The sequence below is a fragment of the Dama dama genome, chromosome 18 (assembly GCF_033118175.1).
Source record: "Dama dama isolate Ldn47 chromosome 18, ASM3311817v1, whole genome shotgun sequence".
Lineage (NCBI taxonomy): Eukaryota > Metazoa > Chordata > Mammalia > Artiodactyla > Cervidae > Dama > Dama dama.
Window position 1 is genome coordinate 112,478,217 of NC_083698.1, and position 1,147,614 is coordinate 113,625,830.

The 1,147,614-nt window shown below is 52.6% G+C and overlaps 6 protein-coding genes, 2 long non-coding RNA genes and 1 pseudogene across 32 annotated transcripts; 6 read left to right on the forward strand and 3 right to left on the reverse strand.

The window, feature by feature from the left end:
- The first annotated feature begins 226 nt into the window (after window positions 1-226).
- Window positions 227-118,266, forward strand: UBE3C (ubiquitin protein ligase E3C). Of its 7 annotated transcripts, none has more exons than XM_061166232.1 (23): window positions 227-374; window positions 25,233-25,286; window positions 29,590-29,664; window positions 30,093-30,239; window positions 34,758-34,873; window positions 40,058-40,215; window positions 43,159-43,312; window positions 43,727-43,989; window positions 44,436-44,593; window positions 48,443-48,630; window positions 55,825-55,911; window positions 60,116-60,273; window positions 60,426-60,658; window positions 70,524-70,628; window positions 71,723-71,810; window positions 71,994-72,091; window positions 72,975-73,107; window positions 81,295-81,542; window positions 94,161-94,377; window positions 104,286-104,470; window positions 104,566-104,632; window positions 110,308-110,438; window positions 116,654-118,266. In XM_061166232.1, exons 1-23 carry the CDS (start codon window positions 309-311, stop codon window positions 116,822-116,824), a joined length of 3,300 nt encoding a protein of 1,099 aa, XP_061022215.1. In that variant the 5' UTR covers window positions 227-308; the 3' UTR covers window positions 116,825-118,266. The 7 variants fall into 7 exon arrangements, with proteins under 7 accessions (XP_061022215.1, XP_061022217.1, XP_061022216.1 ...); XM_061166234.1 differs by having other exon boundaries at window positions 43,727-43,947; XM_061166233.1 differs by lacking the exon at window positions 227-374 and adding an exon at window positions 1,247-2,186.
- Window positions 118,267-130,589: 12,323 nt separating this feature from the next.
- LOC133072674 (uncharacterized) lies at window positions 130,590-146,188 on the forward strand. Of its 2 annotated transcripts, none has more exons than XR_009696791.1 (6): window positions 130,590-130,639; window positions 137,153-137,358; window positions 141,476-142,988; window positions 143,496-143,556; window positions 144,542-144,749; window positions 144,974-146,188. It is a non-coding gene; the product is annotated as an uncharacterized LOC133072674 (long non-coding RNA). The 2 variants fall into 2 exon arrangements; XR_009696792.1 differs by lacking the exon at window positions 130,590-130,639 and adding an exon at window positions 130,668-130,715.
- Window positions 146,189-162,542: 16,354 nt separating this feature from the next.
- On the forward strand, window positions 162,543-216,605 carry DNAJB6 (DnaJ heat shock protein family (Hsp40) member B6). Of its 4 annotated transcripts, none has more exons than XM_061166239.1 (10): window positions 162,543-162,680; window positions 184,338-184,428; window positions 185,304-185,413; window positions 187,074-187,133; window positions 187,873-187,983; window positions 196,788-196,916; window positions 198,230-198,374; window positions 198,799-198,869; window positions 212,689-212,868; window positions 216,472-216,597. In XM_061166239.1, exons 2-10 carry the CDS (start codon window positions 184,364-184,366, stop codon window positions 216,552-216,554), a joined length of 954 nt encoding a protein of 317 aa, XP_061022222.1. In that variant the 5' UTR covers window positions 162,543-162,680; window positions 184,338-184,363; the 3' UTR covers window positions 216,555-216,597. The 4 variants fall into 4 exon arrangements, with proteins under 4 accessions (XP_061022222.1, XP_061022221.1, XP_061022223.1 ...); XM_061166238.1 differs by having other exon boundaries at window positions 196,785-196,916; window positions 216,472-216,590; XM_061166240.1 differs by lacking the exon at window positions 196,788-196,916 and having other exon boundaries at window positions 216,472-216,605.
- A 54,613-nt stretch (window positions 216,606-271,218) lies between these two features.
- On the reverse strand, window positions 271,219-871,522 carry PTPRN2 (protein tyrosine phosphatase receptor type N2). 2 transcript variants are annotated; one of them, XM_061166236.1, is made up of 23 exons: window positions 871,483-871,522; window positions 811,053-811,103; window positions 730,498-730,611; window positions 681,036-681,138; window positions 673,793-673,952; window positions 662,850-663,207; window positions 647,733-647,930; window positions 646,421-646,461; window positions 644,950-645,329; window positions 634,168-634,254; window positions 631,183-631,262; window positions 517,809-517,873; window positions 384,781-384,993; window positions 360,872-361,066; window positions 333,057-333,204; window positions 319,467-319,540; window positions 310,907-310,984; window positions 296,581-296,700; window positions 295,381-295,547; window positions 290,751-290,804; window positions 287,094-287,158; window positions 275,794-275,867; window positions 271,219-272,906 (listed from the first exon to the last, which is right to left on the reverse strand). In XM_061166236.1, exons 3-23 carry the CDS (start codon window positions 730,574-730,576, stop codon window positions 272,835-272,837), a joined length of 2,811 nt encoding a protein of 936 aa, XP_061022219.1. In that variant the 5' UTR covers window positions 730,577-730,611; window positions 811,053-811,103; window positions 871,483-871,522; the 3' UTR covers window positions 271,219-272,834. The 2 variants fall into 2 exon arrangements, with proteins under 2 accessions (XP_061022219.1, XP_061022220.1); XM_061166237.1 differs by lacking the exons at window positions 730,498-730,611; window positions 811,053-811,103; window positions 871,483-871,522 and adding an exon at window positions 715,985-716,090.
- A 7,966-nt stretch (window positions 871,523-879,488) lies between these two features.
- Window positions 879,489-946,242, reverse strand: NCAPG2 (non-SMC condensin II complex subunit G2). Of its 3 annotated transcripts, none has more exons than XM_061166243.1 (29): window positions 946,160-946,242; window positions 944,577-944,693; window positions 943,963-944,082; window positions 940,150-940,338; window positions 939,747-939,861; window positions 938,112-938,266; window positions 936,635-936,769; window positions 933,351-933,445; window positions 931,910-931,979; window positions 929,279-929,365; window positions 926,491-926,586; window positions 925,762-925,887; window positions 912,903-913,082; window positions 911,386-911,538; window positions 907,615-907,837; window positions 907,065-907,168; window positions 901,189-901,362; window positions 899,407-899,477; window positions 898,383-898,536; window positions 898,125-898,298; window positions 897,355-897,471; window positions 897,138-897,278; window positions 896,631-896,730; window positions 894,257-894,444; window positions 893,249-893,389; window positions 891,722-891,825; window positions 890,862-890,962; window positions 888,654-888,753; window positions 879,489-879,879 (listed from the first exon to the last, which is right to left on the reverse strand). In XM_061166243.1, exons 3-29 carry the CDS (start codon window positions 944,038-944,040, stop codon window positions 879,828-879,830), a joined length of 3,423 nt encoding a protein of 1,140 aa, XP_061022226.1. In that variant the 5' UTR covers window positions 944,041-944,082; window positions 944,577-944,693; window positions 946,160-946,242; the 3' UTR covers window positions 879,489-879,827. The 3 variants fall into 3 exon arrangements, with proteins under 3 accessions (XP_061022226.1, XP_061022227.1, XP_061022228.1); XM_061166244.1 differs by lacking the exon at window positions 946,160-946,242 and adding an exon at window positions 945,505-945,653; XM_061166245.1 differs by lacking the exons at window positions 943,963-944,082; window positions 944,577-944,693; window positions 946,160-946,242 and having other exon boundaries at window positions 940,103-940,240.
- LOC133073227 (5S ribosomal RNA) lies at window positions 884,281-884,395 on the forward strand (annotated as a pseudogene).
- Window positions 946,243-963,576: 17,334 nt separating the features above from the next.
- On the forward strand, window positions 963,577-966,441 carry LOC133072679 (uncharacterized). The gene is made up of 2 exons (XR_009696793.1): window positions 963,577-963,919; window positions 965,788-966,441. It is a non-coding gene; the product is annotated as an uncharacterized LOC133072679 (long non-coding RNA).
- Window positions 966,442-968,305: 1,864 nt separating this feature from the next.
- On the reverse strand, window positions 968,306-1,043,333 carry ESYT2 (extended synaptotagmin 2). Of its 3 annotated transcripts, XM_061166246.1 has the most exons (23): window positions 1,043,007-1,043,333; window positions 1,011,943-1,011,984; window positions 1,010,600-1,010,734; window positions 1,008,243-1,008,319; window positions 1,004,457-1,004,529; window positions 1,004,144-1,004,233; window positions 996,220-996,275; window positions 992,169-992,289; window positions 990,068-990,244; window positions 989,124-989,206; window positions 987,632-987,680; window positions 986,509-986,598; window positions 986,019-986,114; window positions 981,179-981,241; window positions 977,519-977,593; window positions 976,645-976,731; window positions 974,748-974,897; window positions 973,275-973,660; window positions 972,253-972,351; window positions 970,766-970,897; window positions 969,715-969,820; window positions 969,348-969,397; window positions 968,306-969,254 (listed from the first exon to the last, which is right to left on the reverse strand). In XM_061166246.1, the coding sequence occupies exons 1-23, from the start codon at window positions 1,043,316-1,043,318 to the stop codon at window positions 969,209-969,211; spliced, it is 2,595 nt and encodes an 864-aa protein (XP_061022229.1). In that variant the 5' UTR covers window positions 1,043,319-1,043,333; the 3' UTR covers window positions 968,306-969,208. The 3 variants fall into 3 exon arrangements, with proteins under 3 accessions (XP_061022229.1, XP_061022230.1, XP_061022231.1); XM_061166247.1 differs by lacking the exon at window positions 981,179-981,241; XM_061166248.1 differs by lacking the exon at window positions 972,253-972,351.
- A 19,190-nt stretch (window positions 1,043,334-1,062,523) lies between these two features.
- Window positions 1,062,524-1,113,196, forward strand: DYNC2I1 (dynein 2 intermediate chain 1). Of its 10 annotated transcripts, none has more exons than XM_061166250.1 (25): window positions 1,062,524-1,062,641; window positions 1,065,111-1,065,164; window positions 1,065,946-1,066,354; window positions 1,068,306-1,068,397; window positions 1,069,822-1,070,130; window positions 1,074,633-1,074,688; window positions 1,075,979-1,076,033; window positions 1,080,498-1,080,563; window positions 1,081,350-1,081,427; window positions 1,081,770-1,082,157; window positions 1,083,194-1,083,296; window positions 1,084,223-1,084,352; window positions 1,085,831-1,085,942; window positions 1,093,715-1,093,803; window positions 1,094,478-1,094,607; window positions 1,096,209-1,096,381; window positions 1,097,150-1,097,312; window positions 1,099,725-1,099,838; window positions 1,099,931-1,099,992; window positions 1,100,357-1,100,408; window positions 1,102,216-1,102,276; window positions 1,103,630-1,103,729; window positions 1,103,875-1,104,006; window positions 1,106,112-1,106,335; window positions 1,109,054-1,113,195. In XM_061166250.1, the coding sequence occupies exons 1-25, from the start codon at window positions 1,062,627-1,062,629 to the stop codon at window positions 1,109,226-1,109,228; spliced, it is 3,342 nt and encodes a 1,113-aa protein (XP_061022233.1). In that variant the 5' UTR covers window positions 1,062,524-1,062,626; the 3' UTR covers window positions 1,109,229-1,113,195. The 10 variants fall into 10 exon arrangements, with proteins under 10 accessions (XP_061022233.1, XP_061022242.1, XP_061022238.1 ...); XM_061166259.1 differs by having other exon boundaries at window positions 1,062,538-1,062,641; window positions 1,081,938-1,082,157; window positions 1,109,054-1,113,194; XM_061166249.1 differs by lacking the exon at window positions 1,062,524-1,062,641 and adding an exon at window positions 1,062,962-1,063,336.
- The last annotated feature ends 34,418 nt before the right edge of the window (window positions 1,113,197-1,147,614 follow it).

Genomic DNA, 1,147,614 nt, shown 5'->3' on the forward strand with positions numbered 1-1,147,614 from the left:
GCGGCGGCGGCGGCCATCTTTCCTCACAGCGGCCGCTCTGGGTGCGAGTCAAGGGTCCGCGGCCGCCGTCGGCGCTCGGGCTCGGCCGGAGTGGCGGCGAGGCGTGGATGAGGGGAGCGGCGGCAGCCGAGGGCCGCCCCCTGTGTTACCACCCCCCCCACCCAGGGCAGGCCGAGCCGGCAGCACGCCGGCGGGCGCGGGCGCGGGGTCCCTGCCCGGCGCGGCCTCCCCGCCGGGGCGCTTCCCCGGCGCCCGCCAGCTGCCCGCGCTCTTTGGGTCGGGCCCCCCAGATGGGATAGGCTGTAAAGATGTTTAGTTTTGAGGGGGACTTCAAAACCAGGCCCAAGGTGTCCCTGGGAGGCGCGAGCCGGAAGGTAAGAGCGGCCTGAGAGCGGCGGCGCCTCGGGGCCGGGGCGGGGGCGGGGCGCATCCGTCCCGCCGGTCGGGCGGCGGGGTCAGCCCCCGCCCCGCCCAGGGTCACACCGGGTTCGGGAGGAAGGCTGATGGGGGCCGGGGCCGTGTGCACCGGCATCGCCCAGGAGCTGCGAGGATGCTGAGGGTAGACGGCCCTTCACATTTAGACGGTGAAAAGCTCGGGGCCAGGGACACAGTGTTTCTTTCCGAAATGAGCTTTGGATACTTTGTCAGCCTTGACATCTGATGGTGACTGCTTTTCTGGAGTTCTCCTCTGTTGTAGGAGGTGAGCAGGATGTATTCGTTCTTGACGACAATCTCTGAAATTGAGGCGTACTCCTCGTCTTTGGCCGTATGTGTGAATCCAAGAGCATGAAAATTATTCTTTAGTAACCCTTTGGAAACATTTCTGGAGAGACTCTAGAACTTTTTTTCTGTTATGATAGTTGTTTTTGTTGTTGTTAGCCTTGTCCGACTCTTTGTGATCCGAGGGACTGCCACAGGCCAGGCTTCCCTGTCCTTCACAGTCTCCCCGAGTTTGCTCAGATTCGTGTCCATTTGAGTCGGTGATGCCATCCAACCATCACATCCTCGGTCGTCCCCTTCTCCTGCCTTCAGTCTTTCCCAGCATCAGGGTCTTTTCTAATGAGTCAGCTCTTCGCATCAGGTGGCCAAAGTATTGAGGTTCAGCTTCAGCATCAGTCTTTCCAATGAACATTCAGGATTGGTTTCTTTTAGGATTGACAGTTATTCTTGGGATAACAGTTGAGAGTAAGAGTGGACAGACTAGTTACTCTGCTGTCCTCTCTGATGACTGGCATCTGCTGATTGGCTGGAATTGCTGGTAAGTAGCTCAGCGTCAGTGTTGTTTCATTTGCTTGCTTTCCACTACCTCTAGCTGAATCCCTTTTCTGCCTGTTTTAGTTTTATCAGGCTGAAAATAAAGTGTGGTCCCCCCTACTTAGGATGTTTGGAAAGTTCAAGCTGTTTACTAAATATTAGTTTTCTAAAATGTTCTTTAAGTGCTTCGTGTATTTTTTCTTCTATGTTAGTGTATTGTTTGTTACATTTAACGATTGGGTTGGCTTGTGACTCTAAAGTGATTGCTCAATGTAAGGATATCCATTTTAAATTGTACTGTGAGCGTATGTGGGCTTCCCAGGTGGCATAGTGGTGAAGAATCTGCCTGCTAATGCAGGAGATGCAAGAGAGTTGGGTTCAGTGCCTGGGTCAAGAACATCCCCTGGAAAAGGGAAAGGCTACACATTTCAGTATTCTTGCCCTGAAAATTCCACAGCCAGAGGAAGCCTGATGGGCTACAATCCATGGAGTCATAAGAGAGTCAGACAAGACTGAGCACACATGGGGGTAGGTATGTGATCGTTGCTGAGGGCAGAGGGTGGGGTCCCAGCAGGGAGTTGGCAGAGAGTGTGCTGGTAGTTTTCAAGCTTTGGGTTTTGCAAGATGGTGATTGGTTGAATGTAGCTGGCTGCAGAACAGGGTACCTGTTGAAGTGTGGCAGCGCTGGCATGGGCCATATTTGTGCTTGGCTGATCATGAAAATTCCAGGTGAGATCAAAGGATTTCTGCCCTTGGAAGGGGCCTTGAAGACCCTGTGGGCCAGAGTTAGTTTTCAGGTGGGATAAAGAGCCATTGGGTGACTGCACGGCCATGTGGCCCGGCTGTAGGTCACCGCCTGAGAGTCCATGTCACTGCAGTTCTGTCGACCTTGTGAGCTGTGTCCCGACGCGTGCCCCGCAGCTCCTGCTCAGGTACTGATCCTGTTCTCTCTCCAGGGACCACGTCTTGTCTGTGAGGAAAATAGTGATCCATCGATCAGAAGCTCAAGAAGAGATTGTGTATCTGGCTTTTCAACTGTGTGAAACCGTTTTTTTTTTTTCCTTTCCCCTTTTATTCCCCTTTTCATTGACGTTTAGACTTAACATACAGTCAAGGCACAAACATTAAGTGTCTGTATCTTAGGCCATGTCCTCTAGAAGCCTGAGGAGGAAATCCTTGTGTGAGTGAAGTTGAAGGAAGAGGAGAGGTCAGGGGACCAGGGTTACAGTCCAGCTTTAGCCAATCCCGCCAGTAGCTTTGGAGCGTGGCTGGCGTCACAGACTTGTCCCTTCTTGTATCACTTAGTCATTGTCTGCAGGCCGCCCCCGGCGTGGGTGAGAGTGCAGTTCTCCTGAGAGGTAGCAGTTACTCTCAGGTGGTTGGGTGATGGAATCTGGGCAGGGAATTAACTGTAGGTTCTGCTGGAAGGATTTTTACATGTGAACATACCTCGGGGCCCACCATTCCCATCAACACACCTACCCAGCATTCCAGAGGCTCCCTTCTGCACCCTTCCATTCTGAGCCCTCCTATCCAGAGATAGGGAACATTTCATTCAAGGATGGGCACATTAAAGGGACAGGTGGCAAGGAGCTAACTGAAGCAGAAGAGATTAAAGAAGAGGTGGCATGAATACAGAGAACTATATTTTAAAAAGGTCTTAATGACCTGGATGAGCAGTGATGGTGTGATTACTGGCCTAGACCCAGATCCCGGAGTGTGAAGTCAAGTGGAACTTAGGAAGCATTACTACAAACAAAGCTAGTGGAAGTGATGGAATTCCAGCTGAGCTATTTCATATCCTAGAAGATGCTGTTAACATGCTGTTTGAAAAACTCAGCAATGGCCACAGGACTGGAAAAAGTCAGTTTTCCTTCTAATTCCAAAGAAAAGCAATGCCAAAGAGTGTTCAAACTATCATACAATTGTCCTCATTTCACATGCTAGCAAGGTAATGCTCAAAATCCTTCAAGCTGGGCTCAGGCAGGAAAGAATCTGCCTGCAATTTGGGAGGTCTGGGTTTGATCCCTGGGTTGGGAAGAACCTACTCCAGTATTCCTGCCTGGAGAATCACCATGGACAGAGGTGCCTGGCAGGCTACAGTCCACAGGGTCACGAAGAGTCAGACACGACTGAGTGACTAAGCACATCACAGGCTTCAACAGTATGTGAACCAAGAAATTCCAGATGTACAAGTTGGATTTAGAAAACGCAGAGGAACCAGAGATCAAATCGCCAGCATCTGTTGCATCATTTAAAAAAGCAAGCAAATTCCAGAAACATCTGCTTTACTGACTAAGCTAAAGCCTTTGATTGTGTGGATTACAACAAACTGGAAAATTGTTAAATAGATGATAATACCAGACCTTCTTACCTGCTTCCTGAGAAACCAGTATGCAGGTCAAGAAGCAACAGTTGAGAACCAGACATGGATCAATGGACTGCTTCAGAAATTGAGAAAGGCATTCATCAAGGCTGTATATTGTCACCCTCTTTATTTAACTTGTATTCAGAGTGCATCATGTAAAATGTCAGACTAAATGAGTTACAAGTTGGAATCAAGATTACCAGGAGAAACATCAACAACCTCAGATATGCAGATAATACCACTTTAATGGCAGAAAGTGAAGAGGAACTAAAGGGCCTCTTTTATCAAGAGGGTAAAAGAGGAGAATGAAAAAGCTGACTTGAAACTCAGCATTCAAAAAAGTTAAGATCATGGCATCCGGTCCCATCATTTCATGGCAAATAAAAGGGGAAAAAGTGGAAACAGTGACAGATTTTATTTTCTAGGCTCCAGAATCACTGTGGACGGTCAGTGCAGCCATGAAATTAAAAGTTGCCTGCTCCTTGGAAGAAAAGCTATGACAAACCTAGACAGCATGTTAAAAAGCAGAAACTTCACTTTGCTGATAAATGTCCATCTAGCCAAAGCTATGGTTTCTCCAGTAGTCATGTACAGGTGTGAGAATTGGACCGTAAAGAAGGCTGAGTGCTGAAGAATTGATGCTTTTGAACTGTGGTGTTGGAGGACTCTTGAGAGTCCCTTGGACTGCAAGGAGATCAAACCAGTCAATCCTAAAGGAAATCAACCCTGAACATTCACTGGAAGGACTGATGCTGAAGCTGAAACTCCAGTACTTTGGCCACCTGATGCCAAGAGCTGACTCCATTGGAAAAGACCCTGGTGCTGGGAAAGATTGAGGGCAGGAGGAGAAGGGGACGACAGAGGATGACATGGTTGGATGGCATCACCGACTCGATGGACATGACTTGGAGCAAACTCTGGAAGGTCGTGAAAAACTGGAAAGCCTGGCGTGCTGCAGTCCATGGGGTTGAAGAGAGTTGAAATGACAGTGACTGAACAACAACCCAGAGATGTCCCCTGTTCCCACCTTTATCACCGCAGGGTAGTTCCGCCTGTCGCGCTTCCTGTGCTGGGAACCCCCTCTTTTTGGAGCTGGCTTCTTGTGGCTCAGCGTTCCGTCTGAGAGGTGGAGCCCATCATCTTATTTTGATGCATTGTCTGAACATAGTACAGTTGACCCATGTGCAGTATGAGTCTCTGGGTGGACACCTGCTCTCATGTGCTGGCCACACGTCACACACGGGTTTAGCTCTAGTGTGCTCTGCCCCGTCCCCTCGGAGGCAGACTTGCAGTGTCTGAGGGTTTCAGGGGCTCCACTTCTTGCCAGCACTTAGTAGTGTCAGTCCGTGTAATTTGAAAGTTCTTCTGTTGTTCCGATGGGTATGTAGTTTCATTGTTGTTTTGATTTTGTTTCCTAACAACTAAATGATATTTGAGTACCCACATTTGCTTATTTTCTTTAATTCTTTTTCTCTGCAACTTAAGTCCTTTCTCTTATTTCTTAAGCTTAGTGGAAACTGAATAGTTGCCACTTTTTCAGTGAATATAAATTTTTCTTTCAAGTTAAATGAATATTTAATATATTTATTTGTGAAGGTTCTTTGAAGGATCTGAAACATTGTAAGGAAAAGTTCATGCCTTCCTTGTAATCTTGTTGGGGAGGTAAGACTTAAATAGTTAAACCCTAAATAACCATAGAGGGAGTAAGTACCACATTCTGGATTTCCCTTGGGGCTGACTCAGGAAAGGACAGAGTTGGTGGGCTTGATCTTGAAGGGTGGGTTGAACAAATGTGGGTGGGAAGCAAGTATTCCAGGCGGGTGGGAGGGTGTGCGTGTGTCGGTGTATACTGGATTCCTCTGATGCTAAGTCACTATGGTTTCTACTTAGTATTTCTGAAGTCAGAGTACATCTTGATAACATGACATGGTTTATTGGCAGTATTTTTTTTCCTCAGTCATGCATAGAAGAATATCTTAGAGGTCATTTGATTATAGGTTTAGAAATCTGTTGTCAGCACCTTGCCTTGTTGTTCAGTCACTCTGTCCTGTCCGACTCTTTGCGACCCCATAGACTGCGGCACGCCAGGCTTCCTTGTCCTTCACCGTCTCCCAGAGTTTGCTCAAACTTGTGTCCATCGTGTCGGTGATGCCATCCAACCATCTCGCCCTCTGTCGTCCCCTTCTCCTGCCCTCGGGTCTTTCCCAGCATCAGGATCTTTTCCAGTGAGTTGGCTCTTGCCATCAGATGGCCAGAGGATTGGCGCTTCAGCATCAGTCCTCCCAGTGAATATTCACGGTTGATTTCCTTTCGGATGGACTGGTTGGATCTCCTTGCAATCCAAGGGACTCTCGAGTCTTCTCCAACACCACAGTTCAAAAGCATCAATTCTTCAGCGCTCAGCCTTTATGGTCCAGTTATCACATTTGTACATGACTCATGGAAAAACCATGTCTTTGGCTAGATGGACCTTTGTCCGCAAAGTGATGTCTCTGCTTTTTAATATATTGTCTAAGTTTGTCATAGCTTTTCTTCCAAGAAGCAGGCAACTTTTAATTTCATGGCTGCACTAACTGCCTGCAGTGATTTTGTAGCCTGGGAATATAAAACATGTCACTGTTTCCACTTTTTCCCCTTCTATTTGCCATGAAGTGATGGGACCAGATGCCATAATCTTAGTTTTTTGAATGTTGAGTTTCTAGCCAGGTTTTTCACTCTCCTCTTTTACCTTGTTGATAAAAGAGGCTCTTTAGTTCCTCCTCACTTTCTGCCATTAGAGTGGTATCATCTGCATATCTGAGGTTGTTGATGTTTCTCCTGGTAATCTCAGTTCCTGCTTGTGATTCATCCAGCCCAGGATTTCACATGATGTCCTCTGCATAGAAGTTAAATAAGCAGGGTGACAATATTGCAGCCTTGACAAACTCCTTTCTCAATTTTGGACCCGTCTGTTCCATTTCTAGTTCTAACTGTTGCTTCTTGACCTGCATACAGATTTCTCAGGAGGCAGGTCAGGTGGTCTGCTATTCCCATCTCTTTAAGAATTTTCCACAGTTTTTGTTGTGATCCACACAGTCAAAGGCCTTAGTTTAGTCATTGAAGCAGACGTAGTTGTCGTTCTGGAATGCCCTTGCTTTTTATATGATCCAACAGGTGTTGGCAATTTGATATCTGGTTCCTATACCTTTTCTAAATCCAGCTTGTACTTCTGAAAGTTCAGTACATCTTGCTCTAGTGTGGTTCATTTGTTGCATTGATAAACCAGTATCACCACATTAAAATTCATTCTTTGTCTTACATTAAGTGGGTTCTGACATGTATATAATGACGTGTATCCTCCATTGCAGTGTCACAGAGCATAGTTTGTTGCCCTAATACCCTCTTTTCCCTGTCCATCTCCCTTATCCCGTGCTTCCCCGCCGTCGCCCCCTCACCCCCCAGTCTCTGGCCTCCACTGATCTTCTTACTGTCACCATAGTTTTGCGCTTCTAGAATGTCATGTAGTTGGAATCATACAGTGCGTAGTCTTTTCGGTTGGCTTCTTTCACTTAGCAGCATGCATTTGAGTTTCTTCCTTGCCTTTTTGTAAACTTGATAGCTTGATTTTTTTTTTTTTTTAACCTTATTTTCTATTAGCAAACTATTTTATTAGAGCAGTTGTATGCTTGCAGAAAAAACTGCTGGGACAGTACCGGGAGTTCTCACATACTCCCTGTCTGCAGCCTGTTGTTTCCTGTCGCATTTCCATCTTGCTGTTATGTGTACATTTGCTACAATTGATGGATTAATATTGATACATTATTATTAAGTCAGCTTATATCAGAATTTGCTCCAGGTGTTGTACATTCTGTGGGTTTTGATCTTTTGAAACTGGCTTCTTGAATTTAAGAATTTTCTTCTAAGGTTGTTCCATGTCTTTTGTGGTCTAATTTTTTTTTTCTGGATGCACCCCACATCATATGGGACCTTGGTCCCCCAACCAGGGATCAAACCCTCGCGCCTGCATTGGAAGGTGGAGGCTTAACCCCTGGGCCACCAGGGAAGTCCCTTTTGTGGCCTGATAGCTTCCCCCGCTCCCCAGTTGTTGAATAATATTCCGTTGTCTGGGTGGACCACAGTTCATTTGTTCCTTCACCTTCTGAAGCACATCTTGGTTGCTTCCAAGTTTTAGCATCAGTTGTGACTAAAGCCACCTTCAACATCCAGTGCAGGCCCTGCGTGGATATAGTGTTCAGCTCCTTTGGGTGGATATCAAGGAGTGGGATTGCCGGATTGTCTGATAAGATTACGTTCAGTTTTGTAATTGACTGAAAAACTGTCTTCCAAAGTGGCTGTGCGTTCATGCCAAGTCACTGCAGGCATGTCCGACTCTTTGCAAAACCACGGACTGTAGCCTGCCAGGCTCCTCTGTCCATGGATTCTCCAGGCAAGAATACTGGAGTGGGTTGCCATCTTCTTCAGAAGTGGCTGTACCATTTTGCATTTCCACCAGCAGTGAGAGCTCCTGTCACTGCACGTCCTTGTCAGCGTTTGCTGTTGCCAGGTTCACATTTGGCCTTTCTGATGGGTGTGTGGTCGTGTCTCACTGTTTTAGTTTGCATTTCCCTGATGACATGTGACATGGAGCGTCTTTTCATAGGTGCTTATTTACCATCTATCTGCTTTGTTGAGGTGTCTGTTCAGGTCTTTATTCTATATTTTAATCAGGTTGTTTTCTTACTGTTAAGTTTTAAGAGTTTCTTACATACATTTTTAATGTACTTTTATATATTTTGTATATGTAAACTCCTTTTTCCAGATATGTTTTTTGCATATATCTTGCCCCAGTTTTTAACTTGTCTTCTTGTTTTCTTAATAACTGTCTTTTGCAGAGCAGAAGTTTTTAATTGTAGTGAAGTCCAGTTTTATCAGTTTTTTTCTTGCATGAAGTGTCTCATGTTGCATCTAAAAAGTCATGCCAGGGCTTCCATGGTGGCTCAGTGGTAAAGAATCTGCCTGCCAATGCAGGAGACATGGGTTGGATCCCTGGTATGGGAGGATCCCACGTGCCTCGGAGCAGCTAAGCCCATGAGCCACAACTATTGAGCCTGTGCTCTGTGGCCCGGGAACAGCTGCTGAGTCTTCGTGCTGCAGCTGCTGAAGCCTGAGCACCCTAGAGCCCATGCTCCACAACAGGAGAAGCCACTGCAATGATCAACCCACGCAAGGCAGCTAGAGAGTGGCCCCCACTTGCTGAAACTAGAGAAAAGCTTGTGAAGCAGCAAAGAGCCAGCAAGGCCAAAAAATAAATAAAATTCTTTTTTAAAAAAGTCATGCCAAACAGACTGTCACCTGGTTTTTCTCCTGTTTTACCTTCTAGTAATTTTATAATTTTGTATTTCACCTTTTCATCTGTGATCCATTTTGGGTTAATTTTTGTGAACTATGTTAAGGTCGGTGTCTAGATTTTTTTTTTCCTTCCTGTTTTGGCATGTGAATATCCAGTTTGAACACGTTTGTTGAAAACCTGCTCTATCTCCATTGGATTGCCTTTGCTCTTGTCAAGTATCAGTTGGCTCAATTGTGTGTGTGTTTCTGGGCTTGGTATTCTGGTCCATGGATCCATTTGTCTATTTTGCATTTTTTGGTTCATTTTGCTCTGTGCTTGCCAGTGCCATATTGTCTTGGTTTCCGGAGCTTTATAGTAAGTCTCAGAGTTGGGTAGTGTCAGTCCTCTGACTTTGTTCACATTTTTCTTAAGCATCGTGTTGGCTTTTTTGAATCTTTTGCCCTTTCATAGCAACTTTAGAGTCACTTTGTTGATAATCACAAAATAACTTACTTACTGTGCTTTTTATTTAAAAAAAAAAAAAAAAACCCATTGTGTTTTAAGTGTGTTTGTTACATCAGGTTTTTTAAGTACAGTTAATGTACAATATTACATAAATTGCAGGTGTACAGTAAGTCACAGTTGTTAAAGGTTATGCTCCATTTATGGTTGTTATTGGAGAAGGAAATGGCAGCCCACTCCAGTATTCTTGCCTGGAGAATCCCATGGATAGAGGAGCCTGGCAGGCTATAGTCCAAGGGGTCTCGAGAGTCAGATATGACTTCGCAACTAAACCACCACTACCATGGTTATATACAATATTGGCTGTGTTCTCTGTGTTGTATGGACTTACTGGGGTTTTGATTGGGATTGTGTTGAATCTGTAAATCAAAACAGCAGCGCCTGGAGGGGTTGCTTCCCAGGAGATGCTAGTAGGAAAGAATCTGCCTGTCAGTGCAGGAGACACAAGATGTGGGTTCAATCCCTGGGTCAGGAAGGTCCCCTGAAGTAGGAAATGGCAACCCACTCCAGTATTCTTGCTTAGGAAATACCATGGGCAGAGAGCCTGGCGGGTTGCCAGCCGTGGGGTTGCAGAGTTGGATGTGACTGAGGAGCTGAGCACTGATGTGATTATATGCTTTTTCTTTAGTTTGTTGTTATAATGGATTATACCAAGTGTTTTATTAGGTTGGTGCAAAAGTAATTGCAGTTTTGCATTGTTGAACTTTGCCGTTTGGTATTGGAATGCATTCTTAAATGTGTCTATGTTATGCATCATTTAAGTCTTATGTTTTTTCACTAACGACTCATTACTTGCAGTTTTATATTTATTTTAGACTAGGGAAATGATGTTAGACAAAAAGCAAATTTGAGCAATTTTCTTTTAATTAGAGTTCAAAATGCTTCATAAAGCTGCAGAGACAACTCACAACATCAGCAATGCATTTGGCCCCGGAACTGCTAACAAATGTACAGTGCAGTGGTGGTTTTAGAAGTTCTGCTAAAGAGCCCAGAGCCTTGAAGATGAGGAGCCCTGTGGCCAGTCATCAGAAGTTGACACTGACCAGTTGAGAGGATCCTCAAAGTTGAAAAAGCTTGATAAGTGAGTGCCTCATGAGCTGTGTGTGTGCTTAGTCGTTCAGTCATGTATGACTCTTTGCGACCCCATGGACTGCAGTCCCCCCAGGCTCCTCTGTCCATGGGATTCTCCAGGCAAGAATACTGGAGTGGGTTGCCATGCTCTCCAACCAAGGGATTGAACCCAGGTCTCCTGCATTGCAGGCTGATTCTTTATTGTCTGAGCCACCAGGGAAGCCCCTCATGAGCTGGCTGCAAATCAAAAAAATTGTTGTTTTGAAATGTCATCTTCTCTTATTCTGTGCAACAACAAGTAGCCATTTCTTGATTGGATTTTGGCTTGCCATGAAAAGTGGATTTTATACGACTAACTAGCGATGGCCAGCTCAGTAGTTGGACCGAGAAGAAGCTCCAAAACACTTCCCAGAGCCAAACTTGCACCAGAAAAAGGTCATGGTCACTGTTGGGTGGTCTGCTACCTGTCTGATTGACTGCCCCTGTAATGAATTTGCTGGAATCTGAATCCTGGCAAAACCATTACATCTGAGAAGTATGCTCAGCAAGTGAATGAGATGCACTGAAAACTGCAGCTGGCACTGATCAACAGAAAGGGTCTGGTTCTTCTCAACAATGCCTGACCGCCCGTCGCACAACCAACACTTCAAATGAATTGGGCTGCAAAACTTTGCCTCATCCTCCATATTCACCTGACCTCTCACCAACCTACTACCACTTTTTCAAACATCTCAACAACTTTTTGCAGTGAAAATGCTTCCACAACCAGCAGCATGGAGAAAATGCCTTCCAAGAGTTCATCAAATCCCCAAGCATGGATTTTTTTGCTACAGAAATAAACAGAGTTATTTCTTTTTGGCAAAAATGTGTTGATTGTAATGGTTCCTGTTTTGATTAATAAAGATGTGTTTGAGCCTAGTTATAACAATGTACAATTTATGGCCCGAAACTGCAATTACTTTTTCACCAACCTAATAAATGCCGAACCCGCCCTGCATACCTAGCATAAGTCTCACTTGGTTGTGATATATAATTCTTTATATACATTGTTTGTAGTGTTTTGTTTTGTTTAGTTTGTAGTATTTTATTTGGGGGTTCTTGCACCTATGTTCAGGGGAGAGCTGTCCATAGGTCTTACCTCCTGTGCTGTCTTTTTCTGGTTTGGGTGTTAGGGTGCTGCGGGTTCACAGAGCGGTTTTACTCTAGAGCTCCCCGAAGCCCATTACTGGGATTTTCACTCTGCCTTTTCCTAAGTGCTCTTGCTCTTAAGATTGCAAGCTCTCTGACTGCTTAGCTCTATACAGCTGCCCTCTGTTGTATAATTGAAGGTCTTACCTTAAATATTTTAACTTAAGAAAATATGCTGTTTCACTTTGAAAAGCTGACACTCAGTACGTGTGTTGTTGTTCTGTACTTTGTGTACACTGCAGTGCAGCATAAGCTGTCTCTTAGAGGCCTGACATCAAGGGAAGCAGAATGTTTTCTAAGATCAGATTTTAAAATTCACTGTCAGGACTGGTGTTATTACCTTACCGTTTTTCCCAGTGGCCCCAGTCTGTCCTCTTGGATATGATTATCTGTAGCCTTCACGTATGAGACCAGAAATCTGAGTTCCCTGTCACAGATAAAGTCAGAAGTTCTTGATCTAGTTCTCAGGGAAAGTAAACAGAATGGAAGAGCTGAGGCTTTGTTTAATTGTCTTTGGACTTCAGAGGGTGAGGTGAGCAGCAGACTTAGGGCACAGCGTCCAGGGAGGCGCTGACTGGGGGTGCACAGGTGCAGGGCTTAAGGCGGACCCCAGGGGGTGCGTGGTCCTGAGAGTGAGCGCCTCCTTCCGCGTGTCCAGCGCCCGCCTCGCTGGCCTTCCTTGTCCTGTCTGACTTCGCACACTTGTGTGCCCTGATTGTCTGGAATTACAGAGTTAGTTGCCAACTAGGTCTCTTAATTAAGGTAATAAACAAGTCATCTCATAGGACTATAGAAGAGCCCTCAAAAGAGGTTATTGCGAAAGCAGTGAAGAGTTTTCCTCTGTGACTTTCCCTTTTTCTTATAATTTCAAAGAATGCGGGCACCTAGGAGTTTGGAAGTTAAGTGTGTTATTCTTTGCCCACGACTTGTTCTCCGACCATGGCCTCTTCACGCTTTCCGTCTCCTCTGCCATCTGTGAGCACGAAGGCAGGAGCAGGCACTTCTGTCCAGCGTCCCCAGAGTCCATCACCTTCAGTGCCAACCACGCTAAAGACGGGAGTACCTGTGGAGGTGTGGGTGGCAGCATGAGTTGGCACAGTCTACCTGGGGGACCATTTAACAGCAAGTACCCAGAGTCACAAACAGGTGCGACCCTTCTAAATCCAGCAATTCTATTTTTAGAAATTTATTCTAATACACTGATTGAACAGGTGCCTGGCCTACATGCCTGGGAAAGAAAAGATGATGGTTGTGGCATTGCTTGTGTTATTGAAAAGTGCAAAACAGCCTAAATGTCTAACAGTAGAAGATGTGTTAAACAAATGGTAATACAACAGTACAGTGGGGTGCTATACAGCTGTTTAAAGTGGTCATGATCTATAGTTTTTAATACTTATAATTTATTGATGTCTGTTCCTCATATGTATTAGAATGTCATTGTTAATGGAAATTAGATTGCAAAACATTACTCCATTTAAATTATGTTCATCTGAACAGTCATGATCTCTTACTTTACCAGTCTCTTAATTTCCAGTGAATAAAGGTCTAGTTGTCTTATTTCTGCATCCTAGTGGCTTAAAGCAGTACATTTTCGCTCTCTGTGGGGCCAGTTATCTGAGGGCTGGTGCGGTGGTCTTTTGGAGGCCTAAGCGTTGGAAACCAGGAATCCATTGTGTGGTGCTGGGGGCTTCTTTCTGGGGCTGGCTCGTGCCTGTGCCTGGAGGTTAGAGCTGGGTCTCGGAGGGAGATGTCTGCTCCCTGCCCCTTGGACGGCACTCTAGGGCTGCTTGGGCACCCTCCTGACGCAGCAGCTGGCTCCCCCAGAGCTGGTGATGCAGGAGAGCAGGGAGAATGTGGCAGTGCCTGTTGGGGGGCGTCCTGAAGGTCAGGCATTGTCCCTTTTGTCCTGTTTGATGGTCCAGTCCACTCTTCAGGTGAAGCCCACCAGTGTGGAGATATAACAAGGGAAGAAACTAGTGAACTAGGAAGAGCGGAGCAAACTGGCCAATTAGGGAACTGACTTAAAATTCCCTTTCCCCAGGCAAGACTTCCTGATGGAGCTGTTACCTTATGCTGCTCAAAAAAGGCTTACCTGCAGAGTATTACCTGAATTGTTAGTGATCACTCACTTAGAGCCAGACATCCTGGAATGTGAAGTCAAGTGGGCCTTAGAAAGCATCACTACAACAAAGCTAGTGGAGGTGATGCAATTCCAGTTGAGCTATTTCAAATCCTGAAAGACGATGCTGTGAAAGTGCTGCACTCAATATGCCAACAAATTTGGGAAACTCAGCAGTGGCCACAGGACTGGAAAAGGTCAGTTTTCATTCCAGTCCCTAAGAAAGGCAATCCCAAAGAATGCTCAAACTACCGCACAGTTGCACTCATCTCACATGCTAGTGAGGTAATGCTCAAAATTATCCAAGCCAGGCTTCAGCAATACATGAACCGAGAACTTCCAGATGTTCCAGCTGGTTTTAGAAAAGGCAGAGGCACCAGAGATCAAATTGCCAATATCTGCTGGATCATTGAAAAAGCAAGAGAGTTCCAGAAAAACATCTATTTCTGCTTTATTGAGTATGCCAAAGCCTACGACTATGTGGATCACAATAAACTGTGGAAAATTCTGAAGGAGATGGGAATACCAGACCACCTGACCTGCCTCTTGAGAAACCTGTATGCAGGTCAGGAAGCAACAGTTAGAACTAGACATGGAACAACAGACTGGTTCCAAATAGGAAAAGGAGTACTTCAAGGCCGTATATTGTCACCCTGCTTATTTAACTTATATGCAGAGTACATCATGAGAAATGCTGGGCTGGAAGAAGCACAAGCTGGAATCAAGATTGCCGGGAGAAATATCAACAACCTCAGATATGCAGATGACACCACCCTTATGGCAGAAAGTGAAGAGGAACTAAAAAGCCTCTTGATGAAAGTGAAAGAGGAGAGTGAAAATGTTGGCTTAAAGCTTAACATTCAGAAAACTAAGATCATGGCATCTGGTCCCATCACCTCATGGGAAATAGATGGGGCGACAGTGGAAATATTGTCAGACTCTTTTGGGGGGGGCTTCAAAATCACTGCAGATGGTGACTGCAGCCATGAAATTAAAAGACGCCTGCTCCTTGGAAGGAAAGTTATGACCAACCTAAATAGCATGTTAAAAAGCAGAGATATTACTTTGCCAGCAAAGGTCTGTCTGGTCAAGGCTATGATTTTTCCAGTGGTCATGTATGGATGTGAGAGTTGGACTGTGAAGAAAGCTGAGCGCCGAAAAATTGATGCTTTTTTGTTGGAGAAGACTCTTGAGAGTCCCTTGGACTGCATGGAGATCCAACCAGTCCATCCTGAAGGAGATCTGTCCTGGGTGTTTATTGGAAGGACTGATGCTGAAGCTGAAACTCCAATACTTTGGCCACCTCATGCGAAGAGTTGACTCATTGGAAAAGACCCTGATGCTGGGAGGGGTTGGGGGCAGGAGGAGAAGGGGACGACAGAGGATGAGATGGGTGGATGGCATCACCGACTCGATGGACATGAGTTTGAGTAAACTCCAGGAGTTGGTGATGGACAGGGAGGCCTGGTGTGCTGCGGTTCGTGGAGTAGCAAAGAGTCGGATACGACTGAGCAGCTGAACTGAACTGAAGTGATTTGGGAATGAAGGGGTTTGGATTGTCACCCTGACGGTCACAGGGCAGGCTGGGGAAGATGGTGAGGTCAGAGAGGAGTGAAGTGTGTTTCTGCCCTGGGCAGTCTGGTGCCGGGACGCGTGGCGGAATCTCCTCCCGCCCCCCTTAGAGTGCCTGCCCTCGAGCCCCGCACTGGTGCCTGCAGCTCCGTGTGCTGGGCTCCATGCTCGCCCGGGCTCTGATGGAGCATTGTTGCCGCCAGTGAGAAGCCGTGGGCAGAGCTGTCCGACCGTGGGAAAGCGGCCGTCACTTACAGACCGTGTGGCTGGCTGGAGACGAGGCGGCGGGGGGACGGCAGCCGGGCCAGCTCGTCCCTAGGGGGCGGTGCGGGGCCGGACCCCAGGCGAGAGGCCGCTGTAGTCGTGCAGAGTGGTGGGGCCTGAGGCAGGTGGCTGGCCCCGCGGGGAGGGCTCCAGCGCTGGTGAGGAACTAGAGTTGATGAGATCTGCGGGGACCAGCTACACATCAGGTGTCAGTCTGGGGTGATGGGAGTGGACAGTGGACCATGATCCGAGACGCTGAGGAGTCCCTAGGACGTGCTCAGTGTGAAATGCTTGGGGATGTGCAGTCGGCAGGAGCAGCTTCAGGGAGAGACTGGGAGTCCGTTCTGTTGGTCTATCAGTAGGTAGTTGAAACTGTGCCATGCTCTGGAAAGTTCTGCTGAGAAGACGCGTGAGCTCAGGACAAAACTCCAGGGGACGCCAGCATTCACAGGAACAACAGAGAGACCCTCGCTAGGGCCCCGGGCATGGCCAGCCAGCATGCGTGTCGGTGTGTCTGCAACTGCAGACAGTAGTTCTGACACAGAGGCGATAGCAGAGCAGAGCCCCTTGGAGAAGTGAGGCTTGTTGGAGGACCTTGCTCCTTTGGTACTGGTTTTGTGGTTTTATTTGCTGTAGCTGAGACTCTATCCTGTGGACTGACCATGAGGCATTTATATATATTCCAGGTTATCCCGAAGCTGAGGGTCCAGTTGTTTAGTCTGTTTTATGAAATTACATGCTGCACAGCAACTAAGCCCGTGCGCCCCAATGCCTGAGCCTCTGCCCTGGGAGCCACAACTGCTGAAGCCTGCGCAGCGCAACTAGAGAAAAGCCCATGCGGCAGCGAAGGGCCCCACAGTCAAACATAAATTAAGAGTTTTTTTAATTAAAAAAAGAGACTCCTGGAAAAAACTTACTGTGCATGTTCTTTGTATGAGCTGTGTCTGAAGTGTATGTGTTCATGCTTTACTATTGGGCTTGTACATCATTTCTCTCCTATTGTGAACACCATCTTTATAGCCAGTGGTTTATAATTATTTTTAGGATAGATTGCGGAAAGAAGCTGAATCGCTTGGTCACCATGTGCACATCCATTTTGGCGTGTCCCCTGGGCTGAGCAGTCCTGCTGCCTAAGCAGCTGATTGCACTGGTCACAGAGGGCCGCGGCAAGCAGCCTCAGCCTCCGCGGGCGCCTACTTTCCGGGGGATCTCTGTTTTTCCGCTTCTTTGTGGCCGTGAGCCGCACTGTCCCTCAGGGTTTGTCTGCCTGCTTGCGTGTGCTCTTGGCTCTTCCTGACTCCCTCTGTGAGGCAGAGACGCTAGCAGCCTGTGGAGTAGAAATCAGGGCTCAGAGACTCAGACAACTGAGTGAAAAGCGTGAAACTCAAGTGTGTGAGCCCTGGTGTGAACGTTGTGTAGCCTGCACGCCTTGTGTTGTGTCTAAAGCTCTGCGTAAGCTTTCCTTTCACTGTTTGGCAAGTTGAGGACCCTGTTCTGCAGTCACTGGAAGGGCAGCTTTAGCAGTCCTGTGTCTTTTTGAGTTGATTTTCTTAGAATGCAGCCTTAATGTTCCCTTTAACTTTAGGGGGAATGTTAGTAACCCTAGTGGGTTAGCAGGCAGCACAGTTGATAGCACGTCTTTACTGTGAAAGGTGAAATTGTAAAAAGTATAATGGGGACTTGACAAAACCAGTTATCTGCAATATAGTTACTCATTTTTCTGGGCTTCTGTTTCTCAAACTTTGTAATGAGAAAGTCATAATTTTTTATAATGAGATGATTAGATTATCACTAATCTTCCTTAAGTCTGGTAATGTTTCCATTTCTAATCTCCAGTCTTTAGCCATCAAAAAAAGTTTCTTTTTTTAAATTGGAAAAAGTTTTAAAAACAGATTATTCTAAAGGGCATATATAATGAAGCCTTCCTCTCACTAAGATCCCAAACTTCCCCACTATTACCGGCTTCCTCAAGGTTTCCAAAATTATTACCAGCTTCCTCAGGGTTTCCAAAACTAGAATAAATATAAACACGTGCCCCTGACATTTTAAATCACCGCAAGAGCGGCTGTTCCCCCTCAGCACAGTGTCTGGGTAGTGATCCCACACCAGCACCTGGTGTGTAGCTCCTTTCCGTGGATGCATAATGTTCCTCGACCACCTTTCTGTCGGTGGATGAACATGCAGTTTGTTTCTAAGGTCTTGCTAGTACAGCTGCCGTACTTACCACACAATTCTGGTGTAAGAACAGAAGGTTTTTTGGAATTTACTGTAATGTAATGTACACTATTACATTTTATTGTGATACTTCAAATGAGCATAAATTTTATTTTTAAATCAGCATAAATTCAGTTTTCTGTGTAGATTTTGGATTGGGAATCATATTACATTGTTTTATAAATATGATTTTCGTAATTTGTCACTCTTATTTTGTTCCAGTTTTAGGATGTGAAAGCATTAGTTGCTCAGTCGTGCCTGACTCTTTGCAGCCTCATGGACTGCAGCCCGCCAGGCTCCTCTGTCCATGGAATTCTCCAGTCAAGAATACTGGAGTGGGTTGCCATTGCCTTCTCCAGGGATCAAACCCAGTCTCCTGCATTGCAGGCAGATTCTTTACCGTCTGAGCCACCAGGAAGTCTCCAGTTTTAAGATATGTGCTGACAAAGTGAGCACTTATTACTGTATTTTGATGCACCTTTAAATATTTTTTGCCTGTATGTGAAGTTGGTTGCCATTGTATTTTCATAAAGATTCTTTCTTATAGGCCTATAAAAGAAGGGAAAATCCAGAGATCATAGGTTGTACATTATTCAGAAAACATCTGCTAATTTTAATTAACTCAAAGTATTTTACTTGAATATTCTTCAAATTATGTAAAAGTATTAGTGTTGTTCGTGCATAACTTGGAACAGATGTGAGACTGAGTGTTCTGTTTATATTGGTAAATGGAGTAAATTGTTAGTGGAAAATAGCCCATATAGATAAAACAGAAAATCTCATGTTATTTTTTAAAATAAAGGTATTAATAAACATGCTGAAGTTCTTTTAAGTGGTTAGCAGTCAGTTTGAGTGTTTGTCTTTATGGAAATTGTCATGTAAACTTAGTTTAACCTATAGTCAAATTTTTGACTGAATTTTTAAAAAATTCTGATGGTTAATGAAATCTACTTTAAACTCTATATGACTTTTTTTAAAAAGTTCATTTTGTTAACACTAAATTCATTTGCATGAAGAAAGCATTTTTTTCCCCTTGAAAAAACATCTTTATTAATGGTATTTGTTCAGTTTGGCCATGTTTAATCTTCAGAGAAGATAAGATAGTGTGCCCGAAGGTCAAGGGTCAAATAGAGAAGCCTGCTGTGGTTTACTGTTGCTTACTCATTGATGAATAGGGCTAGTGTCCCAGCTATGGAGGTGAGCTAGTGGCACTGAAAGCAGCAGGTCTGCCACAGGACAACAGAGTTAGTCATTCCCAAAGCCCTGTCTCAGTGCTTTTCACAAATCTAGTGTGTAGCTGCCGCTGGGAATCCCTAACTTGTCTAGGCCTGTAGATGCTGAAAGGGAAAAGATACTTTCAAGTGTAGTAAATTGAAACCAGCAACCTGTTAAAAATCAAAGTCTGAATCTGCTTTTGGCTGGCACCTTAACTGCTGTCTTCCTCCCAGTCACACATGTCATGAACTTATTCTTGGCTTTGTTGAGCTGCATTTAAAAACTTATGTTGTGGAGTAGCTTCGCTAGCCTCTTGGTCTAAAGGAGTGAGAGGGTGTTTGTTGTACTTGGATAATAATTCAAACAGCAGAAGATAAAGACTCAGATAAAAGAAGCGTCCCCGGCCTCTCAGCCCTGCTGCTCAGCCCCAGTCTGACCCTTGTAAGGGGCCTTGCAGAGCTGTGCTCTGTGTGTGAGTCACAGAGGTGTGTGCACTCTGTCTGAATGCATGCTGGAGCCTCTGAACCCACTGCTGCACCGCCGCCCCGCCCAGCACTGTGTCTGGAGGCAGTTCAGGTCTGTACAGATGGGTCTCCTGCACTTAACAGCAGTTCTCTGCAATCCTCCTGTGATGCGTGTTCTGACGTTACCGAGCTGTCATGTAGTTTAATGGTCATTTAGGTTGTTTTCGACTTTTTTTGCTAATTTCAGCAGCATTGGGTGCGTATACTTATATATGTGCCAGTAATATTTGCAGGTTAAGTTTTAGGAGGGTTGATCAAAGTCTATATACATTGTGAATTTTTATAGTTATTTACAAATTTCCCTCTAAGGAGGTCATATCAGTGCATGAAAGTAGCTGCTGCCCATCTTCATCTCAGCCTGTTATCTGAGGTTTAAATTTGCCAGTTAGGTTAAAACCTATCATTGCATTTTTATTGCTTTTTTTCCCTAAAAATGAGTAAAAATGAAGTTATGTTTAAAATATGTTTTTATTTCCTGATGTTTCTATTTGATTGTTGATATTTTAAAATTATTCTTGAGAGCTTTTACAAATAGCTGGTTTTGCAGTGTTACAGATAATTCCCACCGTCACCTTTTTAAACCTTGGATATAATATTTTTCTGTGTATAAAGTTTTAATTTTTATGGGATCAAACTTATAATTCTTAAATAAGTTAATGACAAACTAACATAGATTTCATGTGTGGAGTGGTGTTTCTTTCTTAGAGAAAGTCTTCCTCCACACTGAGCGTTTGAAAGCAATTGTCGTGTCGTCCTCACGTGTTTTCTAGTGCTCTGTGTGTGTGCAGGTCTCCGGTCCATCAGGAGTCTGTGCTGATGGGAGGACTCAGGCCCGTCAGGAGTCTGTGCTGATGGGAGGACTCAGGCCCGTCAGGAGTCTGTGCTGATGGGAGGACTCAGGCCCGTCAGGAGTCTGTGCTGATGGGAGGACTGAGGGATGTAGCGCCCCTGTGTTACTTAGCTGTTGCACCGCTGTTCACTGACCAGCACACCTCGCTTTCTCCCAGGCTGCCTCTCCGTGTTCATCGCTGTCTCCCTGGAGACCCGCTGCGCGAGCCTTGTCTGTTCCTGCCTCAGCCTCTGGGTGTAGCTCAGTGTTTGTCCCGGGGTGTGGAGTCTGGCGTTTCCGGTGGGACCTGAGAGAACATGCAGAAATGTAATCGTGTTTATTCAACACCCAGTAGAGAAGTTGAGCTCGGATGCCGTGTCTGTTTGGGTGTGGAGCAGGCCCACCTTTGGAGTGTGCGCCTGGGGCGGACTGCCTCTCCCGCCGAGGCCCACGTCACTGGTGTGGGTCCTCGACCCTGACTCCCTGTGCGTGGTAGCAGGCTTGCTGGGTTACTCTCTTAGCGGTGTGGTGAAATTTCACTTTCAGAAGCTGATGGCTGTTTACGGTTCCGGGCCACGTGCAGGCACTCAGAATTATGAGTTAGGGTCTGGCTTGTGCCTTTATTTTCCCCTGCCTGACCGCTGGGCCTGACATACTGTGAAAGTGAAAGTCGCTTGGTCATGTCCGACTCTTTGTGTCTCTACAGTCCATGGAATTCTCTAGGCCAGAATAATACTGGAGTGGGTAGCCTTCTCCAGGGGATGTTCCCCACCCAGGGATTGAACCCAGGTCTCCTGCATTGCAGGCGGATTCTTTACCAACTGAGACAAGGGAAGCCCAAGGATACTGGACTGGGTAGCCTTTCTCCTCTCCAGGGGATCATCCCAACCCAGGGATCGAACCAGGGTCTCCTGCATTGCAAGCTGATTCTTTATCACCTGAGCCACCAGGGAAGCCCCTTGACATGCTGTGATCATTGCTTATGCCTTTTCAGGTGATGGGACTCGTCTTGTTTTCTTATTCTCTGCTCTTCTCTGGAAAGGCCACTCCCCCGCTGGCCCTATTGGCTTCACCTGCTGAAGAGTGACCGTCCTCGGCATCTGGTGGCCACGTCCTTGTGGGTGATGCCCATGTGGCCTCGGGGTTCTGACTGTAGATACAGGCGTAGTCTGCGTGCTGAGTAGTGCGCCCTGTGTGCTGCGTACGCATCCGTGAGTGTCGTGTGTGCTCGCCGTCTCGGCTTGAGGGAGCTCCCCATCGATGTGTGGCAGAGCGGGGGTGAGGGGTGCTGGTCTCCCCTTCTGGAAGAGGCGTGCGCGTCAGTGTCAAGAGAGAAGGCCAGGTGGGAGGAGGAGGGCAGGGCGACGGAGGCTTGAGGGGCTCACCGTGCAGGAGGCGGACCCCAGAGGTGGTCGGGGGACACGGGGCAGAGGGGACGAGCAGCCGCTGTTTGACCACACTGCCTCTGCTGTGACGCGGTCCATCTCGTTACCCTCCGGAGCACATCCTTTCAGGGCTCCTCTGGACTCTGCACAGTCTCTGAGCCGTCGGGGGCGCCCACGTGTGTTGACATGTGTGCCCCGGGGGAGCCGGCGTCTGCTGTCGTCATCGCTGGTGTGCAGGAGCGAGTCCAGCTGCAGTGGGTGCGCAGTGGACAGGCCACTCCTGCGTCCAGCAAACGGTGTGCTCCTGTATCGCTTTAAAATAGCCACTGCCTCGCACGACCCGGGACTCAGCGAGTATCTGTTGAGTGAGCGGATTCCTCTCTCGTGCCTCATTTGAACATCCTCTGAACACAGACGGTGTCTGAGCTGGCACGCGGCGGCTCTGGTTCCACTGTGAGCTTGGGACCCGCCGAGGCGTGCAGTCTGGTGGTGGGCCTGCTTTCTGGACGTCTCCTCCCATTGCACTTCTCTCTGTGCGCTGACTGCACTCAGGGCAGCCTTCCCCCCCGGCCTCCCACTGCCTGTCTCCCCTTCCCAGGGCCTTGCTCGAGCCCTCCTGCCCTCCCACCCCGTCCCTTCTGAACTCAGGCCCAGTTTTGGCGACCCTCGTTTTTTTCTATGGCCTCGTCCTCCGGCGGCTCCTTTATGATAGATCTTCCAAATTATATATCTGTTACAAAGACAAAAGATTTTTTTAATTTTCTCAAAATGTAAAATAATATGATCATACTCAATGTTTTTTTTTTTCCAGAGTAAGTAGTCCATGGCCGAATGGCTGAGGCTCCAGACCCTTCCCGAGTCCAGATCTTGGCTCTGCCTCTCTGAACCTCACTTTTGTTGTCCGTAAACAGGGAAAATGATAGTCCTTAAAGCACGTTGGTTGTTCTGAGGGACACCTGGGTTACCCAGAACCAGGGTGCGGAACGTTGCGGAGTGCCCTCGCCCGGGGCCCGTGGTGGGCAGAGCACTCGACGTTGGTGGTGGCTGGCGCGTCCCGTGTGGCTGATGTGCCCTGTGGGCTTGGCAGACCGTTCTCTCCTCTGTAAAGCATTTAGGGAGTGTGCGTGCTCTTTGAAAGGCCTCACATTTTTTAAACTACAATTTTATGGTTGAAGTCACATGTCAGGGTCTTTGTGTATGTGTGTCCAGGACTGTGGGTTTGCTGGCTATGCTTATTTTACAGTGTTTGAAATGAGCTGTTTTAAGTAGGAATCTTTGTAGCTCTTGGAGACGGGAATGGCAACCCACTCCAGTGTTCTTGCCTGGAGAATTCCGTGGACAGAGAAGCCCGGCCGTCTGCAGTCCATGAGATCCCAAAGAGTCGGACACGCCTGAGCAAGCCTCACCTCACTTTGTAGCTCTTCAGCACAGGCGCAAGGAAGCGCCCGCACCGTGACCACGGTGTCCTGTGCCCAGGGGTTTTCACGTGCAGGTCTGCAGAGGGAAGCACGTTCGCTCTCGGCGTGCCTCTGGGTGTCTGTCACCCTCTCGAATCCTGTGCTTCAGACCTAACAGAATTTCTAAGAAATGCTAGCATTCACTCAGCACCCGGGTACGCTTTTTGATGACTAGTACCCATTGCGACTTTCAGGATATTGCAGCCTACGTGCAGTGCTGCAGGTGCTTAGAAGTGCTTTTCAGCTGTTAATGGTTACTCCTCCCTTTAGACGTCTTTGCTTTACTTAAATGTTCGTTCATGTAAGGATTTGTTAAATCCCTGCATGTGCCGGACGTTGAAGCCAATGGTAGTGAACTGGTGGTAAGAGACAGGCCCAGCCCTGGAACCCTCACCTCCGGGTCATTTAGGGTCATTTAGGTTAGTGATGCTGCAGCTTACTTGTAAAGTCAGTTTGGTGACTGTTTTGCTGACTCCCCTGGTGACTTAGATGGTAAAGTGTCTTAAGGAGACCCAGGTTTGATCCCTAGGTCGGAAGATCCTCTGGAGAAGGAAATGGCAGCCCACTCCAGTACTCTTGCCTGGAAAATCCCATGGACGGGGAGCATGGCAGGCTACAGTTCATGGGGCTGCAAAGAGTCGGACACAACTGAGAGACTTCACTTTGCTTTCCTTTGCTGACATGTACCTTTTTTAAAAGGTAAAACATGGCTTTAAATATATTTTCTCGTAGTTGTAACAGCATTTTAAGAAATCGTGGCTCTTTAGTTGTACCCAAGTAATGAATATACATTAAATCTGGGCAAAGGGAGAAGAAGAAGAAATTACAGATGTATACTTACCACTCCTATTCATAAATAAAGAGAATAACTAGAAGTATGGTTGTATTTTTATCTAGAACCTTTCCATAATTCTGAGCATTGTAACTGCACTTTTTGCTTTAGGTTTTTCTATTCCCCCTCCTCTTTTAATTAATCAGTTAAAAATAAAATATTTTTCTGACCTTTAACGTGTGGTAACTTTAAAGGTTTTTTTATTTGAATCCAAGAAATGAAATTTTCTATAGTGGAAAATATCTGGAGGATTTATTTCTTTGGCTGTAAATTTTGTCAGTGAGAAACTTTTGTTCTACACATTGTGTATTCTTTCACATATCAAAGTTGATTTTAATTTGGCTCATTGCTTACTGACACTATTCTGATGAGCTGTATGTGTTAACAGGTTTAATTTTATTAATTTTTCTAATTATTTGTATGTTAAGATCTTGGACCTTTAATTTTATTTTGGATTAAATTCACAAAAATAAAATGCCCTTGCAGTATGGACTGAAACTATTCTGGGGGAGGGGATTGTCTGTAAGTATTTTTACTTGAAACATTTAACTTTCCCATTTGTTATTTCAGTTCCTTCTGCATATCAAGTAATTTTGGTCAAAATGCAGTTTTACTTATGATGAAAATAATTTTCTAAAACTCTGGTAACAATGAAAAGTTGAGTTTTTCTTTGACATTTTTATTGAGACAATTGTACAGTCACATGCAGAGCTGTGGAAACACCACATGGAGGCCTTGTGTTGGCCTGGCCTTTTCCCTGGGGTGCTCTTGCAGAGCCGAGGTGTGAGCTCACAGGAGGGTGCTGGCACTCAGACCCCAGTTTTACTTGAACTAACTCTGTGTGTGTGTGTGTGTGTAAAGAAATCAGATTCTATTCTTAGAAAACTGCTAATGTTATTAACATTAACTTGATATGTGACCTGGGGATGGGGTGGGGTGGGCTGGGGGAGGGGCCATTTAACCCCTTGTGCCTGGGATTTCTTATTGTCAGACAGTTCAATTGGATGATCTCTAGAATTTTTTTGGGTCACAGCATTCTGTAATTCTTGTATGAGAGCATTTTAGAGTTTGAAATCACACCTTTTGTCTTTTCTCTCTTTTTGTGTTTAGGAAGAAAAGGCTTCTCTTTTGCATCGTACTCAGGAAGAAAGAAAAAAGAGAGAGGTAAGTGTTTGTAACAGTCCCCGTTGATAAGCAGTTCCCATAGCATTTAGCTAAGCCCTGCTTTTACTGTTTTATATACATAGATGTATGTATGTATATGTGACATAACGTGTATTTGCATGTATGTTAAACTTCTGAAACCATTCTGGATTTGTTGATTTTATGGTGACTCATCTAATGTAGATGGGCTAAAAGAATGTAGAAATGATGGGTTAAAAGAGCAGTTTGCAGAATAAGGGGAGAACATAGACTTTCGGTTCACGTAGTTGCTTATGGTGTGGCTTCCAGAAGGTATAGAAAGTCTTAGAGTATATTGTTCGTATTTTACCAAGTAGGAGGAGAAGACTCCCTGTGAAGGCAGGCTGTCTGCACTATTTGTGTGTTTGTGAAGAAGCTGAATACGCGAAAGGGGCTAGGGACCCCTTTTGTTCCAGTCTCTCTCACATTTCATCTTCGGAGATAATTTCTTTTAAAGTGGCTTTGCTGTGTTGACTAATCAGCAGTTGTGATTAGTTTCTTGTTTTGTTTTTAATAAGTCATCCATTCCTTTCACACACACATACTGAGAACTCATTGTGTTCCAGGTAGTGCTCTGCCGGCTGGGTGTGTAGGTAGGGAATAACAGAACAGTGTTCCTGCTGGCTGTGGACCGCAGGTGTGAGTCAGGGTCCTGCAACGGGGACCCGGAGGGCCTGATGTGGGTCGGTGTTGAGGGACGGCGTCTCTGAGCTTGTCAGAGCTGAGTGAATTCCTGGAGGACGGAGCAGAAATGCCATGGGAAGCTGTAACACCTTCTGGGCTAGGGAGCCGCAGGTGCAAGGACTCTGGGGCAGGATCTCCCAGCCTCCAGGCAGCTGACGTACGTCCTGGGCCAGGCGGTGCCTTATTGGGCGCCTGCCCACACACTGCAGGGTTAGCCCATCTCTTGACCTCTACATTGGTTCCAGATGACCCACCATAAAATCAACAAATCCAGAATGGTTTCTGAAGTTTAAGATACATACAAATACATGTTATGTTACATATACACACATAGGGCCTCTCCAGCAGATGCCGCGACCCTCCCTCCCCACACTGAGACAACCGCAGATGTCTCCAGAAATCACCGAATGTTTCCTTGGTGGTGAAATAGCCGTCACTTGAAAGTCACTGGTCAAACCAGAAAAGTATACTGAAAAACAAGAGAATGATACTGTAGTGGGTAGCCATTCCCTTCTGCAGAGAATCTCCGTGACCCAGCGTTCAAACGTGGGTCTCCTGCACTGCAGGTGGATTCTTTACTGGCTGAGCCGCCAGGGAAGCCCCTGTACTGGTTGCTATATTTCGTCTTTTCCGGGGCGTCCTCAGCCAGCCCTCTGTCCCCGTGGAGCTCCTGCTCCGTTCCCCCTCCCCTCCTCCTCCTCCTGGACTCACATCGCAGATGCATCTGTTGCAGATGCATCCGACCTTCACGTTCTGTCCTGTGTGTCTCCTCTCCTCTCTGTGTTTATCCTTTTGAATATCTATGCTTTGATTTGGCTAGTCTCTTCTTGTCTAACTTCTGATTTACAAATTATCTCTTTTAGTGATATCTGATTATTAAATACATCCACTGAATTCTGAATTCTGGTTTTTATTTCAGTTCTAGAATTTTCTTTGATTATTTTATTTACCAGTTCTCTTGTCTTTTAATTTCTTGAACATAATTGTAGATTTTTAAGCATAATGTTTAAACTCCAGTATTTGGAATTCCTATGGGTTTGTTTGTGTTGTTTGTCCTCTTGATTTTAAATTCTTGTCTTTTGCCTGGTTATTTTGGTTGAATACTGGACATCATATGTCCTAAACAGAATGATGCCTTCAGGTTCTAGAATATGACCTTTTCTTTTTGGAGAGCATTGCATTCGTTTCTGGCAGGCAGTAGGGAGAGGAACAATAAATCCCCTTTAAGTGTTGTAGGGATGAGCTGACTTGAGGCTGACTTTCAGGCCTTGTGAGGGTTGATCTATTTCTGGTACACCTGCCAGAAAACTGGAGTCTTACTGAGACTTCCTCCCTAGTTAACCACTGAATGAACACAATGAATGTGTTGAAAATGCCTGGGATAATTTATGAGTTTGTCATCAAGTACCCTTAGAATCATAGTTATGAATTGATGCCCAAACTTGGTTCCGGCTCAGGGGTTCCCTCGTAACCATCTCAAGCTCAGAGAGTGCACTTCTGTAACCTGACGGTGTGCTCTCTAATCCCAAGACTGCGTGAGTGTGTGCGCCGTTCACACCTGTGTGTGGCATTCAGAGGGGCTGTAAAACAACGCCGCGTGCTAAGACAGAGCGCAGGCCTTCATGTCACACCTGAGTCTGCTTTCTGACTCAGCGTTTGGCACCCTCAGTCTTCAGGGAGAGCTCAGGCCGTGTCTTTCAGATAGGAGTGGCGCTCACCTGTCAGGGTGCTGTGGATGCCTGTGGCTTGTCTTGGGCGGGCACATGGTGGGCCCTCAGCGTGCGGCAGCTGCGGAGGCTGGAGCAGTGATGAGTATTGTTTTTGCTCGGTCACTGAAAGTTTTTTTAAAGACAGTCTCAGGTGGTTCATAATTGGAGTTTTCTGCTTGGAAATAGAGTGACCTTTAAAATAAATGCTTGTATAAATGCTGGAGAGGGTGTGGAGAAAAGGGAGCCCTCTTACACTGTTGGTGGGAATGCAAACTAGTACAGCCACTATGGAAAACAGTGTGGAGATTTCTTAAAAAACTGGAAATAGAACTGCCATATGACCCAGCAATCCCATTCCTGGGCATACACACTGAGGAAACCAGATCTGAAAGAGACACGTGCACCCCAATGTTCATCGCAGCACTGTTTATGATAGCCAGCACATGGAAGCAACCTAGATGCCCATCAGTAGACGAATGGATAAGAAAGCTGCAGTACATATACACAATGGAATATTACTCAGCCATTAAAATAATTCATTTGAATCAGTTCTAATGAGATGGATGAAACTGGAGCCCATTATACAGAGTGAAGTAAGCCAGAAAGATAAAGACCAATACAGTATACTAACGCGTATATATGGAATTTAGAAAGATGGTAACGATAACCCTATATGCAAGACAGAAAAAGAGACACAGATGTATAGAACAGACTTTGGGACTCTGTGGGAGAAGGTGAGGGTGGGATGATCTGAGAGAACAGCATCGAAACATGTATATTATCAAGTGTGAAACAGATCGCCAGTCCGAGTTGGATGCATGAGACAGGTGCTCGGGGCTGGTGCATTGGGATGACCCAGAGGGATGGGATGGGGAGAGAGGTGGGAAGGGGGGTTCAGGGTGGGGAACACATGAACATTCATGGCTGATTCATGTCAGTGTATGGCAAAAACCACTACAATGTTGTAAAGTAATTAGCCTCCAACTAATAAAAATAAATGAAAAATTAAAATGCTTCTGTTTGTTGTTTTTTTTTAATACTTAAAAGCTTTTAAATTAAAAAAAATTTTAATTGGACTCTAATTACTTCACAGAATTGTAGTGATTTTTGCCATACATTGACATGAATCAGCCAGGGGTGTACATGTGTTCCCTATCTTGAACCCCCCTCCCACCTCCCTCCCCATCCCATCCCTCAGGGTCATCCCAGTTAAAAGCTTTTTTTAAAAAGTCTGACTGTGCTGGCAGAATTGTAAAATGGTTAGCTGTTTTGGAAAACAGTCCAGCAGTTCCTCAAATATTAATTCTATGCCCGGGTATACACCCAAGAGAATTGAAACCCTGTGTCCCCACAAAAGTCGGTACATGAGTGTCCACATCAGCATTATTCCTAATAGCCTAGAGTGGAAAGAGCCCAGTGTCCACCAACTAGTGAGCGGATAAGCAAGGAAGACAGTTGGACAGCGAAGCAGCCATAGAAGGGGGTGAGGTACTCACACGGGATGCGCCAGGGGTGAGGCTTGAGGACACAGTGCCGAGCGAGTGGTCAGGCTCAGAGGCTGCACATCATGGCTCCCTTGTGTGTAAGGTCCAGAATGGGGAGTTCCAAGGGATAGAAAGTTGATTAGTGATTGCCAGGGCAGGGTGGAGGGGTGGGGTGGGACAGAGTGTGAGGGGTGACTGACGGCCAGCGGGTCAGGAGTTTTATGGGGCCGAGTGATGAAGATGTTCTGAAAGTAGACAGTGGGCGTGACTGCACAACTTTGAATATATTAGAAATTGTTTCAAATATATATATGTTTCAAAGAGTGGATGTTGTGATGTGTAGTCTTAACTAGTATATGTCATTTTCACTGATTCTGACCAATTGTTCTTCCTCCCAATGTTATTCAGGAAGAAAGGCGAAGATTGAAAAATGCAATAATTATCCAGTCATTTATTCGAGGCTATAGAGACAGAAAACAGCAAGTAAGTTTGCTTTTAAATTGAGAAGGAATTAAAAAGGCATGAGAAAACTTATTTTGAATATAGCATTGGATTCTTAGAGGTGGAATTCATTTTGTGTGCATTTTTATGTGTACTTGTTTAATGAAAATTAATGTGGATAATATTTTCCCCAGTGATTAATTTGCTAGTTTATATAAAAATATATGGATAGATGAGGTTTTTGGTGGTTTTTAAGTTATGAAATAGAAACCTAGGCCAAACTGTGGCTACAGATGAGGGTGGATAGAGGTGGTGGTAGCCCCTGTGGAGGTCTGTAACAGACACACCCCAGGCTCTCCAGCCGTGACTTCCCAGTGACGTAACCCTAGTGGGTGGTCTGCGCTGCTGACCGCGGGCCGCCTCGGGCCGCGCGAGCGCTGATGCTGTCCTGTGTCTCGCTCTGTTTCCAGTGTTCCATCCAGAGGACTGCGTTCGACCGCTGTGCCAGCCCGGCCCAGTCTGGCGGCACTTTTCCCCTTGCCAGCGGCCCCAACCTTACCCTCCTGGTGAGGCAGCTTCTGTTTTTTTACAGACAGAGTGAAGACTCCAAACGTTTGGTGAGTGTTGACTCTGCTTTCACTAACCCTTGTGTGCGTGTTTTCCAGCTTTTGGTTTCCTGTGGTCAGACCACCCCCCCAGCAAGGCTCTCCTTGTGAACTTGCGCAGTCAGCGGCGGTGGGTTGTCTTTGTGATCATGTGTTTTCCCTCTTAAAGTTGATAGATGATCAGTAGACTTCTTCATTTTTTTTTTTACGGAAAATTTCAAATATAAGAAGCAGTGGGGTGCTGTGTGGTGCGTGCACTGCGCAGCATTACCAGGGTGCGCGGGCCACACTTGTTCAGCACGGAGCCCGCCTTTGTCTCTGGGATGCCGTCCTCAGTGTCACAGCGTTAACGTGGGGGTGCTTCAGGGTAAGGCTCTGACCTCCAGGGTCTCGCGCTGAAACATTGAAACATAATTGTATAACTTAAAACATTTTATAGGCTTGTGATGTTACCAGTGATGAGGAATGGTGTGTATTAATGGGGGACATCCATGACTGTCAGTCTTTTTAAAAAGTAGAACTTGCCACTGTGTCCAGTTTCCCAGGAAATAGTAGAGATTCGTGTGTAATTATTAGGTTAAATACATACTTATTCTTAGAAATCTTTGCTTGTAATAAAAGTTTAAAATTAAAAGATGAGTCCACAGTGAAAGCCGTGTGACTGGCAGTACCCTATGTGAAACTCAAGCGCAGGAGGTGGAGGGTGCTGCACTGCCCGGGGGGCTCTGGCTCTGACCCCCAAGCTGCTTCCTGTTCTGAGCCGGGACGGGCCATGGGAGGAGCAGTCCATAGATCTCGAGAGTGGTGAAGGTGGCTGCCTTAGACGTACCTTTTCTTGGCTCTGTCTGAAGCCGATGAGGAGAGGAATAACAAATGCACAGCAGCAGGGCTCGGCGCTCTGTCTGGCGCAGACTGTCCCTCCTTCCCCTGCTCTGAGCTCCTGGACTGAAGGTCAGGTGTGGAGCACAGCCGGAGGGCGAGAGGGTCAGGAGGGTCGAGCGTCTGTCCAGAGCGCCCTTGCCTTTGGAGAGCTGCCCCTGGCTGCCCTGAGGTCCGGTCAGCAGTCCTGCGTGGTTTCTAGGCGGGCAGCGGCCTGGCCCCATGGCCCTACGTGAACTTAGAACTGGCCAGCTCCTCAAACCTGGCTCATACGACAAAAACGAACCAGATGGTTTATTCAGTTTGCAAACAAAAATGCAAGAACAATGAACCAGTCACATAATATGTGGAGGGTAGGTCTCCTGCTCCATCTCCAGGTTCCCTGCTTCCTATCTTAAGAGCAGGCGTGACACCACTGTTGGGAGTTTATTTATTTAATGTGCTCCGTACAAAACAGCATATGTGGCTTTCCCTTCCTCACCTACTCCCTTGACTTATTTTTTATTGTTATGACTAAATATGCTTGCTGCTAAAGTGATGTTTTGTGTAGTCTTCCTGAATTCCTCTGGCGTTAGCACTGGGTCACTGTTATCTCATCTTTGCGCCTCTTGAGGGCCAGGTCCTCTTCTACCCCTGCTCAGCCAGGCCCTGGTGCGTGCCCCCGCCCCCGCCCCGAGCCGCCTACTGCACCCCGGGGGCGCGCTGCACTGTTATCCTGGGAAAACCCTTGCTTTGTTTCTCTTCAGTTTCAGATCCTCTCTCCTGAGTCCATTCCTTTTTGCTTGCTTGATCTGCTCCCTCGTTTTATTGATATACACCTTCAGTTGACTTCCTGAGAAAGGATGCATAAGAAGGAAAGTTTATATATCTGAATTTAGTGAAAAAAAAAACAACAACAACAACAAAAGAGTTAAGCAGAAAAAAAAAAAGTGAAGCAAAGTAGGTATTTAATGTACTTAGAACTTTAGGAATGATGATGTTGGTGCATTTGTCAAGAAATTTAAAAACAGTGTCAACGTCCAGTCCACTCCAGAGATATATTATACAGCACAGGGAATAAAACCAGTATTTTATAATAACTATAAGTGGCATATAACCTTTGAACATTTTAATCATTATGTTGTATCCATGAAACTTATATAATATTGTCCATCAGTTATGTGTGCATGTGTGCTCAGTCACGTCTGACTCTTGAGACCCCAGGGACTGTAGCCCTCCAGGCTCCTCTGTCTGTGGGATTTTCCCGGCAAAGATACTGGAGTGAGTTGCCATTTCCTCCTCCAGGGACATCAGTTGTTCCTTAATTAAAAAGAAAACAAACCCAGTCCAAGAAGTGTTAAAGAAAGTGCTTTGAGGGTTTCTTTATGGGGTTGAACCATAATTACTTGATTAGTGTATTTACAGCCTTATTCTTAGAGTTCCCACAGTTGCCCATTAGATTGTTACAGTGTTTACTGCACCTTCTACTGTTATTTGTTAATGGGTTAAGAGATGGGAATTCCAGACCACCTGACCTGCCTCCTGAGAAATCTGTAACAGGTCAGGAAGCAACAGCACTAGACATGGAGCAACAGACTGGTTCCAAATTGGGAAAGGAGTACGTCAAAACGGTATATTGTCACCCTGCTTATTTAACTGATATTCAGAGTACATCATGAGAAACACTGGATTGGAAGAAGCACAAGCTGGAATTAAGATTGTGGGGAGAAATATCAGTGACCTCAGATATTGATACCAGATGACATCACCCTTATGGCAGAAAGCGAAGAACTAAAGAGCCTCTTGATGAAAGTGAAAGAGAAGAGTGAAAAAGTTGGCTTAAAACTCAGCGTTCAGATAACTAAGATCATGGCCTCTGGTCCCATCACTTCATGGCAAATAGATGGGGAAACAGTGGAAACAGTGAGAGACTTTATTTTTTTGGGCTCTAAAATTACTGCAGATGGTGATTGCAGCCATGAAATTAAAAGATGCTTGTTCCTTGGAAGAAAAGCTATAACCAGTCTAGACAGCATATTGAAAAGCCAGAGACATTACTTTTCCAACAGAGGTCTGTCTAGTCAAAGCAATGGTTTTTCCAGTAATCATGTATGGATGTGAGAGTTGGACTGTAAAGAAAGCTGAGTGCCGAAGAACTGATGCTTTTGAACTGTGGTGTTGGAGAAGACTCTTGAGGGTCCCTTGGACTGCAAGGAGATCCAACCAGTCTATCCTAAAGGAAACCAGTCCTGAGTATTCATTGGAAGGACTGATGCTGAAGCTGAAGCACCAGTCCTTTGGCCCCCTGATGTGAAGAACTGACTCATTTGAAAAGACCCTGATGCTGGGAAAGATTATAGGCAGAAGGAGAAGGGGGCGACAGAGGATAAGATGGTTGGGTGGCATCACCGACTCGATGGACTTGAGTTTGAGCAAACTCTGGGATTTGGTGATGGACAGGGAGGCCTGGCGTGCTGCGGTCCATGGGGTCGCAAAGAGCCAGACACGACGATGAGTGGCTGAACCAAACTGAACTGAAAGGGTAGTATGAATTTTAGAATGCACTGCTTGTCAGATAGTGCAGAAAACGTGTGTGTCACACTGGTTACTCAGGAAATAGGGACAAGCAGCTCCAAATGCCTCAAGTTGAGCTTCTGTGTAGGCAGATGAACAGTTGGGCGGGGTCTCAGAGTTCCTTTCCACCTACTTTGGACCCACTGGGATTTACCAGGCAGAACACTTGTGCTCAGACTTTGATAACATCTCATATCAAGTAAGCTTTACTGTCAAAGGAGAGATTGAACATGACAGGCACACGTGAGAGGCGCTCTCAATTGTAACTGTTTCTGTTGATAAATGAACAGGTAGCAAAAAACATATCCTAGAGAAAGTGAGTCCAGCAGGCTCCTTGTCAGGGGTGGTGTTTTCAGTCACTCATAGCAGCGGCGTCCACACCTGCTGGGTGGAGCTGGATGGAGGTCTGAGGCCACGCTTGCTGAGCTTGGGGCCCCATCACTGGTCGTGTCCAGGCCGGTGGGAGTTCAGGCCATCCCCCCACAGCTCTGACCTTTGCTCCCCTTGAGCGTGCTGCAGTATAATTGACAAATAAAGCTGTAATATTTTAGTGCGCACTGTGATGGTTTGTATAAACACTGTGATGGGATTCCTCCATCTAGCTGTGACATAACTCTCACCTGACGTGTTACACACCTGGCCTTTTATCGGGGGTGGTGGGGCTGTAAGATCGCTTTTTCCACCAGCATTTCATGGACTGGGGAGGAGAGCATCCACAGGAACAGTGCTGGAAGCTAGAGAAGACAAGTGAGAAGGAACCGCTGTCCTTTGTAATTTAGGATTAAGACTGTGATTCTCACTGTTTTTATTGTGGACTGCTAAATTTTGTAAATGAACTGTTTCTGTTTCACTTTTATGTGAGTTTTCTAATACTTTTACTCTTAAGTAATTTAACTTCATGCTGATGTGCTTTTTTAGGATGGAAAAGTCAGGATGTGTGTATCCTTCTCACTAAAACTTTGACTTAGAAGATTGATTTCTCAGCCATGTTTTGATTATTTTGATTGTGTCTGCCAGTTAAGGAAATTTGGCATGTTATGTAATTAGAAAACAGTTAACTTTTTACAGGCTAACGAGTTGTATGTTTTGCTCTTTCAGATATGGATGTATCAGAACCTGATTAAACACAGCGCTCTGTTTGTCCAGCAGTTGGAAGGATCTGAACGACTCACATGCTTGTTTCAAATAAAGAGGTTGATGAGCCTCTGTTGCAGGTAAACCCATTGTCGTCCCCAGCTTGGGTGATGTGGTGATCTCGTTGTCTAGAAAAATATTGTGTTTCAGTGTCTTAGTGGTTTTCCCTTTGTTGTTGGTTTTTTTGAGACTGAAATGTTACTGTTTTCAGTTTTTACTCCTGTGATCCTCCCTTTAGAAATTAAAATGTAGTTAAGCATACCTTCCAAGGGATGTTTTCTTCCAGGTGTGGCCTGGAATCACCCTGTGGGACGTCAGGCATCTGGTTGCTTGGCGAGTGGACAGGCCAGCTGAAAGACCCGTCTCTGTGCCGATGGTCACTGATCCCAGGCCCCAGGGTCGCTGCCTGCAGGTGAAGGGTCAGGCCTTTCATCAGGCTATCCTGACCTGTGTCCTGGACTCAGTTCAGAGCATACTGAGGTGATGTGAGTAGTAGCACTTGAAAGAAAAAGCAAATTAACGTCTTCACCATTTTCCTAAAATTTGATGATGTCTGCACCGTAGCCAACTTTCAAATGATTCTGAGCCTTTGATACACTTTCAGCTAATTTTCTGGAAGCTGCGTGTAGTAAGGTTTATTTAGGGTTCCTATCAGAATGAGGCCTGTTAGCTCAGATCCTGATCTTCTCGAAAGCCTGAGCTGCACTAGAAACAAAGTGGAAAACCCCCAAAGAGAGAATGTGGATGATTGAGAGCCCCAGGAAATCTTTTTTTTCCCCCAAACCCCTTTTATTTCTCAAAAAATGTCCTTTGAAAAACACATCGTATGTGTTGATTCACTGGAGCAGGTGTTCGTGGACCTTCTCTGCAGACGCCTGCACGGCACAGTGAGGTCTGGGCACCGTGGCCTCTGTTACACACACGGCTTTTCCTCACAAGCCCTCAGAGGTGTCAGGCGTGCCCTCCCCCAGAGCAGCATAGTCTGGGGCTCTCTTGACCTGGGGGGTGTAGTTTGTGGCACTTAATGTGCTTTTGAAGGTATTCATCCAGCAAGTAATTTTAATAGATGATAGATCCAAATGCAATTTCTGCTTGTTTTCCCCAACTTTCTGTCTTGGAAAATTTCTGACAGGAGAAAAGTGGCAAGAAGACCTTATATCCTCCTCCTGGATTCGAGTTCCATTTGCTGCATTTCCTTTCTCTCTGTCTGCACGCGCACAGTACGCTGTTTTTCTAAAGCGTGTGGAAGGGAGCTGCTGACAGCCTGGCGCTTCACCACTCCCCTGTGCTTCTCCTGGGAAAGCACACTCTGGTAACCGCAGTGCTGCTTTCGCCTCTGAGAGAACAAATGGTAATTCTGTGGTGTCATGGGATATACTCCCTATTCAGCGTTCCTCAGTTATCTCGAAAGCTTTATCTTCTCTGTTTGTTTGGATGACCCTAGCATCCGTTTGCTTCCCTGGTTCCTTCATCTCCTCTGTTTCAACGGAGTGTCAGGTCTGGAGGAACGCTTTTCTCCCCGTTCGGCCCTTTGGGGCCGTTGCAGCCTCTGTGGTAGGCGTGGCCCCTGCGTGGGGGGCGTGGCCCCTGCGTGGGGGGCGGTGTTTGCTTACCAGGATCCTGGCCTGCAGCCGCTTGAGCCTGTAGGTCTCCAGACACTGCCCAGTGGCACCCCATGAGAGTTGCTGGTGTGGGGCACACTTGATTCGGTCTAAACGTGTATGAGCAGACTTCCTCGGAGCAGGGCATGTGAGAGCCCTGGCACCTCAGCCCACAGACGCGTCCCAAGGCGTGTCTGTGCCCAGTGAGGCCAGGTGCAGGTGGAGACTCCGCTCCATGTTGTGCAGGCCCACGTTCTTCTCTGTCGCTAGGGTGCCGCCTTCCCCCGGGCTTTTCACATCTGGTGATCTGGGCTTGATACTGTTGTTATGTCCATGGCTCATTCAGTGCTGATTTTTCTAACGGTGGTGTCTCTTCAGTGCTGGCTAGTTGGCTTGTTTGTGAAGAGGTCCCTGCCTCCTTTCCCTTTTGGCTCATTCGGCCTTGTGTTGTCTTTCACCGCTTGATGGAGGGAGCTCTTCTCAGAAGCCCTCCATCCCCACCCCGTCTTTCGAGCCTCAGTGTCTCCTGGGACTATGCTACTTTGGGCTCACTTAATACCACCCCTGCAAGCCCGAGCTTGGGGCTGTTTTCTCTGGGGAATCTGGTTCTCTTAGATCAGGAATGAAATTTTAACAAGCTTAAAGAAAAAAGAAATTTTAACAAAGTAAAATTAAAACAGTAATCTGTTAGGAACTTCAGTTGTTTTATGTTACTTGCCACGTGCCGGGTGCTGAATTTTAGGTGTGTAGGCAAGTTACCAGAGAAGGGACATATGCCATGCCTTCTCTTTTAGTCTCCATGGGAATTCAGGTCAACTGTCTAGAGCAAGAAAAGTGTAGATAGTGAACCAGAGGCTGGTCCCTGCTGTGAGAGGAGGTGGAGCCCAGGATGGAGCGGGAGAGTCCGGGCACAGCATGGGGGGTGCAGTTGGAATTGATGGTTGAGTTGGTAATGCTCAGTGTTAAGTCAGGACTCGCATGTGAGCACGTGTCAGTGACATCACTTAACTGGTTACTCAAGGAGGGAACCAGTAAGATGTTCCAGCTGATTCAGATGAACCTGCCTCAGGGAATTTGTATTCCCTGTCTGACAGAGCCCTTTGCATTGCCAGGAACAGGAGTAATCTGTGTAGCTCTGTGTGGGAAACATTTGCATTGCCGTCAGTGTTCTCCAGGCTCACGCCTGTCTGCAGAGTTGGGGGCCAGCCTGTGGAAGGCGGGGATGGAGGGAACCCAGTGACTGAGCTGGGCCGGCCACCAGACTCCCTCCCCCCTCCTCCCCCCATTTCACAGAATGGCGATTTTTCCCTGCAGTAAGGCCGTTGGTGCCTTTGATGACAGCTGTGATGGAGGGTGGGCACGGGGGTCTGGTTGGCGCGGCTGTAAGAGGAATTGAGAAGGGAGAAGAGCTCTGCACGGGCACCGACGCAGGCCAGGGTGGGGAGAGGTGGTGGCGTCTGGAGAGTGGCATGGGGACCCGGCAGCCTGGTTGGCGAGAATCCCGGGACAGGGAGACAGGCCTGGGGAGCCCGGCCTTAAGTGGGCAGAGGCTGTGCAGCTGGAGGGCCTGGGGTCGGGCCGGGGTGCAGCCAGGATGGGTTATTCATTTTCTCAAGAGACAGCCCATGGCAGAGGAGACATGCGAATGACCCCTGAGCACCGGAAGCCCAGTGTCAGCCCCTGCTGAAGCATGCTGGTCCGGCTGCCAGAACAGCTGCGGCTTGACAGTGTCAGGACTGTGTGTGGTGGGCGCGGAACAGCTGGGACGCTCAGCCCTGCCTCTCAGCTTTGATGGTTCCTTGTGATGTCCGGCTGCCATGTGACCTGTAGTTCCTCGCCCAGGAGCTGACCCAGGAGAAGTGAGGCAGGTTCACAAGGCTGCTTTGAATGTTCAGACGGCTTTATATATAACAAGAAAAGACTGGCAATGACCCAGGTCCCTGTCAGCATGTGAATAGATAACAGAAACATGGTGTTTGCATGCTGTGGACTAGTACTCACTGTGAAGGGACCACATTGTTAACATAGGCCGGCTGAGTCTCAGAAAGTGCTGAGGGAAGGCTCTGGACATTGATGTGTGCGTTCTCTGTGATTGCTTCTGTTTAGAGCAGAGTCTGTAGTGACAGCGTTGCTGTGGCGGAGGTGGGGCTGGGGGAGAGTGGGGGGAGGATCTACTGGAGGGCCGAAAGGTGGAGCGGAGATGTGCTCCGTGTCTGCGTCGGGTGTGGTGTCAGAACTCACTGTCGCTGCTGCTGTTCAGTCGCTCAGGCATGTCCGACTGTTTGCGGCCCCATGGACCTCCCAGAGCCTGTTCAGACTGATGTCCGTTGAGTCAGTGATGCCATCCAACCATCTCGTCCTCTCTTGTCCCCCTCTCCTCAATCTTTCCCACCATCAGAGTCGTTTCTAATGAGTCAGCTCTTCCCATCAGGTGGCCAAAGTATTGGAGCGTCAGCTTTAGCATCAGTCCTTCCAGTGAGTATTCAAGGTTGATTTCATTTAGGATTGACTGGTTTGATCTCCTGGCATTCCAAGGGACTCTCAAGAGTCTTCTCCAGCACCACACAATTCGAAAGCATCAATTCTTTGGTGTTCTTTATGGTCCAACTCTCACATCTGTACACGACTACTGGCAAAACCGTAGGGACTTGGGACTTTGATACTACGGAGCTTTGTCAGCAAAATAATGTCTCTGCTTTTTATTACGCTGTCTGTGTTTGTTACAACTTTCCTTCTAAGGAGCAAGTGTCTTAATTTTGTGGCTGCAATCACTGTCTCTGGTGATATTTGAGCCCAAGAAAATAAAATTTGCCACTGTTGGCCACTTTTCTCCTATCTATTTGCCTCAAAGTGATGGGACTGGATGCCACGATCTTAGTTTTTTTAATGAACTCACTGTATTGCCTGCTTTGCTGCTGCTAAGTCGCTTTAGTCATATCCAACTCCATGAGACCCCATAGATGGCAGCCTACCAGGCTCCTCCATACATGGGATTTTCCAGGCAAGAGTACTGGAGTGGGTTGCCATTGCCTTCTCCAATTGCCTGCTTTAAATGAGTACGAATTATCGCATGTAAATTATGTCTCCATAAAGTTTATTTTTAAAAAAGACTTTCTCTGTTTTCACATAAAACTTAGTTTTGTAACAGCTAAGCCTTCCTTTCTGCCTGTAATTCTCATAGTGAGATGAGAGTCTTTAGTTAAAATGCTGGGTGACTTAGGACCAGAAGTAGATTAAACTGTCTTCTTGGGGGATGTTTTGGGCATGGGAAATCTTGAAGGAGGCATGTTTGAAGAGGCTCGTGGGCACTTTTAAGGAGCCCCCCAGCTGAGCTGGGTTAGATGGAGCGTGGGTAAGTTAGGGGCGCTCCGTGGTCAGACCTTCCCCACACTGAGTTTCCTTGTCTGCTTCTCCCTCCCTCCTTGATTGCACATTTTTCCTCTCTCAGCCTGGAGCCAGCATCCTGTGTGGCTCATAATGAGGACTCAAGGTACGAGTGACATGGTGCTTGGCTGTTTCCTGAGGCCTGTCTGTTTTCGGGGACATTGTAGGACTAGAGCAGAGGGGCCCGAGCACTTCCCATGCTTGAGTGAGGAGAGTGTGAGGACCTCTTGGTGGCGCTTGCCGTCTAGTGCCTCTGGGACACCTTTTCGACTTTTACAGGTTGCTGCAGAGCTGTAACGATGACAGTCTGAATGTTGCGCTTCCCATGAGGATGCTGGAGGTGTTCTCCTCTGAGGACACTTATTTGCCTGTTTTACAAGATGCTAGCTACGTGGTGTCCGTCATTGAACAAATTTTGCACTACATGATTCAGAATGGTGAGTTGGCGGTGTCAGAACTGAGGGTGGTGCTGTTGTGAGCGGTCAGCAGTGGCCAGGGCACTTTTCAGGGTGGGGACCGCGAGTCTGCGGCTAGGATGGGATCTTTGTGGGTCACAGATTCTAGCATCTCTCCTCTTCTCTACCCGCCTCAGAATTTGGAAATGCATCTAATCTCTAACTCTCCCTGTTGCTTGAAAGTAAAGGAAAACTAGGCCATCCCAGGTGCAGATACATGGGCCGGGTGGGCTGGGCTGTGCTGCCGTGGCTAAACTTGGCCTTGGTGCTGGGCACAGTCAGCCTCCAGCACAGCGACATGCTGACCGACCTGGAAAGAGCTTGTCCCAGGAATCAAGTGGTTCAGTGGAGAGGGAGATGCTCAGTGTGTTTGAAGTTTCTCGTTAAGTCAGTGACACCTGTCTTCAAGTGACTGCACTGTCGGGGTAATAACCTCCATCTGAAAGTCCCCTGAGGACGCCTTAGCGACGCAGGCAGAAAGACGAGGAAGTGCACACGGTTCTTTAGACTTCTGTGACAGTTGAGTACTGTAAAATAAACCTTCTCAAGAGTTTGATTCCAGGGAGTTCCTGGTGGCCTTGTGGTCAGGACTCCGCGCTGTCAGTGCCAGGGACCCTGGTTCAGCCCCTCGCTGGGGAACTGAGATCCCACAGGCCGTGTGATGTGGTCAGCAACAGCAGGGAATCTCTGACTTTGTTCTCACAGGTAGGGTATCGGATGCTGCAGGGTTCCTGGACTCCAGGAGCGTTAACGTTAAAATGGGTGTGTTACTGGTCATAAAAGGAGCTATCAAAAGACATTCCAGGAAGCAACAGTTACTGATAAAAACATAATTTTGCTTTTGTTTTCTTGATGGACTACTATAGGTTAAATCTAGCTAATTTAATCCTCAAGATTAAAATTGTAGAAATTAAATTCTTATACATCCAGGCTTACTGATTGGCTTAGGTTAAAAAAAAAAAGAAACCTTACTTAGTTTGTTGAAAAATTAGGGAAATTACTAAGTTAATTAAAAATAAATTGGAAATTTTGGAATTTGATCTTTAAAAAACAAATTTTAAAGTCCACTGTGTATTGATGTATTATTGTATATATTGATATTAAGGCTAAGCATTTGATAAAAGTTTTTCCTTTTGCTTTGTAAAAGTGTGAAGAAGATTACTAAGGAATATGCATTTTTTAGAATATGTCTTGAACTAGGAAATGCTTCAAAATCTTACACAGAAAGTGCTGCTTCCAGCATCTTCTGTGGCATAGCTATGTTTCCTCTTTTTTGATAACTTACTTCCTGACATTACTAGTCTATAACATTTTAACATCTTGTTTATTCGTAAGTTTGTGTTGTTGTCTTACACAGTGTTGACTTAACCTGAAGCTTTTCACAGTTGCGACTAAACTACTTAATAAGCTGTTCATGCTGTCAGTCTGTCCAGTATACACACATGAGATGTTGGTATAGTAATGTGATACTTCAGAATTATTCTTGGTATGTTCAACATTTTTTTGATGTATTTGTTTTTTCAGGTTTTTAAAAAAAAAATTTTTAGTGTTTTTTGACTGTGGTGGATTTTCATTGCTGAGTGGCTTTCTCTGGTTGCAGCGAGTAGGGGCTACTCTCTAGCTACTTGGGTCCTTGGGCTTCTCATTGCAGTGGTTTGGTTACAGCTCCCGGGTTCTAGAGCACAGGCTTGATAGCTGTGGCTCGCGGGCTTAGTTGCTCCCTGGCATGTGGGGTCTGTGTGGACCAGGGATCAAACCTGTGTCTCCTGCATTGGCAGGTGGATCCTTAACTACTGGACCACCAGGGAGGTCCCTGCATTTTCAGTTTTATAGCAGAAGAGCTTTCCCTGTCTTGTTGAGTGTTGCTGGTTAAGCAGTGTCTGTGAGGTTAGGGTTGGGGTGGTTACAGAGCAGGTCTAGTGGTCCCCTGCGGGGACGCCCTGTTCAGCAGCCGAACCTCTGGTGCAGAGTGGAGAGCCCCCAATGGGTGGGGAGCGAGGTACTCACAGAAGACAGTTGGAGATGCGCGTCCTGCCGCGGAGAGGACGCGGGCCCGCGGGGCTGGTGGCCTGGGCTGTTAGAGGTGGCAGAGGAGCCCTTCCACGGCTTAGGCGGGCCGTGCCCGTGTGTCTGCTTCACACAGGTCCCCTGTAAAACTGAGTCCCTCAGTGCCCGTACTGTGGCCTCCAGAGGAAGGCTTTCCTTTAAAAGGAGCTTGAGTCCCAGGAGGAATGACTGGGAGATGAGCAGGCAGGACCCGGATATCTTGTCCAGTCAGAAGGCAGAGGCACTCACCTGCCTGAGCCCGTTGGCCAGAGTCCGGGCATGGGGTGGCAGCCGGGAGGGCAGCGCGGTGGGTGGAGTCTGCTCAGGGCCTGCAGTCCTGGGTCAGCGTGATGGTCTCTACAGCCACACAGCGGCGTGGTTGCTTGGAGGATGCCGAGGAGACAGCTTTTGAGAATCCCCTTGTGGGCTTTTTACTTGGATCCTGATTCAGGCAAACTAGTTTAAAAAACTTTATAAGACAGTTGGACACTTGGTCACTGATAGGTATTTGTGGTATTAAGGAATTGCTATTAATTTATTTTAAGAAAATAGAGTTCTTTGATGATGTGCTGAAGTAATTCTGTCTCTGCTGGTCCCAGATGAGAGGTGGTGTTGGTGATTGGCTGGAGTTGATCGTTGTTGGTGCTGAGCAGTGGGTTCCTGGACTTTACACATCACTTCAAACTGCTTAGGAACCACAAGGTTTACTTGATAAAAACTTGAAGGAAAAACTAACTTGAATTTGGACCTATGGAGATTTATAAAGAGCAGTTAAAAATTGCCAAGTTTTTTTCCTCTTGTTGTAAAAAAAAAGGGGGGGTTACTGATATCTTAATACAAATTGATACAACTTATAAATGTGTTTTTCTTTTCTTTTAGGGTATTATAGATCTCTCTATTTGTTAATTAACAGCAAGCTTCCATCAAGTATTGAATATTCTGATTTATCTCGAGTTCCTATAGCAAAAATTTTGCTAGAGAATGTTTTAAAACCATTGCACTTTACTTACAACTCCTGTCCAGAAGGTGCAAGGTGAGAATGGAATCAATTTATTGATTTTGTAATTTTGCAAGATCTGTATCTAACTTTGACACAGGATGCTATCTTAAATATAGACTTGAAAGTCACTTTTGCTTTATTAGTGTGACTCAGTTTAAAGAAAAATGTACTTTTTCTATCTGGCCTGCACCCAACATAAATTTATAATTCCGATGACCTGATTATTTTCTTGCTTTCTAGTATCTATCAGAAGATAGAAAAACATACCGAAGTTTTCTGTTGTTCTTTTTTAATAGGAATGACACAGCATTAAGTTCAGAGTGCTCTGGTTAATCTGGGAAACTTAACATTGATGAAAAGGTTATTTTGTGAGCAGTGATTTTAATCAGTGGTTTTGTGAACAAGCGTGCTTTGATTTGATTATGAGCTTCCGTTTTTCTTCATTAGGCAACAGGTTTTTACAGCCTTCACGAAGGAGGTCCTGGCGGCCCCCTTCACGGAGCAGATCTTCCACTTCATCATCCCTGCCCTGGCGGACGCGCGGACCGTCTTCCCCTACGAGCCCTTCCTGGCTGCACTGCTGTCCCTGGAGGGCGGACGCTCCACCACCAGCGGGGGGGCGCCCTGGCTCTTCTACTTCGTTCTAACTGTTGGTGACAATTATTTGGGTATGAAACGTAGGATGTCCTGCGAGCTCACACAGAGGCAGCGTGAGTAGATAGCAGGGCGGGGCGGGGCAGGGTGCACGGCCGGCCGTCCCCTTGTCAGCACAGCACGCCTCTGGGGGAGGAGCTCCTTGGAAGAGTGCATTATGCTTAAGACCGTAGCCTGGCTGGTGTCCCCGGGCATAGTGTTCAGGCAGAATAAAAAGTCTGATTTAGTGGGGCCACACAGATTAAAAAGAATTTGAGTTGAATGGGCCAATTTCTGTGAGTGCAGGTTCTTTTTCCCCGTTTATGCTAAACTGCTGGGTTGCCTGGTATAGCGTTTTGGTATCTTTTGCTAATATATTTGAACGCACACATCTGCACATGAAATATTAGAAATGTAATATATGTCCTGGTCAGAAATGCCTCTTGGAGTTCAGGAGAAACGACCCCCTGAGGTTTCCAGCTTCTCACCCCTCCTAACTAACGGCTGTGACTGTCTCACCAAGGCACGCTCTCCGAGGATGGGCTGCTGGTGTACCTGCGAGTCCTCCAGGCCTTCCTTTCCCAGTTGCCTGTCTCACCCGCCAGCGCCAGCTGCCAGGATGCGGCCAGCGACTCCGACGACGAGGAGGGGGAGGAGACTGACAGGCAGACGAGCACTCCGGTAAGCTCCTGGCCGTGCGTCTGGCCTGCACCGCGTTCTGCATGGTCCTCTGGTGTCGGCAGTCACCTCAGCTCTGCGTCTGCCCTGTTTCCAGTGAGATAAGGAGCGCGTCAGGCGTTCTCACAACCGGCCTGCGCTCTCCATGCCTTTTCCTTGCAGCCACACACAGATGTGTGGGCACATGCGGATTTGCATTTGGTTTTTCAGTATAAAGTAGGATCGCAGTGTATATCAGTTTAGTTTGTTGTTCAGTTGCTAAGTCATGTCCGACTCTTTGTGACCCCGTGAACCGCAGCACGCCCGGCCTCCCTGTGCATCACCAGCTCCCAAAGTCCACCCAAACTCATGTCCATCGAGTCGGTGATGCCATCCAACCATCTCATCCTCTGTCGTCCCCTTCTCCCTTTGCCTTCAGTCTTTCCCAGCATCATGGTCTTTTCCAACATAGAGAGATGCAGTTTTATGTTTGGTCATTCATTGCAAAGTAGGGCTGCTCTGTGTATCAGCTTATTACTCAGGACACCACTCTTCGAGTGAAGCCATTGGGTTAGAAGGTTAAGCTCCGGTTTACAGGAAGAACACTCACCGTGTGCCAGGCGTTATTCCACTCTTTTATTTTTAAGAATTTTTAGCATTTCTCCATCAGCCTGGAAGCACGTCGCGGTTGAGCCGTCGAGAAGAAAAACTGCCATGTCCACTGCTTTGGCAAAACCTCAGATGCGTGGCCTCCTGGCCAGACGTCTGCGATTTCATATTGTTGGAGCATTCACGGTCTCCCTGGGGTTTGCAGCTTTCTATAAGTTTGCTATGGCTGAATGAAGAAAGAAGGCATATATAGATTTCTACAGAAATTATGATTCCATGAAAGATTTTGAGGAGTTGAGGAAGGCTGGTATCTTTCAGAGTGCAAAGTGATTTGGAATATAAAGAATTTCTTTGGGTTGAGTTCCATGGAAGTTTGTCACTTTCCTGTCTTCCTGAACTATGAAACTGACTATCTGGGGTGAGAAATAGTCTCTCAATAAATAAACAATTAACAAATACTGTGAAAAAAAAATTTTTTTTAAATAACAGCTTGAATGAGATACATTTTACCATAAAATTCACCCTTTTATTTTTATTTTTTTAAATAAATTCTTATCTATTTGTTTGTTTGCCTCACAGCATGTGGATCTTGTGGGATCTTAGTTCCCCAACCAGGAATTGAACCTGTGTCTTCTGCAGTGGAAGTACAGAGTTCTAACCACTGGACCACCAGGAAAGTCCCAGAATGAACCCATTTAAAGTAATACACTATTCAGTGACTTTTCAGTGTTATGAACATAACTAGGCATCTGTTGCCACTAAGTCTAGAACATTTTCATCACTCCACAGAGAAGCCCCAATCAGGCCCTTTACTTCTTCTCCCCAGCTCCTAAAAGCAAAGCAAGGTCAAGTTTCCTCTTAACTATCTCTTGAACACTGCAGAACATCTTTTGTCTATTTTCACAGATTTTATAGATGATAAACATTATGATTTACTGTAAAATTCATTTTATATACATTGTCACATTTTATCTCCAACTTCCCCTTCTCCCACTTCTCACCTAGCACTGTTTTCTGTGTGTTTTCAAGGAATAAAAAGCTTTATGTCACACACACGCTGTTTGTCTTACCTTGGTGGTATAGTCTGCTACTGATGTCTTTTTCTCTTAATTACACAATCACAATGCCTTGAGGTGTGGCTATACTAGGTTTAAGGGTTTTTTTGTTAGAACATGTCTCCATCGGTGCCAAGTCTAGTCCCAGGAAAATACACTTGAGAATATGCCGGGGGGTGGGGGCTCGGGGCATGGAGTGGAAGGGCTCAGGGCTCCTTAGCAGAGAGGAAGCCGGCCCAGCAGCAGGATGGGGGACAGCTGGTGTGGCCAGGGCTTAGGCCAGGCCAGGGCTCGTTACAAAGGGCAAAACAGAGGGTTTTGGTGGGTGCTGGAACTCTTGCCACATCTTGTTAAAACTCAGATGCAAAAAAGAGGGAATTGTATGGTCAAAAAAAAAGTAAGATCTGATAAATGAAAAGTAGATAAAGCCTTTGTTTTCAGAAGACAGTTTGTTCATACTTACCTTCTAGAGACTCTGTGACATTTAAATATTATCTGTGTAGGCATACCTCGTTTTATTATACTTCTCAGATACTCTGTTTTTTTATACGTTAAAGGTTTTTGGCAATTCTGTGTTGTCAGATGATGGTGAGCATTTTTAGCAATAAAACATTTTTAAATTAAGGTAGGTGCATTGTTTTATTAGACATTGCCATCACATTATACACTTAATAGGCTACAATAGAGAATAAACACAGTTTTCACATGCACTGGTAAACCAGGAAGTTCATATGACTCACTTTATTTCGATGTTCGCTTTGTTGTGGTGATCTGGAGCCACCCCTGAACTATCTCCACTGTGTGCTGCTACACAATATAATTTATCCCTAAGTGGTGAAAAAGGAGAATGAGAAAGCTGGCTTAAAACATTCAAAAAACAAAGATCATGGCACCCGGTCCCATCACTTCATGGCAAATACATGGGGAAAAAGTGGAAACAGTGACAGATTTTACTTTCCTGGGCTCCAAAATCACTGCAGACAGTGAATGCAGCCATGAAATTAAGACACTTGCTCCTTGGAAGGAAAACTGTGACAAACATAGACAGCGTGTTGAAGAGCAGAGACACCAGTTTGTTGACAAGGGTCTGCTAGTCAAAGCTACTGGTTTTTCAAGTAGTCATATACAGATGTGAGAGTTGGACCATAAAGAAGGCTGAGTGCTAAAGAATTGATGCTTTTGAACTGTGATGTTGGAAAAGACTCTTGAGAGTTCCTTGGACAACAAGGAGATGAAACCAGTTATTCCTAAAGGAAATCAGTCCTGAATATTCATTAAAGGACTGATGCTGAAGCTGAAGCTCCAACACTTTGGAAGAACTGACTCATTGGAAAAGACCCTGATGCTAGGAAAGATTGAAGGCGGGAGGAGAAGGGGACGACAGAGGATGAGATGGTTGGATGGCATCACCAACTGAATGGACATGAGTTTGAGCAAGCTCTGGGAGATAGTGAAAGACAGGGAGGCCTGACGTGCTGCAGTCCATGGGGTCGCAGAGTCAGACACGACTGAGTGAACAGCAACAGCAAAGTGGAGATACATATGTATGGAATACATCCCTCATACAGGGTTTTACTTGGTACATTGTTACAGATTACATGAATTACGTTCATCCAGCTTCCCGAAGAGTACAGTCAGCAATACCCAAAACTGTGTACATGGTCATATTTTATTTACTCATATATATGTATGTATATGTGCATACACATACGAGAAAAGTATATCTTTCGTTAACAGATAGGTAAACTTCATTGAGTATTAGCTCAGATTTTAGTCAGTGTATCAGATATTCTAGAGAAGATACAAAATGACAGGTTTATATATTTCTTTTTTTTTAAGTTTTTAAATATTTGCTTAAACTGTGATATCTCAAGTAATTTAAAGTGGAAATTTTGCCAGATGATAATCCGTGTTCACACAGGTGTGCTTAGTCTAGAGCAGTCTGAACACTGTTGAGTGAGCCTGCGGTCAGTGTGAGGACTGCGAGCTCCGTCAGTCCCCCGGCAGCAGCTGCGTGCCCGTGTCCCCACTCCGCAGGCAGAGGGGCCCGCCGCAGGGGGTGCCTTCGGGTCTGCAGGGGACAGGGGAAGCCTTCGGAGCCCGACTTAGAGACGCTGATGTTGTTGGTTGCGATGCGGATAACCTTCAGATAACGCCTCTCTGAGCTCTGCCAGGACGTGGCTAACTGAGCCGCCCCTCTGCCTTTCAGGAGGACGGGCGGCTGTCGGTGCTCTACATCGCCGAGGAGTGTCTGAAGAAGCTGGACACGAAGCAGCAGACCAACACCCTGCTGAGCCTGGTGTGGAGGGACTCGGCCAGCGAGGAGGCCTTCACGCTGATGGCGGCCATCTGCCACACGCTCATGGTGCAGCACCGCGTCATGGTGCCCCGGGCCAGGCGAGTGCTGCGGCCCTGGCCTCCGGGGCCTCGGGCTCCCTTCCCTGTGGGGGGCGCAGGCCTGCCCCGGGCCCGTGTGAGGGAGCCCGCTTTTCTCTGCGGGCTGTGTCATGGCTCGGTCCGTCAGATTGCCGGTGACGGTTGACTGTGGTACCTGAGGGATGGACTAAACATGGAAGTTTACATGTGGCCGGTGGATGTGACGGTGACTTTCGGCTCCCCTCTCCCTGCGCTCTGAGTGGTAGCTGAGCGGTTGCCTGGACTGCAGCAGACGCGTGCTCAGGGCAGGACGTGAGAGTGGATGCGGATGTGGCGGGGCCACCGGCAGCTGAGGGCTACCCGCTGCGGGCGCGTGGGGAGTGCGTCCCTGGCGGCCCGGCAGAGCCCCCTCCTCTTGTGAGGTGCTGCTGCTTTGGCTAGGAAAGCATTCTTTGACATGAACGGTGTGCAGGGAACACCCGGCCGCCTGCCCGCCTTGTAAACGGTCGTGCAGCCAGCTCATTAGGTGCCGTCTTGGCTCGCTGGTGTTTAATGCTGTCTGGGGAAGTGAGGCACAGTGAGGCAGTGAGCCCTGGCTAAGCTGATGAGCTCACTGTGGGCTAATTGCGTCAGAGCAGATGTGAGATCTGAGGACCTGCAGCCTAAGCAGGCCGCTGCTTTTATTGGAGCTCAAAGTCCATTGCTCTGGGCAGTAATGACTGAACTTAATGTATCACTGCCCTGGCCTGAGGTTTACTAGGGAACCACTTCCAAAAGGTGTTTAATGGGAGAGGAGCTTTATACGTAGCCTGGATTTTATGAGTACAGCACCTGTTTCCTCTAAGAACGTACTCTAGGAATTTTATTTGTGGTTTAAATATATTAGGTTCTGAGTATTTAGAGTGTTTTTCATAGCTCGTAAAAGAGCAAATAGGCTTATTTTGGCTGTTGTAGATGCTAACTGCTTTCATCTTTTTATGAAGGTATTTAAAAGGTGATTAGTGAAGTCTAGGCTGATAACTCAGTCTCAGCTCCTCCCAGGCTCATAGTAGTCCCTAAATTTCAGGGCTGGGATTTGTGGCTTTAGCTTCTGTTTAACATTGATCGTCAGGAAGTCTGAAGGAATTTGGAGGCCCTTTCTACATTGATATGGGAAGCTTTCTAAGATACATGTTTAAGTGAAAAAAAGAAGTTTCAGAACAATGAGTATTAATGTTTTGTGTCTTAAAGGTGGGAAAAGGTAGAATGTGTATTTGCATAAAGAAACCTGGAAGCATTCACAAGAAATTCATAGATGAGATTAATCATATGTCTGGTTTTGTGGGGGTCGGGGTGGGGGCGAGGAGAGTGGATTTTGAACTGTATACTTTTTAACAGGGTTTTGGGTTTTGAATTATGTGAATTATTTTAATTTTTAAAGATGAGGTAGTTAATGAACCTCAATCTTTTATGAAAGTCTGTCGATCTTACCATTGAACTTGGAAATGTGAATACATTTTTTAATTTAAAAATTGTTTTTCTTTTGAAAACCATATTCACTAACTTTGAATGTGAATGGGCATTCATTTGTTGTGCTGGGGGCAGGGAGAAGGCCGGCTCTCTCCCAGTGTCTCGAGAACTGAGCCTCGCACATGGATACCTCGCAGCCACGGGGGACAGCGGCTGGCAGGCGCTCAGCCTTGCCCTGGCCAGCTCTCCTCTGGCTTTGCGGGCAGGGGTCTGGTGTGTTAGCGCTGGGTTCTTGCTGCTGAGGGCTGTCTGCGGTGCACGAGGGCACCCCGCGCGGTGGTGGGACTCTGAGCCCCGTCTCCCTCTCCACCATGTCCCCGTCCTTGGAGCTGGTGTGTGTTGCCTGACAGACGCAGGGCTCGCCTGAGTCTCCCTTTGCTCCTGGGCTGCTCCTGCTCACTGCCTCTGCAGGTTCCTCCCGGTCTCTGTTTCCGTGTTTCTGCAGCCTTCACCCTCTCCTTGTGTTCATTTTCTTAGTTCCTTTCTGCTGCTCTGGGTGGGTTCTCTGGGGGTCTCGTCCACGCTTTCCCAAGCCCCAGACTCGACTTCAGGCCCTTTCCTGGGGCCATCGTCTCCTTTCACAGTGCCTGAGGTGGAGCTCAGCATCTTCTGTAAAACCTGGGGGTCACGCTGGGGCTGCAGTGTCCTGAGGGTGGCCACTAGTGAAGCGTGGCCCCTCCGCATCCCCGGGCACACCAGCCGAGTTGCAGGTGCTCACTGATTGTGTGCAGCGGGCAGTTGCCATTTCGGGCAGCCCCACGCGGACTGGCTCCCCATCACAGACGCTGGGTGGGCAGTGCTGCCCGGGCATTCAGGCTGAGAGTCACACCTGTCTCCGTGATTCCTTGTGTGCATTCAGTCCCCGTGGTGTGTGAGGGCTGTCAACTTCGTGTCACGTGTTACCAGACTGAATCGTCAGAATACAACCCTCGCTATTCCGTTGTCTTGCTTAAACATCTACTGGTGAATCCTTCTGTTCAGGAAAACTCCCCATTCCTTTGCTGACTGTGGCGCGGTGTCCTTTCCTAAGGCAGTGTTGCTTACCTCTCCAACTGTGTTTCTCGCTGTGGAAGACTCTGTCCCTGCCTCAGCCAGGCTTCATTACTTTCGTTTTGTTGCTTTTCTCTGTGCCTCCCAGGTGTTTCACACCTCTCCCCTTGGCCTGCGCTAATGTCTGTCCAAAGAGCACTTGCCGCCTCCCTGCGTCTTCCTGGCTGCCTTGTCCATCAGAGCCCTGCAGAGGTTGTCACCTTTCAGAAACCCTCCTGGTTTATATCTTGAGATTTCACCTGTGGTTACAGCTCCCAGTGAAATTTTCATTTTACCGTAGGGTCTCCCTTTTAGAGAGCTGATTTTAAGGAGTTTGGGTTTATACTTAAGGTGGGCAGAAAAGCATATTCTTGGGGGCTCTTTTGTTTCATTAACATCTAAAGACTTTGAAATGGAATTTTAAAGATAATGTTTTAAGGGTCATGGCCTCCCTGGTAGCTCAGTGGTAAGGATATCTGACTGTAATTTGGGAGACTTGGGTTCGATCCCTGAGTCGGGAAGATCCCCTGGAGAAGGAAATGGCAACCCACTCCAATATTCTTGCCTGGAGAATCCCATGGATGGAGGAGCCTGGTAGGCTACAGTCCATGGGGTCACAAAGGGTCGGACACGACTGAGAGACCAACACTTTAAGAATCAGAAAGGTTGATGTGACCATTCTCCTCTGGTTTTCTTCTTTATAAATCATAAGCCATTAGAATTAGTTTTATTGTATCCTGTGCTTAATTTTTCTACCAGAAATTAGAACGAGCCAGCCTAATTGTGTCTTACGTTATTAATCACTGATTTAGGCAGTTGTGTGCACTATTTCCTTGTCTGTTCTCTAAACACTACTAATGTGGTCATGGACACTCTTTAGCTCTTGATTATAGAATCATATTTTTAATAATTTGAGTTAGAATGATTATGCAAATGACTTCAGAGGAGAAGAATACAAATTTGTGTTTCGTGTATGTTCCAGAAGTAGTCTACACTGTTCATGTGTTTATAAACAAATTTTTATAGGATTTAGAACCAATACCGAGAATGTACCTACAGAGGGAAACAATTTTTTGAGGGGTGGCTGTGATTTCATGTTTACTTTTATTATCAATGGTATTTTCAATATAAACGATAGATTTAAGGAGCTGTTTGATTATTATTATAACTTGTTACAAAGATCACATAAAATTTTTGAGCTTTTTAACATTTCAGTACACAATAATTTTATTGTCTATCTTGAACTCATATTTAGATTATAAATGAATTGGCAGCAGTTACTGTTGGAAATACCAAATTAATAAACTAGGCCTGCTTTAGTCAAATTTAGGAATATAATTTATGTGAGTTTTGAAACATCTTATAATTTTCTAAATGATTTTGACTGACATTTCACAGGAAATACAAGTAAACTTGGAAAAGCATACACAAAGCCTATTTAAAAGTTTTTTTGTTTTAAGTTTCCTTGTAAGAAAAGCAAGGGAAGGGATTATCCAAGAAGTTATGTAAAAGGTAACAGTGGTGCTTCTGCTGTCTCTCTTTAAACTGCAGTAGGAGTACATTTCTTCAGTCTGTTCATCTTGAGTGGAAACTTTGAAGGAGCCTCGTCGTCAGGGAGAGGGAGCTGTCTGTTTAGACTGTTGTGGTGTTGGTGCTGGGACGTTAACGGAGCACAGTTCTATGTCGAAGCTGATCTTCTGTCCTTAGTTCCCGATTTGTCTGTGAAGGAAAGATGTTTTATCAGGTTGCCTCAAACTGAAATTCATCTTAAAACTTTTATTATCATTCAGGAAATTGGAGTTTATTTTTATCTTGCATTATCTCACAGATGAAATTTATATATGTATTTTCATATTGATTTTCCCAAAAAAGCAATCGTTTGAGCAGGAAGACATAAAGATCATGTTTGCGCCTGTGGCTGCAGGAGTGGGCTGGTCCTTGGGCGGCTGGCCTGCCATGCTTCTCTCGCCTGTGACGCCCTTACACACGGGAGGTCTCTGAGAACGCCTTGCTGTCGTGACCTTTACTGCCTGTGTGTGAGCAGGAGTCTTCCACTGTGTTCTCTTTCATAACTTAAATCGTCCTTGCAGACAGACCGCTCTGAATTTATGGCCTGGGTTGGAAATGTTGCCCTTTACTAATTAACTCATAGCGTTGTCTCGGCTAAATAAAGCTTGATGCGTAGTTTTAACTATATCCCAGTGTATGTAAAGCATATGTCACTTCCTCACCTTTTAGCAGTCAAGTCCCAAATAACATTAACTTACAGAAAAAGGTTTAATAATTTGTGTTTTTATTGCCTATTGAGTGATTAATTTAGAAATTGTTTCAGAATGTTGACTTGAAGTATAACTTTTGAAATGCGTGTGTGTACTCATGTGGAAAGATGTTAATACAACCTTGGGTGAAAGGCTGTGTTAGAGGAGGGTGTGTTGGGAGAACCCACTTTTGTCTGCTGCTGTCCGTGTGTCTGGGTGATTGACTCCGAGATACTAACTCTGACTACTTCTGGGAAGATGGGTGAAAGGCTGCGGAAGGCCTTGTCTCTCGTGTTGCTGCTATTAAGAAGAAAGAATAGAGGACGTGCCTCCTTACAGCAGTCGTTCCTGGGATCTCTGAGGAGCTAAGACATCATATCAGTGAAGTTATACTAGATAGTACATTCTTTCACAGAGACCTCAGTTTCTTGATTAAAGACAAATAAGGCAAGCAGAACCACCTTGAATTCTTTTATGTTGAAAGTTCATGGTTTTCATAGCTTTGTTTCTCTTGTTTTCCACGGTTTGTTTAATTGATCTCCTGTTGTGTTCTTTCCATTTTTCATTATTCCAGTAATTCTTATTTTTTAATTTCTCAACTGAATAAAGTAGTGTAGTGCCAATACCATTTGTAAGTATGTACTCAGGACAGGTATAACTCACTTTTGTAGACTCATCATATTTTTAAGCTGGAAGAGACCTTATCCTTGGTGTGGTCGGATCCCGTCATTCTCTGATGAAAACATTGCTCTGGGCCACATGACACTTGAAGAGTGGTTGGGCTGAATGATCTTTCTAGCCTGAGACTCAGGATTCTAGGTACATTTCACATAGTCTTTCATGCTTCCAGTAGTTTTTAAATGATTATCTTTTTTTTAGATGCACTTATTTTTGGCAGCGCTGGGTCTTCGCTGCTGTGAGAGGGCTTCCTCTCTCTTGTGATCTTGGTTGTGGTGCTGGGCTTCTCACTGTGGCAGCTTCTCTCGTCACGGAGCCCGGGCTGTCGGCCTGCAGGCTTAGGACTTGTGGCCCTCGGGCTTTGTTATGGGATCTTCCCAGACCAGGGCTCGAACCTGCGTCCCCTGCGTTGGCGGGTGAATTCTTATCCACTGGACCACCAGGGACACACAGTGATTATGCTTTTAATGTCATGCAGACATCTCAAAAGGCACCATGCTAAAATAGGATTGGATTTTTAAAAACTGGTACTCTGTAACCCCTATTGTATACTTAGGAAATGCTACTGCTGAGGAGTATATCAGATGTTTTTGACTGAATGCAGGAAAATAACCAACTTGAGACTTGAAGAGTGATTTATTTATCTAAACCCCATTCATTTCTCTTCTACTACGGGCATTTAAACTAATACACTCTTGGCAAAGTTCAATCTGTTAAAATACTTTATTACACTCAGAACAATATTTACAGCAACTGGAAATGAACTCGGTAGAGAATTGTGGATACACATTACATGGTGCTTTTATTTAGATCATCCCGTTACTCTTAATGGCTGGCCTGAGGAAACCCCAGGGCTGGTGGCCTCACTGTTGAGGAGTTAGGGCAGCCTCTGCTGGCTCCTCAGGAGCCTTCGGGATGCTGCTTGCTCCGTACAAGCTTGCTTGACAACTTGGGTCCAACACCATCTCAGAGATCTTTTCCACCCTGAAAATCCGTTTAAGACTAGATGATATGTACGTTTTCAAAATACAGAATTTTGACTGTTTTCATCCTTAAGTTTTGGTACCAGGCTCATTCCTCGTGCGTTCTCTAACTCCACCATGAAGGTTTGAAATTTAATTTCTGAGTCCTGCCTGTCTAAAAATGTGACTGGAAATTAAATCCTATTACAAAAATGCAGTATACTAAGTTAAGCTGATTTAAAATTAAACATGGTTACCCACAAAGCTCCTTAGTCTTTTGATATTCTATATGAGGGGTTTTTAAAACCTTTAAAATACATTGTTATACATTTAAATTAATTTTGACATGTTAGCATTAAAAAACACGTTTGCACATTTTTGTGTGCTTGTTTTAAAGGTAGGGCATTAAAATCAGTTGCTAGATGTTAATGTGTATTAGTAATATTAATGATAGTACTACAGTATATTACTGTATTGTGATATGTCCTGAGGGGCGGCACACTCAGGTGTGCATTTGAAGGGCACGCCCCGCTCTCTCTGGGGTCGGTCTCATGGGCGCAGCTCGGGGCCGGCTTGGCGCTGTAGCAGTGTAGACAGGGCCCCAGCAGTCGGGGTGCTCGGGGTGTTCTCAGCTGTGGGGGGCAGCCCGCCGTGGGAGGTGTCGGTGCAGTTACTTTCTCAGTTGTGCGTTGTCTTCTGTTTGTCACTTTTCTCTTTTTGAAGAAATGTATTGAAGGACGACTTGCTAACTCTTACTTGTTTTCCCCGTTCCTCTTTAGGCTTCTCTACAGCTTAGCCTTCAATGCCAGGTTTCTGAGACATCTCTGGTTTCTCATCTCCTCCATGACAACGCAGATGATCACAGGGTAGGTGCTACACGGGCTGACACGTTGGGCTTAAGGACGTGGGCGCGGCCACCAAGGAAGAAGCACTGTGAGGAGGTGTTTCAAGTACTGCTTATTCCACCTCATTTCATTAGGGAAAAAGTCTAGATGGTCTCAGTTTCACAAAACGGAAAAATTAATTTCTAATCTGTGTATATTATTAAATGTATGGCTTTATCTGAGGGTAAATTTGTTTTAAAAATCATAAGTTGGAACTTCCCTGGGGTCTGGTGGTCCAGACTCTGAGCTTCCACTGTAGGTGGTGCAGGTGGGATCCCTGGTCAGGGAACTAAGACCCTGATGCTGCATGGTGTGGCCACAAAAAAAAAAAAAATCCTAGTCATTTTTCGGAAACGAGAAACTCGACATTTCTTTGCTCCATATGTCTTTTCTATGCTTTTGGTAGTGAAAATACAGACCTGAAGCAAATTTACCAGCATTACAAACATTAAAACATATAAAATATTATAAAAATTGGTTTCTGAACCTCTTTGTTGAAATAATTTGATTTTTATACATGAAGCCTTGTGTAACTTGCAGGCTAGAACCTTTAAAGTATGTATTTACTGAATGTGTGTAATATGTCAAGAATTCATTCGATTCTCAGAAACCCTTCATGGTAAGCAGATGGAAGCCGCTGCCGTGCTGAATTTCTCTGTCAGGGCTCCGTCCTCTGTGGGGTAGTGTGAGAACAAGTGTGAGCTCAGTTCTCGGAGACTCGGCTTCCCAGACGCACTTGCCTGCGGTGGTCACTGCCGGAGGTCCCGCCTGCAGCCGCCAGCCTGCCTCCCCCAGCCGCAGGACAGGCCTTTGGCAGGAAGGGACCCGAGACAGGAAGCCGTGTTGGAGTCTGAGGTGCCTGGCACTGCGCTCTGTGACCGCCATCCGCGCCGTGCTCTCTGGGTTGGAGCTTGTCGGTGTGGAGGGTGGGAGAGTGCCTGTGGGTGGGCCCCCGCCGGCCCTGTGCCAGGAAGCCTCCGAGAGGGACTGGCAGGCGCTCGTAGCAGAGGCTGAGGTGCTTTCATGTGATTTTAGCGCATCTTTGTGAGTGCGGGGTTCTGAGTGGCCACGCTGCAGCTGGTGGAACTCGGAGCGGCGAGGCCCTGCACCCCAGAGCAGCAGCAAGGACGTGGGAGAAGTGGGTGCCGGTCCAAAGTGCGTCTTCTGTGTCCTTTCATTTTCAAATTACAGTGAGCAGCCTCTGGTTTCCTTGTGTGTGTGTGTGTGTTTCAGCCACTGGTGGCTGTGCCCACCTTGGCGTTGGTGAGCGACAGATTTGTTTAGGTAAGAGAGCCTGGGGATCACTGGGGCAGGAAGTTGTCATCGCCCTGCAGGTGTCTTAGCAACAGAAGGCCCATCCCCACCGTACCTGCTGATGGCCTGCCTGCTGACGGCCTGTTTGTTCCCGGCATTGGTCTCCCACGGGGGAGGGAGCCACACTTTGTGCAAGTGTTGCCGTCAAGGCAGTGTTGATTGTATTAAATTATTAGCATCATAAGTCAGCGAAGTTACACACATTTTAAAAAACTCATTATTTCTTAGAAAGCCCATTTGAGAGTGTTTCTTTTTACTTGTATGATTTATTCAAGTCCCACAAGAAACTTACAGTGTATTTTAACATCTTCCTAGTGTGTGTCTCATCATGTTTATTATCAGAATAAATGAAGGTAAAGTGCCTTATTCCCCTGAAAATAGCAGGAAGGGTATTTTGAAAGTAGTTTGGCAGCAGGGCTTACACAGCTGGGACTCCTGAGCTTTGGCAAGCACGAGGCTAATCGGGAGCGTGTCCCGGTGTGGACTCCTGGTCCCCACCTGCCTTGGTCTTGGAGCGCACCGGCTCCTCGGTGGTTGGGGTGCAGGTGCAGCTGAGGGGGCCAGAACCTAGCCTGTCACGGGCCTGTGAGGCAAGGCTGGCCTGCTTCTTCATTGTCTGTAACTCAGCGGGGACTGTTTTGATTACATTCTGCCCGTGTCTTTTCACATTGACTGCAACTGCTAGTAGTACTACAGTAGTCCTCTTAAAGCTTTTCAAGACAAGAATGCATTCTCTGAAAGCTTCTAGAGAAGACGAGAAGCTCTGTCAGTTCAGGGGGTGAGGGCAGTTGCCAAAGAGTTTCCCCTGTGGAGACCCTTTTTCTGGGGGTGCCTGCAGAAGGGAGGGCTTGTCTGACGTCTCGTTGATGCTGCTGGTCCAACCAGCTCTCCCAGTCACGAGGCAGTGTCTTTTCCTTTCATTGTAGTAAATTATGGACTTTTTATTTGCACAAGGAGATCAAACCAGTCAGTCCTAGAAGAAATCAACCCTGAATATTCATTGGAAGGACGGATGCTGAAGCTGAAGCTCCAATACTTTGGCCACCTGATGCAAAGAGCTAACTCATTGTAATAGACCCTGATGCTGGAAACATTTGAGGGCAGGAGCAGAAGGGGATGACAGAGGATGAGATGATTGGATGGCATCCCCAACTCAATGGACATGAGTTTGCCAAGCTCCTGGAGATAGTAAAGGACAGGGAAGCCTGGTATGCTGCAGTCCATGGGGTCGAAAAGAGTTGGACACGACTGAGCAACAAGTCTTTGAGATGGACCTGTTTTCAGAGAAATATTTGAGTCGGTGTTAATGGCAGAAAGAATGGTCAGCAGAGAGTCGAGAGACAATATTCATGTCCGTCCTGGTTGGTTAAGACCACAGGCACATAACTGACCCTTCTTGCCAGTCACCTTTCTGTTCAGATGAACTGACCTCATGGGGGTTAAAGAGAACAAGTGAACTAACGTTGAATGCTTGCCCCCCATCTTGTTCTCCGGAAGCAGTGTAAGAGTTCTGTGCATCCTGGCACATGAGTGCATGGCGGGCGATGAGGATTTCAAGTGCAAGTGTTGTCAACAGGGGCACAGCTAAGCAGTTGAATCATACGTTTAGATTCAGGAAATGCTCTGTCCACTGGCAGCCGGTCAGCCCGACTTGTCCCGTGTTCCCCTCAGTATCGTCTGTCGGCATTTACAGTTTTTGTGCTTCTGCAGTTCGTGACGAGGGAGCTAAAAGATAGAAACCATTGGCTTCCCTTACTCAGCAGAACAAGCGGCATGACGCCTTTTCTCCTCTGCTCTGCAGGCGGCACAGGACTGGGCTGGGTGGGTGACTCGGCGGTGGGAGCGGGGGCCCCTCGCTCTCGGGGCCCGGCCTTGCTCAGGGCGCACAGCCTTTTCCTCATGGGCCTGAGGCCCGAGGCGAGGGGGACTGGGGCAGGGGACAGGGTGGCTGTGCTGGTCCCTCTGTGCGTGTGCTCTCGCTGCGCTTTCTCTGTGGGCGGGTGGGTTCCCTCGGCGGGGCGCTCTGCGCCGAGCGCCGCTGCATGTCTGGGCTGTGCTTCCGCCCAGCCGGGCCCCTGTGTGAGCGCTGGAGCGGGCCTGCTGGAGGCCTGGGGATGGTGGCAGCGCTGGCGGCGGGCCAGCCCCTGGAGAGCCGCGCCTCGCCTCCTCGACGGGAGTGGCTGCGTGGGACTGAGGCCCGAGGAGAGGCGGGACGGGGCAGGTGACAGCCGGCTGGCCCGGGACTGGGTGGGTGTGTGCTGAAGGCCGGAGAAGCTGTGTAAGCCAGTGTCCGTGGGGGAAGGGGGAGCGCCCCAGCTCTCAGGAGGGAAGGGGCAGCCCACCTAGAGCTGCCACGGGTCTCCTACCAGGGAGCGCAGTTGTAGGTCAGGTGAGTGGAGGCGCGGCCCAGGACTGACGGGGCGACGGTCTGCAGCTTCGTCTCTGGGAATTGCCTCCCGTGTTCTCAGTCTAAGCGCCTGGACACACTTTTCCTGAGATCAGAGCTGTCTGCCTCTGTAGAGGAGACGGGGTTCAGCAGAAGAAGCAGAGTGTGTGTCCTGAGGAGTGCTGCCGCAGACGCTGACTGCCCTTCCAGGGACCCTTGGGGCCTCAGCTCACTCTCAAACAGCTAGCTCTATCCGGTGGAGAATCACAGCAGGGACATTAATAAAAAAGAGTGGGGGCTTGGTGTCCTGTTCTTTAATTTACGTTATTTATTAACCTGTGTTGTTAGAGTGACTTTGCCTCCCCTCTCGGTCTTTGAATTGCTAATGCAAAGGTTATTTTCCCTGATTATATTTGTCTGATGTCATGTCTTAATTTGTTCCCAAACTCAGCCATTGTGTTTTTTTCTCCTTTCTCCCAATTCAAGGTCTATGGTACCATTGCTTCAGGTGATATCAAGGGGCTCACCTATGTCTTTTGAAGATTCTAGTAGAATCATCCCACTCTTTTACCTGTTTAGCTCCTTGTTCAGTCACTCACTGATTTCCATACATGACAATGAATTCTTCGGAGACCCCATAGAAGGTGAGAATTCTGAGCAGTCCACTTGTTGCGGACCTCATGCTGTGTCCATTTCCATAGATGATAGGAAAGTTTTAAGCCTTTTAAGTCTTTGCGTGTGTAAGAGATGGGAAGGGGAGCCCAAATATAATAGGAGATTGGATTATGTTTTTCAGTTGTAGGTCAAAGACAATCGTCAATGATGCCTTTTACTTTAGAAGAGCTGGTAGTGTTGTCTCGATGCCTTCGCGACGCGTGCTTAGGGATCATCAAACTGGCATACCCAGAGACAAAGCCAGAAGTTCGAGAAGAATATATCACCGCCTTTCAAAGTATTGGAGCAACTACCAGTTCTGAAATGCAGCAGTGTATACAGATGGAGCAGAAGCGATGGATTCAGTTATTTAAGGTAATGAGTGTATGAATATTTTTGTTTACTGAGGTAAAATAATGTACAGATTTTTTTTTTTTTTTTTTTTGATGACTCCTTTTAGAAGACTAGAGTTACAGGTTTGTTTCTGGCTTGATTGTTAATTTGCAAAACTTGTAAGAAAAGTCTTTTTCATTTTATATTTGTCTCCTTTTAAAGCCTTGTTTTTACATTGTTAAATATATCTTTTATAACTTGCCCCAAGTACTTTCAATGACAAGGTGATGTATAATTAAAAATTTTTTTTATTTTTCACTAAAAGATCTCTTATGAGTTTTACTTATTTAATCTTAAGAAATTGATTAACAAAGGTGGAATAAGATCATTAATAATGCAAGTTGAATATAAGTTATTTTAAAATACCTTCATTTTTAACCGTGCAGAAAGAGAAGTTATGAGTTACTGTGGCTGAATTGTTGGCAAGAAACCACCACCACTGAGAGAATACAACTACTGGGGTAGAAAAAAAGAAAAGAAAAAGGGTGCTTGACTTCCCATGAAATTTCTGCAGCAAACACATCTCGTCAGCTAAAATCGCTCATTAAAGGAGTGAGAGCAGAAGAAATGCATTTTCCAAATTGAGTGCTAGATTTACAGTCCGTTCAGTACCAGCGACCTCTCGCACACTAATGTTCAGTTGGAGTCATCAGCTGTCCCTTCAGGTCTTTTATCACTGCTTTTGTCAAGCTATCTATTTAATTGAAAGAAGTTAATTGAATGAAAATGATCAACTAAGCTTGTATTAATATTGCTAATGGAACTTTCTTCTTGGCCATGTTTGGAGAAAGATGTCAAGCTAGACTTTAGGAAAGGCCCATTAATGCTTGCACTTAACCTGATGGGCTAATTAAGGACTGCTTATTCATCCTGCGAGCCCACGATGGGCTCTGTGCAGCCCGTTCTGCCTGGTTTTACAACACATTTCACTTCTGAGCACAAGCATTAGTAGCAGTGAGAGTAACTGATAATGTTTTGATTGCACTGAATACAGTACTAATGCATCATTGAATTTATAATATGTGCAGATTGATGTGATATATATTTGAACAATTTATTTTAATTACCTGTCTCTATATTCCTAAGTAAACTTTTAAGGTCACATGTTGAGCCCTTAATATATCCTTGCTTAAAGACTAACACTTTTGCATCTTTTCTGAGTTAAAAATAAGCTATGTCACCCATTTAAAACTTGTAATTCTTGTGTAAGCTTTTCCTGGATGTGGCTGTTAATGGTAGCATATGTTTTTCTTTGAAGGATCTAATTAAACTCTGGGATCTTTGTTAGTAAAACTTTCCATTATGCATATTATCAGGTTTTGTGTACAGTATCAGATAAGTTCATTATTTTATAGCACCTATTCACAGTTTTGTAATTTTCATAAACCAGGCTTATCTTTAGCACCCAGAACCTTCTGGATTTAATTATGCTGTATTAAGATGTTTTTCCCCGGTCCTGCTTTATTTTGCATAAGCATTAAGTGAAAATTTTGTAGTGAACTTGTTCTTAGGCCTCAAAATGGTTCATTACTACTTTATTAAGGATTGCAGGGTTTTTGTTTGTTTTAAAAATTAGCGTGAACGTTCACCTTTTCTGAAACAGGGTTGTCTTTAGGTTTCAAATTGAGTTATGAAGATCTGAATTTAGAGCAGACTTGTTTGAAGACAAGTTTTTGAATAAGATTCCTCTTGTTTGTAAAGATTTTGTTGTTGTTCTGCCTGCTGTTGAACTAAGCCCACCCTTCACCCCCACCCCCCGCAAGAAAAAGAAAAAAATCAAAGCACAGTCTTTGAACAGATTCAGCTGATGTTAGTTATTTTCTTTTAAGAATTTAAGTCTCAGTGGTTACTGTCTCAGACAGCATTCTGAGGACTTTACAGGGACCAGTCCACGTGAGCGGTAGTTCTGTGAGGAGGGCACTGCAGGGGTCCCGTCTTACCAACGGGGACACACAGCCTGGGGCTGGGGAGCCAGCATGCGCACTGTGCTGCTCCTCTCCACCGCCCCCTGGGAAGTGTGCAGATGAAAGTTTAGTGTTTTCTGTATGTTTCAGTGTCGCATTGAGGTGAAGAATTCAAGGAATAGACTCCACCAAAGAAAGCAGTAGCATTTTGCAGTGATTGCCTGCATTCTGCTGATTTTGACAGAGCTGCACATGAGGAGACCTGGCTCCTCCAGCCACCAGCCATTTTCATTTTTTAGCTCCTGATGGTCCTCCCAGACCGGTTTCCGAGAGGGTCTCTGTGGGCTGGTCACAGAACAGACTTCTAAGTGGATGGAGTCATCCTTCTCTGTCACTGTAGGAACTGAGGTCAGTTCTGAGCCCCGCACTGACACTGCTAAAACAGTTTGTGCATTTATCAAGCTTATCAGCTCCTCTCCGAGTGTAATTTGCAGCTGTAACTGCGTCAGTCCCGGGAGGCGGCAGGAACCCTGGTGGATGTGCTTTGGTGAGCAGCTGCCAGGCTGCGCTTGGGTTCCTCCTTGGGGGGAAGGTGCGCAGAGGGGTGGCAGAGGACGAGCTTTCTCCTACTGGTGGCTGGTTTGGATTTTTCAGTGTCAAAAACACTCCTTGAAAAGTGAAAACAGAAAACCAGAGCAGTGCCCTAGCTGTGATTGAACCGCGCTACCGTTATCCATCAGTGTTGACCAGTGAGGCAGGTCGAGGCTTCCTCCAAAGTGGCCGAGCTGCCTGCCATGTCTTTCTCTGTCTCTGAAAGTTTTTTTTGGCTTTGGTTTTGCCTACTCAATAAAGTGGATACCTTATGAAGTAATTTTGTAGTGTTCTAAACATGCTGGAGAATGCTGATAACTAACGGCTCTATAAAATTAGGTTAGCCATCGACAGCAGGAATCCATATCAAATACTTAAGGACTTTTATAGACTGGGGTATCATTACTGTCAGTTATTTTAAACACCTACGGTGTTTATCCCAGGAACCCTGGTGCTGCCCTGTGCTGGGGAACCATGAATGAAATCAAACAGAGTCCCTGTTCTTTGAGCATCACTACACAAGGAAAGAGACTCAGCAGCAAAGCTAAGAGCATGCAGGACAGGCACAGAACTGCTGAAGTCATTCTGAGTTTAGGATTACAAGGGGGAAAATCATTCTGGCCTTCTGTGAGAGAATAATCTTAGAGCTGGTACTTTACTGGTTTTTCTTGTACTTCCTTTTCACATACTCTTCATTGGGAAATCTAAATCTGAAAAACGGTTTATTATATATTAATCACATCACACATGTACCACAGTTAGGTTCCCGTAAGTTATGTGCCTTGTCCTGGTGTTTGTTTTAAAGTTATTAAGGCAATTACCTAAGATAATTTGATTTTGCCTACTACATTTAAGATCAAAAGATTATTACAGGTACCTTTGCAATTTTGGAATATATATGCTTTTCTTTGGTTGCACTAATAAAGTTAAATGTCAGTGGTCTCCACTCAGAAATGTCATAGTTGAGCCTTCATAGCTTTAAGTTCTCATCAGATACATTATTTATGTGTGTGAATTTTCTTATATGATGTAAAATATGTAATGCTTAAGACTATTTCCCTAAGGTCATCAGTCAAGATTTTCTTGTGATCTTGATAGCCAGTGGACTATCAAACATACAGTAATCTTTGAAACAGTGCTTGTTAAATTGAAACCTTGAGCTTGGACAGTGGTCAGGTGTGACTTCTATGAGACATCTGTGTGTCTCTAACCAGTTCTCTGCTTGGTCTTTTAACACTGGGTTTAAGGGAAACCTGCTCCTGGGTGTCACTGTTTGGTTTCCCAGCTCCCTAACAAGGGAGTGGCCCCAGGGCCCTCAGCAGTGACAGCACAGAGTCCTGGCCCCCAGACCACCCGGGAGTGCCTTTGTTTTTAATTTCAGTGGCAAGTAATCAGACACGTTTGTTTAAATTGTCTTGGTAGTTCTCAAGTGTTTATTTAAGGTTTAGCTCCAGCGCGGAAGAGTACGATGTGGGAGCTGAGTAAAACGCATGGCATAAACACGAAAAGACCCATTTATAACTGCTAAAACCCTGCTAAAACTGTGTTGAGCTGGTACATCTTAGTCATCCTGGTGTTTGCTTGTTTGTTATCTTTGTTCATATTTTGTAACACACTGGTTCTCGGGTCTTACTGTCTCAGGATCTCCTCAGGATCGGTTGACAGCTGTTGACTGGAGTTAGAGTTGCTGCTGGTGGTGCCTTCTGCGGGTGCTTGTCAGCCGGAGGCTCCAGGCCGGGGTGCAGTCAGTCCCCATGGGGCAGGCGTCAGTGACCTCGTGTCTCATTGTGCAGACTTGCACCCCAGTGACTGAAGCCCTGTTTAAATCTAAAACCTTGCCAGTCTCTCGGTGTCCATACTGTCTTCTGTAGTAGGCATATCTGCGCCAGGCAGTCTAATAAAATTAACTGAGAGGAAAACTGTCTTTTTGATCTCAGCACTGGGTGTGTGTTGATCCAGTTTAAAACTGTTACTCCAGTCTTCATTGCCTTTGACACTCTTTCATCACTTCATGTGGTTTTTTAATGGTTACTTCTGTGAGCTTTGGTTTTCCAGTACTAAATATTTCTAGCAGCTTGTGGTACTAAAAATGAATGTACAGAAAGGGAATATGTTTAAAGGTGTTTTGAAATCACAGAATTTGAGTTGTGTCTGACTCTTTGCGACCCCATGGACTGCACCACACCAGGCCTCCCTGTCCATCACCATCTCCCGGAGCTTGCTCAAACTCATGTCCATTGAGTTGGTGATGCCATCCAACCATCTCATCCTCTGTCGTCCCCTTCTCCTCCTGCCCTCAGTCTTTCCCAGCTTCAGGGTCTTTTCCAGTGAGTTGGCTGTTCGCATCAGGTGGCCAGAGTATTGGAGCTTCAGCTTTAGCATTAGTCCTCCCAGTGAATATTCAGGGTCGGTTTCATTTCGAATGGACTGGTTGGATCTCCTTGCAGTCCAAGGGATTCTCAAGAGTCTTCTCCAGCACAATTCGAAAGCATCAGTTCTTCAGCCCTCAGCCTTCATTATGGTCCAACTCTCACATCCATACATGACTACTAGAAAAATCATAGCTTTGACTGTATGGCTTTGTAGGCAAAGTAATGTCTCTGCTTTTTAATACACTGTCTAGGTTTGTCATAACTTTTCTTCCAAGGAGCAAACCTATTTTAATTTCATGGCTGCAGTCACCATCCACAGTGATTTTGGAGGCCAGGAAAAGAAAATGCATTGCTGTTTCCACTTTTTCCCCCATCTATTTGCCATGAAGTGATGGGACCAGATGCCATGATCTTCGTTGTTGAATGTTGAGTTTTAAGCCAGCTTTTCGCTCTCCTCTTTCTCCCTCTTCAAGAGGCTCGCTATTTAGTTCCTTTTCGCTTTTTGTCATTAGAGTGGTATCATCTGCATATCTAAAGTTGTTATTTTTCCCGGCAGTCTTCCAGCCCGGCATTTCACATGATGTACTCTGCATATAAGTTAAATAAGCAGGGTGACAATATACATCCTTGATGTACTTGTTTCTCAATTTTGAACAAGTCCATTGTTCCATGTTCAGTTATAACTGTTGCTTCTTGACCTGCTTACAGGTTTCTTTGGAGGCAGGTAAGGTGGTCTGGTATTCTTATCTCTTAAGAATATTCCATAGTTGTGATCCACACAGTCAGAGGCTTTAGCGTACTCAGTGAAGCAGATGTAGATGTTTCTCTGGATTCTCTTGCTTTATCTGATCCAACAGATGTTGGCAATTTGATCTCTAGTTCCTCTGCCTTTTTAAAATCCAGCTTGTACATCTGGAATTTCTCAGTTCATGTACTGTTGAGGCCTAGTTTGAAGGATTTTGAGCTTTACTTTGCTAGCATATTGGCTTCCTTGGTGGCTCAGCGGTAAAAAATCCGCCTGCAATGCAGGAGACCTGAATTCAGCCCCTGGGTTGGATGGATCCCCTGGAGAAGGGAATGGTAACCACTCCAGTATTCTTGCCTGGAGAGTTCTGTGGACAGAAGAGCCTTGCAGGCTACAGTCCATGGGGTAACAGAGAGTCAACAGCATTGAGTGACTAGCACTTTGCTGTCACGTGAAATCAGTGCAATTGTCCGGTAGTTTGAACATTCTTTGGCATTGCCTTTCTTTGGGATTGGAATGAAAACTGACCTTTTCCTGTCCTGTGGCCACTGTGGTGTTTTCCAAATTTGCTGGCATATTGAGTGCAGCGCTTTCAGAGCATCATCTTTTAGGATTTCAAATAGCTTGCCTGATACTCCATCACCTCCACTAGCTTTGTTCGTAGTGATGCTTCCTAATGCCCATTTGACTTCACACTCCAGGATGTCTGGCTCTAGGTAAGTGATCACACACCCCGTCGTGGTTATCCAGGTCAATAAGATCTTTTTTGTGTAGTTCTTCTGTGTATTCTTGCCACCTTTTCTTAACATCTTCTACTTCTATTAGGGCCTTTCTGTTTCTGCCCTTTATTGTGCCCATCTTTGCATGAAATGTTCCCTTGGTATCTCTAATTTTCTTGAAGAGATCTCTAGTCTTGCCCATTCTATTGTTCTCCTCAGTTTCTTTACATTGTTAACTTCAGAAGGCTTTCTTATCGTCTTGCTGTTTGGAACTCTGCATTCAGGTGGGTTTCTCTTTCTCCTTTGCCTTTCACTGCTCTTTTCTCAGCTGTTTGTAAGGCCTCCTCAGACAACTGCATTGCCTTCTTGGTTTGTTTTCCTTGGGGGTGGTCTTGGTCAGCGCTTCCTATATACAGTGTTACAGACTTCTGTCCATAGTTCCTCAGGCACTCTGTCTGCCAGATCCAGTCATTTGAATCTATTTGTCACCTCCGCTGTATAGTCATAGGGGGTTTGATTTAGGCCACACTGCAATGACTAGTGGTTTTCCCTACTTTTTCAATTTAAGTCTGAATTTTGCCATAAGGAGCTGATGAGCTGAGCCACAGTCAGCTCCAGGTCTTGTTTTTGCTGACTGTATAGAGCTTCTCCATATTTTTTTTTTTAGCTTCTCCATTTGTGTCTGTGAAGACTATAATCAATCTGATTTTGGTATTGACCCTCTGGATCCAGTTAAATTTTCACAGTTTCTTAAAGTTTGTATTTTTCTCAACAACTTAGAAAAAATAGTTTAAATAAAGGACAAAAATGTTCTTAGGAGATATGACATTTCTAAAATATTTTGGGAATTAGTCCAGGACTCATGTTGCCAAATACAATACATAGAAATACGTGTCACCCAGTTAAATTTGGATTTCAGATAAACAGAAATGCATTTTAGATACTAGTACATCCTGTGTGATATTTGGGGTACATTTATACTTTTTAAAAACCTGTATTTGAGATACCGTTTGAATAGAGCACTGTTTAGAAGAGAGTTACACTAAGAACTTTATTTGCTGTTTATCTGAGAGCTTTACCAGCTGTGCTGTGTTCTCCATGGCGTCTTCAAGTCTTGTTTCCTGAGCCCTTTCAGATGCGCTTTTGCCAGTGGCTTCTGCCACCCCTTCCTCGCTGGCGCTCAGGCCCAGCTCACCCCGTGCCTTGTCCTTCCTCCTTTCTCCCCTCTGCCATGCCCACCTTTCCCTTTCCTTTAGTTTTTAAAAGCGTTGAGGTGTGTATCTTCTTTGGGCTGTGCTGGTCTTCGTTGCTGCGGGGCTGCTCCCCAGTGGCCGTGACACGCTCCTCATGGCGGTGGCTTCTCCAGTGCAGCACGGGCTCTCGGGCTCCGGGGCTGCGGCTCCCAGAGCTGGCTGCTCCAGAGCACGTGGGGTCTTCCTGAGTGAGGGATCAAGCCCGGGTCTCCTGCACTGGCAGGCGGATTCTTGACCACTGAGCCTCCAGGCCAGCCTTCTTTCCTTTATTTTTGAAAGTGGATCAGTGATACCAGGATAGGACATTTTTTGTTACTTCTTTTTCATCTTTAGAATATGAAAGTACGGAAGGGAATACCTATATTGAAAGTGTATGTTCAGTTTCACAGTAATTTAAAGTAAATTATGGCATTAATTAGCTCTGAAGAGTTGACTCGTGTTTGCCTCCTCTGGAACAGAAACGTCCTCGGCAGGAGGGGCTGGCTGGTGTTGAGCGCCAGGAGGTGGAGGACAGCTCGCCTCCTGGGGTCAGGCGGCTGTGACCACTCCGCAGAGCGCCGTCTCCAGCTGTGCTGTGCGGAGGAGTCAGGACGCGGGGAGGTGCGGGGCGGGGTGCGCGGGAGCCGCAGGTGAACCGGTGCCTGTGGACGCACACAGCAACTGTCAGAAGGCAGGCTTTTGTCGACAGTGGTGGGTGGTGGGTAAGTTTCAGCACAATAGCTGTTAAACCTGAATTTACTTAAAATACCAGTGTGGGTGTATAAAAGGAGAGAGACGGTGTCACGTTCATCATACCCAGGGATCCTGCTTCTGTCCCACTGTTGGAAGAGCACTTAAAACGTACCTCACTGAGATGTTACCGTTTCCCCTGAAGAGCAAAACGGAGACACCCAGGAGTCAGGTACATGAGGTCAGCGGCCAGGCTTTGCTTGGGACCAGCAGTTAGCCAGGTGGAACCGGGCGCTCGGCTCTTCCCAGTCCACTTCAGCCGCGCTTAATCCCAGTCGTCATCAAACAGTGCGTGTGTGTGGCCTAACCCCCGCGCAGGCGCCGTGGCTGCGCGTGGAGGATGACCATCTCTCACTGCCCACCTGTGCTGGCTCCTTGCCGTGGCGTCTTAGTAGGCTTTAAGATGCCGTGCGGTGGGCGTCAAAGCGAAGCTGACAGCATACGCCCACCAGTGTAAGAGCTGTGTTCTAGATCTTGAGCAGTTTTCACTGGTGTCGTTCTGTCTGGATGGCCAAGCTGCTCAGGTGTTACTTTTTCTCTTTCCTGGTTATATGATCCAGCTGGAGTCTGTGTCATGGAGGCCCGAGATAGCAACCCCCCTCTCTCCCACTTTGGTTGGACGCAGAATGACATTTCCTAATTCTTTGTTCAAATTGTATTTTACTGAGTTAGAGGCAGTGTGTACAGAAGCCTGGCTGACTATCAGAAAACGGAGTCAGAGTCACTAAGTACATAGCGGTTGCAGGATCAGCTCCTGCTTGTAAAGGCCTTGGTCTTGTAAAGACACTTTGGTCTCCCAGTTTTATGTTGGTTTATCTTTGTTTACTGCAAAACACATTTCTGTTTAGTGTATAACTTCGTGTCTTTTGAAGCCCGACAGTACTGTTAGATATCTTTAATCATCCATCACAGGATTTACCACTGTCAATCATTGGGTGCCAACTGCTTTTCTAGGTAGGCAGAGTCGCCTTCTGTTTCCGGGGGCTCATGGCAGGGTTCTGTTTACCGAGGGGCTGATGTTCCCAGCAGTGCGGGTCTGGGCTGGGATAGCGGGTGGCGTTGGGTAACCAGAGCGTGCGGGAAGGCTTTCTGAAGGAGGATCGGCTGGGTTTGTGTGGAATTCGGGGGGACATAGACGGACTCCAGAGGCTTCCGTTTGGTAGATACTGAAAATGTCTCTGGAAGATGTACAAGGTGCATCTAGGACACTGCCCCCCTCTTCCCACCAGCACCCTCAAACAGAGTGTTTTTCAGAAAAAACTACTGCCTCCCTTGTAGTTTTTAAAAAGTCAACCCTTGCACGGGTTTGTGTCATTTTCTCTCTTTTTTGGTGGGTACTTGACCACTTTGTACATAAGTTTCCTCCTGTGGTCACAGTGAGACGCTCTCCCGTGAGTGGGTTTGCCGTTGGTCTAGCGGCCCCTCACGGAGGGCCCCCATCCCGGGCGCTGACGGAAGCTGTGCGTGCCTCTGCCTCTGTGGTGTGCGGGTGTCCCTGGGCTGCCTGCGTGACCTGGTCCTGTTCCCCCCTCAGGTCATCACCAACCTGGTGAAGATGCTGAAGTCCAGGGACACACGGAGGAACTTCTGCCCCCCCAATCACTGGCTGTCAGAGCAAGAGGATATTAAAGCAGATAAGGTATTCCTGGAAGATCTTTTACATATTCTTCATTAAACTTACTTTTTCAGCTTGTATATTTTCTGAGAAGAATAAATCTTTTGAAGTTGTTTATTTTGTAATTAATATTAACAATAAACTTGTTGCTGACTCTCAGATCACATAAGAGAACGCATAACAGTATCTCTGGCTTACACATGCATCCTGCATTTGTTGTTAATCCTAATTTGCTCTAAACCACAAAGTGTATTGACGTGTAATGGTTTTTTTTTTGGGGGGGGGGGCGGAGTTGAAAAACTTTTTCTTTCATTGTATCAATATATTTTTAGTATTAATACTTAAAAGAGATGGAACTTATTTATGATTTTCTGAAGGGATGGAGACAAATGTGAATATTACTGAGATCTAGATGTAAATTCAGTAGTGTAACATATTCTGAAATAATGAAAATAACATTACCAAAGGACTCGGGGTGTTTTCATTTTTGTTTGTCAGGAAAACACATGACTGGATTCATCTTAGAATCTTGGGGCTGGGGCAGAGAGTGACTAAGTATAGAAGAAGCATAACTACAGAAATGTTAAAGAAAAGAAACATCAGGAGTGTTTTAGAAGCATTGCTTTGTCTGCATGCATGCTGCATCTTTGCATTAAGCGTGTGGCGCCCAGCCCTGCCCACAGCCCAGGCTGAGGAGCTGCGGCTGGTCCTGTAGCAGTGAGGGCCTCGGGCCCGTGGGCGTTTCTGACAGGGTCAGATGGAGGGGATCTGTGAGACAGTGGGTTAATACTCTACCAGCCTTATTTGGCTACTCATTCACACAACTTCTTTTAATCATGAGAACATGAATATTTGGTAATGGTAATAAACTGCTAGTTTTTAAGGGTGATATGGCTTCTTTGTGAAGCGATCATTGTGTGGTGATTCACTATGTCCAGATATTACATGTTGTTGATTAGAGCAAGTAGAGAGTTCCCTGGAGTGTATTTAGGAAGCATAACTGCAGTGTGAAAGTGTAGAGGGTGGCCCGCCTAGGGGAGAGAGCGTGGGAAGGTCCTCTGGGAAGGCGCGGGCGGGACTGAGGTCGGGCAGGCGCTGAGCAGGCTGTGGCCCCACAGGTCACCCAGCTCTACGTCCCGGCGTCCAGGAGTGCATGGCGGTTCCGGCGCATGGGGAGGATCGGGCCCCTGCGGTCCACGCTGGACGGTGAGTGCTCTGCGGGCTCCCGACCTGTGGTTTCTGACCTCAGTCGTCACGGGAAAGCACCTCGTGCCCAGGTGGCCAGCCCCACCCCGCCCTTGGCAGCCCCAGTAGTACCCCCTGCCTCACAGAGCGCAGCCCCGAGTCTGGAGGGGACGGGCGGCCTCACAGGGCGTTCTCTGCTTGCAGTAGGTCTGGAGTCCCCGCCGCTGTCCGTGTCCGAGGAGAGGCAGCTTGCCATCCTGACCCAGCTGCCCTTTGTGGTTCCGTTTGAGGAGCGGGTGAAGGTATGCAGTTGGTTCTTTGCCAGTTGACTCAGCGGGCTCAGTCTTTAAAAGTAACACCAGTGGGAAATTTTCTAAAGCTGGCTAGTGCCTGTGATTAAGTAGTATGTTTTCTCACTAGATGTAGTAGTTGACCATGGTTTATAAAAGCATAACCCAACTAAATACCTGTTGAAGGATGTTTTGTTTGTATTCACCAACTTAACTTAGCAAATTTCTGAAAACTGCCACACTTCACTGCTTACGAAACAGCTTCAAGATGGTGTTTTTAGGCCTCCCCACTCTTCTCACAGGGTGAACATTTAACACTGTTGACATTTCTTCATTAAAACACTCGCATTAACACAACATTGTAAATCAACTATATTCCAGTAAAAAGTACAAAAAAGAAAAGAAACCCCACACAGCTTCCAAACTCATACACACATGGTGTTCCATAACTCCTGAGCGCCCTCTACTGGACTTTTAGCGTAAAACCTACTCCTGGGGTTTTCTCACCCTGGGGATTGCCCTACTGATACCAGCAGCATCGGTGCACCGCTTCTCACAGCCGCCCTGTGAATCCTGCTCCACCTGGAGTTGCATAGAATCCTGCTCCACCTGGAGTTGTATAGAAGTCTCCAGAAGGAAGTAACGAAAATGTGCCATAGCAAGGGATTCTAAAAATTTGTGGTGAAGTGGGGAAAAGGAGCAATATTACGTAAATACTGCACATTTATTGATAAGGTATAACATCAATATTTGGTATCTTGGCCTTTAAAACTTGTCTCAGGATTTATGCATATAAAGAAGTTAAGGTTTATTTAATAGTTTTCCTTTTTGTTGCTTGTGTTTGTGATGAAATGTCTGTTGTTTTCAAGTAACCTTATAGTTTCTCCTCTGTTAGATCTTTCAAAGGTTGATTTATGCAGATAAGCAGGAAGTTCAAGGAGATGGTCCATTTCTGGATGGAATTAATGTCACAATAAGAAGGAATTATATTTATGAAGATGCTTATGACAAACTTTCCCCGGAAAATGGTATGTATCATTCTCTCTTTATGTGTTCATATGGCAAGGGGAGGCTGGGGGGGTTATAGGAAAGGGTGATCATTACAAAAATTAGTGTTGATTGTCTTATTCTGTGATGACTGTTTAAAACAAATGTAGTACATCAGATTTGGGGGAATGTATATCTATTATCAAATAATAATTCTAAGATTGGCAAATACTTATTGCTACAGAAGCCTTTCAGATATTGTTTTTGTTGTTTCCTTTCTTAAGAAACTCTTCTTGCCCCCAAATATCTGTCTTTAAAATTTAGTTGACAAGCTTTAATTATAAAAATGTTGGAGAGACACATACAGACTGTATTTTGTTTATAACAGTCTATGCAAATATCATAAAATGTAAGCCAAGTTAAATATACTAAAGTAAATACCATTGCAATCCAAATTTCTTGATAAAAAGGTGAGTGTGCTTCAGTGACACTTCTGTTAGATAAAAGAGAATTACAATGTTAATTTGGACAGCGTTTAGAGGTGAATGACACATTTTTGTCTTATGTTAATCTTTGGCGGTCAGTGCTAACAGTTTTAGTGTTACTAATTTACTTATTAATAATTCTAACTTCGGAATTTGGTATCCATGCTATCACATGAAATCAGTGTTACATCAGTGCAGGTGACAGGAGGCTGCCAGATGTGGGATAGCAACTGCCTGTTCTTCTGGGGCAGCAGTTTAATTTTCTTCCAGAAAAGCAGAGCCTCTTATTTTGAATACTTTCTCTCTTCTCAGATAAAAAGCTACTTTTGTCATTTTATAGGAACAGTAGAGGAATGCTGACATCACTTGTTCCCTTACTCTGTTCTTGATTTTGTGTGCAAAATTTTTGTTTTTCGCGTAACTTAGTTTTGTTACATAGTCTGTGCCGTGGCCCTCTAAGGTCAAGTACCGCAGACTGAGTGCGCCACTGCACAGGTTACCCTCACCTGGGAGGTCATGTCTTCAAAGCTTTTTGTGTAAGTGAGGCAACAGTCAGATACCCTGATTCCTAGTCTAAGATATTTTGGGGAAGAAGCAAAAGTTCTCGCTCCTTTGGGGCCTACAGTCCCTCACAGATGAGTTACGTAGTCATTGTCTTATTGCGTGTCACTGTGCTGGCAGTCCTGTCTCTGTGTCTCCCGCTTCACTGAGGGCCTCGTGCTCTGAGCCAGGGTCCCCACAGCTAGCGCTCAGTAGATGTTTGTTGAATTTGTGCTTGAAAACAAGAAAAACAAGCTGTAACAGAGAGTTAAACTGGCCACGATTGGCAGAGGGTTCAGGGAAGAGCCGGGGTGTGCTTGATGCTGGAGGCTTCCTGCGGCGCGCCACGTGAGGCAGGACTTGGGAGCCAGGAGCCCAGTGCCACGCGAGGGGTCACGGGAGGGCGTGGCTGTTCACGGCAGACCCGCTCCTGCGCTTGGTGAACCTGGGCTTCCGGCAGGGGCTCGAGTATCTCTGAGCTCTTCCGCCAAAATGAGAACACGTGCTTAGCAACACCTTTCAGTTAACTCTAAAACCGTCTCATGGAGGGTACGACGTTACTGCTCAGTGACACAAGCCCCGGGTTTCTGATGAGTCCTTCGTTAGGACTGAGAGTCACTCAGAAGTTGGTCCTGCTCCAGCTCCTCAGTTGTGCGTGCTGACAGTCTCACTGAGGTTAAAGAATTTGGAAAAATCATATAATATCTATATTATATTGCTTTAAATCTTTAAAGTATTGTTTAAGTCTGACCTTATTAATAAGTTTTAAACCATATGTTAAAATTTTTCATATTTTGCTATGCAGATTGTAAAATTAAATATCATCTCAGTATGTTTAATTTACTTACGGAAAATTGAAGTGCTTTGTTGCCTGGTCATTTACATCTAATCAATTAATATGATTTTTCCATATATCATCTAGTCACTGAAGCAAATAGTGGCCATTTTTTATGGGCTCTCATATCTCATATTGTCTCAGAACAGTCTTCTGAGTTGTGGGTCTCGCCTCCTTTGACAAGCGAGCTGATGTGTGGAGCTCAGAGCAGCTGCGTGGTCTCTCGCAGTTGGGAGCTCGGTGAGCAGGGTGACACGTGCGTTTGTCCGTGTGGACTGTGGGCAGGGAGCGTGCCTGCCCTGGGAGTCCCATGGCTCTGAGAGGGCGGTGGAGCTGGCGCCTTCCATCACGGCGAGCTCCGTGTGGTCCGCTGTGCGGGGCGAGGCGGCTGCAGCCGTGCTGGACTCGGTTCCTGAGAGCGCGCTCATGCTCCCCCGCGTGTTGATTTTATTTTGTTTAGTGGGCAAGATTTGTTACCTTGTTTTTCTGAAGAAGAAATGATAACAGGGTAAAATCAAAGTCCAGTTGACCCTTGAACAATGCAGGTTTGAACTTTGCAGGTCCACTTAGGCAGATTTTTTTTTTTTTTTTTCCCCCAAGAAATACATTGCCAAACTTTTTGGAAATTTGTGACAATTTCAAAACACTGGCAGATAAAACTACTCAGTCTAGAACACTGAAAAAATTAAGAACTGTTTGTCATGAATGCATGAAATATATGTAGATGCTAGTCTGTTGTATCATTTGTTGCCAAAATTATGCACAAATCTATTATAAGAAGTTAAAATGTATCAAAACTGATGGAAACACTCAGAACATGTGTGGGGCCCCCAGCAGCTGGGAGAAGTGGAAACAAGCCTGCTGGTGCGATGGGGAATTGGAGCTGTGGGAACCCCCCCCCCCCCCCGTCTGTCTGCAGTCCGCTCTGACGATTCCCGGGCCACCTCTGGTTGCTCCCGCCCGGAGCTCAGTGTGGTCATACGCTGACCCCTCACCTCTGCCTGAGCATGCCCCCTGCGGCAAACGGGATCCAGTGAGAAGTGCCCGTTGCACTTCCCTGTGTTTTCCATCATGGCTAGTGCAGTCCCACGAGTGTTGCTCATGGCGCTGGGCACGCTCCTGGGGCGCAGGGAAGAGACAGGACGCTCCTGGAAGATGTCCAGCTGTCTGGTCTGTATCCGCAGCTGTGGGGACCACCCCTGCAAGACAGGGAATGCAGTGTGAGGACCACTGTCAAGGAAAGGAAATTTGTGAAGGTGTGGCGGCAGCTACACACAGGCACAAAAGCTTTGCACTTCTTGTGACATCCCTTTTTATCTCGTATTGGAAGTGTGTTCAGGATTGCCATAAGAAAGGCATTTCTACAGACATGATTTGAGAAAAAGTGAAGTCCGTATGTATAATAACGTTTTTTCTTCTATGCGTGCTTTTACTAATTCTGTTTAATTTCCAGTGACATTGATGTAATTAAAAATTACTAAGCAATTGTGATGTGTTATTTTCATAATATTTTAAGTTTACATATTTTATTTATACAAAATTCAGATATGTTTTTAGTTAATTTACTTTTTCTGAAAAGTTTTCAAGCTCAAAGTATATCCATATGTTTTGTTAAAGCTTTACATTTATCTTGGTTTCGTTGCTAAGTCGTGTCCAACTCTTGTGATCCCATGGACTGTAGCCTGCCAGGCTCCTCTGTCCATGGGATTCTCCAGGCAAGGATACTGGAGTGGGTTGCCATTTCCTTCTGCAATGTTTATCTTACATACCTTAAAATTTACTTTCTCTTATTAGTCGTAAAGAAGAAAAAAAAAGTTTAGTAACCATGTTGCTTTAAAAATTGTCAAGAGTTTTCAAGAGAGCCTTAAAATTGTGAAGAGAACCCTAAAATTTGCTTCTAGTTTGTTCAAAATGGCATATTATGCTGCTCTTTCATACCTTATATGACAGCATGCAGCAAAAGGAAGGTGACAGAGCCGGAAAGGAAGAGCTGAACTCCAGGGAAGCATGGCTTTATGAGTGTAGAAAGCAGTCTGGCTTTACAGCTGCCGTGAGGACGGAGAAGCAGCGCTTGGCCCCCACGGGCAGCAGAGTGCTCCCTGTGCCGTCGGGACGGTCACTGAGCAGAAGGGACCGCTGCCTGGACAAGTTTCCAGCTGGACAGCGGTGCCTGTTCTGGGAAAGACCGCCAGAAAGGGCAGTTACTGGGGCAGGTCCTGTGCGCGAGCACTCGGGTTTGTGATCAGTCTGTAAAGCTGCTCACCCCCAGCAGTCCATCCTCTGGTGGGATGGTGGGAGGGCCGGACCCGAGAGCCCTTTTTCTGGATTGTTCTGTCAATGCCTGGTCCTTACCGTCAGGAAGCACCTGGTGGTTCAGAACGGCCTTCACGGGGGCTCTGACCTCAGGCGGTGCCCGTGGCCACCAGACCCCATGAAAGGACAGGAAGGTCTGCTGGCTCAGAGAGCACGTCTCTAATGGAACCTCTAGGCTGGGGCCACGGGGACCTTCCAGGCTCTGTACGCACGGTTTTCCAAGGAAAGGCTCACCAGCAACGTGTCAGAGACCCCGACAGAGAGAGCGTCACGTGAGCTTGGGAGGCCCACAGCCTTGAAGATGCCATCCTTGCTGGAGAGAGAGCTGAGAACGTCCCCAGGTCAGAGACGACACATTCCTGCTGGGGAGACGTCCGGACGCGTCATGTGATTTCACAGGACTTGCGGCTGAGCCAGTCGGGGAAGGCATGGTGGGGTGGTGGGGACAGGCGTGGGGGGCCTTGGAGCAGGAGGCGGGCAGCCAGAGGACGCCACGTGAGGGGAGCTCCCGGGGGACGACTGGGTGGGGACCACAGCCTCCGGCCCAGGCCTGACGACATTGAAGAGGCGCCAGGGAGGCGGCAGAGCTGGGGGACACTCGGCAGACCCCCAGGCAGCACGCTGTGGTCATCGAGGACGGCTGCTGACCTGCGTCACACCGTGGGTCTTCCGGGATACGGGCGCCGAGACTATATAGCGAACAGTGGGCGCGGGGTGGGTGCTATACGGACGTGGGTGCAGAGAAGAGCGCAGGCGCCGGGGCAGGAGCTGCAATGTGCCTCCATCACGTGAGGCCGAATGGGCCTGCCCCTCCTGCCCCTCCTGCCCCTCCACCTCCCGCCTCAGCCACCCAGGGCAGCAAGACCGCCCCTCTGCCTGCTCCTCCCCCGCCCCCAGCCCAATGAGCCTGAAGACCGGAGGGGGCAGGCTTCTGTAATGACCCACCTCCACTTCATGGTGAAGAATCGTCACGCCACCCAGTAACACGTTCGCTGCTGTGAATGTGAGGTCTTCCTGTGAAAACCCGGTGTCTTTGTCTGTGAAGACACATAGACTTCAGTGTCTTCATCGCCCTCCTCCTCGTCACCCGAGTATTCTTCCTGCAGACCATCGTGAGCAGGACTTGGAGGGAAGTGGACAGCCTGTGCTTTCAGAAGCATGGAGTGAGTGATGCTGACCATAATATTAATACCGTGTTAGCTTTCTTCCTGTTTTATGACTTGGCCTTCAGAGAGTTATATTACCAAACACTATACCTCTCTCTCTCATGATTGAGGAAACTGCTAATCACCTTATCATCACAGGTAAGGGATGTTTGAAACATGGAACAGTGGTACCAGCCCTGAATGACGAACAGGACTGTAGCAGTGCGCACTGTAAACATTCTCGGCATTCGTTCCTTCGTGTACAGGCTAGACTGCTGTGTAGCGTATTCCTGATGCTTCATCAGCAGTGCCTGAGTCATTATACCCCTAAACAAATAGGAATTTCTTTTCCACATTGTTGTTCAGTCACTAAGTTGTGTCTGACTCTTTGTGACCCCATGGACTGCAGCACGCCAGGCTTCCCTGTCCCTTAGTATCTCCTAGAATTTGCTCTTCCCTGGTGGCTCAGATGATAAAGAATCTGCCTGCAGTGGTTTTTTTTACCCAGGGTTTGATGCCTGGGTCAGGACGATCCCCTGGAGGAGGGCAACCCACTCTAGTACTTGCCTGGAGAATTCCATGGACGAGGAGCCTAGGACATTACAGCCCATAGGGTCGCAAGGAGCTGGACACGACTGAGCAACTGACACTCCTTCATGTTTTTCCATGTTTGGTATCAGGTGTTAGTGAGACATACAGCATCTTCCGTGTTGTGTGTCGTATAAGACCGTGTTGTCGTGGGTACTAACAGCCCGCTGGTTGTTCTTGAAAGCAGATGGTATACACTTGAGGTGGCAGTAAATAAGTACAGTACTGTGAATGTATTCTCTCTTGCTTTTGACTTTTGTAATAACATTTTTCCTTTTCCTTGCTTACTTCCTTGTAAGAGTACAGTATGTAACTCGTATACTATATGAAACGTGCTGATTGACTGTTTGTGTTAATCAGTAAGAGAGGCAAAAGTTACACGCAGATTCTCAACTGTGTGGACCCCTGACTCCTGAATTGTTCAAGGGTCAATTTATAAGGGCCCCCCCCCCCGTCTTACTCCATACGTGGGTGCTTTTAATTTGTCTTTTGAATCAAGAAGTGGCAAGAAGACCAGATTTGATTCTGTAAATATTGTGTTGTTGTGTCTTGTTGTTAACAGAAGTGAGCTTCGGGGAGCCACAGACCCTTAGTTCTAGCCAGAACTGCGAGGTGGCTTCTGTGGAGTCTCTGAGATAGACCCCTCCTCCCCCACCTGGAATGTCATTGCCAAGATTTGAGCCAGCAGTTAATGTGTGTACCTTGGTTGAGCGTTTCCCAGTTACAAAACGTTTATTTACACTTAGAACTTTCAAAATCTAATGCTGTTAGCTGTTGACATTCAGTTCAAGAAATATTGTATATGATGAATGCTTATAGTTCATCCTTAAAGCTGAGTATTGAGAGGATAGATGTAAAGGTTGTGTTGCATCCATAGTTACCTGCTTAGAATTCTCTCTGAGAATGAATGTGTTTGGTAATTGTATTGCTCAAAATAGATGCAAATAGCATGTCTGTGGAATTCAGTCATCAGTGAAAAGTTCTTCATTTGAGTAAAGTTAGATTTTAAATAGTGTGTGTTAAATTACAGCCCTGCCCTTGACACTGTTTACTCCACGTCCTTGGATAAATAATTCACCGTCCCTGTCCTTGGTTTCGTCACAAGAGAATGGGCTGTTCTTACTGGAGACTGTTGGAGCTTTGGAGTGGTTACTGTGTGTGTGGTCCCTGGCGGGGGCTCCTGCCCAGGGTGGGACTCAGAGGTGGCTGCTCCTTAGGGGGCACGAGAGGACGTGAGAGGACGCAGCCCCCTGGCTAGGTGCAGGCGCAGCGCTCGTCCCGCCTGGTGGGGCCGGCGGCCCTCACGCAGGCGCGGTCAGGGGCACAGACTCACACCCAGGTCCTGGGGCCTTGACGCTGACACTTGCGCATCGCGCTGTTGGGGTTCAGTGGACCCTGTGCTGGCGAAACCCCTTTCCAGGCTCTCTCCTGGAGGTCCCCGGGTGCCCTGAGAGGCCTTGGGTCGGACGCGTGTGAGCAACTGCACGCTGCCTGAGAGGTGGCCGTGGCGCAGACCTGCAGCCGGGCTTCCGCGCCCACCCCGTCAGTGCCGCCTGGGGGACACCAGCGGGAAACGATGCAGGAAGCGTCAGTTACACGGTCAGACCTGCCTCCTCAGGGGTTAAGCCGGGCGGGACCTTTCTGACTTGTGGAGTTGTCTTTCATGGCCCATGTCTTGAAGCCCATACTGAAAACGGTTGCATTCGTTGCAAGTGAGTGTGGGGCCTGGTGTTCCTACTTCTGCGAGCTGTCCTTACGAGGACTGTGTACACGTGTGTCTCACATGTCAGACAGACTTCAGCTTTGCAGCTTTTTTAAAAAATTGAATCTTGTGGCACATTATATAACCAAAAATTTTGCCCGTTTTTCAGCCAAATATTGTTTTGTGTAGCTTCTGGCGTTCTGACTCTGTCACCCACTTCTTTCAGAATGTCTGTGTGATGCTAACTTCAGTGGCTTCTTTGTCTGTCTCTTTGCCTTCCTCGGTGACTTTCTGTTCCCGTGTTATCCTTAGGTCCTAACTCTGCCGGCTCCCCTCCTAGTGTTTGAGTCTGTTACTGTGGGTGGGGGGGGGGGGGGGTTTCATATATTCTCCTGAGCACCCTGTCCTGCCCCTGCCCGCTCCTCTCTTGGTCAGAGTGGAGGAGTCCGAGGGAAGCCCTGGTCAGCCTAGCTCATTGTCTCAATGTTGTTGGTTTTTTTTAAGCCTTGCGTTAAAATTTAATATTCTTGCTCCCCTTCCCTAACTTCCTGTAATACCAACTTATTTTATTGCTTTTTAAAAAGATATTTTCTCCTCGCCCCACCCCCCTTTTTTAACAGAGCCTGACTTGAAAAAGCGGATCCGTGTGCACTTACTGAATGCGCACGGCCTGGATGAAGCCGGCATTGACGGTGGTGGTATTTTCAGAGAGTTTCTAAATGAACTACTGAAGTCAGGGTTTAACCCCAACCAGGGGTTCTTTAAGACCACTAATGAAGGGCTTCTGTACCCCAACCCAGCCGCTCAGATGCTTGTGGGCGATGCCTTTGCCAGACATTACTACTTCCTGGGCAGGATGCTTGGAAAGGTAATGTAAACTCGACGTGAATGTGGGTCTCTGACTGTGGGGTGCTGACTTTGTGTGTTTCTGTGTGGTTACTGTCTGTTTCCTTGAGGATCTTTATTCAGAATGGCTTACGTAATTTTGATGAACCTTGCATAGTGTTTTCTTTTATAACCACATTACATGCATACATACATTAAAAATTATTCGTGTAGGAGAAGGGGAGGGGGGCCGGAGGAGGAGGAGGTTAACCCGGGCAGCTACAGTGGCAGCAGCGAAAAATTAAAAAAAAAAATTTATGTGTGTAGAAAACAGAGAACACAGTTATGCACCGTAATTACCTGCTTGCATAGGTAGTGTAGATACTTTTAAGTCTTTTCACAGTTGCTCTTGTTGATAACTAGCATTAAAAGTGATTCTTCTAAAGTTCTATGAAGTGTTCAAAGTGCTGTGAGACAGAAGGCCGTAGTTATTCAGCGTAAGTTAAATGTTTATGTTATATGCCGTTTCTTTTGACATTTGGCCCCTTAAGGATACTGCAGTAATGCTGCAGTAACCAGAATGTAATGGTGTGCACGTCTTGGCAAACATAGCTTACTTACCCTTTGTTGTAGATGAAAGAGAAATTTAATTGTATAACCTGGTGGAGGCTTCCTGTTTAGCGATGCAACTTTGAAAGCACACGTTCCCATTGAAGTCGGGAGCAGGACAGTCATTATCACTGAACTTGCCCAGCCCTGGCCTCAGTCTGTCCAGGCTGCTACAGCAGGGTGCCACAATCCGGGCAGCTTATACCCCACACAGATTGACTTCTCACAGCCCAGGGCCGGCCTCTGGGTCAGGGCACCATGCGTCCTGTTTGGTGCAGCCCCCATCCTGGGCCATAACCGGAGCCTGTGTCCTCACATGGTGCTAGGGCCCAGGGAGCCCCGTGGGGCTTCTCTGTAAGGGCACTAACAGTGTTCATGAGAGCCGCACCCTCGTGACCTAAGCACCAGCGGCCGCATCTCCCAGCACTGTCACGTGGTGGGGTTGGGGGAAATCAGACCGCGGCGTAGCCCGCAGATGTGCCAGGCCTAGCCCACAGATGTGCAGTTTCTGTGTGGTTCTTTTATTTCTCCTGTCTGAGATAGTAGAGAGGAATGCCTGATGTTTAATCGCTGTCCACCACCTTTTTAGAGACGGACTGGATTGTAACACAGGGACAGGAATCAGTTCATCTTCTGAAGGTCAAAGGAGTGACCAGAGGCAACTCTGAAACTCAGGGCAGCAGACTATAGCCCCTGACCAAGCCTACCCCCTGTTTCATTGTTTAAGAAACTAACAAGGCTCTCCTGCGATCTGGCTGAACTGGCTGCTTTCCCCGTGGTGGGAGCAGGTGGGCAGTTTCCCTGGGGTCTGTGCTCTGGGGCCCATTCCCTCACCGGTCCATCAGCTGTGCAGTGGGGGCAGCCGGCAGCCCAGATACAAAGGCCAGTGTCTCCGTGGCGGGAAGCTGTCTCCCTGTGCCCTGGCTGTGCAGTCTCTGTCCTCAGCAAGTGCTGAGGTGACAGGTGTGCTGGTTTTAGGGAGGCCCCGTGGAAGCCTGAGGACAGCGGTCTCCAGAGGCGGGGACAGCAGCCCAGCCCTGGCCCTGGTGCCCGGGTTCCTAGAGACGTGTGTGAGGTCAGGTCTGCTGAGAACAGAAAACCCAGCCCTGGCGCTGGTGCCCGGGTTCCTGGAGACGTGTGTGAGGATGGAAAAGCGATACTGGATTCGTGAGCACACTTTTGTGTCCCGGGTGGTTTTTTTTTTCACTTGTCATGTTTTTTTATTGAGATAGAATTTGCCAGCCATGCAGCTCACCCAGTTGAAAAGCACATATGAGCAGCTTCAGTGCATTCACAGAGTTGCACGGCCATCACGAGTTTAGGACATTTTCATCACCTGTATTAACTCCTCCCCCTTCCCCCCAAAGAAAATCTAGGCAGACGCCGGTCGACTTTCTGTCCTTTTTCTGCTCTCAATAAGTGTACCATTTGTCTCCTGTTGGTGTTCTTCTGCACGTGTCCTGTGAAGTGTATGCCTCTATGATTGGCTCCTTTTCCCCATTTTCAAGGGCCGTTCAGGTTGTGATGTGTCAGTACTGTGTTCCTGTTATTGCCGAGTGGTCCTCGGTCCTGTGACAACCACGTAATGTAACCGTCCCTCAGTCGTGGACCTGAAGGTTGTTCTGGGTGATGTTTTTAGGGGGCAGCATGATAGAAATGAGTTCTTCAGGTGCTTACGGGGGAGGGGGTGGGAGAGTTAAGGTCGATCATGTCGGCCTCTCAGCAGGCCTGGCCCCCAGGGGATGAGAGAGGTTCTGGGGAAGAACGATGGGTGGGTGGGTGGGTGGGTGGATTGGTGTTCCCAGGTGGGGTGGCCGTCTTTGGTGAAGTGACCGTGGATGCAGAACCAGATGGGGGGGTGGTGGTTTGGGATCCTGGGAGACGCTGCAGAGAGCTGAGGAGCAGAAGCTGCGCCCTCCGGGGATGAGCGGTGGGCTGCCCTGGGCTGGGACAGGCTCTGCCCCGTGGGGTCTTTCCGGCATAGTGGCGCAGAGCAGGCCTGGGGTGGGGCCAGGCGCTGTGCTGTTAGAGGAGGTGAGGGGCGGGGCCACTGGGGCGTCACAGCAGGGAAGGCCACGGAGGAGGGGTCTCCGTCCGGAGGAGAGTGTAGCCCGGAGGAGGCTGAGCGGTGCGTGCAAGGCAGCTGTGGGGTTAGGGAGGTGGGCGCAGGGAGGGCACGGTTCTCCTGGCGGCAGGACACACAGCCTGGGGGACAGACCAAGCGGGAGCCCTGTGCGAGGATCCGTGTCCAGGGGTGGTGACCCAGTAGCTCTGTCATCCTTAAGTAATTTAGAGACTAGTGTTGCGATATAATTTTCTATAAAAGTTAGTCAGAACTATAGTAAATTTCAACTTTATCATTAAATTCCTGTGTGGAGCGCATCTGTGGTCTGTTCCATGCGGTCCATGTTGTCTTCAGCAGACCTCCGCTCTCCCCCTGGAGCTCCGTGGACGGAGTGGCCCGTTTGAGAAGCACCCTAATTAAAAATCAGGGCCTGCAGAGCAGACCATGCTCTTGTGACTTGTTTGAAGTAACTGTTTTTGAAGTACAGTTCACATTCCATGAAATTCTGCCTTTTTAAGGAGTACAATTCAGTGATTTCTAGTATGTTCACTGAGCTGTGCAGCCATCACCACTAAGATTTCAGAACAACATAGTGAAAAAGGAAACCTCGTGTTCATTAACAATTATTCTCCTTCTGCTCCAGTCCTACCAGTCCTGGGCCACCACTAACCTACTTTTTGTCTCTGCGGTTTGCCTGTTCTAGACTTTTCATGTGAACGGAATCACACGACACGTGGCCATTGAGGACTGGCTTATTTGCCTTGGCGTAATGTTTTCAGGGTTCCTCCACATGGTAGCAGATTATCAGTGCTTCATTCCTTTCTTGTCTGAGTAGTATGTCCTTGTGTGAGGAAATACCAGTTTATCAGTTCATTATTTCATGGAGGTTCAGGTTGTTTCCACTCTTGGCTCTTATGAGTAATTCTGCTGTGAATATTCATGTACAAGGTTTTGTGTGGACATTGTTTGCGTGTTCTGTTGCGTGTGGATGTCTGACCGTCCTGGCACTCTTGCTGACAGTCAGTTGACCACGCCTGTGAGGGTTTGTTTCTACTCTGTTCCGTTCCTCTCTGTGTCCAGCCTTCCGCCAGTGTGACCCTGCTGTGATTGTGTGTGCATGCTGACGACAGAGGTGGTGGAGCCCCAGACCTACCGAAGCAGAGACTGAGTCCTAGTATATAAAACCGTGCCCCTTAGTCACATCTCTTTGAGATGCATCATTACAGGCCCGGTTATGATTTATTTGTTCAGATTCCGAACGTTGCTGTTTTAATAACCAACATTAAGTGTTCTTCAGCGTTAGTGATGGGCTTCCACTTGACCATTTGGACAGGAAGTTTTCCTCAGGCTCACCCATTTCAGTGGCAGGTTTCAGGCAGTGACCTGATGTTTAGGTTCCTTAGCGTGAGTTTCAGACAGATCACTTTCCTATCATAGTTCATTTAAGGCACAGTGTATTGCTCCCGCCTGGAGCCATGCGTGGTCCTGGGATCAGCGCGCAGACCACCTCTCCTGTCCACGGCCCCTCTCCACCCTGCCTCAGCTCCCTCCCAGGGATGGTTTCATAACTCATTGCCCAAAAATCTGAAGTGATGTGCTGTCATTGTTTCTATGAAGATGAGCCTTGATTTTGCTAGGCTAACCTGAAAAGCGCCCTAAATGCTGTGGTTCTCATACCATGCAACGCCAGACAGCAGAGTGATTTCATGTGCATGAATTAAGTCTTACTACAGTTCTGTGTGCTTTTCCTTCCTGAATGTGAGACTTGTCCCGTCTTGATCAGCAGGCGGTCCTGGCTGGCTGGAGCTTTGAGGTCCAACACTCGACCGCTCTCTGTGGCTGCATAGTGATGCTGCTCACGTGTGTGTGTGTCTGTGTCTGCATAGTGACGCTGCTCACGTGTGTGTGTGTCTGTGTCTGCAGTGACGCTGCTCACGTGTGTGTGTGTCTGTGTCTGCATAGTGACACTGCTCACGTGTGTGTGTGTGTCTGCATAGTGACGCTGCTCACGTGTGTGTGTGTCTGTGTCTGCATAGTGATGCTGCTCACGCGCGTGTGTGTGTGTCTGCATAGTGACGCTGCTCACATGTGTGTGTGTGTCTGCATAGTGATGCTGCTCACGTGTGTGTCTGTGTCTGCACAGTGACGCTGCTCACATGTGTGTGTCTGCATAGTGACGCTGCTCACGTGTGTGTCTGTGTCTGCACAGTGACGCTGCTCACATGTGTGTGTCTGCATAGTGACGCTGCTCACGTGTGTGTGTGTCTGCATAGTGACGCTGCTCACGTGTGTGTGTGTCTGTGTCTGCATAGTGACGCTGCTCACGTGTGTGTGTGTGTCTGCATAGTGACGCTGCTCATGTGTGTGTGTGTCTGCATAGTGACGCTGCTCACATGTGTGTGTGCATAGTGACGCTGCTCACGTGTATGTGTGTCTGCACAGTGACACTGCTCACGTGTGTGTCTGTGTCTGCACAGTGACGCTGCTCACATGTGTGTGTCTGCATAGTGACGCTGCTCACATGTGTGTGTGTGTCTGCATAGTGACGCTGCTCACGTGTGTGTGTGTCTGTGTCTGCATAGTGATGCTGCTCACATGTGTGTGTGTGTCTGCATAGTGACGCTGCTCACATGTGTGTGTCTGTGTCTGCATAGTGATGCTACTCACGTGTGTGTGTGTCTGCATAGTGACGCTGCTCACGTGTGTGTGCATAGTGACGCTTCTCGTGTGTGTGTGTGTGCAGTGATGCTGCTCACGCGTGTGTGTGTCTGCACAGTGACACTGCTCACGTGTGTGTCTGTGTCTGCACAGTGACGCTGCTCACATGTGTGTGTGTCTGCATAGTGACGCTGCTCACGTGTGTGTCTGCATAGTGACACTGCTCACGTGTGTGTCTGTGTCTGCACAGTGACGCTGCTCACATGTGTGTGTCTGCATAGTGACGCTGCTCGCGTGTGTGTCTGTATAGTGATGCTGCTCACGTGTGTGTGTGTGTGTCTCTGCATAGTGATGCTGCTCACGTGTGTGTGTATGTCTGCACAGTGACGCTGCTCACGTGTGTATGTGTCTGCATAGTGACGCTGCTCACGTGTGTGTGTGTGTCTGCATAGTGCCGCTGCTCGTGTGTGTGTGTGTCTGCATAGTGACGCTGCTCACGTGTGTGTGTCTGCATAGTGATGCTGCTCACGTGTGTGTATCTGCAGTGATGTTGCTCATGCGTGTGTGTGTATCTGCATAGTGACGCTTCTCACGTGTGTGTGTCTGCATAGTGATGTTGCTCACGTGTGTGTGTGTCTGCATAGTGACGCTGCTCGTGTGTGTGTGTGTCTGCATAGTGACGCTGCTCACACGTGTGTGTGTCTGCATAGTAACGCTGCTCACACGTGTGTGTGTGCATAGTGACGCTGCTCATGCGCGCGCACGGGCATAGTGGTGCTACTTGTGTGGGAGCCGCCCTGAGGACACATCTGCTGTGAAGCTGCAGATCCAAACAGGAGCAGAGCCTCTTACTCCTATGTTCCGAATGTATCAGCTCTGTAAACCAGATTCAGGTCCTAAAGATGAAGTGTGTATAAATTCTGTCTTAATAAAGATGTTGAAATAATAAAGTTTAGACAAAAGCAAGAACAAAACTATAGTTGTTTGAGAATGGTACTTAATTTAGTTCCTCATTTTATAGATTTTACTTGTATAATTTTCTGCAAGGGAACTGCTAAGGGAGCACTAGTTTCTAAAACATATCTGACTATAAATGGTTAAATTTGTACCAACATGTTAAAAATTGTCCAGATCTAAGTGAGTGTAATAGTATAGAACTAATAGTGTGGTATCTGAACATTAAATCTTTAAGAGAAGAAAATTGTCTATTGATTGATTATGATATTTATTGGGTCATAATGTATTTAAATTTTCTTTAATGCATATGTTAGTGATTGTTTACTGTGATGAAGTGCAGTAAGGTCCTCAGGAGCACTCCTGCATAGGAAGAATTACCTCATGTCACTGGTCACTTCTCGCTAAAAGTTCCATTAGCAGATGATTCCTGCTCTGGTGTGGGTTGTGATTGCATTTTATCGCCTGTAAATCAGACTCTGGACAGGGAATAAATAAACAGTTCAAGGATGTGGTAATGTCATCTTGAACTTTTTTAAACAGATAGAAGCACCTATGTCCATTTAAGCCAATTAAGTTCAGAATATTTATTGGAGGAAATCTTTTATCATATTTGTATTCTACTTGGAAATTTTTTTTTCCTTGCTTTGGAATATTGATATTATTGGAACAGAATGCCTATAAATCAGGTTGTTTGATGATATCTTGGTCATATATTTCAAATTTTTAATTAACAGATGGTAAAACTTCAACATAGTTTATAAGTTTGTATTTGAGTGGAATTCAGTCTACACTTAATGAATCATAGAGTGTAGTATTGGCAGTTAACAGTTTATCCTGAGATTTTTGAGAGTTGGGAAAATTTATTTTTGTTTTCATTAGAATCCTTTTATAGAATGCTCACTGAATTTGCTGACGCTTTGAAACTGTCGGCTGAGGTGAATACTTACTAGCATTTATGTTACTTTGGTCCTTAAATGACAAAGCTTCTGTTTTATAACATCTTGTTTAGAACTCTTCAACTCAATAAGGGTCAGCATAGTTGAGCTGCTTCATCTGATTGAGCTCTGAAGTTAATGTATCTTTCCCTTAGGTTTCTTAAAACATATCATTCAGCAAATAGTTGATCATTCTGTGCTAAGCACAAGTCTTCCAATCAAGACTTGCATGTTGAGACTCTCTAATGTTAAGACTCTTTTTATTTAGAGGTCAGCGGATTTGAGAAGCAGGCTTTCTCTGAATCTCCCAGTTAATTAACCACAGGGATGATTCACCATGCGTTTCCTATTGTTGACATTCAACTTTTTAGAGAAACAGAAAAATCAAAGATCATAATTAACAAATGTGTAAAACTTATAATTTAAAAGTGATTACTTATTTGACCCTATCCCTTCGGAGAACTGTACTGCTTTTATAGCATTCGACTCACAATTTATATTCTTTTCCATTAAAAGCAACGTGTTCCCAAATCTGGAGATTATCTCTCTTCCTAGTTTAGGTCATAGTTTTCTATGCAAGTTTGTTTCTTCAAAATTAAACATGAAGTTAAAATGGTCTTATTGTACAGTAAAAATGGCCAGTGTATGCCAGAATTAAGTTGATTTCAGTACCTAAAAGTATTATTGAAGTTTTAGCTATTCTGAGATATTCACCAGAATTCTTTCTGCCCCTGCATAAGTGGATTTTGCTTTCCATTTGAGAAATCCCTTGTCACATTTTAAAAACTTTTATTTAAAAAAAAAATACTTTTTTTGGCTGTGCTGGTCTGCAAGGACTTCCCCAGTTGGGACGGGCGGGGGGCTCCCTCTGGCTGCGGTGTGTGGGCTTCTCCCTGCAGTGGCTTCTCTGGTTGTGGACAGGCTCTAGGGCGTCAGTAGTGTCCTGGCTCCGGAGCACAGGCTGAGTGGTTCCAGTGTGTGGACTTCCTTCTCACACTTTTAAGCCCTCCCACACACTAGTTTAACATGGGTCAGTGTTACACTAGGGCTGTTTTTCTTTTTCTAAGTCATGCTAGATTCTCACCGGGAAAATTACGAGCACCAACTTCTGCTGGCGCTGCTTAAAGTGTACTGCATGTCTTTCCTTGGGCTTTATTTGTGCAATAAGGACAGTAATTATCTAAAAAATAAATAAAATCAGCCCATTTAAATCCTTCTACACATTTCAATAGTCGCTTTTGGGACTTCCTGGTGGTCCAGTGTGTTAAGACTCCCTGTTCCCAATGCAGGGGGCCTGGGTTCGATCCCTGATCAGGAAACTAGACCCCACGTGCCACAGCAAAGACCCAGCACAGCCAAATAAATACATTTTAAAGATAAACGAATAGTCATTGTGAAAAGCGAGCCAGGTGAAGACGTGTATTGCTGCTGCTGTTCCTCGAATCGGGGTAACTTCTCTGGGAGGCGGCAGGGGGCTGCTGAGCTCCTCCGTGAGCGAGACAGACCAGGCAGGGTCTCCTGGTTCCACCGCCGGGGTCAGAGAGATGAGGTCAGCAGGCCTCCTGGCCTCTGCTGGTGTGGGGGGCCACAGGCAGCAGGAACTCAGGCAGAGCAGCGTCAGAGGTGCCCCGGGGCTGGGTGGCTCACCCAGAGGTGCGTGTGGCTACAGAAAAGGCCTCCCAAGAGTTCTGGGCTGGGGGTGCAGGAGGTGGGGAAGCGACAGCCCAGAGCTCACGTTTTCTGCTGGTGGGGGCAGGGGCGGTGGGTGAAATGTTCAAAACTCAGTTGGAGGGTGACGGCCACACAGCTGTGTGAGTACACCAGTACTGACTTCTCGCGAGTGGAAATGGGACGTGACTTTTCCATCACCTGGTGGGCAGAGCAGCCTTGGAGGAGCCTGAGCCAGGAGGAGCGGCCGGGAGTGGGCACTTGCTGGGCAGTGGCTGTGCACCCAGGTGGGTTTCCTGATGCCCAGTGAGAGAACCGGCTTGGAGGCGTGACCTCTCGTCTCCCACCCACCCAGCATCCTCAGAGGTTTTCAGAAGTGAACGGGCTGTTTTTCAGAAATAAAGCTGTCAAACCCTCGGTGCAGATTACCAGTTGCAATGACTGAGTAAGTCTCTCCGTGGCTTCCAGGGCTGGTGGGACGCCTTGTCCTCCTAGGTGGTGAGGGGGCAGGGAAGACCCAACACATCGCACGCCCTCCTCACTGAGCGTCAGGCAGCCATGTGGACAGAGCTAAAGGAGTAAGCAGTTAGGATTTGAAGCGAATCTCCATGTGTGTAATTTTGACAACCTGAAATGTCTCAAAAGAGAATAAATGGTTTTTTGCAAACCAGTCTGTGAATGCAGAATTCCATCCTGCCAATAGAGGCCCCCACACACAGCGGGCACTCACTGTCTGCGCTCAGTGACTGGGCACCATCAGTGTGTTTGCGGTGCGCTTGCTCACAGCCAGGAGCACCCCCTGCCCTGCAGGAGCCTCATCCTGAGAGTCCGCAGTAGCCCAGTCAGAGAGCACGGCTTTCAGCTCGCCATTATTTCTTCTGAGACACAACTGCTAAATTAAATAGCATATTAGTATCAGCTTACATCCTTATTTTACATATCTTTAATTTTGTAGACTCCAAGGTTAGCTTGATCTAAAATAATTAAAATTATTATCTCCTTGTTCAATTAGAGTGGCCTTGAAACAGGACATCGCTGATATAGTTTTTAGATTAAGTTATAAATGTTCACTTTAGAACTACCTGAAGATTGATAGAGATGCATTTGAAAAGCATTATTTTTTTTATTGATTCTTAATGTAGTAAATTACTGAAGTTATTTGGCAGCAAACAGAACCAGCCTGAGATGCAGCTCACACCGCCCGTCCAGGCAGGGCCACAGTTTGCATTAATTGCATGGTGACTGCACTCACTTATATTAAAAGGCTTCTACCATAATTAATCCTTTTTATTTCAGATCATTTTGGCACAATTTCTAGCTATAAACACTCATAAAAGACAGACAGTTGAAAAATACGGTACAGGTTTTCTCCATATACCTATTGCTATGTTTTCATGACAAGCAGTTATTGATACGCTTCTAGGAACAAGTGTGCAGTGGACTGAGGATTGAGGCCAATATGAAAAATGCTAAGTGGATTATTTTGCATAAAAAATTGGCAGTTTTTGAAGTTGTATAATTAACCTGTGTTTAGGAAATACCTTGATTTATGCTTACATTTGTATCTCAGTTGCATACATTATGGAAATTTAATTTATAATCCATTTAGCTGATGCAGTCACAGTTTTTAGTGCTATCATTTATTAGTGCTTGTATATTAAATGCTCTAAAGGTTTAAACCTGCCTCGTGTAAAAAATTATACCTGTGCATTTACATTTTATGAGTCACAGTGGAGTTTCTGTTTAAAATTCAGGTAGCTCTGATGGATTGAGTGGACTTCACAAGTTTATTGTTACTAATGCAGGAATGGCAAACAATGACCTTCCATACTCAACACACCCGATGATTTACTCTCTGAGTTTACTCACAGACCACCGTACAAATGAGGCTTTTCTTGACACCTGGGATCAGTCTTGTCGTCTCTGCAGAATGCTCCTTAGCTTTGACGGCATCATTCATTAGAAGTAATGGGGTTCCTAAGTGGGCCAGGTTAATAGTATTGGCCATTCTTAACTTGAGGCAAAGCCTGGCTTCTCAAAACAGCCCTTCTTTACATCATCAGGAGAGACCTAAGTGCCAGTTGCCATTTTATTACTCATTCTCTCATTAAGAAAGCCTTTTTTGCCTTCTTTTCAGAACTAATTGAGTAATCATCAGTCTTCAAATCAGAAAGAGAAGTGCAGGGACATAGCTGGAGGGGGAGCGGGTGAGCCTGAACTCCAAGTGTGGTGCCCGCCTTCGGGGAGGTAGTGTCCGGGAGCCCACGCAGTGCCCTCTGGACGTTTGCCTCTGGGAGGATGTTAGCCTCTGGGAGGACTTTCTCTTCTGGGGGACATTCCATGGGTGTTTTGTAGTCTGCTCCAGTCACATCAGTGCGTGAGAGTTAATGTGGGTTTCAGAGGGTATCTGAGCCTAACGTGAGTGTGTAAGGTTGGTGCATTTAAGGGTCATGATTGTAGACTGCCCCGCGTGTGAGATGGTTGTCCAGGGGTGCAGCAGTGCTGGCCGCGTGCGCATGGAAGGGCCCCTCCCGGGTGGGCTGTGGCACAAGGCTGCCCACATGTCGGGGGGGGGGGGGGCAGGGTGGAAGTGACGTCACACGTCCGACTCTTGAGCCCTGGGCTTAGCATTCGGCGGGCATGGGTGTGGCCAGGAGGGCGACCTCTCTGCGGGAAGAGCGGCTGTGGTCACTGAGCTAAGAATGCTGCCTTCTCCCCGTTTGATGGTTGAAAAAAAAGCTAAAGAAGAATCATCTTCCTTGACATCGGCAAGTACACGAAACCCGACTCTGGCACATAGTGCCCACTCCCTCGCGCTTTGGCTCCACCCAGAGGGGAGGGGCGGCCACCCAGGCGCCGGCCCGCCTGCCACTATGGGCAGAACTGCGACCCCAGGAAGATTCGCTCTGAGTCCTATTGTCCTGTACCTGTGAGAGAAAGTGAAAGTGATAGTCGCTTAGTCACTCTCTGTGACTCCATGGACTGTATAGCCCGCCTGGCTTCTCTGTCCGTGGAATTCTTCTGGTAAGAATACTGGAGTGGCAACTGTTACCTTCTCCTGGGGATCTTCCCAGCCCAGGGATTGAACCCGGGTCTCCTGCATCGCAGGCAGACTCTTTACTGCTGAGCCACCAGGGAAGCCCTGTCCCTGTGAGTGACCTTATTTGGAAAGACGTCTTTGCATATGTAAGCAAGCTCAGCGGAGGTCATGCTGGGTGGAGTGAGTCCCAGGATCCAGTGACTGGCGTCTGCATCAGAGGCAGGAGGGCAGGGTGGCGGCACAGAGCAGATTGACGGGGAGCAGCCCCGCAGAGGCTGGGGAGCCGGCAGCCCTGCAGCTGGCAGGACCTTCCCAGAGAGCGTGACCTGCTGGTTACACCTGGGTTCAGACCTTTCCAGACTGTTGTTTGAAGCCACTGGTCAGTGCGCTTATCACAGCAGCCCCGGGAGACTGATCCACCTGCAGAGCTTCACAGAGAGGCTTGGCAGGGTCTTGTCACGTGAGGAGGTGGCCCTTAAAGGTGGCCGCCACACTTGGGCCCTCAGGTCCTCCGCCGTCTGCTGTAGGGCGCTCTGCGCGCTGTGTGTATGAACGCCTGCACCGCGGGCGGGCACATGGTGAAGCTTGTCATCCTCGTCCGCCTGGGGCAGAGGGGTCTGCTGTCTCAGGGTCTGTGGGGACCAGGCTGAACATACCGTCTCTTACTTGTAGGAAAGATGAGAGGCGGCCCTGTGAAATGCTAACCGGTGGTCCCTGCTTCGTTCAAAGGCTCTCTATGAGAACATGCTGGTGGAGCTGCCCTTCGCCAGCTTCTTCCTGTCCAAGCTGCTGGGGACCAGCGCGGATGTGGACATCCACCACCTGGCCTCCCTAGACCCCGAGGTGTACAGAAACCTGCTTTTCCTCAAGAGCTACGAGGGCGACGTGGAGGAGCTGGGGCTGAACTTCACGGTGGTGAACAACGACCTCGGCGAGGCACAGGCAAGTGGCACTGAGGCTCCCGCACCCGTCCGTGTCCTGCTGCGTGCGCACGCTGGCACGACCTCGGCGAGGCGCAGGCAAGTGGGGCTGGGGGCTCCCGCACCCGCCCGTGTCCTGCTGCGTGCGCATGCTCGCACGACCTCGGAGAGGCGCAGGCAGGTGGAGCCGTCACCCCTGGGCATGCCCTTCTGCGTGCACACAAGGGCTTCATGCTGTGGGAGCTTGTGTACATCTCAGTTAGAGAATCACAGGACAGAGAGCCAGGACTCAGGGAGCCGGCCGAGTGCCGCCTCACCTCCCCGTTCTGCGTGTGGCTGCAAGGCACCCTGCCTTTCTGCCTCGTTTCTGGAGCCTGGGGCTCGGTGGTGCTTCTTGGCTCCTCACCCTGCAGAGTGGCCCTCAGCTGCTAAACCTGTCCATCTGGGTGCTCTCGCTATTTTTATCCTTAAAAAGAAATGTACTAGAGATTCAAACTAAGTTTTGGAACAGCTGCTTTACGGAGGTATGATCTAGGTGCCATAAATTCCACCCTGAACCATGTGCATGAGGGTTAGTGCAGCCAGCCCCAACATCCAAATTTTAGGACACTTTGGCCATATGGAGGAGACTGCGTGCCTGTTAGCAGGTCACACTTGCCCCTGGTTCTGCCACACCCTGCCCCTCCCGTCCCTGGGCCCTGTCCTCTGGACAGTTTTCACACCTGGAATCTCAGGGCGTGTGGCCTGTGGCACTTCACTTACTGGGGGCTACAAGTGCTGGCACTTCCCTCCCTTTTTCGGCCTAGTGATGTCCAGAAATGGTGTATGGATAGACCATATTTTCTTTACCAGCTGATGGACGTCTGAGTTATTTCCACTTTTTTGGCTCTTATGAATAATACTGCCATGTACATTCATGCACTACATACATACTGAACTATTCTAGTCCCGTGAGAACAGGGCCAGTGGGTACAGGCACAGGGGGCCTAGGTTGACCGTGTGGAGATGTTTGCAGAAGGTGAGGGCGGGACAGAGGGGCCTGTCATGCCGTTCTGTCTACTAGAGCAGGCGTTCAGATGTTCCCATGATTTGCAGAACTTCTTAAAGTGCATACAGGCAAATCAGATTGTTTGTTAATATCTTGTTGGATTTTTGAAGTAACCAGCTTGTATGATAATCCTCATTGGATCACTTTGTTTCTAGTTGTTTTAAGTGCCTCTTGCTTCCCTGTGCAATATGCAGTTAATTCCGGAGAGAATAAGGAAGATAACAAGTGACTCTGGAGGAGAAGCGTTAATTCACTTCAAATTTAAGACTACAGAGCAAATTCGACTAACTGTAGCATAAAACATAATTTTTTCTCCCTGATTAAAATAATCTCATTTAGCATTTTCTCAGTATCAGTTTCTCTTTTCCTATTTGTTATACTCCATCACTGGTATTCTCATTTTCAGAAATGTTTTCTGCATTCTTCCATTTAATATTAACACTTTATTTAGAGAGAGGTGAAGCGAACTGTGTACATAAAACGTAACTACATTATAGTTTCAGTCAGCATTCTGATGAGGATGGATTCTGATGAATTTAACTATGCAATAACATACCAGGAGAAATGACAGAATAAAAATCAAATCTTTAAGAGTAATTGTGACGTAGTGTCTATTTGGAATTCTAAAATTATCTTAGTATGTATATACTTGTAATATATTTTCAGTCAGATTAAAAGAATTCTAACTCTTGGAAAGTAACCAGCTGTGTTTTTCTCCTTCACACTTGGTTCCAGACAAACGCATCTCTTTTGCAGGGAAACTGCATCTTTCCTGTTGTCCTTACGCAGATAGATTAGACTGATGGTCTTTTTTGCAACTCGTGGCTGGATTTTAGCTGTGAAAGTAATATTCACTTTAGACTTCATAATTGCTTCTCTCACTTTTTGTTATTACTTGATTTCTAGTGCAGGCTTTCAAAAGTGATCAGCTTTGCCAGCTTAAAAATAACTGCATATTAAATAGGTCCTAGTGTTCAGTCCAGGCGGCACTGCCTGTAAGCTCGCCCCCACAGTGCCTGACCCCCGGGGCGCAGCGCTGACTGTTGATTTTGGCGAACACGTACACTGAACCCGTTTGGATGTTTTTTCTCTCCTTCCTCGCTTACCTCCACACTGCTCTCCCTTCCTCCATCACTCAGGAGGTACTGGTGACTGTGCAATGGCCTTGAGCTCAGCAGAGGAGGTGTGTGTTAGTAAGAGCACACTCATCCTCACAAGAGGCAGATACGGTCCGTGTCGTGAGACCTGTGCTGTTTAGCGCAATAGAAGCTCAGAAGGAGTGCTCCCGGAGAGCTGCCTGAAGGAGGCCCGTGATGGGCGATAAGGGGTCACCAGGTCAGTGAACAGATTTGGGGGAGGCTGGAGTTTAGCAGTCGTGGAGGAGAGTAGGTAGAGATGCTGTGGAGAACCTTTCAAGGCCTCAGCCTTCAGGAACGCTGAGCCTATACCTGTTAGGGTAAGAGCCTAACAGGTGTGTTGCAGAGCTACTAGAATAGGGTTTCCCTGTGGCTCAGATGGTAAAGAATCCATCTGCAGTGCGGGAGACCTGGGTTCAATCCCTAGGTCAGGAAGATCCCCTGGAGAATGAAATGGCAAGCCACTCCAGTATACTTGCCTGGAGAATCCCACAGACAGAAGAGGCTGGTGGGCTACAGTCTGTGGGGCCCCAAAGAGTCGGACATGACTGAGCGGCTGACACTTTTGCTTTCAGGAAAGGGAAAGATGAGAAGGCATCTGGGTCTGCTGTCAGCAGAAGCGGAGGTTCTGGTTCTGTGAGCCCAGGTATCTCTGGGTCAGGCAGTTCCAGAATTCACAGAAACTACAACTTGGTTAAGCAATGAAAGTTCTAATGAGAGGAGTTCAACTGTAATGTTCATCTTTCAAATTACATTCTGTAGATCAGTGTCTGGAACTAAGATTTTCTTTGAGTTGGAGAAGGGGGTGCGCTGGGTGGGACATTCTGATACTAAACTACCCTCCAACAGCTCCTGGCTTGCACCTTTCTGCTTTCTGTCTCTAGGACTGACGGCCTCGGGCCCCTCCTGTGAGTGGAGTCAGACAGTACTTGTCCTTAAGCGAGTGGTTTACCTCACTGAGCATCATGCCTTCCAGGGTCACCGTGATGTGCAGCAGGTGTCAGAGTTCCTTCTTCTCAAGCTGATGAGTCTGCCGTTGTCAGCCGTGTTACGTTTATCCATCTGTTGATGGACCGACCATTGTAACTGTCAGGAACATGGAGGCCACGGCCATTGCTATACAAGTATCTTTGAGGGCCCTGTTTTCAGCTATTTTGGGTGTGTACCTAAAAGTGGAATCGTTGGGTCATACGAAGGTTCTGAGTTTTCCACATGCTCTTCTACACTTGTTATTTTCTGCTTTCTTTCCCTCTGTTTCTTAAACTACAGCCCGCGTAGCAGGTGTGAAGTGCTGTCTCACTGGGGCGTTACACACAGTACACAGTGCCATATGTGGTACCAAGAGCCCCTCAGGAGAATGGGAGAGGTTTTGTGTCTTGTTATTTCTTCCTCCCTAGACTCAGAAGTGTTCTGTAGCTTATGCACCATCATGATGTCTTCTAAAAAGCAAAGCAAAAAGCATACACAAAGATTCATACATCCTCCTGTCTAAACCTTCTTGATATTTTTTAAATGACCATCTTTGTGGGTTTTTTATTTTTCCATCTCTCTTCGTCTGTAAAGTTCTCTGTTTCAGAAATAGGTGGGACTGAATCCTAACCAGTGACAAGGAAGTAATGCTTCCTCCTGCCTGCTGAGGTCCAGGCGTCTCTGCGAGCTGCAGGGATGCTGTGAGACACAGGGTGAGGACTCAGAGCCGGGTGTCCGTTGGTTGCTTATCTTCTTCCTTCTCATGGAGCTGAAATCTCAGCACTGCAAAGTGAAAGGTTTTTTTCGTTTTTTTTTTTTTATTAGTTGGAGGCTAATTACTTCACAACATTTCAGTGGGTTTTGTCATACATTGATATGAATCAGCCATAGAGTTACACGTATTCCCCATCCCGATCCCCCCTCCCACCTCCCTCTCCACCCGATTCCTCCAGGTCTTCCCAGTGCACCAGGCCCGAGCACTTGTCTCATGCATCCCACCTGGGCTGGTGATCTGTTTCACCATAGATAATATACATGCTGTTCTTTTGAAACATCCCACCCTCACCTTCTCCCACAGAGTTCAAAAAGTCTGTTCTGTACTTCTGTGTCTTTTTTTCTGTTTTGCATATGGGGTTATTGTTACCATCTTTCTAAATTCCATATATATGTGTTAGTATGCTGTAATGTTCTTTATCTTTCTGGCTTACTTCACTCTGTATAAGGGGCTCCAGTTTCATCCATCTCATTAGAACTGATTCAAATGAATTCTTTTTAACAGCTGAGTAATATTCCATGGTGTATATGTACCACAGCTTCCTTATCCATTCATCTGCTGATAGGCATCTAGGTTGCTTCCATGTCCTGGCTATTATAAACAGTGCTGCGATGAACATTGGGGTGCATGTGTCTCTTTCAGATCTGGTTTCCTCAGTGTGTATGCCCAGAAGTGGGATTGCTGGGTCATATGGCAGTTCTATTTCCAGTTTTTTAAGAAATCTCCACACTGTTTTCCATAGTGGCTGTACTAGTTTGCATTCCCACCAACAGTGTAAGAGGGTTCCCTTTTCTCCACACCCTCTCCAGCATTTATTGCTTGTAGACTTTTGGATAGCAGCCATCCTGACTGGCGTGTAATGGTACCTCATTGTGGTTTTGATTTGCATTTCTCTAATAATGAGTGATGTTGAGCATCTTTTCAAGTGTTTGTTAGCCATCTGTATGTCTTCTTTGGAGAAATGTCTGTTTAGTTCTTTGGCCCATTTTTTGATTGGGTCATTTATTTTTCTGGAATTGAGCTTCAGGAGTTGCTTGTATATTTTTGAGATTAATCCTTTGTCTGTTTCTTCATTTGCTATTATTTTCTCCCAATCTGAGGGCTGTCTTTTCACCTTACTTATAGTTTCCTTTGTTGTGCAAAAGCTTTTAAGTTTCATTAGGTCCCATTTGTTTAGTTTTGCTTTTATTTCCAATATTCTGGGAGGTGGGTCATAGAGGATCTTGCTGTGATTTATGTCAGAGAGTGTTTCGCCTATGTTCTCCTCTAGGAGTTTTATAGTTTCTGGTCTTACATTTAGATCTTTAATCCATTTTGAGTTTATTTTTGTGTATGGTGTTAGAAAGTGTTCTAGTTTCATTCTTTTACAAGTGGTTGACCAGTTTTCCCAGCACCATTTGTTAAAGAGGTTGTCTTTTTTCCATTGTATATCCTTGCCTCCTTTGTCGAAGATAAGGTGTCCATAGATTCATGGATTTATCTCTGGGCTTTCTATTCTGTTCCATTGATCTATATTTCTGTCTTTGTGCCAGTACCACACTGTCTTGAGGACTGTGGCTTTGTAGTAGAGTCTGAAGTCAGGCAGGTTGATTCCTCCAGTTCCATTCTTCTTTCTCAAGATTACTTTGGCTATTCGAGGTTTTTTTGTATTTCCATACAAATTGTGAAATTATTTGTTCTAGTTCTGTGAAAAATACTGTTGGTAGCTTGATAGGGATTGCATTGAATCTATAGATTGCTTTGGGTAGAATAGCCATTTTGACAATATTGATTCTTCCAATCCATGAACACGGTATATTTCTCCATCTGTTTGTGTCCTCTTTGATTTCTTTCATCAGTGTTTTATAGTTTTCTATGTATAGGTCTTTTGTTTCTTTAGGTAGATATATTCCTAAGTATAAAATCAACAAAGCTAAAAGCTGGTTTTTTGAAAAAATAAACAAAATTGACAAACCATTAGCAAGACTCATTAAGAAACAAAGAGAGAAGAACCAAATTAACAAAATTAGAAATGAAAATGGAGAGATCACAACAGACAACACTGAAATACAAAGGATCATAAGAGACTACTACCAGCAGCTCTATGCCAATAAAATGGACAACTTGGATGAAATGGACAAATTCTTAGAAAAGTATAACTTTCCAGAACTGAACTAGGAAGAAATAGAAGATCTTAACAGACCCATCACAAGCAAGGAAATCGAGACTGTAATCAAAAATCTTCCAGCAAACAAAAGCCCAGGACCAGATGGCTTCACAGCTGAATTCTACCAAAAATTTAGAGAAGAGCTAACACCTATCTTACTCAAACTCTTCCAGAAAATTGCAGGTAAACTTCCAAACTCATTCTATGAGGCCACCATCACCCTAATTCCAAAACCAGACAAAGATGCCACAAAGAAAGAAAACTACAGGCCAATATCACTGATGAACATAGATGCAAAAATCCTTAATAAAATTCTAGCAAACAGAATCCAACAACATATTAAAAAAATCATACACCATGACCAAGTGGGCTTTATCCCAGGAATGCAGGGATTCTTTAATATCCGCAAATCAATCAATGTAATACACCACATTAACAAATTGAAAGATAAAAACCATATGATTATCTCAATAGATGCAGAGAAAGCCTTTGACAAAATTCAACACTCATTATGATTAAAACTCTCCAGAAAGCAGGAATAGAAGGAACATACCTCAACATAATAAAAGCTATATATGACAAACCCACAGCAAGCATCACCCTCAGTGGTGAAAAACTGAAAGCATTTCCCCTGAAATCAGGAACAAGACAAGGGTGCCCACTCTCACCACTACTATTCAACATAGTGTTGGAAGTTTGGGCCACAGCAATCAGAGCAGAAAAAGAAGTAAAAGGCATCCAGATAGGAAAAGAAGAAGTGAAACTCCCGCTGTTTGCAGATGACATGATCCTCTACATAGAAAACCCTGAAGACTCTTCCAGAAAATTACTAGAGCTAATCAATGAATATAGTAAAGTTGCAGGATATAAAATTAACACACAGAAATCCCTTGCATTCCTATATACTAACAATGAAAAAACAGAAAGAGAAATTAAGGAAACAATACCATTCACCATTGCGACAAAAAGTGAAAGGTTTTTGAAGACAGGGTTGATCACCGTCAGAAGGAAATGTCAGCGTGCAGTGTTGCTGCCCCCTGGCCCCACCTAGCGGATGTCTTGGGCAGAAAGCTCTGAGCCCTGGGCTGTATTAAGGACCTGTCTGAGGCCTTTGCTAATGGGGTGTTTCCCATTTCCCTTCTGAAATAGATGGTAATGGTGGAATGTCGCATATGTAAGTGTTCCATTAAAGTGCCACTGATAATACTGTAATCTGTTAAAAGTGAATGTGTGAAGATGTTCCAATTATTCATAGAAATTCCCACTGAGTAGAGATTATAGATGATAATGCATAAGAATAATTATACTAAAGAGTCTAATTGGAAAAATTAGAGTCACTGGTAAAGTACCTAATTTGGGGAGAGATCATATGGATTTCTGTAGAAACATATATAAAAACCTAGTTCTCTGATAGAGGTTTAGGTTTATAAAATGTCATGATTTAAAGATTGGTAGTATGCAAATACTTCATTATGTTAGCAGCTTATGTTAATGAATCTTCCCTTTTAGAATAATGATGTTGCGCTCAATTTTTTTTTTCTTTAATCAATATGGCTGCTTGTTAGCCTACTTAAAAACGAACATGAAATTTCAGATCACTGATTTATATACATATCTCCCTTGAGGAGAATACTCAGGGTTTAAAATGGATCCATAAATCATCATCTGTTCTGTGGAAAAGCATCTAACTTGAGTCACGAGACCTTGGTTAAAGCCCGGGTTTTGCTGCTTTGCTGTGTGCCCTTGGGTGAGTCGTTCACCCTAGCTCTTCCAGCAGGGACGGGGTGCCGGGAGGGTGGGGCAAGCGCCTGCGCCTGCATGATGGCGACGATGCGTACGCAGTGGCCCCTGTGCGTGCGTGACTGCCCCTGCATTGCGTGACGGCGGCGGCGCATACGTGACGGCGGCGGCGCATACGTGACGGCGGCTGCGTGTGCGTGGCGGTGACTGCCCCTGCGCGTCCTGAAGGAAGCAGCGTGCAGACATTCCAGGCTGCAGGTGCTCCTCAGAACGGAGCTCCCAAGGAGAGCTGTGACATGATGCCTTTCAGGTGCAGCGTGAGAGGCAAGTTTGAACCACCAGAGTCACCACTTTAAAGTTGTCGGAGACGCTGCTGGTAACGGGGCTGGGGGGCCTCTGTGTTCCAGACCACGGGCACCACCCCCTTTAGTACCTGCCTGCCTGTGATCCAGGCTGTCTCAGCTGTAACCCAGAGCTGCCAGCGTCGCGGCTCGAGTGACAGCGGGCTGTGAGAGGTGGCCCCCCCCACCCCCACCTGGCGCCTTGTCAGACCTCGCACTTCCGGCGCTTAGAGCGCGAATCTGGAGCTGTGAGGTGTCGTCAGACCCTGCGGGCGGCTTTCACCACACGTGGCTGTGTAACCTTCCCACAGGACCATTTAGGTAGAGCTTTCAGCAGGTTCTAAAGTACCATTTCTGTAAAGTGACAATTAAAAAAAAAGATAAGGTGAAATGCTGTCCCTCAGAGGGAGCAGGCGTGTTTGGGCTGCCCCCCTGGAATACAACGGCTCCCCAGAGGCCCAAGGCAGAGAAGGAAACCGTGGTGCGGGAAGGTGTCGAGCGCTCCTCCGCTCTCACCCCAGGCGCGCGCGCGCACACACACGCACGCACGCACGCTCACCAGGGGTCTGAGCCCTGCTCAGTACCACCGCTGGCAGCCGCCCCTGTGCCCTGTCCACGCCCTGGCAGTGTTCAGGGTTTCAGGTGTGCCTGTGTTTCTTTATCCTCGGCCGGAGACTGCCTCGTCCTCATCCCCGAGAGTGGGCACCGGCAGACCTGGGTTCTACAAGTCTACCGTTGTAAGTCAGGCGGGCGTGTCTAGTCGTCTGTGGAGTTTCGTTGGTCAGCTTTGATTGTGTGCGTTCACATAATCCCAGCCCCAAGATGGACAAGGTACCACCTCAACGACAGCGGGCTTTGGGGGCCGAGGGACTCCTGTACTGAAGTGGGGGCAGGGTGCCCGATTCCGGCTCCTCCTCCCCACTGTACCTCAGGGACGCTCCGCGGGGTCCTGACCCTGCACTCGACCGAGTGTGTGTGTCCCTGTGCAGCGATGCAGAAGTTCTGTCAAATGCCTGCAGGTGCATCAGAAATGGACTAACCAGTTGTGCCTGATGATGACCACTGCCCTCCGTATCATATCTGCAGTACTGTACAGCCACCTGATTCGAAGAGCTGACTCATTTGAAAAGACCCTGATGCTGGGGAAGATTGAGGGCAGGAGGAGAAGGGGAGGACAGAGGATGAGATGGTTGGATGGTATCACCGACTCAGTGGACATGGGTTTGGGTGAACTTCGCAAGTTGGTGATGGACAGGGAGGCCTGGCGTGCTGCGGTTCATGGGGTCGCAAAAAGTTGGACAGGACTGAGCGACTGAACTGAACAGTAGTCATAGAAATCCAGAGGGGATGTATGCTGCCTGTGCACACATGAGTCCCTGTCTCTACGGCATTAATTCCTTAACATTGCCTTTTCTCCACAGTGAAGCCCTTCTGATCCTTGCTGATCGTTTGGTTTGTATCTTTGCCCTTTGTGATCTCTAATTTCTTTTGTAATGAAATGCCATGATTGCATTGTAACATCGTCCCTCAGGACTTTGCAGAAAGCAGGGGTGGTTAGTGAGTTTAGATGCAGAGTAGGATGACGAGCTCTGGAGAGCCCCATCAGAGGACTCTTCCCTGTCTATGAGGTCATGTGTGCTGGTTACACACCTTTCACTAAAATGTTCATGTTCGGAGCAACAGAGTCAAGTTCCCTTGAAATAAGTGTTTCTTGCTCTCGTTTTGCCCGGTGGCCATACTCAGAGACATTTCCAATTCTTGTTTTAAATCCACAGGTAGTTGAACTGAAATCTGGTGGGAAGGACATCCCAGTGACCAGTGCCAATCGCATTGCGTACATCCACCTGGTGGCCGACTACCGGCTGAACCGGCAGATCCGCCCACACTGCCTGGCGTTCCGGCAGGGCCTGGCCAACGTGGTGAGCCTGGAGTGGCTGCGGATGTTTGACCAGCAGGAGATCCAGGTCCACTTCTTGTGCTTGGGGACACAGTTTTTTCCTGACATGAAAATCTTTCTTAAAATCCACCTCAAGTTTTATAACGTGAACGTTTTTTTTAGGTGTTGATTTCTGGTGCACAAGTTCCCATAAGTCTGGAGGACCTAAAATCCTTTACAAACTATTCAGGTATGTTATCACTACTTGTTTATTATTCCTGAATATGTTATCGGTGGTCATATTTCCAAAGTAATTCTAATGTGCTTCTTTATATGGGCAGTTTGTTCACATGGTTTAACACCCAGGCAATATGAGCTTACAGTGAAATCCACTTCCTGTTTCCTCCCCTGTCCATTCCTCCCCTGCCTGTGCCCATTATGAGTAACCACTGTGCTTGGCATCTTTACATGTTTATACACAAGTGCAAACTCCATTCTTGTTTTCTTTTGTTTGTACACACTATTCTGCATCCTGCTTTTTTTCTCTTCATAGCTTATCCTCTTAAGCCACTGCATGCTGTGCTAAGTCACTTCATTCTGATCTCTTTGTGACCGTGTGGACCATAGTCCACAAGGCTCCTCTGTCCATGGGATTCTCCAGGCAAGAATAGTGGAGTAGATTGCCATTTTCTCCTCTAGGAGATCTTCTCAGGGATTGAATCTCATTTTCTTAATGTCTCCTGGCATTGGCAGGCAGGTTCTTTACCACTAGTGCCACCTGGGAAGCCCTCTTAAGCCTCTACTTATGGCCGTTGGGTTGTGTCCAGTCTTCTGCTTTGAAAAACAGTGCTAAACCCCCCTCCCCCCGCAAAAAAAAAAAAAAAATAAGACCACTAACAGTAAAAGAAAATAAGAATTGAGCCTTGTCAAGATATTTACTTTTGATTAAAGTTTGACTTCCCTGGTGGTGAGGTAGATAAGAATCTGCCTGCCATTGCAGGGGACATGGGTTCAGTCCCTGAGCTGGGAAGGTCCCACATGCTGTGGAGCAGCTTAGCCTGTGCTCCACAACTACTGAAGTCCACACACCACAACAGGAGAAGCCACAGCAGTGAGAAGCCCATGCCCCACAACAAAGAGCAGCCCTCACTGATCAGAGATCAACACAGAGTAGTGCTGTCTGCAGTGATCTCATGGAGTCTTAACCACTGGACCACCAGCGAAGTCCCATTAACTCTACTTTACATATTTGAGGGCAATGAAAAAAAAAAAATTCTGCCTCAAACAAGTACTGTTATTTTGGTGTCTTTTCCTTAATCATAGTCTGTTATTCTAGTATTTTCAGGTTTTTTTGGTAAAAGCCAACAGACTGATTTTTTAATTTATATGGAAATGTAAAGGACCTAAAATAGTCAAAATATTTTGTAGGAACAAAGTTGAAGGACTAACACTCTGATTTAAAACTTACTATAGGGGTTTCCAAAGAATGTTCAAAGTACTGCACAATTGCACTCATCTCACACACTAGCAAAGTAATGCTTAAAATTCTCCAAGCCAGTCTTCAAGAGTACGTGAACCGTGAACTTCCAGATGTTCAGGCTGGATTTAGAAAAGACAGAGATCAAATTGCCAACATCTGTTAGATCATAGAAAAAGCAAGAGTTCCAGAAAAACATCTATTTCTGCTTTATTGGTTACGCCAAAGCCTTTAACTGTGTGGAGCACAACAAACTGTGGAGAATTCTTAAAGAGATGGGAATACCTGCCCACCTTACCTGCCTCCTGAGAAAACTATGCAGGTCAAGAAGCAACAGTTAGAACTGGACATGGAAAAACAGACGGGTTCCAAATCAGGAAAGGAGTACGTCAAGGCTGTATATTGTCACCCTGCTTATTTAACTTATATGCAGAATACATCATGTGAAATGCCAGGCTGGATGAAGCACAAGCTGGAATCAAGATTGCTGGGAGAAATATCAATAATCTCAGATATGCAGATGAAACCACCCTTATGGTAGAAAGCAAAGAACTAAAGATCGTCTTAATGAAAGTGAAAGAGGAGAGTGAAAAGGTTGGGTTAAAACTCAGCATTCAGAAAACTAAAATCATTGCATCCGGTCCCATCACTTCATGGCAAATAGGTGGGGAAACAATGGAAACAGTGACAGACTATTTTTTTGGTCTCCAAAATCACTACAGATCATGGCTGCAGGCATGAAATTAAAAGACACTTGCTCCTTGGAAGAAAAGCTATCATCAACCTAGACAGCATATTAAAAAGCAGAGACATTACCTTGTGAACACAGGTCTGTCTAGTCAAAGCTATGGTTTTCCAGTAGTCATGTATGAATGTGAGAGCTGGACTATAAAGAAAGTGCCGAAGAATTGATGCTTTTCAACTGTGGTGTTGGAGAAGACTCTTGAGAATCCCTTGGACTGCAGGGAGGTCCAACCAGTCCATCCAAAAGGAAGTCAGTCCTGAATATTCATTGGAAGGACTGATGCTGAAGCTGAAACTCCAATACTTTGGCCACCTCGTGCAAGGAACTGACTCATTGGAAAAGACCCTGATGCTGGGAAAGATTGAAGGCGGGAGGAGAAGGGGACGACAGAGGATGAGAAGGTTCGATGGCATCACCCACTCGAGGGACATGAGTTTGAGCAAGCTCTGGGAGTTGGTGATGGACAGGGAGGCCTGGCGTGCTGCAGTCCGTGGGGTCGCAAAGAGTCGGACACGACTGAGTGACTGAACTGAGCTGATAGGGGCTTCCCTGGTGGCTCAGTAGTAAACAGTCCGCCTGCCGGTACAGCAGGCGTCCAGTTCCGTCCCTGGTCCAGGAAGGTTTGCCGTGCCATGCAGCGACGCAGCCTGTGCAGCACAAGTGCTGGAGCCCATGCTCTGCAACTAGAGAGCCACTGCAGTAAGAGGCGCACTGCAGCTGGGGAGCGACCCCCGCTCTGCGGCTGGAGGAGGCCGGTGTGCAGCAGCAAAGACCCCGCACAGACGAAAATAATGCAAGAGTATTTAAAAAAAGATGTCGTGGAATCGCCACAGTGATAGGCACACTGCTCGATGGAAAGTAATGGGGAAACAGAAACAAATCCTTAGATTTACAGCCAGTGACTTTCGGCAGCTCACTGGTGCTGGAATGGTGAGCACTTGGAGAAGAAGTGCTTAGACCTGACCTCACACAGTGTGCAGGAGTGAGTTCAACAGGATCAGAGGCCTGTCGTTAAAAGCCAGAGCTGTAAAACTCCTGGAAGAACATAGGAGAAAGTTCTCATGACTTTTAGACTAGGCAGAGTTTTTAGTTGTATACCAAAAGCATGGTCTAGAAAAAAGGATAAAAATTTGGACATCCTCAAAATTAAAGATTTTGTGCTTCAAAAAAATACCATCAAAAAAGTGAAAAAACAAGCCACAGGTTAAGAGAAAATATTTTCAAGTAATGTATCTAATAATGGCTTCTGTTCCTGTGTATGAAGAACTTCTACAACTCAATAAAAAGATAAACAATTGATTTTTAAAACATGGGCCAAAAAAACCAAAAAAGTGTTTCACTTAAGATATATACAAATATCTGGTAAGCAAATAAGCACATGAACACTATTAATCATTAAAGAAATGCAAATTAAATTGTACTGTGATACTACTACATACCCACTAGAATGACTTATCAAAAAGATAGCAATACTTAGTGTTAATATGTGAAGAAATTTGAGCTCTCTTGACTGGTAGCAATGTAAAATTTAGAACTTCTTTGGGAAAAGTTTACAGTTATATAAAAAGTTAATTGTAGAACAACTGGATTTTTGCATAAGAATGAAGCTGTACCCACAAGTCACACCATATACAAAAATTAACTCAAAATGGCTCAAGAACCTTGGTACCTAAAACCATAAAAGTCTTAGGAGAACACAGGGATAACACTTCATGACCTTGGATTTGGCAGTAAGTTCTTAGATATGACACCGAAAGCACAACCAGAAAAAGGAAAGGTAAATGAATAGAACTTCATCAAAATTAGATTTATGCATCAAAGAACATTATTAAGAAAGTGAAAAGACAGCCTTCAGAATTGGAGAAAACACTTGGAAATCATGTATCTGGTGAGGGTCTGGTACCCAAAATGCATACAGAACCCTTACAGCTCAATAGGCAGACAGGCTGGTTCAACAACGGGCAAAGGACTTGAGTAGACCTTTGCCAAAGAAGATACTACCGAAGGCCGGTATGCTCCAGAAGATGTTCAGCGTCACTAACCACTCGGGAAATGAAAACCAGAGCCCAAGAGAGAGGCACACACACAGAAGACAAGTGTTAGTGAGGGTGTGGTGAGACCGGAGCCCTCATTCGTTGCTGGTGGAAAAGGGAAGTAGCAACTGTGGGAAACGGTGGTTCCCAGAAAGCTCAGCGTGGACTTACTCTGTGAACCAACAACTCTGCTCTGTACCCACGGGGATTGGAGGCAGGGGCCGAAGCATCTGTGTTCACGAGACGTTGTTCACAGGAGCCAGAAGCTGGAAATAACCCCAGTATCCACCGAGATGGTGGATAAGGAATTATGCTATAGACATACGGTGGGACTGTCATTAAGTCTTGAAGGAATGATGTTCGTTACACGCTTCAATGTGGATGAACTCTTGAAAGCATTATGATAAGTGAAATAATGACAGACACAGAGGATGTATATTGTAGGACTCACCTTACATGAAATGCCTAGAAGAGGCAGGTTCCTAGACACGGGACTAGAGTCATCAGGGACCGGGAAGGGCATGGGCAGTCCTGCCTCCTGGTCGTTCAGTGTCTGCCTGGGATGAGAGGGCGGTGGTGGCTGCATGCCAGTGTGCGAGGGATCAGCGCCTGGGATTACACACCTGAAAGTGGCTGAAATGGTAGATTTTATCGTGTGTCTTTTACCACAGCTAAAAAAGTCCATCCAGACTCATCTACCCAGAGCCCTCTGTTCTGTTGAGTGCTATCACCCCACCTTTCCTCCAGGGTCACTTTTGAGAAGGGTTTTGGAAACGGATGTGTATGTAAACATGTGCTTGCATCTCCGCTTTCGGTAATTGCTCTTTTGTATTTCTCTAAATTGAGCTCTGATGTTCATGTCCAGGGAGATAATACCTAAGGTCACATTGTCCTCCCCATCGGTCCAGCCTTTCCTGGCCCAGAAGTGGTCTTGGCCTGTTTGCATTATCCTGTCTGCACTGATTGCATTTACCTTTAACAATCTCAACTGTTCCTATTCCAGTAAATAGGTTTAAAATATTACCATATTCATTTTGGTGCCAATTAATACACTTAAGATACTTTATTGATGATATTTCTGTAGTATATTAACAGTGAGGGAACAATATATAGCAATTATTTTAGTTTTAGGAAGCACTTAACTAGATTAAAAGTTGTAAGTAGCAGATATTACTCTTCAGAGCATTGGTCTAATCGAGGGCTGGGGTTGGTTGTTATCCATGGTCTGTACCTTGTCAGAAGGATGGGTGATACATTTACTTACTAAGATGTGTTGGTGAAATAACTCGCTCTGTTAAAAATAAAAATCCCAGTGTGTCTGCCATTTGTAGGTGCGTGACCATCATGTGAGTCCTGTGTTATGTAGAGTTTGCTCCCCAGCCGAAGTCGAGTCTCAGCTCCTCGCAGAGCTCTGGAAGCTCAGATCCTTGGCAGCACGTTTCTCTGCCAGAGTCCATCTTGTTTGTTCCTCACTCTGGCCTCTGGTGCTTTATCCTTCTGTCCCCTGCATCCTTGCCCATCGTCCCCCAGGACAGGGTCGGCTTTAAGCCACAAGCCGCTGCCCCACCCTGGCCTGGCACGACAGAGAGGAGCTGCTCTGCTGCCTTTGGGAGAACCCTGATTCTGCACTCACCTTGTTTTTCCTGAAGATGTCTTCCTCTTTGTCCTAGGAGGCTACTCTGCCGAGCACCCCGTGATCAAGGTCTTCTGGAGAGTCGTGGAGGGCTTCACAGACGAGGAGAAGCGCAAACTGCTCAAATTTGTGACCAGCTGTTCCCGGCCCCCCCTCTTGGGGTTTAAGGTACACAGGCTCGGGGCCCAGCGGTGTTTGGGATGGGGCAGTAGGGGCCAAGTGAGCCAGTGTGCACACGACGTGTTCAGAGAACAGTGTTTTCTTCAGTGGTCACAGCGCCCAGGCTGTTATTTTTTACTGTGTCTGTAGCCTCATTACAGAGAAGGCAATGGCACCCCACTCCAGTACTCTTGCCTGGAAAATCCCATGGATGGAGGAGCCTGGTGGGCTGCGGTCCATGGGGTCTCTTAAGAGTCGGACACGACTGAGCAACTTCACTTTCACTTTTCACTTTCATGCATTGGAGAAGGAACTGGCAACCCACTCCAGTGTTCTTGCCTGGAGAATCCCAGGGACGGGGGAGCCTGGTGGGCTGCCGTCTATGGGGTCGCACAGAGTCGGACACGACGGAAGCGACTCAGCAACAGCAGTAGCAGTAGCCTCATTAACCCAGTGTTTCAGCTTGGTCACTGAAGGATTGGCTGTTATCTGTGTACCTAGAGCTGGTTTTATTTGGGTTTTTTCCTGCGTTCACAGTCCTGACCCCTCGCTGGGGTGTCGCTGGGACGAGGCTTAAACGTGAGCATGCAGCCGGGCGGGCTGACACTGACGTCCGTCACCAGTCCTGGGGTCTGTGCAGCTCAGGCTGGCCTCCCTTCCCAGCTGAAGAGAGCGTGGGCTCCACGTGCTCGTGTGTCTGTTGCCAGGAGTGATACAAGAGCAGGAGTTGATCTTTTCTTAGTGCTTCTCTGTTACTTCATTTCACGTTACTTGGCCTTAGTGTGTCGTTTCTGGTAGTTCATGTTGATCTCATACATTGGCTGAATATTTTTATCAGTTGAAATTGGTCATGGAACAGCTTGGGTTTTCCTTACTCATATAAAAGAAATGAAGTTAGGTTTAATAAAGAGAAAGACAGTGGTTGTATATAACATGAAGTGATGCCGGGTTAGGGGAGCATGTACATTGGGTGTGCTTGTGAAGCTCACAGATTGACATCCACCTTCCAGTAACCTTTCATTGATGAGTTATATGTCAGTTATTTTACTTTGAAATTACTTACAATGTGTAGAAAAGTTGTAAGAATTGAACAGAGAACTTATCAGCCCAGGTTGACCAGTTGTTAACATCGTGTCACATTTGTTTTGTCATTCTGTATTCATGTATTTCTTTTCGGAATCATTTGGGAGTAAGTTGAAAATATCATGTTACTTGCACATTTTTCTTGAAACACCAATCTCTCTTAAAAACCACAATTAAATTAATCAAAAATAAGGAGTGTGCAATGATAGATTGACATTATCTAATCCTCTGGTTCACAAGTATGATCCTGAGACCAGCAGCTTCAGCATCACCTGAGAAGTCGTTACAGGTAAACATTGTCAGGGCTCACCCAGACCCCCCCCCGAATCAGCTCAGGAAGGGGGCCAGCCACCTGTTTCCACCTTCCCTCAGGTGTCAGGGCGCCTGCAGTGGCTCCAGCCCCATGGCGTCCTCTGTGGACCTTGCGCTTCCCAGTCTGGAGTCCAGTCTGAGGCCACACGTCGTGTTAGCGGCCGGTTCCCTCCGGTCTGTGCCGTCTTCAGCGGTCCAGTCACATTATCTGAGAATGCCCCTCAGTGCACTGGAGCAGTTACAGCCTCAGGACACGGGTACTCAAGGCAGACACCCTCACACATTCACGCAGCGCTCACAGAACTGCAGCCACCCACAGCTGGTTGTGGAGAAAGGGAATGTGGTCTGTCCAGGCAGTGGGGTGTGTTCGGAAATTAAACGGAATGGATTGCTGATACAGATGCCCTGTGTGTGAACATTGAGAACGTTGTGCTCAGTGAAGGGAGTGAGACACTGGAGGTTCTGTGGTTCCTTTTACACAAAATGTCTTTAAAGGGGTGGATAAAAAAAATAAAAGGGTGGATAATGGAGAACTTTGGCAGAGAAATGGCAGCATTCTGAAGTTGAATTTAAACTACATTTAAATGAATAAATATAGTATGTGAATTACACTTTAAAATGTTTTTTTTTAATTGACATTAATAGCTTAATACAGTGTCCCAAAAAGTGTCCCAGAACTAGAGCAGTGGGAATGTCCCTGGTCCTCCAGTGGTTGAGAATCCGCCTTGCAATGCAGGGGCCAAGGGTTTGATCCCTGGTTGGGGAACTAAGACCCCACATGCTGGAAGGCAGCTAAGCCCGTGTACCGCAACAAAGGCTCCCGTGTGCTGCTAAGACTTAAGACCCGACTAAGCCAAATAAAATAAAGGCGTGGACAGTGCAGTAGAGACATGGGGCTCGAGCTGTGGCGTAAGTGCAGTGATGCTGTTTCCACAGGAGGTGGGGGAGCAGTGAATAAATAAAGACGTGAGTGTGAGCAATTAGTGAATAATATTGCTCAATGATACTAGCAGAACTGAGTCTCTTCTCTGTCTTCCAAATTCTCAGAGGGAGAAAATAAAGCCTGCGAAACAGGACAGCCAGAACCAACTGTGTTTACCAGATAACAGAACACACAGTTAATGTGGACACTCATAAAGCAGAAAACATAGAAATGAGAGCAGGCTGAAGTGTCAGAGCAGTGAACGTGCAAAGAGGAAATGCAGGTATTAGAAGGAAAACCCTGGGACTGAGTTGGAGAAAAAACTGCTGTGTACAAGCCAGACCAGACAGGTGTCACAGGCCTGGGGGTGGGAAAGCTGAGGGACCTGTGTTAGCGTCTGAAGTCTCAAGTAGAATGGCAGGGAGGCTTAGTGATGCTTCTGGCTTGGGATATAAGCCCCCCTCTTCTCAAAAGAAATGGATGGATTGACTGGATGGGTTTAAGCCCTGATCTGCAGAACCAGATGTCAGAATTGGGCAGCAACTTGCAGGAGCACATCTCTGCTTTTTGGTTCCTCTGAGGCTTGCAGTGAAGTCTGGAAATCTTGCTGTGTAGGAAGATTTAAAGAGCAGGAAGAGTGCAGTTGAGATGTGCCTAGTGGCTCATGTAAATGGGGTTAATATAACAGGCTTTCCCATCGATCAGAAGTTTCTATTGTCTAGTGGTATAAACAGTCACATGAGTTAAATCCTTATATATTAAGATTTTAGTGTGATTAGGTAATTTTGTCAGTAACATTTATAATGAGAGACAAAGCTTATAGTGTCTTCCAGTTTCAAAACCACACTAAACCTGGAAGAAAACTGAGTGTGTGGTTTCAAGAAGGGAAGTTTGGAGGACCTGCTCCATCAGAGAGCTGAGTGGAAGGCATTCGCTTTAGTAGAAGTGAGGAATCTGGCTTGAGGAGTCCAGATGCTCTGGCCAGTGGAGGAGCCAGTTGTGTGTCACAGGTTTGGGTGGGAAAGCTGAGGGACTTGTTTCAAGTCCCAAGTAGAATTGCAGTTAAAATTCTCTGGTCGCCTGTTGATGATCCCATATAATCATAATTGAGTTATAATTATACCATGAAAAATAATTTTTTGGAAGCCATGAAATAGTCATCCTATTTCAGGGGTTTTTTCAGTGATGGAAATCATATTAAATGTGAGGTTAATTAAGTGTTTTCCGGTGCTTTTGACGTCATTCTTAGACTCCAGATTTGGGGAAACCACTGTGATGTGTGTGCTCCCCAGTTCGCTCAGGGTGCCTGCTGGCGGGGTGGCAGACTCAGACTTGAAAGCAGAGAGCGGCTCTTGGCTGAAGCACCCTCAGCAGCCAGGGTGGTCGCACGTAATCTGGAAGTTAGGCCTCTGCTCATGGCCAGTTTGCTGAGAAGAGCAGCATCTGCTGAAGCTAATTAAAGCTTAATATGCTTAACGAATGTGACTGTTACAGACGCAGAAATCATTAAAGTGCTATAGAAAATTGTTAAATTGCCATCAGGCCTCATAATAAATTGATGATTTTTCTCACTCTGAATTAATGCAAGTTCCCGTTGTACTCTGCTTAGTTATGCACAGAATGGTGCCCTTGACTCAGATTTCAACGAAGAACTTCATTTTTTTAAGTTTTGAGACTCCAAGTAGGAAATTCAATTTGCATTATGAAAGAAACAGTAAAATGTGGCATATATCTGCAAAATGTATTTCAGACTTTCCATTGAGCACTGACTGACTGCGTGTGCAGCAATCCTTCTATTTCAAAAATGTGTTTTTAATATATTCAAGCATCTGAGAAAATTGTTTCCCTCAACATCTTCAGAGTGCTAAGTAATAAATGCAACAGATATTCTTTCTGTTCCTCTTTTGGTTTCTATTGAAACATCTTAAGCGGCATTTAAAGTGGCACATAAATTCTAATTAGGGGAAAGACAGCGGTTTTAGCAGTGTTGCCTGCCACGGAGACTGCTGAGACGAGGCTTACGCTCAGCAGTGGAGAAGTGCGCAGAAATGGAGCAGGTAGTGTGTGGGCTGTGCTCACGCTCACGCCCACATTGTAAAGTGTGTGCTAAATTCAACATGTAGGTGACAGAGTCCAGGTGAAACATGGTTTCGCTGGTCAGGCACCCGTGGGGTGACCGGCGCTCTGAGTCCCTGCCAGGCAGGAGCGGCACTCCAGCCTTGTTCTCTGTTCTCCTCGGCAGTGGTTAGTAATTATTCGTTACACTATTCGTGTTTTTCCTTGTAACGGAGTTAACGTTTTCATTATAGAAAGCTGAGGGCTGTGGTTAGTTATGAGAGAAAACAGTCCTGTAACTGCTCTGCCTGTGCCTGCTGTGGGCATCCTGGCACCCAGGAGCTGGGCCGTCCCTGTGCAGGGTCTCCGCCCAGACCATTCTTCACTGGCCTGAGAACGCCCATGTTCCGGTGTATCGTTTCTTCCTTTCTAGCTGGTTTTCTATAAAGAAAAGCTATTTTTTCTCATCAGCTCTTAGGTTACCGTGAGGACTGCTGGTACAGAAAAGATGGAGTAAATCTTGACTATTCCTCATTTACCAGTTATTGAGGGGGATAACTAGCGTTTTTGGGACAGCCAGTACATTTTAGTTTTACTATCATTCTGAACCTTTAGCATTTGCTTTTTTCAGTCCATGGCACCCCCTCCCTTTGATCTTCCATGTCCCATCTGCAGGTGGGCGGTGGGCTCAGGGTCTGTAAATAAGTCCCAAGCAGCTGTGGGTGGCTTCTTGCTTCCTGATGTGATGGGATAGTGACACTTGCTGTGTGCATCTCCTGGCCCATGTCGGGATCACATGTTTTCCAAGAAGCCCTGGTTCCTTTCCTGGAGACCAAGTTGGTAGAGAGCAGGGCTGGGCCCTTGGCCTGCTCGTTGTCACCGGAGGTCACTGTGTTCAGGCCTTTCCAGGGCACAGAGCTGGGACATGGGCGCTCTCTTCTTGAGAGAAAAATTCATCAAAGTTCACACTACTTTTTCCAACTGCCATTCAGGTGTGTGAGGTTTTTATTTCTTTGATTGTATATTTGGACCTCTCTATCAGTGATTAATCTTGGCTCCTATTATTAATAGTTCATTTGCTTGCTCTGGTAAATTCTAGGATCCTACAATAAGTTATATGTAATTTTCATGTAATAGTTGTATGTAACACTACAGTGATTTTAGAACAACAGTACCAGTAATCTACGGTGACATTTCTGAAAACCATTTAAGATTCCGGCCCCCCCCCCTTCTTTTTGGCCACACCACATGGCATGTGGGATCTTGGTTCCCCAACCAGAGTTTGAACCCCCAAACTCTTCATTGGGAGGTCGTGCCTTAACCACTGCCCGCCAGGAATGTCCCTGTGGTTCTAAGACACGGGCAACACCGCCCTTTGTGAGTGCGCCACCAGCACCCAACGTCCTGTGTTTAGAAGGGCCGCCTTCTCTCCTTGACGGAGACTGCTGCCTCCCCCTGCTCCCGGGTCCCTTTGTGGTTCACTTGGAGAAGAGGCACCTCTGCTTTTCCCATGTTTTCAGCAAAGAGGTTTATTTATACATTCCGCTCTTTACCCTGTACCTTTTAAAATTTTAAACTAATTTTTAAAAGGCAAAAAAATGAAAACTTTAGAGGCCTTTTCACCAAAAAGATTCTGTATTCACTCCCATGCATTCACGCTGTTCTCTGTCCCTTTTTATGCCTGAAGCCCATACACAGTATTGGGTAGAAACTTGGAGCCAAGTTTGAGGGCAGTGAAAAAGCGGGTGTCCCCGTGGGGACAGGCGAGAACAGCCGTCACTTCCTGCGTGAGTCTGAAAGGCTCCCTGCAGGCCGTGCTTGGTGACTGCGCCGTGCGCCCGCTGTCTTGCAGGAGCTGTACCCCGCGTTCTGCATCCACAACGGGGGCTCCGACCTGGAGCGGCTGCCCACAGCCAGCACCTGCATGAACCTGCTGAAGCTCCCCGAGTTCCAGGACGAGGCGCTGCTGCGGAGCAAGCTCCTGTATGCCATCGAGTGCGCCGCGGGCTTCGAGCTGAGCTGACACGTGGCGGCGGCCCACCCTCTGCGGAGACGGCCGGGCCTGCGCGCCCCCCGGCTAGCAGGGCGCGCGCCGGACTCCCAGCTCTCCCGGGTCCCTCCCCGCCACCCCTCCCTGCATTTTTAAGTGATTTATTAAGTTGTGCTCACCTATTTAGATGGACATTGCTTTTCAAATAACTTAAAATAACAGATGTTACATGCCACGTGGCTAACATAGTAATTTTGCCAAGAAGAGCACAGTTTTAAGACTGGTGGCAACTCAGTGAAATTAACCAAAGATGAAGCTTTGGCTCTACTGCGGACGAGCCCCCCAAGCTGGCGACCCGGCGCCTGGCGGGGGCGCTGCTCGGACCTGCCTCCAGTCTGCAGAGACACGGGCCTCTGGGGGCCACTGCTTCTCGTGTGGTTGAATTGTTTACAAGCCTCATTGTTAAAACTAAAGGCTTTTTTTTTTTTTTCCTGCTGCCTTTTCCCAAAGTGGTTAGGTTGGAAAATAGATAACAATGGTAATATTTTATTTGTGTTTTTTAAGCCATCTCCCCAGAACGGGACTAGCATGCTTGTTTCCGGTCTGCCGCTGACCTGCATCGTCATGGTTTGGACATTGCTGTGTGTGGGTGTGTGTGAGGCGGGTCCTTCACTCTCTTCCTTTCTGTCTCCACCTCGTGCCTGGAGAGCTTTCGGGGTGGGGGGAGGGGGCCTCCGTCCTGCGCGGGTGCGACCCGCGTGAGCGATGCTGGGGGAGGAGGCCCGCAGCCCCTCCCGAGTCACTTGAACCAAAGTGGCGCTGCGCCTTTGCACTGCGGCCTGGGCCGCGCCCCCTTGCTTCCCGGTGCTGCGGTGCTGGGCGGGGCGGTCCTCTCGGGATTCGGCACTTTATCGGCACCTGGCGAGGGGAGCGTCTGAGAACTCGCCGGAGGACGCAGGTGCTGGCCGGTGTTCGCTGTCACTGGAGCTCTGGGCTGGCGTGGGGGACGGGCCACAATTAGCAATATCCTTTTAAATGTGGGGGAGCCGAATGACACTTTTAAGACAATGACCATTATCAAAACAAAATGTATAATTTCTTAATTTGAAGAATAAATTAAGTGTTTAAATGCTATTTGTAGTCTTGATATACAGAAATAAAATAATTAGGGTTTGTCCTTGGTTTTATTTTTTTATTTTAGGTCGTTTTATGTTGGATGGTCTATATCTTCTTTACTTATTAATTATTTGTATATTAGCAGTATTTTGGAAATGGAATATCTGGGACTGAAGAGAAATGGGCAGTTACTCTTAACTTGGATTTTCTTCCTCGGCTATTCTGAGCTTATTTATTTATTTGTATGTTCCAATGGCTAAATATTTGCATTAAATTTTTTTCCCAAGTTTGTGTTGGAGTCATACCCCAAATCATTGTGATTGGTTCTGTTCTGCCCTAGTAAAGCCACAGCTTCTAAACGTCAGTTTATCACGTTGTTTAAATGTCAACAGTTGAGACAGGGCAGTAACAGGCTATGGTTCAGAATCTGGTATACCAGACAGTGACTCCTGGCATCTGAAATGCCCCAGGTGAGGCTTCGAGAAGGCTGGCCGGAAGCAGCACCCCCAACTCAGGCCTTGGGGAGAGCCAGGCTCGTCCAGTCCCCGAGGGCCTAGTGTTAGATTACTGAGAAGCACTCAAGTAAGGTCCGCCCTTCTCCATCATCCTGCCTGCCATTTCCTGGTCCGTCCTGGCGTCCTGCTTCGTGCTGCTGTGTTGGTGCTCGTGCCAGGGAGAACCGCTGAAGGAACACTGTAACGCAGAAAAATAGAAGCTGAAGGCCTGGAACCAGAGCCACGCTGGTCTTGCGCTGGTGTCTTAGTCACCTGTCCTGAGTTCCTCTGCTCCGGGTCTGAAAGACTTTCAGGAGCAAAGCGAAGGGTGCCCCAGATCACACAGCCTCTCTGCCACAGAGAGCAGCAGACGCCCCCGGAGTTTGTCCTGGGAAGAGTTAACGTCCACTCCCCAAACAAGGTGAGTTGCTGAGCCCGCTCTGGGCTTCCGAAGTTTCTTACCCGGTGTTGCGGTGGTGGCCAGAGTGCACAGCCGAGGCCGGTGACCAGCAGGCGCAGGTGGGCAGATGGGAGAGGGCTGAGAGGATGGAGGAGGGGCCGGCCGGGAGCCCCTGGTGCCCTGGAGAGCCGTGGACCGCCAGAGGCCTCTGCTTCCAGAAAACTCGGCGAGTTCTTAGGCCTGAGTACTTTGTACCTCAGCTTACCTATCTGTGAAATGGGGACAATTAAATACCGGTCTCCCCCAAGACCAATCCACTTCAGCACTTGTTTTTGGTAACCAAAAGAAATTCAACAAGGATTTGTGCTTTTACCAAGAAAAAAGTGCAAAAGGTGAAGACTGAGTTTGCTCAGCCTGTCTTGCAGGGAGCGTTTCAGAGGCAGTGTCCACCCCACAGGGAGCGGCCCCGCCCAGCTCCTTCCTTCCCGGGGACCACACGAAGCATCTTAGCGTTGAGCTGCCACGGTGTGAACTGTGTCTGTGAGCATCTGGGCTTGGTCCGTTTATCTTGTGCGTCTGTGAGCAAGACGGCTCCTCCAGTGACTGCTGCTTCCCTGTAGGCCTCTGCGACTCAGGAAGGGTCTCCATTGGAGAGTGGGGGACCCTGGGCTTCGGCTTCACAGGAGGGTTACACAGCTTTGATGAGGGCTGTAAATAAGCTTGTGATGTCAATGTTTATAAGCATAATTATAGAACCTTGTTTTAACTTAAGCAGTTTGATGTCTCAGGTAGCAGATGTCACCTTTTGACGTTTGCACCTTGATTATAACATTGTCACCCTTAGGCAACACCGTTCCCTTTTCCTCTGAGACCATGAGCAGAAACGTCAGGCTTCAGCGCCTCGTTTCCCCGGGTGACCCCACGTCTGGGAGCACGTGGGGCTGCTGGCAGCACCCTTGGGACGGCGGGTGGCTGGGCCCCAGCCTTGGGCGCTGCGCCCATGCAGGCAGGCAGGAGTGGTGAGGAACACGGGGGCCAGTGCCCGTGAAATGAGTGTGCCAAGACATTGATGCTTTATTACCTTTCATGGGTCAGATGAAAAGTCGCTTGTGATGTGGCACCTGGAGAAGAGGCCAGCCTGTCCCAACATGAGTGTCTGAGGCCCCACCTTCCCTTCCCCTTCCCGCCCCCTCCCCCTCCCCTGTGCCCGCCCACTAACCGGGGCCCCCCAGGCCTGACCCCCCCCCCCCCGCCCCCGAACCCTCAGGAGGCTGGGCCATGGAGGGAACCATGCAGGTTAGGGCCTGGGTCATGGCGGGTGGTGTGCGGCAGGACAGGGCCAGCCTTCGGGGTCCCTGCCAGGGGCTGTGTGGCTTGGGCGTGCCGCCGGGGGAATCTCACTGAGGCCCAGTGACCAGGGTTTGGGGGTGTCCCATGGGCTTCCCCGGTGACATCAGAGGTAAAGAACCCACCTCCCACTGCAGGAGACGAGAGATGTGTTTGATCCGTGGGTTGAGAAGATCCCCTGGAGGAGGAGGAGATGGCGGGCCACGGTCCATAGGGTCACAGAGTCGGGCACGGCTGAGTGACTTAGCACGCGTGCACACACGTGTCTCTATGTTGCACCTGTGTCCCCCGGGAGAGCGTAGCCCACAGTGCGGGCAGGGCTAGCCCAGAGCTGGGGCTGCTGAGTGCTGGGGTAGGAGCCCCACACGTGCCGCGCTTTGGGGATGATCCCGGGCACCCAGGGTGTGCACTGCTGCTGCGGCAGCTGCTGGGCCGGCCGCCTCTCCACCCCTCGGCCCTCCTTTCCCTGGGACCCCTCACCAGCGGAGCCCTCTCCCCATGCGGCCGGCAGGGGGCGCTGGGGCTGCACACAGCACACCCAGGCCCGGACGTGTATGTGCACGCTTGTACACACACACACACAGAAGGGGAGGGTTCCCGAGGGGAGGAGGGCCTCAGCCCGGTGTGGAAGCACGGAAGACTGACGGGACAGACCAGGGGACATGATCTGGCCTCCCCGCCCTGTGGACGCCCCCCGTGCGCGCTGGCCCTGCCCCCGCCGCCACTGCACCACCTTCGGGACGCGATGCCCTCTGGGGCCACCCAGCCCACTGCAGGCAGCCCTGAACTCGTGGGGTCTTGGTTCCCCATCCCGGGATGGAACCCGCTGCAGCGGGAACGCGGGGTGTCAGCCCCTGGCCCGCGGGGGGAAGCCCCGCCCTGGTGTATTTGGTGTCCTTTCCTGCTCGTCCTGCTGCTGGTTTTCGGGTTTAAGTCTTTTCTCAGCCCCTCCCTCTGCTGGGCGTGTTTCCCCGGCTGCAGGCCCTCCCTGCCTGCTAGCCCCAGGGCCCAGCGCTCAGGGCGGGCTCTTCAGGGACCCCACCTTCCCACCCGACCCCACGTCCCCTCCCTCCATTGTCCGTGGTGATTTTAGCTGCTGCTTTTGTTCAGAGTTGCACACGCAACTGTTGAGTCCGTTGATTCTTTAATTTGATAAAAATACAAAAAGAACTCCCCAACCCCCACCCACGGCTGCCTGAACCCTGCACTGCGCGCCGCGTGGCACAGAGGTGGATGTGCAGGACTCGCTGAGGTCTGACGCTCAGCTGAGCAGAGAGGACAAGCGTCGTGTGCAACTGCGGGGCACACAGGCCCAGAAGGCCTTGTCGCCCGTCTGGGGCTCGTCTCAGCTGGGGGCCTTCCTTCGGAGCCACTCCTGGACTCCTGGGGCATCTGCATCCCCCCCCCCCCCCCCCCCCGGTCATCGTGGCCGGCGGGTCCCCTGCAGGACCGCGGGGCAGGTGTGGACGGAGGAGGAGACCCCGGGCCCCTCTCGGGTCAGGCATCTTCCCCGGGGGTCGGCTGGGCTGAAGCGTGAAACCCGAGGACCAGGAGGCGGCCTTGCAGAGACCACCGGGGACAGGGGTGTCTGGGTTCAGTGAGGCGGGGGAGGGGCGGGGCCTGCGGGGCGGTGTGCCTGCCCACGGGTGCTGTTCTGAGCTTGCCGCACGTCTGGGGGCAGGGGCAAAGCCCGGCACGGAGAGCGGCTGCTGGCCGTCCAGGGTCTCTCTGGAGTGCAGAGTCGTTTGATAAGCGCGCTGGGCAGGGACACCGAGGTCAGCACGGCTGCCGACCCTGGCCCGGGGCTGCTGCCTGGGTCACTCAGGCAACACTCGTGCCAGCCTGGTGACCGGGCCTCCTCAGCGCTGCGGGGCTTGAAGAACACGTTTCCAACCTGGCTGCCCCTGGGGGTGGCGCCTAGAGGCGGTGCTCCTTCCAGGCCCAGCCGAAGCGGCCTCCCCAGACCCCCGCAAGCCGCGGGGTCTCCAGGGGGTCTCTGCTGTCTCTGGCGCTGAGCGCCTTGTGTCACAACCTGCTGCCCCCTCGCCTGTCTCTGCCGCTGCACCCCCCCCCAGGGGACATCAGCCACCCTCTGGGCACCTTCTGGGGCGTCACAGCCGGTGGGGGCAGGGAGACCCTGGCAGGAGGCGGGTGGGAGGCTCGGTGGCTGTGCCCCGCCCGCCCAGCCTGGACGACCCCCCCCCCCCCCCCCCCCCCCGCCCAGTCCCCTGTGAGGAGCAGCCGGTCGAGCAAGTCCGTGGTTCCCGGACACCTGATCTCGGCCTCTGCTCTCATCCGCCAGCTCACACCCTCCCCAGAGGCGTCCATGCTCAGTTTCCATGAGCGGGAGGTGCCAGACTGTGCTGAGGGGTTTGCAGAGCACATTCAGTCTCCAGTAACTGAAGACAGAGCTTCAATTATTCAATTATTCGGCAGAAGCATCAGTCGCATGAGGCGCTGCCATCTATGCCAATGCCCAACCCACAGGGACGTGCAGGTGGCCCACGGGTGGGGAACGTGGCTTCTCGCACCCTCTGCGGGGCTTCCAGGCCACGCAGTGCCCGGCGCCACCCCCCAGGGCTCAGCTACCGGGGCGAGCGGGCAGCGTGGGGCACCTGAGTGCCAGGTCCCCAGGCACCAGCCCCAAGGGGAGGCCATGGCCGCCCCGAGATGTCATGGCCCCCCAGGGAAGTCACAGCTACCCCCAGAGGTCACAGTCCTCCAGGGAGGTCACGACCCCCATGAGAGGTCACAGCTACCCCCTGAGGTCACGGTCCTCCAGGGAGGTCACAGCTACCCCCAGAGGTCACGCGCCCCAGGAAGGTCACAGCCACCCCAAGAGGTCATGGCCCCCCAGGGAGGTCACAGCTGCCCCCAGAGGTCATGGCCCCCCAGGGAGGTCACAGCTGCCCCCAGAGGTCATGGTCCCCCTAGGGAGGTCACGGCCGTCCCCAGGCCTGCGAGCTGATGTCCAACGGGAAGGGGTCTCAGGCCGACAGTGGACAGTGGCCCGCAGCACGGGTGGAATTCCCACCTCCCGGGAGTCCCGTGTGTGCTCTGGCAGCTTGCCCAGGGAGCACATTGGGTCCGCAGGTCGGCACGGGCAGATAGTGGGCAGAGGTGCAGCAGGGTGACCAGCTGCACTGCCGGCCCCCCAGGTCACTGGGCGTCTTCAGATCCTCCTCCAGTCACTCCAGGGCCAGGGGAAGGAGGCGGGCCTGCTGGGCAGAGGGCAGAGGGCAGCTGGATCCAGGTCCAGACGCTGGAACAGCCCGAGCCCGAGGTTGGGGGTCAGGACAGAGCGTTCGGGTCAGGTGGACTTGGCCCAGCCCAGCCCAGCCCTGGGGGCAAAGGGCCAGAGAGTCTGCAGACAAGAAGCGGAGTGGACACAGCGCGCAAGGACAGGGGTGGTCCCAGGGGGAGGGGAGGCCGCTCGTCACCCCTCAGTAGCATGGGGGCCACCAGCGGGGCTGCACCCAGCCATGGTGCACCCCATTATCCCGGGGGCTCCAGTGGGAGCTGAACGCCGCCCTCTGAGGCGCCTTGGGGTGGCCGGGCAGCCTTCCCTGCCCCAGAGCACGCTGTGCCCGCTCTGGGACTGCCATGACATCTGGGGCCGCTCGCCTGGAGCGACCCTCATCCTGCCCCTACCGGCGTCCTGATGCCTGGCCTGTGAGTGCTCCTTGAATGTCACCCCAGACTTCCCGACTCGGTGAAGTGAAATCACACTTGCACACACCCCACGTGAGCACTGGAGACCATCCACGAGCTGTTTTCCTGGCCCTCCTGAGGGGTGTGGGGCCAGTCTGCTCTGGGCCGCTGGGAGCAAGCCTGCTCAGGGTCGCTGCCCTCCCAGTCCACGTGTCCGGGGGGTAAACGTGTACCGGGGGACCGGGAGAGGGGAAAAGCAGGCCCCGGGGCAGGGGGTGGCACACTTGGGCCTGCCCCGCAGGGCGCTGGGCCGAGGCCCCCTGCGTGGGTGCCCCCACGGCGGCCGCCCTGGGAGGTCCACTCCCTGAGTGCACCCTTTGGGCTCGCGGCGGCCGCGCCCCACGTGAATCAGGGCTGCCCGGCTGGGTGGGGCCCCAGACTCCATGACCTAATGGCGTTGTCTCTAATTGTGGCTGCAGGTCTGCTGGCACACAGGCAGGCGTTGGAGCCCCGCCTGGCCCAGGGGGTGGGGGGTGTTGTGCCCAGACTGTTGGCTGCAGGACCCCCTGGGCCTGGAGTTCTAGCCACCTGTTCACAGCCGCCTCCCATCTCCCTGATGACCTCCTGGCAGGCAGGGCCCTCAGCCAGTCACTCTGCATCCCAGGGCCTTGCCCCCGGTGTGGTCTGAGTTATCAAAGCGTTGGATGAACAAGGGCCTGATACAGCTGGGAGGGCAGGGAGCGATGACCAGGGGGAAGGGACCATCCCCGGGCGGGGCGTCCAGCGTCCTGAATTCCTGACGGGTCTTCATCCTTGAGAGTCCAGGGCAGGAAGTCAGAACACCTGAGAATTTCCACGACTCTAATGCTGATTGCTTAAAATGACTGAATCATTTTCCTATGATAGGTTGTGTTGAAAGCTTGAGGGCCTGGGACTTCCCGGTGGTCTGGTGGTTAATTAAGACTCCCGGCCTCAAAGGCAGGGAGCTCGGTGTTCCATCCCTGGTAAGGGGACTAAGATCCCACATGCCACTCGGTACCCGCCCCCCCAAAAAAAAGTTTGGTGGCTTTTCTGTTTCCTTTATTTTTATGTATTTACATTTTTGGCTTCCCTAGGCGGCTTGTGGAATCTGAGTTCCCCAACCAGGGATTGAACCCCGGCCCCCAGCAGTGAAAGCACCAGGAAGTTCCCTTTGCTATTTTAGAAAGATATGATAATAAATGCACCATTCTCTATGATTCAAAACAGCTCTGGCCACAACTTGGTAGACTACCTTTATTGTTCTTAAAATACTAGCAGCATTTCTCAGACCCTCTTCATCACCGTGGATGTTTAGAGAGTTCTGTTTAAGGAGGAACATTAGGTCCGGGACGACGTGATGAAGACCCGGACCCCCCGAGGACGCTGCTCCTCAGTGCATCCCGCAGGGTTTGAATGGAGCGCTATAGTCGGCCTATGTGCCGACTGCGCTGCAGTTTGTGGGCAGGAATGACTCACGGGCCCTCGGGCACATTCCGCCCTGCCAGCAACTAGCAGGGAGGCTGCGTGGACCTCTCCCACACAGGGCACAGCCCGGTTCCTGAACCTGCCCACACTGCCGTCCCCATTCCCAGCGCTGACTGACTCCAGGGGCTTCCCCAGCTGGCAGTGTCTCTGTGTTGATTAGCAAGCTCTAATTCTTCCGGGAAAATGATCATCTGTTTTCCCATCTTACTGGTTTCTCTTGAGATTCAAAAATACATATGAATTTCCTGAGAACTGGAAGGAAGTTCTGCGGGGAAACAGGACTCAGTCAGGCTTGGCCGTTGGCTGGCCAGCCGCAAATCGGTTAGCGGGTCTCTGAGGCCAGCACCCTGTGGGCGGAGCAGCTTGGGCACAGCCCGGGTGGCCTCAGGGGGCAGGGTAGGGGCTGCAAAGGACTCTAGACTGGCCTTTAGGTTCCTCCTGGCTGGGGCTAACAGTACTTCTCTCGGGAGTAATCAAACAAGTGGGCATTGAGACATCTATTTGGCACAGGGAGAAAAGAGAGGTTCTATTTCGATTTAATTTTTGTTAAAAAATACTAAAAATTTGGGCTTTATTGATATTTCGTATATAGATCCACTTTAAAAAAAGAAATTTGGCTTTTCATTTTTGTTACTCAGTCACTAAGTTGTGTCTGACTCATTGCAACCCCATGGGTTGCAGCATGCCAGGCCTCCCTGTCCATCACCATCTCCCAGAGCTTGCTCAAACTCATGTCCCTCGGGTGGGTGATGCCATCCAACCATCTCATCCTCTGTTGTCCCCTTCTCCTCCCACCTTCACTCTTTCCGAGTATCAGGGTCTTTTCCAATGAGTCAGCTCTTCACATCAGGTGGCCAAAGTATTGGAGCTTCAGCTTGAGCCTCCGTCCTTCCAATGAATACTCAGGACAGATTTCCTTTAGGATGGACTGGTTGGATCTCCTTGCAGTCCAAGGGACTCTCAAGAGTCTTCTCCAACACCACAATTCAAAAGCATCAATTCTTCAGCGCTCAGCTTTCTTTATAGTCCAACTCTCAGATCCATACATGACCACTGGAAAAACCATAGCTTTGACTAGATGGACCTTTGTCAGCAAAGTGATGTCTCTGCTTTTTAGTATGCTGTCTAGGTTGGTCATAGCTTTTCTTCCAAGGAGCAAGAATCTTAATTTCGTGGCTGCAGTCACCATCCACAGTGACTTTTAGAGACCAAGAAAACACTGTCATTGTTTCAATTGTTTCCCCATCTATATGCCATGAAGTGATGGGACCAGATGCCATGATGTTCGTTTTTTGAATGTTGAGTTTTAAGCCAACTTTTTCACTCTCCTCTTTCACCCTCATCAAGAGGCTCTTTAGCTCCTCTTCACTTTTTGCCATTAGAGTAGTATCATTTGCACATCTGAGGTTGTTGATATTTCTCCCAGCAATCTTGATTCCAGCTTGTGATTCAGCCCAGTATTTCGCATGATGTGTTCTACATATAAGTTAAATAAGCAGAGTGACAATATACAGCTTCGACATACTCTTCCCCATTTTGAACCAGTCTATTTTTCCATGTTCAGTTCTGTTGCTTCTTGACCTACATACAGATTTCTCAGGAGGCAAGTAAGGTGGTCTGGTATCCCCATCTCTTTAAGAATTTTCCACAGTTTGTTGTGATCCACACAGTCAAAAGCTTTAGTGTAGTCAATGAAGCAGATTTTTTCTGGGATTCTCTTGCTTTTTCTATGATCCAACAGATGTTGGGAATTTGACCTTTGGTTCCTCTGCCTTTCCTAAATCCTACTTGTAGATCTGGAAGTTCTTAGTTCATGTACTGTTGAGGCCTAGGTTGAAGGATTTTGCACTTTTCTTTGCTAGCATGTGAAATGAGTGCAATTGTGTGATAATTTGAATATTCTTGGCCCTTGTCCTTCTTTGGTATTGAAATAAAAGCTGCCCTTTCCCAGTCGTGTGGCCACTGCTGAATTTTCCTAATATGCTGCTGTATTGAGTGCAGCACTTTAACGGCATCGTCTTTTAGGATTTGAAACAGCTCAGATGGAATTCTGTCACCTCCACTACCTTTGTTCTTAGTAACGCTTCCTAAGGCCCACTTGACTTCGCAGTCCAGGATGTCTGGCTCTAGGTGAGTGATCACACCATCATGGTTATCTGGGTCATTAAGACCCTTTTTGTAGTTTTTCTGTGTATTTTTGCCACTTCTTCTTTGTCAGAAAGCATTTAACAAGAGGCTTCCTGTGTGCTGTTTTGGATCTGTCAGGAACCCTCTGGCCCTTATTGATTCCTGAATATTCAGGAATTAAGAGGAGAGGCACACCTTTCCCAGGGCTGAGGAATCCAGGCATTTCTCATTACAGTGATAAGTACCCTCTTCCTTATTATGAGCCAAGTGGTAAAAGGTGATTGTTTGCAACTCTCTCTTTGATAGGGATCATCTTATGTTTTGTAAGTTTGGAATTTTAATCTTTGTCTTTGCTGAGAATAACCACCTTGTAAGACAGTATATATGCCCACACCATATTGATTAAAATACCTTTGCTCCATCAGAGCTTTGGTCCCCGTGTCTTTCTTTCTTTCTCTCTATTTCTAGCTAATTCCTTGGAGCGCGGAGGCCCGCTGAGCTCACTTTCTTGCCTGGGCTTCTAAGACCCTCTTGAGAAGGCGCACTGCGCCTTCACCCACTCGAGAGGGCGCCTGGTACCTACGTGCAGCAGCGCGAGCCCTAAGAACAGGACTCTATTGGCTTTCTGCGTAAACCAGGGGATATCAGCCACTTTCTTTCTCTTACTCTCCGGGCTACCAGGTTCCAGTCCATTAAAGGACCAACACTTCTTCTTAATATCTTCTGTTTCTGTTAGGTTCATACTGTTTCTGTCGTTTATTGAACCCATTTTTGCATGAAATGCTCCCTTGGTATCTCTGATTTTCTTGAAGTCTTTAGTCTTTCCCATTCTGTTGTTTTCCTCTATTTCTTTGCACTGATCGCTGAGGAAGGTTTTCCCGTCTCTCCTTTTTATTCTCGAGCTCTGCATTCAGTTGGGTATAGCTTTCCCTTTCTCCCTTGCCTTTTGCTTTTCTTCTTTTCTCAGCCATTTGTAAGGCCTTTCGCTCCCCTTAAGCCTTTTTTTTTTTCCTCTCGTTGAGACACCAGGGCTCCAGGGCCCCTGTGCATGTGGGCTGTAGTTCCCAGGTCAAGGATCAAACCCGAGTCCCTGCCTTGGAAGGCAGATTCTCAACCACTGGACCAGGGGTGTCCAGCATGTTAGGTCTCAATCTGGGGACAACACTTAACTTTCAAAGCTGACAGCAAGGGAGGCCAACCTGTTACAAGCTTGATGGGGCCTCAGGAGGCGGAGGTTTTAGACACACATCACGGCCCGCACACACATTTATCCATCGGGGTGTCCAGTTGTAGAGGCCTGAAGGCCACCAGCCAGACCAGGAGCAGCAGAGCCGGCCCCCGAGGGTCCCTGAGAGAGCCAGGGCTGGGGGGCGCCTCCCGCCAGGCCAAGGGGACCCCAGGCCCAAGAGGCCCTGCCGCACCTGGTGCGGGGGCTGGCGCCCTGTGCCTGGCCTGGCTGGCTCTGGTGTGGGGTCCCCGGGCCGTTGTTCCGTCGCTCAGTTGTGTCCGACTCTTGGCGACCCCGTGGACTGCAGCCCGCCAGGCCTCCGTGTCCATTACCGTCTCCCTGGGTGGGGTCAAATTGAAGCAGGCAGGGGCTCAGGCAGGGCTGACAAAGAGGAGACAAGCCTGCGATAAGACCCAGCGTCAGAGGGATTTCATTTCCCTGAGGCAGAGAAAGGGCTTCTTGTTTGCAGCCTCCTCCCCCACACGCCCATTGTAGGAGAGGACAGAGCTCGCCCAGGTGGCCAGGGCAGGCACTCGGCTGGCGGTGGGGCCTGAGGTCTCGTCTGAGCTTTGCCCCCAGCGAGTCCCTATGTGTCACCAAGGGCGGGGGGGGGGGGGGGGGGGGCTGGCCAAGCACCCGCGGCCCTCTTCAAGGCAGAAACAGGCCGGAGGCCGCCCCCCGACTCACCCGGGGACCCAGTGGTACACTGAGGAGAGCTGTAGATTTTTGTTGGGCCACCGCCTGGAGGGGACGTCCAGGAGCCCGGCTCGTGGAGCGGTCAGTGCTGGCCGCCCCCTGGCCGCACGGAGACCCAGAGAGGACGCCGTCCCGGGTCCCAGGACGCCCGGATGCCACCCGTGGAAGCAGGCCCATCCCAGCCCCAGGACGCGGGACAGGCATCCTGAGAGGCCCGCTTGTCCTGCCGGAGGCTCCTCACACGCAGGCCTTTCTCTGGGGACCCGGGGCCTCCGGCCAGGCCCCTCCCGCCCCGCCCCTGCCGCTCCCAGACCTGCCCCGGCCCTGAATGGCCCTCTCTCTCCCAAGGCAGAGTCAGCGCCTGGACGGCAGCCGCGTTGGGAGCGTGGTGGGGGCGGGGTCTGCAGGAGGGGCGGGGCGGGCCGGCGGGGCGGGGCGCCGAGAAAGGTGAGGGGCCGTCTGCCCGCTGGGGGGAGCCGAGAAAGGTGAGGGGCCTTCTGCCCGCTGGGGGGCGCCGAGAAAGGTGAGGGGCCTTCTGCCCGCTGGGGGGCGCCGAGAAAGGTGAGGGGCCTTCTGCCCGCTGGGGGGCGCCGAGAAAGGTGAGGGGCCTTCTGCCCGCTGGGGGGCGCCGAGAAAGGTGAGGGGCCTTCTGCCCGCTGGGGGGCGCCGAGAAAGGTGAGGGGCCTTCTGCCCGCTGGGGGGCGCCGAGAAAGGTGAGGGGCCTTCTGCCCGCTGGGGGGCGCCGAGAAAGGTGAGGGGCCGTCTGCCCGCTGGGGGGCGCCGAGAAAGGTGAGGGGCCGTCTGCCCGCTGGGGGGCGCCGAGAAAGGTGAGGGGCCGTCTGCCCGCTGGGGGGCGCCGAGAAAGGTGAGGGGCCGTCTGCCCGCTGGGGGGCGCCGAGAAAGGTGAGGGGCCGTCTGCCCGCTGGGGGGAGCCGAGAAAGGTGAGGGGCCTTCTGCCCGCTGGGGGGCGCCGAGAAAGGTGAGGGGCCGTCTGCCCGCTGGGGGGCGCCGAGAAAGGTGAGGGGCCGTCTGCCCGCTGGGGGGCGCCGAGAAAGGTGAGGGGCCTTCTGCCCGCTGGGGGGCGCCGAGAAAGGTGAGGGGCCTTCTGCCCGCTGGGGGGCGCCGAGAAAGGTGAGGGGCCTTCTGCCCGCTGGGGGGCGCCGAGAAAGGTGAGGGGCCGTCTGCCCGCTGGGGGGCGCCGAGAAAGGTGAGGGGCCGTCTGCCCGCTGGGGGGCGCCGAGAAAGGTGAGGGGCCGTCTGCCCGCTGGGGGGAGCCGAGAAAGGTGAGGGGCCTTCTGCCCGCTGGGGGGAGCCGAGAAAGGTGAGGGGCCGTCTGCCCGCTGGGGGGAGCCGAGAAAGGTGAGGGGCCTTCTGCCCGCTGGGGGGCGCCGAGAAAGGTGAGGGGCCGTCTGCCCGCTGGGGGGCGCCGAGAAAGGTGAGGGGCCGTCTGCCCGCTGGGGGGCGCCGAGAAAGGTGAGGGGCCGTCTGCCCGCTGGGGGGCGCCGAGAAAGGTGAGGGGCCGTCTGCCCGCTGGGGGGCGCCGAGAAAGGTGAGGGGCCGTCTGCCCGCTGGGGGGCGCCGAGAAAGGTGAGGGGCCGTCTGCCCGCTGGGGGGCGCCGAGAAAGGTGAGGGGCCTTCTGCCCGCTGGGGGGCGCTGAGAAAGGTGAGCGGGGAGGGTGGGGGCGCCGAGAAAGGTGAGGGGCCGTCTGCCCGCTGGGGGGCTGCTGAGAAAGGTGAGGGGCTGTCTGCCTGCGGGGCGGGGCCCGAGGCGGCCCGGAGTCAGGGCGGGAGGCCGCAGGCACACAGCTGGGCAGGCCAGGGAGGTTCGGGGCGTGCCCCCTGCAGAACCGGCCTCAAGTCCGCGGCAGGCTGACTGGGCTCCCTGCCCACAGCCCTCACCCACCTGAGGCCCCCAAGGCTCCCAGAGGAAATGCAAATGTTTCCGGAACCAGGGCGATCATCCGGGGCAACCGGTCGGTCACCTGGGACGCCTGTGGCCTGGAGGGCGGCCCGAGGTCGGGGCCAGGAGCGCCCGGCATGAGGAGCAGCCTGGGAGGTGCAGAAGAAAGGCCAGGCCCGACCTCCGGGGCTCCCAGTGGGCGCCGGGCCCGGGGCACCAGGGCTGAGCCCTGAGGACCCTGCGTCCACCTGTCTGTCTGTGCGTCTGTCCACCTGTCCGTCTGCTCTGGGATGCGATGGGAGAGGAGCCGTGGGTGCTGCTGCCAGGCGCTCAGAGGGGCCGGTGACAGTCACCTGTTGGGTCGTCCCTCGCGGTCACCTGGCGCCTGCTGGGAGCCCAGCAGGGCGACCTCTGCAGCGTCTGGGGGAGGCCCCTGCCCCGGGTGCTGGGCTGGAGGAGAAGGGGTGCCGGCAGGGCCTGTCCTGGGTGGAGACAGCCCCAGGGGGACAGTCTAAACAGATTCCCGGGGTGTTCAGCCTCGGCGGGGGAGGGAATCCTGCCTGACTGCCTCCAGGGTGAACCCTGGGGACAGACGCTCAGTGAGAAGCCAGAGGCAAGGAAAACACTGGTTCCAGCATATGGGATCCTGGGATCGTCAGATTCCTAGATACAGAGACAGAAGGCGGGGCCTGAGGATGGGGGTGGGGGGAGGGGTGACATGTTTGATGTGGAAGGTTCCGGAAATTATGCAGATATGGTGGTTGCACAACCACCTGACCCAGCGACTTTCCTGGGGCTCCAGTGGCTAAGACTCCATGTCCCCAGGCAGGGGGCCCGGGGTTCGATCCCTGGTCAGGGAACAAGATCCCACATGACTCAACTAAGACCCAGTACAAATAAATAATGTGAACCTAAACTGTGCACTTAAAACTGGTGACAGTGGTAAATTTTATGTTGGGAGTATTTTTACTGCAATCCAAAAAAGAAAAGAAATCCAGAAGTGAAGGTAAATGACAGATCAGCAGGCAAGAGAAGATAAGAGCAGAGACAGGGGCAGGGCTGGGGGGCAGGAAGTGGCACTCTGGGAACCGGCCGGAGCAGGTCTGCCCCTCCCGGGAGGCTCCGCGGGCAGGCGTCTGAGGTTGGCATGGCCCGTAGGTAAGGGACAGACAGTCACTGCCTCGGGGTGGAGGACTCATTCGTGCTGTTTGAATATTTACTGTGGGCCAGTGCTAACATCGCGATTTAAAACACTGGTTTTAAGAAGGAAATGGCACCCCACTCCAGTACTCTTGCCTGGAAAATCCCATGGATGGAGGAACCTGGTAGGCTACAGTCCATGGGGTCACAAAGAGTTGGACGCGACTGAGTGACTTCACTTTCACTCTCACAAAGCATCCCCAGGTAGTCCAGAGGTTAAGACACCACGCTGCCAAGGTAGGGGCGCAGGTTTGGTCCCTGGTCAGGGAGCTGACAAGTCATGGTCCCTGTGGCTAAGTAAATGAAAAGGGTTTCTCAGGTGGCTCAGCTGGTAAAGAATCAGCCTGCAATGCAAGAGACCTGGGTTCAATCCCTGGGTTGGAAAGATCTGCTGGAGGAGGGCGTGGCTACCCACGCTACCCAATACTTGGCTACCCAAGTATTCTTGCCTGGAGAATCCCATGGACAGTGGAGCCTGGAGGGTTACAGTCCATGGGGTCACAGAGTCAGACACGACTGAGTGACTGACACGTCCACTTTCACTTTCAAACCAAAGACACACCTAAGGGTAAAGGTTAAGGTGCCCGTTGTTACAGGGCAAACCTCTTCTTTGTCCCCAGACCTTCAGTGAAGGGCGATGGGAGCTTCCGTGACCCGGTGTGAGCCTGCAGGGAGCATGCGTGTACAGGACCTGGAGTGTGCACATGTATGTGCCAGTGTGCGTGTGTGTCTGTGGCACTACTGGCCCCAGCAGGCCTGGAGAGCCATCCACGGGGCACGGGGCGCTCACACGCCTGTGAGTTGGGCAGCTTCCCCTCGCTGTGGCATCAGAGCCCGGAGCCTCCACGCCAGCCCTGCAGGGGCCTGGGCCTCGGCCGAGGGGCACCGGGCCGCGGGCAGGAGGCGCTGGGAGGCCCGTGGTCAAGGCGATGGAGGCCCGGCCGCAGCTCCAGCCTCGGTGAGCACTGGGCGAGGCCGGGATCTGCAGGCTCAGCCCTGGGTGCGGACGGCAGAGTGAGGCTGCCCGGTGGCCAACCCCAGGGCAGGCCCCGGAAAGTCCCAGGCCGGCGTTGGACGGTGGCCCAGGTCCCCGCGGGCGAGAGGGTCAGCCTGTGCCCGCGGCATGGCCGTGCCCGCCGTCAGCAAGTGAACCCAAAGGAAGGCAGGAAGGGGCGCCTATCTTATCAGGACTGCCTGGCCCAGCCTCCCCTGCGCCTGCCTCGGGCCACGTGCCCCCAGGAGCACCTGGGCACAGTCGGCATTGACCTCCACTCGAGAGCCCGCTGGAACCTTCTGGAAACGTTCTGATCTGTGGTGGAGCTGGGCCAGGTGAACGCACTGCTGCCTGGGCTCTGAGGGCAAGCGAGTCCTTCCCGGGACAGGACCTTCATCCCCACCGCCCCGGACGCAGAAGTGACAGGAGTCCATTTCCCAAGGGGTGTCCCGGCCCGGCCCTTCTCTCAGGGTCACCTCTCCAGGTCTGCAGAGGTTTAAGTGCAAAAGGCAGAAATGTCAGAGAAGCAAAGGTGAGTCACAGATCCCAACGCAAGCATCCTACCCGGACCTGAAACTGTTAGTCACTCAGTCGGGTCCAACTCTTTGAGAGTCCATGGACTGAAGCCCACCAGGCTCCTCTGTCCATGGGATTCTCCAGGCAAGAGTACTAGAGTGGGATGCCATTTCCTCCTCCAGGGAATTTTCCCAACCCAGCGATTGAACCCGGGTCTCCTTCATGGCAGGCAGATTCTTTACCATCTCAGCCACCAGGGAAGCCCTATCCCACTTGATCACCAGCCTAAAAACTGTCTCAGCTGCCGCGTGAGTCCATCAGCCCTCCTCTCCTCCCAGCCCCCATCCTCGCGTCCCAGGGTCATTCATCACCTGTCCATTCGAAGGCCGCCTCTGGGGCGTCTGGGTGCGGGCGGCCCCGCACCATCTTCAGGACACGGGGCAGACGAAGCCCCTGACCACACGTGTGGACCCTGAGTCTGCGTTCCAAAAGCAGGGTTTCAGTTAGAGCTCTGAAAAGTGCTGTGAAGGAAGCCCACGGGCCCAGCCCAGCTGGGCTGGACAGAGCCCGAGTCCACTCACCTGGCGAGCAGCAGAGCCCACCCCTGACCCTGGGCTGCAGTGCAGAAAGCTGCAGTGTTTGCTGCAGGGCCTACCAAGGAGAACCGGCCATTCGGGCTCAAAAGACCCAAACTCCCAGAAGGCCCTCAGGGGAGGGGCTTTGAAGGCGAAGTTTGGGGTGAGGGTTGTAGCTCATGCACTTCCTTCTGCCTGGCTGGAGTGAGGGGAGAGGTTGGTGCTCCAGGAACCTCGGTCATCAGCCTTCTGGGGTCTGGTGCTGTGGTCAGCGCTGGTCACGGTGCTCCCTGTTCCCGCCGCCCAGAGGCATGCCTCGGGCTGTCACGCAGGTTCCCTGAGGAGGAGCTAGGACGCGTCTGTGCGGAACTGTCCTTGCTTTCCTTGCTTGACTGTCTTTCTTTTGTCCCCATTCCATTTTCTCATGTCCCTGGTTAGTCACTGCATGCGTCCACTCTCTGGAACTCAGCGAGGGCCTCGGAGCCCAAAGCCTTTCTCCACAAACAAGAAACAGGACAAACAGGACCCGAGGGGCTTCTGCACCCAGGAGGACCCCAGAGGGTCCTGCTTGGTTTCAGGGCCAGCTTTTCCCCGATGCTCCTTAACCCCCAGGGACACAGGGAATAAAGGGTGGGACGGCACTCACGAGTGCGGCAGAGGAGCTCGGTTTCGGGGGGCCTGGCTTCGTGGAAGCCTGTAGAAGTGCTGGCAATTTGGACTCTGAGAAGTGAGGACCCAGCCAGGGAGTGGGAGGAGGGGGCGGGGAGGATGGCTGCAGGCGTGGGGAGACGCTCAGGGGAGGGGCGAGGCCGGGAGAGGACGCTGGGCGGTGCTCCCTGACCCTGGCTGGACCTTGACCTCGGGGGAGCCTGGGGGTGAGCAGGGCCCACTGGCAGAGTGGACTTGGGCTTCGGGTGCTGAGCAGCTCTGGCCCACCCCTAGCCCCGCTCGGGGCCCAGCTGACCCGTCCCCCCTGTTCGGGGCACGGCCGCCGGGCTGGGAGAGTCCACATCATACGGGGAGGCCCTGGGACCTGACCCAGCGTGACATCCGGCCCACCGAGCCCTCAGAGGACAGCCAGGCCCACCCGCCCCACGAGAGAGCATTAAATCCCCGGTTTAAAGCAGTCGATGGCCCCGGGGCCTGCAAGGGTGTTCACTGGCTTTAGCTTCCTTGATCCCAGAAGGGCTCGTCCCTGACCAGAGGCCAGGTGGCATGCAAGGTGGGCGCCTCTGCGTTCACAGGCAGCACAGGTGTGCAGAGTCGGTGGGCCCACGCTTGTGACCCCCTGCCCCACCCTGCTGCCCCCAGCCCTGCCTTTCTCTCACCCCTTCCACAGGATTCTCCTAACAGCCCAAGAGGACCTGCGATCACCTTGCAGTTCCCATTGATCGAGCTGCCTAATCACCCGTGGTGGGGAGCCGTCGACACCCGCTCTGAGGGCATTGTTTCGTTCTGCTGCGTGTGGCCTTTAAGCTCCCTGACCAGGGTTCTCCTGCGCCCCTGGTACTGGGAGTGCAGAGTCTTAACCACAGGACCGCCAGGGAAGTCCCTGAGGACACTATTGCTCCATCCCCCCTGTTGGCGAACTGGGAATTCCCCGGAGATTGTAGGTGAAGTTTCTGTGAGAGCAGAAAGCAAAGCTGAAAAGGAAGCTCCAGCAGCAAAAACCCTGCGGAGGCTCAGACTGCTGAGAACACCCTGGGGCTGTTTTCCCTGGGCCAGGGGCCCTTCTCCTGGGCTAGCACCCAGGGAGGGAGCGACTCCCTCACGACTAGGGTTTGTTTCCGTTGACCCCTTGAGTTACCGCCTGCTGAGCAAGGGCCACGTGGGCTCTCGGGCCCCTGGGACCTACAGCAAAACGTTGTCATCCTGCTAAGGCCGTTACAGGGGAGCGTCTGCTCACAGTGAAGACCAGCCCCCGAGCTGTCACCCACGCTGAGGCCCAGGACACCTGACCTCACCGGAGGCTCGGCCTCCCCAGGGACATCCCCGCGTCCACCAGCCTGTAATCCCGGTGGCCCAGCGGGGTCACCTGTCCTGAGGCCGCTCCGTCCCCAAGGAAGACGGTCCTGCCTTTCTCTCGCTCACAACTCCTTGCTCTGCCTTCCTTCTGCCTAAGAAAATGATCCACTTTGCGCGGTCTCCCGCAGAACCTCCTCTTCACCAGATGGGACGCGGCCCATCCGTGAAGCACTTCACGGAGCCCATTAGATCTGGAAGCTTCCGGGACGTCCCTGATGCTCCAGTGGTTAGGACTCCATGCTTCCACTACTGGGGGCCCAGGCTCCATCCTTGGTCAGGGAACTAGGACCCCCCTCAAAAGAGGACACCCCCCCCACCTCCGCAGAAAAAAATAAAAGATCTTCAAAAGTACTGGGTCGAACAATAAATGTTTTAACAATATTGATCTTTGAAATTGAACACAACAGGCGTGGCTCTTCCATATTCTGAGTGTGGGGACCACATTTGACTCCAACACCTGACTGGGGCCCCTCCAGCAGCAGCAATTATAATTTGCTTATTTATTGCCAGGAGGAAATTCAGGAGCACTGACCGTGGGTCTTAGTCCGTTAGAGTTGCACATGTGTGTTTTGTCTCACTTTTCTAGCAGCCATGCTTTCCATCAATGTCCGGGTCTGCTGTGTGAACAATGCCTGGGGCGGCAGCCCACCAGGAGGAGCCCCGACCTGGGAGGTGCAGCCTCCAAACAGAAAAGGCCGTCTTTACAGGTCTGCATTCTGGGGAATTGAACTGTATTTCCAGAAAGACGTGTTGACGGCCCCGGACTTGTGAATCCTTGCAGATGTGATCAAGGTGAGGTCCTCCTGGAACAGGGTGGCTGTGTAAGGAGGGGGCCGTGTAAGGCCATGTAAGGAGCCACAGGGAGAAATCCCCGAGAGAGGCAGATACCGTAAGGATCGCCAGCCACCCAGAAACCAGGGAAGGCAGAGGCCACCGCTTCCTTCCCTTGGGTTCCCAGACCCATTCCAGTCTGTGCAGATGTGTGTGTGTGCGTGTGTGTCTGTGTGTGTGTGTCTGTATGTGTGTACATGTGTGTGCATGTGTGTCTGTGTGAGTGTGTGTGAGTGTGCGTGTCTGTGTACATGTGTGTGCATGTGTGTCTGTGTGTGTCTGTGTGTGTGTCGGTGTGTTTGTGTCTGTGTGCATGTGTGTCTCTCTGTGTGCGCGTGTGTACATGTGTGTGCATGTGTGTCTCTCTGTGTGCGCGTGTGTACATGTGTGTGCATGTGTGTCTCTGTGTGTGCCTGTCTCTGTGTGTCTCTGTGTGTGTGTCTGTGTGACTGTGTACATGTGTGTGCGTGTGTGTCTCTGTGTGTCTGTGTACGTGTGTGTGCATGTGTGTGTCTCTGTGTGTCTGTGTACGTGTGTGTGTGTGTGTGTTTGTATCTGTGTGTGTGTCTCTGTGTGTGTCTGTGTACATGTGTGTGCATGTGTGTCTGTGTGTGTGTGTGGCTTCCCTATTTGTTGATGTTGTTGTTTAGCTGCTAAGTCATGTCCGACTCTTTGCGACCCTGTGGACTGCAGCACGCCAGGCCTCCCTGTCCATCACCAACTCCCAGAGCGTGCTCAAACTCATGTCCATCAAGTCGGTGATGCCCTCCAACCATCTCATTGTCCATCGTCCCCTTCTCCCACCTTCAATCTTTCCCAGCATCAGGGTCTTTTCCAGTGAGTTGGCTCTTAGCATCAGGTGGCTTCCCCATGTCAACAGGCGATTCCCGGACACCAGCAGCTCTCTGAGAATCCAGCTCAGGGTGGACATGGACTCAGACCCGACCCTGAAGGGCTCAGTCCCGTGGGACACCTCTCCCTGTCAGACACCCAGTTGCAAGTCTGTTGTCATCTGTTCAGTTCAGTCGCTCAGTCGTGTCCGACTCTTTGCGACCCCACGGACTGCAGCACACCAGGCCTCCCTGTCCATCACCAACTCCCTGAGTTCACTCAAACTCATGTCCATGGATTCGGTGATGCCATCTAGCCATCTCATCCTCTGTCGCCCCCTTCCTCTCCCACCTTCAATCTTTCCCAGTCCAGGGATCGAACCCAGGTCTCCTGCATTGCAGGCCGATTCTTTACCAGCTGAGCCGCCAGGGAAGTCTTGTCGTAACCTGTACTTCTGACTAGCTGTCTACATATATGCATGCATTCTAATAAATTTTATTGGGGTATAGTTGATTTCCAATGTTGTATTAGTTTCTCCTGTACAATAAAGTGACTCAGTTATATATATACACATATCCACTCTTTTTTAGATTATTTTCTCATATAGGTCATTGCAGAGTATTGAGTAGAGTCCCCTGTACTGTAGAGGAGATTATTAGTTATCTATTCTATATATAGCAGTGTGTATATGGGCTTCCCTGATGGCTCAGATGGTAAAGAATCTGCCTGCAACGCAGGAGACCTAATTCAATTCCTGGGTCGGGAAGATCCCCCGGAGAAAGAAATGGCAACCACTCCAGTATTCTTTTCTGAAGAATCTCATGGCCAGAGGAGCCTAGAGGTCTACAGTCCATGGGGTTGTAAAGAGTTGGACACCATTGAGCGACTGACACTTCCATTTGGCTGTGCATGTCAATCCCAGTCTCTGTTGCTTCCCTTCTTCGCCGCGCTGGTAACCATAATTTGCTTTTTACATCTGTGGCTTTATTTCTGTTTTGTAGGTATGTTCATTTGTACTTTTTTTTTAGATTCCACATATAAGTGATATCCTATGATATTTGTCTTTGTCTGGCTTATTCCACTTAGCATCATAATCTCTGGGTCTGTCCTTGTTTCTGCAAATGGCATTATTTCATTCTTTTTCTGTGACTGAATAAATACTCCATTGTATATATGTACCACATCTTTTTTTTATATTTTATTTTTAATTCAAAAAAATTAAAAAATTTTTATGTAGCAAAATATATCAGCACTTTGTTGTTTTTGGATTTCACTTCTTGCTTAAGAATGTCATGCCTAACTCAAATTTATAAAAAAATCATGTACACTTCTAATGTTTACACTTCTAATATTTCTTGAATTCATATTTATAAATGGAATGCAGTAGAGCTCTAGCATTTTAAAAAATTAATAGCCAAGTCCCACCATCATAATTAACCCATTCTGATTTTTTTTTCCATTCTGATTTTAAAATATCTTTAAAAAAAAACTTTTAATTTTTTACTGGGGTATAGCCAATTAACAAACTAAGCTTCAGATAAACAGTGAAGAGACTCAGCCATACATATACGTGTATCCATTTTCCCCTAAACCTCCCACCCATCCAGTTCAGTTCAGTTCAGTTCAGTCTCTCAGTTGTGTCCACAGCACGCCAGGCCTCCCTGTCTGTCACCAACTCCCAGAGTCCACCCAAACCCATGCCCATCGAGTCGGTGATGCCATCCAACCATCTCATCCTCTGTCGTCCCCTTCTCCTCCTGCCCTGAATCTTTCCCAGAATCAGGGTCTTTTCAAATGAGTCAGCACTTCACATCAGGTGGCCAAAGTATTGGAGTTTCAGCTTCAGCATCAGTCCTTCCAATGAACACCCAGGACTGATCTCCTTTAGGATGGACTGGTTGGCTCTCCTTGCAGTCCAAGGGACTCTCAAGAGTCTTCTCCAACACCACAGTTCAAAAGCATCAATTCTTTGGCCCTCAGCTTTCTTTTTAGTCCAGCTCTCACATCCATACATGACCACTGGAAAAACCATAGCCCTGACTAGATGGACTTTTGTGGACAAAGTAATGTCTCTGCTTTTTAATATGCTGTCTAGGTTGGTCATAACTTTCCTTCCAAGTAGTAAGTGTCTTTTAATTTCATGGCTGCAATCACCATCTGCAGTGATTTTGAAGCCCCCCAAAATAAAGTCAGCCATTGTTTCCACTGTTTTCCCCATCTATTTGCCATGAAGTGATGGGACCAGATGCCATGATCTTAGTTTTCTGAATGTTGAGCTTTAAACCAACTTTTTCACTCTCCTCTTTCACTTTCATCAAGAGGCTCTTTAGTTCTTCTTCACTTTCTGCCATAGGGTGGTGTCTGCATATCTGAGGTTATCGATATTTCTCCCAGCAATCGTGATTCCAGCTTGTGCTTCCTCCAGCCCAGCATTTCTCATGAGGTACTCTGCATATAAGTTAAATAAGCTGCCACATAACATTGAGCAGAGTTTCCTGTGTGATACAATAGGTCCATGTTGGTTATCTATTTTAAATACAACAGTGTGTACCTGCTCATCCCAAACTCCCTAACCATCCCGTCTCCCTACCCTTCCCCCCAGCAACCGTAACTTAGTTCTCTAAGTCTGTGAGTCTGTTTTTCTTTTATAAGTTCATTTGTGACTGTGTGCATGCATGCTTCAATCATGTCTGGCCCATTTCCATCCCATGGACTGTAGCCCACCAGGCTCCTCTGTCCATCAGATTTCCTAGACAAGAATACTGGAGTGGGGTGCCATGCCCCTCTCCAGGGGATCTTCCTGACCCAGGGATTGAACCCAAGTCTCTTTTGTCTCCTGCATTGGCAGGTGACTTCTTTACCCCGGCACCATCGGGAAACCCAAGTTCATTTGTATCGCTTTTTTTTTAGATGCCACATATAAGGGAAGTCATACAATATTTCTTCTCTATCTGCCTTCTCTATCTAGAGAGTCTCTATGACACTCTCTAGGTCTATCCATGTTGCTGCAAGTGGCCTTATTTCATTCTTTGAATGTCTGAGTAATATTCCGTTGTATATGCGTACCACGTCTTCCTTATCCAATCCCTGCTGATGGACATCTCGGTGGCTTCCACGTCCTAGCTATTGTAAACACTGCTGCAATGAACACTGGGGTACGTGTACCTTTCTGAATCATGGCTTTATCTGGATATATGCCCAGGAGTGGGATTGCTGGATAATTTTTAGCTCTGTTTATTTTTTTAAGGAACCTCCATGGTGGTTGTCGAACTGGCCCAGATCGGAGGGTCCCAAGATGCCCTCCTTGGATTCGGTTCATCTGCTAGTTCAGCTCACAGAGTCGAGGAAGACTTGCTTAACTTCCTGGATCGCCAGCTTCCTATAAAGGATGCAGTCAGGTGAAGGCCCCTGACGGGGAGCGGGCACAGGCTTTCCTGCCCACGAGACGCACGTTCCTCGCCCCCTTGCTCGCCAACCCACCTGCCCCTGTCTGGGGCTTCTGGGTTTTTATGGAGCCTCGCCTCCCAGGATGACTGACTCGCTCCTCAGCCTCTGTGATGGGTTCACCCTCGCCCACTCTTAGCTCAGGTGGTGGGGGCGGGGTGGAAAGTTCCAACCCTCTAATCACAGAGGGGCTTCTCCCGGCAACCAGCCCCCACCCCTGGGTGGCATCCAAAAGTTCCCTTGCCCGATGCGTTGTCCAGAATTGAGGACAAGAGACAGACCTTATCCCATCCCTCAGAAAATTCCCAGGGCTTGGGAGCCGTGGACGGTGTGGACGGCTGCTCCACAGCCATGGCCACTCAGCCCGCCTCCCCGGAGCCAGCTGGGTGCTGTGGGATGGTGGTTTGTTTCTTTTTCCTGCTGGGCGGTGCCCAAGGCTCGTGTGCCAGTGACCTGCTGAAGGGCCTGGCTGCTCCAGTTCACTGCGTTTACTTCTGGTGAGTCAAGCTGCTGAGCCTCTGTGTACAGGTTTCCCGGTGAACAGTTAGCCCTTCTCTCAAACAAACTCCAGGACAGCTTGGTTTTGTAATCACCGAGAGCACTGGTATTTATTTCTTAGAGAAGCAGGAAGTCACTCAATGATGGGCTGTCACAAACACAGGCTCCGTGCCAACCGCCCCTGCTGCGTGCATTGGCCCTGCCGTCCTCTGCTTTCTCTGCCTTACCCCGCGTTGGCCGTCGTGTGGATGGACCCCTGACCCTGACAAAGGCCGGGGCTGGGGGGGTTGAATCGGGAGCTGCTTAGAACAGGACCGGACAAACTGAGTGGGAAGGGGGAAACCACGCAGGCTCTGTCTAGTAGAGTCGGCAGAACAGGCAGAATGCGGCTCGTTCATCCTTTACACAGCCCTCCCTGTGCCCCCCGACCTCCACCTATGGAGAGGACCTTGGCTGCGTCCTGCCTGCCTCCCGGCGCTAGGATGGATGTCAGGGGGCGGGGGACCCTGACCCCTCAGCTGCTCCCTGTCGCTTACACTGCCTCCACGGGGTGCTCCTCTGACTTTCCTCAGCGTCATCCCTGCAGAAACTGAGACCCCACAGCCCTGCCTCCCGCGGAGACAGTGGCTACAGCCCCGGAACCAAATGCAGTCAGACAGATTTTGCATGGCCCTGGAGCCAGCAGCAGCTTTTCCGTTTTCTTTTTATAAAGGGTTGCAAACTTCAGGAGGTCCTGAAGGACAGGGAAGCTTGGCGCGCTGCAGTCTACAGGGTCGCAAAGAGTCGGACACGACTGAGCGACTGAACAATAATGAAATGTAAGGATTGTAAAAAAGCAAGCAAGGACGGACAGACAATGGAGACCACATGTGGGCCCAGAAGGTCTAAACTACTGTCTGGCCCTTCACGGACACTCAGTTGGACCCCTTCCACGGGACACTCTGGGTTGGACTCCCTTCACAGACACCCTGGATTAGACCCCCTTCACGGACACTCTGGGTTGGACCCCCTTCACGGGACACGGGATTAGACCCCCTTCACGGGACATGGAATTAGACCCCCTTCACGGACACTCTGGGTTGGACCCCCTTCACGAGACATGGGATTAGACCCCCTTCACAGAGAGTCTGGGGTTGGACCCCCGCCTCCTGCTCATGGAGGCAGGACACTGTCGTGGAGACAAGGGTGGTCCCTTAGACCGCGGACCAGCAAAGGGTGGATACGCCCTGAGGGTCCTGGAATCAGCTGGCGTGGGAAACACGCCCACATCCTAGAAAGTGAGCCTGTAACAGAGAGATGTGTGTCTGAAACAACGCTCTTCACAGCTCTGGGAGATGTTTGGAGGGGTGAGCCAAACCACAGGGTGGACAGCAAGAAGTCAAGCTGGTGAGTGATTCATTTAAAACCGCAGAGCTGGAGGGGCCGGAGCGGTGCGCAGGCCGCGTGAACTCGGCGGACCGCGTGGGCCCCAAGCCTCTGTCCTCTCTGCTGGCGGAACAGAGCTGTTGTGAGAGCCTCCCCGCACCTGGCCGCGAACACCACAGAGGGCGGTTGTCCCCCAAGCCCAGGTCTCGGCGTCAGCAGGGCTGCTTCCAGCGGAGGCTTGAGGGGCCGCTCTGCGCCCCTCTCCTTGGTGTGTGTGCGGCCGTCTCCTCCCTGCGGCCTGCTCACCCCCCCACTCCGGGCCTGTGTTCAGATTTCCCCTCTGTGAAGGGACGCCAGCCTTGCTGGGTAGGGTCACCCAAGCCCCCCAGGGCGCTTTCCTGGGGGCTCAGCAGTAAAGACCCCGCCTGCAGTGCAGGAGACATGTCCTGGGTCGGAAGCGCCCCTGGAGGAGGAAACGGCAGCCCACTCCAGTATTCTTGCCTGGAGAATCCCACGGACAGAGGAGCCTGGCGGGCTACAGAGGTGCAAAGGGGTTGCAAAGAGTCAGACTTGACTTGGCAACTGAAGCAAATGAGGGACTCTTGAGGACTCAGGCCGCCTGCTCGCCCTGCTCATCCGTCTCCAGATGCGGTCCCTGGGGGGACTGGGGGTCAGGACTCCAGCATGTGACCCTTGGGGACACATTTCAGCCCTAACATACAGCCTCAGTGGAAATGCTCGGTCTTTGCCTCTGAGGAAAAGTGGGGAGATCTTTGGGGAGATCCCCTTTCAGCCAGGAAAGGGGAAGTCGGAGAAAGCAGCTTAGTGGGAGCTGATGGGACTGCATCTGAGGAGGCCGGGCTGACCGGTCCCCTGATGGGGGCAGGGATGGAGGGGGGATAGAGGGGTGGGGATGGAGGAGAGGATGAAGGGCAGGGGAGCCCGCTCCGCGTTACCCCAACCCCCAACTTCCCTGCCCCCACCCCTCCCCCACCCGGGATGCCAGCCTCCCCCGCTGCCTGGAGAGATAACCGCTGTTCTGGAAACCAAGCAAACTCAAGCGTAACAACGGACAAACCACACACTTCTGTTTGCATGGGGTGTGCTCACCCAGCGACGGGGATGACAAGGTTGGATTCTCAGAAGCCTGGTACCCGGAGGGTCTGAGCCGAGTTCCGGCAGCTCCACTGACCACGTGGGCGCCTGGTGCGCGGGTGAGCGTCCTCAGTGGTTTCCTGACTCGCCTGCTTGCTGGGTTTTGTCTCCTCGTGGTGAATTGATTTCTATTTTTTTTCTGGCCACAGTGCACGCACACAGCTTATGGGGTCCCAGTTCCCCGCCACCTCTGTGGAAGCATGGAGCCCTAACCCCTGGGCCCCCGGGGAAGTCCCGACTTTGGTTTGTATTTCTGGATTTTAATCTATTTCCTGTAATACAGAAATGCACGTTCATTATGAAAAATGGACGACATTCTGCGCCAGGCCAGGATACGGCTCCAGCACATGAAGATGCCGGGGTTTCGTGCTCGAGCCGCGGGCGTCGGGGCTAACTCCGTTTTTGCAGCTCCGACATGAGCACGTGCCTGACCTGTACGACGGTGTCCTCTCAGCAGAGCTGGGGGCAAAGGTCATGTACATCTTCTCTGATCCTGACTAGGTCACGAGCGCACGCTGAAGGGCTCCTGGTTCTAGCACATCGCTGCTGCTGTGCTGCGTGAAACCCAGATTAGTCTAAAGGAAAAGGGCGGAAGAGACTCCTTTCACGTGGATCACGCAGGGCTGGCAGAGGCAGAGAGACACAGGGTTCCGGGCCGAGAGCGCTGCAGGTGTCCCGGTGTCGCTGCCAGAAAGCCGTACAGCCAGAGAACGTTCAGAGACCGTGAAGAGGGTGAATTTTATGTATGTGACCTGGGTCTTGATGGAAGATCTAAAACTGAACCGAACTTGAGAAGGTGATGCGTGTTCGACGTCCAGATACTGTCCCCCCAGAAAGGCTACAGCGGTCTCCAAAGTGCTCGGAACCCCGGTGCCCGCCCGTTCCCGCCGCATTCAGCACTGCCGCCCCGCTGCTCAGCGGCTGTGTCTCGCTCTCGGGGGTGGTGGCCCGCCTCTGATCACTACGGGAGGTTCGTGCTTATGTTTATGAGAGGGTCACAGGCAGGAGGGCCTGGGGGGGGGTCTCCAAGCGGAGGAAACAGGCTGCAAGTGTCTCTTCAAATTCTGTGTTGCTATGACGACACCTGGTTCCACCTGAACTTAGCTTTTCTCACACCTTGGGCTAACCAATGCGTTTTGCTTATGGAAATATTTTCCTTAAACTATGTTAATGAAACGATGTGTTTGCTTTGGAATTTGGCTTTCTTCAAAATGGCTCCACTTAAGGCTAACTTTTGACTGATAATAGCTCAACAAACCAGTATTCATATCGGTTGTTTTGTGGCTGGGGGATGACACATTTCCTGTCTCAAAAATGCACTTTATGGGAGAGGGGCCTGCCGAAACCCCCTCAGCCTTGAGGCGGCTCTCTGTACCCGATTAATAGCTTTCCAACAGACAGAACACAGCTTGCTAAAACTAGCGCGGGGGGCTCGCTGCGTCCCCCTTCTGACGTCTATGTCAGAAGCTTTCCCAGTCCCTTTTTATACTTTAATAAAACTCTGCTACACAAATGCTCTTGAGTAATCAAGCCTGGTCCCTGGTCCTGCAGCTAAATCTTCCTCTTCGGAGATCACGCATCTGACACCGTTCCCCGTACGCTATCATTTCCAGTCACTTGCATTTCTTCCGTAGCTCACTGGACTCCTGCCTGTGGGGCTCAGATGGGGAACCTGGCTTCCACCACCCGGGGCCAGCGTTCTGCTCTGGCCGCCTCGCCGGCGGGCACTGCCCCAAGCCCTTGTCCTTCATCCCGTGGCTGGAACCCACCTTGTTCCCAGGCGTACTTTCCTGAGATGCCCCCGGCCCTGGAAGACGGGGCTGTGACAGCATTCATGGTTTAAGGATTTCCTTGGCCCCCTCACCTCGTTCTGGTGTGTTCCAGAATGCATTTAAGTATCTTCGAGCCTTTCTGTACAAGAAGAGACTTTTCAAAAAAGAACTTCAGACTTTCACAGAATGCTAACAGTTATTCTTGGCAATGATGTGTAAAAATAGAAATCATTTCAGTTGTGAGATTTCTGGAAAAGATTTAATATGGGTAATATGGAATTTGGAGGGGCGAGTGAAGACTCTGAGAGCAAGAGGACGTGGTCAAGGGGTGAATGTCTGCAGTCCTCTGGGCTGACGGGAGTTGACGGGAAAGGCCTCTGCAGGCCGGGGTGTGGGAGGGCAGGCCGTCCTCAGGGCAGAGCGGGGCACAGCCAGTACCTTCCAGGAGTCCCTGGCACCAGGCTGAAAGTGTCAGAGCAGGTCAGCCGCCCCCGGGCCGCCCCTGCCTTGGGCCCAACTGCTCAGGGCAGCGACCCGGGCGCTCAGTACCGGCCCTGAGGCTGCCTTCCCTCTGGCCTTCTGCAAAACCCAGGTGTGGTGGAGCTGAACGCTCAAACGCTGCTGCTGCGAGTCAGGTACCGCCCCTCTGGCTGGATGGCAGGCTGCTCAAGCTGCAGAATCGCTACAGAGATGCTCGGTTAAGCCTTCATAAAACCGGTGAGAATTTCACCCTGAGGTCCTTTGTCCTCGGGATCAGACTGACGGTGCCACAGCTCCCCTGAGACAAAGGCAAGAGCCCTTCCGGCAGCTCCACATCTGTGTCTCCCATCCTCCACAGAATCCAGAAATGCCGGGCCAAGTATGATCATGTTCAAGTCTCTGCAGGGGTTAGAATCTAGAAACTGGAAGGCAGTTTCCCTAGTGGGTCTAGGCAGGAACAGCTGCCTCTAAAGATGTTGCCAAAAATAAAATAAAATAAAATAAAGATGTTGCTAAAACACTCTTTGGACAGACCTTCCACCGGGAACTGCATTTTTGTGTTTACCGAGGTACGAGATGTCAGTTCTTTTTTTTTTTTTTTTTTGACATGTCAGTTCTTTAAGGGTAGGTAGGCATTGTGACACTTCTTGTTGGCATGTTAGCTCTTTTCTGGGTATGATTTTACACTGGCATTCGTGACTATGAAGATGAAGTCCATGAGTTCAAGTTTATCTTGTAGGGGAGGAAAAACTTTTTTCTCTACCCTATTATGTTCTGTCCATGAGGCACTGCAAATTAAACTAACAAAGAGCCAGATTAACAGGAGGGGAAAAACCCGGAGTTGACTTCCACATGTAACACACTTAGACGCAGGAGAACTCAGTGATGAGTAACTCAAAAGGGTGGTTCGAATTGGGGTTTAAATACCATGTTAATATGTGAGGCGGAAGGGAAGGCACTTGTGGGAAAAGATGACTCTTGGGGAAGATAAGTGATTTTCAGGAGAGCAGACAGGAGATAACGCTTCGGGTGCTATTCGCCCGCACAGGGGCGAGCAGCCTTCCCTTCCCCTCCAAGGCCACGCACCCGCCCTGGGAAAGGAGCTGGGTGGCTTTTCTTCTCCCTTCTGCTCAGGAGAGGGCTCCCGGTGGCCTCACTTCCCAGCGGTCACTGTCTCAGTCAGACAGGAAGGGGAGGGGCAGGCCTTCTCCACGTCTGCAGACTCGGGAGTCCGGAGCCTCAGACGCGCTCTCTGCTGACTGTACACCTTCATCCCCTCCAGTCTCTGCCGCGATCCTAACCGACCCGGGGCCTGACGGACCTGCTGACTCAGCTCTGCGAGGTCACCTCCCCTCACAGTTACTCATCCCGCAGAGCGCTTCAAGCAGTGATTCTCAATGTGGGGTTCCTGGAAATGTGCCAGAAGTGTCTGTTCTCAGGCCCCACCCAGACCTGCTTGAGCAAACTCCGGGGGAGGGGCCCGGAAAGCTGGGTGTTCAGGACTCTCCAGGTAATTCCAACCGGTGTTAGAATTTGAGAACCACCAACAGAATGTGGGAAAACCGCCTGGTACCTGAGGCCAAGAAAATATTCTTTATTTTTAGAGTAAAATAATCATAACACCAACAACAAAAGTAATTATTAGTTTTGAAAAGAGTCAGACACGCCTGAGCGACTAACACTTTTACTTTATGTTTTCACCTTCATGGACACAGAACCCTTGTATTATGTTTTCTACAATTACAGAGTCATAAAGTATCTCCAGGACAATGAAAGGTGTAAATAACTGATGGCTAAGCTATTGCACACAGCATACCCTGTAACCACTTTTTTACTCATGTAGAAATTTTTTGCTACATTTTCCGACAGCTTGTTCTTGTGGTTTAGTCGCTAAGTTGTGTCCTACTCTTTTGCCACCCCATGGACTCTATCCCGCCAGGTTCCTCTGTCTGTGGGATGTCCCAGGCAAGAATACTGGAGTGGGTTGCCATTTCCTTCTCCAGGGGATCTTTCTGACCCGGGACTGAACCTGCATCTCCTGCATTGCAGATGGATACTTTACTGCTGAGCCACCAGGGAAGCCCCTTTCTGACAGCTAGGATCTCACCAATTTAGAAAGATGGATACAAAACAGATTATAAGGAGGGAAGCTTAGAAACGACTGAAATGTCCATCAACAAGAAGCTGTTGATGGAGAAGGAAATGGCAACCCACTCCAGTATTCTTGCCTGGAGAATCCCATGGATGGAGGAGCCTGGTAGGCTACACTCCACGGGGTCGCAAAGAGTTGGACACAACTGAGCAACTTCACTTTAATAAAAAAAAAAAAAAAAAAAGAAGCTGTTGATTGAAGGCAGTCCCTTGACCACAGATGACGGCATAGCAACACCTGTGTTCCTTCCAGGGCGGGCTGGGCGGGCTCCACCACCTACCCACCCTTTGAGTTCAATCTGCGTGTGTATCTATCTCTACAAGACACTGTATTCACAATTTGGAAACACAAAAATCTCTACAAAGCACATTTTCCCCCCACAGGTCATTGGGTGTGAAACCTGATGTAAACTGACCTGAGGCCATTTATAATCGTCAGTGTGAACATTCATCCATTTTATGGCAAGGAATTCCAGAATGTGGCAACTGAAAAAACACACACAAAAGTTTTGAGTTTGGTTTTATTGGGGGAACTTACTGAGGACTATTGCTGGGAAACCGTCCTCTCCCATGTCTCTGGGGAACTGCTCCAAAGAGGCCAGGGAGGAGCCAGGAGTTCTGGTGAAAAAAAAAGTTGAACATCAAAACATTCCTGCTAATCACATAAACCAGCCATTCAAGTTAAGTGATTTTAGTGCTTTGCTGTGTGGGGGGGAGATGCAAGAGTCTGGGGTGATTCAAATTAATCCTACATATTTCTCAGCTGCGGAGGGCTTGCGAGCTGTTTCCCCACATCCTGAATTCAGCATGCACTGTCCAGGGGTGGGGTGGGCGGGCCCGCAGTGGCTGATGGCTGGATGGTGGGTAACACGCTTCTGTCCACAGATACGAGGGAATATACGGTCCTCGCACTGAATTACCTCTCCAAGTCAGGGAGAATTCAGAAGTCCAAAGCATATTTGGCCCCAGGAGTTTCTCAGAAGGGCTTGCCGACCCACCCGTGTGTATTGCGTGTAACAGGTGTGGCACTTGAGGCTCTGAGTGGCTGGAAGTGACCTGCCCAGAGCACTCCATTTGCGTGGGTTCGGCTGGATGCTGACTTCATAAGACTTTGCACTGGATTGAACAGTGTCCTTGGTTTTCATGTCCATGCAGGGCCTCAGGATGGGGCCTTATATGGAGAAGCATCTCTGCAGGTGTCCTGAGTGAAGGTGAGGTCTTACGGGGTGGGGCTGGGGACCCCAAAACCAGTGACTAGCGTTGTGATTGAGAATGGAGGAAAGCGATCATTTGCACTCACATCACACCACTGGTCCTTCTCATCACTGCACTGGACAACACTGTTGGTCAGTCAGTCCTGTCCGAATCTTTGCGACCGCAAGGACTAGCCCGGCTCCTCTGCCCATGGCGTTCTCCAGGCACGAACACTGGAGTGGGCTGCCGTGCCCTCCTCCACGCACTCACTGCTGCCCTCCAAATGAGGGGGAGCTGCACTCACCAAGCAACCTGGGAACCCAGCTGGGGGGCCTGCAGTTTAGCTCAGCGCTGACGTGATGATCTACCTGGCCCCCTCCCAGAAGCCGGCCCCAAGCCCAGGCCATCACCTGTGCCTCTGCCCAGCCCACTCCACAGCAGAGTCCGAGACCCCTCCTCCAGTCCAGCCCCTTCCAGAGCTGCTCGCAGGATGCTGGGCAGCCTTTCATTCACTAGATGACCTGCTTCCCATAAAGGATGCAGGTCAGGACCAGCCAGCTGGGAGAGACCCCCAGGCCAGATTTTGGGGGGCACTGAACCTCCTTTTCTCCTGGGGTGCCCCACCTTCCCAGAGCCCCCATGTAGTCTTTGACTTGGAAGCTCTCGGAATCCCTTCAGGTAGTGGTTTTCATGTACATATAACTTCACTGCACAGGCGTGCTGGGTTAAACGAACGCCTGCTGGTGATGAAACTGGGGTTGTTTCAGGGGGGTCCTGAAGAGCTCCCGTACCATGGCCTTTACGTCCTGATGCAGAAAAGAATTCAGCGAGATTCATATCAATGTATGACAAAACCCACTGAAATGTTGTGAAGTAATTAGCCTCCAACTAATAATAAAAAATAAATTAATTAATTAATTAAAAAAATTAAAAAAGAATTCAGCGAGAGGGAAAGTGATTTATTAGAAAAGGACGCTAGTGAGGTTCACAAGCGGGCTGGTGAGGGGGTGTGGTGCCCTGAGCACTTACTGGGCTCCAGCTTTATAATCAAAGGAGAACGGGGCAGGGAGAGACCTTCTCTGTCTTTCCTGAGCAGACCGCATGCTCCCATCATCAGTTCCTCCTCCAGGCTGAGCAGGAGAGTTTTCTGGTCCCTGCATGGTCAAGCTGGGTCCACACATCATTGATCTTCCTGTGTGCAGAGGACACGTCCTAGGGATCATCAGTCCCTGAGCTCACTGGGCAGCGGGCGGGTCTCCTGCCCCCATGGTTTCACGGTCTGGGTCAGTCTGGCTCCTGTTGCCTGGTTTTGTTGCCAAGCTAGCCTGCTTGGTTTTGTGGTTAAGCAAACCTGCTTTCTTGAGTGGTCATTAACTCATAGGGTCTCCCATATTTTCCTGCTTACAATCCGGTAGCGGGACGAGCGGTTTAATTGCCTGCTGTTCCCCTTTGCTCTGTCCCTATCAGAGATGAGCTCAACCCCAGCGCCTCCCCCGCCCAGAGGTCACCAGGGTGGGGCTGACAGTCCAACTCTTAATGACGGGGTGGTTCCCCTGGCAATCCTCCTGGACGGTTCCCAAAAGTCACCCCATTCACAGGAGCCCAGGTGTGGTTGAAAAGGGCTTCTTAAGAATCTCCAGTTATGGCTCAGGAAAGCCCCAGGGTCTCAGCGGGCTGTGCCGGACCTGGCGCCGGCTGGCTGGCGGGGTCGGTGTCCCTCTGAGGTTCCTAAGCTTGGCCCCAGCTTTCCTTCAGCCGCACAGCATGCGGGCTCCCAGCTCCTTGACTGGATTGAACCCTCGTCCGGCACTGAAGGCCCGGACTCTTAACCACTGCACCGCCAGGGAAGTCCCAATCCTAACTTTCTTGGGATTCCGGAGTACTTCCTGCTGTGTTCATCAGGATGAGTGGGCAGAGAGGAGGGACCCGGTGCCGGCCCAGGATGTGGCCCTTAGCGGGAGGGTGGTGGGCGGAGTCCAGGCCCAGGACAGGTGCGGGGACGGGGCAGGGGTGGTGGTGGGGAGTCCAGGACGGGGCAGGCTGGGGGGATGGGGCAGGGGGCGGAAGGGGGGAGTCCAGGACGGGGCAGGAGGGTCTTTTCAAATGAGTAGTATAATTAAAACAACTTTTGGGGGAAAAAGCATTAATTTCCCCTCACTCCAAAATCTTCTCTGAAATTAATAGACATAAGAAGTTACATTTATTTTACTGTGTTGAAATCAGTGTACAGTTCTAACTGGCCAAGAACCTAGAACCCGAGGCTTAATTCTAGAGAACAAAGTGGGGCAAGTGTAGGCAGGGCAGTTTCTACCAAATCCTCCCTGGAAACAATCATCTGCTGACCCAGCGGGACTGAGGCTTCCACCCCAGAGCCCTGAGTTCCCTCAGGACCAGGAACCGCCCCCGTCAGGACAGGGGGGCCCACCAGCTGACGGAGGATCTCGGCTCTCCCGGGGTGGCTGGAACGTGCCCCGCAGCCCCACGGGGACACTGGCTGACATCCCCCCTCCAGACGCAGCTGCAGCTCTTTGGCTCCGAAAGGATTTAAATCCCGTCCAGTTGGATCTGGTTCCTCTGCCTCTATCGTTCTGACCCGCAAATCCTGCTAATACCATGACTGTTTGCCAAGTGATGAGGGGCTAGAAAGACAGGGGCGTCCAGCTGCTGTCAGGGCGCTGAGAGCCACGTGGGTGCAGACAGAAAGGAAAGGAATGTGGGCCGCGGCCAGCGGGCACCGGGCACCCGGGAAGCTGGGCACGGACGCGGGCTTGCTAGCCTGTCAGGTCAGGTAAGCGAGACTTCCATCACCTGATGCCCGGAGAAAGGGGCCTGGAGCTGGGCGGTGAGCCGCCCACCTCCCAGGAAGCCACCAGGGGAGCAGAGGGACTCCAGCGGGCGAACCATGCAGCCGTCCTGGTGTTCCAGCTTCATGACTGCTTTCACTCTGCATAAAAAGAGTGCGGTTAGGACAGACAAGAGCCCGCCTTACTTTCAGCCCTCACATGTGGCTGTCCTACGCTGTCCTCATCTGTTGAGCGGTGTGAGGTTTCCTGGGGTCATCCTGGTGACGGCCGTGGGTCTGAGAGCCAGACGGTGTCTATGTGAGGGTGGCGGGCGGGCTCCCAGACCTGCCTTCTTTCTGGAAAACACAGGCCCATGCCGCTGATGCTCAGCGGGTGTGCAAGATGTCATCAGGCGTGCAGACGTGCACCCAGTGGGGTCCCTTTGCTGGGCCTTTGGGGCCCAGCTCTCAGAGCCCTGAGGGCTCCTGCGGCCCCAGCCAGAGAAGCTTCATCTCTAAACACCTCTGAGGGGCTGGTGGTCTACCTGTGACCCCCTGCCCCCCCAGCACAGGGAGGCCTCTCCTTCCAGGACGGTGACTGCTGGCCGAGCCGGCTGCTGAGCCAGTGGCCCCCGAGTCCATTAGAGGGTGAGCCGGACACAGGAGAGGAGCCGGCGGGGACCGGGCACAGGTGCGCGTCTGTGTGGCCCTCCTCCGCCTGCACAGCACCGGGGGCTGCTGGGGCGCGGGGTCGCGGGAAGGCAGCCCCCCCAGCGCCTGCATTCCTCAGTGGGGCTCAGCCCTCCGAGCTTGAGGCCCCCACGGCTGGCAGGACTGTGAGCCTGGAACCCCGGGAGCTCCCCCACCCCAGTCGGCACGCTGCCCTCCGGCTACAGAACTGCCCCCGGCCCCCTAGGTTGCTCTTTGGGCCCCGGGCTGGCCGTCAGCATCCCTCGGGCTGGAATGAGCCCTCTGGGCCAAGGTTCTCCTGGACCACCATCTCCAGACTCTGGGTGCAGGAAGGTGTCAGCACGCATTCACCCATCTAGTCCATAAACATTTGCGGAGACCTACTCTGTGCCTCAGACCCTGGAAGGCGCTGGGGGTTGGGCACGGGGCTGCGGGTGCTGGCTGGAGGGGTAGCCAGCACCGGGAGGGTTCAGGCCACAGCGATGCTGATGGGGGTCCCCAGGGAGGAGAGGCCCGGGAGGGTCTACTTCCACAGGGCCTGATTTCCAGGGCACGGGGTACAGAAGACCCGGGTGCTGGGCGCAGCTGCATAGAACGGGCCCCTCGCAGCCAGGGGACTTGGGAACGATGGGGAGCAGGCCTTCTCTCCAGACTGGGGAGCTGACCCGAGGTGACCCCCGCATGGGCAGCAGCCCCTGGACGCCCCTGCTCCCCCACATCTGCTCCACTCCACACCAGGCCTTCCTCGGGCAGACTGGGAGTATCTTCCTCCTCCTCAATGTCAGAACAAAGTGAAGACGCTGTGGACACAATTGGGGATGTTTAAAAACAGATTCTGTTGGGGAGAAAAATCTGTCCTTGCTCTTCTAGGTTCTTTGGACAGTCTAAGAGTTAAACTGACATAAGACAGGTTAACAGGAAAAAAGCTCCTTCCATTGATGTGGGGGTCCCATAAAAGCACAAGACTCCACGGCAGGCAGGGAGCTGAGACATCTAAGCCCTCCCAACCAAAGGAGACGGGCAGGAGTCTGGGTTCAAAGTTGGGGGGCTTGGCGCGCTTCACAGAGGGTGAGAGGGACGACTGTGTGGGTCCAAGGCCCATCTCTTCCAGGGCTCCGCCCTGCCGTGCAGATTTCTGATGTGAAAATTTATCTCCAGGAATAGCTGTTTTCCTAGGCCAGGCACTTGTCTAGAGTCTTTCAGGCAGTTAAGGGAGCAGTAAGAAAGTTTTCTTGAGTCTGCACCTCTTAATTGCCTTTGGCTCAAACAATCCAGGTGCGAAGTGGTATGTTTTGGGGTGGCTTACGTTAGGTACATGCGTGCTCAGTCATCTCTAACTCTGTGACCCCATGGACTGCAGCCCTCCAGGCTCCCCTGTCCTGCGGAGTCTCCAGGCAAGAATGCTGGAGTGAGTTGTCACGCCCTCCTCCCGGGGATCTTCCCGACCCCGGGATCGAACCTCTGACTCTCATTCTTCTTACTCTTCACCCATGGCATCGACAGTGGGTTCTTTACCACTAGCACCACCTGGGAAGTCCAGGGTTACTCTGGCCCCCTTCAATTACACATTAGATCATGTTCTTGAATGAATGTCTCATTTCTTACGAGTGATGACAGTATTGAGGTTATATAGGAAGCTTTCCTCATGAGATCATACGTGCTGAGACAGCTGGAGGCAAAATGTCAGGATGTCCACAACCTGCGTTCAGATGATTCAGCAAAAACTGGAAAAGGGAGAAAGAGCCTGAGCTGTGGGGAGGCGGCAGCTGTTGGTGAATGGAGGTGAAGATACCTGTTAGTTCGACTGGTTTTTCAATTTTCCCGGAGTTCTGGAAAATTAAGAACTCGGGGTGGGGGAGGCAGGGTCTGTGTTGAAGGGAAGTCCGTTAGAGCCCGGGGGCCGGGGGCTGCCCTGGTTTGTCTGCCTGAACCGTGGCAGGCCCGGGAGCCCTGGCTCCGTCCGGGGGGCCTCCGTTTGCTGGTGGCTGCGTGCCGGGGAAGCTCTGTCCGCGGCCACGGGTTCCATTTCAACCCCAGACAGCCCTTTGCAGGTTCATCTGGGCTTCAGAACAGTAGGGTGTGTGAGGGAGGCTCGGGGCGGTGGGGGGGAGCATCTGTCTACCTACGGCTGATTCATGTGGATGTTTGGCAGAAACCAACACAATCCTGCAAAGCAATTATCCTTCAATTAAAAGCAAAAATTTTTTTTTAAAAGTAAAAAATGTTAAGAGATAAAATAAATAAAGTAATAAAATAGTGCGGGGAAGTGAGGGGAACAGGGAACCAGGACTGGGAACCAGGACACGTCATCCTGCAGGGATGCTGCTGGAGAGGAGAGGTCGTCCGTTGGAGAAGCTTCCCAGAGCAAGCGAGGACCCACGTTGGCTTCAGTTACAGAGCCTGTGCTCCTTCTCTCTGCTCGGCCTTCTCGGAGTGCAGGAAGGACGGTGACAGGCGGCAGATTTCTGGGACCGGCAGGTTTCCGCTTCCTCCTCTTCTCAGCTGGGTGCTGTGTGTCCAGGCAGTGGGTCTGAGCTCTAACGGAAAGGAGCCAAGCTGCTCTCGCTTCTTTACGGAGCAAGTGGTGATTCACTGGAGGAGGCCTCGCCTCCAGGAACCACTCCGTTCCTGTTCCCAGGCCCCAGAGGCTGCCTCGGGCACCCGTCTGCCTTTTCTCTGAGCCTCAGTTTCCCCCTCTCAGGTCCAAGGTACCTGGTTCTGGGCAGAGCAGCCATGGAGAGGAAAGGCCAAGGGCTCTGAGCAGGGCCTTTGCATGCTGCTCGCACTGGTATGAAGGCCCCCGCTGCCTAAGGGTGTCTGGTTTGTGGCTTCACATTTCCCCACACCCTCTCCAGCCCTTGTTTGTAGACTTCTTGAGCGTTCTGACCTGTGTGGAGACTTTTGATTGACATGTTCCTGTTGGCTGTTGAAGGCAGTGTTCCGAGTAGAGAAACACATACACTAAATATATATGTGAAACTGCACATGTCTCACTCAACACCTGGAGCTTTCACCATACCCTTTATCTGCGACTCTCAAAGAACTAATCTTCAAAGTTCCAGCGCACAAACGAGGCACAGCAGTCACCGTCATTCCTATTTCACCGACAGGGAACCGGGGCTCGGGGCAGAGTCAACGTCACAGCATCGTCAACACTGACGCTTCACTGGACCTCCCGGGGGCGCAGGGCACAAAGCCGAGCTCACGCAGCAAGTCCTGGTGGTCCCAACAGAAACGCAGCCTTTCTCCTTCTCGGCCCGGCGCTGGCGCTCTGTCCCCTTCCCGCTCACCCAAGACCACACTGTTCAGGGGCCCGGCAGTGTGACAGTTTTCAGTTACAAGCTCCTACATGTTCGTTGTCTGTTGAGATGGAAGACCTACTCTATTGCTTGCTCTTTATGCGTGCTGAATATGTTCTGGAATCCCAAAGCTCCTCACAGCTCTCTGCAATCCATCTGTGTCCTCCTCGCCTCCTCCCCTGGGGGCCTTGCATCAGACTGGGGTGTCCCACCTCTGACCCCTCTGTCACTACCCCCTCGATTTCCCATCTGTTTTAAAGGAAGGTGAGTTTCTCGACTTTTACACCCGGGTTCCAAGCATCCAGACTCCATGAGAATGACTTTGACCTTCGCTTTCTCTCCAGCATCTTCAGTTCCTTTTCTGTCCACGGCCTCTTTAATTAGAAACACGCAGGAATGTCTGTCTTTGCAGAAACAAACACAACACAGCCAGGTAAGCACCAGGTCTTCCTGTGACCTTCTCTTTCTGGGTATCTTCTTTCCTTCCTTCTCTCCTGGGGACAAATCCATCTAACTGTTGCCAGGGTTTCCCAGCAAGCACCAGGCTGTAATCCAGTCTCCTGCAATTACTCCAGAAAAGGCCACCGACCTGCGAACCATGAATGTGTCTCAGCTCCCACCCCTCTTTTTTTCCTTGACGATGTTAACTGTTTCCTAGGTTCACCCCCACGGCCAGCTTTTTGCCCAGCTGCTCTTTCGCTTCCCATGGCAACGAGGCTCTTACACCTTGACGAGCAGCTCTGACAGGTCTTGGAAGGCCTGGGTAGCCGGTGACATCACTTGCTGGGGGTTTTCAGTGGACCCCATGGTCCCCTTTCTCCCCACAGCCAACATCTGCACTCTGTCTTCTTCACCCACACCGGCTCTTCCTCCTGGTCAGAGCCTTCACAGTGTGGAATCGAGTTTTCCTTTCCTTCATCCCCACGCCTCATCAGGTACAGGTGCTTGGGATTTTTCTTTTTCTTCTATAACCGAAAAACATTTCCAAGGTTTCATGATCACCGTTTCCTTCCATTGTCCAGTGAAATAATTTGAGTCTCCTTCTAAAGTGACTGCAAGGAATTCCCTGGTGGTCCAGTGGATAAGAATCCACCTGCCAATGCAGGGGACTCAGGTTCGATGCCTGGTCCGGAAAGATCCCACAACAAAGGCCAAGGGCCGCAACTACTGAGACTGCAGTCCTAGAGCCTGTGCTCCGGAACAAGAGAAACCACCACAGTGAGAAGCCCTCGCATCACAACTGGAGAGTAGCCCCCGCTCACAGAGACTAGAGAAAGCCCCCAAGCAGCAACAAAGACCCAGGCCGGCTACGCTCAACCAATCATTCTTAAAACATGGTTAAAAAAAGAGAGTACAACTATTAAAAAATAATAACATGACTGCAAGAAATTCAGAACCTGTCCCTTCACTGGTCTCCTCTTCTAGGGTCTCCTGGCTGGGATCCACCCCATGGTCACTGTCTTCTGAACACAGGCCCAGCCCCTGCTTCATTCCTCAAGATGACCTTTCTCACACAGAAAGAGAACACCAGGCTGTAAAGGCTGACACAGTTCTGCAACCCTGAGATGTCACAGAAGGAATGAAACGCTTGGAAACAGCTCTTCATGATCACAGGTGCCCGGCTCCCTGCTCGGTCGTTCCTCTGAGGTGGCCCCTTCCAGCCACCCTCCCAACCAGGCCTCTACCCCCACCCCAGCCCTCCCTTCCTGTCCGCCTTCTGCAGTTAAAACAGTCACAGCTTTTGCAAAGATGCTCTCCTCCACAGTGGCACCACGTCACGCAGCCCTCCAGTTGGCCTCTCTCTGCTAGGCCTTGTTGACATCCGTACCTTTGCAGAGCTTAAAAGGAGGTTTCCTTCTGAAATGAGAGGCCTGTCACCCTTCCTCCAGTGTGGGACAGCTTTAGTTTTAGAAAGAGTACTCATCAGTCATTCAATCAGCTTCTTGGTCACCCTTGGAAAGGATTTCCTCTGTCTGGAGTTCTCTCCACCCACACAGGGCTTCAAACATTAACTCCTCCTGGTCTTTCAGAACTCACTCAAGATGGCCGCTTCTGAATGGAGACACAGATGTAGAGAGCTGACCCGGACGGCGGAGGGAGGCGGGGGGCACGTAGCATCAGCATACATACACTGGCCTGTGTAAAGTGGGTTGTTGATGGGAGCCCAGGCTGGCGCTCTGTGATGACCTAGAGGGGTGGGGTGGGGGGAGACGGGGCGGGGGGGGGGGGGGGCTCGAGAGGGAGGGGCTATGCGTATAATTATGGTTGATTAGAATTTGCCTGCAATGCAGGAGACCTGGGTTCCATCCCCGGGTGGGGAAGATCCCCCGGAGGAGGGAATGGCTACCCATTCCAGTATTCTTGCCTGGAGAATCCCAAGGACAGAGGAGCCTTGTGGGTTACAGTCCTTGGAGTCACAGGGTCAGACATGACTGAATGATGAAGACTTTTCATTTTCCTTTTGCATTTTTTTGTGTTTTTGATAGGTAAGAAGTAGATTTATTCAGATTCAGAGAGAAGCACTCTCCACAGAGTGTGGGCCATCGCAGAGGGCGAGTGCAGCTTTGCATTTTCGTATGGCAGAAACCAACACAACATTGTAAAAATTAAAAAGACAAAGCAAATAAAAAAAGATTGGCTTCTTCTGAGCAGTTTTTCTTCATCTGTGCCCTGCCCTACCCACTCCCACCCCGACCCCCATCCTGGTTTGAATGTCTCTCCTCTGGGACCTGGAGCCTGTAACCTTCGATCCTCCAAGCTCTGGCCCGACAGCACTGGAAGCTCTGGCTTTTGGACCTGTCTTCCTCAACAGATGCAAAGGTCTTCCAGGGGAGGAGTCCTACCTTCTTTGAATCCTGGTGTACAGTAGGTGCTCAACATATGCTCATGAGATGGATAAACGAAAACATACTCATGTTTATCCCACAGCTGTATTCAATCTCTCACCACTTCACCAACTGTACTATGCAGTTATGGAAGACACATGATTTCAACTTCATAAACATGATTTTATTAGTTTTGAAAAGTAATAGTAAAATAAAAATATTTTACACACAACACAAAAGTTGTGTGTAACAACACAAAACAATGCTTCAAATCAGGAAAAAGAAAGTGAGGGGACTTCCCTGGTGGTCCAGTGGCTAAGACTCCAAGCTCCCAGTGCATAGGGCCAGGGTTCGATCCCTGGTCAAGGAATGAGAGATCCCACGTGCTGCAACTAAAGATCTGGCGTGTCACAAGTAAGGCCCGGCACAGCCAAATAAATAAATATTTTTTTAAAAAAGAAAATAAAAAAGTGAGAAATTATGTGAAATACTCTTTATTGAACATTCTTCCAGCTTTCCGTGAGTGTATTGAACTCGTAGAATATGCCATCCTAGGTATGACTCTTGGGCATAAAGATTATTTGTCAACTTCCTTTATTTTTGAGAAACTGCAGGAGCAGGAGAAACTGAGAACAGAATTAAACTCTACCCTTTTGTGGGGGAAATTTGCATTTGTAAGGGAAATTTCCATTTGTATATGCATCTTCCTCCCTCTGAGGGGCTTCCCAGGCAGCAGTGGTAAAGACTCAGCCTGCAGTGCTGGAGACTCCAGTTCCATCTCAGGGCTGGGAAGATCCCTGGAGATGGAAATGGCAACCCACTCCACTTATTCTTGCCTGAAATCTCATTGACAGAGGAGACTGGCAGGCTACAGTCCATGGGGTCGCAAAGAGAGGGACACAACTGAGAACATACATGTTAATAAAACCTGTATTTGTTTTTCTCCTTTGTATTTCATTATAGCCAAGAACTCAAAAGCAAAGACAGAAAATTATATGTGTACCGCCCCATCCCCATTCCCCCCCCCCCACCCCCGTCCCCGCAAATACAATTTTACAAGAAGGAGAGCACTATACCCACTGTCTCAATAATGCAAGTTGGATACATTCGATGTTAATAAGCATAATTACATTATTACTTTTATGACTTGCAAAGTATTCCTGATAAGGAGGAACAGATTATCTCCAAAGTCGATATCAGCAACCTTGTATGTTCTTTTTTCTTTCATTTTCTGTTCTTGCATTTATTGCCTCAGGGCAAATTATTTACAACTGTTATTCTTCCATCAGAGATGAGTTTTTCAGTATAGTAAAAATCGCCAAGCTGTCATTGAGGAACTTCACCTTTGGTTCCTGGACTCGGCAGGCTGCCTGTGTGTGTGCATGTCTGCCGGGTCTACAAATTTTCTCCTATCACTTGCACGTTTGGCTGGGGAGAAGTCCCTGCCTTTTATCAGTTTCTCGAAGAGGCAGAAGTTTCTCGACACAGAAGAGCTACGATTTCCTGACTATCGCTATGTGATAGGCAGAGCTCAGCGCAGACCACGAACCTTCCCAGGAAGCCCATGTCCCCATTCTACAGAGGGGGAGCCAGAGTCACCGTCTCCCTACTCTTCCTTCCAGCCTACAAACTGCAGATTGGTCCTGGCCCGGCTCCCCTTCCTACCAGGCTAACGGCCCGAGGCCCTTCCCCCAACACGTTTGCAAACGCAAGTCCTCGCGGTTCCCTCTTGTAATCTTCTTCCAGTAAAGCCTGTCCGGCAGCACCGCCATCTGAGCTAACACTTACTGTACAATGTCTTTCATCTCTGAAGATCTTCCCTGTTGTTTCACAGACCGCTCTTTACATATGGAGTATTGGCTAACGTTCAGGGTGTTTGTCCCCCTGGGATGCCGGGAGGCGCTTTGTTGGTTCCTCCTGACACAGGTTCACTGCATGGACAGATGTTTTAATACGTATTTTTGGAGGAAGACCAAGTTATTTGTGGTTAGCCCACTAGACTCCGCGTCTCTTGCTGCCTGCATGTCCAGGTTAGCTCCCGCTCGCCTCAGGTGGGGTCTCATTAAATGTGAGACGTCGCTCGTCGCTCGATAGCACTGTCACCCCGGAGGGAAAGAAACCGGCGGGCCTGCAGGCAGATAGGGTTGCGTGCGGCGCCGGTACTGAGGGAAATTCCAGCCCCGCCGAGGTCATCTCCGCTTCATCAGGAGACGCGAAAACCCAACACCGCTGAGCTGCCACGCCCGGCGAGGCTTCTGTAACCTTCTAAAGGAAGGGACCGAGAACTGACTCAGAGTAAACACATTTTCTTTTGCTAACTGGTCACCTGCCCAGGGCCAGGTATGTAAGACAGGGAGGGCTGAAGAAACACAAGAAATGACTCCACAGAATCCAGGGCGGGAAGACCAAAACCCACAGCGCCCAAGCCTCAGGCTCCAACGGACACTGACCCCGCGCCAGGAACCCACACGCCGAGCCGCGCTGCTGCCGGCGACGGGGCCTCGGCTACGCATGCGCGCTGCCTGCCGCGTCCCGGGCCGCGCAGAATCTTCGGGAAGGCGGGGGAGGTGGGGGGTCGGGGCGGTCAGTGCTTTGCGCACGCGCGGCCTCAGGGCCGGGCGGAAGTCCCGTCGCCGCGCCGCCGCCACCTGACGCACTTCCTGTTTGTTGTTGGAGAAAGGAGAGAAAGGAAAGCGCGAGGACCGTCGCCGCCTCCGCCACCGCGCCGCCGCGCCGGAGCCGAGGATCCCCGGCCGTAGCCCCAGCGCGCCTTCCGCCGCCGGCTCCCGCGTCCTCGGTGAGGGCCGCCAGCGGCCGGGGGGAGGGCCCGGCGGCCCACCTTACCCGGGCCTCGGCTGCGGCGTGTGGGGCCGGGGGGCAGAGGACTCGGGGAAGGGGCCTGAGGGCTGGAGACGGGGTTTGGTGTGGGGCCGGGCCGGGCGCGCCGGGGACGGCGGTAGGCCGCGGCCCGGGTTGGGGGTCGCATGTCGGGGCGGGCTCCGTCCTGTCCCCTCGTCCCCTTCACCGCTCACCGCTCCTCCCCCTCCCCCTCCCGGCCGCCGCCGCCGCCGCCGCCGCCGCCGCCGCCGTCTGTCCCGGCGGCCCCCTCCTCCCCGCGCCCTGGGGGCCCCGCGCCGGCGGTTGGGGCCGGGCGGGTGCCGGGCCGGAGCGGCGGGCTCGGGCTGGAGTAGCAGAGCAGCGGCTAGGGAAGGGGGCGAGGGAGCTGCCGCGTGGGAGGCTGAGGGTCTAAGTGTTTGAAAGCCCGGCGGGGACGTCCCTGAGCCCAGGAGGGAGGTGGGTTTGCGGGAGGAGTGGGGGGCCGCGGGCGGGGTCCGCGTGTCCAGAACTCCCTGCCGGCTCCTCCGAAGCGTGTGGATAGACGGTCAAAATGAAGTGTTTGGCTTCCAACTCACCGAAAAAATCGGTTCGCTTGGTTTCTGTTCAGGCTGTATGGCGGTTTATATAACTGAAGTTTCTGTCAAGTTTTGCCCAAGTAAGGAAAGAATTGACGCAAGAAGTGGAAATTGCAAACTTGTGTTGTCTCGCGAATCGTTTTCAGAGTGTGTGTGGGTCGCCAGTTAAGACGTTTAAATCTCACTGCTCACTCACGAACCACGGAAAGGACACGGCCTTTGTGGAAAGGTCTCCGCACCAACCCGAGGGGGCTGCCTGGCAAGCATGATCGGGGCGGCGCCCTTTGTATTCTCAGCGTTTTTATTGCAGTTGTGGACTCGTACTAAGACTATGGCTAGAATATTTTAAGGCGACTAATTGATTTAGTGGAAAAGTTAGGCCGAATGACCAAAAAAGGAAAGAGAAACTCTTATCATTTGAACTTGCTTGTTCATGTTTTAGTCGCTTTTTTCCTAGTAGTTAAGCGAATCAATGTTATCTTGATTTGTGAAAGGCATTTTGTACTTCTTTCCCCAACCTATTTCTAGACCACCCCTCCCCCTGATTCTGTCTGGGAAGTTTAATTCACACTTCTCTTGTTTCCAGTCAGAGACCTTAGCTCCTGTGGGTGTGTTTGTGTGTGTTAGTCCCTCTTTCTCGTGTCCGACTCTGCTACGCTATGGACTCTAGTCGGCTAGTTTTTTCTGTCATGGAATTCTCTAGGCAAGAATAGTTGGAGGGGGTAGCCCTTCCCTTCTCCAGGGGATCTTCCCAACCCAGGGATCGAACCCAAGTCTCCTGCATTGCAGGCAGTTTCTTTACCAGCTGAACCATTATGAGTGTCCTTTTGCGTGCTAAGGAACTGTGGAATTTGGGGGGTTATGCAGAGTATGAACTTGGGGAATAAATTGGCTGGGTTAGTCGTTTGTAGGTGTGGATGACTTGAAGTGGGAGGAGAACAAAAGGGGATGAGATGTTGGTTTTAGAAATTGGCTTCAGCAGGCTTGGTGTGTAGTGCTGTACAATAGGAGAAAGTTAGGAATTTAAGGATTTTTCCGGAAATTTGACATGTGTTCAGCACCCTCTTAAAAATATCATTGTTTTAAATTCGTATTTTCTTGACCTGTGAGTGGTAGGTTTGAGAATCATTTCTGGCTGCAGGAGAGAGACTTAACCTGGAGGGCTGGGTGGAGAGTATGGTTTGAGTAATACTCTGGATACTTAGTGGAGAATAGGGAATTGTGGTGTGCCTGCCTGCAGTGAGTGCAAACAATAGCCTTACTCTTCAGGCAAACCCATTGAATTTTTAGGTGTTTGATCTCAGGGTAGGACCATTTCCCCTTGTATTGACTCTATTTTGGACAGCTCCAAACAGAGAATTGTGCTCCTCACCAGCAGTGACGTTTTCCACCTGGACTCAGGTTTGGGGTGGAATGCGTCTGTACCTTTCATACTTTTAAAGAAGACACAGTTATTTTCATTTCGGTTTTTCAGCATCGCAGTGTAATCCTCAGCGTGTCAGCTTAGTGATGGTAGAGGTCACCTCACCTTCCACTGGGGTGCAGTCTATGTGACTGCACGTTCAAGGTCAGCTGCTGCTACCTTGGTTAACACTTAAAGATGATTAAATGTCACTCTTGGTGTCTGTTGCTAAGAAGTAAGTGAACGTAGTCAGTCGTTTGATATCTTAACAGAATTTTTAGAAAGCGTGTTTTTTGTTTTTGCCTTTTCACTTCCTTGGAAATGATCTAGAATGTAGGCGGGTGTTCTGTGTTATAAACCTGGTTTGCTTAAAATTCGTCCAGAATGCCACCCAGTGGCAAGAGCAGGTTAACTGCAGGCTTATTTGTGAATTAGGATGGGATCAGTGGCAAGATTTAAGAAGTGCTGTGGTTTCTCTTGGTGAATAGAATTTAAGAGAACGTCAAACTTAAAAAAAGTGGGATAAATGAAGAAAGGAGAAGTTGTTGAAGGTAAGAATAGTGCATAGAAAGACAGTTTTAGAGCCTGATTGAAGAAAGTGGCTTACTGGATTTGTCAACAAGAAAAAAAAGTTGAAAAAGTTGGTGCTTCTATTATAGATTATAAAGTGTTTTTCAAACGTTTATTTTTAGGGAGACAAACAAAAAACAGTTGACTACTTTTGTTTCAGTATCCTACTTAAGTAAATGTTGGAGAGTGCTTTAGAAGGCAAGCTTGTGCCTATCCATTCTTCTATCAGAGTAAAATTTTTTATTTCTGAACTGAAAAAAGTAAATTTTAAAAATACTTCATTTTTAAAGTGAGGGGAGTTTCTGGAAAAAAGACTAAAAAGTTAAATTTCTAAATGTTGCAGTATATATCAAAGTAGAGAAGATTCTAATTTATATTCTAAACCTTACTTCAAAATCTATTCCTTATTTAGGCATAGTTTGGTTTTCTCTAAAAATTGTTAACCTATTTGTAAGGACTTCTTGACTATTCTAAATAAAAAGCAGCAATCATTGCGTTTGGCTGTGAGGCAGTGGCTCTATTTGTATGTCAGAATACTCCCAGGTATTTTAGGTTTCTTAAACTCAGGTGCAAAGATCACATGTCTTTGGAATGGTGATTTTTTACGGCAGCATGTGATTTTGTGTCCTTTGAAATTTTCATCCTGTCTTTGTCACCAAGAGAGGTGGGGAAATGGCAGCCCACTCCAGGGTTCTTGTCTGGAGAAGCCCTTGGACAGGGGAGTCTGGCAGGCTAGTCCATGGGGTTGCAGAGAGTTGGACCAGACTGAGTGACTATAGTTCATTCTTTCACTGTGTGTGCTGGCGCCCTGGGCCCTCCTGTGAGGGCCTTTGGGCAAACCTGGAATTTTCCACCGTGTGTTTCTGTGACTGTAGTGTTGTCCTGGACCCAGAGTGCTCGGAAAATATTGGTTGAATTAGATCCCTTTTTCCTGGTTTATCTGTGCCCCTTCTGTGGTTAATAATGGAATCCAAAGCTTAGGGGAGTTTAGAGAACAATATGGTTAGCGTACAAATTCAGTTCAGAAGCACCAGGACTGATGAAACACCATTACTTGCTATGTATTATTTTAATGAAAGGAAGTTAGTCATACCTATAAGTGTCTAATGGGTGATGATTGCCAGATGAGAGAATGGTCTTGGATCTTGAGTTATAGAGGAAATAAATTCCCTTGTTTGTTTCTGGAATACTTTAAGGCATGTTGAGTAAGAACAAGATCTGTAAGATGATTTGTGATAAGGAGTGACACTTGACCTCTGTCTTTGCCCCTTACTCTCTGTGCTACATCTCATTCATCAGATAATGAGATGATGTGGAGGAACTTGTCCACTATTTTTTTTTTTTTTCTTGTCCACTATTTTTGCCATCTATTTCTTTTTAAAGTTGCCTCCTTCCTTTTCATTAAGCAGTAGTGTTGCATAACATTAGTTCCATGTCACAACATGAAATCAGCATTTAAACAAGGTGTTTACTTTAAAGTTTCTGCACTCGTAAGTTAGAAGTAACAAGTATCTTGATCTGCTGATTTTTTAAATTGAAGAATAGAGAATGTCTTCAAGAGACAAATTGCATTATGTAAAACATTGTGTAATATGTACCAATCTGTGGGGGCAAAGCTATCTGGAAGAAGGAATGTTGATTTTTTTCCCCCCTTCAGCTCCATTTTCAACATGGAGTCTCTTGGATTGGAAAGGAATAAGGAGCATTTTTATTACAAGCAGAGCAAGGTTTCTTAGATGTTAGATGGAGAGATATTTGAGAACAGTCTCTTGGGTGGAAAGATGGTTATTTAAAAATTTTTATTTTGCTGTGCTGTGTGGCATGTGGGATCTTAGTTCCCCAGCCAGGTATCAGACCCATGCCTCCTGCAGGGGTATTGAGGAGCCCAAACCACTGGGCTGCCAGGGAATTCTCAGGGTTTTCAGGTTGGCCCAGTTACACACTTCTAATTTGTGTGGACGGGCAAAATTTGGGACAAAAAGCCAAAGGACTCAGTGCAGAGATGTCTTTGTCACCCCCGAGCTTGAGGGACATGACTTGAGGGTCATCGTACTATAGAGGCAGGAAGGCTGGTGTGTTGGTAACAGTCGTGTTGGGCACAAAAGTTCTTTAGTGTCGATGAGACCATGGGGCATGTATAATGACTTGGAAATTCGCCTTTAGAAATTCAGTAGAGACACAGTGTTATAACTTAAAAGGGTCTAGTTATGCTGTTCAAGAAACTTGGCTTTTCAGAGCTGACTCACAGGGCACCTCTTCTGGATGGATATTTGTGACTGTCACCTGAGGTGCTTGTTTAGAGTCTTGTATATGAATAGTTGAAGAGGGAAAGGAAATGCTCCTCTGAGTGGGCCATTGTAAGTTAAATTCTACACATCCGTCCTGGCACCGCCCCCCCTTAACCACTGAGTTGAGCGACCCAGGCTGAGGAAGGAGAGGCCCGCACCTGGGAAGGTCTACAGCTGTCTCCAGTGTTGGTGGTGTGGTGGCGTGTGCCCCGTGAGAGCTGTGCAGTCACACTCACTCTCAGAAGGAGGGCCGTCCTGGGAAACCCTTCCTGAGCCACAAAGGCCTCAAGGGGAGAAACGGTTAGCTGAGGACCCATCTTGCTCACCAGTGCACAAAGTAAATGGAGGGGAAGCCCAGGTGCTCACAGACACAGTTCACAGCTGTTGCTGCTCCAGGCTGAGGAGCTGGGTTTGGTCCCTGGCAAGGAGCGTGGCCGCTCACTGCTGGAGTTGGGCACTGCCGCTGATGTTTCCTTTTCTTGTAAAAGTGAAAATCCTCTTCGAATTTCTTGTGATTGTCAAAAACAGGTACTAAATGTGGGTTTTTTTTTTTTAACGCATTCTTTTTTTTTTTAATTATATATTTGGCTGCGCCAGGTCTCAGATGTGGCACGGGGGTCCTTAGTGGCGGCATGCCAGCTCCCAGCTGTGACACATGGGGTCCAGTTCCCCAGCCCGGGCCCTGCATTGTGAGCGTGGAGTCCCAGTCACTGGGCCACCAGGGAAATTCCATGTGGGTCTTGCTTCACGGTGAAGTGTTGTGACAAGAGCTCTGGAAAAGCAGGGCACATCTGTGTTACTGAACTGGTCAAGGGGTGAAAGACTGCAGCAGCTGGATCTTCATGCTGACGACCGCCTCTTTGTCAGCTGTGCGTCTCTCCTTCCAGGGAACCTTGAGATAGCAGCTAATTGCCATGTGAAACCATGTTTGGTGTTAAGTACAGACAAGTATTCCTTGTTTCAGCATTTATAATTTTGGTTTTGATGTGTGTAGTAGTAGTTCAGGCCCAGGCAGGCCCCGTTTTATAGCGGTTCACTTTAGTGCAGGTGTTGGCCCCCCCCCCCCAACCCCCAACTGATGGTTTGTGACAGTCTTGCGTCGATCAAGTCTATTGGTCCAGTTTTTCTCACAGCGTTTGCTGACTTCGTGACTGTCACAGTTTGTAATTCTCATGATATTGTCAAGGTTTTTCATTATTAGATTAATGATCTGTGATCAGTGACCTCTGATGTTGTAATTGTTTTAGGCCCTTCTAAGACCATCTAAGACCCTGTGTTCTGACTGCTTCACCTCTTCCCCTCCTCAGGCCTCCCTGTTCCTGAGACACAACAATACTGAAATTAGGCCAGTTATATCTCTGCAGTGGGCTCTTCAAGTGAAAGGAAGAGTCTCCCATCTCATTTTAAATTAGAAGCCAGGAATGAAGATGCTTGGTGATGAAGGCTTGTGGAAAGCTGATAGGCTGGGAGCTAGGCCTCTGTACGCAACAGCCAGGTTCTGAATGCAGAGAGAAGATTCTTGAAGGAAAGTGCTACTCCAGTGAACACATGAGTGGTGAGAAAGCAAAATCACCTTACTGCAGTTGTGGAGAAAGTTTTCGTGGTCTGGAGAGATCACTAAACCAGCCACAGTGTTGCCTTAAGCCAAAGCCCAGGCAGGGCCCTAACTCTTCAGTTCTGTGAAGGCTGACGGAGATGAGGAAGCTGCTGGGGAAAGTCTGAAGCTGGCAGAAGCTTGTTCATGAAGTTTGAGCGAAGAAGCTGTCTCTGTAACATCATGCGCAAGCAAGGTGAAGCAGCAAGTGCTGGTGTGGAAGCCGCAGCAAGTTATCCAGAAGATCCAGCTCAGGTCATTGGAGAAGGTGGCTGCACGGAACAGCAGATTTTCAGTGTAGATGAATCAGCCTGATGTTGGAAGAAGACTCTGTTGGGACGTTCATACTAGAGAGGAGAAGTCAGTGCCTGACTTAAGAGCTTCTGAGGACAGGCTGGCTCTCTGTGAGAGGCTAATGTGGCTGGGGCCTGAAGTTGAAGCCAGTGCTCACTGACCATCTGGGAATCCTGGAGCCCTTGTCAATTATGCTAAACCTACTCTGCCTGTGCTGTGTAAATGGAGCAAAGCCTGGATGACAGCACATCTATTGACAGGGCCGTTTCCTGAATATTTTACACCCACTGTTGAGACCTACTGCTCAGATTAAAAAATTCTTTTTCAAAAATTGCTGCTCATTGACAATAACCCAAGAACTCTGGAGATGTATAGTGAAATTCCTGTTGTTTTTATTCCAGCTAACACAACCTCTGTTCTGCAGCCCATGGGTCAAGGAGTAATTTTAGACTTTCCAGTCTTGTTATTTAAGAAATACACTTTGTAAGGCTATTGCTGCCATAGACAGTGATTCCTCTGATGATCTGGGCAAAGTCAATTGAAAACTCTCTGAGGACTCACCATTCTAGATGCCATTAAGAATATTTGCAATTCATGGGAAGAGGTCAAAACACCAACTAATTATAATTAACGGGAGTTTGGGATAAGTTGGTTCTGACCCTCATGGACGACTCAGGGGTTCAAGACTCAGTGGAGGAAGTAACGGCAGATGTGGTGGAGACAGCTGGAGAACTAGATTTAGAAGTGGAGCCTGAAGATGGGACTGAACTCCTGCAGTCTTGTAAGAACGTGTGAGTGGTAGAGGAGCTGCTTCTTTAAAAGAATGCACAAAGAAAGTGGTTTCTTGAGATGGAATCTACTCCTGGTGAAGATGTTCTGAGGATTGTTTACCTAACAACAAACTGAGAATATTACATAAACTTAGTTGAAAAAGCAGTGGCAATATTTGAGGATTGAGTCCAATTTTGAAAGAAGTTTGAAAGATGGCATAGGCTGGCTCCATAAACCTATCTCTTTGCCCCACTGTAACCTCTCCCCAACATTGTTCATACTGTCTTATTGTGTATGCCTAAGTTGTTTTTTTACATGTCTGTCTTCTGAACTTGGTAACTTGGTCCCAAAAGTGTCACGATTGTTTTTGCGTAGTAAATATACATAAATTTGCTCAGAATTACTTTATTAGTTTTTTCCTGAGAATGAATGTGTTGATGGTATAATTGATACCCAAAAGGTTTTGATCTGTTGAGTCAGTGGGCCAAGATACCCAAGGTGGAATGTATCAGGCAAGCTGTGGACTTCACTTATCTGGAGAGCTACAGTCGCTCAAAGGGAGCAGCAGGAGAGAGGACGTGGCTGCAGGCCTGAAAAGACCACGGCTCAGCCCGGTTTGTGTTGCCCATCAAGTTCCAAGGTTTCCCAGAGGAGCTGACACAGCACTCACAACTTGAGTTGAGAAGAAAAACAGTAGTGGGATCCACTGTGCCTCCTGCAGTTGAAGGGCAGAGTGCTGACCCTTGGACCACCAGAACATCCCTGGTGTCTGTACTTGAAATGCATGACAGTCACTCAAGTTACCAGAGAGAGAAATACTAGGGATTTAGGGTATACCATAAGAAATATAATTAACACTGCTATACGTTATATAGAAAAGTTAAGGGTAAATCCAAAGAGTTCTCATCACAAGGAAAAATACTTTTCTATTTCTTTCATTTTGTATTTATATGAGATGGTGGTTGTTGTTTAGTTGCTAAGTCATGTCTGACTCTTTTGTGACCCCATGAACTGTAGCCTGCCAGGCTACAGGCTCCTTTGTCCATGGGATTTCCCAGGCAAGAATACTGGAGTGGGTTGCCAGTTCCTTCTCTAGGAGATCTTCCTGACCCAGGGATCAAACCTAAGTCTCCTACATTGGTGGGCAGGTTCTTTACCGCTGAATCCCCAGGGAAGCCCCATATGAGATGATAGATGTTCACTAAACTGATTGTGGTAATCCTGTCATGATGCAAGTCAGATCGTGATTCTGTACACCTTTAATGTGCGTAGTAGTATATGCCAGTTATGTCTCAATGAAACTGGAAGGAAAAAATACACATCAGCCATTCTCTTGATGTTCAGAATCCCTTCTGATCTGTGGATGTTTTGTCAGTTTTGTTCTGCTGTCATTTTGACATAGTTGTACTTTTTTTTCTTTTTGACTTATTTTTTAACTTTTTATTTTAAAACCGTTGTGTATTTATAGAAGAGTTGCAGAGATAATACAAGAGTTTTCCTGTATGCCTCTTACCCAGCTTTCCTTAGTATAACATGTAACCATGGTGTGTTTATGAAAAATAAAAAATTAGGTTGGTATAGTACTTAAACTACAGACTTCATTCACATCACACCAGTTTCCCGCCCCACCCCCATCCCCCAGCATTCTCTTCCTGCCCCAGATACCAGTCCAGGAGCTCAGACGGCACTTAGTTATCATTTATTCTTAGTCACTTCCAAGCTGGCACCGTTCCGCAGTCTTTCCTTGTTTTTTTCCTGACCGGACCTGCAGTTTTTGCTAGTAGCATCTTTACTTTCTTGATTGACAGCATCTCCTAGGCTTGTCTTGTACCTTTCCTGTTCCAGACCTAGCATTAGCTAGGGCAGTAAAGCGTCATTCCATGAATCCCCAGTGGAGCTGACCGTGTCCTTCAGAGCTGGTTTTTTCTGGTTTGGACAGCGTGTTGTATCTGTTGTGATAGTGTTTACATATTTATAGCTCATCTTGGCTGTGAGAAAAGAGGCTCCCACAGGATTTCAGAAAGGGTATGTGGTGCCACCAAAGATAGAGAAAAGTGATGGGGTTTGAGGGGTCTGCAGTGAGTGAACCACACAAAACTGTGGATTGGTTTGTTGTGTGTGGGTGGAGCGGTGTAGAGCGTGGTGAGGGTTTCCAGCGTGGAGTAGAATTATAGGAAAAGGCCAGGTGGGAGTGGGGAGGAAAGAGCATGAGATGTGGTCATGTTCTATTTGGGGTGTCTTGTCAGACGTCCAAGTGGCTGTGTTGAGAGCCATCTGTCTATTTGTGTCTGAAATGCCAAAGTGAGGCCTGTGATTGGGGCTAACATGAGGGAACCATTGCTCCATACATGGTGTTTTAATAACGGAGCAGATGAAAGCGCGGCAGTAGGGTGGGAGGCCTCAGCCCCCGGCGTTCCCACTGCTGACGGAGGGCAGCAGGCAGGCAGGTGGGAGGCAAACTGGCGGCCTCCGAGAAGAAAGCCCAGTGTGCTTGGGGTTGCCAGCTCTGCCAGCCTGAGCCCTGAGAATGTGCCCTGGGTGTTAATGGGGGAAGTGCTTCCTCGTGACTGTAAATCAGTGAGGTTCAAGCGGTGGGCTGCCTGGTGCTGGCCAGGACTGTGGTGAAGGCACTTCCTTCCTGGGCTGTCTCCACTGAGAAAGAAACAGCCCCCATGGCCTAGCGCCTCTGTCCCCAGTGCTGGTGCTGGTCCTGGGGATGGACGGCTCTTCCCGGGGACGCAGTAGGTGCTAGCAACGGTCACCTTTGGCGGGCATGGCCCGAGTTGAGGCCCATCCTGCCATGTCTGTGCTGCCTCGAGGGTCTTGCTCTTCCCACCATCGTCAGCACAGACACTGGCACATTGTTGCCAATGCAGAGCAAAGCGATTGGACTTAGGAAATCATGAGCTTTGAACTAGGAACAAAGCTGTCTCTTGTTCACTTGCTAAGTTGTGTTGAACTGTGTGTGACCATGGACTGCAGCACGCCAAGCTTCCCTGTCCTCCTCTGTCTCCTGAAGTGGGCTCAAACTCATGTCCATTGAGTCAGTGGTGCCATCCAGCCGTCTTATCCTATCACCCCCTTTTTTCTCCTGACCTCAATCTTTCACAGCATCAGGGTCTTTTCCAGTGAGTCAGCTCTTCACATCAGGTGGCCAGAGTATTGGAGCTTCAACTTTAGTGTCAGTGTTTCCAGTGAATATTCAGGGTTGATTTCCTTTAGGATCAACTGATTTCATCTCCTTGAAGTCCAGGGGACTTTCAAGAGTCTTCTCCAGCAACGCAGTTCAAAAGCATCAATTCTTTGACACTTAACCTTCCCTGGTGGCTCAGATGGTAAAAGAATCTGCCTGCAATGCAGATGGACCTGGGTTCAGTCCCTGGGTTGGGAAGATCCCCTGGAGAAGGGAATGGCAACCCCCTCCAGTATTTTTACCTGGAGAATTTTGTGGACAGAATAACCTGTTGGGCTACAGTCCATGGGGTTGAAAAGAGTTGGACACAACTGAGTGACTAACATTTTTAGCCTTCTTTATGGTCCAACTCTCACATCCATACATGACAACTGGAAAAACCATAGCTTTGACTAAATGGACCTTTGTTGGCAAAGTGATGTCTCTGCTTTCTAATACATTGTCTAGGTTTGTCACAGCTTTTCTTCCAAGGAGCAAGTGTCTTAATTTCATGGCTGCAGTCGCCGTCCTCAGTGATTCTGGAGCCCAGGAAGGTAAAATCTGTCACTGTTTTGATTGTTTCCCCATATATTTGCCATGAAGTGATGGGACCAGATGCCATGATCTTCGTTTTTTGAATTTTGAGTTTTAAGCCAGCTCTTTCACTCTCCTCTTCGCTTTCTGCCGTCAGAGTGGTATCATCTGCGGTTGTTGATGTTTCTCGTGGCAGTCTTGATTTTAGCTTGTGATTCATCCAGTATGGCATTTTGCATGATGTACTACTGTACATATAAGTTAAATAAGCAGGCTGACAATACACAGCCTTGACGTACTCCTTTCCCAGTTTTGAACCAGTCGGTTGTTCCATGTCCGGTTCTAACTGTTGCTTCTTGACCTGCATACAGATTTCTCAGGAGGCAGATCAGGTGGTCTGGTATTCCCATCTGTTGAAGAATTTTCCACAGTTTATTGTGATTCAGACAGTCAAAGGCTTTAGCATAGTCAGTGAAGCATAAGTAGATTTTTTTTGGATTCCCTTGCTTTTTCTAGGATCCAGCGGATGTTGGTAATTTGATCTCTGGTTCCTCTGCCTTTTCTAAACCCAGCTTATATATCTGGAAGTTCTTGGTTCACATACTGTTGAAGCCTGGCTTGAAGAATTTTGAGATTTATCTTGCTAGCCTGTGAAATGAGTGCAGTTGTGTGGTAGTTTGAACATTCTTTGGCATTGCGTTTCTTTGTGTTTGGAATGAAAACTGACCTTTTCCTGTCCTGTGGCCCCTGCTGAGTTTTCCAAATTTGCTGGCATATTGAGTGCAGCGCTTTAACAGTATCTTCTTTTAGGATTTGAAATAGCTCAGCTGAAATTTCATCACCTCCAGTAGCTTTGTTCATAGTGATGCTTCCCAAGGCCCGCTTGACTTCGCACTCCAAGATGTCAGGCTCTCTCTAGATTGAGTGACCACACCGTCATGGTTATCTGAGTCAATAAGACCTTTCTGTATAGTTTTTCTGTATATTCCTGCCATCTCTTCTTAATCTCTTCTGCTTCAGTTATGTCTACTCTATCTTTGCATGAAATGTTTCCTTGGTATCTCCAGTTTTCTTGAAGAGGTCTCTAGTCTTGCCCGTTCTATTGTTTTCCTCTTATTTCTTTGCATTGTTCACTTAAGGCTTTTCTGTCTCCTTGATATTCTCTGGAACTCTGCATTCAGTTAGGTATATTTTTTCCTTTCACCTTTGCCTTCCGTTCCTTTTCTTTTCTCAGCTTTTTGTAAGTCCTCAGAAAACCACTTAGCCTTTTTGCATTTCTTTTTCTTAGGGATGGATTTGGTCACCACCTCTTGTGCAGTGTTATAGACCTCCGTCCATAGTTCTTCAGGCATTCTATCAGATCTAATCCCTTGAATTTGTTCGTCACCCCCACTGCATAATCAGAATGGGTTTGATTTAGGTCACACCTGAAAATCTAGTGGCTTTCCATGCTGTTTTCAGTTTAAACCTGAGTTTTGCAGTAAGGAGCTGACGATTGATCTGAGCCACAGTCGACTCCAGGTCTTGTTTCGCTGACTGTATAGAGCTGCTCCATCTTTGACTGCAAAGATTTCGATGTTGGCCATCTGGTGATGTCCGTGTGTACAGTCGTCTTGTGTTGTTGGAAGGTGTTTGCTGTGACTGATGCATTCTCTTGACAGAGCTCTGTTAGCCTTTGCCTTGCTTCATTTTGTACTCCACAGCCAAACTTGCCTGTTACTCCAGGTATTTCTCGACTTCCTACTTTTCGCATTCCAATCCCCAATGATGAAAAAGACATCTTTTTTTTTTTTTTAGTGTTAGTTCCAAAAGGTCTCGTAAGTTTTCACAGAACCGTTCAAATGTAGCTTTTTCGACATTAATGGTTGGGCATAGACTTGGATTACCGGGATGTTGAGTGGTTTGCCTTGGAGGTGAACTGAGATGATTCTGTCGTTTTTTAGTTTGCACCCCAGTACTGCATTTTGGACCCTTTTGTTGACTGTGAGGGCTACTCCATTTCTTCTAAGGGATTCTTGCCCACATCAGTAGTTTTAATTGTCATCTGAGTTACATTTGCCCATTTCCATCCATTTTAGTTCAGTGATTCCTAAAAGTGTCAGTGTTCATTCTTGCCATTTTGACAATGTCCAATTTACCTTGATTCATGGACCTAACATTCCAGGTTTATATACAGTATTGTTCTTTACAGCATTGAACTTTACTTTCACCACCAGACACATCCAAAACTCAGCATCACTTCAGCTTTGGCCCAGCCTCTTCAATTCTTTCTGGAACTATTTTTCTGCTCTTTTCTATTAGCATTTTAGACATCTACCGACCTGGGGGACTCATCTCTGGTGTCATATCTTTTTGCCTTTTCATACAGTTAATGGGGTTCTTGAGGCAAGAATATTGGAGTGGTTTTCCATCCTCTCCTCCCGTGGAGCACATTTTGTTAGAACTGTCCACCATGACCCGTCCGTCTTGGGTGGCCGGGTACGACATGGTTCATAGCTTCATTGAGTTACACGTGACTGTGATCCATGTGATCATTCTGGTTAGCTTTCTGTGGTTGTGGTTTTCCTTCTGGAGGCTGTGGGATTGTAGTTCTTGCTGCTTCTGTCTGCCCTCTGATGGATGAGGATTAATGGCTTATTCAGGTTTCCTGATGGGAGGGACTGGCTGTGGGGAAAACTGAACCTTGCTCTGGTGGAGACCCTCACACACTCCCAGGCACGTCTGACTTGGTCTCCTGTGGGGTCACTGCTCCTTTGCCTGGGTCCTGGTGCGCACATGCTGGTCTGTGTGCTCTGCAGGGGTCTGTTCCCCCAGCCCGGGGAGGTTCTGAAGTGTCTAAGCGGTGGCATCGGGTACCCTGGGGCTCTGTGTTTCAGAGTGGTTCAGGCAGTGGCTTACTCTTAGGAGAGGGAAGCTCCGTCCTGAGGCTTCTCCCCTCGTCCCTTTGGTGACTGTGGTCTTGTAGGGTCTCCCCACATGTTTCTGCTGGGCGCTGAGATGTCCCCTCGTAGCAGCAGCAGCTGGAGCTCGGAAGTCAGAGTAACCGCCGGGGGAGTCACTTGTCAGCAGAGGGCCAGTTAGTCGTCTCTTGTTAGCTGAGTCCGCTGTTAGCAGATTGGAGTACAGGTGGCTGCCTGCTGGTTCCTGCTGCGCTCTAGCTGCCCTTGGCCCTGGGCAGGTATCTCATCCCCGAAGGTGTGCGGTTGCTGGGCGCCTACCAGCCGTGTCTTCTGAGCAGTGTGCTTTGGATTGTGGAACTACCACTGAGAAACACTTTTATATTATAACTGGGTGCTCACTCCCATATCTGATTGCATTTAAAACAAGATACCCAATACTTTTTGTTGAGCATACGCAGACACAATTGAGAAAAACTGTACATTGAACAACCATGTACTCAAAAGTACATTCTCCAGTTAGTGTTTTGTTAATCTATGTTATGTATCTGTCACAGCTGATTTTAACGTTAAAATGATTGGATAAATTACAAGAAAATAGTAACCATACAGTTTTTTCTAATTTGTAATTTAAAAAAACTCTGGGATTTTATTTGATAAAGATATCTATCAATATTTTTATATTCTAAAGAAGGGCAAATGTTGTCTGTTTTGAGTTCTTAACCTTCTAATGTCTGTAGCTTTTATTAATGTATTTGGGGTCCTTAATTTCACTTTGGCCAGTTGATGAAATTGATATGTAGTTCATGTACGTCTGAATATCCTAACATCCTTATAATTTTTTTGACCCAAAAGCGTTCTTAAAAAACGTTTGTTACCACAGATATTTCTTTGTGGTCTAAGATATTGTTTAAGTATACTCCATCTTGTGGGTGTATGCTTGGTATTTTATAGTTGTTAGTTCCAGGTCCCTGTTTTATGTCCCATTACATCAGGTCTGTTAAATGTGCTCAAATCTTACAAATTAACTCTCGGTCCGATTAATCATATGATTGTGGGTGTGTCTTTTAAAAAATGTTTTTATTATGAATTTCAGCATAGCTTATTTTTTACATGACTGAAAATGCACCCTGTTTTAAGTGAATGCCTCAGGGGTATTACATTCACATTGTGTGTTTTATCAGCACCGTCATCTCCAGAACATTTCTGTCCTCCCACTTGAAACTCTGTACCCACTAAAGGGTTAACTCCCCACTCCCCCTCCCATCCAGCCCTGTGGGAATGTTTCCTTTTCCCCCTTGTAATGCGCTTCCTGATTGGAAGTCGTGGAGGCCTTGTGAGTTTATCTGCGTGAATCTGTGGTTCCCTAGCAGGCCGTGTTCCACTGCTTCCTTCCATAGACTCCTGTTGCTGACACATGCCTCCTTCCATAGACGCCTGTTGCTGATACATGCCTCCTTCTATAGACTCCTTTGCTGACACTCGCCTCCTTGGTGTGGTCTTGTGCGTCTTTCTGCACCACGACTTTGGATTTTTTTCTGTCTCTTGAGTGTACAGTTGACTCTTGAACAATGTGAGACTTAGAGGTGCAGATCCCCTGCAGTTGAAAAGCTGCGCATGACTCTCGACTCCCCCAAAACGTACCTACTAGCCTGCTGCTGACTGGAGCCTTGCCAGTAATGCAGCATTGATTAGCACATACTTTGTGTGTTACGTTGCTGTGGTCTTAAAGTAAGCTAGAGAAAATATTTAAAAAATTTCTTTAAGAGAAATTGTATTAACTGCATTTATTTATTGATACCCTAAGTTTATATTTTTACGAGATGGATTGTCTGTCAGTATCTACATCAATGTTGTCTTACATGATACCAAATCCTGTAGATGTGTTCGTAACATGGGCCAAGAAAAGTGAAAAGATAGCGTAAGGAAGAAATTCATGGTGGTTTTTAAGTATAATGCATCCATTATAATGAAGTGGGAGCAGTATGGTTGCTTTATGGTCGCCTAGCCTATACGCTAGTGAATCCATTGTGACATACAGTATTGTACTCATTCATAATACGGTATTGGAAACATATTTAAAAAAAAAACCCACCTACCTATGATGATAAACTGATACTGGGGGGAGAGACGTACTGTGTAAGTATGTAGTCCTTTGAAAGCAAAGTTACAGAACAGAAAACTAAAATGTTGCTGTTCATTCATTTTGTGTTAAGGGTCACTCCCTTAGCCTTTGCATTCTTGACACTTTTTAAAGATTTTTCAGTATTTCTAGGCTACATGGTTCTTCTTTGAGCTTTCTTAAGTTGTAAGTCTCCAAAAAATCTTTACCAAAATTGAGAAACATGGAGAAAAATACGCATGCAAGTAGACCTGTGCAGCCAAACCCGCCTTATTCAAAGGTCATTTGTAGTTTTTAAAAAATCCAGTTTTAATGAAAACAAGGTGCCCAGTGCACACCTTAAACTTGGAGCAGTTGAATGTCGGTTGTGTCTGCATAAAGCTGGAGAAACCGCCTAAGACACCGTTAGGAAGTCACTGATCTTACTTTCGTCACTGTTGGAATTAAATGAGGTACTGTTTACAGAACACTTAGAATTACTCTCACTAAACATGTTTTGTTAAAATAAGAAATATTAAAGTCCTGCTTTGTGCTTTTTCACAGAGTTTCCTGTGTGCACTTTCCTCTCATCAATAAGGTTACGTTTTATTTAAAAAATGAGGTACAATTGACTGGAGACTTGCTGATTTGAATCGTTTCTATATTGCTGTGATTGCCACCTGAGTTAGCCTACGCCCCTTTCATTGTGAAATGACCATTCCTTGGAGGGATAACATTTAAGATCTGGTTTCTTAGCGACTCTGAATGAATGACACAGTCTTGTTGGCAGCAGTGACCGTGTGGGCATTAGATCTCCACAGCTCCCTGAAAACTCCCCACACCATTAGGTGTGTACAACCTGGTGGTAGAGTTAACTGCTCTCCGGGGATTGGCGGCAAAGAAGCGCCAGCAGTGCAGGAGATGGAGGTTTGATCCTGGGTCAGAAGATCCCCTGGAGGAGGCAATGGCAGCCCACTCCAGTGTTCTTGCCTGGAGAATCCCAGGGACAGAGGAGCCTGGTGGGCTACAGCCCATGGAGTCGCAAAGAGTCAGACACGACTGAGCAAGTAAGCAACAAACTTCTCCAGCCCAGCTGTCTCTTGTCTCCCAATCCTGGGATTGTATTTGGTGGCTTTGGGGTGCTGGGAGCATTGTGGGTTAGTGGAGGCGATGGGACTGCCTCCGTGGTTCTGAGGCTTAATGCTTCGATTCTCAGTGATGCCGTTTTCCAGTTCAGTGGGGAGTTTTTCTCGTCCCCTTTTCCTGCAGTTACAGCCTTTCAGTTCACTCTCTCAGTCATGTCCAACTCTTTGCAACCCCATGAACTGTAGCACACCAGGCTTCCTTGTCCATCACTAACTCCCAGAGCTTACTCAAACTCATGTCCATGGAATCGGTGCTGCCATCCAACCATCTCATCCTCTGTCAACCCCTTCTCCCACCTTCAATCTTTCCCAGCATCAGGGTCTGGGAGTCAGTTCTTTGCATCAGGTGGCCAAAGTATTGGCGCTTCAGCATCAGTCCTTCCAATGATTGTTCAGGACTGGTTTCCTTAGGATGGACTGGTTGGCTCTCCTTGCAGTCCAAGGGACTCTCAAGAGTCTTCTCCAACACCACAGTTCAAAAGCATCAATTCTTTGGTGCTCAGCTTTCTTTATAGTTCAACTCTCACATCCATACATGACTACTGGAAAAACCATAGCTTTGACTATCGGGACATTTGTTGGCAGAGTAACGTCTCTGCTTTTTAATATGCTGTCTAGGTTGGTCATAACTTCTTCCAAGGAGTTTTTTTTAATTTCTTTTAATTTCATGGCTGCAGTCAACCATCTGCAGTGATTTTGGAGCCTAAAAAGATAAAATGTGTTACTGTTTCCATTGTTTCCCCATTTATTTGCCATGAAGTGATGGGACCAGATGCCATGATCTTACTAGTTTTCTGAATGTTGAGTTTAAGCCAGGTTTTTCACTCTCCTCTTTGACTTTCATCAAGAGGCTCTTTAGTTCTTCGCTTTCTGCCATAAGGCTGGTGTTATCTGCATATCTGAGGTTATTGATAATTCTCCTGGCAATCTTGATTGCAGCTTGTGCTTCCTCCAGCCCAGCATTTCACATGATGTACTCTGCACAGAAGTTAAATAAACAGGGTGACAATATACAGTCCTAACATAACTCCTTTCCCAATTTGGAACCAGTCTGTTGTTCCATGTCCAGTTTTAACTGTTGCTTTTTGACTGGCATATAGATTTCTCAGGAGGCAGGTCAGGTGGTCTGGTATTCCCATCTCTTGAAGAATTTTCCACAGTTTGTTGTGATCCACACAGTCAAAGGTTTTGGCGTAGTCAGTGAAGCAAAAGGAGATGGTTTTCTTGATTTCTCTTGCTTCTTCAATGATCCAGCTGATGTTGGCAGTTTGATCTCTGGTTCCTCTGCCTTTTCTAAAACCATGTTGAACATCTGGAAGTTCATGGTTACATACTGTTGAATCCCGGCTTGGGGAATTTTGAGCATTACTTTGCTAGCGTGTGAGATGAGTGCTAGAACTAACGCCCAAAAAAGATGTCCTTTTCATCATAGGGACTGGAATGCAAAAGTAGGAGGTCAAGAGATACGTGGAATAACAGGCAGATTTGGCCTTGAAGTACAGAATGAAGCAGGGCAAAGGCTAACGGTTTTGCCAAGAGAACACACTGGTCATAGCAAACATCCTCTTCCTGCAACACAAGAGAAGACTCTACGCATGGACGTCACCGGATGGTCAGTACCAAAATCAGATTGATCATATTCTTTGCAGCCACAGAATGGAGAAGCTCTATACAGTCAGCAAAGACAAGACCGGGAGCTGACTGTGGCTCAGATCATGAACTCCTTATTGCCAAATTCAGACTTTAATTGAAGAAAGTAGGGAAAACCAGTAGACCATTCAGGTATGACCTAAAGCAAATCCCTTACGATTATACAGTGAAAGTGACAAATAAATTCATGGTATTAGATGTGATAGACAGAGTGCCTGAAGAGGCTGGACAGAGGTGCGTGACATTGTACAGGAGGAGGTAGTGAGTAAGACCATCCCCAAGAAAAAGAAATGCAAAAAAGGCAAAATAGCTGTCTGAGGAGGCCTTAAAAAACAAATAGCTGTGAAAAGAAGAGGAGCTAAAGGCAAAGGAGAAGAGGAAAGATATGCCCATTTGAAAACAGTGTTCCAAAGAATAACAAGGAGAGATAAGAAAGCCTTCCTCAGTGATCAATGCAAGAGAAATAGAGGAAAAACAGTAGAATGGGAAAGACTAGAGATCTCTTCAAGAAAATTAGAGATACCAAGGGAACATTTCATGCAAAGATGGGTACAATAAAGGACAGAAATGGTATGAACCTAACAGAAGCAGAACTTATGAAGAAGAGGTGGCAAGAATAAACAGAATTATATAAAAAAGATTTTAAATCCTGAAGAGATTTGAGAAATATGTTGCTGAGATTGAAAAAGAAAAAGAAGAAAATGAAAAGAAGAAACAAAAGAAAGCATCATGATGAAATGAAATTTTGCTTGTAATGATTTTTAAATTCAAATCATGGCTGATTTCCGAAAGGATACGTATGCGTTTCCATTCCATTTAATCGTACTGTCCAAGTGTCCTACAATAAATTTGCCTATTTTAAAAAAAAAAAAAAAAAAGATCTTTACCACCCAGTCAGTCATGATGGTGTGATCACTCACCTAGAGCCAGACATCCTGGAATGTGAAGTCAAGCGGGCCTTAGGAAGCGTCACTATGAACAAAGCTAGTGGAGGTGGTGGAATTCCAGTTGAGCTATTTCAAGCCCTAAAAGATGATGCTGTGAAAGTGCTGCACTCAATATGCCAGCAAATTTGGAAAATTCAGCAGTGGCCACAGGACTGGAAAAGGTCAGTTTTCATTCCAGTCCTGAAGGTGATGCCAAGAAATGTTAGAAACTTTAGAGGAACCTGTATTCTGTGGATCCTCACCACAGCTATTAGTTTCCTGTCCAGCAAAACAAGTCCCATCTTGAAGACACAGCAAGAACAAAACCACCCCCCAATCTCGGGATCACCATTCTTGGTGTAATTAATTCTGTTTCTGGTACTTGAGGTCCTGCTTTCCTGGGCGCTCAGCTGGCTCTTCAGATGTGTGTGTTGGGTTTTTACCTAACACTTCTAGGGAGTTTGAGTTGGTCAGAGGGGTTTCTAGTTTTGATTCTGCTTTGATATCTATTATTTGCTGCATGAAGTTGTTGGACTGGTAAGGAGGGCTTCTCCCTGTGTCTTTCTGATGCTCAGATAGATGCAGCCAGCCTTCTATAAAGTCAGGGAGGGCTGTGCCTGCGTGTGTGCATACCTGCATGCTGAGTCACGATGCAGCAGACTTGTTTTTTTTACCATGAGTTGCTCCCCAGTTTGGAAAAGTGGAAACACAATACAGCTGTGCGCCCGGTGTTGAGAGACACAGTGCGTTCCGGTTGGGGCCATATTTATATCTAACCTCAGCAGAATGGTCTCAGGGAGGTTATGGTCTCGTAAATTTGTTTACAGTCAGAATATTTCTTCTCAAAACGTGGTCTTAGAATTTGGGGGAAGGCTACTGAAAGCCTGGCTTCAGTTCAGGGCTCAGTTGCCAACAGAAAACCTTGACTTACTGGCTGAAATAGTTTTGAAGGCTTGTGTGGTGTAGGTCTGTTTCATGTCAATTGTTGGTCATTGGTTTAATGAGGTGACTTAGCCAGTCAGATTAAAGACGGACTTCGCTGAACTTCACGTCTTGAGAGGCGGCAGGTGTGTCAGTCGTGATTGGCGTGTGACTTGAGGCCCCACCGTCGTAGAGGAGGTGAACTCGGGGCTTCCCATCCCGTGAGTCCCTGCAGGCCCGCTCCGAGGCTGCCGTCTCCCTGCGCTGCCGGCAGGGTGGTGCTGGAGGCCCGGGAGGCAGTCACAGGAACAGCCCCGAGTCAGAGCCCCGAGTCAGGCGGGGCAGCCTGCCGTGGAGGGTGTCTGCGGTTCCCTGTGGCGTCCCCAGGCTGGGGACAGGGTGTTGGTCAGGTGGCTGCAGTCTTGTCCAGCGCCTGGCACAGGGCGTGAGGAGGGGACGACGCTCCAGTCGGTCTGGACCAGGGGCCTGGCAGCTGGTGGGCAGCGGGCCCCAAGGCTGCTGCAGAGTCACCTGTCGGTTTTATTTAGTTGAGGCTATTCTTAGCCTATTTCAAAGCGTTTTTTCCTACATCAGAAAGGGTCTTAGGGTGTGAGACTTGGAAGCGGCTCCCAGACGAGGCTCTGGCCTGACAGGCTGGTGGTTAGTGCCCAGGCGAGGTGACATCTCCCACCTCCTGCTCCGTCCCCCCACCCCGTACCCCCGCTACCAGCCCAGCCTGGACCGTCTCGTCACTGACTGTGGATTTCTGATTGCAGGACTCGTTCCAGCAGCCTGTTAAAACATGGTGGATTACTATGAAGTTCTAGGCGTGCAGAGACACGCCTCGGCCGAGGATATTAAGAAGGCGTAAGTAATCGTGTTCTGAAAGAGTGCCTCTGCGCACCTGTGACTTTTCGCGGCCTGTGGAGACCAGATGGCGGTTTGCGTGCTCTGAGTTTCTGCTGCCGTCTAGTTTGAATGTTAGATAGCGGTTAACAAGTTAGCTTGTGCCTCTCCAGACCTAGGCCCACCTGTCATTCGGGGAGAAGGCCACTTGGTTTCCTCTGGTACTGTATCTTGGGACATGGACTCCATTTCTGCTGGAATTAGATCAGAAACGCACTAAGGGTATGAGATCAGCCCAAAGAACTTCGATGTTGGACTTAGAAACAGGACCGCCTTGGCGCTCATGGGGCGCAGCCATGACGTCCTCGTGGGCTTGCTTCCAGTCCCCGCCGTGTGGCCGGTTCCGGTCCATGTGGCGTTTGAGCCCTGCACCCCTGTGTCCTTGCTGCAGCTTTGTGACCAGGGCCTGGCCCCAGGGACGGACCTGAGGAAAGTCTCAGGTCACAGGCAGCTCTCAGGGTAAACTGGGATCTATTTGAGTCACTTGGTATTAATGTATAGCAGAAAATGGATGGTGTTTCAGCTGTGTCACAGTGGGCTGTGGGATTTCTCACGCTGTGCATGGTCACACCCAGGAACGCCATGGTGCAGTACTCTTCTTAAATAGGGTGTGACTGGCATGGAGATCACCACCCAGAGGGCTGGGCCTGTCCTCTGTTCTCATACGCGGGTGTGGGGGGCGTCACTGCTGCCGCCCCTGGGGGAAGGGCAGGGTGTGTGCCACATCTGTCTGGTCCCTGATTAGAGCTTTTGCTTTGAAAATGTTTGCTTCATGTGACATATTAGACACCACCCTGGATGTCGGATGTGATCAGTACCCTTAACTCCTTTTTAAGGTATCGGAAACTGGCACTGAAGTGGCATCCAGATAAAAACCCCGAGAACAAGGAAGAAGCGGAGAGAAAATTCAAGCAAGTAGCTGAGGCATATGAGGTGTTGTCAGACGGTGAGTGGGGAGTGTGGGGGCTGCACCCCCTGGGCGGGGCCTGCAGAGGGAGGCGTGGCCGGGGGGTTTGAGGCCGTGAGGGGGGTTTTCTGGGCAGACTGGGCGTCCTGTCCCTACCAGCCTCCCGATAAGGCCCTGTGAGTGCTGCGGGCGCCCTGGCCTCCAGGAGTCTCCTGGGTGGCTCTGTGAGAGGACGGGCAGGCCCGGACGCTGCCTGGCGCTGGAGGCCGCCTGGGTTGGGGTGTCGTGGCCTCTCGCCCCCGCCCCCTCCTGAGCGCCCGGCGCTGAGGTGCTGACCTCCCCCTTGGAAGGCCCTCCTGAGTGTTGGGAAGTCAGGTGTTGCGCACACAGTTGAGGTTTGGACTCCACAGCTTATAGGTTTCCCTGCCCTGTTGGAGTTAGGAATTGAAGGGCACTGGAAGCTCAGGTCTGTTGGTTTAGTTTCAGGGGTCGTTCAGAGAGGGTTAGCCAGGCCTTGGGTTCTCAGTAAGAACAGCCTTGGGGCAGGAAGCGGACTGTGGAACTTTGTAAGAAAACTGGAAAAGTACTGACACCACCTTGCCAGGAAGCAGTTCTGAATGACCTGGTGTGAATCAAGGCCAAGGCATTTAAAAGGCTGGAGGTGGATTCACTGAGCAGAGGAAGTGGACACCTGCTTTATTTTAAAAAGAAGGCTTAGTCATCTTACTTCATGAGTATCTTTTGTCATTGACTGTCGTTGTCCTGTTTGTGTGCCTGATCCAGCACTCCCAGATTTGTGGATTCACAGACCAAGAACATTAGAAAATCTGACAAGTAAATTCAAATGTCAAACGTGATTTTTGGCAGCAGCAGAACCTTTTTACTCCCATGAAAATGCTGCTTTTTGTGTGTTTTTGTAAGGGGGAGTATATTCTTCATGCGTCCTTTTAGGAAGCCTTCAGTTCAGGAGTCGCCGGCACAGACCCCCAGTTACTGTTCTTAAGGCTCTGATGACCACACTTGTTTCCCCATTACCCCGTTACTTGCCACACACAGGTGTGTCTACAGAAGCTACGTGTCTGAGCAGGGCTGCACTGTGACTGCCCCTATTCTAGAGCCTGAGTGGCGAGACGGCTGTCGTCCGGGCGTGGGCGGGCTGCTGCCTCACCCGGGGTCAAGCCAGGCTGCGGGCCGGCTCCCAGTGCGGCTCCTTTCTGCCCTCTCCGAGGCCCTGTCCTGTTCCTGGTCGTGCCATGGGTCTTCTCCCCAAGTTGGACTTTGGAGTGAGGTCCATGTTTAGGGGTGGAGTTGCTTTGCAACTTTGTAGTGGGGTTTTGATGGAGTGCATGGGCACACGTTGAGCAGTAGAGTGAAATTAAGTTTTTTTCTTTCTTTTTTAATAAGTCTTTTAAATTTAACTTAAAAATACTCTGAGGTGTTTTTAAGGGAGTGTTGTTGGTCAGTCCCTAAGTTGCAGCCGATTCTTTGCGACCCCGGGGACTGCAGCCCACCAGACTTCGATGGCCTTAAGTGTCCCTGCTTCCTATTTTCATTTACAGTAAGGGAGTCCTAGCTCTTCAGAAGGAAGTGTGGACATTGAGAGCTGTGGTGGGTCTTTGGTTTACAGCTTCAGAAACGTTTTATTGAATTTGAGGGAAGAGAGCTTGGTCATTACTGACTTGTCTTTTTAAATTTATAGCTAAAAAACGGGACATCTATGACAGATACGGCAAAGAAGGATTAAATGGTGGCGGTGGAGGTATGTGCGTCGACACGGGTCTTTTTCCTGGCCTCGTGATGAAAAGAGGTGGTCTGATGACACAGGCTTACGGGGATTCAGTCTGTCAATAAATACAGATGCAGTTTGGAGAGTAGGCTGAACTGAGGAGAGGAAGGAGAAATTGATAGCCTGGAAAAGGCCTATTGAAAATCTTGTTGTACTAGAAAGTACATACTGGTGTACCTTTTGTAGATAGGAAATAATGTAAAACTTTACTATAACACACTGTGAGTTTGTACCCTGGGATCAATACTGGATGTTGTGTCAAAAACATCCTTACTGGATGTTCTATCAAAAAACTAAATAACCACCGAAGTAACTGCCGCTGGTGGTGAGGCTTAGATGTGTGTGTTCTTGATGAAAAGTTATGCAGTAACCTGCTGTCCTGTGAGCTCCACGGGGGCGTTGGGACACGCACGCTTCAGACCTCCTATACACACACCTGAGCACCTGTTTCTGAGCCTGAAATGCTGTGTGTTGGTGACGCATCCAGAGTTGGTAGCAGTCCTCGGCACGTGTGTGGCTCGGGGATGTTGACCTGCATGCGTTTCCCAGCTCCCGGTGCAGGAGGCTTTGCTCTCAGCAGGACTTGAGTGAGCTTCGGGTTTATGAAACTTTTTCCTTCTTTGGGTCAGGATGCATGTAGTAATGTTTTGTAGACAGTGGTTATGTGCCTGCCGCGTGGGAGTCCCTGACTGAGCTGTGCTTGCTTCTGTAGGTGGAAGTCACTTCGACAGTCCGTTTGAGTTTGGCTTCACATTCCGAAACCCAGAAGACGTCTTCAGGGAATTTTTTGGTGGAAGGGACCCATTTTCATTCGACTTCTTCGGTAAGTTCATCATCTGGGTCGTCATTTACGTAACATGTTCATGACTCACGAAGACTGACATACCCTGTCCGCTTCACCACTGTTGTAGCTTGTCCTTAAACTTGCTATCTGAGCAGTACGTGAGTTTAACTAAATCCTTTTCCCTTCTTCCTTTGGAAGATGTTTTCGGAATTTATACCTTGCATGTTAATATAATAAGGGTTTGAATGTGGAATTTACACCTTGCACATGAACATAATAAAGGTTTGAATGAGTTGTGTCCTTGGCCGTGTGTTTCACTCATTAGCTTCCTCTGCAGTGGGAAGGAGGTGGGGCTGCTCCTGGTGGGACAGTGAATTCTCTGAATTTCCCATGTAGGAGTCTGATTGAAAACACTAAGCATCAAGACAGATGTTGCTCAGAAGACGTTTGATCCATAAACTTGTCTTTGTTTTTCTGATTGTGGTGTTAGGACTGTTGAGTTTGCAGTTCTTGGAAAGAAAGGACACCTCTAGAGCAAGGCACCATGAGTGTTCATCTTTGAGAATAGCTTTTCTGGGAGACCTGCTGCTCTGGCTGCTCTTCGCTGTAGGAGAGGGCTCCCAGCCTCCGGCCTCCACGTCCTGGCACCTGACGCGAGGCGGTGTGGCAGGGACGCGTGTCAGGCTCTGGGGTTGGCGGTGGTGTGGAGCTGGGCTGCTCGCCGTGCGCACTGCGACGTCTGTTGTCTCTGGCCCCAGGATGGGGAGACAGCGCTCTGTGTCTGCTCCTTCACTGCCTGGAGCCTGGTTGAAAAGACAAAGACACCTGCTGCAACCCCCTCAGGAGGGCAACAGGAAGAGCAGTTCTGTCTGCAGGTCACACAGGGGAGCCGTGGACCTGCACGTCGCAGGCGTGGCGAGGAGTCAGGCCCTGCCGTGTCCGGTAGGTGTGGGCCCGTCACAGGTTGCAGTCTGCCGTCACTCCATGTGGGGGGGTCGGTGAGGCCGTGCTGACTGTTCACTGTGGTACAGCTTGCTTTTTGGGAGAGTGGCTTGTGGAGGAGGGATGTGTGTATCTGCTAGTGTATAAAATACAACAACAAAAGCTAAGCAGGGGAGTGTTGGGGTGGGGGAAGAGACTCATTTGAAGGCTTTTTTTGCATTACTTACTGCCGCAGTAAACAAATACATCCCGGGAAGGCTCCCTGTAAGGATCATATGAGATGTGATTATGTTCTTTATTGATTGTCCTTTATAATTGTAGGAAATATTACTGTAAGAAAAACAGAGAAGAGTTTTAATGACTTTTCTGCCTTAAAATTACCTTTGTGTCTTATTACAACCTTAACAAGCTCCCGATGTGTTTTGGGGGAGCAGGGTAGTGTCTGGTGAAACTGGCCAGGAGTCTGCCCACTTGAGCCGGGTATGGAGGGTCCCTCAGGCCTGAGGAGGGCAGGGCAGGCCGCCTCACCGTGCCCGAGGCCGGCCCGCCCACACCAGCTCTGGCACAGGGTGGTTTTCTTTAAAAAGAGAGTGTCAGTACAGGGTCCTCAGTGTGTGATGGTAGCCAGACTGTGTTTTTCTTGGGGAAGAAAGTCTGACAGGTTAAGCTTTCTCACTAAGAATGGTTTTCCTTGAGCAGCTCTTCTGGAGTGAAGAGAGGGAGAGAGGGTAATTGGGGGTGGAAGAGTGAGTAATGCGGTTTTTACCCTTGTGAGCACTGACCTTCACGTCTTCTGAGGTGAGCTTTGTGCACTCGAGGGAATCTTGATGTGCATGTGAACTTGAGTCAGAAGAGTTAATGGTTTGCAGGACGCTGGGTGGAGTTTTCTTCTCCTGGGTTCAGAGTCCGTTGGGGGACGGCCCCCTCAGCCTCTGCCTGGGACTTGGAGATAGATGCGCATGCTCTGCGCAAGCAGTTTCCCGTTTCTCATGGTCCCTGTGGCAGTGATACTTCTCCAATCCATTCTTGTAGGTGTTGTAGCTGACTTCCATTTTCAGGCTGTCAGGATTTACGCGCGGGAAGAGAAGCTGCTCCATGGCTACTACATGTATGAAGTGACAGTGCGGCCCGCAGGCGGTACGTCTAGTGCAGGGCTCAGTGGCCGTAGGGCTGAGGGTGCTCTGCTTCAGCAGGCATGGAGTTGATGTTTCTCGGCAGCCACATCAACCCTGTTACAGATACGTTTAGGGGAGTGTGTTCTTTTTTGTCGAAATTTTCCACACGACCAACTTTTTTCCTCTCCTGTTTTCCAAAAAAAAGTAGCTCAAAGTCCTGTTAAAAGATTCTGAGCTTCAGTTTGCATTTATCAGAATGTAAAACCCCGTGTCTGATTTCAGACGGCCCAGATGAAAGGGGAGGGACCTTGAAGAAGCTGGTGGGAAGGACTGAGTCCTGTGCCCGAGGAGCGCGTTCGTTGTGAGGCATGCCGCCTGTGGGCAGAGGCTGCAGGCCTGGGAGTTGGGGAGAAGCCAATTTTGAGACAAGAGGGGCCGGTGGGGCTGTCCGGGTTAGCTGACTTCCCCACAGCCCTCGGAGAGCCTCCTTTGGAAACATTCAAGTGTAGGGATCATGTTACTTTAAATTACGGTGATCCCGTCCTTGGCTTGTCATGAAAGGATGGTGTTGGTGAAATGATGCTCTCAGATGGAAGAGCCGCTGAGCCCCCGAGTCCTGGCAGGAGCCGCCGTGTGGGAGGCGTTTCTGTGACCCGGCTCTGAGGCCGGGAGCTTCCCTGGGAGCGCGTTCGTGGTGGCCAGTGCTGGGGTGACGGGAGAGGAAGGGACGAGCCAGGCAGGCCCGCCCGGTACCGCGCTGGAGGGTAGTGAGCCGGTCGTTCTCCCCCCAGGGTTCGAGGAGGCGGCCAGCGAGGAGTTGGAGCCTGAAGAGGAGGCGGTGGCGGAGAGCACGAGTGAGGAGGACAGTGAGGTGCTGGACGTGGTGTCCAGCGAGGAGCTCGACCTCTTTAGTGATGATGAGCCCAGCGAGGGCGCTAGCCTGGGCGGGGGTGAGCTCCCCAGTGAGGACTTGGAGTTCATCTCCAGTGAGGACGAGGCCAGCCCCGGGGACCCGGAGGAGCTCATCGAGGAGTGTGAGGAGCTGCTGAGTGAGGACAGTGGGCCCGAGCCCGAGGCCCTGCCACTGCCCCCTGAGCAGAGCCTCTAGAATAAAGAGTTTCCACGACCTGTGCCTGAAGGCTCCCTGCGGACCCGGAGGGGACTGGGGGCGTGGGAAGGGCAGCGCCGTACGCGGCAGCTGCAGACCCGAGGCTGGCCGTCTGAGTGGGCGCCCGGGCCCGGGCCCCTCCCTGGCACTCGCCTGCTGCTCTGGCCGCCTCGGCCGGCCTGCGTCTTCACACGGTATCTCCTCTGCACGTCCACGTGTCCCTTCTTACGTGGACAGGAGTGACGGGACGGAGCCGCCTGCCTGTCTGCAGTGGCCCTGCCTCCCACCCGAGGTCAGGGTCGCGGGCCATTGTTGGGGGCCCTGTGCACCCTGTGGTGTGCAGACAGCTTGGAGGCAGCGTGGTTTGGAAGCGGGCACTGGTGAAGTGGGCTGCGGCTGTGGAGGCAGTGCAGGCGTGGTGGCCCCTCCCGGGGGGCAGTCCCCTGTGGCTCGGCGACTGGGAAGGCCCTGCTGAGCCCCGGTCCCCCTCGGGGGAGGGGTGCTGGGTTGGCCCGGCCCATTAGTGGCTGGGACCTCCTCCTGTTGAAGGTGGAGCTGGCGTTTCAGGACAGTTCTATGTGGGTGGGTGCCGGGCAGATGAGCCTTGTGGTCCTACCACCTCTGCCCTCGACAGGGAGAGGAAAGGCTTCTTGAGAAGATCACTCTCAGGGTTGTTTTCTGGGTCACGAGAGCAGTGGCTGGGCCCCAGGCTTTGTGTGATCTCCCTGGGAATCTGGAGTTGGTTTTGAGACTTTAATGGCCTTCCCAGCTCCCTCATGGCGGAGCTTTCCAAGTAAATGCAGGAGTCCACGTTGGACTTCTTCCTCATGGCGTGGTGGTCCCTGTGGCTGAGGGCGGTGGGCTGTCCTGGCCGCAGGTCAGGGGGAGGGCGGCTCCCTCACAGCTCCTTGGCAAGGGGTAGAGTTGCAGGGACCCCAGTCTCCGTCACGACTGAAGTAGGGGCTTTGGATCCCTTGTGTGTGCTTGGCATCCTTGGCTTGGATAGATTTTTGTAACTGTTAGAAAATAGAGTGTTCCAATTAGGCCTGTGGTGTGACTAGAAATTGCATTTTGTAACGAAGCTGTGTGCACAGTTGAAAGTATGATGCTCGTTTGCCAAGTATTAATCCCAGGGTTGCCCTTCAGTGCTAGGCACCACCCAGATGCTGGGTCAGCCCTGGAGAAGTGCTTCAAAGCCTTCCTCTCCCGGGTTCCAGCCTGTGTCACCCATGGCTGTTTCTGAGTCACTTAAGTTTGTTTATTTCAGATTCTTTTCAAATATGTTGTTTTCTGCTTCTGAACATGTGAGAAGAAAATGTTATAAACTTAGAATTGTTGTGAAGGAGTGTTTTGATTTTAGCTTGTGGCATTGGGGTTAATGAGGGTGGGGTGAGCGCATTGGAGTCTTGTCTGCTGTCTTGGCTTTTGAGTTTCATGTGTCGCTCTTTTCTCAGGGTTGCTGTGGCTTAGTGTTGAGACTGTAGTGGAGTGGCCTGTTTTCTTTGTTTGAAATGTTCAGGATGCTTGTTAAGAGTTTGTGGTGTTTTCCTCTGTTGTGCAGTTGTGTGTGTGTGTGTGTGTGTGGCCTGGGGACTGGGTGGTGAGCTCCGTGAAAACACTGCGGGCTCAGTTTGCTGAGCGCCTCGGTCAGGCTCTTAGCTCTGCTCCTGGGGGCATGTATGGCTCTAAATACCCTTCACTTAGTTCTTCTCTTAAGCCTTCTTACATGTATGTACTCGTGTAAACATTTGTGACATTTTTTCTGTTGTTTTTTCACAGCATTCAGTTAATGTATTTTTTGTCGTAAGTTTGACATTATTACTTAGGTATTTTGCAAGCATCACCTTAGTGGATTTGACTTGGTATTTCTGAGAAGAGCAGGACCATGTAGGATTGCGGAGGAGTGTTTATCCAGGACACCTGAACAGGGAGCTGGAAGAGTTAAGTCTTCATTAACTTAACAGGCTGGATACGGGCCTGTTTCTGTGTGTCTGTATCCCATGATGCAGCGTTGTTGCGGGAAGGCACCTGGCTGAACACACTTGTGCCGTGACCAGGGAGGTGTTTCTGACAGACTGGTCAATCCTGTGTTTAGGTTCTCCCGAGAGACAGACCCAGCAGCGTGTGCCCCTCTCTCTCTGTCAGAAGTTTAGCATAATCATGGGCTTGTTTGATTATGAGAACACACACCTTCCAGATCTGCGGGCCGATGTCCCAGTTTGACTCCGAAAGCCATCAGGCTGAAGAACCAGCAGTGTTCCAGGTCAGAGGCCGTCGGACGGGAGAAGGCTCTTGTGTTTGTGGGAAGCGTCGGCCTTGTGGTCTGTTCAGCCCACGTGCAATGGGAGGGGCCCATCCCCTGGGAGGCCAGTCTTCTCCACGAGGCTGTCTGATACACAAGTTCCTCTCATCCGAGAACACCCTCGAGGTGGCCCCTTCACGTGGACACAGAATTTGTCCACTCCTTGACATCCACACGTGCTATCTCCTTCAACCATAATTCATCTCCAGCAAACCATAGCAAGGTCATAACTGAGCCGAACTTGATAAGGAACGTGTGTGTCGTGGAGAACACGCTGACCTCCCAAGTTAGGAGCTGAGGTCCGGGCGCCGACCTCTCCTGGAGGGGCCCCTGCTGAAACGCTGACCCAGAGATGCGTCTGCTGTGCTGTGGCAGGGTGTAGACAGGCAGGAAGACACAGCTGTGTGCAGTGGTGTGAACACGTGCACAGCGGGCTCAAGAACATAACGCAGGCTGTAGCTCCAGGCAGCTGGGGCCTGCTCCGGACAGGACCTGTGCCTCTGCCCGCAGCCGCCCCTCTGCCCCCGCCGCGTCCCAGTGCCCTCGCCCTCAGCAGCACCTCTGCCTCGGCTGGCAGGGTGCTTCTGGGCACTTGGTGGAGTGACATCGAACACGTCCTTGGCAATATGTTCGGTTACATTATGTCTGATTCAAATTTACTTACAAGTTAAATGCAGTTTTTACTCCTTTTAACCTCAAAAATAATAACCATACAGACTGAACGTAAGAATTTGGAAAACATAAATGAGATAAAAGGACAGAGCGGGGAACCAACCTTTGTCTTGTCATCAGTTGCAAGCCCACTGAACGCTTTTCAGATGTTAGAGTTGTGATGTGTACTTTTTCTAAAGCTTAAACTTGATGACCCTTTAAAAACCTTCATTTAACATGCTATCCATTTGTATATTGAAAAATTATGTAATTAGGTAATTTTCCGTTTTCACTGTAAATGCTTGGGGGTCCTTTAGTAAGTTATTTCCATGTTTGATGAGTTGATGTCCCTGAAGTAGGTCGAATTGCTGGATGAGAAGGTCTTTAACTGTTGTATTTAGCTTGGAGGCTGAAGGTTGTGAAAGCTTATGACGTGCTGAGTCACGTCTGATTCTTCTGTGACCCCGTGAACTGTAGTCCGCCAGGCTCCTCTGTCCATGGGAGTTCCCATGGCCAAGAATACCAGAGTGGGTTTCCATTTTCTCCTCCAGGGGATCTTCCCCACCCAGGGATCAAACCCATGTCTCCTGCATTGGCAGGCAGGCTCTTTACCACTACGCCGCCTGGGAAGCCCAGGCTTCCTGTTCTCAGGAAGCTCAATGCCACCTGTTCTCCACATCCGCAGCAGCCTGTGATGGGAGGTCGGAGTGCTGGTCTCAGAGTGGCTCCTGTTAACACATCACCATAGTCATGACTTTTAATTTGTTTTTTAGTGTCACCATGACTTACAGATGAGACTTTTCATTTTTAGGGTTAACTGTTGTGACTTTACTGTCTGAAATTAAACGTTAAAATTCGGTGCCTACTGGAATTGTAAAACCTCCGTATTTAGGCTGTATAATAGAAAAACGTGCAAGGTGGAAAAAAAAAAAGACTTCAAAAACGCAAGAATACAAGAAAACAAAAAAATAAAACTGAACTGGCCTTATTCTTACAACATTACTCAATCATCTTATGAAGCAGCTTCTGAACGAGGTGGTTTTATAATTACGAAAGTTCAGTTAGCTTCATGTAAACAAAACCATTTAATGGTGGTATCAAGTTGACACTGGTTTAAGTTGGTCCCAGGAGTTCTGTGAAGAGTCTTTGAAGATTTCAGTTGCTGTATGAACCTTATATTATAAGTAGACAGATTCTTAGAGCAGTAATAAGAGGAACATTGCAGGCGGACACGACTGTGTAATTGTTTATAAAGTAAACTTGGGAGCCTGCGGAAGACCATGGTTTAGGAGCGCACATGAGGGCAGTGAGCATCTGAAGCTGCTCCTGTTGATGTTTCTTGATGGCTGCTTCCTAAGGAGGTGATCACACGGAGTTTAAACTGCACTCTGTGCCTTGACCTGGGCGGTTGTAACATGAGTGATGACCTGCTGTCCTGGGATTGGATGAGTGGAAAGCAGTGTCGCTGTGTAGACCCCTGACAAGGATAAGGTGAAAGGTAACTTAATAGAACGCTTGGGTTTTGTTTGAACAGGATGAAGTCTCTAGAGATTTATAAAACGTTTTAACTCTGAAGTTTATGGTTAAACTCTGTGTTTATACTTCTAAGAAATGTGGTAAGGGACTGTCGGCCCTGCTCACAGAGTAGCTGACAGGAGTGACTTTCTTCACGTTCTGTCTCACACGGTGGCGCGCACTGGGGGGCGCGGGAGCTGCGGTTCAGAGGCAGCGGCCTCTGGCTCCGTCCTGCTGACAGCAGCACCTCCTCCCAGCGCTGCCCGGGACCCCGGCTCCCGATGGGGCTGGAGCAGTGTGTGCGCTGGGCTTGTTCCTGTTCGCTCCGCCTCCCTCTCCTGCCCTCCTTATGGATCTCTGAAGAAGCCGCCAGTGACCATGCTTTCTAAATGCCTGCTTCTTCAGGCCTGCTTTCCTGCATTTTTGAAGGCTCTCTTAAGAAAGGCTTGCAGTGTTTCCACCTGCTTCCCCGTCCCCCCTCTGAGCGCTCCTTAAGCCCCAGTCTGCCTCCGGTCACTGCCGGTTCCCTTGGGGTTCTCGAGTCATGTCCATCTGTAAGCACGGGCGCACTGTGAGCCTCAGTTTCTGCTTGGTTTTGTGCTCACCAGCTTGTTCTGTTTACTGTTCTGCTCCTTTCACTGCTCAAACCTGTTAATCTCCCGCTTGGGTCATGCGTGCCTTGGTTTAGAAGCATGCCATGCTGTTTCTCTTGTCTCTGCGTCGTGGGTGCTTTTCTCTCACCATCCGTCAGGAGTCTTTGCTTTTATTTCTCAGAGAATTCCCATTGCCTAGAAAAAAGGCAGCACTGATTGATTTCATAGTGAATTTACTAGTGAACCTCAGTGAGTTTTTTTTAAAGTCTGTATAATTCATGTTTTCAGTAAGTGCTCATTGACTGATAACAACAACCAAAAAGAGCTCTGTGTGAAGAGCTCCGTTCGCAGCCCTCTGCCCAGGTCTGCGGTGCGTATTGATGACCTTGAGCTTTATGTTGGGACACGTCATGTTCTGTTTTTAGATGAGTCTCGGAAGCTGCAGAAAGCCGCAGGTTAGACGGACTGGTGCTCTGAAGGTGAGCTGCACTGTGGAGAAGCTTGGCTCCTGCTGGAACAGTGTCAGGAGGCATCGCCCACATTCCCTTTGCAGCTCTCCTGTGAAGAAGCACCCTGGGGTCCAGGTTTCACTAAGCACTTCTGTTTCTTTTTAGAAGACCCGTTTGAGGAGTTCTTCGGGAGTCGCAGGGGCCCCCGCGGAAGCCGGAGCCGAGGCACGGGCTCGTTCTTCTCTGCTTTCAGCGGCTTCCCCGCCTTTGGAGGGGCGTTTCCCTCCTTTGATGCAGGTACTGCACGCTCAGACTCACCCGGCGTCTGAGCGGCGCCGGCGCAGGCTGCTTCAGTTCAGGGCACTTTGCGTGGTGCACACGCCTTTTGTGGGACAGCTTAGATTCACCATTGTTTGAGTGTGTACAAATCTTTGCTTAGTAACCCACATTTTTTTCTCCTAATTTTACCAAGAATGTTATACTTGAGAGCCTGCTTCTAATCTTAACTACAGGCAAGTATTTAATGAAATTCTTGGTTAAAAGGAGTGAGGTTTTGGGATAAATAACTGAAATAACTCAGATAATCTCATTAAATCCTTTTTAATCTAACCTCCTTGGCAGTTTAAAAAAAAAAAGCCAAAAGAAGTGTCCTGGGGGAGTCCAAGTTGATGGGGGATCAGGAGCTGAGGCTGTGGTAGGGCCTGCGTGTACGCGAGCCGTGTGGAGTCTACTGGTGAGGTTTGGTGACTGGCAGCTGGAGGCCGTGCGTCAGCTGGAGTCGGGCAGGCGGCCACGCGAAGAGTTAGCGTCTCCGCTCTGCTCCGATGCCCGCCCAGTTCCTCTGTCTGTTCTGGGCCGCCCTTGTGTGCGTGTCACACGCTCTGTGGGCAGCACAGGGGGTGCAGCTCCCAGACTCCGCCCCTCCGAAGCCAGGGGCTGCGTCCCCCAGGGCAGGTGCAGCGTGCTTTCCCCGGCAGGTCCGCTCCTCAGTGTAGTATGCCGGCACTTAAGGGAGAGTCACAGAAGAGAAAGCTGGGCGCACCTGTCAAACGGCGCTTCACTTAAGCAGTGTGTGTGGCACGCGGTCCTCCCCTTCATGGAGCCATGGGAAGGGCCGTGGGGAGGGCGTGTTTCTGCGGTAAGGGGGCATTCAGGGTGGGACAGGCAGCGGGCTCTCCAACAGGCAGAGTGGCCTCAGCCCCAGCCCAGAGTGGACGTGCTGTTGTGACTTCTGAAAGTTAGGGTTTTGTGTCCTAGGTGAGCACCTCATAGCTGAGAATTAGTCCATGAACTCCAGACCCATACTTCTCCTGATAATTGTTGTGGTATTCTTGCTAAAATTATCTCAGCTTCTTGGTAATTCAGGTTTGTATCCCCTGTGGTCACAGTTACAAGGAGCCAGCAGAAGCTTGTTGGGTGTGCCAGTCTGTGGCGGGGTTTGGTCCATCCTGGGAGACGCGTGGGGGGCAGGGTGCCGGCCCGTCGGTAGGGGAGGTGCCTGGGCGGCCCCGCAGTCTGTGCAGGGCCTGGCTCCACAGGGGCGCGTCTGCTTCCCCAGGCCGGCTGCGCGTGCTGCGCGCGTCCCTGACCCCTCTGCTGTCTTCTTACAGGGTACACTTCCTTCGGCTCGCTAGGCCACGGGGGCCTCACGGCGTTTTCCTCCTCCTCGGCCTTCGGCGGGAGCGGGATGGGCAACTACAAGTCCATATCGACGTCGACGAAGGTGGTGAACGGCAGGAAGATCACCACCAAGAGGTGTGGGCCTGGCGTCTGTTCTCAGGTGTAGGCGTGGGGGGCGTCACCAGTGCCACCCCCGGGAAGGGCAGGGTGTCTGGGACGGCCGCCCAGTCTCCGATCAGAGCTTTTCCTTTGAAGTGTCAGCTTCACGTGACACATTGGACACCATCCCATGTAGTGTGCAGTGATGCGTTGGGATGGAAATGCATCCGTTGTGGCACCTTGACCGTTTGGACGGCTGGTGCCTCTTGGTTCAGTGTCAGAGTCATCTACTTTAAGAAATGTCCGTGCTCAGGACATTGGCTTCAGCCACAGAATTAGTGACTTCAGGTATATCCGTGGCAAGTCCTCTAAAGATACGCATTCAGGTTCACATATATGTCTACTTATTTAATACTACGATTTTAAGATGCATTTTACCCCCTTGCCTCCCCTCCCGCAGGATTGTCGAGAATGGTCAAGAAAGGGTGGAAGTTGAAGAAGACGGCCAGTTAAAGTCCTTGACGATAAATGGTAAGGAGCAGCTGCTGCGCTTGGATAACAAGTAGCTGACCGCACGCGCGTAGCAGAACCCTAACTCTGGCACGCGCCATGCGAGGATTAACAGGAACATTTTTTTGAAGATTTCAAACGAACTCGACTTTCAGTATAACTGTACCTAATCTAAAGTATTTATACACAGCTCGTCGGAGCCCTGTTTGTCATAGACTGTTGAGTTTACTGTTGGGACCACGTAATAGGACCATTTTATTTGTCTTTAAAATTGTTGTAAATCTCTGTATGCACTTTGCTTTTTATTAAACGTAATCCAAGGTGGCCGTGACTCTTTCGTACACTAACACCAGCACGGACTGCTTTTCCATTGTGTTTGAAACGTGAGCCGAGTAGTCTCAGCCTGCTGTGAAGTTAACATTGCCAGGATGACTCTTCCACAGAATAATCTCAGTTTTTTCAGTATTTAGTAGTGATGATATTAATACATTAATGGTAATACATTTCTGGTTTAATGTGCATTGAGGATGTTTTCCAGTTGTGCATGAATGCTGGCAACTTAGTAAGTTTTGACAATTGTTTAAATATGTAATGTTAAGCTTAGGTTTAAAAAAGTTAAGCTGGTAAACTGGGTCTTTGTCATTTGCTTTTAAAAAAAAAAAAAAGAAAATAAATGCAAATGTGTTCGGTGCATTCTTTCCTGAGTGGGGCCTGTCCTCCTGTGTGTGACTCCATGCCTGGGCTCCTGGAGCCCTTCGTTCTGCTGCGTCTGGACGCTGAGGCTGGTGCTGGACCTCATTGACACGTGTTCTTTGTTGTATTTGGAGAGTGTATGAAAATTCCCTGTTGATGTGGAATAATGATTAGCAACTTATTGAACATGTCTTCAGGGAGGGAAGAAACAGCTGTCCACCTTCCCATCGTTTGGAGTATGTTCTAGTTCTCCAGGCTGTGTTTAATGCCAGCTTATTTAAAGATAACATGCCTAGGACAGTCACGTAATGATGCTGGCATGGGCAGACACACAGGTGTTTTCTTTCGCTTTTCGATCAGTGTGATCTGTCATGATGACCACTGATAACTGGAATTCCAGCCAGAGGGATATTACACAAGAGCTAGATGGTCTTTTTACTACCCTACTCAAGTTTGTTTTGAATCTAAACAGTGTGAAACTGCTAGAAGAAGCTATTTAAAGAAGCATTGCATACTTGAATGTAAGTATGGGAAGACAGCTGGAGCTAGCAAGACACGGGAAGGGCGGCGTGCAGCTCCGTCTTAGCACACGGGGCCGGCTAGGAGGCGGGTGTGGGCGGTCACGCTGGAAAGCCACGCTGCCGACGGCCTGACCCCGGGGGCGATGGCCTGGCCCTGGGGGGCGTGCTGCGTCTGTGCTCTCAGCCTGTGGCTGGCCTCAGTCACTCAGGGAGAGGGTCCCGGGACTTGAAATTGGTGTCTGACGGGTGGGATGAACTGCTGGGGAGAACAGGTTCAGGGCCACCCTGGGACACCAGGTCAGTGAGGAGGAGTCTGGTGCGCCCCTCAGCGGCCTGTGTGCCTGAGAGCGCGTCACTAGGCGTGGCGTCCGCCCTCGGCACGTCCTGGGCTGGCCGAGCGCGGGAGAAGAGGGCCGTCTTCCAGCGATGGTGTTCTGGGGGCGCCACTGTCCCCACTCGGGGAGTCGCCGGTGTGGGCACGACCGTGGATGGGCCTGTCGTGACGCGGGCGGAGAGCTCGGCGTGGTCAGGCCTTCTTCCCGGAACCCTGGGACGCGGTCAGGTTGGCGCCTGCAGCTTCGGGTCCCTGTGCCGGGCGGCGGCTGTGCACGGGCAGGCTGCTGGGCGTGGCACCACCAGCGTCCCCGGCCCGGCCCTGCGAGCAGCGGCGTCTCACTGTCCTCATGGGTCTGCGCTGTTGTTAGTCCTTGTACTGACCAGGTAAAAGTCTTCCTGGAGCCTGGGGGTCTTTGCAGGAGGAGACTGAGCCCTCTTCTCCCAAGACTGCTGGTGGCCATGCTCCAGGCTGTCTGGTCACCCGTGTGCTCTGTCCACGTTCGGGGCGTCCTCTACCGTCAGGATGGAGGCCTTCGTTTAGTCCTTGGAGTCCGGTCTCAACGGGACAGCGGTGCCGTAGTTCTCACGCTCACGCTGTTTCTCCTTTCTCGTCTTCGCCCCTCCGCTGGCCGGGGTAGTTCAGTGACGGCTGGTGCCGCCTCCCTGTGTTTTCCGGGCTTCAAAGGTTTCGGGTTTGCGTTCTGAAGCCCAGTCTGGGTTTCTCTGTGATACAGATGATCCTGGTGCTCACGCTGCCCCCCTTCCTCCCCATGGTCCATGCAGGGCACGTTGTGGAGGCTTGCCGTGAGAGCTGTGGAGTCCCTGCAGCTAGCCCCGGGACCCCGTGTCCCTGGTCTGCCGGGGTCTCGGCCACCGTCTGTGGGACGGCATCGTTCAGTGGGTTTTCACTCATCGTCTGCTGAAGCCTCACCCTGCCTGCCTGGTCACCCATCAGCTGTCCTCGGCCTCTGCAGGGACGGTTTCACGTAACCAGAGTCCTGCAGAGAACCCAGCAGTAGTTTTGTAATCAGTTGCTTCTGGTCTTCTCAGTGATTAGTCGTCAGGAGGTTCACAGACAAGACAGAGGTGATCACTACGGTTTCAGGGGGCTTTCGGGCAGGATTGTTGAGTGAATTGGCTCCCTTGCTGCTGTGTGCTTTGGTTGGGGTGCACTGCATGTATGTGACCAGTGGCCTTTTAGTTTAAACCCCGGATCCTGCCCCCCTTGAGTGATTCCCGAGGTAGTTGCTGCCTTCAGAGTGGGTGGTTAGTGACACAGGTGTGAAGGCGTTGACGTAAAGTATTGGTTCCTTCCTCTGTCATCCTTGGCGCATCCTTTAAGTCTGAGGCTTCTGCTTCTAGAACTGGTCATGAGGTGACTTTCCATCCTTGTCTCGCAGCTTTGAATCTGCTAGTCCTTGCAGCTGTAATGAACTGGGTTAGCTATATGGAGATTTAGTACCGTGTGACCAGCAGTTAAAATGTGGTAAGATTTTTTGTTTGTTTGTTTTTTGGTACTAGTCGTATTGTCTTGCTGCTTACCAAGGTCAGAGGAAGGGAGGTCACAGTAGCTCTTTCTCTGTGAGCAGGAATCTCTTCATCACGGTGATGAGGGGTGTGCAGGACTAGGCCTCGCTGGGACTCTGCAGAGTCGTCCTGTCGGTGAGCAGGGGGACTGGGCCTCGGAAGGCACGTTGCTTGCTCTCTGCTCACGCTCCGTCCACCCGTCTCACCAGACTGCCCCCCTGGGCCTTGACTGAAGTTTGCAGTGGGCGAGGTGTGCGCCTCGTGGAAACCATGGCTGGACGTCGTCCCCTTTCCTTCTGACGCAGTACTCGGAGAACAGAGTCGCCGCTGTGGGAGGACAGAACCCACGAGGGCGGGCCGTCTGTTCCTGCTCTGCCCCCCTGCAGGGCTCACTCCAGCAGCCCCTGCAGAGCTGCCCCTGTGAGCTGGGCGCCGTGTCCCCCAGGCCTGCTGCCCACCGTGACCACCGTATCCGGCGCGGGAGGCCGCGGGGCACCTCCTGGTGTGCTGTTCCGGTTCTTTGGACACTGCATCGTGGATCCCGGTGGTTGGGTTTCACAGTGGATACCGCAGTGAGATTATGGTCCTCATGGGGGACCCATGAGCGAGGGGCAAGCCCAGGGCTGCAGGCCCTCGGACCCGGGGGTGCTGGAGCGGATTGCGGAGGCCGAGCTGCCTCCTGGGGGTGTGGGGCGCCCTGCCTTTGCGGAGCCCCCCTCAGGTGGGTGGTCAGCAGTGGGCACCCACAGGCCGGGCAGGGCAGGACGCCTGGGAGAGCCCCGGGGTGGCCTGCCTCAGTGGAGGGTGGTCAGCCCTTGGCCTTTCGGGGCCGTCCTTGTCCTTACCGTAACCACCCCTCCACGCCGGAGCACCCGGTCTTGAGAGACGTCTTAGGCTTCTCCTGTTTTTTTTTTTTCCCTCCAATAATTGAGGTATATTGGTGGTTTTGAGGATCAGTACTCAGGACGTTTTAGTTTGCACACAGTTGTTACTATGTATTCAAAGTCTAAAAAGTCATGTACCTGTGATTCTTTTTTAAGCAGTAATTGCAAGTGACTTTCCAGCTTAAAATTGGGAGTCATGATTTCCTTAAAAGGATGTCAAGTACCAGCACCTTGAGAAGTGGCGAGACTGTTACGGCCTGAGTCCAGCAACTTCCCGGTTTGCTTTCACACGCGCTGTGCGACTCACGTGTACACGTCGGTCGACCCCTGGACGGACAGCCCAGCCCCGTGGGGTGGAGGTCAGCACTGAGGCAGGCGGGGAGGCAGGGGTGGAAGTTACTTAAAATAGTCCAGACCCAGGAGCTGTGTGATGTGTGATACGCCAGGCACTGGCTTCCCAGGTGGCCCAGCGCTTGAGTCCCCCTGCGACACGGGAGCCGCACGAGACGTGAGTCCGATTCCTGGGTCGGGAAGACCCCCTGGAGAAGGAACCCACGCCATTACTCTTGCCTGGAGGGGCATTCCTTGGACAGGGAGCCTGGCAAGCTGTGGTCCCACCACCTTTGTGATGTTTGTTGACATTCAAAAAGCACTCTTTTCTGCTTGCACCAAAAAAACACCCCACATAATTGGACCTTTTCGAGAGCATTTACACTTAAAAGTGGAATGAAGTGGAATTGCCTTCTATTTAAAAATGCTCCTGGAGCTCCTAGAAAGATGGTGCACTTACCGAGGGGTTGACAGCACACCCCTGAGGTTGCCGGGACCTCCTCGTTGGCGTGGCCGCGCCTTGAGGGCCAGTGCAGGCAGGCCCTGCCGGCCTTTCCCGCTGCTGTCTGCCCATGCTGACGAGCCTTCCCCTCCCCGGAGCCGGCAGCCCGAGGCCCTGCCACGTGTGGAGGCGACGGGGAGCCCGGAGCTGGGCGGGGGGAGAGGTGGTCCCTCCAAAACCCACCTCTGCCTGCCTTCTTTGGGGGCTGGGAGCAGCTGAGTGTGGCTGACCTGGGCTCGAGTCTGAGGAGCGGTAGGGAAGGCTCCTGTGGAGTCTGGGGCCTGGCTGCTGCCATCCTGCCACGTGGGGTCTGGGTTCTGGTTGCTTCTGGAACGGCCGTGGCCCCGCGGGTGTGGCCGAGGCAGCCGTCGAGCCATGGTCTGCTGGTGGCCGTGGGCGCCCATTGCGGCCCCCCGCCCCAGGGCTTGTGCCGCCTGGTGAAGCGTGGACATTCACTCGTTCTGACCGTCCGGGTGTCTGCGTGGGGTGGTGTTCCCGTAGGAGTGGTCCTGCTGAACTCGCTGTCTGGACAGTGTGGAGTAATCGGGTGCGGAAGCATGTGCATTGAAAGCTGGTAGTCATTAGTTACCTCCCCCGGGGAGCAGAGTGGATCCTCCTGGGCCGTTCATGGTTCTTGGATGACGCGGGGCCTCTGCTGGAGGGGGAGCGTCAGGCGTCCCGGTTTTCCTGCAGTCGTCCCCAGATTTCACAGGCGTCTTGTTCTACCGTCGTTTGCTGTTTGCTTGCCCTGATAAAGTGATTTCCCTTTTCAGTTGTCACATGTTCATTTGACTTAAAACTGTTGTGTTTGGGGGTAGCCTTTGGTTGAATGGCGTACATGTTGCGCATCTGAACGTTTTTTATTTTTCCTTCACGTATTTTCACTTGTATTTGTCCGTGTGTGGCTTTGATGACTTGGAACATTGGTATGTGTTGAAGTCACCCAGCTTGCTCCCAGATTCCTTGCCAGCGGTAGTGTCTCCGAAATCTCGTCCGACGTGCCCCTGCTGGGGACTCAGTCCTCTTGTCCTCTGGGTCTTCTTTACACCCGGGTTACACTGTCACTGGTGCTCGCTGGTGGCGTGTTTTGATGAAATGCCTGCGAGTTCCTTGGCACATGTCTGCTAGCCTATATAATATGGGTTTTAAAAAATGTTTTTAATGGATATCAATACTGAGAAGAGACTAGACTCGCTCCTTCTGAGATTTTTATGTGGCTTCAATGGTGTCTTCAGAAAAGTCAGGTTTTGTGACCGTGGGGCCCTGCAGAAATCAGTCTGTCCTCTCTGATGGTTTATGTCGGTCAGAGTCTGTGGGGACGGCCTTTGGTCATCCTGGGGAGAGCCCCACTTCCGCCGCCTGAGAGCAGACGAGCCCAGGAGGGCCCAGGCCACCCCTCAGGTGCTTAGGGCCCCGGGCCGTTCACACCAGAGGGGTGTGCCCGCCTCCCTCCTCTGCTCCCGCCTGGCCCTGACTCGGCTTCTCCTGGGGCCTCTTCCAGCCGCGTGGCCCCAGGTGCCAGCCAGCAGTCTCTGTGGGAGGCAGCCTGGGCCTGCCGACTGCCGACCTGCGGGCCTGGGGCTCTGCAACCGCGGTGGGCGGGGGAGGGCCTCTGTGGGCTGGGGCCTCTGTGGGGGAGGGGGCCTCTGCGGGGGAGGGGAGGGGGCTCTGGTCGAGCTGCTGGACTCCCGCCTGGGGCTGCGTCCCCTCTTCCCGGGTGCTCAGCCTGGTCGCTCCTGAGGGCAGATGCGGGTCCCCCAAGGCCGCCTCCTCGAGAGCAGAGGGGGGGCCTGGACGGGGGCCCTCAGGCGGCCCCAGCATCCATTGGGGGCGGCTGGGCCCTGCCTTCCTGGTGGCCGTCCCGCGGGCCTCCTCCAGCCATCCACCCCTGGTGTGTGAGCGGTGGGCCTGTATCTGGAGCAGCCCGCAGCTCACGGACGCCCCTTATGAGAAGCCCCACAGGCTCTTGGGAGAGGGGGCGCCCATGGGGGGGCTGCCTTAGGGCAGGGTGAGGGGCACAGGGTTGCTGCTGGGGCGGCCGGTCCCCTGGGCGTCAGCGGCGTGGGTGCCCTGCAGGGCTTGGGTTCTGGCAGCCGGCTCTTGCCTTGGCCTCCGCACCCAGCCGCGTCCCTCCCCCCTCACACGGGCGCCCTCCTGACTCCTCCCTGCCGCCGCCTGCCTCCTCGGCCTGCCTGTGGTTGAGGCCTGCACCTACCGTGTGCCCCTCCATCTCCTCCTGGGGACCGCTCCCGCCCGCCCCCATGGGTCTGCGTCCCCGGCCCGGGCCTGTGTGTGAGCTCACGCCGCGGGGCCAGCTGAGCCCCGTGAGAACAGGCAGCGTCCTGCGTGCCAGGCCCTGCGCCCTGGGATCCCCTCTCGGGCCAGTGGTGCATTTTTGGGTGTCTGAGTGATCCCAGTGTGTGTCAGTGGGATTCCTCCTGTGGGGAAGCGTGGGGTTAACCCCGCCCCACCCCCTCAACAAGAGAAAAAGCAGCCACCACCGAGGCCTGGGGGGGTGGTACAGACTTGGAAAAAGTCACTGCTGTTTTCACATGAGGAGGTTTGCTTTCATTTGCGTGTTATCAGCCAGATTCCTGCGTGTGCTGGGACTCCATCTGGGGAAAGGAGCGAAGCCTGTGGGGTCCCGGCTGCGTGCGTGGCCGCCGCTGGGCCGTGCCCCTCCGCTCCTCGCTGGCTTCGCCGAGCTTCCGCACGAGGGGCAGTGGGTTAGCGCGGTTTGTGCTGAAAGTTTCTCTTGCTTGGCTCCACGGGGCAGGATGTTTCTGCTCTGTAGTTTCCCAAGTGCAGAGGATGCGTGAATGGTAGCCCACAGTCGCGTTAGCGGCTAGTTCCTGCACAGGGCAAAGGCTAGCAGGAATGACAGCAAAACAGCCACTTCTGTTTGGTTGGTTGAACTGGATGTGACTGACTTTCCTTCGAGTGCGTTCTTTGCGTTTACCTAGTAAGTTGCTGAAACAAAAGGCACGGTGAATTCTCATGGGAGAGGAATGTCTTGTAATTGATGGGATCCTGTGGAAAGCTCGGAAGAAGCTGTAGAAAGAAGCCCAAAATGTGGGTTGGTTTTCCGCAGGTGTGACACTAGGTGTGGGGGTGGGATGGCAGTGGCCGTCCTCACATGCTGGTTTAAACTCCTGGGGTTTCAGGTCGTGGCACGGGGCGGTGCCTGCACTCGTGAGGATGTTGGTGCCGTGCTGTGGTGGGTGGGTTGGTGGGGGGCTGTCCCCTGCAGGGTGTGGGGTGGCCTGCAGCGGGAGACTTCTCTGTTAGAGGTTGGGGTCGGGGGCGTGATATAGGCGCTAAACAGTGATACAAAGGTCAGTGGTGGCACTCTGCATCCTGTGACCCTTGGCAGACAGCGTGCTTTTTCTGGAGAAGGTTTCTGTTTGGCAAGGAGCAGCCCTGGGCCATCGTTGAACTGTCCACAGTGGGGCCGGCGGTGGGCCTGGGGGTCATCCCGGGGCCGGGGTCGTGAGTGCGGAGGGGGCCCGACGGAAGGAGAGATGGATGCTGCTGTGTGGGGCCCTGGCCCCGAGTGTAGCAGCTGAGCATTGCAGGGCCCAAGGCTATGACTTAAAGTGCAAGACTGCGGGCTGCAGGCGTTTCCTGGGCGGGGACAGGTCTGGGGTTCGGGGCCGCCCTGTCCTTAGGGAAGAGCCTCTGTCGGCCTCCCGGGCAGCGTCCGCTGTCAGGAGCCGCGGCCCAGGCGCCGTCCCGGTGGCAGCGTGTCTCTTCTTGCACTGGACTCCTGGCTGGTGCGAGTCCCGCCCTCCTGCTGCCTGAAATCGGGACCCTAAGTGCTTCCGCAGAGCGACCGGGCCTCAGAGGACAGGTCGCCCCCGTGGGAAACACGCTCTCCAGCCCCAAACCGAGGACGGGCTCGGAGACCCGAAGCGCGGCAAACGCCAGACTCAGTGACCGTCCCGCAGACCCGGTGTCTCAGCCGTGCAGGCACGCCCCGCAGTCTCTCCAGGCGCCAGCCCCCCGTCCAGGTCCCCGTGGGCTGAGTACTGTGGGGCTAACAGTCTTCCCAGGCCTCGCGAGGCCCGTCTCCTTGGGGCTCGGGGTGCCTCTGCTGCCCTGGGCTTTCCCAGGAAGGAGGCGGGTCTGTCCTCAGCCGGGGGTGCCTTGCTTCCTGGTGGGCGGAAGGGGTTGGGGCTGGGCCCGTGGCCGCGCCTGCGGGCTGGCTGGGCCCAGACCTCCTCCGCCTTCCAGCAGAGACCGGCGGGTCCTGTCCCGCGGGGCCCTGGGCCTCCCGCTCCGAAGGGGACGCGCGCAGCCGTGGGGCTGGGGGCAGGTCTTGCAGGAGGACGTGGGTGTCGGGGAGGCAGTGGGCACCAGGACCAGGGCAGCGTTACCAGGAGCCACGGAGCGGATGCAGGCGAGGCCGCCCTAGCTGTCTGTGGCACCTCTGTCTCCAGCGCTGGCCTTGCCTCTGCCAGGAGTGTCCCGCGCCCCCTTGGGATGGGGCGTCTGGCTCCCGGGTGGGGAGGGGGGCGCTGGCATCCACGGCCCCGGCCGCCCTGAGGGCAGAGTCTCTGCTCTGGGTGCCACTGCCCTGGGAGAGGCTGGAGACGTCTGGGGCATTGGCTCAGAGCCTGGGTTGGGGGCGCGCACACCCTTTGCTGGGGACCTTGCAGACCCCTGCCATTGCGCGTTCCGTGGCCGTCAGGGCAGCTCCCGGGCTGGGCCTGGCTGTGGCACGTGGAGACCCGACAGGCTGGCCTTGTCTCTGAGATGGCAGCGGGACCCACGTCCACCAATCCTTCTGCCCCATCCAGGCCTGGTCCCAGCTGCGGTCACGGCCTGGGGGCCCTCACGGGGCCCGGCTCGCCAGTGCCCAGGCTGTAAAGTGCGCTCACCTTGGGGAGCACCGTGTTCCAGCAGCGGTCTGCGTTATCCGCCGCTGGGCACGCTTTTGAGGATGGTGGTGATTCAGTCGCTCAGTCGTGTCCGACTCTGCGACCCCATGGACTGCAGCACGCCAGGCCTCCCTGTCCTTCACCATTCTGGAGTTTGCTTAAACTCATGTCCATCAGATCCATGATGCCATCCAAGCATCTCATCCTCTGTCATCCCCTTCTCTTGCCCTCAATCTTTCCCAGCGTCAGGGTCTTTTCCAGTGAGTCAGCTCTTCGCATCGGGTGGCCGGAGTACTGGAGTTTCAGCTTCAGCATCAGTCCTTCCAGTGAACACCCAGGACTGATCTTCTTTAGGATGGACTGGTTGGATCTCCTTGCAGTCCAAGGGACTCTCAAGAGTCTTCTCCAACATCACAGTTCAAAAGCATCAATTCTTGGGCTCTCAGCTTTCTTTATAGTCCAACTGTCACATCTGTACTTGGAAAAACCATACTTTGATTATTTGGACCTTTGTCAGCAAAGTGATGTCTCTGCTGTTTAATACATTGTCTAGGTTTGTCATAGCTTTTCTTCCAAGGAACAGGATCTTTTAATTTCATGGCTGCATTCACTGCCTGTAGTAATTTTGGAGAGCAAGAAAATAGTCTCTCACTGTCTCCACTGTTTCCCCATCTATTTGCCATGAAGTGATGGGACCGGATGCCATGATCTTGGTTTTCTGAATGTTGAGTTTTAAGCCAGGTTTTTCACTCTCCTCTTTCACTTTCATCAAGAGGCTCTTTAGTTCCTCTTCACTTTCTGCCATTAGGGTGGTGTCACCTGCGTACCTGAGGTTATTCCCTGGCATCAGCTGGTAAAGAATCCACCTGCAATGCAGGAGACCTGGGTTCGATCCTTGGGTTGGGAAGATCCCCTGGAAGAGGGCATGGTAACCCTCTCCAGTATTCTGGCCTGGAGACTCCCCGTGGACAGAGGGTCCTGGTGGGCTACAGTCCACGGGGTCGCGAAGAGTCGGACACGCCTGAGCGACTAAGCACACGGCCGGCAATCTTGATTTCAGCGTGAGCCTCCTGCAGCCGGGCGTTACGCGTGATGCCTCTGCGTCTAAGAGGATGGTGGCCTCACGTTTTATAAACCTGTTAATGTCCAGTGTTGCTCTGCGTGTAACAGTGGGTTCATAATGAGCGCTTGCGTGGACACACATGGAAGGATCTCTTTCAGAAGGCACCCAGCAGAACTACTGGGAGAAGTTCTCAGTATCCACGTTTCTTTCTCTCAAGCCCCGCTCCCCCGCTCCCCCCTCCCGCCCCGCTGAGGACCCTCTCCTGGCAGGTGACACAGGTGGGATTTTAGGGGAGCCTTGTGGGGTCAGTGACCTGATCGTCCTGCTCCAGGCCCAGGGCCTCGGGGACTGCTGGTGCTGCGGGGGGCCGGCCCATGGGCTGGTGAGAAGCCCAGCCGTGCAGGTACCACCCCTTCTCAGGGGCTCCCAGACGCCACGCCCGAGAGCGTGGGCCTCAGCCATGGCCCTTCAGTCATCCTGGACGGTCCCCGGTTCAGAGACCCTGTGGCCTGGTGCTCGTGAGAGAGAGGGCTTCATGGCTGTGGGCAGGAGGCGGGAGGGTGCCCGGAGCCAGGGTCCCTCGCCGAGCTGGGTGTGCCCGGGGGCGGGACTGCCCGGGGAGGGGCCACCCCGCGCGAGTGAGTGCACGTGCTGCCCTGGGCTCCAGCCCCGAGGGTGCGTGTGCGCCCTCACTAGGGGCCCGATGGCCATCTGGATGCCGAGAGGACCCTGGGACCCAGGAGGGGCCCCCTTTTCCCATAGCGGGGATTGCCAGACCCTGAGCCCTGGAGTATATTCTGTGCGATTTTGTAAAAATAAGAGCAGCTGTCAAATTTAAACATGTTTTTCACTTTATTTATGCCTCGGGGCACACGGGATCCTATTCCCTGACCAGGGACCGAACCCTCTCCCCCCCGCAGTGGAGTGGAAGCGTGGCGTCCTGACCACTGGATGGGGGTACTCCCTGCGTTCTCCGAGCGGCAGGCCTGGCGTCTCAGTGACAGCTTTGTGCTCCCAACTGGTGGCAGGTGCAGCCCGGAGCACCGGGGAGGTGCTGGGGCTGGGAGGGTTCCACGGGTCCTGCAGGGTCCCCCTGCCTGTGCGCTGGCCCCCTGGGAGCCCGTCCAGAGCAGGCGGGCCGGCCTCGCCCTCACAAGGACGCGCGGTGGGTTTCCCTGAGCCGGCCGGGGCTGGGGGAGCCCCGCCTCTTCCCGGACAGTTGACGGGCCCTGGGGGTCCGAGGTGACCCGAGGCGGGTAGCCCCCAGGACGCCCGCCCTGCCTTCTCCAGGCCGTTGTGGGCACGTGGCCACCCAGAGTGAGCCTGTTGAGCACCTGGGCGGTCGGGCCCCACCTGGCGGCGTGGTGTCCCCGCAAAAGCACGTTGAAGTCACCGGGAACGGACGGCCAGCTGCTTGCTCCCGGGTGGACGGGAGCCAAATGTGGGCCTGGGGGCAGCTCAGCTGCAGGGTGGGGCCGCCCACCTTCCCCCACTCGCCACGTCCCGCATGGATTGGAGGTCGCGTCGCCATCAAGGTGGTGTATCAGGTGTGCCTCTGGGGCCCCCTCCCCTGGAGGGCTCCTCGTATTTGGGGGTCCCGTGCCTGTGTCTGTGTGCTGGACCCCACGGCCCCTAGGCTCCCAGCCCTGCCCCGCCCCAGGCCCCTGCACTCAGGCGCTTTCCTCCTACAGACGGTCGTGTCCCAGAGGCGCTCTGTTTACACACACAGCCCGTGTCCCCACGGTGCTGGCAACCCTCGGGGGTGGTGAGGCAGCTGTGCGCAGGTAGGGGGCGGGGGTGAGGGCCGCGGCCGGGCCTGCTTCCTCAGCCAGCACCCTTCGGGGTGGGCATCTGGTGTGAAGGCGGCCAGGCCCCTGCGCTGACTGCCAGGCGCCCCTCCCTGCTGCCAGGCTTGCGTGTGCGTCGTGGGGTGATTGGGAGGCTGATTGAGGCCAGCCCCAGGGCGCCCGCCAGGCCTGCGTGTGGGGGGGATTGGGAGGCTGATGGAGGCCAGCCCCAGGGCGCCCGCCAGGCCTGCATGTGGGGGGGATCGGGAGGCTGGTGGAGGCCAGCCCCAGGGCCCCCGCCAGGCCTGCGGGGTGGGCAGAGGCTTCACAGGGAGCCCTGGAAGCACAGGCCCTGGGTCTGGGCCCCCGGGGTTCGGCCTGCATCTCCAGGGTGAGCGTCTGTGCTGCTGGAGGAGGATTATTCCTCAGCCGGGCAGGTATGGGGTTTGGGGAGGAGGCGGCGTCTGGAGAAGACGGAGGCCAGGCCTGGAGCCCCTGCCCAGCATGGAGCCTGGCGCTTGGGGAACAGTTACCAGGGCGAAGCAGCTGTGATTGCAGCCCCATGAAAGAGCAGGGCTCTGGTTACATGTTTCATTCCGGGAGCATCCCGGTCTTTACCTCCCCGGGGTGGGGGGGGGGGAGGGGGAGCAGGAGTGGAGGGGGGGTCTGCGGTGGGGGGGGGCAGGGCCAGGACCTGGGTGACCCAAGGGGGCGCTCGCGTGGAAGACCCCGCGGGGCACGCCGGCCGGGCTCAGGGCTCCGCGCTCGCCCCCGGGGGGCACAGGGGTGCCACCACCACCCGGGGTCCCCATTTCCCACCGTTGCTGGGCTGCTGGCAGCCGTGCCCTCACGGAGGGCGCTGTGACTGCAGAGAAGGAAGCCGGAAGTCACTCGGTGACAGCCGTCACTTGTTTCCTATTGTTCCTGGTGTTCCCATCACATCTCCCGTCTTCGAAAAGACTGACAGAAGCACAACCCTGAGCGCGGAAGCACGCGCTCGGCCGTGTGTCTGCTGTGACAGGTGACCGTGTGTGCGGGTCCTTGGCTCTGAGCTCCTGCGCTGCTCCGGCCCGAGCGGGCGACGCGGGGTGTCTGCCGCCTCCATCGCGGCAGGGCCTGTGGTTATAGCTGCCCCAGCAAGGCCCACGGCCGGCCCTGCCCTGGGACCGGCGGGGGGCTTTCGGGATCCTTGAGCCCAGGGCCGGCGAGGCCCAGCCTGGTTTCCCCTTTCTCTCTGCGAGGCTCGGCTCCGGCCCCGCAGGCGCGAGGACGCGGCCCCGGCCCGGCTCACGCGCGTCTCATCCTGTGTGCTTTCAGGTGTGGCCGATGAGGACGCCTTCGCGGAGGAGTGCCTGCGACGAGGCCAGAGCGCGCTGCCCGCCCAGCCCGCCAGCTCCAGCGCCCGCTCGCTGCGGCCGCCGCGGCCCGCGCCCCCGCCCCGGCCGGCGGCGCACGCCGCGGGGGAGGACGAGGACGCGCCGGGCGCCTTCTGCGCAGGTGTGCACCGGGACCCCGCCCCCCGGCCGCCACGGGGCCCCCGAGGACCGAGAAGCCTTCTGTGCTGCTGCGTGCTGGCCTGACGGGTGGGTGGGGGCGGCGGGCGCGGCCACATTAAACGGGCGCCAGGCTCCCAGCACCGCATGTGTGTGTTGTCTCGGCAGGGCCCGCGGGCACGGCCTGCCCCCGGGAGCCCTCCGTCTGCGGCCTGAGCCCCGCTCCCCACCCTCGTGCTGGTCACGGGTGCAGGCTTGGGGCCCCCTGCCCCCGGGGGTCCTCTCGCAGGGTGCCGACCTGGCCTCCCTCCCCCAGGGGAGGTGTCCGCCCGGGACACACGGGCCCTGCTGCGCCCTCTTCCAGCTTCTTGACCCGCCGTTATCTTGGGGGTGCTGGGGGGAGGTGGTCTGTGAACTGTGGTCCCTGTAGAAGGTCCTGGGTCACGTCTGATGACATGGCTACCTGCAGGCTGAGTCTGAAGCCGGGCGACGGGAATCTATGGTTCGGGTGCCTCCTCTGTTCCAAGTGTTCGTTCATCTTGGTTTTCAGTGCCGGAAGTCGCCAGGTTGACCACAGCTGGCCACAGGGTGGAGGGACAGGTGGCCCTCATCCCCCGAGTCAGGGTGACGTCTCAGTGAGGTTGACTCTGTACCCGGGGCAAGGCAGGGACCGGAAGGCCGATGTCCACGGCTTTCTTCTCCCGGAACTTCCTGCTGGGAGCTCAGTGCCTGCAGCCCCCCTGGTGCCCTCCTCACGCGGAGCAGGTCCGGGTCTGCCCCTGAGGACAGGGCTTGTCCCGTCCGCCCGCCGGACGATGGATGTGCTGGGTCCCAAGCCAGGTCCGTGGGGACCCAGCTCCAGGGAGATGGGCCACGTGGGAGCCGTAACCTCTCCTGGGTGGTGAGGGAGAAGCAGAGGCAAAAGGAAGGGCCGGGTGAGCTTGGAACAGGCTGCTTGTGCCTCGTGTGGGCCTGGGGCGTCCTCCCCGGGTTTGTCGCCACCTCCTGGCCCAGATGGCACGCAGGCTAGATTGGGGGCGGGGGCGGGGGGGGGGGGGCGGCCAGGGCCGTGAGTCCAGCTTCCCGGACACGCAGGACTTGAGAAGGGGTCTCGTGGCTGGAAGGGGTCCCTCTGCTTGGAACGACCTGCCTCCGATGCAGGGCCCAGGCCTGCCTCCAGGCGCTTGTCTAGACGTCTGGTCAGGAGGTAGAACTGGGGGCCACGGCGAGGCCCGTGCTGCCCGTGGGTAGCAGAGGCTGGCCCGTGGAGGGGAGGACACTGGCCGCTGCAGGGGGTCTCAGGAGAGGAGGATTCGGCAGGAAAAGCAAAGTGACTGAGATCTCGAGCTTGGTCAGTTTCCACCCAGGTGCCTGCAGGTGGGAGGCTGTCGACACCAGCACGTCCTCACACACGTGGCCCGCGGGGGGCTCCGTCTCGACCAGGTGCTGCTCCCACCTGTGTCCCAGGGCGGCCTTGGGCAGCCGGGGGGCCTGGCGGAGGCTGGTGCTGCTGGTCCGCCTCTTGCTGTTCACGTCCGCCTCCCGTACTGAGCGCTGAGGACTTCAGCAGCGTGCCAGCGTGAAGCCACCAAAGGGTTCAAGATACGATGTCTATGTGACTGTGGTGTGACTGTAGTGAGCTCTTCGACTTCTTACTGGGAGATTGACAGAGCTGCTTGCTCCAAAGGAAGGTTCCAGAAACAGACAGTGGAAAAGGTGGCTGGGGTCGCAGGGCGAGCTAGGTCCCCAGCAGGTCAGCGACCTCCGGCACAGTGATGGAACCCGCTGGCCCCCCCCCCCCCCCCCCGGTCCCCAAGATAAGCTGCCCCTGGGGGGCGTGTTCCCGTGTGGTGGGGAGAGTCCCACGGTGACTTTGGCCAGGTTGCCGTGTCCTGGGTTGTTTTCTTAGTGTATGGGGAGGAGCGTGGCCCCCACAGCATGTCTGATGTCTCCGCCCGGTGTGTCCCCGCCTTAATGAGGTGCCTGAGGGGCTGGCGGGTGGGTTCTGATCGTGGGCGTGTGCTCAGCCCTCAGGGCGTGGACTTGCGGGCCGTGGAGGGCCTCCTGTGTGGACTGCCTGGCCCGTGTGGTTCAGGGTCGGGCCGGTCCGCGGTGGGTGTGGGTCAGCCACGGGCAGCTCTGTGAACAGCGGACAGCTTTGTTCATGCCAATGGGCCCTTCTTGCTGGTGCTTCTGTGAAGTGCGGTGCCCAGCTTTATTCAGAGGGCGCATCGCACGCCTCTCGGGACCGTAAACCGGGCAGCGAGATGTGCAGAAAGGATTAGTGTAGTCCATTTGTGGATTCCACATACACCGGGGGTCTGTCCAGAATGTGGAGCTCTTAAAAATGAGAATTGAAGTTATTCAGCATGAAACAAACTCCTGAGTGAAGAACAGCACTGGTCCTTCACCTTCCCAGGCCTGGCTGTGGCGCTGCGGGCCGTCGGGGTCGGGGTCCCACGGTCCGGAGGCCCGAGTGGGCAGGAGCGGGTCCGGCCGCTCGGGTGTGGAGCTAGGGCGCCGCGGCCGCGAGTGGACAGGCGGCTCCAGGAGATCTGTGTGGGCAGGGCTTGGCAGGTGTCTCCTCCGGGTGTTTTGTGCAGGCAGCCGGGCCTGGGCGGGGATGAGGCCCCACCTCCCTGCGCGAGAGCCTCAGGTCCCCTGCCGCGGGCCCTCTGTGGGGCACTGTGACCCCGGGTGACCTGCGCGGGGCGCTGTGGGCCCTCTGCAGGGAGGGGGCAGGACACGGGCTGCACCCGGGCCTTGGCGCCCGCGCCCACCGGCCCACGGTTCCAGGGCCTGCAGCCTCGGTCCCAGGAGGCGCCTGTGTCCTTACTCCCCACCCCCGCCCGGAAACGGGCATCCTGATTGGGTCTCGGGCTGCTGTCGGCGCCCATGTGACTAACCCAGGGCCCGCCCACCGGGTGTTGGTCCTCTGAGAAGGGGTTGCGAGTGGGTGCAGGGGCTCTGAGCAGACTGGGGCCCCAGCGGTCACGCTCTGAGACGCACCTGCCGTGTAATGTGAAACCCAAGGACGCTTCAGGTGGCCTCGGGCTGAGGGGCCCACGTGTGCCAGCTTACAGACCCGCAGTGACGCTGGTCCGGTTCTGGGCAGGACCTTCACAGTGGTCTTTTGGCCCCCACACTCAGCGTCCCCGCCCCCCGCGTCCGTGTGGACACGCACACAGGCTCTGAGCCGTTCGTGCAGAGTGGCCCCCGGCGCCTGGCTCCGGGTGGAACCCCAGAAGGGCGAGCGGGTCAGGCCCGCGTTCTCCTCCCCAGCCTCCGGCAGGCAGGAAGGCGGGACACGGGGCCCCCTGGGCTTCTGCCTGCAGAGGGGCCCCCGGGTGCCTCGGGGCGGGTCGTGGGGCCGGGCGGGCGTGGGGCAGGGGTCTCCCAGCGGGCGGGCGGGCACTCGGCCTCCGGGACCTGGAGAGCTGGTGTGAGAGGCTTTCATCTCCAGGTGTTGAGTCAGCTCATGTTCCCGTTGGGCCTCAGATACGGAGCAGGCGGGAGTCTGCCACGCGGTGTGTCTCGTCAGCAGGGGAGGGGACGTTTAGAGACACGCGCTGCTGCCCTGCAGCGTCTCACACGCCTGTCTCCTTAGGATTCAAAGAAGGCGGCAAGAGGAAGAAACCGAAGCACAGGGAGGAGTCGAAGAAGAAGAAGCCGACCAAGGGCCCCCTCTAGACTGCCCGGCGGAGCAGCCGTGTGCGCTCGCGTGCGGCCCGCCTCCTGCGGGGGGCGCACTGGGGCCGGGGGCGGGGCAGGGCGTGGAGCCGCGCGGGGCGCACTGGCGCCGGGGGCGGGGGGCGGAGCCGCCGGCCGACCCTGCCCCTCCCGCCGCGCCCTCGCGTCCCCTCTGGTGGCCGCGGCCCCCCGCTGCCCGGCGCACACGCGGGGTCCCGCCGCCTCGGCTGTGCGCGGCCCGGGTGCGTGTGCATGCTCTGACACGCCCTCTGCTCTTGCCGCTGTGTGTGTGAATCTAGGCTCCAGTTAAGGGCAGGGTGGTGTGAAGGTGACCCCCGGCTCCGGGCGACCCCTCCCGCAGCTTCAGGGAGCCAGACCTTCCTCAGGCGACAGGCCGCTCCAGGGCTGGAGTCGCCCTCACGTTGACGGTTTTCGTCTCTGTCCTCTGCAAGCAGCCCGCGTTCCACCTCAGCTCGCCCATCTCCTCCTGGACCCGGAGCTGTTCTGGCAGGAAGGCGGGAGTCTACAAGCTTCTGCCCCGCGGGGCCTCCTCCGGCCCTCAGTGTGGGTCCGGGCTCCTCGGGACCTGAGCCCGTGCGCTGAGCTGAGAACTAGAGCTTCGGCTCCGCTCCCCCAAAGAGCTCCCCCCTCGGGCGGGGGTCCCCAGCTTTCCGCAGCCGCCCCGGCAGGGCCTTCCTCAACAGCAGCCCCTCGCCCTCCGCCCGGGCACCGAGGTCTCCGTGAGAAGCTTCCGCGGGGTTTTCACACGCCAGCGGCCCTTGCCCCTGGGGCCCGGTCGTGCAGGGCAGCTCCGTGAGCGTGGGCACCGGGAGCGAGCGTGACGCTGGTGGTTTTCGGGGGACTGTGGGGGGAGGTAGTGCAGGGCCCTTGGGGGGTAGAGTGGACGGTGTTTGATGCTTAGTGTGGAAAATGTAACTGAAAGCATACCGGATTTTAAGTGCTACCCACGTGAATAAACTGTAAGTGTTATTGACTGACATCACTCGGCATCCTTTGTGAACCCCAGTTACTAGTAATTAAACAGAGCAACTCTTCTCCGTCATCTCAGTCATAAGGGATCCAGTGAGGTTTTGGGGTCTAGACCCTGAAATGTGCGACCGCGGGGGACACGTCCCCCCCCGCCCCCGCCCCCCGAGCATCGGATGGTGAGACAGCGGCCTTGTGGACGCGTGGGGAGCCGGACAGACACCCGCGGTAGGAGTCCGTCCTGGAGGACCGCTGCTGCGTTCCAGGCCGTGGGAGGGGGATATGGCCCAGAGCCCCTTCTCTGAGGGAGGACCACCCCACCTCATGGCCTCTGACTGCGGTCCAGCTCAGCGGGCCACACCCTGGAGCGTCCTGCTGTGGGGACCCAGGGAGGTGCCCGCCTCGGGCCGGTCATCTGCAATGAGTCAGCCAGCCGCCGGGCCCCCACATCCATCTCCACGCGGCCCTGACGTGCGGGCGGCTCCCGAGTGACCGGGAGGCCGAGGGCGGGTGCCTGCCTCCCAGGGGAGGGTGGGGCGGAGCCAGCTGGCCAGTGGGCTGTGCCGGGAGGGAGGCGTCAGTCCTGGGCCGGGTGGGCCCTGATCCCGGGCGGGGCTCCGCGGGTGCCGGGCGGGGAGGCAGGGGGGCGGGAGGGGTCCTGGTTTAGCCCTCAGGACGCCCTCCAGGCACCACCCCTTCTCCGGTGATAGGGGGCTGAGGACCTCACAGCAGCAGACGCTGGGAAATGGTCGTTTTTGAAAGCGGTGCGCTCTCAGGGGAGAGGCACCGTAGGGCCCCTGTGTCCGGTCCCCAGTCTGTCTGGGCAACATGGAACCAGGACCCGTTCCCGGGGAAGCTTCCAGACTACTGCTGGAGCCTCAAAGACGTGGGCCCCAGTGATGGTAATAGTCATGCCTGATGTTTTGCCAGAACGAGGTTTTATTTTGTAGATCAGAGGGGCACCTAGGACCCCCCAGGCTCAGGTCCAGGCCACGTCTCTGCCTGCCTGGGGCCCACCTGGCACCTCCCAGTCCGTGGCGCGTCCGGCCCCTGTGGGTGTCGTCCTGGGGACCGCCTTGTCCTCAAGGTGGACGAGGACCCCTGGGGCTGGGGTCTGGTCCCTGTGGCCCTGACCCCTCTGTCCAGCCCCGGGCGGCCGGGAGGCCCCCAGCCCAGACATTAGCGGGTGGGGGAGCAGGCAGGGCCCTCAGGGCTTGAGCTCCATGTGTCCCCCTTCCCGACCTTGAGGACAGAAGCGGACGGCCGCCTCCCTTGCCCCACACTGCCCCCCTGCCTAAAGAGCCCCCTCGGAGCTTCCCGGGGCGGGCCCCCCTCTGGCTGTCCGCTGTGCCCGCCTGGCCAGGGGCGCCTGGGGACAGGCCCTGGGGACTGCAGGCTGTCCAGTGAGGTGGCCAGGTGCCCTCGCCACCTTCTCAGCCAGGCAACTCCTCTGAGCTCCCCACCCTTCTGGGACGTGCAAGCCTGTCACCCCCATCGAGAGCAGGGGGCCCACATCCCACCCGGAGGTTGGGGCTGTCACTCCCCGCCCATAGGGTCTGCCCAGAGGCTGTGTACCCCCAGATGGCCAGTGCCCCACCACCCTGGGGCCACCCTGATGGATGCACATGGCCCTCTGGCCTGCTCCCCTCACCAGCCCAGCAGTGACGGAGCTAGAGGCCTCGGCCAACAACCGGAGACCCTGACAGCTCTGCCTCTATGGCAGAATCAGAGGGGCCTGGCCTGGGACCCTGCCTGACCACCAGCGTCCAGCCCAGGGCTTCGCAGGGGGCTGCTCAATCCGTGTATCTTGAAGAACTGAATGAGTGAATGAATAAGTGGCCGCGTTTGGGAGGCCAAGCTGAGGGGCCCGGCTCCCGGCCTGTGGAGGAGCTGACAGGGGCCGTGGCAGCCACACCAGCACCTATTTCAAAACGGTGCCATGAGCTGCTGGAGTTTTGTTTTTTTTAGTCCTGGTGAAATACTGATGTTCAGTCGCTGAGTCGTGTCCGACTCTGTGACCCCATGAACTGCAGCACGCCAGGCCTTCCTGTCCATCACCAACTCCCAGAGTTTACTCAAACTCATGTCCATCAAGTCGGTGATGCCATCCAACCATCTCATCCTCTGTCGTCCCCTTCTCCCGCCTTCAATCTTTCCCAGCATCATGGTCTTTTCCAATGAGTCAGCTCTTCCCATCAGGTGGGTGAAGTACTGGAGCTTCTTAGCATCAGCCCTTCCAGTACTGATAACGTGAATGTACCCTATTAACCATTTTTCACTGTGTAGCTCAGGGGTGTTCAGCACCTTCACACAGCTGGGCAGACATTGCACCATTGTTCCCAGAACGTTCTCATCTTCCCAAACTGTCCCCGTCAACACGACCCCGCCCCGTCCTCCTCTCTGTCTGATTCAGGGCCTCCTGTGAGGAGAGGCCTCAGGGTCCGTGCTCCTGTGACTGGCTTGTGTCCCCGAGCCGGCCCATCCGGGGGGCTGAGGGGTGTCCGTGTCAGGGGACCGCCGCCTGCCTGTCCATCGGTCCCAGGAGGGCTGGATGCTGAGCTGCGAGCCACCCGTGTCCCGACGTCCGAGCAGCAGGGCGTCCGTGCTCGGGGGCGGCGCTGTGTCCACTCCTGCCCCGAGTGGCGGCTGGCAGGGCTGTCCTGCCGTCTGGGAGTCAGGAGTTCTGGACCCAGCCCATCCGGCCGCCCTCCTCCCACTCGTGGCCGGCCCTCATAGCGGGCCCCCGACTTCCCGCTGCCCCACTGGGAGGCCCCCGGTTCCCTGTTCGCTCTCCCTGTGCCTGGGGCACCTGGCCGCATCCCTGCCGGCCGCATCCAAGTCTGCAGGGTGAGGACGGGGTCAGCAGCCCTCCCGTGTTGGGGTGGGGGTCAGGGCCAGGTGTGGAAGCGCCGTCTCATGGTCGGGGTTCCCGCCCGGCTCAAGGCCACCCTCGGCAGAGGTCACGTGGACCGGTCAGTGGGTGGGCGCCCGGGTCTCATGTGGACCCCCGCCCCGCTGATGCTTGTCAGAACACCGCTCAGCTGTTCCGTCAGCACCGCCGGCTTCTATTCCAGGAGAAGCGGACGGACTCCGTCCACACCCCGGCCCAGCAGCTCTGACCACGGCCCGGAGCCAGGGCGGCTTGACGATGCAGCCGTGTTCCCTCAGCAGCCCTTGTGGACGCAGGCGGTGGCCAGCTTCTGGCGGAGACCCCACGTCCTTCTCTGCCCGGCACAGCCCAGGGGACATGGCTCACCAGGGCCCCAGTGCGTCAGGCGACCCTTCGCCTCTGTGTTTTATACGCTTCGCTTGATCAACAGCATTCCTTTTTAGTGAACACGTGGAATTCCATTTTATGGCATAGAAATGACTGTTTCTCTGGTCAAATAGCTGTTCACACAGGGACCAGGCGGCCCCGGACGACAAGGGCAATGGGTCTTCCTTTCCCGGGAAAGGGAACGTGATGTGTGGGTCCGGCCTGGAGGAAGGGCCGGGGCTGGCCGGAATGCTGGCTGTCCTGGCCCAGAGGCCTGGTTCTGGGTGGAGGGCGCCTTCCTGCATGATGGGGCCCAGGCGAGAGGGCGTGGGCCTCAGGGAGGCCCTGTGTCCACCGGCCAGGCCTCCAAAAAGCAGCCCGCCCCGGGCCCCGCCTGTGTCCTGTGCTCCCCAGGGCCGGGGGCAGCAGGCCCTCGGGGGCCGTGGAGAAGGACACGGTCTCCCTGCCCAGCGGGGAGTGCGCGGCTTCCACGCCAGCACTGTGGCCTCTCGGAGAGGCGTCAGGAGCCCAGCTGGGCCGCCGTCCTTTCACAGAGGAGACCACGGTCTCCAGGAGTCCGGTGGCTCTCCGCGCCCGCAGAGAGCTGCCAGCAGGCTCTAGGCTGCATCTGACCTGAGGTTCCTCCTCTGACCACCTGGTTATGCTCAGCCAAGACCGGAGCTGTTTTGCGAGAAGCTGGACCCTGGGGCCTCCAGCCGTCCACGCCCCCTGTGACATCACCCAGGCCTCCCCCCAGGGACCCCCCTGATAGGCAGCCTGGGGGTTAATCAACCCAGCCCGGGTGCTTTGAGGGTTGAAAGGGGCTCGGAACAAACTTGGCCAGGACGACAGGGTGCGTGCCCAGGTCTGGGAACTCACATGCCGGTCCCCAGGGAGCCGAGCACCGTGAGATCTGTTCGGTTTTCAACTATGTAACTTGGATATAGGGAGATGTGTGTACAGATAAGAAGCTGGATTTGACAGTCATGTGTGGGTGTGATTTGCAGACTGTTTAAAAGTAAATCAAACACTTTGTTCCTAAATACTTCTTATGCATTTCCAAAAATAGCATTCTTCACACAACCTCAATACCACTGTAGCACTTGAGAAAATTCACAGTAATTCCCCAAGGCCATTGAACTCCCTAACATTTTCAAAATGACGTTTTTTTTTAAAATGTTTTAAAGCCATGCTTCACTTAAGACCCCGCCCTCCTTTGTGGCCACATCGCCTGACTGCCTTCTTAGCCTTTCTGATGAGACGTCTTCATCGCGGGCCCGTCGTGTGCGCGCGTGCACCGAGTCCGAGGCCCTGTCGGTCCGTCCGGCCCTCCGAGGCCTGGCCGCCGTCTCCTCTTGCCTCCGAGTATCTGCCACGTTCTCCCTCCACCTCCTCAGCTGGGTTCTACAGAGGCGGGTTTTCCCTGAAGTGCAGCGGGCCCAGCAAAGGCCTGGTACATGCTGTGCGTTTTCCGACGTATTAATACCAGTCCTCAGAATACTTCCTCCAAGGACACCCAAGGTGACAGCTACAGATGGAAAAGAGTTCCTCCTCTGTTTAGTGTCAGGCACCCTGACACCGCAGGGCGCTCTGGGCGACTGAGGGAGCTGTGCATCTAGCCGAGGCCCTCCCAGGACTCAGCAGCAGAGGCTCTGGCCTGTGAGCGGACGGGCGGGCTGTCTGTGCCGGGCGACGTTGCAGCCCTTCGGGAAGCACACACGGCTGACGGGTGGGAAAAGGAGGCCCCACGGCCCGCCCAGCCTCCGCCGCGGCCCAGGTGCGGGGGAGTGCAGGCCACGCTGTCCACAGCCAGCAGAGTCGGGCCCAGTGGGGGCGGGCGGTGAGGAGAACTCGTGGGGAGGAGGGTCTGGGCAAGAGGACAGGGGGCTGTGGGCTGGGGGCAGGGGAGGGCAGCTTCCAGGACAAGCAGAGCTCGGGCGTGGTGCTGCGCCCAGCAGAGCCAGCCTGGCCTGGACATGGCAGGCGGGGGAGCGGGCCCGGGGACCTCTGCCCCCTCCCACAGCCCACGCTCCGTGCTGGTGGGCCGGCCCTGGGGCCGTGTCCGCCCGCGGGGGGCAGGGCGGGCTCACCCGTGAGGGCCGCTCCCCTGAGCTCAGGCCCGAGCTGGACAGACGGAGCCAGGTCGGGGTGGGCTGGGGGCGTTGCGGTGATTCCTCGCTGCTCACACTCTCACCGTGAACACCCGCTGCTCCAGAGGCAGTGAGACCGCATCCTCCGGTGGCCTTGAGGGGTCCCCGTCCCCTGACGCATCATGGGTTCTGCCCCCCTCCTCCTGCGTGCTCATCCCTGAGGGGCCCGTGAGGGGCTGCTCCCCCACCGTCTCGTCCACCCTCTGGCAGCACCAGGCAGGCCTGGTGGACGCCTGCATGGGAGAGGAGCCTGGAGGGGGGTTTGGGGCTCGGGGCGGCACCCAGGATGCCCGCTGGGCCGAGCAGCCTGGGCGCAGCGCCAAGCCACAGGCATCCTGCTGCCCATGGGCCGCAGCTGCCCACTTGCCACGCCCCTGGACCCCACGTCCTCTGCAGGAGTCAGCGATGGCCCCAGAATGGGGGTCCACGTCCCAGGCCCGAACTGCGAGCAAAAGGGATCTTTGTAGATGCTGTCCACCCAGCAAAGGGCCTGGTGGTGTGAGCGAGGGCAGCCCCAGCTCAGTGACTGGTGTCCTGAGGGAGGAGGGGGACGCTGGGGGGAGCCTGGGGGGAGCTGGGGCATGGCTGCCATGCCCTGGGTCACACCCTGGCCCCATCCGTCAGTCCATCATCCATCCGTCCATCCATTGATTGCCTGTGGGCCCTGATTAGGGTGATCCTAGCTTAGAATGCCGTTTCCATGTTGTAGCGCTTCGGCATCTCCACTTAAAAAGCCCCACATCAAGTATTTCCTGAAAATTCCCATGTGTCTATGCAGCTTAGAGGGAATTTTTCCTTATCCAAGGTCATCGCGGAGAAAAGTGTGTGCAAGACGGCTATGGCGCAATATTTTCTGTGGCCACAAGAGGGCGCCTCCATAAAGGAAAACGACTGTGGGCAGGAGCCCCCAACTCCGCCCCAACCAGCGCAGGCTGCACACACTCGCACACGCATGCACACACACGCACACCTTCACACACGCACACACACACATGCATACTTGCACACGCACACACAGGAACGTACACATATACCCGCACACATGCACATGCTTGCACACACATGTGCACACACAATGGATACCTAGACACACATGCACACATATGCCTGCACATACACACATGCACACATATGCACACACACGCACACAGGCACACACGGTAGAGTCAATCAGTTGGCTTTAGATTTTAATAATGTTAATCAAAACTGAAGTGAGTCCAAGTGGGGGGACCACAGGGTTTCCTGTCCCCCTGGTGGAATAAAATAGTTTTACTGGTGAGCAAGGAGCTTTTCTCCTTCAACATTTACCATCTAGTCTCACTGTGTTATAAATAACGCATCAAAGGGCTCATAAGGACACTTCCAAAGGTAAAATTTGGCTCTACCAAAAGCTCCAGGTTTTTTTCCTTAGGCTCACAGGCCAAGAACATTTCTACATCTTTTACTTAAATAACATCTGAAAAATGGTAATTTTTAGTTTTCTGGGCTAATGGGAAAAAAAAATCGGTTGTTAATATTTCTAGCACCTTCTAGCTAAAATAATCCCGTGACCCTCTGAACCCCACACCTGTCCCCTACTAGGCGGCAACAAGGAGAAAACGGCGAGTCTGCCCAAATCTGCCCCAGAGCCCTGCCATCGCGACTGCCGGGGCTGTTCATGTGACCAGGCCCCCCACATGCCTGCGGTCTGGGAGCAGACGGGAGGCGTGCGTCTCTGCACTTGACGACACCTGTCTTGAACTGTTTCTGAAGCCTTTGCTGCAAACACGCAGCTGTTTCATTCCTCCGAGCTTTCACGCTTGATGAGCTGTTTCTGCGGGGCGTGGTGTAACGTCCGAATAACCAGCCCCTCGGTTATATGTGTCTTGTCACCTCAGTGCGTGGTGCGTCTGGCTCCTGACACTTGGCGACGTCAGAGAGGGAGACACCTGGTGGCCCCGTCCTTGGCTCCCTGCCAGGCTGTTCTTGACACCGAGATGAAAAACTCAAGCTGCGGAAGAAATAAAGCAAAGGGGAAACAGGCAGAGGCCAGGCCCGAGCTGCCCCAGGCCTACCTAGGACGCCCCAGGGAGCCATCGCCCCCACCCGCGGTCCCCATGTAAACGCTAGGGAGGACCGGGAAATGCGTGCGGCGCTCTGCCGGGCCTGCCGCGGAGTCATCCTCGAAACAATCCCCTGATCCAAAGTCGGACGGAGAAGACCCTCCGGCGGCACCAGTCAGTCCAGGGAAACATCCCTCTATGAGATTGGCTTCCGGTTTTGTTTTGATGGTTGTGTGGGGTCTTCACTGCGGTGCTCAGCTTTCTCCGGTTGCAGCACATGGGCTTGGTTGCTCCGCGGCACGGGGGAGGTCAGCACCCTACGATGGAAGGCGGATTCTTAACCTCTGGACCACCAGCGACGTCCCTGGGCTTCCGTTTTGATGCCAGTCAACTGATTTATGTGACTCGCCTGTGACCTTCAGTCTGATGCTCAAAGGGCTTACTGTCTGCATTGAAAGCACGGTGTGTGGCAGTGAGGATGGGATTCAAGCTTCCTCGTGTAGCGTGGGGGCAGCGTTGCTTCATCTGGGGGCTGGAGAGTCTCCTGACACCTCCCTCCCTTCTGAGACTCCAGCCAGACCTTTCTGATCCCGGCGGGTTGGCGGGAGGGGGCCGGGCAGTCACAGCGCCCTGTCATCCAGATTCCGGACGAGGAGATAGAGGGTGGGCTGGAAACTTCTTCCCTCCGCCCCCGTGCTCTTAAATCTACTTTCTTCTAATCTTTGGCTGCATTGACGGGTACTTCTCTGTGAGTCCCAGCCATCTCGCGAGACTACAAATACAGTGTTATCTGCCAGCTAAATATGTGTCACTGGAGCCAGGCAGCCAGCTTCGTTTCGGGCTCAGAGGCTGTCTGCACATCTCGGGGGTTCTCTTCCTTATATACAGTCTCTGCGGTTTGCAGACTTCGATGCAATGTCTCTCGTCCAATCAGGAGCCCAGGCTCCGCCCCTCGGTGGGTTCCCTGGCAGAACCGAACTCCCCGCACGTGTGTGTCTCCCCTTCATCCCGGCTGTGGACTTGCCAGAACTGACGCTCTGATCTTGGCACAGGTTATGTTTATCACAGCCGGCTTAGAAAGAGCTGGAATTAATTAGGGAATGTCTCAAATGTCAGTCGTTCAATGAAACTGTAAAAAGTAAATTGTGGTCTTTGGCAAGCATTTCATAAAATAAGATCCCTGGGATGAAACGGTCATTGCTCTGAAATATATACTTTTATTACTACTTTCAGGGACATGGATTAACAATCTGTAAGTTCTAAATTTGATAGAAATAGTGGTTATTATAGCTGCCCCAGGAAATTCCCCAGGGAATTTCATGTCCGAGACATCATCAGAGATGGAATAGTCATCAAAATGTGTTCGTCAGTCAAAACATGGTGTAGTTAAGGGTGTGTGTGTGTGTGTGTGTGTGTGTGTGTAAGGGTGTGTGTGTAGTTAAGGGTGTGTGTGTGTGTAGGTAAGGGTGTGTTTGTAGTTAAAGGGGTGTGTGTGTAGTTAAAATTGTGTGTGTGTGTGTGTGTGAAGGTAAGGGTGTGTGTGTGTGTGGTTAAGGGTGTGTGTGTGTGTGTAGGTAAGGGTGTGTGTGTGTGTGTTTAAGGGTGTGTGTGTGTGTAGGTAAGGGGGTGTGTGTGTAGGTAAGGGTGTGTGTGTGTGTGGTTAAGGGTGTGTGTGTGTGTGTGTGGTTAAGGGTGTGTGTGTGTGTGTGTGTGTGTAGGTAAGGGTGTGTGTGTGTGTGGGGTTAAGGGTGTGTGTGTGTGTGTGTGTAGGTAAGGGTGTGTGTGTGTGTATGTGTGTGTGTGTGGTTAAGGGTGTGTGTGTTTGTGTGTGTGTAGGTAAGGGTGTGTGTGTATGTGTGTGTGTGTGGTTAAGGGTGTGTGTGTGTGTGTAGGTAAGGGTGTGTGTGGCACCTCTCAGGTGTTCTTCACATTTTAAAAACCATTTATGAAGCGTTCAGAATGATAGATAATGTGGAAAATACTGAAAGCTGAAGTAAACAAATACAGGGAAATGGCAACCCACTCCAGCATTCTTGCCTGGAGAATCCCGTGGACAGAGGAGCCTGGCGGGCTGCAGTCCATGGGGTCGCAGGGTCAGACACAACTGAGCGACTAATACATACGTGTACATACTTAGGCGAGGTGACTCGGGGCGGCCAGTGGCGGGGACGCAGCCTGGACACCCGCTGCCTCGCCCCTGTCACAGTGGGTACCAATGACTCCGGAGATTTCCCTGAATTGAGCATCCTGTCTCCTTCCTAAATGTGGTTCTGCTGACACAGAAACACTTTCTCTTTCGATGCGTTGATGTTGATGACAGCAAACAAACTGTGACAAATGAGTCTATGGGGAGCACTCACAATTTTTCTTTTCTTTTTTTCAGTGGTTTTTGTTGAAATCCTTCTTTTTCAGGGTGGAAGGAACTGGTAGGGCGGTCTAAGCAGGGTCTGTCTGGAAAAGCCTGGCAGCGGCTGAAACCAGGGCAGAGTCCAGGTTTGTCTGAAGTCCTCGTGCTCCTCAGTGGTGACCGGAGTCTGGCCGCGTGGAGGGAGCGGTCAGGGGAAGGTCTCCACAGGCGACGCGCCGTCGTCCCGGGGAAGCGCCGTCCTTGCTGGACAGTGCAGGAGGGCCTCTCGAGACGAAGCGGCGGGACTCGCTGACCCACAGGCTTTCCGCGAGGTCTCTCCTGGCACTGGCGCCTGAATGAGAGGTGCTTGCAGCCCCTGCAGGCCCCGAGGTGCCACATGGCGCATGTTCCAGTCCACGTCTGCGGGTGTCACAAACACACGGTCACAGCGCGTGACGGGTCCAGCTGCACGGCTGTGCGGTGGACACCTGGAAGGACAGCGGGCTGGAGGGCTTGCTATGCTCGGCTGAGAGCGTTTGATCCTGGGAACAGCCAGGGGCTCACCAGGGAGCCTGCCGAGTGGAGGGGAGGGCGCGGCAAGGTGGGCCGCCCGGCGTGGTGGGGTGCTGTGGGGCGCGGTGGGGCGTGGTGGGGCGTGGTGGTGGGCGTGGTGAGGCCTGTTGGTGGGCATGGTGGGCATGGTGGGACGTGGTGGGGTGCAGTGGGGGTGCAGTGGAGGCACGGTGGGGGTGCTGTGGGGCGCGATGGGGACGCGTGGTGGGCGGGACGCGGTGGGGGCGTGGTGGGGGTGCAGTGGGGCGTGGTGAGGCCTGTTGGTGGGCATGGTGGGCATGGTGGGACGTGGTGGGGTGCAGCGGGGGTGTGGTGGAGGCACGGTGGGGGCGTGATAAGGGGGCGCGGTGGGGGCGAGGTGGGACGTGGTAGGGACGCAGTGGGGGCGTGATAGGGGCGCGGTGGGGGAGTGCGGTGAGGGTGCAGACTGGGGGCTCCATGAGAGGGAAGCAGAGATTTAACCTGAGCTGGTCAACACCAACACTCCGAGGCGGTCCCCGAGGGGGCACCTACAAGTGTCACACCAGCCTCCACGCGGGGTTGCTTGGGCAGGAGGAGTCAGACATTAGCTCCACGTGTCCCGGTTGTGGCTCAGATGTTCTGCCACATGTGTGTGCACAGGCAATCAGCCCCCACCTGTCATCCCACCGAGAGACCGGCGCGGCCCCGTGCGCTCCAGGCTTCCTGAACCCTCCGTTACCTTCGTGAAAGTCAGGGCCAGAGGGGGGAGAGCCCCGGGCAGGGCCCCAGGGGCGCGACCGCAGGGCTGGCTCTGGCCAGGGCTCCGGACTCGGCGGCGGAACAGGTGAGGGGCCGTGTTGGCTGGGAACCCGGGGGCCACCGGCCGGCCTTGGGGTGGGTCCTGGCCTGGGGGCGGGTTTAAAAAGCTTTCCGCTGAGGAAGGACGTGCTCACCTAGCGAGCGGTGGGGCCGTTCCGGCCGCCCAGCCGGCGCCCGCGGTACTGCCATCCTGACAGGGCAGCGTGTGTCCGCCTGGCCAGCTTTCTGTCCTGACTTCAGTGGTGTCTTGCCCTCATGAAGCGACGCGGCCGTGTCCCCATCACGATGACATCTGCCCACGTCCTCCATTGTGAGCGTGTGCTCACACTCACATGTCTGGTGCCCTCACAGGCCTGTGGGTGAGGGAGGTGTCAGGGCTGGTCTCGTCTGTGGGCTCCAGGAGGAGACCATGGCGTTGTGTGGTCCTGGTCTGGGGACTGTAGCACGGGGGTCACTTCCTCCCTGATGGGGGCATCTTTGTCCCCGGAGGCCGCTGGCTCCTCCCGGGGCTCCCCTGGGCCCAGCAAGTGGCCCCACTGCCTGACCTCTCCTCCTGTGTCTGCTCCCCAATGCCAGTCGCAGAAGCCCCTTGGCCTTCGAGGGAAGCTGCGGTCAGCGGGGCGCACCCGTAGCCCCTGCCGTCTACCGAGCCCCTTTGCCCACTGCCGAGGGTGCCCCCGGCTCCAGTGGTCAGTGCTGGACGTCTCTGGGAGTGTCACTCCATCCCCACCGCTGTTTTCCCTGTTCAGCCACTGCCAGTGGGCAGCTGCAAACGTCCCCAGGGTCATTCAGGGGAGTCGGGACTCTGGGCATCGCCTGGTGCAGGCACCCAGCCCTGGGGAGGTGAGTGCTGAGCTTCACGGAGCTGCTGGGGGCCAGGCAGTCTAGGTGCCCCCTGCTCTGGGCCGTCACTGTGTGGGGAAGCAGGGGGCAGGAGGGGAGGGGGCGCAGAGGCTGGCCTCCGCCCCTCACGACCACCATTCGGCCCCTCCAGTTCCCAAGGGACCAAGTGTGGCCGCCATCAGCTGGGTGGGGTGGGGGGCGACACTATCGCTGGCCCAGGAGCCCCAGCCTTGCTGTGGTCATCAGGCTGGGAGTACTCTCCTTCTGCCAGCCTGGAAATCATGACGAGAGAGAGACAGAGAGACCCTGGGTAGGGGCCTGCTCAGTGGCTCAGATGCAGAGACCCCTGACAGGCGGATGGTGGGCGGGGGTGGCCCCGACTCTGTGCACGTGAGCCGCCCCTCCAAGGGCAGTTGTGGGGTCACCACGTGACGGGGGACGTGGCCAACAGAAGTGGTGTGAGTGCCCGGGGGTGCAGCTGAGCCAACAAGTCAGACGGGGGACCCCCAATGCAACAGGTGATGGAGGACGTGGCGATGAGACGTAGGAGAGCCAGACGAGGCGGGAAGAAGCCTCTGCTCCCCGCTTTGCTGATGGGCTGTGGACATCTCCTTGAGGGCAGCACCCGTGGGCAGCCTCCCTGCGCGGATAGGGCGCCTGTGCTCGGAGCTCAAGCCCTGGGTTCCCGGCGTCCCCAGGGCAAAGACGCCTGCTTGGGCACATTCCTTTTCAGGAGGGGTGTCACCAGCCAGCAGGGACTTCCTGTCCTGGAGGGGCTGTCCCCTTGCCTCCCCCGCCCCCGCCCACTGGTCACCCCTTTTCCCGGGGTGCTGCCCCCCGACATGGGCCCCCTGACCCTGCACAGAGGGGCAGAGCTCGAAGGAGGCTGTCCTGAGCGTCAGATGCAGGTGACCCGGGGCCTCAGGGCGGGTCTGTGGCGATAGCCGGACCGGAGCCTCCTGAGGACACAGGCAGGCAAGGCCATCCCCTGGGTGGGTTTGAAGACAGGGGCCTGGAGGGTCCCCCGCCTCCTGTGTTGGGGCCCTGACCCCCCACCTGGCGGCGAGGAGGTGATGAAGGTGAAGAGGAGTCACGGGGTGGATGGGGCCCGGGCCCACAAGATTAGCGTCCTCTCGAGGGGAGAGAGATTCCAGGGCGTGCAGGGGCAGGCACCCAGGTGGGGTTGGGAGGGCTGGCCGGCCGGGCAGAGGCCTGGGGGCTGTGAGCACACGAGCACCCCGGCTGGGAGCGGCGGGTCCTGTCCTCCCAGCCGCCTGCCCACGGCGGGTGTGGGCTCCTCGCCGGCTGGGACGGGACCGGGGGCTGTGGCTGAGGGCTGGGGCAAATGGTATGGGGAGGACCCACTTCAAGCTCTGACTCCATCTGGGTTCTTCCTGCTTTTATGCTAAGGCCCCCACTCCCGGGGTGGGTGGAAGGAGAGATCTGAGTATTTTTTAATTATTTAAAATTTTCTTTTTAAAAGCGGATGCTGTTCAATAATTAATTTTCTCTAGATCTTGCTGTTTCCCACACAGAAACTTAGAGGCCAAAGGAAGTGTCGGAAAGAAAGTAAATTCAGCAAGAGTGAATTTTCAGTGACTCATCGAGTGAGCCCCCTCCAGGTGACCCGAGTCAGGCTTCCCATCGCGTCCCAGCCCTGGGTCCCCCTGCATCCCGGAGGGCGGGCACTTGCCCTGGACACGCTCTGTCCAGGCCACACTGCCTGGATCTTTTGCCTTCACACACACATCTTGGCTCGAGGGGCTCCAGCTGGGTGGGGGCCCCCTGGGAAAGCAGAAAAGGCCCCCCCCGGGGGGGAGGCTACTGGCTGCTCCCAGGTGGGCAGGGCCCTGCTGATGGCTGACCATTCGTTTCAGAGTCTGGCCCAAATAGGGGTTTCATCAAGTATTTGACCACTTGCCACTGTGTGCAAAAGCAGGTGCAATCTCGACGGCCACTCGGCCCAACCTCGGTGCGTCCAGACGGAGGCCGGCCTCTTGGTCCTGGTGCCCAGCCTCCGTGCTGAGCCGCCCTCTGTGTTGCTGGGGCCTGTGTGTCCACGTCCGCACTCCTTCTTCCTACTCCCGTGCCCCTGACTGTAGGCGAGCAGGTGAGTCAGTGGCATGGCATGTTGTCCTTGCCCATAAACCCGTCAGTCCCACCGGGCACCATCTCACAGGAAGGCAGCGGTGAGCCCCACTAAGCCTGAGGCTTCCCGGCTGTGTGACCAGGGGCCTAGGCCCTGCTGGTTCGGACACGCCTCTCGCTGGGCACACAGGGAAAGCTCCTCTCCTGCAGCTTGCATTCTAGTGGCGGGAATGACACTGCCTTGGCTCTTTTCGGGTCCCTTGAAGTTTCATGTGAATATTAAATCACTTTCTCATTTTTTAAACTCTATCAATCAGCTGGGATTCTGACCAGGACTGAACATCAGATCTGTAGCTGAGTTTGGAGAGAATCGTCATCGTAGCAATGTCGTGTCTTCTGACCTGTGATCACGGGAGACTTGTCATTTATTTAGACCTTTAACTTCCTTCAACAATGTTCTGTAGGCTTCAGGGTGTAGGTTTTGCTTTTATTGGTTAAACAGATTCCTAATTATCGCCACACCCTCTTTTGCAAATTCCAGGGTGGTCACAACTCTGTTCACCCCCTCACCTTTTGGAGACTTCCCCCAAACTGAAATTCTCCCCCTTCTCGATGCCCGGTTTTCACGGTTAGTGCTTACTGATGCCCCGCGGTCAGTAAGCACTTGCCGTCTGTAAGCCCCCGCACGTGGAGCCTCGTGTGATCTTCACAAAACCCTCCGTGGGGGGTACTTTCACCACCTTTGTTTTAGAGACGAGGAAACTGGAGCTGTTGGGTGACCTGCTCGACTGTCCACACTTAACCAGGTCTGGCCCGAAGCTGCCCCTAGTGTCCCCCTGCCCTGCTCGGGGCTCCGCGCCTTGAGGAGGAAGAAGAGGCGTGGACACACCTTAGGCCTCCTTGGCAACTTGTTCTTTAATCAAAACATCACAACTTGTGACTCTGTCTTGATTAGGTCCCTCTAGCGGGGCCCCCCTGACTCCTTGCCTTGTCCCTGATTTTTAAATTTTTTCCCACTCTTCAGATTTCTGGGTCAGAGACTTTGGGATTCATTCTTGCTTCAAATGGGCTCAGAGCTTCCGCCTGGCGTGAGGGATGGGGCGTCCGGAGGGGCAGTTGGGGCCCCCACAGTGCACTGAGGGGCCTGATCACCTTCATCCTTGACCTCTCTTGAACCCTAACCCCTGCTGAGCCAAGGGCTAAAGGTCACATTCTCAGCTTCCCTGGCTGGGCTCACCCCGGAGGCTGTCCTGGGCAGCCGTGGGAAGCGGGCCCAGGCTCCGAGCAGAAGCTTGTCTCGGGAGGACAGGCCCCGGATCTTGATGCAGGAAAGCTCCCCCCGTGCCCAGGGTGGGCACTGAGAAAGGGGGAAGAGGGAAGACAAGACCCAGGGCTGTCCTGGGCGGGGTGGCGCGTCCCCCTCTGTGCCTTTGGAGGAGGAAATCAGAGTCTGCCTCACTGGGTACACCGCAGCCCGTGAGTGGGGTCAGCAAGGGCACGTCCCCTCCAGGAAGGGGGACCGCGCCGTCTGACCTCCTCTTCCTCCCCTCCTGGGGGAGGAGCTGGGGGAGTTACCACCAACCTCTTGCTTCTCAGAAAGTGGAAGCCGAGGGAATGGAAGGCCGTGTGGGGGCCTGTGCTGAGGTCGAAGGTCCTCGCGGGCCTGCATCCTTCCCCGTCCTGCCCTCGGGCCGCGGGACTCCTGCCACAGCCTCTCTCCTGCCCTCACCTCAGCCCCCATCTCCCACCCTCGTGGCAGCCCCCCTCTTCGACCCTCGCTGCTTCCTGGTCCTTCAAAAAGTCCCAGCAGCGCCAGAGGCAGCCCTTGGCCCTGCCACCAGGCCACAGGCTTCAGAACCCTCGGCTAACGGCACACCCGTCACAAAGACCCTGGCTCACGAGAAGCCGGAGAGCAAGGGAAGTGGACGAAGGCCATGAGCAGCGTTAATAGCCCGTCACGGAGGGCGCTGTTGTGAAAGCGTCAGAACACTCCTTCCGTCCTCCGATTAGGGAGCAGATTTGTGTACACGTTTCGTTACAAACAAAGTGCATCCTCATATAGACACATTTGTGAATCCTGCCTTCCCACTTAATAGTACGTGTCCTGGACATTTCTCATGTCATCAGTCCTTTCCAGGACATCATTGAAATAGCTATGGAGCAACACCCTTCAGAGGTGTTGCAGTGTGCTTATTCTTGTTTCTTTTTTAATTTTATTTTTTAATTGGGAGGCCCAGATTTGATCCCTGGGTTGGAAAGATCCCCTGGAGAAAGGGATGGCCACCCACTCCAGTCTTCTTGCCTGGAGAATCCCATGGACGAGGAGCCTGACGGGCTATGGTCCGTGGGGTCACACAGAGTTGGACATGACTGACGGACTAACACACACACACAAACACACACACACACACACTTGATTTACAACGTTGTGTTAGTTTCAGGTATGCAGCACAGTGACTCAGTTACTATTGCTGTATCTATTTTTCTCAGATTCCTTTCCCTTCTAAGTGATTACAAAATGTGGAGTAGAGTTCCCTGTGCTGTGCAGCAGTCCCTCGTTGGTTACCTATTTTACACAGTGGTGTTAATATGTGTTAACACGTATTATACGTGTTAATCCCAAACGCCTAGTGTATCCCCACCCCTTTCCCTTTGGTGACCACCAGTGTGTTTTCTGAGTCTGTTTCTGTTTTGTATGTGAGTTAACTTGTGCTTGGTTCTTGTTAAAGCTCAACATGGAAACACTTCCGAACCCGGCTGGCTCTCATAGAGATGCACTTCCAAGACAGGAGCTGAGCAGTGGACACACGTCCTGCTGCTCGCTTGCCAGCCCAGGGGGTGACCATCTCGAGGCACAACAAAGCCAGCAGGTAAAAAAGTAAACCTGCATGTGAATGTGTGTGTGCACGCATGGGTGCACACATGTGTGCCTGAGGTCAGACCCAGGTACAGAACTGGCAACATGGAGGTCTTTGCCTGCTCCTCTCTGGGGGCGGAGGGTCCAGGTTTGTCTGGGCTGGACAGGGGTTCGGGAACCCTGACATCACCATATGTCACAGTCACACAAAGCCCCCAGAGGTGACCCAAGTGGGGCCCAGAGTCCTCTTGGGTTGGGACCGCCGGGCGCGGGTGTAGCCAGGCGGGGCCGTGCTGTGGTCTCGGGGCCTGAAGACTGCGGATGAGCACCATGAACTATGCCATCGATGCCCAGTGGGTTTCCATTTGCCGTCACCTGGTGGGAGGAGGCAGTGGTGACTTCGGCCATGAGCCATTCTCAGGGAGAGGCTTGTTCTTCCGGGAGCCGAGCCTTCCCCACATCTGTCACTACTGAGTGTGTGCAAGCTCTCTGCTCCCCACGGGCATCTGATGATGATGGGGGGGCCACCAGGGACTTAGGTTGCTGCCCGATCTCCAGGGTCTTTTTTCTTTTTTAGGGAATACATTGTGATAAAGGAGAGTGTGCAAAGGTATTTAAAATAGCAGGCATCTTTTTTGATTCCTACTGCAAGCTTTTACCAGTATGAGAGGAAAAAAAATGTCTTCACTGGAATTCTGTGCTCTCAGCAGCTCTAAAAGCTTGCTTTCCTCAGAGGATGTCCGCAAGGAGTGTGTGCCCCTGAAGGAAGCAGGGGTGGCCAGGAGCATCCTTCCCAGCTGGTGTGTCTTTCAGCCGCATGCACCAGAAGATCCTAGGGTGATTTTAATAAAAGGTCAGATCTGCTGCACAGAGTCTTCCTTCCTGTGACTAAATGCAGGGCAGAAAGGATAGTGATGTGTCCCATTATCGACACCCCCGAAGCCTCTCGTGTTTCCATTGCAGTGACTGCCTCTGGCTGTGTTTGTCTGTCTGCTTTTTCTTTTTCAAATTAAAAAGTTTTTTTTTTTTTGGTCCCATGGTATGTGGGATCTGGGGCTTCCCTGGTGGCTCAGTCTGTAAAGAAACTGCCTGCAATGTGGGAGACCTGGGTTCAGTCCCTGGGTGGGAAAGATCCCCTGGAGAAAGGAAAGACTACCCATTCCAGTATTCTTGCCTGGGGAATCCCATGGAAAGAGGAGCCTGGTGGGTTACAGTCCACAGGGTCACAAAGACACAACTGAGCGACTAGTTCCCCGACCAGAGACTGGACCGACACACCCTGCCTTGCAAGTGCTGAGTCCTAAACCCCTCGACCATCAGGGAAGACTTGTGCATTTCTTCCTTAAAGTCTGATGAGCTTTGCAGAGCCCATTTGAGTCTGCAGAGATGTCAGTCTGGTTTTAAATCTAAACCATTGGCAAAGGTGATGTTCTCATTTGACTTGATGGAAAACACCAATTTCAACAAAGAAAAAAACCACTGATTTTTCAGAGATGAATATTTTTTGCAGTAACGTTTGAAGAGCCATCAGTATGAACAGAGCCAGGGAATCACCACCTCTCTGGAGCTCTCCTTCCAGAGCGGTTTTGAAGGTGAGCCCCTCCCACTTTCCGGAGGGGCTTCCGGGCTGGACCTGGGCTCGGTGGGGATCCTGCAGATTCCGCTTTGCTCTTGGCAGCTTGCCCAGACTCTTGCTAATTTATTCAATTCACCGGAGTTCAAGGCAGGGCAGCGGAGTCCCCAGACACGGCTTGAAGCATCCATAAGAAACGTTTTAGTTGCTGCCAGCACCCGAGGCTTCTCTGGTGTCTCCTCGTGGGACGGGCACGCTGAAGGCTCTGCCCGCATAGACAACACCGCACGGTAACACCTCCGAGTAGAAGGAGAGGGTGTCTGTGTGTGCGAAGTGGAAGCTGAGATTTGCAGGGCCCGACGCCCAGATTCCGCTGCAGGGCCCAGAGCGGGCACCAGGCTCGGCCTGTGCTGTTGGTGGGTGCGGGGTTCGCTGGTGGTGGGGTGACTTGAACAGACTCCTTCCAGAGAACCAGCGGGCTACGCGGTGTGAGCTTCGCTGTTACTCCGTCGAGAGATGGCTCGGGGTGAGGCAGTCGCTGCTGCAGTGAGGGCGTCGTCCTGAGAGACAAACGCGCCCGCGGCCTGGTCGGCGGGCAGACGCCCACCTCCACGGGTTGCTGGGGCTCCTCAGCCGCCGGTGCCCGGGCGGTGGGGGCTCCGGAGCCAGGGGAAGAGCGGCACCCTCACGGCCTGCTGCGGGAGGAAGGCTCTGGCTTGCGTGTGGGTTTCCAGCAGTTGAGGTGCGAGAGCACGTCTCAGAGGAACGCAAGCCCAGCCCGTGACTGGAAGAGAAACGGCAGCTTCAACGAAGCTGTTCTCACACGACGTTCCCTCGAGCGCCGACAGGGCTCCTTTCAGACCGGCAGTCGGGGCCTGTGTCGCATTATTTTTGTGAAGACTGCTGGCTGGTGAGGGAAGGTGTTGTTTTAAATTTAGTAACGCGGACTCTCGCGTCTGCCAGCGGGCGTGGCGGCTACCTCGGCTTCAGAAAACCCAGGCCATGTAGGATTTTAAGCGGCTCTAGTCCTCTCGCCCGAGCCGAGCCGAGCCGAGTCGAGCCGAGCTGAGCCAAGCCGAGTCGAGCCGAGCAGAGCCGAGCGGAGCCGAGCCGAGTCGAGCCCAGCCCAGCCGAACCGAGTCGAGCCGAGCTGAGCCGAGCTGAGCCGAGCCGAGCCGAGCTGAGCCGAGCCGAGCAGAGCCGAGCTGAGCCGAGCCCAGCCGAGCCGAGCCGAGTCGCGCCGAGCCCAGCCGAACCGAGCCGAGCCCAGCCGCTCCCTCCCGAGCAAGAGCCCCTGAAGCGGGTGCGGGCGTGAGGCCGCCACAGGCACGCGTCCCCTCCTCCCGCGGGCGGCGAGCCCGCCCGATTGGCTGCGCCTCGTTGCCAGGACTCCGTTGCTAGGATCTCGCTGCCTCCAGCCCTGGCAGGAAACATGCCATGAATTATGGATGCTTGATTTTCTCGGAGAGGCCTGATCTGTGATGCAGATGAGCTCCGAGTTACCCCCTTTCTTCTGGCTTCTTAAGGGGGAAAAAAAAATCAGAGTTTTAAATCAGAAGCTGGCATTTACGAAGTCCCAGTTGCCACTAGAGGGGCTGGGCCGCTGGCGTTAATTCTTATGCAAAGAGAGGGCCAGGGGTCAGTGTCTGTTATTTGTTCTGGAAAAGCTTGTAGGATTTTTCACTGAACCCTGTGACCCTTTGGGGGCATCCTTTTTGTGTGTGTGTGATCAGAGACAAAATGGGATAGAAACACTAGAAGTGGCATTTTGTGCATTTGAGACACTCTTCCTCCGGGCCCGTGGGGCCGGGAGCCGGGCGGGGTCGGGTCGTTGGCTGGCGGATCAGCGAGGACCCGTCTCCCACCTGCCGCTTCGGCTCCCTCAGCCTCCACCCCAGAGGCAAAGAAACGATTACCGACAGCCTCCCTCGCCTTTCTTGCGTCCCCGGAGCGTGGACCACCGAGGCCGCGGTCACGGCGCCCTCCCTCCCTGATGCGGGAGAGCGCCCTGGCCCCGTTTCCCGGGCCTTCCCGCCCACGGCGGCTTGTGTTTCTGGGCCGGTCTCCACACGGTGGTGTCTGCTGCCCTCTGCCCGGCTCGCGGGACAGAGGCCCAGGCACCCCCGGCCCCACCTTGTCGCCGCCCCCGCACTGGGCTCAGAGCAGGCCGGCTGGGCAGCGTCTGAGGGCCCAGAGCTCGGATAGCAGCGCAGGAGCTCGTTCCGCAGGGAAGGCCTGGGGATTAGAGCCCCCCTTGAGGGCCCGTCCTGCCCGCGGAGGGGAGTCGGCTGTGCGCCCTGGCTTTGGGCTCCCCCATTCCACCCACGTTCCCGCAGCTCCCCTAACCCCAGACCTTGCCCTGGAGGCAGAACGTGAGGCTCCTGAGGACAGACGGGACTCACAGACATGGCCTCCGCGAGGGAGGAGGTGACCTATGCCCAGCACTCAACACAAGAAGCCGATTCTCTGGAAAAGCCGCGAAAATACCTGTCATTACCTGCCCAGACCAGCAGGCCATCTCTCACCACCCGGAGCCCCACGACTCCTACGCGGAAGAAAGAGGAGAGAGAGAACTTTATTTCAAAGAGGCAGAGGCATTATTCCAGAGGGAAGGAGAAGCGGTTTAGGTGAAAATTACATTTGTCACCCCCGCATCACAGCGTTTATTGAGCGATGCCCGGTTCAGCCCAGGAATTTCTAAGCATCACAAGACCCCAAAGATGAGAGGAACAATCGACCGAACTTCATTCCAGGACATTGAGTCTGCGTCTCAAGTCTGAGCCTTTCCATCTTTTTGTTGCAGGGATGGTGGGGATGTGTTGTTTTCAGAATCGCGGGGACAGTTTTCATGAAGAGCCATGGGTTACCCAACTCTTTCCAGGGTCACCGGGAGACAGTCACTGTCTAAGAATCATCGATTGTGTAAGAATTTAAAAGCAGCGAAACAGATGAGCTGGGAGTCCCTGGCTCTCTCCTGCATCCACCCCCAGAGGTGGTGGGTGGGCAGACAAAGGCGGTCAGTTGGAAGAAGGCAGCAGAGTCCGGGTGCTGGATGCAAGCGTGCAAGTGGCTCGGTCCTTCCTGCCCGAGGCCTCCAGTCTCGTCACTTCCCGGCGCGTATGCGGCCGGCCTGGGCACCTTGCGGGGAGGTGAAGACGGGGCACCCGGACAGTCACCAGGGCTCCTGTAGCTGGTGGAACTCGGGTGACGGGCTGACGGCACCCACACTGGAAGCCCATGAAGGGCTCCTTTTGGGAGCTTCTGAGGCAGGGTCACAAAGGGTCAGACGCGCCTAGGGCGGCCGAGCACGGACGCTGTGCAGACGGGCTCAGAGGAAAACGGTGTCTGAAAGGGATGTTTGGTTTTATCCAGTTTCTTGTCATGAAAACAGTGAGACAAACCAACACCGAGGAGAATCCACCCAGGATTCAGTCTGCGAGCCAAGAGGTGACACCTCAGCTGAAATAGAACAAAACCGGGCGTCCCTCCGTTTCTGTGCTAGGCAAAATCTACGCCAGTTCCAGGACTAGTGACTGTTATTGAAACACGGCCTGTCTGGTTGAACAGCTCGGAGTGACTGTTGCACACGGTTAGTTCTGTGGGCCCTCTGACGTGTCAGGCGCAAGCAGCAGGGTAACTGCTGGGAGGACAGATGGGTCAGGATGAGCATCGCATCCCACGTCACTGCCCACGGGAGACGCACGGAGCGCGAGGACAGGCTGGGAACGGCGGGCTTGGGCCGTGGACCAGACGGCTGAGTGTGGCTTTAGCAGAGCGGATGAGACACGGGTCAGAAAGGGAGGCGATGCTGGCCGGCCCAGGGGAGCCTGTGTCCGGGCCACTCCTGGTTGAACTGAGGAAGCTAAACCTCCCGGTGACGATCAGGGACCGGCCAGCTACCCCCACGTGGTTCACGGGGACCCCTGCCCAGCTGGGGATGCGCGGTGCCCGAGCCTGCTCGGGTGTTTCACGTCAAGGAAGTAGGGTCTCTGAGGGTGGAGGGTGTTGGGGGAGGTCACGGTGCCTGAGCAGCGGTGGGTCTTGTCCAGGGAGACCAGGTGGGGGCCTGTGTGGTTGACACCTGTGCTTTGCACCTGGAGAAGAAGCTCACCTGGCCGCCTCCGGCCACACAGAGCATGGGCTGTAGGCTGGAGGTGAGACGTGGACGCCACGGAGAGTGAGGAGGACGGTTCCTGCCCGAGTGCCCACGGGGGCCGACGCCTCTCCATGTGGCATCGGACCTGGTGGGTGAAGGTCCCGAGATGCTGTGGGCGTCCTATAGGATGTGGGCTGCTGTCTGACTGCGGTGGGCCCAGCCCAGTGCCCTGGGGGTATGGGCCCCAAGATACGGGTCAGAATCACAGGAACCATGGGGGTCCACACAAGGGGCCACATGGGTGCTGAAGACAGGCCCCTACTGATGGCGCGGGGGGCACCCCGCCGGGGGCAGGGGCGGCCTTGCTGCTGGAGCAGGCGAGGGCGCCCAGCCTGTGGTCCCCACGCTGGACAAGCCAGTAGAGGGGTGCGGTTCGGACGGAGGGGTGAGAGCGCGTGTCTGGGCAGACAGGGTCCCTCCTGTGTCCTTTCCCCCCAGTGGAGAGCGGATGTGGTCGGCCCCTCCTGCCTCTTTAAGACCCGCTCCCCGTCTCTGGTCTCGGGTGTGTCACTATCTTATTCTCTCCTGGGAACTTCCCTGCTCCCCCTCTGCTTCTGCACTTTTTGGGGGACTGGAAAACACGTGTCCTAAACTTGGGGTTCTTATGCCGGTCTTCGCTGTTCGGCACGCACCTGGTTTAGTTTTTGCATTTCTTTTGTTTTTTTCAAACCATTTCATTTTAGACATGTTCTTCTAAACTGTATATATTTTTTAAGCTCCAATTGGAGATTCTATTTTAACCGATAATTAAATTCAGTTGCATTTCTTGTGAAAGTGGATGACTTGGGATTTCTCGCTACAATCCCATTTTGTGTTATTTCTCAGGTTCCTGTCGTTGCTCCTCCCCCTCCTGCATGGTTTGCTGTTGGATCCATCAGGTTCCCTTCTTCTCTTCATCCCTCCAGGATCCCGTTCTCGTGGGGCGACCTTCACGGAAATAGGACGCCTGATCCCCACATGAGCAGGCGTCCTCTGAACACACTGACCTTGGGTGGCTTCACCTGATGGCTCCACCCTTCTCCCATGTGATTTCCATCTGGCATTTTAATTCCATTTTGTTTACAATCCTACCCTAACATTAGCTATTTTTAAAAAAATGTATCATTTATTTATTTTTGGCCGTGGAGTTTATTTTGGCCGGGTCTTCGTAGTTGCGCACGGGCTTTCTCTAGTTGGGGGAGGGGGCTGCTTTCTAGCTGCGGTCCACGGGCTTCTCACTGCACTGGTTTCTCTTCGCCATGGAGCGCGGGCTTCATTGCCCTGAGGCATGTGGAATCTTCCTGGACCAGGAATTGAGCCATGTTTCCTGCCTCGGCAGGCGATTCTCAGCCACTGGACCACCAGAGAAGTCCCCCAGACGAGTTACTATGATCATCGCTTTTTATAGCCAAGTCTTTCTGAGACACACTCAGGTCTTTACGACGGTTCCCATGGCTTCGGCTTCGGCTTTTCACCATCTTCCACCAACATGCGTCTTTCCTTTGTGTTTCCCCCACGTTAGATTGTGCTTATTTGTTTGTCTTCTTTCTTCCCGTTTTTAAATCTGGAAACACTGCAACCCCCCCAGGATGGTGCCCAGTAGCACCGCGACCACCGCATGACCGCCCCCTGACCCACTCCTTCGGGTTCACGTCTCTCTGTTCTCTCTCTTCCTAGTGTGTGTGTTGACTAACAGGGGCACAGTTTTTTAAACATTGTAAATGATGCACTTTATTATTTTTATGCTCAACTCTCATTTATCTTTATTTTAAAAAATTTTTATTGGAGTATAGTTGATTTAAAATGTGTTAGTTTCTGCTGTATGGCAAAGTGAACCAGTTATTAGTCACTCAGTTGTGTCCGACTCTGTGTGACCCCACGGACTGTAGCCCACCAGGCTCCTCTGTCCGTGGGATTCTCCAGGCCACAATACTGGAGTGGGTTGCCATGCCCTCCTCCAGGGGATCTTTCCAACCCAGGGATCGAACCCATATCTCCTGCATCTCCTGCATCTCCTGCATTGCAGGCAGATTCTTTACCCCAAGCGCCACCTGGGAAGCAGGGAAGCCCTCACATGTTGGAAAGACACAGCTACTCTTGGTTCCTGCCCAACAGCCGTCAGTTACCAGCGTGGGGGATCTGGCAGTTCACATGCAGTAGGTCCAGAGCTCTACACGTGCCAAGCTGAGAGTGACGTGAATTGATGTCACATGAGTCCTCAGCGGCTGCACACAACCACTGCATACACCAGCTCAGGGATCATACGTCATGCCCTCTGCAACCGCAGACTGGAGCAGAGAGGGCAAGAGCAAGACTGTGGGTCTGCTGGAAACCTCCTCCGAGACTAGCACATCCCTGCTGTCTTGAAGGGAGGCTCTGGCAGGAAATCGTCCAGGGTCGTGCTCAGGGCCCCCACCCCTTCCCTTGCTAGTCGGTACCCGGTGCAGCTGGAGTTAGCCCCGTGGGGGGCAGTGTGGGACCCGCCTGGGCCCAGTGGCCTCCCCGGCGTCGCTGTCTGCAGTCCTTCCCGCCTCATGCCAGGCCCCCGGATGGAGACAGTGCTCCACATACCCTTTCCCCTTGGTTCAGCCTTAGTTTCACTTTTAGGGCCCTTCCCTCAGCTGTTTCTTCCAAACATTCTATTAAAATTTTTATTTCCCCTGTCACAGGAGTTCTTTTAGATTCTTTGTTCTTTTCTGTTTTAAATAGCATCTTGCTTTCCCCCCCGTGGCTGCAATATCTTCTCTCATCTCTCTGAACATTCTAATTATATTTTCTATGAAGTTTTCCTCTCCCTGTAGCTTTTGTTCCATAAATAAAGCCCTTGGGCGTGGGTGTCTCCGGGTGTGCAGGGATCTGAGTCAGGCTCTCGCAGCTGGCTCAGTGGCCTGTGGCCCTCTCCCCATGGGGCCCGTCCACCACTGCCTCCTCGGGAGGCCACAGCCTTGCTCAGCATGTGAGCCTTGCGCTGGTGTCTGTGGGTCCCCATGAGCCCACTGTCAGGGTGTCCCTGTGTACTCAGTGTTAGGATATCCCCGTGCGCCCGCTGTCCGGGTGTCCCCGTGCGCCCACTGTCAGGGTGTCTCCATGCGCCCGCTGTCCGGGTGTCCCCATGTGCCTGCTGTCTGGGTGTCCCCGTGTGCCCGCTGTCCGGGTGTCCCTGTGTACCCAGTGTTAGGATATCCCTGTGTGCCCGCTGTCCGGGTGTCCCCATGTGCCCACTGTCCGGTTGTCCCTGTGTACCCAGTGCTAGGATATCCCTGTGTGCCCACTGTCTGGGCGTGCCCATGTGCCTACTGTCCGGGTGTCCCTGTGTACCCAGTGTTAGGATATCCCTGTGTGCCCGCTGTCCGGGTGTGCCCATGTGCCCACTGTCCGGGTGTCCCTGTGTACCCAGTGTTAGGATATCCCCGTGTGCCCACTGTCCGGGTGTCCCCATGTGCCCGCTGTCTGGGTGTCTCCGTGTGCCTGCTGTCTGGGTGTCTGCATGTGCAGACTTTGGCAGATGGCCCCCTTCAGTGCGGCTGGCCTCTGCCCTCAGTTGGTTCTGGGGTCTCAGTCCAGAGACCTCCCCTGTTGCCCTCCCTAGGGTGAGGCTGTCTTGAGCTGGGTGGGGCAGGGTGACCTCTTAGCTGGGCAGCAGGGGTGGGGGGGTGCAGGGACCCCCTCCCGAGTGGAGGGCCTGCTGCACGTGGTTGGAAGGGCTGGGGGAGGCAGGCCTCTACCAGTCCTTCTGGAACAGTCCCAGCTGAGAGGGGGGCTCCTCGGGGCCACAGCTGTGGGTGTGCATGTATGTGTGTGCACATGTGTGAGCATGTGCATGTGTGTGTCTGTGCACATGCATGAGCAAGTGAGCATGTGTGTCTGTGTGTGCACGTGTATGAGCATGTGAACACGTGAGCATGTGCACGTGTGTGTGCGTGTGTGAGCACATGCACATGTGTCTCTCTGTGCACATGTGAGCATGTGCATGTGTCTGTGTGTGCACATGTAAGCATGTGCACGTGTCTCTGTGCGCACATGTATGAGCATGTGCATGTGTCCCTGTGCACACATGTATGAGCATGTGCATGTGTGAGCATGTGCACGTGTGTGAGTGTGCACGTGTGAACCTGTGCACGTGTGTCTGTGTGCACATGTGTGAGCATGCGCACGTGTATGCATGCACATGTGAGCATGTGCACGTGTGTCTATGTGTGAGCATGTGCGCACGCGTGTCCATGTGAGCATGTGCACGTGTGAGCATGTGCACGTGTGCACGTGTGTGCACATGTGTGAGCATGTGTGTGCATGTGTTTGTGTGTGCGCGTGTGTGTACATGGGTATGCAGCCCCATCCTCGGGCTCAGCCTGTCAGTTCTGAAGGGCGCTTCAGCTCCACTGTGCACTGCTGGGCTGGCAGGGGCTCCAGTGAGACCACATGTGACCACCTCCCTTGCCCCCAGAGTCACTGGTCCCATGGTCACCCCAATGCATGTCCTGCTGGCTCAGCTCCATCTCGGAGTTGGCTCCCTGGGTAATCCAGTGGGCAGCTCTCCCACACTCCCACCCCACTATCCAGCCCTTCCCCCAGCCTTCCATCTCGAGATGTCCAGGGTCTGTGGTTTGAAAACAACCACAGTGCACCCACCACACCCATGCACCCACTGTAGACCCTGGCACCCAAGTATAGACCATAGGTCCCCATATAGACCACAGCACCCCTTGTAGACCACAACACCTCACTATAGGTGACACCCACTATTGACCACAGCACCCCACTAAAAACCATGACACCCACTATAGACCATGGCACCCCACTATAGAACCATGGCACCCCACTGCAGGCCACAGCACCCCACTATAGACCATGACACCCCACTATAGACCATGACACCCCACTATAGACCATGGCACCCCACTATAGAACCATGGCACCCCACTATAGACCATGACACCCCACTATAGACCATGGCACCCCACTATAGACCATGGCACCCCACTATAGAACCATGGCACCTCACTATAGACCATGGCACCCCACTATAGACCATGGCACCCCACTATAGAACCATGGCACCCCACTATAGACCATGACACCCCACTGTAGACCATGACACCCCACTGCAGGCCACAGCACCCCACTGCAGACCGTGACACCGCACCCCGAGCTGTGCGTTCGGGTGGTTTCAGTGTGAGCCGCTGGTGGATGTCGGGGTTGGTGCATGAGTGTAGGCCCAGGACAGGGGGTTCGACAGGAGGCCCCTTTGGTTCTGAACATGGGCGGTGTGCTCGGAAGTCACCCCGTGGGGCTCATCTCCCCTGCTTCTGCTTCTCCTGTCAGCTCCCGCCGCCCTGCTGAGAGGGAAGGGTGGCCTCAGTTACCTCCTCGGGGCTTCCTCTACTTAAGCCGAACGTCTGGAAGCTTGTATGCAGCACTGGACACCTTTCCTGGGCACCCAACACCCGGCCTCCAGCGCCCAGGCCAGTCCCCTTGTGGTTGTCTGGGTTGGGGTGAGGATTAGGGTCATCTCAGCCTCTCTGCTGCGCCTTGCACTCCATTGATGAGTCTGATTTAACAGGCATCATTGCAATGATAGCTCCGCTGGTAAAGAATCGCCTGCAATACAGGAGACCCTGGTTTCATTTCTGGGTCGGGAAGATCCGCTGGAGAAGGGATAGGCTACCCACTGCAGTATTGGGCTTCCCTGGTGACTCAGCTGGTAAAGAATCCACCTGCAATGTGGGAGACCTGAGTTTGATCCCTGGGTCGGGAAGACCTCCTGGAGGAGGGGATGGCAACCTATTCCAGTATCCTGGCCTGGAGAATTCCATGGACAGAGCAATCTGGCCAGATACAGTCTTTGAGGTCACAACTAGTTGGACACGACTGAGCGACTAAGCACCGCACAGCACGGTTGAACATGGACAGGAGAGGAATAGTGGCTTCCGCCCCGGAGACACAGCGCCAGATCCGGGCTCATACCCGAGGGGGACCTGGGGAGGGGCCCACGTGAGGGGCTCGAGGGGAAGGGGTCACATGGGGTCAGGGAGGAGTCCCAGGGAGGGGCTTACACGGGTCGTGAGGGGTCACAGGGGGCACAGTGGAGTCCAGCGTCTCTGGATGGCCCACCCCGAGCTGGAACCTAGACTCACCTGGACCCTCTGCCGCCCAGCAGTGGAGGCAGGCCTGCCCTTCCCCAGGCTGGCATGCGTGTGGGCGGGACGGCTGCTGCTGCAGGACCACGTCAGCCCCGGGCTGAGGTGTGGGGGGGCGTGACCACTTCCTCGGGCCAGACCAGACCCGAGCTGTCACGTTTGCACCGCCCCACCCTGTCACTGGCTCTTGGACTTAGCGGTCAGCTTTTAAGAAGGCATGTACATGTAAATCCATGGCTGATTCATATCAATGTATGACAAAACCCACTGGGAAAAAAAAATAATAATAATAAAAAAAAAAAAAAGAAAGAAAAAAAAAAAAGAAAAATAACATTGAATAAATGTAAGAAATTAAATTGAAAAAAAAAAAAAAGAAGGCATCCACATTTCCACTAAATTCTGTCCTGTTCTTTAGGGATTAAATGGCAGTGTTTTCTTTTTCATGAATCTAGAGCCAAGTCCGGGAGGCTGGTGTGTCCCCCTGCCCCCTTCTTTGGGCAGATTTTCAGATCAGGTGAGTCTGATGACAGATGATTGGCCCACATCCTAGGAGATGCGGGTGGACCTGACTTCACCCCCTTTTAAGCCAAGGTTGTGCGGGTGTCCCAGGTGGGCACCCTTCGGGACGGAGTCCCCTGTGTGCCCGGGGAAGCAGAGTCACCATCCGGGCCAGCTCAGGGGCCTTCTCTCCTCGGCTTCTCATCTCCTACTTCCCTCCTCGGAGAGTGACTGTGGCCACCACTCCACACTGGGTCTGGGAGGAGTCAGGAGGGCAGGTGCCAAACACGGAGCCCGGAGTGCACAGCCCCTCTGATGGGGGTGGGGGTTGAGGTCACGCACCATGTGGACCCCAGTACTCTCTGCAACATCACGGCTGAGAAAGTCCCACATAGTTTCAGGGGCTGCAATGGGCAGACACACAATGGAAAAAAAAAATAGGAATTTTTTAGGTGAGAATGTACAACTCAGTTTTGCAGACAACACACCTTGGGCTTCCCTGGTGGTTCAGATGGTGAAAAATCTGCCTGCAATGTGGGAGACCTGGGTTCGATCCCTGGGTCAGGAAGATCCCCTGCAGGAGGAAATGGCAACCTACTCCAGTATTCTTCCCTGGGGAATTTCACGGACAGAGGAGCCTGGTGGGCTACAGTCCATGGGATCAAGGAGAGTCAGACAGAAGGGAAGCGACGGAGCACACATACACACACCTTCAAAAGGAGGGAGAGCTTGGGCTTACACGGCTGTATGGATTTGCTCGTTAGTCACAGGTGAAGCCAGGGTTCCCCAAAGCACTCTCTGAACAACAGCTGTGGGTGCCACGCGTGCCCCGGGGGCTGAGCGACTGGCAGGCGGTTGCCCGCGGGCAGGATGGGAGCCTCCCGCAGCCGTGTTCATGTCTCAGCCTGACGTGGTCTGAGCGGGTGCAGGGCGGCAGGCGGACAGCGGATGCGATAACGGGGTTAGAACACGGGGGACTCATCTGCTTAGTGAAGCAAATTTCAGCCCTGGCCTGAAACGGGTGCGATCGGACGTAAAATCACACTTCCGTCTGCACACAACCTCGTCCTGGTGGGAGGGCGGCCGGCGGCAGAAAAGCCCAGAGCGAGCTCTGCTCCCTCTTCTCTGCTGTGATGGTTGCACACCCGAGGCGCTCGGGGCGTTCTGGTGGGTCTGTCGGCAGGTGATGGCAGGCTTTTGTGTTGTGTGCAAGGCTGGCTGTGGTGTGTGTGCGTGCGCGTGTGTCCCCCTGTAAGATTTTTTTGAGGCAGGCTGCTGTTTCTCTGAATTCAAATAATAGCCTAATTAATTTTAATATTCGCCTGACTGTGCATCCAAGTCAGTTGCAGGATGTGTCACAGGAGGAAAATACTAATAGGAATGTGCCAATTTGCAGCTGAAGTAGGGCCGCCTCTAATAGGAGCTGAAGGGCTTTGTATTAACCCCCGACAATGGGGCGAATCAGCCCACACGCTGATTACTTAGGCAACCCCCAGACGCAGTCACGGGCCTATTGAAATTCCAATCACTCCCTCCCACTCTTCCCACCTATGTAATTGTCAACTGGCCCTTATCATCATTTATTATGCAAAATTGAATTTTTTTGAAGCGTGGAGAATGAAGTAATTTCGTATGCAAACAGTTAAAACTCTCATGTGTATTCCGATTCCGTACGTGTTGATAAATTCACTTATGATGAGTGACAGTGTGAGATTTTGGGGTCGGGCCGGTCAATCCGTGGAAGACACTGATGAAAATGATAAAGTAAATGCCAGAAGTGTCCCCGACGCGTCTTGGGATGAAATGTGCAAAATGTCAGTCTCGCCGACGTCTATTAATAACTAAATATGATTGTGCGTGATGAGCAGAGATTTCCATGGTGATTGAAGGAGGGTGTCTTCTGCTCCTTCCAGCTGTCGTTGTTAGAAATTCCTATTGCTTTTTTACTGATAAATGCATAATGACCTTTAAAACCCTTTCACCGTTAAAGCCCCTGTAGTTCGTGACTCTGGAGTTGAGCTGGGGTCTGTCTTCCCCTCGCGTTTGGGGCAACATCCTAGCCTTTGTTCCCCATTTTCCCCGCCGCACTCTCCTGGCTGGGCTCCAGGGTGGATGGCCTCGGCGGCCGTCTCCTCCTGTCCCCTGGGACCAGCTGCTCTCAGTGCGCCTTGGGACACCATGGGAGGGAGGCCCACGCTGGACTCTCCCGGGGGCAACCCTGAGTCTGCAGCTGCCCGGGCAAGGTGACCGCCCAGAGGGCTGGGGCTGAAGAAGCACCGGTCCTGGGGGAGGGAAGCCGGTGGGAGCTGTCAATCAGAGCATCTCCGTGGTTACAGGCCAGGCTCTCTGTTATCATCACTCCATGCTTGTGAGCTTTCAGTCCACACATGTCCTCATGGAGCCTCTAAAAATGTTCCCAGTGTGTGCTGGGGGCGCAAGGGTGAAGATGAGTCAGGCAGACCCCGCCCCCCGCCCCCTCCGGGACAGCACAGGAGGAGCAACAAAGGCAGCAAAATGAGGTGAGGGCTCGGGGGAGGCGCCGCCCCTACTGAAGCCCTCCCCAGGGGGTTGGTGGGGCAGGGCCGGCGGGGGCTGCCTCTCTTTGTTCTGACCTGCAGGTCCCGGCAGCACTGCTCCTGTCCAAACGGCGGAGGTCCTGATGTCATGCGGCTCTGGCCGCTGCGGGAGGAACGGAGTCTTCCCTCCACATTTGTTGTTGGTCAGTTGCTCAGTCGTGTCTGACTCTTTGCGACCCCATGGACCGCAGCACGCCAGGCCTCCCTGTCCTTCACCATCTCCCGGAGCCTGCTCAAACTCATGTCTATCGAGTCAGTGATGCCATCCAACCATCTCAGCCTCTGTCTTTCCCTTCTCCTCCTGCCTTCAACCTTTCCAGCATCAGGGTCTTTTCCAGTGATGCTCTTTTTTCCTGATGCTCTTTGCATCAGGTGGCCAAAGTGTTGGGGCTTCAGCTTCAGCATCAGTCCTTCCAATGAATATTCAGGATTGATTTCCTTTAGGATGGACTGGTTGGATCTTAGGATGGTGCTTAACTCTTGAAACACCTCTCCTAGGGTGCATTCCCAGCCCAAGTTCTGATGACAGAAAGTAGGGAGTAGATCCATCAAGACTGTGGGTGATGCTCGATGCTTTTACAATGAACATTGTTTAACAAAAAAAGAAAAACTCAAAAAGTCAAACACAAAGAAATCCACGCAGGCAAAGCGAATGAGCCAGGACACGGCAGGACCACAGGCCAGTGGATGGACGGGTGCTTCTTGGTGACACAACCTCCTGCCCTCTGGTGTCCCCCAGGCCCAAGGAAGAGAGGTCAATAAAGCATGTGCTAGAGGCAAGTCCCTGTGGCTAGTTGAGGGTAGAATGTTGTGCTTCCCTCCCACTAAGCTATATCAAGTCTTGACCCCATACTTGGAGCTGGGTCTCTGCAGTTATCATTGAGAGGAGGGCACCCTGGAGGAGGTGGCCAGCCCAGCACAGGCGTCCAGAGGGGAGAGGGAGGTGCAGACACGCAGGGAAGGCCCTGGCAATGGAGATGGGGGCTGGGCTGATGCTCTGAGAGCCCGGGAGACCCGCAGTGCCATAGACACATGGGCTGGAGGTGTGAGAGCCTCCCCTCCGGGGGCCACAGAGGGAGCCCAGCCCGCCCACCTGGAGGCAGACTTCTGGGCTCCAGAGCCGTGTGGGGTTCAGTGTGCCCCAGTACGACCCTTGTCACAGCAGCTTCTTAACTTCTACGAGGAAGAGGGCTGGTATTCTGATGTGAACCGAGGTGATCTGCCCTCAGCCTGGGGAATGCTCCATCTTCCATGAACATGGGATGTCCTTCCATTCTTTCAGATCTTCATTTCTCACAACAACAGTTTGTAGTTTTCAGAGTGTACATTTTACATTTCACTTGTTAAGTTTATTCCTAAGCAGTTCATTCTTTTAGATATTATCTTGAATGTAACTGTTTCCATAATTTCACGTTTTAGTTTGTTCATTGCAAGAGGATAGAAATATAATTGCTTTTATATCCTGACCCGATCGTACTATTTTGCTGAACTGGTTTATTAGTTGTGAGAGTTTTCAGCGGCTCCCTTAGGATTTGGCACACTGCATCATGTCACCTGTAACCGAGGAGAGTCCTGCTTATTCCTTTCCCACTTGGATGTCTTTTATTTCCTGTTCCTGCCTCGCTGCCCAGGGGAGAGCCCGCAGCAGGTTTATGGATGGCTGGGTGAGACTGGACATCTGTCTACATGATCCTACAGGGAAATAAGTCATCAGACTTTCACAGTGAAGTGTGACATTGGCTGTGGGTTTTCCTTCAGCTGCCCTTTGTCAGGTTGAGAAATTTCCCTTCTTTTCCTAGTTTGCTGAGTGTTGTTATCATGAAAAGATCATGGGTTTGTCAAATGCTGCTTCTGTGTGTGTTGAAACGGTCATGTGTTTTTTTTTTTTTTTTTTTTTATTGTATCAATTTGATATATCCCTTTATTGATCTTCAGATTTAAATGACTTGTGTTCCTGCGATAAATCCCACCCAGTCCTCATGTATCACTCTTGCACGTTGCTGGATTCAGTATGCTGGGGTTTGTTCAGGGTTTCAGTTCAGTTCAGTCGCTCAGTCGTGTCTGAGTCTTTGCGACCCCATGGACTGCAGCACGCCAGGCCTCCCTGTCCATCACCAACTCCCGGAGCTTGCTCAAACTCATGTCCATCGAGTGAGCGATGCCATCCAGCCGTCTCATCCTCTGTGGTTCAGGGCTCGCGCCTCTATCATTCACATGCGCCGTCGCTCTGCAGTTTTCTTGTCCTGTAGTGTCTTTGGCTGGTTTCGGTATCAGGCAGCCCTGGGCTCATGAAATGCTTCGTGGTCTTTGAGAACAGATTCTCCCAAACTGCCCTGCAATAAAGTGCTTTGCAGTTGTTCAGCCGCTCCGTCATGTTTGACTCTTTCTGACCCCAAGGACTGTAGCACACCAGGCTTCCCTGTCCTTCACTGTTTCCCAGAGTCCACCCAAACTCACGTCCATCGAGTCGGTGATGCCATCCACCCATCTCACCCTCTGTCGTCCCCTTCTCCTCCTGCCTTCAGTCTTTCCCCGCATCAGGGTCTTTTCTAATGAGTCAGCTCTTTGCATCAGGTAGCTGAGGTACAAAGTGCTTTAGGATTTTGCTAATGGTCGACTTGAAATTTGCTGGTATTGCTATTGCTAAATCTCCAGTCCTGGGGCCAGGGGCAGGAGATGTGCCAAAACGTGCCCTTGAGTTGTGTTAGACACCACTCAGCTGGCATCTCATTGGACCATGGACCCCCCAGCCTCTGCTCTTGAGGTGGCCCTGGGCCCGCGGGGGCGGGTGCTGTCCCACACGGCACTCGTGTCCACAGCTCCCCCGTTTCTGTCCTGTCAGGGCTGGTCCCACGTGGGCTCCCTTCCAGATGCCAGCACATCACTGTTTGGAGGAGGCGGACCGGCTGCAGGGGCACTTGGGGTCAGAGCCTCAGGGGTCCTGATGGCAGATGAGGAGGAGCTATAGGAGTGGGGACAAAGCCGACTGGTCCCCCTGACCTCAGATGGGGGCGGGAAGGCCCAACTGGTCCCCCCTGACCTCGGATGGGGCTGGGAAGAAAAAACTTGTCCCCCCTGACCTTGGATGGGGACGGGCAGGACTGGCCAACTGGTCCCCCCCGACCTTGGATGGGGACGGAAGGCCTGGCCAACTGGTCCCCCCTGACCTCAGATGGGGGACAGGAAGGACTGGCTGGCTGGTCTCCCCGACCTTGGCGTCTCGTCCGCTGCCCCCCGTGCTCTGCTCACCGGCCACAGTGGGAGGATGTGGCCACCCAGCACCACTGTTGCCTGATTTCTTCTCCAGGGCAGGTCCTGCAGAGAGCGGAGAAATGGGGAACATGGGCCGAGCAGGTTGCAGTGGGAGAAAGAGCCTGGGAGGCCCTCCGCCTCTGAGAAGAGCGGCCTCTCGGCTGCTCTGGGCCAGCCTCGGGCCAGCACCCCCTGCCCGCCCGCCGGCAGCTCCTCGGTCAGGGTGGTCCCAGGTCCCAGCTCCTGCGCCGTGCCCTCTGGGGCCGCCCCCCCGCTCCCGGCCCCATCGCAGTGCTGGGTGTGAGCACGCGCGCGTCCTCGGTCTGCACGGCTGTCCATCTCCCAGGCGGGCTGGGCCGCAGCCTTCCTCGCCCTCCGTGGCTCCGACCTCCCCGCGGGCTTCATGCCCCCTCAGCCTTGCTGGAGCCGCGCTGTGACTGTCCACCGCCCATCCCCGAGTGTGACGTGGTGGGGCTTGCACGCCGTGCTCACCCCCGGTGCAGACGGCATCTTCCAGAGTATCCAGTACGCGCTGGATGAGTGGACGGAGCAAAGTCTGCCTGCGGCCTGTCTCAGCCCCCGCCCCGGAGCCCCCCGTACATGGATCTCTTTGCAGAGGCCATGTCCCTCTCTCTCAGTGGGTTTTCCTTCAGACAGACCCCCTCCGGTGGAGCAGAGAATCAGAACCTCCGAGTTCCCGACACGGAAGGGCTCTGAGGGACCCTGTCTAGCCCCCCTGTATTACGGGGGTGAACCTGAGCCTGGACGCGGCTGGGGCTGTTTCCCAGGACCCTGCATCCCTCCTGCCCAGCTGGCGTTCCTGACTCCTCAGTGGAAACCAGCTGCCTGGGTGGACCAGCTCCTCGGAAACATGCTCACATTCGAGGTGGGGGGCCCAGAACTAGTGTCTTCTGCAGCTCTTTTTCAAAGAATGGATGAGCGACTTCTCACTGCCTTCCCCCAGGATCATGTACAAACCACAGGCAGATTTGGTTTCTATCCAAACCTCCAGAATCAAGAGGAAAATCTGGCTTCCGAGAACGTCCAGGGTGGACTTGGACCTGGGACTGAATCACTGCCGCACTTTGAGCTGAACACGTATTTCTGGGTCGAATGAATAGATTTATCATTAGGATCCCAGGAAACCAGTCTTTGTGAAATTTTGATCAAAGCATCCTTCAATCCCTTTGGAACGAGGCAGGACAGAAATAATACCTGTGAAGATGGTGGATGTCAGCGCTGGGGGAGGGAAGGAGTTCGTGGTTTCCATGTCCAGCAGACGTCCACTGGCTGCCTGACCTGTGCAAGGCTCGGAGGGTGCCAGGAAGAACAGAGAACCCTTCCAGGAGAGGGCTCATGGGGTGGGCAGCGTAAGGAGACCCTGGGACAGCGCTGTGGTGAGGGAGGCATGAGTGGTCTGCTGGGGAGTGTCACAGCACCTCTGCTGCAATGTCCCCAAACCTGGCCCATCTTTAAGGACCAGCAAGGGTTTCCTGGAGGGACCAGAGAGGATGCTGCTGTCATGGGAACGGCCCTGGAAGAAGGTGGGACCCTGGGCTGCAGGAGTGGAGCGTGACCAGAGTGCAGTGTGCACTGGGGGGTGGGGGCAGGTGGGAGGTTGTGAAGGGCCTTGGAAGCATCTTATCCGGGGATGGAGAGCTGCTGACGTCTGGAGTGATGCCATCAGATTTGCTGTAGGAAGGATGGAGCCCTGGAGGTGGGCATGGATTAGGGGCCATCCCAGAGGGAGACAGTGGCGGGGAGGGGTCTGGCAAGCACAGGAAGAGCTGCGCAAAGGTGGCCCCCGGGGACAGTGCAGACAGAGGGAGGGGTCTGGAGGAATGGGGGAGGAGGGACAGAGAGGAAGCTTCAGGAAGCCCCTCCCTGGGCGTGGGGGTGCTTTGCAGGCACGCGGGGCGGAGGCTGAGGGGGAGGCACTCAGTTTTGCCACACAGATCCGGGGTGTGGTGGTTTCCGGTGGAGAAGCCACGTGTAGCTGCAGGTTGGGGGGGACAGACTCAGACCTCGTGTGTGCAGGGTCGGTGGCTGACGAGGACTCCTTCCTGGGAAACACGGCCGATTTGGAAATGGGGCTGCGGGGGATGCCTGCCGCCGTTCCCAGACCCTCCATCCGTGTCCATCCGTGTCCCAGCACCCCTCAGATGCAGGTACCCCTGTTCAGCCGCATGGGCTCCCGCACACAGTGTTTTATTTGTCCTGGTGACGCGGGCAGCAGATGTTAGATGTCTTTCCCAGAGTGGGACCCGCCCACCTCCCACCAGCCCCTCTGCTGTGAAAGGGCCATGCTCGACAAGACTCCTCACGAGAAAGAGGAAGGTGGGTCTCCCCGCCTGACCCTCGGGAGCTTTCCCGAGACGGGACCACCCTTCTGGGAGCCAGGGGTGGACACTGCTGTGAGTCTGGGAGCAGCGTTTGTCAGTGAAGTAATTTAATCTGTGCCGGCCCGGCCAGTACTGCAGCGGAGGGGCTGACTCAGCCACCATCAAGGGGGTCCCGGGCGGGGCGGAACGTGCCATGGCCTTGGGGCATCAGTGGCTCAGAAGGAAGACAGCGAGGAGGGGACCGCCCTTCCTGGGTGGGGGGCTCCGGGTCTCGGGAGGGACACACCAGCCCTGCTGCTGTGGCCACCCATGTCGCCTCTTCTTTGCAGGATGGCTCAGCCCAGTGAGGCTTCTTTGCTGCGTCTCTGGTTAGACCCCTTAACAGCTCCCGATAGCTCCAGGAGAATTTCTAAGTTGTCAGCCTGACGCCAACCCTGCGAGAGGGTTCAAGCTCCCATCCAGGCCTGCCGCCTGTTGGAGCTGGCGCCCTGTCCTGACCTGCGGGTCTGCCCATGTTCCCCGGGTCCGCGCTGCTGGAACAGCGGCACAGGTCTCTCTGCTCAGGGGCCACCCCTGCAGCTGGCCTCCTGTGCCTCTGGCCATTTCCTGCCAACCCCCCACCTTGGTTTTCAGGGCACCTTGGTCTCTGCTGTCAGCTGCTGAAGGGCAGTTGCCGTGTTCTCGCTCCACCTGGACAGCGCACTGCTCCGAGAAGCCTCTCACCTGCCGTGAGTGGAAAAGGAAAGACGCTTTCGTTGCCTGGACGCTTTTCTCTTCTGGAATGAGATGTGTCTTAAGGGGAACCGGCCTGAGAGCGGGCTTGCTTCTACGGACGGTCTCACCGGGAGGAACGCGGATGGTCACCAGCAGCGGGGCCGCTGGTGTGTGCTCAGTGGGCTGTGGTCACTGGAGAGTGGCCGGCGGGTTTGTCCCGGGGCAGCCTCAGCGGGCTCCCCTGCTGCTGGGCCATTGCGGTGACGGGTGCACCTCCTGTGGCTCCCAGAGGGGAGGAAAATGGAGAGACCCCCAGATGGAGGCAGATGGGCCGAGCTCGAGGGCGACGTGTGAGGGGCCGGTGCACCCTCTCCTTGGGTTTAGGGAGGTGTGAGTGTCTGAGGGGCCATGGGAGGAGAGGAGGATGGAAGGAGAAGGACCCGGGCTGGGAAGGCAGGCCTACACCACCCCGGGAGACGCAGGGTGTGCTCAAGACACAGGCCGGGTGGGGAGGGAGCCCAGGGGGTGAGCCCCACGGGGAAGGGGCGGGAGCACCGGGCGGGGGCGGGAACTCCCGGCTGAAGGCTTATTAGCAACATCAATCACTGAGGTGTCATTTCCAAACGCCCTATCCTCACCTAATTTGCTAAACCTAATTCTTGATCACACCCAGAAGCTGGATGAGAAATGGGAAGGCTAATGAGTGCTGGCTGGAGGCTCCCGGCGGGCGGGGGGGGCGGGGCTGGGGAGGGGGGTCCTCCAGCTGGGAGAGCCCCACCCCCGCCGTCTGCACCCCTCAGTGCAGCCTGAGCGAGCCAGGGGTTCCTGCCTCTCCAGGGACCCGGCTTTCAGGCTCCTGCTTGGAAAGCAGCTTTGCAGCTCGGAACACGCCGGCATCCGGTCCCTGCTCACTGTTAATCCCACCACCAAGGCTCTCTTTACACTCTTGCAGAAGTCCAGGGGTGTCCAGCAAGGGGTGGGGGTGGCTGGAGTGAAAGGGGGGAGCCCTCATCCGGTATCGACTCACCATCTTGACCTGTGAGTGGTCAGCGCCCATGTGACCCTGAGACATCCTGTGAGATGGGACAGACCAGTGAGATGGGGACAGACCATGGAGTTGGGACAGACCAGCCATCGCTGAACCCCATCCCCTCTGGTTCCCCTGCGGGGGACCGAGACCCAGGGAGCGTACAGGGCCCCCTTGCAGCCGCGCCCACCCCGGCTCGGCCCCCAGCCCTGCCCTGCCCAACATCCGAGCAGAGCTGCAGCAGGAATGAAACAACCGGCCTGGAGCATGAACAGTTGTGGAGGTCCTGGGCTCAGCTGGAGGGACCCCCAGAGTCCACGGGGGTGCCTGGCAGTGGTGAGGCTCAGCAGGTCGGAGTCCGTGCCGGGCAGAGGGAAGACACGGCCTTGGTGCGCCTGGAAACGGAGGCGCAGCTCGTGGTGCTGGGGTTCCTAGTTTTCTTTCCAGCAGAGGAGCAGGTGTGGTCAGCCTGCCGGTCAGCCTCCCCGTGTCCCGGGACAGCAGAAGCCTCAGGCCCTTGCAAATTTGATTCTGCACAAGAGCAGACCGGGCCCCATGAGGACAGGAGCATGTGTGAGCTTCCCTGGGAGCTGGGCTGGGGCCACAGCCTGCCCAGGTCGGCCTATGCAGCTGTCGTCTCCGGCTCTGTCTGCAAAGCCTGGGAGTGAGCTGAGTAAGACCGCTTCTGCCGCGCCAGCACGCATGTGTGGGGCCAGCTGTGAACGTGGCGCGTGCAGACGTGCTGGGGTGGCCGGCGAGCCACTGGATCTCTGCCCTCCTTGGTGCCCGCGCCTCCGGCATCAGGGCACCCGAGGGCGGCTGGCTCACTCTCTGGCGTGGACACATCCGGGCCCGGCTTGGGGGCCGGGCTTGGTCACCTCCATGACGCGGCACGTGTGCGCCTGCCTGTCTGAGCCCCCACCTGGTGCAGCCTGGGAGAAGCTCAGGGCCTCCTGCATGGTGGGCCCCGTGCGTGCGGACTAGGGCGGCCTCCTGGCATCTGGTGGACGGCCTGGCCTCTCCTGAGCACTGCCGGCCCCGGGGTCATTGGGGACCGCAGACAGGGAAGCCGTGGGGCTGGGTCTCCCCTGCCGGCTCGCCCACGTGGCTGCTCTCGCTATGGGGTCGGCAGCTGACTCTTCTCTGTGGCCTTGTCGACGACAGGCCAGCCCTGCCCTCAGGGAGCCTCTGCTCTGGGAAAGGGGCCCCAGGACAAGTGGGAAGTTGTCACACATAGTCCCTGCGTATGGGTTCTAATGTGTTTCTAGAAACTCCCTCCCTCTCTGCCCAGATGCTGCCTGTATTCTGACTCAAGAAGTCAGGCCGTGGCTTTGAGCCCTGCGTCCTTGGGTGTGTGACGTGTGTGCACAGGCATCGTGGTATGTGTGTGTCTGTGTGTGTGTGGGTGTGCCTGTGCGTGCTCACTGCTCAGTTGCTCAGTCATGTCCAACTCTTTGTGACCCCACGGACTGTACATGCCCGGCTCCTCTGTCCATGGGATTCTCCAGGCAGGAATACTGCAATGGGTTGCCATTCCCTTCTCCAGGGATCGTCCTGACTCAGGGATTGAACCGGCATCTCCTGCATTGCAGGCAGGTTCTTTACCCCTCAGTCACCAGGGAAGCCCTAAATCAACTATACAATTTAAAAAACCACAATAATAGTGAGCTATTGTTCCTACAGTGTCTGTGGGTGAGCAGTTTACCCCAGGCATGCGGGGAAGCCTTGTCTGTCTCGTGGTGTCTGGCGCTTCACCAGGAGGACGGCATCCGTTTGCACCTGAGATGCCTTCCCCACACGTCTGGCCGGCAGTGAGGGCTGCGGGCCGGGGCCCAGGGGGCGATTGGCAGGTCACGCACATACGGGCTCCCGCAGCCTGCCCATGGCAGCTGGGTCTGTGGGTGACCACGTGAGGCAGAGGAGCAGGGTCGTGCAGTGTGACCCCTGCTGCCTCCTCTTGGTGGAGGACCAGCCAGTCCAGACAAGACTCTGGAGGGAGTGTCCCTGTGCGTTTGTTTCAGTAGCAGCCCAGGGCCAAGCCCAGACTGCAAACCGTCCTCGAGGGATGGGCCAGCCCCAGTTCAGGTTCATCCTCGGGGAGGGGGGCTCCGCCCTAGTTCAGGTGGTCATCCTTGGAGCCTGCTCGGAACCCTGTGCCTGCTTCTGCAGGGCTGGCGGGGGTTGGGGCAGAGGTCGAAGGCCCCCTGTTGGGATTCCTCCCACGCTTCTCAGAGGCTGTGGGTGCCCTGGATGCCGGGGCCTGCCCTTCGGTAGCGCCGGCTGCGCTGCGGCCCCAGCTCCAGGCTGCCTGAGGGTGACACCAGGCGCTCCCCCATGTTGCGCTCCTGCTCAGGGTCGGCCTCTCCAGAGTTCTGCCTGCTGCGCTTCACTCTCCCTGCCGTGGGGTAGATCTGATCGCCCCCAGCGTCTGTAGTCACGTCTAGAGAAGCATCCATGTGGTGGGGACTCACGTGGCCTCAACAGAGGCAGAGTCCAGCGTCTTCATCTGAAGACGAGGCCCCTGGGGCCCTGGCTCCCTCCCCAGGCCCCCTCGCAGCCACGCCTCCCTGCAGGCTCCCTGCCATCCCGAGTGCCTGGTCACATGCAGGGCCGCCCAGCCGCCCAGCTCAGGGATTGTGCAGTGCACGACCCGCACCGCCGTCTGGGCGGCCCTGCCCTGTGTTGTCGGCCTCCAGAAACTCCCTCCTGCCTCCTTTCCCCCTGAGGCCGACACCGACTTCTGGCCAGTTGGGGGGTCTCATCTGTCTCCACTCTGGGCTGGGGCCTTTCACGCGGCTTTAAGCCCCCCACCCCGTCCTTACTCCTCTGGAAGTGCTCACTGTCTGACCACCGAGCAGCAGCACCGTGTGTCCTGAGCCCGGCGGCCTGCACGCCTGCCCCACCAGCCGGCTGTGTGCCCTCGGGTAGGCCCCCTGTCTGGGGGTCCCCATCCGTGACCTGCCTGGGGGCCGGTCATGCAGGGCCCCCCCGCACAGTGGCCCCCCGCCACCTGCGCCCGGCATCCACAGCTCCTCTTCCTGCCCTGTCCTCCTCCCCTGACCGCCCCCCCCCCCCGGCCGTCATCCCCCTGAGAGCCAGGCCTCCTCCCACACAGCATCCATGTCTCCAGGGCCTGCAGCTGCCCTGGCCCAGCCGAGGAGGATGTGAGCTGGGGGCACTGCCCAGGGCCCTGGGCCACTTGCTGTTCATGCCCTTGAGGGGCCTGGGGCCGGAATGGAGCTGGACCTCCCGTTGCTGTCTGAGGGCCCAGCCTGGACACACAGAGGCCCTTCCCACGTGTCCCAGAGAGCCGGCGACAGACGGGCAAAGCCTCATGGAGCCTGTGCACAAGCAGGACGAGTGTTTTCTTCTAATAAAGCGGAATACCTACCGCATAGCCCACGTGGAAAACTACAGAGTCCAAAAATGTCTGCTGGGCAGGGTGTAATTTTAGCCGACAATTCTAAACCACTTATGAAAGGCAACTTGTTCCTAAGCTAAGAGGACACCTTCTCTTTCAGATAAAAAGAGAGATTGCCCTGGACTGATGGGTCCAGAGCCGACCGCCTCCTGGTTGGAGGTTCTCCAGCGGCGTCCCCGCGCGTCCCCAGGCCAGGCGGGGAGCCAGTGCCCTTCACCGTTCGGGCCACCGATGCTTCAGCTTGCTGTCCGTGGGGCCCTGGGGCACACGGGCCTCTGGGAGCTCTGGGGAGAAAACCAGAAGTGCGCGCGTGTGCGTGCGTGTGTGTGTGTGTGTGCACGTGTGTGTGTGTGTGTGTGTGTGACAGAGACACACACAGAGGCCCTGGTCTGTCCCCGCTGGGGCCCTGGCGGGTGACAGAAGCATCATGGGCGTCCCAGCAGAGCAGTCACCTGACCACGGCCCCACGAGAGACCCCAGTGATACCTGTAGTTGAGTCTGCTCAGCACCAGAATCATGACAAATAATCAAGTGCAGTCGTCTGAAGCCAGGGAGCCGGGGACGCTTGTTACGCAGTGGTGCCTGACGGGTGCAGAGGTGCTGGTGGGAAGAAGCCCGCGGGCAGGTCTGGGAGGCGGGGCTTGGCCCGTGGCCCGGAGCTTGGCCACTCCACCTTCCTCTGCTCACTGTCCCTCCCAGCCCTCCCGGCCCAGCTGGGGAGCCCTCTCGCTTCTCTGTCTGGACCCCAGACTCTGGGACCACCCGCAGGGCCCCCTCTCCCTCCTGGCGAGGCCAGGGCAAGCCTCAGGGTAGGGGCTGCAGACCACAGACCCGAGCGTCTCCACACACACGGGCCCTCCCTCCATCCCCGTCATCCCCACACCCTCCTTGGCCGTCTCTAGGCCCAGGGCCCTGCTGCAGGCTGCACACACTGTGTTGTAGCCACACGCGTGTTCTGTGTGTGTCCCGGCGCCTGGCCGAGGGTGCCCAGGACCTGCTGGTCATCCTGGGGCTGGCAGGGATGAAGGGAGGAGGGTGGGGTGGAGCTGGTCGCTGTCTCGGTCCAGTAAGGCTCTGACCCCAGGTGCAGCTTCTGACCAAACGTTAAAATAAAAGCCAGTCCACCCTGGGACAGAAGCCAAATGTCCCCCTCACAGGAAGTTTCGGGCCAGTAATTGCACAGACACAATTTTATTATTAGAAAGCAAATTAAAGTTTAAGGAGTTTGTGTAGCAAAGCTCGTACTTCTAAGCACGCCAGCAGCTGGCCCCGCGTCCCGCGTTGCGTCTGTGATGAGAGGATGCCTCTGACGCGGTCGGTGGGATGCAGGACACATTGGGTCCCTTACATACTCTTCTTGTCCTCATATACACTGTTTTCACACTTGAACCAAAGTGACGTGTCCACAGATGAACTTTTTCCTACTTGTGAAATAAGTGGATGTCCATGTGGACTTTTTTCCTATTTGTGAAATTTGTGAATTTCCTATTTGTGAAGTTAACATTCAGCTTTTCATTCATTTTCAAAAGCGGAAAAGTATTCTCAAGTCAGAATTGTTCTTGACTTTCTAAATATAGGCAAATCACTGAAAATTCTCAAGCATGATTTGGTTTCATTTTTTCCTTGTACACCAAATGATTTTATAAAGCTTGTAAACGTGACATAACGTGGTCTCAAGTTTTCTGCCTCATGCTACCAGTCACATTGGTATATGTATTTTTTGACGCCCCAAAGTGTAACACCTCCGTGAAGTTCCCCCGCCTCTCTGACCGTCCACAGTGTCAGCAGTGCTGGCCCGTGCTGGCGGGAGCTGCAGCCTCCTGTGGGACAGTCTGTGTGGCCCCGGGTCCCTGCCGGCTCCTCCCCGCTGGTGGCTGAGCTGCGACCCGCATCTCCCTGGGCGGGACGGGTGTGCGGACTGGGAGGCGGGGCGGCCAGTGGAAGATGGGCGTCTCCCAACCTTGCTAAAGCTTGTGGACTCAGCCTTTACTTCAGATCAAAGAATATGCTTCTGATTTCATATTTTTGGTAAAACTAAATCTGAAGCTCCTTCTGTCTCCTACTGCAAATATGCTGTGGCTGAAATCGAAGTTTAGTAAGCCGTGAGGAAGGACACAATTGTTTCTGGCTTTGGCCGAACACTCACTAGGCAGGCAAAGCTTCTCTTACAGCCAAATTTGATTTCCCTTTGCTTGGTTTCTGAGTCTTTCAGAGCCCATGATAATGGCTTCCCTATGCTTACAGGAGCCTGGAAACCTTACTTTGGCCACCTGATGCAAAAAACTGACTCACTGGACAAAACCCTGATGCTGGGAAAGGTTGAGGGCAGGAGGAGAAGGGGACGGTAGAGGATGAGATGGTTGGATGGCATCACCGACTCAATGGACATGAGTTTGGGCAAGCTCCAGGAGCTGGTGATGGACAGGGGGAAACCTGGCCAGCTGCACTCCGTGGGGTCGCAAAGAGTTGGACACTAGTGAGTGACTGAACTGAACTGAATTTAAAAAGACCTGCATCTGTCTGACATTTACCCTCCACTTCTCGGCCCTGGTTTGGGGACAGGACTGGGATGCAGAGTCGACTCTGGGCAAAGAAGCCACTGTAGGACGATCGGCGGACTTGGCGTGGGGCGGGCAGACCAGGTGGTCTCTGGACAGAAGCTCTCCAGGTGACGGGGGTTGCCGCTAAGTGTCATTTCTGTCTTCTGTCTTGTTCCACAATAGAACCGGCAGTGGTTTGCAAAGATGAACAGGTGGAGGGGATGACGGGGAGCAGAGTGCAGCCCAGGGGTGTGCCCTGTCTCTCTCGCTGTCTGCCCCGTGTTCCTGCCAAGCCTGAGGTTGGGTGTCTCTCTGGACGTGGACGCTGACGCTCCTGCAACGCTTGTTACAAACCCAGATGCCCAGCTTCTCTCAGTGAGCTGGGCCCTGGACTCTGCCCTCGGCTTCCCCACGGCCCCCATGGCTAGATGGGACCCCGTGTCCTGAGCCTGGGCAGCGGGCGGGACTTGGCACCACCAGAGGCGCTCACAGTGGCCTTCCTGCGCCCATCCACCTGCTGCTCAGCCTCGTGTGCGGCAGGCCGGCTACCCTGGCTTTCCACCACCCGAGTGCAGTTGGGTATGTTGTGCACTGCACAAAGACCCTCGGCTGAGGGGACCAGCGGGGGCTGAAACCCAGCCCTGGCCTGTGGGCCAAAGCAGCACACGTGGACGCAGGGCCAGCAGCTGCTCTGGTGCCCACGAGCTGTCCAGGCCTCAGTGACACCTCCTCCCGGGTGACCACGCCGCCAGGGACTGACTGACCACGCAGCCTTGCCAGCCCTGAGCACAGGCAGCCCCAGCTGCGGTCCACAGGGCCAATCCCATCTGCTCTGTGACTCACCCCTCAGCTCTGCGCCCCGACTTTCTCTGGTGCCTCCCCCACCCTCCCCATCGGCCCACGGCCTCTCTACCCTCCTCTCCTGCTGGTTCTCCACCTCCTCATGCTGACACACGGGAGCAAACACGAGCATACATGTGCACACACTCGAGCACACACGCTCATGTATACGAGTACACACATGAGCAATCACACAAGGTACACACGTGCACACACACACGAGCACACACACATACATATGTGTACACAGGCACACACTCAAGCATACATGCACACATGAGCACACCCATGGACACACACAAACACATACACATGCATACACATGTGCACCCCCTCTGCTGACTGCATGCCCGCCCCCTCCCACCTGCCAACACTGTCTCTCCATGTCCCCCTGTCCCCAGCAGAAGGTCTTCTGTGAGGTCAGCCTCTTAACAGGGGTCTTGCAGCCCCTCTGCAGCCCTCGCTGGGGTGTCCTCACCTCTGCAGAGCCAGCCTTCAGTCCTGGGCCTTCCAGATGCTAAGCCCCCCAAGTCTGGAGGGGCCAGGATCCTCGGCCTTGCACTGGGTCCCATTTGCTATGAGACTGCGGGAATTCTCTGTAAATCTTGACTTTAGGATTTTGGAGTTGACTGAAACAGCCTTGTTTCTCGGTATTCTGAAAATTTTCATTGTTTCTTAGTGAGAATGTGTTCTGATAATAAATACACACTTGAACATACAAAACTAATTATCAAATGAGATTAAACAAGGCATTGGCTGCCGATGTGGTGAGAGGGAGGGGACCACGCCCACCACCCGCCCTCCTGGCTGCTGCTCCCGCTCGGGGCCTGGCACACGGTGGGCATGGTGGGGGCACCGTCTGCCTGCAGGAGGCGGGGGCGCAGGGGAGCCCTGGCAAGGCCCCCGGGGACCCTGCTCAGGGGTGGCCTGTTCCTCCTCTGCAGGGACTGACCAGTCTGAATGCTCGTGGATCGATTTTTCTAATTTCCATGAAAAGGGAAAGAAAATGAGAGTGTGTGAAGCCCTCAGAGCACCAGAGGGAAGCAGGCTGGCCGCAGACAAGCGGAGGGGGGCTTCTCCAGGTGGCTGCCTGGCAGGCAGGGCTCAGTGGCCCCGGAGGAAGCAGCCGGCTGATCCCAAGCTCGTGTGGCCGAGGCGGGTGAGGGCTGGCTTGCCCGGGGCTGGGCAGGACACGCGGCTGGGCCCCCGTCCATGCTGGGGGGGACCGTGTCCCTCTTCTAAACCTGAGGACAAACCAAGGGCTCAGGGCTCAGGGCGGAGGCCGGGCGTGAGCACACCAGAGGCTGTGGCCTCGCGAGGGTGCTTCCTCTCCTGGGATCATTTACAGGAGTCAAGAGAAAGAACCCCAAACATCCTGCCACCAGGCATATGACAAAGTCGGTTTGACGGATTCGGGGCCTGATGAAACAGCGTCTGTGGACGGGAGAAGCTATTTTCAATGACCTGATAAATTATGACTATATTGTAACTATGATTGTGTCAGGAAATAAAGTAGAGAGGGGAGGAAATGTTCAAGAAAGATGGGTTTGAATTAGACATTGAGCCAGTCCAAACCCTGAGACGTGTGTGTCAGCTGCTCTTGCAAAGCAGACGCCCCAGCAGGGAGGAGAGAGACAGACGGACAGGCAGAGGGCAGACAAGCAGAGAGAGTGAGTCGGCCAGCAGGGCTGGACAGGCAGGGTGAGCGGAGGAGGGCGAGCCCAGGGCGGCGTGGAAGTCAGGTTCGGCTGCGGACGCGCCTCTCGCCTCTCGCCTCCTTTCATCCTGAGAAGCGGCCCCCTCGCAGGCGGCCTCTCTGGGGACTCGGCTTCTCTCAGAGGTGGGAGCAAACCCGCCAGCCCGCGGCGCCCCGATGTGTGCGGGACGGACTCTGGAAGCCCGGGTTCCGGACAAGAGGGGCCCGGCGGAAGCGCACAGCCCCGGCTTCTGAGAGCGCTGTCCGCGCCGGCCGCGGCATCCATCGGCGGCGCTCAGCCACGCAGACAGACGACACGCGCCGGACGGTTTGTCTAAGAAACGAGCGGCCTAGACGGCGAAGACCAGTCTCTAAACAAATACCCCGAACAAAATGAAAACCAGCCATTGTCGAGGAACAAAGGTGTAATCAAATTCTAATTTTCTATTCCAATAAACATCTTTGAATTAATGCCTGTTCCGCTAATTATGAAGGTTTTCTATTAGCGTTCTGCTTGATTAACAAACACAGAACACAGCCGACACGTAATATTGGTGTCGCTCTCCCAAGGGATGAGGGCAGGGAGGCGCGGGGAGCAGAGGTGAGCAGACCGGCTCTGAAAGGCGCGGGGGTCACCTTTGTAAGAAAAAAGTAAAGCTTCCTGAACGTGCCCTCTCCGCGTGCCCTACCCAATAAACCAGATCAACAGCACCGACTCTCCGGCCCATCCTGGCCAGGGTTGGGCAGAGGTTTGCGGGGACCGTTTTCAGCCACGACCCTGCAGGGGAAACTCTCCTCCCAGCCACGGAGACGGAGCAGCCTGGACATGGGGTGGACCTGGGTGACCCAGCTGCAGGACCTCAGCGGTGCCAGGCCGAGGTGGCGAATGGACTTGGTGTGGGCGGAGAGGGGGATGCTGACCCCCGTGACCTGGGTGTCTCAGGGGAGGATGGAGAATTCTCTACAAGCACTGACCTCGAGGGCAGGTTGGGGTGCCTGAAGACATTGTGGTTAGTTTTGGGGGTGGGGCTTGAGAGTGACACCGGGGGAGAGTCAGGCTGTCGGCTGCTCCAGGGACCCCACGTCCTCACATGAGGGCGCAGGGCTCCCAGGGGAGGCGGGCGTTTTTAACAAGGCTGGATCTGCCAGCTGGTGTGTGGCTGTCCCCCCCACCCCCTCACATCTTCCGGGAATTCCAGCGAGCCTGCCCCCGCCCCTGACACAGACCCCGGGGTCACCGTCTGGAGAAGCGCTGGGCACGCCGTGGATGGCCTAGTTTATGGCACTCGATAGGTGGGCTGTTCGCTTTCTCTTTGCCAGATCGCATCTAACAGCTTGTGAAAGGCACCGTCATCTCAGGCAGCTGTGACGGTTCAGTGCCGAGGTGTCGCAGAGGTGAGCGGTGAGACGCCTGCCCCAACATGCTCTGTGCCCAGGGAGCCGTGGGGGCGTTGGCTAGTGTCAGGATGAACTCGGAGCCTGTGTCGTCCCAGGTGTGCTCTGAGAGCGGCCCAGCCCGTGAAGGGGGCTGGCTCACCCCCCAGGACCCTCCTCATGGGCCCCTGGGGAGCACTGGGGTCCAAGGCAGCGTCGCATGCTGCTCTGTGGCCCCCCCAGGCGCCCGTGTTTCCTGGTGGATCTTGAAGACCAGGGACTGAACCTCCTACTGCATGGCCCACCCCCAGCAGGGTATGCATGTGGCACACACTAATTGCTGGGTATTGTCGGGGAAGAGCGCCCTCCTTGTGGTTGGGAGACTCATAGCCTGGGTCCCTGGCGCCAATAAAGAAGGAAGGCTCAGTTCAGTTCAGTCGCTCAGTCGTGTCCAACTTTTTGTGACCCCATAGACTGCAGCACGCCAGGCCTCCCTGTCCATCACCAACTCCAGGAGCTTGCTCAAACTCATGTCCATTGAGTTTGTGATGCCATCCAACCACCTCATCCTCTTTTGTCCCCTTCTCTTGTCTTCAATCTTTCCCAGCATCAGGGTCTTTTCAAATGAGTCAGTTCTTCGCATCAGGTGGCCAAAGTATTGGAGCTTCAGCTTCAGCATCAGTCCTTCCAATGAATATTCAGGACTAATTTTCTTTAGGATGGACTGGTTGGATCTCCTTGCAGCCCAGGGGACTCTCAAGAGTCTTCTCCACCTTGATAATAAAACTTCACACACTGCCTCTGCCGGCTCTGAGCTGGAGCCGGGTGTGGGCAGGGTGCTGAGGGTCTGGCTCTCCCGGCTGAGAAGGGGGACGGAATGTGGACTCTGATGCAGCCTCCGCGTCTGCCCTGGAGGAGGCCGCCACTCCTGCAAGCCTTGGCACCCTCTTCCGGCCCTGGTTCAGGGCATGCGTCCTGCCCGCTGCGACCTGCATGCGGCACGTTGTCGCACGCTCACTGTGTGTTTCCAGCTCCATCCTCCAGTCCACAGCTCTGGCTTCAGCTGCTGCCTCCCTTCTGTCTCGTCTGGACTGCCTGTAAAATGAGAGCCGGCCCTCTCTGGTTTCTGAACAACTGCTCCCCTTGGGTTTCCTTCCAGAGCTTGGTTGGATTCTTTTCCTTTCTCCTTCCAGCCTCATAAGCTATAATTTACATACACACGGGGTAAGTAAGGCATGTAGCAGAATGACCGGACACATACATCATGAAATGATGACCACAGTAATTATGGTGAACACCTGCCATTTCAAACAGATGCAAAATTAAAGAAACAGAATTTTTTCCTTGTGATGAGAACTCTTAGAATTTACTCTAACAACTTTCTTATATAACACAGTGTTGATTATATCAATCACGTTGTAAATCATATCGCTGGTACTTACTTATCTGACAACTGGAAGCTTGTACCTTTGACGGCCTTCATCCACTTCTGCTTCCTCCCACCTCCCGCCTCTGGTAACCACAAACCTCATCTCTTTTTCCACAAGTTTGTTGGTTTTTGAAGTAGCATTTACCTTCAACGCTATATAAAATCTTGTCACACAACATAGTGGTTCAATATTTCTGCACATTTCAGAACCGTCGCTGGGATGTCTGGCTATCACGTGGCACCGTGCGAAGATGGTAGGTAGTTGCTGACTTCATTTCATCCTGAGACTCGTCCTTTGTACCTGGCAGCTGCCCCTCCCAGCCTCCCGCACGCGTCTCTGTCTCCCCCTCTGGCAGCCTGTCTTGTTTCTTGGACGCTGCTTCTGCCTCGTTGGTTTGTTGGTTCTTTCTCAGAGCCCCTTGCTCTTTGCTTTGTTCTGGTCTTCCTCACTGCCGTTTACGGTGTTTCAATCTATGTCTGTCTTCCCGGGTCGCGTCGCCGCGCATGATCACAGCGGTGACCTTGGCCTCCCGGGCTCGGTGACCGTTCATCCAGAGCTGAGCACCACGGGGACGTCTCCTCTGGGGCTTGCACGTGGTCCATCTGAGTCGTTGTCCCTCCGTGAGGTGGAGACCTCAGGGCTTCGTCCGCGTCTCATTGGATTTTCATCCTGTTCATGTCAAGGACTCCCTGAGCTCTGTGGGAGTGGGGAGCAAGCTCCAGCCTCTCAGACAGGGCACCCACCTTCTTTGGGCTGAATGGTGGGGCCGGCCTTTCTCCAGACTTCTCCATGGTCTCGAGGCAGAGGCGTACCACAGCCGGCGCGTGTGGACTTGCAGGAGCAGACTGTTAAATTTTTGGGAGTGCTACAAGCTGGTTGTTAAATATAGCCACAATTAAGATCAAATTATGTTAACTGACACATTAGATGAAGACATAGGTAATAAACACTCAAAACGTGTCCCTTCCTGTTTGGAAGGCAGTTCCCTCTTGCGACTCCACGAGCTGTCTTTGCAGCTTACCGAGTGAGCCGGCATTAACACCATTCCTGGCGGGTGTGTTTGTGGCCCAGAAATCAGCAAGTCTGGCCAATCAAGGCTTTACTGTTGTCTGGGGGATTGCCTAGACCTTAAGCACGGGCAGGGAAGACACTGCTAATGCGGATTAAACATAAACGCGTGTGGCGTCTGCAAGCGAGAATCTGAAGAGCAAGCGGACACGTGGACACGGCCGTCCGGGCTCCGAGACCATGACCCAGCTCCACAGAGGAGTCGCCGGCCTGTGGATGAGCATGTCCCCGCTGGGTGAGCGGCCGCCAGTGTGCATGGAGACGCCGCCGACGCGGGACTCCCCGGGCACAGAAGTCAGCTCCTGCAAGCCCGTCAGCTCGGGGGTGCCGACGGCAGGAGGCTGGCTGTGTGCAGCCCCAGCCCCTCCTGTGCTGGCCCTGCGTGGACACGTGGACGCGGCCCCCCAGCCCGAGGGTCCGCCCTCCCTCCGCATCCCGTCTGTCTTTAGAGCTGGCTCCGCAGGATGCTTTCAAAGTTCATTTTGTGCAAATCAAAACCACAATGAGGTACCATTACATGCCAGTCAGGATGGCTGCTATCCAGAAGTCTACAAACAATAAATGCTGGAGAGGGTGTGGAGAAAAGGGAACCCTCTTACACTGTTGGTGGGAATGCAAACTAGTACAGCCAGTGTGGAGATTCCTTAAAAAACTGGAAATAGAACTGCCATATGACCCAGCAATCCCACTTCTGGGCATACACACCGAGGAAACCAGATCTGAAAGAGACACGTGCACCCCAATGTTCATCGCAGCACTGTTTATAATAGCCAGGACATGGAAGCAACCTAGATGCCCAGCATCAGCAGACGAATGGATAAGAAAGCTATGGTACATATACACAATGGAATATCACTCAGCCATTAAAAAGAATTCATTTGAATCAGTTCTAATGAGATGGATGAAACTGGAGCCCATCATACAGAGTGAAGTAAGCCAGAAAGATAAAGACCAATACAGTATACTAACGCATATATATGGAATTTAGAAAGATGGTAACGATAACCCTATATGCAAAACAGAAAAAGAGACACAGATGTACAGAACAGACTTTTGGACTTTGTGGGAGAAGGCGAGGGTGGGATGTTTCGAGAGAACAGCATCGAAACATGTATATTATCTAGGGTGAAACAGATCACCAGCCCAGGCTGGATGCATGAGACAAGTGCTCAGACCTGGTGCACTGGGAAGACCCAGAGGAATCAGGTGGAGAGGGAGGTGGGAGGGGGTATCGGGATGGGGAATACATGTAAATCCATGGCTGATTCATGTCAATGTATGGCAAAAACCACTACAATATTGTAAAGTAATTAGCCTCCAACTAATAAAAATAAATGAAAAAACAAAAAAAACAAAAAACAAAGTTCATTTTGCTCAGCACCCCTGAGCACCCTGGTCGGAGGGGCCTCTTGAGGCCCACGCAGAATCTCACACGCGTGTGTCTAGAGACGAGTCACCTGTTGTCAAGTGCGCGGGTATGAATCACAGCGACTCCCAGCACACGGACAGCAGAAGTGAGCTGGACCCGGGGAGGGACCCTGATGAGAAGCAAGCTGGGGGAAGGAGGGCCCGCAGGGGCGGAGCCAAGACGCTGCGCAGGTGAGACGGGGTTGGGGCGGGGCTGACTTCCCAGAAATAACTCCCCCCCCCCCCCGCGTCTCACCACCGCCCGCGGAGACACACCGCACAGACGAGAGCGGGGTGGCGGGTCACCGCGGCAGGGGCCCCGGGCTGAGAGGCTCCTGGGGCGGCTCACGTCTCTGTGAGATGCGGGAGACCCCCACCCCTGTGGGCGGCAAGGACGGGCCACCGCTCCCGGGCGCTCCCTGGGCAGACGCACGCAGCCAAGAGGTGGCAGGGACACCGGGGCGCAGCGCGCCCCAACGTTCGCCCGAGACTGTTTCATCACTTTTTAGTGAGTAGACGCAGCCACACTCGACACTCTGGCGCCCTGTACACATCCCGCTCTGCGAATAAAACTGGAACTCAGTATGGAGCTCCATGGATGCACACACTTTGTTCTGGCATCTAAACGCCCACACCTTCAGGAAACAGGATGGATGGGACAAAGAAACAAAACAAAACTGCTCTCTCATCCAAATAAAGACCATTCAAATGTGAAATCAGAAGTTTAATCAGACACAATTAAATATATTTGTATATCTCACACTGAAGAAACATACAATGTCAGAAATTACAAGTAGGTATATGCTTCCTATGTTCTGATAAACTCGTTTCCATTAATTGTTTGGATTCCAGGTAGAGAGAAACAGCTTTGGGAAGGAAATGATAGATATATTAAAGCAGATACACACAACAACATCGTTTAAAGACACAAACAGTATTTTGGCATCTTTTTCCCCATTCGGTCGGCCACCTTCCCTATTCCCTTTTTTTTGACATGGCATCTATTTAAGATGAAAGAACGGTGTCCCACACAGGAAGCAGAGGGCCCAGGGTCACTGGGAGCATTTTACTCCCTAAAGCAAGGCCAAGGACATACAGAACAGTCTGCACACCTCCTAGGCATTTAACTGTCCTCAGTTCAGTGAAGTGCATTCTTGTGTTTTGGGGTGTGGGTGGTAACTTTGGTGCCCAAGTGCTATTTTGGCAAATGTGAAGGATCGCTAGATGCGTGTCTGTGTGACATCAGACGGGATCCGCCCGAGAGGCCAGGAACCTGAGCCCCGGGAGGGGCCTGGCTGCCACCGTGTCCCAGATGCCTGGATCCCACGCAGGCAAGAAGCAAAAAGCCGCGGGTCTCCTGGCACGTCCCCCACAGTGAGGGCACTCCTGGTCCTCTCTGGAGGCCAGCAGGCCCCAAGCCTTCCTGGGGAGGGGACCACACAGGCCTGCCCCCCATTTTTGTTACCCCTCAGGGAAGTGTTTAGCTGCATCTGGGTGAACTCCCGTATTCTTGCCTGGGCAATCCCATGGACAGAGGAGCCTGGCAGGCTACAGTCGATGGGATCATAAAGTCAGACCTGACTGAAGTGACTAGCACACACGTAAAAGCCGTGTCTGGAGGTTGGGGCTCCGCCAGAGCCTTGCCAAGTGTCCCTGGGCTGCTGGCCTGGAAGGAGGCGCTCTGGGTGGGGAAAGCGTTTGCCCCTGGGCCCCTGGCTGTCCTGGGGGAGTGGAAGTTTGGGAGGGGCTGTCACTGTCCCCTAACAGTGCTTGGGGGAGGGTGTGCAGCAGCCTAGATCGGACGAGGAGCTGGCACAATTGTCTTTTATGATCCACCCCAAAGCTGCAGAATGTCACCATCACGTCCACCTAACTCCTGAAGAAGCCGGCAGTTTCTCCCGGTGGTACACAGCCAAATGTGTCTTCTATTGGGGGTGGCCCGGTGGCCCCTCTGGGCTCCACCCCGCATGGCTGACCCTCCTTCAGAAAGTGACAGATCACAAACCAACCCTCTTCTGGGGACCTCACTGACGGTACCGTCCATACCACATGATTGGCAATTAAGAACATGGGGATGTGTGTGTTAAGGAAAAATAAAGTGTTTTCAAGAAATCAAAAATAGAAGAACTGATTGCCCCCCATCATTGCATCTGCCCATAGATCTCCCTTTATCATTATTTGGCTGAACAAAAACACACATTTCCACTGCTAAGCTGCATTGACTGTAGGAGAGTCCTAAGGACTAGATCACCAGGCATTTGCACTAGAGATGCAGTCACGTCGTCAGTGGTCACCGACGGGGCCCCCGGCCGTGGGCGCCTCCGGCTTCACTGGGGAAAGGCTTTGAGGATGGCGTTCACCTCCTCAGCCACGGCTGTCAGGGCAAACTCGAACTGCTCCTGGAGGGACAGAGGAGGCAGACGTGAGTGGGGCCCCTTTTGCTCCAGCCATGGGCTCCCGTGTGCCATCCTGCAGAGGGAAGCTGTTTAGGGAGGAAAGGGATGAGCTGCAGACTTCCGAGGGAGGCGGGCAGGGTGCGGGTTTGTGGGACGAGACCCGGTGCAGACAGGCTGCGCGTCTCGTGTTCATCTCCGCGTCTGTCGCTGGAGAAGCTGGGGTGGATGTGTGCGTGGGACAGCAGCTGCCACAGGCTCCGTGTGCCCCCTCCCCCAGCTTCTTCTGACCCTAGCCCCAGCGGGGCCCCCGAGGGGCAGAGCTGGACGCAGCCTCTCGTCCTTCTGAGACTCACTGGAAACGGTCACAGTCACGACCCCTCGGGGTTCCCTGGCCTCAGAATGGAAAGGATGGTACTCACGCTCTTTGAAAATCCACCCACCATCCGGCTCAATCCGACTCACTTGTTTGCCAAGAAACCTCGTCTCACCCTCGACCGTGCCAGCTTAAGCACGCGTGTGCCCACAGACACCAGTGCACCTGGGATGGGACATGCTTCTCGTGCAGGCGGAACCTGCAGGACTGCCGAGTAGTAACTGGGGCCGAGTCCTGGGTATCGGAACCGTCTGCTCCTCCAGAAACGGGCCTCGGCAGACAGAGGGCAAGCCCACCTGGCCTGCAGACTCCCCGGGTCCACAACCTGCTCCCAGCTTGGCATGAAACACTCAGAGCAGTGTACCCAGTACTTCCCCATCACACCAGAGAAATGACAAAAGAATAAACTATGCAAACGTTCCCTGAACAGCAGTTAAGGATTTTTGATGGAGGAGAGCCCTATCAATGGCTTAGATACTTGATAACTCCAGTCATCGACAGACTTGAGTCCAATGCCAAAAAGAATGATAAGTTTCCACTTCGAACGACCGGTATATGATAGAAACGTATGCGCTGTTCTGTGCTTTGTCGCTCAGTCGGGTCTGACTCTTTGCGACCCCACGAACTGTAGCCCGCCAGGCTCCTCTGTCCATGGGATTCTCCAGGGAAGGATACTGGAGTGGGTAAACAGTCCCTTCTCCAGGGGATCTTCCTGATCCAGGAATCAAACCTGGACTGCCAGGCCTAGGGAAGCCGCCTCCCGCCACCGTCTCTCAAGCCAGCGGTCAGCCAGAGGGCATGGTGTGTGCAGGACACCGCCCCAGACACGGGCGCAGCCGCCCTGGACGCCTCTTCCGGCACGGGGCGGCCTGCTGACGGCAGACTGCAGTCTTGCGATGACGCAGAAACGGGAGAGGACGCAGGCGGCTCTTTGGGTCCTGCTGCCTAGTAAAGTGACAAAGGCGGGGCAGACCTGCCCTGTGCCCCGACCGCGATCATTAAACACTCTCTGCTCACTGACCGCGTGGTGGACGGGGCCTGGGGCCAAGCAGGGCCATTCACAGCGTTGCCGAGGTGCCGGCCAGCCGGGAGGGCAGGCCGCGGGCCTCACAGCTCGGGGCTCGCGGAACCGGGAGGCGGTGTAGGAGGCAGTGGGTCAGCCAGAGACAACCTGCTTCTCCTTCCTGGGCAAGAGCTGCCCCTGCGCTCAGCCCTGGTTCTGGGCCGCGTGGAGCTGTGAGGCTGCTTGGTGGACGTGGGGCCAGACCCTCCCGGACGGTGAGCCGACCCTGGATTTCACCACCTGTGGCACGGGCAGTCCTGCAGGACGGCCCCGCCAGGGGCACTGGACCCGTGGGCTGCCTGTCACTGGGATGGCAGATGGCGTGGGCAGGGTCCAGCTCTCCCCAGGGCCCCGCCAACCGCCAGCGGAGAACGGTGGCGGCTGCAGAGATCCGACCGCCAGGCGAGTCCTCTGGTTCTGCCTGGAACAGTTTCCTGGCTCTACACGGAGGAACTGAGTTGGTTTTGCCTCCATGCTTGGGGCTGAATTTGACAACGTAGAGCCAGCCAAAGGGGCCCTCGAAGGTGTTCTGAGAAATGACCTTTGGGGTCAAAGTGTGCTCGCCCGAGCTTACGGGGCTCTGGGCTCCTTCCCTCCGAACAGAGCGGGCGGAGTGAGGACTGTGCTTCCTCCCTCGAGGCTCAGATGCTGCCTGTCCCGTCTGTGGCACGGAGCAGGGCCCAAGAGCTGCTTATGCCCTGTGGGGATAGTAAGACCCCGAGCTGGGACGACGGGGGTCCCAGAGCCTCACTACTCAGCTCCGGAGCACAATGCAGCCTGGTCTCCCGGGAGAGCTTTTATAACTTTTATGACTGAAGTCCTCTGCAAGGGCGGCTTTAGTGGAGGCACTGACAGCACTCAGAGAGTCTGGGCCACACCAGGAAGGAGAGCTTCCTGTGTTTATGACTGCAGGACGTGCGTGCAGGGTGTTTGTGGCTGGACACGGACACTTCTCCAACACTAAGGGGACGGGCCATCACGTGGACCTTGGTTCCAGCTCCAGTGAACCCAAGGCTGTCCAGGGATCTTTCGTCTCTGCTCCTTTTGCTGCAAACTTAGCCTTTTCAATAAGCTACTCAGGGTGCTCAGGGGCCCAGCACGGCCTGGAGACACTCTGGTGACCGCTGTCCTGATAACCTCACAGCAGAGCTGTGGCCGTGGGCTTGGGCGGGCAGAACATTCCACCCACGTTGCTGGCCTCTGACGGGGAGAGCGCGCTGCTCTCCCGCTCCCCCGTCTGGCACATGGGGGTCCCGGGCCCTGAGGTCTGACCACATCTGCTCAGGCTGGAATGTGGGGGCTGCGGCTGGAGCCGCCCCGACCTCCTGGGATGGACTGCCCACGTCCAGTCCCTAGCGGAGCTGGCGTGGGAGGCAGCTGGCCGGCCTGCCCCGCGCTCCTCTTGAGAAAACCGCCCCCCACGAGCCCCGAGCCCCAGGCCCGGCCGCGTGTACCTTGGTCTGGACCATGCCCGGCCGCTGGTCCCTCAGGTGCTCCAGGGTGGCGGCGATGTCTATCTCCTTGGCGCCTGCAACAGACACACACCGGGCTCAGACAGGCGCAGTGCACGCCGGTGCGCCTCACCCGCTGCCAGGGCCTCCGGGCTCAGCGGCCAGATGACGGTGACTGTCATCTCGCGGTCGCCTGGCCGGGAGGGGCATTTCGGGTTCACACAGGAACACAGGGCAAGGTGGCTTTCGTTTGTGTTGGCTCAAGAAAGCTGGGCTGAAGCTTGCTATCAGAGGCAGATACACACAACCACGGCAAGCCACGGCCAGGACAGACTAGGGCTTTGCTCGGCTTTATCTGGTGGCATTTTAAGACTTTTGTATTATTTTGGCTGTGACACTTGCAAGATCTCTGTTCCCTGATCAGGGACTGAACCCTGGCCAGGGCAGTGAATGCTCTGAGTCCCAACCACGAGGCCAGCAGGAAGTCCCTAGGAAGTTTTCAGTCAGAGAACGGAGCACGTAAGCTTTACCTTCTCTTGCATAGGATTTTCACTTAGAGAAATGGAAAGGTAGACTAACCTTATCTACCTTATACCCCTAACGCTGGCTTCTAAATAGCTGCCTCAAGAAGCGAGTGTTCTGAATGCTAAGGAAGGCTGCGGTGCCCGTGTGCTTACAGGTGGGTTGGCGCTGTGGCCCAGCACCCCTCAGACGCGCCCGCACCTCCCCCCAGCCCGCCCCCCCCCCCCCCCCGTCCGGCTCCAGGTGCCTGGGTGGCCGCAGAAACAATACTATTCGAGTTAAAAATGCAATCTCATGAATTATGAATTCCACATATACTCTCACTTTCCTGTCTTGCCAGGACCTCCGGGAGGTGAACAGTGAACTGGGCTGGGTCCCCAGCGCCCGAGCCTCTTACAGGTCAGAGGTGAGTGTCTGCAGTGAGATCTTGCCAGACGCAGGGGCTGGGCGGACGGCACAGCGGGGTTGGCTGGGACCCACCCACCAGCCCCCCAGTGGGTAGGTGTCCTGTCAACACTTCCTTTCACACATCAGGCTGGTTACCACCCCCGATTCAGATGAAATCAAGGCTTGTCTGGGTCGCAGAGCTGGTGGTCGTAGGACCCAGATGTGGAAGAGACCCCGGGCCGGCCGCCCCTGGGGCAGCCCAGCCCCACCTCCGTCACACCTGTGTGCGTGCGGTGCGGGTTCGTCAGACGGAGACGGGCCTAGCCCTTTACAACGATGCCTCGGGGGGTCCAGGGGGTCCAGACCTAACCCCTCTCTTCTCTCTTAAGTTTGATCAGGTGCATCTTTGCGCCTTGAAACTGGTTTGAAAGACTCTTCCAATAGCCGTTTGTCCCAGAAAGGCTAGTCTGAGCAGGAGATCCGGCATGTGGTCTCGGACCCCCATCACTCGGTCACCCTGAGATGACTCCCTGCAGGGCTCCACGTTGGGCCACGGGAGGTCCCCTCCCCAGGCAGCATCTGCGTGACCCTCCGATCAGCTGCCACGGACAAAATCTCTCTGAATTTACTGCAGTGATGCTGGGCGAGGAAGCGACAAAGAGGACAGAGAAAGTGTCATTAGGTTTTCCCTGGACAGGGTCTTTAAAATATGAAACGCCAGGGCATGATGTCTCAGAATCACGGTTAGACTGAACCCAAAACTCAGCAGTGGAGGAAATAAAAGGAATGCTTAGAAATGTGCAGCTGGAAACAGAGATGGAATGGATTTATCAGGTGGGTCAGCACTGTCTCCGTGCACGTTAGGACTGGAGTGATTAGTCACCTGAGGCGAGCAGGGAGACATTTTAAGAGCACACCCATGCAGGACCTCTTCTGAGGGGTGGGGAGGCATGGCCCTGAGCATCCTGGTGATCTGTGGTGCGGAAGTGGCACAGGCTGCCTCGGGGCAGGCAGGGTGGGAGGTGTGTGTCCTTCTAGCAGGCTTCACCGAAGGTAAAAGGATTTACTTAGATCCCTCAAGCACATAGGAAGCTCCCTTGAGTGCATTTAGATGGAGTTCTCTCTACGAATCCCATTCTACTGACCACACATTAGAGTCCAGGCGAACGGATACACGCGGTGCGCTGCCCAGGTCGAAAGGGAGGTGAAGAGTGACTGTTTGTGACCCCACAGACTGCAGCACTCCAGCCTCCTCTGTCCTTCACCTTCTCCCGAGCTTGCTCAAACTCATGTCCATTGACTCAGTGATGCCATCCAACCATCTCATCCTCTGTCATCCCCTTCTCCTCCCGCCTTCAATCTTTCCCAGCATCAGGATATTTTCCAATGAGTTGGCTCTTTGCATCAGGTGGCCAAATTATTAGAGCTTCAGCATCAGTCCTTCTGATGAATATCCAGGTTGATTTCCTTTACTATTCACCGGTTTGACCTCCTTGCAGTCCAAGGGACTCTCAAGAGTCTTCTCCAGCACCACAGTCTGAAAGCATCAACTCTTCAGTGCTCAGCCTTCGCAGATGCAAATAAAACTCTGACAGAAGATGGGCTAACAACCAATACAGGGGAGCGTCGGTGTGGTTCAGGGGACAGGCTTCCAGTATCTTCTACTGGAGAGGCGTCACCACTGTTCAGACGCGAGAGGAATGTATGTAAGTCGTTCTGTGGTCAGTTTAAGCTGGTGACTCCACGAATGTGCAACTGAGGCGGAGGCAGCCTGTGGGCGTGGACCCAGCAACATAGGAGGTGGGTGTCCAGGCTGACCCATCTCTCCCGGTGCCCACGATCCCACGGGCTCGCTGCAGACTCCAGGCACACGGGCTGGCAGGCTGGGTCCTGAGAGAGGCTGGCCTGCTGCCATTCCAGGCACCGCTCCGTACAACAGCTGGGGCTTCAGCTTCCTAACGCACCAGGGGCCATTGGCTCTGGAGCTCATACATGGGTTAAATGCGTTTTTAGGACAACAGAGGTTTTTTGAGCTTTAGATAGAAGTAGTAGCCATTATACGAGGGACATTAAAAGAGCACTAGTATTAAAGATATTAAAACCGCTGTTTTTTATGACGAATCAATTCCAAGTGGGAGAAAACCGAGCACATAGGCCACCGGCGCCTCGTTCCCAGGCCTGCGTTGATTTCTCCCGGAGCTGGCCAGCGGGCGGAGGGAGGCGTGGGACTGGCGATCCTGGTCGCACCACCTCCTCCCACGGGACCGGGGGACCGCGGCGCGCGGTCAGGAGGCACCCTCGTCTCTCCCTTCGGCAGGGCGTCCACGGCGTCCTCGGTGACGTCATGTCAGACACAGAAATTCCTTTTGGTCCGGCTTTTACCCAGAAGGCTTTGTGAACCGCACTGCAGGGATGCGATGCATCCTTCCCTCTTCAGCATAAAAGACGTTACGTGTCGAGTGCGCAAGAGAGAAAGGTCTGAATTTTGCAAGGAGGAAACCGTCTCAACCCCACCCTCTGGGAGGGCCCAGGAAACGCCAGATACACGTGAAGGGACCAGGGCCAGGGCGGAGCTGTCCGTGCGCTGAGCTGGGCCCCAGGATCTGTGCTCGCTGGCTGACCTCCGTTTTGGAAGGAAGGGCTGGGCAGGGACTGTGCGAGTCCTCACTCGGCACCGGCCGAGTGGCTGTCACCGCAGCCAGTGGGCAGCCTTCCTCCCACGACGGTGCCTCTAGCTGGGGGTGCCCCTCCAGACCTCAGCCCCCCACTGTGCTCACAGGAGGCGGCTCCCATACGCTCCCCGGGGAGCACGCACACACATATATACACGCGCGCGCGCGCGTGCATGCGCACACACCAGCGCATACTCTGTGCTGGGTCTTCCGTGCCAAGCAGTTTCTACTTCATGTTTCCGGATGCTCTGAATCGATGGAAGATTTGTTAAAATTACAACTAGGACGATTTTTTGCAGGCTCTCTAGATTAACTGTAATCTCCCTTTCATGAGGTTTCGCCGGGATGAAGGAGACAAATGAGCATCTTGTTCACTGATAATCGGGGACCTCAGAACCCAAATAGCCCAGGTACTTCTCAAGCTTTTAGAAACTAACTCGAAAACATTTTTTTCAGGAGAAACTGGGATGCCTCCAAATCTTCATAAAAAACACAAGTAGGACTGTGTGTGTATCGCCCCAGTAAGGTCACCACCATGTAACACGCCAGGAGGCACTGGAACCTCGTGACGTGTCCGGCGATGCTCCGTCAGGGCCACCCGGGAGCGGTACGCACCCCCGGGATCAACACCCAGACCTGGAACCCGCGGGCCCGCGAGCACTCGGCGGCTGGAGACGCAGGGCATCAGGAAAGGGAGACGGTTAAACTGGTAGAGGAAGGGTGGGCGGGAAGGCCAGGAGAAGCTGTGAGGCCGGAGTCGTCAGACGCTCGCTCCCTGTTTGGATCACCCCAACCCTGTCCCCTGATCACACCCCTAACCCTGCCCCCTGATAAGCCCCCTAACCTCACCCTCTGATCACCCCTACCCCGCCCCCTGATCACCGTAGCCCCGCCCCAATCACAACCCTAACCCCGCCTCCTGACCACCCCAACCCCGCCCTCTGATCACCCTAGCCCCGCTCCCTGATCACACCCCCAACCCTGCCCCCTGATCACAACCCTAACCCTGCCCCCTGATAAGTCCCCTAACCCCATCCCCTGATCACCCCTAACCCCGCCTCTGATCACCCTAGCCCCACCCCGACAAGCCCCCTAACCCCACCCCCAGATCACCCCTAACCCCGCCCCAGATCACCCCTAACCCCGCCCCTGACCACCCTAACCCTGCCGCCTGCCTCCTCTCCTGGTGAAAGGAGACACAGGGGCCCAGGGAGGCCCCAGGGACACTGTGAGCTCGTGACAGTAGCAGGGACGTCAGCACTTGTCACAGAATGTTCTACAGGAGTTTTCTTGGGGGGTCACTAATGCAAAGTGACAGAGGCCTGGTCCCTGACCCCACTGCCTGCCCAGAGCACAGGCCTCAGAGTCCTTCTTAACAGAGCATTTGGACCACGTCTCCCCAGTGACTGGGTGGTTGTGCTCTGGGACTTCCCATCACCCGCAAGGGACAAGAGGTCCTCAGCAGGAGCAGAGACAGACCCTCACCACCTGGTGAGGCGCTGTGAACTATTGCTGAAAGGGGCTGGGGCATGTTTCCTGGGCCTCAGAGGCCTCCAGAGAGATGGTGCATGGGGTTGGGGAGGCAGCTGGGAGCAGAGTGGCCACATGGCTCTGCAGGGCACCTGTGCGGCAGGAGGACTCTCGCGGCCTCTGAGCTGCAGTGATGCCACTAAATATGGAGAGCCAGGCCTGCCAGGGCCAGCAGGACAGACAGGGATGACGCTCTTGGGGACGGGGACAGGCTGGGTTTGGGGACGACTGAGAGGACGACCCAGAGGACAGGCTGGCTGCTGCCTGTCCAGGAGAAGGGGGCGCTCCGGGAGGGACGGCCCTGTACTGGCGGCAGAGGGGGTCCAGCCAGGTCTCCTGGTTTCGCTTTGGGTGAGTGAGGAGGGAGGAGAAGCCTGGGGGCTGTATGAGTGGGTCTGACCCCCGAGAGGCATGGGGCGGGGGTGGCCACTCTGGCCAGGAGCCCCTGCTGTGGTCCGAGGGGCACAGGGCCCCAGTCCACCTGTCGGCAGGTGGGAGAGAGGGAAGAACGGTCAGCTGTACCTGCCCAGGCGTGATCCACAGGCTGGAGACCATTTAGGAGGCAAATTGTGGGATACAGTTCACAAAACTATCCAGATCAGATGATGGGCTTGTCAGGAAGTTTTCCAGGAACAGTTGGTTCCATTCGTCTCATTTCTCTCCAATTAATTCATTTTGTGTATCATGTCACCCAGGCCTGGGTCACACCCCCAGCCATGCTGCTCCTGGACCCCTACCCCCACCTGAGTCTCAGCTCCAAATGGAGAGAAGGACAAGGGAAGAGGTGGGCACGTGTCACCTCCCAGGACACAAGTTCTCCAAGCAAAAGGAAGACTCTCTTCTCCCCAGTTCTGAACACTCCTCTCAGCCTGAAACTCCAACGAGCTGAAGACAGGGCCTTATCACCTTGAAGCCACGCAGAAGGCAGACCGGTCTATAGAATCCGTTTTCTGCTGGGTCTTTGTGCTTCAGCCAAACATAAAAGTGAGCCGTTTCCCCCGACGTACCCTGTTCTTTGCAGCCTGCCTCTCCCAATCAGTCCTGCCCGTGAAAGGGTCATCCATGTGTGCGTCCACAGCTGGGGTCAGCTCAGCCCTCCCTGCAGAGCCCCGTGGGCACAGACCCCGGGATTCTTCCCCCTCAGCCCTCTTGGCCAGCAGCGCCAAGTCAGTCCTGCTGGGACCAGCTCTATGTGCTCCTTATCCGTGGCACCAGGTGGACCTGAATCAGCGAGCTGGCAGTTCCAGGGCCCCATCGTCCGATCTCCGTCTCCCCTCCCTGGCAGAGTTTCCGTTGTGGCTGTAACGGACCAGCTGCCCGCTCCACCCTGTCCCTGGCCCACGCAGTCTGGCGGCATCTCTGCTGTGCTGACCACACCCCCCTCAGCCGCTGGGGTTTGGCCAGTTTGCAGCAAGGCCGGGGCTCTGCATTGCCCGGCCAGCTGGGTGCTTCCCAGCAAGCCCCCAAACCTTGGAGATATACTTTCTCAGTTTGCAACCAGGCGTCAGAATCGGTGAGCCCTCAGGGCCCTCGGTGCTGTGAGGATGGGCTACAGATGCACGCAGGGCTCTGTGATGAGGACCGGGGGCAAAGGAGACCCCAGCCCTGCACCCCGGGGCCTCGACGGCACTCAGCAGCCCGCTGAGCTGCGGACACCGCCCGTTTCTCTCCGCCGAGTGCAGACCCAGGAGGATGGGCTCGCCTCCCGTCTTGCTCGCTGCCGAGTCCTGGTGCTCAGTCAATAGCAGGTTGGAAGGCACTTCCATGGTCCAGCCCAGTATTTTCCGGGACGGTATGGAATAGGATGGCTGTGGTGGCCGAGAGGAGCAGAAGGACCCATGAGAGGGCAAAGGGGCTGGGGAGGGCGCCCACCCCACAGTCCGGGGCTGGGACCTGGGTCCCGCAGGAAAGAGTAGGCACGGCCCCAGAAGACCCCTCTCTTGGGGTCTTACATCCCACCGACCACCGTGAGCAGAAGAGACCAGTCAAGGGGGTCACAGAAGGGGAGACGCAGGGCCAGGGGCCCAGGGAGACAGAGAGACGGCGGTCTGGACACGTGTGCACACATGACCACCCTCGGCACGTTCCCTGGAGCAGAGCCACCGCACGGGGCTTCCTGCCTAGGAGGCCTTCTCTGCACCGTCCGTGTGGCAGGCCCTGGGCACCTGTGCTGTTGGGGTGCTCAGCGCGTGGTCCGTGTTTTAATCTCACCACATAAGCTGCCACGTGTGGCTGGCGGCTGCTGACTCAGCAGTGCAGCTCTGGAGGAGCGCTGGGTTTTAAAGTTCAAGGAGAATTGATATTTCTCCCAGAATGGGAGGAAGTATTTGCACCACCACGTATCTGATAAGGGGTTGATATCCTCAATATATAAAGAACACCCACAACGCAATAACAACCAAACAGCCCAGTTAAAAGATGGAAAAAAAGAATTTGAATGTCATTTCCCCAAAGGAAATATCCAAAGGGTCGACAGGCACATGAAAAGATGCTTGACATTTCTCATCTTCAGGAAAATGCAAAGCAAAATCGCAGTGAGACCTCTCGGCCACGAGGATGGCTACTGTCAAAGCCCCAGAAAACGACAGTGTTCATGCCGGTGTGGGGAAACCAACCACAGTCCTTCCTTGTGCGCTGCTGCTGGGACTGGAAAACAGTGCAGCTGCTGCAGAAAACAGTAATGGAGCTCCTCGGGAAATCAAGTAACAAGGCCACATGACCCAGCAATTCCACTCTGGGTTAACCCCAAAGATCTGAGAGCAGAAGCCAAACAGATATTTGCACACCATGATTGGAGTAGTATTGACCCAACAGCTGAAAGGTGCAGGGAACCCGTGTCCCCGGATGGATGGTGAACAAGGTAAGCGTAGTCCATCCCGGGAGGGGAATGCTGCTCCGCCTCAACCAGGGAGGTGATCCCGACACCTGCTGCAGCTCAGCTGAACCCCAGGACGTGATGCTCAGAGAGAAGGCAGACTCAAAGGGACACACCCTGTGTGCTTCCACCACTCGAGGTCCCTGGAGACGTCGGAGCCACAGAGACAGGAGGCACAGGGGAGGTGATACACCCCCTTGGACGAGATGTTCACCGAAGCCACAGTGTGACAGGGAAACAGGAAATAGGTGAGCTTGCTGAGGATGGAGACCAGGGGCTGGACAGATGGCCATGCAGGTGCTGGACATCGCCATTCACGCTCCGTGCTGAGACCATCTAGAACCAACTCCCTGCCGACGTGAGCTTCCAGGGCGTCTCCGGGCGCACCTGCGGACTCGGGCCCACGCTCCGCATTGTGCGATGAAATCCCAGTCCTGCAGCTCCCGCCAAACAAAAGGGATGGGCTCCCAGGCTGGCCCGGGCCCGCGGACACCCCAGTGGTGGGGGCTCAGGCGGCATGGCCGGCTTCGCAGAGGCGGGGCTCCTGCTTAGCAGCCCCCAGCCAGCGAGGCTGCCGCCTCCCAACAACCCAGCCAACGCGATCCTTGGGAAGCCCCTCCATCTGTCTGGCGCTCTCCATTCATTTAAAAAATTGTGGTGAAATATGAAAAACCCTGGGCAAAGAGAAGTCTCGGACAAAAATGTAAAAGGCACGGCTTGGAAAGTACTTTGGCTGCAAAACCAGTGTTGCTGCATTTTTGTCCATGAGAGAGGAACATTACCAAACCCTGATTCTACCAAAAATGTTAACCCTGAGTTCAAAATTTGCAGCCTGTATTTGCGGCCACAGGAAAAACATGCAGAAGGATTTTCCAGGGTCTCCTGCTTACCCACCACCTGGCGGAGCAGCAGCTCCCCATTCAGATGCCGAATCGCCCCCCCAGTCCACGCGTTAACAGCCCAGGCCCCAGGTAGTGGCCCAGCCCGGCCGTTGAGCGTCCCCCGCGGGCCTCGGGGCCCAGGGCTGACGCAGGGGCCCGGCTGCAGGAGAGGCCTTCTCCGGTCCTCCTGCAAGTCATTCCTTTTAAGAAAAGGAGACGGGAAGAAAGCCTTCATGTCCAGGCCTGCGGCCTTTGATCATTTGATGAACACAGGCGGGCAGTCGGGCCTCCGGCTTCTCAGGCCAGACAAAGGCGCCCCCACCGCCCGGGCCCCACGGCCGGGCCCAGGACAAAACCCTGGTGGCCGCTCGCTGGGGCGGCCCGGGAAAGGGCCCCTCGCCGGCTGAGGCGCCGCCCTGCCCTTTGATCTGCCCGGGACCGCGGCCGGGCCCCAGGTCAGGGGATGGCACAGCGTGGGCGCCTAGGGCAGAGGGGAGCAGGTCAGGAGCAGAGTGAGGGGTGACTGATCTCAGAAAGGGCCCAGCGCCCACCCTCCCGGGCCGGTTCCACATGGCTGGGCTCACATTGTTGCCGCCAGCCTGCACTTCCAGTGAAATCTGACAGGACGCGGCAGGCAGGACCGGCCGGTGAATGCGGGGTCGGGGGTCGGGGCCAGCTGGGAAGGGGAGTCGCCGCCCCTGCCCTGGGCTGTGGTTCTGCTCAGCGCCCGGTGATATCACACCAGCGAGCCGGACACTGACCCCCTCCAATGCTGCTGGGGCCCGCTCCTTGGGGGGAGCCAGACTCCACGTGGAGGTGTGTGCCCGTGAGGCCACGTGCCACCTGCCTGCTCACACAGACATCTCCTCAAACGTTAGAGATGACCCACATTCCCAAAAGGTGTTTGGTTTAGCAGGTGGAAGCACTCTGGGCCTGACGGTGGGGGGTGGGGGGGCAAGGGTGGAGAGGAGGCAGGAGTCCCGCGGAGACTCTGGGTTTGCAGAAACCATGCGCTTGCAAATGAAGAGCCAGACCCAGTCGACGAGACACAGAGGCACAAACGACCTTCCCACTAGAGTTAGCTTTGTGGATCTAAGACCAAGTCACATAATTAAGAGCATCATCTGAACGGTGCGTTTGCATCGGGCTTGCTGCTGCTTTGTCTGCACGTCTCAGCACCGCCGCTGCCTCGGGTGTGAGAGACGGCCTCTGGTGTGCGTGCTGGCCCGCCGTCCCCACCCCCCGCAGCTGGCAGGAAGCCTGTGGCACCCACGGGGTGGGGGCCTGCCTGGGTCCCGGCTGGTCCTCTGGTTCCCAGGGTAGGGCTCGGAACCCGCCCATGCTCTCTACTCCTGCGTGTAACACGATGGCCATCGTTTCATCTTCACGAAACCATATCCTTGGGCTAGAGGTGTGTTCTGCTTTTCTGCTTTTCTTTTAACCGGGAGAAGATGGAGTAAGAAAGACGCCTATTTCAGAGTTGCTGGCACTTGTCTGACGATGTATAGAAACCCACTTCTGCAACAGGTGTCTGCGCTTATTGCCAGGCAAAGGGTGATGGGTGGGCTCCTGGAAGCTAGGCACCCTAGCTAAAGACACACGTGTGCGTGTGTGCACAGGTGTGTGTCCATGTAGAGGAGACGGTGTTTCCTCTGGCGGGAAGGAGACCGTGAGACGGCACCATCCCAGGGCTTCCTTCCCAAGTCCCCAGAGGCCGAGGACAAGGAGGGACCTCCGTAGGTCAGTCTGGGGTCTCCCCGCTGACATGTGCCTGGTTCCCCTAGAGGTGGGTCCGAGGGAATCTCCCACTTGGCTCTGGACAGCACCGGCCTCTCAGGGGACACCTCACAGGTCTGGCGTGTGGAGCACTGGGCAGCTGCCAGCCCCCTCAGTCCCCGCACTCTCAGGGACTAAACCCCACCCAAGCCACGAGCTCACCCAGGGTCCGTGCTCAGATCACAGTCCTCCGAGCCCAAGTGCCCAGACGCTGTTACACGCGGGGCGTCTGAAGGGAGGCTACTGCAGAGACAGTCTCCGCCAGAGATAAAGGGGGGCTACTGCAGAGATAGTCTCCGCCAGAGAGTCTAGGCTCTGAATTTTGCAAATACAGTTCTAACAACAGGGAGGGTTTGTTTAAGGCTCTTCTGAGCTACTGCAGCCCTGGAAGATCAAGATGGCCTTCTCCCCACTTGTGATGTTAACACAGGACGTGGATCGCCCACTGTGCCCTAAGCCCGCTGTGCGACCCCGGGCGGAGGTAGCGACAAAGGAGGACCCTCAGAAATGAACGTGCTTGCTGCAAACAGCTTCCCTGCAATTCAGGAAAGGGACAACAGGCTAATTTCCCCGCGGCTCTCTGTGACTGCGGCACCGAGGTTGCCATGGCAACACCATCGCTGGGCTGGCGCCTCGCAGAGCAGCCGCTCAGAGTCTTACCTTTGGCCATCTTATTGAGAACCATGTCGATCAGGACGTAGGTGCCACTCCTGCCCGCACCGTCGCTGCCAACAGAAGGAGAGAGATGAGGACGCGACAGGCTGTGCTGCCCCCACTCCCCAAGTGCCCACGACAGCCTGCGCCCTCTGCGATCAGGGGGCCCACGGGAGGAGGGGAGGGTGGGGGACTGGAGAGGAAGAGACACAGAGTGGGGCGTGGGGGGGCGGGAGGGGAGGAGGAGGGAGGAGGAGGGAGGAGATGGGGAGGAGGAGGAGGGGGAGGGGAGGAAGGTCAGGGGGGAGGGGGAGGGAGGAGGGGGAGGAGGGGGAGGAGGGGGAGGAAGAGGGGAGGGGGAGGGGGGAGGGAGAGGGGAGGGGGAGGAGGGAGGTGAGGGGGAGGGAGGAGGGGGAGGGGAGGAAGGGGAGGAGGAAGGTGGGGGAGGGGGGAGGAAGAGGAGGGGGAGGGGAGGAAGAGGGAGAGGAGGAGGAGGCGAAGCTTTCTTTCGGCCTGTGCTAAATGCAGTTCGGATTAGCTATTGTGCCTGTGTTGATTTGTTCCTTTCTTCCCTTTTTCTCCCCTCTTTGGTCAAAGATTCAGCAAATTTTGTCAGGGAAAAAGGAAATAAAGAACTGGCTGGCAGTGTCAGAGCTGATGGCACTTGTATTCAGTCTGCAGGGGGCTGGCTGCAGGTCTCGGCAGGCCCACCCCGTGGAGGCCGGTCCTCCGCCCCGTCCACCCCCATCTCCTCCTGCAGCCTCCTTGCAGCCTCCCTCGGCCCCAGTGGAAAGTCCTCCTCGGGACGAGGGTTGTGAGGGTGTTTCAAGTCGTGGCTCGGCAGCAGGCGGCAAGGGGAAAGGAAGGTGGCCCTTTGGGGGGCGGCCCAGCGTCTCTGCTCCCTCGCGCGGTGCCCTGAGCGGGCTGTCGGTCCAGCAGGCTGTCCTCAGCCCACCGGCGCCTGCAGCGGGCGGAGGCGCTGACACGCTCGCTCCTGGCAGAACCCGCTGACTTGGGAGGGACGTGTCTCTGTTTCAGGCCCCGGGGACCTGCGTGGCCACTGTGTCTGCTCTGTCTCAGACCTGCCGGCTGGCTGCTAACCCGGAAGTCTGTCGGTTGTCCTTTCACAGCAAAGAGTCACTGGTTTTGGTGTCAACGTATTTCTCAAAGAGCAGAAAAAGCCTCAGGTGGAAAGAGAACCACCCTGCATAGCACAGTGGGGTGGGGACACAGCCACGCTGAGGTCACTGGGGCTCCAGTGACGCGCCAGCCCCCGAAGGCTCCTCCCAGACCTGCTTTGGAACCAATGCCGACTGGAGCTGCTCCTCGGGTGGGTCAAGGGTGTTCTGGTCCACTTCCCGGGGACCCAAACCATACTCTGTACTCCTCCTCCCTCAGGGACACACACGACACACACACGGATGCAAATGTACACACATGACACTCATGTTCAGACACATGCAGTCTCACACACATGCACACAGACAGGTGCATGCACTCACACACACACTCAGACATGCACACTCAGACACACACTCACATACACACTCACACACACTCAGACACACACACACATACACACTCAGACACACACACTCAGAACACACACACACACACACACACACTCACATACACACCCACACAGATGCACACTCAGGTGTGTGTATGCACTTACATACACACTCAGACACACTCTCACACACATGCAGATGCACACACACACTGAGACACATGCTCAGATGGGTGCATACACTCAGAAATGCACACCCAGACACATGCAGACACACACTGCATGCATGGCTGCGTGCACTCACATGCACACTCAGACACACACTCAACACACACACTCAGACACACACAGACACACACACTCAGACACACACACACTCACACACTCAGACACACACACTCAGACACCCACACATCACATACACACTCAGACACACACACTCACACACACACACACAGACACACACACTCACATACACACTCAGAACACACACTCACACAGACACACACACACTCACATACACACTCACACACTCAGACACATACACACACACACACTCAGACACACAGACAGACACACACACACTCACACACACACCCACACACACACACTCAGACACACACCCACACACTCACACACACACACTCAGACATATGCAGTCTCACACACATGCACACAGACAGGTGCATGCACTCACACACTCACACACACTCAGACACACACACACTCACATACACACACACTCAGACACACACACACTCACATACACACTCACACACACACTCAGACACACACCCACACACTCACACACACACTCAGACACATGCAGTCTCACACACATGCACATAGACAGGTGCACTCACACATGCACTCACCACACACACTCAGACACATACACACTCACATACACACTCACACACACTCACATACACACTCAGACACACACACTCAGACACACACACTGAGACACACACACTCAGACACACACACACACACACTGAGACACACACTCAGACACATACACACACTCAGACACACACACTGAGACACACACACTCAGACACACACACTCACATACACACTCATACACACACACACTCAGACACACACCCACACATTCACACACACACTCAGACACATGCAGTCTCACACACATGCACATAGACAGGTGCATGCACTCACACACACTCAGACACACACACACTCACACACTCACACACACACATACACACACAGATGCACACTCAGGTGTGTGTATGCAATTACATACACACTCAGACATTCTCACACACATGCAGATGCACACACACACTGAGACACACACTCAGATGGGTGCACACACTCAGAAATGCACACCCAGACACATGCAGACACACACTGCATGCATGGCTGCGTGCACTCACATGCACACTCACGCAGATGCATACACAGAGACACACACTTGGGTGCATGCACTCACACACACACTCAGGCACACACAGAACACATGCAGACTTGTGCATGCACACACGCATGCAGACACACACTCACATACACTCACGCAGGTGCATACACAGACACACCCCCAGACACATGCACACCCAGACACACACACGTAGAACACACCCAGCCTAGTGCACGCACACACTCTTGACGGAATGGGCAGACTCGGTGTTTGTCTTTGGAGACCTAGTTCTCCTTTACCCCAGGCAGAGGGAACAGTCTGTGATGCGTTCTGGAAGACAGAGACACTGCGTCCCTGATGCAGGCGGGTGTGGAGCCCACCCTTGGAGGGGGCTCTCTTCCAGGGGATCTCTCTTCCACGCTGGGTGTAACCTTCTCAAGGACATGAGCCACTGAACCTTCACCCAAAGGCCACTCCTCTGATTCCAGGTTCTGTCCCGTCCACCAGTAGCCCCGAGTGCTTGGCACAGTTCCACATGTCTGCAAAGGGTGTTGGGCTGAGACCCAACCACACAACACACACACCATCGCAAGGTGCTCGCGTAGCGGCCCCAGGAGGTTTAACACAAAATAAGCTATTATCCTCTGTTTCCTTAAGAAGCACCAGTTAGATATGTTATTAAGCAATTAGGAAGCTGAGCTCCTATATTTAACAGTGTTTACTTTTGAGGCAGCGGACACGTGTTAATCCAGGGTGAAGTTGTACTTGCCTGCAGTGGACAATTATTGGACAAGAACGGCCCCTGTAGCACTTGTTTACTTTTCTGAAATAAAGAGAGACACAGAAGTTATGACTGTGTGCTAGGCTCCATAGCAGTCACCAAACAGCCCGCAGCCAAAGCAAACAGACCGTCTCGTGGACATTGTTCTGTAATGGCCTGTTTTGACAAAGAAAATCAAAATTACACACACATTTTCCAAGGTTTATTTTTCTTTCCAATATTACATTATTAGACAGAGCTTTGAAAACAATTCTTACATTTGTGCAGTTTGCTTTATCCCTTAATAAGCATGAACTCTGGCCTCGGGTCAGCCGGTCCATCGGCTTGGGCCACCCCTCCGGTCCTCCCTGCCCTTTCCTCCTGTTGCTCTAGTTAATTTGACTTTTGTTGTGGCATGTCTAGACTCCTCACTGAAATTTTTGAGTTTCGCACTTTACACTCTGAATTTCTTACAGTCTAGACATCATACTAGAATGTATTATTACCGTGACATCTCAAAACAGCATCTTAAAGACATTTCTTGATCTGTCAGTTTTGTAAGGACATGTAAATTTTGGAGAAACCTCAACTATGTCCAAGACAAATTTTTCCATTTTTATAAACCTGATTTTATGTAAAACAACTCTGTTGTGCAGACTTTAGATCAGAGTTTATGAAAATTAACAAGAAGCATAGATTAGGATTTTGTACCCAAGTCCTAAATCAAAACAGAGCATGGTTTAAAATTCACTGTGTAAGCTCGAAATTTTTTGTAATTCAATGAAAGAAGTAAACATGTTTACAAAGTACATCCAAGTTCTCAGGAAAATCTTCCTAAATGAAGAAAAGCAAACACAGAGTTTTGGTTAATTGGAAGGGAAAGTGTGTGAGTGGGTGTGTAAGATGGGCTGTGAGTGTGAATCTACACAATTTAAGGCGGAAAATAAAATTTTGAAAAGGATGACAGTGGAGAAAAACCTCTTACTTTATGCCGGAAATGGGAAAATGTCACGTTTCTCTGCTAGGGCTTGCCCGCTCAGCGCGGAGATAGCTGAATGTGGACATTCAGTCAGCGGGTCCTTTTGCCAGGAAAGCCTGAGAGGGTGTGGGGCTTGTAGGAAGCCCAGGGTGGAGTCTGATGGAGGAGCTGAGGGGTATTCCAGCATCATGCACAATGACGCTAATGCCCAGATATTGGAGCCGGGCTGAGCTCCCACTTCCACTGTGGACCGAACAGAACAGGTGCCTCTAAGGGAGACTCCACTCTCCTGACCAGCACGAGGGCGGCGGGCCTGGCCGTGCAGTCCCACTAAGACGGGCCCGGGGTGGCCACGCCTGGGCCCAGCCCTCCCGCTGGGGGTGAGGACCTGGGCCCATAGGCTGCTCCCCGAGGCCGTGTCATCACCGCTCGGGCTGGCAGCTGGGCCAAGGCTTGGGGCAGAGGGAATGCGGATGGCTCAGAGCTGAGGGCGCAGGGGTGTGGGGTCCCTGGAAAGTGCTCTGCCTTCTGAGGATGAAAGAGACTGGAAAATAGACCCGCCCGCTCCTCCTTCTAAACCTCCCTTTCCAGACTCAGGTTGTCAAGGCAACGCGAGCTTCGGCTCCGACAGAACAGATGCCAGACCCTGAGGACGTGCCTCAAGTGTGAGTGGCGGGGAGCCCGCCAGGCCCATACAGGTCGTGTGTGTGTGTGTGTGTGTGCATCATGCCTGGATGCACGCACTGTCTGTGTGTGTGCAGAGCCGGGAGCTGGGGCGGCTTGCTGCTACAGGCCCGGCGCCTTCAGAGGGCAAGTCATGCTGGACACTTCTCTGTCTCTGCACCTTTAATGTGTGGACCACCTCGGCTTGGCCTCTCCAGTTCTATTTCCTGCCTGAAGGTCCTGCCCATGTTTCTAAAGGCTAAAGCCAACTTTTGGTCAGTCACCCAGTTTTGCTCATTTTTTTTTCTGATGGGACCAAGCACAAACGGGCCCATTGAAAAAGAAATAAATGTAACAACCAGAGGGTGTTCTCCAAACTGTGTGGGTCCGGCCAAGGACACTGTAAGGGATCGGCAGACCAGCGGAGCCCCCTGTACGGCTGGTCAGGCTGCCCTTTGGCAGAACGCAGTGAGCATCACCTCCCTGGCTAAGAAATGTCACTGAGAAGGGGGTTCCTGCCTGCACGGACTTCCCCGTGCCGGTCTCTCCTGTGGGACCTGTTTAAAGTGTTATTCTTGCACGCATGTTGTGACCAGCTGCCTGGGGCAGGGGTGGGTGCCCAGGGAGGTCTCGCTGCAATTTGACATCCACGCCAGCCCCGCCCTGTGCTAACCCTACTTGTTGACAGCCGTGAGCAACAGAGGAGGCGGGCAGTGAGGTCCGGGGTGCTGCTGCAGTGGAGAAGTTTATCACAGAGAACCAGGCGCTTGTGTTGTTACCACACAGAGCATCGCAAGGGGCAAAGCAGAAGCAGCACAGAGTCCACACAGCGTCCATCTGGTCGACCCGAGACAGAGACGCGGGTTATTCATGGAGAGGAGCAACGCACGGCTGTCTGGTTTACTTTACTGGAACAAATCGTCAGTCAGCAAGAGGCCAAACATTGAGAAAAGTGGCTACCGCGCATACTGCAACAGGAGGAATTCGCCGAGAGAGAACGGTTAGTGATACAAACCAACCGCCATGCAACCAACAGCAAGCAAAGGTCAGAGGTCGTGAGAGGCTCAGAAAGGGGGCTTCCCACACTGTCCCTGCAGTACAGTCACAGTTTCCAATGATCACTTTTGTGACTATGCAACTGGGCTCATATTACTAGCTGCAACATCACAAAAATGACACTGGCCACCGCTAATTAGCTGGCAAAGTAAGGGTTGTCCGTTTTTACAGAGAGCGGCGTTAGTGTATGTCACTGCACACGGCCACGAGAGAGAGACAGAGACAGAGACAGAGTTCCTCCAGAGCAAGCCCTCGCATGTGATGCTAATTATCCCTTAGCTTAGCAGTTTCTCTTAGAAGTGTAAATGTGCTCCCTCTGGGCGCCAGAAATATTTAATTACACATCTCGGTCTCTGACTAACACGCTGGGCCAGAGAGGGAAGGAGCTGGGTCTATTGTTCAGAGGGGGCCGCGCGGCCCGCCGCCCTGCAGTGACCAGCGTCTTCCCAGCCGTCTCCTCTGCCCGACAGAGTCACAGAGCAGTGACCGGCCGTGTCTGAGCACCATGCGCCCTGAGGATGTGACGGGACCAAGGCCTGGGGCCGCATGAGCAGCCCCGACCATCGCTGAGGGCGGGATGGCCTTCTCCAGCGAGATGGGCCCGCGGGCCGTGCGCATCTCATTTCCCGAAACCTCCTTGGGCCCTGTCTCCTGGGACTCTGGAGAGAGGGAAGAGAGGGAATCGGATCTGTCTTCCTGACGGACTGCACATACAGAGGGTGGGTTATGGATTGTCTGATTCCATACACGGATGTGGAGCTAGAAACACGCCTGTGTGCACACATGAGCAAGAACGCCGGCCAGAGCGCGGGGATGGCCGTCGGGCAGCTGCACCCGTTCTGCCAGTGATGACTGCTTGTTGAAGATTCTATCAGGAAATAGGCCCTAAGCAAGGTTTTTAGAAATAAATTTGTATTAAGAAAATGTAAAAAATGACCAGGCAGTTGGGATGGGTGGGGGCGGGGGGCACGTCAGGGTGTGTCTGCGCCCCCGGCCTCTCTGGGGACAGAGTGAGGGTGACGGGTGTGATGCCAAGCAAGTGTCTTTCCTGGAGCTGTTTCACGTGCTATTTGATACAAAGGATTATCCAGCAAATAAAGAAAACAAACCCGGATTTGCTTTTCCAAAGTGGACTAAAAGGAAAAGAAGTAGTATCAAAATAACCTTCAGAATCTGGACCCCAAATTCAAGAAACCCAGCTTTACGCTCGAAACCCCGCCTTTATGACAACAACGCTTGCCATTCTGACTTCCCAGGAGTTACGTGTCTGTGAACTGTTCAGACACAAGTCGGTTTCTGATCATGTGCAATTCAAGTGGGTTAAAGCCTGTTTTGTCTTGACTCTCCAATTCCTTGTTTTGAAGATTTACTGGACTTCCAATCAGTTACATGTAAGGGAGGTTCCCGGGAGTGGAGAGTATGGTTCTGGGTAGCCCTCAACACCTTCATTTTCTTTCTAGATGTTTAAAACGGTCAGTTTCGAAGCTGTACCACAGATAAAGGGTTATGTGTGACCCCAAGCCAGGCGTTTTTCCAAGGTCACCCATTAGCTAGTCATTTGGGCCTCATTCTCACCACCATCTCTAACCAGCTGAGTAGCCAAAACTCTGGGCTGTATTCATCCATACCCGTGAAATACGAACCCCAGGAATTCTCCCCCACGTGAAGAATCTTATTGATAACCATGACCACATTTCCACAATTCTAAGATACCCAGCCCCCCTCATGTCCAACACCTTTAAAGCTAAAGACGTCTTACAACCAACATGTGAGTTACCACAATCTCCCGCCTTTCCACTGTAGCTAACACGGGTATACCTGTGATGTACAAGTATAAGACAGACGGCACGTCTTACAGTAAACAGCCCCTTGGACCCAGATGTCCCTTCTCTCTGATGGCAACCGGAGTGCGTTACCCCACTGGCGGGCCGTGGGTCTTACCTGCGGAAGTCCAGGAGGGACCTGGTGGAGGAAGGCACGCCCTGGTCATACCAGCTCAGGAAGTGGAACTGTGTCACCGTGCGCGTCTCGTTGGTCTGCAGGTTCTTCAGGTAGAAGCTCCTCACGAGGAAATCCTCGCACCAGATGTGCTCAGAGACCAGATGTACCTGGCGGGGGGAGTGGACAGGGCGGGGTGGGGCAGAGAGAGTGTCGGCTGGGGGCCCGGCTCCTGGAACATGGAGCCACTTTGTGGAGAGAGGGCTGGGCACCCTGAGGGCAGACTGCGCGTGGCAGGCAGGTGGCCTGTCCAGCTTTCCAAGTTCAACACGGTTTACATAAAAGGTCACTTTGTGCTTTTTTTTTTCACATGTCACTCAGGGGCAAAATAGTCAAATTATTGGAAAAAATGTGTCACAATCCAAACGAGTCCTGTTTCTGTCTTTTCTAAGCCATATAAACCTCCAAGAAAAATCACCAGAAAAAAAATTATACTTTTGGACAAAAACTCAAACGGGGTTCTATTCTCACTGGTATTTCAAAAGAGAGGCCCCACCCAGCTGCAGAAAGATGAAACTGAAAGGTTGGTATAGACGCTGCCAGGCCCTGAGCGCTGGAAGCCCAGGGCAGGGACCCCAAAACCATGACCAGCTTAGAGGGGAACATACAGGCATCTGAGGTGAGCCCTCCTGAGGGACTCTGGTGTTCTGACTAATTTTAATGGGAAATAAAGTCAAAGGGTACACTCTGGTATTGGTTTAACTGCCCAAGGTTATTTATTTCCTTCTTGATGTGGGCCAAAGTCCAGCCAAGGAAATGAGCTTGCCAGTAGGGGACCCCGGAATCAAAAGGCTGAGTGGGTGCTACGGACACAGAGCCCGGAAAGCAGCGGGAGCCGGGTGCAGGTGGGCCCTGAAGAATTAGGGTCAATGGGGGCTTCTTCCTGAAAACAGACCACCCAGTGAGGTCCTTTCTTGGGTGCTTTCTGTCCAAATTTGGATTCTTAGAATTTAAAAATGGAAACCACGCCATTTCTGGCAGAGTTCCTGTGGCACGGCTGTCTGGAGGGCCTGCTGACCGCAGGGCTGGGCAAACCTCCTGGGGGCTTGCAGGGACAGCGGCCCAGTGTCTGCCCAGGACGGGCCCTCCGTCCGCAGCCGCCAGGGCCCCCTGCCCACGGCCCGGCGGGCGCCCTGGAAGTACCTCGTAGATGTGGTAGAGGTTGGAGCCCTCGTCGGGCCAGTAGTGGTAGCACTGCCGGACGCCGTTCTCCGAGAGGGGGGTCAGCATGACGATGACCACGCAGCCGCTCTCCCACACCATCTGCGGACCGAGAGGCGGGTGAGGTGCTGAGCCCCGCGACTTGCGGAGTTAGCGCCCCAGGCACACGGCTCATGTGGGCTCCGTCCCCAGGAAACTGGTTCCTTAGGTAGTGAGCTCTGCCTTTGCAGCTGAGAACTCGGGCCCACAGTCTGCACGTTCCAGGAGACATTACAAACAGAATCCAGTAAACCCATTCCACACCTTGACACCCACTGGGTTCTCTGCTCTGCTCAGCCACGGCTCCTCACTGCTGGTCTCTGACGCACCACAAACAGGTGACCGGGCGTCGAGTGCTTGGCCCCAGGTGGGCAGCCTGCCAGCTCGGACATGCCGCTGTTCCGAGGGACATGGGCGGAAATCACGGGCACGTTTGTGTTCCAGGGCTCGTCACCATCGTGGGACCAGAGAAGCAGTCTCTTTGTGGAGCTGCCATCCCACCCGAAGCCGACTCTGGAAGGCTCCTCCCCATGTGCATTACAGAGAGTGAGTGCCCACTTCTACCAAAACACAGCGGCTCTGCCCACAGGAGAGGGCACCCTGAACGGACAGTCACCGACCGCAGCCCCTAAACCCGCTCTGGGACACGCAAGCAAACGGACCCATATTTGAACCCCAGACCCGGCAAAGACACAAAGGCCCTAGGACTCGACTCCTCTTCAGACACGTGTCACAGCCGGCGGCCGTGGACTTGGAGCCCAGTCGCTCAACTCACTGATTCTAAGGGAACGCTGAGTGGCCTGGACACTCGCTGGCATGGTAAATACACTGACGACGTCTCCGCATTCCCTGCACTGGGTTATGTTAACTCCTCAGAAGTCTTTACAAACAACTGCATCTAGATGTGAAGTTTGTATCACAGCTTCCGTTTCTTTAAAACGTAGATTTAACAATCTGATTAAGATCTTGTAGTTTATAAAATCCTCATAACTCAGATAGAAAATGCTTTCTCTTCATGTTCTTGTTACTAAGTTCCCCTTTAAATTATATTCTGAAAATCAGATGTGTGCACGGTATTTTCTCTTTTAATACTGGTTCACCCCCGACCCTGTGATAGAAACAGCTAATATTCTTAAGGCCCCTCATGGTGTATCATTTGTGGTGGAATTTAATGGGACTTGCTGCAATGTTTACAAAAAAGCCCACACAAATATGAATTACACTCAAGCCCACACGCTTCCCTCTTCTTCAGTGCAAACGCAACAATTCAAGGCGGGCGCCCTGCTCTAAGCTTTGCTGGCTCCCAGGCTGGCCCTAATCGGTCCTTCTCGCACGCCGTGGTTTAATGTGCCTGGAGAAGGTACAGAAGCTCATTGAAGCCATTAGGAAAATGAGGAGAAACACAGGTTTTATGAGTGTAATAAAAATACAATGATCCGGGCCATAAACTAATCACCGAGGCTCTGCTGTACCCCCGAGTGTGGCATCCGGAAGCCCTCCCCACCGAGGTTCCTTCCGCCCGGGGACCCTCGGGGCTCTCTGAAGGTGTGGTTGAGAGTGAATCCAAATGAAACAATTTAGACCAACAACTCCAAAAGCACCCCAGGGGATAATACTTCTTTTTAGGTCACCGTGTGGAAGCAGAGAGGGGCTGACTAAATTGAAGCTGTCTCACCCGCTTGGGCACCCACTCCCTGCCCACCTCCCACCGCGGTGCCCTGCTCACAGGGCTGGACTCAAGGGCACACCAGGGAATCCACGGTGGGTTTTGGAGGGAATACAGGGTCTGGTGAAAGTCCCGGTCAAGTCGGGTCTGTTTCTGAACGGGAGAGTGCACTCTTTCCTGGCTGAGTTTCACAGGGTCGTGCCCGGCACAAGAAGGGCACCACTTCTATGCCCTGTCTTTGAGATACCTCCGGCGCTCTCTCCAAGGATGCAGACAGCAGCCTGGAGTCCTCCCTGATCCTGCTGTGGTCCCCTGCAGCGGCGGCTCTGCTGGGCCCAAGAGTGGATGGTTGATACCAGAAACGGCACCTTCTACACTTCCCGTTTGGTTGGGGCTCAGAGAGCAGCGTCGTGTCCCGGAGCACGCGGCGTGTTTACCGGGCACCTAACACAGGTCAGGACACCACAGGCCGCGGCGGGGGAGAGTGTCAGGCCGGAACATCTTTCACTGGCAGAAAGTGGGCTCCTTCTCCCCAACAGGAGGCAGGCGCTGCCGGTCCTGGGTCGGACGGAACATGATCCCGGGCGGGGATCCCAAGGACAGGTCCCGGTGCTGCGCTTGGAGAGCAACCAGAAACGCCCCTTTCTCCCGACGTGTCTTCAGATGCACAGCACCAACCGTGCAAGGCCACCCTGAACGCACGCCATCACCTGGCACACGGTGGCCGGGAGCGACGGGGCCCCGGTGGTGACAGTCACTGCTTCACCCATGGGTGTGTCGTGGGAGTCGGGGCGGTGGCTCAGGGGTCCTGGGCTGCCCTCAGATGCTCGGTCGTGTCCGACTCTGTGCAACTCCAGGGGCTGTAGCCCACCAGGCTCCTCTATCCATGGGATTCTCCAGGCAAGAATACTGGAGTGGGTTGCCATGCCCTCCTCCGGGGGATCTTCCTGACCCAGGGATTGAACCCACAGCTCTTAGGTCTCCTGCACTTGCAGGCAGATTCTTAACCTCAGGGGTCCTGGGCTGTCATAAAGCATGCCAGCGACAACCTACAGCCCCAGCCCCTCTGTGGCACTCAGAGGCCACCCAGAGAAGGGACACGTGAGGACAACACAGCGGATACAGCTGAGCATGGGGGCCTGTTCATGGTCTTCAGAACTGGGTGAGTGGAAAGGCTAACATGCAGCAGTTCAGACCGTGGGCTTGAGTGATGCGGAATACATACTTTGGTGGCTGTTTGAGCCAAACGAGTAAGTTTCCCAGGTGGATCAGTGGTAAAGTCTGCCGGCACCGCAGGAGACACAGGACAGGTGGGTTCAATTCCTGGGTTGGGAAGGCCCCCTGAAGGAGGAAATGGTGACCCACTCCAGGATTCTTGCGTGGAGACTCCCATGGACAGAGGGGCCTGGTGAGTCCATGGGGTCACAGAGTCAGACATGACTGAGCGACTAAGCAATAACAGCAAGTTTACCAACTGCTGGTTAAAAGAGAAACACCATGCTGCTCTGGGCTATGGGCTGGACTTTGTCCCTGAAATGACATGCTGATGTCTTAACCCCTGCCACTGATGACTGCCACCTGATTTGCAAAGAGGGTCTCTGCAGATGTCGCCGAGACAAGACGAGGTTCTGATGCATCAGGGTGAGGCCTAATTGAACACAAAGAAGGGAGATGCCAGGTGAACGCAAGGACGGTGCTGCGGAGATGCTGCCGTAACACGGGGACCCTGCGAGCAGGAAGGAGCCTCATCTCGGTGCTTTGGGGGTGGGGGAGTGGCCCTGCCAGCAGCAGGGCTGGACTCGGCCTCTGGAACTGAGAGGGAGCACGCTTCTGCAGCTTTCGGCTGCCCCGTTTGTGCAAATCTGTTGCGGCAGCACAGGAAACGAACACACTCACCAAGGCCCAGCCTCTGTGCCAGCCCCCGAATCATCCACAGGAGTTGGGACATGTCCATTCGAGGCTTCTTTTATTCATCGAACTAAACCGGATGGAAGGAAACTGTAGATTCTCTTCACCCGAAGTCTTTCTTGAGTACTAAGTGTTCAGTGAAAAAACTCCTTCGGAGCGCACTGAGGCCTGATTAGAGGCAGATGGTCCACGTGGACAGGTCAAGTCCGGGCCGCCTGCTCGGCAAGGTGCTCTGGTCCCTCCGGGGGGCGCGTCCCCTCTCCTTCCCCGCGTCTGCTGTGAAGCCCCACTCCACCTTGTTCTGCTCTCGTCTGTGTGGGCATGGCTTTCTTCCACCAGACTGTCAGCTCCTTGAAGACAGCAGACCGTCTGGCTGCCAGCTCTACCTCCAAGGCATCTGGCGCCAGGCTTTATTATAGTTGATGCTTAGTTGAAAACAATACCTATTTTAAAAAGAGACCATTTGACTGCCTCTCTGAAAACAGAACTCAAAGAAAACGCTATCAAAGGCTCGCCTGGCAGAAGTCCTCCCAGGACCTGTTCGGTGCAGAGACACGTGCCTCTTGAAAACCCATGTGCTGTTGCACGCCCGCTGCAGTGGTCGCTACGTGAACTGGAGACAGCTTTTCTCCAGAGCAGGCCGAGCGCGCCCCTCCATCCCTGATGCATGATTCATTTCCGCTGCCAATTCCTTTTCATAGGTAGAGGAGAGATCAGCTTAGGCCTGGCAGTGAGGATGCTGACAAAGAGGTGTGATAACACATTTTATGTCAATCAGCTGGAACCACGCACTCTGAAGTCGATGAAAGAAGAGCAAACAGCAGTGTCTGAGCACCTTCTGCAGAGCAGCCCCCAGCCCCGTTTCTGCCCTGTCCAGAGGGCGGTCCTCAGGAGCGCGCCCTGAGGTCTCCCCACCCTCTCGTCTGTTTCGGCCACATAGTCACTGGCCCTGAGTCAAGCTGTGAGTGAGGTGGGTGGTGATATGGCTAAATGTGAATGAAGGTGATAAAATCATTATGTCTTGATGCAGGACTCAACACAAACCCACCTGGTTTGTTTCTCTGTAAACAAAGCCGTCAGCATGGGCCTCCTTCGCAGATAAAACCCCGAAGTAACGGGAGCAAAGCCAATACTTAATCCTGACCCCCAGGAAGGGCTGAGCAGGGAGGAAGGAGTCTTGCAGATAATAAGATTGGACCCAGGGCTTCCCTGGAGGTCCAGTGGTTAACAGTCAGCCTGCCAATCCAGGGGATGAGGGTTCAACCCCTGGTCCAGAGGCTCCCACATACCACGGAGCCAGTAAGCTCGGGCACTACAGTTAGTGAGCCTGTGCTCTGCGACAAGGGAGGTCTCCACGGTGATGAGCCCATGCACCAGAACTAGAGGAGTCCTTGCTCGTCTGAACCAGAGAAAGCCTGAGTGAGGCAATGAAGACCGGAGCATCCAGAAACAGATAAGCAAATGAATCTCAAAAAAGAATCTGACCTGAGCTCAAGTCAGCCCCGATGCTGACAAACTGTAGTAGGCCCCTCTGGGTGTTTTCCCACCAGCAGTGTTTGTGCCCAGGCAGGAAGGAGAGCCATCTACACAGAAACACTTGCCTGTTCACTGGAATCCAGCAAGCGTCCTTTTGCAAAGACAGAACGGCCTGCTTCCCTTTGAGCAGAGGCGAGGTGGCTCGTGTGTGCCACTCAGGCACTTCCACAGCGAGGCCACACGCAAACCAAGCTGCCTGTTCATCTGAACGACATGCAGCTGCCACGGAGTTACTTCTGTCAGGTACTTGACTGTGTGGGAAGGCACCTGAGCCGCGGCGTGTTGTCACTTAGAAGCACTTACGGCCCCTGGGCTGTGTTCACGTTTCACATTTAACACACACGTCGACTTCTTTAGGTAAAAGCGCCCCTCAGGCTGTCATCGTTTCAAAACCAGGACCTGACGTAGACGCATCAGACCCACTTGTGACCCAAGAGAAGAAGGAGGAGAAAAAAGAAGAAAAAGTCAAAGAATGAATGAAAAAACGATGAAAGAAAGAAGAAAAGAAAGGCAGACGAGGGAACCGATATCACACATGAAAGCAGGGTGTTTTCGGCTGAGGGCCATAAAAATCAGTTAAGAAGGAAACCCAGGCTGTGTTTCTCGCCCGAGCCTGAGCCCTGACCCATGTGCCTGGTGGTGGACACGCGCATATCCGGGTATCACGCTCGCCACGCCCGACCACACACAGGGCACGTCCCAAATCCCACCTTGACGTAAGATGATCTGACAAAAGTTTCCTTTTATCTGTAAAGATTTGTGAATTCATGTGCAGAAAATTCAACCAGAATAAATGTTTGAAGAAAAATGTCCTGGGAAATCAAAGGCCTGTGGTTAAAATGCTTCTGAACTCACAGAAACAAAAGATCAGGTTTTCTTAGGAAACTCACTGTCCTCAATTCCTGTATTCCTTTAATTTAATTAGATAATCCTGCTTATTTAACTTATATGCACAGCACATCATTTGAAATGCCGGGCTGGATGAAGCACAAGCTGGAATCAAGATAGCTGGGAGAAATATCAATAACCTTGGATACACAGATGACATCACCCTTATGGCAGAAAGTGAAGAACTAAAGAGCCTCTCAATGAAAGTGAAAGAGGAGAGTGAAGAATTTGACTTAAAGCTCAACATTCAGAAAACAAAGATCATGGCATCCGGTACCATCACTTCATGGCAAATAGATGGGGAAACAATGGAAACAGTGACAGATTTTCTGTTCTTGGGCTCCAAAATCACTGCAGATGGTGACTGCAGCCATGAAATTAAACGATGCTTGCTCCTTGGAAGAAAACCTATAACAAACCCAAACAGCATATTAAAAAGCAGAGATATTACTTTGCTGACAAAAGTCTATATAGTCAAAGCTATGGTTTTTGTGTATGGATGAGAGACCTGGACCATAAAGAAGGTTGGGACTCAAAGAATGGATGCTTTCAAACTGTGGTGCTCAAGAAGACTCTTGAGAGTCCCTTGGACTACAAGGAGATCCAACCAGTCAATCCTAAAGGAAATCAGTCCTGAATATTCATTGGACAGACTGAGGTTAAAGCTGAAGCTCCAATACTTTGGTCACCTGATGTGAAGAGCTGACTCATTGGAAAAGACCCTGATGCTGGGAAAGATGGAAGGCAGGAGGAGAAGGGGACGACAGAGGATGAGATGGTTGGATGGCATCACTGACTCAATGGACATGAGTTTGAACAAACTCTGGGAGATGGTGAAGGACAGGGAGGCCTGTTGTGCTGTAGTCCACGGGGTTGCAAAGAGTCGGACACGACTGAGCAACTGGACAACCAATCAGATAACGTGCTCTAGAAACAATCAGTCTGTAAGTTAACAGGGCCCCTGAGTACACTGTTCCGTCCACAGCCTCTTAACATTCCAGAACCGGTACCTCTGCAAGCCCTCCTCTCCCATCACTCGCTGCCCAGGGCTTGTGTAGGATGAACAGTGGAGGTGACTGTGGGCATCACGGGGGGGACAGGGACTGAGGACCTCCTCCTACTCTGTGGTCTGCCTCTTAGGACCTCCAGAAACAGCGAGCCCTGATGTGATGTGGCCTCTGAGCCAGTGGGTATATGACTTGACCGGGCGTCCTGCAGAGTAGGGGGTGCTGGGTGTCTGCAAGGGTCACCTCTGGCTGCTCCAGGCTCGGTTCCTTGGGCCTTGGTGGTACTAGCTATAAAGGGGTCGCCCTTAGCTGACCTGCCAGGGGTGGGGGCGGGGGCTGCCACCTTCAGGCTCCCCGTCTGCTGGACCCACCACCGCCTGGGTGCACCACTCAATCGTGGAGCTCATCACTGCTGTTCTCATCGTAAGTGCCTGGAGGAAAACCCTTAGGTTCCTTGGACCTCCTACAGCCCTCGACTTGGGTCTCTCCTTGTCCATCCTAAGAGCGGTGACTGATGGGTGCTGAGGAGCTAAATTTCTTTAGTTAAACCAAACCCCACTGCTCGGAAAAGAAAGTACATTGCCCCAGTGAAGACTTCATAGCAGAATATACTTTCAGAAAGTGGGAAATAGAAAACAACGTAGGCTTTTTTCTTGGTAAAATGTTAATAATAAGTGTCTGTACTAATTGGGCATCAGCTGAATTCCAGCTGCCTTCAGCGCCTCGACCTGGGGGTCAAGGCCCAGCTCCCCAGCCTCTGATTGCATCATCTGAAAGTTACCAAAAAGTCTGTCAGGCAGAGAGCGCAAGGCTGGAAATTCTAGAGTGTCTTCCCTGCCCCTCAGCTCCCATTGAGCAGGGCCGACCAGCAGTCCTGGCCCCAGAGAGGCCCCGGGCTGAGCTCAGGTACCGCTCGGCCGACGGCAGGGGCCACGTCCGCAGACAGTGCTCACACACTGAACCAGCTGACTGCGCTGCCTGCACTTCTGCTTGGTCCAAAAATACAGGGGGGACGGCAGACAGCCCCTGCCCGTGCACAGAGGGCTCCTTGGACGGTGGCGAGGGGGCTGGTGCACTGGGGGCTGGAGCAGCTCTGGGTGGGCGGGTGAGCCTGACCGGGCAGCTCAGCGCCAGCAGCCTGCGCCCGGGGCTCGCCTTCCCTGCTCACAGCCCCGCTGTTCTCTGAGAAAGCTGTCCCCGTGCCCCCGGGCTGCCTGGTGCTCACATGTGAGCCTGGCCCCTGGCAGGTGACAGACCTGCCCCCCGCCCCGTGCGGAAACCACGGCCTCCTGAGAAGTCTTCACCCCGATCTAGCCTGGCTCTAGCCTTGCACACGTGCACACACATGCACACCTTGAGGGTGTGGTACACACCCTCTGTGCCTGGGGAGGAGGCACCCCGAGGTCCTCACGGCGGGGGGCTGGCCCTGAACACAATGTCCCCACTGCCGATGGCCTCTCTCTCCTCTTTACAGAGACACGCCTGCCCACTCACCGCCCCCTCACTTCGCAGCCTGTGGGGCAGCAAGAAGCGCTGTGGGCCACACGGTGGGGTCTGATCACAAAGTCTGATCACGGGGTCAGGCCTGATCATGGGGGTGGGGTCTGATCTCAGGGGTCGGGTCTGATCACGGGGTCAAGTCTGATCACAGGGTCAGGCCTGATCATGGGGGTGGGGTCTGATATCAGGGGTGGGGTCTGATCATGGGGTCAAGTCTGATCATAGGTTCATGCCTTATCATGGGGGTGGGGTCTGATCTCAGGGGTCAGGTCTGATCACGGGGTCAAGTCTGATCACAGGGTCAGGTCTGATCATGGGGGTGGGGTCTGATCTTGGGGGTTGGGTCTGATCATGGGGTCAGGTCTGACACCTGTGCAGCTGCTGTGGGGATCGGGGGGTCGTGTGGAGCCCTGGGCCTCAGTGCTCTGCTGGATCGGGATCCTGACTTTCTTTTATTGTAGTAAAGTATACGTAACGTAAAAATACCTTCTTAATGGGTTTTGATGCTGTGAAAGTGCTGCACTCAATATGTCAGCAAATTTGGAAAACTCAGCAGTGGCCACAGGACTGGAAAAGGTCAGTTTTCATTCCAACCCCAAAGAAAGGAAATGCCAAAGAATGCTCAAACTACCACACAATTGCACTCATCTCACACGCTAGCAAAGTAATGCTCAAAATTCTCCAAGCCAGGCTTCAACAGTACAAGAACCATGAACTTCCAGATGTTCAAGCTGGTTTTAGAAAAGGCAGAGGAACCAGAGATCAAATTGCCAACATCTGCTGGATCATCGAAAAAGCAAGAGAGTTTGAGAAAAACATCTATTTCTGCTTTATTGACTATGCCAAAAGCCTTTGACTGTGTGGATCACAATAAATTGTGGAAACTTCTGAAGGAGATGGGAATACCAGACCACCTGACCTGCCTCTTGAGAAACCTGTATGCAGGTCAGGAAGCAACAGTTAGAACTGGACATGGACCAACAGACTGGTTCCAAATAGGAAAAGGAGTACGTCAAGGCTGTATATTATCACCCTGCTTATTTAACTTATATGCAGAGAACATCATGAGAAACGCTGGGCTGGAGGAAGCACAAGCTGGAATCAAGATTGCCGGGAGAAATATCAATAATCTCAGATATGCAGATGACACCACCCTTATAGCAGAAAGTGAAGAAGAACTAAAGAGCCTCTTGATGAAAGTGAAAGAGGACAGTGAAAAAGTTGGCTTAAAGCTCAACATTCAGAAAACTAAGATCATGGCATCTGGTCCCATCACTTCATGGCAAACAGATGGAGAAACTGTGGAAATAGTGGCTGACTTTATTTTTCTGGGCTCCAAAATCACTGCAGATGGTGATTGCAGTCATGAAATTAAAAGATGCTTACTCCTTGGAAGGAAGGTTATGACCAATCTAGACAGCATATTAAAAAGCAGAGACATTACTTTGCCAACAAAGGTCTGTCTAGTCAAGGCTCTGGTTATTCCAGTGGTCATATATGGATGTGATAGTTGGACTATAAAGAAAGCTGAGCACCGAAGAATTGATGCTTTTGAACTGTGGTGTTGGAGAAGATTCTGGAGAGTATCTTGGACTGCAAGGAGATCCAACCAGTCCATCCTAAAGGAGATCAGCCCTGGGTGTTCATTGGAAGGACTGATGTTGAAGCTGAAACTCCAATACTTTGGCCACCTGATGGGAAGAGCTGACTCATTGGAAAAGACCCCGATGCTGGGGAAGATTGAAGGCAGGAGGAGAAGGGGACGATAGAGGATGAGATGGTTGGACGGCATCACCGACTCAGTGGACATGAGTTTGGGTGGACTTCAGGAGTTGGTGATGGACAGGTCGGCCTGGTGTGCTGCGGTTCATGGGGTCGCAAAGAACCGGACATGACTGAGTGAACTGAACTGCATGGGTTTTGAGTTCAGGGGCATTGAGGACATTCACCAACCCCCCCAGAGCATTCCCATCTCCCCAGACTGAGCCTCTGCACCACCAAACACCGCTCCCTGACCCCCCCACCCCCGACCCCCAGCCACTTCCCGTCTTGCAGGACTGCATCTGGGGATCACACACTCGTGATAGCTTCACCCCAGGTCATCAGGTGAGGTCACGTCCCCCCGTGCCTGCCCAGGGCCCAGCATACAGTAAGTGCTCAATAATTGTTGCCTTCCCTCCGTGCACTTGGATGCTGGCTGACTTCTCTCAGAGCAGGCAGGTCAGGCCCAGGAATACCTGAGCCGTCCTCACAGGTCAGAACACATTTCTACAGGAAGGTTGTGGGTCTTATGTGCATTTGGTTTTGGAATCACATTCTTAGAACATGAGGTGTGAATTCAGAGAAAGAATTCTAATCACAGAGCCTGAGGGGGTGCAGGGTCGGGAGGGAGGGGCCTGGCTGGGGCAGGAGACACCGGCTTGAGGTGACCGCAGTGCGGACTGCCGCTGGGTCACACCCACGATGGAATGTTCTGGAAGCGCCACGCCTGTGTGGAGACAGAGCCTCCCCAGCCCCGCCTCTGAGTGTTGCCCCTCATCCTGAGCCCGTGGGGCCCACCTCGTGTGCCCCCTATCGACAGTCTCGGGCGTCTCTGCTTCGCCGGCCTCCTCCATCCGCCCGCCCACCCTGCCGTCTGCCTCCAGTCTCCTGGTCATGATGGTGCCACCCTGGGGCTCCGGGTCTGTTTTCCTCCTTGGCATCCTATTGTGTGGAATAATGTCCTCCAGATTCAGGTCCACGGCGCCTGTGAACGTGGCCTCGTTTGGAAGCCGGTGGAGGAGCTCCCCGCTGTGCTCCCCTCCCGGCCTGGGCTCTGTGCTGCCCACACCACCCACTCACCAGGGCCTCTCCTGCGGGACCCTGCTCACCGCGGACAAGCCCCATGAGCTCCTCCGGGGAGGCGCCCAGGGCAGCCCCCAGGGCTCAAGTGAAAGGAAGATGCTCCAATATTTTCTGTTACGTGTGCTGGGTTCCTGTGTCCAACCTTGTCAGAGGCCATCTGCACTGCGCTTGGGTGCTCAGTCATGTCCAGTAATTGGCAACACACTGGACTCTAGCCCACCAGGCTCCTCTGTCCCTGGGATTCTGCAGGCAAGAATCCCGGACTGGGTGCTACTTCCTTCTCCACGGGATCTTCCCGACCATGGATCAAACCACGTCTCCTGTGTCTCATGCGTTGTAGGCAGATTCTTTACCTGCTGAACTATTGGGGAAGCCATAAATCCAGACGTGAACTCTCACTCAGAACGTATTGTCTTTCCAACAGAAAACTTCTTATGCTTCAAAGCAGGTTTTATTCTTAAAGGAACTTCCATTTCACCGTGGTTTTTGAGAGGCTCTGTCTTCTGCAAGAAGTTTAAAGGCAGGCGTTGTCTCCCCCACACACTTTTTGTAGAGCCCAAGGCAGTGAAGGGAACCTGGAATTTTGAGCCTGTGACCTTGGGTGGTTAATAAGGAGCCGTGCTTGCTAGATGCCATTTCTAGAATATATAATCTAGAGGCCAATCCAGCCAGTGTGACTGTGCTAAGAAGCAGATGCTGATACCCTCTATCCAAGGCCAGCACCCCTCCACTGTGTTCTTCTTGCAACTGGACCTGGAGGCTTGGTGTGGAGACCACGCATCTGGCTCAAGGCCACCTGGGGAGACACAGTCAGGCAAGTCTTTTTGCTGCAGGGGGTCTCAGAGGCTGTGATGAGCTGACGAGCCTGAGATGGCCTGGGAGGGCGGCCTACTGGCCAGACTGTCCACTCCTGCCTCGAGGGATGCCAGTGTTTCCTGGAGGTTTGGTAAGTGCTGACAGAGGTGTCTCTCAAAGTATCTCACACTTCATCTCACTTGAATATTTTTCTCTAGTGGTGTCATTTAGAAATGTTTTTCCATTTCAAGAATGCTCCTTGATATCAGACCTCCATAAATGCTCTAGGACATCCTATGGTTTACAAACGTTGGCACAAAGAATTGCCCCCAACAATGGCAATTACTCAGAACAAGCAGTAAGAAAAATCTACCGTGTACTAACCACGTGAACCGGGGCAGAGTATGAACCACGAGTCTCGTAGAACACAAAGTCTAGGGGTCAAAATATACAAACCCCAACACAGGGCCGGCCACAGGGTACGTGGTCCATGGATGCAAGCGATGACTGTGTGTGTCGACACGACCTCAGGAACTTGTGCTTCTGATGGCAAGAGATGCTTTGCCCACAGGCAGTTACGAGCGGGACCTGAAGCTGGTAAAAATGAAACCACCCCTCTTTGAGGCACTCCGACATAAACGTGTACGTTGGTATGACAGGTTGAGGATGACCGGAAGACGCGGTGACCGTGGAATTCTGCTGGTCCCTTATTCCGCCACACGACTCGGGGTTTTCTGTATTCTTTCTGTCTGACCACGAGGAGCCTGGGGGGCAGCAGGCAGGTGACCTCCATGGAATTCCAGCAGCCTCCATAGGCAAGCCGGGATGGGTGGGCTCACGGCTCAGGGGGACAGCTCTGCATGGGGTGCCTGGTCCTCCCAGGCTGCACGACCTCTCGGCAGGTGTAACGAGGAGGAGACTCAGCCCTCGGGGCGGCGGGACCTGCTGGTCCAGCCTGACGGCTCGAGGCCGCGATCACGGGGCTCAGCCTGGCCTTTCCTGCCAAGAGCGTGAAGCAGCACGCAAGGGCAGGGTCTCGCGGAAGTGTCCCATCTGGGCTCCCACCTGCAGGTTCGGGTGAGCTGCGTGGTTTCACCGACGCGCGCGAGGTGTTGATGCCGACGCATGAACATGCTTACAAGGCAAGAGCAGATCCCAGGTCCCTTCCTGACTCCCAGAAGCCTGCAGAGACTCAGGGTGGGTAGGACCGCGGGCCTCCTGGGGTGGAGCCAGGACTGGGCTGTCTGGAGAGTTGGAGACGGGGCACAGGGAGCAGGGAACGTGGACTCTGCCAACTTCAGCGGGTCCCTCTGGGTTAGAGATGGCGTGGCCACCGGACCCCGACAGCCTGGCCCTGTGGCCCACACGCTGCTCCCGCCTACCACCTGTGGACCCAGAGGCCGCGTCTCCTTCATTGCGTCCTCAGGGTGCACTCTGCCAGTCCTGGGACACCCGGGGCCCGATACACAGGAGGGCTTTGCTTCAACCGCCAAGCAGTGGCATGACCCCGCCCCGTGTGCACACGCCTCGGTGCCGACTTCCCAAGGCCAGGCCCCCGGAGTTCTGCCGCTTGGTGGACAGTGGGCAGGGAGATGGGGCGGGGGGCGGAGGCCTCACTGGCCTCCTGGCTCTCCTCTTACTGGCCAGTGTCCCCAGCGCCCGAGCCTGATCCGAGTGTGTAGTATTTGCTGGATGAAAAGAGACCAGCCTGGCTTCTCAAATGCATTATTACAGAGAATCCACAAGGAGAGAGGCTATAATCTGAGCACCATTTTTAATCTTCATAAGATTAAAACTATCGATAAGAGACACATCTGACTAAAACACAATAATTTACGCATGCGTTATTTCATTATATTTCTTAAGATAAAGTGACTGAAGCAGCTTAAAAAGTAAAAGTCTTTAAAGGTTTAATATCTCAAAGGGAATTTTTCATACTCAAGTTTTGGAAAAGAAGGTTGATCATAAAAAATATGAATGAGCTCATGCAAATTCTGAAATCAAGGAACACGTGATGAACACCTGTAAACAAACCTGAATTGGCTTAATTGAATCCAAGGCATTACTCATGATCAATTTATTAAGCTGTTAGACTCAGAACAAAATTTAATTTAAAAAGAGTCACCTGCCAGAAGTCAGCCACAGTTGAGGGCAGGGGTCCTTGGGTGGCGATGTACGCAGGCTTCCTGGGGTCATGGTCCATCTGTGGAGACAAGACCAGGGGAGGAAGATGAACTCGGGAAGGGCAGGGTGGGTGAGGGCCTGGGGTTGTGAGTCCTGCGCTGACCGCCCCCAGGCCCAACACACAGCACCTCTGTGGAGGTGGAAACCCCGCGCCCCTGCCAGACTCCTCCTGACCTAACCCCCTGGATTTTAGGGGGGCCTGGGGGCCTGGTGCCTGGATTTTAGGGGGCCTGGTGCCTAGATTTTAGGGGGTCTGGGTGACTGGTGTCTGGATTTTAGGGGGTCCTGGGGACCCCGTGCCTGGAGCCTGGCGATGGGGCTGAACGTTCTTCTGACACCTGGAATGGCGGTAACTGAGCAGCATCAGTAGAAATGGAGGCGAGTGAACCAGAGACTGGATGCCAGAGCACCAACCACGTAGGGGCCGCGTGAAGCGGGGCCGTGGGGAGGAAGAGAAGGCGCCCGGGTCACCCACATGGTGACAGGTCCACGGACGAGCGGGACCGCGGAGCTGTTCAGCTGGTGTGCGTGGCCTCCACGGCCGCCACCGGCCACACACAGGGCTCAAATGTAATGCGGCTGAGGTTGGCACTGCGGGCGCTGGGCTGGGCAGAGGGCGGGCAGTGCGCGGACCTGGAGGGGCCCAGCAACAGTGCCTCCTGCCTCCCAGGATGCGGTAAATCCCCTCCCGTGCTGCTGTGTTTCTCTGCACCCCGAAAGGGCCCAGCCGAGCCACTGGGGTCCGAGATCCAGCCCAGGCTTCCAGCAGCTCATTTCATATTCTCTTTCCACCTCACCAGACAAGGACTGAAAACAAACAAACAAAGGAGAATGCAGCGCTGAGCTTCCTGGCTGTCGGTCTGCCTGAACGCGGCCTGCTGGCTCCGAGAGAGGAAGTCTGGCTTAAAAGACCTTCATTAGAACAGCTAATTCCAAGACTGACTAAGCAGAAAAAAATCATGAGAACAAAGCCTGGAGCAGCAAATCGGATTAAATCAGACGGTGTTCTGCCTCTCACGCTGGTGTCCCAAGAGGGCACGGGAGGGACCAGGCGAGGTGTCAGCTGGACGTCCTCACTGTCCCCCACTGGGGACCAGAAACCCCCCCAGAAGAGATCAGGCGGGTCTCCCCTGGGTGTCAGGTGACCACTCACTTATCAGACATACAGTCTCCTTTACTCTTTCCATCCAGCACTGGTTTCTACTCTTTTGACACCAGGGTTTGACGAAAGATTTAAAATGCTCTGAATTTAAAGGTACTTGTTAAGAACTCATTTCCCAACATGGTGAAAAACAAGAAAGGTGCAACCAGGCATGATTCAACGGTGACATGTGAGGATGTCGGCTGGAAGCCCCGGGTCACCTGAAGGCCCCCTCCGAGTTTGGGTTTGAGAAGGGCTCGTGTCCCCTTTAATGTGAATCCGGTGTCGCTTGCCCATCAGCGCTTTCAGAGTCCACAGCTGTCAGCCTGAAAGGACGCCCCCAGTGCACCTTATAATTATGTGCACTGAGAGAGTGGGAAAGAGCGCAGGAGAGCAGATGTAAGTCACTCCATCCGCACAGCAATGTGGCGCTAGCTAACGGGTGGCGGGGGGGGGGGGCAGGAAAAAACGCTTTCTGTGCATCTAATTTAGTGATTCGTAATTAAAACTGGAAATTCACAACAACACACAATACAGGTAAAATTACGTTACTCTTGCTGAAAGCCCCAATTAAAATGTTTCAGTCGGAACGTGCTTGGCAGAAATAAGGAGTTTTGATGTTTAAAATATGCATTTGTTGGGGGTGACAGCTATTTACAGGGACCCTGTCTCATTCTTGCAAATAGTTCTGCATGAAAAGTATAACCCCACCTCCTTTTCAAATGTGCTTTTTTGCCCAAAGCAATTCAGAGAGCAACACATTTTAAAATCCTTCGTATGTACAACCCAGCACATTTAGCTGCTTTCACAGTGAGAAATATGTGATTGAAAGCAAAAACTGGATCAGGGTTTCGGGAGGTAAATAAGGCCCCCTGAGGGGAGAGGGCTCCATGTCACTGCGTTTCCGTCAACCTGAGTTGGAGATGGGAGGAGGTGGGGTTCGGGGTAGGGGGTGTGTGATGGCCCGTGTCACTCCCCTCCCCCTTGACTGTATCACGTGGCTGCTGCTTGGAAGGCAGTAAATGATCAAAGAGCGGCGACCTGTGCCACCAGCTTAACAGTCGCTCGGAAGACAAGCACCATCACCTCACCCGCTCACGTTCTGTGCGTGTAGCAAAGATGAGGCCTTGCTCATGCACGGCAGCCTCTGCCCAGTTTTGCGCATCTGTGACTGAACCAAAGTAAAGCAAACGTTTAACTGAACAACAGAAGTCTCAGCACACTTGAGACTTGCAGGCCAGGATAGGCGTGGTTATTAGAGGAAATTGTCAGTTTCTGCGAACACGACTCCTCGTGCAGCCATGCTGGGTGCAGCCATGCTGGCTGCCGCCCCGGCGGGTGGGTGAGGATGTCTCCGCCGGCACTCCTGGTGAGATGAGCGTCGACTTCCGCTGATGTCAAGGCTGATCGTCCCCCTTCTTCCTCACTTCTTTATAGTGTACTTTCATCTGTATGACTGTTGTGGTCACACAAAGCTCCAGGATCGTGGGCAAAGTCAGGCTCTCTGGCTTCCGTCTCAGTGTCTGTGAAACGCGGTGGGAGGGGCTGGAGAAGAGGGACGTGGTCTCTACGGGTCCTTTAGCTTTGGGATTCTGGGATTTTTTTTCAGAAAAAGTAGACTCCCAAAGTTTGTGTTGAGTCTACTGTCCATGTGGCTCACTGACTCTCATGAAGACGCCGCTTGGATAACCAACAAGGACCTACTGTGTAGCACAAGGAACTCTGCTCAGTACTCTGTAATAACCTAAATGGGAAAAGAATTTGAAAAAGAATAGATAGAGACATTACTTTGCTGACAAAGGTCCATCTAGTCAAGCTATGGTTTTTCCAGTAGTCATGTATGGATGTGAAAGTTGGACTATAAAGAAAGCTGAGCACCGAAGAATTGATGCTTTTGAACTGTGGTGTTGGAGAAGACTCTTGAGAGTCCCTTGGACTGCAAGGAGATCCAACCAGTCCATCCTAAAGGAGATCAGTCCTGGGTGTTCATTGGAAGGGCTGATGCTGAAGCTGAAACTCCAATACTTTGGCCACCTCATGCAAAGAACCGACTCACTGGAAAAGACCCTGATGCTGGGAAAGATTGAAGGCAGGAGGAGAAGGGGACGACAGAGGATGAGATAGTTGGATGGCATCACCAATGCGATGGACGTGAGTTTCAGTAAGCTCCAGGAGCTGGTGATGGACAGGGAGGCCTGGTGTGCTGCAGTTCATGGGGTCGCAAAGAGTCGGACACGACTGCGCGACTGAACTGAACCGAGATACATGTATATGCTTAACTGAATCACTTTGCCATACACCTTAAACTGTCACAGCATTATTAATCAACTATCGGCCAATGTGAAGAAAAGACATAACCTGAACCAGGGTGCCTGCAAGGTGTATCCCTAGAGATTTGGTTCAAGCTGTAGAAGGAGAGTTAGAATAGAGTGACTAGCTCTAATCTGCATCAGAAAATGTACCAATACTTCCCCGATGTTCCAAACAAAACTCATCTTAAAAGTTAAGACTTCTGCATATTAAGACCAGGGCGCCCATGTTCTGAAGCCTTGAAGAGTGACTTGGGGGAGGCTGCGGGCTGGTATGCAGGTGAAGGCAAGGTTGGTTCTGCCCCTGGACCACTTACACTTGCTTTTCATAATATGCAAAGCAAATTTCACACATGGTTTTTAAAAATAAGACCCTATCAAGCAGAGTTTTCACTTTTCCAGACACGAAGTCTTACTGTGAGAGTTTGCTGGGAAACTATAGTAAAATCAGTGGGAGAGAGTGTGGCTTATGAACTTGAATTATTTTCATATTCTTATGAGTTGAGATTTAAGAAAAATATTGGATATAAACTATAATTGGGCTTCCCAGGTGGCACTAGTGGTAAAGAACCCACCTGCCAATGCAGGAGACATAAGAAATGCAGGTTTGATCCCTGGGTCGGGAAGCTCCCCTGGAGGAGGGCATGGCAACCCACTCCAGTATTCTTGCCTGGAGAATCCCATGGAAAGAGGAGTCTGCTGGGCTATAGTCCACAGGGTCGCAAAGAGTTGGACACAACTGAAGTAACTTAGCATGTACGCATGCCAACTATAATTATAAATACATGGATATTCACTTATAAATCTGAAAACCAAGGAATTGTTCCCCCTATTTGGACAATTTCTTGTGATGTTCAGTGCATCCGAGCAGTTATCATTTTCTGAAGAGTCAATTTGTACTACTTAAATTTGTTAAATGCACTGAGTTTAAAAATTAAACAGTTCTCCCCCTTTATTAATAAACAGAGGAGTGAAGAGTAAGTTTAATTTCAAGTGTCACTGAGATGTTCAGACTTGCCCCTGGGGGGGAACTTGTGTGCTGTCGTGGTAACACTACCCCTAGTCCACGCCCAACAGTGACCAAGCTCCTGCGTGGCTGACGGTTTCTCTCACAGAATTCCCATAGACTCTGGTGACCAAACTCCCGCGTGGCTGACGGGTTTCTCTCACAGAATTCCCATAGACTCTGGTGACCAAGCTTCCATGTGGCTGACGGGTTTCTCTCACAGAATTCCCATAGACTTCGGTGACCAAGCTCCCGCATGGCTGACGGGTTTTTTCTCACAGAATTCCCACAGACTCTGGTGACCAAGCTCCCACGTGGCTGACAGGTTTCTCTCACAGAATTCCCATAGACTTCGGTGCAAGCTCCCAAGTGGCTGACGGGTTTTTTCTCACAGAATTCCCATAGACTCTGGTGACCAAGCTCCCGCGTGGCTGATGGTTTCTCTCACAGAATTCCCGTAGACTTTGGTCACTTCTGATTTCAAAGCAGAGATGACACGTTATTAAGGACTGATGGCTTCCCTGAACTTTAATGAGGACTAAGTACAAATATGACGGGTGTAATTATTGTAGTATTGTTCTGCACAGCTGGGGCTTCTTGGGCTCTAATCACAAGCTTCTCATTCAGCTCTGCCAGGAAGCTTGTTGTCACAGGACCGTCAGTCATTTCAGGGAGAAGAGGAGTCGAGGAGTTCTTCTAATTCATACGTACACCCCAAATTTGAACAAAAAGAATTGTGCAGTGAAATAAAAGGAAAACATAAAAAGACACTGAAAAATCATGTCTCTCTTCTGGCCTCACCTTCTGACCCACGCCCCTGCCCTGTCGTTGGGTCTGGGAGGCTGTTCTAAATCTCTGCCAACAGGAGAGAGATGGGGAGGGTGCAGGAGTGGGGAGTTGGGCAGCTCGGAGAGGAGGGGGCGGTGATGTGGCCTCCAGCCCCTTGTCCTCCCCTGGTCCTAACTAGCCTGAAGTGGCCCAGACGTCTGGAAGCCGGAAGCCATTCAAAGGGGAGAGTCGGGCACCCCCCCACACTGAACTCCCGTCTCTCAGACTTGAAGGAATTTCTCTGGCCTGTCACATGTTCGTTCCAGGGAAGGAGCCCAACAGGACAAAGGCTGCTCCCCGCTTCTGTAGCCCATCACCAAGACCCGGCAGGCACAAACCCCAGCCTCATCGGGGGAGACGTGGGGAAATCAATGGGGCTTTCGCTTGGCTTTTTGAAGTAGAGTTGATGGAAAAATGCCAAACTCACCAAGAGTGTTTACCGAGAAGACTGACTGAAGGCCTCGGTGAGGCCTCTGCATACATGGAGCCAGCATTTGACACCTACGCTGCTGGAAACAAAGGGGTGACTCCTTAAAAACAGCCCCAGAAACACAGGCCTGGGCTTGGGCAGGTGTAGAGGGGGTGCTCACTGCAAATCGCCTTCTCACAGCGACTGCGTTACACGGAGCTCCCGCCATGTGGTGTGAAGTGTCAGGAAGTGGGACTGACCCGCACTGCACCGGCGTCATGAGGATAAGGTTTATGCAACAGCTGCGCTGAAATAAACCGCCACGAGGACAGTGGTTTACAGTCAGCGGTCCTGCTCGCGGCAGACGGTGAGCTGTCTCCCCAGGTTCACCACCGAGGACAGCAGGGATTGTGGCTTGTGGCTCGCACAAGGCTCCGTCAGGAATCAGAGACAGTCCCGCCCCCTCGGCCACCGACACTCCCATAACCTCAGTCATCAGAGCCCCAGGACGTGCTGCATCCGGCACGCCTGTCTTTGAAGCCAACTTGAGAGCTCAGTGAGGTGGCCTGACCCTCCCCGACCAGCACCGAGACCAAGGGGACACCGCCCACGCCCACTCCCCATGCTCTGCTGAGGGTCCAGGTGGTGCCAACCCGGCACTCTGAGTGTGGATAGCAGGTTCATCTCACCACTTGCCACCTACACTCACTCCAGCCCTCTGGCCCACCTTCCAGCCCCTCATCCCCCTGTGTTGGGGGGCTGCTCCAGGGTTTCCTCCTAAGCCCCTCCCCACTGGGTGCAGGGCAGGAAGCAGTGGGAATAGTGGCTGTGGCCGGGGTCGGGGGGACTCTCCAGAAGCCAGGAATGCCTGCTGGCCACAGGGTCTCCAGGACAGAGACCCTCCCCCAGCCCCCCATCTGATACCAGCTGCCCAGGGAGGCATGGCTGCGGCCCCTCCACCCCAGGAAGTGAAGACCCTGCCCGCTGGAAAAACCAGAAGAAACCAACCTAGTTTCCACCCACCTCCAGGCCATCCATCACTTCAACATGCACCAGGTTTGGGTCTGTTTTTTCCCGTTTCCCCCAAGTAGGGAATAAAGATTTCCCCAAAGTCATGGGTTCCAGCAGCAACTTCTCAGGATGCTGTTGCTATGGGGTGACCAGGCCCTGCGCCTGGCATTGTGTCCCCTCTGCCCCAGACGCTGGGGACAATGGCCATCGAGAGCAGGCAGGGGCAGTGCACCAGCCTTGGTACCTGATAGGGGCCAGTAACCTGGTGGGGGTTAGTTACAGGGTGGAGGCTAGTTATCAGGTGGAGACTAGTTATCAGGTGGAGACTAGTTACCAGCAGAGGCTAGTTATCAGGTAGAGACTAGTTTCAGGGTGGATGCTAGTTACCAGGTGGATGCTAGTTACCGAGTGGAGGCTAGGTATAGTGTGGAGCCTGGGAACTTGGTGGAGGTGTTACTGGGGGGAGACTAGTAACAAGATGGAGGCTAGTTACCAGGTGGAGACTAGTTACAGTGTGGAGGCTGGTAACCTGGTGGAGGCTAGTTGCAGGGTGGAGGCTAATTACAAGGTGGAGGTTAGTTACCAGGTGGAGGTTAGTTACCTGGTGGAGGTTAGTTACCTGGTGGAGACTAGTTATCAGGTGGAGACTAGTTACCAGGCAGAGGGTAGTTATCAGGTAGAGACTAGTTTCAGGGTGGATGCTAGTTACCAGGTGGAGGCTAGTTACCTGGTAGAGGCTAGTTACCAGGTAGAGACTAGTTACAGGGTGGATGCTAGTTACTGAGTGGAGGCTAGTTATAGTGTGGAGTCTGGTAACTTGGTGGAGGCTAGTTACCAGGCAGAGACTAGTTACAGTGTGGAGGCTGGTAACCCAGTGGAGGCTAGTTGCAGGGAGGAGGCTAGTTACAAGGTGGATGTTAGTTACCAGGTGGAGGTTAGTTACCTGGTGGAGGCCAGTTACCTGGTGGAGGCTAGTTACCAGGTGGAGACTAGTTACAGACTGGAGGCTATTTACCGAGGGGAGACTAGTTACCAGGTGGAGGTTAGTTATCAGGTAGAGGCTAGTTTCAGGGTGGATGCTAGTTCTTGGGTGGAGGCTAGTTACAGTGTGGAGACTAGTTACCTGGTGGAGGCTAGTTGTGGGGTGGAGGCTAGTTACCAGGTAGAGACTAGTTACAGAGTAGATGTTAGTTACTAGGTGGAGACTAGTTACAGGGTGGATGTTAGTTATCAGGTGGAGACTAGTTACAGAGTGGGGGCTGGTAAACTGGAGGAGGCTAGTTTCAAGGTGGATGGTAGTTACCAGGTGGAGGCTAGTTATATTGTGGAGGCTAGTAACCTGGAGGAGGTTAGTTACCAGGTGGAAACTAGTTTCAGACTGGAGGCTACTTACCCGGGGGGAGACTAGTTCCTGTGTGGAGGCTAGTTACCTGGTAGAGAAGAGTTACCGGGTGGAGGCTAGTTACTGGGTTCAGAGTTACTTGGTGGAGACTAATTACCAGATGGAAGTAGTTACCTGGTGGAGACTAGTTCCTGGGTGGAGGCTAGTTACCTGGTGGAGAAGAGTTACGGGGTGGAGGCTAGTTACTGGGTTCAGAGTTACCTGGTGGAGACTAGTTACCTGGTGGAGGCTAATTACTGGGTGGAGAGTTACCTGGTGGAGACTAATTACCAGATGGAAGTAGTTACCTGGTGGAGACTAGTTACCTGGTGGAGATTGGCTATCAGCTCTTGACCCAGGGCCGGGCTGGCCTACTCCGCCCCCCAGCCTTGGCAGGTGGCAGGGTTGGTACTCACGATGGGGCTGGCGTTGATGTAGTCAGAGCTGCTGTGGCTGTTCTCTGATTTCAGCCGGATCCGGGAGTGGTCATCTGCAAGCCCAAGGGCAGAGCGTTAACCCATGTGGTGCATCTTCCAGGGCCACTGCTCGCCGCCGCCCCCCGCCCCCACCCCACTGCTCCCAGTCTGTGCCTCCTCCCATCATCCCCCACTGGGGTCCTTCAGTCCACCAGCAGAGCATCAGGGTGTATGGGCACCCAGCGTTGCTCTTGTGTCAAGTTCAATGCCAAAGCTGGCTATCACTCAGTTGTGTCTGACTCTTTGCGACCCCATGGATTGTAGCCCACCAGGATCCTCTGTTCATGGAATTTTCCAGGCAAGAATACAGGAATGGGTTGCCATTTCCTTCTCTACGGAGTCTTCCTGGCCCAGGGTTTGAACCTGGGTCTCTTGCATTGCAGGCAGATTCTTTATCTTCTGAGCTAAAGATAATCAACTCCCCGGCAATGGCTCATGCAGTGTTTGCTTTTAAATGACATATATTCAGTAACATAGAGAAAATAAATACCAACATAGATATTAAACTATTAGCCCACCATTCAACACACCCAGTTTTGTGGTCTAGAAATGACAAGATGCTTGTGTTTAGAAGAATGTAGATTTAAAAGGGGCAGAAGGGCAAAAGAAAATGAGCTTGAAGAGGGAGCCAGGAGCCACATGGGGACTCATGGACATGAAAATGTGCTTTCAATGGGCACAATACCTTGACTGATGCTGAAATCAGACACTTGGGTGGGGAGTAAGGACATGCTCCATCATAGCTTGATGTGTCTGATCTGTGAATCACCCCTAATGTTGGTTCTGGAACAAGCACTCCCCTGCTTTCAGTGATGACTCTCTCTGCCCATTTGCAGGGACTTCATAGCGAGCAGGGCACCCTGAGGGACCCTGAGGCTCCCACCTTCCTCCTCTCCCTCAGCAAGGTGTGACTGTGAAAGCGGAAAGCGCTGAGTTCTGCTGTCAGCCCGTGCTACAGCGGGGCCCGAGGGCCCCACCCCACTTCTTCTGCCGAGAAGACAGAGCCCCACTGCAGCCCCAGAGGCCTGCATTTCCATGGCGGCGAGCATGTCACCCCAAGTCTGAGGCCGGATTCCTGGCCCTTCAGCATTATCTCCCCACTCCCTGCCCCCAGCCCTGGGAGCAGCTTGGGCAGTGGCAGCAGGAGAGCTCGGGAGCTTTGCTGTGGTGACTTCTTTCATTTCTCTGGGAGACTTTACTCACTCATTTCTTGTTTTAGACAGTTCTGGGGTTCAGGAAACTTGGCGAGGCCTATAGCTGACTGAACCTGGAAGGTACCATCTGCTGGAGACCGGATACCCTCCAGTGCATCTTATTGAGGTATTAACGTTGGCCGTTTCCCAGCAGAGATAAGACAGGTAAGAACCATCTAGATATCAGGAAGGAGTTCACACCTGGTGCGTTTACCTGAGCACACCCTGCGGAATGTTCTGAAGGTGTTTACGACAGCAGCTGCCAAGCTTCCTGCTCAGATGCCACCAATTCTAAAGTCCCCTGGACCCAATGACTTTGGGTCCTGCACAGATTTTTCTTGAGAGACTGAGAAATGGCTGCAGCAGGAAGTTGAAACAAAACTTACAAGAAAAGTCTGTCAACTCTGACATTCCAACGTGCTACAAACACCAACCCTTAAATGCACTTCAAGAGCCCAGTTTCTTGGTGTGTTGGGGGAGGGGGGCGTTCAGACACCTCAAAGCCAGAGATTGGGCGAGCCGCTCAGAAGCTGGGCCCCTCTCTGAATGGAGGCCATGCTTGCTGCAGCCACACAGGGGTCTGGACGCACAGGGCAGGGCTTCCAGCACCTTCCAGAGGGTTCCTGAGGGCCTCACTGCAGGCACTCTCCAGGAGTCCACTGTGGGCTCTGCTGATAGCAGCAGTCAGCCGCTCCCAGGGTCTGAGAACCCAGGACCCAGGGCAGGGCTGCTGGCGATCGCAAGGGAGCGGGGCCCAGAGCTTCAGAGGGCGCCCGTCCCACCCAGAGCAGAGTGGCCCCCGTGCAGCACTGAATTGGTACAGCCTTGGGGGGCTGTTGGGCCCCCTTCATCTCCACGGAGCCCCACGAGCAACCAGGCCCAGTGAACAAGCACCAGCTGGATTTTCTAGCAGGAGGATGGAGAAAGCGCGTCCTAAGTTCAGGCGTCCTGGTGAGTTTGGCTCTTTGATGGTTGACAGGACAGAATGAGCAGGGCCGGAGCCCGAGCGTGTCTGTGAGGATAGCTTGCAGCCTCTGCACCTGCACCAGCCTCCTGCAGGCACTGGCCCAGACACCTTTGTCCCTGCAAGCACCCTTTCCGAGACGCCCCTGAGTCTGGGGCGAAGGCTTCCAAAGCTCAGAGTTCCACTTCCTTCCCATCACGTATCTGACTTGGCGGCAACATGCTCATTTAAAATTGAGAGTGAACTTGATTTTTTTTAGCGTGGCACCATCTTGACCTCCCTTGGAGACACTGAGGGCCACCCCGGAAGGGCCAGAGTCCAGTGAAGGGCGGTTGCATGTAGCAGGGATGGTCCAGGGGACGTTTCACTTGGCTGGGCATGCTTTATATTTTGTGGTTGCAGTTCCTGTTTTGAGGGCGGCCGCAAGTTTTCTTCATGATGTGAAAGGCAGAGAGAGTGCCTGGAGGATCACCGGTTCGCTCCCGGTAGACAGGGGCGGTGGAGCTGATGCCAGGGCTGGGGTGAGCAAGTCCCCACCCCTCCCCCGAATGATTCCTTCGTCTTCCTTGGACAAACACACACACCTTTCTCGGGAGCAAACTCAACACAACGACCCCAACCTCAGAGCAAGACATTTCACAGCTGCAGCGCTGGTGTCTAAACGAAGAGGTGGGTGTGTTCTCAAGGTGTTCGTCTGAGACGCCCTCGGAAGTCAGGACACGAGTAAATTTGGGTTGCATCTCCCTGCTGCACCTGGCTCCATCACTGGGCCATTCTCCTCTCACGAGATCCGCAGTGGTAACTTCAGTCAAGAAGGGAAGGAGAAGAACCCCTCTCAAGAAGAAGCTGGCTGAACTAGTCCTCTGTGAGTGTCCCTTTCCTGAACCCCTGAAGAATTATTGGTGCTACTCCCGTGTTCAAGAGCAGTGCTTGAATTCCTCTCGTGTTCTATCCACTACCTGTCCTAGTGAATCACACTCATCACCTCCTTCTTCCTAGAACACCGTGCCAGACAGAGCCGGGACAATTTTCCAATTTTAGGCTGAAGGCTAAAGAAACTAAAGATCTTTAGGCTGAAGAAACTAAGGCTCCAAAAGATCAAGTAACTGACGTGGCGAAGGCCGTAGAGCTAAGGGCTCGACCCAGCCCTGCCTCCTGCTAGCCACGTGATATCTGAGTAAATGGTTCAGCATCTTAAAGTGTCAGATTTATCAGCTGAAGTGTAGAGCGATGATGTCCAACTCACAGGGCCGTTGTGCTGAACGGCTTCCGTAAGGTGCCACGTGAGGCCTGGCAGACGGAAGGGACTCAGAAACAAGGTCAGGATGACAGACGGACGCACACCTGACGGATGAAGGGTCAGCTGAGCTGGCGAAGCTCGCTGTGTGGCTGTGACGAGTCATCAGTGACCTCAGGAAGGTTTTCACAAACGCCAGGGAGGAACAGGTTCTTGAACTGCTTGGCTACGAGGGCAGAGGAGCCTTGAAGCGGCAGACTCTGGAGGTCACTGAGCTTCGCCATCCAGCTTCCTTCCAGCCTGGACCATGGTGCAGACCCTCACCCGCACAGCTGGGACCCAGCTACGGACAGTGCGGAGGCCACCTCCACTGTGATCTCCTCACATGGACTCCTCAGGATGGGGCTTTCCTGGGCTCCCCGGTCATGTCACTGACACTGCCGAGTGTATTGATATATGGGTGAGTCAACAGTCTTCACTTCCCTCGAGGACGTGAATCATCGATGCTGCTGATGGTAATGTGAGCCGGGGGTCTGTAGAACCCGCTGGTTGACAGGGGCTCCAGCCGAGCGAACTGCTGCCTCTGAATGGTCTGCCAGTGCTGCCTCAGGGCCCTTGAGCTTCTCAATTTGCTGTTAAGACTGAGATGGGACCATCACGCTGGCTGACAGCAGTTTCTCCACTTGGAGGGCATGGCAGGGGTGTCTGAGATGGGCCAGCACTGTCCAGAGGGCTCCGAGTCCTCCACAGAGACCCCACGTCAGGCCGAGCTGGGGAGTGACCCAGCAGTCATCAGTTCCTTCCTGAATTTTGTGGGTCTCCTGATGGGTGATCAAACCGCAAGCATCACTGGAGCTTCCTGCAGGATGGCTGCCCAGCTCGGCAGATGAGTGGCCATGAAGGTGGGTTACAGGGGCCGGAGCACGGGGACCCCCAACTAGGCATGGGCCTCGCACTCAGCGTCCACGAGGGGAAGGCCCCTCAGGGCTCGGCCTGTGTGCCTGGCAGGAATGGACTCCACAGGCTTCAGGTTGTGGCCCAGGCTGTCCTGGGGCTCCTGGGGTCAAAGGTTGAACTGTGCCTCCAGAACCTTGGGCTGTGGCCTTGACGAGGAGCTGGGTCTGTGCAGAGGGGGTGGGCACAGAGAGCTCACAGGCACAGGTGGGCCTCACCCCACGTGTCTGGGGCCCGGAGAGAAGCAGGGGGTTCCAGACTCAGACCCAGGCAGACGGAAGGGGGCATGCAGACGTGAAGACCAAGGAGACAGCCTGGGACGGATGCCCTCCAGAGCCCCGAGCGGGCAGCCTCACCCTGGGTCCGGCCTCCAGCCCGTGAGGACAGAGCTCCGCGGCCCGGGCATGCCCGCCCCCGGGGCTAGCCTGTGTCTGGGCCTGGCTTCCTTAGGACGCACCCACCTGTGTGCCCTGCTCCTACGTCTCAGCTCTTCCGGGTCCCACACCTTCAGTGACCGAGAGCGGGAATTTCCTATCAGCTGAAAAGTGAGTTTCCTATGAGGAAAGCAGGGGGCAGGTGCGAGGTGGGCCCTCAGGAGCCTGCAGGAAGGGGACGGGAGCTCTGCCCAGGGGCCCCAGTGGCCCCAGGACCGCAGGAGGCTGCGGGCCCGGCCCTAGGCGGGTGCAGTGCAGACACCAGGGCCCCGTCCTTGGGCTTGGAGGCAGGGTCGCGGGGAGCACGGTGTGCACGTTTGCCGCAGCAATCGTGTGGCACACACACAGAACAACGGCGGAAACAGGAGCACAGGCCCCGACCAAGGAAACCCCACCGTCCGCGCCGCCCCACCCGGAGACCGTCACTCGGCGCGCCCCGGTCACCCGCTTCTCCGAGCGAGGCACCCCGCCCCGGCTGAGTGGAGGCTGCGGTCAGACAGCAAGGGGCGCGGCCTCCAAGGGCCCGGGTTGGGGGCAGCTCAGCCATGCTTACACGAAATGGGAAACCCTGGTCTGCTGAGCACAGGGCGGTCAGCAGGAAGCAAGTGGCCTCCTCTGGGCTGACTGAGGGTCACCGGACGGTGACCACGGGTTCACCTTTAGCTGACAGCCTCAGCATCAACAGGGACCCGGGCAGAGGTGTGACCCGAGCCTTTGGGACGGGGTCTGAGAACAAGATGAAACCCCCCGCCCCCAGGCCTTGCCAACGAGGACGCCTGGGGAAGGAAGGGGAGCAAATGTGGCAGGAACTCAGTCACCTTAACTGGAGAAGGCAATGGCAACCCACTGCAGTGTTCTTGCCTGGAGAATCCCAGGGACGCGGGAGCCTGGTGGGCCGTCTGTGGGGTCGCACAGAGTTGGACACGACTGAAGCGACTTAGCAGCAGCAGAAGTCACCTTAACAGAGATGCACCTGCGACGGCAGGTGGGGAGAGGGGCCCAGAGGACACTCAGGACCGAGGCTGATGTGGCCGGAAGGGGGCCGGGGTGGGGGAGGCCCGTGGGGTCTGGGGATGGAGTCACAGGGACACGAGGTGAAGCAGCACGTCTGGCTCCGCTGCACCTGTGATCTGGCAGGGGGGCGGCCGCCCGCACCCCCGCCCCACACGGAAGCCCGGCCTCTGTGTGCAGCACGGGAGGGGAAAGCATGGGAGGGTGGATCTTACAGGAGAGAAGAGCCCTCGGGAGGGGCGGGGGCCTGGGCCCAGCGCAGCTGGGGAAGCTCGGGGCTGGGGTTTAGGTCGAGACTTAAAGGAGACTGGGCATGGGGGGGACATGGCCCAGAAGCCCCCGAGGCCCCCAGCGCGCTTGACGCTGCTGCAGCAGATAATCTGTCCTCCTGGGTGTGCGAGTCGTTCAGTCGTGTCCGACTCTGCGACCCCGTGGACTGTAGCCCTCCAGGCTCCTCCATCCATGGGATTCTCCAGGCAAGAACACTGGAGTGGGTTGCATTCCCTTCTCCAGGGGATCTTCCCGACCCAGCAGATTCCAAAGCCTAAAGAAACAGTCTGGTTAGTTGTGCTTTTAGACCGTGAGGTCCACCAACACGGGTGTAAGTAGTGAGGATGCAATTCTGCGTCTTTGCTTCTTCATTTCCACCAGAAAAGCAGCTGACCTTATTTAGTGTGGCTTTTCACACAGAAACATTTTTGTGAGGCTCTGGGTGAGCTGCGGCAGAGGGTGGGATGGGAGGCAGAGTTCAGCTGAGTGAGGCGGTGGGACCAGCAGAACCTGATCCACAGACCTAGCGCTTCAATGCCGCCCATTTATGCTTGATACTCCTTCCACCCAGAAGCCTGGGGTGAGTCTGAATCAAGGTAGTTTTCCAGGGTCCAGCCTCCGGCTGTGTCCAGAATCCTGGCCAGGACCGTTCCTCTTCACCACGTCACCCCAACCTCCTCCCGACCCGGCCTCACTTCTCCACGCCAAGGACCCTGGTGATGACCCTGGGCCTGTCTGGAAAACCCAGGCCCCTCTCCCTAAGTCAAGGTCAGCTGACGAGCAAACCTCAGTCTCATCTGCAACTCCCCCTTTGCACGGTCACCAAGGCAGCACCTGCATGTCTCCCAGGGGCAGGACGTGGGTCCTGGGGCTGGTTGTCCACTGCCGCACGGGCAGGGGGGCCGGGGGGACCCGTCAGACTCAGGCTCCCTCTCAAGAATAAAGCGACTCTGTGATCCGGGGTGTCTGCTGCCTGTCACAGGCCCGGGGCCATGCAGGTGGTGTGCCCCTCACCCAGGGCTGAGATCAGCCCCGAGGCTGAGGGAGACTGCAGACAACCAGACGGCTCCCGACGCCTCAGTCCGCTAAGAAGTCTGACCTAAGTGAGCAGCGGGAAGAGGGGGCAAGAAGGAGGGAGGGGAGGGGAGGAGGGTCAGAAACGGGAGTCCAGCTGGCAGGGTCTGACCCTTCTGCTAAACACTGACCCCCTGGAAGTCCAAGCAGGTAACCACTCAGTTCAGTTCAGTCGCTCAGTCGTGTCCGACTCTTTGCGACCCCATGGACTGTAGCACGCCAGGCCTCCCTGTCCATCACCAGCTCCCGGAGTTTACTCAAACTCATGTCCACTGAGTCAGTGATGCCATCCAACCATCTCATCCTCTGTTGCCCCCTTCTCCTCCTGCCTTCAATCTTTCCCAGCATCAGGCTCTTTTCCAATGAGTCAGCTCTTCGCATCAGGTGGCCAAAGGATTGGAGTTTCAGCTTCAGCATCAGTCCTTCCAATGAACACCCAGGACTGATCTCCTTTAGGATGGACTGGTTGGCTCTCCTTGCAGTCCAAGGGACTCCCAAGAGTCTTCTCCAACACCACAGTTCAAAAGCATCAATTCTTCGGCGCTCAGCTTTCTTTATGGTTCAACTCTCACATCCATACATGACCACTGGAAAAACCATAGCCTTGACTAGACGGACCTTAGTTGGCAAAGTAATGTCTCTGCTTTTTAATATGCAGTCTAGGTTGGTCATAACTTTCCTTCCAAGGAGTAAGCGTCTTTTAATTTCATGGCTGCAGTTACCATCTGCAGGTAACCACTATTGCCAGTTATAATGATGGGGTCATAGTTACGTAGGAGAAGGTCTTTACTTTTAAGAGACACAGGTTAAGCCATTTAGACACATAAAACCCACTTTGAAATAGTTTAGCCAACAATGAAGTAAAGCAGACGGATCACACAAAAAAAGCAAAATAGTGAGTGGCAGCCATGAGGAGTCTGGCCTGTGGGGATGCAGGCAATCGTCACATTATCACTTCAACCTGAGGGTCTGAAAACTTATGCAATGAAAAGTGTGGGAGAAATGGTGCCCAGCTGGCTTTCTTTGCAAAGCACCCCTGGGACTGGGCGGCCAGGAGACCCCCGGGTCAGGAGGATGGGGGACGACCCTCGTCACCCCAGACGCCCTGGCTCACCTCTGGCTCCAGGTTCTCGGGTGGATGTTGCACACGTGGCCTTTCCGCTGCGCAGGCGTGTCAGGGCTGCAGGGGCCGCAGCAGGCGGGCCGGGGTCAGACAGGGAGCAGCCGCGGGCATGCCCCTTCCGGGTCCATGCCTTGGGAGGCAGCACCCTGCATTCACCTCCTTGAATACGATCTCATCAGTGACTCGAAAGCCTCTGAAACACGTTTATAAACTGTGTGGACGGCAAATGCTGCCAAGGAGGCACCGTGGGGAGCAGGTGTCGAACTCCCGTAGACTTTGAACAAGGATGCGTTTGTCGCAAGTGAATGCAGAGTCCAGTGCCAAAGATGGATGGGCACTGGGATGCCCATGGATGGATGGATGGGGGCTGGGCCCTGTGAGGAGACCATCACATGATGAATGGACACTAGGAATGTCTGGACGGGGCAAACACAGCCCGGCGAGGCCCTCTGAAGCCTGTGAGCGGCTGCTCGGGGCGTGGGAACCAGCACGGGTCCAGGAGAGGGGCCCAGCCCTGGCCCCCACCCCCGAGTCCCCCCGAAGCTGAGGCCCTGTGCAGCCTCGGCTGTGAGGTGAGACGCACAGGCCCCAGGCCACAGGAGGTCGGACATCTTACGTGTCCAGTGGTCCAGCTTCCAGGAAGGGAGGGAACCGGAGGCAGAGGCCGGACCCCAGTGGCTGAACTGTGCAGGCGGCCAGCGTAGCCCCCAGCCCGCCAAGCAGCCCCTCCGCTCTGGGGGGCTCCGGGGTGTTGTGCCCACAGCCTCGGGCTCCGATCCCAGAGGCTCTGGCCCTGCAGGGCTCAGCCCCACGAGGAGGCCCAGGAGCATCTGGAACACGGCCTTTGCCTCTTCTCTGCTTCCCTCAGAAACTCTTCAGCCCCAGGCAGCCCAGCCTCTGTGAAGGAAGAAGCCCGCACGCATGCTGCCGCAGGATTTCCTTTTTGGCACCAACATGTCCACGGCCTCCGCCGTCTGGAGGCAGTTACTCAGCTCGTTCTGAGGCCGTGCAAGGCGGGTGAGGAAAAGACAGTGGGTCAGGAGCTTCTCTGGACGTGTCGCTTTCTGGGGCAGCTCCCTCACATGAGATGAGAAGAAATCCGGCTCGCTGTCAGATTCAGGAGAATTTCCCACGCCTGATTGCTACAGGCAAAGCCGGTCACTCAGATGTGACCACACCAGGATGCTCACTGCGGAGATTCTGCTCAGAGTGGGGAAAAGCGTCAACCGAAGGTTTGCTTGGAAAGAAATTTTCTATGCGTTTTGAGGGAAGTGGTGCTTTGTCAAGGATGGCGGCTGTGGGTGTATTTTAGACGTTCAGTCCGTGGAAGTGTGAAGTCTTTGCTCACTTTCCTGACACAAGAGTCTCAGGTGAGTCCACAGAAATGCGCTGGGTGTTCCGTCATCACAGGGCATACGGACAGACTCGAATCCCAGCCCCTTCATCTGTCAGGTGGAGGAGGCCCGGGAGGGGCGGGGGCAGGCCCGGGAGCTCGGGGGTGGCACGCGACATGCTCAGCCAGTCACTGTCCTTTTCGTCACACGCGGCAGAAGCTTGTGCCGCGGGTGATGCAGCTCCCGGGAAGAGCCGGGCGGGAGTTGCTCAGAGCCTCCCTGGCCCCGTCTGCCAGGTAAGGCCGTGGACGCGGCTGTGAGGTGTCAGTAGCAACACCCTAAGGGCCACACCTGAGACCCGGCTTCAAGGATCCTTCTGTCCATCCTCCGTGTCTGCGTCCTTGACTTGACCTTCTCTCCAGTTTCATCGCTAAGTACCCCGTACCTCCATGTCTCTCTCTTGCTATTATAAGTCAGAATCACAGACTTTGTTTAAGATGGCACACCACCATAGCATTATATTCCTGTCCTTAGCTTGTAAAGAACAGGAATATGAGGGAATATTGCATAATTCTTTTAAAGATGCAAAAAAAAAATTAGAAAGCATTTTAAATTCTTTAAACTTCTGAGCTATATAACTAGACCCAGCACAGCACGAGCCAACATCTTGTAAATCTGCCTTCTTTGAAAGACAATTTGTTTGCAGCTAGAACCTCCGGGCTGTCAGGGATGGGAAAGTTGCTGGTCTGGCCACTTTGAACCTCCCACCAACCTGCTGATGGGGACACAGGGGGTGTCCCTGCCTCAGCTGGACCGGCCCCAGTGTGGGCGGGGCGTGGGGCGTGGGGCGTGGGGAGATGTTTCAGGCGGGTGGCGGACCAGCAGAGATGTGGACGGAGCCTGCACGCTGCCCTGGGGGGTCCAGGTGGGTGTCCTGGCCATGTCCATCAGGGAGCATAGCGGATGCCCAGCAGCACTCCTGTCTCTAGGGCATAGGGATGACGTGGGCGCTGGGGGAGCGTGTCTGATACATGACGCTGGAGTGAGTGCCCTGACACCCACGTGGCGTCAACATCGACTTCAGGGACCAGGGTGCGTGGAGGCCCACCCTGTCTACATGCTCTGCTCCATCACGGACATCGCTGCATGTGCAGAGGGAACAGTCGGACAACATGAAGCAGGTCTCGGGAAGCGGCCGTTCTTCCTGGTGGAGTCTGGTGAGACCACCAGGAGTTAAAGCCACGCCATCGCCCTAGGGTCCTGCTCAGGGAGGGTGCAGGCCGAGACCTGACCACAGGGTCTCTTTCTGCAAGCTGAGAAGGCGGGAGCGTGGAGGACCAGACCCACGCACCCGGGGAGGCTCCGTCCACCCGCCTGTCTCTGCAGGCCAGGCTCTGCGACGGCCACACGGTCAGAAATGGCAGCTTCTGTCTCGCGCCCCGCACCAGAGTCCAGCCGAGAAAGCACTTCCGTGTGGAGCCCTGGCTCCAGCCCACGAGCGGGCAACAGGCCCGAGGCTCTGGTCCAAGGGCTCCCAGGGCCCTGGTCCCCTCGGGGCTGGACCCCCGCCCCCACTGGAGGCTGAAGACAGGCTGTCCTACGTCCCTGAGGCCCTGGGCTGTGGACCCGCTGGCTGCAGGGCATGTGGCCTGGAACGTGTCGCGTTCTGGTTGGCGCTGCAGGACGGCACTTGAGGAAGAGCCTTTGAACTTGAGTGTTTATTGTGCCTGACAACCAAGCAAACCAGAGGTTTCCACACAGGCTGACCGTCTGCCCCATACGGCTACTCATCTGGGGTGCAATTGGAATCCCTCACCCAGATCCTCTCTGAGGACACGGGCCGAGCTCGTTGACTGGACGCCCCTGTGTCGGTCAGCAGTCCTTGGTGCTCAGCTCAGTTCAGTTGCTCAGTTGTGTCTGACTCTTTGTGACCCCACGTACTTCAGCATGCCAGGCCTCCCTGTCCATCACCAACTCCCGGAGTAATGTCTCTGCTTTTTAATATGCTATCTAGGTTGGTCATAACTTCTCTTCCAAGGAGCAAGCATCTTTTAATTTCATGGCTGCAGTCACCATCTGCAGTGATTTTGGAGCCCAAAAAGATAAAGTCTGTCACTGTTTCCACTGTTTCCCCATATATTTGCCATGAAGTGATAGGACTGGATGCCATGATCTTAGTTTTCTGAATGTTGAGCTTTAAGCCAACTTTCTCACTCTCCTCTTTCACTTTCATCAAGAGGCTCTTTAGTTCCTCTTTGCTTTCTGCCATTAGGGTGGTGTCATCTGCATGTCTGAGGTTACTGATATATTGATATTTCTTGGCGCACAGCAGGTACTTAAATTTTTATCTGTTTGTGATTGGCTTTCCTTCTAAATATAAAACATAAATTGCAACGGCTCCTATTTTTGGAGCTCTTTAGGGAAAAGCCCTTCAGACATCACGGAACTGGCCTGAACACCAACTAAACTGTTAGAAAAACCTTACACCTAGAAGCGTGTTCAGATTTTACAGCAGTGTGTCATTCCCGGGCTTGGGTCCAAAGCCACACGGGCACGTGTCTTGTCTCTTCCTGTCCTGTGAGCAGGGAGTGAGTCGCTGCCGTTGCCCATGAGCCAGAATGTCGGCCACTGCTTCCTCCGGGCAGACGGGAAGCAGGGGCTGGGCTCCTGCCTTTGGGTGGCACCGCCTGGCCCCCTGGCTCCCAGCGCAGGATGGAGGCTGTGTCCCCGCGAGGGTGCTGGCCTTCCCTCTGAGACCTGAGTGGCTTTGCTGAGCCCTTGGACACGTCAGCCCACAAAATATGTGTTGTCATGTCTGAAGTCTGCCTGAATCCCTCCCGCCCTCTGCCATAAACTCACTTCATGCGCACAAGTCACTCATCACGTGAAGCTGGCGCTTACATCAGAAACTTTGCTCACAAACACATGTCAGACTCCCGCCCCCACAGGGGGTGTGTATTAATCACAGACCGCCCCCCACCCCAACCTCAGCCTGGAATCTGCTGGAACATGGGAGACTGGAGCATCTCCAGATACTGACGGAAGGCAGGAACGGCCGGGTGGGAAGACGCACATTCAGCCCGCGCATCCCTTCACGCCCCCAGGGGCCTCTGCCCCTGCAGTCGCCAGTCGGCTCACACGACGTCAGGGAGACGGAGGGCTGGCATCTCCCCATGTCCCCTCTCTTGGCAGCGACTCCTGGCCAGGCAGCAGGTGCCCAGTGATGCTGGGGACACCCAGCTGCTCCTCCCATAGCCTGCCCGGCCTGCAGGACTGCCTCACAGACCCCACAACCCTGAGAGTCCAAGGGTGACGGTGTGACCCCCAGGACAAGGGGAGGACGAGGCCCCAGGCGTTTGGAACCTGAGTCCAGAGCAACAGCAGCGGCAGAGCCTGAGCTTGCTGGACTCTACCTGTGCCCACCCCCACCGCTGCGCTGCCAGGGCCGGGTGGGGCTTGCAGGGCTCAGAATCTAAAATCGACACAAATGAACTTATTTACAAAACAGGGAGGGACACAGAGGCACAGAAAACAAACTGACAGTTAACAAAGGGGAGGCGGGGAAGGGATGACGGGAGTCTGGGACCAACACACACACGCTTCTGCACATAAAACACACGCAACAAGGTCCTGCCGCGCTGCACGGGGAACTATGCTTGGTATTCTGCAATAACCTGCGAGTGAAAAGAATCTGAAAAAGAACTTGCGTGTGTCACCGAATCACTGCGCCGGACACCCCGAAGTAGCCAACACTGTAAATCATCCTACGTCAAAAAAGGAAACCAAGAGAAACGGCTTGTCGGCAGAGGGCTAGATGCGGAGGAGGGAGGGCTCTGTAGCCGATGAGCCGAGAGGAGACCCCGGGGCCGGGGCCGGGGCCGGCGCAGCCCCTCCCCGGCCCCCGCCACCCCATCCCCGGCGCCGGGCGGTACGTACAGGTGAGCACCGCCGGGCAGCGGTTCTTCGGCAGGTTCTCCTCCCTCTGGGCCACGAACGAGCTGTTGGGCTCGGCCTGGTAGGCACACAGCGCCTCCCACTCCTTCTCCAGGCGGTTCTTGTTCTTCAGGTGGTCCTCCATGTAGGCCTGGAACAGAGAGCGAGCGTCGGCAGGGCCGCCTCGGGGGCGTGGGCCCGGGGGCGGCCCCAGGCGGAGCCCAGGCTTCACCTGCGCGCACGGGGCGGGGCGGGCCGGCACCGCGGCTGGGAGGGGGCTGAGCACGAAGCAGACGTGGGGGCGTGTGTCCCACGTCCCAGCGCGGGGAGCCCGCGCCGAGCCCGCGCTGGGGCTGCTGACCCTGCTCCCACCTCTGTTTGCACGGAAGTCGTTTTTCTTATAACTGTCCGGCTTCTCTGAATCCACCAGGGGGATGCAGTTTGCTCTGATGGGCGCGGTGTTAAAAAACAAAACCCCAAACACAAACCAAATATCTGACCCTCTTCTGCTCTGATCGTAATTTTCCCAGGCACCTGCCTGTGGGCACTGACACAGGAGAGGTGGACGGGGAAACTGGCCTCGGGAACATTCCCTCCACTGACTCTGAGCCAGTCTTGTTCACTTGCCTTGCTGATCTGTTTAGCCCAGAGATGACCGCGGTTTTAAGGGAAAGAATTTCAAAGGACCGACCCAGGTGGTGTTATTGGGCCCAAAGGAAATAGTCTCATCTTCTAACGTCTTGCTTGTGGGTTTCCTCAAATATGTCCAAACAGCAAAATGAAACACACACACGTGCGTACATATACATGTGCATACACACGTGTGCACACATGCACACACGGACCCAGGTCTCCAGCGGTCAGGCACTCCAGTGTCCGGCCAAAGTTTACACCTCTTCCACGCCCACCCAGACCCTCTGTCGGCCCCTTCCCCTGCTCAGTCCAGCGACCACCACTGCCCTTGGCTGCCCCGGCTCTTTGGCACCCACCCCAGGGGGCAGACAGGCACGTGAAAAGGAAGGAAGCCCACCAGATGGTCGTGCTGATCTCACATCTCCCAGTAAAACGCAGAGTACAGCTGATCTGAACAAACACTGACTCTGTCCACGTCAGGCCACCGGTGTGTGTATCAGCGCGCATGCGCTGAACCAGGGCGTGGAAGCCGGGTGCCTGAGGGCGCTGCTCCAGGGGAGGGGTCACGCTCCAGGTTGCCTGGCCCAGCCGAGGTGCCCCTGACCTGTGGCCCCAGGAGGGCCATTGAGAAGGCTCCGGGGGATTATCACATGTCCCTTGATCCCCTGCTACAGCCACTTAGGGGACCAGTGGATGGCCTTGCGTGCCGATGACCAAGAACTGTGACTATGAGCCCCTTTTCAGGGACAGACCGTGAACCTCAGTAGCTCATCCTCATGAGGAAGAGAAACATCACAGCAGTTCTAAGCCCACCCCCCGACACGGCCCTTGGGTTTCAGGAAAAGAATTTCAAAGGACCAACCCAGGTGGTTTTATTGGGCCCAAAGTAAATAGTCTCATCTTCCAACATCTTGCTTGTGGGTTTTCAAATATGACCACACAGCAAAATGAAACATCTTTAAAGAAGGAACTTTAGGGCACAGTCCAGAAAATGTAAACCACAGACTGCTTTCTTTTGGGACAATCACCATGGAACATCACATACATATTTTTTGTACCAAAGTTACTCTAATAAGGATGACATTTTTGCATGACACAGTACTTAAATCTGTGGAAATATTGACCAGCTTATTATCTAGCCTAAAATATGTTGTGTACAGAGGTCCCAGGAAGGAGGGGTAGTTCTGGGTAAGTGTATAGTCTCAGTTCTTCTGGGGTTACTTTTCCCAAGACCGGTTAATGTACAGTCTTACACATGGACATAAAACGGTTCCTGGCAAAATGATTCGGGATCCTCACTTTTCTTTGGAAAATGCTCTGTTCACAAAATCCATCAAGGAAGAATGAGTTTCTTTCTGAGAACTCATTGTTTTCTAGAAGTAAGCTATATGGAGAACTGTTGGATCTCTGCTATAACAGTAGCTCTCAGTTGTATCTGACTCTTTGTGACCCCATGGACTGTATGTAGCCCACCAGGCTCCTCTGTCCGTGGGATTCTCCAGGCAACAATAGTGGAATGGGTTGCCATTTGCTTCTCTGGGGGATCTTCCTGACCCGGGGATCCAACCAGACTCTCCTGCATTGCAGGCAGATTCTTCACTGCTTGAGCAATCGGGGAAGCCCCGATTGCTTTCAATAAAACATGATGGATTCTAAAATGATGAGCCTTGGAAGGTTAATCCAATCTCAAACGTTGTCTGCAAAAGGGGCGTCGTACTCTAGAGCCTGCGAGCTGCACCAACTGCGCCGCGCGCCCTCGAGCCCGTGCTCTGCCAGAGGAGCCACCGTGGTGAGGGGCCCCGACTCCTGCAACTGGAGAGAGCGCGAGCACAGCCAAAAATAAAAATAAGCAAAAGAAAAGCAAACACCGGAGTAAAGTGTCCGTCCTCGCGGCGCGCACTGCCGCAGTCACCTGTGTCTGTCCTGCTCCGGTCGTCTCAGTGTGAGCTGTTCTGTGCTTCTCTGTTAGCATCTTTACAAAGCGCCATTCACCGTAATAAATGCATATAATTCCCATCCACATCTGAGGAGCCTTTCCTCCTTACACTTGTGGATTACCTGCTGTTCTTCTGAGACATGGGAGTGGGTTTCATATTGTCTGTGGGGAAGCTAGGCTTTGGTCATAAAAGAATAAGTTTTATACAAAAACAAAACCTGCCACCATGACTTAATACCATGAGGCCCCTTCTTTTCAAGGATGTGAGGACAGGTGGAGGGGTCCTCCCCAGACGCAGTTGCCTCCTGGAATAACTAGGTAAGTGAACATGAAATTTAAACACTCTGCATGCTCCTCCCCCAGACCGTAGGTGTTCTAAAAGCTGACGCTTAAAATACGTTCATTTCATGTATGTGTCTGCGTGTGTGTGCATGCATGTGTGTGTGTGTGGGGGGTAGTGGGGATGGCAGGAGGGCTTAGTTTAAAAAAAAGGTACCTATTTATTCCATAAACAGCACAAGTAGAAAAGGACAGAAAATGAAGGGAAGCAGAGTGAAAACAGAAGCCGCTGATAACCCCCACCCGGAGCAAAGCCGTAAGGCTGTGGTAAACACCACCGTTCTTGGCACATGCATGAGCTGCTTTTTGTTGTTGCTATTGTTTTTCTGTCCTGACAGCTGTTGCCCAGGCCTTGGATGACATCAATACTACAGGGTTTTCTCACTTAAGCCGAAAAGATGCTGAGACGAGGGTCTTCCAGATGCACCATCCTGCTGCCTCCTCTCTGCTTCCTCCCTCAGGCCCGCTCCGGTTCCTTCACGGGCCGGGACTGTGGTCACAATACCACCTGCTCCAAACGCCGCCACTGGTACCCAGACAGCGTGTGCTTTGTCCAGACTTCATGTCACCAACCTGCCACGCTGGCCCAGTAAGAACACTTCCCCGTTTGAACTCTTCCCCCGTCACCATCATTCTCAACACTTCACGCTGATTCTTCTGCCATGAATCCACCCAGATGCCCAGGTCAGTGCAGATGCCACCTCCTCCTTCAGGCCCGTCCCCGCCCTGATCTTCCTTTCCCACAACCCACTCCCCACATCAGATACTCACTATTGTAAAACCTGCGTCTCTGTGACATGAATCCCTTTCTGCTTTGTGGGCGCCAGGCCCTCCATCCTCTCGTGAGATCACCTGTTCCAGGCTGGAGCTAATGTTGCATGCACTTAGCACAGAGTCGATATTTGTTGAATGACGGACATAATCTGGAAACCTGTATGTTGTTTTCCAGTTGCTAAGTCACGTCCAAGTTTTTGCGACCCCATGGACTGCAGCACAGGCTTCCCTGTGCATCACCATCTCCCAGAGTTTGCTCACTCATGTCCATTGAGTCAGTGATACTATCTAACTGTCTCATCTTCTGCCTCCCTCTTCTCCTCCCACCTTCAACCTTTCCCCAAATCAGAATCTTTTCCAACGAGTCAGCTCTTCGCATCAGGTGGCCAAAGTATTGGAGCTTTAGGTTCAGCATAAGTCCTTCCAATGAATATGCAGGGTTGTTTTCCTTTAGGATGGATTGGTTTGATCTCTCTGCACCAATCCACGAACTGGTGCAAGGGACCCTCAAGAGTCTTCTCCAGCACCACAAATTGAAGTAATCTGTATTACCTCAATTGTCTATTGTCTATGGATAACTGGCATTCCAAAATTTTTGCCATCAAATCTAAAACTTGGAAGAACTGCCCCCAAAAGTACCATAAGGACTTTGGAGTGTTTCATTGAGTATTTCCTGCTGCCTTCTTCCTTTCTGAGTTACCCAAGGAATATCCATACAATTCATGTCGAATGTTCCTGTGACAATCTCAAGGTCTCACAGGTTTGGAGGCGTGGCCAGAGTTCAGAAAGCTCTTCTCCCAGTCTCGCCCACTGTTTGATCTTAACGCCCTTCAGCGTCCAGGTCTGTGTTGTCTCTGTGGGTCACTTCTGTGGACCCTGTGCCCTGGGTGAGCAGCCGCGTTTGGGATATGCTGTGTGCTGTCCCAGTGTAAGGAGCCTGTCTTCCCCACGGGTTGTGAGCTCCCGGGGCGTAGGGACCTGTCCTACACCAGCACCGTCACCCGCACAGGGGAAGCGCTGGGTACACAGGACGGAGCGTGAGTCACCAGCACTGGAGGGGGGCTGGCCAAGTGAGGGAGACCCCCGCACCACCTGGAAGACCCCAGTCAAGCGCAGTCAGGGCTCAACTTGAAGAGCTTAGATAGTTGAGTTAAGACAGCTACCGTAGTTCATGAGGGACCTTTGGAAGCAAGTCTTTAATCCTGAAGAGTTGCTCAGTATGCTCCCCTGGACATGGGTTCTGGCGGGCTCTGGGCTTATGGGCATTGTGTTTCCGTAAGCCTGGGGTCCATCAGAGGAACTTCACTTGGGCTGATTTTAGGTAAGTCCTGAGTGTGAATGTTTTGAAAATCTTCTTGAATTGCGGTACTTTCCAAGAGCCTAGGTTTGATGTACTTGCATAGAAGATAATCCCCAGACCAAACCATTCATGGAAAAAAGTTTTGAGCTTTCAGAATATGGGTCTTCTACATTTGCAGTCAACCTGGCTGACACTGACCTTGAGCCTTGACCACATGACGTTACCATGAGGATGGCATCAGCTTTCACAGGACCTAGTTCATGAGATACTGACTCAGTCTAAGGTGTTCCTCTTTAATCTTTCTCGTATTTCTGAACTTTTAACCTTCCAGTTCCTGAGCTTGCATGCCCTTTTCTGGCCCACATGATGAGACTGTTTGGGTAGGAAAATGACCAACAGTTTCTGGGCCACAAGGACCACATGCCACAAGATGACTTTTCAGGAAATGCTCTCCATATGTTGGACAAACCAACTGGCTTCCACATTTAATAGAAGCAATCTACACAGAATCCTGAATCTTTGGGACAAAAGTGTTACTGCATTATAACATGGAGACGTATGTCCACAATTTGTTAATATTGCCCCAGTATTTTTTGCATGGTTTTCTGATCAAATTGTCAACACCTTCGGGTCAAGAAAGTGATTCCTGGGAATATCGAGTGTTTGGGATGCTCTGGAGTATAAGAGTTTTGTTAATAATCACAGGCACATATTAAAAAAATAATCACAGGCACATTTTTGTATCTTTGGGAAGTTAATTTTACATCATTCTCAGAGCCTTTGTGAATGCCTAAGGGAGTTTTCCAATAGGAAGGCAACTTTAATAAAATGGAGAAGGCACTGGGCTTGATTTCAAAAAACTTTTTAATGATGTAATAAACAAAAAGGTTTGGTCCCTACACAGAGACTTTTTGGGCAAACCATCTAATTTTACTTACCCTTAATATACTACACAAAAATGGGAATTCTAGTACATATTTCTAAGGTAGTTCTGGGGCTTGACCGAGTTAATATATGAATGATACTCTGTGACTATAAACTATATACAGATGGAAAAGATGGTGTCTCTCATTAGAGAATCTCTTAATGTCTCTTCCATATTCTGTGATTACAGTGTTCTGGGGACAGTACCATTATCTAATGAAATACAATATGTTAAGTCTCCACAGACAGCAGCTGCCAACTGCGGCCTGAGCAAGGAGTGGGGATCACAGTCGAGTTGTTACTATGAACCTGCCTTGTCTGTGGTCAACCCTCCCTGACAGCACTAAAGAGATGAGAGGCAGCATCACTGAGTCCATTGTTCATGGTTTCAACGCTGCTTCCCATTCACCAGGGGCGGTGGTCCTTCTAACAAACCCACCGCCTCCTCACAGCATGGACCAGGGTGGATCCTAGAGCTCCTCCCCACTACGTGCTTCTTATCACTGGTTTCAGACAGAGGTGTTGTGAGCCAGTCTCGAGGTGCCGCTGGAAATGCCAGATGAGAGACATGAAGCTGAGCTGCCGATTTCTAGGTGGAAAGAGCTGGTGATGCTGTGTGGGGCTGTGACCTGGCACCTCAGATCATGTCAGGATCTGAACTGTTTCACCAGCACTGTTTTACCAGCACTGTTTTACCAGCATCGACATCAAGGATCAGTGTCCAGGGTCACAAGGAAAGAATCCCAGGTACTAAAATCATCTACTTCACCACATGCAACAAGCCAGGACTTTCCTCATGAAACAGAATATCCATTGGAAGGACTGATGCTGAGACTGAAGCTGCAATATTTTGGCCACCTGATGCAAAGAGCCAACTCACTGGAAAAGACCCTGATGCTGGGAAAGATTGAAGGCAGGAGGAGAAGGGGATGACAGAGGATGAGATGGTTGGATGGCATCACCGACTCAATGGACATGAGTTTGAGCGAGCTCTGGGAGAGTGAAGGACAGGGAAGCCTGGTGTGCTTCTGTCCATGGGTCACAAAGAGTTGGGCATGGCTTACCAACTGAACAACTACAGAACAAGCCAGCATCTGTGGTCTCAAGGGCTTTGGGCTGTGACTGCTCCCAGGAGAGCTGAGGGCACCCGGATCCCCAGCCCCCAGGTCGTCCTCTGTGCTACAGGAGTGTTGCTGCCTGCCTGTGAATGCTGGGAGGACGGGTCTGGAGACCTGTGCGAGTCGGTCTGAATCCAGCCCACAGAGCTGGGATCCTGGCAGATCCCGGCTGCCAAAGTGCTCGACCAAACTCACGTGGAGTGGTCACAAGAGCCTGGGTGAACAGTGCAGTTTTAGTTCTGTTAAAAGTCACAGAAATGATGTTATTTTGGCATTTCTTACCACTAGCAATGGGGCTTCCCAGGTGGTCCAGTGGTAAAGAACCCATTTGCCAATGCAGAGGTTGCAGGAGACATGGCTTTGATCCTGGGGTTGAGAAGATCCCCTGGAGAAGGGAATGGCTACCCACTCCAGTATTCTTGCCTGGAGAATCCCACGGACAGGGGAACCTGGCAGGGGACAGTCCATGGGGTCGCAAAGAGTCAGACGTGACTGAGCAACTGAGCATGCATGCTTGCAACACTAGCAACAAGAGGGTAACATCCTAAGAGGGGCGAGAGGACTTAATAAAGGGAATAATGAAAATAAGCTTTTAACACAAAATTTGGAAGCTTTTAACACAAAAACTAGAACTCATAAGGAGGGCAGACCATTGCTAAAACCTAGCAAAAGCTAAGATCCGGTTGGCTTTATGTCACAATGACCAGTACAGACGGAAACCACTCATGTCAGCACAGAACTATGTCTGCACAGATCTCTGGAGACTTCCGTGGCTCTGTGGGTCTTCAGACATGAAACCAGTACAGACCGTCCCAGTGAATGTCCATTTCACAGTGACATTACCAGAAACAAGCTTCTGTCACTGAGGAGAGGGTGTCATAAAGGAGGCTGGCTTTTGGAAGATCCAGTTATTACTAGGAAAGCTTTGTCTCTATTCTCTACTCTATATGGGCACTTAAGCTGTTCTGCATGCATGCACGCTCAGTCATGCCCGACTTTCTGTGACCCCCTGGACTGTAGCCCACCAGGCTCCTCTGTCCTTGGGATTCTCCAGGCAAGAATACTGGAGTGGGTTGCCATCTCCTTCTTCAGGGGATCTTCCCGATCCAGGGATTGAACCCACATCTCCTGCGCTGGCAGGCAGACTCTTTACCACGGGGCCACCTGGGAAGCTGGTATGGGTGCCCATGACAGCAATCAGACCATTTATTAGTAAGAATACATCCTTTACATTTTCTTTCCTTGTGAGAGGACCCGAAGGTTGGTGCTTTAAAATCAGATGGAATCAGATGCAGGCTTTTAACAGCAAGAAGGGAGCTGCTTCTGCTGCCGTTTGGGGAGATGATGACCTTTCTCCCTTAAAAATAAACATGGTCACCTGTCTTTATTAATGCATTAAGGGAAGATGTGTATGCTAGACGTTTGAATTTCAAAAGTAAGACATTTAAGTTATGAGCAAAAAAACATGGAAAGATGAAAGGAGAAACGAGGTGGGGTCAATTGTCTGGGCTCAGCCCATATGGACACAGATGCGGGCACAGTAAACTGCTGGATTAGGAGGGTATTTTGTCTGTCATAGATTGATGCATCTGGTATATTTTAAATGGTATTTGTTAATATTATGCATCAGGCAGGCTAAGATATTTGGAATTAGACATTCAAAGTAGTCTGTTCAAACTCAAGGAAGGGCAGATATGGTTAGGTGATCAGAGGGCAGTTTTGTTGTTTCTTAGCTTAGGAAAGATTTGCTTGAAATGGGAATCACAAACCATACAATCAAGCGTATTCAAATTGCCATCTGACTCCAGTGACAATAACCACACTGGAACCTCCCGACACGGCCGGCACCCTCCTCCCAGCAAGTTCTCACACCTGCCCCACCCGCCCAGTCTCACCTGCCGAGGGACGAAGGGTCTCACCCGATAGTTAAACATGTGCTGTTTTACCTCCTTCAAACCGGAAACTTAAAGTGCAGAGTAGCTACACACGCATCACATTAGAGAAAAGGAACACGCGGGGGCCCAGACAGGCGGCTCAGCGCATGGCCCTGTGTTGGCAGCTGGTGCTCGCTTGGGAAAAGTCAGCATGCCTTGGAATCCAGCCCCTGGGCTGCGTGTGCAAGGCCTGAGGGAGCCCAATCGGGAGAGAGGAATTAGGAAGAAGGAACAAAAGCCCGTTCACTCGGCCTTTCCTCTTTCTATTACACTTTCAGCATCGCCGCCGAGGAAACCCGTTTTTGAGGAGGGGACGTTCGCATATGAACTCGCAGAGGGCAGTTGGCCTCCCTTATCCTGGCGAGTTGGGAAGAGGACGAGAGCCTGACACGGACCAGCAAAAGCATTGGGCGTGCTCAGCCGAGGTGGCCTCACCAACACGTGTGAATCAAGGCCGTTTCCCCCGTCCTCCCCTGGAAGCTCTGTTTCTTAGGCCGAGCTGTTCTGAAGATGGAATGGAATCTCGGCAGGCCCAGTGACCCCCGAAAGCTGTTCTCAGGCTGTCTCAGCGAGAGTTAGGATCGAGCCCCGCATCCTGGTGTGGTGACCGACGTGACTGTGCGGTGGTAGAGACGCTAAGCTGTTAAAACAGCGCTGAGAAGCTCACATGCTTCCAAATGCAAACCCTTTAAGAGGGAGTCCCCACTGACGCTCACACAGGCGGAGACGGTGAGTAAGTGGCAGTCCCGGACAGAGAGGCAGCAAGGGAGAAACGGAAGACACTGCGCTGGGCTGCGGGCCGTGAGCCCTGGACTATTTGTTTGGTCTAAAGTTCTTTTTGTACTTGAAGAAACAAACTACATGGAAGAACAAGAAAACAAAGAAACAAAAGCTTTAAAGAAAACCACGTGCTTTTTCAAAGTGCTGCTGGGAAAGCCTCCCCGGGATGAGTTCTTTGCCCCTACGTGGCCCCGAGAAGGGCCGTGCTTTTGAAGAGAAGGAAAAGGCAACCGCTCGCAAAGCAGGGGGTTGAGAGCACACGAAAACTAGTTAAATCTCGATTTTGTAGAGCTTAACTGATTGGAAGCTTTAATTAATATATTTTTATTATAATTCTGAGTTTTGGTATTCTAACCCTAGAAGAGTCCTTAATTGCGGGGAGGCTTACTGATAACATAGGATTCCCTCATAGCTCAGCTGGTAAAGAATCCGCCTGCAATGTGGGAGACCTGGGTTCAATCCCTGGGTTGGGAAGATCCCCTGGAGAAGAGATAGGCTACCCACTCCAGTATTCTGACCTGGAGAATTCCATGGACTGTATAGTTTATGGGGTGGCAAAGAGTTGGACACGACTGAGCGACCTTCACTGTTACTTACTGATAACAGGAATTTCCTGAATTCTGCAGGGTCAAGCTCAGGAAGCCTCCAGCTTCAGAGCCGGGTCGTCCCCACGGAGGGCTGAGCGGGTGGGAGATGCCCTCAGAGACCCTCCCACGCTAACTGGTGTGCCCATCAAACCTGCTGTGACCTGTGCTCACCTCGCTTTATAGATTTACAGAAAAGGAAAATCACAATTTTATGAAGACTTAAACCGAAACCCTGGTAGAAAATGTTAATAAGGGACACACTCTGTTCCAGAAATGTTCTAATCAGTAAACTTTAAAAAATAAATATTTTGTCCTCACCACTTCCTCTTAATAAACAGCAGAAAGTCTTGCTCTTTCACACAACCTAGTTTGTTACATGCTGGGCACTTTAGTGACATGTAATTTTGGGTGTGTGCGTAGGAGAGAGTGACAAAGGTCTTCTGCAGTGAGGCTTAGCGAGAACCATGTGGTAATAGTAACAACAACAACTTCACCTGCATTCAGGGCTGACATGTTCAAGAAGCTCAAAGAATTTTAAGTGAACAATTGTTTGAACCTTATTGTCTTATTTAACATCTTAACAATTAAGGTTATATGAACATAGGCAAAATACAAAGGTGAATACTTATAAGCAGTGGAAAATAATTAAGAGAATTATACCATATTTCCATAAATGTACAGCTATTTATATCTAAACTGGAGGCAAAAAAGCTTTGCCTGGCATTATGAGTGAAACGTGGATTCTGCCTCTAATTGTGGAAGAGGAAGCTAAGAATTGCAGCATTATTTCAGATTCTTGCTCATGTGTTGGTGGGTTTAGCCATTTGTTTGTTCATTCAACTAGCTTTATTAAAAGCATTGTAGGAGCCGGGGTGTCGTATTCCGGGGACCCAGCAGGTCAAAGACTCTGTCTTCAGGATGCTGGGGTTTTAGCTGGAGAAAGACCACACACAGTAGGTCAGCACTGTTTAGAAGATAGCTTCAGACAACAGCAGAGGGTGAGGGGACTAAAACGGGTGACTGGGCGGTGAGGAGCCCAGGAGGGGAGGCTCCTCCTGAGAGATGGCAAGGCTGCAGAGGATGGCGGGGCATCACTGGAGGGAGGACGTCCCAGGTGGGAATGGGCCCCGCAGTTCCAGAACCAGGGAGGAGGCTGGGGCAGGGCCCAGGAGGGGGGCATCAGGGGCCAGGGCCGGGGGGCTTGAAAGCTGCAGGTGGGGAGCGGGAGACGAGGCTTATTTGAGAGCGACGAGGGCCAGCCGGGAGCCTTACGCAGAGAGGCACAAAATGACAAAGATGCCCTGCTCTGTGCCAGCCCCGGGCAGGGCCGAGGACACCAGCCAGGCGTCCCGAGAGGAGTCAGGGACTGGACTAGGAGCTGCAGTGCAGGCAGAGCTGCCAGGACTTGCTGACAGAACTAAGTAAGGCTTTGGGTCGAGTTAATACAGATTCTGTTCATTTCATTCTCCTGCCTGCTCTTCCTCACCCTCCTAAATGTCTGCAAATCCTGACCCCTCACACGACCGGTGAGGACACGTCTGGTCTCACAATCAAAGCTGCGGCCTAGATCCACTTGAAGTCAAAAACCTGGGTAGAAATCTGAACAACAACAATCTCAACAACCCTGACACTTCTGACAACCTTCATGCTTTGTTACCCAGACAGAATCTTCAGATATTTGATGACACTAATTTTTATCTTAGCTTTGTTCTACAACATCTCATTGAAGATCAGTTCCCCCAGCAGAAAACAAACAGTCAATACTTAACCCAAACTTCATATGCAAAGTCAATCTAATAACTAAACCAACTTGATACACTTGGATGTGCCGTGCTAAGCTGCTTCAGTTGGGTCCAGCTCTGTGGGACCCTAGGAACTGTAGCCTGCCAGGCTCCTCTGTCCATGGGATACCTTCATATACTTCCACAAATAAGGCAACTCCTGAAATACAGACAAGGGTGTGCGAGCACGCGTGCATCTCCAAACACAAGAACAGCCCCGAGGAAGCACGTGGTAGCCGGTCACGGTCCCAGGGAGCAAATTCTCCTGGTGGCACAGAAATACTGATCAGCTCTTCAGGTCACCTGGGTCCAGCAGTTCAATCCCCAAGCTGATCGTGATTGGTTCCCAGATAACACGAAAACATCCTGAGAGATTTGCACCCTGGAGTAGCCAACAGGCCCAGTGCGCTCGAATACACTTGAGTGAAACCAAGGTGATCCCAGGCTTTGAGAGAGCGAGAGCTTCTAAGAAAGGACCAGAGCACATACCAGCACCAGGTGTCCTTGCCGGCTCGCCATTTTCGGGCCCCATGTGGGAAGGGGGCCAGGACTCCCAGGGAACCACTCAGAGCCCGGGCCCAGCTGCCTCCTCCAGCCCGTGGGGCTCCAGGACCGTCCCCGAGCGCCCAGAACACTTGTGGGGTCTGCCAACGGCCCCCGCCCAGACCAACCTTCCCACGCTTCAGGAAATCCCAGCACGGCCTTCCTCCTGTTTGCAGGACACCAGGCTCTAACCAGGTGATGCCATAAACTGGCTATCGATTCAGTGGGAGGAACCAGCGCAGAGAAATGAAAGATGCGTTTTCAGGCCGGTTGCTTTACTCCTCACCGCCCCAGCGCCTGGCGTGGAGCCCAGCACGGCCTAGGTGGTCAGTAAACACTTGATGAACGAGGGGGGTGCACCCACCGCCGAGCCCCGCCTGGAGAAGGGGCCCCAGCTCCACGGCCTCCGACGCAGCCTCGGCCCCAAGGCCAGAGCTGCACGGTGGACACGGGGGTCCCCCTGAGAGACAGTGAGCTGTGCCGGCCTCGGCAATGAAAGCCTTTTGGAAGAATGGGTCTCAGTGCTTCATTTTTCAGTTTTCTCCACAATAATATTTACTGTCTTAAATGAGCACTCAGCAGAGGGAAGGACAGACTTCTATGCTATGAAACAAATTTTAATTTCTTGCAGAATATTCTCATACAGTTTATTTTTTTACATCTCGCTTTTTTTCTCTGCCCAGCTTACCAACGCTCTCACCTTCGTTGGGATATTTGGGAATATTGCATAATCTATTCCTGGGATGCATGAGCAGCTCTGGAGCTTATAAAATATTCATTCACTTTCAAAAGTATTTGCACCCTGCTGTCAAACGTGGACAGATTCATACAGAGTATCGGAAAATGGCTATTTTAATGGCAAATGCCTTCCTCAAACCTCTCTTTCCACTAAAACATTTTCTTCAAAATTATTTTCATAAGATGAACAATTTCAACATTAGCGGCTAATCCCCTTTCATTTAAAACTCTGCTGATAAAATTCTTTGCTTGTCATTCAAATAGTAAGTAATAATTATAGACTGGAGGCTCCCATCTCTGGATTCATTAATGGTAAATTGCATGGAAGTCTGAAGCATAAGGCGGCTTTGATACATCTCAAAATGCAATTTCCATAGCTTCCCTTGGCTATGTACAATTAATTATACAGTTAATAAGGGAAATATGTTAATGAAAGAAACATTATTCATCCGGACCACCTGCCTTCACCAAATATCTTTTGTGAGCTTCTCTTCTTTTTGTACTTTTGGTCTGCAGACAGTGAAAAAAAAAAAAGACCTCACAATTGACAATGTGGTGATTTTAAACATCAGTCTCCCAGGCTGCAGCTACTTCCATTAACACAAGTCTAAAGAAAAATTAATTCAACTTTATTATATTTCTACTAATTTCTGCCTTTTAAAAGCTTAAGATGTCTACCCATGGCATTTTAAATGCCTGAAACAGCTGTTTATCAAACAAAAAAATTACTATTTAGCTGTCTTATTTCTACCAACGATACACTCATCTTCACAGATAAATGGAAAGCCCTGGAAAATGGAGCAGAAACTGCAAGAAAGATGAAGACAGAAACCCCGACCATTCTGAACAGATTAAATTCTCCTAAGTCGTCCTTATCCCTTGCAAACCCCTGTGTTTAACAATAATTAAACCCTCTCATTCTTTGGATATTCAGAGTTTGTCTGTAGATGGTTTAGTGCAGAAGTCAGTGTTAACCTTTACAAAGACAGGTAACGTCTCTGAGGCTTTGGTGTGGAAGAGATCAGAATGGTTTAACTAGGAAAGTAAGCTGTCTAGCTGTAGCCAGCACTCTGTTTACTTTTTATAAATTACTTGGACAACAGGAAAGAATGCATTTGCAAATATCAGTCTTAAACAAATTTTTATTGATATAGATTAATAAAGTCTTTATTAAATGAGATAATAAGCATTTGATTTCAGCCTCAATCATGTCTTTTTGATATATGAAAAACACTTTCAACCATGACTCATTCAGAAATTCCATTAATGTTCAAAATGCAGTTGGAAACCAACCTTGGATTCCAGAGCAATAAGAGGAAAAAAAAGAATCATGACAATGCAGTTTTAAGATAACCAACCTTCAAAGATCTTCTAACGAAGAAACTAATTCTGGGAGACAACACTCTCCCAAAGAACACCCCTGCCATCTCCAGCATGGGGTGGGGGGGGCCTGACGGGCGACGTCAGACAAGAAGGTGAGCGATGAAGAAATCACTGCGTTTTCACTGTCATTCGGCGACTCAGGCAGTGCTGTCTTAAGATCGTCTTGAAAAGCAGTTGCAAATAATGTTTCTATGTGTGTACCAGCAAGTCCATATGTTTAAAGGGCCATCCAGCCACACCTCCCCAACCAGATGGTCACCTACAAAATCAAGTGGCCAATCTCAAATCACAATGGTAAGAGAAGATTCTGAGACCCAACACCTTCACCATCACCTAGCTGACACAAAAAAGCTGAGAGGAGGCAATTTTCACTCGAAAGATGACGGCAATCGCTTAACAGGGAAACCTCTCAGGAAGAGGAAGGGGGGGGGGGATGGTTGCCTAGCAACACACAGACAGCATCCCGTGCATCACCAAGCAGCAGGGCTTTTCTTAGCAGCAGTCTTTTCTGTTCTGTACCAGTGATGTGCTCATTACAATTTTTCTGATGAAGTTTTTAGGAAGAATAAAGAATTCCAGCGGGTGCAGTAAAGGTTAGCTAGGAGAGCAACATACACATGAATTTCCTCTCCCGTATCCAGATGGGAAAGGCTGGACTCTACAGAATATTATTAGGGGATATTTGCAGACGATCTAAAAGTGCTATTTGGAAGTACAGTCTCTGGTTTTTAATTTTCTGAAACCAACAGGCCACACGCTCGTTGGCAATAATATGAGAACAGGGGAACAGAAGTGACACCAACACAGGAAAAGCTAATATAAGACACAAATATTTATCCTCATCTTTTCACCAACCAAACTTGCTGAGAGGGAATGAAGCCTAGACATCTGTCTCCTCTCTTCCCTAAGACCTTCCAACCAGCAGCGAACTTGCTAAAATAAAGCAAAGAAAAAAGGAAAAATGAAGATGTAGTTGTCAGCCTCAATAACCAAGAGTTGGTTGACAAGTGTTCATTGTTCAGTTGCTTTCAAATGGGGAGTTCAAGGTGGAAGAGAGAAGAGAGTTGATCTATCAAAAATCGTTTTCACTTTTTAAGGTGAAAAGTTGGAGATAGGACTACCTCATGCATTTTTCATCTCTCCCCAGCTCAGCGGCCATCATACCACGTGCTGCCTGAATGACACGCCCACGCACTCTCGAGGTTTGGTGGGTGAAGCGGAGGACTATCAGGTGTCAGTCTTCCTGCTCCTCCTGCACAACCCGACTGGGAACCAGCCCAGGCCCCACCCAACAGCTGCCTCGACTGTCATGGCAACACACGCATCACTGGCATTTCCCCGTGGCCACCAGATGTGAGCATCCAGGGTCCACTCACCTGCCCAGCTGCCTGCTGACCAAGGCATCTGTCCATGCACGTTGACAGCCAGCCTACGCTGCACACACAGCTATGCAGGCACTTCCTGAAGTGAGGTGACCCCTTTCAGTTCAGTCCCTCAGTCGTGTCCAACTCTCTGCGACCCCACGGACTGCAGCACGCCAGGCCTCCCTGTCCATCACCAACTCCCAGAGCTTGCTCAAACTCATGTCCATCGAGTCAGTGATGCCATCCAACCATCTCATCCTCTGTTGTCCCCTTCTCCTCCTGCCCTCAGTCCTTCCCAGCATCAGGGTCTTTTCCAATGGGTCAGTTCTTTGAATCAGGTGGCCAAAGTGCTGGAGTTTCAGCTTCAGCATCAGTCCCTCCAATGAATATTCAGGCCTGATTTCCTTTAGGATGGACTGGTTGGATCTCCCTGTAGTCCAAGGACTCTCAAGAGTCTTCTCCAACACCACAGTTCAAAAGCATCAATTCTTCAGTGCTCAGCTTTCTTTGTAGTCCAACTCTTACATCCATACCTGACTACTGCAAAAACCATAGCTTTGACTAGACAGATCTTTGTCAGCAAAGTAATGTCTCTGCTTTTTAAAATGCTGTCTAGGTTGGTCATAGCTTTTCTTTCAAGGAGCAAGCGTCTTTTAACTTCATGGCTGCAGTCAGCATGTGCAGTGATTTTGGAGCCCAAGAAAAGAAAGTCTGTCACTGTTTCCATTGTTTCCCCATCTATTTGCCATGAAGTGATGGGACCGAATGCCATGATCTTAAGTTTTTTGAATGTTGAGTTTTAAGTCAGCTTTTTCACTCTCCTCTTTCCCTTTTATCAAGAGGCTCTTCATTGTCTCTTCACTTTCTGCCATAAGGGTGGTGTCCTCTGTGTATCGGAGGTTATTGATATTTCTCCCAGAAATCTCGATTCCATCTTGTGCTTCATCCAGCCTGGCATTTCACGTGATGTACACTGTATATAAGCTAAATAAGCAGGGTGAAAATATATGGCCTTGATGTACTCCTTTCCCAATTTGAAACCAGTCTGTTGTTCCATGTCTGGTTCTAACTGTTGCTTCTTGACCTGTATACGGATTTCTCAGGAGGCAGGTAAGGTGGTTTGGTATTCCCATCTCTTGAAGAATTTTCCACAGTTTATTGTGATCTACACAGTCAAAGGCTTTGGCATAATCAATAAAGCAGAAGGAGATGTTTTTCTGGAATTCTCTTGCTTTTTCTATGATCCAACAGATGTTGGCAATTTGATCTCTGGTTCCTCTGCCTTTTCTAAATCCAGCTTGAATATCTGGAAGTTCACAGTTCACATACTATTGAAGCCTGGCTTGGAGAATTTTGAGCATTACTTTGCTAGCATGTGAGATGAGTGCAATTGTGCTGTAGTTTGAACATTCTTTGGCATTGCCCCTCTTTGGGACTGGTGACCGCTTTGCCCGTGTACAAAAAGGAAGTGTGGGAACTGGCCTGAATGAGGTGTCTGGTCAGTCTCTAGAACATGGGAGCACCTTGAGGTGTCTCATTTATTATGTAGAACGTAAAGCTGGGCCTTAGACGTGACTCTGAAGGTGGCATGAAATCAGCTGGAAGTGGCCATCTACACTGTGTTTAACTTGCAGTGAGTCTCATGTTCCTGAAGCCGAGAACAAGTAACCTGAAAGGCCTCCTCTGTGAGAACCTGAGCTGCTGGGAGGGCGGCACAGTCTGCCTTTCACAACATAGAGGGAAGTCCCGGGCGCTGGGCTTCCACTGTCCACATGAGGCCTTTGGGCACCCAGACATGTGGGAGGCAGGGTGCTGGGTGTGACACCTCCTCCCCCAAACCGGGACGCTCAGAGACCACACTGTCAGTGAAAGCGTTTGCTCAGGCCACAGGGAGCTTACCTGTCTCCCTACAGACTCAAAACGGGAAAACATTTGGACCTGGGGCCTCATCTAGGATTGAGGGTCAAATTCACAACACGTACTTCACCTGGGAATCTCTGGGTGGGGAGCTGATGCAAAGATGGTCCTAGTTTCATGAAAGCCAGGAGAGGCTGGAATATCAATCTCAAAACCTGTCCTTTGAGGTCAACACTGTCAGCGTGGGTTACACAAAATTCTGAGAGATAAAGCCCCACTGATGAGGAGCTTATAATCTGAAATTCCAGAATCCAACAGATGGCAAACATATCCAAGAGTGAGTTTAGTTCATAGGAACCTAGATAATAGAAGTATTAATATTACATGGAACCCGTCAAATGCTACATTTAAAATAACTGTCAAAGGAGGTTCAACGATACAGGACAAGTACAACACTGCAGGCAGACTTGCAAAAGAGTAACAGAACAACCGCAAGTGAAAAATACACCCCTGGAGACCAGAGACACAGAGGGTGTGTTACATTGGTGGACCAGACCCTGCTGAAGGCACATCCAAGGCACACTGGATGGGAGGGTGGGGGAAATCCCCTGGAATGAAAGGCCGAGGGGCAAAGAGAGAAAACACGGACGGGGGCGTGAGGACACCCGACAGTCAGATGTAAACTGTAAATGGCTTTTCATCTTCTAAAACCGGTTGAAGATAGGAATTCTGATTTCAGGAATCGAAGTAAGTCTGGAGCAGAAGAAAAATATATAATAAAGTAGGTCCACATGAAGACAGGGCACAAGGAAGTTCCTGACACAGAGCTGTAGACTTCAGGAAGAAAGTGAGATACGTCACGAAAGTACAGCTTCCGCACCCGCAACAGACAGCCTGGCAACAGCATCAAAGGCAAGAAAATAGTGCTGCTAAAGTAACGGGGGAAAAGTAACTAGAATTTGATCCTTATCTCATCTATCATGCAAGTGTGAGGATTCACTGAAGACATTTTCAGACAAAAATGGGAAGGCTTTCCTACTAGAGGACTGAAAGAAGAATATGTTTTAGGACAAGAGGAGATTTTACCCAAAACAAAGAACTGAGAAAGAGTGATGTTGATGGGGGAAAAAAATGAGTCAATCTGAATAAGGGCTGACTATGAAAATCAGTAACTAAAAAATGGTTAGTTTAAGGGTATAAACATACAGTGAAACTGAAATACTGGATAATGACAATACATTTCTCAGAGGGAGATATCAGGGTCAGAGTCAGAGTCCCCGAGGTTATCTGGGAGGGGGCAGAGATGTGCTTGGTAAAATCACCCGGACAATAATTAAATTACAACTGCTGAGCCTGTTGGGCGGTGGGGAGAGGGACTCACGGAAGCCAGGCCTCGCAGAGGGAGCGAGGGGACGACACTCCGGCACACAGGTCGCGGGCGGCCCACCCCACACCTCTGTGCACAGAGGCCTGGGCAGCCCCGCACAGGCTGAGCGACGCGGGCACCCTCACGGGGCTTCGTGAGCCGCCCTGTTCCGCGGGTGCGGAGACCGAGCTGATATTTTTGAGCGGCCCCACGGGTCACCCTGGGAGGCAGCCTCTGGATTTGGGACCACCTTTCATCAGCGCATCTGCCCTCTGACTCCGGAAGAGAAACCGTCAGAGGGCAGAGGTCGCGACCCCTCGGTCCCGCTTCTTGGTCACGCCCTCACCTCCGGCAGACGTGCTGACGCGCTGAGCGGGAGAGCTGGACTCTCCCTGCTCAGGGAGCCGCAGGGGCCCCGTGCGGACGGAGCGCAGCCCCTCACTCTGGCCAGGGTCACGGCCGTTCACGGCTGTGTGCACGTCCCGCCTCTCCCGAGCACGCTCACCCTGGGAGCAGGAGCGGGGTTCCCGGAGGAGCTGCGACCTTTCCTGCCGTCTCCTGCCCACCCAGACAGCGGCCCCTCCCTGCCCAGGCCTCCCAGCACAGAGGGTCTCCCAGCAAAGGACCCTGCCCGGCACTTGGCTGCATCCAACCTGCCCAGCCGCACCCTTCTCACCGCAAGCGGACTGGAACCTCCTCGGGGCAACACTGACCCACTGCTTCACTCAGGCACTCGGGAGCGCGTGCTCTGCCCGGGAGCTGTGCCACATGCAGGGATGGAGGATGAGCAAACGTGGTTCACCGATGGACCACTGGCGGGGTGCAATTTCAGAAAGTACACGTTACACAGAGAAGCGGCGACAAGCCTGGACAGCACGTTCAGAAGCAGAGACATTACTTCCCCACAGAAGTCTGCACAGCCAAAGCTACGGCTTGTCCAGCAGTCACGTATGGATGTGAGCGTTGGACTGTGAAGAAAGCTGAGCGCCGAAGACTTGATGCTTTTGAACTGTGGTGTTGGAGAAGACTCTTGAGAGTCCCTTGGACTGCAAGGGGATCCAACCAGTCCATCCTAAAGGAGATCAGTCCCGGGTGTTCATTGGAAGGACTGATGTTGGAGCTGAAACTCTAGTACTTTGGCCACCTGATGTGAAGAGCTGACTCACTGGAAAAGATCTGGATGCTGGGAAAGATTGAGGGCAGGAGGAGAAGGGGACGACAGAGGATGAGATGGTTGGATGGCATCACCGACTCAAGGGACATGAGTTTGAGCAAGCTCTGGGAGATAGTGAAGGACAGGAAGCCTGGTGTGCTGCAGCCCATGGGGTCACAAAGTCAGACACGACTTGGAGACTTAATAACAACACGTTATATCTTCTGATTTTACACACAGTTCCGCCCTGGGCCTGGACTCACAGTGCTCACTCAGTTTGCTGAACGTTTCTAAACCTACCAGACCCCAGAGGTGCCCTTTGGGCTGGAAGAACGTGGCCTTTTTTCTGGGCAACACGTCAGGTTTCGCTGAGGGAGGCGGTCAGGCGCACGGGATCGTTTCATGTCTGTGCATGTGAACGGACACTTTCCAAGTGCTATATGGACACCAGTTTCCATTTTTACCCCTTGGAAACGTTAACTCACTGACTTACTACCAGATTGTGTTTGAGCATTCAATCTAATTCAATAAATACTGAGTGCTTGATCCCACTCTATCTTACACAATTCACTCTCAACAAGAATGTATGACAAGCAAGGAAGTCATTCTGGCATCATCCTAGCACTTTAAACGATAAATCAGATGTTTAATAATCACAAGACGAGTTGCACCCCACCAAACATGCAGCGGTAGTTCAGTGCCCCCCAGCACTGGGCAGGGGAGACGGCACCCTGCCATCAAACGGCATTAGCACCAAATGGTGAGGAGCCATCGACATCACGGGACCGCCCCAGCAACACAGTGGTTAAGACTTCGTGCTTCCAGTGCAGGGGTGCAGCTTCAACTCCTGGTTGGGGAACTAAGATTCCACATGCTTCGAGGCGCGGCGAAAAAAAGAAGGCGTTGACCTCGAAGCGCCAGAGAAGCCCTGTGCGGAGGGCTGGCCGAGTGGGCGGCACGGGCAGCAGGGGCCGCGGGTTGGCTCTGCAGAAGCCTGAGGCCCAGGCCCATGTGTCTGAGTGCTGGCCCTGCCTTCCCGCACCTTCAACGCCCCACTGAGAGGTGGTCCCCGCCCCAGCTCCTATTGAGAAGCTGACAGGCCAAAATGGTTCCTGCCACATGCTGTTGTTTCCTATGCTAACACCTTCCTTTCCTGAGGACCCTCCTGGAGGCGCGCCTTCTCCTAGAGGAAGGGGAGGGGTGGGGTCACTGCGCCCGGTGGGGAGGGGTGGGGGTCACTGCACCTGGGGGGAGGGGTGGGGTCACTGCATCTTGGGGGGAGGGGTGGGGTCACTGCACCCAGGGGGGAGGGGTGGGGTCACTGTATCTTGGGGGGAGGGGTGGGGTCACTGCACCCAGGGGGGAGGGGTGGGGTCACTGCACCCGGGGGGGAGGGGTGGGGTCACTGAATCTTGGGGGGAGGGGTGGGGTCACTGCACCCAGGGGGGAGGGGTGGGGTCACTGCACCCGGTGGGGAGGGGTGGGGGTCACTGCACCTGGGGGGAGGGGTGGGGTCACTGCATCTTGGGGGGAGGGGTGGGGTCACTGCACCCAGGGGGGAGGGGTGGGGTCACTGTATCTTGGGGGGAGGGGTGGGGTCACTGCACCCAGGGGGGAGGGGTGGGGTCACTGCACCCGGGGGGGAGGGGTGGGGTCACTGAATCTTGGGGGGAGGGGTGGGGTCACTGCACCCAGGGGGGAGGGGTGGGGTCACTGCACCCGGGGGGGGAGGGGTGGGGTCACTGCATCTTGGGGGGAGGGGTGGGGTCACTGCACCTTGGGGGGTGGGGTCACTGCACCCAGAGTGGGGGAGACAGCCTCCGTCCACCAGCCTCCCCCTCGCCGTAGGTGGGGGCTGCAGAGCAGACGCCCCCGGAGTCTGGGCAGCTGGCCGCCTCCCGGCAGCATCAGCCCATCGCCTCCAGCACAGTGCATGCCGGAGGGCTGGGGCAGAAAGGAGTCGGGCCTCTCCCGGCCTTCACATGAGCAGCAGACACGCACAGTTCAGGCCTCAGGCCTCGTCACGTGCTAACCGTCTGCCCCAAACCCACAGGACGTCTGGCCCCCGAGACCTTGGGTGTGAGTTTGCCTGGAGGTGGAGCCTCGAAAGAGGTGATTACGTGGTGGGTGGGCCATGGTCCACCGTGACTGGGGTCCTTATAAGAGGAGATCTGGACCCACAAACAGAGGGACGGCCGTGTGAGGATGTGGGGAGAAGACCGCGTCCATGTGGCAGAGAGAGGCCCGATAAATGAAAACTTCCCACATCCTGACCTCGGGCTTCCAGCCTCTAGGACTAGAGACAGTCAGATTCTGTTGTCTGAGCTACCCCGTCTAGGGTGCTGACCGCCAAGCTGACTAAGACAGGCCACGTGAGGGCCACAGACCCACAGCAGCTGGACACTCATGCCTCCGGGGCTAGGAACACAGGCGCCAAATTTAGAGACCAAGAAGCTGGGGCTGCCCACCCCCTCCTCCGACAGACCGGGCCTTGGGGAAGAGACGTGGCATCCGGCTTGAGCCTCTGACTTCTGCCGTCAGGGGGCACAGAAGTGTGAACACGAGCTGAGGAGCCTGGGGGGCAGGAGACCACACCAGCACTCGCAGGCCCTGTGGTCAGGGTGCAAAGGAGGTCCGGGGAGCCCCGCCGCACGGCCGGCCGTGAGGGCCGAGTGGCCGACCTCTCTGTGGACACAGCACATCCTCCGCCCCTGCAGCCCGTCACCAAACACCCCGGCTCCGTCCGTAAAGGTCCTCCCTTCACCGATGAAGGGCGGCCTCGGTCACCGTTTGCAGTGTGGTAGCCTCCCAGGCTCCAGGGGCTTACTTTACTGCCCTCGGTTTTATGGTCTTCATCTGTGAAATGGGCTGAACCCAGGTCCTACGTCACGGTTCCTCGGGACAGCGCTGCTACTCACGCGCTCAGGGGTGCTCACACCTGCTGTATTTTCCAGGAGTGAAGTGGACGCAAAGATCCAGCCCAGACCCCGACCTTCAACTTGAAGATGTGGCTGCTCCGTCTACACGGCCCCGCGTGTGAGCTCCTCCGACTCCAGGCCCTGGGGACCCCCACTTGCTCTCAGCACCGCCCCAAAGCTGCATGCTGACAAGTTGGTCTCTGAAGATGAGCGTGGTCTAAAAACAGGCCTTTTGGAAGGGTAAATTCAAAGGTGACCGTTTAGCTTTCCAAAGGGTGGATGGGGGTCTGAAGAAGCCATGCCTGTCACGTGTGTAAATGGCGATGCTGATGGCAGCCCCGTGCAGTCCCTGGCCTGAGGCCTCCGTCTCCAGAGCGCTGTCCTGAGCTGGATCAGACCTGGTCACGTTGCCTTGGAAACGCGTCTTCAGAAGCCAGCCCAGTTCCCCGCCGAGGGCGTTTCCTCTCCATCTCCCCTTGTGGTGACGCTGGGGCCCCCACCTCGGCCCAGGCCTGTGTGCCGCATGGTCAGGCCCAGCCTCCCGGGTCCCCCCTCCTGGGCTCGCAAAGGCCCCCAAAGCACCATCGCTTGCACCCAGGGCTGTGGTGTCCCGGGTACCGGACGTTTCCCTGCGGAGAAGGCCCTTGTTTCCTCAGCTTCATCGGAGGAACATTATTCCCATTTTGGCCTTAATCCTTCCCGGCTTACTCGTCACAGCTGCAGGCCCACAGGCCCGGCGTCTCTCCCTCCCTGGTTTAACCCTCACGGGGAACTCACAGGGGGTGCTACCCCTGAGCCCGTGTTGGGTATGGGGAAGCAGAGGTCAGCGGATTCATCAGGGACTCGGGGCCAGAAGCTTCCTAGGTTCTCCCACTTTTGGGGGCCTGGCGCCCTTGCCGCCTGCAGGGTGTCCATCTCCAGGTTGAGCCCAGGCTCGGCAGCCCCGAGGCTGTGCCGGGCCCTGTGGGGGAGGTGACTCTGGGGGCAGCAGGCTCCTGATGGCCGGCCTGCCCTGCCCACGTGCCCACGGGGCGGCCGCCAGGACTCCCTTCCCGTTCCCCGCTGCCTGGGACCTCACCCTCTGAGCCTGCACCAACAGCCGCCTCCCTGGCCCACTTCTCTGGGTCTTGCGCCCTTGCCCGGGACCCCCGGCGCAGTGGGAAGGCCGTCCCTGCAGTTGAGCTGACTTGGCCTCCTCCGTCACGGAGATCGCCCAGGTCACGAGGGCCGCCGGCAGTGGCTGCATCGTCGGCATGGCAGCCTGTGACCGCGTGCACTCCTCCCGCGGAGGCCTCGCGGGGCCGCCTGCCTCCTCTGGGGGAAGGGCTGATGGCTCCTTCTCACCCCCAGGAGGACTGGTGCTGAGGGCTCGGTACGGCAGCCCCCAGCGTGGGGCCTCGGTGCAGAACCGACGACATGCTGCATGGACGGGGTGGCGGCGGTGTGGGGCTCAGGGCAGAGGGCTCCCCGCAGGTCGGCCCCCGGCTGCCCTCGGGCAACAGCAAGCTGGCTCAGCTGCGGCATGCTCCTCAGTCCTTCAGAGGCTCGGCCTCTGCCGAGGGGCACGTTCCGTCCTGCACCCTGGGGGCGAGGGCGCCTCCCAGCAGGTTCCCAGTTGGCTCCTGGGGTCTGCTTGGACCTTGGCACGGCCGTCCTTGTGACCCCTGCACCGTCAGCCTGTGGTCCCAGGGCCGGCTGTCTGATGCCGGGAGCAGTACTGACAGAGGGCTGGGAGGCCCAGGCACCGCACGCGCGTCTCCCGGCGACCTTGACGGGTCAGCAGGTCGGGGGGTCAGGTCCTGAGGTTCAGCTGCTCCGCAGCCCATGAGGACGCGGGGTCAGCATCCACGCACGGCTGACAAGACCACCCAGCCTGGGGTGGCCTCGTGAGACAGGGCCGCAGTTCCAGAGCCTAAGAGACGAGCCGCGTCACCTGCCATCGTGGGTGAGAAGGTGTAAAAGGCCACAGGGACTCGCTTCTGCCCGTCTCCACGTCTTGGCACCCCGTGCGGGGGGACGACGACCATGGCGGGCTGGGAGACCCCTCTGCGCGGGTCAGGGGGCGGTGGCTCGGGCCCTGCCCAGTGGGGTCCTCGTGGCCTCATCGGCCTCTCTCCATGGGGTTCGTTCTCCGCTCCGAGTCGGGAAGAGCAGCTGGTGACCCCCATTCAAACAAAGTCAGTTAATGAGAGGGAGCCTTGAGTCCAGGGGCCAGCCCAGGGCACGCAGGTGTCTGGGTTGCATGGTGGTGGATGGGGGTCGCTGCCGTCACTGGGGGTCACCCCATGTTAGGGGGGCCGCAGGTGGCCAGGGGATGGCAGGTCAGCTCTCTGGGGTGGGGACTCACCCATAGACTATTACCAGGCTCCCTCTCACAACTGCCGTCACACACGGGAACCGAGAGACACAATTTTCTATGGAAAACACAATACACTCATCTCCCATTTGGAGGTGAGATACATCAAGTTGTAACTTGAAGGTCCTGAAATATGGAAACATCACAACGCGACAAAGACTCTCAACACACGTCTCCCGGGGGGGAGCTTGCCAGATAGACACCCCTTGCTGGCATGTTGACCCCAATACTGAATCTCATTAGAAATCTGGACTTTCGGATAAATTTCCTTTTCTAAAAGGGACATGTTCTCTAAAAAATCAGCTCTGAAGTAATAATAACCACAGTTATTTATCCACAGAGAACTTTCCTGGTGGCTTGGTCTGTAAAGAATCCACCTGCAATGCAGGTGACCTGGGTTTGATCCCTGGGTGGGGAAGATCCCCTGGAGAAGCAAATGGCACCCCACTCCAGTATCCTTGCCTGGGGGATCCCATGGACAGAGGAGCCTGGGGGCTGCAGTCCACGGGGTTGCAGCGTCAGAGACGACGGAGCGCCTGAGCCGCAATGCACAGGAGAGGCGCTCCCCAGGTGCTGGCTGTGGGCGCAGCAGGGCGGCACGTCTGAGACCCGAGGGTGAGCTGTCTCCCCAGGAAACTGCAGACCTGGGGCTCAGGATGCCCCACAACCACACGGAGCCCTGGGAGTGTCGTGCGGCCTGAGCCCCGGCGGAGCCGGAGCAGAGCTGAGCTCCCGGACTTCGGCTTCCTCCTGTGCTGTGGTCTCAGCTACGTCCATCAGCCCGTGAGGCACCCGTGTCTCCTGCCCTGGGACCCGCACGTCTGGGAGGGAGGCCTCTGCCCACCAAGATCACCGGGGCCGACTCCAGGCCTCTCCTCCAGCTGCCCACTGAAGCTCTTTAGCGAACACGTGGTCTCTGGGCTGCTCTGGGGCGAACGTCTGTGTCCCCCACATTCCCTGGAGTCCTGGCCCCCAAGGTGACGAGGTCAGAGGTGGGGCCCTTGCGCCGGGATCAGGGCCCTCACGAGACCCCAGAGCTCCCTGCCCCCTCCCCACGGAGGACACACCAGAGGCTGCCATCTGAGAGCCAGGACGCGCGCTCCCTCCAAACCCCGTGTCTGCCGGCCTCGTCTCAGCCCCTGCCTCCAGACTGAGGGACTCTAGCGTCTGCTAAGCCACCTGTCTGTGCTGGTCTCCAGGCCCAGGCTCTGCCCAGGGTCATCTGAAGCCCGTCCCCAGAAGGAGGGACTGACCCGCAAGACGGTACTGATCAGGGAATGCCCCAGAGGGCGGAGGCCACGGTCGTCAGGACCCATCCACACAGCGCAAGGGGCTGAGCTACGAACAGGCACCTCTTATAAACCCTGGACAGCAATTATGCATCAGGTACCATGGGCTCCAGGACGGGTGGGGGGCTTCCTATGGGGAGGCTTCTGTGCTGGGCGGGCAGCTGACCCTTCCCACGAGAAGCAGCACGGGGTGGGGGGCACATTTATGCACCCAGATGCTGCTGCTTGGAAAGCCTCACATACAGTCGGCACTCAACTGTACGCATTCAGTTGGCGCTCACCTGTGCACATTCCCAGGGCAAACCCCACAGCTGCTCAGTCGGGCCAGTGTTCTGTGTAGAGTGGGGACAACCCTCCCTTGGGGAGGCCTCGAGGGGAGGCTGGACATCGGGGTGCCCTCCCCTCGCTGCCTCGCCGGTGTGCTGGGCGGTTGGGGACCCTCCCCCACCAACCCCACCTCTCCCAGGCTCCCTGAGTGGGCAGGCTGCAGGCTGGGCAGTTGCCCCACACCCCGTCTCTCCCAGGCGCTCCCCGGAGGGCAGGTCGCAGGCTGGGCACTTGGGGACCCTCCCCCACCAACCCCACCTATCCCAGGCGCTCCCCTGGAGGGCGGGGCGCAGGCTGGGAGGTTGCCCCACCCCATCTCTCCCAGGCGCTCCCCTGGAGGGCAGGCTGTGGCTGGGCAGTCTGGGACCGCCCCCCTAGCCTCTCCCGGCCACTCCGCGTGGCAGGGCCTGGGCCTTACCAGCACCATGTGGCCGGTGGAGATGTCCATGTTGGGCTGCACGGGCTCCTCTGACCAGGACGAGGTGCTGCTCCGCGCGGAGGGGCTTGGCATGGGCCCGTCACTGAGCTGGGAGGACACACTGCTGACGCGGGATGTGTGCGTGGCCTCGGGGCGCTCCGTCGTGCGCGCGGCCACGCGCTGACGGCACAGCTCCTGCAAGACAGCGGCCGGTCAGAGCCTCCCACCTGCGTCCCGGGCCGGGGGTGGGGGTGAGGGTCAGGGCTCACCCGAGACCATGCACACCTACAGGTGTGCACACAGACACGCACAGACAAGGGTAGACACGCTACAGAGAGACAGGCATGGTGACACAGACACGGACACACACAGACACACAGACACACACAAACACAGACACACAGACACACACAGACACGCACAGACAAGGGTAGACATGCTACGGAGAGACAGGCATGGTGACACAGACACGGACACACACAGACAGACACACAGACACGCACAGACACGCACAGACAAGGGTAGACACACTACGGAGAGACAGGCATAGTGACACAGACACGGACACACACACACAGACGGACAAGGAGAGGCTCTAGCGGGGCCGCCCTGGACCCGGTGTGGACAGACTTCAGGCGCCCCCCCCTCCTCAGAACATGGGCTCTGGTGGGGGCGGGGGTGACCCTGTGAGCTGAAATACAGACACTTGTAGCACCGTCACGGTATTTACAGGAAAAAACCCTCTTTTTGGTTCTTGTTCCCAAAGCATCAGTCACGGGGTGAAGCGCCCGCGGGACAGAGTCGGCAGAAGCGCGCGTGGGGGAGCGTGCAGGGTGGACAGGACGGGCCTGCCGGACGCGCTCCCTGGGCCCGGCAGAGCCCGGCTCGGTCACCGTGGAGCCTCAGGGCCCCGGCACAGGGGTGTGTGACCAGCCTGGCGGGCGAGGCCCGGCCGTGCTAGCGGCCGCCAGACTCAGGGCTCGGTGGTCATGCGGCCCCCAGGAGACCCAGCCAGATGCTCCCCTCTTCTGACCCACAGAAGTGCCTTTGGGGGGATCCCATCAGCCAGGCTACGGTGACTCCCAGCCCTGCCCGTGAACACTGTCAGCAGAGCCGTCCAGCAAAAGGACGTGAAGAGAGTTTACAAGAGGATCCAGGCCCGCACTGAGGACTGCTCGGGGCAAAGGGGCAGTGTGGAGACCCCAGAGCCCTCCCCTTCACTGGTGCACGTTGGGGTGGCTCCCCGCATACCCGGCTGCGGGGCATCCCCGCGCCGTGTCCTCTCGCCCGGCCGCCCGTCTCTGGGACTGAAGCTCGTCCTGAGCCGCTGAGGGCTCGCTCTCCCTGGGGACGCTGTGCTGACCCTTCCCCGGGTCAGAGTATGGCTCAGGGGTGCTGTGAGGGGGGCTGCCTGGCCGAGAGCCCCCAGTCCCATCAGAGCATCTGTGGGGAGCGGGCTGGGCCCTGCAGAAGCCGGGGGAAGGGAAGAGCGGGAAGGAAGGGCGGTGGTGAGGGGCAGGGGCCCTGCTGCTCTCACCCAGGGCTCAGGAGTTATCCATGGCTCCCAGACAACGAATCTGCTCGAAACTCCCCCCTCGTCTTCATGGAATCTTAGAAGCAACGAGGAGCCCAGGCACGGCAGGTGGGCTCAGTCGTGTCCACAGGCTACCTGTGGGCCGCCGGCCAGGCCCCTCTGTCCACGGGAGTCTCCAGGCACGGATACCGGAGGGGGTTGCCACGCCCTCCTCCAGGGCATCTTCCCGAGTCAGGGACTGAACCCACACCTGCTGTGTCTCCTGCACTGTGGGCAGGTTCTTTACCACCCACCACGCCACCGGGGAAGCCCATACGGCAGGCGACTGCCGATGCTGAGGAAGATGACTCCAGGGGCCAAGTCCACGTCCCACTGGTTCCCACCGCGGCACGGGGAAGGCTTTTCTGATTTTGAGAAAAGCACACCAAGAACTTCGTGCAGCAGCTTCTGAGGTTTCACATCATTCACTCAGAAGAACAGAAAACGTCCTCCAAGAACGGCTCCTCGGGGGAAGAGGATCTGGGAAGCTGGCGGTTCACCCCCGAACAGTAGAACATCAGGGCAGCTGCTGTCTGCCCTGGAGGCGCCGGCATGAAGGGTGACGGCCACTCCGGGTTCCATCCCTCCTCGTCCCCGTGGAGAGGGTGCGCCCTGGAAGGGCCCCTGCCTGGCCAGACTCCCTGAGTGACCTCGGGCGAGGCATTCAGGCCCCCGGTCCAAGTGCTTTCACCCTGGGATGGAAGGAACAGGAGAGCACAGAAGACTGAAGGGTTCCAGTGTGTGAAATGCCAGCGTGGCCCCGGCCACGAGTTCCCATCACAGACCAGTGGTCAGTGTAGGCGGTTGGGTCACTGTGAGTGCAGGAGTGGAGGGTGTCCCGTCACTGTGGGTGCAGGAGTGGAGGGCGTCCCGTCACTGACAGTGCAGGAGTGGAGGGCATCCCATCACTGTCAGGCAGGAGTGGAGGGCGTCCCGTCACTGTGGGTGCAGGAGTGGAGGGCGTCCTGTCACTGTCAGGCAGGAGTGGAGGGCATCCCGTCACTGACAGTGCAGGAGTGGAGGGCGTCCCATCACTGTCAGGCAGGAGTGGAGGGGGTCCCGTCACTGTGGGTGCAGGAGTGGAGGGCATCCCGTCAGTGTGGGTGCAGGAATGGAGGGCGTCCCATCACCAGTGCAGGAGTAGAGGGCGTCCCGTCACTGTCAGGCAGGGGTGGAGGGGGTCCTGTCACTGTGGGTGCAGGAGTGGAGGGGGTCCCGTCACTGTGGGTGCAGGAGTGGAGGGCGTCCTGTCGCTGTCAGGCAGGAGTGGAGGGCGTCCCGTCAGTGCGGGTGCAGGAGTGGAGGGCATCCCGTCACTGACAGTGCAGGAGTGGAGGGCGTCCCATCACTGTCAGGCAGGAGTGGAGGGGGTCCCGTCACTGTGGGTGCAGGAGTGGAGGGCATCCCGTCAGTGTGGGTGCAGGAGTGGAGGGCGTCCCATCACCAGTGCAGGAGTGGAGGGCGTCCCGTCAGTGTGGGTGCAGGAGTGGAGGGCGTCCCATCACCAGTGCAGGAGTGGAGGGTGTCCCGTCACTGTCAGGCAGGAGTGGAGGGTGTCCCGACAGTGTGGGTGCAGGAGTGGAGGGCGTCCCGTCACTGTCAGGCAGGAGTGGAGGGTGTCCCATCAGTGTGGGTGCAGGAGTGGAGGGCGTCCCGTCACTGACAGTGCAGGAGTGGAGGGCGTCCCGTCACTGTGGGTGCAGGAGTGGAGGTGGTCCTGTCACTGACCCGTGCAGGAGTGGGTGTTGGTACAATGAAGACAGAACCGTTCTCTAATCCAGATCAGCTCTTGGTGGCCTGGAGAGTCAGACACTTCTCAGGGAAGCAGGAATTTTAGAAGTAGGGGTGCCCTGGATCACCCCATGGCCTCCTCATGAGTCACTGGTGATTAGGACCGACTTGGAGAGCCGGCCAAGCCCACACAGGTGCCTGCGGCCCCCTGGGACTGGCCCTGTGTCTCAGGCCCAGCACTTGCCAGGCTGCTACTGAGAGTGGATTCTCCTTGTGGGTCTTTGTGTTTTAAATAAAAGCTGTGGCAAAGATCCAAGAAAAGCCATCACCCCACATCCAAGAGCACCAACACTGACCACGGAGGCCCTAGGCTGGAGAGGAGGCCCCTCACCTGCACAGAGGGGGGCTCCAGGCCGCGCAGGCCCGCTCCCGGGGGGCCCACACAGGGTCAGGCCTCTTTCACCTGCAGATAAAAGTGGGTGCACCCGCTAAGGGGGGACGCTTGGCCTCAAACTGACCACAGTCCAGCTTCTATGTGATAAATGACGAGGCAGGAGGACCTGAGACGTGGAGCCAGGGAAGGGTCAGGCAGAGATGAGACGCCCGGGGGCCGGAGCCACTGCTCCTGGGGCCCTGGGAGGGCCCGGCTTGGCGCCAATAGACAGGTTTGGGGGAGGTGAAACACCCAGCCCCCAGCAGCTGCCTCACCCCAGCTCCCGCAAGTCACCAGAGGAGCCAAGTCCCGAGGGCCCCGAGCAGACACTGGGCCCCGCCTCTGCAAAGCCGCCCCTCCAGACAGCAGGCCAGGCCGCCCTGGCTGAGCACAGACCCCCTGGAGCCTGGGAACCTGCACCTGCTGCTCTCGGGGCTGCGACGGCAACTGCAGCCTCCCCCACGCTGATTCTCTCCCGGCTCCGGGAAGCGTCTACCCACTTGCGTTTGGAGTTGTGGTGCTGATGCTGAGTCCCAGGGGCGGCAGTCGCTGGCTGTGTGACCTTGAGCAAATCGGTGAGCCTCTCTGCGCCCCCACCTCCTCCTCTGAAACGGGGACACGGGCAAAGCTCCCTGGAGGCCCGCGTGGGAGACCGGGCTCAGGTGGAGCGTTCGGGAACAGGCCTGAGCTCCTGGGTGACCAACAGCGTCGTCACGAACTCTCCCAGCAAGCTGCCCACCCGACACTGGACACCGGGAACCCTGGGGGGGTGCAGCCAGGCCCCCATGTCCTGGCTGGCAGGCCGGCGGAGCTGAGCAGCGACAAGGGGCCTCGAGGGGTCAGGACGGGAGCCCCACGGGCAGACGACGCAGATGTGGAGGCCGGGAGGCGGGCAGTGAGGGCGAGAGGCCAGGAGGCCCGCGTGGCTGAAAGAGCCCCCAGCAGGGGCCGGCGGGTGGGGGGCAGGGTGCCAGGGCTGCCGCGTCACCCCCGGGGAGGGCAATGCTGGGCTCCCATCACACACCCTTGCTTGGCCCCCGTGGGGGGACCTGGGTCTGGAAGCAAGAAGTGGGGAGGTCTCCGCACCCGGCGTGGCTGGGGCAGTGAGGGTCAGGGCCGAGCTCCCCGGGTCCCCCCAACCTGCAGCTTGGCTCCCCTGGGGGTCTGCCTCCTGCAGTCCTCAAGGCTGGGGTCCCAGCCTCACCCTCTGGACCCGAGACATGGGTACGAGCCGGGTGTGGCTTGGATTAGCAGGCCGTGGCACCATCAGAAGCTGTGGGGCCGGAGCCGTGCTTACTGCAGGACGACAGAGCTGAGCGCCACACCGCGCACACACCAGGCCTGCAAGCAGGCGAGTCCCACCGCCGCTGCGGCTCCTGACCTGACCCGAGAGGGCCAGGCTGGTCCATCCACAGAAAAAGGGGGCTCACCCAAAAGTGGTTCAGTCTGACGATGACCACACCCCCTGCAGGGGACATGCGGGTCCCGGTGTCCAAGGAAGGGGCCCGAGTGGACCTTCGGTCCTGGCTCCTTCCACCCGGTGCCAGGCAGAATCCCGCACAGTCACTGCGGCCACCTCCCTGACCGGCAGCCACGTCACCCCCCGCACTGTCGCAGGACGCTCCGGGTGAACCCAGAGAGGCAGACAGTCACAGAAAGATGCGGAAACCCCTGGGGATCACCGTGCAGCCTTTAAGTAACGTAAGTTAGTCCTTTACGTTGATTATAGCTTGTAAGTTAATAACAGGAATTCTATATTTTGTCCATGCTCTGAGCTATTGCTTAAACATTTCTAAGGAAAAATGAACTTTTTAGAACATTACTACCCGCCTTAGTCATGGTCTGGCCAGGAGACTAACTGGGTGGCGTTTCATCGCCCGGGTGTGTGGTTTTGTGGGAAGGTCCCAGTCTGTGCTCTGTGGGTCTCACAGCAAGGCCGCCTGGTGTTGTGGGTTCACCAGGCTGCCTGCCCCCGACAGACGGGGACCCTGCAGACGGAGCCTCATTCTTCATTTAAAAGGACCATGTCTCCCTAAAAAGGCATCCGCAGTCCACACGGCAACAGTGAAGGCGTGAACCCGCTGACCCCTCAGGCCACAACAGAGTGCACCAGCTGGGCTTAACTACTGGTTTTAAATGTAACGTGAGCTCCCATCACACGGAGCTGCGACCAGGCCAGCGCGCGTCCCCGAGTTCACTGCCTGCGTTTACGACCAGGAAGGGCCACGCGGCATCATCCAGGACACTCGCGCCATCGAGTGACCAGCCCTGCAGTTGCCGAGACTAATCTCCTGTAGGTAACAGCCTGTGACGGGGGTTAGCGTGCAGAGCTATGAGCTACTGTCAGCCGGGGAAGGCGCCCCACTGGAGCGAATGGTAACTGACCACGCTGAACGAACTCCACAGCCGGCTCTGAAAGAAACCCAGAGACAAGCCCACTCACGTTCGGGACTTTTCCTCATTCATAACCCCGGCAGCCAGCAGACGGGGCAGAGTCCACACCGAGCGCTGAGTTCCTGGCTGAGGTCACGGAAACCCCAGGATGAAAACTGTGGGGCGCAGCCCATCGAGGTACGAAGTACCGCGTGTGAGTGTGTATCAGTCACTCGGTCATGTCCCACTCTCTGCGACCCCGTGGACTGTAGCCCGCCCGGCTCCTCTGCCCATGGCATTTCCCAGGCAGGAATACTGCAGTGGGTTCCGTTTTCTTCTCGGGGGATCTTCCCGACCCAGGGAACTCGATCTCCTGCACTGGCGTTCTTCACCCCTGAGCCACAGGGAAGCCCGCGGACTTGTAGCAAATCACAGTCCTCTTCAGCTTCGCAGATGTGGCCACGTCCTGAGCACAGACGAGGGTCTGGCAAATAGCCTTTGCTCGGCTGACGGCACCTTCCAGCCCCTCCACTGAACAAGAGATCTTTAAGGAGTTTAAGACCCAGACTAACTCTCTTTTGATTAAAAACAGACTCTGCTCATGATCTAGGACATGCTACTCTCATAAGAATGATCCTGAGCATTTAGCACGATGCCCTTGAGTGGATAAAGGCAATTACCATCCTCGGGTCCCGATTCACGAGACTCAACAACCAAGAGGCAATCCATTACGAAGAGAAAGATGGGCAGATTCAGCCACAGGCGCCTCTTGGTCGCAGACCCACACACGGGGTCTACCAGCCGTCCGCGGGCTCCCTCCAAATGGCTCTGGGCTTGGGGCGCCCCTTGTCCATACCTGCAGAGTGGGCGCCCGCACAGAGCTGGAGCCCCCGGGACTGTACCCTCAGACGGGGGGCTCCCTTCCCCTCGAGCGCTCTCTGCGGCTGTGACCAGAGCCCCGGCTCGGGGGACACTCCCACTAGGAGTCTGGCTGGGTCTGTCTCTCCTCACAGTGCCTGCGCTTTAGCTAGCGAAAAGACGGTGCGTGTGAAGGAAAAGACGCACTTTTCCGACAGTGAAGAGGAAACCGCCTGTTTTGGGCCACGCTGCTGTAGTTTCCAGGACGCTGTCTCTGGGGAGCGGACACTTCTCTGCGCGGCTGTGTGTCTTTGGTTTCCAGACCCTCGCAGATCTGGGGACAGTCACGGAGAGGCCAGATGCAGTGTCCCGAGCTCCTTGGGGGGGCCGTGGCGCACACAGTCATGCGGAGATGGGTCCGTTTGGCCGGCGAGCCCGCAGCAGCACCGCCAGCGTCAATGGGGCCTCTCCTCTTGGGAAGGAGGGGCTCCTGAACCATCGGCACCTCAGGAGCCAGCCTAGGGAGAAGATGGACCCAGCAGGGCAGAGAGCTCCGCCCGAGACAGACCCCATCCTTGGGTCAAGGGGGTCGGGGGACAGAGCTCGGCTAGAGACAGACCCCATCCACGCCAGGCATTTTGGGTTGAGGGTGTCCAGGCAATGACTCCCACCCAGAAACCCTGGGCCTGAGTCCCAGCTCAGCCGCTCAGCGGCTGTGAGGTTTTGGACAAGCGGCCTGTGTCTGGATGTCAGCCTCCTGGCCTGTGGAGGTGGGGATGGTGGTAGGAGGGCTGCACAGGGCCGCAGGGGGCATTCCAAGAGCGAAGAGGTAAAGAGCTAACACAGGGCTGGGGCGTGAGGCGAGTGTGCAGCCGCTGTCCACGCCTTCCTTCTGCCGGACACCGGCGCCCCAACCAGCTTCCTGGATCACGCATGGGTGTGCGGGAGGGGGTCAGGACACCTGGTCAGGTCCTGCTCCCAGGACACCGCAACTGAAAGGCGGGGTTCCACGTGCACTGTGCCCCTGCTGGGGAGGGCACGGGCCGTGAGGAACCCAGTTTGCCGACCGGACCACTGCCTGCAGCGGGAAGGATCTCTCCCCTCCCTTCCTGGGGAAACCAGAGTTCAGAAGTTTCTAAAGAGAAAAGAACATCATTTTCAGTCCCCCTAAAATCAAGTACTCCATCACAGAATCATCAAACACGTGACGCATGTGTCCCAATACTTTAAAACATCCGAACGCGTCCTCGTTGGTCAAGAGAGGCGAGATGGGGCATGAACTTCCCATCGAGCCAACGCAGGTCCCCCCTCTTGGGGCCATGCAGGGCGCCCCTCAGTCCATCCAGCCCTGCTGGCCACCTGAGCGGGCAGGTCCAGAGAAGAGTCAGCACAGCATCCGCTGAAGCTCTGACGCCTCCCACTCCAGGGGTCCTCAGGGTGCGGTAGTGTGGGGGTGTGGGGGTGCAGGGAGGCGGGCTCAGAAGCACACAGAATGTTCGGATCTTTGTCTGTGAAGCCACCTGCTTCCCTGCGACCTACGGCCGCAGCCCTGGGATGCGTTTGCAGAGCGTCCAGCGTCCCTGTGCTGTAGTACAATCTGCAAAGTGAGTCGAACAGGACTCTGGCGGCAAAGGCCACCCTCACACGTAACCGTCTCCTCTCTGGAATCTTATCTGATGGGGAACCTGGACCGAGTGGGGCTTGCTCTGAGAGAAAAGGCCTGCCATCCCCAGATTCCACCCCAGGAAAGACAGGACTCCCCGGGCTTGAGAACAGCCTCTTTGTACCTTTCACGGGGCAGCGGGAACAAAGCAGCGGACGCCGAGAGTGCACACAAAGGCGCCGGGTTTGTGGGGCTATTTGGGATCGTAATTAGTGTAGCAGGGCAGAGCTGAGGAGGGATGCACAAAGCTGGGAGAAAGCGAAAGGGGTTCATTAGGTGCCCGGTGGGGGGGGAATGGGTGGGGGGGCAATTACTCTCCGGGAGGATGAAAACGCTGAAAAGGAGCGGCTGCCCTGGGAGGGCCTCAGCCCAGCTCGGAAGGCACTGCGGACCCCACAACACGGTGAGAACAAGGGGCACAGGGGACCTCAGAGTGGCGTTCGGGGGGGTCATGTGCAAGAGGCCATGGAGATGTGATGACAGGGAGGGCGCCACGAACACACTCGAAGGTGGCCTGACCACAAGCCCCACGGCACACGGCCCGCGGGCAGTAGGGGAGCCCTGGGTCGGGCCCTCAGGGTGAGGCCCACGCAGGTCTTCTCTTCCCGCTTACTTTGCTCATTCGTAGTTGACTGATCAGGCTTCACTTTTCCATTAAAAACCCACACAAGGTATGTCTAACACACAGCAACTTCTACATTCAAAATGAATAAACGAGTGAGATGTCTGACCTGGACACTCCGGGTCCAGGAATGTCCTATCGAGAAAGAGCACAGGAAGAAAAGTGAAGCCTCGCCTGGGAGCCAGGCTGTCCCCCAGCAGCTGTGACGCATGACAAGTATGACCTGGGAGGAACGGCCTCGAGGCCGGGGGTGGCCGTGAGCACAGACTCACGCTGAGTGAGGGTGGGGTTTGACGGGAGCCCTCTCACTGAGAGTAGCTCATCTGCTCAGCGTTGCCCTGGGACGTGGACACAGGTGCGTGCTCTGTGCACAGCAGGACGGCTCTCCCCAGCGTCCTCGTAAGGGATCGGGTTCCCCGGCTGTTTCTGGTAGGAAGCAGAGGACCCTGGGGAGGTTGGAGCCGCAGCAGGTGCACTGGGCGGGGTCCCCGATCCAGGCCGCTTCCTACTTCCTGGACAAGAGCTGGGGCTCAGCCGGTCTCTCCAGCCCTGGCGTGTGTCACGGGGGTCCCACTACTCATCCTGGACCCTCTTCACTGCATCCACCAGCTGCTCAGTGATGCCCAGATCACATTTACATTCCCTTGGCAGAATAGCATGCTCACACGTTCACACACCATGTGCACACATGTGTACACGCATGCACGCACACATGTACACAGCGCACATACCGTGTATACACTTGTGCATACATGCATGCACACACGGATGTGCACACACAGGAATGCACACATGTACACACCACGCACACATGTACACACTCGTGCATACACGCATGCACACACAGGAATGCACACATGTACACATCATGCACGCATGTGTACACATACATGCACGCACACACAAATGCACGTGTGTACACACATGAATGCACACACATGCACACACAATCCGCGCACATGCCCGTACTCACAATCCAAGCACATGCCCATGCAGGGGAGAAGCACGTCTCCGAGTGAATCCTGAGCTGGCCTGAGAGTCTCCACAAGGCGGTGCTCATTCTGACCTTTAACCCGTGCCCCACCAGCACCCCAACACCCTGAGAACAGCTGTGGCCTCAGACCCGGGCTCCTCTGGCCAGACTGCAGCCGCCTTAAGTGCCGGCTCCCGTGGCATCAGTCAACTGTCCAGGACAGGCCCCGGTCAGCAGTGTTTACGGAGCAATACTGAGTCACGTCTCCCATTTTGTAAACATTTTCTCTAAGTGAAAGGTAAAGACACAGACACATTTCAGCCGATAGAGGTGAGAAGGGCGCTCCGCTCACTTCTCTGTCTGGAGCAGCCTACAGTCAGAGACGCGCGGCCGGGACAGTGACCTTGTCTGCTGTCCAGTTCCTGCCACATGAATGGTCCTCGCCTGCCAAACTGAAGGCAGCGGTCACTTTCTGCTCTCTGTCCCCCTCGGTGTCCAGCACAGATCAACGAGGCTCTCCAGATGCCTGCTCATCAGTGGGAACCGCCTGCAGCCAGCAGCCCCTAGGGCCCAGGCCCCCCATGCCGGGCAGTGGCAGAGACTCTGGGGGAAGGGCCGCCCCCATGAGAGGCTGTGGGGGTCGGGGCTGCCTGGGGGCTGGACTCGGATCCTCCAGTGGGGCTGGTGAGCCGCAGGTGACAGCTCAAGACCGTTCTCATTTTCCATGGGTCTATGGTGCAGGAGATGAAATCACAAAATTACGGCTGGCCTGCTGCTTAAAGGGTCCAGAAGACACGTTACTAAGTTCCTCCCTGGTGTATCTGACTCGTCCACCGTCTACAAGGTCCTGCCCCAAGCCTGAGTGTCCTTTCAGACCTGGGACACACTCCGCCTGCTCTGTTTCCGATCACCATCAGGGTGAAATCGGGGAAGAGCCGTGACAAGGAAAACACAGGAAGGAAACACGTAACGCTACGGAGCATCTTCTTTCTCTCCTAACCCACAGTTACCATGGTTTCCGCTATGATCTCTGATGCTTCGACTGAAAGCTGGAATTCATGGAGATGCAGGAGAGAGTGTGTCTGACCCACAACCCCGGCAAGACCCAGAAGCCCTCACAGGAGGGTTCCAGTCCAGCTAGAAGCCCCCCAGCGGGGCCACCATCGTCAAGACAAATAAAACAGTAAACACACACCCTGAACTCCTGGACTCCTGTAGCTGACAGCTCACTGGGTCCTGAATGTCAGACACCTCACCACTCACGTTCACCTCGGCCTCTGCAAGCAAAGGTGGTCTGGGGTGGCCCCACCTGTGTGCACGGGCGTTTTAGGTTCATATTTCATATTTGGACAATGAAAAACAGCCAAGTCAAGTGGAAACAAACTGCCCACCTCTTCAGGGAACCCTGGTCCTGACGTGGACGGGGATGAGCAGCCATTTCCTACCAGAAACTTTTGCGCCTTCCTAATTTTCTCTTTGCTCAGCAGATACTGAATCCCCATGGTCTGTCACCACCGCCATCACGTCCGTCCACATGTGGAGCTCAACACACACCGGGCGCTGTGTGCTGGGCGCTGCTCTGGACACTGGAGGTCAAGGGTGATGTCTTTGCAAGAGTTCTAAACACAGCCCCCCGACCAGCTCCCTCTCACAATGATACCTTAGACCCACCTGCCGATCAGGTTTTACTGGCACTGAGAGGTCCCTGCTGGGGCTGAGTGTTCATTCCACAGATCCTCACCTTCTTTTCAGAGGACACGCCGGGGAAGGAACAAGCCGAGTTCTGGTCTGGCTCAGCCTGGGGCCAAAGCCCCTCCGGAAGTGAAGGGCGTTCCAAGATGCCGGGAAAGGTCCTCAGAGGGGGTCGCGCTGGGTGGGCAGGGGGTGTGTGGTCCGGCTGGGGGACAGATGGGATGTTCGGGGCAGGGTAGAGCTGGGGGAGGCCTTTCAGAGTGAGCGCCGCAGCCCGCACAAAGGTTCCAGGACAGAGGAGCACAAGGGAGGGTCCAAGGCCAACACGGAGCCAGGCAAGGGCACAAAAGGCCTGCAGGCTCCCCATCCCGCCCGCAGCCTCATTAAGGCAGAGGGCAGGGCTGCGGGGGCGCGGGCGGGGACAGGCAGCTGCCTCCGCCTCAGAGACAAACACACAGCATCCTTCGGGGACCCAGTTACGCTGCCGAAGCTGCTATGAATGGTGACGTGGCCCCCCAACGCTGACGAGCGGGGTGATGGGGGCACGTCACCATCAGTCCGTTTGGTCTCGGTTCTCCCAGCTGTGAGATGAGGGTGCTGACCTCCGAGGCCAGCAGGAACATCTCAGGCTGTCAGCGCCAGGAAGGCATAGGTGCCCAGCTTCCACAGCAGGTCCGAGTTGGCTGCAGCCCTGGGGGAAAGCCCCAAGAGGGGCGGCCCACAGCTCAGGAGGGGCCACTGGGAGAGGGCCCGAGAGCAAGCAGACGTGTGGGGCCCTGCTGGCCTGGGCATGGGGCAGTGAGTCACAGGGTGCTGGAGCCAGCGTGAGGTCTGCGCACCCCAGACCCGCCCCAGGGATCTGTCTTTGGAAGCGGGGGGCCACAAGGATGGGGGGATCAGAGTTAAAACGCACCACTTCATGGCCATCAACCGGGAAACACAGGGTCTGAAGCCAGAAAAGAAAGTTCGAAAGCAAACAACAGGAGAACTGAGATTTTTTTTTCCCTTGGTTTTCCCCTTCACGTTTCAATGTCAAATTCTGCGGTCGCTGAACTGAGTACTTCCCTTCTCCTCAGATGTGGGAGAGGAAGGGGAAGCCGGGGTGGGGATGACTGGGGGCAGGTAAACCAGCTGAAACCGCCCTCCCAGCTGACGGCTGCTGCACAAACAACGCTTTCCTCCCACCCAAGACCACCGTGGACTCTACTTAAAGAGCATGGTGTTCAGGATTATGAAGGATGTAATCTAAAGAACATTGCTTTCACTGGTTATTCTTCTGCATCACTGCCTATAAAACATGAAAATGATAAAATGCTTACGTATAAAAGAAATCCAAAAATTTTAACTTTAGAGGATATACATCTAGTTCCATATTGACACTAACACCCTGGGCAGTGTTAATAACCCCAGCGTCTGTCACATAGACTCTTCTAGCTTATTTGCGATGAAATATCACAAACCTGTGCTTCCTATCCGTAACCCTCACACACCGTATACAACCGAGCATCTTAAAGCATCTGGCCTTCCTTGCTGATACAATCATTTGTGAGTTTTCCTTTTTTCGTTCTCCAAATAGTCACAGACACATGCAAACACACACCCAGACACCTAACTCTGCTGGTTGCATTATTTTTTATATTAAAGAACCTTGAAACAATACTTCCTCACGACTATACCCTTCCTAATCAGAAGTCACCTTTATGAATACCTTGCCCTTGCTAATAAATAACCCACCACAGTTCCATTCCTAATTATCAGCAAGTCTTCTAAAGCAGGAAAGCTTTGGAGGGTTTCCCTCATAGCCCAGTTGGTAAAGAATCCATCTGCAGTGCATACCCTGGTTTGAGTCCTGGGTGGGGAAGGGATAGGCTACCCACTCCGGTATTCTTGGACTTCCCTTGTGGCTCAGCTGGTAAGGAATCCGCCCACAATGTGGGAGACCTGGGTTCAATCCCTGGGTTGGGAAGATCCCCTGGAGAAGGGAAAGGCTACCCACTCCAGTATTCTGGCCTGGAGAATTCCATCCATAGGATCGCAAAGAGTCAGACATGACTGAGTAACTTTCACTTCCAAAGCAGAAAACCCCAATGGAGACTTAAATATTTTGAGCCACAAAGTTTAAGAGCAGTTGATTAGATGGAGAAGAGAAACACTGTTATGGAGCTTCTCCCCCATCACAGGCATCCCTCTGGTGACGTCTCCCGAGGAAGGGACTCAGGTGCAGCACAGACACACCCTTCCTGGCTCCTAGAACTCCTGCCTCTGACTGTCCAAGACTCTCTCAGATCTAGGCTCGACCACCTCCAAAGGCCTCTCTCTCCTCAGTGTAAGCGTCAGCTCCAAGGAGACGCCTCTGTCCACTGCCCAGACTTCGGCTCCCTCTTCTCCCGGGTACCTTGCCTCTTGTCTCTCCGTCCGAGCCCCCTCGCTCACCTCCTCTGGGAAGTACCTCCGACCACCCCAGGCTCCCAGGGGTCCCTCTCAGAGCTGCTTGTCTCAGGCATGTGCCTAACGCATCATGAACAGGTCCTCCCTGTAAACTCTGCTTCGGAACAGAGTTCTCTTCTGCTCCTGCCACTTTAGAAACCATGACGTCATCATTGGAAGAAGTGGATTCTGGAAAAGACTTTCTGGAAGAGTCCTATTTTGCTCGAGGCACGCAGTCTTCCCAAGGCTCCCTGAGGCATCCCTCCCCCAGGGTGACCTGCAGGGACCCAGACACACAGGCCATGCAGCTGCTGGCCAGGGGTGGGGACAGGGTCCCAGCACCAAGGTGCACAGACTCCAAGCCAAAGGGGCCTCAGGAGACAGCGGTGTGGATGTTCAGCTGCCCCGGGTGGGTCAGAGGGCCACTGTGCGTCGGGGTCCGCACAGGGTGTCTTCCCCACACAGGGCGTCTTCCCTGCACGGGCCTCTGACGTTTGGAAACCGCTGTGCCCTGCCCGAGACCCCGGGTTGGGTTGTGCAGCTGCTCTTTCAGAAGCATTCTCCCTTCGTAAACACACACTCTGTGGCCTCTGACGGTCTGAGCGACAGCCCTCGGTTTTCCCCTACGTGAGCTCTGCCCTCTGTTGTGCCGGGCCTGTGTCGAATTAAAAGCTGGGCTTGGCCGCCTTTGATGGGTGGGCGCATGTCACCGTGCGTGGCACGGGGGGTCCCTGGGTGCACAGTGCCCATCGGGTCGGCAGGGGCTTGGGAGCGGGCCGGGCAGCGCTAAGGGGCTCTGCCCACGGCTGCCTGCACCAGGCCATCCCTGCAAGCCCAGGGGACAGACAGTGGGCTCTGCTTACAGCCGCCTGCGCCAGGCCATCCCTGCAGATCCGGGGGACAGACAGAGGGCTCTGTGGGCACAGGCCTCTGTGGAGGCCCCTGCACCTTCACAGGGACGCAGGCCCACCAGGGCTGGGCCAGCAGGAGGCGGAGAGCGGGTGACAGGCCCTGGAAGGGGAGGCGGGTCGCAGGTCTGTTGCTGGGCTTTGCGGGACCGCCTTGCTCACTCACGAGGACCCTTGGACTCTAATTACCTGCCTTTTGGCATTCCCTCCTGCCCTCCTGCCGTCTGGGTCTAAATCCCCATTGAATCCATTTTCACACTTCCCTGCACTCTCGCAGGCTTCTCCTCCCAGCGCCCACCTTTCAGGAGAGCTCGGCATCGCCTGAGAAGCCCACGGGGGGTATCCCGGGACACTGGGCCACACACGGGCTCTGCCGCCTGCTGAGGGGCTCCCGCGGCTGGGCAGGGGGACCCTCCAGCAGGGTGGGGGAGCAGACCCACTGGACTGAGGGTGCCCCTGACCCACGCACACGAGTCCACCTCCCTCCAGATGGTGGAGGACGGCTGCGCTGACTTCTTGCCCTGGACAGATGGGGAGCAGCGCCCCATGGACACCACAGCCACTGTCCCCACAGCTTGCCCCACTCAGCGCCCTCCCCACAGCGTCCTGGACTCCCCAGGACAGTCAGGCCTCGGGTTTCTCTCTGGCTTCTCCCAGAAGCACACTGCTATCCGTGCAGACCGTATGTGCTAAGCTGTGGTCCAGGAAATGTGCCTGCATCTCTGGATCAGGGTCTAAAGGAGAGAGAAAAGCCCTCGCAGGGTGAGAAGTCAGAAACGTTCACCTGGGCTGGGGGTGCTCGAGCTGCGCCTCCAGAGGAACCCACACCCACCAACACCCAAGCACCACGGTCAGCACACAGGCCACGGTCAGCACACACACCACAGTCAGCACACACGCACCGCGGTCAGCACACACACACCATGGTCAGCACACACACACCGCGGTCAGCACACACACGCCACGGTCAGCACACACACATGCCACAGTCAGCACACACACCGTGGTCAGCACACACACGCCGAGGTCAGCACACACACACACCGTGGTCAGCACACACACGCCGAGGTCAGCACACACACACGCCATGGTCAGCACACACACACACCGTGGTCAGCACATACACGCCATGGTCAGCACACACATGCCACGGTCAGCACACACACGCCTCAGTCAGCGCACACACACACCGTGGTCAGCACACACACGCCGAGGTCAGCACACACACACCACGGTCAGCACACACACGCCTCGGTCAGCACACACACACACCGTGGTCAGCACACACACGCCGAGGTCAGCACACACACACGCCGCGGTCAGCACACACACACGCCGTGGTCAGCGCACACACACCACGGTCAGCACACACACGCCACGGTCAGCACACACACACACCGTGGTCAGCAGACACACGCCGAGGTCAGCACACACACGCCGCGGTCAGCACACACACGCCTCGGTCAGCACACACACACACCGTGGTCAGCACACACACGCCGCGGTCAGCACACACACGCCTCAGTCAGCACACACACACACCGTGGTCAGCACACACACACGCCGCGGTCAACACACACACGCCGCGGTCAGCACACACACACACCGTGGTCAGCACACACACGCCGCGGTCAGCACACACACACACTGCGGTCAGCACACACACGCTGCGGTCAGCACACACACACGCCACGGTCAGCACACACATGCCGCGGTCAGCACACACACACGCCGCGGTCAGCACACACACACGCCGTGGTCAGCACACACACGCCGAGGTCAGCACACACACACGCCATGGTCAGCACACACACACACCGTGGTCAGCACACACACGCCACGGTCAGCACACACACGCCACGGTCAGCACACACACGCCTCAGTCAGCACACACACACACCGTGGTCAGCACACACACGCCGAGGTCAGCACACACACACCACGGTCAGCACACACACGCCACGGTCAGCACACACACACACCGTGGTCAGCACACACACGCCAAGGTCAGCACACACACACGCCGCGGTCAGCACACACACGCCACGGTCAGCACACACACGCCTCGGTCAGCACACACACACACCGTGGTCAGCAGACACACGCCGAGGTCAGCACACACACGCCGCGGTCAGCACACACACGCCTCAGTCAGCACACACACACACCGTGGTCAGCACACACACGCCGCGGTCAGCACACACACGCCTCAGTCAGCACACACACACACCGTGGTCAGCACACACACACGCCGCGGTCAACACACACACGCCGCGGTCAGCACACACACACACCGTGGTCAGCACACACACGCCGCGGTCAGCACACACACACACCGCGGTCAGCACACACACGCTGCGGTCAGCACACACACACGCCGCGGTCAGCACACACATGCCGCGGTCAGCACACACACACGCCGCGGTCAGCACACACATGCCGCGGTCAGCACACACACGCCGCGGTCAGCACACACACCGTGGTCAGCACACACACGCCTCGGTCAGCACACACACACGCCACGGTCAGCACACACACACCGCGGTCAGCACACACACGCCGCGGTCAGCACACACACACACGCCACGGTCAGCACACACACACCGCGGTCAGCACACACACACACCGTGGTCAGCACACACACCGTGGTCAGCACACACATGCTGCGGTCAGCACACACACGCCGCGGTTAGCACACACACACACCGTGGTCAGCACACACACGGCGTGGTCAGCACACACACACCGCGGTCAGCACACACGCCGCGGTCAGCACACACAGCTGCTCCCTGGACAGAACATAGAGGCGAGGTGCCCAGGCGCCTCTGTGACCTTCTTGGACCTTCCAGAGCCCAGGGGCCAGCTCGATGCGCATCCTTTCCCATGTTGTAGGTGAGGAGCGCGACGCCCGCCTCCCTGGTGTCTCCCGGGTGTCCCTACTCTGAGGAGGAAGGCAGCGCAGGGGCCGTCAGACCTGGGGGTGGGGAGCCCTGTCCAACGTGCGTCCCTGCTGCCTGCCTGTCCCCTGTGGCCAGTTCAGCTCTGCTGCCTGCCACCTGGGGTCCGGGACCAGTCACGCCCACCCCATGCCTGCTTCCTGCATGCATATGATGGGCTCTGCCGCCTGGAGTGGCCCCGCGGCACGGACCAGGGCCAGAGCACGCTTTCCCAGCGTGTCTACGGGCACCGCTCATGGGAGCCGGAGGCTGGGGGCAGAGGGCAGGGCTCTCGGAGGGTCTTCCAGGCCCTGGGCTCCGATGGGGCGCTGCTTGGGCCTCTGGGAGGTGGAAGTGAGCGCCCTTGCTAACAGAGGGGCAGGCGGTCGTGAACGCCCCCGCCAGAATCAGTCAATTAAAGTGACGCACCTTCCCTCCCCGCCCGCCCCAAACCGTGCCGCCTGGACCTCCCTCTCACGGGACAACCCGAGACCCAGGAAAGCGGCCTGACCCAGAGGAGGCAGAGTGAGCCCCCTCCCACCCCCACGCCCCGGGCTGCCTGGGGTAAACCCCAGGTCCACAGACACACCGCCGAGAGAACTGACCGCAGCACGTAACACGGGATCCCGGGGGAGCTGCAGCGGCCAGGCCCCAGCATCCTTCGTATTAGACGTCCCGATCGGCCACTTCCCGGACACCTCACTGAGGGCTCTTCGCTGTTTAATAAGTCTGGTCTAACGGTCACTGTCTGATCAGGGCAGCGGCTGCTATATCGGGACGGCAGCATGCTTTCCGGGCATGCGTAGCTGTCGCTTTGGCCATCTTTCCAGACTCCAGCCTCCCCAAGAAGACGTTTCCAAATCTCAGGGGCTATTTCCGAGGGAACGCGTTACACAGAAACCAGGGAATGCGTATGCAGTCGCTGCTTTTGGAAACGGTACGTTTGAAAATTTAAGATTTATGAGAAAAACATGCTACCAGTTCAGGTCTTCCAGAGACACGTTCAGACCCAGAGCGGAGAGGTGTCAGGAAGGTCTGACAGCATGCAGGTCAGAGCTCGTCGGCCCTGAGCCGGATCCCCTGACACCAAAAACACAGGCAAAAAGCAGGCCCTGGAAATGGGCCCCTTTGCTCTCGCAAAAAGTGAGCACGTTTTCCCGGGGTTCTCACAGGCTGCAGGCAGGGAAGCTGCGCTGACTCACAGGGGTCCCAGGCCTGCCTGGGGGTCACCGGCCTTGCCCTCAGCATCCTGGCTGCCGCCTGACAACCCACGCCCTTGCCACATGACCAGAATTCGGGAAGTTTTGACGGAATTCTGCCTGCGGTGGTTGGTACTGATGGCCACTTCTGCAGAGGCAAAGCCCGAAAGACTCCAGTCCTCAGGCCTGACTAGGTCGTCACAGAAAGAAATGTTCTTTTAATAGTATTTCAGGGCACCCTTCCAGTTTTAAAGCAGAATAGATTTTGCTTATTGGAATTTGCACACAGAATTATTTCAACCTGAGAATTTAAACATAAAGCCACGCCAAGCTGCTAAAAGATATGCAGTGGACTGAAGTGGGAAGGGCTAGTTTAGAAGCTGGATCAGGCAAACCCAGGAATTCACTGTTTTGCACCTCGAGGGGGGACGGTGTCTGTGTTGAGAGCTATATCAAGTGAGAAGGGGAGGCCCGCCGGGGAGAAGGCCCCCGAGTCAAAGGCCAGGAGAAGAGCCAGCTGGGGCCTCCCTCTCGCTGAGCGAGGCTCTGCTCGTCCCAGGGCGGACGTCAGGGGGTCTCTGGGCTCCTGGAGCCACTGCTTCCCCCAGCCCGACCCCGCCTCTCCTCTGGGTCTGGCTCCAAGGCCCCAAACACCCTGGGGCCCGTGGGCACCGGGAGACAGACCATCCGAGGAAGCCTCCTCGCTGGAGACTCTGCAGAGCTGCGCCCTCGCAAGGGGAAGGGGAACGGCCGCTGCTCTGAGATGATCAAAGCCTGGAAGACACAGAGCAGCGTTCAAAGAGACTCGGGGCCGGGGGGGTGGGGGGGGAGGCGGGGACACCTCTGATCATCCAGCCGCTTGTTTCTGCCCAGTCTTGCCCAATCCCCTTCCACGGAAGTAGGACACCGACGTGACAAAACTCATTGATGGGCTGTGACTTCGTCCTGCAGCCCCGGGGTTGCCCTCAGTGAGCACGTGTGTGCAAACACACGCTCGCGTATGCATATAATGTGCGTGTCATGTGATGTGCCAATTGGGGGAAAATAGGAATAAAAGCAAAGAAATTGGCCTTTTAGATCAAAAATACAGATTTAATCCAAGTATCTTATGCTTATCTACTTAGAGGACAAAAATAACATTTACTAAAACAATGGAGAAAGTTTAATTGCAGAATCCCATTAAAACATGACCTTTAAAGATGGATTTCAGTTCTTCTAAAAGTTAATACACCCAATTCTTTCAAGTCCAAGCAAATTAAACTTCAACAGATTACCTGGTGAAATTGATATCTTGTTGCGTGTTAGAATGTGAGTCTATCGAGAAAGACGTGATTTTTCCAATAGGAAAAGCAAATGAAAATACCACACTCTCACACATACGTAAGAGTCTTTAAAATGCTGACTCTTGCCTATAAAATAGTTCTATTTTAAGAGACATGAGAAACAAATGTTTAAACGTACTTGCACTGGAAGCTAATAATGCAAATTACTCGCTGTTTGGAAACAAGTTTTAAAAAAAAACCCACTCAGAACTCAGGGACACTCCGGAACCCGGAACCCCGAACCCCAAAGCATGGATTACGGGCAGGCGGGGGCTGGCATAGAGCACCAGGGAGATCCAGGGACAGATGTTAGCAGAGGAAGAGCAGGGCTTCACGAAGGGTCGGCCACACGAGGGCCGTCCCGCGAGAAGGGTCTGACAGCGGCGCCCCTGCCGCGTGGCCTCTGCTCGGGAAGGAGGCAGACGCCCAGGTGCCCCGGGCCCTCCTGCAGAGCCTCCACTCCGCACCCCCAAGGCCTGCAGGAGACTCTCCGCGCTCTCCTTTACAGGGTGACCTCCTCCTACTCCGAGGCCAGTAAAACTGACCACACTGCCGCCGACCACTCCCCCCTCCCAGGCCACCCGCTTCGCCCCGAACGTGGACACTGCTCATTTTCTCCTGCAGAAACTTCATAAAAGAAATGGGACATTCCCCGCCGCCCCATGAAAGAAAGCTCCATATTAAGTCATTCCGTCTTCTCTGTAACCCCAGGATGAGGGTTACCCGGACGGTACCCGTAACCTTGAGTGTAGGGTAGAGCTAGCCAAGTGTGGAAGTCCAATGATTCGAAAACGAAGCACAGAAGCCAACAAGATACCGTATGAACATGACTGTGTTGGGTTAGAAATACTTTAAAGGACTTTTTCAGGCGGACTTTTAAACTCGAAGGGGTCTCCATGGCTGTTTTATAGAAAACCCTAATGAAGTATGGATCCATGAATGGATGAATACCGGTCCCGTTTACAGATACAAACTCCTCCGTGTATAACTGCCCCCCCCACCAGTCCTTAATACATGACTCAGCAAATGCAGAGCTAAGAATCAGGACAGCCTCACCCCACTTGCTGAGTGTGCTCTGCTAAAAACAAGCCCAAACAAGACGACAGCCCAGTGCCAGCATATTCTGAGCAGTGAACAGGCCACTTCGAGGGAGCAAACCTCCACATTTAATCAAAGTAGCTCCCACAAGGGTGTTCTGTAGCAATCTCAAAACCAAGCCCACCAGAAAATCTCCACAATACTTTCATTTCCATATTTTCCTAGACCCTATTTTTAAAGTTTTTTCTGTGTTCTTTCCTTTTTTTTTTTTTTTATTAATCTGGATTGAAGAAAAGCACACATTTCATTTATTGTCTGGATTACAGATTCTTATTAAACAAACCAGAGCTCATTATAAAATCAATATCAACTTAACCACCATGCCCCCAGGAGGAACCACATAAAGGTCACTCCAAGAAATTCAAACAATTTTCCTGCTGGAAGGGCATGATTTTAATTACAGATACTATTAATTAGAGCTGTCACTGGGAAGCTTTTTTTCCTGTTAATTATCACAAACTCGGTCCTAAGTATGCATTTGCAACCTGCACTTTTGTCAGAATGAGTCACTTCTGCATGCAAGCCCAACCTTTCCATTCTATCAATATTTCATATTCGAATTTCAAAGCGTATCAAAGGATGCCATGCTTTCTAAAACCCTCCGCCCGTGTGATCTCCCGTCTCTCACACACGGAACAGAACCGGTGTGATAATTTATTTATGTCCTGGCACAGGCCTGGCCCAGCAGACCTGGCTGCCTATACTGGCCTTGCTCAATAGAATTTCTGGATAAAGTCTTACTAGTTGGTGTGACATTTTTCCCCAAGCTTCTCCTTCAAACGTGCTTTTTCTTTTGCTTTGAAGCAAAGCTAGCTCTGCTCTTGAAATGCCATCTCCCACACATCTGAAGTTGCTGTTTCTTTAATAAGAAAAGACTGCACCGACCAGGCTTCTGACCCCCTCCAGAAAACCAGAGGTTCTCTTCATTCAACAGCAACACCAAGAGTTTTGAAATGGGGAAGAAGGCTGTCTTCTGGTCTCTTTTAAGCAGAGCGATTTTATAAACTCATCCCAGTGCCTTATGTGAGATAGGGTCAGGGTGTCTCTCAGACAAGCTCCTGGGGGCGGGTGGTTCTGGAAAGAGCTTGAGCAGACTCCAACAGTGCAACTGTGATGACAGAACGATAATATTTATAGATGTGACTGTAAAATAGGATGCATTATTTACATGACATATTCCATACCACAGTCATGTGACCTGAGAACACAAAGACTCTGCTCCAATCCAATGGGAGAAAGTCTTTTACGAAATAGACTGATCGAATTTTAAATAAGATGACTGAGTAAATTACTTTCCCAGGTGGAAAACATACTTAGAGTCACATTATATTTTCTGTTAAGAGCAATCAAGCGCCCTGACTGGCGTATATTCCGGGCTTGCACGGCTGTTAAAACGGGAGGAGTGTTTTCCTTGCAGAGCACTAGTAAATCTGGAGTGTGTGCTCCAGAACCCCCAAACATTCTGTGAAATTTTTTCCTGGCCAGTTTGGTCTGAACCTGCCTCCCCTCACTCCCATTGGCCCCCATTTGTTTCCAGGTATGTTGGGGCTGTTTCAGTAAACCCCTCCCCACGCACACCCCGCCCCCCATGGCTCTCCTAAAGACGGCTTGCTGTGCTTTCCAGCCATCAGCCTGAGATTCCACGTCATCCAAGTCACAGCAAAGGTGGCAACAGGCAGGGTCAGAGAGGGTCTTTCCGTCTGAGACCCCGAGGAAGTCAATGATTTAAGAGACATCTTCATACATCTATACAACCAATTTATCTTGCAACTCTGGTGTTTTGGCTTTTTTTTTTTTTTTTTTTTTATTACTAGTGGCCAAACTAAGAAAGATAACAGATAATACATAATTCATGTATTGTACATTCTCCACATTTCTAATTAGCAGCCTGCTTTCACAGCTAACGTGAGACCATCCCAGAACAGCGTAAGATTAATTTAGAGCAGGAAAACCAGGGTTGCAAGGTATTTACATGAATGCTGATGAGAAGTTTCAAACCGTCATCACAGAAGAACCCAAACTACGAACAACTGCTGGGCAGGGGGGAGGGCCTGTTCTAAGGGTGGGCGGAATGGACACCGCACTAAGAGTGTCTCTTTACCTGGTAGGCGTTGGTGGCATCTGGGCCCGGGTCCCCCACCAGTCCCGAGAGCTTCTCCTTCAGCCTGTGGTGAGAGCTGTGTCGCAGGCAGTAGATGACGCCGGACGCCAGCAAGACCCCCACGATGGCCACGACGGAGACCAGGGTGAGCACCACGAACTTGGTGGAGTCGTCCCGCGCTGCCTGGTGAGGCAGAGGCTTGACTCTGCTTCTCTGCAAACAGGAGAGGGGGCAGGTGAGTACCCAGCTCCCGAAGACCGTCCTTTCCACACACACCCTCAAGTGTAAAGCTCCGGGCTGGCACCGGACCGACCCAAGGGCGTCCAGCAGCGCAGCCCCAGCCCAGCGGCCAGGGTCCTCTGGACACAGCGCACCGGGTCAGCAGGGTTTTCACCAGGAAGGTCAGCAGCAGCATCTCTCAGACTCAACAACAGAAAGTATCTGGCAGCTAACTCACTGCCTTAAGTAAAACAAAGCCTTTCTCCCTTCTCAATGGCTAAGAGAGGCATTTAGGGCCACCACCGAGGTATCTGGGTAGACAGACTGGTGGGGTTGGGGGCGGGGGGTAGAAGCCGCAGCACAGGTCAGACCAGTGGCTGAGCTGTGAAGGCATGCGGCCACTCCTGGCTCCACTGCAGGGGGAGGCCAGTTCAGAAGTCCTTCTGCCCTCCTTTCCAGGCGCACCCCCAGGTACAGACCTCCGACGGGGTGGGGGTGGGGCGCTTGCACCCGTGCAGACCCCCACGTCGCGCACTTGGGCACTTTTCCTTGAAAGCAGTTGCAAGACAGGGTCTGGCCATGGTCCAGGACTTCACTTCTCGGCCGGTGAAAGGTAAGAGGGCCCAGGTCCATCAGCGTCTCAGGCTTGATGGGGGTGGGTGGTGGGGGGCGGTGCGCCCAAAGCTGTACAGTGCTCGCCCTCATTAGCTTCATTATAAGGAATATTAGCAACAATTAAAAACGCCAGGGGGACGATGCACCGGCTCCGGCCAGCACGCCGTCCACAATTACCCGGGAAATGAATAGAGACGCGCCCGCCTCAGTGCGGGTCGCTACGGGATGAGCACAATTAGCAAACTCCTTTCCACCACCTAATTTCGCGTGGTAACAAAATGGATTTTTCCCCATGAATGCCTGGCCGGTCTATTCATTATCTCCCTTCTATTAGTGATTTTCTGCGCCGCGTTCGGCCTCCAGCTCCTCACTTCCTCCGGCTCCCCGTGTACACAGGGCCTCTTATGTCAGGCCGGGCCGTTTTTATCTTGTAATCATAAAGGCCACCAAAGCAATTATCGCCGGTCTTGACTGGAAAAGCTGGTCATTAATTAGCCTCCTTTGCCTTCCGTGCGGCGGATTAGCTGATGCCAGGACTGGGTTAATGGAAACGCGGGCGAAATGAGAAAAGACGCCGGATTTTCTTGCCTGGATGCTCGGCTCCGAGGAGAACGGCAGGTCCGCCCGCGGCGGGAGGGACGGAGGCGCGAGGACGCGGCGAGGGGAGGCGCGGAGGGAGGGGTCGGGGGAGGGACTCGGGCGCCCGGCGGCGCGGGGAGCGGGCGCGGGGGCCCGGGCCGGGGCGGCGGGCCAGCCGGGCCCTCCGCGTGGACCGAGCGCGGGGCGGGAGACCCTCCCCGCCCCTCCCGCCCCTTCCGCCCCTCCCCTCGCTCCTCTCCGGGCCCACCCCGCTGCTTCCAGAACAGTCACCCCCGAGGCTGTGGGCTGCCTCCCCTTCTACCCCCGCCCCGCGCCCAGAAACAGATCGGGGTGGGGGTGCCCATCCGCGGCGCCGGACCCCCGGGCTGGCCCGGAGGGCGCCCGACTCCCCTGTGCCTCCCACCTGAGCCCAGTTCCTCGCCCGCGCGCTGTGCCCGCGGTTGGCGCCCGTCGGGCCGCGGCCGGTTAACTGGGAGGTGCGCCCCTTTCCACGCTCTCCGGCCTGGGACGCTCCTCTGAGAGGCCGGCGAGGCTCGGCCGCGCGGGTTCCCGCTCCGCCGCTGCCCCCTATCCCCGCAAGTGCCGTCCCCCTGCTCCCGGAAAGGCCCGGGTCCTCCACACCCGGCCAAGCGCCGCTCCGAGTCTTCGCAGACCAGCCGGGACAAAAACAAAGAAGGGGGCGCGTCCGGAGGAGGGGGCGTCCCGCTGCCCCCCCCCCCCCACCTCGGCCCTCCCGGCATCACGGCGTCTGCACCCCGCCCAGGCACAGACGACCGGCGGTCCCCGCGCCCCACCTAGGGGCTCCTGCCCGGGCCTCGGGAAGACCCCGCGCCCACGTGACTGACCGCGCCCCGGAACGGGGGCTTCCCGAAGCTTCTCGGCCGCGACGGGACGCGCACACGCGCGCAGTGACCAGCCTGGCTCCGAGGGGACGCGCGGCGCCTCGGCGGGTGGCCCACAGCGACGGGCGGTCGCAGCGCGCTGGGGACAGAGGCCTGCGCGGGGCTCGTCCCGGGCGGCGCACGCCTGACGGCCGGACGTAAGGGGCGCAAACGCTGCTCGCTGGCCTCTCGGTTCCAGGCGGGAGGCCGTGAGCACGCAGGAGCCCCGGGAGGAGGCCGGCAGCGGCCTACACGTTACCGTGGCAGGAGCGGTCCCGGCGGGGCGCGCCCCCCACCCCCGGAGGCTCTTCCCGGGGAGGTCAGGCGGCCTAAGCATCCTTGATCCCAGAACCCGACGGTCGCCGGGACCAGCGATGCGCTTGGCCGGGGGAGCGGAAAGGAGCCTGCCTGCTGCCCCTGGCGCCGCGCTTGGAATTGGCTCAGAGGTCAAAGAACAGCGTCCAGGAGCGGGACTGCGGGTCCCTCTTCCTGGGCCCGCTGCCGAGTCCCCGCGGGGGCCCTGGTGCCTCCGGACGGTGTAGGACTGGACCCACGCCCACGGAGTCCCCTCTTCTACGTTCCTGCCCGGCTCCCCGCTTCCCCGGGCCGGAGCTGCCCCCCCACCCCGGGGAAGGGATGGCCTGGGTCGGCAGGCTGGGCGGACCGGGAGAGGTGTGGTGAGGCTGAGGATCAGAGGCGGCTGCCGGGATGCGGGGCTCCGAGAGGCCGGAGACCCGGTTCCGACCACTGTGGTGTGAGGCCGCAGGAGCTTAGCGGCCTACTGGGCAGCCTGCCTCCCGCTGGCGCCGGGCACCTCAGCCGGAACCTAACAAGTCCCGCTCCTGGAGGGCCCCTCAGTGACTCCGCGGCCTACAGAGTCCCGCCGGGAGGGTGGGACTGTCGACTGCAAGTCCGGTCTTAGGAATCTTGGAAGAAACAAACGTTTGTATTCATATTAAAAAAATTAGAGCATAAACTCACTCCTTGTCACAGTGATTGTGTTGGAATAATTTAGGATTATTTTTATCTCCTTTCCTTTTTGTAGAGTTAAAAAAAATCTCAGGAGCCCTGCTAACCAGGAGAGGTGAGAGGAGGACACGTGTGCTTTCGCTTGAAGGCGAGTCTGACCCTCCCTCCTTCCGGGAGCAACCGGGGACCCGGGTCCCCCTGCGGAGCGCCTTCGACTACAGGTGCTTTCCTGCCATCTCAGCCCGGGGCTGAGCCCTGCGGAGAGCCCTCCACTAATTAGAGGCATCTTGTCAGTCTTGACTTGGAATTGGAAGAAAATAATGTTTAAATATTTATGACTTTGACATTTACAGTCAGGCGTCTTTTAAAAGCGGACCGCCTCCTTCTGTACAGTGGCAGCTCTCTTCCCTCCCGGAAAGTTTGGAGCAGGAAGGAGGGGGGTTGGCGGAAGCAGTCCCCAGCAGCCTGGGCACACAGGGAGCGTGGGGTTTCGGGTACCCTAGGATGTAGGGGACACATACACAACTGGCACTCATTACTGAGTTTCAGAAGTAGAAAAAGTGTGATATTTAAACATATTCAGGAAGAGTTAAGTCAACTTTATATCAGGTTAGATGCATCTTGAGAGTACTGTATTGAAGTACAGTAGTTCATATTTTTCCCACTCAACCATCTCCACCTGCAGCTCCTTGAGTTTATAATATACAATATTTCAGAAGCCGTGATTTGAGATACACATGTGACCACAGAGGCAATCAGCGGAACTGCCCTCAGCACCCACAGACCTGGTCCTGACCCAGTTAAACTATTTTGATCTGTGCTTACAAGTGGAGGTGCATGGGGCTTCCTTTATGTTTTCTTCTGAGCCATTTCTGGCAAAATATCTTCAGAACGTTTTTTTTTAGCAGTCCATGTGGTAATCTTAAAAGAAGAGAGGACAAAAAAGAACACTCTATACCCAAACTTGGTTGGGAATAGAGGCAGGCACACAAATATAAAACTTTATGGTAAAAATATTTGTTGACAGGTAGAAAAATATAGTTTTCTAAGACTGATATGTAACCAGTTAGATTAATTCATTACCTAAGTCATTGACTTCAGTTTTAAAACACACTTGTACCCAAAAACTTACGGCACTGGCATGTAGCAATTTCATTGATACTAAAGTTCTAATACTGTGTTTTCATTTGTATCATTTCTGAAGAATTTGATTTGCAAACCCAGCCTTATCCTGTGTTCCTCTGTACTTTTATGTTACTAAAATGGTAAAGATATTTTTCTCTGTAAAATTTAGAAATTAATTTTGGGGACTACTAATGAGCTGCTAAAACAAGTCTGTCTTTGGTTTCCCAGATGAATCATCTTAGAATTACTTGGGAATTTCATGCTAAGTTTACTAAAATATGTTTGCTGAGATACAGTAACTATCACCTTCAAGCTGATCAAAAAATTTTAACATTTTTCAGGCCATGGAAATGACCAAACTTAAAAATATAGGAGGGAGGTGTCTTAAAATATTTTAAAAGTATTTTTAAAAGCTGTTAACTGAACTATTTTTAATTTGGACCCAGCCACAGAATTCTAATAAATGAGAGAAGTCAGGCGGAAATAATCATGTATTAATTCTCTGCATTACAAAATCTTTTCAGAAGCTATTATCAGAGCAAGAGGCATTGCGGTCTGAATTCAGGGTGGGAGAAATCCTTTGTGCAGCTGAAGGCTATTGTTCGTCTGTGCAGATGAAATTGTACTTGCAAATCTGCCATTCAAGTAGCCAAAAAAAAAAAAAAAGCCTATAAGGGCAAAAGAAAACAATCTCCAAGAAACAATTATTGTTAAATATAAACTTTAATGAAAATAAAGTGGGGATACGCTGTTTTAAAATCGGCTATTTGTGAGGTGTTTTTCAGGCATAGGCATAAAAATAAATACATAAAAGATGATAAATTGTCTATTTGCATCTTTAAGCACTCCTGGAAGATCAGTTTTGGGGAAACACTTTGTTTTCAGGTGTCAGGGAAGATTTACGACATTTATGTTTAAAGTGGGAGAAACACTCCCCTGTGAACTAATTTTTAGCAGAGCTTCATAAGCACCAAATTGTCTGGGGGTGGGGGGAGTGGGGCCCGGGGCGGGGGTAGGGGGGCATGGACGGCAGCGCTCGGCGAAGGGACGGGCGCGCCTCGGCCGGGCCATCGCTCAGACTCCGCGGCGGGTTTACTGCACTCGAACACTGGCTCCGCCAATCAACTCGGAGCGCGGCCGGGGGCCCGCGCGGCCGGCGCGCACCGTCTGCCCGCGGCCTGCCTGGACCCGGGGGCGCCCCCGGGGTCAGCGGTCCGCTGGCTCGCCCCTGATCTCCAAGGAGCTTTCCGTCGGCAAGGACCCAGCCCTTCTCAGCACTGGTCTTTCCGCTTCGGCTCCTTCGCGGAGCCTGAGAAGCCGCCGCCTGGAGACTCGCCTGGAATCGCGCGGGTCAGGCCCCGGCTGCGGCGCCGCTCGGAGCGGGGTTCCCGGGGGCGCACGGCAGTTTTCGGCCCCTCCCCTTTCGACAGGCCCGGGCTTTCTCCCTCCTCCTTCCCAGTCCCTCCCCCCTTCCTATTTAGGCGATCCGCACCGAGGTCAGAAAGATCAGACCGCGGCGCTGGACACAAAGGGTTCAGGGTTCCTGGGCGCCGCCGGTATTCACGGCACCGAGGGGTCCCCAGGCGGCTTCAGCACGTTTCCCGGGGACAATGGGGGGGGGGGCGGCTAACCTCCCCCTCCACAAAGCGCGCGGGCCGCGGAGCACGGATTGATGCCCACCCCAGGGCCCCCCGCCTCACCTCGCCACCCCTCTCGAGAGCCAAGCAGGGGACCCTTGGCTGCGTGGGGTGCGAGGGAGTGATAAAGAGACAGGGGTTCCGATGCCTCCTGCGCACAGACCTCCACCTTCTCACAGTTCGGTTCGAGTTAAATTCAGAGAAGGTGGGTTTGCCCTGCAGCGCGCTTGACCCCAGGCGGGGAGGCTCCCTGGTGCAGACCTGGGGCCGCTGTCTGCGCACTTCGCTCAGCCACCGGGTCGCAGGGCCGAAGCGCGCGGGGCCAGGGCTGGGGCAGGGCCGGCCGGTGACGCTGGGCAGCCGGCCGGAGCGCGGTGAGCATTGCGGCCCAAGCGGCGGGGGCTCCCGGCCCCTCACTCCCCGGCTGTGCGTTTGAGGGGTGCATGGGCAGTGGTGACGGTGACGACAGCCACAGCCGTCCAACGTGGAGCAACCTCCGAGCACTGATAACGCCAAAGAGCGGGAGTCCATCTCCGGCTCAGAAAGGCCTCTTCGGCTGAGGTTCCCACCCCTCGGTCGGGGTCTGCCCGACTGCCCCGAGCGACGCTGCTGGAAAACCCGAAGCAAGTCCCAGCTCAGAACCACACCGGGAGTGCTGAAGGAAGGAAATTAAGTCCCTCATTCAAACAGCTCCGCGTCAGAAGTTTCTCTGGCAAGCGCGCGCCCGCCCCGCCGGGGAGGGGGCCAAGAAGGCGCAGGTTCCTTTCGGGGGAGGGGAGGCGGCCGCGCCGCGGCGTTTCTCCACCCGGCCTGGAGGTCCAGGGGCCCCTGCCCTCTCTCGGGCCGCCCTCCCCCGCGTCCCCCGCGCTCTCCTCTCCGGCGCAGGACGGCTCAGAGGCGCGCTCCGGCCCCGAGGAGGAGGGCGAAGAGCGCCCCAAAATGGGCTGGGAGGAAAATGCCCGCACACTGGTTCCTTTCACCCTGGCTGCGCATCATGTCCTTCACCTTTTCCCACCGCCCTGCCTGTCTGCGCCCCGCGCCCCTTCCCCCCCCCCCCACCCCCACCCCGTTCTCCTTCGGGTCTGAACTGCCCGGAGGGGCCGGCGATGCGAAGGGAGAGTCGGAGAAGCAGCGGCCACAACCCGGCCCGGGGGTCTCCGCCGGTGCCGTGCGGCGGGACGGCGGTCACCCCCTCTCAGTCTTCGCGCTCAGGACGAGCTGCCACCAGGCGGGTCACCAGGGGATGTCCACCCCTGACCCACTCGGGGGATGACCTCAGAAGCAGACCTCCTCAGCCAAACAGAGCCTTTGGCAGGCAGCTTGCTGCGAGTCAGAGTTAGCCCCTGGACTCGGCTCTCCAAAGCCCGGGTCGCCCACCCGACCCCCTCCTCCCCCGCCCCGTGCAGTCTCCATCCTTCCCCAGCTCGGGTTCCTCTCAGCACCACCTACACGCCTGGCAGGTGCCTCCTCCAGTGGGTCTCGCCCGCTCCCTCTCGCCCCCGACCCAGCCCCTGTCCCTTCTCCAATGGCCCCACCAGTGCCCACGCCCCGGCCCGGCGTCCCTGGTTACCTGCAGCGGGGCGGGCGCGGGCGCCCAAGCCGGAGGAGAAGGGGGACGTGTGCCCGGCCAAACGGCCTCGGGGCGCGGCGGCCGCGGGTAGCGGCGGCGCCATCACCACTGCCAGCCTTTTCCCGGCGCCGGAGCCACAGACAAGCGGGGCCATCCTGTTCCTGACCACAAACTTCTCGGGCAGCCGGCGGAGACAAAGGTGCCGCGCGCCGTAGCTCCCCCGGCCGTGGCAGCGGCGGTACCAGCTCAGAGCCCGCGGGAGCCCGCCGCTCCGCTCGGTCGCTCAGCCGGGCTCTGTGGGCTCCGCCAGGGCCCAGGCCCGAGGCAAGGCGCTCGGGTCAGGGTGCGACGAGGGCTGGCGCCCGGCTGGGCGCGGGACGGTCCCCGCAGGGCCCCCGGCCGCGCGCGCAGCTCCATCCAGCGCGGCCGCCGCGCCCCGCCTTATATCCGGCCCGGCGCGCACCCGGCCGGCGGCGGCGCGGCTCGCGGCCCAGCCACCGGTTGCTATAGCGATGTCCCCCCCACCCCCCACATGTTGCTGACAGCAATTGGCTAAGGGGCCGCGGCTCTCCGCGCACCCTCTCCCGCCCGAGACTATGAATGGACATCGGCTTTGTCAGTCATTTGCACAGCGCGGCAGCCCGGGCCCTCGCCTTTTCTTTCTTTTCAGCCTTTCTCCCTTTCATCGGCCGAGTCGCACTTCAGACTGGGCAAGTTCAGGGTGGCACCCGGGGGAGAGGGCACTCGGCAAGAAATGTCAACCTGCGCGGCTCTACTGTGACCTCTGCCAAGGGGGGGGGGGGGGTGAGGGGGAGGGCGTGGGCGTCCAAACTCTTGGCAGGAGAAAATCTCAGGACAAATCCTTCTTCCGAGGTAGTTTGAACACTTTTGCCCCGGGGGGCCTTCCACTCCCTTTCCGAATAGAAGCCGGCTCAGGACCACCTGCCAATCGGCGCGTAAATACCGCCCCCGCCCCCACCCCCGACTCCCGCCTTCGCCTGGGCGGACGCAGGAACTACCGAGAACTTTTGCCATCGTTTGGTCCAGGCGGGCCGCGGGGCCGTCTGCCCAAGACGTCGGGCCGAGATGGGGGTGAGACGAAGGCGTCGAGCCGCCCGGGTCACAGGCTCGGCCTGGCCCGCCAGCCGGCGGGAGGGGCAGAGCGGGTCATAGGGCCCAGGGCGCGAGGCAGCGGCGCCCCGGATCAAACAGGGGCCTGGGGGGAGGCCAGATCCGCTCGGGCCCGCGTGCGGCCTCTCCAGGGCTCCCCAGGCCCCTCTCCCACATTCTCCGCCTCCGCGCCCTGAACGCCTGGTCGCAGCCACAGGTCGGGGCCGCCCGGTGCGTGGCGCCCCCGCCGAGCAGCCGGGAGCGAGAGAAGAAACCCAACATCTGTGTGTACAATGCGCTCTCAGGCCCACAGCTGCAGGCACAGGGGGAAGAAAGGCAGGAAGGAGGGGGGAAGACCTTGTCACAGGCGATGACAGTCTGCGGAGGGCTCTTTCGTGTCTCCTTTTCTGGAGACCCCGGCGCCCTCCTCCCCGGCCCCCTCTCCCGCCGCTTCCCCATTGTTCCCGCGCTCAGGACAGCTGGAGACAGCGGCCCGCGCCAGCAGGGCGGCCCCTCCTCACCGACGCCCCTCCTGCCCGCTCCCGGCGGCCCGGCCGAGGCCCCTGTGCTCCTCGCTGGCCAGCGCCACCCTCCCCCCCGCCCCGACCCCCTGGCGCGCTGTCCCCAGACCCGGCCCGCGCCGAGGGCCCCCTCAGGGACACAGAAATGCCTCAACCCTCTGCCCAGGGCTCAGAGCTCGAGGGCCTGCGAAGGGCCCGCCTCCGGCTAAAGTGTCCCAAGGACGCCTTCCTCTGACCGAAGGCTTAAGCAGAGAACTACCTGTGTTTGGAGCTTCCCTGATGGCTTAGATAGTGAAGACTCTGCCTGCAGTGTAGGAGACCCAGGTTCGAACCCTGGGTCGGGAAGATTCCCTGGAGAACCGGAATAGCAACCCGCTCCAGTATTCTCGCCTGGAGAGTTTTGTGGACAGAGGAGCCTGGTGGGCTACAGTCCACGGGGTCGCAAAGCGTCGGACAGAACTGAGCGACTAACACTCGACTAACACTCGAGGGGCCGAGAGTGGAGCGCTTCAGCGAACCCGGGCTCGCTAGGCCTGGGAAGGCCCCAGCTCGTAGGGGCTGGAGGTCTGCGGGCCGCTTCGCCCAGATGCCAGAAGCTCGAGCGGAAACTCGGTTCGGGGTGGGGGGCAAAGGGGAACCAGGCCCCGCTCCAGCGGCGCACCCCAGCACCAGACAGCCGGCAGGACAGGAGGGGGGCCATCCCGAACCTCGCGTCCTGGCGCGGGGGTACGGCGTGCAGACCCCCTCCCGGCCGCCCTCCGCGGGGCCCGGGTACCTCCTGGAAAGAGGAGGGGAAGGGGAGGAGGCGGGAGGGCCCCAGAGAGCCGGGGAGGCCTGCGGGAGGGGACCTGCGGCCCTCAGCCTGGCTGGGAACCGGCCTCTCCATAGCAACCGCCTGTGCGCGCGCGCCCGCGCGCATGTCTGTGTGCGCGCTCGTTTGTGTGCGGGGGAGTGGGCTCGCGGGCCTCCTCGGCCCGGTGCGGGGATCTCCGAGCCCTGGGGGCGGGGCACAGGGAAGTTCTCTCCGGAACAGGGGACCGGCCTTTTCGGAGGTGCTGGGGACTCTGGGATCTGGGCACGCGGCGGAGGCACCGGCCGAGCAGCGGGGATGAGCCCAGGCCCCGCACTGGGCCGTAGGGGCACCGAGGCGCCCGGCCCCGGCTGTCCGGCCGCCTGCCGCGGTCACGGGGACCTGGGGCTTTGCGGGCTGAGCGCAGGCGGTGGTCTTCACCTAGACCCAGCGCGGTGCGGCGCGGGGCGCGGCGCGGAGGGCGGAGGCCCCGCGGCCGCGGTGGCCGCGCCTGCCTCCAGGCCCGCGCGGGGTCCGCCGGGCGCACCTGCGGTCGGCGCTCGGGGCGGCGGGGCTCGCGTGGCTGAGAAGCGCACAGAGGGGACCCTGCCCGGGCCCCTAGCGATGCGCGAGGGGTTCGGCTGCAGCCTCCCCGCCGGCCCAGCGGCGCATCCCTCTGGCTTTCCTCGCGCTCCACTCGATGGCGGGGAGCCACCACCAGGTGTGAGGACCCCCTCGGGCGGGCTGGGGAGTGGCCCGGGGGAGGCCCGATCCTGCGCCTCGGTCACCAAGGTGGCGCGGCCCCCACGCGGCCCCCGGCCCTACGGATGCGAGAGCAGGACCGTGGCGGCGTTGTCCAGGGCCCCTGGGGTGGGGTGGGGGTCAGAGGGTCGGGGACCCCGGAGAGGACGTGCAGCTCAGAGCCAGATACTGTCCTGCTTTCCACAGACACCATACAAAATGTTAAATAAGTAAATAATACGTCGATACATTCATTTTATTCTGCTAGTTCTCCCATTGTCCCAAAGGGTTTCAGTTCCGACATCAAAGCCGCTCATACCGAGTTTCCTCTGAATTGAAAGCCGCGTCTTTTTAGTGCTTTCAGAAAGGGTGGGAGGCGCCATGGAGGCACAGTTGGTTTGCCCGTGGTCACTTTAGTGTATAGTTAGAGGGGCCTTAAACTCTGAATGCAGGTTTTCACAAGCAGAAAAGCCTTTTCTCATCCCACACCACATGGTATGTTCTTCGTGGGGTCCTGACTTGTCAAGTTCTCCTACCTCTTCCTCTCTGACACCGCCCCCCTCTTCGACATCCCCCCACACACACACCCCCCCCAACCCACCCCAGGACACCACGCCTGACTCAAACACTCCCTCTCAGAGCTTAAAGATAAACGGATTGCCTAGGGAATTCATTAAAGAAGGTATTTGTATTTTAGGTTCTGATCCTTTTAGTCTGTTTCAGAAACTGATAAATTAATCCACCAGATTTTCATTCTATTTCCCTTTATTTTAAAATCCTTTCTTATATCTAGTGCAAGGAAAAATGTATCTATCTTTTAATTCTTGAAAATACTTCAGTAGGAAAGTGTTTTGACAATAATGTAAGACTAGGTTCAGCTTATAACTTGGAGAATGTTAGGATTTTGGTTTTTGTCCTGAGAGCTTAGACTTCATTTAATAATGAATTCCAATTTACAATTTCAATGACATTTTCAGAGAAAGGCTTTAAACATGATGCAGAGTGTTTTTGAGAAGCATGTTGACTGAAATTATTTATATATGATGAGTATATTATTCATATAAAAGTTAGGATTGTTTAGGTGATGAATAAAAAGAATAGCATATGTGAAATTCTACTAAGTATCTAAACCATATAAATAGTTTAAAATGACATGTTGATTTTGCTAAGACTTCTTTTAAAGTGACGCTCACATTTGTTATGTGTAAAACCTAATGTTCTGTGTTAAAAACCTCATTTTCAATTTAGGGAATACCAAACTGTTATAGATCACATATTTAACTGATTAGAATAAAGTTCCAATGAACTAAATTATCAAAGAAAATGTATTTTAAAACAATATAGAGAAAGACAATCATGGGAAACATTATTATAAAGCAAAACAATACCTATTTCAGAAAATTTCAATATTATGATAAGATAGAAAATGGCAAAAACACCCTCTGAAATACTTACCTGATTTCACAAAATCTGACTCAGTTTTGTTTAAAATATAGAATAATGGCACATGAATTATATTTAAAATACTTTTGATTTGTAAATCTATACAGATGACTTTAAATTATAAAAATGAAATTTGATTCTTTTGAATACTGTAGCTATGTATATATTGTATTTTCATACATATATGTTACATAATGTAACATTTTATATCAGTGCATGAATTTTGGAAAGTAGGATGCTTTAGTTGGTCAGCCTTCTAGTGAAACAGTAACTGGCACAGATAATTTTCTAAAAAGGATGCTTGTACAGGTCAGTACAGACGACTCAAAATTGAACTGCATTAGTTGTAAATGGCAGTATTTTCAAGGACAACATTTGGAAGAGCTTTAGACACTAATGACAAGTCCATCCTCGTGGAGACAGAGGACAAGTCCATTGCAATGTCTGAGTACAGTTCTCATCAGTCTCCTTTGCATAACAGAGCAGGACTATCAAATTTACAAACAGGGGCAATTCTTTAGCAGCTTTAACACATTGCTGCAAAACCTTTAAAACTGAGAGGAATGGGAAAACAATAAAATTATTGGTTCAGATATTTTACTTTATTTCAAGAAAAATGTAAATTCTTTACTCAAAGAAAGTCTTTTGTTTTGTTTTTTTAAAAATTACCAACGTAATTCAGCTTTTATTATTAATTTCATTTGGCTCATATTCAGATTGATCTAGAGTTTCCCTGGGGGCTCAGTGGTAAAGAACCTGCCTGCTAAGGCAGGAGACTTGGGTTTGATCCCTGGGTTGGGAAGATCCCCTGGAGGAGAAAACGGAAACCCACTGCAGTATCCTTGCCTGGAGAATCCCATGGACAGAAGAGCCTGGTGGGCTACAGCCCATGGGGTCGCAGAGAGTCAGATATGACTGAGTGCACACTCACTCACACACACACACACACACACACACACACACACACACACACACACAGATTGATCTAGAATTTTTGAAATACAAAAACAGAAACTCTATTATGAAGCAAAGTCACTATTCCCTCCAATGACTTAACATGATCACACAAAAGCATCATATTAAAACCAAAAAATGTATTTCAGCGAGAATCTGTGCTTGAAGGACTGATTAACAAATATGTAGGAATTTTAGACTTTTTCAAACTTTGAAATTACAGTTCCTGTAAGGACAGGAAAAGTTTCAAAGCCTGATGATTATTATTATCAATCTGTCCATTGAAAGTAGCATTCTGAAAAACTTCCTAGGGACAGAGGTTTATAAATAGAGCAGTCTCGCTACAGGTTGATTTGGTTTTTATTCGCTAGCTGCTAGCCTAGAAGATATATTGTTTTCAAGTTACCTCTTTGTAGAGATCTTTATTATTTACAAAACAATGCTTTAAAATACATATTTAACAATCGACGTCCAGTATAGTAAATATACTGTATGCTCATACTAGATTTTATTCTTCTTCATAAAACTGACCTGACATTCTGTACAGTGCAGCGAATACTGGAAAAAAAGACTCATTACCATTGACCGAGCACCTGAGATTTTTGAGAGTGTGTGCGTCAGGTCGCTGGGTTCAGATGAAGCACAGAAGTGCTGTGAAGACTGTGTGACTTCTCTCTCCTTTGAGGCCAGAAGCGCCTCCACATGCTTTGTCATACATGTCACACGTACATTACATGTGCACGTCCACTACAGTTGTTTGGAAGTAGTTTTCTTTTTTTCCTGAAATTGCTTTGGAATTAAAGGAAGAACGATAATTCACGTAAATGTTTATTTCATAATTATGCATTTCAGCTTCTTACTGTCCGCATATACGTTTTTAGGAAAGCACGGATGGGTGTATGGAGTTACAGTCCCGTTAACTGTAAAACCGTCACAGCCTGACAAGCGGGCTTAGTACCTGGAGTCCGCAGACGAGGACTCAGTATAAAGTGGTCTTTTCTGGTTTTAGGTGGCAAACATGTGTACAAGTGTTGAGACCTAATGGGCACAGAGCTACTGGAAGCAGCCAGTGGCTTGTCATTCTGACACAACATGCAGCAGTCCCAGAGGACTTAGGGCTAGCTGTCACTCCGAGAAATCCAGTAATGGCCCTCCAGGATCCCGTACAAATCCACCCGGAGCTGCCAGATAGCTGAGTGAATAAAGAACAGCAGAGTCTTCTCTGTGGATGCGCACAATGCACGTTCACATTTAGCGAGTCAGGGACCAGGTCAACCAGCGTGCGGGCGTGCACAGGGGCTGCGGTGGATGGAGACACCCACCCCATGTATGCACGTACATACGATCCCCTGAGGTCTTTTGATTCAAACACTTCAGGAAATTACATACTTCCTTCGACCTTTCTCCGTCACATTTGAAATTCCCGTTCAGAATTACCTGGGGATGTGCTCAAACAAAACTCGGAATCTGGTTTTATATTTTCTAAGCACTTTGGATTTCTCATTCCCCCAAGACCCTATAATTTACCCTGATCACTGTCTAGTTCACTCTCCTTATCGCCAAATGGCTTGAGTATTTTCAAAAATAAAATAAACCTTTAAAGAAAGATTACTTTTGACAGTTGAGAATACTTTTTAAAAGGCCATTTACATGGGCAGTACCCAAATGTGGCAGCCACTGGTGTGCTGGGGCGTGGGGCTTTGCGGGTGAGGCCCCTGAGGGCTCAGTGTGGCCAGAGCAGATGCGCTTCCTTCTCTTCTGTTGGGTGTCTCGGTTTCCATGACAATGGCTTCTCTGTCCTCAACGTCCTTCTGAGGGTGAGACTTGAGGCTTTCTCATCCTCCATCCCCCTGAGGTCAGGTGTGTTCCTTCCTGCAGACCACTGCGGGCTCTGACCTCCTACCGTGGTCCCTGCCCGAGCCAGTGCAGGTCGGCTGCGTCCCGTGTCTGCAGGGCACTGCCCTTGGGTCTCAGGGTCCTTCCCCCTCCATCTGACCCCTTCCCTTCTCGTTGTGACCTGCTCCAGCTCGTCCCCTGGTCATGGGACCCTCTCCTCCCACCACCCAAGCTACAGGCACACACTCCACCTCACCAGGTCACACACCATCTACAACGTGCATCAGCCATGTCACACACATACAACCCTCTCACACGCATGTGCACATGTCACTCACCTATAGGCACACACACTGCCTCACCAGGTCACACACCAACTACAACATGCGTCAGCCATGTCACACGTGTACAACCCTCTCACACGCATGTGCACACGTCACTCACCTACAGGCACACACACAGTCTCACCAGGTCGCACACCATCTACAACGTGCATCAGCCATGTCACACACGTACAACCCTCTCACACGCATGTGCACACGTCACTCACCTACAGGCACACATTCTAACTTAGCAGGTCACACATCATCTACAACATGCATCAGCCATGTCACACACATACAACCCTCTCACACGCATGTGCACACGTCACTCACCTATAGGCACACACACTGCCTCACCAGGTCACACACCAACTACAACATGCGTCAGCCATGTCACACGTGTACAACCCTCTCACACGCATGTGCACACGTCACTCACCTACAGGCACACACACAGTCTCACCAGGTCGCACACCATCTACAACGTGCATCAGCCATGTCACACACGTACAACCCTCTCACACGCATGTGCACACGTCACTCACCTACAGGCACACACACAGTCTCACCAGGTCACACACCATCTACAACATGCGTCAGCCATGTCACACGTGTACAACCCTCTCACACGCATGTGCACACGTCACTCACCTATAGGCACACACAGTCTCACCAGGTCACACACCATCTACAACGTGCATCAGCCATGTCACACGTGTACAACCCTCTCACACGCATGTGCACATGTCACTCACCTACAGGCACACACACTGCCTCACCAGGTCACACACCATCTACAACATGTATCAGCCATGTCACACACGTACAACCCTCTCACACGCATGTGCACACATCACTCACCTACAGGCACACACACAGTCTCATCAGGTCACACACCATCTACAACATGCGTCAGCCATGTCACACACGTACAACCCTCTCACACGCATGTGCACACGTCACTCACCTACAGGCACACACACAGTCTCATCAGGTCACACACCATCTACAACATGCATCAGCCATGTCACACACATACAACCCTCTCACACGCATGTGCACATGTCACTCACCTATAGGCACACACACTGCCTCACCAGGTCACACACCATCTACAACCTGCGCCAGCCATGTCACACGTGTACAACCCTCTCACACGCATGTGCACACGTCACTCACCTACAGGCACACACACAGTCTCACCAGGTCACACACCATCTACAACATGCATCAGCCATGTCACACACGTACAACCCTCTCACACGCATGTGCACACGTCACCTCCCATGTGAACACGCATCCTCTCATACACTCTGTAATATTGGTGCAGTCGAGTGCAGCAACCATTCCCGACTCAGCATCACACCGGGGCCAGGTTCCTCCGAAGCTCTTACCTGGTGTCCAGCTAAATAGTTGCGGTTACTTTCCAGTCAGACTTCCTGCCTGGGATTAAGGAGCCTACTGAGAAACTCCTGTTCTGCTCACATTACTGGGGGCCCCGGGGCCACCCAGACTTCTCAGGTGGCGCTAGTGGTAAAGAAGCCACCTGCCAACGCAGGGGACATAAGAGATCCAGGTTCAATCCCTGGGTTGGGAAGACCCCCTGGAGAAGGGAATGGCACCCTCCCCAGCAGTCTCACCTGGAGAATCCTATGGACAGAGGCGCCTGGAGGGTTATATTCATGGGGTCGGAGAGAGTTAGACATGTCTGAAGCGACTTAGCACGCCCACACAGGGGCAACCCAGTGAGGGGGTTTAGAGAAAGGATTCCCACCCGGCTTCTGCCACTTCCTGACTCTGGCCTGAGCGAGGCGCTCCACTCTCTGTGCCTCTGGAAATGGAGATGAGGGGGGATGGCCCAGTGAGCGTGTTGGAATGGTCACAACAGAGGTCCGGCCTCGGAGGAGGGTGGAGGGCAGTGCTGGGGGCTCTTGCTGCCTGTTGATAGCATTTTCTCTGCCTGGTGGGCACCGCCATCATTTCCACGGAGGCACACGGAGATCCTGCGTCCAGACAAACACTGACGCTGTGACTTAAGGTGACACAGCTCAGCAGTGGAAGTGCAAAGAGGAAGAAGTGTCTGCAACCGAGGGAGCAGGCCCCGAGCGTCTGAGAGCAGGCCCCCAGTCCTGACCCCTGCTCCCTGCACCTCGTGGGCTGCAGCTCCTCTGCAGAGCCATCAGAGGGAGGGCGGGGGTCTCAGGTCGGTCCACTTGCTCCTCCTGGGAGAGCACGCGGATGGCAGACCCTGGAGGCTCGGGCGCAGAGATAGGTGCATCTACGCGTGCTCATTGCCCTCGTGCATTCAGACCTAAATTCCTGCCACCTAAGGGCAGCCCTCTCCCGCCAGCACTGCCTGGACAACGCTTGTGAGCCACGGGCTCTGTGCTGATGTCCCAGCTCGTGGGAGTCACTCAAGGCACCTTCCCTAAAACCGACGACGATCCTGTGGGGTTGGAACCGTTACCACCTCTGTTTTCCAGACGAGGACAGGGAAGGCCACCTCGGCCTCACGGAAGTGCCGCGGGCAGGATCCAGGGGAGGGCTCGGGCACTAGTGCTTCTCGGGGTCACTTGTGGCTGGAGGTGGGACCTTGAGCAGAAAGTTGGGTCTCCCCAGATCCGGGGCCAGGCTGCAGGCCCAGGGCAGGTCACGGTGGGAGCACGTCTGACCCGCCCCACTGGGACCCTGCGGTGGCAGCGATGATGGTTAACAATCGTGCTTGAATAGAATCCCCGAGGTGCCAGCCCCTCCGTGTCGGTGAAGACCGAAGGGATCTTCCTTCGGGCATCATCGGACCCAGTGCTCCTCACGTGACTTCAGGACAGAGTGCCCTGAGAGATCTGGTGCTTCTGGTTTTCATCCTCAAAGGAAAATCCCCACAGTTATCCGGTTATCCGATTTCAGCAAACAGCACCAAACCGCAGGGGTTCGATGGTCCCGAGCACTCTAACGTTTATGCTGTAGACGCCAAGGGGAAAAGTGGGTGACCGGGTCCTGGGTCTCTGCGGCTGGGGTGGGGGGGGACCGTGGTCGTCCCCAAGAGCCAGGCCTTCCTCCCCGGGGCTGTGCTCCGTCATCTCCGTGGCTTTCCTTCCGCTCACGCCTCCCTTCTCCATTGTGCAGGACTCCCTGCCCTTCCCGTTGAGAGCGCTGTCTAGGTGTTGAGCGCCCCGTCCACCCTAGCCGTGCCCCTCCTGCCTGCCCATGAGGGTCATTGGGATGGCTCATCAGGGCCAGCCCTCAAGCCTCAGGGGGCGCTCCCAGCGGGGCCTGGACTGTCGCTGTCTCTGGTTCCATCTGAAATGCCCGTCCTCGGGGGGCCTCTCCGCGGCCGGAAGTGAGCGCCCTGCCTGTAGAAGCTCTAAAGCCACGCATGACTTGACGCCTCACATTAGCCACGAAGGCGCCTTGTCATGGGGAATTCTCTCTGTGGGACTGAGAGGTTCATAAACCAATGAATGCAATGCAATCACCCAGAGGTACATAATGTCTTTATCCTTTCTATCAGACATATGATGGGTCATAGGCACAATTTAATAACAAATCAAGTGGGGCTCAATAAAGATTATCACGAAGAGCTGGAAACATTCTTCCATTAATTTTCTCTGCCGAGTCTGGCTCTTGCACAGGGTCCTGAGCAGAGATCAATCGTCACCTGAGAGCGGGCACTGCTTCCGGGATGATGAGAGGCTGCCCAGGGCCTATGCTGAGTGAGCCTGGGAGGGTCCCTGCAGCCCCCTGTCCTCTGATGGAGGGAGGCCACGAGCCACAGGGAGACGCTGCCCAGGGCAGAATTGGGCTGCGGACGGAGCCAGGCCTGTTTGCTGGGGCTGCCTGATGCGACCCGGCGCTCTGCGTGGGAGAAGTGGGCACACATCTGTACAAAAGCTCCTAACCACTCAGGTCCAGATGGAGCTGCTGAATTTTATTTCCCAGAAGATGACGATGATGATTTTGACCTCTGACTACTGTTTTAGCTCCTCCCTTCTTCAAGGAACTGAAAGAGCGTGTGAGGCACGGAAGGCAAGTGTGCTGGGTGTGAAAACCCTCGCACAGACTTGCCGGCTGGATCTCCTAGGTCTAGGAGACGAGGGGGGCCTGGACCCTCTCTCCCAGCGTCCAGCCTCCGCGTCCTTCGGGGCCTCACCCACAGTGGGGCAGCCACGAGGATATGGAGCTCAGGCGTTCACAACCTGCTCCCAGAGCTCAGAGGCACCTCCTCTGTTCAGATGCCCCCTGACTGCTCGGGCCCCAGAGGTCCCAGTTGGCAGAACACAGGCCGGCCCCTGATTAGGCGGGGGCCTCCTGGGAGTTAGAGTTCAAGCAGGGGCCATGAAAACCCAGAAGAGAAAACCACGCGAAGTGAACAGAAAGACGCCGGAGGGGCCCGCTCACCGGGAGGTGAGGCCATGGGCCAGGGCTCCAGGCGACCTCTCCAGTGGGGAGTCCAGGCTGAACCCCTGGCAAAAGGAGGCTGGGTGAGGCGCCCTCCCTCTGACCTCCCCAGACATCGGTTCTAGCCGTGCTTTCTGGAATGTTCGGAACAAACATAACCCCTGTCTCTCCCTGTCTGGCCTTACCAACATGTGAAGACATGGTTATGTGCTCATCAAAACTTAGTTTTCCCCAAAATTCTGATGCCAGATTATGAGCACCTGAATTAAGGCAGTGGCCAAAGGCACAGTGAGGAAGAGAAGAAACAGATTTAGGCACCCAAATGGACCTGTTACAGAAATGATATGTCAGAGGCGAGACGTTTCCAGTTTCCGGTTTGAGAGAGACTAGTGAAAGGAGACGAATGTGCAGCACCGTTGGACCTCTGCACTTGGCCCAGGAAGACCCGCTGCCTCCCAGCGGTGTCAGGGGGACGCAGGCGGTGGGGGGGGCGGGGTGTCCCTGCCCGCATGGCCGCTCCCCCAGGAAGCTTCCTTCCGTTTCTTGACCCCACAGCCCCAAAGGACCTCAGGGTCCTCCTCCAGGCCCTTTCTAGCCACTGGCCAAACCCTGAGGAGACCTTCGGGGTCCCTCATGGGACAACAAGCTCATTTCTTTGGGGCTTCCCTGGTGGTTCAGATGGTAAAGAATCCGCCTGCAGTGTGGAAGACCCAAGTTCGATCCCTGGGTCAGGAAGATCCCCTGGAGAAGGGGATGGCAACCCACTCCAGTATTCTTTTTTCTTTTTTTTTTTTTATTTATTTTTAATTTTATTTTTATTATTTTTTTTTTTTCCCACTCCAGTATTCTTGCCTGGAGAATCCCATGGACAGAGGAGCCTGGCGGGCTATAGTCCACGGGCTCGCAAAGAGTCGGACACAACTGAGCAACTCACACACACACACCCAGACACACACACACACACACACACACACACACACACACACACACACGGCGTTGGGAAGGGCACTTCCTCCGTGAGAGGCGGGTCATGGACCCTGGGAGGTGTAGGGTCTAGGGGCCCAGAGGAGGGGAGGGTAGTCCAGGCATAAGACACACAAACGCACGAGGAGAAGGCCTGGGGTGAGCACGGCGTCCAGCTCTGGGAGGAGCCCACGTCAGGCCCAGTCGGGCCCAGAGCCTGAGCCTCCCGCAGACACGCCCGAGCCTCTGGGAAGTCAGGTTCCCAGCAAAGAGAAGACCGCTGACCCCCTGAGGAGATCCAAGCCCTGCTCTGTGGCTGAACCTCTTAGCCTGGGGGCAGGGAGGGGCTCCCATTTCCAGCAGCATGATGCAGCTGGCCAGACGGGGCTCAAGGTGAAGCCTGCTGCAGGGCAGCGAGGCGGTCCGTCCACAGCCCCTGGGAGGCGGACCCGAGAGGCGGTCCGTCCACAGCCCCTGGGAGGCGGACCCGAGGTGCTCTACGCTGCTCGGCCCCACCGTGAGTCCGAGCTGTGCGCTGACACTTTCTTCAGCGTTTGTCTCGGGCAAGAAAAACGCGCAGGCGTCTTGGGCACAGCCAGCAGCGCCAGCGCTGAGCGCTTTCCATCTGTCTCCCTCCCGATGAAAGGCGGGGGCCCCGGGTCAGACACGCCAATGAGGCCACGTCGCGGGCAGGGCCTGGGGTCCGAACACGGCCCAGCTTGACCCCTGGGTCCCCGAGTCCTTTCATCCAGATCCCAGCGCTGCACTTACCCGGGAGGGCCGGGTCCTCTCAAGCCAGCACGGGCAGAGCCGTGGGTCGTGTGTGCACACGTGTGATGGCGTGTGTGATTTGCACACCTCCGTCCTGTCCAGGGACGTGGCATCTGCCACGTGAAGGCAGTTTTGGCTGCACAGCGGGACGGGAGGTGTCCCCGGCTCGCTGGAGGGAGGGAGTCCCCACCTCAGATTCCAGCGTGAGACGGACTCCCACTCACCTTCTTTCTTCCTACTGCCTTCCTGCCCTGGGTCATTCACACCTTTAATAAACCCAACTGGACATCTTTATAAGGCTTCTCAGGCGGTCCAGTGGTAAAGAACCCGCCTGCCAGTGCAGGAGGCGTAAGAGGTGTGGGTTTGATCCTTGGGTCGGGAGGATCCCCTGGAGGAGGGCAGCAGCCCACTCCAGTCTTCTTGCCTGGAGAATCCCATGGACAGAGGCGTTGGGCGGGCTGCAGTCCATCGGGTTGCAGAGTTGGACACGGTGAGAGACGGAGCATGCACGCACGCACAGATGCCCTTTAGCAAGGCTCCTGACGAAGCTCTGAACGAACTCAGGGACACCCCACACGGCCCCCCCAGGACTCCCTTTCCTGTTCCCAGCTTTCCTCACTGTGTTTACCCAACAGCCCATGAGAAGAGGCTGCTTTACTCAGCGAGACGTTTATCTGAAGGCGCTTTCATTCTCCCTCCCTAGGTTTGCTTTTGAAAATTCTGTTTAAAAGAAATCCCTGGAATCTATATTCTTGGTCAACAGCAGTTCCTTGACTCCCCAGAGAGACACCTTCAAGGAAGAGACCAGCAACCCCTGACCCCCCGAAGTGCCGGGAGCCACCGGTTCGAGGTAGGTCCAGGATTTTACAAGACCAGGTGGGCACCTTGGCCAGTGTTCCCTGAGCCTGCCCTGAGCCCTCATGACCTCGCACCCGATTCTGCCACCCACCGGCCCCACTCCCTACGGACTTGTCATGGTCGACTGGGAGCCTGACCCAGCTCCCTCTGATCCCCGAGACTCGCTCAGTGAGACGCAGACCAGACTCGCAAACCAGTGAGTCACCCAGGCCACGGGGCTCCGTCCCACGTGAAGGAGCTGCCAAGCACTCATCACTCAAAGATGCGTCGTCACCCCTGGCTACCGACATGACTGTGTCTTAGAGAGATTCCGTGAGTGATTATGACCAACCTAGACAGCATATTAAAAAGCAGAGACACTACTTTGCCAACAAAGGTCCGTCTAGTCAAAGCTATGGCTTTTCCAGTGGTCATGTATGGATGTGAGATTTGGAACATAAAGAAAGCTGAGCGCCAAGGAATTGGTGCTTTTGAACTGTGGTGTTGGAGAAGACTTTTGATAGTTCCTTGGACTGCAAGGAGATCCAACCAGTCCATCCTAAAGGAGATCAATCCTGAATATTCATTGGAAGAACTGATGATGAATCTGAAACTCCAATCCTTTGGCCACCTGATGCGAAGAGCTGACTCACTGAAAAAGATGCTGGGAAAGATTGAAGGCGGGAGGAGAAGGGGATGACAGAGGATGAGATGGTTGGATGGCATCATGGACTCGATGGACATGGGTTTGAGCAAGCTCTGGGAGCTGGTGATGGACAGGGAGGCCTGGCGTGCTGCGGTTCACGGGGTCGCAAAGAGTCGGACACAACTGAACTGACTAGACTGCTACTGTGTAGAGTGTTCAAACTAATTTCCTCCTCAGAAAATCAACATGCTGATGCCTCAGAAAAGCCATCATTGGCCGTCATGGGGTCAGGTGGGGTGGGTGGAGGGACCCGGAAACTGCGTCCTGTGGGAATACACCACAGCTCCCGCTTCCAAATGCCTGTCCGGGGCCTTTGGTATCGCCTTCATCCTGATGAGTGAGCCTGCTCACGGGGGTCTCTCTCAAGAGCCGTCTTGTGCAGGTTGGGAGACACATCTGGTGACGCCAGAGGCGGGGTGGCGGGCCTGCGGGGGTGCTCTCTTGGGGACGTGGACGCCTGTGGGCGCTGGGGTGGGTCAGGGCCGGAGCCTGGTGAGGACAGGGGTGCACAGGCCAGCACCCAGATGAGCCTCGAGGCCCTTGGGACATGGGTCTTCCTCCTGCGGTGGCCCCAGACAGGCCGAGGAGGGGTCAGGATGGGAGAAGGGATGGGGCGGGGGCCCAGGATCCGGTGACATGCAGCCTTCTACTCATTGGCTCTGGGCTCTGCTGACCCTGGCTGTGACCCGAACGCTGACCCACCCTTCCTCTTGGCCGTCCTGACTTTCAGTCACTCTAGGAACCATCAGCCCAGGACACTGACAACAGAGACTCCAGTAAATCCGCCCGGAGCTGGAACCATCGAGGGGAGCGTGGGCTCGGAGGACATGGCCCTGCCATCCTGGGCAGGGGTCCTACCTTCCCAGCAGCTCCTGGACCGAGGGGGCCTTGTGTAAGGACCCCCGTGGGTGAAGCAGCGAGTGACACGTGGTGACACGCAGAGGCTTTGAGGACTCTGGGGTCAAATCTCAGATTAGCTAAGTTTTTTTGGTTCAACCCAAACCTATCTGAGACCCCAACTGCCTGCAAAACAAGGGACGAAGACCACAACCCCAGGAGCCAGAAGAGACTGAACAGCCCAGTAAAGGTGGGTTCCCTGGGCTGCGGTGACCGGCAGAGACCCCAGGGGGAACCTGAGACCCCTCACGAGGAAGCACTTGATGGAGGAGGCGTGGGCCACCCCGCCCAGCTCTCAACACAACTCACCCAACCGAATGCAGCCCAGGTCCTCCTCGGTGTCGGCAGAAATGACGTGTGTGTGCAAGGGCATGCATACATGCATATTCGGGTGTGCACACGTGTGTGTGCACGTGTGTGTGGGAGCGCAGCATCAGGGTCCCCTCCCGTCAGCAGTGTTGAGCTGCTCCTGGGGAGTCACCCGCGTGGGCACAGCCTGCACCCCTGTCCTGGCCTCGTGGGCCGCGGAGCAGCGGTGACCTGGCCCGGGTCCTCGGCCTTGTGTCCATGGGGACTGGCAACTGGCCTCTCTGCTCAGCCCTGGAGGACCCGGTCACTGCATGTGCTCAGAGCAGCCCGGCCTTTCTGTAGGCACCGCCCTGGCCCCTCACCCAGACTTGAATCTCTCGCTGTGACGCTGGCAAGGAACCCCCAGGAGCCAGAGCGGCCGGAGGAGAACTAGGGGCTCTGACCCCCATGTGGCTTCAAGGAGCTGACAGGATGCATCCATCAGTGACCGAGACACACACACCAGGCCCTTCCCTCTCCATGTCCTCACTCGCCTCCCCTAAACCCATGCCCGCCTCTGGTGAGAGGCCTCCCTGCCTGACCTTGTGGGGTGACTGCTCTTTCTTAACCCCTAATAAACGACCTTTGTAATCGCTTCTGGGCCGTCACACAGAGGGAGCCGGCAGCCAAGAGGAAACAAACCTGCAATAAACATGGGGTGTGGGACCAACGGTAAAGATCAGAACCATTTAAATGAACGCATCAAACAACTGTAGGGTTTTGAGCTATTGGCTCATTAGGAAAGGAGATTGTTTTTACAAACAACTTATTGTCTCCACCTTCACATGCGCTGCGGACAGCAGGGCTGAGAGCACCCCTCCTGCACTGACCTCCCCGAGCAAGGGGACAGGCCGGGCCAGAAACCTCACGGTCACTCAAGGCACTGTGCAGGGCACGAGATTTCCCCGCACCTCGGGGCCTCCTCGGGGTTCTGTTGCTCCATCCTGGGCGCCTCCTGGGCGGCAGAACACCGTCGTGGTCCTCGGGGACAGTGAAACGTGGTCTGTCCTGTCTCAGCGTGGTCAGCGGTCCTCGACATGTGCTCTCCGCGCCCACCCGGCCCTCCAGCTTCCTCCTCCAGGCAGGCAGCCCTCCTTCCTCTGCTGGCTCTGACCCCTGGTGGGGCTCGCTGGGCCTCCCGTGGGATGTCCTGACTCTCGGGGTCCCAAGGAGGGGTCCCCAGTACGCTTACGTGGTTCCTCTCCCCTGATGGCCGTCTACCTCTAAACCCACCCACTTGGTTCTGCAGCCAAGTCCAAGCCCCAAATCCTTTCTGATGGAGGTGCCCCTCAAACAGGAACCCCCCCACCAAGTGGACTCCTGTAGATCTGGGTCCTGGGTCCCCTGGGTTCGCGGGAGCGCTCTAACCCCTTGCCCACCGGCTCCAAGCGGTCCAGGCCAGTTCTCTGCAGTCTCCACTCCAGCTTGGGGGCAGGCCCTCCGGGGGACTCCAGGGCCCTCTTTAGTTTTGGGGACGGGGGGCCTCACCAACAGAGTGGAAGGAAAACTCCGGCCCCTCCCTCCCTGGGCCTCGGAAAGGGGCTTCCCTGTCTCCCACAGCCCCCATGCCCCGACCACCCCTTGGAAGCCCACAGGCACCAACCTGCCCCGGCCCCGGACATGGGCTCATGGCTCCCTTCCCATGGGCTTCTCAGTGCTGGGGAGCCTCAGGGAAACGACGCGGAACCCAGAGCACACGGAAGCCTGGGGGCCGCAGGGATGAGTCTCCCCAGGAGAGCAGGGTGAGACCCCGGGCCGGGCCGGGCCGGGCACAGAGGGAGCTGGCCATCTGCATGGGACCAGGGCTGGCAGGGCTCCTGGAGGTTCAGTGAGGGCGTCTTCAGAATGAGAATTCAGGACACTCATCAACCATTCAGGCTTATTCTCTACTTTTGTCCCTCTCTGTCATGCTGGACAGCAGTGGGACCGCCGGCACGAACCTCTCCTCCAGTCTGAGAGGCAAACGCACTGAGGTGTGAGTGTATGCTGACATGGGAGACAGCCTCCTCCCAGCTCCTCTGCTCATGGGGCTTCATGTGTCGGTGGCACGGGCAGGGAGCCAGGGATCCTGCTCCAGAACCTCCTCTCCCGAGGAATTCTTCTTCAACCTCTTGCCTCCTGGAACCTCCCATCCATCCCCGCATGTCTCAGAGGCCTCGCTAATCTACTGTCTACCTGGACCAAGAGATACGTTAGACCTACTACCAAGGAGGCCGCACGTCAGCCAATTAACCCACTGGTGTCTGTTCATCAAGTGTCTTTGTGTCCTTGTGAGTCCAGTGCGCTCCATCGAGCTGCCAGGCCATGAACATGAGAGACGCGGTTCCCTTTTTAAGGGAGGCAGGCAGGCAGCCGTCCACACGAATGACTGCGGCAGGGGAACACGCAGGCAGCGCTGTAACAGGTGAGCTGGTTTCCAGGCGCTTAGCGGCGAGGACGGGGTCTGCCTGGGCTCAGACTCATTCACAGCACTCATCGCTCACCAGCCCCTCGCTGCTGTAGGCGCCTTTCCTGTCACAGGCGGCTCCAGACGCGGCCACCATCCAGTGGGCCATGCACATCACCTTCCTGTGTCCTTGACTACCTCCCAGCTGGATCTCCTTAGACCAGAGTGAGGTTCGGGGTGTGGGGAGGGCAGGGCTGGTGAGTGGCTGGCAGCTGCCCTTCCTGCCCGTCTGAGAACAATGCACAAACACCAGCGTGCATGAGTGGAGGTCTGTCTCATGGGGAAGCACACGGCACCCCAGGCAGAGTCAGGGCTCAGCTCTGTCGCCTCCAGAACAAGAAATGCTGGCACCCCAGCCCCAAGTTATGGACCGAGTGTGTCCCTCCACACGCGTCTAGTGAAATCCCCACTCCTGCGAAGGTGTTTGCAGGTGGTGCCTTTGGGAGGTGATGGGGTCAGTGCCCTGAAGGAGGAGACCACGAGAGTTCCCTCACTCTTCCCCGCTGAGGAGACAGCGAGAAGACAGCCGGCTGTGAACCATGAAGCCAGCCCCGGCCAGCCATCAAATCTGCTAGCAACTAGATCTCAGACTTCCGGCCTCCAGAACTGTGAGAAATGAACGTTTGATGTTTAAACCACGTAGTCTATTTTGTCATTGTTGTTGCAGCAACCTGGATGGACCAGCGCCTTAGAATGTGGCCTTTTAGGAACGGCGATTGTTGCAAATGTACCCAGTTAGGGTCAGGTCAAACGGTGGCCCTAACCCAATATGACTGCTGTTCTTACAAGAAGGTGCACGTTTGAAGACAGACACAGTGTTGACGGAGGCAGAGGACAGAGGGGCTCACCAAGGATGGTCAGGAGCACTTAAAACCTCAGAGATGAGCAAGGAGCCTGCTGAACAGACACGGCTCCAAAGGAGATGCACAGATGGCCCACAGGATGCTCCCCACTGCCAGTCACCAGGGAAATGCAGATCAAGCCGCCAGGAGGAATCACCTCCGCCTGTCAGAATGGCTGTTATCCTAATGATATGAAGTAGCAAGTGCCGGCGAGGATGTGGGGAAAACGGAGCCTCCTGCGTGGCTGTGGGGACGTGAGGAGGCACAGCCTCTGTGGAGGACAGGATAGATTCCTTAAGGAACGAGAAATAGGGCTACACGTGAGCCAGCAACTCCACTCACGGGTGCACATCCGAGGGAAAGAAGAAAACTAATTTGAAAAGATACATACACCCCTGGGCTTCCCTGGGGCCTCAGTGGTAAAGAACGTGCCTGCAATACAGGAGAGGCACGTTCGATCTCTGGGTCGGGAAGATCCCCTGAAGGAGGGCATGAGAACCCACTCCAGCAGTCTTGCCTGGAGACCTCATGGATCAAGGAACCTGGTCCACAGGGTCTCACAGTCAGGTGCGACTGAAGGGATTGAGCGTGCACGCATGTGCGCGCGCGCACACACACACACACACACACACACACACACCTATGTTCATTGTAGCACTATTCACCATAGCCACGATGTTGAGGCAACTTAAGTGTCCATCCACAGAGGAATGAATCAAGAAGATGCACACACACACACACACACACACACACAATGGAATATTACTCAGCCATAAAAAAGAATGAAATAATGCCATTTGCAACAACACAGATAGACTTTGAGGGCATTACTGGAAGTGAGATAAGTCAAAGACAGCTACCATAGGATCACTTTTATGTGCAGAATCTAAAAAAAAAAAAAAAAAAACCTCAGAGAAACAGTACCGTGGCTGCTGAAGGTGGGGGTGGGGAGTGGCAGCTGCCTGTCGATAGGGATGAATTTGAGCTACCAGACGATTAAGTTCTGAGAACTAACATACATCCTGGTAAAGTTAATAACACAATTAAAAACCTGAAATTTGCCAAGAGAGTAGGGCTTAAGTGTTCTCACCATGAAAGCAAACAAACAAACAGCCCCAGACGGTCATCTTTAGAGCTTTCAGCACCAGCCTGGCCCGGCTGACACCTGCCCTGCAAACCACCCCCAGGACTGTGAGAGAAGCAGGCTCTGCTTTGGTTTAAGTCACCTGGTCTGTGCACTTTGTTACAGGATCTCTGGGAAACAGGCAGAGAAAGAAACTTCTCCAGCACGTGGCTGTTTACTGAGTGATTTTGTGATGCACACAGCCAGCTGAAAATCCACAGTCAGAGTCAACCAGGATTTCTAAAGTGATGTTAGTGTTGGGATTCCTAAATGAAAATGGTTTACTTAGTTATTTAAAATTTAAACTTCTAATATGCAACTCCCTCTTACCCCAAGAAGTGTCCTTGGTTTGAAAAGCCCACAGAAGAAAATTAAGTAAGAAAAGATGACCAAAACCAGGAACTATTCTGTTGAACATTTTCAGAATACCAGCTCCCATGACTCATGATGCATGAACCCAGTGTGACCCTCAGAGGCAAGGTGCTGGGATCAGAGAACATGGGTGAAGGTGGCCAAGACTCAGCTTTGCGGGGCGATGTGCCAGGATTCCCCGAGGCCTTCGGGGCACAGCCATCCACTGGGGTCTGGGTCCCACCCGGGCCCCCCTCCCCAGCGCTGCATCCCAGGTGAGGACAAGCTTTCTGGAGCAGATGCCCGGGACAGTGGCCATCTGCACCATCCTGAGTCTGGGCCAATCCCCACGGCTCTGATGTCTCTCAAGAGGCCGGCCCGTGCTGGGGGCTCATATCACAGGCCCCCCACTCCTGCCAGGGCCCCCCATGGGCTGGTCTCCAATGGCCACAGCCCCCGGGCCCGCATCTCGGGCCCCACGGCCGCAGGGAGGTCTCTGGGGGGGGCCCTCACCCCCGTCAGGTCCATGCACACGTAGAACAGCTCAGCCCCAAGGCCCAGGAGAGCAGGGGGAGACCCTGGGCAGGAGGCCACCCCACCGCAGGGTCAGCCTAGCCCCCAGCTTCGCGCCGGCTGCGGAGGGTGCCATCTGCCCGCGGGCCCGAGGGCCCCAGAGGACCCGCCTGCGGCTACTCCTCCCGCCCCTCCTGGGTCACGCGCGCGCACGCCACCCCCCTTCTTCTTGAAGTCCAGGAAGGTTCGCTCAGGGAGGCTGTGAGGTGAGGGGCTCTGGGCACCGGGGCACCGCTCCGCCTGTCCTTAGGGGGCCGCCAGCACGGGGTCCTCGAGGAGGCTGAGATGGGCAGTGGCTGTGGCCTCCGAGCTCAGAGTGACCCGGCCGGGCCCTCAGCGGAGGAACGAGAAGGCGTCCCTCACCAGGGGGGTCTGGGAGCTAACGTGCAGAGCCCCGGCCGCTGGTGTCTGGGGGCTCAGGACACGGCCGTGGGAAGGGACGGGTCAGACTGGATGAGATGTGGGAGCAGAGACACAGACGCTGGCTCTGCAGGAGGGGGCGCAGGGGGACCCCTGGCCCTCCCATCGCACACAGAGGGGCAGCCTGGGCACCCCGAGGGCTGAGAGGGGAAGCCGGGGGCAGGTCGGCTCCAATGACTGGTTGTGTGGATTACTGGGTCCGGCTTTTTGTAGGACGTATGCCTGAGACCCTGTGAGGGGGCCTTTGGGGTCGGCTGCTTCTGCTGGGGGTCACCCCCAGGAGTCCGTGTGCTTGTCCCACGAGGAGAGGCAGGAACCGGCAGTGGGCAGGGGCTCCAGTGTGGGGCCAGTGCTCGGGGAGCAGCCGCAAACACGCACGCCCTCTGCGTCCCACCAGTCAGCCGCATCGCCGGACACGGGGAGTCACACTCTGTCTACACTGCAGGGAGCGCTGCCTCGAGCTGCCGTGTGAGGCAGACGGTCCCTGAGTCGTGTTAACGGGGGGAGAAGTTCAGGAGGGAGTGGGCAGGGCTCAGGGACGCTCCCTGATGGAGGGCTCACTGGATCCAGCTGGGGATGGGGCGCCGCGCGGTGCCTGGACTGGGCCCCCGTCAGCAGGCAGAGCCCCGGCTCTGTCCCTGACCTCTAGCAGCTGAGCGCCCGGAGCCCTGCCCCCGGCTCTGGCCTCGGTCTACGCTGGCCAACGCCTCCCCTGGAGTCCTGGGCCGGGCCCCAAGGAGCTCAGGCGCTCCCACCCAGGCCCTGGGTCCACAGCACGAGTCCCAGACGGCACCCTGACTCTGCCCTCCTAGCCCGCATCCATCCTGCCACTCACGTGCCCAAACCCTCCGTCCGTCTGCTGCTGCTGCCTGGCGCCCTGGCCCTGGCCCCAGCAGACGCCATCCTGCCCCGGGCATCCTGGCTCGGACAGCCCATCTCAGCCTTGACCGCTACAGCAGCGTGGAAGTTCCACGTGGTGTGCGCTCTGAGCTTTCGGCTTGTCTGCTGAGGGGCCTGCAGAGCTGGCCAAGGGCAGGCCCTGGGGAGACAGTTCTGAGCCAGCCGGGCGGTGGCCAGCTCCTGAGGGCCCCCCTCCCGTCGCACCCCACACTCCAGAGTCAGGGTCAGAGCTGAGGCTCCCGGGGAGGGAAAGAATTTAGACCACTCACAACTGAAATGTGTTTATTTGCAAAGGCTTGCTTACCAATAGTGGTCTGAAACTTCATTTTAAAAACTGAAATTATAAAAATAAACCATTTTTAACTGAAAAAGAATGGTCAAATGTCAGGTCATTAAAGTATTATTTTGTCTATTATCATCATAACACCTATTTAAATTTTAATTTACATTTTAAATATGTATTTGGTTCCCAAACTAAGCATGATATATTATTGTTAAGTTTACTTTCACAAATTGTGCATTTTTACATAATTAATTTAAAGCCAATTGAAAAGTATGCAGCATGTGTTAAGTAGGGTAGTCAAAGTTTAGTTTCATGTATATTATCAATATTCAAAGGATAATAGTAACTAAATCTTATAATATAATTTTTTAAACATGTGCCAACCTGAACTGTAACAAACTCTTTTACCTAAAAGTTACTTGTTTTTTCCATATATTATACAGAAACAAATTGACTTTTCAAAACCCTTTTTTCTTTTTTTTTTAGGATTCCAAACAAAGCAATGTTTTATTGCTGTTAGTCACTATGTGATGTCTGACTGTTTGCGACCCCATGGATTGTAGCCTGCCAGGCTCCTCTGTCCATGAAATTTCCCAGGCAATGATACTGGAGTGGGTTGCCATTTCCTTCTCCAGGAGATCTTCCTGACGTAGGGATGGAACCTGAGTCTCCTGCATGGCAGTCGGATTCTTTACCAGTGAGCTACCAGGGAAGCCCAATCAGAGTGACGATTCCAGAGAAAGTCAGGTTTTACTGCTGTTGCTATTGTTTTGTTGCTCAATCACGTCCAACTCTTTGCAGCCCTGTGGACTGTGGCCCACCAGGCTCTGTCCATGGGATTTTCCCGGCAACAGTACTGAAGTGGGTTGCCATTTCCTTCTCCACAAAAATCCTTTGAGGGGAAAAATAGTCTTCTCTAGAAAGTGTGTTGGAAAGCTGAACATCTACATGCAAAAGAACCAGGCTGGACCCTCATGTTGTACCAGATACAACAGTTAACTAAGGTAAGAGGAAAAACTACAAAACAGAAGAAAACATGAAGAAGACTTTTCATGACACCGGATTATCTGCATATGACACCAAAAGCCGAGGCAACCAAGGATAAAAACAGATAAATCGGACTTCATCAAACAAAAACTTTAGTGCGTCAAAGAACACCCTTACAAGAGTGAAGACACCCCAGGGAACGGGTGAACATAACTGCAAGTCTCGCATCTAACAGGGGTTAGTATCCAGAATGAAGAACTACAACTCAATTATATGCAAAGGTGCACTGAGGTCAGTGATCCTCAGGAAAATGCAAACCAAAGCCACAAGGAGACACCGTCTCACCTGTTAGAACGGCTACTAGAAAGCAAAACAAAACATAATAAAATGCAGGGAGGATGCGGAGAAATTAGAATCTCCATGCATTGCTAGTAGAAATGCAAACTGGTGCAACCACTGTGGAAAACAGTTTGGTGATTCTTCAGAAAGCCAAACACGGAATTACCGTGTTTGTGTGTTAGTCACTCAGTCGTGCCTGACTCTTTGCAACCCCTTGGACTGCGGCCCACCAGGATCCTCTGTCCATGGGATTCTCCAGGCAAGAATACTGGAGTGGGTAGCCATTCCCTTCTCCAGGGGATCTTCCGGACTCAGGGATCGAAGCCGAATCTCCCGCATTGCAGGCAAATTCTTTACCATCTGAGCCACCAGGGAAGCCGTGGAATTACCATATGTTCCAGCAATTCCACCCCCATTATATACCGTGGACAACTGAAACAAGGGCCCAGACAGACCCAAGGGCCTGTGTTCACAGCAACGGGAAGATGGAAGCAGGTCAAGGGTCCATCTGCAGAGGATGGAGACAGAGACCACAGGATATTTGCTGTCGCTGCGGTTCAGTCACTAAGTCATGTCTGACTATTTTTGACCCCATGGACCACAGCACACCAGGCTTCCCTGCCCTTCACCACCTCTTGGAGTTTGCTCAGATTCATGTCCATTGAGTCAGTGATGCCATCCAACTATCTCACCCTCTGCTGCCCTCTTCTCCTCCTGCCTTCAATCTTTCCCAGCATCAGGGTCTTTTCCAATGAATCAGCTTCATGGAATACTACTGAGTCTTAAAAATGAAGGCAATTCTGTCACCTGCCACACCATGGATGAACCTTGAGGACATTATGCTCAGTGAAATGAACCCATCACAAAAGGACAAATATGGAAGGATTCTACTCATAGGCGGAGCTTTGGAAGGGTGGGGGCCAGGGGCTGGGGAGGTCATGGAGAGTCAGTGATCCATGGAATAGAGCTACAGTTCCGAAAGGTGGAGAATTCTGGAGGTGATGCTGGCGATGGCCCAGCAATGTCAATGTCCTTGACATCACTGAGCTGTAGCTAAGAATGGTAAAAATGGTAACTTTTAGGTTATATATATTTTGTTACAATTTAGAGAAAAAGGACATGATCAGTTCAGTTCAGTTGCTTAGTCATGTCTGACTCTTTGCGACCCCATGAATCACAGCACGCCAGGCCTCCCTGTCCCTCACCAACTCCTGGAGTTTACTCAAACTCATGTCCATCGAGTCGGTGATGCCATCCAGCCATCTCATCCTCTGTCGTCCCCTTCTCCTCCTGCTCTCAATCCTTCCCAGCATCAGGGTATTTTCTAATGAGTCAGCTCTTCCCATGAGGTGGCCAAAGTATTGGAGCTTCAGCTTCAGCATCAGTCCTTCCAATGAACACTCAGGACTGATCTCCTTCAGGATGGACTGGTTGGATCTCCTTGCAGTCCAAGGGACTCTCAAGAGTCTTCCCCAACACCACAGTTCAAAAGCATCAATTCTTCGGCGCTCAGCTTTCTTTATAGTCCAACTCTCACATCCATACATGATCACTGGAAAAGCCATAGCCTTGACCAGACGGACCTTTGTTGGCAAAGCAATGTCTCTGCTTTTTAATATGCTGTCTAAGTTGGTCATAACTTTCCTTGATAGTGGGAAACAAAATCTAGCCTACTGAGCTTCTAGGAATGCTACACTCCTGAAGATGTCTCAATGGGCGGGTGAACAAGCATGAAGCTGGGGTGCTGTGCTGGGGCCCCCAGAGCAGGCTCAGTGCCCGGCCTCTGCCTCGTCCAGCCCAGCAAAGCCCTGGGTCAGACCCTGCACCCTTGGGGCTGCGTCCTGGGTTTCTGGGAGCAGCTGTGCCCGCAGGACTGTCTTGCTGCCAGAGCTGGGGCCTCTGCCCAGCTGAGCTCTGGCCTGTCTTGCCCCATGGGCCTCACTCTCTACGCATGAGCCTCACACCAGCTCCCGCGAGGTGCCCGGGAGTGAACCCTGGTGAAATCCTGTGAGCTACCGGTGGCCGGGGCCCCTGGGGGCCAGGCGAGGATGCGCAGAGCCAACCTCCCCGAGGAGCGAGGGTGCACGTCTGCACCCGCCTGTCTGTGTCCAGTGACCGTCTGATGCCAAGGTCAGCCTAGGCGTGTCTGAGAGCCGGGTGGCTATGATGTTGTCAGAGTCCTCAAGCCCCAGAGGGACGCTTAGCGAAGTCTCTGCTGAAAAGAGACAAGGGCTGCCACTTTCTGAGGTCGTGACACTTGTCTCTGGTCGGTCTTCCTGGTGCGTCCTGGTGGGTTCAGTGGGGGACGGAGGCCGTGCTGTGCCGTCACAAGGGGTCTCTCGGTTCAGCCGGTAAAAGTTTGACTTTAAGGTTCAAGGCTAACTTAAATTGGATTTTAGAAACACAGAGTCTTAAACATTTGTACCAAACTAAGGGATTACACTCTCATCTCATCCTCAGAGAAGCCTTTGAAGACGTCGTGGGGGAAGGGAGCTCAGATTTTAAACTGGGCCCCAAAATGTTCTGGTCTGCGGTCCGCCCTCGGGCGGGCTGCCTGTTATCAAAAGGTAAAAAGCCCGACACTATTGAAAAGAGGATTTGCATAAATTGCTTTCACCTGCTTCTCATATGTGGTTAATAACATGCGAACAAAGGGGGATGAGTTCCCAAAGCCCGGGACCCCAGCCCAGAGACCTCCTTCCCCTGGAGCTGGGAGCTGTGCAGTCTGGGTCGCTGCTCTGCCCCGGGGACTTTCTCAGGAGGTCAGCTCGGCCTGGCGGGGGCCGGGCACCCAGCACAGCCGCCACGGGGGTCCGGGCTCTGACGCGGGCGCCGTGCCCAGAGCTGCCCCGGCATGCAGATGTAGACTCTGGGCGGGCCCCAGCCTTGCAGATCCGGGCAGAAACGCCGGGAAATGAAAATAAAGAAGGAGGAGACGACGTCAAAGGTGGGAGGTCATAGTCACCGGGATTCTCAGGGCTTTCGGTGTAGAAGCTTCATTAAATATAATACTTGTTGCTCAGTTGCTCAGTTGTGTCAGACTCTGTGACCCTGTGGACCGCAGCACACCAGGCCTCCCTGTCCATCACCAACTCCTGGAGTTTACTCAAACTCATGTCCATTGAGTCAGTGATGCCATCCAACCACCTCATCCTCTGTCGTCCCCTTCTCCTCCTGCCTTCAATCTTTCCCAGCATCAGGGTCTTTTCTAATGAATTTTAAGTAGAATGGGTTCCTAATTTACCTGTATTATCCAAATGATTTAAAAGTAATATAAAAAGTCATTGCTCCAACTTCAAATATATAATATAGAGTACTGTATTTTTCATCTTCCCCTCTATCCATCTTTGAATTTCCATGCATTGCAGGAAGAACTGAAGGTGCTAGGCTCCTGGTGCAGACTGGTTTAGGTGCACCGTCTTCTGGATCCATGGCTGCAGAGTGCATGCTGCCCAGGGCTCGGGGGCTGGACGCCTGCCTGGACCCTCACTCTGCCTTGAGCTCCGTCGTGCACTGGAATTCCTAGAAAACGTCTCTCTGAAGAAAGGTTTCCGCTGCTGAAACTTGTGTGAACGGTGCTGTTGGCTTAAAGGGCGGGCGTGGGAGACATGAGAGCAGATGTGACCCTGTCACCCAGGTCCCCAGGGACCACGATGGGTGAGGATGGACGTGGCGCCTTCGGCCCATGGGCTGCAACAGCAGGGTGGAACCACCCCAGGAGGGCGGGCCAGGGCCTCCCTGTGCTCAGCTGGCCCCAAGGGGGTCCAGGGGCCCCTGGGGATGTACCGGGAGGGCCGAGGGCTCAGGGGTCCCAGGCTCCCTCCTGTCTGTCTCCATCTCTCCCCCTTTGTCTTTCAGGAGAAAATAAAATATCCGCCTTACAGGGACCGTGTGTCTCCCAGAGGCATTTGCAGCTCTAAGACACGCATGTGCATCCCCCTCGAGGGTCAGTCTTCCTGGAAGATTGGGGGAAGTTATCTTCACAGGACAAGCCGGAGAGGCCCCGGCGTGCAGGGAGCGCGCAGTGCACACAGCACCCCTGCCAGGCTGGGCCAGCGTCCCGCAGCCCCGGGCCCTTGTCCACCACCTCCTCGGGCCCGACCCCGCCCTGCGCCTCCGCCTTCCAGCCATGATCAGGGGCTGTGGCCCCCGCGGAGGCCTCACCCCGGGCCCCGGTCACCCACGTTGTCGCTGCAGCAGGGCTGACCTCCTCTCACAGAGCCAGCTCAGGACAGCTCCCGTGAAGTGCCAGGACTGTTGCGGATGGCGAACTGAACTGGCTGCATGCGGAGCGCGTGACCGGGCCAGGCTGAGCCTGGCCGAGGCCACAGCCATGTTCAGGGGACAGCGAGCTGAAGACAACTTCCACCCCCCACCCCACAGCGACCCCCTTCCTGGGACTTCAGCCCCTCGCCGCCTCCTCTGAGACACTGAGGTCCCTCCGGGGTGAAGGGTGCACCCGTGTGGGGTGGGGACGTGATCGGGGGCCTCTGAGTCTGAGTGTGTGTGCACCACCCGGCCTGGAAGCCAGCGCTGCCCAGAGGCGGATGCCCGCCCACCAGGCCCAGGTCGGGGCCCCCAGGCTTTTCCGCACTGTGAGCCGTGCAGCTGCGGGTGGCGTCTGGCACGGAACAGAAGCCCGGGGAGACTCCCTGGGGAGCAGTGAGTTAGCTCCGTGGGCACAGGGACGCCGCCGCTCACCTCTGTGTCTCAGGCACTCGGCGCGGTATGCCATGGGTGTACGGGGAACGCGCCGTAAATGTTTGTTCCAGGAAAACACAACACAGTTCTTAACGAGGATCCACAGCCAGCCTGAGTAACGGGTGCACTGCAGGGAGAGTGGTTCCCCTCGCAGCGACTCTCGGCTCCTTGGGTTTGCAGCAAAGAGGAAGGCAGAGATGACATTTCAGCATCTTCCAGGCCAAGAGACGTACAAATATTTTAGCAACATCCGATGACTAAGCTGTGACTCAGCCAACACGGCCTGAGTAAACAGCTCTCCGCTCTCATCAGCACCATCTCCCCAACAGTCACCGGGCTTACACCTGGGACACGGCCGCTCTCACGTAGCCTGACAGTGACATGGCCAAAGCCTCACGATCGCTGGGAACCACCAGGGCCACCCCCACCAGTCGCTCAGTCCCACCCACGAGTCACGGATGGAGATGCAGGAGGTGGGGTCGGCCAGGGCGAGGCAAAGCCACGTTGGGTCCCCCGGGCTCTGACCTGGACTGCCCTCTCGGCAGGAGATGAGTGTGTGAGGCCCGGGATCGGCCCCTGACAGCCACCGTGGGGGCTCCTGCGCCCGACCAGCAGTGGTCCCGACACGTGTGGGTGGGCCCGCCTGTCTCAGGCGAGTCTCAGGTGAGTCGGCCTCCCTGGGCTGGGACAGGGCTGTGTGCACAGAACGCATCCCCATATCACAGAATCTCCCACCAACTGCCATTCACCCGCATGCCTGGATGGGCAGGTTTGACTAAACAGACAAGCTGGACGAACCTTGAGTGGTTTGGCCGAGCCCCCTGCCGCCCCCCCAACGCCCCGAGCCGCGGCTACTGGGTGGCCGAGCCGGTGGGAAAGAGCATCCCTTTGGCTGTTGGGCGGGGGGCAGGCAGACTGTCTGTGCTGCCGGTCCAGGGCCTCGCGTGTCCGAGAAGTTGGAGTGGACCCACCTTTGCCGGCGACCTGCCTCCTGCCTGGGCCCCTCCCACCCGAGCAGGAGTCCAAGGCACGGGGCCTGTGGATTGGCTCTGAGAAGCAGTTCGAACCTTCCCCTCAGAAGTGAGCTCAAAGTGCAGAAGCGGCGGGGGCTCGAATACGGAGGCGCGTACCCCGGGACCCGGGACGTCCAGCCTCAGGACGGCACGACGGCGGTGCCTGCGGCAGTCGTTACTCAGCAGCCCGGGCTGACACAGGCCGAGGGTGCGAGGCCTGGGGCAGCCCTGGGAAGGCAGGGCCATTCCTTGGGTGAAATGGGCGTCTGGCAGCCTCCTGGGGGCCACCAGAGCCTCGCCCCGGAGCACCCCCTGTTTCCTGCTTTCACGCAGAGCATGCTGTTCACCCAGGTTCTGTGCAGCTGCCGCCACTTTGAGAGACAAAGATCAAAAAGGGCACCATTCCTCCCGGGCCAGGCTGGACACACGCCGGCCTTGGAGCCGAGGGGCAGCTCTGCCCTCCCCTGCTCCGTGCTGGCGGTGTGTGTGTGTGTGTGCGTGCGTGTGACATTTCTAAAGGGGGGAATAAATCTGCTCCAGCTTTGGCTGCCCTTTCCAGAGGTGCCGGAGCCCCCGGGGGAGGTGTGTCCTCGCTAGGGGGAGCCCAGCGGATGCCCACAGGCCCGTGGAGAGACATGCATGGCCGGGGCCCGGGTGTGCGCGAACCACTCTCGTTACAGGGTAACTGCACAGGTACCTCGTGCAGCCTTGGCAGTCTCTGAAGTGGCCCGCGGTTTCTCCGTGGCCTGTCTGCCCTTCACCGGATGCCGGGCAAGGCTTCTCCCAGCTGCAGCCGGGCCAGGGTCCCCGCGGGACCAGCCCGTGAGCTGGTGGCCACAGCTCCTGCACTCAGCATGCACGCCCGGCATCAGCCCGCAGAGGATGCTCTGGTCCCCGAGCCCTGTCCCCGAGAGGCTCTGGCTCCAGGGGCCCTGGGCCACCGGCTCCAGTGAAGCAGGAGCCCCAAGGGGAGGTTCCAGGCCCCTGGCCCCCTCCCAGGGTTGGTGTTCCCATTCCGGTTCCATGGTCCCGGGTCAGAGATGACGGGAAGGAGCCAGGGTTTCCCCAGCAAGACCGGAGTGCTCGTTGACATCAACACAGTCGATGTCCTGGCTGAAGGACTGCCTGCAATCTCCAGAACAGAACACATGGGCCCTGTGTCTCCTGCTGCAAAGTCTGGAGAGACCCGCTCATGACTCAGGATGCCGCGTGTTAGGCCACATGCACCCCCACCAACGGGGCGCGTCCGCGTCCAGGGCTAGTGACGCGGAGGCTCCCGCTGGCCCGGCAGGCTCAGGGCCGGGGCTCAAGTGGACTCGCCAGCTAGAGGAGAGGCTCCACCACCACCGTCCTCCCCCGGGCCCACGGGCCTGCTCACAGGGGCCTCTGGGAGGCAGCTGCAGAGGCCCCATCTCTGCCTTTCCTCCCCAAGTTCCCGAAGGGCCTCTCTGCTCGGGACTGCTATCTGAAGCTTTTACTTTGTCCCGAGCACTTTCACCTGTAAACGATATTAAGTCCTCTTGGGGGCTTCCCGGGTGGCGCTAGTGGCAAAGAACCTGCCTAACAATGAAGGAGACCCGGGTTTGATCCCTGGGTGGGGAAGATCCCCTGGAGGAGGGCATGGCAACACACTCCAGTGTTCTTGCCTGGAGAATCCCAAGGACAGGGGAGACTGACGGGCTACAGTTCATGGGGTCAAGAGGCAGGCAGAGGATGAGAGGGTTGAAAGGCATCACTGACTCAATGGACATGAGTTTGAGTAGGCTCCGGGAGCTGGTGATGGATAGGGAAGCCTGGCATGCTGCGGTCCATGGGGTTGCAGAAAGTCGGACACAGCTGAGTGACTGAACAGCGACAAGTCCTCTTGCTACTATATTTCTTTAAAATATCCATTTATTGATTGTTTATTGATTAGAATAAGTCTGTCACATGCAGCTAGTCAGGAACCAGTAACCCACACGTCAGCCATGGACAGCCCCTGCCTGGCCTTGGGGGGCAAATGCCACGCGGTCACCGCCTGCGGCCCCTCAGATGGGAAGGAACCACCCGGAGCAGGAGGGGGGTCGGGACTGCAGCTTTGCCAGCAGAGGCCACGCAGACGTGGGTCTGGGGGCCCAGACGTCCTGTGGTCTGGAAGCCCTCAGGGCCCCCGGGGCATGGCCTCTGCTGAGTCCAACCCAGGGGACACGCAGAGTGGGGTGGAAGGGCCCCTGGGGCCGCAGCCCCCAGCTTGTCCCCACTGTGGCCGCCCCCTCCCCGCAGGTGTGCACGTGGTCATTTTAAGTGAGGTCACCTGGGGGCTGATGCTTTAAGAGTCAGAGTTGCCCTCGCAGGAAGAACTCTTTCCCGCCTCTAGACCCTGTTTCATGGTTTCGCGCTGTCATTCTAACGACACGAAGAGGAAGGGGGACCAGATTTTTAGGTGTTCCCGAGTCACAACAGGCCAGTCCAGCCACCAGCCACCAACAGCACTGGAGGAAGATCACGAGGAGTTACGAGCAGAGGAAAGGATGCCCTTCAACTGTCTGAGTGTTACATTAATTCTGTATCAAGTTATCTCTCATGGGCGCCTCCAACTAAGACAGAGTCCTCCTTCCAGGGAACCCTGAGCACTTTGAACGCCAGTGTTCACTTCTTGTCCCCAGGTCCCTGTGATGTGGGGGAATGTCTCCCTTTATAGAGCATGGTGGAGAAGAAGCCGTGAAACCCAGTGAGGGATGCAACCTGCTGGGGTCACAGGGGACCTGCAATCTTGGGGTCAGCCTGGCCTCCCTCCCCTCCCTCACCAGAATCACAGTGGCCGGGATGCCGCCTGCGGCCCCAGGGGCGGTCACAGCGTTGGGCCAGGGACGGTCACAGCCTGTGCATGTGGCATTGAGCCCCACCTCCTGGCCCGACCCGACTTCCTGCCTCCCGAGACCTGGAGGCCTCTGGGGAGGGGTCTGAGCTGAGTCCTTCATCCGGGGGGGTGGTCCTCATGTCACCCCCAGGGGGCCTGCACCCTGCCCTCCTCTAGAGGGGGAGACACTAGCTCCTGCTAAAGGGCCACACCAGCAGCTGGAAGCTTCGGGGCACATTCAAAGCGGGGACGGCCCCTCCGCGTCCCACCGCCGCCGCAGCGGGCTCAGTGCCCACCTCCGTCCTCGGCCGGCGCGGCCTCTCCCCCGCGTGCCCACCCACACGGCCGCTGTTGAGTCTGACAGCGATCAGCGAGGAGCTCACTCCAGTCTCTGCCGGCCCTCCCCGGAGGCACCCTGGCCTCTGTCTGCCGAGCTCTGCCGCTGGAGGGCAGGGGCAGCTCAGAGGTGCTGATGCGGGGCCGAGCTCATTCACACACGCCCGTCTCTGCACAGTGGTCTGGGGCGGTGACCCCTGGGGAGGGGTGCCCGCCGGCGGACTCCAGCCAGAGACCGCAGAGCTCCCAGCGGCGCCTTCCTCCTCTAGAGCAGGGTGGAGCTGGGCCCTGTGCCCACCTGCGCACACGCCTGCATCTTGCACAGCTGGGGTTGCCTCTGTCGGCTTCTTAGCTCCGAGTCTGTTCAGACACATGTGCTTTTCTGCTGGCCCACAGCGCCCCCCTTCTTCCACAGACATTCTAGCCCTAACCCTTCAGGTTAACCACGTTGCACCCAGACTCGCTTTTCTTCCCATGGTGAGCCACCCTAGTGCCCCTCCTGGGAGGGGTCTACTGCAGCTGACACATGTCCTCACTGACATCTGTGCTGAGACAGCGGGTTCTCTTGGTGCATGAGACACAGACCTGCAGGCTCACTGTCAGGGACCCGGCCACAGGCAGGCCACCGGGCGGCCGTCAGAGCCGCTCCTGCAGCCGGGGCGCCAGGCGTTTCTAAACCCCTCCCGCTGCCCACAACGCAGTGAGGGTCTCAGCCCAGCAATCTGCCCTGTGGCCACCAGGTGGGGGGTGGGTAGGCACCCAGGTGGGTGCCTGGGGAAAACGAAAAATGCAAGTCAGCCAAAACCTCACCCTCGTTCTATTCTGCTGAGGAGGTGCTGTCTCCAGAGAGGCTGATGGGGCCTGGAGCATGATTGAGGGCTGTGCCTCCCACCCCCCGGGCATCGGGAGGGGATGGTCCACACTGCTCTGCCTCCATTGCCCACCCTTCTCACACTGAGATGAAATGACTGTTTCCTGGTTGGCTGAGTGAGTTTCCAGCAAGGCCCCGGCAAGGATGCTAAGGAGATGCTGACCTGCCTTCCTGCACCCGCAGGGGCCATGAGCTCTGGCTACACTGCATGTCCATGTGCCCCTGGAGGATCATCGATTGGCAAGTCAGGCAGCGGCTCCGCATGGTTGTTTTCTGTGCTATGACTCAACCGCTGGGAGAGCTGGTTTCTGACACTGTCCGGATGCTTTCTGTTTTCTATTTTGAGCAGAGTCTTTACTTCAGCACGTGTTCACCGCACAGCTGCTGCGTGTCAGTGAGCGTGTGGTGGAGGCATGAGCACCCACGAGTGACTGGGAGACGGACGGCCCAGGCGGGTGGGCAGACAGACGGCGAGGTGACGGAGGCCGGGTGGGGCGTCCCCTGGCGTGGGGGCTCATGAACCCCGCTAGCACAGGGGTTCCTAGACACTGAGTTGAATCAAAAAGTTTAGAATTCAAAGAAATGGAAGATACAGGAGCATCCACCTACACGCAGGTGACTGAGGCCCCCGGTCTGATGTTCCATGGCACCTGACCCCCACTCTTAGCAGCCAGGCCCTGAGGTGGGGCTACGGCAGCAGCAGGGCCCACCCCAGGATAGAGGAAGGCTCTCCTGCAAACATGCCCAGAATCCTGTTTAGTATTAAAATATTACAAGGCACTCTCTATTTAAAACAAGTGGGCCTGTGATACTGTAGCCATCTCAGTTAGGATTTGAGGTTGGTCTGCTTTTGAACTTCAGGAAATCCTGACGTCTGCTCTCTGGACGTGCCAATGTGTGAGGCACCTAAGAACGTGGTCCAGGGCAGAGGAGATGTGGCGGGCTGGCCTGGCCTGCACGGACTCTGGGGGGGGGGGCGTCCTGGGACGAGCCTGGCTGAGCTCCGCCCCCACTCAGGCCATGCCATCCCTGTGGGGACTCCCCATGTGTCTGGTCCCCAAGGATGCACCGTGAGCCACGCCGCCCCCAGCCTCTTGTCCAGGCAATCCTGGGCTTGCCTCGGGAGCCCAGCTCCCAGGTGTGGGCCCCTCCCAGCTGCTGACCACAGTCTCCTCGAGCCCTGCCCCCCACCAGCAAGGGGAGGGTGAGGGGCCAAGAGGGAGTGGGGGGCAGGCCCTGGGCCCCGTCCCCTCCCCGGCAATGATTGGGGCGTGCCTCCAGTTCTTTTGAAAACAGGTCTTGGCAGCCAAACAAACGTCTCTGGCCTCCAGCGTGTCCCCTCCCAGGCTCCATGGCCAAGACACGCCCCACCTGCTAAGAGGGGCCTGCATAACTGTGCCGGGGGTGGGAGACTCCTCAGTCAGCTTAGAAGCGGCCAGGATGCCGGGATCCTGAGACCACCAGAGCAAGTGGGAGCTGACCTGCAGAGACTCTGCTTGCTGGTGGCCCGGGCGTGGGCTCTGGGGGTGCAGGCATCGGCTCGTCCTGCTGGGCAGGAGCCCTGGACCTCAGCGTCTGCATGGAACGGGTTACTGGACCGGAGCTCCCCGCAGACACGGCTACCAGTGAGTGCCGTCCCCCTCCTGTGTCAGCCCGGCAGGGGCCGTCTCATCGTGAAGGTGCGAGGGGGACGGCCTTCCAGACGCCCACTAATGGCCCAGGGGTTACACGCAAGGGGCCATCTGGGGAATTGATTTCTTTCTCGGTTACAAATTGCAAATGGAGACATCCTGCCAGGCGAAGGGAAGCCGGGGGCGGCGGGTACGGGGACCACGTCCGGAGTAGAGGCTGCGGACTGTGGTGTGCGTGCCCAATACGGTGAGGCCGGGTCAGCGAGGAGGGCGGCGGAGAGAAAGGGATCCATCCCCAGAGCAGCCCGGCTTCGGCAGCAGGCTTTACTTCTGAATGAGAGCTCCGTGCATTTAAATTAAATGTCAGATATAATTTCGCAGGGAGGCATCACCGGCCGTGGGCGTGCGCGGGCCGACAGCTCTCCTGAGTGGTTAATTGCCGCACCTCCTCTTGCGCCCTCTCTGAGACCTCGGGTGGGGGCGAGCTTTCCCTCTCCTTTTGGGGGGAGGGCCTCTGCCAAGGTGCAGAGGAGCCGCAGCTGCTGGAACAGGTGAGGCCGGGTCTGGAGGGCCCTGCCCTCTTTCTGCCCATCGCCCTGGGGGCGCGGCTGTCAAGGCGGGTGGAGCTGAGTCTCATGGTAACGACCCTCTGTTCTCTGTACACCCCCAAAATGCGGGGACCCCTTCCTGTGGGGAAAATGCCCCTCTAACAGCTTCCTGCCCCTGAAGGAGGCGGCAGGAGTGGGAGGGCGAGAGAACCAAAAGGAACAGGGAGGAGGGGCTGGGGGTCCAGGTGAAGGGAGCACCCCCCCCCCACACGCCTCTGCTTCTTGACGTGGACGGCCTTGGCCTGGGCAGCCACGGGGCCTGAACCTGCCTTGGAGAACGTGGCCTGGGAGGTTTCCTGACCCTCGAGGGTCAGAGGTGCTAGGACTACATCCGGCTTCCGGGGCCTGAGCCTCAGAGCCTGGGTCCCTGCACAGCTTCTGTGAAGCACCTGCTCTGCGAGGCCACCTCATTTCTGGGGCAGACACCCCAAAATGGCAGGTCCAGAGGGACAAGGAGAAGCTGGGTGTCCCCAGTGAGGGGGCGGTGCTGGAGGGACCCCAAGCCCTGCTGCAGCACTGCGGGTGCTCCGGTAAATCTAACCCCGCAGCCGGCTGTTCCTGCCCCTCCAGGCCCGGCCGGGGAGACGGCTGGCCGTCACTCAGGAGCCCTGGGCCTCGGCTTGTACCCTGACCATCGTGGAGGAAGTCCAGCTGGGGACACGGCCCCAGACGGCTTCCGAGGGGTCGGTGGGGCTGGAAACAGAGGCGGCCAGGGCGGGGTGCCGGCCGCGGTGTGGTTCTCTGGTTCCAGGAGGAGACGGCCCGGTCAGGGTGAGGCTGACCCTAACCCCGCAGAGGGTTAACCCAACCCTAACCTAACCTAACCTAACCACCCCCCCAGCCATGCCGGCGGGGACACGCGGGGCCCTCAGGACACAGGCTCCCGAGGCGCTGCCACGGGAGCTGCAGCCACGACCTTCAAGTGAGCTGATGCTGCATGGACCCTCGTGATAAAAGCGCTGCAGACGCGTCTTCAGAGGCCCTTTGCTCAGGGACGCTCCCGCAGACGACTGTGAAGCACTGCTCACCGCAGAGCTGTGTGTTTCTCTGCCCGTGTCTCCCCGGCCGTCAGCACACGGCCCCAGAAGACGTCCCTGCAGACGTGAGCGGCGCCCCAGCTCTCCCTGCCCCATCACAAGTCAGGTGGACGCCACGCGGCTCTGCCCTCCCCGCCCTCCCCGCCCCGCACTCACACATCCACTGTGGCTGAGCACTTGCTCCAGCCAGCTGGGCCCCCAACCGAGGGCTCATCACCAGTGAACCCCAACCCTTGGAAAGCCCCGTCCTGCAGGCCCCACGCTCACCACGTCTGTGAGCGGGTGCTGGGCGAGGGGATGATGGCCACGCCAGGGCGGGCTGACATCCGGGGGTCGGGCAGACGGGGAGGACCATGCAGGCCCACTCAGTCGACACCCTCCAGGCGGGAAGAGTGAAGCCTGGTGGGCAGCCCATTCTCCAGCCCCCCGAGGTCAGGCCTGTCCCTGACGCACTGCTGCCGTCTGCCTGAGGACCCCTGCCTGGGTTGTGGGGGGCGGAAAACAGCCGTACAACACGGACCACTGCAGATAGAAACTGGAGGGAATACTGAGGCTGTGCTGAAATTAAGGTCTGTGATGGAAAGACTGTGGTACGGTCTGCGTCAGTGAAAATTAGGTTTAATATGAAGTTTTACTTTAAATTACTCTTTGTGGAAAACACAAACATGGAAACTTTAGATTAAGCATGCTGGAAAGACACCCAGGAAACAGATACCTTCTAACTGTTGAGAAAACCAGAGACACTGTAATTTAAAGCATGGGCTTCTAATGAATTTTGTTATTTTTAAATGATCATGCGGTACTAGGGTGCCAATGAGGATTACAGAGGATATTTCTTTCAAAGGTTCATCAAACTTGAGAGCTTTCTGTTTATCTCTTTGGGTTCGTGGGTGAGTTTTGTACAGTTGAATCATCTCCATTTGGCATAAAAATGGGACAATTTTCTATTGTCAAGTGTTCTTCCCACAGTCGTGTCCTGGACCCCAGGACAGTACAGGCGTAAACCTCATGGGCAGAAAACTGAGTGACACTTGGTGGCTGACTGTTCTGAAAGTTTATGGGCAGGATTTGTGCAACTACAGGAGAATAGTTTTAAGCAAAATACACACGTGAAAATGGTACAGAGTGTAGTGACAGGATAGGTCTTAATTATGAAGTAGCAGTGTGTGTGTATTTGTGTGCAGGTACATGCGTGTGTATATGTATGTGTGTATGTGCATGGATGTGTGTTATGTTTGTGTGCATGTATGTGTAAGTGCATGCATGCGTGTATATATGCCTGTGTATGTGTGTACATGTACGCACGTGTGTGGTTGTGTTTGCATGTGTGTGCATGCATGTGGTTTTTGGTGTGTGTATCTCTGTGTGCATGTGTGTGTGGGTATGTGTGTCATGTGTTTCTGTGCATGTATACGCATGTGTGTCTACATGTGTGTTGATGTACACACATGTTTATATGTGTGTGCACATGTATATATGTGGATTTCTGTGTATGTGCATCTCTGTGCACCTTTGCTGTGTGTGTATGCATGTGCACATATGTGTACGCATGTGTACATGTATGTGCATGTATGCGTACATGCGTGTTTGTGTATGTGTATATGCGTGTGCATGTGTGTTTGTGTGTGTGCATGTGTGCGTATATATGTGGTTTCCTGTGTGTGTATGCGTGCATGCGTGTGTGTATGTGCATGTATGTGGGTGCATGTGTGGAGGTGGAGTTCCCTGAAAAAGTGGTATATCCAGTATACATGTGTGTTTATGTACATGTGTGCATGTGCAAGTGTGTGTATATGTGGATTGTTGTGTATGTGCGTCTGTGTGCACCTGTGTTGTGTGCATATGAATGTGCACGCATGTGTACATGTATGCGCATGTATGTGTATGTGTATATGCGTGTGTGTTTGTGTATGTGTGTATATGTCTGTGCGTGTGTTTGTGTATGTGTGTGCATGTGTGCGTATATATGTGGTTTCTTGTGTGTGTGTGCGTGTATGTGCATGTATGTGGGTGCATGCGTGGAGGTGGAATTCCCTGAAAAAGTGGTATATCCAGAAAGGAGTTTTTGTCGACGGGTATGTTGGCCTCGGTGGTTGGCTGGGCTCTGGTTAGGGTCTCGGCTCTGTCCTGTTTGTGGCGAAGGCAGGAACAGTGACAACATCGCTGTCACATGAGGACCGCAAAGCCCCCTCAGCAAGGAGTCCAGAAAAGCCTGGGAAGTGGTGAGCACAGCCGGCCACGCTTCGGTTTACAGCAGGCTCGGGGGGGTCAGGAGAAGGGAGGGAGGCCAGCCTGCTCCTGACGGATGAGAACCCGCTCAAGAGAAAGAAGAAATAGCTTTTCCACTCCATTATTCTCCTGCCAATGTGGAATGGATTGAGCCGCCAGTCGATAATCCGGGAGGAGGAGGCAGCCTCTGAGAGGCCTGGGAGCCCGCGTGGGCGACGCTGCTCCAAGGCCGTCAGACAGTCCGGGGAGGGACGGGGCGGGACCCCAGCAGGCAGGCGGGCCGCGGGCTCCAAGCAGGAAGTGGGGAGATGCCAGGGAGCGCAGGCAAGAGACCCCAAGGGCGGCTAGATGCAAGCTCCCCCCTACCGGGGCTGAGCGGGCACCCACAGCAGAAGCAGCCTTGCTACGAGGGACCCCCGCTCCCCCGAGGCCCCAGGCAGGAGCGCTCAGCATCCCCAGGTGACCGCTGGCACCCACGAGGGGCAGGCTGGTTGGGGGCAGGCTGAGCTCCCCACAAGCTCCAGGCCAACTGGCAACCAGGAGAGGGATGGGCAGATGCAAAGCTGCGACTTCTGGGTGCTGGCCGGTTCTGGGACCCATCCTGCTTCAGGGCAGGTGTCGTCCACATCTTCTTAAAGTGAAATCGCTCAGTCATGTCTGACTCTTTGCAACCCTGTGGACTGTAGCCCACCAGGCTCCTCCATCCGTGGGATTCTCCAGGCAAGAATACTGGAGTGGGTTGCCATTTCCTTCTCCAGTGTCTTCTTAAGCTGGTTTCATTTGTCCACTAGTTAGCAGTAAAGAGCCCGCCTGCCAATGCAGGAGATGTAAGAGATGTGGGTTCCATCCCTGGGTCGGGAAGATTCCCTGGAGAAGGGAATGGCAGCCCACTCTAGTGTTCTTGCCTGGGGAATCCCATGAAGGAGCCTGGCGGGCTATGGTTCATGGGGTCACAAAGAGTTGGACACGACTGAGCGACTAAGCCTGTCTTTGTCCACCGAGGAAAGTCCAGACACTGGGTATTTCACTCATTCATTAGATTGTTTTCTAAATAAGTGTGTGTTTTTTTCAAAGAACCTCCCTCATCTCTATATTATGTTACATAAAAAAACTAAACTATCACTGTCCTCAGGTCAGACAGGGAGAGGAGGCGGGCCACTCCTGCCTCCAGCACTTCCTGCTGGCCGCCTGCCCCCGTGGACCCGCAGGGGCTTGAGACCACCAGGCCGCAGCAGCTGCCCACCCTGCCTGGACCCTGACAACCGGTCAGTGGCTCTGCTCCAGCCGCTGAACTTCCTGCTTCCCGCCAGGCTCCCCTGACTCACAGAGAGAGGGCCTGGTGGAGAAGATGAAGGAAGGAATCATTCTGGAATTTCTACACTTAGAATTCACGTCGCACGTTCAAAGTTACCCAAGTCACACCTGGACTGATTCTGACGACCACCTTGGGTCTGAAAAGTCAGGCACCTGGAAGCCTTTGAGAACAACTGGAGTGGACGGGGGTCTCGGGTTGGGTGTGGACACTGCATGTTCTCTGCTGCACTTCGGTGAGGCCTGCCTTCCCCGGTCCACCTCTCAGAGACCGGTGCAGCGCCTGTTCTGGGTGAATCTAGGTCAGAGGGAACTTCCTTCTGCAGCTGTCTCTTTAATTTTTGGACACATTCAGCTCTTGGTGGAGAACCGATTCCAGCCCTTCAGGAAAGCAGCCCAGACACAACAGACCCCCAAACCTGGCCACGCCTGCCCAATGCAGGGAGCAGACTCGTGATGCTGGCGAGAACCACACCACAGCCGTGGGCGATGGGCCCCTGCCTGGCCCACACGGAGCAGGCGGTCAGTGTCTGCATGGAATGGACTCTGCATGGTCAGGGGGCGGCCTTACCAGCTGCGATCCCTGGGCCTTACACCCTACTTGACACACACGACCCCAAACTTCCCTTTGCTCAGGATGTAGACAAAGTCACCGCAAGGCTGGCTCTGAACTGACTGTCATCCGGCCCCGGGCAGACACGCGACACAGCTGCGAAGGGGAAAATGAGTGATGACTGGCCCGCCGTGTCCTCCTCGGACCCTGGCCAGCCTCCTCCTGTGGCCACTCCGGCGGGCAGTCGGGCCCCGGGGCATCCTGGGATACCAGCTTTTTATCAAGGCATCTGGAACTAGGGAAAAATCTTAAGAGCCAAAGTGAGGGGTGAGGGCCAGGAAGTGGACAGAAGGGACGGGGTGGAGCCCCTCTGAGAGGGGACCCTATGCTGTCATGTTGCTCTGGGGCCGGCCCTCCTTGGGGCCCAGGGCCCGGGGCACAGTGGACAGGGTGCCCACTCCTCCTCGGGGCCCAGGGCACAGTGGGTGGGGTGCCCGCCCCTCCTCGGGGCCCGGGGCACAGTGGGTGGGGTGCCCGCCCCTCCTCGAGGCCCGGGGCACAGTGGGTGGGGTGCCCGCCCCTCCTTGGGGCCCAGGATCCGGGGCACAGTGGGTGGGGTGTCCACCCCTCCTCAGGGACCACAGCACAGTGGGTGGGGTGCCCGCCCCTCCTCGGGGCCCAGGGCATGGGGCACAGTGCGTGAGGTGCCTGTCCCTCCTCGGGGCCCAGGGCATAGGGGACAGTGGGGGGGTGCCCGCCCTCCTCGGGGCCCAGGATCTGGGGCACAGTGGACGGGGTGCCCGCCCCTCCTCGGGGCCCGGGGCGCAGTGGACAGCGTGCCAGGGGAGAAGCTGAAGGGGCCGTCCCTCCTCGTCTGTCCCTCCCGGTTTCCCAACAATGGGCACCCGCCGGGGGCACAGGGCCACCGTGACGCCCAGAGCTGGGCTCGCGTGGCTGGAGAGGAGGTGAGCAGCAGCCAGTCCTCGTGGCGGTGGCCCTGGAGTGCACGGGTCGGCTGGTCTGGCGGCCTGGGTGGCAGCCCTTCCCGCGGCCCCAGGCCTCCCTGCAGGACTGGTGGGCTGCCCTGAGCGGGGGCAGGGGCCCCACAGCCTGGCCCTCAGACCAGCGCCTGCCCCTCGGCGAAGGCGCTGTGCTGCAGACGAAAGTACACTTCAGGGCTGAGCGCTTCACCGGCCGATTCCTCCCTCGTTAGGAGCTAATTTCTCACTCAGATGGCGCTGGCTGGGGGCGCGTCCTCTCCTGACATGTGGAGCCGTGGAGGGCGGAGAGGTGGGGCGCCCCTGGGGGACAGACAGACCGGCCTTGGGGCACACTGCCCGCTGGGCAGGGCCTCGCCCCGGCGGCCAGCTCGGGTGGGCGTTCGGTCTCCTTGGGGCAGGATAGAGGCGCTGCTTAGTAGGGGGCTGTGGGGGGCGCGGGGCGGGCTGCACCCCGGCTCCCTGCCCTGCCGGCGTCTGTCCCCCGGCTGTGCTCGCAGGGGGCTGATTTCACCTGTTGCAGCCCGGCTCCCACCAGCATCCCATCTCGGAGAAACCACAACACCTGCCGTCCCACCCGAGTGCAGCCCCAGCCCCCATGCCCCTTCGCACTCAGCGGAGCTCCCAGGTGCCCTGAGCCTGGGGCCGCCCGGGTCACGACCCCCAGAAGGCGCAGCGCAGGTCGAGAGGCTGTGTGCTCGCCCACCTGGAAGGTGTCATGCTGAGTGGGGGGGGGGCGGCAGCAAAGAATGAGACCTGTGTGCCCCCAGGGCTGCGAGCCTCACAGACGGGAGAGCAGAACGGGGACCTGGCCGGGGCAGCGGACAGGGAGGCCACGCTTCCTGGGGACAGTGTTACACCCTGGGAGGCAGGACGCTGTGGCGGCAGACAGCAGGGACGGACGGATGGACGGGCGGGGCGGGGGGCACGAGGTCGGACTCCCGCGCACCCAGCTCCTGACCCCACCACCCCCCTCCCAGCACAGACCCCGCACGCGGAGCCGCCCTGAGACCCGGCGGGTTCCACCCACTGGTCTCTAATGAGAGACGAGGACCCCCTCTCCAGCCCAGGTAGGAGGGCTTTGGGACGCGTCAGAGGACCAGCCAGACACCGGTCAGAGGAACAGACTGGCCGCACCTGGGGTCCCGGCTGGGGCAGGCTCGTGGGGCATGGAATGCCCAGGAGTGGCCCCAGGGCACCGGGCTGGCCCAGCCCTGGGGTCCCCCGGTGCTGTATGTGGGGATGCTGAGCTGGGGACCCTGGCCCCCTGCCCTCCTCAGGGCTCAGGCTGCCCCTGGGCCCCCCTGCTCCCAGAACAGGGTCCCGACAGCCCCCTCCTCACCAAGGAGTGGACACAGGCCTCCAGGGTTCCCTCAACCACGGGGGAGAAGGTGGGCTGTTCTGAACCAAAGTAGTAGGGGGAGGCCGTCCACACGCTCCTGGCTGCAGAAAGCCCACCCCAGTCTGCAGTCCAGGGAGCCAGGCAATGCCCCAGAGGCAGCGCCATTTGGCACAGATGGGTTACTTATCCTCCGTGTACCCACCCATCCATCCATCCATCCAGTCAGCAAACATCCATCGCACACACAAGAGCAGAACAAAGCCTGTGCTCGGGGGAGCGTCTGCTGGGGGGGACTCGCTGTCCCTCAGAACTTGTGTGCCGGGCTCTGCCCCAAGGGCCCCCTGGGCAGCTGGGGCCCCTCACTGAGACCCTGCGCTGTCCCCACCCCAGTCCACAGCGCAGGTGGAGCTGAGCGCTGCGTGCTTGGGGCCCAGCGACACACAGGGCTTTGCCTCTGGACCCCCCAACGCCCCCGGGCCCCCCAGCCTCCTCCGCCTCTTCACCAAGACCCTCCCGGCCGCCGCAGTGACGCAGCAGTTGCTCCGTGCCTCCGACTCACCTCTCAACCTGCACAGGGGCTCACGGCATGAGAGCTGCCCTTCTAGGTTGTCGGGCCCCCCCAGCAGCAGCCCCGACGTGAGTGCAGATGTGTGGTTCTGGGGGGCGCAGTGAGGCGCAGGGCGATGTAGGTGGTGAGAACCCCGCTTCCCTGGGAGACGAGGTGCTTCGAGTCAGGGGTGCACCTCCCTTGTCTACAGAACAGGGACGCGGGGCTCTGCCTGCTCGGCGGTTCCAACGCCAGGAGCCCGAGGTGGCGGGGTGAGCATCCCCACCGTCAGCTTACACATCACTGGCACACACACTCACCCTCTGACCTCACACCCACAACAGGGACGCCGAGGGCGGGGCAAGCAGGGAGCGCCCCCCGCCTTCCTGGAGTTCTCTTTGTATCGTTAGCCTGACCGTCCACGGCACCCAGGCCGGACATGCAGGCCTGGAGTCCACGGCGGTTCTCACACGTTTATAAACTCAGCCGGGAAGCGACCGGTGGTCAGGACTTGGCACCGCCAGGCGCAGTGAGGGCCGCAGGAGGAGAGGCGGGAGGACCTGGTGGGGCTCGGCTTGGGCATCCAGGACTCGAGGGCGCCGTGATGGGAGTGTGGTCTCCCTGCAGCCCCGCCGCTCAAGGCAAGCCGTGGACAGAGAGGCGCTCCAGCGAGTCACAGAGGCCGGTGCGGGCCGGGCACCGTGCTCCCAGATACTCCCACCGCAGAAGCCTCCCGCCACCCTGGGGGCCCCCAGATACTCTCACAGCAGATGCCATCCCCCACCCCCGGGGGCCCCCAGACACTCCCAGAGCAGACACCACCCCCGAGGGCCCCCAGACACTCCCAGAGCGGAGGCCTCCCACCACCCCCGGGGGCCCCCAGACACTCCCAGAGCAGACACCACCCCCGAGGGCCCCCAGACACTCCCAGAGCGGAGGCCTCCCACCACCCCCGGGGGCCCCCAGACACTCCCAGAGCAGACACCACCCCCGAGGGCCCCCAGACACTCCCAGAGCAGAGGCCTCCCACCACCCCCGGGGGCCCCCAGACACTCCCAGAGCAGACGCTTCCCGCCACCCCCGGGGTGCCCCCAGACACTCCCAGAGCAGACGCCACTCCCCGACGAGCCCAGCTACAAGCCACAAGCAGAGTACTGGTGAACGAGGCACAGCCTCTGGTTGTGCATCTCTGGGAAATCCCTACACGGGCAGGACTTCAGGTCCTCCCAGGAGACGCTCAGAGCACCGTCTTGCAGGTCCACCTTGCAGTGGGTGAATGACCCTCTGCTCCTCTGAGTGGCTCTTCCCCACGCGTTGGTGCCCTCTGAGCCCATCTAGGAAGCAGGCAGCAGGGCAGGAAGTGAGCCCCGCCCAGGCACAGCATGGCCCACCTGATGCGGGGGTGAGGATGGAGGCTGACAAGGCGGCCCCAGCCTGCAGCAGTCCAGCCCAAAGGTTTCCGTCCAGAGAAAAGTACTTTAATAAAAAACAAAAAAACAACGTCACCCCACAGGAAAAGTAATTTGAAAATAATACTGATTTCCATAGAATTTTTAAAAAACATTTTAATTTATTTTGGCCTCCTAGGTTCTGCTGAGGGGAGCAGTTTTCGCTTTAATCACTCTGCCTTTTCTTTCATCAACAACGGAAAGTGATTAGAGGCGTTTTTTGGAAGCCAAGGCCACAGGGAGGGTCGGAGAAGAAGGCGGGCTCCGGGGGGAGGGTGCTCAGCGCCTCCCGGCCGCACTGCTGGCCGGACTGCCGGGCAGGCTCCCCGAGGCCCTGGGAGCGGGAGGCAGCCTCCGCCATCGTCATGGCAACGCCTGGCGAGCCCCGCGCGGCGTCCACTCGAGGGGAGCCGCTCAACGTCCTCATTATGCCGCCCCGCCCGTGCCGGGGGACGCGGCGCACGCCGCTGATTTATTCCTGCGGCCGCTCTTGACAGCCTGGCATGGTGTCTGGGCTCGCGGCCGGGGCTGATTTCACAGTTTAATTACTGCTAATCTGAGGGGGGCGTGCTAACGAGCTGCCTGCGGCCGGCCCCGCGCCCCCGCCCCTGTGCGCCCTGGGAGCCAGCGGCACACCCCTGGGGGCGGCGAGGGGGTAGGTCCCTGCCCGACCCTGGGCTTTGTGGACGTGGGCTCCCTGCGTCCCGGGCTCCCTGGGGTCCGAGTGCTCACCCCGACCTCGGATTCCGACCAGCAGAGCGAACCCCAGGGCCACCTCCACGTGGGGCCCCCCAGGATCTCCCAGACTCCCGCCTTCCGTCCTAAACACCGAGCCCCCAAGCCAACCCAGCCGCCCGCGGGGACCCCCACAGCTCCCCTTCCGCCCCAGTCTGTTCTTCCCACGACCCACCCCAGATTGGGCTGCCCATCCCTCCGGCTTAAGTTTTCAGAGGCTCACCGCTGCTTTTAGGTGCAGACCCCCAGTCCTCCGCTCGCCCCGCAGAGTCCACACTGGGCCTGCGAGGGCTCTTGCGGCTCCGCGCCCCACGGTGTCGGGGCTGCGACCCCGGCCCTGCACCGGGAAGGGCTTGTGTCCCTCCTCCGGGGCCTCTGCCATCTCCGCGCCCCACGCCCCTTCCCCACTCCTCCTTCCCCCCTGCTTTCCATGTGTCTAGGTCGGGGCACCTGGTCCGACAGTGAAGACTGTCCCCTCCGCTAGATGCTGAGCTGGGGCCAGGGCATCGTCACCCACGTGGCGTCGACACACAGTAATTATTTGTTGAATGAGTAAGCAGAAAGTATGCTCTGCACACGGCATTCATTTCATCTCCACATAACAGAATATTAAAGGTATAATGTATATCTGGGCTTCCCTCATAGCTCAGTTGGTAAAGAATCCGCCTGCAATGCAGGAGACCCCAGTTCAATTCCTGGGTGGGGAGGATCCTCTAGAGAAGGGATAGGCTAACCTACTCCAGTGATCTCGGGCTTCCCTTGTGGCTCAGCCGGTAAAGAATCCACCTGCAATGCGGCAGACCTGGGTTTGATCCCTGGGTTGGGAAGATCCCCTGGAGAAAGGAAAGGCTACTCACTCCAGTATTGTGGCCTGGAGAATTCCATGGACTGTATAGTCCATGGGGTCAAAAAGAGTCAGAGATGAATCTTGACTTCACTAAAATGTGTATCTGATATACCAGCATTTTATATTTTAACTTATTTATCTATTTGCACATTAAAATTTATTTATATCTCTTCTATTCCACAAGAGACAAAAATACATACAATAAAATGGAAAATACGTGAATAAAAACAATCTGATGGTCCAGTGTTTTAGACTCTGCACTTCTGAAACAAGGGACCCGGGTTCCATCCCTGATCAGGGAACTAGATCCCACCTGCTGCAACTAAGAGTTCACATGCCTCAACTAAGACTTCGCGCAGCCAAATAAATAAGCAAATACCAAAAAAAAAAAAAAAAAAGAAATCAGGTCCAGGGCAAACACTGACAGAGACAAGAAAAGAGCAAATCCCGGTGTGAGGCTGGGTGTCAGGCCTGCAGGCGGCACGCCCGCTCTGAGCCACGGAGTCGACCCCTGAGTTTCTCAGAGGCCAGCGCGAAACCAGAGAGTCAGCCCAGTGCTCCGCAGCATCTGCAAGGACAAACCCCATCAGGCGAGGCGGTTCCACGGTGAAGGCCGGCCCTGGTGACGCAGGCCGGTTCTGTAGGTTGATCCCGAAGGTCCCTCAATAAATGTCAAGGAAGGCTGGGGGAGGTTCACGTGCTATCTGACCCGACACCCCGACCAGGGGCCTGGCTCCCCTCAGAGCTCCCCAGTGAAGACAGCGACGGTGCCATGCAGCTCACGGCTTCATCTGGGGCGGGGGCGGGCGCAGCCACCCAGGATCGAGGCCTCCCATTAGCTTCCCCGCACGAGGTGCGGCTGAGACACAAAATCCTGCTGCCCTCACTTCCGTTCTTTAATCCAGTGATTTAATTTCGGCAACGCGTCAGGATGGAGCTCAGCTCCAGAGCAGGGTTCATGGAGACAGAGCGTAACTGGTTTACACGCGTCTGTCACAGAGCCCGTGATGTCACCGCGACAAACGACCCTGCTTCATGATGACGCTAATTAAGTATTCCTAACAGGACCTGGAGAGGAACCGCGTTTTCAATGAGGCGCTTCCATGCGGGAGGCCGGGGCGGCCTTCCTGTCTTCACGCTTCGTGTGGGGGCTCCCGTGGCCACCGGGCTGGTTGTTCGCTTCCCTTTGGGGGTCTGTGCACCCCCCAGGCACTTGCCCCTGGGGGAGGGGTGCTCCAGGAGCGCTCTGCAGCCATGGGGGTGGGGGTGGGGACGGACCCAGGAGAGCCTGCATTCTCCCAGACACTGGTCACCCGACCTGCTCCTCAGGGCAGAGGCGCAGGGCCACCTCAGCCCGGGCACAGCCATGGGCACTCGCTGGGGGTCGAAGGCGGCCCGAACCTTGACATCCGACCCAGCAGAGGGGCCTCTGTGTCCCCCGAGCGGCCCTGCACCAGCAGTGTCAGCAGTGACACCCCAGTGCCTGGTCTCCCCGCCCAGGCTCGAGGCCCGTCCCCAGGGACCCTCCCCACCATTCTGGGGGGAAGCCCAGGCCCCCTGGGGAGAATCTGAGACCACTGGGTGGCGGCCTGGTACCACTCCTGGCTGACCGTCAGCCCCCACCTGCCAGCTGTGTGATCACACTGTCTCGGGAGTGACCCCTCCATCCCTGGCTGAGGGCACCCAGGAGGAGGATGGGGCTGGGGGGCACGGTGCCCAGGGGGCGTCCCCGTAGTGCCTGGTGTCCACAGCAGGGAACAGAGCCTGTGGGTCCTGGGCTGGGCCGGGGGGCCTGCTGTCCTTCCGACAGGCCCCGGGCCGGCTCACCCGCCCCCAGGCTGTACTTCCCCGAGGCACTCCGGTCCCTGGCACCACCTGAGGTTACTGAGCTGCACCTCCTGGATCGTTCGGGCGGTTCCAGTTTATAACCTGTCACAGCTGCTGCCTTCCATGGCCTGCCCCGCAGAGGCGAGGCGACCGCCCTGATGAACCAGAGGCACAGGGGCCGGGGCGCCCGGGGCGGGAGGGAGTGAGGCTGGGGGCAAAGACCGCGGCCACGGATGGGTGGCTTCCTGGTTCCTGGCCCTCGTAGGGTGGCCGAGCCTTGGACTGAAGGGGACCCGAGGCCAGGGCATGACCCCAGAGGAAGGCTCCCCAGAGGCCAGGCCGGGTACCCTCCGCTCCACCCGGAGGGTGGCGATGCCTCCTTGTGTTTAAGCAGAATTCTCACAGACCCGATGGCTGGGGAGGCTGAGGCCGGATTCTCTCTGCAGTCCTGAGCCCCCAGAGCCCCTCCACCCCAGGGACAGCCATCAGGACTCGCCCCTGCGCGGCTCTCAGTGGGGGGATGTCTCTCCCACCAGCTAGAACGTGGGCCATGCGAGGCCTCCGGTCCTCCCATGGGCCCGTCCCACGGGGCCCGTCCCACACGGCCACCAGGGCCTGATTCACCCTCGCCTGTAGAAAGGAATTGCAGGGGAGAATGCCGACGCCACTTCCCAGGGGTGAAACCAAAGGTCGGGGTGGGTCCCAGGGCCACGGGGCCTGGTGCCCTGAGAGTCCGGCCGGGCCAAGCCTCGGACCCGGGCTCCCAGGTGTCAGGTGGGGTGGCCACTGCCTGCCCCCCGCCCCTCTCCTGCTGTTGTGGTCCTTAACAAAGTTTTGTTCTGCTTCCTTAGCCGACAGCTAGGTTTCCAATTCCAGGTCTAGTCTGCAATGAAGCCTGCTCATCGGGCTAAACAGGCTTTTCTCCAGTGAAGAGAGGCTGGTGTTCTTGGCGGGTGTTTCCTGGGCCCGGCTCCCTCTCTGCAGAGCTGAGGCCCCTCTCGCTCTGGGCTCCCCCGTGGGACCTCCATCTACTGTCCCAAACCAGCCCTTTCCGCCCAAGGCCCCCACCGTCTCGGTCAGGACACCGTCCCCGCGGCCTCAGTCGGGAGGCGCTGTGGTCAGAGGAGCCTGCTTCCAGGGCTTCGAGGGGAATGCTGCTCACGTGGACTGAGAAGGCCTTTCTGTCGGGGTCGGCAGATCAGGCCAATGTGTCGCTAACTACGGGAGACCCTCCCCACATTTAAACTGCACGCTCACAAAAACTCCCCACAGAGAAAGGCAGACGGAAGTGGGGACGGTGGTTGGGGAGGGTCACGGCTTCAGAGCATGAGCCCTGCTTTTGCAAGTCTGCCCAGGATCGAGGCTAGCTCCTGAAGTGCTTTGGAAAATGGCCCCCTGGCACGCAGTGACCAGCCTGCTGGCCCCACACTGCCCAGGAGGGAGCCCTGGAGGCCAGGCTGCCTGGTCTATCCGGCTCGGCCCCATCCCTGGCACACGCTCCATGGGGGCGGGGCGAGGGGGGTGATGAGATGCCACGTCTCTGAGCCCCCGGGGACCTAGCCCCTGAGCGGGGGTCCCTTCACACACAGGGTCCTGCACCAGGGCAGCCTCAAGGCCCAGAATTCTGAGTCTCCTGGCATCAGCTCCCTTTACTGAAATGAGACAGAGGCCACCTGCCTCCCGGGATCTAAGTGCGGGACGGCAGGCAGGAGGCTGGCCGCACCCCCAAACCACCTGCCCGCGGCTCCGCCCTGGTCGAGGCGCTTCTCCAGCATCAACGAGGACACCCACCGCCACCAGCACCCCTGCCCTCTGCACACTGTGGGCTGAAGGGGACTGACTGATTACAAGCAGCGGGGGAGGGGGTTCATCTTATTGCTATCTCTCCAGGCCCACGAGGGAGCCTCCGGGACTGTTGGCAGAGCAGCTCCTGGTTGGGGGGGGGCAGCCTGGGCTTGGGGGCCACACAGCAACCTGTCTTCCTGGGCATCTCCCACCCCGAGAGGGCCTGACCCCCCACATGGAGCTGGAGACAGACCCCTGTGCAGCAGTGGTGGGTGGAGGTGTCAGAGATGAATGGGGGGCAGTGTGGGAGACCCTGACAGGTCGGGGTCATAGGTGAGCAGGCGTATGCGTAGTTTGGCTTGAGCTTTATTTCAGCCAAAGCCCATTTCCTTCACTTCTCACCACGGAGCATCCTTCCCCGTCTAGGTCAGCCGGGCTACCATTTAGCAACCACTCCTGGGCATCTCAGTGGCAGCTCCCGCCCGTCTCTGCCCCCTCGGGACACAGGACCAACCTGGTCAACGCTCAGAGCGCATACGCTTGCACGTTTGCTCTAGCAGTGTGTAAGCACAGATGCCTCTCCACGAGCTGAGTGCTGACTGCTTGCTGGCACTTGGAGGGACGGAGGGCCTGGGGATGGTTTTTCTGGAAGAGCCTGAACAAAGGCAGCGCTTTCCCAGGAAGGGGCAACCGAGAGGGGAGGAGGTGGGATGCGGGAGGACCCACTCAGGGCTCGGCAGGTCGGCAGCTTGCCCAGCTGCTGGGATCCGCACACAAGGAAGGAAGAACTGAACACGGCTCTAAAAATCAGCTCTTTCTTTGTGATTGAAAAAGAAAAACTGAAAAAATGCAGAAAGATATAAGGAAAATAAACTAATTGTGATCACTGTGGATATTTTTGTGTATTTCTTTCTAGGTATTTTTTTCTATTTACACACACATACATCCCCCCTGAATGGAGGGGGACCACTTCAAGGATGTTTGTGAAGATTGTTAGTGGTCATTTGGAGTCTTCACTCTCCTGCTTCTGGAATTTTCTATGAGCTTCCTGAGCTGGTCCTTCTTGTCCTGTGGAAAGGAAGCCGGAAGGGGCCCAGGACCCCCACCCCACCTCTGCCGTCTGCCCCAGGGCACCTAGGAAAGTCTCCATATACTGTCCTGTAAGATAAGTCACTAGGGTTTGCCTACGAGTTTCCTCATCACCAAAAATGTTCAAGAGAAAGGCGGGAGAGGGGCTGTGTGGTCAGACTTTGAGGGGACTCTCAGGCCCAGGGCGGAAGTGGGGGAGGGTGCGTGGCTCCCTGGGGGTCTGACAGTCTGCTCCTTGGACGCAGAGGAAGGGACGAGGGCCACCTCCCTCCTGGCACCCGGAGGACCCGCCGTCTGCCTTCTTCCAAGAGCAAGCAGATACACGGGTCCTCTCTGCAGACAGCGCATCACAGACATGGTGGGAAGCATGGGGTTTCCTTCTCAGGGCTCCCAGGGAAGTCACACCCCAAACAGACACTTCAGGACAGTGAGGCTGGGCGCCCAGCTGGCCCTGTCCCCCAGGAAGCCCTGGCAGGTGCTTCCCTCAGTAACCAGGCCATGGCCCACACCTCTGGAGTGAAAACAGCATCCTGCCCTGTGTTCCCGCCCCAGCGAGTGGTGAGTCTGCCTCTTCCCAGGACACGACTGCCTGCGCTTCCCACCCAGTGTGGACGGCACCTCACTTACAAGGGACGGTAATCTCTGATAATCTGGACGTGACATCCAGAATCAGACCTTGAAACATATGTGGAAATATGCTTATTGTTCTTTACTTTCCCTTTAACCGTGGATGTAAAGGAAAAACAGAACAGTATGTCTACCTGAAAGTTAGTTCTTCTCAACCACCAAGGAAGCGCTCTGATCAGTAATACTGATACACGATTGATGACAGTGTTAAAGCACCTTTAGACGAATCAGCACAGCACAAAATGCCCAAATTCAAAGCAAATTAGCGTAAAAATCAGCTCAGACAAGAACCTCCAAAGGAATTAAGTCACAGAACAGAAGCTTAAAGTGAACAGAGCAAACTCTGGTGAAAACCGGAGCGTCCAGGGGTGACCGTGTCCTGAGGACCCTGTGGAGGACGCGGCTCAAGGATGGCAGTCAGGACCTGGGCTGGAAGGTGGCCTCAGATGCCCCCTGGAGCCAGTGTTCAGGTCTGCATCCTGGGCTGGAAGGCAGGCTCAGATGCCCCCCAGGAGCCAGGGCTCAGGCCTGCATCCTGGGCTGGAAGGCAGGCTCAGATGCCCCCCAGGAGCCAGGGCTCAGGCCTGCATCCTGGGCTGGAACGCAGGCTCAGACTCCCCGCAGGACCCTGTACTCAGGCCTCCATCCTTCTACCACTGCTTGTCTCTAAACCATCATCACGAAAACAGCCACTGACCAGCTCCGCACAACTCTCACCTCACCAGAAACAGAATTGCTCACACAAAGTTCCGGCTTAAGTGACGCTCAAGGAAAACCTCCATCTGCCCCACCGGGGCCTCGGACGATCCTTCCCTGCGATCTGGGGCCCCTCAAGCAAATGGCATTGAATGGAACACTTTTCCCAGTCACCAGGATGCAAGCCTTAAATGTAACTATGGCTCCAACTTGAGTAGGACACCTCTCGAGTTTAGGTGGCAACACTATGTTGAAAATGCCAGAATACTGTTCTCAGGAGATTGGTGATGTGGGAAGTCAAGCCCTGGGGCCTAGCTCCTGCTGACCAGGGCCCGTGGGGCATTCAGTGGGTCCGTGCGCTCGGCGGCAGCCCTAGTGTCTGCACAAAGCACTGGTCCTCATTGGCCCAGCCCAGGGGGACCAGCTTTCCTCGGGGGCCTGCAGGCTGCCCGAATAACCCTCCTCACTGCCCTGCCATGTGCCATGGAATGGCCCCCCAACCAGGCAAGGGGACCACTGACGAGGACCCGCCTTCACTGTCATTAGGCTGGGGTTGGGGGCACAAGATGTCCCGAGGGTCTGCTCCCCCAGGCCGGGGGTGTGGGGTTGGCAGGAGACTGTCCCGGGGGTCTTCTCCCCATGGACCAGGTTGGGGTGGGCATGAGACTGTCCCAGGGGCCTTCTCCCCCAGGCACAGGGGGTGGGGGGCACAAGACTATCCAGGGGGTCTGTTCCCCCAGGCCCGCGGATGGGGTGGGCAGGAGACTGTCTGGAAGCCTGCTCCTCCAACAGCCCTCACGTGCTCGCAGCTCCGCTCCTGGGTCTCAGGGTCCACAGACAAGCCTTTGACGCTGAACGGGAGGAGTTGGGGGTCAGGAAGCTGGCCAGGTGTATGTCCTGACTGCAGGGCACCACAAGTGGTCCTGATGCTCAGTATTTCCTGGATCGCAGCAGTTGACGGCCTCAGCCTCACCGTCCGAGCCACTGGGCTGCCTGAATGCACGACTGAGATGGACCTGCCTATGGGTCGTTAACTTGCTGCCGTAATTCTCCATGGCTGTTAGAAGTGAGCAGTGTGTCTCTTAAGCGAGGCTCTTGAAGGTTACTGGTACGCATCCTGACGTGGTCACTCTGACCAGCCCCAGCGAAGGGCCTGGGGGTGAGAGCAGGAGTGTGCGCCCAGGTGATGGGGGTCCGGCTCTGGTCACTCTGGTCCCCGCCCGGCACAGTGGCCGGGGTGCTGAGTCAGGGGCTGGGCTCCGCGTCTGCTTCCTGAGCTTCGCAGTGAGAGGAGAGGCGTGGGGCAGAGGCAGCAGATGGATCCAGGTTCCCTGGTCCCAGAAATTCTCCTCGGGCAAATGCTATTAATAGTCACCGTGCCTCTTGCCCGCTGAGAACAGAGGGAGGCCGGGTGATTAGTGAAGAGCAGCTTTGCTGAAATTATTATTAATTAAAATGATCAATATCATGCCTAATGGTAGCTTTCAAGGGACAAAGTCACTCTCTGGCTGCTGTGTGCATCAGGGGCCAGTGGCTCACGATGCCCGCAGGGAGCGGGGTTTGTAGGCTCATTGGTGAGCTGCTGAGCGCAGGACGCACCCCTGGGCGTGTCTGGAGCCTGGACTGGGAAAGACGGAGTGAATCAGGAGGAAGCGGAAACAGCCGCAGCACGTGCTCTGCGGGAATGCGGATGCCCATGCGCGGGTCTGCCAGGGCTGCCCCATCCAGGGGTGTTGTCTGTGGTCTCGACAGACCCAGCAAAGACCAGCTACACACTCTTGTGTGTGCAAGGACCCCTGCTCCGGGGTCCCTCCCAGAGGAAGCCAGCATGTGCCCTTGAAGATGAAATGGACAATGATGATCACACGATTTCCCCTCACAAGTGTCCGGTGCAGAGCGAGGAATCAGGAGAGCGGACGACAGAGGCTTGTCTCCTGTCCTTAAAGAGAAGAGGCATCGGGTGGGGGAACTGGTCGGCTCCAGCCCTGAGGTACGGCTCTGTGCTCAGCACTGTCCGCCTGCGATGGGGCCATGGGAGCATGTGGTTCCCTGAATAGGTTGCTATGATGAAAAGCGACAGGAGCTCCCAAGACCCAGGAAACCCTCCAGCACCCTCCACGAGGAGGATCGTCACGTGCCGCGGAGCTGGGTGTTTCACCTCTGAATACCTCACCGTGTTCATTTAACAGAGTAGTCTTGTGAGCAGGAACCGCACTCATTCAGAGCTTACAGGATCCACCAGGTCCACAGTGGAGCCGACTGGCCTGACCCGTGACGAGTCACCGTCCTCAGTGAGATTCCAGGACAAGCAGGACGACCTCGCGGCTCGATGCTCACACTGCGCGTGCAGCCTTGGCTCAGACTGCGGCTTCCACCCCACTTCCCACCTGGACCAGCTTTCTCACGGTTCCCGGACGACGCTGGGAGGTTCTGCTTTTGGGCAATGGTCCTTGGGGTCTGCTGACATAAGGTCCTGGCTCCAGGCCCAGCAGGAAGCGGAGGCAAGGAGAGAAGCGTCTCCCGGGACGGGGGGTGCCGCGGGCAGGTGTGAGGTCAGGCAGCTGGGGCGGCTGCTCCCTCACTCTCTGGGCCCCCCACCTCACCGGCACCCCACTCATGACGGTGCCCACCCCCATGGCTAATGCTTGCCCTAGTCCCCCGGCCTGAACGGTCCTGCCGCTCATTATTAAAGGGGAATGTCGCCCAGGGGTGACGGCTAACCGGAGGGCTGGAGTGGCTGCCGGTTTCCCTGGGAACTGCTGTCAGCTGCCCGGAGGAGCTGAGGTGGCTGCCACCTCCTGCCTGCCGTCTGCCGTCCACTGCGTGGGGCTGGGGGAGGCGGTGTCACTCCTGGACGCCTGGCTCCTGACGTGTGGGCTGCCCCGTCCAGCAGCCCGCCGGGGTCCCTGCCGGTGGGTCCTTTCATGAGTCTCAAGGCGACAGCAGGGCGCGCGGGCTCGCAGGGAGCTGCCGTCGGGCAAAGCTGCGGGCGCATCTGTCCCTCCGTCCCTGCCCCGGGTGCATCCTAGGTGTGGGGGAGCCCTTCCTGAGCAGAGGTGGAGCTTCAGAGCCTCTGTGGGGGCGTCCCGCTTCTGGAGGGAAAAGAATCCTCCATATTGCTATGGATGAGAGAGGCGTCCTGCGGCCAGCTTCCCAGCAGGCGTGGACGGAGCAGCCCCTGGAGTCCAGGGCCGGGGGGCCAGGTCCAGAGATGTGAGAACCCTCTCCTTCCTCGGAGCCTAAGAGATACATGCCCAGGTGCCCGCTGGGTTTCTTGTTTTGTTTGTTTGTTTTTAATAGGACAATACAACTTTAATAAGGAAGCTCAACTAGGGCGGGAGAGCTCTTGGGGACAACGGTGACCCCACGTGAGGGTCTGCTTCTCCTCTGGGAGCCAAACCCTGCACCCTGGAGGTGGGAGCAGGCTGAGACCCAGCACCCCCACTGCTCGAGGAGTGGGAGCGGGAACGTGGGCGGCTCAGACAGCAGGTCGCGGGGCCGGGTCTGGGCTCCAGGAGGGCCACGTCCCACTCCAGACCCTGTGGTCAGTGGGTGGGCCCTGGTGCGCGCCTCCCTCCCTCAGGCCCAGCTCCAGCCCGCGAGGCCAAGACTGGAGCCCCAGGAGGGCTTGACAGGTGAGGCCGGCTGAGACCGCAGGACACAACTCATGGCCCAGAGACACCAGCACCCGGGGGCTGGCGTGGGGGGCACTGGTGTGGGGGGGACACCGGCCTGTGGGGAACGCTGACATGGGGGGCACTGGTGTGGGGGGACGCCAGCCTGGGGGGGACGCTGACGTGGGGGGCACTGGTGTGGGGGGACGCTGGCCTGGGGGAACACTGACATGGGGGGCACTGGTGTGGGGGGGACGCTGACGTGGGGGGCACTGGTGTGGGGGGGACGCCGGCCTGGGGGGAACGCTGACGTGGGGGGCACTGGCTTGGGGGGGGATGCCGGCCTGGGGGAATGCTGATGTGGGGACACTGGTGTGGGGGGGATGCCGGCCTGGGGGGAACGCTGACATGGGGGGCACTGGCGTGGGGGGGGACGCCAGCCTGGGGGGAACGCTGGCGTGGGGGGCACTGGGGTGGGGGGGACGCCGGCCTGGGGGGCACGCTGACATGGGGGGCACTGGTGTGGGGGGGATGCAGGCCTGGGGGGAACGCTGATGTGGGGGGCACTGGGGTTGGGGGGACACCGGCCTGGGGGAATGCTGATGTGGGGGGCACTGGGGTGGGGGGAACGCTGACATGGGGGGCACTGGGGTGGGGGGGGATGCCGGCCTGGGGGAACACTGACGTAGGGGCACTGGGGTGGGGGGGGATGCCAGCCTGGGGGGAACACTGATGTAGGGGCACTGGGGTGGGGGGGGATGCCAGCCTGGGGGGAACGCTGACGTGGGGGGCACTGGTGTGGGGGGGATGCCGGCCTGCGGGGAACGCTGACGTGGGGGGCACTGGGGTGGGGGGAATGCTGACGTGGGGGGCACTTATGTGGGGGGGACGCTGGCCTGGGGGGAATGCTGACGTGGGGGGCACTGGGGTGGGGGGACGCCGGCCTGTGCAGAACGCTGAGGCGGGGGGCACTGGCATGGGGGGGATGCTGGCCTGGGGGGAACGCTGACGTGGGGGACACTGGCGTGGGGGGGACGCCGGCCTGGGGGAACGCTGACGTGGGGGACACTGGTGTGGGGGGGATGCCGGCCTGGGGGAACGCTGACGTGGGAGCACTGATGTGGGGGGGGGATGCCGGCCTGGGGGGGACGCTGACGTGGGGGGCATTGGCGTGGGGGAGACGCCCGCCTGGGGGGAACGCTGACGTGGGGGGCACTGGTGTGGGGGGGACGCCGGCCTGGGGGAACGCTGATGTGGGGGGGACACCGGCCTGGGGGAACGCTGACGTGGGAGCACTGGTGTGGGGGCGGATGCCGGCCTGGGGGAATGCTGACGTGGGAGCACTGGCGTGGTGGGGATGCCGGCTTGAGGGGAACGCTGACGTGGGGGACACTGGCGTGGGGGGGATGCCGGCCTGGGGGGGACGCTGACGTGGGGGGCATTGGCGTGGGGGAGACGCCCGCCTGGGGGGAACGCTGACGTGGGGGGCACTGGTGTGGGGGGGACGCCGGCCTGGGGGAACGCTGACGTGGGGTCACTGGGGTGGGGGGAACGCTGACGTGGGGGCACTGGTGTGGGGGGGACGCCGGCCTTGGGGGGAACGCTGACGTGGGGACACTGGGGTGGGGGGAACGCTGACGTGGGGGCACTGGTGTGGGGGGCACGCCGGCCTTGGGGGGAACGCTGACGTGGGGACACTGGCGTGGCGGGGATGCCGGCTTGAGGGGAACGCTGACGTGGGGACACTGGCGTGGGAGCCCTGTCGGGGTGATGCTGGCCACCTCGGAGCACGACCCAGGCGCAGGGGAACACCTTGACACCTGGGACACCACTGGTTCCATGTTGTTACAGCGATTCTGCAAACAGCCCGGGTCAGAAGGCTGTGACGTCAGCTGCGTCCGCGCCTGCTCCCGCCCCACGTCTCAACCCCGCTTCCAGCGCCGGAGTCGTTTCCTCTGGACTCAGGCGTCTGATCGATCCGAAATCCGGCCGAGCTGTGATGGGTTCTTCCTCACCGCCAGTTTTGAATTACCTCCCAACCCCTCCCGCCCTGCACCCTGACCTGTCTGTCCACCCTTTTGGACCCACAGCAGGTGCAGAGGCAGAGCAGGGGCGGCACACCCCAGGGGGACGCACCTCTCTCCGAGGGAGCTGCGCTGGGGTCCTGAGGTCCTGGGGGCGGCCCCTGCCTGTTCCGGCGGTGGACACAGGAGGCGCCCAGGTTTCTCTGATGGGCCCCGGGACGGTACCGCGGGGAGCACCCCGAGCGCCTTCCCCTCTACCAAATGCAAACCAAGTTCAGGCAGGAGCAGAAAGGCGACGCAGAGGCGGGCTGGCGCTGTAACCTCCCAGCACCAGGCCTGGATGAGGGTTCCATCGTCTCCGTCCTCCAGAACCGGCTCTGGTTCAGAAAGGAGCCTAGCGGGCCTGGCCTGGGAGCTGCTGAAGCTCTGAAGGTCCTGCCATGGACCTTCACACAGGGGCGGCTGCTGCACCTGCCCTCACTCACAAGAGAAGAACCCTCTCCCTTCTCAGAGATGCACAGCCGATGGCGACATGTCATGCGAGGCCCTCTGCGTTCCCGCCTGTGTCCCCAGCATTCGCACCCAAAGGAGTCACGGCAAGAGCCAACACATGTGTGGAAATCATGGGATTTAGGGAAATTGTTGAACCTGCCAAGTGTGATAAAAATTCTAGGTCAGCACCATTTTCTGACTAACTGATCCTTCTTGGTGAGATCATTAAGTCAGATGTCCTGGGACTAATTTTATCACCTCCAAATGACCCCTTTATGATGACAGGAGCGGCCACCAGGCCTAGCTGTCCACAGCTCCAGGCACGGCTGCTCTCCTGGGAGGCGAGCCACCGAAGTTCCCCCAAGCCCACAGCCACCAGGCTCCACTGGCAGCAGGGAGGGAGGCCGGTGGACGGCGCTGAGGCAGGAGGGTCTGCTTCTCTGGCCCTCGCCTTGGCCCAAGGAGGCTGGACAAGGCGATCGTGCCATCTGGGTTGCCTTCTGCCGTCAGGATGGCTGGCGCACTGGTGGCAGAGTTCAGGACCTGGACACTCTGGGATGACAGACTGAAGCGGAGATCATGGAACCAGCAGGACCGGGCCACTCACGGGTTGGGTCCCTGCTGCATGGTGACACTCACATGAACATCGAAAGCTACGAAGTGACTACCTGGGGAGACTGTGCGTCCCAGGCAAGAATACTGGAGGGGGTTGCCATTTCCCCCTCCAGGGGATCTTTCCCACCCAGGGAGGGAACCCGCGTCTCCTGTGCATCTGCTGCTTTAGCAGGAAGCCACCAGGGGAGCCCCACTGTGCATCCGGGGAGCCCCAAAGGCTCCACCAGCCATGCCGGTACTGGCGGGAACCAGCAGGGCAGGCACGCGGGGGGACACGCTGTCCAGAGCATCTCTGCTCTGCTCTACTCGGGAGGCCTCGGAGCAGGGACAGCCGTGAGCACACTCGGTTGGAGAGGTGGGGGATCTGTGGAGGAGACACAGAATGCCGCCCAAACACTTGAAGCAAGTCCTTCAGAAACAGAAATTAATTACACTTCTGGCCGGAAAGGCTCTCAGAGGTGAGGAGCCAGTTGTTACAAAGTAACATGTGATCTGCACATTCGTGATGAGAACCCCAACCAGGTGAGTCTTGCGGGTTGAGTGTGACTTGATGACCTGGCTCTGAAGGTCACTGGGGTTCAGGTCCCAGAAGAATAAATATTCAGGAGCAGCCAAGAAACTGGGGCAGAGAACAAATAGCTGGCTTTGCAGACATTAAGATACATCATCAAACACCGAGGAGGCATCGTGTGGGCACGGAAGCCAGCATCTGGAACAAAATGGATCATCTGGAAGCAGAGCAGGTGACACCTGGGACTCTAGTGATGAAAGTAGCATTTCGCACCAAGGGTAATGAAGGAGCTTTCCAAGAAACACGTATCTGTTCGTAAGAAAATCAAATGAGATTCCTACCACATTCCACACGGAAAATTAGATGGCTTAAATCCACACATTAAACAAAACAATGAACTACAAAGCAATTAGAAACAAAGTGTAAAATACTTGATTGTCACAAAACCTAAGCTGTTTTTAAAAATCCGTGCATCTTAAAAGATTAATATTTCCAATGTGTAAATGGCTCCTACCAACCAGTATAGAAAACAATAAGAGAAAAAATGAGCATAGACTATGATCAGGTAAGTTGCAGAGGACGTGAAGGGGATGTTCACCTTTGTAATAATTACAAAATAAAAACTAAACCATATTTTGCCTATTGCACTGGCAAAAGTTAAAAAGCTTGATAATATCTTTTCCCTGTATACTTCTATTATATGTATAAATTGGTAAAGCCCTTTTGGAGGGTAATTTGGCAATAAAAATGCACATACTCTATGAGCAAAAAAAAAAATCCCATTTCTTGTAATCTGATTTACAAAAATTATAGCATAAATGCATATACTTGTACAAGAATAGTAACTCCAGCATTGCCTGCAATAGCAAATAAACAAATAGGAGACGAGCCATCAGTGAGGATCTTTAACTATTTTGTTCTTAAAAAGAATGTACCTCTAGGTTTTCCCTGGGAAAGATATCCATAGCTCGCTGTTACATCTTTTAAGCAAATCATGCAACAATAGCCAACATCCAATTTTACTTTTGAAAATAAAACAATAAAAAGCTAACAACAAACAGTGACCCTGGCCTGCGTGTCTGAGTTCTGTGTGCCTGGGGAACCCAGGCGCCTCACGGGCTCATTCCTGGGGCCGGCGGGTGGGCCGTGAGCTGAGGCCCGCAGTGCTCACACTCTCCTCGGACGTCACCCTGGGGCGGGTGGAGGGTGTGTTTGTCTTCTGCTGCTTGTGCTTTTTGGTTTTTGGGCAAGGGAAAAGCTTACAAGGACGACTGCCCACCCAGCCCAGGCAAATGGGTGGCTGGGACAGTGTTGATGGCGGGTCCCTCTGTGGGGGTGGCAATGTGTGGAGAGACACCGCCCGTCTTCACGGAAGACCCAGGTGGCACCGAGCTTGGCTTTGAGGCCAGGTTTCACGTGGATGGACGCGGTGGTCTGCGGGATGCTGGCCCCAAGTGCGTGCTGGGTCCGTCCTGTGGCAGACAGCCCCGACCTCTGGCCCCAGGCGTCCACCTGGGCTCAGGGCCTGAGTCTCTACCCACGCCACTTCCTCCTCCCTCCAAACCTGAGTCTCACACTGGCCCCAACTCACAGCCCCCGGGCTTTATTTACTTTCCTACAACAGCCTTTCAGCCAAGACCTTCTGGCTTTTAGGTTAATTTGGCAACAGAGTCCCAGCTGTATCCCTGCTCAGAACCTCAAGGATCCCCGCTTTTGCTGAACACCCAGATTGTTAGTCTCGGAGCTTTCTGTTGCCAGGTTGTCTTTCCCAGAGACCTGACCTTTGAACACGCTGGGCCCCCAAGAGTCCCCATCCCCGGCCGACCCCCGCCTCACTCCATGCTCTATGGTCAAAGCAGGCAAGTGCCCCCCGCCGCCCCACACCAGGCCCCGGCGGGAGGGGCTCCTGCAGGCTGCCCGCCTGACACCATGGCCCCCGCCTCCACTGCGCCCCCCACCCCCGCCCGACGTCACGGCCCCCTCCCCCCTCAGCGCCCGACGCCACAACCAGCAGAAGACCCACATCTGCTGTGTTCCTGAGGTTCACGGTAGAGCACAAGTGTGGAGCGAGAGGCTCCAGGGTACTTCGTGGGGGGACTGGGTCACCTTCCCAGGCCAGCCCCCAACCAGTCCCCTGACCTCCCCTATAGGGTGTCCCCTGACCTGCTATAGACTGTCCCCCGACCTCCTATAGACTGTCCCCCAACCTCCCCAGTAGACTGTCCCCCGCCGACCCCCCTATAGACTGTCCCCCAACCTCCCCTATAGGGTGTCCCCTGACCTGCTATAGACTGTCCCCGACCCCCCATAGACTGTCCCCCGACCCCCCTATAGACTGTCCCCCGACCCCCCATAGACTGTTCCCCGACCCCCCATAGACTGTTCCCTGACCCCCCTATAGACTGTCCCCCGACCCCCCTATAGACTGTCCCCGACCCCCCATAGACTGTTCCCCAACCCCCCTATAGACTGTCCCCCGACCCCCCTATAGACTGTCCCCCGACCCCCTATAGACTGTCCCCCAACCCCCCATAGATTGCCCCCTGACCTCCCTGCAGAGTGTCCCCCGACCTCCCCTAGAGGCCGTCCCCTGACCTCCCTGCAGAGTGTCCCCTGACCCCCCTAGAGGCCGTCCCCTCTCCTGGGTGTCTATGGCTGCGGAGGGACAGAGGGCTGCAGGCTGACCAGGGGCAGACCTCCAGCTCGGTGCACGGCAGGCCTGAACTTCAGCCCAGGGTTTCTGGGGTCTGGAGAAGGGTCTGGCGGGGGCACAGCGCCCAGCACATGCAGAGGGTCTGTGCGGTCACTGCGCTCCTGCGGACCCCCCAGCCCGCTGGGAGGACCCGGGAATGCCAGGTGCTGGCAGAGCCGGGTTTCAGTGAACAGAGAACCCGCTCCTCTGCCCGCCGGGCCACCAGGCGCCCTCGCTGCTCCGGCCCAGGGACGCGAGGCCTCCGATGCGCGGGCCCCGGGGGGTGCGACATCCCAGGACGTGGGGAGCAGGGGTCAGACTCTCACCCGGGCCGGGGCCTGGGGAGCCCGCGCTTCTCAATGACTGCAGGAGCTCGGGCACTTCTTATCCGCGGGCTTTACATTTGAAAGCGGCGCTGGTGCTTTAACACAAGAAATCAATGCGCACTCCGCTTTGACCGCAGAGCTCGCAGGGCGGATCAATTTCTCTGTTATGCTCGCGCGGCCACCGACGCGGGTTTAAAGCCCATTGCCTCTCTCTAAAGCGGAGCCTCGGGACTTCGGTTTGGGATTAATCAACAGTGATGAGCTTAAATAAACGAGATGAATTTTCTATATATCTTGCAGGGTTTCTTTTGCCCAAATTCATGGAGCCCCTGTGTGCCGCGAGGGTGGGGGTGGGGTGCCCAGGAGCATCCTCCAAGGCCGGGGGATGGCGCCCAGCTGCACACCCGCCGTTACATTTGCACAGCAAAGCGCTGTGTTTACTGAAAGTGAATGTCACACATTAATACAACGCAAGGCTTGCTGGAGACGTTTAATTGGTGCCTTATGTGACATTACAGACCTCAGGGTCCACATCAGAGGCGATGGGGTGAAGCTTTAATGCGGGGGCTCCCTGTCGCACTGGCCCTGCAGATACTTGTGTGTCCAGGGGTAGAATTTCACTCTCGAATCGTTCAGATGGGTGAATATCACAAAATCACAGGAACGGGGGCAGGAGGGGCTTAGGGTCCAGTCTGCCACCCCAGTGTCGTGTTTCTCCTGGGGGATGAGGGGTGCGCATGGAGTTGGGTCCACGTGAGAGTCCCTTGAGACCTCACCCAGCTGAGAGGGGCAAGGGACCGCTGTTCTGCTCGGAGCCTGAACTGGGGCTCCCGAGGGGCAACACCTGCTGTCAGCCGCCCCAGCCTGGAGGACGTGCCAGCACCGAGGGGTTGCAAGGCCCTGGTGTCTGAACCCAGCCTGGCCGGCAGGTGGGCCTCCCACTGCCCTACGGAGGCCAGAGGCCCACCGCCCCGTGAGGTGGCCTCCGTGGGACACCTGAGCCCACCCAGGTGTCTGAGGACACAGGAGCACAGACGCTCTTGCCCAATGCCCTATGCTGGGCGTGCTCAGCCCCGCTGACTTCTCTTTGTGAATTTGCGTGCTGTTCATTCCAGACCCCTGAGGGGCCCTGGTGGGCCAGGAGCACCGTGGGGGCAGGGACGAGTGTGGTACCCTGGCCTCCATCTGAGCTGGGCTGTGGAGGGCAGGGCTTTGGCAATGGCTTGGTCCCCGAAGGCCCGTGAAGGCCTCGGGCTGACGTCGGGGTCGGACAGACCTGGTGTCAGCATGTCTCCCCGTCTAATCTTTAGACACCTACGTAATCTCTGGGCCCTGGGCATCCTCAATTGGACCTGAGGGTGGCCAGACCTATTCGCAGAGTGGCGTGGAGGGCAGAGGGCACCACCGTGAAGCCCCTGCCATGGTGGGGGGGGTTCCAGTCCCTCATCCCCCCTCCCCTCCCTGCTGGGGGAGGACTCGGGCCCTCTGCCCTGCTTCAGAGGGGACAGCTGGCCTGCCTCTGTTGGCCCATCAGCTGCGCCCTTGCTGCGCGGAACCAGGCCCACGGCCAAGACTCTGGGTTTTCCCTGACGTCCTCCAGGCCCGGGGCCCCCACAGCTGGCAGGACAGAGCCAGGCAGGGGGGCACAGGCTGCAACGGGCCCACGGGTGCAGCGCCCCCACACCCGGGGCCAGGACTTGGCTGTGGGGAGCTTGGGCAGCGTCTCAGGACCGTCCTGGGTCTCTGGGTCCCGGCTTCCATGAAGAAAGCAGCTTGAACCACCCTGCTCTCAGACCCCTCTCCTTCTGGCCCGACCCCACCTGGCACCAGCTTCTCAGGCTGCACACAGGGCCTGGGCCACAGGGGGTGGTCACGAGGCGTCAGTGGGTGAGCTGTGTCCCCGCGGAGCTGCCTCGCCTTGGGGTGATGAGGCACCCAGGGTCCTGCCCCCCTCCCCGCCAGGAGGGACGGAGCGGGGGCGGTCACCACAGGACCCTTGTCCAGCTCTCTCTGCTCCATCCAGGTGCTGGGATTCCGTTTCTCCATGGCTGGTATTCAAGTGAACCCACAGGGAAACCAGAAAACGGGAGACTGGCCCCGGAGGCATTTCGGCATCTTTTATTGCCATTTCCTGCCAAGGAGCCCAGGAAACCTGGAACACGCCTGCTGAGGGTGTGCGAGCTGCTCGCTGGCAGGGAGCGCCTGCTTTCTTCCCAGGAGCCTCCCACTGAAACCCCTCTGAGACACGCGCACAGAGCCCGCCTCACCAGCACTCGTCGGCTCTGCCTGTCCAGTCTCTGTCCTGCCAAGACCCAGGCCCACTATCTCCCTGAAGGTCTGCAGGCTGGACACGCCAGTGTATCCTTGGCCGAGGTGCTGAGGCTCACCAGGCCACCCCTGGCCACCCAGGCCCCCGTCAGGGCGGGGCCAGATTCCCTGCAAACCGCCTGGTGACCGTCCAGGGGCCGGGGCTGGACACGGTCCCCCCTTCTCCTGAGCCACATGGCCCCTCCTGCCTCCGCCCTGGTGCCCGGCTGGCACCCGGGGCTCACCTACCAGCTCCTCCGGCACCGTGCCCAGCTGAGAGGAGTTTCCAAAAGAAGTGTGGGGCGTCCCTGCAGGGGCTCGTGGGCTGGGGCTCCCTTCGTTCGGGTGAGGCCCATCTGCCCGGCTCCCAAGACTGACGACAGGAAGACGGGACCCAAAGTGGGTCCACCTCCTGGTTCAGGGAGACGAGCCCGACCGACCGCGCGGGACACCGCACGGAGCGGGTGTCGGGGGCTGACGCGGGAGTGAAAAGGCCCGGATTTAAACAACACTGCATCCAACCGCCCGAGCCTGCAGGCCTGAGGACTTGGCTGTGTTCCGGCTGCTGAGGCCACGGCCGAGGGGCTGCGCCGACAGCCTGGCTCATCAAGCCCTGCCTAGAGCTTTCTACTGCCCCCGCGTCTTCCTTCAGGCCCCGCTTGCTCCCCGCTGCACTGACGTCCTGTTTAGGACACGGCTCTGAGACCAGCCGGACCTTCAGGGCTGCCTCGGCGTCCACACTGGGGGCCCGAAGTCGACCCCCCGCCCTGCTCTCAAGAGCGACCTTGCCTCCTGGGTGGGACACGGCCTCTGAGACAGACCCCGGGACTGTCACCTCCTGAGCTGCCAGGGTGCCTTCCTGTCATCCCCGGGCCTGGATGCCTCGTCACCAGGCTGGGCCCCTCGTCCCCACGGGGAGCAGGGCAGCCGCCGCTTCCGTGTGCCAGTGCAGTCCTGGTGGTGTCTCCTGCATACACGTGCACACTCACGCACACACATGTGTGCACACGCATGCACATGCATGTGCACACACAGAGACGCGCACACACACTCATCAATTGCGTTTGAGGATCTCTGCCCCCTTTCTACTCCTTGAGTAGGTTACTTCCTTCTGCTTATCACAAGCCCATCTCTCCTCTTAATGATGCTGATGAGAGAAATTTACACCCTGTAATTAGGACTTCATGTTCGTTTTATTAATTACCTCTTCTCTGCCTGTTGATACGAAGAACTCTGAGGCTGTGAGCTATGACAGACGCTTCTCTGCTTGGCTCTCGCAGGCCCCGTGAGGGCGTGGGGGGGCCTGGGCTCCACACGGCCACGTGAACACCTTTCAATTTCAGTGCCGGCCTCCGAGACGGTCACTGCCGCTCCCTCCTGCTGCGTGGTCGCCTGGCCACCCGCCGTGCCGCTCCTGCCCTCTAGGCTGGTCACAGGGTCAGCCCTCGACCCTGCATATCCTACATTCCGTCCCCAAGGGGGAATCGCACCGATCTCCTGAAACTGTAAGATTTAAACCACATCCCTCTGCTAACTGACCTCCTCCTGGCTCTGGTCCTGTTGGGACAGAGTCCAAACAGGGTGCCCATCGGTGCCGGGCAAGCCTGGCGACTGCAGCTGCCCCTCCCCCAGCTGCCTGCCTTCCGGGTCCCCACCGCGTCTGGTCAGAGACACGTGGTCTCCGCACGTGCCATCCTCACTCTCCTCTGGACCTGGGGGCCGCTTCTCACCCCGCTCAGGGTCTCCTGCTGCCGGCAGCATCGTCTCCTCCCTGGTCTGTCGTCTTTGAATTGCTCAGCATCTGAGATAACCCCATGCGCCTGCTGGTTTAGAACCTGGGCTCCAGGACCCGGCAGCTTCTCCAGGAGTGTCCCTGCTGACCTGCGAAGGTGTCGCTGCCTGGCGGGCAGGACGGTCCTCCCTGAAGCAGAACCACGTCCCTGCTTCCCTGGGCTCACTTTCAATTGAATCAAGGCCCTGTTAGAGAGTGGACCTGTAAAAACTTTAAAATGTGAATATCCGAGTCACAGTTCACCCTGAACCACGTCTGGTGCAGGCAGCGGTGACTCCAAACCAGGGACTGAAGGATGCCCGGAGCATCACGGTTCCGCCAGGCCCCCCCCCCCCGCCCCCCAGAACCCTCCTGGCATCAGCCTCCTGGGTCCTCCATTTGGAGCAACAATAGTAAATCAGAATAAATGCCGCCACTGAGTCAGCATTGCTTCCTTGTGTCCAGAAAGGGCTGCGGTGACTCACTCATCAGGCTCCAGGGGATGAGCGGGTCGAGAGCGTGACTCATGGACTCACTGGAGGGTGAGGCTAGCCTCCCGGGGCAGGGGCGTTGGGGGGGGGCAGCCGCACAGGGTTTTCATGTCAGACCCCCCACACGCACACAGCAAACAGCACAGATCCCCATTTCTGCCCCACCGGGCTGAGAGGGCTGCGGGTGACAGGCTGGAATAAAAAACGCATATTTTTCAGTCTGCTTGAAAGCAAATATTATCTTGGAAGAAGAAAGGAGCCAATGTTCTAAGGGTACTCTAGGGAGGATGGGTGGCCGTGGTGCTCTGACTGCAAACGGTTTCTTGAGGAAGACGCACAGGAGGAGGAAGGGCTGATGATGCCTCGGGGCAGGGTGGGCATCACTGTCACTCGGACAGAAAGGCACAGAGGCTGCAGCTTCACCCTCGGCTCCACGGGTCTCCTCCAGAGCCCCCAGCCTTCGGGGAGACTCGCACGCTTTCTCACTCTCTGCCCGCACCTGCTTTGGAGGCCAGATGTCCCAAATGGCTTCATGGGGTTGGGATCGTGGACTGGTCTCACTGTATCAGTTTCTGCGTTCCCTGCCCCTCAGCCCCTCAAAGCCGGCACCTGGCTGTCCTCTGACCCTGCCCCCTTCCGGCGCCTCTCCCAGGCCAGCCTCTGTCCGCTGGGCACCTCTCAAGGGCTGCTGGCCACAGGTGCAGGTGGGCAGCGGGCCTCCACAACTGGGGCTTCACAGCGCGGACTGGGAATTGCAGCATCTCCTCCGGCTCCAGCATGGCCAGTCCGCCCTCTGCTCTGGGGAGTCTGGCCTGCTCAGGTTTTTCACGGGAGCGGATCAGGGGTGTCTGTCCCATGACTGCCTGTCTCACTCAGCATCTCGCCTGCCAGGTCCACCCTGGGGTCGCCCATCCCAGGACGGCCTGCTTGCAAAGGCTGAATCACAGTCACTGCGGGCAAACCAGGTTCTCTTTTCTGTTCATCTGCGAGGGACACTTGGATTGTTACCACAGCTGGGCTTTTGTGAACATGCTGCACTGGGGTGCAGACATCTCTACAAGGTCCAAATTTCACTTCCTTTGGACAAATACCCAGATGTGGATAAATACCCAGACACGGGACTGCTCAATCTTATGGCAGTTCTCTTTTGTAGCTTTCTGAAGAAGCTACACATTTTGCAACATTTTACACCATTTTGCGTTCCCACCAACAGTGCATAAGAGTTCCAGTTCCTCCATATTCTTGCCAACACTTGTCATCTCTTGTCATTTTGAAGAGAGCCACCTTAATAGGTGATTTTAATTTGCATTTCCTAATGATTAGTAATGTTGACCATCTTTTCACATTCCTGTTGGCCATTTCTATGTTTTCTTTGGAGGAAGATCTATTCACGTTCTTTGCTCATCTCAGAATCAGATTAATGTTACTATTTTTGCATTGAATTATAGGAGTTCCTTACTACTTTGGATGTTAACCCCTTATCAGAGAAATGGTAATATTTTCTCCCTCAGTAGGTTGCCTTTTCACTCTGCTGACTGTTTCCTTTGCTGTGCAGATGTGTTTTAGTTTGATGCAGTCCCATCTATTTTTTGCTTTTGTTACTTCAGCTTTTGGTGTCATATCCAGGACATCACTGTCAAGCCAAATATCATGAAGTTCTTCTCTGCTTTTTTTCTAGGAGTTTCACAGTTTTATGTCTTATGCTGAAATCTTTAACCCATTTTGAGTTGATGTTTATGTAAGGGTCCAGTTTCATTATTTTGTATGTGGTTGTTCAGTTTTCCCAACAGCATTTATTGAAGAGCCTGTCCTTTCCCCTTGGTGTAGTCTTAGCGGTCTTATAGCAGCTGAGTCACCCATACACGTGTGGGTTCATCGTCAGGCTCTCTTCTCTGCTCCACAGACCCACATTGTTGTCGTCCAGTCATCTCCGACTCTTTATGACCCCATGGACTGCAGCACACCAGGCTTCCCTGGCCTTCACCATCTCCCAGAGTTTGGTCAAATTCATGCCCATTGAGTCAGTGATGCCATCCAACCACCTCATCCTCTGTTGCCCCCTTCTCCTCCTGCCTTCAGTCTTTCCCAGCATCAAGGTCTTTTCTAACCAGTCGGCTCTTTGCATCCTGTGGCCAAAGTACCCGAGCTTCAGCTTCAGCACCAGTCCTCCCAATGAATATTCAGGATTGATTTCCTTTAGGATTGCCTGGTTTGATCTCCCTGCAGTCCAAGGGACTCTCAAGAGTATTCTTCAACACCACAGTTGAAAAGCATCAATTCTTTGGTGCTCTCAGCCTTCTTTATGGTCGAGCTCTCACATCGTACATGACTACTGTACTGTCAAACCATAGCTTTGACTAGATGGACCTCTGTCGGAAAAGTAATGGCTCTGCTTTTTTAATATGCTGCCTAGGTTTGTCATAGCTTTCCTTCCAAGGAGCAGGTGTCTTGTAATTTCATGGCCCATTGACCTATGGGTCTGTTTTGGTGCCAGTGCTACACTGTTCAAATGGTCAGAGCTCTGTGATGTGTTCTGAGATCAGGAGCTGTTGCAGGATCTCTGATTGCCGTCTGGGCAGGTTTATCATGACAGCACAGCATGCCAACTGCTTCATTTGGCATAATTTTTTCATTGCCAACTCACATTTTCCTTTGACAGTGAAATAAACAGTTTCTAAGAGCCCCTTCAGAGGAGCTACTGAAAATATCTGGAATAAATAGGTGAAGAGTGGATAATAGTGATGTACCCTTAACTGATCAAGAGTTGAAATAAAAGACCTCATTCTGTGGAATTTAGAAATTGTACCATCCAGGATTTCCTAGGAGGAGCAAACCCTCCGTTTCCAGCAGCACACGGACCTTGGTTGTGTACGGAATGGCTCCACTAGAAGGTGCTGCAATGTCATCGCTCAATCGTGCCCAGCTACCCAGGCTGGGAAGATGAATGTCCTAGTTCAGGAAACAAGCTGACTCACTCGGGAGTTGCTCTGAGAGGGAGTTTCTGTCTCCAGTTCAACAGCTCTTGACAAGACCACGGCACGTACAGGTGAGAACCCAGGCGTGTACACAAGCGTGCGCATGCACACACACACACCTCCCTGCGCCTCCCTCTGGCCCTCCTGACCCTAGCAGGTGACCAGCAGGTGATTAAGGAGACCACCAACCCGTCCTCCAGACAGAACTTGGGACCAGACCCTTGCGGTGGTGATTTTGTCAAGAGCTCTGAAGTCACCTCCCTCCCCAGTCACACCTGCAGCCCCAAGTGGGCGCCTCATCCAGGTGAGGGCTGGTGTCCTCCTGCTGTTACTGTGGCCCATGCAGCCTGTCCTCATTTTACCGCAGTGCAAGGGGCTCTTGCAGCGCTGTTGACAAAGACCCCTCCCTTCAGCTCTCGAAAACAACCACAAAACCACAGGCTCCTGCCACCAACGTGCCAACACGCTCAGATGCCTTCTCCAGAAAGCCAGAAAACTGCAAATTCCAGTAAGAATTCAGGACCAGCTCTCTCCTCTAATGATGATTATTAACTTCCTTCCCACTTGTGGATGATCTTTTAAAGACTAGTTGTTTTCTTGAGAAAGGGAGAGAAAATATATAAAATAGCAGCAATTGAAGGCTTAAAGAAAAGGAAAAGGATGCCAGCTTATTAAGAAGGAAAGCTGACTTCTGCTCCTACATCCTAGTTAAAAGCTCAAAGCACATTTTTCTTATAAATTAGGCAAGTGTAAAATTCCGGGAGATGGCAAAAGAAGAAATAAGATTTTAAAACATGTGAAGAATTTCAATGGGCAGCAGGAAGGAAAACTGGAGGCAGTCAACGTACATCCAACGCACGATTAACATGGTCAACGGACGGTTCCTGGCATCACTCACGGGGCAGGGGGCAGGCCAGGATTTGGCTAATATTTAAGGAAGAGGAAAATCTTAATTAATTAGCTTGACAATGTAACTTTAGTAAAAAAAAAAGCATATTTTGCAAAATGGAACAGAAGCAATGAAACCAAAAGGGAAACAGCAACGGTTAGAGGCAATCCCAGGAAGTGACCGCACTTGGAGGTGGTCTTTAAAGAGGTGATTAAGGTAAAATAAGGTCACGGGCGGGCCCGGATCCAGTGTAACCCGTGTCCTTATAAGAGGAGGTGACCAGGACACAGGCCCAGAAGAACGGCATGAGGACAGGATGCTATTACGGCGATGCTGTCGCTACCCTGTAGGGTGCAGACTCAGAGAACCGCCCTCGTCAGGCACCAGCAAACCCGCCCTGAGACCTCGTCCCCCGCCCTCAGCCCAGGCTTCAGCACCCTCAGATCCTGGGTCTCGGGTCTCAGAGCCTGCTCTTCGCCTCAGGGCTCTGTCTCCTCGTCGGCCTGTCCCCAGGCTTCCCGCCGGCACTCTGCCTGGACACCAGGTCCCCGTGGACGCTGACCCATGTCTCATGGTGAGCCTGGCTGAGCCTCTGCTCCTGGCCTGCCCCGTTCCCACTCTTGGTCCCCAGACCCTCCCTCTGCTCATCCAGGCCCCATCGCGCAGGGCCGGGGGAGCAGGGGCGGTTCCCGGTTACCATGGAGACCAGTGGCCTCCATCCCCACACCGCTCTGGGACCCTGACAGGTGGGCTGTCCTTCCCCTCAATTTGCTGGGAACAGAGCTTCTTTGTGGATGGACATGCACGTCTGGCTAAGCTTGGCCCCTGTGCTCAGAAGCACCCACGCCGGGGGTGGGTGGGTGGGGGGAGGGATTAGGGTCTCCAGGGCGGCGGTTCTACAGCCCGAAGCGGCGGGGATTTTCAAAAGCAGTTCATCTAGAGGGTCGGCTGGCCGCGGTGCCCTCGGGCATCCAGAGGGGCTGGGCGAGACCCCTGGGCTGGTGAGCCAGGTGCTCTGGGCGCAGCATCTGTCAGAGCCGAGCTGTGCTTTGCTCAAGAGCCCAGGTGGGCGGGGCCGTGGGCCCCCAGATGTGGGAGTAGAGCCTGGATGAGGGCCTCGGGGGGCCCAGGTGCGGGAGGCGGACACTTGGGGGTCTGTGCTGAAGGATGTGGACTGACATCCCCCCCAGCCTCCCCGACCCCTGCCCCTGGCAGACGCAGGCGGCTTCACTGCGCTTCTCTGGGAAGGAGGAAGACCCCGGCACCTCCCCTGGCTCCTGGAGCAGCACGCGCCCCCAGGGGTCCGTACACACAAGGCAGCCGTGTGTGTGGGGCAGATGCCCCCAAGACAGGAGCCCCGGTCCAGGGGCCTCGCGCACCCCGAGCAGCGGGAAGAGCGCCTTCCTCGCGCTTGCGCACACTGCACTGACGCTCTGCCGACAGAAATGAAGGGCGTTTTCGCAATTCTAAGGGGGAGAAACGGCCAGAGCAAACGGGGCTGTGTTTTGCTGGGAAACTGGCCCAAGAAGAGATGAAAGATGCCTGCAGTCCTCCAAGGTCACCCCACGGTGACCAGGTATTCAGCCAATTTCCATTTAATTTATAGCCAGAGAGGCCTGTAATCTCATCCATCTGACCTACAACCGGAGAGAGACCGGGGTGCGTGGGAACAGAGATTGAGTTCGTGGAGAAGGGACCCAAGGCTTTTACCGTCATCTTCTCCCTGTGCTGAGACTCCAGTCGGGGACCAATATTGTGCAAATTGGCAGCAAAATGTGGAAGATTTGCCCCCAGCCCCTATCCAGCAGACCTTCGCCTTTCGCTCACAAGTCGCACATTCCTGTTCACGGTCCAGCCTCCCCTCGGCTGACCATGTGAATCAGGCTCGCCTCTAAACAGGCATCTGTGGTTTCAGAGAGAACTGGGGCCCGAAGGGGACATGAGGGATTTCAGCAGCATCTCTGGCACCACCGTGTGCCGGGCACGTGTCGAGAGCCTTGTTTACATGGGTGACACACCACATACATGATCTATACACACATATGTGACACACACACATATAGATAACATACATGATATTAACCCTCCACCTAGGCAACAACCCTGTAAACACATGCTTCGGTCCCGAAGGGGCTCCTACAAGGTGGGATGGGCCCTGGTCACTCGCTGGCTGGAAAGGAGTGGGGCTCCTGCCAGGGTGACCGGGGGGAGGGTGGCCTGGGGGCAGTAGAGGGGACAATCTGAGGGTCCGAGAGCAGGTCCACGTAACAGCTTGGGACGTGGGAACGGTCTGCTACATCTAAAAGCTCAGGACACAAAACCTGCCGGTCCCACTTCTGCACAAAAGGAAGTTCAGTCTTGTAGAAAAAAGCCCAGCGAGATGCCTTGGGAAGGAGGCAGGGGACAGGGGACTTTCCTTGTCCTCTGTGGCCTGCAGGACTTTCCGAACATCCCATGGGGGTCCTGCATTACTTAGTGGTCAGACAGGGTTAGATGGCAGCTCCAGGGGCAGGTGGGTATAGGTGGGGGGCAGGTGGGGCGCCCAGGAGTGAGGAGGCAGAGGAGGGGTCCGCATTCTTCATGCGTCTGCACCCCATCTCAGCACCAGCTTTGGGGCCCCCTGGGAGCGGTCAGCTCAGCACAGCCCACCCAGCACTCCTGCATGGATATCTGTTTTATTTCCTTCTTCGGGAAAAGCTCAGCCCGGGCAAGCAGCCTCTGCAGGACACTCTCTGCAGGAGCCTGGAGATGGCGGCTTCCCACTCAGGGGCCCTGAACACAGGCCTGGGACAAAGCGGACGGGGTCCGGACCCGGCACATGCCATCGCGGGGCACAGGGGCTCTGCTCTCACCTGAGGACCACACGGCCTTTCCGAGGTGCCTGCTTGCGATGGTGCCTGTGGCTCGGCCTCCCCCCCCACCGCCCACACCGCACGCCGTCCGTCCCCCCGGGCACCGCCGAGCAAGCTGGGGACAGGAAGCAGTGGGAACCCGAGACCATCGGGCCAGAGTAGTAGGCAGTTCGGGATGGACTGGGAACAGCACCATAGTAAATATTAAGTAGTCTTGTGAAAATTCCAACTGAAGGCCTCTGAGTTTCCAGGGGCCCCTCCGTCATGGGGGTATAGGAGCAGAGCTTGTGGCAGCAACTCTGGAGCAATTACAATCAATACATGCAAACCAGCGGCCAGCAAGTCAGACTCGGCTTTAAAGGCACTGGTCCTCGCTCTCAGAACAAGTCCACTGTGCTCGTTTGCAAAGAGAGAGGAGCCCCCACGGAGAGCTCAGCACCGTTTGCTTTTGGTTCACTCCAGTGAAGAAGGGACGAGGCAGCGAGGAGCCGCGGCTCAGAATCAAGGTGTGCGGGGCCCTGAGGCCAGGCTCTGGGCCAGGCCGTGGTCTCCCGACACAGGGCACAGGTGACGGGATGCGTCTCGGGGCTGTGGGTGCGACATCACACACTCAGGGTGCAGAGCAGGACGGAGCGTGTGGCTCAGGCCCGGCTCGCCTCTCAAGGAGAGAACTGACCCTGCGCAGAGCCAAGGGCATTCCTCCCGCCCCCACAGTGACAGTGAAACCACCCCGGGGGGCTGGAGGCTAAGCCAGGAGACTCCACAGAGGTGGCTCCTGGGGGCAGGACAGCTGAGGGGGCCCGGAGGAAGTCGGGGGGCACCTGGGCGGGCACAGGAAAGGGGAGATGGCCGTGGGGGGACGGGGAGGCAGGTGGGAGGGGGCAGAACTCGGCTCCCTCGCAGGGGGGCCAGTCCCCAGGGGCGACCCGGGGCTCGGCGTCTCGCAGTCCTCTCGAGCCCCTCCCGCGCTCCCTGCTGGCCACCCCCTGCCCTGGAGCTGTCTCCTGGGGGGCTGTCTACACGGCGGGCACCCCTTTATCCGGTGGTGATCACGAGTCAGAATCACTGGAGACCCACCCCGCTCATGCCATCAGAGGTGCTGAGTCCCTGGGTCTGGCGTGGGCCTGACACTCAGCATTTCCCAGGTTCCTGCTTCTCCGAGGACCTACTTGGAGATCCACTGCCATGGACCACAGTGTCCAGAGGCCGCTCCTCTGTATGGGTGAGGCTCTTGGTTCTGTCCTGCCTCACAAGGTGGGCTGACCACAAGCCACACCTGTGTCCCCAGATGAGGCCCTGCACACAGCCGGCGGGCCCCCAGGGGTGGCTTGGCCCCCAAAGCTGTGGCTGGAGAGCTGCCTGCCTGGCGACCTTCTTAGGAACCTCCCCCACCAGGCTTCCCCTCCTTCCAGCGGGGCCCTATTCCTCCCCTCGCCCTCTGCTTACTCCCGGAGCAACTCCTGATGCAGCTCAGGTTGCATTCATCCAAGGGAAGGCAGTTGGGGGTGCTGATGGCCCTGAATTAATACCAAGCTTACAGGACGTGCTGTGGCAACCTCCTGAGGGTTTGATGGGAGGATGGAGGGGTGATGGTGCAGACAGGACCCCGGCAGGGAGGTGAGGGTCTGGGGCTCGGACCAAGTCCGGGTCTTGGTCCAGAGGCCCTGTCTCCATCACCATCGTCACCCCAGGACCCCCAGCCCCACACCAGCAGGAATTTCATTATTCAAAAACTGAAGAATGAAAAGAGTGAAAACGTCTTTCAGTCTCTGAACTGGCTTTGGTCATAAAACAGTGCGAGGCGGCACTTGATTCCCTGCAGAATTGGCAGAAAGAAAACTCTTTCCTGAACATCTCTTTCACTCGGCCTGAATGTTCACATGCAAATCAATGATCACATGCAAATCCTCACTATTAGCATCTATACTTGGCGTGCCCTCAGGCCCTGGAGAACCGGGGGGATGAGCCCCTCTTCCTGATTTGGAAGGTGGAGATGAGACCCCCAGCTCTGGCCCCTGTGCGTCTGGCAGCCTGGTTTCACCCCCAGCCCCTCTGCTCTGAGGTCGTCCACAGGCGTGTTCAGTGTGAGGCTGGGCTCTGACGTCCTGGATGCGGGGTGGGTCCGGGCCTGGCCCTTTCCACCCTCAGGCTGCAATTCTCCTGGCCCATCGCCCGCCGTGACCTGGGCAGGGACGTGAGCTCTGTCCATGAAAATCGAAGGGCACAGCGATGGCGCCATTGCTGTCTTAGTGTTCGTGGAACAACTTGGAGAAGAACTGTCAGCAAGGTGCAGAGGCCATCACCAGTGGGTGTCGTGGGCTACACTGTGTTCCCTCGAGAGATGTAGCCATTGTAACCCGCAGTGACTGTGGGAAGGGGGGCCTCTGCAGACGATGGGGTCACGACGGGCTCGCCCGGGGGGCCCCATCAAGCGTCACTAGGGTCCTTGTTACGAGGGAGTCTGGAGAGAGATGGCCACACCAAGGGACATGGTGTGACACAGGGAGGCGGCATCGCCCATCGTGCACATGTGTGACACACACAGGTTCTTTCACGACCCTGCTCACCGTGAGGCTCCCCCACCCACCATGCGCTCCAGGGGGCCAGCTGCCCACATGGCGGCCACCTCCTCCCAGGGCTGCGGCTGCCAGGGTAGACTCCAGCCCCTGGCTAGTCAGCCCCTGACCCCTCTCCTCCACTGCATACCTCACCCCTTTCCGCTTGTCCTTCCGTCCTTTCTTCTACTTGGGAAAACCACACCAGGGGCCCTCATCCCCTCTATCTCATGCACCTGCCAACCTAGTTATCCATGTGCCTCTTCATCCGTCCATCTGTCCATCATCCACCCAGCATACATCTGTCCTTCCATCCGTCCTTCCCTCCATCCACCTTCCCATGCATGCACACCTCTGAACTACTGTGAACACATGTTGCACAAAAGATAGTTAATGTCTATATCAGTTCAGTCAGTTCAGTCTCTCAGTCGTGTCCGACTCTTTGCGACCCCAGGGACTGCAGCACGCCAGCCTTTCCGGTCCATCATCAACCTCCGGAGCTTATTCAGACTCATGTTCATCGAGTTGGTGATGCCATCCGACCATCTCATCCTCTGCCGTCCCCTTCTCCTCCTGCCTTCAATCTTTCCCAGCATCAGGGTCTTTTCAAATGAGTCGGCTCTTCACATCAGGAGGCCAAAATATTGGAGCTTCAGCTTCAGCATCAGTCCTTCCAATGAATATTTAGGACTGATTTCCTTTAGGATGGACTGGTTGGATCTCCTTGCTGTCCAAGGGTCTCTCAAGAACCTTCTCCAGCACCACAGTGTGAAAGCATCAGTTTTTTGGTGCTCAGCTTTCTTTATAGTCCAACTCTCACATCCATACATGACTACTGGAAAAATCATAGCTTTGACTATATGGACCTTTGTCAGCAAAGTAATGTCTCTGCTTTTTAATGTTTATATAAAATACTTAATAAAACCTAAAATATTATGACTACTTAGAATATAAAACCCTGGAAAAATAAATTATTAGCAGAATGAAATGGAGAACTCTTAATTAACATTTACAAGGTTATCGTCGGTCTCGAGAGACTCCCCGTCTCAGGCGCAGAGTCCAGGCTCCTGACATGGAGCGTGGGTCCCGGCGCTGGGCCCGCCAGCCCCTGCTGCAGGTCAGGCGCTCCCTTGTGCCGGGGGCCGCACCCACTTTCGCTCCTGACGGGAGACCCGTCTGGAGCTGGACCCCCTGCACCCTAGTGTCTGCATCCTCTGGGACACGGTTTGGAAGCTGGGTCTCCGAGGCGCCGTCATCCAAGGTCACCGGGTGGGTGGTCGGGCTCCCTTTCAGTCACTGACCGGCTTCCTGTAAAGCCTGCTGTCCAGTCCCCTTAAAAGGCGGAGCTCAGGTCCTGCGGCTTGATTCCCATCGTGTCAAACTCTTCCTTGAGGATGAAGATGTCCCAATAACTCAGAAACCTGGTGGGCGAGGCTCCTAGTGGGTCTGGGCGCGGGCTGTGCGCCTCGGCTGGGCTGGGGCCTGAAGCCAGGAGGAGGCCCTGGGCGGGCAGCTAGCTGGCCCCAGGGAGAGACCAGGGCGTTTCCTGTCTCCCCAGGGGTGGGAGGGTGGACTGGCTGAAAAGTTTTCCCCTGAGTGAGCAGATTCCAGGCCGCAGAAAAGCAGCAGGTGACCGGCCGTAGGTAACATGGCCTGGGACCTTGAGGGGGCCTGGGCAGGGTCACCAGAGCACCACTGAAGCCAGATTTTCATGCTATGCCTGTTACTCCTCCTTGATTTCCTGGAACCCCTGGCCTTTAAGGCTGGACCCACGCCTGCCAGAATAAAGCTTCTACCTGCTGGCCACTCACGCGGTGAGGCCAGTGCTTCCTCCAGGCGGTGTCCCCTGGTATGTGCTTTCCACAGGCACTGATGTTGGGATGTGGGTTGATGGCAGGAGGTGGGCAGCCACCTTGGGCCGTGAGGAGGGAGGCCTGTGCTGAGGGTGTGGGAGCCACACAGGGGAAGCGCCTCTGTCACCTCAGACATCAGGTGGTTCCTGGATTGCCTGACTCTGGACTTCTTCTTCTCCAAGAAATGAAAATAAGTTTCTAGTTGTTTAAGCTGCTATTATTTTGGATTTTCTGTCACAGTCAGTCACACTAATCCTGAATAATGCACATGCGTTTGCCAGTAAACGGATTATCCTCTCAAACGTGTGAGAACACCAAGTCAGCCTCTGAATCACACTTTTGGATGAGGGAGGCTTCACATCCAGCCTGGGAGGCCAAGGGAAGGCTGTGAGGGCAGGCGGACAGGACACCGGGGGGCCCCATGTGCCCCCACAACTCCCCTGGGCTGGGGCCCAGGCCGTGGGGGCAGTGCTGGGGAGGCAAGGGTGTCCCTGGGCCTTCTGCCCTCCTGCTCCCGGGGTGCAGGGCTCCCGGCCGAGGCTGGGCAGGGGTGGACGCCGGCAGCCGGGGCTCGTCTGCGCACTCGGCGCACAGCTTTCCCTGGAAGAGCTCAGTGCCCCTTGCTGCGCACTTTCCGCTTCCTCGCATGTGTGTTCAAGGGTGAACATGGCCCAGCCTCGGGGACACAGGCTGGGGGCGAGGACACCCTGGCCGGTGAGGGGGACGGGCCTGGAGCCGGGCACCTTCCACAAGGGGAGGCCTCGCTTGTTCCCTATTCCAAGTGAGGACCCCAGGCAGAAGGCCCTGCGGGGAGCCAGGAGCCGTGGGGACGGAGCCTGATCTCGGCCAGGCAGTGATGGGGTACCCAGCCCGGTGGGAGCACCCCTGGATGTGGACCTCGGAGCAGAGGCCAGTGTTCGGGGAGCCAGGCAGCCCCGGCGCCCTGCAGATGAGCCACTGCACCTGTTCTAGAACCTGCGTTACCCCAGGCAGCTCTGCGCATGGGAGCCGCCAGTGTCTGAGACAGACGTGCGTGCCTCAGTGATTCTGGGGACCGGCTTCTCCCCAGAGGGACGGCGTGGCTGAGAGCGGCGCTGCCCTCCGTCTGAGGGTGCCTTCTGAGCAGGCAGGCTGGCTCCGAGCTTTTATCTGTAAGCATCATCCCTGCACCACCGTGTCTAAAATATAAACCCCCCTCCCCTCAGCAGCGTTCAGGGAGCCCATGGGTTTCTGGAATCACCTTTCCCAGGAGACTGTCAGGAATGCCTCCGTGTGCTTGCCTAAACCTGATTCTGCCTTGCACTGCCGAGGGACTGGGCCTCCCCGAGGATGAAGCAGGAGAAGCCGAGCTCACTTTCCACAGGACCAGGAAGGAGCTCAGATCTGGGCCAAGCGCAGGGTGGGCCGGGGGCTCCGACAAGGCCTGGGGTCAAGTCTTCCCCACAGAGGTCAGGTTGTCCTTGGGACTTGTAGGGTGGGAATGATGCTGCATCCCAGGGCAAACTTCCCCCTGACATGGGGGCTCAGATGGTAAAGAATCTGCCTGCAATGCAGGGGATGTGGGTTCAATTCTTGGGTCGAGAAGATCCCCTGGAGAAGGGCAAGGCAACCCACTCCAGTATTCTTGCCTGGAGAATTCCATGGACAGAGGAGCCTGGCGGGCTAGTCCATGGGACAGCAAGCATGAGACATGGCTGAACGACCAGCACTCTCACTTTCATTGGTCTTCCTCCTGACGCGTGGGACCTGGGCCAAGGCCACACATCCTGCCACTGCGGTCTGGTTAATTGCTTCCTCAGGATGACTTCAGAAGAACCCCATGTTCAGACGGCCCTGGGGGAGACACCCCATGTTTGGATGGCTCAGGAACCCAGTTAGCGTGATACCAACAGCCCCAGGGATAAGAAGTGCTGTAAGACATTCTGGGAGGAACTGGCAGAGACTGTCTGGGTTGAGCTGACAGTTGCTGTTTGGGCCAGGAAGCATCTAGACCTTGTTTCTTCTCCCGCTGAGCCCATTTCAGGGTGAGACTTGGGATCATAGCAGGACCCTGTTCGTATTATTCAGACAGGAAGCAAGCAAAGAAACCACCAGGGAAGTAGAATTGGATCGGGTGATTCCTCGCAGCCGGGCGCCCCCTCCAAGCACGTGGGGCTGGTGTCTTTCCTTCCCTGGATTAATTTCCCCCAGATTCAGACAAGAGCTGGGACCAGCCTAGTTTTCTGAGTCAGAAAAAAACTTAGCAACTAATCACAGCGTCTCACACAAACTGAGGCAGCGGCCATCCTTCCCATGCGCAGTGCTGTCGAGCTCCAGGCCAGCAGGATGGGGGGCGGGGGGGGGGGGGGAGAGAAGGGGCCTCCCGCCCCGGACGTGGCCCTGCAGCCTCCCTCAGGGCTGATGGGAGAGACGGGCAGGCTCACAGGGGTGCAATCCAGCCGAAGAAAACCAGATCCGGTCTGCTCCTGCCACTAGGAGCCCCTGAGTGAAGGTGGCGGAAGTGTTCCCCTACTGAGGGCCCCGAAGTGGCAGCCGGCTTCTCTAAGCCTCAGGCTCCACGTCCGAGAGGTGGGCACAGGCTCACGGACTTCACTGTCTACTCCAGCGCTGCGAAGGGTTCCCCCGGGGTGAGCTGCCCAGAGAGCAGCAGCTGGTCGGAGCCAGCGACCTTGGTGTCAGAGGCGGAGGTGGAGGATCAGGGGTCAGCTGCCTCACCCAGAGGATTTGGCAAGTTTCCTGAACCATCAGCCAGATGTTCGAACCCTGAGCGGCGTGAACGGCAGACTCTGCGGGGGAGAGTCATAGAGAATCCCAGCAGAAGGAGGGCAGGACGCGGCCCCAGAGAGCCTGCTGCTCCCCGGGGCTGACGGTGCACCTTTGGACGAGTCGATAACCTGTTTAGGGCTTTCCCCGCACATAAAGCTATTGTGAAGAGCCCTCGCATCCATCCTCCTCACTCTCCTTCCTCAGCCATAGTTCAAGCTCTGATCTCTGGGCCCCCTGTGCAGACCAGGTGGCCAGGCCCTGACCCGGGCAGCTGCCGTCTAGGGGACATGCCGTGAGCCCCGGATAGGCCGTGGGCACCATCGCCACTCCCCTGGACCCCCAGTGCTGACTCCCCCCGGGCTGAGGCCTCTTAACAGACCCCTCCCCACGCCAGCCTCCCTTCGTGACCTGTCTGGATCCTGGGGGTCTTCTCTGTGCCTTGGACTGCGTCTGCATGTGGACGTGATCCGTGTCCTAGTGGTGCACATCAGAGGTCGAGCCACTCAAGGAGCCGGTGCGTGAAGCGAGGGAGCCATTGGGTAGGAGATGTCTGTGCCCACCGCCCCCCACCTGGCAGCCCCGGCAGCGCCCAGAGGGTGAAGCAGAGGGAAGTGGGCAGACACGGGCCAGTCGGGGGAGGCTGGACGGGGCCTCTGATCACTGTAGACGTGAAACCTAAGTCAACAGTGTGCCGACGGGAACTTAAACAAAACCAGGCAAACTCCAATCGACGGCCAGTACCGCTTCCTGCAGAACAGCCGGCAGGGGATGGGGGAAGCTCCGGGGTGGCTGACACGGCTCTCGAGGCCGCTGTGAACGTCATTTCCGGGGCAGGTGTCCGGAGTCGTGAATTCAAGCAAGACGGCGTCACCGTGTCTTCAAACCACATTTCTCTCTGCATCTCAGTTTCCGTAATTTTCTAAGGGAAATTGATAATGTCCCCACCTTAAAAGTAAACACTGTTTTAATTTCACACGCGCTCGGAGCACTTCCTCTCCTGCTCTGCTGATACGTGAGGCACAACCAAGCCCGGCATCCCAGTGAGCTGCTTAGTTTTGAAATAATGTAATAGATTTTTAGAGAGGACAGCTAAATTTGCAACCTTATAAGTGCATTTTAAACTGCCTTCTCTAAAGAGAAACTATTTAAAGTCAAAAGCAGACATGCAAAGCCTTGTTCCCAAAGCAATTGTCTGGAGAGGTGCTACCCACATGCCAAATTTGTCGACACAGTAAAGAGTCACCAGATTTTACGGCGATTTGCAAAGTTGGTTGGTTAGCAGACATCTGTAAAAATGACAAACAGAGGTTTTCTGTATCAATCGGGCCTTGATCTGGGGGCCCTTCTGGGGTCGCCCTGCTCTAAGGCCACACGTGACCTTTGTAGACCTCACGTGACGGGGATCGAGGACCACCTGCGGTTGGGGCTGTACCCCCTGGGGGTGTCCCCACAGGAGGTCTGTCAAACGGCCTGGGAGCTCCGTTGTTGTGCGGAAAGGTTGAAGGCAAGAGGAGAGGGAGACAGAGGATGAGATGGTTGGATGGCATCACCGACTCAAGGGACATGAGTCTGAGCAAGCTCCGGGAGATGGTGATGGACAGGGAGGCCTGGCGTGCTGCAGTCCATGGGGTCGCAAAGAGCCGGACACAACTGAGCGACTGAACAACAGCCAGGAGAAAGGGTCCCTTCCTAGAGGAGTCACGTGCTGGGCCCCACCCTCAGCAGGGGTCCCACTCTCAGCAGGGGGCCCCACTCTCAGCGGGGGCCCCACCCTCAGCAGGGGGCCCCACTCTCAGCAGGGGACCATCCACCTCCTGAGGTGACGCCCAGGAGTTGCACACAGACCCGTGTGTGTGGTATTCCTCCCCAGACCTTTCGTCTGAACCTGGCCCAGCGGGAACAACAGACAAACCCCAATCAAGACGTATTCCATTGGGACGATTGGCCTAGTGTCTTTTAAAACTGCAATATTAGGGAAGGCCAATAATAAACTAGAATCAAAAGGCAGGAAGAGAGTTCCAGCATAAAGACAGTTAAGGAGACGTGACCACAAGGGCAGTAGCGCTCCCTGACTGCAGTCTGGATCAAAAATGAGATAGCAGCTGTGAAGAGTGTTCCTGGGACAAGGGGGAGATCTGAGCACAAGTTGTGATAAATGACATCCAAGCTGTGCTTGGGGGATGGTGTCAGAGAACACACACGTTTAAAAACACACTTCACGTGGAGTTTCCTGTCTGCAGCTTACTTTCAGCGGCTTCATCAGGTGGTGGATGAGTGACAGGGGACACTGCTGGCCATTGCTGAATCCAGATGAAGGGTCGTGGGCACTGACTGTTCTTTCAGCTTGCTTGCAAGTTTGAAATTTGCAAAAGAAAATTGAGGGTAAGAGGAGAGACACGAAGAAAGTCTCCTTTCTGCCACAAGCTCGGCCATGGGGCGAGGAGGTGCTGGGCATGGCCTTGCATCCTATGACCATGGGGACAAACTTGGGACAGAAGCCACCACGGGGAGCACGGCTGGATTCACCCGCCTCGAACCCCCTTGCCTCCTGCTCCGGCCTCCTCTGCAGGCCCAGCCTTCTCTCCCTGGGGCCCCAAGGGTTGGAGCCGCCGTCACCGGCCAGACACGGGCGGACACTCGGCCCTCCGGAAGCCACCGCACAGACGTGCTCTCCTGAGGTCCTCTGGGCTTTGGGGCTGGGACGAGACCCAGGAGGCCTTGCGGGCAGCCCCCGGGCTAGAGTCCCCATACGGGTGTCCCCCAAGGCAGCTGCTGACGCTCCTCGAAGGGAGCCGTTTGCAGAGCAGGCATCGAACCTGAAACACAGCGCGGGCCAGAGGTTCGATGCCGTGGAGCCCTGAAGGGGTGTGGATGCGCGCCCTCTGGACAGCTGGGCCTGCTCACCAGGGGGAGAAGTTCCCCATCCTGCTCCCATCTGTGGGGGACTCATGGGCCAGCGGGACGTCAGTGGTGCGCAGTGTCTGGTGCTGCTGCTAACTCCTGAGCATGGAAACCACTCCCACGGCCACAGGATTAACTCTCCAGTCACCCTAGAAAGGGAACAGCCGAGGCTGCCAGGCGACACGATGCCTGGCCGGCCCCCAGGCGCCCCGGCTTGGGCGCCACTTGAAAACCATGTTACCAGTGTAATTGGCGTCGGGCTCAGCGCCGCATCCTATGTTCTGTTTTATAAACAGGAGGATTATTTCAGATTGATCAGAGGCGACTGCCTTTTGCAAATTACCTTGTGCGGTGACTGTCTCACACTTTGCTAAGTGGGCTCCGCGGAGGCAGCGGCTCTAATCCATTTGGGCTGTTAAGGATGGCTGCGTTTGTGTAAACTGGAGATGGGAGACTTTTGCTTTTGTTTTAAATATGAATCTGAGGAGCAGGTGGGAGGCAGGACAGTTCATCGGCTCAGCTGAGGGGACAGACACGCCCCACGACAGTCTGACCCTGAGCTATGCCCGGCGGGTGGATGCACCCAAGCTCCCCCAAGACCCAGAGTCATCACTGAAAAAGGAACAAAGAAGCTGCCAAACTGGAAGGAGAGGAGCAGTGTGGAGGATGGAGGCGGGAGAAGGAAGCACGCGCCATCTCCTGCAGTTTTCAGAAGCGTGTCCTGAGCAGGAATCTGGGCTGTTTAGGAGGCTCTTCCATCGCTGAAGGCCCGGCTCAGTATTTCTGCTCTTCCAGCCTCTCCCCTCCTTCTTGTGGTGAAAGCAGCCAAGGAGAGCAGGATGTCTGGGTTGAATCCAGACGCGGCAGAGAGCAAATTTACTGAAGTGCTCCCAGAGTCTCCAGGAGGAAGGCTAACGGAGACGCTGTCCCGAGGCCTGAACGTGGCGGTGCCCGGGATCCGGGTGCAGGCTGAAGCCCGCCAGCCTCGGGCGCTCTTAGCTGACACACCCAGACCTCCTTCCAGAGAGAAACCAGCACTTTGCATTTTCCTGGTCAAACTCTTCCTTAAGGAAATGGCAGGACTAAGGGGTCGCCAGCCCCATCAAGTAGCGGGCCATCACGAGCCACGTCGGGGCAGCGGCGCGTGGACCGCGGGTTCCCGTGTCTCTGTCCCTGGGGACGCCTGGGGCCGTGACGTGGACGCAGCCGCCCCGCCTGGAGCCCTAGTGGCGGAGGTCCGCTCCCGCCCAGGTCCTCGGCCTCCTGGTCCTCCACACGCACTGGACTGATGGTGGGCCGGGCCCCGCGCTGAGCTCCTTGCGGGCAGGCAGGTACGGAGGAATGGGGTTGAGGACGTAGACGCCCTGGAGGATGGAGACCCCGCTGTGGGGAAGCTGCAGATGAGACCCTTGCTAACGGCGAGCACCCATCTGGGAGGGAAGAGCCACTGAGATGAGCCTGGCCCGTCCTCCTGATCCAGGGCGACTTGTAAACACGTCACGAACCTGGTTAACAGCCCAGGAGGGGCGCTGACACTGAGTCCTGTGTAGATAAGGCCTCGTGGCCTCGCTGGTCGCCCCCCAGCCAAGGGCTGGCTGGCCCCTGGGGATTCAGGGTCTCGTCTCCCTGGGCTGGGGGAGCTGGGGCCTCGGGGTGTTGCGTGGAAGTGGGGGGAGGTTCCTGCATGTTCCTCTGGCTTTGACTCAGAAGCCCAGCCTGGGAGCGGGTCAGTTGGCCCCACGGGGAGAGGCTGCCCTTAGAGGACCCAGGTGGGTGGCCCTGCCCCCTCACCCCCTTCTCCCCGCTGGCCTGAAGAGCATAGGAGAGTGGCCAGCACCTGCCCCGTGAAAACCCCAGAAACAAAGATCAGATCCGCACTCTCCCACCTTTATGAAATTCCAGAACAGGCGGGGCCAGAGTGAAAGAAACCAAATGGGTGTTGGCCAGAGTCGGGGTGAGTGGGGTAGGGCGGGATGGGCCCAGGGTTATGGGGAGGCTGGGGAGAGCCTGGGGAGTGGGGGAATAGGGTGAGGGGCAAGAAGGGCCCGGGGGTGGGGGAGGGAACCGGAGGGCCTGGGGGAGGTTCTGGGCTGGGGTCAGGGTGGCTGCAAAACTGTACCGCTGTCCTAACTCATCAGGCTGGTGGGTTTTAACGTAAGTAAATCATGCCCAGGAGAGCTGATCAGACCTGCCTTGGAAGCGTGGGACTTCCTGCTGGACGTGACCAGAGGGCAGCCAGGATCACCGGCAGGAACAAGAGCAGACTCGCGCTTGAGGTAGAGTCTCCAGGACTGAGAGGACGCTGGGGTGAGGACAGAAGGATTCACAGGATGATTCAACACAGATCTGTCCACGTGCAGCCTTGTTTCAGGTGCAGCTGATGACACAGCTGAAGGAAACACTGCCCGTGATGCTACCCAACAAATGAGGGTGGTACCTGGGGGCGAGTCCACGTTCATGCCTCGATGCACAGCACAAGACAACAGTAGCCCAGAATGGTCCAGGTAAATTAAAAGAGTAAGCGGGACAACATGAACCAAAGAAAAGCTAAAGAGAAAAACTGCTATTGAACTGACCACAGAATGATCAGGGACCCTCTGAGCGTGAGAGCAACTGGTGAAATCTGAAAGGAAGTGACGATGTGCTTGACACACCAAATACACCCTGAAGTCCAAACGTTTCTGGCAGGGACACTGAGGTGCAGAGACCATAGGACGGGAGACGAGAGACCAGGAGGAGAGAAGACAAATGTTCTTGAGCAGGGCACTCCCAGAAGCGGACCGATTCACCACCACACCTTAGAGAGTACCTCCGCTTCACAAGACTTCAAACCCACAGAGCGACGCAATGAAAAGATGCCGTAATATGCCTTAATGAATGCCCCAAACAGGGCTTCCCTAGTGGCTCAGAGGTAAAGAGCTTGCCTGCCAAAGACAAGACATGGGTTCAATCCCTGGTCTGGGAAGATCCCACATGCTGAGGGCGACTAAGCTCCCATGCCTCAGTTACTGAGCCTGTGCTCTGGAGACCAGGACCCACAACTACGGAGTCTGCGTGCTCTAGGGCCCGTGGGCCACAGTGAGAGAAGCCACCGCAGCCAGAAGCCCGTGCACCTCAACTGGAGAGTAGCCCCTGCTCCCCATAACCAGAGCAAGCTCACACAGCAAGGAAGACCCAGCACAGCCATAAATAAATGAACAAAACTGCATATTTAAAAAGAATGCCGAAACACAAGCCAAATTGACATCTCCTTGTTGCCAAGAGCCTGTCAGGTGCCCTCCTTCCCGAACCCTCTGGGACCTGGGGAGACAGTGGCTTCCCTGGGTAATAAGAACCAAGAGACCAAGAAGAGTCTGCACCTTTTGACATAGGAGTTATACTTCTAGGGATGTGATCTAGAGAAGAAAGTCACAAAGACCAAACCTACATATATGGACATTAATTGCAGCAAGATTTGTAAAAGCGAAGACCCTGAAACAGCCTAAATGTTCAGCACTAGCAGATTGCTTATTTAATAATAGACAAATTATGGTTCCTTAAAGTGACACCAGATGCAAAGAGCCTTATTGGAAGATACCTTAATTCTGGGAAAGACTGAGGGCAGAAAGAGAAGGGGACAACGGAGGATAAGATGGTTAGAAAGCATCCCCAACTCAATGGACATGAATCTGAGCAAACTCTGGGAGATGGTGAAGGACAGGGAAGCCTGGGGTGCTGCAGTCCATGGGGTCACAAAGAGTCAGACAAGACTTAGCAACTGAACAACAACCACAATAGAGTAACATTCTAAAGACCACCTGTCAAGGCCAATCACACAAAGTAAAAAGCTAGATGAAACTCCGTGTACTGTGTATTATATACATAGTCTGTATAGTGTGTACCGTGCACATAGTCTAAAAGAAATACCAATGAATGAGAAAATTTGAGTGGCAGAATTACTAGTGATTTTATTGTTCTATTGTAACTTTATTGTTTTATTGCATTTTCTGGCTCAAAATTGGGAAAGGAGTATGTCAAGGCTGTTTATTGTAACTCTGCTTATTTAACTTATAGGCAGAGAACATCATGTAAAATGCCAGGCTGGATGACTCACAAGCTGGAATCAAGATTGCCAGGAGAAATATCAACAACCTCAGATATGCAGATGACACCACTCTAATGGCAGAAAGCGAAGAGGAACTGAAGAGCCTCTTGATGAAAGTGAAAGAGGAGAGTGAAAAAGTTGGCTTAAAACTCAACATTCAGAAAACTAAGATCATGGCATCTGGTCCCATCACTTCATGGGAAATAGATGGGGAAACAACGGAAACAGTGACTGACTTTATTTTCTTGGGCTCCAAAATCACTGCAGATGGTGACTGCAGCCATGAAATTAAAAGATGCTTGCTCCTTGGAAAAAAAGCTATGACCGATCTAAAGTAAAGTTGCTCAGTCGTGTCCGACTCTTTGTGACCCCATGGACTGTAGCCTACCAGGCTCCTCTGTCCATGGGATTTTCCAGGCAAGAATACTGGAGTGGGCTGCCATTTCCTTCTCCAACCTAGACAGCATATTAAAAAGCAGAGACATTACTTTGCCAACAAAGGTCCATACAGCCAAAGCTATGATTTTTTCTAGCAGTCATCTATGGATATGAGAGTTGGACCATAAAGAAGGCTGAGTGCCAGAGAACTGATGCTTTTGAGTTGTGGTGCTGGAGAAGACTCTTGAGAGTCCCCTGGACTGTGAGAAGATCAGAACAGTTAATCCTAAAGGAAATCCGTCCTGAATATTCATTGGAAGGACCAATGCTGAAGCTGAAGCTTCAATAATTTGGTCATCTGATGCGAAGAGCTGACTGATCAGAAAAGACCCTGATGCTGGGAAAGATTGAAGGTGGGAGGAGAAGGGGGCAACAGAGGATGAGATGGTGGATGGCATCACCGACTCAATGGATATGAGTTTGAGCAAGCTACGGGAGATGGTGAAGGAGAGTGAAGCCTGTCATGCTGAAGTCCATGGGGTCACAAAGAGTCAGACACGACTGAGCAACTGAACAACAAATTGCATTTTTTAAATTTTCCATCAAGTGGTGGTGGTGGTTTAGTTGCTAAATCATGTCTGACTCTTTCGACCCCATGGACTGTAGCCTGCCACTCTCCTCTGTCCATGGGATTCTCCAGGCAAGAATACTGGAGTGGGTTGCCATTTCCTTCTCCAGGGAATCTTCCCAACTCAGGAATCGAACCCAGGTCTCCTGCACTGCAGGCAGATTCTTTACTGACTGAGCTACAAGGGAAGTAGTCATCAAGTAGTCAATAAAAATAAAACAAGTGTTTTAACAAGCACATGCATTTCCTGTCTTTGAAAAGGTAGAACGCTGCCTATGAGCCAGTCCTGACACAATGTACTGGCCTGGACTATTTTTATCTTGCCACATTCACCCTCCCCATGCTCCCCATGGCCTGGGGGAGCTGGGCAGACAGCTGCCGACTCAGGACAAAGCCCAGCCAGGTGCCACCATGGGACATGGCCCTGCGCATGGCCAGCTGACAGGACGGTCCTCTTTCCTGGTAGGTTTTCCTTGACTTATAATACTGTGTACTTATAGTACATAACTGTGTAATGTAATATTGTATTTGTGTTTCAATGAAACCTGGGGGAAGGCTCCCCCTTCCCATGACACTCCACATGGAGGCTTTTTCAAGCCCTAAAGAAACCCCGAATTATCCTGAGAGAGAGTCGGAGATACAGGGGGAGTGACCGGGGAGGGGGCCTGTGCCATGAACCCTGTGCCCAGGGGACCTTTGTGGCTTGGGGCTGACCAAGTCTGGCTTATACATTATTCAGGACCGTAAATGAAGCTGGCGTTCAAAAGAGAGAAAGTTTGGTTTAAAAGGGAAGCAGGAAGTAAATAAAGGTTACTCAAGAAATGGAACTATTTCCCCTACATTTGAGGACATACTGCAGCCTGGAGGCTTGGGCGCCTCCCTCTCTGACAGGCATCTTCCATCCTGCACTCTCTTGGCGGGCTTGAGGCCCTGGTGGGGGTCCCTCCCTTCCCCCACTGCAGTGCAGGGCTTTGTCAGCTAATGCTTCAAGGATCAACATCAAAATTGGAACTTTCTCTCTCTGCAGCCGCATCCAATTAAAAGTCCCTGGACCTCCAGCAGCCTCCCTGCCGGGCGGCCTGGCTATCAGAGGCGGGAACCACACAGACACTCTCAACCGAGGCGCCGGCCCCCAGCCCACACACGGTATTGTAAAGGGCGTGATTCATCGGCCCTTTGTGCTGGGCTGTGAATCGATGCTGCTCAATCACAGGGCCAGGCTCCCTCCCGCACGCCCGCTGGAGGAGTCATTTCAGTGCGTCCAATTAGGCGGCTCTTCCCGTGACCGGCTGTTGATTACGGATCTATTTGCACTTATTTTCCTGTGGGAAGGGGGAGAGTTTGGAGCGGAATGGATGGTTGAAGGCCACCTTGTGAGCAGCTGCAGGAGCCTGGCTGGTCCGCTTTCTCCTTGACCTCGTGGGAGCGCGCTCGTGGGTGCCTCTGCTGGGCTCCTGCCAGGTGTGGCCCCCTGGGCCTGCCCGGGAGGGGTCGGGCACCCAGTGCCGACAGGGGCGGCCCACCACGTGGCTCCGGGGCCTTCTGGAGCAGCGAAGCCAGCCGTGCGGGTGCAGGAGGCAGGGGAAAAATGACCACAGCCTCGGTCAGGGAAGGGGCGCAGCGGCAGACATGGGAGCCTCGTGCTGGGTCCCTGCACGGCCCTGAATCACGCTCTGTGAACATCGTTGTGACAGTGAAAAACAAGATTTCTCCCCTGTAAAATTAAATGTCACTCCCAATAGTGTAATACCTGAAACATCATCTTTCCAAGTCCGCACCAATACTTTGTACAGAAAATTAAACTCTCCCTGTTTATCGAGTGGATAATGTAGCCTTCCAACGTGTGAGATCCCCCGCTAGGTGAGAAATTAAAAAAGCTGCACTATAAACCCTAATGGCATGTATGAAATACAAAAAAAAGGTAACTTAATTGGTAATCAGAAGAAATCATAAAACTAATCATGCAATTAATGTCTTCAAAAGCAAGCATGTGAGGTGGGTGTAATTACAAGGAAACAAAGCAGGCTGGCTTGGGCGCTAATGAATTAATCGTCCCCAGGGGTCGGTGTGCCACCCCGGTTCACACACCGCTTCCTGGGTCTGCGTCCACCTGCCTCTACCTGGGTCACCTTCCTGCAGCACCACCTTCCCCGGGCACTGGAGGCTGAGTCCCTGTGGGCGGGAGAGGCCAAGCTGAGAAGAGGGAGGTGTCGGAGGCTGCTCGCTGGGTGAGTTAACACAGTGGGCGCCCTCGGGCTCGTCCCTAAATGCGCCCCAACAGGCTCGCACCCAGCTCCTCACTTCCTGCCTCCGTGCTGCTCACCCACTGCTAGGTCTGCACACGAATGTGGGTTTTCTGATGAGGAGGGGAGGCGCCGAGGTGGCGGGCAGTGCAGCACCCCCCAGATCCGGGTCACAGCGTCTCCACGTTGGGTCCCTTTGATGCCGTGGGCAGGGCTGCCAGCCAAAGGGTGAAGGGATGGGGGTAGGGGGTGAGGGGAGAGCCTTGACCCCCAAGTGCAGACGCTGAGCTCAGGCCCCCAGGGTGGGGAGCAGGGCTGGGCCAGGATGGGTCACCCCAAACTCCTGCCAGTGACCACGCCCCCCCTCAGAACATGCTCCTTCTGTTTCACTACTGTGATCATGTTCCATTTCACTACTATTACCGTGTTCTCGTGGGCTCCAACTGAGGCCCAGTGGGAGGTCTGGCAGCCTGCTTTTCTGTCCACCCACACTGGGTGCCCCTCAGGGGTCTGGAGCCCATGGGATCAGACAGACAGGCAAGAGGTGGGGCCCAGAGCCCAGGGCATCTCCATCAAGAAAGACAAAGAAGGACCAAGAAATTCACTCTCCACTTTTACAAGTGGATGCTGCTCTACCTGTAGAGTATGCTCAGCCAGCAGGGTAAGGAGGCAGACGCGCGGAGCCCGGCCTGTGGCTCCCATGGCCCACAATGCGCAGACGGCCAATCTGGTAAGGGTACTGCTGAAATCCCTGTGTTTCTGAGGCTTCCCTCCCCAGACGCATGCAACTATATGTCACATGTGCTCATAGTCACAGGCCACGGACACGGAGACAACCTGATGGCCAAGAAGGGGACCCGCCCTCCTGCCCGGGACTCGGTGTCCAGCAATAGGACCCCACGTGGACACCACAGGGAGGGGCGGAGGGGGGCCCCAGGCACGCGAGGATGCCGCGGTGGCGCCAGGGCCACTCGGGGAGGAAGGAGGCTCGGCTGGACCCGTGTTCCTCAACATGTGAGAGCCAGCCCTGGGCAGGTGAACACGGAATTGTAAACACTTCGAGAGAAAATATCCAAACACCATTCTGAATGCAGGGGGCTGCGAATCACCAAGGGAAAGAGGATAAAATGTGGTCAGAGTCAAAGGAGAGTCTCCTGGGCCTCTCGGGACTTGCTGGACAGCAGGGACAGGGCAGCCAGGAACCTGAGGTGCCGAAGCAGAGCGAGCAGTCCTGTCACCTGTACCTGGGCAACCAGGGCCCGGAGAGGAGGGGCCGCTGGTATCTTCAGAAGACAAAGCTGAAATCACAGAATTGGGTCTTTAGAAGCTCCTGGCTGTGACTCCAGTTTGCATCCGAGGAAATTAGAAAAGTGGGCACTGACCTAGGGACTACCTGGTTGTCCAGGGGTTAAGAGAGTTGGACTATAAAGAAAGCTGAGCACTGAAGAATTGATGCTTTTGAACTGTGGTGTTGAAGAAGACTCTTGAGAGTCCCTTGGACTGCAAGGAGATCCAACCAGTCCATCCTAAAGGAGATCAGTCCTGAGTGTTCATTGGAAGGACTGATGTTGAAGCTGAAACTCCAATACTTTGGCCACCTGATGCGAAGAGCTGACTCATTGGAAAAGACCCTGATGCTGGGAGAGGTTGAGGGCAGGAGGGGAGGGAGACGACAGAGGATGAGATGGTTGGATGGCATCACCAACTCGATGGACGTAAGTTTGAGTAAACTCTAGGAGTTGGTGATGGACAGGGAAGCCTGGCATCCATGGGGTCGCAAAGAGTCGGACACAACTGTGACTGAACTGAACTGAAGGGTTAAGGATCGCCTTGTAATGCAGGGGGCACAGGTTCGATCTCTGGTCAGGGAACTAAGATCCCAAATGATGCTGCAGCTCCTGGGCCCATGCACAACTAGAGCCCGCACGTTGCACAGAAGGATCCCGTGTGCCACAACTAAGCCCCAACACAGGAGACAAATGGAAACACAAACCAGGAAACTGATCCTGAAAACCAAGAGCCGTTTAATTTGACCGTGAGGACAGCTGGGTTCTTATGGACCCTAAACACCCATGTCTCCTTTGGTGGGGGCGCAGAAGGTAGTCTGGGGGCCTTGAAGAGAAAGCTGAAGGGCAGAGAGCAGGGGGCTCTCAAGACACAAGGCCCTCGCCTTTTCTGGTGGCAGGGTGAGCAGGTGGGGCCCCAACAGTGGGGGAGCCCCTCCCCTGGTCAGTGAGATGCAGGAGCCAGACTGGGCCCAGCACTGCCAAGATGGTCACCACAACAACACCACAGGTCAGCCCCCAGGACCGAGGGGACGTTCATGCGGCTCCCGTGACTGGGGCCCTGCCCTGAGGGTGAGACCCGATCACCCACGTCCAGGTGAGGAGATAGCCCTGACCCTCCGGGAGCTCCAAACAGCAGGAGATGGCATTTCTCAGGTCCCCCTGCAGTCCCCCTCCCATGGCCACCCCCAGGCCACCAGACTCCTGGTGATGGCGGAGCACGGGCCGGCCCGGGAGGCAGGGGTGCGCGCCTGTGGCCGTGGTGCTGGGCCGGGATGAGACCAGGGTCTCTCATGGGGGGAGGGCAGAATGTGGGGGGGCTCCCCTGCACCTCAGACTGCCCTCCAGGAACTGACGCATTTAAACTCTCTTGTTTGTTTACACCGGCTTCTACTCAAACACCCTTGTCATCGCCATTGTTGTTGTTCAGTTGCTAAGTCATGTATTTGCGACCATGGACTGCAACACGCCAGGCTTCCCTGTCCTTCACCATCTCAAGGAGTTTGCGCAAACTCATGTCCATCAAGTCAGTGATGCCATCCAACCATCTCATCCTCTGTCGTCCCCTTCTCCTCCTGCCTTCAGTCTTTCCCCGGATTAAGAGCTTCTCCAATGAGTCAGTTCTTCGCATCAGGTGGCCAAAATATTGGAGCTTCAGCTTCAGCATTGGTCCTTCCAATGAATATTCAGGACTGATTTCCTTTAGGATGGACTGGTTGGATCTCTTTGCAGTCCAAGGGACTCTCAAGAGTCTTCTCCAGCACCACAACTTGGATCAAATGTGCTTGGAAATATTTTGTGGGGGGTGATGTAGCAGGGGCTAGATTTCCTGTGTGGGGGCCTGCATCCAGCCTCGGGGGTCCTGGTGTTCCACAGGAGCTTGAGCCACACACAGGGTTTTTGGAGCTGTGCTTCTGGAGGAAGTTGGGAGAAGGAGAGGGACAGGGAGAGACACAGAGGGAGGGAGGGAAGGATGGAGAGAGGACGACAGGCTGCCCTGTTTGGCGTCCAGAGCCTCCTGCTCAAACCACCTGCTCTGGCTTTAAGCCCCTCAGGGGGGCCACGGTGGGGACGGGGAGGCCCAGACTTCCAGTGTCTCCAGAGACAACAAGGTCTAGATGCCATTCTGGGGGCGGTGGGACCTCTCTGTACCTGCAGGTGGAGACTGAGTACAATTCCGCATGGTGTCCAAGTGGAAAATGCTTCTCTTTCAGCAAAATGAATGAGAGTCTCCAAAATGCTTTATGAATGCGGGTTTTCAGAGCTTCACTCTTCCTGATTTGACCAAAGCACAGTGCCTTCACGTGGGATGAGGGGGGTTGGACCCCAGAGCCGAGGACGAGGACCAACTGAGGGCGCAGGTGCCCTTCTGCCTCAGCGGTCACGGCCACGACCCCTGCAGAGGCGTCTTTAGCAGGGCCTTGGAGTCCTCCCTCTAACAGGGCCGTTTTGGTCCTCGCCCTCTCGGGGTAGCAGGTGACGCTCAATAAGCGCGTGTGCTGGTTAAGTCTTAGTGTCAGCCGAGGACCTAAACTGTCCCTTAACTTCTCAGATCGATCGTAACACCCATTCGAAAATTCACATAAATGCAGCTTATGAATAAAGATGTGCTTCTGTTTTCTGACCACAAATCTGCACGAACAGGCGTTTCCAGACCCCCCTCTGGGCGTCCTTGGCCCTGCTCCGGGCCCTGAGAGCAGCTCTTCTACTTCCTCTGCCCAGGGGCTTCCTGTCCAGGGTCGCTCCGGCTAGGCTGGGCCAAGAACACGAGCCCGTCCTGAGGACAGGCTGGCCCGCGGGGTCACACCAGGCAGCGCGCACCTTCCTGCCCGCTGTGGGCAGCAGCAGGAACTGCCACCCTGCAGGCCGGGGTGCCGGCCACCACAGCCACTCTCCACAAGGACCAGAGCAGAACCGGGGGCAGTCAGGCCCCGGGGACGCACGGGGCCTCTCGGGAAGCACCCATGTGTCCGCGGATCCTCTGACACACGGGGTTCTCTTTCAAACGAGAAGCAAGACACACGTGTGCAAGCCCCATGGCCTGCGGGTGTGTTTGAGCAAAGTCTTCTCCCCTGTTGCGGCAGCACACACCTGCCCCTGACTCGCTCGAGACAGCTCACACCTGCCCACAGCCTCAGTCACAACACACATTCCCCCAGAGACGGGAAGAGGACGCACAGTCAGAATTACATTCTACACGTGATGCTTCCCTGCCTGGTAAAGACAAACATGAAAACAAGACAAGAACAATAACCTCCGTGTGGAGTTTTTTTCTGCTAAAAACGATACCACAGTGTTACCAGGCTTTAGGGTCAAGTTTGCTTAAAATGGTGCCCACCTTTTTATCTAGATTTTTAAAATATGCTAAAAACAACCCAGTGTCACAGTGATAGAACCAAGGAAAATTGTATTTCTATAGGGATTATTTTGATTTAAAAGTCCAAATGTTAGCACATTCTTTGCCCAATTAAACATGCTTTCAGTAAGAGACACCAATGCATTTCTTTAAAAAGTTAATTTGTACATCTCTGTTGAAAACAATTAGGAAAACAAGTATTAAGCAACTTATTACTTTACAAAGTGCAGGGAGGTCCACTCACACTGAGATAAATTTATTAACAACGTTCAGGTGACGAGGCCATAACAAGACATGTTAATCTTATGATTGCCACACCAGGTCGCCTTCCCTCCAAAATGGTTGTTTTAAAGTTAGGTGCCTAAATAACTTCATCTTAGAAAACCTAGCCTGCCTGCGGGGTGGGTCAGAGCTCACGAAGGATGGGCGAATGTTTCAGATCTCGGGGAGGGACGTGGATCTTGTTAGTGACCCAGCAAACCATCTGAGCGTGAGGCTCAGAGTGGCTCCCACTAGCCCACAGTTCTGGAGGGCACTCACTGTCCGGGTCATGGGAAGGGCCCTTACATTGGAAGGAAGGGGTCCCCCTGGTTGGGGGCCTACGGGGGGGGCAGCAGGCTTCCTACCCAGGGTCCACCCACTGCCCGTCGCCCACCTGCTGGGCGCTCACAGAGGGGCTTGTCCAAAAGATCGAGATGAGGGCTGACCGGGGCAGGGAGCCCGGCTCTCCTGGGGGTAGTTAATTCCCCAGCAAGCGGCAGGGTGGGCACAGACCCAGGCCCAGCGGCCCCGGTGCCGAGCATGGGCGGGAAGGAGGCACGTTTTCTGTAAGATCCGTGAGGAAGGAAGGGGCGCGGGGACCCCCTAATCCAGGGCCGGCGCTTTGTCTGTGCTCCCCCACCCGGCACCTCACTCAGCTCCTTTGTGTCTGACTCTGTGTAAATGTGAAGTGGAAATCCTCGCGGTCAACACCCTAAGCCCTTCCTCCCGGGGGCAGGAGGCCCTTTGTCACGGCCCCGTCTCCTTGGTGACGCCTCAGCAGAAAGGCCTGGAAGATCAGACAGAGGAGGCGGAGCGGGACCTCTGCCAGGGAGTTCTTCCCGAGAGGACCAGCGGGTGTTTCCATTGACAGGGAGAGGGTTCCATCCTCTGGTGTGTGTGGGAAGTCGGGCTGGGAGAGGAGACACCGCTTCCCGCAGGTTAGGGCTGAGCTGTGCCCCCAACTCACACGCCGAATGCCAATCCCAGGTCCCCCAGACCTGGGGCAGGTCTATACAGAGGCAAGGGGGCGGCCCTAACCATGACCCCCCAGGACTGTGTCCTGTAAGAAGGGATCAGGACACAGACACGCACACAGGGACGGCCGTGTGAGAACTCGGGGGGCGACAGCATCTGCACCTGAGGAGACAGGCCTCAGGAGGACCCAGCCCTGGGAACCCTGGACCTGGGGTTCTAGCCTCCGGATGGGAGACACGTCTGAGCCTGAGAGAACCGGGATCCCATGCCCCATGCCCGCCTTAGCCAGACCACAGCCACAGCCACGTCTCCTGCTTCATGTCCTGACCTTTGGGCCCCGCAGGAGGATGGGGGCTCTCCTGAGCACAAGGGAAGGGGGCTCCGGCGTCCAGGCCTGGCTGCTTCCAGGTCTGAGCCGGGGGCCTGCGGGCCAGGGCTCTGCTGAGAATGTGCACTTGACCTGAGGCCCCTCCACCTGGACTGAGCGATACGGTCTGTCCAGGGTCCAAGCGTGGCCGCCCCGGGCTGGGGGACAGGAGAGGCCCTGCTGGGGACACAGGACGCCATGCAGATGGCCCCTGGGCTGCGCTGAGGAGAGAGGATGCCTGGCCTGGGGAGCTCGGGCGGAGGGACCGGCCAGCAGGACCACAGCAGAAGCCGACCTTTGTCCTTGGGGATCTAGGTTGGAGGTCAGGATCACAAAGGTCAGCATTTTGGGAGAAACAGCAGAGATACAGACATGAATGAGGAAAAAAAGTCAATGTCCAAATCAGCATCAGTCATCGGGCTCCACTCTAAAATGTTCTTGTTCTGTAGCTTTTGAGCACCAGCTGGTAGTTATTGATTTATGGCGATGTACCTGTCTCCTGCGGTCCCGATACACAGGGGATTCTGTAGTGTGTGCTGAGTCGCTTCAGTCCTGTCCAGCTCTGTGCGATCCTATGGACTGCAGCCCGTCAGGCCCTTCTGTGCATGGGGCTCCAGGCAACAACACTAGAGTGTGTGGCTGTTTCCTTCTGCAGGGGATCTTCCCGACCCAGGGATTGAACGTAGGTCTCTTACATCTACCTGCATTGGCAGGTGTGCTATTTACCACTAGTACCACCTGGGAAGCCGTATTTTGTAGAGGATCTATGAAATAACTTTTAAAGCACGAGAAAAAGATGAAATAAACAGCATTTAAAAGTAACTCCCTATATTACACGATCACATGAAGATCATTTTGCTCTCAAATATACTTCAGTGATAACCACTTTCAAACATATGGTTGCATCAGTTCAGTGCAGTTCAGTTCAGTAGCTCAGTCACGTCTGACTCTTTGCGACTCTATAGACTAGGCTTCATTATTTTTGCTAAGATTGGATTTATACCTTGTCCTAAAGACATCTGAAGGTCTGAATCTAAGCCATGTGTTATTTTGATCCTTGTTCTAATGGCTCTTGAAGCTGTAAGGTCTCACACTATTCAGCTATTCAGTTCAGTTGCTCAGTCATGTCCGACTCTTCGCGACCCCACGGACTGCAGCACGCCAGGCTTCCCTGTCCATCACCAACTCCCGGAGCTTACTCAAACTCATGTCCACTGAGTCAGTGATGCCATCCAACCATTTCATCCTCTGTCGTCCCCTTCTCCTCCTGCCTTCAATCTTTCCCAACTTTGAGGTCTTTTCAAATGAGTTGGCTCTTCACATCAGGTGGCCAAAGTATTGGAGCTTCAGCTTCAACATCAGGCCTTCCAATGAATATTCAGGACTGATCTCCTTTAGGACGGACTGGTTGGATCTCCTTGCAGCCTTGCAGCACTCTCAAGAGTCTTCTCCAACACCACAGTGCAAAAGCTTCAATTCTTCAGTGCTCAGCCTTCTTTATGGTCCAACTCTCACATCCATACATGACCACTGGAAAAACCATAGCTTTGACGAGATGGACCTTTGTTGGCAAAATAATGTCTCTGCTTTTTAATATGCTGTCTGGGTTGGTCAAAGCTTTTCTTCCAAGGAGCAAGTGTCTTTTAATTTCATGGCTGCAGTCACAATCTGCAGTGATTTTGGAGCCCAAAAAAATAAAATCTGTCACTGTTCCCATTGTTTCCCCATCTATTTGCCATGAAGTGATGGAACTGGATGCCATGATCTTTGTTTTTTGAATGTTGAGTTATAAGCAAGCTTTTTCACTCTCCTCTTTCACTTTCATCAAGAGGCTCTTTAGTTCCTCTTCACTTTCTGCCATAAGGGTGGTGTCATCTGCATATCTGAGGTTATTGATATTTCTCCCAGAAATCTTGATTCCAGCTTGTGCTTCAGCCAGCCCGGCGTTTCTCATGATGTACTCTGCATATAAGTTAAATAAGCAGGGTGACAATATACAGCCTTGATGTACTCCTTTTTCTGTTTGGAACCAGTCAGTTGCTCCATTTCTGGTTCTGTTGCTTCTTGACCTGCATAGAGATTTCTCAGGATGCAGATAAGGTGGTCTAGTATTCCCATCTCAAAGGCTTTAGCATAGTTAGTGAATCAGAAGTAGATGTTTTCTGAAATTCTGTTGCTTTTTCGATGATCCAATGGATGTTAGCAATTTGATATCTGGTTCCTCTGCCTTTTCTAAGTCCAGCTTGAATATCTGGAAGTTCTTGGGTCATGTACTATTGGAGCCTAGCTTGGAGAATTTTGAGCATTACTTTGCTAGCATGTGAGATGAGTGCAATTGTGCAATAGTTTGAACATTCTTTGGCATTGCCTTTCTTTGGAATTGGAATGAAAACTGACCTCTTCCAGTCCTGTGGCCACTGCTGAGTTTTCCAAATTTGCTGGCATATTGAGTGCAGCACTTTCCCTGGGGTATTTCAAATCCTAAAAGGCCTCACACAGAAAGAGAAATATCTCCAAATGTCTCCTGTGCTCTGAAGGTTCATTTTATCTGCAAACATTTTCTGGGAAGCCTCCAATCCATCTGTCCGTCCATCCATCTGGACACTGTGAACACGGGTCCACACAGCCCTTCAGTTCTTTTGAAATATTTCACCACATAACCAGCCAACCCCTGTGTGAAACACATTTTCTGGTTTGTCCCTATTTTAGTACAAAATTTATGACAAAGGTTGTACGACAGTCTTGTATTAATAAAATAAAAATAAAAGAATAAAAAAAATTAAAAAATGACAGAGATCAATGTTTTGGATGCAGTCATGAATTTTCATCTGTTCTCCCGTGTGGATTTTCCAGGATGGGGCTGCATCCCCAGCAAATGCATTTCTGGTTTGGAATTAGACATTCATGCAAATCTCATTTCTGTGTTTTAACGATGCTTTTAATATCTAATCTTCTGTTTTAATATCTTGGTCACTAACCGTGTGGAGATAATTAAGTGATAGAGCCAGACAATTACTCAGTAGGCAGAGAGACCGTCCCTTACGTTTATATAAATGCACTAGCTTTAAATAAAACAACTGAATGCATTCGGAGCCCCATCTAAAGCGGGCGACTTGAGAAACCGTTTGATCGCACGGTCGATTCAATCAGCAACTGGCTGGCTGGGTTCATTTTTATTTTTATTTTTTCATGGGACTGACCAGGCAATTCAGTCAATAGTTGTCAAAATTGGAGTCCAGAACAGGCACAGCTGGACCAGCCTAAAGTTAATTAAAAATCAAGAGGAGGATAAATGAAACGCGGCTCCTTCGAGGGAGCCTGGAGGTGGAGGGGGGTATCTTTTCTCTCTTAAAGGGGCCCGAGAGCAGCTACCATAGGAAGCAGGAGGTTTTCCTGGTGGACAGTTCGCCCCTGTGAGGCCCGAGTGCTGAGTTCCTGTTTCTTTAGGTGGGAAATGTGTAAAACTAGCCTACGGTCTGGATACCGTCGGGTGTGGTGGGGGGTCTGCAGGTGGCCAGGAGCCCAGCATCCTGCCTGGCGCGGCGTGGGTATGCTGGTGGCCATCGGGGGCCCAGGCCTCCCCACCCATGTGCATCCAGTGGTCGGGCCAGCGATCAGTCTGGAGCCCGGCGCCACCCCGTCAGAGTGGCCACACACCCCCCCCCACCCCCCGGACCAGCGCGTGGCTCCTGACTGGCTTCCCCACCGGGACCTCGTCCTCTCCGAGCCCCGGCCGCTGTCCGCCCCGTCTCTGCCCAGACGGCTCACGTCGTACTGACCTCCAGCTGCTCCAGGCCCCCGGGGGGCCACCACTAGTCACCGCACCCCAAGTGCCCAGAGCAGCGGACACTTAGTCTCCCAGAGCCTGGAGGCCAAGGCCTGAGGTCAGGTGTGGGGGCCCCCACGCTGTCCCCTCTCTAAGGACACGGCTGCAGGGGGTTAAGGGCCCTCCTGCCCCAGCAAGGCCTCATCTCAACTGAAGTAGTGACATGAGCCACCCTGGCTCCAAACAAGGGGACATGCAGGGCCCTGGATGGGACCGGACGTCCACAGCAGCCTAAGTGCCTTCTCTGTCCCACGCTCCCCGGGGACTGGAGCCCTCGGCCACCAGTTTTTTCTGAATACAGGGAGTTTCTTGTTTATTTCCATATGCTAACTGATCACCCACTGCTGACCTGTCTTCACATTTCTCTCACTAGATTATAAGGCAATGGAGGGCAGGATCTGTGAATTTTCATCTTTAAATTCACCTCAATTTCAGCCCAGAAATTAGCACCCTGATGCCTTGGAAAGCCTTGGGAATGAAGCCTCCAGAGTGTGTGGTTCCAGAGCCAAGTGTGGACCCTGACGTTAACAAAATGCTTCTGGAATGAAACAAGGAAACTTTAATACACACACACACACACACACACACACAAACACACAGCCAGGGCCTCTTATCCAACATAAGATGCTGTGTAAGAAGGACCCACCAGCTGGCATTTGGCATGTGCACTGTTGAGACAGAGGGACAGCTGGACCATCCTCGGGGTGGACGGACAAACTTAAACTAGGGTTTAAATTGGAGCCCGACACCGGGGCCAGAAGGCGGGACGGATGCCCGTCCATCAGCCTTGGTGGACCTCAGAGACAAGCGGAGGAAAGGCTGGCCAGGCCTGTGCACTGCCTGGGGCTCGAGAAGACAGGCCAGGGGAGCCGGCCCCACAGACCACCGGGAGCCCTGTCCCCCTCTTCATGCTTGCGCCCCAGGGCTGGTGCATGTCTCAGTTTGAAGCTCAGTGGCCAGAGCCAAGGGCCATGAGGGACGGAGCCGACTGGTGCCCAGTCTCTGAGGACGCAGAGTTCAAGGACACCAAGGCCACCGGCTCCTGGGACCAGCTGGGACAACAGCCGGGAGCCGCTGGGAGGGAGCTGAGGGCTGGTACAGCGGCCCGGGAGACAGATGGGCCACCCCCATGGGCCGAGCACAGAGCTGGTCCACCGGCTGGTGGCCTCTCCAAGGCCGTCCCCCCACTTCCTGCCTCTGTGGCCAGGCAGCGGCTGGGGGTCCACAAGTCCTGGGTTCTGGGAAGCAAGGGGAGACCCAGCCAGCAAGCTCGCCACCACCTGGCCGCTTTCAGGGCAGGCTCTGGGAGGACTCAGGATTCACACAGGCTTTGAAATCAAGGTCACGGACTTCCCAGCACCCTCAAAGCCACACCACACACAGGATGAGGGCTTCAGGACGAGGGTAAAGAGGTCAGCACGGTGATTCCCACCTTGATGCCAAAATATTCAGATGTTTTACTGAAATACCAGGTTGTTTCTACAAATGTTTCCAGGGGCCTCCAATTTGCCAGGGCGAGAATGAGCACTTTGTGGGCCTGCTGGGCACCGAGGCAGCCCATGGACGCTCAGGAGGTCTGCAAAGGTCACGTGATGGGGACAGCTCACCTGGGCTCCACGGTGCCCAGAACGTCCCCCACCCGGGCCCTCCCAGCACGAATGGAGTCGGGGGGCTCTTACATGCCACTTGGCTGCACAGGATGTGCCTCAGGAGGAAGCTGGGCTTCCTAGGCCCTGAGGGTCACTGTTAGGGGCCCGATGCCCCTCTCGCCTCGCCTGCTGAGACCTGGGCCTCTGGGGAGCCCTGCTTCCCGAGCTTCGGCCTTCGGAGGAGCACACTCCTGCGGGCCTGGCCCCGACGCCTGAACCCCAGGCGGATGTGACCGTGCTGAGCCAGCGCCCCTGACGGTGAGCACCACCTCTGGGGGCCCCCGGGGCGCTCAGCGGGAGGCGCCCGGAGTGTCTACTCCAGCCTGCGGCCAGCAGCCCTGCTTCACCCGCAGGCCTGCCCACGCGTCCCGGCTACGAAGTCCTCTGCTCCTCTGCTATTTACCGAGGGAAGGTTTCCTAGGGAGTGAGGATGTCACAGGGTTAAAGTTCCTGCAAACACACGCCTGCACCCGTGTACATGCACGCACGCACGCACACACGTGAGGACCGCGCTGCCCAGTCTGTGGTGTGTCCGGGCCGGACCGGGGTGACACATGCCCCACCGCCAGGCTGACTGTCGGCTTGAGGATGGGACAAGTGCCCCCAGCAAACTGCCACCAGGCGCGCGTCCTGCCGGCTCCCCGTGAGTGGCTGGGAGCGGGGAAGGCGGCTGGGGGGATGGGAGCCGCTGCTGGCCCTTTCCTGTGCCCAGGCGCTCAGTCAGCCCCGGAAGGGCCACGTGCTCCCAGCCGTGACCTCTGTGATTCTGGTCTGTACAGGAGGCTCAGATGGAGCCGAAAACCCACTGAGGGGGAGGCCCTTCTGGCCACAGGGCTGCCCGCCCGCCTCTTCTCCTCAGCTCCTAAATTCTTCTCTGACTCACACCGGGTCTCCCCTCCTCACCTGGTCACCCACCCACCTCGAAACCCAGACTCCCACAGAACCTGAGAGTCCCTGGCAGCCTGGGCCCAGCCCTGGGGTGCTGGGGGGCAGGACTAGGTCCTCCCACCACCAACCCACCACACGCGCGTCTGGCCAGGTGGGGTAGGGTGCCCTGCACCGCACCCCCCAGTCCCCCAGATACCCCCGGGCTTCCTGTTCCTCCTCCCCTCCAGGCCCAACTGGACAGGCAGCTGCCCACCCAGTGCCCGCCACCCTCCCCATTGTTGCCGACACAGCAGCCCCTCGCCTGGAGCCCAAGGCCCCTGCCTTCCAGCCTGCTTCTGACAACCACAGCCCTTCCATCCGGACGCCAGCCCGAGGGCTGAGCCCCACAGCCCTGCCCCCACAGACTGGACCGCAGGGATTCCTGGACACTGGGCCTTCCCCAAGACCAGAGCGTGGACGGGTCCACCTGCCTGTCCCTGCTGCCCTCCTCGACCCCCGCCTGCGCGCTCCGAGATCCTGCAGCGTCAGCTCAGCACCTGGAGCCGCCCTCCCCTCAGGCCCGTGACTGACACACAAGGGGAGGCCAGAAGAGGCCAGTCCTGCTCCGCCTGAGGATGGGGCCTTGGCCATGGCTGCGGGGAAGGAAGCTGGTCCTGTCTGGGGAGATGTCTGCAAGGGCGCTTCCCACACGGGTCAAGACCCGACTCCCGTGTGCTCACCCACTTTCCTCCTGCGTGCGCCTCGTGGCTGGGCCTGCTTCCTTCACGGGGAAGTCTGGATGATGGAGCCAGTGAGCAAGTGCCGTGACTTCACCAGGAAGTCCCGTGGCCCCTCCTGTCGCGGGAAACACTCGCTAACTATTCTGCACCCCCTCCCACCCTGGCTCCGGGACCGACTCTGATGCAGCGTGTCCTCTGGGCCATAATCCTGCAGACATCCAAGCGCCGCGGAGACCGAACCAAGGAGCAGCAGTCTCAGGTGAGCTGGGTCACCAGAGTGCGTCTAAATCCTAACACTGTATTTATAATTCTTGCTGCGGCAAATTATCCCTCTCACACACCATACACACCCACACACATGCACACATGCACAGACATGTACACACATACACATCACGTGTGTACACAATGCTCACACACACGCACACACATGTACACAAGAGTACACACACGTGTGTACACACATACCCACACATCACACATGTAACACACCACAGTTCACATAATGCTTACACATGCACACACGTGTACATACATCACACACACTCAAACGTACACATAAACCCACACATCACACATATACACATGCTCACACACATGCACACACAGTACACACATCACACACGTGTACACACATCACACGTACTAGGTAAATGCACCCCCTTGAAAGAACAGACTCGACACTGGCACCACCACAAACGATCCCAGTTACGGACAAGCCCCCTTTGGAGGACCACAGTCACTGGCGCTTCCCCTTCTCCCCCCACCCCCATCCTGCTGCTGCTCCTCCTGGTCCAGGCCCCTGGGCTGTGTGGATCCGCTCGGCCCACCAGGAGCAGGGAAATGGGGCAGCTGCGATGGTGAGTCTTCACCTCCGGGGAAGGATGAGCCTGGAAGTCACAGGATACTGTCCCCCCTAATCCATGAGGATGACACTCCAGGTCACACGGCAGCGAAACCCACCTGGAGGAAGCTCAGCGTGAGACGCGATACTAACCCCACCCCCCGAGCCCCAAGCCCTCAGGAGAAGCAAGGGGGCGGAGGAAGGAGGCTTTGCCGGCTGCCTGGGTGGAGACCACTTTCTCCCTTCCATGGACACTGGTGATCCGGGGTCTTGGCTCAGACGTGGGTTGGGATGTGCCCCGTGGATCCCCCAGGTCCCAGGCCTTTGGGATCAACCAGAACTTACAGCACTGACTGCCCTGGGCCTCCGGCCTGCAGGCAGCAGACTGCAGCCTCAGGACGGCCGTCCAGTTGCTCGTCACAAGTCGTCTCTCTTTACCCCTGGGGGCTGCCCTGGCTGACACAGGGTTGAGACTGCTGGCCCAGCACTTGGGGGTACTGCTCGCCGCTCACCCACCATATGCACAGACTACACGACGTGGCTCTGACCGCCGCGCTGGCGGCAGCTCCCGCCGGCAGGTGGGGGCAGGCCAAGGTGCACGGCGCTGGGCCACCCGTGGAGACATGTCAGGAGGAGTCGGGTGAGGCTGTGGGGGCCCCGAGGGCCCCAGAGGAGGCTAGTGGCCTGAAGGGGCAAACCCAAACCTGACCTAGGAGGAGGGTCTCCTGAAAACATGAGAACGGCCCAACTCCATCTGCACAAGAGGGGGACTTGGGCACCGGGCGGGGGTGGGGCGCGGCTCAACTGAGAGACCTCAGCCCATGAGCCCCCCGTCCTGGGTCACGCGCTTCTCCTATCAGCATGCAGCCCCCCCACCCCATGCTGGGGACTGAGACGTCCCTGGACAGGGAACTCGAGGTCCTGATGGTGTGTGGCGGGGGCGGGGGACAGGCGGGGACAGGACGGGAAAATAGACAGGGTGTCAGAGTCATACAGTCTGAGCGCAGAAACCGCAGCCCCCTGCCCGCCCCTGCGGGGAGCACTGGGGGGACCCCTTCAGGGGTAACATGTCCATGTGTTCTCCAGATGACCAGACCACCCCGAGACCGCTCCACTTGAGTCAGGGGGTAAAGTGAACAGGAAGGGCACGTCGGGTCATAATTTAACACACACATCAATGTCAACATCCTGCTTCGACTGAAATCAGTCGTGAAGCTGAGCGAGTCCTGTCCAGGTGGGTGGGGGCCGCCCCTAACGGGCGCGAGGCTCCGGGCCGTCCCATTGCCGGCTGAGGGCCGTGTCTGCTGCTTGGCTGAGGCTGAAGCCACCAGCTCTTTTCCGACCTGCTTGGGTTTACGAGTGTGAACTAGCGAAGGCTCTGCTTTCCTGGTGGCCTGAGTCTAAGGGGGGCCCAAGCACGGGGGTCCACCCTTAGAGGCCTGGGCGCCCCTATGTGGGAAGGCCAGGCACGTCGAGGGGCCAGCGCCCCCGTGTGGCCCGCCGTGTCGGCACTCACTGACCAGTGGCTGGTCCACGCGGTGTTCTCACAGCTGCTGACGGGTCAGGACGGTCACGGGAACACACACAGTGTCCTGCGGTCACCATCTCTTCTCTTTAAAAATCATACATATTTCATTAAGCTTCATGCAGAGTGTCTTCTGATTTATGGTAATTGTCAACGAAAGCAAAGACACAATTTTAACCCTGCAGAAGCTTAGAGTTAACTGGCACGAGATTATGTAGTTTTTCCTTAAAAAAAAAAAAGGAGGGAGGGCCCAGCGTGCCCACCCCCCCCAACACACGCAATGCAGAGGATGCCGGGTCAGTGAGCCGTCCCATTGCTGAGGCCCGCCACGCAGGGAGAGCTGTTCTCCAGGGGCCACACCTGACCCGGCAGACACCCCATCCCTGAGCCCCGAGTGCTCATGGCCTGGGAGACTCCAGTGAGAGGAATTTCCATATCAAACCCAATTTAGATGAAAAGTCTTGGTTTAAAAAAAAAAAAAGCCAGTGCATCAATAGTCCCTTGATTAGATTTTCATCTCCTGAGCAGACAAATATGAATATTTATTACCATGGATGCAGACTTTCCTCCTTCCATTGCTCTGTTCTTGAATATTATCCACCACTAATTTTTATGAAAATTTGGGCAACATAATGTTTTCACATAAACTGACAGTTCTTGAGATAATCCCGTTATCGTCTGGTTGAAAATGACAGCTTCCGCTTATTCATGTGTTAACGAGGGATTAAATATTGTTTTTAGTCCTATAATCTAAGATGGACTGGAAATTAAAAATTGAACATTGTACATTAGCAGGGCTTTGTTTGCATTTACTTAGAGAAGATCCATAAATTAGCAGTTTAACAAGCAGGCCGTTTAATGTTGCTGCTGAAGGCAACATCACGGATATTTCTAAGTAAATCCTAAAATAAATGGTCATCTACCTGCTGTACACCCAGAGGAAAGCAAGTCAAAGAAAGACGCCCTTCACCAGAGAAATAAAATGGCAACACAGCAGAAATCGTCTCAGTGTCAGGGATCACTCCGCCTCCCTCCTCTCCCCAAGAAGGGAGTGTTGTGTCTTCGTCACTCCCTGGTCCTAACATCCTGAGACATGCTTGCCCTGCAAAATTGTGGGGGTGCCCGGTCAGTGGTGAGCATGGCCAGTCCTCCCCACTGAACACCCGTGGGATGGTCGTTTATTTGCACTAGAGGGTTCAGTCAGTTCAGTCACTCAGTCGTGTCTGACTCTTTGTGACCCCGTGGACTACAGCACGCCAGGCCTCCCAGTTCATCACCAACTCCCGGGGCTTGCTCAAACTCATGTCCACTGAGTCGGTGATGCCATCCAACCATTTCATCCTCTGTCGACCCCTTCTCCTCCTGCCCTCAATCCTTCCCAGCATCAGGGTCTTTTTTAATGAGCCAGTTCTTTCCATCAGGTGGCCAAAGTATTGGAGTTTCAGCTTCAGCATCAGTCCTTCCAATGAACATTCAGGACCGATTTTCTTTAGGATTGATTGGTTGGATCTCCTTGCAGTCCAAGGGACTCTCAAGAGTCTTCTCCAACACCACAGTTCAAAAGCATCAATTCTTCAGCACTCACCTTTCTTTATAGTTCAACTCTCATATCCATACATGAACACTGGAAAAACCATAGCTCTGACTATTTGAACCTTTGTCAGTAAAGTAATGTCTCTGCTTTTAAATATGCTGTCTAGGTTTGTCATAAATTTTCTTTCAAGGAGCAAGCATCTTTTTAATTTCATGGCTACAGTCAGCATGTGCAGTGATTTTGGAGCCCAAGAAAATAAAGTTTGTCACTGTTCCCATTGTTTCCCCATCTATTTGCCATGAAGTGATGGGACCGATGCCATGATCTTCATTTTTTGAATGCTGAGTTATAAGCCAGCCATTTCACTTTCTTCTTTCACTTTCATCAAGAGGCTTTTCAGTTCCTTCCTCTTCACTTTCTGTCATAAGAGTGGTGTCATCTGCATATCTGAGGTTATTGTTCTTCCTCCCAGCAATCTTGATTCCAGCTTGTGCTTCATCCAGCCCAGCGTTCTGCATGATGTACTCTGGATACAAGTTAAATAAGCAGGGTGACAATACACAACCTTGATGTACTCCTTTCCCAATTTGGAACCAATCCGTTGTTCCATGTCTGGTTCTAACTGTTGCTTCTTGACCTGCATACAGATTTCTCAGGAGGCAGGTAAGGTGGTCTGGTATTCCCATCTCTTTAAGAATTTTCCCCAGTTTGTTGTGATCCACACAGGCTTTGGTGCAGTCAATAAAGCAGAAGCAGATGTTTCTCTGGAATTTTCTTGCTTTTTCTATGGTTCAACAGATGTTGGCAATTTGATCTTTGGTTCCTCTGCCTTTTCTAAATCCAGCTTGAATATCTGGAAGTTTTCAGTTCACGTACTGTTGAAGCCTGGCTTGGAGAATTGTGAGCATTGCTTTGCTAGAATGTGAGATGAGTGCAATTGTGCGGTAGTTTGAGCATTCTTTGGCATTGCTCTTCTCTGGGATTGGAATGAAAACTGACCTTATCCAGTCCTGTGGCCACTGCTGTTTTCAAAATTTGCTGGCATATTGAGTGCAGCACTTTAACAGCAGCATCTTTTAGGATTTGAAATAGCTCAACTGGAATTCCATCACCTCCACTACCTTTATTCGTAGCAATGCTTCCTAAGGCTCACTTGACTTTGAACTCCAGGATGTCTGACTCTAGGTGAGTGATCACACTATCATGGTTATCCAGGTCATTAAGATCTTTTTTGTATAGTTCTTCTGTGTATTCTTGCCACCTCTTCTTAATATCTTCTGCTTCTGTTAGGTCCATACCATTTCTGCCCTTTATTGAGCCCATCTTTGCATGAGATGTTCCCTTGGTATCTCTAACTTTCTTGAAGAGATCTCTAATTTTTCCCATTCTATTGTTTTCCTCTATTTCTTTGCATTGATCACTGAGGAAGGCTTTCTTATCTCTCCTTGCTATTCTTTGGAACTCTGCATTCAGATGGATATCTTTTCTCTTCTCCTTTGCCTTTAGCTTCTCTTCTTAGCTATTTGTAAGGCCTCCTCAGACAACCATTTTGCCTTTTGGCGTTTCTTTTTCTTGGGGATGGTTTTGATCACCGTCTCCTCTGCAGTGTTACAAACTTCCTTCCATAGTTCTTCAGGCACTCTATCAGATCTAATCCCTTGAATCTATTTGTCACTTCCACTGTATAATTGTAACGGATTTGATTTAAGTCATACCTGAATGGTCTAGTGCTTTTCCCTACTTTCTCAATTTAAGTCTGAATTTTGCAATATGGAGTTCATGATCTGAGCCACCGTCAACTCCTGGTCTTGTTTTTGCTGACTGTACAGAGCTTCACCATTTGTGGCTACAAAGAATATAATCAATCTGATTTTGGTATTGACTATGTGGTGATGTCCATGTGTGAAGTCATCTCTTGTGTTGTTGGAAGAGGGTGTTTGCTATGACCAGTGAGGTCTCTTGGCAAAACTCTGTTAGTCTTTGCTCTTCTTCATTTTTGTACTCCAACAAGGTAGCCGTTGGGCTGCCCTGGTGGCTCAGAGGGTAAAGAATCTGCCTACAATGCAGGAGACCCAGGTTCAATCCCTGGGCCAGGAAGATCCCCTGGAGAAGGTAATGGCAACCCACTCCAGTACTTTTGCCTGGAGACTCTGATGGACAGAGGAGCCTGGTGGATTCCGCTCCATGGGGTCACAAAGAGTTGTACAGAGCTGAGTAACCAAAGCTTGCAAGCTACCTTGCAAGGTAGCTTGCTGTTACCTTGTTGCGACGACTGGGGTCCCAGATCAAACCATGGATCTGGTGGAGCTCTGGGCAAGACCATCCCACATGCTTCTAGCCATCCACAGTGCATTGTATTTGTCTGTGCTTATCTCCGTGATTGGCACATAGACTTCTTCACCTTTTCATTTACTGTCTGGCATGGTGTAGAGCATCAGACAGGGACATTTCTTAGAAGCCGACTCGTCCAGGCGATATTGAGTCTAATGAGACACCAGTAGGACAGAGTTGACTACGGGTCAGTGTTGGGGGCTGAGTCTTGACCCCAGGACCCGAGGGTCTGACCGTATTTGGAGATGAGACTTTAAGGAGATAATTAAGGTAAAATGAGGTCCTATGGGTGGGTTATGATCTAGTGTGACTGGGGTTCTTATAAGAGGAAGCGATCACGACACAGCCACGCATGGGGTATGACCATGTGAGGACATGGGGGCAGCAGTGTCCACGTGTCAAGGAGAAAGGCCTTGGGAAGGATGACTGGGTGTCAGATCCCAGCTCCCAGGACACCTGACCACAGGACCCCTCGAGGCGGCCCCAGGAAACCAGAGCATCAGCGTGGAGACACTCACCCCAGCCACCCTTCCCCTCCACTGCAGGCAGTGTCGCCCCAGGAACAGAAGAGTTAGAAGTGTTTACTGCTGGGTGAAGTCCAGTGCTTGTCAAGGGAAGGAGACCTCTTGTAAAATTTCTTTTTGCTTTATGCCTCGCTCAAAACCAGAGCTGTGGCTCAGAGTTTACACTCGCAGAAGCCTGACTCACCTCTGAAAACATCCTTCCTTCCTCACGAACAAGAGGTGAGGTCTGTGCAGACATGCCAATTGAGAGTCTGGTGCGCCCCCCCAAGTGACTGGGTGCCATCACCCCAGGGAGGGGCTCTCCCTACACCTGCTGTCCTGGGGACCCCCGAAGAGTGACCACGAGTAAGAGGCGGACAGGAAGGGCCGTCCCGGTGTCAGCAGGACAGCCCCGAGGCTCTGGTCCAGGTGCATCCGGGGGGCCCTGTGGGTGGCAGGACCACCGCCTCATTCTAGGAGCCAAGCTCGGTCCCTGCCCACCCCCACCCCCACCCCACAGCTTATCCAGAAGTTGGGAAGTTCAGGTTTTACACTTGTCTCCCTTGGACAGCAAGGCGATCAAACCCGTCACTCCGAAAGGAAATCAACCCTGAATATTCACCGGAAGGACTGATCCTGAAGCTGAAACTCCAATACTTAAGCCCCTGATGCGAAGAGCTGATTCACTGGAAAAGACCCTGATGCTGGGAAAGACTGAAGGCAAGAGGAGAAGGGGAGGACAGAGGATGAGATCGTTGGATGGCATCACCGACTCGATAGACATGAATCTGAGCAAATTCCAGGAGATGGTGAAGGACAGGGAATCCCGGTGTGCTGCAGCCCATGGGATCACAGAGTCAGACATGACTTAGCGACTAAACAACAACAACAACTTGTCTCATGACCTCTGCAGCTAAAAATTTTATATGTGCAGTTAACCTCGCTTTAAAATACATCCTATTTATGGAGTGCAGCGGGTGTCCTGTGCCTCAAGAAGTACGTCAGGGATTTCAACTTTCAAGAATCTTGAGAAAGAGATACCATGACAAGACAGCGAGAATTAACTAATTTAATGACAAGTAACAAATGAGACTCTTTACGTTTCATGTTTTCTCTGAAGTGTGCAATTATCAGAGAGGTCTATAAGTGAACATTTCCATGCGCTTCTCAGGACAGGTGAGATCAATCACAGCTCCAACCCTGGGGACAGATAGTCGTTCAGTCCAGTTCTCCAGCCCTGGTTCCTCCACCATGGTTCACACCCATCAGACGGGACAGTTGGGGGCAGGGAGCTGGGGAGCATGAGTGTGCGTGTGTGTGCGTGTGTGCACATGCGTGTGCTTGTGTGTGAGTGCACAGGGCCTGGGGAGCAGGGGACCCAGTGTAGCCCGAGGTCCATTCACTCACACTTGACCCTGAATCGGCTGGAGAGGTGAACTCCATTTACCAGCCAGGTGAGCAAGGCACCTTAACCCCGAAAGGAGAGAGATTCAGTTGTGGGGTCAGCGGACAGTCGCTCCCGGTGCTTGGATGATGTCTGTGATTTTCGGGTGTTGAGAGCAAACTGTCTCCCCGAAAGCTGTGTGCATCTCCTCCGCCCCGGTCCTGGGAGGGAGACTCCCTGGCCGTGGGGTCTTGGTGGGGGTGATCCAGGGAAGCGCGGGCACTTGGGTGCAGGGTGGCCCTAGTCCTCCTAAAAGGAGACCCCTGGGGAGGCCGTGAGGCAGTGGGCAGAGGCTGGAGGAGGCGGCTGAGGATGAGGCAGCCTCAGGCGTGGGATGAGGTAGGAAGCAGCCTCTCTGGGAGCCCCCAGGGCATGCAGCCCCACACTGTTCGGGCTCAGCTCTGGGCTCAGAGCCGGGAGAGGACACTGTGTCTGCAGCCCCGGCCTGCAGAGCTTTGTTACCACTTCAGCCCTGGGACCCGATGCCGGGTCAGAGGTGCCTGCGGTCTGGGAGAGAGACTGCGGGCAGCAGGAGGTGCCCGCCAGCCGGGGAGGCCCCAGACGGGGCAGGTCAGGAGGCCGGTCCCGCAGAGGGATGACACGGGATCTGGGCACCGGGGTCTGTTAACAGGGCCCCACGTGGGGGCGCAGGGACGTCAGAGGATCTGTGGCCCCAGAGAGGACAGGGTTTGTGGGCGAGCTCAGGGCCTGGGTGGAGCCACGCAGGGAGTGGCCCTGTGCCCGGGGCTCTGGGGGGCCAGGTAAAGGGAGGGTGGTTCCGCCAGGCCCACAGGACTTCTGACCTCCCTGGATGCTTTCAGGACTGAGCCCTGGCCCGGGGCTGCGGCTCCAGCACCAGATGCCCTTCTGCTCAGATGTGGGTCCACACATGATGGCTGGGAAACAGCCTGGCTGGACCCGGACACCCTGAGGAAGGGGCCCGGTCCCAGTGGACGCCTGCGTGGGGGTCCCTTCCTCACTGCAGGGGAGCCGTGGGCCAGCTTGACAGAGCAGGCCCACACTGTGGTCGCCAGCATGGCGTTGGCTGCATTTCTGTTTTGACTTGAGATTGTTTTAAATTTGGTGTTTGATTATATTTAGTGTTACATTGATTACTAATTACTTCATATGGGTGAACACAGCCTTTTTTTTGAACTCACGGATAAAGCAGAGGGGAAGTATTCAAATCAGCAATTAAGGGCTGCACATCCATTGCCATGGAGACGCGGCCTGGGATGTTCACAGTTAAAGACCGAACGTGCCCAGGCGGGCGTCCACCTGCTGCCCGGAGCTCGCGGTCACTCTGCCCTGACCAGGGGTGACTGAGTTGCCACGAGTGTCAGACCACAGGCTGGAGGCACCGGGCAGTGAGCTCGCAGAAGATGGGGGACCGGCTTGAGCTCACGTGACCCAGCACAGCCTGGGGAGCACCCTGGAGGGGGCAGGTCAGAGGCAGGGGACGGGTCCCCCAAGGCGGAGCAGCCATCCACTCAGAGCAGCTCCCCGCCACCCCCAACCCTGGGATCCCTGGAGAGGGAGGGAGGCTGTGAAAGCGCTGATCTGGGGTGGGGGCAGCAGAAGGCAAGCACCACCAGCCTGCCTCGGGGGGAACTGTGTCCGCCCAGGATGGACAGAGGGGGGTCCTGACTCCTAGGACTTCGGGACGAAACCTTTACCGAGGAGTGCAGTTCAGGGAGGCCACCAGGGTCGGCCTGAGCCCAGGTTCCCCACCGAGTGATGCCCTCAGGACGCGTCTCCCCCACGGCGTTTCGGGTGGGGACTCTGGGGGCAGCGGGTGTGGGGGCCCCTGAGGACCCGTGTCTGTGGGCGGGAGACCGGAAGCCAGCCCTGGGGCTGACCCTTCAGTGGACACATTTCCAAGCGATGGGAGCCTCAGGGGCCCTTCACCTAAAAGGCGGAGCTCAGGATATTTCTAACTTCAAGGCAAGGCTGGATTCAGGGACAGAGGCTCGGCCTCTGGAGGTGATGCCTGGAGGGGTGCTTCCAACCTCAATCCCCCGTGCCAGGCTTCCCACCCTGGGGTCGCCTGCCTCCACCCGGCAGGGTGGGTGTCTGGGCACCAGGGACACTCGTCTCATGGGGGCTGAGCCCGGCCACATGGCCGCTGGCCCGAACGAGGCTGGGGTGCTCTGCGCCCCACTCCAGTGGTCTTCGCTCTCTCAGCAAGTCCAAGTCCTGGGGCTGAGGATCAAAAGCGGGCTTCTGGAACACCGTGTTCCAGGGGCTCTTCCGAGCGTCTGCAGAGCTCAGCTTGACATGAACACTGCCTTCTGACCCAGGCTGCCCGGCTCCGGGGAGGAGGACCAAAAGCAGCTCACAGACCGCTGAGACACGCCTGCTCCCGCAGACCACAGCGTGGCCCAGCAGGGAGACACGCGCCAGGCACTTTCTATAGCAACACGGCTGACATGTCAGACCAGGATGGTGGGGGTGCCACAGGCAGACCCTACGCACCCCATCTTACGTGACTGCTTACCCTGACGCTGCATCAAAACTGAATGTGTCACCATGGCAACTGCCTCATCACACGGCACCTCGCCTGCTTTAAACCCGGGAAAGTATTGAAAAGACCCTGTGGGCCCACGTGACGGCGACTTCATACAGCACCTCGGAGGGAAAGGATGCCGTTTCACACGAAACTCATATTTGCCACTGTGTCAACTGCAGTTGATCATATTGAACATATTTTCATCTGATTCTCGTCACTTTTGAGAAATAAGAAATTAGTATGAGGAGCCCTGGTTAAGGCTGCCTGTGGGATGCTGTGCTGAGCTCCGAGGGGCCCAGCCAGCAGAGCTGGGGACCCGTCATCGTGGAGGGGACCACGCAGCCGTCCCTGAACTCTGACCTCTGACACCAACCCCTCAGCCCAGCGCGGGAATTCTCAGGGCAGCCTGGACAGACCGTGGCAAATGTTTTAATGCAATTTTATGCAGATTTTCTTTTTCAAACATAAATAGGAATATTTACAAATGTAAAGAAGCCTTTCTTGGGATGACACACATTCTACACTTTGAGGAAAAAAATCAACTTTCTCCACCCGGAAACACAGATTAGAATAAAAATTGAGTGACGGGCACAAGAATATAACCTGAGGAACCAGAGCCCACGTGGACAGGCACAGGGCAGGGCCCCCAGCAGCCCAGGACGCCCGAGCCCCCGGGTGGCTGCCAGGGTCCACCTTCCAGTCTCTGGTTGCAGCCGGACAGGGCGGGGGAGCCGTGAGGGTGAGAGCGACCCCGCCAAGCAGCCCTGAAGTCTTCAGGGTCCAGTGGCAGCCTGCCAACACCCAGCATCGTCTCAAACTCAGCTCACAGTCTTTACCAAGGCAGCCTGCCGGCTCTGACGCGTCCCTCTGATTTATCGTGTCAGCACTCATCCTCAAATGTGACCGGCTTCCGCTGCATGCACTCTGGAGCTGGCAGCTCCTCCTGTCTCACAAGACCCACCCCCCAGTGCCACCTGTCATGGCTCCCCACCTGCCTGGGCCCAGGGGCGGTCCCTGCAGGCTGCTCTGCCCTCTGCCATCCACACACCCCCAGGGTGCTTCCCCTTGAGTTTGCAAACACCGGCCTCGGTCTAAGCCCGGGACACTTGTGACCACTTACCACGTCCTGCCTGGGTGTCTGTATTAACACACGGCACCACACATACGAGTGTGCGAGGACTCAAGTTACCTGGAATGCCCTCCTCAGCAACCTGGGAGCCACGCCCAGCACACACTCGGTGCTTCCTCTTGCGCCCTCGCTTATTTAAAAGCGAACATGTACTCAGTTCCTTCCGTCATGAGCTTTTTCTTTACTAGAACTTTAAGAAATGGTATCAAAGACAAAACGACAAACACTGACACACACATTGCACCAATGCCCATCTCCTGGTTCGACTCTCATCCTGTAATGACGTGGGTGCAGCCACCGCGGGGTGGGGACCCGGGAAGTATACATGGTATCTCTGCCCTCCGCGCAACCTCCTGTGAATCTACAATGATGGCAAAATGAGAATAGAAAGCCACAAATGATACTGATGGAGATTTTGGAAAAGGAGAGAACTGGCACGTGATCCCACCGTTCTAGGGGTGACGTCATGTCTGCACGTGCTCCCCCAGCCCAAGTCCACCGGCACAGTTTTCACAGCCGCGCTGAGGTTCAGAGCTGTCGCAACAACTTTCATGAAATAATATGACATATTAATTAATGACCTTCCTGGGGTTTTATACTTAGGTCAGTTTTGGTATTTCCAAAGCTCTGCATTTTTGTTTTTCTTAGTGAAAGTCGCCCAGTTGTGTCTGACTCTTTGCGACCCCATGGACTATACAGTCCATGGAATTCTCCAGGCCAGAATACTGGAGTGGGTAGCCTTTCCCTTCTCCAGGGGACCTTCCCGACCCAGGGACTGAACCCAGGTCTCCCGCGTTGCTGGCAGATCCTTTACCAGCTGAGCCACCAGGGACGCCCTTCATTGTCTTGTCTGGCACGTTATCCTCGTAAGAGGAGTTTCTGGGGCTGTGAGGACTCACTGAGAGTGAGGACCTTCTTAAGGTGTCAGGTCCCCACCGTCCTGCAGCTTCCTGAGTCGAGTGGGACTGTTAGCGCTTCTGATCTCTATTACAGATCTGAGACTAGGGCCCACCAGCCACCTCTGTAACCACGTCCAAGGACGAGGCTTCAGATCAGCACTGGGACAGCCCCAGCGCGTCTGCAGGCTCCGCACTCCAGGGTCCTCTGCCGTGTCTCCCACTCCTCCTGCTGCCACGGGGCTTCCTGCATCACCATGAATTTACTCCCGTGGAGAGCCGGTCCCTGGGCACACAGCCACGAGGCATGTCTGTGATGAGCACCTTGCAACTGTGAGTACCGAGCATGCACCTGTGGGTACTGCCTGCACACCTGTGGGTACTGACTGCACGCCTGTGGGTACTGACTGCACCCCTGTGGGTACTGACTGCACACCCGTGGGTACTGACTGCACGCCCGTGGGTACTGCCTGCACACCTGTGGGTACTGACTGCACGCCCGTGGGTACTGACTGCACACCCGTGGGTACTGACTGCACACCTGTGGGTACTGACTGCAGGCCTGTGGGTACTGACTGCACCCCTGTGGGTACTGACTGCACACACATGGGTACTGACTGCACACCCGTGGGTACTGACTGCATGCCTGTGGGTACTGACTGCACACCCGTGGGTACTGACTGCACGCCTAAGGGTACTGACAGCACACCAGTGGGTACTGACTGCACACATGTGGGTACTGACTGCACACCGTGGGTACTGACTGCACACATGAGGGTACTGACTGCACACCTGTGGGTACTGACTGCACGCCTGTGGGTACTGACTGCACACCCGTGGGTACTGACTGCACACGTGAGGGTACTGACTGCATGCCTGTGGGTACTGACTGCACACCCGTGGGTACTGACTGCACACCCGTGGGTACTGACTGCACGCCTGTGGGTACTGACTGCACACGTGTGGGTACTGACTGCACACCCGTGGGTACTGAGTGCATCCCTGTGGGTACTGGCTGCACGCCTGTGGGTACTGACTGCACGCCTGTGGGTACTGCCTGCACACCCGTGGGTACTGACTGCACCCCTGTGGGTACTGACTGCACACGTGTGGGTACTGACTGCACACCCGTGGGTACTGACTGCACCCCTGTGGGTACTGACTGCACATGTGTGGGTACTGACTGCACCCCTGTGGGTACTGACTGCACCCCTGTGGGTACTGACTGCACACCCGGGGGTACTGACTGCACACGTGTGGGTACTGCCTGCACACCCGTGGGTACTGACTGCACGCCTGTGGGTACTGCCTGCACGCCTGTGGGTACTGACTGCACACCCGTGGGTACTGACTGCACCCCTGTGGGTACTGACTGCACACGTGTGGGTACTGACTGCACACCCGTGGGTACTGACTGCATGCCTGTGGGTACTGACTGCACATGTGTGGGTACTGACTGCACACACGTGGGTACTGACTGCACCCCTGTGGGTACTGACTGCACACCCGGGGGTACTGACTGCACACGTGTGGGTACTGACTGCACACCCTTGGGTACTGACTGCACATGTGTGGGTACTGACTGCACCCCTGTGGGTACTGACTGCACATGTGTGGGTACTGACTGCACACCCGTGGGTACTGACTGCACACCCGTGGGTACTGACTGCACACGTGTGGGTACTGACTGCACACCCATGGGTACTGACTGCACACACGTGGGTACTGACTGCATACCCGTGGGTACTGACTGCACACCTGTGGGTATTGATCGCACATGTGTGGGTACTGACTGCACACCCGTGGGTACTGACTGGACACGTGAGGGTACTGACTGCACACCCGTGGGTACTGACTGCACACCCGTGGGTACTGACTGCACACGTGTGGGTACTGACTGCACACCCTTGGGTACTGACTGCACATGTGTGGGTACTGACTGCACGCCTGTGGGTACTGACTACACACCCATGGGTACTGACTGCACACACGTGGGTACTGACTGCACACCCGTGGGTACTGACTGCACATGTGTGGGTACTGACTGCACACCCGTGGGTACTGACCACACACCTCTGGGTGTTTACTAAGCGTGATGAAGGCGGGTCCCACTCCATCCACACGTGAAAAGTGACCCCTGGGGGTGACAGCTTTGCCGTGGCCTGAGGCCCACACAGGGCTCTGCCCCATCGTCTTCTCAGGGCAGGGGGTTGGTACCACATGCCTTCTTCGCACCTTGGCAAAGGGCCTCAACATCAATCCATCCCCAAGTCCAAGCAGACTGGCCACAGGGTCCCTGGGGACTTGGCTCAACACTACCCCCCACTCCGAGAGTCCCCGTGACCCGGGCTGGCCCGGCTGCAATTCTCTGGCCGCTGAGCGATACCAGTCCAGGCCGTGAGCGCTGCCCAGTTCCTCTCAGAGGCCTCCTGAACCCTGGGCTTTCATAACCGCCGCTGGAACAGCCACATCCTTCCACAGATGGCAACACTGGGGGCGCTTCTGGGGGAAACCACGCCGTTTCCTCAAAGCACCGTGGCGTGCCCCCTCCCGCCCGCTCTGTCTCCCGTGACGATGGTGGGCAGCCGCACACAGCTGAGTCACAGCAAGGCATCGGGAGGAGCAGACCGCAGGTTCACAGCCTCTCAGGGACTGTGCGGACCCACACGCGTTTGGCCGCAAAGTCCTTTCTCTGGACAAAAATCGTACCCAGGAGCCGGAATGGTGACCGACGGGAGGGAAGTGCAGCTGGGCTGAGCCAGCGGGAGGACGGCCGCCTGCCCGCCCCGCAGAGCTCCCCGAGCCCAGGGACCAGGGCACGCCCCCCGACACACCCCCGGGGCCGAGAGTGGCTCCAGCCCTGCCCACCCTTCTCCCTGAGGCGGGCCCAGCCCCTCCGAGACAGAGGCCCTCTGCGGAGACCCCCCGCCCCACCCGTGCACCCCCCGCCCGATCCAGAATGCAGCTGGTCTCCCCACGAATGTGGGCTTCTCTCCCTAAGCCCCGGGAGGCTCAGATCAGTGAACCTGCAGCTTTGCTCCTGCGTGCCTGCCTTTGTCGGTTTAACTTTCAGGGCAGGGGGCCCTCAGGGGGTGCAGGAGAACCCCTCCTCCTTTCCCCACAACCTGCAAGGAGGCAGCTCTTGCTCCTGTCTGGCTCGGCCGTGAGGCCGCCGTCCGAGGCTACGCCAGGGCGTCTGTGCCGGGGCCCCACTGAAATGCAGGCAGGTACATCGCTAATCGTATTGCATTTACGACACTCTAGAGAACTAGGAGGCCGCGGTTTATTTCAGATACACCACGGAAGCCACTCTCAAGAAATGCTGGCCTGGGGACAATCATCTAGATGATTTTTCTTCCAAATGTTTGAGTTTTTTTTTCTTGGTAATATCATAATTTTCCCTTGGAAAAAAAAACATGACTTTATTCACTTGAAAAAATATGAAGACGTTCAAGACATCAGAAACTAGATTTTGAAAAATGTCAAAATACCACCAATCTATCAGGAATGTGTGCATCCCCTCTAATCTGTTCATTGCCTTTAAATTTTGTTTTGAGATATTTCCATTTGGCTTAAAAGGCTTTAATTCCGCTATCTGTCATCGCACGTTGAATCAGCAGTGCTGGGGAGACATCCCGTAAATGCTGGCAGATTTCTAGGAATCAAGACTCTGCTCCACTTTCCAGAGTCAGGAATTAGCAGAGACATTCATATCAAATACATTTCAAGGAAAATCAGAAGCGTCAAAATCAGGCTCAACACTGCAGAGGCAATTAAAATTAGAAAAAGAAACACTAGCTTCTTACACATATCACCACTTGCCCCTCCTGCACCTGTTTCCACGATCCAGGGCCCACCCCACGCACACACACGCCCCTCCCTCTATTGGGCAGAGCTACATGGGACCTGGGTTCTGGGCCTGAGAACCCATCGGAGCAACCTCAGACAACCACAAAGGCGACAGCAGCCCTCCCTCTGCAGATGAAACAGGACGGGGCCTGGGAGCTGGGCTCAGAGCGCCCCGTGGGCCGCGGAAACCTGGGGCCCCGAGGAGACACGGGTGGCTCGGGGAGAACCAGGGGAGGACAGCCACCCGCGGCCACGCTTCAGTCCCTGGATGGAATACGCCCTGGGATGTGGCCGTTTTCTGCCCCTGGGGAGGGTGAGGCCAGGCTTCTGGCCGCTTGAGGAGCAGAAAGGAAGCAAACAACGATGAAACTGCAGGAGCAGCGCCGTGGGACTGGGGTCTGCTCTGCCCTGCGCCCCCACCGTCCAGGCGGGACCCCTGCCAGCTAGTGGGAAGGGCGCCCAGAAATGAGCAGGGGCTCCCCTCCGAGTGTAGGTCGTCATCTCCACAGACAACTCAGGCTCCCCTTGTGGGGTCCTCCAGGTCCCAGACAGCGCGTCACCAATTTCTGCTGTGAGCCGGTCTGGGGCAGGGCCAGGCGTGTGTGTGGGGAGAGCTTTAGGGGCCTTGCTTCACCCAGGCTCGGAGACCCCTTGCTAGTTTCCAAGGACAGAAAATTAGGGCTGGTGTCTGTGCGCACCTGGAGTGTGGAGAACGGGCCAGGTGGGGTCATCACTGGATGATGTAGAGGTTGTGGCCTCAGGAAGACCCCCGGGGACACACAGACCCCACACGAAGACCCCTTAGCGCAGCTGGCTTCAGAAGGAGGCCAGGCAGCCAGGCCAGGAGGTCCAGAGGCCATGCTCAGGACAGTGACCACTGCCGCTGACCACTGAGCTCCTGGGGCTGTGGACGGGGACCATCCAGGGGACACTGGGGGCCAGGCCAGACTGGGTGTCAGGAGTGAGCAGGTGCTGACCTGCTGGTGCGAGGTGTCGAGACGCCTTTGCACATTTGGGGGTGGTTTCGGGAAGGAGGAGGCAGCGAGCGGCAGGGAGGCGAGAGGGCCAGTGTGCTGAGAGACTGGTGTCCAGGGAGCTTTCATTGTACGAGCTGGACAGGCCGGTGCACGTGCTTGTGCTGACAGGAGGAGACAGGGAGCAATGACCATGCAGGGGAGCGTGAGGGCAGGACGGGGCATGGGGTCCCAGTGCTCACAGGCGACGGGGGCCAGGGGGCAGGGCGGGTCTCCAAGCTGTAACACGGGCATCAGATCACAGACAGGTGGCCCTGCGTGCAAGCTGGGTGTGTGCCCGGCCAGACCAGGAGCAGGGGGCGGCGGTCAGCGCCCTCCTCCGAGACCTGTCCCTGCGACCTCTGGTCTGGAGTCCGCAAAGTCGCAACACCCCCACCCGCGGCTCCCCGCCGCCGGGAACCACAGCGGCCCGGCTCCGCACCCCCACCTGGACCCTTCCTCCCCCGCCCCTTCCAGGGCAGTCTGCCACCTCCAAGGAACACGCTCCGCCCACCGCACAGGATGGAGGGGCCCAGCGCCTGAGCGCCCTCTGACAGCCGACGCCCAGGGCCCTCACGGAGTTGGTCTGGGTCCGCTCCACCACTGGGCACCAGGCACGTCCTGCCGGAAGGACACCCTGCAGAGGCTGGGAGCCGCGGATCAGAACCTTCCATCTGGGCTTGGATCCTCCGAACCCTCTGCCTTCCCGCCAGTGGTCACTGCACCCCCGAGGGTTACGGGTGGTGTGGGGGCCAACAGACCCCCGGCATCCCCTCCCCGTCACCGATCGCCAAGGTTGGGGACGCAGGGACTTCGAGGCAGGCCCCCCGTCTGTGGAGCACAGAGCCAGCCTCTGTGCCGAAGCAGCCGCTAAATACGTTCTTATTTCAAGAGCCAGGGCTCCGACGGGCCTTGGAGTGGCCACGTGGAGGCATCTTGCCCTGAGCCAGGAGCGCCTAAATAAGCGCCCTTAACGGTTAATTACTGTCGCTGCGGGCGTGAAATCAGGGATTTCAGATGCGCACACACAGACTGGCTCCGGGCCCGCTGACTCACGAGCGGGACAGCCACCCCAGGGCGGTGCATCCGCGGCGCACAGCGTATGTTTCATTAACTGCCGGCGACCGGCCGGGCCGGCGCCAGGGCCGCGGGGCTGAGTGCCTGATGGAGGGCTCGGTCGAGTGCCTGCTTCTGAGGCCGGTGAGGCGACGGCGGGCGTTACATCGACCCGCAGGCCCCCTGCTCTCTCCGCCCAGCCCCACGGGGCCTGTAACTACGGAGACGGAAGGGCCCCTCCCACGGGAAGAGAACACCTTTCCCACGGCAGACCTCACACCTGAGTCCCCGGAGGAAGGGAGATCGCGCTCCCAGAGGCTCTGGTGTTTTCTCAGCGAGACATCGAACACAGTTTCGAAGGCAACCAAACGGCGTCACACAAGCCGCGCACCACGCGCAAGCACCCCGCCCCCACCGGAGGGCCAGCCCGCCTGCCCGCCGGCCTCCGCCGCGCCCCGCACGGCGGGCTGACCCCGCCGGAGCCTGCCAGGCGCCCGGCCACGCAGTCACTCACCGAGCCGACTCCGGCCTGAAGAACTCGCAGCCCAGACATGGTCTGCAGTTTGTCTTTGTTGTCAGCTGCGGGAGAGATGGAGAGGTGAGAGGTCAGCGAGGAGAGGAGAGCGCTCTCCAGACACCTGAGCACCACCCCCCGCCGCCCAGGTGAGCTGTGGACGAGCCTGGGGTGGAGACCGGCCCGGGGGCTCCCCACCGAGAGCAGGCTGTGGGTCCCTCCCATAAAACGTCGTGGTAGGAAATTCACAGCATCCTTATGGAGCCTGGACCAGAGACGGGAGGCAGGCCTGCCGCCCGGAGTCTTGGTTTGAACGACAGGCTGGTTGCAGGTGTGTAATGACTGGGAAGTAGGTTCTGGTCACGAGGTTGTGTTCACAGACAGACTCACCAGCCGGGGGGCCTGGCTCTGCCTTCCTCACCCGCTCCGGGAGCTGTCCACCCACTCCGGCTCCTGCCCCTGGCAGATCCTCCTGTAAGGAGCCGCCTCCAACACTGCCCTCGTCCTAGTTTGCTGCTGACTTAGAGTGAGCAAGACTCTCAGAGAATGAATTACCCTCCGTATCAGACCAAGTGGAGTGGGCCCTGGAAACAATTAGCCGCCGGAGACGAAGCCCAGTTAATCCCGTGGCAGGCGCGCGGTCCCCACCTCCTGGAGAGGAAGTGTGTCACAAGGCAATTGACCTTGGCTTACGATTCTGCGGGAATATTCTTTCGGATAAAGCCCATGTCATTTTGGAAATGAAAACCAGAAGAAATAGAATTTTATTGCAAGCCCTAAGAAGGAAGAGTGCATTGCAATTGTGATTAATGCAGAATGAGATAGCAAGAAAACAGCAATTACTTTCAGTCTTATTGTGAAACACATCTTAGGTGATGGAACTCTATCTTTCCGAGGGATACACACAGCGCCTGCCACAGCCACCTCCCCAGCCTCCGGGGCCCTCCCCTTGTCTGGCAGAAAGTTTTCCTTTGAACAAATGAATGTTATTTCTTACATTTAGGTAATTATGGGAGCGCTGCGGGAGGCAGATGCAAACCCGGGGGTTACTGCACCAGCACTTTAAGAGGCTCTAAGCTGGGGAGGGGGCGGCAGGGCAGGGAGGGGGCAGCGGCTCAAAGGTAAGCCGTGAATGGAGGATATTCTTTAAGAGATAGGGTATAAAGCAATTGATTTTAATGTTCTCCTGCGAACAAAGGAGGCATTTTACTGAATGACAGGCTACTTTGGGGGGATAATAGTGAGTCTTCAATAGGCTGAGGACACAAAGCACTAAAGATGGAATTAAACGTGCGCCACTGTCGCTGCAGAGAAGGGCCAGGCACTCCAGGCACAGGGCGAAAAGCCAGTCGGGCAGGAAGGCTGAAGTACCCAGCCAGGGGTCAGCACACCTGCCAGGGAGGGCTAGGCGGAGACACCTGAGGCTCAGCCGCCAAGGATCACTTGCCATCCTCAAGTGTGCCCACGGAGGGCTCCCCCAGCTGACCGCCTCTCCGGGGTCCAGCCAGGGAGCCTGGGGACTCAGCCTCATGCTGACAAGGGGCTGCTTCTGCTAAAGGATTTTCACTGGGAATGGACATAGCACTCAGGTGGGCTGTCCCTGAAAAACCAAACAGGTGGGACAGACAAAATGCTGGGGCTGGTGCGTCCTGTAGGCCGTCGGAGCATCCAGGGTCTGCTGGGAGGGGCTGGACATGGCCTGGTCCCACCAGCATCGGCCGGAGGGATCCCCGTCTCCCCAGACATTCCATTACCACCCACAGAAGCCCCAGGCACGTCCCCTGCTCTGCAGGGGTGATGGGTCAGCAGGGCAGGGGGCCGGTCCCTGCCTCCCGGGTCAGGACACACATCTGCCCCTATTCGCTTCCGATTTGCAGAGTCTGCTCCATCCTTTGATCCTACTGTGGTCCTCAGATGCTGCAGGGTGTTAACACCCCTCCGTAAGTGGGTCTTGTCCAAATAACCGCACGCGTGCGCGCGCACGCACACACACACACACTCACGTGCACACAGGACCAGGGCATATTCCGGAGCGGCACCCTTCGGGGAGGACCGGCCACCTCCGCTCAGCTTCACGGTAATCCACAGACTCTGCTCTATGGCCGCCATGACTCAGCAAGTGGTGAGCCTGCCCCAAACACCCACACTGTCCACTTTTGTCATGTTGTCCAGGAACAGCCCGAGCCGCCAGTGCCCCCTGCGGCTGCCCGCCCACCCAGACAGGCTCTTTCTCGACGGACATGTGGCGCCTTTGCCGGGATGCTCACGGGGGCCTCCGGAGGCCACGGGCACCTTCTCCTAACAACTTGAGTTAGAGTGACAAATCATGTTGCCTTGCGTTTGACTCCGGGTCCACCTCCCGTCCACCTCCATCCTCAGTCAGAGAGCAACAGTGACCCGAGGTGCCGCCTGGAGTGGGGGTCCTCCGAGCGCCCCCCAGGGCCGCTGTCTTCCTGCTTTCAGCCGAGAAGCCTCCCAGGAGACAGTCAGTGTGGCTTCCAGCCACACGCGTGTGCCCTCGGCGGCTGGAACGTGTGCGTCCATGGGACCTAAACGCTCCTCTCCAAGTCTCAGGGTCTTCTGTGACCTTCTCAGTCTTGGGCATCAAGTCCTTTTCAACAAAGCCAGTCTCCCTTTTGAAATTTCTCACCGGTGGGGATGGCAGCCGCACATACACTCCGGGATGGTAGCTTTCTTCCAGCCTGTGTGAACGGTCCAGTTTATACTAAGCTAGGCCCTTTTGTGGTTGTTTACTTACATTCACTTATTTTAGCTCACACTGACCTAAAAGGACGAGCAGCCTGCGAGTCTTCAGCACGCTCTGTAAGTCTCAGCCATTCCGAATCCTCCCCATGTTGTTCTTAGACAGTCAGCACTGTGTCCATTTGCTCGGACGCTTCCTGGCCCAGCTGCATGGACTTCGTCTCATGCATCCCTTCTGCTGAGTGGAGGGGATCTCGCGTGTTCATACATCGTGTCCCTCACCCGGACGTGTGCACTGAGCTCCGTCAGGCGTCCAGACCTGGCTCCCGGGCACCGACCCCTGTGTGCCCCCCGCCCAGCACCCCCTGGAGACACAAGGGAGACGAGCTTCACCCTCCACGGGGCGTGGAGCTCATCTCCACTCCCAGGCATGGCTGAAGCCTTTCGACGGGACAGAGGAGCCTTGCTGGGCCTGGATGTTTTGCTGGACATCAGCTCCCAGTTACTTTTATGGCCAAATGTGGACCCTGAGCTGGTGGGCATGCGTGAGCGCCAGCAGGCCAGGACGCAGAGACTCTGAGAGAAGCTGCTTTAATAAAGGAGAGAACAATGCGTAAAGCCCATTCTTATCTTCACAGGAGACAAAAAGGGTTTCCAAACACAAAAAGAAGTCCTTTAAAATTAAATTCGCTAGATGAAGGATATGCAAATTACCTGGAGGAGCAGAACCCCACAATGTTCTCAAAACTCCGCAATAGCCTATTTAATTAGTATTTTAATTTATCAGAATAATTCTTCGCACTTGACAATTTATGCAGCATTCCATATAATTAAGCACGTAGCTACAGTGGAATAATTTTGCCTCCTTCTTTATCCTCGTGATTTTAACCTGAAAGGATGTGCAGAAGTCTCTTCTGTGATCTAAATTGCTACAGGGACAACTTAATGGCCATGCCCATTAGAAAGCGGGAGGGCGGGAGCGGGGCTGGGCGGCGGGCGGACACCGGGGACCCGCCGCTTCAGGAAGGCGTGGAGCCGGCTTCTGGCAGAGACAGAGGTGCTGCTCCTGTCCGCACCTGTGTGCTTGTCTGCCTGAGGAGACATGCGTCCACCCTGCGCCGGCTCCCACCAGCGACCTCTGCAGAAGTGAACGGCCCAGAGCATCTGAGACACTGACCGGACCCATTGGTCTGGGACCAGCCTTGCTGAAATTGGCAGGGCCTCTGGTCAGCAGCCCAGGGAGGGGCTGGACCTTTCCTCAGTGATTCCAGCTGCTCAGAACTTGCGGGGTGAAGCTAGGCCTGGGAAGGGAAGTGGGTTGGAAGGAAAGTTGATGCCAAAGTTCTGGGAGCCTGGCCCCCCCCTCAGCTCTGAGCAGGGGGCCCAGGTGAGTAGTGGTCCCCCCCCAGGCCCCAGGGGAGCTGTGAGTCTCCTGCCCGACGTGCGAGGAGGCCCGGCCCTGGGGGGGCCCCTCCTCGGTAGGCAGCAAGACCACCTGCAGACCCCAGGGCGAGGGGCGGGGCCCCGCAGGGCCCGAGCACAGGTGCCGGCGTCCGGCCAAGCCTCAGGCCTGGGGGGAGCCACACTCTGCTCGTCCTGTCTGCTCATCCTTATCCCACGAGCCTTCGAGCTGGGAAGGGTCTGCACGTCAAGAAAGAGAGCCAGGGGGAGAAGACACAAATTAATTAACTTATCCAGCCTGCCTCTCAGCCAGAAAGCAAAGGGTTCCTGCCTGTGGGTCTGAGCCCGCTCTCCCGTTTTCCAGCATCTTGGTCTGTGGCTCTGCAAGTGCTGCAGGTCCCGCAGATCACCAGGTAGCCTGTGCAGCTGAGAAGCGTTTTGCAACCAGAAGGACATCCATCAGTTTCTCTGTTCGTCAGTCTGGGTGGAATGTCACACATCATGCCCCTGGCTCATCATTCTGGCAACTAGATGAATATTGAAGCTGAACTGCACACACTTTACTTTTATAAAAATGACTACAATTTGATTACAGTTTCAAAAACAGGATAAACATTTAGCCTTATTTAAACACTTTAGATTTAAAGCTTTGTTACTTATTAATTTTATTTTATAACTAATAGTTCATTTTAACTTTTTAAAACATCTTTGAAGGGATATAATTTTAATTTGCAATTTCAGATGTAACATTTTTCATGAAAATAGTTTCACATTTTACACTTGATCTTAGCCAAAAGGCCGAGAAGTGATAGTTTCACATTTTATACAATGTGTGCAATTAGAGCTGGATTATTTCTGTCGAAACGCACAGATTTTTTAAAAATGAGTTTTGCCATTTCTCACTTATTTGGTTGCAACAGGTCTTAGTTGTAACACGGGAACTCTTTAGTTGTGGCGCATGAGATCTGGTTCCCCCAGCAGGGATTGAACCCAGGGCCCCTGCACTGGGAGCATGGAGTCTTAGTCGCTGGACCACTTGGGAAGTGCATAGATTTTGTGAAAGTCTTTTTAAAACAATGTTATCAGTGATTTTGCAAAACAAAGGGAAGAAAGTACATTCATAAATAAATATGCTATAATTTAGGAAGTGTGTGTCTTTAAATCATCACACAAAGCTATGTATAGTTGAAGCTATGGCTTTTCTAGTAGCCAAGTACAGATGTGAGAGTTGGACCATAAAGAAGGCTGAGAACCAAAGAATTGATGTTTTCGAATTGTGGTGCTGGAGAAGACTCTTGAGAGTCCCTTGGACAGCAGGAAGATCAAACCAGTCAACCCTAAATGAAATCAACCCTGAATATTCATTGGAAGGACTGATGCTGAAGCTGAAGCACCAATACTTTGGCCACCTGATGCGAAGAGCTGACTCACTGGAAAAGACCCTGATGCTGGGAAAGATTGAAGGCAGAAGGAGAAGGGGACAACAGAGGGTGAGATGGTTAGAAAGCATAACTGACTCAATGGCTATGAATTTGAGCAAACTCCAGGAGACAGTGGAAGGACAGAGGAATCAAGATTGCTGGGAGAAACGTCAACCTCAGATATGCAGATGACACCACCCTAATGGCAGAAATCGAAGAGGAACTAAAGAGTTTCTTGATGAGGGTGAAAGAGGAGAGTGGAAAAGCTGGCTTGAAACTCAACATTCAGAAAAGTAAGATCACGGCATACAATCCCATCACCTCATGGCAAATGGAAAGGGAAAAACTGGTTACAGATTTTCTTTTCTTGGGCTCCAAAATTACTGTGGATGGTGACTACAGTCATGAAATTAAGACTCCTTGGAAGGAAAGCTATGACAAACCTAGATAGCATATTAAAAAGCAGAGACATCACATTGCCAACAAAGGTCTGTCTAGTCAAAGCTATGGTTTTTCCAGTAGTCATGTATGTATGTGAGATTTGAACCATAAAGAAGGCTGAGCACCAAAGAATTGATGCTTTTGAATTGTGGTGCAGAAGACTCTTGACAGTCCCTTGCACTGCAAGGAGATCAAACCAATCAATCCTAAAGGAAATCAACCCTGAATATTTACTGGAAGGGCTGATGCTGATGCTGAAGCTCCAATACTTTGGCCACCTGATGCAAAGAACTGACTCATTGGAAAAGACCCTGATGCTGGGAAAGGTTGAAAGCAAACGAAGAAAGGGGTGGCAGAGGATGAGATGGTTAGATAGCATCACTGACTCAATGAACATGAATTTGAGCAAACTTCAGGAGATAGTGAAGGACAGAGGAGCCTGGTGTGCTGCAGTCCACAGGGTTGCTAAGAGTCAGACATGACTTAGCAACTGAACAAGAACAATCCTATAACCAAAGAAGAAATTAAGTTAGTAGGTAAACATCTTGATTCCAACTTGTGATTCATCCAGATGGGCATTTTGCATGGTGTACTCTGCATATTACGTTAAATACGCAGGGTGACAATACACAGCCTTTCTATTTATTCATTTTGGTCATGGTATCTAAAGTTTTGAATAAACAGTCACAACACTGTTCACCCTCTTGCTAACCTTTCATACAGTAAAGCATCTGTAGTTACATTCCATTTTTGACTCCCAATATGAAGTTGAATGTTGAAAGTGAAAGTCGCTCAGTCGTGTCTGACTCTTTGTGACCCCACGGACTAGAGTCCGTGGAATTCTCCAGGCCAGAATACTGGAGTGGGTAGCCTTTCCCAACGCAGGGATCAAACCCAGGTCTCCCGCACTGCAGACAGATTCTTTACCAGCTAAGCCACCAGGGAAGCCTCCCAATATAGTTTTTGCTTGCTTTCTTTTATCTTGACCATCTACAATGGAGATTTTATCAGTTTTTTTTTCCAAAAAGAAATACTTCTGCTTTTTATAAATTTTTTTTTATATTTTATATCTCTGTTTATATATTTGTTCTCTGTTTCAGTCATTTCTGCTTCTATCTTTATTATTTCCTTCCTTCCACTTTACTTGGGTTTATTCTGTTGTTCTTTTTTCTAACTTCTTATATTAAAATTTCAGTTATTTAATTCTTCTTTCTTTTCTAACACAGTTAAAACAATAAACTTCCCTCAGCTTGCAGATTTAAATGCAAACTCCCAGGTATTAAAATATACTTTGTTATTTCTATTATGCATTATTAAGAACTATATAGCTTTAAAGTTTTTATTTTGATATATATAATTTCTCTCTCTTTCTTGCTGTATTTATTATTGTTGTTGTTATTTAGTTGCTAAGACGTGTCTGACTCTTTGTCATCCCATGGCTCACCAGGCTCCTCTGTCCATGAAATTCTCCAGGCCAGAATACTGGAGTGGGTAGCCTATCCCTTCTCCAGGGGATCTTCCCCACCCAGGGATCGAACCCAGGTCTCCTGCACTGCAGGCGGATTCTTTACCAACTGAGCCACCAGGGAAGCCCAGTACAATTCTAGGTGGACAGCAATTTCCCTTCGGCAATATGAAGACATTACACTTTTGTCATGAGGTTTCCTTTCAGCTGCTGAGAAATCAGCCACAAACTGAATTCTCTTTCCTCCCTGCATTGCTTGCCTTTCTCCTTGGCTACTGATCAGACTTTCTCTTTGTCTCGGATGTCCTGCAGTTTCTCTGTTACGAATCTGCACGTGGAATTGTTTTTCACTCCAATAGACTTCTTGAATCTGAGGACTGGTGTTTTCCATCAGTGATGAGATTCTTTAGCCATTATATCTTCAAACACTGAAGCTTGATCACTTTCTCCTCTCTCTGGTACTCCTGGTAAGTATATTAAAGATTTTCTTCTAAGAATACTTACCTTTTTCTTTTCTTTACATGTTTTCCATTTCTTTCCCTCTCTCTAGGCTGCATTCTGAATAATTCAGTCAGTTCTATCTTTTAGTTTACTAATCCCCTCTTCAATTAGATTTAATCTGTCATTAAACTCACCTCCTGTGTTTAAAATTTCTGTAATTGTATTTTTCATTTAAAAAAGTATCGTTGGTCATTGTTAAGACTCTTGATCTTCAGGTTGTATTAACTTCCTTTTGTATTCCTCTAAATGGACTAAGATCCATGGGTTCACTAAAAATTCTCCTAGTCAGCGTCCGAGGTTTCATTCTGACTGTGCTTGCAGGCAACCTTTCTCGTGGAGTCTTATTCTCCAGCATGTTCTGAAGTTCCTATTTCTGGGGGCTTTAAATATGGGACTGCTTTGAGGACAGAGAAAAAGCAGTGTTCCTTCAGAGGATTTGCACTTCCTTCTTCCAGGCTTCTGGAAGCCCATCCAGTTGGGGCCCCAGTGTAAACGGAGATGACTGCTTTGGGTTTGAGGCCAGCAGGGGGCATGCAGGCGGATGGCTGGGCGTGGTCCCCACTGCCCTCACGCCTGGTGATGACATGGGGAACAGGCAGTGTCCACCCTTCGGCTCAAACGAAGCGGATGGGGGCACCGTCTTCCCTGTGGTTGAGGTGGTCCCGGCTGCCTGTGTAGGTCCTTGCCACCCTTCTGGGTTCGTCCCACCCTGGGTCTTCCTCCTGCCCTCCACAGTCTCCAGGGTCATGAAGGTTAAAGTTCAAGCACATCCTGGCCTGGAAACTCCTCTCAAGATGAAGGTCAGCATCGCTGTCCCTCACACCGCAGGTTCCTGTTCTCACTCAGTTTGGCATCTATAAGAATTTCAATGCTGTCAGATCGCTAATGTGTTTACAATCGTCCTTGTGTGCTGATATGTTGGCATTTCTGGTTGCTTTCTGAACGAGGATTAGTCCCAGGACCTGGTTCTCCCGGTGCAAAGACGAAGCAGAGAAACTCGAGCCGCCCTCTGGGAGGCCGCCAGCCCGGCGCTGACAGCTCCAGGTTAAGGGGCTTTGAGCAAAGTGGCGGGAGCGAGAGATACGAGGTGTATCACTGCAGGTAACGAGCAACGCTGGGCCCGCTGGACTCCTCTGTCCAAGGAATTTTCCAGGCAAGAATGCTGGAGCAGCTTGCCTTCTCATCCTCCAGGGATCTTCCCGACCCAGGTTATGTTATACTAAGCATAGTTACAGGTAAACGTGTATAAGATGGTCGGATTCTTCAACGTCTGGTGTGGCCTGCAGTAGGAACGCCTGTGTGGATTGTGAGGCGGGACCTCAGTAGTCGCTGGGCTCCATGTCGTGTGCAGAGTCTGGACAAGGTCCTGCCACCCAACCGGCCGGTTCCTGAGTCTCTGCCTTCTACACCTCAGGGAGCAGCCTGGGCCTGAGCAACCCCGGAGCGGCCGGCACAGAGACAGGCGGAGTCATCCCAGGCTCTCAGTGAGGCCGCAGGCACTCAGCCAGGCCGTCCTGACCCCTGGACATCACCCCCTCCCTTTCCCTCAGTGAGGCTGTGGGCACTCAGCCGGGCCATGCTGACCCCTGGACGTCACCCCCTCTGTTTCTCTCACTAAGGCTGCGGGTACCCAGCCAGGCCGTCCTGACCCCTGGACGTCACCCCCTCTGTTTCTCTCACTAAGGCTGCGGGCACCCAGCCAGGCCATCCTGACCCCTGGATGTCACCCCCTCTGTTTCTCTCACTAAGGCTGCGGGCACCCAGCCAGGCCATCCTGACCCCTGGATGTCACCCCCTCTGTTTCTTTCACTAAGGCTGCAGGCACTCAGCCAGGACGTCCTGACCCCTGGACATCACCCCCCCCCGCTTCCCTCAGTGAGGCCGTGGGCACTCAGCTGGGCCATCCTGACCCCTGGACGTCACCCCCTCCCTTTCCCTCAGTGAGGCTGTGGGCACTCAGCCGGGCCGTGCTGACCCCTGGACGTCACCCCCTCTGTTTCTCTCACTAAGGCTGCGGGCACCCAGCCAGGCCGTCCTGACCCCTGGACGTCTCTGGCCTCAGGACGACTGAGACCAGGAAGAAGCACGTGCTCCAGCACAGCAAACGGCTCCCATGCCATCACCTTTTTCTCACAAATGGACATGCAGACGGTTCCCAGGCAGCTGTTCGAGGGGCGTGAATATCACCAGGAGCTGCCCCGTCCTCTTGCAGACAGCGGCCGTGGCACCCCGCCCATGGGACGCCCCCAGCTCCGTGGCACCCCGCCCATGGGACGCCCCCAGCTCCTGGAGAGTGCCGAGCGCCCCTGAGCCTGCTCGCAGGGTCCCTGTGTCTCGGAGCTCGGGCTCGAGTCCGCAGTCCAGACCTGCCCTCCTCTGCCTGCTGCCCCGCGGGAAGCAGAGCACTGAGCACATTCAGTCTCAAGTGCAAAGTGCGCCTCCGAGAGCCGTCCTCCCTTGGAGACGAGAGGCTGATGTCAGACCCTGCTGTGGGGTCCCATGGAAGGTCCTCCTGGCCTGCCTTCCAGCCCCGACTGTATAAGTAAAAAGGCTCTTATCTGCTGGGTGTCCCATGAGGTCTCCCAGGAGAGGCTGGGCTTCGGTGGACGGAGCTTCATCGCACGGTGACAACAATGACAAGCTGGTAAAAGCTATGTCAGCTTCAATTTCCAACTCATTTTTCAAATTATTTTAATTAGATATTGTTTCAATCTCACTTACATTAATTTAATATCTGATATCAACATTTCAGTTTTCAATTTGTTCGAATGATTTTTTCCAGTCTGCCTGGTTGCCTGGAGTAATTTAAAATACAATGTTTATCTTCAGCAATTTTCCATGCGTGGGTTCTGGCAAACTGCGAGTTCAATAAAAGTGACGAGGGAGGAGGGATCTGGTGTTCAGGAGAGATGGAGGTTTGCCTTCTTACCGTTCATCTCTAGACGTTAAAGCAGGTAGAGCAAGGGCTACGAGCTCATAATAATAAGATTTTCCACCAATTTCACTGTGTAATTGGCTTTCCCAAAGCAAATTTCAGTGAAATCTGACAAAGGTGTTTTTATTAAAAGGTATCTAAACAGCCACATTCCCTCATCAGCACATCTTTCTGATCGATTCTCGCCATCAGGCCTTTAACCTGCCCCCACAAGAGCCTTCCCCCCACAGACACTGTTGGAGCTTTCTTATACTTTTCATTGTGTTTTTGTTTGCTGGTGCCCAGACACTAGTAAAGACACACTTTTGATAAGGTGAACGTGAAGTTAAATCAGGCCTCCACATCATAAAATGTGGGAGTCAGAGGTCCTCAAGTGCCTTCCTAAGAGGAGAGAATTAGCTAAATTCCTGAAGTTGATAATGAGAAATATGCAGATCAAAATGGTTTTTGAAAAGTCTAGAAAACATAAGAGTGACTATCATCTCCAAGTCACTTGAGAACAATATGAAACCAATACAGTCTACATGGAAGAAGACAATAAAAGAGACAGGAAGGAAGCGTAGAAAGTAGGAAGCACAAAACAAAATTATATATATATATATATATATATATATCATTATGACAATCAATGTAAATAGGTTAACTTATATAAGGACAAATTCTGTCACTCAGGCCTAACTATATGTTATCTACAGAAAACCCATATACAACACAGCAGTTCAGAAACAGTAAGAAAAATGAAGTAAATATAAACAAATGAAGGAGTGGTCATGGCATTCACATCAAGGTCATGTATAATTTTTTACATGAAATAAATAAGGTAATCTCCTGTTAGTGTTACAACAAGTCCAGAATGAAGGTATAGTATTCATGAACCAGCATGTGCCAAGAAATACAACAAAGCGCTGAAATAATAAAGAACAGACTCGCCGCTCAGACTCAGAGACAGAAGCTCCGACTGATGGCTCACGAGGCCCCGGGGGCTGAGCCCAGCGCTCTGGTCACGCAGCACTCCCTGGAGGCCGCCCCTGGGGCGGGCGCCGTCCGCTGGCCCTGGGCAAAGAGCGGCCAGACTCGAAAGTGGTCTCCCTAGCCCACGGCGGGCACAGAGAGTCTTAATAACCCAGTGAATAAAGATAGCTCAGGAGCAGTTGGGCAGACTCCCTGGGATAAAAACAAAAGTCATAACTGATCAGATATTGGGCCTCAGAGGAGGCCTTCATGGAACAAAGAGTAAAAATTATACAACTTGCACCTCTAACCATAACCTAATAAAATTAGAAATTAACAACAACAGGAAATAATCTCTCTCATCAGTTGGGCACTGAAAAGTACACTCCTCAATAACTCTTAGGTTAGAGAATAAATCAAAGCTGTGATGACCGGACACACATAAAACAGTGATGGTGAGATCCCTACAAATCTGAACTGCGGAGGTGCCACAGTGGGTGTGGACCACCCACGCCTTCATTGTCACGTAAGAAAAAAAGAGCAGAACAAACCAGGCATCTGAATTAAGAAGTCAAAAGTGAGACGGCTGAAACTTGAGGCAGAAACAGAAATAAGCAAAAAACTATAGATGAATAAATCATACAAGGGAAACAGCACCGATGAATGAATCCAAGAACCTGATTTTAGGGGGGAAAACACAAAAACTCTCACTAGAAGTCTAATATGGCAGTGTAAGATATCCCTAACCCCCAAATTACTAAAAATTGATAATGAAAATAAAACATAACCACAGATACAGTGGAAATTTGAGAGTTGTAAGCTAATGATATTACTTAGTGTATAAAAAAATCAGAATTCATAAGGAATCGAACTATGAAGAAAGAAAATATAAATTACTAAACTGGTAAAGTATGAAGAGAGAAACTATGAAGAAATAGAAAAGACTGTCAAAGAAATTCCCTGCAGGATAAGCATGAGGCCCAGACTGAGGAAGCAGAGCGGTTCTGAAGATGAGCAGGACCCTATCTATGGGGTCTCCCGGGACGGACGACCCACCCCAAGTCCTCCATCCGCCTTGTCTGCAGGAGAACCTCAGTCAAAGAATAAACCTAAGGGAAGTGAGAAACTGCACAAAGAAAGGAAAACAGTCAAACAAGACAAAATACTAGTAGTTTAGCCACTGAGCAAAGCCAAGGACCTTGAGTTCCTCCTCAAGGGCTATAGACAATATTCTCAGCCGTGTCCTCTGAGCTATTTTGCAGCTACCGACATGCCCACCAGGTGGAATAAGTTAACGACATGCTGCCCATAAGCACTAGACCTTAGGCGGGGTGGAAGCAGAGGTTTGGGAGTGCTGACCCCCAGTTACGTCACCACCAAACAGTCAGAAGGATGCCCACAACCCTCTCCCACACCTTGTGTTTAAGAATCTTTCCGGGAAGCCTTCAGGCCTTTTAAGCACAAGCTGCCCATTCTCCTTGCCGGGCCCTGCAACCGCGCCGCCCTTTCCTTCACCGTCGCCCGGGGGCGTAGGTTGGCTTCACTGGGCTGGGTGAGCAGACCCAGGTCTGGGTCAGTAACAGCTCTGGACACTGGAGTGAAGGACCCTCCTCAGCTCCCTTCAGGGCTGCAGCCGGCGTGGGGGCCCGCAGAGCGAGCGGTCGGGGCTGGAGCCTCTGCTGGCCGAGGGCAGCCTGGGGACTGGCCCCATGGCCCGTGGGCTGGCGGCCCGGCTGACCTCTGCTGGTTTCAGCGTGATGCTGTGGACAGACAGGGCCTGTGGGGACACTCCAGGACTGTCCCTCCCATCTTTGCATGGATAGGTCCGAGCTGCACAGGAGGGGACACTGACCTCAGACAAGGGGGCCAGGGCAGCTCATGGGGGAGGGCTGGCCTCTGGCTGGGGGTGCAGGGGCCACACACCTCTTACAAAAGTTAATCCAGTGATAGACGAAAATGTAAATTGTAAAACTAAATAACTCCTAGAAGATAACAGAGGAGAAGGCCTAGGTGACCTGGGGCTCAGTGATGACTTTTTAGACACAACACAAATGGCATGATCTATAAATGGGACTTCATTACAATTAGAAACTTCTGCAAGAGACACTGAAGAGAATGGGAAGAAAAGCTAGAAAACATTTCAAAAGTCATATCTGACAAAGGATGTATGTGTATACAAAATACATACAAGTACCTTAAAAATGTATGCAGAGAATTCTTAAAACTCAATAGTAAGGAGACAACCTAATTAAAAGTGTGCAAATGACCTGAACAGACACCTCAACAAAGCAGATAGATGGTAAATAAGCACCTATGAAAAGACGCTCCATGTCACATGTCATCAGGGAAATGCAAACTAAAACAGTGAGACACGACCACACACCCATCAGAAAGGCCAAATGTGAACCTGGCAACAGCAAACGCTGACAAGGACGTGCAGTGACAGGAGCTCTCACTGCTGGTGGAAATGCAAAATGGTACAGCCACTTCTGAAGAAGATGGCAACCCACTCCAGTATTCTTGCCTGGAGAATCCATGGACAGAGGAGCCTGGCAGGCTACAGTCCGTGGTTTTGCAAAGAGTCGGACATGCCTGCAGTGACTTGGCATGAACGCACAGCCACTTTGGAAGACAGTTTTTCAGTCAATTACAAAACTGAACGTAATCTTATCAGACAATCCGGCAATCCCACTCCTTGATATCCACCCAAAGGAGCTGAACACTATATCCACGCAGGGCCTGCACTGGATGTTGAAGGTGGCGTTAGTCACAACTGATGCTAAAACTTGGAAGCAACCAAGATGTGCTTCAGAAGGTGAAGGAACAAATGAACTGTGGTCCACCCAGACAACGGAATATTATTCAGCACTAAAATCTAATGAGCTATCAAGCCATGAAAAGATGTGGAGGAAACTTAAATGCCTATTATTAAGTGAAAGAAACCAGTCTGAACATGCTACACACTGTATGACCCCAACTATATGACATTCTGGAGAAAACAAAACTATGGAGACAAAAGACCATTGGTGGTTGGGTTGGGGTGGGGGATGAGCCGCGGAGCACAGAGGCTCCACAGGGCAGTGAGCCTACCCTACAGGACCCCCGGAGTGTGGGAGACATGGGATCGGACACTTCTCAAACACACAGGACGTTTGGCACGAGGACTGACCCCTGCTGCAAACTGGCTTCAATCAATAATCAGGCGTCAGTAGTGGCTCCTCGGGGGCAACTGTGTACCAGCCAGAGCCGGGTGTTCACAACGGGGATGCTGACGGAGCGGGGACAACCAGCCTGAAAGCACAATGTGGGGTCAGCTGTGGGTGTGTGAAGTGCAGACAGCCCTGGGCAGACGCTCCAAGGTCTTAAGGACTTCAGGAAAAGGGCGTCCTCTTAGAAAAAGTTGATCAACGCAGAGGAACATTTGGGGGAATCTTGAAGAGTGATTATTATTTTTCCGCCCCAACTGACTGCTGTTTGGTGTCTAACATCTCAAATACAAGATTGTTAATTTTTTAAAACCAGGTGATGGGGTGGGGGGAGGCTCCCTGCAGAGGCGGAGCTCCAGCTGACTCCTCGCCCCGCGCTCCGGGGCCCTTGCACATGCTGACCTGCAGCAAAGATGAAAACAGACCTCTGGGCCATGGTCCTGCCGCACGAGAGGCCAGGGGTGGGCGGCGTCCAGTCGCCCCTGGGGAATGGAGGTTGCAGAGGAAATTACCAGCAGAGCCCAAGAAGACCCTCGCGCACGGCCAGGTGCTGACTTCAATGTGACCCTCTTCTGCTGGAGATGGTTGCCCAGATGCCCACTCGGGCGCCCCCCTCTCTGGGCAGGGAGCAGCATCAGCATCAGGCTACATCTTCCATCCAAACCTCGGAGGCCGTGCGAGGGGGCTGATGTCCTGTGTGTGCCGTGCTGGCATCAGCTGAGTGGGGAAACATTTTCAATATTTCAGCTGACTGCTTCCCCGAGTCCAAACAACACAGCTCGTCTGCGGGTCCCTCGCTCACAAACATCTGTCTGCTCTGCTTCAGAGCAGAGTGAAAATACCCGTTATAAGTGATGCCACCAGAACTGGTGCCCTGGGCCCAGCCGACCCACGGTCTCCCATCACTGGCAGTTAAAACCCCTCTCCACAAAGCGATGCTAATAAAGACCCTGGAGACTGTTGACTCAGATGGACACGCGTATTTGTCACCAGGGCCTCACGTGAAATGTAGCCTAAACGGTGTGTGTTTCAATGCGGGTCTATAAATAAAACATCATTCTGGGTTTTTCATCTTTATTCCAACATGCTGCAGAGCTCAATATTAGAGCAGTTCCACTGGGAAATTCTTTAACCCCAAGCTATAAAAATCAGATAAGCCACCGGGAACCTTCCTACGAGCTGGCGTGGGTGTAGCAGGAGCAGCTGGCGCTTCAATACTGCCTGAGACCAAGGAAAGAGCAGCAGGGCGTGTCCAGGCTGGGAGCCGGCGGGGTTGGGGGGGCGGGCAAGGCAAGATGCGGGCTGGACCTGGGGGAGGCCAGCGGTTCTGCGGAGGGCCGGGGGTGCGGGACCTGCCCCCGACCCAGCTGGAACCGCCGAGAACATCACATCTTCCCCATGGTCTGAGGGCCAGACTGAGGCCACGACCAAGCTCTGAAGCATCTGAGCCCAGTGTTTGGGGCAGAGCCAGACCTCGGAGGGCCTGACTCTCAGGCCCTTAACCACAGACAAAACGCAGAAACTTGGAGAGGTGGTCACTTCTGCACAGGGCCCTGACACGTCGACGTGCTGGGCTCTAGGCCAGTGAGAAGGGAAGTCAGAGGACAGGCGAGGCCACTGCCTCTTGGTTAAGGCAAATCATCTGAATACGGTTCTGGTTCCAACGGCAAATCTTAAGGCCCCTGTGGCCCGTGGGGAGAAACCCTGTCATAAAGGTCATGTTGGAAAGAGGGGGTGGGGGGCTCAGAGCATCCCCAGTCTCGGCAGGGACCCTCCTCACCAGCGGCAGGACCAGAGCGCACAGAGGGTCGGGGAAGCTGGGGAGCTTCCTGGGGGTCACCCTCCCATCGCTCCTTTTCCCCGATAGGAGGAGCTCTCAAATGAAGCATCGTAAGGACGAATCCCTGGTTCGGAGCAGAGGTGTGCTCTTCCATTGAAGCTGTGAGGTGAGCAGCCCCATAGGGGCAACGGCTCCACCACGACCATGGCTCTAACCCCGGGACCCCCATCCCAGGAGGGCCTCCCCAGGCCCCACTCAGGGACCTGCTTGTGGAGGCCCCGGGTGTGGTCCCGAGTAGCAGCCAACAGAGGTGTCCCTGCCCCATGACGGCCATTTCCGTTCCTGAGCCCAAAAGAAGACAAGTGTGGCTCCCCAGGCTTGGAGAGGGGCCCTGGCTGTACTGGGATGACACCAGGGTGAGAAGCCCCATGTCAGGATGCCGAGCCGCACTCCCCGCCCTCCGGCTATTCCAGCTGCAATGAACGAGGATCCGTGGGCCTCACCCTCTCCAGGTGACGAGAACACCGCAGCTGAGGCTCGAAAGGGCACGCGCCGACATTCATGAGCCATCGGGAGCCAGACCTCACTGCAGTGGTTAGACCTCCTCCAGAACCTTCCAGATCCGGCACGTCTAGACGCCTGTGTCTGCCGTCAGAGCTCCGTGACCGGCTCTACTCCCCATGGTCCCTGCACATCCTGGCCCGTCTGGGCTTGGCTCGAAGCTGCTGGATGGACCCAGCTCTGTGCTGCCCCCTGGGGGGCACGTGGGGACGGCGGGTCGCCCTGGACGGGGCTTCTTGAGCTGTGGGCTGCAGGGGTCAGCTGCAATCTGCTCAGAATGCAGACTCTGACGCAGGAGAACCTGCATTCCTGGCAGCTCCAGGTCGAGGCCTCGAGAAAGGAGTGCCTAATCGCCCCACCCGGACCTAAAAAAGTCAGGACAAAATGAAGTGATGTTTTTAAAAAGGGGAAGGAAAATGGGCACCTATTCGAAGCGTTCTTCATCAGATTTCCCTTATTCTGAGAAATTATAAACCCCTTCTCCCAGAAATGAGAGAGTTATTTCCCTACAAAACGTACTTTGCACTTTTGTCATAATTTTCAATATATGCCCAATAATTAAGGCATATCAAGATAGGCTTTGCTAAGCTCTTGAGTACCTCTGTGACACACGAGTAGATTTGATACATATTTATTTACCGTATCTGTCTTTGCATTTACGTGACTACCGTTATCATCTACGGGCCCATTTACCCGGCACCCCTCCATCCATCGGCCTGTCGGTGCTCGTGGTCAGAGGAAGACACAGCTAGGTGTTCTCAGGTCAGCCTCCCCAGAGCATCCCAGCGTGTGAAGCAGGAGGAAGTGATGCACAACGGCCGCTTAGAGGTAGGAGAACCGAGACCCGGGATGCAGTGACTGGCTGAAGATCCCCAGCGAGGAAGAGCCTTCTTTAGCCCAGGCCTCCTCCCGTACCCCGACAGCCCACAGCCAGGCGCCTCGGCTCCACTCACTCCTTCTTCTCTGACAGGGACCCCCTCATGGGGGGACCCTGGATGGGTTCAGGAGACCCAAATGCCAAGCCAAGGAGACCCCCCAATCCCTGAGGACAAATGTCCTGACGGCTCTGGGCCTCACCAGCTCCTCTGATGCTGGGGGCCTGGAGGGTTTCCTGAGCTCAAATGCAAGGAGCTGCCACTGCTGGAACCGAGGTCGGTCTCTTTTCCCCTGGAACGCCCCTTCCCCCATCCCCCACTTGTAGTCCCCCACCCTCATTAAACACATTTATTCACAACCTTTGGACCTCTCTTCCCAAGGAGCTGTCCTTGCCCCCACACGTGTAGAAACAAACCAGACACAAGCTTCCTCAGAGGGCCTGGATCCAGGCATCCCCCAGACCCACGTCCTAGGGGCCCACCGTCACCCCCAGGTCCACCTCGGCCAGTGAAGAGCACCTCATCCCCACCCACGCGGCCAGGCCTGAGTCCAGGCTCAGAGGCTCAGCCCAGGGGCCACGGCCACAAACAAGGGCTAATGCGCACGGCTTCCATGCCCCGCGCCTCCAGGAGCCTCGAGGGAGAATCAAGGACTCACTCTAGAGTTGCAGCCCCGGGTTCAACCCAGATGAATCCAGATGGCCCCGCGGAGGGAGCCCCGGGGGCCGCAGAGGGATGCGCGGCCTGGCCCCTGGCCCACATGGTGGGGTCTGCGTTTCTTCGAAAACACTTCCACAAGCCCCACTTGACCATAATTCTAAAGTATTCATGGTGTACAGGGTGGCAAATGGCAGCAGTTAAAGCGGGTCTGATGTATTAATATTTGATCATGAAGGCAGCAGTACCCAGGGCCGTAGAGGCTCTCAGGACGTCGTTGCTTTCCCTCAGGGGCCCTGCTTGGCTGCCCCTTCACGGCCAGACCTCCCCGGGGCGGAGCGTCCACAGGGAGGCCACATCCACGGAAGTGAGCAAGATGGAGAAGGAGCGTGTGTCTCTTGGGACTGCACGCCGACTGGACTCCTTGTAGATGAGATGTCTGTGCTTGTGGGAATGTGAAGGCTCTGTCATCCACATCTCTGCTGCCTCCCTGTGTCTGGAGACTTCTTCCGGCAAAAGGCAGACCAGCTCCCTGCACACGAGTCGGGATGCCAACCCTGACCTCGGCTTCCTCCCCCTCTCAACGGCCCCGCCCTCTGTCCTGTTGGACCAGGGCCGGGAGTGGAGGAACCAGGACCCCGTGCAGCTGAGGGGCCTGCAAGAGGGGGTCTCTAGATCCTCAGGTGCGAATGTCAGCGCCCACGGCACCAGAACACAGCCCCAGTGCCTCCAGGAGGTGGGGCCTGGTTCCAGCTCTCCAGGCGGGTCTCTGGGCTGACCGACACCTTTCAGAATGGACTCGGCAGCTCACACCAGGCTCTTGTGCTGATCACAAGAATTCTGACCGCTGCAAGATGCAGGGAGTGAGCGAAGGACAGGGTCTCCAGAGGCTTGTTGTCGTTCCGTTGCTGTCATGTCCGACCCTTCATGACCCCATGGACTGCAGCCTGCCCTGCTCCCCTGTCCTCCACAATCTCCCAGAGTTCTCCAGCCAGTGAAAAAGGCAGGTCCAGGAGAGAAACCATGATGCCGAGGAGGGTGCGCAAGCTTGGGGCCTGAGCGGAAGCACCAGGGATCGGGTGACTCTTCTCTGCTCCCAGATACTTGCGGAACAGACACTTAGAGGAACGCAGTTAAACAGGGGTTACACTGCTCCTCCCCCTGTTCACAGGGGCCTAGGCATCTGCTTGGGGTGAAAGCAGTTATTCTAACACTGAACCCACCGCCCCAGGGGCAACTTCATGGGTGTCTCAATGGGTCATGAATGAACCAAAAACTGCAAACAATTTTCAAAATGTGTATGACTAATTCCACATAATCTCACTTTTACATATGACTAAGGGCTCTTTACAGTTCATTGTTAGGTTAGCCTTGGTGAACCAACCTCAGTGAATGACTGGACTTTTATCACTGACTCTGACTCTGTGCTCGACAACCTGCCAGGGCTTCTGCTGTATACAGTCTGCCCTCTGTACCTGTGGGCTCCACATCTGCAGATTTAACCAACCGAGGATCAAAAATGCTTGAAAAAAAATTCCAGAAATTTCCAAAAAGCTAACTTGAATTTGCCATGCATGAGCAGCTAGTGACCTAGGGCTTACACTGTATTAGGTGTTACAAGTGACCTGGGGGGGATGTCAGGTGTGTGTGAGGACATGCCCAGGCTGTACACAAACACCACCCCATCTACACCAGGGACGGGAGACCGGTGGATGGTGGAATCAGCCAGGGGTGGAACCAGCCCCCTGGGGATGCCGATGGCCACCTGTAAAAGCAGTACCTAAATCACTGGTGGGCACTGGTAAGGGCAGCCCTGATTTTCTGTTGCTTCTTGTTATTTGACAGGTGTCAGATTTTTACAGAAAAGTTGTAAGAATATCATGCTAGAATGGTGAAAGTCCTTCACCCAGATTCCTCCAATATTTTATCCCACTGTATCCCTCTTGCCAACTCTAAATTTATATTTTAATATCCTTAACCAATTGAGAGACAGACACGATATCCCTTTAGCCCTAAAAGCATAGGTGTGTATTTTCCAAAAGCAAAGGCATTCTCCCACATAATCATAGTACAATTATCAAGATCAGGAAACTGATATTGATATGGTACCAATATCTAATCAATAGAATTTATTCAGATTTGTCCAGCTATCCCAGTAACATTTTTTTTTATGATGAGATAAAGCCTAGGTCACGCATCACATTAGGTGGTCGTGTCTCTTTAACCACCTCCAATTAAGAACAAGTTCTCCAGGTTTACTCATCTCTCATAATGTTAGCATTTTTACTGTGTGCCCGTTAGTTATTTTACACTGTGTCCCTCTATTCAAGTTTGTGTGAGATGCAGGCCTTGCATTTCAGCAAGAGCACCGTGGAAGGGCATGTGTCAAGGGGCAGGGGTGTTGCCCGCCCCCAGCACTTTGGGTGCCGTGCTAGGGTCTTGTCAGCTGGATGTCTCCATGGAAACATCACCACATTCCCGCTGGAGTTAATTCCTGTGATGAGGTCCATCCTGTTATCCCTCAGAATGGTACCCAGTCATTTTCACAGGCATTCATGATACCGGTCTGAATCAAATACTATCAAGATGTATTTGATTTTACTGTAAAGAATATCCATTTTAAGCATTAATGTTATTGAGGGTGAATGTGGGATCATTCCTTCCATGGAATAATGAGGGAGGAGGTCTGAGCAGACAAGCCCTCTGCACCTCCTGTTGTCTGCACAGGACAGATGGACAGACGTCTGCCTGCCATCTCCTGTCCTCCACCCCACCGCAAGGCCTCCCTTGGCCCTTGGCCTCTTCCCGGGAAAGCAGACGAGTGCGGGACCCCTCCGGCTCCACTGTAGGGTCATGTCGCTCTCCTGCCCCCTCGTCCCGAGCCCTGCTCTGCCCCTGGGTCCCTGAGAACCCACCATTTCCTGCTGCCCATTCCTGCAGAGGTGAGTCTCCACCTGCTGTCTCCTCCCTTGGTGGAAGAGCGTCCCTCGGCATTTGGAGAGTCACAGTCCATGCCTGCAGATTCTCTCGTGCTGAGCTGACGCGAAAATGCCTTATTTCACCCTACTTGGGAGGATGTTTTAGATGGATGTATAACTCTAGGCTGACTTTTTATCCCCCTCGCAGAACTTTTAAGATGTTAAGTTATCTCCTGGCGTCTACTGTTTCCAGTGTGAAGTGAAGTCACCTGTCAGCCTTGTCACCCCTCTTCAGAAAGCAACGTTGCTCTCTTCCCAGGGTTTCTAAGATTTCCTGGCTTTGACATCTGAGCAGTTGGAGTGTGCTGTTCTTAGGTTGCTTCTGTTTTTGCTGATTCTGCGTGGAGCTCACTGAGCTGCTTTTTCACAGATCTGGGGGGAGTGTACGCTGCTCTTTTTCCGCGTGCCGTTCGGGCTCTTCTTCTGGGATTCCGCTTCAGTGCCTGTTAGACGACTTGATGTTGTCCTACACATCACCTTGGCTCTGTGTATTGTTTTCACTGTGTCTCTCTGTCTTCAGATTGAATATTTTCTATTGGTCTTTCTTCATGTTTGCCAATCCTTTATTGTGCAGTCTCAAATCTGCAGTTCAGCCCATCCAGTGACTTTAAATTTTTTCATGTACTTTTCTGAAATTTCTGTGTGGTGTTCTGTATGATCCTCACTTTTCTGCTGAGTTTCTCCATGTCTCCAATCACCATAGCATATTTTGGTTTAAGTTTTTGTACGTATTTGTGATGGTCGTTTTAAAGTCCCCACCTGGTTCACCTCGGGTTTGGGTCCACTGACTACTTTCTTCTTTCATTGCTGGTCACGCTGTCCTGCTTTGCCACAGTTTAGTAATTACTGATTGTATGCGAGACATTGTGAATGGACATCACGGGAATCTAGTTACACCTCATGAGCTGCTTCAGAAATAACTGTGAGTTACTAGTATCACATCTGTTAGTACATGTTTTCCTCTCTGTGAGCTGTTTAGTGATCCCTGGAACGTGCACCAGCGGTATTCTGACATGTACACTTTGTAATCTCGAAGTGAACTAACCATGTATCTATATAGAATTGATGCTTTTGAACTGTGGTGTTGGAGAAGACTCTTGAGAGTCCCTTGGACTGCAAGGAGATCCAACCAGTCCATCCTGAAGGAGATCAGTCCTGGGTGTTCATTGGAAGGACTGATGTTGAAGCTGAAACTCCAATACTTTGGCCACCTCATGCGAAGAGCTGACTCATTGGAAAAGACCCTGATGCTGGGAGGGACTGGGGGCAGGAGGAGAAGGGGACGACAGAGGATGAGATGGCTGGATGGCATCATCGACTCGATGGACATGAGTTTGAGTAAACTCTGGGAGTTGGTGATGGACAGCGAGGCCTGGCGTGCTGCGATTCATGGGGTCAAAAAGAGCCGGACACGACTGAGTGACTGAACTGAACTGAACTGATTACTACAGTGAATACAAACATATTCACTTTACTTTAACTTATTAGCACAATTTCTTGTATGAGGATGCTTAATCCTACCACTGAATTTTACTACTACCATGACACTATTATGTGGAAGTCTGAAAAGGTGTTTTGCCTCAAGTTATTTAAAAAAAGAGAGCCTGCGATTCACTGGGCTGAGCTCTCTCGTGCTCCTCGGGAGATAACACCGAGATCCTAGGCTCCGTGGGCACAGCCGCCTCCACATGTCGACCCAGCTGTAGGCTCTGGAGCTGGTCCCTGGCCCTGCTCTGCACACCCGCTCACTCTACCAGATCCTGAGGAGCTTCTGCTAATCGCTCTCTGGTGGCCCCCCGTCTCCTCCCCGCCTTCTGGTCACCAGGAAGGTGACTCTGCCTTCCTGGATCGTCACACAGACTCCTTACTGCTCCAACACCAGCAGTTCTCACTCCCAACACCTCTTCTGCTCTGAAGCCAGAGTGGGAGCTCTAAGCTGCAAGTCTGATCACAAAAGACCCGGCACAGAGCTCATCAAAGGCCTCTCGCTCCCTTCTGAGAATTCCCGAGTCCTTGGGTAGCATCAGAAGCACTTTCCCGATGGACAAGTCTCTCAGGCTCATCCCCGCCATGATCCTGCCCTCCCATCAGCCCACCACGAGCCATGGCTGCCTCTTCCCGATGGACTGGGAGCAGTGGGGACTCGGGAGGCTGCTCGCCACACACCTCGCCAAGGCATGACCCGGACCCCATCTGGCCTGCACCACACATCAGCGTGGCCAGTATGAGGCCTCCCACTGCAGCACATGAAGCAGTACATATCTAGGTGGTGTCAAAGTCAAATGTTAAAGATCTATTCCACGTCAAAGACACATCATCTTCCCGATCCACTGAACATGGTCACCTTTTCATGAAAACAACCACGCCTTGGGGGCCTCAGCACTTATGCAGGACAACCTAACGTCAAATAGTGAGATAGAGAGTTTTAAAATCTACTGGTTTGGCCCACAAGGAGCAACGTCCCTGTCACGATGGTCACATGGGCACTACAGCAAATGAGCCGGGTCCTCAGGCCCATGAGAGCCCCCCCCACCCCGCACAACCAGGAGCCACAGGCTGCAATCACCTGGGACCAAACGAGACGCAGAGTTAAAGTCCTCAGTCACACCAGCAGCACCCCACGTGCTCCGCCGCCTCGCCGGCACCACCTCCCCGACAGCAAATCCACGTCCCCGGCATCCTGGGACTTCCAGGCCAGCACTGCCCTGGGGACCGGCCACTGCACCCTGCAAGTGCGTGTGTCTGGGCGGAGCTCACCAACGGGTAGACGCCTCTCTGCGGGGAGGGCACGCCAGCAGAACCAGCCCCCGGCCTGGCCTCGGTGCCCGTCATCAGAAGGTTGAGCTCACGGCCTCACAGGTCCTGCTGCCCGGCTCCCTCTGAACCCATAGGATGGCCTGAGCAAGGCCTGAGGTGGGGCCCGAAGCCCTGGGGCTCTGTGGGTCATCCTCCTGCCTTCCTTCTTTCCCAGCGTCAAAGAAGTCAGTTCTTCCCATCAGGTGGCCAAAGTACTGGAGCTTCAGCTTCAGCATCAGTCCTTCCAATGAATATTCAGGACTGATTTCCTTTAGGACGGACTGGTTGGATCTCCTTGCAGCCTTGCAGCACTCTCAAGAGTCTTCTCCAACACCACAGTTCAAAAGCATCAATTCTTCATTGCTCAGCTTTCTTCACAGTCCAACTCTCACATCCATACATGACCACTGGAAAAACCATAGCCTTGACTAGATGGACCTTTGTCGGCAAAGTAATGTCTCTGCTTTTTAAGACACTGTCCAGGCTTGTTATAGCTTTTCTTCCAAGGAGCAAGTGTCTTTTAATTTCATGGCTGCAGTCACAATCTGCAGTGATTTTGGAGCCCAAGAAAATAACAGTCTGTCACTGTTTCCATTGTTTCCCCATCTATTTGCCATGAAGTGATGGGACTGGATGCCATGATTTTAGTTTTTTGAATGTTGAGTTTTAAGCCAACTTTTTCACTCTCTTCTTTCACTTTCATCAAGAGGCTCTTTAGTTCCTCTTCACTTTCTGCCATTAGGGTGGTGTCATCTGCATATCTGAGGTTGTTGATATTTCTCCCAGTAATCTTAATTCCAGCTTGTGCTTCATTCAGCCCAGCATTTCACATGATGTACTCTGCATATAAGTTAAATAAGCAGGGTGACAATATACAGAATTGATATATTCCTTTCCCTATTTAGAATCAGTCTGTTGTTCCATGTCTGGTTCTAACTGTTGCTTCCTGACCTGCATACAGATTTCTCAGGAGGCAGGTAAGGTGGTCTGGTAGTCTCATCTCTTTAAGAATTTTCCACAGTTTGTTGTGATCCACATAGTCAAAGGCTTTGGCATAGTCAATGAAGCAGAAGTAGATGTTTTTCTGGAATTTTCTTATTTTCTCTATGATCCAGTGGATGTTGGCAATTTGATCTCTTGTTCCTCTGCCTTTTCTACATCCAGCTTGTACATCTGAAAGTTCTCAGTTCACGTACTGTTGAAGCCTCAGTTGAAGGATTCTGAGCATTACCTTGCTAGCGTGTGAGGGTAATGGAACTGTACAGTAGTTTGAACATCCTTGGCATGGCCTTTCTTTGGGATTGGAATGAAAACTGACCTTTTCCAGTCCTGTAGCCACTGCTGAGTTTTCCAAAATTGCTGACGTATTGAGCGCAGCACTCTGGAGGGCCGCTTTATTGAGAGTAACCTTCGTAAACTGCTTCCTGCGAATCGAGCCGCTCCTGATGTCAGCCTGTTCCGCCCACCTCGCCTGTGGCCCCAGACGCCCGAGCATGGGCTGGAGGATGACTGGCTGGACGAGCCCCAGCGCCCCCAGCACCCTTGCCTCCTGCCTGGACCCTGCACATGGACAGGGCCCTCAGGGGCTGCCCAGCGACCTCCATGCTCTTGGAGGCTCCACAGTGATCTCTGAGATCTTGGGTGCTCCCATCGAGAAGATACATCACAAGCCACCGGCCTCCGTCAGATGATGGCTGAGCTGCCCACGGCCCAAGCTGCTGGGGGAGAACCAGCCAGAAGCAGCCTTCAGAGGGCTCCCCGCAGCCCAGGGCTCTGACCGGGCCTATGGCGGGTGTGGCGTGGGACGCCTGTCAGCAGAGCAGAGAGCAAGGTGGGGGCTGCGCCCCGGGGCCCCTGAGTGGGTTAAGCCCCCTGTTCTGCCCCAGGTCGACCTGGCACGTCACCAGGCACCATTCTGTTTGGCCCGCGTGTTGCGGTCACTGTGTCCGCAGTTGGGAAGAGCACCAGAAAAGGGTATGACTGCAGACAGGCTGTGTCCCCTCCTGACCTCAGCCCTGACCACGCCCGCCGTCCCCTGCTCCCCGGGTGCAAGCTAACAGTGCCCGGGGGGGCGCAGCCCCAGGGCGACAGGAGAACCAGGACACGCTCCCACCCGGAGCTGGCCACCGCCTTCTGAGTAAGGGGATGGGGCCAGGGGAAGATGAGATAGAAATCGCTCAGCCGTTTCTCAGAACCAGAGACTGAACGGTTAGCTCATCCCAACCTCACTTGAGGAAAAGTGGAGAAAAAATCACCAACTTTTTGCTTTTGTAAAATAACCAGACCAGCTTTCTGAACCCTCATGCGCCAGCTCATGCCTCATGAGAGCTTTTATAGATCTTTATGCTAAGAAGACACTAAAAAAAAAAAAAAAAAGTAGGATCCTGTTAGTCCTTAGAGAGAAAGGTTTCCATGTCTGGGAAATTCAGCTGGGACCCCTCGCTTGTGCGCTGAGTGAGGTCACAGGGACCAGAAATGCCGCAAACCACTTTTTCCACACTGTTTCACATGTGCCTATTCTTTTCCCAAGGCAAGGGTGCTGCACTCCACCACGGTGACACGTCTGTACACAAATGAGGAGGTTCTAAGTACTCATGTGTGACCCAGATGGACAGCCAGCAGCGGGGGTCATGCCCGTGAGCGGTGGACATGGCCCCCCGGGCACAGTGCCCCTGCCCCCCGTCGGTTCCTGCTGCTGAGCGGGCGCTAAGGCTGACCCCGAGCTGTGGGCACAGCCATGGCGTTAAACACTTGAAAGTTTGTTGCTTTCACAACAACAGACCCTGAGTAAGGACGCGGGAACATGTAACTGTCTGGGAGGTGATCCCAGGAGAGAGCTGAGACAGAGAGACCAGGAGGGGAGGAGGGCAGTGAAGGCGGGTCAGCGACCGGGAGGGGCGGGTCTGGGGGCCGTGGGACGTGCCCCAGCATCTCTGCCATCTCTGCGGGGCTAGAGGCAGGTGTGGACCCCTCAGCTCCACCCTCACCCCCTGACGGTCTCCAAGGAATAGCCCCCGAGCAGCCCTGACCCACCTCGGACCTGGACCAAACGTGCTTGTCCCGCTGGAGGGAGGCAGAGCTTAGGGCCCCACACTGCCCGCAGACAGGGGCTGCCCCACAGGGCTGCAGGGGGGCCTGGCTGACGCACATGCCATGCCCAGCGGTGTGTGGCTGAGAGAGGAGAGAGGACACCCGGCACCACTCAGCTGTCCACTTTGAAGGGGCTGACTTACGCCATGTGAAGTTAAGCTCAGATTTTAGGGTGCCATCAGTTTAGCAGTGTCGTCCTCATTTGCTTCCCATTTATTCACGCTGTGGGTGCTGGGTGTGTTAGGAGCATGGACGGGGCCGGGTTCTCGTCTGTGATGTCACCAGCTCCAGGCCTTTTGGCAGCACTAGTGAGCATGGTGACCTCACAGAGTGACCTCAGGGTGACCACAGGAGTGACCTCACAGAGCAACCTCACTGAGTGACCTCAGGGTGACCACAAGGAGTGACCTCACAGAGCGACCTCACAGAGTGACCTCAGGGTGACCACAGGAGTGACCTCACAGAGCGACCTCACAGAGTGACCTCAGGGTGACCACAAGGAGTGACCTCACAGAGCGACCTCACAGAGTGACCTCAGGGTGACCACAAGGAGTGACCTCACAGAGTGACCTCACAGAGCGACCTCACAGAGTGACCTCAGGGTGACCACAGGAGTGACCTCACAGAGCAACCTCATTGAGTGACCTCAGGGTGACCACGAGGAGTGACCTCACAGAGCGACCTCACAGAGTGACCTCAGGGTGACCACAGGAGTGACCTCACAGAGCGACCTCACTGAGTGACCTCAGGATGACCACGAGGAGTGACCTCACAGAGCGACCTCACAGAGTGACCATGAGCAGTGACCTCCCTGAGTGGCCATGCAGAATGACCTCACTGGTGGCACAGGCAGGCCCATGCCATGCCCTCCAGCGGCACCTCCAGCTGCAGGAGGGGTGGTGGCCCCCGCCCGCCCCTCCAGCTCAGAGAGCAGCGGCCCCGCGTCTCTGCGCGGGTTCATTCACCGTGTGAGGAGGTTCTGGAAGGGCTGCCCTCACACACCCCCCGCCCCGACAAGCTTTGCCGCCTGCACCGTCCCAAGAGGGGCCAGGCCGCAGGCCCCCGGTGTCGCCTGTCGCAGGGCCGAGGGACAGAGGTGCTGGCAGCCCCATCCACACACCTGTCCCCGAGCAGCAGCCGCTGGATCTCCCACCCTCAGGACCGACGCTGCTGGTGAAAGATCAGTGGCTCTGCATCCCTGAAGGCAGGCAGGCCCTTCTCAGAAACGCATCCTCACGCCAGGGAGGGCTCGGGAAACCTGTAGGCCAAGTCCTATTTGTCCAGTTCCTGCAAATCATGTTCCTTTGACGGTTTCCTTCCCTAGGAATCAACATGCTTGGAAGCTACAGAGACAGATGAAGAAGGTTATATTCAAAACGTTCAGTTTCTCTCCTAAAGACATTTCCTTACAGATACCTAAGACGCAGCACAGCCTGTGAAGTCCTATGTGTGAGCATAAGACGATGACCGGCCCGGTTCCTACAGCTACACGGGGCGTGTGGCATGTTCGACGGGTTTCTGACAAGACAGGGGCCCATGTCCACCCTCCCCGAGCCTCCTGCCCCAGGTCCATGCCCCTCAGCACCCTCAGCCGAAGGCTTCACAGGAGAAACAGGCAAAAGCTCTGATCTCACGGCGGTGCCGTCCTAGCAGAGGAGGCGGAGAATAGTAACAAACTCGCGATGGAGGTGAGGGAGGCGGTCGGGGCTGGGGGGGGGGGGGGGCGCCACCCCGGGTCGGGCGTCCAGGGAGGCCAGCTGAGACCATGAGGCATGGGCCCTGTGGGCCCTGGGGTGGGGGGAGCCCACAAACACACAGTTGCCAGAGGAGGGGCCAGCAGGCGAGCATAACGCGGGCGCTGGGCTGGCTGTTTCCACGGCATCTGGGGAGGTGGAGGGGGTCCGAGAGGACACATGGAGGGTCTGCACAGAAGTGAAGGACATGTGGCAGGCCCCTCTCCCCTCAGGCAGTGACCTCGGAGGTGCAGCGCCCGGGGCAGACCCGCTCTCACGGTCCAGCCCCGCTGAGCAGCCAGGCAAACGAGCACCTCAGTCCACACACCAGGGGCCCCTGCCCCTGCTCGGCCGGCCACTCCATCCTGCTGCGAGCTCCTCTCTCTGTGGCCCGGGAGGCCGCAGGCATTTGCAGGAGGAGAGGGGGCGTGACGTGTGCTTTTCTGCTGGTCCACATTGGCCACTGGATCGCAAGTCTGCTACAGGGGATGACCGTCCAGTTTAAATGAGGCTCTGTGAGTCCATGGTCACCAGCCCCTCGAGCTTTCCTCCTTCCCGTGCACGGGGAGGCAGTGTGGGGACCCCGGGCGCCAGCGTGGGGTGCATACCTGCTGGCCCAGCCGGAGAGCCAGCCTGGGGGCTCAGGGGCCCGTCCACCTTTGTGCTCCCAGACCCCCGACGTGAGTGTCCCTCCCTGCACCTGGGCTCCCATGGGGTCTGCCATCACCGCCCCCCACTGACCCTTCAGGGTGCCCCAGGCCCCGCTGTGGGGCCCAGGGCCCAGCTCGGGCCGCCCCCTCGGCGGGGCGCAGGCGCGGGCAGAAGGGGCGTCTGAGCGTCTGAAGCCGCAGCTCCCCTGTGACACCACCCGCTGCAGCCACGTCTTCTCAGGGGTGGGACTCGCCCGGCTGCGCCCGAGCTCCAGCTCTCCCCCACCAGCCCTGATCCACTTCTGCAGGAGCGAGTGGGCCGTCCCCTGTTCACAGCCGGCCCTCGGGAGGTCTGCGGGCTGCATGCCGCGCCGTGGTCGGGGGCCAGGCGGGAACGGGGCTCGCGGACACAGGGCCGCCCCAGAGAGGACGCCTGCAGAGGGACAGAGGGAGAGGGGTCTGGGCGCACCGTGAGGGGGTGACCGGCAGCGACGCTGGGAAACAGCATCAGCATAGGAAGGAGAAAGTGCAGTGCGGATGCCTCCTCCTCTTTCTGAGCCAAAGACGCTCCCCTTTGAAGATGCCTGCTCGCGGGAGCAGCTTGGCCCAGAGGACGAGCTTAAAAGGCAGTTCAAAGAGCTCGTAGTTTTTCAAAATGTCACATTAGTGGAGGTTCCAGCAACAGCGAACCAGTTTCAGGTTCTGCGCTAAAAAGTGAATGCTACGCATTTGATCTTAAATTGTTATTTCGTTCCTAATTGCCTGAAGGACCTTTAGATGGTGGGGGACAGGGGGAGGCCAGTGATGCTAGACTCAGAAGTGAGGAGCCCTGGGGAGGGCAGGGGGGCTCTCGGTGTCCCCGGGGGCTGGCAGGTCACCCCCCGGGGGTGGGGGTTCACTCTCTGAGTCTCCGTGGAGACTTGGCCACTTCCTCCTGAATCTCTGGAACCAAGTCAGGTGATGCGGTTAAGTATCCCACATGCTTCACAGTAATCACGTCTAATCCCAATAATCCGTCTTTTAAAATAAATAAGAATAATACATCAAAATAATAGATGTAAAATATAAAAACTGGGGTGCTTCTGGCATTCTCCTTGAACTTGACAAAGCTCTGCTTCTTTTGTTCATTTCACACTCTGCCCAGGGATAGAGTGGAGTGCCGCTGGGTGGGCGTAAATAAATCTCTTTTTTCTGCAAGAGAAACACCCCTCCAACCCATATTCCAGGAGTATTGATTCTCTGAGGCCACTCCTGGGCCTTGGAACAGCACACCCATACGTGAGTTTCGAGTGAAGCCTGGAATTTTCTGTTTCAGCGTAGGCCTTCTCTGCCGATTAGGTAGCCTTCTTTGGGGCAATAAATATCTTGAATTTATGCCAGATCATAAGTACTTTGGGGGAGAAAAGCAATTCTAAGTGCTGTAGCCAAAAGAACCGTTATGTTTGTGATAGTTGAAATTCCCTGCAGCTGGAAACCCATCACGGAGAGGAGACAGGCTCACGCCCTCCCTGCAGGGGGGCTATTTCTAGATCTAATCAGTGGACAGGGAGGCCCTGCCAGCAATCTTCAAACCACATCAACTTCTCTGAAGGCAAAGCCCGGAAAGCATTGCAGCCATCTCTGGTCCCTCAGGAAGGCAGCTCCAGCCCCTGACCGCCCCCCAGTTCTGCACCGGCGTCTGCGTCTTGGCACCCCGGGAAGGGAGACAGGGTCCCCGGTTCGCATCCCTGCTTCGGACACTCCCCGTCCTGCTTTTCAGGGTCAGGGTGCAACTCAGAGGAGGGGACAGGAAGCGTAAGGTCCACCCGGCGGCGCGGCGCAGGGGGCTGACCGAGGCCCGAGGGAGGCGCCGCCCCGGCCCCCGCGCGTCCGGGGCGCGGTCAGCACCAGCATGTGGCTGGCTCTCGGCTCCCGAGACACAGGCCAGAGGCTCCCAAGCATCACCTCCCAGAAAGCCCCCGAACCAGTGCCGTTGTCGGCAACGAAAAGCGGTCTCTGCGTATTTCTGAGAGTCGGGTCAGCAGGGACCCGGGAAGACAGGGAGGAAACACGCAAACGGTGCCGGGCGCGTCCTCGGTCTCACCCCAGGCTCAGTCGCGTGCACGCCACGCGCCCGGTGCCACAAAGCTCCGGTGCGGTTTGTCGGACGGCTTATTCCTCCCGCACGCTGGCAGCTGGCACGTGGCCACGGACGGCGGATTTGTGAGAGTCGCGAGGGAACCGCGGGGCTTTACGCTTTCCCGGGGCGCCTCTGCACCGCGGTGCGGGACAGCGAGGGGTCAGAGCAGCGGATTCGGGGGCCCCCGCCCGTGGACACACGTGACCTGGAAGAGGCGCGGTGGGGTCTGCGGGCGGCGGGCGGGGGTCAGCGATGGCTCCGACCACAGCCTGGCTCACAGGGGGTCAGCGCGGTGCCCACGAGAGAGTCTGCGTGAGCCGCAGGGACACGCTGATCCTCCATGTCGCTCAGCGAGGCTAGGACAGGCGGGGCCCTGGCTTGAGAAGCACCGGGCAATCCTCGGGCACCGCTGAGCTGCGGAGCTGTGAGACGGGCACCCGTGTGAACACTGGGCCCTCGGGGCTCAGCCTGTCCTGGGCGCCGGCCTTCAGCCTTCAGGAAACAAAGGAACAAAGTTGGAGGTGCTGCAGCTCCTCCGAGGCCCGGGGGTGAGGAACGCCCACAAGGGGCGGAGACCACAGATGGGAGGGCCACAGAGGTGGCCCCCGGCCTCGGTCACTCCTTCAGTTCTTCATAAAAATCTTACCTTCCCAGAGGATGCATTCTTAGGTACAGAGCCTGCTGTGTCTTGGGGGCTAGGTCTGAGAGTTGGAGTTAATCTTGGCTAGAACTCCTGATCAGAGCCATTAACACCTGCGCCTGAGCGCCTTGTGGTTTACACCAAGGCCCCTCGAGAGGAACAGGGTGGACGATGACAGGGGGCACCCAACCCGAGGGGAGAGGAGGGCAGCCCCCCCCTAGAACACGCGTGTCTACCCTGACGGCAGGGAGGCAGGGAGACTGGCCGAGGTGGCCAACCGTCCAGGCTTGCGCTCTCTCTCCTCCCAGCATGCGCGGCCGCAGGGGCCCACGCTCACGCCTCTCCCCTCCCGGGGGGCGGTGCCCACGCTCACGCCTGTCGCCCCCTCCTGGGGTGGCGGTGCCCTCACACCAGGGCCTGCTCCCTCCACGCAGCATAACCGCATCGCAGCTTGCACGGGTGGCATGTCCGTGTCCCACGGCTTGAGCATTAGGCCATATGAAGGAACCCCACACCCTAAAGACTCATCAGGGTAAGTGACCAGAAAGGAAGTATATTTATAGAACGAAGGAAGTAAGAATCAGAGCGTGGTGAAAGGACCTCTAGAGAAAAATATTTTTAATACAAATGGATAAAAGATGAAAACGTCCTCATGCTTTAATACAGTACCATTTGACGCTTCCAAAGTATGCCCTGAAATATAAAGTATTACAAGAGACAACTACAAACAAGTATTTGCCAACAGATTGGATAATGAAGTGCACAAATTCCTGGGCAAACAACCTACCAAGACTAAATCATGAAGAGACGGAAAATATGAACAGATACACAGCTAGTAAAAATACTAAGTCAGTCATCTGAAACCTCTCAACAAATAAAAGCCCTGGATCAGATTTAAACACCCAAAGAAGAATTAACGGCAAAGTCTTCCAAACTCTTCCAAAAAACTAGAAAGGAAGGAACACTCTCTAACTCATTCTATGAGATCAACATTATCCTCATACCAAAGCCAAATAATGACACTGCAAGAAAAAAATACCGACCCTTAAAAATATTGATGTACAAATCCTCAACAACATGCTAGCAAACATAATTCAGCAGGATATTAAAAGAATTACACACTGTGATCAAGAGGGATTTATTCCTGGAATGCAAGGATGATTCTACATACAAAAATAGAGTAATGTTATGCACTTTGAGAAAATGAAGAGGAAAAAAAAAATCACATGATTGTCTCAGTTAATGCAAAAAAATAAAAGCATTTGACAAAATTCAACATCTTTCCGTGACTAACAAACACTCAACAAACTAGAAGTAAACTACAACAACAAAATAAATGCTAAACATGACAACCCACAGCAAACATCGTATTCAGCGATAAAAGACTGAAAGCTTCTCCCCAGGACCAAGAAAAAAATACAAACACTTTTTTGTTTTTACCACTTCTATTCAATATAGTATTGGATGTTCTGGCCAGAGCAATCAGCTAAGAAAAAGAAGTCAAAGGCATATAAATCCACAAGCATTAAGTAAGATTAGCTGTGTTTGCAGGTGATAGGATCCTCTATATAGAGAAACCTTAAAACGCCACAAAGGTTGTTAGAACTAATACATGCACTTGACAAAGTTGAAGGATACAAAATCAACATACAAAAGTCAGTTGTGTTTCTACACACTAAAAAAAAAAAAACCTGAAAAGTTAATTTAAAAAATGATTCCAATGATTATACAACAGCAACAAAAAATAAAATACTTAAGAATAAACTTAATTAAAGAGGTGAAAGATTGTACAGTGAAAACTATAAAACATTGCTGAAAGAAATTTTAAAAGACACAAATAAACGGAAAGCCATTCAATGTTCATGGGCTGTGATACTTAAGATGTCAATACTCCCCAAAGCAAGAGTCAACACACGCCCTGTCGAAATCCCAATCTTTCCAGTGCCCCCACGTTTTGCAGTGTTTCATTTAGGAAAAATCCATCCCAAGGTTTATATGGACTTTCAGAACTCTCAGATAGCCAAAACTAACCTGGAAAAGAATAACAAACTGGAGGACTTAGACTTCCTGGCTTCAAAAGCCAGTAATCAAAGCAACGTGATCCTGAAGTAAAGACAGAAGCACAGAACAATGGAATGAAATAGAGAGCCCAGAATTAAACTCTCTCATGTAGGATCAGACAACTTTTGACAAGTGTGCCAAGACCATCATTCACTGGAGAAAGAACAGTCTTTTCAACAAATGGTGCTGGGACAACTTGATATCCACCATGCAACAGGATAAAGCTGAACCTGTGTCTCACATAATCTACAAAGTGGGATCAAAACGGGCCAAAGACCCAGCTACAAGAGGAAAATCCGCAAAGCTCTTAGAAGGAAACACAGGAGGAGATCTTCTTGACACTGGACTTTGCAATGGTTTCTTGGATATGCATCAAAAAGCATAGGTAACAAAAGGATAAAAGAGTAAACTGGACTTCACCAAAATTACAATTTTTGTGTAGCAAAGGTCATCATCAAGAAAGTGAAAAGGCAACCCACAGAATGGGAGAAATATTCCAAATCACCTGTTTTGTAAGGGATTAATCCATATGGAATATATAAAGAACTCTCAGCCTCAATATAGAATAATTAAAAACAACAAATAATCTCTATATACCAACATGAATCATCCACAGGCACACACGTTCCCTCCCTCTAGAACCTCCCTCCCATCTCCCACCCCATCCCATCCCTCTAGGTGTCACACTGCACCAGACCTGAGCGCCCCGAATCATGCAGAAAGCCCCCACTGGCCACCTAGTCTGCACGTGGTAACGGTATGTGCTCCAATGCTGTGCTCTCCATTGGCCCACCCGCTCCTCCTCCCGTGTCCACAAGGCTGTTCGCCGTCATCTGCGTCTGCACGGCTGCCCTGCAGACAGATTCATCAGTACCACCTTTCCAGATTCCACATATATGCGTTAATGTATGGTACATGTTTTTCTCTTCCTGTCTTCCTTCATTCTGTATAATAGGCTCTAGGTTCATCCACCGCATTAGAACTGAGTCACATGCATTCCTTTTTATAGCTGAGTAATATTCCATTGTGCATGTGTATCATACCTTCTTATCCATTCATCTGTAGATGGACATCTAGGGTACACTGTACGCTGGGCTTCATGTGTCTTTCCAATTCTGCCTTTCTCAGGGTATGTGCCCAGTAGTGGGATTGTTTGGTCATATGGTGGTTTTATTCCTAGTTTTTTTTTTTTTCAAAGGAATCTCCATGTGTTCTCCCTAGTGGCTGTATCAATTTCCATTCCCACCAACAGTGCAAGCAGTTTCCCTTTTCTCCACATCCTCTCCAGTAGAAACCAGCACAATATTATAAACCAATTATCCTCCAATTAAAAGTAAACCAAATAATTTAAAAATGAAAAAAAGACTTGAATAGATATTTCTCCCAAGAAAATACAAAAAATGGTCATTGCTTCCACTGCAAGGGGAGTGGTTTCGAGCCTTAGTCAGGGAAATTAGATCCCGCATGCCTCATGGTGTTGCCAAAAAGAAAAAAGGCCATTAGACATGAAGAGAAGTTCAGCATCACCAGTCATTGAAAGTGAAAGTGGTATTTGCTCTTTACAACCCCATGAACTGTCCTACCAGGCTCCTCTGTCCATGGAACTCTGCAGGCAAGAATACGGGAAAGTGAAAGTGAAAGTCACTCAGTTGTGTCCAACTCTTTGTGACCCCATGGATTGTACAGTCCCTGGGATTCTCCAAGCCAGAATACTGGAGTGGGTAGCCTTTCCCTTCTCCAGGGGATCTTCCCAACCCAGGGATCGAACCTGGGTCTCCTGCACGGCAGGTGGATTCTCTACCATCTGAGCCACCAGGAAAGTCCAGTCACCAATCATTAGGAAAACGCAAACCAAAACCACAACGCGCTATCACCTTACACCCCCTCACAATGACTATTATCCAAAAAGCCCAGAACATAATGAGTTGGGAAAGTGAAAGTGTTAGTCACTCAGTCATGTCTGACTTTGTGGTCCCATGGGTTGTAGCCCGCCAGGTTCCTCTGTCCATGGGGTTATCCAGACAAGAATACTGGAGTGGGTGGCCATTTCCTTCTCCAGGGGATCTTCCTAACCCAGGGATCAAACCCGGGTCTCCCAGATGGCAGGTGGATTCTTTACCATCTGAGCCACCTGGGAAGCCCAGAGTGGGGAAAGCTGTGGAAAAATTAAAGCCCTTGCTCATGGGAACATAAACTCATGCAGCCACGATGTAAAACAGTTCCTCAAAAAGTACTGAAACAGTTGAAATTACTGAATCACCACTTAAACACTGTTAGCGAATCACCGTAAGACCCAGTGTTCGAAGTTCTGAAGAACTGAAAGCCCTCTGTCATCTGTGCTGTCTGGAGTCCTGCCCAGGGCGGGAGCTCGATGACATCTGTGATGGGAAGAGGACCCTCCGGGAGGAGATGCGAATCAGCCTCCGGAGGAGCATGGTTCCTGACCTCTGCTCCTGCAACAGCTGTTCAGTCGCTCAGTCGTGTCCGACTCTTTGCGACCCCATGGACCGCAGCACACCAGGCTTCCCTGTCCATCACCAACTCCCAGACCTTGCTCAAACTGATGTCCATGAGTCGGTGATGCCATCCAACCATCTCACCCTCTGTCGTCCCCTTCTCCTCCTGCCCTCAATCTTTCCCAGCATCAGGGGCTTTTCAAATGAGTCAGCTCTTCACATCATGTGGCCAAAGTACTGGAGCTTCATATTCAGCATCAGTCCTTCCAGTGAATGCTACAGAGCCAAGGGGAAAGTTCAGCTGTCCCAGCTTCAGCCTCTGGGGACTCATGGAGGTCATCTGAGGCTCCCTATTTCAGGAGAGTTGTAATTGTCTGGCCTGGGGACCGTCTGCTGCATGGACCATGGGGGTGGTGAACCATGCGTGATGGTGACCCAACACCACCAGGCAGTGTGAGGTGGACGGGCAGGCAGGTTCCAGCCTCCGTCTGCAAAGTGAGGGTGATGCGCCCTCCCAGGATGACAGACGTGGTCTCCACCGCGGCCGGGGGCCTGGGGCAGCAGATAGAGCAGAAGCGGGCAGGTCTACACACCCAGAAAAGTGGACTCGAGACCCAGAACCCACCTCCCTCAGATACAAGGCTCTGAGCGACCTGTGCACCTCGCTTATTGAAAGCATCCTCCTGTTCTCAGGCTAAAATAATTGAGAATTGATTCAGCTTTATTATTGCTCTTTAAGCACTGTGGCTGTGGTTAAGATTCAGTTCTTAAAAAGAATTACACGGGATGCGTGTTAAAGACATCAGTTCAGCTGCTAAATAGCCCATTAGCTTGGATTTAATTACTTCACATTTTCTCTGGGAATGTGCTCCATAAACATAAAGAATCTCTTCACCACCTCGCCTGCGAACAGCTCCGTCCTGGGGCACAAGTCCTGGTGCCTGATCTTTGATCAGGTTCTCATGCTCACAACCGAAGTCTTTGACAGCTGAGCTCACTCAGCACCAGCAGAGAAAGTCCACGAAGAAGAGGACAAATGGGTATTAATTCTAGTCACTCAGGGATTCCGTGTACCTTTCCAGCTTGATAGCAGGGGCAGCTACATCGATGAAATGTGATTTCTATGATTGAATCCTATTTATATGCAGTTTGTCCTGGTTAAGTTCAAACAACATATACGTTTTAACGAGGACTATTCTTAAGAGATTTTGCTCTGCGCCTGTAAGGTGCAGTTAGGGAACTGTCATTTGCAGGCAATCCACCCTCGCCTGGCCTTCCCTCGCCCTGCCCCCCAGCACGGGGTGGGGAGCACCCAGTGCTGTGCTGGGACCCCCCACCCCGACCCAGGGCCAGTGTCCTCTGCACCCTCCTTCCGTGAGGATACAGACCAGCCCGGGCCCTGGCCTGTGTGCACAGGGGATCTCATGAGGGATCTGGAAGTTGCAGAAGTTGGGCCCCACTGCCTGCAGCTGATTCACGAGTCTGGGGTCTGGACGTCAGCATTTAAACAACCTTCCCCAGCTGGACAGCGCGTGTAAGTCCATGAAGTTAGAACACTCCCTGACACCAGACAAGAAAAAAAACTCCAACTGGCTTAAAGACCCAAATATGAGACGCCACAGCATAAAACACCCGAAAGAGGACACAGGCAAAGCGCTCTTTGACATTAACTGTACCGGTGTCTTCTTAGGTCAGTCTCCTAACGTGGTCGAAATAAAAGTAAGAATAAACAAACTGGACCGGATCACTTATAAGCTTTTGCACAGCAGAGGAAACCATAAACAAAAGAAAAAGACAGCCTACAGACTGGGAGAAAGTATCTGCAAAAGATGTGACCAACAAGGGGTTAATGTCCGAAATATACAAACAGCTCACACAACTAAAAAACAAATCAACAACAACAAAAAACCCAATCACACAAAAAGGGAGAAGACCTAGAGAGACACTTCTCCAAAGAAAGCATGCAGATGGCCAATAGGGACATGAAAAGATGTTCAACATCACTCATCATCAGAGAAACGCAATCAAAAACCACAATGAGGTATCACTTCACATCAGGGAGAATGGTCATCATTTTTTAAAAAGTCAACAAATAATAAATGCTGGAGAGGGTGTGGAGAAGAGGGAACCTCTTGCATCATTGGGAATGTAAATTGGTGCAGCCACTATAGAGAACAGTATGGGGGTTCCTTAAAATACTGAAAACAAAACTGCCATATGATCCTGCAACCCCCCTCCTCAGCATATATCCAGAGAAAGCACTAATTTGAAGAAATATGTGCACCCCTATGTTCACTGTAGCACTACTCACAATAGGCAAGACATGGAAGCAACTTGCATGTCTCTCAACAGATGAATGGATAAGGTTGTGGCTTATACACACAATGGGGCATTACTCAGTCATGAAAAAGAATGAAATAAGGCCACTTGCAGCAACATAGGTGGACCTAGAGATGATCAGACCAAATGAGGGAAGTCAGGCAGACACAGACAAATAGCATTACGGTATCTCTTACAAGTGAAATCTGAAAAAAAAAGATACAAATGAACTTATTTACAAAATAAAAGCAGGGTCACAGACATAGAAAACAAATGTACGGTTACCAAAGGTGAAGGGAAAGGGGGGAGGGATAAATCAGGAGTTTGGGACTAAGATAAACACACTACTATATGTGAAACAGACAACCAACAAACAGCACAAAGAACTATATTTAATATTCTGTAAAAACCCATAATAGAAAATAACATGAAAAAGAATAGATATGTGCACAGATGAATCACTTTCTGTATAGCAGAAATTAACACAGCATTGTAAATCAACTCTACTCCAATTAAGTAAATAAATAAAAAGAAACAAATCAAAAAATTATAAATCTTCCAAGATGATTCCTAAGGGCAGCAAGAGGTGGGACTCTGGATCGGGCAGCCATTGAGACATTAAGGTGATTGCTTGTTCTGGCCACTACAAAAACGAAAGGGTCACTTGAACTACTCAGGACAGGAAAGCTTGAGAACAACTTGGATTTGAGAGGAATTAATTGAGTTACTTTGCCGACAAAGGTCCTTCTAGTCAAAACTATGGCTTTTCTAGTAGTCATGTGTGGATGTGAGAGTTGCTCTATAAAGAAAACTGAGAGCTGAAGAACTGATGCTTTTGAACTGTGGTGTTGGTGAAGACTCTTGAGAGTCCCTTGGACTGCAAGGAGATTCAACCAGTCCATCCTAAAGGAGATCAGTCCTGGGTGTCCATTGGACAGACTGATGTTGAAGCTGAAACTCCAATACTTTGGCCACCTGATGCAAAGAACTGACTCATTAGAAAAGACCCTGATGCTGGGAAAGATTGAAGGCTGGAGGAGAAGGGGACAACAGAGGATAAGATGGTTGGATGGCATCACTGACTTGATGGATACGAGTTTGAGCAAGCTCTGGGAATTGGTGATGGACAGGGAGGCCTGGCGTGCTGCAGTCCGTGGGGTCGCAGAGAGTTGGACACGACTGAGCGACTGATCAGAACAGAATTCAGAGTTAAGCTGACTGTGTTTGAAGTGTTCCACTCTGGTGATCAGCTAGCTGGTCAAATGGTCCAGTCAGTGACCCTGGGCAGGACAGTGGTGTTGGGGACATCTCGCACCCTCCAAGTCCAGAGCTGACCACCTTCCCCATGGGAATCTGCTTCAGTTCTGACCAGCCTGAGACTCGGTCACCAGGCTGGCTGAACCCCACAGCCCTTTCCTCCTCAGGACCCATGTCCCACCCGCCTTCAGCTGCCCAACCCCACCAGCCCCTGGTGGCCTGTCACCATACGTGGGGCTTGCTACTGCATGGACGGCGGCTCCTCCAGCTGTGAGACAGTACGGGGTTAGGCTCACACGGCCCCACGGGGGTGACGACCCCCAGGAGCCTGCGCTCTCTCCCCCATGATCTCCAAATGCACCGTGCACCTTCAGGGCCATGGGGGGCATGGCAGCCACCCCAGACAGGGGGCAGGGGAACCCCTTCTCGGGACTGCCCCCCATCCCTGTAGCGGGAACTGCGGTGGTGTCTGAGTCTCTCCTGTCGCTTGGACCCTTACAGGGTGGAGAAGTGGCTGGAACTGGCCGCTGGGCAGCGGGGCCGAGGCACCGGAGATGGACGGGGGCAGGGTGCCGGCCACTCCCAGCTGAGCAGACGGGCCAGGGGACACCCGCCTCGTACTGAGTCGGTTACGGCCTGAAAGCTGCCGGGCGCAGAGAGGAAGCAAGCAGAAAGGAAGGGGACAGAAGCGGAGAACAGCAGCAGGCAGCCTCCTGTGGGGAAGACAAGTTCCCCTTGGGCTGAATTCTCAGGAAAGATGAAGGAAAACATAAACAGGAATGGGCGCTTCTCCACGGAAGCACTGAACTTCAGACTCGCCTCTTCTCCAAGTTCCCACAGATGACTTGGAGCTGCGGAGTGAGATTGAACAGGAGGAGGAGGCGGAGGAGGGTGGGGCTCGGACGCCCGGGGTCCAGGCCTGAGCTGCCGGCTGGGCCGTCCGGTGCCGTCCAGGGCAGATGGACACCAATTGCCTGACCGGCCGTGGTTCCCCAAGTACCTCTCCCTTCTCCAGAGGGTCTTCCCGATCCAGGGATCTGACCCCAGTCTCCTGCACTTCAGGCAGATTCTTTACCATCAGAGCCCCCGGGAAGCTGCTTACTTACACCATTGATCTCAGATTAGCCATGAGAGGCCGGCATTCCAGCTCCAGGCCTCATCTCCGCGGCCCCTAACACTGGGACTCAGAGGGTCCCGAGATGCATTCTGCCCATGATCAGGCCGGTCGGCCGGCAGGGGTCTCGGCCAAACTCCAGAGGCTGGCGCCCACTGTCCTGCAGGGAAACAGACCCAGCTGGGGGCTGTGGTCAGCATGGAACTCACAGCAGTTCAGGGCGCGTGCTGCCAGGCGGGCCCTGAGAAAACGTGTGGCTTCCTGGGGCTTCTGGGGTGGACAAGCAGGAGGGCAGCTGCACGGGAGGGCTGGGGCGGGGGCCAGCTCATTGCATTTCTGGGGGTGTCCCCGGGCCGTGAGCCAGGGCTTGTCCAAGCTGATCATGATTTGGGGGTCAGGCAATCAGCGCCCCGGGAGGCGTCCCATGCTCAGAAAATGGGGTCAACTTTCAACCTCCGTTTCTCCTTTCCTGGAGGATGGAGGCTGGCCCAGGCCCCGCAACGGGCTCTCAGCTCTGGGAGCAGTATGGAGGACCTGGGTCGCGTGGTATAGTCAGGAATTGCTTTGTTTGTGAAAGGGAATTTCTGATGTGACCTTACTCATTTTGTTTCCACGCCCGTTGTGAAGAAGGAGCATGCGAAGTGGGGGGAGGGCCCCCAGCGCACGCCCGTCACACCCCAGGGCTGCAGCCAGCAGTGGGGGCACCCCCCCACGCCCCCCCCCCCCCCCGCGGGGCTGCCCTCCCGGGCTTGAGGAACCTGCAGAGAAGAGCAAGAGGCTGCCCGCTCCCACAAACCACACAGGAGTTTCCCTTTTAAATCTGCTCCTGTTTAATCTTTCAATCCAGGCTAAGTGACGAGTCTCCCCCCGCCCCCAAGAAGAGGTGCATGGGGGGTGCACACCCCCAACCCCGCCAGGTCCCACTCTGCAGCCTGGGCCTGTCTGGGGCCGAAGTGGAGTCGCAGCAGGAAAGCCTGCCTGAGCAGGACCGCGGCTTCATCAGAGGGACCCCAGGGACCTGGCGGTCACCATGGAAACAAGGGAGCCTGAACAGAGGCGAGAGGCCTGGAAGGAAGCTTTGAGAATGTGGGCTGAGTCCTGGGCGCCGACGGGAGGGGTGGGTCGGGTCGGGAGCGGCCCCCGGTGGTCTGGGTCCAGGCTGGTGGAGCAGACGGCAAGGCTGCCCCGAGGGAATGGGTCACAAACGGCCCAGAGCTCGAAGGCAGCGAGGGGCTGGAGGCCCAGGTCTGGAGGGCAGTGACTGCGGCCCTGGGAGGGGCGGGGGGCTGGAGGGAGCGGGCCGGGGAGGGACACAGGAGAGGCCGAGGAGGAGGACGCGGGCGGGGCGGGAACGCAGGGCTGCTCAGTGGGGATCCAGTCTCCAAGCGGAAGGCTCCTGTGTGCTCACCGGCTCCGCCCTCCGCCTCCGAGGGCTGAACACACTCAGGAAATGCAGAGCAGGGACACCCATCAGGCCAGCTCCGGACCCTCGGGCCAGCGTCCCACCCAACCACCCGGAGGAGAAGGGCACCCGGGCTGGGGGGGTCCGGTCTCCAGTCCCGTCCAAGGCCGTGATGTCAGGAGGAGGAGGAGGAGGAGGGCCAAGCTCCGGGAGGGCTGGACTAGCAAGCGGGTGGGGTCACCGTCCTGCGGCCCCCCAGTTTCTGGCAGAGCCCCGTCACCCGGGCGGGGGCCAGGCTGCCCCTGCCTCCGCCCACCCAGCAGGTTCAGACGCTGCTCGCATCCCAGGCCAGCCCCCTCGGGGCCGCCCACGCCGCCAGGCCTGGCCGGGGGCAGCGCACGGTGGGGCAGCCCTCAGGGCTCCTAGTGCTCGCCCCGCGGTTTCCGCCCCGACTCACAGGGCCTGCGGCTCGGTGCCCGCCGCGGCCACGCCGCCTCCGCACGCCAGGACCCTGTGTCCGTCCTGGCTGCTCTGCTGTGCTGGGTCCTTCCCAGGCCTCACCCAGTCCTCCTGCCGGAAGGCACCAGACTGCAGGCCCCGGGGCTCCTCCACCTGGTGACCCTGCCCCCTGGGGTCCAGAGGAGTTCCTTCTGTCCTGGAGGCCTGGAGATGGCCCCGGGGTCACCCCAGCCCCCTCCCCAAGGGTCAGTGTGGCCCCCCTCCCCGGGGGTCACCCCGGCTGCCCCCCCAGGGGGTCACCCCGGCCCCCTCCCTGGGGATCACCCCGGCCCCCCTCCTGGGGCTCACCCCGGCCCCCTCCCCGGGGATCACCCCAGCCCCCCTCCCGGGGGTCAGTGTGGCCCCCCTCCCTGGGCGCATCCATCTCGGCCTCTGCACCACGCAGTCCTCCATTATCTGCGTGTGCAGTGTTTCCTCCCTGGTCCCCAGGAAAAGGGGCCACGTCACGTTCAATTCTGCCTCCCCCTGAATACCTAACGCGGGGCCTTGTGTGCAGTAAATGCTTATATCGGTACTTCTTATGTTTGGAAATGAGTAAGCGAATTCTTGAACCATTAACCCCTCAAAACACTTCAGGTCCTTCTTCTGACCCATCACGACCTCAAATCTGAATCCTTCTGGAAGAAACAGGAACAGCGAGCACCGGCGGGTAGGTCTGGGGGCTGGCTGCTCTCGAGCTCCCGCGCTCAGCGAGGCACTCAGCAGACACTCAGGTTGGTGGGTCTTCCGGAAGCGCTCATGGTAATGAGCGAAGATCTCTGAGTTTCCAGCACCACTTGGAAGTAATGGCCTAATCATTATTAATTCCTTTGGTATTTCCTACGATAACATTAATCACAGCAGACTCGTCTGCTGTAAATGGAAGCTCACAGACACTCCCGCCACGTCCCGCGCCACCCCGCGTCAATTAACCGGAGCGGCTAGTCACTGTCCCTGCGCCTCCAGAGCGAGAGTGCTTCCCGCACACAGAGACGCAGATCTGAGCCGGTGGAGGAGGACATCGGGGAGCAAAGAAGCACAGCCCTGCCCCCGCCTTCACCACGGCGGCCACGCTGACCGCTGGACCGAACTCCCGGGGGCAGCGGCTGCAGACTGAAACACCTCTTCCTGGACTCTAACGTATTAACTGCCTACGAGGCACAGAAGCGGTTTTAAAATGTGCATTAAATACTCCAGTGAAATACAAGAGTCTGATTCGCAAAGAGACAGTATACGTGCATGACATATGGGAAGGCAGAGATTTACATGCAGACTTAGATCGAGGTACAGAAAAAAAACCTTTGCCACTTCAGGTTAAGTTTTCAATTTCCAGGGGATAAAGTCCGGCCGCTGCATGCGGGAGCACGGTGTTCTCCGCTGTGATGGGCGTCTGGCCGTCGGGTGGTGGGAGGGGCGTGCACAGGCCGAGGCCGGGTGCAGAGGTGTGGTTAGGGGAGGGTCCCGCAAACGGATACCACAAGTGTCCGCGTCGGAAGTCAGGCCCGTCTCCCACTCTCCCTGCGGGTTCACACGCCTGTCTCTATAGGGCCGACAGGTACCCTTGGAGGCTCCTGGGCCAAGCCAAGCATGGCTCAGCTCTTAGAGGCTGAGCCCAGAGCTGACAGGCAGAGCTGCAGGGCAGAGCCGCAGGCCAACGCGTGCCCACACTCTCCCCCACACCCCCGCCCCGCCCTGGCGGGAGGCCTCCAGTCCCTGAGCCTGCCGCCTCCTCCCTCGTCTGGTGTCTCCGCAGGCAGGCCACCTCCCCAGCGGCTTCCTTCTCTGCTCCCAGGTCTGACAGGTCTGTGTCCAGTGCTGGGGGCCCCTCCTCGCGCCGCTACACACCCTGCCCTCTCCCGGCTCCGCTATGTACGGCCACCTACAGAGCCCAAGGAGCCCTGTCCTGGGCAGCTTCCTCCTCTCGGAGTCTTCCAGACCATCTGGTGAAGCCCTGTACACGTCCCTGCCGGTTCTTTACACTAGCGCCACCCGGGAAGCCCATGTGTGACCCAAGTCCCTCATCAAAGTGTATGGAGTTGAACTAAATACCCTTACACCAGATAATTAAGACAGCATGTTTAAGATGTAATTCATAATAACTCTTAATATTTTGTTTTAGAGGTATCTAAACCCATTTTGGAGAAGGAAATGGTAACCCACTCCAGTGTTCTTGCCTGGAGAATCCTAGGGATGGCGGAGCCTGGTGGGCTGCCGTCTATGGGGTCGCACAGAGTCAGGACACGACTAAAGCGACTTAGCAGCAGCAGCAGCTAACCCATTTTACCTAGTTTATATTAAGTTGCGTGGTGGTGGGGAGCGTTTTGCAAAGTCACTAGACAACATAAATGCCTTTGTTGAAGCCCCAGAATCACCAGAACCAGATTTCAGATAAGTGAGTTGACCTGTATTAGAGGTCGTTGACAAAGGTCACTGACACGTCATAAACTGTTACAGATCTCGCCAAATTTCAAAGGTATATGTGATGACTAACAGTGACGGTTTCAATCAAAACTATTAGTGGTTATGGAAAACGAAATGGACTCCAGGACATGCACCAGAGGCAGCAGCCCTAGTGTCTAATTAATCAGTGAACTAATTAACACAGCCGCATTGATTAAGCACAGCCCAGGAGGGATGCTGCTCTGGGTGCCGGGTCCCAGCGTGGACCCTGCGGCAGGTGGCATGGAGCTCCTCACAGCAGCGTCTCCGGTCGTCAGAGCAGTAACTCTGCAATAACGGAACAAGATTATTTCTGACGGTGACATGGTTCTGGGATGAGTAAGAGTGTAGATGAGCAGGTGTGTTTGAGACACAGGAACCAGGACAGGCCGGCCGAGGGGCGCTGCGGCTGAGCCATCAGTGACAGGGTTCGGGGCCCTGGGGGCAACGAGAGGGCAGAGGGGAGGGGTGCAGGCAGGAGTAGGGTGTTGGGGTGGGGCCAGGCCGCGTCTTGGGGGGTACACAGTGGCCACGGAAGCAGCAGAAACAGCCAACCACGGAAGCACTGATGCAGCTGTGATGAGCAGGTGGCCAGCAGGGCAACTCAGACATGGGGAGGCCCACGTGGTCACCCACAGGTTCAATTCCAGACAGATTTTTACACAGAGGTGACGATGGTCGGGTGAGTCTTCGCTGCTCGCACTGTTGAGGATGACAGGGCGGGCAGGCTGCCCCGGAGCCTCTCTGCCAAGGGCTCCATGCCTCTCCCTCCTGCTCCTCAAACATCTCGGCTGGGACAGGCTGGCGGGGTCGGTCCGTGTCAGGGGTGCACGATACAGCGACTAGTCATACTCATCGCGTTTGCTTGATCCTCCTGTTCAGGGCCAAGCCTCTCCCCCCAGACAATGCAGATCAAAATGCCCCCCCAGCAAAGGGGAGTCAGGCCCGCGGGAATGCCGATTGCACCCCCGAGAAGGCTCCGAGCGCCAGCACGTCTATTTCGGGCCAGGCAGCCGTCCCTTTGGGCCCACAGTGATAACGTTTGTGGGACTAACAGAAAGGTATCAATTTTGGCAACTTGAACCAACCCCTCAAAGTCACAAATCCAGGAAGACAGAAACCAGAGCTAAACTTCTCTCGAGGCTGAGAACTGACTGCACTAGCCACATTTTCAAGGACTGACACTTTACGGGGCCAGAGAGGGTTCTTCAGCTTCCCCAGATCCCCTTTGGAACCAGACACGGCTTGATTCTTTTCTCAGATGTGCCCTCCTGTCCTTCCCTCCTGCTTATCTCGGGGTGTGAAGCAGCGTTTCATCCTCGGGGAGGTCGGCACTCACGTCACTGGACACCCCTGCCGCCTGGCCACCACGGACAGAGCCCAGCACGGGCCTGACCCTGTGCCCTGAGCCATGGCCCGATCTTCACGAGTGCCCTGTGAAGCTGGAAGCTTCGGCTGTTACAGGCAGGGGGCCTGGTCGTTGGGGAGGCACAGTGGCTTGCTCAAGCTTACTCAGCCAGGATGCTGCTACAGCCAGAAAATGGACCACGTGTGCCTGGGGCCACCCCACCCCCTAGTGCAGCCCCACTGCCAGGCTTACGTGTTCATCACCCCATGGCCCAGGAAGTACCCAGGCAGAAGAAACCATTTCTCTTTCTTTGTACACTCAGAATCAACCAGAGGACTCCGTACACAGTAGGTGGTTAATGAATATGTGTTGAATGGATAACAAAAAGAAAAAAGTTTAAATATTTGAAATACTCAAAGGAGATGAAGGGCTATTGTTTTAACATGTCTTTCTATTGGGAATTTAGCAGGGAAAAAATTCCCAACAGAAAGATATGTTAACTATATAGTATAGTTTAAAAAATACTATCCTTATTCCATGGATTTCTCTGGAAAAACCACCACTCTAGAATTTTAAACATCAGAGAAAACACTTTGCATGACTGTGGCTGAAGCAGTAGTAACAAAGGATATAGTACTGCTGATGCTGGTGAGAGTGGTGGGGGTGAGGATGGTGATTATGACAGTGATGATGGTGATGATGACTGATGGCAATGATGAAAGTGATTGATGATGGTGATGGTGGTGATGATAATCATGGTGATGATGATGGTAGTGGTGATGGTGATGATGACTATGATGGTGATGGTGACAGTGACTGATGATGGTGGTGATGGTGATGATGACTGTGAAGGTGATGGTGACGGTGACTGATGATGGTGATGATGACTGTGATGGTGATGGTAGTGATGATGGTGATGATGGTGGTGATGGTGATGGTGACAGTGACTGATGATGGTGATGATGGTGATGATGACTGTGATGGTGGTGGTGATGGTGACAGTGACTGATGATGGTGGTGATGGTGATGATGACTGTGATGGTGACGGTGACGGTGACTGATGATGGTGATGATGGTGGTGATGGTGACAGTGACTGATGATGGTGGTGATGGTGATGATGGTGGTGATGGTGATGGTGACAGTGACTGATGATGGTGGTGATGGTGATGATGACTTGTGATGGTGATGGTGACGGTGACTGATGATGGTGATGATGACTGTGATGGTGATGGTGATGGTGACAGTGACTGATGATGCTGGTGATGGTGATGATGACTGTGATGGTGATGGTGATGGTGACTGATGATGGTGATGATGACTGTGATGGTGATGGTGATGGTGACAGTGACTGATGATGGTGGTGATGGTGATGATGACTGTGATGGTGATGGTGACAGTGACTGATGATGGTGGTGATGGTGATGATGACTGTGATGGTGATGGTGACAGTGACTGATGATGGTGATGATGGTGATGATGACTGTGATGGTGATGGTGATGGTGACAGTGACTGATGATGGTGGTGATGGTGATGATGACTGTGATGGTGATGGTGACTAATGATGGTGATGATGACTGTGATGGTGATGGTAATGATGGTGATGATGGTGGTGATGGTGATGGTGATGGTGACTGATGATGGTGATGATGACTGTGATGGTGATGGTAGTGATGATGGTGATGATGGTGGTGATGGTGATGGTGACAGTGACTGATGATGGTGGTGATGGTGATGATGACTGTGATGGTGATGGTGACGGTGACTGATGATGGTGATGATGACTGTGATGGTGATGGTAATGATGGTGATGATGGTGGTGATGGTGATGGTGACAGTGACTGATGATGGTGGTGATGGTGATGATGACTGTGATGGTGATGGTGACAGTGACTGATGATGGTGATGATGGTGATGATGACTGTGATGGTGATGGTGATGGTGACAGTGACTGATGATGGTGGTGATGGTGATGATGACTGTGATGGTGATGGTGATGGTGATGGTGACTGATGATGGTGATGATGACTGTGATGGTGAAGGTAATGATGGTGATGATGGTGGTGATGGTGATGGTGACAGTGACTGATGATGGTGATGATGGTGATGATGACTGTGATGGTGATGGTGACAGTGACTGATGATGGTGATGATGGTGATGATGACTGTGATGGTGATGGTGACAGTGATTGATGATGGTGATGATGATGACTGTGATGGTATTAATGATGGTGATGGTGGTGATAGTGTGATGATCATGGTGAAGATGGCAGTGATGGTGATAGTGGTGATGGTGATGTAGCTTATTATAGTGATGATGGTGATGATGACAGTGATGTGATCATGGTGATGGTGGTGATGACGATGTCAGTGGCAACACTGTCCTGTGGACTGTTTGCTATGTACTAGTCATTACCTTAAGTTTTTACATCATATTTCACTCGTCAGAATCCTGTGAAGGAGGTACTACTATAACTGTGTTCTGTAGGTGGAGAAACTGAGGAAGCCTGTCTAAGGTTACTCCCTCACCACAGAGAAAAGCTGGCATCCTCTCCCAGGTAGCTGCCTGCAGAGGAGCGCTATGTTTTCAGTTCCTGGATTTATTATCAGTATGTGTGGTGTTTCTATGATGTCCACAGATTGCTCAATGCTGCTCCCTTCAAGAGGAGGAGCCAAACTCCCCTCTTGTGGAATGTGACCTGGACCTAAAATCCACGTCCAGTGAATAGAATAAAACGGACAAGACGAGGTCTCCAAGGTGCTGTGGCTTCCTGCTGGCTCTTTATGCCCGGGATCACATGCTCTGGGGGCAGCCAGCGCCCTGCCATGGACATCCCTCTGAGAGGTTTGTGCAGTGAGGAGCTGAGGCCTTCAGCCAACAGGTGTGTGAAGGTGTCACTTCAGAAGTAACCCTAGTCAAGCCCTTGGGCGCAGCTTGACTCCTAAGCAACTCTGAGCTAGAACCATCCGGCTTAGCAGATCTTTGGGTCCACGCAGGGTCAGCACTGAGCCCGCAGTGGCCCCAGGAGTCAGGGAGGTTCCCTTCTATGGAGGAGCTGAGAGCAAGGCAATGACATGACCAGCCAGCATCTGCTCTCCTGAGATCAACAAGTTAGCTAAGACATTTTAAACATGCAAAATTCTGACTCCAGTCATAGATAAAATAGCAGATGTTTTTAAAAACAGTAATTTCTACCCTGGGCTTTTGGGTTGAAATGAGAGAGTGAGACTCTTCTCTCTGAGTCTGTACAAATAACACAGACGAGGACATTCTAATGACTAGAGTTGACCCAAGAGGCGGGAAAAGATATGCTGAGGTCCTCGGGGTCATGGAGGGCCACTCAATCCCAGGCCCCATGCACGCCCCTGACCCCCAGCTTCCCCACGGCATGGTCCTCAGACAAAATGTCTGGATTATGAACATGCAGAAAACATGTGCCAAGGTCCACTGTATAAGCAGACTTTACCCAAGGAGTGACCTCATGTCCTGCAAGAGCCCCTCGGAGATTCCAAGGAGGCCCTGCAAACAGAGGTGTGATGGGCACCTCTGAGGCCCCCCTGTGTTGGTGGAAAGTGGGTGGTAGAACTCTATTCCATTATAGACGGAACTCACGAATAAACTCAGCTTGCAAACTTTAACTCAGAAAGAAATCTGACTCCAATCATGGATAAAAGAGAAGATTTTTAAAAAACAATAATTGCTTTCTAAAAAATAATCATTTTCTTTGTTTTAAAAGGAGTTTTTCCCTTTGACTTAACCAGGAAGTCCTTCTATTTCTTTTTTAATAATTCAGTTTTAAAATTAGACAAAATCAGTACACCAAAGGACTTAACGATCCAGTGTTCTGAAGTCCTTCTGGTGCGTAACTTCTCAGCACCTATATCCGTTGCATCAGCAGGGTTTGCTCCAGAACTGCCTTGGGTATCACAAGTGGCTCGAGGCCAAGCTGATGAATGGACAACACTTTCAGAACGGCACAGTTACGACATGAAGACCTCAAGTTAAGGTAATTGTTGCTCCCTGATCAAGTGAAGCAGTTCTTCATAGGTTTCTTAAAGCAGAGGTATTCTGAGTATAGCCTCTAAACAGGCATCACCTGGGAACAGTTAGAAATGCAAACTGCGGCCTCACCCAGACCTGCGAGTCACACTCAGGAGACAGGAGCGCAAGCGGTGTTCTCATGAACTTGACACAGAAGAGCCTGAAACGTGGCTTCAAAGGATGTGCCCATTCACGCATGCGCCACCTTCCACCTAGCAGAGGGCCTTCAGTCACGGCCACACAGGCCCCAGTGGGCCTGCGTCCAGCAAGGACAGCAGCCAGTGTGTGTGCATGTGCGCGTGTACATGGTGGGCATGCGTGTGTCTGTGCACGTGTGTGCACATGTGTGTGTGCAGGGGCGAGAAGGCCATGTTTGTTTGTGAGTGTCTGCACACAGACCTGGCTGGCCGCTGCCCTGATCACCTCCGTGTGGCCCTGGCCCCTGACAGGGGCTGTTTACACAGTGAGGATGAGACACGTCCCGGGTTGTGAGAGTGGCCGGGAGCTCAGCAGGTGCTGCCTGGCCCTCGGGATTAGACCTCAGCTCTGGTTTACAGGCACCCGCGTGCCGAGCACAAACAAGGGGGCCCGCGGAGCCAGCTCCCTCGTCACCCTGCACGTGGCGTCCAGGTGAGGGGGGAAGCAGCGGGGTCCCCCTGACACCTTCTCCGTGACTCTGGCCTCTGAGCAGCCCCTCCAGAGGCCGGCGCCCCTACCCTCGAGTGGTGTCACATGTCCCACATGCCTGCCACAGAGTGTGGCAGGTACAACACTCTTGTCTGCCGGGGCAACTCTTACGCCTGGGCAACGCTCGGCCCCAGGCACACTCCACCTTCCCAGCTCGAGCCCCTGGGACCTGCCGTGGCTCCTCACGGTCCCCATCCCCCGGCCCTGCGTCCTGCTCGGACCTGGCCCACAGCACCCTCTGCCCTGCGCCCTGATGGAAGGCCCGCCCCCCTCCCTCCCCAAGTCCTGCCCACCTCCCCAGGTCCCCACGGCATCCTTCTGTCCCTCCCAGACCCCCATGTCGACTACAGTTCTTGCCAGAATTCTGGAAGTATGGTATATGCTCACTAAAAACTCCCTCTTAAAAAATTAATAAGATGTTCTGGGCCCAATTGACATTTAAACCACTCAGTACATCCTGCATAAGAAGCCTGCGTCTAAAGGACACTAAATAACTTAATCACAACCAATCACTCTTTCCTTTCGATGAAAGCAGAAGCTGTCTCATTACAGACCAATTTACACTCTAAACTGGAGAGGCCAAAGCAAGCCATTTGTATCTTGCGAGTTTTACCATATCTGCCTGTCGACACCCACACTTATGTAGAGGAAGTTATTCTGAGCACGTGGGGTGCTTCACAAATAATTTCTATGGAAAACAGCAGTCAGACAGTAATACAGGCCCAAGGTGACCTCATTACCAGAATTTGTTCTAGTTGTCATTAGACATATCACACTGTGTCACTCAAAATGGGAAAGAAATAAAAGATACTGACATATAGCACTAGTGATTAGAGACGAGAAATGCCGTGATGCTACGGAAGGCCTTGGCCGGAGAGGAATATGTATAGTATTGAAGACTCAATCACCGTCAGAGCCATCACTGTGGTCTCGAAGGCTCCATCCTTCTTCTGTTCTTTTTAATCATTCCTTCTGTGTGGGACACAGCAAGTATGTCTTCTACGTGTTGCAAGCCAGCTTCCCTCCTGAGCAAAGTCCTGGGAGACATGTAAGTAACAGGCCCTGAGCCCAGATACTGGGAGCAGAAGCTCCAGCCAGCCGCTGGAGAGGTGACTCAGAGAGGGTGACTCCTGAGCCCCCGTGGATAAGGCCCCTCCCAGAAATGTGGCCACGGACTCCAGCACCGACAAGAGAGGTGAGCATACCTGTGTGTGAGAGGCGCATATGAGGAGCTATGAGATGACCTCACACACAGCCAGGAGCCATCGTGCTGGGGCGGCTGAACCACTTGACTCGTTATCACCTGTTGAGCAGCTTCTACCACGAGGCCTCGGGCAGAACTGGAACATCGCTAGCTTTAGAGTCTTTAAAATCATGGGACTCTGGAGCAGACAAAGGCCCAAGCGGCCAGCATCCAATCCCTTCATTCTACGAACGCAGAGACTGAAGCCCACAGAGGTACCTGTGGTCACGGCACACTGACCCGGCATGCGGGAGACTCCAGGTGGGTGTTTAGAATAAACAGAATAAACTGGTGGATCCTGCTCCTAGGGTCTCTCGCCCACCCGCAAGCTACTCTGTCCATGATGTCTTCTAAGTCTCTTTTTAATTGAATAAATTAGTACTATAGGAAAAGTACATACCACTATTCATGAAACCAGCATCACTGCTGCAAGAAAGCAATCCTAAAGATGAGAACAATGAAAATAAAACACAGTGTTATGTTACATTAAAGAAAAACAGTAAAGTCCTGGGGAAGGACCCTCCTTCAACACGAAGAGAGTGGGTTGTGCTAAGGAGTAAGCAGGGTCTGGAGCTGATCCTGAATGCTGGCCCACGTGGGGTGTGGAGGCAGGAATTGCAGGGGTAGTTTGGGTGGGATGCTGAACTGTCCAGCAGAGGCAGGATGCAGGTCCACCAGAACAACCTCACAGCCCCGTGTCCACTCAGTCCTGGTGAAGTCATGGTTCACACTGTGAGGTTCTCCACACACATTAAATAACACACAGAAGCTAAAATAAAAGCCAGACTCGACTTCCCCTGGAAGACACCTGTGGAGGCAGGCTCAGCTCTCATCCCAGCCGGGCTCAGGGGAGGGGGAGGGGGAGGGGGAGGGTAGGCCCAGGGCAGAGGCCAGAGGCAGGGGCCAAGCTACACCAGGAGCCTGGGGACCACGGGGTCATGGTAGATCAGTGTCCTGTGGCTTCCGAAATCGTGCAGGTGTCTCCAGAGTCTAGACTTGATCACTGCAAACACCTAAGTGTTAGGAATGAACACCAAATAAAACGACCCCAGGACGTCTTCATTTAGGAGGCACTGGAAAGCCCTTTCTGTATCTGCCACACAGGCTCCTTGAAGGAGATAAACAGACAAGGAGTCGGCAGCTCCTGGTGGAGGAGCCGCAGCGCCCAGGAGGGCAGGGCGCCCTCCCACGAGCCGCGGGGCCGAGTCTCGGCCCCTCCTCCCCAGCTCCCGCTCTGACCCCGATCATTGATCGTCGTGATGCGCTTCCAACGGGCCGCGTTTATCACAGGGACCACTTTCCGATGGCCAGCGCACTCATTTTACCACAATGTATTACAGGCGGCTTGCAAGATTTTCCATCACACTTAAATAGATTCAGATTTCTCTGAAGAGCAGGTTTCCCATATCAGTGCAGCAGTCCAGGTTAAGTCCAAGGACGTAGAGGAAAATGGATTTTTTTCCTAGGTGGTACGACTTGACATTAAAAAATATTAGCATCTGAGGAGCCACCAGACCCACAAGCCGGCCCAGCGCTCGGGTAGAGCTGACATGCTCACTGCGGGTGTCAATTTTCTTTTCCTTTCAGAAAAGTAATTTCCATGTTGTACCCACCCAGAACTCAGGACTGCGAAAGAGACAGCGCAGCAGGAAACCTCCAGGCTCCAGAAATGCTCAACAAAGAGGGCAGATGCCATTTCAATCACCTGCCCGCCTAGAGGCTCACAGCTTAGAGCCAAGAAGAGCGGTCCCTTCCTAATCCAACCCGCACACATGAGGGGGCGGGGCCAGGGAGTCCTGGGGGAGGGGCCAGGGAGACCCCAGGGGGTCCTGGGGGCGGGGCCTGGGGAGGGCCAGGGAGTTCTGGAGGCGGGGCCTGAGGAGACGCCAGGGAGTCATGGTAGGCGGGGCCTGAGGAGACGCCAGGGAGTCCTGGGAGGCGGGGCCTGAGGAGACGCCAGGGAGTCCTGGGAGGCGGGGCCTGAGGAGGCGCCAGGGAGTTCTGGGAGGCGGGGCCTGAGGAGGCGCCAGGGAGTCCTGGGAGGCGGGGCCTGAGGAGGCGCCAGGGAGTTCTGGGAGGCGGGGCCTGAGGAGGCGCCAGGGCGTCCTGGGAGGCGGGGCCTGAGGAGGCGCCAGGGCGTCCTGGGAGGCGGGGCCTGAGGAGACACCGGGGAGTCATGGGAGGCGGGGCCTGAGGAGGCGCCAGGGAGTCCTGGGAGGCGGGGCCTGAGGAGACGCCAGGGAGTCCTGGGAGGCGGGGCCTGAGGAGGCGCCAGGGAGTTCTGGGAGGCGGGGCCTGAGGAGACGCCAGGGAGTCCTGGGAGGCGGGGCCTGAGGAGACGCCAGGGAGTCCTGGGAGGTGGGGGCCTGAGGAGGCGCCAGGGCGTCCTGGGAGGCGGGGCCTGAGGAGCCGCCAGGGAGTCCTGGGAGGCGGGGCCTGAGGAGGCGCCAGGGAGTCCTGGGAGGCGGGGCCTGAGGAGGCGCCAGGGCGTCCTGGGAGGCGGGGCCTGAGGAGGCGCCAGGGCGTCCTGGGAGGCGGGGCCTGAGGAGACACCGGGGAGTCATGGGAGGCGGGGCCTGAGGAGGCGCCAGGGCGTCCTGGGAGGCGGGGCCTGAGGAGGCGCCAGGGCGTCCTGGGAGGCGGGGCCTGAGGAGACGCCGGGGAGTCATGGGAGGCGGGGCCTGAGGAGGCGCCAGGGAGTCCTGGGAGGCGGGGCCTGAGGAGACGCCAGGGAGTCCTGGGAGGCGGGGCCTGAGGAGGCGCCAGGGAGTCCTGGGAGGCGGGGCCTGAGGAGGCGCCAGGGAGTCCTGGGAGGCGGGGCCTGAGGAGGCGCCAGGGAGTCCTGGGAGGCGGGGCCTGAGGAGGCGCCAGGGAGTCCTGGGAGGCGGGGCCTGAGGAGGCGCCAGGGAGTCCTGGGAGGCGGGGCCTGAGGAGGCGCCAGGGAGTCCTGGGAGGCGGGGCCTGAGGAGGCGCCAGGGAGTCCTGGGAGGCGGGGCCTGAGGAGGCGCCAGGGAGTCCTGGGAGGCGGGGCCTGAGGAGGCGCCAGGGAGTCCTGGGAGGCGGGGCCTGAGGAGGCGCCAGGGAGTCCTGGGAGGCGGGGCCTGAGGAGGCGCCAGGGAGTCCTGGGAGGCGGGGCCTGAGGAGGCGCCAGGGAGTCCTGGGAGGCGGGGCCTGAGGAGGCGCCAGGGAGTCCTGGGAGGCGGGGCCTGAGGAGGCGCCAGGGAGTCCTGGGAGGCGGGGCCTGAGGAGGCGCCAGGGAGTCCTGGGAGGCGGGGCCTGAGGAGCCGCCAGGGAGTCCTGGGAGGCGGGGCCTGAGGAGCCGCCAGGGAGTCCTGGGAGGCGGGGCCTGAGGAGGCGCCAGGGAGTTCTGGGAGGCGGGGCCTGAGGAGGCGCCAGGGAGTTCTGGGAGGCGGGGCCTGAGAGGCGCCAGGGCGTCGAGACGGGGCCTGAGGAGACACCGGGGAGTCATGGGAGGTGGGGGCCTGAGGAGGCGCCAGGGCGTCCTGGGAGGCGGACCCACCACCAGCCCAGGACCAGGGGGTTGGTCAACCCTGACTGAAATCCCATTTCCAGGGCAGACGAACGCTGTCCATTAAGGGAATGGAAGGACGTGGGAGTGGGCATAGCTTTCTAGAGCCAGAGTACCATTCCCCAAGGTACCTAGGGCCATCAGGGAATGAAAATAAGGTGGTCTTGGTGACATGCCGCGCCATCACCACACGCACAAATGGTGACTGCCCCACGTCCACGTTGTTGTCCAGTCGCTCAGTCGTGTCCGACTCTGCGACCCCTGGACTGCAGCACCAGGCTTCACTCTCTCCAGGAGCTTGCTCAAACTCATGTCCCTTGAGTTGGTGATGCCGTCCAAACACCTCGTCTTCAAGTTCCCTTGCACAGCTACAATTCACACAAGAAACACGACCTGGATGTTCCTTGTCAGGGTCATATTACTGCTGGAGGCACCTCAGGTGTTTCTCAGAAACCAGCTGGGCAGCCCTCCTACCCCTCATACACAATCCTCTGTAAACATTTACAGCACAGCAGCGCCCTGCCGGCCACCAACGGCCTTCTGCTCCTGGAGGCCAAGTGGTCACACAGCTTCGGGCAGCAACCCCTCTGACCACACAGCCAGCGTCACTGGGGGCAGTGCCATCCTCCCCAGCTTTTCCTTCTCATTCACTCCAGTAAGAATCATGGAGTTTTCTAAGATGTCTGTCCTTAAAACTGACGAAACATAAACAAGCCAACAGAAGACAACATCCAGGCCCAGGAGGGGGATCGGGGCACGGGAGCCAGCCCGGCCTCTCTGCACACAGTGGTCACGAACCCCAAAGGTCAGGCTCCCCACTGAGAAACGCCTAGTCATGCTCTACGGTTGTGGTCCCATTTTATTCCCGTCTGACTGTCCTGGGGCCTGCCTGTCACTTGGAAGCTATTTGGCCAGTCCGGCCTCATCTGGAAGATAAAGGCACAAATCTGCAAAGTGATAATTGTCCATCTCAACTCAACTAGCACTTATTAAACACACCCAACGGCCTGGAACCATGACCCCCGTAGGGAAAGGACTCCAAAGTTCCAGGAGTCCAGAAGCATGATCTGACCCTGACCCTGACCCTGACCCTCGGGCTTTGGGTCCACCCCGCGCACAGGACTCCACACCTGAGAGGAGGAGGGGGTCTGCCTGCTCAACCCTCGCTGCCCAGAGTCAAAGTCTCCCATTTATGGTTAAGATTAATAACGACCCCATCAGATGGCTTTGGTGAAGGTCCCCTATTGCTGACGCATATACTGCTGTGTGTGCACAGATGTGTGTTCTCACTGTCTGGGTCCTCCCCTCCCCTGGCCACCCTGAACCCCAGACAGATCCACAGGAGAGACCTGACCTTCCAGTGCCCGCCACGCCCTCGGGCTCCACGCCGGGTCCCCAGTGCCTGCGGCAGCCCTGATGCCCCACTCACCCCCATGTCCCTGGGCGGGACCTGGCCCTCCACTCGGCCCGCTCCCTGGGGCTCGCCCTGCTCTCCTGAAGGGTCTGGCAGCTCAGGCCCAAGGGCCAGCGGAGGCCCTGGCAGCTCCTCCCACTCTGAGGAAGGCCCAGACCAGGCTCTTTCCTCACAAAACACAGTCTCACAGTTTGGGGGGCGGAGGTGATTCCAAACATCCACGTCTTCCAGCCCCTCTTCTAGGCGAGCGGCTCTGCCTGGCTGTCAGCCACAGTCAGCTCCATCAGACTCAAGGGGAAAGGCCATCAGTGGAGCGTCCCGCCTCAGACAAGAACCTCAGCCTCTCCCCAGGGACCCGCCGTCTGTGTGAGGGCCCCAACCGTGGCCTTCTCAGCCCCAGCGTCCCAGGGACTGGCCTCAGCAGTCATGGCTGTGTCCTCACTACGAGGATCGGCTGGCGGCCCTGGGAAGCGTCCACATGTCTCCCTCTCCCTCTTGACTGTCCTGCCTCAATAACTAGTGACCAGTGGGGGGAGACTCCTCCTACTGTTTAGAGGGGAGACGGGCGGTCAGGAGCTGGGGCCCCCTCAAGGAAGGCTGGAAGGAGGGCCAGCCGGTCTGCGGGGCGGGGGTGGTGGTGAGTGGGCGTGAGAGGCCCTTGCCTCCCTGGCCAAAGGCGGGGCTGGTGGCCCGTGGGCTCCCTCCTCCACGTCACAACTTCCCAGAGCCCAGCCTAGAATCCCCGTGATCCCGGGCCAGCCTGGGTGTTGGTGCGCTGAGGGGCTGGTCACGAACTCCAACCGGCTTCCCAGCCTGAGCAGACGCTCCAGTGAAGCGAGGGCGTCAGAGACGGCGGCACTCACATGGCTCTGGTCAGTCAGAGCATGCCACGGGCCCCTTATCCGAGGGAGCCGGGGCTCCAGCTCGCAGACTGTCCCACGGCTTGGTGCTCTGCCTTGCACGTGGGGATGCAGGGCGCTCAGCCTCCATCCACATGTGAGGCGGCCGGCGTTTCCACCAGATGCTTTGTCCTTGGTCTCAGGTGAAGCTGAGCACTGCTGAGGGAAGGGGTCACCTGGGTGCCCAACAGGGACTGACTAGACAACATTATTAAAGTGTGGGCCACTGGGAGAGAAAAATGATGACATCTTTTCTCTCAAAAGTCGCTGACCTGCTTCAACAATGTGCCCGACCCCAAGGACCCAGCATCTTCGAGGCTCCACTCCTACGAGTGGATGAGGGGTTCTGACGGAAACCATCCAAGTCTGTGCTGCCTGGGGTGACGAATGACCCGTGGGGGCTGTGGAGTGGCTACTTCAGCTTCTGCTCTGATTCATCATTTGTTTATCTGATTGAGAGCCTGGTGATGAATCTGCCAAAAAGGATCCCAGCAGGACTGGAAAAGGTCAGTTTTCATTCCAATCCCAAAGAAAGGCAATCCCAAAGAATGCTCTAACTACCACACAATTGCACTCATCTCCCACGCTAGCAAAGTAAGGCTCAAAATTCTCCAAGCCAGGCTTCAGCAATACGTGAACCGTGAACTTCCAGATGTTCAAGCTGCTTTTAGAAAAGGCAGAAGAACCAGAGATCAAATTGCCAACATCTACTGGATCATCAAAAAAGCAAGAGAGTTCCAGAAAAATATCTATTTCTGCTTTATTGACTATGCCAAAGCCTTTGACTGTGTGGATCACAATAAACTGTGGAAAATTCTGAAAGTGATGGGAATACCAGACCACCTGACCTGCCTCCTGAGAAATCTGTATGCAGGTCAGGAAGCAACAGTTAGAACTGGACATGGAACAACAGACTAGTTCCAAATAGGAAAAGGAGTATGTCAAGGCTGTATATTGTCACCCTACTTATTTAACTTATATGCAGAGTACATCATGAGTAATGCTAGGCTGGATGAAGCACAAGCTGGAATTAAGATTACTGGGAGAAATATCAATAACTTCAGATATGCAGATGACACCACCCTTATGGCAGAAAGTGAAGAACTAAACAGCCTCTTGGTGAAAGTGAAAGAGGAGAGTGAAAAAGTTGGTTTAAAGCTCAAGATTCAAAAAACTAAGATCATGGCATCTGGTCCCATCACTTCATGGCAAATAGATGGGGAAACAGTGTAATCAGTGGCTGACTTTATTTTTGGGAGCTCCAAAATCACTGCAGGTGGTGATTGCAGCCATGAAATTAAAAGACGCTTACTCCTTGGAAGGAAAGTTATGACCAACCTAGACAGCATATTAAAAAGCAGAGACATTACTTTGCAAACAAAGGTCCATCTAGTCAAGGCTATGGTTTTTCCAGTGGTCATGTATGGATGTGAGAGTTGGACTGTGAAGAAAGCTGAGCACTGAAGAATTGATGGTTTTGAACTGTGGTGTTGGAGAAGACTCTTGAGAGTCCCTTGGACTGCAAGGAGATCCAACCAGTCCATCCTAAAGGAGATCAGTCCTGGGTGTTCATTGGAAGGACTGATGTTGAAGCTGAAAGTCCAATACTTTGGCCACCTCATGCGAAGAGTTGACTCATTGGAAAAGACCTTGATGCTGGGAGGGATTGGGGGCAGGAGGAGAAGGGGACGACAGAGGATGAGATGGTTGGATGGCATCACCGACTTGATGGACATGGGTTTGCGTGGACTCTGGGGGTTGGTGATGGACAGGGAGGCCTGGCGTGCTGGGCTTCATGGGGTTGCAAAGAGTCGGACACAACTGAGCAACTGAACTGAACTGAACTGAATTCAGAAAACCCATCTTCTTCTTGGGTGAAACTGCTTCCAGTTCTGAGATGAGGGTTTTTCCCTTGGACCTCGGAAGACATGCAGGCTTCACCATCAAACATCAGAACAGTAACAACAACAGTGGAGACAAGGAGGTCCTGGGGAGTCCTGGGCCCTGCACGTCGTCTGGGCCACTCACTCCCTGGGTGTAGGCCGTGTGTGGAGCGCCTGACGTGACACCCACACTGCACAGGGCCTGGTGCAGGGCCCCTCCTCCCCTCACCGCTTTCGCAGGACAGGGAGAGCAGACAGGGAAGTCGACAGCCCATGGCTGCAGGGTGGTGGATGGTGAAGCTCTAACGTTTTCTGTCCATGGTCTTGGCTCCAAACACTGCACTCTATCAAACTGAGCCTGTGGGGCCAGAGACACAGGGCCTGTGCTATTGATCGGGAGCGACAACCCCCATGCGGCTATTTAAATGTAAAGTGAAAATTCAGTCCCTTGACTCGACCACCCACCTGGCCAGGACCTCGGACAACCTGTGTCGAGAAGCGTCCGCTGGGGGTGCAGCCCGCCAGAAGCTCTCCTGGACAGTGCCAATGACACCAAGCAGCTCCCTGGTCAGTGGGAAGCTCGGCTTTTCAGGCGGTGGGGTGATGAGACGCAGGCACGGTTAGACGACTGGGGTAGAAAGTGGGGCAGATGAGGAGGAAGTGCGTGATGCGTGCACTGAGCACTGCGTGTCAGCTGTGGGGGCCGGGCTCCTCCCACCCCGTCTCCTCCATTCTCCCTGTTGGCCCAGCAGTCCATCTGTGCCCCTCTTAAGGATGGGAAAAGGACCTCGGGGTTGTCTCAGAATGGCAGCACCCGCTCTGCGGGTCAGATCGCCCAGGCTCCAGCCGCTGGCAGAGGTCTCCGTCCGCCCGAGTCGACGTCGCTCTGGCCTTTGGGGTTTAGTCTGTCTGTCCATCTTCGTCCTCCTTCAGAAAAACAGCAAACCATCTTCACAGCTTGTCTCCCAAATGGAACTGGGTCCATGTCAAGTGCTGGCTCCCTGGTTTCTCAACAACTCCAAGGCCACCAAGCGCAGAGGAGCCTCAGTGGAGACTCTGGAGCCGCAGGTGCCTGGGGCCTCCACCACCACAGGGACGATGGCAGGGGTAGGCTGGAAGGGGGTCTGAAGCTCAGACACCTTCAGGACTTGCCTCAGCTCTTGCTATAACCAGAGCCAGAACTTGGAATCCTGGCAGAGGAAGCCAGGGCTTTTCCTAGGGGACAGAGGGTGGCAGGGCTGACCCCCATGCCTACTGGGAGCTGGACGTTGCAAAGAGACGTAGGCGGTGTTGTAACTGGTGGAACACGAGCTGTGAAAGCATGGATGTGAGTTCAGCCACTTCCGTGATGCAATTCTCAAGCGATTCTAAAGGTGCACCACTGCCGTAAAACACGGGTAAGACTGTTCACGTGTCTAGAGACCTGGTCTGTCTTGTTCACTGTGGGGTCTCACCCAGAACCAGATCTGTCTGAAGGAGACCACTGGGTTATGGCAACACTTCTGAGATAGTCCGAACACAAACGTCCTGGCCCCTCAGAGTCAGAAAACAGAGGAGCACCATAAACGAGATAAACTATCTCCACTACCAGGATGGGGTTTATAAATAAAGACATGGGCTGTCTTGAGATTTACACCAAGAAACATCCGATGCCGTTTTTCTCTGAGTAAGATCAGCAGCCACAGAGCACACGCGGCAGCCCCACCAGCACCGCGGGGTGAGGTGGAGCCTCGGCCTTCTCACACGCCCCTGTGAGAAGCAGCCTGGAGACTGCCAGGCTGCCGGCCACCCAAGCAGGAGTGGTCCCGGCCAGCACTGACCACGGGGGGACCCCATTCAGGGATGCAGCATCAGGCTCCTGCAAGCTTCCTGGTGGTGCCTTCACATGCTCACTCACTCATCACTCATCACTCACTCACTCATTAACTCATCCACTCATTCACTCATCCACTCACTCAACACTCACTCACTCATCACTCAGTCACTCATCACCCACTCACTCATTCACTCATCCACTCACTCATCACTCACTCATCCACTCACTCACTCATCACTCAGTCACTCATCACTCATTCACTCATCCACTCACTCATCACTCATTCACTAACTCATCCACTCATTCATCACTCACTCATTCACTCATCCACTCACTCATCACTCACTCACTCATCACTCACTCATTCATCACTCACTCACTCATCCACTCACTCATCACTCACTCACTCATCACTCACTCATTCATCACTCACTCACTCATCCACTCACTCACTCACTCATTAACTCATCCACTCATTCATCACTCACTCACTCATCCACTCACTCACTCATCACTCACTCATTCAGTCACTCACTTATTCAGTCAGTCACTCACTCATTCATCACTCAATCACACACTCTTTCACTTGCTCACTCATTCACTCTTTCACTTGCTCACTCACTCATTCACTCATTCATTACTCATTCACTCACTCTTTCACTTGCTCACTCACTTATTCACTCACTCACTCATTCATTACTCATTCACTCACTCACTCATTACTCATTCATTCACTCACTCACTCATTACTCATTCTTTCATTCACTCATTCATTCACTCATTCATTATTCATTCACTCACTTTCACTTGCTCACTCACTCATTTACTCACTCATTACTGATTTACCCACTCACTCATTACTCATTCATTCAGTCACTCATTCACTACTCACTCATGCATGCATTCATTCATTCACTGATTGCTCACTCAGCATTCATTCATTCATTCCTCATTCACTTTCACTTGCTCACTCATTCATAACTCATTCACTCATTCATTCACTCTTTCACTCATTCATTACTCATTCATTCATTCACTTACCGATTACTCATTCATTCACTGATTGCTCACTCATCACTCACTCATTCACTTATTCACTACTCATTCACTCATTTTCACTTGCTCACTCATTCAGTCACTCATTCACTACTCATTCATGCATGCATTCATTCATTCACTTATTCATTCATTCACTCACTCAGGGGCAGCTGTCCTCAGTGCTGGCTCAGTTAAGGATAGAAGGTGCAGGACTCAACCCCTGGGGAGGGCGAGGGCACCAGGATCTGTGTGCCTGGTTAAGAGGCTGTGTTAGATGGTGAGGAGGAGAATGCTGGATGCTGAAGCCTCTTGCTGGATGACCACTCTGGGCCCTGATGCTTCGCACAGCAGGCAGCACCCAGAAAGCTTAAGGGTACCAAAGGAACGAGGTGGATGAAGAGCCCCTGAAGTCCCCACACAGTAAGTCAGGCCTAGACCAAGCACATAGCCGAGGAGGATGTAGGAAGGGGATCTCCTTGCCCAGCCCCTCCAGGAGCACAAGCCTGTTGAGGAGCAGAGGGCCAGGCGCTCAAGGCCTGGTGGTCATTCACAGAAACGCCCCTGGGCCGTGGGGTCTGGCCTGCAGGGAGGGAGAGGAAGGGGTGGGGAGGGACAGCGCTGGCTGGGGCGGGGCCCGGAAGGCCTCTGAGAGATGCTGGGCCGCAGCGATGCTCCCACCCAGGTGTGGGGCCGTGTCGGGGTGCCCTCCCTTCACTGGTCATGGATGGGGGCAGAGGCCTGAAGGTGCCTGGGGACCAGCGGGCTGCCCTCTTGGGACCGTGAGCTCCATTGGGACAGCTGACCAACACAGGATGCATTCCTCGGTCTTTGCGACCAAGCATGGCTTGGAACTTTTGCAGGAGGCAGCGGCCTCCCCTCTGGGCTCATCAGCCCTTCCCTCCCCCGGTGTCTGAGGTCACTGACAAAACGGAATAAAGTTTTCCAGGCTCTCTCCTGTTTAAAGAATTGCCTGCTTGTCTAATTACTTCAAGTGTATCTATTAATTTCATCACTGCTGCTGACTTAATCAGAAACTTCATTTACAATTTTATAAACTGCAAAACTCATTTGCTACCTACTGTCACGTATTATGGCAAACTTGTCAGCACCTTGTTCCCCATCTGATGTTTCTCATTTCCCTGAGTTCCGGAAAATTTATACTGAGCTAAAATAAACTGGTCTAAATAGAAGCTGTGTTTTAGCTCCTCATTTAAAATGCTTTGTGTCCCAGAGATGTGGAAAAGGCACACAATCGCTCTGTTAATGCTTCCAGTGTCCAATTTTGGGGAAAAGAATGAATATTATCACCTGAAAGAGACTAATGTGATGTCACCCTGGGAAAAGCATGCAGGGTTCGGCCATCTCTGTGTGTCTCCTGGACACGTCCGCTCGCCCCATCCCGCCCCAGGAGAACTCCCACGCCCTTGAGACAAGCTCTGATCACAACCAAGAGACCTCCATCCCACCCCACACTGACCCGCCTCAGCCTCCACCACCGGGCCGCTGCTCGTACCAGCAAATGTCACGTTAACCAAGGTGCTCCCAAAGGACTGGACGCGTTCCTCTGCTGTCGTCAATGCCTCACCTTTCACACAGGAAGGGATTAAAAATAAAGCCTGAGTTTTACTACGGTTTTGCTGCTAGTTTACGTTATATTTCTCTGAGGTAATAGAATCGGGCAAATTGTATCATCTGCCAACAGTTTAATTTCAGGACTGTGTAACATGACATACGTGTGTGAGAATGTTTATCCCCTTGCTTTCAACGCACCCTAAATTTTGTTTCCATTTTTAAAAATTTGTGACAATATATTATTCCTGGAGGTTTTATAAACCATGTCCTTCAAGCAAATAAATGTAAATTTCACTCTGACTCTGAGTTCATTTTCAAAGAATGGCTTGAGAGGTGTTACATCCACTTCACCAAATTTTATGTCTAAAATGCTTATTTCCGTTTTTCACACAACAATAGAGATACCCACGATGACGATTTTAGAGCCTCTAGGAGCTTAAGACATGCTGCAGAAATGCTAATAGCCTCGTAAACAAGATGTGAGACAATCAATTTCCCTTCTGCCTGGAAGCTGCAGAGTCACCTGCTCGAGAGGCGAGGAGAGGAGTCCAGCGTCCAGGCCGCCACGAGTGCCAGGCCTCTTCTTAAGGTCACTACAGCTTATGGTAATGAGCACAGAAAGGTTACTATAGTTGTCTTTGTTGATTTCTTCTAGAAAATGCAGAGGAGAGAAAGGTCACCAAACCTTGTCTGGAATCCACTGATCCAACACTGACAGAAACATGGAGCCGCTAACAGGGCCACTTCAGTGGCATCATTTGCAAATCCAGTCAGTTACACACACATCTCTTCTGAACTTGGAAAAGTAAGAATCCCAAGATCAGTGGTTACAGTGGGGAATGAAGCCAATTCCATTTCACAGTGACCCCATGCATGCAGTTAACAAGCAATGGGAGAATCTTGCAAATACTGACAACTTGAGAAAAGTTCTAGCTCTGGTGGCTCAGCTGGTAAAGAATCCACCTGCAATGCGGGAGACCCTGGTTGAATTCCTGGGTCAGGAAGATCCCCTGGAGAAGGGACAGGCTACCCACTCCAGTATTCTGGCCTGGAGAATTCCATGGACTGTATAGTCTATGGGGTCGCAAAGAGTCAGACATGACTAAGCAATTTTCACTTTCAGAGGAAAGTTCAGTTTTAGAGATGATACAGTAGCATCTCATTCATTTAGCATAAATTAGGTAAAAGTTATTCCAAAAAATGTATTTCTAGGGTAACTTAAACATACATACATAAGAGCCCATTTGAGAGGCTTTAAATTAAAGTCTTTTGTGAAAGGATTGCTTATCTCTCTGATGCCTTGAGCCTGGCAGAATGAACAGACACTCATTCACGCTTGACAACTCAGAGGCCTCATTTCACATACCAGCACAGGGCTTTTGGTCACACCCAAGGCCTGAGATGCAGTGGGACAGGAGGCTGCTGCCTCCATTCTAATGGTCCCGTTTGGCTGTGGAAGGGAAGGAACATCCCCACTTTAACAGCATCTTTCTGCTTTGAATAAAACCCACTTATACACACAGAAGATTTTAGAAGTTCACCAGTTTATCAACACAGATGGGCTCATGGAACGTGACAGTCAAGTCATCTTTGAAAACGACTGAAGATGTTCATCATGGAATCTCCATGGTGTCTTCACCAACACAAGATCCTGTCTGCATGCAATTGCTAAAGAAGACAGAATGGCCTCTGTGACACTGAAAATGACTCACAGTGGCCTCTGCTTCCTTGTGATGCCTACAGATGGGTTTTACAAAAAGAACAGAACCATAGTCTCTATCTCCCAATTAACATTAAGAGCTGGTAGAAGCTCTTCTCTGTTATCTTCATTTTTGAAACCCCTTATTGAATGGCTTTTAAAAGTACCAACACCCGCAATCACAGGTGCACATGTGCTTGGCTCCCCTCCAATTCAAAGTGTCCACCCAGCCAGAAGAGGGAGCACGTGCTTAAAAGAGCCCAGAACAATCAGTCATCATCACAACCAGAATAACAGCCATCTGGTAATACAAAACTACAGATTAGGCTAAGCACATATTATGATGCTTGGGTTCATAAGAAGATGTGGGCCAAGAGAAATAAAATAAGAATACAGCACAAACACACAGAATCTACAGGATGTAGCAAAAGCAGTTTTTAGAGGAAAGTTCATAGGAATACAGGTCTTCTTCAAAAAAATAAGAAAAATCTGAAATAAACAACCTAACACCTAAAAGAATTAGCAGAAAAAAAGAACAAACAAAACCTAAAGTCAGTAGAAGAAAGGAAATAAGAAGGATCAGAGATGAAATAAATAAAACAGAGATTAAGAAACAAAAGTAAAAATCAATCAAACCAAGAGCTAGTCCACTGAAAAGGTAAACAAAATCGACAAACTTCTGGCCAGGCTCCCTAAAAAGCAAAGAGAGACCATCAAAATAAAATAATAGCTAAAAGAGGAGAAATCAACCTGTACTGCAGAAATACGTACCCCCCCCCCAAAAAAAAAGAACATAAGAAAATACTATGGACAATTATATGCCAACAAACTGGACAACCTAGAAGAAATATAAAAGTTTCTAGAAACATATAGCCCACCAAAACTGAATCAAGAAAAAAAATAGATAATTTGAACAGACTGGTCACTAGAAGTGAAACACAACCTGTAATTAAAAAAAAAAAAGCCAAAACTCTCTGAACACAGAAGTCCAGAACGAGATGGCTTCACAGATTAACTCTACAAAATATACGAATAATTCATACAAATCCTTTTCAGACTCTTCCAAGAGACTGAAGAGGAAGGAACACTCCTAGAGTCGTTCAATAAAGCCACCATCACGCTGATACCAAAAGCAGACAAAGACACTACCAATAAAGAAAATTACAGGCCAGTGTCTTTGATGAATATAGATGCAAAAATTCTCAACAAAATATTAGCCAACCAAATCCAATAAAAGATCATACACCATGATCAAGTTGGATTCATTCCATAGTCACAAGGATGGTCCAACATACACAAATCAATCAATGTGATACACGACATGAACAAAAGAAAAGACAAAAATCACTTGATCATTTCAATAAATGCAGAGGAAAACATATGATAAAAGTCAACATCTAGTCATGATAAAAAAACTCTGACCATAGTGGGTATAAAAGAAACAGATTTCAACATAATAAAAGCTATTTATGACAAACCCACAGACAATATAATACATAATAGTGAAAAGCAGAAAGACTTGTCACTAAAATCTGAAACAAGACAAGGATGCCCACTCTTACCATTTCTATTCACTATGCTATTGGAAATCCTAGTCACAGCAATCAGGTAAGAAAAAGAAATAAACACTATCCAAATTGGAAGAGAAGAGGTAAAATTGTCATTATATGTAGACAACATGATACTATATATAGAAAACCTTAACGGCTTCACAAAAAACCCACTAGAACTAATAAAAGAATTCTGCAAGGTAGCAGGATACAAGATTACATGCAGAAATTGGTTGCATTTCTTTACACTAAAAAAGAAATATAAAAAGGGGAAAGTAAAAGAACCATCCCTTTTAAAATTGCATCAAAAAAAAAAAAAAAAAAAAAACTTAGGAATAAACCTGACCAAGCAGGTAAAGGACTTAAATGCTGAGAAATAAAAAACACTGATAAAGGAAATTGAAGATGCTTCAAAGAATGGAAAAGTATCCCATGCTCTTGGAGTAGAAGAATTAATATTGTCACAATGGCCATACTACTCCAAGCAATGTACAGATTTTATGTTATCATTATCATATAGGGTTTCCCTGGTGGCTTGGGAGCAAAGAACCCGTCTGCCAATGCAGCAGATGTGGATTCAATCTCTAAGTCGGGAATATCCCCTGGATAGAGAAATGGCAACCCACTCCTGTCTTTTGCCTGGAGAATTCCATGGACAGAGGAGCCTGGGGGGCTACAGTCCACGGGGTCACAAAAAAGATATGACTTGGCAACTCAATAACAACAAACAACAACTATCCAATTACCCATGACATTTTTCACCAATAGAACAAATAACCCTAAAATTCATATGCAACCACAAAAGACTCAGAACTGCCAAAGCAATCTTTAATGAAAAGAACAAAGCTAGATGCATAACCATCCCAGACTTCAGACAATATTACCAAGCTACAGTGATCAAAACAGCCTGATATTGGCACAAAAACAGACATATGGATCAATGAAACAGAACAGAGAGCCTAGAAATAAACCCACACGACTATGGTCAACTCATCTTCAACAAAGGAGACAAGAATACACAACAGAGAAAACACAGTCTCTTCAGCAAGTGGTTCTGGGAAAACTGGACAGCTGCATGGAAACTAATGAAGTTAGAACATTGCCTCACACTATACGCAAGAATAAACTCAAAATGGCTTAAGTACCTAAATATAAGACAAGACACTAGGAAACTCCTAGAAGAGAACATAGGCAAAACATTCTCGGATAGAAATCATACCAATGTTTTCTTAGGTCAGTTTATCAAGGCAACAGAAATAAAAGCAAAGATAAACAAGGGGTAACTAATCAAACTAATAAGCTTTTGCACAGTGAAGGAAACCATAAACAAAACCAACAGTCAACCTACAGACTAGGAGAAAATATTTGCAGATGATGTGACCAACAAGTGCTTAATTTCCAAAATATACAAACAGGATCTGCACCTCAGTAACAATGAAACAAACAACCCAATTTTAAAAATGGGCGGAAGACCTAAACAGATATTTCTCCAGAGAAGTCACACAGATGGTCAACAGACACATGAAAAGATGCTCAACATCACTAATTACTGTCGTTATTGCTCAGTTGCTAAGACATGTCTGACTCTTTGTGACCCCTGTGGACTGCAGCATGCCAGGCTTCTGTCCTCCACTATCTCCCAGAGTTTGCTCAAACTCACATACATTGAGCTGGTGAAGCCATCCAACCATCTCATCCTCTGTTGTCCCCTTCTCCTCCTGCCTTCATTCTTTCTCAGCATCAGGGTCTTTTCCACTAAGTCAACTCCTCACGTCAGGTGGCCAAAGTACTGGAGCTTCAGCATCAGTCCTTCCAATGAATGTGCCGTCCTTAGTTGCTCAGTCGTGTCTGATTCTTTGCAACCCCATAAACTGTAGTCTGCCAGGATTCTCTGTCCATGGGGATTCTCTTGGCAAGAATACTGGAGTGGGTTGCCATGCCCTCCTCCAGGGCATCTTTCCAACCCAGGGATCAAACCCAGGTTTTTCCCGCATTGCAGGCTGTTTCTTTATCATCTGAGCCACCAGGGAAGCCCAAGAATACTGGAGAAGGTAGCCTATCCCTTCTCCAGGGGATCTTCCCAACTCAGGAATCAAACCAGGGTATTCTGCAATACAGGCAGATTCTTTACCAGCTGAGTTACCATTCAGGGTTGATTTCCTTTAGGACTGACTGGTTTGATCTCCTTGAAGTCCAAGGGACTCTCAAGAGTCTTCTCCAGCCTCACAGTTTGATAGCATCAATTCTTCAGCACTCAGCTTTCTTTATAGTCCAACTCTCACATCCATACATGACTAATGAAAAAATCACAGTTTTGACTGTATGGACCTTTGTCGGCAAAGTGATGTCTCTGCTTATTAATATGCTGTTTAGGTTTGTCATAGTTTTTCTTCCAAGGAGCAAGCATCTTTTAATATCATGGCTGAAGTCACTATCCCCAGTGATTTTGAAGCCCAAGAAAATAAAGTCTGTCACTGTTTCATTTCCCCACCTATTTGCCATGAAATGATGGGACCAGATGCCATGATCTTCGTTTTCTGAATGTTGAGATTTAAGCCAGCCTTTTCACTCTTCTCTTTCACTTTTATCAAGAGGCTCTTTAGTTCCTCTTTACCTTCTGCCATTAGAGTGGTCTGCATAGAAGTTAAATAATCAGAGTGACAATATACAGCCTTGTTGTACTCCTTTCCCAATTTTGAAGCAGTCAGTTGTTCTATATTCAGTTCTGTTGCTTTTTGACCTGCATACAGGTTTCTCAGGAGACAGGTAAGGTGGTCTGGTATTCCCATCTCTTTACGAATTTTCCAGTTTGTTGTAATCCACAGAGTCAAATGCTTTAGCATAGTCAATGAAGCAGAAGCAGATGTTTTTCTGAAATTCCTTTGCTTTCTCCACGATCCAATGAATGTTGGCAATTTGACCCCTGGTTCCTCTCCTTTTTCTAAACCCAGCTTGTACATCTGGAAATTCTCAGTTCATAGGCTGCTGAAGCTGAGCCTGAAGGATTTTGAGCATTGCCTTGCTAGCATCTGAAACAAGCATAACTGTACAGCAGTTTGAACATTCTTGGGCATTGCCCTTATTTGGAGTTGGAATGAAAACTGACCTTTTCCAGTCCGTGGCCGCTGCTGAGTTTTCCAAATTTGCTGACACATTGAGTGCAGCACTTTAATAGCATCAACTTTTAGGATTTTAAATAGCTCAGCTGGAATTCTGTCACCCCCACTAGCACTGTTTGTACTAATGCTTCCTAAGGCCCACTTGACTTCACACTTCAGGATGTCTGTCTCTAGGTGAGTGACCACACCACTGCAGTTATCTGGGTCATTAAGACCTTGTTTGTACAGTTCTTCTGTGTAGCCTTATCACCTCTTTTTTTTTTTTTAAACTTTAAACGTTTTATTTTGTATTGGAGCATAACTGATTAACAATGTTTTGGTAGTTTAAGGTGAACAGTGAAGGGAGTCAGCTATACACGTATCCGTTCCCCCCAAGCCCCACTCCCACCAAGGCCGGCACACTACATTGAGCAGAGTTCCATGTGCTATACAACAGGTCCTCGTTAGTATCCAGTTTAGGTATAGTAGTTTGTACATGACCTTCCCAAACTCCCTCACTATCCCTTCCCCCTGGCAACCATATATTTGTTTTCTAAGTATGCCTTTCTGTTTTGCAAGTGAGTTCAATTGTATCATTTCTTTGTAGATTCCACATATAAGGGATGTCATACAATATTTTACCTTCTCTGACTTGCTTCACTCAGTCGGACACTCTCTAGGCCCACCCATGTCTTGCCGCCTCTTCTTAATCTCTTCTGCTTCTGTTAGGTCCTTACAGTTTCTGTCCTTTATTGTGCTCATCCCTGCATGAAATGTTCCCTTGATCTCACCAGTCTTTCTTGAGATCTCTAGTCTTTCCCATTCTACTGTTTTCCTCTATTTCTTTGCATTGTTCATTGAAGAAGTCCTTCCTGTCTCTCCTTGCTATTCTTTGGAACTCTGCATTGTCAGATTTTTCTTTCCCTTTCTCCTTTTCCTTTCACTTCTTCTCTCAGCTTTTTGTAAAGCCTCCTCAGGCAACCATTTTGCCTTCCTGCATTTCTTTTTCTTTGGGATGGTTTTGATGCAACATTGCCTCATGTGCAATGTTATGAATTTCTGTCCATAGTTCTTCAGGCACTCTGTCTATCAGATCTAATTCCTTGAATCTATTTGTCACCTCCATAAGGGTGACATCAAATCATAAGGGATTTGATTTAGGTCATACCTGAATGGCCTAGTGGTTTTCCCTGCTTCCTTCAATTTAAGCTTGAATTTTCAATAAGGAGCTGATGGTCTGAGCCACAGTCAGCTCCAGTTTGTTCTTGCAAACTGTATAGAACATCTCCAGCTTTGACTGCAAAGAACATAACCAATCTGCTTTCAGTATTAACCATCTGGAGATTTCCATGTGAAAAGTCATCTCTTATGCTGCTGGAAAAGGTTGTTTGCTGTGACCAGTGCATTCTCTTGACAAAACTCTGTTAGCCTTTGCCCTGCTCCCTTTCATACTCCAAGGTCAACCTTCCCTGTTATCCTGGGTATCACCTGACTTCCTACTTTTACATTCCAATCTCCTATGATGAAAAGGACATCTTTTTTTGATGCTAGTTCTAGAAGGTCTTGTAGGTCTTCATAGAGCTGATCAACTTCAGCTTTTTTGGCATCAGTGGTTGCAGCATAGACTTGGATTACTGTGATGTTGAGTGGTTTGCCTTGGAAACAAACTGAGATCATTGTCATTTATGAGACTGCACCCAAGTACTGCATTTCAGCAAATTCCGGGAGACAGTGAAGGACAGGGAAGCCTGGCATGCTGGAGTCCACAGAGTTGCAACGAGTGAGACTGAACTTAGTGACTGAACAACAGTAACTGCATTTCAGACGCTTGTTGACTGAGGGCTACTCCCTTTCCTCTAAGGGATTCTTGCCCACAGCAGTAGATATAACGGTCATCTGAGTTAGATTTGCCCCTTCCCGTCCATCTTAGTCCACTGATTCCTAAGATGCTCATGTTCAACCTTGCCATCTCCTGCTTCACCACATCCAATTTCCCTTGATCTACGGACCTAACGTTCCAGGTTCCTATGCAGTGCCGCTCCTCACAGCATCGGACTGTACTTTCACCATGAGACACATCCACAGCAGCGTCACTCCCACTTCGGCCTGGCTGCTTCTCTCTTCCTGGCGCTGTCAACAACTGCTCTCTGCTCTTCCCTGGGAGCACACTGGACACCTTCCGACATGGGGGCTCGTCTTCCAGTGTCGTCTCTCTGCCTTCTCATGCTTGCTTGGGGTTCTCAGAGCAATGCTGGAGTGGTTTGCTGTTTCCTCCTCCAGGGGACAATGTTGTCGGAACTCTTCACTGCGACCTGTCTGTCTTGGGTGGCCCAGCACGGCACGGCTCACAGCTCCATTGAGCTACACAAGTCCTTTTGCCGGGACAGAGCTGTCGTCCACGAAGGGGTGCTAATCAGTAGAGAAAGCAAATCAAAACTACAACTTCACATGGTCAGAGTGGCCATTATCAAAAAATCTATAAATACCAGATACTAAAGAGGGTGTGGAGAAAGGAGAATGTTCCTGTACTATTGGTGGGGATGTAAATTGGTGCAACCAATATGAAGAATCATATGGAGGTTTCTTAAAAAGCTAAAAATAGAATTCTCATGACCCAGCAGGCCCACTCCTGGGCATAAATCCAGAGAAAACTCTAATTTGAAAAGATACATGCAGTCCTGTGTTCACTGAAGCACTATTTACAACAGCCAGGAACTGGAAACGACCTTAATGTCCATGGACAGAGGAACAGATAAGGAAGATGTGATCCGTTACACAGTGGAATCCTACTTAGCCATGAAAAATAATGAAAAATGCCATTTACAGAAACAGATGGATCTAGAAATTATCATACCAAGTGAAGTAAGCCAGACAGAGAAAGGCAAGTATCATATGATATTTATATGTGGAATCTAAAATTTGACTTTAGTGAACTTATTATACAAAGCAGAAACAGACTCACAGACACAGAAAACAAGCTTACAGTTACCAAAGGGGCTGGGGGTGGGAAGGGAGCAACTGGGCCCACACACAGACGACAAGGCCCTGCTCCCGGGCACAGGGGCAGACTCAGTACCCTGCAGTAAGCCACCGTGGGGGAGGGCATGATAAGGAATATATACACGTACAACTGAATCACTTTACTATACACCAGAAACTAACGCAACATTGTAAGCCAACCATATTCCATAAAAATAGAACACAACACAAGATGGAAGTAGGAGCCCAGCCCTGCGTTCTGTCCGTCCTGCCGTTTGCAGACCCTGGGGTACAGACCAGTGACCGCGACACAAGGGGGTCGGGGACTGGCGGTGGGAGCCGGCCAGCGCACCACGAGGCGCCACGCCGGGCCAGCGACCAGGTGAAAGGCGCTGTGTGCGAGACCGCTCTCACTTCTTAACAAGAGAGCAAGGGTGATCTTTTTCTTCCAGTTTTATCGTGAGAAGGACGTGGAGAGAAGGGAACTGCTGTGCACCAGTGAAAGAGACGTAAGTTGGTGCAGCCCCGTGGAAAACAGCACGAAGGTTCTGCAGACAATTAAACATGGAACTGCCAGCAGTTCTTCTTCCGGGTAAACGTCCGGGAAACAGTCACATCTGTAGGGGCCTTCTGCACGCCCTGCTCATCACAGCATTGTTCACAACAGCTAAGATGTGGAAGCCACCTAACTGTATGCCAAGGGACGAACAGATAAAGGAATTAAGTGTATTCGTACAGTGGAATGTTATTCAGCCTAAAAAAGAAAGAGATCCTGCCACTTGTGAGAACACAGATGAGCTTGGAGGACACAACACTAGGTGAAAGAATAATATCATTAGTTTTTCAGTCCGGCTGGCTTGGTCGGTCATAGGTAATTATTAATATTTTATAACAAGGCACCTTTTCCAGCTCTTTCTCAGTCCACTCATAGTATAGAATTCTTTTCCTTTCATTTTCCTCCTTTCTTTCATTCTTTTCAGAAAACTGTAACAATAAGATATCAAAATAACCATTTCATAACTTGGCAAGAATTTCAGGCTCAACCCAGGACAAAGAATAGAAGCCTTTTACTGCATGCGGGTGACTTCAAGGCTGTTTTGAAAGTTACTCCAATTTCTGCTTTGTAGAAGTCATTTATTGTATAATTATTAGATACCTGTTTCCTTTAGAATCTTTCCTAACAGGTTGTAGGAGCCCAGAGGGCAGGGCCTGCAGCTCATCCATTTGTGTGTTTTTCATTGTGCTTGATACACACTGTTTACCGAGAGGACGTTTGAAAACATCTGCCTGGTGTGAGTGGATGAGTGGCGGGAGAGGAGAGAAAGGCCTGGACTGAGTGTCACACCCAGAGGACGTAAAGTGAGGCACGGTGAAGCAGATGCAAGCAAGCCGCAGAGCTTAGGCTGCAACATCTCAAAGAAGAAGCCCTATGGTGTTTAGTAAACCAGAGTGGAAAAGTTCTGAAGTGAGGGATAATAAATCTCCATGGAAGAAAAACCAGAATTCACAAGGAGTAGAGGGAGACTTTTAAAGATGGATCACGCTATCAGCGTGGGGCGGGGTGGGTGGGGTTCCACGTGCAGTCAGGGTCTGCCGCTGCTGACTTTGGCTGTGTGTGACAGGGATTGCCCAGACTTGTCTCTCATGTAAACTGGGGACTTGGCAATTCAGGGCTAAGATGGGGACTGGACCTCGTGAGTTCTCCTTTCCTCTCTCGCTCTCTGCTATGCGGCCTCAGCTCCCAAGTCACCTCATGGACCATGGTGTGGCAGCAGTTCTGGCCATCACATCTATACTCTGGAAGCAGGAATGAGACAGAGGAAATGAGGGAGGAGCGAGAATGTGGGCAGGACTTAGTCAAGTGGCCCGCCTGCAACGATCTGAAGGAAACGCCCGTCTGGAGGGGGTACCGCTCACAACCACCTGCACGTTCAGCCCATGATGCTCATAGTGGAGACCTGGGTCTGTCCTCACTCGATGGAGAGCTGCTCTGCTGGCCAGGAGGAAATGCACGGGGCTGCCAGAAACTTAACCAAAGAGAAAAATCCACATTACCACTCATGCTCCAGCTCACTAAGGTTCCCGTCGCCTTAATGGCATGCTTCTAGAAGAAAAAGTCTTCCCTGAATTCCAGTTCAGAATCACAGTCCAGTGTCTTCTCTCTCAGCCTGGCAGCTTCTGGGCAGATTAGGCAAGTTGCCAAGCTACCAATCCATTAGGCACAGTTTCCAGAGGGATTAGCCCCTGTTGAATACTCATTCCATCTGCCATCTTCCATCCATTCATCTATCCACCTAGCATCCCTTCACTCATCCATCCACCCATCCACTGTCCATCCATCATCCATCCATCCATCCATCACCCATCCATCCACCCACCCACCCATTCATCATCCATCCACCCATCCACAATCCATCCATCCATCCATCCATCATCCATCCACCCATCCATCATCCATCCATCATCTATCCATCCACCTACCCATCCATCCATCATCTATCCATCCATCTACCCATCCATCCATCAACGCATCCACCCACCCACTCATTCATTCACCCATCATCTATCTATCCATCCATCCATCCACTGTATACTTCTATGATATTCATCTATCTTTCCCTTTGTTCTGAAAAAGAACTGTTTTTCATGGAAACTCTTTTTTAAATTAAAAAACTTATTTTCATTTCCTAATTTTTAATATAATAAAACTTTTTAAATTTTTCCACTTCTACTCTTTTTTTCTTCCCTTTTATCTTGCTGATTCCACAGAGAAAAGTGGATAGCTGAAATTGGAGGTTTGGACAGAGCAAAAGAAAATATTCTAGCTCCAAATGCCCAGGGAGCCCTGCACATAGCTGGACTGTTTGTACAAGCAGGGCCTAGTACCAGTCTGGCCCCATCTGTCTTTGTGTTGGATCCAGTGACTGGACTATCTACCTTCGAGCTTCTCTAAACCATAACAGCTTCAGTTACCTTTTCTCCATTTGTCCTCATTTGCTCATTTGGTTTGTAACCTAAAATACTAAAACGAGTGAATTCCTAGTCTATTAATAAAGAAGCATTCAAAGTATTTTAGAAAAGTTGTGACAAATGAGAGAGAGGACAGGCCTGGAGCATGAGCTGCGTCTCTGGAAGAGATGGGGTAAGGCACGACCTTCGACCGCTGATGGGGAGCATGGGCGCTGGAGACCCCGTGTGCTCGGTCTGGATTCTTCCTGGTTCTGCCTCCTTGCACTGTGACCCCATCTCACACTTCCTTCCACTCTCATCTGCCCACAGCAGGGACAGCATTGGCTTCCACCACCCATCCCCTCCTCAGTCCCCTTCCACATGTTAGCGTCCACTTCCAAAGGAAGCTGAATATATGGGGTCTTTCTTCCTTGTTTTCTGCGATGAAGCAAAAAAGCTATTTATATGAATTCAAAGCAAACAACAAATATGTCTATTACAATTGTCTGACAGTCCTCATGGTAAACCGTCAGGGAAAACATCTATTCCTTAGATCCTGGCAATTAAGACAAAGCAGCACAGAGTCTAGGGTCTACAAGGGGGGAGGGGGAGGAGCCACGGGGAGGGATGGGGCGGGAAGGAGGGCAGGACAGCAGAGAAGACAAGAGTCTAATTTTAAGGCCAGCGGATTCTCCCATCACCAGGCACTACTGAATGCCTCGGGGCTGCAGGGAATGATCCTGAGTGGACATTCGCCACAGCCGCTCAGGCTCCATGAACCTCTGCGGAAGACACAGCACACATGTCCCACAGGCCGGCCTCCACTCGAGGAGTTAACTGCTTTCAAGACCTGGCCCATTCTGGCCAACCATCGACATTTCTCTGCGAGGAAGAAAACACAAACGTATCTCTACGGCGCCATCTGACGCCGTGAAAGCTCACAGGAGGGACATGGAGAGGAGGGGACAGCAGGCGACGGTCCTGCAGAGGGACCCACGTCTCTGTGTGGATGGCTGTGTCTCCACTGCAGCGCTGCTCCCTGGGGTCATGCGCAGGCAGATTGGCCGTGCACTCCCGGGCTGAGCTGGGGCAGAGAGGACGCCTCTGAGAGGCACACTGGGGTCCCGGGTCCTCCCTCAGCGGCCAAGGGCAGGGGGCCCTCAGAGCCCACTTCCTCTCTGAAGGTCACTGGGGACCAATCCCAGTAAACACACACACCCCCATCAGATTAGCAGACAAAATGGTCTCCATGGCAACGGCTGGACAAGAGTTGCCTCTGTTCGGCATTAATTTAAAATACTTTCCCCCAGTCTCCTTGGAGTCGGTTCTGTGAAACACAAGTGCTCGCGAGCTCTCTCATCTGCAGCAGCCTTTGAAATTCCATCCAGTGTGTGTTGAAGCTGAGCCAATTAACGTGAAGAGAATTGGGTGGATTGCAGAGAAGCTGGCAAGACTGTGTTTACCAATTAGTTTTTTTTATGATGCAAATGTTGCACAGCACGCAGCAGAAATAAAAGCTGGCTAAGCTGAATATGAAACTGTTAATTGCATTTTCGGAGACACAGCTACAAGGTGAAACTAATCATACAAATGATAAGTGAGTTTCACCACCTACAGAGCTTTGCTATTGCACTTGGACTAATCTGTGTTAAAACAGCCCCGTACATCGTTGCAGGAAAGGAAAACATAGCATTGGGTATAACCTCCCAATTTTAAAGGGAAAAATGTGCATATGTGGGAAGCAATATAAAGGATAATTTTCACTTAAATCAGATTAATAATGTTAACAAACACCAAGGCAAAGGGCGGGATGGTGTCTCTTGAAATGCATTTTCCGCCTCAGAGTTACAGAAAGGTGCATTTGCAGATGAACGCCAGCGCCTCCTGACAAGTGTGGCTTAAACTTGTTAGAGAAGAAAGGTCGTGATAATTATCCACTGTTGATTTTCCCAACAAGGAACATCAGACAGAGAGGCCATCCTCGAGTCAGGGAGAGGGAAGGTCCTGAGAGCCAGTTGAGTCAGCGCCCAGCAGCCAGGCTGGGGACGGGGTGGACCTCTGGCTGGGTAAAGACCCAGACCCAGGACACAGAGAGGTCTCCTGGCCGCACTGGCACTGCTCCAGGGCTTTCAAACGGCGAGTCCAGGTCCGAGGAGAAGCCATCCTGGAGGGGTGGCCACATCTGGGTTAGGTTTGGTTTTGAAGCGCCTCAGAAGGATTTATGCTCTTTTTCTCATTTCTCAAATTACCTGCCCCAATTCTGCCTAAGTTCATGTTACAGTGTATGGGCAGTGATTGAGGAACCAGTCAGGTACCAAGAAAGGGGCAGAGTGTGGGCAGCTACCCTGGCTCCTGGATCTGGACACCAGGTCCTTGTGGAGGCCCTCCCAGGGGTCAGCGGGGCCCCATCCTAGGAGTGAGTGGCTGGGTGTTCTGCAGATGCAGTGCAGACTGGTTAATCACACTGAGTCACGTCCTTGAAATGGGCTAACAAGAGAGTAGCCTGCAAAGCATTCTCACCAAGAAAAGTGTGGGAGGTAACAATGTGAGGTGATGGAAGCGCTAATTAACTTCATTTGGAGAACAGTTTCACAATGCATACATATGTCAAACCATCATATATTTTAATGCTGTTTGTCAATGATTTCCTGATAAAGCCAAGAAAAAGCAGGGCATGGAGCTGGATGGGGAAGCAAGGTGGGAGGGACAGAGCCCCATGGTCCCTCCCACTCGAGTGTCAGCAATACGACCTCACACAGAAGGTCCCTGAGACCCATATGCACCATGTCCGCCCCATGTATGAACATACCATCTTTCCTAACTGACACGCAAGCAGCCGATTGGCCAGGCAACCTGACTCAGAGATGGCAGACAAACGTGACTCATTTGTGCCAACAAACAACCTCTCAGTAAGTTGTTTTCCTCTCTGTTTCCTCTCATTGCAGAAACAGCACTGGGAAGACAGGAGTCAAGTGGATTCAAGCCCAAGTGATGGCACATCCTCCCCAGCATCCCTGCAACGCGGGCTCTTGGGTGCCCATGGAAGGTGTGGCCATCACTGGCGCAGAGTCCTTGGAGGGTTCCTGCAAAGTTCTGATTATCTGGCCAAGACAGAGACTTTCACACCAGACTTTCACAGCAGGCAGTGAAGACAGGAGGTCAGAAACAGAAATAATGCCATATGCACAGAGAAAAGGACCAACTGAAGTGGAGACAGGCCTCCCACCTGATAAAGAGCTCAGGGTAAAATCGAGATGACCAAGGAACTCAGGAGAAGAATGGATGCACAAAGTGAGAAGTCAGACGTTCTTAGCAAAGAGCTAGAAAATATAAAGCACAGAGATGAAGAATACAATAACCGAAATGAAAAATACACTAGAAGGAGTTGGTAGCAGACTAAGTTATTTAGAGGAAGGGATTAGTGAACTGGAAGACAGAGTAGTAGAAATCACTGCTGCTGAAGAGAAAAAAAGAATGAAAAGAAATGAGGACAATTTAAGAGACTTTGGGGCAACATCATGCATATTAATATTCACATTATAGAGGTCCCAGAAGGAGAAGACAGAGAGAAAAGGGCTGCGAACATATTAGGAGACATAATAGCTGGAAAACTTCCCCAACCTGGGAAAGGAAACAGTCACCCAAGTCCAGGAAGCAGAGAGAGTCCCAAACGGGATTAGACCAAACAGGAATACACTGAGAAACACAGTATTTTAAATGACAAAAACTAAAGATAAAAAGGAGCAAGAAAAAAGCAACCGATAACATACAAGGGAACTGCCTTGTAGTCAACAGACTATCGGCTGACTCTGAAGAAGAGACTCTGCAGACCAGAAGCATGTGGCATGTGTATTTAAAATGATGAAAAGGAAAAATCTACAATCAACAATACTCTACTTGGCAAGGTTCTCATTCAGATTTGATGGAGAGATTAAAAATTTTACAGACAAGAAAAAGCTAAAATATTCAGCATCACTAAACCAGCTTTATAATAAATGATAAAGGGATTTCTCTAAATGAAAAAGAAAAGGTTATAACTAGAAATACAATAATTATGAAAGGAAAAGTTCATTGATTAGGACAAATATACAGTAAAGGTAATAAATCATCCACACAAAAAGCTAGTAGGAAGGTTAATGACAAAAGTAGTAAAATCTTTTATATCCACAACAAGTAGTTAAGGGATAAACAAAATAAATAGATGAAAAATATGATATAAAAAACAGTCACTATGAGGAGAAGAGAGCACAAATGCAGGATTGTTAAACGTATTTGAAATTAAGAAGTGGCAACTTGAAACAATCACATATGTAAATAGCTGGCTATATATAAACCTTGTGGTAACCACAAACCAAAAATCTGCAATAGGTACATATATATACAAAAAGAGAAAGGAATCCAAACATAATACTAAAAATCATCATCAAATCACAAGAGAAGAGAACTGAAGAAGAAAGGAACAAAAATGAACTATAACCACACCCCAAAACAATTATCAACATGGCAATAAAAACATCCATATTAACAATTACTTTAAATTTGAATGGACTAAATGCTCCAACCAAAAGCACAGACTGGCTGAATGGCTATAAAAGCAAGGCCCATATACAAGCTGTCAACAAGAGGCCACTTCAAATTTGAAGACACACAGGGACTGAAAGTGAGGGGATGGGAAAGGTATTCCATGCAAACAGAAATAAAAAGAAAACCAGGTTGACAATATTTATATCTGACAAAATGGTCTTTAAACCAGACTGTTCCAAGAGACAAAGAAGGACACTACAAAATGATCAAATGATCAAAATCCAAGAAGATATAACAACTGTAAATATATAAGCAACCAACATAGGAGCGCCTAAATACATAAAGGGGAAATTAACTGACATAAAGGCAAAAATGGACAGTAACACAATAGTAGCAGGGGACTTTAACATCCACTTACATCCAAAGACAGAACATCCAGACAGAAAATCAATAAGGAAACACAGCCCGTAAATGACATGTTAGACCAAATGAGATTAATTGATATATAAAGAACATTACATCCAAAAGCAGCCAAATCCATATCCTTTTCAATGGCATATGAAATATTCTCCAGGACAGATAACATGCTAGGCCATAAAACAAGTCTCCATGAATTTAAAAAGATTAAAATCATATCTGACATCTTTTCTGACCACAATGCTGTGAGACTAGAAATCAACTATAAGAAAAAAACTTCAAAAAACTCAAACACATGGGGACTAAATAATGTGCTACAAAACAACCAATGAATCACTGAAGAAATCAGAGAAAATAAAAAATACCTAGAGACAAATGAAAACAAAAACATAATGATCCAAAATCTATGAGATATAGTAAAAGCAATTCTAAAAGGGAAGTTTAGAGTGATAAAGCTGGTCTCAGGGAACAAGAAAAATCTCAAATAAACAACACAGCATTATACCTAAAGGAACTAGAAAAAGAAGAATGAATAATAAAATCAGAAATAGAAAAGCAGAAGTTACAATCTACGCTATAGATACACAGGGGATCATAAAAGACTACTACAAACAACTATATGCCAATAAAAGGAACAGTCTAGAAGAAACGGAAAAATTATGAGAAATGTACAATCTTCCAAAACTGAACCAGTAAGAATAGAAAGTATGAACAGACCAATTACCAGTAAGGAAACTGAATCAGTTATTTTAAAAACTCCCAACAAGCAAAAATCCAGGACCAGATAGTTTCATAGGTGAATTCTACCCAACAGATGAGTTAATGCCTCTCCTTAAACTATTCTACAAAATTACAGAGGGGAGAATGTTTCCAAACTCATTCTGGGATAAGCATCAACCTGATATCAAAACCAGACAAAGATATACAAAAAAGAAAATTACAGGCCCATATCAATGATGAATTCAGAAGCAAATATCATCAACAAAATCTTAGCAAACCAAATCCAACAATACATTTAAAAAATTATACACCATGGTCAAGTGGGATTTATACTAGAAATATAAGGATTTTTCAGTAGCTCCAAATCAATCCATGTTAACAAACTGAAGATTAAAAACCATACGATAATCTCAATAGATGCAGAAAAAGCTTCTGACAAAATTCAATATTTACATCTATTTATGATAAAAAAAAAACTTTCCCAAATGTGAGCATAAAGGGAATATATCTCACATAATCAAGGCCATTTAAGATAATCACTAATATCATACTCAAGGATGAAAAACTAAGCATTTCCTCTAAGATCAGGAACAAGACAAGGATACCCACTCTCACCACTTTTATTCAACACAGTTTTGGAAGTCCTAGCCACAGCAATCAGACAACATTAACAATTTTAAAAAATCCAAATTGGCAAGGAAGATGTAAAACTGTCAGTGTTTGCAGGTAACATGATACTGTACACAAATAATTCTAAAGATGCCACCAAAAAAAAAAAAAAAATACTAGGGCTTATCAATGAATTCAGTAAAGCTGCAGGATACAAAATTAATATACAGAAATCGGCTCCATTTCTGTACACAATGAACTAACATAAAGAGAAATCAAGGAAACATCTCATTTACAACCACATCCAAAAAATAAATTACCTGGGGGAAAACTTACCTAAGGATATACAAAATCTTACTCAGGAAACTTTTAAGACATTGACGAAAGAAGCTGAGGACAATAGAGGCAGATGGAAAGATACCCTGTGCTCGTGAATTGGAAGAATTAATATTGTCTAAATGACCATAATACCCAAGAAAATCTACAGATTCAATGCAATCCCTAGCAAAATACCAATAGTATTTTTCACAAAACTAGTACAAAAAATTCCAAAATTTATGTAGAAACACAAAAGACCCTGAATAGCCAGAGCAACCTTGATAAGGAAGAACAGAGTTGGTAGTACCATGCTCCCTAACTCCAGGCTACACCACAAAGCTTCAGTAATCAAAGCAGCGTGGTACCAGCCCAACCCAGACACACAGGTCAGTTGGACAGGACAGAAAGCCCAGAAATAAACTGAGATACTTTGGTCAATTAATCTATGACCCAGGAGGCAAGAATCCACCATGGAGAAACGACAGTCTCTTCTGCAAGTGGGGTCGGGAACACTGGACAGCTTCATGTGAAAGAATGAAATCAGAACACTGTCTAGTACCATATGCAAGAGAAACTCAAAATGGATTAAATACTTAGGTGTGAGACCAGAAGCCATAAAACTTCAGAAGAAAATAGGCACAACACTCTGACATAAACCATGGCAATATTTTTTGGATCTGTCTCCTAAGGCAAAGGAAATAAAAGCAAAAATAAACAAATGGGGTCTAATTAAACTTAAATTTTACTTAAATTAAACTTAAATTTACTTAAATTAAACTTAAATAATTTACTTTGTTAAAGTAAATCATTAACAAAACAAAAAGACAATCTACTGAATGGGAGAAAACATTTGCAAATGATATAACCAATAATGGGTTAATATCCCAAATATATAAACAAATCACATAACTTAGTGTCAAAATAGCAAGCAACTCAATTAAAAAATGAGCAGAAGATCTGAATAGCCATTTTTCCAAAGAAGCCACACAGATAGACAACAAGCACAGGAAAGATGCCCAACATAGTCAGAGAAAAACAATGCAAAACCACAATGAGATACAACCTCATCCCTGTCAGAATGGCAGTCTGAAAAAAAAAAAGCCTACAAGTATCAAATGTGGGAGAGAGTGTGGAGAAGGAGCCCTCCTACACTGCTGTGGGAATGGATGTTGGTTCAGTCACTGTGGAAAACAGTACAGAGTTTCCTCAAACAAATAAAAATAGAGTTAATATATGATTCAGCAATTCTGCTTCTGGGTATCTGCCTGAAGAAAATGAAAACACTCCTTAGAAAAGACACACGCACCCCAGCATTCACTGCAACATTATTTACAATCGCCAAGACGCAGAAGTGTACTAACTGTCACAGACAGGTAAATGGATAAAGATGTGGGGTGTGTACAATATAAAGAATGGAATATTACCCAGACATTGAAAGGATAAAACTTTGCCATGTACAACAACATGGATGGACTTGGAGAACGTAATGCCTAGTGAAATAAATCAGAGAAGAGAACCACTACACGGTACCCCTTATATGTGAAATCTAAAAAATAAAACAAACCTGTGGGAGACAGAGCCAAAGTGAAAACAACGTCCAGCTGTGGATGTGACTGATGATGGAAGGAAAGTCTGATGCTGTAAAGAACAATATTGCATAGGAACCTGGGATGTTAGGTCCATGAAACAAGGTAAACTGGAAGTGGTCAAACAGGAGATGGACAGAGTGAACACTGACATTTAGGAATGAACATTTAGGAATCAGTGAACTAAAATGGACTGAAATGGGCAAATTTAATTCAGATGACCATTATATCTACTACTGTGGGCAAGAATCCCTTAGAAGAAATGGAGTAGCTCTCACAGTCAACAAAAGAGTCTGAAATACAGTACTTGGGTGCAATCTCAAACATGACAGAATGATCTCTGTTCATTTCCAAGGCAAACCATTTAATATCACAATAATCTAAGTCTATACCCCAATCATTAATGTCAAGGAAGCTGAAGTTGAATGGTTCTATGATGACCTACAAGACCTTCTAGAACTAACACCAAAAAAAGATGTCCTTTCATCACAGGGGATTGGAATGCAAAAGTAGAAATTCAAGAGATACCTGGAGTAAAGTTTGGCCTTGGAGTACAAAATGAAGCAGGGCAAAGGCTAACAGAGTTTTGCCAAGAGAACGCACTGGTCATAGCAAACACCCTCTTTCAACAACACAAGAGAAGACTCTACACATGGACATCACCAGATTGTCAATACTGAAATCAGACTGATTATATTCTTTGTAGCCAAAGATGGAAAAGCTCTATACAGTCAGCAAAAACAAGACCAGGAGCTGACTAGGGCTCAGATCATGAACTCCTTATTGCAAAATACAGACTTAAATTGAAGAAAGTAGGGAAAACCACTAGACCATTCAGGTATGACCTAAATCAAATCCCTTACAATTATACTGTGGAAGTAACAAATAGATTCAAGGGATTAGATCTGATAGACAGAGTGCCTGAAGAAGTATGGACAGAGGTTCGTGACACCGTACAGGAGGCGGTGGTCAAGGACATCCCCAAGAAAAAGAAATGCAAAAGGGCAAATGGTTGTCTCAGGAGACCTTACAAATAGCTGAGAAAAGAAGAGACATGAAAGGCAAAGGAGAAAAGGAAAGATATACCTGGCTGAAGAATGCAGAGTTCCAAAGAACAGCAAGGAGAGAGAAGAAAGCCTTCCTCAGTGATCAATGCAAAGAAATAGAGGAAAACAATAGAATGGGAAAGACTAGAGATCTCTTCAAGGATATTAGAGATACCAAGGGGAATATTTAATGCAAAGATGGGCACAATAAAGGACAGAAATGGTATGGACCTAACAGAAGCAGAAAATATTAAGAAGAGGTGGCAAGAATACACAGAAGAACTAAACAAAAAAGATCTTAACTATGCAGATAACCATGATGCTGTGATCACTCACCTAGAGCCAGACATCCTGGAGTCCTAAGTCAAGTGAGCCTTAGGAAGCGTCACTATCAACAAAGCTAGTGGAGGTGATGGAATTCCAGCTGAGTTATTTCAGGTCCTACAAGGTGATGCTGTTTAACTGCTGCACTCAATATGCCAGCAAATTTGGAAACCTCAGCAGTGCCCACAGGACTGGAAAAGGTCAGGCTTCATCCCAATCCCAAAGAAAGGCAATGCCAAAGAATGCTCTAACTACCACACACTTGCACTCATCTCACATGCTAGCAAAGTAATGCTCAAAATTCTCCAAGCCAGGCTTCAACACTGCATGAACTGTGAATTTCCAGATGTTCAAGCTGGATTGAGAAAAGGCAGAAGAACCAGAGATCAAATTGCCAACATACACTGGATCATAGAAAAAGTAAGAGTTCAAGAAAAGCAGCTATTTCTGCTTTATTGACTATGCCAAAGCCTTTGACTGTGTGGATCACAACAAACTGTGGAAAAATCTTAAAGAGATGGGAATACCAGACCACCTGACCTGCCTTTTGAGAAACCTGTATGCAGGTCAGGAAGCAACAGTTAGAACCCGACATGGAACAATGGACTGGTTCCAAATTGTGAAACGGGGTAAGTCAAGGCTGTATATTGTCACCCTGCTTTTTAACTTATATGAAGAGTATATGAAGAGTATATCATGCAAAATGCCAGGCTGGAGGATGCACAAGCTGGAATCAAGATTCCCGGGAGAAATATCAATAACCTCAGATATGCAGATGACACCAGCCTTATGACAGAAAGTGAAGAACTAAAGAGCCTCTTGATGAAAGTGAAAAGAAGAGATGAAAAAGTTGGCTTAAAACTCAACATTCAAAAAACTGAGATCATGGCATCCATTCCCATCACTTCATGGCAAACAGATGGGGAAACAGTGGAAACAGTGAGAGACTTTCTCTTCTTGGGTTCCAAAATCACTGCAGATGGTGACTACAGCCATGAAATCATAAGACACTTCCTCCTTGGAAAAAAAAAAAAAGCTATGACCAACCTAGACAGCATATTAAAAAACAAAGACATTACTTTACCTACCAACGTTCATCCAGTCAATGCTACAGTTTTTCCAATAGTTCCATATGGATGTGAGAGGTGGATGGTAAAGAAAGTTGAGTGCCAAACAAATGATGCTTTGGAACTGTGGTGTTAGAGAAGACTCTTGAGGGCCCCCTGGACTGCAAGGAGATCCAACCAGTCCATCCGAAAGGAAATCAGTCCTGAATGTTCATTGGAAGGACAGATGCTGACGCTGAAATTCCAATACTCCGGCCACCTGATGCGAAGAACTGACTCACTGGAAGATACCCTGATGCTGGGAAAGGTTGAAGGCGGGAGGAAAAGGGGATGACAGAGGATGAGATGGTTGGATGGCATCACTGACATGATGGACATGAGTTTAAGTAAGCTCCAGGAGTTGGTGATGGACAGGGAGGCCTGGCGTGCTGCAGTCCATGGGTCACAAAGAGTCGGACACGACTGAGTGACTGAACTGAACTGACTATCACAAGGCAGAAGCAGACTCACATAGAGAACAACTAGTGGGTAACAGTCGGGGTGGGAAGGAGGAGGGACCAGACAGGCGTAGGAAATAAGAGGCACAAACTACTATGTATAAAATAAACAAGCTATGGGGATATATCATATAGGACAGGGAATATAGCCTATATTTGATAATAACTATAAATGGAGTGTAATCTTTAAAAATTGTGAAATACTATGTTGTACATCTGAAACACTGTACATCAACTATACCTCAATTCATAAAGTTACATAAACTTTTTTAAATGTTTTAAAGAATATAAGAAATGTATACATCCAGTTAAATTACTTCACTAAAATTAGGAAGTATAACATGTTACAAACTGAGTGTGATCACCTGTAACAGGGTGATGGAAGTGGTTCTGCATCCTTCTGAGCTGCGGGAGAAACACCGAGAGGGACTCGGGCCAGTGTCCACCCACCGAGTGGTTCCCAGGAAGGACCTCAAGGGCAAAGGTCATCCTGACCTGCAGACAAGACGCCACATGCATCCCAGACTCAGGGCATGCCTTTCTGATTTCAGTGCTGCCTGTGGTCGTAACAATGCTTATTTTGTGTCGAGTATTCTCTGTGTACAAATATTTATAAATTAACAAGCACTGTAAATAAACAGCATAAGGACTGGACACAGCTAAGGGAAGCAGGGAGACGGTGAGTGTTTGAAGCCCCGCTCCTCTGGAAGTGGGCACAGGAAGATGGATAGAGATACGCGGTGGGGTGGGACGGTCCCTGCGGACGGGCCCTGCTTAAGGGCAGGATGCCAGAGAGCAGTGAGCCTGCAGGATCTACCGGCTGCGTGATCGTGTTTCTGAGGCTTCTTTTCTTCCTTGCTCTCTTTTCGCTAAAGAATTCCAAGGATGAGATGGGGAGCTTACATAACATTAGCAGAGAAACTAGAGTCTCCTGAGAGCAGCGCATGCAAAAGACTCGTAGGCCGCGGACCACCTGGGGAGTGCATGACACACATTTGACGGGAAGGGGGTCTCATCGGCTCCCCCCACAGTCCCATTAAACACCTTCCCCGGCCGGGTCAGCGGAGGCTGACCACGGAGGAGGAGCCCCCAGGAGTCAGGCTGGTCCGGTGCAGGACCTCCGCTGCTCCCGCCATCCCTTCGGCCTCCCCAGACCATCCTGTGAAGGTCGGACCTGACCCTCATGTCCAGGCCGTGGCCCAGGGTCGCTAGGAATTCCAGCGCTGTGCTGACCGGGGACTTCTGTGTCACAGCCCTCCTCCCAGAGGGCCCGGGCTGGGCCCACGCTTGCTCGGGGCTGTGTGGACCGAGTGGCGTCCCTGAGAGCCCAGCACCGCCCTCTCCTGCCCGTGACATCCTGCTGTTACTACTACGGGCCAGTGCGACCCTGTTTCCACATCCTGACTCCTCCCTGGGGGTAATGCCGCAGAGCGAGGGGCCCACGGCGGCCACCTCTGACGCGCCCCGGGGTCTGGGAGGGCTTCCTGCCCTGCCCACACTGAGCTTCGGACACCAGCATGGGCTTCCTCGGGGGTGGGCGAGGGTAGGGGGTGGATTCCAGGCAGGAGACCCCCCCAGAGTCGAAGCCTGGAGGACCGAAGCACGTGGGGCTGTTGGGAGCTTGGGAAGGGACGCGGGAGGCAGCGGGGACCCTGGGGCTCCATCTGTGTCCAGCGGCCCCCGGGGGGCTCTGAGCTGCTGCGAGCTGGCCAAAACTGGGTGGTGCACGCGGTATTGGGTCGGGTGCCGAGGGGCTGGCACAGGGTCCTCCTGGAGGGGAATGCCGGCGTGGCCGTGCTGACGCCGGTGGGGCCATGCTGACGGCACCAACCACGCCTTGACAGCGCTCCCAGGACCATGGCAAAAATGGTCCTCACAGGGAACGAGGGCAGAGCGGGGAGAAGCCAAGCCGGGGGGCGGGGTGGGCCAAGGCATGCGCTCTGCAGGAGGCGAAGGCACAGGACCCCTCTGCCCTGAGGAGCCGGGCGGGTGGGCACACTCAGTAAGGCCGTCACCCCTGACCCGACTTCACTTCCCGCTGTGTCCGGGCTCACCCCACGCCCCCTGCCCTCCGCCGGGCCCACCTTCGCAGAAGACCTCCCTCCACGCACCCCTCCTCTCTCAGTCACGAAAAGCCCTCTGCAGCCCCAAGAGCCGTCTCTCTCTGCGGCGTCACACTCAGCACTCCCCGCAGCATTTCTGCTGCCAAGGCAGACACAGTCGACTCCTTTACAGCTTCCTCACAGGTCGACCTTCCAACCTCTTAACCATTTCTGTGCTTTACTCTGGATTCCCTCCACTTCGCCGACATCTTTTTTGGCTTCTCTGGTTTTAAATGGTTGTATTTACTTGTCAGGACACAGCAGGTATTAGCAAGAAGCTGGATGACATTCAAGCCACAGTAATCATAGGAAACCAAGTTCAAAAGCTTTGAATGAAACCAAGTAAATACAATAATGACCAACAGACAACACCTTTGCTAATTCAGGACAGGCTTCCCTGTTCTGTGTTCAAACACTGGTCCTAGGCAGTGACAAGTTCCACATCCTCTTACCAGGGAGGTGGCTGAGTTTTCATGTGAACTTTAAAAGGAATTGGGGTCGGCGTCAACGAAAGTTTTGGAAAAAATAGTTTTGAACTGCAAGCTTAGGAAGAAGGCCCTGCATTTTTTTTTTTTTTTTTTTTTTGAAACACTGACCCACGGGCTGTTCCCCCAGACCTGTGCGTCCTGCCCCAGGGTCACCACCTTCGAGGGGCGGGTGGGCAGCAGGGATCGGGGACTAAACCAGCACCTTCGGGAAGGAATCACAATCCCTGGAAGGGGAGCAGCTCACAGCAGCATGGAGGGAGCCAGACCCCCTTCCCGAGCAGGAGAAAGGACCCTGAAGCAGGTGAGGACCACCTGGGCGAAGATCCATCAACCCCATGAAACCAGCTGTCTTAACACCCGATCAGAACATCCTGCTGTGGGCTCAGACCAGTCATTCACTGGGAGCAAAGTGCCCCAGCAACTGGGTGGAAAGGCCAGACTGCTCCAGACCAGCCACAGACGTCTGCCTGTCCATCCTGCCTGCAGCCCTCCCTCCACCTCTAGGAGGGCAAGTCCCTGGCCCCCTTGTCTTGTCTGCCCAGTGCCTCCCTCAACAGAGAGGCAGTCCCGCGACCTTCCTCCCCCAGCACCACCCCCGACCCCGGGGGAAGCAGCCTTGCGTGCATCTCAGCACCAGCCCTCCTGAAGCCCGAGGCTGCCTGAGGGGAGGATACTGGTCCATGCCCCCATCTCCAGACACAAGCTCCTAACACCCCCACGTTTCCTGAGGGACAGGGATGACGGCACCTCTGCTCTAACGTGGCGACTCTTGGGGCCCCGGGGGGCTTCAGGACAGGCTGGTCACCAGAGAGAGCAAACCCTGATGGGAAGCCTGAGCTCTCAGCTGCGGCCTCTGTGTCCGGGGATGGGGGAGAGGGTAGACAGTGAGCTCAGCACCAACAGCCAGGGGCCCGGCCGTCACGCAGCCGGTCAACCACAGGCCCTGCACGGGAGCCCACGACGCCCCAACCGCAGGGCTGGTGAGCTTCCGAGCTGGTGGGCGGTGGGGATGGGGGCTGGAGACCCGTCCCTGCCCCTGCCCCTGCCCCTCCTTCTGCATTTCCCTGAGTTGTGTCCTTCAGAGCATGGAATATAATGGGGACGAAGCTCGGTTGGCCCGAGAAGAGGAGGGGGCCAAGCACATGGCCTGTGTGAGCCACCGGCACCTGCATCCAGCACAGTCCAGCCGGCCGTGAGCTCCAACCACACCTGCAGGGAGCGCTGGGCCCCCAGATCAGCAGTCAGGCACCTGACAGAACTGGGAGGATGTGATGCACGTACACCATCCTTCACGAACCAATTTCAGATATAACCAAAGACACAGAGGTGGGAGGACCAACGCGGCTCCCCGACCACCCCACCTACACCCGGGGCCTCCTCCCGGCCCACAGCTGCTCCCTTCCAGGGTCTTGCTTTACTTTCCACCCTGTGGTTGTCAGGGATTTCACCGTGGCTCAGCAGGTGAAGAATCGGCCTGCAATGCAGAAGACCCCCTGAAATGCAGGAGACCCAGGTTCAGTCCCTGGGTAGGCTCAGGAAGATTCCCTTGGAGAAGGAAATGGTAACCCACTCCAGTATTCTTGCCTGCGAAATTCCAAGTTGGAAGCAGAATTACATTAAATAATGTCATTGAGTATTTTGCAATATATGCCCAAGATCCGAGGTAATGCGTTTAATCAGCGAGCCGTGGGTGGAGAATGGAAAACAACAGGGCTTGCTTACTGAACCACTGCTTTCTTTAATATTTCCCTGTCTGCCTGGCTTTGCTAAAATTCAGAAGCAAAGCCAAACATCTGTTCTAGAAGACTCTGTGATCTGACAGCTGCCTTGATCCTGCAATGACACAAACATCAACGCCAGCACAATAAATCTTAAATCACACCTTTCTGAGTTTTCTTGCATTTCTGCACTCAGAGGTTCCCATGTCTGACATCTGAGGTCTATTAAATATTTTGTTTTCAAGGAAGGATGGGTCTTGCCAAGGGTACAACAGCAGACAGTAAAGCCACAGAAATGTCCTTAATTATAATAAGATACTCACCTATAAGCAGTGTGTTTGCATGAAATACCACTGCTTTGAGATAAAATGTTGTCCACAAATGAGAGTGTGAAAAAGCTGCTTTATTTTTTAAATGAAAAGTTAGACTAGCAAGGCACATTCAGGAATTGGGAAACTAATGCTTCTTCTGATTTGAGAGAAAATAAGGGAAGGGGAGGCAGAGGCTATTTGTAGGAACAGCATCCTCACACCTTCAAAAGGCGCTTGAGTCCTCCACGGTTGTTACTATTCACGTTTTTTAAAAAAGGGAAAGGAAGCAAGGTCAGGAGTCACCAAATAACACGACAGGAGCTCCATAAACCGTGCAGAGACCGGGGCTGGCGCGTGTGGGCCGGGCTGTCTTCACGCAGCAGGACACCGACCCTGTTAAGCACTGTCGTGGCCCCAAGAGCTGGAGGCACCGCCCACAGACACCCTTCAGGTTCCTCGGTTTCCTCTGCTTCATGACCTGGAGCATCTGAGCTGGCAGGTGTCTCCGTTTTCTGTAATCACTACCTCTCCTGGGGCGTGAGATGCTCTTGGTTCGGGAGGGCGGAGCCAGTGGTGGGGGGGGGCTCCGATATAGGTCCACAGCCCCTGAGAGCGTCCTGCCAGGAGTGTGGGGTGATGTCCAAGAGGACACGTCCTCCTTGGGCTGAGAGGGGCCCGGAGGGAGCCCAGGACATGCGTGCGGCCACCACCCTGCTCTCCGCCAGCTGCACTAGACACGCCCCAGACTCAGGCATGAAGTCCCAGCTTACCTACAATTAAATGACGAGGCCACGGAACATGCAGCTAGCTTGGCCCCAGGAGGACACAGTGCCAGGCGGAAGCTTGAGCTTACCATTCACTTAATGCACACAAAATACAGCTCTACGAATCAATCACCCCAAAGTGTGCTTTTTAGACAAGTCCTTGAGTGTCTGTGGCTTATAATCACAGAGCAAGACACAAGGGTCTCGTACAAGCAGGGCCTGTGCTGCCCTTCACGACGGTGCCAAACTTGTGGCCCTGCTCCCCGGAAGCACCAGAAATGCAGCCAAACACTGGATCAACCTACGAGTCAGCACGAGGGGCTCCAGGCGCTAACGGCGGAGCTCTGATGAGCAGGGGGTGCAGATGTGGGTCCTTGCACCTACACTAAGGTGGGTGATGATCTCGGGGGCACCAGGCAAGGGCGGAACCAGACCTCCACACAAGTGGGTCAGAACAGCCTGCCCTTGCCAGGCTGGGGGCAGCTTGTCTTCAGGCTCTGGATGGAAGCAGGAATCTTTCAGGCGGGAAAGAGCCCCAGAGCGTGCACCACACAGGCTATCTCGTCCTAACACAGTAGGACTCTCGTGTACGTAACACTCCAGCTGGAATCACTCTCCTTAAAACCACTTGGAGGAACATTTCCAACAGTGAGGGGTTTGGGGGCTACCAAACGATTCTCCCAAGAAGAAGGGAAACATCGAAGGTAAGTTCACAGTGAAAATTATAAGCCACATAGAACATGAACCATAAAGAGGAGCTATCGGCCAAATTCAAAAGAAACGGCAAACAGGACAATTAACACCGTAAAACTGAGACAACGTCATCATCTGAAAGAGACTCTAACAGTAGAAATTAACGAAAAGGTAAACAATAGAGGACACTGACAGAAACCCAGAAGCTGGTCGACTGAAAAGTCTAGGAAACTCAGAAGACATCCGATCAAGATTGTCGGGAGAGAAGAGAAAGCAAAAATAAGCACCATCAGGAACAAAGAAAGGGCGTGGCAGCAGACACAGCAGAGATTCACAAAATCACAAGAGGACATTGGAAATAATGCAAAATAAACATAAAGGGAATGAATCGTTTTCAGGAAAAAATACAAAGTTCCAATGAAGTGAGGAGACCAGAACCTGACCGCTGTCACACCGAACGGCTCCCGGGGGCCCAGCACCCCAGCACCGTCTGTTCCCTGCCTGTCTCGGGTCTTCCCACAGTCAGGACACACCTTGGTAGTAAAACTGGACAACAAAAACATGAGAAAGAAAAATAAGTGAATCTCACTCCTCAAAAAACACTAGCGACTGAATCCAACAAAAGTTCATAACCAAAGCGTCTGACCCAGAATTGCAAAAATGCTCCTGCAGCAGGAAGCCTGTCAATATCATTCGTTTTATTAAGAGATGAAGAGAGGAAAGATCCAATAACATTTCAGAGATCAAGAACACGCATTTCATCCATTCAAAATTTTAAAAATTTTAAGAAACTAGGAATACGACTTCCTTAATTCAGTAAAGGTTTTCAGCAAACCTCATTCCTTTGCAAAATAAAACACTGAAAAAGGAATGGGTGAGTAGAGTCCTTTTATTTAACAGAGGATCCTACAAGACTTAAAGTAAGAAAAATTACAAGACCAAACCAGTTGATCCTAAAGGAAATCAATCTTGAATATTCATTGGAAGGGCTGATGCTGAAGCTGAAGCTCCAGTACTCTGGCCACCTGATGTGAAGAGCTGACTCCCTGGGAACGACCCTGATGCTGGGAAAGATTGAAGGCAGGAGGAGAAGGGGATGACAGAGGATGAGGTGGTTGGATGGCATCACCGACTCAATGGACATGAGTTTGAGGAAACTCTGGGAGCAGGTGATGGACAGGGAATCCTGGTGTGCTGTAGTCCATGGGGTCGCAGAGGGTCGGACATGACTGAGCGACTGAACAACAAGAAGATATGTAGGATTAGAAGGGAAGAAAACCAATATTCTCAGCTGTAGATGATATGTTTGTCTACAGAAAACACTAAGAGAATCTGTAATTAAACAAGTATAACTACTAAGAGGTCTTTTTCAAGGATGAAAGACACAAGGTCAAAATAAAAATCCATGTGCCTACATACCAGCAGCAACCAACCATGAAAGAACTGTATCCTGTTTTCGGGTGAACTCACGTTTATTATGCCGGGAAAGATTGAAGGCAGGAGGAGAAGGGGACGACAGAAGATGAGATGGCTGGATGGCATCACCGACTCGATGGACATGGGTTTGAGTAAGCTCCGGGAGTCGGTGATAGACAGGGAGGCCTGGCGTGCTGCGGTCCATGGGGCCACAAAGAGTCAGACACAACTAAGCGACTGAACTGAACTGAATGTTTACTATTTTCCCAGCTTTTTTAAGATATAATTGACAAGTAACATTGTGTGAGTTTGAGGTGAACAACGTGGTGATGGGACGCACCATCACACTGTGAAATGGTGACCACAGTAAGATTAGTTAACGTGCCATCACCTCACATTGTCACTGTGCGTGTGCGTGTGTGTGTGTGTGTGTGTGTGCGTGTGTGTGTGTGCATGTGTGTGTGCTTGTGTGTGTGTGCGTGCGTGTGTGTGTGCGTGTGTGTGGTGGAGCATGTGAGGCCTGCTGTCAGCACACACACAGAAAGGCAGATGCTCAAGAAGAACCAAAAAGAAATGCTAGAAACTGGAGCACTGTAGTAGAGACGGCGAACGCCTGGGCTGGACAGGGCTGCGTGAAGACACCTTGAAGGTGCTCTGCAGAGAGAGAGAAAGACAGAGAGGAACCCAGGACCTGGGGGCAGCTGCAAGAGGTGCACCTCAGAGGGGGAGAGGACGCCACGGCAGACAGGACGGCTGCAGAGGTTCTCAGTGAGCGAGCCCGCCGAACCACACCCAGGGGCTCAGGAACACCCAGCAGGACACGATCCCTCAAAGTCGCATGTCATGTTCAAACTGTACAGCATCCAAGACAGAAAAAAGCAGCTGCCAGGGGAACAGGGAGAGACCTGCACCACGTGAGCAAGAAGAGAACGGAGTTAAGCATTAAATGAGCTAAAGAAAAAGCATCCGAGCAATTCCATACCCTTCAGAAACAAAGGAGAAACGAAGACTCAGATGTGAGAAATGAGCAAACTTGTCAACAGCTTGTAGGTGAGAAACTTAAAGTGAAAGTCAAGTCAAGTCACTCAGTTGTGTCCGACTCTTTGCAACCCCATGGACTGTGGCCCACCAGGCTCCTCTGTCCATGGGATTCTCCAGACAAGGATCCTGGAATGGGTTGCCATTTCCTTTTCCAGGGGATCTTCCTGACCCAGGGACTGAACTCAGGTCTTCCGTGCTGCAGGCAGACACTTTACCATCTGAGCCACCAGCGAAGCCCATTTCTCTGCGAAGCAGGTGAGAAACTTGAATCTCCATAAAGAAATGCAAGTATCAGGGAGGCGCCTGCAGGGGCCCAGGGAGCCTGCCTGGAACGTCCGAGGAGAACCTGGAAGCTGAAATGCGCCTACTCATTATTAAGGGACAAGGAAAGTAAGGATAAAAATACATCACCCGCCTAAAATTTGTTGACTGCTTTTTCCTGAAGTAGTTCTTAATACCATTAATATAAAGAGACAATCGAAAGCTACAAATAGTCAATACTTATTCTCTGGGAAAGCCTCTGGCCAGACAGAGACCTGAGTACATGGGTCCAGAAAAAGGAATCAAGCTTCTGTGGATTTGGCTCTTGTAAGGTCAGCTCTCAGCCCTTCCTGAGTCTTTCTCATGAGACTTTTCCCAATGACACCCTTTCCCGCCGATGACTAAGCTCATGTTTGAGAAGGTAGCTCAGACAGTAAGAATATGCCTGCAGTGCAGGAGACAAGTGTTCGATCCCTGGGTCGGGAAGATCCCCTGGAGAAGGAAATGGCTACCCATGCCAGCATTCTTGCCTGGAGAATCCCATGGACAGAGGAGCCTGGTGGGCTACAGTCCATGGGGTCACAAAGAGTTGGACATGATTGAGCGACTAACAGACTCCTACTAGCTCCTTTATTAATGCTTCCATCTTGCAAAGCTCTTACTCATCACACGGTTTGGGGGCTTCCTGTATATATAGCACTTGTTAGAAGCCTCCTGGAAAGTCAAGTCAACAGAAGCAAGTCTAAAGGAAATCAGTCCTGAATATTCATTGGAAGGACTGATTCTGAAGCTGAAACTCCAATACTGTGGCCACCTGATGGGAATAGATGACTCAATGAAAAAGACCCTGATGCAGGGAAACGTTGAAGACGGGAAGAGAAGGGGATGACAGAGGATGAGATGGTTGGATGGCATCACTGACTCGATGGACATGAGTTTGAGTAAACTCTAGGAGTTGGCGAAGGACAGGGAGGCCTGGCGTGCTGCGGTCCATGGAGTCGCAAAGAGTTGGACACGACTGAGAGGCTAAACTGAACGGAAAGAAAGATGCAATTAAAGACGCCAAGAGATCCTGAAGCTGGGCACGTGAGCTGAGAAGACACTTGCCCCCAGCAGAACGCACGGCAGGCCAGCGCAGCCTCTGTGGAACCTATGAGGTTACCTCACTTCTTTCACTGGAAGGTTCGCCGAGCACCTGGGGGCGAGGGAATGGGGCAGGGCTGGGCGGCGGGGGAGGACTCGGGACGGGGACAGACCGGCCACCAGCACGGCGCCTGCACTGCCGTCCTGCACCACCACACACACAGTTTCCATGCAGTTAACTAACCCCCAAAGCACCCTATGGGATCCTTAAGACCAGAAAATGTTCAAAACACTTTATCTCAGTTACAAGGTTTTATAACCAACAGCTCGTGAAATGTCCAAAGCAGTCTTCGGTTAAATAAAAAGTGATTGAGTGGTGCAGGAAACAGGAGAGGAGTGATGAAGCTGATGCATCTAGGGAGCACTTCGCAGGATGAAGCGTGAAGCACAGAATGGGGGGCGGGGCTGGGAGCTCCCGTGACCCTTTCATCCTTGTCTGCCCTCAGCCCGCCCCCCAGATGCTGCAAAAACCGGAAAACAGAAAGCAAAGAGGTCTCCAACTCTGGGTCTCTCCAGTTCCCGCTAACCAGGGGCTGGGTTTAAATCACTCACAGCCCCAAGGGGAGAACAGACACCAGGGGCCAGGAGGAGGGCTCAGCCAGCGCCGAGGATGACCCGGTGTGAGGACTCAGGGCTGAGAGTGGGAGCCGCTCGGTCACGTCTGACTCTTTGCGACCCCACGGACTATACAGTCCAGGGAATTCTCCAGCCCAGAACACTGGAGTGGGTAGCCTATCCCTTCTCCAGCGGATCTTCCCAACCCAGGAATGAAACCAGGGTCTCCTGTATTGCAGACGATTCTTTACCAGCTGAGCTAACATTGCAGTGATGCCTATTAAATCAGACTCATCAGTGGAGTGCAAGGCGCGGCAGAGAGGCTGAGATGACCCCAATCCTCACCCCACCCCAGACAACCACAAGGGGACTGGCCTGGGCGCTGGAGGCTGGGTGTCGGGTGCCCAGGAAAGGTGTCCAGTGCTGCATACAAACCTCCAGACATTCAGCTTAAGTAGAGGAAGCCCCGAGGAGATGACCGGGGCCGCCCTTCCCTCTCAGCAGGGCGGCGGGAGCTGACAGGAGAAGCAGGAGCAGGGGAGATGAGCCCCAGGGGGGGACTTCCAAGCATACTGCCCATGTTCAGAACCAAAGGGGCCCCGTGTCAAACCCCCTGTGCCAGGCCCACACTCGTGCACCAACCCCGACATCCACTGGCGGCTCACGCTGAAACCACCCGAACGCACAGCTCGGGGTGCAGACCCGCCTAGGCAAGAGGCTTTCTGGAAGACTGGACTGCAGCACCAGCGTCTATTTCTGTTGAAGATGCGGAGAACAAGGGAAGCTGAGCCAGCCTCCGTATCAGGCGGCTCCAAGTGGCTGCAGAAATAATTGCTCTTATCTTTAAAAAAAAGGAAACTGGAAAGATGTTTACATTCTTCAGATTTCCACTCTTCCACCTTCCAGTGGGTAAGGCCATGGCTGTGCAGACAAATGCTGGGGAGGTACCCCGAATCCCCAGTGGGGCCGGCCTGGGTCAGCCGTGCGGACACTCATGAGAAAGAGAGAGAGAGAGAGGCCCGAGGCGCGCGGACCGCCAGGGAGGCCAGGGAGGCAGAGCAGACTGCGGACATGCCTGGGACGCGAGCCTCCTCCCGTCGGACGGGGTTCCAGGGGTTGCCTAGCAGACCCCCCCATTCTGTCGCTCGGGGCTGGAGGGACCCGGTGGGTGAGCAGTCCTGATCACTGCACAACTAGTTGGTGACGCTGACACGGCCAGTTAAGCCCAGACCTGGGGCAGAACCCAACCCCACGGTCCTGACGCTGCCTCTCCTCCTGACCGCCCTTCTGGTCACTGAGTCCACCTGGAACTTCCCAGGATGCGCACTTCCCACACTGTCCCCACGGTAACGGCAGCACGCCCACCGACACCGCGCACCGGGACGCGGCGGGGAGCGGGCAGCGCCCACCTCAAGGGTCCCTGCGCCTGCTGGGCAGGGGGCGGGCTTCCCCGAGAGGGCTCCTCGCCCCGTCACCGCTGCGCCCTGTCCTCCTCGGGCGTGGGGGAAGGTGGTCTCCACCCAGCGAGGTGCGGTTCTACTTTAACCTCAACCCTCCTGAGTCAGCAGAGGGGCGGGCGATCCGCCTACAGCCAGGCCGGGGAGGGCGGGGGTCCCCGGCCGGGGTGGGACCCCCAGACACATCGCTGACAACACGGAACAAGGGCTCTGCACCCGCTCCACACTCCACGCAGCCGCCAAGCTCTGTGCGCAGCGTCAGAAGGACCCGGGGGCTGCGCATCCCAGAACCTGCTCAGTGGACTGTGGCAGACGGCGGCTTCCTTCCCTCCCAGGAGGCTTTCCATCTAGGAGGAGGACCAGGGCCACAGCCGATGACCGGACACGCCACCGCAGCCCCGGGGAAGGGGCTGGAGCGTCCTGCCTGCCAGCGCCCGGCATGGGGACCCCAGCCCGCTGTGAGGGTAGCACCAGGAGGCCCCGGGGATGGAGGCAGAGCTGGAAGGGGAGCCGGGATGAGGGGCAAAGCTACGGACAGCGGGACTCCGCAGGACACCGGGCGCCTAGACGCCCCTGAGCCACCGCAAACAAGGGAGGCTGCGCTGCGGGTCGGGGTGGATGAAGCAGGCAGGACGGGTGCCCAGCCACCACGCCCTCTTTCCAGGGCCCCGACGTCCTGCCGGCCCACCAGCAGGTCCCCCCCACCGCCCTACCCGGGGCCCGGCCGCTCCCAGGACCGGTGCCGCCTGCCCACCTCCTCATCCTCAGCCTGCCGCCCCCGCTGCCTCCTGGCCACTGTCGCAGCTGCCGTGGCCCTCGGCCTCCCCGTGGACACTGGCCCATCCCCGTGCCTGCTCACGGAGGCCCTCAGACAGCTGCACCGGCAGGCCTGGTGCTCGACCTGCAGCTGAGCCCGGAGCGCCCGGGCTCAGGCTCCCCCGCACAGCCCGGCGGCTCCTGGCTTCCGGGCAGACTCTTGGCGCTCGGGCACCGCTGGGGCCCAGGAGTTAGCGCGCCGAGGACACGGGCCCCTGTGAATGCCCCAGCGGGTGCCCAGACCTGGAGCAAGCGCGTCCCTGGTTAGAGTGTCCACGCAAACCACGGCTTAAATGGCCTGAGAAGAGTCACGGTGAAAACCGTACAGAATCGTTCTGAAGAGCGGAACCGCCCAGAACGCAGGTTTTCATGAGTCACGCATGTTTTGCAGCAACCATGCTTCCATGTCTGTCGTCTTCAAATGAAAGAAAAACCACAAGTCACGGAGCGGAGCCCTGCTCCACACCCCACGGTCACCGCCCGGGGCACCACTGCACACACGTGTCCTCCCGCTCAACCAGCGAAAGGAATCAGGCGGCAGCCGTGACCTGCCTGCATGACTCACCCCGCGGGGCCCGCAGCTGACCACTCCAGAAGCTCCTGCCGCTCTGGGTCCTCTGGGGACAGAGAACTGGCCCCAAGGCCTTCTCCCTGGGTGCCCCCAGCGCCCACGCACTTGCATCCTGGCCTCCTGCTCTCCGCCCCCCGGCACACCCTGCTGGTCTCTGTAGCCAGGCCGGGCTCCTTCCCTCACAGGGTTCAGCGGCATCCCCGGTGGGGGAATGGCCGGGGCCCCACCCCACCCTGACCCCCCACGTCCTGCCTGCCTGTTCCTGGCTTGGTGAGTCTGTGTGATAAGTCCCTGCCCACCAGAGAGGAAAGGCCTACTCATCACTCACGGACCCCTGCTCCTGCAAAAAGACACTCAACACAGTGGAGGCCCCGCCAACCCGGCTCTACCTGGCCGCGCCGTGCGCCACGGCTTCGCGGGGTAAGTTTCGCCCTGCCAGCTGCTGCAGGGGACAGCGCAGGAAGCCCCCACCTGTGATCGCGTGCAGGGGGCTGGTGAGGACGGGAGGGTGGGACCCGGAGACGCTGCCCCCGCGGGGCACCCGGGCCTAGGGGCCCTCACGCCTGAGAGCTGCAGCCTCCCTCTGCCCGTGCTAAGGGACGTGGGCCAGATGTGATGGCGAGCAGGGTGCCCCCGGTGGTCCGGGAGGGCGTGCTGGGAGGGCAAGGGCGGCCACTGTCACCCCCGAGCCAGATGCAGGCAGACCACCGCGGCCCCTGTGCGGCTCCCCGAGGGGGGCCCCAGGCCCCCTGAGCATGCTATGTGCATGGAGGGCGGGAGGCCCGTGTGAGCCAGGGGGATGGTGGGACAGGCGGGGACACCTCTCCCGCCCACTTCTGCGGGCCTGCACCCTGCTCGCACAATCGCACACGCCTGCACTTGTGTTTGCACGCTCATCCCACGCGCCGCACCGTGTCTCAGGCTGTGCTCACACACGCACTCCATCATGGACTCCTGGGTCTCCGGGGTGTCAGGCGCCCCGGGGCTCCTAAACTCAGCACCGCGGACAGCGGCACGGTCCCCAGGATGGCCCGCCGCGTGTCGCCGTGAGGCAGGAACAGGCCTGAACCGGCGGCTGAGGCCCCACACGGACCTGGCGCCTTGGCCTTCTCGCACTTTGATGACGCACCGCACTGGTTACAAAGTGTCTCAGCTGGCGATGCGTTCCCTTCATTTTTCTTCAAATGCATGGCTCATTCAGTCCACAGATGAATCCAATTAGCATGTCACTGTGACTGATTAAATATGCCTCGTGTGAATTTACATGTCAAAGCACACACTGAACTTGGACGTGGCTTCCAGGCCTCCTAAACAGCTCCGGGGCACAGCCAGCTCCAAACACAAAGGCTGAAGTTTGCTTCTGCTGGGAGTGCCTGGCTCGAGGGAGGAAGGGCCCGGAGCCGGCATCGCTAGTGCAAAGGGGAGCCGTGAACACACACGCAAGTCTCTCTCCATCTCTGACAGGAGGGTCCCCACCTGCATCAGAGGCTGTCGCCTCGGACAGGCCTGGCGGGGGTGGACGCTCGGCCTCTGATCCGAGGGTCCTGGGCAGAGAGGTCGAGGGGCTGGTTCACAGGAGGGACATTCTCGCAGGCAGTGGCATTAACACAGGAATGACGCCGAGGAGCAGATCTCCTTGCTGGGCAGGTGCTAACGCTTATCACGGGCAGCGTCTTCTAATGTAAGTGATCTCTGACCTCCTGGTCGCTTGTCCCCTGGTTTCTGACTTTCTTTTCAGAAGGGAGAAAAAACGGAGTCTGGAAATTGGGTTTTGAAAGTTAAGGAAGAACAGACAGCTCTCACTAGATTCCTCCAAAATCAGTGACCAAGGGGTCTGTGAGTGATGTGGGGGGAGATTCTTAAAATGATGAAATGGTTCAGCCATTCCTTCACCAGACAGACCTGGGGGAAAGCTGGTCCTGCCCACCTGGGAGCGGCTGTCCTCACCCCCCAGGGGCTCTGTCCTCCTGGGAGCGGCTGTCCTCACCCCCCAGGGGCTCCAATCTCTGTCGGGGACCTGCCGCAGAGGCACAGCCAGCCGGTGGCCTGGTCTTCCCCCTAAGTCCAGGGTCCCGGCTATTGCTGGATGGGGAGCGAGGTGTGGGGGGCTGTTAACCCCGCTCCGGGGGGTCCACTCAGGACCTGCCCGTGGGCTCAGGGCTCAGGGCCAGCACTGTGGCGGCTCTGAGGGTCCCCACAGGAGAGGGGGCAGCAGGGGGCCTGTGACGCTGCATGGCTTCTGGGGGAAGGTCGCTAGAGAGTAGGACAGAGGAAAAAAGAGCATTCGAAAGGGAGAGGAAAGAACACATCTTCTACCCAAGTGGGCTTTCAGAGGGCGAGGAGCACCGTGCCCAGGTGGACACACTGCCCCGTGTGCTGCCTTACGAACTGCCAAAGGGGCTTCCCTGGCAGCTCAGTGGTAAAGAATCTGCCTGCAGTGCAGGAGACCCGGGCTCGATTCCTGGGTGGGGAAGATCCCCTGGAGGAGGGTATGGCAACCCACTCCAGTATTCTTGCCTGGAGAATCCCAAGGACAGAGGAGCCTGCAAGAGTTGGACACGACTTAGTGACTAAACCGCCACCAAAGGGGTTACATCTGTTTAACGTGGTCAAAGAAAAACATTCATGTGGAACGGAGGTGTGTTCTGGAGGCCGCCGTAAGGAAGGTCTTCTTCGTGTAAAGGGTGTGTGAGCCCAGCGGAGGATTTAAGGAACCCCCAGAGCGAGCGTGCGGCCCTGTGGGGGGGATGCCGGCTGGAAGGGGGCTCGGATGGGGGTCCTTGGATGGGGAGTGCCTGGGGAGAAGCCCCTGCCCCACGGGGACCCCTGCCCCACGGGACCCCTGCCCCCCGGGACCCCTGCCCCACAGGCCCCCTGCCCCACGGGGACCCCTGCCCCACGGGACCCCTGCCCCACGGGGTGCCTGCCCCACAGGGACCCCTGCCCCACGGGGACCCCTGCCTCATGGGGACCCCCTGCCCCACGGGACCCCTGCCCCATGGGGTGCCTGCCCCATGGGGACCCCTGCCTCACAGGGACCCCCTGCCCTACGGGACCCCTGCCCCACGGGGTGCCTGCCCCACAGGGACCCCTGCCCCACGGGGACCCCTGCCTCATGGGGACCCCCTGCCCCACGGGACCCCTGCCCCATGGGGTGCCTGCCCCATGGGGACCCCTGCCTCACAGGGACCCCCTGCTCTATGGGACCCCTGCCCCACGGGGTGCCTGCCCCACGGGGCCCGCCTGCTCAGTGCCACTGCGGCCAGTCCGCACCCTGAGAACCAGGAGGAAACCTGCCACCTAAGCAGGGACGGCTCGGGGGAGTGGACCTGCCGTGGGGCCTCGCATCCGCCCCGCCCACTGCGTCCCGTCTTACAGACATGGAATCACTCTGAAATGCAGTCGTGAGCTGACAGACGTTTTTGAACACCGCCTCCTCCCACGGCTGGTGGGAGAGGCCCGTCGGGCAGCCCAGCTCTCCACAGCTAGAGACCGCGGGGGCCCATGGCGGGCAACACCCCTGACTGACACCCCGCCCCGGATGCACCCGCACACAAAGCTGGGAGCCCGCGGGCCGTTCGCCCTGACGTTTCTGCACCTCCGTCCAGCCCGCCAGCCCCCTGGGGCTCACCAGCTGCCCGTTCCCGTGCTCCGTGTCCCGGGTGCCAGTTCAGGCAGAGGCCCGAGGTCCACACCTGTGTCTGCTCAGCGGGCCCACGGTGGTCGGCGGTCAGGAGGACGCTTCTAACCGACCCGAGGAGGGAGGCCCCGTCCAGCTCTGCCTCCCCGGCAGCCTCGTTTCGGCCACTCGTCTCCGCGGGCCCCTGCGGCAGGGGCCACGTCTCTGCACGGGCCTGCTCCACGCTGCCCACCCTCTGTCCGGCCGCCCCGGGGAGAACAGGCCGCAGACGTGGTCGAGTGGCTCCAGGGGAGCGGGGAGGGCTGGCAGGGGTGTCCCAGTGGACGGGGGCAGGACAGTGAGCGCCTGCCCAGGCAGAGCCCAGAGCAGGCAGCCCCCCTGGCAGGGGCGCTGGGCCCCACCTGACCCTCCCTTTCACCTCGGGATGTTCAGGGGAAAGAGACAAGGAGGCTGGGGAACACTGGCTGTGCGTGTCAGCCCCGCAGCCTGCTCCCCCGCCGAGGGCCCTAAGGTCACGGAGGGCCCACACTGGTGCCCTGCTCCAGGCTCTCCTGCCAAGAGAGGGATCCAGCGCACCCTGGAAGGCTCGCAGACGGCTCGCTGCCCACGTCCAGGCCCAGGGTCCAGGGGGTCAGCGCGCCTGGGCGAGCCCCTGCAGGACAAGGCTGGCTGGCGGCAGGGATGGCCGCACTTCTCACCACCACCGGGCTTCCTCCAAGGGGCGGCTTGAGCTACCTCCCCGAGGACAAGGATCGGGTGGTGACATTGGCAAGAGCTTACCTATACTGTGTCATCCCGTGGGAGGGAACCCTATCACTGCTTTTGCTGAAGACTTTTCACTTTGAATTGGCTTTTTCTGACTCTGCAATTGTAATAAGACGAGGTGTTGACAGACAGCAAACCGTCTTTGAAGGAGAAAGTATCAGCGTACAAGCACCTGGATCTGCAGGTCTCCAACCCCACAGGACTGCTTCCTGGCGCTACCACGGGCGGCTGCCCTCACCCTGCGGACCACGGGCGACTCGTGAAATCTGCGTCTCATGCAGTCACCCCACGAGTGTGGTCCCATCACACGGCCACACGCAGTGTCACCTCCATGCCTGAGGCACACGATGAGTTATCACAGAGCTGTGTCTCAGGGCCAGATGGACTGGGGTTCCAACGTCCCCTGTGAGTTAGACAGATTCAGGGGTGTCAATGTCCAGTGTGAGTTAGATGGACTGGGGTACCAGAATGCCTTGTGAACTCCATGGACTTGGGGTGCAACATGTCCTGTGAGCTCCATGGGCTTGGGGTGCAGCGTGACCTGTGAACTCCATGGACTTGGGGTGCAGCATGACCTGTGAACTCCATGGACTTGGGGTGCAGTGTGACCTGTGAGCTCCATGGACTTGGGGTACCAGCATGTCCTGTGAACTCCGTGGGCTTGGGGTGCAGTGTGACCTGTGAGCTCCATGGGCTTGGGGTGCAGCATGACCTGTGAGCTCCATGGACTTGGGGTGCAGCGTGACCTGTGAGCTCCATGGACTTGGGGTGCAGCGTGACCTGTGAGCTCCATGGACTTGGGGTGCAGTGTGATCTGTGAACTCCATGGGCTTGGGGTGCAGTGTGACCTGTGAGCTCTGTGGGCTTGGGGTACCAGCATGTCCTGTGAACTCCATGGGCTTGGGGTGCAGCGTGACCTGTGAGCTCCGTGGGCTTGGGGTACCAGCATGTCCTGTGAACTCCATGGGCTTGGGGTGCAGCGTGACCTGTGAGCTCCATGGACTTGGGGTACCAGCATGTCCTGTGAACTCCATGGGCTTGGGGTGCACTGTGACCTGTGAACTCCATGGACTTGGGATACCAGCATGTCCTGTGAACTCCATGGGCTTGGGGTGCAGCATGACCTGTGAGCTCCATGGACTTGGGGTGCAGCGTGACCTGTGAGCTCCATGGACTTGGGGTGCAGCATGACCTGTGAGCTCCATGGACTTGGGGTGCAGCATGACCTGTGAGCTCCATGGACTTGGGGTGCAGCGTGACCTGTGAGCTCCATGGACTTGGGGTGCAGCATGACCTGTGAGCTCCATGGACTTGGGGTGCAGCGTGACCTGTGAGCTCCATGGACTTGGGGTGCAGCGTGACCTGTGAGCTCCATGGACTTGGGGTGCAGCGTGACCTGTGAGCTCCGTGTACTTGGGGTACCAGCATGTCCTGTGAACTCCATGGGCTTGGGGTGCAGCGTGACCTGTGAGCTCCATGGACTTGGGGTACCAGCATGTCCTGTGAACTCCATGGGCTTGGGGTGCACTGTGACCTGTGAACTCCATGGACTTGGGATACCAGCATGTCCTGTGAACTCCATGGGCTTGGGGTGCAGCATGACCTGTGAGCTCCATGGACTTGGGGTGCAGCGTGACCTGTGAGCTCCATGGACTTGGGGTGCAGCATGACCTGTGAGCTCCATGGACTTGGGGTGCAGCGTGACCTGTGAGCTCCATGGACTTGGGGTGCAGCATGACCTGTGAGCTCCATGGACTTGGGGTGCAGCGTGACCTGTGAGCTCCATGGACTTGGGGTGCAGCGTGACCTGTGAGCTCCATGGACTTGGGGTGCAGCGTGACCTGTGAGCTCCGTGTACTTGGGGTACCAGCATGTCCTGTGAACTCCATGGACTTGGGGTGCAGTGTGACCTGTGGACTCCATGGACTTGGGGTGCAGCATGTCCTGTGAACTCCATGGGCTTGGGATACCAGCGTGTCCTGTGAGCTCCATGGGCTTGGGGTGCAGCGTGACCTGTGAGCTCCATGGAGTTGGGGTGCAGCATGTCCTGTGAACTCCATGGGCTTGGGACACCAGCATGTCCTGTGAGCTCCATGGGCTTGGGGTGCAGCATGACCTGTGAGCTCCATGGGCTTGGGGTACCAGCATGTCCTGTGAGCTCCATGGGCTTGGGGTGCAGTGAGTCCTGTGAACTCCATGGACTTGGGGTACCAGTGTGACCTGTGAACTGTGTGGACTATGTTCACAGCATGTCCTGTGAACTTGGGGTACAGCATGCCTTGCGAGTTAGAAGTTCATCTTCAGGAATAGCCGTCAGAGCCTCAGGCCCCCGTGCGGGAGGGCAAGTGGCAGGAACCGGCCCCGGGAGGCAGGCTTGGCCGCAGCAGCCTGACAGTGAGACCCGCTGTGACCACCATCCCCACCAGCTCCTGAGGGCCTCCTGCCGAGCGCCATGGTCTCAGGCTGGTCCCCGAGGCCGGGGCCCCGGCCCCCTCCCAGCAGGCCTTCAGCGAGCGGCGCCTCTCCTTGCCCCTTGTCCCAGCACCCGCGGGCACTGCCCGGGCCAGCCAGGTGGCCAGGCGTACAGAGGGGCTGCGGGTAAGGCCAGGAGAAAGGGGGTGGACTGCTGATGCCGACGGGCCTGTGGGAAGACTCTGTTAGATGTTACGAGCTGGGCATCACAGGGCTTCTGAAGTTACTGCATCGGGACAATTCGAGAATCAGAGACTTGAGTGCCGCCTCGCATCAGGAAGGCTGTCCTGCTCCAACGTGGGCCCAGGCTCCCCGGCCCAGCGCCGCTGGGGCCACGCAGGGCTGGGCCGTGAGCCTCACTGCAGACCCTGCCAGGCACCTGCTTGCCCACAGGGGCCGCTTCTCTCCAGCCACACGGGCATGTCTCATCTCAGAGACTCGAAGCCCCAGAGAACATGGCCAGACCACACATGCCCGTCTGCATGGCACCTCCTGCCTCCCTGACAAGCTCCCCTCCACCAGGGACAGCTGGAAACGGGGCCCTCGGCCTGGGCACTTCCCACACGCCAGCACACGCCAGCCACGTCTCCAGGGCCCGCGCCAGCTCCTCGGCACTGAGCTCATTCACGATGCCGCCGTGTCCCACCCGTGATGTGTGGCCCCATCACCCAAATGCCTTGCAAGTGTTTCCCGTCCTCCTGCCAGGCCACCCCACCGAATGTCCCTCACGCGGAAGCCAGGAGCTCCCTGAAGTCTTGGGTATCGCAGTTAACACTGCAGGTCCCACCCCACCATTCCCCGTGAAGTCCCAGCATTCTCTCCTCGGGCTGCCTCCTCCAGGAAGCCCTCCCTGCGTCATCAGGGTGTCTGGGCCCAAACGTGTCTTTCCAGGCCCAATGAGGACAAGAGCGGTTCTGCCTGGCTCTCTGTGGCCCATGGCACTCAGCACAGAGCCAGAAAGAGAAGGAAGGTGAGGGGCCGATAAAGACGAGACTACAAAACCCACCTGGACACCACAGATGGCTCTGGGATGGGCTGGGCGCCACGCTGCCGGCTCCCAGACCCAGGCCCGGCCACCGATGCAGACGCCCAGTCGCGCGTCCCTGGAGGCCCGACCCCCGGCACAGTGAGCCCCCCGGCCCGCCCGAGCCGGCCTCCCCGAGCAGCGCAGCCCTGGCCTCTGTCCCACGGCCACGCCGCCTCGTCCGGCCACCTCCTGTTCAGGTCCCACTGTGGCCTGCTTTCTTTCCAGAACCCTCCGTTTCCTGACATGATGCGATGAACGCCTCGGGACAGTGCAGGGTACTGCGCCTCACTACAGCACACTGCCGCGCACCGCACCACGCCGTGCCCTGGGCCGCGCTTTGCACGGGTCACAGCGTGTCGGGCAGCACCGTGCATCACGGAACAGTGTTCCTACATTACGTGATGTTACACGCGTTGCTCCCTTGCATACCTGATACCCCGCCGATCACACGCCGCGCACGTTGCGTCACCAGCCACACCACGCCGCATTATGCGCCATACTGCCCCCTCCTTGCGTCCCCCCGGGGCTGCACCTTCACCAGAGCTGAGCCTCTGTTCGGTCAGACCGCAGCACACCCCGGTCCGCTCAGGGCCTGGGGCGGCCGAACCACACTGGTACCGACCAGTGACCACCAAGGGGGGCTGGCATTGACTGAAAGCATCTCCAGGAGACGCCTGGGCCCTCAGAGACACAGGCTCAGCGTCCTCACTGTGGGCACCCTGAAGCTCAGCCAGCCCCTCCCCACGCCCTGGTTCTGCACTCACACGTGACTGGGGCCGGGGCGGGCCAGCCGGGGTCTGCGTGCTGGCGGCGCTGCAGCTCCCAGGACCTGCGCGGGCCTGGCCTCCAGGACCTCGGGCTCTGGTCTCCACTGCCGTCCCCGACTCGATCTCCCCCTCCACAGAGTCACCTGTGTCGGCATCTGCTCCAGAGCGATGGGGCCCATGAACAGCCCTCAACCCTGACAGTATCCAACACCTGACCAGGATTCCAGGAGGAAAGTGCGGCCCCAGCCCTGAAGGCCCCCCGTCCCCTCCCATCCACTCTGCTGGGGCTCCTGCAGGGACAAAGACACGAACAAGAAGCCTCAAATACCTTCCCGGGGCCGAGGATGAGAGAGGAGGTTCGTTACAGAACCATCTTCAAATATTTCAAAACAGAAGCAAATTTGTTCATCGTGTAAGTATGAACAGGGAGCAGCCCCACACGTCATCACGGGGACTTCCTGAGCGGGGCTCTAACCTCCCTGACAGCACGGCATCGAGTCCGCACCCGGCGGGAGGCCTCCTCTGCCCGCGACAACAGGCATGCCCGCAGGGCGGAGGGGGTCGAGCTGACTCTGCAGTTTGGTATTTCAGCACCAAACACTACGGTCCTGTGGTCACAGACTCATTCTCTGTAGTCCTCTCCCTTACAGCATCAGGTACATTGAAAACATGAAAGTACTCATAAAAGGAACTACGTTTTTAAACGGTGGGCGCACGTTGCCCATTCTGCAGAAGCACAACCTGCAGCGGGCACGGCGGCTGGCGCCCCCACGCTGGTTCCCGGACACGCTGGGGCAACCCAGAAACCTGAGTATAGGGGCTGTGACTTGACGCTCAGGCTGCGGGCGCCGTTCCCCCTCCATGCATGACACGGACACATGAGCCAAAAACCAAGACACCAGGTTTCAAGTAATCAACCTCACTTCCCCCAGAGAGCAACAAAATAAATGAAAGACCACTGTCACAAGTATGTGGTCACAAATCTAAAAAGATAAGGCTTCATTTCATTTCATTCCATTCATATTGTCCTTAAGTTCCAACAAATCAAGTCCTGAAAGTGTTATTTCCCGGTACTGGGATGAATTGCTACTTACGGAATGATTAGTGCATATCTGGGTAAAACACCGATACCTGCTTTGGTCTTAAGTATATTCAGTAACCTCTTGTACTGAGGAAGGAGGAGCATGAAACCAGTCCATGCAGCGAGGGGGCCTGGGCCACTCAGGCGCAGAGAGTTCAGACCGGAGTCTGCTGCCTCCTTCCCCAGGACCCACTCTGCCACTTTGCCCGACGGGGAGACTGCCCGGCCGGGTCGGCTCCACCCCGAGCCCCACTCCTGCAGTGGAATGAAGCCTGCGAGCAGGCTCAGTCTCCACAGGCAGATCTGTCAGATTTTTACGGGAACTGGTACAACTGTGCAAGGAATTCTTCTTTAACCAACAGTTCTTGTCCTCAAAATCATTGTGCTAATAAGTTGCTTCAGTCTTGTCCGACTCTTTGCAACTCCATGGATTGTAGCCCGCCAGGCTCCTCTGTCCGTGGGATTCTCCAGGCAAGAGTACTGGAGTGGGCTACCATTTCCTTCTCCAGGGATCATCCTGACCCAGGGATTGAACCCGCATCTCTTATGTCTCCTGCATTGGCAGGTGGGATGGGTACCACTAACGCCAACTGGGAGGCCCCAAAATCATTACTTTGAACAAATAAGCATCAGTAAGGGCACCAAAATCCACTGCAAGTAAAAGCCAACAGCAACCAAGACCAAGAAGACCTGGGTTTGTTCCATTAAAGGGGGCGTTACCGATACTTCTGTGCCAGCTTACTGTCAGTGGATAAAGAAACTTTAAGTTAACAGACACAATACGACGAGGCCTCAGCTGCCAAGAACTGTCTCTCAGGCACCCAGGACACGCGCTGCACTGCGCCCCAGGAGGAAGTGTCAATCCCGTTACAGCAGTTCATATGCTTAGCGACGTGCAGGACTGGCTAAGGCTGGCTGAGGCGGTCACTCTGTGCTACGTCTGGGCATCTGCGCCCAGCACGGCGCTCGCAGAAACAGCCTTACCTGCCGCCTTCGCCGCCGCTGCTGCCGTCACATTCTGGGCGTTGGCGCGCACCCTGAAGGTCACCGCTGGCCCCTCGACCCTGGAAGAGACCATTTAGGAGGTGTCAGGACTGCTCAGCGCGCCCCACACACCCCAGGGCCACCGTGGGTCCCAGGGACTCTGCCCACAGGCTCTGCTACTCTAAAAATACACATGGCAGGGCTCTTACAAAAAGATTCAAATCAACCCCAATAAACCGACAGACACTCCTGCATGGAAAAAGAAAATTGTTATGGAAACAGGTTTTAGTAGTCAGTTCCCCAGGGAGCCACAGGAGCCAAGCACAGACGGGAAAGAGACAAGTATTTTTAAAATTCTCTTGAAAACTTATTGAAATCTTTAAGAACTACTCAGTATAAAAATAACTGGCAGGGGACTGCTTGCCAGGAGTTATCAAAACTGTTCAAAGCATTTTAAATACTTTGTTGAACATGACTATGACTTTGAAAATCGCATCCGTTTTTAAACAACTGATCCATCTGAGGGGGACGGGGAGCTGTTTCCATCAGGACTCCCCAAGCTCCGCATCTCCTGGCCCGTCACCCCCTGGACAACCCCCTGGGGCTGGTGTCCCAGGAGCGGGAACCACGCAGGCGGCCCTTCCCACCAGGAGAGCCCGCAGGACAGCACTCTTCCTGGTGACCAGTGAGGTGACATCTCTACTCTAACCAAATCTGGAGAGTCCCGGTAAGTAGGGCCCCCCAAACCTAACCTTCCCTTGGGTGCTGAGAGTGTTCTCTGAAGATCACGTGGATGCTCCTGGTTTCCGAAAGACAGAGCGCGCGGTTCATTCACGTGTCCCCACCTGCAGCACCACAGCCTGCCCTCCTTCCTTCCTTCCAGGACACCACGTGCAAGTCCCAGGACGTGCATACATGTGACCCTGGGATGCTGCACACGCGACCTTAGTGACCCTGGGACGGCCCAGTGTGGAAAGCACTCTGTGAACGGAGGTTCCGTGTCTCTGACCACCCAGCCTCACGTGGCCAAGCTCTGCCCTGGCGCCAGGAAGAAAGGGTCACCAGCCGCCCGAGGCGGATCCGACCTCCCGGCTGACCTCAGCGTGAGTTCAGGGCTGTCTCCACAGCACCTGCTCTTTCAGGCGGGCACGCGGAGTCTCTGCACAGAGATCTCTGCATGTCTGTGTCCCAGGTCACCACCTGTCACCCTGCTGAGCCTTTTAAGCTCTGAGGCCTCAGGCGGGCTCGGCTATAAAATGGGAGGTGGTTCAAGTCGCCAGGGAGATAAGAAGGGGCAAATAAGAACAAACTCCACTGGGGGAAACTGAAACACTATTTCGGGGGCACCCTGCTGGCCTGCTGCGGACTTGGGGAGGGGGTTCAGGCTGAGGCAGCCCCGGCTGCCCGGGCTGGCCTCGGGCTCAGCTGAAGGCCCGGGCTGGGGGCCCAGAGTGCGGACGGCCTCCTGTCTGCCCGCCCAGCGAGAGCCCGGAGCAGCGCATGCATCAGTGCCGCCGACAGCCGGGACTCGATTATAAAACCATAACCGCGCTGGCCGGGCGTCTGTCGGCCCAATTACAGCGGCACGCCAATGCCGTCTTAATGGCCTCTAATGATGTAGTAAGAAATAATGGAATTTACTTGACAGCTACAGAGCCATTAACAAAACATATTAAGCATAACTAGTCTCTCCACAGAAACACACACCACCCTGGAAGAGCGCTCCGAGCGGCGGCCTCCGTGCCTCTCCAGGAGCGACGATCTGCCGCGCCAGCACCGCGACACACAGACCCCCTGCGGCCATGCGGTCGTCCCCTCCAGACCCCTGCCCGGGTCACCCCTGCAGATGCTGTGGACCCGCACATGCCGGGTCCTGGGGTCGACACACAGGACTCGTATGTACCGTTTGGGACGCCACACGCACCCCACACGGGTGCAGCATTAAAGACCCACAGCTGCCAGCCCCGCATCGACTGGGCAGGACCCGGGCTCCCGAGGCACAGACGTGCGGGCTGGTTCGAGGCTCCAGGGCCGGGCGAGGCCTTGGGGTGGGACTCGGTCACGAGAGCCATGGCCAAGACTGACAGAGGCTGAAAGAGGGCGGTGGCGTCGTTGTGGCCCCCAGGGGAGGCAGGAGGCCCCGCTCACCAAGCTGGAAAGAGATCGCAGCAAGTGATATTTACAAAAGAGCTGGTCTCACGATCAGCCCACCTCTGGAGGCGGGAAAGCCCCCAGGACCCGCAGACCTGGAGATGGTGTGTCTGGGAGGGACTGAGCCAAGGAGTGAGGAGCAGAACGGGGTGACAGGCGGAGAGGGGTCACCAGGTCAGGACCGCATCTACTTAAGTCCCGGGACCCCGCCCCTCCCCCTGGAGACCCGCGGGACCCCGCCCCTCCCCTCACACTAGAGCCCCTGGGCACTGCCCCTCCCACTGGAAACCCCCAGACCCCGCCCCCTCCCACTGGAGACCCCGGGGACCCCGCCCCTCCCCTCCCACCGGAAGCCCGGGGTCCCAGTGCGTTTCCGACGGCCCTGCACGCTCTTCCCAGCCTCAGGGTTCCATCAGAAAACAAGAGTGGGACCCAGACCAACGCACCTGCCACGTGGCAGCCCTGGACTCCGTGTTACCAGCTTTCTCTAAAACCCAGCCCACTGAGGATGTGACGGACTGGGGCACTCGGGGACCTCAGGCCTCTCCTCGGGGCGTGCACACTGCGGGCGCCAGCCCCAGGCCCTGGTTCACCTGCAGAGGGGCCGCCCCACCGTCCAGAGCCCCTGGGGTTCCGGGTCAGCGGGGCCCTCTCGGGGTCACCGTCCTGCTGACACTCGGGTTTCTGCTGCGCTTACAGAGCTAACCGGACCCCCTGGATGCTCCCCCCTCTTCCTCCCGCACCAGCCTCTGTGGCACAGTGAACACGCCCCACGGGGAACCTGCTGGAGGGACGCTCAGAAGGAGGAGCCGCCCGAGCCCCATCCGCACTCACTCGACGTCCGTGAAGACGCCCGCCGGCACCTCCAGGAGCCGCGCCACGTCCTCCAGCGCCTGCGTGCCCTTGTCCAGGCTCAGGGAGCTGTGGGGAGACGGCAGGGTTACCGGGCGGGCTTCTCACTGCGAGGACTGGGGCCCGCGACCCCCACGCCCCCTCACTGCGAGGAACGGGGACCCGGACCCCACCTCCTCACTGCAAGAAACGGGGACCCCGGACCCCACCTCCTCACTGCAAGCAACGGGGTCCGCACCGCCCTCCACCCCTCACTATGGGGAACGGGGCCCCGCGCCCCCTGGAACCCCACACCCCCACCCCGCCCTGATCCAAGAGCTGCTCTGCCTGTATTTCCATTATGTGGCCTGGGTAGGGGGCAGGGGGCGGCTGGGAGCAGGTGTCTCCCCAGACGTGATGAATCACCCCACTTTAAACCAGTAAGAGGAGCAACACGGTGCGAATGGGGGTGCTGGGGAGCGAGGTGGGCCCAGGGAGCAGCAGGCTGGTCCCTGCTCTGCAATGGGGGGCTGCCCCCCACCCCCACCATCCTGCTTCCTGAGACAGTGAGGAGCCCTCAGGGCTGGGAACCCATGCCTCAAGGATGGATGAGACCCCAAACCTCCCAGACACTCTCTCCACAGACTTTTATGTCACCAGGTTTTAAAATAAGAATGTTTTAAAAGTGGTGTATCTGCATGTGCGGCTACCCTGGAGTCCTCCCACCTGCTGCCCTGGGGACAGACACAGCTGCAGCCCTGGCCCTGCAGTGGGGCTGAGCCCAGAAGAAGGCAACTGAGGAGAGCCACGCACGCACCCGGTGTGCACACAGCCCCCAGATGCGGACACACCCCAGGAGTGCACACACACCCCTGAGGACACAGATACTTCCCAGCTGTGAACACACACACACACACACACACACATCTGCAGACACAGACACTCCCCAGGAGTGCACACACACCCCTGAGGACACAGACACTCCCCAGCTGTGCACACACACCCCTGCAGACACAGACACTCCCTAGGAACACACACACACACCCCTGCAGACACAGACATGCCCCAGGAGTGCACACACCCCCGAGGACACAGACACTTCCCAGCTGTGAACACACACACACACACCTGCGGACACAGACACTCCCCAGGAATACACACACACCCCTGCAGACACAGAAACCCCCTGGGTGTGCACACACCCCTGCAGACACAGACACTCCCTGGGTGTGCGAACACACCCCTGCAGACAAACGCTCCCCAGGTGTGCAGAGACAGCCCTGCAGTCACTCCCCAGGTGTGCACACACACACCTGTGGGCACGGACACTCCCCAGGTGTACACACACACGCCTGCGGACACAGACACTCCCCAGGTGTGCACACACACACCTGTGGGCACGGACACTCCCCAGGTGTACACACACACGCCTGCGGACACAGACACTCCCCAGGAGCTTCAGGGGGACACCTCAGCCCCTCCTGCTGCGCTGTCAGGGCAAGCAGGGCAAATGGCTCGTGACAACTGTGGCCCCCATTCTAGCTCAAGTCAGACAAATGAGAGGCTGTCAACTGTACTCAAACCCAGCACGCAATTATTTCTCTTTTGTTTTTAAACTATGTGGCCATCAGCTGTCATTTCATGGCCTGAACTTCCTTAGAAAGCAGTTGGAGTTAATCTCAAAAATCACTGGACGGACATAGCACTTGCAATTTCACGGGCCGACTGTGACACCTGCCTCCGGGTCTCCTGGATACCTGCCGCCAGGAAGAGAGATGGCGTGCTTCTAGCAGCCAGAGGTCAGAGCGGGAGTGGCGGCGGGTGCTCTGCCTGCCTCGCCGTCAGGGCAGGAAGGGTCACCGTCAAGAGCTGGCGGGGCCTCCCCTCTAAGGCACTTAACTTCCTGAGACAGAGTGCTCCTTAAGCGAGATGTGTGCTGGGGAGTCTCTAAATCAGCAAAACGGAAAAAGGGCCCTGTAATCCAGGTCAGGAAGCTTGCCGAGAGGGGCCACACCCCATTCTCAAGGCAGCCGCCCCACCCATGCACAGCCTAGGTTCACCACTGGGTCAAAATGAGAAAATCTGTCAGGGGAGCGTTGAGGCCACTCTCAAAACAAAGACTAGGGACAACCTGAGGGTCAGAAACATTCAATTCAGTCGCTCAGTCGTGTCCGACTCTGACCCCATGGACCGCAGCACGCCAGGCCTCCCTGTCCATCACCAACTCCCGGAGCTTGCTCAAACTCATGTCCATTGAGTCGGTGATGCCATCCAACCATCTCATCCTCTGTCATCCCCTTCTCCTCCTGCCTTCAGTCTTTCCCAGCATCAGGGTCTTTTCAGAAACATTGAGACCAGTGAGATCTTAAAGGCAAACTCTTCGCCATCAACCACAAGTGATTCTATGGAAATTATCTCGTTCACTGCTCACAACAAACCTGGAGGTTTTAACCTCCAGGGGAGGTATTAACCTCCCTTGAAAGAGGTGGAAACTGAAGCTCCAGAAATTAAATTCAGTGCCGAAGATCACACTACCAGTAAATCCTCAAAGAAAGACAAACGGAAAGGTTTCTGTACACCCTGGGGTGGCAGCTTCACGACTGTGGGGCAAGCCCTCACCCTGATGGCACACGCCCTCACCCGACCACGCCCTCACCTGACCACGCCCTCACCCTGACCACGTCCTCACCCTGACCACGTCCTCACCCAACCACGCCCTCACCTGACCACGCCCTCACCCTGACCACGTCCTCACCCTGACCACGTCCTCACCCAACCACGCCCTCACCTGACCACGCCCTCACCCTGACGGCACACCCTCGCCTGACCATGCCCTCACCCAACCACGCCCTCACCCGACCATGCCCTCACCCGACCACGCCCTCACCCTGACCATGCCCTCACCCAACCACGCCCTCACCCGACCATGCCCTCACCCGACCACGCCCTCACCCTGATGGCACACGCCCTCACCCGACCACGCCCTCACCCTGACCACGTCCTCACCCTGACCACGTCCTCACCCTGACCACGCCCTCACCCGACCACGCCCTCACCCGACCACGCCCTCACCTGACCACGCCCTCACCCTGACGGCACGCCCTCACCTGACCACGCCCTCACCCTGACGGCACGCCCTCGCCTGACCACGCCCTCACCCGACCACGCCCTCACCCTGATGGCACACGCCCTCACCCTGACCACGCCCTCACCTGACCACGCCCTCATCTGACCATGCCCTCACCCGACCACGCCCTCACTTGACCACGCCCTCACCCAACCACGCCCTCATCTGACCACGCCCTCATCCTGATGACACACGCCCTCACCCGACCACGCCCTCATCTGACCACGCCCTCACCCGATCACGCCCTCACCCTGACCGCAGGCCCTCACCTGACCACGCCCCCACCCCCACGGCTCCCCATCCCAACCTCTGCCCGAGTTTAACCCCAAGCAGACAGAACGCCATCCGCTCCCGCGCTCCCTCAGGTCCTCTTTCCCTAGTGTCCCCGCCTCTTCTGAGACAGATGAGAACCAGCGCCAAGCGGGCTGTCGCTCCTGCCCGCAGGCGTCCACCTCAGGGGCGCTGCGTCCCAGAGCTGGCGGGGCTTCGGGCACCTCACTTCCCAGGTGTGAACATGTCACTGTTTACTCAAAAATTCTCCAAAGGTCGGGAGCCAACTGAGTGATGGACCACAAAATGAAAATGGGTCGACCTTGATACCAGCGTTTTTGCTGAGATACTTGAAATCCGTCAATAAAATGAGACTTTCATGGGATTCACCAATTGTTCTATAAAAATCATGATGTTTATCTTTTAAAATAATCTTCCAAGGTAGTTAACATCTTTGCTAACCCACAGGAATTCTCCCTAGTGCAGAAGAGTGATGCTTCTGACGAGGCCAGGGATGCATGCAGAGGCCACTGTGATAATTCAGAATTCCAGCTCCAGGGTGCACTGTCTCCTTCCCTGCAGAAGTCTAACAAAGACCCCACTTCTCAGAGCAGGGGTGAGTGAGCCCATGATAAACTATGAGCTGAACTGAACTCCTGTGAGGGCTGGACACAGGCAGATCCATCCGAGTCTCTAGCAGTCCTGAATGACTCAGTAAATTAGCCTTAAAAGACTGCTAACAACCACTAACTCTTCAGAGATTTAAAAAAAAATGGAAGAAAAAAACTGCTGTTTTCCAACATCATTTTTTAACATCAAGATGAGACTGTGCTTCTCAACATAAATTTATTCAAAATTTTAGTAAATATGTTCTCCATAGGACATTTGAATAAACATATTCTCCACAAATATAGTCTCCATAACAATTTTACTCTCCAGGGGGAAAAAAAATCTGCCAAAAGCTTAATACAAATCTAAGTACAAAATGTCTTAGAGTCACCTTTATAAAAAGTGCATGGAAATAAAAAACATAAAAGGGAGTAATGTAAAAATGTAAGGTTTTTGCATGCATTCAGAGTTAAGTTGCTATCCACCTAAACAGACCTGTAACTATAAGATGCTTTATGTAAGCCTCACGGTAACCACAGAGCCAAAGCCAACAGCACAATCTTAGAAAGCTTCTGGCCTTTCCCCACTGGGCGTGGGCCTTCCTGCGGGCTTGTTGTGCGAAGCCGCTACTGTGATGAGGGTGTTCCCTCTACACCTGCTCTGTTAGGAGTTTGTGTCACGAAAGGAAATGGAACTTTTTCTTATTGAGAGGGTCACTCTCACCTGCTTCCATGACACAATACGATCCAGACACACCGCGTGTCCCAGACTGTGGACCAGGTCAGGGAACACCGCCCCTCCCCAGCCTTCTCCTGACCAGAGAGGGTCAGGGGCCTTTGTACGCTTCTCCACCCACCTGTGCCTCCCGACCCCAAGGGAGCCCGTCCAGCATCGGAAGCTTGAACCGATCCTGATGTGATCATCGGCCAGCACATCCAGTGGAACACTTGCCACCTCAGTTCAGTTCAGTTCAGTTCAGTTGCTCAGTCATGTCCGACTCTTTGCGACCCCATGAATTGTAGCACGCCAGGCCTCCCTGTCCATCACCAACTCCCGGAGTTTACTCAAACTCATGCCCATCGAGTTGGTGATGCCATCCAGCCATCTCATCCTCTGTCGTCCCCTTCTCCTCCTGCCTCCAATCCCTCCCAGCATCAGGGTCTTTTCCAATGAGTCAACTCTTCGCATGAGGTGGCCAAAGTACTAGAGTTTCAGCTTCAGCATCAGTCCTTCCAATGAACACCCAGGACTGATCTCCTTCAGGATGGACTGGTTGGATCTCTTTGCAGTCCAAGGGACTATCAAGAGTCTTCTCCAACACCACAGTTCAAAAGCATCAATTTTTTGGCACTCAGCTTTCTTCACAGTCCAACTCTCACATCCATATATGACCACTGGAAAAACCATAGCCTTGACCAGACAGACCTTGGCAAAGTAATGTCTCTGCTTTTTAATATGCCACCTCAGGACACAGTTTTTTTCCATTTTTCCTTTTCCCTCTGGTTTCATTATTCATTTGCAGACTTACTACTATTTTGACAGCAAAGAAAATCTCATCTTTTCATATTTTCTCCCTCTTTCCTACTCCTTTGTATGTAGAAGTGGAATTTAAACTTCTTAACTTTGACAGATTTAGTCTCAGTCCATTTATAATGCAGACAACACTTTGCAAAAAATCAATTGCAGGGGTGAGGGGGTGAGGGTCTGTGAGGATTACCGTGGACTCTCAGGGCACTGCTGAAGATGAAAAGCTAAACTTCCCCGATGATTATGGAAATCCAACAGCAAAGTCAATGGCTGGGTAGATAGATGTGGACATGGATGTAGATGACACAGAGGTCGGTGTAAATATACGCAAGTGTGGACGCAGACAGAGATGATACAGATGTGTGTGCAGACATAACAAGTGTGTGTGTAGACATAACAGATGTGTGTGTAGACATACAGGTGTGCATGTAGACTTACAGATGTGTGTGTGAACATACAAGTGTGTGTGGACATACAGGTGTGTGTGGGTATACAGGTGTGTGTGGGCATACAGGTGTGTGTGGACATACAGGTGTGTGTGGACATACAGGTGTGTGTGGGCATACAGGTGTGCATGTAGACACACAGGCATGAGTGGAGGTGCAGATGTAGACGCAGACATGTAGGCACAGACAGATCAGTGATGTGGACACACAGGTAAGACGATACAGGCTAAGCAGACGACACAGAAGCGGGTGTACAGACACAGGTACCAGTGCAGGTACCCTGGAGACACACAGATAGAGGTACAAGGATCTACTGTAACCTCCTTTCTTCCACCACACGTCAGCACAGCTAGAAGAGAACAGGGTTTCCACTTTGCCAGAACCTTCTAAGAGCCTGCTCTGTCTTGCACTCCCAGGCTGAGCTGCAGAGCCGCTGGCAGGAGTCAGCCTGGGGACCATGCAGAGAGAGAGGGTGAGGCCAGGCTCAGGCCCAGTTGGTGGGTCAGGCCAGGCTTCCTTCCCCTCCCCGCCCCACCCCAATGACAGACCTTTGCTGCAGCAGAAGGATCCCATGGGGGTGGGGGCCCACAGTCAGAGACCATAAGAGCCCCTGATACCATCATTCCTTCTGGCACCTTCTGGCAGCCAGACGTGACCGAGCTGACCTGGGAAGCTTTCATCCCAAGGGACACTGTCATATCTGCACTTTAATGGCATTTTCTCACTTTCCCGACCACCATGGTTAGAGCCTAGACAACGTGAAATATCCTCCAGTTGTTTCTAGAATTCCAGCTGATGGCAGGCAGCAAAGCCCAGCCTGGCTCTAGAACCCCGCGAACATCACCCTGCGGCTCCTGGGCCACCGCAGAGCAAAGAGCCACCAACAAGGGGCCCCTCCCCTGCCTCCCAGGCCACCCAGCAGACACACAAGTTCTGGGCACAGACATGGGAACCAGGTATACATGTGATGATAGAAAGGGGTCTGGGCTCCTTTCCAGGTGTGATGTGGCATCACGGTATGCTGGAAAGAAAGAATCCTGCTATTTTAGAGATACTTCATGACACGCTTCTAAGACACCGTAGCTGGGATTTGTGTCAGAGCAGCAGGGGAACGGGGAGTGGGTGGGGTGACTGGCCAGGCCGCTGGGCCTAGGTCAACATCCTCCTCGTGTGCATGTTTCAACTCTGCATGAGGAAGAGGAACGCAAACCTGCTCCCCCTTCTAGTCTGTCGGACAAGGACCCGTGACTCCGTCCCATTACCCGGGGCCCCCGAGTCCTTGAGCCCAGGCTGTGGGGATGCCTCCCGGGCCCCTGAAGTGCAGCCACGGGAGGGCTGCTGGGCTCACAGGGTCCACACCTCGGTTTTCTCGTCCACAAACCACTCGAGGTGGGCAGGACCTCTGCACATGCTCCCGGCCGCGGGTTCACTTCCCCAAACTCGGGCGCCACAGCTGGGACGACCCCTGTGCAGGATCGGGGGTCTTTGCAGGACTTGACCTGGCCGGCACCCCCAGCTGGGATGACGCCTGTGCAGGATCAGGGGTCCCTATAGGACTCGAGCCAGCCAGCACCCCCAGCACCTGCTTACCTGCTATAAAGGTGGGCTCTTCTCTGTCTTACACACACTGTCCACATGGTCTTCTGCTGTCAAGCTGACTTGAAATCACTTTTAAATCATCCTGGGAAGACCAGGGATGGCTACCCTGCCCTTGACACATCTTGAATCCATCCAGTTTGTGAAAAGTATGAAAATGTAAATGGTGGAGGATCAGACTCCTGCCTGCCCTTCAGCAAATGTACCAGTGAGGGCAGGGCAGGCAGAGTGGGGTCAGCTGCGTGGTCCCCGCAAACCTCAGGGAGAACGCCAAGCTGCCTCCATGTTCCTTCTCCTTTTGTGAAAACCAAACTTACAAAGTCCTTTTCTACTTAAATAAAAAAGAATGGTGTCAGATTCTTGTCAGTTAATAGCCGATCCATTAAGGCTTAAGCTGAGACCTGGTGAAATCCCACCCCAGAGAACCTCGAACCCCCACTAATCTGACAACAGAGGGGAGACTCCATGTGTCTGTGAGCATCCCACTCGGGGCAGACAGAATTACGGACACAGAGCTCTCGTCTGCACCACAGACCTTCCAGCTGGTGGAAGAAGTCAAGATAAAACAATGGCCTTTCTCGTTAGCCTGTGCCCAGAGCAGGTAAGTGCTCAGGCCCAGAGGTGTAGTCAAGGAAAGCCCTCTAGGAAATGGACTCGGGATGCAGAGAAGAAACCCTCTGACAGCGGCTCTCTCTTACAGGAAAGTCAGCGAGAGCAAGAGGTGAGCCCGATGCGAGGGTCTCCCTGCGTCCTGGGGCCAGCTGCTCACGCTGGACGTCCTGTGATATGGAGGACGCTCAGCCTGGAGGGTCCCACCCTGAAGTCCACCGTCCTCTGTCCTCTACAGTTCACAGAGACTCAGAGTCTTCCCGAGGTTGGAATCCTCTCCAGCACTTTCACGACTCACACTTATGCCTGAGACAGGAGCAACCCCGCACCCATGGTGGAGACCAGTCCTCCAGCATCAGGACATCCCAGGGGAGGAAAGGCGCTCAGAGCAGCAGAGCGGTGGTCCCCCAGTTACCGTGCACACACACGACACATGGGGACACGTACACACCACACACATGCACCCAGGTACACACACACACACGTACCCATGTACACAAACACACGTACTCACATACACATAGAAACATGCACACAAACATAGGGACACACAGCACACACACCCATGTGCCCAGGTACAAATGCTCACATGCACAAATACAGACCTGGAAACACACATGCGACACAGACACACGGGGACACACACACAGCACACACACACATGTAACCACACACAGAGAAATATAGACATGGAAACACGCATGTGACAGGCACACAGGGACACACACAGCACACACACATGTAACCACACACACACATGCACAAATACAGACCTGGAAACATGCATGTGACACAGACACACGGGGACACACACACATGTAACCACACAGAAATATAGACATGGAAACATGCATGTGACACACACAGGGACACACACACAGCACACACAAACACACAGAGAAATACAGACATGGAAGCACGCATGTGACAGACACACAGGGACACACACACACTACACACACATATGTACCCATGTACACAAATACATAAACACATACAAAATACAGACATGGAAACACACATATGACAGGCACACAGGGACACACACAGAGCACACATGCACACACATGCACCCATGTACACAAACACATACTCACATACACAAACACAGACATGGAGACGTGCACACGACCAGGGATGTGGACAGATATGCAGCACACACACACACATGGCCGCAGTGTTTGCCATGAAGCGGAAAACCCCCAGCACAGGTCCAACCGGGCAGCAGGAAGGGTCTGACCTAACAGCCAGAGCTGCACCCTCGGCAGGACCACCATCCAGGCCCTGTGTGTCTGTGTCACATGTGATTCTGACACACTCAGCAGGAGCTAACGATTCTGAGCAGAGAAACTGGAGGCAGAGAGCGCGACCTCGGTCTGGAGGTGACGAGGCTGGGATGGGCAGGCGGGTCTTCAGAAAAGGCCTGGAGAGACGCCAGCCTGAGGATGCCTCCAAACCCGGGTGAGACCAGCACCTTCAGTTCCGTTTGGCTCTGACACGGGTTGGGTTCTGTGTGCGGTGCAGTGAGAGCAGACACGTATGGAGGCAAGAGCTCAGAGGCCATGGCGGAATCAGGAGAGGGTTGCAGCTCCAACACAGCCCCTTCCACAGGGGTCAGCACGGAAGGACGCTCGACCCCTGACCCAATATTGGCACACTATGGCGCAAAATCAAAACTATGAGGTGCGGCTGTGTGCACACCTGCATGCACACCTGTATACACACCTACACACACACCTGTATACACATCTGCACCCACACCTGTATACACACCTGCACACACACCTGTACACACACCTTCACACATCTGTATGCACACCTGTATGCACACACCTGTATGCACAACAGCATGCACACCTGCACACACACCTGTATACACACCTGCACATGCACCTGTATACACACCTGTACACACCTGTACAAACACCTTCACATGTAACTGCACACACCTGTACACACACCTCAACATGCACCTGCACACACACACGCCTGTGCACGCAGACAGACATGCTTCCCCTTGGACACACTGCCTCTGTTCCTTGAAGAAAACACACAGTTACAAAGCACGGCGTCCACGTCAGACTCCTCAGCAACCCCCGCTGCTCACTGGGCATGCGATGCTGCACCCTGACCCGTGTCAGGCTCCCGTCAGAACTCAGGTGAGGACAGGACATCAATGCCGTGAGGCACATTTTTCCCCCGAAGGGCGCCGCATACCCTGGGATGTGGTTGGTGTAAAGCTTCTGGAGCTTCCTGGGTGTGGAGTCAGCGTTAGCACAGGCCCCACCCTGCCCGCTGCCCTGGGCACTCCAGGCCCACCCACCCTGCTGGGCTTCTGGCCCCAAGGGCGCCCCGTGCTCTGAGCCACGGGGGTGGGCGCAGGACCAGGGAGCCGCAGGGCTTTGTCTGGGCTGGTTAGTGGAGGACTGACCTCAAGCTCAGGGTCCCCGCCCAGAACACGGGTCCGGGGGACGGGCTGACTGCCGACTGTTTTCCCACACTGCAGGAGCAGGGCCGCCTCCAGGTGAGGACGGAAAAGCGAAGGCATGTCCCTGGCCTGCAGTGCCAGATCGTGCCCACGAGATGGAACTGCCCACTCACTCATTTTCCATCACGATGTAGCCATACTCCTCCTCAGGGGGCTGGACTTGCAGCCGCAGGCCTGGGCCGGGGGGCCCCTGTGCACCAGCCCCGAGATGCAGGTCCCCCTGCGGGGTAGCAGGAGTCCAGAGTGGCGTGGCCCCTGGCCCGCCCTGCCCGGGCCTCACGTGTGGCGGCCTCTGCAGCAGCTCCTTGGAGTAGGTCTGGCTCCGCACGTTCTCCACGCCCGCGCGCTCCTCCTCGGAAGAGAGCGAGGCCTCAGGGTCATCCCCCTTCTTGTTCTCTGTCTTGAAGGGCTCGGTCAGACGGGGGCCTCCAGGCAGGAACGGAGACCCGGGGCCCTGCAGGAGGTCCCCCAGTTGGACGCCCAGACGGTTCACCTGGCAGAAAGGAAACCAGCTTGAGGACGTGCCCTAAGCCGCAGAGAGACCATCCGTCTTGGATGCTTGGGAATGGGGCACCAGTGTATGTGGGCCTGGGGGCCACGGGGGCAGAATTAGGGTCTGGCCGTGTGCATCTCATCTGGAGACCCCAAGCTCTGCTGGCCTAGTCCCCTGCATCTGGAATTAGGAACTGTGTCCCCCGACCCATGCCTCCCTCCACAGCTCCGACAGCTGACCCCCCACGTTGTATTTCTGATGGACGTTTAGAACAATCATCGGTGTCTTCTTCCCCCCTGAGTTGGGAACCACTAACACGACCTGCAGAGAAGCGCTAACCAGACGGCCTTCTTTCCCACCCACAGAACAGAGTGTCTAGAACCGCAGCACTGCCCTTGCTTATCCACAGCTTTACCGCGTCCTTAAGACGCCGACAGGCCAGCAAAGGCTCTCAGCAGGAGGACAGGCCCCTCAGTGGGTCGTTGTCCTCCACATCCAGCCTTTCCCAGACCCTCCTGACCAGCACTGTCGTGGAAACCTGGACACGATGGAAGCCCCCCCCCCACCCGCCCCGTCTACCAGGAGCTGCACTGCTGGGAACTGAGTTTTTATTTACTTAATTTTAATGGATTCGAGTCCAGGCAGCCCCGTGTGCCTGGTGGCGGCCACCAGGGGGACAGTACAGGTCTGAAGGATCCAGAGGCTGCTGACGTCCACTAGCGGGGCCTCGCTGACCAGCACCTGCGGGACGGCCTTGCCGACACAAAGTGGGCGTGCGGTGCTATCACGTGACGCGACCACCCCGTTTCCCCGCCTGGGGAAGTTCTAAGGGATGCTCACGTGTTCCCTGTATTGACCATTTTTTATACTCTTACCATGGACACATATTAGGATCTAATCTGAAAGCAGACAACAGTATATATTGAAATACATAATTTTGTGTGTACTCTTCATGATTTTTCTCAATTTTGAGATGATGAGGGTTTTTCTATCTTTTTCCTAAAAGTTGTTATATTTCGCCTCTGTTCCTAAACCACGGACGAGAAGACAGGCGACAGCTCACGCTGCACGGGGCCTGAACACACGCTCACCTCCTGGTGAAGTCCCCCGTCGCGGTCTCGCGCTCTGCTCTCTGTGGGAGACACAAGCACAAAGTCACCGCACGCCCGGGCGGACACCAGAGCCCTTCTGCGGTGTGAGGACCACCGCCTGATGCCGCCGACAGGCCAGGGACGGCGCGCCCTCTGAGAGCTCCACGGCACAGGTGTGGCCGCTGAGAGGCTGGGACCCCAGGTCCAGGGAAACCACGTTTCTCCTCCACGTCCGCTCAGGGTGGGGAGAGCCGCCGGGCTGGGGCAGAGAGCAGTCACAAGAGGGAAGCGGAGGGGCTCAGTCGTGTCAGCTCGAGGCGGCTTCAGTCGGGCTACTTTTCTGCGGTGGCCGTTTCAATCAGGACACAGCAGCAGCAAGACCCCCAGCCCAGCACAGGGACATTGCCTAAGACCCCCTCCTCCAGATGGTGAAGGGCACCCTCTCCTGCACCAGCCGAGCCCGTCCCCCACGAGAAGGGGGCCTGTGCCCTCCCCGGCTCCTCCTGGGGCCCACTGTGAGCAGGGCACCGCCCAGGCGTCAGGGCCACTGCCTGACCCTGGGAACAGACCAGACAGGGAGACGAGCCTGCCCGGCTCAGCCCTCCACCCCCAAGGGCCCGGCCGCTGTGTGTGAGAGTGTGTGAGTGAGCGTGAGTGCAGGAGTCTGTGTGTGTGCATGTGCGTGAGCTGCCCGGTGTGTATGTGCCTGTGTGTGTGTGCTGGGGGTGAGTGAGGGAGTGTCTCTGTGTGTGAGTGTGTGAGACTGTGGGTGAGTGTGTGCATCTATGTGTGTATGTGGCTGTGTGTGAGTATACCTGTGTATGAGTGTGTGTGTGATGTGGGCTCTGTGAGTGTGTGACTGTATGTGGGTGAGTGAGTGTGTCCGTGTGTGTGGGTGAGTTTCTGTGTGTGTGACATGAGTCGTGTGAGCGTGGGAGAAGGAGAGTGTGTGTGTGCTGGGGTGTGAGGGTCTCTGCGCTCTCGCTGGAGCCCCCCGGAGGCGGGTGTGAGCCTCGCACGGACCATCTCACTTGACCATTGGAGTATCTGACTCTCACTCACTCACAAACCCCACACAAAGCGCTTCCATCAGCCCTGCCCCTGCACCGAGGCACCTCCTCTCCATCCTCAGAGCGCAGCCCACCCTCCAACACGCCCGCCCTGCAAGCTCAGCCCGTTAGGAGAGCGTCCAGAGGCAGAGTCACGCGGACCAAGTCGTCACTGCAGACCCATCTCCCGGCAGCGAGCAGGCAGCACCCTGCGGCGAGCTTGCGGCCGCATGCCCGGCTGCACGCGGCGCATGTGAGCTCACCTGGCCCGCGGTCTCCGTGGAGCGCGGCCCCCACGCCGTCCGCCTCCGCTCCGCGTCCGCCGCCCCTCCCGGCCACGCCCCCGCTCGGCACTGCGCTCGCCAGGGCGCGGGCCACCTCGTCCACGTCCAGGGCGCTCAGACCCTCCACGCCGGCCGGGCGCTTCCGCAGGTCCTTCAGCAGCGTCTGAACACGAGCTTCTAGGCAGACACGCAAAAGGGGCAGACACACAGAGCCAAGGGCAGCATTAGGGCAAGGAGGCGAGGGCGGCCGAGGAGGTGCCCGCGCGGGGCAGGCGGTGGACAACGCGCTTGGACTGGAGCGGGAGCCCCCGAGCGGGAGTTCTGCGGGGGCGGAGCAGGGCGGCGGGAGCCCAGAACTCCCCGGACAGGCCCGCCCGCAGACTGGTGGGGAACAAGGGCCGGTGAGTCTGTGGGCAGACTGTGGGACAGACCAGGATGGGCAGGACAGAGAGATCCCTGGTGTCCGGGCACGGTGTTGGGTAGCAGAGGTGAGACAGGACCTGAGAGGGAGGGGCAGAGGAAGGGAAACCCCTCAGACCCCCAGGACCAGCATCAACCCCACAGACCCCCAGGACCAGCGACCAGCGTCATCCCCACAGACCCCCGGGATCAGCATCAACCCCACAGACCCCCAGGATCAGCGTCATCCCCTCAGACCCCCAGGACCAGCGACCAGCCTCATCCCCACAGACCCCCGGGATCAGCATCAACCCCACAGACCCCCAGGATCAGCGTCATCCCCACAGACCCCCAGGATCAGCGTCATCCCCTCAGACCCCCAGGACCAGCGACCAGCGTCATCCCCACAGACCCCCGGGATCAGCATCAACCCCACAGACCCCCAGGATCAGCGTGATCCCCTCAGACCCCCAGGACCAGCGACCAGCGTCATCCCCACAGACCCCCGGGATCAGCATCAACCCCACAGACCCCCAGGATCAGCGTCATCCCCTCAGACCCCCAGGACCAGCGACCAGCCTCATCCCCACAGACCCCCGGGATCAGCATCAACCCCACAGACCCCCAGGATCAGCGTCATCCCCACAGACCCCCAGGACCAGCGTCATCCCCTCAGACCCCCAGGACCAGCGACCAGCGTCATCCCCACAGACCCCCGGGATCAGCATCAACCCCACAGACCCCCAGGATCAGCGTCATCCCCTCAGACCCCCAGGACCAGTGACCAGCGTCATCCCCACAGACCCCCGGGATCAGCATCAACCCCACAGACCCCCAGGATCAGCGTCATCCCCACAGACCCCCAGGACCAGCGTCATCCCCTCAGACCCCCAGGACCAGCGACCAGCGTCATCCCCACAGACCCCCGGGATCAGCATCAACCCCACAGACCCCCAGGATCAGCGTCATCCCCTCAGACCCCCAGGACCAGCGACCAGCGTCATCCCCACAGACCCCCGGGATCAGCATCAACCCCACAGACCCCTGGGACCAGCATCAACCCCACAGACCCCTGGGACCAGAGTCAACCCCACAGACCCCCGGGACCAGCATCAACCCCACAGACCCCCAAGATCAGCGTCAACCCCACAGACCCCTGGGACCAGCATCAACCCCACAGATGCCCAGGACCAGTGACCAGCGTCATCCCCACAGACGCCCAGGACCAGCGACCAGTGTCATACCAACAGACGCTCAGGACCAGCGACCAGCGTCATCCCCACAGACCCCCGGGATCAGCATCAACCCCACAGACCCCCAGGATCAGCGTGATCCCCTCAGACCCCCAGGACCAGCGACCAGCGTCATCCCCACAGACCCCCGGGACCAGCATCAACCCCACAGACCCCCAGGATCAGCGTCAACCCCACAGACCCCCGGGACCAGCATCAACCCCACAGACCCCCAGGACCAGCAACCAGCATAATCCCCACAGACGCCCAGGACCAGTGACCAGCGTCATCCCCACAGACGCCCAGGACCAGTGACCAGTGTCATACCCACAGACGCTCAGGACCAGCGACCAGCATCAACCCCACAGACCCCCAGGACCAGCATCAACCCCACAGACCCCCGGGACCAGCATCAACCCCACAGACCCCCGGGACCAGCATCAACCCCACAGACCCCCGGGACCAGCCTTAACCCCACAGACCCCCGGGACCAGCCTTAACCCCACAGACCCCCAGGACCAGCATCAACCCCACAGACCCCCGGGACCAGAGTCAACCCCACAGACCCCCGGGACCAGCATCAACCCCACAGACCCCCGGGACCAGAGTCAACCCCACAGACCCCCGGGACCAGAGTCAACCCCACAGACCCCCGGGACCAGAGTCAACCCCACAGACCCCCGGGACCAGCCTCAACCCCACAGACCCCCGGGACCAGCCTCAACCCCACAGACCCCCGGGACCAGCCTCAACCCCACAGACCCCCGGGACCAGCCTCAACCCCACAGACCCCCGGGACCAGCCTCAACCCCACAGACCCCCGGGACCAGCCTCAACCCCACAGACCAGTGGCCAGCGTTGAGTCCGAGGCTCACTGCACTTGCTCAGTCCCAGGAAGAGAAACGAACAGCATCACACGGCCAGGCTCCCCCATAGAAAACCAGGAGGACAAGACGTGACACTGCCCAGCCCAGGGCCAGGACACGCCCCTGCCCTGGAAGTGACGCGATGCACAATTACACACACGTAACTGTGACACGCGTGACATGATGCACAATTACGTAAATTATGCACACTGGGCCTTTTACTCATGAGGGACGCATCTGAAGCACTGAAAGGAAAGGTATCTGAATTCAGAAGTCTGGATTACCCAGGGAAAATATTAACGCAAGAGTGGAAGAAAGACATTCGCTTTCACGTTATTGAAAAAGAGACTTGGGCCACACCCGCCCTGGGCCGCCAGCCCTTTTGATCGCCCAGCCCAGGGTCCCGGCAGCCGGGGCCGCCCTCTGCCCCAGAGCCCTGGCCTCACTCTCACCTGCCGGACCTGCGCCCCCAGCCCTGCCTGCCTCACCCACTTCCTGCAAAACCACCGCAAGGTCCCTGCCTCCACCACGCCAGCACCTGCCTCTAGGGAAGCGATCTTTCCGTCAGAACCCTCTCCTGACCTGCTGGTCTCACCATGCCTGAACAGTAATAAAACCTGAGCTTCGAGACAGCTGCCCTGGAGGGCAGTGAGCTGGACGCCTTCCGGGTGCTGCTGCCCCAGGGGCCAGGCCCCAGACCCTGGGGAGGCACCGCCCCCGCAGCCCCACAGACGCCCCCGAACGTTCAGGGACCAAACGCTTGCTCAGAAATAACTTCCAGCGGTGAACTCGGGAAAACAGTTCTCACTTCCTCACAAACACAAACTCTGCAAAAATACAGAAAAGTGTGCCTGACACACCAGCGCAGCAAGCTCAGGCTTGCACTACCCTGCCCACCGCACACAACAGTGTCAGGATTCCCGCTCTTCTGGACTGACGAAGGGCCCGTGTGGTTGTATAGAAAAGAGAAAAACTAAGGCAGAGTGAAAAGCAAGAACACCACTCAGCGGTTTCTTAAGCCTCCTACCTTACAAACACGTCAACCTTCACTGGTCACAGCCAGGGTGAAGAGAGGAGGAGACACACGGCCTGGGGTCGGCGCCATCCCCGCCGGGGGCCAGAGTGCGCCGGACCCACCACCGCATCCTGGACACTGACCCCGGCAGGAAATGGATCAGTCCATGTACAAGAGGTCTTGACAAGTATTGGATCCAACGTGTGTTTCTGCTGAGCACAAACTTAACCAGGAAAGGCGGCCCAGGATGATGCTCTATTCCTGAGCCCTGGGGCTCACTGGGGATCTCCTCCAGGTCTCCACGGGGCCACCCGAGGCACAGGGATGCGTCCATCCTAGTGAGGGTACAAAAAGCTGACCCCCTGCCCAACTGTGCCCCGTGAGGACGTCTCACGACCAAGTTAACCCCCGAGCCGTGCTGATGGCCGGTTTCAAGGCGTCTAGAACAATTCCTTCTCAGCTTTCTCTCAGCCTCCCAACCCTCAGCGGTCCCCAACCTTCTTGGCACCAGGGGCCAGTTTCATGCAGAGAGTTTTTCCACGGACGGGGCGAGGGCATGGCTCAGGCAGTGATGTGAGTGATGGGGAGCGATGGGGAGCCACAGATGGAGCTGGGCCCGCTGCCCGCCGCTCCCCTCATGATGGACTGTGGACCAGCCCCCATCCACGGCCCAGGGACTGGTGACCCCCACCCCACCTCCAGACCTGGGGCACGGCCGGGTGGGGTGACCGTGCTAGAACCGTAAGGAGAACGGAGCACATGCAGTCAGGGCAACAGCTCAGACCCTGGGCTGCAGCAAACTGGCCACGGAGGAAACCGTAACTGAGGCATTGCAGTCTCGCGGGCACGTCCGGCGGGCGGGTGGCAATGTCCACGTCCCCTGTCTCCCTGGTGCCCACCTCCGTGGAGGCGGCCGGGGTCTGCCAGCTCCCCATGCAGCAGACCTTCCATCCCTTCTGCCCGCACGTGTCCCTCCACCAGGCTTTCAGGGTGCCAGAGGCCAGGTCACAAGGGAGGCTGGCGACCACGAGACCCAGGCCTCCCAGGGGTCTCAACCTAAGCCGTGGTGCTCAGGAGCAGGACCCCATCTGCCCTCCCCTCTTCTCCTTCCCTCCACAAATGCCTGTGCGCATTTTCTGTGCCCAACGGTCTGTCAAGAAGCAGGAGCAGACAGTCAGCAAAGCCCCTGCTTCCATGGAGCATTCGTCCATTGCAGGAGAGAGAAAGCAAACACCAGCACACACGTCTCGTGGTGCTGCGCCATGCTGCGCTCAGTCGCTCAGGCATGTCCGACTCCCTGAGACCCCACGGACTGCAGCCCACCAGGCTCCTCTGTCCATGGGATTCTCCAGGCAAGAATACTAGAGTGGGTTGCCATGCCCTCCTCCAGGGGACCTTCCCAACCCAGGGATCAAACCCAGGTCTCCCGCATTGCAGGCAGATTCTTCACCATCTGAGCCACCAGGAAAGCCCAAGAATACTGAAGCGGGTAGCCTATCCCTTCTCTAGGGAATCTTTCCAACCCAGGAATCGAACCGGGGTCTCCGGCATTGCAGGGGGATTCTTTACCAGCTGAGATGCCAGGGAGGCCCAGGTGGTGATGGGGCTGTGGAAATGATAAGCCAGAGCTGGAGGCCGGGGCGATGGGAAGGGCAGATGCTCTGTCGACAGGACTGTCGGAGAAAAGCTCACAGCGACCCGGGAAGGGGTCCTGAGCCCAGGGACCACCCGGGGGACACGCTCTGCGGGCAGAGGAGACGAGCACAAAGCCCTGGGCAGAGGGGCTGGAAGGACGGGGGACGGCCAGAGGGTGACCTGGAGCAGCGGAGGGGCAGCACAGGGGGGTCACAGGCTCTCAGACCGTGACAAGCCCCCGGGATTCTGCTGAGCGGGACGAGAAGCCCCTGCTGGGTTTGAGCAGTGAGCCGTCAACTGATTTACAATGTCACGAGGCCCGCAGACTTGAGGCAGGGCAGAGCAGCGCGGCCACATGGGGCTCCCACAGGAACCCGCAGGATGGCGTGGGGCAGGCGGACCTGCTGGGGGTCTGCACGTGCTTCTACGGCAGGGCTGGGCACGCCGGACATGGGCACAGGGGTCAGCGCCAAGCCCAGCAGGCAGTGACCGACAGCAAGGCTGGGTCTTATGAGGTCAGCTCCCAGCGTCCGGGAAGCTGGGGCCCTTGACAGCCCCTCAAAGCGTCCCACCAGGTGGTGGTATGTCTTATGCAGTCCATGCAGGGCAAGTGAGACCAGAAGCCCTAGAAGACCCACCACAGACGAGGGCCATGATCGCGTGAGGAGACAGTGCCACGCAGAGAGCCCCTCCAGTCTCGGGGCCTGCCTGCGCAGACGAGGCAGGGGTTCCCACTGGAAGGGGTTACTGGGAAAACAAAATCAAACGTGCAGACTGTCGACCATATCCAACAAGCAGAGCGAAGGGGGAAGCGGTGCCCTCCTCCAACAACCTGTCCTAATGTCTAATAGCTTGGGAAACCCTCCCTAAGGTCACCACATGTCTTCCCTTTGACGTCCCTCAGCTCTCATCTCCTTATCTGGAGGGAAGCGCAGCATGAAAAAGCTCGTGTTCTTTAAGTTAAAGACTAGTGAACGGGAGGGACTTTCCACGGGCCTCTGTGACTACACTAAGAAACACCCACCTTCAAAGTAGAATAATAAAATAAATTCCTAACACTGTCTCTTCTCATGCAAAAGGGAGACTTTTCAGATTACCATGAGTGAAAAACAGCCATGAAACCCTTAGGTATACAATGCAAGATGCTGAGCGGCTGACCGTTTGGAGGAGAATGATCAACGCGTCAGTGATCACCCACCATGGGAGTGCCGTCAACCACACTGAGTCAGCACAAAGGTGTCTGCTGTCAGCCTCTGAAGATGAGCAGCGGTGAGGAGACCCTCTAAAGAGTCCAGCCGGTCCCGTGGACTGAGGAGGAACCGCAGCGCAATCAAATGCCACACGCATCAAAGTGGAACACTCTGTTCCGTCAGCCGCACCATGTAGTTCCGGGATCCGGCTGGCTTGTAATGACATTTTAAGTAGCTTTCAATGTGCCAAGTGGGCTCTAGCAGAGCAATTACATGAAATGTCAGGACATCAAATATGGGAGGCCTGGAGTAGGAGATCAGCTCCCTGCACAACTGCTACAGGCCTGACCCACAGGAATTATGTCTGAATAGGGTCCCCTGACACACGCCACAGCTCCAGAGAATAAGCAGCAGTGAGCAGTTAACCTCACCACAAAACCACTGTCACAGAGGGTGTGACTCAGGCACGAGAGATTCTACTCCTGAGCACCTTTGTCACCAAGTGTACACGAGAGTTCACCATTTAGGCAGGTCCACACATACATCATCATCATCACCACCATCACCATGACCATCACCTTCATCACCAGTCACCATCACCTTCATCACCAGTCACCATCACCACCATCACCATCATCACCTTCATCACCAGTCACCATCACCACCATCACCATCATCACCTTCATCACCAGTCACCATCACCACCATCACCATCATCACCTTCATCACCAGTCACCATCACCACCATCACCATCATCACCTTCATCACCAGTCACCGTCACCATCATCACCAGTCACCATCACCACCATCACCATCACCACCACCACCATCACCGTTATTATCATCACCTTCATCACCAGTCACCATCACCACCATCACCATCATCACCTTCATCACCAGTCACCGTCACCATCATCACCATCACCTTCATCACCAGTCACCATCACCACCATCACCATCACCACCACCACCATCACCGTTATTATCATCACCTTCATCACCAGTCACCATCACCACCATCACCATCACCTTCATCACCAGTCACCATCACCACCAGTCACCATCACCACCAGTCACCATCACCACCATCCACATTTATCACCATCCTTACACAACCACCATCACCATGATTATCACCAGCACCACCATCGCCATCATTATTAACACCATCATCACCATCACCATCATCCACATCATCACCACCACCACCATCACCACCACCAATATCACCGTAAAGACCATCACCCTCAAAATCACCATCACGGCCACCATCATCATCAGGAGGAATTTCCTGGGCTCCTTTTAGTTAGAAAGTATACAATTCATTTAATTGCTAGAGTCCATCTCTGATATTTTGCAAAGGATTTAGACAGATTCTGTGAGAGGTTATTATTTTATTCTGACCTCACTTGGGCCTCCACCCAGGAGATTCGGGCATAATTGTCATGCATTGGCTGCCTATCTATTTTCACTGAAAGCAGCCCAAGTGAATTGTGTTTCCTCCCAACCTGGGGCCTGTGGTGTCCCAGCCCCATGGCATGCATTATTCAAGCTGAATGAAAACCCCAGCCCACAGCCGGGATAAAGCGCCCAGCACCCACGCAGGCCATGGCGTTCACACTCAGAGACTGCAGATACCGATCTCTCTCTTACACGTAATACTGAGTCAAAGCACAAAAAATCAAATCAGCTTTGGCCTTACTCACGTGATTCAGTTGGTAGTGGGGCTGGAAGTCTAAGTGTTGCTAAGGGATGGTTCCTTTAGATTCACATGAGGCTGAGCCCTCAGGGGAACAGTCTAGACACGTGCTGGGTAGCAAACACAGCCTGGAGCAGAAAATGCCGCGGGAAGGGCCGCCCGGGACCAGGCCCTGAAACCTGTCTGTCAGCTCAGTGGGCTGAGCCCACGAGGCACCTGGATCCCACTCACAGGATCCGCTCTGGGTGTGAGAGCTGTGAACTCTCTCCCAGCGAAGGCTGGATGGCAGGCGCCCAGGTGTGCCGCTCCACACTGCAGTTCTGCAGCTGAGGGCCGCATCTGCGACCACAGCCGGTGTGCGCTCACCTAGGCTTTTACAGACAGAGAGTGGACGGGCGGTTTTCATCACCTAAGGGTGCCCGGGGTCTGTGAGCCTCGCCTGAATTTTCACCTAGAGGTGGAGGGACCAGAGAGCAGCGGGCTGCGCCCCGGGTGGGGAGAGAGGCCTCGCAAACCCGCCTGGGCACCAGCGCGCACACCCAGCATGCACGGCGCTGACCCAGGGCAGCGAGCTTAGAGGCGACCTGCTCTCTGCCCTCTGCACACAGATAACTCTGGGTCTGTCCCTAACCATTCTCTACTTTCACAGCGTGCTAAAAGCACAGCAAACAGTCTTCACAGGCTCTGGTTCCCGTGCTGAGCCGAGGACAGAAGCAGAACAGTGCTCGGTGAGGTTCGTTCCCGGCTGCTCGACCCACCGGGGCTCAGTCCTGACAGCAGAGGCGGGGCCAGTGGCTGAACCCCACCCCGCACCCCAGCACATGCCCTTCCCGGGGTCCTACTGCGCACGGGGCTTTTAATGTTATGTGAATTAAAGCTTTTTCACAGGGACAAGGTGTAAACAGTGAATAAACAAAGGAAGAGGGTCTCTTTTCTAAGTTTTTACCAAATGCACACTCCCCACACTCACGAAGTCTGCAGTCAGATTGACGTATTTGGGAGCGGGGATGGGTTCTCCTGAGCCATGATAGCCACGAATCGGACTCGACCGTCCTGCAGGAGGGGGGCCCGCCCTGAGTCACCCACATCTCTCATCTGCGCTCCAGCCCTCTGGGTGCCCAGCACAGCCGCAGAGGGAGGGCACCCACTCACTGATCTTGAAGCACCTGCTGGAGGACCAAAACCACTTGGGCTGCTCCCCAGGGACTGAGACCCTGTGGGCGCCAGCGCGGAAATCCGCCACCAAAACCCTTAGCCCCGTGCCGAGAGGAGGGTCACCCGAGCATCTCACGGGGGTCTCAGCCACTCAGGGGGTAATGCTGCCCACCAGTGTCCCGCCACAACCCTGACCCCACTGCAATCCTGACCCCAGCATGACACCCCTTGAGCCCTGGCTCTGGCAGCCAGTAGGATTGTACCTCTGAGCCCCCAAGATGCCTCTTACAAACAGCCGCTCCTTCAAGACTGGGGGGGTGGCTGATACACCTAACAACACAGAAACAGGCACAGAGAAATTAGGCCAAAAAATAAGGAGACAGAGGAATATGTTCCAATGAAAAGAACAAGAGAAAACCTCTGAAGAAGAACTCAGTGAGACAGAGATAAGCAACTCACCTGGAAGAGTGTGAAATAATAAAGACGCTCACTGAACCCAGGAGAAGAACAGATGAACACAACCAGAAATTAACAAAGGGAGAGAAATTAAAAGAAAGTACCAAATAGAAGCTATAATTGAACAGAAAAATGTGCTAGAAGGGTTCAACGGCAGACTGGATGAGGCAGAACAGGAATCAGCAGCTGGAAGACAAAGCAGTGGAACTCACCCAGACAGAGCAGCAAAATGAAAGAGAACCTAAAAAGTGAAGATACCCTAAAGGGCCTTTGGGACAACATCCAGTGAAAGAATGTCTGCTTTATGGGGACTCCAGAAGGCGATGAGACAAGAGAGAGAAAGGGCCAGAAAAATTATTAGAAGAAATGGTGATAAAAACTTCCCTAATCTGGGGAAGGAAACAGATACCAAGGAAACAATGCAGGAGGCTCAGGAGTTATCAGTTTGATCCCTGGGTCAGGAAGATCCCCTGGAGGAGGAAATGGTAACCCACTCGAGGACTCTTGCCTGGAGAATTCCATGGACAGAGGAGCCTGGAGGGCCCCAGTCCACAGGGATCCCAAAGAGTTGGACATGATATGCAGGTCCTAGAAGCCCCTAGAGTTCTGAAGAAGATGAACCCAAACAGACACACCAAGACAGCAGTTCAGTTGCTCAGTCGTGTCCGACTCTTTGCGACCCCACGGACTGCAGCATGCCAGGCCTCCCTGTCCATCACCAACTCCCAGGGCTTACTCAAACTCATGTCCACTGAGTCGCTGATGCCATCCAACCATCTCATCCTCTGTCGTCCCCTTCTCCTCCTGCCCTCAATCTTTCCCAGCATCAGGGTCTTTTCCAATGAGTCAGTTCTTCACATCAAGTGCCAAAGTATTGGAGCTTCAGCTTCAGCATCAGTCCTTCCGATGAATATTCAGAAGTGATGGACTGATTTCCTTTAGGATTGACTGGTTTGATCTCCTTGCAGTCCAAGGGACTCTCAAGAGTCTTCTCCAGCACCGCAGTTCAAAAGCATCATTCTTCGGTGCCCAGCTTTCTTTATAGTCCCACTCTTATATCTATATGTGACCACTGGAAAAACCATAGCCTTGACTAGATGGACCTTTGTTGGCAAAGTAATGTCTCTGCTTTTTAATATGCTGTCTAGGCTGGTCATAACTTTTCTTCCAAGGAGTAAGCATCTTTTAATTTCATGGCTGCAATCACCATCTGCAGTGATTTTGGAGCCCAAGAAAACAAAGTTTCTCACTGTTTCCATTGTTTCCTCATCTATTTGCCATGAAGTGATGGGACCAGATGCCATGATGTTAGTTTTCTGAATGTTGAGTTCTAAGCCAACTTTTTCACTCCCTTCTTTCACTTTCTTCAAGAGGCTCTTTAGTTCTTCACTTTCTGCCATAGGGTGGTGTCATCTGCATATCTGAGGTTATTGATATTTCTCCCAGCAATCTTGATTCCAGCTTGTGCTTCATCCAGCCTGGCATTTCGCATGATGTACTCTACATATAAGTTAAACAAGCAGGGTGACAATACGTAGCCTTGACGTACTCCTTTCCCAATTTAGAACCAGTCCATTGTTCCATCACCTCCACTAGCACCAATGCATATTATAACTAAAATGGTGAAAGTTAAGGATAAAGAGAAAATCCTAAAAGCAGCAAAAGAAAAACAACGTTTTATATGCAAGGGAACCCCCATGAGGTTGTCTGTAGGTTTTTTAGCAAAAACTTTGCAGGCCAGAATGGAATGGCATGACATATTCAAAGTGCTGAAAGGAAACAACTTCTAACCAAGAATTCTCTAGCAGGCAAGGTTATCATTCCTTGTGCATGCATCAGAAGAATTAATCTTGTTAAAATGTTCATACCACCCTAAGGGGTTTCCAAGGTGGCTTAGTGGTTAAAGAAACTGCCTGCCAATGCAGGAGGCTCAGGAGATGTCAGTTTGATCCCTGGGATGGGAAGATCCCCGGGAGGAGGAAATGGCAACCCACTCCAGGATTCTTGCCTACAGAACTCCATCGGCAGAGGAGCCCCAGTCCCCAGACATGACTGACCACACATGCAGGCATAGTTATAAAACGGCGTGGTATTGGCACAAAAACAGACACACAGATCAATGGGACAAAACTGAGAGTTTGTACGGTCAATTAATCTACAATAAAGGAGCTAAAAATACATAATGGAGAAAAGACAGTGTCTTCAGTAAATGGTGTCAGGAAAACTGAACAGCCACATGTAAAAGAATGAAACTATACTACAGCCTTACACCACACACAAAAATTAACTTCAAATGGATTAAAGACTTGAATGTAAGACCTGAAACCCTGAAAGTCCTAGAAGAAAACATGCACAGTAACTTCATGACATCCTAGAGATATTTTCATGGATCTGACACCAAAGGCAAGGGAAACAAATGCAAACAAATAAACAAACAGAACAATGTCAAACTAAAAACCTTCTGCACAACAAAGAATACCATTATGAAAATGCAAATGCACCCTCCTGAAAGGGAAAAGAGATCTGAAAATCATATAACAATAAAGGGTTAATACCCAAGATACAAAAAGAACTCATACAACCCAACAGCAACAAGAAGAAACTCCAAACAACCTGATTTTTAAAAATGAGTTGAGGATCTGAATAGTCATTTTTCCAAGGAAGATGTACAGATGACCAACAAGCACATGAAAAGAAGCTTGGCATCATTAATCATCAGAGAAATGGAAATCAAAGCCAGACTGGGGTGTCACCTCATGCCTGTTAGAATAGCTGTTATTGAAAAGAAAAGAAAAATAAAGATTGGGCAGAATGTGGAGAGCAGGAAACCCTCGTGGGCTACTGGTGGGACTGTCAATCAATGCAGCCACGTTAGTAAAGAGTATGGAGGCTCCTCAAGAAACTAAAGAAAAAGACTACCATATAATCCAGCAATTCCACACTTGGGTATTTATCCCAAGGCAAGCAAAAACACTAATTCAAAAAACATATATAACATGCAGCCCATGTTCAGCATTGTTTACAACAGCCAAGATATGGAAGCAGCGAAAGTGTCTATCAACAGATGAATGGATAAAGATAAGATGTGGTGTGTGTATGCCCTAGCACATCTTTATCCATTATCTATATAATGGAATATTACTCAGTCACGAAAAAAGAATGAAATTCTGCCATTTGCTGCAACATGGATGGACCTAGAGGGTATTAAGGTGGTAAAACAAGTCGGGCGGAAATAGGATTTCACTCATATGTGGAATCCAAAACAAACAAAATTAAACAAAAACTCATAGATACACCGAACAGATCAGTGACTACCAGAGGAGAAGGGGTGCGGGGCATGAAATGCGTCTAGCGGGGAGCTGCATGCCGATGGGTGGCAATTAGGCCTCTGGTGGCGATGACTCTGCAGTGCACACAGGTTTCAAACTAAAATGCTGTGCGCCTGAAACTTTCAGATATTTAAAAAAAAAAATGATGGAAGGGGAGAAAGGAGGGAGGAGGAAGCTTCTGTAGTTTGAAAGGGGCTGAACAGGTACATCCACCTATTCAATGAGCCTTCTTCAGATCTGACTTCAAAGAACCAACTGTAAAGAAAATTTTCAACTGAAACATTTAAGCACGGATTAGCTGTTTGGTGATATGAAGACATAGCATCAACTTTAGCACGTGATAAAGCTACGCGGTGAGGTCTATTCGAGGGCCGCGTCTCTGGGCAACGCAGTGCGGAGCGTGACAGATGAAACCTGACGCGGGCGTGCAGGGGAGGGGGGTCACAGAAGCAGCGAGAGGAGCCGGGAGCCCAGCGGCGCGTGTGTGGGCGCCCGTCCTACAAGGCTCTCTGCTTGTTCTGTGACTGACATGTTAGTGACTCCCTTTAAAGCGCACAGTGCGGCCGGGGAGACAACATATATAAAAAGATAACCGACACTGCAGCTTAGCACGGGAAAAACCACAACCCACAGACGCCGTCAGTAAGGGTCACGGGAGAGAGAAGCATCTCCGCGGGTGTGCCGCAAGCCCCGCACCTCGCGGCGTGCGGAGCGGGGAGGGGCCGGTGATGGGGACCGAACTGACCCCGGGGCGGGGGGCGCTACAGACTCCCGGAGCCGGCCACCTGCCGCCTGAGGCGGTGCTTCCCTCTTCCCTTTTCCCACATCCGGGGCAGACGCAGTCGGCAAACCGGGTTTGCCTTAAGCTGGGGGCGGTGAGGGAGGAGCCAGAGAAGGGGCGCTCGGACGCCACCCGCGGCGGCGGGGTGGGCACACAGGGCAGGGACGTGGCGTCAGCACCATGGAGAGGGGCAGGGCTCCGCACACAGGCCTCTGCCTGCCCAACGCGGGGCCGGGGCGGGCGTCGGCAGCGGGCGGACAGCGGTGATGGGTGCTGAGCGGGGCCGGGTCAGGAAGCACAGCGGCCGCGGAGACCGCCGACGGCTGGGTAACGACGGGCAGCGGGAGGCAGCAAGGCCGGCCAGAGGGGCTCTGGGGGAGCCTGCGATTTAGAGCAGGCGCAGCCCCGGGGAGGGAACGCGCAGGCCGCCCGCCGGGGCCACCTGAGCCCGGTGCGCCCTCCTCCCTGAGACGGGAGCAGCGCAAGGCCATCCACCCTTCCCCGCAGTCACAGCTCTGCACCCGCTCCAGCTGCAGCACCACAGCGGCCGTCTGGACAAAGGGGGTCTGAGGAGAGAGCCACCAGCTGGAGGGCACAACGTGGGCAATGGGGGAAGCACAGCGGCTTCAGTCACACCTCTGCTCACAGGGGGAGCGCTAACCGGAACAGGTTGGCAGTCAGTGTTTTTTTTAATCTGCTACCTGCTTGATGTTATGATTTGCATATCTTCAAAGGAGAAGTCAGATTGATCACAATCTCACTTTACATTTTACAGTCTCAGGGAAAGGCTGCTAGAAGAGATGAGGGCCCTGGGCGTGGCAGAGACCAGGCCTGGCCAGCGGGCATCCATCCCCCGAGCAATGACCACCGCAGGGCTGATCACACCAGGGTGCTGGGGTGTGGCTTGGGGGTCAGTCACTTCCAGGCCCAAGTTCCCTCACAGCAACTGGGAGGGCACTCATTTTAGGCTGGGGTCTCCTGGGGACCCGCAATTCTCACAGACCAAGGAGCTGGGCATGAGCTTGCCCACGTTAGTGGGGATGTGTGCGGAACTGTGAAGCCCCTTCATAGTCCACCCTGCAGACTCCATGTGGGCCCGATGGGCCTGTGACCCTCCCCCCAGCATCTTCATCAACATGGCCAGGAAACAGTGAGGCTGTCCCGCAGGGGAGCTAAACACAGAGACCCGCCCCCCCCCCCCCCCAGTCTGACACCCCTTCCCCACACCCCGCCCCTCTCTAAGGGGGAGCCCCGGGAAGGGGAAGAGACCCTCGAAGGTCCAGCCCAGGCAGGTGCCAGAGAAAGACTGGAGCCTCCGAAAAGGCTCAGGGTGCTTACCATCGTCTGTGACCGGGGCGTCCCTGGGGTCCGCAGGCGAAGGCCTTCTCTGGGGGGCCACCGGCGCCGACAGGACCCGGGCCGCTCTCCAAGGTGTGCGCACAAGGCCGCGGGGCTCAGGGTCGCCGTCCCTGGCGGGCGCGGCGGCCTTCCGGGCTGCGTAGGCGCCCAGCGCAGCCACCAGACGCTGCCTGTCCACCCCGCCGGCCACTTTGGGGCTGAGCTCGTCCGGCTGGAGCCGGTGGAGTGTGCGCAGGGGGCGGCCCCCCGCGAAGTCGGCGCGCGCCGCGGGAGCATAGGTCAGAGCGGATGTCTGGGCCACGAAGGTCAGCACGCTGTCGGCCAGGGGGTCCTCACCCTGCAGGAGCGGGGGACAAACAGCGGGTGAGCGCCCATCGCCAGCCACGCCCCGAAGTGGCCCCCGGGTCTGGGTCGCAGGCACGTCCCAACACCAGGCACCCCGAAGGCGCAGCCGGAGCACGCCCAGGTTCACCTCCACCGATGGGCGGGCGCGTCCGCGTTCCTCCCGCAGTCTTTCCACAGCAGGTTTACTGAAGCGCAGCCCGCACGCTGCGAACCTCGGCCCATCTGTCCTCAGTGCCCCCACCGAGCGCGCGGACACCACCCGTCTGCCGCCCGGACACCTGCACCCCTCCCGGTTCCCCTCCCGCAGGCAGCGGCTCATCCGCATCCTTCTCCCGCTGTGCCTGTTCCTTCGGACGCTTCCTGCAGGGCGGCCTGCGCAGCATTGGGTGTCTGCTTCTTGCAAGGAGCGGGCTTCCCTTGTGGCTCAACTGGTAAAGAATCCGCCTGAAACGCGGGAGACCTGGGTTCCATCCCTGGGTTGGGAAGATCCCCTGGAGAAGGCAAAGGCTACCCACTCCAGGACTCTGGCCTGGAGAATTTCATGAACTGTGTAGTCCATGGGGTCGCAGAGAGCCGAACACCACTGAGTGACTATCACTTCACTTCACTTCTCGCCCGGAGCATGCCGACCCCAAGTGTGTCACCAGGCAGCGGTAGGGGCCGCGCTCCCTTGTACCCCTGAAGTCCGCTCTAAGGACAGAGGACGGCTTGTGTTTTCGTTCATCAGCTGGGGAACCTTTGGGTTCTTTCCGCTTTGGGGCCGCTGTGAGGGACGCTGCTGTAAACAGCCATAGACAAGCCTCTGTGGGTTTTCCTTCCTCCTGTCTGGGAGTGGGGCTGGCCAGTGGGCGGCCCTGCGCTAACCGTGTGGGAGCCGCGGACCGTGCCCCCGCCGCAGGGGCACTCACCGTCTTCTACTGCAGCGACCGCTGTCTGCCTTCGGTGCCACCCTGAGCAGTGAGGAGGCTCCTGCCAGTCGGGTCTGCGTTTCCCGCCGCGGAGCGATGCTGACCCCTTCTCCCATGCTGTGTCCCTTGGGGAAGGTCTGCCTACACCTCTCCTTGCCCCGGCGTTTGCTGTGGCTCCGCAGAGGGGCTCCCCAGGGCTGCAGCGCCCTGTGTCTGCCGTCTGTTTGCCTGCAGCTCCCTTCACTGGTCACTGAAACCCCTTTTGAATCTGATCCTTTTGACAGTGCTGTCCAGCCAGCGATGCTGCCGGTGCCCCTGGTTTCACACACAGCGTGGATCCAGGCCTTTCCCTGGCCTCCCCCGCCTTCCCTCCTCTCTCAGGACACTCTCCCAGGAGGATGTGGTCTCGTCACACTCTGATTTGCCCACAAAACAAGGCCCAGTTTCCTCACCTCGGGGACGCCTGTAAAAATGTTAGAAGTCTGTTTCTGCCTCTGACACGGCGCCATAAAAATTTCATGGACAAACAGTAATTTCCCACCAGGACCTGACTCGGAGCTGCCTTCACGGTGTGCTCTGGGTGCGGTGCTGGGGCCGCAAGCTCTCAGAATCTCGGGGTTCCCATTTTCTTTTTGGAGGGTTCCCATTTTCTACGTGCCCCTCTGTCAGGTCACAGTATCGGGCCAGGGGTACATGCCTGGGGACCTAGCTGAGACGTGCAGCCACCACTGAACTTACGACGGTGGTTCAGGCTCCCAAGGCTGCTGTCTGTTCCTATTAATGACAGGCGTTCAGCCTGCAGCACAGATTGGGGCGGCGAGCCTGGATCAGGAGCCTGGGAGCTCTGCATGCTGCTTTCGTTTCTCACACATGAACTTGGGCCAATCGCTTGATCTGACACTCAGTTCTGCTCTGCTACAGGAGATTGACCATTATCTGTAACATTGCTTTTATGTCTAAAATGATGTAACTGTGCTGTCCTTAGTCACTCAGTCATGTCTGACTCTTTGTGAGTCCGTGGACTGTAGCCTGCCAGGCTCCTCTGTCCATGGGGATTCTCCGGGCAAGAATACTGCAGGGGGTTGCCCTCCTCCAGGGGATCTTCCTGACTCAGGGATCGAGCCCAGGTCTCCCGCATTGCAGGCGGATTCTTTACTGTCTAAGCCACCGGGGATATAATTGTAGTTGTCATCAAAATGTTTAATTCCATCCAAGCGCTGGCTGAAATCAACTGCTCTCCCTTTAGAAGAAGAAGATTCACAAGGGAGAGGAGGAAGGGAGGAGACAAGACGCCTCCACAGCAAACAGCCCTCCAGCACTTCTGCACAATCTGGGTGCAAGGCTCAATCTCAAGTTCAGCTAAACTCCCGCTGAGCAAGGCTGCCTAGGAACACCTGGGGTCCCAGTGCGGGGCTGGACAGCCTCTGAGAGGCTCATCGACCTGCCAGAAGCACCGGCCCTCTATGTACGAAGGCAGCTTCTGCTCGAAGGGCTTCCATTACGGTCGGTGGAGAGGGCGCTGGAGGCCCCGCAGGCCCTCCGTGGGTGACCGTCAGCCCGGAGAGCTCTGGACGGATGGACCAGGATGAACAGCCTGTGGGGTCCCTGTGTGGTCCGAGCCAAGTTAAGGTGAAGAGGGAGAGGCTTTCACAGAAACGTCAGCTCTCCCAAGTCACGCCAGGTCCCGTGAGAGACGGCGGGGGCCCTGGTGTCGGGGACCGTGCACCCCGCCCCCCGGGTGCCCAGGCCAGCGTCCTCACGGTCACCCCGTCTGCGGCTTCACGTCCTGATGAGTGAGCAGAGGGTGCTGACCCCTGGCTCGGACCCCGATTCTGCTCTCGGTGACCTTTGCCCTAATGGGCCATCTAAGTCCAAGTGCAGTGGGGATGGCCACGGCACCCCGCACAGACGTGGAGGGGCTCCCGCTTCCTCGCGGCTTGCTCCCAGCCCGCTCACGCCAGTGATGCCGCTCTACCACCTCACACCTGCGCCTCCTGTAAGACTCAGACCCGGGCGCAGCCCTGGGGCAGCTACCGTGGACTCTGTCCACTCGCAGCTCTGCGTCAATAAGATCCTGGGACCGTTCTCAAGCCCTGATCTGAAGGTGTTTTATGACCTCAGGTTTCCTAAGATAACACTGAAGACTTGTTAAGACGGCAGTTGCCCGAATCTGGAGATCAGTGACCGAGAAGCGTGAGAGCTGGCCAGCTTCCAGCACCTGGCACGTTAACCCTTCACACCACGAGTCAGGTCAGTCTGACCTGGGCCTCGCGGGTGCGGTGCAGGCCGTGTGTGTGCTACAGCCGGGAACGGCAGTCAGCACGGCTGAAATGGACTCTTGAGATGCTACTCAGCCCACCGTGGTCCACACGAGACACGCAGACAGCTCCCCATACAGCCCTCAAGGGTCTGCAGAGTGACCCGGGGACAGAGGCATGCTGGGGAAGCCAGCCCAGTCCTGTCAGCACAGTTCTGCGTGGTCTGCATAACTTCCTAACCTCTGTGAGCCCTGCTTTTACCACTTGCAAAATTGCGGGGAGGGGAGGCCCAGAATCCTTCTTTTCTTAAAGCAGTGTATTAGGGAGAGTGAGGTGCCCAGCTCAGCATTTGGCTCAGAGGAGGCAGTAGGTAGATGGTGGCCGCCAGCAGCATCTCCACCGTCACCCGCATCACGGCCCCACCGCTGCTGTGCGCTGAGCTCCGGACCATGTTCTACATTCTGGGGGAAGAATGCCGCACACAGGGGCCTGTTTTCAAACAGCTTGCCGACTGCAGTGGGAGTCAAATCACAGACCTTAGTAACTATAGTGGAAAGAGTATCAAAGCAGTTTGGTGACAGGCAGTTTGGAAGGCAGTAGTCATCCTGAGCTGGGGAAACCAGGGCCGCTTCCTGGAGCCACAGTGCACGTCGCAGCCCTGCCTGGACGTCTACCCTTGCCCCGAGCCGTGCTGGGGCTGGGGTCCTGGACCCGAAAGTCGGGCGCCTTCCTCCCACGAAGTCTGCCGGCCCCAGTCCCAGATCACTCAATTACGAGTTCAGCCTGCCAGAGCCTGCAGGCTCTGAGATGCCACATGCCAGCAGATGCTGAGCGAAGGAGATTTTTGTGTATACACTGGTCACTCACGCTCGTCAGATATTCTCTTGTGCCAAGCATCCAAAACAAATTAGGAAGCCCAAATTGGGCCATCTTTTGACCACATAACAAACATTTCCTCCAGTTTGTCTCACAGCCTGAAGGCAGCGTTGACAAGCACGCTGATCAAGACACACTTGCTGCAGGCGTGACAAAGCGCGGAGCGGCGGGGCTGTCCACAGGCTGCCTAACGAGGCGGCCCCACAGAGCCACAGGCGGCGGCCTCGGAAGCCCCACTTCCAGAGCACTCGTGACAGTTGGGGTGCGTTGTGTTTGTGCTGCGGCCACAGAGGGCGGTGCCGGCCAGGCGTTCCCAGCCTCTCTAACACAGCGGGAGGGCTGTCAGCGCTCCACGCGCTTCGGGCTCCAAGTGCCCCGGCTGCTGCCCGCGCTGGTAGCCTGCAGGTGTCATTCTTACTGACAGCGCTGTCACCAGGACGGGCGTCCCTACGTTCAGAGCAGCCCCACGCGGGCCTGTGGCCACGGTGCCTGTGACCTCTGCTGCGGTCTGTGCTGTCCGTCTCTAGAGCTCACGAAGTCTGAGATTGAAGGGGTGTTAATTCCAAACCACAGGGGCAATGATTTCTGCAGGACGTTTACAGCAACGCGAAGCCTGAGTGTTCAGTTCCGGACGTCTGCCGGTGATGCTCCATTAGGTAGCTTGGAACTGGTCTCGGAGACCACGGAGGACAGGAAGCGTGTGCGGTGTCCCGCCCCTGCCCTCCCTCACCTCCGCTCCAGCGCACCCTCCTCCCGCTCTGTCCTTCACCGAAGCTGCGCCCACAGCCTCACGCCTGCGGTCAGAAGGCCCAGGGGGTGCTCCGAGGCAGGGAGCGCGAGGCAGGCGGCAGGCGCGCTGCCTGCAGGGTCCGCCCGGAGGACTCGGGACGACGGTCACAGCGTGGATGGCGTTTTCCGAGCGCCAGGGCCAGGCTGGGCTTTGACTTGACGTGTTTCCCTTCTTTCTGACCCTCTCAGCCACCCTTGCGTAGAGACACGACTACCTTCATTTCGTGGATTAGGAGACAAACTCTCCGGGGAGGAGGGCCCGAGCTGGGATCTGGCCCCAGGCCTGGCTTTGGGCAGAGCCCCAGGGAAGCGGACCCGACCTGCAGGCTGCCTGGTGGAAAATGCAGAACTGCGCTCAGCTGGGTCTAGAGGAGGCAACTTGGGGACCTTGCTTTGGCTTAAAAAATAAACATGTGAAAGCGGAACAATACCTTCAGGGCCCCAAGTTTCTGCGCTTTCCACCTAATTACAGTCCTCCTCCCATCACTTGGTGCTCTTGCTGTCATGTATTTTTCTTCCACATAAGCTAAAAACATCACAGTACGTTGTAATTGTTTTGCCTTAAATATCCAATTGTTTTTCTCCAGGCACTATATATGTTATGTGGGTTTCTCATTTGTGGTTACTTGCCAATTTACCATTTCTGGCTCTTTTCTTCCCCTTAGTAGATATTGGCGTCTCTATATCAATTTTCTTTAAGCTAAAGAATGTCTTTCAGCATGTCTGAAGCATGATTCTTCCAGACACAGATCCTTCCTGCTCGCCCTGCTGTTGTGAACAGTGTAGAATTTAAGCTGACAGGGGTTCGTCCCCTTTCTAGTGGTTCCACTGCTTTCTCATCTGCTAATGAGACGGGAGACATTGTCCTTATAAGCAGCCCCCCAGATGCAAGGCAGCTTTTTACCTGAGGATGCCTTTCAAATTTTCTCTTTATCTTAAGTTTTCCCCCAATATGATATGCCTAGATTTTGTTTTCTCTGTATTTTTCCTGCTTGAGGCTCAGTAAGTTTCCTGCATCTATGTTTTGATTAGTTTTATCAATTTTTGGAAAAACACCAGCCACCATTTCTTTAAATACTTCTGCTTCCTTCTCTTGCTGTCTTTCCCATCTAGGATTCTGATCACACATGTCAGAGCGCATGACGTCGCGCCCTATGTCTCGCGTGCTGTGTTCCCTTCTGCGCTCTTTCTAGGTACTTTTTCTTTTACTTTTGACCATGTCTACTGACCTGACTTGAGATTCACTGATTCTTCTCTCTACTGGGGCCAGGCTATCATTAAGCTCCTCCAATGAGTTCTTCACTTCTGATCTTCCTTTAATTTCTAGCATTTCCACTGGGTTCTTTTTTACTGTTTCCATCTCTCTGCTGCAGTTTTCCATTTGTTCATTTATGCTTTTTCACGTTTCCCACTCAATCCTTTAACATACTTACCTTACTTATGAAGATGTCCTTTTCTAGTAATTCCAATACCTGAGTCACATCTGGGTCTCTTCCTATCAACTCTTTACTCTCTTGACCAGAGTGACGTTTTGTTGTTCCTTCACGCATCTCCCAACTTTTGATTGTATGTTGGGTCAGTCATACATAATTGGGATTGTATGTTTGATTGTTGCATGAATGAGCAATGGAGACCAAAGCAAATGATATTTAACCCTTCTTCTCTCCGTCCGAGTCCATGGAATCTGTCACTGAAATGGGCGTGGATTTTGTTGCAGAGTCAGTCAGATTCAGTCAGATGCTGAGGGCAGGCTCAGGGCTCAGGTCCAAGCTAGAGTCAGCCTGGAGCGTTCCCTCATGCTTTGCAGACAGCCGCCAGCTTTCTGAACCTGGAGCTCTCTCTGATTCACAGCCCCACACGACATGTGCAAGAAACTTCTTTTCCTGGCTTTCTGCACCCTACACATCAATCTTTCTCCACCACGCTGCCTCATCCCAAGGCTTCAAGAGCTGAGGTGTGCTCAGCAAGTCTTGGCGCTTCTTGGAAGGACGTCTCTCAGCGCCTGCCCCTTCTCCCAGCTCCCAGCTCCTGTCTCGGGCACCCGGTGCTCCGTGCAGCCTGACTCTGGACTCTCCCCTCATGCTGGTCTCCACTGCAAACGGCTCCTTAAAAATCTCGGCTGCACTCTGCCCTGTGTCCCCCCATGGTCCCTGCCTCCAGGGATGTCTCTGCGTCTCTTCTCCCCTGGAAGGATCGCCTCCCTTTCTGCATGTAGTTCACTCAGGGCTCTCTGTATTCTCAGCTCCCTGGGTTTTTTCCTTTAAGGCTACAGTTCAGTAGCTCACCTGGCTTGTTCCTATTGTCAGAGTGGACTGGGGTGGTCTCTTGACATTCTGCCCTTTAAGATAATCCAAACATCTTCAACTGCTGACTTCCAGTTGTTCGTCCAACACCCATCCTCTGGGAAGCCCCTGACCCCACGTGCCCATCCGGCTCAAGTTCAGCCGGTCATTAGTACTAAACAACACAATACAACATGATAAATTCACAGCACTTCTCTGACGATCATGACAGCTAGATGTTTGATGACACATACACAGAAAAGATGATTCACAAAGTAATCCACTGGAAATTGGTTGCATCATCAGTGTAGAAAGCTAACGCTTCCAACTGAGATACGTCATCAGCTGACGGGTGAGGGGAGATCAGCCCGTGCTTGCCCAAAGCCCTAGCCGGGTCTGCATGAACGCTTCTCACACCCGAGTCCACGGCAGCTCATCAGAGATGACGAGGGCTTTCTCCTCAGTTAAGCCTTGGACAGAGAGGGTAATTTCTAGACTTTTGCGCCTTTTTTACATATTGAGAAGCATCTATCTCAGACAGAATAAAAATACCTGAGTCATAAACCAGTGCTGAGAAGCATCTATCTCAACACAGAATAAAAATTCCTGAGCCCTGAGCCGCCGAGTGCTCATTTTCTGAGCCATCCTTGTGACCATCGTGCTCAAACAGCCGTGTGGTGAGACGACCACGGAATCCGTTATTCGAACTGGGTGTTTCTGAGAGGGGAAGGGCTCGCTGGTCACTGCAAGGAGCAGCAGCATGACCCAGCACGGTCCAGGCAGGACCCCAGGTGCGGTCACCCCTGGGTGGGAGTTTCAAAGACCGCAGAAGCCAGACCTGTTGGCTGGTGGCAGCTGCTGAAGGCGGCTGGACAGGACCGCGGTGTGTCCGCACCCCGTGTCCTGAGACGGAGAGCGGCCTGGGGCATGGGCGTCCTCTCACGGGCAGCCCAGGGCGCAGCCTCAGGAGGAACAACCGGTCCCAGCAGAGAGCGGCGGCTCCCCCTCAATGGGGCAGGTGCCGGAGTGTGCCCGGGGCTGGACCGCCGTGCATGGGGCGGGTGCTGAAGCTCTGCGGGAATCCCAGGGTCAGAGCCTGGGCCCCAGAGGCAGGCAGAGCTGAGCCCGCCCGCGCTCCTGGGCGTCGCCACGGCCCGTCGCAGAGGACCAAGGCCCCACCTCCCACGCCCCGCCGTGGCCGCCGTCACCCCAACCCCCGGACTCCCAGGCGCCCACAGCGCAGTGCCCTCCAGGTGACAGCCAGCCACGTGGGGCCCAGGGGGCAAGGCTGCCCACGTGTGTCTCCAGTTCTGCTGCCAGAGCTCACGCCATAGAGCGGCCAAAACTGAACGAGAAATGGGCCGACAGGCTCGGGACTGACCGCCACGGACCGCTGTCACCGCCCAGCTGAGCGGGCCGCCGCGCCCACCCGGGACCTGGGCACAAGACTTCATTCAGCGCCACCGCCACCTCAGCAAGAAGGCCTGTCCAACTGCTTCAGGGGAAACTTCACTGTAACGCCTTCCACTCAGACTTCTCCGGCGCCTATCACTGATGGAGCACTGCGTCCCCGCCCTCCCATCGTGGGAGCTCCACGCGGGTTGCTCATTACCGACGGCTCGCGCCCACCACCCAGGCACCCACCCCGGGGGTCCCCACGATAGAGTCCGTACGCCCACGGCCGGAGCCGAGGCCGGGCTGGTAAAGACTCGCCAGGCCACTGGAGGGAGCCCCAAACGATTTCTGTTTTACGTTCTCAAATCCCCCACATCGAGAGCGCGAGGAGCAAGGCTGGCTTTCTGCTGTGACAGTAGACAGGGTCCATCCCGGGCCAGCGGTGTGGCCTCGCCCCTGGGTGCTGGGCGGGCGGGGGCGGGGGGCACAGATCAGATTTTCTTCGTGAGCAGGCCGCGCCCCTGTGAGTCTCTCATGGAGTCAGGCACGCCTCTGAGCATCCAGCAGATGGCCTTCAGACTTGACCTGGTTTCCATTTTGCCTCTAAAGCAGGGATGACTACTTCTAGAAACTACGATGAATTGAGCCCCGGGCTGAGAACTTCCTGTCTCCGTGCTTCATCCTCCCGCTGACGTCCCGACCATCACTGCCCAACGTCACAGCAGGACCCTGGAGGGCAGGGAGGGGAGCGGCCTCCCAAGGCCGCACAGCGCCGGCGGAGGAGCCACGGCGTTGGAACCTTGGCCACCTCGTGGGCTGCCCTCCGCCAGCCTCCAGGACAGGGTCATGCGTCAATGCAGCCCCTCATCGACGGGTGTCTGCTTCCCAGAAAATGCAGGATGGATGGCCTGAGTTTACCATTAAAGCGCACAGTGTGGTGCCTGCCTCAGCAGCGCATACGCCGAGACAAACAGTGTCAGGGCGGCCGGGTCAGCGGGGCTCACGGCCTGCGCCTGTGCCGAGGGGCCTGCAGACGGCCGCGGGAGAGCCTTTAAATCCCACCCAGGTGGCTCCCCCGGGAGCAGCGGCCGCGGGCTGGAGTGGGGGTGCTGCCTTCCCTCGTCATGCGATTCCCCTCCAGCCCAGCGCACCGCTGCCCCGCACCCTACAGGCCGCCCCGCTCCCCCCCCCCACACACACACACAACTGCCCTGCACGGCCCAGAGCCCTAAGCCAGGAGGGGTCTGAGAACCAGGCTGATGCAGGCCTCTCGGGCTGCGGTACCGGGGGAACTGAGGCAGCACCCCTCCTCTGGAGCTACCAACAGGGAAGAGCCGCTGACCCTGAGGCTGTGGAAAAGGGTGTGTTTGCCACCAACACCCAGCAGAGCTGGTCAGAGGGTCACAGCGTGGGGGGAGCAGCCCAACCTGCCCCGTGTCCTGGGCGCGAGGCCTGGGGAGGGGTCGGGGGAGTGACGGGACCAAAGATCCGGGCGTTCACCCGCCTTCCGGGCAGCCTCTGGGTCCAACCCAAGGCCAAGTTCTGCAGGCGCTGGGAGTGCGGCTGTCACACACCCCGCCCTCCCGAGCACGCAGACCTGGGCGCTCCCCCCGCAGTCCCTCCTCGCGACGCATGAGGGCCCTGGACGCCACCTCTAGGCCCTGCTCCCCCGGGCAAGTCAACAGCTAGCAACACCGCTTTCACTGGCTGTCATAAAAGCACGCCTCCTTTCCCATCTAGGTTACGATGGCTCGTGGCTTCTGTAAACTGTTCTTTTCCGTGGGCTTCGAGTCGCGGACAGCTCCGGAGCAGAGTGGCCCTGCTGCAGAAGGAACTCCCTCCCGAGGCCCTGACAGCTGGTGCAGACGGACAGCTCTCAGGGGACACAGGAGGACGGGGTGCACACAGGTCCTCCGGGGGCGGGGAGGTGCCCCATTCCCCCACCCCGCCCCCCACTTGCCCAGGACACAGGGGGAGAGCCCAGAGGGTCCACAGGCATGGGAAACGTCCCCTGTGTGCGCCCGGGGGCCGCGAGGGTCACCGCCCCGCCTGAGGGCTGAGAGGCTCACCTGGGCGGGCGGCCTGTCCGGCTCTGGCCCCGGGAGCGCGTCGGCGGCGGCGGCCTGGGACAGGGCCTCCAGATAGGGCAGGTAGCGCTGCAGGGCCTCGGCCAGCATGCCACCCTCCAGGGTGAGGCTCTGCTCATCCGGGACGCTCTGCTTCGAGCTCCTGTGAAGGAGAAGGAGGCGTCAGCCGGTCCTCGGGCACGGCGCCGGCTCCAACCATGGGGCCCATGGTGGGCAGGGGGCAGCAGGCTCTGTGTGGGCACGCAGGAGCCAGGCCAGGCGGCGAGGGCCAGACCTGCCGCTCACACTGCCCACAGCGGGGCCCTCTCTGCACCCCGAGCCTGGTGCCGGGACGCGGGGGGACCTGGTGAGTGAACCCCAACTTAACATTCTCAACAGCCGCCCCAGCACTGGGGGCAGAGACAAGCCAGAATGTGGGAGTCAGCCAGGACTTACCAAGTCCAAAGACAACCTCAGCGGCAGAGAGGTTTCCCGGGCAGGGAGGGGAGACTGGCGAGCCCTGGGTCCACCGCCCACCTGCTCTGGGAGCCTGTCTCAGTCAGCGCCCTCCCCTCCTCTCCCCGCTGGGTGCTGAGGAGCAGGCACACGGGGTGAGAGGGTTGTGCTCATGACCACATGTCCCATCTCCCGGAAGCTGTGACCACAGGAGTCCTCAGGGCATCGGCTTGCTAGTCAGCTGAGCCTAAAGTGGGGACATGACCCCAGGCGCTCCTGGCACCCCAGTGTGACCACAAAAGGCAGGCAGCAACCCCGGGAAGCTGCCTGGAGGAAGGGACCTTGTTCTTGTGGGGATTTTTTGCTCATCGCTCTCCCTAGAATCTGCATGGGGCCTCAGCCACAGTCAGTAGTGAAAATAACATCCTCTGAACGAATGAGGTTGGAAACACACAGCAGACTCAGGTAACGCTGAGTTAGCACGGAACCCGTGTCCCCACCGCTGACCTCGCAGACGGCACCTCTCCAACGTCACGAAGGGCGGCCCTGTGACCAGACTCCGCTGTCACTGGGGGTGAGTTTAGGACAACCACTGCCTGCGGTGATTGGCAGTGATGCAGGTCATGAACTTACTTGGAAAACAGAATGTCCTGTTTGCTTTTTCTTTAATGAAAATGCATTTTAAAATCATGTAAAACACAGTTTTCAGTCCCTGTTGGACTCAGACAACTGCAGAGGCCGTCTGTGGGTAAAGGAGTGGACAGGCCCCCGAGGTGACCGCACACGGCTCACCGCATGCTCTGCAGGCGCTCGGCAGGCGGGTGGCGATCGTGAGCCACAAACTGCAGACGGTGGCCCTGGCGGTCTCTCTCAGCTACTGAGTGCGCTTGACGCTCACACAACCAAACGCTGGGTTTCACCTGTGCCTGGTTTCACAGGAGTTGTCGGAAGTGCCCTAGACTCTGGAGGAGGCTAGCCCGGCCCCCAGCAGAGGCAGCGCTCCCAGCCGGGCCGAGGGTGAGTGCGCGTCCGCTGGCTGGTTCATTGCTCCCGTCCTTCCCCTGGTGTCTGTGTTTGCAGAGACGTGGCTTTTCAGGAACAGCTGGATTTTCACATTTACTTACAAATGCATCAAGTATGGTAAAAGTCGTGATGCCTGCAGGGAAGGGTGGGCGGCAATAGGACTTCTGCACTCCCAGCCAGGCAGGGAGGGAGGTGAAGCATGCGGGAAGGCCATGGGCACAGCCAGGGACAGAGAATGGGCTGCCTCTGCGCGCCTTGCCCTGCGGCCGGAAGGCGGCCTGTAGCCTGTGTGCAGAGGGGACTGCCCGCCTGCCTTGGTCTCCTGCAGGAGGCCCACACCAGCCCCAGAGGGTCAGGGCTCTGGAGCCCACTATCACCACCGCCCCCTTCTCCGAGCTCCCCGGGACCAGAGCCTGCACAGCTCAGACCTGACCGAAAGGAGCTCCCTGGGCCCCTGGGGCAGGATCTCGCTGGGCTCAAGGGCCCAGCCCCCTGCCCCCCGGCCTGGTGTCTTCTCAGACAACAACCCGAAGAGGAGGGATCCTCTAGCCGTCATCCAGGTGAGAGGGCGAGGCCTGGCGTATCACTGGGTCTCGCGATGATGCCGGCTCTGGTTGTGCCTGGAAGCCGCAGTCAAAGCCGAGCTTCCTCTATAGGTGCATTTCCTACGTGTGTATCTAGACGTCTGTGTCTCTGTGAGTCTGTGTGAGTCTGTGTGTGCCCAAGTATGTACCGTATGTATATGCGTGTCTGTGTGTTCCTAAGTGTGCATGTGTGTGTATCTAAGTGTGTGTCTGTGTGTGTGTGTGTGTCTGTGTGTATCTGTGTGTTTTGCAGGTGTTGGGTAAGGCTGTGTTACTAATAACCATATCCACTTTCAGTGACCAGGGAACAATGTTTTAAGTACTTTACTCCAAACACGACTGTTACCTATATGTGGTAACAGTCATATCTGTTACCGACATGTGGGTCTTTACTGTGGTTTAGACACACTCTAGGAATGTCCCTGGTGGCTGAAATGATAAAGAATCTGCCTGAAGTGCAGGAGACCTGGGTTCCATCCCTGGGTCGGGAAGATCCCCTGGAGAAAGGAATGGCTACCCACTCCAGTATTCTTGGCTTGAAAATCTCATGGACAGAGAGGCCTGGCGGGCTACAGTCCACGGGGTCACAAGAGTCACACACGACTGAGTGACTAACCGTTTAGCAGTGTATGGGGTGCAGGTGGGTGTGGACCTCACTGTTGATTTACCACTCGGGGTAACGGAGAACAGGCTCGCAGCCGGTGTTTTCGCACGGAAAGCTGATTCTCAAGGACACGTCACTAATGTTAAGGGTTTGATACCTGTATGTATTTCATACAAGCTGGACTTACAGAAAATCTTCACATTTGAGCTTAATTATCACAATTGATAAAACTGTCCTGTTATTATTTCTGAAGCCTTTTCAAGTTACATTGGCCCATACTTAATAGGATGTAAGTGATCAGGAGCCACATGGTTCTTTGCATCTCAAATCATAGCTGTAGCTTACCTGGCCATTTTTTAATGGATGAAATTTCATGTTCTGCGTTGTCAGAGTAATTTAACTGAAGTCAATTTACGTTTCTGGTACTTCGTCTATTTTTCTCAGTAATTGCTAATCAATGCAAATGGAACCACCTCATAAATGTGCCTTTAAATTGTCTTATTCATCTTCCCGGTGTCTGCTGGAGGACTGTTTGTGACTGTAACACGTAACGGCAACAGGCACGGCCATCACCATGCTGTGAGACGCTGCCAGAACCAGCCTGCAGCCCGACTTCTGCCCTGTCCTTCTCTTGAAGTGGATCGAAACTTTGCAAGAGTCCGTCTTCTACCCTGGAAGACCCAGCGTGCCATCTCCACTGGTCACTTTCCTACTCCCTGCACTGACCTTCAGGCTCCAATGATACGGGCTGCTTTATGTTGTTCCCCAGTTTGCTGGAGGAAAAACCCCGAATTATAAGTAGAATCATTGCAAAGAGCACACAGCAGCCTGGTTCTCACTCCCTTTGTCCACAATCCTAACCCCATCTAACCATCATTGATTTTTGGAAACGGTTATTTCTAACCATTTTATTTTTCATGAAAGCAGAGTTCACAGCTCAGTCACGTCCTCTGTGGAACGAAGGGCAAGCGGGATTCCTGGTCACTGTGGTGGCTCCTTAGTAACCAAGTGTCACGAGGTCTTTCACCTGCTCCTTCCTTCTCGAGTCCACAGCTCTGGGCTGGACGTCCACACAGCCCACACCAGGTGCCAGGGGTGCGCGGGGAAGGAGGCAGGGGACCCAAAGGTGGATTCCTCCGTTAAAGTGACTCAGACCTGTCTCTTCAAAATCTACCTGGAAAGCCTAAAGGTGACGGCCACAGACTGAATGTGAAGTAAAAGACCCGGTCACTGACACTAAAGGTGATGGGGGCAAAGAGTCATGGTCACGGGGGGAGAAGGGGCGGAGAAGCTAGGGGCCTCATGGAGATGCCCCAGGGGCTCTGCACTGTTTATAAAAGCCACCGCAAGTCAGAGCATCCAAAGGGCAGGATTTCAGAGGATTAACTAGGCAGCAGAACCCAGAGGACACAGGAGTGGCAATACCAATGGTAGAAAAGCGGGATCAAGACAAAGAGCAATAAGGATGACAGAGGCTACATTTAAACCAGCAGGCGTGATGTCCACAGTGAGGAGGGGATGCTAGGAGCCGGGCTGGAGGTCAGAACCCCAAGTGTGTGAGGAAAAAGACACTAAAAATGGAAAGCAATCTACGGAAACAAGGTTTTTGCCTGAGACATTTCAATAAATCAAAATATAAATAAAGAACTTTATTCTGAATAATTTATACATAATTATAAATTTTATGTCTAATTTAACCATATATAAAAAAGTGTACTCTTAAACGGTGGATAGAAGATTTTTAAGTATCTGCTGAAAATTAATAATCTTGTGGTATACACTAGAAAGAAATCCCAAATTTCTAAAAAGAGAAAGCTGAACATGTCACATTCTCTGATGAAAATGCAGTAAAAGTAGACAGTAATTTAAAGTATAAAGAATATATGACTAGGATGAAATGAAAGCCTACACTTACTGCTCCCAAAGGATATACAACTACAATGACAGATAATTGACACAAAAGCAAACGGGCCTGTCGACATTACAGGATGATGCCAAAACCACGCTCACAGGCGGATGCATAGCCTTAAGTGATGAAAAAATAACAAAACCTTCAGCTCGAGGAGTTTCATTAAAAAAAAAACAAACAAACAGTAAATCTAATGATAGTAGAAAGAGGAAAATCCAAGAGATAATTCTCTTTATAAACTGTGTTAAAGGGTAAAGACAGACGTCAATGGCAAGGTGTAATAACCACACATGCAATGAGCAAGTTTTAAGTGATAACACAGTACTGCGATCACACTAAGTCAACACATTTGGGAATCCCTGTGAAAAGGATGAGAGTGCTCTGCAGAAATGTGAACGCTCCAAATTCACACAGTAAGAACTGTGAGCATATTTCACCAATAATCTGAGAAGACAAAGGAAGTGCTATGGGATTTAACCACATAGAAAGATCATTTAAAATATATACTGGGCATCAGACAATTCAACACTAAAGAAAATTTTGCAGAAGGTTTTTGAAAAGAAGGAACATTATTCCATGTGTATTCGTGTGCATTTTTCCGTGGGTATGTTTGTTTCCTGACAAACACTGAGGAAGAAGAGTGTGGGCAGCCAGGATTCCCATTCCGGCTGCTGAGTCACCAGCAGGCGCCCGACGGGACACACGGCATCTCCAACAAGGAAGCTGCTTGCAAAGACACAGCAGGACCAGGAGAACCGCAAGCTTACGGCGGAGAACGGCCGGGTCTAGGGAGGGAGGGCTTGAAGAGGCAGAGTGGGGGTCCCAGTGTCCGTGGTCTTGGCAGAAAGGTGGGTGTGCTGTCAGCCCTGCCCCCAAGCCGGGGGTGAGTCTGCCCAAACTGAGGCCAATGGCCTGCTGCTGTTGCCAGGAAGCCTGTCTCCTGGGGTGGAACACGGTGGGGCGGCTACTGGGGAGTGTCCCAGTGTGCCCCCCGAACAAGGCTCTGCCTTTAGAACCAGATGATCGGTTTATTCGAGTTCAACACCCTCGAGAAAGACATGACCCATCCAGCCCAGGAGGCTACAAGCCCAGTTCCACTAGCGACCACACCTCATTCACACGCAGAACAGACCACAAATCTGCTTCTCCAGAACGGGGCATGTGAAGAGCTACCAGCCTTACACAGGAAGATTCTATAAGGAGAGAAACAGCACAGGAACATACAGAAACACTCCTATATGGACAAAGATCGTGCACAGGAAGTTCATATAGAAAACTCCAACCTCTTCATATGTGTATTTTTAAACTTTTCATCTCACTTGTAATCTAAAAAAGCCACGCTATTTTTCATAGCAAACAGGCAGTTGTTTTAAATGACAGCATCAGCCCTGGTAAGAATGTGGCGACCTGGGTGTTGTCCTGTCTGACTTCTCAGGCATTCTCTCTGGAAACACTTTCTGTGATGGCAGCCTGGCCTTCCCCACGCTCAGCGCCTGTCCAGCCAGGGAAGCTGCCCCTGCTCTGCATCCCGGTGCTCCTGACCCCCTCCCCGTGGCCTCCTCGGTGGAGCCCGAGGTTGCCTGGGACGGTGCACCCCACTCAGGAGCCTCGTCACCCCGAAGGAAGGCGCCGCGGGCTGTGTGAAGCGCCCATGTGTTGCTGAAAGACCAGCACCAAGAGTGTGAACGCGCCCAGATGAAAACGGACAGCCTGACTGGTTTTTGAGTGTTATTTTCACAGAACAGACTCCAGAGGCAGGTTCTCATTGGTGAAGCTCACCAGGCCGGCAGGGACGACAAGGCGGAGCTCCTACCCTCAAGACGCGCACGGCCTGGCCAGGGAGGGCCGCTCGGTGAGCGTGCTCTCACGTCTGGGCGTTTACTCCGCGGGACCCGGAGGCCTGGCTGCCCCTTTGTTGGACGGACTGAGCAGGAAGGCGGAGGCCTGATGCTTCTGCACTGGGATGACTCTACCCGAGGCTGCGGACGGTCAGCGGCCTGAGGGAAACTAGGCTTCCCTGCTAAGCCGAGGGGGCGGTCCCTTCCCTGCTGTCTGACCTTGAGGAGCGGCTGCCAGTCAGCTCTGGGACGGCAGCCGGCTGCTGAACGCTGCCCGTGGCCCACGCCTCCCCTCCCCAGGCCTGGGTCCTCCTGCAAGCCGCCTGTGCGCGTGCACGCCTCCCTTCCCCAGGCCTGGGTCCTCTCGCACGAGTGGGCAAAGCGTCCACACCCTCTGCACGTGTGCGGAGACGACGAGGTGGGACAAATCCAGCTCTCACGGGCTGCTGTGCTGGGGGCCCGACGTGGCTTCTGTGGTTTAATTTGCTTTCTGTACTAAACTGAACATTTCTTCCTGGGAAATGAGAATTCTGGACTTTCCTGCTTTTAACCAAGGCTCTGGAGACACAGACTCTCCAAGGGTCCTGGGAAGGGAGAGGGACCCTTGGGCACGTCCATTGGTGAGATCAGCCCCTCGTGGGAGGGTCCCCCTCACACCCTCCCCGGGGCCAGGACCCCGTGGTGGGGGGTGGGGTGAGTCCTGTCTGCCCCTTCCCCACATCCCAACTTCCTGGAGCATCTACACCAGAAAGAGGGGGCTCTTCGCTCCCTGAAACAAGAAGCGGGCTGGTGGTCACTGGCCAGTGAAGAGACACGAACAGGTCCGCTTTACCTGGCGGGGCTGGACGCCTCGGGGTGGCGCGGGTAGGTCTGGGGAAGGCTGGCGAGTTCCCGGGCCATCACGCGCTGGGTGTAGTCATCCTGCCACGTGAGACCTGGAGAGAGAGTGGTGGGTACCATGTTAGCACGGAGGCCGAGCCAGAGACCCTGCTTGAGTCCCCGAGTCCCTGCTGCTATTCTGGGTGCTTTCCCGCAACCTCACCAATCAGCCAAGTCCCTCTCTGAGGTTTCTTATGAGCTCTCCACCTGATCAAACCCCAGCCCTCCGCCCTAGACCAGAAACGTGGTGGGCGCTTTGTTATACGAAGAACACAGGCGGGGCGGGGCCGGGCTGGACAGCAGGTACACCGGTGGTCAGCAGACAGACTCTGGCCACGGGGAAGGCGCGGCCCTTCCGCCCGGGGAGGCCTGGCCACAGGAGGCGCTCCTCACCCAACAGCGCGCCAGTGGCCAGCGCTCAGCGCCACGCTGCCTGCTCACGGCCGCCACATCCTGGCCGCTTGCTCCTCACAACCCTGACCTGCTTAAGAGCCACACGTTGGAAATGAAATAAGGGTTATTGTTACTATGAAAGCAATTATCATGGGGCTTAATGTACTGTATCTGGGAGCCAATTACGTTATATTTAACACTCAAATGTTATGACAAAGAGCTTTATAACAAGGGCGAAGTAGTTATGAAGGCAAAATCCATGTGCTTATGCATTAATTACATGCACTGCAGATCACATGATAATTATGCTCAGAATTACCAAATAACTCCCAAGAATAATTATTATGCAATTTGTACATTTTAGATCTTATGGTAACACTTTAGCACTTAGAACTACCCCATGCAATTATCCATAATTATCTAATCACTAAATATCATGTAATTACAGAGATATATTTTTATGCCCTGTACAAAAACACATTACCAAAAATCTTCGCATCAGGACGGCTGTGCTTGTTTGCGTGTGTGCGTGAGTGCAGAGCAAGAAGGTCCACAGCTCGCTGAGAACACTTATTCTGGGCAGAATTAGAAGAATGTTTTGCACATAAGCTGCCTTCATGAACACACTTCAGTATTTTTCAAATGCAAATCTAATATTTTTTAAAACTTACGAACGGCAAGATTCAAACAGCTGGATCACGTCTAAGTCTCAGAAGCCTGTGGCCTTATCCTGAGCGGGAGCTGCGGGAAGTGCAGCCGCGGGCGGCTCGGCTTCTACCCTGACGACTTCGGGGGAGGGAGGCCGCTGCAGGGAGACCAGCAGCCCCGGAGGCACCGCCGCCCTTGCTCCAACTACACTTACTGTCGGCACGCATGCTCCACGTGACAGGCACGGCGAGAAAGCACCCACATGCAATGTGCTCGTGTGGCTGTCACTGGCCCATTCCCAGAAGACCCACAATCGGAGCACATTTGCAACATGAGCGTCATATCTAGCACCTCGGACCCAGAAAACAGGCCTGGTTTTATTCCCCAGAGTCTGGTCTTCGTGTTAATATCCACCAGGAAACAGAAAGAGTCAAGAGCACAAACAGAACTTTCGGTGGAAAAAAGTTCATTTTTAAAATTTAAATAACAGAACTTCAACAATATTTTTATCTGAAGAGCACAAAAGCCTGAGTCATGCCAACTCTGGGGTCTGTATGGGCCGTGAGAAGAACGCTGAACCCCTAGCCCAGTCCGCTCAGCTGTCCTGGGAGCGGGCAGAAACGGCGCTTGGGCAGAAAGTCAGAGGAAGGCGCAGCTCCAGGGGCTGGGTGTCCCCAGGAGAGGAGGTGAGTCCCCAGGAGAGACGGTCCCCGTCTGGAAGACGGTGAGGCACGCGGGCTGCGCTCGCCCCTGCAGGACAGTTGGTCCCTGGAAAGCACACGTGGGCGGCTGAGAGCACAGAAAGCAGACGGCCAGGGCCAAGAGACAGGTGCTGGGCCCCCGGGGCCTCCCTGGCTTGTGATCTCAGACTTGGAGCTGAGTCACCAGCAGCCCAGGTACCGGCCAGACCCCAGTGAAGCCGCCTCGCTCCAGTGAGAGGGTCAGGAGAGGAGCCCCTGAGCAGCTGCAGACAGAAGAGCTCCACTCCCGCCAAGCACCGCAGAGGCCCACAGAGGGCTGCAGTCCTCCTCCTGAGGCCACAGGGACCCTGCCAGTGTCAGCAGAGCAGCTGACGGGGAGGGGCCTTCCCTCCCCACTGGGGGGTCGCACCTCTGCGGGCCCCAGTGGAGACCAAATGGGGACTCAGACTCCCACCGACCCCAATGCCCAGCAGTGAGGACAGGAGCCATCCCTCAGGGGTCCGCAGAGCTCTGGGGGGCACCTGGGCTTCTACCTCCACCGTCAGCAACAGAGCCCCCACCCACCTCGGCAGAGCAGTGCCAGGAAAGGCAGCCAGGCACAAGTTTAAATGAAATCTGGAGTTGCATAATATAATACCAAAACGCCCAGGTTTCCAAAGAAAACCACGCTTGCCAAAACCAAGGAAACCTCAAACTGAAAAAAAGACATTCCACCGACACCAACACTGAGATGTTGGCCTTATCTGACAAAGATGTAACACAGCCGTGACACAAATGCTTCAGGGAACAATCATGAACATTCTAGAAAACAAATGAAAAGCGGGGATTCTCAGTAAAGAAATAAATATAAAAAGGACCAAGTGAAAATGTTATAACTAAGAATACAATAACCAAACTATACAGCTCACTGGATGCACTTCATAGAAGGATGGAGGGGACAGAGACGAATCAGGGACCTGGAAGAGAGGACAATAAAAGTCACCCAATTCCAGCAACAGAGAGAAGACAGTCTGAAAAAAAAGGACAGAGCCTCTGGTTGTGGGGCTGTAACAGAAGACCTAAGGTAATGTCATCAGAGTCCCAGAAAGAGAGGAGAAAGAAGGCAGGGCTGGAAAAGCACTCAAAAAATAATAATAATAATAATAACAATGGCTGAAAATTTCTCAGTTTTGGCAAGAGATAAACTTGAAGCTCCAATATCTTGGCTACCTGATGCAAACAGCCAGCTCATTTGAAAAGGCCCTGATGCTGGGAAAGATTGAAGGCAGAAGGAGAAGGGGACGACAGAGGGTGAGATGGTTGGATGGCATCACCGACTCAGTGGACATGAGTCTGAGCAAGCTCTGGGAGACAGTGAAGGACAGGGAGGCCTGGCGCGCTGCGGTCCATGGGGTCGCAGAGAGCCGGACACGACTTAGTGACTGAACAGCAGCAACAACATAAACCAAGCGATCCCAGAAGCTGAGCACCCCAAATAGGATAAACCCAAATCGCCTCCAAGACACATGATAATTAAACTTCTGAGACCTAAATGCAAAGGAAAAAATTAATGAACATAGCCAGAGAAACGATGCCTTACCTACAAGGGGAACATAATTCAAACGACAGAGGATTTCTCATCAGAAACCACGGAGGCCACATAAAATCACATGACCTTTTTCAAGAGCTAAAAGAAGAAGCTGTCAGTCCAGAATCCTGACAGGCAGCCAATCCAGATGCCTGGCAAAAGTACGGTTCAGGAATGACAGGGCAAAGAAGACATTCTCAGATAAGTCAAAATGAGAGCCTACTTTACCAGCAGGCCTGCCCCAAAGAACTGCTGAAGGAGCTTCTCTAAATAAGGTGATGACAGAAGGGACCTTGGAACATCCAGGAGGAAAAAAGCATGAAAAGTAAAGATACGAGTAGATGTGATGAGCTTCCCAAGGTATGTTTGACAGTTGGAGCAACGCGGTCACACTGTATGATGGGCTCCTCAGTATATGCAGAGCAAATATTTTAAATAATTATAAAAAAACAAGGGAAAGAATCATAAAGGGAGGTAAGGGTTCTGTACCCCACTCAAAATGGTAAAATTATGACACCAGTAAACAGAGAGTGTTGTATACATAATGTACTATCTACACCAACCACTAAAAAGGTTAACAACAGGTAAATCTACAGATACATTAAAATGGATCTGTAAAAAACTGTTAACCTAAAGTAATGTAGGAAAAAGAATACAGATAAAATAGAACAAGTAAAAAAACAAAAAGCAAGAGTTTAAGTCTTAATAAATCAATAATTAGGTTAAATATAAATAGGTTAAGTATACCAATGAAGATAGACACTGACTGAGTGGATTAAAAACGCATGACCCAACTATATTCTGTTTATAAGAAACTCACTCCAATGTTCAAGTGGAAGTAAAAGGATTAAAGAAACATATATCATTAATCAAAGAAAAATAGCAGTAGTTATTATAATAGCAGATGAGCTAGTCTTCAAAACAAACAAACTTACTAGGGACACAGACATAATATAATGATGAAAGGGTAAATTTGCCAAGAAGATGTGTCAATTCTAAATGCACATGCATGGAACACCAGGGCTGCAAATAGCAGCAGAAACTGACAAAAGTTTCCACATTCTCATGGTCTCAAGTGCCCTCCTTCCTTCAAGTACCTTTATCCAACTAAGGTGGACCATGTCCTGGAACACAAATAAAGCTCAGCAAAATGAAAAGAACCAAAATCACAATGGAGGCAAACTAGAAATCAATAACATAAACATAACAAGAAAAGTCTCCAAACACTTGCAACTTAAACAACACTTCTAACTAAGCCACAAGTCAAAGAGAATCCAAGGGGAAAATACACTGAACTGAGTGAACATGAAAATACAACATATCAAAATCTGTGTTTAAAGCTGCATGGTTAAAGTTGCACTGAGTGAAATTTTTAGCACTAAATACTTAGATTAAAAAGTCTCAAATCAATCATCTGAATTCCCACATGAAGAAGCTAGAAAAAGGAGAGCAAAATAAGCCCAAATAAGTAGAAAGAAGGAAAGAGAAGAAATCAATAAAACTGAAATTTAAAAATAGAGAAATCAGTGAAAACAAAAGCCGCTTCCCTGAAAAGATCAGTAAAACTGGCAAACCTCTAGCAAGACTGACAACGAAAAAGGGAGGGCAGTCACAAAGAGTCATCAGCAGAGAAACAGGGACAGCGGTATCGACCCTGCAGACTCACAGGGCACAAACGAGCCCACACACACACACACACACACACACACACACACACACACGGCAACTGAGATGAAATGGACCATCCCATGAACACACAGACCACCACAACTCATCCGGTATGGAGCAGATAATTTATAGCCCTATAATTATTAGAAAAATTGAATTCTTAATTTAAAACCTCCCCCAAAGAAATCTCCTGACCCAGATGATTTCCCTGGATAATCCTACCAAACATTTAAGGAAGAATCAATATGAATTCTACAGAATCCCTTCTGGAAAATAGAAAAGGAGGAAAAAGTTTCCATTTAACTTTATGTAGCTAATATTAACCTGAACCAAAAGCAGACAAACACTGTACCACAAGAAAAAAAGAAAAAGAAACCTGCAGACTAACATCCCTCATGAATATTGACATAAAGATCCATAAGATAATATTAACATGCAAGATCCAGCAATATACGAAAATAATTACACAGCATGGGGTTTATTAAAGGGGTGCAAGACTGGTTTAATACAAAGTAAATAAATTACTTCCACACCTTTTTATGATGAATATTCATCCACTTGATAATGAACATCTATCCACACAGGCCCTACAGCTGCCATTGTACCTGATGATGAGAAACTAGAACCCTTCCTACTCGGATCAGGAACGAGGCGAGGATGGCCTCTCTCAGCACTGATCACAACAGAGCTAGAAGTTCCCAGCAGTGCAATAGGGCAAGACAAGGAAATACAAGGCACACATATGAAAAAGAAACAAAACTGTACCAATTTCCAAATAACATAATTTTCCACATGGAGAATTCCAATGAATCTACAAAAAACTCCTAGAAGAATTGATGCTTTTAAACTGTGGTGCTGGAGAAGACTCTGGAGAGTCCCTTGGACTGCAAGGAGATCCAACCAGTCCATCCTAAAGGAGATCAGTCCTGGGTATTCATTGGAAGGACTGACTGATGGTGAAGCTGAAGCTCCAATACTTTGGCCACCTGATGTGAAGAGCCGATTTGTTGGAAAAGACCCCGATGCTGGGAAAGACTGAGGTCAGGAGGAGAAGGGGGTGACAGAAGATGAGATGGTTGGATGGACTCAATGGACATGAGTTTGAGCAAGCTCTGGGAGATAGTGAAGGACGGGGGAGCCAGGCGTGCTGCAGTCCTTGGGGTCACAAAGAGTCAGACAGGACTGAGCGACTGAACAACAAACTGGAAATCGCCCAGATGCTGCCCAGTGAGTGAGGCTGAATCAAGCAGGTCTGTGGTGCTGTGGATTAGTTAGCTCTCAGCAATAACAACAATCCAGTGAGCAAAAGGGAGGAACCACAGCCATAGCCACAACATTCTACCGAGTGAAAAAAGCCAATCCAAAACAGCTACACGCTGCGTGACTTCACTCACGTAACATACGTAACCTCCCCTGTGGTCCACCACAGGCAGGCGCTCCAGAGGCCAGCCAGGACGTCTGACCCCCGACACTTTACAGTCTAATACTGATACAGATGAGAACATAGTCAGCGAGGATTCAAGCTGAACTGTGATGATTATATAATAAAGTTATCAGCAAACATCTATGGAAAATAGAGACACGGAGAGACTCACTAGGATGGGGAACTGGGAGAAACTTCACAGAGAAAAGTGCTGTTTGAGCCAACGTTGGAAGGATACATAGAATTCTAACAGACAGAGAGGGGCTGAGCAAAAATGGAACAGCGGGGCCAGGGCGGGATGCGGTGGGCAAGAATGTAAGTCCAACCCGGGCAGAGGAGGGGCGGGAGGGTCGGAGTGAGGCCACAGGAGGCCTGGATACCACAGCAGGAGGGCTGGCAGTCTCTGCGTGCAGCACAGAGCCATAACAATATTCTGAGCAGGACGTTTATGGGTGCCGGGGAGGAGTGAGACCAGGAGGGGGAGGGGGCAGGGAGGAGGAGGGGGAAGAGTGAGACCAGGAAGGGGAGGGGAGGGGGAGGAGTGAGACCAGGAGGGGGAGGGGAGAAGTGAGAGGGGCAGGAGGAGGGGGAGGGGAGGAGTGAGGGGGGAGGGGAGGGGGAGGAGTGAGGGGGGAGGGGGAGGGGGAGGAGTGAGACCAGGAAGGAGAGGGGCGGGGAGGAGGAGGGGGAGGAGTGAGACCAGGAGGGGCAGGGGAGAAGTGAGAGGGGCAGGAGGAGGGGGAGGGGAGGAGTGAGGGGGGAGGGGAGGGGGAGGAGTGAGGGGGGAGGGGGAGGAGTGAGACCAGGAAGGGGAGGGGCGGGGAGGAGGAGGGGGAGGAGTGAGACCAGGAGGGGCAGGGGAGAAGTGAGAGGGGGGCAGGAGGAGGGGGAGGGGAGGAGTGAGTCCAGGGCAGGGAGGGGAGGGAGGAGCAGGAGGAGGCCACTCGCCTCCGGCTGCAGGCTCCAGCAGGGGCGTCGCACTTCTGGTGAGCAGCTTCCTCTCGTGTAAAAGGACCGTCTCATGTTTGCCACAAGCGAGCGAGCAGACCAAACGTGTTTCATTCACGCCCGCACGTGGCCGCCGTGTAACTGAGGTGCCCATGGAAACGGCGCGTGGAGGGGACCCACGTGGGGGAGTGTGAGCTCGCCAAGGCGTCCCCAGCCCCCGCCCCCGCGTCCCCGCCCGCGGGCCGCTCTCTCGGGCGCCCACAGGCAGCTCCCAGCGGGCGCGAGGTTCCAGGCCGCGCTCGGTCACGGGCTGGGCGTGTGGCCAGACGGGTGCTGGCGACGTCCTCCTCGGGGGTCAGAGCCCCAGCCTGAGCCCCAGCAGAGAAGCCTCATCCGAGAAGCCTGATCCAGCGGGTCCCTCGACACAGAACGGCAGCCCCTGAAGGGAGCCCCCCGCGGCCAACCGGAGGAGCCCCAGACCGGACCTGCCGGGCGGTCCGCCGAAGGCACAGCAGCAGTGGGGTTCTCCTGAGACCTGGACGGACCCACCCGGCTGCCGGCAGGACCCGGAGGCCGCACAGGAGGGGTGGGCGCAGGACTTGCGCCTGACGGGGTCCCGTCACCACCGCCTGGCACCGCGAGCACCCCCTGAGCAGGCCCCCACCCGACTCCCCCAGAGAGCCCGCCTGGGAAACACGATCTCAGCCACTCAGCCACGCTGAGGTCCAGCGACAGAGGCAGGAGACGGTCGGGATGCCGCCTCCCTGCACCCTAAGTCTGCACGATGCTGCCTCTGCGGTGCGCAGACAGTGCCGGGTCAGGACACAGCACAAGTGGACAACGCGGGCGAGGCTCGGGCGCAGACGGACGGCTTTATTTATTAGACTTGTTTAAAACACACTCATCCTGCCTCTGGTACATGGAGTGAGAGAGTGAGCAAAAGTCGCTCAGTCGTGTCCGACTCTTTGTGACCCCATGTACTGTAGCCCGCTCTTCTGTCCATGGGATTCTCCAGGCCAGAACACTGGAGTGGGTTGCCATTTCCTCCTCCAGGGTGTCTTCCTGACTCAGGGATCGAACCCAGGGCTTCCGCACTGGTACATGGAGCACAATATAGATACCCACAGAAGTTAAAGTCCGCACTTACGGGAAGGAGTGAGGGCACCAGCGTGCGGAGAAGACAGTATGCCTGGGCTCTGGAGATGGCCGTGTGGAATCCCAGTGCAGTGGGGGTCTCCTGTGACCTGGAGGCAGCTTCCTCAGGGTGAGTGATGAAGAGAAACAGGAGGAGTGGTGGGCTGCAGGCTTGTGACCCCAAGGCCACGTGCTAAAGCCCAGCCCCGGGGGGTGTCCCGGGGGGCGGGGCCTGGGGGAGGGGCTGAGGGTTCCGCCAGGCCTCGCGGAGGCCGCCTGGTGGGACCAGTGCCCTTAGCAGCAGAGGACCACGCCCCCTGCCGGCTTATCAGGACCGAGGGAAGGCGCGGTCTGCAAAACAAAACTGGCCTCCGCGCCAGGGATGCAGTGGGGCGCCCTGACCTGGACCTCTGGCCCCCAGGCTGTGAGCCGCTTCCGCCCCATCTGGGGCCCCACTCAGAGGGAAATGGGGCAGAATATGTTCAGTGAGCAAGATGAGCATGTGGGTCCCGGGCCTGACCACACAACCGCGGATGGTGTGAGCTGCGGACGCTGGTCCGGGTCAGGTGCCCGAGGGCCACATCCACGCCAGGGCCACGACTCCGTGGTCTGGGCTCCCGGGCACCTCGCAGGACCCCTGTGCCCCACATGAGAGGAGGCTGGAGTCCAAGGTCCTGTCACCTGCCTGAGCCGGCATCTCTGTTACCATGGCAACCCCAGCAGCCTAGCCCCGTAGGCGGGGCTCTGCAGCCTGGACCCCACGGCCCACCAGCTCCAGCACATCCGCCTCTCAGCCATGTCCACTGCAGAGTCTGGGCCAGGGCAGGGGCCGGGCTGGCCCCCTGGCCCCAATGACAGCCCTGCCCCCACGTCTCTGGGTGGGCCAGATGGTGGGACGAGACAGCTCCGCGCGGGTGGACTGGCCTTTGTTGCTCCTCACTTACTTGCGCACAGTTCCTGGAGCCCCGCAGGGCAGAGCTGCCCCCAACCTTACCTCCACACTGGTTACAGCAGCAAACGACGCTCCCGTCCCCCAACCATCTCGAGGGACGCAAGCCCTGTGCCCAGCCCCAGCCATGGGCCCTGGGCAGGCTACAGAGGACAGGAGGGATCAGGGTGTGGTCACAGCTGAGCGCTGAAACCTAGGGATGCTGGGTAGTTGATCCAGGGAAGCGTTGGCTGGGAAACAGCACAAGCTCCCTAAACAAGGTGGGTGATGCAGCCCCAAGGCAGGCTTCTGTCTGCCCCGAACCTGCCCTCCCACGGCACTGCCCAGACAGGAGACAGACAAACCTGCTGCCCGGATGGACGCCACCCCCTCAGGGAGGCCTGCCCTTCTTCCCCGAACTGAGGCGCGCTGGGTAGGGGTCCGTTTGACCCGGCATCCCTCACCTCCCCCTCACAACCCAAGAACCAGAGAGAAGGTGAGGGCACAGCTCCCCTGCATGGAATGAACTTGTGCAGAAGCGCCCTACCCCTTATTCCAAGCCCTTCAAATACACATCAAGCGCTAATGCCGGGAGAATTTAACATGAATTTATGATCTTTGCTCCCATTAACTGACCTCCTCGGTCAGACCTGTCACGTCTAGGCACCTGAACCTGGGCGTACACAGGCGCCCAGGCTGAGACAGTACCCAGAGCGGGCCTGGTCATCGGCCACCAGTGAGCTCACTAGCTGCTCAGTTGTGAGGCTGTTGCTCCACAGGACTCTTAGAAAGGAGGGAGGAGGAGCCGCACACAGCGCCCGCCCTGCTCCCTGGCGGCTCCCACGATTCCAGGCACACGTGTTGCTTCTACAAAGAGCCCTGCACAGACCAGGACGTCCTGAGACTGCCCCCGGGGCAGGCTGCCCCCCCCCGCGCGTGGCGTCCGGCCCAGTCAGCACAGCACAGCTTGCCTGCTGGCCCTGCTCCCGCCCGCGGCGGCTGATGGGTCCAAGGCTAGGATCTGCGAATACCCCTGCTCATTGCTGAAGATGCTTCAAAAGGAGGCAGACACTGAGAAAATGGCTCAAGGGGGGCTGGGCCAGCTCCAAACACGTCACTGCAGGTTCACGCCTCACCCCTCGCTGGGGAGGACTTGTCCCAATGCCGAGCACCACAGGGGGCTTCAGAGGAGCACAGACTCGCCACTTCCTGAAGGCACGGAGGGCCCCGAACCCCATGTTAGGGAAGGAGAGGATGTGGGTTTAGCTCCCCAAAGGGCAGAGGGGGCGACCTCAGTCACCGTTGCTCCTGGAAAACCAAGTACTTCAACTTCATTGAACCCCGACACTTATTTCACAGACAAACCTACTTTGTCTAGCAAAACAGACCCCAAAACAAGTAAGAAGCAGGAATTGTTGAATGACAGGGAAACCCCTGAGATGTGGGCTCCTGCCAGGAAAACCTGAGGAGGACATAAACCCAGTGCTCAGGCTGTTTCCTGCGTGTCCCTGCTCACCATCCTCCAGCCTCTCCTTCCACGGGGCCCTGTCCATTCCTGACACCCAGTGTCAGAGTATCCAGCACCTTACACGGGAGCCCAGACATGCCTGATGTGACACACATGTGCACACGCATGTACACACATGGCGCACATGCTGCATACAGGCACACATGTGCAAAACATGCACACGTGCAAATACACGGCATGCATGTACACATGACACGTGCTACATGCAGGCGCAGCATGCACACACATGCACACAGCATACATAAACACGCGGCACGTGCAACACACATGCACACTCAGAGAGCTCGCTCAGGCTGTGACTTCCCCACCAGAAGAACATCAAGAACGGGGTTCCGCCGGAGCACGTTTGGGAGAAACACTGGGGCCTGTGTGACCCTTCCCCCCAGCGTCCCGCAGGTCAGAGCACAGAAGAAGCACAGACACGCAGACCTGCCCTGTTTGAAGGTGCTCAGTGCCTGGGGGGCCGAGCTCCTGGAGAAAAAGAGGGTCCACACTCAGGGCAGCCTCGAGAGGAGCCCGCCTCAGGGCAGAGAGGTCCTCCCGGATCGGAAGCATGTCGACCAGCACCACGAGGGGCTGCAGACAGGCGAATTCAGCCGGCTCCACTCGGGGCAGCAGAGGGGAGAGCACGCAGGGCCTGGCGAGCCGCCGCTGCCTGTGGGCCCGCGTCCCTCCCCGCCTGGACGTCCAGCCCGTCCTCCTGGTGGCCCCGGGCCTGCCCAGCCCCCACCCTGGTCTCCTCCTCAGGCAGTCCTCAGAGTCACCGCCTCATGTCACCCCCTGGACCCAGACGCACTGGACCAGCCACGGCAGGGCCGTCCTGAGCGGCCCAACTGCAGTGTCTCCTCTCACCCAGGGGCCTGGGCCCTGAGCTGCTCTGGGCGGGTGGTGAGGGCAGGGTGAGGGGGCAGGGGCTGCTGGGGAGCCAGGCAGAGGAGGGGGTGGGCCACGCCCCTGGAGCCCCGCGCCTCAGGCCCTGCAGCTAGCCTCCGGGACCTTCCGCTCACAGACGCTGATGAGCCAGCCCGCGGCCCCAAGTGCCGAGCTCTGCGAGTCCTGCGGAGCCTCCCTGCCTCCCAGAGGCCGTGGCTGTCCAAGGCATGCTCTGCCCCCGACCACACGGTCACCAGGCCGCCCCCCAACTGCAGGGTCCCCAGGCTGCCCCCCCACAGGGTCCCCAGGCTGCCCCACTGGACTCACGGCCGAGCTGCCCCCTGGGTGTAGGAGCCTCTGACTGGGGATGTGGCACTGCTGACCCTTCAGAACAAGCCCCGCCAAGCCCTCCTGCTCAGGGTGCGTAGAGAGCTGCCCACTGGGAGAAACGCCGGCCCCACGCCTCCTCCAGCGAAGCTCCACACAGCCCGTCTGGGATCCGAACGCTGACCATCCATCGTGGCTCCACCAGCCCTGAACCCGGGGGTTTGCGGTGGACACCAGGGCGGAAAAGAGGCGTGTGTCACAGCCAGGGGCGGGCCCCGCTTCCAGCAGAGCGCGGTGCATGAGCACGCCTGCACACGGCTGCCCCCGCGGCCCGGCCTGGACTCGGGGTCAGAAGAAGTACTTTTGATGAGCCTAAAGGAAACGCATGGGTTAGGCTGTCAGAGGCCGAGTCGGGGGAGACGGGCCCAGCACGGCTGCCTGCCGCCTGCAGAGGAGGGGTGGGCAGGGGGGCAAAGGAGGCCCTGCCAGCCTGCTGGGGGCAGGAGGGACGAGTAGTCTGTTGCGGGGCGCAGCGGTCCTCTGAACAGCACGCCGGCAGGAGCGCCAGCTGCCACAAACCCTTGGCTCATCTCAGCTCCGGCCACAACTGCGCCCAGAACCGCACGCCCGCGGGCCCACTGCAGGACACGCAGGGACGCTGGTCCAAAGGCACGTGAGCTTGTAAAGAAGTGATAGCGACAGCCTCTCCTCCCAGAAAGCGTGTGATTCAAATTCCCACCGGCTTCGTGTGAGGTCGCGTCTCCCCACTTCTCCGGGCACTGGGCCCCAGCGAGAGCCTCACTAAGTGGGGTCTCTGGGCATCGATTTGCCCATTTCTCTAAACGCGGTGAGGCTGGGGGCTCACGTCTGCAGCCGGCTCGCACACCTGCTTCTGCAGGCCTCCTGCTCACGGCCTGGGCCATTCTGTCAGCTGGTTTGTGCCCTTTGCACCCACGTATATGAGGTGTAACATACACAGAAGTTTAGCTCTTGCCAGTCACATGTGTCTTGAGACTTTTCTTATGATATTTTTTCCATCCAATTTTTTAAAGTTTTATAAAGTCAAATTTACTACTCCTTCTTTATGGCTGCTTAAGATTTGCATCCGGAGAAGGCAATGGCAACCCACTCCAGTACTCTTGCCTGGGAAATCACATGGACGGAGGAGCCTGGTAGGCTACAGTCCATGGGGTCGCTAACCATCAGACACGACTGAGCGACTTCACTTTCACTTTTCACTTTCATGCACTGGAGAAGGAAATGGCAACCCACTCCAGTGTTCTTGCCTGGAGAATTCCCAGGGACGGGAGCCTGGTGGGCTGCCGTCTATGGTCGCACAGAGTCAGACACGACTGAAGTGACGTAGCAGCAGCAGCAGCAAGATTTGCATCACAATTTAAAAGGGGCTTCATGATACAAATCAAGTTCACCATGCTTTCTTCTACAGCAATTTTTATCACTTTCATTTAAGTTATTGATCCTTTCCAAATTTGTTTTTATTGAAAGAAATAAGAATTCAAATACTTTTCCCCAAAAAATTAGAATACAGTTTATTGAACAATTTGTCTTCTTCTTGTTAATTTAAAAATCTATCTTTGTCCAATCTATTTGTTGATTTAAAAACCTATCTTTATCCAATACTTTGGCTACCTGATGTGAAGAACCGACTCATTGGGAAAGACCCTGATGCTGGTTTCCCTGAAGGCAGAAGGAGAAGGGGACGACAGAGGATGAGACGGTTGGATGGCATCACCGACTCGATGGACATGAGTTTGAGCAAGCTCTGGGAGTTGGCGATGGACCGGGAGGCCTGGCATGCTGCAGTCCATGGGGTCGCAAAGAGCTAGACATGACTGAGCAACTGAACTGAACTGACTTGTTTTAAAAACCTATCTTCATCAGACTCAAAGTCCATACATATTTTAGTCTATTTCTGGACTCTGCTCTGTTTCTCTAAGAAGTTACTCTGGAATAGTTCACATAGCACTGAAACTGTCCATTTCTTGAAGATCTGAAGTGATTTGCCTGTGAAACCACCTCGTCTGGCCCTTGGTGAGGGGGTGGGGCTGGCTGTGTAACTGGCTGGTCTCCCGCTAGCAGTGACCTGTTCAGGTAGCCCCCACCTTCTGTGATCAGATTTAATAACGTTTTTATTTTGCTCAGATGTTAAATGTATCTGTATGCTTCTATAAAGCACTCACTTTCTGTTCTAATCATCTATCTTTTTGCATCTAATTCTGTATATCTGTGTTCTCTCTCTTTTTTCCTGATTAGCCAGCACTTATTTTCTTGTTCTTCTTTTTTCCCAAAGAACTGGCTTTTAACATTATTCGTCAGTTTTTACTGGCTTTCTGTACTTAACCCATTGATTTCTGCTTTGTCTTCTTTGTCTTTGTTTACCTCTTATCTTTCCTGAGCGTGTCTCCTTTCTCTAACTTCTTAACAATTGCTTCACTCATTTTCCCAGCCTTTCTGCTTCAGGCATCGTGTGGACACTGGTGCACAGCTGACCTGGGCCTCGCTTACTACTCCCATCAAGGCTAGAAGAACTGACCACGCACCTGGGGGTCAGAGGTGACCAGTTCTGACACCTGGAAAAGATGGGAGCCCACCCAGGGAGGGTGTGCTGGGCTGGGGTGGAAATTAGTTTCTTGGCTGTGAAAGGAAGGAGGCACTCAAGGAAAATTCCTTTTGTCTCTGGTCCTCCCTCTTTCATTACAGATGTGATGCCTGGACTGCAGGAGGCATTTGAGGTCGTTAGGTAACAAGGATAGAGTGAGAAGGTGGAGAAAGAAGAGCTGACATGCTGAGAACCCTGGAGGAGTTCTGAATGAGGAGTCTGGGTCGGAACCAATATCGTGGCCCAATTAACAGACGTTTACTCCCAGCCTCCTTGTGAGGGGAGACCAGAACTTCCTGCACTGCAGCCCACCACTGGATTTCCTTCCACTCGCCTGGAAGCGCTCCTGCCTGCAAAGCAACGTGGGCGGTGAGGGCTATGACTTCCTCTGAGCTCTGCCTTAGCCAGACCCCAGCAGTGCTGAACATTATGCATTTTTATTATGGCTACTTTCCACTCGCTCTTTCTCATCTGAGTCATTTATGTGGAAACTTTTACTTTCCAAGTGGAGCACTAACCCTGCTTCCAGAAACCAGCCACTTGTTGAGAGACCCCACATATAATTCGCCTTCAAGTAGGTATATCAAGAACTGGCCCTGATTCTTTCTCATTTGATGTTCCTTGTGCGACTTTGCCAGATGTCCCACCTAGCATCTTCTCCACTCTCTTTGCCTTAGTGCCTGATCCCAAACCCACCCGAGCCCAGACTTTCAGAAACACCACCCAGCGGCTCCCTCCCCCACTGTTATGGCCCAGCACCTCCCAGCAGCCCCTCCTCCAAATGCAGAGGATGGGGGATCCTCACTGGGAGGAGCGTGATGCACCCCTTCTACCTCTGCCAGGGAGCAGACACAGCTGTGTGGGAGTGTCTGCATGTGTGTATGCGTGTGTTTGCATGTGTGTGCATGTGTTTGCATGTGTGTGTGCACATGTGTGTATATATGCGTGTGTGCCTGTATGTGCTTGTGTGCACTTTTGTCTGCATGTGCACGTGTGAGCATGTATGCACATTTGTGTTTCTGTGTGTGCATGTGCACACACGTGTTGGGGATTAGAGTCTGTAGGTGGAAACAGAACACCTATATGCCTGATGGACAAGATGCCTGTCTGTCCATCCAAGAGGCTTGGAGGCGCACATGTGTGCATCCACCAGACATTCTAAACCCAGCAAAGTCGAGCAAATACCAACAGGGCCAGGATGCTGCCTTCCCCTGTTCACCGTATCACTGCCTGCAAGACTGCCTCCTCAGCAGTGCTCAAATTTTATTAGATAATTCCACAGGGAAATAAGATTTTATACACAAAATTTTGCTTTATAAATATTTTGTCAGTAACACATAGTGATGCGAGCACTTGTACACTATGGTAGAGAAACCATGCGTCCAGCTGGGTATGACTTCTCCTGAGGACCAGAGAGACCAGCGTCTGGATGGACAGAGCCCAGAAGGGCGGCAACTCCAGAGGGTGTGCTCCCACAGGCCCCGGAACACCACACCACGGCCGAGCGGCCTGTGGCCCAGAAGCACTCTCACCCGCAGGCACAGCAGCTGCTGCCGTGCCGCTGGCGGGCCTGTCGACGGCAAGGCCTCCGACCGGCCACCCCTGCGCTCCTCCGCAGAGGAGGAGCAGGAGGAGCAGCCGGGGAAGTCCTCGGGCCAGCACGCCCGGGCAGGGGACAGGGAGCCAGGAACACAGCTCCGCCCGCGTGAGCCAAGACCACAGCTCCTCCAGGTCAGCTGGGCCATCCAGCGCCCTCAGGGTGAACGGGAGTAAGTCCTCTGAGCCGCTTCCTTCCAGCGGGAACCTGGGCATCTGGGCAGGGAGCCACCGGTCAAGCTAGACAGCTCACGCTTCTGTAAGCTGCAGAGGGGGTGGCCCAGAGGGACAGCTGGGCCCTGCCTGGAGGACGCAGCGCAAGGGGTCGAGCAGCCCGGAGGACAGGAGGCGAGGGCAGGGCTGGTGAGCAAGCCGCGGAGGGAGGCTGGCTGCAGGGGGGCCCATGCAGGGCCCGAGGGAGCCCCCACGACTAGGGAGACGTCATTCAGCAAACAGGAGCAGCGTGCAGAACTGAGAGACACTTCCCACCCCACAGTTAGTCCCTGTGGAGGCCCGGGCGCACTCGCGGAGCGCTGGGCCAAGCCCAAGGACGAGGGGCGGAGGGCAGAGAGGCCAGGGCCCCGCAGCCTGGCCGAGCGGAGCCCGAGGTGGGACAGACAGAGCGGCGGCACGGGCCGGACTCAGGCCGTTTCCCAGCGCTCCCGCGGACCAGGACACAGGAAAGGTTTCAGATCTGGCCCCAGGCTGTCCTCTGCCTTTTGAATATTCTGTGGGTTTTCCACTGTTTAAGGAAAAGCCTGTTCCACACACAGCACTCAGGACTTTCGCAGCACACACCACCTCAAACCCAAACCCACTGCAGTTCACCCCCAGCCCCCAGGAGTCCCGGGCTCCCTGCTCCCAGGCATGCGGCACTGAGGGCCCAGCATCTCAGAGCCCGAGACCTGCAGGCTGACGGCGGGGGCGGGGGCTGTCTCCTCAGGCCCGACAGCTGACGTGACCACTGCAGGGCCCCCGGGCTCCCACCTCCCCACCCTGCTCTCCTGACCTACAAACACACTCGCATGCGTGCACGCACCCCTGTGCACACACAGGTACACAGACACACAGGTGCACACACACCTGCATGCACACACACCAGTGCACACACAAAGGTGCACATACAGATGCACACACCTGTACACACACAGGTACACAGACACACCAGTGCACACACACAGATGCATACACTGGTGCACACAGCCATAGCACACGTGGCTCCCCTTCCCTGGCTGGGACCCTGCCGTCCAGCTGGGAGCCTCTCCCGCACCAGGTGTGGTCACACTGATTCCACAAATGCTCAGAAACGTGTGAGTACAGCTGACCCGATACCAAGGTTCCCCAGCAGGTCCTACAGCTGTTCACTCGGCTAACAGGGACTGTCAACCCACTGACCAGCTGACCGACGCTGGCTTCCCTCCCTGGAGTCAGACCAGGTCTGGCCTCTGCACACTCACCCTCCGACCCTCACGTTTTACATCTTGGGGAGGGAGAAGGGGAAGGAGGCTAGACGCTGCAGATGTGACTCTATCCCAATTTCTGGCCCCCTGCCATCGCTGCCCCCATCAATAATGTGTCACCATGTACAGGCACAGTCATCTTCTCAGAGGGCACCACCTCCCACGTGGGGAATAAAATCACCCAACTCAGCAGAGGAAGTAAAGCACACATCGCATTTTATGTGCATTTCAATGGAAATGAATAAACGGTGCAGAAGCCAGACGTGCAGAGTTCCTGCGCGAGCTGCTGACACTCGCATGTGAAGTCGTGTTACGCTCCAGGCGTGCCCACTTTTTGGGCTCTTACTGCACACGGTGCATGCAGAGGCCACACCTGGCATTGGATGCTCATGATCCCCGGGACACCAGGGCCTCCCTGGGCCCGCTCAGGGCAGGAAGGCTGCCCAGCACAGGAAGGCTGCCCAGCGTGTCCTGTGCAGACTCCGGCAGGCAAGGGTGGCAGGAGGTGACTTCAGGGGCGACTGTAACAGTCCGGATGAGAGGCCGCCTCCGGATGGAGATTTGACACGGTTCCAAATCCCGTCGGGACAGGTTGGGGGTGGGGGGAAGGCCTCTCCCCAGGACTCCAGCCCGCGCCAGAGCTCCAACCCCTTCTTCAACTGCAGACTGCCAATTTCTGAAGGCGGCTTGTGCCATGTGCCTTCCGGGTAGGCAGCCCTCGAACAGTGCCCAGCACACTCTCCGCAGCCTGACCTCCGCCCGACCAGGGCCCCGTCCACTCTGGGCGCTTCCCTCACAGCATTGGGGGGCCGGCGGGTCCCACGCCTGCTTCCCTCCTGCTTCTCCCTGTGTGGACAGCCCCGTCCCCCACCCTCTCACCGCGGGCAGATGAGAGGCTGCCTCCACTTCAGCTCCCCTGGCAAACCTCAGGCTCTCTGCCTGGCACGCCCTGGGCCAAGGCCACTCCTCCCAGCGGAGCAGCCCTCTGCCCCCTGAGCGCTGCCTCTGACAGCAGGGGCCACTATGTGGCAGCTCCTCAGAGGGCAATGGGTGATGGTCTCGGCTGTGACCCGGGGCCCTGGCTCCAGGCCCCACTGGCTGCTCTGCAGGGGAAGCTCCCTGCAGCCCCGGGGCCAGCATGGAGCACTGTCTTCTGGCCTTGGCTGAGGCTTCCCACCCTCTGGGCGGCCCGGGGTCCTGCCAGGCATGCAGGGTGGGGGGGGTCACATGGGCACACGTGGCCTTGGACAGGCGGCACGGGCAGCCTCGGGCAGGCGCTCCCACACGGCGGGTGCCAGGAGCTCTGGCGGTCAGGGGAACGGACAGCGGGTGGTGGTTCAGCCATGTCTCCAGGAGGCACGCAGCTGGCGTGTCCTGGGCCTCGGGCACCTTCCTGGCTCAGCGGCGTTTGGCAGGAGGGAACCGGCTGTCGGGGTAAGCGTGGTCAGCGCCTGACTCTGCGCAGTGAAGGTCTCCGAGGGGGCCTCGCAGGTTTGGCCAGGGATGGCGCACTCGTGTCAGAGCGTCAGTGATGGTGTTATCTGCGAAGGCCGAACTCACAGCACAGGGGCTCTAGGCGTCATCGTAAATGGCAACATTCAAAGGTGAAGCCGAAGATGTCAGATTTTAAAAGATCTCATTCATCGGCCACACCAAAGGGAAGGAAAACAGGCCCCAACTGTCACAGGGAGTGGTGGCTGTAACCCGCTGTGAACCAGGAGTGGGCCTGCCCTCGCCGCCGCTGGCCTGCCCGCCCGCACCCTGCCTCCTCCCATCTCCCCGGCTGCTGAGGGTGGAAGTGCTGCAGCAAAGCTGCCTTGCTCACTCCCATGCTTCCTTCTGATGGTTCACACGGGACACACCCCACCCACCACAGCCTCTGCCTGCCCTCACCCAGGAAGCCCCTTCACTGACAAGCTTCAGAAATGACAGCGCCTCGCCGCAAGCTTGCCCCATGCTCCACCGGCAGGAACCATGGGGACCTAGGAGGGCGGCGCCGGCCTCTGGCTGGTCCCGCACCGCAGAGCTCCGGGACCCGCTGTGGCAGAGGCACTCCGAGGCAGGACCTTAGCCCTGCCCGACACCCCAGGAGGGCTCGGGTGCCCCTGTGTCTTCAGGCAGGCCGGCGAATGTGTGCACAGAGGCCACGGCCTCCGGGCCACAGAGCTCCAGGTGCCAGGAGCGCCCCACCCTCTGACGCAGAGAGTCTAAGAGGAGGTGGGGAGTCCGTCGGGACCGCTCGGGCTGTACGCGTGAGGCTGGAGCCCCGAGGGCAGCCCGTCTTGGAGCAGACGACAGCGCACTGGGGGCAGCTCTGGGCAGAGCGCGGCCCTAACTGCCCTCCCTGGACGCAGACACCCGGTCCCACAGTCCTTTCCCCCTTCCCTTGCTCTGTCTTCCTGCCAAAAGTTAAGGCCGCTCCGACACCATTGCTCTAACGACTTCATCAGTGCTCAGTGCTCAGCACTGCACACGACCCGGGGCAGCAAGGGAAGCCCGACAAGGTGCCCGCCGTCAAGGTGCCCAGCAAGCCTTGGGCTCTGGTTCATGCTGCTGGCGGGGCCCCTGCTGCAGAATTACTTCCTGCTCCTGACCTCCGCCTCCTCTGTGGAAAAGTCACAGGAAAGCTGGCGCAACGGACTCCACCAGCAGGACCCTTAAACATCTACAGGGCAGGACACCAAGTGCATCCAATTTGACTGACTTTGGAAGTGTCACTCGGCAGAAGTTGGGAGGGACCCTCAGTCACAGATCCTGCATGCGGGCCTGGTCACCAAGACACTCAGCAGGTTTGCTGGAAGACAGAGCCCCGCTCCCCAGGTCAGGCCATCCTTCCCCACCCGCACCGTGTCCCCCACTCCGGCACGCGGTCCCACCTCCACGGCACAATCCAGGGGACGTGACGCATGGTGCACGAGGCTTGCATAGTGACACCAGGGGTGAAACCCGAGCTCTGACTGCTGGGCGCTGGGAACCTGACGTCGCTGCTGTGGGCCAGGGGGCCCTTTGCAATGAGACCTGCCTTCATGAGCTGCGACGTGACGCTCACAAGTGCCCAGAAGGCCGTCCTGGGCACCGGTGGCTGTGATGGCGAGCGCTAACTGGAAAGGCGTGGAGCAGAGTCAGGACGAGTGACAGAGGACCCGATGCATCACCGCTGGTCACTCTGCTGGCCACTCCGCTGTCACCTCACTTGTCAGCCTGCTGGTCACCCCCGAGGGCCACCCTGCTGTCACCTGCAGCCCTCCCCTCCCTCTAGTCATGGTTGCAGGGAGGGGATCCCACCTTGCTTCCGTCTCGCCAGCCACTCTGCCTGAGGTGATGCCGGCAGGTGTCCCCTGGGAAAGACCGGCTGACATGACCTGAAAACACGGCTGACATGGCTCACAGTGACCCAGGAAATGGGCGGGCGCCAGGGCCTCTCCGCGTCCTGGAGGCCTCGTGCTGGTGTGAACACGATGCCCTCGCTGGTAAACCCGACCTCTGCCAGCCTCCAGGGAACCACCCACACTGCCGGGCACTGCGTCTCCAGCATCAGGCCCGAGGGCAGACGACCAGTGGCAGAAGACCTGGGGGCCGGCCTCCACCCCACAGGGAGCTCGGCCTCCCGAGGCCCTCCCAGGACACCCCGCCTCAGCTCTCAGGCGTCCCTGAGCTGCCGGGAGGCAGACCCACCCCGCCTGCTCCCTGGAGTCCCAGTCACCCCCTGCAGATTCAGGCAGGACTGCAGCCTGCAGGACGCAGTGTCGATCTCTGCTCCTCACTTTGGGGCCCCGTCACAACTCAGACTCGGGGCTGCACCTCCGGCCCCCAGAGGAGCACGCTGGCCCAGAGATCGGCGCCAGGCACCCTCCTGCACCCCTGGCCCCGCTGGGCGCAGGCGCACAGATCCAAGCCCGTGTTGCTTCACTGTCACTCGGTTTTCCCCTGTCTGTCCTCTACATCACAGTAGTTCACTGTTTTAAATTCTTGTGTGATGGGGTGCTATTATTAATTTTATTTCAGGGTAGTAAAGGGAGTATTACAAAATACTTGTTATAAAGAGGGCCGGGATCTGGTTGAAGCTTGAACCCCACTGCTTGAGCCAGGCAAGACCCGCCGTGACTTCCTGCAGCGGCTATGGACTTGGACTTGAGGGGCCCCAGGGAGCGGGGGCTTGTGGGTTCGGCAAAGGGAATCTGAATGACCAGAGGAAGACGCGGTGGGAGGCCTGGACACGCTGGGGTGGCGGGGGCGCTGGCATCTGCGTGGGGGGGGGGGGGGGCAGTGGCCCTGATCCCAGGGCACCGCTGGTCCCGTGAACAGGGTGGCTGTCCAGGAGAGCAGTGGTCACCCTGGCCCCGGGTTTGCTTGGGAGAAAGAAACGTGTGTAACCATGGGTGCCCTTCATCTCTGGTCTCTGGAGTCTGGTCCCACCCATCTACAGAAAACAAACCCAGGTGGGCAGGAACCACACTCACGTTTCAACCTCCACCCAGGACACAGGCGTCATCTCGGTTAAAATGATCAGATCGCAAGGTTTCCAGAGGAACCCAAGTCATTTCATTTCTGAAGACTTTACTCGGAATGTTTATCTGCCACATGTCAAAGGAGGGGCAGAGTTCACTGGGGACAAGGTCCTCTCTCGGTCGACAGAGGTGGTCTCCTGCCTGCCATCCACATGCAGACCACCTTAAGGAGGCTGACTTGGTGAGACTGGAGCCTCCTGCCCTCACTGGCCCAGCTCTCCCCACACCACAGAGCAGGGGGTTCGGTTCGGAAAGTGAAGGCAGAAGATGGCAGGAGACCTGACCCCTTGGGCTGCCCAGCTCCAGTCTGCCATCCAGAGGGCCAGAGGCCACCCTGGCCTGCATCCTGGGACCTGGCGAGCGGGTGCTCCAAGGGCCACTCTGGGCTCCTCAGTAGACCAAGCTCCATAAGTGACTCTACACAAACCAAGAGGGGGCCTCCATGGGGGATCCTATGTTCAGTTCAGTTCCATCACTCAGTTGTGTCTGACTCTCTGCAAACCCATGAACCGCAGCACGCGAGGCCTCCCCATCCATCACCAGCTCCCGGAGTCCACCCAAACCCATGTCCATTGAGTCGGTGATGCCATCCAACCATCTCATCCTCTGTCGACCCCTTCTCCTCCTACCTTCAATCTTTCCCAGCCATCAGGGTCTTTCCAATGAGTCAGCTCTTTGCATCAGGTGGCCAAAGTATTGTAGCTTCAGCTTCAGCATCAGTCCTTCTAATGAATATTCAGGACTACTATCCTATAGGATGGACTGGTTGGATCTCCTTGCAGTCCAAGGGAGTCTCAAGAGTCTTCTCCAACACCACAGTTCAAAAGCATAAGTTCTTCAGCACTCAGTTTTCTTTATAGTCCAACTCTCACATTCATACATGACTACTGGAAAAACCATAGCTTTGACAAGATGGACCTTTGTTGTCCTGTGTTGGCCAGGGTCAACCCTTTGTTCCTACTTCCTCTCCCAGACCACAGTTACTTAGCTCCCCCAAATACCCAACCCAGCAAATTTACTGAACAAAGTGCCTAGAGAAAAGGTCCAGCAATGCAACTCAGAGGCACCCCTGGAAAAAAGCATCACCCGAAAATGCACTAAATTAGGACTTAATTGCTAGAAACCACTTTCAATTACTAAAAATTACCACAAATTAGTTGTTGAATAGACACATTCTTTCACCATTAATAATTTAAAATAGCTAATTGCATGTAATTGGGAGTAATTTTTGTTCTTCGGGGAGAGGCAAGGTGCTGTGTTCTGCTGCCTGGCCAGGCTGGGCCTCCCTCAAGGCACCTCCGTGGGTGGTGCCCCCACGCCGGATCTCCCAGGAGAGAAGGCAGCCAGCAGGGCCAGGTGGCCACCGCCTCCCCCTCCATGAGGGTGCTGTCTGTCCAGAGAAACATGTGGGATTCAGAGCTCCCGGGGCAGCCAGCCTGCTCCTCCAGCCTCACCATGGATGCCTCCAGCAGGACAGGGCTCCTTCCCACATTCAACTGTTCACCGATGAAGCCGCAGGAACCAGATGCCTCCCATAGGTTGCCTCCCCCCAGAAGAAAGGGGTTCAAGGTCAAGGGTCACCACTGAATCAGTCGCTGTGATTGAGGAGACCACCACCTCCCCATCTGACTAAACCCGAGCCAGCGGAACCACCCTGTGTACATGAAGCTGGGAGGGGCTGGTGGAATTCCAGCCCCAGGGAACATGAGGCTCTGATGTGTCTGTGCAGATGTGGCCTCTGGGTTCTTCCACTCCTGATTCATAGTCCTGGGTCCACGGCCCTGGATCCACAGACCCCGGTTCACAGCCTCCCCAACCAGTAGCCTAAGCAGAAGCTGAAGCTCAGAGAAGCCGTGCTTTCTCCTCAATGTGCCAAGTGGCAGCTGAAGACGCCCTGCCCACCCAGGGAGTCCCTGTGAGGGACAGGACAGGTCCCGTGGGCCCGCAGGGCTCCAGCACGCTGCTGGGGGAGGCAGGGGGTTGGGGAGTCTCCCCGGCTTCCATGCTTCATCTGCAAATTCCAGGCACTCTCATGACCCCAAAGACTCCAGCCTCCACCACAAACCATTTTCATGTATTTAATTGGCTCTCTCTGGGGGATGTTTTTGAAACTAGCTCTTTGAAGACGTTTCATTGTGGTGCTGAGATAAAGCTCGAAAGAGCAGGGGTTTATCGAGAGAGGAAAGAGCAGATAAAATGAGAAGCAGGAGATGAAAGGAGGAACAGATGACAAAAGCAGGCACATGAGGACGTGGCGCGGGCCAGACGCGGCCCCGGGCTCTCCAGCCCCAATCTCAGAGCCGCTTCATTAACTCAACCAGAGGACAGTGCAGCCCTCTTTCCTTCGAGGGCCGTATTATCAATTTTAAATTTTCCCAAACGCGGAACAATGGGCGTGTTTTCTGCAGAGAGCGTTCAAGAAATGAAAAGCCAAGCCTAAGAGGAGGGGCATGAAGTGGGGGGCAGCGGCAGGAGGAGCCCCAGAGCCGCCGGCCGCGTGGGGTCCCGACGCTGGAGCGGCACGCGGCTCCCACCTGAGGGCACGTGCTCCAGCTCACTGTCCTCCCCGGGCAAAGGGGTCACCAGCCGACCCCGAGGCTGGGCAGGGACCATCACCACAAAGCACCATCCTGCCAACCGAGACGAGAGCCCGAGCCCCCGATCTGACACACGCGGGTGGCATGGGGGGAGCCGGCCTGGAGCTGGGTGCTGACCCCAGAGGACTGGCTCTCCTCCACACATGCCCCCCGAAGGTCACAGGAATCTGCCTGGGAACCCAAGCCCTTCGGGGCCACTGCCGAGGGCAAACACAGCCCTCCGTGCAAGCTGGTGGGTCAGTAACAGATAAACCAGGAGAAATCCTGATCGTTCGAGGGTCTGAGGTGCCTGACCCCACACAGCGCATCTCAGCTAACGGGACACAAGGCCTGGCCACTGCCTCCGGGCCGCTGCCTCCCAGGCTCCATGGCCTGGTGGACACGCTCAGCCGTCCAGAGTGAGCGGATGCTGCCTTCTGCGGGTGGGCCCCGGCCTCGGCCTAGTGAGGGCCCCAGAGCCTGCCCCGAAAGGTCTTCATGTGGTCAGTTCGTGCCTGTTGACAGAGGGCCTGCGGTTCACGATCCGGCTGCCCCCGCACGGCTCCTTCTTGCAGCAGCGAATCAGACGGCGCTAGGTGCCTGCCCAGGAAAGCTTCCGGACACCTTTCCGCTGTTTCTGCACAGATTCCTACCAGCGCAGCTGCACATGACCGTAAAAACGACACCTGAGACACCTGCCTTTTCCTGTCGTCTGGGGAAGTGACTGAGCAACAGCAGACGGAGGAGCACATTTTGCTTCTGAAACCTACGGTGAGGCAGACGGCCCGGGAACGCGGTGTGCCTCTTCAGCGTGAACACGACGCAGTGATTACCCTGCACAGAGCACGGGGCGGCAGAGCCGGGGTTTGTGGCCCCAGCCCGGCTGGGGAGGGGTCTCCACTGCCCCCACAGGGCCCCCCCGCCCTGTGCTCCCCCAGGGACTCGCACCCACTCCCACCCGCGGGTCTTCACGACTCTCTGCTGTGGGTCCCGCCATGTTACTCTGCACTATTGACCACATCTGACCATCCAGACACTTTTGATGGTTCTGGACAGAGTCGTGGGACAGACTGGACACATCTGTAGGTCTGGGAGAGAATGGAGATTTCATTCATGTGAGTGTTTATTGTCATTTTGTTTTATTTTGTTTTTCAGTCTAAGGCCCGGGACCCTCCAACTCTCCCACTTTCAGTTCAGTTCAGTTCAGTTGCTCAGTCATGTCTGACTTTTTGTGACCCCATGAACTGCAGCACGCCTGGCCTCCCTGTCCCTCACCAACTCCCGGAGTCTACCCAAACCCATGTCCATTGAGTCGGTGATGCCATCCAACCATCTCATCCTCTGTCGTCCCCTTCTCCTCCTGCCCTCAATCCCTCCCAGCATCAGGGTCTTTTCCAACGAGTCAACTCTTCACATGAGGTGGTCAAAGTACTGGAGTTTCATCTTCAGCATGAACACCCAGTTCCAATGAACACCCAGGACTGATCCCACTTTGCTTTGGTGAATAAACTAGATTTTGGTTGGTTTCTAGTGTTTTATAAAAGGAGTTTGTCCGCCTCTTTCTGTCTTGAAACTTGAGATCTGATGGGGTGACTAAGAGTCCTGTGTCAGGAACTCAGCCCGGAACCACCGTGACGGGCCCTGCCAGCACCTCTGCAGCTGGGCTTACTGCTTCCGGCCTGTAAGGATCCTTCAGAGGCTGAACCCAGTGTTAGAAGAAAGTCTCTGCCTGCACTCCTCTTCCTGCGCTTTGTAATTCCGTTCCCGCGTTCAAATAAAAGTGACTTCATACGGCTTTGGAATCCACTCATGTGGCCAGCTAACACCCCCAGAACCCTACGAGACCACAGAGTTTAACTGGAGAAGAGAGAGATGAGAGGGAAAGGAAGAAGAGGAGGGCAAAGGAGAGGTGCAGAAATCAATTTGCAATTATCTGCCCACGCAAGTCTAAAGGCTTTCATTTGATAAGGCAAGTAACACACAAGCCTGTAATGTAAATTATTTCAAAGAATAAAAGCCTGATTGTCTCCATGACCCATATTGCTTTTAGCGAGGCTTAAGACAAAATTACATTCCATACAGCCCATAAATGGGTCACCGCTCTCAGAAATGCAGGGTTTTCGGCACCATCTGGGAAGCATCCAGGTTTCCGGGGGTCTCCGCTTCCACCTCTGCTGTGACATCCAGTTCTCTAGAGGGTGAAGACTCTGTTATGTCAGACAGAAAGACCCCACTCCAGGGTGTTCAAAGGTAGATGGCTGCCTGCCTGTCTCCTCATTTGTCACTTCCATTAATCCTCAGCCACACCCTGAACCAAGCCTTCACTCAGCTTGTTAAATTTTAGTGCAGATGAAGTCTACCTGACCTCATATGACAAAATTAAAAGCAAAAATCTCTAACTTGCCTCAGAAGAAAATGCAAGCTTTTACAGTGTTCAAAGTTAAGAAATCTAGCTTTAATCATAAGAACAGTATAGTTTGTCAATATTTCTTGAACCTATTGGGATACCCAGGCATCTCCTAAGAGACAAAAATTTGCCTCTCAAATATGTATATTAATAAATAAGAATGACTTTGGCTTGCCTCCAGAGTAGTGACACTTCTGGGAGGCTTTTGTCTGCATTTCCGAGTATTACGTGTGACCTCAAGCTTCGCCTAGGGGTCACCTTGGGTGACAAGGCACTGAAGGTACATCATGTGATCCCAGCCATCTGCCCCCGAGAGACACACCGCGGCCTCATAAATGTGTCCGCATCACCTCCAATGGCTGGAGGGACCCTCCAGGCCCGTGGCAGGACAGGACGGGGGGTGAGCCAGAGCAGAGAGCCTGGTGAGGACGGGTGATGGAGGAAGATCCTGGGGGGGACCCCAGGGTACAAGCCCGCGGGGCGCCCTCTCTGGCTGAGACCTGAGGCGTGGTGTCCATGACTGGCCTTGTCGGCACCTTCCTGTATTTCCATGGTAACCGGCCTGTTCGCAGGCAGCTGGCGCCAGTTACAAGTCACACTGTTGACTCCCAGATACAGGACTAGGGGCGGAGGGTGAGTCTGTGCTGATGACCCCGAGCCCCCTCGGCCCCTCTGCTCACGGTCGATGTCCATCTTTCTGCGGCATCTGATGGGGCAGAACCCAGGTCTGAGGCCCCTGTGCCCCGGCCTGGTGGCCCCCCGACAGACGTGCTGCTGAGTCCCCCAGAGGCCAGGCCGGGGGCCTGGCGAGAGCCATGCAGACAGCAACCCACTGGGAGTCCTCAAATGTCACAGAAAACTCGCGCTCCCCACCACAGACACACGGCCTCCTGGTTACTCTGCTCCTTCGGGGGAAACGCTGAGAATGCAACGTGCAAAGCAAGCTGACTCTCAGAACCTCGCCCCGGAGAAGCAGGGGCGCGACGAGCACCGTTTCTGGAATCATGGCTCTAAGGGGCGGGGGAGGGAGCTTCAGAAACCAGTCATGTTTCCTGTTCTAACCACAGGGCTGCTCTCTCTCCTTTTCAGGCTGGTAACATTTAGCTGTGAGCTCTCTGGTGTTCACATGTCTGCCCTGGGGTCAGGATCTGAAATGTTCCAAGGGCACGTCGCTCAAAGGGAACCTGCAGAGAATACTTTGAGAAGCCCCCTTTGCAACCTCGATGAGGTCACCAGGGTGTTCGGTTGAGACACTGTCTTTCCTTTCAGTTCAGCAAATCTCCGCCCAGGACACAGCGAGCTCCTTCGACCATTCTTTCTACTTCTTTAGAGACAGAGAGGTGTTTGTCTTGGAAGGGTCTTCACTGAGTTAAGGCTCTCGTTGCAAAACCCACCAATAAGGAGGGGTTCTTTAGAGCCAATAAGGAAATGTTACAAGTAAATACGGACCTAGAAAAATATGAGATTCAGGGCTTTCTTGCCAAACAGGAGATGATGGCCATTGCTCAGTATCACGAAGCCTTCTGCAGAGTTCAGCTTTCCACGTGCCCCACGGCTAGGCTGGAACGACCTGCAGTGGCCACGCCTCACCTCTGGGAGCCGGGCCCAGGTTTCGGGAGTCACTACAACAGCGCAGTTTGGGGACTGCATGCATTTCCCACTGTGAGTGCAGACAGCGCTCATGGAATCCTCAAAAACAACTTTCTGAAAATTTAGGTTTGTGAGTTTTTAACAATTATAAGCTTATTCAAAAGTGACCTTTTTGAGTCACTTTTATTAGTTTACAGTTTTTTAAATCACTTTTTCACATTTCTCAGAACAACTCTTCATAGTTTCCTCTTGCGATTTTTAAACTCAGCTCACCTAGAGTGATGCCCCCTTTCCCCCAATAATTGCGTATGTATGCCCTTTAGTTACTACTGTTGGTCAAACAGAGGTCTGTTTTATGTGTTTCTTCAAAGAACTAGGTTTTCTGTTTGTCTGTTTCCTTGATGTTTGCCTTTCCATCTATTTCTCATTTTCTGCTCTTTTCTTCTTTATGTCTCTCTTTCTAATGTCTTTTGCGTGCTCTTTTGACCTTTTTCTCTTTATTATGAAATGTTTCAGGGGGTCACAGAGGAATAAAGTGACCTATGGAAGAGCCCGAGCACATCACTGACTTGTGGAAGAAATGAAACATTGCTGAGGATGCCTGTCTCTTCTCCTCCCCTGGAGCTGACGCTGTCCGGCTCCCACACTCCACGTCCCCCACGCCGGTGACTGCCTGTGTGGGCGAGCTCTCCTAAACATCACCCGGAGCGGCAGCACTTGACCTCATACACGCCCGCTCTGTGCTAGCGTCTTCCCAGCCCTGAGACGAGACGCGCGGGCAGCAGGGCCTCCCAGCGGCACTGGTGCTGAATTCCTCTCTGCTTGAGGGGCGTCGAGGGCACTCCCGTTTGACTGCTGTTGGACAGACGTGGCACCGACCCTTACAGACAGGCTCTTCTAGGGCCCAGAACACAGCTGGGAACACCTGCGCATGGAGAGCTTGAGGGCGGACTTGCACACAATCACTGCTTTTGTTGTTGCCAAAACAGCATCCAAACGGTTTTATCAGCGGCGTCTAAGAATTTCCAACTCGCCCCGGATTCTGGCCCACACTTGTGGGTCTGAACAGTTACTGAAATAATACCTTGTGATTTCAGCCTCACCTTCCGAGACCTCCGGCGAGCCTGCGCGGCCTCCGTTTCCTCCTGGCTGGCGTGTTCTTCAGGGCTGGGCGCCGACGTTCGATAGGCGCACGTCACGGGGTGCGGGTCCGCCCACACCCTCCTCCACGCTGCCCTCCTGCGGCGCCCCCACAAACGTGCTGTCTCGATGCTTTCATCTCTTCCAGGCCTGCTCCTCCTGGTTTGAACCTCAGCATCTTCTCTGGGGCCCGCGCCACTCCTGAGATAAACGCTTTAGATGCGCCTCTGGTTTGTTAGTGGGGAATTCAGTTTCCATCTGTCATTTTGCCCTTTGCTCTTCGCTGCAGCTTCAGGGGACATACAATTCCTGGCGACAGTCAGCTCTCGGAGTCTGGAGGGACTCCGCGCTGCTCCCGCCGTCCTTGCTGCTGTATTGAGGCGCAGCCTGAATGTCATCCTTTCCCACACGGTCTCTCTTCTCTTGGACCTTGGTCTCCTGCTGGCCCACTACGACGTCTCCAACCTTGACTAGAACATCCTGCTGGGAACCCATGACTTCCAGCAACACACAGCCTGGCACCTCCTTGCCCTTCTGGGGTCTCTGCCGCCATTCCTACCTCCCCCGCACCCTCCACCCCTTCTGGAAGTCACACATGATGCCACCTGGGCCGTCCATCCTTCCCCAGCCCCGCATGTGGAGAAGGGCCAGCATCCTTCTCCACTGTTGCTCTGGATGCCGCACTTGGGATCTTCTCTCCAGACCCACCCTGCACCTCGATAACCCCCTCTTTATGGGCATCTGACCAGCTGTCTGATCCATCCACACAGTTTCTAGCTTCCAGGCCCACATTTTCTGTTTTCATAAGTTCTGGTAATTTTGTTTTAAACTCTTATTCCATTTTCATTCTACTGCATTTTTTATTATTGCTTGCATTTTCCTTAATTATTTCAAACACTGAATAGGCAGTCTTTTTCAGCCTACTCCATGATTTCTGTTCTATCTGATTCTTTTATCTGCTGCTGCTTCTGACTCATCCTATTGGGTTATTTCTTCCTGTGATCTTTACTTTCTGATCATTTAAATCAGGATTTCCAGCTCATCCCAGATCCAAGGTCAGGAAGGCATGGCCTCCACTTGCCTCTGAGACCTCATCAGTTTGAAAACTGTCCAATAAACACAGTCGTCTGAGAAGGAGCACACAAACACGTATGCAGAAATGCCAACCTTCAGAGCAACTTCAGAGGCTTTCTTCAGGAATTGTCTTCATAATTACGTGTAAATAGTTCATAGTCTTTATTGTATAATGTTGTTTCTCACCGAAAGGCTTCCTGATTATTTTACTTAACTCCAAGGCACATTTAGAGGTCATAAAATCGCCATATATTTTTCCACACATAAACTGTTCTGCCTTCAACGAACATTTAAGTAGGCAGATTGATCTCTGGTCACATTTTCAAGCACAGCCTCCACAGTGCCATGAGCAGAGGTAGCTCAGCTGGGAATAAGCATGAGATAGCCTCTCAGGAACCGCCCTGGAGTTGACCATTCTCCAGTGTTCAACATCTGGATAAGTCCGAGGGCATCACTAGTTTTGAAACCAAAGTGGGAAGGCTCGTTAATAGAGGAAACTAATGTTCACCACCATCTCCAGAAGAAGCCAGACTAAAACACGGAATTGTTCTGCTCTGTCTTGACTCATTTAATAGAAAGTTAAATTTTCAAGAGAACTCACATTAATCTAGAGTGAACCATGTAATCTAAGGATACCTGATAGACCACTGGCTAATTTGTGAAATGCTTCCCTGGCCTCTGTGTGATTTCAAGCCATGCACAGTGGTTCTGGGCCAAGCTCTCAGCCATGTCGGAGAGCGTCAGGGGCAGGTCGACCACCAACCCCTCTGGCGGGGGCCCCATCACCTACACGTGGGGGCCTTCTGCAGTGGCCGCCCACTTCTGCTGGCCACATGTGTGAAAACTCACAAAGCCGGGGACCTCTTTCCAGCTCAGAGGGCCTAAGGGCCTGTGCCCACTCCCATCCTCCAGCAGTGGCCTTGACCCGGCACTTAGTCTCCTCCCCACATGCTTCAGACCAGGGTGCTCTTATAGGCAAGGGGCAAAGCCCTGAAAAGAAGGCCCTTCTGGCCCATGGCCACGCCCACCCGTGCGCCGCACCAGACACCCTCAGCCCTGCGTCCTGCCCCCCACCCCCAACCTGTGCCCCAAGCTGCCCGCGCTGAGCCCCAGCAGTGCACCCCGCCCCCACGCCGCCCGCATGGAGCTCGTGGTGAGCGCACCAGGGGATGCATATCCCCGCCCACTCTCACGGCCTCCCCTACCTCACGCCCCCTCCTCCAGTTAGAACCGCGGGAGTTCTGCAGACACCGTTCCCAGAGTCAGCCCCCAGGGGCTCGTGCGGTCAGGTGGACGGCACAAGGCCCCATTCCTCCGAGAAAGTACATCTTCCCAGCGGCAGAGAGTCAAGGGATCTATGTTCTAAGACAAACCTGGGCCGCTTTCGCAGCAAGCAACTGATGTCCCTCTGAGCCACAAAGGCTGCCTCTGAAATCAGGAGGTGGGCCCGGGCAGAAGCAAGCGTTCTTAGGGACGCACGCTCAGTGACTTTTCTTGGGGTGGGGGGGATACCCCATTTGTGTGCCCACTGCCTTTCTTGGTCCGCTCACACTGTGGATTCGGAGACACCCCCAAATCAGAATCCAGGGGGCTCCCAGAGACCAGCTCTCTACCGCCCATAACCGCTTCCCACGCGTAAAGCAAGCAGCGGTGTTCTGAGATACACAGACCACCCAGGGCTCCATCTCTGATTCCTGCTACTTCCCCAATTCCCGCCCTTGATGCTGAGTGAGGACCTGGAAGGTGGGGCGGGAGGGGCCCACAGCCCACCCCCCCACCCCGCCCCCGCCCCGCGCCCATCCGGAGCCCAGGGTGAGCCTGGTGAGATGTAGGCAAATCAGGAAGTGATACAGAACAGCGTCTTCACCATCTAACATCTCCGAGCATGCACGCACACCTGAGCCGTAAATTGGAGTTAGATAATTGTGGTGATTTTGCGTGTGAATTATATGCTCTTATGTTTGTACGCATTCGCTCAATCGTGTCCGACTCTTTGCATCCCCATGGAGGGTAACCCTCCAGGCTCCTTTGTCCATGGGGCTCTCCAGGCAAGAATACTGGAGTGGGTTGCCACGCCCTCCTCCAGGAGGTCTTCGGACTCAGGGATCAAACCTGTGTCTCCTGCGCTGCAGGCAGATTCTTAACCAGTGTGCCCCCCACTTGCATTTAAAACCAGAATTGCACAATATGAAGATGAATGATAAAAATCTATGTTAATAATTTTTGACTCAGAATGACGCTGAACAGCAAGTATTAACACCAGAGCAGGTGGAGGGGCACTGTGGAGGGGACACATGACGCCTCCGTTCCTGCGGGGCCCCTCCTCTGCTTTCCCCGACTCGGACCTTCTGAGGCGCAAACCAAGCATGAGCAGACTCCGCTGCTTGCCCTAGCGCTAGGCCTTCGGAGCTGACGCCGGCCGAGCATGCGCAGACGCCCCTGCCCGTCCCCGGAGCGGTGGGGGGGGGGGGGGGGGGGAAACCTCGGAGGCGCAGACCGAGCATGCGCAGACTCCCCTGCCCGTCCCGGCGCGGGGCCTTCGGAGGCGCAGGCCGAGCATGCGCAGACTCCCCTGCCCGTCCCCGGCCGAGCATGCGCAGACGTTAGTCCTGCCCCGCGCTGCTTCTGGGCTGGGTGTTGAGATGGTCTGCGCTGAGATCCTCTGCGCGGAGACGCCCCGCACCCCTGCCTTCCTTTAACGATCTGCTTGTGCTAGTTTGCTCCCAGTTATAAAAAACTGAACAAATGTATTCATTCAGAATCACAAGCAGCTAACCAGAGTTCCCAATTCTGGATTATCGTTTTAGCTCCTGAGACACTTAGCAGAACGCTCTAGATTCATTAACTGGCCCACGAAATGGTCACGCCAGCCAGCAGTCTTGAGCTGAGGACAGGCAGTGTTGCCCAGGCCGCCCCGCTCACGCCCGCGTGGAAGGGCGCTTCCTGAGTGTTTAGAGAATAGCACCACCTGACTTCATCTAAGGAGCAAACCCATGAGATGCTATTACTGCATTTCATCCAAGATAAGAAATCGTCGATTTTGAGACAGTCCATCATTCCAGTCTTACTATGAAAAAGCCAAAATGCTGCAAGTTAAACGACGGTGCGCTATTGATATAAGATGCACGCTGCTTTCGGGGTGTTAACGTGGGGGCACAAAGTGCATCTGAGAAAGGCGGGATCACCCTGTGGTGGCTGTGGGGTTCGTGCCGCACAGGAACCCCCTCCCCCCAAACCCAGCTCTGACACTAGCGGCCCGCAGCTCTCAGCCCCGGCCTCCGGAACTGCCCCTCCCCAAGGCCCCAGCCCGCACCTCCTCCGGGGCAGAACGTGTTCAGTCCAGATGCCCCCTGGGGCACAGAGGCCCAGCCCCGGGTCCTCAGGGGGTCGCCTCCAGACCTGGAGCTCTTGATGGGCGCGCCCTTCTCTCTCCCCTCTGCCCAGTCTGACTCCTGCCGCCTGCACAGGCGTGATGCCCCGAGCATGCCCAGTGACCCGCCCTCTGTATGCTCCATCTTAGCCTCGGGTCCAGGGTCAGACCAAAGGGGTGCGGGGCTGACCCTGTTTCACAGGCAGAGAAATAAGGAGAGCTCGCGTGCCATCAGGACGTGTGTGCCGAGCCGACAGGGTCCACTGGGGGCTCAGCTGGAGCGGACGCTTCCTTCTGGCTCCAGACCCACACTCTCTTCTCTACAGCGGTTCTCAAAGTGCGACCTGAGGGCCTCCGTGGGTCCCTGGGGCTCTAATGTGCGAAACAGCTCAAAATTATTTTCATAAAATACTAAGGCTCTACCTTCCTCCTCGCTGTATTTTCAGTTACACTGGAGCTTTCCAGGGCTGTGTGGGTGGAGACTGCCTGGCATGAGCGCAGAAGCAGACAGGGGGACCCAGCTGTTTCCTCTTAAGACAAACCATAAGGAAATATGCAAAAATGCGTAACAAAGCATCGCACCACTTTAACATTTTGGAAGACAGAGCTACTGTGGTTATTATGTATCAAGTTTATTATGACTATTTTAATTTTAAAATGGATTAAAATGTAGCTTTTTAATTTTTCTCAATTTTTAAATTTCTAAGACAGTAAATGTAGATAGCACTAACCCACAAAAAGCAGAAGCTCTTTAGGGTCTTCAATAATTTTTAATAGTATGAAGGTGTCCTGAGGTCAGAATTCTGAAAATTATTGTTCTATACCCTGCTGTTGGGAGTTCTAGCCCCAACAATGCTCCAACTATATGGCATTGGGAACATCCTTTAATCACTTTGTGCCTGTTTTTTTTTTAATCTTCTAAATAAAAAGGTATATTCTTCTCACAGCAAAAAGGAAGCTTGTGCTGAATACTGAAGTTGTAACTATCTAAAAATTATACTACTAAGTATTGCTGTTCTCCATTATTCTATGAAAATTATAACAAAATATACCATATTAATGTACCTTATAGGATTAAAATGTCATTAAACATGCAACTTGAAAATCTTAACATTCAGATAAAAAACGTAAGACATGAATAGGGAAAAAGTGATTTGTATGTTTGTATTTAAATAAGTTCTAGGTAATTCAGAGACTGTTAGTCCCATTTTATATGAAAAAAGAGTTATTAAGACATCAGAATCACCAGGGGAATTTTTAAGAGTTGCTGAAGGTAGGCCCGTTATGGAAGTATTCAGGTTAGGCTCTTTGGGATAAGGCCCAGACATCCTCTTTTTTGAGGCCTCCTGAGTTATGCTGTGTGAGGCCTGGGCTGAGACATACTCTGGAGACAGAATGGCTCACTTCCTGCATGCAGAGTGATGCAGTGGGTACTCCCACCAAGGAAAGGGCCATGGATTAAACAGACATTCGTGTCCATGTTGGGCAACTGAGAGAGGACACATATTCTCTAATATACATGGGGGGGGGGGGCGGATAGAAATCAGTTCAGTGATCAATTAATTCTGGGAAGATGAATGTGGCCATGGCAGCAATGTTTTAGATAATCCCCAATTGCCACATAAAAGCAGAGATAGGGACTAGGTAGTGAGCAAAATCCAGGAGCATATTTAAATCAAATCTAAGTGAAGTCATCTCCAAGGGCAGGTAACCCCAAGACAATGTCCAGAAAAAGGGCTGGAGATGAGAAACCTCAAGAATCCAGCTCTGGGCATAGTAAAAATGGCAGTCTTTCATAAAATAAAACGATGAGAAAACCATCAAAGATGGTCAGAATCAACCTTTTCAAAACTCTGGAAATGAAAGGCTGGCAGGAACCGGTAGGCGGGCAGCATTTACTCAAGAAATATGGCTGATTCTCAGTACAAGTCGTCAACTGACTGGCTTTGTAACCTGTTTCTACCACCCTCTCCAGCTCCACCGTAGCAGGGAATGAGCAGCCACAACCACGGCAGACTCAGGAGGCTGGCGGCTGTGGGACAGGGCAGGCTGGGCTGGAGCTCCTTCTCAGCCTCGCTGCCAGGACACTGTCACTACTCGACCTGCCTGTGGTTCCCTAGATGGCCCCATGTGTCTTTACTAAGTCTGACTCACAGCTCACCACTCGTGAAAGCCTCATCCCCAGGGCAGCTGCTGAAAACACTTGGAGGTGTCCTGCGCTGCTCAGCAGCTGAGGGCAGGGGTGACAGTTGGGGCAAAGAACAGACTAAGCAGAAGCTGTGATGGAGAAACTCAGGAGCGAGACGCCCAAGGGGTTTGTGGAGCTCTCCCACAGTCCTCGGAATCAGCATGGCCACAAGCATGTATAGGGCTGACCACATGCACAGGACTGGGCATGCGCTCAGGAAAGATGTGAGAAGGTCACCTCTGCATGACCTTCAGGCTCTGAGCCAATAGGAAGTGAAGGCCAAGGCAGAGTTCTCCACTACCTGGCTGAGTAATGAGGGCCTGCCCAGAACACACAGAACTGCAAGGCCTAGAGACTTAGTCGTTTCAGGTGTTCAAAGGAACTGGCCCCATCATTTCTGATCACTAAGCTAGCTGGGCAGAGACTTCAGTGGCCACACATGACACAGAGTACAGGCTTTACGGCATTGGTTTACCAGAGTCACTAAACAAATGGTAACACCAACAACAAACCTTGAGTAGGGGAAAAACTTGATTTCAAGGGTTACCAGGCTGTATCATTTAAAATACCCAGTTTTTAATGAAAATTTGGGGGACATGCAAAGCAATAAGAAAGTACACTTCACACATAGAGGGGAAAAACAATAATAAAAACTGTCCCTAAGGAACTGGATGCTGAGCTTACTAGACAGAGAGCTTAAAGGAGTTATTTTAAATATGTCCAAAAAACCAAAAGATGCCATGTCTAAAGAATTCATGAAAAGAATGAGTCATCAAATAGAAAATATCAATAAAGAGATAAAAATAATATTAAAAAAACAATAAAATTCCTCAGTTAAAAACTATAAAAAATGAAAAGTTCTCCAGAAGAGCTGAACAGTGGATCAGAGCAGGCAGAGTAAGAATCAGTAATCCTGAGGATAGTCATTGGAAGGACTGATGTTGAAGCTGAAACTCCAATACTTTGGCCACCTAATGCAAAGAGCTGACTCATTTGAAAAGACCCCGATGCTGGGAAATATTGAAGGCAGGAGGAGAAGGGGACGACAGAGGATGAGATGGTTGGATGGCATCACCAACTCGATGGACATGAGTTTGGGTAAGCTCCAGGATTTGGTGATGGACAGGGAAGCCTGGCATGCTGCAGTCCATGGGGTTGCAAAGAGTCGGACATGACTGAGCGACTGAACTGAACTGAATTGCGGATAGTCAGTTGAGATTATCCAGCTTAAGGAGCCAAAAGAAAAAGAGAATGATGAAAAATGAACAGAGCCGGTGAGGCATCATCAAACGTACCAATATACACACAACAACAGTCTCAGAGGGAGGAGAGAGAGAGGGGGAAGAAAGAATACTGAAACAAATAATGACCCAAACTCCCCAAATTTGATAAGAACTATAAATCCAGACATCCATAAGCTTGAGAAATTCCAAGTAGGACAAACTCAAAGAAAGCCTCATCAGTATCAAACTGACAAGAGCCAAGGTGAGAATCCTGGAAGCACAAGAGAGAAGCAATTCATCCCATATGATATTTACAACTAATTTTCATCAAACTGGAGACCACAGGCAGTGAGATGACATATTCAAAGTCCTGAAAGAAAGACTGTCAATCAAGAATTCTGTACCCAGCAAAACTACCTTTCAAAATTAAGACAAACAAAAACAGAGACTCCACTGCTTTTAGATGTTCCCTAAAGTAAATATTAAAGGGAGAACTTCAGACAAAAACACAAGGAGACCAGACGCCAAATCATCCCAGTGAAGAAGTCACGAGCACAGTAAAAGCGATGCAAATGACAGAATATGTATATTTTCTGTATCTAACGTCTTTTGCTCCCAAATTAAAAGCAACTATACAAGGCAATAATTATGAACCTGTTTTGAAAGATAGATATCATATAAAAATATAATTTGTGTGACAATAGCAGCACAAAGGAGGGGAAATGGGAGGAACCAACATGTGAATGAAGTTGCTGTGTACCACTGAAATCAAGCTGGTATTAATACAAACTAGATGTTATAAATTAAGATGCTAATTTTAATCCCTAGGGCAGGCACTATAAAACTTGCAAAAAATTTAATATAATGACAAGGAATTTTAAATGACACACTACAAAATGCCTACTAAAAAATGAAGAAAGTAATGGATATAAAAACCAAATGAAAAAAAGGTAGAAAACAAATAGCAAAACAGAAGACATTGCTGTTCACTCACTCAGTCATGTCCAACTCTTTGTGACCCCATGGACTGCAGCACACTAGGCTTCCCTGTCCTTCACCATTTCCCAGAGCTTGCTCAAACTCATGCCCATTGAGTTGGTGATACCATCCAACCATCTCATCCTTGGTCACCCCCTTCTCCTCCTGCCTTCAATCTTTCCCAGCATCAGAGTCTTTTCCAATGAGTCAGTTCTTCACATCAGGTGGTCAAAGTATTGAAGCTTCACCTTCAACATCAGTCCTTCCAAAGAATATTAAGGATTGATTTCCTTTAGAATTGACTGGTTTGATCTCCTTGCAGTCCAAGGGACTTTCAAGAGTCTTCTCAAACACCACAGTTCAAAAGCATCAATTCTTTGGTGCTCAGCCTTCTTTATGGTCCAACTCTCATATCCATACATGACTACTGGAAAAACCAAAGCTTTAATTAGATGTACCTTTGTTGGCAAAGTAATGTCTCCGCTTTTTAATATGCTGTCTAGGCTGGTCATAGCTTTTTTTCCAAGCAGCAAGAGTCTTTTAATTTCATGGCTGCAGTCACCATCTGCAGTGATTTTGGAGCCCAAGAAGATAAAGTCTGTCACTGTTTCCATTGTTTCCTCATTTATTTACCATGAAGTGATGGGATCGGATTCCATAATCTTAGTTTTTTGAATGTTGAGCTTTAAGCCAGCTTTTTCACTCTCATCTTTCAATTTCATCAAGAGGCTCTTTAGTTCCTCTTCACTTTCTGCCAGAAAGGGTGGTATCATCTGCATATCTGAAGCTATTGATATTTCTCCTGGCAATCTCGATTTCAGCTTGTGCTTCATCTAGCTTGGCATTTCATATGATGTACTGTGCATGTAACTTAGATAAGCAGGCTGACAATATAGAGACTTGAAGTACTCCTTTCCTAGTTTGGAAGCAGTCTGTTGTTCCATGTCCAGTTCTAACTGTTGCTTCTTGATTAGCATACAGATTTCTTAGGAGGCAGGTAAGGTGTCTAGTATTCCCATCTCTTTAAGAATCGTCCATGGTTTGTTGTGATCCACACAGTCAAAGGCTTTAGCATCATCAATGAAGCAGAAGTAGATGTTTTTTTCTGGAATTCTCTTGCTTTTTCTATGATCCAATGGATGTTGGCAATTTGATCTCTAGTTCCTCTGCCTTTTTAAATCCAGCTTGAACATCTGTGAGTTCTTGGTTCACATACTATTGAAGCCTAGCCTGGGGAACTTTGAGCATTACTTTGCTAGCATGTGAAATAAGTGCAGTTGTGTGACAGTTTGAACATTCTTGAACATTGCCCTTCTTTGGAACTGGAGACAGAAGACATATATCCTATCTAATCAGTAATTGCATTAATGTAAATGAGCTAAATATTCCAAGTAGAAGTCAGAGCTTCTTAAAATAGATTTAAAAAGCATGATTCAAAAATATGCTATGGGAAACATATTTTATCTTTAAAGGCAAAAACAGCTGAAATTAAAAGGATTTAAAAGAGAAATGTCATTAAATAGTAACCAAAAAAAAAAAAAGAACAGGAATGTGTAACTAACATTAGATACAATCAACTTTAAGACTACAGCTGTTACTAGAAACCAGTGGGCAATCTACCAAGAATGTGCAACAGTTATAAATATATATGCACCTAAAAATGAAGCTCCTATATACAAAAAGAAGAACTATCAGAATTGAAGGGAAGAATAGACGATGACAGCTGGAAATTTCAATACTATACTTTCAGTAATGGATAGAAAAACTAAAGAAAAGATGAACAAGAAAACAGAGGACTTGGACAACATTGCAACCCAACTAGACCTAACAGACATTACAGAACATGCCACACAACAGAGCAGATTACACTTTCTTTACAAATGCCCGGGAAGATTCTCACAGACAGACTAAACTTTAGGCCATAAAACAAGTATAAAGCTACTATATATGATCCAGAAATCCCACGCCAGGTATACCCAAAAGAATTGAAAACTTATGTTGTCACAAAGACGTGTACTGAGGACTCACAACAATATTGTTCATCATAGCCAAAAGTGGAACAATCAAAAGTCTGCCAAAAGATATATCAGTTCTGTTCAGTTCAGTTGCTTAGTCATGTCTGACTCTTTGCGAAGGCATGGACTGCAGCATTCAAGGTTTCCCTGCCCATCACCAGCTCCCAAATCTTGCTCAAACTCATGTCCATGGAGTCGGTGATGCCATCCAACTGTCTCATCCTCGGTCACCCCTTCTCCTCCTGCCTTCAATCTTTCCTGTCATCAGAGTCTTTTCCAATGAGTCAGTTCTTCGCATCAAGTGGCCAAAGTATTGGGGTTTCAGCTTCAGCGTCCATGCTTCCAATAATGAATATTCAGGATTGATCTCCTTTAGGATGGACTGGTTGGATCTCCTTGCAGTCCAAGGGACTCCCAAGAGTCTTCTCCAACACCACAGTTCAAAAGCATCAATTCTTTGGTGCTCAGCTTTCTTTATAGTCCAACTCTCACATCTGTACGTGACTACTGGAAAAACTAGCTTTGTCTAGACAGACCTTTGTTGGCAAAGTAATGTCTCTGCTTTTTAATATGCTGTCTAGGTTGGTCATAGCTTTTCTTCCAAGGAGCAAATGTCTTTTAATTTCATGGCTGCAGTCACCATCTGCAGTGATTTTGGAGCCCAAGAAAATAAAGTCTGTCACTGTTTCCATTGTTTCCCCATCTATTTGCCATGAAGTGACAGGACTGGAGGCCATGATCTTAGTTTTCTGAATGTTGAGCTTTAAGCCAGCTTTTTCACTCTCACCTTTCACTTTCATCAAGAGGCTCTTTAGTTCTTCTTTGTTTCTGCCATAAGGGTAGTGTTATCTGCATATCTGAAATTATTGTTATTTCTCCCGGCAATCTTGATTCCAGCTTGTGCTTCATCCAGCCCAGCATTTTCACATGATGTACTCTGCATATAAGTTAAATAATCAGGGTGACAATATACAGCCTTAATGTACTCCTTTCTCAGTTAGGAACCAGTCCGTCGTTCCATCTCCGGTTCTAACTGTTGCTTCTTGATTAGCATACAGATTTCTGAGGAGGCAGGTAAGGTGGTGTAGTATTCCTGTCTATTTAAGAATTTTCCATGGTTTGTTGTGATCCACACAGTCAAAGGCTTTGGCGTAGTCAATAAAGCAGAAGTAGATGTTTTCCTGGAATTTTCTTGCTTTTTCTATGATCCAAAGGATGTTTGCAAATTGATCTTTGGTTCCTCTGCCTTTTCTAAATCCAACTTGTACATTTGGAAGTTCTCAGTTCACATACTGTTGAAGCCTCATTTGGAGAATTTTGAGCATTACTTTGCTAGCGTGAGATGAGTGCAATTGTGTGGTAGTTTGAAGCTTCCTTGGCATTGCCGTTCTTTGGTATTGGAATGAAAACTGACCTTTTCCAGTCCTGTGGCCACTGCTGAGTTTTCCAAATTTGCTGGCATATTGAGTGCAGCACTTTAACAGCTGATGAATGGATAAACAAAATACAGTATATCCAGGCAACAGAATATTATTCGGACTTAAAAGTGAGCACAGAACTGATACATATCACAGAATGCACACAGCCTGAAGACGTGATGCGAGGGGAAGAAGCCAGGCACAAAACAGCCATGTTTGTATGGATTCATCTGCATGAAATGTCAAAATAGCCAAGTCCATTAAGCGAGAAGCTAGGTCAGGGTAGACAGGAGCACCGGGGCAGGGAGATGGACTGAGGATTGAGTCATCATTGAGGTTCAGTTTCTGATACTGGACAGTGGTGATGAACATCTGAACACACTAAGAACTACTAAACTATACACCTCCAAAGGGTTCATTTGTGGCATGTCAAGTCTATCATGATAATAAAAAGAAGTAACCTGCCATGTGTTTTTTGACACTGCACAAAAAAAAAAAAAAAAAAAAAAACGCAGAAAGGAGAGCTCCCCAGAGTTAGAAACGCTTTAGGAGTCCAGCCTCTTTCTACATGTTCAGGGAAACTAAGTTCACATTCTTTAAAAGGGCAATAAAAAAGGCGGTAGGCATCAAATCCCATAAAAAGTTGCCAGGAGGCAAGAAAAAAGAAGAAACAGCAATGTCACTGCCAGGACCGGGAAAGCAGGCCACACCGGAGCGACGGTGAGCAGCGACAAGGCTCCTGTGGGCTCAGGATTCAGCGAGGGTCCTGGGGAGACTGCAGCTCAGACTCACCGGAAGACCGGGCAGGCGGGTGATAGACACAACCATGCACGCAAGTGGGACGCCAAGTGCGCAAGTGCAGAGCGCGAGACCAAGGCTGCGTGGGGCTGTCCTCGGCTCCAGCAGCTGGGGAGCTGCCAATCAGGGGTCAAAGTTCAGTCCGGCAGACCGGGGCGGGAGCCACGCTCGCGTCTGGCCACCTCTGCCGCCCATGCTGCTTTCCTGCGTTCCGCTGCCTTTCATTAGGGGATTTCTTCTCATTCTCTTTTAAGGAAATGTGACATTGTGTTAGATTTTTAATTTTTGCGTTTTTGTTTCTTATCAGGAGATTCTTGCCAGGAAGTAAATCCAAAGTTGTTTTTATGACAGCAAATTACGTGCCAACGAGTGACATTTACATGCTGAATTTTAATGAAGTGTCAGAAGTGAAATGCATTTTTAAAAAATTTAATACATGAGAGAACAATGTATCCACTCACGAAACAATGTTGCCGGCAGGAGACAAGAATAGTAAATAAAAAGTGAACATCTTCTGTTCTTTAATGTATGTATTCATGTTACACAATTAAACCCCATTTTCCCTTCTTCAAAAGGAAGGCTCTTGACAGCCCTGACAGCCGCCACCTTCGCTGGGACCAGGCCTGCGTTTCTGGGCGTGGCCGTGAAGAGGCGGGGCAGGGGAGATGCACCGCCCACTCTGCCCGACGCGGCCGAGCCCACCGGAGGGCTGGGAGGTTGGATCCTGAGGTTTTCCACGCAAGAGGGTGAAAACACGACACCACCAACCCCCGGCAAAGAGGAGGATGACTTTCCCCAGGAACCAGCACGCGCAGTACAAGAACTGCAGGTCTGACCTGCAGCAGCCGAGCCTCACACCCAAGGGCGGTGGGAGTCTGGGCAGGAGTCTACCCCTAAGGCCTGGGGCCGCCGCCTCCAGCGGGCTGGCCCGGGAGGGGAGAGGCCGGGAGGGCGCAGAGAGCTGCAGCCTTAGCGGGCAGACCGGTCCAGGAAGAAACACAAGATCGTTTCCAGAACGTGCTAGGATATGCAGTTTAGGAGACCACAAGAATCCCCACGATGTTGCTTTTCAACTGAGCCTATAAAATTTTATTTCACGTCTACACCGCCGGGCTCACCGAGGAAGTCCCCCAGTGCCTTGGAGACGCGAGGAAACGCGGTTTGCCGCCAGGTACTGCAGCTGGGCCCATCCAGGCACTCCAGCACGCCCTCTGGTGGCCCCGCAGCAGAAGCCGAAATGCTGTCCCCGCCAGGACCCCAAGCCCAGAAGAGCTGCTCCCGCTTCTGTGGGAGGCGCCCACGTGGCTCCCAGGACACTGAACGCGGCCTGCTCAGGACTGGCAGGTGGGAGCTAACTTACAAACAGGGTGCTCTCTGCTTTACTGGAAATGCATAACCAACCAGGACCTACCGTGAAGCACAGGGAACTCTGCTCAATGTTAAGTGTCAGTCTGGATGGAAGGAGGGTTTCACGGAGAATGGATCATGTATATGTCTGGCTGAGTCCCTTCGCCATTTACCTGAAATTGTTACAACATTGGTAATCGGCTATAACTCAACACAAAATTGTTGTTTAGTCGTTCAGTCGTGTCTGACTCTTTGTGACCCCATTGACTGCAGCACGCCAGGCTTCCCTGTCCTTCATTATCTCCCAGGGATTGCTCAGACTCATGTCCATTGAGCCAGTGATACCATCCAACTATCTCGGCCTCTGTCGTCACCTTCTTCTCCCGCCTTCAATCTTTCCCAGGGTCTTTTCCAATGAGTTGGCATTGGATGACCAAAGTATTGGAGCTTCAGCTTCAACATCAGTCCTTCCAAAGACTATTCAGGATTGATTTCCTTTAGGACTGACTGGTTTGATCACCCTGCAGACCAAGGGACTCTCAAGAGTCTTCTCCAACACCACAGTTCAAAAGCATCAATTCTTCACTGCTCAGATTTCAGCTTTCTTTGTAGTCCAACTCTCACATCCATGCATGACTACTGGAAAAACCATAGCTTTGACTAGATGGACCTTTGTCGGCAAAGTAATGTCTCTGCTTTTTAATATGCTGTCGAGGTTTGTCATAGCTTTTCTTCCAAGGAGCAAGCGTCTTTTAATTTCATGGCTGCACTCACCATCTGCAGTGATTTTGGAGCCCAAGAAAATAGAAAGTTTAAAAAAACAGGTATGTTCTGGGGGAGAGGGAGGAGTTCCACAGAAGGAACAGGTGTCCAAGGAGGGCTGAGTTGGGCTCAGGGAAGAAGGTGGATTCTGTTCCAGGCCCCGAGGGTGCATCCTGCCTGTTCCGTCACTGGTGGTCACAGGGAGCCTCTAAACGGCTCCTTTGAGGCACGGCCATCCTCATCTGTCAGTGAGTCGACCTGCATCATCATCATCACCACCACTGATGTAAGGAAAGAACTGGAACATACCTGTATCCTGTGAGAAATGGTTGCTCTTCTGGCATTAGAGTTGATGCACAGAGCTAACCAACTTAGCAGAAACTTTGCAATAATTCCCACTAGAAAAAAAAAAGGTGGGTATGAACTGGTTGATTCATGCATGCTAAGTCACTTCAGTCGTGTCCAGCTCTTTGTGACAGCATGGACTGTTGCCCGCCAGGCTCCTCTGTTCATGGGATTTTCCAGGCAAGAGTACTGGAGTGAGTTGGCATGCCCTCCTCCAGGCTATCTTCCTGACCTAGGGATCGAACCTGCGTCTCCTACATTGGCAGTGGAGATCCCCTGGAGAAGGGATAGGCTACCCACTCCAGTGTTGTTAGGCTTCCCTGGTGATGGTAAAGAATCTGCCTGCAATGCGGAGACCTGGGTTTGATCCCTAGGTTGGGAAGATCCCCTGGAGAAAGGAACAGACCCACTCCAGTATTCTTGCCTGGAAAATTCCATGGACAGAGGAGCCTGGCAGGTTAGTCCATAGGGTCACAGCCAGACACAGCTGGGCGAGTGTCACTCACTCTGTCCCTCACTCACTCTTTACCACTAGCGCCACCTGGGAGGCCTGTGAACTGGGTAAGAGCTCCATAAATTGGAAAGTGAAGTGAAGTAGCTCAGTCGTGTCCGACTCTTTGCGACCCCAAGGACAGTAGCCTGCACCAGGCTCCTCCGTCCATGGGATTTTCTAGGCAAGAGTACTGGAGTGGGTTGCCATTTCCTTCTCCAGCAGAGTATCAAATAAATAATAGTTAACATTTGGAAATACTTTTACATTTATAAACTGGTTTAAAATACTTTACTTGATGTCATGGTGTGACCATCACGATGGCCCTGTTTGATGTCCACATTCACCTGATGAAGAATCTGCACCTCTAAGAGCTTTAGTAACTCCCCACCGACCCTACCCTCACCGGCCACACCTGCTGCTCGGGGACAGTGAATTACAAAGCTAAATGTCCTCTTACTGTAAGATCTGGTATTTACCCAAAGGAGTTGAAAACTCCTGTCCGCACAAAACCCTGCACACAGACATTTATAGCAGCTCTATTCACCATTGCCAGTGGTTGGGAGCAATCAAGATGTCTTTCAGTGGGTCAGCTGAAAAACTGGTCCATTCAGACAACTGAATGTCATTCAGTGCTAAAAATAAGTGAGCTATCAAGCCATGAAAAGTAATGGGAGGAACTTCAGAGCACAGGCCTAGGTGAAAGAAGCCAGTCTGAAAAGGTTACATACTGCTTGATCCCAGCTATGTGACGTTCTGGAAGCAGCAGAGGGAGGAGTGTCTGCCAGGACGGGGGGCGGGGGGGGGGGGTTGGGGCAGATGGGGGGTGGGGGGATGGGTGCAGGGGGGTGATGACCAGGTGGGCACGGGGCCCCTTATGGCAGCGAGCTTTCCCCACCCGGACCCGTAGGGCGCTGCATGACATCACACATCCTGCACAGAGCATGCAGGACAAAGCTAACCCTAAAGTGAGCTGTGGGTGCTCACAGATCATAACACAGCAATACCAATCCAGATGCCACCCCACAGCCAGAGAACCTTTCCAGGGGGGCATGTATGCAAACTCTATGCATTCTGCCCAGCCTTTCTGTAAATCTAAAACTGCTCTCAACAAGGACAGCTACGCATTTAAACACGTACTTCCCTGTCTGTCTGCCTCCTCCATGAAGCACCCTCCGTGTCTCAAATTCCCTCTAGAAGGAGCCCAGAGTGTGAGCCTGCGATCAGACTGCGATGCACACTGGGCCCTGGGTTAGTGCTCGGGAAGTGCTGGACGTGGGTGTGGACACATCCTGACCCGTCTGAGACACGGAGCCCTCCAGCCTGCTCTGCAGGGAAGGCACCCGTCCTCTCCTGAGGAACCTTGACCCCCAGGTGGTGGTCCTGGGACCCTCTCTGCCGGGGACACAGCATCTCGTCTGCGTCTGGACGGTCGCGGCGGCCGTGAGAGCGGAACAGGCGGAAGAACTGTGTGTGGGCCGCTCTGCAGCAGCAGGAACACCGGTGGGCGCGGAACAGGGGCGAGAGACAAGCGGGACGAACGGAAGGGGGCCAGGCTGGGCCTACCAACCCGGGCCCAGAGCGCGGCTGTCAGCCGGCAGCCCCGACGCTCTCTGCCACTGGTCCACAGAGTCAGGGACATGGGGCCTCCGTGAAGTGAGGTGGACACGCCGCAGCCTCCTCACGCGACAGGCTCACAGTAGACCTGCCAAGGACCCCGGGGGCCCAGGGTCACGAGCAGCCTCCCGCGAGAGCTCAGGAGAGGCTCTGCACGTCAGGGAGGCACTGGGCGCGGTGTGCTCCATCCGGGTCCCCCGGGTGCGCTTGGGGGAGGCATTGGGGGGGGCACTCAGCACTGAGGGGAAGGCATGCGGCCGCCACGGAGTACTGACCGCGAGAGAGGGGGTACGGAGACCTGGGGCTTCATAGCCACTGCAGCGTTCCCGGAGTGGACAGGACGGCCTTCCGCCAGCACCCAGGGCCTGCCCGGCAGGAGAGCCCTGCGTCCACCAAGTCAGCAGAACAGCCACGGCCCCTCCTGCACTTTCCAGACGGAGGAATTCCACCTCATGCGTCAAAGCCCGGGAATGGCGGGGCGGGGTGTGGGGACCCGGGAATGGCGGGTCAGCGTGGGTGATGGGGGCCCTGGAGGAAAGGCCCTGCTACACAAGCCAATGCTCATCCTTCCGTCTGCCCCCAGGCCCCCCAAAGGACCTGAGGCCTCTGACCAGGAAAGGACATCAGCAGACTCCAGTGACCACTGCTCTGGCCCTCAGCTGACACTAATGCCGGAGCACCCCGGCATCACAGCGTCCACCAGACGCCCTAGGGCTTATGGGGCAGTGGTCAGGGCCGTCCTGGGCTTGCTCCTGGTCCAGAACGCTCACGCTCAGCAGCCGCCAGGGTGACCCTGTTCCCTGACCTGTGGGGTGAGGGTTGTCAAGGTGGAAGTACACCCAAACTGCCCCACTCAACACCACCCGCCACGACGTCCACGGACAAACTCGCTGACCAGAGGCAGCACCAATCCGAAGGGGGTTGGCAGGGGTGGGTGCTGCCACCACGGAGGGCTGATGACCCCCCAGCACAATGCCGTCTGCAGACGGCGGGCCCTGGAGGCCAGCGGCTGGAGCTCCAGGACAGGACCCACCTGGGGCCCGGCTACCGCCGCCTGGAGGTTTCTCTGCCGAGAGGAGCGGTGACCAGAGGTGACCCGCTCTCCCCTCGCCAGGCCAGCGACTGCCTCCTGCCAGCACTCCAGCCCCCGGCATCCTCTGGGGCTCAGGGGCTCTCATCCCCTTTCCTCCCTCGAGGCTCATGCAGGGGACATGGGGACACCGAGGACATGGGGCTGGAGGCAGCCACGGGCCCATGTCCACAGATCTACAGGGGCACATGGGCACGGTCCACAGCCCTGGGCCGACACGCACAGGTAAGGAGCCTGTGCCCAGACGGTCGGCCGCAGAAAGGACAGCCTGGGCAGCCACGGCAGATGAGCCTATGGTGCAGACCCTTGGGGTCTGGGCATGGACGCATGACACCTTCTGGAGAAGACTTCCCTCCTCTGTAGGAGCTGCTCTCGGCCTGCTCCTGGGCCTCAGCTGAGACCACGCGCGCCTGACCACTGGCCCCGAGGAGCCAGGCGCCTGGGCTGGGACACTGGGACTGGGGTTTCAGCAGTGCGGTCATCTTCTGGGGCACGTGGCCAGCCGTCCACCCTCACTGACCCACAGCACCGGCCACAGCTGCCAGGACGGCCTCCAGCCCAGGAGGGACCCAGGCCGCCTGCTCCCTGCCCGCCCCTGGCTGGCGGACCCGCCCTTTCCCTCCCGCCTCGGCACCCGGGAGGACGCGGATGGCGGGCCCGCCCACCTGTGCGGGAGAGCTTCTGCAGGGTGGCCGTCAGGTGCTGCAGGACCCCTGGCGACACTTCATAGCGGAGCACATCCATGGCTGGAAACTCCTGACACCGTCCGAACACTCCGTCTGCGAGAAGGGAGGCAGAGAAGAGAGACCGTGAGGGGGGAGACGGAACAGACGGGCGGACAGCCCTGGCCGAGCCCGAGGCACAGCTCCGAGCAGCTGCCAGGATCAGAAGCCCTTGGAATGGAATGAGTGTGTGGTGTGTTAGCCGCTCAGTCATGTCCAACTCTTTGTTACCCCGTGGGATGTTTCCCACCAGGCCCCTCCATCCATGTGATTTTCTGGGCAAGGATACTGGAGTGCATTGCTGTTCCCTCCTCCAGGGGATTTTCCTGACCCAGGGATCAAACCTGGGTCTCCTGCATTGCAGGCAGATTCTTTACCATCTGGGCCACGAGGGAAGCCTAATGGAAAGGATGGCTTTAAACAAAAAGCAGCTCATCATGAAAACCACAAACGCAAAGGTGAGTCCAGTGCGGCGTGGCTTCCAGGCTGCCTTCCAGCTCTCCCTCCCACCCCCACCCCCCGCCTTTCTGTCATCTTGCGCCTGAGACCGTCACACTTGTGATGTGAAGCTTTGCTTCTGACCGTCCGGTGACCATAAAGTCGACATCACTCGGGGCTGGTTTCCAGGGGAGAAACAGGACCCCCAGGGGCAGAAGCGCTGGTTTGCAGGAGGTGCTGGTGGTGGGGCCACTAGGCCAGTGGGGCTGCTTCGGGAGCCTCCTGAGAACGCGGAGGGGAAGGGTGGCCCCGGGAAGCGTGAGATGTTAGTGGGGCCCCATTTATCCTGCTCTGTCCCATTTGTCTCAAATGACAGACTCTGCTCCTCAACATCTTTTCAAACCGCACCTTCTAATTAATTTAGGCCCTAATTAGCCCTTATTTGGGAATTGTTCACTTTGAGACCAGCTTCCTGTGGGGGCTCAAACATTCAAATCACTGCCTTGGGTACAAAAGGCTAATTCAGGGCCCAGGCCTCACACGCGGTGCATCTGCGCCGGCTGCAGGCGAAGGCCCCTCCATTGTTCGCAGTCTCATTGCAGGAGCGCAGCAGAGGACAGCCTTTCACATGCAGCCCGTCTAATTATCAGGAGCACGCTGCCGGGCCGGGCTGGCGCGTGATTGCTGGCCGGGCGCTATGTGTGCTTACACCGAGATGCCCCACAGGAGCGGCAGAACGTCATCTGAAGTATTGCAAGCGTCCCCTGGATTTCTGGGGCCTCTGCGAAGCCCGGAGGATCCAGGCGGCAACCTGCCCAGCTGCCCGACGGGCCACGGAGCTCAACCTTCTGCCTCCACCCTGGGACCGGGGGCACTGCCCCTCCTCTGAGCGCTGCTAAAAGCAGCCCGCCTGCCACCAGTGGTTGGGGGCCCTGCTGTCCCTGAGGGAGGGCCTCGCCCCCACCGTCGCCCAGCGGCATGAACAGTCTGCGCAGTTGGACCTCAGCACGTGTCCACGTTCTCTGCTCTGTTCCCTGCAAAGAACCCCACTCAGTGCCTGGGGTGGCGCTGGGGAGAAGTGAGAACTCCAGAACACACGCAACTTCCATTTCACTCTCTGAACCCAAATACCCTGAAGCAGGGAGCGGAAGGAGCGTTAGGATGCATCGGCCCCACACCTTACAGAGGACAAAGGCAACTGTCGGCCTGCAGTGCGGGGAGGGGTCAGCAGTCAGCCACCAGCAGCTAAGACCCTGAGTTGCCATGCCTCCAGGACCCGCCTGAGACCCACAGGAAGCACCCCACCACTCAGGCTGGCATGGAGGAAAACACGCGAAGACATTTCCCATATGCTTTGGAACAACCCTTGTAAGTCAATTCCGGTCTGCAGTATAATGGAACCATTCTTTAAGTTTGGTCTGTGGCAGACAGTGTTGTAAACATATTCTAAGAAAAACATTAATTAGATTTCCTTGAAACGTTTCTTTTAAATTTATATTTAGAATCGAGAGCCAGACATCCTGGAATGTGAAGTCAAGTGGGCCTTAGGAAGCATCACTATGAACAAAGCTAGTGGAGGTGATGGAATTCCAGGTGAGCTATTTCAAATCCTGAAAGATGATGCTGTGAAAGTGCTACACTCAATATGCCAACAAATTTGGAAAACTCAGCAGTGGCCACAGGACTGGAAAAGGTCAGTTTTCATTCCAATCTCAAAGAAAGGCAATGCCAAAGAATGCTCAAACTACCGCACAATTGCACTCATCTCTCACACTAACAAAGTAATGCTCAAAATTCTCCAAGCCAGGCTTCAGCAATACGTGAACCGTGAACTTCCAGATGTTCAAGCTGGTTTTAGAAAAGGCAGAGGAACCAGAGATCAAATTGCCAACATCTGCTGGATCATCGAAAAAGCAAGAGAGTTCCAGAAAAACATCTATTTCTGCTTTATTGACTACGCCAAAGCCTTCGACTGTATGGATCACAATAAACTGTGGAAAATTCTTAAAGAGATGGGAATACCAGACCACCCGACCTGCCTCTTGAGAAACCTATATGCAGGTCAGGAAGCAACAGTTAGAACTGGACATGGAACAACAGACTGGTTCCAAATAGGAAAAGGAGTACGTCAAGGCTGTATATTATCACCCTGCTTATTTAACTTATATGCAGAGAACATCATGAGAAACGCTGGGCTAGAAGAAGCACAAGCTGGAATCAAGATTGCTGGGAGAAACATCAACAACCTCAGATATGCAGATGACACCACCCTTATGGCAGAAAGTGAAGAGGAACTAAAAAGCCTCTTGATGAAAGTGAAAGAAGAGAGTGAAAAAGTTGGCTTAAAGCTCAACATTCAGAAAACTAAGATCATGGCATCTGGCCCCACCACTTCATGGGAAATAGATGGGGAGACAGTGGAAACAGTGTCAGACTTTATTTTTGGGGGGCTCCAAAATCACTGCAGATGGTGAATGCAGCCATGAAATTAAAAGATGCTTGCTCCTTGGAAGGAAAGTTATGACCAACCTAGATAGCATATTAAAAAGCAGAGACATTACTTTGCTGACAAAGGTCCGTGTAGTCAAAGCTATGGTTTTTCCAGTGCTCATGTATGGATGTGAGAGTTGGACTGTGAAGAAAGCTGAGTGCCAAAGATTTGATGCTTTTGAACTGTGGTGTTGAAGAAGACTCTTGAGAGTCCCTTGGACTGCAAGGAGATCCAACCAGTCCATCCTAAAGATCAGTCCTGAGTGTTCACTGGAGGGACTGATGCTGAAGCTGAAACTCCAATACTTTGGCCACCTGATGTGAAGAGCTGACTCACTGGAAAAGACCCTGATGCTGGGAGGGATTGGGGGCAGGAGGAGAAGGGGACGACAGAGGATGAGATGGGTGGATGGCATCACCGATTCGATGAACTTGAGTTTGAGTAAACTCCGGAGTTGGTCATGGACAGGGAGGCCTGGCGTGCTGTGATTCATGGGGTCGGACACGACTGAGCAACTGAACTGAACAGAACATAATATGTAATACGGTTTGTGCTTTTAGAATTACTTTTAGCTAAAAACTGAATTGTTTGAAAGCCAACCGTAGATTCTCTTTGCCGCTAGACTATAGCCATGCTGATGAGGTAGAGACACTGTCCCCCAGCGGATGGTCTTAATCAATAAACTTTATTTCTCAGAGCAGTGCTGGGTTCTCAGCAAAATTAGGAGGAGGGTACACAGCTTTCCCGTCAACCTCCTGCCCCCACGCAGGCACGGCCTCCCCCTCTTTCAGCCTTCCTATCAAACAGAACCTTTGTTATGACCGATGAAGCCCCACATGTCACTGGGTACAGAGCCACGGGGTGTGTGAGGGTTCGCTCTCGGCACTGTCCAGGCCTCGGGCTTGGACACAGGTGGAGTGGCGTGTGACCGCACAGCTCCACACAGTAGCCCCGCTGCCCTCCGCGTCCTCTGATCCCCACTATTCACCCCCGCGCCTCCCTCGCCCCGGCAACCAGTGATTTTCCACTGTCTCCGTAAGCTTGCCTTTCCCAGAGCGTCACGTGGCTGGGATCACACAGTGCTTGTTCTTTCCGGGCTGGCTCCTCCCACTCAGTAATATTCATGTGCATTTCCTCCACGTCTTCTCGAGGACTGACAGCTCGTTTCGCATTAGCGCTGAACAATATCGCATCATCTGGATGGACCAGCACCTGTTCCCTCTGTCACCTGCCAGAGGGCCTCTCGGTTGTGGCCCAGCCTGGGTGGTTATGAACACAGCTGCCTGAAGCGTCTGTGTGCGGGTTTCGTGTGGACACGCCGCCAGTCCCTTTGGGTGAGTGCCAAGGCGCACAGCTGCTGACCACGCCATACGAGCATGTTTGGTTCTGTAATCAGTCACCAAACCTTCGCGCAAAGTGGCCGTGCCGCTTTGCACCTCCGCCAGCAAGCCGGAGCAGTCCCGTGGCTCCGCATCCCTCAGCGTTCCAGGTCGTCACTGTCTGGCTTCCAGCTGTCCTACTAGGCGCGCAGCGCTGCGTCACTGTTGTCTTATCCAGTGCATTTTCAATGACGAAATCCATCTTTATCACCATATTTAAAGGTAAACGTGTATGTGCATGTGTGTGTATTGTATGTCTACATGTGTTTATGCATATATGTGTATATGCACACGTGTGTAGGTGTATGTATGTGAATTTGTGTATGTGTGTATACGTATTGTGTATGTGTATATGTCTACCTAATGTATGTATGTGTATATACGTGTCTACTGTGTGTGGATATTTTATGAGTATGTGTATAATGTGTCATCAATATAAATATCAATAATATCAATAACCTCAGATATGCAGATGACACCACCCTTACGGCAGAAAATGAAGAACTAAAGAAACTCTTGATGAAAGTGAAAGATGAGAGTGAAAAAGCTGACTTAAAACTCAACACTCAAAAAACTAAGATCATGGCATCTGGCCCCACCACTTTATGGGAAATAGATGGGGAGACAGTGGAAACAGCGACAGACTTTATTTTCTTGGGCTCCAAAATCACTGCAGATGGTGACTGTAGCCATGAAATTAAAAGACGCTTGCTCCTTGGAAGAAAAGTTATGACCAACCTAGACAGCATATTAAAAAGCAGAGACATTACTTTGCCAACAAAGGTCTGTCTAGTCAAGGCTATGGTTTTTCCAGTGGTCATGTATGGATATGAGAGTTGGACCATAAAGAAAGCTGAGCACCGAAGAATTGATGCTTTTGAACTCTTGAGAGTCCCTTGGACTGCAAGGAGGTCAAACCCGTCCATCCTAAAAGAGGTCGACGCTGAAAATTCACTGGAAGCACTGATGATGTAGCTGAACCTCCAGTACTCTGGCCACCTGATATGAAGAGCTGACTCGTTGGAAAAGACCCTGGTGCTGGGAAAGATTGAGGGCCAGAGAAGGGGACGACAGAGGATGAGATCGATGGCATCACAAAGTCAATGGACACTAACTTGGACAAACTCTGGGAGATGGTGAGGGACAGGGAAGCCTGGCATGCTGCAGTCCTTGGGGTCACAGAGTCAGACTTGACTTGGTGACTGAACTACATAATGTGTGTGCTTGTGTCTCCATGTGAATGTGTGTGTGTACATATATACACACACACAGCCTCCATCCTTTTATCTGCCAGAATCAGCAACAGAACAAGGAAGCTGCTTTTCCAACCTCTACACTCATCCCAGAAACAGAAGGCAGGAACACCTCTGTCCCAGACCCCTGACTGGCCCTGCTCATTCCTCAACAAAGAGCCTCAGCACACTCTTGCCCAGCTCCGCGGACGTGCGGGCTGCACTCTGCGCAGCACGGCCGGCCTGTGTCCACGGCGAGTCTGTGAGGCCCTCCTGCTCTCACAGAGGACTCGTCCCGTTCACACTGCCCTGCGCCACCCTGACCCCGGGACACAGCCCTGCCCTAATGCCCCGCTGGACAAACAGGCAGAAGAGCCACAGGACAGGTGCTCGGGGCAAACGGACGACACAGGCTCTGCTCTCGGGGCCTCTGGACTCAGGGGCACCCCTCCCACGAGAAGCATCCACCTCTAACTGTGATGTGGGCGACGGGGGGCAAGCCTCGGGGACAGCACAGAGGGGCATCAGCTCCTCCACCCACAGGAGGCGGAGGACCGGGGGATGGCATCTACAGAACATGGCTGCCGGGGCCATGCAGGCTGGGGAGTGGGATGGACGGTCACTGGGGCCTGGGGCCAAGAGGGCAGAGCTCCGAGGGCAGAGTGAGCGGCAGGTCAGGTGGACGTGAGGGTGTGCGGGGAGTCTGGGGGGGAGTTGGCTGTCCTCCAGGGGCACAGGAGGCCCTGAGCTGGGGCCGCTTCAGGCCAGGAGCCATGGGGCTGAAGGGAGCTGCCCGGGGGGGGGGGGGGGGGGGGGGCTCAGCCAGGGTGGGGCAGTGAAGACAGAAGAGCTGGACAGACCCACCGCCTCTTCAGAGGTGAGCCTGCATCCACAGGGTGGGGGGGCGTGCGGCCCAGAGAAGCTCTGGGGTCCAGCGCGTCTTCTGGGAGGAGGCGTCACAGAGCACAGAACGCGGGCACTGCCCAGGGGCTCCAGGGGAGCAAGGCTGCACCCTTCCAATGGGACCTCCCTGCAGAGGGACCACAACAACCACAGGTGCGGGCAAGGACTGCAGGCCCCAAAGCTTGACGAGCTCAGCGGAATTCTGAGGCCCTGCCCCCAGTCCGCTTTCTCTGCAGAGCAGCAGACTGGGGGCCGAGAGTGGGCGGGTCTACAGACAGGACCGGGAGGGATGCTGAGGCACCAGGGGCGAGGCGGCTGGCTCCCAGCTGGCCACGCACGCTGCCGGCGGTTCTCAGGGGCCAGGCCTCGTTTGGAGAGTCTGTCTAGCACTTGTCTAGAATGGGAGGCTGATCTCTTCCTCTGGAATGGGAAACATTGATAATTTTTTGCTGAATTTTTGACTGGAGCTGAGGGCCCCCTCACCGGGTGGCACAACTGTGTCTGTGCCCCCCACACTGTGTCCTGAGCCCCACTAGAGGGCGAGGAGACAGCGGCAGGAGCCAGGCCCCCGCCTGGCCTTTCCGCCAGCCTGCTGGGCAGCCCCGGGTGCACGGCCTCCCTTTTCTGCGCTCCAGTTCCTGAAACACAACTGCCAGATCAGCACCCACTCATCCTGCACCGGGCCTTTCGCCCCGCAGAGAGCCGAAGGCGGCACAGCGAGGCCTGTACGGGCCGCCCTCCAGCAGCTGGCAGCCGCCTGCTCCCCCCACTCCGCGGCGAGGACGTCACGTTTCAGCCCGGATGCACCAGGCTCCCGCAGCTCCACGCTGCCCTTTCACTGTTGTCAATAGAGCAAAGCAGAACATAATCAAACCCCATCACAGGAAACTCCCATCTGAAAGGCAACCAGAGTTCCCGTTCCGGCAGGCAGGCCTCCGAGGAAGCGGAGTCAGAAGTCAGACTCTGGACCTGCACCAGCCGTGCAGAGCAGTGAACGCAGCAATGGAGGCGGAGCTCACCTCGTGTCTGAGCAGCCGGGTATCATACTAAGAAAGCTAAAGAATGGTTTCTCGCGGCCAAATTGCCTTTGCCTTTCCTACGTGGAATCCGATGGAATGACCAGGACAGAACGTTCCCATGGACCAGCGGAAACACGTGGTGGTCATTCATGCTTGCAGTGCCGGCCAGGGGCCTGGCCTGGAGGAGCATCGCCGGTCCTTGGGGGTCTGGGGTTTGGATTTTGTTTGTTTCTGAAAATAACAGAAGAGAACCAAATGATGTGAACCTCTCCCATTCCTAAAATTCCACGATCTTGTACAAATGACCAGCAGACAAAAGGCAAGATTCAAGGGCAGAGGAGAGTGGAGTGGACCCGGGCCCCGTGGGCAGGGAGGCAGCTTCCTGACACGGCGGCCGGCAGGTCTCATCCACATGAAAGGCGTTTATTGGAAGAAAGACGATGAAGAAGCGGGAACCAAACCACCGACCGCACCCGATCATCAAGCCTCGCTGCTAGCTCTCAGGGTCCTGATGGGGCTGAGTCTATCCCCGGCCCACCCTGCTGCTGTCTCTACCTGGCCTGGCTGACATGTGGCCAGGCTGTGAGATTTCAGTGGTGCTCCCCCTGCTTCTTTAGAGGCCTCCCCTGCAGGTCCCAGGAAGCCAGGCTCCTCCTGGCGGGGGCACCTGCCAAAGGCTGGCTCAATGGCACGCAGCAAGCTTCCTTTGGGAGCTCAGGCCCCATCCAAGGCTCTGGGGCTGCCGGGTTTGCGGCTGTCTGCCGTGGGCCACAGAGAAGCAGCGGGGAAGGGAAGCAGTTTATCGCAGCAGCTGATCTTCCCATCAGCAGCCCTCCGCTCCAGCCTGTTGCCAGGTAACCAGGGCTCCCCTTATCAGCCTGGACCCTTCCATTGACTATTCTGATGAGAATAGAATAGAAAGGCCTGGCGCGGCGGGCCATCAGCAGCGCTGAAGCTGAAGGAGAATGGCACGTTGTGTGGGATCCCGGGAGCAGCAGCTGTCAGCCTCATCTTATCGGGACGCTGACAGTCACTCAGAAACAGCCGTCCATCACCTGCCCTGCACCCAATCTTATTCCACCTCCCAGGGAGGGGGGAGGGGGGGAGGGAGGGGGAGGGGCAGGAGAGGGAGAGGATAGGGAGTGGGGGAGGGGAGGGAGAGGGAGAGGGGAGGGGTGATGGGAGGGGTAAGGGGACCTGTTCACACCAGCCTTATTGTCAGGGCCCCTCAGCTGGAGAGGGGGAGGGGAGGAGAGGGGGAAGGGGGGAGGGGGGAGGGGGGAGGGAGGGGGAGGGGCAGGAGAGGGAGAGGATAGGGAGTGGGGGAGGGGAGGGAGAGGGAGAGGGGAGGGGTGATGGGAGGGGTAAGGGGATCTGTTCACACCAGCCTTATTGTCAGGGCCCCTCAGCTGGAGAGGGGGAGGGGAGGAGAGGGGGAAGGGGGAGGAGAGGGGGAGGGGAGGGGAGAGTGGGGAGGGAGGGGGAGAGGGGAGGGGGAGGGGAGAGGGGATGGAGAAGGGACAGGGGGAGGGTAGGGGGAGGGTATGGGGGGTGGGGGGGTGGGGACTTGTCCACAACCAGGCTTGTTGTAAGGGTCCCTCAGCTGGAGGGGGGCGCGGGAGGAGAGGAAGGGGAGAGGAGGGGGGAGGGGGAGGGCGAGGGGCGGAAACTCATCCACACCAGCCTTATGTCAGGGCCGCAGCCCTCCTCTCTTCTCTCCTCCCCCTCCCCTCTCCCCCCTCCCGGCCCCTCCATTCTCACAGGCTGAGCGCAGCTCCTCAGAATGGCGGGCCCCGCCCGCTGAGTCACCCACAGCTGTGCCTTCGAGCCCAGGTGGACCAGCTGAGCACTGAGCAGCAGTCACGCGTGCTGACGATAACCTGACTCCGAGCCTCCTGCCGTGAAGTGCAGGGTCGGGCGCTTGGCCGCCCTCTGCTCTGGCCCCCCAGGGCACCGCGTGCTCAGCGAGCAATCATGTGGGAGGCCCCACCCCTACTCACTCACGTCCACCCAGCAGTCCAGGGCCTCTCTGCCCCGGAGCCCAGTCTGGGCCCCCGGATCTCTCTCCCAGGACCCCCTCTCCTGCCGCTCCCGGTGCCCAGTGAGTCCTACATTCCGGAACCATCCTTACCCATCTGTCCCCCTGCAGAACGGAAGGTGCGTCCTGCTCACCAGGATGCTTAGCCCGTGAAAGTTACTTAAGGAGAACGCACCAAAGTCTCATGCACGGCCTCAAGGAGATATTCGTACCTCCGTGGTCACAGCAGCCAGGAGGCCACTCACGGGCCCACTGATAGCTAAGCATGTAAATGAAATGTCCACTCACGACCCAGCCTGAAAAAGGAAGGACACCCCGACCCCTCTACAACACGACTGAACCCCGGGGCCGTCAGGCTGAGGGGCATGAGCCACGCGCGGAGGGGCGAGCACCGCGTGACCCCCCTCCGCCAGCACCTTGCTGCGGCTCAGGCGTTGAGTCGCGTCTCACTCTGTGACCCCGCGGCCTGCAGCACGCCAGGCTCCTCTGCCCTGCACTACCTCCCGGAGTCTGCTCAGACTCATGTCCCCACGTCTCCTGCATCTCCTGCGTTGGCTGGCGGACTCTTTACCACGGTGCCATCTGAGAAGCACCTACAATGATCAAACTCACACAAGCCGAACGTAGGTGTGCTTCCCAGCGGCTGGGGTGGATGTCTCTGTGATGAGGAGAAAGGCTCTGTTTGGGAAGGTGAAGTGTTCTGGAGACCACGGTGGTGACGCTGTACAATAGTGCGAACGTGCTGAGAGCCACAGAACCGTGCACCCAGGTTAAAATAAATGTAAGTTGTAAGTGCGTGTGTTATTTGTGTGCATGGATTTTTGCTATGTTAATGATATTGTGCTGTGCATCTCATTTTTGTCACTAAACATTCTGCTTTCTTTTTTAATCTTTAGGCCGTGCTGCACGGCACGCGGGATCTTAGTTCCCAACCAGAGAACTGAACACATGCCCCCCACACTGGAAGCCCTGGAAATGCAGTCTTAACCACTGGGCTAAGAGGGAATCCTGGTAAACTTTATGCCATGTGTATTTTACAATGATTTTTAAAGAGTGATAAATACTTGGCCAAAGAATGAGGGATGATGGACAGAGAAGCTCTCCGCGTGGAGACAGGTGATGCAGATGGGCCTGTAGACTCACCAGGCTGTGAATTCCAGATGACAAGAAGTGACGGCTAGAGAGCTGCCTGGAGATAAGAAGAAAGCCTCGCTGACCCAAGGCCAACAAGCCAGAACCCACAGCCCAGAGCCATCCATGTGTGGCTCGGAACTTGTCAACTAAACCCAAGACCTCAGAGATAAGAAAACAGTGCAGGACCCCAGGACTCAACTCGAAGCTGTCTTGGTTTCAATTTGGACAAAATCAGCTTTGGGGAGGGGGAGGGGTGCATTTTTTTAAACTATAGATTTTTAAAAACAACTTCATTTGGTTTCCTGTTGGCAAAGAGATGTCCAGTGAGGCTGACTGCCGGTCTGGCCCCTGCCAGCCCCTGGACGAACCTGATGGAGAGCCAGCCAGACGCAGGGGCCTCGTCCCGACACAATCAATAATAGTCACTGTCCTCACACGGCCTTCACGGTTTCCATCAGAAGGACCAGTTTCAGCAACTCTCTATGATGTTTTCTCAAAGAGTAAAAAATAATAATCCCTGTAAAGCAACACGCAAGGTCCTTACTGACTGCACCGCCACCATGGCCACTGAGAACCAAGCGCTCAGAGGAGTTGACAAACGCTAATAGGCAGGGGTGCACACATGTACGGCAAATGGAAGGATAATAAAAGTAATTTATCTGAAAATTAAAATATGATTAAGAATGGCAGTCCCTGCAAGAGCCCAGGTGCCTGAGGAGAGGGGTGTGCAGCCAGCCTCATTAGCTCAGGTCTGGAGGAAACCACTTTCCTCTCTGACAGCTTTAATGCCAAGGCCCACACTCACAGACGGGTGTCCTCTGGAAACCGAGACTTGGGGCAGACGCAGAGGCGGGGCCTCACTAACAGAGTTGCCCAGACAGGGGCCTGGGCCCCAGCGTCCACCACACTCAGGACGCCCTGGGCACCGCTGACCAAGCCTTCACCAAGTGTGGGCTTAGTTTTCAGCCTCTGAGACCACGGGAGCCACGGGGGACACACAGCAGGTTCTTGAGACACTGCCACATGTAGCCGTGGGATCTCAGCACAGGCTCTGCAGCCAGCCGGAGCAGGCCAGGGGAGTCGACCAGCTGACCTTCCGGGTGGGGCCCACGGTGGACATGGATGTGAAGGACCCTGTGTCCCCAGTGGCCCCACGGATGAGCCCACACGGGCCTTGGGAAGGTGGCGCCCAGGTCTGCCCTGCCCACGGCCAGTCACCCGGGGCTCTGGGCAGGCTCGGGCTTCCGGGGTGTCTTGACGGCCGTGCCCAGCGTGGCGGAGGCGGAGGTGCAGAGCATTCCCGGCTGGTCTGTGCGGCCGCCTGGCCTCCTGAGCTTCGCCCCGCAGTCAGCTTCACTTCCCTCTGAATGCCGATCTCACTCCCGGCTCCCCCTCGCCCACGGCTGCTTTCTCTCCTCGCGTGTCCTGTGCGCCGTCTGAGCCTGACCTTTCCTCTGACGCAACCAAGACCCAGCCCCAGAGTGGAGAGCTGAGAACATCTCCACCCGCCGTCACCAAGCGTCAGAGCACTGTGCGGCCGGGCCGTGGGGCCAGATGGCCAGAGGAGGACTGGCACAGAGAGCACACGCACACACACACTCAACTCACACACACTCACATATACATACACACATGCACGCACACACTCATATACACTCACATATACATACACGCATGCGCGCACACATACACACATATACATACACTCATGTAGAATCACACACACTCACATATACATACACACATGCACACACACTCAACTCACACACTCACATATACATATACACATGCACACACACTCAACTCACACACACTCGCATATACACTCACATATACATATACACACGCACACACACAGTCATATACATTCACATATACATACACACATGCGCGCACACACACATACACACATATACACTCACATAGAATCACACACACACTCACATATACATACACACATATACACCCCCCACACATATACACTCACATATACATACACACATGCACACACACACATATACACCCACACAGACATACACATATACACTCACACATACATACACATATACACTCACATATACATACACACATGTGCACACACTCAACTCACACACTCACATATATATACACACATGCACACACAGACACACTCAACTTACACACTCACATATACACTTATATGTACATACACACATGCACACAAACATATACACTCACATATACATATACACATGTGCACACACACACACTCAACTCACACACTCGCATATACACTCACATATACATACACACACTCATATACACTCACATGTACATACACACGCACACACACATAGACCCACACACACATATACACTCACATATACATACACACATGCACACACACACACTCAACTCACACACACACATATACACTCACATATACATACACACATGCACACACACACACTCAACTCACACACACACATATACACTCACATATACATACACACATGCACACACACACACTCAACTCACACACACACGTATACACTCACATATACATACACACATGCACACACACACACTGAACTCACACACTCGCATATACACTCACATGTACATGCACACACACACACTCAACTCACACACACTAGCATATACACTCACATATACATACACACATGCACACACACATATACACACACATGCATGCACACATATACACACATATACACTCACATAGAATCACACACACACTCACATATACATACACACATGCTCACACACACACTCAACTCACACACGCTCACATATACACTCACATACACACACATACACCCCCCACACATATACACTCACATATACATACACACATGCGCACACACTCAACTTACACACACTCGCATATACAGTTACATGTACATACACACATGCACACACACACAGACCCACACACACATATACACTCACATATACATACACACATGCGCACACACTCAACTTACACACACTCGCATATACAGTTACATGTACATACACACATGCACACACACAGACCCACACACACATATACACTCACATATACATACACACATGCACACACAGACACATATATACCCACACACACATATACATACACATTCACACATACATACACACATGAGCATGCACACACACACTTATACATACACACATGTGCACACACTCAACTCACACACACATATACATTCACATATACATACACACATGTGCACACACACAAACTCACACTCACATATACATGCACACACACACATATACTCACATATACATACACACATGTGCACACACACTCAACTCACACTCACATATACACTCACATATACATACACACATGTGCACACACACAAACTCACACTCACATATACATGCACACACACATATATACTCACATATACATACACACATGTGCACACACACTCAACTCACACTCACATATACACTCACATATACATACACACATGTGCACACACATACACACACATAGAATCACATGCACTCACATATACATACACACATGCGTACACACTCAACTCACACACACTCACATATACATGCACACATGCACACACACACTCGCATATACATTCACATATACATACACACATGCACACACACACACTCACACATGTACACCCACACACATACACCCACACATACACTCACACACACTCAAATATACACTCACATATACAAACACGTGCACACACACATTCACTCACATACATACCCACACACACTCACACATGTACACACACGCACACACACATATACACCCACACAGACATATACACACATGTACACTCACATGTAGACTCACACACTCACACATATACATACACACATGCCCACATACACACTCACACATGTACACACATGCACACACATACACACACACACACATATACACACATATACACTCACACATAGACTCTCACACACACACACTGACACATATACACCCACACACAAACACATACATACACACTCACACTCAACTCACACACACACACACACTAACACATATATATATACACGCATATACACTCACATGTAGGCTCACACACAGGCTCACACACACACACTCACATATACATACCCACACACACATATATACACACATACACTCACAAACACACACATACATACCCACACACACATATGTACACCCATACACTCACACATATACACCCACACATACACACACATATATACTCACACATAAACTCACACACACTCACACACACACACTCACACATACATACACCCATACACTCACACATATACACCCACACACACATATACTCACTCACATGCACACTGACATTCACACATATACATACACACATACACTCACATAGACACACATACACTCACACATAGACACATATACACATAACACACACACATACACACACATATATACACACACACACACATACACACACACACTCACACATAGACACACACACACTCACACATATACACACACACACACCTACATACACACATGCACACACTCAAAACCCACATACACACATACACTCACACAGAGAGTGACACACATACACACTTACTCTCACACATATACACTCAGAGACTCACACACACACATTTACATACACACACACTCTCACACATATACACTCACACACTCTCACACATACAAACTTACATTCACACTCACATACACATACACACAAATGTACATTCACACACACATACTTATACACACGACAGATACACACTCACACATATACGTACACACATACAGACACATTTACACACACATACACTCACACACATACCCACACACTCACACACATACCCACACACTCACACACATACCCACACACTCACACATGTACACACATACTCTCACACATATACACACACATACACTCACAGTTACACATACATACAGATAAACTGACACATACAGATACACACATACACATACACACACACTCACATGTACACACACACACAGAAACTTTTTTCTTGGCCTGTAATGAAGGAGGCACAAATGACAGCAAAGACAGGCTTTGCCCAAAGGGCTGGCAAAGGCTTTGAGGGCTGACAGTCTGGCTACTGGCATGTGGTAAGTGTGACAGGTTTGTCAATTTCAAAACTAATCTGGGAAGCGTGTAAATGGGACACACCCATTTTGAATTACAATTTTGTCAAAAAGTTATAAACTGCTGACAGCGCTCTCTAAGGTGCCTGGCATCCTCAGAGAGCTGATCTTGCCAAACACCCGCAGGCACGTGCTGTGTCTGAGGAGCCCCTGCTGACTCTAGGGCAGCGCGGCCACAACCAGTCTCCGCAGTTAACCCGCGGGTGAATTGGCAACACAACCCCAGCTTCTCCCCTGCTTGTCACTACGTCATGGCCAAAGCAACAGGGCAAGGACTGGTACTTCTGATCAATTTTTCTAAACTCCTGAAGTCTAAAAGAATATTTAAATTATCATATTGTGACTGCATGAGACATCCAGGGGCTCAGTGGGTAGAGAATATTCAGTTAGTTAAGAAAAAATCCTTTTAATTCTATAGAAAAATAATACCCATTTGCAAAATGCGAGACGTTGTTTTTGCATGCCTGCCCTAATTTTCTACAGAAAGTATTTATATTTTTTTTAATGTTCACAGAAATGAAAGGAATAAATTTCCATAGCCTGGGTCTACACAGTTTTTTGTGCACGAAAAAGCCGTGGACGGTCTTCTTCCTCCGACCACAAGCGGCGTGGTATTTATTCTCCAGGGTAGTGGTGCAGACTGAAGCGTGCAGTGGGGGGAGGGGGCGGGGCCGCCAGAAGCCTGTGCCCGCCCAGGGCCCTGGCGTGTGCCCTGGTGTGCACCATACATGCACACGAGCACAAGCACAACAGGAAGCAGCAGGACACACGTGAACCACCGCGCGTGCAGCTCTCCCGGCAGGTCGGCGGTAATGAGAGGTCGCCATGGCAACCTGAACAGGAGCAGCACCTCCGGCGTTCCCCGCGCAGCACCAGAGCCAGAGCAGAGGCTTGGTGGCTGGCACTCAATGCTGTTTGAAGGACGGGAGGCCACACGGTTACGGGCAGCTCTCTTGCCCCGTTTGGGGGCCTGGCTCAAGGAATGCTACCACTAAATCAATCACCACTCCCAGCTGGGCGGGCGGCTGGCTCCGAGGTTTGTCCCATTACCTCGCCATAGATCCGAACCTGCTGCTGCGTAACTAATTTCTGCCTTCAGGGTTTGCGGGTGGAAAAAACCTTGAAGATAACTAAGGACTCGCAAAGAGAGGAGGGTGAAGTCATCCCTCTCCCAGCCTCTGGTGGATGGCCCTGCTGCAGCGGTGCAAACCCGCCAAGGCTGCAAAGACCTGTCCTCTTCCCTCGGACTTGAAAAGGTTCACACAGGGGTCGGGGAACTGACTCCGCTCAGAAAGGCAAGTTCATCCAGAGGGTGGGGATGAGCCCGTGCAGAGGCCGTGGGGAACCTCAGGTCTGGTTTCTCTGCCCCAGGGTCCATGTGAGAATGATGATTTTAGAACAAAAACGCATGGGACAAAGGTGAAGAAAGAGGAGGTGGGTTGTGAGCGCTACTTTACAACCCAGCATCTGAGAACCAAGCCCTCGACACCTGGCCAGCAGCCAGGGGGCAGGAGCGGGGTGTCCCTGCCCGGCAAAGCCGAGAAGGAAACAGGCCAGGGTGGGCATTCGTGGGGAGGCGCCGCCCAACCGCGAGGACACTGCCCTCCCCCGGGATCCAGGACAGCCCTGTGTCCTGCTCTGGGCAGACTCGGCCTGAATACATGCTTCCTCATCATGGGGATAAAGAACAGTTACAATCGACATCAGACACCAAAGCAAGAGTGTGAGGGTGAAAAAATGATTCTGTAACGTGAAAGGTAAACCCACATGGGTGGTGCGAGAAACATGCCTTTAACAATTACTATCAGAAACCCACATGCATTCTAAAAAGCATCTGATTTTTGTTCTCAGTAAAATTTAGGGAAATGGCAACTACAGAAAAGGAGATAACAGAACAACAGGCCAGATGTAGAGAGCTCAGTGAAAGACTCGAAGGAAACAGGAGGTTTGATTAGAAAAAGAGGGAAGAAGTGATGATGGAGTCTGGACCACAGACTCACAGGACAGAGCCAGTCCCATGGAGAACCCAGGCGATCACAGGGAAGCCAGACTTGGAAACATGAAAAGCTTGGTTAACATGCAAACCACAGTGCTGGGAGCTGTGGTGGAGGAGATGACACATGGACAAGACTAAGAATGAGAGCCAGTGTCAGGACAAACACCAGAAAAGGAAGAGGAGGGGGAGCAGGGAGGGCGGGGAGAGGAAAGGAAGCAGAATCAAGGCCTGGGCCAGGGAAGCTTCCCGGACCAGAGCTCTAGTCTGAAGATGGAAGAGTTTCCCAAACACCACATTACAGTCCTTACATGCAACTTTTTTGAATTACAAAGAATCAAATGAACTGTTAAAATTAAAGAGTCTTGATAAAGCATGCCACTGTAAGACAAAAGTTAAAAATATACACTATATGTAACTATGCTTAAAAACTGAAAATCTGGGCAAATCATTATTTTCTTGGTAAACAAATACCAGATTTGACTCAGAAAGCAGTTGAAAAATTCCTGAAACATATTCCTTATAAATTCCTTAAAAATTCCTTATAAACATATAAGCATGGAAGAAAATTTTTTAAGTTAAAAATGTATAAGGAATTGCCATTTCAGAAATGTCATGGGAAAAATGTACAGCTGGATTTACAAAAGGCAGAGGGACCAGAGATCAAATTGCCAACATCTGTTGGATGACAGAAAAAAAGCAAGGGAATTCCAGAAAAACATCTACTTCTGATTCCTTCACCCTGGTGGCTCAGATGGTAAAGAATCTGCCTGCAATGCAGGAGAACTGGGGTTCAATCCCTGAGTCGGGAAGATCCCCTGGAGGAGGCAATGGCTACTCACCCCAGTATTCTTGCCTGGAGAATTCCATGGACAGAGGAGCCTGGCGGGCTGCAGTCCATGGGGGTCACAAACAGTCAGACCCTACTGAATGAGTAACACACCAAAGCCTTTGGCTGTGTGGATCAAAAGGCACTGTGGGAAATTCCTCAAGATATGGAAATACTGTACCTGTCTCTGAGAAACCTGTATGCAGGTCAAGAAGCAACAGTTCGAACCAGACATGGAACAACTATCTGGTTCAAAACTGGGAAAGGAGTATGTCAAGGCTGCTTGTTCATCTAACTTCTATGCAGAGTACATCATGTGAAATGCTGGACTCGGTGAAGCACAAGCTGGAATCAAGATTGCCGGGAAAAATATCAACAACCTCAGATATGCAGATGATACCACTTTATTGGCAGAAAGTGAAGAGGAACTAAAGAGCCTCTTGATGAAGGTGAAAGAGGAGAGTGAAAAAGCTGGGTTAAAACTCAACATTCAGAAAACTAAGATCATGGCATCTGATTCCATCACTTCACGGCAAATAGACGGGGGAAAAGTGGAAACAGTGACAGACTTTATTTTTTTGGGCTCCACAATCACTGTGGACGGTGACTGCAGCCATGAAATTAAAAGACACTTGCTTCTTGGAAGAAAAGTTATGACACAGCAGGCATATAAATAACATCACTCCTACCAACAAAACAGAAACCTGAGATTTAAATACAAGCATCTTGCGAAGCCCACTCCCAGCCGTGCAGAGCTGCCAGGACGACACAGGGAGGCTGGGCCCAGCGCGTGCTCTAGTTCTTCCTAATTACACAGACTTACAGACACTGACCATCCTGCAGGAGATCCAAGAGACGACTTTAAACCTGTCAGAGTGTCAGAAACGTAAGTTGAAGTTCAAAAGCCAAGGTAACACTCTAAACAGAGTCATCAAGGCAGAAGGCAAGAGAAGGCACTTACGTGGCAGGGAAGACGGAATCGACAGTCAGAAGCCAGAGCCTGAGCCCGGGGAAGGGGCAGTGAGGGGCCCGGGCAGCAGGCCAGGCTGAGGTGGGCACAGGGCTCACCAGCCCGGGTCCCCTCTGCCGGGAACATGCAGAGGCCCTGACGAGAGTGGGCAGTAACGCTTCTTCAGTGCTTTGACGTAGGAGAGATACTATGATCCAGAAGGTCTGAGCACAAAGACAGAACCGTCCTGGCCAGAAGCCCTCATCTGCAAAGGCTCCCTACTTTGCGCTGTGCCTTTTCATTAAGGACTTTGAACACTTTGGGAGAAAAGAACGTTTTGAATTGAGAGTGCTCTTACAGATAAGAGACCGCGCAGACACTGCGCTCGAGCACTCCCTCTCGGGATCCTGTGTCCCCAGCACTGACCAGCCTCAAATGTCCCACACAGTGACCATGGCGGCCGCCTGCCTCGCCGCCTGCCCTCCTCACCCACCCTCGCTGGACACGCCTGTGTCCACTGACAGCCCCCAGGGCGGCGTAGCAGGCGGAGGAGGAAGACCACTAAGGTCTGCACCATCACGCCTTCCACAGCGAGCAGTCCGCGGCTTCGGAGGGCCCCAGGCCACCGGGAGCAGGAGTGGCCTCCCGGCCGCACGCACTGGAGACGGCGCTGGGAGGGGCCCGGCTGCAGGGCCCCTCAGACACCATCAGGGTCCACTGCCCAGGGTCCGCTGCCCAGAGTCCGCTCAGATGTGTCCTTGAGACAGCACTGGGAGGGGCCCGGCAGCAGGGCCCACGGGCAGCAGAGACCACTACTCCGGAAGCAGCAGCAGCAGTGCCACCTCAAGGCTGCCCCCTCGCTGTAGTCTGCGGGGTGGGGGGGGCTCCGGCATGCGGAGGTTTCTGCCCTGAGACCGAGGAGCTCACCCACAGGCTCTGGGTCTCGGAGGCCACCCCTGAGGGGCCGTCAGCCCCCGAGGGCTCCTGGGCAAAGAGAACAACCTTCACCTCGTCCAAAATCACTGCAAACTCTGTAGGTTTACAATACGTTTCACTTAAGGAAAAATGATGATATTCAACTCAGGCACGTGCCTGCATGCACAATGCATCAAAGGCACAGCCCTGAAGTGACGGTCCTTGGGGGACAAGCGATGAGCCGTGCAGGCCCGAGCAGAGCTCACGGGAAGGCCCCACCGGACTCGGCCGCCTGAATGGGTGAACCTCCTCCGAGCTTTCTGTCCCCAATCCCAGTGCCCTGGGGACGCTGAATGGTAAAGAGCAGATAACTCATCCCTTCTGGCAACACAGACAAGAACCTGAACTCCCTCTTGGAGGCCTCCACTCTTTGAGTCCCGTGTAACAAAAGTTGCTTTGATATGAGGTCCTGGGAGTAACTCAGGAGACTAGAACTCCAGCCAATTCTGTTTCATCCATTATAATTAAAACAAGAGGCCCAGGGAAATTTTCTTAATTTCAGTCATGAAAATTTGCTCTGATGGAAGTTCAGCTTTGAAGGGATTTAAAAGTTAACACAAAACTACCAAAGTAGCATTGACTTCTGTTTTTATTTCTTGTGGCATCACAGCCAACAAGAGCTGCTTGGCAGTAATCAAATTCAAAGACCCAAATTCACCTGGGCAAACATACAGCATTCTAGTTAACTGAAAGTCAGATAACTGAGACCACAACATCATTTTTCTCAGTGATTAGAATGCCAATCACTTCCTCTTTAGATTCCAAGTTTGGGAAAACATTCTTTTTGATTCAGGCCCTGCTGACCAAACCGAGAGTGGTCCCCACAGTGCTGGGGTGACGCCGAGATCCCCAGCTCCCCAGGAGGCCTCTCAGCCTGTGCCCCCTTCCTCGTGCTTGTGCCCAAGACAGGCAGGCACGGGGTTACAGCTCCTCTGAATTGAAGAAAACTTGAGGCCATTCTCCTGAAAACCCAAATCACTTGTTCCTGTCAAAGTCTGTTCCCAAAGTCAAGTACACTTTGAGCGGTCCAGGTCGTGAGCCTCTGCCCCCAGACTGGATGGCAGCTCTGCCTGCACTTGCTGGGTGGGGCAGCGGGCCCTGCTCCGAGGGGTCTGGGCCTGCACGGCTCTCTGTTCCCAGGGCAGCCCCTCCTTCCAGCTTGTCCTTTCCCATCTGGTGGGACAACCACCCAGGGCCCCTCAGACACCATCAGGGTCCACCGCCCAGGGTCCGCTGCCCAGAGTCTGCTCAGATGTGCCCTTGAGATGCAACCCAGCCTGGGCCCTGGAGCAAACGCTCCCTCGGGCTCAGGACTTACCGTCCCCTCCTGCCCAGGATCCGGGAGGTGGTGCCCGTCCAGCCCGGGGGCTGAGCCTCAGGCGGTGGGAAACACACGTGCAGCTGCTGCCAGGTCGCCACAGCAGGATGTGCTCAGGGGTGTGCTTCAGAGGGGTGACACACGCGACTGCTAGAGCCAGAGGCCAGCCCGGAGACCAGACGCTCGCAACGTGCTATTCCGGGCTCCCTCACCCGCAGCCCCTACGTCCCCCCAGCTGGCTGACACTTCATTACGGTTTTACGAGTGTGTTTTATTTCCCCCCAACAATATCCAGTACTAAACCGATCACAAAAATCCCACACTGGGTTCTTCCGGGACGGCCACCTCCACCCCGGCCCTGCCCTCCTCCCGGGTGCTGGTGTCGGCCTGCATGCACCGAGAACATGGCTCCCACGTGTTTGTCATGCTCCCCCAAGCCAAGCAGGTGAGGGTCGTGTCTATTGGTGAGCAGTCTGCACTTCATACACACAAGCAAGTCCACGTCTTCATTCCTGGCAAGAAGCACGGCCTGAGGCTCCCCCGACGCCTGGTCCCCTGACACTCGACACAGACCGGATGGCCTAGGACGTAACCCACGTCTGACACTCACTCTGGAGTCAGGGCAGACCCCCAGGTCACAGCTCCGCCCCACGAGGCCGCCCGGCTTCAGGTGCCAGCCCCAGTCCCAGCTACAGAGCAGGGTCCCCAAAACCCCCTCTGACCCCCATCCCCGCCACAGGGCTGGTAACTTGCCCACACGGCCCATGGACTCAGGAACACTCTGCTCATGGACGTTAGTGGTTTATCATAAAGGACACAACTCGGAAACCACTGGGGGAGGGGGACGCACCAGGGCAGGGGGACGCACCAGGTGTGGGGAGGGGCAGAGGTCCGCGCCCTCCATGCCCAGCTCCCAGCCCTGCTCGTGCTCGTGGCCTAAAGGTCTCTGAGCCGCAGTCCTTTGTGTGGTTTATGGAGGTTCCATCACAAAGGCGTGACTGTGATCAACTCACCGGCCATCGGCAGCCCCTCCCCTCCGGAGGCCTTGGCGGGTGGGGGGCACCGAGTCCCAGCCCTTAGTCCATGCCTGGTCTTTCTGGGGAGCAGCCCCACCCTGCCCCCATCCCGGGCCCCAGACACCAGTCACCACATCAGCTCACAAGAGCTTACTGGTCCTTTGGAGACTCCAGGGTTTTGGGAGCCGCGAGCTGGGCACCAGGGCAAAGACAGACACCCTGCAGCCCGGGGCCCACACGGGGTCTCACCCTGTTCTTCATTCCGGTTCTGACAAACCACGATGCACGTCTGCACAGACGCGGACGCAGACGCAGGACGGCAGTGCCGGTGGGGCTGTGGGCGTGGGGACTCCCGTGGCCCACTCCATGTACCGTGGGCCCGACACTGCTCTGAAAAGCAGTCTGCTAACTCAGAAGAGGAGACCTAACACTTGCTTTGGTAAAAGCAGACTACAGCTCGCAAGATCCTGCCAAACTCAGCATCACTCCAACCCCCGGCGCTGGGCTCAGCCGTGGTGGGTCCCCACAGAGAGGTGGCCCAGGGGACACAGAGCCTGAGGGCAGGGTCTCAATCCAACATGAGAAGAAACGGCTGATGGTGATGCCGTCCGCATGTGGGCCAGAAACTGCAGGAACACAAGGTGACTGCAGGCAATGCCGGCGAGGACCCGCCGACACACCCCTGCCTGGCCCACGTTCAGTTAGCGACTCCTAACGAGTAAAACCCAACACACAACTTTTCATGAAGTTGTTTCTAGAATCAGTGCACACACGAGGAAACTTGTGGATGACACATGGCGGCATTCATTGATCACGAGAAGTGAAACTTGAGCCCTTGGCTACAGAACTCCGCTTCTTGGGCTTGAAGCTCCTCGGCGCAAGTCCGTCAGGAGAGAGACTGGGGGGCGGTCTCTGTCACTGAGCGGGGAAGGGCGGCCCGCGGCCCCACCAGATGCGGGAGCAAATGTAAACAACCGCAGCGCTGCTTCTGAACCGGTGAACAAACACTCCACTCGGTGAATAAGTCCAAAATAACAGGCCCTGTGACACGGATACAGGGGAAAACCCACTGAAAATGAAGAGACGCTGTCTTCACAAACCTGACTCTGGTCTGGCTGCAGAGCAGGGCCCTGGCTTCCCCGTGGGCCTGAAGGATGTGATGGTCTGTCCCTCCATCATATGCCTTACAGCACAGGGCGAGGACGTGGAAATGGAGGATTCCTGCAGGACGCGAAGCTGAGCCCTGAGCCCCGCCCCGTCCCCGACCCACCCTGGGTGCAGCCCCTGGGTGCAACTGGGAAGTAACTCCTTTGTTGGGGTGGAGCGGGGGCGGTGATCAGGGCACAGAGGGCAGCCTGTCCACCTTTCTGGCCGTCCCATGTCCCCTGACGTGGGGCAGAGGCCCCCGCCCTCCAGGAGGGAGGGGTCACCAGACAGCGTCCACAGTACTGCCTCCCTCTCTCCACCCCAGGATTCCCTGAAAAGATGGGGGGACCACTCCTGGCAGGGCCCCTGTACGCAGCAGGAGCCATGGTCCGACTCTGATTTTGGCCAGAAATCAGAGGGGCAGGCGGGCGCAGGGCCGGGGTGCGGCAGAGACTGCACACAAGGCTGACGCAGCCACGCCCGCCTCCCTCTCAGGGTCTGCTTTCAGCCCAAACGCCCAACTTCGAAAACCCTGCAGACACTCGAGACACCTAACTGGCTATAAATTCAGAACAACGCAGGCGCCCCAACTCCCACCTGGGAGACCGCAGGGCAGCCTAGCTTCTCAGACACGCCCACCGGGGCGCCCAGGGCAACCCACCCATGAGCACCACCGGGCTAGGTCTGCACTCAGCCCCGGGGGGGCGGCAAGGCGGGAAACAGTCAGGGCTGAAGCGGGGGCTGAAGCATTTCTCTAGACAACATGAGGGCGCCCTGTTTGGGGCCTGCTGGGGTAAACGTCACTCTGGATTTCTTTCTTTGGCGAATTGGCATCTTAGAATAGAAATTCTTCAAATGTAATTTTCATCAGATAAAGTTTCTTGTTTTTCAAAGCAATTTCTCATGGCTTACTGGGTGAGCCTTCCAAACGGTGTAATTACTCTAATGGTGTTCATTATAACCTAATTACCTAACACTGAAAAAGGTGGAATTATGAAGTATAATTGCAACGTGCAGCAGTGAAGCGCCTCATGATGGAATATCATTTACCGGCTTCTCGGAAAAGGCATGACGTGCCTTCCACGGCCTGCCTGCTCCCCTGCCCACCACACAGCACCGGCAGACACCGGCTGTGGCCTGTGCCCGGGGCCTGGGTGGTGCCGGCTCTGGGAGGGCTGGCCGGGGGCGAGGGTGCCCCTGCTGGGCACAGACGCAGTCGCTTAAGTGAGGGAGCCCCGGGGACACAGGATTCAGAAGAGGGAGACAGGAGCAGGTGAGAGAAGGCCTGGAGCAATCTTCCAGGATTCCAGAATCTTCCCGGGGCAGGGGGCAGGAGAGCCCCGCAGGCAGAGGCGCTTGTGTGTGGGCTGACGTGGCGGCCGCTCCCCACAGGACGGGCTGGGCTGGGAGCACGGCTGCCCAGGACCTGTTGGCCCCCTGCACCCCCACCCAGAGGCACCGCTGAGCACCCACCACGGGGCCCCCAAAGCAAGGGAGGAGGTAAGACACAGGGTGAGCTGAGCGGACAGAGAACTTCCCTTCTGGTGGGAGAAAAATAAACATCAGAGCTTCTAATTCTCTGGGCCGGGCAGCAAAGGCTGTAGTTTGCAGACATAGCCGGAAGGTGCTGGGGGAGCTTCGGCAGCAAGCACAGCCCCCGGGCGGGTGCACAGACCTGGGGATGCAGCTGGGACCCCGGGGGCAGCTCTGACGCCCCTAACGGCACAGCAGACGCCTGCCTGCAGCCCCCTGCCACCTCCCCCAGCCACCAGGGCTCCCGCAGTGTGGGCATATTGTTTACCATCTGAGCCCCCAGGGAGGCCGCTTGCATGGAATTAATTCCACCCACCTGTGCGATTCTGGCTTGGTCAGGTGGTGCTAGTGGTAAAGAACCCACCTGCCAATGCAGGCGACATGAGAGACTCGGGTTCAGTCCCGGGGTCAGGCAGATCTCCTGGAGGAGTGCATGGCAACCCACTGCGGTATTCATGCCTGGAGAACCCCACGGACAGAGAAGCCTTGGAGGCTGCAGTCCAGACGTGAGAGTCAGACGTGACTGAGCGACTTAGCACGGGCGCCCGGCTTGGGTAAGAGAGTTGCAATACCGGGAAGTGGCCACAAGATGGCCCCCAGAAGAGGTCTTCCCCCGAATCCCAGGCACAGCCGCCTACCTGCTACAGGAGGCGTTGGGGGGCCTCACGGGCCCAGGGGAGCCTGCCTGAGGAGGCAGGAGCTGCTTCCCCGGGCTGCAGGGAGAGGGGGATTCAGCTCCTCCCTCCCGGCTTTCACAGGGTGAAGGCAGGGCCCGCGGACCACCCAGACCCCCTGGAGGAGGGCCCAGGAGAGGGCGGGTTCAAGCTACCCCGGCGGGTCCAGTGAGTCCAAGGTGAGCAAGGGGGTCACTCCCTCCCAAGCGGCTTTCATGCTCAGGCTGGCCCCAGCCTCCTTGCACCGTGACCAAGCTGCCCAAGTTCTCAGCTAGAAGAGGAGGCTGGATTCTGATCCCGGACTGCTCTGGGGACAGCTCCGGGCCACTGGACATAGAACCGAGGGCCCCTCTTCCAGTGGAGACCCTGTTCCCCACTAAGGCTGCTTCTTTCACTTTCAGTATCAAATAACTTCTGAGCATTTTTACTAAAAAAAATAACAAAACAAAACAAGAAGCAGCAGTTATTTGAAACAGGATAAAAGTATTGTGTGAGGGTAATGTGAGTGCATGTGTGCTAAGCTGCTTCAGACGTGTCTGACTCTTTGGGACCCCCGTGGAGGTGGGCAGCACAGCCTACTCTGATGGATCCTGCTGACGGGGGCCTGGACGCCCCCGCGGACCTGCCCTTGGAGTGCGGCTGGGGCAGCCGGGCGGAACGCGAGGGCCGGTGCCCAGGTGTCTCATGTCCTGGGACCCCGCCTGCCCTCCCAGAGAAACAGTTCCCGGTACCCCCGCCTCTGATGGGACGGAAGCAGACTGGGGAGCTGGGGGCCGGGGCCCCGCACCCGAGCCCCTCACGTCCTGGCGATTTGCTGGGCGTCCCAGGAGGAGGCTCCATGAAGAGAAGGATGGAAATCCCCATGCTGGTCCTGGGCTCCCCGTGGGCCCAGTCCTCCCGCTAACGGGCCAGTCGCCGCCCCTCTGAGGCTCTGCTCGGGCTGCTCCCCGAGGCCTTGTGAGGTATTTGCAACCAAAAAGAAACAAGAAACAAACAGAATAAAAGCATAACCACAGAGTAAAAGCAGCTACTGGAATATATAGACACGCGCGCAAAGCAGACGGAACGAAGCGCCCTCGGAGACACGGCAGCCTGTGCCATCCGGAACCGGAGCGGCGCATGCCTGCGAGCATGATGCGGGTGCTCCTGGTGCGCACGGGGGCGGGGGCACCGGGCGGCCACTCAGCAAAGCCGAGGCCTCGCGCTATTGCCGTATGTTTTATCAGATATACAGCCCCTCAGAAACCTGACAGAGAGACCTTTTCATGTCACCACAACAAAACAACAGCCACAGAAATCAGTGGGACTGCTCTGCAATCACTCAGGTCCGCGTCTCTGGCACGCAAGCCTCCTGACATTGCAATGCGGCACAGTCCACGGCAGACCCGATGGAAATAGCTGAACTGCATTAACCTATGGCCTCTGGCTTCAATTAAGACCAGAGTGAGGAATGGCCAGAGTCACGGTCCCTGTGAGCCCCGGGCCTGCACTGCGGGCAAGCTGACACCCACCAGCGAGCAGGAGACTCAGCAGCCAGCCGTCCGGCCATGAGCGCTGGTGGAACGCGTACTTCCCAACCCCGCGATCCGACCAGAAGCTCGGAGCTTCTCACCACAGTGCCTGGCACACAGGCGGGGCCTGAGCCGTGCCGGCCGGCAGGTCTCCAGGCAGTCTGGCCCTGGGGGTGCTCCTCAAACACCAGCCAACGACCCCATACCTCACCTTCTCTTCCCGGATCCCGTGAAAAATACCAAGGTTCTAGGGTCTTCTCCCTTTGTGGGGAAGAGCTGAGCAAGCAGGAAGCCAGGGTTTCCTCCAGCCTCTGCCGACCTGCAGGGCCCTTGCTGTGCCAGGGCTTTCTGCATCGCTGGGAGACAGGGAAGAAAATGGGAAGGCTGGGGACGGGGTTGCAGCTTACATCATGATCCTTAGGAGCCCCAGGGTTGCTGAGATGCCTGAGGCTCTGATGGTTGTTCAGAAACGTGGACCAAGGATGGGCAGGGGCAGGGCCCTTCCCTGCGCAGTGGCAGGAGGCCTGGGGCCTGGGCCTCGGTTCCTCCTCCGTGGTCTCCACCGTGCTGCTCTGCGCTCTTCCAGAGGGAAAAGTCTCTCAGAACCCCCTCAGAGCAGCAAACAAGCCAGGAGCTCCTTCCCTGCCCTGCACCAGCAACGGAAGCAGCGGGAACGCATGGCGGGGAGCGAAGGCAATGACCGAAGGGCCTGCGCCCTGGGGCCGGGGTCACTCCGCTGGAGGGTCGTGAGTAGGGGGAGAAGGGTTGGCCTCACAGCCAACCGTGCACCTTCCCTGCTGCCTCAGTGGTAAGGATCTCTGCCTGTGCAGGGGACGCAGGCCTGACCCTTGGCCCGGGAAGACCCCACATGCTGCGGGGCAGCTACACCCAAGTCTGCTATGGGAGCTTGCGTGCCCAGAGCCAGCTCCGCAACGAGAGCCCACGCACCGCCCCTGGAGAGGAGCCCCGGTCCCTGCAGCTAGAGAAAGCCCACGTGCAGCCATGGAGACTCAGCTCAGCCATGGAAAGTAAATAAAAACAGCCAACAGTAGATTCTCATGTAAAAAGCATAGCTAGTCAAACACCTTGATGTATTAGAGGATGAAAGAATTGGGGAACACATGTACACCCATGACTGATGCACGTCAATGCCGGGGTCCGGGGGCAGGCGAGGGGGAGGTCAAGGGGCGGCCCTGGTGGAGCCTGCACCCAGCAGGCGCAGGGGGGACACGGGAGGCCGGGCACGGGGCGGGGGAGCCGTCTCGTGCGCTGTCCACCGTGGGCCCCGCCTGCAGGGAAGCCGAGACACTTGGAAAGGAGAACCTGGACAGTGTGCAGCAGGGCCTGGGGAAGCGCCGCGCTGAGGACAGAGGCGCTGGGAAGGCGGCACGTCAGCCTCAGTCCGCACGCGGCCGGGGAACCGAGCGCGCGCAGGAACCCGAGTCCCGTGGCGGGGCGGCCATGATGACGGTGCCCACCGCGGGGCCGTGACGGCAGGCTCAGGGCCTGGCTCCCGTTTTCTGGGCGGGGAGCCGCATAGCTCAGTGCCGCCGCGCACGTCTGCTCAGCTGGGAGGGTGGCCCCCACAGTCAGAGGGCTCCTGGGCGCTCGGGAGCAGGCAGCGGTGCCGTGGGTCTGTGCTAACACAGCCCTGTCCTCCTTGCAGGCGAGCGCACGCCGGTGAGAACCCCGTCCCGGCGGGCACACACGTGACGCCGCAGCACCGCTCGTCCTGACCTGCGTGCAGGGCTCAGCCCGCGGCTGCGGGAGGGACGTGGACCCGCCCCCACTGCAGAAGACCCGTCTGCGCCCCTCCTGAGGCTGACGCCCTGGGCAGCCCCTGCTGCTCCTCCCGGGAAAGGGGGGGGGGGGTCTTGGCGGAGGATCTGCTGTCGCCCCCACATGACCACCCATGCGTGGGTTCAGGGTGACCTTCACACTGTTGTGCAGCCTCGCCACCATCATCTCCAGAACTTCTTCACCTTCGGAAACTGAAATTATCCCATTGAGCACTAACTGCCCCCACCATCCTGCTTTCCACGTCTGAATGGGGGTCCTCCAGGGACCCCGCAGCGCCCGTCCTTTGGGACTGGTTTAGCTCACTGAGCACAGTGTCCTCAAGGTTCACCGTGTTGTATCACATCATGGAATTTCCTTCCTTTTAAGGTTGACTAACAGGCCACTATATCGGTGCCCCCAGAGTTAGCAATCGTAAGTCAGCGCTGCATGAACGTAGGGATGCAGAGACCTTCTGGGTCACTGGTAGCTCTACGTTAGTTTTTTGAGAACCTCAAGACTGTGCCCCACGATGGCGGCACAGTTTACGTTCCCACCACGAATGCACCAGGGCTCCAGTCTCCTCACATCCTCACCAGCACTTGCTGTTTCCTGTTTTCTATAGCAGCTTTCGGCCTTGCGCCTTTTCATTCTCTCATCTCTTTGGGTCTCTGGATCTCAAGTGAGTCTCTTGATGACAGCACACAGTGGGATGATGCACTTTTATCCATTCGGTCCACCTCTGTCTTTCGGAACATTTGGTCTGTTTACATTTAAAGGACAGAGTTACTTCGATCTTTTTGCTCTTTGCTTTCTATGCACCCCATAGCTCTTGTCCCTCATTTCCTGCATCCCCGTCTTCTGTGTTTAACTGATTTTTTGCAGTGAGATGTTGCGATGTCTTCCTCATTTCCTTTTGTGTGCATTCATAGTGATTCTTTTGTGTTTACTATGTGGATTATATTTAGCATCCTACAGTTTTAACACTATAATTTGAATGTATAGCAACGTAACTTGAACAACATACAAAAACTCTGCTCCTTTACAGCTCCATCTCCACACCTTTCATTGACGCAAAATTACATCTTTATATACTGTGTGCCCCCAAACACAAACTAATAATTACTTTAAATGCATCAGTGCCCTAAACTATGTGGGAAGTAGATTTAGATTTACAAACCAAAGTTACAGTAATACTGGCTTTGGCACTACCTTTTTTCTCCTTTAAATGCACCAGTCTCTTAAGTCATGGACAAAATGAAGGGTGCAGATACACCCCAGGTTACAGTAACCTGCTTCTGTAACAGCCTGTGTCTCTGCCTCAGCTGAGACCTTCACTCCGCACCCGGCTTAGAGGTGCCACGGGTGCTGCTTGGCTCCCCTGCAGGGCTCTCCTGAGCATTTCTTGAAGAGCAGGTCTAGTGGTCATGAGATCCCTCAGCCTTTGTTTATCTGGGAATGTCTTGATGTATTCTTCACTTTTTAAGCACATTTTTGCAGATACAGGATTCTTGGTTAATACTTTTTCTTTGAGCACTTCTAATATGTCAGCCCCCTGCTTTCAGGCCTCCAGAATTTCTGATGAGAAATCTGCTGATGATCTTATTCAGACCATTATATGTGGTGATTCACATCTCACTTGCTGCTTTTAAGTTTTAATCTTTGTCTTTGGCTTCTGAAAGCCTTATTATAGTAAGTCTGGATGTTGGTCTCTTTGAGTTGATCTTATTGGAATCCACTGAACTCCTTGGACACATGTCTTTCCATACACTGGGGACGTTTTCAGCCACTGTTTCTTCACATATCCTCCCCAACCCCCTCTCTCTCCTCCTGGGAACCCCACACCGTGCATCTTCATCTAACAACGGACAGTTTCCCCGGGACACAGGCTCTGTTCACTTCTTTTCAACCTTTCTTTTTGTTCCTCAGACCTAGTCTCCATTGTCCTTTCTCCAAATTCACTGATCCTCTTTTCTGCCCACTCAAATCTTCATTTGGATCCCTCTACTTATTTTTCACTTGAGTTACTGTACTTTTCAGCTCTGGAATTTATTTTTTAACTGAGGTAGCGGCAGTTTATAACATTATATAGGCTCCGTGGACAGCGTTGCATTTCTGCTTCTGCATGCTCACCCATACGTCTGATCCATACAGCTCGCCCCCTTTACTGTTCCCGTCCCGTCCCTGCCCCTTCCCCTCTAGTGCCCTCTACACCGTCCTTTGGGTCCACACATTCATTCCTGTTTGATCTGGTTTGTTCATTCACTTCTGGATTTTTTATCCCACTTATGGCTGAGAGCACGTGGTACTAGTCCTTCTCCTTCTGACGCCTCACTTAGCAGAACACCCTTAAAGCCCTCATGCTGGTGCAAACAGCAAGTCATATTTTTCCTAGAATTCCTTTTTAGGTTTCTATCTCTTTGTCAATATTCCCATTTTGTTCACATATTATTTTCTTGACTTTCCCCACATCATTCCTTAGTTCGGTAACCATCTTTAAGACAGCTATTTCACAGCCTTTGCTATTAGGCTTGCTTTCAGGAAAGATTCTGTGGGTCTTTCCCTCGACTAGGCCGTATTTCCTGTTTCTCTGAATGCCCTGTGACTTGCTGGTGTTGTTGAGCTCTGGTAACGTGCTAAGTCTGGAAACCAGATTCTCCCCCTTCCCAGGTCTGCTGTTCCTGTGACTGTCAGGCTGGCTCTGCGCCAAGGGTCAGTCTGAGGTGTGACCTTAATGTCTCCTGCAGCCCTTCTTTGGGTGTATATAGTCACTTCCTAATTTTCCCGTATATGTGGCTGTTTTTAATGCCCTAGTCTTCAACATCTAGCTCCCACAGAGGGGAATGAAAAACGAATAAAAGGATGCTGACTCTTTAAATGCCTGGGAAGTCACTTCAGCCAGAGGGCGCGGGCCGTGTGACAGCAGGGGAGGTGCACCCATGTGGGCACCTGTGTGGTCAGAGCAGAGCGCAGGCCCTGCACCTGGAGGATGGGTCCCCGTTTCCCTGCCACAGTCCACGCAGGCGGCTCCGGGAGCACACACAGGGAGCACCACGCGGCCGGGGGTGGGGGGGTGGGGGTGGGGAGCAGGTAACTGCTACTGTGCCATTCATCCCGGGCTTCTCCCGGAGGTCGCCAGCCTTCCCGAGACTGCTGAGTCCCCAGACAGGGCCATCCAGGAGGTTCTGCCGGCTCAGCGTGGTCCAGTGGAGACAGACTCCGCTGCCTCCTGCTTCACCCCTTCCTCGGAATCCTCCTGCTTTGTTTCTCGTTCTCAGTGAAACGTATCCCTCAGTTGCACTTGCAGCTCTCCACGGATTCTGGACCTGAGTTACTGCCCTAGACAGTCTGCACGTGATTAAGTAGCCTCCAGCTGGGTCTTCTGGGCAGAAACATCACATTAGCACCTCCCAGTCAGTCCTCTAATAACTCTAATCTCTCTACTCTGACTGAACCACGGCTCCCTCGGCATGACCAATGGGCTCCCAGGAAATAACAACGTGCCTGAGCTTTCCTGAACTTGTGCCTTTGCATCAACATTTTGCAAACAGGTCCACAAACATTATCAGAATTTTTACATCTCATAATTGAAGATATAACTAAAGCACAGGGTGCTTCCTGAGATAGCAAGTAGTCGCCCTTCACAAAAGCCTGCTGCCATTAGCACCATTCCCTACAACACACCTTAGTCCCTGAGGCCAAAGTCAGGGTAGCTGGTAACCTGTGCAAAACAGAAGAGACGCTTCCCTCCTGAAACCTCTCCTGAGGCGCAGCCAGCCGATGGCCTCCACCCGACGCCTGGCCAGCGTCCCGGAGGCTGTCTGTGTGGATGGGCTCTGAGTCCCTGTCTTCCTCCCTCCACTCCATGCATGGGAGCAGGTCTATACCTCCACATCCTTTCCCATCACAAGCAGGGACCAGGCCCTCCTCCATAGCCTGGTCACCGAGCCATGGCCTCCACCCCACTGGCCCTCCTGGGGGGTTATGTGACGGTGTCTGTTCATTTCAGTCCACCTCAGCCCTCCAAATGCCACGTGCATAGCTGGCACGAGGCACCATCCAACGAAAAAAGACAGCTCCAGGGAACTTGGAACTCTGTCGCAACCGCCACCTGCACCCCAGGCCCCTGGACATGTGCAGCTGGAAGTGCTCTCTCGTGAGTTACGGCAGGCCATTGGCATCTCCTCTTGATGGCGGCACATCCTGGGATAATTTCAGGGTTTGCAGCAATTGAGCAGAAGAGAGACTTGGGAACCTGCAGCAAGCAGGAAGCAGTCACAGGGAGGGAGCGCTTCCCAAGGCCCGGCCTTGCAGGGGTCGTCCCTGGCCTTCTCCCTGGCGCCCGCAGTGGGGGCTTCAGTGCTTCACCGGACAGACCTGAGGGTGAGTGAGGACACAGGTGGCGGCCGCTCGTCCTGGCATCTCCTGAGATGCAAGCCAGCCTTCCCCACCCCGCTTCTCGAGACCACGAGACCTCAGCCACACAGAGTCCAGGGCCAGTCAGCTGGCTCATCTGCTGCATGCCTTCCTCCCAAAGCACGTGACTCTATCTGCATGTGTTTAAAAATACTCTGAGGTTGGACTGAAAACCAGCTCCCATCAAACCAGAATGGATATGGCAACCTTGTCAAGACATTATTTTTACTCCCAAGAAAAGTTCACAGGCTCTCCCTGTTCCTGTCACTCAAGAGAGGCTGAACTGACTTTCAGGAGAAAAAAAGAGGCTACTTTTGGGCAAAGACCAAATGAGCATTTTTTTTCCATCTGGCGCACAAATGGGAAGTTGAGATTTTTGGTTTCAGGGGCAGGAAGGCTGAGAGCTGAGTAAAAGGAAAAGATGCGCGTCCAGAGTCAGAGACGTGAAGGCCGCTAGGGCGGCTTATGCACCCTGGAGAAGCTAGACGACACCCCAGAGCAGGACGGACCTGAGTCCCAGCTGAGGGGGTGGGGAGCGGCCATAGCTGAGGCCAAAGACCAGGCGGCTCAGAGAGCAGAGTCGCACGTCCTCACTCCTGGAGGCCGGCCCTCAGGGGCCTCTCCCCTTGGTCGTCTCTTCCCCGTGTGCTCAGATGGCTGGCCCTCCTCTCTCACACCCTGTCACACGGGAGGAGGGCCACTCCAACGACTCACCTCAACACATCACACTTGCCACAACCCTCCTTCCAAGTAGCAGTCACGTTCTGCAGGGCCCGGGGTTAGGGCGTCAACAGGGAACTCGGGGCACAGCTCAGCTGGGACGGGACGAGCGGCAGGTGTGTCTTCAATGTCTCCTGACCCCACGCTTCCCTCCAAGCTTGGGGGGCCTTGGAGACCTCCAGCCCTCTCTCCCCACACAGCCCACCTCACGGGATGGACGTGCTGCCTCTTCCTGGTAAGATGGCTCAGGAGTTTGGGTGAGATGCCCAGGAAGGCATCACGGTGCATTTCTCCATATGCCCACAGGAGGCGAAGCATGTTCATTCAGCCATGTGACGGGACAGACCTGCCCCAGCAAAGGCTCAAATGGCAGAACTGGGGCTCACGGGGCTCCATTAACAGAAATCCAGCAAAGGGCCTCTGAGCTAAAGAAGCCAATGACACCAAACCAGGGATTTCCTTTCTTGTATAATTAAAAAAAAAAAAATAATCACGGGCTGTGACCTAGAGCAGTCCTCCTCCATCCTGACGGGATGTGGGAATCCACCAAGAATGTCCGTAGGGGTGTGCAGGCCGGTTAGACGAGGCCCCGGGCACCGAACCCAGGCTGCCAGCCAGTTCCCCAGGGCAGCAGGTTTGAGAACCAGGGGCCAATAGTAAAATCTGTGCACGTGAGGCCCCGACTCCAGAACGGGCATCCATGTGCCACCAAGAGTCCACTTACATGGACTAGCTGGGTGGGGGTGCCATGGCAGGCTGGGGTCAGGCTGGCCACCACTGCTCAGAGGAGACCCTCCCACCAGCCCTGAGATCCAACTCCATTGGATTCCCCAGAGTTCTGAAGCTCATTATAGGATAACACACTTTGGAAAAATCAACAGCTGTGGAAAGGGAGGAAATGGATATTTGCTTTACCTCTTAGGTTAATGTAAAAGTTCACCCAATCACCCAATCAAGGTAATAAAATGTACAGTGTAAATGTAAAGCGGTCAGTGAAAGTGGCTCAGTCATGTCCGACTCTTTGCGACCCCACAGACTATACAGTCCATAGAATTATCCAGGCCAGAATATTGCAGCGGGTAGCCTTTCCCTTCTCCAGGGGATCTTCCCAACCCGGGGATCAAGCCCAGGTCTCCCGCAATGCAGGCAGATTCTTTACCAACCGAGCTAGGAGGGAAGCCAATTTTCAGTGCAGATTAATAGGCACAAATTACACGATGACCTCATCTCTAGGAACACTCAGGCACGTCCCACAGAGAAGATAGGACACAAAGATTCAGGGACAGAACACTGCAGTGACCCAGACCTTCTTGTTGATCACTTGTGCCCTCCGAACTTTCTAGGCTAAAAGGCATCACCATGACAATAAGAAAAACTAACTCTATAAAAATTACTCAGAATGCACTGCCCCCCCCCCGTTTTAACGTCAGCTTTAGTGACTCCAAATGTGGTGCCCGATGCTTGGCAAGGAGGGCGGTGGGCATCAAGCGCTGGATGCCAGAGCCAAGGCTGCGTGTGGCCGTGGAGGTTTTGCAGACTTTGGCTGTGAAGCACGGCTTGGTCCCGACTCTGAAGTCCTAATTAAAACCTCCACAGAGCTGGCCTGTCCAGCACAGGGCTCTGGAGGAAACGCTTGCTCAGCACTTGCTCAACAGGGACTCAAAAGGAGCTGCAGGCATCTGACCTGTGGGAATCGGCAGGTGACAAACCACAAGCTGCAAGAACCCCTAATAAACAGTGTTTACCCCGCACAATTCTCCCGACCGCAAAACGTGACTTGTCCCGCTGTGCAGTGGCCAGTGTTCTCCTGAACGTGCAGAATTCACTTTTCTGAACTCCACCTAGTTTGTACTCTGTCCATGCTTGAAAAAGTGAAACTCCTCCGTGGGACCTCGTCATGGAGAGCCTGGAAACCTTTCCAATAGCAAAGCAGGGAAGCCGTGTCCTCCAGCCAAAGATGCCAAGGCTCCTGAGACGTTCGGCTGAAACGGAGATGGGAGGATGGCCTCTGGCGGGGGGAGGCTGGTACCCTGAGGGCTGGACTCCCCCCGCGGCCCCAGGGCGGCCCCCATGGAGGCTGGGCTGCCACCCCCATCTGTACCCCTCAGTTACCCGATGGCCTCCTGCAGGAGCCCGTACTCATCGCCCAGCTCCCGTCCTGCTGCAGCGTCACGAGCCCTCTGTCTCACCCGCCGTCCTGCTGAACAAGCAGCCATCATCTTCCGCACTCGGCTTCTGTGAAAACCTTCTGGACTCAAACGCCCCTGCCCTGGGGTGTCTTTGAAGTCTGCATTTCAGCTAGCTTTGTTTCTCTCCCTGACATCAAACAGAGCCCAGGCTCTGAACCAGACAGACCAGTGCCTTCAGGCAAATCACTTCACTCCCTCAACTGTGGAGCGTGGAGAGAAAGTCATAAACGCGCAGTGGGCAGAGCACACACCACACAGGGGCCAGCCACAGTGAACGCGCCGCCGCTGGCCCCGTGGGACACACCTCCCATAGCGGTGCACCCTCTGGCTGTAAGCAAGGGCCCTGGAGCCAGAACTCCTGGGGGGTGTCTGCCTCTGAGGATGTCAGAGCTCAGACAAAGACCTCCAGACCCACACGGAGCCACCTCTCGTGGCCTGGGAAGCAGTGCAGCTAAGACAAAGCAGCCCAACTGGAAACTCATCGGGGGCAACAGCAATACTTCACGACTCAAGTCGTCCTTGTGGAGCTGCAGGCAGGTTCCTCAAAGCTCCCCGATTTCAGGTCAGTGGAGACCCCCTGACAGAAGCCCCAGGGCCGCCTTGAGACTCTGCCCGTTAAGTTACGCTGACAACTGACGGTGTCTCACTCTGTAACCTGAACATGCACATAATCAAAGCGCACCTTCACCCCTTCTCTATGATTGAAAACAAACACCACCAGAGACAGCAGAAAATGTTCATAAAATAAAGAAGAAATGATTAGGAACACATCCTTAAATCATTTTTATTTGAATAAACCTGTTCCTGGGCCACAGCTTAACAGCCAAACTGGAGTGGCTCTGTGCTCAGTGGAACTTTTTAAACAGAATTAAACAAGAAGATGCGGAGGAGGAAATCCGTCCCGTGGGCGCCAGCCAGGAGGCCTCTCTCCTCTGGGAGAGCTGCAAACACAGACGTGGAACACCCAGGAGCATCTCACAAAAGTTCCTGACAGTCTTCTGTTGTAAAATTAGGAGAAAGTGAACATTCACCACTTATCTCTGCATAAGTGACCTTGATTATCGCATGTGTCAAGAGCAAACTAATAAAATGGGTACTGCAAAGGGCCTAGGAAAGTCCCAATCATGGGAAGAGGTACTTTCATGGTGTATGTGTTTCCCCTGAGTTTGTGGAAATACATTCAAACACTCACGCACCCTCTCAGTCTGACTGTGGTGGTGACTGTGAACCATGGAGAAGACGGGAGTTTGGATCAAAATTCCAACTTTGACCAAAGGCCAAGCACATCTCTGTAAAATACTGCTAACACAGACACTGGGCGTCCCCGGTGGTGTCTGTCTGTCTGCTTGTCTGCACTGAAAATGTTACTTTAAAAGATACAAAGTTAATCCCCACACTTGCCACCCATTCTAGCAATCACTTTATCCTCTTTAATTAAAAAAAAAAAAAAAAGCATCAAAGGCTGACCATCCATGCCTCCCTCACCAAGCAGGGTCTCATCTAATGTTCGTTGCACCCAGGAGTGACACCTTCTCATGAACGACTCCTGTCTCACAGATGAACCAGCGGCGTCTCCAGGTGTGGACGGCACCCACCGCGGGCTTGCATTCCAGCCCAGGACATTCTTGGCTCCCCAGATGCGGGGGGCGGGGTGGCCTGGGGTCTGGCCCACGTGTCTCCCGCCCACCCTCCAACTGCTCCTCCCCCCAGGCAACACCCACTCCCACAGGGAGGAGCCCCAGCGGGCCCTTTTCCCGCCCACCCGAACCCCTGGGCTAGGCGGACGCCCTGCGGCTGCAGCCAGGCCCTGGATGTTTGCGCTGCAGCGGCTTCTGAAGAGACAGCAGGCCACACGGTGAGAAGGGAAAGCCCGTGACCCGGACAGCCGTGAGGTCTGAGGAGGGGCCCGGGCCTGCCCCTCGCGGGTGGTCAGGACACAGCTGTCGCAGGTCTGCAGCGGGGTCCTGCCTGCCCCCCGCAAGTGGGGCTCTGCTTCTGAGCTGGCTCCACCAAGACTCAGCCGCAGGCGGGCAGCCACACCCCTCTGAGGATGAAGGTCCGGCGGGGTGGGGCGGGGCGAGGCCGGTCAGCGCGTCCCCTCCGCCTCTGCACTGCAGCCGCTGCCGGCACGCTGACCGGACAGGGACCCCCTTCCTCGGGACCCAGGCTCGTCCGCCAGCGAGTGGACCACCATCACACGCGGGACACGCCCGGGGCGGACAGCGGCTCCGGCCCCGAGGAGGCTCGGGGAGCGAACCCTGAGCAGCTGACGATGGCAAGGGCGTCCCTGAAGGTCCCGAGGGCATGGAGCTGCTGGCTGGCTCCAGCCTCAGCCGCCGAGGCTGGGGAGGGCGGTTCTTGCAAAGGTGCCAACATTCTGGACACTTCCTGCAGGAACTGAGGAGCCTTCCAGGACCAAGGTGCGGAGCTCAGACATGTGCGCGGACGTTGCCCACGCAGAGACGCAGCAGCAGAGAGCAAGTCAGTGCCTCCCGGAGTGGACGCCCCATGCAGCTGCTTAAGAAACAGACAGGCCACGTCCACAGCGCCCACCTCCAGGCACACGCCCATGTCCCGGCACACGCCCACCTCCAGGCACACGCCCACGTCCCGGCACACGCCCACCTCCCGGCACAGGCCCACCTCCGGGCACAGACCCACCTCCCGGCACACACCCACCTCCCGGCACAGACCCACATCTCGGAACACACCCACCTCCGGGCACACGCCCACCGGAGCTGTTCTTTCTGCAGCCCCTCCCCCCATAGAGCGGCAGCCTCATCAGGGGCACCCGGGACACGCATGTGTCTCCCTGGGGCGGGCGGCTTGGGAGGAGAGCTGATGGTCAGGACGGCAGGGTCCGCTGCTGTCCTGCCAGGCTACAGCTGACCCCAAACTTCTCCAGGAGGAAGGAGATGGAGTGGGCACTATCTGAGCTGACCTCCAGCTCCAGCCAATGTCCCTTCCTGCTAAAGCCAGTGACTCTGAGGCCCTCTGGGCACCAGACGGCAGAGGCTCCCAGGTGTCCCAAACCAGCTGAAGCCTTTGAGCAAGACCAGCTTCTCGGAGCATCCGTTTCCTGGGCCCAAAAGAGCAAAGATGTCCGTGGCTCTCCACCCCTTTGAGAATAGGGTCCTACAAAGGGCTGAAGAGTCCTCACAAGATTCACGTCCACCTGGAATGCAACCATACTTGGAAATGGGGTCTCTGCAGGGTTGAGGCTCTCCAGATGAGGCCATCCTGGTTTAGGCTGGGACGGGAACCCAGTGACTGGGTCCTTCCAGAAGAAGGCACGCGGAGCATGGGGAGGCCAGGGTGGGGCATCTCCGGACACCATCTCCCCCTCAGGGCGGGCTCCCCAAGACGAGACAGTCCCCACCTGGGGCTCAGCCTCCCACGGAGCAGGCACCTGGTGGGCGCACAGCAGGTCCCGGGGATCGAGCGCCTGCGTCCGTGAGCGTGCCCGGGGGCCTGGCCCTTCTGACCCCTCGGGTGGGTGTGCACAGCCCTGGGCCTCCGCCCCGAGGCACCGAGTGCCTCTCCCTGAAGAGGCTCTTCCTTGCACCCGACTCATCCCACGGGGGTCCCTACGCCCTCCCACACAGCGCACGGGCCACAGGAAGTACCGCGTCCCAGCAGCTGGTCCTGCCATCAGGGGGTCGGGGGCAGACTTCACGCCACAGTCCTCAGCATCTGCAGAAACTAGCTCAGTTGGGGTCCTTCAGAGCCCCTCCAAGCTTGGGTTCGAAGGTCACATGTCCTCGGTCTCCCCAAGCGGGGAGGGACGCAGCTCAGCAACAGCCTTGAAGGAACTGGCTCCCTGCCCCCTCGCCCGCGGCCTCAGCCAGCGCATCTGTCGGCACTTCCGGCAGACCTGCCCCAGGAGGCGGGACAGTCCCGCCTCTGACCTCTGACCTGTGCCGAACCTCAGGGAGGCACCAGCAGGAGAGGTGCCTGGCCCGAAGCCCGCTCTGCAGCCGCCCAGCACCTCTGAGATCAAGTCCAGCCTTCAGGCCGAGAGCTCGGCGCCCACTAGTGTCCACTCGTCAGTAAAGTCTCCTGTGCAGTCGGGAAGCTCACTGCTTTGTCGACTGCAGAGTCTGTTTCTCTCCCAGGCTGGTGGGCGGTGGGTGGTGGGCGGAGGCAGCCCCACATGGGCAGGGCTCAGCGCTCGGGAGCTTCCCACTGTCCCATCAGGCACCAGGAGCCCCATCACCCCCAGTCTGTCCTGGGATGCGCCCCTCTGGTCCCTGGGTGGCAAGCCCCCTGCACACGGCAGAGGCCATCAGGACCACCCGCACTGAGGCCCCCTCCCCACTCTATCCAAGGTATCTTCCGTTCCGCTGGGAGGTGTGGCCACCAGTGGACCCACTGCAGTCCACAGGGCAGGGACCCCCCCACCCAGGCTCACGTTACCCACTTGGGTTCTCGGCCAGGAACCGCCCCCCATGGAAGTCAGGACTGCCCGGAGTTTCAGCCCCCAACCCGTGGTAAGCAGACATCACCCAAGGTGAGACCCCCCCCCCCCACTGGAGGGCTGTGGACCCTGGGCAGCAGGGAGCTGCCCCCTCGGGCTCTGTCTGTGACCAGGGTGGACCCCATCCCCATCCCGTGAGCACGGTGGGGGGGGGCCCAGGTGGCCGACACCCCACACGCCTCCCCGTCATGACCCCCTAGTTCCTCTCTCCACAGTGCAGACCTCAGCCTTTCAATTCCAACCTAACAGAGGTCAACCGGCTAAAGGCCCACGACGACAAAATCTGAACTCAGGTTCAGTTCAGGAGCCAAGTAATCCTCTGTGTTGGATTTGTAACCAGCTGAAGGGAGTCATGAAAAAAACCAACTTCTAGCGTATGTGCAAATTTCCTGCACTTGGTGCCTGAACCCAAACGGAGGCCCAGACAGGACGCTGTCAGACACTCCCTTTAGCAAGCACCACGCTGACCGCTGGCGTCGGCCGCCGCCGCCCCTCCCACCTTCCCAAGTGGAAGCTGGCAGGCAGCAGGGCCCAGGCCCGGCCCGGACACAGCGCAGTGGGCGGCTCCCAGCTGCCCACAGTGACGGCCGTCTTCTCGGAGAAAGCACCCGGGGAGACAGACCTCGGGTCAGGGATGGGTCACAGCCCACCTGCAGTCCCTGAGCTTGAGTCACAGCCCCCCCGAGCCCAGGGGTCTTCCTGTGTGGCTGGCAGGCTCTGGGGGGGCACCTGGCACACGGGGACAGCCACTTCTGACCCGTCCAGCCTGAATGAGGTCGGGCCTGCCGGCGGGTCCAGTCAGGCAGTGAGGAGCCAGGGACCCACGAGTCCAGCAGACTGGACCAGAGAGCTCCCAGATGCCCAGGCCGGTGTGGGGTGAGCACCCCTCATCCCACCCCTGAGGACGGCGGGCTCCCAGCCCACCTGAGGAGGGGCGCTGAAGCAGGGACTGAGACGGGGTGCTGCCCAGAGCGGCCGCCGGGTGGCTGAGGGCAGACTCAGGAGCTGGGGCGCTGGGCCCCAAGGGCAGGCCGGGAGGGCAGCAGGTGTCAGCCACGGCTGAGAGGCTTCCCTCCGGAGGGAAGGCACCCCCCCAGACAGAAGCTCACCACGTCCCCCTGAGGCGCATCTCCCTGCAGCAGGTGCATCTGTGAGAGTGGGGCTCAGGGGGCAGCGGGCATCTCGTCTCGGGCTCAGGGGGGAATGGGTGTCTCCTCTCGGGCTCAGGGGGGAGCGGGCGTCTCCTCTCGGGCTCAGGGGGGAGCAGGCGTCTCGTCTCGGACTCAGGGGGGAGCGGGCGTCTCGGGCTCAGGGGGGAGTGACGTATCAGAACCATTCACCAGAGGCCGGCTCCCGGGCAGCGAGCCCACGGACGCGGCCGCTTCGGGGTCCACACCCACACAGCTGACGCTTCACGGCCCACACTCACACCCGCGGCCGTGGGCACGGGCTGCAGGTCCCCACCCTCTGCGAACCCCTCTCACTAACAGCCAGGCTGCAGCGCTGGAAGGAGGAGGTATGAGCTATCCACGCTCCAGGGTGGGGAAGACACCCGCGCTGGACGGGACAGGACGCGGCTGCTCCCGCACGAGGCCCTGTGGCAGCAGCCCAGGCGCCCACCATCCTGACTGATGGGCAGGCCACAGGCTGCTCCTGCGGCTTCTCGCCTCCAGACTCACTTCTCCTCTCCAGCCTCTGCTCCGAGATCGCTGTCTGTGTGAAGCGGCCCCTCCACCAGCTGCTCGAGCCAGAGGCCAGCCCCTCCCGGTCCGCGGTCGCTGGGCCTGCCTGCTGCCCCACCAACCTCCGCGCCCAGGCAGCACCCGGCAGGCACCTGGGCCCTGGGGATTCAGGGCCTGGGCCCGGCTCTGCTGGGACTGGGGGGCGCGGGGGGGTAGCCTCGCTGACCGCAGCACGGATGCCCCGGGGACTCTACAAGCGTTAGAACCCCGCGCTGAGTCCACAGCCACCAACCAGACTCTACGGCGCCCTCCTCAGAATGGGGTCTGCCGACTTCCTCCCTGCCCCCGGCCGCCCTCCTGCCATGACTCATCACACACACAAGGAGACCATAAGCAGAGGCCCCTTCAAGGCTCCTCGGCCAAGCTGCACCTGCCTGTGTGATAAATGAGAAGCATCTTAAGGCAGAGTTGATGACTCAGGGTGATGTAGCCGAGACTCAGTCACCAGGACGGCCTCCAGAGCCCTTCCTGAAGTCACGGCTGCCAGCATCTTTTGTGGGAGCGTGTCAGGGGACTGCATGTCCCCTCGGAAGCCCTGCAGCTGTGAGGTGGGGGCCTCGGGGCTGCCCCAGGCCTCCCCTATACCCCGTCCCTGCCCCCTGTCTGTGAGGTCTCCCCGCGGCACCCCCAGAGCCTGGCCGGCGTCTGGCCACGCCTGGCTGCGGACAGTGACCCCATCTGTGAGCACCCCACCCAGCACTATGTCGGAGCCGCCCTGATGGCGTCTACACGCACTGCAGGACCTGGAGTCCGGTGTCACTCAGGTCTTAGGTCCGGCCCTGCTGTCCGCGATGACGGTGACGGCCCGGCCCTGCCCGCCCCAGGCAGGCAGCTAGGTTACACGGCGCTGCCCCCGGGCACACATTCGCATCTGGTTCCCGTGATGATGATGGTGCCCGAAGGATAGAGTGCTGCCAGGTCCTCCACCCACGAATCACCGCGTCTGTAGCAGATCTCACGGTGCTGGGCACCACGCACAGTTCCTCTCCAGGGCCTGCCAGAGAAGCGGGGTGTGTGCTGACACCCGGCCGCCCAGGACAAACCACAGAACAGCTCCCAGAAGCGGGTCATCGGAACAGACGCTAACCCTGGAGGACGGGAGTGCAGCACAGAGATGAACGGTGGTAAGGCCACAGGGAAACCTGAGTGGTGGAGCAGACTGCTGACCAGGGGAGCGTGCCCACGGCCGCCCTCTGAGACACTCTAGACACGAGGCCCCAGGAAGGCCGTGAGGATGACTCACCACCTCAACAAGGGACGCGGTTTCGAGGAAAAAGTGAAGCAGAGGAGGTGATGTCAGCAGAAATACTCGCGCTGGGAACTCTGGACACGGAACGCGCAAAGGCTAGCGCGGTGGCAGCTGGGCCAGAGGCAGAAGGGTGCAGGACGATGCCCCGAATCACAGGGAGGGGCTCCTCCTCGCAGGCTGTGACCCAAGAGGGCGGGCGTCGCTGGGGCCGGACTTTAGACGACTGGCCCTCAGGGCGTTGACGCTTTAAGTTACAGGCACTAAATCAACACCAGGGTTTCTGTTTCCACTTGTACACACAGAACCAGCATTAAGAGACTTTTAATTTTTTTACAAACTGTTTTAAAGGCCCTGGGATTACCACAATTTCCCCATGGACGGTTGAGGCTCACGGAGTCTCGGGGTGGCCGGGCCAGGCCTCAGGGCGAGCTCCTCGGGCACCGGCCCCGTGAAGGCCCTCCATGTGCAGACGCCTTGTTTAGCACACAGGCGCGCGCCAAGCGCTGGGGGAGACGTGCAGCCTGCAGGCCCGTGGCTGGCCGCACGAGCACCCCCACCGCCCCAGGATGCTCTGGGAGGATGGCACGGGCCTGCTAGGCTGTTCTGAACAGGATGTCCTTTTGGCCCAGAAGGCCCCACTTTAGGAAACGGCTGTTTTGCCAGACATTACACACAGTACAACAGGATCTTTTTGCTGCTTTAACTACTAATCATAGACTTAGGAAGTCTGTGTCAAGTGCACTGGGGAGCCTTTGAGACGCGCAAAAATGCACAGCTTCACAAAAAACACTGTTAAAGTGGAAAGTCAGACGAGCGTCAGCTCTTCGCATCCCAATCATGAGTCCTCCAGGGTTGACGCCAATCTGTGCAGACCCTCTTCCACTTCACACCAGCAGGCCAGTCAGCAGCGTGCCGCCGGCTGGAATTAAAATGATGCATGAGGGTAAAGAGCCCAGTTAACAAGCCCAGGTTCCCTTCCCGCGCCAATGCTCACCACCAAGAGATCTCCAAGCTGCTGAGAAGGATGCTTCAGTGTCTTCAGATCTCCAAGCTGCTGAGAAGTATGCTTCAACGTCTTCAGATCTCCAAGCTGCTGAGAAGGAATTCTTCAGTGTCTTCAGATCCCCAGGCTGCTGAGAAGTAATGCTTCAGTGTCTTCAGATCTCTTAGCTGCTGAGAAGGAATGCTTCAGTGTCTTCAGATCTCCAAGCTGCTGAGAAGGAACGCTTCAGTGTCTTCAGATCTCCAAGCTGCTGAGAAGGAACGCTTCACCGTCTCAGGATGCTCAGCATTTCATCCTTCCCCACCTCTAAGTGCGGAGGCAGGTGGAGGTCTCTGTCCCGAAGGTGCACCTGGGGGAGGCCGCCAGCGCTGAGCCAGAAGCCGCCAGGCAGAGCCTGCCCGGTGGTGAGACGTCGCCCACCTCCGTCATTCATTTGGGAAGCAGGGTCTGTCTGTGCACACGATTTCACCCATCCCGGCCAAGCCCAAGTTGGAACAAGCCACACGGCAGTGATTTCTGCCAGGTGGGGTCCTGCACTTGGTAAGAGAGCAGAGGACATGGAGAGCCACCTCTCTCCCAACAAGCTACTGTCCACCTTCCTTCCCAGAGCAGGCCCGCGGCACACGCCATAGCCATGGCCTGGCTGGGGCTCAGACGCAGACACCAAAGGAGCCAAGGCCGACTGAGGCCTCCAGGAGGGTTTGGAGCAGGACCACGCCTCCCACAGCGCCCCAGACCTCCCCGCCTCCTTTCTGAGCACAGCCCTCGGGCCGCCCTCCCAAGGGTGCAGCCCAGGACCACCCCCAGCAGAGGGGCCCGCAACCCCTGCAGAGCAAAGGAGAGCAGCACAGCTGCAAATCGGCTTCTGCTCCCAACTCAGGAGGCGTTTCCGGGAAGCACAGGCATCGTCAGTGGTACACAATCATCCACACGCGGAGGCGTTACTTCTGAGCTCTCCTTCCCCTAAAGACAGGGCTGTCACGGATGTAGATCAGGAAAGCAGTGTCTTCACTCTAAACCAAACAGCTTCCAGAAAAACCTATTCTGTCGCTTGTCCCACTTCCTGTTCTAAAACCTGTAACACCACATGGACGCTGTGGCCAAAGACTCGCATCCTCCCTGTCCTTGTTAGCAAGTCACAGAGCGGGAAACCGCGGGGGCTGCAGCCGGGGGAACAAGAGAACCCACCCTCACCCTCCTGTGGTTTCTAAAGCCGATGCGCTTTTCAGAAAGCAGCCCTGGGCCCTGTTTCACCATGGTGGTGTGACGGCACGAATAAGTCTCACGCTAATTTCTGGAGAGATGACTCTCATACTTCCTGAAGCCCCTGGGACCCAGATCTTCATTTCAGGCTTCAGAATAAAAATAGTCCAGTTCTACCTGTTTACTGGGTACATGACCAATTACAATACACTAGCTTAGACATTACACACTAACTCCCATGTAGTCTCAAGTCTTCAAATAGAAATTTCAACAGAACCACATTTAAAAGGAAGAACTTAACCTGTTGCACATTATTGAGACCCACCCCATTTAGAAACATAAATATAAGATTTGTTTGTTTTCTTGAGACTTCAAATTTATTTCTAAGTTGAGGTAATAGCACTGAGGTTTTGAACCCTAACTAGACTATAGCTGAATTATTTATGCAAAAATGCATTGATAAAATGATACCTAAAGTTTCTGACATATTTTCCTTTTTGTAACTTTTCCAAGTGAGATATGTCGAGAAGCAGCTTTCCTGCGATGTGCCTCAAAAATAAATGCAGAGAAAGAAGCATACCAGATGGCTTGGATTAAATCTGAACAGCGACGAGTAATGACTTTTAGGACAGCTGGGTAATGTACTCTTTGCTCAACAACATGTTTGATCTGAAACACAGAAACAATCTATGGTTTCCATGAAAGTGAAAGAAAAATGAAGCTGAATGTGGAGCAAGTCACTGCTTTTCTCTCCAATATGCTCTGTGCTGCTTTGAGAGCCATATGGTCTGTTTGATATAAATGGGCTATAGCTGAAATTTAAACCTTTTACATTTAGAAGTAGTGATCAAACATTTATGTCACATATTCAGCAGCGGCTGTGAGGGAATAAAGAATTACTATTGGGGATAAAATATAAAGTTTGTCTTTGCTCTAAACAGCCAGGTCTCTCCTTCACTGTAAGATCTGTGCAGTCTCTCCAGAGGGGCTGAGACGGAGGCCGCACTGCTGCTAAAGCGGACGTTTGTCATTAGCAGTCGAGCTTCATCACCGAGAAACTTCAGTAAAAAGCCACTGTTCAAAGAATACCTACAAAAACCTGTCATGAAAACGCAAATTTGCTGGAATCCCTACTTCACAAGTTACTGAATCTCGCCTCCGAGATGGAAACCGTGTCAGAGCCGGCAGGGTTGAGGTTAGGGTTCCACGGAGACCCAATCACGACACTGAAACATGAAGGGGCCCAGGGCCAGGCGGGCTCTGGGCTGCACAGACACCCCCGGAAGTGGAGATGGGGCCCTGGGATCAGGGAGACTCAGGGCACAGGCGGGGGGCACCCCCCACCCCGGATTCCTGAGACACAGATCTGGACGCGGGCGCAAGCAGGACCACTCCCAGTGCCAGCAGGTCCCAAGTCACAGACACACATGTACTCTTGCACATCTCAAAGAGAATAAAATAAAGGTAAGATGGAAATAGGCAAAAAGAAGAAAAACAACTGACCGCTGCACCCGGAGCAGCAGATACCCCATAAAAGGCCACGACTGATGGAGACTCAGGCTCCAGGTGACACTTACGGGCTGGTCGCTGGGCTCCAGAGATCGGCGGGGCTGACCAGTCCATCCAACGCTCACTGCGCGGAGGAAACAGAGACAGGACAGGTCCTGATGGTCCCCAAAGAAAACTAAGTGAGACGGGGAAGCACAGACCATCCCCCACCCCGTGCGGGTGTGGTCGGATCCCGCCTGAATCTGAGGCCACAGGCTCCAGCTCTGCTCATCCACCCAAAGCAGCAAGGAGCGGAGACAGGAGGCAAGGGCCCCTCGCCTGAAAACGTGTCTCAAAACCGTCCGTTTTCAAGGTAACAAAGGACAGGCCGGGCGGTGTCGGATGGATGACGTGAGCCTTTGGGGAAACACTCAGGTGAGAGGCCCGGGGCTGAGCGCAGGGGAGCCTCGGCCACCCTCCTCGTCTGGGCTTCAGGCTGGCAGGACCTCAGCAAAGCGCAGGCGGCCGGCATCAGGCAGCCCGGTCCTGGGGGCCTCCCTGCAGCCTCAAGGCCCGGCCGTCCAGCTGTGGCCCCACACAGCCTGTCTTCACTGAGACCAGGACTTCCCGGGGCTCCTATGCCGGGCCTGACCGGTTCCTCCTCTTCCAGATGCAGACAAAGGGAAGCAGAGAGCCGGAGGAGGAGCAGTGCCAACGGGACCTTCAGCAGACGGCAGCTGGGGGCGTGGAGCCTGCGCCCTGTATCCGGCTAGCCCTGCGCAGCCCTCCCAGCCCACGGGCCCAGCATGTTCCCTGGGGAGGTGCGCACACACACATGGCCCACTGCCGAGCGTGTTCCCGGGGGAGGGGCGCACACGCACGTGGTCCACGGCCGAGCGTGTTCCCGGAGGAAGCGCACACACGCACGTGACCCACGGGCCGAGCGCACTCCCAGGGGAGGCGCACGCACGCATGTGGCCCACGACCGAGCACGTTCCCGGGGGAAGGGCACACACGCACGTGACCCACGGCCGAGCGCGTTCCCTGGGGAAGCGCACACACGCACGTAACCCACGACCGAGCGCGTTCCAGGGGGAAGCGCACACACGCACGTGACCCACGGCCGAGCGCGTTCCCGGGGGAGGCGCGCACACGCACGTGACCCACGGCCGAGCGCGTTCCCTGGGGAAGCGCACACACGCACGTAACCCACGACCGAGCGCGTTCCAGGGGGAAGCGCACACACGCACGTGACCCACGGCCGAGCGCGTTCCCGGGGGAGGCGCGCACACGCACGTGACCCACGGCCGAGCGCGTTCCCTGGGGAAGCGCACACACGCACGTAACCCACGACCGAGCGCGTTCCAGGGGGAAGCGCACACACGCACGTGACCCACGGCCGAGCGCGTTCCCGGGGGAGGCGCGCACACGCACGTGGCCCACGGCCAAAGGCGTTCGGGGGGGGGGGACGGGGCGGAGGAGCACATCCGCATGTGGCCCGCGGGGCCCGGTGCCCCAGAGGGGGCCCCGCACATAAGAAGCCTGCAGCCTGGGCAGCAGGGTGAGCAGCCCCGCCCCCCTCCTCACGGGGGCCACTCTCCACTCGGCTAGGTGAAGCCGAAGGGACAGGGGTGAACCCCGCCGCACTAACCCCGCTCGGCTGTAAAGGCTGCGGCCCGGCGTGAGGGGGGCACCCCTGTCAGGAACCACCCCCCAAAGCACGTGCTGCCCGAGTCTGTGATGAGAACTCGGCTCCGAGCGCCCGGGGATGCACCCTTCACGGGAGCGGGGACGTGGTGACCCTCCCGGCTCCTTTCCCGACAGGCCTCTGGCCAAGTTTAAGCACATTCTGAGGAGACTGCACGCGTCCTCCAGCGCGGCTGACGCCAGGGGAGCCCTCCAGCCGGAGCCGGCCTCAGAGCAGGCCGGGCACCTGGCCGGTTCGTCGGGAAGAGCTGGGCGCCAGCGGGGCTCCATGCTGCCCTGTGGGTGGTCAGGTGGTTTCCCGGCTATTCAAACACGGGTCCAGGCGTGGCTGTGACGGTGCCCTGTGGCGGGACTACCAGCCGTCATCGGTGACTGTAAGTAAAGGGTTCGCCTCAGCCACTCACCTGAAGGCCTGAGGAGCAAAGACTGAGGCTCCCCTCGGAGGAGGAGCTCTGCCTCAGGCCGACAATATAGCAGGCAGGGTGCGGGGTGAGGAGGGAGAAAAATGTGTAAATCCGTCCTTACAACAGCATGTCATGAGACAGGCATTGACCTAGAGGTTTGCACAAGCACGTAGGGTGCAGAGGAGACGCACCAGGCTTGGCCAGTGTGAACCTGGGGTCAGAGAGATGCTCGTGGGAGGTGGGCTGGACCGCCACCTGGATAGGTAACCAAGTGCAGACAGCAGGGGCGGGGGGTGCAGGTTCACACAGTTCGGGTGCAGGCAGAGACGGTGCCCGGGAGGGGGGCTGGGGGGTGGTTGGGGGCGTGCTGCCCTGCTGCTGGAAGCAGAGGGGAAAGCACTGTGGAGGGCAGCTGCCATCCGCTGGAGCCTGCAGCCAAGAGCCGGGACTGATACGCTGGAAGTGCTACCTGATTGGCTACCAGGAGCAAGGCTGATGCCTCATGTCTAATTCTGCCCAGACCTGAAATTCTGCTTAGTCTCCAAATTTAGTGGTTCTCTTAACCTATAACCAAGTGTTAAAAGAAGGTGTCATGAAACCCAACAAACCCATCTCCAACCTGGGCTGCACATGAAACTGGCTCCTACGAGAGGAATGCAGCACTGAGCACTTTGCTTCCGGCCAAAAGGAGAGAAAGTCATCTTTCCAACAAGCAGCATGCCTGGTGAGTGCACATAAGATTCAGGGTAATTCACAGAGCATCCGACACAGGGGGCTGTTCCCTGCGGGTCAGAAACAGGCAGGTGACGAGAGCCTTCAGGAAGGCTTCTCTAAAAGTCCTGTCAAAGGCTGCCCTTTTAAAGAATTTTTGTTCACACACAGAAAACTGTACAGAAGAAAACCAAAAGCACTCACAAGCCCACCAATCTGAGGGACTGCTGTTAATATCTGGGACAGTTCCTTCCCTTTCCATTCAGGCTCCCTTCACATAGTGGAGGTGATGCTATTTGCACAACCGTGGTTTCCTTTTTTATTTAATGTTGTGCCTCAAGAAGCTTTTTTGTCCTTAGAAAACATTCATTTTGCTTTTCATTTGAATGGCACTAGCAGCCATCGCCTGCCATGGCCGCTCTGCCGTGCTTCTCTTCTGCACGTGTGTGTGCTGTGAGTGCTCAGTCGTGTCTGACTCTCTGTGACCCTGTAGACTGTAGCCCGCCAGGCTCCTCTGTCCATGGGTTTCTCCAGGCAGGAATACTGGAGCAGATGGCCATGCCCTCCTCCAGGGGGTCTTCCCGACCCAGGGATCTAACCCACATCTCTTGGGTCTCCTGCAGTGGCAGGCGGGTTCTCACCACTAGTACCCTCTTCTGCATAGGAAGGTCATTTCCAATCAGGTCATGTCCTCTGAGTGGACTGCGGCAGATTCTCAGGGCTGAGCAACAAACAAAATCCAACGGGGAGGGAGTCACAACTTGATTACAGCGATCACCCCAGATTTTGCTCAGAAAGTTCCACCTATGTATTTATATTTTACTTAGTCACTTCTTCCAGAATTATTTCCAATAAAGACAGCCATTTTTTATAACAATGGGAATTTACAGTAAAAAATAAAAAGAAACTATTATGGGAAACCATAATCAATTTGATAAATTAGGATTGATCAAACAAGTCAGTCCCAAAGGAAATCAGTCCTGAATATTCATTGGAAGGACTGATGCTGAAGCTGAAACTCCAATACTTTGTCCACCGGATGGGAAGAACTAACTCATTTGAAAAGACCCTGATGCTGGGAGGGATTGGGGGCAGGAGGAGAAGGGGATGAGATGGCTGGATGGCATCACCGACTCGATGGGCATGAGTTTGAGTGAACTCCGGGAGTTGGTGATGCACAGGGAGGCCTGCTGTGCTGCAGTCCGCGGGGTCACAATCGCACACGACTGAGCAACTGAACAGATTAGGGAAAACAAGCTGGCCTGCTCTCATCGCCCCCTGGTGTCAGCATCCCCTCACTGCAGGCCGGGAGTGAGCGCGCGAGCACAGCCTAAGCCTCCAGCTCCCTCCAGGCACTCGGCGGGTTGGCAACAAAGCCTGGGTCTTGGCTCCCAGCTGCGGCTACTTCAGCTGCTAACTCATAGCAGTCTCCTAACTGCTCTGCTCCGGAGAACACCGTCTGTGGGTAATGGACGCCTGAGTGGCTGTCCCTGGTCCCAGGCAGCTGGGACCGTGAGCACCCAGAGCACCCAGACCTGGGTTTCAAACGCCTCTCCACAGCAGGGCTCCTTGGAGTCTCCTTGGAGAGCACGTTTCTGTCAGAACCATGGCACACTCTAGCCGATGCATGAAGACCAGAAACCCCAGGGGCGGCCGAGCAGCAGCAGGTGAGCCCGGCACGGAGACCGAGGACGCCCCCAACCAGCCCTGGTGGGCGCACTCATTAAGACCACATGGGGCACAAACCCTACTGTGCAGCCTGGGGTTTTCGCAAACAACACTTTGTAAGGGCTCCATCAGGGCAAGAGAATCCAACTGAACCGTATTGCCCAAGGAGCCAGCTCCTCAGCCCTTGCTAAGGCGCAGCGGGGCCCCACAGCAGGAGGGGCGGTGTCTGGCCTGCGCTCCTGGTGGGATGGCTGCAGCGAGCAGGCCCGCGGGGGCTGCACTGTCCGCACGCCGCTCCACACACCGAGACCCCCGCGCTGGAGGGCCTGCGCCTCGAGCCTCAGCGACGGGCACCGTGCAGGGGAAAGGGGCCTTGGGCTGGGGAAAACGTAAGCTCAGATTCTGGTCTCTGCTCTCTGTTAGCAGAGGTGTTAGGCTCTTCAGAGTCCTGTGGACTGCAAGGAGATCCAACCAGTCCATCCTAAAGGAAATCAATCCCCAATATCCATTGGAAGGACTGATGTTGAAGCTGAAACTCCAATACTTTGGCCACCTAATGCAAAGAGCTGACTCATTTGAGAAGACCTGGATGCTGGGAAAGACTGAGGGCAGGAGGAGAAGGGGACGACAGTATGGTTGGATGGCATCACTGACTCGATGGACATGAGTTTGTGCAAACTCCAGGAAATGGTGAAGGACAGGGAGGCCTGGCGTACTGCAGTCCATGGGGTTGCAAAGAGTCAGACGTGACTGACAGACTCAACAACAACAACAATTTGTTAGCAAAACAAAGTTTGAACAATTCAGAAGCAATGAAGACTTCTGTCTCTGTATCAATTAAGACACTTTCATTGCGAATCAGAGAAAATATAACTGAAACTGGCTTAAAATCAGGGAATGTGTTGGTTCACGTGACTAACGCACCCAGAAGACAGTGCCGATCTTGGGGAGTGGCAGGCCTGGCCGCTCTGTGCCCCTCTCTGATCGCCCCCGGCTCAGGATGACCTGTGGGCTCCCGCCTCTGGGTGAGGACGGCTGCACGCCCACACCTGCGGTCTGTCCACCTGAGCACCCGCCGGGAGTCCTAGGGCTCACCCCGATTGGGTAGTGGGGTCACGTGACCCCTCCTGCCCCATCACTGCGGCCAGGACCATGGAGAGCTCCCCAGACTCCCAGCCGGGCGGGCAAGGCTCTCACAAAATGTGAGGGAGAGGAGAAAGGTACCCTGCCTGCAGTAATAAGGGGAGGGCCTGCCGGTGCGGGGTGCGGGTGTGCAGGCCGGGCTGACGAGGACTGGCGAGACGCGATGGGGGCAGGGCAGAGAGCAGTCTGCGGAACGGGCTCCCCCTCACCGCCTGGCAGAGGGCCTGGGTACGAAGGCCAGGAATGCCGTGCAGGGGGCCTGCAGCCAAGCTTCACACCAGCTCTGCCGGATGTGCTGGGCCTCTCCTGCCCCTCTAACCGGACGTCCCTTCCCCAGAGAGACCCAGGCTGTGGTTGCCCCTCGTCCACCCGAGCCGGCCCCGCTGGAGGTCTGACTGCTGCACGGGACCTCCTCTGAGCCTGACTGCGACCGCTTGACAGCCACACACCCTGGACGAACGTCAGCACGCCTGCTGACCGATGCCGCCTGCACCTCGGACAGAAAGCTGCCCCCAGCTTCCCCGGCCCTGGGAATGGGAGGCCGCCTCGATCAATGAGCAGGGACGCACATATAGAGCCAGTGCCCACAGACAGAGGCTGGCAGGGGCACTGCCCGTCGAGCAGGACTGAACCGAGGGGTTTCAGGTGGCGGCGGTGAAAGCACTGAGGGCTTAGACTTTTGCTGGGTCCTTCCTGAGGTCACACACATCCCCGGCTCCATGGTAAAGGGGACCAGGATGGAGCTGAAAGCTTTGTCCCCTGCATTCAGCAGCCTGAGGACTGCAGCTGGAGCATCTTAATGAAACTGTTAACAAGTCACGCTGTTTTCAGCAGCCGTGTAACTGGTTGTGGCCTTTCACTCATTTCCGTAATCAAGTAACCCTTTCTGATTTTCCCAGCAAACAGAAATATCAATCCTAAACCTATTTTTAGTCCTAAAGTAGTTGCTTCTCACAATCACATTATAATTGGTATTAAAATGAAGCCAGCAGAGCCAGATCCAGCCTCAAACCTCGCTTTAATAGACACAGGAAATTGGGCACAGACACTGTGCTCACATGCACACCCCGCACCCTCGCTGCCCCTACAGACGCACAGACAGACAGACGTTCTCCCTGCGCCTCCACGGAGACCACGGCCAGCGTCTGCACTTCCTCCTGCCGCTCACTCACTGCAGGCCCATTCATCAGCTTCGTCCATGCCGCTCTGCACAAACTCAGCATTTGTTAGGCAAAATCGCTGCTCACACAGCAGGGAGGATCCAACCTGACCTTACCTGGGAAAGAGCTCACCCGGTGGGCCTGCTGCTGGTCCAAGGGAGCGGCCCAACCCCCAGGACTCCAGTCTCCCCTCCCTGTCTCCCCCACCCAGCACTGGACCCGCACGTCTTGCTACAGGAAAGACACCGTGTGATGAAGTGATGCTGGCTGCCACGTCCCCTGGTCTTAAACACACTCACACGTCTAGGTGGAGGCAGGGAGGCGGCAGAAGGCACAGGCTGCCCCAGCCTGGGAGACATCCTTGGGTGGCTGTGCCCCATGGAGAGTCCTGGGGCTGGGCTCTGGGGAGATTGTTCCTGGATGCACACCTGTCAGGAGTCAGACTCGGGTGGGGGTGGAGGGGGTGCGTTGTCCACACAATCACCCAAAAAAAGGCAGTTCATACCTGAGCACGTTTTCTCTAGGGGGTTGAAGAGACAGTGGCACCAGGAAGCCAGCCTTGTGGTTCCACCTGCAATAGACTTCAGGGGCGTGAGAGGAAAACTTGAGCCAATTCATTCATGTTGCATCTGCTTCCGGAGCACCTACCCTTCCTGGCCTTCTATTGTTCTTGTTATTGCTATTCACTCACTCTGTCCTGTCCGACTCTTTGAGACCCCATGGACTGCAGCACACCAGGCTTCCCTGTCCTTCATCACCTCCCAGACTTTGCTCAAACTCATGTCCATCGAGTCGGTGATGCCATCCAACCATCTCATCCTCTGTCATCCCCTTCTCCTCCCTCCCTCAATCTTTCCCAGCATCAGGGTCTTTTCTAATGAATCAGTCCTTCCCATCAGGTGGCCGAAGTATTGGAGCTTCAGCTTCAGCATCAGTCCTTCCAATGAATATTTAGGACTGATCTCCTTTAGGATGGACTGGTTGGATCTCCTTGCAGTCCAAGGGACTCTCAAGAGTCTTCTCCAACACCACAGTTCAAAAGCATCAATTCTCTGGTGCTCAGCTTTCTTTATAGTCCAACTCTCACATCTATATATGACTATTGAAAAAGCATAGTTTTGAATAGATGGGCCTTTGTCAGCAAAATCATGTCTCTGCTTTTTTAATATGCTGTCTATGTTGGTCATAACTTTCCTTCCAAGGAGTGAGCATCTTTTAATTTCATGGCTGCAATCACCATCTGCAGTGATTTTGGAGCCCCAAAAAATAAAGTCTGACACTGTTTCCACTGTCTCCCCATCTATTTCCCATGAAGTGATCGGACCAGATGCCATGATCTTAGTTTTCTGAATCTTGAGCTTTAAACCAACTTTTTCACTCTCCTCTTTCACTTTCATATCAAGAGGCTCTTTAGTTCTTCTTCACTTTCTGCCATAAGGGTGGTGTCATCTGCATATCTGAGGTTACTGATATTTCTCCTGGCAATCTTGATTCCAGCTTATGCTTCATTCAGCCCAGCATTTCTCATGATGAACTCGGCATATAAGTTAAATAAGCAGGGTGACAATATACAGCCTTGATGTACTCCTTTCCCAATTTGGAACCAGTCCATTGTTCCATGTCCAGTTCTAACTGCTGCTTCCTGACCTGCATACAGATTTCTCAGGAGGCAGGTCAGGTGGTCTGGTATTCCCATCTCTAAGAATTTTCCACAGTTTGTTCTGATGCACACAGTCAAAGGCTTTGGCATAGTCAATAAAGCAGAAGCAGCTGTTTTTCTGGAACTCTCTTGCTTTCTCTATGATCCAACAGATGTTGGCAATTTGATCTCTGGTTCCTCCACCTTTTCTAAATCCCGCTTGAACATCTGAAAGTTCTCAGTTCACGGACTGTTGAAGCCTGGCTTGGAGAATTTTGAGCATTACTTTGCTAGTGTGTGAGATGAGTGCAGTTGTGCAGTAGTTTGAGCATTCTTTGGCATTGTCTTTCTTTGGGATTAAAATGAAAACTGACCTTTTCCCATCCTGTGGTCACTGCTGAGTTTTCCAAATTTCCTGGCATATTGAGTGCAGCACTTTCACAGTATCATCTTTAGGATTTGAAATAGCTCAACTGGAATTCCATCACCTCCACTAATTTTGTTTGTAGTGATGCTTCCTAAGACCCTCTTGACTTCACACTCCAGGATGTCTGGTTCTAGGTGAGTGATCACACCATCGTGGTTATCCGGGTCAATAAGATCTTTTTTGTATAGTTCTTCTGTGTATTCTTGCCACTTCTTAATACCGTCTGCTTCTCTAGGTCCAAACTGTTTCTGTCCTTTATTGAGCTCATCTTTGCATGAAGTGTTCCCTTGGTAGCTCTAATTTTCTCAAAGAGATCTCTAGTCTCTCCCAGTCTGTTGTTTCCCTCTATTTCTTTGCATTGATCACTGAGGAAGGCTTTCTTATCTCTCCTTGCTATTCTTTGGAACTCTGCATTCAGATGGGTACATCTTTCCTTTTCTCCTTTGTCTTTCACTTCTTTTCTCAGTTATTTGTAAGGCCTCCTAAGACAACCATTTTGCCTTTTTGCATTGCTTTTTCTTGGGGATGGTCTTGCTTACTGCCTCCTGTACAATGTCACAAACCTCCATCCATAGTTCTTCAGGCACTATATCAGATCTAATCCCTTGAATTTATTTGTCACTTCCACTGTATAATTGTAAGGGATTTGATTTAGGTCATACCTGAAAGGCCGAGTGGATTTCCCTACTTTTTTCAATTTAAGTCTGAATTTGGCAATAAGGAGTTCATGATCTAAGCCACAGTCCACTCCCAGTCTTGTTTTTGCCGACTGTATAGAACCTCGTTGGTTAAACTCAATAGGTCTTCATTCTAGCATTCTTTGAGTCTTCTTGCAAAAGGTAATGAACACAGAGAAGTGTGCACAAAACTTCATAGTATAACACACAATTATCAAGTATAACACACAACTGTGCATAGACTCACTCCCCCGGTCAAGAAATATAATGCAGCCGGAAGCCTCCAGGCCAAGCACACCCGTCGCGCAGGCCGCCGCTGTGTCTAGTTCTCCAGCCTTCCCCTCGTAGGACTGGACGCATGTGGCCTGGACTCCCATGTGCCTCCTTTCTTTCACTTGGCTTTATACGTGATCTGAGTCACCATGGTTTGCTCAGTTTCACCACCGTGGAATGTTTCTACTGTGTGAATGTAAGGAATGCACAATATATTCAGTTTATACTCATAAATGTGAAGAACATTCATACAATATACAAAATACATAAATTCCATCATATGAAATATTCATTTTGTGTCTCCTGCCCCTTAAGTGCGTTTGGGGATTACCTGACGGGCAAGCTTAGGAACAAGGCTACTTGTGAGTGTCGTCTGGGGGTGTCCTTGGTGCGCAGGGCGCTGCAGCTGCCGTCCACAGGCTGCCTGGGTTCGGGCAGACTTTACTCCACCATCAGCCCACACTCTCCTGCTCTGCATTCTCAGCAGCACCCGCAACTGGCGGACTTGTAGTTTACACCCGTCTAGTGGGTGATCCGCCACGTGTCACATGACTTCCGTTTCACTTCCCTGATTCAACAACTAGGTTGAACACCATCTTATTCATTTCAGTCATTTGCTCTTCCACCTCAGAAATTCCTATGCCAGTGTTTAACCGATGTCTTCTTGGGTGTCTGTCTTTTCCTTAAAGATTTACGGGGAGTCTCTATGTCACTGACCATTAGGCCTTTCCTGGGTGCACATACTTCACCTTCTCCCACAACTGCCCCTTGTCTTAATACTGTCTTTATTAAGAGACATTCTTGATTTTAACATAGCTGAAATTCCCAGTCTTTTACTTCATGGACACGAGTAAGGGACTGAACAACAATTTCATGGTTAGTGATTTTTAAGTGCTTTTTCCACACATCTCTGTCTACTCTGAGGTCATGAAAATATATGTTCTCATCTAAAGATCTTTACAGTTTTCACTTAAGTATATAGGAGTTGATCTATATAAAGAAATTAGGTCCAATTTCATTTTTTCTAATGTGGATCCCACATGTTCTACAGCTTCGTTTTTTCATTCAAAATATCTTGAGGTCTTTCTGTATCTGCACATACACAGTTCTATCTTGAGGATAAACCATAATTTGAAGAGTAATTAGGATATTCATGTGGTTTTCTATTCCAGTGTTTCAAAGACTCTTTACATTTGATTCTTTACACACATATTTAAGCATATTCATCATGGATTTCTCAGGCGTAGGCCTGTGGAGTTAAAAGCAAAGGCATTTTACATTTTCTTAGATATTGGGTTTTCTGTCTTGCTTTAAAAAATTAATTCTGTCAAAACTATTAAATATTCCACTAAGTTTTCTTCTAGTGTTTATGACGTCCCGTTATACTCTTAAGCCTTTGAGCCATCTGGATTTTATTTTGGGGTAAGAAGTTTGGGAGGGATCCAGCTATATATTTTCCAAATGTCTGGCCAGTTGTCCCCAAATCATTATTGAATAATACATCTTTCCCCACTGATTTTAAATGTCATCATTATCATATACTAAATACTCATACGCACGGGGTCTATTTCGAGGCTTTCTGTTCCCTCCCTTCAATCCGACTGTTTGCGATCACCGCCACTCGGGTGTAAGGACTCCATCGTCTAGGAGCACTGGGTGTGGGACAGTCAGTGGCCCCCACACAGCATCCCTGCTTCACAACCTTCCCATTATGTCTCAGTGTGAACTTTAAAACTAGCTTGCTCGGTTTCAAAAGAAATTCTGTTAATGTTTTGTCGTGCTCAGTGAAACACCAAGGTTAACTCAGAGAACACTGATATACTACAGTGTTGACGCTTCCCACCCGAAGCACTGTCTGCAGACAACTCGCTCCTTCGCGGTCTGAGAGCGGGTCCCGTCTTGCCGTGTGTGTGTGTGTCTGTGTGCGCACACGCGTGTGTGTGTGTCTGTGTGCGTGCACACGTGTGTGTGTGTGAGTGTGTGCGCGTGCGCACGCCTTTCCGTTCTCTCCAGGCCCTTCTCCCGCGGCTGCTCTCTGGGGTCACAGACTTTCTGCCTGAAGACCTCCTGCTGGTTGTTCCTAGTCAGGACAGCTAGTAATAAATTTTGTTTTTTTGATGGCCTGAAAATGTCATAATTTCCCTTTCCGTTTAGAAAGATCCTTTCTCTGGGACAGATGTTCAGTTTGGTGGCTGTTTTCTTTCAGTTCTTTAAAAACATCACTCCATTATCTTCTAGCCACCCCCAACTCCACGGAAGCTGCTGTCAATGGCATGAGAAACCACCCACAAAACCCATGGCTGAAAATAACAAGCAGTGCAATTCTGCATGAGTCTGTGAGTGAGCGGAGGTCAGCACGGGGCTGTGCTCCTGTGACTCCTCCTGGGGGTCTGGGTGTAACAACGTCAGAGGAGCAGCATCAGGACCTCATCCTTCTGTCCTCGTCTGATGGTCAAGCGAGTCACAGCTGAGGCCAGAATCAGGCAGCGGGGAGGAAGCTCCACCTGCGATCCAGGCTTGCCTGGCAGAGGGCATGCGTGCAGGAAGAGGGAAGACCTGGGGCTTACTGCCATCTTGCCCATGGTCTTCTTAGAATCTTTGAAGTTATACGTGTTTTCTCTGGCTGTGATGGCTTTTTTAAATTTGTATTTTCAACAATTTCACTATACTGCTCCCAGGGGTGTGTGTGTGCGCACGTGTGCGCACGCCTATTCTTGGGGTTCGTGGTACTTCTTGAGCTTTTGCTTGATGTCTCTCCCATGTTTGGAAACCTGCTAGTCTTCATTTCCTCAAACGTTCTGCCCCTTCTCCATCTCCTCCCCTGTGGACTGTGATTCACAGTAAGCTCCCTCCTTGCTCATGGGTCTCTCCCTCTCTATATATTTTCCCTCCTTTTTTCTCTGGATATTGTCTTCTTTTTAAGATTTTTTTTGATGTAAACCATTTTTTAAGCCTTTATTGAATTTGTTACAATATTGCTTCTGTTTTATGTTTTGGTTTTTTGGCCATGAGGCATGTGGGATCTGAGCTCCCTGACCAGGGACAAAACCTACACGCCCTGCCCTGGAAAGCGAAGTCTTCACCACTGGACCACCAGGGAAGTCCCTGGATATGGTCTACTGACCTACGTCCCTCATCCCCATTGCCACTGTCTCATCTGCTACTAGACCCATCGACTGCACTTCTAAATTCAGTACGTGCATTTTACAGGGCTATGTGGTTCTTCTCTACAGACTGTAGAAAATCTAACAATTCTCTGAAACTCTCCACTTATCAACCAGTGTTTCAAACAGCTGAACCATTGGTGTTTCAGCATCAGAGGCTGATGACTTCAACACCTGCACCACTTTGCACCTGTCTCTACCATCCACCCATCTCCTCTCACCCCGTCACCTGACACCCAAGGCAGTCCTGACCCAATGCTGACACAGCGTGTGACCAGTGGAACAGCACCAAGCTGGGATCTCAACCGCACACAGGGCTTCTCCTCAGCTCCCGGCAGCCAGGGGCGCAGGGCGACAGCCACGCACCCTTCCTCCTGCTGCACTCGCAGCCTTTCACGGTCCGACCGAAAGCCTAGCTAGTCCACCGGGGTCCTCACACCTCGGCAGGCTCTGGCCCAGCGCGCATGCCTGAAGCAGCTCTGGGCCTGCCCTCTCTCAGCATCCCTCCGAGGGCCTCGATGACTGATCGGCCTGAACCAGCTCCTTGCCCTGCGCTCCTGGCACTTCAGGTCCTGGCTGTCATCGGAGTTCCATGCGTCTTCTAGCGGAAGTTTTCTGTACTTTATCCAGTTTTTCTATTTGCTTTGAGGTAAAATTTTTCTGCTGCAAACTGGCCATCACACCCAGAAGCAGAAATGTCCTCAGCAAAATTCAAGGGGGTTTTCATAAATGACCTGCGCATTGTTCAGATTACTCCAGGATGGCTTAAACTCCTTACGTCCTATTTTCTTCCAGTGTCTTCTGTTGGTTGTTGGTATTTAGGAAAACCCTTCTTCTCTACATTAAGCATGTGACTAACACTGTCAGTAGTTCTTCAGTGGGTGCATTGAGGTTTTCCAAGTAAATAATCACATCATCTGAAAACGAAGATCATGTCTCTTCCCTTTGGTTTTATACCTCTTATGTTTTTCACATTTGTTTGATGAGCTGATACAGCGGTCTCACCCTGGAAATCCTGATTCTATTGACCTGGGGCAGAATGAAGACAGGAAGTTCCTGAATGTCCCCAGGTGACCCCGAGGGAGGGCAAGGCTGTGGACCCCAGGCTGAGGCTCAAAGCTGTGCCCAGTGACAGGCTGCCAGTCACGTGTGGAGAAGAATACACGCCGGGAAGCTGGGCTTCGACACAGTCTATCCACCTATGCGTCTCATCATCTGAAGGAACAGAGTTTGAATTCTGTCTGTTTGGTGCTCTACAAATAAATTCGTGCATGTCCCGCTCTAACCGACCACTGTGTAAGTCACATGACCGCCTCACTGTCGGGCTCCTCCTCACTCTCAGGACAGCGTTCCCTCAGCGTGCCACAGGAGTATGCTGGTAACGTTCTACTTCAGGTTTGTCTCAGAATGTTGAGCGGCACAGTGCTACGACTCTGCTGCCGGGGCGGTCTCCTTTGGGGCCACACGGGTCCCCTCCCTGGTTGTGGAGGGGGCTCCTCTCCAGACGCGGCGTGCAGGCTGCCACGGCAGAGGGTCTCTCCCTGCGGAGCAGGGGCTCCAGAGCTTCCCGTCTCTGCGTGGCGGCGCGCGGGCTCAGCTGCCCACCGCACGTGGGCCCTTCCTGGAACAGGGCTGGCACCCGTGCCCCTGCCCTGGCCGCAGACCCTCGGCACTGGCCCCAGGGCCGTCCTGCAGGCCTCGCAGCTTCTGAATCAGCGCTGTGTCTGTGACAGAGAATCTGAAGGCTGTGTGTCGTGTCACCACTGGGTTACCAATTCTTTGGAAGCCGGATAGAAAGACGGCGCTTTAATAAACCCTGTTACTGCAGTAACTTGCTCTGTGCAGTTCATTTCTTCTAAGATGGACTTAAGGCACAGCACCCCCGCGCACACACACACGCAGGGCGGGTGGCCACAGCGCCCCACAGCCCTGCCGGCATTCAGGTCTACCCGGACAACAGCTGAGTCTGCGTGAGAGCCGCCCAGCTCCCCTGCTGTGTCAGTGAGGGTGACCAGCGCAGTCCAAGGGACCACCCATGGACGCCCGCACAGGTCACCGCTCTCGGATGACACAAAACTTCCCTCCCCTGGGGAGGAAGACGGATACAAGCAACCATCACCAAAGGTCAGGGAGCATTCAGAGAAGAAGCGTCGTGTAGACCAGCGGTGGACATTTAGTAACTCCTGCCCATAGCGCTTCTCTCTGTCCTCAAAGCTCCTCTTCCTTAAGCCTCTGGGCCTTGGCCACCCGCTCCTCACATGGGGTGGGGTTAGAGGCGCCACCCCTGGGTGGGGAGGGTTTCCCAATCATCATGGTTCAGCGGTCTGCCTCCCCACACGCCTATGTCCTGGGTGGGGGTGCTAAACCCCATCTCCAACCAGTGCCTGCCACTGACACTCAACCGGAAGTCTCTTCACAAAATGAGTGAATGAATGAAGAAAGGAACAAATGGATTTTCTAGGCAAGAAAGAGGGATCATGATTTTGACATTAATTTTATTATCTCAAACTATTATTCTTTTAAAGGTTATATTTAGGAAGAGAGTGAATTACATGGGAAAATATGTATTTTATAAATTCAAAAGAGAACTATAATAATATCTGTTTATAGATGCATAAAACATGTCCAAATGCAAGAAGGACACAGAAAAAAAGAGATCAAAACAAAGTTGTCTCTGGTGACTGGACCATGGGCTAATCTTTTCCCTGTTCTCCTGCATGTCCTAACTTTTCTTTAATGATGAATACTGCTTTTAGAATGGAAAATAAATAAAGCCTCCATAAAACTCTGTGCTTTGGGCCACACCAGTCAGCACCTTTTGCTTAAAATAAGCACTGCCTACAGACCACTGGGGGCTTCCCATGTGGCACTAGTGGTACCACTTGCCAATACAGGAGACTCAAGAAAAGCAGGCTGGATCCCTGGGTCAGGAAGACCCCCGGAGGAGGGCAGGGCAGCCCACCCCAGTATTCCTGCCTGGAGAATCCCATGGACAGAGGAGCCTGGCAGGCCACTGGGACTCTGCACGCCTCCTGCCCAGCCTGCTCGAGCCCAGGGAGCAAGGCCGTTCACCCCACAGGACAGACTGACCATCTCTCCCCACGGCTGGAAAGGAGCCTGTCTCAGGAGAGAGGAAATAAACGAGTAAACCAAAGCACATGTTTTAAAAACTTTGATGTTAAGGGAATCAGATAAAATTGAGAACAGAATTGAATAGGAAAAAAGATCACTCTTGAATGACTTTTAATAACTATTAATCTGTGGTACGTATTTTTACCTACTTCTGCCCAAAGGAATATCTGTGGAGATTTTTAAGTTTGATTGGATCTCATCTCCACTCAAGTACCCAGGCTTCTTCCAGGCTACTCTCTCTGTCGATGACAACGTTTGGAAGACAATGAGGAGCTATAAGGCGCTCAGCCCTCAGATGACGCTGCACCCCCACTCAGGGTCCTCCACGCCCAGATAAACCCAGAACTAGGTGCTCTAGTGTGTGGGTGTCAGAGTGCTCAGCTGTATCTCCCCGGGACTCCTTGCAGTCCGGAACAGGGACATCTCACGCCTGCTCAGCTCAGTGGGCAGGGAGGGTCACCCCGTCACACTCAGGGCTCCCACGAGCGGCCCCCACAGCAGCTGGCCTTCTCCATGGGCTGCATGGAGGTTGGTACTTGCCCCCTGCCCACCCCTGGAGGAGTCTCTGAGACCCAGCACTGGGGCAGGCCGAGGGTTTGGGGGACACTGCTGTCTGGAACTCGGGCAGCAGGCAAAGTGGGCGTGAGGCCCCTTGCCTGCCTTGGACCCCAAGAAATAGTTTGCAGACTGTCAGACCCCAAGCACTTCCCACCACGGGCTGTGTACACACCAGGAGCAGAGCGAGGGGCCCACGTGTGTCCGGCCCGGCCTGGTGCTCTGGGCGCGGGGAGCCCCGAGGCAGGAGTCTGCAGCGGGCACCACACCACTGGAGACTCTCCCACACTGCCTGAGCTCCACAGTGCTGAGCCTAACGTCGAGAAGCCCCACCCACAGCCCCCTAGGAACCAGGAAGGAGTTAAAACAGGAGCCTCCCTCCTTCGCAGGGGGAGACACTTCTGCGGCTCATCCCCACCTAACCAACCGGACCACCTGCAGCCCGTCTGCACCCCGCGCTCCCGAGAGCCCTCTCGCCACCCCAACCCCTCTGCTGGGAAACAGGCAGCTCTGACGGTTGTCTTGAAATTGGTGGTGGTCTGACCAGCGTCATCTTGATTGTTTTAACTACAGTCAGTCTCCAGTTGCAGGGCTGGTTTGTTCCTATTTCCTTGAGGCCAGCTCTCCAAACTGTGCCAGCTTACGTCACGGCTGCAGTCTGCTCATCATGCAGCTAACTTCCGCCCTGTGGGGGTTTGGCATGTACAAATCAGCCCAAAGGACATGGCTCAGAATACTACCCACAGCCCTTGAGGAGGACTAAAGCTCCTTGACTCTTTAATGGCTAAACTATTACTATTTCAGCATTCAAAAAATTCAACATTCAAGAAACTAAGATCATGGCACCTGGTACCATCACTTCATGGCAAATAGATGGAGAAACAATGGAAACAGTGATAGACTTTATTTTCTTGGGCTCTAAAACCATCGCAAACAGTGACTGCAACCAGGAAATTAAAAGACTCTTGCTCCTTGGAAGAAAAGCTATGACAAACCTAGACAACATATTAAAAACCAGACATCCCTTTGCTGACAAAGGTCCATATAGTCAAAGGTATGGTTTTTCCAGTAGTCAGGTATGGATGTGAGAGCTGGACCATAAAGAAGGTTGAGCATGGAAAAATGGATGCTTTCGAATTGTGGTGCTAGAAAAAACTCTTGAGAGTCTCTTGGACTGCAAGGAGATCAAATAGTCAATCCTAAAAGAAATCAGTCCTGAATATTCATTGGAAGAACTGATGCTGAAGCTGAAACTCCAATACTTTGGCCACCTGATGGAAAGAGCTGACTCATTGGAAAAGACCCTGATGCTGGGCAAGATTGAGGGCAGGAGGAGAAGGGGACGAGAGGATGAGATGGTTGGATGGCATCACTGACTCAATGGATATGAGTTTGAGCAAACTCCGGAAGACAGTGAAAGACAGGGAAGCCTGGAGTGCTACAGTCTATGGGGTTGCAAAAAGTCAGACATGACTGAATGACTGGACAACATTATTATTTCATTTTCACTGTTTCCTTTTGTTTCTGCATTTTCTGACTTCTCTGATTAAATTTATTCTTAAAAGTTTTTCTGCAGACAAAATGCAGAGGCCTGGGGCAGGGGGTGCAGAGTCTGTTCTGGGAAGGCCCCACAGGGTCCTGCTCTGTTATATCAGGAGCAAGCAGAGGACCAGGGGATTCCAGTGACCACGGGTGGAAGTGCACAACATGAACACACAGTGGTCACCAGGCAGACTGAACAGCCAGGTGGTGCTCGCGGGTGGGTGGCCTGGGCAGGCAGGCAGAGTGTTCTGATTTTATTTGAACCTCATGTCAACTGACTATTTAAAACCACACATATGCATCACTTTGATAAAGTTAACTGAGGAAAAGTTTAAAGCACCACGTCCCATAAACAAAAAATAAACTGACGTCTGCTGGGAGCAGCTCTGCCACGGGCACTACTGTAAACGCCCAGAAAGATCAATTAGCCGGACAGTCAAGACCCCGCCCGTGCGGCTCACACTCTAGGGGCAGACAGACTGGAAGCCACACACACAGCGAGTCCAGACTGGTGACAGACCCTGCACAGACACTGCCCTGAGTACCTGGTCTCCAGCGGGTGCCCGCTGAGGGCTGGCCCGCACGGCACCTGCCGCACGTGGGCACCGGGAGTTGGGCAGAGGGCCTCTGACCTCCTGAGGCTCCCGCACAGAGCTCCCAGGTCACACTGTGAGGCTGCCCGCTTGGGGACCTAGTGTCAGACCCTGACGCAGGCCCCCGCCCCCTCCCCAGGGGTCTCTCTGTTGGAGGATGCTTCGGACCCTGACGCAGGCCCCCGCCCCCTCCCCAGGGGTCTCTCTGTTGGAGGATGCTTCGGACCCTGACGCAGGCCCCCGCCCCCTCCCCAGGGGTCTCTCTGTTGGACGGGGCTTCGGACCCTGACGCAGGCCCCCGCCCCCTCCCCAGGGGTCTCTCTGTTGGACGGGGCTTCGGACCCTGACGCAGGCCCCCGCCCCCTCCCCAGGGGTCTCTCAGTTGGACGGGGCTTCGTGCAGCGACAGGAAGGATGCACATACACTTACCACGGCACCCCCTCCCTCCCTCACTTTCCACGGCACACGTTTTAAGTCACCGGCCTCCAGAACTTAGGTAACTCTATTGCCAAAGACCTGTCAGCCCCACACCAGGTCTGGCCTTGTTGGGGTGGGTCGGGTCATACTGAGCTGTGCCAACTGTTTACATCCCTGTTCTGCCAGGCACCCCATCCTGTCTCAACCTGTGCAAAGAGCCGGACCAGCAGCCAGTCTAGGGTGTGACTGGTATTGTGAGCCCCAAGTGAAATAAAGTGTACGAAATCTCCCATAAATTATAAAACACTGTTCAGGTATTAATAATATTTATAGCTATTTACAGTCTTCTGTGTTTTAGGCAAATATCCTAAATAACGAAGTATAGAATGCTGTCAACTACTTGGACTAGGGTTATTGACCTAAGACAGTTTTGCATTGAAATCTGCAGTTTCTTAAATGGCAGACTCGTCATGTGCGCTGATTTGCATGTCCACAGAGAACTATCTTCTATGCTAATGATGCTCTTGCTAACAAATCATACAAGTAATACTGAGGAGACTGAACTCCCCCTCCATGCGTTTGGCTTTGTTGCTCAAAGCACAGCTGGCGTTTCAGTGTAGATGTCGAGGAATTTTCAGGGTTGGAAGGTTTTCTTAGGAATCATCTGGCCCAGTGGTTCTCAGCTATGGCTGTGCATTAGAACCACTTCAGGGAGCTTTAAAAGAGGAAAGGAAAGAGCTGATGCCAATCCCCTCTCCCCCACCCTGGCAATGCCTAGCCATCAGTTGTTTAAAAGCCTCAATGCACAGCCATGGTTGGCAACCCCTGATGGAGCTACACACCGTGACGTAGTCAAACACCTCATTTTACAGGTAAGAAAATGGGCCTCTTTCCAAGGAGGAGAAAGCTCCTTCCATGAAGAATTCACTTACATAGCAAGGCAAGGAAAGGCTGGCAGCAGAGCCTAGACCGGCCCTAAGTGTGGACTTTCAGTCCATTCTGTCTCTGCCTCAGAAATCAGGACAGTGGTGTGTGCATGAAGGTGCGTATGCACACACACACCAGATGAATTAACTGCATCGGGCCCTCAGATTGAGAAGATAAAAACATTAACCCACAGCGACCAGACCCAAAGCGTGCAGACCGGGGTCCAGGAGGATGTGTGCATGTCTGTGTGCGGCTGAGCCCCTCCGCTGTTCAGCTGAATCTACCACCACGATGTTAATTGGCGTGCGAGCTGCACGTGTGCGTGCTCAGTCGCTACACCCCAGCACAGAGTAAAAAGTGCTTTTAAAGTTTGGGTCTAGTTGCTTTGGTTGTGATTCCTCTCAGAGAGCAGAGAAACCAAACGCATCTCAGGTGCTGACACATCTCTGTCTGTGACAGGGAAGAGCCGGCCAGCCTGCGGACACGGGCCGTCGGCAGCCCGGGCCCCTGACCCCAGCCACTGGGCAGAAGGGGACACGTGATGTGGAGGCCGATGGCCCGTCAGTCAGACCAGACGTGCGGCTGACGACCTGGACTCGGGCGTGTGAACTGACACCTACCGCCCCGTCCCCAGGACCCTCAGAGGTCTGGGTAACGCTTGAGCACGTTTCTGCTCCCTGAAGCAGATGAGAACAACTAAGTACTGCGAGTCATCAGAGCTGCCGTCAGAGCCTTTGTTCAGGGCACTAGGTAAGTGAGGGAGAGACCCCGGCCAGTGAGGGGCAAAGGGCACGGGGGTTTTCCTCCCACCCGAACAAGGTCTGACGCTGGAAAAATGGTAAAGCAGACGTGGAAGAATTCCATCCGGACACAGGTTATAATCAAGCAAGGTCACAGTGTTCTATTCCAACAGCTGGGAACATAAAGTGTATTCTGCTTTGCTGAAGAGCTAAGACTGCCCAATATGCAAACCTGTGGCGGGTTTCCCAGCTGGGTGTTTCCCTAGTGGCCTGTGGGATAATCTGCCCTTTCTTTCTGACGTTTCCGTGTCTTAGCAGAATCTCCAGTAACTTGACTCAAGGGAACTTCCCAGGTAGGCAGCCCCAGAGAAGCCCTGCCTTCTCCTCTAGGAGGTCAGCAAGCCCCTAAAGGCCCACGCGGGGTATCCCCAGGGGCCCTCCTACCACAGCCAAACACTGAAAACCGCCCAGAAACGGCCCAGGCACCCACAGAACAGGGCTCAGCAAGAGAGCAGGAGGCGCGGGCCGGGGACGGCCAGTGACGGCCGGTGCCGATGGCCAGGCGGGCAGGAAGCTCACGACCCCCGTCACTGCAGGAGGAAGCCCAGGACCCCCGTCACCACGGGAGGAAGCCCGGGACCCCCATCACCGCGGGAGGAAGCCCGGGACCCCCATCACCGCGGGAGGAAGCCCGGGACCCCCATCACCGCGGGAGGAAGCCCAGGACCCCCATCACTGCAGGAGGAAGCTCGGGACCCCCATCACCGCGGGAGGAAGCCCGGAACCCCCGTCACTGCGGGAGGAAGCCCAGGACCCCCGTCACCACGGGAGGAAGCCCAGGACCCCCATCACTGCAGGAGGAAGCCCGGAACCCCCATCACCGCGGGAGGAAGCCCGGGACCCCCATCACTGCAGGAGGAAGCTCAGGACCCCCATCACTGCAGGAGGAAGCCCAGGACCCCCGTCACCACGGGAGGAAGCCCGGGACCCCCATCACTGCAGGAGGAAGCTCAGGACCCCCGTCACTGCAGGAGGAAGCTCAGGACCCCCGTCACCGCGGGAGGAAGCCCGGGACCCCCATCACTGCAGGAGGAAGCTCAGGACCCCCGTCACTGCAGGAGGAAGCTCAGGACCCCCGTCACCGCGGGAGGAAGCCCGGGACCCCCATCACTGCAGGAGGAAGCTCAGGACCCCCGACAGAACAGGGCTCAGCGACAGAGCAGGAGGCGTGGGCCGGGGACGGCCAGGTGACAGCCAGTGCCGGTGACCAGGCGGGGAGGAAGCTCAGTACCTGAGGAGGGTCACGTACAGACAGAACCCTGAGCGTGAGTCTCTGTGGATTTTTACCTCAGGTAGAATTGGGTGCCTGCTGCTGGGTGAGCAGAGAAGGTGTGGGGGTGGGAAGGGTTTGCTCCGTCCCAGGTGAGCCCACCCAGGCAGCCAGAGACTCCCTGAAGACCGGGCAATACTGTGGGAAGGGGCCGGGATGCGCCAGGTGTCCGGACTGCCCACATTCTGTCGGACTGGCTGCTCGAGGACATAAAACCCTGGTCATCAGTCTTGATAAAGCCAGTCCATGTCTGGACCGCAGCCTGGGTAATCGCTATTTTAATGCATCCATTAATCTTGTACTACTTCCAATCTCTTCACCGCGTCACAATGTTTAAAAGCCTGGACACTTGACCTTGATCTGGCCTAACTTCCACGGACCCAGAGCAGGGGGGGCGGGGTCAGGGGAGCCTGGGGTCTGTGCAGACCGGCCCCACCACCGAGAGGCCTTCAGGCCATCATGCTTTCCCCTTCTTTCTCTCCAAGTATTCTCAGGGGATCAGTTCTATTCTAAGCAAAAATCAGAGCTGTTATTTTTTTTTCCAAAAATGAGGAAACAACAGGAAAGTAAACTGTCCCCTGTCAGACCTCACAGCGGGCAGCTGAGGAAGAGCCTCCTCCCTGGAAGATGACGGAGCCGGTGAGCCTTCTCCTCGAGGACAGGGGAGGCCTGCACGGGGCCGGCCCTCCTGACAAAGCCCCAGGCTGGCCGCAGGCTGTGTCCACAGGGCCTCTCCCACCCACAGGATCACTTGGCTTCCAGTCTCTGGGATTTCTTCCAATTCTGAGAACAAGTTTAAAACCCATTAACAAAACTGATTTCAAGCCAAATGAATAAAGGGAGGCCCTTCCACAGGCGGCTTCCTCTGATTAATATTTATGAGGGCAAAAGCAGCCGAGACCCCGGGCGATGCGTGCCCCGGCCCAGGATCTCTCCGGGATTTGGGTGAGCATGAGGCTCTTGGCTCATTCCATCACCGGAATCTGCTTTCAGGGAAAAAAATGCCACCAGCTGGCAGCTTGCCCAGCTGGTGCTTCCAGCCAGGCCCCGGACCCTTGCGAAGCTGCTTGCAACGCAGTCATTCCTGCCTCACATCCACCTCCCACAGATGGCCATGTCCTCGCCGCGGCAGCATCTGCAGATTCACAAGCGGCAAACCCACAACACTGACCCCAACATCCCCCCACGCCGCCGTGAGAAGCAGGTACAGCTCAGCTGGAGGGATGGTGGGTCGGCCCTGGTTCTAGATCCGATTCTGACCCATTCACCCAAACTCAACATCGAAGAGATCAGGTCTGCCATCCACAAAATGAGGACAAAATTATCTGAGGAGGAAAGAATCTCTCCAGGATGTTGCAATAATCCAAGTGTAAAACACTCAGGAAAGCACAGAGCCTCCTGCCAGCACACCGTTATCAGGTAAGGCTGTTTCAGTTACAGAAATGATGTGAGGGGCGCGAATCCCCTCGGACTCCCTCACAGGCTCTGAGCCAGGGAGCCGACCAGCGCACACTCCAAAACAGCCCCACCGAGCTCGGCTGTGGGGGTCACTCCTGAGTCGGGGGTGGCAGGGCCCTCTGCCGTTACCCAGCTGCCAGCTGACCCTCTGCAGACGCGCCCTGTGACACCTGTGCATCCCGTGTCCCAGGCGGGCAGAGGCCCCACGGGGGCGGCCCCGGCTCCTGCCGGTGTCTCCCCAGCTGCCCCAGGGTGGAGCCGTGCTGACTGGAAATCAGCCCAGTGGCCAAGTTTAGGCCACAGAAAGTGACTGCAAATCAACACAGCTCGCCCAGAGCTAGCTGCTGACCACTGACCAACATAGCACCAGCCAAACCACTGAAGCCAGGCCCCACGCGGTTACCCACAGACCAAAAAAAAAAAAAAAAAGCATTTTAAAAATACCAATATATAATCTCTAGGACTCCAGTTTAGTACAAAGTTTTGCTTTAGCCATACAGACTTCTGTGCTTTTCACAGTGACATAACTGTGGGCACACTCCAGTCTCTGGTCATGGCTAAAAACATCGATAGCTCGTGACCCCCGTGCCAGTCCCAGTCTCCCCCAACTCCTCCGGCAAAACAAACCAAAACTGAACAAGGACTTAGCACATTTCTCTCAAGACTGCAGCAATTCTAGACTCAAAGTCCTACGAGCGGAGAAGGAGCAGCCATGAAAATATGTTAAAACTTTAACACACTCCCTGCTGCAAACCCACAGCCCTCCTCAAGAGCGACAAGCAACTGTCTCCATAAGGAACCACTTCAGGGTGTGAGTGTGGGCAGGGTGGGTAAGCAGAAGCCCACGCCTGGGACAGCTCCAAGGAGGCAGGCTGATGTCACACAGAGCTGAGAGGGTGCACATGCCCATGTCCTCTGCGCTCGGCAGGGGAGAAGACGCACCTGCAGCCTGGACCAGGCCAGAGTCCCGCACCCAACGTGACGCGTTATAATCACTCTGGCAGCTGGATGGGGCAGGGGCTGGGGTGAGGAAAGCGGATGCTTCCTAAAGTGCAGAAACGCAGACACGGGGCTCCTGAGACAGACATGGCCGCAGCCTCAGAAAATCTAGATTCATTTGAAAGGAGCTAATTAAAACTCCAATCTTGGCTTTGAGAGACAGCTCAGATTATCCAACCATCTAACAGTTGACAATAACAAACTGAAGAAAAAAATGTTGTTTTAAATATTAATGCAGGAGGAAAAAAAACAGGTTGCCATAAGTATCTTAAAAACCAAATTTTTAAGCATTTGAAAGGAAAAGAGAAAAACTGCAAAGCAGGTACCACTTCAATAAACAGCTCAAACAGGGCAGCGTCTTGGCCCTGACAAAGTCTCCTGGGCTTAACTTGCTCCACCCAGGCCCCTGACACACCTGCCCAGCATAACAGCTCTCTTCTGTACATTGGTGACGTTCTTACGCAGACACCAAGACCTAGTACTTATATGACCAAAACCAAAACCAGACGGTCGGTGAGCAGAGACTCACCAGAAAGGAAGCCCTGGTGGGTGTGGGGGTGGGTCTCACGCCCTCACCTGCCTACACGGAGCTCCGCACCCTGGCCCACTGGACTGGTCATCACCACAGCAAACCCTGACCCAAGGGGAAGAGCCACAGTGCCTCGGGACTCCACAGCCTGCATCCACCAAGAAGCATCACACGCTGAGATCCCAGGCGGACCCATGGACCCTGGACCTCGTAGGAGACGCTTTCCATAACTGGCACTTCAAGTTAACTTTCCCCACAGAACGCTGTAAACAGCCCTGGTTTGGACACAATGGAAAACATGCAAGTAGGTTTCACCTACTAGACAATTCATTATCGTCTCCTGTCTTTATAATTAAAGACTTTGAACAGTTAATTGGACTACCTGGTAAGTCAATCTAGAAACTGGTACAGAAGGAAGAAATAATATTTCAAGAGCATTTTAAGACACACACACGCACCCCAAGCAGGGTGCTCCCCTCAAAGTTGGCATCCAGCTGGGAAACGGCAACGCCGCCTCCCATCTTCCCATCTTGATCCTCAATGGGGAGGACCCCTGGGTGGGGGACACCCCCAGCAGGCGACAGCTGAGGATGGGTAGGCAGGCGGGCAGTGGGCGCTGGGAAAGGGTGGACTGCTGGGCTGGGGAGTGTGTCCAGCAGGGGGGCGTGTCCCATGGAGGGCGTGTCCCGACAAGAGAGTGTGTCCTGCTGGAGGGCGTGTTCCTGGAGAGGCCTGGGGAGGGGAAGGCCCCACAGGGACCATCTAACTGCCCCCTGGGACGAGCACTGATGGACAGCCGCGAGCAGCAGCAGCTGCCTGTGTGCCCTGGGAGCAGGGGACGCAGCAGGGACCTCGGACAGCACCCCAAATCTCCAAGCACACAGATGCACTCAGCGGGGCCGACGAAGTCCAGCAGTGGCGGCGGCACAGGCTAGGCAAGGCTGGTCGGCAGTTTGCTGGGGAGTCTGGGATCAGGGCACTCACAACCGCCCTATGCAGCGTGGACCCTCAGGAGCTTGCCTCCTTAGACCCCCGACCACACTTTTACGCACTGTATGTGCGTCCTCTCGCTGTTTCCTCAGGACAATAAAACACCCCCGTCCTCTCCAGGACTGGTTACTGTGGTGACAAAGACACACCCGATCCGACACGAGGGTCACACCAGACGTGCTGTGAACCTCCCCGTGAGACGCAGAGAAACGAGTCCTCAACCTCTGACACAGGGACATCTCTAGCCCCCCAGAAACGCCCGCCAGGAGCAGTAAGAGGCAGCCCAGGTGCACCCTGGGAATTCAGGGCCCGGGGCCGCTAAGGGGAGGGGAATGCAAGCCTGCCTCCTGCAAGGTGACCCGACAGCCACCCCAGAGGCGGAGACGGAGGAAAGCAGGGCACTTCCAGGGGCAGCTTCCTGGCTCCTGAGCTGAGATGCGAGGGTAGCCAGGAAAGCAGGAGTGAGAAGCCTGGTCTGCCCCTCCTGGCTCCCCTGCAGGAGCCGAGCCTAAGGGACAGCAGCAAAGGGTCCCTCAGAGCCCAGGGCGCCTGCGGGCACGCCGGCCACGTGCGCGAGCGTGTGCGCGTGCGCTTGGCAGCCGCTCAAATGGAGCTGCATCGATTGTAACTCATCTCCAGTCATTCATGTGAGGTTCAAAATTGCATTTTTTTCCTGTTAACATGCCAAATTAAACTCTGTTTCACACCGTTTAACTCAGTAATTAATCCCCATTCATTTCCCCTGAGTTGTGATTAACTGGGATCTGGGAGGGGAAGGAGCCTCCCAGCCACACACCTCTGGGCAGCTGTGGCTGGAGCCAGGTCCTGCCCGCAGAGCTGCGGACCCACACCATCCCCACAGGAGACAGGTGAGGCCGTCCCGTGTGCCCCGTGCTAGATCTTTCTCATGGGGAAACGCCTGGCTGCGGTGACAACATTCCCACAGTGTGCCCCGGGCCAGCTCAGGCTCTCTGCAAACTTGCAGTGGGATCCGAGCTCTCCCTCTGGGCCCGGGCGGCTGAGGCAAAAGCAGCTGCATCCCTACTCAGGGCTCATATCCCCACGCCGCCAAGGAGGGGCGCTTGTCCACCTGACGCTCTCCTTGGCCAGGGCACAGCCTCTTCCCGGAGCCCCTTCTCTGCAGAAAGAGCAGGACACCATTGAGGACCCAGGACACAGCGAAGTGAGGAGATGAGACTGAAAGGCCGAGGAGACAGCAGGAGAACGTGCTTCCTTAGAGGAATCGCTTCTCTGACGCAGGCAGATGGACTCGCGGGACAGTTGGAAACTCCCCCAGGTTACAAATGCCACCCCTCCATCTGGGCAAACCGCAGACAGATGCACACAACTTCTCTCCCGTAATTCAGGAACTTTTCAAGGAAAACCCTTCTCAGAGGACGAGAGCAGCATGGATCAGAGACAGCAGCCGGCCTGCCCCAAACTGACAGACTTCAGAACATTCAGACCCTGCACTTCCTCCTGGTCCTTGGGGGCACGTGACTGGTCTCATCTGCCGTCTCCACCACAGTAAGCCCAGTCAGTGCTTCGTGGGGAGGTGGGCGGAGGAGGGGGCTGGCCCCCAGTCATCGTCTCCCAGCACAGGGGTCTCCCCAGATGCACCCTAGCATCCCACAAAGGCTGCTGCAGGAGCTGGACTCGCCTGAGCAGAGCGTGAGGACGGCCCACTGGTGAGAGTCAGACCCACAGGTTGGCCCCTACATCCTGCTGACAGAACAGTCCTTGAAAGGCCACATCCTCAACATCCCTAACCAAGCCTTGCAGCGCCGTGAACTTGAGATGTATCCAGGCAAGTTATCATCAAACTCTACTTCCTTGGAGTCTAGAAGCCCAGTCAGGGTATTATCACCAAGTGAAGAACCTGTAAGCCAACCGTTTCTCAGCACTGCTTTTATTACCTCAGCAGCGGAAGCCAAAACGGGAGTGTGACCTTCCTGAAAGAAGGTGGGGACGGTTCTCACAAGGCAGATTTTCTGAAGCCATTCCATGGGAACCCCATCAAGCTTCAAAGTCAGCCTTCAGAGCTGGTGGGTGGGGAACACCAGGCAACCCCTCCGCACGCTGCTCTGCCCAGAGCCAGCAGCCGCCAGGGCCAAGTCCCGAGCCTTCGCCCGCAGCCTGGGGTGTCTGGACCACACAGCCTCGCCAGGCTCCCGGGTGGCCCATGATTCAGACGACATCGATTTTGTTGCTCCAACCTAATCTGTTTTTCAGACTGTCTGTACTTTTTTATAGTCTCCAAGTTGTCAAATTAAAGCTCCTTACTATTCTGGTTTTCCAGTGCAATAGAACAGAATAGCCCTGTTCATCAAACTTGCCGAGACATGCTGGGTGCACAGCAGGTCACCGCAGCAGCTGACAAACTCAACCTGTAGTCACCGAACATTAACATGGAAAAAAGTGTTCTGAGAGCTTCCAACAAAGTTACTGATTTAGTCTGCTTCTCTTGAGAAAGCTTCAGCAGGAAACGAAGAAAGCGGGGATAGAGGGAGGAAGAATGGTCCTTCAAAGACCTGGGGGTCTGTGCCCTGAGGACCGGAGGCCGCGCATCCGAGACCCTGGAAAGGAGGACTCGAGAAGAAGGCGGGTGGCCTGAGAGCTGACCCAGGCTCCTCCCGGCTTGGAGGCCCTGCCAGCCGGGCCCATGAACGGCTGCCATGGGATGGACGCTGTTCCGTGAGCTGGGCGGCTGTCCCGGAGGCGCCTCCCAGTCCCGGCCTCTGCTGCTCCTCTCCTGGGCCCTGCAGCTCATAACTGGAGTTGGGGAGCTGTTCCCTGCCCAGGTTCTTGTCCCGTTACCACCCCAGTGCCAGCCCCAAATGAAGACAATCTGTCCTCCTGCCCGCCCACCTCACACACCCAGCACATTTCTGCTGAGAAGATCCTCCCTGCGGCCAGAACAGGATCCGTGGCTCCCCCAGGCCTGCCCTGACCGGGAGCTGGGGGCTGGGCCTCTCAGAATCAGCTCAGCAGATGCTGCAACATCTTTATTAGATGAGTCTTATTATAAAAGTAACACAGGACTGCTTTAATAAACGAAGGGATGCCAAGGGACTTCAATGTCCGTTGATGCCCCCCTACACACCCACGGCCAGGCTGAGCCCCACAGCCCCCGCCCCCCCAGGGCCAGAGAGCCAGGCCAGCACCTTCCATCCTTGCTTGCTGCTGTCCCCTCGCTCGGCCAGGCCTGAGCGGGCCCTCAGCTGAACCGGAGGGATATCAAACACCGGCTGTCTCCACAAGTCAAGGCCTGCATTTACACCTGAATTGCGTTCCGTTTCCACATAACTCAGCTATTCTGTTACATAACGTTAGTGTCCACGCCAGGGAGGCGAGCGGAGGTTCGGGGGAAGGAAAGTGACAGCTGCAGGACTGCTCCCCGTCGGGGACAGAGGGGGGCCACGGAGATGCAGCTTTCATGCTGCCGGTCCACCCGAGCCTCCAATCACATTAACACACACACCTGTTTCTTTTAGAATCCAACTTCGCCAAGTCAGGGCAGATGACACGTTTTTTTAAAGAAAATATTTTTTCAAAAGCTGCCTCCAGATAAAAACTTCACGAGGTATAAGCACGAGGAGCCACGCTGGGGCCCAGCGATAGGCCCGCCCGCGAGGCTGTGGTGAGGAGGCGCTCAGGTCGGCCAACGCGCGATGGCCCGACCCGGGAGACCTCCCTTCACACAGCTGCCCAGCACTTCCTCCAACCCAGGTCACCACTCGCCACAATCTGCACAGTTCAGTTCAGTTCAGTCACTCAGCCGTGTCCGACTCTTTGCGACCCCATGAGCCGCAGCACGCCAGGCCTCCCTGTCCATCACCAACGCCCAGAGTTTACTCAAACCCATGTCCATAGATTCGGCGATGCCATCCAGCCATCTCATCCTCTGTCGTCCCCTTCTCCTCCTGCCCCCAATCCCTCCCAGCATCAGGGTCTTTTCAAATGAGTCAGCTCTTCGCATGAGGTGGCCAAAGTACTGGAGTTTCAGCTTCAGCGTCAGTCCCTCCAATGAACACCCAGGACAGATCTCCTTTAGGATGGACTGGTTGGATCTCCTTGCAGTCCAAGGGACTCTCAAGAGTCTTCTCCAACACCACAGTTCAAAAGCATCAATTCTTCGGCGTTCAGCTTTCTTCACAGTCCAACTCTCACATTCATACATGACCACTGGAAAAACTATAGCCTTGACTAGACAGACTTTGTTGGCAAAGTAATGTCTCTGCTTTTTTAATATGCTATCTAGGTTGGTCATAACTTTCCTTCCAAGGAGTAAGCATCTGTTAATTTCATGGCTGCAGTCACCATCTGCAGTGATTTTGGAGCCCCAAAAAATAAAGTCTGACACTGTTTCCACTGTTTCCCCATCTGTTTGCCATGAAGTGATGGGACCAGATGCCATGATCTTAGTTTTCTGAATGCTGAGCTTTAAGCCAACTTTTTCACTCTCCTCTTTCACTTTCACCAAGAGGCTCTTCAGTTCTTCTTCACTTTCTGCCATAAGGGTGGTGTCATCTGCATATCTGAGGTTATTGATATTTCTCCTGGCAATCTTGATTCTAGCTTGTGCTTCCTCCAGCCCAGCGTTTCTCATGATGTACTCTGCATAGAAGTTAAATAAGCAGGGTGACAATATACAGCCTTGATGTACTCCTTTTCTTATTTGGAACCAGTCTGTTGTTCCATGTCCAGTTCTAACTGTTGATTCCTGACCTGTATATGGGTTTCTCAAGAGGCAGGTCAGGTGGTCTGGTATTCCCATCTCTTTCAGAATTTTCCACAGTTTATTGTGATCCACACAGTCAAAGGCTTTGGCATAGTCAATAAAGCAGAAATAGATGTTTTTCTGGAACTCTCTTGCTTTTTCGATGATGACTGGTGATAGAAGCAAGGTCCGATGCTGTAAAGATTGCATAGGAACCTGGAATGTTAGGTCCATGAATCAAGGCAAATTAGAAGTGGTCAAACAGGAGATGCCAAGAGTGAACGTCAACATTCTAGGAATCAGCAAACTAAAATGGACTGGAATGGGTGAATTTAACTCAGATGACCATTATATCTACTACTGTGGGCAGGAATCCCTTAGAAGAAATGGAGTAGCCATCATGGTCAACAAAAGAGTTTTAAATGCAGTACTTGGATGCAATCTCAAAAATGACAGAATGATCTCTGTTCGTTTCCAAGGCAAACCATTCAATATCACGGTAATCTAAGCCTATGCCCCAACCAGTAACGCTGAAGAAGCTGAAGTTGAATGGTTCTATGAAGACCTACAAGACCTTTTAGAACTAACACCCAAAAAAGATGTCCTTTTCATTACAGGGGACTGGAAGGCAAAAGTAGGAAGTCAAGAAACACCTGGAGTAACAGGCAAATTTGGCCTTGGAGTACGGAATGAAGCAGGGCAAAGGCTAATAGAGTTTTGCCAAGAGAACGCACTGGTCATAGCAAACACCCTCTTCCAACAACACAGGAGAAGACTCTGCACATGGACATCACCAGATGGTCAACACTGAAATCAGACTGATTATACTGTTTGCAGCCAAAGATGGAGAAGCTCTATACAGTCAGCAAAAACAAGACCAGGAGCTGACTGTGGCTCAGATCATGAACTCCTTATTGCCAAATTCAGACTTAAATTGAAGAAATTAGGGAAAACCACTAGACCATTCAGGTATGACCTAAATCTGCACAGAGTCCCCCCCAAAAAGAACGAACACAAAACAGAGCCATCCAGCACGTCGGCGTGGTCCCCAGGACACGTTCGCGGCGGGGACGCACACACAGCTGTCCCAGCCCTGCATCCACAGGCTCCGAGCAGGACTTTCTCGCCAGGATGCTGGGCTAGCCGCCCCTGGATCTAGGCCTGCAGGCCCTCGACAGCGCGCTGGGGTGCCCAGCAGACACAAGCCAGCTCGGAGGCGGCAGGGCAGAGGCTGGACTAGACCAAAGGGTCCCGGGGGCACGTCCCACTCATGGGCTCCGCCTGCAGGCCCCTGGTGGCACAGAGAGCTGGGTGGGGCCAGGACGCCCGCGCCCGGTGGGGAGGACACGGCGGGAGGCAGGCAGGGACAGAGCCCACCCTGCAAACACTCACGGTGGGGGAGAGGTGACCCCGCCTCACACCAGGCCTGGGGCCCCGTGTGCAGAGGGCTTGGCGGGTGCTCTGGCGTAACCCCTGTCAGTGCCTGAGATGCCGAGGTCAATGCACGTGCTCAGAAGACTCAAACATGAGCCCACCCGGGACCCCGCTCCACATAGTAAAGCCAGCCTTGGGGTCACCGTGGGCTGGCACTTACCGTTCACACAGGTTTCAGCGGGTCTGCAGAGGCCATCCTCAAACAAGCAGCCTGGGAGGAAAAACAGAGGAGAAAGAGTCAGAGCCTCAGTGCGCCGTGGGCCGTGGCCCTGCTGGCCCCGGAGTCCAGGGGCCGCATGACACTGGGGGCCTGCTTCGGTGAGAGGACACTGGGCATTTGGAAGCCAGGCCACTCGCCCCTGGCTCGAGTCGGGGGGAGGGAATGAAGCAGGGCTGGCTCTCCCCGGGAGGACAACCAGTCATCCTGTCCCCCTCCTGCTGGGAGGCAGTGGTGAGCCCGTCGGGGGCACCTCCGTGGCAAGCTCCCCACGGGGCCAGGCCCACGGTGCTCTGCACACAACATCACCCAGGTAGCACCTCTGGGTCCTCTGTCAAACCTCCGTGCCTAACGCCCACGGCATCACCGAGGCATCGCCAGGGCATACGGACCCCAGAGGCGGACAGAGGGAGGCCCGTGTGCTCCGTACAGAGACCAGACAGGAGGCGAGGAAAGCACTTACCCACAAGCAGGGCAGGGGAAGGGCACGGAGGGGGACGTCCTGCCCTGCATCCAGGGACACCTGAAATGCACCCTCAGTGCCTGCTGTGGCCAGTCAGGAGGATGTGAACAACGGGAACAGCACTCAGAGCGATCCTTAGGGTGCCCCAGGCATAGTCACACCGGCTCCAGCAGGAGACAACAAAAGCCAGATGGTTCCTGGGTACACACATCCCTTCAGAAGCATAAAGCCTGTGCTCCTGTGTCTCCAGCTGACAAATCCTACTCAGCCACTAAGACCCAAGTCCACAATTACCCAGGGAGACACCCTTGACTAGGCCGGTCAGTTGTTTCGGTCCGGGCGTCCACTGCAGGACTCTCCACATTGTGCTGTGATGTCAGCCCAAGGGCAAAACATCTCTGAGCATGAGACTCAAGGTGAGGAACCGCAGAGATGTGTCTTCTTATCCTCACCATTTCCGGAGCAGCTACCTCTGTGTCTGGCGAAGGGCAGATGCTCACGAGTTAACGGAAGGGTGACCGAGGAGGACAAGGAGAAGGCAGCTACTAGTTACAGGGAGATCCACCCCTGGGGGCCCTGTAAAGTCTGCGGTCATTAATTTCCTCACAAGGGAATCGCTCTGAAATCCCACAGCTGGAGAACTCATTCCCCCGACAGATGTGGACTGAGGAAGGCCCAGATCTGCAGAGGAGGCAAAGCATGGTCCCAGGACCAAGGGCGCGAGTCTCACAGAGGGCGGAACTGCCCACACTCACAAGAATAAAGGAGTCCCACCCGCCCTGTGACAGCTTTACACGCCCGCTCTTACAGCCCCTCTGCCGCAGAGGAGAAGCTCTCGGAGGGAGGCCCCGGGCACAGACGCGCAGTGAGCCGGATGCTGCCCGGGGCCCCAGCTCCAAGCTGAGCTCCATCCTCCTGAAATACCAAACCTCGTGAGAAATAGCATTTCCTTCTCAGTCCAGTCTCAGCACACGCCTTCACTGCCTCCCTCATCCATGCACAGACCCCCGCGCCCAGGCCCCTCTTCTCAGAGTTCCTCTCTACCTACAGAGCCCAGCCAAGCGGAGGAGAGGATACCCTGGGAGGAAGCCAGTGAACGCCTCCACCTGCCCAGAGGCAGCAGGCACGGGGAAGCCTAGGAGACTGACTCTGCTCTGCTTTCCCCCAAAGTAGTGACCCTGAGGAGGTCCCTCGGCTCCTCTGGTCTTGGCACTGTGAGCAGTGAAATCAGGCCAGGGTAGCTGACCTCCACCCCACGTCCAGGGACACCGGAGGAGCCCCAAAGAGACCGCAGGAGGGGCACAATCACATTAAAAGTCAAATCCCATACCCGCCGGGTGGGCGACCCACAAACTGAAGACCAGTAATATCAAAGAAGTTCTCACACTGTTGCAAAGGTTCTACACCCCTCATCAGACTTCTCAAGCTGCGGATCCAGCCAAGGGACTGGGAAGACCCAGGGAATCTGACTTGGAAGAATAGTGGCATTTGATTACAGAACTTCCACAGGACTGGGGGAAACAGAGACTCTTGGAGGGAACAAACAAAACCAAATGCACACCAGGACCCAGGGGAAAAGAGCAGTGACCGCACAAGAGCCTGCCCCAGGCCTGCCTGTGAGTGTGCAGGGTCTCCTGCAGAGGCACAGGTCGACGGCGGCCTGCGACAGGGCAGGGGCACGGGCGGCCTCAGTCCTGGGAGGTGCGTGTCGACGTAAGTCCTTTAGGAGGCCGCCACTGAGCCCTACCACAGAGCTGTGGACTCCAGGACTGGGCTGCCTCGAGCCAAACAACTAACAGGGAGAGCCCCACCAATCAGCAGACACGTGGAATAAAGATTTACGGAGCATGGCCCTGCCAGTAAGAATAAGATCGAGTTTTCCCCACAGCCAGTCCCTCCCATCAGGAAACCTGCATAAGCCATTAATCCTCATCCATCAGAGGGCAGACAGAAGCAGCAAGAACTACAATCCCACAGCCTCCAGAAGGAAAACCACAATCAGAAAGCTAACCAGAATGATCACATGGACCACAGCTTTGTGCAACTCAATGAGGTTGTGAGCCATGCTGTGCGGGGACACCCAAGACACACGGGTCACGGCGGAGAGTTGCTGATAAAACGTGGTCCACTGGAGGAGGGGATGCAAACCACCCCCGTATTCCTGCCTCAAGAACCCCAGGAACAGTATGAAAAGGCAAAAAGACAGGACACCAGAGGTGAGCCCCTCAGGTCAGTTGGTGTGCAACAGGCTGGTGGGGAGAGCAGAGAAATAGCTCTGGAAAGAATGAAGAGGCTGGCCCAAAGCAGAAACAATGCTCAGTTGTCTGGTGGTTAAAGTCCAATGCTATAAAGAGCAATATTGCACTGGAACCTGGAATGTTAGGATCATGAACCAAGATAAACTGGACATGGTCCAGCAGGAGATGACAAGAGTGAACATCAATATCTTAGGAATCAGTGAACTAAAATCGACGGGAATGAGCGATTTTAATTCAGATGACCATTATATCTACTACTGTGGGCAAGAATCCCACACCACAGTTCAAAAGCATCAATTCTTCTGCGCTCAGCTTTCTTTAAAGTCCAACTCTCACATCCATACATGACCACTGGAGAAACCATAGCCTGACTAGATGGACCTTTGTTGGCAAAGTAATGTCTCTGCTTTTTAATATGCTGTCGAGGTTGGTCATAACTTTCCTTCCAAGGAGTGAGCGTCTTTTAATTTCATGGCTGCAATCACCATCTGCAGTGATTTTGGAAGGGCAGTGACCAAAACCATCCCAAAAGGAAAAAAAATGCAAAAAGGCAAAGAACTTACAAATAGCTGAGAAAAGAAGAGAAGTGAAAGGCAAAGGAGAAAAGGAAAGATACACTCAACTGAATGCAGAGTTCCAGAGAATATCAAGGAGAGATAAGAAAGTCTTCTTAAGTGAACAATGCAAAGAAATAGAAAATAATAAAATGGAAAAGACTAGAGATGTCTTCAAGAAAAGATACCAAGAGAACATTTCATGCAAAGATGGGCACAATAAAGGACAGAAATGGTATGAACCTAACAGAAGTAGAAAATATTAAGAAGAGGTGGCAAGAATACACAGAAAAACTATACAAAAAAGATCTTCATGACCCAGATAATCATGATGGTGTGATCACTCACCTAGAGCCAGACACCCTGGAATGCGAAGTCAAGTGGGCCTTAGGAAGCATCACTACAAACAAAACTAGTTGAAGTGATGGAATTCTACTGAGATATTCCAAATCCTAAAGGATGATGCTGTGAAAGTGCTGCACTCAATACGCCAGCAAATTTGGAAACCTCAGCAGTAGCCACAGGAATGGAAAAGGTCATTCTAATTGCAAAGAAACAATGCCAAAGAATGTTCAAACTACTGCACAATTGCACTCCTCTCACACACTAGCAAAGTAATGCTCAAAATTCTCCAAGCGAGGCTTCAACGGTACGTAAACCAAGAACTTCCAGACGTTCAATCTGGATTTAGAAAAGGCAGAGGAACCAGAGATCAAATTGCCAACATCCATTGGATCGTAGAAAAATCAAGGGAATTCCAAAAAAGCATCTACTTCTGCTTCATTGACTATGCTAAATCCTTTGACTGTGTGGATCACAACAAACTGAAAAATTTTTAAAGAGCTGGGAATATCAGGCCACCTGACCTGCCTCCTGAGAAATCTGTATGTAGGTCAAGAAGCAGCAGTTAGAATCAGACATGGAACAACAGACTGGTTCATAACTGGCAAAGGAGTGTGACGAGGCTGTGGGCTTCCCCAGTGGCTCAGCATAAAGAACCTGCCTACAATGCAGAAGCTGCAGGAGACCTGGGTTCGATCCCTGGGTCAGGAAGATCCCCTGGAGGAGAGCACAGCGACCCACTCCAGTATTCTTGCCTGGAGAACCCCACAGACAGAGGAGCCTGGCGGGCTGCACGCAAACGGTCACAGAGGTGGACACGGCTGAAGCGACTTAGCACAGCAAGACAAGGCTGCGTCTTGTCACCCTGCTTACCTAACTCACACGCAGAGCACGTCATGCAAAACGCTGGGCTGGGTGAGCCACAGGCTGGGCTCAAGATTGCCGGGAGAAACAGCAACAACCTCAGACATGCAGACGACACCACACTAACGGCACAAAGTGAAGAGGAATTAAAGAGCCTCTTGAAGAGGGAGAAAAAGGAGAGTGACAAAGCTGGCTTAAAACTCAACATTCAAAAAACGAAGATCATGGCATCCAGTCCCATCATTTCATGGCAAATAGATGGGGAAACAATGGAAACAGTGACAGATTTTCTTTTCCTGGGCTCCAAAATCACTGCGGATGGTGACTGCGGCCATGAAATTAAAAGACGCTTGCTCCTTAGAAGGAAAGCTATGACAAACAAAGACAGCGTGTTAAAAAGCAGAGACGTTATTTTGCCAACAAATGTCCATAGAGTCAAAGCTATGGTTTTTCCAGTAGTCATGTATGGATGTGAGAGTTGGACCATAAAGAAGGTTGAGTGCCGAAGACCTGATGCTTTTGATTTGTGGTGTTGGAGAAGACTCTTGAGAGTCCCTTGAACTGCAAGGAGGTCCAACCAGTCCATCCTAAAAGACATCAACCGTGAATGTTCATTGGAAGGGCTGATGCTGAACCTGAAACTCCAATACTTTGGCCACCTGATGCGAAGAGCTGACTCCTTGGAAAAGACCCTGAAGCTGGGAAAGATTGAGGGCAGGACGAGAAGGGGACAACAGAAGATAAGATGGTTGGATGGCATCACTGACTCAATGGACATGAGTTTGAGCAAAATCTGGGAGATAGTGAAGGACAGGGAAGCCTGGTGAGCTGCAGTCCATGGGTGGCAAAGAGTTGGACATGACTTAGTGTCTGAACAATAGCGAAGGCTTGCTCAATCACCCAGAGGGAGAACCACTCAGCCAACAACCAGGCGCAGCTGCCAAGGGCCTTGCGAGTTTCCTGGGGCTCGGGCCGCCGTGCCCACTGCCCAGCCCTTGGGGGAGCCCCTCCTTGTTACTGACTGGGATGATGGCAGTGCGTTTCCTGTGCCCACAGAAGCCCTCAAGAAAGGCAGGATGCAGGGGCGAGGGCAGGTGCCCGCTTGGGCCACGGAGTCGCTCACAGCGAGAACTCAGTGTGTGTCACGTGTGAGTGGCAGGTGAGGCTGCTGGAAAAGACAGCAGGGAGACGCTTTATTCACCCCCCCTCCTGCTGGGCTCCTGCTGACTGCCAGGTGCGCCCTGAATAGGACGTGCCTCTCAATTCACTCCTGATCGCCAGCCCCGGAAGGAAGACCTGCTCAGTGTTCACCTGGCTTGGTCCATCCCAGGGGGCTGGAGAAAATGCATGGCAGAGACCTCAATGCTTCCTGGTTTTCACAGCTAGAGCACATCTCTCCCAGCCAGGACACTCGCTGATTTGACCACTAACTCACTTGTGTTGTTACCTGGGCTAAAATTAAGAAAGACCAAACTTCATTTTAAATATAAGCCATAAATCGTCAGGAGAGAAAGAGATGTTTGTCTGCCGGAGCTTGGTTCAGACCCAATCCTGGCCCAGGTCCACACACCCCCCGGCCCCCACTCACCACTGTTCAAGCCGCAGCCTCGGGTCCAGTGCAAGGATGGCCTCGGGGCCAGGGCTCACTCCAAAGGCAGAGTTAAATCTGGGAAGAAAGCCCAGGCTGGCTCACTGGAAGGGTGCGGGCCACCTTGTGCCTGAAGGCTGGGCGGTGTGTGTGCAGCCCCCTGACCCCTGACATCCACAGGTCTCCCTTGGCTTCAGAGCACACATGCAGATGCGGATGCAGGAACCACACTCACAAACACAACAGACATGCGCACACACTCTGAGCTTCGGTGTGACGTCTTCCCTTTGCTCCCTCTGAACTCTGAGCAGGGTCTCATGACCATCCTGCTGTGCCTTCTCCTGCTCTCGTCAGAACTGCCGTCGACCTGCTCTCCCGGGCGGGGCCCACCCGGCCCTGCCTCTCACAGCCCCTCACTCCCACAAGGCATTTGGGAAGGGTTTTGTCCTGTGTGTGGTGGAAACAGTCTGTGTGAGCTGGACCCCATCGCCCGGCTGGCTGGAGACTCGGCCCCACCCGCCCCGACCTGTCCTCTCCACTGCAGTGCCCCCACCCCAGTGGGCCCCGCTAGGGGAGCCCGTGGGCCCGACCTCCAACCCGGCACCTCTGCCCCAGCCCGTCACCTCCAGACCTGGCCTTCTCGCCCAGCCCGAATCAAAACAGCTCACTCACCTCCCCCAGGGCTTCTAAAAGTGCCGAGATGGGCAGAAACACACACTGACACAACACAGAGGCTTTACGACCGGAAAACGTAAGAAAAAATGAATGTAAAGCAAATCATCTCACCAGAAGGAAAACAGCTTCCCTCTCACACGGAACAAGAATGGGAGCAGTGATAATGGATCGTCTACCGGGCAACAGGAAGAGGCTCAGAAACCAAGATATTCGCACCCAGTTTTGTTAAGCTGAGAACTGATCACGCTCCTCAGCCAAGAACGGTTTCTATCGGAGCCAAAGAAAACTACAGCGACATCGCCTGGCACAGGGCAACACGGTGCGTGCTGACAACAAGTATGTCATGGTTTCCCAGCAGCAGTTTTCCCCAGAACATCTCCTCACACGTGGGTCTTTCATTTCTCCATCCCCTGTCCCTTCTCCTGGGTGAACGATATATTATGTGGCCCTCCCAATACCTTGCACAGCTTATTCCCAAGCTGCTGTCCGACGAGCGCCATGACCCAGCCCCACGTCGGATGAGCGCTGTGACCCAGCCCGTCAGATGAACACTGTGACCTAGTCCCACATCAGATAAACACTGATGACCTGGTCCTACAATGACCCTGCACTGCGCTGTTCCCGTTTTACAGATGAGGAAATCAGGACTCAAAAAGAATAATCACTCATGTCCAGAAGCCCAGTTTGTCTCTGCCCCAAACATGCTGTTCCCCATGACCCCCCGCCATTCCAGGGAAGAGGGTGTGTGCTCACCACAGCTCCCGGAGCAAGCGAGGCCATGAGACTTTCACTGGTGTAGGCAGGTCCAGACCTCAGCCGGACTCCTCAAGCCACCCCCACCCTGCGGCCCTTCTCTCCCGTGTGCAGGGGGCAGACCTGGGGGAGGAGAGCAGCCTGCACGTTATTCCACTGGTGACCAGCCACCTGAGGGGGCAGAGGGCCGGAGGGTGGGCGGGAGGGACGCAGAGGGCGGGCGGGCAGACACCCCGGGGGCCCTCTGCCGCACCCCCATGGTGACGCCCCTGCAGCAGCTCCGCCCCCGGCCCAGCGCCCGGGGAGCAGCTCCCAGTCTGGCAGGGGGGAGGCAGGTCACTTGGAGAGGGCCGCTGGTGTGCCTGGATTCGGGGCCACCAGCCCCCTGGAGACCAGGGAAGGCACGGCAAAGCCCACCTGTGCACCATGGAGGCCTGGCTGAGGCACGTCTCAGAGCGGACACGAGGAAACCACAGGGAACAAGAGGACGCCAGCCGGGAGCAGGGCCACCTGGGGCACCAGGATGCCCAGCCGGTGGGCAGACAGCTGCTTGGGCTGGGGGTTTGGTCGGTGTTTTTTAGGTTTTGGTGTTGATGTTGACTGGCAAGTCCTTCACTTGTTCTCCGCTCATCTGGGCCATTTCTCTTTTCCAGGAGCTGCTCCTTGACTGTAAACATCTAAACAGCAGCAACCTAGAAGCGGAACATGTGTGTGGCCTCTGTATACGACACTTCGTGCCTGAATCAAACTGAGCAACTGAACCCCAGTGGGGAGCAGGCGGGTGCCCCCAGCACAGTGCTCGCAGGCTGGGGGACCCTCAGGGTGGGTGCTGAGGGCTCCCCTGGAGCCCCTGGGGCAGAGCTGGGCACAGGTCCCCAGACCGTCATGATGCCCACACAGGTGGCCTGTGGTCCAGGCCTTCCCAGGGGCAGGGCAGGCGCTGGGTAAACCAGCCGAGCTGGTGTGTGAGGAGCGCTCCCCGGCTCATGAAGGAGCTGGACGAGAACTCTCCAAGGCCTCCTCCGGGACCCGAGGTGCCCACACTCGGCCAGAGGCTCAGCCAGCCCGGTGACTCCCTTTATTTAGAGACGGGGCACGGACACAGAGGCACAAGAGATTCAGTGCAGCATGTCACCCCTCCTTCCATGAGTGTCCACCCTGCTCCGGAGGCAGGGCGCCCCGGTGCCTGACCAGCCACTGGGCAGCGGGAGGGGCCCTTCCTGAGGGGCAGAGTTCCAGGGCAGGGCCTGGTGGGCCGGGCGCCGACGGCCCCCTCTCTCTGTGGCTACTGGGCTTGCGGTGCAGGGGCCGCCCCTGGAGAGCCAGAGGCGGATGCGCTGGGCCTGCGTGGTGGGCGCGTCCTACACCGCCGCAGAGGAGGTCCAGCCTCACTCCCGGCCCGAGAGACAGCCGCAGGGACCACAGGCGGCTGTGGACCAGTGCTAACTCACCTTGTAGACGTCTGTCAAGCCCGGCGGAATGGAGCTCACGGCTGACACAGAAAGCGCCGTCAGCCGGGTGGCAGCAGAGCTGTCACCTGGACACCGGCCCCAGGCCTGCCTTCCTCGAGGCCCGCGGCAGCTGCCTGCACTCACGCTCCCGCCCTCCGCTGAGCAGTTTCCCCCGGCCCCCAGGTGGAGGACAGGACCCGGTGCAGCCCCGGTGCTCACACGGGGCCCAAGAGCCGAGTCCTGTGAGCGCGGACGCTGGCCTCTCGGGACAGACACCCAACCCCTCTCAGTCACAGCGTCTAAGGAGGTGCTCTCACCACGGCTGTAGCGGCCCTGGCGGGGGGAATGTGGCAGACACGACAGCCTACACTCTAAGACTGCAGGATAGAAACCTGTCTGTCCCTCACTTGCAGACGCCCCGGCACCGTGACCCTGCTCCGACTCGATCCCAGCCCCCTGCCCACAGCCACGCCCCCGGGCACACGGCCACACCCTGGCAGCGACGCTGTGGCCGCCGGGTCCCCCTAACCCTCAGGAGTCCACACACCCTGGGTAGCAGCCTCCTTATCAACATGGCTTCAACGCCAGAGCGTAAACGCCACTTTCTCGCCATGTCTCTCGTGGAAACACTAAGGGCTTAAAGCCCTTAAGTTCTGTGAATCACCCTGCATTCTTTTCTAGGAACTCCGTCGAAAGAGAAGGTGTGAGGATGAAGAGATGCCCTCTAGAAAGCAGTCTTCATCCGCAATATTTCAAGGGGAAACGCGAGGCCAGCTCCGCCCCATCTCCTCCCCTCTCTCAACCCCAGGCACAGACCCCACACAGGCGCCCCTGCACCCACTGCGCTGCTTCTGGATGTTTCCGTCAGATCAAAAGCAAAAGTGTGTTTCAGGGCAGGGTATCCAGGCAGGAAAAACCGCTTCCATGTAAGAACCCGCTTGTCTTGGAACAAGACTCTGAAAAACAAGCAAGAGATTAAAGAGCTGCAGCCCAGAGCGCACAGCCCCCAAACGGTGTTCACCTGGGCGGCAAGGGCACCCAGACGTCAGATCAAAGCCAGAGCGGAAGCTTCAGAGACCAGGGGGAGAGTGGGAGGGGAAGGGGAGACCAAAGGGGAGAGTGGGAGGGAAAGGGGAGATGGGGGGCCGGGCTGCTGCCCACGACGGTCCAGGAGGAGTGGCGGCGACAGGCCTGCTTCCACGGCCTGCACGCCCCTTCCCCTCACCTGTCCACCCACTCCTTCCCCTCTGGGGCTTCAGGCCAGGCTCTGTGGCTCCACATAGGCCTCTCTCTGCGGCAGACCTGGGTGGCTGGCTGCACGGCGGGCAAAACACACCTGGGGCACTAAGGTCAGCCCCACATGCCCGCTTCACCGGGACGAGGTGGGTTCTGAGTGGTACTGTGAGTGTCTCCTAGCTCTCTGTCCTCAGACAGGTTCTCTGGAACGCAGTAGTACCTTCCAACAAATGGATATTTGCTGAGTTGTTCTTTTGCATTTAGAGAGCATTTCTAGGCTTGTTTCCATAGATACAAAAGTAAAGCAAAGCTTTGAAAAAAAATATTTAAGAAGGAGCCTTGAATGTCAGATGCTGAGTGTACAAATAGCCGCTGCGTTAGGAGAAAGAACTGGAACTCAGAGATCCCCGGCTCGCAGTCATGAGCCAGGCCAAGTACAGCAGCTCCGTGTGAAGCAGCAGCGTGGAAGGGAGAGCAGCTGACAGGGACAGACAGCGGGCGGAGCGTCACGCGGGTGCAGGGCCAGCCCTGCAGGGCCGCGGGGTGCAGGCCGGTCATGCTCCAGCTCTGGTGAGAGGGGAAAGACCAGGCCATCGATTCAGCGCTTCCTCACGTTCGGGACCCTGTGCAGTCCTGTAAAACCCCAGGACCCTCCCTAGGAAATCTATCTTATTTTGTCATCGTCACATAATAGAACACACGGTTCTCAACCTCGGTGCCTGTGAATCATCCAGGGTCCTAGTAAAATGTCACACTGACTCCAGAGGCCAGGGGCGGATCCCAAGTTTCTTCATTTCCAACAAGAAGCAATGGCATCGCATGTACAAATGATTTTAATTTAAAATTTTGAATCAGGATACTATTTTTTTTAACATCTATTTTTAATCCGAGGATAATAGCGTTACAGTGTTGTGTTGGTCTCTGCCATACGTCAACATGAATCAGCCACAGGCATTACATGTCCCCACACCCTGAACCTCCCCCGGCACCCTACCCCACCTTCCAGAGCCCCAAGCTTCTCACAGAGCTCCCTGGACCACACAGCAACTTCCCATCAGCTACCTATACTACAGGTGGTGATGGATGTTTTTATGATAAGGAGCACCTCGTGTTGGGCCACCTCCAACTATTTCAGCATTCTATCCTGCGGAGTGTAATTTTATCTGCTGGGTGCTTCCCTTACTGACGTTGCGATTCTGAGCATTACGCAGAGCAAAGCTTCTCTCCTAAAACAAGACAACTGTGCAACAGGCCACTGCAGGCCCTGGTTCCAACTGGCCCCTCCTGTCGCCCGCACCCGTCAGGGCCCGGGGTCAGAGAGGGGTGCGGCAGGCTCCCCGGAGCGCGCAGGCCGTGGCCACGGGCCACTGCAGGCCAGATGCTCTTGGGACCGGCCCACCCGCCTGCTCCCGCCTCCTGTGGCCGCGCCACCCACAGCAGCTAAGAGCAACACCTGTGACAGACGCTGCAGCCTGAACGTGTAAAAGCCGCTCAGTCGGGTCCGACTCTGCGACCCCATGGACTATACAGTCCATGGAGTTCTCCACCCCAGAATACTGGGTGGGTAGCTGTTCCCTTCTCCAGGGGATCTTCCCAACCCAGGGATCGAACCCAGGTCTCCTGCATTGCAGGCGGATTCTTTACCAGCTGAGCCACAAGGGAAGCCCAAAAATACTGGAGTGGGTAGTCTATCCCTTTTCCAGCAGATCTTCCCAACCCAAGGATAGAACCAGGGTCTCCTGCATTGCAGGCGGATTCTTTACCAACTGAGCTATGCAGTTATTTACAGAAAACTCAGGTGGCCTGGTCCCTTAGAAGGGAAGCAGGCTGCTCTAGGACCAAAAGGAGGTTAGAAGTTGACCTTAAAAGAATGGGCAGGAACCAAGACAAGACACCTCCAGGACCCACCCAGGGATGCAGCCAACCCAGGGGGCTCCTTGGGGCCTCCCTTCCCACCGCCCTGCTCAGGGTGGAAGGGGGCACTGGCTGGCCTCGCCTAAGCCAAGTGGCCTTGTGTCCCCAGCACAGTCCACACTGGGCAGCCCCGTGCCCCCAAACCTCGATGCCGTCGCCCAGGAACTCTGGGCTGTTCTGGGAGCCCTGACACCGTGGGCTCCCAGCTCGCTGAGAACACGAGCCGTTTTCTTTTCACATTAGCAGCTGAGCCAGCCAGCCTGGCCCATCCTGTACCATTCCCACCACTGGCCTCGGACCCAGGAACCAACACTGTCCCCATTCGCGTGGAAATTCAGTCTTGCCGAAGCTGCAGCCTAAGTCTGGAGTCTACCTGTGCAATTCCAGCCTTTCTCTAGCCCTCCCAGCTGGGAATCCTATACAGATTTAGTAAGGGCTGGTCCTCTCCAGCTGTATCTACGCCTTAGACAGGCAGGGTGAAGCCACGCCCTGCACAGGCCATGGGGCCGTGTCCAGAGTAGGCCAACCACCAGCGCCTTTGGTGAAAAACTGCCCCAAATGCCCCCCAAGCCTTCTGCACTTGCTGCAGCTCTTTGACCCCGGGAGCAGGACCACAGACTCTTCCTCCAGAGGAGGGGAAAGACCACAGGCAACAGCCACCATGCCCCAAGCCCTGCCCCATGGGAGACGCAGGAACCGAGTCAGTGCTGTGATTCAGGTCAAGGACCCGGCATCCTCGCCATTTCCCCTTCTACCGACCGGAGTTAACAGACCAAGGGGGGCTTCCCCGGCAGTGCAGCGGTTAAACCTCCACGCTCCCAACGCGGGGGACACAGGTTTGATCTCTCATCAGGGAAGAACCCGCATGCTGCGTGGCATGGCCAAAAAAACGTCGAGGTGATGCAGAACCAGAGTTGAGTGTCACCGCAGAGAGCAGGATCAGAGCTGCACGCCTTCCCGCACGGAATCAGGAGGAATCGACTCTCAAGACTTCTCTGCCCCGTGTCGGTCCCCACAGCCTCGCTGACATCTCTGTTACGGGTTCTGCTGACAACACGCTCTAGGAGAGGGCAAGCCGCCAGTCGGCATCCCCCAGGCACAAGCTCACGTGCAGCGCGTGGCGGGGCCCGGGTGCCGAGCCCCGCCTCTGTTCGGCACCGGCAGGCTGGCTGGCCAGAGGCCGCGGTGGGCACAGGCAGTGAGAACGCCTCTGCCTGCAGGTCTGCAGGGGGGAAGCGTGGGTTGACGGAACAACCACTTTGCTCCACGCCTTGCAGAGGGCCGTGAGCAGCTCGGGCCGTCTTGAACTGCAGTTCCACTCAGCAAGCACTCATTCAAGGTCCTTTATGGGCCTTAAATTAAAAAACACAGACAAACACGAGTGAAATACAGAGGCTCGTCCCCAGAAGCCGCTGGGGGAAGCGTGCTGCAAACCTCGCTTCGGGGATGGTGACCCCCCGGGAATGTTTCAGGGCCTCTGTTCCCCAAAGTGTCAAGGACAGGCTGGAAAATGCACCGTGTCTTGTGAACACTCGGGGACACCCCTCTGGGCCTGGTTCTCAGAGGGAACACTTGATGCTCCCAGCTTTATGGCCCTGCAGCTTTTGGCCTCTCCCTCTCAGGTCCCTCGTGGCCCGAAGACAGAGAATAACTTCGACGTCCCAGGGGCCCACTTAACCCGCAGCAGAGGCTCAGCAGCGAGTAACTAAACGCACGTGTGAATGAGGAAGCCATTTCTCAAATTCTCACCCGGTGAAAACCTCACCCCCTCAACCCCCTTTCTCATTCTCGCAAGTGCAGAATAAGCCTATTTTATCTTTTCACAGATTTCATCACAGAAAGAAAGCTCTGCCCTTCTTCACATTCACTGCCACCCCCTTCTAACCCGGGCTCTCTCTTTCCTATTGTGACAGTAAAGCAGCTCACAGACTTCAGAAATTCTCCCATTTGACAAAAAACTAGAATTCCCTGTGGGAGAAGCAACCGTGTTCTTAGGGAAATGAGAAGGAGAAGGAGAAGGAGAGGCAGCCGTGAGGAGGTCAGAGGTGAGTACGAGGGGCCGCTAGAAAGGGCAGGAAGAAGGCCCAGAGCGGGCAAGCGCAACCCCAGAGGCGCCAGGCTGACGAGGGGGGCCGGTCCCGCTCAGGGCGCGAGGCGGCCTTGAGACCTAGAGCCGGGCTCTGCCGTCTGACAGCCCCTCCCACAGCCTTCCGCTCTCAGATGCGCGACCATCTGTGGCTCGTAGAGAATCTCACCAGTGCAACGTCTGCAACTGATGCACGATTTTCAATGTTTTTTTTTTTTTTTTTTCTGGAATCAAAAGGCTGAGAAGAGTTGGCTGCGACTCGGGGCCAGGAAAAATGCCAGGTTAACTTTCCTCCTGACAGTTACAACTCTCCACCCTCTTCCGAGGGGCAAATCGCCGTGGAACCCCCTCCCTCCTGCCCCCTCCGCGTCTTCTCCTCCTTCTCCCCCTCCCTCAACAGAGAGGCGGTGGGGAGAACGGATGTGTCTGGGTCCCTGACTGGCAAGACCATGGCGGGACCCATCCCCAGAGCTGGCGTCCCCAGCCTCGCCCTGTCCCTAGAGAGCAGCACTGGGTTCGTGATTTCACTTAAGCGACTGGACGCAGGTGACCCACTGAGGCATGTGCGTGGCGATTACATCAATTGACACAGCAGTCAGAAGGTAAGAGACCCGCGGACCACAGAACTGTTTCTCCCTCCAGTTCTTCCAGACTGTGCGCACCCTGGAGCCGCAAGAAAGACCCTCCAGACGGGCGGGTGCCCCTGTCCCCTCGACATACCCCAGCAGACAGTCCACAGGCCTTGCTGAAGAGAAGGGAAAACTTCTACAGCCCTGCCCTGCGGGTAACACACGGATTCCGCTGAATGTTTCCGCTCAGGCATCGCGTCCCTGTGGCCCCCGAGGGCCAGCACAAGCATGTGCGCCGGAGCCCCTGCACTGCGCCCCCGAGCGGACCAGCGTTGTCACTGCAGCAGTGAAAGAGAAATCATCCGTGAGTGAAAGAAGAGAGTCTGGGACGTCTGGAAAAGGCAAAACTATAGAGACAGGGAAAAAATCAGTGGTTGCCAGGGGTCCAGGGAGAAAGGGCTGAGTAGGTGCAGCACAGAGTAATTTTAGAGCACTGAGACTTCTCTGTACATTGTGAAATTGTGCACGCCTGACTCGACATGGCCTGTTCAAGTCCACTGAGGTCCACTGGATAAGAATTGCCCTGCCAACACAGGGGACACAGGTTTGCTCCCCGGTCTGAGATGACCCCACATGGCTCGGGGAGACTAAGCCCATGTGCCACACCTGCTGAGCCCACACACAGCAGCGGCCGAGGCCGTGAGTCCAGGGCCCTGACCCGCAGCAGGAGCCGCCTGCACCCCTCAAGAGAGCAGCCTTGCCTACCCAGCACAGCAACAGAGACCCACCACGGCCAGAAATTAATACATAAATAAATACATTTATTTTTAAAAGCCATATAGATGGGAGTATTCAGATAGAGCCAATGGAAAGAGCTCCCAATGACCAAAGCTAGAAATTTTTAGCAGAAAAAATATAGTACAAGATTATTAACCAAACTATAAAAGGAATTAGTGAGTAAATAAATGATGAAAAGAGACAAATCTCCTGTGCAGAATTCCAAATAATGTGCAACATAACCCCAGCCATTAGATGTGAGCCGTATATAGTGACTTCCTTCCAAAGGGAACAGTGAGGAAGCCGAGGAAAGAGTCACTTTACACGCAGACGCCTAGCAGACACAGCTCAGCCAGGAGAGCAAGGTCAGCATTGACAGGGAAAAGTCATCTTGCTCATGCGCACCCTTGATGAGATGTGATGAGACAAGAACAGTGTCTATGTCTGTGGTCCTCCTTCCAGAAACTCATAACCCAGTGTAATCATGAAAAAAATATCAACAAAGCCAAACTGAGGGATCTTCTACAAAATACCTGACCAGCACTCCTCAAAACTGTCAAGGTCACCAAAAACCAAGGCAGTCTCAGGAAAGGTCATGGCTGAGACACCCTCAGGAGCCATAATGACTGAGGCACCTGGAGCCTGGACGGCCTCCTGGAGCACAAAGAGGACACAAGACGAACTAAGGAAATCTAAATAAAATGTGAAATTCCGCTGACAGTAATGTATCAACACTGGGCTTCCGGGTGGCACTATCGGTGAACAGCCCACCTGCCAATGGAGAAGACACAGAGACGCAGGTTTGGTCCCCGGGTCGGGAAGGTCCGCCGGCGGAGGGCACGGCAATGCACTCCTGTGTTCTTGCCTGCAGAATCCCATGCACAGAGGAGCCTGGAGGGCCACAGTCCACGGGGTCACAGAGAGTCAGACAGGACTGAAGTGACCACACATACCCGCACGTACGTACCAACACTGGTTCATTAATTACAACAGATATGTGTACTAATATAAGATGTTAATAAGAGAAGAAACTAGGTGTGGGTTATATGGGAATTCTCTATTATCGTCACCATTTTTTGCAAATCTTAAATTGTTCCTTTAAATAGTTGTTTTTAAATAAATAAATATATATGCATTTATATGGGCTTCCCCTGTGGCTCAGTGGTAAAGAATCCACCTACAATGCAGGAGACGGGTTTGATCCCTGGGTTGGGAAGATGCCCTGGAGGAAGAAATGGCAACCCACTCCAGTATTCTTGCCTGGAGAATCCCATGGACAGAGAAGCCTGGTGGGCTACAGTCCACGGGGTCACACAGAGTCAGACACAGCTGAAGCGACTGAGCACACATGCACACACATATATGACGTTACGGACAAACTTGAGTGAACTTTTTGGCCAACCCAGTGTGTATACTTGTATATAGTATAGTCACACAATGGAATACATGAAACCAAACATTCCCTAAGTCAGTGCTTCTATAATACAGTAATAAGCCTATGCTACATTAAGTTCTGAAAAGCTTGCTAAAAATACCAAGAATATAAAAAGCAGCACTGAAATCTGCAGTGGCCTTCTATATCAAGCAGTAGGAATATATTGCCATTTTATTTTCTTCCTCTTTTGTGAATCTGTGTTTTTAAACATGCTATTGTCTTTGTAGTATGAAAAATTCTACAGGTTACCAGTTACTGGATTTATAACTCATTGGATAAAAGAAGCTGAGGACAGGGTCTTGATTTCTTCCGTTTGAAAGTGGTTTTGGCTGTTCACTTGCTCAGCCCATCACCCCAAGAAAACCAAGAGGTCTGCTTGATGTTTAAAATGCCCAGCAGCTGGTATCGACAAATCCTAAACTGAACAAAACAGATTCCAAACTGAGAAGCTGTAACCACATGACCTTCCCGATGCTCTGTCCGAGACTGATTCCAAGAAGGGTAACTCAACAGGTCTCAGCCTTGTCTTTTGTCTTTGAGGGATTCCTGTTCACACCCAGGAATATCAGGGGTTCTGGGCTGAGGTCTCCTGATCACCTGCCAATGGTCTGGGATGAAGGCACACACATAGCCGGCGAGGATGAGCCTGTGATAACAGGCAGGAGCCGATCAGAAGCAATGCTCACAGCTAGTGAAATAATTTAGCCCACGTGGCCCAAGACAGGACAATCTCAGCTTTGGGTGTGCTGGAGGTGGACACCCCCAGCTTTGGGTGTGCCCGAGGGCATAACATACCCCACAGTCCAGGACAAGAAGACGGCTCCCACTGGCAGAAGAGGCGTCATTTCAGTGGCAAGAACTCACACGTGCATGTCAGCTACCCCTCCTCTGTGCCCAGAGCATAGTCAAGGGAACAGGTAAGAAGCAGGCACGCTTTCCCGACATATCACCCTCCAACATGCAAACACACCGCCAGATGAACTGTATTCAACAGGAACCCCTGACCACGGGCTCGTCTCTTGTATAAAAGCCACAGGGCTCTTCTGTGGGTCCCAGCCCTTGCCTGAGCTCTAGGCAGCTGCCTCCACCCTGCTCACGCACTATTCCGGGGGTCTGAGATGCTCCTCTTCCGAGTGGACCCCAAGGAAAGCTCCCACTCTAGACCTCAGCTCACTCACCCTCTCCCAGTGAGCTTGGCCCCTGAGCCCCTTGTGGGTTTGGAAAAGAAAGAGGAAAAGGAATCTCAGACATGCAGGCTGAACCTCCTCCTGGCCAAGCTCTGCTGCTCTGCAGCCACTGGGCCGGGGGTGGGGGCATCTCTGCAGAAGCAGCCGCGGGCCACCTCCCAGCCACCGTGGGCCCAGGCTGAGGTTCTCTGGAAGTGACGCTTCCTGCTCCCCTGTCCCTCCTGAGAGAAGCCTCAGCTACAGCTCCCCAGGGACATGAGTGTAACAGGTGAATCGCTTAATTATTATTAGGTGTAATTAAATGTATGACAGGAATTTCAGCGCTCCCCTTGCTCATGAACTCGGATTCGTCTGAGGTGCCCCGGGAGCAGGCTTGCCCTCCCTCCCCCGCGGTCTCAGGGAACCCTGCTGACTGCTCCCGCCAGGCCCGAGCACCAGCTGCTGCCTCCCTGTCTGGAGAGGGAGAGGCCACGGCTCATCGAAGGCCTCCTGGGAGCCTGGCAGAGCCGTGATTCCCTAAGAGCCCACCCAACACCCGGGCTCACGCCAGGGCACACCCCTCCACCGTGAAAGCCACGGCCTCAGGGCCTGGCAGCAGGAGCCCCCCAAGGCTCCCGTGTGAACCGCAGGCCCCCAGCCCAGCCCGCTCAGGACCCACCACCCTGCAAACACACAGGGCCGCCCCTGGCACCCAGCTGCCATGGGATTCTGCAGAAACGAGCATGCCCTTGAACCCCTGAGGGGGTCACAACTTCCGGAAACTTCTGAAAGGGGCCCCAGACACACGGTGCAGAGACATGACTTCCCTGAACAGAAGTCGGCACGGCCCTGCCAGCATAGGCGCACAGCATCTGCTGTGTGTGTGTGGGGGGGGGGGGTCCCGGGCAGCACTCACAGGACCCAGAGGGGCTTTCGCGAGAGACACCCAGGTGTGGACCGTGAGACCTGTGCTCCTGAACCCACCTGCAGGGCCTGGACAAGAGTCCCCGTCCTGCTGCAGCTGACAGGCTGTGAACCCCGGCTCTGGCCTCACCTCTCCTCTGCCTCCCAGCTCTCCACCTCCAGAGGGCCCGCCAGGGCTCAGAAAGCTAACTCCATCATCCTGCACTGCGGACCTCGTTACCTGGGTGTAAGTGCGCTGGGCTGAGCTGGGTCACCCCAAATTCATACGAAGTCCTGACCCAGGAACTTGGGGTGTGGCTGCATTTGGAGACGGGGAGCTGTGAAGACATGGTAGAGTTAGAGCCCCCAGTCACGAGCAGGTACTGATCCGTGTGACCCGCGTCCTCACGCGGAGACCAGGACACAGACACACAGGGGAGCCAGCCCTGCGCCCACCTTGACCCGCCCACAGCAGGCGAGCAGGACAAGGGAAAAGGCCCTGGGGAAGCCCAGCCCGAACACAGCCCCGGCTTGGATAATGCACAGACGATCAGAGATGATGCTGGGGGAGGCACGGTGTTCCCAGGACTGCACTCGGACACAACTGCAAATTCACGTCTCCTAATGGACAACGGTCCTCTGCACCCTCCGAGTCCTCCGGGTCAGGCTTGTGTGTGTTTTGGATGAAAGAAGACAGACAGGCGGAAGGAGAGCGGGAAGCCGCACAGCGGGCAGTGTGAGGAGATGGGGACATGGGGGGCCCCCGACTCACCCCCCCCACCCACTCGGGGTGCACGGTGAACAGTGTGAGGAGACAGGGACATGGGGGGCCCCCCGATTCAGCCCCCCACCCACTCGGGGTGCACGGTGAACAGTGTGAGGAGACAGGGACATGGGGGGCCCCCCGATTCAGCCCCCCACCCACTCGGGGTGCACAGTGAACAGTGTGAGGAGGTGGGGCGGTGGGGGGCCCCCGACTCACCCCCCGCCCACTCGGGGTGCACGGTGAACAGTGTGAGGAGACGGGGCCGTGGGGGGCCCCCGACTCACCCCCCAGCCCACTCGGGGCGTCCATGGGGGGCCAGACCATTTGGCATGAGGGGGCCAAGGGGGCAGGTAAGCAGTTGAGCAGAAACGTGTCATGAGCTCTGTCATGCCTCCACCCCTGCACAGACATGTGCACACACGTATGCACATGCACACACATGCACGCACACCCCTGGCTCACACTCCAGCCCTGGGTTTCTGCTGAAACCAAGACAGAAGCAGAACACAGAGACATACTGAGTCTGAGAACAGACTCCCCCAGTCAAGTCGGGTTAGATATTTGGAACTCAGAATTAGTGGTTTGGTGGCCTGGCCAGCCCACAAAGCCTATTTAATACAAAATACACTTTAAGTACTACATATCTGCAATAAAAAGTAATGGAAAACACGCTCTATGCAACAATAATTAACCAAAAACAATCGAACTGAAGTCCCAGTAAATTTTTATCCTGAGTGCTGACTCAATGACCTGCGGGAGCCAGCCGAGTGAGCACGGGCCGCAGACCTGGAGGTGATTCGGAGGTCCCAGGACCCTGCCGGGCTAGGCCGGGTCCTCCAGCGCGGCCCTGGCTCATCCCCTGCCTGCATCCCTCCTGTCTGACTGCTTCCCCTCAGGACCGCTCTCACGGTTCCCTGCGCAGTGAGGGGGGTGTGAGACACAGGTGTGAGCCGAGGGCGCAGGGCCGCCCTGGGCCAGCAGGAGAGAAAGACGGGGACACATCCACAGGCGCGTGTGCAGTGAGTGTGCATGGCTGTGTGAACGTGCGCGAGCACTGTGCAGGGAGGGGTGTGCGCGCAGGCTTACACAAGTGCATGGAAAAGCAGAGCGGGGCTGGAACTTCCCACCGTGCTGGGGGACGGGAAATGCACAAGGAACATGCCTTCAGGTGCACACGCGCGTCTCTGTGGCTTAAGCACCGCTGTTTCCTTGAGGGACACAAGCAGAACCCAGGAGTGGAAGAATGTTCTATATTTCAGGACATTTTTTATTTAAAAAGGGGAAAAAATCAAGGAAAAACGTACAAGCGACTTTAGAGTTGCAGACAGAGCCCATTTTTCCTCAAAGAAAAGTCAACATTACCGCCTGGTGAAAGTCCACTGTGGAACTCACGTGAACGCGAGTCGCCACCAAAAGGCCAACAACAAAGTAAAACAAAACCAAAACCGAGGCTATTCCAAGCCAGAGACGCTGGGCAGCGGCGTGGCAGGGGACAGGGCAGCGCGGGCCCCTGTGGAGCCTCAGGGCCCCTGGCGGGAGCGAGCAAGGCAGCAGCCCCGGGTCCCGCCCCAGGCTGCCTGCCGCCCAGCCTGGCTGCCTTCCCCACTTCACCCCGTGGAGTCACAGCTCACGGCCAGTGGCCGCGTCACACCACGGGCTGTGACCACCCCATGAATGGTCGTGGGAGCCAGGAGCAGGCATGAGGCCATCCAGACGCAGGTCGTGAACTGAGGCCAAAACTCAGCCCAGGGACAGTGACGGGCCTGCCCGCAGCTCTCACCGAGGCCCGGGGCGCTGCAGTGGGTGAGTGGACACGCGCTTCACAGACAGCCTCCTGGAAAGGGCAGGTGAAAGTGACCTGTCCTGGCCAAGAGGGGCGCAGCCTTCAGGGAGTTCAGCAAAGAATAAAACCAAAGAGCTGTTTAAGCACCACCCGTGGAGAAATAATATAAGGACGCATATCCCATGAAAACGATGCTCCGACCCCCGCCCCAGGCCCCCCACTCTGGCGCCCAGCCCTGGGGTAGAGAGAGACGAGACCGTCCATCCAGCCTTCTACAACACACGCCCACTCACACACAGGCACCGAGCAATGCTGGCCCTGCCCCTGCAGAGCCACCTGGAAGCCTGAGCTCCGTGCAAACTGCCGCGCGTCCTCTCACCTGGGGGTGAGGGCCCAGGTGCCCAGGCCAGCTGTCCACAGGAGCACGGGCACAAACAGCCCGTCTGCGTGCTCCTCTACCGATAATAAATCATGCCTACTTTGTTTTTAGAACAGAGTTTTGCTGCGTTAAAACTACAAACAGAAGCAGAGAGAAAAAGGGACGCGCTCACCCCAGCCCAGCTGCTCCCCACCCTGCAGACACACAGGGGCGCTGAGGTTCACAGGCCTTTGAGCCACGGGGAACCAGCCAATGCCCATGGTCCACAAATGCTCCCAGCTCCAGCAGGGGCTGTTTTCCCCACACAAAGCCTGACCAAGCTCTCCAAGGGATCCTGGTGGGCTCTCCACAGCGTCCCAGGGACCCCCTCTCAAGACGCCCAGGCGGAGAGAACAGAACAGACGTGAGCACCCTCAGCGACGCTCACCCCCTGGCTGCAGACTGGCCTGCCCTTGTCTGGCCTGACGGCCCTGCTGGAGGGACGCCTCACCCAGAGACGCCTGGAGGCTGCGCCCCAGCCCGACCCAAGTGCCTAGTGCCTGGCATGGGGTCACAGCTGCCCCAGCCCCGGACGCTGGTCAGGGACCGCTCTGTGCTGCGCTGGGCACCCTGGACCCACCACTGGACTTCTGAAAGGGGGCTCAGCCCGTCCTGCCTCCCCAGCGCTCCTGGCACCCCGGGAGGCCCAGGGGGTCGCAGCTCAGGCTGGCCACCCAGCCCCTCCCTGCACAGCCGTGTCTGCCGAGCAGGCCAACGCTCAGCGGTGTCAGTCACACTGTCGCCTCCCCAGCACGTGTCTGACCTCGGCTCCGGAGGCAGCGCGGCCCTCCCGGGAAGCTTCCCAACGAAGACGCGCTGCTGCACCTCAGAGGCAGCGCCCAGCGTGCCCGCTCTGCACTGAGGCGGACGGGCACGGCTCAGGCACGCCTGCACGGGATCCACAGAAGGCGGCTGTGCCGGCAAGCGGGGCGTCAGCCTGGACCTGCAGCCGCAGCAGGGCCCCACCCCACACACCAGCCCAGGGCCTGAGACACGGACGGATCCTGACCCCCAAGGTCAAGTCTCCAGGGGGCTGGGGCTCTTACATAATCCAAGGAAGGCTTTACGCTCCAAGCTACCCTCTAGAAAAGGCAACTTATGTTCCTTCGACAATCTTGTCAAAGAAAACAGCAGCTTTGGTCTCTGATACTCTTGGCAACACAGGGCAGTGGGGAGCCAGGGGCTTCGGCCAAATGCACCTGATTTAAATCCGCACCGCGTCCCTTCCAGTTGAGAGACCCAGGCAGGCTGTTTCCACTGACTGTGCCTCCGTGTTCCCTTCTGTGCAATGGGAACTGGATGGTCCCCGCCTCGTGAGCACCAGGGGCTGGGAGCCTGCGGGCAGTGCCGGCTTCACTCTCTGTGAACACGGCTGTGTCTGAAGTTCTGCCTTCAGCGACTGAACTGCTGTCAGATGCACATTTGAAAAAAGAGGCAGAGAAGAAGCCAGAGGGGCGATCAGGGCTTCCCTGGGGACCAGATCAGGACATAGGTGTCTCCCGCTCACAGCGCTCAGGTGGTTCCTCATTCAAAACACATGAAAACACTCAGGAGGCAATCATTACAAAGGTCACAACGGGGTTTTCAATTCCTTGGTAACTCGCTTACACAGTGCAAAGTGAAAAAAACAGAGTACAAATTGTACATCAAGTATGTCCACAACCATGAATTTTTTTTTCAACCACTCATTAAAAAACAAAGGGAAAGAAGTATAGCAAATCTTAATACAGGGGCTGTACTTAGCAGTATCAGTTTTCTCTTCATTCTTTACAGAATGTCTAGATTTTCTACCATGAGCCTGTGTTATTTTTATTTCAGAAAAATACTTCAAAAATGAATCATCTAAAAGGCCAAGTCCTAGATAAGATGCACAGGGAAAATAAGATTTTGGTTTACAGTCAAAGGTTAAGACCTCCTAAAGCAACTGTACACGCAGTCCAGTCCCCAATCAGTTTTTATCGTGGCTGCTGGTGATACAGTGCCCAAATGTCATTGATCAATCAATTAGAATAATACATTTGACAACGCAAAAATTAAAACAGGGAGGTCTGAAATGCTCTTTCAGCTTGGCTGAATCTTCACTCCCATCCAGGGTCCAGATAGGGATGGGACATCTTTCCAAGTGAAACTGAAGATTTTAGGTTTGAGGCTTTACAGGTTGATGACACTTTCAAGAAAAACAAACAATAAGAAGTAACTGAGTAAGTGAGCCCGCTTGAGCGACGTCTGAATTCTGTACCGGTTAGGTAAGAGACCCTCTGGGCTGGGCTGGGCTGGTGGGCGTGCAGCTCCACCACGGTTGAGCCAGAACCCGGGAGAGGCTGGAGAGGACGCCCTCTGAGTCAGGGGGCAGCGAGGAGGCCGGGCTGTGGACAGTATGGCTCCTCCCCAGATTCACGCTGAGACCCTGGCCCCAAGGTGACCCTGCGGGTGGGTGCCCGGGGCAGGGCCTCGTGGGGGAGCAGTGCGCTGGTGGGAGGAGACGTGAGTGCGCTTCCCACGGCTCGGCCCCCCTCCTGACGACAAGGCAGGAGGGCGGCCGTCTGCGGGCCCCCGGGAGAGCGCTCGGCACACGGGGCCCCGCAGCACTGCACCCGGGCGTGGACTCCAGCCTGCAGAGCCGCGAGGAACAAACGTCTGCTGCGTGAGCTGCCGAGGCCGCGGTATCTTACCGCAGCAGTCCAAAGGGGCTAAGACAGAGGGCTCAGCCAAGTTACAATCACAGGGAGCGAGCTTAACAGAGGGACCGCTTACAAGGGTGCGTGGAGGGCTCTGCAGGAGCTCCGGGCTGGCATCCGGGGAGGAAGACGCTGTGGGGGTCTGACCCGAGGCTCGGGACAGGGCCGAAGAGGAGGGCTCCGAGGAGGGGGCCCCGGACACCCCTGCTCCTCTCAGTGCGTGCCGGGGTGACACTGCCCAGGGACCCAGGGCTGCTGGCAACAGAGTCACCAGGACCGCACCCCAGAGGGGCTCGAGGGGACAGGAGGGGGAGCACCCCAGAGGGGCTCGAGGGGACAGGGGGGGAGCACCCCAGAGGGGCTCGAGGGGACAGGAGGGGGAGCACCCCAGAGGGGCTCGAGGGGACAGGAAGGGGAGCACCCCAGAGGGACTCGAGGGGACAGGAAGGGGAGCACCCCAGAGGGGCTCGAGGGGACAGGAGGGGGAGCACCCCAGAGGGGCTCGAGGGGACGGGGGGGGAGCACCCCAGAGGGGCTCGAGGGGACAGGAGGGGGAGCACCCCAGAGGGGCTCGAGGGGACAGGAAAGGGAGCACCCCAGAGGGGCTCGAGGGGACAGGAGGGGGAGCACCCCAGAGGGGCTCAAGTGGCCAGGAGGGGGAGCACCCCAGAGGGGCTCGAGGGGACAGGAAGGGGGAGCTCCCCAGAGGGGCTCGAGGGGACAGGAGGGGGAGCACCCCAGAGGGACTCGAGGGGACAGGAGGGGGAGCACCCCAGAGGGACTCGAGGGGACAGGAGGGGGAGCACCCCAGAGGGGCTCGAGGGGACAGGAGGGGGAGCACCCCAGAGGGGCTCGAGGGGACAGGAAGGGGAGCACCCCAGAGGGACTCGAGGGGACAGGAGGGGGAGCACCCCAGAGGGGCTCGAGGGGACAGGAGGGGGAGCACCCCAGAGGGGCTCGAGGGGACAGGAAGGGGAGCACCCCAGAGGGGCTCGAGGGGACAGGAGGGGGAGCACCCCAGAGGGGCTCGAGGGGACAGGAGGGGGAGCACCCCAGAGGGGCTCGAGGGGACAGGAAGGGGAGCACCCCAGAGGGGCTCGAGGGGACAGGAGGGGGAGCACCCCAGAGGGGCTCGAGGGGACAGGAGGGGGAGCACCCCAGAGGGGCTCGAGGGGACAGGAAGGGGAGCACCCCAGAGGGGCTCAAGTGGCCAGGAGGGGGAGCACCCCAGAGGGGCTCGAGGGGACAGGAAGGGGGAGCTCCCCAGAGGGGCTCGAGGGGACAGGAGGGGGAGCACCCCAGAGGGGCTCAAGTGGCCAGGAGGGGGAGCACCCCAGAGGGACTCGAGGGGACAGGAAGGGGAGCACCCCAGAGGGGCTCAAGTGGCCAGGAGGGGGAGCACCCCAGAGGGGCTCGAGGGGACAGGAAGGGGAGCACCCCAGAGGGGCTCGAGGGGACAGGAGGGGGAGCACCCCAGAGGGGCTCAAGTGGCCAGGAGGGGGAGCACCCCAGAGGGGCTCGAGGGGACAGGAGGGGGAGCACCCCAGAGGGACTCGAGGGGACAGGAGGGGGAGCACCCCAGAGGGACTCGAGGGGACAGGAGGGGGAGCACCCCAGAGGGGCTCGAGTGGCCAGGAGGGGGAGCACCCCAGAGGGGCTCGAGGGGACAGGAGGGGGAGCACCCCAGAGGGACTCGAGGGGACAGGAGGGGGAGCACCCCAGAGGGGCTCGAGGGGACAGGAGGGGGAGCACCCCAGAGGGGTGCCCTGGCCTCCTCTGCCAAACTCTTATTTCTTGCATAAAAATTTGAATGTTGGGCTAAATTAACCTTACACAAACAGTTTCGCTTGATAGCACTCTCAGCTTATTTGTTATTTAGCTCTCTAATAAATGACTTTCTCTTCTTCATTTTTATTTATGAATGTTCGTTTCTTTGTTATATTTGCTAGTTTCACTTTGACCTCATAAATTTAATTTGTTGTTTCAAATTCTAGCAGCAGAATTGCTTTTTAAAATGCCAGAAAGCCGTCATTTTAGAGGGTTTGCTCATAATTTATTTCTTCTAGTTCTGGAAGCAAAACGTTGGCTTTCCAAGTGCTGCAGTGAGTAGAACACCAGGGAATTTCATGCTCCCCCTGGGGCGGTGCGGGAGCTCTGCTCTGGACAGTGACTAAACACCGGGGCACAGGCGGCTCTGGATCAGTGTCAAGCTTTTAGGGAGCCCCGTGGGCTGCTTTATTCTCACGCTTCACAAAGCAAATGGCCAGGGCTGGGACCCGACTCTCACTCTGAAACCATTTTCCAAGGCTCTCCTGTTCGCCACGTAATTAATGAGCACATTTATAAGCCATTATTTCCCGTGGTTTCCCTCCAAGCCACTCACCCTGCTCTGGTGTTGAAGGCATCCGTGGAACCCCGCTAGTGGACGCCTCACATCTGAGTGCCCCGCGTGCCCACACCAGCCAGGGCTCAGCTCAAGCTCCCAGAGGACACGCGTGTCCCAGGCGTCCAACACAGCTCACATGGGGGCTTCAGTAACAGAGGGGATGACCCCTGAGCCCCACAGAGCTCCAGAGCCCCAGGAGCAGGGCCCTACCCTGGCAGCAGAGGCGGAGCCGGTCCCTCTGCGGCTCCGAACCTGCTGGCGCGCCGTGCTCCAGAAAGAAATGTGGTCCTAAGAGGAGGGTGCAGGGAGACGGCCGGCTGGGCCTGAGAGGAACGGCTGCTGATGTCCGCGGACACAGGCCACGTGCGGGCACCCGGCCCAGTGCTCTGCCCTCTCACCTGGTCATTCAATCACAGACTCGGCATCCTACTCTCATCTTAGAGGTGAGCAGACACAGGGGCGGCAGGCTGGCTGCCCTGCACCCTGAGGTCTCCCCCACAAGCCCATGCCCTCACTCTTTCCAGACCCAGCGGGGTGACGGCCCCTTTCCTTCCAAAAGCTCTGGAGGGAATGAAAGCACAGATCCAAGGAAAATCGTGTTCCTGGCTGTTAGCTGTAACTCTCCACAGTCAGACGCTGCAAAGATTTACACTGATAACAAACTAGGAAACTGGCACATTTTTCCATGAAATATTTCTCCAAATTGCATCTAAAAATATGACTATGAATTCAAACGAGCCTGAGAATCTTTTGAAATTTATATTCAAATGTACTGAGATGTGGATTTACTATTATCTTATCCACATTTTCTGTGCTTTAAGCCACAACTAATAGTAATATTGGTTGTCTGCATTTAACTTACAGAGATTTACCCCAAAATTGGCAAGGTGGTTGCCTTTTAAACACCCTAGGTCCTTTACAAGAGATGTTTCATTTCCACAGAGAAGTAACCGTGAGCAGCTCAGCACCGCAGCTGGGAAGGCGGAACCTGGCCAACACTGCCCCCACCTGAGTGCACAGAGCAAACCCTGAGTGCAGAAGGGCGCTGGACCCCCGCCCCTGGGCGGGGAGGAGAGGGTGTCTGAAGGGCCGCCCCTGGGGGGATGCCTGCGGTGCTGGCCAGGGCGGGCCTCCTCCGCACCGTCTGCTCTGGACTTGGGCCCCGGGCCGCAGAGCGTCTGTTGGAGCCGGCGTGCAGGACCTCACCACGTGGAGCTGCACCCCCAGCCCCGTGCCCGCCGCCGTCAGGAAGGTGCTCGGCCCGGCTGCCGCCGCACGTCACTCCCACTACCCAGGTCTGTGTTTCCTGCCCGTCATGCTGCGGGGTCCACTTCAGGGTCACTGCCATCTCCCTACTGAGGGCCTCTGATGCCTAAGTCACTGCCCTCAGCCCCACAGAAGACTCCAGCTTTGAGTCACTTGCCTGGGGCTGCAGGACATCCTCTCTTGGAGGAATTCCTAGGCCTATCCTAATGTCCAGTAGATCTCAGGAGAGTCAGGCCTGACCCCTCACCACCACCTGGGAGAGCCCTCCACAAACTGGACAGCGACACAGCCAGAGGCTCAGTCCAGCCTGCGTCACGGTCTAGGGGGCTCTGGGATGCCAACGGGGCATGGGGACAGTAAGTGGGGAGTCTGGGGTCGGGGTGTGTTCTCCTGGGAGCGAGCAAGAAAGCAGCAGGAATCACGGCCATGGACACACTCTCCTGACTCAGAGGCACAGAGGACTCAGCTTCAGCTCCACGTACAAGAACGGGCCAGCATCTTGAGATTCCCACTCGCCCCAGGATTGGGGGCTCCTGAGCCACAGTCTCTGAGCACAGCTTTGGGCCTTTCACAAGTCGCTGCTGGCAATGTGCACACAGCCTGGAGGCATCCACTGGCTGCCCTCTGAAAGCACGTGCTCCCTGGACAGAAGAAGCCTCTGTCCCTGAGAAACAACTGAAATACGTCTGAGGTGCTCAGAGGGCCAATGCGGAGGAAGGAGACTGGCCAGCATGACCTTCCACGGGAGCCTGACTGTCAGCCCCACCGGGTGCCGCCTGTGCCAGCAGCTAGGAGGGCGCGGGCCGAGAAGGGCGCCTGCGTCTGCGTCTGCGTCAGGTCAGAGGTCACACCTTCCATCCCCAAGGCGTGTGCGCGGTGAGTGGCTCCTGCTGGGCAGGAGGGCAGCCACGTGCGTCGTGCCCTCTCGCGGAGCAAGGTCCGGAGCAGGTACAGCGGGCAGGCGGTCGAGCAGCCAGAAGCTCGCAGAGCTGCGCCCCGGCCCGCGCTCCGCTCTGAGACCTCTGTCCGCCAGCCCGCTCAGCGCACACCAGCGACCCCATGGCACCGACTTCTCTGCAGGGACAGCTGACTTTCCTCGTGTTGGGTTATTCTTGCTTCCTGCTCTGGAAGACCCAAACCCCCTCAGAATGGTCTTCAGGTGGGTCAGACAGCCGATTTCCCTTGGAAACGGAGGACCCTTAACGCAGAGTCCTGGAAGCGCTGAGTTCACGGCAGCAGCCAGCATTCCCTGAGTGCCTTCGGAGCTGCCAACCAAAGACCACCGCAGCCCCGCCCCGCCCCGCCCACGGTGCTTTGTAGACACTTGCCAGGGCTGCACTTGGCTCCATGCACCAGTTCATAGCAACAAACATAAGGGCTCATCAAGCCCCCAGGAAAGCTGTGGTCCCTGACTACAAGCCTCATTTTATCCCCTGCGCCCTCGGAAGGCAGAGACAACCACCGCTGTGCTCCTCCCCTGGGGTTTCCTGTCTGGATCCAGTTCCTCCTTGAATAATGCAAGGACAGTGGATCCACAAAGGCCAGCAGAGCTGGAGTCCAGGGCAGGAACCCAGAGGGCGCAAGACACGGCCTGATATCAGTTACGACGCAGCACCGAGCCAAAGGCGAGTCCCAGGTGGGCCGGGCAGCTCCGTCCCGCCAGCCACACAGAGCAGCCCTGCTGGATGCCCCTGTGCTGGCCCAGGGGGCCCGCCACCGCGCCCCCCAAAGCCACACGAAGCTCGGCTGCGGGATTCCGATGAGAGCACGGGCCATGGTGGTGAGGGAGGGGGCATCCTCCTTATGCCCCAGACACGGCCCCCTGCAGGGACCCCCCCCCCAGAGGCCCCTCTGGCAGCCGGGGACCTGACCCCCCTACCCCACCCCAGCAGGCGTGCCGGCCCTGCCTCTCGGCCCGAGCGGCCTCTGGCAGGAGCCCAGTCCCCGGGGTTGCTCCCAGGACGCGGCTCTTGTCAAGGAAATGCTCGCCGCCCCAGGCGCCTGTGCCGGCCCGCAGCGGACCTGCCCTCGGGGCGGAGCTGCGCAGCCGCGCTGAGATCCCTGCTGCCTGCGCCTCTCGCGCCCAGGAGCGCCTGATTAGGAAGGCACACTACTCCGAGACCCCAGCCTAGGCACGGGCTTTGGGAACCGGGGCTTGCCCCTGGGCCCCCGGTCCTCGCCTGCTGTCTGTAAAGTGGAGGTTGAGTCCTTTCAAGGACACGCAGGGCAGAAGCGGAGCTGCTCTGCCTGGCGCTGCCTGGGGTGGGCTATCACCCGACGCGCCCGCCCAGGCTGCCCACGGTCTGCCAGCCCCGCAAGGCGGCCCTGCAGCCTGACGGCCGCCGCAAAGCCGGCAGGAACATCCCGGCGTGTGTCGGCACCAGGAGGAAGCCTAGAAGCCTCGGTCATGTAGGTGAGAACGGAACTTGGGAGGTAGACGCAGAGGACCCGAGCGCTCCTAGGAGGCCCGGGGGCGAGGGCGGCGCCTGATGCACGGACTGCCTGGCCCCCGGGCGACAGTCCCCCGGGGACACGCTTCGGCCCCAACAGTCACCGCCCGCGAAGGTTCGTGAGGACGGCTGTTCTGTCACGCGGAGGAGGAAAACAGCCTCAACACACTGGCGGGTGACGCGGCGGCTGTGGCCCCAGGTGAAGGGGCGACCCTGTCAGAGCAGCCCGCCGCCTCCCCCTCCCTGGGGACGGCAGGGAGGGGCGCCAGCTGCCGCTGCACACGGCTGCGGCCCGGGAGCCCGGGGGAGCAGGGCTCCACGGACACCAAGCGGCGACCCGCTTTAAAACCCCACCCTTCTTGCTCTTCTCTTCCCATTTATCCATTTTAACATTTTCAATGTGATAAAAAGCACATTTCATATAATTTACCACCTTAATCATTTTTAAGTGTTAAGTATTTGCACATTTTGTGCAACAGACTTCTCCAGCTTTCTCATCTTACAAATCTGGAACTGGGTCCCCATGGAACACTAACTCTCCACCCTAGTCCCTGGCCCCACCATGCTGCTTTCTGTCTACAAGTCTGACGGGCTCCAGGGCCCTCATACAAGTGAGTCACAGCGCTTGTCCTTGGGGGACTGGCTCATTTCCCTGCGCGTAATGTCCTCCACGTTCAGATCAAGGCTGACTAATACTCCACTGTGTGAATGGACCACTCGTCCCTCAGTGGGTACTTGGGTCACTTCTACAGTCTGCCTCTTGTGAATAATGCTGGTGTGAACACGCAAGGATCGCTCTGAAGCCCTGCTTTTGGTTATTCTGGATATAAGAAGGGGGCATATGTTCATGTTTACATTACATGATTTTTAATGAGGTGACAGAGTCATAAGTAAGTGTTTTGACCCAGTCAGGGGGAAAATACAGGGTTGCTTTTAGTTTGTCATCAGGGCAAAGTGGACCTGGTATTGACTGAACGCCAACTAGGGGCCAAGCTCTCAGAGCGCTCCGTGAGTAGGCACAGCAGGGCCTGCCCTCTGCGCACCCAGGACCAGGCACCACATCGAGTCCCGAGTGACCGTGGGTGCACTGCAGCTGCCCGCCCTGCCATCAGGAAACCCCCAACACGCTGCCAAAGAGGACGCGGCTCTTTCCGCCTGGGACAGAAGCTGACCAGCACAAACTCTCCAAGTGTGACCCTAGAAATGCAGAACCGCAGCTCCAAACCTGCAACCACATTCTAAGGCATCCCCCAACAACTCGATCACCTCTCAGGTGGAGAATCTCTGTGGAGACAGAGGCTGCTTGCCGGGTGGGCGTCCCTGTGGCGAACGTGCCACTCCTGAGATCACACGGGATTCCTCAGCGGGGACTCCACGGTTTGGGCGAGTGTGGGCACTGAGAAAGCAACTTGAAGGCTGTGCACAGACGGAAGTCTCTGGACATCTCAACAGTGAGACCTGCAAGCGTAGGTCAGGGCTATGGGAGCCAGCACGCAGGCCAACGGACACGAGTCCTCCTGAGAGCACCTGACCCCCATCCCCATCTTCTGAGATGGAGAGAGGGGCATGAGCCCTGTCTCCACCTATCTTCACTCAAAAGGGACCAGTAAACCAAGTCCAAGTGCACACGGCTGCACCCAGAGCCTGTCTGCGTGAGGGCCCCCCTCCGCCTTCCAGAGACAGAGACAGCGCTTGAGGGGCATTTCCTGTCACCCTCGGGTGTTCAAGGCTGACAGCACCTGCTGGCGCTTGCCCGGGAGGCCTGGGGAAGGACCACGACGGCTGAGCAGCACCATGAGCAGGGGGCATTTCAGTCCGCAGCGGCTCAGCAACTCACAGAGCCTGTCCTCTGCTGCACCGTCACCCCCTCTTCCGCGGGGCTGGAAGGCCTGCAGCAGGAATCCGGGATGGAGAACGTGAGGAGGGTGCAGGGCCACGCCAGGATGTGACAGGAGCCAGTTCTGTGGGCGGAGCAGGTTAGCACCAACCAGAGACGTAAACGCCATCCTCACTCTGAGCACCGTCTCACAGACTCACAGCTGAAGTCTTGGGGAGTCTAGGGGGTCGGGGGGAGGACCACAGACTCACAGCTGATGTCTGGGTGGGAGGGGGGAGGACCACAGACTCACAGCTGATGTCTGGTTGGGGGGGAGGACCACAGACTCACAGCTGATGTCTGGGTGGGAGGGGGGAGGACCACAGACTCACAGCTGATGTCTGGGAGGTGGGGGGGAGGACCACAGACTCACAGCTGAAGTCTAGGGGGTCGGGGGGAGGACCACAGACTCACAGCTTATGTCTGGTTGGGGGGGAGGACCACAGACTCACAGCTGAAGTCTGGGTGGGAGGGGGGAGGACCACAGACTCAGAGCTGATGTCTGGGAGGTGGGGGGGAAGACCACAGACTCACAGCTGATGTCTGGTGGGGTGGGGGAGGACCACAGACTCACAGCTGATGTCTGGGTGGGAGGGGGGAGGACCACAGACTCACAGCTGATGTCTGGGTGGGAGGGGGGAGGACCACAGACTCACAGCTGATGTCTGGTGGGGGGGTAGGCAGGACCACAGGCTCACAGCTGATGTCTAGGGGTGTGGGGGGGAGGACCACAGACTCACAGCTGATGTCTGATGGGGGCGGGGCAGGACCACAGACTCACAGCTGATGTCTGGTGCGGGGGAAGGCAGGACCACAGACTCCACAGCTGAAGTCTGGGGGGTCGGGGGGAGGACCACAGACTCACAGATAAAGTCTTGGGGGGTGGGGGGGAGGATCACAGACTCACAGCTGAAGTCTGGTATGGGGTAAGGCAGGACCACAGACTCAGCTGAAGTCTGGTATGGGGGAAGGCAGGACCACAGACTCACAGCTGAAGTCTGGGGGGTCGGGGGAGGATCACAGACTCACAGATGAAGTCTTGGGGTCGGGAGCGGTGTTTCCTGAAGTGGCTTCTTGAAAAAGGCTGAATCACCAACGGATCATCCAGCATTAACTACTCACCAATGCCCTTTCTTTGAAGTTGGACACCGGAAGGATTCAAATGTAATGGACACAGGGTGCTTCAGGAAGAACCAGAAGCATAATGAATGCAAGTCATATTCATACAGCAGTTTGCAAATTGGCCATGATGTTTCATAATTTGAAGTCTGGGGGAGGCAGTGCCAACACCCAGCTGGTGCAAGCTGGAAAAACAACTGGGCTGCAAAACCTTGGAAATATGACTTGATTACAACGAACGCCTCTCCCAAATGGAGCCAATCATGCCGCATTCAGCTGCTCCCAGCAGCTCGAACAGGAGCGCCGGACACGCATTACTGCCTTTGGTGTTCGGGCATCCTTGTCAGCTTGGGCCCACAGCCTTCAGCGAGCCCCACAGCCTGGAGCAGGCCCAGCCTGGCAGGAAAAGGGGTAGGGGGCCCGAGACCCCAGAGGGCTCCATAGGCCCGCCTCACTTGGCTTCATCCCGTTCCCCAGTGAACTTTGAAAAGATTCCCATCTTTTAACGAACAGTCTTTTCTACTTACAGGCAGCATATATGTATATTTAGAACCTGCCAGTGGGGTGCTTCTTCACACCTGACATTTACTGTCTGAGTTAAGAGCTGAAGCCTGAGTGTGTCTATGGGGCACCTGTCAGAGGAGCCCCCGGCACAGGGCGGTGGCGAGGATTACAGCAGGCTGCGAGGACAACAGGCAGGGCGGCGCAGGCCCACGGCAAGCTCTCCACAGGCTAACTTTTCTCCGAGGATCATTCACCACACCTCCAAAGACTCATCCACCCCGTTCTTTCCAACAGCTGCAGATTCTGCAGTATGAATACAGCACACATTCAACCAGGCTCTTATTATTATGAAAAAGGAAGTTGTTTCCAGGACCATTTTGTAACAGAAAAATGCAGCTGTGAAGATGTGTGCATGTGAAGATCTGTGCAGAAGCTGAGGCGACCCCACTCCCACCAGGAGTGAAGAGGGAGGGGCACCCTCACACCCCCGCCGGTCACCCCCGTGCTCTGCAAGGCGTGGAGACCGAGCAAAGAACGTGAGTGGCCCCCGAGCCCAGGGTGACACGCAAGCAGGGAGCCAGCCCCGTCCCGGCGACAGACGCCTTGGGGGCACCTCCCCACTGCCCTCACCCCGCCTGTGTCCCCACTGCCGTTTAGATCCATTCTGCTTCACCTTCACCTGCGTGTGTTTACTTACAGGGCAGCTGAGGCCCAGCCCAGCAGCAGATCAGTCCTTCACCCCAGAACAGGCTCTGTGCCCTAGTCAGTCAGGAACACAAAGGAGGACGAGTGAGCGTCTTGCTGAGCAGACAGAAGCACACGCAAGCCCGAGAAGAACCGTGTGGGGGGCCAGCAGGGCCACGCCGCCCCTCCATGCCAGCTCCCGCTTCTCTACAGGGTCTGCATCTGGGAGAAGCCACCGGAGACCAGGTCCAGGCCCTGGGACAGGCAGCAGCCCTTGGATGTGCCATACAGAGGGAGAGAGGCGAGGGCAGACCAAACAGGCAGCAGGCTTCCCCCTTCTAAACCGTTAGGGGCCCACGAGCGAAGGTGTCCCACACTGCGTCGGGTCCAAGGAACGGGATCTGAGTGTACTTGCAGCAAGGGTTACCTTTTAACTGCACATACGCAGTATTTGTGACGACAAGACACAGACCGTCAAAACAGAGCTAAATAAGCACCTTCCCAGCACCGCCATCCAGAAGGGGAGCTTTGAGGTCGGCAGAGTCCCACCTGGAGGAGGAGAGGGAGCCACCTCCACCGGCCGGTCACCTCCAGCCCAGGGGCCACCAGGCTCCGTCCCACCCAGCCCTAAGTGGCCATGCCCACAGGAGTGCAGCTTCCCTGGGAAACCCAGGATGGTGAGGGCCCCTGACTGCATGTGCGACTTGCCCAGCCTCAGCCAAGCGTCCAAGTGGAGCCCCTGAAGCAGACACACCCTGCTGCGTCACGACTCCGCACGACAAACAGGAGCAATCCGACTCCAGCCTCTGTGCAGAGCGCCCCGTCCAGGACCACAGGGTGAGGCACGGAGGGGCCTGCCTCCCCTCATCTGAGCCCAAGCCCACTCAGCGACCACAGCAGCACCCCAGGAGGTCTCTGTCCGAGCCATTTCCTCCTCCTGGAAACCTCTCCTGGAAATTACAAACTGGTCCGAAGACACTGAAGCCCTACCAGAGCAGGCAGGAAGTCCCGCTAGCTCCTGAACACGGCGCACCAAGCCCATCAGACGGAGGCTCAGTGCCCACTGTAGACCCTCCAAGCCAGCCCGCGTCCCCACGGCCTGCCTCCCTGCCCGCGCCCTGTGGTCACCCGCAGGGCAGCCCGCATCCAACCCAGGGTGCTGACGTCCCTGTGCTTGTGACTTCAAAGGTGGGGGCCCTGGACTGGCAAAATCGGGGTCCTCTCTGGGCTTCCAGGCTTCCTCCCTTCGAACATCTCCAGAGGAGAAAAGGATTTTCATCCTCACGGTGCTCTCCCGCAGAGAGTGGGGCATGGTTCCCCAGTCCTTGCAGGTGACCAACAGTCCTGTCCTTGGTGGGTCCGTGAGCAAGCACTAAAACCGCAGAAGTGATCCAGCGGTAACGGAGGCCAAAAGGCCTTCATCCAGCTGAACGAAGGAAACACGTCTTCCACTGCACGCCCCTGGATGTGTGTGGGGCTTCTTCCGAGCCTCTCTGGGCTCCCGACAGGCTGTCCTGTCACTGTGGCAACCAGGCTGGCTGAAGCCGCGGTGCCTGCGATTGCACTTCCACCCTCCGAACAAGAATGATCAGACATTACCCAGGCAGCGTGTATTTTAGGAAGGCTTTTCATTATGGCAATGTAAAATGTCAAGGCTGACTCCGTGGGCTCCCTCCAGACCTCCAGGCTCACTCGTTATCTGACATACACACGTTCCTGACCTGTGCTGGGCAGCCTGGCCCACCCCTAAAGGCAGGCAACCCAACATTCAAGTTAATTAAAGGTTGGAAATGCTGGAGGAAGGAGAGCCTCCAGGACAGAGGGGAAAGGCAGGCGCCTCCTCCGGCGAGTGCCCGGGGAGGAGGAGCAGAGATGAAGGACTCTCGGAGGGGAGGTGCCCAGCCCCAAGGCGCAGGATGGACAGCAGGCTGTCCTGGACGCAGCGACCAGCACAGTGCTGGCTACTTCAGCTGAGACAGCATAAAGGGAGGCGACTCCTTTATGTACTGGAAACTAGTGCTTACACGTGGACATCGCCGAATGGCCAACACCAAAATCAAACTGATTATGTTCTTTGTAGCCAAAGGTGGAAAAGCTGTATACAGTCAGCAAAAACAAGACCTGGAGCTGACTGTGGCTCAGATCATCAGCTTCTCATGGCAAAATTCAGGCTTAAACTAAAGAAAGCAGGGAAAACCACTAGGCCAGCCAGAAACGACTTAAATCAAATCCCCTATGAATATGCAGTGGAGGTAATGAAATAGTTTCAAGGGATTATTATCTAGTAAACAGGATGCCTGAAGAACTATGGATGGAAGTCTATGATATTGTACAGGAGGCAGCGAACAAAACCATTCCAAAGAAAAAGAAAAACAAGAAGGCAAAGTGGTTATCTGAGGAGACTTAAAAACAGCTGACCAACTTAGACAGCATATTAAAAAGCAGCGACATTACTTGGCCAACAAAGGTCCGTGTAGTCAAAGCTATGGTTTTTCCAGTAGTCATGTAGGGATGTGAGAGTTGGACTTTAAAGAAAGCTGAGCACCGAAGAATTGATGCTTTTGAACTGTGGTGTTGGAGAAGACTCTTGAGAGTCCCTTGGACTGCAAGGAGATCCAACCAGTCCATCCTAAAAGAAATCAGTCCTGAATATTCATTGGAAGGGCTGATGCTGAAACTGAAACTCTAATACTTTGGCCATCTGATGTGAAGAACTGACTGATTGGTAAAGACCCTGATGCTGGGAAAGACTGAAGGCAGGAGGAGAAGGGGACGACAGAGGATGAGATGGTTGGATGGCATCATCAACTCCATGGACATGAGTTTGAGTAGACTCCAGGAATTGATGATGGACAGGAAGGCCTGGCGTGCTGCAGTCCATGGGGTCACAAACAGTCAGACATGACTGACCGACTGAACTAATCTGAAAAATAGCTGAAGAATGGAGAGAAGCGAAAAGCAAGGGAGAAACGGAAAGGTACATCCAAATAAATGAAGATTTCCAGAGAATAAAAAGGAGAGACAAGCAGGCCTTCTTCAATGAACAGTGCATAAAACTAGAAGAAAAAAAAACAACAACAGAAGCGGAAAGACTAGAGATCTCTTCAGGAAAATGGAAAATATCAAGGGAACATTTCGCCCAAAGATGGGCATAATAAAGGACAGAAATGGTAGAGATCTATTAGATGCTAAAGAGATCAAGAAGAGATGGAAAGAATACATGGAAGCACTGTACAAAAAAGAGCTTAATGAACTGGATTACTACAAAGGTGTGGTCAGCCACCCAGAGCCAGACTTTCTGGACTGTGATGTTAAGTAGGCCTTAAGGAGCACTGCTATTAGTAAAGCTAGTGGATGTGATGGAATTCCAGTAGAGATACTGAAAGCCCTAAAGGATGATGCTATCAAGGTGTTACATTCACTATGTCAGCAAATCTGGAAGACCCAGTAGTGGCCACAGGACTGGAAAAGGTTAATCCTCCTCCCAATTCCCAAGAAGGGTAGTACTACAGAACGTTCTAATTGGATAATTACACCCATCTCCCATGCTAGTACGGTCATGCTGAAATCTTGCATGCTAGGCGTTATGCAAACCAGGAACTTCCAGATGTTCTAAACCCCCAAACGTGGGTTTAGAAAAGGCAGAGGAACCAGAGATTAAATTGCCAACATCCACTGGATCATAAAGAAAGCAAGAGAATTCCAGAAAAACTTCTACCTCTGTTTCACGAACTACATTAAAGCCTTTGACTGTGAATCATAACAAACTGTGGAAAGCCCTTAAAGAGATGGGAATACCAGACCATCTTACCTGTCTCCTGAGAAACCTGTAAGCAGGTCAAGAAGCAACAGTTAAAACCCCGTACAGAACAACTGATTGGTTCAATATTGAGCAAAGAGTACGACAGGGTTGCCGGCTGTCATCCTATTTGTTTAACTATACACTGAGCATGTCATGGGAAATGCCAGGCTGGATGAGTTCAAGCAGGAATCAAGATAGGCAGGGGAAACATCAACGACCTCAGATAGGTGGATGATACCACTCCAATGGCAGAAAGCGAAGGGGAACTAAAGAGACTCTTGCTAAGGGTGAAGGAGGAGAGTGAAAGAGCCAGTTTAAAACTAAATATTAAAAAAACTAAGATCATGGCATCTGGCCTCATTACTTCATGGCAAGTAGAAGGGAAAAAGATGGAAGTAGTGACAGATTTCCTCTTCTTGGGTTCCAAAATCACCGTGGGTGGTGACTGCAGTCATGAAATCAGAACATAACTGCTTCTTGGCAGGAAAGCTACGACAAACCTAGATGGTGTGTTGAAAAGCAGAAACATTACTCTGCCAACAAAGGTCTGTTTAGTCAAGGCTATGGTCTTCCCAGTGGTCACGTACAGTTGGGAGAGCTGGACCGTAAAGGCAGAGCACCAAAGAATTGATGCCTTCAAACTGCAGTGCTGGAGAAGACTCCTGAGAGTCCCTTGACAGCAAGGAGGTCAAACCAGTCAATATTAAGGGGAATCACCCTGGACACTCATTGGAATGCTCAAGCTGAAGCTCTAGTATTTCGGTCACCTGATGTGAAGAGCCAGCTCATTGGAAAAGTCCCTGATGCTGGGGAAAACAGAGCAGAAGAAAAGGGCGTCAGAGGATGAGACGGCCAGATGGCATCACTGCTGCGATGGACACGAACTGGGCAAACTCCAGGAGATGGTGAGGTCTGGGAGGCCTGGCGCGCTGCCATCCAAGGGGTCACAGATGGTCGGACACAACTGGGAGACTGAACAAGTGTTTACAAACTGTGTAAGTATCAATACATCTAGTTCAACTTCCTTATTAGACAGACAGGGAAGCTGAGGTCCCCAGAGAGTAGAGAATTCGGTCACTCATGATATCACGAAACCCCTTCCTTTTTTTCTGTTACTCACAGCCATGATAGAGGTATTAAATCATTCCTTCTGGAGTCCTTGGTCTGGGAGGAAAAACAACAACTTTTAGACTAGATTTCCTTTTTCCGACATACAAGGGAATCTGCAGGGCAAGGAGGTCTTCAAATATTGCTGTCAGTCCCACATCTGATGTACACGCCACACCCACTGTGATACTTACCACAGATACCCTGAGAAGTTCTTGGGGCAGCCCATCCATCCGTCACACTCACTGAAACACTGCATCAACGCTGACTGCAGCGGGTGCTTCATGCAGTGCATTTGGAAGTCCTTGAGAGAGTAGATCTTAAAAGTTCTCATCACAAGATAAAAAACTTTGTTTCCTTTTTCTTTGTTATCTACATGGTGGATGTTAGTTAACTAGACTTACTGTAATCACTTCATGATAAATGGAAGTCAAGTCATAACGCTGTACACCTCGAACTGACACAGTGCTGTGTGTCTGCTGTATCACAATAAAACAAATTTAAAACCTAACTATTCCTTAAAATAGCAGGCTGCATTTTTTTAATCCCACAAACTAGTAACCATTTTTTTTCAAATTGGGAGAACCAATACAAAGTTGCCAAATCTTTACATTTCCAATTTAAAATGCTTAAAGAAAAAAAACCCTACCAGCTGCTATCACAATCAGGTCCTAGAAAAATCACAAGCATCAGAAAAAGAGAGAACAGGACTTCCCTTTCGGCTCAGGGGTAAAGAATCTGCCCATCAATGCAGGAAACACGGGTTCGAGCCCTGATCCAGAAAGACTCCACAGGCGCGGAGCACCGAGGCCCGCGCGCCCCACAACTGTTGAGCTCTGCAGCCCGCGCTGCACGATGAGAGACGCCACCAGAAGCGGAGGCCCCGCACTGCAGGGAGAAGCAACCCGCGCTCGCCGCAGCAAGAAAAATCCCACACAGCAACGAAGACCCAGCACAGCCAAACATAAGTTCACTGATCAAATCACACACTTAGAAAGAGAGAACATACTTTTTAAGTCTTTCAGGGTGAGCAGATCTGACTGATGCAAACAGTCACTCGCCCCTGCGCCATCGGGCCGTGAGGTCTGTGCGCAGTCTCCGGGGAGCAGCCCCGCCCCGGGGCTGCCCGGGAAACCAGGGAAACCGTCCACACCTGTCACTGCCTGGGGCACATGTTCCCCACCCCTCCCGGTGCTACGCTTCCCTGTGGGCTACAAACCGGGCTTTGTACAGAGCGTGGACTGAGTTCCTGGAATTGACTCATCACTGAGCAGCCTAGCAAGAAATCAAGTCGAGCCTTCCCAAAACAGAGGGCGCATCCCAGCCCACAGTGCTGACACGCAGTGACGTGATGCGACGCTGACCACAGAAGCCAGAGTGCCAGGCAAGGGCGGTCTGGTGAGTCAGGGGCGCTGGGTGGAGTGGGGGTGAGCACCCACCTCAGCAGCGCCCACAGAGGGGGCACCCGGCCACCGACAGTAACAGGAGGAGAACCAGCGTCGGCGGGAGGGCTGGAGGGGCCCGAAGCAGCTGCACCCCGTTCTCCTGTGGAGGGGCCGCCCTCTCAAGAGACGGAGAGACCACGGAGGCCGCGGCGAGCCGCCTGTCCTTCCACCAGCCACGACCGCACGGCCCCTTCCTTCCAGCAGCAAGCACGCTCACCAGTCTGAATTCTAACCCGCCAGGGCCACCGGGCACTCACCCCGTCGGGAAAGGCAGGAAGCCCAGGACGGGCACGGACGGAAAGCTCACCTCAGTCGGTCAGAGGCCCCTGCTCAGTCCCGTCTCCTTCCTGCCCGGGTGCCAAGCCTAACCCCCAGGCCTCCGCCCAGCACAAAGCAGGAGGCCGCCTCTTCTCCAACCCCTGCCGCCCTCTCTGGCTTCAGGACCTCCAGGTCTCAGGGCCGGAGCTGTTCTGCCAGGTCTTACTCGGGTGCTGCCCCGACCCCTGGAACCCCAGTACAGAAATGGGGGAGCCTCTGAGGCGATGAACGTGGGAGCTCTGAGGCAAACTGAAGCCGCCAGAGAGAGCAAACTCACAGCTCTGAGCACAAACCTACCAAAGATTCCGATGCTGTCCACTCCCAGCCTGGGCCGTGGGCCCGGAAGGTCACGACTGGCCGTGTCACCCACAGTCTGCACGCTCACGCCCCTGCCTGCACCACCAAGTATGCAAATCTAGGCAAGGGTCCTTCCTCCTCACTCCCGTTTCCTTTCCACAAACACTTCACTTCCAGTTTCTCCTAGTTGTTAATTTAGGACACAGCCCAGAGAAGAAGCCGAAGGTCAATTCCAAACCCGAGCCACGCAGAGCACAGAGCAGAGAAAGAGAGAACACCCTCAGAGGCCCCTGAGCAGTGAGCAGGGCGCCTACAGACGGGGGGTCTCCCCGAGCCGCTCAGTGCTGACACACGAGCACGACGTAACCTGCTGGATCGGGGTCAGCGCTGGTCCGTGGCCACGGAGACAAGTCACGGCACAGAGCTGAGGCGTTCCTATCTTTTCAGGGACAGTGCCTCGGTTAGGGGTTCACAGAAGGGCTTTCTTCTCTCACCCCAGCAGCTACCCCACGCCAAGCCCCAAAGGACCCAAACAACAAATAACCGAGGCTGTGGAGGAGGCGGTGGGGAGCAAGGCCTGCCTCCCTAGCGCCTGCCTCCCCAGGGCCACCACATTCACACAGAAGCGTTTTGAAAGGTGTGCTCTCAAACTGGACCTGAAGCTCTGCCTGCTGAGTCCCCAGGTTCAAACTGGGGCCATATTTTATTTTATTCTGCAGGGTCTGGGATTTTTGTTTGTTTTACCATGCTTTTATTTTTTAATAAAGCCTATGTTCATCAGCACAGCTAATGAGAAACATCTATTCCTTCAGGGTCCCAAAAGGTAAAAGTCAACTTCACAAGTGTTACTTGCATTTCCTGGCAAGAATTAGGAAGCACAACAAAATAACTATCCACAGAAAGAAAAACACAGTATTTACACATGAAAGTCTTCTCACATGGGAAAATTTCATTATACGACAAGCACTAGGAATGCACGGCAAAGAGGCCCTGGTGAGCTTCTGGAGGGCAGGGAAGGTTCTGGAGGCAGGGAAGGTTCTAGAGGGCAGGGAATGTTCTGCAGGCAGGGAAGCTTCTGGAGGCAGGGAAGGTTCTGGAGGCAGGGAAGGTTCTGGAGGGCAGGGAAGGTTCTGGAGGGCAGGGAAGGTTCTGCAGGCAGGGAAGGTTCTGGAGGGCAGGGAAGGTTCTGGAGGGCAGGGAAGGTTCTGGAAGCAGGGAATGTTCTGGAGGCAGGGAATGTTCTGCAGGCAGGGAAGGTTCTGGAGGGCAGGGAAGGTTCTGGAGGCAGGGAAGGTTCTGGAGGCAGGGAAGGTTCTGGAGGGCAGGGAAGGTTCTGGAGGCAGGGAAGGTTCTGGAGGGCAGGGAAGGTTCTGGAGGCAGGGAAGGTTCTGGAGGGCAGGGAAGGTTCTGGAGGGCAGGGAAGGTTCTGGAGGCAGGGAAGGTTCTGGAGGGCAGGGAAGGTTCTGGAGGCAGGGAAGGTTCTGGAGGGCAGGGAAGGTTCTGCAGGCAGGGAAGGTTCTGCAGGCAGGGAAGGTTCTGGAGGGCAGGGAAGGTTCTGGAGGCAGGGAAGGTTCTGCAGGCAGGGAAGGTTCTGGAGGCAGGGAAGGTTCTGGAGGGCAGGGAAAGTTCTGGAGGGCAGGGAAGGTTCTGGAGGCAGGGAAGGTTCTGGAGGGCAGGGAAGGTTCTGGAGGCAGGGAATGTTCTGCAGGCAGGGAAGCTTCTGGAGGCAGGGAAGCTTCTGGAGGCAGGGAAGCTTCTGCAGGGCAGGGAATGTTCTGCAGGGCAGGGAAGGTTCTGCAGGCAGGGAATGTTCTGCAGGCAGGGAATGTTCTGCAGGCAGGGAAGGTTCTGGAGGGCAGGGAAGGTTCTGGAGGCAGGGAAGGTTCTGCAGGCAGGGAAGGTTCTGGAGGGCAGCGAATGTTCTGCAGGCAGGGAAGGTTCTGGAGGGCAGGGAAGGTTCTGCAGGCAGGGAAGGTTCTGGAGGGCAGGGAAGGTTCTGCAGGCAGGGAATGTTCTGCAGGCAGGGAAGGTTCTGGAGGGCAGGGAAGGTTCTGGAGGCAGGGAAGGTTCTGCAGGCAGGGAATGTTCTGCAGGCAGGGAAGGTTCTGGAGGGCAGGGAAGGTTCTGCAGGCAGGGAAGGTTCTGGAGGGCAGGGAAGGTTCTGGAGGCAGGGAAGGTTCTGGAGGGCAGGGAAGGTTCTGGAGGCAGGGAATGTTCTGCAGGCAGGGAAGGTTCTGGAGGCAGGGAAGGTTCTGGAGGGCAGGGAAGGTTCTGCAGGCAGGGAAGGTTCTGCAGGCAGGGAATGTTCTGCAGGCAGGGAAGGTTCTGGAGGCAGGGAAGGTTCTGGAAGGCAGGGAATGTTCTGCAGGCAGGGAAGGTTCTGGAGGGCAGGGAAGGTTCTGGAGGCAGGGAAGGTTCTGGAGGCAGGGAAGGTTCTGCAGGCATGGAAGGTTCTGGAGGGCAGGGAAGGTTCTGCAGGCAGGGAATGTTCTGCAGGCAGGGAAGGTTCTGGAGGGCAGGGAATGTTCTGCAGGCAGGGAAGGTTCTGGAGGGCAGGGAAGGTTCTGGAGGGCAGGGAAGGTTCTGGAGGCAGGGAAGGTTCTGGTGGGCAGGGTAGGTTCTGGAGGCAGGGAAGGTTCTGGAGGCAGGGAAGGTTCTGGAGGGCAGGGAAGGTTCTGCAGGCAGGGAAGGTTCTGGAGGACAGGGAAGGTTCTGGAGGGCAGGGAAGGTTCTGGAGGGCAGGGAAGGTTCTGGAGGCAGGGAAGGTTCTGGAGGGCAGGGAAGGTTCTGGAGGGCAGGGAAGGTTCTGGAGGCAGGGAAGGTTCTGGAGGGCAGGGAAGGTTCTGCAGGCAGGGAAGGTTCTGGAGGGCAGGGAAGGTTCTGGAGGCAGGGAAGGTTCTGGAGGCAGGGAAGGTTCTGCAGGCAGGGAAGGTTCTGCAGGCAGGGAAGGTTCTGCAGACAGGGAAGGTTCTGGAGGCAGGGAAGGTTCTGGAGGCAGGGAAGGTTCTGGAGGCAGGGAATGTTCTGCAGACAGGGAAGGTTCTGGAGGGCAGGGAAGGTTCTGCAGGCAGGGAAGGTTCTCAGAGGCAGGGGAGGTTGGGGGCAGGGACACTGACATGTGTGCATGTCAGTGCTGGTGCAGGGCCTGGCACTCAGCGAGTGATCGGCACGTTATGACTATTGCACAGCTCAAGGGAAAATTGACACTGCTTGTTCGTAATGAGAATAGAGAAACCTGACGAAGGATAAATATCTGTATTTTCCTCAAGACGTACAGTTGTCCGCTGGTATACATGGGATTAGCCCCAGGACCCACCGTGGACACCAGACCCACGGATACTACAGCCCCACACCTGGCCCTCCGTGTCTGTGGTTCTTCGTCCATGGATTCAGCCCACCTCAGACTGCAGTGTAATGTGTCCGTGGAGAAACACGAATATGTAAGTGGGTGTGTGCAGATCGAACCTGCGCCGTTCACGGGCGGGTTGTCATGTCCTGGGCGCAGACGTGAACTTGGAGCCCCCTCCAATCTCTAGGGATGTCACCTTCCTCAGAGTAGCCTGGCTCCTGCTTCTGCCTGTGGCAAAGGCAAGGCCCCCACAGCCTTATCCGGCCAGGATGAGACGGCTCGCACTGGGCCTCTGACTGTGCGAGGCCTGTCCTCTCTCCCCTGAACCACTTCTCATCCACAACCCACTCGGGTCCCAAACAGCACCTCAGAGGCACTCTGAGGACCTCTGCCTGGGAAGTGGGGAGCCCTCCCCAGAACTGGCTGATGCTCTGATCCACCTTCTCCTACAGTCCCCCCAACCCTTCACTCTGATTCTTCTTGTCTCCCACCCTGGTCCAGACTCTCTCGTGTTCTAGTGGGTTAGTCAAATGCCTCCGCCCACCACTAATGGGCACGGAACTGCCTCTGGGATCCTTGGCATTGAAATAGCTTTAGATTTTGTTCTTTAGTAGAAAGCGCTTAAGCTGACATAAAAATGGTGGTTTCTAAATGAAAATGAGACCATGATATGGGTCATTCAGCCCACTGACAGGTGCCAATAGAGTAAGGTCCCAAATAAGAGTTTATACTTTCTGAATGTTTACATTTTATTCTAAGTGAATAAGTAAACTTCACTTCCTGACATTTTCTAAGGTAAAGACGAGCCATTCGTTCATTTTAAATGTTCTTAGAATGAGAATCTAGATTTTATTAAGTGTTCTGGAGGAGTGACGCATGAAGAACAGTAGCAAGAAAATCTGAATGATATCAGATATTCTTCCGCCATCCCACTTTTACAAAAATACTTGATAGGACTTAATCATCTGATCATCAGTAGTCCTCTGTAATTCACTGACATTTTATACCAACCCAGAGAAACGAGGCAGGGAATAAGAAAGGGACTCTGCTTCCTAGAAACACACAAAACATGCTGATGAGGCCAGAAGAGATGTTCAGGTAGTCAAGAAATTTTCAAAATAAGACAATGTATATTTGTGGGAAATCATCCTTTACTATCACTTCTGAAAATAAAGAGCCCAAATCCAGAATAACTGGAAGGATTCTGGAAGAATAACTGGGCCCACATCCCGACTTACGCAAGGCTCACCCACACTACATGGCCATATTTATTAACTTCCTTGAAGACTTTCAGACCAAGAGAACCCCTATGTCTCTCCTCAGTGTCTCTGTGGGTCAGTCTGGGAGGCTTTGTGAGCACTACATCCTCAGGTCTGAGTCTCCTTACTTGGAAGTTATAAACTGGGCTTCCCTGGTGCCTCAAACAGTAAAGAATCTGCCTGCACTAAGGGAGACCTGGGTTCAATCCCCGAGTTGGGAAGATACCCTGGAGGAGGGCATGGCAAGCCACCCCAGTATTCTTGTCTAGAGAATCTCATGAACAAAGGAGCCTGGCAGGCTACAGGCCATGGGGTTGCAAAGAGTCAGACACAACTGAGAGACTATCACTAACAAAAATTGACGAAACTGGACCAGGGAATCTTCCAGCCCTGAAAGTCTATATCTGCCTCATCCATTCATCAGCAAAAATGGTTGAATGTATACACTATTTAGTTTAGTTGCTAAGTCATATCCGACTCTTTCTAAGCCCATGGACTGTAGCCTGCCAGGCTCCTCTGTCCACTCACCATTACACCAACTCAAGCTAAGGGCTCACTCTGCAGCCTTACTAGGTCCGTGGCAAATAGGCCCGTGAGTCCTGGTGAAGGAAGGGGTAAGGGTAGACCACCCTCCACCCCCACTGGTTCTCTCAATGTGCTGTCGCTCATGTGTGCCCAGTGATGCGATTTATGATCAATTTTAACTAAACACAATGAGTCAGCTTTGAAGGATTTTTGCAAAGAAATCATAGATTGTTAATGATGACACTAACATAGAAAATGGGATGAGCTGATACTTGTCCTAGTGGGAACTGTTCAGACACGAGACCAAAGGAATGGCAATTTAATCAGACCCAACAAGAAAGCAGTCAAGAAGATTAAAAATCATCCTTCAGACATTTTCAAATATGGATTTATATATATTATCATTAATAGTAGACATTGTTCTAACTGCATATTATGCCTTGATTCAGTAGATGATTATCAAGATGCCTTGATACAGTAGATGAAACCACTGAGATTGAAAAAACATTTCAAAACTAAGCATCTGAAACAATATTAATATTAATAAGTACAAAAGTTTTTTTACTTTCAACAACAATAATTAATAATTGGCAATGTTATCTTAAAGAGATAGAATTACCATACCACCTTACTTACCTCCTGAGAAACCTGTATGCAGGTCAAGAAGCAACAGTTAGAACTGGACATGGAATCACGGACTGGTTCAAAATTGGGAAAGGAGTTCATCAAGGCCGTATGTTGTCACCCTGCTTATTTAACTTACATGCAGAGTGCGTGCTGTACGTGCTAAATTGCTTCAGTCACGCCCAGCTCTTCGTGACCCCATGGACCACAGCCCGCCAGACTCCTCTGCCTGGGACTCTCCAGGCAAGAATATTGGAGCTGGTGGCAATGCCCTCCTCCAGGGGACCCTCCTGACCCAGGGACTGAACCCACATTTCTTACGTCTCCTCCATTGGCAAGAGGGTTCTTTACCATTAGCGCCACCTGGGAAGCAGGTGTGCATCATGCAGAATACATCACAAGAGATGCTGGGCTGGATAAATCACAAGCTGGAAGCAAGATTGCTGGATGACACCACCCCATTCAGGTATGACCTAAATCAAATCCCTTACAATTAAACAGTGGAAGTGACAAATAGATTCAAGGGATTAGATTTGATAGACAGAGTACCTGAAGAACTATGAATGGAAGTTCATAACACTGTGAGAAACAGTATGAACCTAACAGAAGCAGAAGATACTAAGAAGAGGTGGCAAGAATACACAGAAGAACTCTGCAGAAAAGATCTTAGTGACCCAGATAACCACAATGGTGTGATCACTCACCTAGAGCCAGACATCTTGGAGTGCAAAATCAAGTGGGCCTTAGGAAGCATCACTATGAACAAAGCTAGTGGAGGTGATGGAATTCCAGTTGAGCTATTTCAAATCCTAAACAATGATGCTGTGAAAGTGCTGCACTCAATATGCCAGCAAATTTGGAAAACTCAGCAGTGGCCACAGGCCTGGAAAAGGTCAGTTTTCATTCCAATCTCAAAGAAAGGCAATGCCAAAGGATGTTCAAACTACCATACAATTGCACTCATCTCACATGCTAGTAAAGTAATGCTCAAAATTCTCCAAGCCAGGCTTCAATAGTACATGAACCGAGAACTTCCCGATGTTCAAGCTGGATTTAGAAAAGGCAGAGGAACCAGAGATCAAAATGCCAACATCCACTAGATCATAGAAAAAGCAAGAGAATTCCAAAAAAACATCTACTTCTGCTTCATTGACTATGCTAAATCCTTTGACTGTGTGGATCACAACAAACAGGAAAATTCTTAAAGATAAAGGCATACCAGACCACCTTACCTGCCTCCTGAGAAACCTGTATTCAGGTCAAGAAGCAAAAGTTAGAACTAAACATGGAACAATGAACTGGTTCAAATTGGGAAAGGAGTACATCAAGTCTGTATATTGTTACCCCATTTATTTAACTTATACGCAGAGTACATCATGTGAAATGTCAGGCTGCAAATGAAGCACAAGCTGGAATCAAGATCACCAGGAGAAATATCAATAATTTCAGATATGCAGATAATACCACCCTTATGGCAGAAAGTGAAGAGGAACCTCTTAAAGAACGTTAAAAGAGGAGAATGAAAAAGCTGGCTCAAAATTCAACATTCAAAAAACTAAGATAATGGCATCTGGTCCCATCACTTCATGGCAAATAGATGGGGAAACAATGGGAACAGTGACAGACTTTTTTCCTTGGACTCCAAAATCACTTCAGATGGTAACTGCAGCCATTAAATTAAAAGACTCTTGCTCCTTGGAAAAAAAGTTATGATAAGCCTAGATAGCATATTAAAAAGCAGAGATGTCACTTTGCCAACAAAGGTTAGTATAGTCAAAGCTATGGTTTTTCCAGTAGTCATGTACGGATGTGAGATTTGGACCATTAAGAAGGCTGAGTGCCAGAAAACTGATGTTTTCAAACTGTGGTTTGGAGAAGACTCTTGAGAGTCCCTTGGACTGCAGGGAGATCAAACCAATCAATCCTAAAGGAAATCAACCCTGAATATTCATTGGAAGGACTGATGCTAAAGCTGAAGTTCCAATACTTTGGCCACTTGATGCGAAGAGCTGACTCATTAGAAAAGACCCTGATGCTGGGAAAGATAGAAGGCAGGAGGAGATGACGACGACAGAGGATGAGATGGCTGGATGGCATCACCGACTCGATGGACATGAGTTTGAGCCAGCTCCAGGAGGTGGTGAAGGACAGGGAAGCCGGACATGCTGCAGTCCATAGAGTCACAAAGAGTCAGACACAACTTAGTGACTGAACAACAACAACAACGTTATCTCATTCTTTCTAAATTTATTTTTAATTTTATAATAAGCATTAGTTCAGTAGAGCATATTTGATTTGCAAATACATGGACACATATATGTATACTGATATGTGTACACATCCACGTGGTGCAGGCCACATCCATGAAGTGAGGTTTCCCGCAGAACGGTTACAGAGTCGGATTCGAGGGTGGTCCATGGTCACCCCACCACAACTGAAGGGCCGTGGGGAGAAGGCAAGCTTCATTCTGTTACAGCTGTCCTGCCACCCTATCAGCCCGCCTCTCCCCAACCTGTGAACACACAGCCAGCAGCTCCTCCCAAGCCCCGTCTGCATCAGGGCTCCTCAGGGGGTCTGGCCAGTTCTCTGAGGTGGGGGCACCCCGTGCACTGTAGGCTATCCAACATCCCAACCCCTTCTCTGGATGCAGCACACCTCCTACCCGAGCTGAGACAACCAAAAATGTCCCCAAGGCAGGCGAGACCCCAGTGGAGGACCACTGGGCTAGTAAAGGAGCTACACACCTTGTTCTCAAGGGGACGCTTAAAACAACCCTCAACCTTGTTTTCAGAAGACATCCTCTTCCTCCATTATTCATTTATTTTACATAGCAAAGCAGCATCTCGTGAAATCCTGGAGGAACTATTACAGCACTTGAAACACATATACCCATACGTAGATAGAAACTTTCAAGTTAAGGCTTTGATTTGGGAGTTAGTATCCATTTAATCTCCTACGATCATTGTGAAACATCTTATTTCCTGTAAGATCTCCTCTAACAATCTGGATCACTCTTTTTTCCTAGTGTTTGACTTTAAACATACCATGGATATCTGATGTTCTTTCAGAGTTCCTAAGGAAAACATTTAATCATTAAACAAACGCAACATATTCTTCAACAGCATCCATTCAGATCGAATATATCACTTTGTAACGTCGCCAACAGACTTCTTAGTTACCGTGCTGGTATGTCAATAACATAGCCTCCTGGAACCCTAAGATTAGTTTGACATCTGTATTTCACTCCCTCAGAATCTTCCGAAGGACTTCCCTGAGGGTCCAGGGGTTAAGAATCCACCTTGCCATGCAGGGGACGTGGGTTCGATCCCTGGTCAGGGAACTGGGATCCCCGTGGCGCGGAGCAACTAACAAGCCCACATGCTGCAGCCCGCGGGCCTGGGAGCCACAGAGTCCGCGCTGCGACGGAAGATCCGCGGTGAAGGTCCAAAGCTAAGACCCGAGGCAGCCACATAAATAAATTCATATTAAAAACAGACAAAACCACCTATGGAGAACAAGAGTAGGCACATCTATATAAATATCCAAGTTTTCTGCCTTTAACAGATTGCACATTTTTATCTTCCCAGAATTGATAAATCAAGATATTCTTTGAGAACTGCTTCTCCTCAGATAAAACAAATGTAAGTAGACAGAACCTAGCCTCACTGCTGAGCACTGAGGCTCTTTATCCCGTACCCACGTACAGTATTCTTTACCAATAAAGCTTCCCTTCCTAGGCTGTTCTTTTGACATCGCATCAGTCCATTCCTCTAGACACGTAGTTGTCCGATGAATTCCACACAATGGTTTTCAGCACACTGGCAGTATCCTCTACATGTCCTGGTTATAGATCTGTATGTATGCACCTGTATTCTCTATGTTAAGGGTAAATTAAAATTTAAGTTCATTATGATGTTAGGAATACAGAACCATTAGAAATGGTCACAGATATCAGGAAATAAGTGATATTGCTTCTTAGCAGAGTGAGAATCTAATTTTTATTCTGAAAAATATTCTTTTCATTTAAAGAAGGTTTCTTTACCCAAGTTGTCAAAATACTTATTTCTGGTTAAACTCCCAGCAATGACAAACTCATGTAAGAGAGCGATCTCTGGGGTTTCAGCATCTGTACCTGAGGCGCCCTTTGGAGTGCTTGCCCCAAACAAGACCAAAGCAAACGGGAGACCCTGGCCTGACGGGGCTCTTCCAGGGAGACAGTGCAGAGCCGGGCACCAGGCCACCCTGCCAGAGAGACATCCAGCCCACCTCTGGCACTGCAAGGAATGGGCGCCTCGGCTTCTGACGCTGCCGTCTCTGCCTTCCACCCGCACTCTGCCTAAAGCCCTTTAAAAGCATATTCCAGGCCCCAGGTGCAGAGCAGACAGCGAGGCTGAGAGCTTGCAGTCCTGCTGCTCAAGCCCCGGCATGTGCTCCACGGGAGGGAGGCCGTGCACAGGGCCCCAGGCTCCCGTCTGCTCCTGTGGGGCAGCCCCTGCACCTCTGCCCCCCCACATCTGCTGCAGATGCCTGCAAGCACAGGAGTGGGGTGCGGCCAGGGAGGCGGGAGGGACCAGCCGCCGAGGGGGGGGGTGGGGGGGGGGCAGACAGCCTCACGTACTCGCGCTCACCCACACAGCACGGAGCTCGGCCCTGACAGACAGGCGGGCAGGGGGAAGGAAACCATCTCAGCTCCTGACCCCCACCGCCTCCGGGGGACCTGAGGAAACCGGGAGCGAGGAAGGCTGCGGGGAAGGAGGGGGAACGCAGGGCACACACCACAGGAAAGGGGCACTGACCGGAGCCCAGTGGGGCTCCCAGCAGGAACCCAGCGGCCCAAGGAGCGGGCAGGCCTGTCAACACGGGGCACGAATCACCCCTCAAACTGCAGTTAAAGGGCAGGCAACCGGCCACGGTTGCTAGCTCCCTCCTGGAGCCACACAGACAGGCCCGAGGGACAGACTGCAGTGCCCACTGGACCCAGAGGGGGCTGGCGCCAGGCCCACGCACCCTGGGTCGGAAATCAAGGTGTGAGCCCGGGGCCCAGAGAGAGAGGCTGTGGTCCTCAGACCTGGGGGCAGGGAGCCTCCGCACCCTGCACCCACCATCACAACCATCTTCGCCTGCGGGATAGGGGCGTCCTCACACCTGCCCAGGCCAGTGGTGCAAACCACAGAGGCCTCGGAAGCCCCACGTGGGTGCCAAGTGCTGGTGTGACTCCTCCAATGCTTCCACAAGACACATGAGGGCTTTGGTCTCTATCAGCAAATACTGTTTACGCTTTGGAGACAAGACAAAAATACAGGCACTTAAAAACAGTGCAAACTAGACATGTCGAATATACCCCCAAAGGTGCTCTGATTTTTGCATTTATCAAATGTCAGTCAAATAGTTAAATATTATTTAAAAGAAACTGTTGACTGCTTGAAAAAGAGAAGGTACTATCTCTTTTTAGTGCACTTTACACTCACATGTGTAAAAATCTGTATGACTATTATCTAAGCCCTCTTTCTTTTATTCAGAGGCCTTATGCTCTTTGAAGGGATGGCATAAGCTACAGACGTGTTATCACCACTACTTGTTCTCATTGTTACAACATAATCAAGCCTGCATTCTACTTAGTTGAACTAGTGACAATTTTTTAAATATGTTTATTAGAAAACATAAATAATAAATTGATTTTTTTTTTTTTGCTTGCATTACATGGCTTGTGGTATCTTAGTTCCCTGACCAGGGATCAAACCCAGGCCCTTAGAAGCAAACGTACAGAATCCTAACCAGGGAATTTCTGATATTACTATTTTAAATGGTAATTTAAAAAAAAAAAAAAACCCTCAGTAGTCAATTCAGCTGAGACTTGGACTCAGCAAAGTAACACTGTTTTCAATAATAACAATATTCCACTGTGTCAGGCCACCAAGCTGGAGAAACCTACAGCTTCTAAAAACAACGAGGGTTACAACTAGGACCGCCATTATCAACAATTCTCCCACCAGCTCATAAAATTCTTTCAAAAACACACAAAAAAATTGGTGTTTTGCTCATGGTATAAATTCAGAGAGATTCAGGTGAAGTCCTCCATTTCTCTTGACTCCCACTGTGAGTGCAGACAGAAAGATGAGGCAGCTTCTTAGTCTATCAACATGCCCTCAACCCTGAAATGACAACCTTTCTCATGTGATCTGTGTCCTGGGCCCATATCCACTCAGCCCCACCACGTGTTTGGAAACTGTTAGAATCCTCCCTGGTTTCCACGGTGACCGTGCCCTGGAGTCAAGGACCAGAACACCCTGGTAAGGCAGGTACAAGGCGGGGGGAGGCTCAGTCACAAGGGTGGGCCCTGGTCTCCCAGAACGGACCCTGGCACTGCCTCGTGTTTTGCTCAGACAACACTTAACTCAGATGCAAGTATGGTGATCTGAACCCCGGCCTATTTTCAGGCAAAAGCAGAAAAGGAGATTCAAGAAGACCCGAAGTATTGACAAAGCAAACGTGCCTTTCCGGGATGGAAGACGCCTCGAGGCGGGAAGGCTGGTGGGCCGTGGCTCAGGCTGCTTCTTCACCCATGTCCCCGTTCCCACCCGCCACGGAGAGACTGTGCTTCCTCTCACCGGTCTGCCACCCGGGGCCATTAAAATACCAGCTATTTCAGAGAACATACACATTGCTAAACTGGCTTCCAGCCGTACCTCAGGTTAATTACTGCTCTGAGCTGGATTAAAGCCACAGCCCCAGATGGAAAAGGCATCAGCCTCCCAGGGCCAACTTCAGGGGCTGCTCTGTCCATTTACAAGTTGACTATATTTCGCTGTTGTAGTCAGAATTGACTTGCACTATTAATGTAAAGTCCTTTCCCCTTTGGAAACCAGGTCAGTTTTTCTTCTGAAAATTCCTTCCCCCAAACAAACTTCCAAACACATCCTTTGTACTGTATATTAGGACACTGCAAAATGGGCTTTGAGAACCACCTGGGACACAGACTGCCCACATCACACAAGGAAAACTTCGTTCTTTCACCTCCTCAGGCAAGAATAAGGAATGCTCAGAAGGCACCCTTCCTTACCTGTCTGCTACTCTAAATGTCAAGTTAGATGGAACCACTCTTAACTTTTTCTTATTAAAGTAACCCCTCCTTCTTCCCTTACTCTGAATCAGACTATTTGCTGTGACAAGTCTCAAGCAAAAGCTAGCTTCTTCAGCGTTTGTATTGCTACATTCAAAAAATCTGATGGAAGCAGAGAGGCATCTGAGCAGAGGGCGTGAACACAGGAATCTGTGAATGCTATGGTGGCATTGCACTCCTGCCATCTCAGGAAGGCTAGATGTCCAAAAACAAGTTGTCCATTTCTAAACATCAAAATGCCCTCTGAGAGGCCAACCAGATGATTGAATCCGACAGCCAGAACAAACCCCAGTTTGGAACATCACCGCCCTCCTACAGACGTCCTGTTCTTGGGAACTGGAGGGACAGGTTCTGCCGGCACACAGGATCATCTGCCGGGACCTGCATCCTCAGGGCTGGCCCTGCCCCATCCTGGGGTCAGCTGCTGGAGGAGGCCAGAGCCCAGGACCCAATCCCAACACAGGGTGTCCTATAGCGTGCTTCTCAGCTACTCTGGGCCTCAGTCTTCCCACCCGTGGAACGCAGACAGAAACGCGCGCCAAGTAAGCACACACAGGGCGCTCCAGGCGCTGCCGAGGGAAGGCATGGGGCAGAGCCGGGGTTACAGGACGGTCCTACCACCTGTCACTGGAATCTGTACACAGAACACACACCAAAAGAGAAACTCAATTTCACGTGTGATAATTTTTAATTGAATAGAGACAGAAATCACCCCAATCTGTTTTATAACTATTAGCTCATTTCCTCCAGCCCATCACTCTCTTGAACTGCCCTCACAGGAACCATTACTAGTCACATGAGGTTAAGAGGGCATGTCCTTGCGTTTTCTGAATTGCAGCCGATACTCTGGCAAAATAAGTGAACCAATCGCTCTCTTATCCACCTCTATACAGGAGAGTTGACACCAAGAGATCACTGAAAACCCTCAAGGCTTTCTTTTCTTCACATCTCACATGAAGGCCATTTTAGAGACAGATGGACCCTGATGTTTCACACCTCAGCACTTCAAGTCCAAAGTCCAGTTTCTTAGACTAATATGGGAGTCACTCACTTATCAGCTTGGAAGCTAACAAACAAAAATGTTACTTAGTATGTGAACATAAGTGTTTCCAGGAGAACCGCACCTCTTTTCACTTCCTGCCTTAGATACTTAAATAGTGGTTGTGGCCAAGCTGTTAGAGAAGGCATGAGTTAAAAGAAAAAATTTCCTTCCTCCTTCTACAAACTCTGTTTCCAGCCAGCAGAAAAGTGCATTGACTGTTTTCTGCTTCTCCGGTTTTCTGGCCTCCTATCAGCCAAGATGTGAAAAATAAGCCCAGCTGGGTCTACATTTATGAAGGTCAATTTAGACTAAGGTGAAAACAGCTGCCAGGTGCTTTTATACAGCACAGAGGGTTATCTGCCGTGAAGTCAACTGTTTGCTTTCTCGGGAAATGGAACATCTAGTCAGAAGAGATAAGATAGGTTCTTAGCTAGCTGAGCCTCACCAGGCCTGCATCTACCAACACACATCTAGATGAAAGCCTTGCCCACTCCTTAAGCTTTTTTCTGCCTCTCCACAAATGAAACATCCTTAAACTAGCAATATTTGCATATACCCAGGCATATCTTAAATATCTGCCACCCAAAGCCTGAGGGTTCTTTTCAGTTTGGGTCCCATTTAATTACAAACATGTTTTCATTTAAAAATCTTGAAATTCTAAGGTATTGCTCACAGAGGTGTGGTAATAGAAACCCTTCTTAATAAGACCATGTGTAATGACAGCTCAGCTGACCCCATCTCTCCATACTTCACTACCTCACTCCATATTCCTAACTTCCAAAAATTCTAAGAAAAGGGGTGAATAACTGCATTTGCAAGTTAGGTAGTACTACATGTAAAACACAGAACAAAATAAACTCAGAATGCAGAAATTATTATCATGTAAAAGAACCAATGATTGCCACAGAACTCATCAAACCATGTGCCCCGGGACGATGAGCCTGGGGCTGCACCCTGCCCGAGCTGTGGGCCCCCTGCTGCCCTTCTTCAGGGGAAGCCGGGGCTCCAGCAAGCCTGCACTTTTCACGGCATTCAGAAATTGTCAGTGGGGACCAGCACCACCACCGAGGAAAGGAGAAGGAAGACTATGACGAATTGAGCACACCCCCGCACCTCCCTGGCGCACTCACAGAGGATGATCTTGGTAACCAGGTGCGAAAACAGATGAGCGTTTAAAAGGAGAGATGCGAGACGCCGAGATGCACAGCTGAGGTTCGCACAGAGAGGAAGCCATCTGAGCACTGCGTTCATTCCCTGCACATTCCTCCTGAGCCTGATACATTTAACTGCCATCTCTGGATGCGGGAGACAGCCATTCGACCATCCCACCCAACGCCCCTGCATCTGTGGGGGCGCCCATTGTCGGCACCTCCCTCTCCCAGAAGCCTGGGGTTCTCCTTGCGCCCCAGGCCCGCTGCACAAGGACACCAATCAGCATAGGGGGAGCAGGGCCAGAGCAGCAGGAGGAGGAAACCACCAGCAGAGAAAGGCTCACAGCTGGAGAGAAGGCGGCGGGCAGCGGGGCTCTCGCTCAGGGAGGGGGCAAGCTGCTCACCACCACACAAGAGGCAAAACCAACAGCTCCGGACCCCAAGAAGCAAAGATGGATTTGTGCTTTTGTGGCAGGAAGAATGCTTTGATTTAAAAATAAACATCATGCCATCTAGGTGACAAAGCACGCCGACTGCTCCTGGCAGCTCTCTCCTCAGCTCTGTGTGGGCTCACTGGTGAATGAAAAATACGTGTGGGCAAATTGAGAGGCAAAAACAAAGGAGAAAAAGAAACAGGCGCCCATCTTCAAGGCCAGGTAGGTCTGACTCTGGATTCTCCAAGCTACATTTGCACAAAAGGTGGATTCTGTCCTGTAGCAAATGAAATTTGTGTTTCTTTAGCAAAAGAGGAAGATCTTTAATATGTATGACTGCCTTTAAATGTGGGGGCTGCCAGAGCAGGTTCATAAACTAGCTTCCCTATAACCGAAGAATGATTTAAAGACAAAAGGCTCAAGTTCACAGCAGCATAATGGAAAAAGTACTGAGCACCCGAACAAAAGGATGTCCTAAAATCACAGAGAACGGCAGAGAGAGGAAGAAAGAAAACCCAAAGACAGAAGAGAATCGCTAAGCTGCCCAGGACAGAGCTACCTGACAGCAATGGTGTTCTGGCCACAAGCAGAGTTGAGTCAGATCCTTGAGAAGGGGTGCCTTATTCCTGCCCCATGCACCTCTGATAACCATGTCGTAAATAATAGGCCACCATATGCCATAAGAGAGTCTTCTGCACCAGAAGGACATGGGCAGAATAGGTGCTGAAGGTCAGGAGGCTAATGTGATTAAGGGGGAGAGGGCGCCCTTGAGGAAAGGGCGAGGTGAGATGCCCCCTGTCACTGAGATGCTGCCAACAGTTGCTGTGGACTGTGGCACGTGGCTCAGAGCAATGAACATACACTCACACATGGTAGTTTTGTCAGTCTGGGGTTTCAACAAGCGCTCCTTCACTGTCTAAATGTGAAAAGGCCCCTAATTCAAGGCAAGGCATCCTGTGCAGAAACAGCTGGCCTCAGGTCTTGGTGACATTTGACCCCTGATTCTAACCTGCAACTCTAGGACTCAACTGACGAGGAAAAATGTGTATCACCTTGAACCATGTGTTCTATAGACCTTAACTTGAAGTTGAGTGTTAACAGTTAAATAAATAAATAGGTATAAGTGACATGGCTGGGACCAGATCTATGGTCTCTGGGTATGTCTTTCCTTGTCCATCATTATTTGGAATACTGCAGTTGCTATCACCATTATTTACAAGATCCAGATGGCTGAGAAAGAGAAAAATGGCAGCACATGCCTTTCATGGGTGACCATGGTCCCCCTGCACCATCTGAAGACTGTGCATGTGAACCCTGAGGACACAGCAGCATCCCCTGGGTGAGGACAGTGCAGGGATAGAAGGCTGAGTGCACAGGACCTCGGGAGTGGATGTGGCTAGGCTATGGCTACATGCAGCCCCAGGCTGGGTCCCCCAGTGGTTAGACAACACTTCCATCTGGCTATCTGTGCACCCCGCCATGGTAGCGTCCAATCATCCCGGAATCCAGCAGGCTACACCTATCAGCTGGAGTCCCTGAGACAGTTCAAAAAGGTCTGGGCCCCTAAGGTCAACCCACACCAAGACTGCATTCAGGAGGCTCCCTAGAAGCACATCAAGAACAGAAGGGGAATAAGGCTTCCCTTAATGATACAAGTCAACTTTGCTGGTAGCCAGAACACCACTGCCATGTCAAGCCACGCTGTCCCGGGCAGCTTAGCGATTCCCTTCTCTTCACTTATGTCTGCCTTGGCTTTTCTTTTGCTCCCTCCCCGAGCCACCCCCTCCTTCCTCCTTTCTCTACCGTTTCTGAAAGTCATAGAGATTTTCAGCTTGCGATGATCGGGCAGTTACAATGGAAAGAGAATAGTCGAGGACCAGCCTTGCCTTCATCCCATGGAAACTGCCCTGCCTGGAACACCAAGTGGCCAGTGTCAGCTGACCCTGGTTCTCCCTGACCGTGTGTGTGGAGGGCGGTGTCTGGAGAGCTGAGCAAACAGCTCTCACAGGAGGTGACATGCCAGTTCCGGCCAGATGAAGGAAGGAGCACAGCCCAGCGAAAGCTGACCAGCACACAGCCAGGCCTCTGTGGCAGCTCTGGGGCAAGGAACTGGAGGTCAAGGCAGAGTGAGCCGGCCCCCGAGCCTCCCCGGTGGGGCTCAGCGGGGCAGGCCCAGAAGGGCCCGGGGTGGCTCAGGGGAAAGTGGCTGGACGACGGGATGCCAGGTGCAGGAACCAGACACGCTGTTCCCCCCAGGACCTCCCCGGGCAGGCGAGGACCTCCTCCTGGGTGGCGCTGGCCTTCCCCATGCTCGCTGTCCACAGGCCGGGGCTGCGTGTGCGCCCAGGAAAGCCAGGGCGGCGCTCGGGGCCCGGGACCTGGGGCGGCCGTGCCCACCTGTGTCGGCAGTCCCCGGTCTCTGGGACAGCGGCTCCCGGGGGCGGCAGGGCGAGGCCCGGGCCGGCTCTGCCCGCAGCCCCGCGGCAGGCGCTCCTCAGGGGCCGGGGGCTGGCGCCCGCGACCCACCTCAACCGACCCTCCTCAACCGACCCTCCTCTACCGACTCTCCTCAACAGCAAGGCGGGCGCGCGTCGCAGGCCGCGGGGCGGCGGCCCGGCCCTCCCCGCGCCCCGCCGCCCCCCACTCCCCTCGGGGCGGGGGGACGCCCGCGCGACCGCGAGGCGCGGGGGAGGCCGCGCGGGGGGGGACACGCGGCACGGACACGCGGGGGCGCCCCCGCAGAGCGCGCGCCCGCCGCCGCGCCCGCGACCCCGCGCCGCTCGCTGGGCGCCCCCCCGCCCCCACACCTCTTCTCCACCCCTCCCCACCCCCTCCCCCTAGAAGCGCGCCCGCGCCCACTCAGGCGCCCCTCCCCCGCTCCCCTCAGCCACACGGCGCCCCTCCCCCACCGCGACCCCGACCCCGACCCCACTCACCGAGCAGCCCCGGGAGCGGCCGGGCGCGGGGCGCGGGCGCGGGGGCGGCGGGCGGGGCGCGCGGCAGCAGCAGCAGCAGCAGGAGCGCGAGCGCGAGCGGCGGCCCCATGTCGGCGGCGCTCAGTCCATGGCGGCCGCTCCTCCCCGCGCTCCCGGCGCTGCCGCGGCTTCAGCACCGGACAGCGCCGCCAGCCCCGCCCCCGGCACGCCCGGCCCCGCCCCTCCGTGCTTGGTCCCGCCCCCGACACGCCTGACCCCGCCCCTCCGCCCCGGCCCCGCCCCTGGCACGCCCGATCCCGCCCCTCCGCGCCTGGTCCCGCCCCCTCGCGCCCAGCCCCGCCCCTCCGTGCTTGGTCCCGCCCCCGACACGCCTGGTCCCGCCCCGACGCGCACGGCCCCGCCCCGCACCCGCCCGCCGCCAGAGCTCCCAGACCCCCGCTAGAGAAGGGGTCCCTGAGACTAGCTCTGAGCTCTGGGCCGCCAGTGCCTCTTCGCTGCGTCTCCGGGCCTGTAGGCGCCCCCGTCCTCCTCATACCCTACGCTGGGGCCTGCGTCGGAGCGCCTGCAGCGCGGGCAGCGCAGGCCTGCCCGGAAAGGGGAGGGGCGCCGTGTAGGGGTTGTGGGGGTCCTCATCCTGGGACTGAGAGGCCATGGGAGCCTAACCTGGGGGTCAGCGGGGACGGGCCCGCAGACCCGGAAGCCACTCTGGCCCTGAGCTCCGGTCCGCCAGGTCGGGATTCCACAGCAGGAACCCGGACCGAGGTGAAGTCTCCGGAGGCCCTTCCCTCCTCCCTGCACCCTGCCCTCCATTGGCCGCTGTCGGGGTCCGGACGGGGCGCTGGGGACCGTGTGTTCCTCCCCAGGAGACTTTTTCTCTCTAAAGACCTGGGCACCGCATGTGGGGATCCTTCAGCGGATGGGGGCTGTGTGTGTATGTGTGTGTTTGTGTGTGTGTGTGTGTGTGTGTGTGTGTGTCAGAGAGAAGTGAGTTGTGTGTGTGCATGTGTGAGAGAGAGGTGGGCTGTGTGTGTGTGTGTGAGAGAGGAGGGCTGTGTATGTGCATGTGTGTGTGTGTCAGAGAAAAGTGAGGTGTGTGCATGTGTGTGTGTGAGAGAAAGGTGGACTGTGTGTGTGTCTCAGAGAGGTTGGCTTTGAGCGTGCATATGTGTGTGTGAGAGAAGTGGGCTGTGTGCATGCATGTGTGTGTTTGTGTAAGAGAGAAGTGGGCTGTGTGAGTGCATATGTGTCTGTGTGTCAGAGAGAAGTGAGGTGTGTGCGTGCGTGAGTGTATGTGTGTGTTTGTGTGAGAGAGGTGAGCTGTGTGCGTGTGTCTTTGTGTGTTAGAAGTGAGGTGTGTATGTGTGTGTCTGTGTGTCAGGAGTGAGGTGTGTGTGCATATGTGCCTGTGTGTGTCAGAAGTGAGGTGTGTGCATTACGTGCGTGTCTGTGTGTCAGAAGTGAAATGTGTGTGTACATGTGTGTCTGTGTCACAAGTGAGGTGTGTGCATGCATGTGTCTGTGTCAGAAGTGAGGTGTGTGTGTATGTGCATGTCTGTGTCAGAAGTGTGTGTGTCTGTGTGTCAGAAATGAGGTGTGTGCATACGTGTGTGCCTATGTGTGTCAGAAGTGAGGTGTGTCTGTGTGTGTCAAAAGTGAGCTCTGTGTGTGTGCGTGTCTGCATATGTGTGTCTGAGAAGCGAGGTGTGTGCAAGTATATGTATGTCAGAAGTGAGGTATATGCATGTGTGTCTGTGTGTGTGTGACAGGTGGGCTGTGTACAAGCGTGTGTGTGTGTGTCAGAGAAGTGTGCATGTGTGTGTGTGAGAGGTGGGCTGTGTCCATGTGTGTCTGTGTCATCAGTGAGGCGTGTGCGTGCGTGTCTGTGTAATCAGGTGTGTGTGTGTGTGTGTGTGTGTGATCAGAGGTGTGTGCGTGTGTGTGTGTCATCAGTGAGGTGTGTGCGTGCGTGTCTGTGTAATCAGGTGTGTGCGTGTGTGTGCGTGTCTGTGTAATCAGTGAGGTGTGTGTGTGCGTGTCTGTGTGTTATCAGAGGTGTGTGCATGAGTGTGTGTGTGTGTGATCAGAGGTATGTGCGTGTGTGCCTGTGGCTGACTGTGTGTCCTTACACACTGCCCCCTCGGCTCTCAGCATCCTAGGCTCCCTGGCTTGGCCCCGGGTCCGCTGTGCCCATGGCCCTCCCCCCAGCCTCCCGGCCCAGACGAGGCGGGGCTGTGCAGGCACTGGGGTGGCCGACGGCTGGACCGGACCCACGGACGGGGTTGAGTGCAGGGCCCGTCCGCCTCCTCCTGCAGCCCCACACCTGTGCCCAGAGGCAGCGCCTCTGTCCCCCAGGCCCAGCAGGCTGGGCTTAAGTCCCATCCTGTCTTTGACCCGGCGGCCTCGGGGCGGCCCCCTGAGAGTACTGTGCGCCCGCCGGGGTGCCCGCCCCCCACAGGACGCGTCCACCATGTTCCCAGCACCGTTCCCTCCTCCCGTGCGTCCCCCAAAGGCAGCCCAGCGGCTGGAGAGCGTGGAGAGTGGGCTTCTCGGGGCGGCAGTTCCCTCGAGATCCTCTGCAGCTGGGCCTGCGTCAGCCCTGTGCGCCCTTCCCCGCTGGACGCACCACTGGGGTGAAAGGCTTGAGGGGGCCGTCCCTCAGCCCCGCGGAGCACCCCAGCACCGCCGGGGGCCGGGGGCCAGGGGCACACCTGTCCTGACGTCCGGAGAGCCGGCTGTGACACACTCACTGACGGAAACACGGAGAAGGCAAGAGTAAGACCAGGGCGGGTAGAAGGTAGAGCGTGTTGGTGACAGGCGGTAAGTGGTTCTGAAGCCTGAGTGAGAGAGCCACGCTGTCGTGTCCAACTCTTTGCGGCCCCGTGGACTGTGGGATTCTCCAGGCAGGAACACTGTAGTGGGTAGCCTTTCCCGTCTCCAGGGGATCTTCCCAACCCAGGGATCGAACCCAGGTCTCCCGCACTGCAGGCGGAGTCTTTACCGCTCAAACTGTCCAGTAACGTCCTCGAGACACCAAGGGGCCTAGGTCCACCTGTCCCGTGGACAGGTCTCCGTCAGCAGCAAATCCGAGGGCACGTGTGGGCGGGCCATGGTGAAGGACCCAGGGGAGCCGGGCGCTCTGAGCCCACACCCCGCGGGGCTGTTGGCGTCTGGGGCTGTGGCATTCCCCTCCGTGTGGCTACACGGGCTCCAGGGAGGGCCCGTACTGTTCCTTCCTGCCTTGTTTGCCTGGGTGCTGCGAACGGTGGTTTCCAGAAACAGGCCCTGCTTCATCCCGGGGCCAGCTCTAGGACTGACAGTCCCAGCAACAGTCAGAGGGCAAGGCCCCCGAAATGGAGCGGGGGACCAGAGGCAAAGGAGGGACCGCAGGGAAGCTGGTCACAGCCCACGGGGAGAGGCGCGGAACCACAGTGGGGTGGGGATCTGAGCAGGGCAGACCGTGCCGGGCCCTGCTTCTCCTGGCACCCGGCTGCACTCTGCCACCGGGAGCAGGACAGAGGAAACTCCCGGGGCAGAAGGGGCCCTGAGGCAGGAGGGGGAAAGGAAACCTCGTGTGGGAAGAACAGGGCCAGCCCCGAGGCAGCCTGACTGCCCACGAGTGGGATGGCTACGCTCAGCCCTTTCTGGGGTGCCGCTGGGGAGGTGGTCACGATAGGAAGCCCGTGCCCTGACACGTGGGGGCAAGTGTGCACACAGGAGCATGGACGCGTGTGGGTGCAGTCAAGGACACGTGTGTGTGAGCAAACGTCAGTGCTGTCAGCGGCACACACGCGCGATCTGTCCAGTGTGTGCTGCGCACACCCAAACGTGTGCTCGCTTCCTGAGCCGCTCGGGTGAGGTGGGCGTCTCCCGCGCGGACCCAGTCTTGTGCCTTTCCCGCTGACACACCTGCCGGGCCTGTGTGTGGTCCAGCCCCGCGCTACACAGTTAGAACACAGCTGCAGACACGGGTCAAGGAATGACTCCCCCAACATTTTCAAGGCCCATGAGCCAGGTGTCCCTTCGGGGTCTCCTGCCCACCCGAGGAGGAAGCAGAGGGGGACTCCCCCCACGAGTGGGGCTCAGACCCTGGCCCCGCGGCCTTGGCACTGCTGCGTGGAGACAGAGGAGATGGCTGGCAAGCCCGTCAGTCAGCGCTCGGGACTTGCTCGAGCTGACCAGCCTAACCATGACGCCTTACTGGGTCCAGAAGGCTGTCAGGATGGGGAGCTGGGTCTCCCGTTCTCTGTGTTGAAAACATGGCCGCTGCAGGGGATGCACCAGGATGGCAGCGTGGGAGCCTCTGGGAGGCGGGCTCCTTTGTGGACCCCAGGCCCTCAGCCGACGGGGTCTTCCCTCGTGTCAGCAGCTGCCCAGCGCACTAGGCTGGGATGCCCGCTGGGTTGCTACTCGACCAGGACCCGCTCTCCAAAGCAACAGCTGTGGAGCGGGCTTCCAGGGAGCAGACAACCCATGTGTTGGTAGGTGCCTGAAACGGGAGTGACAGACAACCCAAGTTACTTGTCTTAGTTTGGCCCTCACTCTCCTCAGCCGTGATGAAATTCAAACTGTTGACTGATTCCATCAGAACTGCCATCGGCCACTTTCAGCTGGCCTGTTTTTATCGCACAAACACAGCCTGGGTCTGTCTGAACCATGAACCCACTGTGAGTCATCAGATGGTCCTGGTTCCACCAGGAGGGAAGGTGGGCTGCCAGACCCCCAGGAGAGACGCCTCTAACGGGCCCACGGCTGCCAGCCTGTGACCCCCTCAGAGCCCCTTGAGGCGGGGGGGAGCGCTCCCCATCCCACGCTGCAGAGGCTGCCCAGCTCAGCTCAGAACGGGCCACCACTGCCCGCCCCCGAGTGCGCCCTCGTCCTGCCCATGGGACGGCTGTGTCCCAGAGTGCTGCCGGCACCAGGGAACAACCCAGAGTGGGGAGGCAGGAGCTGCACCCCAAGGCTCAGAGCAATTGGGGTGACCACGAGAGGGCTGGGCACCCAGAGGATTCCGGAGCCCTGGACGTGGATGCAGCAAGAAGGGCCTCCCCACTGGGAGTGGCAATAGCCCCCATGAAGGGACCTGCCTTTACTGCAACTGTGATGACGCATCGGATGCCTTCTGTGAGTGCGCGGGCGGGAAACGAGCAGGGTGGACCGGCAGGAAGTGTCTTCATCCCCGCCCTGTTCATCCACACACTGTCACACGTGAGTGTAGTGTTCAGGGTTCTCGTCCTGTTCATCCACACACTGTCACACGTGAGTGTAGTGTTCAGTGTTCCCGACCTGTTCACGCACATACTGTCCTCACTCGTGACTGTAGTGTTCAGTATTCTCATCCTGTTAACAAACATACTGTTGTCCCACGTGAGTGTAGTGTTCAGTGTTCCCGTCCTGTTCACGCACATACTGTCGTCACATGTGAGTGTAGTGTTCAGTGTTCTCATCCTGTTCACAAACATACTGTCGTCACATGTGAGTGTAGTGTTCAGTGTTCTCATCCTGTTCACAAACATACTGTCGTCACACGTGAGTGTAGTGTTGTGTTCCCGTCCTGCTCACACACATACTGTCGTCACGTGAGTGTAGTGTTCAGTGTTCTCATCCTGTTCACAAACATGCTGTTGTCACACGTGAGTGTAGTGTTCAGTGTTCCCGACCTGTTCACGCACATACTGTCCTCACTCGTGACTGTAGTGTTCAGTGTTCTCATCCTGTTCACAAACATACTGTCGTCACACGTGAGTGTAGTGTTGTGTTCCCGTCCTGCTCACACACATACTGTCGTCACGTGAGTGTAGTGTTCAGTGTTCTCATCCTGTTCACAAACATGCTGTTGTCACACGTGAGTGTAGTGTTCAGTATTCCCATCCTGTTCACCCACATACTGTCGTCACACGTGAGTGTAGTGTTCAGTGTTCTCATCCTGTTCACGCACATACTGTTGTCACACGTGAGTGTAGTGTTCAGTATTCCCAACCTGTTCACCCACATACTGTCGTCACACGTGAGTGTAGTGTTCAGTGTTCTCATCCTGTTCACGCACATACTGTTGTCACACGTGAGTGTAGTGTTCAGTGTTCCCGACCTGTTCACCCACATACTGTCATCACAGGTGAGTGTAGTGTTCAGTGTTCCCGACCTGTTCACGCACATACTGTCCTCACTCGTGACTGTAGTGTTCAGTGTTCCCGACCTGTTCACCCACATACTGTCCTCACTCGTGACTGTAGTGTTCAGTGTTCCCGACCTGTTCACCCACATACTGTCGTCACAAGTGAGTGCAGTGTTCAGTGTTCCTGACCTGTTCACCCACATACTGTCGTCACATGGGAGTGTGGTGTTCAGTGTTCTCGTCCTGTTCACCCACATGCTGTAGTCACACGTGAGTTTAGTGTTCAGTGTTCCCGACCTGTTCACCCACATACTGTCGTCACATGGGAGTGTGGTGTTCAGTGTTCTCGTCCTGTTGACCCACATACTGTCGTCACAAGTGAGTGCAGTGTTCAGTATTCCCGACCTGTTCATCCACATACTGTTGTCACAAGTGAGTGCAGTGTTCAGTGTTCCCAACCTGTTCACCCACATACTGTCGTCACAAGTGAGTGCAGTGTTCAGTGTTCCCGACCTGTTCACCCACATACTGTCATCACACGTGAGTGTAGTGTTCAGTGTTCTCATCCTGTTCACAAACATACTCTCATCACACGTGAGTGTAGTGTTTAGTGTTCTCGACCTGTTCACCCACATACTGTCATCACAAGTGAGTGCAGTGTTCAGTGTTCCCGACCTGTTCACCCACGTACTGTCGTCACACCTGAGTGCAGTGTTCAGTATTCCCGATCTGTTCACCCACATACTGTTGTCACACGTGAGTGCAGTGTTCAGTATTCCCAACCTGTTCACCCACATACTGTCGTCACATGGGAGTGTGGTGTTCAGTGTTCTTGTCCTGCTCACACACATACTGTCGTCACACGTGAGTGCAGTGTTCAGTGTTCCCGACCTGTTCACCCACATACTGTCGTCACACGTGAGTGTAGTGTTCAGTATTCCCAACCTGTTCACCCACATACTGTCATCACATGTGAGTGTAGTGTTCAGTGTTCCCGACCTGTTCACCCACATACTGTCGTCACATGGGAGTGTGGTGTTCAGTGTTCTTGTCCTGTTCACCCACATACTGTCATCACATGTGAGTGCAGTGTTCAGTGTTCCCGACCTGTTCACCCACATACTGTCGTCACACGTGAGTGTAGTGTTCAGTGTTCCCGACCTGTTCACCCACATACTGTCGTCACATGGGAGTGCGGTGTTCAGTGTTCTTGTCCTGTTCACCCACATACTGTCGTCACACGTGAGTGTAGTGTTCAGTGTTCTCGTCCTGTCACGCACATACTGGTGTTCAGTGTTCTTGTGCTGCTCACGCACACACTGTCGTCACACAAGAGTATAGTGTTCACTACGTGTAGGGTATCACGTTCAGAGTTAGCTGCGACAAGCAGCCTGCCGCAGCCGCAGACGCCCCGCCGTGAGGCCTCCGTCAGCGCTGTGGCTGCAGTGCAGGCTGTTCTTGGAGGGGCAGAGGCCCTGCGCCATTGGCACTGCTTCCCTTCCTGCTGGGACTGAGACTGAACGTGTGTGCATTTAATGCAACACCCAGGATGAAGGCGCCGGCCTTGCCTGGAGCCAGCACTGTCAGGACCCGAGCACGGAGGCCCTGGGCACAGGGGCGCTGAGATGAAGTCAGTGGGGCGGCTCTCGGGAAGCAAAGGGGGCTTGGCCTCGGGCTGGATTACCGGGTCTACGCGCTGTGCGCACAGCCTCAGGACCCAGTCGACGCCTGGGGGCAGGGGGCGCGGCTGCAGCAGGTCCCCAAGTGGCCTTCTCCCCACACCCACTCAGCCCCACCGGGGGTCTCAGCTGCCCCTGGCGGAGACCCAGGCCCAGTCCTTGTCGCTGGAGGGGAAAACGCGCACTTGTATTTATGAATCAAGTACACACACAGGTGTTGTCACCACTTTGCTACTCATCGTTTCCAAGCAATATTATATATAAAAGTCATTTTTATAACAATCAGGTTTGCTAGAAAACATTTTTTCTATGCACTGTGGGTTTCTGCACCACTGACACCTAGAGCCTGGTACATTAAATGTATCCTTTATGCAGGCACGCCACAAAAATGTTAAGCATTTTTGAGTTTTCTACTCACACCCACCCCAAAAGAAGCCCTACCTCTTTTCTATTATATGGGTTGTTAACATTAAAAAACTAGAAAAATACACATTCATCTCACTTTCTGTAAAGTCCTTTTCCTCTGTTTTTACATGACCAAGATGTTGGCTTGATTATGAATTCAAAAGTGCTCCCAAAGTTCTTGATGATGATTCGTAGAGAAACCTGAAACACAGAGAGACAGAGTTAGCTACAGAAAAGTGACCAAAGTGCACAAATTTACACTTCCACAAAGTAACTGTAAAATGTTTTGCAACAGAACAAGGAGAGAACTAAAGTAGCCGCTGTCCCTCACGTAAGTGGAGTAAGTGCCATGTCACAGAGACTCAGGGCGATGTGGCGCCAGGACAGGGCCGCTGGCTGGGAGCCGCCCCGCCCCAGGACAGATGGATGGACAGAGTACCCTCACAGGGCCTGCACTCGCCCCAGGACAGACAGACAGAGCACCCTCACGGGGCCCGTGCTCGCCCCAGGACAGAGTACCCTCACGGGCCTGCGCTCACCCCAAGACAGCGGACGGACAGAGCACCCTCACAGGGCCCGCGCTCGCCCCAGGACAGACAGACAGAGTACCCTCACGGGCCCACGCTTGCCCCAGGACAGACAGAGTACCCTCATGGGCCCGCGCTCACCCCAGGACAGACAGACAGACAGAGTACCCTCGCGGACCTGCGCTCACCCCAGGACAGACAGACAAACAGAGCACCCTCACGGGCCCGTGCTCACCCCAGGACAGACGGACAGACAGAGCACCCTCGCAGGCCCGTGCTCACCCCAGGACAGACGGACAGACAGAATACCGTCACGGGGCCCGCACTCGCCCCAGGACAGAGTACCCTCGTGGGCCCGCGCTCACCCCAGGACAGACAGACAGACAGAGCACCCTCACGGGCCCACGCTCGCCCCAGGACAGACAGACAGACAGAGCACCCTCACGGGGCCCGCCCTTGCCCCAGGACAGACAGACAGACAGTACCCTCGCGGGTCCATGCTCACCCCAGGACAGATGGACAGACAGAGTACCCTCTCGGGCCCGTGCTCACCCCAGGACAGACAGACAGACAGAATACCCTCACGGGGCCTGCACTCGCCCCAGGACAGACAGAGTACCCTTGCGGGCCCGCACTCGCCCCAGGACAGACAGACAGAGCACCCTCGCAGGCCCATGCTCGCCGGCGCACTGCCTGCTTCTGGCACGAGGCCGCGGCCTGGCCCCGGGAGGACCTGCTCACGATGCAGACAGGCTCAGGGAGCGGTGCGGTCTGTGCGCCCTTCCACAGCCGTGGTCAGCGGCCCCCTGAGCGCCATAAACGAGGCCCGCTTCCCCAACAGTGCGTGACGCGCACCACATCCTCGATCGCCCACGACCTGCGCACCCCTCACTTCCCACCCGTCCCCAGTGACGCTTGCTGGGGGCTCACAGATGCGAGGCAGCTTGTCAGCCCCTCCCCTTGCTTCTCCCTCCCCCAAGCTCCTTCAGAGGGTGTGGGCCAGCCAATCTCTGCATTCCTGCTGAGACAAGGGGCGATCCAGGCCCCACATGGCCTCTCAGCTTATTCCCTCTTCAGCCCGGAGCTGTCACAGGCACTCGGGCCTGCCCGAGTCCTGCCCTGTTTAGTATCAACACATGCTCAGGGTAACTGGACACTTTCTAGTAGCCACGTTCAGAGAGATCAAGAGAAATCAGGTGGCCCTTGAACAACGCAGGGGTTTGGGATGCCAACCCTTGGCAAAGTGGAAAATCTGAGTATAACTTAGCCCTCTGAGAACGTGGCTCCCCACATCCACAGATTCAGCCAGCCAGGACAGTGCAGTCCCAGAGTACTCACCACTTGGACACACCTGCGCACACGTGGACTCACACAGTTCAGACCTGTGCTGTCCAACAGCCAACAGTGCAGTGTATCTAACTTCACGCACTGAAGGAAGTCGACCTGTAGCCAACACACGGAGTTGCCGACGCAGCTCAGAGCCCCCTGCCCACAAGCAGCGGAGCCTGTGCCTTCCCACAGCGGGGCCACGTCTCGTGTAAGACTCACGTGTCCCAGTTTTCATGAGGGGCCACATAGAGGCCAACACAGAAAAGTTTTTAAGATGTTTCTTTGTCTCAAAATTCAGAAATTCTGTTCAGACTTAGGTGTGATATTGTGGCGGAGCTCCGCCCTTGGCACAAGGTCATTGCTGTGTGTCATTACCCACTGCCAGCACCAGGCAACTCAGCATGCGACCACTGGTGGTCCCACTCAGCCACTAGTCAGCGCCACAGTGGCTTGCCCACAGCAATCAACTGTCAGTGACCACCTGTGGGCGGTCCTGCTCAGCCACTGGCTGGCACTGCAGTGATTCCCTTAAGGGACCACCTGTCCGTGAATGACCATTAGTACCAATTCAGCCAGCTGTTGATGGTGGCTGTCGGGCAGCAAGTGAGGTGAGCGGTGGGCCCCGGCCTTCTCCCTGGTGCCCCCGGTTCAACTCCGCCTTGGGCCAGCAGGTTATCTGCGGCCCAGGGCTATTGCAGGGCTCCAGAGCCCTCGCCAAGGCCGCCTGCTGGCCATGGCCCAGGCCTTAACGCAGTGGTGAGCCTCACCCCACGCCTGTGTCTGCACCTCAATGGTGGTGGTGGTCCACATGCACACAGTCTGCAGGAACTGCCCCCCTGCCCCCCGTTTCTGCCCCCCGAGGAGTCCGTGTGTCAGTTGGGTCCCAGGAGCCTGGGTCTCTCGGGGATGAGAGCTGAGCAGGGTCTGGGGATGGCCTGGCCCTGAGGGAGCCACCAGCTGAGCCCTGCTCCTCAGCCAGGACTGCGACCTCAGAGAGTGACGTGTGTGTCCTGAGACCGTGCCCTTTCTTGTCAGAGCAGAGAAGAACATTCGTGTGGTGGAGATTTACAGGAACCTTGTTACCTGCCCATGACCCGACCTCAAGGACAAAGGATCTGACACCAAGAAGTCTGCCACAACCAACCACACCCCCCCTCACTTTTCCTAGAAAAGGGCTTTGCTGAAAGGTTTTGAGGAGTTTGGGATTTTTAAGGCACGAGCCACCCATCTCCTTGCGTGGCCCTGCAGTAATCCTTTCTCTGCTCTATACTCCGACATTTCAGTATTGCTTGGCCTCACTGTGTATTGGGAACGTGGACTTGTGTTAAGGTCATTTTTTTCACCAGTCCCATCTAAAGTTTAGTTACAGAAACAACAACAAAAAAAGAATCTTTACAAGTGCATATGTCTTTAGCCTGCCATGAAAATTCTCTCCCAACGGTGGTTACACGGCTGCCTCGCCTAGGACCCTCCTCCGCAGCAGTGTCTGTCCTGCTCCGGGTTGCCCTGCATGGAGGCCATTTGGACCCCCGAGGGGCTGAGGCTCTGGTTCATCAGCTGTATTTCCAATGAAGGGCTTTTAGTTCGGGCAACAGCTGATCTTTTCTTTAAAGACTCCTATGGGTGTCTGGCTGGCCCAGCACTGCTGCCTCACCGACGGCTGCCTGCCTGTTCTTCTCACTGCTCCGCCACCGCACACGCGCTGTCACGTCCGTCTGCGCCCCGGGGACACCGCGGGGGTGGAGACAGCAGGTGTTGGGCAGCACGGAGCCCGCGGAGACCGGGGCACAGCAGCACACAGGCGTCTGCTCCCAGGACACACAGGCGCCTCGGGCGTCCCTCCTGCCTGGCTCTCCCGGCAGCTGAGGCTCGGAAAGTGCAACGAGACAGCACCCGACGGACCAGTCAGCAAAACACTGACCCTCCTGCAGAGACGGCTGGTGTGTGTGCTCAGAAAACACTCATTTCCAATCAACACCCCACTGCCTTACATTCTAACTGGACCAAAGGGCTCCTAGAGCCTTGAAGGTAATGTCTCTATGCTGACAAAAATAAATAATATTTTAAAATATAGTCTTAAATCTTAATTGCATATCTTCCATTAGATTGATCTTTATGTTTCAGTTTTTAGGTTCTTCTTTTCCCTCAAACACTGGTTTTCCTACAGTCTGCTTCTTGAATATTTAAGAAGGAAGCCAGTATTTCAGTCTCTACCTATTTGCTTTTTTAGGATGTTTCCTCCTTAAAGGGAAGAATTCTTTCTTGCCATCTGTGTATCAGCTCAGCAGAGGAAACTGCATGTAGTTCTAGAAACAATGAATAAACAAAACATTACACTGTGTTGTTTAGTCACTGAGTTCAACTGATTCGTGACTTAACACTCATGATTTTTGTCAAGGGCGCAGCCATTAGCCCTCCAAATATTACATGCCTGTTTTTAAATTCTATGAATATTCTTTTCTTTTCCATAGAGTAAGTTCTGAACTTCCAGGGCCTTTTTTCTGTCAATATTAACTAGCAACACAATTCAAGTACTCACCTTGAACCCCTGTGCAAGTGCAAAAGTCCCTCAGAGCAGTTCATACCAAACTATTCCAAAAAACTCTCCTCACAGATGGTATTTCTAACAAAGAAATCTTGTAAGATGCTCGCATTTCTGAAGTTATGACTATGTCCTGTGACAATTACTTATCATTATCTGGTTTGTAATTCTGACAACCTTGCTGGATATTCACACTGCCCAGTTGTCAACAGCCATACCACCCTGAATGCGTCTGAGTCTGATCTCGGAAGCTAAGCAGGCTCGGGCCTGGTTAGTACTTGGATGGGAGATCAGCTGGGAATACTGGGTGCTGTAGGCTTTTTGTCTCCCTCTCCTGGCTTCCCAGGCGGCTCAGTGGTAAAGAATCTGTCTGCCAATGCAAGAGAGACGGGTTTGAACCCTGGGTCAGCAAGATCCCCTGGAGAAGGAAACGGCAACCCACTCCAGTATTCTTAACCGGGAAATCCCATGGACAGAGGCGCCTGCTGGCTACAGTCCACGGGGTCACAAAGGAGTCAGACACAAGTTAGCAACTAAATGGCGGTGGTGTTTTCAGAAACACACACACTCCTCAGTTTCCTCCAGATCAGAAGCTCACCTTCCTCTTCTCCACAGACGCAGAAATAAAACAGGTTAATAAAACCTAGAGTCTGCTGGTTTCTCCCTCCAAGATTCTTCTTAAACTTCACAGGAAACAGTCAACAGTCTCCAGCATAAAGCATGTAGCTGAACGTGTGTGCTTGGCTCATGACCAAGGACGCTGAAGCCCCCCCCCCCAGTGCCCGGCTGCTGTCACCAAACCATGGCACCAGGCGGGTCAGCAGGGCCACTGGAGGGCTGCCCACAAGGCCCCGCCTTCGCCAGGAGGCCGGACAGGATAGCAGAGGCGGCGCTGCGGGCCCCGGCCCTCCACAGCGGCTGCTGACCCGCTGGGCGCAAGGACGCAGCAAGGCTCGCTTGGCTCGGCAGCTCATAGCACTGCCGTGTGCATGGGGCCCCTGAGCTCCCAGGGACTAGGTGGGCAGCGGCCCCCCAGGAGGCCTCAGGACCGCTCCCTCCCGGGGGTGAGGGTCAGTCTCAGGCTGTGAGTCCTCCCCAGTGGGAGCACGGCGCTCACACTTCAGAATTCACTACAACCCTCACCAGCCCCCACCCATATACCAACACCTGACAGGAACTCGACCTGGCGCTCAGGCTGTCCTGTCACTGGGGTTTCTGCCTCCAGACTAAAACACCACTAACACTGAATATGCTCACCAAAGGAGGCTGGAGAGCCGTCTTAATACCTAACAAAATGGATTCTATGGAGAAAAGCATTGCTAGAGAAACAGATGGACCTCACATAGAAGTAAAAGGGTCAATTCATCAAGAAGATATAGTAGTTCTAAATTCATATGCTCCTAATATCAGGATAACAAAATATATAAAGCAAAACCCCTCTATCAAAAACAGACAGACAGATCCAGCAAGCAGAATATCAGTAAACACAGAGATGAACTCACCACCATCAACCAACGGGATATAACTGCCATTTAGACATGGCTTCACCCAACAACAGTAAAACACACATTCTTCTCAAGTTCATATGGAATATTCACCAAGATAGATCACATATTAGGTCATAAAACACACCTTAATAAAGTTAAAAGAATAGAAATCCATACAGTGTCTTCTCTCAGATAACACAGAATTAAACTGGAGATCAATAATAGAAAAATAACTGGAAAATTGAAAGATTAAATAATACACTTCTAAAGAACACATGGGGCAAAGAAGAAATTTCAAGAGAAATTTTAAAATATTTTTAACTAAGTGAAAATGTAACATAGAAATTTATGGGAAAAAAAAAAATTTGTGCCATGCAGCAAAAGTAATGCTTAATGCGTAATAATGATTTATAGCACTGACTGAATATATTAGAAAAGAAAGAACATCCAAAATCAGTAATTAGGCTTCTACCTTAGGAAGCCAGATAAAAAAGACCAAATTAAATCCAAAGTAGGCAAAAGAAAAGAAATAATAAAAATTAGGACAGAAAGCAAAAAAATTTTAAAAAAGAAATCAATAGAGGACATCAAAGAAACTAAAATCTGGTTCTTTTGAAGCTCAATATAATCAATAACCCTCTTTGTTATTGTTTAGTGGCTAAGCTGTGTCTGACTCTTTTGTGACCCCATGGTCTGAAGCCCACCAGGCTCCTCTGTCCATGGGATTTCCCAGGCAAGAATACTGGAGTAGGTGGCGATTCCCTTCCCCAGGGGACCTTCCCCACCCAGGATGGAACCCAGGTCTCCTGCTTGGCAGAAAGATTCTTTACCACTGAGCCACCCGGAAAGCCCAACAAGCCTCTAGTCAGGCTGGGAAAAAAAAAAGAGGATACAAATTACTAATATCAGAAATGAAAGAGGGGACATCACTACAGATCCCATGGACATTATAAAAGATAATTAAGGAATACTATGCCCACAAAGTTGACAACCTAGATGAGATGGACCAAATTCCTGAAAGGCACAGTCTGCCAAAACCATTTCAAGAAGAAACAGACAATCTGAACAGAAAGTGAAAGTGAAAGTCACTCAGTCGTGTCCGACTCTTTGCGACACCATGGACTGCTACAGTCCATGGAATTCTCCAGGCCAGAATACTCGAGCGGGTAGACATTCCCTTCTCCAGGGATCTTCCCAGCCCAGGGATTGAACCCAGGGCTCCCACATTGCAGGTACATTCTTTACCAGCTGAGTCATCAGGGAAACCCAAGAATACTGGAGTGGGTAGCCAATCCCTTCTCCAGTGGACCTTCCTGACCCAGGAATCAGACCAGGGTCTTAAAAAATTGAATAAATAATTAATAACCTTCCAAAGCATCAGACCCAGATGGATTCACTGATGAATTAATTCTACCAAATGTTTGAGGAATAATTTTACCAATTATTTACAGTCTCTTTCAGAAGAAAGAAGGAAAGGAATACTTTCTAACTCATTCTATGAGGCTAGCATTTCCCTAGTAGCAAAGCCAGACAAAGACAAGGAAAGATAACTACAAAATGATCTGTCTCATGAGCATAGATGCAAAAAGTGAAAGTCGCTGAGTCGTATCCGACTCTTTGCAACCCCACGAACTATACAGTCCATGGAATTCTCCAGGCCAGAATACTGGAATGGGTAGCCTTTCCCTTCTCCAGGGGATCATCCCAACTCAGGGATCAAACCCAGGTCTCCGGCATTGCGGGTGGATTCTTTACCAGATGAGCCACAGGGAAGCCCAAGAATACTGGAGTGGGTAGCCTATCCCTTCTCCAGGGCATCTTCCCGACCCAGGAATCGAACTGGGGTCTCCTGCATTGCAGGCAGATTCTTTACCAACTGAGCTATCAGGGAAATCCCACAGATGCAAAAATACTCAGTAAAACATAAACTCAACAGTATATTAAAAAATTATGTACCATGACCAACTGGGATTTATCCCAGGTATGCAAAGCTGGTTTAGTATCTGTAAATCAACTACTATAACCTGTCACATCAACAGGCTCAAGAAGAAAAATGATATGATCCCATAAGTAGATGCAGAAGAGGTTTTTGACAAGACCCAACAACCACTATGATGGGGACTATTTGTAAACCGGGAACAGACAGGAACGTCCTCAGCTTGATAAAGAATGTCTACGGCTAACGTTGTGCTTAACGGTGAGAAACAGGAAGCTCTCCCACTAAGGCCCTGAGTGAGACAAGTAGGTCCTTTCACCACTCCCTTTCGATATTGTGGCGGGAGCCCGAGCTAATGCCGCAAGGCAAGAAAAGTAAAGAAAGGTCTACACACTGGCAAGAAGAAGAAAAGACTGTCTTTGTTAAGAGTTAGCAATTTAGGATTTTGAAAGCCTTTCTTCTAACGAGAAAGGAGATCTGGAAAGTGGTTTATTTCCCAGGCTTATATAAAACTAATTACCTGGTTCAAAGCCCTGTAACACCTAACCATGTGGTGTTCAGAATACAGAAGGAAAGCACTGCTTCTGTGGCTGGTCTGAGAGTCAGACACAATTCAGAAAAGAGTCTATAGGAACCTGCATAGCATGTCAAAAACAGTGCCTAGCGACAGAAACACCTGGGAAACACAGAGCAATGAGCACATTCTTAGACAGTGGTCCATGTGGCAGCAACGGGCCATCCAGACAGTGGAAAACAATGCACGTTTCTTCAGTCTCTGGAGGGATCTTTCCCATTCCCAACATGCATACTTGTAAACAGATAATTATAGACTATGAACATCCATGGTTTCTTAAATATAGCAAACCACCAAATATAATCTGCTTAGGTTTAAAACCATAAAGTGAGTTTGTATGCCCTTACTTTTCTAGGGCAGAATCTCACAAATATCAGTTTTGTTTTTGTTTTTAAAGACAGAATGGGGAAGCAATTAAAACATGCTCAAGGGGTCTTGCCAACAGAAACATTTCTGTCCCTTCAATCCCAGTTCTCTACCTGGCTGCAACTAGCAGAAATGAAAGCGAGATCTAATACATGTTAAGGGATACCTAGTAAGAGTTCATATAATCACAGTTGGTGTATATCTAGTGCTTTACCTTTCCAAGCTGTCCTCCTCCAAAGTAATTTCCATGAATGCCTTTAGTCTCCTGTCAATAGTAGCTGCAACATCCTTCACTTTTGAACTCTTATGTTTACCTGTTAAACACAGAAAAATATTGAACACAACCAATCAAAAAGGACACGTACTTTTTCAGTGCAGGCACAATTTTAGTTAAGACAAAGCCTCCTATCCTCGCCTAAGTTAGCGCATCACTGACCAATGGAGCAGAAATAACTCCTCTAAAGGGATGTCAGGAGATCCAGTGAGGGATGACAAAAACCCTGCCTCACATCTGAGGTATTTCCCAAAGGCATGGCCCCTGTTGCTGCCCGTGCCCTCAGACCTGACCATCAGCACCTGCAGCAGCAGTGACACTGGTGCACTGCAGAGTCGTCATCTGCTCGGCAAAGGTTTAAGTGCCTATCAAGTACCCGGCGCTCATTCACTCGCCAGCCGCCATCCTCACACCCTCCCCGTGGAGAGCATCCCTCACCTTGCTGACTGGCCCCCAGGAGACACGCCCTCGGGCAAGTCTTTCCAGATGCCCAGCTGGGGTCACACTAGCTACAGATTCCTGTCACAAATCTGCAGCCATACTATGCATTCATGCTTATGGGGATAACTTGTTTTGTGAGGAGCCCCCTAGGCATAATACCTTAGAAAATAATTTCAACGTTAGTTCAGTTGCTCAGTCGTGTCCGACTCTTTGCGACACCATGAACCGCAGCACGCCAGTCCTCCCTGTCCATCACCAACTCCCAGAGTCCACCCAAACCCATGTCCATCGAGTCGGTGATGCCATCCAACCATCTCATCCTCTGTCGTCCCCTTCTCCTCCTGCCCCCAATCTTTCCCAACATCAGGGTCTTTTCAAATGAGTCAGCTCTTCACATCAGGTGGCCAAAGTATTGGAGTTTCAGCTTCAGCATCAGTCCTTCCAATGAACACCCAGGACTGATATCCTTTAGGATGGACTGGTTTGATCTCCTTGCAGTCCAAGGGACTCTCAAGAGTCTTCTCCAACACCACAGTTCAAAAGCATCAATTCTTCGGCACTCAGCTTTCTTTATAGTCCAACTCTCACATCCATACATGACTACTGGAAAAACCATAGCTTTGACTACACGGACCTTTGTTGGCCAAGTAATGTCTCTGCTTTTTAATATGCTCTCTAGGTTGGTCATAACTTTCCTTCCAAGGAGTAAGCGTCTTTTAATTTCATGGCTGCAGTCACCATCTGCAGTGATTTTGGAGCCCCCAAAAATAAAGTCAGCCACTGTTTCCACTGTTTCCCCATCTATTTGCCATGAAGTGAGGGGACCGGATGCTATGATCTTAGTTTTCTGAATGTTGAGCTTTAAGCCAACTTTTTCACTCTCCTCTTTCACTTTCATCAAGAGGCTCTTTAGTTCTTCTTCACTTTCTGCCATAAGGGTGGTATCATCTGCATATCTGAGGTTATTGATATTTCTCCCGGCAATCTTGATTCCAGCATGTGCTTCCTCTAGCCCAGTGTTTCTCATGATGTACTCTGCATATAAGTTAAATAAGCAGGGTGACAATATACAGCCTTGACGTACTCCTTTTCCTATTTGTAACCAGTCTGTTGTTCCATGTCCAGTCCTAACTGTTGCTTCCTGACCTGCATACAGGTTTCTCAAGAGTCAGGTCAGGTGGTCTGGTAAAACTCGTCAAAAAATGTAGAAACACAACAGTAGTCACTGCAAGGTTATTACTGTATTTTACACTTGGCTAAGTATCTCAGAGGCGTCTCTCATTATTTTTCCAATACTATTTCAGCTGGATGGGATACTCAGAACACACACAGTTAAAACTAAGCAAACCACAGATACGCTAAGTATTAATGCCAAAACACTATCATTGGCAAAATGATTCTGATTTTTAAACATACATGACAAAGGCAATAAATGACAAATCAATAGAAATTCGGTACAGAGGAGACATAATGGGTCCTGGGAAGAGTGGACAGGAGCTGAGTTAGGAAACCTCTGTGATTCATGCTGGTACAGGGCAGCTACACAGCAGACGCCCAGGCAAACAGCATGTGTGGAATGTGGAAAGCTGGGAGAAAGCACCTCGAGAGCCTGACTGGCAGGGTACTTGTTCCCAAACATGCCAAAACGGATCTATGTAAGAGACACTCAGCAGTATCCCAAACAATACAAGAGGAAACTCAACCAACCTTTATTAATAACCAAGATAATGTGCAAAACAGCTGTGAGACAAATGATGCCTTCAATATCCTCAGAAATGACACATGCCTTCAATTCATCTAAAAATGACCTGCAAAAAAGTAAAAAACAACTGCATTACTCAATAATATATCTTAATACTTTATAGAAAAACAAATAATAGCCAAGATTCATCAACCACCATGAATTCCAGTTTTCAGGGAATGGGAAATATCACGTTTCAGTAACATGGGAAATTGATTAAACTCTCCCCACACTCTTCACTGTAAGCATGCCAAATCATACAGGTGAGACAATAAAATCAGATGATGCTGCTAGAAAGAGAACAGGGATGTTCTGGTAAGTGAATGAAGGCCTCTGCATACTCATAATATCACAAAAAAGATTTAATGTGCTATTGAAAGATAATTCACAGCTGTTGAAATGATGCTTTTGAAGTCTGCAGCAAACATATCTACTACTGAAGTTCCACAGGTATCAGACATCTGCAGGACTCTCCCTCCCGTGGCGCGTCAGTGCTGCCTGTACCACAAGACACCCTGGAATCAGGTCAGGTGATACATGCGTGGAGAAATGAGCGTGTGCCTAATGAGAACCACACGAAGCTTAACCAAGTATACACTGTCAGAGGCACTGCAGTGCACAGTAACACTTTAAATGTGTCTCTCTAAATGAACTGGAGTTACAATAAGCATAACCAGAGACTATCTGGATGAACGCATCTCTCAGGAAGTTACAATTTCTCTTTGTATAAGTATAATGCTAATATCTGAGAGTAAAGGAACAGAGCTAAAGCTACCGAGAGCTTACAGCCACAGGAGTAAGAAGACAGCAAAGAGAAAAGGATTACCTGACCACATTCGGAGATTTTATTATTATTCCTATTAGACACCTTGAAAATGGTGGAAGGGCTGAAAGACCCTCTGGTGGGGTAAGCTCTTCCATATCAGAAACCTAAAAAAAGCCAAGTTAGTAACACGAGTTAAGACTGAGACTGGGCTAATCGCTCATTTTATACTTCTCTGAACTTTCTTCCAAACTTGTGAAAGGCCTTCCAGAAACTCAAAATAATGATTTCTGTTAACTTTTGCAATGCCTATCATTATTATGATTCATCCATTACCGTACACAGTGGGGTCAATCAATTGGACAGAAAAAAAAAGACACATGTCACTTGACAAGCCCTCTGTCAAACACCCTTTGATTATCTTCTTTTGTCAACAATGTATTTCTACACTAAGCAAATTTAACTGTTATTAGCCCAGGTCAGGTTTTCTCAACTCAAACTTTTCCTGTAAAGCAGTAAAATAGTAAATATTAAATAGTAAACATTTTCAACTTTGTGGGCAAAATGATCTCAGCCACAACTACTCAATTCTGCTGTTAAGGCACAAAGCAGCCAGAGGAAAAAAATGTGAATAAATGGGCCACAGTGGCCCACAAGCCACTGATGGACTCACAGCCGTCAGCTATGTAACTCACAGGCCTGAGTAACTTCCAGGTCTTAGGCTGTGTATAGGCCAGGAATCACACTCCTAAACCAAAATGATCTCCCTTCAAGCTTTCAGGAGGGCCTGAAATTCTATTAATGTCTTATAATTTTATCAACTTCTTTTATATTTGTGATTTCATAATACAAAATTTGTACAAACTTTATGTTTGCATTTATATATTTCAATGATATTTCCTGTCAGATTTCACCTTTCCAAACTGAGAGAAAACATCACTGTTTACTGTCTTAAGGCACTGTTGCATGCCCTCACACACTAGCATCAGGACTCCATGCCAAACTCCATGCTCCTTATTGTGACCTGAATTATCATCCTGATTATGTCAGCCTTGAACCAAGCAGACTAATCATATGAAACAAGCTCCTGCCAGGCAACGGCCAGTCCTTTATGGACTAGGAGCAAACTATCTGTCTAAACTGATACTACAGGTTCAAACTTCCTGTGCTTAAAAGAGAAAGTAAGGCTTATGTATCACACAACAGTCAGAGACGTGAGCTACTCCAGAAACAGTGCAAGGGCACTCACACATCCTGCTCACCGCTGCGCACAGCCGCTTCCACCTGTCAGGAGAGGGCATCTTAAGAAACGGATCAACTCACGGAAATCTCTAACACATGGCAAAAAGAAGGAAGGACCAGCGTGATTTTAATAAAGATTGACAATGTCCTTTGCATGTTCTGCCCCCCATGGTCACATGACTGAACAGAAACCAGCCACGGAACCGTGAGGTGCAGCTATGGGAGAAGCGGACCTCCCGTGGTACCTGAGCCCTGAAAAATACCTAGAAAAAGGCAAAAATGTGCTGCCAGCAGAAAACAGCCTCTTCAGCAGTCAAAATGAGACACAGCAGTTTTGGGACAACACACCTTCCGGAGCTCGTGGCTTATCTCAACCACAGACGCAGCGATCAGGGTGGAGAACACGCCGCGGTGAACAGGCGTGTCCACGTGCCAGCATTGCACCGTGCTGATGAATTCGTGCAGAGGAGTCTGAACAGAGTAAAGGAGCTACGAGAAACACATCGGTCACCATTAGTCCTTACCAGTCACCGTCAGGAACGCGGCCGCCTCCTGTCTCCCCGGGCCAAGGCCCGTCCCACCTGACACCCCTGCTGCCCACGCCCTCCTCTCTGCTGCTGAAGACGACACACAGCCCGAAGGCCCTGGGCAGTACCTTGAACACACTCTACCCCAGAGCAGAGAAAAACCCTGAGAACAGGAGCATCAGCAACATTACTAATAAAGTTCTCAAAACGGAAGATGAAGAAATATCACTGACATTACGGGAAGACCCCCACTATGAGGCCTCGTGTTCTGAACAAAGCTGCACCGACAATAGTGAGGAAAAAAAATTCTGGCACAAATTACATGAACAGATCACAGACACCTGAACCGACTCATCAAAAACAGGACTTTTCAAATTAACTCAAATATGAGCTAGGCTACAGAAAATATGGCCAATGACCGTCAATTACCTCTACAAGCTAAAGGTAGAATAAAATGGAAAGTTGCAATAATTCATAAACATCCTCCCAATGAAGCATTTTTAAAATCTTCACTCCTAGCAGCTGAGTACTCACAAGCTACTGCAATTAGTTCTCTGCTTCTGTCCTGCCAGGCCAGTGGCCCACTGACCCGAATCACCAACACAGTCCCCAAACCAGGGCTCAGAGGTGGGCTCTTGGCCCCCTGGCCTCCCTCCCCGGAGCATGCCGCCCCAGGGAGAGGGGCAGCACCAGTGGGAAGGGGCCCTTGGCAGCCGCCTCCTGCTGCGTGGCACCTCCCCAGCAATGCCAACGGCCTGGCTCCACACCCTGGGCCGCCAGCTGGGCGCTGCCCCTCCAGTTCTGACCGTGCCAGGGAAGGTGCCCACACCTGCAAGCCCTCTTCAGGCTGCTTCTTGAAGCTCCGCGCCATGCACTCCAGCATCCGCTGAAATACTTTCTGGACCATGTCAAATACCGCAGCGACCTCTTCCTCTGAGTCTGTTTTCCGTGTCAAGGAACTTCCAGTTATCTCTTTCAGAATGCCGAGAAGCAATGAAACATAAAAGAATCCCTTCACTGGAAACAAAGTTGGGAAAATCTGTTGTTTAATCACAAAATTTGGTTGAAGTTATTACATTTTTCACTTAAGACACATATTACGGTAACTTAGAGGAGTGTTACTGGTGAGCCAGTACCAAGTTGATCAGATTAATATAAAATCTAACATCCATACACTTGGTCCTTTTATTAGACACAAAGCCACTGTCCTCAAAAACAGGGCGTGCACACTCGGCTCCCATGGACAGCGCGGCTCCCGCAGCACCGGGTGCAGGATGTGTGCACATTCTCACAGGATGGCGACACTGATGACGCGTCTGACAGGCAAGGCCCAAGAGCTTCACGACCAAAGACCTATTTCTATCTGTAACAAAACTCTGAAAGAATGAGCTCACAGCACATTCTCTCCTGGGAAATGCTGATTATTAAAATATCTAAATACAAAAATCATTTTAGCTTGGTTCAAGATGAGGTTAGCAGCTTAGGGCCTTCTACTTGAGGGGAACAGACAACTCTGTGTAATAAACCCACCTACATTTGAGATATAAAAATTTCCAAGGAGCTAATTAGAATTTTAGAAGTGTTAAAAATAGATTCAATTCTTGTGTGCTGCTAAGTCACGTCAGTTGTGTCTGACTCTTTGTGACCCCCTGGACGGTAGCCTGCAGGCTTCTCTGTTCATGGGATTCTTTAGGCAACAGTACTGAAGTGGGTTGCCATGCCCTCCTCCAGGGGATCCTCCCGACCCAGGGATGAGCCTGCGTCTCTCACGTCTCCTGCACTGGCAGGAGGGTTCTTTACCACCAGTGCCACCTGGGAAGCCCAGATTCAATCCTTAGGGGAAAATAATTACTAGGTGATAAACTGAGCTACCCAAATGCAAATCATTTTTAATGTTTCAACAATTGGGCTTAGGTTTGTTTATTGTGAAATATTTGTTTGTCCGTTTGGCTGTGCTGGGTCTTTGCTGTGGCATGTGGTACCTAGTTCCCTGGCCAGGGACTGAACCTGGGCTCCCTACATTGGCAGCATGGAGTCAGCCACTGGACCACCAGGGAAGATCCTAAATTTAAGATGAAAGTGAGACTTATAATGAATTAAACAAAGCAAAAAGTTAGATCTTAAAACAACAAATTTTCTTCTATTTAATATTTAGCCTCTGTGAGTATTTTAAACAAATAATGTATTAATTCTGCTGAAGCCCCTTTAGTTACAGAAAAGGAAATGTATAATCAAGGCAGCAGAGCAAAGCTACTGCCACCCAGCTCCGCTGCAGGCCAGCCCCCAACCGCAGGGACAGCAGCATGGGGAGGAAGAAGCTGTGGGGTCTGAGGCCAAGCCATCTCTGAGGTCTGCACGACGATGCTCAAGACCACACAAGGCCCCAGAAGACTAATGCAAACTTACTGTTGGATTTGCTAAATGGTAATACCATTTTCAGTCTCTTCTAGCAAATATCTGAGTTAGAGCCATTTGAACCCCTCCTTCCCAAGCCTCTCTGGCTCTCAGAAGGAGCATGAGCAGCCCCAGCTGAGGAGTAAGGGTCACGTGGCAGCAGCCGGCGAGGCGGCAGGGTGGGGCTCACAGCAGCGCAGCTCTCAGCCAGAGCCTGGCCCTAGGCCGAGGGGACGGCCTGGGCCCCACACTCTTCCCGCTACTGGACGAGGGGCTGCAAGAACCCGCTCGGATCCCTGGGGCTCCAGATAACCCTCCGCCCGGATGGCCTGAGGGCAGCCAACTCCCCACGCACTCTCTCAGCACACACCACCTGGCACCTCCTCCAAGGCAGGTGTGGACACCACGGTGTCACCAGGGCCACACTGTCAGCCCACCCTCAGGGTGACAGCAACCTCCCCGGGGTCCCGGCAGGGGGGCCTTGCACAACTCCTGACTCACAGGCAGACGGCGAGCACGCTTCTGTGAGCGCTGCCCACGGACGCCTGACGGGTGGCCACGCAGCGCAGTCGTTCACAACCACAGAGCCCCCAGAGGAGAAGCCTAAGACCCCGCCAGAAACACTGCACTCGTCACATCCAGTACCAAACGCACTGCGAACTTCCTGGTTGCCTCGGCCTGCTAGTTCCTTTTTTGACGTAAACTAGTTTGTGTTACACGTCTGTCACTTAAAAGCGAGAGTCCAGCGAAGGGAGGGACTGCTTCTTATTGTGAGTCGCTCTTAACTAGTCCTTTGACAAACCAGGTACCTGTTTGCATGATTCCAAGGCTCCACTGTAGAAGCCGTGTCTGAAACTTGCGGTCGCCAAGGCCAACCATGATGACATCCTTACACACAGTCAGGTAGGTCTGGAAGAGAGAGACGCGCTGCTGTGACCTCAAAGAGGCCAAAGGGGCCGCACGCAGCTGGCACGGCTCCTAATACCTAGGGGCTGCCAGGTGAATCACAGAGAAGGTGTTCACAGAGGGGTTTCCATAAAGACACATCAATTCTCAATTTTCTTTCCATAGGAAATCTAGAAACATATTTTCTGTAATTCCAAAAACAGCACTGAATACCTGTTACCTGTACACTGTAAAATTACATTAAAATTACACAGTTTGTGCTTCACAGAAGATAAACTCTGGACACTCAGATGCTAGCGTAGGTGCTCAAGAAAGCAGCATCACTGACTGAAGTCACAGTTCAGACCGGAAATGAGATACGGAAGGCCCTCACAAAGTGGAGCGGGGTCTCCACGTCCCGGACGCCTGACCTGGATGATCTGCTGATAAGCCACCCTGTGAAGCTTCAGGTATTCTTCGTCTTGATCGCGAATGAAAGACAAGACTTTGCTTTCTAACCAGGAGCCGGTGTCTTCCAAAGTGGACAGGTAGAGTTTGCCGTCTGAGCAGAACTGCCCAAAACAAGAGGAGCCAGGTCAGCGGCGGCGCCCGGCCACCGGCCCCGCGCCCCGCCCCAGCCGCACGCACCTTGTGCTGAAGGTGGACGCTCAGCCGACAGTGGAGGCTGAAGGCCCGCAGGGCGGCGCCCTCGCTCAGGCGCGGAGGGCTGCCCTCCGACAGCTGCAGGATGGACTCCAGATCCCCCTGCCGGACAGGACTCCTCAGGCCGGGCTCCGACCGAGCAGCCCGCACGGGAGGCGAGGACACCGCGGCCCGGAGCGCCGGGCAGGCACAACGCCGCGGGGCGTCCTGAGAAGCCCGCGCCGCCTCCCTCTGCCAGGCCTCCCGCAAAGCAGCAAGGAGACAGCTCTTCACGGGCGCTGCCCCCGGAGCCCTGGACGCCCAGACTGAGCTCTGCCGTCTCGTGCCTCCCACACCCCTGCCCGCCCCGCCTGCTGTTGGCACGTGGGGGCCTCCGGCACGACAGAACCGGGCAGCAGCAGCCGGGGCTGGCCGGAGGAGAGAGCTGAGATGGGGAATGAACCCACAGGACTGCACCAAAGAGCCTGGGACACCCTGCCCCAAACTCGGGTGGCTGGAGTCCCCACAGCCGTGAGCAGAAGAACGAGGGTAGCGGGCAACCTCCTGCCCATGGCCCGTTCTGGCAGGCAGGCTCATCCGCAGAGGCAGACGGGACACTGGGCTCTGAACACACTTGGTAGAAAAAGCAGGGCCCAGAAATGGGCACCTGGTCCCCTCCCACCCCCAGGTGAAAAATGACAGTGTAACCATGGAAAACTTGTATCTGACTTCATCAGTCAACTTCCACGGTGCCCGTGTTTGTTCTACAAAATTACCTTGGATGCTTCAAGTGCTTTCAAAAGACAGTTCAGCTTCTTCTGGGGCGCAGAGAGGAGGCACTCGCGGTTCTTGGGGTGGGTTAGCAAATACTCCACATAGACCAGTGCCAGCCCAGGTTTGACCGGACAGGGGTCCTGGACCCGCACTTTCCGCCTGGAGGCCGAGTTACCCTGAGGGGCAGGGAGAGACAAGCGGGAGGAGAGCCGTGAGCCCAGCACGCCGCCCCTGGCGGAGCGCAGCGTGAAGACCCGTACCTTGCTCTGAGGCGGCTCCTCGGGCAGCCAGTCACAGACGAGCTCCAGGATGTGCCCCACGTGGCCCCAGGAGCAGAGGCAGTCCAGCAGGATGCAGTAGGTCCTGTCAGCGGCTCCCTCCTCTTGGTTCCTCAGAGTGGAAACCACACCGCAGCTGAAAGGGCCACACAGATAAAATCACGCCTGTATCCCGGGAACAACCGTTCACTTTCCTAAAAGGTGGGGAAAACGGAGAAGCTAAAAGCCGAGGGACACAAACCCTTCCTATCACGGGAGCATGCAGACACTCTCCACTGCAGGAAAAACCCACTGTTTTCCACAATCACTCGCGGGGTAAGTTATAGGACAAAACGGCGACTCCCAGCAGCGTCAGGGACCCAAGCCCACGCACCGTGAGGTGAGGTGCCAGGCACCCGCTACACACACAAACCCTAGTCTTTTGTTCCTGTGCTGCCTCTGCCAGACTGTAAAGATTCCTCATTTGGGGGAAATAATTTGTTTAGCATCAAAACATTCATTTTTGAATACATATGAATTAAAAATGAGTAATTTTTACTGACTTAATAACGAACACTCTAAAGCAACACTGCCCAAAAGAAATATAACTTGAGCCACAAAAACAGGCCAGCGTGTCATTTTAAAGGCTCTAATGGCCACATCTAAAAGGAAGACTGACTTCAATAACACATTAGCCCAGCCCACCCACAACACTGCCTGAGATGCAGTGTAGAAAACCACGGAGGGAACACATCACAGCCCTCTTTCCACCCCAGACCCAGAGTCAGCGTGCCCGCTGCGCTCACAGCTCATCCCAGCTCAACGCTGCGTCCCAGGCGCTCAGAGCCCCGTGTGGCTGCAGCTCCGCGGCGGCTCAGCTCAGACCTCACGTCCCCACCTGCACTTGGATGAGTCCCGGCGCTCAGCGCCCCGGGCCCTGGAAGCCTGCCCTGCCCTCCCTTCTGGGGGCGGCAGTGGGGAGCGCTGGGGAGACCAGAGGGTCGGGGGGGGTGGGGTGGGGAGGCACCTGAAGACGGGCACGGCCGGGGCGGGCATCAGGGACGCCAGCACGCACAGAGGGGTCCTGCAGCGGTCGTCCTGGGGGCAGGAAGAGACAGAGACGGGAACGTGAGCACTGCGGCCCGAGGGCCCCCTGCCCCCAGGAACCCGCTTCAGAGCTGCTGGGCAGGAACGGCACACAACAGGACCTAAGCCCGCGAGGCTCCAGATGCGCCGGGTCTTCTCAGACTTTCACAGAGGCTTCAGTACTTTCTGTGACGCGTCACTTGGGCAAATACTTACTAAACACCCACTGGGTACCAGGAGACCTGGGGACAGAATAGTGGCCAGAACAGACGACATCCCTTGCTGTCAAGGCACTGACTTGTATTCTAGAAAGAACACTGATGAAAGGAAAAAAACAACAACCCAACGCACTTGGTGTGTCCTGAGTATAAAACTCAAGAAAATGAAGCTAGTCAGGAAAGTTCTTAATCAGAATACCTTCGGAAGGCAGGGCAGTGCAACGGAACTACCTGGCCAAGGCCAAGTCCCAGCAGAGCCCACCCAGCAGGGACCAGCAGGGAGAAGGGCTGTTCGCTGGGTGGGGTTGGCAGGCACCCCGTGAGGAAACCACGGGGGCCCCCCAGCAGCACTTCACACATGGCAGCCACCTCACCACAGCCGTCCCTGTCACAGTAACAGGGCCAACAGGCCAGACGCCACCCAGATCACTAGTAAGAAATACCCTTAGATGGCGACACAACCAAAGATGGATCCCAAAAGGAAGAGGAACAACAATTTTCCTGAAAATTAAACAGGAGCAAACTCACAGCTCCGTCTGTAACTAATCTGCATTCAGGCAGAGGGAACCCACCCTCACCCCCAACTCCCAATACACAAAGTGTCTTCTTAATGTCACAACAAACAGCTGATCGCTACTCCCGATTCTGCTCTATGCGTGGCTCACAGACAGTTTACCCACTGACAGGAAGACCACAAGGATCTCGGAGGGGCCGGGGGCAGAGACACTCTCTGGCCAGAATCACTTGGGACTAAAACACTTAATGAACCACCTGCCTTCTCCCAGACACACCCAGGGCACACTGATCTTCCATCATCTCATCCACGATCCGACCGCCTCCATTCTCAGCCCAGTGTGACTGTCTGAGCCTTTAAATGTCCTAGTGATGGGGCAGCCTTCATCCTTCACCTTCACAGACAGGTCCCATTGGCATTTCAGGGGCAGAATGGAGCTTGGAGACGTAACAGTCACAGAAATACAGCTCCAAAAGCTAAAAGGTCTAAGGTCACATAAGCAGTTGTAGAAGAACCAAAAGTAAACTTTACCAAGAGAAGAATGATTCCTAAGACCTATGACCGTTCCATATTTAAGTCATGCTTTCTCTGTAATTGGAAACAAGCCTGCACTTTTATAGAGTAGTTTTATTTCCATTACTTCTGAAATACGAACTTTGTTCAGAGGAGGTTTCCTTCACTTGAGCTGAAGATACACACATGGTCCGTCTGCCCCAGTAACACAGACACGACTCCAAGGCTTCAGAAACAGGTGCTTACAGGGTGCCGTCAGAGGTCCCCACACCAGGCTGCTGTGCATCCTGGATGTCCACAAACTCCTCTCGGGGTTGCAGGCCATTAGCAACAGAAGACCAGAGCGGCCTGGACACACACTGGGGCAGAAGCTGGAGGCCACCCGGCCCCACCACACAGGGCGAGCGCCGCGGGTCCCGGGGCAGCTGGCTCAGGCCTGCGCACGGGGCTGCTCCGCTCCTCGTGGCGGCCGTCTTACCGTGAACACGCGCATGTACTGTGGCAGCACCGAGGCAAACTTGTCGACGGTGTACACTCGGGCCTCCTTGTTATTCTCCAGGCTCCTGTGAATGCTCCTCCAGAGAATCACCACGATCTCCAGCAGCCCCGCCATGGACGCAGCATCGCTCACTGACAGCGTCTGGTCCAGAGCCTAAGACACAAATCACTGCACTGTGAAATAATGAACCACAGCGACTATTAAAAGAACAGCACTGTCTTCAAAAGCACATCTCAGAATTCCAGCCCTAAAGCAGAAACGCAAAGCACAGGCAGGCAGAGTCCCCAGACTACGGTGTGATGTCTGAGGGGACCCGCCCCCTCAGCCAGGCTGCTCTAGCTTGGTTTCAAGTAGAGAACTATAAGCACCTTCCAAGCTCGGTGGGCAGGGATGACCGCACCGCTCTGTCCTGAGGGTTCCTAGTGAATCCTCCATGTTTGTGCAGGGTGGGGGGGCCACACCCCATCACCACCTTGAACTGCAAAGGATGATTCATTTCAAGTGCTGGGATTTCTGTGCAAATGGAATGGGAAAAGATACAGGGAGCAAATGGAATGGGAAAAGATACAGGGAGCAAATAAACTAAACTAAAGAGGGTGCCTTTTCATTATTGTTCATGGGGTTCTCAAGACAAGAAAGCTGAATTGCCATTCCCTTCTTCAGTGGACCATGCTTTGTCAGCCATGAAATTAAAAGATGCTTGCTCCTTGGAAGAAATGCTATGACAAACTGTGACGGTATATTAAAACGCAGAGACATTACTTTGCCAACAATGCTCCATCTAGTCAAAGCCACGGTTTTCCCAGTAGTCATATGCGGATGTGAGAGTTAGACTATAAAGAAGGCTGAGCACCAAAGAATTAATACTTTTGAACTGTGGTGTTGGAGAAGACTCTTTAGAGTCCCTTGGACTGCAAGGAGATCAAACCAGTCAATCCTAAAGGAGATCAGTCCTGAATATTCCTTGGAAGTACTGATGCTCAAGCTAAAGCTCCAATACTTTGGCCACCTGATGCAAAGAGCTGACTCATCGGAAAAGACCCTGATGCTGGGAAAGACTGAAGGCAGGAGAAGGCGGCAACAGAAGATGAGATGGTTGGACGGCATCACTGACTCAATGGATGTGAGTCTGGGTAAGCTCCAGGAGATGGTGAAGGACAGGGAAGACTGGCGTGCTGCAGTCCATGGAGTCACAAAGAGTCGGACACGACTGAGTGACTGAACAACAAAAGAGGGTATACAGAAAAAACAAGAACAGTTGCTACGCAAAAGTAGGTTTTTCAGTAGGCTCTTAATACTTGAAACGACTTATGGCTAAATTTACAAAACAGTAAAACTATTAAAGGGTTAGAAAATACTATGTGAATGACAAAAATAACAAATTAACAAAATTTCAATCTGTATTTTAGTTTTTACATTCTAACATTAGGCATAGCAATCTTATCATTAAAGTCCTTGAGAAAGGCACCACTTATCCTTTACAAAAATATGCTAAGTTCCTAAGATTTCATTAAAAAGAAATTTAGCAGAGATTTTCAGTAGATAGTAATGGCAAAAAAAATTAAAGAATAAACTCAGAAACTTTTGCTTTCAGCCATCATATATTCTTACAATGACAACATCCAGATGGCAAATTGTATTTCTTTTCTACTACCAGTTATAATCAGTTCAGTTCAGTTCAGTCGCTCAGTCGTGTCCGACTCTTTGCAACCCCATGGACTGCAGCACGCCAGGCCTCCCTGTCCATCACCAACTCCCGGAGCTTGCTCAAACTCATGGCCATCAAGTCGGGGATGCCATCCAACCATCTCATCCTCTGTCGTCTCCTTCTCCTCCTGCCTTCGATGTTTCCCAGCATCAGGGTCTTTTCCAATGAGTCAGTTCTTCACATCAAGTGCCAAAGTATTGGAGCTTCAGCTTCAACATCAGTCCTTCCAATGAACACCCAGGACTGATCTCCTTTAGGATGGACTGGTTGGATCTCCTTGCAGTCCAAGGGACTCTCAAGAGTCTTCTCCAACAACACAGTTCAAAAGCATCAATTTTTCGGTGCTTCATGGTATCTCAGCTTTCTTTATGGTCCAACTCTCACATCCATACATGATTACTGGAAAAACCATAGCTTTGACTTAGACGGACCTTTGTTGGCAAAGTAATGTTTCTGCTTTTTAATATGCTGTCTAGGTTGGTCATAGCTTTTCTTCCAAGGAGCAAGCATCTTTTAATTTCATGACTGCAGTCACCATCTGCAGTGATTTTGGAGCCCAAGAAAATAAAGTCTGTCACTGTTTCCATTGTTTCCCCATCTATTTGCCATGAAGTGATGGGACCAGATGCCATGATCTTAGTTTTCTGAATGTTGAGCTTTAAGCCAGCTTGTCACTCTCCTCTTTCACTTTCATCAAGAGGCTCTTTAGTTCTTCGCTTTCCGCCATAGGGTGGTGTCATATGTGTATTTGAGGTTATTGATATTTCTCCCAGCAATCTTGATTCCAGCTTGTGCTTCATCCAGCCCAGCGTTTCACATGATATACTCTGCATATAAGTTAAATAAGCAGGGTGACAATATACAGCCTTGATGTACTCCTTTCCCCAATTTGGAAGCAGTCTGTTGTTCCCTGTTCGGTTCTAACTGCTGCTTCTTGACCTGGATACAGATTTCTCAGGAGGCAGGTAAGGTGGTCTGGTGTTCCCATCTCTTTAAAAATTTTCCAGTTTGCTGTGATCCACACAGTCAAAGGCTTTGGTGTAGTCAATAAAGCAAAAGGAGCTGTTTTTCTTTAACTCTCTTGCTTTTTCTATGCTCCAACGAGGTTGGCAATTTGATCTCTGGTTCCTCTGACTTTTCTAAATGCAGCTTGAACATCTGGAAGTTCTCAGTTCACGTACTGTTGAAGCCTCGCTTGGAGAATTTTGAGCATTACTTTACTAGCATGTGAGAGGAGTGCAATTGTACAGTAGTAGTTTGAGCATTCTTTGGCATTGCCTTTCTTTGGGATTGGAATGAAAACTGACCTTTTCCCATCCTGTGGCCACTGCTGAGTTTTCCAAATTTGCTGGCATATTGAGTGCAGCACTTTCACAGCATCATCTTTTAGGAACTGAAATAGCTCAACTGGAATTCCATCACCTCCACTAGCTTTGTTTGCAGTGATGCTTCCTAAGGCCCACTTCCATTTCCAACATCCTATCTTTATGAAGCAGGGTTTTCCAGTGACAGCAACCAAAACGGGATTATGGAGTAGACTGGACATGTTCAAACTACTGTACAATTGCACTCCTCTCACACGCTATCAAAGTAATGCTCAAAATTCTCCAAGTGAGGCTTCAACAGTATGTGAACCAAGAAAGACAACCCGGCTCAGTCTCTTTCAGAATCTCTGCTAATGTCAAAAACCCAAGTGCTCACTCACGGCCCTCACAGTTCATTCGCCTTTGAATACAGCCACTTTATGTTCTGACTGGAGCACAGCTGCCGCTCTCCCTGAAGCGACAGACTGAGTTCACTGAGCATGCTGACGACGTCACAAAAGGAAGCAAGTTTTGCGACTTTTTTGTGTCACTAAAATGTGCTGCCAGCCATGATTATTTTTCTAAAAGAAATCTCTGGAGCAGCTCTTATAACTCAAAAACTCTGGCCAGAGATCTACCTTTCGAAAGCCATCTCACTTCTGTGTATAAGAGAAGACGTGTGTGCTCTGCATCCATTTCCTCACAAACCTGTGCAAGATGTGAGTTAAAAGCATGGACTTAAATGTGGTTGGTAATTTTAATCATGCCCTGCAACGTGAAGCTGAGGTGCCATTTCTCAGCTGGCCAGCATTTCTCTACGGATGACACTGTGCGCAGACACACTCAGAAGTGACCTCTCTGACCCGAGCAGTGAAACCAGAAGGCTGCCCAGTGTTGGCAGCTGCTCCAACCATGTATACGCCGACACAAAAGGACCAGTTCAATTTCCCTGGCATGTAGTCATTCAAAGACTTGAATAGTTCTGCAGCTGTGGTGTTGGTTGGCAACAAAAGTGCACATGGCCTCATGCACATCCTCCTGAAAAATATGTCACGGAAAACAAGCACTGCTGCCTTACTAACGTCAGCAGGCTCATCAACCTAGACTGCACACCACGGTGATTCAATCCTCTCTAACGCTGTGCCTCACTATCCTGTTTCATCATGCATCTAGTTATGGTGCTAGCCAAAAGAGGACCACGTGCCACCTTTTGAACTACAGTGTCTCCTGAAAGTTCACAACAAATGGCCTTAGCAGCGGGCAAGATCAACTCTTCACCAATAGTAAAGGGCATCTTAAGTTTAGCAATGCAGTTAGCCAGTAAGAATGATACTCTCAGTGCAGACACATTTGATCAAGTGGTAGCCCTTCAGTAATTGCTTCTGTTCTTCATGTTCACGTTTTTTCCTTTTGAAAAACTTCAAAGGCTTGTCTTTTAATGCAGGGTGCTTGTTCTCCATGTGGTGAAGCAGTTTTGATGGTTTCCTGGCTTCACTGGATAGCTGGTGGCCACATATTATACAAAGCAGGCTTGGAAAATGTGAATCACCTGTTACTATGAACTCATGACTTAAGTAGGACTCGGTATGTTCTTTTAAATGCACATTTCTTTTTGTTGGCAGTCTTAGAGGCTTCTGCTCTCTCACCATGGGGCCTTTCCCCATTTTCACAGCAGCTCTGTGACATTTGGCTTTGTACTCATTTTGGCTGGAGTAAGCTTATGGGCTTACCAAAACTGGGCACAATGAGAAAGAGGCACGGACAGAAGTGGTGAGTAAAATAATGGGCAGGCCAGGCATGGACTAAAATAAGTGTGGGATTCTGACTTAAAGCCTGCCACCAGAAGCAGCTTAATTGCCACTTGCCACTCATTTGATAAGGTTTTGATATGTGTCTGCAAGCAGTTGTTCACTATGGTCTCTGTGCAGTCAAACCTCAACTACTGACACTGTATTTGCAGCTGTCTCCCAGCGTTAGCATCACCGCCTCAGCCACAGCTCATCAGGCGTCAGATTCTCATGAGCGAGCAACCTGGAGCCCTTGCACGCACAGGTCACAGCCGGGTTCGCACCCCGATGAGAGTCTAGTGCTGCTGATGAGCTGCAGGAGGGGCGCTCAGGCAGTGATGCCAGCGATGGGGAGCATCTGTAAGCACCCGATGCCCACTTCCCGCCGTGCAGCCTGGCTCCTTACACGCCACAGACAGGCCAGTCCGACCGGGGACCCTGCTTTAGAGGTACATAAGCATGACACTTTATTTATAAACTTAAGATACTGTTTGTAAGTAATAAGCATCTAAGTCTTAAATGTTCCTTTTTTAATGATATAATTGATAACTTCAGATTCTGAAGAAATATCAGTTACACAGTCTCCTGGATAAATTACTTTAAACAATTCTCAATAAAGCTTGTATCCTGAAATTTAACCTGACGACGTTTCTAGTGGAATCTTAGGGCAGGAGCAGTGAACAAACCCTTAGGGGTCCCACCACCCATCTAGCGTAAAACACGGTGACCAACAGGCCCATCCAGGTGTGCCACCCCCGTCTCATTAAAATACACAGACCTTAAGGTAAAGAAAACTGGGAAAAGGGTGTGACCAATCATAATGTTTCCAGTGAGCTACAAAGAACATACAAGAAGTTGCTCCAAAAAATTACTTGTGATTTTCCAAAATAATTCGTTGGTGTACCAGAACTAAAGGAATAAGTGAAAAATAAAACACTGCCAAGGTAACATTTCGTGGAAGCAGCGCCTCCGCCTTGCCACCCGTCCCTCTAAGCATGGGGAGCCGCCCACCCGGGCTGCACCCCGAGCAGGCGGCGGGCCCCGCGTCAGACTCACGCTCGCGTTCTCCTTCCCCGGCTCCTCCGCGTCCTCCCTGCAGGCAGTCAGGGCTCTCCGGATGCAGGCGTTCAGGCAATGGCGGATCACGTGGATCAGTTTTGCTAAAATGCGTAAGACAATCACATGTGTTTCTTCAACAAAATTTTCTAACAGTGAGATTATAACCCAAATCATTAGTGTTATTTTATGGGACCTCATTAAGAGGTGCACTGGTATGTGTGCGCTGTATGTTCTCAGTCATGGCCCAAACTGCGCTGGGCGCGAGGCGAACATGTGGCGCAGGCGGGAGCCGGAGGCGGCGCTGGGGTGAGGGGCCAGGCACGGCGGGGCGGGAGCACGGGGCCGAGGGGTGTGGGGGGGGGGGGGGGGGAGGGGCTGGGGGCATAGGGGCAGGGGCGCAGGGTGTGGGGGTGTTTGGGCACACAGTATGGGTATACACGGTGCGGGGTGTGGGGGTATGGGGTGCGGCCTGGGGTGTGGCGGCAAGGATGCAGGGGGTGGGGGTCCTGGGGCGTGGGGGCGGGGCGCAGGGCAGGGCCGCGCGTACCTATGTTGGTGCAGGCCGTGTGCTCGTGCGCGTACTGGTAGAACCTGCGCGCGGCCGCGTGGTTCATCTGCAGCAGCGCCACGCAGCGCTCGCACCACACGGCCTCGGGCTGGTTCACCGGCAGGAAGGAGTTGAAGATGAGCCCCACCAGGCGCCGGCACACCGGCCGGGAGTCCGACTCCAGACGGGCCAGAATGTGCTCCATGGGGCATATTTTCCAAAACTGTGTACACGGCACACGTGCAAAAGAAAACCAAGATCACAATCAAAAAGGAGCTAATTTTCATATTCTAGAAAACTCATTTCAAATGACTCCACCAGGACCTGGGACTCTTCTGCAGAGAAATCAAGCCCATATTTGAAGGAGACTGACATGCATGGCAGCTAAGCACAAGGCTGCTGGGCCTGATTATAATCCAACAGGGCAGCAGAGGACTCCCAAATGACAGTTATGATTATCAGCCTAATAATTTTAAAGTTTCCTGAAACAACACAACTTTGGGGCCATTAACGTGAAAAGTGGATTCAAACATGTGCAGCAGGTTTGGCACAGAAAGCTAAAGCGAGCTGGTCTCCCGCCTCAGACACAGGCAGCCCGCGGGCACCCCTCCTGCTGTCTCCCGAGTGCTGACCGGGTGGCCACGTGCCTCCTCCACCACCTACAGCTGCTGCACACACATGCACACAGAACTGCCTGCTGCCCTCGGCTCAAAACCATCAAAGTTGTCCACCGCCCACAGAAAAGGGCCAAACTCCTCGACAAGAATTTAAAACGGGAAACGCCGCAGAATAATAGACATAAAACAGAGTTGGATGGGAAGTGGGCATGGGGGCGGTCAGAGCCCGTCTGTCACTTGTGCAGGCACACTCATCTGTGTAACGGGAGCAGCATAGAGACACGGACGATTCTCAAGGACCTGGCTCCCACGACAGTCCCCTTCCCAGGACTTTCGGTGGATCTTCCTCATCAGCACGTATCTTCAGGTCGTTTCCAAGCCATAAACACAAAGGCCCCTCCCCAGGGGCCGGCTTCCACGCGCTGCCTGCCCAGTGCTTCCACACTCCCGCAACACCTCAGTGCATCCTGCAGGCCCGAGGACCCTGCACTTCCAGACGGACATACCCCACCCCCCCTGGAGGGGATGTCTGAGCATCAACCCTACCACCACTCCCCACACGCCCCTAGGACACTTCCATGCACACACTTGGTATTTCTGAAAGTTACTACAGGAAAGACAGGAGCCGCCCGACAGCCACACCATCAGCAGAGTGTCAACCCAGAGCAGCTGGCACAGCACCAGATGTGAAGAGGGAAGCCGGGTGCTCGGGAGAGCAGGGCCCTTCAGCCTCAGGACTGCAGAGTTCACCCAAACCTGCTGAAACCAACCCAGACACCCAGGAAACCCTGACCACAGGGCAGCGCTGAAAAGAGAGGGTCTTCACACTGAAAGGGCTGGTTCCTGCACACTCGTGGAGACCAGACCACCTTGAACGGACACAAGCAGCTGGCACAAACACCGAATGCCAAGGTTCCAGGGCTGGGTGATTCTTGCCACAAACATTCCCTGCAAGTCTGCCTTTCCAGAAAAGCCCCATATTAACCTATTTTTCTTTGATTTACTATTCCTGAAATAAAACAGAACAATTCAGATTAATTCAGGGTTCTTCACTTACCTGAGGTTTTATTTTTATCCAAACATATTACCCACAGGTGACATTAACAGCAGACAAGACCGTAAACAAAATTGCTAACCAGTGTTTCATTTCTAAAGTCAAAAATAATTGCATATTAAGAAATCCCAAATTGGTTTTTTAATAAAGATATTTCAATATTAGTATACTGTTGATTTGGCCTAAATCTTAGCTATACAACATAAAAACTGCAGAATTTCAAAACAAACAGTAAACAACTTGAAATCACCAGCCCTGCGGATGGAAGACACAGACAGAAGCCTAATGAACTAAGCGGTGACGGCCTGGGGCCTCAGGACCTGACTGTCTAATCAGCGTCAGTCACTCACCGCCTTTCGGCGTCTGTGCCCAGAGCCTCTGCCTGGCCCTCCGGGGCGGCCCTCCAGGGCTCACGGGTCCTGAAGGCAGGATGCCCTCACTGTACGCAGCGGCCGGGACGGCACGCTGACAGCACGGGCCCTGCCTGTGTCGCCTGTGCGCCAACCTGGGCCGACGGACACCCACCCGCTCCTCCTAGCCACGTCTCCACCGGCCTGTCCATCTGTGATCTGGATTTTCAGAGAACTGACTTGTGTGCCCGTAACAAAACCTTCCAGAGATCTTACAGCTAAATCACTCTCTGCCTTGCTTGGGCAAGCTAAGCATTAAGATACAAGAGGCGTCTCACTAAAGCATTATGCCTCCTCCTCTGCTCCTCCTCCTTCCCCAGACCCCAGACTCTCTGGGCACAGACATGTTGTCCAGGCCTCGCCTGGCCCCTCCCCTGCTCTGCTGGGGACTCAGGACATCTCTTCTGTCTCACCAGCCGTCCCCTCAGCGGTCCGTTGCAAACAGATGTGCACTTCAAACAAAACACTACACCACAACTCCCACTTCAGACTCAGAACCACACTTTCAATAGGCTGTTACAACAATCCAGTCGACACTGCAGCCAGCCTTTCTGTTGAACCAACAACCTGATCCTAGACTCCATACACAAATACAAAAGCCCAGAGCACCAGGAACTCTGAAGGAAGAGCCGGAGGGCACATACATCAGGGGTCCGCAGATCTGCAGGGAGCTCGGGCTGTGGCCCTGGCCGAGTGGACAGGCGCAGTCTGGAAACAGACCACACACCAAGGCAGTGAGACCACGGAAGCCACGCAAAATAGCCCTTTGTCATTAAAAAAACCCAGTCAAAATTCGAAAAGCATAAAATAATATACATCCTTGGGAGGGGCAAGTCCTCCCCAGGACCCCATCTCCAGACACCCAATCCCCTCCCCTTGCCTCAGAAACTGGTGTCCACTTCCTGTTTTCCTCCAGGGATATAGGTGAAGAGGCTCTAAGCAAATACACAGGCATGTCCCTGCTCTCAGAGCCGGCAGCACCCCACAACTCGTCTGCACTCCCTGTCTAACTTAGTGGTCTTTCCACGAAAGCGTGCCCCTCGTCATGGCCACGTGGCAGCATTTCACGGCATGAACACGCCCCCAGGGCTGGGCACTGACTCCCCACCGACAGACGTGTCAGCTTGTTCCCAAACCCTGAGCCCCTACAAAAGACCACTTTAAAGTACATTTCAGAGAATTCTTGTGTACGGGAAGAAAACTGTTACCAAATAATAATGCAGTTAGCAACCTCATAAGTGACATTTGTAGCCAAAAGCTGAACAGAACTAGACTTAAGAGAAAACACTCTCACCTCAGTGGTTTACACCAAAATGCACACAAATCAACAAACACTCCTTCCCTCTTTAAGATGTTGGAGGATGAGGATCTCATATTCTACATGCTTAAGTAATATTTTAAGTGCTTACTGTGTGCCAAGCATTTAAATATTGTGGCAAAAATTTTCAGGTATATGATAAAACTATAATTTAAGGTGGGGACTGCTTACATTAATGTCTTTCAAAAAGAAAGCACACAGTGACAAAACAAATTATACTTTATGACACAACTGGTAGAATATCCCAGACATCAGTTAGTTTAAAATGTGGTCACTGAAACTCTTGGAACCAAAACTGCTTTGTCCTTTTGTTGATAAAAATAAATAAACTTATTTATTTCATGTACTAAATCAAACCTCTAGTCAGCTTACCTTAGCAGCCCTCACAGCCTTAACTTTCAGCAGCATATCAACAAAAGCCACCCTCACTTTCTCCGAATTGTCATGGAGGCAGTATTTTAATGCTGGCAAAAGCTGTTCTAATAACGGGTGGCTCAATTTATTATCCAAAATTATCGGCAGACACTACGAGAAACAAGAAAGACAAACAGTTCAAAATTGGAACATAAACAAGGAAAAGTTCAGGTAAGAAAAATTCAGTTCTCTCTTTACTAAAATCATCAGTAAAACAAATATACCCACAGAAAATAATACTTTTGCCAACACAATTTCATAGAAAAGCATTCATTGAATGAATTAATCTGGTTTCAGTGCTTGATAGTCAATTCATCCATTGTTTCATTCAACCAAGACTGAAGCAGTTATGAAATAATTTCCAGAGCTTTCCGAGCTAAACGTTAAAGGGTTTTACTGGAGTTGAAAGAAACAGGAGGCTCTGGTGGGAGGTCCCAAAGTCAGAGTCCAAGTCCTTCCAGTCCTCCTCACAGCCCACTGCTCCCCTATATGTCCTGACTCAATGCTGCACGGAAACGGGGGGCACGGCACCCCCCCATGTCTCAGACCCGTGCTCCCCCACGGCTGTCCCCACACCTCAGACAGGCATCCGAGGGAGCGGCCCAGGCTCAGACCAGACACGTGTCTGGAGAGCTGACACGCTGCACCATGTTCTCTTTCTAGTTTTTAGGAAAAAGATGCGTATTTTTAAGAGACTTTATTTTTTATTTATTTTTTTGGCTGTTCGCGCAGCATGTGGGATCTTACTTCCCAGACCCGGGATGAAACCCACACCGCCTGCAGTGAAAGCACAGAGTCTTAAGCACAGAACCTACCAAAGTGAAAATGACATCACTCAGTCATGTCCGACTCTTTGCGATCCCATGGACTGTAGCCTGCCAGGATCCTCTGTCCATGGGATTTTCCAGGCAAGAATACTGGAGTGGGTTGCTATTTCCTTCTCCAGGAGGACCTACCAAGGACATCGCTAAAAGACTATGTATTTTAAACATCACACTGAAATGATTACAGATGAGCTGATAAATGTCCTGGGTTTGCTTCAAAGTAACTGTGTGTGAGAGATGACAGAAGCAGCTACAACGAAACAAGTGTGGATGTGTTCTGAGAACTGCTGAAATGGGTGATGGACAAAGAATGTTCTTGTAGGTTCTTGTGCAAAGTACGTACAGTATACAAAAAATTCATTCTGATATATAATAACATTAAAAAATTTTAAATACATGCAGCTCCTGTTCTAAAACACTATGCCCCCTCCACTAACATACATGACAAACTAGTATTATTTGAAGTAGACTTCTTTTTTGGGTAACCCTTTTATTCTGTTTTCTTCAAAAGTGACTCTGGATATACAACAAAAATGTGAATAATGCTATACTTACGGAGTAGGGCTTGGGTGATTTTTAAATTTTTCTTTCTCTATAAGTTAGAACTATTCTATAATAAACAGATATTCCTTATATAGTTTAAAAGCTTACCTTAAAGACAGAACAGCGCACATCAGCAGAGCTCAAATCAAATGCCAGCTCCTCGGTTACCTTCTTGAGGAGATCAATAAGAATGGTCGGAGGCATCATCTCCCAGTATTTGGAGGTTATTTTACAAACACCAAGGATCCCTGCAGAACGGACCACCGGGTAAGGATCTTCTAAAAGGCTCTATAAGTACAAAAGGGAAAAAGGCTGAATTATCTTAAATTAGTTCACTTTTTTCCACATTGGCTTTACTCGTGGGCACAATGGCAGTCACAACCCAACAGCTATTTCAAGTCCAGAGACACGCAGACCTGGGGACCTCCAGTCACGTGTCATTTCTGCAGTCACACACACACACCCGGGGACCTCCAGTCACATGCCATTCCCACAGTCACACAGACAAACCCAGGGACCTCCAGTCACGTGTCATTCCTGCAGTCACACACACACACCCGGGGACCTCCAGTCACATGTCATTCCCACAGTCACACAGGCAAACCCAGGGACCTGCAGTCACGTGCCATTCCCACAGTCACACACACACACCCGGGGACCTCCAGTCACATGCCATTCCCACACAGTCACACAGACAAACCCAGGGACCTCCAGTCACGTGTCGTTTCTGCAGTCACACACACACACCCGGGGACCTCCAGTCACATGTCATTCCCACAGTCACACAGGCAAACCCAGGGACCTGCAGTCACGTGCCATTCCCACAGTCACACACACACACCCGGGGACCTCCAGTCACATGCCATTCCCACACAGTCACACAGACAAACCCAGGGACCTCCAGTCACATGTCGTTTCTGCAGTCACACACACACACCTGGGGACCTCCAGTCACATGCCATTCCCACAGTCACACAGACAAACCCAGGGACCTGCAGTCACGTGCCATTCCCACAGTCACACACACACACCCGGGGACCTCCAGTCACATGCCATTCCCACACAGTCACACAGACAAACCCAGGGACCTCCAGTCACATGTCATTCCCACAGTCACACAGGCAAACCCAGGAACCTGCAGTCACATGTCATTCCCACAGTCACACAGACAAACCCAGGGACCTCCAGTCACATGTCGTTTCTGCAGTCACATACACATACCCAGGGACCTCCAGTCACATGTCACTCCCACAGTCACACACACACACCCGGGGACCTGCAGTCACATGTCATTCCCACAGTCACACACATACACACCCAGGGACCTCCAGTCACATGCCATTCCTGCACAGTCACACAGGCAAACCCAGGGACCTCCAGTCACATGCCATTCCCGCACAGCCACACATACACACCTGGGGACCTCCAGTCACGTGTGCTTCCTGTAGTCAAGTGTTTACAGAAAACCATCTAGACAGGAATACATCAAGGCTGTATATTGTCACCCTGCTTATTTAACTTATATGCAGAGTACATCATGAGAAATGCTGGACTGGATGAAGCACAAGCTGGAATCAAGATTGCCGGGAGAAACATCCATAAACTCAGATATACAGATGACACAACCATTATGGCAGAAAGTGAAGAGGAACAAAAGAGCCTCTTGATGAAGGTGAAAGTGAAACAGGAGAGTGAAAAAGCTGGCTCAAAACTCAACATTCAAAAAACTAACATCATGGTATCCGGTCCCATCACTTAACGGCGAATAGATGGGGAAACAACGGAAGCAGTGACAGACTTTGTTTTCTTAGGCTCCAAGATCATGGGATATGGTGATTGCAGCCATGAAATTAAAAGACACTTGCTCCTTGAAAGAAAAGTTATGACAAACCTAGACAGAATATTAAAAAGCAAAGACATTACTTTACCAACAAGGTTTTATCTAGTCAAAGCTATAGTTTTTCAAGTAGTCATGTATGGATGTGAGATTTGGACCATAAAAATAGCTGAGCACCAAAGAATTGATGCTTTTGAACTATGGTGTTGGAAGAGACTCTTAAGAGTCCCTTGGACTGCAAGGAGATCCAACCAGTCCATCCTAAGGAAATCAGTCCTGAATATTCATTGCAAGGACTGATGCTGAAGCTGAAGCGCCAATACTGTGGCCACCTGATGCAAAGAACTGATTCACTGGCAAAGACCCTGATGCTGGGAAAGATTGGGGGCAGGAGTAGAAGGGGATGACAGAGCATGAGGTGGTTGGACGGCATCACCAACTCAATGGATGTGAGTCTGAGCAAGCTCTGGGAGCTGGTGATGGACAGGGAGGCCTGGCGTGCTGCAGTCCATGTGGTGGCAAACAGTCGGACACGACCAAGTGACTGAACTGAACTGATCTAGACACACGTGGTGCCTTGCCTGCCGACCCTGCCTGTGACTCTGCTGATTGCAGGGTCTCCAACACCACACTGCCACACAGAGGGACACACAGGGACTTTGGTAATTCTTGTGAAACACAGAGTATTAACCACTCCCATGAACTTCCAAAATGCCGTAACACACTAAGCCCAGAATACAGTGAACCCGCTTGTGATCAACTGTCCAAGCAGTGGGCAAGGTGGCGGCCAACAACATAGGTGGGGACCGGAGGTTACGCACCCCTGATCCACATACATGGATCCCGCCGAGCACCTCACAGAGGAGGCGTGACCCTAACCTACTCCATATTTAACCAACCTACAGGAAATTTAAAGGCAGAGGAACATATGAATGACAAGTGGGACAGGTTCTATGGGAAATGAGAAAATAGCTGTGTTTCCTCAACAACAGAAGCCAGCAAAAAAGAAGAAAAACAAAGAGAGAGGGAGATGGCGTGACTGCTGGAGCAGAAGCTGTTTGTCCAAGAGATGAACACACCAGCCAGTCACAACGTAGGTCTCACCCGGACACAGATTCAAACAAAACTGGGGGGAAAAAAATCACTGAAATGTTGCTGAAAAACAATGACTTGAATATCTGATCAAATCAAGGAATCACAATTCATCTTACTTGAGTTGTGTCAATGGTAGGATTATGTTTTTAAAAAAAGAGACCCTGTCTTTTAAGGACACCTACTGAAGTAAAGGGGCTTCCCTGGCAGCTCAGATGGTAAAGAATCTGCCTGCAGTGCAGGAGACCTGGGTTCGATCCCTAAGTTAGGAAGATCCCCTGGAGAAGATAGTGGCTACCCACTCTAGTATTCTTGCCTGGAGAATCCCATGGACAGAGGAGACTAGTGGGCTACAGTCCATGGGGTCGAGAGAGATAATCTTAGGTAGGTTGATAAGGAGTCCAGGGCCCTCAAGGAGGAAGGGGTCCAGGGCCCTGGAGGAGAAAGGGATCTGGGGCTCTCAAGGAGGAGAAAAGGACAAACTTTCTTCTTTGTGCTTTGTCTCCGTCACGTAAGAGCTAATGATCACACAACAAAGCAACTCATCTTAAGCTCTGTACTAAGGATTCGGTCAGTTCAGTTGTTCAGTTGTGTCTGACTCTTTGCGACCCCATGGACTGCAGCATGCCAGGCTTCACTGTCCTTCACTGTCTCCCAGAGCTTACTCAAACTCATGTCCATCGAGTCGGTGATGCCATCCAACCATCTCATCCTCTGTCATCCCCTTTTCCTACCTTCAGTCTTTCCCAGCATCAGGGTCTTGTTCGATGACTCAGTTCTTCACATCAGGTGGCCAAAGTTTTGGAGTTTCAGCTTCAGCATCAGTCTTTCCAATGAATATTCAGGACTGATTTCCTTTAGGATGGACTGGTTGGATCTCCATGCAGTCCAAGGGACTCTCAAGAGTCTTCTCCAACACCACAGTTCAAAAGCATCAGTTCTTCGGCACTCAGCTTTCCTTACAGTCCGACTCTCACATCCATACATGACTATTGGAAAAACCATAGCCTTGACTAGACGGACCTTTGTTGGCAAAGTAATGTCTCTGCTTTTTAATATGCTGTTTAGGCTGGTCATAACTTTCCTTCCAAAGAGTAAGCGTTTTTTAATTTTATGGCTGCAGTCACCATCTGCAGGGATTTTGGAGCCCAGAAAAATAAAGTCAGCCACTGTTTCCATTGTTTCCCCATCTATTTGCCATGAAGTGATGGGGCCCTTATATACTAAGGATTATGTAACAACAATGTATCTTGTTTGAGGACATGCTTCTCCTTTTTAACAAGAACCTTCTGACTAATCTTGTTATCTTAAGACTTGTGGGAATGGATCTGGTAAGACCTTTGTATTGTTAATTCTAATCTTGTTAATTTAAGATGTAGTTATGGGAGTGGGTCTGGTTAGAGTATGTGAGGCCTTGCTTAGACTAGCTCGAGGGGCACTCTCCGTCCCCCTTCTGATATTTTTGTCAGAGGCTTTCTCTGCCCTTTTTCACTCTAATAAAATTCTGCTACACAAACGCTCTTGAGTGATGAAGTCTGCTCCCTGTTCGCAAAGTTAAATCTTTGGAGATCACGACCCGACATCATTCACCAGAAGCTAATAGAGTCGCAAATAGTTGGACATGACTGAGCAACAAACACATTCACTGAAGTACTTAAGAGCTGAAATGCTTTGTGCCTCAGATCTGCGTAAAAAGGGAGAAGAAACCAAGTGGGCCGGGTCAGCACCGCCAGCACCGTCTGAGGGCACAGGGGTCCCCTGCACAAGGCCCTCTACTGCTATATACGGAACTTTCCACTCAAAGTTTAAAAGCAAAAATAATCCTCACTGCATAATTAGACCAGAAAAAGGCTGAACTCGGATGAGTAAGCACTTCCTTTCTCCTCTCCTCCCGGATGACGAGAGCCAGAGCAGGCAGTGCTGCAAACACGAGGGCGGGGGGTGGGGGGTGGGGTCCACTCCCCCAGAGCAGGGCTGTGAGCGGGCAGCACTGTGCCCACAGAGCTCAGACCAGCTGAGCCGGGGCCAGGCCTTGGTAGACACCGCGGGGTGGGCGGCGTGGGAGTGAACAAGCTGCTGGGAAGTGCTGGGAAGAGTGGAGACCAACGCTGAGGGAGCAGGCACACGGAGAGCAGGCAGAAGCTCTGCAAGCTGCACAGGCAGGAAGAGCGGAGCGCGTGCGGCAGAACACCCTCCATCCCTGCCTGGGGGGCCAGCCTGCCTGCTGCCCACGCCGAGGCCGCGGGGACTCCACCAGCGCCCAGCCTATCCACTGACGCAAAAGCACGACCAGCGCAGCAGGCAGGGAAGACGCCCACGGAGGACAGCACCACACCACCAGCAAAACCCCGAGCCGGCCACCTCCTCCAACCAACCCTTTCTTCACAACAAGGATGGAAAGTGAAGACGATAGGTCACTTGAGAAAAACAAACAGCAAGGAAGAGAGACAAAATGAAAAACAGAAAGGAATGTCAGGAACTCACAAGTTTCATAGCTTTTGTCCTGTATGGATTACTAACAGCATTACTCTTCAACAATAATTGCAGGTAATCACCTTATGGCACACAGCCCACATCAGGGACTCAGTCAACCACCAGGACAACAGCACTTAACATGCAATGCGGCTTCTACATAGAGAACCACTACCCTTCAGGGACCACAGACACGCACAGGGGCCTCCTCTGTCATCTTCATCAAGCCCTCCCTCACCTCCTAGACCCCCCCACCCCCCGACCCAGGCCCTGATCCAGAGGGTCATGAGCTCACCGCTGACCCACAGGCCAGAGAGGCCCATGCCTGTCTCTGCGTGGCCCACAGGACATGACAAGTGGTTGGAAAAAATCAATAATATTCTGCAACATGTAAATATCACATTGAATTCACATATCGGTATCTGTAGGTCAGTTTCATTGGAATAAACCAATCGGCTGCCTTCCTGCCAAGCGGCAGGTGGAGTGGCTGGACCACGTGGCCACAGCCTAAAACCATTATTGTCTCGTCCTCCACAGAAAGAACTCCTGCTCTTAACCAGCTCTGTTATTAACTGAACCATGACACTGCACTGCTTCCTAAAAGGAGTTAGGAACAAATGGACATTGGAAAGAAGAAAAGAAAAAGATTATTAAGAAAATTTCCTTTGTCTAACATGCAACCAACACACTGAGTATCATGTTATAGTGGTAGGAAAAAAAATCAAAAGATAAAATCATCCTTAAAACTTCAGAAGCCCTCAATGCTAGAAAACATACAAAATATTTTGGCAGTCTTGGAATAAAATGATTTTGAATACAAAATTCTCTACCTGGCTGACCTATCAACTGTCACAGAAAAATAAAGGACATTTTAGGATTTGGTCAGAGGCACCTGCCTCCCCAAGGACATCCACAGCAAAGCAAGGCCCACGGAGACTCAGCTCTCACGGCCTCTGTTCACAACCACCTCCCCCGATGCACTCACTTCACTCCCAAAAGGGATCTGAGGCCATCACAGGGTACTCAGCTCACACAAAAGCCTGTCCCTATCCATTTTCATCCCAAACAAGATTCCATTATTGCCAATTTTAATTTTCAAAGATCTCTAAAATATCTGTTTTGACAGTGACATCTCATTTCTATAAGACTGTTGACCAAGTTTTGCTACTTGAAAAACATAAACCCATCTCCACTAAGAAAAAACCGTAGGACTTCCCTGGTAGCTCAGCTGGTAAAGAATCCACCTGCAGTGCAGGAGACCCTGATTTGATTCCTGGGTCGGGAAGATCTACTGAAGAAGATCTTCACTACTACCCACTCCAGCATTCGTGGGCTTCCATGAAGCCAGACGTGCCTTTGAGTGTTTGAGTGTTTCCTGCAGAGGCACGGGTCTGCAGTGGTCTGCTGAGGGGTCAGGGGCTCTGACTGCAACAGACCTGGGAGGCACGGCATGTGGCATAAATCCACATGCAGGAGGTCACCATTAGCCCCGCCATAGAGCCATGGGGCATACGACCCACAAACTGGAGAACAATTATATCAAAGAAGTTCTTGCACTGCTACAAAAGTTCTAGGGCCCACAACAGATTCCCCAACCTGGGGGTCGGGCAAAGGAACTGACAACCCCCAGGGAATTTGACTTGGAAGGCCAGTGGGATTTGATTGCAGAACTTCCACAGGACTGGGGAAACAGACTCTCAGAGGGCACAAACAAAACCTTGTATGCATCAGGACCCAGGAGAATGGAGCGGTGACCCCACAAGAGAATGAGCAAGACTTGCCTGTGAGTGTCCAGGAGCCTCCGACGGAGGCATGGGTCAACAGCGGCCTGCCACGGCATCAGTATAGTTCAGTCGCTCAGTCATGTCCAACTCTTTGGGACCCCATGGACTGCAGCACACCAGGCTTCCCTGTCCATCACCATCTCCCAGAGCTTGCATAAACTCATGTCCATCGAGTCGGTGATGCCATCCAACCATCTCATCCTCTGTTGTCTCCTTCTCCTCCTGCCCTCAGTCTTTCCCAGGATCAGGGTCTTTTCCAATGAGTCAGTTCTGCCTATCACGTAGCCAAAGTATTGGAGCTTCAACTGCAGCATCAGTCCTTCCAACGAATATTCAGGACTGATTTCCTTTAGGACTGACTGGTTTGATCTCCTTGCAGTGCAAGGGACTCTGAAGAGTCTTTTCCAACACCACAGGGGCACTGAACACAACCGTCCTGGGAGCCCCAGGACATGCTGGCATAAGTCCTTTTGAAGGAGGTCACCACTACCCCTACCATAGTTTGGCCTCAGGACAAACTACAGGGAGGGAACACAGCCCCACCCATCAACAGAAAATTGGATTAAAGACTTACTGAGCATGGCCATCAGAGTAAGACCCAGATTGCCTACAGCTAGTCCCTCCCATCAGGAAGCTTTCAACTTATCCATTAAAGGGCAGACAGAATGAAAAACACAATCACAGAAAATGAACCAAACTGATCACATGGATCACAGCCTTGTCTAACTCAATGAAACTATGAGCCATACGAGGTAGGGCCACCCGAGATAGATGGCTCATGGTGGAGAGTTCTGATAAAATGAGGCCCACTGGAGAAGGGAATGGCAAACCACTTCAGCATTCTTGCCCTGAGAACCCCATGGACAGTATGAAAAGGCAAAAAGATAGGACACTGAAAGATGGACTCCCCAGGTCGGTAGGTGCCCAATATGCTACTGGAGATCAGTGGAGAAATAACTCCAGAAAGAACAGAGATGGAGCCAAAGCAAAAACAACACCCAGTTGTGGATGTGACTGGTGATGGAAGTAAAGTTCGATGCTGTAAAGAACAATATTGCATAGGAACCTGGAATGTTAGGTCCCTGAATCAAGGTAAATTGGAAGTGGTCCAACAAGAGATGACAAGACTGAACATTGACATTTTAGGAATCAGTGAACTAAAATGGACCAGAATGGGTGAATTTAACTCAGATGACCATTATATCTACTACTGTGGGCAGGAATCCCTCAGAAGCAATGGAGTAGCCTTCATAGTCAACAAAAGAGTCCGAAATGCAGTACTTGGGTGCAGACTCAAAATCGACAGAATGATCTCTGTTCATTTCCAAGGCAAACCATTCAATATCACAGTAATCCAAGTCTATGTCCTAAACACTAATGTCAAAGAAGCTGAAGTTGAATGGTTCTATGAAGACCTACAAGACCTTCTAGAACTACCACCCCAAAAAGATGTGCTTTTCATCACAGGTGACTGGAATGCAAAAGTAGGAAGTCAAGAGATACCTGGAGTAACAGGCAAGTTTGGTGTTGGAGTACAAAATGAAGCAGGGCAAAGGCTAACAGAGTTTTTCCAAGAGATTGCACTAGTCATAGCAAGCACTCTCTTCCAACAACATAAGAGATGGCTCTATACATGGACATCACTAGTCGGTCAATACCAAAATCAGATTGATTATATTCTTTGCAGCCGAAGATGGAGAACTCTATACAGTCAGCAAAAACAAGACCTGGAGCTGTCTGTGGCTCAGATCATGAACTCCTTATTGCCAAATTCAGACTTAAATTCAAGACAGTAGGGAAAAACCACTAGATCATTCAGGTATGACCTAAATCAAATCCCTTATGATTTTACAGTAGAAGTGACAAATAGATTCAAGGGATTGGATCTGATAGACAGAGTGCCAGAAGAACTATGGACAGAGGTTTGTGACATTGTATGAAGGCTGTGATCAAAACCATCTCCAAGAAAAATAAATGCAAAAAGGCAAAATGGTTGTCTGAGGAGGCCTTACAAATAGCTGAGAAAAGAAGAGAAGCTAAAGACAAAGGAGCAAAGGAAACATATACCCATTAAATGTAGAGTTTCAGAGAATAGCAAGGAGGGATAAGAAAGCCTTCCTAAGTGAACAATGCAAAGAAATAGAGAAAACAATAGAATGGGAATGATTAGATATATCATCAAGAAAATTAGGGACACCAAGGGAACGTTTCATGCAAAGATGAGCACAATAAAGGAAAGAAATGGTATGGATTTAACAGAAGCAGAAGATATTAAGAAGAGGTGGCAAGAATACACAGAAGAACTCTAGAAAAAAGATCTTCACGACCCAGATAATCACAATGCTATGATCACTCACCTACAACCAGACATCCTGAAGTGCGAAGTCAAGTGGGCCTTAGGAAGCATCACTATCAACAAAGCTTGTGGAGGTGTTGGAATTCCAGTAGAGCTATTTCAAATCCTAAAAGATGATGCTGTGAAAGAGCTGCACTCAATATGCCAGCAAATTTGGAAAACTCAGCAGTGGTCACAGGACTGGATAAGGTCAGTTTTCATTCCAATCCTAAAGAAAGGCAATGCCAAAGAATGCTCAAACTACCACACAATTGCACTCCTTTCACATGCTAACAAAGTAATGCTCAAAATTCTCCAAGCCAGGCTTCAACAGTACGTGAACGGAGAACTTCCAGATGTTCCAGCTGGATTTAGAAAAGGGAGAGGAACCAGACATCAAATTGCCAATATTTGTTGGATCACAGAAAAAGCAAGAGAGTTCCAGAAAAACATCTATTTCTGCCTTATTGACTACGCTGAAGCCTTTGACTCTGTGGAGCACAACAAACTGTGGAAAATTCTTCAAGAGACGGGAATACCAGACCACCTGATCTGCCTCCTGAGAAATCTGTATGCAGGCAAAGAAGCAACAGTTAAAACTGGACATGGAACAACAGACTGTTTCCAAAGTGGGAAAGGAGTACTTCAAGGTTGTATATTGTCACCCTGTTTATTCAAATTACATGCAGATCACATCATGTGAAATGCCAGGCTGGCTGAAGTACAGGCTGGAATCAAGATTGCTAGGAGAAATATCAATAACCTCAGATATGCAGATGACACTACCCTATGGCAGAAAGTGAAGAACTAAAGAGTCTCTTGATGAAAGTGAAAGAAGAGAGTGAAAAAGCTGGCTTAAAACTCAGCATTCAAGAAATTAAGATCATGGCATTCAGTCCCATCACTTCATGGCAAATAGATGGGGAAACAAGGGAAATAGTGACAGACTTTATTTTCCTGGGCTCCAAAATCACTACAGATGGTGACTGCAGCCATGAAAGTTTAAAAAAAAAAAAAAAGTGCTTCCTCCTTGGAAGAAAAGCTATGATCAACCTAGACAGCATATTAAAAAACAGAGACATTACTTTGCTGACAAAGGTCCACGTAGTCAAAGCTATGGTTTTTCCAGTAGTCATGTATGGATGTGAAAGTTGGACCATCAAGAAAGCTAAGCACTGAAGAGCTGATGCTTTTGAACTGTGGTGTTGGAGAAGACTCTTGAGAGTCCCTTGGACTGAAAGGAGATTCAACCAGTCCATCCTAAAGGAGATCAGTCCTGAATATTCACTGGAAGAACTAATGCTGAAGCTGAAGCTCCAATACTTTGGCCACCTGATGGGAAGAACTGACTCACTGGAAAAGAACCTGATGCTGGGAAAGATTGAAGGCAGGAGGAGAAGGGGACAACATGGTTGGATGGCATCACTGACTCAATGGTGTTGACCATCAACCTCAGCCATCCACCCTGAGCAAGCTCTGGGACATGTTGATGGACAGGGTAGCCTGGCGAGCTGCAGTCCATGGAGTCACAAAGAGTTGGACACGACTGAGTAACTGAACTAAACTGAAAAAAAAAAAAAAAAAACGTAAAAATCAATGTTCTCTACAATCTAGTTTTTTTTTAAACTTAAAGGATTTATTTAGAATTTAATACTTATAGTTCTGAAAAAAACAAATTTAACTGACTTGAAATTCCTTTAATGTTTTTCCTTCCTTAAATTCAAACAAAATAGGAAGTATTAATTTTTACTTTTTAAATAGTTAATAAAGCAAATACAAAACTCATAATGATTAACCTGAATACAGACTGCCTATGATACAGGGGCACTATGTTAAGCTCTGGGAGTTGGTGATGGACAGGATAACCTGACGTGCTACAGTCCATGGGGTCACAAAGAGTCAGATACTGCCGAGCAACTGAACTGAACTGATGTTACAGTGGACTCTGTGGGACGGTTACATCACTTTACAGATTGTAATGTCCTTTGGGACAGTTATAACCACTTTCACCTTAGTGCTAGGGATTGAGCTAAATGCTTTACATACAATTTTTCATTGGAACCTTATCACAATCTGATAGAATATTTTCTCTAGTATTAAAGAAGAAACAGGACTTGAAAGAGGTTAATTTGAGAAAAATCAGACGTTAATTGGGAACTAGGATTCAAACAAATTGCCTGACTCCACACTCTAAACAACCACGCAAACTGCCTCCCTATCTGTGGGCTGGGACAACACCTTCCTCATCAGCGGTCAGGCCCATCGCTGGGGCCAAGCACCTGCGGCAGATTCCATGTAAGAAGGGTGGTGCTAGACCTCCAGCACACACTCCATCTCTGCATTCAAGTGTAGAGTCTTCAGTGCTTCAGGTAGACACAAGTGCTTCACAGACTGGACACCTGAGCTAAAAAGAGCATAAGTTTTTCATGGTCTTATGGCTAAAAGCTTCCAAAATCTAGTTGTGGTTTGCCCAGCAACATTTGTCCACAAAATTAACCATGATCCCCAAGGGACTTTTAAATAAACACATGTGTGGATGAGGCACACCTGGCAAAACACTGCCGATGGTTCACTTCAGGGGGGTGAGTGTCTTTGCGTGTGCGGGTGGTATCCGTGGGTGAAATGTGAATGCATAAGTGAGTAAGAGGTTAAGCAGGACATCATAATTATACTATTTCAACTTTCTGCATGTCTGATATTTTTTTAAGTGGGTCAGAAAACAAACAAACCAAAGCAAGTATTTTAGGACAGCTATGGGTAACCTTCACTATTATGGCATTTTTGCTATCCCTTCCTAAAATGTTATTCTACTAACTAGGACAATAAGTAGTATCTCTTAGCTTGTGTCAGGAGAACATGCAAATGCCAGGGGCTGTAGAGAAATCAGCGGAGGCTCACACTGTCCTACCAGGTGAAAGATCAGAGATTACCCCTCAGAAACAAATGTCGCATCCTGATGTCCTAACGTCTCACTAGATCGGAAAAAACCCACTGCCATAGGCATTACTTGCCTTAAAAGCTAACTAGTTGTGTGTGTGTTCACGACACTGCCCCACTTTACACAGGTGCTACCACCACGCCCACCACCCAGATGAAGACAGAAGAGTCAGTGCCCAACTTGCCCAAGGTACACAGCTATCAGACAGAGAGACCAGCCCCGGGCTCTGTCCCGACCATGGTGACTCGGCCTCTCTGCTGGGGCGACACATAGGACACTTCAAACTACACACAATAAACGACGACGACAGGTTCCAAAAGAGACGGAGAGGAAGATGAAACAGACCCTGCGAGTCCTCGCTGCCACAGGAGGCACTGGGAAAGGCCAGGTTCTTGGAAGAACGTCAGGATCTGGAAAGACTGCCCTCTGGAGGCTGCACGGGGCAGTCACAGGGACACCCAGGCCCAGACTTGGCTGCAGGCTGGGAGCCCGGCCAAATGAATACATACGTAGAGTTCTTCGAACTGTTTCTGAATCTCGCTGTCCATCTCAATGGCATTAAATCCTGGATGCCGAATAGGAAACGCTTCAACAAACAGCAGTGCAGCGTTGGACCGGACTTCCGAGTTTCTGGCCTGGAATGGCGAGAGAAGTTTCAGAATCCAAAGAGCTGACAGCACAGAATCCCTCAAGCAATGCTTCTAGTGTCTCAACACAGACATATTCCTATTTACATATTAAAGACAACTGTAACATTTAAACTAATCGAACTTGTGAGACCTTCCTTAAATGAAACCAAACTTCCAGCTCCATGTCCACAGAGGCGTTTCCCTACCTAAGTCCACTGTGTCACGAAGAATCAGTGGCCGTCATGTCCTGCCCCCAGAGCAGAGTCACCTGTGCTGAAACGACCCGCATGCTCGTCCGACCCCCTCCCCCCACATGCAGTCCCCAGGCACCGGCAGGAGGTCCTCAGGGCCAGGAGGGCTCAGCCCAGCTCTGCACACACCACCCCTGCTGGTTTACTGAGCGTGACGACCCTCCTTCCAGCTGTGCATCCAGTACTAAATACATTCAGATTCCCAGTTTAAGAAATGCTTTCAATAAAAGCATCAAGTATTCATTCAGAATCTCAGGCAGGCCCAGCCTCGAGTCTTATTTTACTGCAATTCTGAATCAGAAGATGCTAAGCCCCACGGCATACTCAGCATCCTGAACACGGACAGTTAGAGGCACACCTTTAATCCTCTCCAAAGGATGGGCTTGTAGAGCTTGTAAAGCATCTCTTCCACTCCCTGCCGAACTTCCTTTTGATGGTGAAAGTAACTCAGCACCTAAGAGCCAAGAAAAGAAGAACAGAACAGTAACGTTGGTGTTTTCAAAAAATCACTTACGATCCTACTTTGAGGAAACAACAGGGAGCACAGGCTGCCCCTGCATTCTCAAGTCTTGGATGCACAGTTCCTCCTAACAGGAACCACAACAAAAAGACACGCTGACAGCACGGAACACGGCAACCTCACAAAGGCACCTATGGTGGAAAGACAGACCCACGGCCTTGGGCTATACAAAGGTTCGGTTCCAACTTCTACTCTTCTACCAGTAGCCACAAAACCTCATAAGAAGACACACCTCTGATCTTCAAGGTCAAATGGAAAAGGAGCCAGCCTGATTGTTCCTACAGCCCATTCTGGCTCTAAAGTGTACTGGCTACAACTGTCTTGTTCTGAGAACCTCTTTCGGGCATTCAGAAAGGCACGTAGAGTCAGCCCTTAATGTCCATGGATTCTGCATCTGCAGATTCCATCAAGCGTGGATAGAAGGTATCTGAGGGAAAAAAATTCCAGAAGTTTCAAAACAAAGCTTGAAATTGTCATTTGCTGGCAACTGTGTATGTAATAACCACATCAGATTTACAGCCCCTTACAAGCACTTACACTGCACTGGGTATAAACAATTCAGAGATGATGGAAAGTGTTTATAGAGGCCCTGGAGCATCCATGGGTTTGCTGCCCGATTGCCCGTGAGGGGCGACTGCATCTCAAAGGGGTGTCACTGCCCAGTGATCCTTCCCAGGAGAAACCTGGATGTCAGGTCCATACCCCAGAGTCATAGGTAATCAGAAAACGCACTGCTTTAACCAGCCAGGACCTTCCTGCAACTCTTCAGATTCTTGTCCCCAGCAACAATCAGTGTTGCCTTTTGTCCTTAATTCACAACTCTGAGTCAAAGTTATGTTAGTGAAAAACAGACATTTTTTATAAATTAGGTTATAAAACAAAAGACTTTAAGTGAATGTCAACCAACTTTACCCTAAAAGAACTACAAATCACCAACTCAATGGACATGAGTTTGAGCAAACTCCGGGAGGTAATAAAGGACAGGGAAGCCTGCAGAACTGGAGTTCATGGAGTTGCAGAGTCAGACACAACTTAGTGACTGAACAACAACAACAACAGAACTACAATCTAGGGATTTTCTTTTTCTGGCTGTTAATTTTTCATTTAGGAGATTTCTATCTGTCATTTGTTTTCTGTGTACAATGTTAATTTGGTATTAATGGTATACTTGCTTCATAGAGAGTTTTTAAACAACTGTATTGAGATAGAATTCACAGACCATAAGTCACTCTTACAAAGTGTGTAATTCAGTGGGTCTTAGTATACACAGAGTTGTGCAACCATTACTGCTACCTAATTTCAGAAGATCTTCATCAACAATATGGGGATTTCTTACTGTCGAGTGACTTCTAAGGTATTTTCTGAAGCTTCTTTCAACATATCAATAAAGTGATTTATCAGATAAATTTGGTATTTATCAAAAACAGGATTCAAGGAAAAAGCTATAACATGTTATAAGCAGTAAGAACGATGACTTGGAGCCCAAGCACACACTTCACTTGAGCAGTGAGATCTAACAGTCCGCCTTTCAATCCTTGCTGTGCGTTTTCACACAGATCTAACAAACAGTGATGCCCATACTTATCGTCACTACTTACTATCACAACAGAAAGCCAGGCATGAGAAAGTCTTCAGTTATTGGTAGCAACAGTGAAGCAACCACATCACAAATATGTACAGCTTAACACGACACCATTCCTTACAATCAAGCAGAATCTGAACATTAAATCATACATGGGAAACAAATGACCCAAACTATCTACAACTTACAGAGTGCCAGGGACTGTGTGTGCTGAGTGGGGTGGGGGGTGGAACAAGCACATGGATGTATTTTCATCTCTGGTTCTTTATTCTTGGATAATACAAACTAAATCATCAATAATAAGAAATGTTTTTTATCCATTCAAACTTAATATAATTAGAATATGCATGCCTACAAATAATGACTCCACTATACAAACAATAGCAGGCACCTCATCTTTATTCCTCTAGCTTCCTGACATGCAGTTGCCCAAACCAGCAGAGAGCACAGAGGCCTCGCCCAGGCTTAGACACAGCCCCACACAGCCGACCAGAGCGTCCAAGTCCTCCTGCAGGAACTCTGCTTATCAGACTCCTGTCGGGACAACAACCACACCAACAGCAGAGACTTATTCAGTCAGGTCATCTACAACATGAGGATAAAACCCATACCCAAATTCTGAGACTACCTTTTAAAAACAAAATTGTATCAAGAGAAACTATCAAAACATTTATTCAATATGGTTTGCAGACTACAAAGTGGAAATGTAATATATGAAAGTAAACAACAAAAATAATCTCAAATAGTCTCTTCTTTGAAAACAGCAGTAGTGGCAGTAAGAAAGTGATGGTTCTAGACATTTTTATGCCCAAGAATGTAGTTAAAGGTTGTCTGAATAAAGTTCCGATGTCTTAACAACAGATGTTTGCTTTCCTAATCAAAACTTTGGTGTCAAGGTAGATCTCCCAGAATTCCAAATGTCAAGATTCTGAAAAATTCCTTTAACTGATGCCTGTGAAAGCTTAACAAAATTTCACAGAAACAACTCTCTAAAAACAAAACTATGAGACACAATTTTCAAAAGTGCTGAAGAGTGAGGCTCACCTTGCGCACTCTGGGGTGCACTGGAGACCTCCGAGGAAGGTGGACGCCGTGGTACATGAAGTCCTGGATGCAGTCGTTCTCGATGGCCTGAAACAGCCGGGCGGGAGAGCACGGGTGAGCGCGTCCCAGCGGAAGAGCAGGACAGGTGGAGGAGGAATCACCGCGCAAGAGGACAGTCTGATCAGCTCATCTTCCCATTCATGAGGGGAAAGGGTCCTGTCATCAGAGCTTTTCCACTTTGTTTACGCCTCTTAGAATGCACATAACAGAGAGAACTTTTCTTTTATCTTATGTGAAGAAATATCACATTTGCGCCAAATTGCATGGCACTCGAGCCTGGATCAAGCCAGACAGGGCTCAGAGACAAAGGTGGGCCTGGGAGCACCCCTCCTGACTCATCTGATAATCTCAGAAAACTGGATCTCTTCCAAGAGCTTACCCCACACCCCACCCAAGAACTCACACTGAACTACCTCTAGGGTAGGGGCCAGGATTCCAAATTGACAGAAACAGATGTCTTGGAGGTACCCCAGTGAGGGGCGGTATAGGCAGTTCCCAGGACTCCAAGGCAGTAGGGAAAGACATGAGGGAGACTCGTTAGTAACATTCACCTCGTCTCCATTAACTGAAAATGCTCCCTGAAGCTACCCCTCGGTCTCAGCGTGACTCCCGTGGGAACCACGCTGCCCGACCTGTGATCACACAGGAGGTTCACGGCACCAACAGCCAGGCGTCCGGGCCACAGAAGTTGACCCTTGAGAGCTAACCACCAGAACACGGGCATTCTGCAACTGACCAGGTTTGCCAACATGTCAACAGCAGAGATTTTTTTCAAAGAGAAAGTGAAAGTGAAGTCGCTCAGTCGTATCCGACTCTTTGTGACCCCGTGGACTATGGCCCACTAGGCTCCTCCGTCCACAGGAGTCTCCAGGCAAGAATATTGGAGTGGGTTGCCATTTCAGAAGAAGGCTTTAAATGACGTAACAAGCAAATGCCACTGGGAAACTTGTTGGATCCTGGCTTCAAAATGAAGACATTTTTTAAACAAAGCAGAGAAGTTTAAATATTAGCATGGGGCTTCCCTGGTGGCTCAGATGGTAAAGAATCTGCCCACAATGCAGGAGACCTGGCTTCGATCTCTGGGCCAGGAAGATCCCCTGGAAAAGGAAATGGCAACCCACTCCAGTAATCTTGCCTGGAGAATCCCATGGACAGAGGAGCCTGGCAGACTATTGGCCCATAGGGGTCACAAAGTAAGCATGATGATGGCACTATATAACCAGACCTTTTAGAGATGATGCATCCTGAAGTACGCAAGAATGAGATGTCACATCTGGAATTTGCTTTAAAAACTTGAAGGGACACAGGGAAGGGAGTGAAACTGAGAAGCACAAATTTCTGATACTAATTTGGTGCAGATCTAAACAATTACATTTTAAATCACAATTGCATTTTAAAACACAAACAGTGATTATGTTTTAAATCACTGCTAGAGAAAAGGTGAACAAATACTCCTTACTATGAACAGTTTCATGGAGTATAGAGCAATGCAAAAAATGCGTAAGAATATCCTGGTTCTGCCACTTCCCCAAAAATTATACACTGAAAAACTATTGTAGAAGTTGTCTACAGGAGAACAGGAATGGTAAGTTTTTGTTTCCTAGAAGCAGACATCAGTGATAACTCACAGCATATTTAACTGAAGCTCAAGCTGGGCAAGAGAGCAGAGTGAATAGAAATAAACTACAAACATCGGGTGGTTAGCCTCCCCTCTGCCCCGACACCAATCCGGGGCCTGCTCCCCCAGGAGAAAAGACCCCTTTATGACTCAGAGTAAAAATTTTGCTCTCAGAAGGAAAAAAACACATCTAAGAACCTAGTAAGAAAAAGACATAAGGGATATCAGACATTTTCTTTTTTTTCCAAAAGAGCCTATGAATGTTTAATTGTGAATTACACAGCCAGAAGGTTGGTGCTAGTCATAAAAGGTTCTAAGCCTGATTCAAACAAACGTCTTTAAATTCTCAAATTATGTTGCTGAAGAGATGGCCTGAGTCTCCCAAGGAGCACTGGCCAACAGAAACACAACATCAGCCACAAATGCAATTTTAAACTTTCCAGTGGTCACACTAAAAATGGGGAAGAAAAGGCAAACTTACTTTAATAATATATTTTGTTTAGCCCAATTACCCAATTCAGTATCATTTCAACATGCAATCAGTATTCTTTTTAAAATATCCATGAGACACTTCGCATTCGTCTTTTTCCAGACTGTCTAGTTTCTTACATTTACAGCCTATCTCAGTTTGGACTGGCCACGTTCTAACGGCCCAGCAGATATACGTGGTCGGACACTGCAGGCCCAGAGCTGCCAAAATGGGCAAAAGCATTGGATCCACTCAAACCGCACGTCGTGGTGAGTGAGGGACATCGTGAGGCGGCACCCGGTGCGAACGTGACCTGAGTAGGTGTGGATGACACCACGCCTCTGTTGTGTGGACGCTCACTGTGAGCTTTGGCTTGACAGACAGGCACAAACAAGGGTTTCAAACAGACCTATTGTGGCTACTTACTTAGTAACCAGAACACAATAAAAATGTGCTAACATTTCATAAAACAGAAAGGAAATACCTCCATTATTTTCCCTGAAGCCTTTTTCCAAGCTCTGAAATAAATTTCTGCAATGTGTACCATCAAAGATCTGAAAAAAAAAAAAAAATTTAATGCAAGTTTGAAGAGTTATATTTTTCACATGTATCATTTCAGGTACTCTCAAAGATCTGAAAAAAAAATTTAATGCAAGTTTGAAGAGTTATATTTTTCACATGTATCATTTCAGGTACTCTCAAAGATCTGAAAAAAAAAAAATTTAATGCAAGTTTGAAGAGTTATATTTTTCACATGTATCATTTTAGTTACTCTCCTCTCCCAGGGAAGAAGACACTGTTTTACAATAGTGCTTTGCAAAGTAGAGACAGGTTGTCTGCCTGGAGCAGGAAGCAGAAACTAGTTGGAGAAGGACTGAAATGTCAAACAACTTCTTCCTTCTCAGTCACTGCTTTCCCAGAACTTTACTATTTTCTGCAAAACTATGACACATACGCCCAGAACCAAATTCTTAAGTAAAAAACTTTAAAGATAAATTTATTTCTAATAAAAACTATAAATATAAAAAGTTGAAATATAAATACACTTTAACTTGGAGTCATTCGAAACTAATTAGCTCAGGTACAGGGAATCCTAAAACACCAGGGATGACTTAGACTCATAATGAGGAAAATCTGCTGATTCAACCCAAATATTGTGCAAATGAGGGGAGAGGAGGCAGCATTCCAGAGATCCAGCATGGAGTCCCAACTCAGTTCTCACACAGCCACCTGACAGGATAGATTTGAAAATTCCAGAGCAGGTTAAGGACTTGACCTCGAATGTGGCAAACAGCTCCAAATGCTGCCAGGGCCCAGAGGCCTGGGAATCGGCAGAGAGCCCCTCCTCAAGGGCTCCTCCACCACCACACAGCTCCGCCTTCGGGAGACTGCAGTGTGCACACGCACCCAAAGGATCAGACGTGCCAGTCACATGAACTTTACTATGACTGAGGCTGAGATGGAACTGATGAACAGTCTAGGTAAAGAACTACCACAAAGTAAAGTCTTAATTTCAGTGTCACTACTGAAAAAGAATGGTTTCCTATAGCCAGGAAAATAAGTATTCAGTAACAGTACATAATAAATAATAACTTAAGAGATAATTTTTAAAGCTTCTAATCATCATCATTGTCATTTTAGTCACTCAGTCACAGTGTGGCTCTGTGACCCCATAGACTATAGCCCAGCAGGCTCCTCTGTCCATGGGACTCTCCAGGCAAGAATACTGGAGAGGGTAGTCATTCCCTTCTCCAGGGGATCTTCCCGACACAGGGATCGAACCCAGGTCTCCTGCACTGCAGGCGGATTCTTTACCATCTGAGCTACCAGGGAAGCCCCTAAAAGTTGACCTGACCAAAGCCAGGTCAAATAGAAACTTTCAAAACCAGACTAAGCACAAAATATTAATTGTTTTTAATACTTACTTTGGTAATCCCTGTAACTGGTTTTTAATGGTTCCATGAATCATTTTAATGAAATTTATATTCCAACTGAAGAGAGAACTAAGAAATCTTCTTCCCTATAAATTAAAAATAGGATGTAATGTTAAAATTGCAACCAAATAAAAAGTTCCCAGTAACTGAAAACAAACGGTTCTTTGAAAGTGTAGTAACTAGTACCGAAGTTCACTACTCCCGACAAAGGAAGTGCCCATACTTCTAACTCGGAAACTACTCACTGGGGCGGGCGCGGCAGGTCAAGGGGAGTCCTGTGTGGGGACAGCGCTGGGGCCTGGGAGGGACCAAGCTGGGCAGCAGGACAGGCGGGGGGCCACACACTCTGAGGCAAATGGCAGGGCCATCATGCTTTGACAGGCAAGTTTTTTAAAAAGTATTTACTGGAAATAAGTTGCCAGTAGAATCCAGAAGAGGTTTATCATTTACCTAGAATGACTGGAAACTGACCTGACCAAATTAATGACTGACTAGGAAACTAAGTTCAGCTATCTTAAATTCAAAAGAGCACAAATTCTAAAAAGAGGGAGTTTTAACACACATATATATTTATGTCTAAGTGCTCATTCGCTCAACCGTGTCCAAGTCTTTGCAACTCCACAGACTAGAGCCCGCCAGGCTGCTCTGTCCATGGGACTTCCCACAGAAAAATACTGGAACGGCTGCTATTTCCTCCTCCAGGAGATCCTTCCATCCCAGGGATAGAACCCACATCTCTTGCACTAGCAGGCAGATTCTTTACCACTTGAGGCACCTGGGAAAGACCACTTACATCTGTATTTGCATATATGTGTGTGCGTGTGTGTGTTAAATAAGAGCAATTTACCCACTGCTATGTATATTTCCATGGACAGAGGACCCCAGGGGCTACAGTCCATGGGGTTGCAAAGAGTTGGACACAACTGAGCGACTAACACACACATGTATAAGTCAATATAAAGGGTGTCTGAATCCACTCTGTACTTTACTCTCCCAAACTTCACACCCACCCTGGATGCCCAGGGCAGAGGCCCAGTGACCCTCCAACAATGACAACGTCAGAGCAGCAACAGCAGTCAGCATATCTCCTGTCAGGCAGGCGGCCGAGGGCCCTGTGAAAGGCCCCATGTGCCCCCGAGGGGACCCTGGGAGACGGCGGCCGCTGCTCCTGCGCTACAGAAGGACCTGAGACTGAACGGCATATGATCAAGGTGACCTGCCACCTGTTCAGTGGACACCAGGGTCTGAACACAGCCTTTCTGACCCCCAGAGCTGCAGGTTTTGGCCAGTGTGGGCAGCAATCAGATCCAGCCCTTCGGTGTCACCAGCGAGAGGGTGCATGGGGAGCAGGCACGCTGGGGTCAAACCGTGCCGTGCCCCACCATGAGTGTGAGGCCTGAGCAAGTTCCTCAGGGGGCCCTCCTCCTCTGGGAAGTCCTTCCCCACACCTCCTTCAGGGACGGGTGACCGCTGCCCCCCTTTTGCCTCAAATCATGTCTGCCAGGCCACAAGCAGTCAGAAACAGGGCTATATTCTATATCAAAAACAATGTGCTTTGCATTCCAACATGGAAATACAGTCAATCTAAAAAGACTACCAGTCAATCTTAAAGGAATAACCCTGAATATTCATTGGGAGGACTGATGCTGAAGATCCCATATTTTGGCCACCTAATGCGGACAGCCAACTCACTGGAAAAGACCCTGATGCTGGGAAGGATTGAGGGCAGGAGGAGAAGGGGGTGACAGAGAATGAGATAAGATGGTTAGATGGTATCACTGACTCAATGGACATAAGTTTGAGCAAACTCTGGGAGACACTGAAGGACACAGAAGCCTGGCGTGCTGCAGTCCGTGGGTTGCAAGGGGTCAGACGTGACTGAGTGACTAAACAATGAACAAAAAGACCACAGAGGGGATTCCCTGGGGGCTCAGTGGTAATGAATCTGGCTGCCAGTGTGTGAGACACAGCCTGATCCCTGGTCCAGGAAGACCCCATGCCATGGGGCAACCAAGCCCGTGCACCGCAACCTCTGAGCCTGTGCCCCGGAGCCCACACTCTGCGGCAGGAGCAGCCCCCTGCCGCAGCGACAGTCCTGTGCGCCGACACTGGGGTGCAGCCCCGCCCGCCGCAACCAAAGAGAGTCCGAGCAGCAACAGGGCCAGGGGAACCAAAACAAATGCATAATAATTCTTTTCTACATCTAAAACTCTACCCAAAGTTACAACAAATTATTGAGAGGCTCATGTTCTCAGCACTTCTTAAAAAAATAAAGAAATAAAACAAGTACAGGAAACTCTAAAGATAACAGATGAGCATGTCCAAGAGAGCTAGGCAAGCCACTCTGTAATTTTAATTCTCTGATAGCCACATTAATAAAAGTAAAAAAGATTAAATTAACTTTAATAATGTATTTATGTAATCTAACATATCCAGAGTGTCATTTAAATAAGTAATAAATACACAAAAATTATTAATGTGATATTTAACATTCTTTTTCCATATCAAGTTTCAAATGCCTATGTATTTTACATTTAAGGTCACAGCTGGATTGGCCACATTTCATGTGCTCAGTAGCCAAGCGTGGGAGTGACCACTGCTGGCCAGCGGAGCACTGGGCCAGGAGCCTCGCTTTGGGTTTACTGGATGGGTATGAAAAAACCAAGAATCCTGTGATGATAGCTCTGAGTTATATGCCAATTAACCTGGAGTTAGGGCAGAGGGTCAGATCTGATCCATGGGGAAGCGCTTCTCAACCTTATTTTTAGTCATTTTTAATTTAAAATGCAATCATGATTCCCCCAGGATTCACACAGCCACCTGTTACCATCTCCTTTAATGATGAAATACACAATGACTTGTAAAATGTTTGCTTAACACTGCCATGCAGTAAATATGAATTGCAACAAATATAATAGCTCTTGACAGTTAAGCTGATTCTTATATTAAAACACTGAGCACGATGCAAACAGCAAACTCACAAACTTAGGAAAAACTTCCATCAAAAAGCAGTTCACAGGACTTTCCTGGTGCTCCAGTGGTTAAGAATCCACCTACCAACACAGGGAACATGGGTTCGATCCCTGGTCCAGGAAAACCCCACATGCTGCACACCAACTTAGACCATGATCCACAATAAGAGAAGCTCTGAGAAGCCCACACATTGCAACGAAGAACAGACCCTGCATGCAGCCACGAAGACTCAGCGCAGTGAGAAAATAAATTAGTTTTTTAAAAAGCAGTTCACAAACACACCAAGATGAAAAACCACTTGCCTCTTCTTTTTTGATGTAATTGACATTTATGAAGCACTCAAGCAGCATGTCTTTAATTTCTCTACTTTCTTCCAAATGATAATCAAAGCAATATAAAGCCTGATGGATACGCCACAGCCGACATATGTCTGCACCCTGGGGATGACAGGAAAAGAAAATCAACTTATTTTTTTTTTTTTTTAATAATGGGTAAGGTCACATTTCAAATTAACTATGAGACTATTTTATGTCATCGAAAAAAAAATGACAAAAGAAAACATTTTAAAATTTGCAAACGAAGCTCCAGAGAGCATTATCCTAAAACCTAGGCAAAAGCAAGCAGAGATGCTGACAGCCAGCACTGCAAACCGTTTTGTGCACCAATGAGGAGGTGAACCTGCGCTGAACGTGCAGAGCCTGAGCCACACCAGGCTACGAGGCGACCACTACAGGACTGTGCCGCCAGGAAACAGACCTTTAACGTTCTTAACTGGAAATATAATCGGCCGTGTGGCTGGTGGCTACTGTGGTAAACGGCACAAGTGCAGACATCTAAATAAAGTCTTGATTTTAAAGGTGAACAAGAATGGCAGGGAAAATGGATTTTAAAAAGGCAAACCAAGGCTTTGGATAAGTTCTGACACAAACAATTTTTCAATCACTCCTGCGGCCAGCAGGGAGTCAGAGTGCGAGGTGAGGATGCAGTCAAAAAGATTCTTTTCTGCCGTGAAATTGACTGCTCCTTGGAGGCCACCGTGGGACAGTCTGTCCCACAGGAGGTAAGAACGGGATCAGCTGCAAGGTACGTAGAAAGCTGCTGGCAATCTGTACCGAGAGCTCCAAGTTCAAATCCACTGACCTACAAATTTCACTTGTAGGAGTCTGTGACAAGCCAGCAAAGGTTTAGGGGGAGGGCAAAGAGAAACCCCCAAAGATCCCTCAATTCACAAGGGTCACCTTGGCAGTGGAATTACTGATGATTTTTGTTTTTTTTTCATTTTCCCTTTTCTTCATTTGCCCAGTTTTCTAAGATGAACATAAATATCTGCTGTTGTTTGATCAGGGGAGAAAGCTGTTCTTTTTCTGGATCTCTGAGTTGCATGCCAAAGACTGAAAGATGCGTTATATCCTGCGCTCACCTTGCTTCCTGCTGGCCCACCGAAGCTTCCGCAGGCCTGGGCCGCCCTCCTGCCCACCAACTCGGGTCAGCAGGCTCTCCCTGACACCCCGCCCCCTCGGTTCTCCCTGGAGCAGTTCCCATCGAGGGGACAGCCTTCCACAGGCCACACACCAAGGAAGACAGGGAGAGAGTCTGTGCACAATGCACGCACGTGGAGCTCTGCCCACCCTAACCGCCCACCTCTGAGAACCACCCTGTGAAAAACCCCGACTGGGAGCCACTGGGCCAGGCCTCTCGCAAGCAGACATAACTCCTAACTGGTATAAACGCGTGTACTTCTCAGCAAAGCACAGCGTGTACTTTAGAAAGGGAACGCACTGTTTTCGTCCTGAGACTCCTCCTCAGCAGCATGACGAAGGCAGTCTTGCCCATGTTCTCCTTGGCGAGCAGGCCTCTCTCCCACCACTTCACGCACAGGTCCTGGATGGAGCCCTGCAGCGCTCGCTCACCCTCTGGCAGCGCGTACAAAATTCCTGCAACAGAGCAGGCACTGCACAGTGAGTGCGTGCAGTGAACTGGGGCTCAGCCAGACCCAGCCTGGGAGAGCGTGCGGCTCACCAGGCGCGCCCAGCAGACATCAGTCTAACTCACCAGGACGCCTACACATTGTTTACACCATACAAGCAATGCTAACTGAGAACTGTTCCACCACTATCGTAAAAGCAGGCCCAAGAGAACGGCGAATTTCAGAGGACCAACAGGTCCGAACGACGAGAGGCTCCAAACCCGAGTGCAGGGATGCCCGTGGCAACGCTCAACAGCTGAGCCAGGGCAGGCCGAGTGACCAGCTACCCACAACTACCCTCAGCTTGTTGGCCTCAAGTTCTGGCTCATTGGTGAAAAACAGTAAAACAACTATTATAATGAATAGAAAAGCTGTAGTGCTGTTATTAACAAAAGAGCTCAAGAACTAAATTAAAACACTGACAGTGTGCTCGTAACTGTAATCCAGACATCTGACAGCCTTTACTCTAAAGTAAAATTCCTGAATTAACGGGGAATTTTATACAGCATGCTTGGAGACTGAGGATGAACTGGTGGTAACACCCACAAGCATCTGGGAGCTCCTTTCATACTGACTGGGTAATCTTAATAAGACAGTAATTCAACATAAGAATTCTGAATAAAAGAGCATACTAAACCAACACATAAACCAAGTGGCTCTGATTAGGGAACTAATCAGATTCACACAGTGGGAGGTGAGGGGACCTGTGAGATTTTTCTTAAAAAGAAAAAAAAATCACTCAAAGTTATTTTTGCATCTCTTATAGCTATAATTTCATTCAAATATTATATGATCAGATCTTCTCATAAATTCAGACTAGTGTTCCTACTAAATTAATAACGATCACTTCACAGTTAAGTTAAAATTTGAAGAGTACCAACTTAGGAATATTCGAGCAGGGGGAGTCAACAACTATTCCCCAGGTCATATTCATGATACAACTAAAGAGAAAAATGCAGTGTCACAGAACTGGGCTACCTTGAACTGTTGGGCAGTAAATCACCAGCTGAGGAACTTGCAATGACTGCTTCCCCTTTATCAGCTCTTATTGGTCCTGAAGGTTCAAATAAGACATTTCTAAAAAACCTCTAAGTAGCAGTCAGTTGTCCAGTAATGCACATTTTCAGCATCTGAAACATTTATGTGTGGCTCACATGAAACAATTACACAGGACAGCCCATAAAAGAGTGCTCCTTGGTCATTTTTCCAGCTGAAGTACAAGGGCTCTGCTTCTCACTGCCGGGGGCTTCCTCTTACCGAGTGTCACTCAGACACGCACTGTTCACACCCCACGTTACTGCCCACTGCCAGGGACTTCCTCTTATCGAGGGTCACTCAGACACACACCGTTCACACCCCACGTTACTGCCCACTGCCTGGGCTTCCTCTTACCGAGTGTCACTCAGACACACTCCGTTCACACCCTGCGTTACTGCAAGTCAGCTTACCGTTTAGTATAACGGCACACTCCAGCAAGGCCTCATAGTTCTCTCTTTCACTTATCACCGACACAGAAGCAAGAATCACAGACGTAACTGCATGGATTATTTCTATGTTTCCATGCTATAAATTTAAAAAAAAAAAATTCAAAGCACAAGTAAGTTAAAATCAACTTAAAATTTAATTTTAAAAGTAAAACTTACTAAATTTATGAAAATAAAGCCACACTTGACACTTATTCTAAAAAGCTAATTAAAGGCAGGACTGAAAAAGGTATAACTACATTAAATAGGCTTCTGGTACTCCAGTGTTCTAACTTTAATTTTAACAACATAAAGTCCAATTATACACAGTAAACAATTACTTTTTTAATAAGGAAAAGGAAATTTATTGTTGAAGGACGAGGGTTACCATCTTTGAACCCTGCTCTACTTTCACACTGTCTTCACTGGAGGCTTTTGCTGTCTGCCACCCCTCCACTGGGCTCTCCAGCAACACGTCTACTAGCAAATCCTTGAGCCTTTGCCATAGTTCTTCTTTCTGCTTCCTGGATAATTCATCTATCAACTCATTTAGGTTGAACGGGTCACAAGTATCCTTCTGCAAAATAAACAGCAACTGTCACATTTCAAATACAAGAAAACAGTTCTATCTTCTTTATAATGGCATCAGAAGAAGTTTAAGTGCTAATAGCTAAGTTTCAAATTCGAGAGTCGGGCTGTAGTTTTTGCAATCCAGTCCTAAGAGGCAGAGGACAGGAATGATCAGACAGAAAGCAACAGATCCTCCACCCCAATCAGTCCTGGTATACTCCTCTTCACCCCCTAGCAAAAGTGCCCCCGACAACAGTACCCCCCTGACATCCTCCGTCTCCAGGCCTGAAATCTGGTCACAAGTGCATGCCAGAGCTCAAGTAACAGAAAGAGCCACAACAGTAATCATACAGCCATGCCAAGGACTGCAAGCTGAGCTTCTGGTCTCCAACAGAGTCTTGGGCCCTGACTTTGTCCCTGTATCCAACCTGGTACAACCTGAGCAGCACAACAGCCACAGCAAGGGATTATAACTCTTTGAATAAAATAAAAACCAATGAGACCACACTGATAATAAACAGTAGCCAATAATTGGGCATCCCCAACGGCTCAGCAGTAAAGAATCCGCATACAGTGCAGGAGATGCAGGCGACATGGGTTCGATCCCAGGGTCAGGAAGATTCCCTGGAGGAGGGCATTACAACCCACTCCAGTATTATTGCCTGGAGAATCCCATGGACAGAGGCGCCTGGCGGGCTACAGTCCACAGCATCACAAAAAGTCAGACAGAACTGAAGCAACTGCGCGTGCACACACAGCCAATAACTAATCAGTAACTGACTAATGGCATTGGCATGCTATTAATAGTGGTAAATAAATACAGCAGCAATTTGGGACTGGAAAATCACAATTTTGTAGTGATCATAGTAATAATTGATTCAGGCAAGAAACACCAACTGTCAGTATATTTTAAAGATATTGTGACATACACAAACGGAAAAGCGCACTAAGTGTGACTGCAGGTAAATAAACAAAGCCACGTGTCTCCACCACCCCTCCAGGGCTGCCTCCTCCCCTCCCCAGTTTCTTTAGCATTTATGGTAATTACTGCCTTGCTTTTCTTGATAACTTCCCCACCATCTGCATCCCTAAACCATGCCCTGTAAATAGATCTATTTTCCACTTGGTAGAGAATTGGATCACAAGGTCTCTGCTCTTTCATATCTTGCTTCTCTTGCCCAACATTATTTAGTGATGCTCATCCATACACTGCATGTCATGATAGTTCATTTAGTTTCATTTCATTTCCATACAGTTTCGTTTTTACTTCTGTAGAGTTTTCCATTGCATAAACATAACAAAATACATTTATCCATTCTTCTGTTGATCACTATTTAGTTGTTTCTGGGTTTTGGCTATTTCACAAAAACACTGCCAAGAACATTGTTTCACATGGCTCTTATTTAAGGACTAAAGAAAAACTGGATTTCCAACTGAAGAGTCTGTATACATTCAACATTATCAGTTGAATATATATTTATTACTCTAAATGGTGTAGCAGTTTCCACACCCCTAGCAGTGATGAAATTTTCAAATATTCCACATCTCCCCAACACATAGTATTTTCAGTCTGGTGGGAGACAGTGGTATTTCATCTTTTTGTTTTCTTCCAATGGGCAGAAGTTGGATGAGGAGAAAAGAATTTACCTAGTCTCAATCTACTTCCCCCCAGCATGTGTGCATGGTCGGTCGCTTAGTGTTTGGGACCCCATAGACAGCAGCCCAGCAAGCGCCTCTGTCTAGGGGATTTCCCAGGCAAGAATACTGGAGTGGGTTGTCATTTCCTCCTCCAGGGGATCTTCCCTACCCAGGGATCGAGCCCATGTCTCCTGTGTCTCCTGCACTGGCAGGTGGGTTCTTTACCGCTGTGCCACCTGGGAAGCCCATTTCCCCACAGACCACTTGTTAATTATAAAAGTGGGAATACTAACGCACCAGCAATGACACAAATCAACACCACGTGCCTCACCAAGGAGGTCATGACACCGCTTACACACGCAGCCCCTCCATATGCACAACCGTGCAAACTAGGGCAAGGGAAGGACAGGCCGCAGAGCAGCTGCCTGCAGCTTCCAGACTGTCAGTCACGGCGGGCAGGGGCGGGGGTGGGGGAGCACCACGGAACTCTGGAGCAAAGAGACTCGCAAGGCAGGACAGCAGAGCAAGGCCACCTCTCCACCCCAGCCCACCAGCCTCCTCTCCGAGGGACCCATCCGAGTGGTCCAGGGGTCTTTGTCTTTCCCACTACTTTTGTCCAGAATTCTCTCCCGCAATCTCCATGCAATTCTTAGCTGTCACTACTTTGATTTTCACTGCATGATCAGAACAAGTGAGGTATGTGTCATGTGCCCCGAGGTCACAGTACTTTAGAGTCGGGGCCCTAAAGCTGGGGTCTTCCAAAGTCAGTCTTAGGCCTTTCTCCTATTATACTGTGTAGATGATCCCACGCATCCCAGCCAGAGCTGACGCCCCAAGCCTGCCTCCAGCCCAGAGCTGCTCCTGGCTCCAGGCCTGCCTCTCCACCTCCTCCTGCATGCCTCTCACGCGTGCGTCCTGGAGCCTCTCAGCACGTCCCACATGAGCCATCTCCTCCCTCAAGCCTGCCCTCTTCCTACTTAGGACTTCGCTGAACAGACGTGGACGCAGGAACCTGGGCTCCTCCCCGGCCCACACCCGGTCACTGGCAGTGCACCCGGGCTGACGCCCTCCCACGTCCACGCCCAGACTCGACCTGTGTCTCTCCCTCACTCTCCAGCATCCAGCTCCCTTCAATCTATTCTTCATGTTCAAAGGAATATTCCCAAAAGGCGAGTCCTCTTTCTGTCTTTCTCTCCCTCTTTCATCCTTTTGCACACAGGTCACTCTCTGCTTAAAAGTCCCTGTTCCTCTCAGGACAGCCTCAACCCCTCAGAGTGGGCGAGGCCTCATTCCAGGTGTCACCTCTTGCCTTCTTCCTCAGCTGGTGTTTTCACACCAGGCATCTCCAAGTTCAAGCACAAGGTGCTTCTCCAGTCTTCAGAATTAACCCTGTTGGTTAGAGCAGTCCTTCTCCATACCCCTGTCTGACTGCTTAACTCATTTCACCTTTTAGATCTTTGGCTCCACAGCCTTTTCATTGGGATGGGGAATATCCCATGTCTAAATCTGGGTCCCTCTACACCTCTGCCCCAGCTTAGCCCTTCAGTTCAGTTCAGTTCAGTCGCTTAGTTGTGTCCAACTCTTTGCGACCCCATGAATCGCAGCACGCCAGGCCTCCCTGACCCTGCTGTATTTACACACTTGGATTCATCACAACACTAAATAATCTAAGGGAAAAAAAGGATATCTTCCTCACAATGCCATGCACAGAACAAGAGATCAATAAATATTTAAGTAAGTAATTAGAAACATCTTGTGTTATGCCACTTAGCATCCTCACAAGAACCCTCTTAAAGCAAACAGGAAACATTGTTTGTGAGTAGCTGCCCATAGGCAGATCTATTTGTGTATAGTTTTGCCTTGCTTTTTTAAATACACCTTGGTCTGTACGGATTCACTGAAATGACTATATCTCACTTGTGGATATAATGATTTTAGCAAAACGTCTTATGTTAACAGTCAAAATCAAGATAAAGCTAAACATAAAACTTACATCAAGTTGAATGAATTGCAAAAATTTTCCAATCAGCTCCTTAGACACTGCTTGTATGAATGTCTCACGTTTTTCCATAGCAGATCAAACTGTTTTTCATATGGCATTTATTCTGCAACACTAGTAAAACACACAATCATAGTTGGTATCCAAAACTGCAAGAAAATCCATACACTACCTGTGATAGACAGTTTCTAACAATATTCTGACGTAAACAAGCTATAACATCTAAAAAATAATTTTGTTACCAAGGAGGAAAGGGATTGACATATACACACTACTGTATATAAAAAGGTAACTAGTAAGAGCCTAATTATAGCACTGGGGGCTCTACTCAACACTCTGTAATGACATACGTGGGAAAGAATCTAAAAGAGTGGATACAAAAATAAAAAATAAAAGAGTGGATAAGTTTACAATTGATTCTGTACAGCAGAAACTAACACAACATTGTAAATCAACTATACTTCAATAAAAAATGATTAAAAATAAATAAAAATAACTTCCTTCTTTTCTTCACTGAGAACAGTATCAATATAACATCATGTTTTCATTGATTGTTAATGAAGCTACCAACTAAGGAAAGAGAAATCCAACAGCTCTCGAAGGCTCACCTTCTCTCCCTTTTTAGGACCTTCACAAGATGCTCCTTCAGGTCTGAGGCAGCTCAGCGAAGAACAGACTGAGCCCAGCTGCTAACACTGAGGACTCCCCTTCCTCAAGCACCAGTCCTGCATCAAGAGAACCTGTCAGCCGCCTTGCTGTGCAGTGTGGCCGCGGGCCCCTGGGGGCTTGTTAGTGTGCGCAGCAGGCGCAGCCCTCCCAGCCCCGCGGGACGAGAGCTCAGGGGCTCTGTCTCCTCTAAAAATCCTATTTTCCATTTACACCGCCTAGTGCTTGCAGCACCTGATTCGAAAGACATCATGAAGCAACTGCAAAATGATGAAACATACATGTAGCAGGACACTTACCTTAAAAATAAATGAAAACCTCCTGCAGTCACAAGTAGAGCAACATGGAAAATTACTGGTACCAATGGCAACAATTACCAGGACAGAGTCATCTTAAATGCAGAACCCCAAGATCTTAGCATTTAAATCAAACAACAAGAACAGGAAATAACTTCTCCACATAAGTAACACTAAAGTGTGGCCGCCTCAGCCCTGAACTCAGATGGCTGAGAGATGGGCCTGACTTCTGACCTGCCAAGCAGGCAGGAGAGCCGCCAGCAACAAGCTTGATGCATGATGATGACTAGTTTTAGTTCAAGAGTTTAAATGAACAATATTCAAAAAAAGGTTAAAATGGGGACCTTGCTTATTTGTGATTCCAGTAGCTTTTCTGGTTTGCTCTATTTCCAAGTGTGATTTACACAGTAATCCACTTCCAGTAGACGACCAGATTCACTGACATAGCCCCCATTTGCTCTCTGGCACTGTCATTGTAGTTCTTTAAGGGTAATTAATTTTCCAACTTCTCTCAGTCTCTCTCAAAGCGACCACTACTATGTGCACAAGGCCTCGCCCCTCCAACCAGAGATACCTTCTAGGAGAGATCACCTCGACATGCAACTACCGTCCCAACGGCAGGGTGCTCTGTACACACGAGGTCTGGCACTGAATTAAGATGAGCATTTAAGAAAGACTCCTGTCACGTTGTCACCGCAGAAAACCCCTGTCACCTGGAGCCAACCATTCATCTCAGAACTAGGAGAGACACCTGAGGACAGTTTCCCCAGGGCACAAGGCTCAGAGAACTGATCTCTGAGATCAGTCTCTGGTCCAGGGCTCAGGGGCCCTGCCCCGGATCAGCCCCCGGTCCGAGGCTCAGGGCACCCTGCCCGGGATCAGCCCCCGGTCCGGGGCTCAGGGGACCGTCCCCAGTGTCAGCCCCCGGTGCGGGCTCAGGGGACCCTGCCCGGGATCAGCCCCCGGTCCGGGCTCAGGGGCTTCTGCCCGGGGTCAGCCCGGCCCAGGTTGCGGGGCCTCTGAACTCAGTCCCGGGGGAACAGGCGCGGAGTGTGGCGAGCTCCAAGCCCGGCGCCCGCCTTCCCGGCCACCTCAGAGCCCCGGCCGGGCCGCGGGCTCAGATCGCGGCCCACGCGGAGGCTGCGGTGCTAGGGAGCCGACCCGACTGAGCCCGCCGTCTCCCGGTCCCCCGCCCCCAGCCCTCCGCCGGGCGACCCCGCAGCACTCACCTCGTCCCCGGGACCCACCGTTTCCCGCGTTCTGACCAGATTCAAACCCGCCCGCCGGCTCCCCCGACGCGCCCCGCCCGCCGGCGCGTCAGCACGCGCCGCTCTCGCGATAACTGGGCGTGGGCGGGACCGCCGGAGGGCGCGCGCCCGCCCCGCCCCGCCCACCTCAGGCCCCGCCCCCATGGCACCGCCTCCAAGGCCGCTCGAGCTGCTACGCCGGCCACGCCTGTCCACGAGAGCTCGGATCGTGACGTTTTTTAGCTTGACATCAAAATTTGTCTTGGCTTAAGTGATTGAAACAGATACAACTTCTGACATAAAGACTGACTCAGAATAAAGCTGTGACATCACCCTTTATATGCATCCAGTGACGTCTGAACACTAGGAACTGAACTCCGGGTCTGGGTGAACGCTACGTTTCCCACATAATTGTGTCCTTAATGCAGTATCAGTTTCTGCCATGCAATTTCTATGGACCATGTGTCCAGCAAAATATATTTATAAATAAATGTATACACATACACTTACTATCTTGTGATCAAAATCCTCTAGATTTACAAACATATTAATTGGAATACAAATATATCAAAGAATAAAAGTGAAAGTGTTAGTGGTTCAGTCGTGTCTGACTCTCTGTGACCCCATGGACTGTAGCCCGCCAGGCTCCTCTGTCGGTGGGATTCTTCAGGCAAGAATATTGCAGTGGGTAGCCATGCCCTTCTCCAGGGTGTCGTCCCTACCCAGGGATGGAACCTGGGTCTCCTGAATTGTAGGCAGATTCTTTATCATCTGAGCCACAAGGGAAGCCTACAAATATATCAAAGTCATATATAAATTGATTGTAAATGTGGTATTACATATAAGACTAAACTTTTGTTGAAACACACTTCTTAATACTATCTTTCAGTTCAGTTTAGTCGCTCAGTCGTGTCCGACGCTTTGCAACCCCATGAATCGCAGCATACCAGGCCTTCCTGTCCATCACCAACTCCTGGAGTTTACCCAATTCATGTCCATCGAGTCAGTGATGCCATCCAGCCATCTCATCCTCTGTTGTCCCCTTCTTCTCCTGCCCCCCAATCCCTCCCAGCATCAGGGTCTTTTCCAATGAGTCAGCTCTTCCCATGAGGTGGCCAAAGTATTGGAGTTTCAGCTTCAGCATCAGTCCTTCCAATGAACACCCAGGACTGATATCCTTTAGGATGGACTGGTTGGATCTCCTTGCAGTCCAAGGGACTCTCCAGAGTCTTCTCCAACACCACAGTTCAAAAGCATCAACTCTTTGGCGCTCACCTTTCTTCACAGTCCAACTCTCACATCCATACACGACTATTGGAAAAACCATAGCCTTGACTAGACAGACCTTTGTTGGCAAAGTAATGTCTCTGTTTTCTAATACGCTATCTAGGTTGGTCATAACTTGCCTTCCAAGGAGTAAGCGTCTTTTAATTTCATGGCTGCAATCACCATTTGCAGTGATTTTGGAGCCCAAAAAAATAAAGTTTGACATTGTTTCCATTGTTTCCCCATCTATTTGCCATGAAGTGATGGGACCAGATGCCATGATCTTAGTTTTCTGAATGTTAAGGTTTAAGCCAACATTTTCACCCTCCTCTTTCAGTTTCATCAAGAGGCTTTTTAGTTCCTCTTCACTTTCTGTGATAAGGGTGGTGTCGTCTGCATATCTGAGGTTATTGATATTTCTGCTGGCAAACTTGATGCCAGCTTGTGCTTCCTCCAGCCCATCGTTTCTCATGATGCACTCTGCATATAAGTTAAATAAGCAGGGTGACAATATACAGCCTTGACATACTCCTTTTCACATTTGAAACCAGTCTGTTGCTCCATGTCCAGTTCTAACTGTTGCTTCCTGACCTGCATATAGGTTTCTCAAGAGGCAGGTCAGGTGGTCTGGTATTCCCATCTCTTTCAGAATTTTCCACAGTTTATTGTGATCCTCACAGTCAAAGGCTTTGGCATAGTCAATAAAGCAGAAATAGATGTTTTTCTGGAACTCTCTTGCTTTTTCGATGATCCAGCAGATGTTGGCAATTTGATCTCTGATTCCTCTGCCTTTTGTTAAGCCAGCTTGAACATCTGGAAGTTCACGGTTCATGTATTGCTGAAGCCTGGCTTCGAGAATTTTGAGCATTACTTTACTAGCGTGTGAGGTGAGTGCAATTGTGTGGTAGTTTGAGCATTCTTTGGCATTGCCTTTCTTTGGGATTGGAATTAAAGCTGACCTTTTCCAGTCCTGTGGCCACTGCTGAGTTTTCCAAATTTGCTGGCATATTGAGTTCAGCACTTTCATAGCATCATCTTTCAGGATGATGGGAATGGCACACCACTTCAGTATTCTTGCCTCGGGAACCCCATGAACAGTATGAAAAGGCAAAATGATAGGATACTGAAAGATGAACTCCTCAGGTTGGTAGGTGCCCAATATGCTACTGGAGATTGTGAGGCAAGCAGAAGTAACGCCATGGCAGGCAGCTTAGATTAGGAGCAGGCCTTCCTACTTCTGGGTGGTAAGATTATCAGGCCACCTGGATACAACCAATCAGCTTTCGCTTAAACACTGACCGCTGTTTGCCAATTAGGAAATTAGGAACGGGGCAGAAACCCCCAGGAAAGTCCTGCGCGCGTGAAAGTTTTGACCAATGAAATTGCTTTGCAAACTTGTAACCAATCCGCTTAAACCAACTACCAACGGCGTGTGCTCACCCTGTGTAACAGCTTGGGCTCGGGGCTCTCTGACCCGCACCACTGCGTTGGATGCGGCGGGAGCCCTGACTCGAGTCAGCAATGAACTTCCCTTTTTGCAAGCTGCATTGTCTTGGAAGCCTCTCTTCCCGCTCGGGGATTTGGACATCGGGCATAACAGAGATCAGTGGAGAAATAACTCCAGAAAGAATGAAGGGATGGAGCCAGAGCAAAAACAATACCCAGTTGTGGATGTGACTGGTGATAGAAGCAAGGTCCGATGCTGTAAAGAGCAATATCGCATAGGAACCTGGAATGTTAGGTCCATGAATCAAGGAAAATTGGAAGTGGTCAAACAGGAGATGACAAGAGTGAACATCGACATTCTAGGAATCAGCTAACTAAAATGGACTGGAATGGGTGAATTTAACTCAGATGACCATTATATCTACTACTGTGGGCAGGAATCCCTCAGAAGAAATGGAATAGCCATCATGGTCAACAAAAGAGTCTGAAATGCAGTACTTGGATGCAATCTCAAAAACGACAGAATGATCTCTGATCATTTCCAAGGCAAACCATTCAATATCACAGTAATCCAAGTCTATGTCCTAACCACTAATGTCGAAGAAGCTGAAGTTGAATGGTTCTATGAAGACCTACAAGGCCTTTTAGAACTAATAACCAAAAACGATGTCCTTTTCATTATAGGGGACTGGAATGCAAAAGTAGGAAGTCAGGAAACACCTGGAGTAACAGGCAAATTTGGCCTTGGAGTACAGAATGAAGCAGGGCAAAGGCTAATAGAGTTTTGCCAAGAGAACGCACTGGTCATAGCAACCACCCTCTTCCAACAACACAAGAGAAGACTCTGCACATGGACATCACCAGATGGTCAACACCAAAATCAGATTGATTATATTTTTGCAGCCAAAGATGGAGAAGCTCTATACAGTCAGCAGAAACAAGACCAGGAGCTGACTGTGGCTCAGATCATGAACTCCTTATTGCCAAATTCAGACTTAAATTGAAGAAAGTAGGGAAAACCACTAGACCATTCAGCTATGACCTAAATCAAATACTATGCTTAAGACTTTTCTAATAAGTTGTATTCTGATTATTTATGTTTATAGCTGTAAATACTGAGAAAACTTTTTTACACTAAAAAAAAAAAAAAAAAGAGAGAGAGAGAAATGAAACACCAATGGATAGCAATGTACCATAGTTCAATGCAACAGCATTTAACTAAAATATGTTCATACCCTAGCAATGAACATATTTTACTTAAATGCCAAAAATCACATACTGATCTATCATCAATTTCTTTTAATTTAACTTGTATCAGCTAACTATTTGATTGAACATTCCTTCAATTTTCATTGGAAGTAAAGACTTGGAAACCATCTGTATTTCAAAAGAATTTGAACCCAGTCACTTAAAATTATTTTTTTACCAGTTTCCAAAAAACCTTAACCCAGATACATTGAATTACTATTAATTATATCAGCTACTCTATTTGAAGGCACTTTTGCCAATACAGTTTTTTTAGATAAAAGCTTCTTTTGCTTGCTTTATATGTTTTTCCCACACCTTGGGGTTCTGCAGATTTCACTCACTCACTCCTCGGCCAGATGAGATTGAACACTGAGAAGGTCTGAGGAACTGTTCTCAAACTGCTGAGGAACAAAGAATGCATCTCTAAGATCCTGGCCGTGGGCCCACTGAGACCACCAGGACAAAGGAATAAAGCCCCCCTGGACTCACCCCAGGCCTGTCCTCCACCTGGAATCAAGACCTGGAGGAGGACCGTCCCCAGGGCTCCAGCATGAGCCCACCCTTTGCGTCCTGAGGCTTTGGGCCTTGCTGTGAGGGCCCATCTGTGGTGCAGGTGCTCTGAGCCCCCTGCGCCCCCTGCCCAGTTCCAGCGGTCACCACACAAAGCGGCACCCCAAACGCCAGCCCCTGTCCCGCGAGGCCCTGGACTAGCCCTTCTCGCACCCACCCCGACGTCTGAAGTCCTTTCACTGCGCCTGTGAGGACAGGCCTGCAGCTGCCACTCCTCAGGCTGAACCGTCCGGAGTGGACCCTGGACTAACTGGGCATCTGGGGAGGCAGCGGGAGGTCCTGGTCTGTCAAGAAGCTTGTGAGGAGCTCACTGGAGGCCCGGGCAGTCCGGGGCGGTCCCCAGGGGTGGGCTCGGCCCCGCCCACTTCTCCTCGGGAGCAGCCCCACCCCCGCCTCCCGCTTTCCGCTCCGCCCCCGCCCCGGAAGTCCCCGGGTGCCACGCCCCGTCACACGGCTCCTCACCTGCGGGGGCGGGAGGGCCGCGCACCCACGCCTTTCCACCTCCACACCCCACACTCCCCACACCCCCACACAACACCCGCACACACAACCCACACACACCCGACACCCACACACCTCACACCCCCACACACCCCCACACAACACCCGCACACACACAACCCACACACCCCACATACACCACACGCAGGCACACCTCACACCCCTCACCCCACACACACCCCACCCACGCCCACACCCTCACACACACAATCCCCACACACCCGACACCCACACACACCTCACACCCCACACCCAAACACTTCACACTCCCCCACACCTGCACATACACAACCCCACACACCTCACACCCCACCCCACACACACCCCACACTCCCCCACACGTCCACACAACACCTGCACACACACAACCCCCACACACCTGACACCCACACACCCCACACTCCCCCACACATGCACACACACAACCCCCACACACCTGAAACCCACACACACCACACACCCCCACACACCTCACCCCCACACACCCCACAGCTACACTCCCACACACCCACATACCTCACACCCCACACACCCCACACCCACACACCTCAAACCCCACACACCTCACACCCCACACACCTCACACCCTACACACCCTACACACACACACACACACACCTACACACTCCACACCCACACACCCCACACCCACCTCACACCCCCCACACACAACCCCACACCACATATATCCCCCACACCCTCCACACACCCACACCCCTCACACACACCCACACACCCCACACATCTCCCACACCCCACACGCCCCACACACCCCCCACACCCTCCATACACCCACACTCCTCACACACACCCACACACCCCACACATCTCCCACACCCCACACGCCCCACACACCCCCCACACCCTCCATACACCCACACTCCTCACACACACCCACACACCCCACATACCCACACACTTCACACGTCTCACACACACACACACCCCCACACCCACACATACCCTACACATCCCTCACATCCCCACACACACCCCCACACAACCCCTACACCCACACACACCTCACGCACCCCCCACACACACACCCCCACACACACACACCCACATACCCACTCCCCACCCCCCAAATCCCACACATCCCTACACCCGCACACACACCCATACACCCCACACACACATACCCAGCCCCCATGCCCCCAAACCCCACACATCCCCACACACCCCCACACACACGACACATACACACACACCCCATACACTCCACATCCCCACACACCCCACACACACATGCACACAACCCACACAAACCCACCTCACACACACACCCCCCCACACACCCCACACCCACACATCCCACACACACCCCACACCCACACACAGCACACACATCCCCACACCCACACACCCGCCCCCCCCCACACATACCCACACACACCCACAAGTCCCACACACCCCTCACCCCCCTCTCTGCCCCACGTGGAACCCTGCTCCGCTTCCTCTCTCTTTCCATCCCAGTCCACTCTCCGGGTAGGGGGTGCTCAGTCCCTAGGGCAGAAAGTGATCAAAGGAGGTGGTTCTGGAGCCACGCCCACCGCCTGGGGAGGAGGCCCTGAAGAAACCTGTCCTCCTTTTTGTGGTCTGACACTCTACTTTCTGGGCAGTAAAAGTCTGAACTTGGGAAACGTGCATGGGGGTGGATTCAACAACAATGAAAGGTAAAGCAGAAGTAACTGGAAGCTCAAGGACCATCCTTGCTCTGCCTGGGGACTGCACCCAAGACTGGAGGACCTCAGGGCAACACCGGGGGCGGGGTGGGGTGGGGGGGCAGTGTGAAGACAGGGGCACCTCTGCAGGTGCCACCACTCCTAGACATAAGACTCTTCCAGATGGTCCCCAAAGGTATCTGCACACGCATCTGCCTCTCAAGATGGCAGAGTAGAAGGATGTGGGCTCATCTTCTCCTATGAGAACGCCAAACTTGAAACTAATCACTGAACAACCATCGACAGGAGAATGTTGGATCCCACCAAAAAAAAAAAAAAAAAAAAAAACCCTGTCAAGGGCAAAGGAGAAGCCCCAATAAGATAGTAAGAGGGGCAAACTCATGTTTAGAAAGAAACTTCAGATAAATATCAATAACTTCAGAGAGGCAGATGACACCACCCATGTGGCAAAAAGTGAAGAGGAACTGAAGAGCCTCTTGATCACAGTGATAGAGGAGAGTGAAAAAGTTGACTTAAAACTCAACATTCAGAAAACTAAGATCATGGCATCTGGTCCCATCACTTCATGGCAAATAGATGGGGAAACAATGGAAACAGTGACACATTTTATTTTCTTGGGCTCCAAAATCACTGCAGATGGTGACTGCAGCCATGAAATTAAAAGACACTTGCTCCTTGGGAGAAAAACCATGACCAACCTAGACAGGATATTGAAAAGCAGAAACATTAATTGCTGACAAAGCTATGGTTTTTCCAGTAGTCATGTATGGATGTTGAGAGTTGGACCATAAAGAAAGCGGAACACTGAAGAGCTGATGCTTTTCAGCTGTGGTGTCGAAGAAAACTCTTGAGAGTCCCTTGGACTGCAAAGAGATCTTTTCTTATTGAAGAAAATCAGTCCTGAATATTTATTGGAAGAAATGATGCTGAAGCTGAAGGTCCAATACTTTGGCCACTTGATGGGAAGAACTGACACATTAGAAAACACACTGATTCTGGGAAAGATTGAAGGCAGAGGAGAAGGGGATGACAGAGGATGAGATGGTTGGATGGCATCACCGACTCAATGGACGTGAGTCTGAGCAAGCTCCAGGAGGTGGTGATGGACAGGGAGGCCTGGAGTGCTGCGGTCCATGGGGTCACAAAGAGTCAGACACAACTGAGTGACTGAACTGAACTGAACTGAACCTTCTATGATGACCTTGGAACAAGATGGGAAAGGGGAGTGATCTGCCTTCATCTTCCTCAGGGCTCCTGGGGCCGGGGCAGCTCCTCCCAGGAGAGCCCCGCTGAGCTCCGAGGAGTGTGAGATATACGCCCAGAGCAAATTACCCTTAGCCGCGCTGCAGGTTAGAATTTCCTGAACTGCTGATGAGAACATGAACCCATACCTGTGCAGACCAATGAACTCAGACAATGGGAGGGAGGCCCAGTGAGCACTCGTGTGTTTAACTAGTGTCAGAATCCCCAGGGGATCCTAATGGGTAGAAGTTGCGGGCAGAAAAGATGGGGAAAGAGGCAATTTGAGTGGCACAAGCGTAGAACCTATAGTGCTGAGCCCACCGTGAGCGAGCGTCGCCCGGGGGGTGCTGCCCCCTGTCCGAATCCTCCCAAACCAGACTTCCGATCCCTGTCGTGGCCACTGCCCTGTCAGAGAGCACCAGCAGGATGAAACCGGACACAAGCCGACGTCCTCCAGCGACAAACAGGCGAACACGGAGGCCCGTCCGTGCGGCGGCACACTCCTCAGCCCTAGAGGGAGCGGGGCTCTCACTCAGGCTGTAATGTGCACGAGCTTGAAGACACGATGCCCAGTGAGAGAAGCAGACACAAGAGACACGCCCTGTGTGATTCCACTGATAGGAAATGTCCACAACAGGCAGATCCACAGGCAAAGGTAGCTTAGGGGATGGCAGAGGCTGACAGTGACTGCAGGGTGCCTTTCATGTGATGAAAACCATCTGGAATGGGCTGTAATGTATTCACAGCCTTGTGAACATACTAAAGACCACTGAATTGTATACTTTAAAAGGGTAAATTTTACAGTTATGAATTATATGTTAATAAAGCTGTTATAAACAAATCTCAGCAGGCTGAGCACCAACACAGACGTACCTAGCTGGGCATTCATATCCTAGTTAAGTGGGGTGGGAGCGCAGGGCTGGTGTGGAAGCATCTATCGGGCCCACACTCCTGGGCAGTGCTCACAGGCAGTGGGATGCGCAGGAAGCTTCTGGAAAGTGGCTGCACTCAGCAACAGGAGCTCTCACCTCGAGACACACCAGGATCACCCAGGAGTCCTTACCGCCCAGCCTGGGCCTCCTCAGACGGACCCGGTCAGGCTCTCTGGAGGTGGGAACAGGTCTCTTGGGGGCCCTGTGTGCACATGGTCCCAGGGGAGCTTGTCGGGAAGACAGGAACAGGAGCTGGCACAGCACCACTGTGGATCTGTCGGTTCTGGACCTTTCCTAGGAATCCCATGCGACGCAGCCTTTAGTGTCTGCTCCTCGCATAGGGCAGCAGACAGAGCAAGTGGCGGTTCCCGGGATGTAGGAAAGGGGCCCCTGTGCACAGCGGTCCCTGCAGGGACTTCTTCCTGCCATCACTCACACATGGCCAGCAGTATCTATGAAATATGCGGTCTGGACCTCCTAGTCAGGAGCAGGACCCTCAACACTTTTCTGTGTGCAGGAAAGTGAGGCTTGCCTTTCACAGCCTTTTTCAGGAACATACATGCTGAGTACCTACAGTACACAGCTCAGAGGTTAGTCTTGTCTTGTCCAAATTAACATCAACTGTCTATCATGTTAAGTCACTTTACACCATAAACTTTATCTTACATGTAATGGATATTTTCCTGTAAGTCCATTCGTGAAAGAGTAAGGAAACTATAATTATTGGCTGTTACTGAATAATTAAATTCAAGAGATGAATTAAATTTAATTCAATAATTAAATTACTGAATAATTAAATTCAAAGGTTTTTGTGATATTGAGATAGTTGAGTAAAATAATAACTGACCATCAACTCATCTAATCTCATAAACTCATGACTTCATCGTAAGTATTTTGTTGTATTCAGATTTGGCAGTATCTCTAGAAGGAGATTCCTTGTTAGGCAAGTTTGCCATCCTGAGACACCTGTAAAACATGCTGGCTGGACGTACTCGGTTCTTGTAATTAACAAGATCTCGGGCAAATCATTTTCTTTGAGAGCCTGTCTCTTCACTTGGAAAATGGAAGGCAGAGCTGTCACAATTACCGGCTCCTTCTGTCTCTAAAACACATGTAGAAATGAATCAAACAGCTCCTTCCTGAACCTTCGAAAGCCGCAAGGTATCACCCTGACCACAGCGCCACCTGGTGGGACCACGGCTCCTGACGGTGAGGAGGTGTCACCAGCCCCGGCTGTCTCAGGACGACACAGACGTGAGGACTCTGGGCCAGGGTGACGTGGATGCGTGCTCTGCTCACTACTCCTGCCCCAGCTGCTGCCGGAGACAGGACATAAACGGAGGAGACCAAAAATGCATCCTGCACCCGTGGAGCAAGATTGGAACAGGAATGCAGAATGAGGTCCCGGGGCCACGGGTGTGCAGGCCACGGACAGGCAGCTGCAGCCGGAGTGCAGGCCCTCCTTTTTCATACGCTGTCTGGGTTGGTCATAGCTTTCCCTCCAAGGAGCAAGTGTCTTTTAATTTCATGGCTGCAGTCACTGTCCGCAGTCATTTTGGAGTCCAAGAAAATAAAATGTCACTCTTCCCACTTTCTTCCCCTTCTATTTGCCATCAAGTGGGCTGGGCGTGCCCCACGGAGGACTGATACCAGGTCTGGGCCCTCTGCTTGCAGCCAAGTGCCAGGCAGACCCACCTGCCCAGGAAAAGAAGCCAAAAGGTTCAAAAGCTGGTGCTTCTGGTGCAGCAGCCCCGGACCCAGACCCTGACCAGCAGCCGCCTCAAGGCCCCTCTCACTTGGTCGCAGGAGCTGCTCTCTCTCAAGATCCTAGCTCTCCTCAAGGAGTGGGTCTCAGAATCTCCTTTAAGTTCTGCCCTGGACCAGGGGCCAGGAGGCAAAGATGAGGATGGGGAGATGAGCTCAACTCCCCCCAAAGAATCAACATTGTGGAGACATCTATGCTGTTGTTGTTCAGTCACCAAGCCCTGTCCGCTTGTGACCCATGGACTGCAGCACAGCACGTCCTCCACTATCTCCTGAAGTTTGCTCAGATTCATGTCCATTGAGTTGGTGATGCCATCCAACCATCTCATCCTCTGCCTCCCCCTTCTCCTTTTCCCTCAGTCTTTCCCAGCATCAGGGTCTTTTCCAGTGAGTCGTGTCTTCCCATCAGGTGGTCAAAATATTGGAGCTTCAGCTTCAGTATATCTAAGGTTGTTGATATTTCTCTAAACAGTCTTGACTCCTCTGTCCTTCCTGGAGTTTCCTCAAATTCATGTCCATCGAGTCAGTAATGTTTTCTAACCACCTCATCCTCTGTCATCCCCTTCTCCTCTTCCTCTCAGTCTTTCTCTGCATCAGGGTCTTTTCCAGTGTCTCAGCTGTTCACATCAGGTGGCCAAAGTATTGGAGTTTCAGCTTCAGCATCAGTCCTTCCAATGAATATTCAGGACTGATTTCCTTTAGGATTGACTGGTTGGATCCCCTTGTTGTCCAAGGGACTCTCAGGCGTCTTCTCCAACACCACAGTTCAAAAGCATCAGTTCTTCAGCGCTCAGCCTTCTTTATGGTCCAACACTCACATCCACACATGATTACTGGAAAAACCATAGCTTTGACTATATAGACCTCTGTTGGCAAAGTTATGTTTCTGCTTTTTAATACACTGTCCAGGTTTGTCATAGCTTTTCTTCTAAGGAGCAAGAATCTTTTAATTTCATGGCTGCAGTCACCATTTGCAGTAATTCTGGAGCCCAAGAAATAAAATCCATTTTTTCCCCCTCCTATTTGCTTTGAAGTGATGGGACCAGATACCATGATCTTAGTTTTTTGAATGTTGAGTTTCAAGCCAGCTTTTTCACTCTCCTTTTTCCCCCTCAAGAGGCTCTTTAGTTTCTCTTCACTTTCCACCATTAAAGTGTTATCATCTGCATATCTGAGGTTGTTGATATTTCTCCCTGCAGTCTTGATTCCACCTTGTGATTCATCCAGTCTAGCATTTCCCATGATGTTCTCTGCATAGAAGTTAAGTAAAAAGGGTGAAAATATACAGCCTTGTTGTACTTCTTTCCAAATTTTGAACGAATCAGTTGTTTCATGTAAGATTCTAACTATTGCTTCTTGACCCACATACAGGTTTCTCAGGAGGCAGGTAAGGTGATCTGGTATTCCCATCTCTTCAGGAATTTTCCACAGTACGTTGTGATCCACACAGTTAAAGGCTTTAGTGTAGTCAATGAAGCAGAAATAGATATATTTCTGAAATTCCTTTGCTTTCTCTAAATCCAACAAATGTTGGCAATCTGATCCTTGGTTCCCCTGTCTTTTCTAAATCTAGCTAGTACATCTGAAAGTTCTTGGCTCACCTACTGTTGAAACCTGACTTGAAGGATTTTGAACATTACCTTGTTAGCATGTAAAATGAGCGCAATTGTCGAGTAGTCTGAACATTCTTTGGCATTGCCTTTCTTTGGGATTGGAATGAAAACTGACCTTTTCCACTCCTGTGGCCACTGCTGACTTTTCCAAATTTGCTGGCATATTGAGTGCAGCACTTTCATAGTATCATCTTTTAGGATTTGAAACAGCTCAACTTGAATTCCATCACCTCCACTAGCTTTGTTCGTAGTGATGCTTCCTAAGGGCCACTTAACTTTACACTCCAGGCTGTCCGGCTCTAGGTGAGTGAGCACACCATTGTGGTTCTCTGGATCATTAAGACCTTTTTCGTACAGTTCTTCTGTGTATTCTTGCCATCTTTGCTTAATCTCTTCTACTTCTGTTATGTCTATGCTGTTTCTTTATTGTGCCCATCCTTGCATGAAATTTTCCCTTGATATCTCCAATTTTCTTGAAGAGATCTCTAGTCCTTCCCATTCTATGCTTTCCTCTATTTCTTTGCATCATTCATTTAAGAAGGCCTTCTTATCCCTCCTTGCTATTCTTTGGACCTCTGCATTTAGATGGGTATATCTTTCCCTTTTGCTTCTCTTCTTTTCTCAGCTATTTGTAAGGCCTCCTCAGACGGCCACTTGGCCTTCTCGCATTTGTTTTTGGGGGATGGCTTTGGTCACCACCTCCTGTACAATGTTACAGACCTCTGTCCCTGGTTCTTCAGGCACACTGTCTACCAGATCTAATTCCTTGAATCTATTTGTTACCTCCACTGTATAATCATAAGCGACTTGATTTAGGTCATATGTGAATGGTCTAGGGATTTTCCCTACTTTCTTCAATTTAAGCCTGAATTTTGCAATAAGGAACTGGTAATCTGAGTCAGAGTCAGCTCCAGGTCTTATTTCTGCTAACTATATAGAGTTTCTCCATCACTGACTGCAAAGAATATAATCAATCTGATTTTGGTATTGACCATCTGGTGATGTCCATGTGTGGAGTCATCTCTTGTGTCGTCAGAAGAGGGTGTTTGCCATGACTGGTGTGTTCTCTTGACAAAACTGTTAGCCTCTGCCCTGCTGTATTTTGTATTCCAAGGCCAAACTTGTCTGTTATTCCAGGTATCTCTTGACTTTCTTCTTTTGCATTCTAGTCCCCTGTGATGAAAAGGACATCTTTTTTTTGGTGTCAATTCTAGAAGGTCTTATAGGTCTTCATAGAACTGGTCAATTTCAGCTTCTTCAGTACTAGTGGTTGGGGCATAGACTTGAATTTCTGTGATGCTGAATGGTTTGCGTTGGAAATCAATCAAGATCATTCTGTCATTTTTGTGGCCAAGTACTAGATTTCAGACTCTTTGGTTGACTATGAAGGCTACTTCATTTCTTCTAAGGTTTATTGCCCATAGTAGTAGTTATAATGGTCATCCTAATTAAAATTGCCCATTCCTGTCTATTTTAGGTCATTGATTCCTAAGATGTCGATGTTCATTCACTCTTGCCATCTTCTGCTTGACCATGTCCTATTTACCTTGATTCTTGGGTCTAACATTCCAGGTTCCTATGCAATATGGTTCTTTACAGTTTCAGACTGTACTTTCACCACCAGACACATCCACAACTGGGCGTCATTTCCGCTTTGGCCCAGGCTCTTCATTCTTTCTGGAGCTATTAGCAACCACCTTCCACTCTTCCCCAGTAGCATATGGACAGCTCCCAACCTGAGGGGCTTATCTTTCGGTGTTACATCTTTTTATAGTGTTCATGGGGTTCTTGAGGCAAGAATACTGGAGTGGTTTGCCATTACCTCCTCCAGTGGAGCACGTTTTGTCAGAACTCTTAACTATGACCCGTCCATCTTGGGTAGCGCTGCACGGCATGGCTGATAGCTTCATTGAGTTACCCAAGCCTGTTTACCACGACAAGGCAGTGATTCATGAAGAGGATCTTCTCTGACACCAGTGCAATTAAATTCATAACCAAAATCAGAAGGTGGGGGAAGCATGCTTGGAAACTTAAAAAATGTTCTGTGTAACTCAAGGAATAAAGAGTAAATCTCAATGGAAGTTAGAAAACATCTAGATCTAGATGAAAGCATGTGTTTAGCCAAACTGGGGGTGGGGGGAAGCAGAGCAGTATGTAAGGTAAAACTTCTAGCGTTAGATGAATTTAATTGTCTTAAAAGAAGGATGGAAAATAAGTTTGATGTTCAACTCTGTAAACCAAGATAGACAGAATGGAGGCAAGAGCAGAATCTAATATAAAGAAAACAATTGACATAATAAAATAATATCTTTACAAAGCTAATCTGCTTCCTTGGTGGCTCAGATGGTGAAGAATCCATCTGTAATGCAGGAGACCCAGGCTCGATCCCTGGGTCAGTAAGACCCCCTGGAGAAAGGAATGCTACCCACTCCAGTATCCTTGCCTGGAGAATCCCATGAACCGAGGATCCTGGGTGGGCTACAGTCCATGGGGTTGCAAAGAGTCAGACACAACTGAGCGATTAACACTTTTACTTTCTTATTTTCTTCTTCACAAAACTAATAAGATTAATGGATTTCTAGCAATTCTAATCAAGAAAAAAGTAGAAGGTACACAGAAACAATGTTAGGAAATTAAAAGCAGCTGCAACTACAAACATAACAGAGATTCAAAAGAAATTGTTTTCCAATAAATTGGAAAGCATGAGGTAGATAGTCTGCAAAACTGATTTGATGAGAAATTGAAAATAAACTAATACCAAACGTTAAAATGAATGTTAATCCAATTCTTCCTAAAAGGCATGAGGCTCAGAAATTTTTATAGGCAAATTTCACCAAAGTTTTAAGAAACAGGCGATCACTCTCTCATGCAAACTTACCTTTTCAGAGACCAGAAGAAAAGGGAAGTCTCGCTCTCAGCTCCACATTACCAAACAACCTCACGCACAGGGGTCTTGCCTTAGGCTCCGCTCTCAAGAGGATCCAGATCTGAAACCCTGGGTTTGAGGAGAATGCCTTGGAAGAGCCAAACATGCTCATGCATACTTATACACACGCACACAAAGTGCATACATATGCACACACCATACACACATGCAACACAAGCACATATCCATATAGTTGCGTGCACACATGTGTAAACATATGAGGCAGGTGTGTGCACAGTCAACATGCACACACAACACACACATGTCCACTCGTGCGTGCATTTGCAATTCCCACGTGCTCGTGCGTGCAGACACAGGCAGACATGCACATCTGCTCCCTCACGGCCCTGCATGCTGCCTTGTGTGTAGTGGACTGATTAAACGTTATCAAGCAGTGGGTAGCACTATAAGCAGTTGGCCTTCTACATTTGGAAAAAGTCAACGAGATACTTCAGAGGTTTACACTTTCAAAGAAGGGTAATATGGGTATACAACCAAATTTCCCCAAAGCCATTTTCTGCACTCTTTATAAAGAACAGATAGATCTGGCTCCTCGTGTTGGGGGCATTCACACACTTGGAAGGGCGTGAGGGACAATCCGGGCAAGAATTTGGAAAAACTGTTGCATAAAAAATGATCTAAGAAGCTCTTGGTGTTATGTTTCATTTAAGTTATGCTAAAGTGTTCACCAATAAAGAGCTCAGCCTCTCAAGCTGAATTGAAGCAGCTTGCAAAGTTGCAGACAAATGAAAGGAAATCTTGGGTTATTTGATATGAAATATTAGCGTGAAAAGAAAAAGAAGAGTCTAACAAAAGAAAACCCGTCTCCATCACATGGAGGCGGGCTTGCACACAGAACAGAGGGCTGCGCCTTTACTTTTCTGCTTAGTTAGAAAACTGCTGTGAACAGCTTGCTTTTTACCTTGGGGACAAACCCAGTCCTGCAGTTGGCAGCAGTGAAATGACCCAGAACCTGTGAGAACCAGCCTCCCCCACACTGTTGTATTGTAGAGAAGCTTCTAGAAAAGCATATGTCTCGTGTGCGACTGTCCTGCGTTGGACTGGGGACCGGGACCAGCCTGGAGCCTGAGCGCGGAGATGTGTGGCCTGCAACCGCGTCCTCCTGGCTGGCGCAGGAAACCCTCCTGGGGTTGCCTGGTGCTGCCCGGCCTGGCCCGCGGGTCCTCGTCTGCAGTTACTTCAAGTAGAATCCACCAGGCCTCAGAAGACAGGCACTGCCAGGGGCTTGTGGCCCAGGGCATGCAGGGAGCTCGTGGAGGGCATCCCAAGTCACCAAAGGTTCCCGGGGGCAAGGGACCCGGAGTGCCCCCACCCCGCTGCAGGCCTGGCCCTCGGGCGCCTCGGTGGCGGGACTGTGACCCCTGCTCCTTGGCGCGGCCGTGACAGGCCGCGACGACCGAGCAGCAGTCCCAGCTGCAGCTGCTGCTGTCACCTCCTACTCTCCCCCCAAGTGACTCGAGAGACGTCACGTGGTCTGCTGCAAGCGACACGTCGCCCGGAAGAAGCCAGACAGTCGTGGAGCGCAGGGTCTGACGAGGCCCCTCCGCAGGGCGAGTGTAGGGAGGAGCTGCGGGAGGGTGGGGGGCGCTGAAGGGCACCTGGGGGGGCACATGGTCACCACATGTGGGCCCACGGCAGCCAGTCTGTGAAAAGGCAGGGCACAGCCATTAGGGCTTCTGCACATTTCTTTACCTCACACCGCGATGAACGAAAGCAGCAGTTACAAACCATGGCCTGTCTGTGCCGCGGGGAGCAGCTCTCCGCCTCTCAGCCAGGCCGGGCGGGGCCGCGGGGGGCGCGGCCCTCGGAGGTCCCGGCCCACGGGCCTAGGCAGGCCGCGGGCAGCAGAGGGCGCCCGTGGGGCCGCTGCGCGGGGGCCTGCAGCCGGCGCAGAGCTGGGGACGCGGCGGCTGCCCCCCCGCCCGCGCACGCCAGGCGCCTTCCCACGGACCCCGCGACACGGCCTGCGTCCTGCTCGCTCGCCAGGCACGGCTGCAGCCGCTCCTGCCCCCCTGGGTCCGCTCAGCCGACGGCGGGACGCGTGCGGGGCCGCGCGGGTCCGTCTAACTGGGGCTCCGCTCTCGGCCCGGCCACTCCCTGTAGAAACAGGGGACTGACTCGAGGGGATGGCGGAAGCAGACGTCCGTGCTCGGCTGGCCCTTGCAGCGCAGGTGTAACGGTGAGAAGAGACTCTGGGGACACGCCCCGCTCCCTTCCTTCCCTCCTTTACGGCTCGGCTGAGCCGCGCCTGCCTCCTGGGGCCTCTGACTTTCTCCTGCGGGAGGTTTGCTGAGCTTCTTTAATGTGCGACGTTTCCAGCAAACCCGGGCGTGTTTCCCATCATCTCGTTCAGTGTTCTTCCCGGTCCCCTTCCTCCCTCCCCTCTGGGGCTTCACTGAGTGGCCTGTTCGTGCTCCATCCTGCTTTGTGCTCAGAGGAGAGGAGATGGTCTGCAACTCAGCCTCAAGTTCCTGACTCTTCTGTGAACGCAAGTCTGTCGCTGAACTTCAGTGACATTTACATTTCAAGTACTGTATTTTATACTCCAGAACTCTTATTTCCTTCTTTTGATAATTTCTCTTTCCTGCTATTCTCTATTTTGCTGAAAACCACACTTCACTTTCTGTGAATTCTTTGGATAGTTTTCCTTGAACATACTTACCTAATGTCTGATTTAAGGTCTGTGTCTGCTTACACCTGGGCTTCCTGGGGGGCACATTTGATGACTGTTTTTTCCTCTGTGTGTGGCTTATAGTATCCTGTTTCTCGGTATGTCGGCTGCTGTTGTTGAAAATTTGAAATAATACAGTGTGGCCACGTTGTAAGTAGGTAAGAAAGAGACCTCCCCTAGACTCAGATATTTTTCACTTAGTAGCTTTCTTGGATAAATTCTCTAGAAGCCATATTCTTTGTCACATGCTGCCTCTTAAGTCTGCACTCAGTTAGCCAATTTGGTCAGGTTTCTTTAATACTTCGGACTCCTGTCGCAGTATTCTTGGGCTTCCCTGATAGCTCAGCTGGTAAAGAATCCGCCCGCAATGAGGGAGACCTGGGTTCGATCCCTGGGTGGGGAGGATTCCCTGGAGAAGGGAACGGCTACCCGCTCCAGTGTTCTGGCCTGGAGAATCCCATGGACTGTGTAGTCCGTGGGGTCGCAGAGGCACGGCTGAGCGACGTTCACTTTCCGGGTGCTTGGTAAGAGCTGGTGTGTGCCCCATCAGGTGGTCCTGCTCGGCCCTCACCCCAGCCGACGGAGCCTCAGCACAGCTGGAGGGGACCGGCCTAGCCTCACTCATGCGCCTGCGCACGAGCACGCCTTCCTAGGCGCCCAGGGACGCGAGAGGTTTCCGGAGCCCTCTTTTACATCTATCTCCCAGGGTTTTAAGATTTTTCGGTCAGTCTCCTGTTGGTCTCAACTGGCCTCACCACCCCAGGGAGCTGCAGCGTCAGAGAACCGCCACTGACTGTTTTCGACACGGTCCCCCAGGGCCCCGGCGCGGCAGTGCTCCGGGATGGGTTCCGGGGAGTGGAGCCCAACTGCGCCCGCTCCTGATCGGGAGCAGGTCTCACCTCTCGTGTGGCGCCAGGCCTGCTGTAGGTTTTCCATTCTGTTTTCTAGTACCTATTTTTGTATAAGACACAGACATTTCTATGTTTTTATAACTGGTCCTTTATGAAATACTTGTTCAAGAGTTTTCATATGACTTGCTTAGGTTTTTCACGTTGTCAATCTCCTATTTGAAAACGACCTTCTTTCCCAAGACAAAATTTATAACCTATTTCTGTCCTTGTTGTATTGCCCAGGATTTCCAGATTAACAGAAAAACAGACAGACTTCCTGGTTCAATTACTTCTCAGACAATTATACTATTGGCTTTTGTCGCAACAGTATTCTTTACTGTGTCCATCCGTATCTTTCTCTTTAGCCATAATTGAGAACTGTCAATTGCTATCTTTTTTTAAATGGAAACTTGTTAGGATAAGTTCATGTTATTGTTATTTAAGGTCTGCCAAGTTTATACATCCTTTATTCAACAGATACTTTTCATCAACTGTGTGCCAGGAACAGGGCTAAAGTGACTTTGTTTAGCTCACTGGGAGATAACCTGCCCCCCGCCCCCCTCAACCTGTGAATGACTGTGACATTCTAGGGAGTGGTACCTGCTCAAAATTCACATTTGGGGTCTGAAATGACAGATTGCTAACCCTTGTTAGCTCATCCTTGTTTATTGATACGGCAGGAAATATTCGTTTTCACACCACCTGTGAAATGGCTGTAAGGAAATGAAACTAACCCTTCCCCCCTGTCTGAGGCTTGCCATTCTAGGAGCTATTCACAAAAATTAAATGGTCTTTTTACTTTGTTTCTCACCTCACCATGTCTGATACATAACAGAACCTGGCATCCAAGCCTGGTCCAGATGATTATTTTGAGACGTTAGCCTGCCATCTTCTAGGTCAGCCAGCTCTCTGAATAAAGTTGATGAAGTCGTATTCCTGGCCTCAACGCGTCATCATCTCCCGGATTTACTGGCCTATCCAGTGGTGAGCAGAGTGAGCCCGGACTCAGTCACACTGCCTCTAGTGGTTTCCCTTTTGTTCAAATCAGACCCTCTTCACAACTCCTCAGCGCTCTGGTTTTAAAGACTTGTTTTTTTCTATTCATGATTATCTTTCAGAAGAGCTGTTTTCAAAACTCAGAGTCAGAGAGGCAGAGAAAAGTCAAATTAAGATGGAAACTAAGGAGTAATATCAGTGATCTGATATAGTTTTGAAAACAAAAGAATTCACAAGTAACAAATGCAAGTACTATGCTGCACACACTTTTCAGATCGCCTGGCTCCACACTGAGAATCTGACTTTAAAAGACAGAGAAAGGATAAATCACAAGCGAGATAACACAGTTTTATTGAATAAACACACGCACTGCCATGTAAAATTAGCTGAGGAAAAAGGGCATTTTACAATAAAAAACAAAACCAAAAAACCCTCTGCTGTGTTCTATCTGCAGGGGGTGGTCCAGCTAGAATGGCGTTAAAGCAACAACCACTATTTGCATTTGGCTTCAGTTCCTGACATAGGAGGGCTGACCCTTGATGAGGAATAAACTGTGGTGAACTCGGCTGCAAGGCGTCTTCTGTTTTAACCTGAAGCAACGCCTCACACTTCACACTTTAAGGCACAGGATAAGCAATAAAGTAACAATTCGAATTAAGCAATGTTAATTTTCCCTCCATTGGCTTGGGTCAAGGTAGAAAAGTTGAAGTTCCCTTTTCCCAGATGAAGCAGTTATTCAACACTGGCGATGAAGGTTCTGAGAACTGGACTGTCCATCGCTAGGATCATGGAGCCCGGGGTCTGGCCTAAAGCCGACTCTCAGCTGCCCCACCGGACACAAGAGCTTTCCTCTGAACACCCGTCGGCCATAAAGGCAGAGTTCCGGCCTTAGAGCCATCCCTTCCCTTTGCAGAGAACGGTGCTGGCTGCTGGGTCTGTCCAGGCCCCACTGTCCACACAAAGGTGGGCATCGTGCTGCTAACTGGCTTTTTTTTGGGTTTTGCACCTTTCGTGTCATTTATTTTGCCTAATTGCTTACATAAAGCATTCCATCAAGTAAAACATGTTGAACAGGTGAAGTACATGGCTACAAAACCCAGATACTGGGGATGTTGGCAGAAATCACGAGTGTACTAAATTTCAGTGAGTGTTTCCCTTCTTTTACAAATTATGCCAGAAGCCCTTCAAAAAACCTGATTTTGGCGAGGAGCAGCGGGTACCTCATGGCGTGTGGGATCTCAGTTCCTGACCAGAGGTTAAACCCAGGTCCCTGGCAGTGAAAGCATCCGGTTCTTACCACTGGACCGCCAGGGAACTCCCACAACAAACCCAACTTTTAAAAAGTCTCCAATAAACCTAAAACCATGGGCAGGCCGTGGATTTAGTGATGACCTGTTCTTCTCCTGCTGCTGAAACACCAGTCAGTTTCCTGTACGTGCCACCAGGTTTGCAACGCCTCCCGCGCTGATGGAGGAGGTGGTCTCTGCTGGGGCTTCGCAGCTTTTCGGCCCAGGAAGCTGCGAGGGCACCGGGTCTGCACGGCTGCTAGAAACGTGCTGCGAGGCTCCGGGCTCCACCCACCCCCCCCCCCCCCCCCCGCCGCCGCCCCCCGGGGTCAGAGTATGACCCGCCAGAGCTGAGCCCCGAGGGCAGGAGAGGCAGAGCAGAGGCAGCGTCCACAGGCACTTGGGCAGTCAGGCCGGGCGAGCGTCCAGGAATCACGTGGGACGCACGGTGAGGTCTCTAAGCTCAGAGCCGCATTTCCCCCGGTATTTACACAGGGCTGGAGGATGTTCTCATGGCTAAGGAAGTCATCTGCATCCCGCAGCTTAGAATATTTAAAGCCTTCTGCACACGTGCACCGTGTTCAGGGCATGCACAGCTGCTGCACGGCTATGGAATCTCACCTCCCAAGAGGCTTGGGACCTTTATATACATGGATATAAAGCATGCTTTTCCTAATCTAAGAAGAAAAAAATACTCCCAAATAAAAGTTGTGTAACAACATCCCAATACTGAGGTCAGTCACGGCATGAGGTGAAGAAACCCAGTAGGAGGTTACTGACAGCCTGCTGCCACTGTGCCCAGACCCCTGGGTCCCCGCGGTGGAGGCGCCGGCTCCGCCCCATGCGCGTCACAGCAACACGCATGCGCCAGCCCCGCCCCGTGTGCGTCACACCGACGCGCGTGCGTCAGCCCCACCCCGTGCGCGTCACACCGACACGTGTGTGCCAGCGGCGGCTTCCCACGTCATGTCCTATCTGCTCACCCCGACCTGTCTCACAGCCTCTGCAGAGACAACCTGAGTTCAGTCTTTCTTTTGCAGCTGAGAAAACACTGAAAATTCCACAACAGACTAACTGCTAACATTGAAGTATTATATTTCAGGAAAAGGATTCTGTATCTGTACTGTTTCATGAATAAGTTATAACAAGCAACTAAAAATAAACAAGACATTCTACTTTATGTGAGAAATTTCAGATTAGTGCACTATGAACCGTGACAATTCTTGTGATATTTTATATTGCTCAGTTATACAACATTTTTCCTTATAAGCACTACAACTGACTCCTTATAATACATCTGTATATTTATGAAAGTGTAAATATTTTGCATACATTCTTTTACCATTCATAATGAGCAGAAATATACTAGCATTTACTAATCTTTCAGCTTTTCTTTTTAAAAAGAAACACCACAAAATAGGTCACTGAGAACTTTTTCCTGCAAAGACAAAAATGATTATTTGTAATAAGAATTTAATAAGTTTTAGAAGAAAAAAATATATATATTTCCTTGATCCATTTTCTCTGAATTTCAAACCAGCATGTAGAGATCATAAAAAATAGTCTCTTTATATAGCATAGTACACCTCAGTGATATACAAAACAAGGCAATAATAAGCAGGTCCATACACCGGCTTCCTAGGAGAGACGGCCGACATACAGCTTTACACACACAACAGCTGGCCGCTATGCTACGCGCCGTAACAACTGGTGAAATACTAGAGGAAATTTAAACATACAAAACTTAATACTAATACTGGCGAAATACGCCTAAAATATCAACATTTTATAAAACCGTCAGGGGGCCAGTAACCAAGTACGTGAAATTATAAAAAGAGCATGGGTACGCCTGCGAGGGGTGGGGGGAGGGGTGTGTCGGTGCGGGGGCAGCGTGGGTGTGTCTGCCGGGGGGTGTGTGTGTAGGGTGTCGGGGCAGGGCGGGCAGGTGCATGGAGGGCTTCCTGATGGTGCGGCCTACGTCACCACGTGGGGCCTCGTCCCATCTTCGGTGAGGTCGTACCTGAGACACAGGAAGACAGCAGACAAGCGGTCATGGGGGCCGTGCTCCTGAGTGGACCCACGGGCTCTGTGTCTGTCTGTGGGGGACACTCACCACTGGGTCCAGCCTTTGGCGAGCTCTTCAGATGCCAGGCCAACCAGTACCTGTGGGTTAGAAAACACCTATAGAAGTGGGTTCTGGCAACTTGCATTTTGGGTGTCTGGCTTTTCAATTTTTCTACCCTTAAGATCCACCCATGACCTATAGTCGATTATACCCAAGAGGCCCTTCCTGTAGCCAACAGCCTTGATGGCAGCTTATCATGCAGTGTCAGTGGAGATAATTCACATCGATACTGACTCACAAACCACTCACGGCAGCTTCGCTGCCGTGGATGATCCATGTACATAAATCCAGTCTAAAATGTGCACTCTGGGTCAAGTGTTTAATTTTTACAAAACGCAGAACTTTTTTAACCTACTTTGCCAAGAAGCCCTTTGTCTTTGGACAGGAAGCCGCCGCTGTTCTTCACGGCCACATCCAAGGTTCTTCTCTGCACGTCTGGCAGTGAGACGCTGAAATCAAAGCTGAAGTGGAAAAAGAGGATCATCCTACACTTCTCCATAATTTTGCTGTTTTATTGTAACTAAAAAATGACATTTCTGTTTATGAGTCCACTCCAAACATGATCTTTGTTTCTTTGTTGTAGAAGTGATCTCTTTGGCTAGATGTTTAGACCTGGCCCTTCAGGAAGACTCAGTTCCCCCCACCCCACCCCATTATTTCCCGAACACAACAGGAGACTGGAACCCTAAATATGCGAAGCTGACTCTGTGGCTCCCCGGTGTGTACACAACGCCTGATTCCTGGGGAAAAACCTGGGCTGTGGTGTGAGACACCTGGGCAGTCCAGGCCAGTCTGTCACCTGCAGACCAAGGAGTGAGAGCTCACAGCCCTGAGTGAAGGAAGACCAGCGTCCTCAAGGCAGCCTCGTGGAGGAGGAGGCATCTGCAGGCAGCTCCTGGCGGCTGACGCCAGAGGCTCCTGGAGGCGCGCAGGCTGGCAGAGCAGAGGACAAGGTCGCAGGCCTCGCCGGGACACGTGGAGAGGCCGGTCTCCCCAGAGCGAGCAGCCCGAACCTCAGGTTTGCAGGTGGGTCCCCAAACTTGGAGAGGCTGTAGCTGACCAAGACTGGTGCTCACTTCATTGGTTTCTGGCCTCAGTTTAAATGAAGTCACTGGTCGGAAAGCACAGTAAGCAACTAGTACCTTCAACGATGGAATGTAAACTGAATCAGTGGACATCAACACCATTCAGCTTGTCGCTTCCCCAGATGTCGGTGGTGTCTGAGCCACGAGGACTGGGGTCCAGCCACACGTGTGGAGGCCAAGGCTGTTGGGGTGTGGCCTGGGGATCCATGTGATACTCAAATCTATCAGCAAGCCCCCGACTGCTCACAGGAAGGTGTTTTTTGCTCACAGTCTCCCCACAGGCACCACCAGGCCTTCCTCAAAGGGCGGTGTGGACCGTACCTCTGATCAAACACGGGATTCAGCGTTTTCTTTGACACGTGTGTTTTCCTCCTTCCCGACCTCCTCTTGTCTGGTAACAAATACAGGCGGACGTAGGGATCAGAGCCATCCTCAGAGAAGGCGATGAGATTTCTTGTAACACAGACCAGAGAACACTGGGTTAGGGTCTAGAACTATGCCTGTGAGCACCACACGAGAACCTTCCCCCACTTTTGCATTTATCCTGGTGCTAAGAGTTCAGGGAGGCAACCGTCTTCTCCTGTGCTCACGGCTTCCAGTGGCCGAGAAGGTGGCCTGGACCCCACCTCCTCAGCCCAGAGTCCAGGGGACGCTCTGACTCCCTGCTCTGCTGCCAACAGGGAAACCACGGCGTCGCCCTCCACACCGCTTCACTGGCCCTCCCAGGGAGGGATGCAGCCGGCCTCCCGGGAGGCCCCGGAGAGGGAGGGACAGTCAGCCTCCCAGGAGGCCGTGCAGCTGCAGTCCTCAGGACTGCTCCCTGGCCTCTGCTCAGGCCGAGTACGCCCTCCTCTGCCCTCCGTTCCACTGAGCCCTTCCGTCACAGACACATGCCCACCTCCTCCTCGCTGCTCTTGTCCCAACAACTGGGCCAAACACACCTAGTATTTAATTACAGCTGATCTTGAACTACACGGAGGTTAAGGACCTATGTGGTTCTGTCTCCGCGGAGTCAGCCAACGGCACGTGGTGTAGGGTGGTGATATTCAGTACTGAAGAAAAATCTTCCATGTCGGTGTAGCCACACTGCTCAAACCTACAGTGTCCCAGGCTCAACTGTCCGTGCAGCCACTTCCAACTGCTCGAGGAGCCCGGAAGCCCAGAGGAGGGCCCTCTGGCCAGCCTGCTGCTCTGGAAGCTCTCCCAGGAAGCGCCTCAGCAGCAGCAACATAGGAGGTGCTCAGTAAATAAACACGTGTTGAACGGACCTACACGTTCACATCATCATGTTTCTAAACATTACTAATCTTTCTTCCCTGTTTCCAACACTTTTTTAGAACATCTAAATTTTTATATCACCTATTTACATCAGAGCTACTAGTGAGACCGACAAGTCACATATATCAGTCAGCTCTACACCATCCTCACTAATGACCAAACACAAGCTGCAGCAGCCCTGCCGTCTCCTGCCGTGCTCACTGAGTGAGGACTCGCCGCCCTGCTCTGGTCTGCTCTTCCTGAAAGACTGCAGCTGCTCCTGCCATGATCCCACAGACCTGCCTGGATCTTCTGGACTGTCACCTACTCTGGAAACTGAATCCCCAAAGACACTTCAAAAACAGAAAAATACGCCCGTTATTGTGTTATAAAGGCTCAGTAACAGGGAACGTTTTACAAACTACAGCATGGCAGTTTAAGGGAGTATTAGAGCAAACAAAATGGTTGTGAACAGAAAATGTTGTGACAATCAGGATCACGGTCCCTACTCAGAGCCCCGCCTGCCTGCTCTGCTCCGTGAGGACGCTCACCTGCAGGAGTGCACGACCACCACCAGCTTGTTCCTCTGCGAGCTGTGCCGGATGGTCAGCTGGATCTGCCCCAGGGGTGACTGTCCCAGGGTGGTTCCACTGGGGAAACACAGCGGAAAGTGAGCTCTGCAGACGGCTCAGAGCCTGTGAGCACGTCCTTTCCCTCGCATGAGGTGGCGGCAAAAAAACCCACGAATGGGAACCCTGTCTGAACTTCTGGGCACAAACAGACCAGCAGGATTCACATTCCACTCAAGGGTTCAATATAGCCCAACTCCTAAAAACTGGGGCCCAAAGTAAAATCAAGACAGGGGCTCTCCTTACAGACATCAACTCTCGGTCCTTCTGAGGCTCCGTCTACCCGGGCACTGCCCGAATCTGCACTCCTTTCTCGGAGCCCCCAGCCCCAGCCTCGCGGGTCGTCTGATGAGGTCACAGCCCCGGCCCATCTTAGGCTGAAGCAGAGAGCTCTCTGCGCTGCCTGTCCCACCTCACACCGAGCACGGCAGGACAGCAGAGGAAGCTGCTTCAAAGGGCAAGTCTCTCCTCCTGCCGAGAGGAAAAGGCTCACATCTGAGGCTCAGGGTAACCGCAGACCCTGTCCTTATCTAAGGGAGCCATGGACACACCTGTGATGCACTGGCGTGAGTGAGGAATCCACACAAACATCCCCAGACAAAGCGCTGGGCGGTGTGGCGGGTGTGGACCCAGAATGAAAGAGCAGGGCTGTCCTCAAACAACAAACACGCCCCACTGCCACCAGGCCTTTCCATGACCCGGGCTAAGGTCCAACAGGTCCACTCTAGACGCTTCCTTCCTGACCTGAGGATCACCCCACTGTTCTTAAGCTTTAAGTGAGCCAAACACTAGGCACCAGAAAATAACAGGTTTACTCTGAAAGCCAGAGGCTCAGGGAGCGAAAGGGGCACACTGCCTGAAACCGTCTGCTTAAGACTGCATTCCCCACCCACAGCCTGTGGGCCCCGCGCCGGTGTCACAAGAGTGCGGGCATGTCTAGTTACTTCTCAAGCTGTCGCAGCCTCTGCCGCAGCTCCTGCGTGGCAATGGGCAGCGAGATGTCCGAGGCGATGCTTGGGGTGGGCTCCTTGACGGAGACGTGGCTGGGGGAGCCGGCGGGGCCCGCCTGGAGGCTGGAGGAGCTCCGGCCGAGGTCCCTCGGGCCCTGCAGGCTGGCCTCCACGGGCGGGCCTCGCTCCTCCACGCCAGGCCTCTCGCCGCTCCCAGCGACTGGCGTGGACGGGGCCGTGCCGCTGTCACCCGAGCCCGGCGACGCAGACATCTGAGGCCTGACGGAGACTTTCCTCCCTTCCTTGGACACAGAGGGCCGTTTTACTTGAGCCGAGTGCTGGTGGTCTGGAGGCCTCTCCTGCTTCTCAAGGTGGAGCACCTTGGGGTGAAAACAGACCCGGGATGAAAAACGCTGACGCTGGTCACAGGCTCACGTGTGAACAGCTTTAAGGATCCTCATTTGCAAAGTTTCTTTAAACCCTGGCACAAAACATTCAAAGCAGTCTACCTATTTAGGTATCCTACCACATCACAGAAAGTGTAAAACAAGAGTGTGCAGGTCACCCAGCAGTGCAACACGCTCTGGCCTCTGCTGGCGGCCACTCTTGGCACTGTGGGAGCTTCGTGGAGGAAGAGCCAGGTCATAAACTCCTCCTCCACCAACCCCCATCCTGCCATCTCACCAGCGATCACGGAAGGAGAGGCTGCCGGACTCCGAGAGTCAACATGCAAGCAGCCCCGCCCCGCGTGCTCCTTCCACACCTGCTCTGCGTGTGCACACGTCCTACACAGCCTACACGTGAACGCCCGGCATCGGGGGTCATACTGATAGCCGGTCCCCACCGTTACCAAGTGAAGCTGCAGCCAACACCCCCAGTGCTGTGCTGCTCCAGGAGTCGGGCTTCCAGAGGAAGAGCTCTATGATTTACCACTGGAGACACTGTGGTCCCACCTGGAAAGGCTGTGACCAGGCCCGAGGAGACTGTTGCTACCACACCCTCCACAGACTACTGAATTTTTTAAGAAGCTGGTTCTTCATTTTAATTTGCATTTTAAAAATTAGAGAGTTTTAGCACTTTCCCATATGTTTGCCAGTTTTATTTTCAGCATTTCCTTAGGTACTTACAAATGAATCATTGTCTATTTTGGACAAAATTTATTTTTCCTGTAATTTCTACCATCTTGCAGAGTTTTATTAAATTCTCCCTTCTGAATGACTTTTGAAAATTTAACAGTAGCAGAAAACTTTATTGATCCAGATAGCAATACTTTCTGGGCTAAAGGATCAAAAAAACAACAAAAAAAAGACTGGTTGGATTCATCTGAAAGTGTGAGGAAGAGTTCCGGCCTGCTCAACAGCCTGGAAACACTGCTGCCACCGGTGTCTGAGCACAGCCTTGCTCATCGCTCCCCGGAGCTACACAGCCACCCGGGACCCTCCCCCAACCACTCTGGAGACTCAGTACCCTGAGGGCGAGCTTCATCTTCAGCGAGCTGTTGGGGCCTGAGTTGCTGAGCTGGAACCGCTGGTTCAGGGTCATGTCCTCACGGGCGAGCAGCTGGCTGAGAGGGATCCTGAGGTTCCCCAGCGAACACTGGTGCTGCTCATCTCTCACCTGCCAAACACACAGACCGCTCAGCGCGGGACAGAGACAGAAAACGCAGGAGGCCCAAAACCCGGGTGTCAAAAACACATCTCAGCCTCCCCCTTCTCAGTCATGCGTCCATAAATGAGGCAGGAGGAGAGCTCCTCAGGGAGACACAACACTGTAACAAGTGGTGTCACAGGGTATCTGTGTCACAGGGCCGGTCATGTCCTCATCACAGTCATAATGAGAATAAAAGACGAAAGTCTTGTCCAAAGAATCCACTACAAGAACCCTGAGCTAGAGACAGCAGTCCACACAAATCTGAACATTAGAAAGAAATGTCTTAAATCCTGTGAAAATGGTGGCAGCACACACTCCTGCTGTTGTGCCAAGGTTCTACTGGATAAACATAAACACTTGCTTATGGAGAAGACACATTTCTAAGTTTCTTTTAAGCTTTCTATTCAAAATCTACAATACCTGCTCTAAAGGCATGGCAATATCTGGCTGCTGAATAATAACTTTCAGCTCTACCTCTACAACAGGAATTATTCCTGTTAGATTGTCATGCTACAGATTGTTTAAACAAAAAGAGTAACAACTTTGATGGTTTCATAGACTATACGAAAATGATCAAATAAGTTAACTACACATGAAAACCTAAAAGCCTGATTGCTTATTTTTTAAACGGTAAACACAAAAGCATTTTTAAATGAAATAACTAAGTTTACAGAATTTTAAAAGTTACTGTTGTAAATTCAAGGTCCAGTTACTATAGATTATGAGTGGGCTTCCCATGTGGCTCAGTGGATAAAGAATCTTTCTGGAATGCAAGAGACACGGGTTCAATCCCTGGGTTGTAGTGCAAAAAATTACATTTTAAAATTATTATCCCATCTTATTCTTTTCTTAAAATTGAAGTATAGTTTATACATTATTTTCAGGTGTACAAAAGTGATTCAATAATTTTATAGACTAGACTCCATTTAAAGTTATTACAAAATAATGGCTCTATTTGTCTGTGTTGCACAACACACCTTTATTCTTATTTATGATGCAAAAATTCTTAGTACAATTTTAGCAAGTTAAATTGAGTATGTAAAAAGGATACTACATCATAAGTAAGCAGGGTTATTCCCCCAAAAAAGTCTGCTTGCAAGGCTTTCTAATGTTAAATCTTGAAAATCAATATAGGTTTACGAAATTTAAGATTTGAAAATCAGTACTGCATTTCACCATATTTACAAACTTCAAAAGGAAAAACCACAAGATCATCTCAAACATCATAGAAAAGTCTTTGACAATATTCAACATCCACTCATGACAAAAACCTATAGCAAACCAGAAGTAGAAAGAAACTTCCTCCAGCATCAGACTTAGCAGCAGAGGAACATGAAGGCTGTGCGTCAGGACCTGAAGGAGGCAAAAGTGCCCACTGAGGCCGAGGCCGGGCGGGCAGTGAGGCAAGGGAGGAGGGAAGTGCCCTGGCTGGGAGCAGCCAGCACGCAGCAGTGCCCTGGACGTCCACAGAGAAGCTACAGAGCAAGCACGCACAGCAAGGCTGGCAGTGACGCCAACATACCAATGCCAACTGCAGTTCTAGACACCAGGAACAATCAGCCAAAAGCTGAAAATTAAAAACTAACTCCCCCTGCCCTGCTGCTAACACTTGCAACAGCAACGTGTCTGGTTGGTGGGTCCATGGTGGCAGTTCTCTGCGTGCTGTGTGATGTGGAGATATAAAGACATCTATGTAAACACGCAAATAAATTACCTCTACTTCGAGCTCCTGGCGCTTGGGATTGTGAATGAAGAAGGTGAAATTTTCCTCCCATACAGGCTCGTTGGTTTTGTACCGAATCTGAAAGCAATATCCTGAATCAGTTCTGAGATGTTTCTGTGGATGAGTGCTGCCAGCCCGGCGTGTGGAAGCGGAGACGACACCTGTTTTCTGGGCTGTGCTGTGTTCAGTCGTCTCCGACTCTTTGCGACCCCATGGACTGCAGCCCGCCAGGCTCCCCTGTCCTGGGATTCTTCAGGCAAGAACACTGGAGTGGGCAGCCTAGCCTTCTCCAGCTGGGCTGTGCTACTAGACGTCAACTATGCCAGCCCCCGTGTGTCGGGAGAGGACTGCCAGCAGCCCCCAGCCCAGGCCCTGGCCCCGCCACAGCGTGTCACCTGCACGGACAGCCCCCACTCCCCTGGCTGTGGGGTGCCTCTCGTCAGGAAGCTTCATAAATTAATGGTTAGCAGTCAAAAAAAGGGAGGAATTCCCAAAATGTTTCCTGAAAGTAGCACATGTTACAGCAACAGCATGTCTTCTATTCAATTCACATTTCTAGAATTTTAAGTACACTGTTGCCTTTTAAACAAAATATTAATAGTGCATTCAAAAGAAACTTAGAAATTTGTCCTATGTCATCTACCCATGAAATCAAGCAAAAGCATAATTAACATATTCATGTCTTTTTCATGTTATTTTTAAGTGAATATATTTTATTCCAAATTAAGTAGCTCATTATCAAATGAATGATTTGAGAATACAAAACAAAGACATGGAAGTCAACAGTCTCCATACCTGCACCCTCCCCCTCAACGGGCGCCTGTGGCCACAAGGTCACAGGGGCCAGTCAGAGTCGCCACCTTACCTTGCTCTCCTGGGCCTTGTGACCAACTGACATTTGGACAAGAGGATTTGGGTTGCTGTTTATTTTCTTCCCAGACTATCCAAAAAGAAAAAATAGATAAAATCAATAAACATGTCTTGAAATAGGGATTACTAAAAATGGAATTACTGCTTCTATTAACAGTCATTTCTATTTACTTCTGATACTTCAGCTACAGGGAGTATCTAGACACGATTTAAGTGGAAAACAATTAATTGCTAAGCACACCCCAAAGCCATAATTGTATCTACATAAATCAATGAAACTTGTATTTGCAAACAATTTTAAAATGTTAAGATCTTTTACGTTTAAAGCAAGCAACCCTGGAAAAATGGAATCTTCTGAAAATCTTTCATGTTAATTCCAGCTCTGAAAACTCAGGTAACAAACTGAATAAAGTGAAACAAATGGAAAGAGAACAGCACAGGAAGGACAAATGTGAGAGCATGTGATTCAGGACAGTTTTTTTGGTTGGAATCCTAAAAATACTAATGTGTCAGAGGCATGTTTTTACATTTTTAATTTAGTATCTTCTGTTTGAACATGTAGCAATCATCAAATCTTGCTTACCAGCTGCTAAATAATTTTGACTGGAAGAATAGATATCAATCTAAATTGCATTTAAGCAGATACAAATGCAATGAGAAAAATTCAGGAATAAGTTAAAATGGTAAGAAGCATACTTTAGTACAGACAGCTGATAGAAGAATACACGGTAAAAAGCAACATATATGAGGTTTATTTATAACTTAGCCCCACAAGAAGATGCAGTTAAATATTTGTGTTAGTGAAAATTAATTAGAATAAAGCCACAAAATGTTTTCAAGTTAAATAATTTTAGAGTCAATCCTCAACACCGCAGCAATGACAGAGGTGTCCAATTTATGATTACTGGAATAAAATATCACTAGCCCAAACCTACTGTGGTAATCTAGTTTCTGGTTCATCTTTTTGATGTGAATTAATTCTGCAAAACGAAATAAACAAACACTGTTAAAAAAAAAAACCAAGGTGACAGACTACTGCGGGAGAATACGAATTTCCCCCTGAATCCACTTCTTCTTCCCTTAACATGAGCGCCCTGGGGCTGCAGCTGAGCACACATCCCGTGTGACATGGATTCTGTTTCTGAATCTCCTTTCGGGTAGGTGTGGCCCCGTAATGGTCTAGGGGTCTTGCTTTTGCTGTGTGCCCCTTTTGGCTGGAGGTATGGAGCACCACAAAGCCACAATACAGCATTCTGTGACATCCAAGGGAAATACACTTCTGTCTTACTTAAGCTACTGCTACTTTTGCATCTTTGATACAGAAGCTAACTTTATACACTTAATCTCTGAAAAAGTAGCCATTCATTCCTATTTACTGTAGCTTATCAATTTAAATACATACCCCCAGCCCCCTGTCTAAACTTTCTAACACCTCTGAAAACAAAATGAAATTTACAATGGATGACTTTAAGTGCCTGCTTTGGGGGCAGACTATAGCAGAAATGGTAGCTATCACTGCCTTCCCCAATTTATTTTGCTTTTATTTTCCTTTTGGGTGTGTGTGAATGGCATCCTAAAAAATGTTTATCCTAAGTCTAAAAATTCTTTCAGTAAGTGTAAAATAAATGCTATCAAACCTTAACTGGCACCTTATTTTCTTTCTTTGTTGTTGCTGTTATCTAGTTACCAAGTCGTGTCCGACTCATTTGCAACCCCACGGACTGTAGCCTGCCAGTCTCCTCTGTCCATGGGATTTTCCAGGCAGGAATACAGGAATGGGTTGCCATTTCCTTCTCCAGGGGATCTTCCTGACCCAGGGAATGAAACTACAGTCTCCTGTATTGGCAAGTGGGTTTTTACCACTGGGCCAGCAGAAAAGCCCATGTTTTCTTTCTCAGTCTTATATAAAATAATGGTATAGAGTCATCCTTCAGTATCTGCTGGGGGGGTTGGTTCCAAGACCCCGTCAGGATGCCAAATTCAAAGATGCTCAAATTTCACTTGTAAAATGACCTAGTATTATCCTCTGTATAATTTACGTCATCTCCAGATTATATACAATACCTAATAAAGTGTGTAAACGCTATGTAAATAGCTGTGAACACAATGTAAATTCTGCTATTTGGAGCTTTCTGTAGATTTTTCCAGGGTATTTTCGATCCTAGATTGGTTGAACTCATGGATACAAAATCCGCGGACACCGAGGGCTGACTGTCCTGAAATGGATGATATTCTGGATGCTATGAAACAAGGTTAAATCAGTGACTAAGTCTTCTATCAGGACACAACACTCAAAATGTTTCAGCACAAGACAGACACACAGGGTATAATGAAAATAGGAGCTTTTAAGGTCAGACTGTCTTGAATTTAAATCTTAGCTTTTCTCTGGTTGATTACTAAGATCTATGTGTATTTCATTTATTTGAACCTCAGTTTTCATGGGCATAAAACCACTTCCAGAACTGAGTTGTTAGGCTTAAATAAGATAAAACACAATAGCAATTAAAAATATACTTATTCTGCTAGCTACACTGGGCACTTTAAACGCACGATCTCAGTTAACAAACTCAGCACTCCCACAGGGACGAGAACGTCACCTCCGCTCTGAGGAACAAAGCAGGGAGGACTCTGCTGCCTACTGCAGGGCCCACTGACGCGCGGCTGGCTGGGCAGCCCAGATAGTCTAGTCTAACTGGAGAGCCTTCATTCTAGCCATCACCATCTGCGGGTCAATAATCTTCCCTTACCAAAGAAGTGGTGGGCCAAAGCTGTGGAGGTGTTCCCTCCCAGCGTTCTGGTGAGGAACTACCCCGCTAACCAACTAGTACTCCAAAGGAGATCCACCTCCCCTCCTCAGAGTGGGGTGTGCTAAGGGCTTTCTAAATCCTGTATCAAAGCAGAATGCTAGTCTTCCTCTTTTGAAGTTTAACTTATTCTTCTGTGAAACTGATCAAAGCCCACTGTCGATTCCTTTGCATAGAATTAAAACAACTACACCGAACTCCTCATGCATCCCCCTAAATAGTTAAGCTTAAAATAAGGCCTCAAAGAAATCAGAAAAAAAAAAACAAACAACATTTTTAATTTAGCCAGAAAATACATGCTCATGTTGTTTTAAGAAGTGGAGCTTAGTTTTCAATATACCTCATTTAATGAAATTTAAAGCTTCTCGAAAGATCTGTCACCCAAACGAGCAGCACCAAAAGCCCGAGGTCACCGACTCAGAGATGGCCCTGATGCAGCATATTGGAAGAGGTGATTTTTTAATGGAAAGTCACAGTGCACTGGGCACACATTTTAATCATAATCTAGAAATTGGTTATGATTTTAAACAGAACTTCTATTTCACCATTTCACAAACTGAAATTGAATTAAAGTACAGATGATTTAAAAGCACCTTAGATACCGCTGTCTAAGGCCAACAGTACAGAAGTCTAATTTACCACATTGATACCTTACAAATTTATCATCAAAGTTGATTTAAATTCTTCTAACTACTAAATTCTTTAACAACGAAAGTAGCCTCTTTTCAACTAAACAAGTAATTATGACTCTATTACTTTGTGAAGAATCTGTCAATAAACCAATACGGGTTAAAGCATCATCTCTTTCAATACGTTTTCATCAACTTTTGAAGGGAAAACTATTAGTTTACCTTTAAAGCTTTCTGAATTGCAGCCTTCTTCAAGACATCAGGGTTAAATTCTAATGGGTTACTCTTTCAAGTCAGAAGAAAATGAATATACCAAGGGTTAATAAACATGCAATGAGGAGTTTATGTTAAGGTTAATGACATGAAAACTTATGAGAACAAAAATTTTTTTAAACAAAACCCACCAAGAATTACACAAAGAAACAGTAAATATTAGCTGTAAAAGTATTCTTTATGCCCAAGATTTTCTTAGACTAAACCTTTAATCTGTAAATATCAAAACAGATCAGCCTCTATATCACTGTTCTTTTACTCCCATCCCTCTTGTGTTTGGGATTTGAAAAATCCAAAAATGACACCTGAGGAAAGGGTTCTGTTTACTATCCTTAGCTTGAACAAACCCTAGGATTTGTCCCTTGAAAAAAAAAATCATAAAATTTCAACCATAATTAAACTTAAGGTTTCATCTAAAGTACAAATCAATGGGCCAGAGACGCCCCAACTGCTCTCAAACCAGTCATATCCTGGAACAGCAAATGCTACCTTTCTTCCTTCTGAACTTTATCTTCTCGTGGAAAAAAATCACAGCAGAGATGGGACCTGGTCTACCTCGTTCCCCACTCTTCTATAAGCATACAATGCAGAAGCTGATCAGATCATCTCAAAAGCTCCCCCTCGCTTTAAAGTTCTACTATTCTATTATTATTATGGGTTTTATGTCCTATTTTTATTGATTTTAAAAACTCATTACTTTATTGCCCTCAAAAAGGCAAGATACAGTTGTTTTGCAAGATCCTTTGAGGATTAACATTTAAGATGAAAGATTTTATCACCTGAGTTGGAATTAACTTCAAATTCAGTGTTATTCTTTATGAAGCACCCTGGAACAGTGGGTCCAGCAGATCCCCTCGGGGTGGGGCTGGGCCCGGCTGGGAACTGCAGCCCTGAGGCTGAGGAGAGCTGACTGCAGACATCAAGAGCCCGCCCTGCAGCTAGCTCCCTCTATACAGACGTGACCTTACTGCGTGCGTGTTACTGCAGCGTGCATCAGCTGATGTGATGCAAGGAGAGAGGCTGTGGTGTGGGTTAAGCGAGCAAGAGGAGCCACGTGAGGGCGTGGGAGGCTGCCCAGGCCTGGAGTGTGATAGAGCAGGTGGACAGAGCTCGGTGGGGGCCCAGCGTGAAGCCCCTGGACATCACTGCACTGCCGGCACTGGGGCGACTCACCACAAATAGTCACCTGCGCTGTTTTCAAGTGAGAGCTGAAATCACTTTTAACAGAGTGCCGAGGAGCACCACAGTCAGCATCTCTATGGATGAAGTGGACATCAGTGCAAACACCGCCCTCTCAGATAAACTCCATGTACAGCACTATGAACTCAGACTTAATGAAGTGGTAACAAGTTCACTTTATTCGAGGATGGACTAGACTGGAGGTGGAGAATGCGGGCTCTGGGTCACACGGCTGAGTTCAGATCATCCTGGCTCTGTGGCTTCCTAGAAGCAACCCTGGTCTCTACTCTCAGCACCTCATCTGAGAAGGGACCCCGCTGGCCTGAGCTGCAATGAGCTCCGCTCGCAGAGCCCTTGGAGAGTGCTCAGGAGATGCATGTGGTCACGGAGGCCTCTGGGGGTCAGAAAACACCCTCTTGTTCCTCTGGCCAGAGAAGGAGGTCCAAGTGCTGAGGCCAGAGGATAAAAAGGCCCTTCCCAGCTCGGAAGCAAGGCCCGTGTGCTGAGGTTTCCCGACGGGACCAGGGGTGGCAGCACACTCACGGGGCTGAACAGGAGGAGCATTTCGAGCAGCAGAAGGTACCAGAGTGTGGGGCTGGCAGCCACCCAAAACCTCCACTGGAAATAGCAACAGGCTCAGCCTTTGGGGACAGCTGACAAAGGGACAGATCTACAACATACTGAAAACCACAGGGGGGAAGTGATCAATCTATCCAGATTTGTTTTGCAGAACTTTTGAATCATCAAGCAGAGTATGTGGTTTTGATAACTCAGGAGGAAAGTTAGTTTGGGTAAATCAACACCTTAGCTAAATATAACAAAGCAATTAAAAAAATCCCGAGACGAGGTCAGAAGCATTTCCTATAAAAGGAGCAGTTACACAAAACAACAAGTGTGCAGCCAGCTCGGCCGGCACGGGCAGCAGCTCCCAGCACAGGCCCCCACCAGGGCACTCCTGGCAGTGACCGGGAGCAGCAGCCAGGGGCACAGCCGCCGCCTCCTGACCCCCCAGCAGCTGGCCAGGGGCCGGGGGCTGCGAGCAGACAGCAGCTCACCCGCCCTTCAGGGGTTGGGCTTGACTGTCTTCATCCTTCAAATGGGACAAAATGCCACTTCTTTCAGCTTTGCTCCCCGCCTCTTCTTTTTAAAAGTAAGAGTAAACTGAGCATGCATGCTGAAATAAAAATGAAAACGAACGAAAATGAAACAAATGAGCTTTAAGAATCTTACTAGTTATTGAATCAAATCAATAATTAGTTTCTAGACTAAGGACTAAGCCATCGGCTTCCTCTGAGCCCGAAGCAAGTGAAAATAACTCTGCTAAAAGGACCAGAACGGTGCCAGGAATCTAGGCTCCAGAGCACGGACTCAGGAAACGCAGGGGATGAAAACCACTTCCCAGATAAAGGTCAGAATGCTCAACTACCCACCCCAGGAATTCTTGAAGCTCCTTAAAAGCAGCGAATCGCAAAGTCAATATACACTTCTTCCCCCCAGGAGCTCCGGGTACACGGGGGAGAAGGCACGTCTTCAGGCAGCAGTGAGTTTCTGTCTCACCCACTGTTCCCAGGGCCACGGGGACTTTACGGAAAGCCAAGCTCTGATACCCCTTGTGTCTGGTCAGGAGGAGAAAGCAGATTTAAGGAAGATTTCTGAAAGCTTGCAAAGAAATATTCATATCTCACATTGAGATGAACCGTAAGAAAATCCATTTTAATCATTATGGCTTCACTGTTTCCTCAGATGATTTTTTAAAAAAAAATTTCCAGGGCCAGGAGCAGCGTCAGAGCCCAAGGCTCCTCCATGGCTCATCGGGTTGGTCTACCTCGGTATCAGATGCAGTCACCAATGTTAGTTACAGCAGAGTTACGTTTCACAAAACAGGCACAAAAGCAACACTCACAGGAACTGAAATCATGCAAAACTGAAAGGCATGCACGTCATTCCGGCACTGAGCAGACGGCATTAATCTCCAGTCCACATTCTAGCAGTCTCCACCAAACACAAGAAGGAAGAACACTGAGAACTCACAAATAGTGCTCTATAGACTGAGGCAGTATTTTCACAAAACACTAGTCCCGACGCTCGCCTCTCTTTTAAGTAGCCACACCCAAAGTTTCCCTCGTAGATACTCTTGGGAAAGTGGAAATGGGAGGAGAAAGCAAAGAATGGTGGATTGTGGTCAATGGAGGCACAGAAGCACTAAACCCAGGATGCAACAGGCAGAGTCAGAGAACCGCGTGGAGACGCGGGGACGCCGCACACTCCCGTACAAACAGGCCCACAGGGCGGCGGTCTGCTCAAGATCCTCTGCCTCTGATGGCCAGAGCACACTTCATGCACAAAGTGCCCTTTTAATAGCAGGCTAATACATTCACTTTTCTGTCTCTTGCTTATGTGACATTATTCCATTTTAATTTAATGTGACAAAACACACAGTTCTAAAGAGAAGCCAATTCAGCACTACTTTCCTCTATTCTAAAATATACAACAAATTCACTCCCATCAGGCATTATAAAAGACTTTAAAACTTAAATTGTGGTTAAAAATAAAAAGTTCTACCGTACAAGTAATTCTGCAGAAAGGTTAAATCTTCACTGAAAGAAAGGGTACAATTATATACATTCATAAACACAGTTCAGTTAACATGTTTGCAAAATGAAAAAAACAAGATGACCAATCAGATTTTAGTTGTTAAAAATTTTAAATAAAACAGAGATGCACAAAATACATCGAGTTTGCTTTTGAGCAAAGCCCAAGTAATGCACCATTTGAACCCTGGAGAGGTGCTGAACAGAATTAGAGTGTGCATTTCACAAGGTAAAGGTGCAGGGTGGTGTGAGCATGGTCAGGTGGGATACCTAGGCACCCACCCACACCAAGGATGCACCTGGGGGCACGCATGGGGCTCTCAGGTGACTGGGCACTGATTATCACATCTCAGGAGGAAACACCCTGTCTCCGGAGACAGCAGTCTTTCTTTCAACAAAACTGCCTCCAACATGATGAAATGGAGCAGACAGGCCATCTGTTGAACAGGTAGACGGGCTCTAAAACATGCTGTCGACACGGTGAACTCCGATGACAAGGCAGTGCCCTCAGCGTGGAGGCCGCACCACCGCAGGGCTGGCACGCCGCCTCCTCTCCTTGCACTGGTCACCATCTATGAAACTGTTCTCCACAGTGTTTCTAAGGGCTGAATACTGCCAGCCGCAATGAGCAGTGCATGCCCGGGGCTAGAAGCTGTGTGCAGGGCATCCCTGCTGCCCTGCGGCCCCTCACCCCGCCGTGCCACGGCCGGGGCGACGCCAAAGGGATTTGATTTTCATCTGCAGGCACGAATTTCAGTAATTAGCACTTCTCCACAGGGTGTTTTCTTTCCTAACTACTAAGTGCATTCTTTTCCTGTGTACTGAAACACGTCAGCTAATTCTGACCACCCTGGGTAAGCCAGTGAGATGGAGACGTAACACTCCGTTCATGAAGGGCATGCACCCGCACCCCTCTCCACCGCTGCTCTCCTGGGCCGCGGGGAAGGGAGAGCACAGCAACGAGCACAGAGCACAGGGCTAAACCCAGCAGGAGCTGCTGCCAGGAAACCAGCACCTACCGGAAGGTTCCGGGCCGAGTCCAAGTACAAGATGAGCAGCGAGGAGGACAGCCCATCATTGGCTTGGTCTTTGTCAGCTCTGATGTCTGTCAGCACCTACAGCGAAAGGGAAAAGCCTCAGCAGGTGGGTTTCCAAGCTTCCTGTTTCTATCTAGTTATGTCTATACTGCTCAAGAAAACAAAAATGGAGAAACAAGCACCCCATATACACAGTATAGAGAATGAACATAAGATTCCATTCAGACCAAAGTGCTCAGGTGACCCGAGGCTCCCCAAGCCCCTGAAGGGCACCCGAGCACAAGGCCCGAGGCCTCCGCGAGCCTGCGGAGGCCTGCAAGCTCCCGCTGGCTCGCATCTGCGCCTGCGCCACCGCAGTGACTCAGCACAGGGTCAGGCTGCTGCCGTGAGCCTGCAAGGTGAGCGGCAGCACAGTCTCGGGCACTCATCCTAGTGCCCAGGGCTGCGGGCTGCTGTGGGGCCCCTCCAGCACCTGCTCGAGGTTCGACGCGTCAGGCATGAGCGTGAGCCACTCCAGCTTCAAGTGCAGCTTCCCTCTGGGCACCTCATCCAGGGTGAACCACTGTGGAGAAAGTCAAACCGGTCAGCCAAAGCCCTCCTGGATCGGACGCACGAGCTGAGCAGTCTCTACAATCCTGAAAGGCCCGAGTCCTGCCACTTTTAGCTCCAGGCCTGAGAACGAGCTGCTGGGCCCAGAGGCTGACAGCGGGGGCCGCTCTGTGTGTTCCTCACTGACTCCCAATGCCATCCCTGTCTGACAGGCAAGGACTCCAATGTCCTCTCGTACCACCCAGCACTACTAGGAGTCTACGTATGGATATCCATACAATTTAGGGGCCAAGAAAAAATATAACATTGATCCCAAGTACTGAATTTCATTATCAGACATGCTAACAAGTGTGCTTTTCCTCATGACTATATCACAATAATTAGCTTACACTTGTTTCAGCTTAAAAGCCATCAGGCTGTTAACTGAGGACGGTCACCAACACTCAGCGCTAGAAGGGACGTCCGAGCGCAGGGCGTGTCTGCTGGGCCGGGCCGCACAGCACACAGGACAGCAGGGCCGACTGCAGACGCCTGTCCAGTGCGTGCGCGTGCGGCTGACACGGCTCTCAGCAGAGCTTCGGCTAACTGCGCCTTACTCGTCCAAATCTTACCCATCTTTCAGCAGCCATCACAAACTTCCTCTTTATTCTGAGAGCAGCATCTTGCTTGAAGCAGCGTCTGTGTCTGTCAGTTCATGATGCGTTTGTGGGTGTCTTTCCTGGGACAATGTCTCATCAACTGCACTGCGTCGCTCTGCTATGACTCCCAACTACCTTTTAATGCCCAATTCTCGGGAGCTTCTACCAGACTCTGCCCTGACTCCGAAGCAGACCATGCCTGCCTGAAACAAAGTGGGTGTGTGTTTGGATACTTGGGAATTTTGTGTTTCTGGTAGGTGCTGATTCATTTTCACTTTGCTGGTACTGGAAGGCCTAAGTTCTCAGCGTCTGTGAGCGGCTGTTAAGTTCTCAGACCATCCGGGATGGCGGCAGCGGGCACTCTGCATCAACATTCACGAAATAGAACAGTACTCAAAGGAAACTTACTTCATCTAAAAGGCGCTCCTTTTCAACTTCAATAAGATCAATCATAAGACTATAGAAATAACAATACAACAACTTTAGAACACAGAAAACCACTTCTGAAAACTGAAATAAACTTAAGTATTACTCTATGAAAAAGTACTCCAGAAAAGCAACAGAATGCTACAGTTTATCAAGAAACAAGCTTCGTCCTCCAAGCTTCCTCAAGCTTCCACCCGGGTGTGAAGTGAGCAGGGAACACGCAGCGCGGCACGGCTGAGGTTAGGGCTGGGAACGCTGGATCTCCCCACAGGCAGTGGTCTGGAGGCGCCCCGGGCATGCGGGCATGTCTGCTGGGAAACCCGGGTGGCGGGGCGTGTCTACAGGGGAGCCTGGGGCACGCGGGCGGGCGCATTCGACCAGGGTGGGTGGGACGTGCTCTCTCTGAGCGACGACACGCCACTCCGGCTCGGGCTCCTTCGCTGTGAGCTAAATCAGGCGCTGACCGCCTTTCTAGCCCTGCTTCCTCAGCTCTGACCGGCACCTCCAGGGCCTCTGCCTCGTGCCTAGCATGATCCCGACAGCCCATCCCATTTCCCTCAATAGTCCTGCTCTGTTGGGAAGCGTGAGGCAGCCCAGAGCCAGAGACGAGTGGAGCGGGGAGGGAGGCTCACACGCCTGTCCTCCGCAGCCCCTCCTCTCTGTCCCTGCGCGCTGCCCTGCACGGCCCGCGTTCCCTGCTCCATTACAGACGCCCGGGGCCCAGCCAGCCCCCAGTCTCAGCTGCTGACGCCCAAATCTAACAGAGGCTTTAGTGCAAATCTCATCTGTTCGTTGCCTTGCTTACAACCTTTTGGTTGCTCTTCGATAAACGGTCTCACAAATGAATTCTGAGGTCACAGCCTAACACACAGGCCATCCTTGATGAAACCAGACCTGTTCAGTGTCATTTACCCTTGTATCTCTTTTGCAACAAGAAATTCAGTTATATAGTAAGATTAGGCTAAAGTGTGTTTCTTTGATAGTTCATAGTTTTTCAGCTGTACACGTTGTTCAATTTAAGTAAACAAATCAGTATTTTTCCAATACATAGGCACAATGTAAATTACAATCTATCCCCACCCCCACAGGCCAATAACAAATAGGAAGTTCACAAACCCATTTCTAGATCCCGGAGCCCAGCAGCCTGCCGGGCGCAAGGCTGGGGAGCTGGGCTGCGTGGAGGCTGCAGCTGGTGGCTGAACGCTTAAATGCGGCAGCGCAGCCCTTAAATGAGGCAGCGCAGCCAAGAACGTGAATTTCAAGTTCTGTTTAACTTAGCTTTCCTTTTCTTACTTAAATATAAAACTTGTTTTAGGAACAAAACGTGTTTTAAGAGGTCTAAGGTGAAACAAACCTAACATCGAAAAGCCATTTTAATACACATATAACGTGTAATAAACCTGCTCTGATGTTACACATTTAAGAGTGATGATCAAAGAGGAAGAGTCCACACTCCTGGTCACGGAGGACTTACCTTCCGAGGAAGTCATCCTTGTCTGGGTCTTCGTCAAAGAGCTCAATCTCCAATTCCTGTCCGGGATGTTCATAGACCAGAGCCTGGAAGGTACCAGTGCACGGCTGTCTCACCCTTACGAGCATCTGTTCTGAGTCGTAATCGCAGCTGACACCGGCTCCAGCAGCTGCTCCACATCCAGACCCCACCATCAGACCCGATACACGGCTGATGGCGGGAGCCCTTGGGAACTCCCTCGCACGTGGCACTGCGCTTGCTCCCAGTTATCGGGGCTACTGGCGCGGACATCTCTCCACTCCTGCAGCAGCCCCGGTCAGGGCTGGCCCCTCACCACCACTCAGAAGTTGGGATCCGGCAACAGACAGGGCAGGGAGGACCAGAAGCTGGTGGGGTAAAGGCCGTACCCCCTTCCAGTTCTTTCCAAGCCGCATGCCCTGTGATGCAGTCGTTCACTCTGAGGGGCATTCTCTGGGGGCACCTTGGCCAAGTTCACTTAATGTGGCCCCATGATACTCAAAAGGCACTGATTACAGTGCTGAGCCCAAAGGCCAGGTCCCTCGTGTAGACATGAGGGCATCGTCTTGCCTGAGTGGCTGTGCTTGGGACATGAAGAAGTGTCCAGATGCACTAAATGAAAACTAAAATACAGTATACAACTAACCTCATCGTGGAGTATGTTTGTGTGTTAGTGGCCGCTTATTTACTGAGATAGCTTAAAGTGATTAAGGTTTAAAATTGTGTGTGAGGAAGGGATACAAGGTGAGCTATTTTTAAAGACAGAAAATCAAAGCGAAGAGCTTTGCACTGAACTAAGCACTTGCCACAGGGCGGGGGCAGGAGCAGAGCCTGGGGAAGGACGGCACCCACCCCCTCACCTCACACTAAGCACTCACCAGGAGCGGGAGCAGAGCCTGGGGAAAGATGCACCGCACCCACCCCCTCACCTCATACACCTCGTTCCACTTCGGACTGAGGTTCTCCTTGATGACCTTGCTTTGGAAGATCTGGTTGCCAACTCGAATCACTCCGTAGGGGTCTGACTTCCCCTTGACAAGTCCCTTAAGGTACGTGTCTTTTCCCTGAAGATCCTGAGCTTCAATAAAGTGTATTCTCAGGACACCCTAGAAAGAAGGAAGACAAAGCAGACTATTCACCAGTTCACCCGCAGACCTGGAGCAAAGGCTGGCTTGGGGACAAGACAGATCCTCTCCCCTGAGCAAAGAAGGTAAACACGAGTGCCTCAGGGGCAACACCACGGGCCCCAAGGGTCTGACCACAGGCCAGAGACGGAGGAGCTGGCGTGAGCTGCTGACCCTCCTGGGAGGGAGGGGTCCCAGAGCCACTCTGTGCCCCAGGGCCCCAGCTTGGGCAGGGCAGAGGGCAGGAGGCAGGCAGACGACACAGGGCCTCGTGGCCAGAACAGCGCTGAGTCCTGGTAGGACCAGGGCAGTACCTACACTGGAAACCAGCACCCTGGGATGCAGGAGACTCTTCCCGAGTCCTTCACACGCACCAGGGACTGCGCTGCATTTTTAGAATAATCCTATGAAATACTGTCAATAAACCTATTTTATGGATAGGAGACTGAAACTCTGAGATACATACACTTACAGACAACACAGTTCTCTTTCCCTAAAATGTTGCTTAATTGATAAAAAATATCCACCCATATTTCTTTCAAGGTAAACACAAGTGGTAAAGTTACCTTTTGAGAAGGCAGCATTCTATACCATAAACACTTTATAAAAAGTTACCAGGTACTGTTCCTCAACCAATTAGCATAGGAAGACATACTTTTACAGATAAATATACTTTTAAAAATCGTTACCAAAAAAAAAAAAACAACATGTAACCAACCTCCCGTTTAAGTTTTCACAGATTTAATGCTTAGACACTGTGGCCACATATTTGAGCAGCATGGAGGGTGGACCCGGGCAGGCTCAGACGGTTCCCAATGCTCAGAGAACAGAGCCCAGGGCCCAGGAGCACAAGGACTCCCATGTGCAAAGGCAGCCCATGTTCCCCGAGCTGAGGATGCTAAGTGAAGGAAGAAAGACATCCCCACCTCAGCTGTGTCCCATCACACCTGCTGAATGCCAGCAATATGACTAACTGGGATGTGAGGACGGGGCTGCTGTTACCTTGACAACAGAAGGACTGCTCATGAATGTTTGCTGGTCTGTGCACTCTTACTAAGATTGAGCTTCCCAGAAGGGTAACAGGCAGGGGGAAAGGCTGGCTACTTCTACTTCATGAAACAAACTCTGAACTGAGACCAGACACCACGTGACAGGCTGCCCACTCCACCTCTGGAGCCCACGGTCGGTAAGACCACCCAGGTGGGACGTAAACCAGTAGGAGCTGCCCTCCGAGAACGTGCTCTGGGCCTGGGACAGGATTCCACACCCGTGGCTGGCAGGCTCTTGTGGTCTCGGGCTGAAGCTGTTTAGTTTACTCAGATGAAGGTGCCTCCAAGATGTGTGGCCACCTCTGTGTGTGAGGTGCCACCCCAACCTACAGATGAAGACACTGAAGAATGCGCTCCCAGAGTGAAGCTGCCGCCAACCCCCAGGCCGTGACTCAGCCCAGCCCTGCCCGCTCACTCCATCTAGGGGTGCTTAACACCCACGGTGCACCTGCCGCATCCGCCCCCGGAGGACTCCACAGACGACCGCTCCTCACACCTGATGGGAACCTGGCACAAGGTGTCTGCTCAGGCTAAAATGTACATCGTATACACAAGCAGAAAATGCTTTCTGAGGCAGTGAACAAGTTGTCACCACTGTCCTTTACAACTTGCAGTGACATCTGCAGAATTAAACCCCTGTGAGTACCTCTGAGGTGTAAGAACTGCCCTAAGTCTCTGAAAGCTTTAGGCCAGATGGCCCTTACCCAACCTCCTAAGGATAGGCAGGACAGACCACTTTTACAGCATCAAGATCCACATGGCAAGGTCGTTGTTAGGAGAAATACAGGAAGTCACAGCACCCAGGTGCGTGAAAAGTTACTTCAGTCTGTTTTAAGTGTTGATGAACACATGCTTACCTTTGGTACAGGAAACCGCAGCTGAGCTATTTGAACTTCGCTGACAAGAGGGACTGTGATTCGATTGGGAAGCACCAGATAGTTTGATATTATATCCAAAATGATAGTATCTGATAAACCACTGTTAGGTGGGAGGTTAAAAAAAAAAAACAATGATCAGACACTTCATGTTAGTTACCACCTGAACAGTGAACTTGGCACAAACACGATACAATATCCTACCAACAGGTCAGAGCTAGTTCCCCTAACACAGTATTTATGCTGCTATGGTGACAATTATGTGGGATTTATTCTGAGAAAACAAGGTAATATTCTGGCTACATTTCTCAACGTCCTAAATCACCCTCATACATTTCCACATAACTTTATCATTGATTTAACACTGAATATACATTTAATTAAATTTCTTATTTTAACATAAAATATTTCAAACACACATAAAAGTGCGGAGAATATGAAAACAAGCATTTACTCATTTCACATTTATTACATTAAATTCATCTTTCTTGTTATATATGCAGAGCTCCCAATGAAGTAAAACAATTTACAGTTCATTCTTCTTTACACTTTATTAGGTACTGAATACTGTAATCAATTTGAAATAGTATATGCCACTGCACAGAGAATTCAGTAGCAGGAATAAAGTTGTGGGGGCTAAAGAAACTAATGTACTTTCTTTTTTTTTTTTCCATTTATTTTTATTAGTTGGAGGCTAATTGCTTTACAATATTGTAGTGGTTTTTGCCATACATTGACATGAATCAGCCATGGATTTACATGTGTTCCCCATCCCGATCCCCTCTCCCACCTCCCTCTCCACCCGATCCCTCTGGGTCTTCCCAGTGCACCAGCCCTGAGCACTTGTCTCATGCATCCCACCTGGGCTGGTGATTAATGTACTTTCAATATACTTTTTGTCTGTTCTTTGTAAATGTGTGTAAATGGAGAGTCAAGAGTCTCTGCAACACCACTTCTGAGGGCACAGAACCTGAGCTGCACGGCTCTGCACGAGCACCTTTAGCCAGAGTCCTAGAAGAACCTTACTTCCTGCCAGTACTTTTTAGATGTCAGCATTACGCACATGACAGACGTAAACGAACCACAGCTGGAACGTCCCCTGGGACACAGGGACAGTCCTACCACACCCTGAGAGATGACTGAGCCTCGCTGCAGGCTGGGGTCCAAATGCCAACCAAGATGTGGAGGCTCAGCGCCAGCCCTCTCAGTTCAACATGGGAACCACATTCCCCAGATAGCTCTGCTCTTCTGAAGAGGCCAGTTAACCAGTGTCTACACTCCAGAGGGACTCGGAGGACGTAAGCTGGCAGACACTGGATCGGTGCTCACCAAGCTGATGACAAAGTGGCCCCTCAAAGCTTTAGCACCCAGCACACCCTTGCTTCAGGCAATCTCCCTGCAGAAGCACGAGTTTTGTTTATATCGAAAAATCTCCTGAGACAGAAGGCCCCTCACTGCTGACGTAAGTGCTTCAGGAACCTGTTAGCCACCCCGGTGGTGGGCGGCGCCTCACCTCCCGCTGATGCCTGTGCAGCCAGCAGAAGGCCCAGCTGGCACCTCCACCGACGGCTCCCGAGCGGGGCTGCACATCCCCGAGCTGCTGCTCCCCCCGTCCTGACTGCGGCAGGGCTCAGCACACAGCACGGCTTCCTCACGCCTTCCGCCCTCCCGGTCTTCCTGACCCAGCCCTGCGCATCACCTACAGTCTTCACCCCTCACACTTGGGTTAGGGCTCGTCACTGAACAGTGGCAGGGAGTGTGAACACACCAGGTAAGGTGAAATGGCTCAGGCGTCCTGCTACCTTCTCACACCTTGGCTTCTGTTCCGCAGTCAATGCAGGGAGCAGGCAGATGTTCATTTAGTAAAGCTTGCGGCAAGATTTCATTATGCTAGGTTCAAAGTTATTAAATATTTACTTTTACAAGATAAGGTCTGCCACAGCTGTTACTTGATAAAATCTTCACAAAACAGTGGCCCAAGTTTTATGTTAAGTACACAGGCACATATTTTATCACATGAAATTTACATAATTATATATAAATTATATGTCATATATAAATATATGTAATTTTAAAGGAGTATTTTACTATATTTCTTTTATACCATGGCCTCATTTTTGCATGGTGTCTATTTCCACCTGCATTTCTAATATATATGCATATATATTTTTAACAATATATGCAATCCTATATATACCTATATATGACTATGTTTTATATGTGTATAAAAATCTATATATAAAACAATAGCTAGAAGGTATACCACACAGGGTCTGTCTTCATATAAAACCACGAAATGAAACGAAGCTGTATCTGCATGTGTGTATCTGTGTGCCCTTGTGTATGTGTGTTTCTCCCTTCCCATTGGTTTGGGATGACTCCAGAGCTGCGGGCTCACAGGCAGCAGCCGCCCACCAGCTCTCTGCCACAACGCTACCTGCAGAGGAGATGCCTGACAAGCACGGGTCACGGTGCTGAGGGGAGGGAAGCAGAACGCACATTCTTTTCTGCACTGAAGGACAGCAGGGACTTGCTGTTTTTGCCAGTGACCAGCACCCTTTCCTCCAACTCCTGGAGTCCCTCCTTTGGGGGACTTCCTGTCCTTCACTGCAACTTTTTCAAGCAATTCTCTGCCTCCTCTCAGGGTGGGCATGAGACCCAGACCTGATCAGAACCAGAAGAGTTTGTACAAGGAAAGGTGGACAAACAGAGGTCAACTCTGGAACTTTTGCTGGAACTAGAGGGACATTTGCTGGAATCTTCTACTGAGGCTGCTAAACATGCATGCAGAATAGAAGCTAGAAGCTGCTACTTCACGGCAAGAGCCTGCCTGGCAACAAAGCCACACACAGCAAAGCCGGGTCAGGAGCCGTCCTTTGGACGTCAGCACCTGGCCCCGTCTCGCCGCCTGACAGGGCCACAGGCCACACCCAGCACCCCAAGCAGGCGCTCCCCACCGCTTGTTGGATGAATGCACTGTCTCTCAAAACCTTTACTCGCTTAATGAAGACCAAGTGAGCTGGGTTTGTTCTTGAAAGCAAGAATACTAACCAAGCCTTTTACACAAATTCTTTTAAAGCTGTCCTTTCCAAGAATCTTTTAAAGGTGATGGTACTTTTCTATATTCAATAAACCACAGTGCCTAAAAGAGACTTATTATTACAACTATGCCTCAGCTTATTAAAATCTTCATTTTTTACCGATAATGAAACAAAATAAAATTCTTTCTAATGGCCACTTCAAGGACATAATAAATACAAAGGAATAGAAAAAAAAGCAGACTGAACCAAGGCTTTCATAATTCAATTTTCTAAGCTATTTTAGGGAAAAGAACCCCACAGATTAACGAAGTGTCCACTAGGAACACATGTAACTGTAACCAACGTTTAAGGCACTTTAACCTTCAAACGCAGTGGTGAAACCAGGAGAAGCAGCTTTCCTGCTTGGTGGTGACTAGCGGTCTGCCGCTGTCGCCTTCAATCTCGGAGGACAGACGACCTGCAGCCTGACTAGGAAGCCTTACCGCCCTCACAGGAGGGACGTGCACCAAAGGCTCCACAGCTCATCTGGAAGGAGTCCTCAGGGTGCAGACACTGGAGCACACGGAACAGCGAAGACTCCCAGTGGCACCCGCAGCCGCAGGTCCGGGCTGACTCCGCGCCCCCAGGAGGAGTGCGTCAAGGCAGGGGAGGCAGGAAGGGACAGCGCAGCACAGCTTGAACGCAGCCGGAAAGGGCTTGTCTTGAGACATATCAGTTTGAAAACTTTTTAAAGTTTTCTTTATTTTTCTGGGATATTAAAACACCAAAACTGGAAAGACACCTCCTGACAAATGAAACAGCTCCTTCCGGTCCCGACAGGGCTCGCGCGCAGCTGCAGCCCAGAGCCTGAGACGCAGCTCGGGCTGGAGCTGGAGCCCGAGAGCCCTGCCTGGAAGGCATGGACGCTGCCTGGGAGTCGGCACTCAGCCGCTGGGCTGTCTCATCTCACATGCTATCAGCTAGCCAGCCACAGGGCACAACAGAGTACTTACTTCAATCCAGGAATGTCGAGAAGATTAGTCAGTCCTGTCCAGTTAATTTCTAAAAGCTGTTTTTAAAAAAAGGGCAAAGATAGTAAGTATGCAAACTACTTCTAATTATCATTATCAAATTATACAAGTCTGTTTCTTTATAAATGAAATGGGTTACTCAGTACATAATGCTGTCCTATACCTTGATTTTCACTGTATAAAATATCAAAGCTGTTGTCCCTTATTGGTACCAATACCTTGCCTGTTCTTATGCTTTTTGATGTCATAATTTTCTCCAGTAAAATCATAATTATTTATATACCCACCATCCTATTGATGAGCACTTAGAATATTTGCAGTTTCTCTTTTATTGTAAGTAATGGTCATAGCAAACACCCTCTTCCAACAACACAAGATATGACTCTACACATCTACCTAACCAGATGGTCAATACGAAAATCAGATTGATTATATTCTTTGCAGCCAAAGATGGAGCAGCTCTAAACAGTCAGAAAAAACAAGGCTGGTAGCTAACTGTGGCTCAGATCATGAGCTCCTTACTGCAAATTTCAGGCTCAAACTGAAGAAAGTAGGGAAAACCACTAGGCCATTCAGGTATGACCTAAATCAAATCCTTTATGATTATACAGTGGAAGTGACAAATAGATTCAAGGGACTAGACCTGGTAGACAGAGTGCCTGAAGAACTATAGACAGAGGTTCATAACACTGTATAGGTTATAACCAAAACCACCCCCAAGAAAAACAAAGGCAAGAAGGCAAAGTGGTTGTCTGAGCAGGCCTTACAAATAGCTGAGAAAAGAAGAGAAGCAAAAGGCAAAGGAGAAAGGGAAAGATATACCCAACTGAATGCATAGCTCCAGAGAACAGCTAGGAGAGATAAGAAAGCCTTCTTAAGTGATCAATGCAAAGAAATAGAGGAAAACAATAGAATGGAAAAGGCTAGAGATCTCTATAAAATTGGGGATACCAAGGGAACATTTTATGCAAAGATGGGCACAATAAAGGACAAAAGTGGCAAGGATCTAACAGAAGCAGAAGAGATTAAGAAGAGGTGGCAAGAATACACAGGAGAACTATACAAAAAAGCTCTTAATGGCTTGGAAAACCATGATGGTGTGATCACTCTAGAGCCAGACATCCTGAGTGGGCCTTAGGAAGCACTACTATGAAAAAAGCTAGTGGAGGTGATGGAATTCCAGCTGAGCTATTTCAAATCCTAAAAGATGATGCTGTTAAAATGCTGCACTCATTATACCAGCAAATTTGGAAAACTCAGCAGTGGCCACAGGACTCGAAAAGGTCAGTTTTCACTTCAATCCCAAAGAAAGGCAATGCCAAAGAATGTTCAAATTACTGTACAATTGCATTCATTTCGCACGCTAGTATGATTATGTACAAAATCCTTCAAGCTAGGCTTCAGCAGTACATGAACCAAGAACTTCCAGATGTACAAGCTGGATTTAGAAAAGGAAGAGGAACCAGAGATCAAATCACCAATCAATGCTGGATCATAGAAAAAGCAAAGGAATTCTAAAAAAAACATTTACTTCTGCTTCATTGAGTACACTAAAGCCTTTGGCTGTGTGGATCACAACAAACTGTGGAATATTCTCAAAGAGATGGGAATACCAGACCACCTCACCTGTCTCATGAGACACCTGTATAAGACTCTGTCAAAGCTGTATATTGTCACCCTTCTTATTTAACTTATACACAGAGTACATCATGGGAAATGCCAGGCTGGATGAATCACAAGCTGGAATCAAGATTGCAAGGAGAAATATCAACAATCTCAGATATGAAGATGACACCACCTTAATGGCAGAACATGAAGGGGGACTAAAGAGCCTCTTGATGAAGGTGAAAGAGGAGAGTGAAAAAGCTGACTTAAAACTCAACATTCAGAAAACTAAGATCATGGCATCCAGTCCCATACTTCATGGCAAATAGATGGGGAAAAAGTGGAAACAGTGTCAGATTTCATTTTCTTGGGTTCCAAAATCAATGCAGACGGTGACTGCAGCCATGAATTAAAAGACACTTGCTCCTTGGAAGAATAGCTATGACAAACCTAGACAACATATTAAAAAGCAGAGACATCACTTTGCCAACAAAGGTCTGTATACGCAAAGCTATGGTTTTTTCAGTAGTCATGTATGGATGTGAGAGTTGGACCATAAAGAAGGCTGAAGATCAAAGAATTGATGCTTTTGAACTACGGTGTTGGAGAAGACTCTTGAGAGTCCCTTGGACTGCAAGGAGATCCAACCAGTCCATCCTAAAGGAAATCAACTCTCAATATTCATTGGAAGGACTGATGCTGAAGCTGAAGCTCCGATATTTTGGCCACGTGATGTGAAGAGCTGATTCACTGAAAAAGACCCTGATGCTGGAAAAGTTTGAGAGGGCAGGAGGAGAAGGGGGTGACAGAGGATGAAATGTTGGATGGCATCATCAACTCAATGGACATGAGTTTGAGCCAGCTCAGGGAGATAGTGAGGGACAGGGAAGCCTGCTGTGCTGCAGTTCATGGGATTGCAGAGTCAGACGTGACAGCAACTGAAGAACAACAACAACAAAATGATTCAGTGAATATCTTTTTACACACATGTTATTACAGAGACTAGCATTCAAAAAGGGGAAGCTCTTGTCAAAAATATATGTTCACTTCTTTATGCTGATATACACTACCTTGTTGTTCAGTTGCTAAGTCACGTCACAACCTAATTGCTCTAATATTGTACCAATTTACATTTCCATCAAACTTGTATAAAATGTACTTTCTTTACAGCCACACCAAACACAGATGTTAAAAATCTGTCTATTTGGCAGTTAAAGAATGGTTACTCTATCACTATTTCAAACAACATTTTCCTGATTTTGGAGAAGGGAATGGCTACCCACGCCAGTATTCTGGCCTGGAGCATTCCCTGGACTGGACAGTCCATGGGGTCGCAAAGAGTTGGACATGACTGAGCGACTTTCACTTTCACTTTTTTCCTGATATTAGTGGGACATGTTCCATCCATTTTGTTGACTTTTGTATTTTTTTGCTCATTTTTCTAGTGGGTATTTATTTTAGAATAATTTCTATAAAGTTGGCTGAGATTCCATTAAACAGATGTGGACAGGTAAAAAGTACTGATTAAAACACTGCTTCTCCTGTCAAGATGGATACCGCACATAATGCAATTACTTGTGCTTTATACTGTAGAAGATGTTAAGTGAAACTGTATGACCTCTATTATTTACATACACTGGAGTGACAGAGCTCGGGAGTGAGCAGTTTTAAGTATGAACTGAAAGGTCAAGATTCCTTTGGACAAACCCAAACTCAAAAGCAACAACTTTAATAAAGTCCTGAGAAACTAACCTCCATCGGACTCCCTGGTGGTTTAGTTGCTCAGTCATGCCCGACTCTTGCGACACCACAGACTGTAGCCAGCCAGTCTCCTCTGTCCTTGGGATTCTCCAGGCAAGAATACTGGAGCGGGTAGGCATGCCCTCCTCCAGGGGATCTTCCCAACCCAGGAATCAAACCCAAGTCTCCTGTCTTGCAAGCAGATTCTTTACTGACTGAGCTAAGAGGGAAGCCCCATGGATGCCCTAGACCACGACTGTGATCTCTAGATGCTTCTTCCACTAAAGGGAACAGGAGACTTTGAAGAAATGGCTGATTTTGGGTCTGGGGCAAAAACTGTTAACATGAACGTGGGGCATCTTGCTGAATCAGAAGGTCAAAGAAACTCTCAATGGTCCTCCCAAAGGGCAATCACCTTTAGGGACTAAAACTAGATTGTAAATTCGGGGGTAACAGCACCTACTCACAGGACACTTGTCAAAATGATGTGATGTACCTGAATGCTACCCAAGTTCACAGAAACAGAATAATACTAGGGGGACGGGGACAGAATTCACAGAAGGACAGACTCAGCTGAGTTTGAAGAGATATGAATGCAAGAAGGAAGGCTTCAGGCACGCTTGTTCAAGGCCCTGAAGGGGGAGCGGCCTGTCCCTGAGCACAAGGGAGGCCAGAAGACATGAGAGGCAAGCTGGAGGGCTGTGGCAGGAGAGGAGTGTGAGTGACTCTGTGCTTGAGGACGAGACTGAGAGTGTGTGAGTGAACAGGTGTCCAGGTATGTGAGAGAGAAAAGTCCAGCCGGCCGTAGGGGCAGATCGAGGAAAGCAACGAAAATTAGTGCCCTCCGCATCAGCCCCCAGTCTGGATGGATCTCCTTTTGAGAAACTGAAGAGCCAGTGGGAAGTGTTTCCAAAGGACAGGAAACTACCTCTTTCTGAGGGCTGAGGAGTAGAAGTGAGGGAGGGGGCGGGACGGGGCTCGGAGGGAGACCCCCCTGCACCTGGAGACCCAGCAGCCTGAGCAGGTACAGGAGCAGGGCAGCCTCAGTCGGGCCTCCCCTGAACGCCCTCTGAGGGCCTGTGGGTCCAGCAGAATCCGAACCCACAGACACTGCTCATTTCAGCGCTGACTGCATGCCAGCCTCCTACACAGGAAGTTTGTTACAGACAGACTGGTGGCTCCGCCCTTCCCCAGCGCTTTTGAATTTGCTGATCTGGGCTGGTGATAAAGGTCACAAATGTTTTTCTTATGCTTTAAGAGCCCTGAGACTTCCAGCTTCCATTTGGGATGAAGCACACTGGGAAGAGTGTCACTCCTGAATGCACAGACAGCTGAGGGGACAAGGGCTACCCTGGGCAGGAGAGCCAGAGCAAGACCTGTGAGAGCCGGAGACAGAAAAGGACAGGAAAGGCAGCCCCTGCAGCAGAGGCCAGGACAGAACTCCCTCTGCACCACACAGATGCAGGGCGCCGAGAGCACGTCAGACCCTCCCAGGGCACCCTGGCGGTGCGGATGTAGCTCCAAAATAATGCAGGATATCAACCCCCCTCCAAGAAACTCACAGAACATCTGGCAGGATAAATACCCCCAAACTCCCCAGGGGCCCCATTCTGGGCCCTCCTCAGTGCAATAGGCTCCGAGGACCTGCCTGCCAGTTTCTGCCTCATCACCTCACTGCTGCCTCCCGCAGAGAGCGGCAGGATCAGCCCACGGGACCCTCCTTCAAACGCTGTGTCCTCCCCACTCCTGGTCTCAGGGCCAAGGACCTGTGCCTGACGCAGCTAGAAGGGGGCAGGCCAGGACAAAGGGAGAGGGGGAGGCTCACTCCTCCTCGGGGCCAAGGCAGCTGGGACTCTGGCCTGTGGCCTGAAGGACCAGAGGTCACGGTCTAGGGGAAAGAGAATGCAGGAGGCAGAACAGGCCTGAGAGAGGACAGCAGCCACAGTGGTCACGTACCACAGTCATCCTGTTCCTGGTCCTCGGATGCAGCCCCGGCATGGGTTCCACGAGACAGCAGGACATGCTCACTCTGTTTTTAAAGTCCCCCCCTCCTCCTCCTTTGCTTAATGTACCTCAACTGCTTGCTCCTTGGAAGAAAAGCTATGACAAATGTAGACAGCGTACTAAAAAGCAGAGACATCACTTTGCTGACAAAGGTCCATCTAGTCAAAGCTATGGTTTTTCCAATGGTCATGTATTGATGTGAGTTGGACCATAAAGAAGGCAGAGCGCCGAAGTTTTTGAACTGTGGTGTTGGAGAAGACTCTTGAGAGTCCCTTGGATTGCAAGGAGATCCAACCCGTCCATCCTAAAGGAAATTAGTCCTGAATATTCATTGCAAGGACTGATGCTGAAGTTGAAGCTCCAATACTCTAGCCCCTGATGCGAAGAGCTGACTCATTTGAAAAGACCCTGATGCTGGGAAAGATTGAAGGCGGGAGGAGAAGGGGCCAACAAAGGATGAGATGGTTGGATGGCATCACCGGCTCGATGGCCATGAGTTTGAGTAAGCTCTGGGAGTTGGTGATGGACAGGGAGGCCTGGCGTGCTGCAGTCCATGGGGTCGCAAAGAGCCGGACCCGACTGAGCAACTGAACAATAACAACCTCACCTGCTGGAGCCCTAGCTAGACGGATTCAATTTCTTTTCACAATCACTCTTAAAGGAAGATATTAATTCCATTTTATAGATGAAGAAACAGTCTGTGCATCACAGACTCAGAAGACATGTGCTTTGTTACCCGGCTCAGTCGGGTCCGGCTCTTTGCGACCCCATGGACTGCAGCACGCCAGGCCTCCCTGTCCATCACCAACTCCCAGAGCTTACTCAAACTCATGGCCATCGAGCCGGTGATGCCATCCAACCATCTCATCCTTTGTTGGCCCCTTCTCCTCCCGCCTTTGTTACCGGGGAGGACCCCTCAGATAAACCCATGCAGAGTGAGCCCAGACCACCTCCTGGAGAAGTTCTAGAAAAGGCCTCCTGCTTCAGTCTAGTCTAATCCACACTCCTGAGACGAACCTAAATGTGACCTAAGGATTCTGAAACACCCTCAAGAGTACACCCCAGAGGCAATGCCAACAATACCAAGTCAGCACGCGTGGGCGGCCGCCAATATCTGGGACACGTCCAAGGGCAGAGAGTGGGTCTCCCTGGCTCTTCCCAGAACCTCATCCAAACTTACCAAGCCTTGAGCTCTGCTGTCAGGACCCCACCAGAATGCTAAACCTACATATAGGGAAGTATTTTATTTCTTAAACACTTGAAGACTTCTGTATGCCAGGTAAAATATACTGAGTGTTTTTACCCACTGACATTTAGTTGTCGCATCTAATCTTTTAAGGGAGGTATTACTATACTCTACATGTTACTGATGGGGAAACTGAGGCTTACAGAAATCAAAAACAGTTGGGCCTCAGTGTGCAAAGGTTCCAGCTCCGTCTCCTCAGATTTAACCAATCATGGATCAAAAGTATTCAGAAAGAAAAAATAGTCCAGAAAGTTCCAAAAAGCAAAACTTGAATCTGCTGCACTAAGGCAACCATTTATATATCATTTACATTGCAACTACTTACACAGAAGTTGCACTGTATTAGGTGTTACTACTGATGTGGAGATGATGTAAAGGACGCTAGAGGCTGTGCAGAGGTTATGAGCAAACACTGCACCGTCTACTAAGGAACCTGAGCATCGGTTCCTCGGTTGTGGGAGTCCTGGGACCACCCCCTGTGGAGACCGGTGGTGGGAGATGGCAGTTTGATCAAAGAACACAGTCCAGAGAACAGGAGGAACGGAGAGTGGGCAGTGAGGCTGGGAGGCCTGCGTCCATCACTGAACCTGAAATGGACAGTACATCCGTCCTGCCTCCATGTGCTCCACGAGGGCAGCACTTCAGAAACTTGCAGTTTTGTTTTTTTTAAAGCAAGTGGCACATTATCAAAACTAATCTAAACAAACCAACAAGCAAAACAATGTACAAAAGTTTCACATTCTCAAGATTTCCATGCGTCTAAAACATCCAGTCAAAATCTCAAAATCTTTGTTTTTCACTGGGGTGGGGAAGGACTTGGCGGATGGCAGGGAACTGTGCTCTCATATTTTCCAGATGAAAGTGACCGAAAAAGTCCCTTTTCTCTGAAGAGTGTGCTTAGGGGCTGTAACTCACCATATAAAGGTACCAGTGATTCTCAACCTCTCACAGCCACATCCTGCTTTTCTGAGTACTAAAATCTCATTTGGAAATTAATATTATAACACTATTTTTATTTTTTGACTGTGTGGCATGCAGGATCTAGCTCCCTGAACAGGGATAAAACCCTCATCCCCTGCAGTGGAAGTACTGAGTCTTAACCACTGGACCACCAGGGAATTCCCAAACATATTATAATGAGGAAAAAGTGGTCTATCAAGAGATGTTAAAGCATAAGAGATGAAAACATACAGGGTTCATGCCTCAAAGGGAATAAAGTGAGATAAGCTCTTTTTCTTCACTCTGTTCTTTGGTATGTACGCATTCTTGTCAGTGAATGGGAAGAAGAGAATGAAATAAACCTTGACTTACTGGCTTCCTAAGGAAGAAGACAGACAAAGCTCCTACTAAGGGCATGTCTCCAATCAATGGTTCCAGGATCACCCGCATTGTACCATGAATCTAAATTCAAATGGGAAAACAAAACATTAATGGAAATAATTTCACAGGCTCTTACTGACTCAAAAGGAGGATGCAAGATCCTGACAGTGATTCTTGAGCATAATGACTTCAGGCTTCTCTCTTTAACTTCAAAGAAATTCTGAGTTAATGAAAACTTCACAATTTTCTTTCTGAATAGAGCGCAGAGAATCTGAAAAGAAAATGAAACTTAAAAAAACCTTACCTGTATACTCTGCACACCAGCTCTACAAAAATATCGCTTGATCTCCAGATCGATCTCGCAATTCCCTACAAAACTAGCAAAGAAAAAGTTCTGATTACATTCTCTTCATCACCACAGAGCCCAGCTACAGAATCTGAAGACAGCGCTGGCAAAGTCACCAAAACGGGACTGCAGGCCGGCGGGGCCAGAGTCCCAGGACCTGGGCCACGGCAGCCACGGCCACCAGAGTGAGCACCGCCACGTGGCGGGTGAGGCCGGCTGCCTGGCCAGTGGTCTTGGTGCAAATGTCACTTCTCAAAGGGCAGCTTCTGGAGCAGTCTCTTGATGGAGTATAGTTTTCACTTGTCTCATAAATAACTGTTTGTTTAAAACATATACAATGCTTAGATCATATTTCACCACAAATAAATGTGCCCATGCTCCCCCACTGTGAGAAACTAGCAGTGCTCAGGCCCTCAGAGATGTTACACCTGTTTGAGGCATCAATTTTACTCAGTGACTGTCACTTCAATCGTTAACGTGAACACCCATGAACACCGTGTGACGTTGCATGTAAGGCTTCACCTATCTTTATAAAAACATGGCAGGCCCACGATGTTTTTGTGGAACCTGAATGGTTTGATGCCCACCCTTGATTCTGGAAGCGGGTCATCTTGCTTCTGCCCTGGAGCATCGGGAGGAATCTGATAACCACAACAGAGAGTGTCCAAGCACATGAGCAAAATATCAACAGAAGGCATCTGGGATGAAAGTCTGCCAACAGTCACACTCCTGCCATAAAAGTCACTACCTATATTTTGGTGAAGGAGGTGCACGCAATCAAGGACACATTTTGGCAGAAGGTTGCTAGTAGTCACAAGGAGCAGACATCTTCGTTAATGATTGTAGAGCTTTTCTAGCTATGAGAAGATGAAAGCAACTGGGCTCATAAAATCATCTCTTGAAAATATCTAACTGCCTGAAAGACAGTTCTGCCAGTTTTCCCAGAGCACAGAGGGCCTCATTCCTGGTCTCTGCCCTGAACTCCTTTCAAGGGTGTGGAAGGGCAGCGACCACAATGGCTGGTGACCTCATCCTTGTAGAGGCAGATGGCGAATGACAAGTTTTCTCCACATTACCCTAAGATGTGATCATTTTATGTTCTATTATCTCTCAATTACTCCTTCCCCAACTCTACAGGCAGTAATCTAGTTACAGTTCTTGTCTGGAACATAGGAAAAAGTAGAATGCAGACTGTTTCAGAGACATAAATATCTGAGCTGCATAACTTGCATATGCTGCTATGTCTGCTGAAACCACAAAAGCCAGACTGCAGTCTTCAAAATGGCATCAGGTAACAGACTCATTTCAGTGTCTGTTTAACAAATGTGTATGAAGGGCTCTGTCGGTGCTGGAATAAGAGAACAAGGTTCCCACCCACGGAAGCTCACCCTCGGCCTGTGGACAGCCTTGCCAGGCACAGTGACCCCAAGACAAACACGGGGCCACCTCTCTCACTCCACTCATGACAGTGGAATCTGCAGTGGTGCCAGAGTTTTCCCATATTACGTCATCATAACACTCTATGCTGCTTTCTAAAATAACGGCAATTGGTACGGACTCTGTTCATTTACTACATTAATACACTTTACAAACTCAAAGATGACACAATAAAAAAAATGACCCTTAATCAAAACAAAACCAACCCTGCTGGGTGTGTCAGTCAGTAGCTGGCACACAGCTGGGAAGGGGCCTCATGAAGCCATGAGCAGGTTCTTGAAGGACAAAGACAAGAGCCAGAGAAGCCCTTTACACCAGGAAAGGCACTTGGCAGACCCCTAATCAATTTTTTCCCAATTATTTTTTATCGTGGTAAAACATACATAGCAACCATCTCACTCTTTCTGAAGTGCATGGCGGTGGCCTTAAGCACATTCAGACTGCTGTGCAACCATCACCACCATCATTTCCAGACTCTCTTCATCCTGCAAAACTGAAACTCTACGCCCATCACCCAGGGACGTCCATCCTCCTCCCCTCCTCCCCAGCAGCCTGCATCCTGCTCTGTGTCTCTGTGGATCTACTCCTTGAGGTCTCACATGGGGGGAGTCACACACAGTCTGTCTCTTTGCAACTGTCCTACTTCATTTAGCATGATGTACCCACGGTCCGTCCATCCCACCGTAGCTGGCTGGGCACTGCCCACTGCGGGATTCCTTCTCTGTACAGCCTGAACGACGCTCCCCTTGTACGCACATGATACGCCTTCTTACCCGTCCAACAGTCAGTGAACACCTGGGTTGCTTCCATGTTTTAGCTATCGTGAAGAAAGCTGCTATGAACTGGAGTATACAATTATCCCTTTGGGATGTTGTTTTCAATTCTTCTGGGCATGTACCCAGAAGTGGAAGTGCTGGGTCATTCAGTTATTATTTCTTTTTTTTAAGGAGGTACTGTTCTGTTTCTATAGCAACCGTACCTTTTGTATTCCCACCATCAGTGTACAGGGGTTCCGATCTCTGCACATTCTCACTAATCCGTTCTGGTGTTGATGGCTGCTACCCTGACGGGTGTGAGGCGATGTCTCAGGGTGGTTTTAGCAGAGATGCTGAGCACCCTTTCAAGTGCCTTTGTCCACTAGTCTGTCTTCTCTGGAGAAACGTCCACTCAAGTCCCTCGCTCATTTCTGATCAGGTTATTTGTTTTTTGTTGTTGTTTTTGAGTTGTAGCAGTTCTTTATATATTCTGGATCTCAATCCTTTATCATATATATGATTATATGCATATATCTGATTGCACTGATTCTGTAGATTACCTTTAGTGTTGGCTTTTAATGATATTAAGTCTTCTAAACCACAAACATGGGCTGCATCTCTAAGTATTTACGTCTTCTTTAATTTTTTACATCAGTGTTATGTAGTGTTCATTGTACAAGTCTTTCACTGCTTCAGTTAATTTCTAAGTATTTTATTCTTCTTGTTTTAAATGAAATTTTCTTAATTTCCTTTTTGGACTTGCTTATTGTTAATGTATAGAATGCAACTATACATTTTTTTTTGCATTGATTTTGTATCCTTCTACTTTACTACTACTTCCTTTCCAACAATGTATGCCTTTTGTTTTTTTCATACCTAATTGCTCTGAAAGAACTTCCAGGACCGTGCTGAACAACAGTGGTGAAAGCGGTGGTCCTTGTCAAGTTCCTGATCTCAGAGGAAAGGTTTCAGTTTTTCACCACTGAGCATGCTGCTTGCTGGGAATACATGCCAAGTATTCCAAGTCCAATAAGCAAGTCCATCATGCTGACATTGTTTCTGTCTGTGCCTTAAGTGTTTTTATCATGAAAGTGTTGAATTTCAACAAATGCTTTTTTGGCATCAACTGAGATGATTAGGTGATTTTCCCCTTCACTCTTGTTAATGTGGAGTATTACATTGATCACTTACAATTAACCATCCTTATATTCTGGAAATAAATCTTACTTGGTCATGGTGTATAATCCTTTCACTATGTTGCTGAATTCAGTTTGTGAGCATTTTCTTGAGGATTATGGCATCAATGTTCACAAGTGATATGGGCCTGCAGTTATCTTGTAGTGCCTTAAATTTCTTTTAACATGTTCTACGAACGGCAGTTATCTAAGCTATCAGGAACTAAAACCAGAAGTAGCTAAGTTTAGGTCCTCAACAAGAAGCTAGTCCAATTCCATCAAATAGCAGTAAGATACGTGCTCATTATATTCTCTACTTTATGGGCATAGCTAAGTGACATCACACATCATTAACTATGACAAACACATAAACTTACCTAATCTGAAGGTCCAAAATAATCTGCCTTTTGTCGACATTTTCAGTATACACCTTAACACCATTGATCCTGAGGGGCTGAAACAAGAATTGGCTTCTTTAAAACATAGGAAGGGTAGAGAACACCAACCCTGTGACCCAGCAGCTGAGAAAATGAGCCTGGGTCCCAGGCCCGGGCGGGGACGCTCTGCTTCACGATGTTGTTGCCTCACCCCCAGTGAGCCTCGGGCCTCTGGCCCTGAGCACCCTCATCTGTAAGACACTCAGGAGGGCCCTGCAGGCTGAGAGGGGCCCACAGGACGCGGGACCAGCAGGTCACGGAGCACTGCCTAGCTCAGCAGGGGCTTGGGGCCGGGACCCGGCTTCACTCCCGCCCAAGGACCCCCAGTCCTTGCCTCCTCCAGGAGACTCTGGCCCATTCCCTCTAGTCCACCCTTAATGCCCTGTCTAAAACAGAAGTTCTTCTCATTTTATCTTTATGTCACAACTTTCTATTTTTTAATATTCTCATAAAAATGGGACTTTTTGAGTGAATCAAAAATATTAACTATATTTTCGACAGATAATACAGGCAACACGGTGAGAATCAAATGACTATAAAAAGAAAAGGCAGACAATAATAAATATTATATTTCAACATCATTTCAGAATCTTTTCCCAATTTACTGATTTGAGACCCCTTCTAAGAAAGTTCTCAGCATGACAGCTGGACATGAAACACTCAGGCTGAAGCACCACCGGGCCCCCACGCTCACTCTGACGCTGCAGCTGTCCTGAAGTCTGACCCCCCAGCTGGCCGCAGGAGCAGACTCCGGGCCCATGCTGCCACCATCCCAGGTCGCAGGGTCTCTGCTCAGGCTCCCACGCCCCCTACGGCCCCTGCATCAGACGCCTGAGTCCTCTATTCCCGCGAGAAGTCCAAGCACCCTGTGACACTGAGCCCTCTGACCAAACCTGCACTGCTCTCAGCATTCCTACCCATCGTCAGCATTACAAGTTCAAAGCACACACAAACATGAAAGTAATTCTTCCCGAGACAAACTCGGCTGGAGCAAGAATTCCAAATTTGCAAGAACGAACGTGAGCTTACCTGACTGTAGGACACAGCCTGCGGGCTAAGAGAGACCGTTATTTTAAAGGGCTGGAAAAGAAGGGGGCAGGGCAGGAGGAGGACATGCCTCTGAAACTGTATGTAGGCATCAATACGATGCTATTCACCATCCGCCCTTCACAGAAAACCTTGGAACCCCCATTTCATATTCACGTGGCATTCTGGCTTCTAAGTGTGCATTCCCACTTGTGTTCCTTTTAGGAGACTGAGGTAAAGTGGAATGAGAGGCAATGTCCCACGGAGTCCTGCGCTGGCCCCATGAGCTGAACAGGGACCACACCCAAAATGGTAGCGTGCTGTAGACTCACAGCCAAGAGAGCAAACAGCCTGCACGACACAGCTGGGCAGGACACACACACCTGCGTCTCTGCACAAAGATGGACGTCGACGAGGAACAGCATCGACACCTGAGAGTGTCAGAGCCTGGGGCAGGGGCACAGCCGGCATGAGGTCCTCAGCCCCACCCCCTGAAGCATTACCGGCATCAGGACTCAGCGTGCGAGTGGGGAAGGTGGTCGTCCGGCTCTGCAGCCGCTGACCCCTGGCTGGGGAGCTAGGATCCTGCAGGGTCACAGTGCGGCCAAAAAATAAACTAAAAAAAAGTACTGTTGAACCCTGAAGTCTTATTAGGCATAAAAACAATGTTACCTTGAAATTAATATAACCTCATGTGTCAATTATGCCTCAATAGAAAAAATGCTACCTTCAACTGTTGCTAGTTATTGTAAACACTGACTTAAAAAAATAAAAAGGGAAAGTTGCTGTTACGGTGGCCCCGAGGCTTCCAGCAGTGCTGGAGTTAGTGACGGTCCTCTGTATATAACTCGACGCCAAGAACAGAGCCCAACTTCCCCACCACCTGTGTCACTAACGCAGTGCTGCCAGCCCAGCACTGGGGCCCCGAGGTGCTGCTTTTAAACACGGGGGTGGGGTGGGGGGCGCCTTCCAGCTTGTGTCAATCGTTAGTGAGTTTCCAGAGCAAACCCCCGCTCCAGCATGACAGACGGTGGGAACTGTACAAAGGTAACTGTGGTGGGAGAACGTGTGGCTGAGGGGCCCACAGATGGATCTGGACTGGCAGAGACACCACAGTGGACAGAGGCGGAGAGACCCCAAGACAGGAGACCCCGGGAGGGCCTGCGCACACAGCCAGCCTTCCAGAACACAGCTTGGCTAGAAAACAATGTGACGCAGCTTAACGTTCTCTCCAGCGGTGCACAGGTAAGAAAGCTTGAGGAGAAACAAACCTGCTGCCCCATGTCCACCCTCGTGAAGCTGAAGGTGCTGAGGTGGGTGTGTGCGCCCCGCACGGCCGGCTCTATGGTTTCTCGAAACAACTTCTCTATAAACTGGCAAATAAAAGGCCACATGTGTTTTACAGTCTGGAAAAGAGAAGGAGCTCAGGTTAAACATGGCTCAGCTGGTAAAGAATCTGCCTGCAATGCAGGAGACCTGGGTTCAATCCCTGGGTTGGGAAGATCCCCTGCAGAAGGGAAAGGCTACCCACTCCAGTATTCTGGCCTGGAGAATGCCATGGACTGTGTAGTCTGGGGGTCACAAATACTCGGACATGACTGAGCGACTTTCACTCACTCAAACAAATAGTACAGTACCTAAATCATCATGAAAAATCATGCTTATACAGTTTACCAGAATTTTTGAAAGGCAAAAGTGGGGGGCGTCCTTTTTTGTTATGCAAAAACAGCATCTAAAATTTAAAAATGTATTATAACAATGAACTATTGATTAACCAACCAGTATGTTGCAGGAATTAGTTATTCTAGTTAAATATTTTGTTTATGCATATCATCACATTTAATCATTACTAAAAAGTCAGAAAGGGGCTTCCCCAGGGGCTCATCAGTAGACAAACTGCCTGCAATGCAGGAGCCACAGGAGACAAGGGTTCGATCCTCCGGTCGGGAAGATCCCCTTTAGTGGGGCATGGCGACCCACTCAAATGTTCTTGCCTGGAGAATCCCATGGACAGAGGAGCCTGGCGGGTTACAGTCCATAGGGTCAAAGAGTTGGACATGACTGAAGCAACTTGGTATGTACAAACAGCCAGATAATCCTGTAGTTTCAACTCAGTGCTAAAAACTTTCTAAAACTGTGTTGTTCTTAACAAACATTAATGAGTGTCTTTAAGGATGGACTAATTTCCAGTGATTATATTACGGGCAATCATTACCTACATTAGTTTTTATTATACAATTCTAAGGATATGTAAAATACAGAGATAAAAGAGATCTACTTCTAAGTATGATTTAAAAACATAACTTTTTAAAAAAGGCTAGATTTCTTGGGAGTTATTCCCCTCTTCATAAGAATGCTCTATAATTTTCACTTACGACTATCATCAAAGTGAGAAGACACAGGGCCGAACGTCCAGCTATGAGACCATCACCAGCTTCCTGTGACAAAGGCACAGTTTGCACTGCAATGTCCCAGCTGATTAGAGAGCAGAAGCCACCCTCTCGGCCTCGACACGCTCACATATCGCCCACACCCAAATCCCCAACTATGGAGAGGCGGCATCTCACCCACCAATTCCCACTGATATCTGGTGTTTCGTGTACTCTTCTCTTACCTTATTTAGCCACTCTGCTCTCTCAGTGTCTGGAAAATGAACCTAAGAGAAAAACACACACACGACTTAGTGACTCCTGACAACTCTAAGTAAAATGTCACAAAAGCCAGTTAGTATTCTTACTAATACTGTAAGCCGCTCTGTCTGCGGCTCTCTCACCCCGTGCTGGGGAACCTTCCACGGAAGCGTGTGGCCCAAGCCCTCACATTCTGAGGACACTCTGAAACCCCTGCCCACCTCCCCGCTGGCCTCAGGAGCGCCCACAGAGCCCGAAACCTCAAGCTCATCCCTTAGCGCCCTCACCCTCCATAGGCCTCCAGGCTCAGAGCTTCAGAAGCCCACCTTTCTCTTCCCCTTTCGGCCCAAAGGAGCCAGCACACAATGTTCCTTAATTGGCCCCTCTCCACAGAGTCTCCCAAAGGAGGATTATAATTACAGTTCTCCATGATGGGGCCTGTATACTGGAGAAAATAAGTGGAGAGGTAGGAAAAAAAAAAAAAACCCTACTTAGAAATATCTGAGAAAGAGCTTTCTTTGTCATTAAAACAACCCCTGCAGAGAAAAGGCTAAAGCAGTTTTGAGCAGGGAGTTCTCTGAGAAATGCTTCCACGCCCCTCCAAGAAAGAACACACTGGCCACATGAACACTCTGAAAACTGCTCTGGGGCCCAAAGACAGACTGGAGTACAGACTGGAGTACAGCAGTTTTGCCCTGGGGACGGAGGCGGGGGTGGGGGAGGGCCCGACACGGCCACCCCAACTTCTCTCAGCAACACACTAAGAGCCAAGCCCCATCCCTCCTCCGGCTGAGAGCAGCTGCTCAGGAAACATGACTCTGGGGTGTGTGCCCAAGAAGATGCTTCCCTGAGGACCAATTCCACCTCTCATGCTTGGTCCCCGAGCACAAACCAGGGCACGGGGCCGTGAGCAGCCAGATTCTGGCTGGTGAGACCACCGTCTCCACATCTGACACGGCCACACAGCTCCACCTTCCCCGCGCCCACATGCCCAAGAAGACTTGCCCCTTCACACCGCAGGATGGGAAGCCTTTAATCTGCGTGAATCCCAAGGGTGGGCTGGCGTGCCTGCAACAAGTTTTTCTAAATTAAGTTTTAGCTTGAACCCATTCTGGAACAAAACCAAATAGATGGCAACCTTTCAGAATTAAGGAAGAGGCTCAAGAGTTGAGAAAGATGATGCTTCAGAAGCAGAGATTTAGGAAAGGATGCTGGCAATGCTGCTCATATCTGGAGGTCACGTTGCTGCAGGGGAGCCATTTCTACCTGAGGGGAACCGGAGCACCAGAAGGACGGCACTTCCCCCAGAGGCAGGAGGCATGGGGGCTGGGGAGAGCTGAGGGCTCGCCAGACCAGCCAGACTAGGTTGCAAGAGATTTAGATCTGGCATGAGGGGAAGGGGCTTGGGGGGCAATGAGGGCAAGGTCTCTTCAAGGTCTTTCAGGTGAAAGATTCGGAGGAGCAGAAAGCGAGGAAAGGCAGAGGCTGAGGGCTGGCGATGCACATGTCATAAACCTCCCCTGAACGAGGTCCTGGAGGCCCGAGGAGGACAACACGACTCAACCATAAACTATTCTTGTGTGTTGTTGCTGTTCAGTCGCTCAGTCAGGTCCAACTCTGTGACCTCACGGGCTGCAACAGAGATCCAGGCTTCCCTGTCCTTTACCACCTCCCGGAGTTTGCTCAAACTCATGTCCACTGAGTCAGTGATGGGATCCAACCATTTTTGTATAAAATGATACGAGTAACTACCATTTGGGCTCCCCAGGTGGTGCTGCCTGCCAGTGCAGGTGATGGAAGAGTTGGGGGTTCGATCCCTGGGTCGGGAAGATCCCCTGGAGGCGGGCATGGCAACCCAGTCCAGTATTCTTGCCTGGAGAATTCCATGGACAGAGAAGCCTGGCGGGCTACCGTCTATGGGTCACAAAGAGTTGGACACGACTGAGCTACTGAGCACCAGACTGAACTACCATTTACTGACTATAAACTGTCATCTATGCAGCAGGCGCTGCGCTAAGTTAGTCAGACATATTCCCTGAGTTAATTCTCACAACACATCTACAAACTGGGACTATTACTATCCCAAATTTACAGGACAGCTACCAGTGACAGAATGGGGATGAAAAACTAGATTGTCTGCTTGTGCTCTTGGCCACTCTGCTACCAAGGGAAGTGGCAAGTGCATAGAGATCACCATTCATAGAGCCCACCGAACCCTCAGGAGAACACACCCCCATCAAAGAGCAGAACCTGAAAGTCTGATTTCATGCCTTAAAATGTAGGAGATCCTGAGTGGTAGCCAGAAGTAGAAAATGTGTGTTTAATGGCGATTTATCTAGAGTTGGACCATAAAGGCTGAATGCCGAAGAACTGATGCTTTCAAACTGCGGTGTTGGAGAAGACTCTTGAGAGTCCCTTGGACTGCAAGGAGATCCAACCAGTCCATCCTAAAGGAGGTCAATCCTGAATATTCATTGGAAGGACTGATGCTGAAGCTGAAGCTCCAATATTTTGCCCACCTGATGCAAAGAGGTGACTCATTGGAAAAGACCTTGACACTGGGAAAGACTGAAGGCTGGAGGAGAAGAGGTTGGCAAAGGATGAGATGGTTGGATGGCATCACCGACTCCATGGACTTGAGTTTGAGCAAACTCTGGGAGATGGTAAAGGACAGGAAAGCCTGGCGTGCTGCAGTCCATGGAGTGGCAAAGAGTCAGACATGACTGAGTGACCGAACAACAAGAATCTACACACCAGAGGTTGTACAAATCTTGAAACAACTGATGGCAAAGTTCAGAAAACCAGACAGCAGTTCACAATAAAACACTATTACCAAGACCTAGTGTTCCACCCAAGACTCAGACAGAGCAATTTGAGACTGGTTTTACTTAACATTCAAGCTTGCCACAGGAAAGAACTAGTGTCCATGAACACAAAATAATAAGGAAGTAGTAATGACAAAATTCCATGTGCATCCATCCACCCTGTGAACCGGCAATCCCATTTCTCAGGATCTGGCCTAGGAAAACAATGCGTGTGCGGCATGCCGGGAGCAGCCGCCACCGCCCCGAGCGGCCGGGTGGGACAGACGGGCCCACACACGGGGGCTGCAGGGCTACGGGAGCGAGGAGCGGTGCAGGTGGGGGCTGCCAGAGCCCTGGAGTAATTCTGTGGGGTAACTCCCAACATTTGTTTTCAGTGAAAATACACAGAAAAGCAGGTACAACTGGCTACCATTCATTCAGGGGGTGGGGTGGAGGGAGGAGGTGTATATAATAAAGTTTTAATGTGTAAAGTTTTAAAATAAAAATCAACAAAAACAAAAACACTGTTCCCAAGGAAGGGGACAAGAGAGGAGAGACAAGCGCAGGAGAAGAGCCCAAGGTGGGAGTGAGCGCCCCGATCTGCGCCCACCCGGCCCTGCTCCCGTCTGGGGCCCGGCCGGCTGTCCCACAGCCGCCACAGTCACCGCATGGCAGGCCTTGAGGTTCACCAGCAGGGGCAGGGCTGAGCCACAGCTCCTGCCTCCGCGTCCAACTCTTCAAATCCTCAAGACACTCACATGGCTCCTTTCTACCTTCCCAGCATCAGAGAACTCCTTCACAGACCAAATGAGGGGCTTCATTCACCAACTGGGCCCTTGTCAGCCCCTCTGTCTTCCAGTCAGTTCAGTGCAGTCACTCAGTTGTGTCTGACTCTTTGCGACTCCGTGGACTGCAGCATGCCAGGCCTCCCTGTTATTCATCACCAACTCCTGGAACTTGCTCAACTCCATGTACATTGAGTCGGTGATGCCATCCAACCATCTCATCCTCTGTCGTCCCCTTCTCCTCCACCTTCAATCTTTCCCAGCATCAGGGTCTTTTCCAACGAGCCAGTTCTTCAAATCAGGTGGCCAAAGTATTGGAGTTTCAGCTTCAGCATCAGTCCTTCCAATGAACACCCAGGTCTGATCTCCTTTAGGATGGACTGGTTGGATCTCCTTGCTGTCCAGGGGACTCTCAAGAGTCTTCTCCAACACCACAGTTCAAAAGCATCAATTCTTCGGCGTTCAGCTTTCTTTTATAGTCCAACTCTCACATTCATACATGACTACGGGAAAAACCATAGCTTTGACTAGATGGACATTTGTTGGCAAAGTCATGTCTCTGCTTTTTAATACACTGTCTAGGTTGGTCAGTTTTTCTTCCAAGGAGCAAGTCAGTACAGCGGACCAAATTCACCTGTGCACATATCATTCAGTGAACTTGTACTTTCAATGAAAGCATTACAAGAACTTACTATGTTTGGTAATAAAGTATTGCCAAACTTTCCAATTAATGACAATGTAGTAACTAGAGGCCATATATTCTTAAAAACACTGGTATGTTTGTCTGTGTACATATAAACATGTACTTTTATATATGTTGTACATGTTTGTAAGTGTACAGAAAAATTTTGCAAAAATACACATCAAAACTAGTATAACAAGGAGCAGAATGAGGCTTTTACATTTTCCTCTATTTCTATACATTTGAACTGCTTGTAAGAAGCATAAACTACTTTTCTAGTTATTAGCTTAAGATTAAAACCAAGAATCTTCTAACACAGAAAGTAGTACTTTCTATAATAAGTAACTGTGTCACACACTCAAATTGTCTGACAAGAGTTTTTGTAAATTGATTTTGAACTTATTGATTATATCAGCGAGAATACTTAGAAACAAGACTTTCTTATAACACAAGTAACCTACTCTAAATCTGATTTGAAAAAAAAATTTTCTGAATCCTCAAGTTTTAAAGTATAATTCTGTTGAAACAAAAACCTTAATGATCAAATATGATAACTCCTGCAAAACTATTCAAAAATAAAACATCTGCCTTCTCTAACATAATGTGATTTCGTCAAGTTCACTGATATGCCTCAAGCCTTCCTGCTAACAAACCAGCAACTCCTATGTATCTTATCATACACCTCAGGCAAAACACGCCAATCCCCTGAGTCACCTAATAAGAGAATTCTCTACTCACCACCATGCACAGGAAGGAGTACAGTTCGCCTGGTGTAAATTCTGATTCTGTTACTGCATCTCATCACTGTGCTAGTCCTTAATCTACCGCAAATATACAGGCTATTCTCTTAGAAAAACAGGCTGAAGAAGCCACTTTTCAGTTATTTGGATCTGGCGCTGTGCCCAGGGCTAGGGACATAATGCAGAATTGGGTGTGGTCGTGTCCTTGGGAGGCTCACATTGGCGAGGACAGGTGTGACCGCCAGCCTAGGAGGGAAGGACAGTGCAGGGCTGGGGAGAGTTTAATGCTGCCTCTCAGAGTCCATGAGAGATTTAGGAAGACAGTGTGTGACATGGGTTTGATGGGATTAGCTGGGGTCTGCCATGCAAAAGAAAGAGAACATTCTAAGCAAAAATAATGGAGCATATAATTTACTCTGGCAGGACCGAGAGAAGGAAAGAACGGTGGGTGCTGAGGCTGGAAAATCAGGGCAGGACCAGCCCAGTGTGCCTTCTGTGCCCCACAAAGGAGTGTGGATTTTGTTCTACTGGCAATGGGTCAACCTGGGAGTTTTCAGGAGAAAAATTACATAAGATTAATATTTGAGGAACTCTATTCTGGCGCTACCAGAGGAGAGGGCAGAGAAACCATCTGCACAAGTAAGCTTTCAAGGCAAGAGAACTGACTTACATCACCAAAGTTTATATAAGAAGAATTTGAAAATCAAGCCATCTCTTGGTAGAGAATCCCAAGACACTCAACAATTCTGTGGTTTTTAATTTATAAGAGATTGTTTCAAAGTGCCAAAGAAAAAGAATATTTCAAAATTGAAGAAAATAAATCTGTTACCACATTTTAATCCTGTTTACTAAGTCAAAAATCTGCTTCTCACTAATACATACTCACAGACATTTGTTTATGTTCCACAGAACAATTTAAAGTAGCAAAAACCTCACAGAGATAGGTAAAGATGTACAGGGAAAATAGAAAATGTGTCCACAAAGCCTAGAGGAATAATGAAACACATGTCATTTGGTTCTAAACCATTTAAGAAAACCCAAAGAACAAGAAGAAAATCCACTCAAATCTCTATACATCTAATTATGAAACATGTTTTCATATTTATTATTCATAGTATCTTTACAAACTAGAAATAACCATTGTAGGAGCACTGAAATTTTGACTTTACTTAGGAGTTGACACTAAGAAATCTCTTTAGTCTTTTCTTCAAAAAGAACAAAGGCCTATTTTCAATTCTAATATGAAGTTGATATTATCAAAGCTGCTTGCTTAGGAAAAATAAATCCAATACACAAAGACACAGCAATGACTGTATGCCAGAACCCTACAAACAATGCCTTTTTTTAATCCTCACAATTTTGTCAGCAGTCCATGCACCACCTAACAGATGAGGAAACACAGTCTCTCCAAGGATAATCTGTTCAAAGTCCCAGGGGAACAAGTGAGTTAGAGGGAAGAGGCCCAGACCTCGATGACTGTAAAGTCCTCCCTGAAGCATGAAGGACGGAACCAATTTACACACAGCTAATATCTTCTACTTAAATCCTATTTCCCCCATTTCGGAACATGAGATAACGTTTGGAACTGAAGCTAAACAGAGAACTCTCTTCTGGGAGACCCTGCTGATGGTCGGCACTCGTGGAGACATCTCTGCTCAGCCCAAGACAGCTACACACAGTGCAGCAGGCGCCTCCTGGGGCTGCCGGGAGCCCTGCTGAAACCCCGCTAGCACCATTAGCACTGAAACCGCGGTGGGAAGTAACTCACGCCTTTATTTTAAACACCTAAAAGAAGGCAGTCAATGTCTGGGAAATCCAAGTAAAGACGGCCTATCTACTATACCAAAGCATTACTGACTTAACATCTTTAAATAAAATACAAAAGATAATGGATAAAATGATCAATTTAGAAATGAAATGTCATTAAACTTCAAACAGTAAACTGGTCAATCAAGCCAGGACTGCCTGGAGAAGCCAGGATCTGGGAGATGCTATCAATGATGGGGAAAGATGAACACCAGTCCAAGAGAAGGTCAAAAACCGTTCTCCCTCTCTGGACCCTGGGTCAATCAGACACCTACAGGTCTCTACACCAGTGCTTTCCCATCAGGACAGACTCAGAAAACCACATGTGACTGGCCTGCTGTGATGATGCCCTGGGAGCATCTGTATGCAGCCTGGAGAAAAGTCCCTCAAAATCTCTTTATGCTATGTAATTATGATGCGAAAAAAGCATCAGAGACGCTAACAAATACTGACACTGGAGAGAACTTCCAAATAAGAGGGTCTGAACAAAGTTTAAACGGCACCAGCCTCTTGCAGGCCCATGCCAGCTCTCCCCAGGACTGCAGAGGGGGACTCTGAGCATCCTCAAGACTGACTGGTGAGCACGTCAGGAGAAAATGACTCAAACACAAACTGGCATCAGCTAAATGTGTGGCCTCTAATTTTTTTATATTAAAACTTCTTTATCCATTTCGCACATGGGTTATTAAACCATCTCTGTCTTTAAAGCCTCACAACTCCCAGTTCCAATCTGCTGCCTCCCATCTTCTCCAGAGATTCAGTGTGCATGGAAATCGGAAAAATAGGGTCAAGAAATCTTAATGATATTTTTTTCTAAAATAGTGGGACACTTTCTCCTAACAGCTACTTCCATAAAGAATAAAGTATTCAAGGCTAAAAATGTGGGGGAGGAATGTCTCTCAGAACCTCTGTCAAATGGTAGCAGCAAGGCCAAATTACTCCTCTGGAGGGTAAAAAAATAATTTGGTTCATCTATGTCTAGTGCACAGAAAAGTAGGCAATCAATCACACAGTCACACAGTAAATATAGCAGTTAATATTTTTTGACATCCACAATTACAATTTTCTTGGTGGTTTGATCAGCCTTATGAAAACTTTGATTACTGACCACTACCTATTTTTGCAGATCAGTAAACAGTAAAATAAAAATTAAAAAGCTTGGCCTGGGGAGTTTCCCAGTGGTCCAGTGGTTAGGACTCCGTGCTTCCACTGCAGGGGCCACGGGTTCAATCCCTGGTCAGGGAACTAAAATCCCATGTGCCACATGGCATGGCCAAAAGAAAAAGAAAGCTAGGTTTATCCCAGCATGATTTCTATAATTAAGAAAGCTTTCCAAATTATGTGAAAACCAATTCTTACTTCTAATTCACTAAAGAGAATGTTACTATGAGGCTTCCTATAATTTCATGTATCTGCTATGTTAGATACACTATTTATCTATCCATTTATTTTTGAAGGGGACTTAAATTTCAGTGCATGCATAGAGTGATTAAGAGGATTTAAACCAGGACTCAGAGGATCAATGGCTGAGTCAAAACAGGGATACAAGAAAACAAGCAAAAGCAAAACAAAACAAAACAAAACAGGGATGCATCGTAACTTCCACCCAGGAGAACAATCAGACATCCCCCTTCATCAAAATACTAATGCCAAGAGGTTTAATGCCTTACATATAGATGCATGTTTGTGATATTTTTCAAAGACTTGAAGCATATTTTAATAAAATTGTAAAGTCACTTACATATTCTTTCTGTAACTAAAAAGAAAAAGAAACCTTACACAAGGAAATGACTTGACAACCTTGGTTTAAAGTTGAGGTTTTGGCGTGAGATATATCTCACAAATTAGAATGAGTCCAACAGCAGGAAACATGTCTTCTCATGTCCTTTGTTAAACACATAAGACAATATGGTTGCTTTTTATTTTAAATTCAAATCGAAAGCTACCATTCAAATTTACAAGCTTATGTCTTGACTGGAATGGACAAGAAGATAGAGAGGTAATTACTGTGCTGAATTAACTGGACACATTCTTTGTACTAAGTGGAATCAACCCAGCTTTGTTCTGTTATAAAAATGAAAAGGAAAGGAGAAGGGAAAGAAGGGAGGGAAGGAGGAAGGGAAGAAAGAACCTATGAGAATATGATGTTGTGACGTTGGGGTTAAATTTACAGATTATAGAATGGACAGGTATACCAAACATCTACATGGAATCAGATAAGTCACCTTATGTTTGAAATTTTACTATAAATTTTTCATTTTCAAGAAATAGGCTTAGTACTATGTAATATTTATTAAATTTTTAAATACTCTTCTAAGGAGAAAAAGCAACCCTGTAATTAAACATTAACATAGAGTGACTTTCGGCAGTATTTCAATTCTGTAGATATCTACACAATTATCCTGGGGGAAAACTACCATTGTAATAAGTGCAGCAAAATCTTAGAGCTGTGAGAAATTATACTGGAAAAACATGTGGGAGTTTTTTGGGGGAGGGGTGTTTGTTTTGGTTTTGCTTTTTCAAAAGCAAATTCAGAAAAGCCATGAATAAGTCTTTTGATTTACAGTAAAGAAATATATGATATTTCTGAAAGCTTAATTTTATTCTCTCACACTGACACAAATATCTCAAAAGTTATGATAATAAAGTCAGAGAAATTTATGAACCCAAAATCTTATTGTTTTCTCCTTTTATTCCTTTATTTGTATGCAACAGAGAAACAATAGAGAATCAGGCACCTGAAAACACTCAGAGACTTTTTCCTGAATATAATCATTTATCGTTATTGGATGTTTGAGACCAAAGTTCCAGGACGTCTCTCAGTGCTTGTCTGTAATTAACTGTGATCATGCAATACAGAAATACCTAAAAACAAAAATAAAAAAGAAACCCTTCAGTTTTGGTGTTACAGTGATAACCCAGGGAGAAATACTATAGCTTACCTTATCATTCTTTGTTTTCCATACAAGAATCTCAGGGAAAAAAATAACACTAACAAGAAATCTCAGGGAAAAACAACTACAAAAATTTTTATATATCTCTTGATCAAATCCCAAACTGTCTCCAATTTTTCCTAGAAAAACCCACTAGTTCACTATAAATGCATAATTATATAGAAACCAATAACTAGATCATAAGATCACTCTGAAAAGTTTTTTCTTTTGAAATAATTACAGATATTGCAAAAGAGCAACATTACAAAAGAAAGCCCCTGTGTGCACTTCACCCAGACTTCCTCAATGGTTATGTATTATACAAATAGAGTATATCACCACAAGAGGGAATGGATGGGTATCTCTGTTTATCTCCATTTATCTATCAACCCAGCAGCATCATATCTATCAATCACATCACCTCTCTCATTTTCTATCACCTATCTACCAATCTCTATCATCTATCACATGGGTTGTCAAAGCCACAAAGACCGCACACTGTCTGATTCCACATGCATGGGACCTCCAGAAAAGGGAAGCCTTGAGACAGAAGGGAGACTAGCAGTTGCCTGAGGCTGGCATAAGGAATGCAGAGGGAATGGAGAGTGAGTGCCAGTGCTTGTGGACAAAAACATTCTAAAATTAGATTTTGATGAGGGTTACACAATCTTGTGAATATAACCAAAAAAACTGGACCACATACAGCTGACTCCTGAACAACTTAGGGGTTAGAGGAGCTGACCCTCTGCCCAGCCAAAAATCTGCATATAATTTACAGTCAGTCAGTAATTTACAGTATCCTCAGTTCCAACTGACTGTGGATCACGTGGTATTGTGTACTCATGTGGATCAAATATTTCCCCAAATAATAACAAAACCAAATAAGTGACTGCAGAGTCCCAAGGCAAACCAGTAGCTTGACTCAGAGCTGTCAGTGGATTAGCCAACAAATGAGGACACACTGGTGATGTTTTGGCCTTCAAGGACACCTGGTCCACTCACTGGTGAAGGAAGAGCAGAGTCCTGCCACTGGGCCCCCAGATGATTCCTGAAGTTAAAAACCTGTTTATACACCAGAAGCAAAGTACTTCCTGAGGCCATAAAACTATGAGAATAACCTGCCCTGTCATAGGGTTTACTGTGTATACGACAACCAACTCGCGCACTTCCTGATGGCCAGCTGCTCCTTCCCTCAGCACTTCTGGCCGCCGCCCCCTCAGCAGGTAACGCCCGCTGACCCCGCTGACCGCCGGAGAGCAGCCTCTCCCCGCGTCTGCACGGCCCTGCTCGCCGCTGCCCCTCCCTGCAGGCCCGACTCCTGGCTCCTTTGCTGTTGTATCTCTAAGGCTGTGAAGGAACCTGACAGATGAATCACTGTGCTTCCTCCCCACAGGCGAAGACTCCGAGTCCCAGAAGCGGGCACTAGCCAGAGGCCACGGAGCACAGGTGGGCATGCCAAGGCTGGCCTCCGACGCAGCTCCAGCGCCAGGCCGGGTCCTGGGGTCCCCGAGGCAGTGCTGGGCCAAACTGTTCTGGGGGGCCAGTTTCCCGGCCCCTCCTTACACAGGAGGGGCTGTAGTGAAAAGTTCTAAAATCCATTTTTCAAAACTCTTTTCTCCGCTATTTAGAATACTCCCAGTGTTTTCAGGCTCTCTTTGTCCTGAAGCTACAAAGTATAAAATGTATGAGACAGGACTCACCACTCATAAAGATATAAGTTCACTAAATGGTCAAGCTAAACAGGTATTTCCAAGAGTTTCCCAGACCTGCTAGGTGGCATTTCACAAGTAAAACAAGTCAAGCTCTGAATGGAATTTTTCTATAGCTGTTTATGTCAAGCCTCACTGCTTAAAATTTACCTCACACCTTGTGCAGTATTTTCCTGAAAATAACAATTACAACAAACCCCCAAAACCATGAAACCCACCTGAATTTAAAATATTACCCAGAGAAATATTTTGAAACAAATTACACACTTAAAACTCAACCTCTGCCCTCTTTCTTCTAAACCTATCTCCCAACAGAAAGTGTCTGTTCTCCCAACTTTCACGTGGAAATATACTAGAGTTCACATCTATTTCTTCCCTAAAAATAACACGGGCTTCCAGATGTGATGATCAGAGCACCTTGCAGCAACCCATCTGCTGAGAACATGAGAAAACCCAGAAGAGAGCCGACTCACGCCTACCTGAGGACACAGGGCCCTCGAGGCGTGCATGCTGAGAACACGGCAGAAGGCCCGCAGGGCGGTGAGGCGGCACTCTGCGGTGGCTGTCCCCCGCCGCCGTGGTACCAGAGGTTGACAAACCCAGAGGAAGGCAGCTGAGAAGCCAGAGGAGCTGACAGAAACCTCACGGGACCAGGGAGACAGGAACTGGAGTCCAGGTCGGCTGAGCGACACTCTGAGGGCCCAGACCCGGTGGGGAGGGGGGGGGGGGGCGGGTGGAGGAGAGGCCAACTAAGTCTCCCTTCAGGCATCTGCCAAATTCCTGAGCTGCTGAGGGCAAGAAGTCAGCCTGTAAAAAGCAAACGAGAGCTTCTGGCCGGTGTCCTGCACTGAGAAAGCACAGCCTGGACCCTTGAGAGGGACTGGAAGGGACCCGGTCAGCAGGGCAGGTCTTCTGTTCCAGGCCCCGGAACAACCTCCACTGTACGGAACCCGGAGTGCAGGTGGGTTCAGATCAGAGAACACTCTTCCCTGCCACCCGCCCTCAGGCCAACTCAAACCTGCTGGGCTAAGGCGGTCTGTCCCCTTGGCCTTTAGCGGTTGGGGTGCAGATCTCCAGAGGAGGGGAACGGAGACTGCTCGGAGCAGTGGCAGAGCCGGCACGGGTTCACAGCCAGTTCCTGGGACTGCCGACTGCCAGGGCACACTGTCCCACCACGACCGTTTCACATTAGGAGACAATCTCACCACGTGCAGCTGGGAGGAAGTGCGCATGGGAAGGTGACATCAGTCACCAGAGAACGCGGATTTATCCACAGTGACACCCCAGTTCACACACTATGATGACTTGCAATCAAAAACAGAAAATAATACGTGTTTGCAGGCAGGCGCAGGAATTAGAACCTTATTGCATTGCTGATGAGATACAAAATATTCCCACCATTATGGAAAGCAGTTTAGCAGTTCCTCCAAAAGTTAAACAAATCAATTTCACTTCTAGGTATATACCCTCTAAAACTGAACACAAGTATTCAAACAAAAATGTGAACATCAATGTTCAGAACACAACTCATAATAGCCAAAAGACAGAAACAACACAAAAAGTTCTTCAAAGGATGAAAGGATAAACAAAGTGGGGCATACCTGTACAGTGGAATATTATTCAGCCATAAAATAAGAAGTATGCTATAGGGTAAGATCTTAAAAATGTTACGCTAAGTGAAAGATACAAAAGTTCACATATTGTATGATTCCACTTATATGAAACATTAAGAAAAGGTAAAATTATAAAGACAGAAATATATGTGATGGCACAGCCACGGGGAGGGTGAAATGCAGCATGATTGCTAAGGGGTATAGGCTTTCTTTTGGGGTGATGAAAACTTGGGGGACCAGATAGAGGTGATGGTTGCACAACACTGTGAAGGTATTAAGTGACCCTGAATAACTTTGTTACTTGAAACCTACTGCAGTAAGAATAAAAGAAATGAACTATCAAGGAAAAAATAAGAAGAAATCTTAAACAGATGTCGCTAAGAGAGAGAAGCCAAAGTGAAAACACCACACAGCGTGTGGTTCCAACTCCCTGATGTACTGGAAAGGGTAAAAAGATAAGTGGCCACCAAGAAGTTCAGGCATGGGGAGGAAGGAAGACTAGAGTAGAGCCTCCTAATATAAACTAGGGACTTTACTTAATAATGTATCACACTGTTTCAATAATTGCAACAAATGTAGCACACTTATACAAGATGCTAACTCAAGAAACTGCCTGCAGGGGGGATATGGGAACTGTATCACTTGATTTTTCTCAAGTAAGTTAAGAAAACCTGTTGCTGTCCAACTTGCATTAAAAGAAGTATTAATGTGAATTTTTCAGGTAGAAAGAAAATGATCCCACACAAATACGTGGAAATGGAAGAAGGTATCTTCTTCCATTTATAGAAGAAGTCACAATTATAGAGACTAAAAATGCTCCAAGTCTATCCTGCTACTTAAGACAACCCTCAGGAGACTACATAATGCTACATAAGCAGTGAGCCGGGCCCCAGTGCAATGAGGGTACTCTCTGGGCCAAGGGGGAGTGCAGAGGGTGTGGTTGCAGGAACATAGCCTCTCATTCTTGTGAGACTGTGGTGACAGCTGAACCCCCAGGCCTGAGTCTCCTCCTCTTTGAAAAGTAGACATTTTTAACATCAAAATGACTAGATTGTTGTTGTTCAGTTGCTAACTCATGTCCGACTTTTCCGACTCCATGGACTGCATTACATCAGGCTTCCCTGTCTTTCACTAACTCCTAGAGTTTGCTCAGATTTATGTCCATTGAGTGAGTGTTGCTATCTAACCGTCTCATCCTCTGTCGCCCTCTTCTCCTTTTGCCTTCAATCTTTCTCAGCACCAGGGTCTTTTCCAATGAGTCGGCTCTTCACGTTATGTGGCCAAAGTATCAGAGCTTCAGCATCAATCTTTCCAATGAATATTCAGGACTGATTTCCTTTAGGATTGACTGGTTTGGTATCAATGCAGCCCAAGGGACTCTCAAGAGTCTTCTCCAGTATCACAATTTGAAAGCATCAGTTCTTCAGTGCTCAACCTTCCTTATTGTCCAACTCTCACATCCATACATGACTACTGGAAAAACCATTGCAAAATTTGACTACATGGACCTTTGTTGGCAAAGTGATGTCTCTGCTTTTCAATATGCTGTCTAGGTTTGTCACAGCTTTTCTTCCAAGGAGCAAGTTTCTTTTAATTTCATGGGTGCAGCAACCATTCGCAGTGATTTTGGAGCCCAAGAAAATAGAAGTCTGTCACTGCTTCCATGTTTTCCCCATCTATTTGCCATGAAGTTATGGGACCAGATGCCATGATCTTACCTTTCTGAACATTGAATTTTAAGCCAACTTTTTCATTCTCCTTTTTCACCCTCAAGACGCTCTTCAGTTCCTCTTCCTTTCTGTCATTTAGAGTGGTAACATCTGCATACCTGAGACTTGATATTTCTCCTGGCAATCTTGACTCCAGTTTGTGATTCAGCCAGGCTTTCATTTCCCATGATGTACTTTGCATAGACATTAAATTAGCAAGGTGACAATATACAGCCTTGATGTACTCATTTCCCAATTTGGAACCAGTGTGTTGTTCCATGTCCAATTCTAACTGTTGCTTCTTGACCTGTTGCTACAGGTTTCTCAGGAGACAGGTAACGTGGTCTGGTATTCCCATCTCTTGAAGAATTTACCAGTTTATCATGATCCACATAGTCAAAGGCTTCAGCTTAGTCAATGAATCAGATGTTTTTTTCTGGAATTCCCATGCTTTCTCTATGACCTGGGCTTCCCTCATGGCTCAATTGGTAAAGAATCTGCCTGCAATTCAGGAGACCCTGGCTCGATTCCTGGGTTGGGAAGATCCACTGGAGAAGGGAAAGGCTACCCACTCCAGTATTCTTGGACTCTATGATCCAAAGAATGTTGGCAATTTGATTTCTGGTTCCTTTGCCTTTTCTAAATCCAGCTTGTACATGTGGGGGTTCTTGGTTCACACACTGCTGAAGTCTAGCTTGAAGGATTTTGAGCATAACTTCACCAGCATGTGAAATGAGCACAACTGTATGGTAGGGCACTGCCCTTCTTTGAGATTAGAATGAAAACTGACCTTTTCCAGTCCTGTGGTGACTGGTGAGTCTTTCAAATGTGTTGACATATTGAATACAGAACTTTAACAGCATCATCTTTTAGGATGTGAAATAGCTCAGCTAAAATTCCATGACCTCCACTAGCCTTGTTTGTAGTAATGTTTCCTAAGGCACACTTGACTTCAGACTCAAGGATGTCTGGCTCTAGGTGAGTGACCACACCATTGTGGCTATCCAGGTCATTAAGACCTCTTTTTTATAGTTCTGTGTATTCTTGCTGCCTCTTTTTAACCTCTTCTGTTTCTATTAGGTCCTTACAGATCATGCCCACCCTTGTATGAAATGTTCCCTTGATATTTCCAATATTCTTGAAGAGATCTCTAGTCTTTCCCATCCTATTTCTTTGCATGACTTACTTAAAAAGGATTTCTTCTCTCTTGCTATTCTTTGGAAGTCTGCATTCAGTTAGGTGTTCTTTCCATTTCTCCCTTGCTTTTTGCTTCTCTTCCTTCCTCAGCTATTTGTAAAGCTTCCTCGGACAACCACTTTGCCTTCTTGCATTTCTTTTTCTTCGGGACAGTTGCAGAGACGAGCCAATTCTGCCTCCATGTTGGAACTGTTTCTGTGACTTGCCTTTAGTAGCTTCTGTTACTATCATCATACAGAATGACCTGCCGCAGAGGATCTCGCCCCTCTGCCTACTAAACTGAAGTGCCTCTGTTTAGAACCCTGTCCACCTGCAGATGGCACAAAGGAAGAGATCAACACGTTCTCTGCCTGAGGTGTGCCATTCTAGAAGATGTCTGCAAGACTAATGGCCTTTTTATTTTGCTTCCTTACCTTCCCCCATCTCTGATCTATAATAGAACCTGGCATCCAGACCCGATAAGATGGTTATTTTGAGGCGCTAGCCTGTCATCTTCTCGGTCAGCAGGTTTTCTGAATAAAGTCTCTTCCTTGCCTCAATCCCTCGTCTCTTAGATTCATTGGCCTGTCGTGCAGTGAGCAGAGTGAGCCTGGACTCAGTAACAGGATTGTTTTGGTCACTGACTCCTGTACAACGTTATGAACCTCTGTCCATGGTTCTTCAGGCACTCTGTCTACCAGATCTAATCCCTTGAATCTATTTGTCACCTCCACTGTCACCACCAACTCCAAGGGATTTGATTTAGGTCTAGTGGTTTTCCCTACTGTCTTCAATCTTAGCCTGAATTTTGCAATAAGGAGCTCATGATCTGAACCACAGTCAGTTCCAGCTCTTGCTTTTGCTGACTATATAGAGCTTCTCCATCTTCGGCTGCAAAAAATACAGTCTGATTTCGGTACTGACCATCTGATGATGTCCATGTGTAGAGTCATCTCTTGTGTTGTTGGAAAATAGTGTTTGCTATGACCAGTGTGTTCTCTTGGCAAAACTCTGTTAGCCTTTGCTCTGCTTCATTCTGTGCTCCAAGGCCAAATTTAGCCTGTTACTCCAGGTATCTCTTGACTTCCTACTTTGCATTCCAGTCCTCTATGATGAAAAGGACCTCTTTCTTTGTTGTCAGTTCTAGGTCTTAGAACTGATCAACATCAGCTTCTTTGGCATCGGTGGTAGGGGCACAGACTTGGATCACTGTGATGCTGAGTGGTTTGCCTTGGAAATGAACCATGATCGTTCTGTTGTTTTTGAGACTGCACCCAAGTACTGCACTTTGGACTCTTTTGTTGACTATGAAGGCTACTCCATTTCTTCCACATTAGTAAATGACTAGATGATGTGATGTCTAATCCCATTTCTTTCTCACCACCATCAAGAGAGGGCAGAGAACTCACAGACTTCCCAGTTCAAAGTCTGTCGCAGACCCAATGTAAGCGCCAGTGTGGTCTGTCCCCTCATCCCTAAGATGGGGAAACAGGTGCACTGTGGGTCTTAACTGACTTCCTCCACACAGAGTGCTTGGAAGAGAAGCTGCACACAGTGAGCACTGATGGATGAACCACGTCCCTCCTTGTTTTGGCCACGCCGTGTGGCTTGTGCTATCTCAGTTCCCTGAGCCGGGACTGAGCCTGGGCCATGGCAGTGAAAGCACGGACTCCTAACGACCGGACGGCCAGGGAATTCCCTTTCCTCACTTTCCACCTCCCGATTTCCTCTGGGGCACAAAGGCCTGTCCTGGGCCCTCTGGTCTTTTTACACTGTCTACACTCACTTCCTCCATTTCTCCACTTCAAGCATGATCTCAGGCACCCGGCGCCTGCGAACTGAGGTATCCGGCTATGCTCCCAGGTCTCCCTTACCAGCCACTGGCTGCTGTTGGACAGCTCCTCGAAGAACTCCTTTAGGGTTCTTAAACTCAATGTTTATAAGACAAGATTAACCATCCCCAAGCCTTATTCCTAGGCTTCCAAACTCCTGTTCCTACTGAATGGTTACTGGCGAGGGCCATCATGCGTCCTCCCCCACGGGCTCAGCTGGAGCCACCTTCCCTCCGCCAGCCCAGCCCTGTATCCTCCCTCCAGTGAGCCGTCAGGGCCAGGTGCTCCTTCCTTCCTCAGGCTTGGAGCTGGTCCCCACTCTGTCCCCTCAGTCTCCTTGGACATTATTGCCAGGTTTATCTTGCTACACATCCAGTTTTCAAACTGGGACATGCCACTGCTTTAAATGTTTCGGTGTTTTCCTGGCGTCATTCAGATCTGGCCCAAACGCCAGCAGCGGGAGGCCCTGCTCTGTTCCTCAGCTCCTGATGCAAACACCGTGGCCCACCTGGGCCGCGCTGCATCCAAGCACTTAGCTCCTCTCCCCCGCCTGCCCCCACAAGGCCACATGTAATTCTCAGGCACCAGGGGAACGGCAGCAAAGGGAATAGTCCACAGCACTGAACCCAAGACACGACATGAATCTGGACCGAGAGGTCCAGTGGAGGGAAAGGCCTTTCAGAACAGATGAGACAATGCTGAGCCATCGCCACTGCGCTCAGCTACCCTCTTCCTGAGTATCCAAGACACAGGGGTGCTGGTGGCCCTGCAGGAGATGGCCACATTTCACTCCTTACAACTCGTGTTTCCTTATGAGACAAAAAAAAAAAAAAAAAAAAGATTTAGCAGATGTGGTAAGTTAAGGCTCTTCAGTTGAGGAGCTGTCCTGCATCCTGTGCGGGCCATGATGCAATCACACTTGTCCTCTCAGGTGGGAGCAGAGGCGGAACAGACACAGACAGAAAACAGAAAGTATGTGACGATTGGAGCAGCTGCCGGCGGTGAGGGTGAGGAGTCACACACCCGGGAACGCCAGCTCCAGAAGCTGAGAAGGGCCCACAGAGGGAGCATGGCCCTGTCGATCCCCTGGTTTCAGCTGTTGGGAACTGCTTCCAGACTTTTGGCCCCCAGAACTGTAAATGATAAATCTGTGCTGTTTTAAGCCACCAGTTTGCAGAGCTTTCCTCCGGTGGCCCCAGTCCCAGCAGCAAGCCAACGGGACTGCTCCCTTCCCCTCATGCCCATCCATGATGAAACAGCCCCCAGGTAAGTCCCGCTAAGACCATCCCTCATACACACACAGCAGTGGTCACACTTTCATTTCCCCACTGTAAAACCACAATCAGATTCAAGCTATTAAGTAAAATCAACACTTTCTAACAGCTCCGAATAGATTTCAAAATCTATGTATATAAAAAAAAAAAAAATTAAAAATTATTTTCATTTTTGTTAGATATTATATTTGACTTTTTGGTTTTAAAAATCTGGTACTCACATTAATTTAGCATTAATAGATCTTATGTGTTCACTTGCTATGCATTCAAATGTTTATAGCACAAATGAAATAAATTAATGATCTCAGTGGGCAGCTCACCACAAATACGTATACTGGCAACATAGGCATTACACAACAATTTATAATTGAGCATAGAGAGTCCTCGTAAAACAAGCAATAGTTCACTGTTTCAACCACTCACTAGGTTTTCTGTACAAACTCCTTGCAAACTGCTGGCTGCTACAGCAGACAAAAAGTCCCTGTCTTCAAACTCCTGATCCTACACACAATTACAAGACTAAGCACACTTAACTGAATGGTTTAACAAATATGAAGCAGTTCTGTGATAAAACAGGAAGTAAGAGCATCGCCCAGATGAGTAACTTTGATCTGATGCTGGTATCTCAGAATATGAGTGGCAGACTCATAAACCCAGTATCTCACACGCGCTCCAGGGTAGAATTTATGCCACAAAGCAAGCTGGAAGATGTTGTCTTTCCACATCACTGGATTTATCTTCTGCAGATCCGCTGTACTCTAAGCAGCCCAAAACATAACCCACCGGATGGAAGCAGAAGGAAGCAACTCTACACCCAACACAGGTTAAATTAAACTACTACAGCTGACCCAAAACTTTGTTGTTGTTGTTCAGCTCAGTTGTGTCCAACTCTTTGTGACCCCAAGGACTGCAACACGCCAGGCTTCCTTGTCTTTTACCATCTCCTGGAGCTTGCTCAAACACATTCATTGACTCAGTGATGCCATTCAACCATCTCATCCTCTGTCATCCCCTTCTCCTTCTGCCTTCAATCTTTCCCAGCAGCAGGGTCTTTTCCAATGAGTTGGCTCTTTGCCTCAGGTAGTCTAAGTACTGGAGTTTCAGCTTCAGCATCAGTCCTTCCAATGAACACCCAGGACTGATCTCCTTTAGGATGGATTGGTTGGATCTCCTTGCAGTCCAAGGGACTCTCAAGAGTCTTCTCCAATACCACAGTTCAAAAGCATCAATTCTTCAGCACTCAGCCTTCTTTATGGTCAAACTCTTACCTCCACACACGACTACTGGAAAAACCATAGCTTTGACTGGATGGACCTTTGTCAGCAAAGGTCTCAGACATCTCTTTGCTTTTTAATACACTGTCTAGGTTTGTCATAGCTTTTCTTCCAAACAGCAAGCATCTTTTAATTTCATGGCTGCAGTCAATGTCCATAGTGATTTTGGAACACAAGAAAATAAAGTCTGTCACTGTTTTCATTTTTCCCCCATCTATTTGCCACGAACTGACAGGACCAGATGTCATGATCTTAGTTTTTTGAATGTTGAGTTTTAAGCCAGTTTTATCACTCTCCCCTTTCATCTTCACCAAGCTCCTCTTCACTTTCTGCCATCAGGGTGGTGTCATCTGTGTATCTGAGGTTATTGATATGCAGTTTCAAACCCCCACTTTAGTCCCCAACCAACACTTATTCACAAGAGGAAGGAAATGAGTACATGAACTTAAAAATTTTACATGGTAGTCTCCTAATGGAACTAGCTAAGGTTATCTACTATGTCAGGGCAGCTGCTGCAAGCAAAGCGAAAGTAACCACAACCTCAGGCAGGAGGAGACGGGGACAAGAGAGGACAAGATGGCTGGAGGCATCACCAACTCAATGGAATGAGTCTGAGAAAACTCCAGGAGATGGTGAAGGACAGGGAAGCCTGGCATTCTGCAGCGTTCATGGGGTCGAAAAGAGCTGGACACGACTGAGGGACTGAACAGCAGTAGGACAGAATTTGTTTTAAGGAAGAGGCAGCGAGGATGAGGGGTAATAAAATAGGCTCCTTGGATATTACTTTAGGACGTTCAGAGAAAAAAGAGAAAGAAAACACAAGGAATATTTTCAAGTGCGACTCACAACAAAGCATTATGGCAGATAAACCCTTAGCAACAACACAAACAACCACAGTGAAACAGAAACAGAGAGGAGCTCTGTCATTTGCCTACTCCAGCAAGGTGAGAGAAGCGCCTCAGGCAGCACAAAGCTGGTGGTTAACAGCTGACAGTTCAAAGGAGGCATCAGCACAGGATCCCTAACCCCAGGGGACCTCCAGCCACCCTGCCAGCCCTGGGCTTTCCTTATTCCAGCCTCATGATCAAACACACAAGCTGGGGCTCGTGTCAGTGCCCACCTAATGATGAGGAAACTAAGGTTCTGAAAGGTGTGCTGACTTGTCAGAGAGCACAGAGCCGGGAGTGGGTGGGTCTCAGACAGGAACCCACACGGGTCAGACCAAGCCTGCTTCTCGAGTGTGTGCCCGAGCAGCAACGCCATCACGTGTGATACAGGTCCCTGAGGGTGACCCACAACACTCAGTGCCCAAGGGCTGCCAGGTAACACTGACGACGCCAGTCACACAGCTGGTTATTTTCAGACAAGATCAAGGACAATGCAGTGAGCCCTCTCAGCCATTTCCAAACAACCATCCCTACACGGTCCTACAAAAAGCAATGACTTGGCTTACCCAACTCTCACTTGCCAACACAGCACAGAGGAAGAAAAGCCCTTCGAAGAGTGACTGCGTGGGAGCACTCTCTTCTTCTAAAGGTTATTTACATAAGAGGGGATCTGGATAAATCTACTGTGCTTATTTTAACATCACACCATTCAAAAACAAACACTGCCCTCTAAAGCTAGACTTCTGCTTATAAAATTACTATGCTACTCTTAGGAGTTCAAAAATAGTTCATATATCCTGGACAGATTAGATGAATGGCTCACGCAAACCATCTTTCGTAACTTGAAAAGGTAGAAAATTAAATATCTCAAACTCTAGTTTTACCTTTTCTTAACCTTCAGTAACAATCTCATATTTGGAATCTGTACATGAGACATAATTTAAATAAAGCATGGCACTCCCATAAACAAGACACTACTGCAAAAACCAGTCATGTTTCTGAAGAATAATGACATGTTCACAGCATAATGCTTAATGAAGGCAAATACAACACACACATACATCCATGTACCTCCAATCATGTCAATACTGAAGATTCAGAAAATCACCAAAACATTAATAATGACTATCACTGGTTAGTAGGACGGTAGGTAACTCTTTTCCTTTTATTCTTCTCCAAAGTTTGAAATGTTCTACAATGAGTATGTGTTCTCATACAGAAAAACATGTTTTTAAAACTCGTCTAGCAATGGCACCCCTCTCCAGTACTCTTGCCTGGAAAATCGCATAGACGGAGGAGCCTGGTGGGCTGCAGTCCATAGGGTCGCCAAGAGTTGGACACAACTGAGTGACTTCACTTTCACTTTTCACTTTCATGCATTGGAGAAGGAAATGGCAACCCACTCGTGTTCTTGCCTGGAGAATCCCAGGGACGGGGGAGCCTGGTGGGCTGCAGTCTATGGGGTTGCATAGAGTTGGACACGACTGAAGTGACTTAGCAGCAGCAGCAGTAGCCATAATATAAAGAGCTTCCCTGATGGCTTAGTGGTAAAGAATCTGCCTGCCAATGCAAGAGACACAAGAGACACAGGTTTGATCCTTGGGTCAGGAAGATCCCCTGGAGGAGGAAAGGCCAGCCCACTTCAGTACTCTTGCCTGGGAAATCCCATGGACAGAGAAGCCTGGCAGGCTACAGTCCATGGGGTCACAAAGAGTCACACACGACTGAGTCACTGAGCACCCAGCCATAATATAAGAAATACATGACTGCATATTCATTAAAAGTAGAAAAATAAAGTTCACTAAGTGACTGAACAAAGAAACGAACTTCAAGCTCAACTTCAATGACATTTTTGTAAATAATAGAAAAGAAAGCATAATAAACACTTTCATATTAGTATTTCCACATCTGCCATTTGTGCGGTTATCACCAATTCTCAAGTATAGTCACCAGGTACAACGACGTTCTTTAAAAAATGAAGTCACTGCTGCTGACAGTGCCGCCACTCTGATGTTTTCCTCTGCACATCCTGCTGTAATCCATTTAATACACACAGATATTGAACTACGGGTCTCAGAGGTGTCCACTATGAGTAATCACAAGACTGCCTTTCCCAAAATAGGCAAAGACAGGACAACATAAAATTGAAGTTATATGCACAGCTAGCTACTTCTACAAACCCTAGAAAAAAGGGTTTAATCCTTATCAATAAAATCTTTTACAATACACTGATTTAAAGAAATGGGTTATTACTTAAACAAAAGGACAAAATGCTCTAAGAGGCAGAGCATTTTAAAAAATGAACATATCATTTCAACAACTGAAAGACCTAATACAGGTTTGCCTTTCTTTTTCCATATGAATAATGTTTTAATATACTTTTTTTGATACAAGAAAAATAAATATGTATTAATTTTATTAAAAAAAAACTACCAGTGCATACTATAACTAAAATTAGGATTACTTCTAGATTTGTGTCATTACTAGCTATAAATTTCTGAGTTTAAGGCCTTGTCTTACTTATCACCTAGCACAGTACATGGAACATAGCAAAGGTTTAATAAATACTGGCTCAGTGAACAGGTGAATCAATAAAAGCTCATTTTTGATTTCTATACTTAAGCTAGGCTTGTTACTTAAATTATCATCTACTCTAGGAAAAATTCACCAAAATAGATGGTTTCCTTTTAAAAAGTTTGACTTTTTTTTAAAAAACAGTTAAGCAGGGAAAAAAATGAAGCAAAACCACTGACAGGGAGAAAGACCATGAGAAAACTTGTGAATTAAACATGTTAAATGGAAAAACGATTCCATGCAAGACAACTACGGACACTATTTATACAAGAACTATGCCCCACCCAGTTCCAGAAGAACACAAGGTGGCTCAGTGTCTACAGCACAATAAGATCCTTAAGAGTAAAAGAGAACAGTGTTTGAGGGAAGGTGGACGGGCACCTCCAGAGCCCTCCAAGTGCTGAGCACCCCAGCAGCAGTGCAGCGCTAAGCATTCTGCAGCCAGGGCAGGCGGTCTCCAGCACTGCGCAGGGTTCCCTGTTCTGACCTCACAAGCCTGGCTCTGAACACATCGCCCAGTCTCCCTGAGACACGGGAGTGCTGCCCTGACAGGTGGCCCAGGCCCCAGTTTGAGCACCTCCGCTCCTCACCCCTGGGCCCAGCTGACAATTCCCATCTTACTTACAACTCCCCCCAGCCTCCACCAAGGAAGAGCCCAGGTATCCACTGTGCTGTCCTACTGGGCTCTGACACTTGCCACCTCCACCCTGAGACACACCCGATTTTGCTGTTCCCACTTATTCTTTAGCGTCCTTTAGGGTGTCTATACGCACATCCCCCGCCTCTAACCACTTTGTGACCCACTAGGGCACTCTTCAGCCATCACACCCCACCTCGTAGCTACCTGGAAGTAAGTACACACAGGAAGGGAAGGTGACCTGTAACACGACTGTAGATAGTGGGTGCTTAGATCTTTAAATGAAGAAGGAAAATTCATCTGACACAGTGTTGTCATGGAAACCAAAAAAGGTAATAAATTACTAAAACATAACAAAATGCAAGAGTCTACAAATAGTACATTCACTCTAAAATCATACTATGAGGAATTCCCTAGTGGTCCAGTGGTTAAGACTTCACATTTCCAGGACCTCCCTGGTGGCTCAGTAGTAAAGAATCCACCTGCCAATGCAGGACACAGGGATTAGATCCCTGGTCCAGGAAGATGCCACATGCTGTGGAGCAACTAAGCCCCTGTACCCCAACTATTGAGCCTGTGCTCTAGAGCCCGAGAACTGCAACTACTGAGCCCTCATGCTGCCAACTACTAAAGCCCAAGTGCCCTAGAACACATGATTAGCAAGAGAAGCCACCACGATAAGAAGGGAGAGCACTGCAACTAGAGAGCAGTCCTCGCTTGCTGCAATAGGAGAAAAGCCCATGCAACAATGAAGACCCAACACAGCCAAACAATAAATTAAATAAATATAAAAAAATTATATGTATACAAAAACTTCTCACTTCCACTGGTAGAGAAACTAAGATACTGCATGCCACATGGTGGTGGCCCAAATAAATAAATAAATTAAAATTTAAAAAAATAGTGGGCCTTAAAAAAATAAAATCATGCTATGATAGAGTAAGTGTTAGTTGCTCAGATATGTCTGACTCTTTGCCATCCCATGGGCTGTACCCCTCAAGGTTCCTCCGTCCATGGGATTTCCCAGGCAAGAATACTGGAGTGGGTTGCTATTTCCTTCCCCAGGGAATCTTCCCAACCCAGGGATTGAACCTGGGTCTCCTGCACTGCAGACAAATTCTTTACAGTCTGAGCCACCAGGGAAGCCCTATGATAGAATATATCTTACAAAAAACAAACCAATTTATCAGCTAAATTTCTCAAACACACACTGTAATTACGTATCATTACCTTGAATTAAAGTTAAGAGTTTAAAATAACTCACACACACAAACACATTTAGGCTATTTATATCTTTGAAGCAAAATCTCTATTTGATCGTTTAGCCAATGTAGCATCAACGCTTAAAGTAACATCTGTTGTTGTTTAGTTGTGTCAGATTCTCTGTCCATGGGCAAGAATACTGGAGTGGGTTGCCATTTCCTTCTCCAGAGGATCTTTAAGAACCAGGGCTCAAACCCATATCCCTGTACTGGCAGGAGGATTCTTTACCACTGAGCCATAAGGAGTCGAAAGTAACATTAGGTTTAAGGTAAAAATATTTATGGAGTTACTTTTTTCATTCACAAGCCCTCCTCTTTCATTAAATATTCTTTATAAATTACTCCAAATTTACATTGAAACAATAATTTTTAAAAGTTGTAACAGCTTTAGCTGGAATTCCATAAGCAAGGTGGTTTGCATGGCTTACTCTGTACTATAACTAATCACCTGTTTCACTTATTTTTAAGAAATTTAAAGTCTATAATATTTTTCAATAGCACTATTGACAAGTAATTCACATACCATAAAATTCACTCATGTAACGTCTACAGTTCAGTTGTTTTTAATCTATTTTCAACATGTGATATCATTCAAAGTTAAATGCTGCAACCAATGTAGAAATCATGAAAACTCAAAGAATATACTAAGAGGTTCACCAGGCCTAAGGAGAACACTAAGTCACTAGTCAGTTGTTCATAATTGTTTCTTCACAGGACCAAGATCTATATTTTACACACATATTTAATATAACTTAACATAACATATATTAACTAAATATAATTTAATATAAATATATTACATATATTTTCAATTCCTGTATCTGTTTAAATTATTTATAGTTTAGTCCTAGCTCTACATTCTCCAATCTTGAAATATAAAGTGAGGCTAATAGTCACCTGAAGCAGAAAAACCAGAGCACACAGCCTGATGTATGCAAAGATCCTGAATTTAAATCCATTTGTCAGCTTGAACTAAAAAACAGGTATTTACTACTTTATGTCCAGCAACCGTGGGGCCTTCTGCTCTAACTTCATGAAGCACTTAGATAGCATAACAGCCAGGTGAGGGTGACTATAGCAGTAGCAGGCGCATAAAAGAAACCCAAAGAGTAACCATATCTCTTTCACAGCTTTGAGGAGGTTCTAACATTTTCTTCAAGCGTTTAATTGGTCTAGGATCTAAAGTTGCAACTGCAGTTTAAAATAGCTCAACTCTGGGTCCTGATGTAGTTACAAGTCTGTTACGAGTCTTCACAAAATTTTTTAATAGTATAAGTCAATGATTAACACTGAGAATAAAAGTATTTGCCCTTCCTTTACATAAGACCAAAGTGTATTATTTTCTTTTGCTTATCTGGTTTTTAGTCTACATAATAAATTTTGGCTAGACTTAAAATTCTCCTGAACTTCCCAGAAGAACCACGGGAAGAAAGCTCTCCCTAAAGAAAAGCTGGTGCATATAGTAAAAACAGCAGAACACATAAGCTGACTATGCTTTAAATCTCAATCATCAAGGTTTAAGAGGAATAGAAGACCAGTTGTCATTTATGGCAGGTTTGGGTTTCTACTTATTTGCAGCCATAAAATCAACATTAATTGGCAGCAGTGAAAACAGAAAAAGGGCAGACTTCACACCAAGTTCTAATTTTTCAAATAAAAATCGTAGTGGAAAACCATCTTTATGCATCTCTATTAAAAACTCCTCAAGATAGAACTGCCATATGACCCAGCAATCCCACTCCTGGGCATACACACCAAGGAAACCAGATCTGAAAGAGACACGTGTACCCCAGTGTTCATCGCAGCACTGTTTATAATAGTCAGGACATGGAAGCAACCTAGATGCCCATCAGCAGACGACTGGATAAGGAAGCTGTGGTACATATACACCATGGAATATTACTCAGCCATTAAAAAGAATTCATTTGAATCAGTTCTAATGAGATGGATGAAACTGGAGCCCATTATACAGAGTGAAGTAAGCCAGAAAGATAAAGACCAATACAGAAAAGATGGTAACGATAACCCTATATGCAAAACAGAAAAAGAGACACAGATGTACAAAACAGACTTTTAGACTCTGTGGGAGAAGGCGAGGGTGGGATGTTCAGAAAGAACAGCATTGAAACAAGTATATTATCAAGGGTGAAACAGATCACCAGCCCAAGCTGGATGCATGAGACAAGTGCTCAGGGCTGGTGCACTGGGAAGACCCAGAGGGATGGGATGGGGAGGGAGGTGGGAGGTGGGATCGGGATGGGGAACACATGTAAATCCATGGCTGATTCATGTCAATGTATGGCAAAAACCACTACAATATTGTAAAGTAATTAGCCTCCAACTAATAAAAATAAATGGGAAAAAAAAAAAAAACTCCTCAAGAATTTTCTTCACCCATAGTCTAATTTTACAGGGCTCATTAACAAGGGACGACCACAGGGACAACAAAAAGGCCAGTCTTCAATCTGTCAACTCAGACTTATCAGGTGATTTCCCTGTTGATGGAAGAAAAAAAGAGTAAAGAAATGAATAGTACTGTGGTTCACATTAAAGCTCTAAGATCAAAGTCTTACAGAATTGCCACATGTTAAATGAGAGCCATTTTTCATATCCTCCTAATAGCCTTGATTTGAAATAGTATATATATATTTCTCAAAGTATTAATATTTATCATCTCATTTTACAGTCAGCATAAATTTTTACTTTACTAAATAAAAAGAAGAAAAATTGTGAGTAAACATATTCAAAAGTAAAGCTAGGAAGTGAGTACCACATTACTTCATGTTTTCCTCTGCTTCTACCCTGCTGTGAATCACAGCTGTCAATGACATACTATGAAATCTGCACAAACACATCTTGTTCAAAGTAAAATACCAACCCGAAGAACCTAAGTTTGTACAGTAAAAATCCAAGAACTACTAATACAGAAACCTTAACTCCTCTTATATATGAACGATTTCTATTGCTGATTTGTTCTCTAGCTATAACCACTTCTAGGCAGTGTGATTCACTGGCTTTATTAGGAAAATAACACACAGGTATTACAATAAAAAAGGCATTAAAACATCTTCCTCAAACCTCAGACTCCTAGGCTTTTCTTGGATATGATCAAAATCAAGTTTTGTGTGAATTCTCACAGCAGTTTTCTAAGCAATACAGGTGTGTTTAAGTGCATGTATGTGTAATGTGAGCACAAATACAAATTTGATGAACAAGTGAAAAGCTGTGTGAAAAACAGAAATTCCATACTGTATGAGATGAACACCAAGGTTCATCAGTTTAAGTCACACAGTGGAAAATCCAAGAAAGGAATCTTTGGCTAATTACCCTTTTCTTCTGGTAGAAAAAAAAAAAAAATTGTCATGTCCTTCAATATGGTAACAAATATACCTGTTAATTAATTGTTAAAATAGCATGCATTTCACAACTTTCATAAGCAAATTTTATGTTAGCCAACTGCTCCATAACCAAGTATCTATGAATGTCAACATCCCCAATTCCTGTGACTCTCAACCCTGATTATGTCTGCTGTTTGGGTAATGTCCCTACTCACCGTTTTTGGTTACTTTCTGTAATCATTTAACTCAGTGTAACATAAGACACAAGATGCCACTTGAAAGTCCTTCTGCCTTGCCAACAAGTGTACCTCTGTTCTTGGCTTTTCACACCTGGTTTCTACACTTCACTCCTCTTTTCTGCTTCTGGCAAAAAGCTACACCACACTACTTATTCTGATTCTTCCAAAAACTACTGTGCACACATCCACCATGTATTGATAGAATGTTAAATTCCCAAAGCCCCTGACTGTGAGATTCTTATTACAATTGCTCTTTGTCATTACAGGTAGTCGCCATTAGGTTAGGTTTCTCCCGACCCTGGGCATTCCAGCTCTCCAACCTGTCTGCCTGTGTCATGTACTCCATGACAAACGTCTTATGACTGGAAACAGGGATCACACTCCAAGTCCTTTTCTCCGCTAAGAGAAAACGACCCTTTTCAAAGTCACTGGCTGGCCATTTCCCCATGAAGTTTTACATCAAGCCTAACATGAGCATCATTTATCTTAAAATAAGCACTATTTCCTGTTGCCTGAAACTGTGACACCAGCTTATGGTTAAGAAAGCAGGAGGGAGCCAACTCCATTAGTTTTCACATTGCATAAATAAATTATGAGGAGAATTGCTGGATGTAAAAATAATCAGTACCAGGACTCTCCATTAGTGCAACTCTTCCAAAACTTCCTGCCCCCACCCACCTAAAATTCACCTCGGATTCAAGTCTACCCTACATAAAAGTTACTCAGCTTATAACGTTAATTCCAAAAAAAGTGAAACAAACCTTCAATTATCCTAACATCAGAGGATCTTTTGGAGGACCCCCACTGCTCAACTGTGTCAGAAACAAAAAAGAAATGGCTGAGGCGTCTCAGGGGAGGAGGAAACCGCCCTTCCCTGCTCACCGCTGGCCGCCTTCTCCGCAGCGGAGAAGGGAGCGGCGTCCAGGCCCGCGGAGCGCACCAGGCGCCCGGAGCTCACATTCCAGCGGCGGGAGTCGCGGCACCGCGCGGGGAGGCGTGGAGACGTGGCCGCGGGAGGAGCGCGCGGGGCTCGCCTCACCTGTGCTCGGGACCCGCCCGCGCGGAGAGGTGAAGGCGCCCACCCGCGGGGTCTGCTGGCCGACAGTGGGCCGGCGGGGTGGGGGCCCGGCGACAGCGTTGGAGACCCCCGATTTACACGGCTCGGACAGACACCGGCGCCCGGGGCTCAGAACGCCCCACGTGGGCGGGGTCGGGGAGTGAGAGGACCCCAGACCCTGGAGGGGCGGGGACGAGCACGGACTTCTGACCCAACAGGCGACCGGGATCAGGGCGAGGGTCGCGGTGAGCTGGTACCCCGACTCGGGCGGGGTGAGGACAGGTAGGAACCCCTGATCCGGCGGGCGGGCGGGCGGGGTCAGGGCCGGGGTCGCGGCGGGCAGGGACCACGACTCGGGCGGGGTCCAGTCGGGTGGGGCGAGGACAGGCAGGAAGCCCTGACCGGGAGAGTGGGAACCCCGACCCGGGCGGGGTAGTAACGGGCGGGGACCCCTGACCCAGCGGGCAGGCGGGGTCAGGGCGGATGGGGACCCGACCCGGGCCAGGTAGGGGCGGGTCGGCACTCCCGAGCGGGCAGGCGGGGTAGGGCCAGGACCGTGGCGGGCGGGCATCCCTGGTCTGACCTGGGCCAGAGTCGAGGTAAGCGAGGACCTCCCAGACGGAGTCAGAGCGGGCCCGGGGCCCCTGACCCTGACCGGCACAGGCGGGAGGGCGGGTCTGGGCAGGGGGCGGGCAGGGGTTTGCTGCGCCCACTCACCCAGGCCGGCAGGTCGCAGGCGCGCACCCCGAGGCGCACGGCGCGCTCCTCGTCCTCCAGTAGCGCCAGCGCGCGGCACAGGCGGGTGGCCTTAAGGCCGCGGCTCCTGCGGCACCACACTAGCAGCCCGAGAGCCAGCAGCACCCAGCTGAAGCTCAGGCCCAGGTAGCCCAGCGCGTACACCGGCAGCAACAGCGCGAAGCTGCGCGCCAGCTGTGCCAGCAGCCCTGCCACGTCCACGCTCAGCGCCGCGCCGGGGGGCTCTGCCCCGGAGGCGCCCGCCTCGGGGCCCGGAGCCCTGGAGCCGCTCATGGCCCCGCCGCGTAGCGTTCCCCTCGGCTCCCGGCCGAGGCGCCTCAGCCCGCGCTGCAGCGCCCCTCTGAGGGGCCGGCGCAGCCGCCCGGCCCGCCCGCGCTTCCGCTCGCGACGCCGTGTGACGTCAGCACGCAGGGCGGGGTGGTGGCGGAGGCGGCAAGGAGCCGAGGTGTTCCACTGCGGCGGCTGGGCGTGGTCCCCGGGCATGGGTGCGCCCCAACGCGGGGTGGGCCCGGCTCGCGTGGGACGTCATCCCACAGGGCCCGCCAGCGCCTCGGTGGCGGGGGTGGGCGGGGCTGGCTGGTGTGTGGCTTCATCGCACGGGCGGGCGGGGCGTCTTTGACACGGGGTGGCCGGGCCCGGCGTGGATGTCGCCTCACAGGCTTGAGAGAGCGCCCCTGAGGCGGAGTGGGCGGTGCTTCCTGACGTCATCGCGGACTGGCGGGGCGCCTCTGATGCGGAGTGGCTGGGCCGGGCGTGGGTGTCGCCTCACAGGCTTGAGAGAGTGCGACTGAGGCCGAGTGGGCGGTGCTTGTGACGCCATCACGGACGGGCGAGGCGACCCTGAAGCGAGACGGGCGGGTTTTGAGTGAAAGTTGGTGCGTGGAGCGGTCTGCCAGCGGGCTTCCGTGTTCTCCGAGGGGGCTCCGCTCGCCCAGTCACCTGGGCCGCGCTTCGTGCTGGGATACTGCGGGAGGAGAAGCACACGCTCCTGAGTTTGCGGGTATTGATGGTCCACAGCCGACGGACGATTTCCTAACGGAATTCTCTCCGCGGCCCTGGAGGCGCGGGAGCTCAGATAGGCCACTGTGTGCGCGAGGGCGGGACTTATACTCGCCCGCGAGGCCGCGGGGACTTGGCACCCGCCCTCAGCAGGATGTCCGACGGGCGCCCGCGGTTCCTGAATCCCTTCTCTAGAAGGACAAACCGCTCTTGATTGCTGTTTCCCCTTAAACTCAACCAGGGTAATTATATTTGCACTATAGTCTCCTTAAAGCCGAAAAGTTGCAGAGGACAGCCTAAGTAAATTTTTAAAGCATATCCAGGGGGTTCGAAGGATATTTTAATTCAACTACTGGCAACCTTGAATGATCACCTTTAGGAGGGACAGGGCCTGTTGGAGAGAAATAGATCATGCTTACATGTTTTGAAGTTCTTAGTGGGTGTGTTCATGTTACATGGCCCTACCCTACCATATTTTAGCGATTCTGGAGTATTGAAAACTATGCAGTAATTGGGAGAGGGAGTGGGGCAGAAGCCCATTTTCAGGACAGAACAGTGATGCTCCATAGGCCACTTTGCTGCGCACGCAGGTAAGTAAAAGCCTGTAAAATGAAGGCCACCAGCTGAAGACACCTGCAGTTGAAGCCCTATAAAATGAAACCAGTGAAAGATTTGCTGCTCACATGAACTTTTTAGGGGGATGGGATAGGAAGCACTTGCGCGATATGGTAGCTTTGACAAAGTCTCATCAATGATTCAACTAGGCTTTAAATTCCAGTTGAGCTATTTCAAATCCTAAAAGATGATGCAGTGAAAGTGGTGCACTCAATTTGCCAGCAAATTTGGAAAAGTCAGCAGTGGCCACAGGACTGGAAAAGATCAGTTTTCATTCTATTCCCAGAGAAAGGCAATGCCAAAGAATGCTCACACTACGGCACAATTGCATTCATCTCACACACTAGCAAAGTAATGCTCAAACTTCTCGAAGCCAGCGTTCAATAGTATGTGAACTGTGAGCTTCCAGATGTTCAAGCTGGATTTAGAAAAGGCAGAGGAATCAGAGATCAAATTGCCAACATCCATTGGATCATTGAAAAAGCGAGAGAGTTCTAGGAAAACATATACTTGTGCTTTATTGACTATGTCAAAGCCTTTGACTGTGTGGACCACAATGAACTGTGGAAAATTCTTAAAGACGTGGGAACACCAGACTACCTTACCTGCCTCCTGAGAAATCTGTGTGCAGGTCAAGAAGCCACAGTTAGAACCATACATGGAACAACAGAATGGTTCCAAATCAGGAAAGGAGTATGTCAGGGCTGTATATTGTCACCCTGCTTATTTAACTTATATGCAGAGTACATCATGAGAAACGCTAGGCTGGATGAAGCACAAGCTGGAGCCAAGGCTGCCAGGAGAAATATCAATAGCCTCAGATATGCAGAAGACACCACCCTTATGGCAGAAAGTGAAGAACTGAAGAGTCTCTTGATGAAGGTGAAAGAGGAAAGTGAAAAAGTTGGCTTAAAACTCAACATTCAGAAAACTAAGATCATGGCATCTGGTCCTCTCACTTCATGTCTAATAGATGGGGAGACAATGGAAACAGTGACAGACTTCATTTTGGGGGGCTCCAAAATCACTGCAGGTGGTGACTGCAGCCATGAAATTAAAAGATGCTTGCTCCTTGGAAGAAAAGCTCTGACCAACCTAGATAGCATATTAAAAAGCAGAGACATTACTTTGCCAACAAAGGTCCATCTAGTCAAAGCTATGGTTTTTCCAGTAGTCATGCTTGGATGTGAGAGTTGGACTATAAAGAAAGCTGAGTGCTGAAGTATTGATGTTTTTGAACTGTGTGTGTTGAGAGTCCCTTGGACTGCAAGGAGATCCAACCAGTCCACATCCTAAAGGAATATTCATTGGAAGGACTGATGCTGAAGCTGAAACTCCAATACTTTGGCCACCCGATGTGAAGAACTGACTCATTTGAAAAGACCCTGATGCTGGGAAAGATTGAAGATGGGAGCAGAAGGGGCTGACAGAGGATGAGATGGTTGGATGGCATCACTGACTCAATGGACATGAGTTTGAGTAAACTCCAGGAGTTGGTGATGGACAGGGAAGCCTGGTGCGCTGCAGTCCATGGGACCGCAAAGAGTCGGACACGACTGAGTGAACTGAACTGAACTGAGACGGTAACAGAACTTTAAGACGGTAAGGGCAGGAACCGTATTTATTATGTTGATGATCATATCTTCAGGCTAGTACAGTACTTGGCACAGCAGGTCCTGAGTGAATAAAGGATACCCCCTACCCTCATCTGTGAGTCTGTAAGTAATAGGTATATGTGTGTGTGTGTGTGTGTGTGTGTGTGTTTGTTTGTGTGGCTATGGAGATATATGTAAATATATAATCTCATAACATTGCTCTAGGGTCTTGAACACACAACATTAAGCAAGAGCACTAAACCACAAGCGAGGGGAGGAGTGGTTTTTTCTTTCTCTTCCCCAGATTACATCATGTGAGTAGATGTGAGTAGATACATGTGAGTAGATACATGAAAGGGTGAGTCTCGTCCCTTTTTCTAGGCAGCAGCTTAAAGCTGGAAGGCCACCTGTCACTCAAGGCAAAGTTACAACTTCAAAACAAGTGATTGCCTTGTTAACCTAGGAAGAAGCATGAGCCTTTCTGTCTTGCGGTATTTCCTCTAAAAAGCTGTAGAATCATATCCTATAGATAAAAATTTGGATGAACATGATCTATATGAGAAATCCTGCATGTCTGTGATAAAGCCTTTGACCTGGAGGCCTTGTTGTTGTTGTTGAGTCTCTCAGTTGTGTCTGACTCTTTGTGACCCCACGAACTGCAGCATGCCAGGCTTCCCTGTCCTTCACCATCTCCTGGAGCTTGCTCAAACTCATGTCTGTTGAGTCGATGATGCCATCCAACCATCTCATCCTCTGTCATCCCCTTCTCCTCCTGCCTTCAGTCTTTCCCAGCATCAGTCTTTTCTGATGAGTCGACTCTTCAAAACAGGTGACCAAAATATTGGACTTCAGCATCAGTCCTTCCAATAAGTATTCAGGACTGATTTCCTTTAGGGTTGTCTGGTTTGATCTCCTTGCTCTCCAAGGGACTCTCAAGAGTCTTCTCCAACACCACAGTTCAAAAGCATCGATTCCTTGGTGCTCAGCCTTCTTTATGGTTCAACTTTCACATCCATACATAACTACTGGAAAAACCATAGCTTTGACTATGCAGACCTTTGTTACAAAGTAATGTCTCTGCTTTTTAGTATGCTGTGTAGGTTTGTCATACACTTTTTTCAAGGAGCAAGCATCTTTTAATTTCATGGCTTGCAGTCACCATCTGCAGTGATTCTGGAGCCCAAGAAAATAAAAATCTGTCACTGTTACCATTGTTTCCCCATCTATTTGCCATGAAGTTTTGGGACCCGATGCCATGCTCTTAGCTTGTTGAATGTTGAGTTTTAAGCCAGCTTTTTCACTCTCCTCTTTCACTTTCATCAAGAGGCTCTTTAGTTCCTCTTCACTTTCTGCCATAAGGGTGGTGTCGTTTGCGTATCTGAGGTTATTGGTATTTCTCCTGGCATTCTTGATTACAGTTTGTAATTCAGCTAGCCCAGCATTTTGCATGATTTACTCTGCATATAAGTTAAATAGGCAGGGTGACAATATACAACCTTGACAACTCCTTTCCCAATTTAGAACCAGTCCATTGTCCCTTGTCCAGTTCTAACTGCTGCTTCTTGACCTGTATACAGGTTTCTCAGGAGGCAGGTAAGGTGGTCTGGTATTCTCATGTCTTTAAGAAATTCCCACAGTTTGTTGTGATCCACAGTAAGGTGTACCTTCTTTGGCACTGCCCTTCTTTGACATTAGAATGAAAACTGACCTTTTCCAGTCCTGTGGCCACTTCTGAATTTTCCAAATTTGCTGGCATATTGAGTGCAGCACTTTCACAGCATCATTTTTTAGGATTTGAGATAGTTCAATGGGAATTCCGTCACCTCCCCTAGCTTTGTTCATGGTAGTGCTTCCTAAGGCCCACTTGACTTCATACTCCAGGATGTCTGGGTCTAGGGTGAGTGATCACACCATCATAGTTATCTTTGTCATGAAGATCTTTTTTGTAGAGTTCTTCTGTGTATTCTTGCCACCTCTTCTTAATATCATCTGCTTTTTTTAGGTCCATACTATTTCTGTCATTTATTATGCCCGTTTTTGCATGAAATGTTTCCTTCATATCTCTAAAGACATGGGAATACCAGACCACCTTACCTGCCTCCTGAGAAATCTGTATACAGGTCAAGAAACAACAGTTAGAACTGGACACAGGACAATGGACTAGTTCCAGATTGGGAAAGGAGTTCATCAAGGTTGTGTATTTCTTGAAGAGATCTCTAGTCTTTCCCATTCTATTGTTTTCCTCTATTTGCATTGATCACTTAGGAAGGGTTTCTCATCTCTCTTTGCTATTCTTTGGAACTCTGCATTCAGATGGGGATATTTTTCGTTTTTTCCTTTGCCTTTTGCCTCTCTTCTCAGCTATATGTTAGGCCTCCTCAGACAACCATTTTGCCTTTTTGCATTTCTTTTTCTTGATTATGGTCTTGATCACTGCCTCCTGTCGCAAACCTCCGTTCATAGTTCTTCAGGAACTCTGACTATCAGATCTAGTCCCTTGAATCTGTCACTTCCACTGTATAATTGTAAGGGATTTGATTTAGGTCACACCTGAATGGTTATGGCTGCTGGTGCTTTTCCCTGCTTTCCTCAATTTAAGCCTGAATTTGGCAATAAGGAGTTCATGATCTGAGCCACAGTCAGCTCCCGGTCTTGTTTTTGCCGTCTGTATAGAGCTTCTCCATCTTCAGCTGCAAAGAATATAATCAGTCTGATTTTGGTACTTTCCATCTGGTGATGTCCATGTGTAGAGTCGTCTCTTGTGTTGTTGGAAGAGGGTGTTTGCTATTGAAAGGTTGTTTCTGAATCACACAAAGACGCCGGGGTTCTTGGCCTCCAGAGGAGAAGAATTCAATTCAGGGCCAGAGACGAGGCTGGATCGCTCAGAGCTTTTGTGCAATAAAGTTTTATTTAAGTATAAAGGAGATAGAGGACGCTTCTGACATAGACATCAGAAGGGGGTAGAAAGAGTACCCCCTTGCTAGTGTTAGCAATGGAGTTATATACTCTCCAATGAATCCAAAGAATGTCTGGAGGTTGTAAAGACCTCACCAAACCTACTCCCATAAGTTACATTTTAAGATAACAGAGTTGGCCAGAAGGTTTAATCCAAAGACTGTCCTCAGGCAGGATACATCCTTGTAAAGACCAGACCTACTCCCATAATTTATGTTTTAAGATTGCAGAATTAGCCAGAGGGTTTAATCCAAAGACTGTCTTCAGGCAGGATACATTATTGTTATACAATCCTAAGGAATGTAGAGGAAAAAAGTAAAAAGTTTGTCCTTTCTTCCTCCTTGAATATTCCAGACCTCTCTCTCCTTGGGGACGCCTAGACTTCTTATCAACCTGCCTAGGAGATGACTCTCTCACTATGACCAGTGTGTTCTCTTGGCCTTTACCCTACTTCATTTTATACTCCAAGGCCAAACTTGCCTGCTACTCCAGGTATCTCTTGACTTCCACTTTTGCATTCCAGTCCCATATGATGAAAAGAACATCTTTTTGGGTGTTAGTTTTAGAAGGTCTTGTAGGTCTTCATAGAACTTTTCAACTTCAGCTTCTTTAGCATCAGTGATTGGGGCATAGTCTTGGATTACTGTGATACCGAATGATTCGCCTTGGAAATGAACAGAGATCATTCTGTCGTTTTTGAGATTGTACCTGACTACTGCATTTCAGACTGTTTTGTTGACTGAGAGATACTCCATTTCTTCTAAGGGATTCTTGCCCACAGTAGTAGATATAATGATCATCTGAATAAATTTGCCCATTCCAGTCCATTTTAAATCACTAATTTCTAAAATTTCAATGTTCACTCTTGCCATCTCCTGTTTGACCACTTCCAATTTACCTTGATTCATGGACCTAACATTCCAGGTTCCTATGCAATATTCTTCTTTACAGCATCAGACTTTACTTCCGTCACCAGTCACATCCACAACTGGGCGTTGGTTCTGATTTGGCTCCGCTTCATCATTCCTTCAGGAGCTATTTCTCTGCTCTTCTCCAGTAGCATATGGGGCACCTACCGACCTGGGGAGTTCATCTTTCAGTGTCCTGTCTTTTTGCCTTTTCATACTATTCATGGAGTTCTCAAGGCAAGAATGCTGAAGTGGATTTCCATTCCTTTCTCCAGAGGACTACATTTTGTCAAAACTCTACACCATGACCTGTCCATTTTGGGTGGCCTTACATGACATGACTCATAGTTTCATTGAGTTAGACAAGGCTGTGATCCATGTGATCAGTTTGGTTAGTTTTCTGTGATTGTGATTTTCATTCTTTCTGCCCTCTGATAGATGAGGATAAGAGGCTTGTGGAAGCTTCCTGGGGGCCTAGGGATGTATTAAGTTGGTGCAAAAGTAATTGCAGTTTTGTATTGTTGAACTTTGCTGTTTGATACTGGAGTACATTCTTAAATGTGGTTATGTTATACATCATTTTAATGTGAATTTCTTGCTTTTATATTTTTCACTAAAGACTTACTACTTACTGTATATTTTATATTTATTTAAAACTTGCAAAATGATATTAAACAAAAAGCAAATTTGAGCAATTTTATTATTCAAATTCAAAATGGGTTGTGAAGCAGCAGAGACAACTTGCAACATCAATGCATTTGGCTCAGGAATTGCTAATGAATGTTCAGTGCAGTGGTGGTTCAAGAAGTTTTGCAAAGGAGATAAGCGCCTTGATGAGGAGTGTAGTGGCCTGCCATCAGAAGTTGACAGTGACCAGTTGAGAGGATCATCAATGCTGATCCTCTTACAACTACACAAGAAGTTGCTGAAGAACTCAGCATTGACCATTCTACAATTGTTGGACATTTGAATTAAATTGGAAAAGTGAAAAGGCTCTGTAAGTGGGTGCCTCATGAGCTGACCGAAAATTTAAAAAAAATTGTTGTTTTGAACTGTCATCTTCTCTTATTCTATGCAGCAACAATGAACCATTTCTCGATTGGACTGTGACATGTGACGAAAAGTAGATTTTATACAACAACTGACGATGACCAGCTCAGTGGTTGGACTGAGAGGAGGCTCCAAGGTACTTTCCAAAGTCAAACTTGCACCAATAAAAGGTCATGGTCACTGTTTGGTGCTCTGCTGCCCATCTGATCCACTACAGCTTTGTGAATTCCAGTGAAACCATTACATCTGAGAAGAATGCTCAACAAATCGATGAGATACACTGAAAACTGCAGCACTGGCATTGGTCAATAGACAGGGCTCAATTCTCTGCGACGATGCCCAACTACCTGTTGTACAACTGAGCAAAGTTGAATGAATTGGGCTCTGAAGTTCTGCCTCATCTGCCATATTCACCTGACTCTCGCCAACCAACTACCAGTTCTTGAAGCATCTTGAAAACTTTTTGCAGGGAAAATGCTTCCACAACCAGCAGGAGGCAGGAAATGCTTTCCAAGAGTTCATCAAATCCCAAAGCATAGATTTTTATGCGAGAGGAATAAGCAAACTTATTTCTCATTGGGAAAGATGTGTTGATTGTAATGGTTCCTATTTTGCTTAATAAAGATGTGTTTGAGCCTAGTTATGATTTAAAACTCATGACCTGAAACTGAAATTATGTTTGCACCAACCTAATAAAATACTCTGTGCACCAATCAGTCTTCAGCCTCTCTGCTGTCTTTGTGACCCCACTGAACTTCTGGCCCCTTCCCAGCAAGGTGGAACCATCTCCTTCTGCACTGAGCCTGTCAGCAAATCTAGCCCAGTTCTTAGGTCTTTGATAGCATGTTACTCTACACCCCAGTCTCCTGTAATCTCTTCATGGTGCCTCTTTCCTTACCTTCGGGGCAGACAGTTTTCAGAGAAAAGACGAGTCTGATCGTGAGTGTTCCAGTGCAGAACTGTAGAAGTTCAGCCTCTGCATTCATCCTGTCTAGTTTCAGAGCAAAGTGCTGCCTTCTCTATAAGTTCAATCTGTTCTGCTTTGTTTTAGGCCCCCTCTGGTGGAGGACTGGGCCTTACTGAACCTTTCCCTGTTTTGTGTCCTAGCTCATTCCCTGCGCCTCTACACCAGCTTCACTGCAGGGGGAGGGACACGGTTGGCCTCCCTTTCAGGCTGTCAACTGAATAAATACACACAGTGAGACTTGTGAGTGAAGTTTTAGTTGGGGCAAAATGAGGACCATAGTTCAGAAGACAGCCTGTCAGATAGTTCTGAGGAATTGTTCCAAAGAGCTTGTTAGGGTCAGGGTTGGGGTGTAGTATATGTGTGTTTCTGGTGAAGGAGGTGCATGAAATCAGGGACATGTTTTGGCAGAAGGTTGCTACTGGTCACAAGGAGCAGACATCTTTGTTAATGATCGTAGTGCTTTTCTAAGCTATGAAAGGATGCAAGAAATTGAGCTCATAAAATCTTCTCCTGAACATATCAAACTGCCTGAAAGCCTGTTCTGCCAGTTTTTCCAGAGCACAGAGGGCCTCCCTCATTCCTGATCTCTGCCCTGAACTCCTTTCAGGGGTGTGGAAGGGCAGCGACTGCAGTGGCTGGTGACCTCATCCTTGTAGAGGCAGATAGCGGACAACAAGTTTTAGCTGAGTCTACCAACCAGACTCGTTTTACCCAAACTATTCAAGACTGCTATTCCTGTGTCTCTGAGATGCTTCTCTGGTGACACAATCATGCATTTCTTTACCTGAGTCACCAAGTTGATCTCTTTGCTGTGCAACTAGAGGACTCAGAAAAAGCTTGGTCCTCGCTGGCTTACCTAGATTATTACAACAGTGTCTTAACTGGTTGATATCCCTTTAATCTTTCTCTCTTTAAAAGCTCTCTAGAGGCCTCTGCTTCCCAACACAGAAGGGACAGTGGTAGGCCTAGCACTAGTGACTAGTCAGCCTGGATATACTGGCGAAGAGACACATACACTGGATATTACATGCCAGGTTTCTTGCTGTTGGAGATCATATAAGCATGGAAAAAGGGGACACTGGAAAGAGCCCTGAGGTGTTGGATTGGCATTGGAGGGAGTATGATGTGTACAGATCATATGCATAGTTCCCAGATCTTGCTCCTAAATACGATTCTCCAGTTAAAGGAACTAGGGATCTTTGAGAAATAGTTGACTTCAGGGCTGGAGAAGTGAAAATACAACATGAGCCTGAAATACTTCATTGTGCCAAAAAGTAAGAAAATTATCAAATTGAGTGGTGTCAAAGGACACATGACAACACATGACAATGCATGGAAACATATGACAACATATGGCAACATATGACAACATATGACAACATAAGGCAACAGGAACAACAACCCCTGATTAAATCTGGGTAATTTGGCAAATAGATGGGGAAACAGTGGAAACAGTGGCTGACCTTATTTTGGGGGGCTCCAAAATCACTGTGGGTGATTTTGTGACTGCAGCCATGAAATTAAAAGATGCTTGCTCCTTGGAAGAAAAGTTATGACCAACCTAGACAGCCTATTAAAAAGCAGAGACATTACTTTGCCAACAAAGACCCTCTAGTCAAAGCTATAGTTTTTCCAGTAGTCATGTATGGATGTGACAGTTGGACTGAAAAGATAGCTGAGCACTGAAGAATTGATGCTTTTGAACTGTGGTGTTGGAGAAGACTCTTGAGAGTCCCTTGGACTGCAAGGAGATCCAACCAGTCCATCCTAAAGAAAATCAGTCCTGAATGTTCATTGGATGTGGAAGCCGAAACTGCAATACTTTGGCCACCAGATGCGAAGAACTGACTCATTTGAAAAGATCCTGATGCTGGGAAAGACTGAAGGTAGGAGCAGAAGGGGACGGCAGAGGATGAGATGGGTTGGATGGCATCACCGACTCAATGGACTTAAGTTTGAGTAAGCTCCAGGAGTTGGTGATGGACAGGGAGGCCTGGCGTGCTGCAGCCCATGGGGTCGCAAAGAGTCGGACACAACTGAGCGACTGAACTGAACTGAATTTGAGCAGCAAAGTCAAGAATGATGTTGACAGATTACCGCCCAGTGAGTAAAACCCATGAGTCCATGCCGAGGTAGGTAGACAAGTGAGTGTTGAATGTGTAGAAATAAATAATTGGGAGTGATGAAAACTGAAAAATCACCATTTAGCAGTCATAGTGGGGCTAGAGTAAGTGATCAGTGGAGGCCAAGGATGGTAGGTGGAGGCTTTAATACATGTCACAAGGTACTCTTCAATCTCAAAGGGAAAAGTTTTTGGCAGATGTTACCCAGTGCGGATGGGGACAGGGTGGAATTTTGCATCCTGACTCCACAAGAGAGGAGCAGAGCAGCATGCCTGGGGCATTTCTTCCAGAAAGCTTAGTCCAAGTGTGGCCTGGGAGCTCACCAGACAGATGGGATGTTCAGGTGCCCTTTTTCATACTGAGAAACTAAATATCTCAGATCCCAGGAGACTGAAAAGGCACAACTGCATGCAGTGTATGCTCCAGAGTGGGATCTGGGCCACAAAGGGAATACTCCAGGGATAGCCTGTGGATTAGATAGTAGAGTTGTATCAGTCTTTACTTCTTGAGTGAGAGGGCTGCGGAGCAGAGGCTGTCCTTATTTTGGGGAAATAGGCAATGGAGTATTTCAGGGTGATGAACAGTCATATCTGAAACCCTTTGTCAGATGACTCAGAAAAAGACTAATAATGATAGGTATGCTCAGCTGGTAGCTCAGCTGGTAAAGAATCCGCCTGCAATGCAGGAGACCTTAGTTCGATTCCTGGGTCTGGAAGTTCCCCTGGAGAGAGGATAGGCTGTCCACTCCCAGTACTCTTGGGCTTCCCTTGTGGCTTAGACGGTAAAGAATACGTCTGCAATGTGGGAGACCTGGGTTTGATCCCTGGGTTTGGAGGATCCCCTGGAGGAGGGGCATGGCAACCCACTCCAGTATTCTTGCCTGGAGAATCCCCCTGCACAAAGGATCCTGGTGGGCTACAGTCCATGGGGTCGCAAAGAGTCAGACACAACTGAGTGACTAAGCACAAGTGTGTGTGTGTGTGTGTGTGTGTGTGTGTGTGTGTGTGTGTGTGTGTAGAGAGATGCTAAATGAGAGATGGGGTCAGGCGAGGAGAGCACATGCTGTTGAGGTTCACAGTAGGGATCTGGTGGTGGAGACTTTTGTGCTCAAATATTTTCTCCAAATTTGAAATTATTTCAAAAATTATTTTTGAAACTCCCTGTTTCTATCAAATGGCCAATTTTAAGTGCAAGTTTGATCGAATATCGCCCCTGCTTATAAACTCTTTCCTTTTATTCCCCTGTGAAGTTAAAGACTTTCTGCAGAGCAAGCAGAGCTCTTCAGAGCTCTTCAGAGTCTGACCTGCGTCTCGCCTTACCCCTTACCCAGGGTCTGCACCCTGCATGCTCACATTGCTCCCCACTTGCTCTCGCCAAACCTCACTGTTGTCTCTCTGTCTCTCCACGCCTTTGCACCTGCACCGCTGTCCTCTGTGTCTGGACTTTTTCCTTCTGTCTTTATGCAAAACTCCCATGCATCTTTCAAAACCTGATTTGTATGTCCCCACCTCTGAGAAGCCTTTTGTTGTAGTGAGTTAATCTTGTTTATACTTTATGCTTGTCTCCATGATGAAACTTATCTACTGAATACAGCTCAGCCCTCAGGAGCCCTGAGGCAGCTCTGTGCCTATGAGGGGAGCCCTGGTGTTCATGGGGAAGTCTGAATTAGGCAGTACACTTTAGAGCCCCCAACTGAACCATGTATTGAGTCACAAGCCCTCTTTCAGTGTTTACCAGTAATGAAGATGGGTTTGCATGACCTCTCTGGGCCCTCTGCTCAGGTGTAGGAAGGCAAGTGAAGTGTTAGCTGAGTCCTCTTGGAGAACCTGACCTGAGATCCTCTCCAAGTTCATTGCGGCTCTAGGACGCAGGTCCTGATTTGTGGGGCTGACAGTCAGGGCTCTCCCTGGGCTCCCTCCATGTTGACCCTCCCCATGTGGCAGCTCGCTTTATCTTCTCAGGACAGCAGGAGTGTCTTTCTGAAGTGTCACTTCCTTTGCTGTTAGGCCCACTCAGGGCAGTCTCCTTTTTGACTTAGCTGATTAGTAAGTTAGCCTTGGGTGTGAAATCCCTTCACATTCTCAAGGAGAGGGGACCGTGGAGTCGAGGGACATTTGGGTTTCTGCCTCTATGGTCTCTTTGTGGACTGAGAGAAGAAAGGGGTGCTGATGGGCCATCTGAAATTGCAAAAGGGGCTCCAAGTATGGTTTCGTATGCTTGCTGCTGTTCAGTCGTGTCCAACTCTCTGCGACCCCATGGACTGCAGCCCGCCAGGCTCCTCTGTCCATGGGCTTCTCCAGGCAAGAATACTGGAGTGGGTTGCCATTTCCTTCTCCAGGGATCTTCCCAGACCATGGATCAAACCTGAGTCTCCTGGATTGGCAGGCATATCTTTTACCACTGATCCAGCAGGGAAGCCTGGTTTCCCACGGTAGCAGATGATTTATGAATTTACAAAGGAAGGCTATAATTTTGTTACTGCACCCATTTTTATTTCTAAATGCTTATAGTTTAGGCACTAGTCTATAAGAGCAATAATACCTTGGAAAAGGAAATGGCAACCCACACCAACATTTTTGCCTGGAAAATCCTATGGACAGAGGAGCCTGGTGGGCTACAGTCCATGGGGTCGCAAAAGAGTCACAGGACTTAGCAACTAAACAACAACAGAGCCTCAGTTCAGTTCAGTAGCTCAGTCGTGTCCGGCTCTTTGTGACCCCATGGACTGCAGCACACCAGGCTTCCCTGTCCATCACCAACTCCCGTAGCATGCCCAAACTCATGTCCATCGAGTCGGTGATGACAATAGAGCCTCGTGGTGCTCATTTTCCAGGGTGTCTGGCCTTGCAATTACAAAAGCCCATCACAGTGACAAAGATGAATGGAAAGGTTACAAGGCTTCTTTCTTGTCCAAGACACAACTGCTAGCATCACTAAGTCTCTGGAGCTCAGGGAGGTAAGTAAGAATTAGTAGGTGGAAGGACGCAGCTTACAGAGCCCAGAGTGCAAAACTTGAATTGGGAGACAACAGACAGGGATGTCCAAACTGCTCTGATAATCCTTGCATAGCCTCAGCCCTAATCCTCAGCCTGTGGGGTTTGACTTTTGCTGCTGGCCACTCCAGATGACATCACCCTTATGGCAGAAAGTGAAGAAGAATTAGAGAGCCTTTTGATGAAAGTGAAAGAGGAGAGTGAAAAAGTTGGCTTAAAGCTCAACATTCAGAAAACTAAGATCATGGCATCTAGTCCCATCACTTTATGGCAAATAGATTGAGGAAACAGTGGAAACAGTGGCTGACTTTATTGTTCTGGGCTCCAAAATCACTGCAGATGGTGATTGCAGCCATGAAATTAAAAGATGCTTACTCCTTGGAAGGAAAGGTATGACCAACCTAGACAGCATATTAAAAAGCAGGACATTACTTTGCCAACAAAGGTCCGTCTAGTCAAGGCTATGGTTTTTCCAGTGGTCATATATGGATGTGAGAGTTGGACTATAAAGAAAGCTGAGCACTGAAGAATTGATGCTTTTGAACTGTGGTGTTGGAGAAGACGCTTGAGAGTCCCTTAGACTGCAAGGAGATCCAGTCCATCCTAAAGGAGATCAGTCCTGTGTTCATTAGAAGGACTGATGTTGAAGCTGAAACTTCAATACTTTGGCCATCTGATGCGAAGAGCTGACTCATTTGAAAAGACCCTGATGCTGGGAACGACTGAAGGTAGGAGGAGAAGGGGACGACAGCAGATGAGATGGTTGGATGGCATCACCGACTTGATGGACATGGATTTGGGTGAACTCCAGGAGTTGGTGATGGACAGAGAGGCCTGGCGTGCTGCCGTTCATGGGTTTGCAAAGAGTCGGACACGACTGAGCAACTGAATTGAACTGAACTCTGCTTCCTGGCATGCTGCAGTCCACGGGGTTGCGAAGGGTTGGACTTAACTTGGCGACAGAGCAACAACTCTGCTTCCTGCAGTGAGCCTGCCTCTTTCATTAATTTCCAGGTTGGAAAAAAATTAAATCAAAATTTCCAGTCAAATAAACTAGATTGAACAACAACAACAACAAAACCAAAAAAGAGTGACAATAATAAAAATGTCAATAACTGACATTTATTGACTGCTCAGCTTTGCAGGTACAGATGCTCAGTACTATATAGAATTACTCGTTCAGCCCTCATAACCCCTGCAGAGTAGGTGCCCTGTGATCCTGCTTCTATGCAGGTGGTAAAACACCCTGCTAGTGACCTGAGCTCAGACTTCTCACCTGCCCTTAGTTAACACCGCAGGCAAGTTTCACATTCACACACCTCAGTGACACTATCGTGATGTGAATTCTGTAACAAAGTTATTACTGTGGGGAAAAAAGTTTTGTTTTTACCACAACCTGCCAGAGTTGAACATACATTCCTATTTTTATTTATTTTTTGGCTGCACTGAGTGGCATGAAGGATCTTAGTTCCCACACCCCCCTACAGTTGAAGCTCTGAGCCTTAACCACTGGACTGCCAGGGGAGTCCAGAACATACATTTTTAAATTACAGGGACGAGAATATGGGGGACTGTGGCAGAAGAAGCAGACAGAGATGGAGCAGAGGAGGCACTGGGGGAAGCAGCGGTGAAGCTGCAGATCCAGGCAGAGAAGCGGCCTGTACGAAGGCTGCCAAGCCCCTACCTGGTCTCGTTCTCCACTGGCCCAGTCTTCAGCTGCAGCTTTCTCTTCCCGTGTTAAGCACTGATCACTGCCTAATCTAATGCTTTCCATCTTTGTATCAAACCTTCCAAGGCCCTGGACAAATTCCACCCCCGCCCCCTGCACCCCAGGCTCATCTGCCATCCACCCATGGCATGTCCCCGGCCCCTACTCACACCGCCTGTGCTCCAGACCTGCACTGCCTGGAGTGGAAACCACTGGCCATCCGGGGCTGTGAGCCCAGGAAATGCAGCCAGTCTGAACCAAGGCGTTGTGTCAGTATAAAAAACACACTGCATTTCAAGGACAGTATAAAAAAAGGATAAAACAACTCAATATTTTAAATATATATTCTATGACAAAATGGTAACATTTGGTATATACTTGGTTAAATACTAGATTTAATTATATTTGATTTCATCTGTTTTTCACTTTGTAAAATGTGGCTACTAGATAATTTATAATGACTCTGTGGCTCATATTATATTTCTATTGGATAGCTCTGCTATAGATAAGTTATTACATTTCTAAACCCTCCAAACCCTTCCCTCCCTTCCTCTGCACTTGCACCCACATTTGTTTTTGCCTAAGATGTTCTCTGTGGGTCTCTGCCTGTAGGTTGTTTGTGCTTCAGGGTCCACCTAAAGGAGGTCCTTCCCAAACTCATTCCTTTCCTCCAGGCAGACTTTGTCACCTCCTCAGTCACTGCATTTTTATGAGTAGGTGTTACACTTTCATGTTGTTTAATTATTGTTTGCAGTTATGAGCACCTGGAGGTCCAGGCAGCGTTTTTTAAGAAACATTTATTTATTTGGATTGCCAGGTCCTAATTGTGGTGTGCAGGATCTTTGATCTTGTTGTTACATGTGGGATCCAGGTCCCTGATGAAACCCAGGCCCCTCCACTGGGAGTGCAGAGTCTTAGCCTCTGAACCACCAGGGACGTCTCCCAGGCAGTGTTTTATTTATCTGTCTTCAGCAGTCTGAGTTCCCATGTCATCAAATGAACTAGAGTGTCATCTAGTGAATAAAGTGATAGAAGAACTATCACAAGATAAAGTGTGATTGGTAAATGAATTGTTTAGGAAAGAATTCTTCTAAGAGGTCCAAGGAGATAAAAACTGTTAACTTCCTCTATGGACATTTATTTGGTGGGGACGGTGAGAGAGGGGAGATCGCATTTGCAAAGACCTGTGAATATGGTGCATCTGGGGAACCCTAAGTCAGTCTGCTTGGTGACAAAGAGTGCAACTGGGTGAGAGCCAGATGGAGTCAGCAGCAGGGAGCTGAAGTGCATCACCTGTTGGGTGGCTGGCTGCAATGGACGATGGATCGGTCAGGGCTGGAGAGGGAAAGGATGAGGAAGAGAGTTAAGACACAATGATCGTGACAGGAGTGTATGACTACTCTCAGGAGGGGAGAAAGGAGTGCCAGGGCCAGGCCCAGGTCATTCATGCAGTGGGCGTGTCCATGACTTCATCTAACGCTGTAGCTGACCGCCTTATCCTCAAGGCTGAAGCCTTTCCAGTATCAGCTGTTTTCTAGCTGACAAAGACAGACCCAGTGGTTAAGAGAATTAACTTTGCTGTCAGATCATCCCCCAGCCTAGCTTCGAGCTCAGGCAACTAAATTAATCTTTCTGGCCCTCAGGCTCATCCTCTGAAAAACAGTAACATGCCTGTCTCACAGGAACACTAGGAGAATTAAATGATTTATCAAGGGGGAAATTTTCAGTTTGGTGCCTCCTTTGGAGCAGTCCCTAAGTAAATCATAGCTATCACTGAAATTACCTTTCCTATTCTTGTTTCCTGTTTGGGTCTTCCTAAATGCTGTAGTGAAAATGAAAAAGGTAGTACTGGAAAGTTCAAAACCAGAGAACAATTAAATATAAAAGGCCGATTGAATCTGATACTAATTCCTTTGGCAAGCAGCCAAGAAAACGGCTTTTATATTGAAGGGAAGTAGGTCCATAAACCATAATAGTATGTGACTCAAAAACACAACGTCTGCAAAACTGCACATCTACAGCAAGACCATGGCATCAAGATTGTTCAGTTGCTAAGTCACGTCCAGCTCTTTGTAATCCCATGACTGCAGCACACCAGGCTTCCCTGTCCTTCACTCTCTTTCCGAGTTTGCTCAAATTCAAGTCCATGGAGTTGGTGATACCATCCAACCATCTCATCCTCTGCCACACTCTTCTTTTGCCTTCAGTCTTTCCCAGCATCAGGGTCTTTTCCAATGAGTTGGCTCCTCCCATCAGGTGGTCAAAGTACTGGAGCTTCAGCATCAGTCCTTCCAATGTATTCAGGGTTGATTTCTTCAGGATTGACTGGTTTGATCTCCTTGCAGTCCAAGGGACTCTCAAGAGTCTTCTCCAACACCACAGTTCAAAAACATCAATTATTTGGTCTTCAGCCCTCTTTATGGTCCCTTCATGGATCACAGCCTTGTCCTGGGGAAGGGGCTTAGGCAATTCAACAAAGTTATAAGCCATGCTGTGCAAGGCCACCCAAGATGGATGGGTCATAGTAAAAAGTTCTGACAACACAAAACATGGTCCACCAGAGGAGGGAATGGCAAACCACTCCAGTATTCTTGTCCTGAGAACCTCATGAACAGTATGAAAAGGGAAAAAACATCAAAAGTACAGGCCCCCTAATAACACGCTCACGGATGCGCTCCTTAGCACAAGATTTGAGTCCTCTCTTTCTCTCTACCGGTAAGTGAAATCCTTTCTAAGTAACACTTGCAGGCTAAACTGACGCGAAACACTTCGCAGAATCAGAGCTAAGTGTCAGTTACAACGTGCATCACGGGAGTAGGACCCATCCCTCTCTAGTCTTGCATGCTTAAGATTGGCTTTTATGTTAACCTTAAAATAGTTGTGATAAAATATTATAAACGTGAGGTGCAGACTAGTGCCTTAATATCTCATTCCCCTTGTCGCCCGTTTTGTGTAAAAGTTGAGTCTTTCAACAAATACTTTTTCAGACACTTATGATTCCTACCATTCCCGCCCAGTAGCAAAGGGCGATCACGGGCAGAGGAACGCGAGCAGTGCGCGCCTCCGCGGAAGGAGAGCGCCCTCCGCCGCCCGGCCGGACCGAGGCTGGGTTCCGCTCCACTTCAAAAGGCGGGTTTGCCCGTTTCCCTGCGGCAGCTCCCGTTCTGCTCGGCTGCGTCCCCGCCAGAGAGCCGCTGGGCCGAGCTCCGGCCGCGCTCAGCCCTGCTCCGCACCCTTTCCCCACCCCGCCCCCTCGGGCCCCAGGGGAATAACGGCCCGGCTGTTGCTCAGGGCTTTCCGGGCCCGCCGGTCAGTTGCTAGGAGACAGGAGGGCGCAGGCGCGCTGGGGCGGCCGCGGGGCACGCCCGGCCGGCGGTCTCTCGGTGCTCTACTGCCCAGTCTGTCGGTTGCTAGGAGGTAGGGCGGCGCAAGCGCGTTAGGGGAGGCCGCGCAGCTGCGCCGTCTACCAGTTGCTAGAAGGAGGGGAAGCGCAGGCGCGCTGGGGGCGGCCGCGGGGCACGCTGGGCCGGCGGTCGCTCGGTGCTCAGCTGCCCCGCCTGCAGGTTGCTAGGAGGCGGGACGCCGGCTGGGGGTGCGGGAGCCGCAGCGTCTCTTCCCCGGCCTGGCCGGCAGGAGGGCAGCGCGGCCTCCGGGGCCTGCGCGCGGCGATGGAGTCCGGGAAGGTGGGTGCGGACGCCACGCCGGAAAGCCCGTGCCCGCCGGGGCCGCCCCCTCCTCGGGGGCGGGAGGCGCCCCGGAGCTGCGCTGTGGGACTGTAGGAAACTTACGACGTGTCTTATTTCCCAACGGATACATCGGGGCAGTACGAGTAGGGCTGGATGAGGTTCTAGACGTTAAAGTGCTCAGGACGGTGTTACTAACTCAGTAAATGAGCTATCTCGTTCTGCTTGCCTGTGGATTCCCGTAAAAGATGAGTTAGTTTGCATGCATTTCCCTCCTTTTTTTTTTTTTTTTGGTCTTCTGTCATTCACTTTTATCGTGTTAGTAATATCGATTAGGAGTTAGTGCATCAACTTCCTGACTTCTGTCGTCTTCTGCACCGGTTCTTTACATTTTCATAAGTTATTCTGTAACCTGTTTTCTCTGATTTGTTTATAGGAAGTTTTAAAAGTTGTGTTAACCAAACTGTAGAAAAGGAGACTTGATTGAGGTTAAAACGTGTCTATTTGGCCTATGTTACTACTGCAGCTTGGGAGATACAGATTCAAGCTCTTGAACTGTGTTCCCTGATTGCAAAGTGGGAGAGGCTTATAAAGGCAAGAATTTACAATGTTACATTTAGCTGCTTGAGTTGCTTGTCAGGAATTATCACTGGAGCTGGGAGGAGATGAGGACTTGCTTGGGGTCCTTGCAGTTGGTAAGTGCTGTTCTGATCGCTGTTGGTGATCTTGGGTGTGGTGCTGTTCAGAGAAAGTTCAATTTCTCAATGCTGCGGGGTAGGGTCTGAGGCCGGATCCTCAATGGTCACCCCTTTTGTTTGCCTGAACTGGGTCACTCCATTATAATGTCTGTTTGTCATTGGTTGTCATATCGTGATTATATAAACAAAGTTCACAGAGTCCACTGCGGAGCTAGGTTGTGTAATTGGGCCAAGGGAAGAAGTGCACTCTTGCTGCTCAAAGAGCAATGTGGGCATGTATATACCTATATATACGTAAGCAGGGCAGGTTCGTTTGTATATAAGTTACACTTGGATAAGGAGGTTGGAAGTTCTGCTGTTCAGGCATCTCTTATGGGGTTTTCCTTTGTCTTCAGGGTGCGGTTTATTCCTCTCGAGGGGGAAAAACACTGCCTCTCTACTTTATTTGCCTTTATCTGCCTCACGGGATGGGCTGAGCAGAGGGCAGGAGGCAGGGGCTCCTGGTCTGAAGCCAGTGGCCAAGCATATGCAGGGTGACACCTGGGGTTGTGATGGGCATGAGGAGCTCTGTGTCATTTTACAGTTTAAAGCATTTAAACGAGAAATTTAAAAAGGAAAGGAAGAAAAGCATCAGGATGAAGTAAGGCCCGAAGCCACGTTTTTGTTGGTGAAAATGTAAGAGGCAGCTGGAAAATCCTGGGGTCTCTGTTGATCTGTTGCCTTGTTCTTTTTTTTTTTGAACTTTATTGGCGTAAGTAATATAATTACAACCATTAAGAGCCCTGATCCAGTGGGTTTTCCACATTGGATCACATTCCTGCAGGTGCCTCCCATGGGTAGAGGTCTTGGACCCCACTGCCTGCTCCAGCAGCAGTGCACACTCTGTTGGCTTTCGGCCATTTGTTTGGAAAAGATCATGTATTAAACCTCTCTAAAGAGCAGTTAACTTGAGAGAAAATGTTTTTAAGTTCAGCAGCTGCAGGTTGTAGTGATGCTAACTGTTGCTCACCATCCTCACCATGTCTTATTGTGCACTCCTTTTGTTAAATCCACCGATTTATCAGAAAAGAGTACGTGTTCCACTGAGAGCAGAGAATGATGCCCTTTCTGCTTGTGCTTTGACAGATTCTTGACCTTGTTGCTTTTTATTTCTCCTTAGAGTGTTATGAACTGTTGTGAATTTTTCCCCTGCTTTCTTCATTTACACATCACCAGGATGATTTTTGGTGGCTGATCCATGAATGTGTTTTTGTTTTTTATTTGCACTCCATTTGCTTTAAATTTGAAACACACCAGGTCCTCCTGTATTTATGCTCTTAAGGCAGAGTTTCTCAAAGGCAAATGACGTAGTTGGGATAGGTTTGTCTTGTTCTCTATAGGAAACCATCCTTGACTGGTTTCTGCCATCACCCAGGGCACACAGCTGGTGCCCTGTGTTGTGGACTTGTTGCTGTCAGCACCTGAAGAGGCATCTGCCGGGCAAACCTCCCACTGAGGGGTCCGCTGTGGGTCTGCCTGGGGACGTGGGGCTGGGTGTCTGCACTGGGCTCGAACCTCAGAGCAGCAGGAATACAGGGTAGCCTGTGATCGTTTATGGGTAACTTAAAAAAATCTGTTTATGATACCTTTTATTCTTATAGACAGACAATAATTTCTGGCATATCAAGGATTGCCATTGACTAAAATGGTCTAATGAAAAAGCAGCTCACTGGAGCATAAAAAATTAGATGTTTTAAACTCTAAAATTCTAACTCTGTACTTTTCTTTTTAGAGAAGAACCAAAGATGATACTTGGAAAGCAGACGACCTCCGAAAACACCTTTGGGTAGTATATTTTAAAGATTTGGGGAAAGAAATTTTGAGTTTGGGTCTGTGTGGACCCTGGATGGTAATCTTGGATAGTGTTACCTGGTTCTCAGCTCTGCACGGCTTTGCTTACATATGGCTCATTTCAGAGGCATTTTGACGCAGAGATAAAGCCACGTGGTTAGTTGCTCAGGAACTGTCCTGTCTGGGGTTTTCTGGCCCATTTCAGCTCAGCATCCCACCAGTGGGGTTCCTGTTGGGGTTCATAACTCGGGCCTTGTGTATGTGTGTGTGTGGTGGTGGTGGGGGGTGGTGGTCTGTGTGCATATATGTGGGGAGCTGAAGGGTTGCAATCAAGACCTTCTGAGAAGGGACTTAGCTGGTGGTCCAGCTATTAAGACTCTACACTACCACTGCAGGGGGCATGTGTTCCATCCCTGGTCGGGGAACTAAGATCCCGCATGCCATGCTGCGAGGTCACACACACAGGAAACACCTCCTGAGAGTTTATGGTGATGGTCCTTGTTCTCTGAGGGGGACCCCAGCAGCCAGTGTCCTGAGACTTTAGGGCACAGCCTCAAGCTCCCTTCCTTTCTTTCGGATTCACGTGTTCTTTCAGGTTTGAGTTGCTGGCACCCTTGGATGTCCCTGGAGGTGAGCACCTGGCTGGTCACGGGGCTGCCTAGCTGACTGCCTGCCCGGCCTGCGGGGACCGACAACGGTTTAAGCCAGTGCTTCCTAGGGCCCTTCGGTGGGTGTGGCCCCGGGGTGCAGACCTCCGCTCTCCTTCCCTCGTGTAGGCGGCTCAGTCCTCTGGTCCCAAGGAGGAGAAGAAGCACAGAGACCGGAAACCTCTGCGGGAGTCGGAAGCGGACCTGGCAGACGGCAAAGAGCACCGACCCGGGGACCCCGACCGCGAGGCCAAGCACCGAGAGCGAGAGCGGGCCGCCGAGCGGGATGGCCACGCCGCCCGGGAGCACCCGCGCGGGGACAGGCATCGGGAGCGGCGGAAGGACAGGGACCGGCAGAAGGAGAGGCACCGGGAGCTGGACGCAGAGAAGCCGCACGGCCGGGGGAAGGAGCGCGAGAGGGACCAGGAGCACCGGGCGCGCCGCGAGGAGCTGAGGCAGGCGGCCGCGCACCACAACCTGCTGGCCCGGGACCGCGACCGGGACCGGGACCAGGACAGGCCGGAGCGCCGGCGGGCAGGTCTGTGTCTCCATGGAGGTGACCCCGCCCCCGGGTCTTCTCCTGTGGGTTTTGTAAAGGCTTTGGCTGTGAGATCAGACCCCTGTGGTGCACCTGTGCGCACTTTGCACTGCTTTCTTTGGTTGTCTTTAGTGAACAGGAAGAGCAGCAGCTTAATTATTGGCTGGAGTTCTACTACTGAAATATACTTTAGATTTATTCCCTCCATAATTCACAGCCCCTGTTTTAAATTAAAAAATAATGCTCTTTGATAAAAGAATTTCTCCAAAGTATCAGATTTATTTTAGCCATATTTAAATATCTGTTCAAAATCCTAGAAATTCTAAGGTAGAAGTACGTACTTTTTTCTTCCCAAATGGAATAAAGTATCTTCATTATTTTTTATTATACAAATGGTATCTTCTTCCTATAAAAAGTCAAACTAGCCAATATACACTAAAAAGGAATAGTTAGAAGAGCATATCGTGGCTCCAGCATCCTCGGGCTGTGACTGTCATGGAAGCAGGACCTCAGTTCACGGTCTGGTGGCCTGTGTTGCCCTGTGTAGGGGCTTGGACCCGGGGACCTGAGCTTTGGGCATGGTGAGGTTAAGTGGGCTGTCTCTACTCAAGTTCAACAGTGACTCCCGTGCCACCCATTGCCTGTTTTCAGGATTACCATTTTGATGTTCTTGGTATTTTTTTAATAGTGACGTCCTTTTTGTTTTCCGGTCATTCTGGTTTCCCTGCTCTTGTCTTCTCAGTGCAGCGTTGCTCTGGTCGTTCAGGAGTCTGTGCAGAGTCTGTGCAGCCTGACTCTGACAGCCCTTCCTCCTCCCATGGTCATTTGCTTGCCCCTTCCCTTGTCTCCTTCGTGTCTCCCCAGGTCCCCAGACCCTCTCTTCCTTCCTTATGTCGCAAACCCTGGGAATCCCCCTGACCCCACTCTCTCTCTCAGAGCCTGGCCCTTCTCTGCACTCCTGTCACCCCCACCAGGGGACCCCACTGTGTGTTTTGATCTCTTATGTGTGTGCTTAGTCACTCAGTCGTGTCTGACTCTTTGTGACCCCGTGGACTGTAGCCCGCCAGGATCCTCTGTCCATGGTATTCTCCAGGCACGAATACTGGAGTGGGTTGCCATGCCCTACTCTAGGGTACCTTCCTAACCCAGGGATCGAACCCAGGTCTCTCACGTTGCAGGCACATTCTTTACCATCTGAGCCACCAGGGAAGCCCTTGATCTCGTATGCCCAAGGCTTTTAGAAAGTGGTCAGGTTTGGTGAATACTTCTGTGGAGAATGAAATTTGTTTCAATGATCTCTGTATGTTGAGTTTTGTCCTCACCTTTACAAATGTGGGTTTTTGTAGTTTTAAGCCTAATAAGTATTGTGCAGATTCAAAAGTGGAAGTCTGGTTTTTCGCTCCTGGACGGGGCTGCGGGCGTCACCAGTGATTGAGGTGGTTGTATTGGGTCCCCGTGGCAGGGAGAGATCACGGGGTGGGGTGGGGGCATTCCAGCTTTCACCTGAGGCCTGGGGAGTGGGCCGTCCTTGCCCTCTGCATCACCCGATCTCCTGCACCAGTGTGCCCTGGGTGGCGGGGTCTAGGGGACCTGGGGGCAGGAGGGGCAATCTCCCAGTTTGTCCGAGGCGGCTTTTCTCTTGGCTGACCATGGGGGAGGGAATGCCTGCCCAGCTGGACTGGACTTTGCTTCCCTGAGTCTCTGGCAGCAACCAGAGCTCTGAAGCCCTGTGTTTGGGCTGGTGCCGTCTGGGGCTCCTCTGACATGCTTTCCAGGTTTCCTTCTCCTTTATTCCATTTTAAGTTCAGATTCTAGAACTTTCCACACTTGAGACTGGAGAATGTGTCTTAAAGAACATGTTTACACATGTGATACTGTGTGATGTGTCCTGTAGACACTGCTGCAGGACATTAAAGTTTGGGAATGTTAAAAACCTGTTTTATTTTTGTAGGAAGTAAAGCAAGAATTGAAGAGAGGGAGCAGAGAGATGAAGACTCTGAGCGAGGAGATGAGGATCGGGAGAGAAGGTACCGAGAGAGAAAGGTATGAAGGGAGCGGCCCCGGGCCCCAGCTGCAGGGCCCAGGACACCCAGGCGGGCACTCTGGGAGCTTTTCTGGTGAAGCGCGTAAAACAGAGTCCAAGACCCAAGACTCTGCTCAGGCATTGAGATCCTTTAGGCAAGTGTGTTTCTCCAATTCCAAGAGTCAACACTGGCTATTCTGGAAAATTTACAAAATGCAAATAAATAAGAAGAAAATAAAAGGTGGGTGCTCACCTAGAGATAATCATTGATAATGTTTAGGTATATGTCCTGTAGGTTTATATATTCATATATATGTATATGTTTGGATATATACATGGAAACTTCATTTTAAGTTGGATTTTTACTGTTTTATAGCTGCTTAAACTGAACACATTTTGAGCATTTTTTCTAAGCTATCACATGTCTGTAGTATTTTAATGGCTACATAATACATTATTCAGTGATATCAACACACCATAGTTTTCTTGACACATCTGCTTCCTTGGATATTTACTTTGATTCTAAAATTTTTTTATTAGGACATCCGAGGTGTAGACTTTTTGCGTTTATTCATAATTATTTCCTAATGATTAATTTCTGGAAGTGGACCAGCTGGATCACATTGTGTCATCTCACTAATTCACTTCACACCGAGCGTAGTTGTTCCCTTCATTCGAGTATGATTCCCCCCGACCTAAGCAGCAAATGTTTGCTCATTTGATTCACACGCGAAGGGCATTCTGTGAAAGGATCTATGGCCCTTTTAGTTGTTACTACCTGTGCATGTCTGCCTCCTGGTCTGGCGCGGGGAATAAGGGTGCTTTGAAGATGAACTGTCTGATGGTTATGTTGTCACTGCTGTGAGCAGAGTGAGTGGGGGCAGTGGGATCGTCCCCAGAGGGGTGGCGTAGAGAGGGAGGAGGCCCAGAGTGAAGGGAAAGGACGGTGCACTTTGGGTTCTGTTGCGATGTCCTGGTGATGCTCACGACCTGCGATATGAGTTTGCAGCCGCTCACTGCCTTGTGGTGCCCGCCCCCCGGGGCACCGGGCACCCCCGGGGGCTTGAGGGACCCAAGGGTGAGGCGCGTCTCCCTGCGGGTGGGGGCGGGCGCGTGCTGGGAGGAGGGGCGCCCTGTGCTGCCCCGACGCGGTTGTCCCCCTGAACGCCTCATACGGCGCCCTCGGGGGCCTGGCAGGCTGGGTGCGGACGCGGGGAGTCGGGGCGGGGACAGCAGCTAGGTCAGGAGGGTTCGCCCCGCGGAGGAGGGGTTCGCCCCGAGGGCGAGGCTGCGGGGGGTCCCTGCCGTCTCCTGTCCCGGCTGTCACGTGCGTCTGGGAGGGTGGCCGCGCCGGAGCCTGTGCCTCTCCACCTCTGCGGGGTGTGAACGCGCGACGGCGCGTGCGCTGGCGACGCTTACGTGTCTGTCCCCGTCACATCCACAGCTGCAGTATGGCGACAGCAAGGACAACCCCCTCAAGTACTGGCTGTACAGAGAGGAGGGCGAGAGGCGGCACAGGAAGCAGAAGGAGCCAGAGCGGGAGAAGAAGCACCGGGAAAAGAGCGCCACGCGGGAGCGGAGAGAGAAGAGTTCCAAGGAGAAAGGCAGCTCGTTCTCCGACAAGGAAGGGGAGGAGAGGCATAGAGAGAGGCGCCATAAGGAGGGCGTCCCCGCGGGCGAGGAGAGGCCGCGAGGCCACGCGGAGAGGAAGGAGCGGTCTCGCAGGGAGGAGCACAGGAGGAGGGAGGCGAAGGTACTGCGCCCCGCCCCGCGCCCGCGCCCTGCCCCGCGCCCGCGCCCCGCCCCGCCCCGCCCCGCAGCTGCTGGGGCCAGCTCCCACAGGGAGAGGCTGCTTCCCAAAAGGTGACCTCGGTGTAGACGGGAGTCAGGCAGTATCACGTGACCACGTATGCACATGGCTGATCTCCCAGCAGACGTGAAGTGCAATCGACTTTTACCATATATTCATAAATTTTTCATAACATTTTGAAATTTAACATTAAAAAGGAAGCTGATTTTTTTTTAAATGTATTTTAAATTAATTTATTTATTTAAATTGGAGGCTAATTGCTTTACAATATTGTGCTGGTTTTTGCCATACATTGACATGAATCAGCCATGGGTGTACATGTGTCCCCCATCCTGACCCCCTCCCACTTCCCTCCCCATCCCATCCCTCAGGGTCATCCCAGCACACCAGCTTTGGGTGCCCTGCTTCGTGCTTCGAACTTTCACTGGTCCTCTGTCTCACATATGGTAATATACTTGTTTCAATGCTATTCTCTCAAATCATCCCACCCTGGCCTTCTCCCACAGAGTCCAAAAATCTATTCTTTACATCTGTGTCTCTTTTGCTGTCTCACATATAGGGTCGTTGTTACTGTCTTTCTAAATTCCATGTATATGCATTAATATTCTGCATTGGTGTTTTTCTTTCTGACTTACTTCACTCTGTATAATAGGCTGCAGTTTCATCTACCTCATTAGAACTGATTCAAATGCATTCTTTTTAATAGCTGAATAATATTTCATTGTGTGTATGTACCACAGCTTCCTTATTGATTCATCTGCCAATGGACATTTATGTTCCATCCATGTCCTAGCTCTTGTAAACAGTGCTACAGTGAACATTGGGGTGCACGTGTCTCTTTCAATTGTGATTTCTTCAGGGTGTATGCCCAGCAGTGGGATTGCTGGGTCATATGGGAGTTCTATTTCCAGTTTTTTAAGGAATCTCCACACTGTTCTCCATAGTGGCTGTACTAGTTTGCATTCCCACCAACAGTGTAAGAGGGTTCCCTTTTCTCCACACCCTCTCCAGCATTTATTGCTTGTAGACTTTTGGATAGCAGCCATCCTGACTGGCATGTAATGGTACCTCATTGTGGTTTTGATTTGCATTTCTCTGATAATGAGTGATGTTGAGCATCTTTTCACATGTTCGTGAGCCATCTGTATGTCTTCTTTGGAGAAATGTCTGTTTAGTTCTTTGGCCCATTTTTTGATTGGGTCGTTTATTTTTCTGGTATTGAGCTCCAGGAGCTGCTTGTATATTTTTGAGATTAATTCTTTGTCAGTTGCTTCCTTTGCTATTATTTTCTCCCATACTGAAGGCTGCCTTTTCACCTTGCTTAGAATTTCCTTCTTTGTGCAACAGCTTTTAAGTTTAATTAGGTCCCATTTGTTTATTTTTGTTTTTATATCCATTTCTCTGGGAGGGTCATAGAGGATCCTGCTCTGATTTATGTCGAGAGTGTTCTACCTATGTTTTCCTGTAAGAGTTTTATAGTTTCTGATCTTATGTTTAGATCTTTAATCCATTTTGAGTTTATTTTTGTATATGGTGTTAGAAAGTGTTGTAGTTTCTTTCTTTTACAAGTGGTTGACCAGTTTTCCCAGCACCACTTGTTAAAGAGATTGTCTTTTCTCCATTGTATAATCTTGTCTCCTTTGTCAAAGATAAGGTTTCCATAGGTGCATGGATTTATCGCTGGGCTTTCTATTTTGTTCCATTGATCTATATTTCTGTCATTGTGCCAGTACCATACTGTCTTGATGACTGTAGCTTTGTAGTATAGTCTGAAGTCAGACAGGTTGATTCCTCCAGCTGCATTCTTTCCCAAGATTGCTTTGGCTGTTGAAGGTTTCCATCAGTGTTTCCATCAGTTCAGTTCAGTCACTCAGTTGTGTCTGACTCTTTGCAACCCCATGGACTGCAGCATGCCAGGCCTCCCTGTTCATCACCAACTCCCAGAGTTTGCTCAGACTCATGTCCATCGAGTCAGTGATGCCATCCAACCATCTCATCCTCTGTCATCCCCTTCTCCTCCTGCCTTCAGTCTTTCCCAGCATCAGGGTCTTTCCAAATGAGTCAGTTCTTTGCATCAGATGGCCAAAGTATTGGAGATTCAGCTTCAGCATCAGCATCAGTTCTTCCAATGAATATTCAGGACTTATTTCCTTGAGAATTCTTTATACCTAGATAGCCATTAAATCATAATGTTTTCCTACCTAGCACTACTGATTTCATTCTGTTTCTTCTGTTCCAATCTATTTTATAGACTGATGCCAGACTGTTCTTCCTGTTAAACATGTTAATTATGCCTTTTCTAATTGATTTTGGAAAGATTTTTAAATTAGAATAAAACAACAGTTATCTGTGATCCAAGACTTGGAGCTAATCCATTTTGTAATATATATTTGGAGAAGGAAATGGCAACCCACTCCAGCATTCTTGCCTGGAAAATCCCATGGCTTGAGGAGCAGGGTGGGCTACGGTTCATGGGGTCGCAAAGAGTCAGACACGACTGAGTGACTAAACAGCAGCAACAACACGTATTTACTTGCAGTCCTGTTTCTACATAATGAGTGCCAGGGTCCAGCCTCAGCAGGATCCAGCCAGGGGTACCCTCAGGATGAACGGTGTTGGTGAGAAAGGGGGAGAGAGAGAGAGAGAGAGAGAGAGAGAGAGAGAGAGACCAGACTGGGGGTGTACAGCAGAGCCTGGCAAATCTTTATTTTTTACCGTAGCTTTTATATTCTAAGTTAGTACATTTTTAAGGGGAAGATAGTTTAATATTACATCAGTTTATCCTTCACGAAACCAGGGTATTTTCTGCATACTTCATAGTGAGAGTCTTGTACATTATCTTCTGGCCTTGGGGCCTATTGACATTTTATGACCTAGGTGAATGCAAAGCTGTTTTCCGTAATCTATTCTTTAATGAACACAAAGGTCAGTCCTTTTGCAGAAGTTATCAGTTAAATTTATCTAAAAGATTTACCACACAAAGACTCTGCAGCTCCGGTGAGTCAGCCCCTGTTTAGCATTCCTGGTTTAAATGAACAATTCTAAACTCTTATTTTCCTAAATCTTTAACTATAACCGCTTTTAGAATAATATTTTTGTGTTCTCTAATAGGGCTTCCTCACCCCTCGAAGGGCTCTGTGCCTATTAGGGCCTTTATGTGATCAGGTTCTTTATGCTGTTTATGATTAAGGTGCTGTGAGCAGTCATGTGCATTAGTACGCTTTTGCCAAGCAGGCTAGAATGCCAGCAGAGGGGTCTAAATGGAAACACTCCTTTCATCTTGGATAATCTTATAGGATACCGCCGTCCAGGGGACATATTGATTAAAGTTCTAAGTTGGTTCTGTTTGGAGAGAGAGCAGGGAAGGCCTTCTGCCTGTGTCACAGAAATTAGGGAGTAGTCTAATATAGCAAGCATCAGAAAGACAGAGATCATCTTTAAGGTGAGCGCCGGGGTAGCTTTTCAAAAATCCCTGAAGTCCTGATTTGCCCTGGTTGTCAGGTCTTCTCCTCACGACCTTGTCATGGGTGGGATCTCGTGCGCTGGGTCCCGGCACATGAGCTTAAATGAGCTTTCTAAAAATGCAAAATTGGAATTGTGCTGTTTTTTATATTTTTAATTCTGAGAATTGCTTTTTTAACACTGTGACATTAAATAGCTGTTTGGTATTCTGTCATGGTCATAACCTCATTTGTTTACAAGTAACCTAATACTGAACATGGAGGTCAGTAGAATTTATTGGTCAGAGACAGTGTATGAATAATGTGAACTTTTACTAGGCGTTTGCTACTTGCTGTGCATTGCCCTGCATGCCAAGCTTCCTTCTGCTCGGTGCTTTTTCTGGATCTCACCTCCCGCCCCCACCCTTGGCCCCCCAGGTCTGGAGCCCCTCTGTCTGGGAGGCGTGGCCCCTCTGCTCCAGGCCCTCCTCAGGGAACAGCCTGATGCCCCTCCTTTCCTGCCTGCTTCCGGGCAGTGCCCACTCAACAGATGGCTCTCCTTTTAGATAGCCTACCTTCATGTGTTGATTTATATTCTGTTTTTAAAAATTCACTTAATTTAAGAGAAGAACGTTTAAATTTTTTCCATAGGTGTATGGATTTATGAAACAGCCACATTGCATATGTTTGAAAGTTTTATCGTTTTAAACGGTATGAGGATCTAGTCAGGTTTTCTGAAAATTAGGTGGAATTGGTAAGTATAAGTTTCTTTTCTTAGGTAACATTACGGAGGCGATGGATAACCACCTTTTAGTGTCCCGTGTTCATCTCCCTTACATCAAGCACCTTTTACTAAGACAGGTGGTGAAAGCAGTCATTTTAAGAGGTGCCTGTAGCACAGACGCAGTTGTTAGATTTTGAGCCCGTGACTTCCTTTTCAGAGCCTACTAACTGTGGTGAATTGGTTATGCTGTACTCATTAACGGTTGTCGGATTTTCTGCCAGGATGGGGAGCACAGACATCGTGGTACGAGTCTGAGGAGAGACGGCACGGGCAGCCAGTGAGTGAAAAGTGCCCTTCGGCTGATTGCTGTGTCTGTAGCTCAGTTCTCCCAGAATGCGTTGAAACGGACTTTTCCTCTTGGGCCTGATTATGGCTAGGAGAAGAGAGTACACTGCAGATAGACTTCAGGTTCTCCAGATAGGAACCCTCCAAGCTGTGTCTTCGGGGTCCTGCAGGAGCTGGGAGCTTGTTATGGGTTATGAGTCCTGCTTGGCCTTTTGCACACTTGCTGGTGCGGCCTCAGGACATCAGCCCTCCCCGAGCACCAGTCTCCGGGAGTCTCCACTCTGTGGGGGAGGGCACCTGCGGGTGGCTCTGGGTGTCCAGTTCCCGACCCCGGGATGCTGAGCACAGACGTGCCCAGCAGACCTGCTGCCCCGTGTTTGCAGGTCAGGCAAGGCGTGGGCACTGCCCACCGCTGCGTCCACCCTTCCTGGGGGTGGCTGGCCCTTCAGAGCCTGTCTTTACTGTGAAGCTCGGACGAGGCCAATTTTGTGGGTTTTATGAAGATTAAGGTTAGAGTTTGCATGTAAATCCTCATTTTGTATGTGAGCTCCAGATTATAATTTGTTCTTTGCAGCAACAATATTTGGTGATTCTTTTCCACAGATTAGGGAGATTCAGGTTAAATGCCTTGCCCTAAATCTTACAAGTTTGCACAAAGTTATGCTTAAGCCTGGGGTGCAGATTCCTAGATTTTGTATTGCATGTCTGCTAGAAATGCAGTGAAGCTTTTGCTTGATTCTGTATGATTTTAAACATAGTGTGTGTTGAATTGGTATGAATGTTAAGTTCCAAATATTGAGAATCAGGCTGTAATTTTGAAAACCTTAATTTTACATCCAAAGTAAACATACAAATTATGTTCTATAAAAATAGAACATAATTCAAGATAAGTCTTTTGGAAATATTATATTAAACCTAAAACATTTGGGACTGATTCTTTCTAGAACTCTTAAAGGACATAGATTTATACATAAACACAAGTTTGTTAAAACGCATAATTTCTTCTCTCTACTGAAGATATTTCCTATCTTGTACTACGGCTAACACGGTAAAAATAGTTTAAAAAAGTTTAAACTATAGTTTAAAAAATAGTTTTAAAAAGGCCTTAATTCTAATAAAGTTCTAATAATAGTTCTAATAAACTGTGCTTTGCAAATATGCCAACCTACAGGCATTCTTAATCATATCAAATACTGACAACAGCCTTCACTGAGATGAAAATGCTTTAATTTTCAAGTCTTTGTTTAAAATTAATTTGACTTTGATCACGCTTGCTTTCTAGGCATGTGGAGAACTCAGTGAGGAGTGACGGGAAGGACAGAGACTCAAGAAGGAAGGTGAGACCCTTCCCGGGGGTTCTGTGGTAGGTCCAGTGACTCTGAGGGCAGAGCCTGGCAGGCTTTTTTTCACGTGGATTCCTTGAGTGGTGATTCCAGGAGGCACGTAAGAGATACATTTTAGATTAAAGGACTCAAATGGATTAAAGTGAAAAGATGGACAAGGTGGCCACCAAACAACAGTTGTACCGGAGCTTGGGTGGCTGGACCAGATGCCCGAGAACACATCATAGGAATAAGACAGGTCACTTGCAAGGAAGACATGACAAGTGTAAAGGAACACGCTGCTCAGAAGAGAGCCCCAGAATGCCAGAAGTAGAGGCAGAATGAATCAGAGGGAGAAGCAGAAAATTCAATAGAGAATGGGACTTTAGCTCCCACTTTCACGAATAGAATGCCAGCATTTCCTGCTAACAGATTAGACGATTTAGATGAAAGGGAAATTACTGGAAGATCGACGTTAGTGACATTGCCTCGAGAAGAAATAGAAACTCTGAGTGTGTGTATATATATATACTGTCACTCAGTCATGTCCTACTCCTTGCAACCCCATGGACTATAGCCCATGAGGCTCCCCTGTTCATAGAATTCTCCAGGCAAGAATCCTGGAGTGGGTAGTCATTTCCTCCTCCAGGAGATCTTCCCAACCCAGGTATCGAACTCAGATCTCCTGCATTGCAGGCAGATTCTTTACCAACTGAGTGACCAAGTTAGAAAAAAGTTGTGTTAGTGTTAAAAATCTTTCCACAAAGCAGCGGAGGCTCGGGTGACCTCACTGGCAACTTCTATCAGGCGTTTGTTGTTAACACTGACACCCTCATGGCCCCAGTCCTTTCACAGTTACTTCATATCCAGGATTAAGTGTGTGCACATGTGTGTATGTGTACATGAGAAGCATATGCAAGTTATAAGGTGTAGTAGTTCTTTCACGTTCTGGATTATCCATGCATGTGTACACGTGAGACGCAGATGTCAGTGATATGCTATCATTCAGACAGCACAATCTTGGTCTTCATTTTTTATGCCATCTTCATAATTATCATCAGAAGGATCTTCATAATGATTATTTAATATCTCTAGAATCGTATACAGTGGAGTTAAAATTATTACCGTACCATTTCCTAGGTTTTTGTTCTGTTGTAGGTAATGTGGCAAGCAGATTTTAGCTTTTGTTGTTGTTCAGTTGCTAAGTCATGTCTGACTCTTTGTGACCCCATGAACTGCAGCACGCCAGGCTTCCCTGTCCTTCATTATCTCCCAGTTTGCTTAAACTCATGTCAGTTGAGTCAGTGATGCCATCCAACCATCTCATCCTCTGTCGTCCCCTTCTCCTCCTCCCTTCAATTTTTCCCAGCATCATGGTCTTTTCCAGTGAGTTGGCTCTTTGCATCAGGTGGTCAAAGTATTGGAGCTTCAGTTTCAGCACCAGTCCTTCCAGTGAATAATCAGGGTTGATTTCCTTTGGGATGGACTGGTTTGATCTCCTTGCAGTCCAAGGGACTCTCAGGAGTCTTCTCCAACACCACAGTTCAAAAGCATCAATTCTTTGGTGCTCAGCTTTCTTTACAGTCCAACTCTCACATCCATACATGACTACTAGAAAAACCATAGCTTTGACTAGATGGACCTTTGTCAGCAAAGTGATTTCTCTGCTTTTTAATACACTGTCTAGGTTTGTCACAGATGTTCTTCTAAGGAGCAAGCATCTTTTAATTTCATGGCTGCTGTCATTGCCTGCAGTGATTTTGGAGCCCAAGAAAATGAAATCTCACACTGTTTCCTCTTTTCCCCCTTCCATTTGCCATGAAGTGATGGAACTGGATGCCATGATCTTCATTTTTTGAATGTTGAGTTTTAAGCCAGCTTTTTCTCTCCCCTCTTTCACACTTACCAAGAGGCTCTTTAGTTCCTCTTCACTTTCTGCCATTAAAGTGGTATCATCTATATATCTGAGGTTATTGATAGTTCTCCTAGCAATCTTGATTCCAGCTTGTGCTTCTTGCAGCCTGGCATTTCTCCTGATGTACTCTGCATGTAAGTTAAATGAGTTGGGTGACAATATACAACCTTGACCTACTCCTTTCTCAATTTGGAACCAGTTCCATGTCCAGTTCTAACTGTTGCTTTTTGTCCTGCATACAGGTTTCTCAGGAGGCAGGTAATGTGATCTAGTATTGCCATCTCATTAAGAATTTTCCAGTTTGTTGTGATCCACAGAAAGGTTTTAGTGTAGTCAATGAAGCAAAAGTAGATTTTTTTTGGAATTCCCTTACTTTTTCTATGATCCAGCATATGTTGGCAATTTGATCTCTAGTTCTTCTGCTTTTTCTAAATTTGGCTTGTACATCTGGAAGTTCTTGGTTCACATATTGCTGAAGCCTGGCTTGGAAAATTTTGAGCATTACTATACTAGCATGTGAGATGAGTGCAGTTGTACAGTAATTTGAACATTCTTTGGCATTGCCTTTCTTTGGGATTGGAATGAAAACTGACTTTTTCCAGTCCTATGGTCACTGCTGAGTTTTCCAAATTTGCTGGCATATTGAGTGCAGCACTTTCACAGCATCATCTTTTAGGATTTGAAATAGCTCAGCTGAAATTCCATCACTTCCACTAGCTTTGTTCATGGTGATGCTTCCTAAGGCCCACTTGACTTTGCATTCCAGGATGTCTGGCTCTAGGTGAGTGATCACTCCATCACGGTTATCTGGGTCATGAAGAGCTTTTTTGTATAGATCTTCTGTGTATTCTTGGCACATCTTCTTAATATCTTTTGCTTCTGTTAGGTCCATACCATTTTTGTCCATTGTTGAGCCCATCTTTGCATGAAGTGTTCCCTTGGTATCTCCCATTTTCTTAAAGAAATCTCTAGTCTTTCCCATTCTTTTGTTTTCCTCTGTTTCTTTGCATTGCTCACTTAAGAAGGCTTTCTTATCTCTCCTAGCTGTTCTCTGGAGCTATGCATTCAGTTCGGAATATCTTCCCCTTTCTCCTTTGCCTTTTGCTTCTCTTCTTTTCTCAGCTATTTGTAAGGCCTCCTCAGACAACCACTTTGCTTTCTTGCATTTCTTTTTCTTTGGGATGGTTTTGGTTATCCTCTCCTGTACAGTTTTATGAGCCTTTGTCCATAGTTCTTCAGGCTCTCTGTTTACCAGATCTAGTCCCTTGAATCTATTTGTCACCTCCTCTGTATAATTATAAAGGATTTGATTTAGGTCATAGCTCAATGGCCTAATGGTTTAACCTACTTCCTTCTGTTTCCTGGGAAGAATAATCTTTTTCTTTCTCTGATAGTTATCTGAAACACTGGACTGTGAGAGAGCTGTCTTGAGCATCTGGTGCCGTGTTTTTATGGGTCTTTATTCCATGAACACACACAGAAGCACAGTCTTTTCTGATAAGTCAGGTCGTGCAGCTATGTTGGTTGATGTGAGGATGTTTTGTTCAGTCTGGGCAGTGGTTGGATTCCTCCCTGTCCAGGTGTAGCCACACCTTAGTAAAAAGTGAGCCTTATAGGTAATTCTTGCCACGTAGTCTTTTTTCTGTATAATCTTTGATTGTGCTGTTTTGATGTCTGTGTTGGGGGGCGGGGGTTCGATGCCTTTTTTCTGTCTTGCTCACACCTGCAGCATGTGCAGTTTGTCCTGATTCTGTGGAAACCCCTCTAGCTATAATGATTCAGATCTCCCTCCTACTTCTCATGAGTAAGTTTCTTGAACTGGAATTATTGAATGAAAATATCCAGTTTTTAATATTTTTTTTCTCTCAAATTTTTTAGCAAGGGTTAGCATTGTTCACTAGAATTATAATGTGAGCCACATTTGTAATTTTAATTTTTTTGGTAGTCACCTTAAAAAAGAAACATGAAATTAATTAATCCAACGTTTCTGAAATAGTCTTTCAACATGTAGCCAATGTACAAAATTAGACATTGTACATTCTTTTTTTCACCAAAGTAGCAAAATATGAGAGGTGTTTTTCCCCTGAGAGAGCCCAGAAGTGATCTTGAAGATAGCTGGCAGCCGGTTTGGCTTATGACTGGCCATGTGTTTTATAGCATCAGCCCTGAGTTACCTTGGTGTAGTTGCTCAGCATTTACATGGAGACCCCACACTATGCCAGATTAAGCTTCCGGGTGGAAAGCTGTTCCCCTTCCTGCTGGGGGCGTCATGCTATCCCCACACCTTTGCATCGAATGGTTGCTGGCGGTGACGTCTGAGAGCCGTGCCTTCCTGGGGCCGTGGCCCCAGTGGGACAGCCAGGTACCCCCGCCTCACCAGCACCTGGAGGAAGGTTCAGTCTCCCCGTTTCTTGGAGGAGGACGCTGAGGCCCGCAGAGGTCAAGCTCCCTGTGAGGCGCTGCTCAGCGGTGCCCCTTGCGCAGTCCCTGGCCCCCGCGGGAGGAGGCTGGGTCCCGGGCCTCCCCTCCGCCCTCCGGCTGACCTGCTGTGCTCTGTCCCCCAGCACGGCCGCGAGGAGGGCCCCTCGGTGTGGAAGCTGGAGCAGAGGCAGGGGAGCGAAGAGGCCACGGTGAGGGGAGGAGGCGTCCGTCTGCGCCGTCTGTCAGCCTGCGCTGTCTGTCAGCACGCTGGGCCGGAGGGGCTGCTGTGCCTTGGCGCTGCGCCCCCCCGTGTGCACTCCCAGGAGCTCGGGCTGGACGCGCCCCCAGCCTTCGTGCTGTTTCTCTGCCTTGAAAGTCAGTAGGTTTGGGGAGAATGCAAGGAAGTGAACAGAGACCTCACAAAGACACGATCCGGGTGTTGTCAGTGAGGAACGGTCCAGGGAGCAGGAAGTTTGCAGAAATAAACGCCGAGCCAGCGGTGGAGGAGCAGCCCGCTCCTGCAGGAGCCGCTGGTGGCCTGGGGCGTTCTTTCCGAACCGGGGCGGAGTGGGGCCCCCGGCAGGCCAGGGACGCTCTCCTGTCCCTGTCCTCCTGTCTGTCCCTGGCAGGCACCCCGGGTGGCTGGGGGGCCCATGGCCCATTTGCCGAGCAATGAGTTGTTGGGACGTGGAGAGCCTGTGATGCTGGGTCTCTGGTTTATTTGTTCAGTAACCAGAGACCCACTTTTTTCTTTGGCCATCAGAATTTAGAGTTTTCTCAAAAAGAATATGATTGATAACTGTTTTCTCTTTCTGGTCATACTTATAAGTCAGGGTATTTAAGAGTTGCGATAAGGTTATGTTAATTTTATAAATATTTGAATTTCTAAATTAACAACCTGAAGTGAATCTCAGAAAACATGTATTTTACAGCCTATTTGCAAGAATCAACCTGAGATTGAATATTTTAATTATATGTTTGATTTCTGCCTGTAGAAAATCGAAAAGGAAGACGTTGATTTAGAAAATGTTGGAACGGATGAGTATACAGCCATTTTTGAAGATGATTTTGAGGTAGGTATTTAAAATTTTCTCATCTTAAGGATAGTTTGTTCTAAAAATCAGAAACTTAATTGTTTTTTCATCTCCTCTTATTGCTCTCAGTACTCCCTATCTATTTGATTTAGATCTGGTACCTATAAAAAGTTTGCTGTACATCTACCATTGCTGACCAGTATGGTGTAATTAAATGATTTTTCAATTTAGCCTGTCGATAGTGCACTACCGTCAAACGTGTGTGCATTATGTGTGTGCATGTGTGTGTGTCTACATGAAGTACACATGGATATACATGTCTCCGTGTGCTCCCACTCCCACTGTCGGCACAGGTGTGTTTGCACTTTATTGTTCACCCAGAGCTCTGAAGAGTGCACAGTTCTGTCGGGGGTATACGGACGCGGAGGAGCAGGCACAGCAGTTTGCACACAAACCTGTGAGCTGCAGGGCGCCCAGGCACACGGGGGCCTGTCTGTGCGTCCTGCCGGCTGCGTCCTCCGCCCGCGAGCCTGTCTGCTCTGCGTGCAGGACTATGAGGACGACTTCGAGGTCTGTGACGGGGCTGACGACTGCGGGGCGGATGAGCCCAGAGAGGGCGAGGCAGCGGAGGAGCTGCCTCCGGCCCGGAGGAGGGAGATCCAGGAGATCCAGAAGGCCATCCTCGCGGAGAACCAGCGGGTCGGCGAACTGTCCTCGAAGCTGCCCGAGAAGCATGGCTGCCCAGAGTGCGCTGGGGGGCCGGGCCCGGGTAAGTGAGTGGACAGCGCCCCGCCCCCGGGGCGCGTGTTGAGTCCCTGCTTGGGGAGGGCGCTGCGGCGGGGCCATGCCGTGTGCTCAGTCGGCGTCCGAGGCCCCGGCTGCTTTTGTTTTGAGGAAGGAAGTGACGGCGTCGGCAGGAGGCTGGCCGTGGTGGGGCAGCCGTGGCAACTTTCTCTATGAAACTGGGAATGTGTTTTGCTCCGAAGCTCTTGGCACCTGGGTATGCGAAGATTACTTGTCAAGGCAGGGGAGCGCTCTCCATGAACGCTCCTGACAGCCTGGAGTGACGGTGCTTTGAGGCAGGAGAAACAGGAGATGCTCGGTCAGCACCTTCTCGCGGCCTCTCAGGCTGCAAGACGGCAGGACAGGGCACGCTCTTTGCCTGAGTCCAAACACACATCCAAGGGGAATGAGAAGATAGGGTGAGAATGAGTGCATAGAGAAATATGCGGGTCTGTCTGCACGCTAAGTGCAAGGGCCCCTGGGGGCTGAGGCCTGGTAGGTGGACCCCGTGGAAGGAGGGGGTGGAGTGGTCTGTCCTGTGGGGGCTTCTGGTGGTCCGTGGCCTGTCACCAGGCCAACCAGCCTGCCTGCTGTGACCTGACGGACCGCCGCCCGTGTCTGCCTGTCTCCTGCTCCCTGCCGCAGTGAGCGGCTTGTCCAGCCTGCACCAGCCTCTGTGTGTTTCCCGGCTGCTCTGCGTGTTCACACCTCAGCTCCCTCACCCAAGAAGAGGGGTTTGGAGCGGGCAGGGGAAAGTGGGCTGGGAGTGGAGGACTGACCACTCTTATATGTGTTCTTAAATATTTCTGGAAGTAGTGGGATTGGCACAGATGTAGGAAATTTTGCTTTGTTGCAGGTTTTAGATGAAATGAGCAGAAGTGGTTCCTAAGTGCACATAGAAGACATTTGTCATTAGTTGAGTGAACATAATTGGTTTACGTGTCTAATTGGTTTACTCTTGATTTCTTTTGCTTGAAAGAAATATTTCAGTTTCACAAAAATACCTTTTTTTTAATGTGCAGATGCAAACAGCTCCCCTTCCAAAACCCCCCTGTGTGGAATTTTCATGGATTTTGCCACAGCCTCACACCGTCAAAAGAATCGGACTCAGGCCCTTAAGCAAAAGTAGGTGTACTGGGAAAATTGCAGATGGAATTAGGAGTTTCTGTACTTCCCTGCAACAGACGTTTAAATATTAGCGTTTGTTTTGTTGTCACTGCTGGTGTTCACGCCCGTCATTTGTGCTGTGTTCCCGTGTCCTGGGTTGTGTTCCTGGTGCAGTGCTGTAGGCGAGCTCGGCCCGGCATCTGTGTCAGTTCTGGGGGGGCCCCGGGAGCCCCGCGTCACAGCCGGGCCGCGGCACAGGCGCTCTGGAGGCGGGCGGCAGGACCGAGAGCAGAGGGCGGGGCGGTCCGCCCGTGCCCCGTGCCTCCCGCCGCCGTGTGGGCTGCGCGCTCGCAGCCGGCGCCCCTTGTCTCAGGCGGGGGAGCCGGAGAGTCACAGCGGAGAGCCTCACGTCGGCCAGCCATCCCGTGTCCCGGGCACTGAGCCCCCGTGGGCTGCAGGCTGCCTGTGCAGGCCCAGGTCAGCCCCGCGAGGGTGGAGATGAGGGTGAAGAGCCAGGGCCAGCGGGGTCAGAGTCCAGACTGCTGTGAACCCAGAAGCTCAGGAAAGTGAAGGACAGACTCTCAGCCCACGTCTGCGGTACCGAGCCCAGTGCAGTCTGGGGTAGATGTCGGAGTCCACCGGGTTGGGCTGGACACAGTGGACTTAGGGAGACTGTCCAGTCAGCCAGGGAGCCATGCTGGCAGGAAGCAGCCTTCACCCCACCTCCCCCGAGAGCGCCCGCCCCCTGCAGCAGAGGGAGCCAGGGTGAGGTTGGCAGGGGCTCGCCCGGCTGGATGCACCCCCGAATGGGGGGGCATCGACAGCAGTGGGAGCCGGGGGTTCGGCCCTGCAGCCTCGCTGTCCACGGGGGCCCAGCGTGGTGACTGTGAGCGTGGACGACCCGCTGCTCCTGGGCCCGGCCTCCGTCCTGCTCTTCCCTCCAGGACGCGCAGCGCAAAGCTGCTGCGGCTCATCGACATGGACTTCTCCTTCACCTTCTCCCTCCTCGACCTCCCGCCCGTGAACGAGTACGACATGTACATCCGGAACTTCGGGAGGAAGAACACCAAGCAGGTTAGCTTGTGCGGTGGCAGGGCCTGAGGTGTGATGCGTGCCGTCCCGACATCAGAGCGGGGGTGGCAGGACACGCATCACCTGGAGCCTGTGCTCTGGGGGCGCCGGGGCGCGGGCGTGGCTCACTCGCAGGCTCTGAGGACAGCCCGGGACGGGAGGCTTTATTGAAAGTCACCGGGTGTCAGCTGGGGTCACCTGCTCCCATCCCTGTGGGCCTGCAGCATCTTGCGTGTATGACCCTAGGTGCAGAGGCTCCAAGATTTGGGCTGGAGTGCCGTCCTACCCAACTCCCCCCGAGCTCCCAAGGTTCTGGACTTGCCTCGGGGTCCCTCCTGCCTGTTCCATTCCACTCATCCTTACTTGGGAAGTGCGGCCCTGGCCAGGCCCTCTGGTATATGCCCTTGGGTCCCCCCCACCTGCCCCTGGGCCCCCCTCACCTGCCCCTGCAACCCCCTTGCAGGCCCCTTGGTCATCTGCCTGTCCTTCTCTGTTACCTGGCCTATGCTGTCCCTACCTCGTCCCTTATTTGTCTTTCTGTCTCTCTGTGTCCACGGCCTGTCCTCCAGGTGAACTAGGTGATCTATCCCTGCGTGCCCTCTGACCCCCATGTTGCTGCAGTCCGTCCCCTTCTCCTCCCACCTTCAATCTTTCCCAGCATCAGGGTCTTTTCCAATGAGTCGGCTCTTCACATCAGGTGGCCATAGTATTGGAGATTCAGCTTCAGCATCAGTCCTTCCAATTAATATTCAGGATTGATTTCCTTTAGGATGGACTGGTTGGATCTCCTTGCAGTCCAAGGGGCTCTCAAGAGTCGTCTTTAACACCACAGTTTGAAAGCAATAATTTTTCAAAGCTTTTAGTTAATATCAAAACTGAAGCGTGTACCTTTTTGAAATAAATTTGTGTCTGGTTTAGCAAAGCTGGTATGTTGTAAGAGACTAGGGTATTGGCGGACTAGATCATGAGATTTTTTAAAGATTTTGTTTACTTATTTATCTTTGACTGCACCGGGTCCTAGCTACGGTGTGTGACTCCTCTCTAGTTGGGGTGCGCGGGCTCCAGAGTGCCTGGGCTCAGTAGTTGGGCCTAGCAGATGCAGTGTGCAGGCTTGGTTGTCCTGAGGCAGGTGGGATCGTAGTTCCTTGACCAGGGATAGAACCCACGTCCCTTGCACTGAAAGGTAAATTCCCAACCTCTGGACCATGAGGGAAGTCTCTAGGTTATAGTATTCTCAAACTGGAGCCAGACTGTTTGATATGACTTTTGAGAACACTTTTGAAATTTAGGCCCATGTTTTTCAAATGTTTAAGACAAAAGCAGTCTTTGCATGATTGTTATTCATGCCATGATGCTTAATTTTGTCAGAAGCAAGAACAGTGTCATCCTTAACTTAAAAAACTTAGTTGTTTTCTTTTCAGCAATGAGAAATGGATCAGAGATAGAGACCCAGAGCTAACCCGGCCTGCCTTCCTTCTCAGGCCTACATTCAGTGTAATGAAGACAGTGTGGACCGGGACATCCAGACCGAGGAAGTGGAGACTCGGGAAGTGTGGACCCAGCACCCGGGGGAAGGCGCCGCTGTGTCTGGGGGTAACGACCTCTGCCCTAGGCCTTGGCGGTTGTGTTCATCCCCTTTCTTGTTCTTTCCTCAGTCTTGTATGTGCTTGCGTGTGTGCTGACTGTGGAAATAGCAGTGAGTTTGCAGACACCACCGCAGCCTGGAGGCCTGGCCTGGGCCCTGGCTGAGGCTCGTGACACTCGTTCTTGAACAGAGGAGAGAGCCCGACTCCAAACCAGCACCCGCAGAGGTGCTGCTCAGAGACCCCGTGCTCTCCAGTGGCTCACATGCTTAGAGCATTTTCTTCCCTAAGTACATTCTCCAGCTGTGTCACATCGAGACAGGTGGAAGGCCCTGGACGGTGCGGAGTTCTGCGCCCGCTGGTTCTTCTCAGTTACTTGCGTGCTAACTATTACTTCACTGGATGATTGTTTACTCTGAGGAATTACCTGTGTCACTCCCGTTCCTCAGGGAAGCTTTATCCTAAAAAGTAACAAACCTAAACATTGTTGTTCAGTTGCTTAATCATGTCTGGCTCTTTGTGACCCCATGGACTGCAGCACGTGAGGCCTCCCTGTCCTTCATTATCTCCTGGAGTATGCCCAAACTCAAGTCCACTGAGTTGGTGATGCCGTCCAACCATCTCATCCTCTGTCATCCCTTTCTCCTCCCGCCTTCAATCTTTCTCAGCATCAGGGTCTTTTCAAATGAGTCAGTTCTTCACATCAGGTGGCCAAAATATTGGAGTTTCAGCTTCAGCATCAGTCCTTCCAATTAATATTCAGGGTTGATTTCCTTTAGGTTGACTGGTTTGATCTCCTTGCAGTTCAAGGGACTCTCAAGAGTCTTCTCCAACACCACAGTTCAAAAGCATCAATTATTTGGTGCTTAGCCTTCTTTATGGTCCAACTCTCACATCCATATATGACTGCTGGAAAAACCATGGCTTTGACTATACAAATCTTTGTCAGCAAAGTAATGCCTCTGCTTTTTTATACACTGTCTAGGTTTGTCATAGCTTTCCTCCCAAAGAGCAAGTGTCTTTTATTTTCATGACTGAAGTCACCATCCACAGTGATTTTGGAGCCCCTTTAAAAAAGTCTGTCACTGTTTCCCCTTCTGTTTGTCATGAAGTGATTTGCCTGGATGTCATGATCTTAGTTTTTTGAATATTGAGTTTTAAGCCAGCTTTTTCACTGTCCTCTTTCACACATATCAAGAGGCTCTTTTGTTTGTCTTCACTTTCTACCATTAGAATGGTATCATCTTCATATCTGAGATTGTTGATATTTCTTACAGCAATCTTGATTCCAGCTTGTGCTTCATCCAGCCTGGCATTTCACGTGATGTACTCTGCGTGTAAGTTAAATAAGCAGTGTGACAATATACGGCCGTGACGTACTCCTGTTTTCAAATATGGAACCAGTCTGTTGTTCCATGTCCAGTTCTAACTGTTGCTTTTTGTCCTGCATACAGGTTTCTCAGGAGACGGGTAAAGTGGTCTGGTATTCTCATCTCTTTAAGAATTTTCCACAGCTTGCTGTGATCCGCACAGTCAAAGGCTTTCGTGTAGTCAGTGAAACATGTTTTTCTGGAATTTCCTTGCTTTCTCTCTGATCCAGTGAGTGTTTGTAATATGATTACTGGTTCTGCCCTTTCTAAATCCAGTTTATACATCTGGAAGTTCTTGGTTCACGTACTGCTGAAGCCTAGCTTGAAGGATTTTAAGCATAATCTTGCTAGCGGTTTGAACATTCCTTGGCATTGCCTTTCTTAGGGATTGGAGTCAAAACTGACCTTTTCCAGTCCTGTGGCCACTGCTTAGTTTTCCAAATTTGCTGGCATATTGAATGTAGCACTTCAGCAGCAGCATCTTTTACGATTTTAAGTAGTTCAACTGCAATTCCATCACCTCCGCTAGCTTTGGTCATAGTGATACTTCCCAAGACCCACTTGACTTCACATTCCCAGATGTCTGGCTCTAGGGGAGTGATAACACCATCATGGTTATTCTGGTCATTAAGAGCTTTTTTGTATAGATCTGTGTATTTTTTCCACCTCTTAATCTCTTCTGCTTCCGTTAGGTCCTTACCATTTCTGTTTTTTATCATGCCTATCCTGGCATGAAATATTCCCTTGAGTATCTCCAATTTTCTTGAAGCAATCTCTAGTCATTCCCATTCTATTGTTTTCCTGTATTTCTTTTTTTTTTTTTTTTGGTTTAAAACTGTTAATTGTTCAAAAAAGTGGAAATGATAAAATTATTGCATAGGGAAAATATGCTAGTAATTTAAAAACAGGCTAAATAATAAGGAAAGTTTACATATGTTAACAGGTGGAAGGCTGAGAAGAATCTTTTTTTTTAATATTCTTACACCATAAGATTTATTGTTTTTATTTGAGATGTTGCCAAGACTTTTTTTAGAGTATTTTAAAAGTTTTATCATTATTTTATTTTATTTTTTATTTTAAAATAAAATTTATTTTAATTGGAGGCTAATTACTTTACAATATTGTAGTGATTTTTGCCATACATTGACATGAATCAGCCATGGGTGCACATGTGTCCCCCATCCTGAACCCCCCTCCCACCTCCCTCCCCTTCCCATCCCTCAGGGTCATCCAGTGCACCAGCCCTGAGCACCCTGTCTCATGCATTGAACCTGGACTGGCAATCTGTTTCACATATGGTAATACACATGTTTCAGTGCTATTCTCTCAAGTCATCCCACCCTTGCCTTTTCCCACAGAATCCAAAAGTCTGTTCTTTATCTCTGTGTCTCTTTTGCTGTCTCGCATATAGGATCATCATTACCATCTTTCTAAATTCCATATATATGCGTTAGTATACTGTATTGGTGTTTTTCTTTCTGACTTATTTCATTCTGTATAATAGGCTCCAGTTTCATCCACCTCACTAGAACTGATTCAAATGCATTCTTTTTAATGGCTGAGTAATATTCTGTTGTGTATATGTACCACAGCTTCCTTATTGATTCATCTGCCAATGGACATTTATGTTCCATCCATGTCCTAGCTCTTGTAAACAGTGCTACAGTGAACATTGGGGTGCACGTGTCTCTTTCAATTGTGATTTCTTCAGGGTGTATGCCCAGCAGTGGGATTGCTGGGTCATATGGGAGTTCTATTTCCAGTTTTTTAAGGAATCTCCACACTGTTCTCCATAGTGGCTGTACTAGTTTGCATTCCCACCAACAGTGTAAGAGGGTTCCCTTTTCTCCACACCCTCTCCAGCATTTATTGTTTGTAGACTTTTTGATAGCAGCCATTCTGACTGGCATGAGATGGTACCTCATTGTAGTTTTGATTTGCATTTCTCTGATAATGAGTGATGTTGAGCATCTTTTCATGTGTTTGTTAGCCATCTGTATGTCTTCTTTGGAGAAATGTCTGTTTAGTTCTTTGGCTCATTTTTTGATTGGGTCGTTTATTTTTCTGGAATTGAGCTGCATGAGCTGCTTGTATATTTTTGAGATTAATTCTTTGTCAGTTGATTGGTTTGCTATTATTTTCTCCCATTCTGAAGGCTGTCGTTTCACCTTGCTTATAGTTTTCTTCGTTGTGCAAAAGCTTTTAAGTTTAGTTAGGTCCCATTTGTTTATTTTTGTATTTCTTTCCATTACTCTGGGAAGTGGATCATAGAGGATCCTGCTGTGATATATGTTAGAGAGTGTTTTGCCTGTGTTTTCCTCTAGGAGTTTTATAGTTTCTGGTTTTACATTTAGATCTTTAATCCATTTTGAGTTTATTTTTGTGTATGGTGTTAGAAAGTGTTCTAGTTTCATTCTTTTACAAGTGGTTGACCAGTTTTCCCAGCACCACTTGTTAAAGAGATTGTCTTTACTCCATTGTATATTCTTGCCTCTTTTGTCAAAGATAATGTGTCCATAGGTACATCGATTTATCTCTGGGCTTTCTATTCTGTTCCATTGATCTATATTTCTGTCTTTGTGCCAGTACCATACTGTCTTGATGACTGTAGCTTTGTAGTATAGTCTGAAGTCAGGCAGGCTGATTTCTCCAGTCCATTCTTCTTTCCCAAGATTGCTCTGGCTATTCGAGGTTTTTTTGTATTTCCATACAAATTGTAAAATTATTTGTTGTAGTTTTCTGAAAAATACCATTGGTAGCTTGATAGGGATTACATTGAATCTATAGATTCCTTTGGGTAATATACTCATTTTCACTATATTGATTCTTCCAATCCATGAACATGGTATATTTCTCCATCTATTTGTGTCATCTTTGATTTCTTTCATCAGTGTTTTATAGTTTTCTATGTATAGGTCTTTTGTTTCTTTAGGTAGATTTATTCCTATGTATTTTATTCTTTTTGTTGCAATGGTGAATGGAATTGTTTCCTTAATTTCTCTTTCTGTTTTCTCATTGTTAGTTATGGGAATGCAAGGGATTTCTCTGTGTTAATTATATCCTGCCACTTTACTATATTCATTGATTAGCTCTAGCAATTTTCTGGTGGTGTCTTTAGGGTTTTCTATGTAGAGAATCATGTCATCTGGAAACAGTGAGAGTTTTACTTCTTCTTTTCCAGTCTGGATTCCTTTTATTTCTTTTTCTTCTCTGATTGCTGTGGCTGAAACTTCCAAAACTATGTTGAATAGTAGTGGTGAGAGTGGGCACCCTTGTCCTGTTCCTGACTTTAGGGGAAATGCTTTCAATTTTTCACCATTTGAGGTTAATGTTTGCTGTGGCTTTATCATATATGGCTTTTCTTATGTTGAGGTATGTTCCTTCTATGCCTGCGTTCTGGAGACTTTTTATCATAAATGGATGTTGAATTTTGTCAAAGGCTTTCTCTGCATCTATTGAGATAATCATATGGTTTTTATCTTTCAATTTGTTAATGTGGTGTATTATGTTGATTGATTTGTGGATATTGAAGAATCCTTGCATCCCTGGGATAAAGCGCACTTGGTCATGATTTATGATCTTTTTAATATGTTGTTGGATTCTGTTTGCTAGAATTTTGTTAAGGTTTTTTGAATCTATGTTCATCAGTGATATTGGCCTGTAGTTTTCTTTTTTTGTGGCTTCTTTGTCTGGTTTTGGAATTAGGGTGATGGTGTCCTCATAGAATGAGTGTGGAAGTTACCTTACTCTGCAATTTTCTGAAACAGTTTGAGTAGGATAGATGTTAGCTCTTCTCTAAATTTTTGGTAGAATTCACCTGTGAAGCCATCTGGTCCTGGGCTTTTGTTTTTTGGAAGATTTTTGATTATGGTTTTGATTTCCTTGCTTGTGATGGTCTGTTAAGATTTTCTATTTCTTACTGGTTCAGTTTTGGAAGGTTATACTTTTCTAAGAATTTGTCCATTTCTTCCAAGTTGTCCATTTTATTGGCATATAGTTGCTGACAGTCTCTTAAGATCCTTTGTATTTCTGTGTTGTCTGTTGTGATTTCTCCATTTTCATTTCTAATTTTGTTGATTTGATTCTTCTCCCTTTTTTTCTTGATGAGTCTGGCTAATGGTTTGTCTCTTTTATGTATCTTCTGAAAGAACCAGCTTTTAGTTTTGTTGATTTTTGCTATAGTCTCCGTTGTTTCTTTTTCATTTATTTCTGCCCTAATTTTTATGATTTCTTTCCTTCTACTAACCTTGGGATTCTTAATTTTTTTTTTTTTCTAGTTGCTTTCAGTATAAAGTTAGATTATTTATTTGATTTTTCTCTTGTTTCTTGAGGTAAGCTTGTATTGATATGAACCTTCTGCTTAGCACTGCTTTTACTGAATCCCATAGGTTTTGGGTTGTTTTGTTTTCATTTTCAATCATTTCTATGCATATTTTGATTTCTTCTGCGATTTGTTGGTTATTCAGAAGCGTATTGTTTAGCCTCTGTATGTTTGTATTTTTAATAGTTTATTTTTCCCATAGTTGACATCCAATCTTACCACATTGTGATCAGAAAAGATGCTTGAAATGATTTCGTTTTGTTTTTAATTTACCAAGGCTAGATTTATGGCCCAGAATGTGATCTATCCTGGAGAAGGTTCCGTGTGCACTTGAGAAGAAGGTGAAATTCATTGTTTTGGGGTGAAATGTCCTATAGATGTCATTTAGGTCTAACTGGTGCATTCTGTCATTTAGAGCTGTGCTTCCTTGCTAATTTTCTGTTTAGCTGATCTGTCCATAGCTGTGAGTGGGGTATTAAAGTCTCCCACTATTATTGTGTTATTGTTGATTTCCCCTTTCATACTCATTAGCATTTGCCTCACATATTGCGGTGCTCCTATGTTGGGTGCATATATATTTATAATTGTTATATCTTCTTCTTGGATTGATCCTTTGATCATTATGTAGTGTCTTTCTTTGTCTCTTTTCATGGCCTTTATTTCAAAGTCTATTTTATCTGATATGACTATTGGTACTCCTGCTTTCTTTTGGTCTCTATTTGCATGAAATATCTTTTTCCAGCCCTTCACTTTCAGTCTGTATGTGTCCCTTGTTTTGAGGTGGGTCTCTTGTAGACAGCATATATAGGGGTCTTGTTTTTGTATCCATCCAGCCAGTCTTTGTCTTTTGGTTGGGGCATTCAACCTATTTACATTTAAGGTAATTACTGATAGGTATGATCCTGTTGCCATTTACTTTGTTGTTTTGGGTTCAAGTTTATAAACCTTTTCTGTGTTTCCTGTCTAGAGAAGATCCTTTAGCATTTGTTGAAGAGCTGGTTTGGTGGTGCTGAACTGTTTTCCTCTGTTTCTTTGCATTGTTCGCTTAAGAAGGCCTTCTTACCTATTTTTGCTATTCTCTGGAACTCTGCATTCAAACGGGTGTATCTTTCCTTTTCTCCTTTGCCTTTTGCTTCTCTTCTTTTCTCAGCTATTTGTAAGGCCTCCTCAGGCAGCCATTTTGCCTTCTTGCATTTCTCTTTCTTTGGGATGGTTTTGGTTACCGCCTCCTGCGCAGTGTTAAAAACCTCTGTCCATAGTTCTATAGGCACTCTGTTTACCAGATCTAGTCCCTTGAATCTGTTGGTCACCTCCACTGTATAATCGTAAGGGATTTGATTTAGGTCATACCTGAATGGCCTAGTGGTTTTCCCTACTTTTCTTCAATGTAAGTCTGAATTTTATAATAAGGAGCTCATGATCTGAGCAACAGTTAGTTCCAGTCTTGTTTTTGCTGACTGTATAGGTCTTCTCCATCTTTGGCTGCAAAGAGTATAATTGGTCTGATTTTGGTATTGACCATCTGGTGATGTCCATGTGTAGAATCTTCTCTTGTGTTGTTGGAAGAGGGTGTTTGCTATGACCAGTGCGTTCTCTTGGCAAAACTCTATTAGCCTTTGCCCTGCTTCATTCTGTACTCCAAGGCCAAATTTGCCTGTTACTCCAGGTATCTCTTGACTTCCTCATTTTTCATTCCAGTCCCCTATCATGAAAAGGACATCTTTTTTTTGGTGTTAGTTCTAGAAGGTGTTGCAGGTGTCATAGAACTGGTCAACGTGGCATTGGTGGTTGGGGCATTGACTTGGATTACTGTGATGTTGAATGGTTTGCCTTGGGAATGAACCAAGATCCTAAGTGTAACCCATGCACAGTAAAATGATGCTCTGTGAAGGACTCTGCTTACAGACTTTCTGTGAACAGTTTCCTGTGAGGAATGAGGAGGAGCTGAGCTCTGGAGGATGGGTCATGACCTCCTGGCTTCTCCTTCTGGGGTCTTGGTTCGCTGACATGCCCTTCCAGGTGTGCGGTCTTGACTGGGAGCCCACCTGGTGGGTCTCCCCTCAGCAGGGGTTGATGTGAGCTGTTTTTCAGGGAGTGAGCAGAGTGGCCCTGGAGATACTGCCATCGTCCCAAAGGTTGACACGCCCCGTCTGTCCAGCTTCCTGCGGGCAGCCTGCCAGGTACGCTCTGCTGGGGGCAGGGACCCAGTGCTGCCCGTGCTGCCTGGATTCTGAGCAGCAGTACTGATCGCCTGCATTTTAGAGTAAATACAGACAGGAGAACAGATATAACTGAATTGGCAAGGCCAGCACACGTCTAGGGTTTTTAAAACTCGTAAACTCATGACTTTGAAAAGTGGTTATGGGAATTTTCAAAGCCCATACAAAGGTCAGAGGGTCCCGTGTCCTTCAGGGTCCCAGTGTCCACTACCTTCCCCTCCCCGTGGTCGTCCTGAGTGTGACCCCGCAGCCACAAGGGCAGTGGCAGGGCTTGGTGTCACACTGATCTGCACTGCAGCCCAGGCGGGCAGGCCGTGTTGCTGTGGGTAACGTGTTTGTGCCCCGTTTCCTTTCGAGGAGCTGGAGGGCCCCGCCCCCCTCCTGGGTCTCTGCCGTGGAAATCGGCATTGGTGTTACATCATGGCTCTGGAGTTTGCAGAGCGAAGCTTTACTTGGTAGTCTGTACTGCTCTGCGGAAGGGGCAGTCTAACTTCTTCTGGTCGTTTCTATGAGTCTGGGGCTCAGTTAACTTAAGGGATGGGTAGGTTCAGGTAGTGCTCTGCAGTTTTTGCTTTTCTTCGCAAATGAGTCCATCTGAGAGTGCTGATGAAGGCCTGCTCATGCGTCTGTTGCAGGTGATGGCAGTTCTGCTTGAAGAGGACCGGGCAGCGGCTGAGCCGGGCTGGATGTCCCAGGCGCAGGACTGCACCCTGCCTTTCAGCGACAGCTGTGTGCGGCTAGACACCAGCTTGCCCTTCCTGCAGGGTAAGCAGCCCTCAGGGTGGACGTGGACCCCAAGGCGGTGATCCTCACTGGGCCTCCTGGAAGGGCTTTGTTGACCAGAGCAGAGGTTCGGCTTCTGCAGCCTCGAGTGTGTGTGTCACAGTCCTCACCAGAGGGATACGCAGTGATGTAAGGGAAAGTTTGTTTTCAGTCCTGCGTCTCTTAATTTCTTCTGGTTTCTTGGGTGGAGGAGCTGGGGCAGCCGCAGGCAGTCCAGGTGGGAGTCATGTGGTGAGATTTGAGCTGATCCGTGGCCACAGCACAAACGCTGCCCCAGTGAAGCCTGTGTCTTCACACGTGGCATGTAGCTGCCTGTGATCAGAAGCTGAACAAACTTCGTGTGTTCAGTTCTTCAGTGAGTCTCTGCCTTGCCAGCTGGTGAGGGCTTGGGTGGGGCCAGGGTCGTGGTCTGAGGACAGGAGGGTGGGCAGTGCTTGGCCCTGTGGTCGGCTTTCCAGGCTGCCTCTGGGCCGGCAGGACCTGGTGCGTGGCTGCCACTTGTTCTAGAAGTTTCTGTGGAGATTCAGAGTCACATCCAGCCCTCTGCACTGACCGTTAGCACCAGTGGCGTGAAGTTAACAAGCACATGTTATTTAAGCACGTTTTTGTTTTTAAAAGTTGAGTTATCCTATTAGAAAAACAATAAATTGTAGCATTGAAAACACAGAAGCCCAAAAAAAAAAAAAAAAAGAAAACACAGAAGCCCACAAATCCACCTCCCTCTCCACCCCAGGAAACAGGAGTTTAAGAAGTGCTTTCCTCTGATCCCTGGACTGGGGCAGGGATTGAGGGGTTGCTGCACAGTGTGGGGGGTGGGAGGTGGGGGAAGGGGAGTGGTGGGGGGGTGGGGAGGCCACACTCCCACAGAACCCTTCCTCAGAGAAGGACGATGCAGGTTTGTTGTCCGGGACTTGCCCCTTAGTTCCACCGGTGGGCAGAGCGGAGGTTTTTCTTGTGTCTGTTTTGGTAAAGTGAGCTTTAAGGTGACAGAGGGAAGTTGGGACGCAGGTGCCCGTGACCTGAGCCACCTGAGCTTGGAGGGAGTGGTGGGCTCTTCTCAGCGTCAGCGGCCGTCCAGTGTTGGCCGCCCAGCCTTCCTTCTGAGGGCCCCGCAGATACCTAGGCATGCGGGCGTGCGGGCAGGTCCTGGGCCTTGGAGCCCCGGTGGACAGACAGAAACCCTGCATCCCTGGAGGAACAAGGGTGCTGGACAGTGTCTGAGGGCAGGTGTCAGGAGGAGGCCGTCCAGGGCCCCGCTGCAGGCGGACAAGCACTGACTGGGCAGACACAATGCCCCCCCACCCCTGCTCCCCAGGTCCCCTCCGCACCCCTGGCCCGTGGGAGTAGATGGTGGATGGTGGGGTCCTGGGCCGTGCTGAGCTGTGTGTGGAGGAGGCTGGCTTCTTTCAAATGAGGCCACCCGGACGTTTTCGAGTTGAGCTTGGCCATTCATCAAAACCCTGGTTTCGGGCGAGGGCCTCTTTGAAAGACCGTGTCTTCTTCACTAAGCTGAAACGTACTGGAGTAACCTTGTGTGTTCATGCAATGTGGGTTCTGGAGCCTTTTCCTTGTCTTGTCCTCAGACCGGAGCGTGTCCTGCCTGCACGCGTGTCAGGCTCAGCGGTGCACGCTGGTGTCTGTGCACGGGCTGCCGGGGACGGCCTTGGCGCCCCTGCTGGACCACAGACACGTGCTCTGTGTGTGGGATGTCCGGCAGCCGTCAGGGCCCCAGAAGGTCCTGGTGTGCGAGTCGAAGGTACAGCTTGGGGGGGCCGAGGGCGTGACTTGAGGGCATGGGCACCAGGGAGGGGCGTCCAGGGTCATGACTTTCCGTCCCTCCGCCGTGTGCAGGGTGAGGGCGCAGGAGCTCTTAATAGGAAGCACCGGGTCGACTAAGGGGCCATGTGGCCACAGTCCCCAGGGCCCTGAGGGTGGGCGTCCGCCCGGCTCTGGGTTAGAGGAAGCACCAGCCTGGCGTCCTTGGGGTCGTGGAAGCGAGCTTCCCGGCTTGCTCCGTCTGGGTCACAGGTGCTTTAGAGGTTTCTTCCCATGCCTGGAATTCTCTTGAGTCCTTAGCGCGTGTGTTTCCCAGCCCCTGGTGATGGGGCTGTGGAGTGGCGACTGCACGGGTGCAGGGCGGAGTTCTGTTTCTAGTCCTGTGGCTCTGGACTTCAGAAACACCTGGTTTCCATTCCACTGCTCGTCGGTGCTGGGGGCTTGAACATAGCTTACTGTGATGCAGGGTATGGATAAAATGGCGGGCGGCTCAGCTGTGCCCGACACCCTGCGGCCGCCACCCCATGTCCTGCAGAGGGCACCCTCGGAGGGGCCAGCTGCTTGCCGCGGTTCCCTGTGTCCAGATGGAGAGTCCCTGAGGGCCAGCGATCCCTGTCCCTGGCCCCGCCTCCACCCGGCCCCGCCTCCCCATCCCTGCACCCGGACCTGGCCCGGCTCCCTGGCCCCGCCCCCACCCGCCCCAGCCTCCGGTCCCCCCTCCTCAGCCCTGCTCTCTGTGGCTCTCTAGGTCACATGCTGCTGCTTCAGCCCTGTGAAAGCCTTCCTGCTGTTTGCGGGGACCGTGCACGGCTCGGTGGTCGTGTGGGACCTGAGGGAGGACCCCAGGATCCATCTCCGCATGACGCTGAGCGGGTGCTCCTGGACGTTCAGGACCCCCACCTTCTCCACCGGTCAGTGACGCTGCCCACCGGCTCGGGTCCCTGGGAGCAGCTGCGAGGCCCCTTTGCGTCCTCCACGCAGGTTGCCCCAGAGGATGCCCTGACCTCGAGGTGCAGGAGGCCTGCGCCAACCGGGGGAGCAACATCTTTCTGGGGTGGTTGGGGTGGTGACAGCAGTGATGGGCTGCTTGTCCTGTCAACTCTGGGGCTCCAGGCCCTCAGCGAGGGGCACCAGGATTGCCTCAGCCTGAGATCATTGGTTTGTGTGCACCCATGGCCCAGGCTGGCGGAGGGGAGAGGTAGTGACTCCTCGCGGTGGGAAGGACCCAGAGCCACTGGACCTGTCAGGACCCTGAGTTAGACTCGTGTGCACACTTCATGCCAGGCAGCTGCTGCCACAACCAACCACAACGACAACCACGACCGCGACCACAGTTACAACAATAGCTGGTCACAGCCACAACCACACTTACAGCCACAGCCGATTGCAACCTAAGCCCAACCACGGTTGCAAGCACAACCGAAACCTCAAACAGCCTCAGCAACCTCAACAAACAATCACAACCACAACCTCAAACAAGGACTGTGTTCTGGGGTTTTTCCCCATGCTGTGTGGGCGTGTCCCACGCAGGCCGTCCGGGCCCCTCCCGGTGCTCAGGGAGATGGGAGGCTTATCTGTGGTCACACTGGCCACGTAGGGGCCAGCACCCAGGCGATCTCCAGTCCTTTCACGTTCCTGCCCAGGAATGTCACTCTTCCCTCCCCCCGCCCCCAGCTGACTTTGGGTCCCCCTGCCCTCACCATCCCCACAAGGTTTTGCCTCTGTTTTGTCTCACGGCGAGGGCTGAGATCCTGTAGCATCCCGACCTTGGAGTCAGCTTTCCTCCTCTTAGCGAGAAGTGCCCACAGGTCATGGTGTGTGGGGTCAGGACGTCACTCCTCTGCCGGGCAGGCCCCCTTGGGCGCCACGTGGCTTTACCCGCCCAGCGGTCAGCTGCTTCTGGTCAGTTCCCTCTGTCGATGGTCAGGACGGGCATCTGCACCGCAGGCGTGGCGGCCACAGGTCCTCGCTGCGGGCTGGCAGCCTTTCTGCTCCAGCTGGCGTCCCTGAGAACGCAGGGTGCTGGGTGTCTGTCTTCAGCAGGGCGTCTGTGCAGGCCTTCTGCATGCGAGTATATCAACGTGCTGCTTCTGACTGTTGTGCTTTAAGGGTCGTGTGTTCTCACTACCGTCCTGGGTAGACTTGTCTGGGTTGTCTCCAGCCCTTAACCAGGCCAACCCTCAATGTTCTGTTCCTGGCCCCCTCTGGGGAACTCCACGCATATCCTGCATGCCTGTTTACGTACTCTGAGTTTGTCTGCGTTTTATACATAAAAGGGCAACGTTTCTTTTGCCTCCCAACAACCAGTTTTTCCCCCTTTGGGGCTGAAATTGCCACTGTTGAGAATGTAACAGTTTAAGGTACCTTGTGGATCTGTTGCTACTGGAAAAGGTATCTTTTAAGAACGTGTATTTTCTAACTGCTGCTATTACTAATTAGTGCTTGAATTCACCAAACACTGAAATGCTCAGGATTTGAAACTTAATATTCTATTAAAATGCTTCCTTCATTTTTTTTTGCTATGTAAACATTGTCACTAAAACCTTCAAAGTTCCAGTAACTTTGAGTCGGAGAACACCCCTCCTCAGTGGGCCTCCAGCTCATTGAGTCTGAAATCTGTCATTCTCCACTCCAGGGAGCATTTTTTCCTTTTCTTCAATTTCAGCCCTAACTCTTATTTTCTTTCTGATGTTTTTAAATCCATTTTTGTTCTAGGTTTCTGATTCCAAGTGTTTTTCTTTGTTTGTTAGATGTATTTCCAGGTGCTTTTTGAAAACCTGTGATGTCGTTTGGGAGCTGGGTTTTGGTCTGCTGTTTCATGCTCCTTTCTGGAAGGAGAATTTTCATGGGTTGAAATGCTTTCATTTGCGTTTTCTATCTAGTTTCTGTGGTAGTGTTGTGTGGCGTTTGTCTTCCTCTGCTGGGGGCATGTTGCAAGTGGGTTTGCCAGGTCAGAGGAGCTCTGTTCTGTTGGGCTGTGAAGGTGCTTCTGCTCTGGCCACGAGCCTCTGTCTCCTCCCGAAGCCAGAAGCAGTTTCCTCTGTCTCTGGGACCCCCTCTTGCTGTGGAGAGTGCCCGCGCCCCCCAGCCTGTCCTCGCACCTGCAGCTGTGCAGACACGGCGCTTGGGGGACTCCGCTCGCCTTCTCCTCCCAGGCGGACGTGGTCTGTGGCCTCTGCTCCTCGGCCGTGCCGAGAGCCATGGCGCGTGCACTTCCACAGTGATGCGCGTGGCTGGGCGCCTGGGGACACGTGCGTGCCCCCCACAGGCGGCTGTGCTCCGTGACCCACCGCATGTGCACACTGCCTGTGCTCTGCCCCCAGACGGCGTCCTGATGTCCGTGAACCACCGCAGCCCCCTCCAGGCAATAGAGCCCATCACGGGGTCTGTCTGCAAGAGGCAAACCTGTGTGCTTTCACCCTTCTCTACTCAAGACGGTATGTGACCTTCACTTCTGTAAATCTGAGCTCCAGTGTGGGACGTGGTTTCTGGTTACGAGCCGGTCCTTCCCCACTTGTGCCCTCACCAGAGACGGCAGGCCTGTCCTTCCACGTTACTTCCTTGGACGAAAGCGGGCTTCTCAACGTGTGGGTGAGTCGGGCACATGGTCAGTGGTGGGAGACAGGCGGTGATGTGTGTGGGCGTGGGGGAAGGGCAGGGGGCGACATGTATGTGAGAGGCGGCAGAGCTGTCAGCCAGGAACCAGGATGAGGCAGCTTGCAGGGAACTCCCGGGGGAACAAGGGACGGAAGGGGGCAGCTTCAGGGCCTGTCATGGGAGGGAAGAAGAAGGTCAAAGTCGGAGATTTATAGCATTTAAACATTAGTCTTCCTTCTGGAGCAGCTGTGTCCTTAGCATGTCACGTGACGTGCTGTCTTGATTAGAGCTGTGCTTTGCTTAGACTGCTTTCCGCTTATCCTGTGTGCTGACCCTCGTCTCTGATGGTCTGTTTCAGGTGGTGGTTGAATTACAGAAGGCAGATGTTGCAGGTTCAATAAGTGACTTAGGTAACTAAAAATAAAAAATGAATTTTAGGCAACGTTTGCTAGAATCATTAAGGATTAGAGATACCCAGAATCACTTTGAAGAATCAGCTACCAGTTGCATGGAAAATGGAGACTAAAGTCGTGTATTTTATAACCGCCGACTGTTGCACAGGCCTGACGCCCTTGTCGCAGGACATGTGTCCTCTTTGTGCCTGTGTGGCGTCTGCTTCTCATCCCCAGGGGCGTCCCTGTGACTCATGTCTGAGGAGCCCTTGGTGTGACCCCTGAGGTCTCTGACCGTAGCCCTACCCCTGGGTTGGGGAGAGGGGCTTGGCTGGCAGTTTACTGTCCTGATGCCCAGGGCTCAGGCACCAAGGAGCCCCAGCCTGCACTTCTCAGAGCCCCAGTTGGTTGTTTAGTGACCAGGCTGGAGGCGCTGCCATAGATCTGGCCAAAAAATAGGACCAGAGCCACTCTGACTGTCCCTGACTTCTTGAAATGAAGGAGGGGCATCTCCTGCAAGCAGGGCCTGTGCTGGGAGCCTGGTGCTGCTGCGGGGCCTTGCGGGGGTCCCTCCTGAGAGGGTAACAAGCCAGGGAGGCCAGGGGTCTCCAAACGGAGGAAATAGGCTGCAAGTGGCAGACGTTTTTTCTCTCTCTCTTAAGCGGCAGGAGGAAGCTAGTGTTATATTTTTTTCCCCTTCTCTATACAGATTTAAAAAGAGGCTTCTGTTAAAATTCTGTGTTGCCATAATGACACCTGGTTCCACCTGAACTTAACTTGTCTCAAACTTTGAGCTAACCAGTGCATTTTTCTTATGGAAATGTTTGTCTTAAGCTATGTTAATGTACTGTGTATTTACCCTGGACCCTTTGTCTTTCTTCAAGTCGGTTCCTCCTAAGACTCAGAATCGACTTGACAAACCAGTATGTTTTACTCAGCAAATGTTCTCCTAAGCTGTGTTTTAAGGAGACTATGTCTTTGCTTGGAAACCTGCCTTTCTTCAAGATTCATGTCACTGGTTTTATGGCGGGGACGACTCACCTGGTGCCAGCATTATCTCAAAATGCCTGTCGTGGGTGAGGGGCCTGGTGCCCTCTGAGTTTTGAGACATCTCCTTTACTTAGCAGCCTGCTGATAGGAATATAACCTACTGCTGAAGGCCAGCAGGGGGCATTCTCCTGACCCCTTCTGATGTCTACGTCAGAAGCTGTCTGTCTCTTTTATACTTTAATAAATGTTTATCACACAAAAGCTCTGAGCAATCAAGCCTCCTCTCTGACCCTGGATTGAATTCCTCCTCCGGAGGCCAAGAATCCCGGCATCTTTCATGGCTCAGCAACAGCCTTTCACTCCCAAGGGGCCATTTTTTCCACCTCTCTTGCAGTCGGCTCTGTTCCCTGGGCTGTGAGCAGGGCTGCGTGGGGGGTGTCGGGGCGGGATGGGGCTGGAGGGACGTCCCCGCCAGCACAGGTAACCCAGACCAGTGGGAGGAGATTTCCAGAGGAGGGTTTCTGTGGGGAACAGGAGGACTGTTGAATATTCACTTTTTGCTTTTAGAAGTATATTTCTGTTTTAAAATCAAATCTAAAAATGGAAAGGCTTTTGATTCCAGCAGCCCTCTTCCCTCCAGGCCCTCAGCTGCCAGCTCCTAATTCATCCGAGGCACCTGCAGGGCCCTCCCCTGCACAAGGGCGGGGCAGCCCTCACTGCCCTACTTTTGATGTTCCTTCCAGCCCAGGCCTTAAACAGTGAAAAGGAATTTCAGATGCTTGGGTTTTGGTATAACTTGTACCAAGAGATGCCTTTATTCCTGGTTACTCTGTAGGTTTAATACCTGGAGGACGGATAAAACTGGTACACAGCGCTGCGATCCAGCTGAGTGACAGGTGAGTCTATGCCCATTAAGCCCTGTTTCCCACAGGAGGAAACAGCCTTAGGTAATAAATTATGGTCAGACTGGTGCTGGAGAATCCTGGCTTCTGACATTGTTTTTTTGCTAAGTAGTTTATTTGCTAACTGGTTTGCTGTTAATGAGTCAGTGTAACAAATGCAATTGCCAGGTGTTACAGCTAACATTTTTTCTTGGATTAAAATATTTTCTATCATATGAATTGGTACTATTTGACTGTTTTTCATCCAGTTTTAATACAACCCTGAAATTAAATAGATGAGGTTCAGAAACTGAAAACATTGACATGAAAGTTTTATTCAGAAATTAGTTTTCTGTTTTTGCTTAAATAACTTACTGTGATGTGAAAACCTTATTAGCTATATGAATATTGTGTATATTTATGTGTCTCATGTTAACTTATTTCCCAAAGCTGTCTCTTCCTGTCACTCACTGCAGCTGGGCTGGCTCCCAGCCTGCGACTGACCTGGAGAGTCCTGATATTAGCCTCCCTGCTGTTCGTCAGTTGGAGCACCCCAGGGTTGTGTTAATGAGTCCATGCATGCTTTGCGGTTAGACATTACCTGCAGTTCCTTTTAGTATAAGTACAACAAGGAATCTGTTAATGTTTGCAAAAACCCACCTAATAAACTGCAGACTCCACCCTGGGCAATCCCAGCCCCTCGTGGAATTTCCATGAGACTCTTCTCATCTCCATTACGTCCTTGTCACTTCATGCCTCTCATTGCAATGGTCTTCACCTGCTTTAAAGGAAGTGTCACCTGGAGCTGATGTTGGGTCTCCCCCACAGAACGCCTAGCAGTGCCCAGCCCGTCGGGGTGCAGCAGATGTCCACTCAGACCTCGCCCACACGCTGGCCACACGGAGTGTGCTCTGTCAGCTGCTTTGTGGGGCCTTTCCCTTAGGGGCCCCCAAGTGCAGACCAGCAGCCCGTGGCTACTGCGGCCCACAGGGTTGGCCTCTGGCAGGAGGGCGACAGGGAGCTGCCCGGTCCCGGAGCTCAGAGCCACCTCGACAGCCTCAGCCCCCTCCCTTGGTCCCCGAACGTGGGTGTCCCTGGGGTGGGGGGAACCCTGGGGCCGCGAGGCCTCTGCTGAGGGGGTCCTGGTGGCCTGTCCCCTTGTCGCTGTGGCACGGGACACATGGAGGGGGCACGTGGAGTGTGGGCAAGTGAGTGAGTGAATGAGTGACGGGATGGGTGAAGGGACTGTCTGGAGCCCAGAAAATGGAACTGGAGACGTGTCCAGTGGCCGATGACAAGTGCTGGTGTCACCTTTGCCCTGACAGTTTCAAGACTGCCCATCTATTCATCTTTGCTGTTTGTTTCCAGCCTTTCTCATAAGGGTTATGAATCCTGGGGGTCCGTGCAGACACTGAACGTTAAATTTCTGCCTTCAGACCCTAATCACTTTGTTGTCGGCACAGACGTGGTGAGTAACCGTCTAGACCTCTTTCTGTAACTACAGTGGCTTAATAAGTATCTTCATTGGAGCTTAGCTTCGTGTTTGCTCTAATCAGAATGTTGTTTAAATAGCCTCACCCCACCTGGTTCCCACCCCCTCACTCCCCCCACAGGGCCTCGTCAGCCACGGCAGCAGACGGGACGTCAGAGTGTCTCCCAGGCTGTTCCGGCCCCAGCAGCAGGGCCCGAGGCCTGTGAAAGTGACCGTGATTGACTTCTCACCATTTGAGGAGCCCGTATTCCTGGTAAGGACGCCTGTTTGTAAGCACTGATGCCTTGGCAGCGTCTGCTGTAATCTCCAGCACTTGGTTCTGTATGCGTTGGCTCCTGGCTTCCTGAGGTCCCATCTGCGTGGTCAGCACAGTTGGTTCCACTGTGCTGTCGTGTGGATCTTCTTTACACTTTTTATTCTGACCCAATGTATGTTTGTAGAGAGGTTATAAGGATGGCGCAGAGCACTCCCCGCCCGCCCTGAGTGTGCAGTGGCCTGCGTGTGGCCAGGGTGCTCCACCCCAGGGGCTGATGTGCGTTCACCTCCTGTGGCCACGGGTCGGTCCGTCAGTCCTGCTGTCTGCAGGCCTGACTGCGGCCCCATGGCTGTCCCACCAGTGTCCGTTGTGAGCGGGATCGTGGCCCAGGTCAGGAGTCCTGTCTACTTACTATGTCCCATCCTCGCTGCCCTCACCTGGAAACAGACTCAGCACCTCACAGAGGGCCTGGGCACCTGATGCCCCGAGTTGAGTCAGGGAGTGTCTCGTCATGGTTAGAGACAGGCCTTGTCCTGACTGTGGGCTCCTCTTTCCCAGTCTGGTCAGTCAGGGCCAGGCAGGGAATGTGTGGGCTGAGCTCCTGCTCCCAGGGGGATCTGTCCCCAGGGAGGTTCTGTCCCCAGGGAGGTTCTGCAGGGAGGTTCTGTCCTAAGGGAGGTACTGTCCTAAGAGAGGTTCTGTCCCCAGGGAGGTTCTGTCCCAGGGAGGTTCTGTCCCAGGGAGGTTCTGTCCTAAGGGAGGTTCTGTCCTAAGGGAGGTTCTGTCCCAGGGTGGATCTGTCCCAGGGCAGATCTGTCCCAGGGAGGTTCTGTCCCAGGCCAGTTCTGTCCCAGGGCAGTTCTGTCCCAGGGCGGATCTGTCCCAGGGAGGTTCTGTCCCAGGGAGGTTTGTCCCAGGGAGGTTCTGTCCTAAGGGAGGTTCTGTCCCAGGGAGGTTCTGTCCTAAGGGAGGTTCTGTCCCAGGGCGGTTCTGTCCCAGGGTGGATCTGTCCCAGGGAGGTTCTGTCCCAGGGAGGTTCTGTCCTAAGGGAGGTTCTGTCCCAGGGCGGGTCTGTCCCAGGGCGGATCTGTCCCAGGGCCCCTGTTCTGCAGGGCGGATCTGTCCCAGGGTGGTTCTGTCACCCTGTTGCTTACTCCTGGAGGCACCCTGATGGGAAGACCCCTCCTCTCCCCCTGTGTGTCTTTCCTTCCTAATGTGGGCACGGCTCTTCGGCGCCCTCAGTGGGTTCAGAGTCACTTCCTCTGTATACTCTGCTCTCAGATGGTCCCCCCAGGGCAGGGGCACTGGATCCGTGAGCGCCTCTCGCTTTCTGGTACAGGAACCCTTGGGATCAGCCATCCCTCCAAGGAGTCTTGGCTCCTGTTAGGAGAAAGACACCTAGATACCAGGCCTGGGCAGTCAGAGTGTCCAGGACATTGTCAAGGTGTCCTCTTATGCCACACCCCAGTCCCAGGCTGGGCTCCTCCCCTGCCCTCCCAGCAGTTTGAACCCAGCTCCTGTTATCTGTAATAAGTCTGTTTCCTCTATTTTGGGATTCACAGACCCTTTTGTGATTGCTGTCTCTTGCCTCTGGTTTTTTGGAAAGATTAAGTATGTGAAGAATTAAATATATTGAGTAAAAAGGAATTAATTTTAGTAGGCTAAAAATTTATTCTTTTACTAGACCAGCTAAGTTTTGTTTTATGGGAAATTCAATTGAAAAGAAATATAAAACCGTATTATTGGTACAAATGTATGTGGGTTTTTCTTTTTAAGTCAGTCTTTCCAGTCTTGATGTCCTATGTTTGAATCAATGATACTCAGCTTTGTTAAAAAATAAACACCTATTTATATAGTCACTGATTATCAGCCCTCTTTGGAGGGGAGGAGGTACGGAGTGTGTCAGGATCTCCAAATGCCCACCTTTGTAATTTGTGAGAACAAGATGGAATGTTACGATTTGATGTTTGGGAAGCAAAAGAATAAACCAAATGTTTTTGCTGTGTAAGTGTGAAAGCTAATGTTGTGAGAACTTCCCTTGCCTGCTGAGTTTGAGTGAAAGAGAGGGAAGAACTGTGATACCCTTTCCCCGCCTCCCCTAGGCCGGCTGTTCTGATGGCAGCATCCGGCTGCACCGCCTGACCGCAGAGCGCCCGCTCCTGCAGTGGGACCACAGCACCTGCGGCCGTGCCGTCACCGGCCTGCAGTGGTCCCTGACGAGGCCGGCCGTGTTTCTGGTGCAGGACGACACGTCCTGTGTGTACGTGTGGGACCTCCTGGAGAGCGATCTGGGGCCTGTGGCCCGGCAGCCCATCTGTCCAGACAGGTGAGTCTGGGAAAGCGCAGGGTGAGACGCCACAGGTGACTTTCTGCAGACCCATCACTGATGGTCTTCTGTCTTGGTTTATGTATAAGGCCACCATACTTTATTGTTGTGTTAATCTCTCAGTCCTGTCTGACTCTGCAGCCCCATGGACTGTAGCCCACCAGGCCCCTCTGTCCATGGGATTCTCCAGGCAAGAATCCTGGAGTAGGTTGCTGTTTCCTTCTCCAAGTTTATATTCACGTATATTTATATATTTAAATTTAAATGTTATTTTTATATTTAAGTTCTGAAAAAGCCACTTTAAAATGGGTTTATTTCATAATAGCCCCAAATAGTCTCAGGATTAAAGAAGTATTATCTATTGTTTTTTGTTTATATTGAGGTATAATTGATGTAAAATATGCTAGTTTCAAGTGTACAATATAATAATTTGATATTTGCATATATTATCAGAGGATTACATCTGTTACCTCACATAGTTTCAGAATTTTTTTCTTGTGATGAGAACTTTTAATGTTTACTCTTTTAGCAACTTTCAGATTTTCAATAGTGTTATTAAGTACATTTGTCATGTACAGTACTTCCCATGACTTGCTGTTTTATGACTAGAAGCTTGTGTGCCTTCACGCATTTGGCCCACCCCCACCCCTTCATTTGGCCACCAGTCAGTTCTCTGTGTGTGAGCTGAGCTTGTTTTAGATGGGGGAGGCTCATGTGTGAGTGAGATCACACAGTATCTGTCCTCTGACTGACTTCACTTTGAGTGATGCCCTCAGGGTCCATCCATGTTGTCACCAGTGGCTGACAGAGAAGCTGTAGGAGCCAGACCCCCTCCTGTGGCCGCACACTGACTCACAACTGAGACTTGTTGGTTTGGGGCCCAGAGTTGGTACTGAGGATGCTGTGGCCTGTGTGAGGGAGACTTTTCCCAGTATGAATCGTCCTGTGCCCGTGGGGTTGCCCCAACACTCAGGTTGTTTCTGTGTTCTGCTGTTGTGTGCAGTGCTGCAGTGGACATGGGGATGTCCCACACCCGACACTTAGGTAGTTTCCACGTCCTGGCTGTTGTGAGGAGTGCTGCAGTGGACATGGGGATGTCCCACACCCGACACTTAGGTAGTTTCCACGTCCTGGCTGTTGTGAGCAGTGCTGCAGTGGGGGATGTCCCACACCCGACACTTAGGTAGTTTCCACGTCCTGGCTGTTGTGAGCAGTGCTGCAGTGGACATGGGGATGTCCCACACCCGACACTTAGGTAGTTTCCACGTCCTGCTGTTGTGAGCAGTGCTGCAGTGGACATGGGGATGTCCCACACCCGACACTTAGGTAGTTTCCACGTCCTGGCTGTTGTGAGCAGTGCTGCAGTGGACATGGGGATGTCCGACACCCGACACTTAGGTAGTTTCCACGTCCTGGCTGTTGTGAGCAGTGCTGCAGTGGACATGGGGATGTCCCACACCCGACACTTAGGTAGTTTCCACGTCCTGCTGTTGTGAGCAGTGCTGCAGTGGACATGGGAATGTCCCACACCCGACACATAGGTAGTTTCCACATCCTGGCTGTTGTGAGCAGTGCTGCAGTGGACATGGGGATGTCCCACACCCGACACTTAGGTAGTTTCCACGTCCTGCTGTTGTGAGCAGTGCTGCAGTGGACATGGGAATGTCCCACACCCGACACATAGGTAGTTTCCACATCCTGGCTGTTGTGAGCAGTGCTGCAGTGGACATGGGGATGTCCCACACCCGACACTTAGGTAGTTTCCACATCCTGGCTGTTGTGAGCAGTGCTGCAGTGGACATGGGGATGTCCCACACCCGACACTTCGGTAGTTTCCACGTCCTGCTGTTGTGAGCAGTGCTGCAGTGGACATGGGGATGTCCCACACCCGACACTTATGTAGTTTCCACATCCTGGCTGTTGTGAGCAGTGCTGCAGTGGACATGGGGATGTCCCACACCCAACACTTAGGTGGTTTCCATGTCCTGCTGTTGTGAGCAGTGCTGCAGTGGACGTGGGGATGTGGCTATCTCTTTGAGATACTACATTTTCTTTGGATAAATACCCAGGAGTGGAATTGCTGGATCTGTGTTAGTTCTATTTTTAAATCTTGAGAAGCCTCCATACTGTTTTTCATGGTGTCTTCACCAGTTGACATTCCCATCTACAGTGCCCGAGGGCTCCCCTCTCTCTGTGTCCTCACCAATGTTTGTTATTTCATGTCTTTTTGATGATGGCCATTCTGATGTTGATATCTCAGTGTTGTGAGTTGATATCTCAGTGTAGTTTTTATTTGCATTTCCCTGTTGATTAGTGATGTTCAGCATCTTTTCACATGTCTGTTTGCCATCTGTGTGTCTTTTTTAGAAAAATGTCTGTTCAGGTCTTCTGCCCATTTTGTAATTGGATTACTTGTGTTTTTTTGCTATTTAGTTGTATGAATCTTTATATATTTTAGATACTAACTCTTTAACAGACATAGGATTGGCAAATGTCTTCTCCACCTCTAGGTGGCCCTTCTTGTTTGTTTCTGGCTTCTTCTACCTTCTTAGTCATCCCACCTGTTTGCTTTTGGAGTCAGATTCAGAAAACCATCCCCAGACTGCTGTCAGAGAGCTGCCCACTGTGTTTTCAGCATTCCTCTCCCTCCTGCTGCCCGCGGGGGAGGCGGGTAATCAGGTGGCTCAGGGTCACACCACATGTGCTTCTTGATTTCAGGCTGGTGGCCATGACCGTTGTGGGGGAAGCAGAGAAAACCCGCGGTGGCTTCCTGGCCCTGGTGCTGGCCAGAGCCTCTGGGAGTGTGGACGTCCAGTACCTGCGGCGGGAGTGGGCAACCCCGGCCAGTGATGAACTGCAGAGGCTGAGGCTGCTGCTGCGGGAAGCCCCGTAGGTGGCGGGAGCCCGAGATGAAGTCGTGCGGTGGCTCCAAGCTTACATCGGATGCATGTACATTTGTATAGATAGAAGGCGTGTGTCTGTACAGAATTCATTTTTCAAAACTATCACTTCAGTACGCCATAAATAAATCACTATTTTTGAATGGAAACAGCAAACCTCTTAGTGTATACTAAACTCCAAAGGCAACAGAGAGCCATATGGGACACTTTTCCAAGGATATTTCTACTCGTTTTCAAAACAGCTTTGTAAAACTTATTATGAGATTTTTAAACACTCCAAATGAAAATATATTTTAATGAAGTTTTCTTAGTCTTATATAAAATGACATATTCACTGGTTTAAATTAAAGACCTGACTCCAGTGAAATGACCTCCCACTGTGTTTTCTTAGGACTTTCTTGCGCGTCTTCTACTGGAAATGGAACGTCTACTGAGGCACGTTTGCTTTATGCTTTAGTGTTAACAGTTAGCTTTGTGTAAGGATGATGTGAGTACATAAGTTCTCTTAACTGTACAGTTATCATAGCAGTTTAGGGGCAGGAGAACCCTGGGCTGATGCCTCTGCCCACACCCAGTATCACTGACACGGTGACAGGTGAGTGGTCAGCGGGGGGAGGGGTTTGTTCTTTCTGGGCCACAAGCAGCTGCTGCTTCGTGCCAGCGACAGGGGGGTTAAACCCAGAACTGGGAGCCAGCAGAGAACACAGGCTCCCAGGGCCCCGCGTTTCTCGTAAATCCCTCAGCTGCCCATGGTCCTCTTAGAGCCCTGTGCCCTGCTGCGCCTGCTGGCACGGCCTTTGCTGTGGCTGGCTCAGAGCCACTCCCTCTCCGAGGCCTCCCGGGTCCTGTCTCTGGAAGTCTCCTGCTGCTGTTCTGTCCCTCAGTCGTCTCTGACCCTCTGCGACCCTGTGGACCGCAGCATGCCAGGCCTCCCTGTCCTTCACCACCTCCTGGAGCGTGCTCAAACTCAAGTCCATCGAGTCGGTGATGCCATCCAGCCATGTCATCCTCTGTCGTCCCCTTCTCCTCCCGCCTTCAGTCTTTCCCAGCATCAGCGTCTTTTCCCGTGAGTTGGCTCTTCACATCGGGTGGCCACAGTGTTGGAAGTTCAGCCTCAGTTGCCCTCTGGCTGCTCCGTAAGTGCCAGCCTCGGGGTCTCTGCCCACTTGTGGATGAGCTCCAGGGAAGGCGAGTGCGCTTGTCCCATTGCTGGTCAGAGCCTCAGAGTCTGCCTCAGCCTGGCTCCCGCTCCGTGAGGGTTTCCCGGAGGAGGGGCTGAGGAATCTCTTACAGGGAGACTTTATCAGCATCACTGCCTCAGAGTGAAGACTTCACTTTGAAAGTGTTCAGCCCTCCATTCATCTTTTTTTCCTGAATGGACTAAAGTACCTGAAGGTAATTTGGCTTCTGTATCTAGCTATTTGTAATCTTGTGTTGCTTTTTTACATTTAACAGAGATTTGAGGATAAGCAATCAAGACAGGAAACCGTAAACAAGACTGGTCCAGGGTCTGGTCTGTGGGTTTGAGCTCCGTCCTCTGGACACTCGCCTGCCTCTGCTGAGGGTTTTGCTCCTTCCGTGTGATGGGTCCAGGGAAACAGTGTGTTGTGTGGTATGGTGTCAATACCCGGGAACCGACAGGTCTGAAACAACAGACAGAGCAAAGCAGAGGGCAGAGCTGCTCAGAGCCCCGCTTCTGCCCCCCACCCTCCACCGACCCGCATCCGTCCCTTTCTGTGCTGGGAGCCCCTCGTCTGCCCCCCACCCTCCACCAGACCCGGTCCCGCCCCTCCCTGCGGGGAGCCCCGCGCCTGCCCCTCACCCTACACCCAGCATTTGCAGACGTTCGCGGAACCGCCCCTTGCGCCGCCCTGAACCCTGGAGTGGCTCCGCCTGCTGGGTCAGCACCCGCCTCCCAGCACAGCCAGGTCCTCAGGGCTTTGTGAGCAGCACCGAGCTGAAGCTCTAAATCTGTCAGGATTCTTTAATTTGTGTACAGTTAGAAGAGAAGACTTCTCTTAAATTCGGTGGTATCATCTTATAGTTGTTGCAGGGAGGAAGCCAGTTCTGACTCCACGTAGGAACCTGTTTCTTTGGCTTGTTTTTATTATTACAATCACACTCGGTGGCTTCCCTGCAGGACCCTGCCCCTCTGCTCACTGTAAACTAAAGGGCCTTGTTCAGCTCAAGGAGAGACAGTTCGTCCCCGCCCACCTGTGAATAGAAGAGGTTAACAGACCCCTTCCGAAGGCTGGACAGTCCCTTGGAGATGTTTTGCAAGACTAAAGACCCTTTGGCCACCTGATGCGAAGAACTGACTCATTTGAAAAAACCCTGATGCTGGGAAAGATTGAAGGTGGGAAGAGAAGGGGGTGACAGAAGATGAGATGTTTGGATGGTATCATTGAGTCAATGGACATGAGTTTGAGTAAATCCCGGGAGTTGGTGATCGACAGGGAAGCCTGCTGTCCTGCAGTCCGTGGTCACATTGAGTCGGACATGACTGAGCTGAACTGAAAGATGAAAGACCCTTTTACTTTACTTCCCCACTGCACCTCCCTCTCTGTTCTGCCTTTTGACTTTAGTTCCTCATTGCTCCTTTCTCTCTGATCTATAAAAGAACCTGGCGGCCAGACCCCAGTAAGATGGTTATTTTCAGACACTAGCCTGCTATCTTCTTGGTCTGCCAGCTCCCCGACTAAAGTCTCTTCCTTGTCTCAACACCTTGTCTCTCAGATTCATGGCCTGTCATGCAGTGAGCAGAGTGAGCTTGGACTCAACACAATGGTACAGTATTACTGATTCTTGCTCACAGTTTTACTTGGATAAAGATATAACCTATCACACATCAAAGACTCACCAAGAGCTGGAGATATATATCCAGTTTTTCAACAAATAATCTCACACTGTATTCTGTGGTTAAAAAAATAATAAAGATTTACAAATAAACTAAATAAGTAAATAAGAAAAAGATAATTGTATTTGGACTATCCAGAGGCAAATATCTTTAGTTTTACTGGATTTCTTTCCTGTCTCTTTTTTTCTCACTGTTTAAACAACTTTATTGAGATACAATTCACATATAATACAGTTTACCCATTTACAGTGAGCGGTTCAACAGCTTTGGTGTTAAAACCACAGGGTTGGGACTTGCCTGGTGGTCCGGTGTTAAAACTCCACCTTCCAGTGCAGGGGAGGAGGGTGCCATCCCCCATCTGAGAACTGAGGCCCCACATGCCACAGAGCTACTGAGGCCACCCTCCACAAGTAGAGAGTCCGTGCACCGCAAGAAGATCCCGTGTGCCGCAGACCCAACACAGCCGAGTAAACCCAGCTTTAGAACATTTCTCTATCTGCAGAAAGAAATCTCGTGTCAATAGCAGTCTCGCCCCGTGGTCCCCAGTTCCACCAGCCCAGGATGGACACTGATCTTCATGTCTCTGTAGATTTGTCCATTCTGGATATTTCATACAAATGGAATCACATATAATATGTGGCCTTTTATGACTGGATTCTTTCACTTACATAATGATGTTCACAAGATTCTTCTATGTATCAGTACTCCATTTCTTTTTATTCAATTGTATGGCTGTACCACATTTTGTTTATTCATCATCTGGACACTTGAATTGTTTCCAGTTTGGGGCTATTGTGCTACTGGGAGTATTTGTGTACTAGTTTTTGTGTGTCTTCATTTTACTTTGGTACGCACCTCAGAGTGGAATCCTTGCCAACACACACCATCTGACATTCTGATTATAACCTGTGTGTGCATTGGTGTCTCACTGTGGTTTTGATTTGCGTTTCCCTAAAGATCAGTGATGTTGAGCATTTTCTCATGTGCTTATCGGCCATTCATACATATCGGCCCTTTATAGAAAAGTGTATTCAGATTGTTTTACCATTTTTAAATTGGGCAATTTATCTTTGAAATTGCTGACTAGTGTTTTTCATTTATTTTTAGATATGTCCCTTATCAAATATATGATTTACAAATACTTCCTCTAATTTTGTTGGTTGTCTTTTCACTTTCTTGATGGTTTACTTTGTAACACAATTTTCCAATCTTGATGATATCCAGTTTTTTTTTCTTTTGTTGCTTGTCCTTTTGGTGTTATGTGTAAGAGGCTTTGCCTAACAAGAAATTGCAAACACTTACTGTATGCTTTTTAGGTATATTCTAGTTTTAGCTCTTAAATTTAGTTCTTTGATCCTTTCTGGGTTAATGTTTGTACATAGTGTGAAGTAGATAGGGGCCCAATATCATTCTTTGCATGTGACTATACCATTGTCTTTTTAATGAGATATTTATATGCAGTCAGGATGAAAATCCCGCCCCTTGCTCCTCTTCCTTGTTGTCCTTTAAGACATGTTTGGTCCATCCATGGAGAAGGTCAGCCTCCTCAGTAGCGCCGAGCCTGGCCACCCTTTCCTACAAGGCCCAGAGAGAGCGCCTGCCTTCCTCCCATATTTTTGGGCCGCACCCTGCTCTCTGCAAGAACTAAGAACTAGGTTACTAGCTCTGTGCTGCACCAAGGGCTGCATTCTAGTGGACACTGAGTTCTTCTTGGTGGGTGCTTTGGGGTGATTTTAGAAGGTAGCTGTGAGGATGCAAAGTAAGATTTGAAGATGTTTCCAAAGGTCTGGGTTTTTTAACGAGTCACAAAGGGGTATATTGAAATCGCACTTCTCTTATTTTCATAAGAAATAGAGCGTCAGATAATCTAGGGGCAGTGTTAAGGCTTAGTGAAGCATAATTATTCTTAAATAAAATCAAGAATATGACCCGTCCCATAATGCTCAACCCTATCATTTATAAAAGAAAGTCCTGGCCCATTCTCTGCACTATCTGCCCTTTGAGCTGTTTTCCAGAAGCTCTGGTGGGTTGCACAAATCTGTTTGCCCTGATCCAGCCTGTGCTTTGCAGGCCAGCTGGCTCTTTGCTAAGATTTCAGTCTGCAGCCAAGAAACAGAGCCACTAACAACTGGCTAATCCGTCCAGATGCAGGGCAGCGTTCCCGTAGTTCCCACAGGAGCGCCCGCACCATCTGTACTGGTAGGGCATGCTCAGGAGTGTGCTGTGCCCTTGGGGAAGCCAGAAGCGTGCCTGCTGTGGGTCAGGGACGGCCTGTCCCTGTGCAGGGGGGCACGGCCCTGCTGGGACCTTCAGCCCCGCCAGCGGACGACTCTCGGCATCAGGAGACGCGCACGCCCCATCTGCTGCCTCAGCCTCTGTGCACAGTGCAGACGAGGGGCTGGGAAGGGGAATGGTGGGGCTGGGAAGAGCTGGGTGCCGGCTTTCCCTGCCGTTTGGCCATCAGCGCACAGTCAGTGGTATGCCCACTAACTTTTTATTTTAATGCTTCAGACTGAAGAAGTTTTGAAACTATTTGAAGTCATAATTAGGGACTGAAACTGAAATTATGGTTTCTCTGTGTGTGGTATGACAAAAGCAGGGAGCTGTAGCCCGCTAGGCCACGGGGCCGGGCCGGGAGTGTGAGCACGTGTCTGCTTGATTTCCTCTGGTGTTGGTTCCGAGATGCACCTTGATTGCAGAAACATCACCACACAGCAAGTGCTGTGGCTCAGGGGCACATCTGTGCCTGTCTTCTGAGAACCCAGTGACATCACCTCACCTCTTGCCAACGGGAGGCCCAGACATAGGCGTTCTTCCCTGCTCACTGGGGCTCCAGGACCCCTGGTCAGAGTCCTGCTTCTGCCTCCAGTGGCTGCTGGCATCCGGGGCACCGTGTTGCTCAGACGCAGCCGCACGGCTTGTCTGCTCCCATCATGCTCCTTGGCCTAACCCGCTCAGAAAGTGCGGGATGATCGGGTGGGTGACACGTACGTATCCAAATCCCAGCCCCCAAAACCTGTTCAGTAACCACTTCCAGCCCCATAGGTCCCCTCACCTCTTTTGAAAACATTTACCCATAAAATGTGTAAACATACAAACATTTACCCATAAAATATGTAAACATACAAATGTTTACCCATAAAATGTGTAAGCATGCAAACGTTTACACTTAAAGTGTGGCAGCTCTTGCCACACTGAGGACCGCTTACACTTCCTCTGAGCTGGTCCTGGTCACCGGAGACTTTCCTGCTGACTCCTGTGGGCCTGGCCTTCAGCGACTGTCCCCGTATGAAATCTGAGACACTGAACGCAGTGCAGAGGAGTGGAGCTTTCTTCTGACTCTGAAAGCCTGTGTTACGACTCACAAGACCAGCGTCCTGTGGGTCCAGGACAAGCTGAGTGCCGTGTGACACTCGGAGATTTGAGGGAGGCTTGCTGTAAGGTGAGCTCAACCCTTTCCCCGAGGGAAGTCCAACCAGGCTCTTCCACGCAGGACCACAGGCCGCCCTGGGCAGAGGCCGGGGGCCCCTCAGGGAGGGACCAGTCCCGCCGGGCGGGGAGCCAGGCCTCTCCTGGTATGAGCACGGCGCCCTGGGCCTCACAAGGGGCCTCTCACTGGACCTGCACACGCATGGTGCCTCTTTCCTTCCTGTAACCTAAAGGAGGGGCTCCGGCAAGCTCACCACAGCTGTGCCCCACGGCAGGCTCCGACTGGGACCTGTCTGTCCCCTGGGGTGGCCGCGGTTCCCCCAGACCCAGCTGGTCCAGAGACCGGCCGAGGTGGCCAGTGCACGTCCCCCCGTCACCCCAGGTCTGGCAGTTGCCCCAGCTCCATATCAATAGCCCAGAGATGGAGCGTGACTCACCGAGAGGCCTTAGATTCGGGGCACTTTTCACAAACACCCTGAAGAGGGCATCAGAGGAAAAGCAAAAGTTAGAGGAGGTTGCCTCCAGGAAAGGGTGGAACCTGACCAGCAGGCTCTTTCCCCAAACCCTGTTCACCAGCCCCGCAGGGGGAAACTTCTGTGCTTAGATTGCCTCACTTTGTGTGCAAAGCGGCACTGAGCTGACTGCAGGGTCCCAAGCGTGGAATCTGTGACGACCTCACCCTCCCACCCAGCGCTCTTGAGAGTGGGAAGGGGGAGCAGGGAGGGAAAACGCCTGCCCTTCCCGCCGAAGGTGGGAGTAGGGGTCAAGGGCGTCTCTGCTGCTGTGTTTCCGGTTAGGCGGCACGCCTCTCCCGCTGTTTTGCAGCAACGTGTGTGGGAGTGCATACTCTCTCCCCTGCAGGGTTTATAGAGGCGCTGGTCTCTGATCCGTGGGCTCAGAGGGGGCCGCCCTGGGAATTCCCAAAAGTCTGGGTGACAGTTTCTCGGGAAGAGTGATCTCTGAGGTCACTCGGCTCTGTTAACGACTGTTTCTCAGAAGCTGGTCTTCCTCACTTTCCTTCTTGGTGTTACAGGACAACATCTTCTCATCACAGGCTTATCACAGACTCGGCTTCCGCCTCTTCTGAAAGCGTCTTCTACATTGTCTGCCCTATTCTAGATAATTGGGTGACTGAAGTTTTCTTTATCTATCAATATTAGAACCTCTTTTCTTCTGAATTAAATGTGCGTTTATATATATGCAAATAATCTGGGATTTATGAACGGATATTATTCTAAACCTCCTTTATACTTGTTGTTTGGTAGGTCAAATCCATTTCTTCGGCACTGTAAGGGGCGATTATTTTACTTTCAATCCAGCCCCTCCTATTACGTAAAGGATGGAGAAGCAACCCTCTCACAGAGAGGTTCCCGTGGGGCTCCAGCTGGGTGTGGGTGGAGCAGTCACCTGCAGAAACCAGGATGTGGGAGGAAGGGCTTGGAGCAGGGGAGTGGAGGGTTTCTTGGAGCCGACTTGCCCCGAGCTCGTCCCTCCATGGCCTCTCAGGCCTGTTGATCCCCGAAGCCAACTTTCCTCCTGATTTCAGCCACTGACCCTTATTTGCTTTCCACGGGGCCCTCTTTGTCCCCCAGGGGAGGCATCTCCCAGGTCCACTCACCACAGGCGGGGTGGGCACAGCCTTTCCTCACACTCTCAAGCCCTAGAAGTTTTGCTTATTTGTTCGAGTTTTAGAAACAGCCTGAAACACAGAAGGAATGGAAAAGAGACAGGAAGCCGAGGGAGTAGGTTCCCGGGGGGCTCCTTAGGCGTCTTCTCCGAGGTCAGATGTTGGTCGGGGCCCGGAGTTGTGTGTCTGTGATGGGGTGTCTCACGTGACTCCCCACAGAACACATTGCACAGTGGTCCCTGACCCCAACCCGTTTCTTTCTCTCTGACACCACTGGACACACTAACTGCCCCTGTTGCCTTCCTAAAGGGAAGCAGGCCTGGGGAGTCAGGTGCACGGCTGCTTCGGCCTGTTTTCTGTCTTGCTCCAGCATTCGGATTTTGCAGGAAGGACGGATTTAGACGGTGTTTAGACCAGGGGCCCCTCCTGGCCTGGTTGGGCTCCTCCCACTTGTCACAGAGGCTGTGATGATGTCCCTGCGTAGAGGGCCAGCAGGTTTAATGCATTTATTTACCTTCCACGTGGGGCGTTTAGCACAGTTCCTGGCACAGGGTAAGAGTGGAATACATGTGAGCCTTGTTCTGAGTTAGTTCTGAAGGACAGCTGGGTGCATGGGTGAGTGACAGGTAAGTAACTCAGGTAAGTGATGGCTGAGTACAGTGACTTACTGTGGGAAAATAGAAGAGGGGATCCTCTGGTGTGTCCTGACTTGGGTTTGTGCATGAGAGATCTGCTTATTAGACAAAAGGAATCCAGAGTTTGGGTGTTGTCACAGCAGCAGAATAGCAAACAGTGACACAGAAATTGGGGAAACTCTAAGATAAAGATGCCCTTTAAAGGGACCTCTGCTGGCCTCCTGGGCAGGGGGAGCCGTCCATTGGAGAGGGTCCTTGTTTGCTCCTCTGGGCAGATCCTTACCATCTTTAGCAAGCTTCATTAAATATCCTTTTTTCACCACTTGTTTTAAGTAATTTTTATGGGCCACCCTTCTCTTGCTCTGGGACTCCAACTGCATGTCTGTAAACCATGTGATATTGTCCATAGGTCATTTGGGTTTTCTTCACTTTTTAATAAACCTTTTTTTAATTGACCTGTTTTCAAATTCACAAATATTTTATTTTGATGTGTTTAATCTAATGTTGATCCCAATCAATGACTTTTTTTACTTTAAATACTATATTTTTCATGTCTAGAATATCTTTCTAGAAAAGTTTCTAAAGCTCTTCTGAAAGTTCCTGCTCCTTGTGTATATCCTTTACCTACAGACTCTTTAGCACGTGTTTCATAGCTATTTTAATGCCCCTTTACTGGTTAGGCGCTGACTCATTGGTGGGTCTCCTCCTATTGACTGGCCTTTAGCTGAGAGTCAGTGTTCCTGTTTCTGCTGCGTCTCTGGCCTTGTGAGGAACACCTCCTGGAGCTGGCTTCCCTCAACGCCCTCGGAAGTTCTGGGCTGTATGCTGGAGGGCCTTGAGCTCATGGAGGCTGGCTTCACTGCCGGTTAGGATGGATCTATTTCAGTTTCCCCTTGGCTCTTGGCTGTGAGTCATGTTTCTGCCAGGATCTCAGTGGAGAGTCAGCCCCCAGCCTTGAGCCTGGAGAGATTCAGACACCACACTCCGGGGTTCAGGGCGGAGGCAATCCGCTTAGCTCTTCAGTCTCCAGGATCCCTCCTCCCCTGCCCTTGGACTCCCCCAGGGGAGTTCAGGGCAGTTCAGGGGTCACCAGGGGCTGAGGAGCTAGACTCAGGTCTGGGGTCTCCTCAAGCTGTTCTGCCTCCAGGCCCCTTGACCTCCAGCGGCCCTGGATGTCCTTCAGATGTGGTGCCTTTCATTCTGGCTCTCATGGCATGCCCAGGCCTCCATCGTCTGACGGCTCGGAGCCCTGAGACCACAGTGAAGGGCCCTGAGCGTACCTCCTCCAGGCGGCCCAGCAGACGCACGAGGGATCACAGTCTGTGACCAGCCATCTCTGTGGGCTGCCCCTGTTGGTGGCTGAGAGAAGGGCCCTGGAGCGGGCAAGGGAATCCCCCACTGAGCCCACAGTGTAGATTGTGGAGTCTGAGCAAATAATCTGGACTGTTCACACCACTGACTTTTGGGGGGTGTGCCTGGTGGCTGCAGGTAGCCGATGTGCCTGGAGAGGGATCAGAGGTCAACAGGCCCTAATATGCTCATTAGAGCATCATAACATTTTTAGAGTCGCAATGTTTCCTGGACATGTGACAGTGAAAGTCACTTAGTCGTGTCCGACTCCTTGTGATCGTGGACTATACAGTCCATAGGATTCTCCAGGCCAGAATACTGGAGTGGGTAGCCTTTCCCTTCTCCAGGGGATCTTCCCAACCCAGGGATCGAACCCAGGTCTCCTGCATTGCAGGTGGATTCTTTACCAACTGAGCCACAAGGGCTCTGAGCAAACTCTGGGAGATGGTGAAGGACAGGGAGGCCTGGGCTGCTGAAGTCTGTCGGGTCGTAAAGAACCGGACACAACTTGGCGACTGAACGTCACAACAACAACGTCTTGTAACGCACAGCCATGATGGCGTACTTTACTTAACGGTGCTTATTTCTTCTCTTTTACTTCCTTAGTACACAAACTGGTCTTATGTTTTCAGTCAATGGCTACTTAGAGTCAATGGAATACAGTGCATTTGGAAAAACTGGGCTAAAAACAAAGAGCTTGTTGACTTTGGACTTCCCGAGAGTGACTGTGGAGGGTGAGTCTCTAGCAGGCAGTCAAGGAATAAACAAGGAAGCAACACGTAGCTACATGTACACCGGCATATAGGACACAAGTGTGAAGGGTCCATTAATAAGACACAAGGGAAAATTCCTTGAACCACAGGACCCCACCCCCGCCCTCCCCCGCCCCTCCCTGTCACTGCCGCCTCATGTCACCACTGACATCTCAGAGATGCAGCATTTGGGGACTCAGTTCAGGAAGCTGGGGTCTACACATTTCTCAAGGATGACCAGTCAATTACACTGGTTTTTTCACTTGCATGGCCAGAAACGTCAGAGACTTTACTCTGAAAACATAATAGTGTGGGGGGAAAAGGGGGGAAGTGAAATGGGATTTGAAAGAGGAAGTCAGGGCCTTCTTTAGGGGCCAAGACAACTGCCACAAATCTCGAAGAGAAAATGTTCATGTTGGTGATTTTGTTGTTGCTATTTGAAGTATGCTCTTTTCTGTTAAGAATAATAGAAACCTCCTTATTAAAAATGGCTCCAAATGTTTACACCAGCTCTGGTCCCTCCTGGCTCTGAGGTGAAGCTTCCTGTCAGCTGGTATAAACATAAACTGTCTCCATGGGGAAGCGTTCACTCTAATAGCTAATCTAAAATTAGCTGCTGGAAGAGAAATCCCAAATCAAAGGCATTTCTATCCTAGATTAACAACAAATGTTAAAAACTGATGTCCCCAGTTAATTTTTCCATCGCCCAGAAATGATAATCTTAATTTGCACAGTAGTGTTTTATAAGGATCGTGGAGTCTTCTGATTATGGGAAATCAAGTATTTTTGGATTTCAGAATATTAACATTGGAAGGGAACTCTCTTGCACAAAAGCCCCAACTGACTTTTTTGGCGAGAAACCTACCATTTGATTATATAACCAGACTTCTTTATGAAGCTGATTTTTTCTTGATGATTGTAACTTATTTTAAAAATGGTTTACCGTTTTCTGTTATAAAAGTAATTCATGCTCATAAATACGGAAGATTTAGGGTGGTGGAGCGAAGAGAAGAGGCCTCGGGAGACGGGGCCTGCAGGCGTTGGGTTCGCAGCCGGGCGGGGTGTCTGGCCGTGTCCAGCCCAGCCACTCCCGCTGTCGTCTCAGGTCAGCTGCCCTGTGCAGCTGAGAAGGTTAACAGGCTCGGAAGGGAGGCCAGAGGTCCTCAAGAGGCAGGAGGAAATAAATTCCAAGTGGCAGACTTTTTTTTCTTCCCTGCACAAAATTAAAGGAGTCAGTTTTAATCCTGTGTTGTCATGACGACACCTGGTTCCACCTGAACTAACTTTATCTCAAACCTTGAGCTAACCAATGCACTTTTCTTATGGAAATATTTTCTTAAGCTATGTCAATGAAACTATGTATTTGCTTGGAAAACTGCCTTTCTTCAATACTCATGTCAATAGTTTTCTGGCTGCAGGTGACTCCCCTTCTGCCCTTCCATCTCTAAACGCCTGCTGTGGGAGAGGGGCCTGGCGCCACTCTCTCAGTCTTGAGGTGTTTCTTTTATCTGACTGGCAGCTTGCTAACAGTCAGCTAAACGCCTTGCTAAAAACTAGCAAGGGGGCACTCTTTCTGTCCCCTTCTGATGCCTCTGTCAGAAGCTTTCTCTATCTCTTTTGCAGTTTAATAAAACTCTGCTATGCAAACCTCCTAGTCATCAAGCCTCCTCTCTGGCCCTGGGTTGAATTTCTCTCCCCTGGAGGCCTTGAATCCCAGTGTAGTTCACGGCTCGCAGCCGCAACCTTTTATGCTCCCGCGTACTGACCTGTCCCCACACAACAGCAGAGCTCCGTCTCCCGCTCCATACAGGGCAGCTCTGGACATCAGCGGCTCTACACACAGCTCTGCACGCCGCGGGCTGAAGGCCTGTGTCCCCCCAGATTCACCTGCTGAAACCAAACCTCAAGGGATGGCATCTGGAGGGGGGCCTCTGGGAGGTGATGGGGTCGGGAGGGTGGAGCCCCCACACTGAGGCCAGTGCTCCTCTGTAAAGGTTCAGACAGCCTGCCCCTGGCCCCCCAACTCCTCCATGAGGTCACGTCTGTGAACCAGAAGGAACTCCCCCCGGACACGGAGCCTGCCGGGCCTTCCAGCCTCCAGCCTTGCGGGGATCTCTCACCGGCGTCCCGAGCAGACGCAGGTGGGTCCCGTGGTGGCTTGGAAGTCCCCCTGCAGGTGGTCACTTCCTCAGTCACAGGACATCATCTTGTTCACATTTAAGGGCGACAGTGGCTGTTCTGCCATGAGTTCTGAACTGCGGTCTCATCACTGAAGCAGCTTGTTTCGCGTGCGGCACGCTGTGTCCCCGGGTCCCCTTCAGAGTCACAGGGCTGAGTCAGTTGAGGTGAAGGTGGATGGTGGCAGGACAGGCTTATTGGAAACGGCTTTTTCTTAAGGCTCTCACCTGAAACAGCAGCTCCCACATGCAGCGTGGCATAGGCACTTTGCTTAAATGCGAACAGGTCACTTTACTCAGTGGCTCGGCTCCCGGCGGGACGGCTGGAGGTGGGGGCAGAGGGTCCCCCAAACACACACTCCCCTGACCTGGCCAAGCCCTGGGCTGCCCCTGGGAGCTGGAGGGAGGTGTGGTTGGCACCCGTGTGCTTTCCAGGCCATCTGCAAGTCACTGAAAATTTAGAGAAGTTCCTTGTAAAGTATTGTAGAGGTGGTAGGGTAAGGGAATTAGAGAAAGCGAGGTTTGGAGAAAGAACAAGACCAGAGTTTACAGGAACAGATCCTTTTTAATGAGGCGAGAAGGGGCAGCAGTCAGATTATCCTCACTATATCTAGTGAGGATATAGAGGCGTGTATGCGGAAAGCTACTGTCTTAAGAGGGACTGTTCTTCTCCAAGGTTGTTTGGAGTAGTTATCTTTTAAATGACTGGGGCAAGGAATTCTGGAGATCGCCAGAGGCTGGGACCGGCTGGGAGCTGGGAGTAGTCAACTTTAATGTCCATTCTTTCCTTTGGGTGAGAGAGTTCTTTGTTTTCTATAGAATGATATATTTGCAAATATCGTGGATGCTGTGGGCTCTTGACAGGTGCTGGTGGAAGGAACGTGGAAGGGCCTGGCATGGAAGTGGGGTCAGAGCCTGGGGGCTTGAGGTGCAGGCCTGGGGGGCTGGAGCCTGGGGCTCTGGGGCTGACCTGGTCCGAGAGGGGCGGCTGGGGCTCTGCCTGCAGGGGAGGTTGACTGAGGTCTGGTGCGTGGTGTCCCCACCAAGCCACTTTCAGGCTACAGCACCCTGGCCTGACTTCGGGGCTGGAGGGGAGCGTGGGGACTCAGCATCAACACTGGACTCTCTCAGCAAGAAAAGCACCATTTATTATGTAACCAGGCTTCTCTACGGAGCTGACTTGTTTTTTTTCATTGGAGCAGTACCGCTGTGAACTTAAGTGCCTCTCTTTGATTTTCCACCTCCTTTGTCTTCAAACTGGAGCAGCATCTGTTTCTTTCATACCATTGTTCCGGCAGGTGAGGCTCAGATTTGTTTCGTCCAGCCCCAGGAAGGGTGGCACCCCTTCGGCCTTTTGTTTGGAATCACGCTCTTGGATTTGTTAGGTTCCAGTTGACATCTTTAAATTGTAGAGTCTACTCAGCTGGGAGTGTTCTCCGTCTTTTCTTATGTTGCTCAGTTAAATTACGTCTTTTTTATTAACTGCTTCAGGGCCAGAGGGCCCAAGGCAGATGGGGGCTCCTGTAGGCGAACTGAGAAGATGCCCCAGAACCGCATGGACACGGAAGCGCCAGGCCAACCCCTCACTCCTCCCAGGCCAGGGCCTCCTGACACCCCCATCCTGGCTCCTTCAAGCCCCGTGACTTTGGAGTGAGAGATGGAGACCGAGAAAGAGCAGGAGGGACCGGGGTCTCAGGGCGTGACTCGCTCCCTGACATGTGGACTCCAGGCCACACCCGCTGCTGCCGTCCGGTCCCCGGGCTGGACCCACCTCCCTGACCCGCTTCCCTCCTGCCTGCCCCAAACCGGGTGACATCGTGGTCCTGAGCCCGTCGTGCACATAACATAGAATCACCACCTTAACCAGTGTCAAAGGCACAGCCCAGTGGCATTCAGCACATTGGTGGGCAACCCTTACACCATCCTCACCAGAACTCTCTCATCGGCCCAAACAGAAACCTTGTCCCCACCAAACTAGCTCCCCTCTCCCCTCCCCCAGCCTCCTGTCTCTGTGAGTCTGACTCCTCTAGGGGCCCTCCCATGGACAGAAGCACACAGTGTTTGTCTTTCTGTGTCTGGCTTATCTCACTGAGCGTAACGTCCGCAAGCTTCATTTGTGCTGTAGCGGGTGTCAGGATCTGCTCCCCCTCACAGGCCAGATGAGATTCCATCGTGTGTCAGGATCGTGTTTTGATGACCCACCATCTGTGCTGTACGCGTGCGTTGCTCCTTATGTTTTAGTTACGATGAGTGATGCGTGATGCTGCTGTGAACATGAGTGTATAAATGTCTCTATGAGACCCTGCTTTTAATTATTCTGGGTAGTTTTGCATTTACTTTTAGAGACACCAGCACAGTGGTCCCGTAGGAGGGCTGCACCGTTTTACTCTCCCAACAGCAGTGCACCAGGGTTGTAGTCTTTCCACATCCTTCCCAACACTTGTTGTTTTCTGTTTTTCCCTGGACAAGGGTCACCCTGCTGGGTGTGAGGTGGTGTCTCGTTGTGGTTTAGATTTGTGTTTCTCTAGTGACTGACATTGAGACTCTTTCCATGTGCCCATTGGCTGTCTGTTTACCTTATTTGGAGAAATGTCTACTTAAGGCCTTTGCTGTTTTTGAATTGTACCATTTTTGAATTTAGGGCTTCCCTGGTAGCTCAGCTGGTAAAGAATCTGCCTGCAGTACAGGAGACCCTGGTTCAATTCCTGGATTGGGAAGATCCCCTGGAGAAGGGCATGGCAACCCACTCCAGTGTTCTTGCCTGGAGAATCCCATGGACCAAGGAGCCTGGCAGGCCCCAGTCCGTGGGGTCACAAAGAGTCGGAGACAACTGAGGGACTAAGTGCACATTTTTTATTTTGGTTGTTGAGTTGCAGGAGTACCTTACATATGCCTGAAGGCTTATATTTATGGTCCAGTGTGTCTCTCTGGTGCTGGGCACTAAATAACTAGATGCTGCTGTTTCTGGTATGGTCGCAGCAAGGGTAAAGCGTGTCCCCACTTGATGGCTTAACCAACACCTTGAGGTTCATTAACTTGAATTCATCTTTTATAATGACAGAACGTTTATAACAGAAGATTGTAAAACTGGCTTCAGTGTTTCTGGGGCCAAGTACCACAGGGAGAAACATGTTCTCGCACGGTGGGGACCCTTGGACATACGAAAGCGCCTTGTGAAGGGCGGCCCCAGGCGATGGCAGGATAGTGTCGTGGATGGCAACACGGTGTGGTCTAGTTGATAATCCGGTGGATATTTGTAGCAGCCAGGAGAACCCCACAGCGATAAAGACAAATGATTTTCATCAGAGTGGCGGCTGTTCACTGAAGAATTAGGCCCCATTGGCAAAGGGTCAGCATGTGGCCGCTCTCAGGACAAAGGGCTGATGAGGCAGGAGGGTGGCAAGAAGGGCAGGCCACCCCAGGTGCACGGGAAGACCCAGTTCCAGCACACTGAGGCCTGGCCCCCTCCGCGGGGGTTCCCACAGCGCGGGGAATGAAGGACGTGTCCTTCCCAGGGCCCTGCGGGGGCCTTCTCTGCGCTGCCCCCCCGCCCCCCACCTCAGCCCCCAGGACCAACTCGGGGGTCTCAGATCACACTGCAGAACTCTTCTGAAAGGGCTGTTGGGTGCCAAACACCAGAAAGAACAATTGTGTTTACTTCCAATTACCTCTTACATGCTCATTTGGACATAGTCCAGGGATGATGCCACAGAAGTGTTTGCAAGTGCAGATGGAAACCGTGAGGGGGAGTATTTTGCCAGGACCTTCCTTCCAGAATCCTTATCGAGCTCCTAAGAGAAAGGGCACCAAGTGGGAAGCTGATGAGCCCGAGGGGAGAGCAAACAGCTATGCAGCTGCCCCAGATTAGGCTAATTCCTGCTCCCAAAGTTCCACGCCAGGATACTGATGGCTTTCTTGTTTACACTAATGGAAAGCTGTGAAGAATCTGAGAGTCCGCATACTAAGGGCTGAGTAAAATAAATTCTCCTGGGATCCTCCTGGGGCACGAGGCAGGCACTGCGACCGACCCTGTAGACTCTTCAAGGATGAAGGTCCTTTTGTTTATCTGTTTAGTGAAACATCCTGAGAGATGCTCAGTATGTACCGCAGATGATGGTGATGTCTCTGCATGGAGAATCTTGTTGAGTACCCAAACCTGAAGTTGCAAAAATAAAAGGGACCGATATGGGGGGGTGGGCAGTGCCCCTCCTGTTGCAGGTCCTCGGTCTCAGTCCCTAAATTGTCACATCACTGTCCTGGAATTGGGGGCCGGGGAGGGGCCCTCGGAGGCTGGCACCCCCGGAGGGAGCTGACTTCCTCTCTCAACCTTGTCCCACAAGCTTCTGTGCCCTGGGACACGTGACTGACCCAAGCCCGTTCAGCTGTAGGCCTCAGAGGGCCAGGTCTTCCCACGGATCCAGGAGGAGGAAAAATGCACAGTGTCCGGATTTGCCAACATGGTCTCCGCACCCCAGAGCCCCCCGACCCCAGGAAGAGGCTCACTGCCCAGCATCTGCTTTGATGTATTTTCCTCTGTGGGGCAGCTCTTGCAGCACTGTTAACTCTGTCTCATCAAGACAGTGACCCTGGAGCTAAAAACTGTGAGCACGGTGTCGGCCCCAAACAGAAGACAGGCTTGTGCAGGAAACTGGGGAGGGCTGGCCTCACCCGGAGCGGCTCTGGGTCCCAGGCAGGAGGCGGTTCTCCTCGCTTCCTGGTTGGCAGCCCCTCTCCCAGGATGTCCTGCCCCCTCCCCGTCCATCACGGCAGCACTCGGACTGTGCATCCTCTGAAGTGGACTCTGGGCTTGAACGACTCAGGGCGTAAGTCCACACGGACGCCCAGGCGGCTGCAACCTCCACGTGCTTCCTAGTTAAACGTGAGTGCTGTGACTTTAACTGTGTTCATAATGAACGCACAATTAGAAAAGTTCTTAAAGCATTTGGGGACCCACTGCTCAAAATTTCACGCTCTGGTACAACCAGCTTTCCCTCCGAGAGATTGTAAAACAGGTTATTCAGAGTTTAGGGCCACATTTAACATTTTTTTATTTGCCAGTCAATGGCTTCAGCTGTTTCAGAAAGTACATCTTGATATTTGTTCAACAAATATTTATTGAGTTTAGTGACATCATTTCTCAAGAAGAAATATAATTGTACTTGAGCGATGATCTTTGTTAAGTGGTTTAACTAAGTATAAACATAGAAGAAGGCAGGTCAAAATTGTTTGACTGCTAGTAATATTTTGAAAAATTATTTGGATCATGATTGGGGAAAGCTGCCTTTGGTGTAAAAGGCAGCTTAGAAATATGATTAGTTGACTTCCATAGAGGAAAGGAACAGGAGGATTATTTTATCCACCATCCATCCATCATCCATTCATCCACAACCTACCTATCTTTCCTTCCGTCCGTCCATCCACCATCCAGTCCCTTTTTATTATGACTGATTCAAGGGACTCATCCAATACCTCCTGCCCTATCCACCTATTAGGGAGAGATTTCCTAGAAGCTTATAAAGATCACCTTTCCTTCTCTCCAAAGGTGGAAATATTTTTACGTCTCCAAGGAGACCCTAAACCTCAAGATTCTCCAGGAGACTCATCTATTGGCATTCCACTTTTTTGATCCTAACCCTCCATGGTTGAGCCTAGCCCTCTTTTAGATGCCATCCCTGATAAACCTTGGTCTACGAGTCGCATCCACTCTGCACCAGGCATGAAGGTTCAGCTGGGTAAAAGAAAACCTTTGCCAAGTGTTCACTAGTATCCACTGAAATCAGAGGCTGTTCAAGGAATCTAGCCTGTAATTGGAGAATTGTTAAACAAGGTTGATTGTTCCGTGTAAAAGCCCCTGCAGTACTCTGCGTACCCTCTTTGGAAACCACTTGGAAGAGGTTGGAGCTTTGTCCAAGACTTGAGAGCCATCAGCAACATCACTGCACCCTGACACCCAGCTGGGCCGAATGCCCATCCATGCCCCTACATGACATCCATGCCCCTACGCCTCTCTGAGCCACAGCCCTGAGGGCCCACCCTTCACTGTGGTCGACTCTGAAGTGTCTTCTTCGGCACCCCTCCTGACCTGAGAGTCAAAGTGCCTTTGCCTCCATCTGGGAAATTAGCAGTTCACGGGGACTGGTATGCCTCGGGGCTATACTGAAAGCCCAGCGTGTTTTTTTTTTCTTTCTTTGCAGAATTTGAAGATTGAAGTCCCCTTCCCTCCAGATTCATCCCTTCCACATTCTGTGGATGATATTCACTGCCCTCCTTTGGCAGAAGCAGTCTTGGAGGGTACCCTCCATTTTTTCTGAGAACTTGCAGAACGGGGACATGAGGTGTCAAAGAGAAAAACTCCAGTTTTGTAAACCTAAAGTCAGAATGTTCAGGCCACTTAGTTACTGAACATGGCCGCTGTTGGATCCATATTATAAAACTGAGGGTCTCCTAACATTTCCTCACCCCAAAGCAAACAGCCAACTGAGAGTTTCTCAGGATGGCCAGGGTTCTGCGGAATCTGGACCCAGATTTTTCTGCCATGGCCCAGCTCTGTACTCCCTCCTGAAGGCTGATCAGACCAAACCTAGTATTTGGACAAAAGAAACTCAAGAAGCTTCAGCCCTGATTGAAGGCTGTCTTCCTCATTCCCCTGCCTTCAGTCACCCTGGTTCTAAACTACCCTTTTCCTTCTGAAAGAGAAGGCCATGCCTGTGGTTACTGACTCAGTGCCGTGGGGACAAACCAGCCAGAACACACAGGACGTTACAGCCGACGACTAGATCGGGAACAGACCCCTCCTCCTCGGCGAGGCACTGTGGCCGCTGCCCGGTGATTAGGACACAGGAGGGCTGTTTTCCGACCTCTGACCACCTGCGCGCCCTGTTCCGGGGCTTCATCCTCAGCACACCGAGCACCTCTCCAGCACCCTGACCTCCCGCTGGGCCTTCTAACAGGGCTCCTTCCTGCTCTAACAGGGCTCTGCTGCCCTCTTGCCCTCACCGGCTGATGAGGGCCTCTGGACTCTGGACTGTCTGACGCTGACTGACCAACTCTTAACCCTTGGAATGATCTGCGGGATTCCCCTCCCGAAACCCTGACCTGGTCTGGTTTGCTGATGGATCCTATTTGAGAGCACCGAGTCCGGAGCCCTAGACCACCAGGGAGTGTCGGATGGATCCCAGCTGAGGATGAGTCTGGGCTTTAACTGAAGGCCGGGGGCCACTGTCATCCCAGAAGCCGCTTTTGCTCAGCAGGTAGAACTTCTCGCGTTATCTGGAGCCTGCTTAATGGCGAAGGAGAAAGCCATTAATATAAACACCTGCAGAAGATAAAATTGTTGGCGTAGCTCATGATTTTGTCATGCTTTGGAAGGGTTTTTAGTATTTTCAGGACAGAAAATCAAACAGTTGTTAAGTGCTGGGACCCTTAGATGCCACGCAACTGCATAGATCCTTGGCAACAATGAAAAGTTCTGGACATTGAGCAGCAGACAAGGAGGAAAGTGGAAGGAACCATTTGGCTGATGCGGCAGCTCAGGCAGCAGCCCTCCAGAAGCCCAAAGTGATACTAGAAGGGCCCTGCCTGCCCGTGAAGTCAGAGTCTGAGCTAATTACCTTACAGGCACAGCAGCTCTCTGTTCGGGGAGATCTAAAAAGCTGTGTCAAACAAGGTTGTGTAAACCTGTGGTCAGGACCAAAGGGTAGGCTTGACCTCCCTGAACTGAACATGAATTCATATCCAACTTATCCTTGAGTATGAATCTGCCTGCAATGCAGGAGACCTGGGTTCGATCTCTGGGTCGGGAAGATCGCCTGGAGAAGGGAATGGAACCCACTCCAGTATTCTTACCTGGGGAATCCCATGGACAGAGGAGCCTGGTGGGCTACAGTCCACGGGATTGCAGAGTGGGACACGACTGAGTGACTAGCACTTTCACTCCCACTTTCATCCTTGGGGGTACACTTGACCTGACTCATGGGACAAGTTATTTCAATGGGGAAAACCATATTGTAAAAAACCATCTCCTAAAATGGCTCAACGTATCCCTAAGATGTCCAGTTTGTCCTAAACATGGCCCAGGAGAGACAACCTGTCCACACTCCCGTGAGTCTCTTTCCCTCGCCCTGGGGTGGTTGCTGCCTTCTCAGGGGTATAAATATGTGTTGGTAGTGACTTGTGTGCCTCTCATTAGGGAAGACTTGCTTGTCACAGAACCTTGACCATGGCAGTAGGTAAACTTGAAAAAATTATTCCCACTTGGGGAAAACCCTTTGACTCCTAGCGAGGGTGACAGAAGTTGGGAATGGGCACAGTGACAGAAGTTCCCATTTTACTGGCGAGTAACCCAATCCGTTTGTCAAATTTGGCCGGTTTTATAGCACTTCCGTTGTGCCTTCATCCCCAGGCGTCAGGATTGGTGGAATGTGCTAATGGAGCCAGAAAGATCCGGTAACTAAATTTGCCGCATCTTTTAGGTGGCCTTGGCCTAGAGCACTGCCTTTAACCTGAGATCTACTCCCTTTGGGAAAACAGGCTGTCACCATTCAAAATCCTGACTGGCAGACCCGTCAGATCAGATGAACGCGTCTGTGAACCCGCTCTATTAAAGAAGCATCTAAACCTGCTATAAGGAGCTTACCAGGACCTTGAAGGCAAACTCAGGAGCAGCCTTCCCACAGTGCAGTCCTGGGAGATGAAAGCACGCAGCATGGCGATGCTCTCCAACCCGGAGACTGTGTCCACTGGAAACGACACCGTCACAAAGGCGCCCTCCAGCCTTGCTGGGGCCGTTGTTGTTCAGTCGCTAAGTCATGTCCGACTCTCTGAGACCTCATAGACTGCAGCACGCCAGGCTGCCCTGTCCTTCACCATCTCCTGGAGTTTGCTCAAATTCATGTCCGTTGAGTCATCACAGCCTCTGTCGTCCCCTTCTCCTCCGGCCCTCAATCTTTCTGGGCATCAGGGTCTTTTCCAGGGAGTCAGCTCTTTGCATCAGGTGACCAGAGTATTGTAACTTCAGCTTCAGCATCAGTCCTTCCAATGAATATTCAGGGTTGATTTCCTCTACGTATTTCTAACTAACCTCTGTGCTGCTAAACTTAAAGACATCATCGCGTGGATTCATTTTTCTCATTTAAAGAAGATACCACCTCCTACTTGGACTTCACAACCATCTGGAGACTTGAAACTAAAATTAACCAGACAAAAGGTAGGAATATGAAACAGACAACATCCGTTGTGGACAACTGTCCCAAGATTCAGGGCCAGGCCTGTATAATCTTACTTTTCATTTGCTTTTTTCCACCTTTCAATGCTTTTTCTTCTATGATGACATTCACATGCTCCTTTTGAAAAGTAAATCAAATTGCTGAATTTGTAGACAACTGTCCTGTTCCAGGGCTTCTGGGTCACCTTGATGTATACCCCCATTATAGCGTAGGAGCTTTTATTTTTGAGGGGAATCACAGTAGTACTCTATATTTCCTTTGTCTGTGGAGTTCTCCAGGCAAAAATATGGAGTGGGTAACCACTCCCTCCCCCAGGGGATCTTCCCATCCCAGGGATCAAACCCGTGTCTCCTGCATTGCAGGCAGATTCTTTGCCACATGAGCTACCAGGGAAGCTCCTCTAGTGACAGCAGATTTCACTAATTGGAACCCACATGAATAGCCCATCAACCAAACCTTAAACGACACCACAAATTTTTTTTTTTTTCTCTCTTCTTCTTAGTGCTACCAAGGTCCAATCTCAGGAAAGAGCTAGACCAGAACTTAAAAATTTCACCTCCCATCTTTTAGGGGATACCATACCCTGATTATCAGCTTCTGGTTGAAGCTAAACTCCAATCCACCAGAGTATGGATATCTAAACACCAAGACCCCTGTCTGCTGGGGGCAGCATAACCATACGGAAAAGAAGTCACCAACAGATGTCAGCCTGACATCTTGGATAGGCACCATGTAATTCCTGAGCTGCAACTGTCTCTTTAAAGGCTGGTTTGGAACTGATTGGGACAGATGACCTGGTGTTTATTGGGCAACCCCAAATGGAACCCAACGGCTTTGTAGAACTAACTTCTGGCTTGACTCCCCCCTCCTGAGTAGACAGGATGTTATTCCTTAGGATTCCTCCAAATTCAAGGGCATATTCACACAACTCTCAACATGGCCACTGTGAATTACCGAATGCTGAAAGCAAAATGGATTAGGGCAGTCTTCCATGGTGTGATCATTGTGATCATAGCTGCAAAAGTGTCAGCTATTTTTGCTCCCTCACTAAGACTATGTCAAACCTAGACAGCATGTTAAAAAGCAGTGACATCACTTTGCCAACAAAGGTTAATATAGTCAAAGCTTTGGTTTTCCCAGTAGTTGTGTTTCGGTGTGAGAGTTGGACCATAAAGAAAGCTGAGTGCCAAAAAATTGATGCTTTTAAGCTGTGGAGCTGGAGAACACTTTTGAGAGTCCCTTGGACTGCAAGGAAATCAAACCAGTCAATCCTACAGGAAATCATCCCTGAATATTCATTGGGAGGACTGATGCTGAAGCTGAAACTCCAATACTTTGGCCATGTGAAGAACTGACTCATTGGGAAAAACCTTGATGCTGGGAAAGATTGAAGGCAGGAGGAGAATGGGGTGACAGATGATGTGATGGTTGGATGGTATCACCGACTCGATGGACATGAGTTTGAGCAAACTCTGGGAGATAGTGAAGGAAAGGGAAGCCTGGCATGCCGTAGTCCATGGGGTCACAAAGATTTCAACAAGACTGAGTGGCCGAACAATAACAACAAACTTAGAATAACTCACGCCTCCTTAAGGACGAGTGTTTCCTGACTCACATCAATCACAATTATTGGCAGGCAACTTTTAATAACTTTCTGGCTTTTTGCTTTTATAAGCTCCTGACTTTCTCTTCCCCAGAACTCTCACTTGGGTTCACCTGCATCTGTGTCTCTTGAAGTGCAATTCATAAGACTCCAAATAAACTCTGTTCTTATTTGCCGGTTCATACATTATTTTTTGGTTGATGGACTACACTTAGTGCAGAGGAAATCTAACAGCTGTGAACTTGCTGTGTTTCTATGAAAAGGGAAGTTAGAATGTGGCAGTTGCCACTTCTGAGCATCATGGCCCTCCTATCCTTTGGATCCACACTTCACTGTGATTCTTCTTGTTAGTGGCTCTCTTGGCATTACAAGGGAGTGCTGGGGTGAAGATCAGTTGCCTTGAACTTTGATCCAGGGCTTCCCTGGAGGCTCAGACAGTGAAGAATCTGCCTCCAATGTGGGAGACCTAAGTTCCATCACTGGGTTGGGAAGATCCCCTGGAGAAGAGAATGGCAACCCACTCCAGTATTCTTTCCTGGAGAATCCCATGGACAGAGGAGCCTGGCTACAGTCCATGGAGTCGCAAAGAGTCAGACATGACTGAGCAACTAATACGTTCTGCCCAAACACGGGATGTCACTTTTGGCAGTTGGTTAACCTTCCTGGTCAGTTTCTATGCTATAAAAAGAGAGGCAGAGCAGATGTGCTGGTTTCAAACTGCTTTCTGAGCTTCTCTATTGGCAGGGGCTGGGAACAGGCCAAGCCTGTGGTTTGTTGGCCGATGGACTCGCTACCCCTCCATCAACCAGAATCAACAAATCCATTAATAAATCGGGATCCTTCATTCCATCTTATTTGAACAAAATGTTCTGCCAGCTTGAAAACCATTAAGGAGGTCATTAAGGACCATGCAGCTCTGCCTCTGATTTAAAACTCACTCTCCTTCCAGTTACTGGTGTTTCTTCTTCCCAGTTTTGGCTGCTCAGCTTCTGGACCTTTTTTTTTTTTTTTTAGCTTTTTATGGGTCTCCTAAGAGGACAGGCAGGTAGGGCCAGTGTCAGGAAGGATAGCTCAAGCAGTGCTCCGATGACCACGGTCAGACCCTGGAAAGAAGGAAGAGGATGAAACCGTAGGTAGGCCACAATGACAGCTTTGGGACATGGGCAGACACCTGCAGTGTGACGTCCCTGCGGCCCCTCCCTCAGGGGCCCCACCCGGCTCCCGTGCAGAGGGCAGTTTGTCTGAAGGGCTCCTGCCCCACACTGTCTCCTTCCCCAGGGGCTGCTCTGCACTTGCACGGCTGACCTCTGTGGCTCATGGCGCACGTGTGTGCGACGGAGGTGGGCGGCCCAGGTTTCTGCGGAGCAGCAACCCCAGTGCACGGGCCAGAGCGGCTGGGCGCTCACGGGGGGCACTCATGGGTGGGTACTTGCGGGGGGACACTCACGGGTGGACACTCGTGGGTGGGTACTTGTGGGTGGGCGCTCATGGGTGGGCACTCACGGGCAGCCCAAAGCTTTGGACATGGGTGGGCAAACTGTGATGCAAACACAGGTGTGGGATGATGGCTGCAGAAAGAGCAGCTCGGGCCCACATGGAGTTTTCTAGGGAATGGGGGTGGGGGTGGTTATCGGCCAGGCTGGTGGATGGGAGGTGGGTGGGCTGGCATTTCAGAGTCAGGGAGCCAAGGAGACGCATGTGGCTGTAAAAATAAAGGTGGCTGTTGGAGAATTTCTTGATTTATTTTTTTAACTAGGCAAGTCTTCAAGTGTGGAAAACTAGACATTTGTTTCATATATCGTAAGAGTAGGAATCCAGTTTAGGCAAGATCTGTGTCATCTAGGAAAAACGAAAAGATCCAGGTTTTCAGCATGAAGTTCCCACACAATGTTACAATCTACTGGGCACAGTTTCTTCCCCATAAATTGTCCCTCACAAGTAGGTTTAATTGGCAAACCACTTTTTATTTAGTGTCTTCAAAAGTGAAAAATATTTGTATTTTCATGTGGTGGAAGACCCTGCAGATTCGGAAGAGGAATCCTGAAATCAGATGGTTTTGGGGCCCCGGTCCGCACCAGGCTCCAAGGAGGAGGTGAGTGCATGAGGGTCAAGGACAGCAGCGCCCTGACCCGGGCCGAAGGGCTCCCTGAGGCTCGCGCTCCCCGACGGCAGCCCCGCAGCCGGTGGGGGAGGGGGCGTCTCGGCTTCTGCTCCCGACGCCCCTTCCCAGATGCCCTTAGTCCGCCCCCAACGGCCCTTTGCTGCTGTCTCTGCTGATGCTAAGAGCTGCAGGGCAGCGCTCAAGCTCGAAAGGGTGGAGAGAATCTAGTTTCAGGTCCCATCTGAAACCGCTGTAATGACGCTCCAGGGCTCTCTGCTTTGCTCGTATGTGACGAGACTCTTTGATGGGTAGAGCCTGTTATCTGCTTGGTCTTTGCAAACCAGGAAAACTCAGAAAATGTCAAGTCTCTAAATGTTGGTGGGTAAAGTGTCATAAGTGTGATATTTCAGGATATTTGCTACTTTATTTGAAAGGTTAGGCTTCATAGGAAAATAATAAAGAAGTCCCCCAAAGCCAAAAATGCTTTTCAGAAAGTGCCAGTTACTACTTAAAAATATCAAGCCAATACTGCAGAAATAACTCGTGACAGAGCCAGGACCAAATATTTCCTAGCCAAGAAGGTGACCCCTGGAAGCCTTCCTGGGGAGAGATGAAGGGCAGCTTTTATTCCACTGACTGTATGGTTTGGCTTTGGTCTCATGTGGACATCATCCCACTTAATTATAGAGAAAGCCAACATCCTCACTCTTAGAGAATGGCTGCAAGAAAGTTCTGTATGATCATCAGTCTTCTGATTGTTATATTCATTAATAACTCACTAACTGGGGCAGACAATCACAGTTTTCCTTAAAGAACTTTTCTTTAAAAATCCATTTTCCAGAAGAGAAATTACTTTTCTCTTTGATTCAGGTCAAAGTTTTCACAAAACGAATTCAAGGTTAGCCCTTTAACACTGTTGGTTCTTAAAAACTGTGCCCAACATGCAGGATCTCAGTACATATCAAATGAATAAGAGCCTTAGTCTCCGTGATTTGCATGGACGCTTGCTTACAGTTTCCTTATCTTCTTTGCCTTCCCTCTAAGATGGTGATCTTGCCGCAGGTGGTGAGGTCTCTCCAAACGCTCAGCACTCCCGCTTCTGATGGACGTCTGACCACTTGATAAGGAGTTGGACTCTGGTGGGGCTGGACTGGTCGGAGAGGAGCCCAGGTGTCTTCGGACGCAGAGTGACGTGCACAGAGAGAAATCGACAGAGCAGAACCTGGCGCCCGAGGGAAGGAGTGTTTGGAGTCGGTGCCGGACCAGGAGCAGCTGCCCCAGGCCATGAGCTTTTGGACTGGAAAGTGGAGAGACGAGGGGGCTGTGGGCACTTGCTCTGCCCTGTGAAATAATCTGCACCTTTAAAGGCACTTCAGCCACTACCCACAGTCACAGTTTCAACAGCGGACACCTTTACTGCCGGACGGTTCCAGTGAAAACCGAGGCTGTTGCCTGGAAACAGCCCTCATGGGGCGCTGGGTGTCCTTCCACCTGTAGGACATGGAGTGTTTCTCACATAGCAAAGCATCACTGTTGCCACCACTTATGAGAGTCTAGATGAAATAGAGAAAAATCTGTTGCTGCAATTTGTGAAGTAGCACACTTCTGTTACTTTTGGTTTCGTGTAGAAAATCAGATGGCGCCATCAGCCTGATTCTAGGGGCACACACGGTAATAGACGTAGAAGGTTTGCAATTAACCCAGTTTGTGCTCTGACTACTGCCACCAGGACCCGTTACTCTGGGACTGACCATGGTCAAGCTTGACCTCTTGACCAGAGTTACTGCTTGTAGACCCCAGACGTCAAAGGAGCTCAACTCCCAACGCTGATGTCACAAAGAGATTTACTCCGGAACGTGTTGGAGTTGCTTTTTTTTTTTTTTTAACACACTTTCCTTTATTTCAAAGACAAACTTCTGCCTTGACCTGTTTCTGTGTTCATCATTTCCACGTTAGTACAGAATCCAAAATCACAAGGGTTATGTGCCATAGGAATTTAAAGGAATTAGCAGGAATTTACCTCAACATAATAAAGGCTATGTGTGACACGCCAACAGCTAACATCATATTCAGTGATGACAACCGAAAGCACTGTCTCTAAGAACAAGAGCAAAACAAGACTGTCCACTTGCTGGGCAATCAGGCAAGAAAAAGAAATGAAAAGCATCCAGATTGGAAAGGAAAAAGTAAAATGATCTGTTTGCAGATGACATGGTTTATATGTAGAAGACCCCAAAGTTCCGTTAAAAAAACTGTTAGATTTAATAAATGAATTCAGTAAAGTTGCAGGATACAAAAATCAGTTGTATTTCTATACACTAACGTGAATCATTTGAAAAAGAAATTGATCAAGTTATCTCATTTACACAGCATCAGAAATAATAAAATATTTAGGAGTTAACTAAGGAGATGAAAGTCTTATTTCTGAAAACTACAAAACATTAAAAAAAAGAAATTAGAGGAGGCAAAAATGCATGGAAAGACACCACACGTTTGTGGATTGGAAGACTCAGTGTTACGACGTCCAGAGCCGGTGTTTATCCCCATCAAAATCCCAACGGCAGTCTTTACAGAAATAGAGAATAGCTAAAAGTTAAGGTTAATGAGTACCCAGAAAGAAGAGCCAAAGCAATCTTGATAAAGAACAAAGCTGGAGGCATTACACTCCTGATATCAGAATGTATCACAAAGGTGTACTAAGACACAGGAGTTTAATCGAAGGAGCTCATGACCTGTGTGGACGGTGGCCCTTCGTGGAAGGAAATCCCCTGTCCTCAAGCGTACATCGCCTGGGTGACAGCCATCCTATGTTCTCTATGCCCCAAATCTTCCTAACGCTTGGCTCAGGACCTGCTCATCTTGTGGATTTCCGAGAGTTTACGTGTTTGCCGTGGTTACAGCCTCTGCAAGGCTTGAAGGACGGAGCACAGCCTGGCCTCCTTTGTAGCCCAGCCAGCACTTCAGGGAAAGAGTGGAGGGCACTTGGGTCTCTGGCCCAGCCGCAGTTAGGTGCTGGGCGAGCACCTAACTCGTCCTCACGAGAGGCTGACGTGGCTGCGAGTCTGCCCTGCAGTCTGCATGGCGCCTCTCCGGCACCCGCTCCCAGACGGCGTGGTGCTCCCGCCCTTGGCTCTGGGCTTCTCCAGGCTCGTGTCATGGGGGTTTGGGGTCAGAATCCACCCCATCTCCCTGTGTCATCATCTACTGTAGGCCTGCGTGCTCTGGAAAAGGGAATCCCTGGGACCACTGGGTGGAGAGGGGCATGTGGACTCCTGGATCAGCAGCAGGTGGTCAGGTCCGTGTCCAGGGATGTTCTAACTTAAGGAAGGGAAGTCCGGGAGGTCAGTGACCTTTGCCTGCATGCTGGGGAAGCAACTCTTAGCAACGGAGACTGTGCTGCTCGGAACACTCTGCCCGCCTGGCAGCTCAGAAAGCGGTCCATGAGATACAGGGCCAACACAGGGCCTCTCTCTGCTGCTTGATTACGCTAAGTAAAGTCCTCCCAGCTTTGGGCCAGAGCTTCTACTTCCTCAGTCTGTCTTTGATTTCTGGACTCTCGACCGAGGACTGTGTCCCTGTGTGTGGCCGCAGGAGGTGTGAGTTGGTCTCTCTGGTCCACATTTGATGGCCTTTTTCACTCCAAACATGCTTGGGTGGTTTCCAGCAGCTGAGAAGAGTGTGGCTGGCCACAGTCTCCCCCGAGCTCCTGTCTCATCTCATGTCCATGATGCGGTGACCTGTCCACGTCCCGTCTGATGTGGGCATTTTTCCGACGTTTGTGCCCAGGAGTTGTTGCTGCCTCTCTGGGACAGAGACAGTCTTACAGCAGAATTCTCCAGTCCTGATGAGCAGAAGTGTCTGCAACAGAGTGTCCTTTATCTTTAAAATTTTATGTTTTTTGTCATGTTAATGACAAAAGATGGTCATTTCTGTTTTGAGTCCTTACTGGCCAAAACTTAAAGCAGGCAAGCCTCTGATGTCACCTAGCCATTACTACTCTTCGTGGTCCAGACGTCTGGAGCGGGGAGCCAGGCCCCCCAAGTAGACTTCCTGGAGTAGTCTCCAGGGGGGGTTCTGCAAGCTAACACGTGGCTGGTGGTGTCTGTGCGCGGGGGCCCCCTTGAACGTTTTGTGCTCAGCCAACAGCCCACGTGCAGACGTGTAATACACAAGATCTGAGATGTCGCTTTGCTTTGTTTCAAAGCAGAGACGAGCCTTAGACTTTTTGTTGTAGGAGCTGCCAACAGGAGGTGACTGAAACACGTTTAAACAATGCTGTTGGTCTGTTTAAGTCTTTACCCCAAACTTGGACTAAAAACTCAGCGGGTCAGGTTGACAGCAGCTACGCGTCCATGATTTTTTCAGTCGGCAGCCGGTGAAAGCAGAGCAGATGTGGCCCTGCAGTAAGGGATAGCAATGCCAAGTCCCCCAGAGTGTGCAGCTTTTGGGGGGCGGGATGGTGGTGTGTGCGGGTGGGGGTCCCCTGGAGAGGGGGAGGCCCTCTGGAGTTCCACTGGTCCTTAGGCTCTGAGGCCAGATTGCTGCCCGGCCAGCAGACTCTCTTAAGAGTGAGTGTCTGTGCTGGCTGGCCAAGCTATCTCGGGACCTTAGGTTTTATTTTATAGAGTATTTCTTGAGATGGCTCCACTTCAAATTTCTTCACCCAGAGAAGGTGTTAAGGAAGCTGACATCACACCCTCTCTGCCTGGGGACTGGGCCCTGAGGAAGAGGAGAGCTGGCCCCCGGCTCCTGGTGTCCTGCAGAGCCAGGGGACACATGCCCTGTCTGATGTCCCTCGGGGCTCAGGTGATCCTTAACAGGCCCCTGCCTGTGCATGAGGGACCCCGTCACAGGAGGATGATCTGGGCCCCGTGCAGACCAGGCCCCAGAGCCAGCCTGCTGTCCTCCTCCCTCCCCCCGGGTTTGCTCCTGTGTGTCTGGCTCCTGGTCCACGGTGGCTCAGACGTTTGGCTCTTGACACGCTGCCGTCTGGCAAAGTTAGGCAACTCCCTTCATTGCGCTCTCTTTGCCCTGTCTGTGCAGTGCAGATAGGACTTGGATTTTAACAATGACTCTGTATTTCAGATACTCTCATATATTCCAGGTTGACTAAGTAGATGGGAAGGTAAAACAATCCCATTTCACAGGTTGGTAAACTGAGTCCGATTTGATGATTTGCTCAGGGTCAGGGCCACAGCTCTGGCTTTAGGGGCCAAACTTCCCAACCAAGCAACAGGGCCTCAGGTTCTGAAGGAAAAGTATTTTTGTGCTCTTTGTTTATTGAAAAAAGTTCACTGTGTTTGTAGACAATCTCACATGGTCATGGCTTTCACGAGCTGCTTTATGAAGACACCTGAGGTGTTTGGCTTTAGCCCAGGATTTTCTCTGTCCTGCTGAGGAGTCCGCGGAGTGAGGTCATATTGGTGGTTGCCGTTCCTGAAGAGGGAGGCTGTCAAGTGTCCAGGTGGCTGGGATGTCTCCACCAGCGGGTCTGTCCAACCTGCCACCAGCGAAGGCTCTTTGGGAGGCCAGCCCCTCCCTCCTCTGGGGGCGCTCACGGTACCAGCCTCTTCCCCTCCCTGCCCCTCTTTCACAGGGGGAGCCAGCCACGTACACGTGAGGTTAGTCCAGCCATTCAGCTACTGAGGGGTGATGTTCACGTCTGCACCTTTTTCTGGGCGTTTTAGAGGTGGGAGCTCCAGTTTGCCGTCCTCGCTTGCCCCCTTCCCTGCCGTTCCGTGCCCCACTTCCCCTCTCCCCCCAGCCCCCCACCCATGCCCCCTCGGCCCCTGTAATCCACACCCAGAGCTTGGCTGGGCGAGCTGCCTGCAAGGATATGGTCCTTTCATTTAGTTGGGCCTTCCCGCATTCCGTTCCCCCTAAGGCCCTCTTCCTGTAGAAAATGCCATAACATCCCGTAAGATTAAAAACAAATTAGCTACGACAGTGAACTGGCAAAGCTGTCTGTATGAAGTCTCACTCTACGGGAAGAGCCTCTTGCAGCAGCTGAAGTATTTTGGGGGCCAATTTTGGTTTCATTTGAAACGACGCTGTAGTCACAGCTTGCTGGCCCAAAATGTGTGGTACTTATTTGTGCTAAGTGAAGAACTGCCTTTTGATTTAATTACAGGAGGCGTGCATCTTGGAAAATTCAGTTCAGTTCTGTTTAGTTGCCTAGTGTCTGACTCTCTGCGACCCCATGGACTGCAGCACGCCAGGCTTCCCTGTCCATCACCAACTGCTAGAGCTTGCTCAAACTCATGTTCATTGAGTCTGTGATGCCATCCAACCATCTCATCCTCTGTCTAGAAAATTAGGAGGACCATTCATCCCAAATTCCTGCTCTGCAGGAACTGGCAAGCAGGCCAGCAAGGCACCTGCAGTGGGCTGACCCAGCGAATCAGCCATGATGCCTTGGACGCCAGCTCCTGGGGCCCAGGGCTGTGGACAGCCAGCCAGGCCAGGACACCCAGGTCTGCTGACCCCCAGCGTTGCAGCCTTGCTGCTGTGGCTCTCACTGGCAGAGGGGCCAGGCCCCCTGATGGCTCCCAGGGGGGCAGGCTCAGCTTTCAGCTACCCTTTGCTAGGTTTATTCTTCTACAGAGAAGTAACCTATGAATGATACCAGGTTAGTCACTCAGTGGTGTCCGACTCTTTGTGACCCTGTGGACTATAGCCCACCAGGCTCCTCTGTCCATGGGATTCTCCAGGCAGCAATACTGGAGTGGGTTGCCCCTTCCTTCTCCAGGGCGTCTTCCCAATCCAGGGATCGAACCTGGGTCTCCTGCATCGCTGGCAGGTTGTGTACCATTTGAGCCACTAGGAAAGCCTGGGGATGATTTAAAATCTTATCTAATTTAAATATTGTTTCCTCAGTTTAACTTAGGCTTGCATGCAGCTTCTTCCTTTTGTTACCGGAACTGTTTTTTTCAGTTTTCTCTATGTTTTACAAGCAATATGCACTATATTCAGTGCTAACTAGTGATTATTTTTAGTTCTTAATGGCATTCTTCAGCCATATTTCCCTAATTAGTAGAGTCACTGGTGTTGACTTAAAAAAAGATGCATAACTTGAGAGCTGTGAGTTAAGTTTTATTTGGGGCAAAATGAGGACTACAGCCTGGGAGGCAGCCCCTCAGGTAGCTCTGAGAGACTGCTCCAGAGCGGCAGTGGGGGAAAGGCAATATATGAGGTTTTGGTGAAGGGGGAGTTCAATGCCATGAAGCACTCAATTTATAAAAGGTTTTTTGTTAGTCATGAGGATCTGATGTCACCATGAAAGGATTTAGTGCTTCTCCAGATACAAGCAGATGCAAGGATTGAGGTCGTAACATCTGTTCCTGAGAACACCCAACTATCTGTAGACCTGTCACCAGATTCCCTGGAGCACAGGGGGCCTCGCTCCAGCCTGAACTCCCTCAGGGGGTGTCGAGGGTCGCCAGCTATAGCGGCAGGGGGTTCAGTCTCCGTAGAGGCAGACGGCAAACGCCTCTGTTGTTGAGTTGCTGGCAATGCTCTTGGTAAGTGCCAGCTGGGAGCTGACTAGTGACGAGCCCTGTTTTGAGTCTCTTTCTGCTGAAGACGTGTTTGTAGAGCCTTCACCTCTTCACACACGTGCCGTACGTATGTCCACTGCCCAGGATGGGAGGAAATATCTACTGTTTTAAATGACTATTGCAGTTATTTTATATAATCTTACGTCATGTAATTCAATATTGAGATTTCTTTTTACATTTTCATTGCATTTTAAAAGCAGTTTAATTATTTAGATCATCTCTACTTAGACTGATTCAGGGCTAGCAGGTTTTATAATACCATCACTTTCTCATTCTTGAAAATTTTCATTTTCTCTATTTGTTGAACTGTTGACATGCAACGTCATTAAAAAAAAAAAATTGGAGTTCCTGGGTGGCGTCTGAGTTCTATGTTTTCTGAGCATTTACATCTTTTCCTGCCTTTACACATGAAGAGATCTGGCTGGGTATAAATCTGATGTCTAGGTTTGTACAGAAATTTGACAGCTGCTTGATTTTCAGCCTTTATTTGTTTCAATGTTTGTAGAAGATTTTTTAAATTACAAAAAAGTCAAAATATAACTTAGAAGAATAATTTGAAGCTCAATTACTACTGCCACACACACCTCCCACATACTTTCAATCTGAATTATCACAAAATCCACTTAATGGAAATCTTAGTTACATTATGTTACATTTAGTTAATGAGCTTCGCAGGGGCCTCAGTGGTAAAGAATCTGCCTGCAATGCAAGAGATGCGGGAGACACAGGTTCAATCCCTGGGTTGGGAAGATCCCCTGGAGAAGGAAATAGCAAACTACTCCAGCTTTCTTGCCTGAAGAATCCAATGGACAGAGGAGCCTGGTGGGCCACAGTCCATGGGGTCACAAAGAGTTGGACACATGTAAGCACGTACTCACTTAGGTCTTTCAGTTCAGTTCAGTTCAGTCACTCAGTCATGTCCAACTCTTTGCAACCTCATGGACTGCAGCACGCCAGGCCTCCCTGCCCATCACCAACTCCTGGAGCTTACTCAAACTCATGTCCATTGAGTCGGTGATGCCATCCAACCATCTCATCCTCTGTCATCCCCTTCTCCTCCTGCCTTCAATCTTTCCCAACATGAGGGTCTTTTCAAATGAGTCAGCTGTTCGCATCAGGTGGCCAAAGTATTGGAGTTTCAGCTTCAACATCAGTCCTTCCAATGGACACCCAGGACTGATTTCCTTTAGGATGGACTGGTTGGATCTCCTTGCAGTCCAAGGGACTCTCAAGAGTCTTCTCTAACACCCAGTTCAAAAGCATCAATTCTTCTGCGCTCAGCTTTCTGTATGGTCCAACTCTCACATCCATACATGACTACTGGAAAAACCATAGCCTAAAGACTTAGGTCTTTAGGTAATAGAATAAGATGCTTTCCTCTTTTAAAGACATGTGCCCACATTCTACATGAAATTTAATATAAACAAAGTATTGCAAATACAAAGCGAAGTAAATACAGACATCATTGTTTCTAAAGTCTGAGGAGAGCTTGTCCCTCTTTCCCCACCGAGCCTCCGCTGTGCGGGGCTCCCTTTATGCCAGGAGAAGGCCTTGCAGCCAGGGCAGAAGGAGGGTGCCCGGGACCCTGAGGCTCAGACAGAGCAGCTGGTCCTGGCGAGGGTGGGGGACGCGGCCTGGGGAGGAATGTGCGGTTGTGTTAAAGAGCCAGCGCCTGGGCTGGAGCGCAGGGTTCTGATGAATAAACTGTCCTAAGCCTCTGTGTGTGTTGTGTCTGACTGCTGGAGCTGCGTCTCAGGATGGCGTGCTGACCTCAAAGGGCAGAGGCCCGCAGCACCTGGCAGGAGCGTGCTTAAGCGAGAAGGAAATGCCCTCAAGCCAGGCTTGTGGGATCTCTGTTTCCACTGTTTCCTTCTCATCATAACAGTGTCTGGGCACCTCCCTCTTCCCCACCCCCCCGCCCCTCCCGGATGCTCCTGACCCCCGAGACTGTGCAGAGAGTGTGAGGGGCATGATGGACCGTCCATCTTCCTGATTGGAGCACCAGTCCCAGGAAGGCAGGGGTCCGGTCCATCCACTCATGTTCCCAGAGCTCCAAAGCCCAGCCTGGTGGGTGCAGGGCACGTCACACATGCTGGTGATGGCAAGGAAGGATGAGCTGATGAGAATGGGTGACTAGTGCCCCTGGGAGTCACCACTTTAATATTTTGTATTTTTAATGTCTATCATATGAATTAAGGGCAGCAGGAGAAGGGGGCAACAGAGGATGAGATGGTTGGATGACACCGCTGACTCAACAGACACGAGTTTAATAAAGTCCAGGAGCCCGTGAAGGACAGAGGAGCCTGGCGGGCTTCAGTTCACGGGGTCACAGTCGGACATGACTTAGCGACTGAACAACAATAACAATATGAACTGAGGCTTCTACATACAGTTTAAGGTTTCCATTTCCTCCTAGCCTCCTAAGCATTGTCTTTCATCATTTTATCAGCTGTATCCAGTGGTCAAATTATATCCCAGTGAACAGGCACGCTGCTATCTAGTCACGGCCTCCTGTTCCCAGTTCTTGTCCTGTGTGCATCCTTCTGCATAAACAGTTGCTTAGGGTAGATTCTTGTGAATAAGCATCCGTCTTTATTTGGGTGCCCCGGGTCTCAGTGGTGGCACACAGGACCTTTGTTGCAGGTGCGGGGTTTAGTTCCCTGACCAGGGATTGAACTTGGGCCTCCTGCGTTGGAGCGGAGAGTCCCAGCCTCAGCACCACTAGGTAAGTCCCCCAGCATAGATTCTTAAGAAGTTAAGCTATCAAAGTTTGCCAACATTTTTAAAGTTACTGCTGTATGTACCAAATTGTTGTCTAGCACTTTTTGGCCAATTTAATCCTATCACTCACATTCCAGGTCCTGCCTCACATGGTCAGAGTTGAACCTTATTTGTTTCACAAGTTATTGTAAGTGTCAGGAAATAAAAATGCGTCACTTCACTCGCTTGTGAGACTGAACAAGTTCCGTACATTTATTAGTCATTTTCATTCATACTTGGCTTTTTATGTAACCTGACTACGTATTTCTTGGAGTCTTGGCAGGTTTCTTACTGATTGAACCTTAGGAATGCTAACTCCTTTTCATAGTTCTTATAAATGTTTTCATTTGTTTTTTAATTTAGTTTTTGGCTTTTTTTTTTTTGATGTGCAGAACTTTAAAATGTTTATGTGGTAAAATGGAGCACATTTCTTTGAATTTAGGAAGAGTTTTCTCAAAAAGTGATAAAAAAATTCACCCATATATTCTTTTTTTGTGAACCTATATATTCTTGTACTATCTTTTGGTTTTGGTTTTTAATATATTATTAACTGTTTTATCTATCCAAGGTTCATATTCATCCATAATGCGAAGTACTAGCATGTGTTTGTCTTTTCTGGTTTTAAAATGAGCTTTGATTTTTTTTTTCTGAAGGGGCCCTTGAGAACCCCTGGTCAGGTGAGGCGTCTCTGGCTCCTGGGGTTTTGGTGGGACGTGTGTGGCTCGCGAGGAACCCACGGGCACCTGGGCCTCCCGGGTCACTCAGACTTGCCCTCACAGAACTGCGGATGGGCAGGGCTGTTGGTGGGCCTGGCCCAGACCCTGGCCAGCACGATGCCAGCCCAGGTCTCCAGCCCGGGCCCTGCTCGTGACCCCGGGGAGAGCAAGCATGTTCTCAGCACAGGGCGGCCGGGCTGCTGCAAGGAGACATGGTCCGACCGTGAGGCTGGGAAACCTTTGCTTCATTGACCTTGGCGCCAAACCAGGTCCATCTGCTATTTGAGAACAGAACCGTCTTAATGAAAAGATCCTATCTAAACAAAAACAAAAATTTTCTGAGGAAGAAGTCTGAAATTTCTGGATTGGTTATTTCTCATTCTGCGCTCGTTGCTATGACAACAAGTATCTTTTGCTAAGGCAGATAGCCGGAGCCAAAGCCACTACTTGAGAAAATGAGTTACTTTATCTTAAATTTTTTTTTTTCCTCAGAGAAATAAATGCTGTCAAATGTAGTCCCAGGAGAATAAACCCAAGGCTTATACAGTCCTGGTCCCATCAGGTGTGGGCTCCCCGCTGCTGACCAGGCCAGGCCGTGGGTGGGTTGGTTGCTGGGATGGCCGTGTTCTCCCAGGCGCCTCAGCCCCACAGGCAGCCTCCAGCCCTCCTGGGGCCACCTGCGACCTATCCTATCACCAGGGTAAATCTTAAGGAAGACTTGAATTGCTCAGAGACCTATTTCTTCTTGGGTTGATATATGTGTAGTCACCATGCCTAAGGCGTGCCCGAGGGCTCCACGCTCTTTCTGCAGCTCCCTGGCTGCCTGCCTGGAGGAAGGACCGTGCTTCACGAGGGTCCCCGGGGCCTGGGGCAGGGGCCTCGGGGCCCGAGTGGAGGGCATCCTTCTGATTCAGGGGCTGCCACCCAGCGCCTGATCACAGGTGCTGGGACCATGTCCCGCGGCCCCGGGCGCGCGTCTTCAGCTGCCTCCTCTATTCACTGCCGTGTGCAGACAAGAAATGCCGGGTGCGCCTCGGCTTGACGGATCCGTAAGGAGCTGGCTTGAGAGTCAGCTGGATCTTTCCTCCCTGGAGAGACCTAATGCAGTAGCTCTCCAGGAATTACGTTTCTAAGTTGAGGTTTTCTGCTTCCAAGCATGGAGGAAAGTCATCAGGGCAACGTCTAAGCAGCCTTTGGACGTTGTTCTCCTTTGGAAGCAGAGGAGACACTCTGCCCATTTGATTCTTTGTGTCTAGAAAATCTGCCTCCTGAGTTCATAAGTCCCAGGGATGTGGGCCAGAGGAACGACTTCTACCCTGGGCCAGATCCCTGCAAGGAACACTTCTGTAGGCAGCATGCCTGCCTCGGCCACCACCATTAATGCGGAACGAGTGAACAGGACCTGCTTTCTACAAGACGCCTCAGTCCTGGGGGGCAGAGGCGACCAAGACACCGTTTGTCCCAGGAGACTTAGAGTCCAGGTGAGAAGCGGGACGAGAGTGTTCACAGTGAGGCTGGTGCCAAGGGAAGGCAGTGCCTCAGACCCCTGGGGGAGTCCTCACCTCAGCTACAGACGGCCGCCTGCCACCCAC

Coding starts and splice junctions, on each gene's coding strand:
- UBE3C (XM_061166228.1), top strand. CDS start 18,188: ATGGAATTCTCCAGTCAAGAATACTGGAGTGGGTTGCCATTGCCTTCT. Junction 30,240..34,757: donor GTGAAGACTCCAAACGTTTG/GTGAGTGTTGAC, acceptor TTGCTCTTTCAG/ATATGGATGTATCAGAACCT. Junction 40,216..43,158: donor GCACTACATGATTCAGAATG/GTGAGTTGGCGG, acceptor CTTTTCTTTTAG/GGTATTATAGATCTCTCTAT.
- DNAJB6 (XM_061166238.1), top strand. CDS start 184,364: ATGGTGGATTACTATGAAGTTCTAGGCGTGCAGAGACACGCCTCGGCC. Junction 187,984..196,784: donor ATTTTCATTCGACTTCTTCG/GTAAGTTCATCA, acceptor GTTTCTTTTTAG/AAGACCCGTTTGAGGAGTTC. Junction 196,917..198,229: donor GTTTCCCTCCTTTGATGCAG/GTACTGCACGCT, acceptor GTCTTCTTACAG/GGTACACTTCCTTCGGCTCG.
- PTPRN2 (XM_061166236.1), bottom strand. CDS start 730,576: ATGGATGTGCTCCGCTATGAAGTGTCGCCAGGGGTCCTGCAGCACCTG. Junction 663,208..673,792: donor CGGACAGGCCGCCCGCCCAG/GTGAGCCTCTCA, acceptor CCGCTCCTGCAG/GGTGAGGACCCCCTGGCCGA. Junction 319,541..333,056: donor CTGCCCGGCGGTGCTCACCT/GTACGTACCGCC, acceptor TTGGGCTTGCAG/ATGACCACTCCCGGATCCGG.
- NCAPG2 (XM_061166243.1), bottom strand. CDS start 944,040: ATGGAAAAACGTGAGACATTCATACAAGCAGTGTCTAAGGAGCTGATT. Junction 931,980..933,350: donor CAGTTACAGGGATTACCAAA/GTAAGTATTAAA, acceptor TTTTTTTTTCAG/ATCTTTGATGGTACACATTG. Junction 879,880..888,653: donor GAGGAGGACAGCTTGGAAAG/GTAAAGCACTAG, acceptor TCTGTGTTTCAG/GTTTCTCTACGAATCATCAT.
- ESYT2 (XM_061166246.1), bottom strand. CDS start 1,043,318: ATGAGCGGCTCCAGGGCTCCGGGCCCCGAGGCGGGCGCCTCCGGGGCA. Junction 1,010,735..1,011,942: donor GAGCAGAGTGGCTAAATAAG/GTAAGAGAAGAG, acceptor TCTCTTTTCCAG/ACTGTAAAACACATGTGGCC. Junction 987,681..989,123: donor AAGGATGACTTCCTCGGAAG/GTAAGTCCTCCG, acceptor TTATTTCTATAG/TCTTATGATTGATCTTATTG.
- DYNC2I1 (XM_061166249.1), top strand. CDS start 1,063,307: ATGAGGACTTGCTTGGGGTCCTTGCAGTTG. Junction 1,070,131..1,074,632: donor ACAGGAGGAGGGAGGCGAAG/GTACTGCGCCCC, acceptor ATTTTCTGCCAG/GATGGGGAGCACAGACATCG. Junction 1,081,428..1,081,769: donor TTTTTGAAGATGATTTTGAG/GTAGGTATTTAA, acceptor TTGTTCACCCAG/AGCTCTGAAGAGTGCACAGT.